Source organism: Vanacampus margaritifer, chromosome 17 (assembly GCF_051991255.1).
Source record: "Vanacampus margaritifer isolate UIUO_Vmar chromosome 17, RoL_Vmar_1.0, whole genome shotgun sequence".
Taxonomy (NCBI): Eukaryota; Metazoa; Chordata; class Actinopteri; order Syngnathiformes; family Syngnathidae; genus Vanacampus; species Vanacampus margaritifer.
In genome coordinates, this window is record NC_135448.1 from 11,542,451 (window position 1) to 12,695,883 (window position 1,153,433).

The 1,153,433-nt window shown below is 40.9% G+C and overlaps 36 protein-coding genes, 4 long non-coding RNA genes and 2 other non-coding genes across 81 annotated transcripts in view; 22 read left to right on the forward strand and 20 right to left on the reverse strand.

The window, feature by feature from the left end:
• The first annotated feature begins 2,082 nt into the window (after positions 1 to 2,082).
• Positions 2,083 to 6,593, forward strand: LOC144036951 (major histocompatibility complex class I-related protein 1-like). Of its 2 annotated transcripts, XM_077547977.1 has the most exons (8): positions 2,090 to 2,250; positions 3,151 to 3,417; positions 3,556 to 3,834; positions 4,823 to 5,122; positions 5,219 to 5,326; positions 5,410 to 5,427; positions 5,520 to 5,638; positions 5,719 to 6,593. In XM_077547977.1, exons 1-7 carry the CDS (start codon positions 2,187 to 2,189, stop codon positions 5,627 to 5,629), a joined length of 1,146 nt encoding a protein of 381 aa, XP_077404103.1. In that variant the 5' UTR covers positions 2,090 to 2,186; the 3' UTR covers positions 5,630 to 5,638; positions 5,719 to 6,593. The 2 variants fall into 2 exon arrangements, with proteins under 2 accessions (XP_077404102.1, XP_077404103.1); XM_077547976.1 differs by having other exon boundaries at positions 2,083 to 2,250; positions 5,410 to 5,638.
• Positions 6,594 to 8,457: 1,864 nt separating this feature from the next.
• On the reverse strand, positions 8,458 to 9,958 carry rplp1 (ribosomal protein lateral stalk subunit P1). The gene is made up of 4 exons (XM_077547978.1): positions 9,742 to 9,958; positions 8,865 to 8,939; positions 8,665 to 8,779; positions 8,458 to 8,586 (listed from the first exon to the last, which is right to left on the reverse strand). Exons 1-4 carry the CDS (start codon positions 9,811 to 9,813, stop codon positions 8,504 to 8,506), a joined length of 345 nt encoding a protein of 114 aa, XP_077404104.1. The 5' UTR covers positions 9,814 to 9,958; the 3' UTR covers positions 8,458 to 8,503.
• Positions 9,959 to 10,731: 773 nt separating this feature from the next.
• On the reverse strand, positions 10,732 to 15,364 carry clptm1l (CLPTM1 like). Its single transcript, XM_077549563.1, has 18 exons — positions 15,095 to 15,364; positions 14,352 to 14,587; positions 14,174 to 14,268; positions 13,917 to 14,106; positions 13,661 to 13,824; positions 13,434 to 13,512; positions 13,179 to 13,296; positions 13,020 to 13,114; positions 12,837 to 12,921; positions 12,494 to 12,597; positions 12,290 to 12,355; positions 12,141 to 12,191; positions 11,968 to 12,050; positions 11,856 to 11,890; positions 11,723 to 11,778; positions 11,604 to 11,648; positions 11,402 to 11,517; positions 10,732 to 11,332 (listed from the first exon to the last, which is right to left on the reverse strand). Exons 2-18 carry the CDS (start codon positions 14,514 to 14,516, stop codon positions 11,248 to 11,250), a joined length of 1,632 nt encoding a protein of 543 aa, XP_077405689.1. The 5' UTR covers positions 14,517 to 14,587; positions 15,095 to 15,364; the 3' UTR covers positions 10,732 to 11,247.
• A 482-nt stretch (positions 15,365 to 15,846) lies between these two features.
• Positions 15,847 to 15,918, reverse strand: trnah-gug (transfer RNA histidin (anticodon GUG)). Its single transcript has one exon. It is a non-coding gene; the product is annotated as a tRNA-His (tRNA).
• Positions 15,919 to 16,199: 281 nt separating this feature from the next.
• On the forward strand, positions 16,200 to 16,271 carry trnah-gug (transfer RNA histidin (anticodon GUG)). The gene has a single exon. It is a non-coding gene; the product is annotated as a tRNA-His (tRNA).
• Positions 16,272 to 22,655: 6,384 nt separating this feature from the next.
• trps1 (trichorhinophalangeal syndrome I) lies at positions 22,656 to 193,868 on the forward strand. 8 transcript variants are annotated; one of them, XM_077548805.1, is made up of 17 exons: positions 22,656 to 22,717; positions 22,834 to 22,914; positions 26,655 to 26,746; positions 48,645 to 48,714; positions 59,140 to 59,297; positions 76,847 to 76,917; positions 105,266 to 105,333; positions 123,750 to 124,173; positions 144,967 to 145,590; positions 146,449 to 146,564; positions 148,306 to 148,819; positions 149,066 to 149,280; positions 150,060 to 150,234; positions 150,659 to 150,899; positions 151,306 to 151,999; positions 185,165 to 185,287; positions 188,042 to 193,868. In XM_077548805.1, exons 8-17 carry the CDS (start codon positions 124,161 to 124,163, stop codon positions 189,458 to 189,460), a joined length of 4,134 nt encoding a protein of 1,377 aa, XP_077404931.1. In that variant the 5' UTR covers positions 22,656 to 22,717; positions 22,834 to 22,914; positions 26,655 to 26,746; positions 48,645 to 48,714; positions 59,140 to 59,297; positions 76,847 to 76,917; positions 105,266 to 105,333; positions 123,750 to 124,160; the 3' UTR covers positions 189,461 to 193,868. The 8 variants fall into 8 exon arrangements, with proteins under 8 accessions (XP_077404931.1, XP_077404929.1, XP_077404936.1 ...); XM_077548803.1 differs by lacking the exons at positions 22,656 to 22,717; positions 22,834 to 22,914 and adding an exon at positions 25,260 to 25,322; XM_077548810.1 differs by lacking the exons at positions 22,656 to 22,717; positions 22,834 to 22,914 and adding an exon at positions 25,260 to 25,322 and having other exon boundaries at positions 144,967 to 145,185.
• A 383-nt stretch (positions 193,869 to 194,251) lies between these two features.
• Positions 194,252 to 540,937, forward strand: csmd3b (CUB and Sushi multiple domains 3b). Its single transcript, XM_077547793.1, has 75 exons — positions 194,252 to 194,319; positions 194,596 to 194,655; positions 224,091 to 224,234; positions 261,321 to 261,523; positions 325,314 to 325,536; positions 352,714 to 352,826; positions 376,703 to 376,900; positions 404,706 to 404,913; positions 419,385 to 419,497; positions 428,884 to 428,961; positions 435,945 to 436,032; positions 436,116 to 436,240; positions 446,684 to 446,805; positions 454,984 to 455,087; positions 455,202 to 455,314; positions 461,452 to 461,634; positions 461,801 to 462,127; positions 464,140 to 464,334; positions 466,009 to 466,147; positions 466,404 to 466,591; positions 466,912 to 467,100; positions 472,104 to 472,220; positions 472,306 to 472,521; positions 474,521 to 474,709; positions 478,257 to 478,357; positions 479,544 to 479,612; positions 479,697 to 479,853; positions 480,658 to 480,849; positions 483,518 to 483,644; positions 483,718 to 483,920; positions 484,011 to 484,202; positions 484,268 to 484,406; positions 484,602 to 484,789; positions 484,875 to 484,993; positions 485,083 to 485,158; positions 485,236 to 485,352; positions 490,973 to 491,086; positions 491,191 to 491,286; positions 491,404 to 491,607; positions 492,748 to 492,872; positions 493,345 to 493,441; positions 495,162 to 495,266; positions 496,613 to 496,731; positions 497,222 to 497,291; positions 498,677 to 498,793; positions 500,155 to 500,364; positions 501,628 to 501,816; positions 502,466 to 502,643; positions 505,762 to 505,907; positions 509,428 to 509,508; positions 510,810 to 510,923; positions 511,009 to 511,197; positions 511,376 to 511,522; positions 514,268 to 514,456; positions 515,129 to 515,314; positions 515,395 to 515,589; positions 516,074 to 516,247; positions 518,963 to 519,136; positions 521,059 to 521,232; positions 521,822 to 522,007; positions 522,360 to 522,533; positions 525,341 to 525,523; positions 525,640 to 525,816; positions 527,696 to 527,875; positions 527,989 to 528,162; positions 528,257 to 528,430; positions 531,958 to 532,031; positions 532,594 to 532,705; positions 532,801 to 532,980; positions 533,425 to 533,484; positions 534,994 to 535,152; positions 535,336 to 535,472; positions 536,541 to 536,628; positions 536,697 to 536,832; positions 538,010 to 540,937. The coding sequence occupies exons 4-75, from the start codon at positions 261,322 to 261,324 to the stop codon at positions 538,167 to 538,169; spliced, it is 10,857 nt and encodes a 3,618-aa protein (XP_077403919.1). The 5' UTR covers positions 194,252 to 194,319; positions 194,596 to 194,655; positions 224,091 to 224,234; position 261,321; the 3' UTR covers positions 538,170 to 540,937.
• An 89-nt stretch (positions 540,938 to 541,026) lies between these two features.
• Positions 541,027 to 669,983, forward strand: LOC144036873 (teashirt homolog 1-like). Of its 3 annotated transcripts, none has more exons than XM_077547794.1 (7): positions 541,027 to 541,824; positions 542,872 to 542,935; positions 544,469 to 544,532; positions 625,719 to 625,781; positions 639,420 to 639,529; positions 639,727 to 639,877; positions 665,354 to 669,983. In XM_077547794.1, exons 6-7 carry the CDS (start codon positions 639,838 to 639,840, stop codon positions 668,578 to 668,580), a joined length of 3,267 nt encoding a protein of 1,088 aa, XP_077403920.1. In that variant the 5' UTR covers positions 541,027 to 541,824; positions 542,872 to 542,935; positions 544,469 to 544,532; positions 625,719 to 625,781; positions 639,420 to 639,529; positions 639,727 to 639,837; the 3' UTR covers positions 668,581 to 669,983. The 3 variants fall into 3 exon arrangements, with proteins under 3 accessions (XP_077403920.1, XP_077403921.1, XP_077403923.1); XM_077547795.1 differs by having other exon boundaries at positions 639,803 to 639,877; XM_077547797.1 differs by lacking the exons at positions 541,027 to 541,824; positions 542,872 to 542,935; positions 544,469 to 544,532; positions 625,719 to 625,781 and having other exon boundaries at positions 639,401 to 639,529; positions 639,803 to 639,877.
• Positions 669,984 to 683,003: 13,020 nt separating this feature from the next.
• Positions 683,004 to 686,992, forward strand: LOC144037195 (uncharacterized). 3 transcript variants are annotated; one of them, XM_077548465.1, is made up of 8 exons: positions 683,004 to 683,366; positions 683,453 to 683,498; positions 684,139 to 684,199; positions 684,271 to 684,364; positions 685,094 to 685,129; positions 685,629 to 685,709; positions 685,781 to 686,429; positions 686,500 to 686,992. In XM_077548465.1, the coding sequence occupies exons 1-7, from the start codon at positions 683,303 to 683,305 to the stop codon at positions 685,816 to 685,818; spliced, it is 420 nt and encodes a 139-aa protein (XP_077404591.1). In that variant the 5' UTR covers positions 683,004 to 683,302; the 3' UTR covers positions 685,819 to 686,429; positions 686,500 to 686,992. The 3 variants fall into 3 exon arrangements, with proteins under 3 accessions (XP_077404591.1, XP_077404590.1, XP_077404589.1); XM_077548464.1 differs by having other exon boundaries at positions 683,014 to 683,366; positions 684,145 to 684,199; positions 684,271 to 684,388; positions 686,500 to 686,988; XM_077548463.1 differs by having other exon boundaries at positions 683,025 to 683,366; positions 684,271 to 684,388; positions 686,500 to 686,985.
• A 2,760-nt stretch (positions 686,993 to 689,752) lies between these two features.
• Positions 689,753 to 697,697, reverse strand: LOC144037364 (uncharacterized). 4 transcript variants are annotated; one of them, XM_077548796.1, is made up of 13 exons: positions 697,590 to 697,697; positions 696,678 to 696,832; positions 696,176 to 696,601; positions 695,992 to 696,032; positions 693,957 to 694,046; positions 693,473 to 693,562; positions 693,080 to 693,171; positions 692,805 to 692,990; positions 691,553 to 691,738; positions 691,267 to 691,362; positions 690,993 to 691,177; positions 690,058 to 690,158; positions 689,753 to 689,947 (listed from the first exon to the last, which is right to left on the reverse strand). In XM_077548796.1, exons 3-7 carry the CDS (start codon positions 696,239 to 696,241, stop codon positions 693,147 to 693,149), a joined length of 312 nt encoding a protein of 103 aa, XP_077404922.1. In that variant the 5' UTR covers positions 696,242 to 696,601; positions 696,678 to 696,832; positions 697,590 to 697,697; the 3' UTR covers positions 689,753 to 689,947; positions 690,058 to 690,158; positions 690,993 to 691,177; positions 691,267 to 691,362; positions 691,553 to 691,738; positions 692,805 to 692,990; positions 693,080 to 693,146. The 4 variants fall into 4 exon arrangements, with proteins under 4 accessions (XP_077404922.1, XP_077404921.1, XP_077404924.1 ...); XM_077548795.1 differs by having other exon boundaries at positions 696,674 to 696,832; XM_077548798.1 differs by having other exon boundaries at positions 690,058 to 690,161; positions 696,674 to 696,832.
• Positions 697,698 to 698,587: 890 nt separating this feature from the next.
• On the reverse strand, positions 698,588 to 768,655 carry jarid2b (jumonji and AT-rich interaction domain containing 2b). The gene is made up of 19 exons (XM_077548462.1): positions 767,916 to 768,655; positions 732,423 to 732,549; positions 726,531 to 726,657; positions 717,733 to 718,004; positions 713,000 to 713,221; positions 711,885 to 712,105; positions 708,841 to 710,185; positions 706,216 to 706,436; positions 705,599 to 705,913; positions 704,807 to 704,899; positions 704,610 to 704,728; positions 704,455 to 704,525; positions 703,406 to 703,520; positions 703,220 to 703,325; positions 701,994 to 702,176; positions 701,560 to 701,690; positions 701,127 to 701,295; positions 700,350 to 700,457; positions 698,588 to 700,264 (listed from the first exon to the last, which is right to left on the reverse strand). Exons 1-19 carry the CDS (start codon positions 767,958 to 767,960, stop codon positions 700,004 to 700,006), a joined length of 4,251 nt encoding a protein of 1,416 aa, XP_077404588.1. The 5' UTR covers positions 767,961 to 768,655; the 3' UTR covers positions 698,588 to 700,003.
• Positions 768,656 to 814,857: 46,202 nt separating this feature from the next.
• LOC144037620 (uncharacterized) lies at positions 814,858 to 820,694 on the reverse strand. Its single transcript, XR_013288979.1, has 4 exons — positions 820,546 to 820,694; positions 819,084 to 819,299; positions 816,748 to 816,911; positions 814,858 to 816,490 (listed from the first exon to the last, which is right to left on the reverse strand). It is a non-coding gene; the product is annotated as an uncharacterized LOC144037620 (long non-coding RNA).
• A 721-nt stretch (positions 820,695 to 821,415) lies between these two features.
• Positions 821,416 to 844,326, forward strand: pard6gb (par-6 family cell polarity regulator gamma b). Its single transcript, XM_077549048.1, has 3 exons — positions 821,416 to 821,735; positions 824,421 to 824,643; positions 842,793 to 844,326. Exons 1-3 carry the CDS (start codon positions 821,664 to 821,666, stop codon positions 843,869 to 843,871), a joined length of 1,374 nt encoding a protein of 457 aa, XP_077405174.1. The 5' UTR covers positions 821,416 to 821,663; the 3' UTR covers positions 843,872 to 844,326.
• A 1,205-nt stretch (positions 844,327 to 845,531) lies between these two features.
• Positions 845,532 to 849,654, forward strand: bloc1s4 (biogenesis of lysosomal organelles complex-1, subunit 4, cappuccino). Its single transcript, XM_077549521.1, has 5 exons — positions 845,532 to 845,977; positions 847,219 to 847,290; positions 847,361 to 847,462; positions 848,212 to 848,346; positions 848,940 to 849,654. The coding sequence occupies exons 1-5, from the start codon at positions 845,660 to 845,662 to the stop codon at positions 849,045 to 849,047; spliced, it is 735 nt and encodes a 244-aa protein (XP_077405647.1). The 5' UTR covers positions 845,532 to 845,659; the 3' UTR covers positions 849,048 to 849,654.
• A 678-nt stretch (positions 849,655 to 850,332) lies between these two features.
• LOC144037765 (nuclear transport factor 2-like) lies at positions 850,333 to 852,360 on the forward strand. The gene is made up of 5 exons (XM_077549522.1): positions 850,333 to 850,501; positions 851,260 to 851,380; positions 851,457 to 851,528; positions 851,631 to 851,729; positions 852,088 to 852,360. The coding sequence occupies exons 2-5, from the start codon at positions 851,276 to 851,278 to the stop codon at positions 852,211 to 852,213; spliced, it is 402 nt and encodes a 133-aa protein (XP_077405648.1). The 5' UTR covers positions 850,333 to 850,501; positions 851,260 to 851,275; the 3' UTR covers positions 852,214 to 852,360.
• Positions 852,361 to 852,907: 547 nt separating this feature from the next.
• rrm2b (ribonucleotide reductase M2 b) lies at positions 852,908 to 858,377 on the forward strand. Its single transcript, XM_077548640.1, has 9 exons — positions 852,908 to 853,100; positions 853,681 to 853,830; positions 853,902 to 854,018; positions 855,160 to 855,293; positions 855,632 to 855,726; positions 856,925 to 857,058; positions 857,150 to 857,254; positions 857,339 to 857,452; positions 857,910 to 858,377. Exons 1-9 carry the CDS (start codon positions 853,032 to 853,034, stop codon positions 858,060 to 858,062), a joined length of 1,071 nt encoding a protein of 356 aa, XP_077404766.1. The 5' UTR covers positions 852,908 to 853,031; the 3' UTR covers positions 858,063 to 858,377.
• A 962-nt stretch (positions 858,378 to 859,339) lies between these two features.
• On the forward strand, positions 859,340 to 864,702 carry mtdha (metadherin a). Its single transcript, XM_077548639.1, has 10 exons — positions 859,340 to 859,831; positions 860,226 to 860,333; positions 860,403 to 860,514; positions 860,620 to 860,775; positions 860,858 to 861,133; positions 861,222 to 861,287; positions 861,355 to 861,473; positions 861,549 to 861,647; positions 862,553 to 862,631; positions 862,706 to 864,702. Exons 1-10 carry the CDS (start codon positions 859,448 to 859,450, stop codon positions 862,789 to 862,791), a joined length of 1,485 nt encoding a protein of 494 aa, XP_077404765.1. The 5' UTR covers positions 859,340 to 859,447; the 3' UTR covers positions 862,792 to 864,702.
• A 7,816-nt stretch (positions 864,703 to 872,518) lies between these two features.
• Positions 872,519 to 874,147, reverse strand: fabp4a (fatty acid binding protein 4a). The gene is made up of 4 exons (XM_077549206.1): positions 873,988 to 874,147; positions 873,644 to 873,819; positions 873,451 to 873,552; positions 872,519 to 872,689 (listed from the first exon to the last, which is right to left on the reverse strand). Exons 1-4 carry the CDS (start codon positions 874,058 to 874,060, stop codon positions 872,636 to 872,638), a joined length of 405 nt encoding a protein of 134 aa, XP_077405332.1. The 5' UTR covers positions 874,061 to 874,147; the 3' UTR covers positions 872,519 to 872,635.
• Positions 874,148 to 875,188: 1,041 nt separating this feature from the next.
• On the reverse strand, positions 875,189 to 876,606 carry mrpl53 (mitochondrial ribosomal protein L53). Its single transcript, XM_077549207.1, has 3 exons — positions 876,440 to 876,606; positions 875,982 to 876,094; positions 875,189 to 875,383 (listed from the first exon to the last, which is right to left on the reverse strand). The coding sequence occupies exons 1-3, from the start codon at positions 876,532 to 876,534 to the stop codon at positions 875,268 to 875,270; spliced, it is 324 nt and encodes a 107-aa protein (XP_077405333.1). The 5' UTR covers positions 876,535 to 876,606; the 3' UTR covers positions 875,189 to 875,267.
• Positions 876,607 to 879,592: 2,986 nt separating this feature from the next.
• pag1 (phosphoprotein membrane anchor with glycosphingolipid microdomains 1) lies at positions 879,593 to 902,701 on the forward strand. The gene is made up of 7 exons (XM_077549013.1): positions 879,593 to 879,828; positions 893,733 to 893,988; positions 894,129 to 894,186; positions 895,363 to 895,459; positions 895,529 to 895,701; positions 896,700 to 897,125; positions 900,098 to 902,701. The coding sequence occupies exons 2-7, from the start codon at positions 893,777 to 893,779 to the stop codon at positions 900,422 to 900,424; spliced, it is 1,293 nt and encodes a 430-aa protein (XP_077405139.1). The 5' UTR covers positions 879,593 to 879,828; positions 893,733 to 893,776; the 3' UTR covers positions 900,425 to 902,701.
• A 2,282-nt stretch (positions 902,702 to 904,983) lies between these two features.
• znf704 (zinc finger protein 704) lies at positions 904,984 to 933,786 on the forward strand. Its single transcript, XM_077549012.1, has 9 exons — positions 904,984 to 905,349; positions 909,018 to 909,196; positions 929,129 to 929,232; positions 929,471 to 929,739; positions 930,295 to 930,395; positions 930,476 to 930,755; positions 930,831 to 930,962; positions 931,166 to 931,257; positions 931,329 to 933,786. Exons 1-9 carry the CDS (start codon positions 905,074 to 905,076, stop codon positions 931,441 to 931,443), a joined length of 1,548 nt encoding a protein of 515 aa, XP_077405138.1. The 5' UTR covers positions 904,984 to 905,073; the 3' UTR covers positions 931,444 to 933,786.
• A 5,325-nt stretch (positions 933,787 to 939,111) lies between these two features.
• LOC144037487 (class I histocompatibility antigen, F10 alpha chain-like) lies at positions 939,112 to 943,140 on the forward strand. Its single transcript, XM_077549014.1, has 8 exons — positions 939,112 to 939,272; positions 940,232 to 940,498; positions 940,639 to 940,917; positions 941,882 to 942,181; positions 942,258 to 942,365; positions 942,449 to 942,466; positions 942,559 to 942,677; positions 942,758 to 943,140. The coding sequence occupies exons 1-7, from the start codon at positions 939,209 to 939,211 to the stop codon at positions 942,666 to 942,668; spliced, it is 1,146 nt and encodes a 381-aa protein (XP_077405140.1). The 5' UTR covers positions 939,112 to 939,208; the 3' UTR covers positions 942,669 to 942,677; positions 942,758 to 943,140.
• Positions 943,141 to 943,456: 316 nt separating this feature from the next.
• LOC144037579 (uncharacterized) lies at positions 943,457 to 954,924 on the forward strand. The gene is made up of 3 exons (XR_013288970.1): positions 943,457 to 943,644; positions 949,517 to 949,753; positions 954,798 to 954,924. It is a non-coding gene; the product is annotated as an uncharacterized LOC144037579 (long non-coding RNA).
• tpd52 (tumor protein D52) lies at positions 944,875 to 953,345 on the reverse strand. Of its 5 annotated transcripts, XM_077549151.1 has the most exons (8): positions 953,135 to 953,345; positions 950,370 to 950,833; positions 949,496 to 949,623; positions 948,818 to 948,966; positions 947,272 to 947,373; positions 946,497 to 946,538; positions 945,528 to 945,576; positions 944,875 to 945,461 (listed from the first exon to the last, which is right to left on the reverse strand). In XM_077549151.1, the coding sequence occupies exons 2-8, from the start codon at positions 950,491 to 950,493 to the stop codon at positions 945,354 to 945,356; spliced, it is 702 nt and encodes a 233-aa protein (XP_077405277.1). In that variant the 5' UTR covers positions 950,494 to 950,833; positions 953,135 to 953,345; the 3' UTR covers positions 944,875 to 945,353. The 5 variants fall into 5 exon arrangements, with proteins under 5 accessions (XP_077405277.1, XP_077405278.1, XP_077405279.1 ...); XM_077549152.1 differs by lacking the exon at positions 946,497 to 946,538 and having other exon boundaries at positions 953,135 to 953,342; XM_077549153.1 differs by lacking the exon at positions 950,370 to 950,833 and having other exon boundaries at positions 953,135 to 953,339.
• Positions 954,925 to 955,769: 845 nt separating the features above from the next.
• On the forward strand, positions 955,770 to 977,585 carry zbtb10 (zinc finger and BTB domain containing 10). Of its 2 annotated transcripts, XM_077548432.1 has the most exons (5): positions 955,771 to 956,763; positions 968,935 to 969,925; positions 972,671 to 972,727; positions 975,015 to 975,190; positions 976,557 to 977,585. In XM_077548432.1, the coding sequence occupies exons 1-5, from the start codon at positions 956,122 to 956,124 to the stop codon at positions 976,869 to 976,871; spliced, it is 2,181 nt and encodes a 726-aa protein (XP_077404558.1). In that variant the 5' UTR covers positions 955,771 to 956,121; the 3' UTR covers positions 976,872 to 977,585. The 2 variants fall into 2 exon arrangements, with proteins under 2 accessions (XP_077404559.1, XP_077404558.1); XM_077548433.1 differs by lacking the exon at positions 972,671 to 972,727 and having other exon boundaries at positions 955,770 to 956,763.
• A 19,418-nt stretch (positions 977,586 to 997,003) lies between these two features.
• Positions 997,004 to 1,001,205, forward strand: hey1 (hes-related family bHLH transcription factor with YRPW motif 1). Its single transcript, XM_077547885.1, has 5 exons — positions 997,004 to 997,605; positions 997,741 to 997,816; positions 997,907 to 997,990; positions 998,068 to 998,149; positions 999,024 to 1,001,205. Exons 1-5 carry the CDS (start codon positions 997,520 to 997,522, stop codon positions 999,605 to 999,607), a joined length of 912 nt encoding a protein of 303 aa, XP_077404011.1. The 5' UTR covers positions 997,004 to 997,519; the 3' UTR covers positions 999,608 to 1,001,205.
• Positions 1,001,206 to 1,001,755: 550 nt separating this feature from the next.
• stmn2b (stathmin 2b) lies at positions 1,001,756 to 1,011,884 on the reverse strand. Its single transcript, XM_077547895.1, has 5 exons — positions 1,011,716 to 1,011,884; positions 1,004,673 to 1,004,768; positions 1,003,523 to 1,003,695; positions 1,003,250 to 1,003,441; positions 1,001,756 to 1,002,582 (listed from the first exon to the last, which is right to left on the reverse strand). The coding sequence occupies exons 1-5, from the start codon at positions 1,011,732 to 1,011,734 to the stop codon at positions 1,002,523 to 1,002,525; spliced, it is 540 nt and encodes a 179-aa protein (XP_077404021.1). The 5' UTR covers positions 1,011,735 to 1,011,884; the 3' UTR covers positions 1,001,756 to 1,002,522.
• Positions 1,003,492 to 1,011,191, forward strand: LOC144036919 (uncharacterized). The gene is made up of 4 exons (XR_013288757.1): positions 1,003,492 to 1,003,724; positions 1,005,786 to 1,005,953; positions 1,006,914 to 1,009,536; positions 1,010,109 to 1,011,191. It is a non-coding gene; the product is annotated as an uncharacterized LOC144036919 (long non-coding RNA).
• A 1,122-nt stretch (positions 1,011,885 to 1,013,006) lies between the features above and the next one.
• Positions 1,013,007 to 1,021,073, forward strand: LOC144036915 (histone acetyltransferase KAT2B-like). 9 transcript variants are annotated; one of them, XM_077547893.1, is made up of 13 exons: positions 1,013,009 to 1,013,465; positions 1,013,564 to 1,013,593; positions 1,013,667 to 1,014,856; positions 1,015,421 to 1,015,507; positions 1,015,622 to 1,015,779; positions 1,015,863 to 1,015,974; positions 1,016,826 to 1,016,902; positions 1,018,197 to 1,018,342; positions 1,018,497 to 1,018,555; positions 1,018,663 to 1,018,720; positions 1,018,792 to 1,018,938; positions 1,019,326 to 1,019,361; positions 1,019,460 to 1,019,850. In XM_077547893.1, exons 3-6 carry the CDS (start codon positions 1,014,455 to 1,014,457, stop codon positions 1,015,867 to 1,015,869), a joined length of 654 nt encoding a protein of 217 aa, XP_077404019.1. In that variant the 5' UTR covers positions 1,013,009 to 1,013,465; positions 1,013,564 to 1,013,593; positions 1,013,667 to 1,014,454; the 3' UTR covers positions 1,015,870 to 1,015,974; positions 1,016,826 to 1,016,902; positions 1,018,197 to 1,018,342; positions 1,018,497 to 1,018,555; positions 1,018,663 to 1,018,720; positions 1,018,792 to 1,018,938; positions 1,019,326 to 1,019,361; positions 1,019,460 to 1,019,850. The 9 variants fall into 9 exon arrangements, with proteins under 9 accessions (XP_077404014.1, XP_077404013.1, XP_077404012.1 ...); XM_077547892.1 differs by having other exon boundaries at positions 1,013,011 to 1,013,465; positions 1,014,522 to 1,014,654; positions 1,014,723 to 1,014,856; positions 1,015,622 to 1,015,974; XM_077547891.1 differs by having other exon boundaries at positions 1,013,018 to 1,013,465; positions 1,015,603 to 1,015,779; positions 1,018,165 to 1,018,342.
• A 115-nt stretch (positions 1,021,074 to 1,021,188) lies between these two features.
• On the reverse strand, positions 1,021,189 to 1,032,462 carry LOC144036911 (class I histocompatibility antigen, F10 alpha chain-like). Of its 4 annotated transcripts, none has more exons than XM_077547879.1 (17): positions 1,032,281 to 1,032,462; positions 1,031,075 to 1,031,341; positions 1,030,660 to 1,030,938; positions 1,029,382 to 1,029,702; positions 1,029,195 to 1,029,302; positions 1,029,094 to 1,029,111; positions 1,028,877 to 1,029,001; positions 1,027,258 to 1,028,796; positions 1,026,740 to 1,027,181; positions 1,026,572 to 1,026,612; positions 1,024,569 to 1,024,666; positions 1,024,084 to 1,024,173; positions 1,023,687 to 1,023,782; positions 1,023,402 to 1,023,597; positions 1,022,240 to 1,022,337; positions 1,021,853 to 1,021,948; positions 1,021,189 to 1,021,763 (listed from the first exon to the last, which is right to left on the reverse strand). In XM_077547879.1, exons 1-7 carry the CDS (start codon positions 1,032,342 to 1,032,344, stop codon positions 1,028,886 to 1,028,888), a joined length of 1,173 nt encoding a protein of 390 aa, XP_077404005.1. In that variant the 5' UTR covers positions 1,032,345 to 1,032,462; the 3' UTR covers positions 1,021,189 to 1,021,763; positions 1,021,853 to 1,021,948; positions 1,022,240 to 1,022,337; positions 1,023,402 to 1,023,597; positions 1,023,687 to 1,023,782; positions 1,024,084 to 1,024,173; positions 1,024,569 to 1,024,666; positions 1,026,572 to 1,026,612; positions 1,026,740 to 1,027,181; positions 1,027,258 to 1,028,796; positions 1,028,877 to 1,028,885. The 4 variants fall into 4 exon arrangements, with proteins under 4 accessions (XP_077404005.1, XP_077404008.1, XP_077404006.1 ...); XM_077547880.1 differs by having other exon boundaries at positions 1,021,605 to 1,021,763; positions 1,022,240 to 1,022,332; XM_077547883.1 differs by having other exon boundaries at positions 1,021,605 to 1,021,763; positions 1,029,403 to 1,029,702; positions 1,032,281 to 1,032,460.
• Positions 1,032,463 to 1,038,906: 6,444 nt separating this feature from the next.
• LOC144036913 (class I histocompatibility antigen, F10 alpha chain-like) lies at positions 1,038,907 to 1,046,413 on the reverse strand. Its single transcript, XM_077547884.1, has 9 exons — positions 1,046,282 to 1,046,413; positions 1,042,926 to 1,043,125; positions 1,041,567 to 1,041,833; positions 1,041,152 to 1,041,430; positions 1,039,872 to 1,040,171; positions 1,039,688 to 1,039,795; positions 1,039,587 to 1,039,604; positions 1,039,382 to 1,039,494; positions 1,038,907 to 1,039,297 (listed from the first exon to the last, which is right to left on the reverse strand). Exons 2-8 carry the CDS (start codon positions 1,042,987 to 1,042,989, stop codon positions 1,039,391 to 1,039,393), a joined length of 1,140 nt encoding a protein of 379 aa, XP_077404010.1. The 5' UTR covers positions 1,042,990 to 1,043,125; positions 1,046,282 to 1,046,413; the 3' UTR covers positions 1,038,907 to 1,039,297; positions 1,039,382 to 1,039,390.
• A 313-nt stretch (positions 1,046,414 to 1,046,726) lies between these two features.
• Positions 1,046,727 to 1,053,477, reverse strand: LOC144036918 (uncharacterized). Its single transcript, XR_013288756.1, has 5 exons — positions 1,053,079 to 1,053,477; positions 1,052,295 to 1,052,364; positions 1,050,987 to 1,051,079; positions 1,047,257 to 1,049,121; positions 1,046,727 to 1,047,176 (listed from the first exon to the last, which is right to left on the reverse strand). It is a non-coding gene; the product is annotated as an uncharacterized LOC144036918 (long non-coding RNA).
• Positions 1,053,478 to 1,054,121: 644 nt separating this feature from the next.
• LOC144037743 (class I histocompatibility antigen, F10 alpha chain-like) lies at positions 1,054,122 to 1,059,457 on the reverse strand. 3 transcript variants are annotated; one of them, XM_077549496.1, is made up of 7 exons: positions 1,059,362 to 1,059,457; positions 1,058,433 to 1,058,817; positions 1,056,565 to 1,056,831; positions 1,056,150 to 1,056,428; positions 1,055,120 to 1,055,419; positions 1,054,862 to 1,055,050; positions 1,054,122 to 1,054,768 (listed from the first exon to the last, which is right to left on the reverse strand). In XM_077549496.1, exons 2-7 carry the CDS (start codon positions 1,058,485 to 1,058,487, stop codon positions 1,054,545 to 1,054,547), a joined length of 1,314 nt encoding a protein of 437 aa, XP_077405622.1. In that variant the 5' UTR covers positions 1,058,488 to 1,058,817; positions 1,059,362 to 1,059,457; the 3' UTR covers positions 1,054,122 to 1,054,544. The 3 variants fall into 3 exon arrangements, with proteins under 3 accessions (XP_077405622.1, XP_077405620.1, XP_077405621.1); XM_077549494.1 differs by having other exon boundaries at positions 1,054,862 to 1,055,419; XM_077549495.1 differs by lacking the exons at positions 1,058,433 to 1,058,817; positions 1,059,362 to 1,059,457 and having other exon boundaries at positions 1,054,862 to 1,055,419; positions 1,056,565 to 1,056,853.
• Positions 1,059,458 to 1,060,677: 1,220 nt separating this feature from the next.
• On the reverse strand, positions 1,060,678 to 1,098,399 carry ripor2 (RHO family interacting cell polarization regulator 2). Of its 3 annotated transcripts, none has more exons than XM_077549492.1 (23): positions 1,098,317 to 1,098,399; positions 1,079,289 to 1,079,412; positions 1,077,522 to 1,077,686; positions 1,076,762 to 1,076,840; positions 1,076,641 to 1,076,664; positions 1,076,371 to 1,076,424; positions 1,073,293 to 1,073,442; positions 1,072,291 to 1,072,354; positions 1,072,119 to 1,072,162; positions 1,071,599 to 1,071,724; positions 1,071,329 to 1,071,477; positions 1,070,538 to 1,070,667; positions 1,068,935 to 1,069,301; positions 1,067,993 to 1,068,228; positions 1,067,600 to 1,067,796; positions 1,066,730 to 1,066,895; positions 1,066,079 to 1,066,214; positions 1,065,842 to 1,066,003; positions 1,065,001 to 1,065,159; positions 1,064,019 to 1,064,215; positions 1,062,754 to 1,062,837; positions 1,062,588 to 1,062,678; positions 1,060,678 to 1,061,848 (listed from the first exon to the last, which is right to left on the reverse strand). In XM_077549492.1, the coding sequence occupies exons 1-23, from the start codon at positions 1,098,375 to 1,098,377 to the stop codon at positions 1,061,748 to 1,061,750; spliced, it is 3,066 nt and encodes a 1,021-aa protein (XP_077405618.1). In that variant the 5' UTR covers positions 1,098,378 to 1,098,399; the 3' UTR covers positions 1,060,678 to 1,061,747. The 3 variants fall into 3 exon arrangements, with proteins under 3 accessions (XP_077405618.1, XP_077405616.1, XP_077405619.1); XM_077549490.1 differs by lacking the exon at positions 1,098,317 to 1,098,399 and adding an exon at positions 1,095,629 to 1,095,848; XM_077549493.1 differs by lacking the exon at positions 1,098,317 to 1,098,399 and adding an exon at positions 1,091,007 to 1,091,364.
• Positions 1,098,400 to 1,102,818: 4,419 nt separating this feature from the next.
• LOC144037463 (Y+L amino acid transporter 2) lies at positions 1,102,819 to 1,113,834 on the reverse strand. Of its 2 annotated transcripts, none has more exons than XM_077548987.1 (12): positions 1,113,588 to 1,113,834; positions 1,111,525 to 1,111,684; positions 1,110,000 to 1,110,175; positions 1,109,759 to 1,109,901; positions 1,107,742 to 1,107,867; positions 1,106,700 to 1,106,844; positions 1,106,488 to 1,106,611; positions 1,106,138 to 1,106,241; positions 1,105,437 to 1,105,533; positions 1,105,064 to 1,105,213; positions 1,104,786 to 1,104,969; positions 1,102,819 to 1,104,459 (listed from the first exon to the last, which is right to left on the reverse strand). In XM_077548987.1, the coding sequence occupies exons 2-12, from the start codon at positions 1,111,657 to 1,111,659 to the stop codon at positions 1,104,365 to 1,104,367; spliced, it is 1,479 nt and encodes a 492-aa protein (XP_077405113.1). In that variant the 5' UTR covers positions 1,111,660 to 1,111,684; positions 1,113,588 to 1,113,834; the 3' UTR covers positions 1,102,819 to 1,104,364. The 2 variants fall into 2 exon arrangements, with proteins under 2 accessions (XP_077405113.1, XP_077405112.1); XM_077548986.1 differs by having other exon boundaries at positions 1,111,525 to 1,111,719; positions 1,113,588 to 1,113,833.
• A 1,426-nt stretch (positions 1,113,835 to 1,115,260) lies between these two features.
• gmnn (geminin DNA replication inhibitor) lies at positions 1,115,261 to 1,118,196 on the reverse strand. The gene is made up of 6 exons (XM_077548993.1): positions 1,118,063 to 1,118,196; positions 1,116,868 to 1,116,975; positions 1,116,630 to 1,116,777; positions 1,116,487 to 1,116,569; positions 1,115,789 to 1,115,899; positions 1,115,261 to 1,115,703 (listed from the first exon to the last, which is right to left on the reverse strand). Exons 2-6 carry the CDS (start codon positions 1,116,940 to 1,116,942, stop codon positions 1,115,518 to 1,115,520), a joined length of 603 nt encoding a protein of 200 aa, XP_077405119.1. The 5' UTR covers positions 1,116,943 to 1,116,975; positions 1,118,063 to 1,118,196; the 3' UTR covers positions 1,115,261 to 1,115,517.
• Positions 1,118,197 to 1,118,235: 39 nt separating this feature from the next.
• On the forward strand, positions 1,118,236 to 1,121,663 carry c17h6orf62 (chromosome 17 C6orf62 homolog). The gene is made up of 5 exons (XM_077548992.1): positions 1,118,236 to 1,119,600; positions 1,119,675 to 1,119,851; positions 1,119,997 to 1,120,122; positions 1,120,330 to 1,120,464; positions 1,120,867 to 1,121,663. The coding sequence occupies exons 1-5, from the start codon at positions 1,119,472 to 1,119,474 to the stop codon at positions 1,120,990 to 1,120,992; spliced, it is 693 nt and encodes a 230-aa protein (XP_077405118.1). The 5' UTR covers positions 1,118,236 to 1,119,471; the 3' UTR covers positions 1,120,993 to 1,121,663.
• On the reverse strand, positions 1,119,913 to 1,123,419 carry acot13 (acyl-CoA thioesterase 13). Of its 2 annotated transcripts, XM_077548996.1 has the most exons (4): positions 1,123,258 to 1,123,419; positions 1,122,966 to 1,123,150; positions 1,121,930 to 1,122,097; positions 1,119,913 to 1,120,148 (listed from the first exon to the last, which is right to left on the reverse strand). In XM_077548996.1, exons 1-3 carry the CDS (start codon positions 1,123,339 to 1,123,341, stop codon positions 1,121,938 to 1,121,940), a joined length of 429 nt encoding a protein of 142 aa, XP_077405122.1. In that variant the 5' UTR covers positions 1,123,342 to 1,123,419; the 3' UTR covers positions 1,119,913 to 1,120,148; positions 1,121,930 to 1,121,937. The 2 variants fall into 2 exon arrangements, with proteins under 2 accessions (XP_077405122.1, XP_077405121.1); XM_077548995.1 differs by lacking the exon at positions 1,119,913 to 1,120,148 and having other exon boundaries at positions 1,121,667 to 1,122,097.
• Positions 1,123,420 to 1,123,511: 92 nt separating this feature from the next.
• Positions 1,123,512 to 1,127,701, forward strand: tdp2b (tyrosyl-DNA phosphodiesterase 2b). 2 transcript variants are annotated; one of them, XM_077548988.1, is made up of 6 exons: positions 1,123,512 to 1,123,863; positions 1,123,938 to 1,124,056; positions 1,125,220 to 1,125,375; positions 1,125,452 to 1,125,543; positions 1,125,757 to 1,125,878; positions 1,126,382 to 1,127,701. In XM_077548988.1, exons 1-6 carry the CDS (start codon positions 1,123,732 to 1,123,734, stop codon positions 1,126,850 to 1,126,852), a joined length of 1,092 nt encoding a protein of 363 aa, XP_077405114.1. In that variant the 5' UTR covers positions 1,123,512 to 1,123,731; the 3' UTR covers positions 1,126,853 to 1,127,701. The 2 variants fall into 2 exon arrangements, with proteins under 2 accessions (XP_077405114.1, XP_077405115.1); XM_077548989.1 differs by having other exon boundaries at positions 1,125,760 to 1,125,878.
• Positions 1,127,671 to 1,136,086, reverse strand: tmem64 (transmembrane protein 64). Of its 2 annotated transcripts, XM_077548990.1 has the most exons (4): positions 1,135,839 to 1,136,085; positions 1,134,855 to 1,135,613; positions 1,130,995 to 1,131,150; positions 1,127,671 to 1,129,988 (listed from the first exon to the last, which is right to left on the reverse strand). In XM_077548990.1, the coding sequence occupies exons 2-4, from the start codon at positions 1,135,518 to 1,135,520 to the stop codon at positions 1,129,782 to 1,129,784; spliced, it is 1,029 nt and encodes a 342-aa protein (XP_077405116.1). In that variant the 5' UTR covers positions 1,135,521 to 1,135,613; positions 1,135,839 to 1,136,085; the 3' UTR covers positions 1,127,671 to 1,129,781. The 2 variants fall into 2 exon arrangements, with proteins under 2 accessions (XP_077405116.1, XP_077405117.1); XM_077548991.1 differs by having other exon boundaries at positions 1,134,855 to 1,136,086.
• Positions 1,136,087 to 1,137,346: 1,260 nt separating this feature from the next.
• necab1 (N-terminal EF-hand calcium binding protein 1) lies at positions 1,137,347 to 1,149,612 on the forward strand. The gene is made up of 13 exons (XM_077549704.1): positions 1,137,347 to 1,137,547; positions 1,138,836 to 1,138,860; positions 1,140,792 to 1,140,900; positions 1,141,667 to 1,141,692; positions 1,141,938 to 1,142,035; positions 1,143,611 to 1,143,747; positions 1,145,348 to 1,145,469; positions 1,146,881 to 1,146,957; positions 1,147,267 to 1,147,314; positions 1,147,443 to 1,147,555; positions 1,148,082 to 1,148,159; positions 1,148,359 to 1,148,450; positions 1,149,230 to 1,149,612. The coding sequence occupies exons 1-13, from the start codon at positions 1,137,461 to 1,137,463 to the stop codon at positions 1,149,256 to 1,149,258; spliced, it is 1,041 nt and encodes a 346-aa protein (XP_077405830.1). The 5' UTR covers positions 1,137,347 to 1,137,460; the 3' UTR covers positions 1,149,259 to 1,149,612.
• A 197-nt stretch (positions 1,149,613 to 1,149,809) lies between these two features.
• pip4p2 (phosphatidylinositol-4,5-bisphosphate 4-phosphatase 2) overlaps positions 1,149,810 to 1,153,433 on the reverse strand; it is a 5,692-nt gene continuing 2,068 nt past the window's right edge. The window contains exons 4-7 of the mRNA XM_077549040.1: positions 1,152,822 to 1,152,945; positions 1,152,547 to 1,152,599; positions 1,152,168 to 1,152,258; positions 1,149,810 to 1,151,288 (exon numbers count right to left, since the gene is read on the reverse strand). Of these exons, the coding sequence (XP_077405166.1) occupies positions 1,151,145 to 1,151,288; positions 1,152,168 to 1,152,258; positions 1,152,547 to 1,152,599; positions 1,152,822 to 1,152,945 (412 nt within the window). The 3' untranslated portion in view covers positions 1,149,810 to 1,151,144. The remainder of the gene's footprint in view (positions 1,151,289 to 1,152,167; positions 1,152,259 to 1,152,546; positions 1,152,600 to 1,152,821; positions 1,152,946 to 1,153,433) is intronic.

Sequence of the window (1,153,433 nt, forward strand, 5' to 3'; positions counted from 1 at the left end):
TGAAATTCATTCAGGCTGGCAAGCCAAGTTCTTCCAAGCAAAACATGTTATCGTTACACATATCGACTAATACTGCGTCATGAGGTCATTTCGTTCTTTGCGGAGTAAATTATTTTACAAAAAAAACATACATGGTGTGAAACATTCAGTATTTCTTAGGTGAAATGTGTAAGATTGCTTTGTGGGTCATAGATGTTCCATGCGAGGGCAGTTCCGATCATCCCCACTTGAAGGCGCTGTGGTCACTGTTAGAATTTATATGAATTTTGTCCTCTTTGCGTGTTCCAAAAATGAGGATAGGTTTGATGCAAGAAAAATACACCTTTTGCAAAAATGATTTAATAAAAAAACAGAGAGTCTCTGGACAAATAACTGCCTCTAATTCATCACTTAAAGAACGTGGGATTTCAGAGCGTCAAATGTGCTCTTCTACGTGTACAATAGCTTCTTATAGTTAAAAAGACCTCCTCCTTTTCATTTGTAGACTAAACATACTCTCTGGTACTTTTCCGTGAGCAGATGGCGTAAACAAGGTCAGGTGGATGTTTTTGAGACAGAATGTGTTATATAGTTGAAGGATTTTCCCATAGCAAAATCTCACAAACAAGTTGAACCAAATTTACGGTTCTCACCGTCCCGGTTTTAGAGCGTCAGCCCGGTCTTGCTTCAGATAAACCCTTATTGAGTAACCAATTCGAAATAAGGATCAAATCTAAACGCGCTCTTTTTACAGCGGCTCCTCTAAGGATCGGTTGCGCTTGTTAAGACCTAAATAAATTTAGCTGGTTTTATTAAACCCGCTCGGGCTTGTTATTCAAACTCAGAGGATATGGAGTGATATTTATCAAAACCAAATAAACTCCAACTGACACTCAGAAAGATATTAAATTGCGCAAGTGATTCTTAATTCAAGCGCTAGGTTCCTGTATAAATGGGTCGAAATACTTTAATCTGGGTAATCCTAACTCTAGATAAAATCTCTAATCGCTACTGTTTATAGTCATCCCTCTAACTATAAACAGCACAATTAATTAAAAGAACCTATGCCTTTAGCGGCAAAATAATACCAAAATTGGTTCGAATTTTCAAACGTTTATTCCAATTTTAATGATAGTACAGATCATCAAACGAGTGAGTTGGATAAATGACAATATAGTACTTAATTTGTGAGGTTCAGAAATAAAATAAAATACAATGAAAAGCTTTAAAAGCAAAATGAATTCAAAATCATACGAATCAGAAATAAAAATAGAGTTAAATAAAAGACTAATTCCCCCCCCAAAATAAAATAAATAAAAATTTAATTGAACAAATTGTCAATCAAAAGATTCAGAAAAAAAGTAAAATAAAACAAAATCAAAAAAATCAAAAATAAAAGTAAAAAAATTCAAACTCAAAAGAATACAACCTAAAGTTAAAATCAAATAAAAGTGATGTATTTGCTGAAAGTCAGCATTTGCACACCTTGAATGCGAATCCGAGCTGTTGTTCTTGCTGGCGTGGCGTCAAGGAATTTTGTGTCACGCCAGGAAACTTGATCTTGACCACTTTCGCTTTCAAGCGTTCCAACGCGTCCTGACGCGTCCGATAAACCAGTGGTCCCCAACCACCAGGCCGCGGCCCGGTACCGGGCCGTGGGTCATTTGGTAACGAAAGAAAAAAAATTGCATTATTTTTTTCGAAAATTATGTTTTATTTTGAAAAGTGGCCGGATTCTGTCTGTTACACCGTCTCATTTGACAACACTGTTGTTGGTGCGACGTTACGGACACCGTTAATAAAGTTGCACATGATTACACAGTAGATTTACGTTCATTATTATTATAGAGAAAATACCAGTTTTTTTCTTGTCATTTTATTTTGTCTTTATCAGCTAAACCTTTAGATTGGGCCGTGAAAATATTGTCAGACATTAAACCGGTCCGTGGTACAGAAAAGGTTTGGGACCACTGCGATAAACAGTTTATTATTCAAATTTCAGCTTGACAAAATGAAATCATTTTATTATTCCTGTCCAAAGTGAAATGATTATGTCCAGTATTTTGTGTGTTTCTTGGCCTGACGTCACCCGGTCTGTGGTCACGTGATTTCCCCGAAATCAAAATCTAGCCGCTTCCTTGTTGCCTTCACCGTATTTGAGCGGCGTCTTCTGGTTTGCTTTGACGCGGGACCGAAAGGAGCAAAAGATGTGGAAGATGAACTTGTTGGGATTGTTTGTGGTGGTTGTGCAAATCCACAGCGTGACGCCTGGTAAGTGCACAAGTTGACTCTCCCAAGTTTTCACGTCTTAGTTGAAAGAAGCAACACTTGAACTGCAAACTGAAATATGCAAAAGATGTCATCCAGTGATGAAGTAAACTGTAAAGGAGATAAATAGCAAACGTGTTCGACAAGTGTATTCAAATTGTAGCATGTTGACAGGCAAAATAGAAGTCATAATTCATGAATTTCATCATGAATTAACTTTAATATATATATATATATAATTTCAAATATGAACAGTCCAAGATTTGTGGACAGCAAACAAACAAAATGTTTTTGTTTTCGCTTTGACCGATTCACTCGCTCACATTCCAAACTTGTAATGGTTGTATTGGAATATTTCATCAACAGAATTAATCTCCTCTTAAAAATACTTAACTTAAATACTCTATAATAATTGACAAAAATATAGTATGAACGAAAAAACATTTAGAATGAACAAAAAATATATACTGTGTTGTATAAGCAAATTAAAAAAATACTTTTCATGGAAAAATGACTGTAAATGAAAAAAGAACATATATGATGAATGAAAAAGCATTCATAAACTAACAATCATACCAAAACCCAAAAACATATATAAATAAACAAGAAAATCTACATAATTAACAGAAAATAAAATAAACGGGAAAGTAACACGGGCGAGAAACGAGGGAACACTGTACATACAAAATAGCAATGTTTGTGTAATAAAGGATTAATAAGCAAACTTATTAAGGAAGTGTTTGTTTGGTTTGTGTGTAAGAATGAGCTGAAATCAATCAATGTATTGAAATGAATGCAAAAGACAAATATGTGTTTTAACAACAATAAAAACAATTATTTCCTCAAAAAGATGTCAATCGTTTGGACGTCAAACAAACAAAATGTTTTTGTTTTCTCTTTCAGTGGTTCACACGCTCAAATATTTCCAAACTGCGTCCTCTCACATTCCAAACTTGCCATCGTACTTTTATGTTGGTTATGTTGACGGCGTTGAGATCTCTCGTTACGACAGCAAGAGCAGGAAAGCAAAAGCCAAACAGGACTGGATGAACAAAATCACCGACGAGGATCCGCACTACTGGGAGAGAGAAACACAGATCGGTATTAATAATGAGCAGGTCGACAAAGTCGACATTGAAACTGCTAAAGAGCGCTTCAACCAAACTGGAGGTTTGTTTACATTCAACTTTCTAACAACAAAAACATTTCATGTGTGAATACTTTTTGCTTTAACTATTCACACTCACACATTCTCAAGTCGGATGTGCAGAAGTAAGGTTGCTTTGTGTGTTTGTGTGTGTGTGTCAGGTGTTCACATGATCCAGAGGATGTCTGGCTGCGAATGGGACGACGAGACTGACAAGGTTGACGGTTGGCGACACGACAGTTACGACGGCGAAGACTTCATCTCGTTTGACTTGTCGACACTGAGATGGATCGCAGTTAAGCCGCAAGCTGTCGTCACCAAACACAAGTGGGACCAAGACGACGGCTATCAACAACACCAGAAGCATTATTACACTGAGATTTGTCCTTCTTACTTGAAGAAGTATGTGAGCTATGGGAGGGACTTCCTGATGAGAACAGGTACCAGCACGCCCCCTGGAGGAGCATGGCTGACATGGCAACATGCACTCTCGCCTTGCCCCTCTCACACATTCTCCATTTTCCTCACCTCGCATGTTCTGTTTTTCCTCTTACTAATTTCATCATCTTGCACTCCAACTTTCCTTATTTTCACACATTCTCTCCATCTTTCTCTTACGCTTTAAATCCATATTTTGTCCTTTCACACATTCTGGCCATTTTTTTCTGCTCTCACAGTTTCTATCCATCTCTCTCTCACTCATGCTCTCCATCTTTGGTCTTCACACACATTCTCTTCATTCATTATCCTCTCACTTTCTCTCCATCTTTGTCTTTTGTCATCCCTCCATCTTTCTGCACCTCATGCTCTCTAAAATGTTCCTTGTTTCACATTATCTTCATTCCTCTCACACAAATCTCTATGTACTTAATATTTTTGCACATTCTATTCATCCTTTCTACTTTCAATGATTTCCCCCTCTCACACATTTACTCTATCTTTTGTCCTCTCACACATTGTGGCTATATTTCTTCCTTTCACATAATCCCTGTCATCTTTCTGAGTTCACACTTGCTCTCCATGGTTTATCCTCTTCAACTTGTTTTCCATCTGTCATCCACTCACTTTCTTCCCATCTTCTGTCTCTTTCCTCTACGTTCCTCTCACACGACTCTCCAAGTTTCTCCTCTCCCAGGTTCTTTCTATCATTCTTTCACTTTCTCTCTTCTCTTCATCTTTTGCTCTTTCCTTCTTTGGTCCTCTCATACATTCACTTTAACTGTCATCCTCTCATGCTTGTTCTCCACACATCCTCTGTATTTTTCTCCTCTCACACAGTCTCTCTGTCTATCATTCTCCCACAAATGTTCTCCATCTGTTATTCTTATACATCTTTTCTCCTCTCACACATCCACTCCATCTGCCACTTTCTCCCCACCCTTCCTTCTTTGTTCCTCTCACACATTTTCTCCATCCCTTGCCCGGCAGAGCTGCCGGTGGTGTCGCTGCTGCAGAAGACGCCTTCGTCGCCGATCACGTGCCACGCCAGCGGTTTCTACCCGGCGGACTCCGTCCTGTTTTGGAGGAAGGACGGCGAGGAGCTCCACGAGGACGTGGAGATGGGAGAGCTCCTCCCCAACCACGACGGAACCTTCCAGACGACGGCCCACCTGAAAGCGGAGCTGCCGGCCGACACGGAGGGCCGCTACGAATGCGTCTTCCAGCTGGCCGGCGTCGAGGACGACATGGTCACCAAGCTGGACAGAAGAAGCATCCTGACTAACCATGGTGACGCACGCACGCACGCACGCACGCACGCACGCACGCACGCGCACGTGATCCTTGCGTGTCATTCACACGTCTTCCTTCTCACGTCTGGTCAAGAGGAAGACGCCACTAAGGTGACGCTGGCCGTTGTTGTCCCCTTGGCGCTCCTCGCTCTGCTGGCGCCGCTGCTCGTGCTCCTCGTCAAGCGTCACAAAAGCCCACCAGGTGAGGGACGCAAATGTTGGCCTGCCTGCCGGCAACATTCGGGTTCACAAGTCGCAACTTTCTTCCTCTTTTCTTCCTTGCAGCCAACTACGCTCCAGCTTGTAAGTCAAACATCTTCGCAGTCCTGTCCAGGTCCGATGTCCACCTTTGCGAAAAAACGCTCCACATCTCTCGCTATCTTTGCGTCCCGCAGCTGCTGACGCTTCCGAGCCCGATCCCGAGCCGGCCTCAAAGTCCGAGCCTGATGCCGAACCTGATTCCGAGTCAGTTCCTGAGGCCCATTCCGGGACCAGTTCCTCGTGACGTCACACGGTGAGTGAGCTGACACGGACTCCACGTGTTCTTGGACTCTGGATTCATGTCCACCATTTGCTGTGCTCGTCTTCGTGCAGGTGTCGGGACACGACAGAGACGTCTCCATCCAAGTGCTTGGATTTGAAAACAGAGAGAATTTTTCAATTCTGAAGTTCCTGTTTAGACACTCAATGGTTTTTACATGCTTTTGGTGTATTGAAGATTTATTTGAGTTTATCAAGTTGCTTTCTTTTTCTGTCTTGAATTTTTTATCCGTTTGATTTGTATGAAATTGTCAGTCACACGGTAAGAAGGATTTCTTCTTTCTTGGTATCACGCAGCCGATCTGAACTGCCAAAACTTTTGAAGTTGCGAGGCTGCCATATTGCTCCTCCCAAGAAACGTTTCTCTGCATACGATCCTATACATTTACAGTATCGGAATTGGAGAATATTTGAGACAGCACTTCGTAGAAACAGCATGATTTATAGTGTTTTAAATTTGTTAAACATAAACAAGAGGACTTCAAACATTTTACAACTTGCCTTAAATACCTGTATAAATTATATGCTTAATGATGTATACAGGAGGAAACTTGTATTATTATTTTTTTTGTTAAAGAATTATAACTTATTCAACAAAAGATTTATCTGCCAAATCTAATATTGGGTTCTAATGAACTGAGCGATACACACCCCGACCTGATACTAGCTGCCTACGAGCTGTATATGTCTCATGTGTACGTATGCCATATAGTTTATACAGTAGTCTGCTCGCGAAGTGGGAGGAGTAAGATGGCCGCCCTGTGACTTCAACGGCTTGCACGGGCGTGTATGGGTTATCGGCTATCCAGTCATATATTCAGGTCAGTGTTACGGGTTACATTTATCACAATGTTGTTGTTTGCACTTATTTGACCCTGTGATATAAATATTGGACCAATAAAAGGATGATGAATGACAAACATGCAAAATGTACGTTTTTTTTTCCTGAGGTCGGTCCAGTTTCTGGAAGCTACTCCTGTCCAGCCTCTCCTCTTCTTCTCACCTACAAGACGTAGGACGTCCTTAATTTAACTACGCTTTCTAATTTTCACCTGCTCTCCTGGGCACAATATAACTAGCTTGCTACCTTTCTCCTAAATGTCACGTCAAGCAACTCCCTCAATTTTCTTGTCATTGTCCCGACATTCAAACCCACTTCAGCAGCAGAGGGGGTGCTTGGCCTAATTTAATAATTACGCCGACACCTGCGTACGCGAGTCTGATGACGTCACAGACAGAAGACAGCTGTCTTCACTCACCTGGCCGGCGTCCGAATTTGTCGGCTACATCGCGTCACTCCCGGCGCGACTCGACAGCGCGCACGGATTTATGACTGATTTACACATAAGTGGATTGTCGGTCAATGTGATGCTAACGAGCAGTATTGACAATCCATTCATATGTAAGTCCGTGCGTGCTGTCGCGTCGGGAGTCAAGTCATGCAGACCACAAATTCGGTCTTCGGAGGACACAGCCTTTTGAATTTGGACACAAACCCGGTCTGTTTACATATTTATTATCTCGAAAAACTCGTGGAATGTCTAAGTGACAAACTTCGCCCCCTTTCTCCTAAGCAAGCCATGCGGGGTCACCAGGTAAGCCTGTAGATTACTACTTTTTGCCTCATGCACACCTTTAGTAAACTATATGGAAGCAGCACGTGTGTGGCTTGTTTCACTTCCAGCTTTCAAAAGACTGGTTGCTTTTGCTAATTTAAAGTCTGTCTGGTAACGGTCGGGGGCTTGTTGTGAAAGAAACTGGCTGTCATACTACAACAGTATTTTAATCAATAAATCAGTCTCTCTCTTTTTTATTTATTTAGTTTATTAAACAAGCGATTGGAGATCATTTTTGAATGCTGTCGTGTTGTGATTGGCCAACTGTGTATGATAGCAATACAGCCCACAGAGCCATAGACGTCTCGTCTAAGTTTAGACCAAAATTAGTCCGTCTATAATTGGTCTATTTTTTTAGCCCGAATCTAGACAATTAAGTAAATATTAAATAAATAACTGTAGGTTATATACATGATGGCAAAATGTTGGGTTACTACGTTTTAAATAGTCATTGTTCAATGTACAGTGTATTTCGTAATTAGACTTGATTTAGATGTCTAAATCAAGTTCCAATTTCAACTCTTTAGACCACATCCGGACGATTAATTTAAATGCATTGAATAATGTGTATTGACAAAGTAAGTAAATAACTGCAGAACATCAGTGTGAAACAAAATGCCAGATCACACGATTGACAAATGAAGCAGCCAATTCAATATCATATATCAACGTTAATGTGTATGTAAAACAAATTTAAGATTTACTGTATAACTCAGTAACTATTAAACATTAGCCATGTCATATTTTCCAGTTTTCTAATTAAACATATATATATATATATATATATGACCTTTTTTTGTGTCTAACTAAACTAGTTACCAGTAAATGTCATTTTACCTATTATAAAATATTTTGGGGAAATAATTGAATGCAACAAACGTTACAGGTCTCTTATGTCAGTGGGTTGCATTACAGAATGAAGCAAGCCATACTTTGCCCAACCTTGCATTAAAAGGTAAGCAAAGTTAACTTTTCGCTTTACGTTATACTAGTCTAAACACCATTTTATTTTGTATCCATCTTATGGGGCGGCCATTTTGTCACTTGCTGTTGACTGAAAATGACATCACAGTTCCTAAGGCCTCAGCTTGCTCGCATCACATGACCAAACCCCAGAAAACAGGTGAGCTGTGACAGCCGTGACTATCGTTATGTATGAAAGGTCACACAAGCAAGATATTTTTTTTTGGTCATTTTATTGCGTTTTTAGAAAAACAGCCAGTTTAATCAAAGAGGCCGAAGCCCATGTCGTCATCAGACTCCTCGGACTCCTCCTTCTTCTCTTCTTTCTTCTCCTCTGCCTTGGCTGTGGTGTTAAAAGGTGGTTAATAACAGTGGTTAAAAAAAAAAAAAACATTTTTTTTTAATGTTTTTTTTCTTTTACCTGGGGCATCTCCAGCAGAGGCAGCGGCTGCTCCAGCAGCGGGGGCTCCGGCTGGTGCGCCGCCTCCGGCGCCGACGTTGCAGATCAGGCTGCCGATGTCAATGTTGGACAGAGCCTATGGGACGTAAAAACAGGTAAGCATATTTTAAACGTTGTCACGTGTGCTTCATTTAAGCCTGAAAATGGCAGTTTTGCATTACCTTGGCGAAGAGACTGGGCCAGAAAGGCTCCACGGTCACGCCGGCGGCCTTGATCAGGGCGTTCAGCTTGTCCTCCTAGATACAAGAACATGGTCAAGAACATGAATTGAGCAATAGTAATACATTCATATTGACTTTATATACACTTTAATTTTTCAGAAACTTTTACTAAACTTCCTTCAACGTTGCATTCACACAAACGCCCTGGTGGATAAATTCAAATAAAAGTGTCAAAGAAAAACTATTAAATATGGTTTCAAATGTGATATTAAGGTTTTGAGCAGGGCTAAATTTCAAGTTTAAGGTAGAGATGGGAAAATGAAGCCTCATGAAGCACTTTTACTATTTTTTTACTCCTCTAGATGGTGCTCTTGGTTCAAATATAAAGGCTAGTGCAATGAAAATGTATTACATTTCCACTGCCTTTTTAAACTAATAGTGCCATCTAGAGGAGTCAAATAATATCACAAGTGCTTCATGAGGCTACATTTTCCCATCACTAGTTTAAGGTTCCAAAACGGGGCTTCACGTGCCAACTTCATGTATGGCGCATCACGTTTAAACAATTATGGGTTCTTCTTATAAAGATGCTAAATATGTATTTTTTTGTAAACAAGCAGTGTGACATTATAAGCGACATAATAGCATACCGTTTTCAGTCGTCACTCGTGTCCTGCCAGGAGTTAGCCTAGCATTAGCAGCAGCTCGTTTTAAACCCACTGGCTTATTATATCAATATCGTTATCCCGCTTTCCAGACAAAATTAAACTTTAATAACAACGCAGCCATTTCTATCGCTGCTCGTTCTGTGGCCATTATAAGCCTCAAAAATGAATCCTATGTGTGGCTAAGCTAACGGGGCGAGCGGGACACTTACGGTGACAGTGACTTCATCGTCGTGGAGGATGAGAGCCGAGTAAATACAGGCGAGCTCGGACACGGATGCCATCGTTTATGTTTGTTTTTATGTTTAAAGAGTCGGATGCCTAAAATTGACGGTGCTAGTCGCCGGATTATGGGCCTTAGCTTCGGGTGAAGAACCGAGCACCTTAGGCAAGTTGACTTCCTGATACTGGAAAGGGACCGAAGTGGGCGGGAGTTTGATTTTTATAGTTTGTTCCGGCGGGGACTGACGTCATGACGCATAGCCAGTAAAGATTGACGTAGCCCGCGCGGAGAAGCTGGACGTGTTTTGTTTTTTCTCTCCATGATCTTTATTTAAATAAATCCAGACAATACACTGTAGCAAAATATTTTAGTACAACTATATCAGTTTAGATTTGAAATGAGACTGTAAAAATACATTTTATAAATATATGTCACTTTTTTAATGTTAATTTAATGTGTAAACGTTTCTATTGTGCTAATGATTGTATTTCAATGATAAAAGTAAAGAGATCAAACTACTTTACTTTTGCCAAGTTTTGCACTTTTTTGGGTCCATTTTTGATTCTAAAAAATGTATTTCCTTGGATGATATGTACATGGTTTTGATTATATGATAATTAGACTCTATCCTTGTTATATATATTTTAATATTTATTTACGGTCATAATAGAGCTAGCTGATCTGTTTGCTAAACATCCGGTTTACTTTTCAGATTTCTAAGTCAATCTTTTTTTGATGGAATGTACATATTTGACCACGTTTATCCTAAAATGTGACTTAATTTGACTGATTATGTATATAATGTATATTTAAGTATGCATATTTAATAAAGACAGTTTCAGGCTAATAACGATTTTAACACATTACATATGTGACTCTTAAGTCAATCTTTTAAATGGACATGCGTTTGATTATATTTGACTAATAGTTTACATAAATAATCACACTGATTTGTTGCTAATCAAAACATCAAAACCAGTTTGCATATTCAGTCAGTTTATTACATCTCAAATAATCACATCAATTAAAACCATTTAAAAAAAAAATGTCTGTAACTACACCGAGAGGAAAACCCTGAACTTTGAGAGAATGTACCTAAAAAGTCACATTAGAACAATGGAATGGAGCCTAAATGTGATAAATCTGTAGCAATACTTTCTCTGTCCATTTCTGTGCCTATTTGAAAAAATCCAACAGAGCGACTCTGCTAAATGTAAACTGAAAAAGAAAAATCCTTTCACATTTGGCACTGATCATGATGTATGTTAAACAAATTCTTGTGCAAAATGGAATTAAAAGGAAACGGCATCCTGATATGAAGACAAAAAAAGGAACATTTTAATTGGACGCAACAGAGTTGACATAAAAAACAAAACAAATTGGTGTCATCTAAAATCCTCACAAAAATGTTCCTCAATATTTGTGTGGGGGGAAAAAATCCAGTTAAAACCTTTACAAATATGTACGGATCTTTATTTTCCTTCACTTGTCCTTCTTAGTCCTTGTGAGATTTCCTTTTGGGTTTGTCATCATACGAAATTCCATATTCGTTGACCCTCGTCTTGTCCACTGGGTAGAGCCTGAGGAGGAGCAAGAGGTTTAGCTGTGATTTTATTTATGTTTGCGCTTGCGAGTTAATGTGAGCGTACCATCGCTGGTAAAGGTAAACGAGAAAGACCACATCGTCCCGGAAACAGGCCAGTCGGTGGGATGTCGGCATGGTGATGATGAAGGCAAACACGTCGTCGATGAAGGTGTTGAATGCCTGACGTCATAAAAATAATAATTATTGTGAGGAAAAAAAAAAACTGGAGTTAGTACACATTTGTGCAATTGTCCCCGTGTTCTCACCTTGTACATAAAAGCCTTCCAGGGCAGATGAGCCACCGACTTCAACTGTTGGATGATGAAGAAAAAAAAGCATTTTAAATACATACTGACAGTTGATTATTAAATACTTATAAACTCACCTTATAGTTGACAAACAGTTGAGGAAGCATGAAGAGGAAGCCAAAGGCGTAGACACCTAAAATATATATATTAAAAAAAAAAAGATGATATAGTGACGTTGAGCGTTAAAAACAAGTGCTGGTCCAAACCTACCGTTCACCATACTGTTGATGAGCCACGAGTACCAACTACAAGACACAAATAAGACACCTAGTTAGTGAATGCTGAGCGAACACTCGAGAACTTACAACTTCCCATTCCCAACCTTTTATAACGCAGGAATATTAGCGCGTACAGGGCTCCCCCCAAGCACAGTGGGTAGAGAAGGTACGAGAGGTATTTCATGGCCTTACAGGGGGGAAGACGAGAAATGATCACGTTAAGCATGTCACTTAAAAAAAAAATAAAAATAAAAATAAGCAAAGTTGCGGGGGTTACCTGTGTGTCGTACTCTCCTGTTCTTCTCTCCGACTCGTCTAACTTGCCAAACTGCAAAGAAAAACACTTTCTGATGCATGTGCATGTATTATGCTCATTGTGGTTTCTGATTAACATTCCCGCCCGTTTGTTTGTGTCCATCAACCTACCAGGAATGTCGGCTTTCCTCCTTTCCAGATCACCTGAATCTTCAGGGCCTTCTTCACTTTCCACACCTACAACAAACATCCGCTTAGTCCAATCTGTCCACATAATAATGGCACAGTTTTTCCTCACCTATTGTGAAATCACTTATTCCAATAAATATAGGACTTAAAAAAAAAGAGATGAAATTCTAAATTGTGCGCTCTCACCTCAATAATGGCGCCAATGCCGGCAGGGATGAGCACCAGCAGGCTAGTTTGCTCGTCGAACAGGTACAGGAAGATGATGATGGTGCTGAAGCATCGCCACAGCACTAACACAGGGAATCAACATTATTTTTATCATTAAAATTCATCGAAATAGCCATGTTCCACCTAAGAAAAATAACTAGCTCCCTTTTCCATGATTAGGGGTTGTAGCGCCCCCTGTTGCTCTGGCATGCGCATGACAGCTTGTGAATACATTTTTGCATAGGTGAAGAATTTTTTTAGAGGGCAGATTGTGTAAAATAAAATAAACTAAATGGAAATTAATGATCTTAAGTTGTCGTACCCGCCTTGCTTGACATCCCCACCATGCTTTTCTTCTCTTTCCAGAAGCTGATATCATTCTTGAAGGCCAAGAAGTCAAAAAGCAACTGAATACAAACACAAAAAAAGAGGACATTTCCACCGTTCTATTAATCTGATTTACCTTAATCAAAACAAGTACAGGCATCTTTGGAGAAAGACTCACATGGAAGGCAGCCACGAAGAAGGTCAAAGCCAGAAAGTACAAATTGGTGTCAGTGAAGATCCCTTTAATCTCGTCAGCGTCCTTCTCCGTGAAGCCTGCGAGGGGCAAACGGCGTTGTGAAATGGCGGCACGAGACTGGCGTGTTTGTGAGGGTCGTACCAAACTGTTGCAGGGAGTAAACGGCATCTTGCATGTGGATCCAGAACCTGAGTCTTCCCAGGGAGATGGCGTCATAGGAAATGGTAAGAGGAAGCTCCAGGGTGGTGTTGTTTATTTCCTAATAACACAACATAGAACGTCTAAATCTAATACCCATTCATTTGCTGCTTCAGGTACTATTACGGGTGTCATTTTTTTCTGCAACTATTATTTCTTTTCAATTAATAGAAATACAAATGTTTGGAATTGCATTACCAGGAGATCCTTGACGCGGTTGCTCAGCTCATCAACAAAGAGCAGAGGTAGGTAAACCGTTTTCTTGCCATTTTGAAACCTGAAAACAATAATCAGCATAATTTAATACAAATAAATAAATGCAAAAAAAAATTAAATAATAAAATAACAAAAATAAAAATAATTTAAAATATATAATATAAATATACACAAACACGTCGGCTAGATATAAGATGGCAGATTCTTACGCTCGGAGGTAGCGGCGCACGTCACTCGGAAGGTGTTCCTTGTCAAACACAAAATGGTCGCCCACAATATTCAGCGTCAGGCGAGAGCGCCAGTGCGAGACGGGCTGGTCTGACACGCCTTCTTCTTTGCGTTGTTTGGTCTGGCGGGCCTCTTCCGCGACACCCTGTGAGATAGGATGGCAAACATGCAAGTTACACCCTGCCAGTTGGTTTGTTAAACTGTAACCTTCATTAACTATGCTCGAGTGCGTCACACCTGCGTTTGGTCCTCTCGGGATATAAGGGAGATTTCAGGGGGCTTGGGCACCATATAGGCAGTGAGCTGGGCCGCCAGGTGCACCTGCCGCGGGTCCTGCCACGGCGTGACGCCGGCCTGGTGGACAAACACCAGCGCATACAAAGTCCCGTTGTTGCGCGTCTTCTTGGGTAATGAGACGTTCACAGTCCTGGAGAAGAGACAAACTCTCGGTTAGTTAGCGATTAACTAATAGGCGGCAATCAGCATCTACGGACCTCTCAAACTTTTCGTTGATATTAAAATTCTCCTCTTTGTGGATGAGGGTGTGTCCCCCATCAGCATTGAGCCGGAGAGCCGTGTAGATGCTCATCTGGAAGATGCACACAAATGATATGCGTTCGTAAAAAACACGCCAAATTCTCCCTACTGCAGATAAGATAACCCAATCCTGACCTGGAGCTCGGGGTTTCCGGCCAGGAAGGGTGTGATGCAGCCGGTGCCGCCGGGCGGCTCGCATGGTTTGGTGTACACGATGCCGTACATCACCCAGCAGGTGTGCACCACGTACACCACGAACAGACCTATCACCAGGGTGGTGAACGACGACTTAAGGAACATGGTGCCGGGGGTGGTTTGGTGTCTCCTCGACTAGCTGTGGGGCTGGCCCATGTCAATCCAGATAGTTGCAGCTACAACAACAAAAAGGAAATTTGGCGAACCTGCTCATCTGGTTTAGTCATTAAGAGTTTGCAAAGCTTTCTGTTAGATGTTTGGCAATACTGTTTGTTAAAATGAAAAAGCTGAAGTCCCTACTAACTATTTATGCGTGCCTTTGTGTCAGTCTTGTAATATGCACTGGTATCTACCTAAATAATTAATAAGTGAAGTACAGATACCTGAAAAAATAATGCAGTAACGTTACGTTCCAGTACGACTAGGAATTATAAAGTAATCATCCAGTGAACGAAAACCGCCTGGTGCGGTCAGGAGTGATTAAATACAACACACGTTTTTTAAAGTGCAAGAGATAGAAGGACAGTAATTACGCAATCGCAACAAAAATCGGTTAAATACAGTGGTCGCAAAAATCAATTTTATGTGACAAAAATCCGTAGTTAAGAACGGCGTATTGTGTATATATGCTCGTTGGTCCCGTATGTACGTGTTGATTAAAAAATGTAACAATTCAAACTAACCGGTGTAGATAGTGTCCGGCTGTCAGTGACGGGACATTGGCGGCTCCCTCCCTGCGACTTGTCTCGTCCCCTTTACGGATCCCGGCCGTCTCATTCACCGCGATGACATCGTCTTTTTAAAAACCCGCCCCAAGTGCCTTGGCTGCCGGTCCAAATATCAGGCATACGTCATCCCTTCCAATCGCATCTCCATCCAGAGAGCAAAAAAACCATTAAATTCAAATTATCTGTCGTGTAGCGTGAGGTGGATTTACACTACTTCCGGTATCCACTTCCTGGTTCGGCGATTTAAACGTGATTTGGCCGTATTGGTTAACGCGAGAAATAGCGAGATTACAACTCCCCAAAAAATGACACTATCAACAATATACCTGCTGTATAACATTGTAAACTGCAGTTTTAACGAATATATATTAGCAATTTGTGTTTGAACAGCAGCCTTGAGATGCTTAATACTGGTCACTGCTGATTTAAAGTGCTACGGAAGGTAGGCTATAGGCAATCTGTACTTTTAAATGTAATTATTTCATTTATGCAATTTACTTCAATATGGCGTCACAAAATGCTATCGTGTTCACATGTACTGCAATTTGAAACACTACACAGTTTGTGGGGTGAAAAGATGTGCAATTAGTGTGGTTTAACGTTACATTTGTTTAAATCAGTGCTTCGAAAGTACACCATTTGAACTTTTTTCAAATACTGTACAGTATTTCAAATTATTTGTTACGAGCAAAGATGAAGTTCAAAAGTGCCGTGACCCGGATTCGAACCGGGGTTGCTGCGGCCACAACGCAGAGTACTAACCACTATACGATCACGGCTGTTGGTTAAATGTAATACAGTTGCATCCTAGACAGAGAGCCAAGTCAGCCAGGCTACTGTCAGAATAGTGCCCCTTTAACCTGCAGTAATTGTGCACCCGAAAAAGCTTAGCTAAAATACTAGTAAGTACTCAATGCAACAGGTTACATGTTATTTTAGTTTAAACTGCTTTTCCAGCGTGCGGTGCAGTATTGTACACATCTCCACCGACAAATCACGTCCCTCCCATGTCGTTTGCGGCAAAACTCTACAGATATTCAACTATTCGAGGTGCGCAACAGCCGTGATCGTATAGTGGTTAGTACTCTGCGTTGTGGCCGCAGCAACCCCGGTTCGAATCCGGGTCACGGCAATTTTGAATTTAAGTTTGTATGAGATAAAAATGAAACAGCTTTTCCTCTACCCAATTTTTGGCTTTTGTTTTGCATAACTAAGCAAACCAATGTACCCCTGTTTAAATCTTAAAATCGTTTTGAAACACGTTGTACATATGCGCATGAAAATTGCAAAAGCATAGCATGTCGAGAAAATAGTGTACAGTAATGAAAATGCCATTTACCGGAAATACCTCTTGATCACAGTAATACCAAAGATATTTAGTGGATTAACTGGTTAAAGGCGGCATAACCAGGAGTTGAACTTCTCCCGAGTGGTCAGGATGTTCCTCTGGTTTTTCAAATAACACTACCAGAAGCTAGAGAGCTATCATAGGGCTTAATAAAACACCAAAAGTATTATTCAAAAATGCGTGATGTTATCAACAGCATAAAGCCCTTGAGAATGAATAGTTTTATGTTGTGTCAGCATTAAAGGGGCAATGAAAATGCTGATAAATACGAAAAGAGGCAGCGTTCACGTGTCAATCCAATCTGGCAAACAAATCAAAACAAAACAGTTGTTATCGCTAGTTAATTTAGCTTTTGGTTGCCAGTTCACACGTGAGCAATGACAAAAATGGTTTTGATAGCTAACTTTTTCCTTTTGTGCATATCAGAGTCTTTATTTTTTTGCTTTTACTTCAGTAAAGTGTATCAATACTTCTATTTTTAATTGTCCTTTTTTTTTTATATAAAAAAAAAAGACAAATATCTACATTTCTACTTTCAGTCCTGAGTGTTTGTACTGTACTTTTGCCACGGGTGTGCCTGTTCGTGTCAGTGTCCAATCAAATGACGAGTTGTGACGTCACCCCAATGCTTCTCACAACCACTAGGGGGCATACTTGCTTCATACCTGGGGTTTGCCAAAATGAATGCATTGACCTTTTCTAGCTATATGTACTTTTTTTTCAATGCTTTAACCATAATATTTCCAAGCAGGCCAGAAAGTGTGAAAGGTAAGGAGAAGGGTTAGAAGAATATAAAAAAAAAAACTCTTGTCAGTGTGGAGTTAGCCTTTGGGCAGAGGAGAGAATGTCAAGAACAGTATGAGGGTGTAAAAAATGCAAAGGAGAATGGCAGCATTTCAAAGATAGAAGAAGGGTGCCCCCCCCCCCCCCCACCCATCCCTGCAACCGACGCATCCCTCGCCCGTCTACTTGTCAGAAGTGATTAAAAGGCCTTGGCCGTTCCCTGTGCCAGTGATGTACTTCCTGCCTCCCCTCGGGATACCCGAGTCAAATAGATGAAGCAAATTGCAGACTTTCCGCTCCCCCGCGAGACGACGAGCAGGAGGAGATCCTCGGGCACATTCTTCCTTTGCCACTTTGAGGCGAAAAGGTGGAAAGGTGACCACGTTCGGGCCGTCGGGCCCTCTCAGCTCGGAAAGTCATGGCGGCGGAATCTCGGCCGCCCACTGCCATTTGCTCATAAAACATGATGAGGTGCGCTTTAAGGAATATTAATCGCACCGGCACAGTCTATACATGGATGAAATGTAATGGGACTACTTGTGTAAGGACGTATGACGTCCACCAATTGGTGGCGCAGCAGCTCCATCTCGCGCCGCCAACCTCCGTCCGTCTCCATCCTCTCGCATCGTCATTACGCGGCGATGATCCATAATCACCCCGTCGCGTGTCTCCATTAACATCCATCACTCTTCATGGAGTTTTGCTACTAATGGAGGAGAGGAATCGACATTGAGTACGACTCGTTTCCAAATGACCTCCCGTGTGGATACAATCCCTACGCCAGGGGTGGCCAAGTTCGGTCCTCGAGAGCCACTATCCAGCCTGTTTTCCATGTTTCTCTCCACTAACACACCTGATTCATGATCAGGATCGTTGTCAGGCTTCTGCAAAGCTTGCTGATGAGCTGATCATTAGAATCAGCTGCGCTGAAGGAGGAAGACATGGAAAACAGGCTGAATAGTGGCTCTCGAGGACCCAACTTGGCCACCCCTGCCCTACGCTGACATTTGCATGTGTGGCCGGCGCTATCAAACGGACATCTTTAGCTGCCAGGCCAGCAGAATGATGAAAAAGTTGGATGTTTTTAGCCTGCCAGGTAATCTGGCCTGCTTCAAAAGCTCCACATTTGATTAAAGCTTCAGCACTTAAGTAGAAGTTAGTCACACCAAGGTTGCTCGGGGTGTATTATATCCGGAAATTCAACACATGCCGTTCAGCCAAGATATGCAAGGCATGAGAAAATCTCTCCGTTTTATCGAAGTCAGCCATTCCGTGTGCTTGCAAACTGGGAAAAGGTTGAACAATTCTCATTAATGATCATTTTTCATGTGAATTATAGTCTGGGAATCTTTTTAAATCGCTTCCCTTTCTGCCGTCATCGCTGTCCTGCATTGAAAAAAAGAGAGAATAAAAATCCCCATACATCCTCCTTTGCTTTAGCCTCATTCTCATTCCACACTTCCCGCCGCTCGTCGTATCTGTCACTCTTTTCTCATTTACCCGTCTCCATTCTCCCCTTTTCCCGCCGTCTTGTTTCCCAATGATTAAACAATGCCGCCGCCCTGGCGAGCCCACACTATTCTTTTTAATGCCTGCCGTCCGTCCCTCCCTCGCGCCGCTCTCCCGCCCGTCTATCGGAATCTTTAACCTCCCACCATCCGTCTCGCCTTGTCGCCTTCATTATTTCTCTCCCTCTCTCCGTCCTTCTCGCCGCAGCCTCCCGTGCCCTGTCGCCTCGTGATTGAACGAGTTGAGAAGTTAGTCGGATACCCTTCTGCTGTCCTCCAAGGTAACACCCACACACACTCACCTGACCTGGCCCATCTATCTATCTATCTATCTATCTATCTATCTATCTATCTATCTATCTATCTATCTATCTATCTATCTATCTATCTATCTATCTATCTATCTATCTATCTATCTATCTATCTATCTATCTATCTATCTATCTATCTATCTATCTATCTATCTATCTATCTATCTATCTATCTATCTATCCATCCATCGCTAGCTAGATTGCTATATAGCTACCTAGCTGGTTAGCTATCTATCTATCTATCTATCTATCTATCTATCTATCTATCTATCTATCTGGTACAACATGGCTTTGATGGACCTTGTCTTTTTTTGGGCTGGATGACAAACGCGCACGCACACACGAATACTGTATGCAAAGTCACCTTAATAGCAGGAAGTGCAAAAACAGCGGAGAAAGTTTGTGACCCTGTCAATCACTGCCGTTTACAATATTTATTATTTTACGTGATTGATTGATACTTGCAGCCTTTTGTCCTTATTGGGGACATGTTGTGAAAAGGTGACACAAATTGTTGGGTCTCTGGAGTGACTGGTCAGCCATCAAGTTTGAAATGATTCCACTGCAGTGAATCTTTTGTTCGCTGTTTCAGAAAATGTGTTTGCATTTTCAGAATAATTTAGATAATAACCACATTCATGAGAAAATTTATCCCGACTTGCCATCCAGGCTGGGTAAAATCTGCCATTTTGTAAACAGTAGTCGGATTACACAAAAAGCTAATTTAGCACAGGTTAGCATAATTCATTAGCATTAGCAAACAGTCTTAGGTTTTGATTAGGAGCACTTACGCGACTGTTCGGCTAAGTTGTTGATACATTTTTGTTACCAATGCATGGATCTGATTGGCGATGAAGTGCTGCCTCCACAAGTGAAAATATTACAGTATTCGTGACCCGACGTTTGCAAATTCATTTAAAGAAATGTCAATTCCAGATTTTTTTCTGTTTGCGGCAGGGCTCAGCCCATGTCTCCTGCGAAAAGCTGTGCGTCAGTAATTCTTTACTTTTTGTGTATATTACCATCATGTTATTAACTCATTCACTGCCATTGACGGCTATTGACGTCAAAGAGTAATTTGAACTATTTCTATTAGTTTAACATTTTTTCCCACTTTTGTTAACAAGAGTATGAAAACCTAGAAAAAAAAATATTGTACATCTAGAACAGATATCAAATTTATGATTAATTGGGAGTTAACTATTGAAGTCATGCGATTAATTACAATTAAAAAATGTAATCGCCTGATGCGATTTAAAAAAAAGAAAATATAAAAAATTAGGAGCGTCATGCGATTACATTTTTTTGTCGTAATTAATTGCATGACTTCACGAGTTAACTCACGATTAATCACAAATGTTATATCTGTTATGGTTTTTATATTAAAAAATGGTATGTTTTCATACTCTTGTTAACAAAAAGTTAAACTAATAGAAATAGTTAAAATAAACATTTGACGTCTATAACCGTCAATGGCAGTGAATGAGTTTATTTGGTGTCAGAATTGGGGTCAAAATCAGCAAAGGAGGCATGAAACTAAAGTTCCTTCCATGTCCATTCTCAACAATATGTAGTTGACACTTATGCACGATGCGTGTGTGTCTGGAGGTCTCCCTCCTCAGGCTGCGTCCTGATGGACATGAAAGGAATTCTGGGAAGTCATCTCATGCTACGGAGTGAGGGTAAGTGGCATGCCATGCGAAGCTCATCCTCGTCGCGGGGCTGAAAGGAGGCTTTCATCCCTTATCCTCCATCAGCCGCCCGTCTTTTTGTGCGCGCGCCCTCGACCGCTCTTGTCCGCTCTTTTCTTGCCCCTTTCATAGTTTTCTGCTTTGATTTTTTCCCCATGTACATTTCCTGCTTTCATTTGCATTCCCTTTCCTCCTCCTTCCTACTCACCTTATTTCCCTCATCCTTCTCTTTTGCCTTGACTGCGAACATGAAATGATCAAAGTGCCCATTCTGGCCATGACAGTTCAATTTTAGCAGGGCACAGCATGTCCGCACAACACACACACACACACACACACACACACACACACACACACACACACACACAAATGTGTAAACGAGCGAGGCAAGTTGCAATCTGCTTTTAATCTCTTTGAAAAGCAGAGCGAAAATCAACCGCGACGCAACATCAAACATTGGCGGTTAAGCTGCTCTCAGGTGATCAGTTCAGCAAAATGCATGTGTAAAGCATGTAAATGTTCATACAGTCCCCTTCCAAAAGCATCGGAACGTTTTTTGTTTTTGTCGTAGACCGAAGATATTTGAGTTTGAGAACAAAAGGCGATTATCAGACATAAGTTCAAAAATCCAGCTTTTAGTTCATGTTATTTACATCAAATTATTTATATCTTTAACTCATTCATTGCCATTGACGGTTATAAACGTCAAAAAATAATTTAAACTATTTCTGTTAGTTTAACTTTTTTTTTCTACTTTTGTTAACAAGTAGTATGGAAACCTATATTTTTATTGCACATTTAGAACAGATATAACATTTGTGATTAATTGTGAGTTAACTATTGAAGTAAAAATTATTATTTTTTTAATGTTTAAACGGAGGCACTAAAACATTAACTCATTCACTGCCATTGACTTTGGGCAGAGGAGATTCATTTATTTGAACTATTTCTATTAGTTTAACATTTTTTCCCACTTTTGTTAACAAGAGTATGAAAACCTAGATTTTTTTTTACTGTACATTTAAAACAGATATAACATTTGTGATTAATTGTGAGTTAACAAGCTAAATTATGGGATTAATTATGATTGAAAAAATTATCGCCACATTTTTCTCAATTTTGTCAGCAAGAGTATAAAAAGAAAAAAAGAAGAAAAAAAGGAAGAAAAAAAAGAAAAGATTATTAAAAATTAGGGGCATCAGGCAATTAAAATTTGTAATTGTAATTAATCGCATGACTTCACTAGTTAACTCACGATAAATCACAAATTTTACTTATTTATTAGTTACTTACTTATTTATTTGTTATACTCTTGTTAACAAAAGTGGGAAAAAAAATAAACTAATAGAAATAGTTCAAATGAATTTTTGATGTTTATAGCCGTCAATGCTAGTGAATGATTTAATGTCTGGCGAGTCTAAGATCATCCACTTTTCCTCCTTTTTTTTTTTTTCTTTTTTCTGGGGAGAGCTCAGTACATCCACTTTTCCTCCTGATGAAGCCTTTTTGTTGTGTTTTTGGTCAATATCTTGTTGCACGATGAAGTCCCTCCCATTTAGTTAAGATTCCAAAACAAATACACGCCCCTCTCATCAGCACTTCAACTAAATTCCTCCCAAAGTCAGACTCCTTCACTTTTGTGTGTCTCCGAGACTTTTCAAAATGTACGCAATGCCCTTCCAGTAGACATCAAGCAGTTGGAATTAGTATGCATGCCCATTCAGTCGTACTGCACCACTTTTAAACTCAGCATGTGTGCTTTCTTCACAAGATGCGCTCTTCCTTTTCTGTCCTTTCCTTCAGGTGTTTGCACTCTCTTTCACCCCCATCCATCCGCCCATCTGTTCATCCATCCGTCCTCTGTTCATCAACCTTCACACGTGTAACAAAAGGCACAGAAAGAATGACCCGCATCGGATTCGGAAGAGAAAGAGAAAGTGAGCGACTCCGAACTCACCATTTTTCATCCTCTATCCTTATTTGCACCCACTCGGACTTATTCTTACCAGTAATTACAGCACCCTCACAGCTTGCTGTTCAACCGTTTCACCAGGGAGGGGCGCTGTGGTGTCACGAGGAGAAAGTATTGACGCTTCCCCGACACAGGCGGACTACAAAGTGGGACGTTTGGAAGGTGACGGCACGATTTAAGTCCAGCGCTATGAAAAAATGTCACTCTGCTTTTTACTGGCTGATTGCCTCAGATAGTTGTGCATGTGTGCGTGTCTCCCTTTTCTGCTTTCAAGTCATGTAGTTGCAAATATTTGCAATTTGAAATGAGCCGGATGGGATGTTAATTTAGGGAAGCCTCAATAGTCTGGGTGTGCTGGTCCAAAAATGTGTGTACCGGTATTTGTGTAATCCGTCCAAAGCAAACAGGCCTTCGCAGCTGACAAGAGTGTGATTGATTCGGCCTCAGCCTCCGCGCGCCGCTCGCTAGGCTGCTTGACGGTGACAGAGTGACTGACAGCCGGCTTGACAAAGTGACAAAAGCGGCGGGGCGCTTTGGGAGACCCGTGTGGGCTTTTGGAGAAGTTTTACAACCCGTCCCGAAATACTCATGATAGTTGTTGTGGTCTCTTTTGCGTTAGCTTTTGACTAACTGTAGGTCTCATGATGTTAGCATGATGGGCAGCTTAGAGGTAATGTGGCGCTTCCTCACTGTGACAAGGTTGTGGATTCAAACCTAGACAGGTCTAGAAGACTCAAAATTGGGTTTGATGTTTACAAAACCGTGAACGATAGGTTGACGGAAGACATTGACGACTAAATTGTTTTTGAAGACGTTGACATTTAGGAGACGCATTTCTTTTTAATGTTGACAAAAACGCAAACATGAGTTGATTGAATACTTTAATTTGACATGTAATTGCTTCAGTGAAGACTCTAAATTGACTTTTAACTCTTTGACTGCCAAAAACGTTAAATAACATTTAGTAAAATCCTAGGGAGGAGTGCCAAAGACGTTAAAAGACGTTTGTTTCAAAACAGAGGTGAAACTAACCATTTTCTATTGTTGATTACTGATTACCAAACACATAATTTTCTGTGGACCTTGAAAGATCAGTCAAAATGCTTAAATCGGCTGGCACCCACGGCATCCCTTTTCTGAAAACGTCTGGCAGTCAAAGAGTTAAATGTGCAAAAATACATACAGAATGTTTTTTTTAATTGTCTTTGATGTTTTCAAGATAATTTTTTTTTTTTTTTGTTGATGTTTACAACAACATACTTGAAAAAAATGTCGTTGGGTTCATTGAAGACACAGTTGTTGATGTTTACAAAGACATTGGGTTAAGAGAAGGCTTGAAATCTTAGATGTTTAGAAATTGTTAGATTCAGTGAAGACAAAATGTCTTTGACGTATGGCATTGGCAAACAGTTCATGAAATTGTCTTTAATGACTTCAAAAGCGAACAAAGACAATTGCTTTTGATGTTTAAGAAAAACCACGATAGGGTTATAGAAGGATCTAATTTTTCTTCCATACTAAAACATGGTTGTTAAATTCATTGATGACTCAAAATTGTCTCTGATATAAAAAAAACAACAACTTTATGCACATGTGCCAAAAGATTGCAATTAGTTTGGTTTATAAAAAACAACAACAATGAACGTTACAATGTATATTAGCTTTGGTTCATTTGACTCTAAACTGTAAATGGTGAGAATAAGAATGTTTGTGTGCACATTATTATTTTATGCCATTCCCATCAGCGGACCACCCAGTCAACAAACTGCAACACGTGCTTGTGTGCCTTATTTACCCTTTAGGTACCATACCACTGCAGTTGATACTCTTAACAGCAGGGGTGGCCAAAAAGGGATATCCTGCAGATTGCGTACTTTGCTACCCTGAACAACTTGAAGCATTCAATATAGAATACATTTATTCCTGGATTTAGATGCCATCATGTGATAAAGTTGAGCTAGCCCTGAAGAGCAAACGCACGCAGCACACCAACACACACAAACGCCGAGTCTGCGAGCATGCAGTGATGTGTGTTGAGCACTCAAGCCAGAAGTGTATTATTGTCACCTCGGGCCCCCCAACAGCATTTATGCGGCCCCCGCCTCCCTACACTCATACACACTGAGAGGTAGTAGCAGGCTCCATTGCCTTCCATCGCAGGTGTGTGTCGCTTGATAAACTTTATCAGCTCAGGGCATGCTGGTGTTTGTAAAGAAAAGGCAAAGTGTGTGTGTGTGTGTGTGAACGTTAGACATCATGCGAGTGTCTTTTTTTTCCTACACCTTTAGTTACATTTGCACAATCTAATAAAATCCACGACAGAAGCTTTATCACGTCCCGCTAATTTGCTGAATGTTTTTGTACAATTCATAGCTCTGTTTTGTTCTGCCTCCTGTTTATGCTGGGTGTAATTCCACAGTCGACCACCAGATGGCGGCACACTATTTAGTTTGACTGTGTAACTTTGATTAAAGTCAGAAGAAGATTGAATACAGGAAGTGAAGTATTTCAAGTCACCCCAATTTTTTTTGCATTCATCCTGCTTTTTACACCTACAGAAAGCAACAGCTGTAAGTTCATTTTATAACGTACATCTTTTGGCTTGATTATTTATGGATAAGGTGTGATGAAAAGTTTGTTTGGTAAAAAAAATAGATTTTTTTTACTGTAAACAGAGGGATTATTTGTTGCTCTTGTTAAATGTGCTTGTATTATTTTAAAAGGGTCTTTAAAATTTTTAATGCTGGATATACTATAAAATAGGGACTGCATGTCTGGATATTTTCCCACAATAACTAGTGAAAATAGTTAAGGGAGATTCATAGAGCAAGCCTCTTTTGTTCAAAATGGAATGCTTCAGTGCAGCAGGAAGCGGTCAGCCATTAAGATATGTTGCATACAGATTTATTTTTTGCTGATTACGCAGCTTAGTCAGCTCATCGGTTTATTTATTGCGTCATCCATTGCTCTAAGACTGTTGAAAAAAATGACATGACCGTAGTTTGTAAAGATATTTTTTTCATCATCATAAAAAAAGAGGCTAAATTAATGTACAAAATAGTTCAGGACTGCATAATATAAATGCTCAGTGGATTGTGCAACAGGCATATCTAATGAACCCATCTACTGTATTCCTTTGTCCACAATAATACAATCATTAAAATGGATGAACTTATTATATAATAAAAATAGACATTGGTTGAAGGCATGTGTAAAATTGCTTAGTTTACAAATATTTGCTATTAACAATAACGCGATTTAATCATCAAATGAATATAGTGTACTGTAAATGCTCACTTAATAACCCTGGAGAACCCACGGGGTCAAATTTGGCCCCTATAAATTCTGCTACTCAAATAACAAAGACCTTTTTTATTTTTTTTACAAATTTAACTTTAAAAGTCCAGAGTGCCACTTCTGACCCCTGCATGGGGCCATCTAGTGGATGAATATTGCACCTACATGAGCCAAAGTGGTGGTGACAAAATGGCTGGCAACATGCTGTTTTGTTGAGCTGGAAATCAATCCAAACAAAACCATCTTCTCAGCAAACCATCCGATGGTAATTAAAAAAAAAAAAAAAATTGTTAATCTATTTCATATCATGTTGCACAATGCCTAGGAGTATGTTTTATATATATATTTTGATAAATTAGCAACTCTGAGCTAGTTAAAAAAAAAAGGGTTAAAATTGAAAAAACATATTTTGGTGTTCAGTGAACTTATAGCAGTCATTTAATGTATAATTCATAATTTTCAAAAGAAGAAAAGGGTTCTTGGATTCTCCAGGGTTAAAGTAACCATCTACTGTATTGTCTTTGTCCACATTGTGAGCACATTTAGTCTCCATGACAACTCACCCATACACACAACTAAAGTCTTTTTATTTATCTTTCACACAGACATCTTTCTATTTTGGTGGAAAAAAAAAAACAGGACTTGACAGCGTGAATCTCCCCCCAAAAAAGGATGTTGGCCCACGGCCCGTTTGGAGGTAAGTTTCCGAGCGTCCCTGAATGCACCGCGGGAACAACGGCTGATGAATGACGTCCTCTCATTATTTGTCTGGTGTAACTGCAAAACGCTTTGATGGATGGAGTCGTATGCAAGATGGTTTCGGTTCTAGTGGGTCATCATTAGGGCAATGTACACACACGCTTGCAAGCAGCTGTCGACTGATGAGGATCACATGTGATGGGAGTTCTCTTCCGAGATGCTAACATCCACTGGATGGCACTGTTGACATTTGCACACCTCTGGGGAAAAAAAGAGGAGCATTTTTCTCCTCTCTTCTTGCTGCCTCCACTCTTGCATTAGCCATCTATTCCCTCGCGTTGTAATGCGCTCTTATTAGAAAAGCAGACGCACCTTGACGCGCACAATCTATACCGGCCGAGCAGCGAGGGGAAAGTCGACGTGACGCACGGCGGGCGTGATGCAACAAATTCAATTCATTGTATAATATGCCCGCCATCCGCTCGCCAGCTGAATATATGTTGCTCGTGTTGGAGCGTGCGTGCGCTTTGCTGAAGAGCTTTTTGTAGGACAGAGGCCACCGTCAGACTGAAGCGAAACGCTTATCGGATGGGACCAAAAGCAAGTGGTTAGCTCGTTACTGCATTACGGGGCCTGAGGTTCAGGGTTCGAATCTAGGCTTCCTCCCACAGCCCAGAAAACATGCAAGTGAGAGTCATTGAATTGTCCATCGCTGTGACTGTGAGTTAAGGGTTGTTTGTGCCCTGTGATTGGCTGGCGACCAGTCCAGGGTGTACCCCACCTCTCACCCAGTGTCAAGTCTAATGACAAGTGCTATAGGGGATGGATGGATGGAAATGTGCTTGAAATCAGCACCGGCCAAAGCGGTATTTATTTTTGACTGTTTTGCCTCATACATCTGATGTATTTATATACAGTATGCATATTCAATTTAGAGACACCTTTTTAAAAATGTTCTCTTACTCTTACGTGTGCATTAAAACAAAAAACAAACAAACAAAGAAAAAACAAAAAAAATAAAATTAAAAATCACTTTTTGAAAGTATTCTTTAGCTCCGCTTCTCACTCAAGTGGTCAAAAAAAAAGGAAGATTATTGTTTAACTCTTTGACTGCCAAAAACGTTAAATAACGTTTCGTAAAATCCTATTGGAGGAGTGCCAAAGACGTTAAAAGACGTTTGTTTCAAAACAGAGGTGAAACTAACCATTTTCTATTGTTGATTACTGAAGAACGGAATAAGGTAGAAACAAACTTTTTTTTCTGATGAAAGATGAGAGTCCAATCTTTCATTTGGTAGTATGTGTGTTTCCATAGTCCAAACACATAATTTTCTATGGACCTTGAAAGATCAGTCAAAATGCTTAAAATCGGCTGGCACCGACGGCATCCCTTTTCTGAAAACGTCTGGCAGTCAAAGTTAAAAGAGGAATTGCATGCTTGCTTTTATTTTTTTGTCACTTCCAATTGAAATTTACTCTAAAACTGACACGTAAATCAAAAGAGAATTCAACATAAATATTCATCCAAACTATGTACAGTAAAGTTTAATGCTAGCATATAATGCGAAACACCATAAACGGGCTAACTGAAATTAGCATAGATGTTATGGTAATTAGGGATGAGCGAGTACCCATATCAGGTGGCCGCACCCTCTCGTGGCCATTTTACAATCAGGAAATAAAACTTAGAAATTAGAGGAATACGAAATGGACATTGAAAAATACTACACTGGGATTTTTAGGTCCTTCTTTAAGATTATCTGTCATTTTTGGGGGGGAATTTTATGTAGCCTCCTAGTGGTATCGGTATCTGGTATCGGTATTGTGACTACCTAACAGTTGAATATCAATATCGGTATGAAAAAAAAAAAGTGGTATCAAACATCCCTAATGGTAATTATAAACCTTCAAACAACTGGTAGCAGCAACACGTACAAACAGAGCAAACCAAAATTTTGCAGGCAAATATTCTCTTTGTTTTGTGGGAACTCGAACTTTCCCGTATACTATAAAACTCCATTTAAAAAAATGCGGATATAGTAGTGTTGGCATGAACTCTGGACCGCAATATAGTGTATACAAATGCCGAAAATTTCAAAAAGCCTCAATATACCCGAACAGAACTGAACATTATTTTCTTTGTAGGTAAGACTTTGGAGCCAGGTATTGGATTTCATTCCATTATGCAGCTGCACCTTAATGTTGTGACACTTATTGGTTCTCAAAAGTCAGATGAAAGGCACCAAAGGGAGTCTCTCCTGCGCAGAGAAGCGTCAACATAATTCATGATGAAGAGCGCCACGTTTTCCGCACATTTCCTCGGCCTGGCGGGCTCCCTCGCGGTCCAACCAATAACCAGCATCCCCCTGTCACGATTGGAGAGCGGACCCTGCGTAATGTTGTTGCGGCGCCACAAAACCCCAAGGAGAGGCGCGCTGCGGGGGCGGCCCCCGGTGGTGTGCACAACGTGGAGAGAAACCTTGGCGGTTTGCACGTCCTCCCGACAGTGAATGTGTGGCGCGAGATCAGAAAACGTTGCGGTTTGCGCTCAGAAGGGCGTGTTGCATGCTGAGTAAGATGCTGAAAAACAACATAGCCATTCACTGACTCACACAGGCCAATATAAACAAGTGTTGACTACCACTTTGATAAATGATTTATATTGTCGGCAAATGTGAGTAAAAAAAAATGCTTGCTACCTGTTGTGGATGTTAAGCTGGTAAACACGCTTTTAACTCCATCAAGGAGTTTGCCCATTACCCTATACATTTCTTTTTTTTCATTTATTTTTATTTTTTTTATTTGGTCTCTATATTACAGAAGCGTATTGCATTCACTTGAAAAAAAAACCCTCCTGTTTTTCTGACAATTTTTTGGGGAGCTGGTTTTTTTTTTTTTAGTTTTTTGTTTTGTTTTCAGTTTTTCTGAATATTTTTTTCTGTTTTACTGAATATTCAGAAAAAACAGGCTGAACAAAAATATTCAGAAAAACTGTGGGAAAATTATTTAAAAATATATATATATTTTTTTAAAAAACAGGAAAAAAAATAGAAATAAATACAAATATTCCCAAAAAAAACAGAAACAAAAATTATTCCGAAAAACAGAGCTGGTGTTTTGTTTTTCGGAGTACTGTATTTATTTATTTTTTTAACCTTTGAACTCCAAGTGACTTGTTACAGACTCGCTAATAGCGGAAGTGGACACTTTCTTGCATACGTCCATATGCAATAAGATGGTCATGTTTCCTTACTGGCTCTCAATAAAGGAATGGATGTGTATACTGTATTGTGGTTAAAAAACAGAGAAAATGTTTATTTTTAAAAACAGGAAAAAAACAACAACTCAAAAACAGGGAAAAAAATATTCAATAAAACAGAAAAAAATACTCAAAAAAAACAAAGCTCCCCCCAAAAAATTAGTCTGAAAAACAGGATTTTTTTTTTTCAAGTGAATGCAATACGCTTCCGTACTGTATTGCAGATTTTCACTTAACATAATATGTCATACGTGACTTCACTAGTCATTCTGATTAATATTACATTTGTGGAATATGAGTTATGCAGCAAAATCCAGCCATTTTTATCCATGTCTGGGGGCGGCCATTTTGCCACTTGCTGTCCACTGAAGATGACATCCCAGTTGCTCAGGCAACGACCAATCACAGCTCATCTGTTTTCTGAAGCTGAGCTGCGATTGGTTGCTTACCTGAGACCTGAGCAGCTGTGATGTCATTTTCACTCAACAGCAATTGGCAAAATGGCCGCCTTCTGATATTGATAAAAACTGCTGGATTTTGCTGCTTAACTCATATTCTCCTAACGCAATATTAACATTCACTACCATTGACGGTTATACACGTCAAATATTCATTTGAACTATTTCTATTAATTTAACATTTTATTACCCTCTTGTTAACAAGAGTATGAAAACATAAAATGTTTTAATTGTAATTTTAGAACAGATATAAAATTAGTGATTAATCTTGAGTTAATTCGGGAAGTCATGCAATTAATTATGATTTAAAATTTTGATCGCCCGACGCTCCTAATTTTTAATAATCTTTTCTTTTCTTTTTTATCGCATTCGGCGATAATTTTTTTTGATTGTAATTAATCGCATGACTTCAATAATTAGCTCCCCATTAATCATAAATTTGATATCTGTTCTAGATGTACAATATTTTTCTTCTTCTAGGTTTTCATACTCTTGCTAACAAAAGTGGAAAAAATGTTAAACTACTAGAAATAGTTCAAATTAATTTTTGACGTCAATAGCCGTCAATGGCAGTGAATGAGTTAAGCAAAAATATTTAGACTAATGTGGCTGCATAGAACATATTGCCAAGACATTTTTTGGGGGTTGGCTTCCCCTTTAAACTCGGGAACTCTTTTGTAATTCCTCATGTTGCATTTAGGTTCGTAGTGTCTTTTCCAGTCTTTGTCCCAAACTTTGTCAATCCTTGAGAAGCTCCCAAGTTTTGTCTTGTCCTTGTTGCTACTTTGCTAATTTTGTCTTGAGACTGAGTTGGATGCATAATAAATCTGAGGAGTTCCCTCCTCAGTTCAGGACAGCCGAGATGGCTATACATCAACAACATTTCAAGAGTGCCCTCTGTTCATCTCTTTCAGCGAGCCAGCACATCAATTTTGCTCTTTATTTATTTTTTTAATCTTTTTTTTTTTTTCTTCTGGGGTGTAGCTGACAGTTAAAACACGACGATGCTCGCTGCCAAGGAACTCAAAATTGCTGCAAATCACCAGAGCAGCACAAGTAAATCATAAATTCATGAAGAAGTCGCAAACACTTTAGAATAAGTTGGGCAGAAAGTTGTCGAGCTCGGCATATATTTGCCGAGGGCGAGGGCGTTGGGATGGCCAGAAGTGGCAAAAGCGCTCGCACTCTATACTTAAGTAGAAGTACAGATCTTGTGTAGAAAAACGCTCTGATACTCACTCAACTCCTGTACATTATGTAAAATATATAAAATCCCAACATTTACCTCTCTGCTTATATATTTTTTTACAGCGTGTTGTCATTCACAAAGGTTGAAATGTAAAACTAAAAAGTAATCAGAAAAATAAATGCTTAAAGTAAAGTACATTTACCTGAAAAATACAGTATACTTATAAATCTACTACCATTTTCTAATGTGTTTACAAGAAATAGTAATGAGTTTTACTTTATCAGTTGAACTACTGGAATAAACCATACACATCTAATTAAAACATTTTCTGCTCTGTATATCTGTTAGCCAATATTAGCTACTAGTTAGCATTTACACCAGAGTTTACTATTCCGATCAGGGTTTGCAGGGCTCCTAATCCCCGAGAATAGTGAGGTTTGATTCTACGATAGAGAATGTCTACCATTCTTGAGCACGAGTGGCCCCATTGCACGCAGCTTTAAGGGCTTCTGAGCGAAGTGACAGGCAAAGGAGGAAATTCCAACAACGGCTATAATTTGACCGAGGAGGTAAAAGGCTGTCAAGGGCTCTCGAATTCCTATTAGACGTCGCGGTATTGGTGGTAAATCCATAAACGTCATCCTCGGCTAATCTGATCCGTTCTTTTCTGATAGCGCGCAATGGAATGAGTTGTAGCGGCGGCGACATCTCACATTTACACGCTACAGTCTTGCCCTTCAGAGCCACAAGCTATTTGTCACGCTTAGACACATGGCGACTGCTGAGAGATATAAATTGATCATGGAAATTAGGACGATGACATTGTTCACACTTGTAACAGAGGTAATCCAGTAATTGGCATGCTAACAAATGCCTACACAGAGTCCAAGTCGAGTGTTTTTGGACTTTTATGTGCCTGTCTCTGAATGAACCTGTTAAAAGCCTTAAAGGAGCCACACAGTATTATGGATTTTTTTTTATTTTTATGTTTAAACTAAGGCACTAAAACATTAACTCATTCACTGCCATTGACGGCAATAGACGTCAAAAATTTATTTGAACTATTTCTATTAGTTTAACATTTTTTCCCAATTTTGTTAACAAGAGGTATGAAAAGAAAAGAAGAAGAAAAAAAGTAAAGATTATTAAAAATGAGGGGCATCAGGCAATTAAAAGTGTAATTGTAATTAATCGCATGACTTTACTAGTTAACTCACGATTAATCACAAATTTTATATCTGTTCTGAATGTACAAAAAAAATCTAGGTTTTCATACTCTTATTAACAAGAATGGAAAAATATGTTAAACTAAGAAAAAATTGTTCAAATGATTTTTTGGACGTCTATAGCTGTCAATGGCAGTGAATGAGTTAAAGTCCTAAGCAGATCTTGAGCTACACAGTTAGCACAGATTAGCATCGGCTAACCGGGTTATCAGCGTTAGCTTGTAATAACCGGCGGGAAGTGCCCTCATTGAGAGATGGAACATTGTTTACAGTTTTTTTATTTAATATATATATTTTTACATTATTTCTAACTGGCGGGGCACATACTGCCAACATGCGCGTCAATCGCTAATGCTAAACGTGTTGTCTGACCAACAACACTGATGACTGCACTTGATAGTAGGAGTACATTTCTCATGATTCTTAGAAGTGAAAGCAGGAAGTGGTTGTAGTTCCGGTCATCGCTTGCTACGTAACGCAAACGTAAAGTAAATAAGAAGGAATATAACAGTTTAACTCACTTTTAATTGGTTTATTGTATGAATCACTATGACAACTGTGTGGTCGACATACACATGGAAAAATACTGGGACAAAATAATGAAGTTGGCGAAATCTGCCAAGATCCGGGACCAAAGGCTCAAAATCAGAAATGCCTCGGCCAAAACGTCCGGACACCTCAGTGTAAAATCTTCTGTAGTTAGAGTTACTAGTGAAGATACGCAAAAACATTGAAATCAGTTATGAGATTTCACATTACCGTCTCTGTTTCCATCTTAGAGACCAGTATAGGTGATTGCGGTCTAAGTAAAAGGAATTGACAGACCACACCCCAATGCATCCAAAACCCACAACTAACCCGATAAACGCAGGCTCTGTCGAAAGCAGCTGAATCCTGTCAAGCTCAATTGTCTGTAAAGACTTACAGTCACATAACATTTATGAGACTCTTTCGCCATCTTTTTTTTGTTCCCCTCTATAGAATAACATTCATGGATCATATAAGAAGGCATATAGGATCGCAAGGTGGTTAATCCGACCTCCGACTCATCAAAGAAACCTGGATAATACAAAGCCTGCTCTTTGATCCCGCTGCCGCCGTCTTCCCGTCGACTCGGCGAGCCTTTCACCCTCGCCTTGATAAATTGCCTGGCGTCCCGCAGAGTGGTTTCAATTCATTTTCATATACGGCGAAAACACATCAAACGGCGTGTTTCCACAAAGCAAAGTCCGGGGCTAACAGCAGCGGGAACGTTCAGGTTGCTTGCGTTTGAACCTTGTGTTACGAAGCACACGATTGGGCTCTAAAATGCATTTCCTGTAAGAGGGTACGCTTCAGTTTCAAGGTATTTCAACGAGAGTTTCCATCAGATGGGGACAGACTTGTCTCGAGTCAGACTTAAGTCGCCAATTTTAGACTTGCTTGGCTTGAACTACACGACTTGACAATCTTGCCTGTGAACATTTGGTCTTCATTTGGTATTCCGCCAGTTGGGGCGCCAAAAATAGAGGCACACGACAGATAATATGCTTTGGTACCAGACAAAACTTTTGGCGACCTGTCACGCCTAATAAGGTCATGATAGGCATCTTCCGCCGTCAAGTTGGTGGCTTCCCAGAGAGCGGGTCACCTTCAAGGTTGTTATTCAAGAGAAAAGTCGCTGAGGTGTCACAGGAAGTCTATTTTCCACTCCAAGTAGTGGAGCTGATTGGAAGTTTTGGACTTACCTGAGACCAATTAGCAATCAGCGCACAGCCTGTTTGACCTGTCAATCACTCGGGGGAGCTCTGCGAGGAAGCTACGCTCGCACATATGGAGGTCGGGGTCAGGTAACCGTACGGGGATCTCGGTCCCTGGAGAAATCGCCGTCTTCCAACCGTGCGCAAACTTCCTCTGATGAGACTCAAGGTCATTCATCACTCTGACTTCCTGCGCTTTTTTTTTTTTTTTAGGAATGGTCGGTAGGGTTGGCATCAAGTCATACGTCTTACCCTGGTGTCATCCTGCGACTCATAGATTTTTCCGCTAATAAGGAAACTGACTCACACAGAACTGGATGACAAACAACGCGTTTTTGTAACGAATGTGAAAGTGTGACTCACCCGTGTTTATTAAAAGGGCCAATCTTACCATCCTCGTGTAGCCTGGAAGCCTAACAGCAGTTTCGTTTTAAGCCTGTGGATTTTCACTTCAACCTGAAGCACAGAGAAAAATAAATGTCATGTCTTATTTGATTTTTTTTTTTTAATTTAAAAGCCTAAAAATGATTCATCATAGTTCTGAAGCACGGCTGAGTGTAACCAGAAGTTATTATCACCACAAATGTGTTTAGTCACTTCTGATAAAACAGACCACAGTCAGACAAACACTTGTACACATGTTTTTGTTTTTTAAATCTTGAAATAACATTTCATTTTCATTGTCATTATTACATTTTTTGCTGGGCGGCTATTGACGAGCCGCTACCGCCCTTTGCGCTCATTTGTCTTATTTACCTCCCGACCTGCTTTTTCCCCCCGACGCCTATCTTTATGCTTCTCACTCTTTATGTTCTTGGCAGCGCTGGCTCACATTGTCCATGGTAGCAGCAGGTCGCTTGAGCATCTGTGAATGTGCGAGTGTGTGAGCAGTCTAGACGCGGTTTCCTCTGCCGTGTTTGTCTTTCTCCCCGGGCCAGCTGATCTATTCGGCCAGGAATGTTAGCGCTCGCCATTCCGTTAGCACACGCTCTCCGTGATGCTGCTCGTCTTTTCGCCCCCTCCATCCGTTTTCGTCTCCTCCGGTTCTTATCTGTGCCTGACTTTTAACCGCCGCCTTCATGCGCCTGGACTTCGGTTTCCCTTCTCGGCGGGGGACCAGACGTACAATTTATCTTTCTGTTAACTCTTTGACTGCCAAAAACGTTAAATAACGTTTAGTAAAATCCTAGGGAGGAGTGCCAAAGACGTTAAAAGACTTTGTTTCAAAACAGAGGTGAAACTAACCATTTTCTATTGTTGATTACTGAAAAACGGAATAAGGTAGAAACAAACTTTTTTTTCTGATGAAAGATGAGAGTCCAATCTTTCATTTGGTAGTACGTGTGTTTCCATAGTCCAAACACATAATTTTCTGTGGACCTTGAATGATCAGTCAAAATGCTTAAATCGGCTGGTACCCACGGCATCCCTTTTCTGAAAACGTCTGGCAGTCAAAGAGTTAAATGCTCGCAAATGCAGATTTCGGATCCGCGCTTTGCACATTTTTTCCTCCTTCCTCATCACACCTTCTCCTTCCTCCTTTTTTCTCCCCTGCGGAGTCATCATTCATTGAGTGTCTTCTGGCAACAGACCAGCACACCTCGGCATGCGTAATTAGGTGTGAAAATTCCTCATTTCAGCACGTACGAGAAACGTGTTTTCGTCACTGGTAGACTTTCCCGATTTTGGCCTTCCCGCGTGGTGTGCGCACGTTGTCTCCGTGCTTGGATGGGTTTTCGCCAGGTACTTAGACTTCCTGCTGGCATTTTTTTCCTGAAAATATGCACCGAGGACTTAGCCTGTAACAATACTCATAGCCTTTCAAGTAGAGTATGCTAAACTGGCTACAATTTATGCTAGCTTTGTTCTACTATGTGAGGATTGCTAAACAGAATCACAAGACCCAGACTATTTACCATAAAATACTTTTAAAAAAAGTTCTCGTTGATCATGTTAAAGCATCTTCAAAGACGCCATCCCTTCTCGCCGACTCATCTTTCTCTCATCCAAAGTCAGCTGGAATAGGCTCACTCTAATAAGGTCACTGTCACGGGCGATTTGTAGCTCATCCAATCTGACTTCAACCCGAGACACGGGACACACCCTGGACTGGTCGCCAGCCAATAGCAGGGCACCAGGACCTATCAGTATCAATATTTTCCAACCAGCACTCATTGCCACCAGGAAGCCATCCAACAAGTTCCAGTCATCAACCTCGCACCATCTGCTTAACTTATCAGCAGCCTGGCTTCGCTGTTGCCGTGGCAACACAAGCAAACAGCGAAAAAGAGGGGCGCAAGGCTGCCAAGCGCTACAATGACTCTGTTTTCTCTCCATCTCTTTTAACCCCATCTTCTTTTTTTTTGCTCACTCACTTTATTACACCCCATCCCCCCCGTTGTCGCACTTCTCTTGTCACTTCTAAAAATGGACTCTTGATCAATGAATTCATCAATAAAGCGTTGGACTGGAGACCCTGGTTCTCCCTTAAATCTTCATTCAACTTCCATCCATCCATTTTCTCCTCATGTCAGCATATTTTATTGCCATTTCCATTGGCTTTGATAAAACTCTCAGACGGAGCTGGTATTGGCCAACTTTTTGTGACCAAAGGGCTTTGACTTTAATCTGGATCTACGGTGACTGGTGTCATACATTTAATTCCACCTGTTTGACCAAAAGGAGCACTGAGTGGAGAGGTTGACAGCTACGCCGCTAGCTAGGTTGCTACTTCCTGCATTTGTCCCGAGTCCTGTATAAAAATGTAAACTACTAATGTTAGCCACTTGCTAGTTTCTACTTCCTGTATTTGTCCTGTTGGTTTGAGAGGATTAACAAGGAGTACTGTATAAAAATGGAAACTGCTAATGTTAGCCACTTGCTAGTTTCTACTTCCTGTATTTACTATCCATGGGCCTGTTGGTTTGATAGGACTTGACAAGAAGAAGTACTGAGTAAAAATGTGCATTGCTATGTTAGCCACTAGCTAGGTTGCTACTTCCTGTATTTGTCCTGTTGGTTTGAGAGGATTAACAAGGAGTACTGTATAAAAATGGAAACTGCTAATGTTAGCCACTTGCTAGTTTCTACTTCCTGTATTTACTATCCATGGGCCTGTTGGTTTGATAGGACTTGACAAGAAGAAGTTCTGAGTAAAAATGCGCATTGCTATGTTAGCCACTAGCTAGGTTGCTACTTCCTGTATTTGTCCTGTTGGTTTGAGAAGATTAACAAGGAGTACCTTATAAAAATGTAAACTGCTAATGTTAGCCACTCGCTCGTTTCTACTTCCCGTATTTACTATCCATGGGCCTGTTGGTTTGATAGGACTTGACAAGAAGAAGTACTGAGTAAAAATGCGCATTGCTATGTTAGCCACTAGCTTGGTTGCTACTTCCTGTATTTGTCCTGTTGGTTTGAGATGATTAACAAGGAGTACTGTATAAAAATGTAAACTGCTAATGTTAGCCACTCGCTCGTTTCTACTGCCTGTATTTACTATCCATGGGCCTGTTGGTTTGATAGGACTTGACAAGAAGAAGTACTGAATAAAAATGCGCATTGCAATGTTAGCCACTAGCTAGGTTGCTACTTCCTGTATTTGTCCTGTTGGTTTGAGAAGATTAACAAGGAGTACCTTATAAAAATGTAAACTGCTAATGTTAGCCACTCGCTCGTTTCTACTTCCCGTATTTACTATCCATGGGCCTGTTGGTTTGATAGGACTTGACAAGAAGAAGTTCTGAGTAAAAATGCGCATTGCTATGTTAGCCACTAGCTAGGTTGCTACTTCCTGTATTTGTCCTGTTGGTTTGAGAAGATTAACAAGGAGTACCTTATAAAAATGTAAACTGCTAATGTTAGCCACTCGCTCGTTTCTACTTCCCGTATTTACTATCCATGGGCCTGTTGGTTTGATAGGACTTGACAAGAAGAAGTACTGAGTAAAAATGCGCATTGCTATGTTAGCCACTAGCTAGGTTGCTACTTCCTGTATTTGTCCTGTTGGTTTGAGAAGATTAACAAGGAGTAGTGTATAAAAATGTAAACTGCTAATGTTAGCCACTCGCTAGTTTCTACTGCCTGTATTTACTATCCATGGGCCTGTTGGTTTGATAGGACTTGACAAGAAGAAGTACTGAGCAAAAATGCGCATTGCTATGTTAGCCAATAGCTAGGTTGCTACTTCCTGTATTTGTCCTGTTGGTTTGAAATGATTAACAAGGAGTACTGTATAAAAATGTAAACTGCTAATGTTAGCCACTCGCTCGTTTCTACTTCCTGTATTTACTATCCATGGGCCTGTTGGTTTGATAGGACTTGACAAGAAGAAGTACTGAATAAAAATGCGCATTGCAATGTTAGCCACTAGCTAGGGTTCTACTTCCTGTATTTTTCTGTTGGCGTGATAAGGGTCATAGGACTCAGTCATAGTCGGTGTTGACCAACTTTTTGTGAACGAAAAACTTTAATATGGATCTTGTGTGGCTTGTGTTGAACATTCAAGTCCATCTGTATGAAGCACTTTACAAGAAAATGCAGACTGCTACATTAGCCCTAAACTAGGTTTCCACTGCCTCTATGGTTTGGTAAGACACTGCCATTTTTTTTTTTTTTTTTTAAGAACAAACTACTTTCATTTATATCCTGTATGACTGTTGACACACATAGGCCTATGTGGTATGGTGCATTTAAGTCCATGTGTTAGTGACATTTGACAATGACAGCTACAGTACATTAGCTTCTCGTGCTAGCTGCAATATGCTTGAGACTCGTAATCTAAGGCTAGAGTTTTTTGTTTTTTTTATAGGTGTGACACATTTCTTACCCAACGTCGTTTGACAAAGTTTCGGAAGGTGCACTGCATATATTATCTATCTGCTTTCATATATTTTGGCGAGTGACACAAATCACACATTTTAATAAACCATATCTTTTCCAGTTGCCAATATTCTGATGACGTGGAAGCAGAGCATGATGTTGTCACTTTGCTGGAAGGCGTCAAGGTCTTCTGATGGATTTAAAATAGATTTTGGAGAGCGCGTGTGTGTGTGTGTGTGTGTGTGTGTGTGTGTGTGTGTGTGTGTGTGTGTGTGTGTGTGTGTGTGTGTGTGTGTGCGCCAGCACCGCATCCCCATGTTTTGCATAATTCGCACGCACGCCCAGGCACCGCTGCCCTTGCCCAGGGCGGCGAACACGTACGTGCTCGCGCCCACGTGTGCCAGTGATGGATGTTTTAGGTGTGCAGGTTAATCTCCCGCTAATGCAGATGAATTGTCCACCATCCAGATTGCGGCAAAAGTACACACACAAACACACGTAATGCGGTATGGTTTAAAACATGACACTGCAGATGCGTTGTTATGAGAGAGAAGAGTAAACACAGTGTGAAGTCAATTGACGAGTTAATTGGTGTGTGAAAATTTCGACTTTATAGTTGTAAATTATGAAACAAATTATTAAAAAAATCATAATTATGGCTGTTTTCACCTAAAATGGCTATGTTTTTAAATATGTATTTTTATTCATGTAAAAAGGACTTGTTTGGTTAGAAAGCAACATTGTAACAAAATTCCTTTTTAATCACGAATTTGTAAGCATAATGTTGTCTGTGTGCCGATTTGGTATTTGGAAACCAACACAACTATCACTGGACAGCACATCACATCAAAATGCAAAAGCCGAGGTGATGAGTTCTTATTTGAAGTTATGCAAATTGTCTTATGAAATATTGAGAGCGAGGCATGAAACTCCAAACCTTCTGAAATACTTTTTTTTTTTTTGTGGCAATTTGGTTGGCAAACATGTCACACACAAGTAGTTTATATTCACCAAGAATCGAGCAGCTTGAGGAGAGAGGACAAGATCAGACACACATTCAACTTTTGATTATTCTCGTAGGTCTTTAATTTCTTTCTCAGAGCGTGCTTTTTGGGTTTCACGTTTGATAAAAGATGGATTATATTTGCTTATAGTCGTGTGACCGAGTAGAAACGAAAGGAGGGTTTGAGATAATCACTTAGAACCTAGGACTTTTTTCCCCCTGAAGTAATAACTATTTGTTTTATTCTCAGAATATTTTGACTTTATTCTTATAATATTTTGACTTTTCTAGTGATATTTAGAATTTATTCTGAGGTTTTTTGGGTGTCAAATTTCAACCTTATTTCTACACAATTGGGACTTTTTTCAAACTATAATAAGAATGTATTCACGTAAAATGTAATTTTATGAATACATTCTTGTAAAATTGACTTCTCTTCACGTCTGTTTAATATCATTTCACATTCATCTTACCACATTACACTTAACTCATTCACTCGCAGCCATTTTCACTGAAGCAACCCCCTTCGCTCCCGGCTGTTTCACTGGATTTTGACTGATTTTGCAAGGTCCACAGAATATTCTGTTCGATTGCTTAATTTAGCAAAACAAAGATTAGAGTCTCTTCTTTCATCAGGAAAAAAAAAAGTTTCTATCTGTTTCCGTTTTGCAGCAATTAGCATTAGAATGTTGCTAAGTTTCATCATTATTCACGAATCTGTTTGAAACAGTGGGGAAAAGAGCTTGTTGTAACATGGCCCTGGTTGATCTCTTATACTCTGCTGCCACCTTCTGGCCGTTTTTGTCCCTGAAACATACCAGGCTAAACATAGCTCCTCCCTTACACACTAGCCTTGCCTCTGGACCAGTTATTGTACTACCTTTGGCTTTTGCACCATCTTGTGGGGCGTATTGGTGCCAAAGAACTCTCTTGAAGTGAATTTTAGGACCTTCATTTAGACATATGTAGTACTTTGGTGCCATATTGTGACATTTTGTTGCCAAGGAACTATATAGTGAAGAGAGTTGAGAAGCTTCATTCGGACAAAAGTAGTGCTTTGTCACCGTCGTGTGACATCTCTAGGCAAATGGACAGATGGAATATATTGTTATTGATCATCATGAATCATTTTTTCCCACAAGATGTGATTCTCAGGATATGACTCATTGCTTTTTGTCTCCTTTTCATCCCAGTCCCCTTCGTGGCTGCGTAGTAGCAAAAGGAGCCGTCTTAATAGGAAAGAGCGCTGTCATTTCATTTCTCCGTCTGGAGAGATTTGAACATTTCTATTTCATCTTTCATCGCGGACGCTCAACCGAAAAGAACAACGCGAGAACCTTGCTGACCTTTTGTACCGTCGCACCGGCTGCATCGAAACGCATTTTGTCTCGTACAAAACTTTTCTATTTTGTCACTGACTTTTTTTTTGATTTTTTTATTTCTTCAATTTGAATGCATGATTGAATACCTTTCTTCTTCTGCCACTTTCAAACTTGAACGCATTATAAAGCTGATGTGAATTATTTAGCAGACTTCACTCCTCAAGTTAGTTTCTTACCCTTGATTACAGTATTATTATTATTCATGGGTGTGATTTTTGGAGTGTAGTTTCAATGAATTTTGGGCATGTTCCTCCACGGTTGTGCATCTCCCTCAGCCTCTGCTCCTGTCAATAATTGATGAGCTGAATTTTATGAGCACATTCAAAGCGAACACACTCGTTGCTTTTTCCTTTATTGCTGCAGCACATCCGCCCGTGCTCTAAATTCTATATAAGCGCCAATGGGCAGCAATATCCAACTTCAGGCGTTGCGTCAACTTCCCAAAATTGTTACTCAGCAGGCCTCCCCCAAGGCAGACGCAACTTGGTAGCTGCGGTGTCAATAATGCAACAAGGTCGGATGTCATCGGTGACGTCTCCTCTCGGATTCACGCACTCACACAGAAGCCTGAGGGGAAAAATAAATAAATCCAACACTTTTTTTTTTTTGGATTATCTGCGCTACTGCAGCAGGCTTGTGCAAGAAATTGTCAGGCGGTAGATGAAGAAGTCAAATTTGCAGAGCAAATAATTGGATTCATACCAATAGATATCATATCCTGAAATTCCTAGAAAACCGTTGGAATGTTATGAAATTAAATGTGAGCAGAATTTTTGTTCATTACTTTTGACATGACATTATTACTGCTCTCATATTTGAAGTGTGACATTCCAACTTTATTTTTTTGTAACAAATTGAAGTCAATTAACGGGTTGCCATTTGCAGGTTCACATTTGTCGAATTCTTTTTTGGAACCTATCCTTTATTTGCTAAAATAGGAACTATGTTAAGGTGAGTTGAGGAGCTTCAAGAAAGCCGTATCCCACCTAAGGGCGAATGTTTGCGGAGATGTGCGAAGGTAGCGAATGTTGATTTCTTGTCAGGGTTCTTTCAAGGTCGCAAACATTCAAACATGTTAGCCAACAGTTTTTTTTCTTGTCGTAAGGAATTTTTGAACACGTTCAAAATTTCCATGAGCAAAGAAAAAACATACTTTCAATTAATTGTACAATTTTCCTTTCGTATTAAAAATTCAAAACTTTATGTACAAAAATGTGAAAATGGTCTCATAATTCTTTTGTCTTATCCAAATTCCAACGTAATTTTTTTCCAACAAACCTGCTACTGCAAAGCATTCTGGGATTTGTAGTACCACTGGCGCATGTGTAATTGAAGGCTTCCCACCCTTCTCTATTTGTGTAAAAATAAACCCAAAGTCCACTGCTTTGACTATATATCGCTCTTAAAGCAACATAATAAACTTTATATTCTAGCGTCATCATCCATACTTTTTAAATAATTGAGCTTACGGGAGAAAATGTCCTTGTATCCCTGACAAATCCCTCCCTGGCTGCTTTTGCTGTGACCACAAGTTCAACTTCCTTTTCAGCACCACTGAAGAAGCGGCTGAAGGATTTGTCTCGCAACTTGAGGATTTGGGTCCCAGTGGTATTAAAAAAAAAAGAGAAAAAAAAAGAGGTAACCTTGTTCCTAACCTTGTTCTGATGTTTTTCAAAGCTCCAGGAGAGATGAGGGGCTTAAGCTCACAGCTCTTACATGAGCAGAGATCATTGGATAATTGATTCTTTTTGTTCAAGCCGTCACTTGTGACAAACTCCGCCCATTCCCAACAATCCTGAAGCACCGCAAGGAAAATGTGGGAGGTCTTTCACATCTTCATCCCGACGAGGCATTTTTGCCATATCCGGGCAGCAGATGGAGACCGCGAAATTGATTTGGATCTTAATCAAAGGAATGTGCAACATTTTTGGGGTGCAGCATAACAGCTAAATGCCACTTCACCATGTTTGATTTGAAGCCTGGACTCCACTAATTGACCCAAGTTTGCAGACCTCAGAGCCCGACCAGGTTTATATTCAATTAGCATTTCCTTAACTGAATCACTGCCATTGACGTCTATAGACGTCAAAAATTCATTTGAACTATTTCTATTAGTTAAACATTTTTTTCCACTTTTGTTAACAAGAGTATAAAAACCTAAAAAAAGTATTGTACATTTAGAACAGATATAAAATTTGTGATTAATCGGGAGTTAACTAGTGAAGTCATGCAATTAATTACGAAAAATTTTAATCGCCTACGCCCCCCATTTTTAATAATCTTTTCTTCTTTAAAAAATTGTTTTTTTAAAATTTTTAATAATCTTTTATTTTTAAAACAGAAAAAAGAAAATATAAAAAACTAGGGGCGTCAGGCGATTACACTTTTTAATCATAATTAATCCCATAATTTAACTAGTTAACTCACGATTAATTAAATTAATTAATTAAATTAACAAATTAAATTAAAATTTTTATATCTGTTCTAAATGTACAATAAAAAAAATCTAGGTTTTCATACTCTTGTTAACAAATGTGGGAAAAAATGTTAAACTAATAGAAATACTTAAAATGAATTTTTGACGTCTATAGCCGTCAATGGCAGTGAATGAGTTTTAATGTGTTCAGGAACCAAATCATTCAGTGAATCTGCGCTCTGGGCCTTAGATGGCCCACGGGCCAGAGCTTCCGCACCCGCGACATACAGGGACGATAATGTTGTGTTTAGGGGCAGTTAATTTGGTTGGGCGAAGAGAGAACGCGCGTATAAATATTCCCGCGCTCGGGACTGCCTGACGCAGTTTGACAAAAATTATAGTTATGGCCGCGCTCGCGTCTCGACAGCACGAGTCAGTTACGCGCAAGATTTACGGTTATTGGGGGAGGTGAGGCGAGGACACCAGCGCACGCCCGTACACAAATAGCGCGCAAAAACACAAATCTTCACACAAACACAGCGAGGGAACTGAATATTTTACGGCGGACACAGAGATGTGTTGTTGCCACGCAGCGCTAATCAATACATTCTTTATTGGGGGCGGTAGTAGCTCAAGCCGTAAGGACTCGGCAGCTTTGAGACCCACCGCCCACCACAACAACAGGCAAGCGGAGAGACGCAAATTCTCTTTATGAGGACCACTGAGGTGCCTTTGAGCAAGACCCTCAACCTCCAAATGCTGACCAGGGACTCAACTTCTCAACTGTAACACACACTTTCAAATCCACTGTCCAATAAAAAACAAAAAAAAACATGCCAGTAGGGATAAACGAGTGCAAGTACGCTACCAGACCGAATTTAAAGGTATCAGTCTTGTGGCTGTTTCATGATCAGGAACTAGAAATGAGTAATTATGAGAACAGAAAATTGACACCAATTACATGCAATTTTAAAGAAACATGATTGATCTTTCTTCCAATTATCTGTGATTTATTTTTTGGGCGGGGCGAATTTTATGCATCAAAACTACTAATGGTACCGGTACTTAAAAGTAGTATTGAACGACCATTATTTATTTATTTCTTCATATATATATATATATATATATATACAAAAATACATCATTTAAATCCAGATTGATTATGTTTATTTGTTGAATTCAAAATACAAATAACAAAAGTTGTTTTTTTAATGATCCTGCTGGACTCAGGACCAGGAAGTGGGGTCACTTCCTTAATACCACAAAAGAAGAAGAAGCCAGAGATGAGCTGCTAGTATCAATTGGAGGAGACGAAATATTTACTTTGAGTCACAGTGAAGAGTAACATATAACATTCTTTTGAGACAAACGACAAATGGTGTCGACCCAGCTTCAGTTAAATCCAATTTATGCTCACTTGTTGAATGAAATTACTTTTCGTCTTAATCCAGTGCTTCTTAATTAATTCTTGTTGGAAGAAGATACATATTTACATATATTCATAAACGCTTTGCACAGACTTCTATTACACTTTTTTTTTTTTAAACGTGTATTTAAATGGTGTTCACAACAGGTGCTTGTCTTCATCGTGAATATTCTTACGTGTTTGTGCCCACAGCTTTATTGAACTCCTCCATAATTGACTGACTGTGTGCGAGTTCTTTGTGAGTCATTCGACCCTGGCATCAATACGAAATGTGCAACATTTGACGCATGCACTACACTCCGTCAAGCTGTTAAATGAGGGAGCCAGCGCAAAAAACTAAACAACCATGTGCCAAAGGTGGAGCTGGGCTTCCTCCTGGAATGTGGATGAGATGAGTAATACTTCTAAATGTATCTTGTCCTGCCATAACAACCTCCTGTGTGCCCGTTCGTGTTTAATTGACAACATCAAAAATTGTTCCTCCGTGAAATTGCAGTTCATCGTTCATGGTGGGTTTTCATGTTTTTTTAAATTTTATTTAAATTTTTTACTTTGGGTCCACTGGAAGAGATGACGCATAATTAAAAGCATGAAGAAGAGGCAGAGAAGGTCCCCTACTAAGCTACAGCTGAGATAATATATGCCTGTAAGTGTTATTGTATGCTGTTTGTACTTGTTGCTGCACAAGGGGTAGATTTCAAACCAAAATACAAATGACTTGAAATGAGTTTGCCCACCCGTGTGTTTATATCCTGAAACGTTACCCCTAAAGTTGGAAAATTGACTTCATTCCCCATCCCATGTCCATAAGTACAGGGTGGCCCAAAAGTCCCTTACACACTTTCTATTCCATTTGAGTTCGGATAGAGATGAGGTTATCAGCATTTGACAGCTTACGTTTTTCAGTTGTTGTTTTTTTTCAAGCGTATCATTTCGTTGCCCGTGGCTCACCAATTGACATTGGAGCAGCGTTGCAAAATTGCCACCTGACAGACGTTTTCTGTCGCCAACTGCAGTTCAGGAACAGTTTGAGAAGCTTTATGGCCGCCGCGCTGCTCCAACACGCAGCGCAATTTACGCTATCCATGCTAAGTTTCTCAAAACATGATCTGTTTATTTGCTACTATCGCCACTAGTGGTCCAACGGATCACGGCTTTGAGCCACGGATGATAAGATAAATAGTAGATAGATAAATAGTAGTTTGTCTTCATTTATTGTTTTAAACGCTTTTTCCCCATTAAATTAAGTAAAAAGTAAATTCAAAATATCCAATATAGCTGTTTAGGATTTAGGAACAAAACTTTATGTGCAATATGAGGCAGAAACATTTTCATTTTATACATGGTCCATGTGTAAAATAACTAAAATAACAAAGTACTAAGAGCTCAAAGTTGTGTTCCTACAATCTAAATGGCTATGATTGACATTTTGAGTTGAATGTTTTTCTTTACTTTAATTTTCAAAAGTGTTTTTAGAAAATAAATGAAGACAAAATTCTATTTATCTTTTTTTTTTTTTTAATTAATAATGAAAAGACCTCAAAGTGTAATTTAAGGCACATTCCCTTCCTTTAAACATGGAGAGTTAATTACAAAGTAGCTTTGGTCAAGAATATTGAAAAAAAAAAAATTTCAAGCCAGCCAGTTACCAGCTGTCAAACTCATTTACAGCGACCAGCCAGGATCTCGTAGTTAATGCTAACAGCTAGCTGCATGCTAGCCAGTAGCCACTAAGGTCGGTGACTTCTGACGTATCATGCAATACTAATAATTAATTTGTGGTTTCTTAGCGTCCTAAATTAGCGATTGAATATGAACTCGGGATGGCATTGTGTTGATGTTGGTCGCAACTTTAATGTCAATCAAAACTACGAACGTCGAAAAGGGAAGTCAAGCTAGCCATCATGCCACGACGTAAGCCACTTTCAAAGTAAATGTCCACTAAAGCTATTTGCATTGCCATCAATGTAAGTAACCTTTATTTTGAAGTTAGCCTGAGCGTAAGCGGCGTGTTACGTGAGTATGTTTCAGCTTCTGAACGGTGTCCACCGTGAATGCGCACTTTGTTGTTGTTTCTCTCCCCTCCAACCAACCAATCCGCGGATCGTAGGCGATCCGAACACCGGTGCCAGATCCAAAACTGCGGCTATTTTTTGCCTTTCTCCCTCCCGTTCGATGCTTACTACGAGTGCGAAAAGGTGACTTTCCCGCAGGTGGGCGACGAGTCGCGACCATTCCGGGAGAAAGCAACAGCCGACAGAGACATTAGCAGGGATGACGAAACATGAGATTGCGACAATTAATCACAGGACAAGAGGCTGAATGTATCCACACATCTCAGGTGGATGAGCTCCAAAATGGGAGTCTGTCCCTGCGGATGGAATCTTCCATTCATCTTTTTTTTTATTTTGACAAGCCCTGAGTCATGACTCTGACACATATAGTGGCTAATATGTGTGTGGGTGGCACAGACTGGAAACAAAATAAGGCTCTGAAATATCAACAAGTTGCCACCAGGCCGCAGATTTTGGCGTCCAAATGACTGATGCCAGTTGAGGACAGCATGCATGAATTATTCATGGTGGGAAAAAACGACCCCCGCCAGACTGTGAGAAAAAAAAAAAAGTTCCGCAAGTTACCCACCACGTTTAATCCATCGCACATGACTGATGTCCCGCTTTAGAACGGCGATCGCTCACTGAGTGTGAATTTATTTTTCATTAAAGCGCCTCGCCACCCCCGCAGGGGTCATCCATTACGACACTATACGAACGTCTGCAATGCAAATGTAGGGGGGGGGGGGGGGTTCGGGGCGCTAAAGAGCGGACGCTCACATTTATTACATTTGTTCCTGTGTGGCCTCAGTTCATTTGTCTGCTCAGATCAGCGGCAATGATTTATCAATGTACAAACTTCGACTTTTTAGCCATTTCTCATGTTTCTCTCTCTCTTTCCTTTTTTTTTTGTTGCTGCATAGCGCACGGATTCCAGATGGCCCACGAGAAAGCACAAACACGTCATCTGCTCCAGCCAATCAGCAGCCAAAGGTAACGATGATCAAAAGTGTAACAAAAAAGAAATGCAGTGAACATGCTAACAATTAATGTGAAACGCCATATATGGGCTAACATAAACTAGCATCAGCGTTACGGTAAATATAAACCTAACAGCTGCTATTTTGATATATTCGACAACAATAGCATATTTTGCATGGGATAAAGTAGCAAATTTTATGTAAAGAATCTTTATTTAAAATAAGTAGAAATTTACGGGAAAAAATAAATCATAATGTCCAGAGATTAAAAAAAAAAAAAAATCAGCACATTGTAAGATAAAGTGGAAATTTTGTTAAAATTCCCTCACACACGTAACTCAAAATTGCGATTTATTTCACCCCTTAAAATTAGAGATTGGTAAGTACCGATACCAGACATTGCCGTTAATTTCATGCAATTGTAAAGATAATGATATAGTGGGATGTATAGGTCTTTCGTTCAAATTGTCTTGTCATTGTTTTTTGGAAAAAATGTATGCATAAAAATTACTATTGGTATCGGTACTTGGTATCGGTATCAGTGACTACTCAAGGGTTGAGTACTTGTATTGTTATCGGTCTAAACAAAAAAAAGTGTATTGAACGTCTTTCATTTACAACTTTGTTGTGATAATAGTTTTAAGTTTTTTTTTTACTTTTGGCAAATTATAACTTATTCCATGTCAGTTACACTTTACTTGGACTTTTCCCTTTGTGAAATTGTATATAATTATTTTGATTTTATTTAACTTTAATTTTATTATTTAACTTTATTTCTGCAGTCGTATTAGTTTGTCTTCCTTTTTTTTTTTTAGTGCACCCTAAATACTCATTTTCATATCATACTGACTCAGCATCGTCATAAATATAATTAGAAAAATGAGATATTGAGAACTAGTTAATTAGACAATAACATTTTTTGGGGGGAATGCATCGCTTGTAAACTTAACTGCGTTAGATATCAGGTCAAATTAGTAAAACAAACAATTTGTGATAATGACAATGGACTTAATATCACGTGGTGTGTGTGAGGCAGATCGTGCGTGTGCGTGTGTGTGTGTGTGTGTGGTGGGGGCCTCTCCGCATTAAAACCTACTAAGTTGGACTACTTACAATTTATTACCATGAATATTTTATTGTATTTGACAGGAGCAGTTGTAACAATACCTTTATTGTGCGCTACTAATGGCTTCCCCTTCTGCACGTGTGTGCGCGAGTGTGTGTGTGTGTGTGTGTGTGTGTGTGTGTGTCTGTCTCTCTTCAGATATATACGGAGACAGAAACAACAACTTCCCAAAGTAAAAGAGACAAATCAAATGGCAAAAAATATATAAATAAATAGAGGAAGAAATAATCACACACGCATTCAGAGTACACAGACACTCTTTATACCTTCGTTAGCGTTACACATACAAAGATATATGACAGCTGTGGAAAAGTCTGGGAAGTGGCTTCGTGCATGTGTGTGCGTGTGTGCGTGCGCTAGCGGAACGTGTCAGCTCAGTAGAGCGTTACCATGGCTCCTCATGGCTTTGGCCGCAAGCTCGAGTCGCTTTCCCTCCGCTGAATGCCCCAACTCAAATAAATACGCCTCCGTCTTGTGCCACCGACAATTCTTGATGAGAAAAAGGAGAAAAATTTTACTTGCCTTTTAAAGTAAAAAACAACAACATGGATTTGGCTTTTTTTGGGCAGTTCGGTGAGCGTCAAAGGATACATGGGCGAGCTACGCTTTGATTTTTGTTTGGCATTTGAAACCGTTCAAAGTCAACTTTTAATTTGCCTATATTTATTTATTTTACTGTTGAACCCATTCTTAGCTATTTGTTGAAAAAAAAAAACCTATTTGCAGTTTTTGTGCTCTTCCTGTAATCTACTAAAATGCCACAGGATGGCGCCAAGGGCGAATAGTATAATAGTAATTGGTGTTAAGGAAGTATGTGAAAACAACATCTTTGTTGGGGAGGAGCTAAGTTTAGCCTGAGTTGCTAATGGAAGAAACTGTTCTTCATTGCATGTGTATGTACACACAGGGTTTCGTTGCATTTTTGTCAAAATCGAATCATCTCATATAAGATTAGGGAATCTGAGCCATTGGCGTCGGTGTACAATTTCGAATTTAGTCGAATTTCCTTGAAAGTCGGTCTATAAACTTGCACAGATCTTGAGAATTTTGCGGGATCGTAGTTAAGTGACTGTGAAAGGAATAATTCATGCGTGGCACATATGTTTAGTGTCTCTTAGATCGTACAATTTTGAATTTGAATTCTAGTTTTTTTGTTTGCACTAGAGCTGTCAAAATTATTACATTGATCAACAAGTAATTATCAAATTAATTGACAACTATTTTAATAATCAATTTTTTAATTGAAAATTGTCAAAAGATCTGATTTCAGCAACTCAACAATAATAAACTCATTCACTCCCAGCCATGTTGACTGAAGCAACCCCCTTCTCTCCCAGGTGTTTCACTGGATTTTGACAGATTTTGCAAGGCCCACAGAATATTGAGTTCTATTGCTATAAAAACATGGAACCTACCAGAAGAAAGATTAGAGTGTCTTGCAGCAATTAGCATTAGAATTTAGCTAAGTTTCATCATTATACACATTCCTGGTGAAAACACTGTCAAAAAGAGCTTGTTTGCAACATGGCCCTGGTTGATCTCTTATAGTCTACTGCCACCTGCTGGCCGTTTTTGTAATTACTACCATTGATTCACCTGCAGTTCAGAGGCTGCATCAAAGCCTTCTGTATGCTCTAGCATAAAACAAATATAAAAAAACGTATAAATACATCTTTGGGACATATAAATAGGACATATTCGTTTTTGGGAGCAAATGAGTTCATCACTGATTTCTGTAGTCTTTCATGGAAGAAGACTGATTACCTTCTGTGTTCAATTAAAATAAGACATAAGCAATGACGGTAACATAATCAGTTTCATAAAAGTTGACGAGTACATCAATCCATCTTTTTTTAATCACCATATGGATACGAAATACAAAATAAACAACAATCACTGGTTAAAAACAGTCATCGGGGGAAAATGCTTTCATAAAACACTTAACTCTTTGACTGCCAAAAACGTTAAATAACGTTTAGTAAAATCCTATGGAGGACTGCCAAAGACGTTAAAAGACGTTTTTTTTCAAAACAGAGGTGAAACTAACCATTTTCTATTGTTGATTACTGAAAAACGGAATAAGGTAGAAACAAACTTTTTTTTCTGATGAAAGATGAGAGTCCAATCTTTCATTTGGTAGTATGTGTGTTTCCATAGTCCAAACACATAATTTTCTGTGGACCTTGAAAGATCAGTCAAAATGCTTAAATCGGCTGGCACCCACTGCATCCCTTTTCTGAAAACGTCTGGCAGTCAAAGAGTTAAATGCAAAATAAAAAATGTATCCGATTATCCGATTAATCGCATGAATAATCGACAGATTAATCTACTCTAAAAATAATTGATCATGACAGCACCACTTTGCACTTCCATTCCAAAATCCAATCTGATATACTGTACTGAAATGTCAACAATTTCTCTTCTCTTCTAATTGTGTGCGCCATGAACTTTTTTGCTTGATTTTGTGAGATGAATGCATGCGGCCCTGTTAGCTTCACTCCAAGTCGATCCCACACCGGGGATTAGCGGGCAGATGCCCTCGAAATGGCACAAACCTAAACAAGCGCACAATCAAGCCCGGCTGAGTCACAACTGGACGAGGGGGGGGGTGTAAGAACACCAACGTCGACGAGGAACACACACATTGACGGTCGTCCCAACGAGCGACGCAACCGTTGCCGTCGCGCTTAGCCGGCTGCACGGCGCAAACACGCCGACGCCGGCGTCCGCCGAAGCAGGGAGAAAGGCACCGGCGTGGCTTTTTCCATATTTATGATAGCCGCCGCCCTCCGGGGGATCGTTCCACTTTAATTGTACGTGCAAGGAGCGACGCACTGTTAGCTGCATGGAAGCGTGTCAAGTCCACGTGTGTGGTCCTCCACGTGTGCATGATGATACTGGAACAGCTGTCTGCTTCATCCCTCCAAGCTCTATTTGATGTCGTTTTTTTTCCCCCCTCGTTCTTTTTTTATATTGTAAATATCTCTAATTTGATGATTTATATGACCAAATAACTCATGTTTTCCAGGGATATACTGTAGTTGTTCAGATTGGGCTCAAAAGGGAAATTTCACTGAAGCAAAAAAGTTTGAAGAAGGAACAGAACGAAATGTGAGAACTTTTCTTTCCGGAGATCGTACAATTTGGAGTTTGAGTACAAATTTCCCCAAAAAGTACATTAAAAAGTACTGGAAAGCTTCAAACCGTCATTGAGGGCTCAGTTGAGTGAGCATGACTGGATAGTGTGCATATTTGATGTTTCAAATGGCCCTGAGGTGTTACGTTTTGGAATTTGTGTACAACTTCCCTCAGCATGAAAATGAAAACACAATAGATGAGAAAAAATACAAAACAAATATTATTTTTCTATAATTGCATGCATCTATTGATTAAAGTCTTTGTAATCCCTTCATGTACATATTTTGAATTATTATTATTATTATTATTATTATTATTATTATTATTAATGATACTTTTCCATTAACTAAAGAGACTTTTTTTTATTTAGCTATTTATAATTTTAACCAGGGAAGCATTTTTTTTAAATTACAATATTATTGTTATTTTTAACTATACTTGTGTTGTATTAATGAATTGATGAAAAAAAATTCCCTGTTTTATGATTACAACCACATGTAAATATTTTTCATGTCATTTTAACAGTCCCTAACTATTCAAAATTCAAAATACAAAAACATTTTTTTCAATATACTGTACTTTGAAATGTTCCCATGTAGACTTTTATTTAAATAATAATGAAAAAATTAACAATAGAAATTCCGCCCATTTACATAACATTACATTTTCCCCAGATACCTTTTTTTCATATTGCACTAGTTCTGATTAAGTTTTGTAAACTATAAACATTCACTATAGAAGTTCAAATAGGACAAAAATAATGTTTCAATTTTTTGTTTATTATTATTACTTTTTTATTGAATTAAATTCCAAGTCAATTCCATATACTATATATATGTATGTATATACTACACAAGCATATTTGGGGGAAGTTTGACTGAATTAAAAATAAATATATTATTATTTCTAAACTTACTTAAAAATAGAAATACATTAACATATTTTTAAATGTTTTCTTTTGAGACTTATTTAAATAAAAAAAGTAATAAAAAAATCAAACATGAGATTTCAACCACCGCCTGCATGTGAAATGACTCTTCCTTTAAGTGCTTCACTACTGTGATTTGCATATTTTTAAATGGCTTTCTACATTAAATCTAATAAGACCAAGGCTAGAATGAGCCGTGTTGAAAAAAAAGGGGGGGGGGGTTAGAAAAAGAAGCCACAAAACGATTTACTGTCTGTTCCGAACATTTAACCGCAGTATTGTTGATATATTAATGTGGTGTTGTGTTTTTATATGACTGTAATAAACAGTGGGAAACACAGAGAGGATTCATTTTCATCTCGCAAGGGAGTAGAAATTGCGCAGTGTAAATGTATGGAATACAGTATCTTGATCATCATCACAATATATCCTGATCCCAATACAATTGTATATGGAGCCACATGCTGCTTCACCAGGTCACTGTTTCATTGCATGTCTGCCTCCTGTTATCGTTTTTTTTTTCCATGTTGCTTGACGATGCAGGTAACTAGATGCAGGCTGTTAGATTTATATTATGGCCACAATATAACCACTCGCCCTCACGTCATGCATGCTCCGTACATATTAGTAGATGCACTTTCTTTTTATTTTATTATTCACATCAATAATTCTTAGCCCCCTGACCTGAAAGTGGGTAATGAAAGTGCACGGAGGCGAAGCATGATCATACAGAGACAAGAGACGAGCCCAGTAGGAGGACATCTGAATGCTAATTAGCGCTATTTTATTTACCCGCAGGCTGTTTGTCGAGGGTCCGGGCCTTTTCATTAGAACTGCACGGGCTCTCATTAGCACAGGACGCTAACTCCCGCGCTGCAAAAACTCATTAGAGGCACTGCCCCTTACTTAAAGAACACACGGGTCATGCAAACGCTACGTCAGTGTTGCAACATCAAACTCTGAAAATCAGAATTGAGGAATTTGAATCGGTTTGATCAAGCTTGAGGTTCACTTCAACAACTGGGGAGCTTGTGGTGAGCATGAGCTATTACCACAAAACATTCTTTGATAAAGCTGAGTCAGCCTTTTTTTTTTTTGTTCTTTATTTTTTTGCCGCAACATTAATTTCTCCCTCGTTCATCTTCCCGCTCAGAGCAGCCGTGGTGGTTTTGACCCGCCGACTCCTGGCATCTCTGGTCAGTGTTCCGAGGCAACGGCGCGAACTCGCTCGCTAACGTCCGCTTAATAGGAGTGGTATGCAAATGATGCCCGAGTCACCCTTCACGCCGCCTGACAGTGGGTGGCGTGTACACCGTCTCTGTAGAACACCGCGGGGCTAATTCATGCCGCGCGCAAAGCTCGTTAGCATACTTTTGCGAGGGGAATCATTTGCTTTTTTCCTGCCTTGATGAGGAAAGTTTGTGATGGGAATGAGGACTTCTGCGTCGTGATGTTGGCTCATCTATCTATCTATTGGCTCATTTTTTGTTCTATCTTGGCCATCAATCATCATATCAATCCCTCCATCATCAAGTCACTTTGTATTATTAATCTCAAAAATAAAGCATATGAAAAAATCACCGAGTGAGCTGAAATTGCACCCAATTGTCCAAAACATGTTGAAGTTTAAAATGGCACGATCCAAAATTTCAAAATTATTATTGTCATTATTATATGTGGGAAACAAATTTATATTGCACATGAGTAAAAATGTCCAATTTTTGTCCCATTGACTCCCATTATAAATCCTAATTTTTTGATGCACTGTAAACCTGATGTGTTACTGTATAGTGCATTTCCCGTGATTACCTAATTTATGTCTTTACTGGGGCCTCATTCAACTAAACGTAGAATTATTATTATTATTTTTTTACTTTAGAGTCATAAAAGCCATAATACACCAGATGGCACTAGTGAGCTAATTATCTTTTTTGGTTGACCTGACTTATATGTTTCCAATGTCCCCATTCTTATACCAATACAAGAAAGCACGGTTGGGATCGTGAGCTCACCGTGATGGTGAATATTCCAATTTGAATGTGTGTGTTTGTTTTTTTAATACATATACAGATGATAGTTAGTTGTGCTCTTAGGACAATATTGCTTTTATTGTCCATAGAGGGCATCAAAAACAAATAATGTTTGGTTCATTGGATCTTTGATGTTATTTTCCTCCACTTTTCCAAGCACTCTTTTTTGTGTGTTGGTCTATGCGTTTATGACCAGGTATTTCTCTGTGCTGGAACTGCTTGTTAAACCATTTGCGGAAAAAAAAAACAGGTGCAGTTTGTCTGAATGACTTCTCTGTTTTCCGCACCAGTCGCCCTGTGTGTGTGTGTGTGTGTGTGTGTGTGTGTGTGTGTGTGTGTGTGTGTGTGTGTGTGTGTGTGTGTGTGTGTGTGTGTGTGTGTGTGTGTGTGCGTGCGCGCAAGCATCTAATGAGCACAACCTCAGCCGTCATGTCTGACAGCCGGCTTCCTGACAACACACCTAAGAAAACACACTGGTGCAGCACACATGTGCAGGCGCACACAGCCCCTTACACACAAACACACGCGTGTACGTTTTTAGAGGTGCGTTTGCTCGTACGAGTAAACACCGTCTTTTAGAAAACGACACAGCTCACGCAGCTGACAGATGAAAACATGACGTCGCCAAAGCGTCAACATTTTAGTGGCCGCCTTCTTTTGATTGATTGTCCTGTTTGGCAAAGTGACGGAATGAGGCGATGTAAGCTCAAAGTGCAAGATAAAGACTCCTTTCACACTTTGGTTTCCTCATGTCAACAGGTTAATGGGAACACAGTACTTTGTCTGCTTGGCTCTGATTGGATCGTGCTAAGCTAAGCTAATTTTGGCTCGGCTAGCGCGTTTAAAGGGGAAGTCAACCTTAAACATTTTTTGACAGTAATATGTTATATGTGGCTTAACTAGTCTAAACATGACATTCTGATTAATATGACATTTGTGGAATATGAGTTATGAAGCAAAATCCAGCCGTTTTTATCCATCTCAGGGGGCGGCCATTTTGTCATTTCCCATTGACTTAGGCAACGACCAATCACAGCTCACGCTGAACTGTGATTGGTTGTTACCTGAGCCCTGAGCAACTGTGATGTCATCTTCAGTCAACAGCAAGTGGCAAAATGGCCGCCTTCTGATATGTAAAAAAAAATTCTGCAATTTGCTGCTTAACTCATATTCCACTAATCAGGGCTGCTCAATTATGTAAAAAATATTAATCATGATTAATTTGGTAATAATTAAAATCACGATTAGTACTGTACAATCATTAGTTTTTTTTAGTACAAAGCAAGAAAATGTTTAACTCATTTGCTCCCAAAAACGTTTAAAAACATTCTATTTTAAATATTGCCATGGTCTTAAAAACTTTTTTTTTTTATGTTTCTTCTGAAACTTTGATGCAGCTTCTGACCTGAAGAGGTCACTTAAATCAATGGTAGTTATTACAAAAACGGCCAGCAGGTGGCAGCAGAGTATAAGAGATCAACCAGGGTCATGTTGCAACAAGGTCTTACTTAGCTATATTCTAATGCTAGGTGCTGTAAAACAGAAACTCTTTTTTTTCTCTGATAAACGAAGAGACTCTAATCTTTCTTTTGGTAGGTTCCATGTTTTGATAGCAAGAGAACACAGTATTCTCAAATACTAGTAGTCTAAAGGCAGTAAAACAGCCGGGAGCGAAGGGGGTTGCTTCTGTGAAAATGGCTGCAAGTGAATGAGTTAGACATGTAAAAAATATTAAGACAAATAAACTTCTTTGAAACACTATAATTAAAATTATTAGGTTCCTTTTGGACCAAACAAGATTTATCAAATTAGTCATTTTAGAGTAAAAAAATAAAGGTGCAAATATAACAATTTAAACAACTCAAAATTAGTATTAATAATATTTTTGTTAACCGTTATGCTGAATTTGTAATTGTGGAGTGTAATAATTGAAATTGTACCATAAAACATGTTATTGTCAAGAATTTCTTTTTTTTGTGGGGGGGGTCGGTGACTTCCCCTTTAACACCGGAATTAATGTAATGTAATTTTTGCAGTTTTGTGAAGCCACTTGTTGCTAGGCAGAATTGTATTCTTTCCCCCAAAAACAAACTTGACAAAAGCTATGTTCACTGTGCTGTTTTCTTGACACTTAAGGCTTCAGAAGAAGACATTGCATGGACAGGACGTCGCTCACTAAGGCAACTTCCAGCCAAACATTTTCTTACTTGTTTGGATTGGATGCAGCACTTGAGAATAATACAACCATGCGTTTCCCCCCCCCAGCCAACCTGTGAAATCCGTTAAGGCTTCAAATTTACTCTCTGTAAAATAAGCTACTGTATGAAATTAAAAATGGCAGATTTATAAAGGTAAAAAAATGCGCAGGGATCTCTGCTACTCCAGATTGTGAATTTAACCCCCCCCCCCCAAAAAAAAAAAATCAAATTAATATATCACACAGATGGGAAACGGCAGGGCCCGTTTGATTACAACTGCCCATCTGCTTGGGCTCGAACAAATAAAGGGCAAAACCAAATCAAACAATCCTCGTGCGCTGATGCGATGCATAATGTGCGCTTGTATGATGGGAACGGAATTTAAACAGACAAGCATCCGTTGCTGTTTGGCTGAGGGGGAAGAACAGGAAGTGATTTAAAAAATAACACACTTGCGTGTATTTATTTGGAAGCCAAAGTGCATTGTCAATATTTTGCCGCGCTTTCTGATTTACACGCCGCGCACCCCTGCTCTAACAATAATTAATAATTGCTGCTTTGCGACAACATCGTATTGGGTACGCCTCCATAAAACTAATGCAGCATAATACAACAGGCCCGGCAGTAAATCCTCCCTAATGGCCTTCATAATGCGCCATCTCTTTTGAAAAGAAGATGCCGATTTTTTATTTTTTTTTGCAGCGGTTGTGATTTACGGAACCAATTTTTCCGTCCTGATTTTTTTTCCCCCCACCGCGATAAATTGGAGCAGAAGTGTGCCTGTCAATCAACCCAAAGGAACACAATGGCACATCCTGGTCCCCGGCCAGTTCCCATAACGTTAAACGATGCTGATCAATAACAAATGCCCTGTTCACATCATTTATTTGATACCCTTCCTGACATAAACCTTAATGGAATTGATTTGTTTACCGACTGAAACAAGTTGAAGAAGATGACGGGCTGCTTTAATCGTCGTATAATTAATTACGTATCATTTGATTGCGTCTGACCCTAGCAGCTTCCCGATGGAGGTAATAAAGTTGATCCTGTACAAAGAACTGCGCTAATGAGCTGAGTCGCACCAGCGGATGCCAACAGAGATCAATTCCGGCTTCGGTCTGTGGAGGTTGACGCCGGAACGACACGCTCAATTGCTTCTACCGGAATCGCAGTGTAAGTAGCAGTCACATTTGTTTATAGATACTTGATGCTAACATCATTTAGCCGCGAGCCACAATATTTCCATACGCACAAGAGCGACCATGAATTAAGTTTATTAGCAAAACGTGTCCTTACATTCCAAAACACACACGACAGTGAATTATGTCGCACTTCTCTAATTGAGTGTGTAAGCATAAATGTGAATTATGGCCCATGCTAGCTGCCGTTTGTGTGCATTGAAACGTGATGTCATTGACTTCTGGTGAGCCACGTTACTACTAGGCGTGTTCATAGGTGGCAAATCCAGGTTCAGAAAATAAAAACCCTGCCGCAGTTTGGTTTTAGCCCCAGGTGCTAGCTAGCTAGCTCTCCGGATGCTTGTTTACCTGCTAGGGACCTAGCTAGCCTGCCACAGTTTGGCTTTAGCCCCAGGTGGTAACTAGCTAGCTCTTCAGGTGCTTGTTTACCTGCTGGGGGGCTAGCTAGCCTGCCACAGTTTGGTTTTAGCCCCAGGTACTAGCTAGCTTGCTCCCCGGGGGCTTGTTTACCTGCTAGGGAGCTAGCTAGCCTGCCACAGTTTGGCTTTAGCCCCAGGTGCTAGCTAGCTAGCTAGCTCTCCGGGTGCTTGTTTACCTGCTAGGGAGCTAGCTAGCCTGCCACAGTTTGGCTTTAGCCCCAGGTGCTAGCTAGCGAGCTAGATCTCCGAGTGCTTGTTTACCTGCTAGGGAGCTAGCTAGCCTGCCACAGTTTGGCTTTAGCCCCAGGTGCTTGCTAGCTAGCGCTCCAGGGGCTTGTTTACCTGCTAGGGAGCTAGCTAGCCTGCCACAGTAGCCCCAGGTGCTAGCTAGCTAGCTCTCCGGGTGCTTGTTTACCTGCTAGGGAGCTAGCTAGCCTGCCTCAGTTTGGCTTTAGCCCCAGGTGATAGCTAGCTAGCTCTCTAGCTAGCTCCCCGGGTGCTTGTTTACCTGCTAGGGAGCTAGCTAGCTAGCATGAGGGGCTAAAGCCAAACGGTGACAGGGTTTTTACTTTCTGGACCTGGATTTGCCATGTCTGGGCGTGTTAGGCGATTAAATTTTTTAATTATAATTAATCGCATGATTTCAATCGCACATTTGATATATTTTCTAAATGTACAATAAAATATTTTTTAAGTTTTCATACACCTGTTAACATAAAAATGTTAAATAGAAATTTGGCTGCATCTTTTAGTCATTGATACAGTAATTTAATAATTCATGAAATTGAGTTAAAATGTACTGCACTCAAAAACTAGTGATATTGGTTTGTGTTGAGGTAATTTTTCTGCCACTAGATGGCATAATTGCAAGACATTCGTAACATCTCAGTGCAGTTTTCTTTTCATATTAAGAGCTATCTAATCGTTAACATGAAGTTCCTTGTGAAAGTCTGCACATTTTTAAAATTGTAAAATACAACTTGACCCCAGTCTTCACAAATATGTGCATTAATATTAATATTAATGCTGCAAATTGACATGACATGTCTGCTGCGTTACGACTGGAATTCCCCCAGTATGGGCTCTCCAAGTAACAGGCGGTCATTAAACGAGTGTTTAAAAAAAAAAAAGAGAGTGGCGTTTAAAGGAACTTTAAATTAACACAAAATGAAGGCTCTCATTTTGACACCCCTAGTTACTACACATTCATAAACATACACATTACTATAAAGCCTTGAAAAAAATCGTAAAACTTGTATGGCTCTTAGTGATTTATTGACATGGACTGGGAATACACCATCAGAAAGGAAACTCAAGCGAAGGGTTCCCGAGACTTAAACCTCATGCGCAAATTGACCTTTTACTACAGCAACATTTTCTTCATGCTTGTGTGTGTAGTGTGTGTTTGTGGGCGTGTGCACAAAGGTCAGTGAGAAGTAAAGCACAGAATTCATGTTGGCCAGCGTGCACTTTTTTGTACTTTTGAAGGTTGGAGTCCCGCTTGCTGTTTTAACAACGCTAATAATTTGTGCGGCGGATGACAAGGGCACACTTAAGAGAGATAACTCACGAACCCCCCCGAGATAATTTTCATATTTTATCCTCGTTTACTCCATGTTGTGTACACAGTATATCATGTGCTGAAATATTTAATAACACTCGCCTGCGGTCCACGTCCAGCTTAGGTAGGCAGTATTTTACACCGTAACATCCTTCCATCCATTTTTTTATACCGCTTATATTCACTTGGGTGACGAGTGAGCTGGAACCTATTCCAACTGATTTTGGGTACACCTTGGGCCGGGTTCGAGTTAACTGCAGGGCACATTAAGACTGTCTGTGTCATGAAAATGCACGAGAGCTGATTCCGGCGATCGAGGAAGGGAGTTACGAAGAGGCTAGCAGCTTACACTTGAGGAAGTGTAGCCCGGAGTGTGAAAGTGTGATAGCATTTTCCCTGGTGAACGCAGCACTTCCTGCTTAGTTGCGCTTGAGCTTCATGTTACAAAAAAATCTTGGCAAGCATTGCATTTTTTTTTTTCCATTTTAATGCATCCTTTTGTCACTCACTTCACAAAAAGGCGACGCTCACCGCGCCATATTGATTTTTCTTTTTCTTTAACCGCATCTTCTATTGTATTTACGGCCCAATTGTTGAAACGCCTCATCGTAATAGGAAATTCCGGAGCACTTTCTGCGCAGCGTGCGACAAGGCGACAGAGCGAACGCTGGATGTTTATCAAGAAGGAGGGGGGGAAAAAACAGCACTCACACACACACATAATACAAAATGCCAAGATATGCTCCCGCCGCCATCTATATTGCCAAATATGCTGAGCCAAGCAGCCTCTGTTCAGATTATAGACGACTGTGCTGATTATTTGTGTGTACTTCATACGTGACCTCAATTTAGATGCTGCTCGCCTTCTGAATGGTGCTTTTATTTGTCCTTCAACTTGTTTACATCGCTGGAAGGAACACAGCAACTACTATGATGACTTTTTACTGACATGTTCCACAAATCATAATAATCTCGCCGATGACCGTGCGCAATTGCTTTTTGCCTTTCTCTCGTTCTGTTTTTAAAAATGTATTTTTTACCTGGAAATTGAACAAATATATAGTGTCAAATCACTTAATGGCAAAATATTATAAAATATAAGTTAACATTAAAAGAAAAGAAAATGTTATGATTTTTATTTTATTTTATTTGTATATACCACTTTAGGCCAAATAAATAACCGAAATTGTGTCTGGAGCCACAAAACATATGAAGATTGTGATGAAGGAAACAGTGTCGTGTTAGTCTGAGGGCACAAGAGTTAATTAGAGCTGCATCCGAACAGAAAAAATATGGCAGCAGCATCCAATAAGTAGAGATTTATTTATTTTTCTCTACCTTTTGTCTTCTGGTTTTGGATTTTTGGGGGATAATTTTTCATACTTATTAACTATTTTTGTGGGTATTTTTTCTTTTTTCATACATTTTTAGACGTTTTTGCCTTTCTGTAAAATTTCTGACATTTTTGGCAATTGTATGGACATCTCCTTTTTTTTATTTTGATTTTATGGCTCCTTTTTTAAAAAAAAATGTTTCTGCCTTTTTTAAAATATGTGTTTTGACTTTTTTGGGGGGGCAATTTTTTACACATTTTATGTTAATTTTCAGTAGTTCTTCTTTTGTTTTTGGACATTTTATAGTTACATTTTAAACACTGTTCTTACTTTTTTTTTTTTTTTTTAATACATAATCTGACTTTTTGGGCATTTTTTTGGTACACATCTTATGTTAATTTGGAGGATTTCTTCTTTTGTTTTTGGACATTTTATAGTTACTTTTTAAACATTTTCTTTTCTGTCTTTTTTTATTCAATTCCCTGACATTTTTTGGGCAATTTCATGGACATTTAATGGTGATTTTCTGATTTTCCTCTTCCTTTTTGGATATTTTATGGTCATTTTTTGGACTTTTTTTTTTTAGGTAATTATAAAAAAATCTTCTACCTTTCATGTCTTTTTTTTCTGACAACTTAAAAATTTGGACTTTAAAAAAAAAAATTAATTATTCATTTTTTAAATCTAAATCATTAATTCATTCAATATGATATTGAATCTAAAAAATAAAGATGTAAGATAAATCTATTTTTTTTTTTTTATTCTCGAGATCCAGGGAGTAGTTACAGGAGATGGACTAAAGAGCCCCATGTGGCTCCAGAGCCACACGTTGCAGACCCCTGGTATATGTCAAAGCCATCTAATGGGCTGTTTTTGGTACGTGTGAAACATACAAATACCTAAAATGATCTTGTTGGTCGTTTTTACCGAACAAGCAAACACACACAAAAAAAAAGCCTTTGTGAATAAGAAGAATGCACGGGAACATTTGAATGATTTAGTGGCGTTCCTCCGTCCAACTTTTAGTCGAGAGTGTAATGAGTCAATGTGTTGAGTGTGTCTGTATATCACCAAGCTCTCGTCGGCTGCCTGTGGCACCCAATTTAATCATTGTCCCACTTCACACGCCCTGCTGCGAGCACGCGGGTGCGTGCACGGAGAGCCGAGTAATTGTGTTTTCATTGTTTAGGTGTCAACAACTCACGGTGGTCTACTTGTTTGCATATTGTTAATTTCCACCTCTTGCTGGGCCCTGCTGTTCATCTCTGCGTGTGTGTGTGTGCGTGTATAATATATAATATATAACGCTGCTTTCTTTTAAAGTTGGTCATGATGGAAAAAATCTTTTTTAAGGTGGTGTAAAAAGTTAGCATTATTATACGCCTTTCCTATTTCTGACGGACTTCCTTTAAAGTCTTAAATAGCGCGCCGGTCTTAGTCTCCCCAAATGTAAATGAAAAGTGCCGCACGGGAAGCGTCTCGCGTCGCTCCCAAGACGCTTTGGCTTGGACCTCCGCGGCCACCGTAGAGGCAATTAGGCGGCGGCTCGGTGTGAGTAAATGTCACTCTGTCTGCCGCCGGCCTCGTTAAATAAAGCCTTAATTCAGAATCCACGCTGTGCTTTTAATGCTGGGGATTTAGACTGCAGTTCCAATTTAGCGTCTATATCAGAATTAACGAGCGAGAGTTCAATGTGTCTATTTCGCTGAAGAAAGAAAAAAACTTCTAAATTATAGTACTTATATAACACTGTTGCGTTTTATTTCAACTAAAATTGGTATGCTGATTCCAAAATTGCAACCATTCCCCCCCCCCTCTTCTCCACAGTGTATCATCTAGTTAAGCAAAATTCCACCGATTAGACTAATCTAGTTACATGTCAACTTTTTCTGCAGTCACAAAAAAAAAAAAATAATAATTCCGTTTTATGCTGTTGTGTTCAAAACAATTCATTCACGACATTAATTTAATATTTTTTCAAGACGATGAATTAAAAATGTGTGTTTAAAAAAAAAAAGAAGCATAAAAGCACAATTACTGCAAAAATATATATAGCACAAGGACACACAGTTGAATTATTTTGTGACACTGAAAGCGTCTCGACCGCTCGTTGTCATTAACTCATTCGCTGCCATTGACGGCTATAGATGCCAAAAAGTATGAAAACCTAGGATTTTTTTTGTGTGTGTAAATTTAGAACAGATATAAAATTTGTGATTAATTGTTAGTTAACTAGTGAAGTCATGTGATTAATTACAATTAAAAATTTTAATCGCCCTAACGGGCCTAATTATTATTTGTTTTAAATTAATTAATTAGGTGTTTAATCGTAATTAATTGCCTGAAAATTTTATATCTGTTATAAATGTACGATAAAAAAATTCTAGATTTTCATAAAAAATAAAATGAAATGAAAAAAATGTTAAACTGATAGAAATAGTTCACATGAATTTTTGACGTCTATAGTCGTCAATGGCAGTCAATAAGTTAAATATGTGTTTTTGTGCGTTTTTTTTTTAGTTGATCAGTCGCAGACAAAACAAGTTGTACTTTCTGTCTCCTTTCATTCTTTTGCTTTACTTTGAATTTTTAATATTCTGTCTTTTTTTTAATGAATGAAATCAATTGATTGAAATTGAAAAATTGAAAGAAACCCTACAACTTCTATAGCTCAAAAAATTGATGTGATAGAGAAAAACTGAAATATTTTTTTTATTCCGTGCCCGGAATTGAGTTTAAAATTGTGATCCCTAGTGTAATAACAATTGTTAGTGCAATCATGCTAACAGTTGCTATGCTAACATAATAGCAAAATAGTAACCTGATAGTGGAACGCAAAGATTGGTTTAAATTAGCTGAGAAAAGTAGAAGGACGAGGTCAATAAAACATCTTCTTAATTTGGGAATTTTCCCCGACATTTTCAATGTCCTTTCTATGAGTGTGTGTGTGTGCGTGCGCTCTGCTTGGCAAAATAGATTTTATAAAGTTTGTTTCGTAAACTACATTATTCACCAGAGACACGCACACACTTACACAGGAGGAGGCGAGGATGAGGAGGAAAAAATCTTATCTTCAAACACTGTGGCTTCCACTCCTATGAGATTCTTGTGGTGTGTGCGTGTGTGCGCTTGCGCGCGCGCGTGTGTGTGTGTTCTTTCAGATGTGGTTGAGTCGGAAGAGAACAACAAGCCTTTTTAAGCTCCATACAGAAAGTCTTCAAATCCCCAAATGGATTGATAATTACAAACAGGACACAAATTATATACTCTATATGTATATGAATGTGTGCGTGTGTGGTGTATATGTGTCATGGGGCTCGAGCTGAACATGTTTTATGAATTTAGAAGGAGAAATAATTACAAAGGGCCGACAGATATAGTCGGATTTGCATGGCGGGGATGCGAAAAACATGAAAGATGCCAAGGAGAGTGGCGAGATGCTCAAATATTCTTGGAAAGGGAACAAATCAACAACATGAATATGTTCGCAGATTGAAAAAGAAATAAGATGGAGGAGGCAATGATGGGGGTGTTTTGAGACCCCCCCCCCCCCCCCTCGTTCCTCAACCCCGGCTTGCATGGGCCTGTAAAACAATGATGAATTGCTTTCCCCGATCGTATCCAGTATGTTGCCACAATAATTTAGTAGGAAATGTTGCGAAAAATGTCACATAACCACATCTGGATGGGACTGTTGACCGGAAAATCAGTGTCACTTCGCCTGAGCGACCCCCCACACTGAAGAAAATGATCAACTCCACTTCAGCTCCAACAAATGTGGCCCCGTGGCTGGGATGTTGTAACAAAAATATAGCAAAAAAAAAAAAAAAAAAAAAAAAAATGGCAAGATTCTCTCATTTAATGACATCATTTATTTGTTTTAAATATACAGTATACAATATTCTGACATAGGCTACGTTTATTGTACATGACAACCAAACTGGAATGACAAAATGATGCACATTCACATAAATATGGCAGTAAAAAGAAGTGAAAAGACTGTAATGTGCATGCCAGACCACTAGTTGGCGATGTCATGTGCAAAAAGGTAACAAAATAAAGACAATAGTTGGCCCATAAAGATGACTATTATTGACTTTTATTGTCTTTTGAATTTAAGTGTACATTTATCCAATAGTAACCAAATGAATTTTTGGATACAACATTGTAAAAATAATAATAAATCCAAATAAATCTTTTCCAATGTAAAAAATTCAAATAACTCTCAAATTACATTACATTGCTTGTCATGCAGACTAAAACTTCCCATTTGAAATATTTCTTTTACCAGTCTGAATTTTTTTTCAAGATATGTGTCTTAGATATAAATTTTGACAAAATATATCTGTGTAACTTTTAAAAAATATATTTTTTTTACACCAGTCTGACAGGACTAGCTTTTATTAAATTTGATGTGATGATTATGATTACCAGATTAAAAATGTTTAACTTTTGTCTCTCGCAGTTGAAGCTTACTGTAAAATTAATACTAGGGCTAGGTTTAAATAATTGAATAATTGATATCGGATCGATTTTCCTTTTTGAGCCTAATATCGATTCATAAAACCACGAATCGATTATCTATTTTTCCCATAAATTTGTAAGAAAATAGAATTTAAATCCCTTTTTTGTTTTGTTTCTTACTCTTTGTATGTTTTCTTGAAATTTACTGTTCACATACATTGAAAAATATTTTCTTACATTTATGAAAGACATGACTTTAGGACAATTGAGAATCTTTTTAATTTCTAATTAATTAATTAATCAGTTACAATTTTCATATCATCCTTGCTGATGTCAATGTTAATTTGCAATGCTTGTGGAGTTTTGATCACGTCCTTGATATTTGAGAAGAAATTGACGTTCCATTTGTAATCAATATCGAATTGAAGTGAAGTGAATTGAATCGAATTGGGAAAAATCGAAATTGAATCAAACTGAACTCTTGTGAATTGAAATGAAATCGATTCAGGAAATTAGAATCGATACCCAGCTAACACATTCAAAAAAAAAAAACATGTTACACATTAGCACAATGCTAACATATAATGTAAAACACCATAGACTGCCTAACAGAAATTAGCATTGCTGCTGTTATGATCATTCTAAAACCGTCAAACAACTGCTCCTTCAACACACATACAAACAGCGCATACAACAATACTCGCGGGCATATGTTCTATTACTCGACTTTAGTTGTTTGCATCTCTCTCACCAAAACAAGTAATAAACTACTTTCAAGTAACTCAACTGACAGTATCTTGTATAAGAATTTGGTCTTGCCCAACTGTGACTACATTTAAATGGATTAGGTAGCCTGTGCAGGTTCCAAATCTCTGCACTGGGGGCAGCGGGCACGCACACGCACACGCACACACACACACACACACACACACACACACACACACACACACACACACGCACACACACTTCTCTCCCCCATGCTCTGCTGTACACAACACAAAGACATCCATCTAGTGTGTGCGGGGTCCTTGAGGCCTTAACTTGTTTGCTGTGATGGAGTGTTGCACACCTCTGTGCCTTTCTCAATTTCTCTCTCTCTCTCTCTCTTCTTTTTTTATGTTCCACCTCACCGCTCTCTTCATCACGCACTTCCTTTGCACCGCTCACACTCTCTCTTTTTGGCACTAACCCTTATATCACGCCCGTATCACCACGCCGGGAGGTTGAAAGTCAGCGCCGCCAAATGTCAAGTAGTTCTAATTACATTCAAAGGAAAATAAAGAGTCAGCGGCTTGATCTATTTGGGATGTTGCTAACCAAAACAGCAGGACCTATCAAGGCACTTAGAGGGAATGAAGGGTGGGGTTTTATAGAATTCTATGCGCGGTATTAACGATGATCTTGTTGGATGACAGCACTTTTTTTTCTCTTTTTCTTTTTTTTTTTTCTTTTTTTCCCCGGAGAGCTCAGTATTGTTCATTCGGTAATTTTACCGATTCCGATTATTTTTTTTTTTTACATTTTTTTTATTCTGTATGTGTATGTGTATGTGCGTGCGTGTGAGTGTGTGTGTTTTTTTTTCCCAATGACTAATTATTGAGGATTTATTTCTTACAGACACAAAATGTCTGTATGGGGATTTTTATTTTTATTTTTTTTATAGGTTTTAGGTGAACTAATGAATGCACGCACGCACGCACACATATTCACCCACATACAAAAAAAAAAATACAAAAAAAAAAAAGGAGAGCAATGATGATGACGTGTCAAATCGGTAAAATTACCGAATGAACAATAGTGAGCTCTCCAAAAAAAAGGGGAAAAAAAAGAAAGGAAAAGAAAAACAAAATGTCAATATCAAGTTTCTGTATCAAAACCTTTACCAAAAGTGGTAAAAACGTTGTCTTTGTTTATTTGCAAACTTGTGCTCCCCCTAATTAAGTGAAAGAAGCATTGTTGCATTGTTGAAAGAAAAACAGCAAAAACAAAAAAAAAAGAAACTTTTTCGTTTATAGTTAAAAGGGGTTTCATTCCAATTGTTTGTGTTTGTTCTTTGCCGGAGGCCCTTTTGCAAAGCTCTGATTTACATCGCCTGTGTTTGTGTGCTGTGAGAGAAAATTGAAACCATTTAAATTGGAGACAGCGTATTGACGATATGTATACGGCGCAGAAGGAAACCGTTTTTTTTTCTTTCTTTCGCAGCAGAGCTTTAAAAGAGTCAAAACTCATCGACCACCCAGCGCTCGCCGTCTTTCAACACTCCTTTTTGCCTCCTCTGCTGTTTTTATTGTGTTCCCCTTCTCTTTAAATCCGCCTGGTTTCATACTCTTGTCATCTCAAGTGCGCTTCTAAATCCCTTTTCTATCTGCGTCTTGGCTTCTTTATGTTGCCACGTTATCCTAAAGCCACATCATCAAACCGGTATGTTAATGAAAATTGATTTTTTTTTTTCAGGCTGGAGGAGAGATTTCTTTCTTCTTTTTTTTTTTTTGCTGTCTCAGCACAAAAATAAAGATCATCACAGGCGGTGTGTGTGTGTGTGTGTGTGTGTGTGTGGCACCGTTAGATGCAAATGGGACATAAATAAAAACATATTTATTTCATATAAATTCATCAGATTGACAATTACATATTTCCCTCAATATGATTTAAAATGCGTATAGTTAAAACACTGAGAATGAAATGAAATATTTGTTACAGTTAGTGAGCTCTGGACTAGTGAGTAAAAATATATAATCAAATATTTGCATTGGCCATTGAAGTATAACAAAATGCACATTTTAAATATCATAATGACCATGCCAGGGGTCTTGTTATGAATTTATTTCAAAATGTGTACAAATTTGCCCCATACATTTTCAATAAAACATTGACATTTAGAAAAAAAAAAAAAGTTAAATTCCAATATATGGTTACACTTCACAACTGTGAAAAAAAACCTGGAACAACAGTAAATAAAAAATACAAGTATATTAAAGGGCAGGAAAAAAAATCCCATAATGACAAATGAACAAAACATTGAAATGTAAACATGCATTTTAATGTTTAAATCTGGCATATATATACAGGGAACAGGAGCAAAAACAATAACACCCAAAAATAATTTTGCAATTGAATTTATATACATTTTCAATTCAAATAAAATGCGTGTTATACTTTCCAACTGTAGGGGGAGCCCTGGAGTAAAAAAAACCCCAATAATTTAATGTATCTAAAAAGTATTTACCATTTGTGACATTTGATTCAAACTTTTTACCCCCTAAATCACAATGATTTCCTTAAATGTGAGTGCCACATCATGCAGAGGGAAGTCAGAATAAATAATACATGAATAATAAATAAAAGGTTGAAGGAAATAAAATATGAAATAAAAGTAGTTTGCATGCCACAATGAGAGAGTTAATTGTCAGTTACACTTCACAATTGTAGAGGGCGCTCTAGAGTGGTTAGAAAACTATACAGCATCCATAATAAAGTGAAATGTATTTAGAAAGGTAGAAATATTAATTAATTAATACACATTTCATAATTAAATGTACTATTTAAAAAGTTTACCTCATTAATAATAACATTCAAATGTGAGTCAAAACCATTTACAACGTATCCACCTACCCATCTAATGACTTTCAAATAGTTGCCCATATGGCACTTGCATATACTTTTGGAAAGAAATTGAGGCCCAGTAATAGATTTAATAACATAATAATAATATAATCATATTTAAATGTTACTGTTTCTGTGTGTGCGCACATAGTGAAAGGCAGCTGGCATGTCTCTTTGCTCTGATCCGCCCGTCAAGGAGAGCCTGGTGGAAAAACCATTTGGAACGCACGGTACGAACGCGCACACACCTAATGATGTCACAGACACAGAATCTGTTAAGAACTTCTTTTTTTTTTTTGTCGTTGTCAGGAATTTGTGCGACTAAATTGGTGCAAAAAAAATAAATAAATAAAAAAATCCTCATCATAATAAGCGCACACACACATAATCCACTGATTGGCAAATAGAGATCTAGAGATTGTAGAGATACAACTAATTCATTATATGTGACTATATACTGTAATAGAGTGTGTGTGTGTGTGTGTGCGCGCGCGCGTGTGTGTGTGGCGTGTGTCTTTGTGAATGACTTGTGAGTGGTGGTAGGGGGGGGGGGGGTAGGAAGGATCTGGCATGGCGTGCTAGTCATTTCCCTTCTAGACTCAACATCACACACACACACACACACACACACACACACACACACACACACACACACACACTGAGTACAAGCGTTGGAATATCATTACGGTAAGAGCTGCAGTGAGCGGGCCCCTGACACAAGTGGCCCTTTGTTCCAGTGTAGACACACGCATACACGCAAACTACACACACACACTACACACACACACACACACACACGCAGTCAGGCCTTCCATATCGGCAATATATAATTGCAGCTATTACATGTGACTCAAATATAACTTTACATGTCTTCTTTTTTTTCCCCCCACCCCTTCCTGTCCAAGTGCTCCATGTCGAACAAGAAGCATTTGAATGTTTGTGTGCCATGGCATAATGCTGTATAAACATTACCTCAACTAACGAGCGAGCGGTAACTGCTGGCCAGTGTGTGCGCGCGCGCGCGCGCGTCTTCAACGTCACCGTTTGTACAGACGGCCTTTTGTTCACATGACTTTCGCTTCAGACTTATAGTATTGCTCTTATATTCCTGATTGAATGTGCCTTTAAGTGTCGTCTTCCTAATGATAAAAAAAACGACCCGTGTTTGCACAAATTGTGGTCGAGTGTGTTTCTTTGGCTGCAAATGTTGGGGGGCGTCTATTATTTATTTAATAATAGTAAATGTCTCTGGCATAATACAATTAATGTCATGTGAAACTAGAATTTGAAACAAAATGAAGAGGACCAATAGGCGGACGGTGCGTAACGTAGACATTGTGGCTCCCCGTAACATAAACATGGACACACACAACATTGTGGAGCGACCAACATATCAGAGTTTACTGGAATCCTCTTTCAAGGTGCCGTCTACACATAACGGAACATCAGCAACTCGCACAATACATCGTGGCACTCCACACTTGATTTGTTATTTAAATAACCAGCTAAATCACAAATTGATTTGGTGCAAACAAACAAATAAGCCAACTAGCTAACAGGTTCACTAGGTAGTAGGAACCAAACATTTTTACTGATCGCAAAGAAAGAGATGAATACAAAAATCAAGTTGTGAATAAAATAGGTAACAAAGAACTAAGTGGAAAAAAAATAAGCTAAATAATTGCAATTCACAAATGAACAAACAAACAGCTTTGCTAACTGCAAACAATCTAAAACAAACTAGTTCAAAAAATAGTGAATTACTAACTAACTGCAAACAAATGTGCAAGATAGATATGGGCAAACAAATGAGCAGATTAACTGTGAACAAATTAACTACTAGTCAACAAATGAACAGCTTCGCTAGCTGCTTACAATCTAAAACAAACTAGTTCCAAAACACAGTGAAATACTAACTAACTAACTAACTAACTAATGTGCAAACTAGATATGGGCTAGCAAATGAACAGATGAACTGTGAACAAATTAACTACCAGTGAACAAATGAACAGCTTTGCTAACTGCATACAATCTAAAACAAACTAGTTCCAAAACACAGTGAAATACTAACCAACTAACTAACTAACTGCAAACAAATGTGGAAGCTAGATATGGGCAAACAAATTAACAGTAACTGTGAACAAATGAACAAATTCACTTTGAACAAATTAATTGTGGCTTAAAAAAAAACTGAAACATGTTAACTAACATTGAACAAACGGCAAACACGTTGACTACCTGAGGACAAGCAAACAAACAAATTAACCCTGAAAAGAACAAAATAATCAATTCCCTACAAACAAACAATTGAACAATTTAGGTATGTGGCTAGGGACAAATGAATAAACACGTAAACTAGCTGTGAATAAGCAAACAGACCAAACTAACTAGTTACACAACTATAAAAATGGACAATGGACAAACAAATGAAAAAAAAAATGCAAACAATCAAACTATTTAACTAAGCGCAACCTAACTAGTTTGGAACAAATAATAATAAAAAACATATTGACGAACAGCAAAAATTAGCAAACACATTAACTGCAAACAAACTAATGAACAAATGAGCTAACTAGCTACAGACAATTGTAGCAGATAGATATGAGGTATTGTAAAGACGTCATTCATCGTCTACGTTGAGGAGTGTCAATGCCAACTGGTAGCTACGATGTGTGACGCGTTCCTCCACGCTTAAACACACGTGTATGTTATTATGTCAAACATGATTGCACTTTTGTCTGCAACATGATCTCGTCAAGTGTGTGCGTGCAAACCTATTTTCTCGCTTACTGCTTTCCTCCTTGGCCGCCGCGGCTGCTTGACAATGCTTCCGGCACAGACAGAAAAGTTACATGGTATACACACCGGATCAACTATGTGCATTGCCACAAAGGTCCTTAGTAGAGCTTAGACCTCCGCCAAGGCCAAACAAGCAAAATGTTTGATTAGAGAATTAAATGAATGATGATGTTACACTCCAGTCCTCTAGGTGGCGGTAAGTGCTAGATGTGGTTAAGTAAGTAGATGATAATGAATTCCTCAAATTGCTCATTTATCCAGAATTAAAAAAATATCTGAAGCAATGAATGAAGACGGAACAGACCGTCACTGCGCTCCTGTATACAGAAGACAAAGTGATTAGTGTTACGTTCACTATTGATTAGTTAAGTGTTTGAAACGTCTCTTTTATTTTAGCCATGACTTTATAGAGCGGATATCATTGCTCGCCACGCTCCATAAATTGTCCCAGGAGTGCGTTTTGCTTCTTACTGCGCAACACACCGCACTCTCATTTAATATTGTGGAAGTGACAACCCTGATGAATTTGTGTTGTGCAAGTCACCGCATGTTTGAGTGTGTGCTTTTTCTGGGTGTGCGTGTATACGCGTGCGCTTCACAAAAAACTATTTCACAAATAACCTTGAACAATTATAAAGGTATTTTACATACGCAGTATACATATGCTGTATATATATTCAGTATAAAAATATGTAAGTAAAATTAATTAAATAATAATAGTAATATATATATGTATATATATATATATATATATATATATATATATATATATATATATATATAAATATTATTATTTGATAAATAAATTAGAATTCATTGTCAGAAAAGGCATTATGTTCTTATCTATTTTCTAGCCATTGAAAATTTGAAAAGTTTGCTTTAGTTACAACTCAACAAAATCTTTGTGTGTACACTTCATGTTATTTATTTATTTATTTATTTATTTATTTATTTATTTAATTTGCTTTTAGATTGGGTGATTTAGAGGCCATAGTTTAATTGTGAATCTGCTTAAAATCATTTATCGCTTTTTATCGTGTCAGTAGCAAACAAGAAGATTCATTACATAAAACATAAAAAAATACAATAAAATAAAAAGAACAAATGCAACCTCGAGGACACAATTATAACTAATAGCCCTCCTCTTTATTTTTCATTCCCTAAACAAGATGTTCTGCTTTACTTACTTTGTCTTTTTTGCGGTGGAACATAACACAGAAACACGACATGTGGCATTACTTTGCTTCACACAGCATCAAACATTCATGCTATTGATGCTATTTGTCCTATTCTGAAGTTTGAAGGCGTAGGGAGAATCTTTCCACTTAAACACCAGCTCCGGATAAAGCTTTGTGATTGTCCGCGTAGAAAAACAAAAACACCTCTCAGTAAGCGTAATAATTGTATATCTATAAAAGTGGACGACTAGCTAAACTAATACGGCTAGCTACATGCTCCTGGTTGCTACGTTTACATGGCAATTGTAATTAGCGAGCTAGCCAGCTTTATGAGAATTGAATGAAAGGATTAGCTTACTAGCTTCAAACAAACAAACAAATTAGCTATATAACAGGTTAGCTAACTGCAAAGAAACAAACTAGCTAAATAATCAGCTGTCAACAAACAGACGGACAAGAGAAACATCTATGTAACATGCTAACTAACTGGTTAGCTAGCTAGCTAGCTATCTAACCAACACGCTGCAAACATGCATAATGTAGCCGCGAGTGTATGCGATGCAAGCGCACAGTCTCACGTGTGCCGGCGTATAAAGTGATCCCGCCGATGTTATGCAAGCTCTCCGAGCCAAAGTGAAAATGAAGGTTGATCGTGTTCATACATAATGGTTCATTTACATAAATAATAATTCTCCACGGTGGACGTCTGCGAGGTTGCCGATCGTAACCAGCACTTGTGATGGAAGGTGCGAACCGTGTTACGGTGACACCCTCCGCCCGGCATGCTAACAAGCACTTACATGTAAGAGCCGCCTAATCAATTTTGTCTTGAGTGCTTTTGGGTTTAAAAGGGGCTGAATAAGGAGAGCGGAATTTGCATTTAAAGTGACTTGCTCACACCGGTGCGACACTTTAACATGCAAGAGAAACGGGGATTCGCAGCAGTGTCTCGTGTAGGCGCGTTGGGAACTTTTTTACTGTCAGTCTGAAATTGTTCAATATTATACAGTTATATGCTAGAAACATTTTTAGGTGAAACATTTTTTGGGGCCTGGTTTGGATCGGGGTTCGTTGAGGCAAATTCCCTCATAGAAGTTTGTCAAAGTCGGAGCCATTGTAAATCGCTCAAAACGTTTACTTTAAACCAAAATGGCTTCCTGTTATGATCGACCGGTCCCCCAGAATTTCTTGTTGATCGATGAAGCTATTGTTGGAAGCTAAGTTTTTTTTTTTTTTACTTTCCGAGAATTCACCAAATGTTCATCAAATTTGTATGCTATGCTAACCTAGCATTAGACGACGTAGAAAGAAAAAAAAAGCTCGGAACTTAGTAATTTATCAAAATACGAGCCTTTGTAAATCACCCAAAATGATTACTTAAACCCAAATGACTAGCTTCCTGTTTAATTTGGAGCACGAGTCCCCTAAAATCCATACGTTTCCGCTCGGATAAACATCAATGCTGAATTCTCAAGCATATTGAGGTCTGTCCGAAAAGGAGTGAAACTCCGTCCATTCATTCAGACAAGCACTGTAATTAGTAATAAGTAATCATCGCGCTCCTGTTATTTAGAATAAACAGCCACTGCTTGTAATTAAGCCATCTATACTAACAACCCCCCCACCTCCCCACCCCCCAGCACCCTCCAACGCACTCCTACTTATTCACTACTCTTCACTCATCATCTTCAACATCATCACCATCAAACATTAGGATTCCGCTCGGCGCCGCACTTACAGAAACTTCCGCGTAGAGTCCATTAGTGGCACATAAAAAGCACTCTGGCTAATTAGGACGACACATCCGCTAATGTTCCGCTGTGGTGCGTTGGGATGGACAGGAAGAAAAAATTGTTTTTTGTGAAGCCAGCATGAAGTTAATGCAACATTTTTGGGTGTGTAAGATTAAAAAAAACAAAAAAAAACAAGGTGAAAGTAAAATATTCCCCAAATGTTCTATTAATCAGTGGTTTGCTCTCCAAAAGTATTGGGACAGTGAGACCATGTCTGTTGTGTACCTTGAAAACATTTGGATTTGACATAAAAAGATAAATATGAGATCAATATGTCTTTTTTTTTTTTATTTCCTGGTATTTACATCTGGATCTGATAGACAACTTGAACCCGCCTGTCTAAAGTATTGGAACATGTGTTTTATTGCACAGGTGTCAAACTGAAGGCCCGGGGGCCAGATTTGGACCACCATGTTGTTTTTTTGTGGCCCACAAAAAACAAGGTGAGTCCATTTTCAGTGTCTTGCTTCATGGAATTGTTCTGTTGGACAGTCAAGTCCACCAAAAAAAAACCAAATAAAATAACATCACTTATTATGACAGTCAAGACTCAAATTTATATATATATATATATATATATATATATATATATATATATATATATACAGTATATATATATATATAATAAAAAAAAATCGGTGTGTTTCAATATTAACTCATTCACTGCCATTGACGGCTATAGACGTCAAAAATTCATTTGAACTATTTATATTAGTTTAACATTTTTTTTCCATTTTTGTTAACAAGAGTATGAAAACCTCGATTTTTTTTGTACATTTAGAACAGATATAAAATTTGTGATTAATCGGGAGTTAACTAGTGAAGTCATGCGATTAATTACGATTACAAATTTTTATCGCCTGACGCCCCTAATTATTAATAATATTTTCTTTAAAAAACAACCCCACATTTTTGTTAAATTTTTAATAATCTTTTATTTATTTATTTTGTTTTTAAAGAAAAGATACTCACGATTAATCACACATTTTATATCTGTTCTAATACAATAAAAAATTCTAGGTTTTCATACTCTTGTTAACCAAAATGTTAAACTAATAGAAATAGTTCAAATAAATTTTTGACGTCTATAGCCGTCAATGGCAGTGAATGAGTTAAGAGTGCTTCACTCCATTACAGCTAAAATCGACAATTTCCATCTGGTAAAATACTTTGAAAATGCCAGTGTTTGACATGTGGAGGGCTGACATTGGAGGCTCCCTTGGAATGGAATATGAATTGAAAAATAATATAGAAGGGAACAGTCTTATCTAATCCAATTAGGTATTATTCAGTAATTCTTACCTCGGAGCCTTTCATCCTTTTGCTTCTTATGGCTCTTACGTCTCATCTCTCCTCTCTCTCTCTCCTCATCTCTCTATTATCCAATCATGCATTTGTGTGAACCTCTTAACCCGCTGGAGGAAGGCACAAAGGCTGCAATATTGGCTTTCGGCAGCTAATTGGACAGACAATTGGCTTTTTTTTTCCTCCCACCTCCCGGTTCCTCGTATGGATGTCTTCAAGTTCCCTTTTCTCGATTCTTCTTGTTTTGTAAATCCCAGTGTACTGGATACTCATTACCTAAAGGTGTTCTTTTCACAATTTACAGCAACCATTCTTCACCCTTCAAAGTGATTTTAATTAAAATGTTCTCGTAAAGCCATTTTTCCAATGAGTTCCAGTCGCCCCCGTAACATTAAATTGGAGATTCTTGAGGTTACGAGGTCGACTCGTGATTTGTTTGACATTTAGCTCAATTACCGAATCTGGGTCTCGGGTCCAGAATTGGCTCCGGTCGGATTGGGCGCCGCCTACACCCACCCAAAAACTCTCACTTGGCAGCAAAAGCCAATGGGCTTTTTTGACATTGTGCGGTTGAAAGAAGTCGAACCTTGTGGCAGCAGACTGGTGCCAGACACGGCTGTAATGGGAAAAAATGTTCCCTCAGAAAGAGACCATTAATCACTGTTTACACAGGACATCTGAAATTATGAGATGAGGAATTTTGACGAAAACGGAGTTAAAGCTATCTTTTTTTTTTTTCTCTCTTAGCGACTATATTATTAAACTAAATAAACTGTCACCCATAGAGTGGGTATCTTGCCAAAGCACCGCGCCTGCTCACTTCATCATCATTTTGGGAGTTTAATTAGCAGTGGGGTTGGTGACGTTTTCAAACCAAAAACAAACATATTTTTTTTCAAGTCATCGCATGAGGACATACAGCCCAAAATAATTACAGTTTAGAAATCCTTTGTTAAAGCTTTTAATTCGATGTACTGTATGTCTTGACGTAGTTTGTTGTAGATGTGATTGGTGACATTTTGGTCATCTGTCCTGAAGTGGTTTGTTGCATCACATTTGGGCTGCTCAATTATGATGAAAATATTAATCACAATTATTTTTTGGTAATAATTGTTGGTACAAAACAAGAAAAAAAAAATTGTAATCAGATTAATCACATCTTCGAATTTTGATTAATCACGATTAATCGCTTAATTAACTCATTCACTGCCATAAATTCATTTTTTAAAAAATGAAGGGGAATAGGCGATTAAATGTTTTAATTTTAATTAATCACGTGACTTCACTAGTTAACTCACGATTAATTAATTTTTTTATATCTGTTCTAAATGTACAATTAAAAAATTCTAGGTTTTCATACTCTTGTTAACAAAAGTGGGAAAAAAATGTTAAACTAATAGAACTAGTTAAAAAGAATTTTTGACGTCAATGGCAGTGAATGAATAAAAAAGAAAGAAAGAAAAGATTAAAAATTTGGAGCGTCAGGCGATTAGAGTTTTTAATCGTAATTAATCGCATGACTTCACTAGTTAACTCGCGATTAATCACAAATTTCATATCTGTTCTAAATGTACAATAAAAAAAATTCTAGGTTTTCATACTTTTGTTAACAAAAGTGGAAAAAATGTTAAACTAATATAATTTTTTTTTGAAATTTTGACGTTTATAGCCGTCAATGGCAGTGAGTTAAAAATACTTTTTCATCAAAAATTTTTGTCCGCCCAATTTAAATTTAATTTTTTTTATCCACTGCACACACTCATCCTCCTCTTTTTCTAATAAGTTAATTACTTGAATAATTTACTAAAATAAAAAATGACCCCAATAGATTGACATGAACAAATATTCTGAATGTCATTCGCAAACATTAATTAAATGCTTTACTTTAATACATGTAGTTATCTTTATTGTTCAAACTCAACCTGTGCTACCTTTAACACAACTTTTTTTTTTGTGATTAATTAATTCGTTTTAATTTTGTGACAGCACTAATAATTATACAAGTTCCTTTTGGATGAAACAAAATTAATAGAATTAGTTATTTTAAAATTTAAAAAAAAAGGGCCAAATGTATATCAATTGAAACAACTCAAAATTTTGTATTATTAATCTTTTTATTTTAAGATTATGCAGATTTTTGTAAACCTCTGAAAACCAAATGGGAAAATTTCTAGTAGTTGTGTGGAATGTAGAGTGAAATAAGAAGCTGTACGTTTCTCACAAATACTGTATTAGAGTGGCGGGAATGCATTAAACATCATGTGACCATCTGTGCCCGATATAAATCACCGTTATGGTCACCCTGCAATTTTATTATAACTCTCATGCGAGGCTGTCGGTGCCTTTGGGGAGGAAGAGAAGTGGTTGGGGAGGGACGCGGGAGACAACAGAAAACGCTAAGTCATGACGGAGCCATAAAGAATGGCAGTGGCAGTCAATGATGCATGGCGCGCCGTGACTCAGCAGTACCGATCACGAGCCAGCGGTTCAGCAAAGTGGGACGTCGCACCCGAACGGACGCACGGGGACTAAAGGTCAGAGCATAAAGTAACTCCGAAAAAAGGCTGCAGACAGCAAGAAGAAGAAAGCGAGGAGTTTGTGACTTACCCAAAGTGGGATTAAAAGATATAGAAGAAAGTTACTGTGGCAAACATATAGTCAAGTGCAGTGGTATTGCATTGATTGATAGTCCCCTGTTCACTGCCATTGACGCCTATAAACGTCAAAAAATTTGAACTGTTTCTATTAGTTTAACATTTTTTTCCACTGTTGTTAACAAGAGTATGAAAACCTAGAATTTTTTTTATTGTTCATTTAGAACAGATATTAAATTTGTGATTAATCGCGAGTTAACTAGTGAAGTCATGCGATTAATTACGATTAATAACTCTAATCGCCTGACGCTCCAAATTTTTTTATCTTTTCTTTTTTATTTATTTTTTATTCATTCACTGCCATTGACGTCAAAAATTCATTTTAACTAGTTCTATTAGTTTAACATTTTTTTCCCCACTTTTGTTAACAAGAGTATGAAAACAAACAACAAAGCATTTTTTTAAAAAAATAATCTTTAAAAAATATATATATTTTCTTAAGATTATCAAAAATTTAGGGCGTCGGGCGATTACATTTTTTTAATTGTAATTTTTTTCTAGATTTTTATACTCTTGTTAACAAAAGTTTTTTTTTTTTTTAACTAATAGAAATAGTTCAAATGATTTTTGGACGTCAATGGCAGTGAATGAGTTAAGTGCAGTGTGAAAAGGCCCATGAGTGTTTAATGTAGAATGTTTTTTTCTGAGTAGTTGGCATTACCTTTAATAACCTTCTCCGTATAAAACCACTCACCCCACTTATAAATATAACATATATATAATATATATATACGTCCCACTCCGCGTGTTTTCGTTTTACCGCAAACCCTTTTCTTTCTCGCTTTCCGCGGGGGAACAGCCCCCCGAATAATATCTTAAATTTTTCATTCCTCATCTCGGCTTTCTTTTTCTTTTTACCTTCAATTTGTTGCCCGGAGCCCAAAAGCATCACGGGATTCGTGAAACGTGCACACGCCACAGAAAATGCGATTACAGCCGCTCCCTTCTCGCAGCTTTGGGAATCGACAGGCCTGATCGCACCTTCGTCTCTATAGAAAAACTCTCTGTCATTTTTTATTTTTTTTTTTACCATCTCACTCATATTTCTTTGTTTCCTGCCGCTTGTCTCGTTTGGCGTTATCGCACTCGCCCTCCTCACGTCACCGTCGCGCTTACCAGGACTCCTTCTTCTTCTTCTCTATTTCCCTCCCCGCATGCTCAGAGGTAATTCTCTCCTCTCCCGAGTCCTATTCATCATCGTCAGTGTCTCTCAACTAGAGAATACTCGGTGACATTTCGGAGTGCAAGAAAGGAAAATTCAAAAAGGAAAATGTGCGTGCGTCTGTGAAGTTTGAGTTTGATAGAATTACCATTTTCGAGGGAAAGATTTGCCTCAAAAGTATAACGAAGGATTGACGCAAATGTGTGCTTTTACTGTTCTTTGGCTTTTTTTGGTTTGATACGCATTCAACCCACAAATAACCTGAATTAGAAATAGTTGTTTTTTAAAAATCAATGTTAGCTGTTGCTCACTTTTTCTATCTCTCGAGTTGCTAACAAAAAGTGCTTGCGTCAAACTGTTTATTGTCATTCCCAGTTGAAGTTACGTTTGTTTACAACTAAACATATAACCAAACTACACAACTTTTCCAAAAGCCTCCTAGCTTAATGCTAGCACATAATGTGGATATAGACGGGCTAACAAACCTAGCATCAAATTTAATTATAAACCCTCCATTGGTAGCAACATATACAGACAGATTCAACAACAATACTCATGGGCATATATACTTGAACCTCTGCAAAAAAAAAAAATATATATATATATATATATATATATATATATATATATATATATATATATATATTTTTTTTTTTGTCATAGGTACTAGGCAATTCACACTCCTAATATATATATATATATATATATATATATATATATATATATATATATATATATATATATATATATATTAGGAGTGTGAATTGCCTAGTACCTTGCGACTCGATCTGTATCACGATTCATAGGTCACGATTCGATTCGATACGATTCATCTTGATGCGAATCGAGTCAATTATTGCGATTTTGTTTTGTTTTTTACTTAAGTTTAGAAAATACTTATCAGTAAACTTGTTCATGTACACTGTAAGATTTGTATGAAAATGTATTTATCTGAAAATTCAGGCTTATAACTGAGCCACCGTATTTAACAAACAGGTTGGAATCGGTTTCATGTTTGAGCAGCATTGAAATAAAATATTAAGACTCAATGTTCCATTAATATAACATTCTTCCATGCTTAAAGTGTGAAACCTAACCCTAATATTTCCATAAAAAATTGCTTCTTCATCAAATCTAATTGTAGTATGTCTATGCATTATACTGCCCCCTGGTGGGTAAGGCGTGCACACCAGAATGAGCAGCACAATGCCTATTGAATTATCATGATGCAAAAACTTCTTTATATTTGTAGGAGTTTTTTTGAACTGATGAATGACATTTCCATTCATTCCAATAGGGCATCAATGTTTTGAGTCACAAGCATGCTCATGGAACAAATTAAACTCCTAAGTAAAGGCACTACTGTATTATTCATCTTCTGTTTGCGCGTTTATGACAGTTTTACTCTAACTCAAAAACTTGCGAGACCAAAAGTGAGCTGAAGGGAATGACAGGAACGGGACGGGAAGAAAATAGAGTATGGCGCTCTCCGTGCGGTCAAGATTGATAAATGGACTTCATACGTCGTCACATGAGCTCAAATGATGGATGGTCACGGTTTACAAGGCAGCAACATGTGTGTGGAACACACCAGTCAACTTTGGTGCGCCTTTGCTATGAAATGCAGCCAACGTGAAGGTTTTTAATTAAATGAGTTTAATGCATGGTTAAAAAAAAAAAAGAAAAAAGAAAAAAAAGTATGATCTACGCTATCATCTTTCTTTAAAGTGTGTCATGATTCATAACCACTAATATGACACTGCAATCTGGATCTTAGTATGCATGACAATATCGCATCATCACAGATGTGTTGCATTCAAGCAGATCGGATTCATTTGTGTAACGAGGCCAATTTATTTATTTTTTATTGCAAAAGCACAGCTGCAAACAACATATTTTAAAGCGATCTCTTGTCTCAACAGTGACGGGGGGGGAAATGCCAGGATGTGACATACAGACACAGACAGCAATTCATGGCGATATGTCCCGTGAATCTCGTCTGGGTCGCAAACCCGTTGACATTGTGGGCGGTGCAACATTGAAGGACGCTACTCGTGTGGATCTTATGGATTTTTAAGTGTAGCATCTCTCAACCTAGGTTTGTTTTCTATTGAAGCAGCCGCAAATGAGACACTTGAGACCTGTGCGATAATCCGGGATTACGATACTCCCTGGATGAACACGTTTCTGTTTGACGCATCCTGCGACATATGGTAATCCGACAGATTAGCATATTTCTTTATGCTCCAATTAGCACTTGGGCGGGTTGCGTTTTTTTCACTTATGCCAAATAAACACCTCCCTCAAATAGGCACCTCCCCTTTTGGTACTACTAACAATAAATATCTCAGTTCACATATGTTTTTAAATGGATACGTGACTCATTGAGCCCTTTTTTTTAGCAGTAAAAAGTTAATATTTTGTCCAGAATTATTTTGATAACGTCAATTGCCAATTAGGCAATTAATACCTTTAAAAATATTTTTTCCCACTTGCTGTCGACTGAAGATCACATCACCTGTGCTGAGGAAATAGGTCACGTAACGACCAATCACAGCTCACCTGTTTTCCGGGTTTGGTCGGCAAACTGAGCCATGATTGGTCGATTCCCGTCTCCTCAGCGCAGGTGATGTCATCTTCAGTCGACAGCAAGTGGCAAAATTCCTTTTTAAAGATATTAAATTGTCCGTGAAAAATAATGAAGTTATCACATTATAGACAAAAGTGAAATTGTACTGTACCAATTTTTTATTTTGAAAATCTGCTCATTCTAAACTTTAAATTTAGTCGGGAACTTAACTCATTCACTGCCATCGACGGCAAAAATTCATTTAACCTATTTCTATTAGTTTGACATTTTTTTCCCACTTTTGCTAACAAGAGTATGAAAACCTAGAATTTTTTTTTTTGTAAATTTAGAACAGATATAAAATGTGTGATTAATCGTTAGTTAACTAGTGAAGTCATGCGATTAATTATGATAAAAAAATTTAATCGCCTGATGCCCCAAATTTTTATAAAAAAGTTCTTATTTAAAAAAAAAAAAATTATAATACTTTTTTTTTTAAAATATAATTAAAATTACTTTAAAACAAAAGAAGAAGAAAAGATTATTAATAATAAGGGGCGTCAGGCAATTAAATTTTTTCGTAATTAATCGCATGACTTCACTAGTTAACTCACGATTAATCACAAATTTTATATCTGTTCTAAATGTACAATAATTTTTTCTAGGTTTTCATACTTTTGTTGACAAAAGTGGAAAAAATGTTAGGAATAGTTCAAATGAATTTTTGACGTCAATAGCCGTCAATGGCAGTGAATGAGTTAAAAAGCACTCATTTAGTTCTAGTACTGTGTCAGTGCACAACATAGATGGCATGCAATTTACTGAACTGGTGTTTATTTGTTTCAATCCACAGCATTTCATGTGATTAATGACAATTCAAAATTTTAGCCACCTGATGGGCCTAATTAAAAAAAAAAGTATTAAAAATAAGGGCCGTTTAATCGTAATTAATCACATGATAATTTTATATCTCTTATAAATGTGCGCTAAAATAATTCTAGGTTTTCATAAAAAAAAAAAAAAAAAGTTAAACTAATAGAAATAATTCACATGAATTTTTGACGTCTATAGTCGTCAACGGCAGTGAATGAGTTAGATCACTAGTTATCACTTTGCAGACGTGACCAAAAGCCAATTTTAGCTTCTTTTTCTTTTTTTTTTACGGGAACTGAATCATATTGTTCTAATTGAGGAAAATGTGACGCCGCCGTCATTGCGCAAGATGTCGCGCACACCGAGACGAGCCGGGTCGCCAAGTTGCACGCTCTCTTATAACCCTCTGCCGATCGGTCCTCTGGATTGGATTCCCAGTGCCGCGGCTTTGATAGCAGCGTGTAAAGAAAGGAGGCGGGGCGGGTGGCGTGTAGACAGTTGGCACCAGCGGGACGACAAGACGACAGAAGAACACGTCCGAGCGGGAGACATTGTGGCTTTTCTCTTCTCATGGATATATAATCACTTTAAAGAGGATGTTTTTTTTCCCGGCTTTGATGCGCAATCAGATTTGGGGCCGCACTGTAATTCTGCGTCTTTGTCTGTCCCGCTAAAGTCTCCCTGTCACCCGCGTTTGATGTGGCGGCACGCTGGCACATTGTTCCCACTATTGTGCCAAGCGGAGGGGCGGAGGCTGGGGACGGAGATAGATGAAGGGCAGGCTTGATGTGGCACGGAGGCCCCAGTCAAGTTGGGGCAATCTGGTTGTAATTGACTGCCACACGGGCAGATCTGGGATTTCCATTAGAACAAAAGAGGGGTTTGGCGGCCATGTTCTGCAATCGCCTCCAAAAGCGTTGACAACCTCCACCTGTTTGCGCTACGCTATTCGCAAATCCAACTTTTTTTTTTTGTGTGCTATTCAGCTATTTTTGTGCTCTTTCTGAAATGCCCTAAGATGCCACAAGATGAGATGCATGTGACAAATGCTCCATAAATTGAAGCATTTTTGAAAAACTAAAAACTAAAAAACACACTCTAAAAACTAATTCAATCGAACTGAATTTTAAAAACTAATTCAAAATGAAATAAAAACTCCCAAATTTTTGAAGCAATACACCTAAACTGATTGACTAAGATCTTTGTAAGTCAGGGAGAAGTTTAGCCTGGGTTGTTAGGGGAAGTTACGGAGAGTCTACCCTGTATGTCTATTTTTTTTTACATTTTATTGAAATTAAAGTTAAACTGGTTTTCCATTTTATTAAGTGTAAATAAACAAAAAGCCAAAAGTCCCAACAACTGTAACGTTTTATGTGTGTGCCTTTTAAGGGGCGTGGCTGAGTATTTGACGACAACAGTTGAAGTTGCATCGGCCGGATAGCGATTGTTGCTCTCCTTGCCCATATGCAAGGGCATTAACAGCACCTTAATCGCTCCATTTTTTTTTTTATTACACTTCATTCGAGTGGCAACATGACTGAACTTCGCTTGTGACAAATTTTGGCCCGAAAAACAAATTTTTTTCGTAATAATAATAAAAAAAAAATTAAACTGGTAAACTCGGGCACCCTAAGTTTCTTAGTGTCGGCCTAAAAAAATCTGGTGTTTTTTGTCTATTAGTGGCAGGCCTTGATCCCTTGCGAATAGTGGGCGTTTCCTGTATCTGGACGTTATCATCATCAGAAATACCAAACGTCCATGTTTCTAATTATGATCCCGTTTTATTTTCGTTCCCATTGCACTCGTCTTATCTCGTCTGTCTGTTTATCTTCAGCAGTGACTGAAGTTACTCTGGGAGCTTTATGGTTAAAACATTTTTGGACGGTGCTCAGTGATGATCTCACTGTTATTATCAGTTGAAGCGGAGCAGGCAGCGAAAACAAACAGCTCAGCCTATTAAGTTTCGAAGAGTATAAGTGGAAATGCATGGTGGCAGGCGACCACATTGCATTCCGCGGGACATCTTTTTGGGTTGTCTCATGCATCCCAAGTGGATAAAACGAGGAGAGTTGGTCTACCTAGCAGGGAAGTTGCTGGATTATAGTTTAAAGGGGATTCTTAGCAGACCAAAAATGTAAAAAAAACAAAAAAAAAACATCAAAATGACAAACAAAATATCACACTTCCCCATTGTATTATTTATTATTTAATTTAATCAATTTTTAAATGTTATTCAATTCCAAGTTTAAAAAAATATTTTTAATCATATTAAAATATTTTCAATATATCATAAATTTAAATTAACTATTTAATTAAATTTAATTGTTGTGTACCTAACAAACTTATTTATTTAGCTTCATTAAATTTTTAGATTTATTTAAATGTAGGGTTGTGAGGCGATTACATTTTTTAATTGTAATTAACCCATGACTTGAATTAACTCACGATTAATTGCAAATTTTATATCTGTTCTAAATGTACAATAAAATATTTTATAAGTTTTCGTACTCTTGTTGACATAAAAGTGGAAAAATGTTAAACTACTAATAGAAATATGACTGCATATTTTGGTCATTGATACAGTAATTTCATAATAATTCATAACATTGAGTTTAAATTAAATAGATAAAAAAAAGTGTGATATAGATTGGTGTTGAGGTCATTTTTTTGCCACTAGATGGCATAACTGCATTTGTAAGACATTGGTGGCAATCTTTAACATGAAGTAACTTGTGAAATTCTAAACATTTTAAGATTTACGTGGACGTGTCTGCTGCGTTGCAACTGGAATTCCCCGGTGCAGGTTTCCCAAGTAAGGGGTGATCATTAATCGCACCTTAAAAATAATAGTGGTGTTAAAGGAACTTTAAATTAACTCAAAATTAATGCACTAATTTTGTCAAATTTAAGTTCACTATTATTTGTTTATTTGATTGGTTAATTATCACATCATTATCTTTGTATAAATGCAATAATTTACTTTTTTGCACTTTAAAAACATTTTAGTTTCATTTTTTTAACCTATTTTATTCTGAAGCATTGATGAGAATGTTTAAAAAAAAATTAACTTGGGTGGGAATTGAACGTGTGCCCTTCAAAATACTGGACACACATTTGAACCGCGAGGAGTTTCATTACAATCCTGATGCTCAAAATGAGTAAACTGATGACTCGTTTTTTGAAACTAAGATGGCACACACGCTTGATGTCTCATAGAAAGGCAAGCATTGGGAAAATGTCGACCTGTACCAATCAGCCGTAAGTGTGCCATTTGTGCGTGTGCGTGAGATCCAGCGGTTCAATGGAACATGGAAAATGGGAAGTAGCGAGCGTGCGGCGCGGAGATAAAAGACGAGGCGGCGGAAAAGAAAGCGCAACAACAATGACGGCCAAACTCAAAGAGCATAAATGAGACAGAATAGAGTGAGAGAAGGAGAGATATAGAGGGCAGGAGGAAGAATGAAAGAGGGGTGAGGCGGAAGATGATTGATGGAGCCAAAAAGCCGATTTCTTGCTTCATCTGATCTGCATTACTATGCAATCAGCACACACACACACACACACACACACACGCACACACACACACACACACACACACACACACACACACACACACACACACACACACTGCAATCAAGGTGCAGGTTACTGATCAGATGCTGTCATCAACTACACGCTCTGCATGCTTAAAGTGCGCACACACACAGTTTGATTGGGTGAAATAAGCTCATCCGCACATTTTTGGGGGAAGATACAAACATTTCGGATGTCAAATTATGTGCCACACAAAGATAGAAAGACAAGAACACCTCACACAATCCAATGGGGGCGAACAAAGTCATCCTGGCATTTTTATTGAAAAATAGAAACACTTTTCCCCATAACTAACTCATTCAAACCCAAAAACATATAAATACGTTTTTTAATACTTTGTCCTTCACTCCCCAAAACGCATTTATACGTTTTTTTTTATGCTAGAGCGTAGACCAGGCTTTGATGCAGCCTCTGAATTGAAGAGAATGGTTGAAGAAATGGTAGCCAGTAGGTGGCAGCAGAGTATAAGAGATCAGCCAGGGCCATGTTGCAACAAGTTCTTCTCCCCCAGTGTTTTCAACGAGTTTGTGAATAATGACGAAACTTGGCTCTTCTTATGCTAATTGCTGCAAAACGGAAACAGACACAAATATATTTCTTCTTCCTGGTTTATATATTTGATAGCAATAGAGCACAATATTCTGTGGGCCTTGCAAAATCAGTCAAAATCCAATAAAACAGCCGGGAGCGAAGGGGGTTGCTTCAGTGAAAATGGCTGCGAGTCATTAATATGGGATGCTCATTTATCAGAATCAGAATCATTTATAAACAGCTCAAATCTACACAGTAAATCCTGTGAATAAATTTGACTCTATTTAGTTAGTGTAAATATTACTCTAAAACGGAATTTATTTTGTCCCACTCTAAAAAGTGGGTGACGAAGCGCGATATAACGTGGTGACACCGAACTATAATCCTACAAAACTCGTGGTGTTGCACTCTTCATCCTCTGACCTCAACCCTATTGAGATCCCGCGGCGTATCCTAAAAAGGAACGTGTACGGGGGCGGACGACATTACTCACATCCTCAAACGAGGATGGAAGTGGAAAATGACACCCTACATTTGTTTTCTTTTAACTTTTGATAATAATTCAAGTTTAATAAATCAAAGTGTGTTTTGAAGACGCCTCCAAGTAACAGTTCGCTCCTCCCTTAATGGCCTCCCCCGATTCTCATCCCGACATCTCCACTGCGTGCATGTTAATGCTCTCAAGCAGTTGATGTTATTGATGCAATGAGTAGCAGTGTCTCCCAGGCAAACGCTGCGTCATTTATAAGCGCCGTCGATCAACCAGTTGACTTCACAAGCCAGCCAGGCATCAAAGAGGCTTTCAAACGCCTCTTGAAAACAGGCAGCCATGCTAAAAAAAGAAAAAGAAAAAATTGGGTGTGAGCGTAATGGCAGTCGCGGCGATCATTAGGCCTGGATTTTGTTTTTTCATAAGACAGAATGATTTTTTTTGTTCCAGTGTGAGAAAGAAGCCATTTAGCTAATGCCAAGCCTCGTGTGAAAATAAGATGTTTAGGTTTTTGGCTTCTGATGGGGAAAAACGTCTCTTTGCTCCCGAATATTTTCCCACCCATAGTCGTGTTTTTTTTTTTTTTTCTTATCCACTTTCACACCTGTTTGCCAAACAGCATGAAAATGACACATTCTTTTTTTCTGGTTAAACATTTTTATCACAATTCAATTTAGTTTTGTGAAGTACCCCAACGATTTGTCTTGCAAAAGTTAGCTTGTTTTGAGAGGGCAGCCTCGTCTCATTCAAATGAGCGACTAGACCCGCCCCCTTAGCCGCTATACCGATCGCAAGTATGGCTTTTGTCACCATGACGACCTCAAACAACTAAGCCCAAAGAATGGGGGTGGAAAAAAGGCAAACACCCTGTTTGACAAAAAAAAGCATTTTCACTCATGGAGGCAGCACTTCATACAATACGCTATATGTATGTGGTTAACTCATTTGCTGCCAAAAACGTATAAATACATTTTAAATCTTACCGTGCTCCCAAAGACGTATTTATAAGTTTTTTATGCTAGAGGGCCAGCAGGTGCCAGTTGAGAGAGAGTTGAGTTAAGAGATCAACCAGGGCCATGTTGCAAAAAGCTCCTTTAACCACAGTTTCAAACTGATTTGTGAATAATGATGTAACTAAGCTATATTCTAATGCCAATTGCTGCAAAACGGAAACAGATAGAAATATACTTTTTTTTCCTGATTTAAGAAGAGACTCTAATCTTTCTTTAGGTAGGTTCCATGTTTTTATAGCAATAGAATACAATATTCTGTGGGCCTTGGAAAATCGGTAAAAACACAGTAAAACAGCTGGGAGTGAAGGGGGTTGCTTCAGTAAAAATGGCTGGGAGTGAATGAGTTAATGGGCACTTCACAAACAAATAATACCTCACCCACCCTAACACACTGTGTCAGGCTAGATTGCTCAAAATATGTCATTGGAAGCTATTAAGTTAACCGTGTTGCCGACAAAACTCATTGCAGCTCTGCTTACCTTTTGGCCAGCAAAATCAACACACCACAGTGGTAACAAAAGATGGCATTCATTTGCCTGCACCTTTTACCCAGAAGCCTCAGTCAGATTACATCGAGTGTGACTAATAAAACGCATGCCAGACAACAACAATTGCTTTGAAAACAACAAAAGTGAGTGTCTGGTTGTTTAAACTTCACATCCTGGCCACAGACAAGAATGAACGAGAAAGAAATCGAATGTTGCATTTAATCCTGCTTTTGGTAAGCAGTGATGGCGACTAACACTTCAGGTGTTGTTGTTTCCCGTTAGCCCAAGATGGAACCGGCTCATTGAAGAGAAGCAAGCACTGGCCTCTCAAATTACAACCACTACAGTTAGTATCATGGTGAGTTAATTATATTTTGGAGTTTTGGTTTGTTTGTCCATATTACACGAAATCGAAAAAATGTTGGGGCCCGCTGGTTAACAGTGTGAAAGGGCTAGTCTCGTCTATGTCAGGTGAGGCGGCGTTGCTTTGCCTCCGACGTGAAAGATGAAAAATCAATGACAATTCGACGCGGCTGATCTTTTAACAAGGAACAGGTGGCAGGACCTGATTGCAGGCGAGGAGCTGATTGGTTTCGGGGCGCAAAAAGCGGGCGAGATGACAAGGACTGATGCAGCACAGGTGCACGGGGAGGGGGTAGAAAAAGAGTGGAGGGTTAAATAGACTACAGCTGTGTCCTGATTCAGCGGGTTCGTCCTTCGAAGGATCCAGAATATACGGTACAGGCGGAAAACTGCGTCTTTGGTAGAGTTCTTGGTTGGTCGTATAGTCCCAACCTTACATAACAATGCTAGGTTGCTACATTTGAGCATTATTAATAAATTGTAATAAAGTAGCAGTATATCCTACAAAAACTCAAAAATAAGGTCACATTTGAAGGTTTTACATCAACATTGGTTTTTAAATCTGGCATCCAAATATGCAGCACCGAGAATATTAGGGTATGGATGGCTGCAAAGGATAGTAGATGCTGCATTTGAAGGAATTTGTAAATTAGGGCTCCACACTGTATTGTTACTTCATCTGCCTTCAATTGCTACCTCCGTTGGGTCGAATGGATCCCATGAAAGATCATCACAGTCAATTTATAGTCTTTTATATTTGTGTATTTGAAGGAGCCTTTGTATTCTCCCGCTCTGTCTGCCTTCAAATGCTGCCTGTGAAGAATATCGTTATCTGGTAAAGAGAGTATTGTTGTGTCATCCAAAGAGATACATTTAAAGGAATGTTGGAATTAGTACATCATTTGCCTTCAAGTGCAAGTTTGTGGGTACCTGTGTAGGATTATCACGTTGTGTCCTTAAAAACAACAACACTCAATTTAAAGAGGCCTTTGACATGGAATTATTACATAATCTACCTTCAAATGTTGCCTCCGTTTGGTTTGTGGTTGCTTAAAAGAACATTCCAGTGTAACCTAATTATTTGGGATGCCATTGAAGGCGCACTTAAATTAAATTGAGAATGCCTTCATTCTGGTTTATCATCTGCCTTCAAATGTGCACTTCACAGGATGCACAGGATTCAACATGAAGAATCTTGTGACATGGGTTTCTATGAATGATCGTTTCAATGTTACCCCTATTCAGACTGTCTTCGAAGAATCCAGAATTATTAAATCTTCTGCCATCAAATGTGGCTTCTGGCCGGCTTATGGGTGGACTCTGAAGTATTTTCAAAGTGTATCCTGCCAAAAATGCATTTGGGCAGAATTTGAAGGAATCTAAAGGTTAGGACTTGCAGCATTATAATTGATTTGCAATAAACTGTATCCTACAAAGGATGTAGCATCAAGAATCTTAGAATGTGGGTGGCTATGAGTAGCCTTCGAATTAGTCCTATCCTTCAAATGTGTCCTAAGTCTGAGTGTTGTTGGTGGCTTAGAAAGATAGTACCACTTTGTCCTTCAGATAAAAGCCACACTGAAGATCCATGTAGATTTCCTTGAATTGTGACATTCTTAATGACATTGTCTGCCTTCAAATGCAGCCTCCAAGGGATACAGCAAGACCAGAATCTTGTGGTACGTTTGGCAGCAAAAGACAGCCGTGTGTCCTGATCCTGCATTGAAATGATCCTTCATATTAGGAAAAATGAAAATGGGGGGAAAAAAATGACCCCGGTACCTTCAAATGTGGCCTCCGGTGGCTCAGTGGGTGCCTGTGAAATAACATAGCAGTGCGTGGCTGTGTACCGCTAAAGAAAAATCAGCATTTGCAGTAGGCGTCCTCTAATTGGGAGAGAGGCTTTCACCATCCTTCGAATGCAACCTCGAAAGGTTGTGGCCTTGAATTAGAACACAGTTTATTGTTTTGTACAGCTGCACAAAATCATTCAGTTCAGTCCTACATGTTCATTTCCAGCTTGAGTGCTTCAAAGTTGCCCCCGCTCGTCAAACCCATGTGAATATACACACACAAAAAAACACCACTGAGCAATCTCTTGTACCTCTGCTTTGCCGGAAAAAAATAATAGAGGTCACCTGATCAAGTTATTCTGTGATTATCGGAGCCGAAATCACTGCAGTGGAAGCAAACAACATTGCCTGACCTCGGAGCGTGCAGTTCAACCGGAGCTAAAGCAAAAGAATAACAACAACTTTTATGCGGGACAAAATATGTTCCAATTCTCAAGAGGCTTGAATAGTATAATCTTTAAAAAAAATTGTTTTAAAAAATAGTCGCTGTGGTCCGTTGTGGCGTTGGGGAGGAAAGAGACAAAAACAAACAAACTAGAAGGGCACACAGTCAAAGGAACCTCATCAAAGGGCAAAAAAAAGAAGAAAAATAAAATAGAGACAAAGTTTAAATTTGTTTTATGAAGACTGAATGTGGCAGAGGGAGGAAGAAAACAACAAAAGAAAGGAGACACTTTTACCACATGGCATGGTCAACTCTTTTAACGACGGGTCAAAAGAGCTCCAAACACACACAGACAAACACAACACTAATGTGACGAAAGACACCCACGGGCTGCAAAGTGCGCCTGTTCTTAACATCATTTGGTACAAAAAGTCGATTTTCGGTTGCTTTCAAAATTCTCGACACTAATTGGAAAGAAATTGTGTGGAAAATAATGGCGCTACAAGAATGTTAAAACAGCAACATTAAACAGAAAATATTTACGTGTGAGTTCCAAGAATCATTTTCTACGTCCATCTATAGCCACGGTAGACTTTTATTTTTGCAAACGTTCCATTTCCTGTCCTGCATGTATGTGCGCTATGTGCAGCAAACAATGGTTATTATAATAGTTTTTGTAAGACGCGCTTGGATTTGGAATCAATAAATATGGAGGCCCTATTTTCCATTTTCCATTTGTGGACGGCTCCCAAATTGAAGGGGGCACTTGTGGTGCGAGGTTACATCGAAGGCATAAATGGATTTCTCGGGGGGGGAGACAAGAGGGGGAATGTGAAGAATGGGCATTAGTTTGGGGAGGTTAAATAAACACTGCATGGGGATATTGAAAATGTGTCTTATTGAACATTGAACTCGTCGTGTTTCCTTTTTCATTATTTTTTTCTTAAAATTCAGTTTGTATTCTGTATATTTTCCACTGAAGGTGCAATTTCTTACATTTTTAGCCACTGAGAGAACTAGATTGAGCTTTTAGATGAATACTCGTCTAATTCGTCTAAATTGCACTCAGCCCCTTCAATTTGTCGGTGGTACGTGCCATGCAGAGGTTTCTCTTTCCACGCCCATCTGGCTCCTTCTACTTACTGCGCTTCTGTGGTCGTAACAGGTCGTCTCTAGGGACCATACATGTATTCTTGGAGGCCGGTTGTTTCTTCTCAGAAGTGCCTACTCCTCAGCTGTCCTCTTTCCGCGTTGTGTACGGATTCAGGATGCTGGATTTCAAATTAGGGTTTCAAGTCAGGATGAAGGTTTCACATTAGGATTTCAAAGTGGTGTTTTGGTTAGGGTTTCAAATTAGGTTTGATTTTCAAAGTAGGACCTTGGAGGTACCACTGCATCTAAATGCAGCATTTCTATGAAAAATATGTATGTATAACTGGCATGGGAAAAGGACAGGAGAATTTCTTGTTCTCATCGGTGTGCGTCGATGGTCTCAGTTAAACGTAGGCACAACTGTTTCCTGTGTTTGCAACCACACCCCGAGTGGGAAAAGGGAAGGGCTGCAGGGTACACACATCATTTAGCAATTAGAGTCTAATTTTTTCCCCCTGCGTTTGTATTTTGATCGGCAATTATATTGTCAGGTGTCATTTAAGCTGCACACTGTACAGCGGGGACAGTGACTTTGTCCTTCACACACACACACACACACGCACACACATGTGATACTGTATTTAATTGCGTGTTGTCATAGAAGGTTAAATATATACCCTAGATACACTCCATTTTTTTTTTATTTTGGTGAGGCCTCGGCATAATTTTCCTGTCGCGTGAGGTTCAAACCCAACCGGGTCTGGTTGGATGTGATGTGATGTGATGAAGTCAAACACGCTAAGCAGATTTCCCATACAATGCTCGAAGGGAGAATGCCTTAAGAGTAGGAAAACCAACAAAATGTCAATCCGTATTTTCTATACTTTTTAAACTATAGGTTACATTAGAAACAATAGTGGACCAGCTCAGCTCAGAAACATCCTATTATCATAAAACCAAAATATGCGGAATGGATTAACTAAATAAAAGTTTTTTTTTTCTTTCTGGAGAGCTCAGTCAGTATTGTTCATTCGGTAATTTTACCGATTTGACATGTCATCATCATTGCTCTCCCTTTTTTTTTTTTGTATGTGGGTGAGTATGTGTATGTGCGTGTGTGCGTGCGGGTGTGTGTGTATTCATTAGTTCACCTAAAACCTATTAAAAAATCCCATACCGTTCACCTAAACCGAACACTTCCAGCCAGAGTCGTGAGGCTGTCAGGAGACCCGAGGAAGGACCAAAGAAAGGAAAGTGAAATGGATTAACTAAATAAAAGATTTAATACTACGGCAAAACTAAATTGTCAGGAGCAAAAGGTCTGTCAACTCTTGAGATTTCAATATGCTACAATAAATTTACCAGAAAAATGTACAGTTTAAGCATAAAAGTCCAATCACGACGATAGGAGTGCTAAAAATGATTTTTTTTGGTGTAAATTTTGTTTCTATGTTTTGTTAACCATGAACTGTTCATCATCAGACACATAAAAGGAGAAAATGTTCCAAATCCTCAGATTGTGTCGGATGCATTGAGGTGTGCCGTATAAGAGAAAACGTAGCCATGTACAAAATTGGCTTGGCCGGCTCGCTGCTCGCGTCCGCCCGCCCGCCCGAGCGCCCTGCCTGGCGTGGCGACTATACTATCATCCGCATCACGTTGTCGGCCATCTCGCCACCTCTCCGGGCCTTCGTGCGGTTCTTCCGGCTGAGCTCTATTTCGCCGGGCACCGATTCAAAGTGCCAATTTATAAACGTAATTTGTTCCGCGTCTACATTTTCCATAGTGCGCCGGCTGTGTTTAGATGTGTGAGGTCTGCGTGTGCATGTGAACCTACTCTTATTATTCATGCTATTGTCCCCCCTCATCATACTTGACTCACGCTGTGTGCCAGAGTGTATTAATCCTCTTACAATTTCAGTTTAGCTTCCCGGAACACTGGCTTGCTATATATGATTCTATACTATGAGGATTCTTGGTACTACTTTCACACAATACACTCACCATATCATCCACAAGTCCTCAAGCAATACTAATATATATATATATATATATATATATATATATATATATATATATATATATATATATATATATATATATATATATATATATATAAATATATAGGGGTGTCAAAATGTCATCAAAACATCAAAATGTAGCAGTAATAATATAGCATATATTTGTGGCGACTGGGGTCAAGTTGTCCATCCATCATATCATGATAAATATTTCAATATTAGATAGCTCTGAATATGAAAAGCAAAATGCACTTAGCTGTCATCGTCTTGCAAATGCAATTCTGCCATCTAGTGGCAGAAAATGACCTTGACACAAATCAATATACACTCGTTTTTTACAGTACAGTACAGTATGTCTTTTTAATTTTATCTCAGTTTTATGAGTTATTATGAAATTACTGATCAATGACTAAAGGATGCAGTCATATTTCTATTAGTTTATCATTTTTTTCCATTTTTATGTTAACAGTATGAAAACTTTGGATTTTTTTTTGTACATTTAGAACAGAAATAAAATTTGTGATTAATCATGAGTTAACTATTGAAGCGATTAATTCCGATAAAAAAAATAAAAAATAATTCTGACACCTTAATATAAGCATCTTCTCATTGCAAATGTTCTCAATGAGTGTTTAAAAATTGCTGGATTAAAAGTAACCCAAATTGGGTGAAATAACTAACCCAGTGCTGGGTTCAAAAGGGACCGAGCCAATGCTGGGTTATTAATGAAGATTGTACCCATCATGTTGGGTCAAGATTTTGATCGAATAAGGGGTCAAGTTAATCGTACAAGAAATATCACTATAGTTGTGGTTAAAAATAATAAGTGGAATCAGTTTAGCATTTTTTTTAGTTTAGCAGGAAGGAAATTGCGGTGGCAAGTGTGCAATTTTTTTTCAAAAACACGCTGGCCATTTATACGTCTATAAGAATTGCATATGCTTTTTTTTTTTTTTTTTTACAATAGGGACATTTTTCCAATTAAGCTTGTTTTGCCTTGACCTTCTTTTATTAGTAAATGTCCAAAAAGCAGGACATCCCAAGAAGAGATTTGGCATGTTTGAAACCCTCGTTGACACAAAATAATTGCAATCACGTTGCCAAAACAAAAGGTGCGGAATCCGGATCACTTTTCTCACAAAACGATCCCTCTTCTCGGTAATCAACCCGTCCTGAAAGCCGGCGGATTTGGTCTGTCAGACTCAGCGTGATAATTAGCAGGCAGCGTGGAGCGGAATCGCAGTCGCAAACGACGCATCGCACGCGCGATTTCAAGCTCTCAAGCAAAATTGGCGTGACGCGCCGTAAGCATGTTGCTCTGATTAAGCGTGTTTGTTTTTCCAAATGAGGCCGCGGGGGCCGACGGGACGATGTCAAACGAGCCGTGACTGATTACTTACACAATAGAACTTCAACTTGAGCGCGTCCAATAGTCATCCGTGAACGCAAACACATCTGGAAAAATGTGCAGGGATAACATCAACAACCAAAAAAAAAAAGGGCCGCTTACAGTAAGTGCATTGAGTTTTAAAGATTTGAGTAGAACAAACTATGACATGGACTCATAATGTTTTCAATGTAATTCCAGTGGTAGCAGATTACTGGACTGTACCATTAAATAAATTCAGGTATTCATTCTGAAGTCTATGTTCTTGGAAGTGAACAACAGGCATAATATTACTTCTTCTTTTTTTCCTTTTTTTAAAAAAAAAAATATTATATACACGTACCTACCAACAGCTAGTGAACAACATAAAACTGAATGAAGTCAAAATATATATAAAAAATATGGTTAAAATTACTACACGGAATAAGCAATCCAATAAACAACCGAAACAACGTGAAGTAAAAACATAAAATCAACTAGATAATAAATAAAAGTATCCAATCAATGCCACTTTGTTTTGTCCAGACCTAATAAACAACCAAACACCGTCAAGTTAAAAAAAAAAAATCAACAATACTACATATTACTTTTTTTTTTTTTTTTTGTACCTTGAGTAAAGTCCGGGTATCGGCCCACGGGAATCGCTCATCCCTAGTATCCAATCTGAATTTTGTACTACAGTTCACCAAATGACATTTTATTGTTAATACAAAAAATAATGTATACACTAAAGTAATATTAAACCCAAGGATGCTGTAAAAAAAAAATCATAAGTGAAATAAAAAAAAATCATATTTTTTTTATAAACATTATAGTGTATCGTACTAAGTTTCCTCAAGTGACATTTACTTTTCAATAAGTCATAAAATAATGCTTTCAATGAAATAATTATGTTTATGACTCAACCAGGGCTGCGTTGATTTTTTTTTTTAAAGGAAAGTAAAAAAAAAAAAAAATCATCATACGACTTTTGCACACCTATTTTTACCTTGCTTACCTTCTTTACCGTTAACTTTTTTTAAAAATGTTACATAAAATATTGTAACATACTCGTGGAATCCATGTAACCCAAGGGCAAACAAAGGCAAAATAAGGTAAGAACTTTGACTTTTGTGTACATCATTTCACCAAATTTTAAAACAAAATCCACAGACGCGGTGAAGCAGCATGTGGCTCGCTGCCCATGGGGTTTGTGTTTATTGTAAGTGTGAACGCACCTGCCGCGTTGCTCAGAAGAACTCGCGTACCGCATTCCGTACATATCCGCTATAAAATGTTAAATGTTTCCTTTTCCTCCTCCTCCTTACTCTGAAGTCAGATCCAGCAAAGTTTCTCCTGCTCTTCCTTTCTTTCTCCCCATCACACATCTACCCCCTCACTTTATGAGATAACTCCTCTAAACCCTTTAAGCTACTTGGCCATATAAATTCTGTTTTATTAGAAGTGTCTCGGGCAGAGAGAGAAGCACACAGATAGCCATAAAATAACAAGAACAAAATAGTTTTTTTTTTTTTTTTAACAGTGATTTTAAATATTCAGATACTCTCCAAGACGTGTTTAATTCGATCTGTCTGTCCGTGATGGATGAGTTGGAAATTGAAACGTCATTGCCGCATTTGTCACAGGAGACAATATGTGTGAATAAATACACGTTCCTCTGGGGCGACAATGTTCTTGGTAAAAAAAAAAAAAAAAAAAGAAGAAAAAAAATCATAATCTTACTGACTTCTTTCCCAATGCAATAAAAAATCACTCTCTTTTATGTGCAAAATTTGATGATATTAACTTTGCGTGGCTATTATAAGACTGTATAATAAAAAAAATATCTCAAAAGTAATATTTGCACGTCCAAGTGTTCCTCACTCTTGATCTTTTGTCAAACATTTATTTTTTTATTTGTACTTGGAACAAGATGTTCAAAAGTGGCCTTGCATAATGAGCCACATGCTGCTTCACCAAGGCAAAACATGCTATTATCTGATCACATAAATAACCTCAAACTGAATCGCGACGACTTTGCAAAACGACAAGCACTGAAATCCACTGATGTGTTTTCTCACAAACGATAATGACGCAAAGAGCCAAAAATTTGCAATCGTGAAAGGATTTGCTTTGCTGTGGTTCGCCGCACACAGGGAAAAAAACATCCTAATTATTCGTTCTGATACCACATGTTCCATGTTGTCTTGTAGCCGGCAGAACAACAACATCAATGCCTTAATTATCATGCGATGAAGGAAAAAACAAAAACAAAAAAAAACATCCTTGATTCACTCGCCCTGTTTTGCAATCAGATCGTCTGACAATATGGCAGCCGTCTCACTAGTGGCATTACTTAATGCCAGGGCTGCTTCTAATGGCCGAGACCGTTAAGCAGAGACTCCCCGCGGCGCTAAAGCCCCCCCCCCCCCCCCCCCCCGCTCCAAACACACACGCACGCACACAGTAGTGTTATGAACAACATGTTAAACACCTTCCATGATCTCAGCAGTCACACCCCTGCAGTGTTAAAAGTTTTTCATTCATTCATACAGGAAGAGAGCACATGATGTACTCATGGGTTCAAATGGCACAAGTCCTTTTCATTATATCATCATAAGTATGATTATTTTTACATGCTAAGACCATGCGATATCCAGGTGCAAGATTGTAGAGGGTGGGCCAAAAGTAGGTATACACGTGAGAATGTTTTCATTCAGCTCAACTTTTTTTTAATTACGTCTACTATTCCTTATTACACTTTACCTTCCAACTGCCTTTTTTCCTTCCTTCGGGCCTTGCCTTCATGCATCTTTGTTTACTTTCTTCCGACCTGTCATTCATTGTTATCATTCTTTCCTTCCTTCCTTTAATATCTCCCTTGTTTCCTTTCTTCATTCCATCTATTCTTAATTCTTACCTTGTAACTCCTACCATATTTCCTTCCGTCGGTCCTTGCCTTCATGCAACTTTGTCTACTTCCTTCCTTTAATATCACCGTTGTTTCCTTTCTTCATTCCATCTATTCCTAATTCTTACCCTCAAACTCCTGCCTTATTTTCTTTCTTCGGTCCTTGCCTTCATGCAGCTTTGTTTACTTTCTTCCGACCTGTCATTCATTGTTATCATTCTTTCCTTCTCTCCTTTAATTTCACCCTTGTTTCCTTTCTTCATTCCATCTATTCTTAATTCTTACCTTGTAACTCCTACCATATTTCCTTCCTTGCCTTCATGCAACTTTGTTTCCTTCCTTCCTTCCTTCCTTCAATATCACCCTTGTTTTCTTTTTTCATTTCATTTATTCTTAATTCTTAACTTCCAACTCCTGTCTTACTTTCCTTCCTCCGGTTTCTGCCTTCATGCATCTTTTTTCCTTCCTTCCTACCTGTCATTCGTTTGTTATCTTTATCTTTACTTTTTTTCTTCATACCACTCTATTTTCATCCCTTCTACCCTTCCTTTCTTCCGACCCTTGTTTCCATATCCCGGCTGCTTATACCTTTAATCCATCCTTCCTTTCATAAATACCGGTACTTCCTCCCTCCCTCCCTCCCTCCCTCCCCTCCTTCCTTGCCGTTTCTCTTTCTGTCCTAGCTTCCTTTCATACGATCCCACCTCACAGCTTTTTCCCTACTTTCTTTCTGAAATAAGTTCATTTCAAAACTTTTGGCCCACCCTGTCTACCGTTACAGTATATTTGTGTTGACTTAGCCATATTGGATTGAACAGCCAGCACAGAGGCTTGTGTACTTACTGAATGACCAAACCTGTGGCTAATTAGCAGAGCAGAGAAAGCCAACTCAAGTGTCTGTAATTGCGGGGACATGCTCTGTTGGATGTTAGATGAAAATATATTATTATTGACTTATCCTTCTTGTACTGACCTGCCTGGACAGAGATGCATGAATCACTTTTGACGCTATGCAACCACTTTGTCCAAAGTTCCGCTTGCAGTGGTAGAGGGTTGGCATTTCGCCATCCCAAATACCCTTCTGGAGTGGTGTCCCAAACAAAAAAGCCAAATCAATGAAATAGCAATGTTCTTGTCTCAAATGTTGACAATTTTAAAAATTATATAGGCCATTTCACCTATCAATATTTGCTCTTTTTGTTTTGTTTATAAATACAAACAGGAATCAAAAGAAAGTGAAAATATTTAGGGCGCGTCTCATTTTTTAATGGGCCACTCCTGCGTCTGAAAATCTCTTACAAGATGTGAGCAATTAAAAATTGTTTGAACAAATAAGTTAGCACACCTTAAAATACCACAAAGAACAACACTAGTCTTTAAAATATTCCATCAACATCCTTGTATTTTCTACTGATTGAGTTGCCTTAAATTCAGAAAATGCTGTATAATGATGAATACTTTATCTTAACCCAGGGATAGCCAAGTTCGGTCCTAGAGAGCCGCGGTCCTGCATGTTTTCGGTGTCTCCTGCCTCCAACCCAGGTGTTTCCAATCGCCAGCTCATAATTACGTTCTGCAGGAGCCTCTCAGCTGTGTTCGAGGAGGGAGACGTCAAAAACATGCAGGACTGCGGCTCTCTAGGACCGAACTTTTAACCTAACATATATTTTATGTTGTTGAGAATATTGTCAAGTAGGAATTGTGGGTGAAGGTAAAAAGGTATGATTTCAAACAAAATGTGAAAACGTTGAGTTTTTGTGTGTGTGTCTCTTTAAGATTCAGCCTTTATTTATTGCTTGGGTCATAATGCATTCGACCCCAGTAACAATTTTGGCTTTTAAGAATCCAGACATTCAAGACCAGGTACGCATTTATATTTTAAGAGTCTGTCGCCATTATATTTGAAATGATTAAATATGAATTTGAACTATGTTTATTATGCGTGTATCACTTTAAGAGTCAGTTTTCAGGCGTAGTAGTTCTGAAGTAGTTTAAACTGAGATTTTTGATTGTAGAGTGCCAAAACTTCAAACTGATGACATTCAGTGTTACAATAACTCACCATTATGAATAAGTCATGCTACCAACATAGCAGCTGTGGCTAACGTCAGCTCGTTTACAATGCTAATGCTAGCTAAGTTTCGCTAGCACTGCTATTCTATTGTTGCAAAAGAAAACACTGGCTCTCTTTATTTTTTTAAGGGAGGAGGAGATGAGCAGCAACAAAAAACAAAAAACTGAATAGATAGTACTCATGGCTCAGCAGGAACTTGGAGAGTTTAATTTAATTCCTGAGCTACAGTTCCATCAAGGCCGCTTCGAGGTATATTTCAGGCTGAGCAGGGAGCAGTTTGAAAACGTACTGCAGAGAGTTGGTCCAAGGCTCACGTCACCTCCATTTTCCTCATGCTTTACTGTAAAAAGTCCAGTAAAATAACCTCTGCTGTCCCGCCCCCTCAGCACATAACATGATGAATGGGTTGACAGCGCGCCGCGTGCTGCTAAGTGCAGTGTGAAAAGACGTTAAGTCTCCTATCTCGGGTTGACTTTACCTCTATTTATTTACATATATATATATTTTTTTTTTACATGTGTCATCATCCGTAGAAGTTAAAAAAGTAACAAGCATATTTTGGCAAAAGTTGGAGTAAAAAGTACAAATGCCCGTTTTCAAATGTAGTAATAGTGATGAATCTACTTGGGTGTTTTAACTAAGTATTTGTACTTTTGTTACTTTCCACCACTGGCAGTCAGAAATAGTTCTAAGTAGTAGAGGGGATTGGGGGATAGCATTCAAAGTTGCCTTTTTAGAGAGATTGTGAAATGTAAATAATTTCAATCAAAATCCAAAAAAATTATGCAAACCATGTGTCAGGTGTCTTTTCCTCTGTAGTCCATCCAAAGCGTTGCACCGCATCGCAGTGCTTGCCTGCAAGTCAAGGCCTTTGTTAATAGCAACAAAAGGCAGCACTCAAAAGATGTCCCGAAAAATCGAAATATGGACCGCCACGTTTCTATTCAAGTCACATTAGAAGACACATGATTGAATAGCTGGTATTGATAGAGTTCTAACAGTGTTATCTTATCTTCTACTCATTTATCTTGGCTTAAATCCATTTACCGGTGAATATTTTCATCACGCCGGCCCATTTGCCCCACGGTTATGTGCTTAGCGAGACCAGATAAGAGTTATTAATATGTATGCCGCCTGCTCTCTGATCAGTGTTTGAGGGGAAACCGTGTTTGGCTCCAATTATATACACTTTTATAAAGTTATATGGCCCGAGGTTGAGATTTAAGGGGTGAGATTATCCCGTCGCACTTTTACATGTGTTTACCTTGCATTTTGATGACACAATTTACATGTGGCTTTATTTAATATTTTTTCTTATCGTTCACTTGTAAAGATTAACATCTTTAGTAAATATTTAGCCTGTCTCAAATGTATTCTAAATAATCCAAAAGCAAACTACAGCACATGACATAAATTTGGGGTTATTAACAAGTTGTTTTGTTGCATTTCATATGCGTGCATGTCTCCTTAAGAGTCTTTCGCAAATGTTATCAGTGTTGTGTCTTCTGAGTCAGTATCTATTATATAAGGCTTGTAGTGACAGTAGGCACATTATCAATAACATTGTTACGTGTGCCTGTCAGTTTTTATTGTATCAGCCCGTAAGTGATTTTACTGAGTGTGTGTCACTTTAAGAGCCATTCTTGATTTTAGTGGTTTTAAAAGTGGTTTCATTTGAGTTGTATCACTGAGTTTATTCATGCGTGTGTTTAAGAGTATTGAATGTATTAGCCTTGATGTGATTTAGTGTGCTCATGAACAAGTTTTTAATGGTTGCCTGACACTTTCAGAGTCATTATTTAATGTCTTAGCCTTGAAGTTATTCCGTATGAACTTTATTTTAACACGGAGTTTATCATGAGTGCATGTCAGCCTTTTTAGTTTTGCAGTTTTCATTTGAGCTGTGGCGAATGCAATGCATTTGCTACCAGTGCGTGTCAATATACCTCAATATGTGGCCGGATGTTCCCTGGTCCGATTTCCTGAATGGATAAATAAATTGATTCCTGTTTCTTTTCACAAAAAGCTTATTTTTCTCTGCTTATAGGTGAGAAGCCAGCCTTTCTGATGAAACCAACCCAAGTTCTAGTGCTGATTACCAAAGGACAGAAACGGGTAGGAATGAAAATAATGCACTTTGTTTTTGTAATGCTTGAACTTTCATTTGAGTGGAATGCTTGACTGTATCATGTAATTTAAAATCTGTTTAATGTATCACACAGAAAAAAATCTGTTAGATTTACATTTTTTTTAAAGTATGGGCTCCACATGAATATTGAACAAAATAAAATCATAGTCCTGTTGGTGAAACATGATTTTAACACGTGCAACCCAACCAATGTCCATACTTTTTTTTTTTTTATGCAAATCCAACACTCTTGTTTTCAGTGACTTGGACCAATACGTTTGTCATGGGTGCGAGCCACTTTTCATTCTCCAAAACAGTCGTGATGATTTCGCGTGGACGTGAACAATAAGTTTGTCCCACACGAGTGTGCGTGTCACTTTAAGATTCCGTCTTCGGATGGCTCCTTGTTGATATTAATAGAGCTGCAGCTGTGTCTTCCTCCTGTGACGTCATGACTCCGGCGAAAACGGCAGAGATGTCCTGTCACAGCAAAAGCGACAACACCGCCACACCGAACTAAAAATAACAAAAACAACAACAACAACAACAAACCGGGAGCTGCTCCGCTTTTGTCGGGCCGGGTAACACAGGATACCGAATGAGAACACCCCAACTAACCCGCTTGGCGTGTTCTACGGCGTTCAAACTCTTCATTAAAACAAAGAAAAGAAAGACACAAAAACAACGAGTCACCCAGCACGCCATCATCAAACAGCATAAAAAAACTACAAAGACAAAAGACGAAGCAGCCTTTTTTTTTTTGTCCCTTTGGCTAGCCCCCCGGAGCTAGCCTCCATCTTTAGCACGGAGCTAAAAAGAAGCTAATGTTCTTGTTGTCCGGATCAACAGGTAAGAAACACACTTAAAACTGTCGCAGTGGCGTAAAAAAAAAAAAAAAGCTAAGAAGGCGAGTGGGACGCTCGGAGTGCAGCCGCCGAATGGCCGGTCCGGACCGGGACAACTCTCGCTGTGTTCGCTGCTTTTACGACAACCGGCGGCCGCTTGGCGACTTATGTAACTAGCGGCAAGCGGCTGGTGGATGAGGGAGGGAAGTAAAAAGAGAGAGAGAGGGGAGGGAGGAAAGGAAGAGCTTTGAATTCACATGGCAGCTCACATTTTAGCTTCGGGACAGCAATACAAAGTGCGCGAGAGAAGGTGGCTTCTGGTTCGAGAGGAGGGGGTACGACTCGGGCTACTACCGCTTGGCCGCCAAAGTGAGCCGGGGAGCCCGCGGCGAGACCAGACGAGACACGGCGGTCGGACAGACGCGGTTGCGGTCGCCACACAAGTAGTAGGTTTTCAATTGTTGTTGTTTATCTTCTGTTTTCTTTCTAAGAGAGTTGCTGGCCTTGATTTTCCTCTCCGCGTAGTTTGTTTGCTTTCATTGATAACTTTTTGGGTGCGTAAAGTCGCTGCAAAGTGTTGGAAATGGTGCGTTCACGGATCAAAGCACTTGTTTTGCACATCTCATTGTTGGGGGGGCTGCCCCCCTCCCTCCCTTATCAGCTTTGAAAAGTGAAACTTCTAATGGCCTGATAATGTTTGTTGCAACTTTGCATGATGGATGCCCAGAAGCCCCTTATTTTTTTGGGTGCAATCATCCTCCCCATCTCCCCCCACCTCGCTACTACCACCTTCACTAACGTACCCCCCCCCCCTTCCTTTTTCTTTCCTCCCCTGTGGTAAGAAAGTGTGATGTTCCTTTGAGATAAGGGAGCCCGGGGTAGGCATGACAACTCTGTGGGGAGAGCCGAGTATGCGAGGCCATCACAATGAGGCACACACTGCGAGGAAGGCCTTTTTAACACAGTCCTTCCACAGTTCTCCAGCCACCGCTTCACCCCCTTTTTTTTTTCCCAAAAAAGAAAAACAGAATTGCTCATGTGCGCCCACTTTTATGCATAGATAACCTTCAGGAGTTTTTCAAAACATTACAGTAACTCACAGTAACTCAGTATAGAGTTGCTTTAAAACGTGTTGTCGCTGCACCAGTAAAAAGCACGCTAAGTGTTTGTATAATGAAATGTGGGTGGGGAAAAAGAAAAAAAATGTGGCCATTTTTTTTTTCTCTTATTGATTAGTGATGATACAAATCTATGGGTATGGTGTATGCCATCAATTTGGAGTTGAAAAAAAGTTTTGACCAAAGTTTCAGTAACTTCAATCCTGATAAATAGCACACAGAACCGTTGTATGTAATTTAAAGCATGACTGTCTATTTTTTGTGAGTGATTATTTTGACCAAAGCATGAGAAAAAAAGTTTTTTTTTTTTTTTAATTGTAGAGCGCTGATACACATTTTTTTTTAGGGTTAACCTTGTGTCGTGGAAAAATTTTGTTCAGTCATGTAGATCCTGGAAAATTAGTAGTACAATAATAAGCCATGTACAGTATACATTTTGTGACTTTCATGTTTGAATTCAAACCCCGAGAGCAATTTTGGTATTTTTTCTTTTAATATACATCTGAAGGTTTACACTGTGAAAAGTTTTCAAGTCAAAAAATAGTTCTACACGCCACGGTGTTAAATGAAAAGCATCTATATCCCGTTCTTATCCAAAAGTCTTTAAAGGCAAACTAATGCTGATTTTAATTGACAGTGACGATATACCCTGTGTTGAGTTGAGAAAAAAGTGTATATACAGAAAAAAATGCATGCTAAAAACGAGATGTTCCAAAGCAAAAGTCGTCGTGTATTCCACGTTTTGTGAGCTTTTAGTTATGATCTGAAGAATCCCTGGGTTGACCCTGTGGAGTAGTAAAAAGTTATAGCGTGTTTCAGTAGTTTAAATTCTGGAAAAAAGTAGTACTAAAAATTGTAGGGTCTGTTGAAGAGCATGTTTCAACCACATTTTATGTGCCTTTTTGTTTTATGCAAAGCAAAATAAGTCGTCATTGTGTTTTTCATTTGACATTGACAAAACGAAACCAGTGTTCAATGAAAAGTCAGTATTCTGTTGTTTTCTGTTTGATCTGAGATATAAAGTAAAGTTAACATTTTTAGTTTTTCTTTTCATTGGACATGGATGGCATGCAACCACAGATAGAAAGAAAAGTTTTCAAAACGCAGCGTCCATCGGAAAGCCCAAATTGTATGCAATTTTTTGAGTGTTTTGTCTGTATCTGAAATGCGCAGAAAAGTCGCTTTTGGTTGTTTTTCATTGAACAATAATGGTACACATCCGTGAGTTATAATCCTACTTCTGTCTATAGAACCATAGTGTCCAATGAAAAACATGTATTTTGTACATACTGAATTTTTTTGTCGCTATCTGAACTAAGCTAATTATGGTTTGTTTTCTTTGGACAGTGAATTTGAACTCGGCTATTTTCTACATTTTCACAATAAGAAATTGTGGATGTATCTCCAACTCTAGTGAGATCTTGTTTAAAAAGCTCTACATTGCTCTTCATTGGACAGTAACAAAATATTGTAACTGTGTTTGCTATCATAATAATAACAAATCTGTGCGTATTGAAATGCCAACAAATTGACAGCTCCTCAGGGTTGGTTGCTCAGCCAACTGTTTTTTTTTTGTTTTGTTTTTTTAAATAGACCTGGTCGACTGTAACGCAACCTTTTCACACGTTTCGCAGCACCTTGGTAAAAATCCACCATCTGAAAGTCTCTCTATAATAATGTCAAATGTTGCTCCTTTTTCCTTCCAGACATTGGATATTAATGTCTCACGGCCTTGTTCGAAGCCACTATTAAACCTCAAACCAGTTGATGACCTCTTAAATAGAACGTCTGCTTATAAAACTCTTTCCCGTATGTGTGTGTGTGTGTGGGAGAGAACACAGCACTTTTGTGTGTGTGTGTGTGTGTGTGTGTGTGTGTGTGTGTGTGTGTGTGTGTGTGTGTGTGTGTGTGTGTGTGTGTGTGTGTGTGTGCGCGCGTTATGGAGACAACCACGGATTACTCATATGGCTGCAAGATGTGAAGCCTCTGCGGTGCAACTGGGCCGAGGAGAAAGTTTTCTGGTCGCGTGGGAGAGAAGAGCGAGGGCCCTCGGACGACTCGGGAGCGAGGAGGGGAAGTCGCGAGCGCTGGAATGCATCTCGCCGTCGTTTTATTGAGGGTTTGACGCGCTGTACGACACGGAGGAACAACTGTAGTGATTTTGCGGGCAGCCGCGCGTTTGTCTTTTGGTCGCTTCCGAGCAGCCCGGCGTTACGGGGGGAGGACGATGGGGAGCGAAAGTAGACATTACTCCTGGCCCGTGCAACTTTTGAGGCGAGATGGCGGTGACCAAGATCCCGTGGAGCTTCATGAAGTACGACACTAGGTAATTCGCATCTGACAGTATGTATTTAAACAAGTTTGTCGTTTATGTAGAAATTGCTTGAAAGTTTCCAACAGGGCTTTTTTAGCTCGAAGACTCAGTTTGAAATTCCTTCCAGGGACCATTTCTTGCAATATTACATAGAAACAAACGGTGAATGGGATTAATTAGCATATACGTGAATCATAAAGCCACAGGCTGAAAAATTCTGTGCTTTTCTTGCCGGTTAATTAAACAGTTTACAGAATGTTAGTGATTAGTTTAAAGATTAAACTAATGTGAAATACAGTCTGAACGTGGTTAATTTGGTAACAAACACAAAACAGTGCTTTAAAAAAAATCACGACATCATTAAGTGAGCTCCTAACTTTTGAACAGTACTGTTGCACAAACAGTGGGATTTCATAAAAAAAACACCCTACCTTCTGTATATTACGGTATATGAGCTTAATTTGCTTAGTCAGCACATCTGCGTATTGCATTACGAGGTGTATTGCCAATAATCCTTGTTTACAATGAAACACCGCAACATTGTAAAAGCAGAACCAATTACTAACTACGGTAGTAACGATTGACTTGAGCCTGAAATGTTATCACAGTTTTCATTCCTATATGACAAAATACTTTTTAGACTGTGACGGCACAGAACCTGGGTGGCGGAAAATGTCGCCTTTCACGAGCGGTTGCAGACATCCGAGTAACACGACTAATTTAACAAATGTTTGCTGCTGCTGGTGATTGGAGTGAAGCCTCGTGAAGGCCCTCGAAAATACTCCGAGCTGCACATATATTATGAGATGGTGTCCTATTATTGTTTCACATTTGAATTAGTGAGGATTTTGCAGTTCTTGTGTGTTTTGTTTCTTGGAAACTAAACCACCTCTGGGGGCATGCTTTTTTTTAATTGTATTTTTTTTTTTTCAAAGTATGATTGAACAGTTATTTACTATGAGCATTTTTATTTTGTGTAAGTTCCCCTGAGGCTTCATTTGTTATTCCAATTTCATGTTGGTTTTGTTAGATGTTCCGGGTAACTTCAAGGTTTAGTTTGTGGGGGTTTGGAAGCTCATATCAGCAAATCCGTCTAGACTAAACATGTAATTAATTTTTTTGTAATCATCATCATCTTTTTCTGATGATGTGTGAAGCCCTCTTCCACGAAACATCAGACACATCATTTGTCCTTTGAAGGCACCTTTCAAATTTATACTTCTGTTTATATACGGTTGTCGACAGACCGTTCAAAATGTTGTTTATGGTAAGAGCTAATCATAAGACGGTGTTTTATTTATCTGATTTAACACAGCACTGGAGCTCATGAAGCAAAACACCCATTTGTCTCGGCTAGTTTGTTGTTAGACAAACGTTTTTGCGCGGCTCCTGGCGCATGGCTCTGTCGATAGCACTTGGCTAACTCGCACCGGGGATGCAATTGTTTCAATGTAGTGTACACATGTTTTGGACTCTGGTAGCTGTATAGCACATTCGCTAATTATAAAATGCGCATGGATTGGATCGTAGGTTGTCTTGTCTCTCAGGGTAGGCTATAGGAGTGAATGCTAAGAATACCGAAGCCATCCTCTGGAGTTTGTCACCGTCCTGTTTCTGTTTATTTTAGGCTTTTAACGTCAGACTGTAACGCGCACATGGTCTTAGTTTAAGGGGATTTTTTTTTTGTTTTTTTTGCACGTTTCATGGGACGTCCCAAATATGGGAGTTTTTTTTTCTCTTCTTCTTCTTGCTGCCACTTTGATCACAGAGAGTAAATAATTCTCCTGTCACGACACCGAGGAAGCTGATAAAAGCGGCGGCTTGAGTGGATTTGGGGGGTTTACAAGTGCCAGGTGACGGCAAATGGGTTACAAACGTCCTCCTTTTCGCTTCTGAATTGCTGTATAAAAGTCACACAAGAAAGCTAACAGTTTATTGTGTGGAATGGTTTGTTACCCCCCCCCCCCCCCCCTTTTTTATTTTATTTGACTGGGGCTGTAAACAATCTATTTTTAGTTGACACAATATTTGTGTAAATCACTTTCTTCCTGATATGTGCGCTAAATGCTAATGGACACGCATGAGCAAATTTTTTTTTTTTGATTTTTAGGCAGATGTAATATTAAATTAAGTTTGAACTAAAGATACCTTGATGTGTTTTAAAGATGGGTTTTCCCTCATAGTCAGGACACAAAATGGATCGCAAGTCAATTTTCAGTAAGTCGCCAATTGTCAGATTTAAGGAGCTGCAAGAGATTTTATTGACTGTTAATCTGGCACACATTTCTTGGCAAATTTCTTTTTTGACTCTTGTCTGTTGTAATACATGAAGTCTAAGTGTGGGTTTCATTTTGGGCTGAAAAAGCCTCTGCATAGCCTCAAACCCTGTGTCGTCGTTCAAAGTCATCAATGCACAATTAAGATATTCATGCTTTGGTGTTATGAGTTGGCATAACAGGACTCAACGCTTTTCCCATGAGTGCAGCCCGCTGACGGTAATTTCCTCTGGTTTTTCCCACATTAAGCCATCAGACAGAGAGACAGTGAAATTAGCTTTGGAAAATGTGACCGAGGCGCAAGTGGCCTGAATGTGATCAAGTTGTATGTTTCTTTTTGTTGGAACCCGAAAAGGCTGATGGGAAAAGTACTGAGCTATTTTTCCCCCTCAAGTGCCGCATTCTGCCCGTGTGCTTCTTTTGAGGACGACGTATCTGTTTGTTTGAATGCAGGTACATCCAGCATGACTTGTAGTAGCTTGTAGGATCAGGCGTTGACTTTCAAGGGCTGATAATTGGTAGTCTTTGTTGTTTACTGTTGATTTAAAGGTGCTGTTTCTTTAGCGACGTTTTCACTTAGTGGTTCAGTTCAGCTGAGCTAACCACGCTATGATTTGGTCACCACTTTCCCCATCGACCGATGAATGGAATGTATTTTCCCGAGCTTGAAAAAGGCAGGACAAAATATATATCGTCAATCGTGATGTATGGTTTTTGATAAAGTTCAAGTGTACAAACGTCAATATTATAGGTAGTCCAAGAATTTTATAGTAAGTTTTTTTTTTGAATGAGCACTGAAAAAACACATTTTTTTCTCTCAGTATTTTAGCTTTTACACGTGTGTGTTAAGTCGTATGGGAGGGTTAAGTAAAACTATACAAAAACGACATTGTCTCTGTTTAGCGCATATTTTCACCTTCAACGAGTGCGTCTGGAACTGCTTTGAACCGGGGGTTCACTGTACACGGTTTGGAATAGTAAAGTTTACAGGTGGTCGTTTATTTCAGCTGCTTTTTATAACTGTTGCTCATACACACACTTGCACACACAAACGCTCAACCCCATTAGCATTGTAGTCTGGCTAAAAACATCTGGCGACTGTTTCAATGTAGTCTTGGTCCTCTCCGAAATGGGGCAGGTCAGCCATTCTGTCCACAAAACAAGCAGCAGACGTTTTATGTTGTCCAGGCTAATTGTAGCTCGGATTTGAAATGACAGTTTTTTTTTCTTTCTCTTTTCTCGAAAATGGAGCTGGCTTGCTAGGCCGCTCGTCCTGGCTTGTCCGCTGAGCTTGCCTCTGGTCCAGCTTGACATTTTGACTAAGAGCCGGAGAGAAAAGCCAAAAAGGCAGAAACTGCTGGAAGTTGGAGCTGGGTGCCCTCGGGCCTTCTCTCCAAGGAACATGAACTTTGGCGGAAGCTGGTGGCCTTCTAACTTTCTGTTAAGTTGTTTTTTGGGGGATTTTTTTTCAATGTAGAAGTTACGATATAATTCCCCACAAAAATACTGGACCAGTGTCCTTTATTTTGAGAATAGACTGAAACCATTTGGGTTCGATAGCAATCATGACAGAAGATCAATTAGTATTTTACTTCCAGTTCTTTACTGGATTGGAAACACAACCCATAAGGATTTTTTTTGGTAGTAATTAGGAAATGCTAAATCTAAGTAAGGATGGGCATAATAGCTGCCTACTGATTTTGTTTGCAACTTTGTACAGTATTTATTTGAAGTCAAGTAATAGCACCTTGAAGCTATTAAGCCAAAATGGAGTACACTACAGACGCTCCCCACCTTACGAACGAGTTACGTTCCGGACGATCGTTCGTAAGGGGAATTTGTTCGTAAGTTGCTTCAGTGCTATATTTTGTATTATAATTTATGTTTAAAGCCTATATAACAGGGATGTGATTTTTCCGCTAATTCGCGGAATTCCGCTTTTTTTATCTCCAAAAATAAAAATCTTAAAATTTCCGTTTTTTTTTTTTTTTTGTAGTTCATTGTGTATGCACATGACTCCGACAGATAACATCTTCTGCTATTACAAAGACATTTGTGGTATGTTCTAATATGAGTTACTTTTTTATTTGGTCATGATACAATTATTTGTTCATGAAATTTGAACTCTTCAACATTATTTATGTGTTAACTTAGTAATCACATTAGTTAGATATGATGATATTCTCAGTGATAGTTTTTAAAAGCAAAGGCAGTCCAATGTTTTTGAATGTGACTGATTTTGAGTTGACTAAAACTGCCATTTTATATGGGATAGTTCAATATACATTGAAAATTTATGCTGTTGTTTTGTCTATTTCTTTGTCATGTGAGTGCATTGAAAGTACTTAAAAACACGGAAAACCCATGAGCTCCGGGGGGCCGGTGGCCCCCAGACCCCCGGCTAAATTTTCAGATAATTTCACTTTGGTCAAATCACATCCCTGATATAAGTATATTGAAGGTTTATATAAGTATGTTTAAGGCTTGTACAAGTAACCTGCATTGGTTTGTACTGAAAAAAACTTTTAATAAAATGGAGAGAATACGTACAGTACTGTACTGTACTACGTATGTTAGAGAGAGAGAGCGAGAGACACACACACAGTATGTACATGTACGTAATAAGATAAATAAAATGAAGTTTAACTTACTTTTGGAAGATGTACTCGATGCTTAAGGAGATGATGGAGGAGGAGGAGGAGGAAGAGGAGGATTTTATATCATGAGAGATTCTTCGTCGTCGCTGGAATCGGCTTCAAAAGTTATTTCCTGCTTCATTGGGACCGGTGTTTCTTCCTCCTCCTCCTCGCCACGTTGCTCAGCCTCCAATGAGCTCTCACAGCGGCAATCGTCGGTATTAGCGGCGGAAAGAAGCACTACGCGCAATGCAAAATCTAACTTACAGCATCTCTTTCCGAACATTTTTCGACATACTGTACGTGCAGAAATGTTCGTATGTACCGTTGTTCGTAACTCGAATATTCGTAAGTAGGGGAGCGTCTGTACTTGGTTGAGACACCAGTCTTTTAGGTGGTTGTCTATAAAATAACAAAACGTCTTCTATGGGAAGGTGAGCTCCATTCGCGCTGTTGCGCAATTAATGCGAACTGCTCAATATGGCTCTAACATTAAAATAAGATTGCAGAGCGTTTAGAGCGATCCCATTAAATAACTAATAGATTAATTTAATTTATGGTGGCACTTATGCTGGCCCCTAATGGCTCAAAGGAATCCAAGTTTCTTGTTGACCTTCTGAAAGTCTGCTAATTTGTTTCAAAACAATGTTTGGCGAAACTTTCTTGACAGGACAGAGGACCGTCTCTTTCTTCTGCTCGCCCAGAAGAACAGCTCCTAATGTGGCAAATTAGTAATCACTCAGTTATGTAACCATTAGCTGCACTCAACACTAACAGCAACAAGCAGCAGCAACACTTATTGCTGTGTTGTGCGCTGCCTACACTTTAGGGGAGAGTTTTCAAAAGTGCAGCAACTCCTGCTTGGTGGAGGCGGTTTGTCTAAAAGAGTGAAGAAGTACAATGGAGACAAGTAATAACCACGTTAACTATTGAACTGGCCGTGTTAGGATGTGATTCAGACAAACATGCATCAATGGATATTTTTATTAGCTGTCAATAAGCTTAGCCCGAACCTGGTCTCGTGAGAATTCTGTCAGAATTTGTACATTTTGACCGGTAAGTCCTATGAAGATAATAAACACAATTTAATGCTAATGACCTGTTATTGTAGGGCGAAGTATATTGTTTATGTAGCAAACAATGCAAAATGTAATCTCTTTTGTTGTAGTTGGTCATATTTGTGCATTGTGTGGCAGCAGGATAGACAATGCGGCTGGAAAGTTGTCAAGTTATAAGCACTTTTTGTACATTTCCTGTTAGATGAAGCTGCCATTCAAGCAATTGTTTCAGGATGTGATTCAGACAACTTTTTATCAATGAACATTTTTTGAGCCTTTTTTCTTGAAGATGCTGTTGGAATTTGTACATTTTAATGACTCATTATGATTTGTTTGTGCTAACTAGTGCAGATTTAGGGCGAATTGTAGTGTTTGTTGCAAAGTCTGGTAAATAAACATTTTTTCCACTGCAGTTTTTGACAAGACAAAATGTTGCAGGACATCTGTCTTATTTATGAGCACTTTTTGTGTGTGTAAAAATCCTATTACATCAGTACATTTGTGTTGTTTTTTTTTGTGTTGATGGGTTTTGCAATGTGTGTTAGTGTGTGAAGTGGGTGCGTCGATTGGATGTCAAGCAGAAGGGAGTTGGTCCCCCAACTTTTTTTTTTTTTTTTTGAAATGGAAATGAAAGGGGGCACACATCTGGGGGTCTTTGTGGTAGGAAGGCGAGGTGGCGGGTGTCCGAGGCCCACGGTCAGGGTGCGAGGGGGAGAGTGTTTGGTGAAAGTGGGCGGGATGAGGAAGCTTTCCTTTTATGAAGGAATGTGTCAAGAAGTTAAAGAAAACAAGTGGAAAGTAGATATCCAAATTGGCCATTTAATTCGACCGTCCCGAAGGACGACGAGTGTGTACGCAAACATTAAGAGCATTAGGAAAAAGGACAAATCTGAGGTAAGGTAAGAAGGACGGACGGGCAGATGAACAAGCAAAGGAGCTCATTAGCATAGACAGGAGTGAGAGGAGGAGGGAAATAGAGGGGAAAGGATCACTTGCTATAGTTGAAAACTTTACGGCTGACAGTTAAATTTACTTGTGTGCGTGTGTGTGTGTGTGTGTGTGTGTGTGAGAGAGGAATAGCTCGGTGTGGGGTGTGGGGGGGGCGCTGCATTTGTTCTGCAACATGGCTTTTAGGCTTTTTACTACTGTTTCACACACACACACACACACACAAAGTTGTCCTCTCGCTTGTCCGCTGAGGCCAATTTCACCTCGCTATGACAATCATGCATTCTTTCAGCTCTTAAAAAAAAAAAAAAAAAAAGACAAAGCAGCATTTCAATCATAAAATTTGATTTATTTCATAAAAAGGAAATGCTTTTACACCGATGAGTCACTTTTTAATCTTTTTTTATTTACTGCATTTAAGGGGGCCGTTTACTGGGCTTAAATTTAAACGCAACCAAAAAAGGTTATTGTGACATAAGCTAATTCGTTGTGGCTTAGTATTTCTTCCCCAAAATATATGTGAAGTCTGAGCAACGTTGTGGTGGTAAAAAGTTTATATTCACGTGCTTTGTCCTTTTCTTTGTTCTTCTTATTTTACGGCTAATTCCTGCACTGCAATTGGAGCGCAGTGTTTGATGTTCCACCATTTTAATTTTTGAATACGGATGGAGAAAATGTGTCAAGGAAGTGTTGCGGGCAAGAGGAAACGGCATTGGAGCGAGTCTAAACCATAGCGCCATTAGAAGTCTCTACAGATGATTATGCAAATGTAATCTGCTTAATAACCACATCCGAAGAAGCATCCCATTACAGTTATTTGCGGCCCACACTGCCTCCCCAAAATTCTTTTGAATTGACTGAGCTTGCTTAAATTCAGCGCCGGGGATGCTCAAATGGAATTAGTCGAGGTGGCGGGCTATAATATCCGATGGCAGCTGCATGGACTTGCACCTGTTTTGTTGTTTTTGGGTGATTTGCGGAAATGGAGGGAAAGAACATGCATATAAATAGGCCTGTCTGGTTTAGGAATGGGCATAATAATTGATTAATTCATCTGCAATTGGAGTTGATGTAATAGGGTATTGAAAGATTCATTCATTTGTCCATCATACCACTTATTTTTGGTAACGCTAGTGAGCTGGAGCCTTTTCCAGCTGACTTTGTATGAGAGGTGTGCTACACTCTATACTGGTCAGCCAACCAATCGTAGGGGGTCTAAAACTATTGAAATAGGTTTTACATTTACGATTGTCAACCCTGATCGTTTTCCAACCAGATCAGGAGGAAAAAAGTATTAACACACCCCACACCACAGAATCGCTCAAAAATAATCATTGGCAACATCTGACACTCGGGACTTGGCAGACTTTTATTACGTACAAGTGTTGAATCGGGCTCCAGTCAGGCCTGATTGTTGTTGATTTGTTAACCCAGCTTTCGTATTCGCAATGGTAAATATGGAACAGGTTTTAACATTTTACAGTTATCGGCCTTGACCATTTTCCAAGCAGTTCAGGAAGGAAAAATCACTCTTAACACATTACATGATAGTTGCTCAGTTTTTTTTTTCTTTTCTTCTGGAGAGCTCAGTATTGTTCATTCGGTAATTTTACCGATTTGACAGGTCATCATCATTGCTCTCCTTTTTTTTTTGTAAGTGTATGTGCGTGCGTGCGAGTGTGTGTGCATTCATTAGTTCACCTAAAACCTATTAAAAAATCCCATACCGTTCACCTAAACCGAACACCTCCAGCCAGAGTCGTGAGGCCGCCAGGAGACCCGAGGAAGGACCAAAGAAAAGATAGTTGCTCAGGTTCATCGTTCTGACAATCAGGCCTTTGCTGATTTCGATCGTAAAGGAGGGCTACTCAAACTTTGTGATTGTTGGTATCTGTGTAATATTAAATCCATTTCAGACTAAATGATCGTAAATATTAAACAGGTTTAACAATTACGATTGTCAGCGCTGACATTCTGAGCAGATCAGGAAGAGAGAGAAAAAAATCAACCTTAACACTAAACTACAGCATAATCGCTGAGTATAGTCTTTCAGACACAGCCGATAATCGGCCCTTTTCTGAATCAGGCCGAATCTGAACATGATTGTCACTCGTCAGTATGCATGTACGCAACTTAAGGATTTGTAATAGTAAATATTGAACATGGCTAGTATTATATAGTATACCATTTTCAAGGCAATTCAAGTGGAAAAAATGAGAAACCCACACTGCAGAACAATCACTCAATATGATCTTTTCGAGACATCTGAGAATGGGGCCTTTGCCGACAAATTTGGCCCGATTGTCAGTTGCATGTGTGCCCATTGGAATTGGATGGGAAAAGTCACTGCCAAGCATTCGAGACAGTGTGACAACTTGTGGCTCTCGAGTGAAGATGCCCAGCTCTGAAATTAACATCACCGGGAAAAAAAAATAAAATCCCACCCCTGCTCCTGCTTCCCGATAGTAGAGAAACGGCGCTCCGCTCGCCTCTGCAAGCGAAAATAAAAGTCAACATTGTGGCCCGGCAAACGTTCCGCTGCGCGTGTGCGCGTTAAGTTTGTCCAGATACATTTCCCGTCAGTCGGAGAGGGTGGTGGTGGCGGCGGTGGTGAGGGGCTGCTCCTGCAGGAAACGTCCGCTTCTGCGGGAGTGGAAAAGTGTGCGTGTTTGCGTGTTTACACAGGCGGCGAAGAGTTGTCGGTGCATGTGCGCTGCGCCGCTACATGGCCCTCCTTTTTCTTTCCCTTCTTTTTCTGTGGACGACTTGTGTGCGAGTGATGTCATGTTTGAGATTAGCCAGACAGACAAGTGCACATGTGTGTGGGTGCACTTCTCAAATCGTCTTAATTACCTGGTCGACTTTGGCACGGTGGACATCTTGCGTATGTTCCTTTGGCATGACTTTGGTTTGTTTTTCATAATTTCTGAAGGGGAAAAAAAAAAGACAGATAGACGAGACGAGAGAGTCAACAATCAACATGTTGATTTATGCCCGCTGCTAGTTCCTTCCATGACGCCTACGATTACGGCTAAAAAAGTTTGTTCTCTGTAATTTGTTTTATTTCTTTTTTTTTTTTTTTTTTAAGCCGTGCTGAGATACCTGTTGATTTATGCAGCTCGCCTGCGTAGCAAAGGATGAATATACGCTCTGTCTGTCTGGGCCGCCGAGAGTTGGAAAGCAGTGTTGGCAGCCACGGGCACAACCAGGGGCATAACCAGACATTATTTGGCTATTCTTGTTTGAGCAAGCTTTTTCTTGAACTCTGCCAGGGATGCATCTGCTTGTCATCTCATAAAATAGTATTCCATTGATTAGACTTTTTTTCCTTCTTCTTCTTTTTTGAGCAGGTTGCACTAACGGGCAAAATGTTCAGTAGCTTTATGCATGTTTAGTTTTCACACTGGGGCTTTCATGAGTATAAAATATTGCTTTCTTTTGACACATTCAAGTTGCGAATGGTTTTAATGGGTCATAGTATGTCAAATGTAACTTTTTAAAAATTTTAATATCCATTCTCCATATTCATTTTTTAATGCTTATTTTGATTCAGACTTCTGCTACTGTAAGTACAAAGAGCAAGCCTAGCTATAGCATCTGATGGAATGTTTGAAATGAATGTGAAATTTGGTGCATTCTGCCCTCTAATTGGTGGAGTGTGTATCTTAATGTGGTACTTAACTCATTGAGCCATTTTCAACAGTATAATATTTTGTCTGTAATTAATGTGATAACCTCATTATTTTTTTATGAACAATTAATACCTGTAAAGTCAATTTTTTCCACTTTCTGTCGACTGAAGATGACATCACGTGTGCTGAGGAAGTAGATGACGGCCAATCGTGGCTCACCCGTTTTCTGGGTTTGGTCAGCAAACTGAACCATCACAGGTCGTTACCTACATCCTCAGCACACGTGATGTCATCTTCAGTCGACCGTAAGTGGAACAAATCGTTTTTAAATGTATTAATTCTACATGAAAAATAATGACGTTATCAAATTCATTCTGGACAAAATATTAACTTTTTATTGCTCAAAATGGCTCAATGAGTTAAGTATCCCTTATTTTAAATGCTTTAAAAGTAAAATCAAACAAAATTTTCGAGTACAATCGTTTTTGGCTGGGAACTGACAAAAAAGTCATGCATATTTATAATTTTGATCGCATTGCGATTTTAAAGGGTTGTTGGCTATTTAGATAGGAATGAGCTGTTTGATGGTTCAAGGTAAGCGTCTTAGGAACGCGGAACTAAAGAGTGGCGGTAGCTCATGTCCTAATAGCCGACGTGTCGCCTTTTTATTCTTAACAACTTCCAAACAAAACAATCATAATTGCTTCTTGTGATTAATTCTCTTCCTGTTGTGCTGCCTGTCCCAGCTGAGCTGACTTAGGGTGAGAAAAGGGATACGCCCTGGACTGGTTGGTTGCTACTAGTCAATCGCGATACGCATATATTGACAAACAACCATTCACCTCTGGACAATTTGGAGCCTTTAACCAACCAAACTTTTTTTATTTTTATGAAATAGAGTAGGAAGGCATAATTAATGGTCAGAAGAATCAACTAGAAGGCCCAACCTGAGATTTGAACACAAAATCTCAGAATTGTGAGGCATATGTGCTAACCAGTTGTTCACTGTGCTGCACATGATTAATCAACTTCGTTTGGAATCTTACCAGTCACTTAATCGATTTCAATTTGTGCGTGCCGTTTTTGACACGTCCGTTCTTCTGGCTTCTGATTGCGTGGAATGGCCACTTGTTGCTTTGCTCTTCTTGGATACAGACTGGTGTGTGTTTATGTGATTACTGCACTTTTGTGATGACGTGTTGTGCACCTACACACGCTTCTACGCCTATTCTGCGCGAGCGTGCGGCCGTCGGGCCATCATGAATGGTGCGTTTGAGTGTGGAGTTCCTCCGGGCCGGACCAAATTGGAAACAGAAAAACAAACATCCCTCCCAGCCCCCCCACCAAGTCAAGTTACCCATTCCCCCTCGTCTGCCGGCTCGTGACGCGGCCTGACCTGTCTGGGACAATGTAACGGCCTATAGTCGGACCGGACCACACACAGGGCTGTGGAGCACAGGAGGCGGTGGCTGCGCCGTGGTGGGAAGACATCTGTATGTATGGTGTGCGCGTGCGTGCGTCCTGGAAAAACAGGCGCGGGAATCACGCAAAGTTTGTCGGGGAGCTCAGTGACGGATTGATGGGAAAGACAGAGCGATGGAAAGAGATTAGAAAAGTGGATGGAGGAACACGAGTGGAAAGGATGGAGATAAGTCACGGTAGAGGAGGCGGTAAAGAGAAAAACAGAGGAACTGTGATTGAGTATAAATGAATGAGGAGCCGCGAGACCCAGTCGGGGCTCCTCGGGGAAAATATTCCGACTTTTGATGGGGAAAGAAACCCCTCCCCTCAATCACTTCTTTTCCTGTTGTGAGTGCTACTACTATTTTTTCCCCCCATAAAAGACACTAATGGCTAAAGCTATTATGTGGTCAAGCTTGCAATAACCGGACGCGTGTGGATTTGTTTGAAACGTCACACAGCAGCTCACATAGTAGACGGGTTTGACAAAACTCAGCGACTCGTCATTTCCAGATCAATTTTCCTTTTCCATCCATAATTGGATTGTCTGATAAAGTTTATACTTGACCTCTAATTGCGTTCTTCCTTTTCTTAGTTTGCCGTAATACCACCTTTTGTCTGTCGTCCAGCTTCTGATTGGCTAGAATCGGGTTTCAAGCTTTTCGGCGATAATAAATTGTATGCTCCTCCTTTCTTTTCATCAGTGTGCCTTGTGTTATTGTGCCTGTATCTTTCCACCAAAAACACATTAATAGTTCATAATGATTTCCAGCTTGTTATAATTCCAATGACTTTCTTCTAGCTTCTGTTTTCCGAAATTGGCCTTTTAAGTTGTAGTTTACACTTGGAGCTATTTGCATGCTTCTCCCGTTGCACAAAAAAAGCTGCTCTGTGGTTAAGCGTACAAAAAACTGAAGCATGTGGATTGTTTGTGTGGAACAGCAACTCTTATGATGGACATGTTTTAAATAAATCATACAAAATAGAGCCCTGTGTATCACAACATAATAACCTTCAAGTGTGATTTTTGTTGCCCAAAAACACACTCAAAGTACCACTTTTTGATGGGAAGGTCTGAAAATGACTCATAATTTCTGTAATGACTCATAATGCGCTTGACTTTTCTCGCCAGCAATCTTCTGTTTCGCCTCCAAAATGCCCCATATCTGTTTTCACATAATAACTCGCTCGCAGTCTCGAAGGGCCGCTGGCGTTGTTTTCTACTATCCAGACAAAAGTTGAAAAAAAAAGCACGTGGATGTATGTGAGTTTTGCCACGGCGAGGGCAGGCATTGTATTTTAAACACAAGCTCAAATTAAAAATGGTACACACGACCAACATCCCATAGTGACGTTAAAAAAACAACAACTTTTTTTCTCTTTCAATCGCTTCATTATAAAATAGTAAAAATAAATAAAACACAAACACGTGCACATCATGTATTTGACATGCAGACAATCTAACAGTTAGCCAGTTAACAGCCTACTGCAATCTTGAGCTGACTCCCACATCACTCACCAGGCCAGGCCTCACACAGTTTGCTGTTTAATAGAATAAAATCTGTTTTTATCCGAGTGATTGATGGGATGGTCGGTAACTGATTCTAAATATAGTTGCTAGCTGGAGCACTATTATGCGAAGCTTGTGGCCTCATTGAAAAATATTTAAAGCTGTGAATACAGATACCTTAAAAAAAAAATCATTAATTGGGTGTTGCACGTAGAATTTTAAGGTGAAAATAATTTTCATTTATTTGTACAAAAGTGTGAAAAAATGTATGTCATCTTCAAATATGACATTGGGTTTTGTTGGCAATGGCTCAGTGTGTACCATCAACCATATTGAGGCCATCTTTCCTAGTAGTTTTGATGTAGTACAAATGTCACGGACCGCCGTACTTAGATAGCGTCTGGCTCTCGTTTGTGGGATAGATTCGATCTATCCGTCTACGCTGCAGTCACACTGGCACAAAACTATTTTTCCTTACGCCGCACAGCGCTCAATTTGGGAGTCAAGGGGAAAATTGTTTCCCGTAAAATCTGGACAAGACGTCCCAATATAAAACGCCATTGCATGTAAAATCTGAACCCATTTCTCTTTCTGCCTTGTTCCAGGTGCTAAATGCGGCTTTTTTTTGACGCCCCACAAAATTGACAAGTGAGGATCTAAACCAGAGCGGAGACCGGACCGCCACCTGTTTTAAAAACTTCTCCTGTGGATCTACAACACACTCCACCAAGCTGTGACGCGTAACAGCACCAGCAGCGGTGGACCAGAGCGAGCGGATGCTATGTGGAGTTTAAGACCCTCCTAACCCCCTCCCCAAAAATTGATAGAAGCTGAAGGCTTGGCGGCCATGGACCTGCGTGGAGCTATGCAGGCCTGCTGAGAAAGGGGCACTTGGATATAGCCTGAGCTTTTTTTTTGCGGGGGTGGTGGCTTCTTATTATCAGAGCGGAACCGCTGGGGTCCAACTGAGCCGCTTGAACAGAACCGATGCCCAGGCATGTTGTTTTTATAACCTGATGACCAGCAGAGGTAAGACATTTACATGTATTTTTAAATACTCCGAATAATAATCTGACGGGGGGGAAAAAAGCCCCAAATGATCTCAATTACTCAAATCATACGACAGATCCCTTCATTTTTAATACTCAAACAAGATTTAATATGCAAATAATCAGCTGTCTGCGTGTGTATGTAAGTAATTAAAGTGGGCTCATCAATAATATAAACTGCGCTATTATTATTTATATTTAGCCTTCATAATTGATAAAAATGCCACAGCAATGAGTTATTTTTCTCAATGAGTACCGGTACATGGAATTACATTGGAGTAATATATTAATTCTTGTGGACAAAAAATACATTTGCTTCATTTGTTCCTTTTTACAGTGCATGTGTCAAAATGGTTGATTGCTGTTTTTACATTTATATATTATTTAAAAAAAAAAGTTATATAGATATAAATTCCTTATTACTTATTTCACTCTTTACACCACTCGAAATTGTAAATTTGTTTTCTATTTGTGCTTGTTATTTTTGATTTATTTGTTTGTGCATGTCCAGTCCGGCCATCATATTGAATACATAAGTTACACGTGATGAAAGTTAACCCCCTGGTCTGTCCAAAAATTGGGGAGAAAAAAAAGCAAGACCGTTGATGACTTTTTCTGTCATTGTGTGTTTAGATAAATGATTAGGACAAGCCTGAACATATGGGACGTGATACACACAAGCCCTTTTAAGCACGTGAGCGTGTGTGTGTGTGTGTGTTTGTATGTTTTTCATTATGTGGTACGGTGGCTTTTGCTCGGTGATGTTATTCAGCAGGGCGGGTTGCTTTTAACCGCTTGATGCTTTTAGCTGTGGTTTGCGTGCGCGCTTTATGTCTGTGACTGTCTATGCGTGCGCGTACGTGCGTGTGCGTACATGCGCGCGGTTGCATGTGCGTGCCTGTGTGTTGTGGGGTAGCGCGACAGCTTTGATGTCGCCAGGACGAGTCGGATTTGGAACATGTTTTTGTGCAGTTTGTGGAAAAAAAGAAACAAAAGGAATGTCAAGTGGAGACAATTCGATAGAGTCTCAAAGTTAAGTCGGACTGTCATTCACGCATGCACACGCACGTTTCTGACATGACGGCCCTGTACGGTGCGGCATGGTCAGTGCTACGTCTCTGTTTGACTCTTGTTGAATATTTTCAATGTTTGTTGTTGTTTTTACCAACATTACATCACAGTAAACGCAGCACCAAATAAACAGTGGGACCACAATTCGTTCAGTCATGCGCCAATTTAGTTGATCGGCAAAACAAGCTATCCCGCTAACATACCGTTAAGCTATAGCTAGCAGGGCTCTAGACTGAGACAAATTTCTCAATGGTACACCTAAAAAATAAGAGGTTGCACTGGTGCGACCACCCTTTCGAAAGGTTTTCCCTAGATGGTAACCGGCAGATGTGTTTTGTTGGGACATTTTTAATATTTAATTTGGTGTATAGTCATCCCCCCCCCCCCCAGAAAAATGTTGTCTAAGTTATAAACGTAAACGTTTGTGTCATTAACAGATTTAGTTTATTTCATTTGAAGTGAGGGAAAGTTCAACTCCTCAAAAGACTCCATTATTAATTGTTTGCCAATTTCTTTGCCCAAAAATAAATAAATCCGTTTTTAATCAATATAGAAAAAAAAAAGAAGTAAATCTGCCTTTACACTTTTGTCTACTCTATTTGCCATCTCGCCACATGATGGCATGCTAACTGTTAGCGTTTTAGCAACGTTCAAAATTTGGCCATTTTCCATTTGAGTTGAGGCCAAAGTTTAAAATAATTTTACAAGGCAAAACCAACTCACAATAAAGACCTCACAAATGGGAGTGAATTCTGGAAAAATATTCAGACATGAATCAGTGAACAGGCCCATTCAAATTTCATGTGTGGATTTTGGTAGTTATAACCCAGTCACAAAAAAATCACAATAGCTAAGCAGTTATTGCGTTGTGTAATTTCACACTTAATGGGTGGGCAGTCTATTTATAAACAAGCTATTAAAAACAATTTCCCATATGTCCCCTTTAAGGCATTGGACTTTGGAGTTCACGCTGTAAGTTACCAGTTGCCATCAATGTAGTGCATAAAACACTCATGTTCCTTCAGTGCTGCATAATGAGTGTTTGGAACAACAAGTGCCGATGCATCATCCACTAGCAAGCCTATTAACCCTCACTGCACTCACCTCCTAGCTCAATCTTGAAGTACTATTTTTTTTTTTAAATTTTTGTCCCACAAACAATTATTTACCTGGCAGAGGCATCTAAATTATGCAGACAAAGATGGATAAAGGCGTTGTCGCCAGACGTCACTGGAATTAATGACTTCATTTGTTAGTTTGCTAATGATCGACTTGTTTAAAGGACGCAGAATCAATCAAGCGTCGAAATGACAAATGCGCGTTTGCCGCTGTGTGCGTGTGATTTCATAATTGATGAAGTTACTCGACTGGCGTAAGCACAGCGCGCTTTCGTTGTGGTCGCTGTTGCCGTGACTTTCCCCAGGTCAGTTGCGCAGTTTGGGGTGGGCGGGACATGTGTCTTGTTGGTAATTAGGAGATGAGAGCTCATATGAATTAAGGGTGGCAAAAATAATTCACCGTAATTAGGAGAAAACTGCAAAATCGACATAACCATGTTGGCTTGATGGGAATTTTGGAACACCTTCTCACCGTTGAATTTTTTATGCAGCCAAACCAATATGTTTGTGAGCTAAAAGAGATGGAAAGTGCCACCATTGCTTTGTCAGTATGACCGTATCCTGAACCGAGCTAAGTGTTTTTCTGTTTCTTTACAAAATGGCCTACTACTTGCATGGCATGCATATTGCAACACTATTATTTATTAATTTCAGGTCTACAGCTACACTGAGCTAGTACAGAGGTTTCCATATTAAACATGCAATTTTGGGTTAAGTGTCACGTTCTATTTTCAGGTGCTATTTTGAAACGACAAAAAAAAAGAAGAAGATTCATTGTTCTTCTATAACAGTGGATCACGTCTGCAACAATAGGAGCATGAGGGTAAACTAAACCATAAAAATACCACAAAATGTTAAAAGCATTTCAAACACGCGCAAACATCCCTTAAAAACACAGTGCTGGTGGGAAATGCCACTGTTTAGTCCTAGTTTGGCAAAATGATCAGCTGCAGCAAATGTGCCACCCACTGTGATTTGTGATTGGTGAACTTCCATTTTGTGGAAGTTTAGTCGAAGGGACAGCTAGTTTTTTTTCTTTTTCACTTTATGGCTAACCATTTTTAATTGCAATTAAAGAGACGCTACAGTATAATACCGTGCAGTCATACTGCTGTCAGTATTTTGCCAGGAAAATGAAAAGTATTTTTCAGACTTTTTCTGTCACTTTACAGAAATTGTAAAAAGGCGAGTTCTATAAAAAACTGAGGTTTATGTATTAAAAAAATAAATAAAAATCAACAAACAGATGCATTTGTGTTGGCCGAGCTAATGCTGGTGAGAGCTTTCCCTGACGCCCCTGCATGAAAGTCATTAATCAGAAAAAATGGTAACCAGACAAAAGCAGGGCCAGTGGGTCTAACCTAGATTTCCAAGGCCCGCTCCATTTGTCTCTGACTGTTCCTATCTGGGCTGGGCTAAAATGCCTTAATCAGATTAGGTTTGAAACCAACCTTTGCCAGTGGGCACACTAACCCGACTCTTGGTTCAGCGTGAACTCGGCTACTCTAGCCTGATCCTGCACGCTGCGTTTGCCTCCCGAGCAATTACATTATGTGTTGCTACTCGCTCCCACGCTAAGCCGAGCTACACCCGCTCACCTGCTTGTATGTGTGCCGCCACAGGGTGTGTTGTCTTTTCTTTTTTCTTCCGTTCTTTGGCTACCACCGCGTGCCGTGGCCAAGCGAACAAGTGTTAACAAGCTCCGCGCACACTGTATTTATTTAATCCATATGCCGGTGAGCCATACAGCTGCTGCAGCGAGTGTGTCTGGGAGAGAATTATTGCAAAGTCAGCTCCACAGCGTTGCTGGTTTTCCTAAAGGAGTTAAACATTTAAGCCATATTAGTTACACATGAGCTTTTTTTTTTGGTTTTATACCGTCTGCCCTTGTGTTCCTGACATTATTAACTCTTTGACTGCCAAAAACGCCGGAAAACGACCGAGCACTTCTGCACAGGCGGACGTTCAATCGGACGACGAAGATTACCCCGAGTCCAATGCATATTCATCGGAGGAGGTTTCAAACTAGGGTTTTACATTAGGGTTAGGGTTTCAAACTAGGGTTTCACGTTAGGGTTAGGGTTTCAAACTAGGGTTTTACATTAGGGTTAGGGTTTCAAACTAGGGTTTTACATTAGGGTTAGGGTTTCAAACTAGGGTTTCAAATTAGGGTTGGGGTTTCAAACTAGGGTTTTACATTAGGGTTGGGGTTTCAAACTAGTTTTTCAAATTAGGGTTGGGGTTTCAAACTAGAGTTTTACATTAGGGTTAGTATTTCAAAATAGGGTTTCAAATTAGGGTTAGGGTTTCAACCTAGGGTTTCAAATTAGGGTTAGGGTTTCAAACTAGGGTTTTATATTAGGGTTAGGGTTTCAAACTAGGGTATTACATTAGGGTAGGGTTTCAAATTAGGGTTAGGGTTTCAAACTAGGGTTAGGGTTTCAAACTAGGGTTTTACATTATGGTTAGGGTTTCAAATTACAGTTTTAAATTAGGGTTGGGGTTTCAAACTAGGCTTTTACATTAGGGTTTCAAAATAGGGTTAGGGTTTCAAAATAGGGTTTCAAACTAGGGTTTTACTTTAGGATTTTACAAATAGGATTAGGGTTTCAAACTAGGGTTTTACTTTAGGGTTAGGGTTTCAAACTAGGGTTTCAAACTAGGGTTTTACATTAGGGTTGGGGTTTCAAACTAAGGTTTTACATTAGGGTTGGGGTTTCAAACTAGGGTTTTACATTAGGGTTGGGGTTTCAAACTAGGGTTTTACATTAGGGTAAGGGTTTCAAACTAGGGTTTTATATTAGGGTTTCAAAAAAGGATCTGGGTTAGGGTTAGAGCGCTGTTGGATTTTACTACATTTTTTTCCCCTCAATCTATCTTTTTTATTGGAGCAAGGGCCAGCTGTGGTAAAAAAAACAAAAAACAGGGCTACATGGGAGTCAGGCAAAGGCTGTGAGCACCACTGACAATAAAAAGGGTGGTGAAGGGACCGGGATGATGTATTAGCCACCAGCTAAAGCATCCAAACTTGCTCAGATGATAAAAGCAGAAGAATAATCCAGCCTTCCATTTTCTGTTCTACTTGGTAGCGTTAGGGTTGTGCAGCAGTCAATCCCATCTGACTTTGAATGAGAGGCGGGGTGCACCATAGACTGCTTGTCCATCTCTCGCAGGGTACATTTTGCCTAAATTCACACTTACCTATCTTCAGTGCATGTTTTTGGAATGCGGGAGGAAGTACACGGAGAAAACGCCACACAAGCTCCAAATAGAGACTTTAAAAATTGAAGATAAAATCAATTATTTTCTTATTTTCTTAAATTGTATTTATTATTTTTCATAGTATTTTAAATGAATTTTTTATATCAAAATATTTTAAATAAAATTATTAAATTAATGTAGCTTGATAAATTATTTTTCTTATGAAATGATTGATGATTATATTGAAACAATCAGTTGATAGAATTTAAACATTATTTTTCTAGATGAATTCAAATATTATGAATAGAGCACTTTGAGCATTTTTTTTTCCTAACCTCCAACATCAGAACCACTATTATATATATGTGTAAATAGGCCAAGGAGAAATAAATTGTGCATTTGGACACTGTCAATGACTGTTGCTGAATGTATAATCTACGTTTTTACCAATATATAAAAAAACAAAAACAAACTGGTTTTAAACATGAAATACTTTGGTATAACTGTCTGATAAAAATCAAAACTCTTTATGTAAAAATGTATAGGAAATAAAAGTATCCAGATCGGCGCTGTACTTCATTTCCCTGATCAACTATAGGGAATCCATACATTGATTAGCTAGTTATTTTTAATGAACACAGTCTAGTGAGAGTTGAACACTGAAGAGTCTACTGACTGGGCAAGCCTGGATAAACTCAATACATTCACACTCTGTCAGCATGTTAAGTTGGTAAATTGTCCTTGAATGTTCTGAACTCTTGTTTCTATGCCATTGTTGTTGTGAAGTCTGTGCAGCTGAAGCAGTTCACTTGCAGTCATGTTGCTGTTGTTGTTTGGGTTACAAAACTAGCAATGCACTCCATTTTTCCTCAAGACGCGATGAATCAATTCCACACGGTTGCTTAATCCGGCCGTCTAGCTGCACAAATGACCGAACGCGTTGCCATGTTGTTGAATGTGGTGACTGCGTGCTCACCGCCAGTCCACCGGCTGCCAGAGCTGGGTGGTGGAAGTTACTGGAAGTTTGGATTGCTAGTTTGGAATATAGCATGGAAACACATATCTTACTTTGAAGAGCCACGCCACAGCCAGTCATTCACTGCACAGTTATTTATTTATTTTCTAAATTTATTACCCTACTCTGCTATATTAAAGATGTAATCATGCCAGGGCGAGCTAAATATCAGCTGTCTTTATGGGCTTGTGTATAGGCCTCTATTGGTGTATTAAATTTGGGACCAATGGATAATTGCCCTAGAATACCTAATGCAGAATGTGAGTGTGCAAGTGTGGTAATCTCTATGGCAGGTTCCTTGCCATTAGCGCACCGCCGAACAAGGCAGCAATTCATTCAGCAGATTTAACTGTGTGTGCGTGTGTGCGTGTGTGTAGTACTGTGTGTCTGGATGACAGGTTTCTAAATGTAGAGTGTGTGTTGTTTTTGGAGAATTGTTTCCGTGCGCCTGTCTGCACCATATGGCCCTATGTGGAAAAAGGCCTCTTTAGGGGTTTGTGCGTGTGTGTGTGTGTGTGTGTGTGTGTGTTGTGTGCGCACACAGCGGTTGGGTCTGCCCAGAGTTGAAGCTGTAAAAACAAAACCGTCTTGAGGAGAAGAAGGGGGGGGAAAAAAAGCTCCACTTGGAGTAGTGATGTCAGAGGCAACCTTGCTCACTTTCACTCGCCACCTAAGGAAATCACAATACCCTCACTGTCACACCTCGCCGTATACAGTGCGCAGTGCTGGAAGGGAAGCGTGTTGATGATGTCATCGCTGTCTCGTAGGAGTGCCACAAAATATCCTTTAGTCATATGATGAGAATAAATATGATGTGAATTTCAGTACTGTCATCGTTGCTTAGCTAAACGGCAGATAAAAACCAATGTTTTCGCCAGTTCCCCAACACCCAGCCGTGGACAGCTCTAAGCTCGGATAATAAAAAAAATGGGTGGGCTGGTTGGTCAGGAAAAGCATTAAAAAAATATGCTGAACAAATGGGAGTGACTTGCTGTGGCAACTCTTGACAGGACTAGCCGAAAGTCATACGCTGATGACCGGAAAGAAAATCTACTGGTAAGGCTAGGCGTTCGACTATGGGTGTATTCGCACCCCAAATATCAAGGTTCGAATTGTAATTTGCCATTGGACAAAAAAACAAAGACAAAATGTTGGGCCATTGCATCATCAGAGAGAGCGAGCCAACTTAAACACTTACTATTAGTTCATTTGTAAAAATACCAATATAGGAGGCTGACCAATGGTATTGATTTTTGAGTATTAAAAAACGGACCAAATTAACCAATTTTGGACATAAGAAGTTTCGCCCACCAGCCGCCATATAAACAACTTGCTAAAAATCAGCTGGGTAGGCTCCAGTTCCTCTGTGACGTCATCTTAATAATAATGACAACCTTAAAAGAAAAAGGATGGATTTCAGGATCATTTTTCATGCTTGTGCAAAGTGTGCATTGCTAGCCATGTCATCCGCTAACCAGAGCCTAAGCTGCACTGTATTTGTTCGCGCAAAGGATTTCCACTTCTGTCCCTTACCTAATGTGTTCCGTGTGGGAACCCGTACGGTCTGTGCCAGACAGACAAATCGGAATATGAACACATGTACCATTACAACCCTAGTGAGAGCATTGATATCTTTGGCAACCATATCTAAATATCATATCTCCAGTTACTATGCAATTCCGACCCCTAATGTCCAACACTTGCTGAAGATGTATTTTCAAGCCCAGTTTATCCCGCCTGATAGTGTTTCTTACTTGTTTTTGGCTTGTTCCGAAATTATCACTTCGGTTTTTCCCCCCATGTACTTTTCTCATGTTTTCTTTGTGTCCGTTTTCCTTGCGACTTTTGGTTTACTTTGGCGTAACAGTTGGCGCAGTGGTCGAGAGTGCCGAGACCTGCGAACAATCAACGTCTCACACATGCAGAAATGCTTGAAGGCGCTCCTCGTCGGTCGTCACGTGTTGACAGATGTAAGCAGATCTATGTACACCCACAAGAAACTGAACGTTTACCACGTTTTCTTAGAACTTTGATTTGTCAGAATAGTAAGAAAAAAATGGTTTGCCTAATTAGTTATTATTGCTCCGTCTGTTACATAGAAGTGAACAAACCAGTTATAGGTCTACTTCTTACTTGAGCGATTATAAACCTCAAGGCTATTAGGTCAAACAAAGGCAAGCAAAAGTGAGTGTTTAGACGCAAAATTCTTACAGAAGTGGCTCACTAACTCAATTTGTATTGCAACAGCTGCAAGAAAGGCCTTTTTGTTTCTAATGGCTGCTCTCTTTGGTGTACTTTCAACATGTTCCATTTAATGTACAACATCTGTTGGGGAGAGCCGGCTCTCGTTTTGGTGGCTCCCATCAAGTTTCCGCAATGGAGTGCGCCCCTCACCCCGTCCCAAAAAAAAAAAAAAAAAAAAAGAGGTTTTAGGCTTCATGTTAACATGCTCACAGAAGAAGAACTTTTTTTATTAGGCCCCCGGAGCGGGAACTATTATTGAACACTGTCGCTGTCAAATGAGAAGCATATATCTATCTCCTTATTTTCAGAGTTTTTTATCTGGAAAAATGACTCATGAAATCACAACTTGCACTCAGGGCTGAGCATTGTTTATGCTCAACAACTAAGGAACGAGCCCCAAGCACCAGTTAGCAAACATTGGTCTAGATCAGAGGTGGGCATCGAGGGCCAGAGTCCTGCAGGTTTTGCATGTTGCCTTTCTCCAACACAGCTGATATATGATCAGCTCATCAGCAAGCTCTGCATAAGTCTGATAATGAGCCTGTTGATTGGAATCAGCTTGCGTTGGAAGTGAGAAACCTCCAAAACCTGCAGGACTACGGCCCTCGAGGACCGAGATTGCCCACCTCTGGTCTAGATGGATTGATGGAATTAATGGAACGGCATTTTTTTGTGGCCTCCTTTTAAAATCCGCAACCAAGCCTAGTCAAATGATCTAGCACCGCCCGTCAAGTCAGGTAAGTCGCACAAGACCTAGACATCCTCTGCAACCCCCCCGTGGACTTGAATTCACGCCTGGTCGTAACATGTCTGATTGGATCTCTCATGGAAATGAAGACCGGGGAGGCAGTAAGTCAATTGTGCTTATCGCCCGTTGATTAAAAAGGAGAAAACCGTAGCAGCGCTCCAGGCAAAACCCGGCCGCCTGGGGGTGTTTGATGCACTCGTAATACATTTTTCAGCCAAGTGTAAAAGTCAAATCAAAATTCCTGCTCATGGTTTAGCCAATATTCTTCTCCGGTGCTGCCTCTTCATGCTAATGGAACACAACCAATGGCTTTCAAACTGGGGTTAGCAACATGTAGGGGTTTGTAAGCCGTAGTTTGTGGGGGCTCTGTAGTAACCAGTGAGAACTGATTAAAAGATTATTGAATTCATTCCTCCTTTACTCCCAAGAAAGTTTTTTTTTTTTATTGGCATTGCTGCATTTCTTTTAAGCATCATGTCATTAGGTTTTCATTTGATTTCCATTGCGCTACGCAAAAGAGCAACATCCATCTCCTTTGGCCTCGCCAAAACTTGCAGCATCCCCACTTCTAAACTATGGATTTCGTGATAACAAGTTCCTCAGGACTTGATTAACGAGAGGCATCCGACTGCGGCCTCCTGCGTCTTCTCCCGGCGTGAACTTTCATCTCGTCGCAGTCTCTCTCTCTTTGCTCGCTGCGGTATCTCGATGCAGCCCCACGTCCAAACATTTACATTTCTGCTTTCAAGCGCTGTTTATATATGGCCTTATCTGTTATCTAGCACGCACCCGTGCACGTTGAGACGAGGACGGTCGGTGAATCAAGCCTCCGTCGTACTGACATCAACACAGTTGCTTTGTCCATAATAGGACCGAGGGAGTGAAAAGAGAGTGCCACATAGACACAGGGAGGGGAGGCAGATCATTTGCCACCACAGTGATTTGTGGTGAGGTGACGCATGGAACTTTGGGGACTTTAGCGCACACCATTTTTTTCCTTTTCTGTCTAACTTGTGCTATAGAACGGCCGTGTCATCGCACTCCACAACAATAGCAAATGCCGCTTATCCTGTTCAAGTTACGATTGAGTCTGAGCCGATCCTAGCTGACTTTGGGCAAAGGGGTGGACAACACCCTGAACCGCTCGCCACTCAATTGCAGGCGGGTTTTCCCAGTGCATTTTCTCACTCATTTATTGGAAATTAAAAATGTCCAACTTATGTTTTGTGTAGATGAAGGCACTTCATAAGTTACAAGTACTGCACCGCTTAATTTCTTCTTCCTATCCTTTTTTTTCTTTTTCTGGAGAGCTCAGTATTGTTCATTCGGTAATTTTACCGATTTGACATTTCATCATCATTGCTCTCTCTTTTTATTTTTTATTTTTTTATTTAATTTTTTTTTGTATGTGCGTGCGTGCGTGCTAGTGTGTGTGTATTCATTCATTTCTTCCTATCCTGATGACAAATAATGATCTTGTGCCAAAACTTTGGTCACGGGAACTTGCAAGCTAACAGACAGAATCAAATCAGATACCTTAATTTGACTGTAAATAAAAATATAACGGGATCAGTATCTGCCTCGATTTCCTTAATTTTGAGGACTCTGTGATCAGCCGATCCTTAGAAATAAAACGTGTTTTTCATGATCCCATGATCTCCCACCGCAAAGGCCTGAACAAGTCTGATGAACAAGCATAGTATGTCCTTTTGAAAATAGGTGCGACTGTGGTTGTACTTCAACGTTGTCAGCATCCATAAGTAGGAGTTTTGTAGCAGGAACCTTGCAAAAATAAAATTGTATGCGGATAGTATTCTTACTGTTTGAAACACATTACAGGGTGTGCACCCTCAGCCTCGTTCCGAGGACTCGATTTGTCATCCTGACCCTCTTCAGAGGCATCCCGACCCTTTGACATCCCCGTCTGTCCAAAACAAGACAAAAAGGAGATCTCCGCTCCAGGGATCTGCCGAGTGTCACACCAGTGCGTGATGGGCTCGGAATTTGACACTCTGTATCTGCTTATCTGTCTGTGAGAGAGAGAGAGAGAGAATGCGAGAGAGAGAGAGAGTCATGGGTCATCGGTGTGGATGTGTAGTCTGATTGTTATCACGCCGTTTGACTCCCATCTGCTTTTAAGGCAATGAATTCACATCTCCCCTTCCTTCTTGTCTTGTGAGCCCTCTCCTCTACTCATCTCTGGTTCGAATCTGTCCTTCCTCCTCCTCCCTTTTAATCTGACTGTTATATCTTCCGCGAGTCTCACATGACCATGTTGTCTTTTGTCTTTTTTGAGAGATTATGTGTAATTAGGAGCGAGAGATCAAATGCTGAATTGCAGGTTTGGTGAGTCTTATTTACAAGAGATTGTTACCTCGGCCAAAAATGACTGTCAAACTTTGAACCGTGACGGGACCCCTCAGGTAAGATGTTTTATTGTCTGTCACCCGGCAGCAAGGATACAAGTTGGGCTCCCTCCTTCCACCTGCGCATCTGTACCGCCGCCAAGATTGTGGTTTGTTTTGCACTCTCTGTACTCAAGCGTGCAATGGCACACGTATTAATCAGGCGGCCGGCGAGTGATTGACAGCGGGATTTGTCGCGTTTTTCTGTCATTCCGCAAGCGACGCACGTGTATATTTGACACGATACAGCCCAAGACGCTCTAGTTTTGACTCGCTCGCCGATGACGCATCCCGACTGTCAGGTTTCCAAAACATCACAAAAGGGAAACCTCAACCAGCACACCCATCTTATCATTTCATTTTTATGCATGCCTGTGATTCATCAGTGGCGTATATCAGAGGATCAGGGCGAGGAATAAGAAAAGGCAGAGGGGAGAGGTTGTCAACAAAAGCCAGTCGATGAAAAGATTAAGGGTGTTGTAACTGCTGATCTCAGCAGTGAAATCTGGTTGTGTCTGTGTGCCAGCACGTGCGTGCGTGTGTGTGTGTGCGTGCGCGCGATTTTGTTTGTTCATATCTAAGGGCGTACCAGCAGTTGAGACGGGCGTGAGAACAACAGATTACATTCCTTTGCCATCAAAGATTGTCTACCTTCATTATGACTCCACACCTGCATCTATTTAAAATGCGCAAGGAGGTAACTCGGGTCAGTCAAGTTTCATCATCAAACTGATTACCGGCTCATGCCTAATCATGTGTGATCACCGTGATCCAACATCGATATTAGAATTTCAGTAGCATCTGATAGAGAATGGTAAAAAGATCGGAGATCTCGGTGCGTGTCATTGTGGATAAACTGGACAGACGTTCCCACTTAGTAACAAATTTGGGTTATGTCGCTACTGTTAGTCGGGAACTGTATTTGGACAATCTGGATGGACACTCGTTTGTAGCGATATAATTGCATTATCACTCTGATGTCTATGGCAAAAGATTCTCCGATCCCAATATACATAAAAAAAAAAAAAATATCTTCAAATGCTCCACCTCCAGTAAAAGAAAACAAGTTGTTCACAAAACAAGTTGCGCAGCTGACAAAGTTGACCCAGGAAAATAAACTGTTCTTGAGAAATGAACAAACAGGATTTTTAATTGTCTTTATGCTCTCTGTCCTCAAGTGTTTATGGTCAAAAGCAATCTATGTTCTGAAATGTATGTTGGTTATACAGTATATTGTAACTTGTTTTTTTATGTAGACTTCCTTACTCAAGAAATCCAAGTTTTTGTGTCCTGCATTGTCACACATTACCATTATAGTCACAGTTTCATCAGCTTGTTTTTAACGACAAGCTATTTGTGTGCCGTGTAGTTCCTGCGGGCGGGTCACAGCTCTTGATAACCATCGGCTCACAGTGTGCATGCATGTCTGCGTGTTTTTCAACATTTTTGTCCTTTTTTTTGGTGTGGGGGGGAGAGGACAGAGGAAATGAAAGCTCAGACTGAGGCCTTCGAGGCTTTTTGAACAGTTTCTGTGTCCTTCTCATGCAATTTTGTATCCGTATGTGTTTGTTGTATTCTTCAAAACGCGTATGCCAGGAAGTTATCGTATCTCATTGCCACCACATCCTCTCTCTTCTGTTTGTGCGTTTTGATTATCTTGCATTTCTTCTGGACTTTTGTAACTCAATGGGATCCTCTTTAAATACTATAAATTATTAGCACAGAATAGTTGGAACTATGCCTTTTAATGTTTCATTACAAAGGATTTAATGATTAATTTTAGTCATATAGAATCCAATGAGATGAAATGAATCGGCCCCGATCAATCCTATTAGATGATTGTGTGCACGTTTTATTGTTGCGCAATTTGCGTCCATGTTCAGGTGCGTCCCAGTTGGTGAAATTCCCTCAAACTATCGCGTTATTGCATGTTAACGTTCATTTGTCTCTGTTTTACATTCATTTATTCCTGGTTATTCAATTAGCGGGGGTCAGAGTATGTTAAACCAACAGTTCATACTTCCATGTATACATCAATGGGAGATTCTGAGCTGCCTCTGTGTGTGTGTGCGAGACATCCATACGGGTTGTACTATTGCTTAGCCTCAGCAGCCTGTTTAGCTATAATTAATTACACCCGCTCATTGTGTTAGTAAGAGCTTTCCACATAGTTACCTCGAAGGTTGAATGCCCTAAAGGCGACATTTTTCCCGCAATTTAAAACGGTTCCCATATGTCTTGATAACATGTTTGCGATGTGCTTTCGACAAATTACTGAAAGGATCAAGAGTTACAGCACATTGCCTTTTTTTTTTTTAAAGTCTTGTTTGTGTTCTGTGGGGGTAGTCCTGACTTTCCAATTGGGCCTGTGCGGAGTATGGCTTTCGTTTCCATGCGGATTGGGTGCAGAGCTGTGAAGATGCCGTAGTGTAAAGAAAAAGAAGTGGATGTGATTTGTATTTTCACTCATGCAGACAGCACTTCATCTCCAAACTGCTGAATGGCACTTACCAATTAGTGCAACACAGTTTTCTGGAGTGTTTATTTATTTCTTCTTTTTTTTTTTTTTTGGAGAGCTCAGTATTGTTCATTCGGTAATTTTACCGATTTGACATGTCATCATCATTGCTCTCTTTCTTTTTTTTTTTTTTTTGTATGTGTGTGTGCGTGGAAGTGTGTGTGTATTCATTAGTTCACCCAAAACCTATTTAAAAATCCCATACCGTTCACCTAAACCGAACACTTCCAGCCAGAGTCGTGAGGCCGTCAGGAGACCAGAGGAAGGACCAAAGAAAAGAAAGGAAAGTGAAATCCAGCACCGACCAGACACCACTATTTGGAGTGTTTATTGAGCCAATCATTATATTTAGAAAAGTCTTATGACATTCAACCAATCAAAAAATGTCACCCAGTATATTTAATGAAATAATGATGATCTCGTCTCAATTTACTTTACACTGCGTCAAATCTGGGCCTGTTTAGTTGAACACAAGGGTAACATTTTATTTTAGGAATGGCAACAGGTGGCCGCATGGTTTAACTGTATACATTCGGCAATCTACTGAAAGAGCGTTTATATTTAAAAAAATAAGTACAAAATCTGACCCATTAAGCGTTTGACAAGAACAAGCACCTAGCAAATCTGTAGACGGCACTTTTGGCTTCTCATGCTAACAGTGATAGAGAAACTAGAGAGATGTTTTTCATGAACAAAATGGTAGTTGACCACACATGCTATATTTGATGACATTCACACACTCAGACAGCGTATGCTCTAAAGACCATAGTGGGGGAAGCTCTGTCTGCGTTTTAGTGCGTGTGTGTCTGCGCGTGTGTGTGTGTTTATAAAGTCAAAATCCAGACAAGAGGGGCAGACTATTCAGTCTTATAAACTCTCGGGTCGCAGATTATTGAAATAACAGAAGAGATGCATTGTCTGCACCCGCGTCTTCTGTTTCGCTTTGCGACTGAAATACTCCCTCGTCGCTGAGGATAGTGATCATTTGTGCGAGTGTTTATTTTGTAACGGCAATACGGCATATCACTTTTGACTAGTACACAGTCATCGACGTGTTTGACGAGTCGTTTTAGATTCATTGTATTCAATTTGCCATGTTGAAATTACAAGCCTCTTTTCAAAATGGCCCCTTCTGACCTGTAACAGTATTGCACGTCACTGTCTATAATTGGATCAATATTCAATTCGCACAGCTCAGTATAACCTCATTGTAATCACACAAACTAGCAAAGCATTCCAGGGATGATTAATAATAGTTACCCCCAAAACAGTAGTCTTACCTGAACAAGGTGTTAATAATACACACCAAGTTTTGTGCCAAGATAAGGCTTGAGGCGGAGCAAAGTAAAATTGGCGGAACTGAGAGCATGATGAACGTGTGCGGGTGTGTATGACAAATTAATTGAGAGTGATGGATGAAAGATGGAGTGATACGGAGCGGGTGCATCCACAAAAGAAGTACGATTGGGAAGAGAGCAATTTAATAGTCGAATTTGATTTGAAAGGTCTTGAAACGGCCTAATTAGTTTTGACATTTATGATCACACTTTTGGCATACTGTTACTTCACTACATGGAAGTTCTTAACTCCACTAAACCGGGATGTCTTTGTATGGGAGTTGCATGCTTCTTGGAGAGAGCTATTTGCTATGCGAGAGGTATATGCATCTCTCACTTGAGCAGAGTATTTATATGTGTGGTAGAAACAATACATTTTCCACGTAGATAGTAAAACGTGTGTGTCACAAGTGTGAGGAAAAAATGGCGCTGTTCATGGAGTGAATGACAACGTGATGAGTCAGCGTTGCTCACACAACATTTTATAGTTGTATATATCTGTAAATGAATTAGTATTTGTAGTATAGTTCTGATCCGTTTTCTCAGTAATTAGGTTGATTGGATTGGTTAGTTGAGTTGGTTTGGTTGGTGATGTTGACTTGGTTTAAATGGTTGTTTTGTTGTCAACTCCAAACGTTTCAAGACTAGTAGACTACAGCCCTGAAAAACGATCTTGAACCAAATTCTGATTAACGGTACTCGTGATAAATCGCCAACAGTGAAAGGTAATGTGGAATCCATATTTTCATGCAATAAACTGTTCATACCACAGAGAAACTACACTCCCAACAACACTGTTTTGTAACTTCCTTGACTTCCTGAGGCTCAGAGCTAAAACTTTAAAGTGAGTTTAAAATGCGTAAGCGTACTCAATATATGATGAAGAAAATGGGACTCTCAGACTCCGACATTTGTCTCCAAAGTTTACAAAACACTACAGACACTTATGTTCATGCTTTCTGGTTATGTACTCCGGTTATGTATTTCTGGACTAAAGTCTTAGAAAAACTTTCCGCTATTTTGGACTGTAGGATACCTTTATCTCCAAACTTGTGTTTGCTAGGTGACCTAACAACAACTGACTTACCACATAAACAATTTCAATCTACACTTGTAGCCCTTACTATCGCAAAAAAAAAACAATTCTTGTTAACTGGAAAAATAAACAAACTCTGAATATCGACCAATGGTCAACCTCCTCATAAATCACATTTTAATGGAAAAAATATCTGCCTCAAATAAACACCAAATATCAAAATTTATAGAAACATGGTCTACGCATATAGAATTTTTTAACCTAATTCTGGTTACTTAATTCTGCCTGTTAGCGAGAGCCACCACATCGTGATAACTTACATTGATGTTTCTGCATTTGGCAATTTATTATTATATTATATTATTAGTATGGGATTTTTTTAATAGGTTTTAGGTGATGAATACACACACGCACGCACGCACACACACACGCACATACACATACTCTAAAAAAAAAAAAATATATATATATATATATATATATAATTTTTTTTTAATAAAAAATAAAAAAGGAGAGCAATGATGACATGTCAAATCGAATGAACAATACTGAGCTCTCCATAGAAAAAAAAATAAAAATGCATAAGCGTTTGGTTGGCAACAAGTTCAAGTTGCACATTTGTTTGAAATCAAATGTTGTGTCCATAGCTTCAAATTACAGCTTTTGGTCCTACAAAGCCTCATTGATTAAAACTCCACAGTTGATCATTGATAATCCATAAATCGCACCCACACTTGGCCAGAGCTCGATTGGTGCTCAAAATGCAACCACCCCTCCCCCCCTCTACTCCTCGTAACCAGCGCTTGTGTCTGATTCCCATTACAGCTTGGCTTGGTTTCAGGAACGCATATGTTTTGTCTGTCTGGGCATGAAAGCATACACGGTCATATACAGCGCTTTTATTAACTTTTTACTTCAAAGAGTGCTAACTTGAAGTGACAAGCCAACGTAGCCATGAAGTCCCATCACCAGGGCATCAAGTAATCACGTGTGACAATGACGTCTAAATAACGGCTTTGTACTTTTGGAGGAAGGCTGTTTTTCCAGGAAAACCTAGTTAACGCAAGGTAGTAAAAAGCGGGGACAGGGATGAAGGGTGTTCTGTGATCTTGAAACAGGGATGTGAAGGCATACATTTCTATATGAATAATATTGCAATTTGCAACCTTGTTTGGGCTAAAACTATTGAGGATTTTGCTCTTTTCTATTTGCTGAATAACTCGGATTCAAAATTTTTTTCTGCTCTTTCTCCCTAAGATGCCACAAATTGGCATTAACACCCTTTTAAATAGGAAAGTAGTACTTTGACGCCAATGCAGTTGAAGTGGTAAGTCTCCACTAGAGTTGTTAGCAGACGATATGTCAGAAATCATTTATTGGAAGTGTACCGTATGATGAGTTTTGAAGATGAAAATATTTTGGGATCATTGTTTGTGATATATTTACTAATAATAGAGGTCATTATGCACATTTTTGGAAAGGTGTCAATTACTCATGCCAGGGTTGGTCGGCCCCCGTTACCAGAAGTTTTGTTCTCGGAATTTCTGCGTGAGGGGAAAAAAAAATCCTTCAGTTTACTTAATAGTGGCATTTTTTTTTGATGACTTCCTTGAAATCTTGAAAGCCAACTAGTCTTATTTTCATATTTTTCTTCAGTTTGGTGCCCCTACTTTGTCATCAACCGGGAAAGTTGTAACACTCATGTCAGCGTATCCCTCAGCGGCCGTCTAAGGGTCATTATCATCAATTTTAGATAATAGTCCCACCGGCTAATTCACGATGATGGAAACGATTAAGCGTCACATTCATCCTACCTGTCATATCGCGAGGACCGCTTAGCGTTGTTTTTTTCGGAGGCGGGGTGGGTAATTGTAGCGAGTAGCAGTTGCTGATACGCAGTGAAGTCAGTATGTTGTGGTGGCTTGCACCTAATTGCACTTGATAGTAATGGTTCCAGCCTGTGCATACAGCCTGAAGCATGCACAGGCAGTGGCTCGGCAGTCCTGAATAAGCGGGATCCAATCCCAGTTTGGACCCAGATGTCATTCTATGGGGTTTGCATTAGTATGAATAGAACTAAGAACTAATTTATGATTTTTTGTAAATTATTTTTATTTTTTTTCCTGGAGAGCTCAGTATTGTTCATTCGGTAGTTTTACCGATTTGACATGTCATCATCATTGCTCTCCTTTTTTTTTTTGTATGTGGGTGAGTATGTGTGCGTGCGTGTGAGTGTGTGTGTATTCATTAGTTCACCTAAAACCTATTAAAAAAATCCCATACCGTTCACCTAAACCGAACACTTCCAGCCAGAGTCGTGAGGCCGTCAGGAGACCCGAGGAAGGACCAAAGAAAAGAAAGGAAAGTGAAATCCAGCACCGACCAGACACCACCCACCAAGCCACCAACCAGAGTCCCTTTGCCAACCCCAGAGACATCTAAATTCCAACAAATCAGGGAGACCTAATTTATGATTTTTTTTTTTAAATGTGATAAGCTGTTGAGAAATGTTGTACTGTCTTGTACTTAGTTGGGATACTCTAGAAGTGTATTTTTAAGGTTTGACAGTCAGTCTGAATGATTTATAATGCAGCATCATGGTGGAGCAGTGGTTAGTCTGTCTCTTAGTTTAGAGGTTCTAGGTTTATATCTTGGCTTGCTTGTGTTGGTTTTCTTCAGGTCCTCTGGCTCTCTCCCACATTCCTAAAACATGCTTGTTATGTACCGAAGACTAAATTGTCCATAGGTGTAAATGTTAGTGTGAATGGTTGTCTGTATGTGTGATTTGACCGACGACCAGTCTCGAGTGACCTGGGATAGCTTCCAGCGCACCATAATGAGGATTAGGGATATGGAAAATAGATGGATGGATTTTCAAAGTTACTGCTATACTTTGGCATAAAATGGGTCTTCCTATAATTGCCATGCATCAGCAACCAATTGGTTCTGATTAAATTCACAGTTTTATGACCCTCATCTTAATGGACGTCCGTTGGCCAACAGATGGAAACACAGTTTGGTCACTCGCGAGCTCCTTAATGTTGGGACTTTTTGCGTCATCACTTCACCACAACGATGTCGTTTTCCACTTTGTGTGTGCGTGTGTGTGTGTGTGAGATGAATTCTGACTTGGGTGTGGTGAACATCAGATGAGATTTTCCTCTGCTCCCCGCACTCTATCTCACACACACACACATGCACACACAAGGAGTTAGTGCCAGGGTTGGTTGAGGCGTGGGCCCTGGCAGACATAAATTACTTTATTTTAATAGTTGCATGGCTAAGAAAGAGGAGGAAAGACTCGTGGATACACAAAGAACGTCTTTTTTGTCCATATCTCGCGTTCTGATTTCATTGACCCATTTTGCACCTCAAGCGTATTGCTACAGTAGTTATGCATAATTCAGCCTACAGTCCATTCTTCTCCACTTAGTATGCGTCTTTCTGTTGTTGTTTTTGTTGTAACATGCAAACATACTCACTAAGATTACAGGTTAACAGGGAATAAGAAATGCTGTTGTTTTTGCTTGATTACATATTTATGCAAGATATTATGTATCATGATATCATTGGTATAATTGGCAAAATATCACTATGATATAGTATCACCTAGTAGGGTTTCATGATATGAACCAGAAGATGTTCTTCCATTTTACTAATCCTCATGCAATTTGTGTATAGCGATACTTATAAGCGATGGCAGCCGATCCCAGTATTGGCTGCCCTCTTGTGGCTGTTTTTCAATCAGAGACTAAAAATTATAAGAATAGAAAATTGTCATTAATTTCATGCAATTATAAGGAATAATGCTATATTTAGATGTATAAGTCTTTCCTTTAAATGATCTGTTATTATTTTTGGGGTGAATTTCTTTGTTTCAAAACTAAGTACTAGTGGTATCGGTTTCTAGTATCGGTGACTACTCGTATTGAGTACTCCTACTAGTATCAGTGTGAAAAAAGCGGCATTGAACATCCTTCAAATATTGACTTTCACACGATTGCTGTATCATGATACCACGGGTATTGTACAGTATCACAATATGATAGAAGTAACACACAACTTTCTGCATCTTCTCAGCGATGGTGAGGAAGAAGAATCCCCCTATCCGCAGTGTGGGAGGTGAGGAGGAGGAGGAGGAAGAGGGGAGGAGGCCAGCAGGCGAGGAGGAGGAGGACGGCGAGGAAGACGAGGGGCGCGTGGGAGCCGAGGCCGACCGAATAAGCCGTCCCTCGGAGCCCGAGGAGCGAGTCCGGGGCGATGAGGAGCCCGACGAGGAGGAGGAGGAGGAAGGAGAAAGTGAGTGCATTTCCTCATCTCTCTCGCCCTCATCCGTTGGCAACGAGGAGCGAGGCGGGCGGAGGGGAGGAGGAGGAGGCGGAGGTAGGCCTTCACAAGGAGGACTCAAAGCGGCCGAGTCGGACCCTGAGGACAAGGTGGGCAAAGGCGAGCCCCCCGGGTCGGACGCAGGCAGGGCAGAGTCGGCCCCGGACACGCCGCCGCTCTCCTCCAGCCCCTCCCCCAAGCTGCAGGACTTCAAGTGCAACGTGTGCGGTTACGGTTACTACGGCAACGACCCCGCCGACCTGGTGAAGCACTTTAGGAAGTATCACCTCGGCCTGCACAACCGCACACGGCAGGACGCTGCCCTCGACACACACATCCTGGCTCTCCACAACATGGCGCCCCCGCACACACCTCTAGGTAACTCCTAGCTTGGCTTGTTTTGCACCCTCTTTGTGTGAAGTGGTCGTAAAGAACACAAAGTAGCAAGTGAAACAGTGTGTCCGTGGGGTTTGTCAAAGGGTAGTTCATTGAAAATGCAAACAAGTTCTGTGAACAGCCTTTCTGCCACATCGCAGTCATCACAGTAGACTCATTTATTGGCTTGTAGCACGTTTCACTATGCCTGCCTGTTCACACATCCTCCATCCCTCTCACAAATTCACTTGATGTCTTTTTTTTTTTGTTGGAAATGATCACCGCTACACCAAATAAGTTTGTTCATGAAAATAAGTTGAGTTTTTGTGCAAAATGCTATTAAATTGCAATGATGCATTTCATAGAGACTGAACTCGCTCGCTGGAACTTTTCATTATTTTTTTTGTGAAGACTGTCTTATGATGATCATTTAGTGGGAAATTACAGCTCACCCACTGCAAACTTCTTCCCTCCGCCATTTATTAGGAAACATTAGTGACTCTCGGGTGTCAAACGTACTGCACACGTACTTTCTCTTTAATTGTACATTTTGGTGTGATTTGTACAAGTTATATATTTTTGTTATAGTCAACAGTAATTTCTGTTCTAATTTGTGTGTAGTTTTAATCTGCAACCTTAAATGTACTTTTAGGGTTTTAAAACTGTTGCAATTCATGTCTGGTTGTAAAAAAAAAAAAAATGATGTATGGTATTTGAAGGTATGACATTTAACTTTAAGCAACATTAATTTAACCATTGCATGGCATTTTCCTCGACTTAACAATTTTGCTTTTGACGGTCCGAGTCCCCCAGCTTTTGCAGTTCTGACTCGTCCGTCCATCCTTGTGTTTGTTCTCGCAGTCATGCAGTCAGGAGAAGGGAACAGGAACCAAACCAAAGAGTCTGCCGTGAGCAGGCCGGAGCTCCACCATCAGCAACACAGGACAGTGATGATGAACGGCACTTATGACATCCAGGTGGGAATCAACATTGATATTATTGGAATACAGGAGTTAACTCCTTTACTTATACATGTACTATTCAGTTGTGTTCAGTCATGTTAGTTTGCTCTATATAATCTCATATTAAGTATTTTAAACGTTAAGCCACACTTTAAATCAGCACACATACGCCACACGCACAAACTCCCTGCAGAATTCCTTGCATTTCGCAAACGCGCACTTACAAATTCACAAATGGGAAACCAAGGTCTGTTTTTGAAGAAAAAAAGTGTACTTAAAAAAAAAAAAGTATCAAAGGAGTCGCTATTCTCTTATTCCCTCATTCTTGCTTTCTCGTTCTCTCTCCCGCATGTGTTTGGAAAGTTCCATGCTGTCATTTGCTAAAACGGGATTCCCGGTGAGCCGGTGAGATTTTGCGGGGTGGAATAAAATGATTAGCGATAAGGGTGGGGGTTGTGTCAAGATGAAGGGTTACTTAAGGAGGCTTCGAAACACTGGCCGACGTAATGAAGCAGCTGTCAGACAAGTTTAACTCAGCTTTTGACTTTTGTTTACCTACTGCCAAACTTTTCAATTTACGTTTCATCTGTCTTACTGCTTTTCCCCCTCACCTTGTCCTACCCTGTGACTTTCAATGTTTTCCCACTTGACAAAGATTTGCAGTTAGAGAGCATTGATTGTTTACGCTGTTTGCTGTCGAAAGAAATCCAAAGCAGGTCTACATCTGGAAAATTAAGCTTCGTGCACGATACTCACATTCTTGGAAATGTTTTTGACGAATGAATCGTCTTCTGGGGGAGGCCCTCAAGATTCATTAAAACACACAAAATCTATATATATTTTTATGGGACCCCCACAGAAAACATGCAATATTGAACCCCATGTCTGAAATGAAATAAGGAAGTCTGTTATTTGAGGTCTTCATTTGGACCCTTCTTGTATTTTAAGGGACTCATACAAAACTCACCTGCTAGCATGGCCCTGTAAAACAAATATAAAAAAATCGGAAATAGATTTCTAAGACAGTTAATTAATGTTTAACTTTCATGTTCATGTTTATTCCGGTGCTAATGCTGCTCTCAGTTTTGCTGTGTATCGAAAGACGTTTGGTTAAAAAAACAAAATAATCAAAGAAACTAATTCCTCCTGGTCGATGGTCAAGCAAGAACATATGATGTCATGTTTCTGGTTTTAAATTCAAAATTCTAACACTACATCTGGATTTTCCAAAAGGCTTTCTTTTGCATTGACAAACTGCCGCCGCCGCCGCCGGACCGCCTAGCGTCCGCACGAGACCGCAGATCTGCTCGGAGATAAATCCACGTCGTACGGTAGTAATGTCATAGTAAGCCCCTGCGCTCCCGATCCAGCCGGCAGCAGCACGTTATAATCACCTACAGTCTACGGGGCCTGCCTAATAAAAGCCAGATGGGCGTCAGGTTTCCTTGCCTCGCAGCCGTGGGCCTCATCTCATGGAAACCTGCCCTGGAATATATGTTAGGGGTTTGGTTAGTTAAAGTTGCAGCAGCATTTAATTGCACATACATACAGAGAGTAGGCGTTCAAGTGCTAAGAGGCATTTTTCAGTTGTTTTTGGCTCATGACACGCAACCCTTCAAAAAGCACATTGGAAAGTGCCATGCTTCTTTTAATGGCTCGGCAGTCTTAACAGCAGTAACTAAATGACACGTTTTGGACAAAGTTGAACCTGGTTCCTTTATTAATTTATAATGTAAGAAATGTTTACATTCAACAGGTGACGTTGGGCAGCACGCTTATCGGAATCGGCCGCAAGACCTCCGATTGCCAGGGCAACACAAAGTACTTCCGCTGCAAATTCTGCAACTTCACCTACATGGGCAGCAATTCAGTAGAACTGGAGCAGCACTTCCTGTCCTCGCATCCCAACAAAGCCAAGACCCCGCCAGCCACGTCCCTCCTGAACAACGACATCCAGAGCAAAGGGAGGAGTCCGACAGTGGACGTGGCGGAACGAGTGGCGGTCCGAGCGGAGGACGACTCCCTGGTAGGGTATTCCATCCCCATCCGGGCAGAATCGTCGGGCTGGCCGACAGAGGGGACGCAGGCGTACTACTGGTGCAAGTTCTGCAGCTGGAGCTGCGAGTGGTTGGGAGGTTCGGCCAAGCTTTTGGAGCACTATGAGCAGCGGCACAGGATGAACACGGCAAGCCCGAATGACTCCAGAAGGGAAGGTGAAAGAGACCACGTGTCCAAAAGTTGCAAGGATCTGTCATCCGGTTCCAACCAAGGTAATTTGGGCCCAAGCTTAAAAATATATATATCTACAGTATATATACATGTTTGTCTTCCCAGTGACCCTAAACTTCTGAACAGTAGTTTATAACATTAAACATTTGACAATATCATACAATCCATAAAAATGATACAGCAGTGGAATATACCAATATTTACAGTATTTCACAAGATGGCGAAATGTTGTCCTGGTGTCCTGTGAGCGTCAGGCTAAAATCTCCGGTGTTCCGCCTTGTTCCCAGGCGATCCGAACAGCGGCGACGCCGAGGCCGTGGTCACCAGCTACAACTGCCAGCTGTGCGACTTCCGCTACTCCATGGCGCACGCCGCCGACGTGATCGTGGTCGCTCCGTTGCTGCTGCATTACCAGCACAACCACTCCATTCACCGATGCTGCATCCAGCATTGCATGTACTGTCCGCAGGGCCTCTGTCAGCCGCACAAGCACCTGGGAGAGGTGAGTTTTTGATTTCAGGAGTTCTCGTGTAGGGGTCTACAAAATAATTTGTAATAAATTTCAATTGGGAAAAAAAAGTGCATATCTTCATATGGAGACTGAAGTAATTGTACTGTAATGTAAATCATTTCTTTTGTAATGTGTACATATATTTTTTTATAATATTCAGTTCAAATGCCTTTAACCAGGTTGCTTTACCCGTATTTGTCAAATAAGGGGAACATGATTCTGCCCATGCTGTCTATATCGTAGAGGGAAATAGAGGGTTTCGAAAAGGCTAAAAGTTGGCAAGACTGACAGTGCTTTTGTAAACGAGTTCCTCTTTGTTCGTAGCCATGCTTGTTAGTTGAAGCAGTGCACATCTGCTCACAAAGATTGGATAAATATTGAATTTAAATCAGTGGATTTTGATAAAGTTCCTTTCTATTTAACAGGTCATGAATATTTAGGTTGAAATGTGAAAAACTCGGTTCAAGGTTGTGATGTCTAATCGCCGTTAGGATTATTGAGGCGGACCTCGGCGATGAAAATTGTGCCTGGACCAAAAAAGTGTGTTATTTCTCGAAGTTAAACAGACACCTCCATCTTTCTTTTTGTCCTAGAAGCAACATTGGGGATGGCATCATTAAGAGTATCATTAATGATGCACATACTGTATCCCCAAGGAACTCTCAAGTTGTTTGATTTTTTCCCTGCCAAGATGAAATACATAGTACTGTAGAGCACTGGAGATCACATCATTCTTGCGTTTTTACCCCCCTCCCCGCCTCTCTGAATAGGTGTCACACCCTTTTGCGTGCCGGAAGCCCACCTGTCCAAAATGCTGCGCCAAATTCCCCCCGTGCAAGACACAGCAAGACACAGGCGGGTCCACGCCTCCCCCTCATCCCAGAAGCGACCCCAGTGTGACGTCGGTTTCGACTGTTCATTCCTCGAACACTGTTGCATCACAAGGTAATTAATTTCACTGACCAGGAAGGACTTTATGTGTTGAAAAAAACAAAACAAAAAAATCTAAGTGGGCAGTAGCAACACGTGAGTATAATATGAAATAATCCAAAATATCTTCTATAATTCATACAGTACTTGAGCAGGCAATGAGAGCATTGTAACTATACATGAATAATAAATTGTATTGTGTATGCAGATGTGAATGGCAAAGTGTACAATACATGACTAACTAGATACCATATATGCTTTTAGATTGATACTTTTACATCTAAGCTGAAAATGACGCCAGTAATGCTATCAGCATGAATAATAATGTATTGATACGCTACTACATTATGTCGATGTAAATGTGAGCAAGTTGCAAAAATAGTCAGCAGCATTCACTGGAGTCGGAAACCAAACCATGAATGTGATCATGCAACCTCAGGCGTCACCCACCTGTGCGACCAGTGCGCCTTCGCCACCGCCGACATCGACGTGCTGCTGCAGCACTACGACGGCTGCCATAGCCTGATCAACCTGAAGGGGGCCCCGGCGCACGTTAAGGCCGAGGAGCAAGAGGGCGGCGGCGGCGGCAGCGGGCCGGACAGGGAGGCGGGCCGGGAGTACTCCTGCTCAAAGTGTCACTTCATCACAGAGGTGGAAGAGGAGATCTTCAGACACTACAGGTCGGCTCATGTTGTGCTTTGAATTTCTAGTGCTAGTTCTTAAGGATGTGGCCAGTTTGTGCACAGTTGTGCCTTAAGATAGGAGTTTAATAATTTATTTTTCGTGGAGGTTGATATATTTATATTATCTGTTAACACAACTTCTTAGAGTCCTCAAACCGTTTTTATTAATGCTATCTGTGAAAAGCATTCTCCATTATCATGTATGTTAGAAATAAGCTAGCTGGTCATTCTTAAGGCAGCATTTTTTGATTGTTTCAACGTTATTATTTGACAGTAAACTTCACATGGGATTGCCATTAAACAGCTTGATGTTCTTTATTGAGGAATTGTTCACTATTTGCCAAACTGCACTTTAGTGTGAACTTTTTAATGAAATACTATTTTCTTTATTGTTTTTGCACAGACGTGTCCATGCGTGCTGTCGCTGTCGCCACTGCGACTTCACGGCGCCCGATTCGTCGGCGCTCCTCGACCATTTCAACTCGGCCCACTGTCACGACGCGTCACTGTCGGCAACCTCGCTGACGCCGTCCCTAACGCCGTCGGCCAACGGCTGCTCGGCGCCCTCCACCTTGGCCATCAAGGAGGAGAGCAAAGGAGATCTTCGGCTCCTCTACTCGTTGGCGCCGCCCGAGGGACGCCTGGCCGAGGGGGGCCGCGAGGAGATCGTCAAGAGCGAGGGCGGCGACGAGAAGGAGAGGGAGCGCGAGAAAGGCTGGGTCCTCGGGGAGACGAGAGGCGGCGAGCAGGCCCACGGACTCCTGTGGGTGCCCAAGGAGCGCATGGGACCCGAACCCTCCCTGTTCCCCTCACCGTTGTCCGTGGCGTTCGTTGCCGCCAACCACGAGGCCTCGCTGCAGAAGCGGGGCGGCGGCGTGTCCTCGCCCAGCATGGTCTACCTTGGAGATACCAAGTCTTTTTTGGGAGAGGCCAAACTGTATGGTGGAGGCAGTCGGTTGGGCGTTGGAGCCGCCTCCAGCGCAGGGGAGAAAATGAGCCAGATGCCGTCTCAGCAATACACAGGGGGAGGAGGGAGTGGAGGAGTTCAGGAAGTGAAAGGAGGAGCTGCTAAAGAGGAGTCCCAGTCGCTGCTACGGGTAAGGTTGAACACATGTACACCCCTCCGCCTCCCCTCCAAACACTTCTCTCGTCCTTTTATACTGCTGTCAATCATGCCACTCTCGCATTTCACTACCCCCCCCCCCCCCCCCTTCTACTTAAAATAGTTAGATTTAGCTGTAGCATGCTCGCACCCTGGTGGCACTGTCCACACAGCAACACATCTGCAATTAACCCTTTGTGCTTTATTTTTCTTTTATTGTCACTATATATCAAAGTAATTATAAAAATGTATTTTGTGCCTTTTATTTTTTTTATATTTATTATGTATCTAACTATCCAAAATACTGTATATTACATTAATAATAATTTGTGAAAAAAGACCAAATATGGCGATTATTTTGGACATGGAAACACCATAATCACCAAGTGGAATATGCCACCTTCTCGCCTTAGTGATGACGGACGGGAAGACAAACGTTGACAGTTCCCATGGCAACCCGCCTGTCACGTTCCACTTTCTCCGTAGGGGGGGGGAGTCTCAATTCACAAGTGATGTCATGGGCTGGCAGTAGTGAGATTGCGGTCGTAGAGCGTATTGGTTATGATTGCATTGAATCAGCATAGGCCCACATGTATTTTGTGGGGGTGGATATAGAGTCATCGCATGGACGTGTCTCCGTCTTAGTGGGGAAAGTGAGTGTGTGAATGGCGCTCATATGGTGCCTGGGAATATATCACTGTGTATGAATACAGTACACTGTACTGGCTTGCTTATTATCAAGTGTGTGTGTGCGTGCACATGATGTGTTGGCAACCACTTGGCAGACAGGCAGGGTGTGTCGGCAAGGAGGTTTACTCATTTTCTCGGGTGGGGCAGAAAGAAAGGGAAGAACATTTAGATGAGAAGCAATGAGGCGAGTCGTTAAGAGAAAAATTAACCCATTCTGAGTCACCCGTCTTCATCTTTCTATATTTATCACAGTGGAACCTTCAAAGTGCGACAATTTGGAGAAATGTGCCTCGAACGTTCAACAAATTCACGGTTCAAACAATCATGTGCAATGATCTGAGCTTTTTTTTTTTATGGAAGCCAAAGAATAGGAAATTGAACTAATTGCATTGGTTTACTTAAAATTTTATGTTATTCAAATTCAGAGGTTTTATAGTGGCGACAGTTTGAGCCTGGAATGCATTAAGTCACTTTAAGTCATTTAAAAAAATCCTTTGGCGGCCCTATTTGTCGTTAAATTAAAAAATAAGAATAATATGATATTCTTAAATTCAAACAAACTTCCTGAAACTTGAATCAGGTCATCTAATATTAGAAACCACACTCAGTATAATGCAAAGCTTTTTAAAAAAATTTTTTTACATCATTGCAAATGAAACCAAACCGACTTCGGTCTCAATCACAACTTTTTTTTAGTAAGAAGCGTTCTAGTTTATTTGTGTGTGCGTGAAGGTGGCGAGCACAAACACTGCAATCATGACATATTACTTCAATCGCGCCCTAAGCGATCACACTTTATTGGTTTATCTTCCAACACAATATTTACCCTGTGTTTCCATGGCATACACATACACACATAGGCAAATGCTTTATGCCGCATATGAATGCATGCAGAGTCGCTGTTGACTCATCATTTTGACTCATCGTCGTAAGGCAGGGCAAAGGACGGGCATGGATATTGCATCATTTGAGTTGTTTTTCTCTCTCTGCTCAAATCTTCCTCAAAATAATATCAATCACCATGGCAACACCCGAGAAACTAATACCAACCCTGACTTAGTGAAGTTTTTTTTATCATGCGCTACTGTCAAATGATGTTATTTCTGTGGGGGGGGGGCTTGGAGCAGGCTAAACTGCGAAGGAGGGAGGCCGAGAATGATGCATGACAAAGACGAAAAGCAGCAAAAGTCATATTTCATCGAAACATGCGACACCGGTCATTTTTTTCCCCTGCCTGTGTGCGTCGCATGCGTTTATTCCCCAGCTACTGCATCGACCTGCTGCTTTCTTCCATTTCCTCAACTCACCTGACAGAGCCAAATCAATAATCAGCAAAGACAAGTCCAGCAAAGGAGAAAGGGTTTCTTCTTAAAGGGCCCCAGATGCTAGAGAAGCATCGGATTGTTGAAACCTCGTGCCTCTTATTGCGTGGTGACTTAGTACACCTTTTGTGTATATCCCCAGTGTGACTTTCTGCCTTCTTTGACTGACTTAATGAGACAAGTTTTCGAGGGTTGCTCTTTGGATTAAAACTTCCAGTACGCTTATACCAGCTCGGCTCTACTAATATACAACATGATGTACACGTCAGTCGGAACAAGGCAACAAACAATCGACATTGTTTCTGAGTATGTGATTGTGGACTAGACATGCTAGCAAATAACTGCGAAGAGGATCTACTTTGATATGCAGCCAAGTGGAGACTTTGGTGTATTATACAAGCCCATTGTCTTGAGGAGTAATTAAGTGGATTTGCCACGTTCAGCACAGTTTATTTCTGCTAGAATCCCAAACTGTCGACCTCCCTCAGGGTTTTTACCAACATCCAGCAGAAGCTCAGAAGTACTAGGTCGGGACGTGTAGTCAGATAAATGGCTGTGTGTGCTTTCGGCATATCAGAGAGAAGTTTCATTAAAGTTCTTTTCGTTTACATTGCTGCCTGACGGAGCTAATTATGTTTTTTTTTTTTAAAGCGCGCGCACACACACACAAATGTATTTTACATAAAGTTCTCATTACTTTGCGTTCCATTTCCCCTTCTCTGTCTTGCATAAATCCATGTTTGTGTATCCATCTGTGCGACTGAGCAAATCCCCCCCCCCCCCCGCTTGTGTACTTAATTATGCGCGTTGTCCCCGCATTTGCATTCCATCTGAGCGTGTGTGTTTTGTAAGGAAATTAAAGCTTGAATTGAAGTTATTTCCCGTACTGATAATTTAACATCCAGTTATATCCGCGACCGGAAATTGTGGAGCTTATGCCGGTCCGTGTATGTGTGCCTGTGTGTGTGTGTGTGTGTTTGTGTTTAGCAGTGAAACTGAAGTGATTTAGCCCCCAAATGATGCAACTTTACTGTATTTCAAAACTGAAATATAATAATGTAAACAAACAAACTAAACACTCATCCGTTCATAGAAAGCGAACAGGTTGTTGCAGAACAATACTGCCACCTAGTGGTGTTTTAAAGGCATTGCTGTTAATCTTTGCGCGTGTAATGGGGACTGGTTCCCGCTGTGAGTAATTGATACCCCTCGTAAAAGTGTTTATAATTGCTCATGTTTATAGTTTAATGTGTTACATCATAGACTTGCGGCAAAGGCTTGCATAATTGATTCTGTTAACAACCCAGGCTAGATGTAGCTCTTCCCGTATATTCAACGAATCTGATGACACCGACGTACTGTTATGGCTTCATGACATCTTGTGGCATCTTAGAGGATTGCAAAAAGCGTACGTCAGTGAGTGTAAGTTCAATTTCCTGTTCTATAGTCATCATAACGGTTTCCCTCTTCACTCCGTGTATCCTTCAAAATAAAAGCTAAAGAAAAAGCTAATTTACTACTCATCCTAGTAAACAAGTTTTATGGGTTTTGACATATTGTTACAATGTCCCAAATGTTGTGGAATCTGTTGGTTAACTTTAACTCAGACTGGTTCTCATCCAAAAAGGCAAATCCATGTGACACCCATACACACACTTATACACGTTTGCCAACCTGTTGCGTTTGTTTGTGCAGCATGGCCACATTTCCCAGGACACACGCTCAAATAAACATGGCCGTGCTCGGATGGGGAAGAAAAGTGTGCGTCTTGTCTGCGTGTGGCGGCTAACTGGCTGTTTGTTAGCCTTCGAAAAAATCCCCTGATTATGCCACTCACCGCTGTCTGCGGCATAAAAAGAAACCAGCGGCGCGGGGAAATCAGTTTTTTTAGATGAAGATAGAAGTTGCATAGCATGGTGACCCAAGGGTACAGATGGAAACTTGTGGCACTTTCAAAGGCCACCGTAGTGTTGTAAGGGGTAATGGTGGATACCTACGACACAGTCAGGAAAACTTTGGATGGCTGCACCACATGTTTCTGAAACCCTTCTCTACATGCTAAGTGGCTTCATCTTCTTAGCCTTAACATCATGCTAGTTGGCTACCCCTGGCTACGTCGCTACATGCTAACGTTAGAAGGATTTACCAGTTGGTGTCTTTGCCCGTACGAGACCATGTTAGCGTTGGAACGATTTACCGGTTGGTAGATGATTTGCCCTTTCGCCACCATGCTAGGTGGCTATATGTTAGCCTTGGCGCCATGCTGCACAGTGAAATGTTATTTTTGAAAAATGCCTTCTGGCACCACGTTAAAACCCATACTGTACGTATATGGCCATGCCAGGTGGTTATATGTTAGCCTTTGAGAGATTTCCTGGTTGGCTTGCATGCTACGTCAGAAAAAGGTGTCATTATTTTAACAAGAGATTTGAAGGTTAAAGCAAAGTTACACAGTTATTAACTTCACTATTGAATCAGTGCTCTGTAATAAGTTTCAAACAAACGGCACCCACCCATTTTATTTTATCAGCATAGAGAAGTACAATGTAAATTGGCTTTAAAACTCCCGGGACTTGGGGTCTTGGCTCTTTTTATTCCCCCTCCTGTTTGCCTTGCTTCTTCCGACAGGTTGCTATGGTGATGCTATCAGATGAGGTTCAGCGTGATGGTTTTGTCCGTTCTTCTGGGGAGTCTTTGAACAAGCCCCCTGTATGCTGCAGGGCTGCTTGGAAATAGTGTTTATTAGTGATGGGAAAATGAAGCTTCATGAAGCACTTGTGATGTTTTATGGCACTCTTGGTTTAAAGATGCAGTGGAAATGTAATATTTTTTTTTTTATGTTGATCTTTTATTTACTTTTTGATGTATCTTTTTTTTTAATGTATCTTTATCTTTAAAAGCCCCATCTAAAGGAGAACAAAATATTGCAAGTGCTTCATGAAGCCTAATTTTCCCATCACTAGTGTTTATGTCTCCATGCTAGGTAGCTACATATTAGCCTTCAAAAGATTTCTCAGTTGTGCTTGAGCTACTCCGTTGCTTGCTGCAGCGCTGCTGGGAATACCTCCTTTCGGGAAACGGATTAAACTTAGCATCTCTTTTGACTCGTCCTATTTACGAGGGAGAAACCGCAGTTGTTGGGAGCCAAACTTTTTCTGAACCGGCATCTAATTACCACGCGGCGGTTCGCGTCTCACAATATCGGTCGTGCAGTAGAATGAGTTTGACGTGCGCCTAACACCCATGTCACATCGCTGCTGGCGCCCGGCCTGGGCCTCCGTCGTGGCTCTCGGGCCGGGCGCCATGACACAGATGTTCCGCCCCGGCCGCCAGAGCGCCGGCCAGGTGTTTTTCATCGTGTCGCCATGGCAACGCTCAAACACAGCGGTCACTTTAGCTCCTTGCTGTAATTTAGGCGTTTACATCAATTACTGTTACAATCAGCTACAGTACACATGTGTTCTTTTAGTACGGCTTTTTTTTTTCCCTCGCCGCCGCGTTGTTCGGCCCTCGCTCTCTTTCTTTGTGTGTAAGGCAGGAGCGCTTCATCACAGGCTCTGTGCGCTTGCTTGTGTGTGTGCGTGTGTGTTCACACATGGAACCAATATTGAGGCCAGATGTTCATTTTGCTACAACAAGACCTCTACACGCAATATTAGCCAGGTCCACACACACACATGCACAGGCAGTACATAGTATCCTGGCAGCACTTGTGTAATTAGGAAGCTGATTGGTTAGATTAAATGTCCACCTGACCCCTGACCAATAGTTAATTTGACACCCCCTCCTCCCTTTCCACCATCTTTTCGCCTGACATGACGTCCTTTTGTAGATTCTGACAGTTAACGGTGTCTGACAATTGATTCTTGTAGCATATTAGTAAGTGGCGATTTTCTGTATCAGCCCCATGCAGCGGTTCATTATTCACAAATTCACCTTTCGCGTTTTTGTCTGTACAAACTATCCCCAGCTTGTCGCTGAAACAAATCATTTTCAAGAGGCAAGAACGCTTCCTCAAGACTAGAGTTAGGTATGCTGTCATTTTGATTCTTAGGGTTTGACAAAAGCATTTCAACTCGTCTGACATTACATTTAACTCATTCACTCGCAGCCATTTTCACTGAAGCAACCCCCTTCACTCCCGGCTGTTTTACTGGATTTTGACTGATTTTGCAAGGCCCACAGAATATTGTCTTCTATGGCTATAAAAACATTAAACCTACCAAAAGAATAATTAGAGTCTCTTCCTGCATCAGGAATTTTTTTTTAAATTTTTTTATCTGTTTCTGTTTTGCAGAAATTAGCATTAGAATATAACTAAGTTTCATCGTTATTCACAAATCTGTTGAAAACACAAGAAAAGAGCTTGTTGCAACATGGCCCTGGTTGATCTCTTATACTCTGCTGCCACCTGCTGGCCATTTTGTTGTTGTTGCAATAACTACCATTGCTTTAAGCGACCTCTTCTGGTCACAGGCTGCATCAAAGCCTTCTGTATGCTCTAACATAAAAAAAAAAAAAAAAAGTATAAATACATTTTTGGGGAGCATGCCAATATTTAAATTAGAACGTTTTATATGTTTTGGGGATCAAATAAGTTAACAATGAATTACTTGGAGATTTGATTTTGAGGAAAATGCACATGCACTCGCGACAAAGACTCTATAACAACCTGAGCTAAATTTAACTCCTCCCAGACATAGACACATACTTCCTTGACACCAATGACTACTTTTCTATTAGCGGGGGCCCTTGTGTAGCATCTTAGAGTGTAATAAAAAGTATATGTTACACACAAAAAAAACAAAAAGATGAATCTGTGATTAGCGAAACCACTGTGCAGTCATGAATCTGTGACTAGCGAAAGCTTTCGAATTTTGCATACTTGCAGTTCAGCACTCATGGGTTTTTATATTTGCTATGTCCCCCCACCACCACCATTTTCTTATATTTAGTTATTTTGTTTGTTTTTTGGGGGAGTAGGAAACATATTAAATGTTTATCAGCATTTTTTTAATACTTTTTTTTTTGGGGGGGGGGGGGGGGTGCATTCCCAATACATTTCAATGGTCGTCAATCATACACAAATTTTCGCTATTCTTGGGCTGGCCTGGTCCCTAAACCGTCACCCACCCACCCCATATTACACTGTACGCCATTGCCATCTATGATTACAGATCTCTTATTTTCCATGTGAAATTGTGAAATGTTTGTCAAATGATATCAACTAGACCTATTGTGCAAGAAATATCTCCACTAGTTTCTGCATTTGCATTGACTGTCACAACACATAAACCGGAAAATAACTGCGGCACGCACACAAAAGCTGCGTCAGCAACAAATTATCGCTCATCTGCCGTCTTGCAGCCTGAAATAGTTTGTCAGTCATACGGGCGAATTCTTACGAGAGAGGAAGGACTTTTGAGCTGCACAATCTTCTCCTTTTCCATATTGTGCAGGCTCAAGCCATCATCGTGACACTGCTAATCCACTTCTCTTCAGACACACCCTGCTCCCCCTCAAGAGCCATGTGTGTGTTTGTGAGCGAGCCATTACCATGGCAACCCTGGCCGTCCAAGGCCCTCTTGGCAAGGTTGCAACACTGCCCTGGTCTCACACACGTGCCTCCGCACTCTGCGCTAAATGTGTGGACGGCAGATTTTCACTCTAGCGCACGCTAAGAGACGCACATGCTTGATACGATGTGAAAGCTTTTTCTCCTCTCGGCATCTTCCCCAACTACTACTCCCCCCCCCGTTCTGCATCCCCTGTGAGGTCTTCGCTCATTAGGAATTCTTGCCTGTGTGCGAAGTGTGTTTATGAATTCTGCTCCACGGGCGCGATGCAGCTTGTATACCCTGATTCCCCCCAAAGACCACTTCGCTTTTTTGTTCTCCCCCTTTCTATTCTCTTCAGGCGCAACAGGATCACACATTCTTTTTAAAATAAAATATATTGTATTGCACTTCTGTGCTATGTACGGAGGGAATATATGAAGGATGGGTTCTTCTAGCCTTTAAACAATTGATGAAAGTAGCTGAGATGCTTAAGTTATTCCAGGTGTACTGAAAGCTGATTGCTGACATTGAAAATTGATGATGGACAAAGTTGATTGCACAAGGGCATCCTAAAAAATTGTTTTCTCTATGAGCGGATCATAGAAACCAAAATAGTTTTAATATTTTCAGAGGATGAATGGAGATGTGTACATGAGTTCTGGTGACGGTCAACCAGTTTTCAGACATAAAGGCGATTTTGTAGTTGATTTTTATTTTATTTTTTTACATTAGTACAAGTTTGTTCAAGTTTGTTTGTTTTAATTTCCAGAAGGAAGAACATGAAACCCGACATGGTTAGGAGTGTCCCTATTTGAATTATGGCAATGCTTGGTGATGCCATGCAGCATTTTCATAGCAAATTACAACAGGAAACAAATCCAAAAACAACAGCTGCCATGTTTAAGCTGGAGCTACTGCATGTCATAGTGATCACATGACTTGTCAAAATGGTGTTGCCCGGGGTCGTCATTATTTTAACACTTAACTCATTCACACCCAGCCATTTTCACTAAAACAATCCCCTTCACTCCCGGCTGTTTTACTGGATTTTGACAGATTTTGCAAGGCCCACAGAATATTGTGTTCTATGGCTATAAAAACATGAAACCTACCAAGAGAAAGATTAAAGTCCTGGTTCATTTTCTATGCTTTGCTGCCACCAGCTGGCTGTTTGTGTAATAACTACCATTTCGTCAACCGTTTTTTTGCAGTTGAGAGGCTGCATCAAAGCCTTCTGTATGCTCTAGCATAAAAAAAATAGAATAATTTAAAAAAAACGTATAAATACGTCTTTGGGGCACTTAAAATAGAATGTGTGTATACGTTTTGGGGAGCTTTTGGGAGTTAATTGGCTTTAACTTTCTTTCAGGTCATCAAATAAAATTGTTTTTTTTTTTGGTTTACTACTTAATTCGTTTTAATCACAGATGTGTGCCTTTAAAGGTGCTCACTGTAACGATTTGACCAAAAATATCATTACAATAGCGTTTTTATTTGACCATTTATGACTGAAACATCTTCTAACTAGTAGATGAACACATTAGCTGTTCACAATGGGTATTCCCGCAAGACTCCGGCCAATAGTTTTCAGACTGGATTAGGGTTCAAATATCCCGCCCTCTGTCCTCTTCGTCAACAGTTGGCAGTAGTCATTCATAATTGAATTTTCTGCGTTCAGTTGCTTTAAAGTAAGACTACCATAATTCCCACAAAATGTTCACACTTTTACTGAAGCTGGCGTAAATCCTGTTAAGTTGTGCAGTTTGGAACAAGACTACCGTTACTCTCACAGAAGTTACACAAGATAAAATAAGACCACCTTAATTCTTCCAAATATTAAACACGTTTAGATAAAACTACTATAAATCACCCAAAAGTTATGCAAGCTAAAATGCGACTATTGTAAATCTCCCCATAATTGTGGCTTTTTAAACCTAAGATGTAAATGCCCCAAAGCGGCTTTTTGCAGAAGCTGTGTAATATGAGTGCTTCATAGCATCAGCCGCAGAAGATAAATACACTTGCCTCCATTTTCTGATCAGTCGCAAATGTCCTTTTTTTTTCTTCTTTTGCTTTCGCATGTGAGTGATGGCTTTCCAGGCCTGGTTGAATGGAAAATGTATTTTCCGGCTCATTTGGATGATGATCATTCATATATATATATTTTGTTATTAATGAAAACATATTAGTGTTTTTAAAGCATTACCATCTGCAGGCTGTGTGTGATTATGGCGTGAATAATGGCGTACCTAGGCGTCATCGTACCTCAATCGCGCCTTAGTTTGCGCCCGTTTTTACGTCGTTTCTCAAAGCTTGCTGCAGATGTTCGGCGGCGGAGACTGCACAGCTCGTACAGCTGCACACAAATGCACGCTGATTCACACGTTCATGCGGTCAGGTCCCGTAGATCCATCTATCCTGTTCCTTAGTGGTCCAGGTGTTGTTGAACAATAGCTATGTGCCCTATGTGCCCTATGTGCCCTATGTGCCCTATGTGCCCTATGTGCCCTATGTGTGTGTTACTGCGAGTGTGTGTGTGTGTGTGTGTGTGTGTTATTCTAAACTACTGTGTTTGCATGCCCTTGAACATTTCTTTCAATTTCTCTTTTAGAATCGTTGACACCCGCCCGCCCAGACATCTTGACTCACACAGTTTGGCTGCGCCTTTTAAAGTCTTTATGTTCCCCATTAGTGGAATCCATAGCAATACTAATGCTTTTATTATTCTATTCGAGGTGCTTTGCCTTCCACTACACGTCGAGATAAAACCGTTTTAAAAAGACACGATCACCACCACCCTAGTAGGGGCTGCATTATTCCTTTTAATCATCATGGCTCACTGATCAAGAACAGCTCTCTGCGTTGTCTTTGTTGCATTAATGATAAAGAATACATACCGTGACTGTCCCATGACCACCCTATATGACATATTGTGTTTTTTTATTCTAAAGAACGACTGAGTCTGAGGAATTTGAGCTACATCCGTGTAGACGTTGTAATGATTAGAATTATTTATATTATATCTTTCAAGGGATTCAAGGACAGCGGCATAACTCCACTGGGCAGCTTTATATTCTATTCAACATTGCTTTTGAATGGGAACATTCTTATTCTGGTGGAAGTATGTAGACTACAATTACTCCACCAAAAATTGTACATGGCAACTGGTAACATAAGACTGCTGTTAATACCCAAAAGTTATGTAAGTAAAAACAACTGTAACATCTAAACGGAGGTAACTGAAAGTTAAAAATCCAATACATTGAGGGTCCTATATTTGGTTCGTGTTGCCCTCCCTACATGGTTTGAGCACATCTAAACTTTTTAAAACACGCTCTTTAAAGTAATCAAGAAATAATGCAACTGAGCGTGTTTTGGTTGGCAGTGAGCTCTTGAGGCTTATGAGCATGCCACGCAAAATCACATGTGGAGGATCACCGTTATGCAAAGCCCTCTTGTTTGGCACCACCGCCAGGATGCCAGCGTTCTATTACCTCGAGACCACCGCCAGTGAGACGGTAATCAAAGAGCGATGGGAGAAGACAATAAAGACAGAAGGAAGATGTGGGAGAGGGGGGTACAGAGAGAGAGAATGAGTTGGCAGCAGCTGCCAAGTTATGAGTGGGGTTAAGCATCACCACAAGAACAACCTAATAAGGTCTGAAACACGCCGAGTTGGCAAGCGTTCACTTAGTAACTCGCTTCTGCCCCCTGCGAGCCGACGGCGAGGAGTTCTTCCCTGTTGTTTGGCCTTTGTCGGCCAACATTTGCAACACGGGACACCCTCCCCTGATACCCCCCCACCCACTCCACCCCAACCCAAAATCAATCATCGCCCAGTCGCTCGGCGCTAAGACGCTCCAGATGTGAGGCAGCATCACCTGGTGTGCTTCCAGCTGGGATGCACAAAAGCAGACGCAAACACGCACACTTGACGGATTGGCACAAAAGACGTGACATTTCCACACGACACATTCTTTGTCTTCATACAAAAGTGTTGAAAAGAAGGACAGGGTGTACTAACGAAAGTGAAAATCCACAGAGATGGCAAACCACGTTACTCACAAATGTTCAAACATGCCGCACACATACTATGCTTGAATAGGGTAAAAACTACATTTTGCCATTAGTTCTGATTGCTTGATTTAGCTTTAAAAAAAACAAAAAACTTTGGCTTCCCCCCACATTCCAAAGCCATGTATGTTAGATTTTACAAGATTCTTAATCACGGGCTCAAGGCCCGCGAAAAGCTTGCCACAAGTTTTCCTTGACTTTTCAATGTTATCATGTGATTGTTAGAAAGACAGATAGATGGCTGCGGTAGAGCTCAGCTCGGTCTAGTGATCTGCTTTTGGCACAATGTCAAACTTGTTAGCTGGTTTGAGCGAACGTGAACATCATTGCAGCGTGGGAATAAAAGGTAGCGTGGCAGAAAACCAACTTTCTGCATTTGCATGACGACAGGCTCCCTAGTCATTGCTAATTCCGTTTTTTTTTTTTTTTTTTTTCCCGTCACAGTTTTGTCATTCAGCGTCATTTGTGAAGAGCTGTAATTCCTAACCGGATTTAATCCAGTGAAATGTTCGAGGTGAGGCATGGTTTCCAATCACGCCCTCCAATCTGTTTAAATGTTATTAAGCTTTACGTCTTGTACCTGTTAGGCCTCGTAATAAGGTACAAATCACATTGCACTTGCTGAGCCAATAAGTCCTGATCTAGTTTTGGCACCCGCAGTGTACGAGTTCATTTATTTCTCCCATTTGTAATCACATTTTGTCACGTTAATGCCTCTTTGTCCGCGTGAGGCCATGTGTGTTTTTTTTTTTTTTTTAAATGTGTGTCAAAATGTTGGTCTGTTTGTGTGTGTCAGTATGTGTCCATCTGCTTGAGTGTCAAAGTGTGTGTGGGATCCTTTTGTGTGTGTAGAGGGACTTTACGGAGGCCATCAATTTTTAGCTTTTTTTCCCCCAAAGGGATGTCTTCTAAAATGCTTTTTTTAATCCAAGAAGGTCCAAAGAAACTCACAGTGAAATAATGGATTTTTATCTGTTTGCAAGGCTTAGCGAGGAATGAAAGTGGACAATCCTGCCTGCTAAGTAACCGGAGAAGCCAAAAATGAAACTCATCATCTTCCCGCGGTATCCAGACAGTAAAATGAAATCACACAAATGGTCTGCTGTCCCTTGACAGGTAGCCTTGTGGAAAACCAAATGAATAATGGGAGATGGAGGATAACTTTTCCCCGAGTGCCACCGCTGGCTTTCTCTCCGGTAGATGAAAAGCTGATAGCAGAATGGCGGAGACATGTTGCACTTTTTTCTTTTTCCAGGTCTTTAGTTTTTTGTCTTTTGCCGACGCTAACATGAGTCTCTCCTGATGTAAGACATATGTTCTGGCCTCCGCAGCGTGTCCGCGGCTGTTTAAACCAACTTTATCGCTCCATCAGCTCGCAGACAAGGAGCGATTCATTCAGTGGGCGGGAGAAGGTGGGGGTGGGGCGGGGGGGGGGGTCGCCTATGTGTGCGTGGGTGTGTGTTAATAAAACCTCTGGAATGTCGGACATCAGATAAAATTGATGTAAAAGGTCCGCATTGATTTGCTATATGGAATTGTATTCCGTTTGAAAGAACCATCGTATTTCCTCAAATAGTGTCTGTAGTTGGCACATTGGCATAAGTAGGTGTGTCATCCGCCTAAGACCGGGTTCAGCAACTAGTTTTCATGAGTGGCTCGGTTAAATAACATGCAATGTGTCCCAAAACTCGCTTTTTTTTCTATTTCATTTCAGGTATCATTTGGGCATACGTGAGGCCATCAGCATTTGACCGCTTTGGCTTTTCCATTTTTTTCATGTTACTTGACATTAGAGAGGCGTTGCAAAATTGCCACCTGACAAGAAGTTTTTCTATCCCCAACTGCAGTCTAGTACCACTTTAGAAGCTTTATTCTATTCATGGCAGGTTTCCCGAATCAGGATTTGTTCTTGACAAAGGCCTGCCACTACCATTAGTGTTGAAATCACCGAACTCCTAGAGCAGGCGTTTTCCAAAAGTCATGGAAAACTCTATCTGGAGGGCTGCACTGGAACAGATCAACAAAAGCTTGACACAGCAGATACTGTGATAAAGGTTTTAGCCATACTGACTTTTGTGTTGAGCAGCAGAATCTTCTGAAGCATTAGTTTTGGGAACCTTAAGCGTAAATTGTACTGCGTGTTGGCGCAGTCTGGGTCCAACATTAACAATGGCCCTGGGCTGTTGTTTTGGACCCCGATACCCAGTTTTGCCGTATCGACCGATGCCGATACCTAGGGTTGTTGTTTTTTTTTAACATGAAAAAGCTGCCCTCCCATTGGTTCAGAGCATTCAAGGGCCAATAGGATATCTTGGCTTGGCATGCAGTGAACACGTCACACATCACTGAATGTCGTGCACAGGTAAGACATAAAATGCTTCATCCTAAGTCCTATATTAGCGTTGGAAATAATGGTATTGGCCTGTTGCTTGTTAGTACTTGCCGATGCCGATACCACTCCCCGATACTAGTATCGATATCGGAACAACACTCGTATGGCACTGTCAGACCACCATCTACCCTTCAAATGCTGTCACGGCCAGACCAGTGCAAATTTTAAATAAAAAAATTCTTGCGTTTTACCCCAATAGCTTGAGTTTTGTCCACATTAGCACACACATTAAAGATGCTAATTATGATCATTGCGGTAACTGTAATCATCTCTGTTCGTAGACGCAATTGTTGTTCACCAACATAAACAACAAAGCCCATTTGATCAGCATAGCTAACCAAAATAACTCCTGCAGTTTCTCAATTAAATTAGTTAGACATTCTTGACCTTGTCATAAAATCCGCGCAGTATTGCGCCCATCCATGTTTATGATCTTGGCAGCTACAAAGCTCGGTCTGCCTCCATTTTGCGTTAAACGCCACGTGAATTGTATTAGACCGGTTACATTGTTTAATATAATTCTAAATAAAGGACTTCCTCCCTGAATAAATGCCTCCTTTCATCTGTGGTTGCGTAAATAAAGTAAATGCCCCTGGCAGATGAAAACAAAAGTATCTGCCTGGTGGTGGGAATTCATGCAAAACCCAAGCATTACGAGGGGATTTTCACCCTGGATCCTGACTTCTTTGATAGCAAAATGAGTTTCTTATGGTACCATAGCAACTACAACCTGTTTATTGTTTCTTGTACAAAATAAGGATTAAACTCCCAACAAATGCAGAATTTATTGGGATTAAACATTTCTTTGGTTTATTATCATTCTAAATGTACTTTTCCTGAGCTTTTATTTTATTATTTAAAGGCGGTAATGAGGAACAGAGCGAGTAAGCTGCAACTTCCAGTCTACTTATTCAGCCATTTCAATGGCCCATTCAATATGGCAGGTTGAACATTTTCTTTGTTAGAAAATGCAACATAAGTAGTTTTTTTTTTTTCTTATTTATGAAATAAACAATCCAGACACGTAACAAAAGTAGCACCAGTGGCATTTTGTATTGCTTTGACTTCATCTGAAGAGCCTGTAAGAGGCTGTTTAAATGCTGCCAGATGTTGTGTTGGCACAGAGGTATTTTATTTTATTTTTTTATGCCCGACTTGATATTCACAAAAATCACAGTTCAGTTCCACCTTGGTTGTAATGTTGCTGTTTATTTCACGTTCAGCACAGTAAGGGAACAATGCATAAAAGAACATCTTTAATGCATGTTCTGGTGTGATAAAATAGTCATTTATGTTTAAGGGTCATGTTTTAAGATGAGTTTGAAATTCTAGCAAAATGTTTTGGAATCGGGTATTAAAGTAGGCAATTCTTAAAAATTTCCTGTCATTCAAATGCAAATTCAAATACACTTCTTCTGTTTTTGTGTTGCAGTGCTTTATAGGCGTGCCTCAGCAAGTTTTCTGGGGGAAACCCTATATTGAATATAATTAGATTGTGAAGGTAGTAAATGACCTTAATGACACCCGTTAAAACCCCCTTGAGGGACAGTGGCCACTACAGTGGACATATATTCAAAAGTTGCTTTTTCCTATAGGAATGAATCTTTTTTATTTATTTATTATTATTCCTTATGGCAACTTGCCTCTCTGTACCTCCAAAATGTTCGATCCCAAAAAATCACAAAATGTATTAAAATTATTAAAAATTATTAGCGAAACTTCATTGTGCATTTTTTTTTTTAATAAATGAGAAACCCATCATCTAATTTTAATGGAAATTGTGCCCTAAACAAAATACTCCACTTTGATAGTAACTTAAGTGTACAATTGTGGAGCACTTGAACTAACACATGGTTTGATTAAGGCTTCATCTTACACACGCGGAACTCATCTCCATTTAGATTCTCTGGCCAATGTGTGTGATTGTGTGTGTGTGTGGTCATCCGAAGAGTTGGATCAAGTGAAGAGTGTGCGTGCGTGCGTGCTGTGAGTTATTGATAGTATATGCGGGCTATCAGATGGACTTTTGGGAAATGAAAGCATTTTATTTATTGATACCATATGATTTAAAGGCATTTGTATCTGTCTTTTGTGTATGCGTGTGTGCGTGTGTCTGTGTTTGGTGTGATGACAAATAGAATGAAGGGATCAGAGCAATCAGGTTTGAATGATTACTATGGGAGCAAGGGAGCGAGAGAAAGAGAGAGAGACTTTGGACTTGGCTAATTCTAACACGGCGATACAATAACACGAGTATTGCATCAGTTGTCTATCAGATCTTTTATTTATCATCCTTGAACTGCAGCGCCTCATTTCAATCCGTCCCCTCTCGCTCCATCATTTGCTGCCTTTCCATCTTGTCAGGGCGGCCGCATCAGTGCCAATAATTACAGCCTTTGTTTGCGATACGGCCTTGGCAGCGTTCATCCCCGCTCGGCCGTATAAACTCTCAGTTTTGTGGTTCGAAAAGAGAGAAGAGACTTTGGAGTTGCAGCCAGCAAAAACGTCATCGTTATTTAGTGCATCCTTTATGTTGTCAACGCTTTTATGGCCCTTCTTCGTCACTTACTGTAACTGGAAGCATTTTTTTTTTCTTCACACAGCTTTGACGGGATGTTGTAGTTTATTATAGTGGAAAGTGCTTTCATTAGTAGTAGCAATTCCAATTCACTTTGAAATTGTGCAGGAAATGCTAAGAGCCACAAAGCTGAAATTCGGAAGCAGAATTGACGACCATAACACGTACATACTGTAGAAGTGCACCGTCCGTACACATTACGACTAGTGTGTTCTCATGTCCCACCGGCGGGAGGCCCCGGGGACGACCCCGGACACGCTGGAGAGACTGTCTCTTGGCTGGCTTGGGAACGCCTTGGGATCCCGTGGGAGGAGCTGGTTGAAGTGGCTGGGGAGAGGAAAGTCTGGGCTTCCCTGCTAGAGCTGCTGCCCCCGCGACCCGACCCCGGACACGCTGGAGAGACTATGTCTCTTGGCTGGTTTGGGAAAGCCTTGGGATCCCTTGGGAGGAGCTGGTTGAAGTGGCTGGGGAGAGGGAAGTCTGGGCTTCCCTGCTAGAGCTGCTGCCCCCGCGACCCGACCCCGGACATGCTGGAGAGACTATGTCTCTTGGCTGGCTTGGGAAAGCCTTGGGATCCCTTGGGAGGAGCTGGTTGAAGTGGCTGGGGAGAGGGAAGTCTGGGCTTCCCTGCTAGAGCTGCTGCCCCCGCGACCCGACCTCGGATAAGCGGTGGATAATGGATGGATGGTGTTCTCATTTTGTATTTGTTTAGCGTTTTGTCCCATTCAATAAATGACCAAAAAGTGTTTTGGCATGGACAAGTTCTTGCAGTCTGTTACTATATTTGAAATTGGATCCTTGCCGGCATGACTTAGTCCTCCACGTTCCGTATCTTGTGCTGTTTATACTGAACAGAAAACTTTGGAAAAGGTGAAAAGAAAAATTCCTGTCAATCGTAATTTTCTTTTAAAGAAATTATATGTTTGTCATTTTGACTTATTAGATCATCTGAGGTCTTTTCGAAGAGTGTCTGTGCATGTGTGTTATACAAAAAAAAAAGACAAGGAGTGTCTACATATGTTCCAGCACAGATTCCAGCCTCATAAATCACTTCAACTGGTGTTCTACAGTCAATCTCTTTCTCTCTCGTGCTCTTTTTTTGTCGTTCCCGCTGCCAACGGAGATTTGTGCTCTGTGTCTCTGTTGTACAGGATTAGCAAACAGACAAAGAGAACAGAAGGAAAGAATGAGGGAGGGAAGGAAAACTTGAAGAGAAAGAGACAAAAACGCAATTCCCCGAAATCATACTCCTTGCCTCCATTTTGTGTGTGTGTGTGTGTGTGTGTGTGTTATCTGTTCTTGTGTGTCCGGATGTCGTCCAGATGTGCCGTGAGCTACACATGGTCTGCAAGTCTGTACGAGTGTGTGTGTGTAGTAGTCCAGCACTTTACTGCCGAGTTGCTTGAGCCAACAAGCTAATGCTAAGCCGCTTGTCAGGCTGCGTCCAGAATGGCGAGCGCCTCATTTTTATACTAACGCATTTGTGGTTGTGACAGCACATTTGAAATAACCATCAATCAAAGTCGGAGTTGTCATTTCACAGGATTCATGCAGAAACAGTAATGTTGAAGTTGTAGCTTCGTCTTCAGCCACTAGAGGGCGCATTATTATTGAGAAAGTATTAGCCACTTTTACACTGCATGCGAAAGCTGTGAATTTTCTACCTTTAGAGTTTGTATCAGACGAGGCGGTTGGATGCCAGGTGTTGTTACGGTTCGAATATGCCAATTTTGCAAGATCGTTGTGTAAAGGGGCCAGCCACAATTCAAGAACAACGGAGGAAATTGAATGTGTGCTCTTTGCATTTGTAGCTCCGTGCGGCTACTTTTAATATCATCCCGCCGTCCGACCTCTGTTGCATTTCTGCGGCTCAGCTTGTGTTGGAAGTGATCAGTATCTGTTCTGTTTGCTCCTCTCCAACCTGCAGTGGCTCCCATTGTTTGTGTTTGGTCCCTCTGTGTGAAAGAGATGAGAGAGACGATACCACAGGAGGATAAAATAATGAAAGTAAAGCATTAGAAATAAGGGGTGAATCATAGCTTTTTTGACCCTCTCCAGGTGCAGCAGGCTCTTTTGTATGCCTTTTAGGAAATTGGCATGCTTTTCTGTTATCAATCATCTGGAAAATAACCAATCAATTTTTAGTAATTAGTTTTGGTGATTTATGTGATGTATCCCACCAAGGGCATACTTTGAATTCATAGTCATCTGTCTGTAGCCTCTTTGACCACATGACATCTAAGCTGCCGTTTTATTTCCTTTCTGTTTGTGTGTTAACATAGCGTTGTAGTTCTTGAGATCGGGCTGGGTTTCGAGTCCACCTCTTAAGGGCCTCGGTCTGGTCTCATAATCGAAGGCATTTTTACACAGTCTTATCTCGCTCTCAGACAGGCCAGACACTCTTCTGTTTTTTAGATGTTCTGATACCATTCAACTGCCTCAAAGGATTTTTCATAGATTTGTGATGGAATGTGGTGTGTTCTTTTATTTTTTTTTGTCCTGGAGAGCTCACTATTGTTCATTCGGTAATTTTACCGATTTGACATGTCATCATCATTTCTCTCCTTTTTTTTTATTGTATGTGGGTGATTATGTGTATGTGCGTGCGTGTGAGTGTGTGTGTATTTATTAGTTCACCTAAAACCTATTAAAAAATCCCATACCGTTCACCTCCTAAACCGAACACTTCCAGCCAGAGTCGTGAGGCTGTCAGGAAACCCGAGGAAGGACCAAAGAAAAGAAAGGAAAGTGAGTGTGGTGTGTTCTGACTGAGATAGAAATTCAGGTTTGGCTGCCACCGGAATTCAGTGATAAACCAAGGACCCCCTGCATAAATCTGGCAAAGGAACCTGAAGCTCTGAACTTAATCTTTACACATTCAAATGCATACGTTTGAGCTTGTCATGGTGAAAGCGAACCTACAGTCAGTTTACATTCTACAAACTTCTAAGGTACCAAAACTGAGTGGATTCTGAGTTATCAACACTAAATTTGTTTTTAGCGCTCAACATAGCTGAGTCATAGCTGAGTTTGCTGCCGACCATCATTTAGCGGAATAGTCGATGTCTCAGGCCCTTTCCCATGTGGCACCGAAACTTCTGTTCTATCTCCTGGCAACAACTCGACTGCAAACAATCTCTTTGAAGAGTCTTGGTCCTCGCATGCGTGTGCTTGCATTTCATTATTATAAGAGTGTGTTTCCAACGGGTGGAAATGAGCCTTGCTCTCGTCTCGGGTTCCTACGCTCTTTGTCGCACGATATCAGGCCCTGGGAACAAAATTGTACCTACCAGCAATCATTTGCTTCTCCGCCTGTTCTGCTCGCTCTCTCGCCATCAAGTTTACTCAGCGTTCTCGACACGTTTTGTTCTGACGCGTAAAAGGGGAGATGCAGGGGAAGTAATAAATGGAGATTTCATGACCTTGATTCACTGTAGTTGATAATTTCACTGTCTTGTTTTTACACCAATGACCAGTCCAGAGAGAAGTCGGACAACGCCTTGACAAAAAACTTACTTGAACAGTTTATAATCAAATGTATGTGTGTTCCCGTTGAATGGATCTAACCTTGCATCTCAGACTATTCTGGATAACACTGATGTTTCCTTGATTTTAAATACTTGACTCATTTTACCAACATTGACTGTTCCAAGCAACCATCTTGAGCTGAGCCGACACAGCAGGGATGATCAAAGCCCATGAGAAGACATTCTGTAAATATCTGTTGATTTATTTATTTTTTTAAAGCTCCCGAGACATGAGGTCAGTGACGGAGCGAGTTAGCAGATTGCCGAGATGAAGGGACATTACAGAAGCTGTCTAAAAGTAGCACAGTTCCGTCCTGCCAGTTTTTTGTCTTTGATTGACGCCTTCGACGCAACGTCTTCGGAGGTGGCGGGGCATCGCTTGATGCGAGGCCAGGTTTGATGGTTGGATATGTTTGGCTCCGCGCCTCGTGTGAAGACGGTCGTTCAAGTCCAATTAAGGCCTCAGACGCAAAAAAAAAAAACAACAAAACTGCTCGTTCTTTCTGCCAGATTTGGACGCCCATTTGAGTGGATGTGAAGTGCAGCGTGACTATCTGTCAACGTTCCCGTAGCGTTGTCTGGGTAACATATCGGGTTATCATAGGTGGCTGTCTGGAGCGAATGGCGCAAAGATGACACGTCGATTACGCCCACCAGAACCACGTGTATGCGCTCCTGCAAGCCTAGCTGATCTGTTTGGTTTGTCGCGATAGCCAGAGCATGACCGTCAACAGCCTGAGTGTGTGTGTGTGTGTGTGTGCATTGGAGAGGGGGGTCGCGAGAGTAACTCTTGATATTGACGTGTGGGGCTCCATCTCCACCCTGAGGCTCTTTATAAGTGGGAAAATGTCAGATAAGCCCCAGGTCAGTCGCCTACTTAGTATCGAGGGTGCCTCGGTGCTGACATCGACTGGGTGCTGCACTAATTTATGCGTTAAATATGCAAAGACTACACATGCATTTCAGCACGGGAATGGCATTCAAGAAATCTACCCCAAAAATATTCAATCCATACAAAGTTTAACACGTTTATTTGACCACCGCCCATTGGAAGATTTAGTCATTGAATGGTATTGCTTGATTAATTTCAGACTTGTCAGAAAAGCCTAGGGAGCTCAAATTTGGGTCTAAAAAAGGTGAATTGAGTTTGAAAGTCATTATTCCTGTTCATAATGGGTAAACATCAAGACCACCCTGAAATTGAAAGATTATTTAAAAGAACTTTGATGCTCTTCTCATTCAGGTGTTCTAATCCATTTGGTAAGAGCACAATAGATTCAAAATGAACTATTGCTCGACAGCTTCAGTGAGCGTGAAACCGCAGCAAATTTAAGTTGGATAATAATTCAACCTGATTGAAATAGGGCAGGGACAAATCTAGTACTGTTCGATATGCTCTCCACGGTACAGTTTTTTTCCTTCTTATTTTGTATGTGAGCTACGCACTCAGGATGAGTTAAAAGACAACAAAAACGTGAACCTTGACATTTGCCCAAAATGCTTCAAAACAAAAAAAGACAGACTTTCCACTGTTGTTCTAGAATTAGGTCCCATGTTTTGCCAATACTTTGACTCTTAAGACTACCAACCCGCATCTTCCTTGCCCGAGGCTAACTTTCATTAAAATTGAAAGTGGTCATCTTATCACGCAGGACCCTCATAAACAGCTCATGCATTCTGAGCGAGTGTCCGTCTGTGTGCAGCACGAGTTTCTCGCGGCAACAAAATCCACACGCCTTCCAGCTCCCTCGCCATAAATAATAATACAAGCTCACCCTGACAGGTCCTGCACACATCACCACCTCGCTATGAGCCTTCACACCATACAACATGAATACCTGGTTGATAATAAAGAGCAGCGGCTGCTCAACCAACCGACTGACCGACAGCCCAGGGACAAGCCTTTGTCAATATTCAGATGATTCCGCAATGCACTTGTGTTGCAGCTGGCGTAAAAAAAACCATAGCGAGCTGTCGCTTCCGCGGTAATGACGGTCAGAGGTCGGCATCTTCTATTAATTTCAGGCGGTCTTTATCACTGAGGGGGATGTCAGCGGAGATTATGCGATTCCAGGCGCTAATCCATTTTAAAGTCACATTGTTGCATAGCCACTAAATCCTAACCGTTTGAATTTTGATAGATGCGCTTTCAAGAAAATCCATGTATATTGTGCTATTTCCATAGACACTCTTTTGAGTTTTCCATTTGTGACACTGAAGAATTGAGATGATTCTTGTTACCCAGCTGTTATCAACTTTGGATAACAAATGTAGAACTTTGAAAAGATGCAATGACTGCATTGTGCTTTTGTTGTCGGAAAGTGATCACAATCATTTTAACATCTACTCCTGTCCATTTTGCACCAAACATATTTTTGAGTTATTTAACAACACGCAATTGTGAAAAATACCATGTAGTCAAAGTCAAATTGTAACCGCTCATTCTTTTTGAGCAAAGACGAAGAAAAAAAAAGGAAAAAAATTCTCTCATTATGCAGCTCAGAGTAGTTTCCATTTGTTTTGTCAGGACTTTGATGAGTTGGCCCTAATGAGCTAGCTAGCCTTATCATTTGTCCTTTTGGCTTCAATTTGATGGAGCGCGTTGATATTGGTGAACTACTTACTGGGCCGCTCAGCCCCGGGGTTTCTCGTCTCCGGCGTTCACCCCACTTTTTAAATTAAAAACATATCAGATGGTTGCCTATTCTGGATTGTTGGGCATTTAAAAACGGACACAAATTAAGAATGGCAATACAAAAATGTTTAAGGCGTAGTGGTTTGCTTTGGAGTCGCCGTGTATGCTCACACTGCACATTCTCTACGTTATCAACTTGGCCTCCTTGCCCACTCACTTTTGCTCATTTCCCGCTGCCATGACCCATGGCACATTCACAACCGCCCTCACACTGTCGAGGACACATACTGAGAAAATACAGACTTTACCGCAGGACCACGGTAGGTAGGGATTAATAATGTTACCCGTACCTGACAAAGGACTGAACTTTTAATGATCAAATAACTGATTATTAAGTTATAATGAACCAGTGCAATAATTTTTAATGACAGTTTGGTCACACAAACTTTTAAGAAGAAAAACGTCCAATCGTGCAATCAAATGTAAACATCACTTTCACTTTCCTCACTTTTCCTTTCTTTTCTTTGGTCCTTCCTCGGGTCTCCTGACGGCCTCACGACTCTGGCTGGAAGTGTTCGGTTTAGGTGAACGGTATGGGATTTTTTAATAGGTTTTAGGTGAACTAATGAATACACACACACACTCGCACACACACGCACATAAAAAAAAAAGGTAGAGCAATGATGATGACATGTCGAATCGGTAAAATTACCGAATGAACAATACTGAGCTCTGCAGAAAAAAAAAAAATGTAAACATCACCAAATATGTTAAGTCTTGGCCCTAATCTTAACTAATTTTCTGAACCAACTCAAATCTTTGAGGCAGACATGCTAACCTTCAGTCCACCATGAACATGTAATCTATGTGTCACCCGTCAACATTTCATGATATCAGAGTTTTTTTTTTTTTGCATAAATCTGCTAATGTCTACTAACATGTAGGCTACTATACATTTTCGTCCGAAATCCTACTAAATTGTTCTTTGCTCAATTTATTGTGTCTGTTTGTATTAGAATTCAAATTTTGGACACAGTTGAGGGTCCATTCGTTCTATGCCATGATAACATGAATGCTAAAATGTGAGATAAAATCTTGCCAGTTATTGGTTCTTGGGAGAATTTTGAACATTTCATTTTCATGCAAGGTGGGGAGGTCCTTTCCCATTTTCCTATTTTCGTTCATGAATGGCTGAACACCCACTTCCCGGGAGATGGATGTGTAGCCAGACAGGAGTCCCAACTTAACACCCGTGACCTTTTTTTTCCTTGGGCTAAAAACTTTGGAAGAACGTGAAGGACGAACATGAAAAGTTGTGTTTTCCATCCCGAAAGAGTTTCTGGTTCATTCAGTTTAGAAGTTTGTAGCAGATTCTGAAGCTCCAGTTAAATTTTAAATAAAACGTCTTGATAAAAATGCTAACTTTCCTCCTATATTGAAAATAAATCTTACATTAAAGAAGCACTCGAGGGAAAAAAAAAAATCTAAGTCCTAGTTACTAATCAAACATTTTCATTAAAAAAAAATATTCTGTGCAAAATTGTAGAAAGTGTCTAATTGAACTCCATGAGGAGCTAATTTGTGGATTTTTAAGCTGGTCATAAATGTCAGCGTTGTGTTGTAAATTCAGTGCGCATTGTCTTTTCTGTCGTCCACGCTGTCCAGCCTCTTCCCCCTCTGTCCTCTTCACACCTCTTTTGTCTTGGTCATAGCACTAATTGGAGAGAGAGTCATTTGGTGAGGTGGCTAGCGCACGAGGTCATTTTGAGGTTTAATACTGTAAAGTGCCATGCATTACACACTTTTGCTGGCATCCCTCCTTGCTTCCCGTTGTTATCATTTTTATTTAACAGCCCGCACCCCCTTCCCATTTTCTCTCCCCGTCCCTCGTTTGCACCGCAATTAGGCAAATCTTTGCTTGTCCAAGGACGTTTGGAAATGAAGACGTACGACTGGCGGTGCGTGTGCGCACCTTGTTTAACGTGCCGCGGTGTCAAACAATTAGCGTCGCAGATGTTGGCGTCAGGCTGGGATGAGCTTAATACATGCCGGTGTTCACAGCAGTGTTAGTTTGCCTGTCAGGTCAGTTTGTGCTGTTCTTTTGACAACTTCATTCCTGACATCACAGGTGATTTTTTTTTTCTTCACAGTGATGTAGCAACAGAACCAGGTAGCGCTTATGAAATCCGTGCATCTCTTGAGCAGTGATTCTCCAACTGGGGTCAAGGACCCCTGATGGTCTTCAAGCTGCGGCTTGGTGGTCCACAAAATATGTATTGTTGAGGGTCTTCTGGTCACATTTAGTCATAACTGTTTAGATTTAGTCATAACTGTTTTAATTTCCTCAGTAGAGCTGGGTGAGTGTTTAAATGATGTTTGGGGGAGCTTCCTCTGTTTCCACATTCCAAGAAAGGGGCTTGGGGGGAAAAGGAGGAGTTCTAATACTTTTTCAAGATATTATAAGAATGATATGAGTCCGCTGAAAAGACACACGAGCGAGAGGAACTGCAGCCATTTGTCTGTAAACTTGCTTGTGTCCAGAATATTCTGTAAAATAAATCCTTCGAAGGACCTGTTCACCGATCTCCAGTCTGTATTCAGAAAATCAGGATTCTCTCTACCCGAACAACAACAAACACGCGGAAGACAAAGAAAGTCTTCTAACAGTATCGTTTAAAAACCATCACACATGGTAAAATGGCTGTTAATAATCACATTTTTTCGAGAGAAAAAGTTGTCACTTTTCAAGAATATATATAGTCCTATTTTTTTTAATGTTACAAGAATGAAGTTGTATGACACCGAAGTCGGAGCCAGTTTTGTTTTAGTCATTGCTTTTAGACCGAGCATGGCAATGAACTTTAATGACTCGCCATTAAACCCAAAATTCTAATCAACCGCACAAGGTCAGCCTTGTGATGAATGCTCTGGCATTCTTCAGTAATTGTTTTGTTTAGACATTACCTAGCTCACTTGTGGAACTAACGAGAGATAAGCACATTTTTGGATGAAAGTACCAGTCCGCCTTGCCTTTTATTTTTGCTCTAACTTCTACATTCACAAACCGGTTACATTGCCAGCTTTTACCGGCATATAGTAAACGGCATTCCCTGCACCTGAACAGTCACGTGGGGGTCCGCAGTGTGGGAATCGACTTGATGTTCTATTCTCAGATAAACAAGAAAAATAAGAGACTCAGACAGTTAATTGGTTGTTTAATGCCAGTGGATCAGGCCGCAGGTATTAAGGGTGTACATGGAATAACTTCCTCCTCTGCTCATCTTCTTCCCCTCTTGATAGTTTTCCTTTGGGCACTTGTAATGTGAGAAGGGGTTAAGGTTGCAATGTCCTGGATAAGTAAAGCGTGTTCGTGCCCATCTAAAGGGGATGGAATATAAAAACGACATTTCTCACCAATCTGGACAGGTTGAAGTGGGTCACTGTTCTCCAGACACTATTTCGTTCCGTGGGCTGGCTGGGATGAGACCATTTTAGACATTGAGTAATATGTTCTTAACCACATGCAGAGATTTAATACAGGAATTCTGTTGACACGGCCCACAACTAGGAACGCATCAACCCTTTAATAATGCATTGGAGCAGCATTTCCCAAGCCAAATTTTACATTAGGAAACCTACAGAAATGACACAAAAAGTATGACTACTTAAATAATGATAAAAGCTGATTGACTAGCAGGAAGCTATGGCTTATTCTCTTGGCAATTGTCAACAGGTGGATAAAAAGATATATTGCATTTAGTGTCATTTGTGGTATGCGGACTTTATAGGAACAGAACTCCATTGTGAACCCTACATTGGATTCTCATAAATAAACATTTTTGTTTATGTAGCATTTTGTCAACCCTTTTGTTCTTTTTAAGCATTGTGGCATCTGTTCAGTAATCCTTAAACTGGCACTAATGTCATTTTAAAGATGTAAAAGAAAATCACTTTAGCAAAACATTACTTAAGTGTCACATGCAGATTCCCCCTGAGGTTATTTGCGTTCAAGCCGCTCCAATTGGCCGCTGTCAAAAAATAAATACATTTAACAAAATCAAGTGGCGTTTGCTGACGTGCTCCTTTGAAACATCATTAAACACTTCCTCCGTTCTAATATGGAGCTGGCCCAGTGGTGGCCTCCTCATCAACCGGCCTGGGCCTCACTTTTGAAAAACCCCTCTTACGTATATCGCCAACACAGCCTTTATTGTCCAGCAATGAGATTTACTCTTAAGCTCCAAAGAGAGACGGGAAGGGGATGTGAGGGGGGGGGGGGTAACTGAATGTGTTGCAGTGATAGCATTGGCGCTGCCAGTCCAAAGCCTGCTGGTGTGGTCTGTTACTATAAGCTTGCTTATGTGTAATGGAGCGCAAGGTGCACAGGGACAAACACCGGCCGTGTTCTATATATAAAAAGCTCTTTCAAGCTCCACTTGCTTGTTTACAAGTTTGCTGCTGTGCTAACCGTCGCTTAATGCTCGCTGACAGCAAACTTTAGACATTTTATTCTAAGGCTTGTGGTAATCCCTGATACATCTCCATTACAAATACACTTTGATTAAAACCCTGGAGAACCCACGGGGTCAAATTTGGCCCCTATAAATTCTGCTACTCAAATAACAAAGACAATTACAAATTTAACTTCAAAAGTCCAGAGTGCCACTTCTGACCCCTGCATGGGGCCATCTAGTGGATGAATATTGCACTTACATGAGCCAGAGTGGTGGTGACAAGATGGCTGGCAACATGCTGTTTTGTTGAGCTGGAAATCAATCCAAACAAAACCATCTTCTCAGCAAACCATCAGATGGTAAAATTGTGTTTTTTTTGTTAATCTATTTCATATCATGTTGCAGAATGCCTAGGAGTGCGTTTTATATATATATTTTAATAAATTAGCAACTCTGAGCTAGTTTAAAAAAAAGGGTTAAAATTGAAAAAACATATTTTGGTGTTTAGTGAATTTATAGCAGTCATTTAATGTATAATTCATAATTTTCCAAAGAAGAAAAGGGTTCTTGGGTTCTCCAGGGTTAAAAGAAGAAAAAAAAACATGGTCATCCAATTGTTGTAGGATTCATTTGCGTAACATCACTTTGCTAGAAAACAACTTATGATGTCATACAATTTTGTGTGAAGCTCACGTTCACCTGTAAGGATAAGAGAGGTCCCTCAACACAGCCACACATGGCTTATTATGACACTTGTATTAATGCTGTAGAATACATTACCCTGACATTAATGCAGAATTCAGGCACAACCCTAATCCCATCGGATATATATCCAGGCAGAAGTGACGGTTTATCACGCAGATTTGCATATAATGCCGAGGCCTTGTTACCAAGTAGGTTATCTGTCAGGATTACGCAATGGACAGTTTTCATGAGCTCCAGCCAACAAGGAAGCCGTTGGATTTTGGGGACGTCTCCATAGGCTTCAAGGTTTTCCAAATTGAGGAAAATCAAGTCATTGTCTCGATCCCTGAACGCTCTGTGTGTGTCCACTCTACATTGTTCTCAGTCTTTGCATATGTTTTTAACAATTATCTTTAACCGTGTATAATGTATCAATGAACAAATCTATGGTTTCACTTTACAGGGACTTGAATGTAAATTCTTTATTTGTCTTGGTTTATGACTGTAGTGATGTCAACCGCGTTACTGATTCTGCAAGGCAACTGCTACACGTTGGTGGAGCGACATTTTCCATTCTTCTTTCTCACTAATAATGTTATGTGAGCTGATAACCGCTGAGGAAAATTTATCGCCCCGCTGCCGTTTGATTCATGTCAATTTTACAGAGCGCGGGACCTGAGCTGTTTTAGTCTATTTTGTGCTATCAGCAGCAGCTCCTGCCATATAGCATATAAATATTACAGTAATATAGCATTTGCTGTGTGCTCCCTTATCTCCTATGACTTTTCCCCCAGTCTTTAAAATGACCTGCTTATGTATTATCGAAGGTGAGTTTGTGCAGTGTCGGTCGGTCCTCTAAAATGCTCGTCTGCTTCTGCCAAAGCCGTCAGTGGAAATAGCCAGGTCACCTTTACATCCACTCGACACCAACCTGATGGTTCCATTAGGTTTGCACAGTAGCTTGAGAAGAAGCATATGCCGGACACACAAGCAAGCAAGTTGATGGTTGGTAGCATGATTTACAAGGCTCGCTCACGTGTTAGATGGCTCCCAGATGCAGTTCGCGGCACTGTGGGTAACTTAACATGTGTCTTGTTGTCTAACAAGTACCATGTACACATTTCTTTTTCCATGTGTGTCCGTGCGTGCGTGCAATGAAGAGACTGATCCAGTGTATGGGATATTTGACTTGTCAGTACGGAATTTAGTTAATTCTTCCAGCAGGAGTAGTCTTCTGGGCTGATTAAATAATCACTGATTTAAAGCATGTCGTTATGTGTACGATATATGCTCCAGTGAATACTTGACTTTCTCTTTAAGTGAATCAAATGTAATTTCATTCTGCACGAAAAGCCTCTTTTTTTGAAATCTGAGACTGCTGGGCGCCCTGATCTCTTTTCTGTTGCAAAAAATACTGGATTATTACCTTATTTTATGTAGAGGAACGTCCATCTTTTCTCTCTTACAGAATTGTACTCTGGAATTGTATTTGTAAGTTAATGACTAAATTGCATTTTGCTGTAAAAATACAATATTTAGGATAGGGCGGCGTCCCTTGATGGTAGAGGACCGCAATAAAATTGTAAGTAAAAAATATGAAAATTGCGCAATTGCTTTCTAATCTAAATGTTTTGTAAATTTAAATCTCAAGCAACTCTTTAAATTAAAAATTAAATTAAATAACTGAATCATCCTAAAAAGGGTTCTGTGATGTTTAAAGGACTGATACAATTTTTTTTTTTAATAAAAGTACACAATACATTTTTAAAAATGATTAAATAAGATCTTTTTTTTTTGCATGGAAATGCCATTTTGAATTAGCCTGTTTTCAGCTCATTAACACGAATTAAAATATCAACACTGTGAGTATGTAAAAAAAAAAAAAAAAAAAAAAAAAGAGTTCCCTTTGCTCAAATTATACAGGCAAAAATCATACTGCTTTTCATACAGCTTTCGTGATGATAAAGAACAGAAAAAATATATGGATATTTTTTTATGCTATGTTGTAACAGTGACATAAAAAAAAGTCATTGTTAAATGAATATTCCTAAAACTTTTTCAATCACATAGTTCCTCCACAAATTCAATTTGAGTGTGTTTCGTGTAATAAGTCAGCTTTTAAACTTCTGACATGTCGACAGGTGTTGTTCATGTTCTACATTGTTGCCATAAAGCTCTCAGCATTGGAAAGAAATGTGAGCCCTTGAAAAAAGAAGACATAAATATCACTTAGTGACCAATGCAATAAATATCTTTTTTTATTTGCTCTTTGACATAAAGTTGATTGCACTCCTGTGCCCATTTGAGCCTCCTTGCCATGTCCTTAATTATGATTGTTTTCATCCGAATGGCTATTTCATAGTCAGATTAGGTATTGTTGCAGGCTAAAATCCTTTTTTTAATAGCAGGATGCAATTTCCTCCTTGAGAGTTTCTGTGCGTTGGGTACAAATTGAAGCGTGTCATAGGTAGCTGAGAAATGGGTGTATGAGCTATGATTAGTGCATACGTGTGTCTGTTCTCTTGTGTTTTGATGTTTTGTGTAGCACAAAACCCGGCTGCTAGCTTTCTGGATACATTTTTGATTCCACTCATGTTGAAGTCTGTGCGTCCATCGTCCCATAAGGAGGAGGGGCAGCTGCGTGACCATATGCGAGTAATTTGGCTCGCTCGGAGAGAAGCTAAATTCTGATGACAGACACATTGTTGAGCTTGCGGCGGACTACACACACACACACACACTCTCGAAGAGGAAGTGTACATCAATCAATCACCTGGCTCCGTCTCGCTACATGTGGCGAGCGTATGGTGTGCGCACACACGCGCCCGCGCACACACGTAGTGCGCGTTGCCAGCGAGAGGATTTGGATCCGTGCGTGGTCCCGTGTCAGAAAGCAACACATGCACCATAAAGAATCCCAATATTAGCCATGTGCTGTTTATTCCATACAACACGTTTGGAACAGGATGTTTAATCATCCCCACATTGACTCGGCGACGGGTGGACGCGAGTCAATAAACATCTTAGCTTGCAAATATTTGAACTGTCTGATATTTTGTCGCCGGAGTCTTAAAGTAGAGTGAAGGAAAAGCACTTTAAATCTCTGCTTGGCAAAAAAAACGTTCATGTCCCATTTTTAAAACATTGTTGCTAAACAGTAGTAACATTAAACAAACGGTTGTGGACGATTCATCGTCTCCAGCAGGAAACTGTCTAAGGGTATTTTACTGCCGTGTCATGGAAATGTACTGGAGCTGTCTGCTACATGTGATCAGATAGCCTTTTGACTCGGTGAAGCAGCATGTGGCTCATGGCTCAATTGTTTTATTGTTCGCTCAATTCCAAGGCACTGTGTAAACAAGGAGTTGTTTTAATCAAGAGGTGGCTCGAGTTTAGTTGAAGGGTCACAGCAGGTGCTCTGTTACTGTGAAGACCTTGCGTTACTGCATTCCACGTCTACTTCATGCATTCTCTCCCCTTTACTACTAGGATAAAGGTTGATTCTTAGTTTTACCACAACATGCTATGATGTGATGTTCGCCACACACAAACTTTTTAGGATTTTTGAAATGTAATGCCTGTATCCCACTAAGGGGCGAACATTTGCGAAGCTAGCAAATGTTGATTTCTCGTCCGTGTGACAGGGTTTGTTTGGGGTCGCAATGTTCACTAACAGTTTTCATATTTTTTTTGCTTGTCGCAAGGAGATTTTCAACATGATTTTACGACTCTTGAACGAACCCTGGCGACAAATTCATATTTGCTACCTTCGCAAACGTTCGCGCCTCAGTGGAGTACGAGCTTTAGCTCTGAATTTTGTCAACTTTGTTACACAACACGGTAGCCTAAAATCCTTAAGTCTCTTCCATGATCAGGGTCCGACGATTAATTGTGGCCCTGGGCCAGTATGGCACTGTCTCGGGCCACTACGTATTTTACAAATCGGGCCAAGTGAAATTTCATTAACATTCTTGCTTTTTTGGTTTACATACAAAACAACTAACTGCACCAAAGTAGTATCGTCAAAAAGTTTTAAATAAAATGGATAGATATGAAATAATCAATGAAACTTAGCATGATTATGAGCGAGGTTATCCGCACCACAGATGGTCATTCCATTAAATTAGCTGTATAGAACATGAGGAAAATTAACACTCAAATCAATTAATCTAGTTTTTACAGAGCCCGACGTGCTAACCACTAGTCCACCTTGCTGCCTAAATTTTCCATAATCGCATGCTGTTTGTTGTGTATGTAAGTCGATTTTTGGATTATAAATCTACAGAATCTGTTAACCAAAATGTATGGAAAACCAACTGTGATTAATTACAACTCGATTTGCAGTTGTCCCCCCCCCCCCCCCCAACTCCATTCACATCCTTGCCTTGTCGCGAATAAGACATTTCCGGTGGGAACAAAATCTGAAAATGTAGCAGTGCTGTGCCCCGTCTGCTTTGTAGCTGCCCCCCCACCGGAAACAGATGCCCGTTGGAAGATGTGCTCGTGGCTCCATCTGCAACAGCTCTGAGAGTCCAGAACGGCCTCGGGTGTAGTGAAGGCGCTTTTGTGAAAATGTTTTTTTTCGCACCGGCTGCTTCGAACCCCCTTGCTGCCCAAAAGAATGCTAAGCTCTTCAGTGCCTTCTACTGTGTCAGGTACATAAAGCGACAAGATGGCGGCGTTGAAAGGAGAAGGTCCCGGCGGACCGTCACCAGAAGGAGAATGCCAAAGATGGCAGGCGCAGAGATGGAATTTTAGGGCGTATATAGGAGCGAGAACATAATGGAGCTGTACTTCTTATTGTAAGAAATAAATGAACATCAATCCTAAATTCCAAGGTGTGGTGTGGCTATAGTGTTTGATGCATTAAAAAAAAAAAAAAGTCAATCTAAAATGAAATTGGGAGTGAAGATTGACGGACTGGCAAAGAAGAAAATAAAAACGAGTGAGTTTGTTGGCGTGGAGGAGGAATGCATCGTAAAGGTTGGCGACCTGGGGGACCACAGACCTAATGGGATGGAGAAACGCTGTGATTGGCTCATTACTGTGATGGAGCACGTTGCCACGCCAATTAGCCTGCTCACCTCACCCGCCTCTTTACCACGCTTGTATACTAATATCGTTAACGACTTACCTGCAAAGCACTTCTTAAACTCCTCATCTTTATTTTTCTTCATCCATTTGTGTTGACTCTCTAACGTCAATCTTGTGTGTGTGTGTGTGTTTTTTTCCCCATCGTCCTCCAGCGGCGGAGAGGCAGCGGGGTCTTTTGCGCCAACTGTCTGACCACCAAGACGTCACTTTGGAGGAAGAACGCCAACGGCGGCTACGTCTGCAACGCCTGCGGCCTCTATCAGAAACTGCACTCGGTAAGACTCGGTGTTACCCCCTTCAATAAACAAGAAGGCTTCTCAAACTTTTGGGGTCTAAGGGACACCCTCATAATCATCATAATTTTGAAAAATAATCAAAATTGGGATTTCCTCCCCCCCCCACACACACACACACACACACACACATCCTCATCATTACTGCCTTTGTGATTTAATATGCAATTGTTTTTAAAGGTCCTCTTACCCTATTTTTAACAAAAACAAAAAAATATTTCTATTATTATTATTATTATACACAATATCTAAATTTTTTATCTCATAGGATAGATTTACGCTAAAATAAAGACATATATATATATATATATATATATATATATATAAAAATATATATATAAAATTTCAAAAATATATATATATTTAAAAATAATAATAAAAATAATAATAATTAAAAAAAAAATATATATATATATACGTATATACATATAAATAAATCTGCGTGAGTGCATACTGTATGTATACACTATATATTATTTAATATAAATACAGCCCAATGAGTGACTGAATGAAAGTAGCCTTTGCAATTCGAAAATTGCATTCTTCTACATTGCAATGTTGATTTGTTTTTAATTGTTCAGCCCAATAGGAAACACGGTTCAGCTGTGTACTATACTGTACTCGGCGGCGGAATCGGGCTTCAGTCGTCCAAGGTGCCAGAAGACTGTGCATCTGTTCACCCTTAGCATAGCAAATAAAGGCAGCAAATTGTGCTCTCTTAAGATCTGTTGCACTGCGACTCCTGCTGTGGAAACATAATATTGTGCAAAGTATATTTGATTTGGCTGCCGGGGAGTCGCAGAGCTCAGTCAGCTTCCTCGGGAGCGCGAACCGCTGTGGCGTGATCCGAGCCGACCAGCCGTCTCCAGCCTGGGGAAAGACGATGGAAATCCCAAACTTAATTAGACGGCATGAATTACAGATGAGATAACGACACTCGGGTTCCGGAATCAGCCGGCTTTCAAGCGTGGATCACCTCAGACGTGCTCTTGTGGAGTTTAGAGTCATTTCACGCATCAGTACATGTTTGCATATTGACTTTTTAAGATGGCCTTGTTCAACCGCAAGGTGCTTCCATCGCATTGTTGATTTAATAAACGAGCCGACTGCTTGACAATTACCGAATGTAGCTCAAGCTGTGGGTCGGGCTATCCAAATTGGGTCACAAAGCGATTTTTATTGGGTGGCTGACTGTCAAAACTGCAAGTGGACAAAGATTCTTTAACATTTCCAATAACTATTCTTGAAAATATTCATTCAAAGGTATTAAAAATGCAATTATCAATGTAACATATTTACTAGGCTGCCTGCCGAAGTGCTCTCATGCATCCTTTTTCGATTTCAGTCTCATCGTTTTACCATTCTGAACAGAAATGAGCACGTTCAAGCTGATTCCACCTTTTTAAACCTACATTTGAAATGAATCAAGAATAATGTTCAACCACTAAACCTAATTTTATGTTCAGTAATGCAAATAAATAACTATACTGCGGCATTGTAATCTAGAAATAATCTTGCCTATTTTTACTTTTTTTTTTGTATAATTGTGGTACTCAATTGTTGTTTTTAGGCCTGTTTATAAAATAAATATGGGGGAAAAGGCCAATAAACATAACATTTATTTCAATTTTGTAGTATATGAAAATGTCTTAGAATATTGTCATCAGTAACTAAAAACAATACGTGATCCATTCTAGTTAGCTTGCGTGTTTGGACGATCTACAAAAGTCTTAAAAAAAAAAACTGCAGACGCACCAGTTTCAGAACTCCGCCACTCTCGTCCCATTCAGTCCCTCCCTCTCGGCTCTTGCCGGTCGCCACGACGGCCATATTTTACATGGCACGATAAAAAAGTTTTATTTGCTCGACACACATTATTAGCGAGGATCGCAGCTAGTAAAAACGCTGGCGTGTTGAGAGTGCACAGGGAGAGTTATGAATATGGAGTCGCGGGTGCGAGAGGGAGCGTGTCACCGTTTGTCTTCACTCCGGCGACCTTTTGTCGCTTCAAGTTTGCTCACGTTTGAAATGGAAAAGCGTTCCGTTGATGCCGTGAATCACTTTCTCCTTTTTCGTTTTTTGTTCACTCAACACTGACGAGCTTCCTTTAACTCTACATGCACTTTCATGCAAATTCCATGTGGTTCATAGAAAATTCTTAATTGTCAATAGGGGAATTTTAGTGAATTTTTGTATGCGCTGCAATTAAAAATAGGTTACCTTTAATAATGTTGTTTTTATGTTGTTAATCATAAATCACAGTAATTATATGTGAAGATCATGATAATGATTTCCCACAATTATTATTTACTTAAGTTATCATATACAAGCACTCCCCCTTGTGGTCAGGGTAGGAACCAGACAGTAATTGAAATGATTATGTGCAGGAGATCCGGGTTCAACTCAACAGTTGGGTCAAAAGTAACCCAATTATGGATCCAAAATGGACCGATCCACTTTATGGGTCAAATTGACCAAACTTTCTGGGTTGTTTTATATAAAATGACCCAATGTTTTGACCTAAGTAAAAGGATCTGACCAATATTTATGAGTTGTTTTACTTTAAAAGACCCACTTCTTGACTCCAAGTTAGGTCAAATTGACCCAAGTTAGAGGATCAGTCCATTTTTGACTCATAGTTGAGTTATTTTTGACCTAACTGTTTTTAGAGTATACATTCTCCGACGAGAAAATGCAAGTCACATTTTGACATTTTGTGTTTATTTTGTGTTGCAGACGCCCAGACCTCTAAACATCATCAAGCAGAACAACGGCGAGCAAATCATCCGCCGGCGCACCCGCAAACGCCTCAACCCGGACACGCTGCCGCCCGAAAACCCTGCCCACAAGCAGCAGCGCACCACCGCCGACGAGCGGGTCAACGGCGACGAGTCGGACAGGAGCTGCGTGTCGGTGAAAAGCCAGCAGCAACCATCGCCGCGCTCGCGGTCGCCGCGCTCCACGCAGGCCTTCCTGGCCAACCAGACATTGGAGATACACCGGCGCATGCCGCCGCTGTTGCTCCCGTCGCACCCCGCCTCCTCCGAGGTGGTGGACGTGCTGGCCAAAGTTGAAGCGGGGAAAGTCGGCTCCGGCGGCAGCTCGGAAAGAGGAAGTCCCATCGAGAAGTACATGCGGCCGTCAAAACCGTCCAGTTACTCTCCGCCAGGCTCGCCCATTGAGAAGTACCAGTACCCTCTTTTCCCCGTGCCGCTCTCCCTCACGCTCTCGCCGGATTTGACGCCCGAGTCCGATTGGCTGCGCTTCTGGACCAAGTACAAGATGGCCGCCGCCTCAGGCATGGGCAACCTGGGTGGCACGGCGGGTCTGGCCAACAACGCGCACTACCTGGGCGCCATGGTGGCTCCGGTGCAGCAGCACCACCCGCAAAGCTACGCGGTGCCTTACTGTGCCTCGCCATATTCGCCACTCCCGCCGCCGCCCGCCCCGGCCCAATACCCGCCTCCACCTCTCCACCCGCAAACCTCGTCATCATCCATGGAAAGCGACGCACCATTGGACCTTGCCATACGACAACGGGACGCCACGGATTGCGCGGAAAAGAAGAAGCGGGAGTCTCCTTCATCGGAAAGCCTGAAAGTTGATGCCGAGGAAAACAGCGCCCGGCGGGAGGCGGAAGACGGGACCCCGTCCACCCGCGCCACTGCGGACGTCGCCACACAAGACGAGCCCAGCAACCGCTGCTTGCACTGCGGTATCTACTTCCTGGACGAGGTCATGTACGCACTGCACATGAGTTGCCATGGCGACCAGGGACCCTTCCAGTGCGGCTTCTGCCTGCACGTTTGCGCCGACCGCTATGACTTTACGACGCACATACAGCGAGGCTTACACCGCTACACGGACAAAAAGACGCCGGCGAAGGATCAGGATGACATCGCCGACGCCGCCGTGATGCCAAAGCATCTTGTTTTGGAGCCTGAACATCGAGATCTGGAACTGGAGCATCCAGATATGACGCTGAAGAATCAGGATTCAACGGCAGAGTTGACTTCGGAAGAAAAAGATGGAGGCGGCGACGACACACAAAAAGACATTACCTGTGAGGACGCCATAGACGGAAGTGAGGAAAGTAACAAGATGGCGTCCGATGGTGGCGAAGAGACGGAAAAAGGGGACACAGAGGGTCATTGATGTCCCTCGAGAATATTACATATGCTCCCGAAGGCGAGCTGTAGCGCACCTCCAAAAATAAATAAATAAAATAAAAAAACACACATCCCAATGCTGGAATAGAAATCACCCTGCGAAGTGCTGCTGGGATGGGAGAAAACTCATGGGGAAATGATGACGTGATGGACAGTTTTGACGGCATCATCTGTTACATCGGTACGACCTGCGCAAAAACCAAATCTGATTTGGTCTTGGCGGTGTCAAAGTGGATCTAGCGCGCATCTTCTGCTGTTGGGCTTGAAAAACTCCCTCCAACAGCCAAGACTATTTGTTTCAGTGTGGACGCATCTCTCTGAAACCAGTCGAAACTGCTCCAAAACGGTGCCAATCCGGAACCGAAGTGTTCTCCATGTCCCGTGTGGACGGAACCAAGTGACTTTATTTTGTACTTCCCTCCGTGCCATGATACTAGCTATGTGCCTGGCTGCCTTTGCCTGCCTGATAATTGAACAAAACAACAATCTATTAACCTGCTTAACATTTGTATTCAATAATAATAATAGTAATATTAATAATAATAATTATATTGTTCTATTACAAAAACATGCAATTTCATACACTTTTCTTATGTTATTTTGTAAAGGCAAATACTTGTTTTCAGGACTTGGTACTACAAAAGTAGTGTTTTGTTTTTTAGGTTTCTTTTACATTGTTATGGAAATGTTTATGAGAGTGTGTGTGTGTGTGCGTGTGTGAGGGTCAAGGGCGCGTCCGTCCCCGATCATGGATGTAAACAAAATGAAGGTTTGCTATTTCAGTCCTCAGGGGTCACGCGTGTTGCACACCAGCCCGCCTGCTTTTTATTTCTATTATTGGATTGTTTTGTAACTTGTACATTATGTAGCTGACGTCATGATGTTCTCACGTACGGGGGGTCCTCGATTTACGAAAAGTTCCGTTCCTATGGCGGCGTTTTTTTTACTCGCAGTATTACGACTTGTTGTGTAAAATCCACGACTCGATTCTCATGCAGTTGGAAAATGTTAGATTTATTCAGGTCACCTGGCATATTTATTTGTGCAAAAGTACAACACATTTAAAAAAGGGGGAAAAAAATACTTTTTGCAATATTACAACTAGGAGCATATAAAATGATGCCTTAAATCCCAAATTTCTTTAAAATTGTTGACTATTTGTGGAAAAATGTGGCTTTTTCCACATCAAATTTTAACATTATGCACGTAAATTGTATTTATTAAAAAAAATAAATCATAAAATTGACTTTGTCCTGAAATATTCTGACTAACTATGACCGTGTAAAATGCCTTTTCTCATTAAATTTAGATGTCTAATAAAATCATACCTTTTCTCATAATATTACTTCATATCAATGTAAAATTAGGCATTTTCTCATAAATTTACAACTATAATTATTCCAGTAACATTGCAACTTTTCCCTCAATCTATTTTAATTATTTTTCCTAAAGATTTTTTTTTTTATTTATTCACTCTAAATTGCATCTTTATGTACAATAAAAAAAAAATTAAATGACAATTTTTTTATGTCATAACTTTACGACTATGCCCATTTAAAATTGGCTTTCTCATCAAATGGCAATCATTTTTTGTAACCTGCTTTAATCTATAACTAGCCTATACTGGTGCAGTAGTAAAGTCGAAATTATAGTCTATATTTCTATGAAAAACACTCAAATATAAAACGGAAAGACAATAAATACGCCGTTCTTATGCCGCCGTGCAAAGTAGCTTATTGCGCACCATCTGCAACCTCGTCTTATACCGGGACCATCGTAAACCAAGGACCCTCTACCTAGTCCATGTTCTCATCCTGATTTTGTTTTTTATTATTATTAGGTCAACTTTAAGTGTTTGGGTTCAAATCAATAGTCAGTGTGCTACAGGTCACCTCAGTAGTGTTACTGATACATTTTACTGTGCAATGACTTAACAGGAAATACCCTTCCATCCCATCTGCTTATTTTTTTTTTTCTTACATTTATTATTTTTGTCGCGGTTATTTATCAGCAGAATATTTTTCTACTTCTCAACTGTTTACATTCAAAGTTGTACATAACCAGGTAGGGGGGAAAAAAAAACGTCACCCGCCTTGCTGCCTTAGTTTAAAAACAAAAAAAGAGAGAGAGGAAAAAACACTATAGGACTAAAATGAAGGAAAAAGAAGCCTTAGAGTGATATTTTTCTATCCGTTGAATGAAATCCCATCTAGTGCCTGCTCACACTTTTTTCTACTCAACATGCTTCTTCCTCTCTGACTGGATTTGCGCCACAGGTCCGAGTGCACAATTCTGATGGAATGACTTTTTCAAGTGACACAATATGTTTATATTCACTCAATGCAAGAATCAACCCGCAATGCACATATAACCAAATTGCACATTGATAACTCCACAAGCATGAAGAACAACATGGAGGTAAACCATCATACATGAATAATATAAATATTCAAATTTGCACTCTTAGCCCCCATTGATTTGAAATGAGGGTCACTTAACACATTACTCCGTAATATTCTAAAAATGTTGTGGAAAAAGTCAGAATTGTGCCACTTGAACATTCGGTGTAAATCCATCCTTTGTCTCAAAAAGGTACGTCAAGAAAAAAATAATAATTTTGTCATAAATCGACTACAGCAAAGCGCCTTATTGTCTTTGGGTGCATCCTTATTTCAGAATCCAAAGGATCTACTGGAGTTGGAAGTCTACCTGGTTGACTTTCTGATCTCTCTAGCCACGATCTCAGACAACGGCCGGAGCCAAAAAACAAAACACACGGTGGAGGTGCGGCCAAGATGGCGCCCACGTTTTCATCAATCACACGTAAGCAGTCGTGAAGCCGACATCTGTTCAGAAAAAAAAAAAAAGTTGTTCGCTCAGCTTAAAGCCATATGTGGTGCTTACACATATTTAGCTGGACGTCAACACAATTTAGTAGGAAATCGTACTTCAGCGTGTGAGGTCACATGGGGTCATTTATCCTAATAAGAGTCCAAATTTTTTAACTTGGGATTTATTTTTATTTTTTTACTTGGGATTTTAAATTAAATTAACAACTTGCTGACGGGAGTCTTTTTTTTTTTTTTTTTTTTACAATTCAAAGCAAATTTAAATTTACAAACCTGCAATGAGGCAATGTGAAGCTCACATAGGACCAAAAAAAGTCATTACAAATGGAAGCATTCCTCTTTTCTGGCCCGATTCACTGATGAAAATTGGGGGGAAAGTCCAAATCTCACCCCTTTGAGCTTTGTAACATTAGCACGAGTGGGGGGGGGGGGGAGAATACTAGTTGGTATCAACAGTACATGGACCTTAAGCTGGCATCAAGGATAAGGATTGTTGTGCGAAATTCTACTAAATTGTAAATAAAGTAGGAAAGGCCAAATCAAGGTCACACTGTGCTTGCTGCTTGGAAGACACAAAGTCTAAAAAATAAAATTTAAAAAATAGCTTGATTCCAAAGTTCACTTTCATTGCAAAAAATAAAAAATTGCGAAAATCCTATCATGCAAAATAATACGAAAAAAGGTCTTTTTTTTTTAAAGAAATATATAAAATAAAGGATCATTTCAACCATGGGAAGTGGATGTGTAGGGGTGTGTATTTGTTTGTTTTTGTTTTGTTTTTGGCGGGTGATCAAAATGGTCATGTTTACATTTTGGAAATGTAGCAAAGAAATGAAGTGACAGGGAAAGACTGGAGGGCTTCTTTTCGGAAACAGATGAGACTGTGCTCTTGGTCTTTGACTCCGCCCCCGCTTTGGTCCATAAAGGTAGCCGTTGGGAGTTTCGTCCAAGTTCAAACGACTTGAATTGCAAAAGTTTTGGGCGGGGGACATTTTCCAATTATGTTTGAATTTTGTTTTCTTCCACGTCGAATAAAGTTCACATGAATGGCATTTCACGTCAAAGTTTACATCAAGCCCTTTGAGTGTTTTAGCTTCCTGCGGTCATAATAAAAAGTCGCGATAAAGCTTTTGGTTCATCGCGAAGGGACAACAGAAATGTAGCTTAGCATGCAGCCGATGGTACGAACATGTTCAAGAAGGGAGCTTAAAAAAAAAGGCCAGTTTGGTCCGAACCATGCATGGGTAAATGTACATTTAATCAACTTTTCTTTCTTTTCTTTTTTTTTTGTAGAATTTTTGTCTTGATTCCTTTTTAATATAAAATGGGACTATTTTGTTGTTGTTTTTTAAAGGTAGTTTTCTGTCATGTCTTATTTTATTCTGTTATCTTTCTGTATGCTATTTGTTAGGTTTGCAAAAATTGTATGTTAATGACATGGGGGGGAGGAGTTGGATGGCCAAGAAAAAGTTTGTTACGCAGCTAAACTTGAAAAAAAAAATATTGATAATGATAATAATTAATAAAAGTAACAAATATACTGAATATGTGTTGTCTATATTTTCTTGTCGTCTCATTTTGTCAGCTTTTAGCGTGTTTGATTCCTAAAAATGTAACAAGCCAAGTTTGAATGCTCCAAAACTGTTGCCATGCTATATGCTAAGCTGGCTTCCCGAATTACTTCCTGGTTCGTATTACAAATGTATAGTTATTGTATTTATACAGAGGAATTAAAAACAAAGAAAAAAATGTGGCATTAATTTGTTTTGTTCATACTAACATGCTAAGCTAAGGAGAGAAAAAAATAAATAACCTTGGATAGACACCTGAGAGGTGTGTTGCAAAATTAGCCATATGTGGATGTAGCTCAAGAGGGCAGCACTGAGCAGGGCGATGCAACTCACCTGAATTTTCAGGTGAGGAAGAAAGGCACGACCAGCTGCCATCACTTGTGGAAGGACTTGTGAACAGACACCAACACCAACAGATACCTTTGGTATGTGTGGAACTGTTTGTTTTTCTTACATGAAGACTGCTTTTGAAACGAGTAATATATGGCATAGCTTTTTACGATTAGGCAAATTATCCGCACATAGAACATGACAATTGGACTAAAATATGCTACATGCGAAGCTTAAAAACACTAAAAAGGCCAACGACAACATATTTCCATCAAGGCAAAACTGTTGAGGGGAAACTTGCTACATGCTAAGCTAACTGAAAAGAAAATCATACTTCATTATCCTTATTTGTTGGATTGTGTGCTTTTAAGGTTCGCGGTGGACCATGTGAGGTTTCACAAATGGATAATTATCGGGATCTTTACTGAAATGTAAGTGGCTCTTCCTTTTTAAATAATTTTTAGTGAATGTTTTTAAGAATGTACCTGACAGGTTTGTCACAAAGCTAGCCGTAGTCTTTGGTATGTTAATCTACCTGAAGTGAAAATGATGATTTTTTTTTATGTGTGATTTTTTTTTTGGGGGGGGGACATCCTAGCTAGCAGCCTACTTCCTGTTTCACTGATAATAAGCTAAATGTCAAATGGATAAAGCCACACTGTTTAGCTCGAGCTAAGCTAACACAAACAAACACTGTTTTTAGCTTTGTGTGTCTGTCTGTTAGCGCAAACAGTTACTGTTGGTATTTGACAATGGAGCAAGCACAATTCTGTTTTGACTTTCTTATTCTTTCTCTGTACTTTTTTTCCCCATAATAACCGCACTTCTGTCTGAAATGAGATGCTACATAACCTCAATCTCCCTCACAGTTGCCGAATCATTTTTGGTTTCACTGCACGTATCCCCCCGCGGATCAGGAACTTTGACAATTAGCGTAGCCGCGGCCATCTTAATCTCATGTTTGGCATTATCAATTTATCTGTGTGTTTATTATGTGAACATTGATTAGAGTTTATTAACTCTGCGCCTGGAGTGAAATTAAGAGGCAGCGGGGTATCATTTGTGTGTGTGCGTGTGTGCGTGTGTGTGTGTGTGTGTGTGATGATGATTTAGCACAGATAGAGGATGTCAAGACTGGAATATTAACTAGCCCCGGTGTCTTTGCACAGAGGTCATCACAGACCGATGGATGTGCATGTAATTATTAAGATCATGAAGCAAATTAATAAGCAACATAAATAAATAAAAAAAATGATGCAGCTAAAAATAATCTTATGATAATAGCAGCTGCAGTTTCAGGTTCTAAGAAATCAGAATCAAACTGGAATTTTGTATTAGTATATGAAATCTCCAAATAAAATATAGGCCTACTGCTTATATAATTATTAAATAAAATATGGAGAATATCACAAAATGGAAGTCAACTAAAAATATACTATAATTATGTGCTTATTTAACAAATACAGTATTTTTTTTACATGATTAACTTTATAAATCCGATTTTCTAGAATTGTTTTTTTTTTTTTTAGATTTGAGTTGACTTAAATCCTTTTTTTAATGACATAAGACCAATAAGTGCTTCATAAATGCTAATACATTATATATTTGCATAGTTAATTGGAACATACTGTCTTCATTATTAATAGTTCCAAATATTAGTAATTGCTCTGAATGTGCCATAGAAAGCCAACCCAAATCAATAGTTGAGAATGAGATGACGACGGGCTTTACTTCTCCTCGCTCGCCACTTTCTCCATCTATTATTGAGGATCCCTTCAGGCCAAACTACACCCCCTCTTCTCCTTATAGTCTTTCACTCTTGTTCTTTTACCCCCAAGTCCGTTTCTCTGTGTTATCCTCCATCTTTGTCTCAAGCCTCTACTAAAATGGCCATTCAAATTTTATATATATATATATATATATATATATATCCCCCAAAAGCTTTAGTTTCATGAAGCAAAAAGTCATGCCTGAAAAGGCATTGGAAGTCGGCCATTTTGGTTAGTAGCGGCAAATTTAGGGTCCTGTTGGCCACCTCTGAGGACTTTTTCTGAATTTTTTTTACAAAATTGCGCCCCAGAAGCCAATTTCACTTGAAATTTAAGCCATTTATCATATGTAGACCCACAAAAAAAGTCACAAGAAGTCATGTCTGAAAAGACACTGGAAGTCAGTCGTTTTATTTTGAAGCAGCCATTTTATGGTCATGTTGGCCATTTTCAACAATCCTCCTAAATGTATCTGATATATTTTTTCTATATTTCTACATAGACAGAAAATAGTTCATAGCTTGTCGTCCTTTTAAAAAAAAAAAAACGGTTGAATATTCTTTGCTAAATGACTGATGGATCCATTAGTGATCCCCCTCTGAGACCTCTGACCAGACAAGGGAGCGTCCATTTTGTTAGCACTGTGAGATAAATCCAGCTTCTCCGCCTAAAGAACAAATATCCTCAGTCTCTGAGCCCATTAAAAAAGGTCCACGATGGGCGGACACATAATCGATCATCCTTTAGGCCATTTTCCACATGGCAAACACACTCCAAAATCTGGATCTTATCATACAACTCCTTTAATACAGTAATATGGCTTTTATTCCCGACTAAGTGCAACTTTATTTTGACATTTGCAAACAGACGCGCATGATGAATTTATCGCCTGGAGTACTTGGTTGCCATGGCAACACGCACCTTCCCTCCAACAAATGGCTAAATTGCTTTGCCTTAATAGTACGATTAGCTTAATGCTAACAAACAATGTAAAAGGCTATACGCAGGCTAACAAATAGCATCGGTGTCGCTATGTTATAATAACCTTTAAAGTACTTTTACTTTTATTTAGATATGTTAATGTAACTTTATTCCTGTACAACATTATACAGTGTATTCTTTATATGTAATTATTTTGATTTTTTTTTTTTTTTTTTTTTTAATTTTACGGCTCTACATATACAGTTCAGACATTTATTTATTTTTACTTTTTTTTTTTTTTTTTTTAAAGCACTCATAACCGTGGAAAAAAATACAACACTACACTCAGGAACATGTAAGCCGCTCTATATGTCTGGCAAACAATCAATAGCTGACACTGCCTCATAACCTTTACATATGAGCAAATAAGTTTGCGACACAAGGACACGCACGCATGGCGCCCCCCCTGTAATCAATGGCCGTAGTGATTGATGATCACGTATGGTGCATCTAACGTACTTTATCGATTTGAAGTGCGATCTGATTGTGTGTGTGTGAGTGTGTGTGTGCCGCGTGTGTTTGTATGTTTGCGTTTGACCTTTTTGCCGGTGATTAGCATCCTGTCGTGTTGAGAATAATCAGCGAGCTGTCCATCACAGGTGCCGCAGCATCAACAGGCAGATGGCAGACATCTTTGTGGGATGTTCACTTGCGGTTCTTTCGAAATAGGAATTGTAACTAAAATACTGTGAAAATCTGCAATATCGAGAGTCTGCTAGCTCACTGTTAGCATGTGAAAACCGCGTAGGCGGGCTAATGGAAGTTAGCATAGCTGCTATGGTAATTATACAATTTCAAGCAACTTCTATAATACTCACAGAGCAGATAATATTATTTTCTCTGCTCTGTTTGAATGTCACCTGCATTACTGGAGCTTAATTGGGGACCTTCTCTGCCTCTTCTTCTGCTCATTAATTACGCTATATCTCTTCCTGTAGACCTCAGTGCTACCTGACATTTTGTGGCGCAACGTGGTACTACATTCTAAATTTGGACTTGCAGTAAGATTTTTGTTAATTTTTTAATAGTGTTCCAAATGTTAGAAATAAACTCCTCCCATTTTCTGTAGTTGGGTAATTGTTGCCATCATTTTGATTATTGGCGCATGTTATCGAACAAGGGTGCTCATCTGGTTCTCATCTGAAATACGTAATGGGTCTATTCTTCTCCTAACGTGCCACAAATGGAAAATCTATTTGCATTCCCGACATCATAAATATCATAGCGTGTGTGTCCTTGTACTGTACATCCACATTAAATTTACATTTGATCATTTATAGCCCAGCATTGTCGTGGTGCTCGTTTCATAATTAATGCATAGCAGAGGATGTCACCATTGCATCTTTATTGAACGTTCGGGCCCCAGTGAAGCGATCGGACGATGCTTTGGGTTTGTTGCATCCCACTTCCCGCCTGGTTTCCCATTTCATGTGGCAATTGACTGCTGGCAATCGCCCAGCTGCTTGTTAGCCTAGCATGCTAGTCGGATTTATGACAAAAGGCGTTTATATTTAGTAGGAGATCTCATAGATTTTCCCTGGCTGATCTTTTTGGGTTGTGTAACGGTCCACCATTATTCGCAGTATTTGTTCTTAGGCCTAAACCAGGTCAAATGTCCAAAATGTTACTTTAGCGCCATCTAGTGGCGCACCAATGAACTACATTGAAGTGTAGGGAGGGGCTTCATCGAGTCAGGTCGAAGTGCTTTGCTGCCATTTTATTTGGTAGGACATTGTACCCCCCAACCCCCCCCCCCCCCCCCCCCAAAAAAGTCAAGTAATTTTCAGAAAATGTTGACATATGTACAAAAAAAATAATCACACTTAATAGGAACATTTATGAAAAAAGTATTACCTCTACATGAAGGCGGAATTAGAAGGAAGTCTTATCAAAAAAGTAATGAATTTGTAACTAATTTAATAGATGTTGCAAAAAAAGTACACTACTTAATACAGTAGTAGGAAATTTGAGAAAAATGTTGACTAGTAGTAAATCTACAAAAAAAAGTAAAAAAAATAAATAAATATATATATATATATATATATATATATATATATATATATATTATACGTAATACTTAACTTAAAAAAGAAAAAAATATAATGGTATCGCAAAAACAAGTCAACTAATTTAGTTGGAGCATCAGAGCCACTAGCCACTTGTTATTCTGGCACGCTAATAAGCGCATGCGGTTATAGCAACTAATATGCAGTTTGCACATGTTGGATGAAAAGCTCGAGTGTTCTTGGACGGGCTTCATGTCGTAAATCAGTCGTGTTCTTGCTGACACGGAAGATTATTTCTGACGCTCCGTCAGCCGCACCTGATTCTGCAAAATGCGCCGCCACACCGCGGCCGTTAGGCGAGCGTTCAAAGCTGCCATCGGGCCTAATGGGCGTGACATGGCGCACTTGACCCGTGTTTACTCGCCGGTGCCCGTCACTCGTCAACGACCACCCAAATGCCCGTGCTGCCATTTTGCGAGGCGCCAAAGCACACTCGATCTCGACACACTACTGGAAGAGTCGGCAAAATTTCCTGCTTTGGAAATTGTTGCTAGGCAGATTTCATTCAGCAGAATGAAATAACTAATTGGCATATGACAAATGGCTTTTTGGGCATTATAAATAAATGTGCTAAAAATAAATGTTAATTTGTCTTTTTTTTTTTATTCTTAGTAAGTCGCTGTGTCCCATCACTGGTGAAATATTTTTCTTTCGTTTTTTTGAATGCATGAATGAATGGAATTTTTTTTGGTTCATTGGCAAGATGAATTAAAATTTCATCATGAACAAAAACAAATTCCATACATAGATATACAACCAAAAGCGTGTAATTAATTATTCGCTATTTTGTGAACAGACCTGTGTGCTACTCATGTTGTCCTTGGGGCTAACCATTACCTGTTGGTATATTTATTTATTTTCTTATGACAGTGCCTCCCTCCCTCCTTCTCTGTGCCTAGCTGCTCACTCTTCCCCTGTTTGCTCACAAGAAAGAGAAAATAATAAATTTTTGATTTCTTTTACATTTGATTTTACATTAATTTATAAAGTCTGTCATGTGCTAAACCATTTCCTTCACACATTATTTATAATCTTTTTGCAATGAGTTTATACCACCACTTCTCAATTAAAAACTTAATTTAACAGTGCCACCTGCTGATCATGATGAAAAAAATATTTTATTATTAAAAAAAAAAATTTAATTTTTTTTTTAAAATTCCGTAATTTCAGGTATATTGTAGTTGGATTTGTGAAAAGAATTGTCTCCAATTTATTTACTCGGTTTTCTGAGGGGTTTACACCACAGTGCCATCTGCTGAATCTCGCCCTTCACGCTAGCTGCAGCATCCCACGTCATGCCTCAAGTGTGTGCCCGTGCGTCATTGGCAATAATAAACACATTAGTTGCCCTAACGATCCCTAAGTGCAGCCCCAACCCATAACGCACCCCACATGCCGCTGCCCCCGAGGACGCAGAATCTGACGCATAATCACAGGTGCACATGCACATCCTGCCGCCACTGCAACACATAAAAATCCCCACTTTAATCATCTCCCCTGCCTCGCTCCCAACTGTGGAAAACAAGCAACGGCAGCCCACGTGGCCTTTTCCCGGCCCCTTTTCCCTGCCCTCATTAAATATGGAGCATCCGAGGGAGCCGTAACGCGCAAGGACATGCCGCCGCTCGCCACTCGCCGCCTTCCTTGTATATGTCAACCGGATTTAAGCGCACTCTGCTCTTGCATTCCGGAAAAGAATTTGCAACACCTTGCCAATGTAGCTTCAAATAAATCCGACATGAAGACGCAACGGTTGTTGAAATCAAATCCGTCGTAAGCCAACGGTGCGAGGCTTCGGCCGCGTATCAGACACCTGAGCAATGGAACTGTCGGAGCAATTAAAAGCGGCTTAAATGGAAATATTAATTATGTCAGGGACCGGCGGTCTGCAGATTGGCCTTTTTTTTAGCAGGCAGCCGAGATAATGAGGTCTTAAATTCACAATTTGTGGCGCGTTAGTGACGTGACACTTCTCGGCAATGAGATTGACCGATTATGCCAGAGTGCCACGGGCGACAACTCTTGCTGCAAAAAAAATCATTGAGGAGGAAGTCTTTAAAAAAAAAAAAAAAAAAAAAATTTTAAATCAAAGGAAATCTGCAACGGAAATCATTCAAAAAAGTGTTTAGCTGGACCCGTCATAGCTTAGAACCCCCCAAAAAACTGAAATGAAATCTTAAATTGACCAATTTTGACGGAAATTTTACAAAATGTTTTTTTTTTGCTAATTTAATAGGGAAAAAAATTGATTAATATTGTCTGAAATGTAACCAAAAAGTGGAGTCGGTTGACTAAATTAGTAGGAAATCATACTAAAAAGTTTATTTTTTTATGAAATCGTACCGGAAAAATGTACCAATTTGGTCTAAAATAAAGTTGATTCATTTTGTCTGAAATTTAACCAAGAAGTTGACTAATTTAAGAGGAAATATTTACCCCAAAAATTTGAAATCTGACCAAATATGTTTACCAATTTAGTCTGAAATCTTACAAAGTCGATTGATTTTGTCTGAAGTTTAACCAAAAAAGTTACTAATTTATAGGATTTTTTTTTTTTAACATAAGTTGACTACATTTGTCTGAAATCAAACCAAAAAGCTGACTGATGTAGCAGGAAATTTTACAAAAAGTTCACAAATTTTGTCTGAAATCTTACCAAATAAATTTGGTTGGAAATCTAACAAAAAGTTGACTAATTTAATAGGAAATCTTTACAAAAAAAATTGACTTATTTTACCTGAAATCTTACACACGGTTGACTAATAGTAGTAGATAGTAGGGAATCTTAAAAAAAAAGGTGCATTTTTGGATGAAATCGTACGAAAAAAATTGACCAATTTGGTCTAAAATAAAGTCGATTGATTTTGTCTGAAATGTAACCAAAAAGTTGACTAATTTATAGGATTTAAGAAGTAGAATTTTTTTTTTACTGAAAGTTGGCTAAATTTGTTTGAAATCAAACCAAAATGCTATGCTGACTGATGTTTCAGGAAATTTGACAAAAAGTTCACAAATTTTTCTGGAATCTTACCTCAAAAAACTTGACTAATTTGGTTGGAAATCTAACAAAAAGTTGACTAATTTTGTAAGAAATCATATAAAAAAATATGAAAATTTTGTCTGAAATCTAACCCCAATTTTTTTACTTATTGAATAGGAAATTTTACAAAAGATTGACTAATTTAGTAGAAAATCATACAAAAAAAGTTGACTAATTTAGTATTAAATATTACCAAACACAAACAATTTAGAAATCTTAATATATTACCAACATATTCAAATTCAACAAAAAACTGATGCTTGTATAGGAAAAAAAATGCAAATTAAGTAATGCGTTACTGGCATCACTGATTCTGACTAACCTGTAGTGTTTAGAAGACCTCTTTTTTTCTTTTCTAAAGTGCCGCAGTTTATCAGGGGTGCTAATATATTTTACAAGCTACCGGTACATCAAATATTGTCCTTCCGGCCAAAGACAGATACTGAACCTGAACCCGCTTTGAGATTTCATTAATGTATGAACTGTCCCCTCTTAATTGACCCGCGCTCATTAGCTCGTCTGAACCCGAGCCCTCCGTAATGGCATTTAACGAAGAGGGAGCAAAGGCGCGGGGTTGTAGGAACAGCGAGGCGGTGTCGGGCGGGTCACGACCTGTGCCGCCGGTGTTCCTCCTTTGCATGATGTCACGCACGCACGCGCGCGCCGGCAATTATTTAAGGGTCAAGTTATGTGTCAAAAAAGTTCTGATGGTCATGTGTGAACAATAGTGCCTTGAAACTGTGCTAATTTCACTTAATATCCTTTTTTTTCTGATGTGAAAACTTGACTATTAAGTTGATGTGCAGGAAAAATATGAAGCAGTCTTGATGCTCTCTTTTTAGTCAGTTTGAAAAGCGATTATAGCGTCCTCACCTCATATAGACTTAGCGGCCTTCGCTATCACTGAAGGAGTAAATGGCGCTGAATGTGCATTCTTGAAATAAAAATACTTTCGAATGCTTTTGGTCTTTGCCAAGGTAACTACACGCTCGGTCGCACACTTCACCATAAGCAGAAAAGAGACGAGCGTGGGATGACGCAATCGCTAAAAGGACAAAGAAACCATTTCCAGACACTTCTGATGAGACGGCACCAACTTTGATTGATATCTGCTTGTTGAGGAATCACGCAATTGTTTTCTGAAGAGGACGGCACCACGTGACCCCTGCTTTGGGTCGTCCCGCTGCCAAGGAGGCGTCCGTATCGCTTGAAATCGTCCGTCTGAACATTTGCTAGACGGCCATCGAGCGCTTTTTTTCTCTCCGGGCGCCGTTTGTTGAATAATTCAGCGCGTCTATCACTCGAGCATTTTGGTAAATATTACGCGGCGAAGGCTCCGTCATCTAACGGAATGATGCGCACAATATCCATTTGTTGCCGGCGCGGCATTATAATCACCTCATTTTCTTGCCCCCACCCCCCCCCCCCCCCAAACCCCCCACACACCTCCGCCGGGAGCCGAAGCATCTCAGCGCCTCGCCGGCCGCTGTTTGTTGTTTAATAGCGGCGACCTCCGCACAGCGTGCGTACGCATGAGGCCGACCGCCGCTGTGCTGATGGCCGCGGCTATTACACACTCTGCTGCGTTTGTGTGTGGAGGGACATCAGCCACAAAACAAAAAAAAAAGTAGAGCACTAGTTTTATCGAGTTCATTTGTGGATACGATTTGGATTCGCACTTACTTTACAGTGAAATATAGCGCTTGGCTGTTTTTATTGGCTTAAAACACATATTGTCAATGATACCCCCTTCAAAATGTAAAACTTCTTTAAAATGCAATTGTTTATTTTATTTAGTAAGTTAAAACATTTTTTAAAAAAAAATCAACGCATTCACTGCCAATGACGGTTATAGTTGTCAAAGTTCCATTTTAATTGGATTGGCGGTGTAGGAGTTAAAAAAAAAAACGACTTAACTTCCCGTAGTTACTTGCTCCATCCTTTGCTTATATTTATTTTCTTGAAATGTTGAAGTGTTATTAAAATTAAAAAAAAATTAGCCAAACCCTCAAATCTTTTAATTTTTTTTCTTGTTTAATTAATTTTAATGTTTTCTGCATTTTCAGTGCATCACAGTAGTCGTTTGAATAGACAAGTTAGCTCACACTCAAAACTGCTGGGTCATAAATTGGATTCACCCAAATTTCTGTAGGTTTTTTTTGTTGTGTTTTTGTTCTGTTTTCTGGTACAAAAAAAAACTTTTTGGTGCCCCCCCCAAAAAGAGAAAAAAATAGTGTTGTTTTGACCCCTTAACTTGGTAAATTTATGGGTTGGTTTGTAGAAAACTCTTTTTTTTTGGGGGGGGTACCAAATATAACCCCTCCCGAAAATTGGGCTGTTTGAACCTAACTTGTGTCAATTTGACCCAACTTTCTTGTTTTTTGTTTTTTTCCCCAAATCAATCTTTTTTCTTTTTCTTTTTTTTTTTTTTTGGTACAAAACAACCCTTTTTGCCCCTAAAAAAAATTGTGTTGTTGACCCCTTAACTTGGTAAATTTATGGGTTGGTTTGTAGAAAACTTTTTTTTGGGGGGGGTACCAAATATAACCCCTCCGAAAATTGGGCTGTTTGAACCTAACTTGTGTCAATTTGACCCAACTTTCTTGTTTTTTGTTTTTTTCCCCCAAATCAATTTTTTTTCTTTTTCTTTTCTTTTTTTTGGTACAAAACAACCCTTTTTGCCCCTAAAAAAAAATTGTGTTGTTGACACCTTAACTTGGTAAATTTATGGGTTGGTTTGTAGAAAACTCTTTTTTTTGGGCGGGTTACCAAATATAACCCCTCCCGTAAATTGGGCTGTTTGAACCTAACTTGTGTCAATTTGACCCAACTTTCTTGTTTTTTGTTTTTTTTCACCAAATCAATCTTTTTTCTTTTTCTTTTTGGGGTAAGAACAACCCTTTTTGCCCCTAAAAAAATTTATGGGTCTGTTTGTAGAAAACTTTTTTTTTTGGTACTTAATATAACCCATCCCGAAAACTGGGCCGTTTGAACCTAACTTGTGTCAATTTGACCCAACTTTCTTGTTAATTTTTTTTTTTCAAATCTCTTTTTTCTTTTTCTTTTTTTGGTACAAAACAACCCACAAATATTGGGTTGTTTTGACCCCCTAGACTGGATCGATTTGACCCAACTTTCTGGTTTGTTTCGTACAAAGCAACCCAAAGTTTGGTCAAATTAACCCAAGTTATTAGGTCGGTCCAATTTTTGACCCAGCAGTTTTAAGGGTGTTCGATTTGAGTTGTTTTGCCACGTCCAGCCTCATTGAGATTCTTTAGAACCAATACCAATTTAAAATGACATCAAGTTTTTTTTTTTTGCTGTCCAACTGCTGTTATCTCCACTTTTGCCATCTTTCTCCCAACAACACAAGTCCCAAGTTGTCCCAGCCAAAAAGGATCATATCATGTCCCCACATGTCCATGTGAATTTTACATTTTGCTCTTAAAAGGAAATCGCAGTTCTCAAAGACAACACACGCTCTAAGACACTCAAATGCGTCGGCGCGTTGAATAATAAACGCCATCTATTCCCCCCGCGCCGCCCGTCACGAGTAACAATGTTGGTTGTTATCGTCTGCGCAACGCCAGACAACAAGATGTCCTCACATGGCTTGTTTTGGCAAGTGCTTAGAGGAGATTAACTATAAAGGAGAGGGTTCTTATAAAAACACAAACAATTCTTATAAGGCGCAAAGTGCATAACTTAACCTTGATGGGCATTGGGCAAAATGTATTTAGTAAATTAACTATGGATTGAATTTTTTTCTATTTATTTTTTTTTCCAATTTTTTTTGGGGGGATGACGTACATTCTGATCGAAGTAGGGGGGGGGGGGTATTTTTTTATTTTAAGTAAAAATAAATAAATGAACCAGAGCCTTTTTTTCCACCATTTCCCATGTACAACTTGGGTGTTTAAAAAAAAAAAAAAAGTTGTAAAAAAAAAAATAAATCTGATAATAATAATTCCAATGGTGGAAACAGGCCTCTGATGGTTTAAAAAAAATCAGGATGACAAAGGATGGAAAATTTTGTTTGTGTATAAAATGATGACTTGAACTCCTCTCGCCTTTCCTCCTATGTCTTTGTTATGAGTGTGTTTTAAAAAGTCTCAGTGGAATACTTGCACATGGATCCTATGGAAATTTCCACGTTTGCGTCATACCAAGGACCAAGAGGTTACTTTTGTATCTACACACATGGGAGTTGTGCTCCTGAAAGCATCATGTGCATCATTAAAAGCAACCCGACTAGGAAAGAGGTCTGAGGTGTCCAAAGCTAACCAAAACAGAAGCCCCTACAGGTGCACTTAAATGGATGTCTTAAGGTGTCATGGTATTGAAAATGGCAAGTTTCTTGTCATTCTTCCCATAACAGTCCCTTTTATTTTGTTTTGAAAGCCACTTTCCTCTAAGCAATAATCCCCCCACACATTTGCTGCCACCTACAGGGCTGGAGTGGAACAGCATCAATATGCCAGTTGTTTATATCACAAATTCAGAGTTACCTATGGGGCTAGCGTGTTCATTCTTAGTCAAATCTCAACCAAGTAACCATTTTAGATTGTAAAACTGCAGAATTTGTCGACTTTACTGCTTGAAAGGAGCATCCAAAGCCAAGTTTATCATTAGAAATGTTTGTGAGTTGTTTTGTTGGCGTTCAGAAACAAACTTGCCGCGAAGAGCTTCTGTCTCTCGGGGGCGGGGGGGGGGGCATGAAATGCAAACGATCGTCGGGGGAATCAAACAGCGAGATGAAAGCGCGGCGGCACAAAAGGAAACATGTTTGAACTTCCCATGATTATTCCGCACATGCAGAATGATTGGAACGGCTCATCATCCGTGCATACGGATGTTGCCAGCGTCTGGTGCCTCACGCATTGGATGGGAACCAAATGGAAAGACACGGAGAGGCTGCTCTAGTTGCATTGATGAAGTTCATTACAAGTTTATTGAGGATGCACAAAAAAAATATCGTTGACATACTTTAAGATGTTAAAGGTGCAAATCAGATGGCGGTCTCTCCTCCATCTTGCTCTGATGGGATTTTCCCATCATTTGACACGATGTCCTGATTCAGCAGGAATAATTCCAATATTAAGAATTTATCCCTCATCTTTTGTACCAACAAATCAGTCCGGATGAGGACGTTCGAACCGGTACGGTGTTCTGTGCTGTACGCTTCCGAAATCTTAACAAGCACATTTTGTGTTGCCGACTCATTAAAACATATTAGTGTCATCCGGAGACCCTAAGCGGGCCAATTTAGTCAGTCAGGTCGCCTCTGTCTTAACCCAAAATGTGAATATTTGGAGTGCCTGGGGCTCATTAAAGCATATTAGCACCTCTGTCATGTTGGGGGGGGGGGGGGCAGTCAAAAGCAGTTAGCGTCCTCACCTGTGCTTTCAGGGCGATTATCACACCTGTGCGGTCAATTCCTGGGCACCGACTTGCGTTTTATTTGCATGCAACACGTCCACAGCTGTTTGTCAAAAAATCACATTATCACATTTTTGGGTTGATAATCCTCTAAAATGCCACAAGATTGGCGGATAGGAAAGTAGTAATTGTTGTCAAGGTTGTATGTTTTTAGTGGGCTGTTTTGGTTGTCTTGTCGGTTCATGAAAAGGCTTGGTAGGAGGTCAAAAATCCAGTTGCGATCAATGTATAGCCCTGGGTGCGAATACATGTACAGTATCTTATTTGCAGTTCGATGTTCCCTCTCGTGAAGCTTCGTGACCACACAAAGGTTAATTAAGGTGAGCCAAGCAAGGTGTGTTTGGATATACTTGGATATCTGCTCTTCCCGTCGGCGTCCAATGAGATCCTCATTGGGCTATTTTCCCGCCACCGGTCATTCTGTGTCTAATTGCCAAGAGGGGTTCTCACCTGCTCGGTCCCTGAAAAGCGTGATGATGATCTTTTTCCTTCCATCTTCTCTCATCAGCTCTCTGCGACTCCCTTTTTCTGATGATCTGTGTCGCCACTTTCCTTTTTCATCCCTTATGCTCCAACCCTGTCGTTTTTTTTTTCTTCTTCTTCTTGCCCCCTCCATCAATCACAATGTCATTCTTCTATAGAAAATGTAGTTAACAGACAGATGACTGCAATCAGCTGTGGTTCACACTCGGGTCACCCAGTACGTATATACAGTGTGTTGAGTGTGTGTGTGTGTGTGTGTGTGTGTGGGCGCCCACAGGGTTGTCTTTTAGTAAGGCTTTGATTGACATGTGATCTGCAATGCAGACTGATTATGAAATAACGAGCTAGATTGTTTGATGTACCATCTGCATATACAAGAAATATTGTAAGTGCAAGTGTCCTGATAAATCTTCCTCTTCTCCATATCATAATTGAAAGATGACTCGTTGCACATACTGTAGTTATCCTAGACCTGGCGTACACATTTTCAAAGAATTCTGCATAAGGGGGAGGATGGAGGAAAAAAGAATAGCCTTCAAACTTGAGGAGGAATAGAAGTAAATAGGTCAAAATAAAAAATGTTTTCTTTTCTGTGAGGTGTTTGTATATAGAAGTGGTCTGCAACCTGCGGCTCTGGAGCCACATGTGGCTCTTTAGTCCCTCTCCTTTGGCCCCCTGGTTGATCTCTTAAAAAAATTGTGGAAAATAAATATATATTTTTTATGTTTTTATTTTTTAGATCAAATATTCTACAAATGAACTCATAATTTAGATAAAAGAAAATAATTAAATATTAGTTTTACAAATTACCTAAACATTTCCAAAAAGTGACCATAAAATGTCGAAAATATGCCATCAAATATCTTTGGAATTGCCAATAATGGCATAGAACAGAGGTGGGCACACTCGGTCCTCGAGGGCCACAGTCCTGCAGGTTTTGGAGGTTTCTCACTTCCAACACAACCCAATTCCAATCAACAGGATCATTATCAGGCTTATGCAGAGCTTGCTGATGAGCTGTGTTGGAGAAGGGCAACATGCAAAACCTGCAGGACTCCGGCCGTCGATGCCCACCTCTGACATTGAATGATTTTAAAGGTTTTTTTTTAGGTTTAAAAAGTAGCCTAAACGAAATATACAAATATTCCTCAACAAAAAAAGACAGAAAATCCCCATAAAATGTCTTTGGAATTGGCATAATAATAATAAATAATAATAAAAAGTGTCCCAAAACAAAAGAAGAAATCCCGCAAATGACCATAAAATATCCACAAAATTGCCAGAAACGTCAGAAAATTTATAGCAAAAAAAGGCAGAAAAAATGTCAAAAAATTGTCATAAAATGTCTAAAAAAAGGGAGAGGCAGAAAATGACCCTATGTCCGTAAAATTGCCAAAAATTTATGAAAAATGTTTTGGTTATTATTTGACCTAAAATGACTTTTTCTAGCAAAAGTTGCTGATATACAGCAGGCGTTCCACAGGTATCTGGTCTAGGTCCACCACTAATTTAATGCAGAGTGCAGTTATTTTTTTGGACTGTAAGGGGGAGAATCCATTGTATCTCACCCACTACAAATTTAATAGTTTTTTTAATAGAATGTATACCCAGATAGGAATTGGAGTGAGCATTTCAGGAGCATGGGGCTCTCATGGTTCTCCTGACTAGTGGCATGATGAAAAACAAGTTAAAGATTCCAAATGTCATTTTTTGAGTTGCTAAAATGGGATTCACACCGCACAATTCTGATTTCATGCTGACTAAAGTGTCGGATGATGACGGCAACAAAGAATAAAGAGGCAAGTAATGATCCGCACTTTGCTCGATCTGATGTATGATGAATGAGGAAGAGAGTGCAAGCACGAAAACAAGCAGACACACGGAATTCTGATACAGGGCTGGGGTTAGTACAAGCATCCAAACAAGCAGAGGTTTGCAGCTGAAATGGCTGATGGGGAAACTATCAGGGCAAATGTGGCCTATTTGAGCGTAGATGAAGTCATTTGCGCCGCGCCACACAATTCTCTTCATAGCGACGAGCGCTGCAACACAAAAGGGCCGGTGGAGATAATAGGAAAGCAGGGATTTCATCTGCACCACCGACAAGTGTAAGACAAATGGCGAGATATATGTGCTTTGGTGTAATGGAGTCCCCATCCCAGCTGCACTGCCCAAGAAGTGGCAAAATTGGACTTCAGTTTGAAATTCTTGTCTTGAAATTTACAGTCCTGAAAATGTCATATTGTTGCAATCCGTAAGTAAATGTTTCATTTGACTAATTATACATTCATAGAAATGCAATCATTTGACATCAATGTCGCGCCAGACACTTAAAGTACACTTTTCTAAGAGAAAAATGTAAAAAAATAAAATAAAAAAAAAACACTGTTGCTAGCCAAAACAGCAGTACCAAAGCGTCGTAATCACAACAGCAGCCGTTTCAAAAAAATATTGTGAATGTAAATTTGGCCCACTGCTTAATAGGCTACAGATTATTTTATGTTATATGACAATGGTGTCATTAATAACAATCAGCGTTCCAATTGTGATATTTGGTCGTTCCACAATGTTGTGTGCATCATTTTTTTTTTTAATGAACAACAAACTTCCTCAGTTATAGCAGTTTCACAGCGTTTTACCATAAAGTCCTTTTTATTAAGCTATAAAGTGCAATATTTGGGCAAATACTAATAAAAATCCATTTAAATAGCATTCAGTATGTATAACAGTGACATTTAATTTGCAAATCAAAAGAAAGTGAAACTTTCTGCGCTGCCGGTCGTGATCCGGCGTCTTCATCGTGCTCCGGATCATTCAGCCATCTTTACTAATGTATGTTGTTTAACATTTAATGAAGAGGGGCGAGAGGCGCCGAGGGTCAGCGGGTTGCAACGGAGAAAAAGACGAAAACGGAGGTTGAGCGGGATTCTTCTTCATCCCCCCAATAACGTGTCCTCCCCGTGAACCAAAGCTACATTATCACCTCCTTAATTGGTGCATGCAACAACTTGCAAGTGATTTGACACAAATTGAGTTGATGAGAGCACAGTTATAGTTCCGTCCGTGCCAGTCGTTATTTTTGGTGTATCTAAGACTTAATCGTAGATGCAGACACAAAGAAGCAGGAGGAGATGATGAAACTATTACTTTTTATATAAAGCATGTTTTCAGCCCCTAGCAGTAGACACACAAAACGTACACCTGCAAAACAAATATTGAGTCATATCACGTTTTATTTGGCATGTAAATATTGTTGTCAAGACAAATTTGGCATTTAGTGGTTTGGTAGACACTTAAGAGCCAAATTTGGGAACTTAAATTGAGCTCAACGACAGGACAACAGTTGTTTTTCAAATCACCGTAATTCCTGAACCGCTAGCGCGAGCAATGTATTTCCAATGGCTTCTGAAAGCAGAGAAGCGGAGCTTTACGTGGATACCACATTAATTACGGTAGCTAGATTGTCGCGTGTGGAGGAGGGGAAAGTCTCGCGTCATAGAGAGGAGTAACTTCAAAGTACCGTAACTCCGGAATTATTTGTGCTAGCGACGCAATTCCAACGGTTTCTGAGAGCGGAGAAGCAGAGCTTTGCGTCGGTCCTACACACGTTACGGTAGCTAGCAGATTTTCATGTGTGGAGGAGGGGGAAGTCTCGCGTCATAGAGAGGAGTAACTTCGAAGTACCGTAACTCCGGAACTATTTGTGCTAGCAACGCAATTCCAACGGTTTCTGAGAGCGGAGAAGCAGAGCTTTGCGTCGGTTCTACACACGTTACGGTAGCTAGCAGATTTTCATGTGTGGAGGAGGGGGAAGCGCTGTGTCATAGAGGAGAGCGACGCAGAGACAGGAGCTGACGCATGTCTTACAAAAACAACAATAACATTAAAAACAGGCGGACTGCTATGATAATAGTACTGAAAGGGTTAATTGTTTTTTTCCCTCCCTTTCACTTCTTTAAAAAAAAAAATAAAATCCCTCAATGTTTTCAATAATTGCATATTTTTAACATTCAAATTCCATTCTCGTTTCCCACCCTTTGCGGATATTTTCATTAAGGTTCATCACATTGTTAAATTTGCATGTGACATTTCCTCTCTTCGTATCCCCCTCCCCTCCCCTCCCCGACACCTCCACGTTGACACATGACACCAGCCAGCCCGGCACGTACGACCTTGCGCCTCCTCTTCCATCCGCCCGTTCCTTCTGTTGCGCATTTTGGGCTCTGCAGCTTTCAATTACGCCGCTGACATCCCAGTATGTGTCATGTCATCTTCTCTCTCCTCGCGTGCGAATTCCGCTGCATTTTCTCACCCCCACTACTCGCATCTTCTGCGTCTCCTTCAGGACTCTCTCTTATTTTGAGTCATGCTGAAATAAGATGAATATCATTGTTTTTGTGTCAAATGGTTTCATGTTTTTTTTTTTTTCATTCAACAAAAAAATCTTAACATTACCTTTTACTTTTGCATGTGCGTAACTAACAAAATTACATTGTTGGCATGTATGTGTGTGTGTGTGTGTGTGTGTGTGTGTGTGTGTGTAAGCATCTGAGGGTTTGAGTGTGAGTCAGTTCCATGTGTGTGCGATGCTTCATTCCACCCCGATACCGCAAAGTCAACATTGATAAATATTTGAAAGAAAGGCAAACTTGTTTCAATATTTGTTTGTGGCCAGATCTTTGCAGCATCACCTCACACATACAGTACACACACACACGCACACACACACAGCTGTTGTCCAGTGCGCAACAAAGCTAGCATAAAATGCAATTCCCCAAGTTTGTGTTCTAAATATATGGCGAATAAACATGTTTGTGGAAGTTTTCCGTATTGATAGATATTATAACATTTTTAATACTTCATTTTATTTTATTAACCATTGTTACACATTATTAACATTTTAATTCTTTATATTAACCTTGTCGAAATGTTTTGTGTCCTGTGCAGAGCAGATGGTGTTGACTTCGTATAGGCTGACCTTAAGATGGGACATACTATTTAGTCTAAAAAAAGTTCCTTCTCAGCGCTTTGTGCGAAAACACATTTGGTCCTTGAGAACAGAATCTTTTTTGAACACCCACACCTGACTCTGTTTTCAGCATCACCTCTCACACATACAGTACACACACACACAGCTGTTGTCCAGTGCGCAACAAAGCTAGCATAAAATGCAATTCCCCAAGTTTGTGTTCTAAATATATGGCGAGTAAACATGTTTGTGGAAGTTTTCCGTATTTACGAACATTTATTATTGTGTAAAAATGCCAAGATTTGATTTTAACGACACTGTATTGATTTTGCTAGAAAGTGCCATCGTATTTGTTTGCCCGTGTGTGTGGTCACGAGTTTGTGCTAGCGTGTCGTTTAGGCTAGCATGCTAGCTATTATTGATAAGCCTCATATAAAGGTGGTTTGTGTTGGATAATTTAAAGGAGGTGTATGCAATAAATAAATAACTCTATAGGATATATTTTGTGGCTTGCAATGACATGGGATTTTGCTGAGTGCCACTATTTTACTTAATGTACACAGTTGGGTCAAAAGTAACCCAATTATGCATAAAAAAATGGACCGATCCACTTTATGGGTCAATTTGACCCAACTTTCTGGGTTAATTTATACAAAAATACAAAATTTTATAACCCAAGTATCTCACCAATATTTATGAGTTGTTTTACACTAAAAGAGCAATTTCTTGACTCAAAGTTGGGTCAAATAGACCCAAGTAGAGAATTGGTCGATTTTTGACCAAGAGTTGGGTTATTTTTGACCCAACAGTTTTTAGAGTGTAAAATCAGTTTGAAGTTATATTTTTTTCCCAGGTGGCGGAGTTGTGCCTGCGATTTGTGTACTCAAAATGAATGAAACATCACAAGTCCCGTCTTGTCCGTGATTGGTTGTTTTTCCTTGGGCGTGGTGTTTGTTTATCAAATGGAGCATATGTCACAGAAGGGGCGGGACTTCCAACCAAAAACTTTATGCGGCCGCCGTACTTCCTGGTCATCGTAGCGCCATAGCTTTAAAAAAAAAAAAATATATATATATATATTGTATTTTTTTCCCCACTATATGAAGATATTCAATGTCAGTGGATCAATTTTGATATTACACGTCACACAGGTGTGTAGCTGTCATTTTTTAAAAGCAGGCATTCGGGAAAAAAAAAATCTAAACCTGCTTTTCATTGGCTAAAATGAGTTTTACTTAACACGGAAGCTACATGAATGAACAAAAAGACAACCCACTAAATCAAAGACACTGACCACACTATTGCTGAAGTCGGCATTTACGGGTTGCACTTTATTTTCCAAAGCGGCTGGCTTAATATGGACATCAATCACCGAACAAGCGCTTAAGCTGCTTAAATCCCCGCGAGGACGTCGCATCTCAGCAGAGCCAGTTAGACGACTTTGTCAAAGCTCGTGTGCATCCAATAAGCAACAAAGTGCGCGCTTGCGTGATTGTTTGTCCTGCGGAAGTCCTCCTTTGTTCCAAAGTTGAACTGACAAGGCATGCGAGGGGAGCTTAGCGGGGCTACATGGTGCTAATTATCAGGTTAAAGCTTTTAATTTGAGGGTTTTAGTAGTGGGGCTTTGAGTGATCAAAAGCATTATTATCTGGCTTGTGCCGGCGAGTTGCTGCAGCGATTGTTAATTCTGTTCCGGAGCGCAGACAGTCACGACCTGCAAGCTAATTGCTGCCGGAGTTATTTGAAGAGATGACATGATTTTACCTTTACTGTCAGGAAGCAACCTGTAGCGGGTGCGCACTTGCAATACCAACAGTCATTAGTCAGTATTACACGCTAAATAATAATAATAATATTATTTAGGAGTGTCAGGCGATTACCATTTGTAATCATAATTAATCGCATGACTTCTATAGTTAACTCATGATTAGCAACTCATTCACTTCCAGCCATTTTCACTGAAGCAACCCCCTTCGCTCCCAGCTGGTTTACTGGATTTTGACTGATTTTGCAAGGTCCACAGAATGTTGTGTTCTCTTGCTATAAAAACATGGAACCTACCAAAAGAAAGATTAGAGTCTCTTCTTTCATCAGAAAAAAAGTATATTTATATCTGTTTCCGTTTTGCAGCAATTAGAATGTAGCTAAGTTTCATCATTATTCACAAGCAATGAAAACCATGGCAAAAAGAGCTTGTCGCAACATGGCACTGGCTGATCTCTTATACTCTGCTGCCATCAGCTGACCGTTTTTTGTAATAACTACTATTTATTTCAGAAGCTGTAGCAAAGCTGTATGCTCTAGCATAAAAAAAAAACATTTCCAAGTTTTTGGGAGTGAATACAAGGTATTAAAAAAACGTTGGGTTTGAATGAGTTCGCACATTTTACATCTGCTCTCAATATACGATACTCTTGTTAACATAAAAGTGGAAAAAATGTTACATTGAAATATGACTACATCTTTTAGTCATTGAGTAGTTTCAAGATAAATCCTAAAAATGAGTTAAAATTAAAATTAAATTTAAAATTAAAAAAGAAAGTCATTGATTTGTGTTGAGGTCATTTTTCTGCCACTAGATGGCATAATTGCATTTGTAAAATGTTGGTGACAGCTCAGTGCATTTTTCTTTTAATATTAAGAGCGATCTAATCTTTAATATGAAGTATATTTTTTAAATTGTAAAATACAACTTGGCCCCAGTCTCCACAAATATACGCATTATTATTAAATGTATTACTGTTAAATTCCAACATGGACGTGTCTCCTGCGTTGTGACTGGAACTGCCCCAGGAAAGGCATTACAAGTAAGAGGCGGTCATTAATTGCGCGTTAAAAAAAATGGTGGTGTTTAAATAAACTCAAAATGAACGCACTAATTTTGACACTCCTAATATTATAAGTTGTTAGTATCAAACAGAAAACATACAAAAAAGAACCCTTTTTACATCTTTAAGCCTTGGTGGAGGTCTCTTGTCCTTTTAGTGTTTAACCACCTGTAGGGATGCCGCGATGGAACAAGATGTGAGAAATGAAAAACAAACACCAGTGTAATTACAGGGAAGTTATTGTGCACACGGCTGTGAGTCCCAAAAAGTCATTTTTTAAATTTTTTATTTAACGCATCGTTATCTCATTTCAGAGCGCTGCGGTGTGTGCGAGGCGGCGGCTGCTGCTGTTCTTTTTTTTTTTTTTTGCTTGGTGAGATCCCAAAAATGATGTTGTGAGCATACTCGATTGCACACCCACACCCACGCTGATTTGCTGAACGGTAGTCATTAAACTCATAATCTGGTGATATGTCGTGTCGGGTTTTAGGCTGCTGCTTTTGGGTTGTGCTCTGTTACCAGGACGACCGGCCGGCTTGGCGCGAAGCGTTAAAGACCACTCAGTGCTCACGGGAAAATAGATTGCCTTCCCATCGCTTCACCTGTGTCTGCCTCGGTACACCGGGGCCTGCTGTAGACCTTTATTTGTCCCCCAGGGCCAATTCATTCTTCTCTCTTAGCAATAAAAGTGGTCAGCTACACACACGCACACACACACAGAGAAGACGGGCAGCAACAAGCACGCTTGGAGATGGTGGCAGGCGCAAAAGAATTTATTAGTTTTGACAGATGGTTGTCTGAGACGAGAAGCACAGTGCAGGAACTTCAATTCAAAGTGCAAGGGATCATGGGTACTGTCAGAAGGAATAATGCTCAAGACAAATAAACGCCTCCCCGCAAAAAGCCGCCTCGCATTCCCCATCAGGAAAACAACAGGTACTTAGTGTATTTCTCTGTTCGTAGACACGGTTGTTAACCACTGAGCTCATCTAAATGCTGTCGCTAACCAAAACAGCAGCACCTATTGGAGCATGCAAACAGTCTCTCGGATGATTCAAATTCAGAAAAGGAAAAAGAAAGAAAGAACATAAGGGAGGGGGGAAACGAGGCTCAAACTTTAAAGGGAGGCACAGTATGAGCCTGGAAAAAAAAATATTGGTAAGTAAAGCCACATAAGACATTAGAACAGAAAACCCAGTTCAACAGCCACATCCTTGTCAAGGATTAAAAGTGCATTTTGTACCCTATGCAGTATTAAAGATGATTTCACAGCTGATGACAAGCATCTCAGTAGAATCTGTCCAGCTTCAGATACTTCCCAGGCCCTTATTTGATTTTGGGCACTTTTTAGACTTGATGTATTCTAATATATCAGAAACAATCTAAAGCTGATAAAATAAACACCGTGCAGTGCTCCTATAACAATGAACAAAACTAATTAAGATGACTGCGGTTTGGCTTTTGTGAGCATTAGTGCGCGGAGTCCACTCATTAAAACCCAATTTGGATAAAGCTGTGCGGAGTGTTTGAGATATTATAAAACTCCCTGAAATGATTAGGAGTCGTGAAAAATGGATTTTTAATTGCGGTAGAAATCCTCTGATGGCTAATACTGATAGGACGGTTCTCTTTGAAATCTAATCGGAACATAGAGGTATACCTTTTAATGTATGAGAGTGAAGTCCTGTGCCGGTATCGCCTAAGTTAATATCAAAAGAAGGTGCCTTTTAGACTTAACCGTTTCACCAAAAAGTACAGATTTTTTCATGAACTTCGTACGAAAGCTGACAGGCAAACGGCAAAGCAATTCAACTTGCTGACAGGGTGGACATTTTTGTCAAAAATTTGCTTTTGATGAGCACATGGCAGATCTTCACTTTACAACTTGATTCAGTTAGCAAGCTGACTGTGTACTGCTTAACAGATATTTCTCATTTATATTCATTGATATTTGACTGTGACAGAGTGGACATGTAAACCTTGACAACATCAAACAACACAAATGGTGAAAATTGAGAAGCATAAGTGTAAATATCAACTATGCAACACGCCACTGTTTCAGCCTCCAATTTCATATATTGGTATTTATTAAAGTGGCAGTTACTCCATGATGACAGGGTGGACATTTTTGCCAAAAGTTAACAGTTTATGAGCACAACACTCAGCTGGCAAGCTGACTGACTGTGTAGTGTGACCGAATTTGTTCAATTTATATTAATTGATATTTCACTGTGACGGAGTGGACAAGTTAAGCTTGACATCGAAGTACGCACATGAAAAACATAAGTGTACATATGAACTACGCAACCAGCCACTGTTTCAGCTTCCAGTGAATATCTACATTGGTGCTTCTTAAAATGGCGGTTGGTAATCGTAACGACAGGGTGGACATTTTTTTTTGTCAAAAACTAGTATTTTATGAGCACATGGTGGACTTTTACTTAGCAACATGATTCAGTGAGCAAGCTGAGTGTGGACTGTTGAACAGCTATTTTCAATTTTTATCAATTGATATTTCATTGTGACAGAGTGGACATGTTCAGCATGACGGCATCAAACGACACACATGATGAACATTCAGAAACATAAGTGTAAATATTAACAATGTAACAAAACACTTTTTTGGCTTCCCTTGATTAAAAATATCACTTAAAGTGGCAGCTATCCCAAAATGACAGGGTGGACAAAAATTTCACACACATACAAAATGTTCAGTATCCATCATCCATTCATCCCTTTTCTTCAGTGATTATAAAAAATATATACTTGTATAAATATATACATGCAAAAGTGTGTAATTAAAATGATTCATGTTATCAAACAACTTGTTGTGGGTGTTAAAATCTTGTAAAATGTGTTTGATTTTGTATAATTGAAACAGTTATTAGTACAACTATTCAGCAGAGCAGAAAAAAATTATAAAATGAAGTAAGGCGAGTTTTTCATGTATAGATCTATCATGATCCTGTTGTGTGACAGCAATGTCACAGTGACCTTGCAAAATACGATTTTTTTTTATATGCCTCTAACTAATTGTGGAGAAAATCCAGCCAAATGTAAGCGTGGAGGAAATAATAAAAGGTTATCAGCCTTTGTGAAATGTCAAGGATCAACTCCACTTCATAATACTAAACTTCATAAAGCACTTTTTTTTTTTTTTTTTATGGCTCCCGTTTATGAGACCATAATTCTAATCGTCTAGACCGTCACAGTAATCAGGAACAAAGCATCCACCTTGTGGAATTTTTGAAAGGGCTTCTGCATGTTTTTACTGCCGTCGTTCATATATCAATATCATGAGGGCTCTTGTGAAATCACTGTTTATTGTTAATCAGTCGACTTTTATGGGCCCAAAAACACATTTTAGAACAGGTTTATTTTTCTTTGTAGTTGATTTTTATTTTGTCAAATGCTTAACCCTGGAGAACCCAAGAACCCTTTTCTTTTTTGGAAAATTATGAATTATACATTAACTGACTGCTATAAGTTCACTGAACACCAAAATATGTTTTTTCAATTTTAACCCTTGTTTTTTGAACTAGCTCAGAGTTGCTAATTTATCAAAATATATATATAAAACATACTCCTAGGCATTCTGCAACATGATATGAAATAGATTAACAAAAAAACCACAATTTTACCATCTGATGGTTTGCTGAAAAGATGGTTTTGTTTGGATTGATTTCCAGCTCAACAAAACAGCATGTTGCCAGCCATCTTGTCACCACCACTCTGGCTCATGTAAGTGCAATATTCATCCACTAGATGGCCCCATGCAGGGGTCAGAAGTGGCACTCTGGACTTTTGAAGTTAAATTTGTAAAAAAAAAAAAAAAAAAGGTCTTTGTTATTTGAGTAGCAGAATTTATAGGGGCCAAATTTGACCCCGTGGGTTCTCCAGGGTTAATATTAGTTTAGCTTTTCAAAAAAATATATATATTAATTTATTTATTCATAGTTTTAGCATTAGTTTTATTTATTTATATTTTAATATATGGAGTATTTGTTGAGAGCAATATTTTAAAAAAGTCTTGTGTAACAACATAAACATTTACATTTTGCTTTTTGACAATTTACGGTGAAAAAAATGCGTGGTGCAACGTCCCCTCGGTCGCTCGTTGCAGCTTTTGATACATATGTGTAACTCTGCCCTCCTCCCACCTCCTCCGCCGCTGCCTACTTCTGGCCTTGGTCCGCCTTTCACAGCTCCAACCGTGCGCGGATTAGGGCTGGCTGAGCGGTCATACCATGAGAAGTCTAATCCATCATTAAGAGACAAGAGGAGTTTGGCGGGATTTGAGAGGAGACGACCTGAAATGTAGCGTGACGTGCCAAGAGCCACATGCAAATGTGCCGCAAAGACGCTACGGGTGCTCCAAATGAATGTACAACCTAAATTGAAAGTCTTTTTCAGTTTCAATGTGACCAGTTATGACATAACATCCTCGGTGTCTCAATGCATTTTGTCATGTTTTATTGATGCAAACAATGATTTTATTTATTTACCATGTGCCGTTTTCGTTTGCCGTTTCCATCTGTGCGGGTTTCACTTCTGCGATCACGTCTTATGATTCAGAGTGAAATGCCGGCACCGTCAAATGATATTTTGTGACAGTCCGGCTGTTGTAAAGAACACAAGTTGCATCCAAGCAAGAGCTGTTCTATTAGCCCCGTTTATAGGGATAATAAAGCATCAGTTTGCCATTGTGGACTTGTTTATGGGCCGCAAAACTCCACAAAGGTTAGAGGGATTTTTGGAAGCCCGTTCGACACCCTTGCGGTGTTTGAGGCCCCGGCCACATTGTGTGTGTGTGTGTGTGTGTCTTTGGGGCGTCCGTGAGAGTATTGTGCATGTGGGCCGTGTCACAGTGTGGCCTTTAGAGAAAGGTCGGCCCGTTTGGAAGAGGAATAGAAAGATCACGCCGCGGCAGACACACATGAAGAAGCCGCAGCGACATGGATCCAGCGTACACGACAAAAAAAACAGGAAATTGTCGACCTTTATCTATGTGTGTATGTCTATGTTTTTTCAATATGTTGCGTTGTTGCGTTATTATCACTGTACTATTAGAGGGGCGGCGAAGGAGGGGTGAAACATCATCTGATATTGTTGACGTTTTGTCTAGGGCTACTGTGTGTGGCTCTTGCTGATCCGGGGTCAGTTAGTAACCATTTCAAAAATGCTACCTGGACTGGATAGACATCAAGTATCATAGAAATGATTAAAGTGTTTTACTTTTTCTTTGGATTTTTTTTTTTTGGGCAACACCAACCACAGAATGGTATCAGAATTCGCAAAAGAGGAAAATGTTTGATATTTCATAGAACTGAATAATCAAATTATGACAGACAGTGGAGGAGGGCATGGTCCAGGGTTTTGGATTTCATTATGGTTAATTTTTATTTTTATATTTTTTAATAAAGTCAGTTTTACTTCATTTTTGGAGCAGGTTTGTCAATTTTAAATTTATTTTTTATTTTTTTAAATAAAAGTACTTTGTTTTAATTTAGTTTTAGTATTAGTTTTTTTAAATACATGAAATATTGAGTGCAAGTGAACAAAATGTCACTTAGAATTATGTAATAAAATTCGAATTTAATTGTTTGAAAAAGCAATTTTTTTTTCTATAATTATGGCCAGTTAGTTATAGTTTTCTAACTTATTTCAATAATGACATTTTATTTTCTATTTTAGTTGTAGTTAGTTTTTTTTGTTAGCTTTTAACTATAATAGCCTTGGTTGGGATTTGGGGAATGAAGTCACAACAAACCAGATAAATTCCATCAACTCTAAAAATCGGAGTTGCTTAAAAATTTGAACCTTGGGGTATTTTGATGATGCCTCGAATATCCTTTAAATGGTAAAGCAAAACATTAAAAGCCATTTATATGAAACCAACTTTTTGCATGCACTTTTTCAGATTTACAGTCAAAAAGTGGACTTTTTGAGTCTGCCTAGTCAACCGAAATAATATTTCTGTCCAACTTCTTTTGTTGTCCGGAGATTAGTCTTGAGTGTTGTCACTTGGGTACATGTCAAAAAATCCATTGCTCCCGCTCGATCCTCCATTCCTGCTTCTTTCTCATTAAAAGTCTCCTCTCTCCTTTGCCACATCACTCCATCCCAGCTCATTTCTTAGTCAGATGGGGCTTTGCGAGGCAGAAGGTCACAGAATATCTCTCTTGCATACACACAATCACTCTCTCGCTCTCACTTACTCATGGATTTCCCCCCTTTTTTTACCCCCACCCCACCCACCCACATGCATACATTATTAAATGTCCATTTCCCTCCACCACTTTGTCTCAACTCTGTCCTGTATGCACCGCATATATTACTTTTTTTCTCTCTAATTTCATAGAATCCAAAGGATTCCTTTGAGCAAAACTAATCTCTCAGCATGCTCGTTCTAAAATAATCCATTAGCATTTATTTCATGGAGAAATCAATAGAGGGAGTGTAAGCTAACTGGCAGTGATTGGCTGCACCTAAAAAGGGTCGCACAAAGGTTCCTTGCATGTTGTTGACACCAGATATAAAGTTACATAGTTGCTAATACTATAAGGAGGTTTTTGCACAAGATAGTTGGATGGGAGCTTCAAATATGACTATTACTATATTTTCTTTTCATATATGTGCTAAAGGCAAACAGAGAAAAATAGCATTCACATTCACACCTATGACCAATTTTATGAACTTTACATTCATGTATTATTGATCATTTATATTAATATAATATATATAATATTAATAGTTCCACAGATCCACTACTATAAAGTGAGAGGAAGTGATGTGTAGCTTAGTGTGCAAGTCAATGAAAGAAAAAAAAAATCAATGCAGAAAAGTAATTAAGTCTAACCTCACTTTTCAAACGGCACTATGTACCATGTTTGAACCTTTTCCTGCAGACTCTTTTTTTTTTTTTTTTTTTTTAAAAGTCATACCAAAAGCTTCACACAGGTCTAAAAACAAGACATCCATCATCTTTATTTAGCTGTTGTCTTATTGCCTATTTTTTTAAATATCACCTCTTATAGAAAATGTTTAAAATAAATTTCTAGGTTTCCTGTTTTACTTTGACATCTTTTTCGCTGCAACGCATTTCTTAACTTTACTTCCGGTTGTAGATTGCGGTTATCAGGCACCTGCTTCTAAATGGTAAACAAAACAGACGACGCTTTGAGTTTTTCTGCCCACCTTTTTATTTGTCTGTATTGACAGTTTGTGTTTAAAATGTTTGAATGTGGTATAGTTTCTTTCTCCACAATACTTTTAGTGGCAAAATTGATCACGTACAATCCACAAAACACCCGCTCTGTTTGCTACGTTGTTGTTCGACTTACTGTGAGGTAAGTCATATTTGACGTGTGATGCACATATGCATGTGATTTTTTATTTTATTTTAAATATTAAGACACATTAAAAATCGTATTTTTCTGTCAAAGGCTTGGCTTTTGAGTCCTGAGCGTGATTTTAACTGAGGTAACATTTTATCACAGTGTTGCAGTAAAGTATACTATTTATTTAGTCTACTTAAAAAAAAATAAAAATAATAATTACGTTTTAATTTCTTTACTATTAGACCAAATGAAATTCTATAGTGTTTCTGTTCACTATTGGGAATATATGAGCAGACATGTCATTAAATACAAACTGAACTCTTTAATTGTAAAGTCCTGGGGAAAAAAATGTCTCAATCAACCAAATGGCTGCATCACATTATTTCAGAAATTTTGTATGGACTAAGTTTCACAGATGTGACTTCTTTCAGGTGCTAAAATATCATCATAATGCTTCTAAATGCAGACGAAGAGTAAATACATTTCCCACTGATGCAATAACGCGTGGACATATGTGCAGCGGCCCACCGTCTCCTCTGTAATTGAAAGCTGATTATTATAAGAAGTGAGGCCTCACATTGACTTCCCAGTGCGCCTTCATGCGAAATAATGTTGTTTACCCGCCGCCATTCATTAGCAAACATTGTTGACACCGCCGCTTGTGGGCTTTCACAGGGGTATCCACCTGCCCATAAATAGAACATCATCGGCATGAAAGACCTTGATATTTGGGTCCTGATCCGCTGCTGTTTTAAAGCCGACATTTTATTTTCAGTAAAACAAAAGTCAGTGTATGCTCCGATGTTTTAAAAAAAAAATAATAATGTGAATAGGCCTATGAAATTGTGTAGATAAAGTGCACTCCATTTACCATAATGGCCGAATTGGATAATTCGTTTTTGGGACTATGAAGTGTTTTTTGTTTTTGATTCCACTTTTCATATCCAACAGACAAATGAGGTTCCTCGTGGAGAGGACGGCAGAGAAAAGGACGTTGGAAAACTGGATGCAGAGACGGCTCCAAGTTGCTATCGGCAGTGGTGGAAGCCAACATCTGATCAGCTGGTAGCGGCTAGCAGCTCAACGCGTGTAACAGTAAGTGTTCAATTCATAATTAGGATTTAAAATGTCTTATAGAAAAGTAGCACTAATTAGTAGTTTAACGGTATGCAAGCCAACATAAATTCCAACATCCGCAAACTTTCTGTCCATTTTTCAAATGACAAAAATACCCCAAAAAATAAACATTTTGCTAGCATGTAGCACAAGCAAGCGGACCCATCGCCAAAGCACAATTATTAATTGTTCAATTCATAATCAGGACTTAAAATGTCTTATAGAAAAGTAGCACTAATTAGTAGTTTAACGGTATGCAAGCCAACATAAATTCCAACATCCGCAAACTTTCTGTCCATTTTTCAAATGACAAAAATACCCCAAAAAATAAACATTTTGCTAGCATGTGGATTAGCATGTAGCACAAGCAAGCGGACCCATCGCCAAAGCACAATTATTAATTGTTCAATTCATAATTAGGACTTAAAATGTCTTATAGAAAAGTAGCACTAATTAGTAGTTTAACGGTATGTAAGCCAACATAAATTCCAACATCCGCAAACTTTCTGTCCATTTTTCAAATGACAAAAATACCCCAAAAAATAAACATTTTGCTAGCATGTAGCACAAGCAAGCGGACCCATCGCCAAAGCACAATTATTAATTGTTCAATTCATAATTAGGACTTAAAATGTCTTATAGAAAAGTAGCACTAATTAGTAGTTTAACGGTATGCAAGCCAACATAAATTCCAACATCCGCAAACTTTCTGTCCATTTTTCAAATGACAAAAATACCCCAAAAAATAAACATTTTGCTAGCATGTGGATTAGCATGAAGCACAAGCAGCGGACCCATTGACAAAGCACAATTATTAATTGTTCAATTCATAATTAGGACTTAAAATGTCTTATAGAGAAGTAGCACTAATTAGTAGTTTAACGGTATGTAAGCCCACATAAATTCCAACATTCGCAAACTTTCTGTCCATTTTTCAAATGACAAAAATACCCCAAAAAATAAACATTTTGCTAGCATGTGGATTAGCATGTAGCACAAGCAAGCGGACCCATCGCCAAAGCACAATTATTAATTGTTCAATTCATAATTAGGACTTAAAATGTCTTATAGAAAAGTAGCACTAATTAGTAGTTTAACGGTATGTAAGCCAACATAAATTCCAACATCCGCAAACTTTCTGTCCATTTTTCAAATGACAAAAATACCCCAAAAAATAAACATTTTGCTATCATGTAGCACAAGCAAGCGGACCCATCGACAAAGCACAATTATTAATTGTTCAATTCATAATTAGGACTTAAAATGTCTTATAGAAAAGTAGCACTAATTAGTAGTTTAACGGTATGCAAGCCAACATAAATTCCAACATCCGCAAACTTTCTGTCCATTTTTCAAATGACAAAAATACCCCAAAAAATAAACATTTTGCTAGCATGTAGCACAAGCAAGCGGACCCATCGCCAAAGCACGAATCCCTCCGAAGAGTGCACTACTTTGACTTTTATTTACTTTTTTGCTTAATTTGCCTTTTTATTGCCATTAACAGAACCTCTTCGTTATGTGCTCACTCAGCAACGCTATCTGATTTGCATCCGCCGCTCGCTTAGCCGTCACGTCCGGCCTCACGCGTGAAAGTGACCTGCCCAGATCAGACGATCGGTTGCATTCTTCTATTTGCTGACACAGCCTTTGTCCTATGTCGCTTTTGTGTACTCGTTGACATGCGACGCGGCGTAATGTAAATAAATCATCTGATAGCGCGGATGATCCCGTCCGTTTGGTATGCAGTAGCTAAATAATAGATAAATGAATAAGATAGGGACGCTGCGTAGTTGTCGTCTCAGCAAAGCGGTAAGTCCTTCACGTCCCTGATCCGACTCTCAAGGATTAGAACTCCATTTCCAGAAACAGATTGAGGGTTCGAGGTTTAATATTTACAGCACTATTATTTTTAAAAAGCAAAACATTTTCACTCATGAAGGCAGTCAGTTACTGTGCAGATCTGTAGGATTGCAATGTTGCAATTCTACGAAATTCATCACGGCACAGATCGCTCAGAAACTTTTTCAGAAATAGGCAACTCGTGAAAGGTTTACTTGGTCGTTAAATTTCGCACTTCAAGGGAGGGCAGAGTCCCATTTATTTCTAGACAAACAATGAAAAAGTCAATTTTCCATGATATACCCCTCATAAAAAAGTCATTTTTTTCCCCCTAATATGTCATTGATTGGTGTTACATTTTAGTGTTGGACGTGATTGATTTTCACAGTATCTAGCACAAGATGGCTGACAAAGCAGGGTTCGAAAATAAGTCCATTCACTTTTGGGCAAACGTATCAAAAACAATTATTATTATTCTTTTTTTTTTTTCAATGATTATTTCAATGATTGTTTTTTTTATCATGTGTTTTTAACAAACAAGCAATTAATTAACGCTATAATAAACACTATCAGATTTATTATACTTAGGATTTTGTCTAATAGGTTATGCGTAAACAAAGGCAAATGAACCGTGGAAGCATTTCTTTATCTACTTAGTGTTGTAACTTGCTAAACACTTTGCCTCGCAGTATTTTTAAGCATGAACTACAACGTGACATATTTCAACAAAGCAATCGTGGTGCAAATATAATTATAATTAATTACGTAAATCAGATTATAACAATACAATATTACCAAAACAACTGTGGCTTTTTCTTCACTTCAATTTTTCATGTTTCATGAAACAATATGTCAACATGGACTGCACTTCTCAACTCATTTTCTCCCAAAAACGTTTAAAAACGAATCTATTTTAAATATCGCCACTGTCCCAAAAACATATTAATACGTTTTTTTTTGTTTTTGTTTTTTTTTTAATGCTAGAGCATACAGAAGGCTTTGATGCATCCTCTGACCTGAAGAGGTCGTTAAAGCAATGGCAGTTATTACAAAATAAGGCCAGCAGGTGGCAGCAGAGTATAAGAGATCAACCAGAGCCATGTTGCAAAAAAAAGCTCTTTACCCCACTGTTTTAAACAGATTTGTGAATAATGATGAAACTAGAATGAAGCTATATTCTAATGCTAATTGCTGCAAAACGGAAACGGATAGAAACATGATTTTTTTTTTTTCTCCTGATGAAACAAAAGACTCTAATCTTTATTTTGGCAAAGGGGGTTGCTTCAGTGAAAATGGCTAGGAGTGAATGGGTTAATTAAAATGATTAATTAAATAACAATTGGTTGTCCCCCCCCCCCAAAAAAAAAAATTGCCTTTGCGATTTGAAAATAGCAATTTGCTTCATTGTGGTTCAGCTTTTCTATTTGAAAGAAGGTTCATTCGTACTGGTTTCACTTGGACTCCATACTCGCCACTAGTTTTGTACTTTTGTCATCTTTATCCAGTGTACCCCCCCCCCCCCCTTTCGAAGGCGATATGGAACTAATTGCCACAGCCGTGCCGAGGCACAAGTGTTGCGTGCCGTAGCATAGCAACAGGCCACTCTGCCATTTCCTCGCCACGCTCTCAAACTCTCTTTTTCCTCGAGATGGCTTCTTAAATGTTGTCTCCTCACCAAAAACGGCTGAATGCAAATCGCAATAGCGTATCATTGTGTGAGTCTGTGTTTTGCCGAAGCAGCCGAGCAGCGAAGCTAATTGGCTTCAGCTGAGAGAAGCAAGACAATAGCTGGGGACACACAAGGTGTCAAAGTCACACAGGGACAAACAAGCACACAGTACCCCGTGACATCCGGGTGTCGGGCCCAAACAATCGCAATCGATGATGATATAATGTACACACTATCGTCACCTCGTGATTTGATTACGATACCGGGTGCTATGATTCGATTAGTCCAGTGATTATCGAAGCAACCAGGGTCTTTTAGTTAGTTTTAATTCGTTTTTTAGGGTGGTTCTGTTAGTTTTTATTAGTTTTAGTTAGTTTCAGTATTATTTTTTTATGTGTATGACTTGTGCGCAATATTTGGTAAAATGGAAAAAAAAGTAACTCATTACTTACCGAGCGTTGTATTTCGGCTGAGTTAAATGAAAAAGCAGGCGAGGCGAGCCATTGGAGCCAAAAGTCAAGCATGCAAAATTGTTGCTGAGGAGCGACGTCATCTGAAGGTGCTTTCCTATTGGCTGCTGCTAGATGACGTCACTTCCGCGTGTCATACTTTCAAACGTCCTTATTCCGGTTAAATAAATAGACTTAAGATCATCCCCTGAAGGCAACATCCATTAAGTTAATTATCAAAGACTAAAACAAAGGACGTTTTCGCCACAATTAATAGTTTGTTAGTTTTGTAAGCATAAGATGTAGTTTTCGTTTTTTAAAAAGCATTTTTGTTTTTAATTTTTTTTTTTTTATTTAGTTTTTTTCGTTAGTTTTCGTGAACTAAAATAACCTTGCCGACAACAATGTAGTTGTAATTGTTACAGTAATATTTGTATAAAAAAACAAATCCGATCTAGAAATATGAATCAAAACAAAAACGTAGCTATGGCGGTAATGCACGGCGTACTTAGCGAGCTAAGTGTGGGAACCTTGTCAAACTTGGCCAAGCTAACATGCTAACCTCAAATTTGTCTATATCATTTTAAATCGCTACGTGTGTACATATTGTGTGTGTCGTTATAATTAGGAAATACAGAAAGATTCTCCAGAAAGAAAAAAAGAAAAAATAATAATAATAATTAGGAAATACAAGTTTGAAACTAAATTCAAATTTTTGCACTTAAAAAAAAAACATTAATTTTGCAGCCCTTCAGCCCTTACTCGTCACGACTCCCAAATATATAAATAATATTGTTGACAGTTATGTATAACCAATATGTACAGTATATGAAACTGTAGATTTGCGTACACTTTCAAAATAAAAGCATGATATTTTACATTTGACTTTGACTTCATGGTCACTGTGAAGGCCGGTTGGAGACTGCGGATGGGCCGCATATGGCCCCCCGGGCCATACTTTGGATTTTGCAAGTGATGCGTTTGACTGAATTAAATATGTATTCATTGTGCTCGCGAAATAAGTCATTCATCATTTTTTTTCATGCAAAGATAATATAAGTGAGTTATTCACTTCGATGGCTTATATCGGCACCGAGATGTGATTCCCGTACGTCGTACTTATTTAGTAGTAATTCGCCCCCTTTATTTCACAAGCCCCCAGGATTGTGGAGTCAATTAATAAGCAAGTCCAAGTAAATATAATAAAACGACAAACACATCAAGCTCAGGAGAGACGGGCTCGCTTCCCTGCGAATTTGATTTGCGCTCACAATTTTCCCCTGCACTCATCTTCCCCCCCCCCCCCCCCCGCGAGTGCATCGTGTTTGGTTTGTGTGCAAGCCGAGGAGATGGTCGGCTTCATCTCTGTGAAACCAGGAGGGCGTGCTCAAGCACCTGTAGTCACAAACTAATTCCACACACACACGCACACACACACGGTCTTGATCCGGCGACGCAGCCTCTCAGGCACTCTTTGGCGCGGGGCGGCGGAGGGGGAAAGAAAGGAAGAGCGAAAGAGCGAGCGAGCGAGCGAGCTAGCAAGAAGTGAATTTGTAGTTGAAGTGTTTTTTTCAGTTTCCTCCAGCGGGCTTCACTCTCCATCACACACGGAGACATTACCACACGCACACACCGACCACACGTAGTTGTAAACAGTCTTTGCTTTTTCCTCGCACAAACACACAGAAGTCGTGGAGTGGAAATGACTTTGAGATTGTCTTTCCACAACCACCTTTTTTCTGCCGCAGAAAGCAAATATTTCTCACAGGGTCAAAACACTCTTCGGGTTCATTTGTTTTTCTTTTGTTGAAAATCGAACATTATAAACGTTGGTATTAGTGGCATGTGCTGTGACCGCGTATATGAGACGTGAAAGGTAAATATAATAAAAAAATATATAATTCCAAATGCTGTATTTATTGTAATTATCACTTCACCACTTCATTGTGGGAATGCTTATGTTATTGTGATTTTTATCCTCCCCACTTTTTGCCGTTTAACAACTCCCACATTATCCTTCCGATTTACACCGTTCAAATTTCAAAAATTGCTTCAAAAATTTGTCGTCTGATTCCACATTACTTGCAGTATTTGCATAATTTAACGTTAAATATCAACTTTTCCCCATTAATTTTCAATGGGACTGACGTTGAACTTTTTCTAAGTCCCACTTCCCACGCTCACTTCCAGACGTACAATTGATCATCATTGCCCAAACCAGGAGGTTGCGGGTTCGAATCCCTCCTCCAATTGTACATTGCAAATATATCCATCGGCGTTATGCGAAGTGACATATATGTATACCAACTGACTATCATATCAGGAAATGGATTATAATTTCTCTGAAATGATTCACTTTCACTTTAGACAGATTGCAGTTCAAGTTTTTTTTTATTCATTTGTCATTTAACTACAATTAAAAATGTGTAATTTTCACATCATTTATCTTTCAATTTACTTCATAAGCACATGCATTCAAGCTTTTCAGTATTCCCACACCATTTCTGCAGAAATTGTACTATGGTGCAGTTATTTCGGTAAAAAACAACAACAACTCTGAAATCAGTTAATCGGGCAGTTGTATATATTTACATTTTCTAGTTTTCTATAAACACTGCTACATGCATGATAGGGCAAATACATGTAGTCTAGGAATTTCAATATTTTTGGGTGACCTCGGCCTTGTATACATGAATACTGAACAGCGAGCATCTCCACATTTAGAACCAAAACAAGAGCAAACTGTAGTAAGCCTGACCTTTTTTCAAAGTTGGAGGATCAATAATGACAAATTTTCATTTTTAATATAAGCCTCCTTGAAAAATGGAACGCGGGCCGCAAATGGCTCCCCGGCCATAGTTTTGACACCCCTGGCCTAATATTCCCGGATTAGAACACCAGGTCTTACTTAGGGCTGGATGCCGATTCCATTTGGATTCACATGAGTTTGATTCGGTTGAGATTTTTTCAGATTCGATTCGCTTCAATTCAATTCAATCTGTTATTGATTAATAACAAAACATTATTTTTTCTTAAATATGAAGGACATGATAAAAAACTCCGCAAACACTAAATCCAAATGTAACTTTGTGGAGGCAGTAACTGGTTAAATGATTTAGTTTATTAATGAAAGTAGCACGCGTTATAATCAGTTAAGTGTTACACAAACATTGACGAGGATGAGATAAAAAAATTCTAATTCAAATTAAAAAAATATATATGTTAATAAAAGATTCTGAATTGTCTTAAAGTGCAATAAATCAGGTTTTTCGTAAATGTAAAAAAAAAACTTTCATGTGAACAGTAAATAAAAAAAACAACTTAAAATTCTCTTTTCTTATGAATTCATGGGAAAAGAGATATCAATTAAAATCAATTAATAGTTTCATGAATCAATATCAGGCTCGAAAAGGAAAATCGATTCAATGCCGATTCTTCAATTTTTTTTAATCCCAGCCCTATTGTTACTGCATTTTCCTCTGTCGCATACATTTCTAAATGACATGCATGCTATTAGCATCTCAGCGAGGTGAATTTCAATTGCCGTTTTGGTGCGTCACGCTCATAAATAAAGGCGGCAAGAAAATGAGCGTTGAAGTCCAAGCCGCGCTCGAGCCGGGGGGACCCCCAATAAACATTGACATTCATTGCACTGAGCCCGATCAACTTTTGGGCATCGATCAGGGAAAACAGCCAGAGGGCAGGTCCGCTTCTCCAACCTGCGGCTTGAGTGCTAATCCCTCCAAATAAATCTCCCAGACTCAAGACTGGGAAATCAACGTTTGACCAGCCCGCTGCGGGGTCTCCATGGGCTAATATAGATGAGTGCATTCTGAACAGTCAGTCGGCTGCCGGACTGTAAAACTTCGAGCTGTTGACTTTATGACGTAGCGCCATTAACGTGCGGCCGCGTCTAATGTCAGGCTCATTGTTGGTATTGAGCGAGGAAGCTCCATTTTGAATGCCAGGCAGAAGCAGTTGAATCTGCTCTGGTCTGACATTCAGATCTGCTTACAGAATGACAAGTACACATTCATTTTCATAGGCAGCGTTAAACCGATATACTGCCGGCAAGGTTGCGTGCGTGCAGACAGAAGCTCTCGTCCGCTCCAGTCTGTTTCCCAAATCCTGCAGAGATGGAGGAAACAGGGGGGGGCAGATGAGCGGATAGAAGCGACACGGTGAAAGTGAAGACAAGAGAGAGGTGTTTTTAGCGGAATGAAATTGTTCCTGGGGAGTGACTCGGGCTGTGCGCTTCGACCTAATGGTGATGGATGGTGCGCGGCTGCGATACAATGCAACGCGCGGCGGTGCACGGCGCTCGCAATGCACTCTCGCGGTCCTATGGATGGCTTTTAATGCACACTTTGTGATGATGGGAGTGGAGAGGAGGAGCCAAAGTCAAAGGAAGGAGCCTGTGTTGTAATCACACCTGAGTTGTGGCCAAATCTTTCTTAGTACATACATTGGCCAGTTATTATAATTGAAGGCCGTAGCAAGTTTGCAAGCACAACACCTAAAAGTATTTACAAGCAGAACAAGCTGAAGACATTCCCAAAGTTAAGCTAGGAAATAGTTTTTTAACCTGTATTTAAAATATTTGACATTACACATGGCTTGGCAACTTATTCCGTTTGCATGCAGCATAACAGCTAAAAGCCGCTTCACCATGTGTGTTTTGAAACCTGGGCTCCTCTAATTGAGTCCTACTGGCAGTGTTGTTTACTTTTAATTAACTTTCTATTTACTTTTTTAAAATTCCTCTCTCCTATAAGTTTTATATGCAAATTGACATTTATGCAAATTAGCCAATGACATCATCTAGCGATTTCTAACGACTTTTATGACAGCCAACAGCACCCCAACTCCCCAGTAAGGAACCTACCTACTGGTACAGCTCAGTATTGTTCATTCGGTAATTTTACCGATTTTGACATGTCATCATTATGGCTCTCTCTCTCTCTCTCTCTTTTTTTTGTTGTTGTTGTAATTAGTATTTCCTTAATTCATGTATTCAGGACCCAGACCAGTCAGAGGTTTATAGACCAGTAGCAGAATTTTGAAATCTATTCTACAACTTACTGGGATCCCGTGTAAAGACTCTTGCAATAATCAAATCTACTAATCTGTAATCACTTAACTTCAACTGAACAAAGCATTTTTTGTAGGCTGAATTTATTGACATTATTTTCCTTATTGTGTTTATCAATTAAACCTGGTAAAACTTGTATGTGTCAAGTATGGTGATGAAGATTAGAATTGGAAGCGAAACATATTGTGACATATGTCGGAAAATGGAGGCGCACTGGCTGCTTGTCCGCCCACTTACCTGTAAAGCCATTCTCTCCCTGTCTGGCTCTTTATCTCCCTTTTCTAATTCTCCCTCCCCAGTGCACCGTTTCCCCCCCTCAATCTTGCCCTCGTTTGCTCTCATCAGTACCTCAGACTCTCCTTGACATTTTTCCCATAATCCTTCACGACCAGGAAGTTAAGCCCTGCGGGGGCTGGGCTGACATTTAGGAACTGCTCTCCGCGCTGGATAGCTGAATTCTGGATTTCCATGCCCACACACACACACACACACACACACACACACACACACACACATGCGGTGCGCACCACGTCTACGTATAGACTTAATCCGTTGCTTTAAGATGGACCCATGCCAGACTTGTGCGCGGAATGCAGTTTTTGGAATAATTTGAGGAATATTAGCTATGAAAGTCCTTTCTGTGCAGAGATATTATTCTGCTGTACGTAAGGCATACGTTGTTCAATTTTGGTTTTGTGAGTCCAACCCACACTGTAGTAATGAATGAACAGGTGGAATACACCAGACGTCGCATTTGTCACAGTTCCTTGTGTGTCGGCAGCGCGGCCTAAACAGTTGTCTAACATCAAAACAAATCGAAAACAGACTTTAAAGCCATCTGTTGACTCCCAACGCTAATGCTAAAAGGAACTTTGACAACAAAGCTGCCTGTTTCAGTTAGGCCTGTACTACGCTCTACAATTTTGCCATTTCCACTGACGCAACCCACTTCGCTCCCGGCTGGTTTACGGCATTTTGACTGATTTTGCAATATTGTGTTCTATTGCTATAAAAAAACATGGAACCTACCAAAAGAAAGATTAGAGTCTCTTCTTTCATCAGAAAAAAAGTATATTTCCATCTGTTTCCATTTTGCAGCAATTAGCATTAGAATATAGCTAAGTTTCATTATTATTCACAAATATGCTTAGAATTGTTGGGTAAATCAGCTTGTTTTCAACATGACCCTGGTTGATCTTTTATACTCTGCAGCTACTTTTGTAATAACTATCATTGCTTCATGCATTCTCTTCAGTTCAGAGGCTGAACAACAACTTTAGCATAAACAAACATTAAAAACGTATAAATACGTCTTTGGTAATATTTAAAATAGAACATATTTATATGTTTTTTGGGAGCAAATGACTTAATGTCAATCTATTCTTACTTTCTCATGAAACAGTAAATGCTGTTCAACGTTGGCGTTACGTAAGAATGATGTCTTGTGCCGTTTCAGTCAATCCAATAAGTGTCTAAGTGAGGCGGTGTTTTGTCCCAGTTATCGTGTGGCTATTATTTACGACAAAAAAATGGTGGCGTTCTAAGTTATGCTAGTGCTGTAGAAGCTCCCGATCATGATATTGCTTATAAAGCAAAAAAAAAAAGAAGGAATCTGTTCCTCACCGTCAGCAGCGAGTCAAGAGAGATAACAGTATATAAAACATTAAATCCATGGGCGAATTACAGCAGAAAGTTTTTGGTCAGTTTCAGGCAGCGTTTGCTTGACGGTGTACACACGTTTTTTGAAAGGTTCCTGGGAAATTTTAAAAATGGATAAGCAGCAAAAGATTGGCTCCCGTTTTAGTTTAACTCTCTCTATAGAGCACTCTCTCAAAGGTTGCATGTTTTGATATCTCTGGTTTTCGCCACTTGAAGAAAGAAATGGGAAGCGTATCGTGCATGAATAAAGTTTTTCTAGCTGTGTTTGTATATTCTCATATACATCTCATTAGACTTACCTCCTGCTCTATTTCTAACCTGACATGTTTACCAAACTTTCCTCTTCCCCTTTACTCATTTATTAAGAAAACGCCACCATGACAGGTGCAAAATTTTGACTCACCGCCACCATGACAACAATCTGAGTTGGCCCACACACTGGTGACAATAATGTTGCATTTACATCCCGTAGAGCCCATTCCAAGATTTAATGTATGCAAAGTGTGAATAATTGAAAATCAATGATGGAGACCATCTAACGCTGTGCGGTGTGCTTTGCTTTCACCTCATAAGACGGCAAAAGCTGTCTAGTGTAGCCTGGCTCCGTTTTGAAAAGTCGCGACAGCATCCTTGATAACATGAGAGATGGCCGAAGTCTCTGTCGTAACTCTGCATGAAGACTGTTGATTTCGCGCAAAATTGTCCGATCGTTAGAGGAGCGGTCGGGAACTTCCAATCATTCCTTGTGCGACTGACAGCAACCCGGCGGGTCTAAAAAAAAAAGCGAGTTCAAATTGTGCTTGATTCTGGCTTAATTTGCACAGTGTCTTAATTAAAAGGCAGTTTTTTAAGCCTTTTTGGGCTTGATGAATTCCCTTGCGTCTCGCCTCTTTCTCTCTGCCTTCCTATCGATTCTTCTATCCTTCCACATTCCCAACAGCTTTGTGCTTTTACTCGTAAAGGTTTATTAGAAGCCTTCCTGAGCGCGTGTGTTGGTGAGTTTCATCCCTGATTATCTCCCTGCCTATCTCCCCCCTCCCCCCCCCCTCCTGATAACAGCCTGCGGTCATGAAAACTTTTACAGATGTGAGTTGGCAGACCTTGTTGGTGGGTTTTCCGCATAAGTGTGTATGTGTATTGCGTGTGCGCTGGCAGACCTTGAGACCCGTCAGCAAGTCAGTGTGTCAAAAGAGGACACTGGCATCCTGCCTAACCCCCTCTTCTCCATATCCACACGTCTCTTAACACGTACCCAATTAGCAATGGCGAGCATGCATGCTAACTAGCGGTCGGCCCACTTTTTGTTGCACCTGCGCTGCCTTTTTGCCGGCGGTCATGCCCTGCGTTGTTAGCCTGCAGAGTCGGTCACTTGGAGGCCCTTCTCTGTTTACACACGGCTTAGATTTCTGGAAACCACAAACACGGGTTGGGTTGCTTGAGCCGCGGGGCTTTTTAGTTGGTCAAACTGTCCCCTCCCATGCCGTTTTGACACAGAATGGCTGGAAGGGCAGTTGGTGTTTATGTCCTGAAAGCGTTGAAAAGATATGATTTGTTTTGGCATTTAAAAAAAAAAATATTTCAACCATATTTGGTATGTGCATACAAACGAAAGAAACACTATCAAGACTTTTATGGCTGTTTTTTCACTGGAAATAAAAAAATCTCATTTAATTCATTCACTCCCAGCCTTTTTCACTGAAGCAATCCCTTTTGCTCCCGGCTGTTTTACTAGATTTTGACTGATTTTGCAAGGTCCACAGAATATTCAGTTCTATTGCTATAAAAACATGAAACCTACCAAAAGAAAGAATAGTCTCTTCTTTCATCAGGAAAATCTGTTTTGCAGCAATTAGCATTAGAATAAATCTAAGTTTCATCATTATTCACAAACCTGTTGAAAAGCAGTGGGGGAAAACAGCTTGTTGCAACATGCCCCCTGGCTGATCTCTTATACTCTGCTGCCAACTGCTGGCCGGTTTTTGTAATAACTAGCATTGCTTTAAGCAACCTCTTCATGTCAGAAGCTGTATCAAAGCATTCTGTATGCTCTAGCATAAAAATAACGTATAAATACGTTTTTGGGAGTGCAGGACAACATATTAAAACCGTATTTATATGTTTTGAGGTTTGAATGAGTTAATATAATATTTTTATAATATAATATAATATAATATAATATAATATTTTCCCCAAGTCATACATTTTACATAGGAAAGTTTTCTCGCCATATTGATGATTTTATCCTCGATTTACTCATACATTTATATACTCTTGTGTGAAATCTGGCTCTATTTAGTCAAAAAAAAACTGACATTCCGTTATTTAATTTTTCACTGCGAATGATGTATTGTTTGTAGTGAATCATTTTTTTTCGGACCGATCAAGTCAAATTAGATAATTTCCTGCTGTCCACGTGATAAATTTTGAAGCAAAAGGGTTGAGATTGCTGCTCTACCATATTTAATGGTCTAAGCTTTCACGTTCAGTATCTTTGATTTACAGTACTGAGCAATAAATTGTAGCAGCACTTGAACTATGTAGTCCCCCATTACAGCCGAAGAGACATCGTCCAATCAATATTAAGTTCATCAACCTCTCAACTGAATGCTTTGGAAAAAACCTACTTTGATTAATTCGAGCAGTATGAAAACAAAACCAAAGCTGATGAGGTCTTCATATTTGGACCCAAGGTGTGAAATCTTCCCAGCTTGCTAGGTTAGAATGACATGAAAATGTCAGCTCGCCCTGCTTCTCTGGACCAGAAATGCTCAGCACACGCCGAGCCGTCCCGTCATAACAGCTGCTTCAAGCCCCCCCACCCTTGTCATTCTCATCATCCACTCTTCCCCAAGTTGAAATTTGCTCCAGTGAAGAAACGGGACAAATGAAATGAATTGGGCCGCTTTGAAGAAAAGCCTGAGCTGCATTCTAAACGGATTCATAATGGTCGATACAAGTTCACTTTAGGTTGATTTAAATCAAATCTGTTCAATGGTACTCATGAAATTGATTTTCGGGGAACGATTAGAATGGACCGAGTGTGGCTACGCTAACATGCCAGCCTAGCAAGTGCTTAAAATGCAGCAGGAGAAGCAACAAAAACTTCTTTTGCAGCTGCTTCAAGTGGACTTTTAAGCAACATTTTCCATTCACTCTAGTTTTATTGAATCCTGGATATCAACCACTTCTTCATGTTAGGCATAACCCTGCATAAAAAAAATATTTTTTTTGACTTGCAGTGCATGACTGAACCAATAGGACATCAATATTTTAGCACTTAGCATGATTCTGGTTGGCTTCCAAGTTTTTTCTACCATAGGAAAACATATAAAGTGAATTTATTATTATTATTTTTTTAACTCAGATGCACCCTTACTTTAACATCATGTGACATCTGCACAGTGACGTGACCTTCTAATATGAATGAGACAGTTGCCTTGCGGGGGGGTGGGGGTGGGGTGCCTTGTCATCACCGTCCTTTTTATAATAAATCCGTTTTGTTTACATCGCTCGCTTTAATCCCTTTTCTCAACCTGTTCCGTCACGTTGTCTCCACCGGTCGTCAACTTTTCCCCTCAATGTGGCCGGCGGTAGAGCAGATGGCAGTGATCCATATAAACCCGGTTAAAGCAGCAGATTCTTAACGAGGAAGGACGTATGTACGCGCAGAAAGGGAGAGAGACGTCGGGGGAAAAGAGTGAGGAACGGGCTCCACGCAAGAGAGGGGAATTATCAACATGCTCACAGCTCTGTCTGAAAAGTTAATACCTCAGGGAGATGTCTCGCTTTCAACATTCCCCTCTACAGTGTGCCCTTTTAGACGATGCGGCATATTGAAGACCTGGCCGGGGGCCGCAGTGTCGACATATATGCACAGCAGTGCCGTCTCCCGAGTCGTCCTCTCGGTGCTTATCGACATGCCGGAGTGACTGTAAAGGTCTGACAGCAACAATGTGTAATAAGATCCGGAACAGTCATTACTTTTATCTTGCATTAACTGAGTGATAAGGCAAAAAGAGACCAGATTTTTTGTAATTTATTGCCGTGGCGGCAGTAAACCAAAATAAACTCACTCGGGATGTCGAGCAATAATTCAATCATCATAAAAAAACGTTACATTATCAACTGCACTGAATACAACCAAATGTAACATTGTTTACGGGAAGTAAAATAAACCAGAGTTTTGGCATTGGTCAGATTAGCTAAAGCTAATAACAACGTGAATTGCAATGGTACGGGAGCTGCTGGGTAAACTGTAGGTAGAAAACAAACTTAAGAATGGTTAACAATTGTTAATTTTTTTTCCCACTCACACAAACATGGTCTCCCAGGCGGGGGAAGCGAACCCACGCCAGCCTGCATCGAAGGCAAGTGACGGTTCCACTCCGCCACCTGGAGCCCAATGTTTAGCAAAATTAAATGGGATCGGTGGTGATGAGAATAACTAGAATAGCTCTAGCTAACTGTTCTGTCAATTGCAATAGATACAAGCAACTGTAATGTGGATTGGAAGGTACAGTAATGAATAAAATCAACTCTAATGTCTGTGATGTTTGGAAAACCAATTTCTTTTTTTTTTTTCTTTTGGAGAGCTCAATATTCTTCATTTGGTAATTTTACCGATTTGACATGTCATCATCATTGCTCTCTCTCTCTCTCTTTCTCTTTTTTATGTGGGTGAGAATGTGTATGTGAGTGTGTGTGTATTCATTCACCTAAAACCTATTAAAAAATCCCAAACCGTTCACCTAAACCGAACACTTCCAGCCAGAGTCGTGAGGCCGTCAGGAGACCTGAGGAAGGACCAAAGAAAAGGGAAACCAAATTTCTGATGTGGGTGGTGACGAGTTGAACACACTGTAGTCTGGGCCACGGTGGCTAACGCTAACTGTAGCATGGGTCAAAAATAAATAAAGCCAACTGAAGAGTGTTTGTTGTTGGGTTTTACGCCCTCTAATGTGGGCCGCACCCACTAAAGCTTGCACTGAGTAAAACCGCATCCGGCGTGGGTGGTTATCGCGGCACGCAAGCCTATTTTGCACGATAGGGCTAAAACCCACTTTTGTACTGGTAAGACTAACTGCAGAACTGCTGGCGATGGCTAAAAAAACAACTTGTGATGGCCCGGATCATCCATTACATTCTTAAAGTACGTTTTTATCTTTATTTTAAAAAAAAAACAAGATTTTTAAGGCCTTGCAGTTGGCCGTAGAGGAAAGATGAAAATCAAGGCCGATTCGTTTACAACCCTCCAACTCCGTGTCCTTGAAATAAAAATTGAGTTGATTGGTTGGCCCCAAGTATGAAGAGAATGAGCGCAACACGTCTTTTTTTTTCCCCGTTCTCATTTAATTAAGGTGCTCTCGCTACGTTTTATAGTCTGAATGGAAAGCCCACGGCATCCTTGGAATTGAATTGATGCAACCGTAGCGACTCAGATCTTTAATGCCCGGACTCTGCGGCTGGGATTTACAGCGCAGTCCCAAGGGGAGTGAATAAATCCCTGCGTGTCCTTTGGATGTGGTATGTTATAATGTACACTATTGACCCAAGTTGTTTCCCCAGGATTTGGTTAAACTGCAAGTCCCCATTATCTAATCAAAGCATGGGTCAATACTTTCATCATGAGATTAGACACCGACTTTTAGAGGCTTATTTTTTACAAAAATATACAGTCGAGTTTTGTATACAAATGGGTGATGGAGAGAGCAGAGTCAGGCGTCCAGAAAGTCATATTGTAAAGAGGTCAATTGGAAATTTTCTTGAAAGTCAATTTGTCTTTTTCATTGGCTTTTTACAAAAAAATATACCGATTCCAACTCCTAACGTACTCCGCTCACTGCCTGCAGTCTGGCTTTGAAGGGAAGAATGTGGCGGGGAATGATGTCTACAAAATAGACCTGGAAAGTCTCCAATCTGGCACCGGCGACCGCTGCTGCTGCTGCTGCTGCTGATGTAGCTGCAGGAGGAGGCCATTGTAGGCAGGGCCAGGAGTTACAGCCTGGCGGCCGCTTGACAGCACCATCGTCGGAAGAACGGTGAAGGACATCGGCCGGCACGGCGGAGAGTTTTACTAACGTTCTTTTGCGAAAGCGCTGCCAGCAAAGCCCAGGCCGGCTCCAAATTTCAGAGCTACCGGGCCCCGTTCAGGCTCCAATTTGTGTGCCGGTTTGATGCTGCCAGCCCTGCAGCAGACTGAGCGGCTGCACAAAGAGGGGGACGGGGCTGCAAGGACGCGATAGAACATTATTGCACACGTAAACGCCTTGAGACGACAAGCCTTTCCTTAAGACACAACACTGACTGCTTTAATCCATTTTTCTGTCCCTTCACCTGCTCTTTCCTTTAGAAGTTTACCCTTCAGTCCTCCCCCCCCCCAACAAATGTTAATCTGGTTTGCACACCCACCCATAAAAAAACTTGGGAGATAAGTGTGGCCCTTCTCTGAGAGCCGAAATTGCTCTCAGCTGGGAGCAGCTTACTCTGAGGATGTCGCATGTCGACAGTGTGAAACCGATAACAATCCATTCCATTGAATTCACCCCCCCCCCCCAGCTCCTTTTTTTTTTTTCCCAACCGGACTCACAATGCGTGTTCTTCATTTCAAGCGCTAATATTAGTCTGCTCACCCTCGCGCGCCAAACAGCAAGGCGAGAGAAGATAAGGTGTCGATGAAAGCCCACGAACGTCCTTGATGAATCCAGCTGGGAGGTAGTCAAAAAAACTCGACGGGAGCTTTTGCGCTTCAGTCAAAATTGTGCATTTGTAAAGGACACTTTTTTTATTTTTATTGATAAACGACTAATACGGTTTTCCAACCAGTTTTGGACCCTTTCCTCGTTATTCACTGAGATTCTTGTATATTTGCTGTATTTGACTAGTGCTCGGGTGCTGTCTGGTGGGACCCTGGTGTTGTTGTTTCATTAATTGTGAACTTGTTTGAGGCATTTTGTTTTGTTAGCGGTGAATTTGAATCGATTCCCAAAGTAGCTACAAATTTCTGGCGTGTTTACCCTAACAATTTATTTATTGTATGGAAATGACAAATAGTGAGTTTAATGACCGAGACTGTGTAAAATAGTATTGCCCATCATTGATATCATGTTAGTTTGTGCTAGTGCAGTGGTGTCCAAATTTGGTCCTCGAGGGCCGTAGTCGACTAGGTTTTGGATGTTTTCCTTCTCCAACACACCTGAAGCTCATTAGCAAGCTCTGCATAAGCCTGATAACGATCTTGGTCTTTGGAAACGGGTGCTTTGGAGCAGGGAAACATCCAAAACCTGCAGGACTACGGCCCTCGTTGGCCGATGATAGACACCACTGTACCAGTGTGTTATTTAGGCTAGTATGCTAACTGATAGCATTATAGTATACTGTCAAACGATGATGAATGGTTTTGGTGATTTTGGATCTTCTCCATTTTGAGTTATTTGCCACCATCTTGTTATTCGTATGCAATTACAAGCTACTTTTAGGGGAGTTTGGTAGGGTTGGATTCCCGAGCGCGGCTGCTGCTGCTGCTCACCGCTCCAACGGGATGGGTTAAATGCGGAGAATGAATTACATGGGTGTGAGAATCAGTGAATCTTAATAATATCATAATATTATAAATATGGACGCATGTAGCACTGTGAAGCAACATGTCAGAAGCTAGTATAAACATAGTTTTACTTGTCATTTGAGGATCATCTTTACTATTGCACAGGAAACTCATTTACAACAATCCGTAAATCACCACCCGAAAATGAATGTTGGCTGCTGCTGATTTACTTAGCAACAGAGTTCAGTTGTACTAGCAAATTCATTTTTAGATTTTTGTGCAAACAATATTGTCTATGAACTTATAACTGCCAAGCCCAAGTAAGCTTTAGAAAAGCAATTGTAAACCTCACAACTGTGAGGCTGGCTTTCTTTCCACCTAGTGGTAGTGAGAAACAGTTTTTATTGTTATTTTTTATACTTCTACTGTACTCTATTTGTGATGCCAAAATGAACATTCTTACTGATTGATACAGAGAGGACTGAAGACCTCTAGTTTCAAGTCATCGGAAACCCTTGGCTTTCTCTGAGTCTTAATTCTTCCTCTTATCAAGAGACTTTTGGGAAGACTGATTTTTGCTTAAATTTAATTTAAAAAAAAATACATTGTACTCGTAAGATTAATTTACAGGTGTTTAATTAAAGGCTCCTAGTGCACATGATTGTGTCCTAATCTAAAAACTCAGAGTCTTTGTGCTTTACACTGTCCATCACCACAACAAAGAGGGCTCAATCTCCTAGGAACTGTCTTGAATTATTATTTTTTATTTGTCTTGAGTGCTTTGTTTGAAGCCGAGCCGCCAGACGACGGGTTAATTGAGCAGGCCAACGGCATCGCTACATTAGAAAGTGACTGGAATACATCTAAGGGGTTTTTAATGGCTCAAATTATCACTGTCAATCATGGGAATAATGAGGCGTGAACAGTTGGAATCCGGTGAATTTGTGTGAATCAATTGTATTGCCGTGGCGCCAATGAATATCGGAGTATTTAGTTAAATGGCACCGTTCCGTCTCACTTGCACCCAAACGGAAAAACGGGCAGTGTGAATAAGTCCAAAGTGGCCGGCTGCATGGGAGGAAGGATCAATCAAATGGAGTTTAAGATAAGGAGGACAAATGGAAACAGAAGGTGGATATTAAGACAGTTGGACATTAGCATGAGACCAAGTTGTCCAGAGACCAGAAGTTTTAAACGTGATCATGTAGTAGCAAGACGATACACTGTATATATTTGATCTATCTATAGTATATTTTATTTTGGTGATCAGTGTTGTATTTGCAGTTTGCCCTCAAGGATGTGAGCACCCGCCATGGCGGCACCTATTTGTTCGTGAAAACAGCACTTTGAGGGAAAGTAATGACTGTCCTCTGTTAGTTCACGAACTAGCAATTTTTGTGCCTTATGTACATATTTTTTTACCTCTTTTATGGCTTGTTGCACTCCAAGATTAAAAGCCAGGACCATTGTGCCCAAGAAGACCATTAGATATGTGTACAATCAGCACCTCCAATTGCCTCTCAGACTTCCTCTTGCACACTTCATGGCCGCACAAGGCGGCAATTTGCCACCGCCGCTTGCTGCACGTCATCACTTTCAACTTATACACGGTCCATTACAAAAAAAAAAAAAAAAAAAGCAAATGGGCCTCAGGGTATTCTGCACCTTTTGCATCTGGACCGCGCGGTACTATTTTGCCGTATGCAATCTAATCCGCTTCCTGCATAGCAATGGCAGCATTTAAATGCAATGCACATTGATTCAGAGCAGCAGAATTGTTTGAAATAAAATGTTGCAAAGGGTGAAATGTTAGGGGCGGGAAATGAAAATCTTTCCTCTCATCTCGTATGAGCTTTGAGGCGTTAACGCGGGGAGAAAATGTTCTGTTTTGAGGGATAATGGAAGGCTTGTAATGTATGCTTAATCTCATACAATATTGTCACTTCACAATGACGGGCAGAGCAACAAGAATGTAGCGAAATGGCACATATATTAGGCAGAAGAAGCGTAGACCTGTGTTTATTTAATGGCTGTATATCGAAACCGACAATTCATTTTAAAGAGTCATTTATGTTTGTCGCGGTTTGTAGCAAACACAATTCCACAAAAGTCACAATGCAGTCAAAACATGGCGCTGAGATTTTACATTAAAATCAGCATAATTCCGAGTTAAACGGCTCGTTTGACTTCACGCGCATTGCCTCCGGTCTTACTCGCACTGGTGTATGGAAGGTGCGAAAGTTTAGTGGTGGTCGGAGGGGCAGTAGGCGCACGCTGGCAGCCACGTTTTCCGTCAGCCCTGGCTACTTAAGTAGTTTACCGCCACCAGACTGGGAACGTGCGAGTGCACGAATAATGCATCCATTCCATTGTAAAGCGCTATAGAAATCTGATGCATTATTATTATTATTATTATTACTTAAGTTTAAAAGAGGAAGTAGGCGTTTTAAATGACAGAACAGAGCGACTCACAATGCCCTTGTATCCGGCAGTTCTTGACTGAGACGAACATTGCATTGCTGAAGCGGCCTTCCTGCTTACCTGACGTGGTTCTTGCGTGAATAGTTGAGTAGCCCTGAAACTATTCTGACACACCGCGTTCAGTATCTTGTCATCACCTTGCGTATATGCGTGTGTTGACAACCAGCCGGAAAGAAATGACTTTCAACGATTTTTTGCATCGTACTCTCCCTAACAGCCAATCACACTCCATTTCAAACCACAGCACGGACACGCACAACTTCGTGGAAACACATGGAAACTAAGCGATGTTTTATTCAGAAAAATCCAGGAGCCAACAGAAAAATGCAAATGTAGAACTTTCCCACCCCGCCGCCAAACTCGTCCCGCATACTGCGAGATGGATCATTTTGTAACGCAACTTTGTAAGTGTGAGTGTTTCTTGTTTTGCCTTTGCATGCCATTATTCAAATCGGGAATACTCTGCGGGTATTCAGGGCAACTTTGTTTTGAAGGACTTCACTGTAGGTGCATGCTCTTTAATTAGTCTCAAAACGTGTGCGTGTTGGAAACGAGGCATGGCGGAGTTTTTCCTCCACGTGAATAAGCGTGGACTGCTTAACATTGTATCGACGGGCATTGACTAACTTTTGATTGCTTCTGTTGATGTAGTCTAAATTCCCTCTGAGAACGGACCGTGTTTGTTTGGCATATTCTGAGGCTACTTTGTAAAATTGAGAACGTGTCACAATGTTGCGATACGCAGACCTGCCTTAAAACATTACGATGATCATGTTTGGCCACAAATGATAGATTCCGGGTCGTGAAGGTTCCGGAGCAGTTTTACAGCCGTTTCTGAATGTTTGCGTTTTAAGGCGACGGAAATGTGGTCATGTAAAGAGCAACCACAAGAACGCCAGGTCAGAGCTTCTAAATCAAAATGCGCAAAAAAAAAAAAAAAAATTCGAAGTCTTTGTCAGGCTTCCTGAGCTAAATTGGAGTACAAATCGGCAGTTACTATGCTTAGTTTTCAGACAGTTGGCCATGTATAAATCATTAACCGTCCAATAGTGTAACAGGGCGAGGCACATCATTACAGTATTAGAATTCCCGTTTGTAGCACACACATTCATTTGCATGAATACATTTAAAAGCAACCAAGCTCCTCTTAAAATGTTTCCCTCATTCATTTTCGTGATCGTGTCTGGTTCATGTTCTAATAGAACTGGCCCGCAAGGCTGCTCACTGCAGAGCCTCCAGCTGTGTGTCTTTTGATTTGAATGGACCATGCAGAGAATCACGGTATGTTTTGTACTGTAGACATTGTATTCTATTCTATTGCTAGGCCCAGTTTCGTAAATTACCTGCCAGCCAAGGAGTTGACGATTTAGGCGACATTGGTTTGTCTGTGAACACGACTACGCTAAAGGTTTTCGATTTATCATGCTGTCATTGGTTGGAGTGGTCATTAATCATCCTCAGATCAGGTTTTTATCTTTTGAGTTAAAATGCGGTCAAGGTCAAGGTTGCAATATCCCTTATTTTCAAGCCACGGGAATCAATGGGGGAGGACATTACGGAAACTGACCACCATGGCCTTATGCAGGAAATGAGCAACTTTCCTTTCTTTTCTTTGGTCCTTCCTCGGGTCTCCTGACGGCCTCACGACTCTGGCTGGAAGTGTTCTGTTTAGGTGAACGGTATGGGATTTTTTAATAGGTTTTAGGTGAAAAAAAAAAAAAAGAAAAGAAAAGGAAATGAGCAACCTCGTCAAAGGTTTGCACTCTCCGTATATATGGTTAGTTTCAGAAAACTAGACCCTATGCCTTAACCGCTTTGGCAAGAGGTTGGGTTTGACAGAAGCCGATCACTAGAGCTTCCAATTAATTTAGCTCAGATGGAAGATGTACATTCTCGCTAGAGGGACCAAAAACCATTGAAGTGGCCAACCCAAAATAACATCAAGAGTGTATTCTAGTTTAGGCGAGCCAGGAAAGCCTACTCACTTTCTCAGGCGTCAATCACAGCATCACTTCCTGTCAGCTGTCACATGACATATTCATCAGCAACCACAGCTGGGCATGAATTTCAAGGGGATTATTTCAATTTTATACTGTATTTTACTCGCCGTCCTCTGAGCTTGCTGAACTTTGAATTGGAGCACCAGCTCATATACAAGCTGCTCGGTTTTGCCATGTTTCAAGTCTGGCTGAGATGTAATTCTATGAATAACAAAGTCTCTTTTGTCCCCAAAACGCAATATCAAATTACAAAAATATAATTGATTTCTCGGCTATGAACTGGAATTATTTTGGAAGACGGACAGGGCAAATCAACTTCCTCCCTCTTGAGGATTTGCCTCTGCTGGAAAGTGAATCGCTATTTTGAAGCCATTTGTCTTTCTGAAGAGGTAAAAAAAAAAAAATTGTTTACAAAAGTTTGTAGCTCCTTCACATCCTCAACACATTTCTGACGCGGATACTCCGAACCATACAGGCTAGTACCAAGTGGGCCTGGAAACTAAACCTTGGGGTCTAATCCGGTTAAATATCCACTTAAGCCAGGCCGAAGTCATGCGAAGTCACGCATCCACGAGCGACGCCGGCTGCCCGGCTTTAAAATGCCTTCGTTGTTTCATGTAGCTCGTCATCATCTTCCAGGCCAACAACTAAGCAGAAGAGCTGCTTGAAGCGTTGGATTCAATGTCAGCCTCTCTGGTGTACCAACCCTTGCCCTGCCTTCAAGTGCTGGCAACTGCTTTGTTCAGTCAGTCGAGGCTGGTTCAGAGGTTCTCTGCGAGGGCTTATTGGCAGAATAGTGGTTCAAAAACAGCTACCCCAAGGAAAGGAACATTGGAGATAAAATCTCTTCTTTGTCGTACAGATTTCTCCCAGACTGAGCGCGGTTTTAACATCAGTATGGTTCCCCCTGTGCGTCTTAAGTACAGCTCCCTTGACGTACTCCGGCTTCGATTGCTTCTCCCTACACATGCTCTCTTTCTGATGTCGGAATAATCCATATCGTCCTTTATTCAATCTCTTTTACGTTCACCATAAAGCATAGTAAAAATCAATTTTTACATTGTTATCAGGAAATGTTGTGAGTATAAAAAAAGGGTTACGATACTGCATATGTACAGTTTATTGCTAATAACTTCATTTGAATTTCGTTTGACACTCAATAACTTAACCCTGGAGAACCCAAGAACCCTTTTCTTCTTTGGAAAATTATGAATTATACATTAAATGACTGCTATAAGTTCACTGAACACCAAAATATATGTTTTTTCAATTTTAACCCTTTATTCCGTAATTTAGGATTTGGGCGAAATTTGACCCTTTTGGGATTTAGGGGTATCATTTCGAAAAATCAGAATGACAAAAACTGTCAGTAAACTATTTAGAATTTAAGAAAATAATCAATCAAATACGTACACAGCTACATTGAACAATATAATTTTTTTGTTTTATTTGTTGCATTTTAGAACTGGATTTTGAATGTACAAACACACTAATGGAAACAAGAACACAGGGACAAAATCACTGCTGGGGAAAAAATAAAAAGGTCTTTGTTATTTGAGTAGCAGAATTTATAGGGGCCAAATTTGACCCCGTGGGTTCTCCAGGGTTAAAATTGTCTGAATGTCTCGCGCCCAAGTCTTCAAATCACTTGTGACCCGAACGAGTAGAACTGCTACAGAGAATAGACGGATGCCTTTTAAAACTAATTCAGCTTCCACTTTGGCCCAACCAGTAGATAAATGTTGCACATCATCTGATCTTCAGTGTCTAGAATCAAGCAGAACAAGCAGAATTGAAACCATGTACTGTTCTTTGTGTCAGTAGTGTAGTTACATTGCGTTGAATATAGAACTGAAATATCTGCTTCTGTGATGAAAAAGGCCAGCATCAAAACGGCAAGCTGCACTAGAGCCAGTTCTTACATGCCAACCATATCATTCATTTCCCGGCTTCCCATCTGTATTGTCTGCATTATTACGCGCGGTTAAGTCAATTAGAATGAATTATGGCTTTCAAGATTTACTTTTGAATTCGGTGATAGATGTTGTGTTACGCCAACCTGGCAGCATCAGCGGGAAAGGCGAGACCCAACTGTCAGTGTTTGCTCAGTCGGAACGGGATACAAAGGATTTGCGGGTAACGCGGTATGAATTATTTTCTGTTCCAAGATGGAAATTTTCACCCCCCCCCCAAAGAGAGGCCACAAAATGACGCACCCTCTGGCTAAGACTGAAAAGGACAGACGCAACCCGACCACAAAGAGAAGCCAGCAGTTGGCGACTGGACACGAGCAAAGCTGTACTAATCGGCCTGCACGATGTCTTTTTAGGGTCACTTTTTGGTTCTCTGGTCTTCTTGACTGGCCTACAACTGCAGGCCATTGGCGCCAGTGTTTCTGTCGGTTACTGCTGGTCAGATCTTGGCTCTCTGCGACACTTTTGCTTTTCTCTCTTAGCGGAATTGCAACCGAGCTAAGCTGTCATTTTCAGTTTGGTTTTCCCCCAAACTGTTCTTTTAAACTGACTGCCTCTTTCATCCCGGAGTGAATGAAGTGAGGGCTTACTTGAAAAAAGCTAAAGATGGAGTGATAGCTGCCTTTAAGTAGGAACATGTTTACCGTGCCCTGCAAGTATGGTTGCATCTTGTTTATCCTGCGCCTGGTTGACCTTGACCTGTTGCTGATTCAAGATATGGCAAAAAACGTTTTTTTTTTTTTCTCGAAGGGGGTTGCGATCTGCTCACTGACTGACTCATGATTTGACACCGAAGCTAAGAATTGTACAATCAATTAGCCTTCATTTGCGCATGAGTCATCACCTCACTATCCCCAGGCAGTTATTTTTTGCTTTCTTTTTTTTTTTTCTGCAGAGCTCAGTATTGTTCATTCGGTAATTTTATCGATTTGACATGTCATCATCATTGCTCTCTTTTTTTTTTTTAAATTTATTTAACGTGTATGTGCGTGCGTGCGAGTGTGCGTGTATTCATTAGTTATTATTTTCTGCTTTTTAACGACGGCACTGCAGTACTTCTTATGCTGTCATCACAGCAAAAATTTATGCGGGAAAAATTGTCAATGCTGATTCTTCTACTTCTTTCGAAGTATTATGTAGTAGTATGAAGTATGTATTACTCTAACAATATATTTGTTACTGTGATTGTTGTTAGTTCTGATGTAGAACCACCGGAGTCTTCTCTCAAACTCATTTGATGATTTTGAATAAGTGTAGCTTCATTGTTCTCTTCATTAAATCGAGAGCAATAAATTTGATGATCCCTAACACACACACACACACACGTTTTAACCTCTCTACTCCCACATCCACAAACACTTCTTATTTATGAGGCCGCGGCTGACATCTTGTAAATCGGAGCTGGATTAACAGCCTACTGCTACCAAAAGGGGCGAGATGTAGATGACCTGCTACAAATTATTTCCTGGATTAAGTGGTTGAATTTTTAGATTGGAACCCCCCCCCCCAAATCCGTTGGAATAGGGTCCGCTCCTTCAAGTCTTTTCCGCCGTTATCGCTCCTCTTGTGATAGAGGATAAGAGAGGGGGGAAAAAAAAACACTTTGCTCCTGCAGGCAATATGTGAGACTTAAAAGTAAAGTGCGATAAACAGGATTGGAAGGGACAGACCAAAATGGAGAGAAACTCAGGGAACACTGTAATAATTCAGCCTAGATTGGCCGCACTAACATTTTATCACTGCTTTATTGGAAATTACGAGAAACACACCTACACATGATGCTAAGAATAACCCAAGGATCGCTTGCGCTGATTTAATCCAAACCCACATTTTGAAAACATAGGATGTCTATGTGTTGCATAAACAAAACAAAAAATAAATCAATACAACAATATGCAAATCAGTTTAAACTAGTGTTCATCATTAGCATATATAAAAAAAAAACAAGACGGCATCCCAAAAAAAAAAACTGTGTAGTCGATTGAGGCTTTTGAAACAACCTTAAATGTAGCAAATCTTTCAAGAGAAGTTTCTTATTTGAACCTTCAAGGTTTCTCCATTACATCAGAGAGAGGTCTGACAGTGACAAAATATATTTGTCAGGAAAAGAAGTCTCTGCTCCAAGAACATTTTTTAGGATTTCATCTGATATGTCATATTTTGTAGTTGCCGCAGATTGACACGAAAGTTACAGTTTAGAAGTAACTGTAAGGTCCCGATGGACTCGACGATGGCTCATTCAAGTTCTGATATTGACCAAAGTCTCAAAATTGGGACTACTAACTCAAGGTTCCGGTTCACTTCCTGGTCTGCTACTGGATACGATACGATACGATATACTTTTATTTTCCCCGTGGGGAACTTTTTCCTGGACTCCGTCCAGCTGCAGTTTACAGTAAGGAAAAAACAACAGAATAGAAAGAGATAAAAATCAAAATTTAATAAGAAGTGCAGCAGTAGTTTACAGTGAGAAAAACAACAGAATAGAGAGAGATAATTAAAATAAATAATACACACACACTCCTATATATATATATTGCACCACTTAGTTAATGTCGGTTATTAAGTAATTTGATGGATGTCGACAGGAATGAGTTCTTGTAGCGGTTCAGCCTGGTTCTGGGGGCCCTGAATCTCCTGCTGGAAGGCAGTAGCTGGAACTCATGATGCAGAATGTGAGTCGGGTCAGTAACAATTTTCTGTGCCAGTCCGGTGAAGGACCGCTTATAAAGCATCTGTAGGGAAGGAAGATTCCTGACCCCCGTGATCTTCATGGCAGTCCGCACCAGACTGGCAATCTGTGACCTTGACTGCACAGTCAGGTTGCCGTACCAGGCCGCAATGCCGTATCTGACGATACTTTCCTTTTTTTTTTTTTAAGAGCTCAGTATTGTTCATTCGATTTGACATCATCATTGCTCTCCTTTTTTTTCTTTTTTTTTTTTTTTTAAAAATCCAACAAATCAATTAAAAAAAATTTTAATAAATGTTTTTTTTTTTTTTTTTTTTTAAAATACATATACATATATATATACACATATACACACATATATATATATATATATATATATATATATATATATATATATATATATATACCTTTTTTTGTATGTGGGTGAGTATGTGTATGTGCGTGTGTGTGTGCGCGTGCGTGCGTGCGAGCGTGTGTGTATTCATCAGTTCACCTAAAGCCCATTAAAAAAAAATCCCATACTAATAATATAATATAATAATAAATTGCCAGATGCAGAAACATCAATGTAAGTTATCACGATGTAGTGGCTCTCGCTAACAGACATGATGATACTTTCCAATGCAGCCCCGGTAGAACAACAGCATGATCCTCTGCTCCGCTCCATAGAGCCGAAGTCTGCGTAGGAAATCGAGACGCTGTTGGAGTTTGGAGCAGAGACTTCCAACGTGTACCCTCCAGCTGAGTGTGTTGTCAATGTGGACCCCCAGATACCTGTATGAACCCACCTGGCTGATGTGATTGCCTTTAATGACGACTGGCCCGTGGCCACCCACAGTTTTTGGATCAAATAATACACATCCATAGAATTCAACTGCAATATGAATGGGAATAAAAAATCAAATAAATAATTGATTAAAGGTAGAGTTTCAGTGATTACATTTTTTTTTCTCATCTATTAAAACTGTATCTATGACTTGACTGTAGAATATGACATAAATAATTAAATAATCTTTTGAAAAGTCATCCCTCTCTGGCCCCCTTCTTAATGCCTGTAATTGAATTTTTTAATTATTATTTCTTAACTTATCATTGCGTGACTAAACTAGTCAATTAGAGACTGTAGAGAGACAGAAAGGCGTGACTGAGGGATGCACGCCGCCACTCACAGAGGCTCTTGGAGACGTACGGAGACTCTCGTAAAGGAGGATATTCAAGTTTATTGGTTGGCTAGCAACAAAAAGTAAAAAGAAGGAATAGAAAAGTTCCATGTCAAGGGACATGAAGGTGTTTTAGGCACGCATGGCCGCAATGTTCCCATCGGGTCAACCCAAAAAATTTTCAGGCAATAATCCATCATGAAAGTTGGGGCCAGATTTGTGATGCTACATTCACATCTTGCTAGCATCTTTAGCATCTAACAGTAAAGCCTCAAGAGTATTGTTGTCAAATCGACTTAAAACAGTCATAAAGTCCTGCTCCCAACCACACTTCATATCATCCAAGTATGAGTTTCACATTCAGGATATTGAGCCTAATGACATCCCTCCCCTCCACCTTCAACAAATGGCGTCTGCATATCTTTTATCGTGCTAGACCCGGTGATATTGTTTCGATGTGTGAAAGCGATCAGTCAAACCTGAGTGTGTGTGTGTGTGTTGTGTGTGTGTGTGTGTTGGCGGTAGCCGCCGGCATCTTGTTGAAAAGTCAATGACGTTGCCTCTGTTTGTGCAATGAGCCTCTCCACACTGACAGACACACACACACAATCACACACAATCACACACACACCCAAACAATCTGTCTCTCGACGTACCCTCCCCGCGAGCGACAACGGTTGTAAACAGGCAGCTGGGGACGAACAAACACTGTCTGCCTCGTTGTGTGTGTTTGTTGGAGAGAGTGAGCATGATTGTGCATGTTTACAAAATGGGAGCCATAATTCCCCCCACGAAACCCCCCCGCAGCCCCCACAAGCGTTGCAGTCGCTTCTCTATTAGTAAAATTGGGAGATGTTTTTTTTTTTTTTGCTTAGCATCGGTTGGTTAGCATCAAAAACTAAATCCCGTTACGAGGAGTTCATGTTTCTTCCACTGAATGTGCTGACATTTTATTAGCATCTCCAATATCCTCTTCTTTTTCTGGCCATAGTTCCTTACACCACTTTTTTTTTTTTTTTTTTAACTTAATTTGCTTAATGCAGAGCTGGCCTCTGAACCAGTGGACTGCCTTTGTTGAAAATTCTGGCAAAAGCCCAATACGACTCTTTTATGCACTCCGACTCGCTTTTCTGGCAAAGTCTTGCCTTGCGTCCAAGTGTACAAAACTCGGAGTGTCAACAGAGAGGTCGGCGTAAACCACAAATTGCTCGCAAACAAAAGCCTTTGCAATGACTGTTTTTTTTGTCTTTAGTGCCGTGAGCTGAATTGGTTTGGTTTAAAAGGTGGTTCTCGATCCGAGCCTTAACCTTTCTGATCTGTGTCAGGAGTCCGATGTGTGGCTTGTGATCTTTGCGCTTTGATATCAATCCTGAGTTTAAAATCATCAATACAAATTCAACTTCATGACCCTTAGTCGTTAACCACTGCTCAGCGGCCGTGCCCTTCAAGTGATGAGATTCAAGCCAGGGCTGGTCTTGACAAGGTCTTGCCAGCCACCCAGCTGTGAACAAAGTCAATATTTCGCACTTCCTCACTCTGAGCCAACCTTGTCTGTTACAAATTTGCTTTTATATTTCAATAGAGTCTTGGATAAGGGAGATCAATTGAAGGTTAGCATGTCTGTCTTACATTTCTAGCATTCAAATCTCTGCTATACTACCTTCCTATGTGGCGTTTGTATGTTCTCCTTGCGCTTGCGTGGGTTTTCTCCGTGTATTCTGCCTTCCTCCCACATTCCAAATACATGCAAGCTAGTATATAATATTATTTTCTCTGCTCTGTTGGAATGTCACCTGCATTACTGGAGCTTAATTGGGGACCTTCTCTGCCTCTTCTTCTGCTTCTTAATTACGCTACATCTCTTCTTGTAGACCTCAGTGCTATCCGACATTTTGTGGCGCAACGTAGTTTTAATTCTAAATTTGGACTTGCGGTAAGATTTTTGTTAATTTTTTAATAGTGTTCCAAATATTAGAAATAAACTCCTCCCCTTACCTGTAGTTGAGTAATTGTTGCCATCATTTTGATTACTGGTGCATGTTTTCGAACAAGGGTGCTCATCTGGCTCTCATCTGAAATATGTAAAGGGTCTATTCTTCTGCTAACCCTGGAGAACCCACGGGGTCAAATTTGGCCCCTATAAATTCTGCTACTCAAATAACAAGGACCTTTTTTTTTGTACATTCAAAATCCAGTTCTAAAATGCAACAAATAAAACAAAAAAATTATATTGTTCAATGTAGCTGTGTATTTGATTGATTATTTTCTTAAATTCTAAATAGTTTACTGACCGTTTTTGTTATTCAGATTTTTCGAAATTATACCCCTAAATCCCAAAAGGGTCAAATTTCGCCCAAATCCTAAATTACGGAATAAAGGGTTAAAATTGAAAAAACATATATTTTGGTGTTCAGTGAACTTATAGCAGTCATTTAATGTATAATTCAGAATTTTCCAAAGAAGAAAAGGGTTCTTGGGTTCTCCAGGGTTAAATGAAGACTCTAACTTGCCCATAGGTGTGAATTTGTGTGTCTTTGTGCCCTGCGATTGACTGGCCAGGCTAAAGTCCGCTGGGCTGGACTCCACCTCTAATGAGGCTCGTAAAATGGATGGATGGCGAGTCCCGGATCCTGTCACGCATCCACCAGCGGAATCTTTGTCTCCCGTGTATTTAAAGCAAGGCTTGCTTGGGTGGGCGGCTAAGCGGGGACAACGCTCTCACCTGGAGCGCATCGTCTCTAACAGCTGCGCTAACACATAGGCGGCCTCTTTCTCCTCCCGTGTCACGACAATTTTTTGGAACGCCTGTTTAGAGAACAACAAAGCAACCGTCACTCCCACTTTGCCTCCGCGAGCCACCGGTTGTCAAGAGAAGCGGCAGGTTTTAAACACCTTTCACCGTCGCCATTTCACATTTGCTTTTGTCACCGCTCCAATGCCTCCTAGCAGCGAGCGTTGCCGCATGCGTTCCCGTACTCTTATTGAGGATCGTGTTGCACTCGTCTTCACAGTGGAAGTCTCTGCACCAAGGCTTTTTGACAACCGTTTTCCGCAAATCAGGAGAACCAATCATATCATCTTCAATTCATTCATCCATTCATTTTCTCCCCGTGTGCCGCAATATATTTGTGCATTTACATGACCTAGACAAACAAGGAAAAATAGGTTGAAAAGTAAATCATTCATTCATCAAAATTCTAGCGCAAAAGGGGCAACACAATTTTTTTTTTTTCCACACACTGTACTTTACAAATTGTGGACTTGCTGGACTCCATCCCAGCCATCCAGAAACGCCAACTAGGCAATCACTGAATGGACTTTCGGTTATTATTATTATTTGTAAATTAATAGTATACTCTTGTTGCATTATGATACTAATGAGTTGGCTTGTTAGCTTACCTAGCTACCAAGGTTAGCTACCTGCTCCTGGTCGCAACGGTTGAAAAGTCTATTAAAATGATTGTGATGGTAAAAAGAGAGCTTGCCAGCTTTCGAGAAAGTGTTGCTTTTGAAGACATAATGCAAGCCATTCTGGTTGTTTTGGTCTAAAATGTTCGTTTTCCAAAAATGTTATTGTATTTCTCTGGATACACTGTTAAAGAAGCACCTTGGTTTCAAAAGCTCAATTTCACTTAAAGGGATTATTCATTGATCCGTAGCACCATCTAGTGGTTAAAGAATAGCATTAGAAGCACGCAACGGTGGCTCCGAGAGACCACATTTCACAAGCCTACCAACAATTCTTATTATTTTGCATGAGCAAACGAGCATCTTGGCGAGCGTCGGCGACTTGGCAGCCGTTGTGAAGCCCCGGCGAGTCATGCCGAAAGACCGAGCGAACCGGAATTAGCCGGAGCAGCTAACAAGAGCGGCTAGCGGTAGTTTAGTCGCAGCCATAGGCTGAAGTGGCTAACAAGAGCAGCTAGCAGGGTGGGCTAGTAAAAAAAGTTAGTGACGACCACCTGCAGACGCCAGCTGTGGTAGGTAAGCTGCAGTCGACCCATTGGGTCCGAAACTCAATGCAATACCACCCGGGCTAACTACATTTGCAAAGATGTCCTTTTCGGCATCCGTAGCAGTAAGATGGCGGCAAAACATGGCAGCGCTCGTAAGGTCAGACTACAGCCATGTAATATAATTAGTGATTACTAGACCTACAAATATATATAAATTTATGCGATACATGTTTTTTTTGCATATCATTGGCATAAACAGAATTGTTAGTTCACCACCAGATGGCGCCAGGGATCCCTGAATGCCCCTTTAACATAGGGTGACCAGATGCCCGGTTTACTTGGGACAGTCTTTGTTTTGAGCCTTGTGTCTCAAGTCCTGGTGGATTTCGCCAGCCCTGTTGTTTTTGTCCCACTATTCCGCACGTCCTGGTTTTTCAAAGTCAGCAAGCCAATTGTTTGTGTATTCCAATCTCACAGTTTATATTGTGTGTGTGTGTATATTTGATTTTTCAGCGAGATTATAGTGTCCCGGTTTTGATTGTGAAAATCTGCTCATCCTAACTAATAACAATAACGGTGGTGTGTTGGCAGCTTTCGTGACATGGTGAACTGTAAGATGACCCTTGAACGGGACCCGAGCCTGTCGCAATGGCATACACGTCAGCCGAATCTACCCGTATGTTTGTATGGTAGACAAAGATATGCTCTTCCTTTTCGCCTTGAGGCTTGACTTGCTGCAGACTTCATTTTTGCTCGGATTCCCTTCACAGACGCGGCAAATGGCCTCAACTTAAGGCAATAACAAATAAATGTTCCACCTTGACCGCTCGTTGTTTGACCGCAACGGGAAAGCATCAAACCAAAGCTGATCGGAGCAATCGCAGCCCTAATGGCGGGAAATAAATGGGCTGTTGGAAGAGTAGAGTTCATAAATTTCAACTCATTTGATGCAGTGGTGAAGCACTCTGCGGGAGAACCGGCTTCTGTCAGCAGCATGAGTTGAAACCAGTTTGCAGCACCCCAAGCACAAGCATGTAATGCAGCTTCCAAGAAGATCTTGATCACAATCGTTATGAATTCCTCTTTTTTTTTTTTTTTGCCCCCCGTCTTCCTTCAAGTCCAAAACCATCATGTCCGTTCACTCGCTCTCATTCTTTCTTCTCCTCATTTTGTTTTTTAATTGCCTCCTTTCTCCCTGCCCACCTCCTCCCCACTCCTCGTCTCATCCGATATTCTTCACCCCGAGCTCGGCGTCTGCACCCCCCTCCACCCCCCTTCTCGCCGATCCCCCCTCCAGCGTCTCCGTGCTCTCCTCCCTGTCGTCTTTTCTCCTTTCTTTCTCTCTCACTTTCCCCAGGATGTGAACCTCACACATGGCTTATTGATTTCTCCGAGCAGGGAACAAGCAGACAGAGGGGAGAAGAGGGGGGTCGGCAACATATTCACACTAGAAGTCTTCGAGAAGGAAAAATAGAAAGACACGAGACCATTAAAGAAAAGAAAAAAGTGCTACGCAGATGATGAAGCAAAGAGATACAGCAAAGATCCGATTGTTGCAGGAGAGGGTGGAGGGAGTGCGCCTGCAGATGGCAGAAGAGAGCTTCATGAAGCTCACACACAAAATCCCACAAGTACATCAACTCTCACGGCCATTAACCCGCCTCACTTTTGCATCGATACACCTGTTTGGAGATTCCTTGATGAAATTCTCTCATCTGAACCAGCCAGTGTAGCGTGCATGCATAGATTACCCTAAAGATGCGCGTATTACTGCATAAATGAATGAATCAAAAGCAGCGGCATCAATAATTGATCTCTAAAAATGATTACACAAGGGTAAGAAATCGACTGTTAACTTAATTGATTTAACCAACGACGCCTGCCGAATATTCTGTCGATCCGTCCGTCCGGATTCGCGTCGCGGGTTGATCCAGTCGTCCAACCGACCTACTCGGACACAATCTAACGCTAACCTAAGAGGATGCAGTTGTAAAGTCATTATTACAGTCAATATTTGTATAAAAAAATTGCTTCTTCGCCTTATTTACATAAAATATGACAAGCAGGAAGTATGGCGGTAACTGATCATGCAACCTTGTGCCTCGTGACCAAGGATTCTTACGCCGCTGCGCAAGCTAGTTCTCGGAGCACCAAAACATTGTCGACGAGGACCTCCTGTATTATCTTGGCCATGTTTGCGTCTATTCAGTGACTTGTCTAACATCAAACTAGTGGGAGTGCAAACCATTATCCAACAAATGCAACGGTTATCCTTTCAGTAGCGGGCCAACGTTTTAGAAAATGGGAAAACAAATGTGACATTTTGCCGACTGCTTTGTATGGGGAGATTAGTGCCATCTGGTGGACAAACTTGGAAGTCATTACGGTGCATCTTTTGTAAGATGGATTTGTGTGAAGGCTAGAATATGCCCAAACTAGTCAATGGTGTACCACTTTAACCTCGAAACTTCGTAAACCAAAGTCCGCTTTGTATTCATGTCAACGATTGGGGAGGAAAAACCTAACAAAATCAAGCAAATCTCTCGATTTAATTCTTGTTCTCCTGTCATGAAAAGAGCACAGTTACCCGGATAATGCAGTCTTTAATCCCTGTCGTTAAAACTCACCTTATTACACTTATTACTACTCAACTTTTGAAAATCCTTAATCACTCGTCTGTGAGACAAAAAAAAAAAAAAAAGGCAGCATCATCCAAGATATCTGTGCGCCGTCCGTACGAGATGACCTTGCAGGACAAACACATGCCATGCAGCCAGTAACGGATGGTTGGTGATGGCTTTTGATGTGACAGCCTCCTCGCGGGCTGCAATACTAAAGTGAACATTATTGTATTGTTAGAAATAAATTAGTCGCACGGCTCATCCCCAGCAACAAACGCAAAGGTCTGGAAAGTGAGACTTGAAGGTCTAAGAAATAACCTGTTAACTGGTTTGTGCAGAACCAATGTTTTTTCAACCACTTTTTTTTTTTGTCTTGTGGTAGCCTATTTGTATGACATTTTTCAGTACGGCTGCAACTAGCGATTATTACCGTAATCCATTAACCTGTTGGTTATGTTTTCTATAAATCAATACATTTGATAAAAATAAGTTTAACTTTACAGCCAAAAACAGGACATTTGAAATTGACAGTGCATAAACATAAATTGCAATTCGGTTACTGGTTTGCTCTGTAACGTGGGGAAAATCGGCCAAAATGCTAATCATTGTTGTTCAAAGTGTTCAAAACACAGCCAGCTTTCAAGGAGGACTACAGAAATGGGAAAATATTTACTGTTGAGGAGCTGAAATTCAGAGCATTTTGACAATTATCCAAAAATTTGGTAATCGATTAATTGCCGATTAATCATTACACCTCTAGGTATACCATAGCTGAGGATGGTTGTTTTTGTCGCTTGTAATTGGCAGGATTATGCAAATGTGCAGAAATCTGCAAACTAGTCTAATTCCACAATTTCTTTGATGAAGTGCTGCATCCATGAGGGAAAAGGCAATACTCTATTTGTGGGCTTTGTTTTTTTTCTTCAGACTTTTTTCTAAAACATTGCACTGCATGCACACAGCGCTGCATCACTTCCACGACCCATCCCCTGACCAATAGTCACACCCACGCACGCGGCCGGGGAGCTTAATTCGCCACCAACTCCCAAACTCCTTCCTCTACCGACTTCATTCCACGAGACTAGCGGCAGAGGAGGACGAGAAGGAGGAGGGTAGCGGAGTGATTCGTGCAAGCGCCGGCGTTTCTTCCCCCCCCCCCCCCCCCCCACCTTCCGCCGGAGCGGTTTTAATCACGGAGCCACTCGGGCTGTGACTCGCGTGCGACGGACGCGCGTGACTTACGATGCGGGAGCTTCCGAGGCGCACTTGAAGGCAACATCTCGCACCAGTCAGGCAGCCCGCTTCACTCGCAGCAGGAAGACGAGGCAGAAGGATGGAGCAGGATACGTCTCCTCTGCTTTGAGACCAGAGGGATTTCTTTTCATTCTTTCTTTCAATCCTGGGGGATAACTTGAACATAACACGGCAAGACTATTTGATGGTTTTATTTTTAAGGGGAGGGGTTGGGGGGGGATCGAGAATGAGTGAGGCTGATTGTTTTGCGCCACAGCAGGGAGCGGGATGCAACAATTCCCGCATTCCGCACTTGAAGAGAAAAGAGTAGAAAGGACTGCGAGGGGGGTTAAAAAGACAGAAGAAAGGATCTATATATTGTTTTGTTTTGTTTTTTGAAGGAGGGGGGAATACCAACCATCCTGGGAGCTTGGATGCATCCCGAAGGAGGAAAAATGTGGATTTGAAACGCCAAGTCTGCCTCAACATTGATGGCTGATTTACAAGTCACTTCTCCTCTCGCCGTCGAGCGCCATATGATGGATTTATTTAGTCTATGTTAGACGGAGGAGGAGGAGGAAGGAGAAAACTCACGCACCCCCCCACCCTAACCCCCCCTATCCTCTCCTTCCCTATCTCTCCCTCCGTCCCCCCCCCCCCTCCTCCCCTCCCTTCCCCGTGTTCTGGATGTGAAGCAGCATGCGGCCCGGTGAGAGCTCAGAGGGCTGGCGCTCACCCCGCCGCGGAGGATGCGTCGGAGCCCGCACTAGCGGCACGGAACGCCGTCTGATGGAAGGCGGAGGTGACGGAGGACGACGGGCGAGCACGACCGACGGAGGGATGACGGCGCGCTGCCTCCTGTGGATCGCCGTCCTCGGATCGCTCTGCACGCACGCGCAAGGTACGGCCGGGGACGGACGCGCGCACGCACGCACATGCAGGGTCGTGGCACTGGTTGAGCCCCCCCCCTCGCTCCCCCCTCCCCATCCTCTTTCTTTGCCGCTTCTTTGATGTGCATGCACAGAGTGTTCGGAATTGAAGAGCTATTGAGCTGTAGCTTCTTCTTCTTCTTTGCTCGTTTTTCTGCCTCCCTCCCTCCAAGCCCTCGCCTCAATACAGCCATTGAGCCGGTAGCCAATAAATATTCTCGCGGTAGCTCTTGGGCTGTGGCGGTGCGAACGTGAGCTGATTATTCCAAATTGTGTGTGTGTGCGTGTGCAAGTGCGCGCGGGGTGTTTATAGCAATCATCTCCCAGCCTTCCTTACGCAGCACTTTTCCCGTCCATAGATAAAGCTCAACCGATTTCACTCTAAATTTGTTATATAATGAACAGGGTGCTCTGCCCCCCCCCACCCACACACACACACTTTTCCCCCCAAGTGGAATCAAATGTTAAAATATTGACCGCGTCGCATCTTCCTGTTCTAATCACACAAACTCATCCCGGCATCCTGAGCGGTGGGGAGGGATAAAAGAATGGACCGGCACCTTGGCCCGACTTTGAGAACTTGCCAGTAACAGATGAAAGAGGAGGAGGAGGAGGAGGTGGTGGAGGAGGAGGCGGAGCTTGTACAGGAAGTGGGTAGCTAAAGGCTGGATGCCGTTGAGGAGCGTTTGTCACTGTCACGGCCAAGTGGAGGGCGATTGTTTGGAGGCTGACTGGGCCAAAAAAAGCGAGATGGATTTTCCTCGGCAAAAGAGCAAAATCTCGGAATTCATGAGTAGGCTTGTCGGACAGTTTGTTAAATGGCAAATTAAGACATGGACTCCTTGAAATCTGTCTTACAGCATGATATCATATATTGATAGGATAGTTGATCATTGAGGGTTCTTAAAAAAAAAGTTTTTGAATTTCCCTTGGCACAATGGAACCTGTGGGGAGCATGTGGGTCATGGGTCATTTGCGGACCCCTCAAAGAGGATTTGATCTGCTATATAAATAAAGATGACTTGACTCAAGTCCTCAGTCCTGAACCTCAGTCACCCGAAAAACAGACAAGACATTAGAGTTCAGAAAGAGAGAATTCTGATGTACAAAAATACAAAGTAGCAACAAAGAGCAGGTGCAGATTCAAAATGCCTTGACTGGGAAAAAAACATGGAAGAAAAGCTAGCATGGAAGAGGAGGAATAGGAAACGCACTGACCATTCAAGTGTCATTCAGTAACTCTCGTTAAGGCAATGCACATTTTATATGACAGAATAAAGGCTTATATGACAAGAGTCTCAAATCCAGATGCTAAAATACAGGACCTAAGAATGACAATTACAAGAACACAGCAACTCCATAGCGACTAGCACATATCATCACAAAGGGACATAGCATAGCACATAGCATAGCAACTAGCAACATTAACACAATGGCCTGCAGTCAACCAACACAAAACACTCATAACAGACTGAAGCTTCACAAACATCAAATAGTGCTCTAGTTACTGCATGAAAAAAAAAAACGAAAATCAAATCTGTACTGTATGTCTCTCGCGACAATTTCAGATTATTTTAGAGAGAATTTGCTGTGATTAGACTACAAAATGTTTGATTAAGATTTTTTTCATAAATTTTTTTTCCAATTTTTTTTTTCATACATTTTGTAAATCCACGAGAGAACTTCTATACAAAAGTAACAAAAACTAAAAAGGTTCTTCAGTCTGGTGTAGACTCATACGTCAATTATCTCGAACACGCAAGTTCTAATTCGGAACCGTGGGTCAGCTTTCGGGTCTTGCCACCATTCTCCTCACAACGCTCCACAGAGGAAAGCAAAAAAGAAAAAGAAAAATCAACCTTGGGGCAGATTTAAATTAGGATGGATAAAATGGCAAAGGTAAATAGAGAAATTGGCGAAGCAGCCAAGCAAATAAAACTCATTAAAACGCCAAACAAAGAAGAGGTAAATAATAAGACGCGCTTGATACTTGATGACATTTGCTGACATTTTGAGGAGTACAAAAGCGGGGACATTTTTTCTTTGCAGGTGTAAATGAATGGTAGTTTTATGGAGGTGCAACTCTTTTCTGAACCACAATGGGGCCACTCATGCGGACCCTCCCCCAAGGCTCCTAGTTTGAATCAGAACCAACATGTACACCTTTTTTGGTAACAACCCCACTGCCGGTATGCTTGGCTTTTGGTTCTCAGTTGGAGGGTACGCAGTTCGTTGAAAACTGTTGACCTCCGCCCACAAGTCCAAATATGGAGAGGACTGTCTTTTGACACAGTTGCTTTTGGTTCTCTACCAAACATTTCATGCTTGCTTCTTGGCTAAGGTTGTTAAGGTCAGCCTGTTGACAAAGGAACGAGATGTAATGAAAACACAATTTCTGATTTATTTTCAAAAACGAATCAAGAACAAACTGATCTGAAACTCTACCAGATTTTCAAGGCTTTCCTTGCGTGCTAAATCACCAGGAAGTTTCAAATAGATGCGGGTCAAGTTTTTGCCTAATCATGGTCACGAACTTAGCTAGTAGCGATTAAAAACACTTCATCGGTGATGATACTGAAGGATAATGGCGAATAATACACAATAACCCGGATCGACGCGTAAAAACCTGCTTGGGTCGGTGTGCGCAACCCCTCGCAAGCACTCGCCGAAAATGTGAACATCTGTTGACTACGGGGAGATGGAAATGTCCACCTTGAGGTCTCCCTGATTTGTTGGAATTTAGATGTTTCTGGGGTTGGTGAAGGACTCTGGTTGGTGGGTGGTGTCTGGTCGGTGCTTTCCTTTCTTTGGTCCTTCCTCGGGTCTCCTGACGGCCTCACGACTCTGGCTGGAAGTGTTTGGTTTAGGTGAACGGTATGGAATTTTTTAAAAGGTTTTAGGTGAACTAATGAATACACACACACACTCACACGCACATACACATAAAAATAAAAAATAAATAAAAAAGAGAGCAATGATGATGACATGTCAAATCGGTAAAATTACCGAATGGAGAAAAAAAAAAAAAAAGTCCACCTTGAGGTCTCCCTGATTTGTTGGAATTTAGATGTTTCTGGGGTTGGTGAAGGACTCTGATTGGTGGGTGGTGTCTGGTCGGTGCTTTCCTTTCTTTGGTCCTTCCTCGGGTCTCCTGACGGCCTCACGACTCTGGCTGGATGTGTTCGGTTTAGGTGAACGGTATGGGATTTTTTAAAATGTTTTAGGTGAACTAATGAATACACACACACTCACACGCACATACACATAAAAATAAAAAATAAATAAAAAAGAGAGCAATGATGATGACATGTCAAATCGGTAAAATTACCGTATGAAAAAAAAAAAGAAAGAAAAAAAAAAAGGAAATGTCCACCTCCTGTAAACCAAACGTTTCCTAGGCCTTTCCACCAACCCTCTACAAAATTAATTATTGTCTTATCCGTTTTACAAACAGCCAAGCCTTGCCCCCCCCCCAAAAAAAAGAATGATTCTTTTATCGTTTTCCTCATTTATTCCATTTATGTTTTAAATGTTTGGATGCACAAAGTATTTCAATTCAGATTATTCGTCCGCGAGGAAAATGATAAAGTATTACACCAAAAGAAGCTTCCTTTGAACAGAAACAGTATTTTGTCGTTTAAAAATTTAGTTTTTTTCTCTCAGCTCTCCTTTTATACACCCCCTCTCGAGGGTTAATTTACACAACGCTACATCGCACTTGCACACCGCGATGTCAACCCCCACATCTTTTTCCCATCTTCGCTCCTTTAACGCATTCTGCTCTCGTCCCAGTCGCGGTTACCTACCGACTGATTCGTCTCCGGCATGTGGTCCAAAATGAGCATTTCGATCTTTATTGACGTGGCGTGAAAATATAACGCTTTGTTCTTTGCCCGATTGAAAGTTATCCGCCATTAGGGCTCCAGATGGTCACTTGCCTACGATGCAAGTTGGCGTGGGTTCGATTCCCGGCCTGGGAGACCATGTTTGTATGTGGGAGTGAGTGAAAAAAAAAAGGAAAATACAGTCCTGTGGTAAAAAAATAAATAAAAATAAAAAAACGTATCCGCCAGCGGCGGGCGGGTAATTGAATGCAAGGCCTCGCTGTTAAATTGGACGTGCTGTCAGGCGTGTTGAAGCTCTCCTGCCGGACGTTTTTTTTTTTGTAAGCCATCGGCGGATATCGAAGATTGATCGGCGCCCGACGCCTGCTTAAAAATCATTGATTGATGTCACCCGTTAGCATGCCATTGCTAATCATTTCCTTTTTTTTTTTCTATTTTATTGGTTTGGGTTGTGAGGGGGAAGCGGGGGTCACATTTGGGTAATAACTTCAGTCGGTAATGGATTGATATTTTGCAGGCAAAAATGATGATTGCACTTTTTGCGTTCTTACATACACACTTTGACACACACATCAGCATACACTTAATTCCGCGGCTTATGGCTTGCTGGCTCTGAGAGGGGAGATCATATACTGTAAATAGTGACGGCGTGCCGAGGAGGAAGAGACACATGGCGCAGAGGGGGGGAATTGGGGGATTGTGAGGCAGCGTGCCCGAGGAGGGCTGCGTAATATACTGGAGTGCGAATGCAGCGGCCGGCGAGGAGGCATTCATGATATGAACGACAGCCTCGATTGCTTGTGACGGATACGCTTCCAACATCAAGAGAGGGTTCTTGCTTTCACACAGATGGATTACCCCCTTTTAAAGTCACAGGTTGACACATGAAAGAGGGTTCGAAAGGGGTTGATGGAAAATGGTGGCTGAGCAAACGGGCGTAGTTAAAAAATCTATCGGCGTCTTACTTTCACCCTGAACAATTGGATTCGATTGCTATAGAGTTTAGAGATCAGTTGAAGAATCGTCGAATCCCCAATATTAATCAATAGCTGAGGTCTTCTGATGGACTGAAATGTCATCCATAGGCTTTGGATGTGATTCTTGCATCCACCCAATCCAAAGAATTGGATTCATTAAATAACCTTTCAAATGATGATGCTTCTTTATTTGACAATCAGAATAGATTTGAAAGGAGGGGGACAGAACTGAGCTTGACTGTGAAATTGAGGTTTGTAAACCACCTTAATGACTAAAATATCTCCGTGGATGCCGATGTTGCAGCTCTGGAGATCAACTGATTCACTCCCAGCCATTTTCACTGAAGCAACCCCCTTCGCTCCCGGCTGTTTTACTGGATTTTGACAGATTTTGTCAAGGCCCACAGAATATTGTGTTCTATTGCTTTAAAAACATGGAACCTACCAAAAGAAAGATTACAGTCTCTTCTTTCATCAGGAAAAAAATATATTTGTATCCGTTTCCGTTTTGCAGCAATTAGCATTAGGATATAGCTAGGTTTCATCATTATTCACATTTTTGGTGAAAACACTGACAAAAAGCGCTTGTTGCAACATTGCCCTGGCTAATCTCTTATACTCTGCTGCCACCTGCTGGCTGTTTTTTTTTTTTTTTTTAAATAAATACCATTGTTTTAAGCCGGCTCAGAAACGGCATCAAAGCCTGTCTGTATGCTCTTGCATTTAAAAACAAAAAACAAAAACGTTTTTGGGAGTGAAGGACAAAGTATTTTTGGGGTTTGCACTGAATCTTGGCTCATCATCTCAATGATGAGGATGAGAAATGCCAACATGTTGGAAGTCGTACAAGTTTAGGCTTGTATGTACGATATGAAGGCTGTTAACAGTATGTGTTGTGGCAGGTGTCATAATTTTAAGAAAAGGCAGTTCATGGAGTGCACTAACAAATGGAATGTAAAAAAAAATAAAATGGAGTTGTTAGTTGCACAACTCAAATTACTTTGCCATCAAATGTCTTATTTTTCTTCTTTTATAGTTTGAGGCGTCACAAAGAAAAAAAAAAATATATCAAGGTTGCTGTTGTGCACGTCATGTTTCTTTTCACAAAAAGCTCGTTCTTCCGCTTTTTATTCAGAAACTGGCGTTTTTTGCTGAACACCCCAATTTCTATTGCTGATTATTACTATTATTATTCCGAAAGGTGAACTGGTGGAAAATATAACTCTTTCTTTTGGTAGATTTGGTGCTTTTATCGTCACAGATCACTCGGAAATGGCTGACAGTACGCGTAATTGCTTTGAAAAGGGCTGGCAGTAAATTGCTGTACCAACGCGAGTGCTAACCCAACGGGGATAATCCCAAAATTGGTCTCTTATGGCTCACTTCTGCTTTAAAAAAAAAAAAAAAAAATCATACAGCATTTCTGAAATTAACTGAACTTGCTCATTCTCAGCCTTACTTTCACGGATAAGACATTGCTGATGGAGAACATTTTTATAAATTGATATCTTGTAATTTTCTGATTGGATTAGGATCTTGCCAGATAGAGATCTAAATTAAATTAGCCCCTGTAGCCTTAAAAAAAAAAAAAAATCATATCTGCTAGGATTCTTTGGATGATGGCTTCCTTTGATATTAGTGATGAGAGAGCGCGGCACCTGGAGTCGGTCCATTTGAATTCTATTAAAGTCGCAGTGTCCGTTTTTTCGCTCTCCTCGTGTTGTCAGTTAGGAAGATGGATTCTTACCATCTGGCCTCTTCTTGTTGGGTTGTTTTGTCCAAAAAAAAGCAGCAGTTTATCAATCCAAGTCCCTTGTTTATTCCGAACCCGAAGACCTTTTTTTGTGGTTTAACACATGCTGCCAAATTTCATGTTTGTAAGTGAAACGAGCTGAATTTTTGGATTTGAAGGCCACACTTAAGTCTGTTTTCCCTCCGAGGACTTGTGCCTTTTGCCACACAAGTGTTGTCATGAGTACAATTAGCGTAATGCTAATTCCTCATAAGTGACTATGGAAGACACCGAGGCTTCCCGGAGGAGCCATCATGAAATATGGCAACGATTCAGAGTGAACAGGAACAGGGTCAGCCACAGTCCACCGCATAATTTTTTTTTTTTTTTTTTTTAACCGTCGTCACATTTTCAACTTTTAAGGTGGTCATGTTTCATTGTTTGTTTCAGGTTGATTGTGCAAAAACTGAATGAACGGACAAGCAATGTTGAGAGTATCATAATTTGGTTTTATTAGGCAAAAGTCAAATTTCTAGTGGAGGAGTAGTTAGCAAACAAATGCAAAAAAATATTACTTAATTAAAACATTGCCAGTAATGGAATTGTTTGAATGTAGATTGGATTATTTCCATAATTTCCCCTGTCTTCACCTATCATAGCGCGACTATATTTGGAGTGGGACGTCGATTTCACACTCAGTGACTGGCAACAAGGCCTTTGGAGCAGTGTTTTGCAACCTTAATGAGCCAAGGCACCTATTTTACATTGGAAAAATCTCAGGGCACGCTACCAAATGTCACAAAAAAAAAGTATGAATACTAAAATAATCATGATCTCTCAATTTTCCCACAAATTGACTTCAGTGTGAAATCCGGGCTTGTTGGATTGAACTCGGGGAAGCTGAATGGCAACAGTTGGATACTCAGATTTATTGTACCTTCTACCAGCGCATTTAATTGGTCCGCCTTTCATTATATGTCGTTGGTATAGATAGAACAACATTTGTCATTATATACTCAATTTTTTATTTTTTTTTAAATACTCAATTTCTGATAGTCTGAGGCAAAATTGTTTATTCCTGGGCCCCCCCCCTGGTGACCTCAAGGCGCTACTGTGTTGGAGTCGCTGCTTTGGAGGAACCCAAATAATCAAGCCTGTGTAATTTCAACTCGTAGCCAAATCACTTGTCTGCTTCCTTTCGAACATGAGTGACGTATTACGCAAATACGCACACCCCACGCGCCAGATTTGCCAGTCCTCCATAGCCTTGTCATTATAGGTAGACATGAAGTAGACATGACATGAACATGTTGTCTTCTGTGCGCGCACACACAATAATAAATATTCCCAAAATATTCAGGTCACGTCAAGATAGCACTTCCCCGAAGGCGTGACCGCAAACTTGCACGCACGTGCGTAGGGGGACAGGAGACAAAAATGACTCCGTGATGGCAAATTAACATGGACGGACAGTTTCAAATCCAGCTGGTGCCTCCTCGAGTTTTGCGTGTGCGTGCGCGCGCATTATCGAGGTATTTTGGCTTCCTCGCTCGGTAAGAATCGTGGCCGATATTTGCTTGAAGATGGCGAGGCGTGTAGAGAAAGGAAGAGGGAGGGATGGATGCGTGTGAAGGGCAGCGTCGGTCAAAGGTCGGATCCCCGCTGACAGCTGGAGTGTCGCTGTCAGGGTGTCCTTGAGTGAGACACCCCCGGCCTTAATGATGGCGTGGCGTGCTTCCACTTTCTCCGGCCCGCTTGGGGGGAAATACATGACAAGAATGTGTACAAGACAAAGTCCACACTTGACACTATACCTCATTCAGTCATGAAAACTGTTCAATGACATATGAACATACCATAAAAAAATAGGCTCATTTGATGTTATTATGCAAAAAAAACTATTCAACAGATCCAAGTAACTTTGCAAAGATTCCTCCAATGCAGCCATGGTTCTAAAAACTCGCCAACTCATGTTGCTTGCTTGAAAAAAATCATGAGACCCATAGATAGCTCTGTTTAGCGGATCTGGTGGGTGACTTGACCCACTTTGACCCGATGCAAGTGGCGCGTAATGAGAGAAAAAGTTATGTAATTTCTATTCAGATCTGCAGAAAAAAAAAAGGTTTTGTCTTTGGCTTGTACAGTATGTTAAAAAAAAAAAGTACAAAATAACTGCAATAATATGGTTGCATAAGTGTGCACACCCCCAGGACTGGGATATGGATGTTTTCAGAATGAGCTAATCACATTCAACATATTTAATGGGAGTCAACTTGACACCTTTTAAAGTGCCTCTGGCTAACGCCAAATGTATTTAAGATGTTCGAGTAGGCTTTTCCTGACTTTTAAGGGTTTGTGCCAACACTGAATATACTGACATATAGTACTTAGCACACCTGCCCAGAAATTATATTTCAGGTTGATAAAGTGGTAAACACGGTTAGTATCGGAGTTTGATTTTGAACAGATGCTCATAATGATTCTGGGCATTTATACTAGAGATGTTAGATACCACCATTTTTTTTTCAAACCAATACAAATGCGAGTATTCACTCTTTGAGTACTCGAGTACCTCTCATAATTTTGATATATAAAATTTCATTTAGCTGACCATGTGTCAAATTACTGCAGTATATAACAACTGCCAAGGAGGTCATATTCAGTGTCAGCTTTTATTTTTTGCCTTAAGTATTGGTGGATGGTATCGGCAGCCTCCATGAGAACCCGATACCTTAAAACAAGGCCGGGATCAACGGGATTCCAATCCCTGGTATCAGTACTCGCCCATTACTAATCTAGACACCACAGCTAGTTCTAACTAAGTTGCTCAAATCAGTCATAACATAACCACAGCAAATTCTAGTTTTTGTGTTGATCCAACAAGATATTCTACAAATCATCCGGATTCTGCACTTAAAATAATCCACAAGGAATACGGAACTGCGTGTGCATCCTCTGCGAGTCCTGCTGCCATCGCGTTGGCTACGATTGTCTCGGGAACACTTCCTTCTGCGAGTGATGGTGTATTTTCTTTCTGGCTTTTCCTTTTTCTTTCCTTTGGAGACATTTTGTGTTCTTCTGCCATGTGTCTCTTTGTGTGTGTGTGTGTGCATGCGCTTCATTTCCAGCGCACACTCATTCCCCTCGCAGGCCTTGTCAGGCTGTTTGGAGGTGCACTCAGCTCACAGCTTGAGGCTGCCGCTGTCACCTTCTTACCTAACATCCCCTCTGTCTTCTTTTGGAAGGGATTTAACCCATCTGAGTCGGGACACGGGGATAAATTGTCCTTTTTATAATAAGATTAGGACTTAACTGTGAACAATTGTATTGACAGTAGTAGAATGAAAATGACACTCATGAGGTTTGCATTTATTAGCTAAATTTTTATGTTTTTCGATAAAAAAATGTTTTTTTTATATTTTAGAAAATTTTATGAATCAAAACTACCAGTTATATCAGTATCGGTGAATTTTTGGAATAATTAATTAGGTTACGTGTACTATTATTAAAATGATCAATTGCATAAACAGGGCAAAACCATTAATAAACAACCTGTTTATTTTACCTTAAATCATGCATGTTCGTTTTTTTTCTTCAAAGGACGAAGTAATCACTCAAAAGCCCCAAAAAACACACGAGAGGAATAGATTAATTTAAAATCCTTATTATTCGATTTCTTTGGAATTCAGTGCTTACTGCGAGGTGTTTGTGACCTGTGTGTGTGCGTGTGAGTTCTTGTCTTGTGTTGACACTACAAAACAGTTGCTCGAGTAAATCACACATATATGAATAAGTAATACAATCCCAACAGTGATACATTTCAAAACATGACTTATTGATTAACATATGTGCACTTAGTTATTAATTCGCACACATATCATTAGTCACTACCTAAACTAATGGATCCTGATTCTACAATCCCTAAAAATGATCTCATCTTTCGGCAGTAGCTTAAAGGGACAGTGTGTAGAATTTAGTGCCGTGTAGTGGTGAACTAACAGAATGCAACATTGTTGCATATTATTAAAATGAATAGTTAATGAATAGTGTTCTTTTTTTTTTTAAAGCACATGAACGCTTAAAACCCCCCCACTACATTTTGGTTTTGGTTTTATAAAGCCTATGCTGATATAAACTTTAGTAAAATAAATGTGTCATTATCATAGCAGATGGCCATTCAACTTTGAATGCCAAGCAGCATAGTTTGTAAACATAATCGTTTCATCATTGGAGTACGAAAAATAAATATACAATATTTAGCAGCAAAATAGGCTGAACTAACAACCAGAAGGTCAGACAATTATGTTATTAACATAAATGAACAGCTGCATAATTATGACCTAAATGGATTTCTTGGCATTTGTTTGTGCGCGCGGATGTCACAAAAGCTGCTTTCCAGCACCGTCCTCTCCTCCCGCAACGTTGTCACCCTTCGCCGCTCGCCACCCCCCCCCCCTCTCACCTGCTCGCCTGCGGGTCAGCGGGTCAGACGGCAAGCAGATGCTTTCACGGCATGACTCCAACCAATACCGCGACTCGGTTACTCCCGTTTTTGCTAATTTCACACACACAAAGCAGTGTGTCCTCGCGCTTTTACACAGGAGTCAAAGCTAATTATTTAACGGCACATTGTGGGCTTTTAACATTACAATTTGTGCCTCTGGGTTTGTTTCCCTCAAACAATTGTCATCATTGAAATGTGTTTATGTCGTTGGCAAAGCTTACCCCGCCATGCACTTTTTCCTCCGTGTTCTATTCAGTGCCAGTTCCTCCACGTTTGATGGGTTTGTGTGTGTGTGGGGGGAAAAAAACAAGAAAAGCAAAAAAAAAGTCTCTTTAGATTCAAATGCAAGCCAAAAGATTTAGTCTTCCTTTTGTTGTTTATTATAAAAGCTCCAACCCAACGGCTGTATTCTTGAGCCAGTTCGTTTTTTTTACATTTGGTAATTGGTACCACAATTACAGTGGTACTTCGGAGGCTTTCAGCACACAAGTCCAAATGAGTCCACACTGTTGCCATCATAAAAGTTTTAAGTGTGCAGGCTATATTTTCATTTAAAAAAAAAGTCATTCAGTAGCACCTCCGGCTGAAAGTCATACAGGAAGTCGCCACCGAGCAATCTAACGTAGCAGTCTATAGCTTCACTGATTGTTTCTCCAGATGGACTCCAATGCATGAAATCACTCACATACGTTTAATAATCAATAAAAGTCCTTTGTTTACAACTAGTAGGTCACTACCACCTCCGGCTGAGAGTCAGTGGTCATGATGAAAAAAAAAACAGGAAGTAGCAAACTAGCTAGTGGCTAACGTAGCAGTCTATAGATGGATTCAAATGCATGAAATCTCTCACATAAGCTTAATAATCAATAAAAGTCATTTGTTTACAATTTGTAGGTCACTACCACCACCGGGTGAGAGTCAGTGGCCATGATGAGAAAACAGGAAGTAGCAAACTAGCTAGTGGCTAACGTAGCAGTCTATAGATGGATTCAAATGCATGAAATCACTCACATAAGTTTAACAATCAATAAAAGTCCTTTGTTTACAACTTGTAGGTCACTACCACTGAAGACATTTAACGTTTTCAATTTATATTTTTACTGTTTTTGAATTTACTTATAGGTATATAGATGTGATATAACCATGTATTGTAATGAATAACAATGTGATAATGATTTTGTGAACTTCATTGGAACCTCTTACTTTCACCAGCCCTTGAGATAAGAATGTGCAAGTTGCAGAATGTGGTCAGAGTCTCTTGTCATTAGTTATTTGGTCGTAAAAACTGAAGGTCTAAGGTCAAATCCTGTTTACATCTGTTTCCCGAGCAAGGAGGGGAACTGGAGTAAACATGTCTGTATAAACATGTCTGTGTATTATCATCACTAATCCTTTGTTCAACCTAAGAGGCGGGAAGAGAAACCTTTTATTTTTTATGTATAAAAGAGTGAGTGTTTTGTATGCGAATACACACTTGGGGGCTGGCTAGACATTGCTTAAATGATGTGGGCTTCCGAACTGTGTCTTTAAGAGCTCTTAAATAAATCCTTGCAAGGGGAAACTTCTTCATATGAGATCTCAATGCAATTATTTTGAACACGCAAAGATTACACTAAATAAAGTAATCAAATAATACCCTTCACCACCTCCAGCTGAGAATCAGCGGTCATGATGAAAAAAACAGGAAGTAGCAAACTAGCTAGTGGCTAACGTAGCAGTCTATAGATGGATTCAAATGCATGAAATCACTCACATAAGTTTAATAATCAATAAAAGTCCTTTGTTCATAACTAATTGGTCACTGCCAGCTGCGGCTGTGTGTCTCGTCACACTAATAGAAATGGGAAGAGCAAAAACTTAAAAGGTTAAAAAAAACACTGCATATATTCTTCGCTTCTTGCCGTCCTTATGAGGAAGAAAAAAAAAAAACGCCACCGAATCTTTAATAGCTTGTGCACGGATCCCTTAAAATCTCTTGGAGTTCTTTTTCCCCTCTAATATTTTGTCTGGGTAAAATTGGTTGGCTTTGCTGCAAAAGTGCATTATTCCACTTGGCGCATTAGACAGCCCAAATTCATCCCCGGATAAATCACAAAAATACTAAATGTCAAAGGCACTTTGGCGTCGCCGCCGCAATCTGGTGGAGGTAATTTACTGTATATTGTCAAACACAACACAGAGGAAATAAAAAGGGCTGCCGCGTCTGCTCGTCACAATCCCAAATACCTGCTAACGGCTCAGCTCAAATGACTTTGCCGGATCAGAAGACGGCGGGCGATAAGGAAGGGGGAAATAAAAGGATTTGAGTCGGACTTGGAATCCATTCAAGCGGGCGGTGCACCGGACTCGGCTCGTGTCACCCGGGTCACATCTTATTCTACTTCTGCGCACTTTATCTGAACTTATCTCCAGTCTCCCTTTTTTTTTTTTTTTTTGCCTTCTCCATGAACTTTTCCTTTTTGTGTCTTTTAAATAACCAAAAAGAGCAAAAAAAATGTTGAACAATTCACTTAATCTCTTGCAGCAGCCTTTTTCTTTTTTATTTGTGCTGGTTAACCATGCAAGTGTTTGAATGTAATTCGATCACTCCAAGGACACAAACTGACACCATAAAAAAACGCTTTTAAAGGCATTCCATAATTTAAAAGTGCCCAGATGTTTTAAAAACAAACCTGTGTCCAATGATCAAAATTGAAACCTTGTCGTTTTACTATAAATCCAAAAGGCTTCTTCACTTTTATATCTTGTGTGAACTTCCCCGACTGTATTTGTGTCTCCTGTTGGGTTTTTTTAAGAACTGAAGACACTTTCCTTTCTTTTCTTTGGTCCTTCCTCGGGTCTCCTGACGGCCTCACGACTCTGGCTGGAAGTGTTCGGTTTAGGTGAACGGTATGGGATTTTTTAATAGGTTTTAGGTGAACTAATGAATACACACACACTCACACGCACATACACATGAAAATAAAAAATAATTAAAAAAGAGAGCAATGATGATGACATGTCAAATCTGTAAGATTACCGAATGAACAATACTGAGCTCTCCAAAAAAAAATTAGAACTGAAGACACCTTTGGGTGAAAAGGTGAAACATTTTCAACAACCAAAGTGTCTGGTTGCTTTGAGAAATGCCATAATTTTATATACAGTAGACATTAATTTTAACACAACACAACATTCACAACACAAATATGCCCCATCGCATTGGCAAATTCACCGAGAATTCAAGTGCAGTATATGCTGTCTATCAGAAGCTAATGCTAATCTCGACCAGCCGAGCTTTCAAACTGAATGACTGGACATTATTGAATCTAGCAAAACTCAGATGGACTTTTCGTAGAAAAGCAAATATTTCACATACTTCACAACTATTAGTTTACTAGCAAATCCGTTTTCCTTATGCATCTCCCTGCTTGATTGACCCCAAAGTGACTGACATGCACAGTAATGACACCTCCTGAAAAGCCATAGCTCCTATTGTAAGGTACTTATTGCTTTGATTGTCTCCCAGTGATTTTGCTTAGAAGCAATTTCATTAAAGGTACTTCTCAATAGACCGCATGCTGGATCTCATCGTGTTCATCTCAACAGAACACAATTTCGGGGACATTTCCCGTGAATGAAATGCTTCCTGTGCGCTTCCCAATTGCTATAGTTGACTTCAATTTGGGGCCTGGATGCGGGTAGATACATACCGCAATGCCGCTGCCTGAGAAACGTAGCATACGGTGAAGATTCTGTGTGGGGGGGGGTGAAAAAAACCTGTCATTGCAAAATGTGTCACTAGCGACTCATTGAATATGATAGCTCTGAATGTGTTAATTGTTGCTCGGGGAATTCATTTAATTCACACTCATAGGTAGCTGTTGGCAAAATTGCGAATAAACCCGCAACTCTGATGACGGCAGTGCCAAACCTTCTTGTGATGTCGATAAATGTTTTGTTTTGTTTCAACAAACGGCAATTTGCCAAGTGAAATCAACGTTTTACACATTGCGGATTTGATGATCTTGCTATATTAATGATGAAGTGATGCTACGACAATATGTAAACAGTGTGGTTGCCTAGCAACCATTCGTTTGTAGTTTTGAACATCCATTGGTTTTCCATAGCTGACTTGGGGGGCGACACGTGGGGTATCACCTTAGACTCGTTACCAGCAAATTTGCGGTGGCACGTATCGATAAACAACCATTCAAACTTACATTTATTCCAATGGATAATTTAGAGAATGTCACACGGCGATAATCCAACGGAGAATCAGATTCAGACTAACCATTAAACCCCGCAATGCAATCCAGAAAAAAAAAAAAAAAAAACTGCAATGCTGCCTAGTTTTTAACATCCCCTCCATTTCCTTTTCTGCTTGGCCTCATTAATGTTGTGGCCAACCACCTGGCACATATTGTCACAAACTGTACCAGGGGTAGGACCCAAAAGGCAAAAAGCGTTCCAAAAGCACACAGTTTAATAAACAGGCGGGGCTCGGCACACGGGCAGACAGTCAGCAAAAGCAACGCTATCCAAAAATCGGAGGCAAATAGGAAAGTTCGACAATCAAACAGTGGCAGTTTACTCACAATAGTGTGTTTTTTTTCGGAAGCGGGTTCCACTGTTTATCGTCTATGAAAAAATTGAATGTGTTCAAGTGGCCTCGTATTAACGTGCGTCGCTGTACTGGTTTATTTCGGCTTAACAAGAAAAGTCCCATATCTCCCGGTAATTATAACCTGAGCAGCCCTGACATTTCTTTTTTTTTCCCGTTTTAACACCAGACTCCCCCAGGTAAGTGCATGTATCACTGTGCGTGTGTGTGTGACGGCCCTTTTGTCTTTCGGGGATGAAACAGCTGGGTGCGCCTTGCTAATTAACTCGAAAAGCTCATGATTACCGTTAGCTGGTGCGCTCGAGTTGACAGAAGGAGGGAAGAGTCAGGAAGCCCAAAGACAGGAGTGCCCAAATGGGACACTTCACATGGACAAATGTTTATTTACTGCTCGTCCTATACTAGCACACACACCAAAAAAGCCTTGGTTTATCACATTATTTCTAACAATTGATTTTTCGCTAAGGTACTTTTTTTTTTTTCAGTTTTCAAAACATGAATCATCCTCTGCACTGTCTGTGCCAAAGTAAGCAATGTACTTGTATTATACCAAACAATTTTACGATATCATTAGCTTGTTAGCCACAATGCTAATCTTATGCTAACAATGAGAGTTCATCTCAACTCAACTCATCTTTATTCATATATAGTTACAATCCACTTAACTCTTTAGAGAGCATCAAAGGGTTAATTGGAACTTTTTGTTTGGCTATTTGTCACTTTTTTTGCTAAATTTATTCTGAAATGAGGATGAACTTGCCTACGCAAAACTGCACACAAACTGATAATACGACCCAATTAGCTTATCTGAATGAAGTCCCTTTTTATCATATGGTGTGGGCTGTTCAATATTTATGATGACGGATTCTTTGTGTGTAGTTAACACCGTCAAGCCCCACAGACTGTAATTGTGACGTGAAACCGAGCGGTAGCTAATCAGGAAGCGGCCTGAAACACAATTAGCGAGGCAGCCGGATGTGTTGCGTGATTCACTTAAAACGGAACGTAGAAAAGTTTACTACTGCAAAGTTGTTACCAGATAAGCTAACAGTTAGCCTAGCTTTGTAATACACCACTTCTGTTTTTCTATACTATATTGTTATATGAACTGATTTCTGGACTGACTGTGGAGAAGTTAATTAAATGTTTATGACAGTGGCGTTGTCGATTTTAAACTCATCAAAACTTTTGCTTTTCATGTCTGTAAACCGGTAAACCTACGTGAAAAAAAAAATAAAAAAAATACGTGGAAGCCTTCCATGCGAATCCATTTGTTTCCATTTAAAGCACCCTAAAGGATAGACAATAGTTGAGCTTAACATGACTGACATAAAAACGCAAGCTGCGAACCACGTACGGCTCCCCAAGCTCGACTTTCGACACCCCCACAACACGCAGTGCGGAAAAGAAGATGGATGAACTAGACGCGATGAAACAAGACGACAAAACAACACACGGAGCATAATTAAGACCGGTTGAGATGTTTGTTTTTCCATAACTGACAATCCAATTATGTGCAGCGATTTTCTTGCCTCTCTCAAGCCGGTTCATAATAGGAAAAAAAAATGTTTCCTCACAAAGCAAAGGCAATCATTTCTGGTAACAAAAGCGACAAACGTGAGGCGGGCGACCAAAAAGAAGAACACCGGGACGGTGTTGTTAGTTTCTCCGCAGGCGAAAGGCCACCCCTGCCACGCCGCTACATCCCGTGCGCATGTGCACGTGTACTTGTGTGTGCGCGCCTCTCTGACAAACATGTAACGTCGGATTTATCCGAACGGCTCGCCTTGGTTGACCTTACAAGCTTCTAGAAGTCTTCCCTGAAAGGTCACGGAAATCAGTGGGGGTGGGAACACGCTACATGACTTCTACAGGCACAGACACTTTTTCGCCCATACGGCACCGTTTTTTTTTTAAATACTTTCGAATGACATACATATTTTCAAGAACACTGTATTTTTTTTTTTTTTAGATATTTGTACTGTGTACAGAGTGAATTTGCCATATTTCTTACATGAAGCAAATTTAGCCACTATTCTACTTTGCTGTTTACATGAACCAAGTTGGGTTATGTTGCTATGCTGGTTAGGAATTTTGTGATGTCACCAGCTGGCAAATTGGGAACTACCAGCTAGGCTAAGTGCTTGATCTAAGGGCCACTATTTTCAGGCAAATACATAGAAACACAAGACAGGGAGTCACTTTTCCTTTCTTTTGTTTTCTTTGGTCCTTCCTCGGGTCTCCTGACGGCCTCACGACGCTGGCTGCTCGGTTTAGGTGAACGGTATGGGATTTTTTAATAGGTTTTAGGTGAACTAATGAATACACGCACACACACTCACACGCACATACACGTACTCACCCACATACAAAAAAAAAAAAAAGCAATGATGATGACATGTCAAATCGGTAAAATTACCGAATGAAAAAAGTCTTTGACCTACGTCTTTTCGACTTCACGGCGCCCGTGCCTCGTCCGTAGCACCTTCTTTTTCGTTAATTTCCCCACAGTAATTACGCCATTTTAAAGTTAAAGTTGTAAAGCAGGTCGGCTCACCATCAGGCGCGTCACATTTCCGTGCTTAAGTTCGAATTTGCTTCACTTTGCCGTCTGTCAGCAATGGATGTCCATGCGGAAACATGAAATATTGGTTCCGGCCGTTCCGGGTCGCGCAAATGTTTTTAAAAATGACTGTACACAGTATTGTGATGCAAATTTCGACTTAAACGGTGAAATTGGACTTATGTTGAAATTCGGGTTACATCGCCAGCGTAACTCGAGGTCTCCCTGTAATGTCAAAGTTGAGAGCTGTAGTTAGCATTAGCTTACTGGCACATACTGGAATGTTTAGCGAAATTGTTGTTGTGGATGTCGAGGTATTTGTGCACATGCACAGATCTGCTACACCAGTAGTTCTCAACTCTTTTTTTTTTTTATTTTATTTTATTTTTTTTACACCAAGCATCAATAACAGATATATTATAAAAAAGTCACTTTAATATTTTGCACAGTTTTAACTAGGGCTGGGCAATAAACCGAATTATTTCGATCAATCGTCATTTTGAAAATCGAATTGTTGGAAATGTGCTAAATCGTGAAATAGAATTTTGTCTTCTAGATTATTAAACGGTGTTGTGTGACGTGCAGATGTTATCGTGAGTTGTTATTCTGCTCAAGTGGCAAAATGCTGGATGGGTGATTTACAAGACATACTTATTTACTTATTACCTTTACTTATATTTGTCGCAATTAAGCAAAAGCTATGAATGATAAGTTTACGTAAAAACCAAATCAGTATACATTATTGTTGTCTGAACATTTTGCACAGGAATTTATTTTGAATAAATAAACCCTTTAAAAAAATATTTGGTGAGTTTATTAGATTAAAATCGTAATCATCCTGAGTGACTGAAAAAAAAATCTAGATTTAATTTTTTGACCATATCGCCCACATTTTTAACATTAACGCTGTGATTAATTAAAGAAAAAAAAACTTTTAAAACATTGTACTTGATTCAATCAAAATGTGGTGGCGCGTAAAAAACAACAAAAATACTAACTGTACTGAAACAAACATTTAAAAACGAGTTCCTAAAGATGGAATGCTGAACTGCACTTGGGAAATTGTATGACTGGAGGCAGTAGTACACTTTGAGTATGACTTCGAGTAACACTAATTGTCAGGAGTGTTTGCTGATGAAGTGCTGCATTCCCCAAGTGAAAACCCAACCCATGCTTTTACCGTCACAAGCGTCACAGCAACCCCAATCGCTCAATACAATACATGCAGGCATGCGTCTCTTCTTTAAGACGTTAAGCGTTATTTGTTTTTGTTGACGAGTTAATTACTTTAGTGTTAGAGTAAAAACAAAACGTTGTGACGTGCTCCCTGTCTGTCAGGCTCTTACAGCGTGTAGCTTGTCTCTCACTGCAAATAAGACGCCGCCATATAATATCTCATGAATGTCAGGCTCATTGCGCAATAATATTGAGTCATGAAGCCAATAAACCGCCTCCAAATTCTTCTGTTGTTATGATTGAAAGAGAATAATCACCCATGGCGTGCTTGTGTGCGTTTCTTTTTTTTTTTTATTTGTCCGGGGTCGACCGTGGTCTAAGCAGCTGGCTATTTATATGTGTGCGCGTATAATGGCGTCGTCACGGCGCGTTGATTTTCATGTCAGACAGCAGCGTTCTTCGCTCCACTCAATTACGCCACGTGCCCACGAGGCGTCACGGCCGCGGCGGCTGAGTGGCTGTCGGGCGGCCTGCAGATTGCCGGTTCGATTCCCGCAACCGTTGGAGTATCTCGGAGGAAATATTGAACTCCCCCGTCGCCCCCAGTGCCACGTCATCATTTTAAATGTCTCCATTGTGCCTACACTCACTTATTTTATTCCTTCCATTCTGTCCCCGTCTTCCCTTGTGGTTTCTCGGCCGAGAACTGTTTTATTCCTTCTTCCCTTTCCGCACTAAAGCTATTTAATTGCCACTTTGGCCCGAGTTTGACACAACACAATTGCTCACGATAACAATAACGTCAAGTCAATGAAAACCCACAAAAAAAAAACCACACACAAAATAACAAATAAAATACCGCTCCGCATCATTTTTCAACCTTGAGCACTGTCACTGGAGATTTAAGAAAACTGCTGAATTAGAACCGCTCCGAAACACAAACAAGCAATTGTGTACAAAATGCATAAGTCATTTTTAAATTGCGTTTCCCACAGAGTAGAATAATCATTCAAAAAGCTTAATTAGAGTGTGGAAAACCGGACTTTTGTGTCTCGAATAAATCAAGTCAAATTGCAGTAAGCAAGGGAAGTCAAGTATGATGGATGATATTAGATGATTTTAAATCATTTAAGTATTGCGCTCGTCCTCCCCCTGCAGTTGTTAAGTTTAATTGAATGTACAAGTCAATGTAGGTCAACATCATTTAACGGTGGTAAATGTACGTGAGTGAAACGACGATTTTCAGTACCGGTTATTTTCTCATCGATACCAGTATGAGTATTCAGTCTGAGTACCGATACATGTTGATATATAAAATTAAAGTGACAAAAAAATATATTTTTGATGCAGAAGATGATTTGCCAATGTGTCACACTGCCACACTATAATGCCTCTGACTTATTCAATGTCTGGTTTTTTTTTTTTAGTATTCATTCACTGCCATTGACGGCTATAGATTTCTAAAATTCATTAAAACTATTTCTGATAGTTTTAATGAATTTTTTCCACTTTTAAGTTATTGTTAAGTATGAAAACCTAGAAAAAAATGTGTACATTAAGAACAGATATAAAATTTATGAATAATGGTGAGTTAACGAGTGAAGTCATGCCATTAATTACGAAAAATTTTAATAGCGACGCCTCTAATTTTTATTCTTTTCTTCTTTTTTTAAAAAGTCATTTTAATTATTTAATTTTATTTTTTAATAATCTTTTCTTTTTTAAAGAAAAGATTATAAAAAAATTAGGGGAGTCAGGCGATTATTTTTTTAAAATCATAATTAATCGCATGACTTCACTAGTTAACTGACAACAATTTTTTTTTATATCTGTAAAATTTTTGTACATAGGTTTTCATACTCTTGTTAACAAAAGTGGGAAACAATGTTAAACTAATAAAAATAGTTCAAATGAATTTTTGACGTCTATAGCCGTCAATGGCAGTGAATGAGTTGAGTATGGGTGGCTGGTATCGGCAGCCCCCATAAGTACCCAATACCTTCAAATAAGGCCAGTATTGGTACTCACTCATCCCTAATGCTCTGTATAGAAAAATATATTTGTCACCGGGAAGCAGCAATCACTGAATGTTATTTCTGCTTGTACCAAGTCATGACAAACAATTGTATGTTTGTATTCAGCATCTTGCGTATGTGTGAGCTTCTCTCTTACTTTTAGTATAAGTTGAAATAGTAGTTAGTCAAGAAGCAGCACAACTGGGATTTGCCTCACGGGTTGCCTCCACTTTTAGTTTTTTTCTGCTCATTGTGCACTCCGATGCCTTTTGAAAGTTGTCTTGAGATGAAATATTGTACTTTACTTTTTGATGGCACTCTTACTTTGCCTTTATTGGCCTCGTCTACTCCCACTGCACTTAGCGATCGCCTACACCGAATGCCTTTCAACAGTCCCCAGACACCGAGGGACCCTGAACTTGTATTCCGTGGAGGCTCGCAAACATGCATTGTAGGAGGGAGAGCTCAGGAAAGCTTTCTTTCACCGGTCAAACTTGAAAGAGCTTCCGAAAAAGCAACAAGTCTCACATTCGGGAGCTTTAAATCGACCCATGGTTACATTGCTTACATGCGCATGTTTGAGTGGTCTTTGTCATCTTGGGTCTGAATATTGCAGGTGCGTCAATATTAAGCAGCATTAATGCATAAGTAAACATGAATAAGTAAATAATGTATTACTGTATATGTTTTTTTTTCATTTATTTTTTATTGGCCCTGACTCTCCACCGTACTGGTTTAAACGTTTGTAACCTTGAAATTACTCTAGTGATTGCCGTCGGCAAAAAGATTTTCCTTATTGAATAATCCATACATCTAATGAAGCGCGTTTACTCATTTCTACATATGGGAACCACCGCGCCAAACATATATTAAGAACATGGCAGGCAATAACATATCGAATAAAAAAAATGTAATGAGAAGGAGCAGTGTGCAATTATTATTATTTTTTCTGGAGAGCTCAGTATTGTTCATTCGCTAATTTTGCCGATTTGACATGTCATCATTGCTCTCTCTTTTTTATTTTTTATTTTATTTTATTTTTTATTTTTATTTTATTTTTTATTTTTTATTTTAATTTTTTATTTTTATTTTTATTTTTTATTTTTTTTGTATTTGGGTGAGAATGTGTATGTGCGTGTGAGCCGCGTGCAATTAATTCATTGAAGTCGGTTACATTGCAATTTATGCATCTCTTCTATTTTGTTTTAATAAAGGATAATGAACGTTTTTTGACTCATTGACTCAATTGTCCTTTGTCAAATCTAATCCAATCCAAATTGTAATCCAATCCAATTGTCAGGTGTCTATTCCCCCCCCCCCCTTCCCTCCCCCCAGCCCACAATTATAAGAGGCGCTATTGCCATTTGAGAACATTCAATTTCAAACATTTTCTTTACACTGCCTTGGCACAGATGCTCATTTTTCAAAATGAGCACTTGAACCATGTGAAACCACCAACTCTTATCACAAGTGGCTAAGTACGCTAAAAGCATACAATAGTCGTGTCATTTACCCTTGTTAAATGTAGTGAGTCACCCATTTCAGAGAGCTTCTGCACTGAACTATGAGCAGTCAGTTGAGGTACTAGTAGCAGGATTTGGAAACCTCCCCGGCGGCGGCTCGATTTCTGACAGCTGCAAAGGAAGCCGCGGAACCCGGAGCCCGCTATCTGTGCGCGGAGCACCGCTGATGTATAGTGATCCCTTGGCTAAGCCCTTTATCACAGCAATTAGTGGAATGTCTCTTAACGGCCGGAGGAGAAAAGGGCTTTAAGAAGGGCCGGTGTTAAGGAGAAGCTGGGATGGGCTACGAGTTGGGGAAATTGGACGGCTGGTCGAATGACTGACATAAAAAAAAAAAAAAGGCCTTACACCAGACATCAGGGATTTTGTCATTTTGATACTAGAGGCGCATCAACATGGCTTTAGCCAGACAGGCCCGATCCGTCGGGTCCTGATGTCTTGTTGGAGGAAGATGTCATAATACGACTTTTCAAGGTTATGAATGATGCAAAAGTCTGCACAGTGTCGTTAAATTACGGCAAACAACAACACTTTGCTGTCAATGTTTTTTTTTTTTTTTTTTGGGCTTTACAAGCTAATGTTATCACTATATGACTAGTTCAAGGTTCAGAAGTTCAAATGGTCAATGATGGTGGAATTTCCTTGATTGCATCAGAATTTACTAGGTTTTAATGTAAAAAAAAAAAAAAAGTCACATAATTAATCCAAAAAAAAAAAACTTGGGCCAAAAAGTATAATGCCACAATAGAACATAAAATGCAAAACATACTGTATGTTATGTCTATTATTGCTGTACTTAATGCATTTCATTAAATTGTTTTTATAGTTAAATATAAAGCTACTGTATATATTGTTTGATAGTTTGTTAGTGACAGACTGGCATGTACCGACTTTTCCGGGAAAAATATCACGGTATTAATTAATTAATAAACATTTGGGTCAAGAAAAAACGTTTACCCCCATTTAACACAATCGATATAATTTTTAAACAAAATATATAATATTTTGTACAGGAAAAAACATGTACCATGTTAAGAGTTTAAATAAATAATCAACATTCTTCTTTGTAAGCCACAGTGTCCCATCACTGAGCGGTGGACTACTTATGTTGTGCTTAAGGCTAACTAGTACTCACTGGTACAATTTATTTATTTATTTATTTATTTATTTAGTAGTGTCGCTTTAGTCTTGCTCCCTCCCTCCTCCATGTGTCTCTCTGCTCTCCCGCCACCCCCAAAAAGTTAATTGGAGGCAATTCACTTCAAAGTATGGGCTTGTTTACTCAACTTTGCGAGCAGCCAATCATATAGTGCCCCGCTTAGACATCCCCTCCAAAAAAAAAAAAAAAAAAGAAGAGCTCATTACGGGTGACAGCTAGTATTAGCGGTTATTGAATCCTTGACTTTTTAAAAACACGGTAAACCACTAAACCGGTGATCGGACCATGACTGAATGAAACTCAAAAATAATTTATCCTCTATACCATATTGAATGTTACCGTCATATTTGCTGTTTTTCATCGTCTTTCAATTCTCTTTACTACTGCATTAGTGTGGTTTAGTGATTGACCGTGGCAGGTTACATTCTAAGTAAAAAAAATTGTTTGCTGTCATAGAAACCGAACCCCTTCATAAACCAAGGACCCCCTATACAAGCCGCCCTTTTGTTCCCTTCAAGTAGACCCTTAAGTGGACCACATGTTGGAGCTTCTGCAATTTTGCTTTTCAGCATTCCCTCCCTCCTGACTGCGCTCGTCAACCGTAAGGCAACGTGACTTTTTTTTCTTGCTAGCTCCTTTGGATTCACTAAGCCTCGCGGAGCTCTTTAGAAAAGACGGCTCTCGTCGTCAGAGAGCGAAGAGGAGTTATTATTAAGTCCAACCTCAATCAGAATCGCTCATGGCGGCGGTGGCAAAAAAAAAAAGCCTGCCGGGCTTTTGGGGCGTTTTGGCTCAAGGTCATTTCAGCGCGAGCGAACTGGTTATAATGTCCTTTTGCGAGGAGACGGCTCGGCTGCCTCGTGAGCCGTGACGGGATGACAGTTTAACGGGTCGGCGCAGGATCGCTCGCCGCGCATGACGCCACGGCGTGATGAAACGGCTTTGAAGATGATGTCGCGTACAAACACTCGCGCTGTGCTGTTAGATTCAGCCTGGGGGGGGTTGCTCATTGATAAAACTCTTGCCGGCCTGACATGTGCCAAGGCAAGACACACATTTGTGTAAATATTTTATTACTATCAACGCTGAAGAAATGACCATTTGCTATAATATAAAGTCGGCACTGTGTAGATGGAATACAATGTCAATTTACTGTCCCCTCAAAATGACTTAACTGGCATTAATATCTAAGCCACCCAAGTAAAAATGTCCAAATTGAGCCCAATTAGCCATTTTTCCCTCCCCTGTGTCTTGTGATTCGTTAGTGTTACAAGGTCATCAGGTGTGAACGGGGAATAGGTGTGTAAAATTTGTTGTTCCATGAAAAGATATAATAAAATAACTTAAATTTTTTTTTTTGATATACAGTACTTCACGTAGCCTCAATTGGGTCAGGGAGGATACAAAAAATAAAAATATAATAATAAAAAAATATATATATATAAAAAAAAAAGAGAGAGCAGTGATGATGACATGTCAAATCGGTAAAATTACCGAATGAACAATACTGAGGTCTCCAGAAAAAAAAAAAAAAAAGAGGATACAAAAAAAAAGGAAATGATCTAACTTGACATGAAGCTTTTAGCTGTAGGCCTTTTTAGCATACCAGGAAAAAACACAGACCAAGAAATGTTATGCTCAAACTGCTGTTTCGCGCACATGCTAGCCTTTTGTTTTCGTGTGCGACTGTTGCAAGAGTTCACAAATGTGTTTACTCCTGATGTCGCGGAGCTCTAATGCGCCGTCTCCAATCTGACAGCAGTCTATGCAAATTGTCGCAAGGGACACACCGTCTCGCTCTCTCGCGCACGTAAACACACATTTGCTTTTGTCGCCATGAATGAAACGCATGGCAGCGTTTGACTCTGCGCAGCGGTACCAAAGCAACCCGTTTTGGCTGAAGGATAAATGAGAAAAGAAGCAATTTATTGCAAAAACTCACCGAAGGTGGCTACTTTCCAGCAGGTATGTCCTTGTAAGAACTCGGTGAGAAATTGTGTGAAATGTCACTTATTTTGAATGCTTTCAAGCAGACAATATATCCTCCCAAGATTTCTGTCAACAAATTGCACAAAATGAAAGTCTAGTAATTGCAGTGAACGGAAACTCCTTTCCAGCTGTGAACGTGTCCTCACAAGAATTGAGAACATTTTGTCAAATGTCACTAAATATGACTACTTCCCAGCAAGCAAAATGTCAACAGCAAAATTAAATCAAATTAGTCGTTTTCCAGCAGGCAACGAATTTAATAGGAAATGAAGTGGAATGTAAATAAATTTGACTACTTTCATGCTGGGAATATGTCCTCACGTGAAGAATTACACAAAATGTCATCCTTCTAATTACCTTATACCCAACCTTCTTTCCAGCAGTAATGCAAAATGTCACCAATTTTGACGACTTTCCTGGATGGAATATGTCCTAATGTGAATTTTGTACAAAATCACACCACGTCAGCATGATAAATACACTGAACGGGAATACTTTACAGCAAGAAACATTGGCTTAACGAAAATGTAGTAACGCATCTACAAAATGGTTCCATTGTAAGAATTTAATAGGTTTCATACAAAATTATTTATTATTATCTTCACTTATGTTGAATAACTTTTAAGGATGTTCGATACCATTTTCCCCCCAGACCGATACCAGAATGAGTATTCAACTCTTGAGCAGTCACCAACTAATACCAAGTACCGATACCACTAGTACTTTTGATACATACCCCCCCCCCCCCTCCCAATTATTATTTTTTTTAACAGTAATAATTTTAAGTCCCAGTATAGCATTTTTCCTTAAAATCGCATGGAATTAATGGCACAATTTAAAAAATACATATTTTTTTAAATCCGTTTTGTTCATAAAATACGTATTGTGTGTAGGAAATACAATAAAATTAACGTTATTAAATAAATGAATGAAATGAAACTAATAAGATAATCAGAAAAAGTACCAATTAAAATGTGGTTGCACATCTTAATGGCCTTTTGTTTACTTTTACTGATACCTTAAAATAAGCCCCATCTCTAACCCTAATAACTTCAGTTTTTAACTTTTAAATTTTTCAGTTTCCTATTTTGTTTGCGACAATTCTTGTAAACTTTCTCACGTTAAATGGATGTTAATTTTACAGATTTTATTCCACACCAAGTGGTTCCTGGAAAACTGTTTATCTTAAATAAAAATGTTCATCATTTAGTATGATTTTTCAACAAAAATTGCATCCATCATAAATATAAGCTATAATTTTGCCCGGAGACAAAAATAGGTTCAACTTCAAAATGACTTTTGAATGACCAAAAATGGCGTAAGTATATCCAAATTAAAGTTAACTGCGCCATTTTAAGCCCGTGTCTCAGGTACTGTGACAAATGCAGAAAATGTGAAGAAAAATCAAAAACAGATGACTATGAATCAGGGGAAAAAGTGCGACACATAGCAAATTTGTGACATAAGTCGAGTGTAGAAATGGTGGACAAGGGGTCGTACATGGAAAGTAAGGGGAAATAAGAGAACAAGCAACAAAAAAAGACAATAACGGAGAGGCAGGGGGAGACAGAACGCTCTTATCAGTGTGTTGCAGGAGGCCGAAAGACGCAACTGGGGAGTGTGCGTGTGCGCGCGCGAGTGTGTTATTGAAGTGACTTTGGACAAGTTTAAAAAAAAAAAGTGGAAAGTCCAGCTGAGAAACGGACGCAGCGAGAGCCATCGCAAACACCATCATCATCATCATCATCATCCTCCTCATCAGTACGTGTGTTTATATGGTGCAAATGGCAGGTGTATTTTCCGTGGCCGTGCATTTGTCAACATCCGTTTGGCATGTTTGCGATGAAGATTGGGAGGCCTGGAGGAGATTAAAAGTCAGACAGCCTCAGAAAATCGATGCCGACTTCTCTCTGAAGACTTCGCTTGCGCTTTGCATCAAATGAGCTAATAAAGCCAGTAACAACGCACGGAAAAACTCGCCCGACTTTTAAGACGTCTCTTATTTTATTAGACATACAGTATCCTCAGTTTTGGGTGGTGAAATCTACTCTATGTGTCAAACTCATGGCCCGGGGGCCAGATCCGGCCCGCCACTTCATTTTATGTGACCTGCAGAAGTAAATTTGGCGAATCAACTTCCGGCATTATTGCTAAAGTCTCTGCCAACGTTTTTTTGTTTTTTTGTTTTTGAGAGCTCAGTATTCATTCGGCTGCCGAATCAGCATGTCATCATCATCACTCTTTTATGTGAGTTTATGCTCATTAAAAATCTCAAACCCTTCACCTTAAGCGGATACTCCAGAGTCCCGCCATAGTCGTGAAGTTGTCAGGAGACCAGAGAAAGAATCAAAGAAAGGAAAGATGAAACAAAGTGAAATCCAGCACCAACCAGACAGACTTGTGACAGAGTTACAAAACCAGAATCTTTCACCAAATCCACAAACATCTAAATTCCAACAAATTAGGGAGACCTCGAGAGCAGTGGAAAGACTAAAGAAAGGTAGGAAGGATAAATTAAGCAGAGTGAGATTCACTCGCGCCCACCCCACCTCCATCTGTGTAGAAGGGCGGAAAACTAGGGAGGGAAGGAGAAGAGGGCGCACCGGGGGACGGGCGGCACCCCGAAACCCCAGGCCCGGCAGGGAAAGGTCTTGGTCGTCACACTAGCGTGCCTAGTGAGAACTAACCCTGCTACCCGACTGGCAAAATGTACCCCTGCACCGTGAATTTTTTGCTTTAATGCAGTAAGGAAGAAATTAGCCGCGCTTAAGCGCCTGCTGGAGGTATTTAAACTTGGACAGCGCATGGTGACAAATCAAATCAATCTACATACGAACCCGAGTTTGGGTCTTCCTCAGGACTTCACATCTAATTAAGACTTATGGAAAGAAGAGAAACTGTCATCTAAAATCACATGAATATCTGCTAGCGGGACAATCGCCACCAGACACACCTATTTCATATATGCGCTATGCCAAAAACTTTCACGTCAATCATGAAAAACGTATCCTCAAGCTGTAAACAAGTGTGGGTGTGAGCTTGTTTCATGTTAATGAAGTGATCAGGATTGACAGGGGACTTTTTAAAAATAGGTCTGCGGACGCCAATTGCATGCGATGCAAACGAGATGAGAGAATACCGCTTTGGGAATCTTCCGTTTATAGATGCACAGATGCAAAGATGGCATATTTATGAAGGTTTGATGCTATTTGCATTATTTGTGTTTTGGAAATTTCACTTGATCAAAATATATTGGTGGAATATATATATTATTTTTTTTCGGTAATTTTACCGATTTGACATGTCATCATCATTGCGCTCTCTCTTTTTTTAATTTTTTTTTTTTAATAAAAAAAAATAAAAAATATTATTTTGTATGTGCGTGTGTGTGTGTTATTGGTGGAATATTAATGTTGCGTTCAGTATAAATATAGCAAAATTATTATTTCATCCTACCAACTAAATCCTTGTGTTATTTTGCCTGCTGGAAGGTCATGACCCATTTCAATATCAAGCCTGGAACGTTTTATATGTTGGTTAGCTTCTCTGCGTTTGAATATTGTTGCCGTGGAGACGATGATGCAATTTTCTTGTCAGCGCCTTTAAGTGCCGATTTAAAACATTGCGCCGAATGCGCCTTCTTCCTTTGACGGCGTTTAATATTAGAAACGGTCCCGGTGACTCACACTTTACTTTACGTACGCGAACACCGGAGAACCGTAAAAGCACTTCCACATTATTATGCAGCTGATTTTCCTAAAAAAACACATAACTTAATTTTCAAGTCAACAATCATTTAAGAGTATAATTTGAATGTTTTTGTGTAAAAGCACTTTAATGTCCACACATATTGTAGCGTACACGCCCCTAACTGTGCCAGTCACGGCTGGTGCCGTATGGAGATCAATCGTGTCCGTGCGGGACTAGGATGTGATGTCAACGGGGTTCATTCACACTCTCTTAGCCACCGACAACTTGAGTCATACCACCCGCCTTTTGATGAGCTTACACACACCCACTCACACGTTCACACACACTCACACACGCGCGCGTGGCTAATTAAGAGCATCATTATTGTCGGCTTATGTAGCTCCGCTTCAAAACTACGGGCTTTTTCTTTATTGGAGAAAATGCTGCTTTCACTTGTACCTTCTAGATTTATGAATGGGATTAGTGGTCACACCTGGGGTGCATGATTTGGGGGTTGGTGCACAATTTTAGAAGAAGGAAAGAGAGCAAATGTGAATGGTGGTTTCTGTTGGCGCGCAAGGGACACCCCCTCTTTCTCAGCTGAACATAGAGGGGAGGGGTGAGCAGTTACACATAAAAACAGGTGTTAGGAAGAAAGGGAGGTGAGCTATTGACATTGGTCGTCAATTAATGTGCATTTTCCTAAAGTAGAAAATATAAACATGGTACCAGTGGTTACTAGTTAGCCCTAAGGACAACATGGGTCTGGTCGGAAAATAGCTCATAGAGACACTGTGACTTACTAAGAATTAAATATTTCTTTCTTTCTTTCTTTCTTTCTTTCTTTCTTTCTTTCTAACATGGTAATTGTTTCTTGATGTACCAAATATTCGATGTTTTGTTTCAAAATAAACCCAAATATTTACCCAAATATTTCCAAAAGACATTTTAGAGCTGTCATTTTAATGCTGTGATATAGTGATATTTTTGCTGGCTTATGCCCAGTCGCTTTACTTGTCCCTCATGACGGTGGACAAAAAAATGAAGTCTTCGATGTCCTGATGGGATAAAAATGTAATACATTTTTGAACCTATCAGGACATCTGAATTTGAGGATTTCATATAAGTCTTCGTATTTTCCGCAGCCTCGGTCCCCCGTCCTCTACCTGTTTTATAGTCTCTGCCCGTCATGGCGGTCGGTCACTGTCGCCGGCAAATGAAGTCTTTTATGACCTCAATCTGATAGGTCCAAAACGTTTGAAACCGTGAATTTCAGAGTTGCTAAGAGCGCCTTGGCAGTGCTGTCTGCTTGGTTCCACCCTCCTGTGCTTGTTTTAGAATTGTGCCCGTGGCTGTCACCAGTAAATAAACTCTTTGATATCCTGATCCAAAAATTGTGAAAATCTGAATACAGTATCAGACTTAAGAAGAGTATCTTGCTAGTTTCACTTGCAGTGCATTAAGTATGGTATGTATACCTCATTTCCCCCATAGGCAAGCAAGCTGTATTAATAATAAAGACGAAGACCTAACTTTAGTTTTCATACCGATCTTTTTGCTTCCGCACACCGCTACCCGCCCGCGTGTGTACTTGCGCAACGCACACACACGACCGACTTTATTTCGACCCCTTTCCACCTCACTCGACTCAGCTTGTTGCTGCCAATTTACATCATCAGTCCACAAGATCTTCACATCACTCCTGCTGCTTTTGATCAAAAAAAGGGCAATTACAATGAATATCATCTGTGTGTGTAACAAGGAGGGATTTTTTTTCTCACGCAGAGACACTAGGCTGCCTTTAGGGTTGCCCGAAGTGAAAGAAGTTGCCTCACTAGGTGGCTGTTTGAAAGGGAAGCACTTCAGGTGTAGAGGATAGAATGAGCTAAATGTTGAAATACTGTGCAGGTCAAAGTTTAGCATCGTTAAGCAAAACAATACAAATAACTAGCCTAACCTTTACTTAGTAGATGTTACCTTTGTGGAGCCAGAGAAGACAACAACTAAAGGGAGATCAGCTAATGCTGGATGCATGGCTTTTTTTTAGTAGAGATGTCCCAATCCCATTTTTTTTTTTTTTGCACCCAAGTCTGAGTCAATTGATTTTACGTATTTGCCAATATCGAAGACAAAAATGTGCAAATTGTGTTGTTTTTCCCTCTTTCCAATAAAGCTATCTCAACATTTATAAACTCTAAATATATTCAAACTTTTTATATGGCTGTAAATCAGCAGTAGTTAAACTCAAATAAAAAATAAATAAATACATCTTGACTTAAAGGCGTTTTCCAGGATCTTCTCAAATTAGAAGCCAAACGTCCGTTTGTGACTTTCTAAAAACTGCTCTCCTGCTCGTTCCGGGGGAAACGCCTATCAAATGCCCGGGAACGACCATCTTCATCAGTAGCTGCAGCCTGCCTCACTTCATAGACGGATGTGCTCTTGCGGCTCTCGTGCTACAAACACTCGAAGTGCGCATGCACGGCTAGGAACGAGCACGCACGACATCGTTACGGCAGATTGATTAATGGGATCGAGAAACAATCGTTAAAATGATCCACCCGGAAGACGCAGCGACAAAAGATCCTGGAATAAAACTTAAAGAAATTACAAAAAATCAAAAATGCAATTTTTGTTATACCGATACCAATCGACTGAAGATGATGACCCCCAATTTCCGATCGTGATCGGATTGGGACAGCTCTACTTTTTGGCCATTGCAAACTAGTACTTTTTCATATTTGACAGTGTCCGCCGGATAGGTCTAATTGGATGTTTCTGATGAAATTTTGACGACTTTTGATGTTACTCAGCAAAATTGTTTGGAATCGGAAAAGATCTTTGATATACATTAGATTTTTTTTTTTTCAACATTTACAAAAGATTTTTTCGTCCCACCCAAAATTTTACTGAAATATCAATACACGTTATAACTCTCATCCTAAGAGAAATCCATGTGGTTATATCAAAAAAGTACAAAACTGGAAGTCACCAAAGGCTTTGTTTTGATCCGATTACAAGCGCATCGATTAAACAGCTGTTGGATTTATTGGGAAAAGCCTTTCTCTTGCCGCATGGTTCCCTGGATTTTAATCGAGTCAAACACAAAAGCAAAACATTTTGATTACCAGCTTGAGCAAACTTGATCGCATTTGCTCTAGTTAAAGTTGCACCAAACATGGAGTCAGCAGCCATACAGAAGCATGTAAGGATCATACTGGATAAGGGACCTCGGCAGCCCTGCTGGACCAATGATGCATTTCCTTGCAGCCCTGAGTGTGTGAGAGTGCGTGTGCATGTGTTTGTGTTGAACCCTCAGGTATCAGCTAGCCTAGTTTTAGGTGATATACACACAGCACACACTTGAGATAGCATCCTCCTCCTGAGGGCCAATGTTTCGCTGACCACGAGTTGTTTTCCTTTCATGTAATGTGTGTGTGTGTGTGTGTGTGTGTGTGTCTTGGCCATGTGCTATTTTTGGTATGTTTGTATATGCACGCGTGGCTTCTATAAGGCCATAAAAACTGACTAAGAAAATTGTAGTCGGGGCAATAAAGTTGGGCTTTTTTTTTATTTTCATAATTCAAACAGAAGGCTTTTTCATCTTGGCATCATGTTTATTCTGTTGGTCTTTTGCTGCACTGTTTGTGTTTCCGCCATTGTGCGCTTTCAAAGTGAAACGCTGCCCCCTCTCTCATTATTTGTGAGCCTGTATTTGTCTGTGTGCGTGCGCTTTAAACAAAGAAATATGGCCGGCGAGTCAATCCTGCTGACCTCCTCTCTGTTATGCCTCTTCTCAATTCCCGTTTTTTTTTTTGGTTCGACCGAGCACAAAACGCCGACACGTTGACACCTTCACTCACACGCATCTTTGATTTAGTGAGAACACAATAAACTCCTTGGTAAATATTCATTCACTTTACTCTCAGATTTACATGGGGGACTGGGTGGTTAGGAGGAGGCGCCACATGACGTGAGAGCAGCGAGAGTGAAAATATTGCATCTCAATTGCAGCCAGTGGTGTTTATTTACTGAAAATGCAAATAGTTGGAAGGTGCCAACCCACCATTAACGTATCCATTCCTCCATCAACCCATCCATCAAATCCATCTTTTCCACCACCAGATTCAAACCATCCCCCAAAGCAACCCATCCTTTCCCTTGGCTTTTACCCAAACCAACCCATCTATCAACCAACCCATCCATCCCCAAGACCAACTCATTAATCCATTCAATCAATCCATCTCTCATTTCCCAGAATATCCATCCTTCCCCAACCCAAATCCTTTCACAAACTTAGCCCATCCTTCCAGGAAGTGGAACAGGAAAACTCCGACTTTTATCGTCATTGTAGCAGAACCCCAATCAACCACAAGGGAGGCAAACCTGCTGAGGTAGAACTTCTCCAACAACCTATCCTAGGGCGAGGGTAGCCTAACTATATCCCAGATTTTTCCCCAAACCTGGTGCTCAAGGCCCGAGTTTTTTCGGTTTTCAAAGTTTCCTTACTCCAACTCACCTGATTCCTTTAATCAGCTTATCAACAAACTCTGCAGAAGCCTGAAAACGATCCTGATCTTTTGAATCAGGTGCAGTGGAGGACGGAACAAATCTAAAACATGCAGGTCTCCTACCCTCGAGGACCGGGATTGAGGAAGCCTGCCCTAGCCCTCCAACAACCAATTCCCTGAGCCAACTCTTCTGTCCCCCAACCAATCCATTTGTCCCTTCCACCGGCTATTTATTCGCTCAACTCATTAATCCAACGACCCCTCCATCAACCAACGGTCTCTTACCCACAATTAAGCGACCTCTCCAAGTCATCTATCTCCCATTTTTTTGTCTTTAAGACTCAAAATAATGTAGTAGTTAAGATTCTCTTTAGGTTTGCCAAGTGGTCAAAGGTGTTGAAGCTGTTGGAAAATGATCCTTATGTTTTCCGCGTGTTCGTAATGTTGTTTTCAGAATCAGACGTGAATCAGGTTCCTTCTAAGGATTTTATTCCAGAAATTTCTGAAATAAAATCCTTCGAAGGAACCTGATTCACCGATCTCAAGTCTGATTCTGAAAACAACATTACGAACACGCGGAAAACATAAGGATCGTTTTCCAACAAAACCAACGAGGGTCTGTGGGTTAGTTTCATCATCAACTTGTTTTTCTAACTACCACATAGACAATCACCACCTCACGCTCTGCTGCTCACCCCCTCGCTCATTATGTTTTACTTTGTCCAATTAACGCGGTTGTGTTCCTGAAGCCTCGTCCTCGCTATTTTTCCAACATTGCTGCTTGCTCACCCGGCCGGGCTCGCGCTCGGCAGCCTTGCTCTACATGACCTCGATTCCCATTTTGCCTCTCTTTGCCCTGGCTGTTGCTTGCCAGGTGGGGCCGTTAGCACCTTGCCGCTAATGCGCGTCGACTTACGGTACATGTTTCCTGTGTGTGCTTACTTGTGCACATATCTCCATGGATATGTTTGTAGTGTGTGTATGGGAGACCTTATGCCCGCCCCTCCTCCATTCCTCCTCTTTATCTTTCTCCCTGTCCTCAATTTCTGGCCAACCCATTTGCTAGTTCTGCCCCCCCACCCTCTTTCCCTTTTGTCTCTTCTTACCCCATATGTGCGTCACTCTCACCAGGTGTATTTTGTGTCGCGCTCGAGGCTAGTGTGTGTGTTAGGAGAAGAGCGAGCGGAAGAGAGAGAGAAAGAGAGAGTGAGGATGCCCTACTTGCAGCCGTAAAAACTACAGGAGGGGAATAAAATAAACTGCAATCAAGGCAATAACAGTAAAATCCTGATGCGGGAAACTGTAAAGAAAATAAAAGAAAAGGTTGTGCGCCTTTGAGTGTGCGTCAATGAGTGGGGTTGTAATCATAATTATGAAGGACGAGCGCACCCACTTCCTCACAACCCTCCCTCCCCCCCTCCCTCCTTCCTTCCCTTTACTCCTAAGGCGTCATCAACGCTGCCGCAGAATCACTCGAAAGACAGCTAGCGCGACTTCACTGACGTTCGTATGATACGGAGGTTCTTTTGAGGTTACGATGTTCAATTCTCGCCGACCCAGCTCGTTCGCATCCCCCCTTCCACAGATTTTTTTTTTTTTTAAAAACCCGGAAAATTTCCCTCCAGCTGCTCACATCAAACGTAGCAGTTCATGAAGGAAATGTAATGAAATCTGTTGATGGGAATGCAAAATTAGCCACCGCGTCTTCAAGCGAGCCGATCGCCTTTTATCGTAATTCATTTGTTACACGTATCGCAAAGGGGACCCGTTTCCCTGCCTCCCCCGCCCGAGGGAACGCCAAGCGGCCAATCGGCGAGAGCCTTAATTAAATAGTCGGCTTGTTGTCCAATCACCGGGGGTGTCGTTTGGCCTCGGCGGCGGCTCACGAATGGGCCGTCTTGCGGTTGGCTTGTAATGAGTCAGCAAAGAAAGAGATTAGCTCCAGCATATTGCGGACACCACAAAAGGCGAGGCGGTAAGTAAGGAACATGCGAGGAGGAAGAGAAGGATTGTTGTGTGCGAGATTTCAAAATGGTTGTTCGTACACTCAGGATTCAAGGTATCAAAGAGTTTAGGGTTTTATTTTGATTCCGTTTTGGCGCTCAAATGCAGATCCATGGTGGCCATATTTCAATTGTTGAATGGTTGATTGTTGGTAAATCAAGATTATTTTGATTTTGGAGAAGGCCTGTGATCAACTCAATTCCATTCTAGTTTCGGTTTCCAATACGCTCTATCGGAATTTTGTTGTTGTTGACATTGTGACATCAGGAATCTGCAAAAAAAAAAAAAAAAGATTTCTATCATATTTCATGGATTTAAATTAATTTCTTTGTAATAGAACATGATGGCAATGCTGTATATATTTTTTTGAGAGTTTTGCAACAGAATTCTACTTAAGTTTTAGATTTTGTTGATTCGCATGAAAACTCTCAGACTTTTTAACAAAACTTTATGTGGGGGGTGGGGCTTATGAAAATGAAGCAACCATACCATTTTGCTATGAATAAAAAACAAAACAAATTTTCAATAAACTTCCCGAGGTGGTGTGGGTGCGAAATTGAATGTAGACACTTTTGTTGTTATTTTGGCGGCATTTTCATTAGTTTCTTGATAAATTATGGTTCAAAATGTAGGCGTATAAAGAAGTTTGAAAAATGTATTTGATCCATATTTGGTATTGTTCCACCTTGGCGAGGTCCTCGCTCCACTTCGTATCATTGGAGTTTCAAATGATATTTACAATAGGTGTTGTTTCCTTCATTGACCTCTGACATTCCTTCCGTCAGTCACCTCATAAAGCTTTTTCAATTTCTCTCAGCTCCGTTACTTCCTCTTCCTAGCCCTCTCGCCGCCACTCGTGGAGATGCAGGGGAGAGATTGAGAGGGAGATGAGATTGAAAAGAGGATGAAATCCAGCCAAAGGATAGATCTAAGGCTTTTGGGGGGTGGGGAGGGTGCATTAAAAGAGGCGGGGAGAGGGGGACGGCAACGTGAGAAGGCGATCAAAAGAAAGAGGACTCGAGAGAGTAGCTGAATTAAATAGGAGGATTCAATCGAATTAGCATTGAATGGAAACAGGGAGAAAGAAGAGGGGGGGGGGGCTCCTCGGAAGAGCATATGTGAATTGACTGGTTCATAAAAGAGAGCGTCTGCAGCCAACAAGGTCTGCCATGGACTATTTACACTCGCTGGCCACAACAATGTTGCGTCACTTCAAGTTCCTCAGTCTCAATAGTTGAAAACTTGGAGGAAGAATATGGACCATATTACTTTTGAATGTTTCATTGTCCTTATAGTCGGAAAAGATTACCAGCAGTCTGGTGGTTAACAAGTGTTGCTTCTGGTAAGCCATGTTTAGCGCTCTCACCGCTTTTATTTGGCAGGTTTTCTTCAGTTAACCCTTGGCTTTTTAAGACTCTCGATCGGAGCAGTCATCAAACACCTTTTGGTGAACAAAATACGTAGAATTGGATCTTCTATGAAAGGCGCGTTAGATCCGAGTCCAACTGTTTGGACTGTTTGACAGGAACAGGCGCTCGGTGAAGATGCAGACTGTTTATTAGCTTTTATTTTATTATTATTTTTTTTTTTTTCTTTTCTTCTGGTTGACTGTGATGTCATCTTCAGTCGACGGCAAGTGGCAAGATGGCCGCCTCCTGAGATCGATTTTGCTGCTTAACACATATTACGCAAACATCATATTTTTAGAGTAACTCTATCGTTTAGTATAGAACATATTATTGTAAAGAAAAGAGTTGACATCTCGTGCTTAGCCTACAGTTGTATTATAATCACTTGCACAAAATTGTACTCAAATTTCTTTCTAGCTAATAAATGTTCGGAACGATTTATTTCCACCTCCATGATCTAAATGGAAACGTTTTAATGACATTTACACAATTGTGGTCTGTAGCGCATACCAATATTTTAGCGAGTCAAGGCAGCATTCGTTACTGGATCTCGTTCAATTGTGCAGGTGTCGTCGGCGATAAGTTTATTTACCAAACCGGCGTGAAAATCCTTGCCTTGCCTCCTCCGCGTCCCCGCTTTTATAAACACAGCAGGTATCGCTTTTTAAAATCTGCAGACGATAACGCTGGCAAGAGCGGCCGTGTCGCACAGACGCCGCATTTCGCTTGAACCTTGTCGAGCTGTCGCGCATCTCGAATTCACTGGCAGCTGCCACGCCTTCGCCGGCCAAGTTTGCAATGCCGAGGTAGCTGGCAGAGCAACATAAAAAAAATAAAAATTAAATACAGTCGATGTTTGCCAAGCCTTTATTTGGTGACGTCTGCGAAAACTCCCACTGCGCTTCCCTAAGACGCAACACTTTCACTATCGACAAGTGGGTATTAATTAAGCACATGGAGAGGGACTCGACTTGACGATTTAGGGATCGACTGCACCTGCTCACTTGTACGAGGAATCAGGAGGACAAAACCATGTCGGCGCAGTGTAGGCTCTATTTTTTATGTTGATTCAGTCTTAACTTGTTTGCTGTCTAAGTGGCACTAAGTGGTGGAAATGTTACTTAATTGGACCAAAAATTACGTTCTGTCTGTGCTTAATTCCTGCATGTATATCAGCTTGTGTGGTTAAAGCGCTATATAAAAAGCGGTCTGTGTACAACTGAACAGGCACAGATTTCACACGGCATGAGTCAATTTGTGAGTAAATTGAGACCAGATCCTCTCTTTTTTTTTTTGTGTGTCTTCTTTTTTGTGATACGTGTTTGGTAGTGCGCAATGAGATTTGCCATTTAAATATGCAGCTTTGGCTCAAATAAAGGTTGGAAAACACAAAAAGAAAGACAACTTTGACGTTGAAATCCATACGGGCAGCACACTCATGTGGAGTTGGGAACATTTGGACATATTGTCCCATTACATGAAGTCATTTTTGACAAATGCCCAGCATTACTTATAATAAAAATTGTCAGTCAGCTAATGACATAATAGTTGATAATGTAGTGCTGCTAGTGCGGGATTATGGAGTTTATAGATGAAGTTTTGGTGTAGGTTTTATTTTTACGGATGCCCTTATTGAGCTGACGTAGCTCAAATCAACTACAGACGCTCCCCTACTTACGAACATTCGAGTTACGAACAACGGTACATACGAACATGTCTGCGCGTACAGTATGTCGGAAAATGTTCGGAAAGAGATGCTGTAAGTTAGATTTTGCATTGCGCGTAGTGCTTCTTTCCGCCGCTAATACCGACGCTTGGCGCTGTGAGAGCTCATTGGAGGCTGAGCAACGTGGCGAGGAGGAGGAGGAGGAGGAGGAAGAAACGCCGGTCCCCATGAAGGAGGAAATAACTTTTGAAGCCGATTCCAGCCACGACGAAGAATCTCTCATGATATAAAATCCTCCTCTTCCTCCTCCTCCATCATCTCCTTAAGCATCGAGTACGTCTTCCAAAAGTAAGTTAAACTTCATTTTATTTATCTTATTACGTACATGTACATACTGTGTGTGTCTCTCGCTCTCTCTCTCTAACATACGTAGTACAGTACAGTACTGTACGTATTCTCTCCATTTTATTAAAAGTTTTTTTCAGTACAAACCAATGCAGGTTACTTGTACAAGCCTTAAGCATACTTATATAAACCTTCAATATACTTATATAGGCTTTAAACATAAATTATAATACAAAATATAGCACTGAAGCAACTTACGAACAAATTCACCTTACGAACGATCGTCCGGAACGTAACCCGTTTGTAAGGTGGGGAGCGTCTGTACTCTTGTGTGTGGAACCTCCCAGAGCAGAGTAGTAGGGCCACTTAGATTTACAGAAAGAATGAGCCACATGTTTCTTCACCAAGCCTACAGACAAAGACACTTTTATCAGATCTCAGCCCGCTCTCTGAAGTTTCTGTTGCAAATGGAATATTTACCAGAGTGACTGCGGCGTAAACGGACACGGGTTGGATCTATCCAGTTGAAGCAAGACTAACAAAATTGTTGTTTCCGGTTCCGTGCGCATAAACAATGTTGGACACATCCCTTGAAAAATCGGACAAAGGCACTTAAAGCGGAATTGTAAATCCGTCTCTTTCTGTTTACGAGACTTCACGCAACAAAATAATTGCTCACGGTAATCTTTGAAGCAACTGACAATCCGTCCTTTGCTGAATTTGACGAGGGGGTTTCAGTCGCAAATTGCGTCCGATTACGGGTACGCGTGTACCTCCCTTCAGACCGACCTGGAAGCTGAATCGGTTGGCCCCCGTGACCGGGAAGCCGTCAGCTCCGCCGCCAGAATTTGCAGAACAAAGCCAAGGCATTCATCCCTCACGGTAAAAGGGACCGTCCCCCTCGGCGAGCTCATCGACAGCCAAGGAAGAGCGACCTTTTGTGCTTGCTGTTTCCCCCCGGGGGGGGGGGCTCCACAAACTCGTGCGGCTGCAAACAGTCTCCCCTCCGAACTTGGTTACCATTTCAGAGATTCTGATCTCCCTTACTAAATGATTTTAATCGCTCTGGTGTCTGTAATTGACAACATGGACACCAGAGGTCTCCAGGTCCAGTCCTTGAGCCCCTCCCTATCCAGCTTGTTTCCACGTGTCCCTCCTCCAACACACCTGAATCAAATGGTCAGCTCATCAGCACACTCTGAAGATGCCCGGTGATGATCCTGACGATTTGATTCAGGTGTGTCGGAGGAGGGAGACATGGGAAAACAGGCTGTATAGGGGCCACCAAAGACCAGACTCGGAGACCCCTGATGTACATTATGTGTGGAACATTCAGTCTACCAGTTTTTGACTCCTTTGCGACTTTTCCAACCCCCGATCCTAATTAAGCTTTTACAACAACTTGAAATGTACAAGAGTCCATTGCTATTCATGAGAGGCAAGACAGGAAATGGGCCTAAGAGATAGATAAAGGAGCAGGGAAGGGGGGACAGGAAATAAGAGTAGTCGTGACAAGACAGGACCAGCCACGGAGAAGAAGTAGACAGTTGGCCTTCGCGCAACATCCGCCGCACTTCTAACGCGTCTTAAATGAGATGAGAAAATGTCACTGGCTGTCCAGGGATCGCGTTGACAGTAGGTGGAACTTTTGGATACATTTGGCCTGCGGGACTGACTCAACTGGGAAATGTCAGCAGAATCTTCTGGTATAATTGGCAAGTGAATCATAAAACTCTGCTTTAATTTACTCAGGCACTTTTTGGTAGAATTTAGTAAGATTCTGTACACTGTAAAAAAAAAAAAAAAAAAAAAAGCTGTAATATAACAGTTTCTTTCTGTATCATTTAATTTACAAAAATAAACTCTGATTTTACATGTCAAATGTAAAATAACATGAAATCACTAACTGTAAAAACACACTATTTTTGTTCTTTTACAAAAAAAAAACTCCGTTAGAAATAGCTACATATATTAATTGTTAAAATACATGCACAAATGTATCGTGATTTCACAAATATTTGTCTGCAATTTAATAGAATAAAATGTAAAACTCAACTTTAAAACCCTAAAAAAAAAAAAGGAAAAATATATATATATACTGAGACATTTGTAATTTTACAATAATTTCTTTGTGAATTATTGAAGTATAAATAACTACAATTTCTGTAATGTCCTCTAGACGGTAGCATTCATTGTATTAACATTTATTTTGAAAGGACATTTAATGAGATTTACACTGTAACAAAATATAAAAATAAAAAAATAATTCCAGTAGCTGGGGTGCCAGAAAAACACTGGTAAATAACACAAAATGACTTTCTCGTAAAAAAAAAGAAACGGTGATTTTCCGGCAGCTGGAACGTCAGAAAAATACTGTGAAATAACAGAAAATTACTTTCTCGTAACCCCCAACCCCCCACACCCCCCCCCCCCCCCCCCCCAGGCGCCCCAGCTGCCAGAAATGTACCATTTTTTCCCCATTAGTAACACAAAAAGCTAATCACAGCAGATAAAATAAATTGCAATGCTGGGAGATCATTTCGAGGAATCTCATTGGATGTTTTAGCACGTAGAAAATTTGAGGACATCATTTTGAACGGTCTGATTAAAAATAAACTCTGTGACGATGGACATCAATGAAAGTAATACACTTAGGAAGTGCCAGGACATCGTTTTGAGCCGTATGATTGGACAAAGTACGCGTTAGGTGGACATGCTGGACATTATTTAGAGCAATCTGTTTGGATGTTTAGTAAGTTCAATGAGGCAATGCTGATTGGAGCGCTGGATGGGAACGTGGTCATCATTTAGAGCCTACTGATTGGACACTTGCTAAGTTGTAGGAGACAATGCTGGAACTTCAGTTAGCAAGTGCCAGGATATTATTGCAATAAAAAGTGAATTTCTTTTGACAGGTGCAGGAAAATATTTTAATTGTAATATAACAAGGTGTCATTTTTCGTGACCAAAATATGTCGACTTCAGCGCGCCGCCGACTTTAAATAATGTAACAAAAGCAAGCGGAGGACCACTCGCTTTATTTGCTTAAAAGCCTTCACAGCGCCTTCCAATTAATGCCAAACTGCTGATTATTAATTACATCGCTGACTGAATCGCTAATGAAATGAAGCTTGTTATAAATTAGCCCACTCGCAGTCCCTGAACATTTACAAAGACTTTTTTTTTTCTTGTTGTTTTAACAGGATTGATCATTTTATTGTTCACCTCAGCCTTTTGTACTACGGGCGAGGCTATTTTTGGTCTCCATTAGAGGCGTTTGCGCTTGAAGCCATTTGGGGAAACAAACACAGATGAATCGTCGAAATGATCCATTTGCTTCAATTATTTCCGGTCTTAGATGTCCTTTTTTTTCTCCGCTTTTTAATTTATTATCACTATGGAATTTAATTGGCCGTTTACTCGATCAACATACACAATAACGCTCACACGCACACACGCACATGCACATACTCACCCACATACAAAAAAAAAAGAGAGCGATGATGATGACATGTCAAATCGGTAAAATTACCGAATGAACAAGACTGAGCACTCCAGAAAAAAAAAAAACATACACAATAACGCATCCAGGGAAAATCGTACATTAGCATTAGCATTAGCAATTCACAGCTCCCTTTGAGACATAATCACCGAGCCCACTGTTTGCTAACCAAAACAGCAGCACCACCACATAATAAACAAGCAGCCCTCACTGCCTTTTCTATGATCTTATCTTCGATGGACCATTTCTTGATGATTAGTGTTACAATCACTTTTCATTTTAAGATGATTATTAGTATGCAGTATTATATTGCGATGAATGATTATATAGTAAAATAGTTTTGTGTCCTGACTCGGGCAATACCGGAGCATCCTTTGGAGCAATCTAATATTCAGAAGATGGTTGTTTGTTTTATATATGTGCCCTAAAATGGACTGGCAACCAGTCCAGTATTTCCCCTAATGTGGATAACCAATTTGAAAAATGTTGACTGGTTGAGTTAATAAGAAAAGAAAAAAGAAAAAAGCCTGATCTAAAATCCTTACTAAAAATAGCTTTGGGCACCTCTCAAGACGTTGACTTGATGCTAACCCTTGACATTTATCCGTAAGAGTGACTCACACTGGTGAAAAAGACACACGCACACACATACACACGGTTGTCGGACACACACACACACACGCACGCACACACACCACACCACACAAACATGGTCTTTGCAAGGCCTTGTGGTTTTAACGCGAGCTGTCAGCTCTGCCACATTGTTGTGACTCGTTACTCGGGATAGCGCCGCCAGCGTGTCTCCTTGTGTGTCGTCGCCGTGGCAAAAATAACGCTTTTGTATACATACTGTAGCATTGTGTGTGTGTGTGTGTGTGTGTGTGTGTCGTACGCATATCTGACAGGGATGAAACAAAACAAATATGTTATGGCAACGTGTCAAATGTATCCAATCAGAACGTTATCGCATGCGGATAAGTGTGTTTGCTCTTTTCATCGCCCCCCCCCCCCAAACCTCTCCAAAAAAGCATTTTTGACATTACCCTGTTGTACAGTACGCACAAACACACAAGGCTGCTGCCCGCAAGGCCGATTAAATCAGATTTGTTTCAAAGAGAATTTAAGTCAGCGTGCGCAATCTCGAGAGGCAATCGCAAAAAAAAAAAAAAAAAAAAAAAAAACAACGTTCCAATAATCGCTCCCATCTTTGTCCTCCGCCGCCTTCCCTTTTTCCCGCTCGCCGTCGTTTCTCCATCAGCGCGCCGCGCAATCTGATCCAGGTCCTTCCCCGTGACCACCTCGTCTCTGCGGCACGGCGGTTAGGAACGCAACAGATACATCAAATCTCATCCGCCCCCTCATCTGATGTGTGGGGATGCTTTTGCGGCGGGGGGGTTAACTTGAGATTCTTGAAGATGCTTCCGTTGCGATGTTGTCATTTTCAAGATTTGAATCGCGCTTTTCGCATTAGACTCGAACGTTCACAAAATTACAACCGAATCGTTTGCATATTCAGGAAATGAGACATATTACGGAAAAGGGAGTTTCTAATTGCTTGTATACAAATAGTTGGATCTCTTGAGTGTGAAATGACACATCTGAGTGTTTCTTCTGTGAGAATGTGTCTTAAGTACCCCTTCAGATTTTTCTTTTTTTTTTTTTCATTTATTTTGTACATTTTTGGAATACCACCTCCACAGTGAGTTTTCGTACCTGTGATTTGACAGCTCGGCAAAAATCGGCCATTTTATACAGATCTACACTGAGATGAAGTCAAAAAGCCAAACACCAAGCAGAGTTGCCGTGTTGCTCGGCACATAAAGACAACATGAGGCGTCCTTGCTTTATGACGTTCTATTTCTACGGCGGCAACGTAACCCAAATTTGTACGGATTTTGTAACATGCCGTAGCTCGCCAGCGAGTTTTTTTTTTTTTTAACCCTGGAGAACCCACGGGGTCAAATTTGGCCCCTATAAATTCTGCTGCTCAAATAACAAAGACCTTTTTATTTTTTCCCAGCAGTGATTTTGTCCCTGTGTTCTTGTTTCTATTGGCCAAAGTGTGTTTGTACATTCAAAATCCAGTCCAACAAATAAAACCAAAAAATTCTATTGTTCAATGGAGCTGTGTATTTGATTGATTATTTTTTTAAATTCTAAATAGTTTACTGAGTTTACTGTTTTTGTTATTCAGATTTTTCGAAATGATACCCCTAAATCCCAAAAGGGTCAAATTTGGCCCTAATCCTAAATTAGGGAATAAAGGGTTAAAATTGAAAAAAACATATATTTTAGTGTTCAGTGAATTTATAGCAGTCATTTAATGTATAATTCATAATTTTCCAAAGAAGAAAAGGGTTCTTGGGCTCTCCAGGGTTAAATGTTGTTATTCTTTTTTTTAAATCACATTCACACATGCTATTTTCAGGAAGATGCATGACCAAATCTGACTACAAAAATAAAGATCCAAGTCAGAAGTAATTGCAAGTAAAGGTAATCATGAATGCCTGGACAGCTGTGTGGCATTCAATACCCAACACTACATCCGCAATATGACACCTTGACGTGGTTTTCGAAAGGCAACTAAATTGAAACTTGACTCTGATTTGGTTCTATGGTCATCACAGTTGTTGGTCTTTCACAATGCCTGTAAAAGCCAGCTTGTTTCTGCCTGTCATGATAATCGGCACATCCACATCGTCGTCCCATTAATATTCCGCCCGTAGAGGTAGTAACAGCACCAAGCGAGTTTGCTCACTTCTTTAAAAAAAACAAAAATTGCTGTGTGATGTGGAAATTCAGTGTGCGAAAGACTTTTTTGGCCGACACCACTGGGCGGGCGGGGGTGTGATTGCCTGCGAGCGAAATTGCTTGATCACCAATATTGCCTGTTGCGTGCGTCCATGTTGAGCCATTTACAAGTATAGAAGACTTGACCCGGGTCAGCCGTCGGTCTTTTGAGGACATCAGAGGCTCTTTGAGGTGGCGGTAATGGATGTAGGCGTCCATATCGCCTCCCGTTTAGCGCGCCTCACGCTATCTGTGTGCTACTTTTACTCTCGCTGATGGGCTCAAAAAGTTCAGCCTTGAAACTGTCTGTAGTCTTGCCGCTCTCCGTTTTACCGCCAGTCTTTTCCCTGTCAATTGCAGCCATTTACACGTCTGGCACCTCACGCCGCCGCGGGAACGTAGCATGTGCTCTCCAGCTATGCGGGCCACATGTGAAATATGTGCGTATGTCTCGGCGAGGAGTCGGAAATTAAAGCCGCTCGTGTGAATCGTAACTCGCCCTCACACACTATCGGATAATTGCATTAAGTCTCTATTTGAATATATGCTCATCACGCGGCGTCATTCTGCCCGCTCCGCCGTGTCCTCGCATGTAATTGAAATGAGTGCGTAATGAATGCATATCTGAATTAGAAGACCCTCACTTCATTGACTTTACTGGCATCGCTGTAACAAACAGCCAACCTCGAATGCTCTCCTTTTTTTTTTCTTCTTCTGGAGAGCTCAGTATTGTTCATTCGGTAATTTTACCGATTTGACATGTCATCATCATTGCTCTTTTCTTCTTTTTTTTTTTTTGTATGTGTGCGTGCGAGTGTGTGAGTATTCATTAGTTCACCTAAAACCTATTAAAAAATCCCATACCCTTCACCTAAACCGAACACCTCCAGCCAGAGCCGTGAGGCCGTCAGGAGACCCGAGGAAGGACCAAAGAAAGGAAAGTGAAATCCAGCACCGAATGCTCTCTTGAAAGCGACGGGAGTTTGCTTGCGGTCTTTGGCGCTGCTATCCGATGTCACGATGTGATGACGGTCACATTGCAGCACAAGCAGAATGATGGAAGAACGTTTTCTTGTTGTGCAATTGGTTAAAAAAAAAAAAATCGTACATTTTTGCAGTTGAAATCTGGAAAGATTAAACATCTACAAAATATATGTCAAAAGAGGGATGGAGCTCAGATGTCACTAAATTGAAGAAGATATTACAACCCAAAAAGCGGACGGACAATTATCAATTAGAAAGATTTGTAAACCATCCGTGGAAAAAAATAAGCTAAATATATTGTCATTAGTAGAAAAACCAACATTTGTGGGGACACTTGAATTTTAATTACATTCAAGTACTAGTCAGTCAATTAGTTTGATTGCTCAGAATTCTGATGGGGAGTTGATTAGTCGGTCTTTGAGTAATCGAGGCATAACGGACAAGTGGACTCAAGTATTAAGTTTTGGTATTTCATTTCATTTTGCCAAATCATTTTTGACAATAGAATGACTCAAAGGCAAAATGGAGTGCAACCAGCTGTCGGTTTTAAGAAGTATTTAATCTTGTTGGAATTTAGATGTCTCTGGGGTTGGTGAAGGACTCTGGTTGGTGGCCCGGTGGGTGGTGTCTGGTCAGTGATGGGCTTCGCTTTTCTTTCTTTTCTTTGGTCCCTCTTCGGGTCTCCTGGCGGCCCCACGACTCTGGCTGGATTTTGAAGTGTTCGGTTTAGGTGAACGGTATGGGAATTCTTTTTTTTTTTTTTTTACACGCACGCACGCGCACACACACACACACACACACACACACACACACACACACACACACACACACGCACGCACGAACACACATACAAAAAAAAAGGGAGAACAATGATGATGACATGTCAAATGATCAATACTGAGCTCTCCCCCCCAAAAAAAGAAGTATTTAATCTGTATTAGTAAATATTCACATAGATTTTACATAGGTTAATGATGATATACTATATGTTCTATTTGGAGCAACTATATATATATATATATATATATATATATATAATATTTATTGTTTGGTCCTTGTTTCCCTAAAACTCTTGTTCCACATTGTGTCGTTGGCATCACTGAAACAAATAATCCCATTATCTCATTTTCCAAAAGCTTTGGCTAATTGGCATCAGTGGAAAAGTTGAACGTTTTAATGAGAGACTTTCATTAGCATTAGCTCCTCAAAAGCACTTAGTGACACGCACCCGGTGCCGGAATGTTATCTCATTTGTATTTGTGTGTTTTTTTTTAATTCTTTCTTCTTCTTTTTTTGCACTGGCTAAATGGTACTTCAGTCTGTAGACACTTAAGAGGGGGTATTTAGACTTCAAATAAACACCTACAAATGGCTCCTGGCCAAAGTGTGGGTTTTTTGTTAGCTGCTTCCTTGCACTTTCACGGTTTTGAATGTTCCATGAACATTACGCGTACATCTTTAATCCCACCAAAATATTATAAAATAATAAGGAAAACATATTAAATCCTTTTAAGAAACAGGAGTCCATATTTAAATATATATATACTTATGACACTTTGACCTAATTAAATGTAGTCAGTGTACATCTTATATAACAGTGTAATGCTAATGAGCAATACTTTTCCATTGTACTTTTTTTTTTTACATGGAAAATCCAGTTAAATAACTCGGTAAAGTACCTTCCAGTGCTCTTGGAGGTTTTGTTTCCAGCTGAGCAAGCAGCATCTTGTGGGCCAGGCCTCGGCAGGATGCTCGGCGCGCTCGGAACAGGTGTTCTCCGCAGGTGGGCTTTCTGACGTGATTAAGTTAAGTATGCAAATTGACTAATTAAACAAATAATCAACCCATCATCCCGTCCTGTAAGCCATCACGGTCAGCGTGCGGCGCCGTCCAAGTTTTCCCATTTGAGGCATTTAAATGCAAGAGGAAGGAAAGGATGAGGGGACAAAGTGGAGGCGAATATGATGGATGGCGGCGAGGGAGGAAGTGCTGATGAAGGCTTGGAATGAACACATGCGCGGATAACTTTTTACAAATCCTCCTTTCTGCCCCCCGAAAACCTGGCGACAATTTTCACAAACTAACCTTTTCTCTCACCCCGACGTGACATCTCACTCTATTTGCCGTTTTTGGGTTAATTAAAATGTCACAGGAAGTGTTTGGCAGCTTCTCCACAGATTCTACATTGAAAGAAACATTCGCATACAGTAGCACTTTTTTCCCTTATTTTATTTTTACCTACTTGTGGAAAAAAAATATCTCTTGCTACTAGGATGTCACACAAATAATAGAACTGACGGATTAAGTCGAATCTGGTGTTATTAATCCGTAATTTACATCCCAATACGATATGTGGGTCACTATACGATAATTATTCTGATATGGGGATATAAAAAAGGTCATATTATCGTAAAAAAATAGCTCATACAAAAAATAAAAAATATTGTGCTTTTGTACATTACAGCAATGCATATAAACAACCTACAATCTCTAATAGTACTTAATACTGAGGCACTTGCTAATGCACGCACACATTAAGCTCTTCCACATATTGATCTGGTTGACAAGCATATTATGTTCCCCTTCATCTGACCATTAGTGTGGATTTTAAACATATAAGGGCCAAAACATGGCTTGTGAAAATTAAACCGCACTAAAAAAAATTAGCCACCGGAGGGCGCTATAACTGCACAAATGGAAATCGACCTGACTTTTTTTTTAAGATGTGCTGCTTTAAATATCGTGACATAATGACAACGATATTGTGGCGGTTTTAATATCGTGATATCACAATATTGCCATTACTGTCGCATCCCTATTTGTTATTGCTAAATGTACGGTAAAATTTATTGCAGGTTGCTTAATGTACTGAGCAATGTTTTGGTTTGTGTTGAAGTGTCTCTTAAAAGATAAAAGATTTCTTGTATTTCAGAGACAAATGGCCAAGGTGTGGCTAGCTAGTTAGCATAGTGTACAAATTAGCTCGATTTCTAATCTCACTAAAAAAATAGCCTTAAAGAGTTTATCATGACAAGTAAATGGGTTCATCTTGATTGTTAGCTTTCCGTTGTCGGATAGCTAGTCTAGCGCGGTTAGCCTGATGTTGCTACGGCTACAAATGCATGCATCTAAAATTGCTAGCCTGTACTGAGACCAACTTATAAATATTAGCTCCTGATTGAAGTCTTGTATAAAGCGGATAATGTAAATGAGCTAATTCTGCATTGAAATGAATTTCGAATGATTTGCGCTGTGTGTAAGCGACTCTTAAATGGTGAATTTTAATTGCTTGGCTTTGTATTCAACTAGGAAACGTAACATTCCGACACTGTATGGATGTGATAATTTGGACGGTGGATATCAAGCCCCCAATTACATCGCCGCTGTCTCATTAACCTCTCTCATTCTTGTTTCCTATCTCACACGCTCACCACATTGTGCGTTTCCTCCGCTTCTGACGTCAGCCTTGTTTCACGTAATCAGTCGGCAACAAGTGTTACATGGTAATTAGCAAGGCCGTCTGTTTAGTTTGCGTGTTAACATGCATGTTGCATGTTTTGTCCCTTTGCAAGAAAGGAAAAAAAAAATCTTTCCACACACTTGTCACTTTCCATAAATTCCCCTCCTCGCATCCCCTGCTTGTTTCTCCGCCTCTCTCGCTCCCTCTTTAATACCATTATTGGAGCCATCAGACAGAGTGGTGGCATTTTCTGGCCCTGACGTTGGCCCACTCAGACATTCTAGCACGCACGCACGCTCATATAGAGGCAGGCTGCCCACTGCGTGCTAAGTTAATGAGATTGGCACGTTGCCAATATCAGCAGCAGCACATTTCGGCCCTTTTTCCCTCCTCAAATGCACAAAAAAAGGGGAGATTTACGCCTTGAGACGCGAAATCGGAAATACAAAGAAGACACGGGTGTCTTAGAACAAGTACAAAAACAGTCTGTGAGATTCGAAACGGTCAGATAGGAGGGGGAAAATGGAAGCCGGCGAAGGAGCCTGGCAACAGTTACAATAGTCTGGAATGCACGCGAGCAGATGATTGACAATGCGAGGTTTACTATCGTTATTCTGCGTAAATATAAATGTTGAGTAATTGGGATTCAAGGTCAGAATAAGCAATCCTGCATTCAATTGGGAAGTGACTGATCTAAATTTTGTGTTACCAACGTTATGGAGCAGTAATTGATTTTTACTACTTGGCAGCGACCAGCAAAGACGGAATTGTGGACCAATTAGTCTGCCGCCTAAATGGGATGCAGTCAAAATGGGAGGTGCACATAAACGTTTGGAGCAGGACTAAGAAGACTAAACTAGGAATGAGTATTTGACTACCTTGTATGTAAATATAAAATGAATTTGCCGCCTAAGCGGGTTGTGGTCGAAATGGGAAGTAAATATTGACCCATTGAAGATTTAAAAACATATCTGGAGGTGAATGTTTGACTAAATGAACCAATGTTTACTTTGCTAGCTAAAAAGGTTGCAGTAGAAATGGAATATAAATTTGAAGTTTGACGAAATGAACGGAAAATTAATTTACGGCTTAAATAGTAAATTTGGACTTTTACCCACCCAACCGCAACATGTTCATGCAGCAAACTAATTGGTCCACAATTCAGTCTTTAGTAGTAGAACAAACTTATAAATACAAAATTGAGACCTCATGATCGACAAATACCCAATTTAAACATACTGTACCTTATTATTCCAGCCTTGAACCCTAATTAAGCCATCTTTTTGGGTGAAAGAAAAAAAGGAAAAGTCCTATATTGTGGGCAACTAAAATATTATGCTGCTGCTACTCTTCAACCAAAAGCCTCCATCTTGTTTTCTCACTTGCATCATCTGTTTACGCCCACATTAAAAATTCACATTCTCATATTTGTTGAATGAAGTTTTTTACTTTTTTTTTTTATTATTACCATTTTTTTTTCATTCTGCAAATCTGATCCCAAAGAACTGTTGTTTCCTTCACTGCACTTGAAAATATGAGTGTCTTAAATGGTGTGAAACCACCGTGTTTTATCATTTTGCTTACAGGCTGGGTTTCTTCCACCAGCATTTTTACCATCCGTTGGAGTCATTCATTATTTCATGAATGATGAACGACATCAATGTTTTACTGAGTGGGGGAGGTGAAATGCCGCAAAGCGACAGAATTTTGTTCAACACACACACACATACCCAAAAAAAAAAAAAAAAGGGAGAACAATGATGATGACGTGTCAAATGATCAATACTGAGCTCTCCCCAAAAAAAAAAAAAAAAAAAAAAAAGAATTTTGTTCAACTTGGGACGCCGGCCGAGCGAACGTGTGCCCGCGTTTTAAAATTTGCATAAGTTCATCTTCAAGGAAGTGACGGCTCGGGATTTTCAAGGCTTTCTTGTTTTGTCGGTTATTTGCAATCATTTTTGAGTATTGAACGAATCACACTTTTGATTTGCTTCTGGTTGCATCCGAATAGCAGTGAACTCAAGATAATAAATGGAGTTGCTGTCCAGGGTACTGAAATCACACTCTGGCTTCAGTTCCATTCAAAAAGTTGTTTTTTTTTTTGTGATGTGTGGAGCAAATAAACCATTCATCTGGTCTATAATAATAATAATAATAATAATAATAAAATACATTGTACATCAAATATCTTGTTAGAATGTTAAAATATTAGGGCAGTTTATTGTGCTCCACCGCCCGTTTACTTAGAGTGTAATTTCACTGTACACCGCTAGATGGCGGCGTGCTATTTAGTTTGACACCAGGTAAAGAAGCACGATAACAGGAATTATTTTCAGCTCCGACTCGTTTTTTCTGAAGAATGATTGTTTAACATCCCTTTGGTCTGGCAGGGCGAACGACCCGTTCGCACATCTGCCTTACGGTGCAGAGGTTGTGTGTTGGGAATCGAGGTTTCTGGTAAGCGTTTTGGAGAATAAGAAAGATTTTGTTTACTGTAATCACATAGGGATACGTACACTATTAGACTGTTTGATAATATATAAATGATAAATCTATACATTCAAATGAATATTCAGCTATATATTTATATATTTGTGCTTAGTTTGGATCTCAGATCCGTGTGTTCAAAAAGCTCCTGAGTTGGCAAATACCGTTGCATAGTAAATATAAAATAATGCAACAAATAAAGTCAAATTAACATTACCTCAACAACCACATCGCATTTGGGTTCTCTCCACATTTTTATTGTATCGAGAGTTGAAAAAGAGAAACGGATTTAATCAATCCTCTGAAATATGGACCAGCATTGCATGTTTTTTTAAACCTATAATTAGAACAAGCGGTTACGTCTGCATGTTAATTATTTGAAATGATGCATTTAAATTGAAACAACTGCAGTGTTAATGAGCAAAAAGCAGTTCTCGTAGATACTTTGAAACACAACACGTCGTCTACATATGCACTCAGTAATCACCTTTTTTTGTTTGTTAAATAAGACACGCACACACTTGACGACTCGTAACAAAAGGTTAAAGCGTGAGAAAAATCCCTCACGTCCCCCAGCATGCCCTGATTTACGACTGTGTGTTTTTGTCCCCGTGCAGGATGTTTGCATGCCGAGGTGACATTTGTCCCGACAATAAGTCAAGCTACTTGACATTTATCATGGTAAACGCGCCTCAACACTTGTAAAAGCAAAACGGGGTGACCTTATATTTACATTTAAGACTCGCCGAGCGCAGAACCGAACACGATTATCTTCGTGAAAGCTCATTTGGACGTCATATATTTCCGCGGTTTAAAAGACACATTCATTGACATGCAAATGAAAGCGACTGCTAACAAACTCGGAATGATCTCTCATCCAGCAACACATTTTGCTGCAATTTCTTTCAATTTATACACTTCCATCATCGCCGTGTTGTGTTGGCAAGTGAAAAGCATAATTAGGTCGAAAATGCGCTCTGCATAATCTATCTCTTTCTTTTTTTCTTTTCTTTTTTTTACCTCACTGTGATTTAATATCTAGTTCTGCTGCCTGAAAAACTGGCAACGAGCTGGAAAGTAGATGGAAAAAAAAGGAGTGGAAATGGTTTCCAAAAAAGTCTTAGCGCTTGCCAGATTGGATGCTCACACAGTTATGATAGTTAAAATGAACTCCAAAGCACTCCAAAAAAAAAAAAAGAGTAACAATTCATGTGTATTATTGTGATTTGGTTTGTGCTGATGGCTCTGTTTATTTACTCAAATGCAGATATCAAGCTTTGCTAAATTAATCTTACTCTGGTATGATTCTCGTCAATACCGTGCCGGGATCTACAAAATATAGTCTCTAAGGCCAAGCCCCCCTTTTTCCGTCATTGTGTCAAATAGTAGATGTGAAATCTGAAGTGAGTGATAAATTATGGACACTCAGCAAAGAAAGATATAAACCACGTTTAAAAGCTGTAAGCTATGACTAATCAGCTATCAAAGTGTTTCTTGGGTCCAAAGCGACCGTGTCATTAATCGGCGTGCCACTTTTGACTCCATCGGCAGCCGTTGATTTATCAATACATACATGTTGCGCAACAGCGCACGGCTACAGTGACGGATGACCGAGCAGCGGAGACGGGCAATGGGTTCTTTCAAGGTGATGATTAATCCATAAGAAGCCGAATCCCCCCCCCCCCCCCCCCCCCCCCCCGAAGACAAGCGCGCCCGCCAATTAGTTATGACACAGACACGCTTGATGAGTCGGAGCAGCGGTAATGAAAATGAACAATTCGCCGGACGGGATGAGATTGAGTTACCTCTGGCCCGCCGGAAGCTCATTACAAAGACGGGAGAAGTCTTTGACGTTATCGATCCGGGGACGGAAAAGGAATTATGATTTTTTTACCTTTGACACTTTGAATGAGTACAGCAGCATTATGTTCCAAATTTGCCGACTTTGGAATGAAAAAACAACTTTTTCACTCTTCTGCGTGTTTTATTAAAGCCATACTTCTCCTTTTGGAGGGATTATTGTCTTAAATTCATTTGAGATGTAAAGTGCTAAGACATATTTCGAGGGAAATGTGCAAATGAAATCGGGCAATTGCGCCGCGGCAGACTTCTACACTCTAACAAATTGTCATCTGAGCATTAGATCGGCGCTTCTTTGGAGGGAAGCAAAATCTAATATTGGCCCGTAAAGTGGTTCGCTTTATGAGGTTTGCTTCCTTCCCGCTGAGCATAACCACGCATGCTGAGTGCGGGCGGGCGCTTTTGACAGCCAGCTTCTCCCCCCTTTTTTTTATTCAAACAACAACAAAAAAAAAGCTTAAACAGGAAGGCAATCCAATCTTTTGTTTTGGCAGCCTTGCTCTCGAGAAATGTGCCTTTTTATTTATCGCAAACAGTGACATTTAATATATTAGGGATTCGTAACATCTTTTGGAGACAAAATTAGTTACTTACAAATAAATGGAGAATGTTCCACGAGATGCATTTTGTTCAAAGTTCTGCTAAATTCCATTGAGATGTGGCTAGGTGAGTCTGCTGATGTCACACAAATACATTTTGGAATCTGGGCTGCCAAGGTAGTCATGGTGATTAGGTCCATCAGTGTGCTAGCCGTAAAGGGGCCGTATTATGGAAAATTGACTTTTGAATTCCATGTTTACAAATAGTTGGGTCTCTGGAGTTCCAGCCGACTAATCAAGTGTGAAATTACACAACCCTAGTAAATCTTTTGTGAGTTGTCTATTTCCGGTGGTTGCAATTAAGTTGTTTTGAAATGGTGATGTCTTTTTGACCCAAGAATGTCAAGTCCTTTTATTGAGACACATGATAACGATTTTAAATTATTAAAAAATATATATATATATATAATATGCTTCTTTGCAATCCTTAAACGACATCTCTTAAAGCTGATGACTGTCTTGAAAAATGAACAGAGAAAAAATATGATTTTGAGTCATGGAATCATTAAATCCTTCCAAAATAGGAAGAGGAAAAAAAAAAAAGCTGACTTGGATCCAGCATATTTAGGGCAGCGGGATTGTTGTATTTCTAATGACTGTTCAGCTCCTAATGGAGCCTCCTTTTGTTTTTTAAGCAAGGCTCTGTCTCCCAACAGCATAATGAGAGCAAGTGTGTGTGTGTGTGTGTGAGTGATTAAAGCAGCTACGCCTGCCATTTAAAAAAAAAAAAAAAGAGATGAATGGGAAGAGACGATTGTGGGTTTTAATACCTTTGCTTGTTTGAATGCACACTTTTTGGGGTAAATAACCTCTTGGATGAACCGCACGCCAGCCTCCACTTGAAGCTCCCACAGACGCCGAGGAAGGAACGCCCGCTAACTTGTGCTCCCCCAGCTGAGAAAGATGTTAGGAGATTCCATATTAAGAAGCGCAGTAAAAAGAAAGATTTCCACGCTTTGATTGAGTCACGCGGCGTCCCAACATGGCACCCGCTCGCTTGGCTAGCCCACTTTACGTTGCGATTTAATTTTCAAGACTTTTTGCCTCTTTTGAGTGAAAATGGGTCAAATTAGCGAGAGAATATTCTTTTTTTTTGTCTTCCAAAAAAAGTTGTTGAATTGTCGTCTTTCTTATTAATGCGACCATCAACCCCAAAAAATATTAACAATATGTTATATATATTATATATATCTCTAAAGATGGCATTCTGATTAATATTGTGTTTGTGGAATCGTGATGAAGCAGCAAAATTCAGCCATCTCAGGGCGGCCATTTTGCCACTTGGTGTCGACTGAAAATTACATCACAGTTGTTCATCAGTTGACCATCACAACTTCTTCATTTTTTTTTTTATGCAAGATCATACAGAAGGCTTTGATGACACTTCTGACATGGAGAGGTGGCTTATAGCAATCGCAGTTATTTAAAAAAAAAATTTTTAAAAAGCCAGCAGGTGGCATCAGAGTATAAGAGATCAACCAGGGCCATGTTGCAACAAGCTTTTTTTGACAGTGTTTTCACTAGGAATGTGAATAACGACGACATTTTGGTATATTCATATTGCAAAACGAAAACAGATACAAATGCACTTTTTTTTTTTCCTGATGAAAGAGGAGACCCTAATCTTTCTTTTGGTAGGTTCCATGTTTTTATAGCAATAGAACACAATATTCTGTGGGCCTTGCAAAATCCAGTAAAACAGTCGATAGCGAAGGGGGTTGCTTCAGTGAAAATGGCTGGGTTTGAATGAGTTAACAAGATGGTGGTAGAGCACTACTTTTGTCTAAATGAAGCTCCTCAATTTAATACAGCATATTTCCTTAGCACCAAAGTGCCACAAGATGGCATCAAAGCGCTACAGTTGTCTCAATATAGTTCCTCAATTGACGTCAACACATTTTCTGACCAAACAAGATGATATGAAATATCTGCTTTTGTTCTAATTCAACTCCTCGAGCCACATCAAAATGCCACAAGATGGTGTTAAAGCACTACTTTTATCTTAATAAAGTTCCTTAGGTCACGTCAACATAGTTCCTTGGCACCAAAAACCCGCAAGATGTCACCAAATACCAGAATGCTTTTATTCCTTTAACTTGACCACCAAAAACAGCAAAAAAAAATGGAGGATAGTTGAGTAAATAGGTGAATTTGTGATTTTTTTGCGGTTTGGGGTTTTAAAGGGTAAAATGATCCAAAATGACGATTTGTGTATGCATTTTAGCAGTTTTAGAAGATCGTCTCTTTTATATGCCAAACATTAATTACGTAACCAAAACTCGTTCCATAACACAGGATCCACCGTTTTCCCGCATACCAGGTCAAATGTTACCATGGCGACATACCTTCGCCCGAGTTTCCCCAGTAACAAGCTCACAACGTCTTACCTACGGAACAAAACAAAAGAGACTCGTCACCGTGTTGTTTTTTGCACTTCGGGTCTCATTAGCGGGGTTAGCGTGGATGACACTCGAGTAATCAATAGCGCCCCCTTCAGATGACGCTTATCAGCATCTCATTACCCACCCCCCACCCCCCCGCTGCCAATCACTAAGGCTTTAGTGCTCTTGTCACTTCCTTGTTTGGCCGCGCATGACAGAGTGCCGCTTTATAGATGTTTGACCGATGAAGTCAATCAAATACTCGAATTCTGTACAATTTCCCTCCTCTATACCATCGCTGGGCTCTCCTTGAACACCAAGAGCACAATCCCTCAAAAATATGCTTGACCAAAAGTACCTCTCAGCTGACCCACTTTCAATGAAAGCACATAAAAAAAAAAAAGTTGTTTACCGAACTTAAGCATTTAGCTGCTATTACCGGCAAGGCCAGCATGCTGATAAAAGTGCACATTATGGCTTATTATTATTCAAATAGTGAGTGCATTAGCGATTTTCGTGCCTGGTGCTCATTAGCCCTAAACGGCAATTTGACTCTATTAAGATATCTTTTCAATACGACAATGTGGAATTAGACAGAATGGCTGGATAATACGCAAATGAGGCCTGCTGTGAGAAGAATTGGGCAGAATTTAGATGAACACCAGATGGGGCTATTCATCCTAATTCAAAGCATGAAGCAAACATTTATATTGTACTTGTATAAATAGTATGTTTAACATTTTAAATATTATTAGTAAGTCGGAATGCCGAGCACAGAATGCATCAAATATACCATCTCAACACAGTTGAGACATTTCGCTCCCAAAATTTAAGTCCGATTTAGAATTTAATATTTTTTCCACTGTATCGATTTTGCTTATAACATGTCTGCCGTGTATTTGCCGGTGACATTTCCTTCTCTCTCTCCGACACGATTGCAGTCCTGATTCTCAATTTCAACTTTCCTGCATCAATCTACTTTTTACCACAATCCCATCTCTTGTTTTACCCCCCACCCCCCTCCCCCCATGCCCCTCATTTTTATTTACATCCCCTTTCCCCCTGCTAGTGACTGACAGCCCTAGAAATTGATTTTCAGCCCCGTGTGTTCCCTCAGTCTCGCTCTCTCTAGGCATTTCCCTTATTTAGCCTGCACCACTCCAGGGTATAGTCTAGACCAGGAGTTTGACGGGATCAGTCTAATTCTTGGTTTGACGGGCGCTCAGTGACAAGCCCCAGGGGGGACGTTTCAAACACGTTCGGTCCCACGTTGTTTGGCGATACCTCCGTTTTTGGCCTTTGACTGTCTCTGTTGCTTTTGGCCTGTCTTAAAAACAGCCCACAGACATAGAGAGCTTTAAATTGAGACTGCAACCATGAATTTAACCGCTGGAGTTTGCTCCAATTAGAAACACGACAGGACAGTGTTACCTCTGTGGCGTGACTTGATTGGTCAATTGCCCCACTGGGTAAAAAGCTATTTCTTTATCATAAATCAGAAAGTGTTAGATTGGACAGAACAGACCCTTAAAGTGAAGCTGCACGGTAGATGAAAGAGACGGACAAACAGAGAAGCAGGACAACGAGAATGTATTGGATGTGACCGGCGGTTGAACAAAAGGCTTGCTTTCATCACCAAATGAGCGTATTGATCACAGGACTCCTCTTCCCCTTGTGGAAAATGACAGGCCGCGTAATTGATTTCCCTGCCGGCTGTGTACGCATTGTGACGGGCTTAACGCGTTCTCGTCATCTCGCCGTAATATTTTTTTGGTTACCGGGACAACATGGATAACTGGAAAGCAAATAGCACTGACAATGACTTTTTATATTTGTTCTGTTTTAAATACAGATTTTTTTTTTTTTTTTGCATAGGTGTGTGCTTAACGTCTTTTAACGCTTTTGGCAGCCCTCATTTGGATTTTACTAAACGTTATTAAACGTTTTTGGCAGTCAAAGAGTTAACAATGGACAAATTAAAAGTATGTACAGTATACGCATCTAAACTGTTGTACCTTTTAGATTTGAAAGAAAATGAAATGATATTTGAGTTTCTCATTTACGAGGTTTAAAGATGGGGTTTGTAAAATGGACGGATAAAGAATACATTTGCAAGATAGATACGTTCTTCACTCCACAATAAATGTCACAGTTGGAGTCATTCGTACTATTCAATATTACTCATGTATGAGAGCCCCAATGGTTGTTTTGGAGGAAAAGGTCCAATCCAATTTATTTGTGATAAAGTGGCATATAAGACTGTAGTCTACCGTAATGGAAATGCTGGAAATAAATCTCCTTACTTACCGCCTCTGCCAGCTCACCCGCTGATTCACTTTCCACTGCAATCTCAAGGCGACCCACACTGAAAGTCACTTGTTTTAGAGTCAGGTATGTTTTGAATCATACATTCACCATTTTAATATTTTTGTCAAGGCTTGTTAACTGTACAGGGGTCCATTTCATAAAGCAGGTTTAACAAACTAACCCTGAACTAATCAATGTATATGACCGATGCGTTTAGTAAGAATCAATGGGGACGGGTTACTAATAATATAACCATGGCTTCTACCCGTCTGCCCTTCTTTTGGATGTAATGTGTCCGAAAGGGAAAAAAAAATAATAAAACAAAACACCAGCGAGTTGACATACACTGAGATAGGAAACGCTGCGTTTTCGGTTCCAGGACATCTGATTTGAACACAGAGTAGCTTCACCTGGGATTACTGGGATTACCACCACACTAAAACGATTCGATGAGTCACCATGGCAACGGGTAACTCTTTACCCCTCTCAACCGGAAGTCTTAATGCGAGCATATGAGCGCAACACACAATATATGCTGTGATGTGAGCGCGTGACTACGGCTGCTAATGTTGCAAATGTAAGGACGGATTAAGTTGTGTATGTAGGTGATGGACTGTGATGTGAAACGATACCGCTCAGAAAGATAACGGTCCGGAAATGCCATCATATGTATGCACGGTCTGATAACAATCTCACGACAAATATTTAATACCCTGCGCAATCAATAGGGTCATTGTCAAAAGGACATGCCAAATCCCTGATTTGTTGGAATTTAGATGTTTCTGGGGTTGGTGAAGGACTCTGGTTTTGGTGGCCTGGTGGGTGGTGTCTGGTCGGTGCTGGATTTCACTTTCCTTTCTTTTCTTTGGTCCTTCCTCGGGTCTCCTGACGGCCTCACGACTCTGGCTGGAAGTGTTCGGTTTAGGTGAACGGTATGGGATTTTTTTAATAGGTTTTAGGTGAACTAATGAATACACACGCACGCACATACACATACTCACCCACATACAAAAAAAAAAAAAATTCTTATTTTTATTTTTAAAAGAGAGCAATGATGATGACATGTCAAATCGGTAAAATTACCGAATGAACAATACTGAGCTCTCCAGAAAAAAAGAAAGGAAAAAAAGGACATGCCACGTTTGTGACAAAAGTGGACTTTACGCTATGGACTATAGACGTATTTACGCAAAAACTCGCCACAGCGGACTGAATGAATGAGGAAATGAAATGTCGTGTGTGGCAGAAAGGAGGCGGGCACAGGGAAAAACTCGATGTTCATTGTGATAAACCTGCTACCGACCAGGTTAGGTTCATTTGCTCTGTTACTACGGTAACTGACCGAGAGCTTAAATAACCTCTTTTTACGAAACGGGCTAAAGTTACCTCTTTTTCTCTGTTTTCAGTTGCCTCCACATTTCAGGGTTTATTGACTCAGGGTTCTCACTAAACCTGCTTTGTGAAATGGGCCCCAGTATGGTATTCCAGATGAATTTCTTACCATGGACAAGTAATGAAATCCCATTCATTAACCAGCGAGTCTTTAAAGCTGCTTTTCATCCATTTTTTTTTCCCTTTGCTGAGTGGGCAAGCTCTTTTCCAGCATCCTCATTAGCACTGTTGAATATATTTGCACCTGGCCGATTCCTTCCGTGACTTTTTGACAGTTTGCCAATTAGTGTCTTTCTGTAAATCCTCCAGACAAAACTAGTTTGGACACACTTTGCAGTTATCTTTTGGACAATCAAGAAGGTTTTGTTTGTTTTTTAACTCGACAAGAAAACATTTAGCATTTTGTAGCTTCTTTATGCAGTATGCGGATACCAGTTTAAAAAAATAAACAATATTTTGAAATTAATTATTACATTTTTTGCACCGCTTTCCCGTGTCACATGGGTCACGACAGCTGTTAACATTGATTTTCTATTTTTTTTTATTTTTTTTTGGGGGGGGGGGGGTTGTCATATGGTGTGGCCGATGGAGGTTAGCGATGGCGGAATGAAGAAATTACGTGATGATTGATGGGTTTAAACAGTCGAGGACGACCGGGAATGATTATAAACTGTGCGGTTATTTGTAGCTGTGCTTGTGTGCGTCTTTTATTTTGGTTTGCACTGTTTGTGTGTGTGTTGAGGATGGCTGTCAGTTTCGGTCTGGCAGTCAGCATAATTAGAAATCTCTTTTACCCCTGTGTACTCTTCATTCTCTCTCTTTCTCTCTCTCTGTGGCTTCTGTTCTATATTTTTCCATCTTGTTTCACGCAGCATCCTCCCACCCGCCCTCCCCCGCTCTTTTGCCGCCACCCACCTCTCCTCGCTCTGAGTGATGACTTTTAAATCATCTCCCCCCCCCCCCCCACCACCCCTCCCTCACTTTCTGGCACGGTGACTAACGTCGAGATAGGGTGAAAAAACTTTCCTTTTCTCTGTTTGCTCTGCAGTCCCGTCTGTCCCCTTTTCACCCGCCGATCCGATTTAATGACTCCACTTCATCTCGGACCAAGACATCCTCTAATCTATTAAGTTCAGATGAAGCCCTGATGGACTTGTCAGCGAATCCGCCAGAGCGTTACGTTAAACACAACGAGGGGGGAAAGACGAGGGAAAGGCTGCCGCTGTCCACTTTTCGATGTTATTAGGATCAGACGGCGCAAGGGGGCCTTGTTTATTTTTCTTCGGATGACTGAATGGTGTTTTTGATGTAGGGGGGGCTCAACACGCTCCAAAAGTCACCAATGTTTGCAAGCGCGTGCGTCATGATGAAAATGTACATATTTTAGAGGTCAAGAATATTATGAATTCTACAGCTCGAATTTTGATGAAATTTTGAATTGAAAGCAGGTATTCAATATGTCTATTTTTGTCTATGTTGTCTAATGTGGGTAGACCATTTTGTTAAAGTTTAATGGATTCGCCATGAAAAAGTTGAACTTTCATCACTGTTCACGTTTTTAAAAAAAAAAAATTTTTTACTTTGGCTTGACATATTGCTCATCCCAGCGTGATTAAATACAGTTAACAGGTACAGTCTTCAAAATGACCATCTGAGTGAATTGATACAAGCCTCACATGAAACAATTGTTTTAAGACGGTTGCAAAGTTCACTCCGCGGAAACAATGAAAACTCTTTTTAGGCAATATGTTTGTGTTGTTTTAAAGTGAATGTTCAGAAATCTTTCACATTGAAAAGCACGTGTCTCCAACGTTTCATCAAAACGCCATGGCAAGTCGTGTTTTGTAGTTTTTTCTGACAAACACAAAAAAGAACAACTTCGGAGATAACTCTTTTTTATTGCTCCAATGAAAAGCATTTACAGTATCAGCATTTTTTTTTTTTTACCAATCTTTTGTAGTTTCTCAGGTCAGTCTACAATCATTTTAATCTCCAAATTTGGTGAGACGATTTATCTTTTCACCCAAACCCAAATCCGTCTTAATACTTTTTGTTTTTCCAATGGAAAAACATGTGTCCTAAAGCTCAAAGGAAATTACTTGGATCAAAAACACAAGATTTTGTTGACAGACTTAACCACTACATTTATGTAAAATGCACTACAGTACAATAGATTTATTTATCTATCTTGCCCATTTGTCCAAACGCAAAATCTCTTTTATGTTTCCAGTTTTAACATCTTCAATTAACCGGCGGTAAACAAAAGTTTTCTTCTGATCTCTCTCGCAGGTTTTATCTACACCTGCGGCGGCACCCTGAAGGGCCGAAACGGCAGCGTGGAGTCGCCGGGGTTCCCCTACGGCTACCCCAACGGGGCCAACTGCACCTGGGTCATCGTCGGGGAGGAAGGCAGTCGCATCCAGCTCATCTTCTTGTCGTTCGCTATCGAAGAGGAATACGACTTTTTGTCCTTATACGACGGCCACCCGCACCCGGCCAACTTCAGGACCAGGTGAGCTAACCATTATTCATGTTTCAAATTATTATTATTTTTTTTTTACAATTACATATACAGTGAAGAAAATTTTATTTTTTTGTTGTTGAATAATTTAACTTATAATATAGTTGTTGATGTAACATGGGTTCATGACTGTGTCCATGCTTGGTGCATGGTGTTGATGCTTTATGATCATCTCTGTTTTAAATGCTTTGCCACCATTTTATGGCTTCTATATCAGGATTGTCCCAAAGCGTTGCTTAATTTAACCCTGGAGAACCCACGGGGTCAAATTTGGCCCCTATAAATTCTGCTACTCAAATAACAAAGACCCTTTTTTTTCCAGCAGTGATTTTGTCTCTGTGTTCTTGTTTCCATTGGCCAAAGTGTTTGTACATTCAAAATCCAGTTCTAAAATGCAACAAATAAAACAAAACAATGATATTGTTCAATGTAGCTGTGAATTTGATTGATTATTCTATAATCTAATATAATATATATAATATAATCTAAATAGTTAATATATATATATAATATAATATAAATAGTTTACTGACAGTTTTTGTTATTCAGATTTTTCGAAATGATACCCCTAAATCCCAAAAGGGTCAAATTTGGCCCTAATCCTAAATTAGGGAATAAAGGGTTAAAATAAAAAATAAAACATATTTTTGTGTTCAGTGAATTTATAGCAGTCATTTAATGTATAATTCATAATTTTCCAAAGAAGAAAAGGGTTCTTGGGTTCTCCAGGGTTAAAGCAAAACCTGACACACTAGAGCGCCAACATAGCCAGGAAGGCGGAGGCTCCGTAAATAGAACAGCTCCACCCAGCAAAAGAGTGCAGATTGCAGCATTGTGACCCGGAAGATGCAAAGAATTGTGCTTCACAAATGAAAAAGTTCATTGGCAGGTTACGCCAACGTTAAAAGCTACGAATGTATATCAGAACTTAATCTAGGACTTTTTTTTTTTTTTTTTTAATTTGGTAAAAAAAGTTGTTTCTCCAAGTTACGCAAACACCTGCGCGTCACCGCCTCGGGAATTAGGTCTGGGGGTTGCATTGTCAACATGAGTCAGCAGAATCTGCAGTCTACAGGGTTCACGCAGAGGTCCGACTTATTTAATGAGATTAGGCGAGGCGCGATTCCTAGATGAGGGGAAGCGATTTGGGTCATCAAAAGATGCAAATGAGTCCTCCTGATAGTTGCTGGAAAGCAGTCCTCCCACCATGGGACGCTTTGGCTGGCATCCGTTAGAAGCCTGACACAATCAGCATTCTCAAACAAAGATGCGTTTATTGTTCAAATACCGTGTGAAGACGCCAAAAAAGAAACGGTGAACGCGGGATTAGGTTTTGTGGTGCCCAGGGAGGCGATAAAGCAGTTAAAAGGAAAGCAAAAGTAAAAGACGTCCTGGGTTGACTCGCATTTGCCTGCTTCACGTAGCAAACGACTGCAAGTAAATTGACTGGTATTTTTCCACATTGCCTTCACAGCTTGAATGTGAAAGTCAGTCCGCATTTCGCTGTACGTATGATTTCTTCTGGGCTTAATTGGTCACTTAATGAAGTGTCTAATGTGAGCTTTGAGAGGGAAAAAAAAGCGGAAAACAAAACTTGCTGCATAAAGACAATCCATTGAAAGCAATTTAATTCCCGCTCTGAAATGTCATTTTTTTTAAATGAACAAACACATTGAGAAAACATTTGCCCAAAAGGAGCTCACGGGGCTCGCTATGAGCTAAACAGGTAAGTGGTAATGTCCTAATCTTCCCTCCGTGTAGCTTACACATACACAGTTTAGTAGAAAAGTTGGACTGAATCGAATCAAATAGGTAAGCTTAAATTGAAGTTGACTACTATAAGTAAAGGAATCAAACAACAAGTTTTGACTTAGGGTGTAATGGTACATTGCGTTTGTGTATGAAGTGTAACCTGCCTTGCACTGTAATCCGTAAACAAATACAGTGCAGCTCTGCCTCTGGCTCGTGGACATGGTGGCTGGTAATAAGCTCTTGGCAATAAGAATAATAAGAAATGCCATCTGCATTTTTATTGCACAATGCTTGTGACTGTTGGAAATTGTTACTTTTGCACTTGTCTGTTCTGTTACATCCTTTGCATTTTGTTTCCACATTGCATCCAATTTGAATTGTGATCTTAAAACCAAGGCAACGACAACAAATAACAATCTTAAACCCTTGCTAATTATTTAGGTACGTATCTTAAATAAATAGGGTTAAGGTTAGGGTCAAAGGTACAAGCGTAAATCTTTTGCAATTGAAAGCCAGTATTGTGATTTGTTGGCAACCAGTCCAAGGTGAACCCAAGCTCTGCTGGGTTCGGCTCTGGCTAACCTGTGACCCGATTGAGGAGAATCACAACAATAGAAAATGATGGACGGATTCATTGTGCGACGGCTCTTATTCCTACTTTTCGTACCTTCCATTTTTTTGACCCACTTCTTCTTCCACATAATTAATCCGATTCATTTTGTTCCAATTTCAACATATTCAAACAATTCATGCCATGAGAGCTATATTAAAAAAACAAAAAAAAACACACAGTTTCCCCATAATTCAAAATTATTAAATTAAATTCCCTATTCTTTCCAATTGAGGCCAAATTACCACAAATAATTATTTACCATTCATGTCCTTTGGTGCATTCAAAACATCAGATTCACAAAGTTCCCATTTGAAATAGAAGTCGTTCTGCTTAGAATCAATTCACCTTATGAATGATTTTCAACATTTTTTTTTTAACCCCAAATATTACCATATTAGGACATATTCTACATTATTCACTCCTCCCTCAACATTAAATGACAGATTCCAACTATTCCAACTTCAACATGTGCAGCCAAATATTTACATACTCACCTCCAGTTTCCACATATATCGACCAATTAAAACCATTGCAACATATCCAGCTCATTCCATGCCATTCATTATCATTCCAAATGATCCCACATGCTTCTATGTTTTTTTAGACAGCCTTTTCAGCCTTCACATGCAATTTCTCCAGAAGTTGCAAATGTCTAGTTATTACTTAGTATGTTAATATGTTCTGACATTAATCCATTGCAAATATTCATTAAACAAACCAAATATGTGTTTAAGTTTGTTCATACTTCTTAGACACACTCCCAACTTCCTAATCAGCGCAACATCTATTTATGAGTTAACTACTTCAATGGCAACAATTTGTTCTAATTACAAGTTTTCATAATTAATTAAAGGGCACCTCGCTTGTGCCGCATGTTCCATCGAGCCAGTTCCAAGTTGGCCCGCTGACAGCCGCTGGTTTTTGTGCGAAAAGTCTGCTTGGCCCGACAGCACGACAACATTCAGCCACTTTGGATGAGAAAACACTGATTCAAGGACGTTGGCAATTCGGCCTCGTTATGTTTGTTTACGTGCGGATTTTTGCGCGCATGTTGGGAAAGTTAGCCATGCATGTATTCATGCGACTCCGGGAAAAGTTGCTCATACAGTACGAGCCTCTCACGGGATTGACAGGCGGGACGCTGCTTCCTCTCATGTTTCATGTTAATTCAACCTGACACATTTGCATACAGTTTCACACTTTTTTTTTTCTTTTTTTTTTACCCCCTCCCGTCTTACCCTGACTTCTGTTTTTTATATATAACTCCCTGGTTGTAATTCAAATTGACTTGTGACCTATAATTTTTTAATTTTAATTTTTATTTTTCTGGGGAGCTCAGTATTGTTCATTCGCTAATTTTACCGATTTGACATGTCATCATCATTGCTCTTTTTTTTTTAAATTTAATTTAATTTATTTATTTATTTATTTTGGTATGTGCGTGCGTGTGAGTGTGTGTGTATTCATTAGTTCACCTAAAAACTATAATTTAAATGCACACTTAATAACTTTGTTACGGTTGGTAACAAAGTGATCGTTGGGGAGATTTTGGGGCTGAAAAACGCTAACACAGAGTGGCTTGCTTGGAGTAACTTAAAGTTGTTGTTTAAGGGAAAACTAGTAAGTAATAAGTTTTATACTGTACTTTTATACATCCAATAACATTTTTTAAAAATGTGAGGCGCAGTAACTTGAGAAACAAAAAAAGAAAAGAGAATTAAATCCGTTCACAGTTCATTTCAGGTTAGGGAAAGAAAATGCAAAAGTGCTTATCTTTTGCAAGCAGGAACGTGCATTTAATGACGTTTAAACACAATAACGCACACAAAAAAAAGCTTTCAACAGTCAGCTATAAATTCTTCCATCCTATTAAAACAACAGCAACAGAAAATGTCTTGTTCATTTCCCCACATGTATTTTTTTATGCACTTTATGTAAAAAGTTTGACATATAAACACCCTTTCAAATTTCAGCTGTGTGAATGTTTCATCAATGCGTGTGTGTGCGCGCCGGCCATATTTATTTTTGTGCTAAACAAACTCAATACGTTCGAGCCTACTCTCAGGGGCCTCAATGCAAACCGAGGGGGTTGTGTTTGGGCGTCTGATTGGCTTCGATCCGCCGCGTCTCAGGCTGGAATCTTTGGAAATTTGTTTACAGCGTCTGGTATATGAGCGTTGTACACATGCGGCAAGCGTATCGCTAAGTCAATAAAGTAGGGGTTGCAGCTAGACGCGGCTGGTGAAAAATGGAGGAGGCAAATAATATTGCGAAATGTCATTTCTAAAGTAAATAAAAGTCATTGAAGTGGCGAATGAAGTATTAACATTTTTACAAAGAACAGTCCTAATGAGCCACAAATAATTGTGAGTCGTCAATTTATTTTTTTATTTTTTTGGTCAAGCCAAGTCCACCCAACCCTAAACGCATACGAGAGGAATACATTTTTCAATTTGGGAATTCAGGAGCTCAACTCGCCGCCAGACTCGCGTACACTGAATGGGCTCGTCAACAAAGACCAGTTTGGAATAATGCCTTTGGATTGTAAATGTTTATATTTAGCGTGTGCCTCACAACCAGGAGATGAGAAGTTTAACTCTTTGACTGCCAAAAACGTTATATAACTTTTAGTAAAATCCTATGGAGGAGTGCCAAAGACGTTAAAAGACGTTTTTTTCAAAACAGAGGTGAAACTAACCATTTTCTATTGTTGATTACTGAAAAACGGAATAAGGTAGAAACAAACTTTTTTTTCTGATGAAAGATGAGAGTCCAATCTTTCATTTGGTAGTATGTGTGTTTCCATAGTCCAAACACATAATTTTCTGTGGACCTTGAAAGATCAGTCAAAAATGCTTAAATCGGCTGGCACCCACGGCATCCCTGTTCTGAAAACGTCTGGCAGTCAAAGAGTTAAATGTATGACTGCATGAAATTGTCAGCTATTTTCATTAAAGTTAGGAAAATGAGTTGTATGTTTATTATTAACAGCAGGGGCGTATTTATTGACATCCAGGGCCACTGGCCACCCCGAAATGTATCTTATCAGCTATATATAACAATGCCTCCCCCAGTCCTTCTTTGCCTGTATAATTGCTTAGTACAGTATAGTTTTGATCTACAGCTATTGGGTTGTTTTATGACAAAGTGGTGAAAAATATCAAAGTGGCTGCCACATATTTAAAAGTGTGCACACCCCTAGTTTACAGTCTTATAGTCGTCTTGAAGTTGTTTGCTGATTATGTGTGATAAGTCAGCTTCTTTGCAAAATGATTCATCATTTACTTTAGTCAGCACCACATGAAAAAAAAGAAAAAGAAAAGATAAATAATTCACCATGAGAATTTACTGCGGGAAAGCATTTTGTAGATTTAACTGTGTCGTTTGGTTTTGGAAGCAAATTTCTGTTTGTCGTCAGTTTATTATTGCCGCTGTGAGTCTCTCTGCGCACTCAATATGATGACATGCTATCCACCAGGCAATGAGGAGTACAATTGAGGTCAGATGAGAAAAAAAGAAAAAAAACAGAGGAACTTATAAGCCCTTAGAAAACCAATCAATGCGAGGGTATATATGCTGGAGTGTAGGGCATCCATCTTGAGTTGGGTCGGCGGGGTGAACGACAAGGTTACTTGGGGCTAAACATGAGATTGTTGTCGAGGGGAGAGGGCGAGGAGGTTGCTGCACTTGCCTACTAAGTTAAGATGTCGTAATGTGTGTCTTCAATTGCGCTGCGGTGGCTGTACCTCCATTTTGGGGGTAAAAAAAAAAACAGCTCAATAGAGGGTTTTTGGGGGGGCGAAGAAGGTGAGCAAAGTTTCGGCTGCTTGTCTGGTGAGATTTACTACGGGCATTTTCACTCAATGGACTGCTAATGGGAATATAATGTTTGCGGCCTATTTTGATTTCAAGCGTCTGCATTGTTTGGGGATTCGACTGCCGCAATCTAATGAGATCTGGTACGAACACAGACAATTGCACCTTTACTACCATCATAGTGCTCAATTTGTCTTTATTAGTGCATGAAACCAGGAAGGTTTTGTCATATTTTGCATTTCATTGTAGCTAAACGCAGTAGAAGCATCGTCTCCAGCTCAGGTCATTTACTATGTGGTTATTTCAGTGCTAAGCCCTTTTCACACTGCACTTACTCCGTGTGACAGCGCACCGCACTGTAAACAACACGCACAAAAAAATATTTTCTTCAAAATGTTTGCTCCAAAACAATTTGCTGAGTTGTTTTCATGTTGTGGGACGATACAAGGGACAATCGGTTCTATAAATTCTTAAAATATTTTGTTGAACTGTCCAACTCATTTTCCTCATGCTTTTACCTGTAAATAACTCTGCCAAAATCACACAAAATTGCTCCGCTAGCTGTGCCCAGATAAGTGCAGTGTGAAAGGGGCCTTAATGTCTTCTCCATGCTCCGTGTGAGTGTTTGCAGGAAGGAAAGTTGACTAGGAAGTTGACCATTTTGGGTGGCCATTTTGGCTCATATCTACAATTTCCAGGGCTCGTACTTTGAAAAACTCACTACTCGTGAATTTGCCAAAACAAGCCCAAATTAGAAGCAGGTACCCTTGACAGATGGGTGACACTAAATTGCTGAAGATTTTATGGATATATATAATTCCATTTTGCGGCTTTTTTTTTAAGTATATTTTATTATATTGGCCTTAAATAATACAACACATTTGTATCATGTTGCCATCCAAGCTGGTCTTTGTGTGTTCCGGTCCTGACCTGTTTTTGTTGCGTGTAATCTTCTGCAATGCCCACTTTACACTCGATAAGTCACTCTCTTATTTTCTCCTGCAGGAGGACATTCAGGGGTCACTCACATAGACGCAACACAGTACAATGTACAAAAAAAAAAAAGAAAAAAAAAAAGAAGCATGTTCAAAGGGATAAACACAGAGAACTGTAGCGTACAAATACAAAAGGTCATGAAAACACTTTTGATGTTGCTAAAATATATTTTAGGGGAGAATGAATGGTGTGTTTATGTAGCTGTGCACTAAATGTGTATGTGTGGAGTTCCAATGGAGGTGTGTTTACCCCTGAGGTTGTCATATTTCATCTCCTGCCGCATCAGTTCTGCCCTGTGGGAGGGTAAGAGGTGTGCGCGGGTTTGTGTGTGTGTGTGTGTGTGTGTGTTTGTTTGGTTGTGCAAGTCTTTTGTGTTTGTGTATGCAAGCTCTAACATCCACATAATGTTGCCTATACGAAGATGGAAGAGGTGATATGAGGCGGCTTTATTTTTCCATTATAACATTTTGTGGCAATTTGTTGACCAACATCGCTCATTTGTCGAGAAGTGAAGAATACACAATTGATTTTAAGGAACCATATTTGGTGACCGCAACAGCATAATGCTTTTTTTTTTTTTTTTATAATTGAGGCGAACCATCTGGTCTTCCCCAGCCAATCAGAGAAGCTAGCTATCTTTTGATAAAATAAAATGTTTTTAATAAAATTGGTGAATACTAAATGTAAATAAATGACCCCCAACAAAAGAAAAAAAAGCAAGGCAGCTTTATTTATACTGTATAGTGTATACATAGTGTATATTTCATACATAAGATGGCTTCATATTCAAAGGCAATTGCAAACAAAATGATTTAAGACATTTAAAAGCGAATGGGAAAATAAACATTTAAAAAATGAAGACATTTAAAAGCAAAGTAAAGAAATAAACACTAGTTTATTAAAATTACTATAAACAAATGAATAGCGCAGGAATAGGATTTTTGGGGGGGAAATGATTATAAAAATGCTTTAAAAATAAGTATGGGGGAAAAAATAGATTTTTAACCTAGCTTTAAAATCATTTACACTTTTACACTTTGATCTATGGGGATCATAATAATTTAGATTATATATATCCAAAATAAAACATTTCCCGCATCTTGTCCAAAGTCAGTTGGTATTGGCTCCATCTTCCTTGTGAAAAAGATAAACAGTACAAATTAGATTTAAAAAATTGGATTAAAACGAATTCCTGAAGAAAAGCTATCTAATATATTAGAAAAGTTGTAAGGGCCTGTAATTCACTGATTAATTTATTTGATTTAATATAGAGAATAATTCAAATGTAAAAATCCATTTAATTGTAGGTAATTTAACTCCCCAGGTGCTGCTACCTGTGCTAATATTATGTATATGCCACAATATCGTTTGTGCTTGCTTATTTTGCACAATGTAATTACATGTCAAATGAGTGTAATGCTACAGTGGCCAGAATACATTTAATAACAGTGAGTGGATGTTGAAACTATTACAAGTTGAACTCAGGACATTTGGCTGTCTCAGTTGATATGTTGTAATTGGCGCTCAGCTGACTTTATTTAAAGGGGGGGGGCGGGAAAAAAGCTTTCACGGGAAGTTTCAAAGCTGCTAACAACCATTTAGGAAATTGCTTTTTACATGAAGCGTATTCTTCGAGCGTGCAGTTTCCTGTCAGGGATTTCCCGGCTTTTGCTGTAAAAATGAGATACAGTATTTGAGCTGTGCTTTATATATTGCGTATGTCGAGCTTATCACTTGCTGTCCATTATCTCCTATCTTCCCGTGCACAGTCTGTCTCTGTCTGCACCTGTAATGGACTCCTTCATCTCTCCTCTCGAATATTACTTCAGCGACCGTGTCTGTTTCCACTCATTTTGTCAACGTCATTTATTCGCCGGCGATAACCGGCCTCCCGTTCCTTTCAGCCGCAGATTACAATTGTAATCTCAAAAGAACACCGTGTGGCATTCAATGAATGAGTCAAAAATACATCTACCGTTGTGTCATTGTCGTCCTTTTTTGACGCTTATTAAAAATGGACTCCTGGCTGCCATTGTCTGGGCGTCTTCTGCTTCCGCAACTTCGCCGGAATCAATCTTGGCTTTTACAATGGGGAGAATCACCTTTCAGTGATTGATGAAAGCCTCGTTTATACTGTGATGACCGCACCATAAAATGTTCTAACAAAAAAAGTCTTTACAAAAAGGTTGCTATTAGACTTTCCACTTATCTGATCGGCTATTTTTTGTCGGAATTTTAAAATGCTGCAAAATGAGACATTAAAGCTGTAGTCACATGTACACTTACTGTATCTGTGGCAGGCTACTACAAATTTTGGCTACCCCCCCTCCCCCCACGAACATTTGAAAGAATGTAACTCGGGCAACTACATTATATAGTACAATATAAAAATTGTGTGCAGGCAAGAGGTTTTTTGGATGTTGAAAAAACATGTAAAATCTAAATTCAGTAAAATACTTTTTAAGAGATTCACACCGGTGGTATTTGTGCTCCTTGTATTTTTTCTTGCAAGCATGTGAGCTACAGTGAATTGTTTTGACTCTAAGAAAAGAAAACAAAAGGGCTGAAATTAGGAATTATGTTTCTTTAATAACACAGTGCATAATGTTCCTCGGCACTGAATTATAAATGGCAGATCTTAAGAGTTTTTTTGCGGTCTTCACAGTATCTTCGGAAGGACAAAGATAAGTACCCACTGTTCCACTTTTCATAAATATGTATCGGGGACTTAACATAATGGAGCGAGAAACGAACAAACACTTGTTGGGCGCCTCGTCGTGCAAGTTCGACGTCTCCGACAAGAATGTCGTAATGACGTCGGACTACCTTGGTGTGACAAGCGCCTGACTCAGATCCTGGCGCTTTTGTCGACTTAAGCGGGATTGTTTTGAATTGCAGGCCACTGAGAGCCAGTGAGCCAATGTCTTGGATGACTTTCCCAGTCTGGTAAATACACTCGCCAGTGTGTCTTTTTGTGTGAGTGTGTAGCGTTCCAGTAATCCCAGCGGCTAAACTGGTAATCCCCTCAAGCTGCCCATTAGCCTCTCGCCGCTCACAACCTCCTTGCGGGTCGTCACCCAGGTGTCAGGCGTGCCCTTCCCCTGGGGAGGGATCACTTTGATGAGCCGCAGAGCTAACCTCGACCCCCCCCCCCTCCTCCTCCTTACCGGAGGGATGAGAACGGCTGTTTGGCGAGCCTTTTGACAATTGCAGGTGGAGATCGGACAGGGATGAGCAAGCGACAAGGACCAAAAATGAGAAAACTGAAAATGTCATTCAGTTAAAGATGCCGCGGTCTGACGTGACAATTGCTTTCAATGTAACAGGGATCGGGTGGGTTTGGGGCCACGATTGGAATGCCCTCACACACGGGACCTTCACGCTTCTGTTCCAGCTCTGGTAGCCTCTAAAGCCAAATAAGTGTCAGTTGCCCTCAATCGCTCCCATTTCTACTGAATACCAGAATAATGCAAAAAAAAAGCCAAAAAAAAAACACTATGTTGTAGGCTGTGTGAAAAGGGCTCGAGATTAGAAAACGTGATCATGACCATGTCAAGGCGCCGTTACTTTGTAATATTGCTGAAAAAAAAGGGTGGAAAAAACAAATTTCCACATTTTCTTCGAGGGAAGATGCTTTTTGTTATTTCTCCATTCAGCGTTTCGCTCGGCGTTCTTTTCTTGAACCTCACGCCCACCCGACCTCCCACTGTATGTTTAGCTGTGAGCCGCGTAGGCAGGGATCGACGCGCCTGTCTCGTTATTGAAAGACAATCGCGTTGAGCTCTAAGGTTTTCTCGCATTGATGTCGACGTGGAATTCTTTCCTCGGAGCGTGACTCACAAACACGGGGTGACTCAATCTTACGGGAGATTTGCGGCATCCTCTACTGTCCACCATCTTGACTATTCAATGGGTCTGTTCTGTTCAGTTCTTTTGGATTTGGACGCCGAGGACACGTACTTTGTGCTTTTGCTAAAGCAAAAATCAACCACAGCACCTCCACCTCAAACATTCTGTGTTTGATATTCTTTCCACCCTGCTGTTGTTTTCCTTGCTTCTTTTTAATCATGGCAGATGTGATCATTCAAACGGAACAGAAAATGCAATTGTTCTGTCAATGTGGCATTTTAAAAGAGAATCGGGTTGTCTCCGCCCACACCTGGGCTATTATGTTTTCGCCTTGAAGTTTACGCTAACTTGATCTCAGCGGAACTTAATGACGTCATGTCATCCTCCGAGTTTGATTGATGCTTATTTTTGTGACTAATTTGTGTTTGTTTCCAAAAATAGCCACTTTGCCACTATTAGTCCAGTTCGGATAAATAAACACCTTCTCAGCAAGTGAAATGGAGTTAAATAAATTCACTGATTCTTAATGTTATATATCGTCTCTGCTATGTGAAGAACACTTATGTCCATAGCTTTTTTAATTTGCTTATTTTTACGTTTTTGGGATGTCTGCATTCAGTTTCATCCCCAAAACATACACACACACATATATATATATATATATATATATATATATATATATATATAGATAGATTATTTATTTTCCACAAGATATGATTTTTTTTTTTTTTTGCATAATCGCGTGATATTTTCGGAAACCATGACAAAATATCGCCAGTGTATCACAAGTTTCTCTGTGATTCACGTCTTTGTTTACATAAATTGTAAATGGTAAATGGACTGTTTTTTAATATAGCACTTTATGTACATCATATCACCGCTATGTGAAAACACTTAATTACATTTTTTCAATTTTTTTAAATTTTATTTATTTTATTTTTTTGGGGATGTCTGGATTTAGTTTCACACCAAAAACATAAAAATAAAAAAAAGGACATGAGTTTTTCACATAGCAGTGACGCTATGGTGCCCAAAGCTCTTTACAAAGCCTCACTTTCACGGGATTTTAGGATACGTTATTTCCCCCAGAATATGTCCATAAAACCTCTGCATCGTGGTCCTGTTAGCAAAATATTTCAATAATTCCGTTTTGCAACTTAGTTTCTTTTCTAATCGCAGTGAGTTCCTTTTCAACCAAATGCTTCTAAATCCTGGAAAACCTAAGACTCCCTAATGCCGCCCTCATTAGCAGGGAGAAGTTTTTAGTAAAACATCCCTCTTAAAGCATCGTTAATCGCTCAGGTGTACGCACATATTTACGAGGACGGCCTTGTTTAAAGATTTTGTGTCGGCGGCCTAATGACGTTGAAACGCTGCCACGGCACGGGCGACCAATGGAGCAGACGTTCCAACGGGAAAAAAAAGCGGAACGGGAACAATACGTGTTCCTCTCTGCTCCGGTGCGTCGCTCCATTATCCTCGCAGACACAAATACAAGAATTCAATTAAAAAGAGCGTGTAGTGACCTTAACACACGGACACAGTGCCTTTTGTTGATGTATCAATTAATCACCGTCTGTCACTTGACCATTATAGACTGTGTTTCCTCACTGGACCATAGCCTTCTTTTGCGGTTTGTGGGTGTGTGTGCTTGGTAATGACCATTGTTATCCCCAAACTCTTAAAATGTTGTTAGCCTCACACTAATAAGTCTGTTTGGATGCCAGTGCTTGATTGTGTGTGTGTGTGTTTATTATGATTAGTATGCAGCAGCGGATAGCAGCCTGGTGTTTTTAAACATTAAAACGAGAGGACAGAATGTGGCCTGACTGCCTTGGCTCAACAGAGCACACTCTGTGCCTCAATAATAGAAATTAATCCCATAACAAATATTTTTGCAACCACTCAGTGCAAATATGCAACAGCAGAAACTAGCGTTAATGTTGTTTTTATACAGTGACGGACGGGGCTGGGGAACCTAATGGCAAATATACAGAGTTAAAAGGAAATCAGAGAAGAGTTATTATATCTGCAGTATAGAGCCCTGGGCACTGTAAAGAAGACTATCTTTGTCTTCCGCGTGTTCGTTGTTGTTCGGGTAGAGAGAATCCTGATTTTCTGAATACAGACCGGAGATCGGTGAACAGGTCCTTCGAAGGATTTATTTTACAGAAAATTCCGGACACAAGCGGGTTTACAAAAGCACAGCTGCTCCTCGCAAGTGTGTCTTTACAGCGGACTCATGTCATTCTTATACTATCTTGAAAAAGTATTACAACTCCTCCTTTTCCCCCCAAGGCCCCCCCCCCCCAACATGATGGTCAACATTTTTAGACTTTTTGTGGGTCTACCAATGATAGACAATGCCTACCATGTACATTTTCCCAAAATTCCAGTGGCATTACGTTTCCATCCAAAGGTCATTTCCTACATGCCAGAAAAATATATAGGATTTTTGAGAATGGAAAACCCTCAGAAAAGTGACTTATTTAAATAAACAAAGCTATTTAAAAAATTATTGAGCTCTAAATAAATCTTAGAGTAACTGTTCTAAAAAGCCCCAAAACCTTTTTTTCCTTGAAAACTTGAAAAGGACCTGCTGGCTTTGTGTCTAATATCCCTCCCGTTCATTACTCGATACTGTTTTACAGCACTGCCAATGTCTCGAATGCGCGAGTGTGTGCAAACACTCACGCTGGCAACTCACGCTCATGACGGGTGTTACGGTTCACACTGGGAGATTGCGGTTACTTAGAAACGAGAAATCTGGAATTACTGTAAATCCAATTAATATGTATCAGACACCCAAAAATATGAACACAAATACATTTGACAGAGAATAACTATAGCTTTACATATAAAACCAGTGTGAATATTTATAGTTCTACAACTACTTAACAGCAGCAAATTTATATGATGTAAGTGAGAAGAGTTCCATGTTTTTTCTTGAATTATAATTTTTCTCATTCTTTATCCACTGGTTGCCATTCAGATTTGTGTCATATTGTGTAAAAATGGTTCAACAGACGCCTCGGCAGACTCCATGATGCAAGGCTTTATTAACAACTCAAGGCAATAACGAGCCTCTCAGTGTGAAACGTCTTTATAGGCGACTTATGAATTGCTTCAGATGAATGTGCATCGATTCCGGGAAATCCATGGCAGAGTCTTTTTTTTTTTTTATTGCAAAAAATTGAGTGGATTTATGAAAACTGTTTGCACCTGATTTTCAAAATACAACTTCTGTGCGGCCTGATAACGAATGGTTCAAAGTCATGCCGGATGTGCCTTGGCTTAGATTGGAAAGAACACTTTCCCCAACAATATTGCCTCATTCGGTGCTGTGATGATAGCGGTATCCATCACATCTGTTCCCAATCCCCCAGTAGGCGTGCGATCGGGCTGATATCACGCGAGGGTTAAAGCCAAAACCCATCACCGGCGCCACTCTCGTAATCATCCGATCGTTCAGTGACCCCTGGGGAGCAATGCGGTTGCGGGACGGGAACACGGCCATGCCTTTTATTCCTTTTAATTCGCCACCTGTACATCCGAGCACGCCGCGAATGTCAGTGGTTTTTGTTTAATCGTAATGGTGTGTTTCGCAAACAGCAGGCCTCAGGGAGCAGCAGGTTTGGCTGGCAAAGATGGCGAAAGTACTCAGACTGTTACTTCAATAGGAATACAGAGTACTTGAGAATTTAGTTGTGTGGTGCATTAAAGTTGGAGGGGAGTTGTAGGGCGAAGACTGTCCCCCCCCCCCCCCCCCCAAAGTGTGTTATGTGCCCTATATGTCTATAAAAGTGTATTGTGCAAAACTAGACCCCCATCCACCTCACTTGAGAGCTGACAACATCAACAAAGTTCATAGTATCATAGTATTTTTTTCAGCACGGAGGGAGACCAATTTAGGGTTGCGAAAAATCGGTAGATTTTTTTTTTCCAGTTAGTTCCAAGGGGTGGCGGGGGCCAAGGGGGACTTTTTCATTTGGTCGCACCACACAGGATTTGGTCACACCTTTTTTTGGCGAGGTGCCCAATTGTATGCAAAAGGTCTGTGTGATTGATTGTGTATGCAGTAGTTAGGTTTTTGTGTTTAGCAAAAATAATAATATTTTTTTTTTTCAATTGGGCAGCCAGCAGTAATGTGTTCTCTCTGTATGTTCACCTGAATACTGGGACACCGGCACAATTTCACTAATTGAAAGTGATCATAGAGTACAAAGAAAAAGTCACGTGATTGCTAAGGGCTCCTGTGAACTGTAATAATAGCCTGTTTTGGGGGGTAAAACAGACAGTTTCCGGGATTGGCTCAAACTCCCATGTGAACACTGTCCCCACTGTCCCATTAAAAATATATGAATAATACATTAGTTACATGACTTAGACTCTTGACCTTTGAAACATCAATAGGTGCATCACTGTTACTACTGTCCCTCAAAGATCTGGATTTATGCCACGTACACAGCATTTATACACCATTTATAGACATTTTCCTTGGTTTCACACATACTGGTGAATCCATTTTAGTGGACATTTGTCAAATGTCACTTTTGACTTGATTTTTGTGGGGTTTTTTTGGGTCACTTTAGGGAACATTTCAGGGTGAAAGAATGACATATGGGATATTTTTTTTCCCCCCATTGCTGTCATATGTCAAATTTGACCTGAACATTATGGGTTAAATAAGGCCGATGGGAAATGTCTTGCTTGTCCAAATCTGTTGCCGTCATCATTAATGCTCCCTGGTTCCTGTTCTTCCATTTCGCTGCTGTCCATGTTGTTTCCACCTTATATGACCCCAATAACTCTATTAATCGAGGTCAACTACCGTTGTTAATACTTGTCACTATTTACTTTTGTTGTTGTTGGTTTTACATTGTGTCCACCTCTGCACAGGTTAGAAAAACTATCAAAGGAGTAGAAAGTACAGTTTCCAAATGTATGGAGAAAAAGTATAAAGTTGTCGTATTTGAGTTGCCCAGGTTCAATACCTGAAACTTTTATTTCAGTACATTTACAAAATAAGAACTTACTGTATTTTTCGGACTATAATTCATTCCGGTGTCTAAAGTGTTAAGCCGCACCAGTCCAAAAAGTCACTCAGGAGTATAAGTCACATTTTTCTGGAGAAATGTGTTTTACAGAAACCGAGACTAAGAACAGTAGACCTTGGACTCACAACCAAAGTCCCTGTCCCTGCTTTCGGAAATGTGCTGTGAACGCACCATGCTTCACTCCAACCGCTCGGAAAAACTCATAGCCTTGTTCAAATGTACCGTTGAGTTATTCAGAATGCCCCAAAAAGCAATACAAAGAAAAGTAAACCGTTCACGCGCAAGCTGCTGATTGCTTTATAATATTGGCTGCATCATTAGGAAATTAATGCAAGGAGTGTGCCAGAATGAATTTCCTTATGCACCCAGTGTTGACAGCAACGAGTTCCGGTTGGATGAAACTTGCACTTCTAACTATATATCATCATATAATGAGCCGAGATGAATCTGTTCCATGACTACAGTAGTATTGGAAATATTATTTAAACAAAATAATTAAAAAAATAATAATAAAAAGTGTTTTTTTAATAAGTCAAATAGCACTCTAGAAAATTGTGCATTATAATAGTAATAAAATAATAATAATAATAATTAATAATAATAATTTAAAAATTTTAAAAAATTGAAATAGAATGTAAAGAATTAACACGATGCTATTCAGCATTTCTTGCTGTAACAGTCCACAAACATGTTGGCCATCCCTCAACACTATATGACCTTAACTAGAACTAAGATAGAACCCTAATTGGTTATTGCGGCTTTTGCTGCTGTAAATAGTAGCACACACTTTGGGTGCATTACCGCCGGAGGAAAGAAGGTGGAGGTTATGCACAAAAAGTCAATACAATCGGTGAATGTGAAAAATACAGTAGTTACTTCCCACCGCTGTCAACTGGATTTACCTCCCTTCGAATAAAATCTGTTTCTGCATTGAAAAAGCACAACATCATGTCCACAAGTGTGCCGGTATATAGCGGGATTTGCGCGAGCAGCGGGGGCGGCCATTCATCACACTGAACGTTGTAAAAGCGTCCACTCGGATTTGCTCCACTTTGCGCCACGCCGCCGCCGCCTGAAACTGGACTTGGAAGGACACCCTAAGTAAAAGTGATTCATGACGGCCAAGCCGGGGGGGATGTATACGGCCACCTTCCTGATTAAGCTATCTGCCATCTCCAAGGTCGATGTTTACATTTTCCATGCAGCATTTTAGATTGGAATGCTGTCTGCAACTTGGATTTAGTGTTTGGTTTTAAGACATCCCAGAATCCTCTGACATGTAACTCTATTCTTAGGGATGCGCATCTGTGTCATGTGCAGAGACGTGTAAAAGAGGCCTTTGAGTCTGTGTGTGTATGCATGGGCGGGCCCGCTGTTTACTTCCACTGTGTTGTCGCCAACAAGTCAAAGAGGTAGTTATTACCACGGGCGATGCACACTTGACTGCAGACAGACGCCAACACAAAGGATTACAAGAGACACGAATGCATTGCATTTTTTTTCTCTCCCATTGAAGTTCATGTGGGAAGGCTCCAACATGAACTTTACCTGAAAGGCTTGCCGGGATTGACACAAAACTGAAAGAGCGTGAACATCAAATAATACAGATGGAGAGATGCTTTGAGGATGAAGTATAAACATACAACAAGACTTTAATGTGAAAGATAATGGATGGATCGAAGTAATGCAATGTAATTAGTGGTACACTTGATTTAGGATTATGTCTTGGTGGAGTTTTTGCTTTATGTTGTATTAAAAAAAAAAAATAAATCAAGTAAGCCAATTGCTGGTTTGGTGGTTCACTATGGTATTAAAAAGCCAAGGTGGCTGTCGCAGTAAGTGTAAGGGGACTTCTAAGCAGGGCAAAATATGCCACCTTTTTTTGAGGATAATTGCCTCCAATTATAATTTTTTTCTTGTTCATGCTAAGCAGTGGGTAATGCACAGAGGAGGGAGAAAACAAGATGAAAGACATGGATGCCTTTTTGCTCTGTTGATTCATTTTAATTTCCATTATCCTAAGAAAAATAGGTGCCAGCGGCTACTAGTTAGCCCTAAGGACAACATGAGTAGCCCGAAATAGCTCACCAGTGATTGGACACTGTGACTTACAAAGAAGAATTAAAAGAGTTAACATTTATTTTAACTTAACATGATACATGTTTTTATGTACCAATTATTCAGTATTTTGATTAAAAATAAGATAAATACTTTTTGCAATTGGACTATAAATCATATATATAAATATTTCACAAAAAGGCAATTTTAGAGATGTAATTTTCATACTGTGTTATGGCAATATTTTTGCTCGTGGTCATCATAGCGTCAGAATCTAATTCCAGCCCATGTAAAGACAAAAATACAAAATGAAAGCACTCACAAGAAGCTGCTGTCGGCCACAACTCGCGCCAAATCACTCACATATTTTTGTGTAATAGCCTACAGTGCTGTTGTTCTAATCCTGTACTTGCTTTAGTGAACATACAAGGACTTGTAACATTGGAGATTAAATGATGAATCCGTTATGAAATGAATTGATAATTGTATCTTTATCTTTGCGTCAGCCATGTTTGTGGAATATGTCCCAATTTCCAGCAGAATTCTCATGAAGTCATGTTGTACATGACAGTCCTTTACCACCGTCAAGTTTGTGACCTCCCACGTGTGTCTGCCGCGCGTTTAATCCCTTGCCATCATAGTTCTTCTTTTACACGCTCCCTCTTTCTCTCAGCACCGCATCTAATCCCACTCCCACAACCCCCCCACCCCACCCCTCCCCTCCCGGCCCATATATCTCTCTAACGACTGTACCTTTAAATCGCTGTCAGCCCTGACACCTCCCCTTTGAATGCAAGTGGAGGGATGCAATCTGTCTCTGCCTATCTGCCCAACACAAGTGTGTGTGTGTGTGTGTGTGTGTGTGTGTGCGTGTGTGTGTGTGTGTGTGAGCGTGCGTACCAGCATGCACGTCCATTTGTGTTAGCCCCTGTTCCTTATGTGTGTCCCTTTCACCGCATGTGCTGATGTGTGTACCCTTCCCCATGCCCGTCAAGTGTAATAGTAAGTGATGGGATAGCCAGAAGCCTAAACAAGCTTTAGCTCGGGGAGCAGGAAGGGGGTGGGGGGTCGGGGGTCTATCTATCTGACTGTCTAAAAAAAAAGAGAGGGGGAGGGCGGGTGCGGGAAGACGGAGGTACACAACATTCATTATTAAATAGCGCAGGGCCGTTGTTTACGGATGTTGTTGAAAATACCGGCAGGAAAAACTTTGTTCGCGGATGCATGTCACAACGATCCGGGGGTGGGGGGGAGGTGTCACACCTGTTGATGTTGAAGCTGTGCGGCTGTTTTATTTCAGAACGGCAAAAGGGCAAATGTATAAAAGTCAATGGAAGTGTAATGTCACAATAGGTCGGCGATAGTGCAGCGTGGATGGACAGTGCCATTTTCTATGGGGAGCAAATGTGGACTCTCTAATGCATCCATGCACGTTCTCCCTGTGCTTGTTTTTTCGTCCCACATTGGAAATAAAGTGCAGCAGATAAGACAAATGATGGTACGAGTGTGACAAGCTGACCTCGGTTGACTTTGGATGAACTAAATGGTTTTAAGAAACCATTTATTTTGCCAATCACAAGACTGAAGAAAGTCACTGCAAATTATGGACTTACATTGCACATGTGGACTGAACATAGAAAGATGTAATTAAAATGATTGGATTTTACACCGATCTAATCGGCTGAATTGCAATCGGATGATATTTAGCATTTTATGCAAAATTGGTGATTGGCTGTAATGTCACAATTTTCCCAGTTGGTCAATGACGTCCATGATTGGCTTCACGAAATAAGACACAACGTTTGTTATATACAATGTTTATCAGCATTTAAATATATATTTTTTTTTTTACATGCCCCCCCCACCCCCATGCATTTCAATTGACGTCAATTATACGCGGGCGTCAAGCCAGTCCTCATCCCCTATGAAGTTTTTACATATATTATATATATGGTTCCACCTTCTGATTGAATTGGTGATCTTTTTTTTTTTTTCAAACTCAATCTCTGATCAGTGATCAGCTAAAAAAAAATCCTGATTGTGTAAAACCTAGAAATTACTTTTTTTTAAATAATTAGAGATAGGCGAGTACAAATACGAGGTATCGGGACGATACCAGCCTTATTTCAAGGTACGGGGTACTCGTGAAATATGTCAATATCAGCGGCCGATACTTAAGGCAAAAAAACAAAAAAAAAATCTGACATTGAATGAGTCGTCCATGCCTGTCATTGTGTGAAAAGAAATTGTATATATCATAAGTACTAATGGTATTGGTACTTGCTATCGGTGAGTACTAGTAGTGGTCTAAAAAAAAAGTCAACATCCTTTAAAATAATTAATAAGATAGATGAGTGAATTCAAATGTAAAAATGAAATTGTTTTACAGACAAGATTTTTCTTTCTTTCTTTTTTTTTTTAAATTAATTAATTCATTTATTTATTTATTTTTTTGTGACTTAAAATGCATTGAAAGTGCATTGCCGGACAAGAAAAGGCAGCCTTGGTGTTTACGACTTGTCAGTCTGAGTCACAGCGTGTTCCCCTCTGAACCTCTGGGGCTGACAGCGAGGTTAATCTGCTGTTCGACCCCCCCCCGTCGGAGTGCCTCGCTTCCTGGGTGAGGGGGCGAGTGACTCCACCGAATCTCGAATCAGATGGTGTGAACGGTGCGAAGGATTTGGCTGCTGGTGCCAATAGCTGGCGTGGGTGCCAATCATGTGGAGTGTTGAGGGGGATGGCCAACATGTTTGTGGACTGTTACAGCAAGAAATGCTGAATAGCATCGTGCTAATTCTTTACATTCTGTTTCATTTATTTTTATTTTTATTTTTATTTTTATTTTTATTTTTATTTTTATTTTTATTTTTATTTTTATTTTTATTATTTTTTTTTATTATTATTTTTTTTATAATGCACAATTTTCTAGAGTGCTATTTGACTTATTAAAAAAAACACTTTTTTTATTATTATTTTTTAAATTATTTTTTTGAAATAATGTTTCCAATACTACTGTAGTCATGGAACAGATTCATCTCCGCTCATTATATGATGAGCAACAAAATGTGCCCCAATCCAGGACGTGCGCTGACATCAACACTCACGTGTGTTTGTGTGGGTGTACTGCATGTATGTGTCTCTGTCTGACTAATTTAATGGATTACCCACCAGCACAGTCAAGGACCCAGCTCACACATATTTGCACACACACACACACATTTTCACAACTGAGTGTCGCTTGGCCAATGAGGGATTTACCAGACACACCAGTAACCATTGACGACACATACTGAACGTGTGCGCATATACATGTCAGTCAGGCCGGTGCTGTTAATCAATCACATGACGGCAGACCCTGAACTTTGCACATGATTGAGGTCAACAAATCAAGATGCGGAGATGAGGAAGAGCATCCAAGAGATGACATTTCTATATATAAATAAAGAAAGAAAGAAATTATGCTCACGCTAATAATTAGGAGAAATTCATCACTTTTTCCCCCGTCCCTTGCACACAGAATAAAAATTAAAAAACCGTGTTGAACTTGGGAGAAAAGCCGGAAAATGAATGTTCTTGCCCTTGACTCTCCAGCCAACCTGAACAATTATGACCTCTGGACCTCATCTCCTCCTCAGAGTGTGAATGCGCGGGCGCGGGCGAGCGCTTGTGTCAAACAGAGTTTATCTGATGATTTAATGAATGCTAACGAGATGCCGCATGATGAAACGTGGCGAAATAACAGAAGCAGACGTTTGTGAACTCGGATAAAAACAAAAAAAACACCATTAATGGCCTTAACGAGGCAAGCGTGTGTGTCTGTGTGTGTCTGCGGAGCTGGTGAATTAATGTGTGGTGATGGGAAACGATAGCAAAGAATGGAGTGGACTTTAGCGATAATAATGTTGATTAAAAAAAAAAAGATGTCTTCTATAATTGGCGGAAGATTAAAATGAGGCTTAACAATCTTTTAAAAAAACAATTAACAGCATCACATGCCAAACAGTAGAAGTCGTTTCCAAATCAATAATCTAATCCTGTAAATTCTCCAACAAAATATCACCCAAAAAATACTTGACCTGCCATGTATAACAAACAGAAAAGTTGACTACAGTAATTTAGCAGGGCGAAGCGTTCATCTAAAATAAGACTTAAAACTGTTAAATATATGGTGGAACATCTACTTAAATGATTCAATTAAAATGCATTGCACAAGGGTTTATAAAAATTGTACATAAGTCACCGCCAAGTAGCCTTCATAAACAGCCAAGTCATCGCCACAGCCAAGTCATCATCGCCACAGCTAGCTAAGTCGTTGTCATTACAGCCAAGTCAAGACAATCCACAGCAAGTCAAGTCACGTCACGCTCGTTCCAGTCGTGGCGACCAGTCTTCTCACGTCCCGGCCAGTCACGACGACCAGTCTACTCACGTCCTGTCCAGTCACGGCGACCAGTCCAGTTACGATTGTTTGCTCACCTTTCTCTCCCTATGTTTCGTTCACGTTCCTCATATTGCACTTCATTCCTGTCATGACAAATGTTTCATTTGAAGCACTTTTTTTGTGAAAGTACATTCATTATAACATCGCTTGCATTAATGAGAACACAAATATCAAATGCAAATTTTGGGTGCAAGTCAGACCTTTAGTAATTACTTTACTTTGGAACGAGCTAAAAAAAAAAAAACACTCAATAACTTAGCTGATAATTCTGTATTTGAGTGTTCTGGCCCTATTGTAGTTCATTTTCTAGTCTTGACTGGACTCTTAGCAAACTTAGCAAATATTCTTGGAAAAGTGGAGGCTGCACAGGAACTCCACATTTTCTCCCCTTTTCACGTCCTGTCGGTGTCATGGCCCGACACATCTCAATACTGCACCCACATTTTGGGTTGTTAGCTCAAGGATGCCAATTAGCAGCTCCGTTGTCATGGTTACAGTCTGAGGATGCTAACAAAACAGCCACAAGTGTGGGTGTGGAAGGAGAAGCATCTCACTTCCATCCGGACTGATTGATGTCCCCCCCCCCCCCAGCGACCCTGCACCCTTGCCGTAAACTTCCTCCTGATTAAACGCCATATTCAAGAATGCTCGACGATCAGACCGTGACTTACGTGCTGCTGTAGCGCAATCTCATTTGGATGCAATTTCAAACACAGACATCGCAAAACAGGGCATTATGTTTATTATGAAAAAAGATATTGGTGTTTACCGTGTGGAATACATCCCAGGCCCACAAACCATTGGCACAAATCTGCTGTAAAAAGAGCCCATATTAAAAAAAAAAAAAAAAAAAAAAAAAAAAAAAATTGGGTTTTATTTTTCCCACATGCTTTAAAATCATTTAAACTTATTAAAACCCATCTTTAAAGTATTAATCAGCCCCTCGTGCTCTGCGCTACCTAATAAGAGTGTTTATTTAAAAAGAATTAAACATTGTGAATTTAAAGGCTAAAATTGTTCAACACAACAAAAGCCAGCTAGCTTATTGCTAATTCATAAAACTCCGTAGAGGATTGACGTGAAATTGCAAAAATTCATCGAGAATCGGCGCGGTTAGTCTGTTCTTACACACAAGGGATCCCCCGCGCAAACTGATGTGTTTGCTCTGAGTAAGGAGGGGGATCGTCAGGTGGACCGCAGGGGCGGTTTATTAGTTGGCATTCGTGGAAAGAAAGCGTAACCCCCACGAGGAGGGTGCGAAGAAAGTAAGTGGCTTTTAAATTGACAGTTACTCGATCTGAAAGTGAGAAGTTCACAGGGGTTTTACATCTGCGGGCTTCCTATTTCATGTATCTGCGGCCAGGTTTCACATATATCATCTTCATTTTTCGCATTATTAAAAAAAAAAAAAACATCAACTCCTAACATCCCCCAACGGCTATAAAGTGACAGAGGCAAGTGAAAGAAGGAGAAAAAGGAGGCTGTCAATCACATTAGCGGGACTGCATGCTTGCTTTATGTGCGTTCGCGTGTGTGTCGTGCATCGAGATGAAATGACATTCACAAGGGAATGACAAGCTAGCTAATACCAGCCGAGTGTTTCTCCTACAACACACACAGTATGTATAGAATTTAAAGGTCGCGCGCGCCTCTCCCTTTACGCGAGCGATGCTATCCATTCATCATTAGTTAATTATCATAGTTGCTGCAAAAAAATGTTCTTTGGCCATTTTAATGGTGCAAATAAGACATGTTTAGTGCAACAGAGCGCACATTTACGTTGTTATTCTGTGAGAAACTAGACCGCCTTCCACACAGGTTCTTAACATAACACAATTTAATGCAGTATGGCGTAGCATAAAATGGAATTACATAGTACTGTGCAGCACGACATAATAGAGCATAGTACTGTATAAAACCATAACATTGCATACCATGGCTTGATGTAACTTAAATTTAGCGTGACACCAGAATATATCTTTGTACAGCATAGTATAGCATAGCATAGCATAACATAACATAATATAGCATAACATAGCATAACATAATATAGCATAACATAATATAGCATAACATAGCATAGCATAGCATAACATAACTAAGCATAACATAGTATAGCATAACATAACATAATATAGCATAACATAGCATAGCATAACATAACATAATATAGCATAACATAACATAACATAATATAGCATATCATAACATAACATAATATAGCATAACATAACATAACATAATATAGCATAACATAACATAATATAGCATAACATAACATAATATAGTATAGCATAACATAACATAATATAGCATAACATAACATAATATAGCCACATGCCAAAGCTTACATTGCTTGCATGACTTGTTTATGATGGCGTATTGGCAAAAACGAAATGTTACCAGTTTGATCCTGTATTTATTTATTTTTTTAATGTACAATCAATTCAAACATAAGAGAGGCAAGCAACTTAACTGACAACACGATGGGATGCATCCACAAATATGTAATCGGACACGACTAGCTAGCTAGCTAAAATATAAATGATACATCAACCATAGAGATCGAAAAGTGCCTTTACACAAGGAGAGGAACAAATGCCCTACAAAGTGTAAAAGACGGGGAAAAGTCTTACTCTTGTTTGTTGATGAGTCCAATAAATAGACTCGGGGTATAAAAGATGAAATGGCGTAGTGAAGAGAGTGATGGGTGCAAGGATAGGTCAGCCGCTACAAAGAAACAGTCACGACATGTTGTAAAGTAAATGTTTTAAAACGGCTCTTTGGAGACACTAAAACATGAGAGCTTTCTTGGAATGGGATTCATTTCCCCCCACTTTTGGCAGGCGGTTACAACAATTTTTGACCTAAGAGAGGAACGCATTACTTTTGATTTTTTTATTGTGCTAATTACTATCTATAATTGCCTTGTGTATTAAACAAGTTATAATTGACTAGAATTTTTGTTGAGTGTTTCCTTTTGTTTTTGTTATACTATTGTTTCTGTTTTTTTTTATTATTTAACTATGGTGTTAATATTAATTTTAATATTTTTATGTACAGTAATTATTTTGATTTTAATATGCTGTACTAGGATTAATCCAGTATAATTTTCTTTAATTTTCAATAATTTTACCTGCTTTATATTATCCAGTTCTTTGACTTAAAATAATGACACCTTTTATCCCTTTTTTTGCTCATGCTTTTCTTTATTTATTTTTATATTTTGGATGACTTTAGTGTCCATATTATGTTCTTAAATAACAAAAATATTAATGATTTAACTAAATTTTATTGACAAATCATTTTAAAATTTGAAACTTTTTTTTATAATTTTTGGGTCATAACACCTTTTTATTAAAATCATTTTCATAATTTTTTTATTTTTTATTTAGCTTTTAGATTATTATCTACAATGTATGTATGTCTTATTTCCTTGTTAAAACTGCTGTGAAATTCCACGTAGGTAGTGGTAGGTGTGAAACCATTTCCCACACTTTTCATGTAGTTTTTTCTTTCTTTCTATTTTTTTATTTTTATTTTATTTTTTAGCTCCAAAGACATTGAATAATCTCTCTATATATGTCTGCCTCCTTCGAGGACGGACACTCTCAGAAAAATCCAACACTGCAGTGTCGCCTTTGGGCTCCCTCCTGGTTGTTTCCCTGTTTATATATCAAGCAACACAACTTTAATCTTGTGACATGATTTATTTAAAAGCCCCCCCCCCCATTCCCCCCCATCCACTGGTGGCTTTTATTGCTACCCCCTCCTCCTCCTTTTTTTAAATTAAAATGTATTTTCAAATAATGGAGAATTGTTTGCGTGGTACCTCAGAGGCCGGCGTAGGAGCAGCAAACACAAATAGTGGTGTCATCAAACCAGCCGCGTATAAACAGGAAGACGATTTCCTGGAAGCCAATTTATGTGTGCAGCTATTGTTGTTCAACACCATTTATATTCTTGGTGTACTTACCAATTTTCTACAGGATAGGAAAAATCTGTTTCATAAAATGCTAGACGTTAACCGCATCAGTGCATATTTATGTACTTCCCACCCTACGTATTATTTTACAGCTACAGCTGTTGAAAAAGTTGAGATAATGTGTTTGTATTGTCATTTGGGTTTCAGCTGTTTCCAATTTTGAAAATAGATCAATATAAAGAGTGATTTGCGAAATGGGAATTCCCCTTATTTTAGTGCTTTAAATATTTATTTTATTGAACTTATTTGACATATTTCGATTTGTATTTGTTTCATTTCTTATTTGTTATGGTTAAAATGCCTTCTGTAATTTTGTATTTTTAATTGTTTAATTTAATTGTTATCCTACTTTTTGGTCTAAGATGAAAACAGTTAGGAACTTAAACCATGCAGATGTCATTTTTATTTTTAACATTTTTTTTTACATTGGTAGAACAGTAGATTTGATCAATAAAACCTGATAAAAAAAAATACATATATATATATTTTTTTGGTGTGTGTGTTTTGAGTTAAGTTTGTGTTTTCATGAGCAAGTTTGAGGCAACTCAGGAAGTGATGTGTGAGAGTTGTTGAGTATTTTTTTTGTCTTTTTCCTCTGCAGGCTAACAGGTTTCCAGGTGCCGCCTCCGGTCACCAGCACCGGGAACGTCTTCTCTTTGAGGCTGACGAGCGACTTTGCCGTCTCCGCGCACGGCTTCAAGCTCATCTACGAAGGTCAGAGAGCGTCGACGCGTCGGCACTTGCATGTCTGTGTGTCTTTGTGTTGAGTGTCAACGGCAACACTGCCGGAAACAAAATACTTTGCTCCAACATAAGCTGTGAACCAATTGGCATTTAGTCACGATTTTAACTTCCACGGAGTTCCTCAAGGCATCGTGTTGATCTCCCGCCATAGCAATATGAGGGCCTTCCATGTTTCTCTTTTATCCCCAGTCCAGCGTCTTTGCAGGAACTTCAGAAAAAGTTCTCCCAAGAATTTGACATGTTCGCTTTTTCAGCTTGTCACGAGTGACACTTTAATTCTTTTCCAAAGCCAAACGGCTGTCAAGGCCGGCCAGCATTGTGAGCGATCAGGTCTGCCGGTAAAAGTTGCACGGTGTTACCCAAAAGTGGGGCATTTTCAAGATGAACCCACTTACTGAGGACACTCTGTTAGAGACGTACGTTTTTTTTTTTTTTTTTTGTCCAAACTGCCAGTCCTTCATTTTGTAACTCGTGAAAATGCTTGGTTTCAAAAATGTGAGCATACAGTGCGCAAATGAAGCCTGCTCCAAGTAGCAATTCCAAAACGGCCGACTGACAGCTGAATCGATTTAAAGTCTGGTTGGGCTCCAAAACGGCTCATTTCATGGCTCCCCATTTTTTTTCGTTGGCCTGGAAAGTAATCCAGGTCATGGCCTGTTTTTTTTTTTTTTTGGTGCTTACTTTATAAAATGGCACGGATCAATTCTCCCGCTTTACCATGTTGTCCGACTGAACTCTTAGGACAACCTTCCAGTGATTCTTTTCAGGAAACGATGAAGTATGAAACCTCCCGTAAAATGAAACGTTGAGGAAATCCTGCCTCAGCACTCTGCTGGGTCAAAAGTAACCCAAGTTAAAAAATAAAATAAAAAAAAGAGAGCAATGATGATGACATGTTAAATCGGTAAAATTGCCGAATGAACAATACTGAGCACTCCAGAAAAAAAAAAAAAAAGTAACCCAAATTGGGTGAAATGGCTAACCCATTGCTGGCTCCAAACTGAACATATGCTGGGTTATTTATTATTATTATTTGCCTTGATTTAGCAAGAGATAGAAACCGCCCATACTCATGAGTTAAAGCTACCCAAAAATGGGTTACCAGGTTATCAGTGTCGAATGTTACATTGAATTTACTTCAACTTCAGTACGTATCAAAATGATCAATATGAAGTCAGAAATGTGGTCTTAATTTGTTTTGACAGTTTGCATCATTCACCACCGACATCAACAATCCAATCTGAACATCCAAGTGTCTGTAAATTAGGCTTCATGATGCATTGGAATGAAACACAGACATTTTATTGACAACCTCTTAGTTTTGCCTTGCTTGGATGTCAGTTCACGCTGATTGATTGTTTTTCATCGCTAGCGTTTTAAATAAGACGTTTACAAAAACGTTGCCTCGTTGCGCTTTCACCGTAGGCCAGCAATGAACAACTTGACGTCATTCTCGCAGATGAAGAGCCCAGATATCAAAAAATTTAATAAAAAAATGACTGAAGCGGTGGCTAAAATTAGAACTCATTATGCATGATCGTCACTGTGTCCAGATCAGATTTAGATTCGGGGAAAAAAAGAACTTTGATGTGCTCATTGAGGAAGTTAGCATAAAGAGTGTCGGCCCCGCGGGGGCAAACGCGATACGACGATTTAAACAATTTACAACCACGTTGGGCCTTTTATGCATGCAATTTTTTTTCTTATCTTGCTCCGCTGTCATATAAATGTCACCGGTGATGAAATACCAAAACACTTCCATTTTTTTCCAATGGAGTAAATAAAAGCAGATTTTCTCAAAGACTGGCCGTCCATTTGTATAACATCGTTTTCCCATTACTCGCTGCAATCATCTCATTTCATACACGTCGTGTTTGAATAGAGACTGATTGCAATCATTAACCCACGTTTCTCGATTGTTGGAAATTAAGATCAAATAATGTTTGCAAATGTTTTAAACATTAAGTTCAAATCCTTACCCTCATAAATGTAGCATGTAAGGTAGCAACCATTCTTGTTCCTACTGGTAATGTGTCAAAACGACTTTCAATATAAAATGTTTGCTCTCTCAGAACGCTTCCCAGGGAGTCGTCTTAAGAGTCCCACGTTATTTATATGTGCATCAGCCACCATCCACCATATGCGGCATCCCATAATGTTCTTCGGGGAGAGCTACACACGGCCGGAACGATCCAACATGGATTATTTTTGGCAGGTCCATTTCCGCAGCATGTAATTCTCTTGTTATCCTCACACTGGACGCGGTTCCATTTTTTCCCCCCCGATTGTGACATGTAATGTCTGCAACAGCAAAGAAATGAGGACAAATAGCTGTTTACCATCTCCAGTTGACTATTTGAGCACGTTTTAGTTGGATTTTTAGCTACTGTATCTAATTAGTACATCCTTGTATTGTACAACATATTTGTAGAGTTTGTTGTGGACAAAACAAAACAACAACATAGTTTGTGACTGTGTTGTGAAGCCCATAGATTTAAAAAAAAAACTGTTTCTATAACAGGGGTGTCCAAATCTGGTCCTCGAGGTCCGGTGTCCTTCAGGTTCCGGATGTTTCCCTCCTCCGGAACGTAGTTGGTGATTCATGTATTATATGTTAACCTTCTCCAAATCACCTGATTTAAATCAACAGCTCATCAGCAAGCTCTGCAGAAGCCTGATAAGTATACTGATCATTTGAATCAGGTGTGTTGGAGGAGGGCAACATCTATACCTCCGGTCCTTGAAGGTCACTATGCTGCAGGTTTTAGATGTCTCCCTCTTCAAACACACCTGATTCCAATGATCAGGATCGTTATGATCCTGATCATTGGAATCAGGTGTGTTGGAGGAGGGCAACATATATATATATATATATATATATATACCTCCGGTCCTCGAAGGTCACTATGCTGCAGGTTTTAGATGTTTCCCTCCTCAGGAACATAGTTGGTGATTCATGTCTTATATGTTAACCTTCTCCAAATCACCTGATTTAAATCAGCAGCTCATCAGCAAGCTCTGCAGAAGCCTGATAAGTATACTGATCATTTGAATCAGGTGTGTTGGAGGAGGGCAACATCTATACCTCCGGTCCTTGAAGGTCACTATGCTGCAGGTTTTAGATGTTTCCCTCTTCAAACACACCTGATTCCAATGATCAGGATCATTATGATCCTGATCATTGGAATCAGGTGTGTTGGAGGAGGGCAACATATATATATATATATATATATATATATATATATATATATATATATATACCCCCCTCCGGTCCTCGAAGGTCACTATGCTGCAGGTTTTAGATGTTTCCCTCCTCCGGAACATAGTTGGTGATTCATGTCTTATATGTTTACCTTCTCCAAATCACCTGATTTAAATCAGCAGCTCATCAGCAAGCTCTGCAGAAGCCTGATAAGTATACTCATCATTTGAATTAGGTGTGTTGGAGGAGGGCAACATCTATATCTCCGGCCCTCGAAGGTCACTATGCTGCAGGTTTTAGATGTTTCCCTCTTCAAACACACCTGATTCCAATGATCAGGATCATAATTATTCTGATCATTGGAATCAGGTGTGTTTGAAGAGGGAAATTTAAATCGTCATGATCATAATGAACCTGATCATTGGAATCAGGTGTGTCTGAAGAGGGAAACATCTAAAACCTGCAGCATAGTGACCTTTGAGGACTGGAGGTATAGATGTTTCCCTCCTCCAACACACCTGGTTCAAATGATCAGGATACTAAGGCTTCTGCCGAGTTTGCTGATGAGCTGCTGATTTGAATCAGGTGAGTTGGAGGAAGGCAACATCTATGTCTCCGGTCCGCGAAAGCCACTATGCTGCAGGTTTTAGATCCCCTCGACCAACACACCTGATTCAAATGATCCGCTCATCAGGAAGCTCTGCTGAAGCCTGATAATGATCCTTCATTTGAATATGGTGTGTTGGAGGAGGGAAGGACAGGATTTGGACACCCCTGTTCTAGAGAGAACCAACTGAAATTGGTACAGTTTTACTAGTGGACAGATAAGTATAGTAGGAAATTTAACAGGGATATTTCGATCCATTTTTTCTTCCTTCTGTGAAACAATTGTAATAATCTATTTTTATTTGTTTAAACACAACTCACAAGACGTTAGGGATGTTAAAGCTACTTTAGTGCAATTAAGTTTGGCAAACACTGATGTAGTGATTCACATAGCTGACTGTAGTGCCATTGGGGTGGGATTTAGACCCACTCAAGTTCAGACTGGTGATCCATCACGTGCAGTGTGAGCAGGAAATGAATGGATGGGAGCCCACCCGCCTGAAAATGCCGCGGCACGATTTGTAAATCCAAACATGCCGTTCAACTGGACACATCAAATCAAATCACAATACTTTCAAGCAGGCCTGCATAACCACGGAGCAGATGAGTTGAGAATGTGGACAAACCGCACGTAGGGGTTCCGTATACCGGCATACCCTCCGGTGTTGATGCTGTCAGCGGAGGTTACCCGGACATGTGATCAGTGGGTGGCTCCAACCCGAGCACCTGCCTTAGGCGCGCCTCACACAGGGGAGGCTCGGACCACGTTTGCGAAGGGGGAGATTCCTCGATTCTCTTTTCCAATGCAATTTTTGATAAAGAATGAGATCCGTCATTTTCTTGCTTTGATGTCATTGTGGGATATCTACACCCCACCCCAACACCCCCCCTCTTCCTGTGAAGAGCGCCAGACCATCATTAATTCATGGGCAGCACACATGCACACTGTATTTGTACATGTGTGTGTGTGTGAGCGAGGGAGTGAGAGGGAGTGATGTATTATTTAGCATCATGTCAGAGGCGGTTTGATATTGTGCTGATGAGAAGGAATCACAGATGATGGCACACACACAGACACACACCATGTTGAATAATTATTCTTTTTGTTTCCGCCGTCCTCCTTCACCTTGTTCACTTGTCTTAAGTTCATTTCGAATGACAGCGGCCAACGGAAGCCATATCTGCACGTTCGGAACACATTTGATAAAACATCAGATATTCTCCGAGCAACAATCTACGCCAGAGTTCTTGATTCTGCGATTATTGAACCCATATCCATATTCAGCTTTTTTTTTTTTACAGGACATTTTCAGATTTAGTTTTCTTTCGAGAAGAAAAAAAACATTAAAACTGTTGTCGATTGTCTGTAGAACATTTAGTAAACGTTGCGACCTTGAACGAACCCTGACGGGAAATCAACATTCACTGCCTTCAGAAACACTCGCAAATGTTCGCCAGCTCACCAGGAGACGGGCAGGGTGATCAGATGTCTGGATTTTTACGAGATAACCCATTTCGATCCTTGTGTCCTGAGTCTCGGCGGATTTCGCCTGCCCCGTTGTTTTGTTTTGTCAGCAAGCCAATTGTTTGGCCATTGTGCATGTCAACCACAGAGTTGCCATAGTGATTCATATGATAAACCAAATAAAAAGGAATTTAAGTGTTAAATCACTAGCAGATAACGTTTTCGTCAAACCAAGAGATTTAGCATTAGCTAAAGTATTACCACAACCATTGGTAACCACATGGTCCTGTTTTAATTTAGAAAATCTGGTCAACTGTATCTCTCTTGCGAAAGTAGCAAATGATCATATCATTAGCAACATTTAGCAACATTTAGCAACATTTAGCGACTTTTAGCGATTCATAGAGACAATGCGCAAATGACAGTTTGCGACTATTAGCGGATATTTGGGACAGTATCACGAAGATTAGAAAGTATTTGCCACTCCTTTGCCACAGTTTGGGAACTTTTGGGACCGTTTGCCAAATCTTTGAGTAGCAAGTGGACCTAATGTAATGAAAAGGAGCATGATCCTGTTTTTCTGATCTTCACCGTCAAAGAAAGATACTGGATGTGTAACTACTATTAACTCTTTGACTGCCAGACATTTTCAAAAACGGGATGTCGCCAGTGCCAGCCGATTTAAGCATTTTGAGTGATCTTTCAAGGTCCACAGAAAATGTTGTGTTTGGACTATGGAAACACAACATTTTCTACCAAATGAAAGATTGGACTCTCAGCTTTCATCAGAAAAAAAAAGTTTGTTTCTACCTTATTCCGTTCTTCAGTAATCAACAATAGAAAATGGTTACTTTCACCGAAATTCTCTCTTTTGAAACAAAAAACGGAGAAAAAGAGCTTTTTGTGAAACGATGTTATTTCATGCACTCTAGTGAATTGTACACTTCTTTTTGTCCATGAATGATGCCACAAACACCTAAATAGTGCTTTACTTCTGTAAAACGCTTTCACCAACAATGAAAAAGTGTTTTTTGATTGCAAAATACGTTTATTTCCATTCAACAGTGTAACAATTTGACAAAACAATTTCGCAAACTATTTACAAATGTGTGCAACTGTGGTACTACTTACAATTATGTGGATGTTTCAAATACAGTTTTTCCTTTTGTAACGCTCTCCTGCGTGCAAGGAGACGCCAGGACGCGCACAACAGTTTACTTTCACTTTCACATTGGTCCGTTTTGCGTGCAAACATTACACTTTCTTGACGGCCTTTTTTTCCGGGGAATAAAAAGCAAGTAGCAGACTGTACACACTTCCTCCGATGAATATGCATTGGACTCGGGGCACTCTCCGTCGTCCGATCGAACGTCCGCCTGCGCGTGCTCGGTTGCGCTCCGCGTTACGACACCGTCATAGCCGCCGCGTCAGCGGTTCCAATTTCGCCGTCAAGCTCGGATTCACCTTCATCATCATCGTCATCAATGTACTATTTTAGCGTTGGTCGATGCCTTTTGTCTTGTAAGTGTAGAGCTGCTTGCAAATGCTCGCCATTGCCCGTTCCCTCCTCCATTTAGCTCCATCTAACGTCTTCTACTGCCGCGTCAATGCTTTCCAACCACGGAGTCACCATCATCTTCATCATCGATGATGATTATCGTCATCAACAATGTGCTTTTTTAGCGATGCTTTTGGTCTTTGAAAAAAACGGCTCTGGCGTTAGCTCCTCGCGACCGGCCGCCATTTTTCCTTTGTTTTCCATTCTGATCTCCTGCTCAATGCTCTAGCTCCGCCTCTACTGACGCCCACCCGATCTTGTCAAAAGAGAGTCATCGCTGCCCTCTAGGGGCCAAAAATAGTCATTACGCTCAAAAAACCTGCTTAAAACTTTCAGGAGAGCTCCGCAAGCCTTCCCAGCACCCGTTTCAAAAAAAAAATAAAAAAAAAATGGGAGGACGTCTTTTAACGTCTTTGGCGCTCCTCCGTAGGTTTTTGCAGAACGTCATTTAACGTCTTTGGCAGTAAAAGAGTTAAAATGTAACATAAATTTATTTTTTTATTTTAGGGTAAGTTTGTAGGGTAGATGAGGGGGAGCCAACTCCAGAATGTCAAATAGGTAAACATAGCTAACAACCTTTGGTAGCCTTAACTCTAAATATCTCCAAGGTTTAAAAGCATACCTGGTGTGTATTTTTAAGTGTTGTGTCACGCTCCTCTTTGTGAGCGTGATCAAGTTGCGTTATCAGTTGCGGTGACACCGCTTGAGTGCGTGCTGACAAAGACACTCAGTCATGTAATAGATGTGGCCTTTTCACTGACAGGGAGGCACAAAAACAGCAACGGCACCGCTTGTTTTTGTTTGCAGACCAAAGAAAAAGAAGCCTTTTGTGGACTTTTGTGCCTGGCAAACATCGTTATGACTGTTTAATATTCACCTTGGGCTCAAACTACGCATCTCAATACAAATAAGCTTGTTTTGTTAAGAAGATGAAACCGAGCAGTCAGCCAAAAACTTTGCTTAAAAAAAAAAGTATTTATATTGGATCTTTTTTGTTAAGGAAATTTGTATGCGGCCTTGGTTCGAGAAACACTGCCATTGAATAAAACATAACCTGCACCGGCGACCTTTCTGTAATTAAGCATGTAGCCCCGCTTTGCTGGCATACCTGACCTTCTGTGTTAATTGTAAAACTTAATCGCCGAGTAAATGTGATCATATGCAGCTGATGAACAAAGGTGATTCATACAGTAGCACGGAGACCTCCGAGGAGGCCTCGCCTTCCGTTATCAGATGCATTGATTTGGCCTGGAACGTCACCTGTGGCCTTTAAAGTGTGATCGGTGTTGGTGTGGGCTCTCACACCATCATAAAAGCTTAATTAACTCTGTAGACAATGTTTTAATTAGAATTTTAACATTATTAACCGTCATCCAAGTACAGCCGTAACCTTGTAATAGTGGGTGGTGGGGACCCAACCCCCTGAGACCCCTCAAAGAAAGGCTTTGAACTCATTTGCTCCCAAAAACATATCAAATGTTCTATTTTTAATATTACCATGCTCCCAAAGACGTATTTATGTGTTTTTTTGGTTTTTTTTATATGGCAAAGCACTACCTTTTTTTTTTATATAAAGCTCCTCAGTGTACTTCAAGACGACACAAGGTAGTGACAAAGAAAGTTTATTTTGTTTGTGCTTGGCAATTGTTAACCTAACATGATTATGTGTTCTGCCGCAACTCGAGGCTGACTCTTTGTCACTGTAACCGCCTGCGTTCCCCACTGACAAAGCGACTGCTCTCTTTCTTCACTACGGCGACATGCATATCTCACACTAGCAGTTTTAGCACACGCGTCTTGTTTTATTTTTTTCCCCCCGCCCTCCTTGTTTCACATCTATTTCTTTCATCTCTTATTTTCACCTACCGTTACCTGCGGCGCGCCGGCAAATACGCATGAGGCTGTGCACATATACGCGAGTGCGGCCCGGGTCATGCATTTCAAATGAGGGAGAAAATGTCAGCACTGTCCCTGGAGACAAAACGGGGGGCGGGGGGGTGTAAAGCCCTGGATGCGAATGCGGAGGTGTGTGTCCGTAATGGAAATGCATAGTACCCATGTTAATCCATCCACAGAAATACAATTTCCCATTGGATTGATATAGTTTTTTTTCGGTAACAAATTGGATTATTAATTATCATACAAGTCTTGGCAAAGGTTGATCAATTGTGTATTATTGAGTATTAACACAGTGTCTTGCAAGTATTTGTATAAGATAAAACGTTAAATGAGCTCAACTTAAATGTAAAGCTGCAACACATACGATGCTAGTTAGCTAGTAGAAGCTAACCTAGCTACCCCTACAAAGACAGTATATTCAGTGGTTTTCTCGTCAAACTTCACAAATAGATGGATTCAAATGTATGTACTGTTAATATAAAAAAATCAATTATTTGTTTACAAAAAAAATTGTCAATGTCAGGAGTCCTGTCTAGTAAATGACAATGACCAACTAAAACAGGAAGTACAAACCTAGCTATTGGCTAGCACAAGAATATAACGTAGAAGTCTATCTTTCCTTGTTAAACATCACCAACAAGGTTCAAGTATACCACTCACAAAAAAAAAAAAAAAAAAAAATCCAGATTAATACCCTTTGCTTACAAAAAAGTAACTCTAGCAAAACATTGGGAAATATAAATTAAAATCGAAAGTAGAAACTTTTTTGCTAATGGTTAGCATTGGAAGCTACCGTAGCATTTTACATCTCCAGTAATTTTTCCTTATTGTCAACCATCACCAGTAGGTGGATAGTTGATGCGTACAAATACACCAGTCACATAATATGCAAGTTAATGCCCTTTATACTCCGGCTCCTGCCACCTAGCTAGTAGCTCATTTACATGACACATGACTAACCCTCCTCAAAAGATGCTCATTTTAGCAAGGTAAGAAAATGGTAAAAAGGTTGCCGTAATTGTTTATCTTTTGGGCATTTGACATTGAAACACATGGCAACTGTTTTAAAATGATGAAAAATGCACGCCTCCTTTAATATCTATGAAAGAGATTCACAAGTTTTATATAGCGGCGCATTGATGTCAGCATGTCCATGTCTCAATGTGACAACGTAGTAATGTCATTACAGTAAATGGATCTCACCTTGACAGGACACTGATGATGTCTCATGTCCAAAGAAATCACAAAAAAATCCAATTTGTGTAAGCCTGAGAAAAATGTCCCTAAAACGAACCAAAACGTGGTTATCGGTGTGACACCTTGGTATTTTAATTAAAAAGTAGCAGGCAGCACAAAAGCAGTTTGATGGGCGGCATATGATATATTGACCCCATCTGAATGATGTTCACTACTTTTTTGTGAACGAAGCAAGGCCAACCTGAAAGTGATTCGTTGATATAAAATCCAGGCCTGTCAGATGCCTTTTGATATTACAGAATCACTTGGAACTTATGTGTACGTCTGTCTTGTCCTGAGTCTTGTCTTGTCTTTTTCTCTCCTGTCTCAAAATAATTCTTTACAATTTGGACAAAATTTGATATACTGTACTGATGATGGATTTTTTTTTTTTTTGCTGTTTTTGGTAATGCCATTTTCAGTCAACAGCAAGCGACAAAAATGGCCTCTGGGTGGATTTTCATGCTTAATATATGTTCCACAAACGCAATATTATTCAAAATAATGTAACATTTTGGAGTTGACTTCCCCTTTAGGTGAGTTAGCATCTGTTTATATTAGTGGTTTCTCATCACATATCCTCAAATCGTAAATCTCGTTGACCTCACTCGTATGGTTAGAAAGAGTACTGGGTAGTCCCTGGTTTTGAGATTGTTTGATACAAATGATTGATTGCCTGAAGGAATTGATGGAAGTGTCAAGCGACTGATGGATGGCCGATGTCATAACTTGAATGTTTGCAAACATCACTCGACTTTGACCGAGTCTATTTTTGTAATCGTACTTAAATGTCACCGTGTTGACATTTCTGAGTCACTCTTTCCACCCATCAACTTATTTAAAACAAACAAACAAACCAAAAACTATCCATTCATAATATGTTCATGAAATCACCCAAATATAACAGTATGTTTGTAATTTTGACCTATGAACGTCATTACATTTACAGGTTTTGGGAGATCGTGTGCTGGTATGCACGCTTGTGTCATTCGGCTCTCCAGGGAGGTTGCCGCGACGTTAGATTTAATAAGTCACACTGCAATAAGCGCGCCTATTAGATACCCCACACAGATTGACACGCACATACTGAAGCTAGCCAAGCAGCACGCGCACTGATGGTTTTAGCACACATACACATATAGCATTTTTTTCTCAAATAGTGGGCCTACTTTAAAAGACAGTGCCAGGGTACGTCGTATAATGGTGTGTTAACCACGGGAAAACAACAATGGTTGCAATGCAGTATGCAAGGTCTTAACTGCCGACACGCATAACACGGGCGTCCTCGAGACCGCAAACGTACAATGGTTGCTTGCAACAGGCAGTTCAACAATAACCTCGGGCCACATGCTCACATTTTTAACTGCAACTTTGCTTGACATAACTTTTAATATACTCGTGATAATGACAAAAACTGCACGGAGCTTCCAGGGTCATCAGCATGTATAAAGTGTTGAGGGTCTTCTGCCCAGATTTAGTTATAACTGCATAGATTTAGTCATAACTGTTTTAATTTACTTATTTCCTCAGTATAGCTTGGTGAATGTATTGAATGAGGTCTGGGGGGGGGCTCCTCTATTTCCACATCAATAGACCATTTGTCTATGGTTGAAGTCGATGTGTATTGGATGATATGCTGTAAAAGTCTTATCTATTTCCAGCTGTCGTCATGTGTATTGAATGCTGTAAAGGTCTGGGGGCTGGGGGCGGTTTCCTGAGGATTTGGGGGTTTTATGATACCGCCTTTCAAGATAGTATAAGAATGCTGTGAGTCCGCTGTAACTACACACTTGCGAGAAGCAGCTGTGTTCTGTAAACTCGCTTGTGTCCGGAATATTCTGTAAAATAAATCCTTCGAAGGACCTGTTTCACCGATCTCCAGTCTGTATTCAGAAAATCAATATTCTCTCTACCCGAAAAACAACGAACACGCGGAGGAAAATATTATTTTCTACAACAAAAGCAAAAGTGAAAAAACTAAGCAGTAAACTGTAAATAAAGTTTTCTAACATTTCACATAATTTCTTAATGTTATTGTTATTTTTTTAAGTTTTTCTAGTGTCAGCATCATTTTTATAAAGGGGAAATTTAAATAAATCCATGTATACATGGAAACTTCCCTGTATCTTATTGAGTGATAAATGCATGCGGATGTAGCTAATTTGGGGTTTCCATCAGGGTTTGTAAAAGGTTTCAGAAGATCTTCGCAGCCAGCGAAAAATTGTCTGAATATGTTCGAAATGTCTTTGGGACAAGTCAAAACTGTCTGTGTACGTCTTACAAATCCTGATAAAAACCCTAAATTCGTTACGTTTGCTAGCATTTACTGCTCATCTTTATCAGCCTTCAGATTGGTAAAACAATGTCACAGTGACGAATATTTGCACCCATAATTCCCCGGCTGATAATCAGTCCATCCCTACTAGTGCGGTGCTGGGCTCCAGTGGACATACTGTATGTTAATATAGGCCACTTTTTGCATAAAAGCAATGCTTGAACTTTCAATCAAGTCTTCAACCAGAGGCGAAGAAACTTATGCCGAGACACCCACACATGCTGGGTATGTCTCTACAGGCACTAATGTGTACATGGCGTACTGGTTAATGATTCATACATCACTTAGCAGCATTAACCTTGCATAGGCCCCCACCCTGCTGTCAGCACGCTCACTGTCACTTTCTTTGAGGACAAGTCAAAGATCCGTCTGAAGTGGCAGCTGGAGGGGAGGGTAAAAAAAAAAAAAACTCCCTCCGGTGACCCCTAGGGGTGTCACTGTTCATTACTGCAATTGCATCAAACAGGGAGACTCTTTCAAAGTCGGCAGTTCTTGGAAGGAGAACTTCAGGAAAGGTTATATAGTTGGTAAACAGAGAAACAGTTAAATGCTACGGGTGATGATTGTGATGTTTCCCAATGGTTTCTCCATACAGCAACCGTGATCATCATGATCTCTTTGTCCCGGGGTACTGGACTGACTGTAAAGCTCACTTTGGTCAAGGTTGAGCTGCGGCACATCATCTTCTTGGGACTGAACATCATAGTGACAATGGCTGATCGAACCCTGACACTTAAGCGAGGAAGACATTGAAAAAGAAAAGAAAAGAAGAGTGCATGTATGCGAGCGAAGAAGTGTCGTGCGCTATTGATCAGCTCTCGAGCTCTGTTCAATGTCACATGTGGCATCTGATCTTCTTTTGGAAATCTCTTTCTCTCAGCCTCTCTGCTTCTTTGTGGTGTTCAGTCTCTTAATGGATATCGATTCAGTCTTAGGGACATACTGTAGCTTTCGATCTGCCTGCGCTAACCCCGTCTGCCTCTACAATCTCTCGCTGAGGTGAGGCCATCTTTCCAGATGGCACTCCTTTCAAAGTGCCTGCGTGTGCATGTGTCGCACACATAACAATTTCCTATTGGTCGCCGGCTCCCTCCCCCTGGGCCTAACGACCCGTTATTGATCGGTCCAATTAGCATTCACGCCTTTTAATTAATACTGGAGCCTGGTATTCACGGGTGCATGCAGCTCGTTTGAGGCAGGAAAGGTGATCATTTTTTGGTCACTTATGGAAATCCCTCTGAGCATTATTCAAAATTGTTGATATCCAGTTTCAGATCCATGTACTAGTCTTGACTAGTAAGACACTTCAGCACATTAGAAAGACTTGTTTAATCGCCATTTTGCATTCCACTGCTGAAAATGCCCTTTTCACACTGCACTTGGTGTTCACCGTGTGACAGGGCGCAGGGACGAGAGCGCCCAAGCGTAAGCTTGCCCATATTTGGAAGACATTGCTTAGCGACCTACCAGGAACTAGCATGGTGACACTATTACTGTTAGCACTCTGAAACTACTCTGCCTATTGGATGTGCCTTGTAACGTCACGTCTACAGCGCTCCCGAATTTAAATTTAGGTACCACTAGGCACGACTAGAGGGGCTAGATGTTAGCCAGTCAAATTTCATTATGTCATTGCTAGTACTAATAACACACATTTGTCAACTTAATAACTATTTCTGTGCTAGTTGCTGTGCTAGTGTAAGCAAAGAGCATACTGGTACATGGAGTTTAAACTGGATATCCTAGATCAGTGGCGTCAAAGTCAGAACCTCGAGGGCCTCAGTCCTGCATGTTTTAGAAGTTTCCTACGTTCAACACAGCTGATTCATATTTAAATCATTTGCACCCAAAAATGTATCAATACGTACTTTGAATGTTTTAAGTGTCCCAAAGACATATTTATATGTTGTTGTTTTTTTTAAGCTAGAGCATACAGAAGCCTTTGATGCAGCCTCTAAACTGCAGAGAACGGGTGAAGAAATGGTATTAATTACTAAAACGGCCAGCAGGTGGCAGCAGAGTGCAAGAGATCAACCAGGGACATGTTGAAAAAACCTTATTTACTCACAGTTCTAAACAGATTCATGATTAATGATGAAACTTAGCTGTATTCTAATGCTGCAAAACGGATAGAAATTTACTTTTTCCTGATGAAAGAAGAGACTGTAATATTTATTTTGGTAGGTTCCATGTTTTTATAGCAATACAACACAATATTCTGCGGCCCTTGCAAAATCAGTCAAAATCCAGTGAAACAGCCGGGAGCTAAGGGGGTTGCTTCAGTGAAAATGTCTGAGAGTGAATGAGTTAAGCTCATCAGCAAGCTCTGCGGGAGCCTGATAATGATCCCGATCATTGAATCAGGTGTGTTGGAGTACAGAAACCTCAAAAACATGCAGGACTCAGGCCCACGTGGACCGGACTCTGACACTTGTGTTTGGAAGAAATTTCACCAGTCAACACGAAATTGGGCAGACATGCCTGTCATAACAGAACGCACATAAAAGTCTTCAAGACCCACACATTGAATTGAACAGTCAGTCATTTGGGCTTGAAGCAGCCATTTTGGGCCAGGTTCCAAGACTATTATTTTGGCAAACTCCTGCGAGGGAATTCACCCAAATGAACCCCAGCCGGAGGCAGGTATCTTTGACAGATGGTGTCCACTAAATTGCCTCGATTTTTTTGCCTACGCTGTCAAGTGTTGGCATAACATGTTGACAAAGTTTGATTATTTTGCGGATTCACTATTGTAAAGGAGGCGCCTCTCACAACAATGGTATGTTTGTGAAATGCATGGACAGCTTTATTGAAGCGGGCATTGATCACCCCAGCATGGAGCGGGAAGCATTCACATGATCTTGTCTACACATACACGGGCTTATTGCACACATGCAGAGCAGCAAAGTGGAGGTGAAGGGCCTCTAATTGGGCCTCCTCGCACACGGCCGTGCGAGCGCTCGGACGGCCGTCATTATGTGCTCATTCACTTACAGACACAATGGGTGGCAAATCAAATGGAAGTCGGCATGTTGGGCTGGCGTCTCGGCAACAGAGAATCTGGCTGGCCGCAAATGAGTTAATTGCGGCGGACGGCGCCGCCGTCTCCAAAACGATCGACCCGTTCCTGGCAGTCACTCACGTGTCACCCGGATAGTTATGCGGCAATGTGATTGGATGATTGGCTGTCACTCAGGTGCCATTGCTTATTCATGTCAAGCTTTTTGGAACAGGTGGAGATTCGCAAATTGATTTTTCTTTGGACTGCAACTTTTTTTTACTATAGTATGCGATAAAAGAGCATTTTGTGTGAAAAAAAAGACTTTGAGACTTTAATAATGAAGGACTTGTAATGGAAAAATGCAATCGTCATACAACTCAGATGGTTGGTCTTGGTAGACGTCTTTGAAAGATGAGAAAATACTCAGTGTTGACCTTGCTGAAAAGAAAAAAAAAAACCTCCCTGCTTTTTGTAGCAGGTCTTTTTTGCAGTAGGCTTAGCCAGAATGCCGTGAACACTAACCTGGACTTTATCTGGTTGTCCAGAATGGCGCTAAAATCGCCTGGGGTTGCTTACCTACTTCTCAGCTAACCCTGTGACTAATCGTTCACACGGCACACATACAACATCAAGGCATCAACACTGTAAAGCCAAACTCCCGGGCGCTGCAGGGATGAAGGTGTGTTTGCCGTGTAATAAAGACCCAGCGAGACGTTGGCGGTCGGTTGCCCCCCGGCCCTGTAATGTTTGATCTCCACGAGCATTAGCGGCACGCTAGCATGGGTACAAACGTATCTACGCGGCTGCCAGATGTCGTCGGATACAACCTCTTTCCCCCCCCCCTTCCGCTGTTGGTGCCGCCATAAATAATGATAATTGCGTTTAATTACACCGGCGCTGAGGTGGCCGCGATCGTAGCTTTATTAGAGATGTTCATCACTGTCTTTGTAAGGTTGCGCCTGTGACAGTTAGTTGCTGACAACTTAGCTTTACATTCTAACATGGGTTTGTAAAATTTTTCAGAAGTGGCAAAACGAGGTCCAGAAAGAAAAACTCTGCCACAGTTTGTTTTTAGCCCCTTGCGCTAGCTAGCTAGCTTCCTAGCAGGTATCCAAGCACCCGGGGATCTCGCTAGCCAGCACCTGGAGCTATAGCCAAACTGTGGCAGGGTTTTTACTTTATGGAGCTGGATTTGACACCTCTGAATATTGGGATGCTAAATGTGAAAAGAGTTCTCATTTCAAACCATGTTGGATCTGGATCAGATCCAGGTTATCCTTCAGCAGCATTATGTATTTACCTTGGGAAAAAAAAACATTTCAAATGTTGAAAAGTAGATTTTCCAATACCTTTCGAAGGGCTTGCCTTAAGCACACTCAAAAAGGCATCTTATTTTGCAAGGACATGCACCCTTGTTAGAAGTTCACCCATTTGAGGTGGGCCAGACACAACACCCCCAACCCACAGGAAATGACTCTGTAATGTACCATGTAAAGTTGGGGGGGGGGGCTCTGAAAGCGGTATTACCCACTGACAACTAAGCTGTTAGACGTTAATCATGAAATTTTATGCAAAAAGTCTCAAGAAATAGCCTGAAAATATATATGTAATTTTTTGTTGCATTGGTTTGTAAAAAAAATAGACATCCATCCAGCCAGTTGTGAAATGTTGCTGCATGCTTTGAATGGGTACAAGTAGCTCCATCTGGTGGACACATAAAATAAAAATGTAAATCATAAAGACCAATGTGCAATCAAAAAATGACTGTTTCATTTTTTTGTCAATTCACAGAACATCATTGTTTCTGTAGCTTTGCCATTTTAGGCTCATAAAAAAAAAATGCGTCTATGCAGTATACTCACTGGGAAATTTAGTCTATATCATCATCTCATAAGGGATTTAAGGAAGTTACTCTGTACAATTGTTTACTTCACCCATTCGTCATCCTTTTGTTAAACGTTTTCCCAGCGTGATTGTCTTTAAACTGCTTAATTTTTACCATGCGAAAGCTTTTATGTGTAGAATTTGTCACATTTTCAAACAGCGGGCTGGCTCATCGCCACGTTCATCTTCTCATTTAAAAGCCACACATTCAATAACGCCATTATCGCATTGCGTGTGTGCGCCTGTCGGCGTATGTGCAAATTCAGCCGTCATTGTTGGGCATTAGAAGAATTTGCTTTTGAGCGCACATGTGAATGACAGCTCAGCGGATGCTTTATTAAAAGTGAAGGGAGACGGACGTCCTCCCGCTGTCAATACTGCTAATATATCACAAATATTAGAGCTGAAAGCACTAAATGTCATCTCTTCTGAAAGGATTAAAAAAAAAAAATCATTACCAAGTTTTGCCGACTGCTGAAGAAGTTTTCATGAGCTTCAATCTTTTTTAGATGGATGCATAATGATGCAAAAGAGGAGTGATTAAACTCTTTAAATCGTTTTATGGTGTCACAATATGTCCCAAAAAAGTGGCTGAAAAGTCATTTTTCCTTAACAAATCCGCTTTTGTTCACAAATAACACTCTAAGCAATATTACAGTAATACAAGGATTTATATTAAATATTAATTAGAAATAGATTATCATTCTTAATATAAACCGAGGACCTCCTATAATGGCTTTTAAGTTTGCCCACCAGATGGCGCCTCTCTTTACCTCATTCAAAGCATGCAGCAAAACATAACTAACACCTTTTCACAGTTTTCTACAAACTATGGTACTTTTGCTGTTGATGTTGGATGGCGTCCACGCCCACATTTTAGTAAACATGGAATCTAATAAGTCACTGTAAAAGCTGCATGGATAATCACAATGTCCGCTAGCCAGAGACCTGTCACTTACCTCACATTACCATTACGGAAACTCGTAACTTCCACACGCCTATGAACCATAAATACATTGTATAGATCTGTATATTACTGTAATGTATTCGTGAATGTCAAGTGACGGCGCAGGTCGGAGCAGTAGGACGGACGGGGCCAGGTGGTTGTGGAAGACTTTGAAAGTGAAGAGGAGTACTTTGAACTTGATGCATGGTGGGATGAGAAGACAGTGAAGGTTCTTGGGGGGGCTGCCGGGTGGGGGGGGGGGGGGGGGGGTGGCTTCAGGCCTCTGGAGTGGAAATGTTTGAGTGAATTGTGAATATTTTGAAGTGCTCGGAGGGCTTTGGAGGATGAGCCTTAAACCTTTGACAACGCTGCAAAAAAACAGGAAGAAGTTACATATAACTTTTTTTAAAGAAATACCGAGCTCAAACTCAAAGATTTTTGCAGCATTGCATTCACTCTATTTTAACAGTTTGACAACAAATATTTGTTGTTGTTTTTTTTTGTTTTTGTTTTTTAATTAACTCAAAATACAGCCATTAATATCAAACCCCTGGCAACAAAAGTGAGTAGACCCCCAAGTCTAAATGTCCAAATTGAACACAGCTTGTCATTTTTGCTCCTACTAGCTATTAATAGCTGTATTTTGAGTTTATTTATATATTCAATAAGTATACACTGTGCACTTGCTGTTTTTCAATAGACCATTAACTCATTCACTGCCATTGACGGCTACAGACGTCAAAATTTCATTTCAACTTTTTCTATTTGTTTAACATTTTTTCCCCCACTTTTGTTAACAAGAGTAAACTATTTTTATTGTACACTTAGAACAGATATAACATTTGCGATTAATCGTGAGTTAACTAGTGAATTCATGTGATTAACTCTTTGACTGCCAGACGTTTTCAGAAAAGGGATGCCGTGGGTGCCAGCTGATTTAAGCATTTTGACTGATCTTTTGACTGATCTTTCAAGGTCCACAGAAAATTATGTGTTTGGACTATGGAAACACACATACAACCAAATGAAAGATTGGACTCTCATCTTTCATCAGAAAAAAAAGTTTGTTTCTACCTTATTCCGTTTTTGAGTAATCAACAATAGAAAATGGTTAGTTTCACCTCTGTTTTGAAACAAGCGTCTTTTAACGTCTTTGGCACTCCTCCACAGGATTTTACTAAACGTTATTTAACGTTTTTGGCAGTCAAAGAGTTAAATAGGAAGGTGGGTTGCTTGCATGTAAGCTTACTGGGAGTCCATCTCGTCAAACGAATAATGACCAAATATGGGCACTACTTCCGAAGAGCTCCAATATAAATCCAGTGAGATTGCACTTGTTTAATCAAATAAAAGTTGGATTTGTACCCGCTTGGGGCAATACATTTTGACAAATGATATTGAAAAAGGAGTGAACTTAAGCAATTCATGAACGTAAGGGACCCAAAACATTTTTCTTGTAAGAAGATGGAGTCAAAGAACTGGTAGAAGATGAACGCGCCACATTTGAATATCCCTCCAAATCTGATAGATTTTATGGAAAATGCTTCCAAATGGATTTTCTGCTGGATTCATCCGTCACACATGTTAAATGGATCTTTTATGCCTTCTTTGAGGTTTTTTTTCTACACGTATCCGTTCTGCAGAGGAAAAAAAAAATGCAAAGTTGACTCCTCTTTAATCCGAGGTGGTGCTGACGGAGGTGCAAAAATTTACCAAGTCATTGAATCTCTATAGCTTTTTTTCCGTCGTGTCATCTTTCTCACTAAAACCTGCGTTAAAGCGCCGGCGCCATTCTTACTTTTCTTCCGTCGTTCCTTTATTTTTTCTTACCCGTAACTGTAATTGCTTATCTTGGGAGAAATAAAAGTCCAGGTAAATGCTTGCCTGAGTATGTACGGCGGGGGTTCGATGACTGTAGCCCCGGCCACTCCGTATCTACGTGCGTGTGACGAATGCAGATCAGCCTACAGATGGGCCATAAAAGCAGCAGCTTGTAATGAAGCGACTGAGACCGAAATTATGGTTATGGCAGACCAGAGGGGGGTGCGGGGAGGGGGCGTAAGGGTTGAGGAAGAGCGAGGCAGAGATGGAAAGACGGAGCGAGTAATTAGGGAGGAAGAAAAGGTGAGGATAAATAATTGAGGGCACGCCGCAGTAAACCAGCGAGAGAGTCTGGCGTGGCTGCTGGCGGCCGAATAAAGCGCCGTGATGGAACTGTGAGAAGTCGGCAAACTCACGCGGGCAGATCAAAGACAGCTTTACTTTTACAATGTGAAGTAGCGAGCCGCCGCTACATGGCAGATTTGTAAGCGGTTATTTTACGGGGCTTTACAATATACAAGCGAGTCTGGATTTAGAACTGCGGAAGTGTAGTACCACTTTGTGCCACCACTTGCTGAGTATTTGTTTTATGCTCTGTTTGTAACAATTTTGTGCTAATTTATTTTAATGGTATTTCACATTGCAGTATAAAATCTGCAATATACAGAAGAGCTACAAAGTTAGCCAGTGCTAATAAGCATGTAACACTTTTAGTTGTGTTTATTTTATTTTTCAAAGTATTCTTTTGCACCTGTTCTCATTCTCTCAGCGTCAAGAAATGGGAGATTATCACATATACTTTGAAGAAACAAAATTACTAGCTTGTTTTCCAAATCCTTGCTCCTCTCCAAAAATAGGCAAAAGCATGCGCGCTTCAAGATGTTGATTTGTCACTCCTAGTTGAAGTTTACTGTAGAACTGGCATAAAGCAGAAGAGAAATGAACACTTCATAGTTCAACACCAACATGTTTAAACCATATAGTAACAACGATATGTTAGCTTTAATGCTAACATATAATGTGAAACACCACAGACAGGCTAATGGAAATTATACTCAACAAAAATATAAACGCAACACTTTTGGTTTTTGCTCCCATTTTTTTTACAAGATTAACTCAAAGGTCTAAAACTTTTTCCGCACACATAATATCACCATTTCTCTCAAATATTGCTCACAAACCAGTCTAAATCGGTGATAGTGAGCACTTCTCCTTTGCCGAGATAATCCATCCCACCTCACAGGTGTGCCATATCGAGATGCTGATTAGCCACCATGATTAGTGCACAGGTGTCAGTACTGACTGTTTTTGGGTCCCCAGAGCCCCCCACACCACCCCCAATAAAACAAAACGGTGGTTTTGTGGGCAGTCTAAGGCACATCTGTGCAGCTAAGGTGGGATTGATTATTTTGGCAAAGGAGAAGTACTCACTATCACAGATTTAGACTAGTTTGTGAACAATATTTGAGAGAAATGCTGATCTTGTGTATGTGGAAGAAGTTTTAGATCTTTGAGGAAATCTCCTAAAAATGGGAGCAAAACAAAAGTGTTGCATTTATATTTTTGTTGAGCATAGCAGACATTTTACAGTAATTATGAACCATCAAACAAGTGCTATAACCAACATACATAAAACAATACTCACAGGCATATTTTATCTCTGCTCTGTAGGAATAACAACTGTTAATGGAGGTTAGTTGGAGACCTTCTCTGCCTCTTCTTCTAAATCTTCTTTTTATGCCTATCTACCTATGCGTTTAAATGTGAAACCCCTCCCAAAAAAATCCACAATATATCATGTCGGTGCAAGATGAACCACAATGCAGTGGGGGTTCACTTGGAATGAGAGAGATCAAACGATTGGAACGAGGGAATGGAATTTAATGGAAACTTGAATGAAAAAGTGATGAAAGCAATGTGGCAATGCGGCTCCTGTGTGTGTAGTATTAAACGTGTCTCTGATAGGACGACAAACCACCACAAGCATCCCGGCACCCAACACCTCAGGGTACAAAATCAATAGGCCAGCAGGTTGCAACCCAACATCCAATCACAGGGGTGGGGGTGGGGGGGGGGGCGCCACAATGATGGATGACCCTGCGTGTGTATGTGTGTGTTGAGATAAGAGGGTCGGCGAGGGGTCTTTAGCGAAGGCATTCTCACGAAAAGACTCCACAGAGAAGCTCGAACCAAAGTAATTACTGTACATAAAAGTATGTTCATTTCCTTTCTTTTTTTTTTTACTGGTTTGTCTGCAGGCCGAGACTCGTTTGGAGGCAAATTTATCCCGCCATTAAGTCAATTACGTCCTCGTTTTCTCCTTTCCCAAAAAGTTTTAAGCACGGCGGCCCTCATTAGCCGAGTAATGGATGCTATTCATATTGACGAAGCTTTTTCGTGAAAGGAGGAGGGACGTCTTGGGCGAGTGATGAGCGTCGCCACGGCAACAATAGCGAGGCGTCTGAATTTAATGAACGATCTAGAAGTCGTTAATTCGCATGATGGCGATCAATCGTCACCGAACCACCGGCTCTTCTGGGGGGGTCCTGTACTTACATCTATTACCATGTAATTAAACATCTGTTACATAGTAATTAACCATTAACATATACATTAATAATAAAGTACAAAACATGCATTAATTTAAAGCAACAAGTTTGTATTAGAATAGCTGAAACTCTTTTTTTCAATTTAATTAGGGCATTAACTTTGGAGGTAAATTTGTTCCAGAGTAATTTACTCACTTGATTTAAAATCACAATTCCTCAAATGTGGACTAGGAAGGCTAATGCTAAAATTACTAGCAAAAGCTTCAGAGATCGTCAAGCTTCCTCTTTTCTTTCCCCAACACAACCCATCTGTCTCCTTCCCAGTCGCCCCTTCAATCATCACGCACATTCTAGAGAGATTGATGAGGCTAAATTGTGTTAACAATTAAGTTTTAATCATTGTATGTAGGCATAGCGAGGTGGCAAAGTGCAATGACTTACCATAAAACATTAGAAAATTCAGCCTCACAACCTCTTGTTGTTTATCTGGCAACCGTTTTAGACCTCCTTTCCCCACCCTTCCCCATTTTCCCATCTTGATGACATCTGACATCTTTGACTCGCGCCGAGGGATTCTGCTTTTCATAATGGCGCCTGCTCTCAGGAGACCATTTGCTTTCAACATATCCTGCACCTTGACAGAGCTGGAAAAACTTGTCAAGTCGGTGGAAGACGAGTCAGTTCCGTCCCAGCGACTGCGCTTTCCTCTGCGTCTGAATCTAAAAAAACTTCAATAACATTTCTTGGCATCCGGCCGTTGCGACCGCAGAGCACACAAATGCTCTCGCAGGACGCGGCGGTCTGCGCTGGCACATGACGGCGGCACATGGAGGCAAACATCTGCTTGTCTTCACGGGCCTTGTCTCCTGTTGGCAGAGTGTGAAAGTCTCACTTCCTACATGGCCTCATGCGTGATGCTCATCGGAACAATCAAGATAATTTGCTACTTAGCATTGTAATCTTTTTCTATGGCACCAGGATACACTTGATCTGCTTGCAGTGTAAGTCTTGGTCTCAGACTGCAGATGGTTGAATGTGAATGTGTAGTTGTGTAAAAGTTGTTTCCGAAACTGGACCAGGACCAATATTTCCAGGAAAAAAAAGCCAGAATTTGCTTTAGCTTTTCCCTTTTGGAGTCAAATTGGAACCACCTGCTAAATTTGCAACATCTTTTACACAGTCCGCACTCCTCTGAGTTCCATTCCCGTCATCAACCACCTCTGAATTGAAATCTATAAGCGCTCCAATGGGATACATTGTGCTCTTCTATGACCATAAATGTACTGCTTTAGTGATGCTCCGCCCAGTTCAACCGACTCCCTCTCTCGTCATCTCTACCTGCAGAACTCCACAGTACTTCCTGCGGGAACCCCGGCATCCCGCCCAAAGCCATGCTAAGCGGCGGCGGGCGCTTCGCCGTGGGGGACAGCGTGCGCTACAGCTGCGTGTCCGGCTACGTTCTGGACGGCCACGCCACGCTCACCTGCGTGCTCAATGCAGGGAACACGGCCGTGTGGGACTTCCCCGCTCCCATCTGCCGAGGTACACACCGCAGCATGCTGGTCAATGTGCTCTTGTAACTTTATTGAATGAATTGTGTGTGCGGGGGGGAAGCCTGTCACATGCATGTGAGTGTGTGTCCTTTTATGTGTGTGTGGGCGAGGGGGTCGAGGATTGTTTTTGTGGTCTTTGTTCATCATGCCACAACATTCCGCCCATGTTTTTGTCCGTATTGACATATCTCCCAACCAAGTAGGCCTAAACACACAAGCCACATTTCCACCAAATTCCACTTGTTTGGCAAGCGTACACTTTAAGTTGCCAAAAAGTGGTACAATGTGTTCTTTTAATACAAGGAAAATGATTTTTTGTAAGAATGTGCACCTCTACTGGTCATAATCAACCTTATCACTTTCAAACCATAATTTCCAAACACTAAACCTCATAATCCCCTAACCCATAACCCTTAGTTTTAACCAACTGTTTTAAGATTTAACCATAACCCAATAACACCGACCTCTAATCTCAATCCAATCCCTCTAGTTCCAAACTCCCCAACACTAGTGCCTTAACTCCTAATCTTAATCGCATTTCACAAACCCTAAACCTCACTGTTATCCCTAACCCTAATTTCTACACCTAACCCAATCCTAAAACCTGAACTCACAATGCCAGCATCAAGCCTAACCCTTAACTCCTTACTTCAACCCCTAACTATAGTACCAACCCAAACCCTAAATCCTAACCTCTCATCCTATATCCCATTCCCTATTATTGTATCCATAATGTAACCTCATAATCTCCAGCCCTGACCTAAACCCCTTATCCTTTAATATAGCCTAATGATCCCCAAACTCTTAGGCCCTTGAACCCATCTTTCAACGCGTACCCTGTAACCCTATACTCCTCTAACCCCAATTCCTAACTCTCTCCCGAACGAATCACCTTAATCCAGGGGTACGGGACCCGGTCACTCGAGAGCCACTCGCCTGTTGTCGATGTCTCCCTCCACCAACACAGCTGACTCTAATCACCATTTTATCAGCCAACTCTGTAGAAGCCTGTTAATGATCCTTTTCATCGTGTTGGTGGGGGGACACTCTCAAGGAGCAGGGTTCCCTACCCATGCCTAAACCTATAACCACCAACTCCATGATTCCCCAACCTTAATACAATCCCGGGCCCATCCATGCCTCATTTTTTTTTCTGTTGATTCGGGGTCAAGTCACAGGGGCAGAATCTTAAGCAAGGAAGCCCAGACTTGACTCTCCCCAGCCACTTTGTCGAGCTTGTCGGCGCGGATCCTGAGGCATTCCCTGTCCAACCGTAGTCTCTCCAACGTCTGCTGGGTCGTCCCTGGGACCTCGTCCCAGTGGGACGTGCCCAAACACTTCACAGGAAGGCATGTAGAAAGCATCTTAACTAGATTCCTTAGCCATATCATCTGGGTCCTCTGGATGTACTCTGCATCCCTCTCAGATGACCGAGCTTCTTGCCTTATGTCTAAGGAAGAGCCCAGAAACTCATTTCGGCTGCTTGTATCCAGTCTTTCGGTCACGACCCACCGTGTAAGTGAGGGTAGGGATGCAAATTAACCGGTAAATTGATAGTGTTGAAGAAAATAATATTTTTCCTTCCGCGTGTTCGTTTTCTTCCGGGTAGCTTTTATTTCTACAGAATATTCCGGACACAAGCGAGTTTACAGAACACAGCTGCAGCTTCTCGCAAGTGTGTAGTTACAGCGGACTCACAGCATTCTTATACTATCTTGAAAGGCAGTATGACCAAAAACCCCCAAACCCCCAGGAAACAGCCCCCAGCCATGAGTTAAGACGTTTACAGCATTCAATACACATGACGACAGCCGGAAGTAGATAAGACTTTTACAGCATATCATCCAATACACATTGACTTCAACCACAGACACTGGCCCATTGATGTGGAAACAGATGAGGTCCTTCAGACATGACGACACGAGCAGAAATTGCGACAGCACTTACAAAGACACATCCACAGATAAAAGTTCTACTAAGGAAATAAGTAAACTAAAACAGTTATGACTAAATCCATGCAGAAGACCCTCTTCAATAGCTTTGTCTTTCGGCCCAGCTCCTACTTTGCCACAACAGACCGATACAGAGGCTGCATCACCACAGATGCAGCCCTGATCCGCCTGTTGATCTCCCACAACATTCTTCCCTGCCTTTTTGAAGAAGACAGAGATGCTTGAATTCCTCCTCCTGGAACAGGATCCTAATGCCCTACCTGGAGAGGGCACACCACCCTTTCCCAACCACGGAGTCAGACTAACCCTAACCTCCCATCCTCAAACCAAACTCCTAACCCTACAACATACCACTTTATTTGATCCCACTAAAAACCTTTGTGAAAACTTCATGATGTGTGTTTACTACAAACTCTACCTTTATATAAAAGCAACTTGTACAAAATGGAGGTCAGTGTTGTTACATTATGTGAAATCATCCTTGTACACCAAGTGTCTGTAAACAACTCAAAACAAAAAATATAACAGACTCACGCTGCGCCACCTCACTACCAAGTTTTGCCAACACAAAACGACTGTCACACACAAACACAAGCTCATTAGAATGCGATTGAAAGTGACTGATGATAACTGAGAGGCGTCAAACCCAAATGCTCGCGGTGAGTCACCAGACAGCCCCTCGACACAAACGCGACTCAAACATGTTTTTTTGCGAAAAAATCGCAGCGTGAAACCGATTCATTCTCTAGAATATAACATCCCCCAAGCCCCACCTATCCTCGAAATGAGTCCATTAATTGCTCGCATTCATCCGAAGAACACAGTGGGTGTCAATCACGCAGCGCAAGTCTCGGCGGTTTCACAGAGATAGCGGGGGGTCCAGTGGAGTTGCAGCTAATGGGGGAGGGGGTACCAACATGATCAAAGAAACCAAAATGGAAGCCGCGCCAAAGACATCGCTGGTGGCAGAACCGCTTGAACTCAACAAACAAGTACAAAGAGCAGCATTGCGTGTTTAATACACAGGCAGTCTTTCCTTTTGTAATTGAAGAAACCGAGTTGTGGCTGACGAGTGGAAAAAAGGGTTCATTTGGGGTTTTGTCTAATGGGGAGCATTCACTTTCGTTTATCCATCTGTTTTCTATAACGCTTGTCCTCATTAGGGTCACGGCTGATTTAGGGCGAGAGGCGGGCTGCACTCAGGACTGATTACGATTCACAAACAGACAAACAACAAATCACACTCAAATTCACTTGGACAGTTTAGAGCAGGGGTGTGAAACGAGCAATTTAATTTGCTACTTCAAACCAAAATGGATGACTTCCTGTTTGAATTTGCGCTTGGGTCTTGCGATGTTTTTTTTTTTGTGCGTTACAAAAGTTACAATCCCATGGGACAATAATTCTCTTTTGCATGACTAACTTCAAGTTAATATAATTTAATGTTGTATAGAAGACGTTATCTCAGTTCTGAAATTCACACAAGTGATGATTGGCATTATTTTTCCCACATATTTTCCACTGATGTCAAGCCATTCTGCATGGCGCTGGAATAGGAAGGGGGGGGGGGGTGGGGGGCGAGATGCTGGGAGGCAGGAAAAGCCACTTGTCATTGGCGGATTAGTAATGTCTCTGTCATTCTTGTCAGCGAGGCTAAGAGGGGTTAAGCTACCACCGTGAACGCGGGGCAGCAGGCTGCAGCCTCTTTTCCAAAGTTTGTCATACACTAAATTCAAGTTATGACCGGTGCAACTCGGATAATCCTTTTTAGAATAAATAACTCAAGCATGGTTTTTTTTGGTTTTGTTTTTTTGTGAGTGTGGATAGAGCACATATTTCATTTGGATTTTGTTGAAAGTTGGTATATTTTTGACAGTATTTTAGATCTTCACATGGATCAAGAAGGACATCTCTTATTTCAGTTCTGATGAACTGATATGACATTTTTTCTTTTATTCATTCAAATAGACTTATAGACGTTGTTTTGATCAACTTTTATACTTTTATGGAATTATGTTGAAGTGAGACCATACCCTTGTCTAATCGGAAAAAAAGTGCTTTGACGCCATTTTGTGGCATCAATAGGCAACTAACTGTGTGGCCGTCCTATACTACTGGGGAAAGTACCCCCCCCCCCCATAAAAACCTTTAAGCTAAATAATGAACATAAGTATATGCCTTTCATTTTAGTTTTTTCTTTTAACATCAGATATACATGCCGCATTTGCACTTCTAACACTTTTCCTATTTGTACTAAAAATCCCATGCCGTAAAAGTTGCTTCATAACTACAGCCTTCAAATGGCTGTCCCCAAATGCACCATATATGTAATAAATGTTTGGCTGAGCTCATTAGAATCAGTCACTATTATATTCTTAATGTCTACTATAGGACTCCAATGCTTCTCATTAGTCACTTTCTACAGTACACAAAGGCCGGCCGGCTGCTCTGTAAAGTCCCTGGCTCTGGTTCTGGCAGCTGATGTGGGTTGCCATGGCGGCGAGTGCTAATGAGATGATGTGCGGCAGCTGGATTCCTTTCACACAACCTGTTCATCAAACGGACACTCGCAACCTGCTGCTTCTTCGATATGTTTTCCACCCTTACTTTAAAAGGCTTCTATCGTGAATATAAAAAAAAGGGGAGTGTAGAGGTTATCTCTTTTCTATTCTTTTCTATTTTCTATTCTTTTCTCGTTTTGATGTTACGTTAGTACGTTTTTTTTTGTTTGTCTTTTTTTATGTCTGTGGCTATAAAAAGGGCATGCAATCATCCGCACTTGTTGCTTGATGACACAAAATAAATACCATATTTTTCGCACTATAAGGCACATCGGATTATAAGGCGCACCTTCAATCAACAGCCTATTTAAAAACTTTTTCCATATATAAGGCATTTTAAGGCGAACAGAATATAAGCTACTGTAGTGGCTGGGGTTGCGTTAAGCATCCACTAGATGGAGCTTACTGATCCACATATAAGGCGCATCGGACTATAAAGCGCACTGTCGGTTTTGGATATAAATTAAAGGCTTTTAGGTGTGGCTTTTAGGTGCGCCTTATAGTGCGGAAAATACGGTAAATAAATAAAATAGGTGCTGGATCGGCAGTTGGATTAGAAGGAAAATCAATGCCATTTTGTGGAAATTAATATTTAACAATCATAATTAAAGCGGACATATTATAGAAAATCTATTTAAATTGATTGTATACAAATAGCACAAATTGACAAGTGCCAAGAAGTGATTAAGTGCCACCGCCTTGAGTAAAAATACTTTTCTTTTTCTTTTTTTTACTCAGCTCTCGCCGCCTCTGGTTGTCACGGTAACAAAATCCATACTCACCATTGGCCCAGCAGTTGATGGGGTGGGGCGGACATGTCACCCCCATCAAAACAAAAGCTAATTTCAGCTGTAAACTGTGCTGTAATTCTCAAACCATATTATATACATTATATTGACAAAAGCATTGTCACTAAAATTTTTGTCTCGAATATTTCCCAACATTCCCGCACAAATATCCAATACATGCTTTTATAGATTCCTGGAGGACATGTTTTTTCCATCCTACCACTCAGGGCTGACCCTGTTTGGTTTGCACAAGCTCCTCAGTGGTCTTTCAGGTCGAATTATTGCCTTGCTAATGACTCCTCGTGGATGTGAAGCTCTGCTGAGCCAAGCAGCTGGAGGAGACGAACCCACTCGAACCGCCAACCAGACATGTGGGGTTCTCACACACACACACACTCAAATACTGTACATACCCAGGTAGATGAAACGATTTAACAACTCCATTTCATGAAAAACGAATGTTCACAAATGAAGAGTCAACAGTAAAAAGCCCATATGCTTACCAAAACAGCAGCACATGAAAAGCCATTCAGATGAATGAAATGAGTATGTTGTCAGAAAAGTATATCGCAAATAAATAAATAAACACAGTTAAATACAGAAATCATGTAATGTTACGTACGTAAGTACGAAAGGAGCTTCTGACTTGTGTCTGTTATATTTTGACGACCTACGCGATATATTATCTCCCCTCAGCCTTGGTTCTTTCCGTTTTACAGCCTTTCTCCGTAATAGTCCTTTTTATCTGATTTTCAATTCCTGTTTAACGCGACATAAATTGTAATATCCTGTTCGCATTGTTGAATATTAATAAAGGCCTCCCACTTAATAGGCACTTACACACCCTCTATTTGTAGAAATATAACATGAACAAATGATCTATTTTAAGTTCTTACCTGTCATGCTGTATACCCTTAGCGTAAACAATATGGCATTCAGACTCCTTTGCACTCTTGCGAGGTTTTTGCAAATGGTTTTATTTATGTGGCAGGTAGATAGCGAGCCGAGTTCATTTATAAGAACAATTTAAGTGCATGCGGAATTGTGTTTAGGAGTCTATTATTCACACTAATCACACCCGCTTCCCACCCTCCTGCCCCTCCTCCCCGTCTTCTTGCCTCGTCTCCCGCAGATCAATGTAGTGTCTTGTAGTGACACTTGAAGTGGTCTTATCTCTCTCCTGCAGACCTGCTCACTGCTTCCTACTCCACAACCACTACACACACACACACTTCTCATCCCACACACACCGGCAATCCACTTCTCCACATATTTTATTTCTTAGCTCATCCCCTCTAATGTTCCCGTCTCTCATTACCGGCACGGCGGTTGCTGTCTTAACAATCGGAGGAGGGATAAGGATGAGATTAAGCCCTCCGTGTTTCGTTATTGTGTTGGGCCTTGGAAGTTGAACATAACTGTCCGACCTGCAGTTTGTTCGGACCTTTAAATGAATTCCCTCATTAATTAATAATGACTATAGAAAGGTCATTTTAAAACCTTTAAATACTAAATAGGTGATGTATGAAGTAGCTTTTTCGTTAATTGTAATGCACAATGACTGTGCCTATTTGCTGTTGACAATTTTTTTTTTCCCTGAGAGTGCCATCTTAACAACAAAATGGTGTCAAAGATGTGGCTTAGTAAATAGGGAGCAAGGACTCATTCAATCCCTCTCCAGTCACGACAGGTGTGCTCCAGGGCGCCATCCCGGGGCACCTGCTCTTCATCATCTACCTTCTCCCACTCTGCCTCATTTTTTTTTCTACATTCATCATTCACTTCCATTGTTTTGCAAGTTGACAGCCGGCTTTCATCTCATGCTTGTCTGAGTTTACCTTCCTGGTTCCCCTCAAATCTTTTCAAACAAAATGTTGAAAAAAATATATCATCCAAAGAAAACAGTTTCTCCATTCCAATAGATTGTAGCCTACTCCGATGTCTGCCCCAAATTTTGGCTGTATGTAGCAGGCTGATTAGTAGAAACAAACACCCTTTTTTTTTTGCATAGTTTTCTCACACTTCTGTTTTATTTTCAAAACTTTACTCCCAAAGAAAAAGTTGCCATGTAAAGGCGGTCTTTCTTTCGCTCTTCTTGTTTGCATTTGGTAAACACGTACAAGGCTGTAATGAGGTGTAAAAAAAAAAAAGAAGCAAAAGCAAAAACACAGCTCATATTTAAATGTCACTTAAAGCTTCCCTCCAAAAAGCATTTATATTCAATCAGAGCAGACATGCTGGATGGACATCAATAATCTGAGACAAACACATTTTTGGCAATAAACACATGTAATCGTATTTACACAGTTGCAAGCAATTAAGCGTCTTTTTAGCGTAATCACACCGGAACGCGCGCCGTACGCGAGCACGTTTCCCGCTACAACGCCGTTCATTTATTGATACGAGCCACTCGTTTGTTTATTTATGGAGATGCACGTGGCGACAAGCTTGTAAAATAGCACTTTTGCGGCATGTGCGCTCACTACAATGACGGGGGGTCGGCTTGTGTGCTTTAGCTGGAGCGTGACGCCACCTGATGCCGCTCAGTCAAAATCGCCGTTAGTTCACTGTTAGCATTTTTACTTAATTAAACACTAATGTCTTGTTGTATACAATCGTGGGCAATACTATAGCACAAGTGTTCACACTGTAAGGGTCCAAATACAGTTTTGTCATTAACTTCATCTTTAACTCTACACAGCAATCTCTTAACTAATATACTCTATTATATTCTAAATATTATCTTAAATCTCATTTATTGGCAACAAATATAGTATGTCATTGCTGGCTTACAAAAAATAATTTATTTCTTATGAAATTAAATAAGTAAACTTGACTCTATTTAGAGTAAATTTGACTCTATTTAGAATGGGACCAAATAGACTCAGTTTTAGAGAAGGCTAATATTTAAACTTGGAAAAGAGTAAAATAAAGAATTGAAAAAAATCAATACAAATAAAAGTCACTCACGGGTTGAGGAACGAACTGACGACTTTCTGCTTGGGAGACGGCCACACTTTCCACTTGAGCTATCCCACTCCTACTGTTTGTTTACCTCCAAGAGAAGACCAAAAACATTTTTTTTTCTTGGATTTAGAAAGATTCCAGCTGAGACAAACAATATACTAACACACAGCTGGAGCTGCGTGGACCAGGGAGTAGATTGGCTCGCTCCCAAGCTGAAGGTCGTGAGTTTGTTCCTCAACCCTTGAGTGACATTTATTTATTTATTTTCTGATTCTTTACTTTACTCTATTCCAAGTGTAAATATTACTCTTTAAACTGAGCCCACTCTAAATAGTCAAATTTACTCTACACAATTTACTGTGTACAAATTATGTAATTTGTATCATAATATTTATAGGTCAAACCATAAAATAAAGAGAAGATTGCCGAGTAATCAAACCCCCCTAAAAAGGTTTAAAAAATATTTTTTTAATTGAACAAGGCTGTAGCCTGACTTTAACCCTGTTCACACTGCACTTACTCAATGGAGAAGTTGCCAGCGTGCCCATATTTGGAAGTGTTAAACATAGCAGCCTACCAGGAAGTAAAAACGGATATTTTGTTACTGGTTAGACTTTCATTGTTGCAAAAGAAAGGCCTGACTGCTCATTTTAAGGACGAGGATACGCGCAGCTTAGTAAAACTTACGGCTCGGCAACAACTTGTAAATAAGTGCGCCAAAATAACACCGTCGCTTACGAAAATTTCCATTGAGGCAGAAGTCCTCTTGCCGACCCGCACCACCCAACAAGACTCCATTCTGTGGTCCCCACCCCTCACCACATACACAATGTATGGACTTGACAATGCTAAACGCAGTGTGAAAAGGGCTTACCTGAACCTCTACCTTTCAAATTAACATCGATTTGGCCAAAGCAATAGCTTTATCCCAGCTAAGGTTTTGACCCGAGTTTAATGAGGGTAAGTGGGAAAAACATTCAGAAGAGTGAATCTCAAATGTGAGGAGTTTTTTTGTGTGTGTTTGTGTGTGGAAGGTCTTACGGCTGACATTTTTTTATGAAGGGTGTTTTTTTTTATGATTCAAGAAGCATATGTTGCAACTAATGACAATTTCCAATATCTAAATTTGAATACCAGGTGCTGTTGGATTAGTGGGTGGATTTAATTCAAAATAAGCAAGGAATAATAAGAAGTAGAAATGTCTTACAGTAAATGCTGTTTATTGTTCAAGTTTTAGCAATAATTTATCTGGGTCCTCCATTTGTCAGGACACCAGTGCGTCAGTGGGGAAAAAAAAAAAAAAGTTTTCCGCCCTACTGTTAGCAAACCTCAGTCGACTCCATTGTGCGGCGGCGGCGGCGGCGGTGTGTGCAGAAGGCTTATGTCAGGTGTGCTTTACTTAACTCTAATGTGATTGGATTAAAAATGTGTTTACCGCGATGGCTCCTTCCCCGCGACGGGATGCTGACGCTGCAACGGGGACGCACAATGCGGACACAACACGTGCACACCAGCAGGCACAAAGTTTCGGTTCACGCTCCAACACACAAATTTACTCACACGCAAGCTCAAGCGGAGTATAGTAGCACCGCTGGAGTCAGCAGGGACTCATTTAGCCACTAAATGATTCAGGATGTTCACTCTCCATGTGTGTGTCCTGTGTGAATACAAAATGTGTGTAAGCAGTTACAATGCAGGGACAACTTGATGATGTAATGAGATTTATAACTTTTTAAGGTGAAGCACTTTAAGGGTAAAAATTGGGTTGAGTAGGTTTAAAGAATTTTTTGCTCAGGAATCAGACAGACGTTTTCCTACATGAGCCGATTTTGAGGATGGGAACGAGTGTGGGACTCTTGTATCCGGCTTTAGAATTATTTATTATAAGAAAAAAATTTCTTCTTCTTCTTTTTTTTCTGGACTTAGAATTCTAATGACAAGGACATAAGGTGCGATGTCACGTCCTCCATCTGTATAATTTTTCTATGTCTCGAACATCAGAGCGTAGAAAACTCGATATATGGAGACAGGTGTCCAATCAGACTTTTGTCTTTGACAAAATCACAATGGCAGCCAACTCTATACATAATATAAAACTAAAGAAATAGGGGTGCTTTGATAAGATTCATGCCAGATAAGGTAGAATACTTTGTAGCAGTGAGATGAAAAGCTTGTTAAAATGGAAAAGTTGCTATTCTCTATTCACCTGCACATTTTAATGATATATGAGTTGTGGACATCACATCCCACCTTTGGATAAAATATATTAATGACTTTCAGTAAGGAACCCAAAGTCAACTCAAAGCACAGGAATACGCCAAACCTTAAACTAGGGTTTGGACTGCCCCTGAAATTTTGCTCACATTTTGCTGCTAAAATTTGAGACAATTCAGTTCATTGCAAACCGGTCAATGTTACATTTCCAATGCTCGATCATCCAAGCAGTGTTATTTTAACACTGTCAGAGTAAATTGGGTGGATGTTGGGTGTAACCTGAATAGCTGAAACGCTAGAGCCGCCAGTAAATGATGGGAACAGGCGCCATATAATAATACAATGTCATCTTAAGTCGTTTTTTCCCCCTTCTAGAATCCTTAATTAGAGGTTGAACTTGAGTTCAAGACGGTGTTGTGTTTTTTTGTTTTTTTTTGTATGTGGGTGATTATGTGTATGTGCGTGTGTGTGTATGTGTCAAAAAAAAAAAAAGAGAGCAATGATGATGACATAAAATTACCGAATGAACAATACTGAGCTCTCCAGAAGAAAAAAAAAAGGAAAAAAAAAGGGACAGTGTTGTGTTGTTGATGTCGTTGGCAACGCTGCGAAACGCGCAAATAGTGACTTGAAATAACGAGTCAAGTCAGCCGTTGCGCCGCAACATGCTGCCGGGAACGGCTTCAGAATAAAAGCCTACAAAAGTCCCTGATGTCAGCGTATGAATGTATTTGGAAATATTTCATTTTGAATCATGGATAGCTTGAACAATTGTTGCGGCTGCTAGCTTGACTAGTCTTGCCCATGGTTCACCTGCAAGCAATTTTTTTAAGGAACTTTATATTACATATTGATCTGTAATATTAAACATTAAATTCAATTTTCAATCAAAGTATGCCTTTTTTTTTTTTACAACATCTAGGTACTGGTAAACATCTAAAATGTGTTTTTTTTCTTATTTATTATTATTATTATTTTTATTATTATTATTATTATTATTATTATTATTATTTTATTTTTTTTAAACCTATTAAAAAATCCCATGCCGTTCACCTAAGCCGAACAATTCCAGCCAGAGTCGTGAGGCCGTCAGGAAACCCGAGGAAGGACCAAAGAAAGGAAAGTGAAATCCAGCACCGACCAGACACCACCCAATTTATTTATGAATCCATGTATAATATGGTCGGACTATTTTGGATCAAATGTGTTGCGATCTGACAGAACTTGTGCATGTGCGGCCAGCAAATTTACTGAATTGTTGTGACTCGCCATTACACAAAACTGAATAATTCAACTCAGGTGCAAGGTCAGAGCTGGACCGAACATTTTGTGTGTGACGTGTCGGATGATAATCTTGTAAATGTGGGCAATTACTTTTAAATGACAGTAAATAGCAATATGTCACGCATTTCATATTTGGAAGTGACACTGCTTTTTTTTTTTTTGACTCGCGACATGGCTGCCTCCCCCGCAGCACACCTCCGTGCCTTTTAAAATGTGTGACAGTTTAATGCTCACTAAGCGTGTCTGGCCTGCCAACAAACACACACACGCGCACACACAGCCCGAGGTGGTGTGTAACGGGGGATTTCAAGGGGGACAGCAGGATAGACAGTTTAATCTGACAATGAGAGGGAAGCGAGGTGAGGAAGGGAAGGAATTTGTACGTCGAAAGATGGAGGGAAAGGGAAGGGGGAGGCGGCTCGGGAGCGGAGGGGCTAAAGGTTATGATCAGGACGTGTCGGCGGGGTGTAGTGACAGTGGAAAACTTCATCTCTCTTCCACTCTAGAGAGTTTTTGAATTCTGTGGAATACAGGCCGTAATGTTGGACGGCTTTGAATTAGGTCATAAAACGGTTATGTTTTAAGTAATATTTGCAAGGTGAGATACATTTGATTTTGTTTGTCAGGACTACAGGAAGTAGATCTACTATTTGGCAAAAGATAAATCTTTGCTCATATTTGGTTGCTGGTTGCTAAGCGACCGAACAGGAAGTAGTCTTGCGAGTTTTGCTGCTGGTTTGAAGCTGAGGTAGGCAAGGGAGCTCTGGCATTACTTATAATAAGGAAGAGGAGACGAGTGGCAGCTAAAAGAAGGGAATGGGTCCATCCAATTCTAAATTGGATCTGGGGTAGTGTAGGCTCGTCCATAAACTACTTTGATGTGTAGGGAGAATTTTATTTTTTTTACATTTATTTTACCACATCACTGTACGACATTTGTCATGTGTCCCAAAGCTCGGAACACTGGGACGCCACATTAATAACATACTGCCACCCAAATTGTTTCTAAGGGTGCCAAAATTAGTGTGTTAATTCTCAGTTAATTTAATTGTCCTTTAACGCCACTATTTTTTTTTAAACACGCGATTAATGACTGCTCCTTAATTGCAAAGCCTGTGCTGGGAGGATTCCAGTTGCAACGCAGCAGACACGTCCACGTCAGAATTTAATAGTAATAAATTGAATATTCAAGTTGTATTTTATCATTTTAAAAATGTGCAGAATTTCACAAGTCACTACATGTTAAAGATTAGATAGCTCTTAATATGAAAAAAAAAATGCACTGAGCTTTCACCAATGTCTTACAAATGCAATTATGCCATCTAGTGGCAGAAAAATGACCAACACAAATCAATATCACACTGTTTTTTTTTACAGAACATCTTTTTAATTTTAACTCAATTTTATGAATTATTATGAAATTACTGTATCCGACTAAAAGATGCAGCCATATTTCTAGTAGTTAAAAAAAAAATCACTTTTATGTTAACAAGAGTATGAAAACTTAGAAAGAAATATTTTATTGTACATTTAGAAGACATCAAGTTTGTGATTAATCGTGAGTTAACTATTGAAGTCATTCGGTTAATTACGATTAAAAATATGAATTGCCTAACACCCCTGGTTTAAATCCAATGCCGCGACCACCGCGACACAATCCCACCCTTTGCACAGGCGTCCGCCCTGAAGTATCCTAGTGCATATTATTTACTAAGATCATGACTGGTCTGTTGGTATGCCTTCTGCATCACTTAATGATGAACCTCAATGCACCTGTGTGTGTGATTGTTGTCTTCCTCATGTTTGTTTAGCATACAGACGTTTCCCCTCCCCCTGGGGAGATTGACAGCTCTATCACCAGTTGTCATGGGAATGATGATGGATGTGTTTTTTTTTCCAGGGAGGGAGGTGTGATGCATTACCGCCGAGACCACTGTTGTGGCATGACATCTGCATGCATAATGTGATTTTTTTTTTTTTGCATAAAAAGATGAGGCAACACGGTGAGACGACATGTTGCTCGTGTGCTATACAGATGCCGATTAGATGGAAATTTCCATTAAGTAGGACGCATTGCATGGAGATAGAGAGGGTGTGTTATTAAGTGAAAGGGGAAACACTGTGAATTTTCAAGTATTTTTTGGAGTGGGATTGGGGCTAGGTTTGGTGTTGGTGATTGTTTTGTGGTGAGGTTTGGGTTGCTGTTTGGGTTTAGGTTAAGATTAGCTAAATCCAATACAGCACAAAAACAGCACAGTTAATGTTTGTGTCTGTGTTTTTTTTTTCTTTCTTGGAAAAGTAAAGCATTGTATTTCCTTTGTGTTACTTGAGAAAATCCCCCAAAAACATTGAATATTCTACATGCATGATGTTGAAGTTGGTGCTTTGGTGATTGGCTGGCCTTGGTGGAGGTCTGCACTTGGGGCGGTAGAATGTAATTTCCAAGGGAGCCTGTCCTCTATTTGGACAAGACACCTATTTTTGTATGATTTTCTGCTAAATTCCCACGCGGCCTTGTCTGATATCACACACTCAGGCATTGGAGTGCACATTTTCTCTCCTGTTATGATTATTTTCTCATTTCTCCTTCCGTCCTCGAACGGGAATGGATGAAGTGTAAGTGCCCTTTTTGCATATATCCAAACCACTTATGTTCAATTCCCACGGACCAGCAACACATGCGGTTCAAAAGTAGTCGCACAAACGTACATTCCCTGAGGAAACGTCAGCGCGTATACGCACAGTATTTTTGTTTAGATTGGACATTTAGCTCAACTAGCATGAACACATAACAATATGCTGTGTGATATAATGCGACTTGAGAACAAAACACACACAAGTGTCTTGTTTGTGTATCGTGAGTCGACATGCATGAGCGGTTCATCCACAGTGAGGCAGGCAATCAAGCTGCTCACCAATGCATGGCATTGAGATATTGAGATACAACATATTGTGTTCCGGGAAATAGTCAGTGTCGAGCATTATCTCTGCCCTGAAGGGAAGCTAGATCCATGTCGTGAACGTTCACAGTAAGTTGATTAAAAACTGCAAAAAAACAGACGCTTTTATTACATATGTTAATTTTAATTACATACATTTTAGCTTTTATTTCCAGTTGCTGATGGTTTTCAATTTTCAACTCTAAAATGAGTACCCTGCTCAATAATTAGCACTCAAGTGACCATAATAATAGTAATAATAATAATACTAACAATAATAATAATAATAATTAACGTTATTACAGACTCAAAAGGTCCAGGAAAAAGCAAAAAAAAAAAAATGCATAAAAAGGATATAAAAGACAACACAAAAGAACCATTCACTACATATTAACAGTGCAATTAGTAAAAAAAAAAAAACACTTTAAAAAACATAAATAACACACAAATAAAAAGTCAAAAGACCTCAGAGGAGACTAACATACCACCAATGCTTCCAGTAGTGCTAAATGTGATGCTAGTAAAGCCATGATTATGGAATTCTCTGATTTGTTCAGCGGACATATAACTTTATACATAAAATTTCTCATATTTTTTTATTTTAATTTTTTTTTCCAAAAATGCACTTTACAAATAAAATGTAGCCATTATTATATAGCCATTATTTGTGAAAATACTGTAGTTTTCCATTTTTTAACTCATTTGCTCCCAAAAACATAAACGTTTTATTTTAAATATTGCCATGGTCTCAAAAACGTAATTAATAGTTTTTTAATGGTTTTTTTTTATGCTAAAGCATACAGAAGGCTTTGATGCAGCCTCTGACCAAAAGAGGTCGCTTAAAGCAATGGTAGTTATTACAAAAAACGGCCAGCAGGTGGCAGTCAGGTATAAGAAATCAACCATGGCCATGTTGCAACAAGCTCTTTTCCCCAGTGTTTTCAACAGGTTTATGAATAATGATGAAACTTAGCTGTATTATAATGCTAATTGCTGCAAAACGGAAACAGGTACAAATATAATTTTCTTACTGATTTAAGAAGAGACTCTAACCTTTCTTTTGGTAGGTTCCATGTTTTTATGGCAATAGAACACAATATTCTGTGGGCCTTGTAAAATCAGTCAAAATTCATTAAAACAGCCCCGAAGCGAAGGGGGTTGCTTTAGTGAAAATGGCTGGGAGTGAATGAGTTTCCTGGACTTTGGTGATTAAACATACGTATATATTACATCATCAAACGGGTTTGCCTCATGTCCATTCGCAGGCTGTCGAAAGATGTCGATCTCTTGCAGGCCATGAATATTTTAAGCGTACACGTATTGAATATTACAAGTGTGAGTAGTGTTGCATTCCGCCCCCCCTTCCCCAGTGGACCGCTTTGGTGTCATCAATAATTCAAAACGCGCACGAACTCGCAGACGCACAGTCCGGCTTAGCCGCTCACACGCTAGCAGATCACGCAGGGTCAAAGTCTGCGCACACATCAAATCAAGTTGACGATTTCCATCACCATGGAGACAAATTCAAAAGACGAAAACAAAGATGAATGCAATTGGCCTTTCAATAATGACTCAGCAACATGAATAGGTGATAGTGGGTGGGTTACATATTGGAGAAAATTGCTAGAAAAAGACAAAATAAAGCACTTAATGATGGTCATCTGAGAGTATGTTTCTATTTTTTGGAGCCAGTTCTTCTCAGGTTATTTTGTAAGGTTTTGGTCAATGACCCATAGTAAATATTGGTTATATTTGTGTTACAGAAGACAAAATCTACTTTTCTTCAAAACATTGTAGTTCTTCTTTTTTACATTCATTTTTGGGAATGGATTCATGATTTTTAAATGTATGTACACAAGAGGAATGGCATCCTGTGACATGGATCAAAAAGCACGGCGACGGATGAAAATCTGTACCATGATCATTTAAATATATATTGACTAGTTGTGCTCTATGTCATGTCCAAGCCAGTGGGAAAAGCCACCAGGCCACTTCTTGGTAGGTTGCTAAGCAACAATTTCCAAATATGGGCAGCCCTTCCTGTGCCCTGCATCAAGAAAACCAAGTACAGTTAACGGCAACTTAAGTTATAAAAGCTACATCATATTTTATATATATATATATATAAATATGTATGTATGTATATATATATATATATCTATTTGTTTATTTATTTATTTTTAATCAAAATGTCAATGTGTTTGCGTAAACTAAGCTGTGCAGCTCTCTCATTTGTCGTCGCTTGCTTTGGCAGACATCTTATTAGCCTTCTCATCCGGTATGTCAATTGCGGATTGTGAACAAGCATCCTGCAAGTAAACAACAAGCCAGCTCAGCACACACCATCTGGGATTCCTATCTCAAATTTACCCCATCAAACAATCTTCCATCCTCTTTTCTCATTGTGTCTATCTGCATCTCTGTTATTTATCCGCCGTCCCGTTTCCCCCTTTGTCTTCCCAATAATCCTCCCGCCCCTCCATCACCGTCTTGATCTTCTTCGTCTCTATCCAATATCCATCCGTCTTGCTTCCCGTTCACCCTCCGGTGGACCGCCCGCCCACCCGCTTCCACTGTGACTTCTAATTGGTTTTGCCTTGCCTCAAGCCCCCCACTTTTGAAATCATCAGTCATCATATACGCCCCCCCCCCCCCCACACACACACACACACTTTTCTTTTCCTGTCATATAGTTTCTACCTCGCTCGTCCAAAGTTAGCTTTGAGTAGAGCCAGGTTGTGCGTTCAGATATGCCGCAAGAGCTCCCATGATGCCTTCGTGACGAGCTTGGGGGGTGAATTTGTTACCGAGTGGTCCTGGAGTTGAGAGATACCGGAGCAAAAGGAACAAACGAGCAGAGCAGAATAACAACTTTAACTCGGGTCTTGTTTGATTTTAGGCGTTCATTCAATCGGTTGTGCGATGCTCAGTACACATTGGATGGTGTATCCAAAAATAAACTAAAATTAAGAAAGAAAAATCTCTGCAATTTAGCATCAATTATGTGTCATGAGTACCTGGTTCTGTTTGTGGCTCATGATAAACATGTCTACCGAATTTTGTATCAATGTATTATTATTATTATTATTATTAATATTATTATTATTTAAACTTTACTGTGGGTGAGTGAATTTTGGGTGATGATGTTAAAAACCCCAAGAACCGTTTTTTTTTTTTTTTTTTCAGGCATGTTAAGGTCCGGATTACTGTCAAACAAACAAACAAAGATAATTACTTGTTTGTGTATGTAAAACAACCACAACCCTTCTGCTTGCTCAATGCTAAGCTAACACACAATTCAAAGGGCCATAGACGTGTAGTATCCACAGCCATGGTGTTAAACCTTTAACCAACTGATATTTGAATACAAACTACAGAGCAACACATGTAGACAGACAATGTAACCATATTCAGGCATGTATGCTTTATTTTATGCGAAAAACGTACTGCAGTTTACCGAGTCACTTACAGTATTTGCGAAACTCTTTTTATTGGTTTGTTTTCCCTCCATGCCTGTTTTAAACTGCCTCCGGTGGACGCATTGTGCACAACAGATGGTGCAGCAATATATAAACATGATGCGCAAAACCTTTAATTCTTTACATCCTCTGTAGTTATGTTACTATGTTTTGCAAAGTAAAATAATAAATGTTGCTATAATGCTATATTAAATTCATATAATATTCATTTCAATTCATTTGAATGGGGACAGGTGAGCTGTAAGTTTTTTTTTTATTATTATGAGAGTTGCCATAGAACAAATTAAACTTGTATCTCAAGGCACTAGTGTCCCTACACCATGTGAGGAATGGGTTCATTGTGTTGAAAACAGGACAGGAGTATTGTTCTGGAATATTTAAAAAAAATAAATATACACTGTATTATACCTTTTCTTGATGGCTGACAGGCTGTTAAAAAATAATGATAAAATCGGGAAGCTAAAAGAGATGTGTTTTCTTCCTGCCATATAGGTCAGGTTCAATAAACTTGTCACAAAAAAAGCGACAGAAAAAAAAAATAGCTGCCGTATCGCTTTGGTTTGCTGTCACTTCCCCTGCTTTTTACTCGCGCCCGAGAACGAACAATTGGACGAGACGTATTAAAGTTGACCTTCTGTTTTGTTTCAAGTCTCTGATGACTCTTTCTTCTGTCCGTCATCTGATGGCGTTTCATCACAGTCTTGTCAGGATTACAAGATGGCCTTCTCGTGTGCCTTGTAGGAGATGCCACCAAAATCAATGTCCACTTTTTTTTTTTTTTTCCTGGAGAGCTCAGTATTGTTCATTCGGTAATTTTACCGATTTGACATGTCATCATCATTGCTCTCCTTTTTTATTTTTATTTTTATTATTATTATTTTTTTTGTATGTGGGTGATTATGTGTGTGTGCGTGCGTGCGTGCGAGTGAGTGTGTATTCATTAGTTCACCTAAAACCTATTGAGAAAAAAAAATCCCATACCGTTCACCTAAACCGAACACTTCCAGCCAGAGTCGTGAGGAAGTAGTAGCCCTGGTGCTTAAGTGGAGAGTGGAGAGAAAGATTTGTTTGTTTGGATCGACAATGGGGGAAGTCCAAGGAAAATTGTCACGATACAAGTTGGGAAGTATTTTTATTGGCATCCCTTAACAACCACAGCGTCTTTATGGATACACTGATGGAATAAAATGGAACATTATACGCGTGCTTGTTGTGTTTTAATGACACCTTACAGCCTGCATAAACCGTAGCTAGCCTCAAAGGAATTGCGAGGATTTAGACAATTAAAAGTTGTATCTCCTTTTCTTTATTTTGCGAGACGTGTGGCATTTATCTATCAAATCCTTTGTGGCAGCGTCTTATTAAAGGCGGCTGTATTAGCTGACAGCAATCTGGTAAGAATTCACACGTCGGAAAACACGAGTGACACTTCTCGGTGCGCCGTCTTGATTTTTTTTTTCTTCCTTTTTTGTTGTGCGTGACCTTTTCCTGATGCGACGAATGCTTTCTTCTAAAGCGCTAAAAGTTAATGGGACCCCGGGGACGTTACTTGTAACAGCCCATAATAAGTCATGCGGTGATTAGCGTTGCGTTCATTGTGATTTCTCTTTCATTATATGCTTCACTCATCGGACACTTCACACCTGCTTTTTGTAGAGATTCAATTTTGAAAAGCTGGATCAAACATGTTTCAACTGCCTCTACACAGTAAATTCTGTAAAGTAAATTTGACTCCAAATAGACTCAGTTTTAGATTAGGCTAATATTTACACTTGGAAGAGAGTAAAATAAAGAATTGGGAAAAAAAATAAAAATCGCTCAAGGGTTGAAGAACAAACTCACGACAGTACCACCTAAGCACAGCAGGAGTAGATCGGCTGAAGGTCGTGAGTTCGTTCCTCAACACTTGACTGACTTTTATTTATTATTTTTTTCAATTCTTTGTTTTTTTTTCTCTTCCAAGTGTAAATAATACTCTAAAACTGAGTCTATTTGGTCACACACTAAATATAGTCAAATTTACTACAGAATTTACTAACAGGAGAATTTTTATTTATTAATTATTATTATTATTATTTTGCGTTATCGACCTGGCTAACAAACAAATCTGCAGCAATTTGACACCTTTGTGGTTTATAGTGTTATGGCAAATTTCCGTGGGTTTGTTTTTCCGCGAGAAAGAATGAATCGGTGCCATGGAGATGAGTGGATCCTATCCCATTGGGGCTGCGATGCGTACGCTCCCGGCACGCATTATTTGTTCAAGATGTCACGGATGACATTTAACACTCACAGATAACGGAGGTCTCTCTCTGATGCTGTAACCCCCCCCCCCCCCCCCCCCCACACACACACACACATCCTCATACACAGCTTAAACGTGTGTGAGTAATAGCAAGGGAGATGTGCAGTGCAGGACAAATGAGCGGTAGAGACAATCACTCACAACTTCAGGAGTTTATCGTCGGGCTTGATCATTTCGAAACTCTTCTCAACACCCAAATGAGAAAACGGGGGGACGCTTGATTCATTCATCTTGATCCCCCTCCGGATTTAGACAGACGCCGTCTTGTCTCTTTTGCTTTGTTTACCCTTAACTTGTGCCCCGCCTCTTATCGTTCTTCTCGGCTGAGATAATTTCCAAAAGCGGCGGGGGTGGCGTTCGCTCAACGACGCAGAGAGAAATGAAGCGTCGGGACGCGCGCCAAATGATTGATTCTTCAACCGCAATCGCTCTCGTCGGATCGTTTTACTCGAGGGGAACATGGCAGCTCGTAACAAAAAAGGTTGCGGTGAACGGTGGCGTCTCGCTGTGAGGTGTTAATCACGGGCCTGTTTCACGCAGGGAACCCCTTAAAAGTGGCGCATCGCAGCCGTAGCACAAAATCCGTGGATCCTTAAAAAGTCTTAAAAGGCTTTGAAGCCATACATCTAAAAATAACACCTTCACCTCCAGATTTTTTTTTTTAAATAAATCAAATAAAAATAACACCTTCATTTGCATTAAAATGTCTTTATGAGTAGTAGAAAGAAAAAGAAAAAGTCAAAAATAGTTGTTGTTTGATGGTTTACAATTACCGTCACATCTATGCTCGCTAACTCCCGTTAGCCCATTTGCGGCGTTTCCCATTGGTAGCATGAAGCTAGCGAGCCTTTATAAGATAACATTTTATTTGGTGTACCAGTTTAGTGTTTAAGTATACAATGTTTAATTCTCTTTTGTTGAGTGGTAAATTAAAAACAAGTCAATTGGCGATCTGCCGCTGAGGCACTTAAAAAATGAACTCTCTGCTTTCTATTCAGTGAGCTCCATAAATCACGGGGGTTAAACAGTATCACTAGTTAGGGAAATAACCATAGCGGCATAATGACACGCAGATTTTATCTGACTTGGAAATTGAATGTAATCAAGGGTCAAACGCTCGCGCTGTCGGTATTAAAAACGCCATCCATCATTGACGTCGTCACGCATCTCCGCCATACGATGGAGCGTTCCATCGCTTTCCTGCCCTAATTGGGCTAAATGTCGGGCGAGTTAGTTGAGTGGCAGACAGCAGCTGCTCCATGATTTGTGGACAGATGGTGGGCGGCACTGAAGGTCACTGCGCCCACTCTGTTTATGTGCCAGCGTGGCAGAGATGTTGTCACTTTTTCTGATGATATATAGAGCTGCCGAGCGAGGGGCGTCGACTGGTGAGCTTTTTGACACGATTGAGCGTGTGAAAGATAATATACTGACTTATAGTAAGAGACTAAATTTTGTCTGGCGTAAACGCATAATGCCTGGCTACAGATGGATAGCGATGTGTTTATTGCAGGGATAGGTTCCATATCCATGATGCAATTGGTGAAAACCTGTGAGATAGACCATATTAATTCATTTGCTCCCAAAAACGTATAAAAACGTTTTTGTTTTTTTTTGCTCAAGCATACAGAAGGCTTTAATGCAGCCTCTGACCTGAAGAAGTCGCTTAAATCAATGGTAGTTATTACAAAAAAAAAACGCCAGCAGGTGGCAGTAAGGTATAAGAGATCAACCAGGGCCATGTTGCAACAAGCTCTTTTCCCCAGTGTTTTCAACAGGAATGTGAATAATGATGACACTTAGCTATATTATAATGCTAATTGCTGCAAAAAGGAAACAGATACAAATATACTTTTTTTCCTGAGGAAAGAGACTCTAATCTTTCTTTTGGTAGGTTCCATGTTGTTATAGAAATAGAAGACAATATTCTGTGGGCCTTGCAAAATCTGTCAAAATCCATGAAAACAGCCGGGAGCGAAAAGGGTTGCTTGAAAATGGCTGCGAGTGAATTAAATTAAATTAAAATTTAATTATTTTTTTGATTTTTTTTTTTTTTCTGGAGAGCTCAGTATTGTTCATTCGGTAATTTATGTCATCATCATTATCAAAAAAAAAAAAAAAAAAAAAAACATTTTACAATTTTTACCACAATGAATATCCGTTTTAAGGTGAATATTCTAACTATGGCGCCCACACAAGATGACAAATACTCAAAATATATTGTAACTTAGTCTCACCCATCCATCTTGTATATGAGGTTCAAGTTTGGTAGAAATTGGGCAAAACGGTCTTCTGAAACCAAAATGGCAGACTTCCTGGGTCTTTTTCGACAGGTTCTTGAGTTCTTGTTTTTTGTCGCTCTACCCATCATGGTGATTTTGGCGCTGAATGTTGAAAAGATTTGTTATCTGCCTGTAACTCAGTATCATGATGTATGTAGACTGTGTAGCTATTTGGCGAAATCAAATATGAGTATTTTTGGTCGGGCAGGGGTTGGTTGGGAGGAGGGCGTAGAAGGCCAGATGGTGTCAGATGGCATCAGATTTCTCGCGCGGTACCAATCCAAGTGGAAACGGACTGCCGACCCCCCCCCCCCACCCCCACCCCCACCCCCCAAAGTGAGGCAGACGTCTTTCCTGGAAGTCGTGATGGGGAACGTCGGCGAGCTTCAAGGAGCTGCTGTTCAAGAATGACCCATTCGACTTTATTATTGAAAATGGAGCAAAAATGACATGAAAAAAATATATACTTCTACAAATTGTGTCTGGAGGCGTTTGTGGTGTTTATTCAACTGCAAATAGGGCGGGGGTGACCAGTTACATTACATTTTATGTTAGGTGAAGAGGACAAATGAAAAGGGCTGTTAGGGAGAAATTCACTGCCGTCTTGCACATATAGAGTCCATTTAATTATTCCCAGAAGGTAAACTCAGGAGCAAGCAGCATTGGTCTGGCCTGACTGATGGCTATACATGGAGCAGTACCACACACTACGGATGGAGAGGTTGATGGATGGCTGGGTGGATGTAGATAAGAGAGCAGCAGGATGGATGAAGCCTGAAGTCCGGGAGAGGAGAAAAAAAAAAGCAGATGATATAGACGGGCAGTAATCCCTTCACGCTGACAGCGGCTGATTGAACCCGCTGTGTTTTTGGAAATTGTGCGCCGGGGGATCGGCGATTTCACCGTGCCAGCGATGCAAACAAGTGAAGGAATTATAGCGGTTGTGGTGAGGAGTGGAGAGCTAAAAAGAAAAAAAAGTATTAAAAGCAATCAGCAGCAAGAGGAGCAAAGAAGGGGAGATCTTCAGGAAGCACGCAGCGAGACGGGGGGGGGGGATAAAGAAGGAATACTCCGATGACGGATATTGATGACAGCGCAGTGGGGGGTTTATGGTAAATGCAGACGGGGATAAGAAGGCTAAGAAGCAGGAATCAAAACCCTAATGCCTCGTGAGAGGGAAGGGATGGGAAGAAAACACCTGTGTGGAGATTTACGCTGGGATTCATTATTGTCCGTTGGTCAGCAAGATCCACATTTGTTGTACAAGATCATCTATGAAATCATATTAAACAATATGAGCGGTGATAGCGGGGTTCAAAAACCAAATAAAAAGGTGCCGCCAAATACAGTGTAGAAAAACAGAAGAGAGAGAAAAATAGCAGTCAATATCCGACATAACAAGGCTCAGGAAATATGCTTACATACTCCACAATTTGTATTTTTATTTTTTCTGACAAACTGACTGTTTATGTTCGGTGCTGCTGTTTTGGTTAGCAATGGTCCTAATCCGTATTCTCTTGAAGAACTTGCTCTGTTGTATTTTTTTTCTGGAGTTTTTGGAAACACTTTGTTAATGCCAGTTTTTCACACCTGGATACGAGAGACTGATGAGTTTGCTAACCAGAAAAGCAGTCCCTACTAAGGCATGTATAAAGAAAAAAAAACTTTCAGAGGAATTAGAGTATGGAGCGTTGTCCCATAATGTAAGTGAGTCCCTGTGCCTTATTCTCTAAAAACAGTTGAGTAAAAATTAACCCAAATATGGACCGATCTACTACTTGGGTCAGTTTGACCCAACTTCCTGTTTTTTTGTTTTTGTACGAGATAACCCTTTTTTGGGCGGGAGTTGTTTTTGGGGTTGTTTTCTGCAAAAGAACACAGAAAGTTGTTGGGTCCATTTTTATTTTATTTTATGCAAATTGATCTATTGCGGACCCAACTGTTTTTTGTTGTTGTTGTTAAAAAAATAACCCAATATGGGTCAAAAAGGGACTCACCAATTTTTTTGATTTATTCATTTAACAATTATTGTTATTGATTATTTGTTGCAGTTTTTTTTTGTGTGCAAACAGAACACATTTTTCAGTTTAGTACCAATAACCCATTTTTTTTTAGGGTACTTTGGTCCCAAAACCCCCAAAACAAAACATTTTTGGGGTTGTTCATTTTGACAGAATTTTTTGGGGTTGTATGTAAAACCCCAAAAAGTTGGGTCAGCTCTTTGTTGTTTTTGACACAACAGTTTTTCGAGTGTAAAAACAATCTTAGCCTGTGCAGAGATGATTCCATTCATCTCTTGACACACAGTCACTCCACAATGTTGTGTATGAACCGTGATTACCACCCAGTGTTTTATGGCCAGAAGACACGTTAAGACAGTGGCGGTTGGGGAGGGTGAAGAGCTGGTACAACTGCGGGAAAAGGTAAAGCAAAGGGCAAAAGTGTGGCCCGCTGATGTGATGTGAAACGACACAGCCGCACACTGAGAACTCCATCTTGCGGGTCAGTGCTTAGGTGCTGAAACACAAGTTCAGCCTCCCCTGGTTGCGGTGTGCGGTACGAGTACACCACTAAAGTGAAGCTGGACAGAAGAAAAAAAAAACTTGCTGATAGATTAACTCCCGTTGGCCCCCGCCCTGAAACCACAGTGGTAAAGTCGGTCCCTCCACCTCTCCTGTATTTGATAGCACAAACACAGCAATACCTAAGGGGATGTTTCCTAATACAACAAACCGCAGTGGTGTCCATACAGAATGCAGCAGGCGTCGGTGCCGGTGTCAGACACTTTCTCACCTTCTGCAAATTGCCAGGTTGCCATCCCACTGACGCGCAGCTATTCCGGGTGACTTCAAGCCCCGAGGTGTGAAAGCAGCTTACAAAAAAGTCCATAAGGCTATCATAGTGATGTCGCCACAGGTAGATGAAATTGACGGTTTTGTCTCAATCTTTTCTTCAAATAATATCGTAATTACAAACCTGACCTTTTTCCCATTGACAGACTCGTCTTTTTGTTTATTTTTACTGGACACTGACATCTTAAAGCAGTACCTGTCAGGTACCCAAACACTGAGCCTCAGTCCATTACTTTGCCACAGGCCATTTGCTTACAAGAGTGGCTGAACATAAGATTTTTTGTTATTGTTATGAGAGTCTGAAAGAAAAAAAAAATGACAATCAGGTTGTCCACAGGCTAGCAAAAATGGGACACAAACCCAAACATGTTTGAAGAGCTTGAGTGAAACTTAAATGAGACCAAGAAAGGAAAAAAAGAGATCTATTGAAGAGACAATATCAGCAGTTACATATATTGCTCAAATAGATGACTCCATCTTACCTTCAGGAAAATATACGGAAACTACTCATGCCCACATTTGCACTTATGTGCAATACAGTCTTCAATGAATCGTGCATATTTTTGGGGAATGAGAGCATACTGGAGAAAACCCATACAAGAATGGGAAGAACATGTAACCTCCACATGAGAAGGAACTGAACTTCAAAACACCGGTGCCCGGTTGTTCAATTCTCGGTTATTTTAACCACGTGTTAAAATATCAACCCGCCCGTTACCAAGTCGACCATTAAATATGTGTTGTTCAAAACATGGTTACTCACGTTGTTAAAGTAAACTGAGTTTTGAACGGTACTGTTAAAGTTAATGGTCGATTCAATCTACTTAACCAGTAATTAAAAAATAACCGAACTAGACTAACTTGCTTCCCACTACAAGACTCTGCTACCAACATTAACCCATATTTTTCGAAATACTATTCAGAGAAAATAGCAATGAATAGTTAATTTCGAAAAACGTAAACAAATGACGATCACAAAAGCTGTTATTCCGATTTGTTATTTCTAACGTGTGTTTTTTTTATGGTATTCAACAACAAGGCAACATTACGTCTCATGAACAAATAAACACATTTCCCAGCATTTAGCTTTGTTTTACTTTATATTGATGCACATCTTCAATACATTTGACACAAGCTAAGACTGGACCCTAATGCTTAAATCCTGCCTTTTATTTTCCCTTCCTTTCATCCCACGTCTTGTTTTCTTTTTCCCGACCCGTGCCTGTGATCTATTCCTGACTCGTCCCGTGCTGTACTTCCTGTCTGCCGTGCGAGTGTGTGCGTCTGATCTGTTTACTGTGTTTACGCTTGATATTTTTGGGTGGGGGTGGGGCTTAGCCACCCTGAAGGCGGCACCCCCTGTGGCCCGCCTGCAGGGTGTCGCGCCTTTGCCGTCGACGTACCCATCAGCCAGTGCAGTTTGACGCTTGAGTTGTTTCTGCCGGGAAACGTGAAAACTGCACTTGCTGGTGTCTTCGTCCTCTAAGAATGTGTTGTCTTTCTGATTTGCCTCCTTAGTGTCTACACAGTATCTATAAATTATACCGGTATAATTTATAGTCACAGTGGAAAAATGGTTTCAACATTGTATCTTTTTCCACTGGGGCACCAATTTAAGCAACAGTTGCTAACTTTTAACTGATGCCCCAGTGCAGCGAAAAGGTCCAATGTCATCCAGTGCCCCCCCCCCAGCCCCCAACCCCGTCCTCTGTATAAATTGTATGTTTATAATTTATACCGTGTGCACAGCGCCGATCCATGTGTCTTTATCTGTTACGCAGCAAATCAGCCAATAATCGCAATCTTTTTTTTGTAATTGAGGAGAGAGAGTGTCAAATGTCATTTGGGTGTCGACCACAGGAACTGCAGCCTACCCCCCCCCGCCCCCCCACCCACACAACAAAAATTTATATTAGCAAAATCAAATTGATCATTAAGAACAATTGGCAACCCCATTTCTAACATTGAAGCAGTATTGGGAGAGAGAAGGCGGGGCGTTGGGCTGTCATGCCTGCTTGGTGTAGTGAAAATGGGTTTCACATTCCATTTTTTTTCCCTGAATTGACCCACCCGTCTAAAAAAAAAAAAAAAAAAAAAAAAGTCCGCCCTTCAGTCCCTCCTCCTCTCCCTAACCCAGGTTTTTCTATTTGTCACTCTGATTTGATTGACAGCTGAGGACACATGTGGGGGCACTGTGCGGGGCGGCAGTGGGGTGGTGACCAGTCCCGGTTACCCCGGCAACTATGGTAACCAGGCCGACTGTACTTGGATCCTATTGGCCGAACCCGGAGACACCATCTCTGTCGTCTTTACAGACTTCCACACCGAGGAGAAGTATGACTACCTGGAGGTGGAGGGATCCGAGCCACCAACCATCTGGTGAGTGACGCGTACCGTTACGGTGCTTAATGTTTGGAGAACTGATTTGTTGAAGGTGAAATGTTTTTATTTATAGTCAAGTAGAATTACTTTTTTTTAAAAAAGCAAATTTCCCATTGGACATACAAGAGATCGGGACTTAGTCGACTTGTTTTGATGACTTGAAATAAACTAGTAGACTTGAGACTCGGGCCATGACTTGATTTGAAACATAACGAGGTGCTTTATATGCCTACAAGTTAAGTCATTTGACCACTAATATCATTATCGGACCCAAGTGGTCTCACTTTACAAAGACCAGATACTGCAGGTAAGGACTTCACAAAAAGGCAAGATCATGTTGCTGCCATAGGAATGGAACACTAAAAAACACATTTAACAACAATCTGAATAATCCCTTCCAAGGTCAAATTAAGGTCATTTGAAATTTTGAACATTCTTAACTGTCAATACATGTCAAAATAGGTCATTATTTGTGACATATCCTGTCCAAATCTTCGAGACGGTGGTGTGATTCCACAATGAGCCTCACATATTTGACTTTATTTTGTCAAATCCAAAACTACCTTTTAAAGGTGCAGTGAGCCACATTTATACGTTTAATGCCGTATCGACCTGTGCACCTTTTCTAATGATCTGCAAATTGTCACACAGCCGTGTTGGTTTCAGTAATAAAAGGGTCAGATTCGTTTTACAATTAGAACATTTTGAGGGTTGCTATGCATGTGTATTGTAGACCCACAAAAAAAAGTCTCCAAAAGCCATTCCTCGAAAATCGGTCTTTGTTAATTAAAAAAAAAAAAATCAGCATCCGAAGTTCTTTACATCCAGCAACATAAAATTTGCAGATTTTTGTTGGAAGGCGCGATTTTAAGGTCAATTTGACCATTTCCAGGGTTTCTTCAAAGACAAGCTAAAAAAAATTCAAACCACATGTATTAGATAGATAGGTGACACTAAACTGCAAAAGTTTTGTTGACATTACATTAGCATCTTCATACCCGGTGGTGAAGTTTGATGACTCATCATAAACCCCAAAACTCTAATAACTCGTTTTGAGAGTTTCTGATCTCATTAGATGACGCGGGCACACTGCACCTAATGTGTATTGGATTAAGTGAGCCTACTTGAATCAATCTCCCGACACCCACTTTTTTTAGCCTTATAACCGTCTCAATTCCCGCGTTACGGCTCACTCATTTCCCCCCAGAAACGATAAGTCACGCCAACTATGTGTCAAAGTCCACACCGATCCGGCTGAATGGACTACGGCGCACAACTGCAATCCCCGCTCGCATTTATTTTGCAAACATGAACTTTTCAACCCAATTCCAGACGCAGGCTCGGTAGAGATGTGAGAGTTTTTGCGTAGGAAGTAAACTAACAACGGCTCCCCGGAGACATCAGCACATCCCGTCCGCTGTTTAGCCTGAAAAGTACTCACTTCTGTCTTTATAAAGAATTGTGTCAACACAACATTTATGTGTGCAAACTGCAAACCAATTTTAGGTGGCAAAAATACAGCAACAGTGAAAGGTTTACGTTTGATAAATATTTCGACAGCATTCACAGAAGGTGGAAACCGGGCATACTGCTATATTCCTCTAAATAGTGGCCAGGGGTCACAAATCGACAATATATTATTAGAACAATTTAGGAAATGCAAAAATCGAGAAACACTCGGCAGAACAAATCGGTCTGATCAAAATCAAATCAAAACAAGTTATACGCAGCCTCAAAGTGTGGTTAAGACTCCCTGCTTCTGAGAGACTTTACATGATTCTGTAAGTGCTGCTGTTTTGGTTAGCAAAAGATCAAATGATTTCAGCAGTTATAGTTTAAAGGCGCATTGTGCCGTTAAAAAAGATGATATTCAAGTTTTTTCTACATCATGCATGCTCCCATGCTGTGCAGATGAGTACGAAGAGCCCTTACTGTTTTACTCTGACTGCACCTATCAGCTTTTTTCTCCCCTTTATAGTAGAGTGTGCGCTACTACATCTCCTCTTGCCTCACAATCCCCAAAGTGACAGCAAAATAAATCTTGAAAACTCCTTGGGTGGTCGCCAGTTTACTTGGGTGGCCCAGCCAAATATTAAAGTAGCACTTAGGAACTTTTCAACCTTAATAAAATATGTTCACATCTCTTCTGATGAAACATCGACTTAAAAGTACTTGAATGGTACCTTTGCCATGGCCTGAGGGGGTCTGTTTCATTTTTACTGGCGCTAAGCAACTTTGAGGAGGATGGTAGGAACACTGCCACGCAAAAAAAACTACAATTGTGCTGACTGCTTTATGGCATATGTCAAAAGCTACCCCGTAGGAAAGGACAGTCAAGGATCAACATTGGCCCGGATTTCACTGGCTCCAGTGAGCTAAAAAACGACGCAATGCAGTGTCACCATAATCAACGTAAATTGAAAGTTCCTTAGTGTTGCTTTAACATGGTGTGGGAAACACTTGTTGGTATTGTATTTGTATTGGGACACATTGTCAAGTTTGAGTCTGCCTTTTCTCAGCATCCTCTTATGCATTTTCCGGCTTTAATTATTTCAGGGACTCTGATTGGCTAAAGCAGCATGATGGGTAGGGCTTACAGTTCCACCTGCCCAAAAACAATCCGCTCGGATACCACGGTTGTGTTCGGAGACGCAAATAAATGTAATTTTCACAAGGGGGGTTGCATATGAGTAACGACGTGTACCTGCACACGGATGCTAATATGCCCCTAAAAGCTGTTCTCAGCCCATTCTGCCCCCCCCCCCCCCCGCCCCCAGATCAATGACACACTAATAGCCTGCGCCGTGATTAAATCAACAGCAATGGCCGGTCAATACCCTAATTTGCCAAAAATCGGTGAGCAGTTGGGGGCTACGAAATATTGTTACGAGTGAACCACCTGACAACTCACAAAGGAATTTCCCATTTTATGTCAAGGAAATCTAGCAGAGCAGAGGTGAGACAATAACGGATTTGCCTTCATACTCGGTGAAGCAGCATGTGGCTCATTGCCCAAGATTAAATGTGTAATCAGTGCTCATGTAATCATTAAATGATTGTATGTTTTAGTTGAGTATAAGTGGGAAAGACTTTGTGTAAAATCCTTATACGCACCTCATGCATGCATGTAAACAGATGCCCACCATCATGTAATGAATATTTTGTGTGACTGCCCTCCACACACACCACAATTAGTTGATGTTTGTCCTTTGTGTCCCCTGTAAAAAAAAACTGCTGAGGCCTCATGTTGACAAAGCGGCTCTGTTGACTCTGCTCTTCCCATCAGCCAGCCCGGAATTCTTCAAAAATTCTGCCCCCGGAGCCAATTTAACTTAGCAACATGAAATTCGGTAGCCACGGTTATCATGAGTAGGCACATAAAAAAAAAAAAAGACTCAAGAGCCCATGGCTGAAAAGACAAAGGGACTCAAAGCAGCCATTTTGCGGTAACTATTGCCTTTTCCAGAGGACTTAAACAGAATTGTCTTCAAAACAAAATTCACCTGCTACCAAATTTGTGCCACATATACTAGACACAAAAAAAAACGTACAGTAGCTGCTAACATGAATCTAATAACTCTACAAAGCCAGTGAAGTCAACCATTTTGGTTTGATGTGGCCATTTCCAGCCGTTCTTCAAGATTAAACTTAGATTAAACATTTTTTCTAATTGCTACCAAATGTGAACCTTGTGTATTTAAGTTTACAAAGTTTGTTGTCTCTAACAACTCAAAACCTTAAGAATGCAGCTCTACTGGTCAGCTCTTGATCAAATTTACTACTTTAAGAGGTACAGCCCTGTACCACAAGATGGCGGCCAAGCACTGCTTTCCTATTAGATAGGACTGTAGTCTGACGAAATGAAGTTCCCGCCTCTCACTTCAACATAGATCCTTTGCACCAAGATGACACAAGATGGCGCCAAACTTTGATATTAGATTGGTTTTTGCACATAATGAAGGATAAGATCCCAAATAATCCCCAAATAGACTAATTTGTGTTGGATTAGCCTTTTTAATAATTAGATAGGTGATTTGAGTAAGTCCATTTTGTCACTGTGACCTGTCCTGGCTCGGCATCCTTATGTCTAGCTGCCAATATCTCGTTGAAACCAGTTAAGACTATTGGGTCACACATTATCACATGGACTAGGCTGAGCCGCCCTCATGTGTGTGGGACGGCCATCTTGGACAAATTATTAGACTTTCTGGCATCCGGTAAATAGCTTAACTCAGAATATGCAGTTTTTAGAATAGGTAAAAGGTATATAGAATTTTTTAACCTAATTCCGGTTACTTAATTCTGTCTGTTAGCGAGAGCCACTACATCGTGATAACTTACATTGATGTTTCTGCATTTGGCAATTTATTATTATATTATATTATTAGTATGGGATTTTTTTTAATGGGCTTTAGGTGAACTGATGAATGCACACGCTCGCACGCACGCACGCACACACACACACACACACGCACATACACATACTCACCCACATACAAAAAAAAAAGTATATATATATATATATATATATATATGTGTGTATATGTATATATATATATATATATATATATATATATATATATGTGTGTATATGTATATATATATATATATATATATATATATATATGTGTGTATATGTATATATATATATATATATATATATATGTGTGTATATGTATATATATATATGTATATGTATTTAAAAAGAAAAAAAAACATTTATTAATTTTTTTTTTTAATTGATTTGTTGTTTTTTAAAAAAAAAAAAGGAGAGCAATGATGATGTCAAATCGAATGAACAATACTGAGCTCTCCTGTGTGAAAAAAAAAAAAAAAAGAATAGGTAAAAGAACCGGTGAAAGTTCCCTTCAGAACTTTAAAATTGGTGCCGTGACCCAGATCCAATTGTAAAATACTGATGTACTAATTGAATCTAGAAATTTTCTTTCCAGGCTTTCATTTGTCTTTGACAAGCAAAACCAAGCAAAATTGTAAAATGAGGTTTTCTAACTTTGAAAGCAATTACAAATCAAAAGGCGCATATGCTTCCGAGAAAGCTTTGTGCTCCAAAATGTGTTTAGCTAACGCATAAGACAGTTTTCATTTTTTTTTTGTTAGATCATGCCGCAAGATTCCAACGCGCGACCTTTTTACTGTCGTCGTCACTGGCTTTTCTCGAAAACTGGGTCGGTTTGCCGCTAAGCTCCTTGTTTACCGATTTCCACTGGCAAATTGCAGGGGAAGAAGAAGAAGGCAGAAGCTAAAATGCTCATTTTCCGCCGACAATTAACAGGCAGCGCTAATGGCCGCCGCCGCCGCTAATACCGTGGCCGGCTGCGGGAGTTAGGTGTTTATCAGACAGCAGCAGTCTTTTTGCTCACACAAACGGCCTATTTACATCCACGGACTTGATCTGGCAGCCTCCCTCTCATGCTTGTCTAATCAGTATGCAGAGAGGGGGCACGCGTGCCTGCGAGAGGAGTATATCAATATGAGCTAAGTGCCTGTAATCCTAGCCTAACATTACGCACACACATTGGCAGACACGCACAAATGCAAGTGTTGCATTTTGTTGTTTCACAATCAGTTGCCCTTGAAAGTGTGTCCCGTCTATCCGTTATCTGCCAGGAAGCCGCCCGCTGCTTAGTGATCTTTATGCGCCTCCGCTTGACAGCCCTTCACCTTGCATGTGATGCTGCTGTCTCGCCACATGTCGCGCTTCCATCATTTTTAAAGATTTATTTATTTATTTATTTTCCTGGAGAGCTCAGTATTGTTCATTCGGTAATTTTACCGATTTGACATGTCATCATCATTGCTCTCTCTTTTTTTTTTTTTTTTTTTTTCCTGGAGAGCTCAGTATTGTTCATTCGGTAATTTTACCGATTTGACATGTCATCATCATTGCTCTCTCTTTTTTTTTTTTTTTTTTTCCTGGAGAGCTCAGTATTGTTCATTCGGTAATTTTACCGATTTGACATGTCATCATCATTGCTCTCTCTTTTTTTTTTTTTTTTTTGCAGTAGTTCATTTTTGGGGACGAGAGGAGAATACAAAATACAAAAAAAAAAATAAATAATAATAATAATATAAAGATTTGTTATTAGCATCCCTAGAAATGAGCAGTGACAGGTTGTAGCTGAAGCCAGAGTCGTTCTGGTGACGCTATCAGGCATCGGGGATTAGGATTGATGGCGGGTGACGGGAAGATGCGACAGTGGTGGATGGTTGACTTCCAAATGATTCCATTCGCCTTCAATAAAACCTTTATTTAGTTAATTTCCCGTATTATATAACATCCTTAACTGTCATACTAGTGTAAAGAGAAGTCAACCACTGCGTAATAATACAAAAATGAGGCAAATTAAGGCTGCGAGCGGTGATAAATGGGCCCTCACATTTTCATGGCGAATCCTCGAAAGGATCATCAAACTTTGATTCCGTGCTCAGCCCACATTAGCCGGCAATGCAGCGTCTGTCGAGGCTGGCTGCTTCACTCGGGCACATTTCCTTGGAGGGAATCTAATACTTTTTGTGGGGAGCGTATATTTCCCTAAAAAAAAAAAAAAGTTTCCGTTTGAATATGAAGCAGAAGTTCATTTTAGGATGGGTAAAAGAATACAAAGTAACTTTAGCTGCGTTTCCATTACAGTTTTTCGCAAAAATAAAAGCGATATTGTACAATTTCAACATGTTGGTGTTTCCATTGAAGAACGTTTCAATTCTGAGGCTCGCGGTTCTGTAGGTGGTGCTGATGATGTTTACGGAAGACGGACGCCCGGACTTGTTAAGATTACTTTAAAAACATCTCTCTACCCTCATCGGGCGGGTTCGGGCATTTGATGTCGGTGTTGTGTATGTGCACGCTTATAACTCGTGTTTTTGGATTTCAAAGACGTGCGCCGTATGTTGCTCAATTGCTCGTTGCCCGGGTTAACGGCCATTTCTCATGCTACGATATGGAACGGCGGCCTTGGCTCTATAGCTAAATCGCTTTGTGCTTATCCCCTCAAGAAGCAGTACCGACCGGGGGTCACATGACCTCAGGGAATGCACAAAAAGTGTTTTCATAACACTTTTGCGAAATCAATCAATCAATATTTCGACTTTTGTTTCCAGATACAGTGCAGTGGTGCCTTTTGTTACAAGTTTGGAGTCTTTCAATTGTTCTCAATTGAACTCAGCTCAAATCACTTGACAAAAAGCAAATAGTCAACAATTCTTCAAGCTTCGGGCAGTTTATTGCCACAAACTAAACATAAAAAAGAACATTGTATGCTTTTAATTTGGAAAAAATGACATAGCCTTGCTTTAGTAAAGTTGGCTTATCTTAAGCCTAACAAAAATGTAGCACACTATAAACGGGCTAACAAATATAATCATGTCAGGTGTTTAACCCTTCAAGCATATTTGATTGCGATAGGTGGCGGGCAGATAATACTATCCTTGCATTATCTCACAATTAGCATATACTGCACTTTATCTTCTCTAAAGAACCACATATTGTATATTACTGCAGTTTACTGAGCTTAGATTTGACTGTCACCCTGCGTGTCTGTATTATACTGCCCCTAGTGGCCAAGGAACTGCACAATCTCCATTGAATTGAAGCAAAACCTGAAACAAATCTTTATTTTGTCAATATTTCATGTTTTTTTTTTTAAAATGAAATACAATATTATAAAACACTTATTTTTTTATTTTTTTAAAGACTGTTACTGTTGTTGTTTTTTTAGGAGGTTTTCACCAAGGCATCACTATTTGTGGTATATTAATTTTTAGGGGACAAAACACCACAATTTTTTCAAGTGGATAAAGCTAGCTGTCTATGGGTAAAGCAATTTTTATCATTAAAAAACACACAAACAAACAAAGGAATTGTGAATTTGAGACACATTACTCACATTCAGGGACAAGAAATGTCCAAGTCAATCCCCAGACATGAAGGCTATTGAGCATGCTTCTTTTTTTTTTTTACTGCTAAAGAGAAGACAATGGAACAAAGCTGTGGTGAAAGCTTGGAAAGGCAGGCAATGATTTAACAATTTTGGGGCGATCGTGTAATAAACTACAGTTGCAGCTGTACCTAATGTTCGGTCCAATGTGTGCTATATGACTTGCGAACTGGCGTAGAAGTATTTTGTATTCTCCTCTCGTCCCCCAAAAATGAACTACTGCAAAACACATCAGTCAATCGGGGAGTCTCTTGGGAATCCATTAGCGGACTATTGGCCAAATGATTGTAAACAGGCTCAGACTGAGACTGTTTCCCCCCGGCGGGTTCGCGGCTCCCAACGACCTTCACATTTACCGAACCCACCTTCTGCCTCACTGGTAGAGCAATCGAGGAGACCATTATGTAGTAATGTGGGAGGTGATGTATAGCTGAGGAAGAGGTGCTAGCAGACAGGCGGAAGGGGCGGGGTGCGGAATTGGGGTCCCACGGGAACTAACTCGAGGCGAGGGGGGGGGGGGGGGGGACACACGAGCCGGCGAGAATAACTCGTCAAACACGTAACGCGAGAATACGGCAATTAGATTACAAGCGTGTAAGCAATTAAGCGCTAATCCGCCGCCATGCGATTTGAATGTAGCTTCTGTACGGGATTAGCACGTGTGAAATTAGGCACAGAATGGCTTGCAAGCGCGACTCATATTCTACTGGCGGTACTGTCTTTCGGGATCAGCTAATAATCTGGCAAGCGGTGTAAACGTGAAGCAACCATTGGGAGGCTTGACATGTTGCCTATAGGCTAACATGCACATAAACACCTGCTATGCACACATTGCATTGAAATGGTGCGTTAAGATGATATGCTTCAAAACAGCTTACCGGTAATCAAATTGCTCACATAAAAAAATAAATAAAAAAAAAACGGAAAGAATCAAAGTCAGGTGTATAATTAGATTAGTGTATGCTAATGTGTTTGTTGTGCGGATGCAAAAAAAGGCACAATCAAAAAACATTCAAAATCGAAATGAAACAAAATAGGTCACTCAGAATTGTTGTTTCTGACTCGCATCTCATTAGAATAATAATGCACCAAAAACAGTACCTGTACTAAAATGGATTTATTTATTTATTTGTTTGTTTTCTCAGCGTGTCACGTGGTACCAAAAGGTCCTCTCAGTTCCCATCGGATTTACTGGTTTTCATTTGACCCCCTGTACTGGCTTTCAAGTTGGATCACCGGGTGCGCGACTTTTCAAGCTCTTAAAGAATTTCTGTCAATGGCCCACCATCAAATAACCTTAACTGTAAGCCCAGTTACAGATTGGCATTGAATATATGTGCTGTCCTTGGGCAATAATTAAGGAAAACTCTATCAAAGAAAAAAAATGCTTATTAATTAAAATGAACCCCAAAAACCAGCTTTGCAATAATCAGTCAAAACAAAGTTGAAATTGCCAGATTGGTCTCTGCAAGTACTGCAATGTGAGATAGAGTGGAAATAAAACGCGCTTGGATGCTTCTTTTTAGTGTCCTGCCAAAATGTTTTAATGGGTCTCTTGCATTCATTTGGGATTGTCTCAGTGGAGTAATTATTTGATTATGATAGTTATTTAAAAAAATAAATAATAAAACTACATTCTTGACCACTTGGGATCACCAGACATCAGTTCCGCCATCAAATATTTTAGCAGAAAACTCATGCAACAAGTCCATCAATGGATGGATATATTTACGGCATTAAATATGATATATTGTTGTATGCTCGCACCAGGTGTTAGCATGTAAACGTTTTATTGATTATCATTAGAAATGACAGGGTAATATGTATCATCCTTATTTATCTGTAAACAATGCCTATTCAGATTGATGACTTCGTCCATGCTGAAGGACAGAACAGATGCAAAACTCTTTTCAATCTGCACTTTTGCTGTGGTTCTATGTGATAGCATAGCAGATTGCTAGCTAGCATTCGTTAATATATTAGCATGGGCTCTCGTCTTGTGTTTTATGTCCTCATTGTCCGGTTTGCTACACGCTCGCGCGCAGTAGTGTTTTATGTCGTCTTTCTCTTTCCATGAGACGGAGACGCATTTAGATGAGATAACGGGGGTCGGGGGTGTGTGACCAGGGGTCCCGTTGTGTGCGCTGATTACCCTCTGCCCACTTTAGATTGATGGCGAGTGACACGCGCACGCACACACACGCATCCGTCTGCTTGTCTGTGCAAACTGATTGATGACAGTTCCACCCAGACTACATTCAGCCCAGCGGCATACTTCCACGGAGTGTGTATACTTGTAGGTGTGTGCTTGTGTGTGTGTGTGTGGATATCAGTTCCCACCTGTCTTAATTAGCGGAGGCTATTAAGACAGATTGCCTGATTAAATAGCATTCCCCCTACTGTCTAATGAGCGCTCGCACAGTGCAAACACACGTGCTACACATGTTCCATGTAGTTTGGCCAGGCGGTGGACCATGCAGCCAATCAGAAGGGAATATTTAATGAGTGGCAGGTAAGACCGTCCAATGATTGCAAAACAGATTAGTCATAGGACACCGGTGCAGTTAGCATGCTAGCTTCTGTTAGCTTCACTTTAATTTGCTTTATAAATGTATTTTTGTTTGTTGACTTCACACAGCTTAGTTTTTTTTAATGTCCTTACCTTCATTTTAGCTTCATTCTTAATTAGCGTAGCTTCAGCTCTCTCGACTTAAATCAGCTAAGCTTCAGATTTCTTATCATATACTTGACTTGACTAGTCTAGTAGGGAGACAAACTTTATTTAGCTTGGCTTTCTAAACTTTGGTGTCATTATTTCTTAGCTTTTTTTGTTTCAATTTTCATTGGTACATCTTAATTCATCTCAGGTTCAGTTAGTTTGGTTAGCCTGGTATTAGCTAACTTAGCTTTGTAGTTTAGGTGATTCGGCTAGCTTATTTTAGTTTTTGTTTAGCCTAGCAATTTATATATCATTATTCATAAATTTAGCTTTAGGTCAGTTAACTTCCTTTCCAGTATTTTATTTTTTTTTAGTTAAACTTTATCATCGTGTCCTTAATTGTATTTTTCATAACTTTAGTTATCTTGGCTTTGGACAGCTCAGTTTTAATTGGCTTAGCTTCAACTCTCTTGAATGTAATCAGTTTAGCTTCAGGTGCCTCATCCTCAAGTTCGCCTGCCATCATTTAGATCTCTCTTTTTTTTTCTTCTTCAGTGTTAGCTCTAGCTTCTTCAGACTATGCACTGTGTGTTTCAATTTCTTCTTCGACTTAAAAAAAACCCCAAAATGTTATGGTTGGCAAAAAAAAACTTTTACTTTCTGGAATGTAGTGTGGGTCTGGATAATCGTATTTCATGCATTCAAAAAATAAACATTTAAAACTACATTTACAGTAGCTTCACCTGTAAGATGTCTCTAGTATTCCATGCTACTTTCTGACCTATCAGATGAATAACTAGTTGTTGTCCTGCCTGATTATCTGTTTTTTATTTGCATAGCTTCATTCATCCTAGTTTCACAGCTTTAGGTAGCTTGGCATGAGTTAGCTTAGTTTTGGTTATCCCGCCAATCTATCTTATAACCTACATGCTTAATATAAGTTAGCTTAGCTACATCCATTTTGCTTTCAAACAGATTCCCTGTGTTTAGTTTCAACATTCATCTTTGCTTCATGTAGCTCGATTGTTATTCGCTACTCTAAGCTTCTTCTCACTTAATTTAAATAGTCTTTGCTTCATCTTTGGCTTTAATTGGCATGGCGTGGTTTCCGACATGTTATGTTCTGTTATTATAGTTGCCTGTTTGCCAAGCTTTGAAGTACTCAATTAGTTCTGTTGCTTTGTTTGAGTTCTCTTGTCGCAACAAGAGTTGCTTAACAGTGTGTCGTAGGTTGTTCATGTCTTTTATTAATAGGTTTGAAAGTCCTAGTTTGGAAGTCGTGTCCAAATGTATCCGCCCCCACCTTCGGAGACGTCGCCAAGCTTGTCTTCTGTGACACCCCCGGAGTGCTTTATAAGCCGTAGCTGTACCTAAGGGAGAGTGCATCGTCGCAAATGCAAGCCATGAGTGTAGATTAATGTTTTAATAATGCTTTTGTCCTCATGGCGGAAATGAAGACGACTCCACTTAGGGTCTGTTCTTGTTTGGGTTTCTTTAGAGCTCTGCTGTGTGTGACTTTTTTAGACTGTTCTCACGAGGAGTAGGTTGTCAGACTAAAAAATAAGTGGTCAATATAAAAGCAAAAATTCTGATGCTTAGCTTCTGTGCAAGTTAGCCTAATTAATTAATGAACTTGACTTGACTTAGCCTGGCTTAATGTATCTCAGCCTCAACTTCACCAAGCTTCATTCATATTCATTTAGCTTCAGCTACATCTTATGCTTGAGTTACTTTTGAAACCTTATGTATCATAGTGCTGCTTTGTTTTGTTATTTAACAGTAGCATCATTTTAGTGTTTTTAGTTTGTTTTGAGGTTCTGTGGCTTCAGTCAGATGTTCAATTACTTAGGCTTTAATTAGATTTGTTTAGTTAACTTGGGTTCAACTAATCCAGTTCAGTCACCTTAAGTTAGCTGTTAGTTTTAGTTTACCCACCTTAATTTATCTCATCTTAAATTTAGGTTTCTGATATACTTAAGTTGTAAATTAGTTGTTTTTATTTACTTCTCGGCCTTTACCCTCATTCCATGAACCTTTTTGCTAATTTCTCTCCGTCTCGCCATCTTGTTTTGTCTCCCCTTTCCGGTCTGTCAACTTTATACACTCGACACAGACGATGCTTCACCCTCGCCTTGGATTTATGCTTTAATTCCTCCTTTAATATTAGAGAGGCTTAAATATGCACACACCCCAACATTTAACGATCCACTGCAAGTAATGATGCCGCTGCCAAAGTGAAGCAACGGAGTCTTATTTTGAATACAGAGTACATTTGTTGGCGACCCGTCACAATTATAACTCAGGATGCGCAACAAGCGGCGGTGTTAATCCATCACAAACGTCCGCAAGTCTCCCGGGAGTCTGCTTGCTTTGTCTGCTGTTTATTATAAATTCACAGCAGTAATGTTTCACAGCCGGTGCCTTTAAAAAAAGAAGACGAAAAAAAAGTCCAACATAAAGCTAATACGCTAAAAGAGTGTGCATACTACTGCACTATGATGAATGCAGTGTGCGTTTGCAGTCATTTAGTGGCATAAGCATGCGTTTAACTTATAATACAGTGCTTGATTTTTTATTTTTTTTTTATGGTTTCTTTGAGTCAGAAATTACACAGAAAATGGTATGCATAACAGTATATGGCGTTCACTACCAACTATTTAAAACAGTGTCTCTATGCCTTTCAGCTCCTTGCTAATATTTCCATATCCAGCTTCATCGAAAATTAACTGATGACAATACCACAATGTAATACAATAATAAAAATATGATGGTTATTTTATGCTGAAAATCGTCTTTTTTTTTATCCCCACCAAAAGCTCGATTTTCCAAGGAGTGTTAAACATACTATTTATATATTTATTTATTTATTTAGGGTTTTTTATACACATTTTAAAACACTAACCTTAATGTAAATGATGATATATTTCTTGTACAAAACGTTGTCCTAAATTCTGTTTTTGTATTTTTGTTTTTGTAGAAGAGACTACTCATTAAATACCTTTAAGTCTTTGCCTTTGCCTTATGTGTCAAGCTAATAGCAACCTCCATTGGATGCATTGCAAATAGGTATTGTGTTGTTATAAGGCCACTGTGCAGGGTGCCTACTTATTTATATGATTGTGCGTTATGATATTAATGCATATTGAAGGTTAAGCGCAGCTCACGAGCAGGCAGTCCACTTGGCATTCGACACGCTAACAATGTAGAAGCACTCTATATTTACATTTAGTGTACGTAGCTGCAGGGGTGGTGTTAGCTAGACCGCTAACTGTACTAGATAGTGTTATAGTTGCTGGTTCAAATCCTGCCGAGCGTGCAGCCGGGGAATCTGTGCAAGAACTATGAGTACGAATGATCATCTGCTCCTTCATTAAGTACCATTGAGACACTCTGAGCATACTGCATATAATAATAATAATAATAATGATGCTAATAATGATGATAACCATCATAATAATTGCTTCCCCTCACAGCAGGAGAGCCGCACAATCAGGCAGTCAAGCCTCTCGTCTGTACGAGAATGTAATTTAATCCTGTGATTTACCAGATTGTGATCCAATAATCATATCCTGAGTTGTGGTGACGGAGCATGTGGCTCGTAACCTCATAAGGACATTTTTAAACAGTGATTCCGAGCAGGACATACTGTGAAAATCCACAATAAAAAAGACCCAATAAAAAGTTAGATTTTACCCCTCCTACACACGTTAAACATATTTCAACATATTTAAACTTTTTTTTTTTTTTTTTTTTTTTTAATATTCCTCAGTACATGTTCTCACTTTCTTGTTCTCGAAAGAAGTTTGGTGTTTATGGCAGACATATAGAAGTTTTTTTGTTGTTGTGTGTCGCAGGTTGTCGGGCAGCAACGTGCCATCGCCTATCATCAGCAACAAGAACTGGCTGCGGCTGCATTTTGTCACCGATAACAACCACCGGTACCGTGGTTTCAGCGCACACTATCAAGGTGAGTGAGCACATTATTATAATAAACACACCGCACAAAAATGTGGATATAACTATCATCAGTTTGGCAGTTGGTGTTCATTTGTCCATTCATATGGTAGACAAGATACTTTCAGGTTCATCAAAGATGATGTAAGACAACTGGAACATGCTATTTAAAAAAATATATATTATTATTAGTGAAGGGTTGAGGGTGGGGGGTTGGGGGGGGCAGAAGGTTCCATCGTGACATAAACGACAAAGAGACTTCTGAAAAAAAGATCAAATAAAACTGTTCAAATGTAATCCTATGCTAGCATGTTACTTCCTGGTTCACAATAATGTAAAATGATAGGATCATACCATTTCTATTTAAGGATTGGGGAAAGCTTTTTTTTATGTGACCGTAACAATGGAGAAAATTGAATATACTTAAACTTGCATCATGATCATCAAATATCTGACAAATAAAGTAATTCTTCTAAATTGTTCTAAAAAATAGAAGAGAAAATTGCCGTGTATTTGTCAGTCTGTTTTTTTTTAGAGCTAGTTCTGAAGTAAGCAAAGGTGGACTGGAGGCTTGTTATTCCAAAAAAGTGGAGTTTTCTTGGCTTGTCGGTTCATATGCTAGCAGCGGTGTTCTCGCAATTGTAGTAAAAATGAAGAAGTTGTAATGATCTTAGAAGACTACTCTCAAAGTAAAGCATTAGGAACCGGTGGACACAAGAAACTTCCATATTTTATTACACTTTCACAACATTTTAATGGCTTTCTCCTAAAATGTATTTATTTATTTTTTTATGTAACTTGGCTAGCTAACAAACTGACCAAGAAACGATGATAAAAAATACCTGTCGCTTTTGTTTCTGTGATTGACAGCACCCGAGTGTGCCATTTCCCTGGCCTGCAAGCTAGCTTCTTTTCAAATGGAGAATTAACACTTTATACTTACTTCCCCCCCCCCCTTGTACATATTTTCTTGTTGTATGACTTAGTGATACCATTCAGTATCATGAAGGTCTTTTTTTTTTCATATATATATATATATATATATATATATATATATATATATATATATATACATGGCGGGAGATGAGTAGGCATACAAGATTTTTATCCCAAAGTAATGCCATTTTATCTTCCAAGGTAAAATTATTGTTTTTTTTTTATGATTATAATAAAAGGGATACAAACAGTGCGGCAGTGGATACGTCATCAATCCCTCTTTCGTATTTACAGCCTGCCAACCATCATCGCCTTTGATACATGCAATATTAATCATGTCCATGAGCGGCATTAGCAGTTAGCGGCTAACACGTGACTGATTCCCCTGTGGGAACGTTCCAACCTTTTTTTCCCCCCTCGTTAAAAATAAATAAATTCACTCATGTACCCAGATGGTCTAAATGTAAAGTAATTTATATATATATATTTTTTTTAATTATAATAATTCCCCAATGAAATGGTCTTAAATGGTTGTTTATAAATGCATATGACACCTCACTCTGTCAGTTTTTAATTATTTTTGATTCAACCCAGCTGTGGTTCTGCTAATAATTTAGACCCAAACAAAAATGGTGGATAATCATTGATTGATTGATTTTATTTTAATACACTACAGCACAAAATTGGCAAATGATATTTTAGTAATGTAGTGTGTATCTTTTGTTATATTTAAATGTATTCATATTTTATTATTTCTGCGCCTCCCTTCCGATTGGCTGACTGACAAGCTGACCGCCTTCCCCTTGGGGTCGGCTTAATTGATCCTGATTGATCGCCTAATTCGGTATTAAAAGGTTAATCAGGGTTGTTAATGAAGGCTTGCGGTTGGAAAAAGTTCCTTGATTAATCAGCCGCCGGTTCCCTAACGAGCTAACAAGAGCTGTCAGTCATCCCCACTGCCAAAATATTATGATTATTGATTATAAGGCTTTACTCACTCACAGCCGCTTTATTACTGTACAAAATGCCTTGGAGACGAGATTGCACGGAAGGTTTTTCTGCTCTTCACCCTGTTCTAAGTAACTATGCCCAATTGTATGTCTGCTATTACACTTATGCTAAACAATCTCTTTTTCCTAAACAAAAATCACACACAGTTAATTGGAAATGATCTAAATTTCCATTGCCTCGTCCTTTGTGCTAATGGTGGAGGTTATTTCAGTTTAGTAAAAAAAAAAAAAAATCCCCTGCCCGGAGAGACAACGTGAACAAATGTACTTTGGCAGGCAGGCGTCGCGTTCCTAAGACGCTCGCTCCGAGACCTCCCAGCGAGGCTTTGGCACAGCCGGGCTAGATGGTCAGACTTTCTTTATGTGACTGTGTGTGCGTGTGAGCCACAGGAGGTCAGCCAATTGGCTCACATATCCATCTAATTGTGCCTCCGCTCCCCAAATTGTGAAGCGGCGAATTAGGCAAGAGTGGGGGGGGGGGGGAACGGTGACATTCAGCCAGGCTAGCTTGGCTTTGTCTTAATATTTGCCCTGCTGTTGTCAACTAGTGTCTAATGAGCATATGTGTGCATGTGGGGGTGTGATGGATGGTTTGTACAGTGTGTCGAACAGCTCACAGCCAAAAGGGCCGCGATTCTAAATAGAATTAGTCGACTTGTCACATTCGGCGCTTAATCGATGAGAGGACGTTACACAAGCACGTTTGCTCGCTGCTCTCAATGATAATCGGATGCTATTTTTGAAGGTGATCATAATGTTGATAATGTTTGTTTTTGGAAGTTTCTTATGACATGCAACTGCAGTAGAAGGACTAAAATGTATTTATTTGAAAAGAAGCATACAAAAATAGTGATACAAGCATCAAATGTGAATATAAAAATTCTGATAAATATGATATTTTTCCCGTCATGAATAGGATAAAAGCCCTCAGGATCGTGCAGTGGGCTCGCACAGCCACCATTCCATCACCAGACACAAATAAGCAAAGTGAATAATGTGCTTGCAGGCCTTGGCCTTGTCAATTATGATTCCATCTATAAGGCTTAAATCCCTTTGAATAATAGCCTCCATTCAGACAGCCTTAATAATGCACTGCACGGGGGGTCCTTGACACGCATGTCACATGCTACTGAAGGCGTGGAGCGTGGAGCAGGTTACACGCGGTGCTTAGATGTCCTTCAGCCTGGGGTGGTCATGTGTCACGCCGGAGAAAGCAGGAAAACATGCACTGCTGGTCATGCGTTGTCAAGAAATGAACTGCATATATTTGCTTTGATCTCATACATTATTATTATTATATTTTTTATTTTTTTTGGTATGTGGGTGAGTATGTAATGTGCGTGTGAGTGTGTGTGTATTCATTAGTTCACCTAAAACCTATTAAAAAATTATTATTATCATTATTATTAATTCTTATACATGTGAAGCCATTTTACATTTTAATGTGATATTTTGGAAAATATGATACTTCACCACCATAAACATATTAATGAATGGAATATTTTCAAATAATATAAATGTAATTAATATATACACTACAATTTATAAATTATTATTTTGAATGGTGAATTATTTCTAAAATAATTTCATTACGGTACTGTATTTGGTAGGGGGTGGACTTTATCCGAAAAATCCTGATTCCCTTATGACGTTATCAGCGAACAAATTCCGGTTGGATTCGTATATTAATATGACATATTTCCGAAATAAATAATATTTGACCTAAATAGTAAATGGAGAAAACATCTGTAGTGCTTTATCTACACCACGCGATGGTCAAAGTGTACAAGGTCCAGCATTTAGTTACTTGAAAACGCATTGTTCAAACTACAGAATAGTTTTTTTAACTTTCAAATAGCTTACCTTAAGTAGAATCACACGTTGCATTGTGGTCAACGGTAGAATCTGATTTGTTTATTGCACACTTTGATGTTTGAAAATAAGCGGTGCTCATGACAAACATCCTGAATGCTGGATGGATTAGCCTGCATGCTACTTGTCACAGTCGCTAGCTGCGGAGACCATCAATTCATTAACTATAGAGCAGCCGGTGTCTTTTGCTCCAGTACGCTCATTAGAACTAATTGAATTATTTAGCAATTTAGATGCAGTTTTGTTTGTTACAAACCGCAGACATGCAGCTATGATACAGCTTCGTATAATTTTATAATCGGTGACATCACACCATCTGATCTACAAATTATGACTTGATTTTTAATTTGGCACAGCCATTCGAATGAATGTCCAAATGACCACCCATTCATGCACTGCACTATTATTTAGCCAGTTGCTAATGCTAACATGGATAGAGTGATTTGAGGCAGGTCCAATGGTAGCGTAGATTAGAACATGAAAGGAGACTATTCTAGTTTTTCCAACTCATCATGTCACCGATATAATTTCAAAACACTTTTATATGAGGCGGTTTTTAATTTTTTTCTAATACTTATTGTCGCTTTAAAGCAATTATTGTTGCCCTGCTTGGATGTTCGCGTATTAGCATTTGAGGCCTCAGGGCAATTACACAGAGAGAGGGGAAAAAAAAACTATTAAGCGTGGATTAATTACGGCACAGGTTTGATCTTTTATTCATGTACGGATCACATCCAAGCGAATGTGCCATCGACTGTGTATGAAGATGCATTATTCGCAGGCTACGGTGGCGGCCGCGGCTCTTACGCATTCCCACCGGTAAAGGGAATAAAGGGACATGAATTCCATTAAAGCCGGAATAGCAGCGCACTGCTGCAAGTTGTCAACAGGCTCACAATAATAAATGCTGACACGAATTTTACAGTTCAGGTTCCCTCGAAATAGGTCAACTTCTGTCATTACCGCTGGCCGGAGTTATCCAGACTAGAGGAGAGAGTGAGCGAGTCACACATAGCAGGAGGTTGTCGAGACTCGAGGAAATGCTCTTCGTATGTGCTAAAATACAATTGAGGCTGGTTGTTTTTGAGAACCTCTCGGGAGTCGGACAGTTTTGATTTTAAAGATACTTTAAAAGTTCTCACATATATTGACTGGCTGGAACATGATCCCGGCAACCCTGCAATTGATTGTTTGGCGTTTTTAAGTCCAAGGACAAAGTCTTAAGAGTCTTAATGCTTCAAAACTTGCTTTACAACTGCAAGACCTGGACTTGAACTTCATTTATTTAATTTTTTTCATGGAGAGCTCAGTATTGTTCATTCGGTAATTTTACCGATTTGACATGTTATCATCATTGCTCTCTTTTTTTTGGTCTTTTTTTTTTTTAATGTGGGTGAGAATGTGTATGTGCGTGCGTGCGAGTGTGTTTGTGTATTCATTAGTTCACCTAAAACCTATTAAAAAATCCCCTACCGTTCACCTAAACCGAACACTTCCAGCCAGAGTCGTGAGGCCGTCAGGAGACCCGAGGAAGGACCAAAGAAAGGAAAGTGAAATCCAGCACCGACTTGAACTTCAGATGTAGAATGGAGTAGCAAGTCTCTGGTCTACCTTGGCAGAGACCATTTTGATGAGATAAGATAAAATACACCTTTAATTATCCCACAGCAAGTTTGGGACACACACGGGGTGTACTGGACTCTCAGTAGCAATGTTGTTTTTACAGTTTTTCAAGGAAGGCAGGCTATATGCTATCTCAGTAATCCCATTCTTGAGAGTTTGAGACCTGGACCCTGGACCAGTAACCTTGGGCATACACTAGACTCTTTTTGGTGCCAAGTGTTTGGCTTTCTGGGCATTTCCATCCCAAAACAAAATCTTTCGAGTCCTAGTGCACCCAATTTTGTTTTATGCTAAGGTGTCCCTTAGCCACCGTTAGCCCTAGGGGAGTCATTTTGGTACCAGGTGTTTGCCAATTTAGATATTTATATTTTCGGATGACATATTTAGTTTGTTTTGCTGTCTGGATGCCAGACCTGGACTTTTAACCTAATATGTAGATTGGATTGCTTTGATATCTATTCCTTGAGGGAAATCAATGGCCAAATAATTATTGTCCTGGTGTGCGCCCAATGTAGATTTATGACCTTGATTTGCTATCCCCTGAAAAGCTTTGTTATAAAAGCTGTTATGCACCTGTGAAAATCCAAAAGTAGCAATCTATTATTTGGTCCCTGTTCTAACAACATTAACATCGGTGAACGTGAAGCTTTAAACGGCGCCAGCGGAACTAAAAACTCGGGCGATATTCCAGCGATGTTGTCATTCTACCTGTAAACTCGCTGTTTTTTTTTAAAAAGCAGCAACTTTAACCTCCCTGAAATCTGCCGTGTCTAAACCGGTTAGGCGGACTTAAAAGACGAGGCGATTATGCGCATTCAGAAGCAAACACGGTGCGCAGTTGGATGCAAACACATGGAGAAATAATAATAATAATAATAACCAGGGTCTTTTGAGGATGTATAGATGCACTTTCAACCTTTATTTTACAGTAAAAAGCAACCACTATGCCGCACTTGGCCAATCAGGTTTTTCTCTGTATGTCTTTTGTCTTAATTCCAATTTATGGAAGCATTTTACTTTTTTACCTTGTTGTTTATGTTTTGTACATTACAATACAATGTCATTTGCTTTTTCTTTACCCCTCCCAAAAAATCAAGCTTCACTGTACTTGTACATTAGTGCGTCACGTGATTTTGTCTCATTCCGTAAGTGTGAGGTGCGAACCGTCGCCTTTGCTACCCGAAGGCAAGAGCTACCAATCACGCGCCTTCCTCGCCGTCGTCTCTCCACATGACCTATTCATGAGTTTCTGTGTCTGCGGGGTGTTGCTATCGGCTCTTAATGAACAGGCCATGGCGCAATCCTTCAGCCACAGTCCACTACGGCCATCAGTCATCGGACAAAAAAGGATCAAAATTTGACAAGAGAAAGGCGAGATCCAGTACCGAAACATTTTTTAACTGTGCAACACTATTGAGGAGGGATATGGTCAAATTGCATAATACTGAAGTTGAATGCTTGATGTGTGCATAGAAATAGGCGGACTCCATCCCGGATCCGGATCCAGGGACTAACCACTACAATTCATATATTTGACGAATGTTTGGACTTGGAGGTCTCCTACTGGATTAAAACTAAAAATGGAGTTAGCCCACTGTAGTTCCCATTTGCTCACATTAAATGAAATTGAATTAGCCTTAGCTATGGCGACTAGCCATTCTCACATGGCCGCATTAGAACATAGACTAAGCCCAAATGTTGAGCGGTAGAGTAAATAGTGCATGTTTGTGTGTCTGCCTAAATAAGCTCCTCAGAGAATGCCGTGATTTAATCATAAAAGCCCCGTGTTGTTAAAATGTGACTTTCCTCCAAATAAAAAGGTTTCAGCCCTCCGGGTGTCTGCTTGCTATTACGCTCTTCTAATGTGTTCTATTAATAAGTAAAAATGCACCTAAATTGTCCTTAAAAGGCACCAAGGTAATATTAGACCGCGGAACAGCTTCTTGGTAAATGCGTCTCGACGAGTCTTGTATTAAAGGTGACGTTTGCCGCTAATTCAATCCCGTTTTTATTCATTTCTTCGTTTTAAATCAAACACTTAAGACAATAAGTGTGGCTTAGTTCAATACATCTGGCGCTCCATCTGCCGTGAGAACATCACCATTGGGATTGTTTAACTTTGATGCATATTCACACAGGTTTTAAAACGCACACTAAGCACAGCTAATGAATTAGCTCAGGCGGATACAAATTTGACTAGTTTGCAGATGAATGCGAAGCGAGCGCGCTAATCTAAGGGCGCCATATTTCTTGTTGCAGTTGACGGCGCCTTTTGGTAAGACGAGATAATATCGCATGGTGTCAGACGCATCATTGGCTTTATGCATCACATATGTCGGCAAAGCGATGGGGTGGAATAAATACTTCATTCTAATTGGCTGGGTTTTGGTGAGATAACATAACAGAGACATTAACTCTTTTTAAATCTCAATTTATCAAATGCCACCTCACAACGCCAAACTCTGTTGACCCCCCGCATATTTTTTGTCAAATTTTTGAATTATTTTTGAATTTGTAGGCATATATCTTTCCCCATTTCCCAACGTGTTTCATGGAAGACATACTGTATGTTGAATGTATATCATTTTTTTTATTTTTTAAATGAATTTGCGGAGTTGTGATTGTGATCGCTTGAGGCAGTCCTCAGTAAATCCTAATTTGCACCTGTTAACCATTGATATAAACAAAGACGCTCAAGTTCTTCTATAGGGCAGGGAAGATCAAGCGAAAGTGTGTCATGAGGCACTGTTTAACTCATTCACTTCCAGCCATTTTCATTGAAGCAACCCCCTTCGCTCCCGGCTGTTTTACTGGTTTCACTGGCCCACAGAATATTGTGTTCTATTGCTAATAAAACATGGAACCTAACAAAAGAATGATTAGAGTCTCGTCTTTTATCAGGAAAAAAAAAGTATATTTGTATCTGTTTCTGTTTTGCAGCAATTAGCATTAGAATATAGCTAAGTTTCATCAATATTCACATTTCTGGTAAAAACACTGGCAAAAAGAGCTTGTTGCAACGTGGCCCTGGCTGGTTTCTTATACTCTACTGCCACCCGCTGGTCGTTTTTTGTAATAACTATCATTGCTTCAAGCAGCCTCCTCGTGTCAGAAACTGCATCAAAGCCTTCTGTATTCTCTTGCATAAAAAAAACACATTAAAAAACATGTAAATAAGTTTGGGGGAGTAAAGGACAATGTATTAAAAAAAAACGTGTTTGGGTTTGAATGAGTTGAGATGCACCCAAAAAAATCCGGAATACTGAAGTACTAAATAAGTAAATAAATGAAAAAAGGTCATGATTTAATTTAATTTAATATTTAAATTTTGTTCATTTAATGAATGTGCCATAATAACTAAAAATACACTGTAGTCCATGTTAGAATCCAGTACCTATAATGCTAGCTTGTTTTGTATTTGACATGATTTTTTCTTCATTTATGCTATTTGTTTGACTGTCCTCATCATAAAATTGATTGTTGATTGCAATTTCAATTAATTGAAATTATTCGCCATTAAAGTCCAATATCTTTGTACTTCATTTTATTGTGGTTTTACCATCAGGTTTACACAAACTAGGTTGGTCTCCCAAGATTGAGGAAGGGCTCAAGGGAGACTTTTATTATGACTCACATCATCAAATCTTTGCAAGTGGAGCTAACCCAACACAAGTGCCAATTTTCTTGACCCGCTTTTGTTGGTGTGAGAATGTTGGCGGCAGGACACCCTGACATGAAATTGATGTGATTTTTTTGGGCCTCATTGTCTGCTTAGCTTGCCGCTCTTCCCTCTCTCAGAATTTTGCGAGTGGAGAAGAACCGGCCACTTTTTTTTTCCTCCCTCCCCTATTCCTCGCTTGTCTCTTGCTTTATTATTATTATGATTCTTACTCGCACCTCTTTATCCAGTCTGTTCTGATTTTTTTCTTCTCTCTCTGTGTTTTGTTCTCTTCCGCAGTGAAGCGCTCAGTAGATTTTAAGTCGCGGGGCGTTAAATTGTTCCCTGGCAAAGACTCCGGCGGCAAGTTTTCAATCTGTGAGTTCCCATCTTAATGTCACTGTGGCTAATGAACTAACGTGTGCTGATGGTCTTGCTTTTTCATGTCTCTTTCTTCCCCTTTGCCTGCTATTTTGCCTCTTTAAAAAAACGGCTTTTCAACACTTTAGTGCCTCAGATCAATCCAATTTACTGTGGCTTATCTGAGCCCTGTTTTGCTGAATCACAAATATGTTGAAAAGCCTTTTGAAGAGTGGCTTCTTTTGCCTGAAATAATGCTTTGCTCCTTGTTCTGTATATGGATTTTGGATGACAGCTTCTCAGTTTATGCATGTCTTCTTCTAATCATGAGCATGATAAATTTTTTCGCTGGCTCGTTTTGGGCTTCTTCTTTTTTTAACTGCACCCATGCTGACCAAAGTACTATAGACAGGGGTCCCTCCATTTAGAAGGTGAAGAGGAATCAGAATTTTGTCCTCTTTGCGTGTTCCAAAAATGAAGATAGATTTAATGTAAGAAAAATACACCTTTGCAAAAATGATTTTTTAATCAATCAGAGATCTCTGGACAGATAACAGCCTCTATCATCACTTAAACATCGTGGGATTCAGAGCGTCAAATGTGTCTCTTCCGGGTGTCGAACGGCTTTTATAGTTTAAGGACCTCCTCTCTTTTATTTGTAGACAAAACATATCTACTTTTCCATGAGCAGATGGCGAGACGAGGTCAGATGTGGGTGTATGTTCAGGACTGAATGTGTAATATAGTTGAAGGACCTATTTTTCCCCATAACAAAATTTAACAAACAGAGTCAGGGGGTGATTTTCCCGAAGCAGACTCTGCTCTCAAGGACTTGAATGTGCGTGTGCAAATAAAGCAAGGAATTTTGGACCAATCAATGTGCACCAGCCCAAGGTCAGACCATACCGAGATCAACACCTTCTGCTCTACTAAGGACACAAAACATTTCGACAAGGTTAATATAAATAATTAAAATGTTAATAATGTGTAACAATGGTTAATAAAATAAAATGAAGTATTAAAAATGTTATAATATCTATCAAAGGTCATAAACCAAATCTGCTGTTTGGAATTCTTAATTACCGACTTGTAAAATCTGTAAATATGAATCCATGGATGTCTCAAATTAGCATGGATTGCTACTTGATACAACATACACAACACACACGAACAATACATTTAGCTTTGATCAGTTATAATTCATCACTTTTAATTACCAAATGGCTTTAAGTAAAGATAAAGACGACAATCCTTTTGGGAAAAATCCCTCTTCAAAGGCGTCCACAGTTTAGTGCCTTGCCATGAATAGCGGAAATTGGCAAGAAATTAAATTTGAAAGCACTTATTTTCTATTATACAAGGCTTAGTAAAGCCATTTATGGAGCTCCTCAACTCACTCCACCCAACCCTGTTAATTTACTGGTAGAAGTTACCTAGCTTAACTTGATTTTTAAGGGGCCTTGCACATTTATTGCACAGGAAGCTGAACAATTATAAGTAACCCGTTGTAAGGAAATGATAATAGTTGTGTTATAGTCTACTTTGGGTTTCATTAATAGCTACAATTGTCCTGATTGTGTGATCAGATATCGGGGCCACTCGCATGAATATGATTATATTTTTTACTTCTCATAATTTCTAAAGTCAAGAATAAAATAATTCATTTTAGTTGTTACTTGATTTAATCCATTGCCGATTTACAGCCATATAAAAAGTTATCATATCGAGATACATTTATTCAAATTTAAACGAAAACCAATTGAGATCATTAAGAATTCAGAGGTGGTCTTTTTGTCTTTGTGATGAATTGCAGAGGTATCAGAACGAGACTCTGCACTGTCAGATACTTAAAACCAAATGACTAGAACTCCGACTTGGGTGCAAAAAAATTTGATTGGAATGGCACCATTAAGCTGATTTGCTAACTGCCAGTAGAGCCTGTAGAATAAATATTTACAATGAAATATTTAATATTTAATTGAATATAAATCAAAACAAAATCCAATAATATAACATTTACCAAAAGAAAAGGAGAAAACTGCGTACACAAAAAAATACTTCAAAATACTTATTATTATTACTTATTGTACATACAGTATTTCCGGCTTTTCCTTTTTTCTGACTCCTCGCTTTAAATGAATCCTGCACAATGATTGGGCTAATGACATACCAGGGTGAAATGATCACTTTGTTGGCCGCTGATGATTCACAAGCCATGTGACCGTAAATGTAAAATGTGAAACGTGAAAATGTACGCGTTGACATGGTTCCATGCGGAGAAAATTATTTTCTTCTTCTTTTCATTCAGTCATTGAAGCTGTCAGCGACCATTTTGAGAGTGCTCTCACACACTATTTCTTTTTCCACTCCCTCCCTGCTCTCTTCCACAGACGTGCTCTTTTGAGACATAATTTTGCATGTAACCATGACGACGTGCGCTATTATTTTTTTTCTCTTTCACTTCATCGACACTCATTTCTGGTTCCGTGGTCATGCGTGGACAGTGACAGCCAATGACACACTTCCAAGGACGTGCACATCATTCCAGATGCATGAATACAAGAGTACGCTCGCCAGCGCTTTTTCGCCTAATTGGATTCGGAGTCCCGTCGTGATCTATTTAGGAACCCGATGTTTCCACTAAAAGCATAGTACTGACATAAAATAGGAATATATTGAGCAATGTGCTTCTAGAAATAAACACTGACCCACAGTATTCCGTATTCCTGCAAATAGCGGCCTGGGGAGGTTATTTACTCAACTGCAGATGGGTGGAGGCATCCCTTAGTGGGGGGTATATTTATTTTCACAATATTGCTGGTATATTGAAATGTATTTAAAGTGGTAGTAGAGCTTAAAACCAAATAAAAATGACTATTATGGATAAACTATACAAAAGTGGGTGAAACACAACATTGTGGAACAACCACATGTTAGTTGGCTGGAATTGTTATTATAGGGGAAGCCCAGTCAAAAAATGTCTTTACAATAGTGTAAACATCTCATTCTGATTACTATTCAACTTGTGGAAATAAATACTGACCCACTGTATTCCTGCAAATAGCGGCCTGGGGAGGTTATTTACTCAACTGCAGATGGGTGGAGGCATCCCTTAGTGGGGGTATATTTATTTTCAAAATATTGCTGGTATATTCAAGTTTATTTAAAGTGGTAGTAGAGCTTAAAACCAAATAAAAATTACTATTATGGATAAACTATACAAAAGTGGGTGAAACACAACATTGTGGAACAACCGCATGTTAGTTGGCTTGGAATTGTCATTAAAGGGGAAGCCCAGTCAAAACAATTTTTTTTTTTAAATAGTGTAAACATGTCATTCTGATACTATTCAACTTGTTAAATATTCAAAATCCAGCCATTTTTATCCATCTCAGGGGGCGGCCATTTTGCCACTTGCAGGGCTTAATAATGACCAATCATGGTTCACCTGTTTTCTGAGTTTATGTGACATTGGCAAGCTGAGTTGTGATTGGTTGTTACTTGAGCCCTGAACATCTAGTTTTTAAGTAGCCCGAATCGAAGGTTTTTTATTGTGGTAAGTTTGCTGCATTGGCACAAAAGTCCCTAAATGTAGGATAAAAAGATAAGTTATTTTCAAATTATTTTTTCAGACCACCAAGTTACAGTTCGCATACTCCCAGTCATGTTCCTAACAGGTCACCCAATCACTTCCACAGATGGCGCCGCCATAACCGGTTCAGATGTTAATTTTCTCCTTTCTGACTGGTTTTGCATCCAAAGCGAGCGTGCGCGCACGTCGGACGTACCTCGCGCATTTACGCCTCTGTGATGCCGCTTACGCGCCTACAAGTCGGTCCCTCTGGGGTGCGCCGCTCAAATAGTCCAGATGGTCAAATTAGCCGCTCCAGCAAAGCAACAAACTAGCCTGTCGGCGAAACAACACACGCGCGTCCACCGCCACCTGCTGAGTGTACACTGACGCGTTTGTTCGCTGGCCACACCTCAGACATGAACTCAACAAAGAATGGCCTGCTTGTAATGTTAATGTCAGTACGGCAATGCTAAGTATTTGGAACATGGACCATGTCGCAGGCAAATTAGCAGGATCGTTGTTAGGCCAACACAAAGTGAGGCTGATTGGAATAGCATTGGTATGGCAGATAATTAGCCAGATAGCGAACTAGCAGACACACTGGAATATTTCATTGTTAATTATTTTAGTGGGTATGTTCACACGCCATGAGGTAGGAACGTCGGAAGTAATTGTTATGCCAGGGGTTATTTTTAATTGAAAACTGACTAGAGCTGTTGGTTTGCCCATTTGGTTACCGTAATGGTCGTCGACTTGTTACTGTTCTCAGTAGGTCACAAACTCTTTATTCACAAGTCACAGGTTTTCAAAGCTGGTTTCAATTTGAAAATTGTTGGTGCTCTTCTGTTCATGAACGAAAAGCAGCTAAAAAAAAATCACAAACTGAGATCCTCAAAACTTTCATATCATTTCTAACTCTCCTTAAAACATTTCCTTTAAAATAAATGGTTTACAGATTATCTGATTTATGGGGGGGGGGGGTTCTGGGGGGTACAATTTCTACATATTTTTTTTGACTACTTTCCTATTAAGACATCTTGAGGTTTCAGAAAGAAAACACACACACAAAAAAGTGAAAGCACAGGGAAAAAAAATGTCAAAAGTGAACCACAAACAGAATCCTGTTTGTCACATTCAAGCACTTACATAACAATTGCATATTATTTATAACCTTGTAACGTTCAGTAGCATGTCGGTAACATTGCAAACTAGACTTTAAAATGCTGGGTCAAAAATAACCAATTTGGGTTAAAAATTGGACGGACCCGCTACTTGGATCCATTTGACTCTCAACTTTTTGGATTGCTTTCTTCAAAGCAACCCAATATTTTGGATACAACAATCAAGTATATTGGGTTATTTTTGTATATAACCCAAATCTGGGTCAAATTGTCCCAAGTCACATGTCGGTCCATTGTTTGACAAAAAATGGGTTATTTTGGACCCAACAGTTTTAAGGGTGCAATTTGACCAAATACATCTACCGGTAATCGCATTTCGGCACTGCCGTGAAAGGAAAAATTATGGACGAGACTATACGCTTTACACCCAAAAATAATTTCAGATCCGAAGTTACTTCTCGTCTTTTGAGAGTCAAACTCAAACGTTGAAGAACACAACAAACCGACACGAACTCGTCGGAATCACCGTCGCCACCTGCCAGCTACGTCTCATCGTCTTGGCGCAAAAACGCACGTCGTGCTGCGCTTCCTCGGCTTTCGGAATTGGGAAAAAAATTCTTACAAACACCGGGTTGGCTTCGACGGACCCCATGCGTCGTCGGGAAATTTTGCCGACTGAAGTCGATCCCGGGGTTTCCTCCCAAAGCCGCGGGGTACCAGAAGACAAACAAGATTGATTCCAAGAATAATAATATTTAATATAATGCATAATACCATGATTAATTTATCTCCAGTTGAATGTTAGCCTATTTTCGCAGATTCAGGGCCTCGTTAGGTATTGTTATTTTCAACAAGTAAAGTTATCCGTATGATCTTCAAATGTATAATCAGGTCAACTTCTTTCCTTCCCAACGTTTTTAGAACATTCCTGAAGGGAGAACGTGTGTTGGCGTACGCCAGCGCAAACACAACACACCATGGGGTTGTTACTTATTCACACAATGATATTCCAAAAGTTTAAAAGGGGATAAAACAAGTTTTGCACTTTAATATCTCATTGACGCGGAGATAGTATTCTCTAGGCGGACGATTGTTTTTGTTGAATCTTTCAGGATTGTGTGTTTAATTTTTCTGAGCTAAGATACTTGTTGGTTACTTTTTGTTTTGTTGCTTTTAGGCTGTGTTAGTTTTGATTTATGCCAAAAGTATTTTAAAGTAGAATTAGAGCCACACCCAATAGAGTACAGACCTCAGCCAAGGCTGAAAAACTAGGTAGGGTAGGGGGGGCGGGTGGGGGGACAATCCCAGACTACGTTCTTTTAAGGAGGGGAGAACAGTATGGATTTGGAAGGGGGACCAAAAAACTCAGCAAACAGGTCCACAATGTGTATGTCTTAATGTGGCACAAAAAGACTTAGGGAATTCTTCCACTCGTTGCAAGGTATGCTTGTCAGGTTTTGTGTTTCCATGACGACGGGAGATGCCAAATGACTACCTGCGCTCATGCGACTTATATATAGTTTCCACATTGGGAGCTATTATGTAAATTAGCCCCACTGTGACATCACAGTGAATTTCTGACAAATGTCACGTAGCTCACGAAACATTCTGTTCATAGAATATTAACCCTGGAGAACCCAAGAACCATTTTCTTCTTTGGAAAATTATGAGTTATACATTAAATGACTGCTATAAATTCACTGAACACCAAAATATATGTTTTTTCAATTTTAACCCTTTATTCCCTAATTTAGGATTAGGGCGAAATTTGACCCTTTTGGGATTTAGGGGCATCATTTCGAAAAATCTGAATAACAAAAACTGTCAGTAAACTATTTAGAATTTAAGAAAATAATCAATCAAATACACAGCTACATTGAACAATATAATTTTTTTGTTTTATTTGTTGCATTTTAGAACTGGGTTTTGAATGTACAAACACACTTTGGCCAATGGAAACAAGAACACAGGGACAAAATCACTGCTGGGAAAAAATTAATTAAAAAAAAAATATTTATAGGGGCCAAATTTGACCCCGTGGGTTCTCCAGGGTTAAATTACCATATTTATATATATATATATATATATATATATATATATATATATATATATAAATTAATTAATTCCACTTTTCTGATAATGTCTCCTTTAATCCATGTCATGTATCGGGAGAATGATTTTCTGTTTGTTTTTTTTACCCGCCTGCTTGTCCATGCATGAACCATTACCCCTCAAAAATGGTATTTTCAAGCTTGTTGCTTTCTGACTTTTAACATACGTCCCTCCTTATCTGTGTGTCCTTGCAGTAAATGAGGGCGGCGTGCGACACGCGTCAAACTCCTGCCCCGACCCCGGAGAGCCGGAGAACGGTAAACGCCACGGCAACGACTTCAGGTATTGTCTGCGCAAAGTCGTCGCACGTTGGTCTTGTGGGCTTTTTCCACAAAACTTGTCTATTTTCCTCATTATTCACTCAGCATTGACGGCGTGGTGCAGTTCAGCTGTGACGAAGACTACGTCCTCCAAGGCAGCAAAAGCATCAGCTGCCAGCGAGTGGCCGAAGTCTTCGCGGCCTGGAGTGACCACAGGCCCGTCTGCAAAGGTAAAAAATGAAAGAAGATTTTGCGGAATTTTATTTATTTATTTTTTTTCTGGAGAGCTCAGTATTGTTCATTCGGTAATTTTACCGATTTGACATGTCATCGTCATTGCTCTCCTTTTTTTTTATATATATATATATATATATATATATATATTTTTTTTTTTTTGTATGTGGGTGATTATGTGTATGTGCGTTCGTGCGTGCGAGTGTGTGTGTATTCATTAGTTCACCTAAAACCTATTAAAAAAAAATCCCATACCGTTCCCCTAAACCGAACTCTTCAGCCAGAGTCGTGAGGCCGTCAGGAGACCCGAGGAAGGACCAAAGAAAGGAAAGTGAAATCCAGCACCGACCAGACACCACCCACCAGGCCACCAACCAAAGTCCTTCACCAACCCCAGAGAAATCAAAATTTCAACAAATCAGATTTTTAACATCAAAACTATAAATAGACACGCAAACACTTGGCTCCAGTTTGAGACCTGGCCTGGTTTTCACGGGCTCCCACTCGGGTATGGAAGCGACGCGAGACGAAGACGGAGGGCGTCCCGTCACTGTAAATGCCAAAGTCGTTTGTCAACGTTGGCCTTGGGATGGGCTTCAGACTCGGGGTGAGAGACACACATACTTGAGGATGGAAGACAAAATTTATGGGGTGCACGTCCCTTTGTGGGAAAATGAAAGAAATTATTGCATCACTTGACTAATAATAAATCAGGCACATGCTCAAATAATGAGATAAGCATGAATTGGGATAAGGAGACAGTTGGACAATTCAGTTTTTTCTTTAGGGACCGTCTTTTCTAATTTTGGAAAAAAAAAAAAGGTGGTGCACGTCCCTTTTACACCTACTTGGACACACTAAAAACATTTTTTTTTATGTAGTTAACATTTTGAGGGTGAAGGTGAATATAGTGAAAATGCAGATAATAAGTATAATTTAGTTTTCAAGATTGGTGCAGCCTTTGTTCTCGCACACAATGTGGATAAGGAGATGGTTGATAGAATAACATACAATGTATACAACGCACTCACCCACATAAAAAAAAAAAAAAAAGAGAGAGCAATGATGATGACATGTCAAATCGGTAAAATTACCGAATGAACAATACTGAGCTCTCCAGGGGGAAAAAAAAAAAGAAAAAAGAATAACATACAATGTTCACATTGCCCTCAAATTGCCATGACAATAGTCACAATTCGGGAAAACATGTAACAGGTGTTTTTACGACTGAAATTGGATTTTTATGTTTGACACATGGACTGACTTCCTGAACACAATCTCCTCACGAGCCCAGTCAATATAAGTCGATCCAAACATTACGATAGGACCGCCTCCCTCTGTTTCGGATGGGTCCACAACAATCAACCTTATTATGCAAGTCATTATTGGAGATATTAGACTTCTGGTTTCCTTACGATTGGCAATTTAAGATGGTTAACGCCTGTTAGGGAATCATCATCATCACCAAAGACAAAATAATGAGCGTTTAAACGCCTGCCATTAAGTCTCGGGCGTGACGATCGGTTTAGCGTCCTCCCTCCAGGGAAGCCACCAAGTTTGAGAATGTTGCGTAACAGTGATTTGTTTGCAATAAAGCAGCAGCATTATGAGCAACTGCATAGCGGGCAACTTTGTTTGACATGACAAAGTCCTCCGCGCCGCTCCAGCAGTTGTTGCTTAGTAACAAGGCCATTGTGTGCTTGGCCTCGCCGTGCGACGTACACAATGGGAATAATATACTCCAGGTAACGTTTAATCGCATATAATGTTTAGCGGCCGTACTCCTTTACTTTATAATGTCATCTGTGTGTTTATCATATCTAGGTGTTTTGTTTATTCGGCGGTGAGACTAAAGTCACGGTTTGCTACTTATCCTGGTTTTCAGGTCAGGTGGTTTTAATGCACATTTGTGGAGATAGTTTTCCCACCTCATAATCCTTAAAAAGCAAAGTGGTGATGGTACAATAACAAATTAACAAATTTTCTCCCAAAAACCTGTAAATAAGTTCTATTTTAAATGTTTTATATGTCCCAAAGATTTATATATATTTTTTTTATGTTTTTTTTTTATGTTTTTTTTTTTTAATGGTTTTTTTTTTATCTTTTTTTTTAATGTTTTTTTTTAATGTTTTTTTTTTATGTTTTTTTTTATGTTAGAGCATACAGAAGGCTTTGATGTAGCCTCTGAACTGCAGAGAACGGGTAAAGCAATGGTAGTAATTACAAAAAGGGCCAGCAGGTGGCAGCAGAGTATAAGAGATCAACCAACAACCAGGACCATGTTGCAAATGAGAAATTATTTAGTGCATTTCAAAAATACAACATTATTCTTGCATCATATTTTCTATTTTGGAAAAGGCAACTTTATTCTCTATAAAAAGTCAAATTAATTAAAAAAAAACAAAAAACTTACCAATAGGTGCAAGTAGGGCTGTGCAATTAAACGGAATTAAATTACAATTTTAATTATAGCACTCCACAATTACAAAATCGACATAATCATTTGCACCTTTTCTTTAATTTTAAAAGATCAATTTGAATCAGTTTTGTTTCATCCAAAAGGAACTTGCATAATTATAGTGTTTCAAATCATTTTATTTGTCTTAATATTTTTTTTACGTTTAAACATTTTCTTGTTTTGCACCAAGTAATAAATGATGATTTCAATTATTAGCAAAATAATTGTGATTAATATTTTCTTCATAATCGATCAGCATTGGGTGAAAGCTTCTTACTGTCACATCCCCAAAAATTTTAAATATTGATACAAAAGACGATTGTGAGAAATATTTGGACCATTCTGCTCTAATTTTAGGGCTACTTTATAACATATTTTTAAGCTTTATGCATACAGTATGTGCGTAAATGCTATGTATCTACGTATGCCGCCATGGCTTGAAGGACAGCTTATTTGTAACACTTAGGGGGAAAAATTAGACTTAACAGACATTTGAACTACAGGCAAGATCAGTCCATCCCAAGTAAGTGTAAACATTGCAAACAAAGCCCTCCAGCTTGAAATGGGATGTTTTGGTGGCTTAGTCGAGGAGCATTGCGTGGAATGTTGAGTGTACTCTGCTTGTCACCGAAAAAAATAAACCCCCCTCAGGGTGGAAACTTTAATATCCAACATTGTAAATCTTTTTTTATATATATATATATATATATATATATGCAGGTGTGATGCTAATAGACGCTTTGTGATTGGCTAATACATCCCGCAGCCGAGTTTGTCGAGATTAAGCCGCCATCCGAAAAATCGAGCAGCCTTGCCAACGAGTCCATTATACCGCAAACGCACGTAATTCCTTTTGGCAATTTTAGCCGAGGCGAGGCGTGGCGAGCTTAAGTTGGTGCAAACACGACTGCATCTGCAAGGGGAGAGAAAAAAAAAAGAAAGAAAGGGAATTGTGGGCGGATTACGCTGTCAGCGCAGGTAGCGTCACGGCAGGCTTCAGTGAATGTAAATGTCGCATCAGCTCTTCTTCTTTGTCACAGAAGAAGCTGAATGGAGCCAACAGGGATTTTATCGGCCGTCACTTGTACTACAAAAGCTGTTTTTCCACCTCCCTTATTTGTTTACCATATTTCAAAATGCACTCTGTATTATATGTATTATGTTGCACATAGACCATTTTTGGGGGGAACTCTAAAAGAAAATCTTTCAAATCTATTATGCTTTTGATAACAACTGTAAATTGCCGTAAAATGCTCGTGGGACGAATAACAAGAATCACAGATAATGAATTGCCTATAACAAGAACATAAACATTGTGGCAAAGTAATAGGAGTAACCTGCCAAAGATGGCAGAAAAGCACTACATGAAGCTCCTCAACTCAATTTCGACATAGTTCCTTGGCGCCAAGACAACACAAGGCGGTGGAAAAGCGCACTTTTATTGCTTTGGCCGAAGATTAAAATCAGTGAATTTGTGAATTTGCAAATCGGGGATTAGGGAATGTCGTAATACCAAAAACAAAGCAATTAGCGCAAAGCTGTAAAGTGCGATGACAGCTGAGGATTGATCTTTCTCTCCGCGGCACCTCTTGTGTAATACCGCTCAAAAGGAGCAATCTGCCGGGAAAGGCTTCTGACCACTTTATTTATTAGCACACATCACACACAAACATGCTCATAAAGTCAGTTTGCACAGAACACGTGCGCTTTTTGTCTCAAAGGTAAACCAAAACAAATGGGCAGGAATTGTAATGAAAGAACAGATCATTATTTAGTAGCTATGAAACTCAACCGAGAATAATCAAGGCAGATCGTCCTTCTGTCTGCTCTGACTACACTTTTTAGAGGCAGACGGACAAACGTAGCAAGTGTCCATGTGGCATGTTGATGAACGGGCAGATGGCGAGGCCGGCCAGCCAAAACCGCGTGTGTGCATGTGTGTGCGTGTGCATACACTTTTTTTTGGGGGGGGGGGGGGGGGGTTCAGTCGATCTCCTTCCATCTCAAGCCTGAATGAAGGATCCCTCAATGTACATGTGCACAAAAGAAATGAATCACTCCCTCTTTAGACAAGTTTTTGGTGGGCGCGGAGCCATTTACAGTCGGCCGTCGGGACACCTTGCCAACTTTAATGATGTCATCAATCAGCCGCCGAGCCTATTGGTCCATCCCTACTTATGTTGACGGGCTGCTTCAAAGTGCTCGTTTGGGAGTACCTAACACAGAAGGGGAAGAAAAAAAGCGTTGGATATTGGATTTGAAACTTTTCATCATTCACAGACGAGCTCAAAAAGCGTATGTGGTGTAACTTTCAGTGTGTGTTATTGCGCTTGTCTTAAGCCAAGTGAAACAAGTGCAAATTAAACAATCGTAGGCATGTTTGAGTTGAGCTAATGTTAGCTTATTTATTAGCCAATCATCCTCAGCCCTATTGGTTGATTCAAAACTTTTAAAACCCCCTAAAAAAATCACAAAGACAAAAAACAGCAGCATCATCCTCATAGAAATCGGGGAATATTGTCCGACATGCTGTGCTGAAAATTAAAAAAAAGTGCAGTTGAGACCATCTTGTGCTATTGTGCTAACACTAAAGGTGTTTTGTTCAGAAATTGGTAGCTGGAATTAAAATTAATATTTTAAGTATGTTACGGTCTTACACCGGACATGTTGATTAATCTTCAGCAATAACATCCTCCAAAAATCAACAACATTTCCACAAGGATGGCCGACACACCAAAATGGATATAGAAATGACAAAATATACGCAAACCATTTTTTTGCGGGCCTTTTTCCAATAGGAGAAATGTGGAAATGTAGGCTGTTATCGTAGCTTAGCTGCTGGCTAGCTAGTTGGCTGATTCAAGGTAGCACAGTGAAGTATTGTAGACTAAAAGTTTTTTTATGATTTAAAACATTGCTCGTTTTGTGGGCAAAAAAAGTCCAAAATAAGTGCAAGGACATTTTTGTGATTAAAACCCCTGAAGTGTTTTTTTTTTTTTTTGATGTGTCCTAAAAATAAAAGATGCCCTCTAACGCTTTTTCTGAAAAGGAAGAAGAGCAAGCTGCCGGGCTTACTTATCATATCCTTTAAATGAGACACTTCCCCCTTTAAATAATAAATTCACTTTAATTACACTTCGTTCCTCTAATGGCAAAATTGTCATCCTAAAAGAACACTTTGCAGGTGTTGATGTATGGCCTGCAACATTTCAAATTATACTTACTTTAAAAGTTGAAATGGGAAGTCACTAAAGCATCGATAGATTTTAGACTTTATCAACGAGGGATTTTTGATCATACTTTGTGTCAGTACTTTCCATAGTTCTGTCTGTGAATCAATAGGAGGCAGTGTTCAGAATTTGCAAATGTTTCAAAATGGAAATCCTAAACTGAAGGTCCGAAATAAGCTGCAATGGTGATCACTTAGCAAAATGTTGACAGTGCAGTTGATGGAATGTGATTATTAGCATTTCAATTAAAAAGCGTGATAAAGAATTTCCTCAAGTAAGGAATGGCGCCCTCGTACAGTCGATTCAGCATTAAGGGACCACGGGCCTAACCGACCTTGATTCCCAATCAGCTCTGTGACCAGGAAGTCTGTTTGGCGTCCTTGCTGTTGCTGTGCAGCAGTTGGATTACTTCCCTGGCGAGAGGTAAGAGGTGCGGGGGTTCAAGGACCACCCACTAACCTCGAAGGCTGGATCCCCCGGTGTGTGATCACACAGACCTTGAGAAACACACCACACACACGAAATGTGTATTTTAGCTAGCATGGAGAAAACATTAAGAATAATTTTCACCCCCTCAAAAAATTATCAAAACAGAAAACAACTTTTCTGTACGACGGCATATTAGGGCCACGTATAAATATATATTTTTTAGAGGACAGGGGCAATATTCAGAGAAAAAAAATCTTGCGAGAAATACACATAGCATACGTCTGTGCCAATGCTTTTCGGTAGCATGCTAGCAGAGATTAATCATATTATGTTAAGCATTCGCACTTTGAAGCGTTGGGTACTGCCAGCGACAAAGATCAAGCATTTAAGCTAATGTGTTCAAATAAATATTTACTTGCGCATTTATGTTTCCAGAATTGTTATTTACACATTCCTACATTTTGGTATTTTTGGAGTTTAGTCATCTGGTAGAGGATCAGGAAGTCTTGTCGCTCTAGCTGCCGTGTATTGAGGAGTAAAGTTTAAATTAAGAATAAATCCGTCTCCATGCTGTCGCATTAACCACCAACGAATCCTCACATTAGGCTATCGCTACGCTACGTGTATTGTAATTTTTTGTTTTTTTCTCTTGCAAATTTGCCACTTTATAAACTCGCAAATTTCCCCCCCAAAAATTCTATGAATATTGCTCCACCCTCTAAAAAATATATTTATACGTGGCCCTAATACGCCGTTATGTTTCTGTTCATAGCATTGTTTAATGTGCAATACCAGAAATTTCCCATTTAACACTGAACAGTCTGAACTGTTTTCCAGCAAACATATCATTTAAAAAAAAAAAAAAAAAAAACAGAACGTAAAGATACAGAAATGAAAAGACAAAGAAGAAAACTGACAGTCACCATTGCAGAAATATCCCGTAAACAATCAATTTAAAGTGATGGCTAAAACATGCTCATTTATTTAAACGTGTATAATATTGGACCCAAACAAGGCGAGTAAACATTCATAGGTTGAATAAAATAAAATAAAAGTTTCAGTTCTAGAATGCTTATAACCCTCCGAAAAACTGCACAACATTCCACAAAGATGGCCAACACTGCGCTAAAAATGATATCTGTTATACATAAACTTTAGACTGCCAGTTTTTAATATTTAGTAGGGTTTTTTCAGACATTGCAAAGCAATTAAATACTTTTCCGTATACAATGCTCGTAAATGTAGTACATTTTATACAAATTGTGGATGCACACCAATAGAAGTTGAAAACAACAGTGGAAATTCTTTTCATGCCGTTGCTATGGCAGCCCAGTGCCCAATCACCTTATCGCACGCAAATGCTGTGGCCATCCATTCAGGCCGTCCTGATTGAGCTGTCATAGTGCACACATGCATACTTTGTCTCACACGCACTTCTCTGCATACAGTACACATAGGCCTAAATTTCACGCGCACATACTGACACATGTCGTTCTGGATGTATGGATTGTGGTGAGCCAAACGTAAGAGAAGGTCAAGAGAAGATGCATTGCGTATGAGAGGGACAATCAGTCAGGGGCCAGTTAAGAAGAAGCTGAGCGACTGAGGGTCAGCATGACACACCGGGGGGCTATAGATTGTCTTAAAGGGTCTTTTACTTGTTCCATGAAGTGTGTCGTGGATACACATTCCAGGAAAAAAAACACCCTGTGGGACGATTCTCTGTGCACGGGTGTTTTTTGTTTTTGTTTTTTCCAATCTTCAAGTTGGTTGGGTTTAAACCTTTGGGTTGGGTTCAAAGAGCATACAGCATATACAGTAGTATTGATACTCATATATCTAGCTAATTAATTTTTTATGTATATCTTTGTGTTTTACGTATTTTTTTTAACACGTGCATTACAAATGCATACAATTGATGTGTGTAGACTACCACATCTTTGGCAAGGGATTTATGACGAAGCTTTGAAAAAATACACGGACTGCACAATGACTGAAGCAGATTTTCGTCCGTCAATCCGGGTCATTACACACGGACTGTCCTTCCCGGTCCGTGTATTTTTACGAGGCTTCTCGCCATAAAGCACTCGCCAAAAATGCAGACGCGCTCGCCAAAAGGTGGGCATTCATCAATGACGGGCCGATGTGACGACGGTTTTGCATACCTCTGGTTTTAGGTAACATGCTCATTTAAGCGAACACATTTTAATTTTATTTTAACTACAGCAACTTTTTTGCGGTATTTTTCCCCAAAAATATTTATTGTTAAAATGTATTTTAATGATACATTTTACATTGGACACCTGCATGTTTGTTGTTTAGTGTGAATTCACTGTTTGGTCTGATGTTTAATAATAATAATAATAATAAAAATAATAAAATAAATTATTATTATTATTATAAATCTGGTTAAATGCACTTGCCACTTGTTGCTATGCAAAAATTACTCCAAAACATTTAATGTTTTAAATGAAATAATAATAATAATAAATTACTCTTTCTGAAACAGAAGGATTTAACCACAATATATTTGTACATGCACCTCCATTGAGAAAATATGGGATTTGCATTGGCAAAGATGTCGTTTTTTGTTTTTTTTTGCATGGTGCCTGTTCCACTTGCGGTGTGCCACGCGAACAAACTAATTAAGGAACAAACGCCGCTTCAAACCAAGCAGAAAATTACCTCCCGACTCGGCGCGGGACAAACCAAGGACGGAGCGAGCTGCGCTTCTTGATTGTCACAGTATACGGCGCCTAAATGAGGGTTTATTTGGTGTGTTAACGACTAGCGTGTGTCATTTTCAGACCGGCTTATTATGTCATACGACTGCGAATTAAAACGTGGAAATGATTGTGTATTAACTGTGAATTATAAAATGATAATACCATCCATTCATCCGTTTTCTTTTACACTTGTCCTTATTAGGGTTGTGTGTGATATGGAGCGTATTCTAGTTGACTTTGGGCAAGAGACATTTCACCTTTAAATGGCCGCTGGTTAATTGCTAGCACATTTAGACAAACAACCCATTCAGACTCGCATTCACAGCTCTGGGCAATGTATTGTCTTCAATGAACCTAATATGCTAACTGCAAAACCAGCGTGCCGTCACACTCATGAAATGTAAAATGGTAAAACATGACACAGACAAAACATTCTTCATCACAAGTGACAAGCACATGGCAGCTAGCTAGCAATTTAGCTAATGTTGCTTCCACTCTAGTGTTGACATTTTACTGTTTAAATTTTATTATAACTGTTTTGATTTTAGTTATAGCTGTTTAGATTTAGACATAGCTGTATTAACTCACTCAGTAAAGCTGGATGAGTGTACTAATGTGACGAAACGTTTGAAGATTCTTCCTTCCTCTTATCTGGGAAAGAATGTGTTAAAAAGGTTTCCTGTGTTTGATCTGTGGATGTGTCTGTCAGAATTTCTGCTCATCAGGTCTAAAGGACTTTGTCTGGTTCCACATCAATGGGCCAGTATCTGGGTTTGAATTAAATGTGCATTTGATGATATGCTGTAAAAGTGTAAAAGTATTATCTGCTTCCTTCTGTCGTCATGTGTATTGAACTCAGGACTGGGGCAAGGGGGGCTTAAGGAAGTGGGGGCTGCTTCCTGTGGGGGGAGCGAAGGAGGCTTTGCAATACTTTTTCAAAATAGTATAAGAATGCTGTGAGTCCGCTGAAAGGACACACTGAGGGAAATCACACTGATTGAGTGTAACTTGGCTGTGTCTCAGAAATTTCTGAAATAAATCCTTCGAAGGAAACCTGATTCACCGATCTCAATTCGATTCTGAAGACAACATTACGAACACGCGGAAAACAGGGAATGTTTTCCAACACTAGTCAAAACAAAACAAAAAGTCATGCTCTCAAAACGAGCCAATGACAAAAAGAATAGTGAGGTCTAGTGACAAGCATATGACAGCTAAGCTAACGTAGAAGACAACATCATCACCCAACCATTTGTTGCTGGTCAGAAATGACCCAAAAAAGCCCACTTTATAGGCATGACTTCCACTGTAAGGTGGTACGCTTTTCTATGCTCCAGACACTAGTTCCTAATTGTCACTCAGCTCGTTGGACTGTTTGACTCTGTGCAGCACTACGAGCATCCCCATGAGTCAATATTGTGACTCCGGCTAATCATGTGGTATTCCGCGAGCCGATAGTCTCCAATTAAGTGGGACTATCGGGAGAGATGTTGGCGACCGTGTCGATATCTTCTACCTTGACCCCTCTGATTGTGTGCTCTGCAATATTCGGTCAGAGGCAAATCTGAGAATATACCAATTTTTCTGTTTTCACAGTCAAGACGTGCGGCAGTAACCTTCAGGGACCGTCGGGGACCTTTACGTCGCCCAACTTCCCGATTCAGTATGAGAGCAATGCACAATGTGTTTGGATCATCACGGCTTCGAACCCCAATAAGGTACGTCTAACTTTGTTTCATTACAATGTCTTGTTGCTTCTAATGCTCCATCTTATTTTAGGTTGCCCATATTTGGTCTAGTGGTGGGGGTGGGGTGATATCATCTTATTTTAAACCTGTGTAACGTTGTGTAGGATTTACGGTAATCTTATTTTAATGTCCAATTTAGAGGGGGATTTATGTAAGTCTTATTTTAACCTGCATAACTGGGGAGATTTGTGGTAGTCTTGTGGAGGATTTTTGAACAATGTTGGGTGATTTTTCTTTTACTAAACACATTTGTGGGGATTTACTGTAGTCTAATTTTAAAGTAGTTTCATGTCAATATCTGCACTTTTTTGCGGGATATACAGTAATCTTAACCCTTGCAAGATGATTTACAGCTGTCTTATCCAATATGTGGCAATGTTGCGGGATGTCTTATTTTTGCCTGCTACTTTTCTGAGACTTATTGCGGTCTGACTTTAACTTGCCTAAGATTAATGCTATTTTAACCTATGACATTTACGATGGCTTCATTTTAACACGTGCAATCTTTGGAGGGTTGATGGTAGTCTTTTTCTTTTCCATTCTTTTCTTTTCACCTGCAGCTTTTCTGAGAATCTTTGCAGTCTCATTTTAACACAAGTTCTTTGAGATTTATTGTAGTCTTGTTTTAATTGTGCATCTTTTGGAGACTTCACGGTAGGTATTATTTTCACCGGCAGCTTTTCAGAGACTTATGGTTGTCTTTTGTTTTTTAGGTTTCCCCGACTGTTGTGAGATTTGTAATCATTTGTGCGATTTTGCAGGATTTGTGGTACTCTTTGCAACTTTTGGGGATTTCCGTAGTCTTATTTTAACACATGCTACTTACAAGGGATTTACAGTATACTTCATCTAACTTGCATATCTTTTGTGGGATTTATAGTTAAAACTATGGAACTCTTGGAAGATTTATTGTGATCCTTTTTTAACCTCTTCATTATACATTGAGTTCCATTGATGCAGAAATGAAATGCTGGTAGCTTGTCCGTCCAAGTTAACATCCACTGTAACTTTAATGCACGTATAAGCATGTTAGCTCACTGGCATGTTGTAAATAATTGAAAATGTCACTCGATAATAATTGACGAGGATTATGCGCTGTTTATAGACATCGAGTCCGGCCCCGGGATCGGTCGGCCTGAGAGGAATGTCAAGTGCGCGTGGCCGTGTCATCATTGCATCAGAAACGCAATAGCTTTGAAATACACGCACACAGCTTCTCTGGAGAGCTTCTCTAACAACAACTCCTGTGCATCTCCTGTTTGACCTGGCTGCTTTATAGTCCATAATTACATAGAGTTTCACTTCTAGTTTAATGTTCCACATGATGTCATTAAACATGTCAGACAGCTCACACAAGTACACGTTGCGGTATTCTGTTCTGTCACATTGCGTTAGAAGTGTGGCCAACATTTTCATGTCGTGGTGGTCTTATTTCAAGTTGCTGAGTTTGAACAGGGATTTATCAATGTTTCATTTGAACCTATGCAACTTTGGTTGGATTCAACTTAACTTTGCTTTAGCCTGGGAGATTTACAGTTATTTTAATGTGTAGCACTTTTGGAAGATCTATTTTCGTCTAGTTTCAATTCATGCTACTTTTAGGCTACTTAAAGTACTGTCATCTGATTTGAACATGTGCAACTTTTGCAGGATTTACGGTAGTTTTATGTTGCTTTTGTTATATTATTCCGCACATCTTTTCTCAGGAATTGATGGTGGTTTTTAGAGTTTTTTTTTTTTTTTGGGGTCATCTTATTCAACCTTGTGCAACTTTTTAGGGATTTACGCTATTTTTAATTTAGCTTTGTATTTTTGGTGTAATTCGTGGTTGTCATATTTTAAACTAGTAGTAACCTTTGGACATATACAGTCATCTTATTTTTAGCTGTGAAAGTTTTAAGAGGTTTATGGTTGTCTTATTTTAACCTGTGCAATGTTGGAAGGATTTACCGCAGTCTTCTATAGTTTTTGGGTGTGTTTACATCCATCCGTTGTCTTATTTTACCCAGTGCAACCTTTATGGCATTTACAGTAGTCTTATTTTATATTACATTTCCCTCCCTAAGCTTTATGGTCTTATTTGACTGTTTGTATCTGAATTATTTTTTGCTAATGTAGTTTATCAAGAAAAATGTTGGCAATTTTCTCAGTAGAAAAAAAAAGCAGCCCTAACTTGACTAATAGTTTCATCACAAGCTGTCATTGCATTTCTGTGCGTGAATGACAATGAAAATGGAGACATTTTAATACAATCCCCGAAACAGCCGACGATAAGGGATGAAGCATGAGTGACAAATCCTCTAATTTCACTCCTAATATCCTTCTTTCTTCATTTATTTTTTACATCCTGGCAGTTTTATTCTCCGTTTCTGGTATTCATATTGGACTCGTGTGAATTGGCACGTGAATTAAAGATTCATCGTTTAAAAACGCAATATGTAAATGCAGCATATTGCTCATGGATTTTGTATCACTGCCGTCAGTCAAGTGTCATCGCTTTCCCGCCGGGGTTCAATTCGCAGAAGATTCTAGAAAGCTTTTAACGCCATAGAGCATCAGTCAATCAAATGGAAGGGATACTTAGCCAACGTGTAGTACATTATGAAAGTTTGGAAATAATACAGTAACTTTTAATGCGAGTTAAAGCACATCCAGTATGCATTTATAAAAATGAGACAATTAACATATTAGTATGCATTTAAAAAGTGTTTACTGTAACTCCAAATCATTTTGTGATTATTATGAATAATATTGTTGTATCTTTGAAAATATTTTTTTATTTGATATTAGGGGAGACCGGGTCTAGTTGTATCACTTTTTTATACTTTTATCTATTTCTTGAAATCAATACATCATATATAAACAAAATGTATGCCAGATGAAATATATATTTTTGTATTCATGTACATAATTTTCATACTTTGTGGCAGTGCACATGTGACATTTGCGCCACTAGTGGGTAAGTTGTCACACTATATGGGGTAAGATGTCACACTGAATTTTGCAACGAATAAACCAAGGACAAAATTATTTATCCCTTTTCTCCAGTTTTTTTATTTATTTTATTTTATTATTTTTACAGCTAGAGAAATATTTTGTCATTGATCTTGAAAATGTACTATAGTCATTGAGCAAACTAACATAAAATATTATGAAATAGATGAGTCCTCAGGAACTGCTGGCATGTATGTCATGTGCTCTCAGCCTGTTTTGCTTCCCTTAAACTGGAACTCTGAGATTAAATTGATTTTTTTTTTAAATAAAGCATTTCGGTTAATAGATTGATGAATGGTTCATCATGAAACTTAAACTAGTCCTGACGTCGGCATACTGTAGTTCCAACGACAACAACTGGAAAATTCATTTTTAAATAATGAAACAAAACGTAGCAAATTAATTTTCTCATCTGTAGGGCAATTCTGGCATATGTAAACCAAGTTGCCAGAGGTGCATTTTTCATTGGCCCATTCTTTGCATATGTGACGACAAACCCCGAAATGACTGGGACTAGTTGCTTCAAACTACCATGTTGGCTAATACTTGCTCTAGTTTAAAGTTAGCGTAAAACCAAGCAATGAAAAGATGCTTAAATCTCTCTTCTAACAAGTCCACATGATTTGCTGCTAGAATTTGTCTAAGTACGACACCTGTTTCAAAATATATGAAGTTGAAAATTTTTACTTTAGGTTGTGCAAAACAGATCACTGGCACTCATCTCAGCTCACATTGCACAACCCCTGATCATTTACACGAAGAAAACTAGAATTCCACTTTTTCGTTGCGCCCTCTGGTGGAGAAGAAAATTGCAACGTGACAACTTACCCGCGATACAACTAGCCCGGGTCTGCCCTATGCGATTATGAATTTCTTTTTATTTGATGTAATTATATTATAGGTTTGTATTCACTTTTGTACTTTATTTCATGTTCTAAAATATGCAAAACACAACACCCTAATTATCTCCAAGATGCATTTGCAGTGGCAAAAGTAGAGATTTCAGCAAAAAAATAAAAATGTTTTAATCCAACTTGAGGAAGCTTAATAGCTGGGAGCATATTTGCAATGGCTTGCTCTTAATGAGCACACTGATGGGTGAAGGAGGAGCAGCTTGTCGAGGATATTGGATCTCCTGAGAAGGAAATAAAAAATGAACATGAGCATAATCCGAAGACGGAGAAGAAGAAGAAGAGAAAGAAGGTGACTCGTGACACACAGTGGGCAAATTGTCCCGTCTGAATTCTCCTCAGTTTCTTCATTAAGGAGCCCGAAACGATCAAATTACTCAGAAAGGAAGTGCAGGGTGTTCCACTCTTGCGTCCATCTCGAAGAATGAAGTGCGGCAGGTTTTCTTCACGCCAACCTGTCCTCTTTGGTTTCTTTCCCGGCCCCCTCTTTTCTCTCTCCCCTCAGCTCGGGTTAAGTGTTAATGGCCTTCTATGGCTCTCTGACGTTATTGCTTCATTTAGTTTGAGCGGAATGAGCCTTTAGAGCCAATTCATTCCCCCTCTTCTCATTTAACCTTGGGGATGGCGGGCCAGTATGGCCGTTAGCAATGCCGCCTCCTTCCTCTTAATTCTTCTTCATCCTCCTCCTCTCTCTCGCTCTCTCGCGCTCGCCTTCTCATTTGCTTTTTTTTTTTTTATTCGCTCCCATCACGGCCCCTCGTCTGCCCCCGCCGGCCGTCGCTGTCGGAACGCGGCCGCCGTGTTGAATGTTCACTTACTGACATGGGTGGCAAGAGTGCTCACAGTTTGGACTTGAGTAAAAAGCACAGATGTTAAAGAAAAAAGGCATGTACTGATTCAAACCATCTACCTAACTAAAAGTAATAAAAGGAAATGTAGAGTGAAAAGCAAAAGTGTATTTTTACTGTCAATTGCTGTTTTTCACTCACTTGCACTGTGACACTTTAAACAATAAAACAACAAAAATAAGACGGGCAGAATCATTATTTATTTATTTATGTTTGAGTTGACTCAAGTTTGGACATCAGTGGCTGTTTTACATGCAATACAATCCCAACTGTGAATTTAGATTTGCTTGTATACTGTACAAATCCATTAAAGTGGAAGTCAACCTGAAATGTTTCTTGACAATAGTATGTTAAATGTGACCTCACTTTTTCTAAACATGACATTCTGATTAATATTACATTTGTGGAATATGACTTATGCAGCAAATCCGGTCGTTTTTATCCATCTTAGGGGGCGGCCATTTTGCCACTTGCCGTCGACTGAAGATGACATCGCAGTTGCTCGGGGCTCAGGCAACGACCAATCACAGCTCATCTGATTTCTGAAGCTAAGCTGTGATTGGTCGTTACCTGAGACCTGAGCAACATTGATGTCATCTTCAGTCGACAGCAAGTAGCAAAATGGCCGCCCCCTGGATAGATTAACTCTTTGACTGCCAAAAACGTTAAATAACGTTTAGTAAAATCCTACAGAGGAGTGCCAAAGACGTTAAAAGACGTTTGTAGAAACAAACTTGTTTTTTCTGATGAAAGATGAGAGTCCAATCTTTCATTTGGTAGTATGTGTGTTTCCATAGTCCAAACACATAATTTTCTGTGGCCCTTGAAAGATCAGTCAAAATGCTTAAATTGGCTGGCACCCACGGCATCCCTTTTCTGAAAACGTCGGGCAGTCAAAGAGTTAAAATGGCAGAATTTTGATACTTAAACTCACACAATATTAACCAGGATACCGTATTTAGACTAGTAGGGCTACATAGAACATATTATTGTCCAAACATTTTTTTTGGGGGGGGGGGGGGGTGATCATTAAAAAAATCAGCAATATAGTGTGACGTGAAAGATGAACCGTGATAAATTGTACGTTCACTGTATTCCCCAACCCGCCTTCCATCACTGACTACCACCCGAGCTACTCTCACCTTCCCCTTTTTTTTGGCGGCGCTTCATCATGCAGAAATCCAATTCTGCCGGCTCATTGGCCAACGGGCCGCAGACGGATTGGCGAGAAGTCGGAGCGCGGCGACCAATTAGAACGGGCGAGGCGGAGGCGTGTGACGGACCGGCGCCGGCGAAGACGGCGGAGCGAGAGACGGATGCTTGCTTGATCGCCGACCAATTAGAGGGGAGGAGAAATATGTACATGCGCACTACACCGAAAGGAATAACGTTACGCGTGCCTTAAAAGTCTGAGCTACATATTTCACGGCGGCCATTACATAACGCCTTTCTGGTGCGCTATGGTTATGTTCTCACCATGTTTAATGCCGTGTGAACTGTGCTGATGCGGCCTCATGGGGTTTTGCATAAAAGAGCTTAATGGCCGCACGTCCATCACGCAACATCTCGCAGTAAGGTTTTGCTTCCCCCTTTCCAGCTTGATTTCAAGAATAATTGATGGCGTGTGTTCTGTACCACAACCAAAATGGAGCATTTTTTCCAACTGTAGCATTCAGTCACAGATATTACAGTATGTTTTACAACTTAAGGATGGCAACCTCAAATTGTCAAAAATAATACCTTTCTCTCAAATGCATATTTTGTATTGGGATTATGCATACATCTTAAAAATATATATAACAAAAGGCTTGAAATGCCGGCACCTGTCTGCTTTGATTCATGCAGTTTCAGTGCCAGCTTAATTGCTATGTTGAAAAATAAACAACAAAAAATAGTCAAGTGATTGGTGAAAGGGCAATCATTACCATTAACAAGGCAAATTAGCGCTCAAGTTGGACTGCGCGTCGGCATTGAGGTCACGTCAATATCTCCACTCTTTAACGGCAGATTTAAGCCAGGGAGATGCTTGTGAAGTCCACAAGCGGGATATTGAATCTGGAAATCTGGAGAGAGAAAAAAATTCCCCTCCAGCAACACAGAGGGAGAGAGAGAGCGATAGAACGAAGGGAGCAAGCGAGCTTTCAATCGCTCCCCGAGGGTGAACTCAAGTTTGAAATATTCTTACACAGTTCTCGGCGAGCATCAAAGATGTGCTCATTATTAGGCCGACCCTCCTCCCCCGAGTGACCATCATCTTTCTCCTTCTCGCGCTTCCTGTTCTTGCCTCGCTATGGTCTCACATGAAACAAAAAAAAAAAAAGTGCTGTTTGAATAATTCCTGATCAGAGCCTTGCTAGCTTTGTGCTTCTCGTCACCTTGATACATTCATGAACTAGCAGTCAAATTCCCAGTAGAGTTTGAGCTGTTTTTTTATTCAGTGATATGATTGTTTGTGTGTGTTATTGTTTTGTAGGTATCCTGCCAAATCTCTTTTTTTCTAACCATGGGTCATGAGAAAGTGAGTGATGAGCAGTGTCGGGAACATTACTTTAATAAAAATAATTATTTATAGTTACTCATTACTTGCTCAAAAAAGTAACTGAGTTAGTAATTAAATTACCTCATAATAAAAATAACGTATTACCAGGCAAAGTAAATATTTTCACTGCTGTAAAAAACTTGAATAATTTTGATTTTATTTTTATTCTATTTACATTTTCATTATATATATATTTTTTACATATATGCAAATGATTCAAATTGTCAAGGCTAGGTTTTCATTGATTTTTGTGATTATTTGTCACACAAATGTCTCACTCCATAATGATAGATATCATGTGTACCACTGCCAATTACTACACTAATCAGATTATTTTTTTTTTTAAATAATAATAATAATTAAAAAAAAAACTTGATAGATGGTGATTTGTGGCACATATGTCACCTATACGTAATTTGTGGACAGTCCTAGCACAGACAGTTAAGAGAAATGCTATTAACTATTAATTACCTTAGGCAGGTAATTTTATGAGTGTGGCGCTATGACTTGTATTTTTTTCATAACCGTCACGGTGCTTGTGAAGTCGCAAAGTCCCATAATGACTCTTGGTGGAACAGAATTGTCAGCAAATCTCTCCTCATGGCGGCCATTTTTCGGCAGCTCTCCGACAACGTTATTTTGACCAACATCTGTCTTGTCAAACACCGAATCTAAATCTTGCTAAAATGCTACACAACATCATTCAGTACTCATTTCAATGGGGAAAGTTAATTTGAGATATGAGTGACTTGAGTTGCGAGCACGCCCACGGAATCAAACCGTAAAACTGGAGATGTTTGAACAATTTTGACAAATAATAAAATTGGTTCTAATATATATTTCCTGTGTGCTGCAGGTCATCCAGATTAACTTTGAGGAGTTTGACTTGGAGATCGCCTACGACACGCTGACCATCGGAGATGGAGGGGAGGTGGGGGATCCGACCACCATCCTGCAGGTGTAAGTACTTCTATCGCTTTATTACGAGCAGCGATGATCACCTCATCACAGTGGTGGAAATTAAGCCTTTTATTTCCAATTCCAATGAAATGTAATGTCTTCGCTTTGCCGCAGCCTGTCGGGCAGCTTCGTCCCCGACCTGATTGTCAGCATGACCCACCAGATGTGGCTCCACTTGCAGTCGGACGAGAGCGTCGGATCCATCGGCTTTAAGATCAACTACAAAGGTTTGCAATACACAGGCTTGCAATGTAAAAACACGGAATTGAAAAACCTGACCAGTGCACGTTCGAAAACAAATGCATCCTCTCAAGTCAACAGCCTCTCAAATTTACATCTGCAAAAGTGACGAACCTGCGAAGTGCAAATCCCCGCGAGAAAATGCCCTCACCAATATGCGTCCTCACGTTTTTGTTTCGTCTCATGTTCTGTTGTTTTCCAGCAAATGACCCGTCCCTATTTTCTTTGAGGTTTCATTCTTTTGTTTTATTCCTGCTTTTCTCTCGCCTTCACTCCCTCTGTCTGATTTCATTTATCTATTATTAACGGCAAGTTCACCCACCTGGCAACACTTGGTCTCTGCCGCCAGCTGCGAGGCACACACAACACACACATACGCACGTCCCCCCCCCCCGCTATAGATTTGAGGCAGCGCTGCAACATTATTGACATCAAATTTGCATTAAAGATTCAGCGAGTTTGTGCCTGGACTATGAATACAATACACCCATTCGTCATTGAGGCTGCACAGTCCATATGCAGAATTTTAAATATGGATCCATTCCGCAGTTTATATTTAGCTCCTTAGCAACATTGCAATTGCAACCTTTGTGAATATACTAATGAGACATATACCAGCACATGTATTCATTTGCATTTTAGGATTTCAGTAGCCTTGATAGCATAAAAAAAAAAAAAGCGGTATTCATCAAATAAAGCCTTCAAATAGTATATTGGGCTTGAAGCGATATTACTCTTTGAATTGGTTAATATGTAATATCTTGGACAGATAAAAATCTAACATTACTGCACCATAATTCTTGGGGATGTTCCCCTATTTCGCGAGTCTTGATTCCATCTCGTCTGAGATTTTATATTACGTTCTTCATCTGCTGTTTTACGGCTTTTAATATGTAATTTGTTTTACTAGCACCAGAGATGTCAAGGTGTCTTTTAACAGGTTATGGCGACTGTCCTCGTGCAGGGTGGGCTCACATGTTGATGTACTGTTTCAGGGTTAATCGGTGCCCTCTGCAAAGTTAGGGAGGGCGAGTTTTTTTTTTTTTTTTTTTTAACTATTTTCACTGGTGAATAATACGAAATTTGGTGGAGGTGTCTATCAAAACAGAGCTCATGAAAAAGTCTCAATGACCCATGCTCAAAATGGAACAGGAAGTTTCTATGTACTACTTGAAAGCAGCTCTGGATCTTGGGCCAGCCTGGCTGACAAATCATAGTGTCACAGCAAGACTTTCAGGAATAGCAGCTCACTAAAATGTACGTTTGATGGGCAGGCACTCTATAGACCCAACCATGTAACTCCATAAGCTCACCTTAAAGGGAAATTTTCAGACCTCAACGTTATCGCTGACTTGTCCAAACCAATAAAAACAATGTCCTGCAGTATCATTTTAATAACAAGGAGGATCCGTCTGGGAGAGACCAACCAGACCTAATTTAATTTGGCACTCTGCGTATAATTTGGAGGACAACAAATCTTTTATGAGCATTGTTGAGCTCATTAAGAGCCACTTGTCACTCGTAAAACACACACGCAAAAAAAAAAAAATCACTCGTGTGAATGCTTTTGGGTCCTTCAGGGCCCCCCCAAAAGTGCCGTAGTGAAAGTCCCTAATTATGAGTATCTTAAAAATCACGCTTGGTGGGCCGCGAGAGATACTGAAATATGACTTTATAAAATATTCAGTCATAGCATCACTATAAATTTCACTTGGTTTACAGTCGATGTGCTGTCGAGGTAACCGGCGAAGGGCGCTTACTTCATCACAATAGCGTCATCGGGATATGATTTTTCACTCATGAATTATTGACCTGCGGTAATAAACTAACAGGAAGCAACAATGTTCCTGCTACTTAATACGACATTGGCTTATGTTAAGAGCATGAGTTCATGTTTCCCTCTGTTTTACATCATGTTGCCGCTGTGGTGTTTTTCTGTCATGCTAACAACTTTGGTTTGCGTTGCCGCTATGCTAACGGTAATGTTAGCTTGTGTGCCGCCATACTGACAAAGTCATGTTGCTATTATTCATCTGAAGAAAAACTTTAGCTAATCTTTCCATTATACTGACATAATACTATATTAGCTTGTGTTGTTGTTGCCACCTGCCAACTTGCTAATAACATTAGCTTCAGTTGTGTCATACTAATTAAGCTTGTGTTACCACCATGCTAATGTCAATAACCATATACTCGTTGCTGTGATGCTAATATTAGTTCAAGCAAAGAGCAAAATTAGCTTGTGCTGCTTTTGTACTACTTCTAACAACACTACTAACAACAATATCAGCTCAAAGTCCTGTCACGCTATCAACTAGCAGTTGTGTCTTTGCCATGCTAACACTGGCTCATTTTGCTCCCACACTAACGACAACATTAGCTTTTGCTTGTGTTGTCGCCGTGGCCCTACTAATAACATTAGTATATTAATGCTAGCATTGGCATAACACTTTTTTTACTGATAGCGTTGCATAGATTTTACCAGACATAATCTTACCATAACTCTTTCAAAGATTAAAATATCAACATTTGTCAAACACATTATTCGATTCAATATGGGAACGTGCTGGACCTCTCCGCCAATAAAGACACATGTGGAAGATGCCTGGGGAAAAAAAATCTTAAAAACGTAGTTTGGAGGTCACTGGGCAGAAAGCAAGAGCACAGTGTAGGAGTGTAAAAGCATATTTCCCGCCCGGTGACATGTCTGGATCAAAGAAAAGACCCCAATTATTACACGCGGCACCGACATCCCATTTAAGCAGGGCTTTCCAGGAACTTAACTTAACAGCAAATAGAGGCAAAAGGTGACCAAGATTTTTGCGACATTGTCAAAATGATCTCTGTTCTCTACAAAAATGACTGTAATCTACAAACTGGACTACCAAATTGTAGGAAAATTGTTTAAAGTGCATCAGGGAAGTGAGTGTCAGGTCTTTAACTTCACAACTTGTCAGGCCATCATCCCGCCTCCTTTTCGGCTGTGTTACTATTGAAGGTCATTATATTATATCCCATAATCTACGCATCGGTACCCTTTTAACACATAATTAAATTATATCTCAATAATACCAGACGCAGGTGAAATGAATGTTCACACCTGTGTGATACTCTTCCCCATTTACATAGTTATTATCCCGCCTCTCTTGAGCCTCTAATACAATCTCAAAAGTTGGAAATGTCTTAAGTGAGCTGTAGCATCTTTCACACGGACTTCACTTGAAAATACCGGGCACGGAAGAAATTAGTGTTTTGGTCCACCTTGCTTATATATCACTAATGGTGCTTAAGTCAGAAAATTCTTGTGTTTGGTGCCGTGGAGGACTGAAACATAAAAGTGTAGGTAAATCACTGCTTTTCACAAGCCATGTAAAAGTGGCTATTCCCTGCCATCCCTGTAAATTGTTTTACGATTGTTTGACTTAATCTCTTAATGCATCCTGACTTTTGTTTGTAGCGCGTAAAAGCACAAAAAAGGGGCAAAAAACGGGCAGTTTATTACACGGAGTAAAAGCTCAGAGCGCACAGGTACGAGATGCTTTTAGCATCCTAGCGGCTAAATCAATTTCACAGTGGTCACAAATGCAGCCTATGCATTTTGTTCTTGTTTTTTTTCTCTCCTGTCCCCTTTTGCCCAAATCTCATTATCCTTCCAAAATCTATTTCCTTCCCTCTTGGATCTTTAAGTGCCGTTTTATACCAGCACACATTACATGTTGTATTCCCTTGAACAATTCGGCCCGGCGTGATGGAATATTATATGAGTGGGGAAAACAGAGCGGCAAAACAGAGCGGCTGGTTCAATCCCCAGACACGTTGGGGGATGGGGGGAAATGCACATACGTATGTACATGCACGTTGTAAAAAATGCCTCGTTCCGCACACTACACACACAATGGTATTGCATGTGTCGTACTGTAGAAATATTCCAACAAAAGTCATTTGTTCTCCATTCTTGTGTGTTGGGTGCTGTGATTGGTGGAGTCGGCGCCTCTCATAAAGACGGTGTCATGACGGAAATGAATGCAATACATCACAAAACACACACACAGTGTGTACAAACAGCTAAAACGCATCACCCCCCTCCCTTCCTGTAAATAATAGTAAAAGTGGGAACGTCGCGGCAGAGGAACGCCAGACCAAATACATTCCCACAAATGCCATCCAGCGACTTTTTAAAAAAAGACTTACGGCGACACGGTGGCATTTCACCTGGACCCAAATGGGGATCCGTCTAACCTTATTGCCAGACGGCCGACGTTAATTCCTTAGAAACGCTGCGCGGGGAGTGATGGATTCGAACCCCGAGTCGTTCGTCTGACGCAGCAAAGAGAGAGCGACACGATTTAGTGTGACGTGTAAATACACCGCGGGGGGTGCCGTGCTTTGGGTGTCCAGGTTTGAGTCTTGACTCGGCCCGCATGAGGGACGAGCACTAAAAAATAGTTGGATGAAAATAAACTGCGTAGTGGTTAGAAAATCTCCCACATAGTCTCTTCTGGGTTTGAATCTTTGTGTTGAGGATATCGCCGGGTACTCAGGCTTCCTCTGATCCCAAATCGAACCCTTTCCACCAGCAAATCTGTTTCAACAATTCAATTCTTTTTTTATACTTCACCTTTTTCCCCATGACGACTCTCTCGGATTCTTACACTAAGCCATTCCCCGAGCAAATTCATCTCATGTAGTGGTTGCTTCCCGTAGACCTTCACGGTCTACAAACAATTTGACTGCTGCTCCTAGCTAGTATTATAAATTTATCCCCATACATTAGTTGGGGTGTTAACAAGAAAATGACTAAAATCTGGTCAGGTTTTATGGACCCTAGATTGTCCTCTTTATTGCGGTTAGCAATGACTTTGGTCAGATGGGCTCGTGCCTGAGGCAACAACATTGCTTTTATTTTCTTAGCCATTTCGCTCTCGATCATCGATAATTTTATACATTTCTGTGGCACCTTTTTTAAAAACCTCAAAAGAAGTGTTATTCCTGCCAAAGGTTACATTTCTCACACAAGTGCGCGCCGTTTTTAACAAGCAGCCCGGTCGCTTGCCTGCGCAAAAGGCGACTAACGGTGAGTCACACTCTAAGTGTTTTCCCAACACGGCATCTCAACGAATGCGAGGTGTGCCACCTCGTTAAAAAGAGAAAACGACGAGGCGGCGGATCCTTTATGTTATCTTTTTTTTTTTTTTTTTGTAGCAGCTCCCCTGCGAGGAGCTAAATCCACAAACGCCTCAGCCCATCTCTCCTCCCCACTGGTTTGTTTGTGTATGTGTGTGACTCCCAAAGTGATGTCCCTAAAGATTCTTAAAGGAGACATACAGTTTGTGCTTTCATTTCACAGTTAAAATGTTCCAGGTATTTATGTGTAAAAACCCTGAGGATCAAGAATTCTAGGATTCCTTTACAAACCCTAGTGACTTGCTAAAATTATCCATTTTAAAGGTTCAACCCCAAACATTTTTTTTTTTTTTACAATAATATGATCTAGGGAGCCCCACTGGTCTAAACATGACATCCTGATTAATATTACTTTACTATTACTACTATTACTATTATTATTATTATTTGTGGAATATGAGTTAAGCAGCAAAATCCAGCTGTTTTATCCATCTCAGGGGGCGGCCATTTTGCCACTTGCCGCCGACTGAAGATGACATCACAGTTGCTCATGGCTCAGGCAACAACCAATCACAGCTCACCTGTTTTGTGAAGCTGAGCTGTGATTGGTTGTTACCCAAGACCTGAGCAGCATGGATGTCATTTTCAGTCGACAGCAAAATGGCCGCCTCCTGAGATCGATAAAAATGGCTGGATTTTGCTTTATAACTCATATTCCACAAATGTAATATTAATCAGATTGTCATGTTTAGACTAGTGAGGTCACATATAACATATTATTGTCAAGAAATGTTTAAGGTTGACTTCTCCTTTAACAAAAGTGGGCCTGTCTCATGTAAGTGAGTTCCATATACTGTTGGACTAATAGCGAATGTCTGACTTTCATTACCAGGACAACTGAGAACCCTAACTATGACAGTTTCTACTTCAGTGTGGCGGAAAAAATTTAATAAATAAAGTACCCCTAAAGACAATGCAAAAACGTCACCAATCGTTACAGAAATAGACAAGGAGAGTTGTGGTGATCCCGGGACGCCTCTCTATGGAATAAGGGAGGGCGACAGCTTCCTGAATGGCGGCATCCTGCGGTTCGAGTGCCAGTTCGGGTTCGAGCTGATCGGGGAGAAAATCATCTCCTGCCAGGACAACAACCAGTGGTCGGCAAACATCCCTATATGCATATGTGAGTATTCCCCAATTCTGTTGCGATGCTGATAACGTTCAATCTGGGCAGTCGCCATGGCGACCGAGTTCACCACGGCCCAGAGCAGATGATGACCGGCAATGATGTGGAGATGAATATTTAACAGGAAGCTGCTTTGTGTCTTCCCCACCTCATCCCCGCAAAGTCCCCTGCATGTCCAACTTCACAGCTCCTTCTGGAACCGTCCTCTCGCCCGACTACCCGGAAGGCTACAGCAACAACATGAACTGCGTCTGGCTCATCCAATCGGAGCCGGGCTCGCGCATCCACTTGGCGTTCAACGACTTCGACCTGGAAGCGCCCTACGACGCGCTCACGGTCAAGGACGGCGAGACGGGCGACGCCGCCGTGGTGGGCAGGTTCTCGGGCGCCGAGAGTCCCTCGCACCTAACGTCCAACACCAACACCCTGAGGCTGGAGTTCCAAGCGGACCACTCCATGTCGGGGAGAGGCTTCAACATCACCTATAGTAGTATGTGACGGTTCTTCTCCTTTTTTAAAAATGGACATTGATGACCAGGGGGTCGTAATTAAGTTGGAACGCGCCGTCGAAATCTATGCTAACCAAAGGTGGCAAATCCATGTACAGAAAGTAAAAACCCTGCCACAGTTTGGCTTTAGCCCCTGATGCTAGCTAGCTAGCTTCCTAGCAGGTAAACGAGCACCATGGGAGCTAGCTAGCTCTCTGATTGCTAACAAAGTGGTAATTAAAGTAAATACTTCTTCAAAAGACAAAACATACACCTTTAACATTGGGGTAAAAGATAAATTATGAATTGTTCTACCTGTATATTACAGTGAACCCCGCCACATATTTGTTTGGATTTTGTTAAATTTGCATATATCCTGTCCTCCATTAGTGTCTTTGCTGGTTTGGTGCTCAGAGCAAAGCAATAAACGTATTACTTAGGCGCCATCTGTTGAAATGTTGGTGTTGTTGTTAGGTTCGATTTATTGATAGTGCTTTTATGATAGCCAGTTTTGTTGGCAGTTCTTCAATGCACCTTGTGCACGGTTAATAGTGGCACTGAAAACATGTTTCTGTTCCAAAGCCCTTATGTCTACATTGCCATTACAATTTGCCCGTACATCTAGATTGTGTGTAAATGCCAGAAGGTGAGTTTAATGAGCACTCGTGTAAAACGCTACTGCACTTATTGGTTTGCCTATTTGGGATCTCTCGTTATTTCGGCTAGAATGCTAATTCTATTGATGGAGGCGGTTTGTATAGTGAGTAGTTGTTTATGTAAGATCAGTTGTTGGGGTTTTATGATCGTCTCCTTTTTAAGTGTTTTGTTATTATCTTGTGGCAACTCTAGGCAATTTGCTTTTTGCGGTAGGGGTTTGTCCCCCCCCACACCCCACCCCCCTATTCCCTGCAAATTGCAGAGATTCAGTAAATACAACTATGAGGAAGTATCGCTCACTAAATAACAAAAATAATAAATAAAATTAAATAAATTTAAAAAAAAAAATCATTCTTTAAAAGAAAATGAAATGAAAGGGGGACCGAAAGGAGAAAAAACTATAATATCTGTCCCTAATCAACACACACAAAAACTAAAATCAAAAAAAGTCAACACTGCAATATTGGATTAGTGTGGTCTCTGTATCCAACGACACAAATAGCACGTTTCTGTAAAAGAAAAATGGGTTCAGTGTAACATAAAACCTTTATTACTTGTATAGGAAATATAGGAACAAACAAATTATCAAAAATAATTTAACCATGAAGTCCAACTAAATACATTTGGATATGTCATAAGTTTGAAATATCCACTTGTAATGTATTTTTTCCAGAATGAGTTTCACCTTGTGTACTCCTTTTGTCATGTCTTTTGAAACGCATGTGCCAAACTTCACAACATAATTTAGTTTTTTGTGCAGTAACTCTCATGCGATGTGCCAAAAATTGCTGATTTTATACTATTCGTTTTGAGCACAACAGAATGAGAAACTCATAAGTGTCACATTCTCTCTCTATCACGGCTCTGATGTTATTTCCCAAACATACTACGGTTCTCGATGTTATATCTTCTACATCCAGCTCATAAACAGTGGTGTAGCATTTGATTATTTTCCAAGCCGCTGCACTCGTCTTTTTTTTTTACTTCTCCTTTTCGGGACCGTTTGGAAGTCGGGACTGGACCGACATGTAATACGATGAAGCGGACTATATGCCCAAGGCGGGCACGCTCGCATGACTTTTATCAGCGGCCCGATTTGCTTTGCCGGAGTCCGCCCGAGCAAGCGAGGAGGCATTTGAGCAAAATCCTAAAAAGGACTAGCTGAAATATGGGACAGACAGATTACAAGGGGACATATTTTCCAAGGCCACCGCTTCCAAGTCATAATTTCCGAATTTAATCAAAGTGAAGATGCCTGTAAAATATGAGTTTTTTACCGTCTAATGACGTTTCAAAGCACAGTCCAATAACTATCTCAATTCTTTCTGTGTCCCCTTGTAACTTTTCACCCCTAAAGCGTTCGGCCACAACGAGTGCCCGGACCCTGGCATTCCAATCAACGCCCGCCGCTTCGGAGACAGCTTTCAGCTGGGCAGCTCCATTTCTGTGGTGTGCGAAGATGGCTTTATCAAAACCCAAGGAACCGAGACCATCACCTGCCAGCTGGAGAGAGGAAAGGTCATGTGGAGCGGGCCCATCCCCAAATGTGAAGGTAAAATGTTGACTCACTATTGGATGCACTTGAATGATTTTCTCTGTCAATATGTACAGCTATTATTTTTAAAAATATATTTTTTTTTAGAAAGGGACGGGAGCTTATGAATGTTCTGGGCTCCTGTTTTGTTGCCATCGTGGAGGCCTGAAAATTAAAGCCTTTATTTTTATAATATTTTCCAAACAATAATAACAATAATAATAATAATAAATTATAATAATTTATCGTTTTTAAATGTATTTAATAAAGGAAATAAAATAAAAACATTTTATTTATAAACAATTTTATTTTTGGACTTCGTCTTCATTATGGATCGAATAACATGTCTTGTCGATACCGATGTTGCAAGGAACTTTTAACAAAAGAACTGTTCTTCAGTATTGAATTTTTTTTTTTAGGATTTCATACAAAATTAACTATCAACTAGTAGAAACATTTACATCATTGCATTTAATTTTTTTTATATATGTAATACACTCATTTGTCATAACCCTAAATAAGAATTAATGTTAATTCTTTGTTTGCATTTCTAGCCAAAATTGCAAGGGTTTGTAGCATTAGTACTTAATTAAAAAAAACAAAAACAAAAAAAACTGACATTTTAAACCTTGCCTTGGATTTATGGCAAAATGTAGCATTTTTAGTGAGCCTCAAGAAGAGTTTAATGCCAGCCATTTTGTGCAATCTAATATTTGTGACAAGCTATCAATAAAATAATGAAGTTAATTGCCTCCAATTAACTTGTTTTTGTTCTTTTTAGCAAAAAAAGGAGCAGGCTGGCTGAACGGGTTGGACGAAAGTGACACGCATTGTTCTTAAAAAACAACAACAAAAAGCATGGTACCAGCATATACTATTTAAACCCAAGGACAACATAAATTGCCCACGGGTCGGTTCTAAAAACAACTTAAGTGACTTAAGAATAATTTAAACCGAATGTTGCAGTTTATTTATCAAAGTTAACATGATAGACATTTCTTAATATACCAAGTATTCTATATTTGTTTAAAAATAAATTGTGTACAATGAGGGGCAGGGAAGCGGCGGTGGGGGGTGTTAACCGAAATATTTTCAAAAAAGGTCATTTTAAAGCTGTCATTTTAATACTACTACTAATATTTTTGCTCACAGTTATCATACCGTCATAATGTAATTACAGCCCATTTTGGCTATTGTTCTTGAATGTGAGTGTTCTGTATTACTGGCTAACGTCCGTTTTTTTTGTTGTTGTTTCTTCCTTTTAACTCGGTGCATTTGTGTGCTTTTTCTCACTTGCGTAACTGAAAATGTGATGCTGCAAAAGTGAGCAGTTTGGGCGAAGTCGCAAGCTGCGGGCGACGCCGAGATGGATATTTTGGATTTGGGCTTTAGTCAGATTGGGTCCATCCGCCACGCGCTCCCCCCAGCAGGAGTTAGTGTTACGAAACAAAAGCAACTCCGCCACTATCCATCTGCTGCCTCGCTGACACTCGGGTGGGTGGGTAGTCGTGTTCGAATCCAGAGGAGGCTGCGTGGAAATCTGTCCAGCACCGGAGGGATCCGAATGAGCTTCTGTCCATTGTGGCGTCGAACAGTTGGCGGAGTTCATACGGAGCATGTAGTGCTCCCAACTGGGCCGGCAGCTGGGATGACCTCACAATTCACAGCCATTTGTCCCGTTTCCTCCTCCAGCTCCATGCGGCGGACACTACTCGGCCCCCAACGGGGTGATTCTGTCCCCGGGGTGGCCCGGTTATTACAAGGATTCCCTCAGTTGCGAGTGGGTGATCGAGTCGGAACCCGGGCGGTCCATCAAAGTCACCTTTGACAGGTGGGTGGGCCTCAATCAATCAATACAAATTATATGTACCTGTTAAACTTTCAGAATAAGTATGGCTACCTGTATAGACATTTTTTTCAGTATCCACTTAGTTATAATGCAAAAGCAGGCATACCGGCAAGATGCGCTAACCGCTAGCACACCGCGTTGCCCTAATCCTGCTTATTGCTATGCAAATAATTACATCCATATACCCAAATACTCTCACGGAGAGTCGATGACAGCACTCCAAATCTTTCCCCCGCAGGTTCCAGACAGAACTGGGTTACGACTTCCTGGAGATCCACGACGGCCCCAACCTCCTGTCGCCGCTGGTGGGCTCCTTCAACGGCACCCAGGTTCCGCAGTTCCTGTTCAGCAGCACCAATTTCCTCTACCTGCTCTTCACCACCGACAACAGCCGCTCCAATGCTGGCTTCAAGTTGTTATATGAGAGTAAGTGTGGAAATATAGTTCGAATAATAATGTCCTTTTAGAGTTTTTGTGCCGTTCAATAAATACAGTAGCTCAAAATTAGACACCAAAAATGTTTATCCATACAATAGAATTTTATCTAACGAAAGCCCACTAGCTTAATGCTAACATGTACTGTAAATGTCAATGGTGGGCTCTCTGAATTAGCATACTGTATGTTGTACATTGATCTAACATTGAAATTAATCAATTACAAGTTTTTGATGATCACACCCACCAGATATCCTTTCGAACCTTGATACCTTCTGTCAGCGGTCACCGGGATTTATTCTATATTCCAGGCGTCACGGTGGACAGCTACTCGTGCCTGGATCCCGGCATCCCCGTCAACGGGATCCGCTACGGGCAGGACTTCTCCATCGGGTCCACGGTGTCGTTCGGTTGCGATTCGGGCTACAGGCTGAGCCACGAGGAGCCGCTCGTGTGCGAGAAGAACCACTGGTGGAGCCACGCTTTGCCCACTTGTGACGGTAAGTGACACGGGTGGAGAATTCGATTCATCGTCTTTGATGTGCCGCACCCCTCGTAAACTTTCAATATGTCGCCATGTCAAACCCTCTTGTAAACGTTCAATGTTTCTATGCAGTGCGCACCTTAGTTACGTTTCTTTTGTCACACACCTCGGTAAACTTTTAATATTTCTGCACGCCGCACACCCAATAAATTTTCACGGTTTCTAAGCATCACTTCGATGTAGTAAACTTTCAATATGTCATTTAATGCAGCGCACCCAGTAAAACTTTCAGTGTTTCTGTGTGTCAGACCCCAAAATAATTGTTCAATATGTTTTTGTGTTGCACCCCATTTCACTTTATTTTGTTCTTTTGTAAACCTGACTAAACTTGCACCACTAATAATCTTTAAATCTAAGTTTCAATACATTTCTTCATTTAGCACCTGTAGTAAAAAGTCTTATGTGTTTCAGTGTTCTACACCTCTAATTAATTTTCAGTGTTTAAGTGCTATGTGCTTCAACCTAGTAAACATTTACAGTAATGTTTTCCAGTATGCCAAACCTCTAATGATTTTTTGAAAGCTTTTATGTGCCCGCACCCCTTGTAAAATTTCATCACATTCTACAGCTGTTTTAAATTTTCAGTTTCTTTGTCTATAGTAAACTTTTAATTTTTCAGTGTCGCACTATTTCTATGCACCGTACCCTGAGGAAATTTTCTGTGTATTTCTTCATTGATCACCCGTATTAACCTTCATTGTGTTTGCCACACCTCCAACGATTTTGAATTTTCAATATTTCAATTTTGTTACACCCTAGTAAGCGTTCAATATTTACTGTATCTATGCACTACAACTGTAGTAGAATTTTAATATAGTGCCAGGATTTGCACATGTACGTTTTCAATATTTCTTTGCGCCGGGCCACAACTCCAACTTTTGGTTTTACATATTTCAATTTGTATACCATTATACCTTTTTTTTTTTTTTTTTTTCCTGGAGAGCTCAGTATTGTTCATTCGGTAATTTTACCGATTTGACATGTCATCATCATTGCTCTCCTTTATTTATTTTTATTTATTTTTATTTATTTTTTATTTATTTTTTATTTTTTTCAATTTTTTTATTTATTTATTTTTTATTTTTTTTGTATGTGGGTGATTATGTGTATGTGCGTGTGTGCATGCGTGCGAGTGTGTGTGTATTCATTAGCTCTTTGACTGCCAAAAACGTTAAATAACGTTTAGTAAAATCCTATGGAGGAGTGCCAAAGACGTTAAAAGACGTTTGTTTCAAAACAGAGGTGAAACTAACCATTTTCTATTGTTGATTACTCAAAAACGGAATAAGGTAGAAACAAACTTTTTTTTCCGATGAAAGATGAGAGTCCAATCTTTCATTTGGTAGTATGTGTGTTTCCATAGTCCAAACACATCATTTTCTGTGGACCTTGAAAGATCAGTCAAAAGATCAGTCAAAATGCTTAAATCGGCTGGCACCCACGGCATCCCTTTTCTGAAAACGTCTGGCAGTCAAAGAGTTAGTTCGCCTAAAACCTATTAAAAATATATGTATGTATACCATTATACCATTCCCTAAGCAAATGTTCAATATTGCCGCTGCTGTTCACATGAACACTTATGTCCATTTTGATTTATTTTATTTTTTTTACATTTTTTGTGTTTTGGAAAATTGTTAAGGGTGCAGCACTGAAAACTAATTGAAGGTTACAACCAGGTGCTAATATATCGTTGCTGCTATGTGAAAAACACTTATGTCCATTTTCCCCCCATTTTTTTGTTGTTGACATTTTTACGTTTTTGGGATGTCTTGCATTCAGTTTCATCAGAAAAAGGTAAAAAAGAAAAAGAAAACGGGGGAAATAAAGGACATAAGTGTTTTTCACAGGGCAGCGACGATATATTAGCACCTGGTTGTAACCTTCAATTAGATTTCAGTGCCGCACCCCTAACAAATTCAATGTGTTTCTGTGTTGCATCCTAATTGCCGTTCGTCATATTTATATGCGTCACGCCACTCGTAAACGTTCAATGTTTTTCTATGTTCCGCACCCGTCGTAAACTTTTAATATCCCACACGCCAAATCCCTTTTCCATGTTTTGTCTTGCACTCTTAGCAACAGTTGAAATATTTTTTTTATGCACCGTGCCCCTCATGAACTTTCAATATATTTCCACAAGCCCTCAGTAGTATGTAATCGGAAGATGTAAATTTGTGTTGAATCAAAAAAATTAATATTTCTTAAATACTACAAAAGTATTCATTAGAGTTGTTAGAAACCTATTCCTGGTGTTGTAATGACTGAAAATCAGGCAAAAATACTGATGCCTTGTTTAAAAAACATCTTTCCAGCTCTCTTGCACGTTCCGTGTGAGCTGATTGATGCAATAAGACTCTTTGTCTCGACGTGACGCTAATGCGACGTTGAGGGGTTTTTTTTTCGCCCGAGAAAAGAAAGCGAGGACCGACATCGCAACTGACAGCAGATATTGAAGCCGAACCAGCGGGGAAAAAAAACAAAAACAGAAGACAATCAGAATCCAAATTTCTCACCCAGCTCAGCATTCAATATTCACAGCTTCCTGGCAGCAAAGTATAAATAAGTAATGTTGCAGTGCGATGCGGGCGTGCGCTAGTGTCAGAGCACAAGTGTCGGGTCTGCGCCTTTTTGTGCAACGTGGACTCATTCACACAACTTGCTCAAACTTATTTTTTGTAGCAGTGCATGGATTGCTGATTGTGTTAAAAACAATAAATGCAGGATTGAGTTGGAACATGCTACGTTGTTTTCAATGTCCTGGTCCGATTCTTTGCACAACTCTCTTTAGTCCGTGACCCTCCGCAAGGTCCTTTTCCCAACTACTGCTTCCCGACCTTATGGCACAGCGGTGACGGCGGCCAAACTTCTGTGCCGGCATTGCAGTTTTTGAGGCTAATGGTTTCCACTGGGGCTTTATTGCGACTGCAATGATGAGGCGACTTGTCCGACTGTAAGACGAAGCAAGTGGAGCGAGCCGCAATGGAGCCGCGGCCCATATGCTGCATTAGTATGCATAATGTCAGCAGCGCATCTTTTTCGGAAGGGTCCCCCCCCCCCCCCCCGTTTCAACTCGGGAGCGCCACTCAATGCATAACAATGTGCGTGGCTGAATGCCCGTGGGGTCATCTTGGGGTCATTCTGCCTCGTAAAAAAGATAAATAAAATCACTTTGCCTTGAAATCTACATAAAATCTACATAAAATGGGTTGTAACCAGTAATGACATGTAACAATTACATTGTTACTTTACTGATTTGCCACGTATCTGTTTTGGGTTGGGCCATAGGGTTAATGGTTGTTTTTATGATGTTGACAGTTGCTATGTCCCTTGTGATGCAAGTTGTTTGGCCCATAAGATGGTAATGTATTAGCCACTCTTAGATTGTCTAGTCACTCTTATTTTGTAGTTACAGTTACTATGTCTCTTATGATGATAACATTGTCAGTTGCTATGCAGTTGATATGGTCCTTTATTAGCCACTCTTAGATTGTCTAGCCATTCTTATTTTGTAGTTACAGTTACTATGTATCTTATGGTGATGTTGTCAGTTGCTATGGTCCTATATTAGTCACTCTTAGTTTGTCTAGGCACTTTTATTTTGTAGTTACAGTTACAATGTCTCTTATGATGATCATGTTGTCAGTTGCTATGCAGTTGCTATGGTCCTATATTAGCCACTCTTAGATTGTCTAGTCACTCTTATGTTGTAGTTGCAGTTACTATGTCTCTTATGGTGATGTTGTCAGTTGCTATGCAGTTGCTATGTTCCTATATTAGTCGCTCTTAGTTTGTCTAGGCACTTTTATTGTGCAGTGCTCCAGCACGAGTTACCGAATGACACTTTTGTCAGTGCGTCGACGTTCCTTAACCGAGTTTTCTCTCTGCACGTCGAGGTTTCCTCTCACTACTCTGCCATGCAAGCTCTCATCCATGCAAGCTGTTCTTCCATGTGTTGGAGGTTGCTTCTATGCATCCGGCACTGATGTCTTAATCGAGTTTTTTTTGTGTGTTTTCTTTGACACCATCTGAATCTAGCCCCGTTCTGTGTTGTTTCTTTGTATTTTTATTTTTGAATACTCTTTCCCAACTCTCATGTGTCGTTAGCGTTCGGGTCCACACCTCACATGACAGTATCTGTACTTGAGCATGTATTTTATATATATATATATATATATATATATATATATACTGGAAATACATTGCTACACCTGTAGTAAGTGTGAATTGTGTTGATAATAAATTGGGATATTTAATACCACTTTATTTTTTTCAGATCGATACCAGTACTAGTACTCAATTCTGGAGTCGTCACAGATGCCAATTAATGATGCCATTAATACTTCAGTTACAAAAAAATGTACCCCAAAAGCAATGACAGATCAAAAGAGCCTATATATCCCAATATAGCATTTTCCTTAAATAATGGCAATTTTCAAATTTTCGAATTTCTAATGTCTAGTTTCTGATCACAAGATGTCCGCCAATACCGTTGCGAGTATTGATACCTTAATAAGACCAGGTATCGGCCCAATACCGATACCTGAGATTGGTACTTGCCATCTCTATTTCTTTTTTTTGTTTTTTTTGTTTTCTGGTACTTTCTGGCCATCTCTTTCTATTCACACCCCTATTCAACATTCTATATATATATATATATATATTTTTTTTTCAATGGGTCGTTGCTACTCCTAGCCAACTTCTATCCATCTCATTCTATTTGTTTCACTACTAATATTTTTTTAAAGTTTCCCTGTGTCACACGCATATTTTTATACAAACGTTCTATTTACCGTGTGTCAATGTGTGACAGCCCAAATAAAATAAAAAAAAATTGATATGTTATTTCGTGTTAGTAATTAAAGTCAAATAAAGCTTGCTCCAATAGATGTCTCTCCCATTTGCGGTTGAGTAAACAAACATTATCCACCAAGTCTCACTCCAACTCTCACATCCGTGCAGCTCTATGTGGCGGCGACGTGCGGGGCCCCTGGGGCACCATCCTGAGTCCCGGCTATCCGGACAGCTACCCGTCATCCCTCAACTGCACCTGGACTGTGGAAGTCAGCCACGGCAAAGGCAAGAGTCACTCGAGCGTTTTGTATAATGTCACAAACGACACGCACACAAAAAAGAACAACTTTTACGCTTCTGCCTCTGACAGGCGTCCAGTTTCAGTTCAACTCGTTCCACCTGGAAGACCAGCACGACTACCTGCTGGTCACGGAGAACGGGAGTTTCCTGCAACCGCTGGCTCGCTTGACCGGCAACGAGTTGCCTAGCAACATCAACGCCGGTCTCTATGGCAACTTCAAAGCCCAATTACGATTCATCTCCGACTTCTCCATTTCCTACGAGGGCTTCAACATAACGTTTACTGGTAAAGTCTCTCAAATGTCTTAATAGATACCGTATTAGCACTTTTGCCTTGGGTAATACCCATCTCTTGTGTAAGTATGTCAAATTATTCGTAGCACAGTGCAGTTGAGGATTTTGGGCTTTCCAGTGAAAATTCAGGATGAACCTAAAATGAACTCAAACCTTCACTGGGAAACTTAATTTGACCTTATTTAAACTTTCCACATCTTCATGAAAGCTTTTGTTTTGCCTGTCTTTATACTGCATGTTGTTTTTACGGATACATGAACAAAGATACATCATTTATTGCAAATAATATTTGGACCAATTAAGGGAAATTGCCGCCTCTCCCGGTAATGATCTCTCACGGCACAATGGTTCCGTGCAAAATGATACCGTTGCCTCTGGTTGCCAAAAAGTAGCTGACTTTATTTCTATGGAGCTTTTTTGCTACACAGGAAGAAGCACACACAAAAAAAAAAAAGAAGTAACGGCGCACAAAAGAATCCCAACAAGGAGCCAATGAAAGGTAGCACTTAATAGCGCCAAATGTGGAGTCTGAATGGTCGTGATCACCCGCTAAAGGCTGATAGGAGTCAGAAATGCTCATGCTGAGAGTGACTCATATGTTTCTTTCGCAGAAAATATTTGTGATGGGTTTAAAGTTCAAACTTTATACAAATTATGTAATTTCCAGGGAAAATGCACAACTTCATATCCTGCTGTTTGCAAGCCCGTGTTGGAGGTAAAGCGTCATTAAAAAAGAAAACAGAGGTTTGACTCGGTGGTGCCTCCAGCAAACGGTGTCTCGTGAGAGACTCGGATGCGATATGGCAACCCAAATGTGTTAAAACTTTGGCTGGCGGTTGAGACAAAAGGCGGTGCGAGTCCGCCGACGGGATTAAAAACAGACGAGAAAACAAAAGGGGCGGCTGATTGGAGCGTTGGCAATACACGTGGCCAGATGTCGTATTAGGAAATTTGCAAAAAAGAGTGCTTCCGAAATGGGATCCAGTGCAGTGTAATCAGGCCCAGATTGACTTTTGTGGGCAATACATGGCCGACCGATTTCAAATGTAACATCATAAAATAATTTTAATAGGTGTAAGTTTTCTTTTTTTTTTACCTTCAAAATCAAATTTTTTAAGTATAAAATAAAAGCCCAAAACCAAGATTGGTGACAGAAGTGGGATCCATCCATCAATGTTCTCCTCTGTATGTACTAATTAGGGTCGTAGGGAAACTGGAGCCTATCCTAGCTAACTTTGGAAGAGAGGCGGGGTACACCTTTGACTGGTCGCCAGCGGTCTAATTAGGCCCAGAGTGACTTCTCACAGCACATTGCTGTAACACACATATGAATTATGTGACTTGATGTTGTCATATTGAAAACTTTTGAAAATCAGAGTATGAGAAGACAACCAAAAAAAAAAAAAAACCTGTAATCTTCTTGTGTTTTAATTGGTCGCCAGAACGTCATTATTAAAGCAATCATGGACTGCTGGTGCGCTTGGATTGCTTCAATCTCTGTCTGCACTCGGGGAAAATGTTCCTGCCATCCAGATGGCGTCGACTGAATGCCGGAATGTCCCCACAGTAGTGTCACAAGACATCTGACTTGCCTTTTGCTAGCACATTCTCATATAGTGACTATAGTGGTTCTACTGTACAGAGTTCCCCTGGTGCACGGTTTGGGTATTGCAAACACATGGCATGATTTTTTTTTGTTTGTTTAATGGATGAACAGGTAATGAAAAACCACTAGCTTAATGCTAACATACAGTATACATTCACCATAGAGGTGCCCTGTAAATAAGCAGTGGTAGATCCTTTAAAAAAAAAAAAACGGACACTTTAAAACCGACCACAGGGTAAGCAGTAAAATAAAAACACAATGAAGACTTTTAATCAAAGGCACATTTAGATTTTCACCCATAACAGGTGGTGGTGCTTGATTGTCTCACCATGTGTGAAAACCAAGGTTCCATATGCTGTTAACATGTCCATCATTTTTGCAACAGAGTACACGCTGGAGCCATGCGAGGATCCCGGGACGCCGCGCTTCGGCCGGAGAAACGGTTACAGCTTCGGCATCGGCGACACGCTGACCTTCTCCTGCAATATGGGCTACCGCCTGGAGGGGGCGCCGGAGCTGGTCTGCCTGGGCGGCGGCCGAAGGATGTGGAGCGCGCCGCTGCCGAGATGCGTCGGTATGTGCGCGCCGTGCGTTCGACGGTTTGATTCACAGTGAGGGCAAACATCACCACAACGTGTTTTTAATACGAGCCATTTAAAATAAATTTTCCATGTTATTAAATATTTTGATGGTAATTGCTCACACACTCGATAATTTGACTCCACTTAACCGTGGTGCTGCTATTAAGCGTGCTAACTTAAGGGCATTGGCGTTGTGTGCGTTCACACAAGAACTTGCCATATTTGATTGAAATGATTCAGCTGCGCGATTTTCCGCAACCGTGCTCTTACCAGTGCAAGTGCAGCGTTTAGTGGAAAATCGAAAAAAAAAAACAACGATGCGAGTTACAGCTTGGTGTGATTTGTGCGAGGCGGCCGACCGTTTGCAGGCACATTGCTTGGCCTTGGGCAGCTCATGGAGCGAAGCAAAACATGCAGCTTTAATGGGCCCCAGCAAAAATGAACAACGCTGTTCATGGCGCGTTAGGGGTGGGACTTTTGACTTTTCGAGCGCAGCAGACGTCTTTACATCAGCCGACATTTCGTTTTGAGTAAAAGAGCCTCTTCTCAACGGGTCTCCTGGACGGAATCCAAGATGTGTGATTCCTTTTGCGCGCCTCCGCACAAACAAGCCTGTTTGCTTTTTTGGCCGGATTCCGCAATCACGTTCAACCTCGGGACCCAATCAGCGAGATGTCTATTGGTAGGGATTACAGAGCGTGTTCTCGGAGCAAACACTGAGCATGTTGGCCGTAGATCAGTGACGATACGCTGGCAACGCGCACACTCGGCAAGCTGTCTTGGAGATGAAGGTAAAAAAAAAAATATACAAATCACGGTCCTGCCTCGGCGAGGGATCAGCATAATGGGAGTGCGTGTTTATACATAGCAAGCACCGGCAACTTCTAAGCGTGAAAGAGATATCATTTTAACACATACATAATACTGTTGCAGCACCACCAGAAAATATGGCAGGACGTAAATAGGATAAAGTCCCCAAATAGTAGATAGAAAAATCACTAAATGATTGATCTTAATGGAATAAAATTCACTAAAGTGCTGGTGATGGGGGGGATAAATCACAAAATGGTGAATATCAATGGAAAAAAATTGACTAAATAGCCTGTAATGGGGGGGGGGACAAAATCTCAAATAGATACAAAATATATATATATATATATATATATATATATGTGTGTATATGTATATATATATGTATATGTATTTAAAAAAAAAAAAAACATTTATTAAAATTTTTTTAATTGATTTGTTGTTTTTTAAAAAAAAAAAAAAAAAAAAAAGAGGAGAGCAATGATGATGTCAAATCGAATGAACAATACTGAGCTCTTCTGTGAATAAGAAGAAAAAAAAAAAAAAAAAAAGAGATACAAATTGAAAATAAAATCACAAAATGGTGCATAGGCTACCAATTAAATATTTCTTTGATTTGCTGATACCGATGAAGTTTGCAAACGGTGCATAGCAATGGAAAAATATCATGAAATGTCACATACCAATGGGGATGGGTGGGGGGGGGATCACAAAACGGCAGATGCCAATAAAAGTAAAAATCACAGCTTTGAATGAAAAAGTATCACACAATGGCATAGAAATAAGGAAAAACAAATCATGACAAGACGGTGGATACCAAAATAATTCACTAAATGGCATATAAAGTACTAAAGAAAAAATACAAAATGGAGGATAGCGCAAAATGGAGGATAGCGCTAAATTAAGTATGCAATGTTAAACATTGACAAAATGTCAGATACCAATGAAAGACATCAAAAAATAAAAATTTGAAAATTCACAAAATGGCTGTACTAATGCAATTTTGGCCAAATTCAAGAACTTAAAAAACAGGGTCCCTTCATCACTACTTACATTTTTATTAACATCAACGAAGCATTATTGCATAAAGTTTCACAAAGTGAAAAGAAAACAGCGTCATTTAGTAGCGGTTCGTGCTTTGCCTTGCCAGTTTGTCGCGACGGATAATGCAAAGTGACGGCGTTGCGTGCCAGTTTTCGTCCGCCGTAGAGCATTTGTCTCGCTATATTTAGTTCCTGTCGCGTCGCTGCGCTGCGGCGCAGTCAAATAATCACACCTCAGATGTGGCGTTGCTAATTTTCAGCTCTTTGTGTTGTTGTTTTTCCAGAACGTTTAGTTAAGTGGAATCGAAGCAATTGAATCTATCTTTTTTGGGGGGAGGGGTTAGAATAAGAGACTGCTGCGGATTTGCTTTGGTGGTCCGTGTTTGTTGCTCCCAAGTAGGTCAAGCAGAGGGAAGTTAAAAGTTCCACTGGCACCTTCTCTCCCCTCTATTGTTCCCTGCGATTTTCCACACATTATTGTCCTTGTAGCAGGGAAGAGCGTGTGGATAAATGGGAAAGAAAAGGGGGGAAAAGTGAGAGTGATTGAAATAGGTGAGTGTAAAATAGCATTATTCACAAAGAGGCCAAGCTGGAGGGAATGAGCGCGAGGGGGCGGGGCTTGAGAGGTAATTTTCTAAATGGGAAGCTGTGGCATGTGATGTGATTTATTGACGATATGACAGCTGTAATGCGTCTATTACACCAGTAGCGACACAGAAGGCGGGCTTTTCGGAGGTGTATGTGAGTTGGTGTATTAACATGGGATTTGCTGATACGGGTGCGGGGGCGGGTGGTGGGGTGGTGTTATCCCAGTCGAGTGGCAATCTGGAGGTGATTTACTCATGGGAATTGCACGGGTGTCGCATTTTCTCACAATGGAGCAAAATTGCTGACAGCACAGCACTTAAGTCCGGTTATTAAATTAGGAGCACACAAATTCACATTAGGGCCGTTCGACCGTTTATGGGGGGGCGAAAGGTGATTAGCATCTCGGGAGGGGAAAATGGATTGAAAAATGATATCATTCACTGCATCCCCTGCATATTTGTAGTTCGGCATTTGCTGATTATTTCACCTGTTTTTCTCTTTATATGCTCAGGCCAAAGCGATAACAGTATTGCTCTGGTGCCATCTAGTGGCATCTTGGTGCCAAAGAACTGCTAATGTGAGTGGCTTCATTTAGACAAAAGTAGTTCTTTGCCGCTATGGTGTGGCATGTTTTGGCAATTCCAGTGCAGCAGAAAGCTTTTTGGGTGGACCGTCTCCTCGTTAAGGGTTAAATGTTCACCGTATTGAAAAGATAGGGCGATCCACATACTGTATATAAAAAGGAATTAACTGATGTACAACAACGCGAAAATGTAATATACCGTCCCCACAAATCACGTATCAACTAGAAAGGCAATGTTTCAGTAACATTTTAATTCCTTTAGTTGTCCTACAAGTACATTGAAGTAACAACTGTTCATCAAAACTTCCAAATTTGGATGATTTGAAAACAAAAAAACTGCAAAGTATATAAAATGGTGCTTGAAAATCATGAAAAATCAAACCATTGTTCTTGCTGTCAAACATCACGGGCGTGTCCGCTTAATGTTAAAGTGTTAATCTTTTGAACTCTAATATTGTCTTTTGAAACATTATTGTAAAACATTTCTGTTTTTTTTTTTGTTTTTTGTTTCGTTAGCCGAGTGCGGCTCCTCCGTTATGAACAACGAAGGCATCCTGCTCTCACCCAACTACCCGATGAACTACGACAACAACCACGAGTGCATCTACAGCATCCAGGTAAAGTAGCGACTCATTTATCAATTGGCCTCACTTGTTGTTGTGCTAATTAGCATAAGTAGCTGTAAATGACAACACAACTATTATACAGGCAAAGTAGAATTGTGTCCAAAGTTAAACACTGTAGAATGAAATAAAGTAGATTGCTGGTTTAACGCTATTGCGGCTATAAGCATTAGCTTAGGAGCTAGCTTCTTAATTACGATGAATCCTAGAACAATTGATGTCAAAACTATTGTTCATTTTGATAATTAAACTCTTCTTGTTATACTGTATTGGTCATCTATATCTACGCAAGCTTGTTATACATATTTTTGGTTCACACATTACCAGCGAGAATGTTTGTGTTCTTGTTGCTAGCAGGTCGATAGTATTAGAGACTGATATTCACTTCTATTGTATTAAAGCTATAGTTGTCCGTAATTTGTTGGGCTTCAGTTATGAGCTGCTAAGAGGCACTAACGACTATGACACAAAAGATTCTAGACAATCCCTGTACTCCTTTGAGCTCAAATGATAACGTCGCTTAGATTTTGAAAATTAAGATATTCTTTGCTCAGGCCCTCATGACAATGCTGCTGGTAAAGCTAGAATAGCTTTGTTCCCGTTGCGAGCAATTAAGCTTTAGAAATGTGGACGTGTCCTGGTGTTTAAGTGAGAAATAATTTCCCCCATGTTCATTGATGTAAAATATGTACCTTTTGAAAATTATGTATACTGCTAGTTTTAAATGGATGGAATTCAAGTCATATGTGTTAGCTTCTGGCTGCTAAGAGATGCTAGCTACTTTGATAGGATGGATTTTAGTACAGTTTCAGTTTCAGTTTGAGCATTAGGCAAATGTAGACCAGGGCTACTATATTATGAAAACATACATATTTTTTGGTTCCGTCATTCAACGCAACTTGAATAGTTTTAATCCCTTTTTTTTTCTCCAGGTTGCTAGCATGTTGTTAGCTTTAGAAACAGTGCTATTTCCTGGTATTCTAGTAAAAAAAAAACATTTAAGGAGAAATTGAGTGTTTTTGTTAATTGTTAAAAGTTGCTTATTTATTAGGTCATAGGATGGCTTAAAAACACTGCTGGCTTTTTTGGTGGTGTGTCTCCAGCTACAAAGGAAACATATAAGGGAGGGGGGAAAAAAACATAAATAACCTCTGACATTTAATTCTGTGTCACTAAACAGGTTCAGGCTGGGAAAGGCATCAACATTTCTGCCCGGACGTTTCACCTGGCCCAGGGGGACATACTCAAGGTTTGGACCCCATCTGAGACTCATATATCTCGAAAAACAATCACCTGCGCTTACCTTTTCATCCGCGCTTTTGTCCCAAATCAGATTCACGACGGCAAGGACAACACGGCCCACGTCCTGGGGGCGTTCACCGGCACGTCCATGCTGGGCCTGACCCTCATCTCCACCTCCAACCACCTGTGGCTGGAGTTTTACAGTGACCCAGAAGCCACGGGGGAAGGATTCAAACTGGTCTACTCCAGTGAGTTGACGCCACTTTCTTTTCATTTCCGTCGCTACCCAAGCTATCCGGCGCATGTCTCGGGGGAATCACGTACGGCGGTTTAGCCCGGCCGTGCGGCCTCATAAATTGCGAGACAGGCGCGGGCCATGTTGGGAAGATGGATGGTGGCAAGGCTACTCAGGGTGAAGAATGCCAGAAAGTGGAGTAAGGACTGAAGGACGAATATTTTACTGTGTAAGAAAAAATCATTTTCTGGAAATGCTTTTGATTGGTCGATATGGCTTATAGGTTTTATATTGGCACCTGTTGTGTGAATGTCTTTTACTGTGCATACTATTTGAAGTCACTATTTATATTTGTCCTTATATATCTCAGTCTTAAAATCTTGCTTCACACTCTTTAGCATGTGAAATACATGTTCTTTTAGTTTTAAGTCTGGAGATGAACTCGGATGCAAACGTACAGCGGCGTTTATCGGTTTGCTCGCCTAAACACTATTTCAAATAACACCGTCTTCCCTTTGCAACTTATCTTCAAGGTAACGCCATCGATACCAGCTTGAGTCTCGCAAGGATAAACACTATTTATATACCGCTTCATATCCTGCTCTCAGAATGGTCGCGCGCCAATAAACAGGAATCTTCTTAATATTACCATGGAAACAGCTCAGACAGACTGCGGAACATTAAATGAGAAACGGTGTACACACGTTCACGTATCAGCGCCTTGTTTATTAAATCCGGATGAGAGGAGCTAAAAAAAATATGATACCTAAGAACGTCAGCTACAGTTAGGCTGGTTTTTTTTTTTCTCTGTCCGCAGGTTTTGAGTTGTCTCACTGCGAGGACCCGGGCGTGCCGCAGTTTGGCTTCAAGGTCAACGACCAAGGACATTTCTCCGGCAGCAGCATCACATATCGATGCGAGCCCGGCTACACCCTGCACGGGGCCACCACGCTCAAGTGCATGACGGGCGAGAGGAGAGCCTGGGATAACCCCCTTCCTTCCTGTATTGGTATGTTGCCGTGGCGACCTGTTGACGTAACTCTTTATCTGCGGTACTGATGGATGGATTTTGTGCTTTGCGGCACTTTTTTACTTTCAGCTACTGAGTCATTTATTCATGTTGAATAGCATCAGTGCCACCGGGACCCAATGCGGGGAATTGGTACTAAGCAGATTTTTATTTACAGGTGGTTTTCCCAGGATGTTATCATCCACTTTAAAAAAGCAGATTCATTCCAGAGATCTTATCAGCCTTTTTACCCAAGCCGATCCATTTGTTTCTGTGCAGTTTCCCCCCTCCCATAAATCAAATATAGTCAGATATTATTATAAAATTTTTATTTTTTTTTTATCTCTCTTCAAGCTGAATTGTTTCTTAGAGAAACCCCGTTTCTCTGACTTGGGTCACGGGCGCATTTTAATCATTTTCAGTAGAACCTAAAGGCATTTTCAGAAAAAGAAAAGAATGCAACCTATCTGAATGTAAATTACATTCAAGTGGTGTGAGGGCTTCAAGGGGGGGGCCGGCCAGGTGTTTTGCTGCATTCAAGGGTTCACTTTTGAAATATTCTATTAAAATAGAATTGCATTTTTTAAAATCAATTTTCAAGGTTTTAACACAGTAAGGGCAGGGAATAAAACAAAACAATGGGCTGAATAGTGATTCCAACAAGGAAACAACATTATACATCATGGCAGTATAAAAACCTGCATGAAATTGCATATCCTCGGATCTACTGTACCTCTTTATATGGTTTAATATCAATATTAACAAAAGTTATGATACAGTATTGTTTGAAAAATGTTATATAAATTGAAACATATTTAGCATACTGATGGCTATGTACCAGATAAAAACACACAACCCCCTCTTGTATTTTGGGTTGCAGGTTCACCACTTAGGGGTTAAATTGCAGCAAGCGGCAACAAAAATCGGGGCGACAGCTAAGATAGCAACAAAAGGCTGGAAAACAGATGGGGGCAATAAGCAGAGCAGCGAACGTAAAAGTTTAAAGAACCTTTTCTATTCCTTCATCCGCCGGCCCTCAACGCTCTTGATTTGAAATTCAGCTTAATAAGCCTCCATCCCTCCTCACTATCAATAATGGAACGCTCATAAAACCCAGAGACGATTTTTTTTAGCAGTCGCATACTATAAGCGTAGCTCAGCCCCCTCCCGTCTTATTGTTATATTGCCTGTTTTTTTTATTACCCCTTTCTGTCTTAAACATCCCCAAAACCTTCAATTCTCCACTTTCTATCTTTTTTTTTTTTTTTCTCGCAAGGAGTGGACTCTGAAAATTGCTCCTCATTTTCAAGCTAATATATTCCAGTGAGGTTGGGATGCCGCCAGGAAATAGGAACACAGGCACAGAGGGAAAGCGGAGATGGGATAGAAATTGTGGAAATATAGAACAGCGAGAGAGACAAATATTGAGGGGTGCGATTTATATTTTGTCATATAATAAGTGCTGCTTTTTAAAAGGAGGAACATGAGCTCATTAGTATTTTTAAATTATAACAGCCGGTAAATAGTTAGCATCCGGCTCATTTGTTGCCTTAGTTGTTTAATTTGTAGTGGAAAATTTGTAGTATTTTGAGTTAAAAGAAAAGAAAAAGAAAAATGGTAATGGTGCAAGAAAATTATTCAATTTGAACATAATATGTACATTCTTCTACTAAATCCTCACAATTGTGCAGCTACATTCTCAGGTTGTATTTTCCTTTTATGTTAGCATCTGATATAACAATGGGTTGACGTCTCTTTACTACAGCGAACATATGGCAAACCCTTTTCACATTAAAAAGCTAGAGTGGGTCTGTGTTGCCGATACGGAATCTGTAATTCAGTTGTGCCTCGTCAAAATGAACATTTCAGATAGCCACAAACATCCATGCCCCCCAACATCCCCACACACACATACCCCACCACCACCACCACCAAAACAATAAAAAATAAGCATGGCGAGGCACAGAGAAACCATGTGAGGAAAGGCACTCAGGAAACACCAGAACTAAAACCTAAAAGACAAAATAAAAACAGTTAAAAGCTAAAAGAAAACAGAATAAGTAAGTTTAGATAACTGCAACGTCATTTAGCGACGTCATTTAGCTTAGGAAAAAATGACATCACTTTTGAGGTTCACGTGTATGGGTGGGATTTGATTACAGATTGAATTCAGTCGCAGATATCGGTTTTGTCAATTACGGATCAATCAATCAATCAAACTTTATTTATATAGCACTTTTCATACAATGCAACTCAAAATGCTAAACAATTAAAACATTCATAATACAAGAAAAAGAAAAAACACCCATGACACCCCCCCCCCCCCCACCACCACCACCACCAAAAAATAAATAAAATAAACATGGCGAGGCACAGAGAAACCATGTGAGGAAAGGCACTCAGGAAAAAACAGAACTAAAAACTAAAAGACAAAATAAAAACAGTTAAAAGCTAAAAGAAAACAGAATAAAAGGCAAAAACAACCTTAAAGACAATATGATCAAAGGAACTGGGGGCTAAGAAAAGAAATAAAAGGGGTCATCTGAAATCTGATATCTGAAAAATCTGTAAAGCTGAAGTTTAGGTTGGAATTTAACAGAAAAGAAGTTTCATCAGATGTCTACAATATTATTGCCAAATTGTGTGACACAATCTTTATTTGCGTTAGCCGAGTGCGGCGGACGTTTCAAGGGCGAGTCTACGGGAAGGATTCTTTCACCGGGATACCCGTTTCCTTATGACAACAACCTGCGGTGCACCTGGACCATCGAGGTGGACTCTGGAAATATTGTTAGGTAACAAAGCAACACGGCGAACAACATTCTCTTGCAGAATCCCGTTTTGAATACCTTGTACTTGTTTTTATAGCCTTCAGTTCCTGGCGTTTGACACTGAGGCCAGCCACGACATGCTCCGGGTTTGGGACGGACCTCCCACCAATGAGATGTCTCTGGCGGAACTCAGCGGGTCACTCCTGCCCGAGGGCATCCACTCCACTCTCAACACCGTCACCGTTCAGTTCGAGACCGACTTCTACATCAGCAAGTCGGGATTCGCCATCCAGTTTTCCAGTGCGTAATCCCCGATAGGGAGCTAATATTTCTTTCCGATTGAAACGAGGTTCACACGCTTTAACGGATGTACCTGTCATGACCGCCCAGGCTCGGTCGCAACCGCCTGCAGGGACCCGGGGGTGCCGATGAATGGCACCCGCAGCGGCGACGGCCGGGAGCCGGGGGATTCGGTGTCCTTTCAGTGCGATCCGGGGTACGAGCTCCAGGGGGACGACAAAATCGCCTGCATACAAGTGGACAACAGATACTACTGGCAGCCCAGCCCGCCCGTCTGCATCGGTGAGAAGTGCGAGCTTCGAACCCGAGTTGTCGAGGGAAACGGTGACTGATTATCTGCGTTTCAGCTCCCTGCGGAGGCAACCTGACCGGCTCCAGCGGCTTCATCCTGTCTCCAAACTTCCCGCATCCGTACCCGCACTCCAAGGACTGCGACTGGCTCATCGCCGTCAATCCCGATTTTGTGCTGTCGCTCGCTTTCATCAGGTAGCGATTTTTCTTGAAAAGTTCACCCATTTGAGTTTTATCGCTCTGCTTTATGGCTATCCTTTGGAGAGTGCAAATACAGCAAGAGTGCAAGTTTTTGCAAAAGTTTAAAGAGCACCAAAGTCGGTGAGATTTAACACCCGAGCAACAATAACCTAACCTCGGCTCACCTCTCCTAAATCCCCACCTGGCCAGTTTCAACATTGAGCCCAACTACGATTTCCTGTACATCTACGACGGGCCCGACAGCAACAGCCCTCTGATCGGCAGTTTCCAAGACAGCAAACTGCCCGAGAGGATTGAGAGCAGTTCGAATACGATGCACTTGGCCTTCCGAAGCGACGGCTCCGTGTCCTACGCTGGCTTTCACCTGGAATACAAAGGTAAGAACATCGGACCGATTTGGCATACTTGGCACGATGTCAAGTATGAAGTATGAACTTGTCATCTCATGTCTTCGCCACCCAGCCAAGTTGAGGGAGTCCTGCTTTGACCCGGGCGTGGTGCTGAATGGGACCAGATTGGGATCAGACTATAAACTGGGCTCGACTGTCACCTTCTACTGCGAGGCTGGATATGTTTTGCAGGTACGTGATTGGACGAGTGACGAATACTAATAATTCGATGATGTATTTGTTTGGAAAAGCTCCTATATAATCAAATGTTTCATCCACAGGGTTACTCAACTCTAACCTGTAGCATGGGAGATGATGGCAGGCCCGGATGGAACAGGGCGTTGCCGAGCTGTCAGGGTACGAATGGCCGTTCTTATGAAGGAGATTCCTTTGCTCTAGTTAACGTCTTCTTCCGTGATGTCTTCTGTTTCCAGCGCCCTGCGGAAGTCGCTCCACGGGATCGGAGGGGACCGTTTTGTCTCCGAACTTCCCTCGAAACTACACCACCGGACAAACCTGCGTCTACTCCATAGCTGTGCCGCGAGAATTTGGTGAGCATCTGACAAGATTTCGTAGAGTTACAATTCAAATTTAAATATATATATATATATTCGATATGAATGAGTTGAATTTTCCTTGTGTGTTTTTTTGTGAGCTGTATACAATTTAACAAGGAGGATTAGCCAAAATACAAGAATGGTAATGACAACATTAAACCAAAAACTTAATGTTTAATTGGCCCAATTCTGATAGCTACGATTAGTTATTTGGTTGCTGGTTGTTGCAGGTCAACACAGTGAAGGGTGGCATGAAAACACCAAATAAGCAAAAAATAAATAAAAAAAGATATAAGCACAAAATTGCACACTGCATTTATCCTCATTTGTTGGAGTGAATAGCGCTAATTATTTGTGTGGTCACCGTTTTTCTTCCCTCTTTTTCAACCCGATTTTAATGAGTTCATTTCAGACTCCCACAGATCAAACCTTCGAACGTTTTAACCTTCACGAATAAAAGCCGTGGTGATATAATAGCTGATCAAAAGATGCTGGCTGTCCAGTCATTTCATTCCAGGTCGGGGTTAATCAGTGAAGCAGGGTTGAAAGATGAAGCGGGTTTCTCTCTGATCTGGTCGGCTTTTGTTTTATGACACCATTGTTAATGGTAGCAACACTTTCTTCCATTTTGGCTCCTTTATTACAGCCACTATAAACCGTCACTAGCTAGTTGGGCCAACATGCGTCTTTGTTATATGCGCTCCTGACAACTTGTTGGATACATCAACGTACAGTATGGAATCCCTTTAGGTTGGTGAATTGGAATGAAATCTGCAAGCAGCAATTAATTTGAATTCTTTTATGGTGGATTCTGTCAAAATTTGACTTCATTCTGTACCCGCGTTAGATGGCAAAGGCAAAAAGTCTTGACAATCTGTCAAGGATACCTGTTTCTGAACGGGGCTCATTTGGTGACTTCCCCAGTAGGAGTTTGTCAGAATATGAGCCCTGAAATTCACACAAAATGGCTGCTTCAAAAACAAAATGGCAATATTTGTTTGTTTTTTTAAATATTGTTTTGGTGCCATCTTGTGGCATAGGAACTGTTGACATGAGGGGAATGGCTTAATTAACTACACAAAGTTCAATTTCTGGAGAAATTGCATGGGAATGCTAAAAAGCTAAATGCTATTAGCCGAATGCTAAGATTTGAATGCATGTGCTTATAAAGTAAATTGAAAGCTAAATTACTAAGGTGGTTCAAGCAGGGTTTGCAACCAGGCACTCTGTGGTGGAAGGCAATTGCTCTAACAACCACTGAGCCGACTTGACTTGTTTGAAATCTTATCTAATAGCGTATTCATTTTTGAAAAGTGTCATCTGATACTGAAAGCTAGCATGCATTTAATCATTTCAGTGAAATGGTAACACATTTCTTGACATGGTAGTCAGTTGGTATACGTGTATATCACTTAAATCAAAGGTGGGATTCAAACCCGCGACCTCCTGGTTACTGGGCAATGCACTTTACCAAAAGTGGGACTTAGAAAAATTACAATGTCTGTCCCATTGAAAATGAATGGGAAAAAGTTGATGTTTAACGTTAAATTGCGCGAATACTGTAAGAAATGTGAAATTATGCGATAATACCCCGGGAGGTATGAATTTTTGAAGCAAGTTGAAATTCGAACGGTGTAAATCGGAGGTATTATGCGGGAGATGTTACACGGCAAAAAAGTGTTGAGAATAAAAATCACAATAACTGAAGCGTTCCCACAATTAGGGCCATAGCCTTGTCTAATAGGAAAAGTTGCTTTGCTGCCATCTTGTGGCATGCATTGGTAGCTAAAATCCTATTTGGGTTCACTGTAGTCAGCTGCAAATATGCAGCGGAATACGGTACAACTTAAGGGCGTGAAAACTTCAAGGCTCTGATGCATACATCACGATCGCTAGCAATATGTTGTTTGACAGCATATTAGCTAACCGGCTCTGACTTTGCAGTCAGTAATTATTTGAGACGGGGTCCAATTGTGCCCGCCGGCGCGATGTATAAATAGCGGCTCTCCCCGAGACCATCAATGGTCGCCCGTCTCATTCCATTTAGCGAACGGCGTTCGTCGCGTCGCCTCCCCGACGACGCTTTTGACGAAGAAAAGCTAGCATTTCCTCGGGCCTCCTTATTTAAGCCGTGATCCGCCCTCCTTGTCCGTTTCTTTTCATTTTCTTGAAAAACACACGCACACACATGCATTTTGTGCTCTTGAAGGTTACTCCTTGGGATGATGACAGCCTACACTGGAAATAAATGGAAATGTTCATTGACTTCTCATCTCTCATACATACAGCCTTGCTCAGTCTGGCCTTCGTTTTTTTATTTTTTTTATTTTTTTTTTATATGCTGCAAACTTCTAATAATTTGCCATCTTGTGGTACAACAGCCATTTCAAATAAACAGTAAATGTTAAAAAACAACAATAATAATCCATGCAAAGTGAAAACCTGCTGTAAAGAAGTAGTTAGGTCACTTTAATCTGTACATCCAACAAAACGCAATGCAGCTTTGCTTACCATACACAAATAAACAGTAAATGTTAAAAAAAATAATAATAATCCATGCAAAGTGAAAACCTGCTGTAAAGAAGTGGTTAGGTCACTTTAATCTGTACATCCAACAAAACTCAATGCAGCTTTGCTTACCTGTATGGCTTTGACATGATAGCAGGGGTGTCACAACCAAGGGTTGTTTTACAGAAACAAGCAACTAACTAATTTTCATGGGCAATTATATTTTTGTTTAATTTAGCACGATGGGTTGCCAGGCACTTCAGGGACTCCATAATTTGTAAATAAGCACTTAAAAAGTCCATTTCCCATTAGAAGTCCACATTTTTAATTTTAATTTTTTAATTAATTTATTTGTTTTGAGATTTACAAAAAAAAGAAAAATGATGGTCCAATGCCTTTTCTTTGTGAACGTTATTCAGACATGAAATAAGCTTCTCCATGAAAGCGTCTTCACCAAATTTCACTTTTCTTCCTTCTTTCTGTTTTGACCTTGTCGACGTTCACATGACGTACGTGTGGCTGCCGAGGCCTAACTTGAGCGTTAGTCATCCTTAAGGACATGTGCGTGTACTATTTTGCGGGCGGAAATCCTCAATATAGAAACCATATTAAAATACCATGTCGATAATTTTGCCCCTCCCACTTTAACCCTGGAGAACCCAAGAACCCTTTTCTTCTTTGGAAAATTATGAATTATACATTAAATGACTGCTATAAGTTCACTGAACACCAAAATATATGTTTTTTCAATTTTAACCCTTTTTTTTTTAACTAGCTCAGAGTTGCTAATTTATCAAAATATATATATAAAACATACTCCTAGGCATTCTGCATCATGATATGAAATAGATTAACAAAAAAAACACAATTTTACCATCTGATGGTTTGCTGAGAAGATGGTTTTGTTTGGATTGATTTCCAGCTCAACAAAACAGCATGTTGCCAGCCATCTTGTCACCACCACTCTGGCTCATGTAAGTGCAATATTCATCCACTAGATGGCCCCATGCAGGGGTCAGAAGTGGCACTCTGGACTTTTGAAGTTCAATTTGTAAAAAAAAAAAAAAAAAGGTATTTGTTATTTGAGTAGCAGAATTTATAGGGGCCAAATTTGACCCCGTGGGTTCTCCAGGGTTAAACAATTGAAACACATTTTGAGCTATTCCTTAGCACCTTTTCTCAGTCTCTCGCTTGGTCGGGTCTCCTTTTTCTTCCTCATATAACATCATTTGAAGGCACTCTCGCTCCTGCTAACTTCATACAGTGTGAAAATGTAATATAAATTAGCATAAACGCTATTGTAATTAAGAACGGCCTTGTTACAGGAAGCTAAACTTTTTCTTGCATTCAATGAAAAGCCATCAAAAATGGTTTAGTGTAAACAAACTGCCGTCGTCTTGCTACGTCTTGGCATTCCTCCTCGAGTCTCATTAAGGATGTGGCTGCAACACATAGAGCGGTAGATTTTCCAGGTATTATATGGGAGTCCCGGGTGTAATTCCCATTCCACTGCGGCACCTTTCATCATATAGCGAGGCGGAGGCGAAGCGCTGTCCTTTTAGACGTTAGCTGGTAATTAACGACCAAGTGCCAGCGGCTCCTGCTGCCCAGATTGATTTTAAAACCGACGCTAAGCCTCCTGATGGCTCTATTGGGCCAACGCGGCTTATGATGCATGATTCACGGGGCAACACGTACATTATGGAGTCTTTTCTTGTAATAGTACAACTTTTGCGGAAAATGACGACTTTTCATTTCAAATATGATGACTTTTTTTCACGAGTAGGGTTTTAATAACGCAATATTTCAACTTTATTCTTGTAAAATGAGAATTTTCTTCTCTTATAACGATGACTTTCTTGCGTTAATCCAATTTTATAGTTTTGTTAAAATGATGACGCACAGTGTTCATTTTCGTGATTTGCTACTTGCAAATTTATTGTGCTTTTCTGCCCTGACAACTCATCTATTTGGATTTTGTCATCAGTTCATATAATTTTGTCCTGTCTAGTATTTCCTTGGTGGCATCTCAGCGCCAATGTAATATGCTGTAGAATTAGCATTATTCTTGTGGAATTACTGACTTAATAATTGCATATTAATTAGGGCTGGGTATCGATTCTAAATTCCTCAATCGATTCGATTTCGATTCACTACAATTCAACCTGATATCGATTAATTATGGCACATCGATTCTTCTTCTTTTTTTTTTTTTTTTCTGGAGAGCTCAGTTCATTCGGTAATTTTACCGATTGACATGTCATCATCATTGCTCTCTCTTTTTTTTTTTATTATTATTTTTTTTAATTAATTTTTATTTTGTATGTGGGTGTGTATGTGCATGTGCGTGCGTGAGTGTGTATTCACATCGATTATTCTTAAATGTCAAGTACATGATACAAACTCCACAAATATTAATATAATTCCAAAGTAAATTTTGCGGAGGCAGTAACTTGTCAAATGATTTAGTTTATTAATAAAAGTAACATACACGTGCTATAATCACGTAAGTGTTACACAAAGATTGAGATCAGCAATGCTGAGATGAAAATATTTTCATCATTCTAATTCAATAATTTTAAATATAATTAAAGTGCAATAAGTCAGGTCTTTCGTAAATGTGAGAAAATACTTTTAAATTCATGTGACCAGTAAATTTCAAGAAAACAGTAAACAGTAAAAAAAAAAAATTAAAAAAAATGGGCCTTTAAAATTCTATTTAAGAATTTATGGGAAATTGAGATATATAAAATAATCGATTCATGGTTTTATGAATTAAAATCGGGCTTGAAAAGGAAAATTATTTGATAACGCTAATCATTTTTAACCCCAAAATTATTATTTCTCATAATTGCATTTCTTCATGTTAGAAAATCGAATTCTCACGCTAGTTCTTGTTAAAATGACTCAAAAAGTCGGACTGTATCCCAATTTGTGTGTTGCCTATGCTAGCGCAGGCGAAGACAAGTTAACGTTTGTTTGGTGATGTTCAAGGTTGGCTTGGCACCAATGGGATTTTACCATACAAGTTTATTGTATCCCTGTGGGACACCAAATAACGTGATTGCCTTCTCTCTTCACTCACCCTTTCCCATCCCTCTTTCAGTCCTCTTTGGTCAGTTTGTACTTTTCCAGACGTCTCTGAACGATGTGGTGGAGATCTACGACGGTCCCACTCAGCAGAGCACGCTCCTGTCATCTCTCTCCGGGTCCCACTCGGGTAAGGGCTGATGGATGAGTATGCTGATGGATGAAAACGTGGCGAGTGGTGAGTGCAGGGGGCGTCGGCGTCGGAAAAACGAATGAAATGTTATCTCGTTTCAGGAGAGTCGCTGCCGCTGAGTACGGGCAATCAGATCACCGTTAAGTTTACGACCGTGGGGCCGGAAACGGCGAAAGGCTTCCACTTTGTCTACCAAGGTCAGCCTGTCAAAAAAAAGACCCCAGTCAATGTCATGATAATGTGTTCTTATCGTTTTAGTTACCGTCGATTATTGAATCAATCAAAAGTAACGTGTCTTTGATTTCATTCACCAGCCGTGCCAAGGACCAGCGCCACGCAGTGCAGCTCGGTCCCAGAGCCGCGCTTCGGCCGCCGCCTGGGCAACGACTTTGCGGTGGGATCCCTGGTCCAGTTCGAGTGCAACCCGGGTTACGTCCTGCATGGCTCTACCGCCATACGTTGTGAGAGCGTGCCCGACAACCTGGCACAGTGGAACGACAGCCTGCCCACTTGTATCGGTAACCAAGCAGACCACATCATTTGTATTAGTACTTTACTGTACTGCAAAGTATTGTGTGATTATTTATTTACAACTTCAATAGATATTATGGCTTTCGTTAATATTTGATTTTGTTTTCCTCGTAAATGACAACTTTATTATTATAAAGTTTTTTAAAGTCTTTGTTCTCTCAAAGTAAACAAAAAAGAAATGATTTCTCTCCCCCTATTAGCTATAAAATAATGGCATAAGTATCTGACTAGCTTCAAACAAACTAGCTCACTAACACGTTAAAAATAAATAATAATAATAATAATAATAATGATAATAATAATAATAATAATAATAATAATAATAATAATAATAATAATAATAATAATAATAATGATGATGATGATGATGATGATGATGATGATGATGATGATGATGATAATGGTGTGCTGCCGTAATTATCTACCGAGCTAACTGACTAGCTTCAAAACAAACTAGCTCACTAGCATGCTAAAAATAAAGCTATGCGGACGCCCACATAGACAGACTGTTGACAGTACTAACTGTCAAATCATGGTGTACTAGCTGTATAGCTAAATGACTAACTTGCTAACATTAAACATGATGTTAAGATAGTACGAACGTTAGCCAGCTAAAGTACAAGGCTAGCTATTTGCTTACTAGACATATAGCTTTTTAATAATTGTAATAATAAATGGGCAGAGGGACTAGCTATTGAAAACAAACTTAAGAAACCAATGAGCCAAGTAGGCTATCGAACTATCTTCAAACAAACAAGCTACCGCAACATTATCATACAAACATAAGCCAACAAAGCTTGCATCTTGCTCCTGTTCAACTGATTACTTTAAAAGGGAATGAAGAAATGAATAGTGAGAAAACAGAGGAGCTAGCAAGCTAACGCTAGTTAAAGCTACAGATAAAGCACAGTCTGAAAAATGCCTCAAAAATCAACAGGCGCACTTTCTATTGAACAAACGAGCTAATTAACTAGTTGCTAACTGTTACTCCATTAACCAATGTGTTATGCAAGTTAAGCTAAAAGCTAAAAGGTCTTTCCAAGGCCATCAAGGCTATGTGTCACTAATTTGTGTTATTTTTTGTTTTTGAATGATTGTAAAATATATACCCCTGCCCCCCATGTCAGTTCCCTGCGGAGGTGCGTTGAGCTTCCGTCACGGCACCATCCTGTCGCCCGGCTACCCGGAACCGTACGACAACAACCAGAACTGCGTGTGGAAGGTGTCGGTCCCCGAAGGCGCCGGAATCCAGGTAACTGACCTTGCGCATCATTGACTTAAAAGCTGAGCAAGCGGGAAGACCGGGGACAAGATAAGAGATTATTAGGCGGGATGACAGACAGATGGACGGACGGGCGGATGGTAAAGCAAGCAAGAGAGAGCATACCCACTCGGGCCGATAGCATCTCATGCTAAAGAGATAACGGCTGTTTGCGTGGGAAGCCGAGGCACTCTCGAGACAATGCGGAGATAACGAATGCCTTTCACGCGTGACAAACCAGCTCTGGGCGGCGCTTGCGTATAAATTGCGCTTCATTATTCCACTCTTTCTTACTGTTATACATTCATTGTGTTGTTTTTTTTGTCTCATTTTAGTTAAGTGTTCAGTACGAGTATCCTTGCAATATTAAGTTTGTTGTGTAAATTATTACTATTCTTGGACAATTGTGACTTGGTGGTGAAACGAGCTAACAACTCAAGACGATATTGTTGTCTCTGTTCAGGTTCAGGTTGTGAGTTTCGCCACAGAGCACAACTGGGACTCTTTGGATTTCTATGACGGTGCGGACAACCATGCGCCGAGGCTGGGAAGCTACTCGGGTAAGATTTATTATTCCATCATGCTCATTTTTTGCTGAAAGCTTCCTTGATGAGTACACGAGTAGAAACCCGAGTTTCAGCATACAGCATCTACACACAGTTCGTTCACATTATGCAACAGAATCAGCTGTTCCCGTAGTTTTTTTTGTTTTTTTTTTACAGTGTGTCATGAATATGTAACTGGGCAATGTTGCTGGGCGCCTCAGAAATATGGAGGTGCAGGAAAAGCTAGGAAATAATTAATGGGCGTCAGACATGATTAATCAGCCGTTCGCATCAAAGGTGTTAAATTAGTTTTCATTACGTGCCATGTATAAAAAAAAGCATATCAAGGTACACATCTTTTATGTATAAAATGTGTTGGTCTTTTAAAACACATTTACAAAATGAGATATGCTAATATGAGGAAATTTAAATTTGTTGTTGTAAATTTATGACTTTCGGTTTCGTACTAGTCTAACACTTTTTATTTGGGGTAAAATGAAGGTCATCTATTTGCATAAAGCTATGACTTTTTCCCACTATACAACATCATCTGGTGGTGTTTGATCCTTTTGAGGGGAATATTACAACATTCTACAGCTATTATCATATTTACACTCAGACATATATTATCAGTTTAGTTCAAAATAATTCTTGCACAATTATGACTTTATTTATTATTGTAAAATTGAATATTTTTTTCCATGTAAAAAAGACTGTGTAAAACTTTTTTTACTCTTGCATTATTTCTCTATCCTTGTTAAAATTACACTTATTGATTTATTGTAATGTTCATTTATTTTCATAAAATGTTCCTTTTTTTTTCTTGTCATAGTTTGTTACGGCAAAATTATGGCACTAAATACTTTTTTAGCTTTTGCTTTTTTTTAATGACGTGTACATTTTCACTTTACTTTAAAAATTGTCCTTTTTTCTTGTAAAATGCTAATTCTTTCTGTAAAAATTGACATTACTTTTTTTTGGGTAAATTTACTTGCTATTTGTTTTTATTTCCGTATTATTATAATTTAAAAAACTTGAGCATCTTTGCCACCTGTGCCCAAACCTCTACTATAGATTTGGACCATTTTTTATTGAGTTAACCAAGCGTGACGCGAATGTACAGCTCTTTATTAAATCCTTCTTAAATACTCATTATTTATTGTAAAACTCACCCTGCTAATTATGCTGTGTTATCCATTATTCATTGAGGAAGGAAAAAAAATATCTTTATATATTTATAATGTTCTGTCACGATAATAAATGAGCCTTCCTGTAAAATGGGAAAAGGAGCAGCAGGGAGGCTAATTAATTCCCCTCAATCACGCCAATCACATCCATCAGCCCACTACAACAATAGCAACAACAACAAAAAACAGGGACACCCTAAAATTAACCGTCAAACCGGTTGAAAAATATCACAGAGCAATATTAACACGGGTGTGCGGCGGTGACATTTTAGCAGCGAGTAGCTTAGCGGAGGTTAGCGTTCCGTAACATGAAAGGACGTCACGAGGCGGAAACACGGTGAACTGTGACAGCTTGGCTTCAGACGTTTTCTTTCTGCAACTGGGTCAGGCCAACATTTCTACTTTCAAATGAAACATTGGCCTGGAATAAAAAAAAAGGAAAAAGAAACGTGATCCCCTTGCATCTCCTTCCAAAAGAGGGAAAGAAGGGAAAGTCTTTGTTGTGTTTGCTTTCTTTCTTTCTTTTACTTTCTATTTTTTTTCCTCAGGCACCACCATCCCACCTCTGCTCAACAGCACGTCCAACAACCTCTACCTCAGCTTCAGCTCTGACATCAGCGTCTCTGCCGCCGGCTTTCATCTGGAATATACAGGTATCAAACCATCAGGGCACAGTGGAGACTAGATGAAAGGGGCACGGGCGGCCGTGCCCCACCAGAAAATGTTTCTGCAGTCGGATTCCTCTAAAGTCAAACACAAATTTGTTGCATGATGCTGACTGAGATTGCTGATGCCTGATAAGTGAGGGTCATGGAGAGGAAAAGGAAGGTGTGTCACATTCATTGGCTGATGTTTCTTGTAAAATTTTGACTTTATTCACAAAAATATCATTTCTATTTATTATTATTCTATGCAACTTTTTTTTTTTTTTTTTAAATTAGTCAAATTGTACTGTAAAATTATGCATTTGTTCTCACACCGACATTAACTCAGTGCAATAATATATATATATATATATATATATATATATATATATATATATATATATATATATATATATATATATATATATATATATATATGGTGCAATGTTGTGTACATACCCATGTGTGTGTATATATATATATATATATATATAGAAGTGTGTATATGAGTGTGTGCAATGTACTTCTCTACACATGTACAGTATACTCCTGTGAAGACTTCTGGGAAGTCTTCTACTTATTATTGCACTTCTTATTTATTTAATTTTAATTTCATCTCTTTCTATTCTGTTGTTTTCTCTCACTGTAAACTGCAGCTGGACGGAGTCCAGGAAAAAGTTCCCCACGGGGAAAATAAAAGTATATCGTATCGTATCGTATCGTACAAGGACATATCAAGTTTTTTTTCTAGGAAATTTGCAAAAACTTTCTTGTAAAATTCAGACTACATATGAAAAATTACGCTTTTAAAAAATTATTGCAGTTTTATAACTGTACATAGTAAGTGGTCATCTAAAATAACATCTTTAATTTAGGATTGTTATGTGTAAAACTTTGTCCTTGTAATATCATAACTTTATTCATGTAAAAAGTGCAACTTTTTTCTTTACTGTAAACTGCAGCTGGACGGAGTCCAGGAAAAAGTTCCCCACGGGGAGAATAAAAGTATATCGTATCATATCGTATCGTAACTTGAAAAATTGCACATGAAATTATGTATTCTGGTGAAAGTGTGACTTGACCTGAAATTCTGACTTCAATGTGATAAAATTCTACTTATTCCTCCATAATCTTTCAAATTTTAAAGTGACGATTTTCAACACATGAAATAACGCTTTTTTTTTCATTGAAATTGTGATTTATATGCGCTAAATTATTTTATGCAATGAAAAATCAACCTTTTTTCGTTTTTTCAACTTGAAAAAATGTAAACAATTTTCTCTTTACATGAAAGATGGTGGAATTTTAGATGTGTAAAGTTAAGCCACTTAATTTGCATGAAATGTCTTTTTCAGCTATCGGCCTAGAGTCGTGTCCGGAGCCCCAAACTCCAAACTACGGAATAAGACAAGGAGATCGTTTTATGGTGGGCGACGTCGTGCAGTTCTCCTGCGAACAAGGATACTCTCTTCAAGTAAGCCCACATTGGCTTTTTCTTTCATTTCTCTCACTTTATCCCCACAATAGTTCAAATTCATTCTTGTAAAATAACAGCTTTATTCACGTAAAACAAAAGACATCATCCTCATAACTCCACTGCTTTTATAAGACAAGGAAATTTACTGTAGGTAATGCATTTTTCTCCATTTTTCTCCAAGGCTATTCTCTTCAGGTGAGACAACACGCTTATTACTGATGAAAAAGAGAGCGCATTAAAACTCGGTATTAAAAAAAAAAAAATGTTTAAAGCGTCTCAGCTCATTCTCTCTTTTATTAATCCCCTCGGCTGCACAAAGCAAAAGTGCTTAAAACGGTGAATCAGAGGGAAACGTCACTACACACACGCTGCAATGAATAATAAATGTCCCTACCTCATCTCTGTGGGTGTGAGAAAACATTCAAATGTCTTTAGGAAGGTTGTCGACGCTTTCAAACTTCATTTTGTTTTTGTTGAATCATTTTAGGGAAACGCACACATAACCTGCATGCCAGGACCAGTTCGCAGATGGAACTACCCAGTGCCTCTTTGTCTTGGTAGGTAACACCTTATCACACAATACGCCATGTGGTCTCATATGCGTATATATATGAATGCCGTACCTCAAATATACTAGAGTGAAAAAATAAGACAGTGGAAAACCACCAACAAACTTTTCAGTCTTAAAACATACAAAATATGTATTTTGCATGGTCTCACAGTCATGTAAAATTGTGTTGTTGTTTTTAAAACATTTTTTTATTTAAAATTAGAAATGTATCCCAGCAATATTTCAACATTTGTTTTTTAAAATAGCAATGTAATGTATTGAAAAATATTTTTTTTGTTTTTGTTTTTGCCTCATGAAATTAACCAGTCTATATCTTTTTTATATAAAAAAAAATATTACAACTTTATATGCAGAAAATAAGCAAAATCACAACTTGATGAGTGTTCAATTCTGATTTATTTTTCCTGCAAAATTATTATTATTATTATTATTATTATTATTATTATTTTTATTAAGGCTTTATCCAGTGGTGTTTAAAAATATATATATTTAATTTTTTTTATACTTTTTTAACTTTTGAGAGAATTAGGATATTTTTTCTTCCCTCACTAATTATGACTTTATCTATGTGACAATTCAACTTTATATTTTTCTCTACCTAAAATTGGGTATTTATTTATTTATTTATTTTTGCTTTCATAAAACTACAACTTTAGACTTGTAACATGCATTGTTTTAGGGGGAAAGTATCACTATTAGTGTAAAATTGGGGTGGTGGGGACCCTCTTGATATTGCAACACTAATTTTCATATATTATGACTACTTTTGTCACATAGTATAGTTTTTCATGCAAAATAACCATAATATTCCGCTTTTTAGCTACAGTTAGCTTGTTAGCATTTTTTACCAACTTACTTACACATTTGCTTGTCAATTTCTGCACTCAGGTTACCGTGCTGTTACTTAGCTTACCAACCGTTAGCTTTACTCTCAGCATTCACTCCCGCACATCACATAGGCACAAAAAGATGTCGCCCAATTAGTTCCGGGAAGGTGGTTAGCATGGTCGCTGTTAGCGCTGTTTGAATGTCCATTTTCAGCTTTTGAATAATGCAAGCAGCAGTAGCGGAGCAATGCCCGACGTGATTAGCTCTCAGTGTGAGTGAATTTTAAAGGCTGCGGGGGAAATAAGTGCTCTTGGTCAGCGTGATTGCCCATGAGCTGCCACTGATGCATCTAAATTGGATGTTTATCTTTGACCTTGCGCTGCAAATTAATTGGATATCGCGCCGCGCCGTTTTTTTGCGCGAGTGTGACGAGGAATCTATTAAAGACTCCATTTGCAGTTCAAAAAAACGATGCAAAAACAACTCAAAAGGTCCTCCGCGTTATTATTATTTTTATTTTGTGTTGTCCGTGTGCATCTGCAGCTCAGTGCGGTGGGACCCTGACGGACGTAAGCGGCGTGATCCTCAGCCCCGGTTACCCCGGCAACTACCCCAGCGGATTAGACTGCACGTGGACCGTTAACTTACCTGTCGGCTTTGGTAAGAAACGCTTAGCCTCTTGATTTTGTTTTGTTTTTTTCCCATTTTTGCTGTGTAAATTTCCGAACCCCCGCACTAAACTGGGTTTAAAACCAAGAAAAACAAAAATAGTGAAATTAGGATATGTTGATTAATTTAAGCAAAATTACTTGCCAGTAGAGCTGGAAAATTGGAAGTGGCAATATTTCTGAAAACGTGACGTTTGCTAGCCCCCAAAAAAATGCTTCAAATTTCTTAAAAGAATAGGAAATTACACAAATTATTTGTGGGAATGATATAAAACCCAAATTTGTATTTCTTGTGCACTAGTAGACAAAGGTGCACTAGTAAAATGACCGTGTCATACTTGCAATCTATTTTACTTACTGTATGATACTTCTGTAGGACAACTGTGGCAAACTAGAAAAACTACTACTGGTCATGTTACTAGTAAGGCAAACCTGTACTAGTTGACATTTGCACTTGATGTTAACTTGTAGAATTTTATAATGTCACTAGTCATACTAGTGCCAAGCAGATGTCAATTAGTGCCCATTTTTTGCCTCACTAACATGTAGTTGTCTTACTTATGTTAAAATGGTTCTACTAGTGAGGATTTACTAGTACATGGACTTTAAACTGGATATCAAATAAATGCTCAAATGACTTTACATGTGGATAAGGTTGTACTTGTGTTCATGTACTATTACGCTCTTTTCCGTCAATAGTCGGAAAACAATATGCGACTAGTGAGGCAAAATTACAAGCCAGCATTTTGGTGCTACTAGTAGGGGCAAAGAAGCTACTAGTGTGTGACACTTGCCAACCAGTTGGGGCCAATAATTTACTCGTACAGCACAGTAATGTACTAGTAGGCCAAAAGTGGCTCTAGTAATCCAAAAAAAAATAGGGAAATATCATTCTACTAGTGCATCCTGGTCATTCTATTAGTGCGGACATGGACCTCAAGCTGGATCTCACCGATGTCAAATGTATGCGGTTAGCTTATTGACAAGGTTGTAATTTGGTCCATGTGATAGTATAACATAGGTCCTTATTAGTAGCACAACCTTGGCGCTACTAACTACATGTGACGAGTGAGGCAAAACTACTAGTGGACATTTTGGTGCTTCTAGAAGAGTCCAGGGGGCTACTAGTATGGAAGTCAGGACTACTAGTTGGGCCTCATAGTGTTACTAGTACAGCAAAGTAGTGGAATAATTGTGTACTAGTGGCGCTAGTAGCAGGGAAAAAACTAGTTGACTTTAATAGTCATGCCTCCACTGCGCTGATTTGACCCAATAAAGAGTGTTCTTGTACATGGATTGATGCCTTGCCCGGGGGCTTCCTAGTAAATCTCATTAAGTTTTGTATTTGTGTAGGAATCCATCTGCAGTTTGTGAACTTTTCCACGGAAGCCATCCACGACTACCTGGAGATCCGCACCGGTAGCCTGGAGACGGGCTCGGTCATCGACCGCTTCAGCGGCCCGCTCATTCCCAGAGCTCTGTTCAGCACCACCCACCAGACCAGCTTCTTCTTCCACAGCGACTACTCGCAGAACAAGCCCGGCTTCCACATCACCTTTCAGGGTAAAATGTGACGCCATCTTGCTCACGATGTAATTAGAATTTGACGCCAAAAAAGTTACCTATAAAAAGTTACATACCGATATGAACAACATTTGTGTTAAAATTCTATCATTTTGTTGTCATTGTCCTTACTTTTGTAACAATACTTTATACTTAACAATTTAAGTACTTAGTACCTAAGTATTGCTATTAATATATTACTTTTTTAATATTGCTGATTACAGGCTTTGTTCTGGCACTTTTTTTGCTTACATTTATGACTTTTTTTCTTGGAGTACTTCAACTTCATCATCTCAAGATCATCATCTTATTAATTCAAATAGAGGACATTTTTATCACAATATTTCAACTTATTCTCATAATTAATTTTGAAGTAATCAAAGACAACACATACTCAAAAGCACAGCCAACTCACCAGGGTGGTTACTGAATTCAAACAATTCATTTGACTGTAACTTCATTCTGGGTGGCTGACGACAAAATAATGAATATTTTCATACTGGCAATTGAAAATAAAACAGGTCGTGACTTTTGAAGATCTTGCCGGAAATTACGCGCTTAACTATCCTCGTCAGGGGGGGAAATTCATCGACTGACTTTTGTGTTTTTTCCCTCTGGCACTGAAGCGATCTTTTTTATTTATTTTTTTACATCTTTAAAATGTGCACAAACAGATTTAATTTGTTCGAGCTTCTCTTCATTAATGTACAAATAATTTTGTCGAAAAAATGTGTGATTGTCAAGCCCATAATTGTGTGCTTAGAAGCACCAAATAATAGCTGGTGACTTAAATTTGATGTTCATGTGAAAACAGCGCACAGTGACGCAGTCACACTAATGTAACATTTAACATGATTTCTCCACTGATTGAATTTGTGCGGCTACTTCATGATCCTTTTAATTATCTTAATTTAATGAATAGATTTCATTTATGGATGTTTAATACCACTTTTTTTCAAACCAATACCAGTCAGCTCTTGTGTAGTCCGATACCAAGCACCGATACCGCTAATACTTTTTGATACGTGAAATGTTCCCCTAAAAACAATGACAGATAATTTTAAAGAAAGACCTGTATATCCCAATATAGCATGTTTCCCTTAATTTCTTGATTGTGAAACGGCCACAACAGGACACCCGATACTGGTATCTGCCAACATCGCAAGTTCTGATACCTTAAAATAAGGCCTGGTACCGATTCCGATACCTGGTATTGGTACTCTCTCATCCCTAATTTCAATACATACTGTTTTTTTTGTACAGCCTACCAGCTCCAGAGTTGCCCGGACCCCCGGCCGTTCCGGAACGGCATCGTGATCGGCACAGACTTCAGCGTTGGGATGACGGTGTCTTTCGAGTGTCTCCCGGGCTACTCCCTCATCGGGGACGCTTCCCTGACATGTTTGCATGGCATCAGCCGAAACTGGAACCACCCACTACCCCGGTGTGAAGGTAAAAACAAAAAACGAAAAAAAAAACACGACTTATTAAATAGATAATATGTACTTGAAACACTGTGACAATAATGGCGTAATTAATATCCGTTCAATTACCTTTATCTCACTTTGCAGCGCTACCTGTTTGATATGCACAGCGGTTCCCATTCAAAACCTGACAAATGCCATTTTTATTAGGACTGTTTGATATGGAGAAGCGCTGCGATAAAAGTGGAAATAACGGCAAATGCAATTAGTTGGAGCGCGTGTGACCTGTAGCTTTGAAAAAAAAAAGAAGATTTATTAGGCAAGGCACTAAAAGGAGGGTTGTGTTACAACTGCAGTTAATTGCGGAGGAAGAATCATATCACTGAGCTATAATAGTCTTATTTTATTAGGACTTTTATCCAAGTACCATTCGAGTGGCAATTTTGAGGACTTCTGCTTTTACTGTATGTCCCTTAATGTGGATTATTCCCTGTTGTGTTGGTAAAACAACAGCAGTAATACAGCTAAACACCAACGGGGAGCTGCAAAAATTGAAATAAATATAAACGTTGATGAGGTTGAAGGCGGCGCGTGGCTTAAAAAGTTTAGGAAAGCGTATTACCCAGTGGTCATAACATTAAAATGTGCGTAATGTTTGCTATTATCGCCCCTAACAGCTCTTTGCGGTGGAAACATCACCTCACTAAATGGAACTATTTACTCGCCCGGTCACCCTGAGGAATACCCCAACTTCCAGGACTGCGTGTGGAGTGTGAGAGTCCCGCCCGGACACGGGATCTACATCAACTTCACGGTTCTGAGCACGGAGCCCATATATGACTACATCACCGTCTGGTAGGTCGCCGTTCTCATTTGACTAGGGTTACTTCAATTAAACTTCAAGTGGTCCACTTATGTACCTTAATAAATGAACCGTAATTCCGCCAGAAGTGGTTCATCTCAAAGTAAGACTCTTGTGAAATATGACTGCTATACATCCCACAAAGGATGCCACTACCATAAATCTCTCAAAAGTTGCGCAACATAAATCAAGACTAGCATAAATCACACAAATGTGGCTCAGCTTTATTATGAATACTGTACACCGTCCAAAAGTCATCCATCTTATTTTAATACTGTAATTCTCACAAAAGCTGCACAACATAAAACAGACTATACCGTACATCCCGGGAAAAACATACATCTCTCAAATGTGTCAAAAATCTCAACAACAAAAAAAACATAAACATATTTCAAAACAATACGTTAAAGCTCAGACAAATATCAAAAGGTAAAATTTAACTCCGACGACCATAAATCTTACAAAGGTTGTGCAACAGAAAACAAGATAACCATAAATCCCATAAAAGTGGCACACTTGTGACAACTGTCCTCAAAGTTGTGCATCTTGAAGTAAGACGACTTTAAATCTCACAAAAGCTGCACAGAGTGAATGAAATAAGACTAACGAACATCCCACCAAAGATGCGGCCACTATTAATCTCACAAAAGTTGTGCAACGTAAAACAAGTCTACCATAAATAACACAACAGTGGCACAGCTTTAATTAAATTACTGTAAATCCTCTAAAAGTTGTCCATCTTAAACTAAGACAAAATCCTACCAAAGCTTCACAGGTAAAAAATAACACTACCATAAATCCTGCAAAAGATGCCCAGCCTAAAGTAAAACTACTTAAACAACTTTGCACATCTGACTGTGGCTACCATAAATCTAACAAAAGTTGCAAAATAAGATATTTGGCACAAAAGCAGCACAGCTTTAAATAACACTACTGTAAAACTCGATGAATCAGGCATGATGAGACTACCATAAATCCCAGAAAAGCTGCACACCTTAAAACAAGACTACCCATGAACAGCAAAATTCACAACCGGTGTTTGTTTGGTTTTGTTTATTTCTAAGGATGTCCACTTTTACACCTTTTTCTCACTCCTCATGGCACGCAAGTTTAGAAAAAAAGTCAAATTAATTACCCTAGTTAAAAATGTTTGTGCATCTTAGATTCACCTAGAAATTTCACTCTAAAGCCCAAATGTATAAAATCATTCAGTCTTTGACTTTGCGTCCAGTGCTGCCCTGTAATTAGCCGGTCCATGTTTCCTGTTTGCCTTAACGAAATTACATTTGTGTGAACAAATTGCTGAAATCACACAAAGAGAAAGACGCTGACACTCTCATCATCACTCCCCGCTGCCGCAATACTGTCTCTCGGCGGGGAGTGCCGTTTCTGTGGCGGGAGTGCCATTTTCACAGCGGCCCACCTCGGGTCCAAAGCCAGATGCCGGCAGTGGAGTTTGACTGCTAATTGGTCTCATACAGGGAACGCTAATTTATGCGGAGGCCTCGCTTCTCAGTATGCATCCCGAGTTTAAAAGCCACGGCGGAGGCCGGCTGAGACGACTCCCAAGTGGATCACAGTGAAAAGGGGTGGTGCCTCTCCCCTCAAACCTTGTTACTTGTAATTAGCCTCATCCAGAGTTGCTCAAACAGCTGGGTAAAGGGGGATGTCACGATGATGCGCTTTAATGGCGGACAGAGGGTGCTATTTTGGTCAATTCCAACCGTGTAGCTTGACTGGAAGTGATCGTAGTGTTACGCAGTTGGCCTGGCGTTTGACAGATGACTTCCTGTTTGCTAGCTGTGCTAATCGAGGCTACACTAGAAGAAAAAAAAATGTTCCTAGATACTAATGGCATTTTGGCCCAGCAGTTCGCCCAAGATGGTGCTTCAAACCAGAATGGACGATTTATTCAAATTTGGGCCATGTCACATCAATTTTGTATCGATGAGGGACGTTTCGAGGGAGTGTGCTAGCTGGCTAACTTTACAGTGGGCTTGCTGATTTTCATTACAATCAATTAATCAATCAATCAATTACAACAACAAAAAACATCTGGAAGCATAGTTTACACAACCTGATGCACAAAGTTAGGCTTGCTAGCTTTACGAGCTTGCCTTGCTATTGTCATTGGTCAGTAGCCAGTGCCCCTATAAGCATTATTATTATTATAGCATTTAGAGCTATTTTAAGTTATTTTTTGACAGATCAAATGTCTACGCTTCTAAATTAGACAGTTGACAATAAAGTTAGCAATGGCCTAATGAGTCAGCTAGCGAGCTAGCATTAAGATAGCTCACTACTTTACTCATGCTAGCCAGGAGCACATAATTAGCCTTATTAGCTTAGCCAAGGTTGATCAAGCTCTTATAGCTATCACTGGTATTTTACAGATAATCATAGTTTTATCTAGAGACTGAAACTGATTCTATATATATATATATATATATATATATATATATATATATATATATATATATATATATATATATATATATATATTTCCAGTGACCAACAAACGAGTTAGCGTGTATTACTAGATCAAAAGTATAGAAAAATGTTCTATTTTGAAACATAATCGTCTTTATGTGAAGTCGCTGAATGACAAAAAAAGCCCTAAGCCAAAAATCCACAGCGGTCTTTGGCATGTGTTATTCTTTTAAACTAACGACGCATTAATGAGCTCCAATGTCCCCAAGACAGCAGCGACGAAGCCAATTCTGTTTGAACCGCCGTGTGATCGGGAGAGACAAAAAAAATAAAAATATGCCCGCTTCCAGGCGAGTTTGTATTTGGAGTTTAGCCTTCAGTTACTGCCAATGCTACATTTTAACCAATTTTATGCAGCCGGATAGCAACAGTAAAAGGTCAATGTCAACCTTGTATGTTTTTTGGCTGCTTTCTCACAAGGGCACTTGGTCTTTATCTTCAGAGTTGGATTTTTGTTTTGTAAATATCATCAATCCTCTTCTGCTCTTGTGTCTTGCGGATATCCTGACAACAAATGACCACTTAATGAGTGCAATAACTCGCAGGTGTCCTCTCGCCAACATCCTATGAACACTTTCCAAAGCAAGTTCTAGCTGACTTTTCTGTATTGTTCACTTGCAGGGATGGTCCGGACCAATCATCTCCTCAGATTGGCCAATTCAGCGGCAACACGGCTCTGGAGTCGGTCTACTCCACATCCAACATCATCCTCATCAAATTCCACTCGGACTTCTCCGGAGCCGGGTTCTTTGTGTTGAGCTACCACGGTAAGCTATGATATCGTTAGTCGATGGCTTCGATCTGTTTTGGTGTTGTTCATGTTGCAGGATTATTCAGCTTCATCCTCGTTAGGTCACTCGCCGGGTGTGCCTGATAGGGTTGAAGCATGGCTCTACAAAGAACAATTTAAAGTTAGGGTAGATCGAAACTTAGTCGGGTCTGAATTACTTGTGCCGTTTGCTAGCTGTTGCCAAGAAGGGAAAGTAATTGTTTTTGTAACTTCACAGCCAATTTATGGCAGCAAACTTTGCCTCACTCCACGTAAAAAGTATCCTTGACTACTCATTAAGGTAAAAACCGTCATCTGCCTGACCAGCCCCAACCTGCCTGTGGGAGTCCAGCTCATGGACAGAATTGATTGACTCTGAATAGATGGAGAACAAAAAGCAAGGTGCTCACATCCTCCGTCATGGAGCTCCAATACGCTGATGACAACACATTAGTCGCTCCATTTGAAGTCAACCTTCAAAACGTCATGAATGTTTTTGTCAGAGCCTGCCAACTCCTGGGAATTGACATCAACATCAAGAAAAGTCCGATTCTCTACCATCCAGCTCCTGACAGAATCCCCCCACACCCACCCCCACCCCCCCAGGCTTCCACGATCTATTTGGACAACAAGCTACGAGAAAATGTGGGTCATTTGACCGACCTTGGCAGGCTTCTCTTCATAGTAAATGTCTTCACAACATTCACTCATTCTCTGTATAGCGACTGGATCTTTGACTGCCCGTTTTTAGCAGCAAAGTAGTTAATACCGATTTATTTGTCCAATTGGCCAACAAGTTACAGTATATCCATTTTATTATTACATTTGAAATGCATTGCATCTCTTATTTATATATCTACTTTGTAATATCCTCGACTACCCGTTTAAGGCAAAAATGCTGGGCCGTGAGAGGGCACAATTATTATTAAGATAGCATTATCGAGTGGTGGTTTTGTCGCTCGAGGACCACATTCAACATCGTTTTAAAATTCGCAAAGTTTCTCTCTCGAATTGCGTTACATTTATCTCTGAGATAAATATGATGCCGTTTTTTTTTTTCCTTCCTCCACAAAAGTTGCCTTTCGGGGTGGAATTTTTAATTAGACGCAATCATTTCTTGTGACTTTCTTGACTCTGTTTACCCTTCACGGCGCAGTTTTTCACACTGGAGCGCACACATACACATTCATACATATATATGACGATCTTTTCTCCTCTCCTTGCAGCATATTTGTATATTTCCAGAGGTTTGTGTTGAACACTCCATGCAAGTGTATTTTTTTGTTTTTTGTACTTTTTCATACAGATGTCTGGCTCTTAATGAATAATGTTGGTAGGTTGTGATTGTCAAAAAAAAAAAGGACAGTCCCATCTGTTAGAGGGTTTTGAGTTTTTTTCTACGAGCTGGTTGCTGATTATATACTGTAGCTTGCAGATGGTGGCAAATTAGGACACTGCTTGTTAGCGTTGTGTGCACAAAAAAAGCGAAGGTCCACTTAATTTATATGTAAAACAGATTGTGTGGGTGTGCCTAATATTTTGACCAGTTTCATTGGGCCTCTGAAATTTGAAGTTTTTGAGAATTTACCCCCCAAAAGCAGTTTGACTAAACAACTTGAAATGTCAATCATGAGTAGACCAACAAAAAAAAAATGTCTCAGTAGACCAGGGGTGGACAAACTCGCTCCTCGAGGGCCGGCGTCATGCAGGTTTTGGATGTTTCCCTTCTCCAAGACGGCTGATTAATGATCAGCTCATCAGCAAGCTCTGCATAAGCCTGATAAATATCCTGTTAATTGGAATCAGCTTGTATTGGAAGAGGGAAACCTTCAAAACCTGCAGGACTCCGGCCCTCGAGGACCGAGTTTGCCCACCACTGCTGTTTGTAGACCATGGTCCAAACTCCGAACACTGGGAACTAGCCATTTTGGTTTGAAGCCGTTATTTTTGGGTGATTTTTATTTATTTTTTTTCCCCCATTTTTAAGGATCCTTCATTGGTGGACTTGTCCTAGAAATTTTGTCCACCAGCGACTAATCCCGTTTCACTCAGCAACATGAACTATAGCCATGCCTATCATGGGTAGTAGACCCACAAAAAAAAGTCTTCAATTCCTATATCCAAAATAACACAGGAAGTCTGCAATTTCATGGATCCTTTTCAAACTGAACTTGACCTCGAGATTATGTCCAATCACTACCAAAATTGTAGTCATCGAAGACAGTTTAACTTGGCATCATCAAATTTGAACATTTGTCCATCATGAGGAGCCCACAAAAAAACTCTCAAGGAGCCATACCTAAAAGGTATACTGTAGGAAGTCTGTCATTTTGGTTTTAAGAAGACATTTTAGTGTCATTTTGTCCATTCCCTGGAGCCCTTGAAAGACCAACCCAGAGATTTTGTCTGACTGCTACCAAATGTGAGCCCTTGAAGTCTGTTTCACTTAACATGACACTAAGGTAGACCTACAAAAATGTATCAAGAAGCCATGCCTGAAAAGAGACAGAAAGTCCGCCATTATGATGTGACTCCATTTCAGAGACCGGCTGGCTATTTTCTGGGGTCTTTCAAAAGCTCGCCTGACCGAGAGATATTGTCGAATCGCTGCAAAATTCGAACCACGTACACAAGACAGATGGGCAACGCTAAATTGCTAATCGTTCTAGTTTTCGCCATCGCGTGTGGCCAGAGCAGGGTTGCGTAGTTTGTTGACAACTCTTAAATCTATAAAGTCAGCTCGAGACAAGAAAGTGGCTATAAAAAGTTTTTTTTTTTCCTCTGGAGAGCCTCAGTATTGTTCATTCGTTAATTTTAACGATTTGACATGTCATCATCATTGCTCTCTTCTTTTTCTTTTTTTTTTTTGTATGTGGGTTAGTATGTGTATGTGCGTGCGTGCGTGCGAGTGTGTGTGTATTCATTAGTTCACCTAAAACCTATTAAAAAAATCCCATACCGTTCACCTAAACCGAACACTTCCAGCCAGAGTCGTGAGGCCGTCAGGAGACCCGAGGAAGGACCAAAGAAAAGAAAGGAAAGTGTAAAGGTTTTTGAGATCAGTGAGATCAATTGCTGCTCTTAGAGGATCTCACGCACACACATAAGTGTGCATGCTTTTGATACGCACGGGAGCAGCAGATACGTATTGGCAGGTCTCGTTTTCATTGTTCATTTCAACCTGACTTACAGCCCTCAGCTCTCCCCCTCTCTGTATTTTCTCCCCGTCCCGCTCGCTCGCCAGGTTACTAAGTGATCTATGGTCATGCAGTCGTATCGATTACAACCTCTCGGCCCCGTGGCTGTTGCCTTTTATGATTCAAGACAAGCAATGTATTTGTGTGGCCACTCTAGCTGCTTTGCTGACCTAACCAAACGCACATAAGGAGTTCAATCGGAAGGTTAAGTAAAGCATAAAGCAAAATAAATGGTGCCGTCTAACCTGCAGTGCCTTCTACATTCATAAATGTTTTCCTCTCTGCTCTTCTTTCCGGTGCGGTGTGTCATCCGTCTTCCAGCTTACCAATTAAGGGTCTGCCAGCCCCCTCCGGAGGTGCCCAACGCTGACATGCTGATGGAGGACGGCGAGTTGGAGATAGGTGAGCAGTCTGTCCGTCCACTTTCAACGCCTCCAGACATGTCACTTTGATGACAGGCTGCAAACGAGACGCTCTGAAGTCCACAAAAGACTATTTATTTTTCAAAGGATGCGCAAATAATTCGCCGGGCCAGAGTAGTGCGCAAGCAAGCTGTATCAAAAAAAGTCACACCAAAAAAAACAATGCTCAGTTTCTGAGAGGCATTCTTTCCCCACTAAAAAATCATAAATAGTTGGGTTTTTGACACCAACTCAAGCTGGCCTTTCATAAACAAGCCTTTTTGCATGAACTGATTAAGAATAAAAGAAAAAGTGTAGCTATAGAGTCAGCAGCTAATGCTAATGACTCGAGGTTAACAGGAGTTAACGAATTTTTAACCCCAAAAAAGGGTAACATCCAAGGATTTTTTTTATAGCCATGTGTTGCTAAAAAAATAAATAATAATAAAATAATTATAGCCAGTCTGCAACTTGGGAGTTAGCGGTTGATGCTAGGGGCTAACATCAGTTCATGAGAGATTTTCAATTCACATTTGCTGAAGAAATGAATTCAATTAAATAACAAGTCTACGGCTAGCAAGTTATCGGCTAATGTTAGTGATAAGCAAATAACATACCAGCTGATAAGGGATATTTTAATTGACTTTTGCCAAAAAGCAAGCCAGTCAGCCGCTAGTGAGATAGTGACTAATGATAGTGACAGGGGGATAACAATAGTAATCGACAATGGCTTTTTAAATATCTTTTGTGAAATTTTTCAAATAAAATTGTCATCCGTGGCTAGTTAGCTAGTCTAGTACTAGCAACTAACAGGTTGAAGAGAGTTTTGTTTGCTGTAGAAAACCATTAAAAATTACCATTAGCCAGTCAGTGGCAAGCGCTATTAATCCACAAGAGGCTAAATCATTTGATGGTTATCAGTTAAATAGCTAATGCTAGCAGCTAAAATAAGATAAGGCTTTTTTTAATTCACATTTGTTGTTGAATATAATACAACTTAAATAACTTGTCATTGACTACTATGTTTGCCGTTTATGTTAACGGCTAGCATCAACCGCAGACCTGAGTTGAGTGCTAATGAGACAGCTTTGGATTCTCCCACATTTTTGTCCACAATGTTAAAATGTGTATGCAATTTAGGGTATAATGCAAAGTAGTTGTATAACACTACAAACTACAAAAAAAGTCTATCTTCTGTTGTGTAGTTGTAGCTACTTAATGAATTGGCCGGTAAATGTACCGTATACATGATGTCATCGCCTCTTTCACATTGTCTTATCCTTGTGTCCTAATGGCATTTAGGTGACATCATTCGGTACAAGTGCCATCCTGGATTCTCATTGGTCGGCAGCGATATTATCACCTGCCGCTTGGGAGAGCGGCTGCAGATGGATGCACCACCGCCAACATGCCAAGGTCTTTGCTTGGATTTCCATATACAGTACCACACCTATGAGAACATTTCAATAAAAATACAAACTTGTTTTCCTTTTGTCTACAGTTCAGTGTCCCGCCCACGACATCCGATACGATTCGTCGGGTGTCATCCTGAGTCCCGGTTGGCCTGAGAGCTATCCCAATCTGCAGATGTGTTCATGGAGCATCAGCGTGGAGAAGGGCTACAACGTCACCATCACCTTTGAAAGCTTTCACACAGAGAGAGAGTTTGACATGTTGGAAATTTTTGATGGTAAAAAAAAAAAAAAGCTCAATCGACTTTATTTTTATTTTTATGAATTGCTGCACCGAACCCAACACCCCATTTAAATTGATTCTAGTGTGTGTCACATTAACCATTTTCTACCCCTATGGGACTACTCTGCACCCAATCAAATTTCTGAAGCCCCTCCCCCTTTTTCACACCTCAGGTCCGTCCGCCAACGACCCAACATTGGCCACGTTGAGTGGTGACCTGCCGACACCCTTTAACATCACCACATCCGGGCACCAGTTCTTGGTGCGCTGGTCATCAGACCACGGCACCAACAAGAGGGGCTTCAAAATTCGCTATGTTGGTGAGTACCAAAGTATGTATCCCAACTTTATTTTTACTACTAATTAGCATTATCATATTGCATGGGAAATAATCAAAGAGGCAGACAGAAGGATGAATGGTTCCCAGGGCCCTACAATGGTTCCCAAGAGAAATTTGAACATCACATTTGTCAAACGTGAGAGGGAACTCAACACAATAACCCAAAATATGACAATTAAAAATAACTTGAGCGCATAAACCTGACTTCTGACTGCCTCTCATGCGGTAGAATATATTGTGTAACGATCGCTCTCCGTCCAAGTGGAGCCTGCTGAGCACAGATGGTGCTGTTTTTTGGACAGTTGGACGAGAACTTTTTTTGTCCTCTGAGGACCTTCTCCCATGTAATGTTTTTTTTTTTTCCAAGGAGTTTTTTTGACAGTAGAGGGGGAAATTATAATTGTATGACCTGGTTAGTTCCTTCGACCTTTTAAATTCCTGCTCTTGTTCGTGATGAATGACAGTCAGAGTCAGAGCAGATGTCAGTGGCGTTCCCACTTGGTAACTCATGTGGTACAGCGGAGCTGGACTTTTGAACTGAAATATTTGAATTATACACATAAAATGTCCGATTTTCATGTGGAATGATGTCATGTATATAAAGCAGGCAGCCTTTTCTCCCACTGTTAATTTTAAACTCATCTTGGATTAGGGTTGGGATTAGGGAACAGTTCGGGTTAGGTTTGCAGTTGGTCCTGGTGAACCCACGTGGTCCAATTTGGCCCCTATAAATTCTGCTACTCAAATAACAAAGACCTCCTTTTTTTTTATTAATTTTTTTACAAATTGAACTTCAAAAGTCCAGAGTGCCACTTCTGACCCCTGCATGGGGCCATCTAGTGGATGAATATTGCACTTACATGAGCCAGAGTGGTGGTGACAAGATGGCTGGCAACATGCTGTTTTGTTGAGCTGGAAATCAATCCAAACAAAACCATCTTTTCAGCAAACCATCAGATGGTAAAATTGTGTTTTTTTTGTTAATCTATTTCATATCATGTTGCAGAATGCCTAGGAGTATGTTTTATATATATATTTTGATAAATTAGCAACTCTGAGCTAGTTAAAAAAAAAAGGGTTAAAATCGAAAAAACATATATTTTGGTGTTCAGTGAATTTATAGCAGTCATTTAATGTATAATTAATAATTTTCCAACGAAGAAAAGGGTTCTTGGGTTCTCCAGGGTTAATCCAGCCCTTCTCTCCGCACTCAAATGTGTGTCCATTGAATGCGCTGATTTCAGCTCAGCTGTCAAATGTCAAACAAATACTACAACTACGACATGAATTTTTTTTTCCTCCTCGCTCTTTCTGCCTTCTCTCCGTGACGTGCACTCTCATGGACAACAACGAGGCACTCAAAAATGGCTACGCCAGCCCAAAGCCCGGTCCACACATTGACTGTCTAGTTGGATAAAAAAAAAAAAAGAAGAAATATGCCTAATTAGTCTTCCGTGTTGCTCTATTTAATAAAGGGTTCACACTCACAGTTGACAATGAGTCACGCTCAAAACTATCACGAAACCTGAAAAGGTGAAAAAAAAAATCTCTCTACAATTGAGTACAACATCCAACTTTGCATATTTTCAGCAGTTATCTCAAACATAAGTATGTAATGTATTTAGAAACAAATCTGAATTCACTTTACAAGGTCTTTAAAGTTGATTTGTTATGTATTGGTCTGGGTTCGCGGTGGGGAGTGATATTCCGGGCATTCTATTTTGACTTGGTGATGCCGTTAAGGTTTGGTGTTAGTGAGTAAACTCCCCTGTAAATACAAGTAGGATGCCTTCCAGCAGACTTCAGGCTATGCAACCTGCAGAGAGACTTGAACTCCAGCGTTTTAATTATTCCACCAGCATCATCTTGATCTTTTTATGACGTTAGCTGCTCCTAAGCAAGCTTCTGAGCCGATATAATGCACTTATTTTGTTTAGGTTAGAAATTACACACTGAGGTGAAGTTTTAACCCTGGAGAACCCAAGAACCCTTTTCTTCTTTGCAAAATTATGAATTATGCATTAAATGACTGCTATAAGTTCACTGAACACCAAAATATATGTTTTTTCAATTTTAACCCTTTTTTTTTTTAACTAGCTCAGAGTTGCTAATTTATCAAAATATATATATAAAACATACTCCTAGGCATTCTGCAACATGATATGAAATAGATTAACAAAAAAAAAACACAATTTTACCATCTGATGGTTTGCTGAAAAGATGGTTTTGTTTGGATTGATTTCCAGCTCAACAAAACAGCATGTTGCCAGCCATCTTGTCACCACCACTCTGGCTCATGTAAGTGCAATATTTATCCACTAGATGGCCCCATGCAGGGGTCAGAAGTGGCACTCTGGACTTTTGAAGTTAAATTTGTAAAAAAAAAAAAAAAAAGGTCTTTGTTATTTGAGTAGCAGAATTCATAGGGGCCAAATTTGACCCCGTGGGTTCTGCAGGGTAATTGGTAGCAACTGGCATGTGACAAAACCACTGTGAAAAGGGACTTATTTGAAGTATAAGATCAAAAAGGGGCAACAAAAAGCTGATGGTCCAAGCGAAAGAAAGTCTTATTCACAATTTAGCAGTTAGCCTATTGGCGTCATTGCAGAGTGTTACGATGTTAACGACAATAAGTTTCAAGGTTGTTAGCAGCTGCTTGCAATGTTTTTATTAACTTGCTTTCCTGCGAGTCGAACCCGTCACTTTTCGGAATGGTTCTGCGCAGCCCTGTACTGCTCCACGCCGGATTCGCCGCTGCACGGCTCCATCTCATCGCAGACCGGCGGCCACGTCAACAGCCTGGTACGCTGGGCGTGCGACCGCGGCTACCGCCTGGTCGGCAACGCCACGGCCACCTGCCGCCGCACGCCGCTCGGCCACCATGCCTGGGACTCGCCGGTGCCCGCGTGCCAAGGTGTGTATCTGAGATTAACACTGTAGGGGGGAAAAACATCATGGTAAATAATGATTCAATTACAATGTATTGCAGATAAAATACAACATAAATAAATGTTTTAGATAATAATTCAAGGCGCCCTTGTTCCGCTAGTGGTACTAGTCGGCCATTTTGGCCACTTGCTTTCGACTGAAAATGACATCACAGTTGCTCCGGCCTCGGGTAGCGACCATCTGTTTTCCGAAGCTGAGCCGTGATTGCTCGTTACCGGAACCCTGAGCCGACAGCTTGTGGCAAAATGGACACTCCCCGAAATGGAAAATAACGGGTGAATTTTGCTGCTTAACTCATATTCCACAAACAAAACTGTTATTCAGACACTTAAAGCATATTGTAAAGAAAATTTTGGGGTGGACTTGCCCATTAAGGATTAGCGTGGTAAAACTTTGAAAATGACATTTAAAAAAAAAATGTTTTTTGTTTTTTTTAAACTAAGTAACTAACTTCAATTCTGATTTGAGTAAATATACATAAAAAGTGAACTGAGAGCAGGATGTACATTCTCATCCTGTACCATCTGTTTTCATCCCAACCAAAGAACACATCAAACCAACATGCTTGAAAGACATAAACGATGCATTAAATCCACATCTGAACCGCCGCGTGTGCGCCTCTCTGTCCTTCCCCAAGCCGTCTCGTGCGGAGCCCCCAAGGCGCCGGCGAACGGCGGCGTCCTGACAGCCGACTACTCGGTGGGAACGCGAGTCTCCTACTTCTGCAACGACGGCTACCGGCTCTCCAGCAAAGAGCTGACGTCCGCCATCTGCCAGCCCGACGGGACGTGGAGCAACCACAACAAGATCCCGCGGTGCTCAGGTTGGCGCAACCGAAAACCCGCTTGGCGTAAAAACCGCAGCTTGTCACCATACTTTTGTCCGTTGGTCTGTCCGTTGTAGTGGTGGTGTGCCCCAGTATCGGCTCCTTCTCCCTGGAGCACGGCCGCTGGAGGATCGTCAACGGCTCGCACTACGAGTACAGGACCCGCATCGTGTTCACCTGCGACCCGGGCTACTACCGCTTGGGACCCGCTCACATCCAGTGCCTCCCCAATGGGGTGTGGAGTTGGAAGAATGAGAGGCCGCACTGTCAGAGTGAGTCATGGTTTTGGATTATGGACAGCAGAGTTACTTGCAGGCGGCACGGTGGCTGACTGGTCAGCACGTCCGCCTCCCAGTGCAAAGGACGTGAGATCGAGTCCGGGCTTCGGCCTTCCTGGGTGGAGTTTGCATGTTCTCCCCGTGCTTGCGTGGGTTTTCTCCGGGTACTCCGGTTTCCTCCCACATTCCAAAGACATGCATGGCAGGTTGATTGGACACTCCAAATTGTCCTTAGGTGTGATTGTGAGTGTGGTTGTTCGTTTCTGTGTGCCCTGCGATTGGCTGGCAACCAGTTCAGGGTGTACCCCGCCTACTGCCCGAAGCCAGCTGGGATAGGCTCCAGTGCCCCCCCGCGACCGTTGTGAGGAAAAGCGGTTAAGAAAATGGATGGATGGAGTTACTTGCTTACACCTTGTCTTGTCTTTCCGATTTTTTCTCTCGCAGCAATTGCTTATATTTGCCGCTTTGTCTTTGTCAGTCATCTCCTGCGGCGAGCTGCCGTCACCGCCCAGCGGCAAGAAGATCGGCACGCAGACGACCTTCGGGGCGACGGCCATCTTCGCCTGCGACGCCGGCTTCATGCTAGTGGGCTCGGCCGTCAGGGAGTGCCTGTCGTCCGGGCTGTGGAGCGGAACCGAGTCGCGCTGTTTAGGTACGTGGATGTAAACGCTAATTAGTACGGAAAGCGCTCCCTTGCCAAGAAAGTTGTATGTTTCTTGGCTGTCTAATGAGGACGAGTGTTAAAGGTAGCTGAGATGACCCCCTCCGCCCCACTGCCACCTTCATCTGCTTCCACAGCTGCTTCCTTCTGGCCTTGACCTCGCAAGAAAACCATCATTTTTTCTGTACAGCAAAAAAAAAAAAAAAAAAAACGCCAGGCACTGACAGATGTTATGGCACCCAAGAGCTGTTAGCTGCCACATAAACAACATTTAGATTCAATACCAGTGCATTTTTTTCCCCCACTCTGAAAAAGGCTTAGCTAAAGATGAATACAAAGGGAGAAAAAGAAATTGAATTTACCTGGAAGAAAAGCCTCTCTTGTCCTTGGTGGTTTACGCTCGCACGGCCAACTCCGAGAGGCGAGGAGGGAGAAGAAAAAAAAAAGCACTTGAAAGTTTTACGTGATTTGACTCTGGATGTAATGTTTATTTGCAGATTAGAGACCGTGTTCAAGCCAAGTTGACATTTGCCTGACTTATAATGACTTTCGAAGAATATTCCAGAAACTTTGTGACACTCCCAACGTTGCAAGGTGCAATTTTTCTAATTCTTTTTTTTTTTTTTTTTTAAGCTACACACTCGTTTCGACGTCCCGGCAGAGTTATTGCTGCCTTCCCGGCCCCTCTGGTGTTTAATCATGATCAAAACACATTACAAATGATTTGTTATTATATCAAACTGCTATTACATTTTTAATTTCACACAACCCCGAAGACGTGCACGCATCACAGTTTGGAAATGCTAATTAGTCATAACTGTATGCGTAAATAAACAGCTAGGGCTTTAATACTCAATACAGTTTGTGCGTCTTTGTTTTCTAGATGCAATTTTTCCCAGATTTTTTTCAAACCGCTTAGATGTCCCGAAAGAACTGGTGCTAATCATTTTTCATGTGTTTTGATCATGAGAGGGCTAGGATGGTTTAGCCCTCTCATGTTTAATCATGTTCAAAACACACAGCATTATGATTATTATTATTATTGTAGCAAACTGCAATCATGCTTTCAATCACCCCCTGGATGGGGTTTACACTTAATAAAAGGAAAAGTTAACTAGCACTAACTACATGAATATTTTGTAGTATAAGCTAGCTAATGCTAATGCTAATGCTAAATTCCAGTTCCTCTTTTTTCTTGCCAAGTGCCATGTTCCCCTTTTTTTTTTCGAAGGTGTGCATCATAAATCATGATCAAAACACATCGTTAGCCATTACACTTTTAATTTCACACCTTCCCTGGAGGGGGTGCGTGTACCAGTTTGGCAGTTCCCAAGCAAAATAATGGGACATGGTGACTAGTCATCTTGATCAGCCTTTCCTAAACTCTTGAAATTGCGCAAACCCCAGCAGGCCTCTCATGTTTAATCAAGATCAAAACACACGGGGACCTTATTAGTTATCATGCCGAACGATTGTCAAATAAAGCCGATGCCAATCATCCAAATTGACACGTCACAATCATCCAATCTGACTGAGAAGAAATCCTTTGTAAACAATGCGTTTCATCGTCTTTCATTAGCTGCCTCGCGCGCAACTGAGGGAATCGAATGTGATCGCGGGAGTTGAAAAGGACAAGAATCCCAATCCAATTAGGCAACCCATCTTCAAAAGAACATGTGCGCCTTCATTTTTTGTTTTTTTTTTCTTCTCCTGGAAACAACACAAAGGACTGCGCTGCATCTGTGGAAATGCTTGCGGGCCAATTGACCATCTGAGCCTTTTTAAACTGATAAAGAATTGTTCCTCACAGAAGCTCTAATAGTTTATAAAGGCTTGTTTTGCGTTCTTTGTCTTTAGATTTGTGCGGCGTGATGATTGCTTGCAGCGAGGCCTCAAAATAGAGGTGATGAGTGAACCCATCAGGAGCTGTTTTAGTCATCTATCCATCCATTTTTTTTATATCGCATGTCCACATTGTTGGTCACAGTTGAGTTGACACCAAACCTAATTTACTTTGGGCAATATGTGGGGGGGAGATAATCGGGTTTTAGGCTCGGAATTCTTGGGCAGATGTTCTATTAGAGAATGACAATGGAAAGTGGAGAAGCAGAGGGGAAGCGGCAGTAAAACAGGCCAAAGCATTCAATGTGAGAGTGTAAAAACAAAGTCTTAAATTGAGATTAAAACATATCTTTAGATTACTGGAGCCAGAATACAGAATGCTCTTGAATCTGGTGACTTTATTTTGAGGTCACCGAAAGACCAGCCTTTTTCCGAGGGTCGTTCTCGAAATTGATCTGAAATCTTCACAAGTCAGCAAGGTAGGAAGGTGCAAAGGAAAGTAATACATTTTCAGTAAAATCAGGTGGACCAAGTTGGCTGTCCAAAATGGCTGTGCGAAACACACTATGAACAATGTCCCGCTTCGGTGAGTCCTGTCTGAAAGGCAAAGGCGAATAAATCTATTGTTGTACCTCAAGGCGAGAGCTAATGGCATATGGTGGCACTAAAGGGACAAAAACTTTTTTTTAAAGATTAAGATCAAATGTTTGAGTCGATCAACGCGCAGTCCATAGGTTCGCCACCCCTCTTCTAAAACCACATCAGCCTTGAATCCCTGTTCCCTACTGTCACGGCAAATAAGCCTTGAATTTATTTGAGTTCTCCCAGCATGTGTGTGTGTGCGGTGTTGTTTTTGTGTTGCAGCTGGTCACTGCGGCATCCCGGAGGGCATCGTCAACGGCCAAGTGATCGGGGAGAACTTCGGTTACCGCGACACAGTGGTGTACCAGTGCCTGCCCGGCTTCCGGCTGATAGGCTCATCGGTTCGAATCTGTCTCCAGGACAACCAGTGGTCTGGCCAGCTTCCCATCTGCATACGTAAGGGCGCGGGAAACAAATGATGAAGATCATCAGGCGCCTCGGAGCCGCTGTCTCCATGACAACCTTTTGAGCCAAACGGCCACCGAGCTTTTAAGACAACAACGCCGCTATGTATGCATCGCGCCCACAGTGGAGGCTTCATTATCACATTATGTCCCATCTGTTCAATAAGGAGCATCCTCATGCGACGCTTGGTGCACTCACTGCACTACACACTTGGTGGTCCGCTAAATAGTTTCCATGAATTGTGTTGTCAATTTTAAAAGTATTTTTTTGGGGGGGACTGAATCAATTGATACGTCAATTGAAATTAACTCAATTTTCACTGAAGCAACCCCCTTTGCTCCTGGCTGTTTTACTGGATTTTGAGCGATTTTGCCAGGCCCACAGAATATTGTGTTCTATTGCTTTAAAAACATGGAACCTATCAAAAGAAAGATTACAGTCTTTTCGTTTATCAGGGGGGAAAAAAAAGTCTATTTGTACCTGTTTCCGTTTTGTAGCAATTAGCATTAGAATATAGCTAAGTTTCATCAATATTCATATTCCTGGTGAAAACAGTGTCAAAAACAGCTTGTTGCAACATGGCCCTGGTTGATCTCTTATACTCTGCTGACACCTGCTGGCTGATTTATTTATTTATTTTAAGCTCCCATTGCTTTAAGCCATGTCAAAAGCTGCATTAAAGCCTCCTGTACGCTCTTGCATAAAAAAAAACATAAATACGATTTTGTGACTGAAATATTAAAAAACATGTTTTTGGGTTTGAATGAGTTAAGGTCATATTAGGATCATAAATAATAAGGTTAAATTATTCATTTTTATTCACAAAAAAGTCTCATGGTGGTTATGTTTCCTTCTTAGCGGGGGCTGAGGGCCCTGATGATTTTCCATAATTTCGGAGACCTGCTGCGACCTGAAAACCGGCCCAAAGGCAAATCTGATTTTGAAAAGTTTAATGAATTTGTCCTTCGTGCAACATTTTTATTGAACTTGTTTATGCAAGAAATCTCCAGGCAAAAAATTATTTTGTAGGCAAATGATCCAGTAATTATGGAGATTAGTGGCACACACACACAGACTTGCCTGTGTGTGTCCGATGTTGTCAGATGAAATTTGTACGCACAAACATCTGATTCTCCCTGATTAATTAAAAAAAAAATCTCATTCTTTCCCGTCCTCTCTCGTCAGCATTCCTCGCTCGTTTCCTTCCCCATCCCATCGTCCCTCCCCCCTCCGCTTCCTCTCTCCAACTGTCTCCTCGTGCGAACGTCAAAAATAGCCTCGTCAGCGCGCAAACTTTTTAAGCAGCGCCATTGAATCAAGCTAAGGGATGAATAATTACCACGCCAAACAGCAGGACACTCAAAACCAACACCAAGGAGGTGACGAGGGACGATATTTCCTGAAATGACATCCGTAAATTGCCCGCGAGGCCTTCAGCCGCTGTGTACTGATGAAGGAGATGAATGTCTATGACTCAGCGCCATGTGAGCCTTTTTTCTTTCTTTTTTTTTTATGTTCTTCCAGACATCAGTTCCTCAAGCCGTATAATTTGTTTTTCTCGCCGAGGAATCAATCACGTAATCGAAGGAGAAAATGGAGTAATGTTTAATGAAAAGCTCCCAACATTTATAGCGTGCTTCTGAATCAACAGCGTGTCTCCACAACAACAACACTTGCTGCTAGTCGCTTGCTTTATTTGGACATTCTGAAGTAAGATAAACGTACTTACTTCGGGATCGACGCAGGAAGTATTGGAAAAAAACAAAAGAAGACATTCAATGATAATAAACTTCAATTAAAATTTCACATCAAATTAAATTCACAAAATATACAGTACAGAAGCTAATTATTTGTGGAACTATATTATTAAAGGGAAATTTCGACACACATGTTTTGTCCTTCTTCCCCTTCAGCCATCAGCTGCGGCCACCCGGGCAGCCCAATCTACGGCCGCACGGTGGGGAACGGCTTCAACCTCAACGACGTGGTCAGCTTCGTGTGCAACCGGGGCTACGAGATGGAGGGGCCGGCCCGCGCCCACTGCCAAGCCAACCGCCAGTGGAGCCACCCGCCGCCAACGTGTAAAGGTGGGGAGAAAAGTTGAGTGTATTCACCCCTAACTGTACTTAGCAACTTCATCGTACGCATTGAATTTTAACCTAATCCTTACAATTGTAGTTGTGGGTGCCAAATGACTACTCCCAGTTACGGTCAATTTTAACATAAAACAAAGTGGGTTACACGGTTTGTATTTGTCCAAACTACATTTAGTTCGGCTGATGAAAGTATGTTAGCTTAATGCTAATTGACACTGCAAAACGCCATAGATGAGCTAACAATTCTAGCATTGATGTTGCAGTTTAAGCAAAGGAGATTTGACTTAAGCAGTTGTGACCCTCTTCTTCGTGTATATGTTTGCATGTGTCATGCTGCCCCCGGTGGCCAAGGCTGAGATACCCCCCCTCCCACCCCCACCAAAAAAATGACAAAAATAAATAAATAAATCCATCTCTTTATCAAAGAAGATAATTAAATCAAATTAATATTCAAGAAGTCTAAGTCTTGAGTTAAACATACAATGTTTTTTTAAGAGTTAATGAAAGGGGAGGAGAAATGAGCCTGTCAGGTTAATGCCAAATAACACATGCCTTGGTCTGTGTGTGTTTGTGTCTGTAGTGGTCAACTGTTCGGACCCGGGCATTCCGGCCAACTCCATCCGCCAAAGCAAAATCGAGCACGGCAACTTCACCTTCGGCACGGTGGTGTTCTATGACTGCAACCCGGGCTACTATCTGTTCGGCTCGCCCGTCCTGAGCTGTCAGCCCACCGGACAGTGGGACAAGCCACTCCCAGAATGCATCGGTGAGGGAGGCACGACTACAGCGCTAGCCGCTCAACGTTATGGAAATGGAGAAATGGCTAGTCTTAAAAAAAAAAATCTCATAAAAAAAAAACAACTTTGTGATATGGGGAGGCAAGACACTTACCACTATTTCTCATAATAGTACACAATTTAAAACATTTAAAAAATGTATTACTTCAAGCCTCCATGTGAACAGACTATGCAAATTTTCTGACCCCTGCTCCTTTTGTTTTCACTCACCGTCAAAATGAACACAACTCATGTAAATTTATTGCCTTCAGCTTCTTTACAGCTCTCTCTCTCTCTCTCTCTCTCTCTCTCTCTCTCTCTCTCTCTCTCTCTCTCTTTAAGTTGTTGACTGCGGCCACCCCGGCTCTCCCCCGAACGGCGTGCTGAGCGGAGATAAGTTTACGTTTGGTTCGACGGTTCGATACTCCTGCCTGGGCGGCAGGCAGCTAAAGGGGGAGTCGTCCAGGATGTGTCAGCTCAACGGGATGTGGAGCGCCCCCATGCCCTTCTGCTCTGGTAAATTATGAAATACGCACACGGCACATACATCAGATCAACAGATGTAAATGATTATTATGGGTTAACTCATTAAAAATACAGTATATCACATGCATACTATGCTCAAAAGACTAAATCTAAATTTCTGACTTTAAAGGTTTATTATCATAACCTTGCAACTTTTATTCAATGCTCTTTTCAGTGTGTCCTTTGTTTTTAAATGTTTAGCCTCAATTGCAGCTAAATAATGGCACAGTGGAGGTTGCTCATAACTAAAAAATATGTAAGCTTTTAATTAACCACAAAAGCAACGTTTCAGTGCTATTATTTAGACTGTATCACATTTTATATAAAAATAAAAAAAATCCCCCAGCGAGCCTAAATTTCTATTCACATGCAATAGTACTTAATGCACCTGCATAATGAATGGATGTGAATGAACTTGGCAGTTGTGTTCATATCGCTCGTAAAGCAAACAAAAATGCACTCGAGCAAGAAAAAAAAAACTCAATGTTGGAATGCAAATCATATCTTTTTTGGCCCTGAAAATGAAAAATGCAATTCGGCCCCAGAAGTTGCCTGACTGAGTGTTTCGGCTTTCATTTTTAATGGAATTAATGGATAATTTTTCATTGGCTCGTCTGCATGCTGACTGATGATGTCAGTGACAAATGATAAACAATAACGTGAATGGATAGTTTGAGCTTTTCATGGGACTGTTTTTACTAAACCAATGTATAGTAATGGGAGAACTCGATGATTTGTACATAAAATATACCATAGCCATCCTTGTATACAATGTGAACGTACCCCCAGTGGCGACAATTTGCAAATAAATAACACAAGAACAATCGGATTGGAAGCTTAGCAATGTCTTGACATCATCATCCCTCAATAACACCTTCAATCAGATCAGTTAGCCTTAGCTTAGCATTATTAGCATTTTAGTAGAGATGGGAAAATGAAGCCTCATGAAGCACTTTTACTATTTTTTTTACTCCTCTAGATGGTGCTCTTGGTTCAAATATAAAGGCTAGTGCAATGAAAATGTATTACATTTCCACTGCCTTTTTAACCCAATAGTGCCATCTAGAGGAGTCAAAAAATATCACAAGTGCTTCATGAGCCTTCATTTTCCCATCACTACTAACCACTATACGATCACGGCTGTTGCGCAATTCGATTAGTTGAATATCTCTAGAGTTGTGCCGCAAACGACATGGGAGCGACGTGATTTGTCGGTGGAGATGTGTACACTAGTGATGGCAAAATGAAGCTTCATGAAGCATTTGCGATACTTTTTGACTCCTCTAGATGGTGCTCTTGGTTTAAAGATAAAGGCAAGTGCAATAAAAATTGATTACATTTGCATTGCATCTTTGAATCATGAGTGCCATCTTGAGGAGTCAAAAAGTATCGCAAGTGCTTCATGAAGCTTCATTTTCCCATCACTACATTTTAGCTTGTTAGCCTTTCATGTATGTCGCATCCTCATTTGTGTGTACTGGTGAGAATATATAGAATACCAATAATTGCTTATTTTTGTGTCTGAGGTAGATGAGACAAAAAGTCTGATTATTGTGAGAGAAGAAAGTCATATTACTAGGATGGCAATTAAGTGAAAAAATATGTAATTTTACTTGGGCAAAAGTTTTAATAAAGTTGCGCCGGTAGTTTTAAAAAGTCAGTCAAAAGTTTAAATAGAAATGAAAATAAATTCAACATTCTACGATGTTTTTAAAAAAAAAAAAGTTTTGAAAAAAGTCAGATTTTTATGAGAACCTAAAAAATAATTTTTAAGAAAAAAGTTGTAATTTTATAAATCAATAAATTTTATAAATCAATTCACAATGCTACGTCAATGCTATGCCAAATTCTTACAAAGTCATAATTAGCAAGAAAACAGTTAATATTTTGCTGAAAACAAGCAAGACTGTCAACATCTGTCAAGAAAATTCAAGTCAAGATTTGACATTTGAATGAACATAACTAGAGCAAAATTGAATTTTTCAGCAAAAAAGTCTTATTGCGAGAATAACATTCAAATTATACGAGGGGAAAAAAAATCTATGTTACTCTAATAGTCATGTTGTTACAAGAAAAACTAACATTTTAAAAGAAAGAACATTTTACTAAAATTGTCGTAGTGTCATAAGAATGATGTTTATATTTTTCACGGAAAACAACTCAACTGGAAAAATAAAGTTTGAATTATAAGCATGTATATGATGAAAATATTAGGACTTTTTGAAAAACAAACAAACTTGAATTGAATAATTTATTCCCGCCAGCCCCCAAAGAATAAATAAATAAATATATATGTGACAATGATAAATGTTCAACTTATGTCGAGATGACCAGCTGACTTTGTTAGCGCCAAACTGTATTGTTTTGGCGGGTGTGTGAATGCCAAGTCGTGTAGTAGAGCAACAGCAGCAATAAAGTAACATTCATCAATGAAATTGTCTGTGTGTGTCCGCGTGATGCATTTATGTGCATGTCGAAAAGCATGCACACACATTTGTCAGGCACAATTTGCTGACCGTGCAGTTCTCCAAGGACAAGATCACACACTCACTCTCGCACACACACAAACACGCACTCCAGCCTCAATTTAAGTCTTCGAACGCGCACGCACTTGTAAGGTGTACTTGAGTTTTATATTTTCATATGAGGGGCCATCAAGGACATAATTCAGGATTATCGCTTGCATTCTTACTTCGCTCACACAAACGAGTGAAATGCTCTCATAGGCTGAAACGCGTATTTCAGTAGCGGGCACATTTCAGTACGATGTGTTAAAAGGATTTTGTGTTTCGTGTTAGGTGACACGGCCGGCTCGTGCGGCGATCCGGGCATCCCGTCCCACGGTTCGAGGGAGCAGACGGATTTCCGCATCCGCTCCAAGGTGTTCTTCAGCTGCACGGAGGGTTACGAGCTGATCGGCTCGGCCGAGAGGATGTGCTTCCCAAACGGGACTTGGTCGGGAACGCAGCCCTTCTGCAAACGTAAGAGGACGACAATAGTAAAAAAAAAATAATAATAAAATCATCAGAAAAATAAATACTCAACTTTCCCATTACTGGGAGTATTACTTAAATGTATAATTTGTTTACTTTTCCAGCCATCCAGTGCGGTAATCCCGGTACTCCAAGCAACGGCAGAGTGTTTCGTCTGGACGGGACCACCTTCTCCCACTCGGTCATCTACTCCTGCATGGATGGCTACCTGCTCTCCGGCGCCACCACCAGGCTTTGTCTGGCCAATGGGACCTGGTCGGGAATGCAGCCCAACTGTACCAGTAAGGCATTTGATTTGATACTCCCGGTTATTTGCTGAAAAACTCACGTACACAGTAAATTCTGAAGAATACATTTGACTCTAAACAGAGTCTATTTGGTCCCACTCTAAACAGAGTAAAATTTACACTTGGAAGAGCGTAAAATATTCTGTAAATTGTACTCAAAGTATTTTTAGTGTGTATAAGAGAATTTGCCTACCCCCCAAAAAACAAAAACAAAGATTTTTCCACACAAAATTTTAAGTATATTTTGCAAGGAGAGATTTTGACAATTTTACTAGTTTATTTAAAAACAAACAAAAGTTACACAAGGGTTGAGGAACGAACTCATGCCCTTCAGCTTGTGAGATCACTCTACCACCTGAGCTATGCCACTTATACTGTTTGCCTATATCTGTGTAGTCACTGTTTTTATGCTCAAAACAAAGACTTGTTTATTAGTAAAGTATTTTTTTTCCCCATGTAAATATGTTGAAGTGAGGGCATGAGCTCTATTTACACAGGCTTGTGTGCGGTCTAATAAAAAAAATAGTGTTTTGTCACCATTTTGTGGCATTTATAGGCAATTACAAAGTAGAAGTATAAAATATTGCAATGTATTTATCACATATTTCAATAAACATCCAAAGCATCAGCAAAAAAATTTAAATAAGTTAAAATATATATCTCAAACAATTTATTCACATTGAAAAATAAAGAACACACCAATGTGAATGTTATCAATAAAAACAAAAATTAAATACACTTATCAACAAATGAAAATGAAAAATAAAAACAGGAAATAAATTGCTGCTTCGTCATTTAAACTCAAAGGTCCTTTGAGGTTAAACAGCAATCTTTATGTGCTACTTACGGGAAATATTTACTATTAAATCTTTTGCTTTGCAGTTCTGCCAAGCTGCTGATGTGTGATCATTAGGCCGCCTCCCACTTCCCAACCGTGCTTTAAATTATTCCTGTCTCTGAGTAATGCAACGCTCCTTGGCTTTTCTGTGCCGCTGCCATCGACGTTAAAGAATGACGCGTGTAACCATGATCGGTGTTTACTTTAGCTAATTGGCTCGATGAAGTCCTGAAGAGGGAACGTTGGATAAGCGGAACTTGCCACATCCTTAAACAGTAAGATGACACGTTAATAAAGACACTTTAATTTGTCATGTCACAACAGCTGTGATGACATCAAGCATCATTATTGGCATGCTACTAAAAAAAAAAGCACACAAGTGGATGTAAGTGCAAAAAATGTTCAACATGGCCACAAAGTGTAAAAAAAAAAAAAAAATCAGTTCAGATATTTTCACATAGGGGTGTACTCACTTTTGTTGCTGTGTTCAATCATTTTGAGGACAAATTTAAGTTACACTTTTATACACGCCGTACACTGACTCCTTTGCATTGTAGTAAAGTGTCACTTCCTTGAGTGCTGTCCAATGAAAATGCATAATCAAATATTTACATAAATGTGAAAGGTTTACTCACTTTTTTTGAGATACTGCACTGTAAGTTTTTTTTTGCATACATTTAGCAGGACTTTGAGGACTCTTGATAGAACAAAAGGTTCCCCACGCCCGACTTACAGGAGGAAGATGACAGGACATCTATTAATAGTCATGTACGCATCCGATGGCGGCTTTAGAGGAATTTCAAATACCTATTAGGCTATGAAGGACAGGACTTTATAGGTACAGTCAAGGGAATGTTAATGTGATTCCAAAGAGAGATCCAAGACAACCTCGGCCGCTCCCAGGCATCACTTGACTCCAAGCCACTAAAAGAAATTAGATCCATGCTAATACAGGCCGGAGTGAATGGACAAGACCCTAACCCTGCTCCTAAAACTAACTCTAACCCTGATCTTTTATTTTCTGCCATTTCCAAGTGATCAACTGCGGTGATCCCGGCGTTCCGGCAAACGGCCTCCGCTACGGCGAAGACTTCACCGTCAACCAGAACGTGACCTTCCAGTGCCAACCTGGATACAGGATGGAGGAGGACGGCTCGCCCGTCAGGATGTGCACTCAGAACGGGACGTGGAGCGGGAATATGCCCGTATGCACAGGTGATGACCACTGCGATGTCACAGTGTTTAGGCTTTATGATAGTGTCGAGGGAATAATCCATATAGTGGAAGAAAACCAATTATTAATATTAAAGGTCCCTCTTCCTCTCTAGCGGTGACATGTCCCACTCCCGCCGCTGTCAGCAACGGGGTCCTGCAGGGCAGCGACTTTGAGTGGGGCAGCAGCGTAAGCTACAGCTGCTCGCCGGGCTACGAGCTGTCCTTCCCGGCCGTTCTCACCTGCGTGGCCAACGGGAGTTGGAGCGGGATGCTGCCGCAGTGTTTACGTAAGCCCACAATGCATTAACACCAGCCATACAAAATCAACATTATTTTTATTTTATTTTTTATATATATATATATATATATATATATATGCAGCCAAGTTTTGTGGTGACCCTGGTACTCCAGCGGGCGGCTCCCGAGAGGGGCGCAGCTTCATCTACCAATCAGAAGTGACCTTCTCCTGCTCCCCGCCTCTCCTTCTGGTCGGCACGGCAACCAGGATGTGCCAAAATGACGGTAGCTGGAGCGGTACACAGCCTCGCTGTATAGGTAATCATTTTGGTTGATAGTATTGATTTTTTTTATTCATTTATTTTTTTACCCAAAACATTCTTGAATAAATGAGAATACCTCACTAATAAGTATTTTCCACAAATATTGGGGGTTGGGTTCCTCAATGAAAAAATGGCCTTAGTTTCATAAAATCAGTCAATATAAAATCCACTGGGTTTCCACTTGTGTTGATGTTTTTGCCAGTTCCCATACATTTACTGTGATTATTGCATTCAACATTCAGACACCACCGATCCCTAATTTGGGGTTGTTCAGCTTTGGTGGAGATCAGTACTCAAAAGCAGACAAGAGACAGGACAAGCGCTTTGCCAATTATGAGAGACACAGTTAATTAAGAACTTGCATGCATGGAAACAGTTCAAATACAACCTGATGGCTAGTCGGAAAAATGTCTGTCAATTTCTCCTTAGGCGAGGTCGTATTTGCAGCCATGAACAGGCACTTATCATCTGTCTCATGCAACTGATGCCCGCCTTATTACAGACAGCTTGCTTTGTTTCAGCAAATTGATAATACCAATATCAGAGAGGAAAAACAAGGTCGGCTTTCTTTATCCTTGCACTCGAGGAAAATATTATTGTTGTTCGCAGAATCCAATTTTTAAGATCAAGGGCATATATTTTTCTGACAGTTTGCTTTGCAGACTGCTGTTTCGTTCTAGTCTTAAGTCACTGTGTAATTGTGATATACAAAGACGCACATTGTTGTTTTGAATGTATTTAGGTGGCTTCCAAATGGCCGCGTGCGTGGGTTTTGTCACACATTATTTATGTCTGGCTGCGGATACTTTATTCCAACTTGTTTGTTGCTCAGTGGGGAGCCGCTAGCTATGGCAGCTAACCGGCACCGTCTCATATCCCTTTGCCTTAACGATCAGGGGCAATTAAGGGCCCACCCACATGTGGCATTTTGCAGGCTTTCGCTCCCGGTTAAGCCGGCCGCTGCTCATCAAAGCAGAAGTTGCACAGACGGATCAGGAATGATAACGATGGAGGACGAGACAGACATGTTGTAAATGATGGCGTCAGGGTCTGGTTTTGTAAAAGGGCGCTAATAATGCCTACATTTTTGCACACTGAGTAATAATAATGTTTTTGAAACAGTCTGAATTAGAACAGGCTGAACTAGTCTTTGTTAGCTTAGCCTTGGGTAGCTAAGGCTAAGCTAACCAAGACATAGGCTTGGTCATCGATACCCATTTGTTGTTGGAGAAAGAAAGATCTTAGATAAATGTTCAAGGAACTGTCAATGAATTTGAGTAATAACTATAAACATGAAGAGAAAAAACAAAAAAACAAATCACATCACATATCAGAAGCTAGCAGCTAAGCTAATGTAATGCAACTGAAGCCAGGACTTAAAGCTGACAGAAAGTTGGTTAATTACTAACTTCAGTTCTGGGAATAGGTACAAAAACAGGCAGTTGTGTAAGTCCCCCCCCCCCCCCCCCCTTTATTTCAAAGCTACGTAGCTAGCGGCTAAGCCAGGGGTAGGAAACTCCGGTCCTTGAGAGCCGCTGTCCTGCCTGTTTTAGAAGTCTCCCTCCTCCAACACACCTGATTCAAATGATCAGCTAATCAACGTGCTCTGTAGGAGCCTGATGACGTTTCTGATCAACATCAGGTGTGTTGGAGGAAAGAAACATCTAAAACAGACAGCGTTCCCTATCCCTGGGCTAAGCTAAACTAGCCGCAATATACATCTCTACTCAGTACAAACAGATGGCCTCCAATGCTTCACGCCAGTCACACAAGATTATCACGACAATGAAACGGCTGAGTTCATCTGTCGATGCTGGCTGAAATGAGGTCTAGTGAGGTAAGCGGGGGTGGGGGAGGAGCGAGCGGCCCCTGCTATTTAGTTAAAGGCTCAGCACACGCGGGCCTTGGCGTGCCACTTCACACACGGGCATGATTTGCGAGTAGGTGCTTCAGCGTCAAGTGTGTGCTGACTCATCGTGATGTCTGAGTGTTGCGTTAAACACACACACGTGCAGAAACTCTGCATTCCTTGGCACTCTCATAAGGTGACTCCAAGTAGAACGTTGGGACAACTTGATAGCATCTCAACACGCACACAAAACGCACCTCGAAGGAAGCAAATTTTTTTTTGAATAATGAGTAAAAAGAGAGAGAAGCTGGAGGGGAAATAGAGATGTAGAGGAAGGGATGATGGAGAGAAAGGGAGTAGCAAGAGAGGGTTGGGAAAAGGAAAAATAATGGTCAAGAATGAGGAATCAGTAGGAAAGGAGAGGGAGAAGATGAGGATGCATAGAAAAGGAGGTCAATGAGTCGGCTGAATGAAGGAGGTGAAGGTGAGAGATGAGTGATGAAAGGAGGTGAATGAGCAAGAAGGTGTGATGGAGGGAGGAAGGTGGAGGAGGAGAAAGAAAGAGGACATGTGGAAGGTGGAAGAGAGGGTGATGAAGGGAGGTAAAGTAACATGATTGATTTTTGTGTGAGATCTTTTTGTGTGTGTGTGTGTTTTGTTTTTGTGAGATTTTTTTGGGCTGAATGTGAGAGTTGGGTGTGAGAGGTTGTTGTCAGTGATGTTTTTAGGTGAGTGGGAGAGGGCTTGGCTTGTGTGAGATTTGTTTGGTGAATAGGAGAGGTTTTGTAATCGTTTTGTGTGTGGGTGTGCACCATTTTCTGGTGAGTGCTGAGATTTTTTTTTTGTGGGAGAGGTATTTTGTTGTTGATTGTGAGAGTTTTTGGTGAGAAAATGTTTTGGGTGAGTGCGAGGGATTTCCAGTGTGTGGGATTCTTTTGGTGAAAGTGAGAGGTTTTTAGTTAATTTGAGTTTATTATTGTGAGAAAGTTTTTGGGTGAGAGTAAGGTTTTTTTTGAGGGTGAATATTTTTGATGAATGAGAGGGTGTTTTTATGTTGCATATTGAAATTATTTTTGATAAATGTGAGAGGTTTTTGGTCACTGTGATTTTTTTTATATCGAGAGAGGTGTTTGAAGAATGTGAGAGGTGTTTTGGTAAATGTGAGAGTTTTACTGTGAGGGTTTTTGTGTGAAAGTTTGTGATGTATGTTGTGCGCAGTTTTTTGGGTGAGTCTGAACTTTTTTAGGATGAATGTGTGAGTTTTTTGGTCAGTGTAAGATGTATATTTTTAGTGATAGGTGTTCATTAAATGAATGTCAGCATTTTTGGATGGGAGTGGGTGAGATTCCAAGGTGAGTCATAGTTGTTTGGTGAGTGTGTGAGTGGTTTTACGCTGTATTTGAGAGATTGATTTTATTAAATTTACCAGGTTTTTGATGAGTGATGTTTTGTGTGAGAGGTTTTCTGATAAGTGTGAGAGGTAAATTTTAATATGGGCATTTACAGCACATCATAGCTCTCTCTCCGCTACTGCATCCTTTTGCCTCTTGACTTTGTGACGAAGCTCTGCTGCCCCCTGGTGCCGCACCAGCGTACGGCAGTCTCTGTTGCCATGACAACAACGGACCAGTGGAGAGGAGCGAGGGCATAACGCTTGTGTTTCTTCTTTGCAGAGCCGACCAAGACAAGCTGTGACAACCCGGGAACGCCCAGATACGGATCCCTCAACCGCACCTTTGGATTTAAGGTCATGCAGTGAACACAGAGATTATTGTATAACATCACTTAGAATAAATGAAAAGACTCTCTCATGAAAACACAGTTCTCCAAATAAGAGGCAAAAAAAGAGGCTTAAGCATGCTTGCTTCAAGTTTTTTATTTGAGTATATTGTAAAATATAGTTAGTTAAACTGTGTATATTAAAATGTCATTTTGATTGAGGCATTTTTTCATATTAATGAGGTTTGTTTTGTTTTCTTTTTAATCTGAGATATTTTTGGGATGAGTGAGAGATGGGGTTTTTGGTGACAGAGATTTTTTGGTCGTGTGTGAGAGTTTTGTGTGAGTTTTCAAATGCAAAATTACTTTGTGGTAGAAAGTTTTGGCGTGTTTGTGACGGTTTTGTAGTTTATTTTAATTTGTTGTTTAGAAATAATATATTGTTTTTTAGGTGTGTATGAGAGTATTTTTGCTTTGCATGAGAGGTAAATGTAAATATTGTCCTGTGGAGCACTTCATGTTATGGCTCTGATACAGCAATTTAGCAGTTTCCATGTGTGAAAGGTTCCTGTCGTCTTGTCGTGTCGCAGGTGGGCAGCTTGGTGTCCTTCCAGTGCCAGCCGGGTCACCTGATCCAGGGCTCCTCCTCCAGAACTTGCCAACCAGATCTGAGATGGAGCGGGACTCAACCGGAGTGTACACGTAAGAGTCCCGTTCAATGCCGTCACATCCTCTCCAATTGCAATCTTTTTTTTTTTATGATTTTTTTTTGGTGTCTGGTTGTCGTCCTCCCACAGCGCACGCATGCAAGCAGCCCGAGAGCGCACTCCACGTGGACGTGGTGGGCATGGACCTGGCTGGCTTCGGCTACACGCTGGTGTACAGCTGCCAGCCCGGCTACTTCCTCGCCGGGGGTTCCGAGCACAGGGTCTGCAAGAGTGACGGCACCTGGACCGGAAAGATGCCGATATGTCGCGGTAGAAACAAAAAATTTATATTAAAGTGTGTGTTTTGTTTTGTTTTTTATAAATAAAAGCCTGACTATTAAACTTTTAAATACCTATAATAAAATACAAACATGACTGAAATTTTAATTAAAATACCAAAATTGAGGGGTGGGAAATTAAGTTAATATATTAAGAAGAAAAAAAATCATTTAATCTTAAAAATCATTAGTCGTGGATTCACTTCCCATTTTTTTTATATCTTTTTATTATTTTTTTCTTCCCCAAACACTTGATAGTCATTTTGTGCTAATTATGTGAGCAGCCCTGAATTCAAATTTTCTGTCACCAGCATCAATGGGACATTAAGACCACATCTGGCACACTACCATATTTCGTACCAATTTCCATGTCATCAGTAAGCGCCACATGTTTAATGGAGCCAAATGTGTATTCATGTACTTTGTATGCTTGCAGCTGGCGAGAAGAAGAAAGCTGCGAAACCAGCAATGGGAACCCCGAGCCCCAAACTGAACGGTTAGTGCTGATTCCCTTTTAAGTCTCGATGCAGTCCAAAAGACAGCACAGCCGCGTTTGTGCACAGCCCCGCAGCCAAGTGTGACCGCTGCTTCCTTGTCTGCCGGCCATGTTTGTTATATTAATTTCTCAAAAGGTCACTATTTTGGCCGAGGAGCTAAACACTTTTAAATGTGAAGTCACAGCTGTAACAAATGTTTCCGTTTAGCGCCAACTGCCAACAACGTCTGCTGCATGATAACCAGCTATTTACATCTGCACTACATCAAACTGCATTTAATGGTGTTTGCACTGGCCTACTTTTTACTATGGCACGGCCATAATGCTGTATAACCTCTATAAACTATACCTGTTATGCTACATTTTATCGATCAACCTATACTCAGCTCAACTTTCTTTATACAGCACTTTGAAGCAACCACAGTTGAAACAATGTGATGTGCAGTATAAATACATATTGAATATTAGACATACAACGATTAAAGACAAAACACTAAAACAAGGACAGTCTCATGCGGAATTGAAGACTAATGAATAATATTTTCATTTTTCAGTTTTAATTGAGTTGATTTAATTTATGATTAAAAATATTTCTTATTGTAGATGTAATTTTTTCCAATTATTAGATTTGATTATTTTTTATATATATAGTAGCTTTAATCATGTATTTTTTAAGATTATTTTTCATAATTTTTAAATTCCTGTTTTTTTCCATATATACCCCATCAGTTTTATTAACAATAATGATGAAATTTGATATCTGATATTTATTTTTATTTAAAAGCAAATATAGTTTGCTATAAAATTAGTTGTAAATACACAAACTTTTTTTAAATATATTTGCAATTTGTATCTCGGTAGTAGAAATGCCATGCAAAAAAATATATATATATTTTTTTTTAAGTAATTAAAATAATGTTAATAAAAATATTTTAAACTTTTTTTGTGTATATTTAAAAGTTGAGGTAAATTTTTTCTTTTATTTTATTTCTTGCAAGAATTATATTTTAATTTATTGTTTAAACAAAACAAGATACAATTACTCTGTTCATTTTACTTAAATTAAAATGCAAACTTTTTTTTGTTGTTGTGATTTGTATTTTTCCCCAAAAACAATTCCACCCATCAATCCGTAATGGTCAATGTGATGAAACTGAGCAGTTAATCAGTTAAGTCATTTGTGGCAATCGGAGGGGGGGGGGGGGAGTGTTGTTGCCCATGTAGATGACAAGCCCACACAATTGATGTAACTCTTAAGAATCAACCAATGGTTGTTGTTTGTTGCCAACTCTGTCTTGTTACTTGACATTGTGACTGGAAACCACTGAAAGTGAGAGTGGGCTAACTCCACAAGTGAAATATAGGATTGCCCTTTATTAACTTTTCTATATTCATTTCTACACTTTACATAAAAATGACAAAAATGCTGTTAGCCACTCAGTGGCCCATATCATCGCACATTAAAAAAAAATATATTTTAACCACCCCCTTCCCCCTTTGGTCCCGCAGTCCCCGACGACGTGTTCGCCCCCAACTACATTTGGAAGGGCTCGTACAATTACAGGGGAAGGAAGCAGCCCATGACGCTGAGCATCACCAGCTTCAACGCCAGCACGGGCAGAGTCAACGTCACCCTGAGCAACGGCAACATGGAACTGCTGCTCTCAGGCATGTCACACATGTTGCTTTTGCTGTCAGACATATTATGTCATGTTATGCTATAGATGAACATATTATTTTCATTAATATGATATCGATATATAGTATACAGGACAATACATATACATACATTATGAGTACTAACAAAAAAAAAAATGGCAGAAACTAAAGATGTGGTGTCTCCTCCTGTAGGTCTTTACAAGACGTCGGAAGCACGTTTGCTGTTGCTGATGTACCACGTGAACTACGCGCAGCAGGGAAATCAGCTCAAAGACTCCACCATTTCTCCCGCCAAGATCATCGAAGACTCGTGGACCATGGATGGATTTGTAAGCGTCGGTGTAATCACGGAAAAATATCAACGCTACACAGCCATCCTCCGCTATTAAAGGCGGATGGGGACAATCGTTGAAACTGGAAACTGGAAAAAACAAAAACAACAAAAAAAAAAACTTTTTTTTTTTAAATTTATTTTTTTTTTAAAAAAGGAGAGCAATGATGATGTCAAATCGAATGAACAATACTGAGCTCTGGAGAAAAAAAAAAGAAAATGGAAAATGGAAAAAACAAAAACAACAAAAAAAAAAACATTTTTTTTTTTTTTAATTAATTAATTTTTTTAAAAAAGGAGAGCAATGATGATGTCAAATCGAATGAACAATACTGAGCTCTGGAGAAAAAAAAAAAGAAACTGGAAAATGGAAAAAACAAAAACAACAAAAAAAAACAACATTTTTTTTGTTTAATTAATTAATTTTTTTAAAAAAGGAGAGCAATGATGATGTCAAATCGAATGAACAATACTGAGCTCTGGAGAAAAAAAAAAAGAAACTGGAAAATGTAGCACAAAATGTCATTTTAAAAGTGTTTAGTATAAATTCATAACATTTAACCCTGGAGAACCCAAGAACCCTTTTCTTCTTTGGAAAATTATGAATTATACATTAAATGACTGCTATAAATTCACTGAACACCAAAATATATGTTTTTTCAATTTTAACCCTTTATTCCCTAATTTAGGATTAGGGCGAAATTTGACCCTTTTGGGATTTAGGGGCATCATTTCGAAAAATCAGAATAACAAAAACTGTCAGTAAACTATTTAGAATTTAAGAAAATAATCAATCAAATACACAGCTACATTGAATAATATATATTTTTTGTTTTATTTGTTGCATTTTAGAACTGGATTTTGAATGTACAAACACACTTTGGCCAATGGAAACAAGAACACAGAGACAAAATCACTGCTGGAAAAAAAAGGGTCTTTGTTATTTGAGTAGCAGAATTTATAGGGGCCAAATTTGACCCCGTGGGTTCTCCATGTACATTTGTCGTCATGCGCATACCATCCAGTCCATCACTTTTTCTTGAATGGTGTTTATTTACCTTTGCAGGTGTCGGCCGAACCCGACGGTTCCAGTTACGTGTTCCAGGGCTTCATTCAGGGAAAAGACTACGGGCAGTTTGGACTCCAGCGACTCGGTAATGGCTCTCGAAAAATGACATGATGATGATGATGATGGAGGCTAACTTCCTGTTTTCTTTTGCAGGTCTGAACATGTCGGAGAGTCAGAATTCGCATCCGCCTCAGCTGGGGACCAACAGCAGCTCGGTGGCCATCGCGATCCTGGTGCCTTTCTTCGCGCTCATTTTTACCGGCTTCGGCTTCTATCTATACAAACAAAGGTTTGTACCAACGAGTGCCTTCATCGTACGTGACAGGCTTTTTCGCAAAATAGCTTAAGCATCAAGTCTTATATCAAATTTTCCGCCCAATGTTTGTTTAAGGGAGCAGTCCTGTCTCATGCAAATGAGCCATAGCTAGCCCTGCCTCCTTTACTAAGTACGGCTTTGCTTAGCATTGCCTCGTTGCTAGGTTATGCTAGCTTACTACTAGCCCAGAGGGGGGAAAAGCCTGCAGCACCAATTCACAACAGGGCACTTTACATATTGACGGCGATTCTTGTGTATGTGGCACATGCAGCGGACACAAATACGCCAACGTCCACTTCGACAACGCCAACAAACATTTGGCTTTGGCCGTCACTTGAAAATGGCGGTCTCAAGCAGGTGGAGAAACTGCATATGGGGGTGGTATTATGTAAATTAGCCACATCACATCCTGGCAAAAACTAAGACCAGCCCATAGACACATTTTTAGAAATTGGTATGCTGTGGGCTCCCTCTAGTGGTATGAAGAAAGATCACTGCCCAGGTACAGTTTAGTTGTATTTAACTTTTAAGATCATTAAATTTGCATTTAATTATTTATAAGACTTTTTGGTTTTTAAACATTTATTTAAGTACAATTTTTATTTTTTAAAGTGTGAGTGCATTTTAGTGAAATCATACCACATAATCACAGATTTACCTATTTTTAAGAAATATTTTTTGTAATATTGAAAAAAACACATTTTGATTTTTTTTTTGTTGCTAGGAGAGCCTGTCCATGTTTTTCTGGAAACCATTTGGAGGTTTCTGTCCAGAATTTTGGGATGTAAAAAAACAACAACAAAACAAAAAAAACACGTTTATGTCTGTCAATTATTTGTAAAATTTCACTATTTACTATTATTTTATTTATTATTTATTATTTATTATTTATTATTTATTATTTATTCTTACAATATTATAATATATACTTTTTAGTACCCCATTTTCTCATTTTCGGACCCCAGTCAGAAGGATGTATCATAGATATGTGGGCTAGCGAGCTTATCTGCCTATGCTGACGTTTGAAGATCATTTCAGGAACCCCAGAAACCCCCGACTCAATTACAACATGGAGGCATTTGTCTATGTTCATAGACATTTTGTCTTACCCCTCTGTTGTTGTGTTATTTTCATATTTATTTACACACAGGACCACACCGAAAACCCAGTACACGGGCTGCTCGGTCCACGAGAACAACAACGGGCAGGCCGCCTTCGAGAACCCCATGTACAACACCAACGCCAAGGCGGTGGAGGGGAAGGCGGTCCGCTTCGACCCCAATCTCAACACAGTCTGCACCATGGTCTGAGGATCCATGACGGGCAGGAACCGGAACGGAAAACAGTTCCCGGCGATTCAGACTGGTCTCGGCCGCCCGGTCTGCAATCTCACATTTGCGGAGAGTAGCAAAAGTTTGGGGAAAGGGGAAAAAATTTCAAACTCGTGAGCAAAAGAAGGGATGAGGGCAGCCCTGGAGACGGCGTCCTTAATCCTGAGTGAACGGCGGATTAGAGTCAAAAGGGAGCCCGGGCCCCAGTGGAGCAGATGAGAGGAGGAGGAAGGCTGAGTCACGGAATGTTTAAATCTCTCCTTTCCCGTTTCGGTGGACGGAAAGGCTGAGGAGACGCAGACAACCCCGAACTGAACTGGAAGTCGATTAAGCGAATCGTCTCCAGAGAAACGGGGTGGGTTAAGATCTTCAAATCCCCTCGTAGCCAATCAGAGCAAACCTGAAACTCGCAGCTGTTTTCAGAATGTTCCCTGATTCAGTGAATTCCAAATGGACTCCGATGCGAGGCGGACTAACGACGAGCCTGAAACTGACATTCTGGCTCTGGCACTAAAGCACATCGGGCAGGAAACGCGCTTCCTGTCTGCCCCCCCGGAGAACGGGACACTTTAACGGGAGGGGCCGAGACGGAGACGGACCGCTTGCAGGACCGCCGCCGTTGGAACTTAACCAGAAGCGGGCTTTGCCGCCCTGCCGACGTGGACCGCCGCCGCGGTTCCACTTTGATCCTGCACTCCGCGAGTGCTTCCTCCTTTATTTGTTACTACTGCAGAATCTTCTGATCTGTAAATCTATTGCGAATATATATCAAAATATATATTCGGGAGTGGTCACCACTTATATTTTTGTGCTATATATTTGCCGCGGGGGCGTGGCCAGGACGGATCATAGCAGCAGATTATCACGTGGGATTTTCTGAGGGGAAAAAAAATCTGCCCAACCACTTTTTATTTTTCTTCGCAGAATGTGAAGTCGCACACTTTCATTGCTTTTTGTGGTCTGCTTGTCGGGAGGTTCTACGTTTTTTTGTTGTTTTTTTTAGATGTCACTCTGTATCTAATTATCTAAATGAGAAAAGCCACAACAGCTGCCACTTTAAAAATGTGTTATCAGTCTTTGTGATCTTTTTTTTTTTTCTACGGTGCTACGATATTTGCAAATCTGTTAAAGGGGAAGTTAACCTTAAACATTTCTTGACAATATGTTATACTGTATGTGACCTCACCTAAACATGACATTCTGATGAATATCATACTTGTGGAATATGAGTTATTCAGCAAAATCCAGCCGTTTTTGTCCGTCTCAGTGGGCGGCCATTTTGCCACTTGCTGTCGACTGAAGATGACATCACAGTTGCTGCTCAGGCAACGACCAACCACAGCTCACCTATTTACTGAAGCTGATCTGCGATTGGTTGTTACCTGAGCAACTGTGATGTCATTTTCACTCGACAGCAAGTGGCAAGATGGCCGCCTTGTGATATCGATCAAAACTGCTGAACACATATTCCACTAATGCAATATTAACCAGAATACCGTATTTAGAGTAGTGGAGTAGTGGATTCAAGTGATGTGAGCCCCTTTCACACTGCTCAAATAGCTAGCTTGTTACCCTCTTTTTCATTGGAAGCCATTCGTACCATCGCTCAGACGTCAACATACATTTCCTGTAATTACCTGACGTGTGAAGCTGCAACGGCTGATCCAACACGTAATTGGGAAATGATGATTTTGTGGCAACTCGACAGCTATATCTTTCCACGCCGTATGAAAGGGGCTAGTGATGGGATCAAGTGAAGTATCTAAATAGTTATGAACGCAAATTTGTCGGTCCAGCGTTTTTATTTGGATTGTGTTAAAATGTTGCGTTTGTAGTAAGATGTGAGATCTCAACTTGGACCAGAAATCTTGCTTTAATTGTAATTAAGTGTTTTTTTTCCCCCCTTCGTTATTGGATCCTTTGTTCAGGAATTTTATCACAAACAACTGGATGCCCGGTGGAATACTTTGTGGGGGGGTTTCCAAGCGTGCGTATGAAGAAACATAAGCCTTATTATTTCTGTCTGGTTTTCTTTGTTCAATGGCGGTTGTTTCCCATTAGAAATAAAGTTGGCAGATTTAGGAAACCACGCGTATAATTGTCGGCCTTAAAATGAGCCACTATTTTTTTTCTCTTTTTTTTTCTTTTTTGGCAAATTGGCCAGTCAACTTGATCGTTTTCCTGCTCCCTCTAACGAGTGCCGCATTCATCATCTTTTTCGTCTTTGAGTTGTTGCCAAAAATGACATTTTGCTGGCGGTTCAGTTCATCCACGCTCATTTTGGACAGTTTGGAGTGATTGTCGTCGTATGTACGTTGTTGTTGTGTTGTGGTGGCTTTAGTTGTGCTTTTCACGATGAATCTGACACAGTGCCTACCAAAAAAACAAACATTTTTGGGGACCCCACACACACGTATCCCACTTTCAATGGCATTTCCCCCCCCCCCCCCCCCCCCCCGCGCCCCCAAAACACAAGCTTCTTCCAGTGACTGCAATAAGATTGATTGGAAGACTGAAACCCTTCTTCGCCCCCCTTTGACGGACACTGGAAGTATTCCCTGTTTGAAAAGAAAAACAAACAAAAAAAGAAATTATGGTTAAAAAAAATATATACCTAACTAAACAAAGTGTTTTGTACAGAAATATATTTTTATGATGAAATTATTTGTAAAATGTAATGAATCTATTATGTAAATTTTCAATGCAATGTAAGATTAAAAAAAAAGGCTACTTGCTTTTGTAATTAACATGTCTTTTTCTTTGCATATTGGGATGGGGTTCTGACTTATAAAAGTTGCTTTGGGGTTCAAGTGTGACTTGAAAAATAAAGCAAACTTACACCTGAGAGGCCAAAGACAGTGTTGCTATCTCATCTTGAGATAAAGTCCCCAAACTTTTGCCTGTTCATTTTCTCTCCGCAGGTTTTATCACCAAAAACACATTTTTTTCTTTTTCTTTTTTTGCAGTGCCTTTTCAGACCTTTGACTTTCTAGCCAACTCCCAAGAAGTTTAGTTGACAAAGTTCGGTCACAATTTAAGTTTTCCTCACCCTATGAGTACTTATTATTAAATCATAATCCACTTATTTGATTATATTACAGGATGAAATAATTACATGCAGTCGTGTGAATGAAGTCTGAGATACCTTGAACTTTCATTCTGCCAAATCAAAAACTGAATTAAAAAACGTATTTATGTATTTATTTTTACTGACAAAATTATATTGACTATTCGGTAACAAATCTTGTCAGTATAACAACAAATGATAACCTACAATATATTTTACACAAACACTCAATACATTCCAGTTCAATTTTACATCATTATCAGACAAAATTACATATTTTAATGTGACCTTAAGAAAAGAAAAAAAATTCACGTACTTCAACTAAACTAATTACAATATATTTCCAAAATGTTTTGACCTTTCTTATTGTTTACTAATTTAAGATAAATTATAAATGTCAGCAAAAAGTTGTCATTTTTCAGATGTATGACGACGAGTTACGTCGGCATCAATCGCCGTTGCGTGATGACGTCAGTCAGCGTCCTTTCCAATGTTTGATGCAGCTTTGCAATCTCTGCTCGGCCCGTTGACGTTTTCTAACAAGTGATAAAGGAAAGTGGCTTAAAGGTTAGAATGTTTAAATTTCTCTTTTGAAGAGACCCCAGTTCCTGTGTCGGACAAATGCTAAGTCAAAGCTGTGTGCTTATTGTGTTCGTCGTGGTCCAAAATGTTGCTAAATTAGTTGAGCTAATTGGGTATACCTGTGTTCGACAGGTGTTGATGTTGTCGTCGTACTACATTGGCGTTTTCCCCTTTTTCCCCCCCGAAGCTCCAAAAGTCAGAAATGTGTGTTTTAAGCAGAACAACGTTGTAAAAGTTTATGCTGTGGTATGTTTTTTTATATACGTTGTGGAATGAATTCTTGCGGCGCTGTCAAGTTAAAATGTACCTTTTTAATCAACACAAACTGATAATTTACTTGTTTGAGTTGTGTACTTTAATATATTTTTTTATACACGTGTGAATTGATATTTTTATCTAACTAAATAAAATTAAAAAACCCTGTAATTTAAAATGGCCTCTTGCAAGGCTTTTTTGGTTTGTTCATTTACCACACGTGGCCACTAGATAGCGCCACAGAACTTGTAATTGTGTTGGTTGTGGCACGTATATATTGACGCCGTTCTTGCCAAAATTAAATACCAAAACCTTAACAAGAAAAGAAAAAAACAGTCTAACGTATTTTTAGATGATTTTCTTATTTTCCCAACATTATTAAACAGAAAAATTTAACTGAATAAAAATGATTCTTGTTCCGAATGACTTGTTGACTTGAAATGTTTTCTAAACGACACTGATTGTAATGTAGCAGGAAACCACTAGGTGATGCCAGCGCACTTCTAAAGAAAATCTGTCTCAGTGAGGCATTTTTTAAAAACACACAATTATTTATTTATTTATGTCCTTTAAAGGAAAAAGAGCGAATTGGACAGAATTTGAAAATACAACATATTTAAAGGTATTAAAATAAATTTAAAAAATGATATACTGTATAAGACTTGACTGTTGTCCAGTCCAATCATTAAAGCATTATTATTATTATTATTATTATTATTATTTGTTGTTTATGTTGTTTTAAAATCTTTTTTCTTGGTTATATTATTTTACATTTAGAGACCGAGATGAAGAAATCTTGTGACCATGGCTGTCTCTACACCGCACAGTGCAAGAAGTTTAAGTAAGTCTCCAGTTTAAAAATCGATAAATGTTATATTTTTAGATTATTTTCTTATTTTTACATTATTTAACAAAATATTTCAAATGAATAAATAACGTAATGACTCTTGAACGACTTTTGCAAAAATATTTTGATTGCAATGTAGCAGGAAACCACAAGATGGTGCAGCACACCTCTAAAGAACATCAAGAATGTCAGAGTGCGTAATTATCTGTTTAGTGTAACAGAAGCAGGAAACACACAATTACTAAGAGTGAAATAAATAAATAAAATTCACTAAAAGGGAAAGAAAAGTTAATTGGAAATAATTTAAAATGCCACAAAATAAAAGAGATTAAAATCAAGAAATCACGTTGGGCCGCGTTGGGGTGGGGGGCGCTCCTGCTCCTGGGTTTGCTTTCCGGCCGGTGGCCCCTGCGGGGCCCGGGGGTCGTCCTTTGGCGCTGCCGCGGCCTGGGGGGCCCTGAGGTGTTGCGCTTGCTCTGTCCTGGCGGGGGTCGACGGCTCCCCTCTTTGGTGCAGATTTTCATGCACGCCAGATCCACCACACCAGCATCTATCGAAACTCAGACACAATCTTCCTCAGGTCATTGAATCGGTGGAGGCTGGTGTCTGTGGATCTCACTCCGCTTCGTCTGTCCTTCCTTCCTTTCCTCAGTCTCTCCTTTGGTCTCTTGAGGTCTCCCTGATTTGTTGAAATTTAGATGTCTCTGGGGTTGGTGAAGGACTCTGGTTGGTGGCCTGGTGGGTGGTGTCTGGTAGGTGCTGGATTTCACTTCCCTTTCTTTTCTTTGGTCCTTTCTCGGGTTTCCTGACGGCCTCACGACTCTGGCTGGAAGTGTTTGGTTTAGGGAAACTTAAGGTGAACTAATGAATACACGCACGCACGCACACATATTCACCCACATACAAAAAAAAAATAAAAAAATATATATATATATATATATATATATATATATATATATATATATATATATATATATATAAAAGGAGAGCAATGATGATGACATGTCAAATCGGTAAAATTACCGAATGAGCAATACTGAGCTCTCCAGAAAAAAAAAAAATCAAAAAATCAAACAAAATGTAGTCATGTTTATTATTATTATTATTATTATTATTATTATTATTATTATTGTATTTTTAGATTATTTTCTAACAATTCAACGGAGTAAACAATGTTAATGACTCTTCCACCGACTTTTGTAAAATGTTTTGATTGTAATGTAGCAGGAAATCACTAGATGGTGCAGCACACCTCTAAAGAACATCAGTGTTTAGTGGAACAGAAGCAGGGGGGAAACACACACACAATAATTGAGTTAAAAAAAAAAATAATAATAATCCTTTCAAGAAAATAAAAGTGAATAGGAGAGAATTTGATAATACAATACATTTATAGAGATAAAAATATAGTAATGTTCAGTGCATGACAAAAAATATTGTCCATTCAAATGATTCAAGCATTATTCATTTTTTTAATGTATTATTAATCTTTTTCTTAGTTTTATGACGGTATTTTTACATTTACAGACCGAGATGAAGAAGACTCGTCACCAAAGTAGGCTCTACACGCTGCAAAGTGCAAGAAGTTTAAGTAAGTTTCCAAATCTTTATTATTATTATTCTTTTATTTCACGGGAGTATCATGAAATGTTTTATTCTTAAAATATGAGTTCTGGAAATAAGATTTAGAATCGGCATGGCTCAGGTACATAATTAATGTACAATTTAGTATAATTATTTTTTTCTTTTTTTCTTTTTTTACAATGAATAAGTTTGAAAATATTAAGATAAAAGGAAAACTTTTAACTAGCTATTCTTTCCCCTGATTTGTATACAAGCAAGACCTTTGCACTAGAAAAAAATAAATAAAAATACAGTATATAGTTAATTTGATGTTTGAATCAAAGCGTTTGTTGTTTGGTTAGGATAACGGATCAATTATACATGCCATGAAAAATGTATCAAAAATTAAGAGCATGTCCTGATACCCTTTAACAATATATATATATACTGTCATATACTATACCATGGATTTTAAAAACTTACATTAAATACTGAAGGGGACCACATAAGACCAGATGTATTACAAAAATGTTATTAAAAAAAAATTAAATATATATATATATATATATAATATATACAACAGTTGAAAAGGTTTATTCAACAACAACAACAAAAAGATCTTTTGCAGTCCGTTTTTTTCCTCTTGAGCCTCAAGTTGGACACGTGTGCTTTAAATACTCAGCGTGTCTTCCGATCAGTCAGCCGTCTTCCTGCCAGTGACTCGCTCGCTTTTCCCACATCGCTCCATCTTTTTTCCGTCCTCTCTCGATCAATTGGGGAGGGGGGGGCGGTGGTATTCGGCCCTCCGGGACGTTTTATTTCAATAAAGGAGCCTAGCGAGCCAACAGAACGATGTTTTGTAGCAGCCACATTAATTATGCATCCACTGCGGAAATCAGCCGGCCTTGATCATCTCGCTTTTACTTTTTTATTTATTTATGCATTTATTGTAATCCGAGTCGGAGTGATTGTTAATTGGCAGTCTTGTCACATCATATCTGGCGTGTGTTTGATGCTCTATATGTTCCATGGTTTCTATTTATTAATGCTGTTTGTGATGACCTCTGCTGCATATTAATTGTTAGTTTTCTCACTGCCGGCTTCGGATACGTGAGCAATTAGATAGGAAATGAGGGATTTTGTGTTTTAATGTTAGTTTTGTGCACTTTACATGGTAACATTCACTTCACATGTATTGCTGTGTGAATATGAAATTGCGTTCATGTGGTGTCAGACTATGAACACACACTGACGGTTGAGGTGTGCCTTGCTAAATGATACTAAGTTAATAGTTAATACAAAATGTGAACTAGTTAATACAAAATTGTACTTTTGCCACTAAATTGTGTTGGAGTTTCACAACTTTCAGTACACAGTGATGAAAATTTTTAATTGTTTGCTTTTTGTATTTGAATTGTGTTAAGTTGGCAAAATAACACTATGAGAATCAGTCATACAGAGAGTGAATGAAATTATTTTTTACAAAAGAAAATATTTCACCCTAATAAAATACAGGATTTGTTTTTTCCTATTTTACAAGAAACAATTCAAAAAGTAAAATAATCTTAACTTTTGAGAATAAAGTAAAAATGAGAGAAACTTTAAATTTGTGTGGGAATTACGACATTCTCTGACTAAAATTATGACTTTGTCACATGACCTTTAATGAAAATGTAAAAAAAAAAATGTTTGAGAATAAAGTTAAATTTGAGAATCTTGATATTTGTGTGGCAATTTTGGCATTCTCTGACTAAAATTCTGACTTTGTCACCTTAACTTTAATGAAAAATTCAAAATGGTTATCTTAATTTACACCCCCCATAAAAAAAAGAAAATATATTTTTGTAAATGACTTTTTTTTTAAGACTTAACTCTCAAATATTTTATTAATTTATCTCCGCATCTTAATTCTAAAATATTGACGTTTTTCCTCCAAGTCACTTTTTTGTTCTCTTAACTTTTTGAGTTTGTCCTTCATAAATTGCAATAGATAAATTAAATAAATAATTATTAAATAAAAAAATATATTAATAATTATATTATTTATTTATTAAAATGTATTATTAAATATATTATTAATAATTAAGTAAATAAATTGTAATTCTTAGGAAATTAGATTTTTCCTTGAAAGAAAGTATTCAATTATTCTGTTAATCCAAGCCTTTCTAAATATAAAGTTACTCTTCAAAATTACTATTGTGTGCTGTTGCCATGGCAATGCGCTGTTCACAGAGAAAAATTATGCTGTTTTTGATTGTCTAAATGTGGGCGAATAGTCATGAGATTCTGAACACACATAAGGCCTGCCAAAAACATTAATATTTTTTAGGATCCTCGTCCAATGTGTCAGTACCCCAACGTGCAAGTACCCCAACCATGGTTGTGAAGACCCTTTGCAGCTGCTCGCAGCTCTTCTTATCTTTTAAGTGTGGCCCAAATACTCCTTTCTATTGTTGAATTTTTTTTTTATTAATCTTGGCCCTTAAATAACAATGATTTACATTTTACAGCGTGCAAATGTGAATATTATTATTCTGACTGTATTGCAATCCTGTACTGTATCAAATTTGAGGTACGGTTCTCAATCATGGCCTAAAGAGGGAGCTCAAATCTTCCATGTTGCAGTGATGGGCAGCAGTTAGAAAGTTTCCTGATATGCGGTCAGACCTATCCTGTTTATTTTTGTAATAATAATGAGCAAAATGAAGGCTATTAAGCAGATTGCACTATTGGGCCCTCACTACTTGTCAGCATGTGTGCACATAGCGCCCCCTCGGCCTTGAAGCCGTTTGGCGTGACCAATCGATGTGTGAGACAAGCTCGTCCGTGTCCGACATCGCGCGGCCACCATGTTTGATTAAATGGCCGCCACATCCTCACCGGGACTCAAATCAATGGCGTTGGAGGGGCGGAAGGGGGGGCTCACCTTACATGATGCGGCCCACCGTGGCGCCTGGCCGTATTGACTCGCATGGCAATAAGAAGGATGCCATTTGTCACCAGTTTGTCATTTTTCAATAGTTGCTTCACTCATGTTTTAAATCAGTCGTTCTCAAACCTAACACCTAAATAAAATTCCACGCTTGATTTTGTGACGCTATTTGGTTATTACATAGTGTTAAAACAAATTAGTAGTTGTATAAAATCCCCCCAAAATTTTTAATACCTTTAATACTACGTCCACATATTTCAGCATTTTAAAAATAATTTTGGGAAAATAGTCAACTTTGCAGTCTTTTTATTCCAGCCGGACCACAAGGACAAACTTGTAATGATCTCGCTGTTTTCTGTTGTGTTTCCGTGGAAACACAACACCTCTAGGTGATTCTGCCCATGCCACATCATTTTTATTGCATTTATTTTACAAATGCAAAACAAAAACAAAATGCTACAAAAAATCAGGAAAATTTAATTACATTTAATAAATGTTTTTATCTAATTTAATTAAATTCTGGTGCAAACAAATTTGGGGTCCACAACTTTATTTTTCATCAAAAGCAATGTTTCTCCATAACTTTATTTTATTGGCTCTATTTCGACTATCAACTACACAGACAGTATTTGTTTCCACAAAATACATTTCTTTTTCCAGCCAACTCGCCCCTTCTGCTCCATTGTTTCAAGGCTATCATCGTCTTTTGCTCAATTCTCCGCCACCCTGTTAGGATGTCGAGAGCGAGACGCGGCAAACGATCGGCGGGCGGCGGATCGCTCGCGTGCGGGATTTGTTTGACTCGGGTAATTGAAAGTGTTTTAAACTATTACGGCGGGCACAGGGGCTTGTTTAAGTGTCGAGCTGCCAGTCAGTGAGGCGGGCGGGCCCCGAGAGCGCCGGCCCGTCAAGGCCCGTCAGTCAGTCGCTGGAAAGCCTTAATGGATTTCTCCACGACGGAGCTCAGAGACAGACGTGAAAATCAATGCCTTGTCATGTGTGAGTGGGATCCATCATACAAACGGCAGGTTAAGTCAGATGGAATGTTTTGTGTTTGTGTGTGTATGTGTTACTCTCTGTGATAGTTCTTGAAAAGGGGGCCATGACCCTCCAAAATGGCCTTCTAGCATCTAGATAGCTACTATAGATAACTAGCCATTTATCTATACTATCAAGCTAGCTAGCTGTCAATAGGGTGTTACAAACTAGCTGTTTATAGGCTCTCATTAGCTAGCTGTCTATAGGATCTAGCTAACTAGCCTAGCGGCCTATAGAATTTAGCGACCTAGCGGTCCATAACATCTAGCTAGCTGTCACTATAGGATCTAGCTAGCTGTCTCTTTAGGATTTAGCTAGCTAGCAGTCTCTATAGTAGTTAGCCAGGTAGCTGTCTATAGGATCTAGCTCACTTGCGGCCTACAGGATCTTGCTAGCTAGTGGTCTAAATGATTTAGCTTGCTGTCTCTTTAGGATCTAGCTAGCTGTCTCTAGGATCTAGCCATCTTGCAGTCTCTATAGGAGCTAGTTTGTTAGCTGTCTGTTGGCTCTCTATGGACAATACTTTACAAATCAAAATGGCATTCTTACTGAATAAAGGCTCTCTGCTCATTAAAAAGCATTGGCTTTTGGATCGTATTTTGACTTGTAAGGATTATTTTGATTTCAAAATGAGATGAAATATTGTTTGACTACAATAACAATCTGCCTGGTTTGTATGCTAGTCACAGGCAAAAGCAATACATGAGGTTGTTTGTTTTCACCATGTATAGGAAGCATTTGCATTGCGGAAATATCAGAAATATACCTCTGACTTGTCCATAGATCTACATTTGTAGCTAACTCTCTATGGGATCTAGCTAGCTAGCTAGCTATCTGTCTAGACTAGCTAGCTAAAAAATGGTTCATGCTGCCGCCAGGACAGTCAAAAATTTGCTTACATGTCTGTAGCTTGTAGACACATTCGACCCAGATTCCACACAAGGTTGCTTGTCTCTAGTGTGTGTAACACTGCACTGAATGATTGCAGACTTTAGTAGTAGCACTTGTTTCCACTCATTGCAAATGAGATGTATGTAGGTTTGAGTCTTTAACACAATCATCTACTCAGTGAAAGTCTGCCACCCTCCACTGTTTTCTATTTGATTACTTTCCGAGTGAATACCTGCTTCTCATCTCCAAAACGGCGTCTGTGACTTTTTGCCCGCACATCCCGCTCAACCACCATGTCATTTAAAAAAAAAATAAAAAAAATTTGAGGGGGTGCCTTTTATCTGGTACCAAATGATGGCATTCGCCGCCGTCACCGCAGTCTAACACGAGGCAGACTCGCATGTCTGTGTTGAGCTAAACCAGACGACCCTGTGAAAGGCATCAAATCATTCCACCATGTTGAGAGCCAAAGTGGTAATTACTTATAATTGGGGGGGGCTTCAATTTTTTTTCTCACTTTTTTTTCCTAAATTGGATGATTTCCTTTTTTCCCTTCTTCTTCTTTTGAAACGATGGCAGATACCTCAGAAGTTTTTGAAAGAAAATTGAAAACAGAGGTTGTTACACTTGACTTGTTACTCTTCCAACAAGTATACCATTTGCTGACATCTTACATTGTTGTTGTTGTTGTTTTTTTGTTTTGTTTTTTACATATGACTGGCCTTTTTATCAGTTTGATTTGTACTGAAATTCTCACTATAGGTAAAACTATCATTAGTATAAAAAAAAACCTGACACATTGTTGACGTCATGGTTTTCTCTTTCAATGCGATCTCGTCGGCATTGGCATATTGACCGATTTTTGAGAGAATCTTTCCTTTGCTCCTTACTTTTTGTGTGCCATTTGGTGGCATCATGTTGCCAAGGAAAGTGAGTTAAAGAGCTTCTTCATTTAGACACAAATAGTGCTTTGCTTCTGTTTTGAGACATCTATAGGAAATTACAAATCCTTTGAAGGCGACTTCACTTATATACGTTTATTTTCGCTATTCGTGGAAGATGACAAAAATAATTTAAAATCGCATTGCAAAAATGTTGTTATAGGATGTTGTGATGTGGCTAAATTTGTGTACGCAAAATTCTCGCTTGAACACAAAATTGTCCTCCCTTACCTGAACCTAAATCAGGTAATTTTGCGATAAATATTTGACAACGGTTTAAGTCAACAACTGTTGTCGCGAAAATGTTCCAAACCAAGTAATCCAACACGGCCTTGCCTACGAGCTGACGTCCTGCTTGAAACAACATTTTCCTTTTATTTCGCGAGAAGATCTCATGACCCACTTTTACGTTCACCAGCTGAAAAAATTCCGCCGGCTAACGTCAGTTCGATCGGCTTTGACAAACGCGACCAAGGGCTCGCAGAAATGCCATCGCCTTTGTGCATCCTAGGCAACTTTAAAGAAACAGGCTTCATGTATTTAATAGCTAGTGTGTTTATGTAGGCTCCATATGCTAGGGCTCACTTGTCCCACCTCCCACCCTGTAGGCTTGTATTGGGGGGGGTGGGTGGCAGTGGAGCCCGCAGTGTGGCCTGCCAGCCTCGCAGACATCAAACTGGGCTTTCTTGGCAGCATCGCATCGCAGCAGCAATAACACGGGGCCGAGCTGTTATTTTTACCAGCGCTATTACGCAGAAACTCAGTATGTGTGTGCAAAAACACACAGCGAAAACACAATGTTTACACACGGATCTCTACTCCGAACATATGCCGCCCCACAGCCCCCGCCATCTCCTCACCTAGCCTTCCACACACAGCCTGAGGGAGGGGGTTGCGAGTCGGTCCGACACGCAGTAAATCACATGTGACACAGCAGAGGTGCGTCTCTTGACACGCTGTGATGGGGCACGCCCCGCTGCATTACCGTCCACCAGGGCTCGTGGACACCCGAGCACGGGATAGCTCCTCCATTCGGGATATGCGGGAAGCCCTTTACTACGATGTCGCAAGCAGCCAATCATTTCTTCCACTCTAATTGGCACGCATGTAAATTCATCCTGGAAGGAGCCGCAGCGACATGGCAACCGTGTGCGTTCGCCTGGCCGAGTTAACCCCACGTGCGCTCAAGTGTGACCCCAGATGCCCAGCGCCACCACCGCTGATGGCCGCTAGTCGGCTCGTGTTTGGATACCGAGTGATGACTGAGCGTCACCTACTACATTTATTATTATGTTGTTGTTGTTGTTGTTGTACGGTGACCTTGAATGTCTTGAAAGGCGCTTATAAATTAAATGATATTATTATTATCCATCCATTTTCTTAACCGCATAGTTATTATTATTATTATATTTTGTACCTTCTGGAATAGAGTAGGAATGGCCTTTGACAGTGTTTTGGCATAAAAATTAAACATGTACTTTTCCTCCTCCGTTCACAAAATAAGAAGGCTAAATCTGATCATTTGCGCCAATAAAATACATAATAAATTAAGCAATTTAGAAAATGTAGCCCAAAAAAAACTGTGCTGTAATTAGAACATAAAAAAAATGTGTGTAACTAATGAAAAGGATTTCACAAAGCCATTTTTAACTACAGAATGGCACATTTGTGAAAATTCGAACATTACAAATTGTAGTGTTAAAAAAAGTTGCATACAAATGGGTTTAAAAAAAAAAATTGCATGCAAGGCTACAGATATACAGTAATGTTGTTCTACCATATTCATATGTATTCCAATGAGTAACTTGGATTAAGTGTGTGTCAACATCACAACCTAGTTAGTTAAAAAAAAAAAAAAGGATTTAGCTAGTTAGCCACAGTATGCTAGCTTACTATTTTCTTAGCTACTTATCTATAGTACCGTAGCTAACTATCTACTGTATACTATCTATCCAGCTAGCTGTCTATAATATCTTGAAAAAGCTCATGGATAAAAACACACACACACACACACCAAAAATAGCACAAAAATGAGTGTTTAAAATCTAACATCAGTAATTGTGAAGACTGGAGAACACTTTCCTGGTTGTATGCACAAATGCCACTACTAGCCTAATGCTAGCGTTAAACTCCACCATTGTTGCCCACACTCGATATGTATGAGCATGGTCTGTGTTTCCATAGATAACCATTTGACATACTGCCATAAGACTGGAAGTATGATAATGATAATCAATACTGAACATTTAAAACAAATATGTTAACCCCGACACATTTTCAAACAAAGCTTGAATCAAGACTTACTGGAGTCTATAAACCCAAATTTCTATTTACTCTGGTAGAACACAGATGACACCCAAGTTGAATGTCTTTAGTGTTTGGGTCCATTTCAGGTTCGGGCCGACCGGCGGATGCATCTCCCTACGGATCGCTTTCTCCGCCGCACCAGAAGCGATAACGTCCGCGTCTTCTATATAAACACAAGCCTTGGCACTGGCTGCCTCAGAAGCGAGCCTTTGAAGTGAAGTAACGACGCGGGGGGAAGTTAATTACGTCCCATTATGCAGGCTGGGCGCGACTGCGCGCTTAGCAAAGGCCATGTTTTTCCCTTTAATTAACTAGAAAGCCGAGCAGTCGCCTGTCAGGCCGCCGCTAAAAAAGCGAGGAAGGAGCCCTCGGGGCGCTGATGAGAGGCCGCTAGCGCCGGCCACATGCTAATTGCGCCACGTTAGCGTCTTAAACTGCGCTATCGCATGGCACTTTTTTCGTCGTCTTGCCGAAATGTGCGAAGGGATATCTTTTGGCGGCGGGCTGGGGGTGGGGGGTGGTCTCCGGGGAGCCCGGGAGCGAGGGGAAGCCTAGGAAATTTTCAACTTTCAAAACACCGCCAGTGCGCTCGCCGTGTGAGTTCTTAATTGGAAAGTCCGACAGAGGAGAACCCCATGATCACCCTGAGCCAAAAGAAGAAGAAGAAGAAAAAAAAGCTTGTTAGTAGCAAGAAGTAAACACATTTTCTAGTTTGTAGTTGATGGGATTTATACACAGCAAACCATCTTCAGGTTTGCACAGCAGCTGTTACCGTTTACAAGTTTGGAGTCACTGAGTATTGTCCAAGTTTTTTAAAGTAAACCTTTCAATGAACATGACGTTAAATTAATCAGAAATACAGTATTGATATTCTTAGTGTGGTTTAAAAACAAAAAAACTGAGGACATTTCCAGGCGATCCCACCCCAAAAAAACAATCTCTGTATATGTTATTGTATACGTTGAAAAACGGACCTATTCACTATTTTTGTTTTGTGCTGTTTTGTAAACGCCCTAAAGATGGCGCCATTTTGTGTCATCTTGGTGCCAAGCAACTATGTTAAAGTGAGGAGAGGAGTTTCTGTTAGACCTGTAGTCAATTTTACGGGACATCAATCACTCGCAGATTTTTTGACACACAACCTTTGATAGCATTTTTGTTGTTGTTGACTCTTTGTCATGTTGTATTGACATAGACATAAAAGATGTCCGTACAGTCTGGATACTTTTGAACACATTTATTACAAAAGCAAAATACAGTGCATAGACAAAACTTGAACTTTTCCAGTTTTTGTTTCATTGAACCAATATACAGATTAAGCTTTTTTCTTAAGAAGTGGCTGTTTTTACTTATTTATTTATTTTTAGTTGTTAATTTAACAGAAACCTTCATCAACAGGGTGCCTGAACACTAATACAATATGATTAGTTAATTACAGTGCATGAAGCAACTCCATTGTCAACTGCAGCGCTGTGCATTGCCAAAGGGTGGCGCTAAGCACAAACTAAAATTACCTATCTTGTAGTTACAGTATGCATACGGGCACCTGAGACTTACTGTTTATACATTAGTGCAATGCATATTTTATTTCATGTCAGCACCATATTTTAAATAACTGGTCCCCACACCCTCACACGAATATACGCACAGCTCTGAATGTGTGTGTGTGTGTGCGCGCGCGCGTGTGTGTGAGGCGGGTTATCAGTGACAGCGTAGTGGTTATTAATGTCCACTGTGTTGTAATATGTGCTGGGAAAGAGGGTGCATCGGTGAACCCGCTCCCCCCCCCCCCCACCCCCTGAATCTCACCGGCCCCCCGCCCCACCGGCTGTCTGGCTCCAGCCTGTAAAAAGATCCAGGCCTCATCGCTCCTCTTCCACGTTCACATCCTCTTAAAAGACGACCCCCAAAAAAATCAATAAAAAGGCAGCCAACAAGTTGATAAATGTGTGAGATCAGTTTCGCCATGCAACACGTTTATGTGCAAAAGGCTCAGGTGTGTCGAATATTAACCTTTGTGGTTCATGGCAGCTTTAAACAATGGCTGAAACCATTTGAATATTTCTACTCTTTTTAAAAAAAAAATAAAAAATTATTATTCCGAACTTCATGTTGTGCTAGTTTTTGCTGCAGCCTGCTTTTTTGTTGAATTTCCCGCCTTCATCACGTATTTTTCTCACTTTAATTTTCAATGCGCCAACTTTGAAGGAAAGCACTCACTCCTATTTTTAATTAATTATGGGTGTGATATATCTAACCTTTGAAAAGTAATAAAAGGTGAATATAGGAAAAAAATTAACAAGCTCAACAATAGCTAGGGGAATTGCTACTTATTTGTTAAATATATGTGCTTGGTGTTGGAAATTTAGTAGGGATTTGTGCATGTTTTAATAAAAATAGAATCTCAGCAAAATATATGTACATTTATGTGGCATGTAGCAGACCGTAAAACAAGATTGTTGTTGCAAAATATGATTTCCTGGCTTTTTAAATGATTAATTAATTAATAATTTCTTGACTAAATATTAAGAAAAGCCAACATTTGCATTTGCATTGCATTAGCATTTTTGCAACAGAACTTACTTTCCTGGCAAAATCAAACGTTTTTTGGTATGTTTGTAGCAGAATAGCATGATCATAGGATTTTCTTGGTAAAGTTTGTATTTTTTAATGGGATATTTCAAGCATTTTTATGTTAAAATGTAGCATTTTCATAGCAATATTTAATATATAATATTTAGAAGATAAAAGTTTGCATTTTTGTAGGAAAAATACTAGTGTTTTCATTGAAAATTTGTTGGACTTTCTCGTTAGTTGGATATTTTTATGGAAAGTTTGTAGCATTTTCTTGGAAAATTGCTAGCAATTTCATGGCAAAATATAACATTTTGAAGATAAAATGTATCATTTTTTTGTAGCAGAGCAATGCCTTTTTAATAGCAGTATCTAGAATTTCATATTTTTATGGAACGTATGTAGGAGAACAATGCCTTTTCATAGCAAAAAATAGCATTTTCATGGAAAATGTATTGGACTTTCTCGTTAGTTGGATATTTTTATGTAAAATTTCTAGCATTTTCTTGGGAAAGTTGAGAATTTTTATGGATTGTTTCTAGCATTTTCATGGAAAATTGCTAGCATTTCCTTGGCAAAATCTAACATTTTGAAGATAAAATTTAGCGTTTTTTTTGTAGCAGAATGATGCCTTTTAATAGCAGAATCTAGCATTTAAATATTTTTATGGAACGTCTGTAGGAGAAAAAAGCTTTTTCATAGCAAAAACTAGCGTTTTCATGGAAAATAGCTAAATCTTAACATTTTCTTGGCAATATATTGCACAACATCATCATGGTAAAATGTAGCATTTTTTGCAAGAACATGTAAACCTAAACCTTCACAGGTAAACCTAGCATTTTTTGTGGCAAAAGGTAATTATTTGCATCCTGTCTTTTTCTGTCCACCCAAAAAGGCAACAGGATGTTTTTGTGTACGCTATTAAAGGTCACATTTTATCAGCAGGATCTATTGGACATCCACAATGTTAGGAGTAGTGCCGTTTTCTCATGAGGAAGGTTGACATCTCTTGCAGTTTGTAGCCAAACCTCTTCCATAATGTAGTGGTCTCTACGCGGCGCGGCATTGTGTCATCCAAAGTCCAAACGTAAGTCAGGTAAGAGAATCAAAGTGGAATCATTTTGACTTTCCATCTGTCGCTCTTTCTCCTCGCCCGCCATCGCCCCCCCTTCCCTCGCCGCTCCCCGGATGGGTTCCGGCTGTCGAGCGGGTGGCGCTGGTGGCCGGCGTGACGGCTAGGCTGTCTGGTGTCGCGTGCGATCAGGGCGCACGTCGCGCGGCGAGGCCGATCGGAGCTGAGCGCCTCCGCCTCACCGCGGGTCACCTTTCACGGGCAATTAGTGTCGGAGCACGGGGCGCGCTCGCGGCTTGTCGGCCCCGCTTATTGTGACGCCGCGCTCGGCCCGCCGCTCCCCTCTTCCTCCTGCCGTTCCTCGTTGCCTCTCCATCTCCTTGAGTTTTCCCCTGATGTGCTTTTGCCGCTCTCTGGCTAATGGCTGCTGTCTGGCAATATGTTGTCCAACTGTTCAGCTCTGTCTTCATTATACACGCTTGGGCTCTACGTATGCACATTATTCCAATTACGTCTCCTGAAGTTCCTTCCGAGGACTTTGCTTTCATATTTTTTTCCCTACAACAACTTTTGTCGCTTCATTTTTATAATCGCTACTTTAGAGTGCATGTTTGACGGTTCGACACCAACTTCAGCTTTGAAATGTACACCATATAGTCCGGGACTTAAAGTTTAACGACGACGACCCAAAGAAATGGTGTGATCAGTCAAATCATTAGGTTCGACTTTACATCACGGGTGATTTACAGGGCGAGTTGGAATGTATGCCCAGCTTAAACAAAGTCCATTTTAGTCTCTTATTGAATCAAGTTACTTTTTCAGAGTGTATTCTTCTTAAACCGGTCTTTGGTTTCCGAGACAAAAACCTACGATACGGCATAGACGCAAACATCTCACCGTGTACGAGTAATCAGCGCCAGCAGCAATAGCGGGTGCAATTCTTAATATACATTGTGACCTCCATACATACATTATCTGGGCCGTGCTCCAATATTTCCGCCGCCCGTTTTAACGGCGTGCGCCTTTAAACACGGAAGAGGAGAAATCAAGGAAAAGGGCACGCTCATTTGCATGTGGGGGGCTTCATTAGATGAAGCTAAGGACGGCAAAGAGAGCGACCTCAGCCATCGTGATGAATCGCTGCTGCATCATCAAGTCGCCTTGTAGTCACCCTTATTTGCATATGCTCTATTTCTCTATATGTGTTATTTACGCACTTAATAGTGGCCACTTACCTGTTTGCTTTGAGAATTTACACGCTGGTTATAAAAATATGATACAATATGATGTTGTAGAAAATACCCTCTAACGTTATATTAATGCATTACTTGTGATTTAGACGTTAATCAATGGTGTTGTGTGGACTTGATACCTTAAACATTTCTTGACAATAATATGTTGTATGTGACATTATCACAATATTACATATGTGGAATAGGAGTTATGAAGCAAAATCCAGCTGTTTTTGTCCATCTCAGGGGGCGGCTTTTTCTTTTTCTTTTTCTTTTTTTTTCTATTTTCTGAAACTAAGCTGTGAGTGGTCGTTACCTGAGCCCTGAGCAACATTGATATCTTCTTCAGTCGATAGCAAGTGGCAAAATGGCCGCCACCTTAAAAGGATAAAAACAGCTGGATTTTTCTGCTTAGCTCATATTCTACAAATGTAATATTAATCAGAATGTCATGTTTAATTTAGTGAGGTCACATATAACATTATTGTCAAGATTTTTGGGGGGGGAGGGGTTGACTTCCCCTTTAATGAATTGTGTCGAGAAGCTGATGAAGTAAAATGAAGTACACTACTTGGCTTGGTAACCGTTTTTTTTTTTTTTGTTACTGTTAAGTACATTGGACCCTGCTTAGTTACATCCGTGAAGAAATCTCCTCTGTCCAATCTGTTTTCTCAACACTCATAATAGCTGCTGTTCAAGCCCCAACTTTTTTTTACTTTTGTGATGGCAAAAATATTTGCTAAAAGCTGGAAAATTTAATTTGAATCAAGACTTTCAGCATTCAAACAGGTGATCAGCGCTGACATGAAATCTCACAGCGAAACGATGCTCCCACCTTCGGGATTACAATCCTATTTTCGTAAAATAGCGAATAAATCCTCCGCTCTTTAACTCAAACATAAACCGTAAACATGCTGAATAAATCATTTTCCCACTCTTTTATAAATGCCCCCATGGGCAGTTGCATCTTGGCAGGCCTCACGCCATGTTGCCTTTTTGAAGGCGAACCTACGCCGTCGGGCCTCGGACGGCCGTTTCATCTGGTCGTCCCGCGCCTGACGAGATCCGACTGGCCCGGTCCCAATTGGGTCCTGCATCTCTGCAGCCAGCCATCAGCCTCGATCAAACAAGAGCAGCCCGGATGGCGTCAGATGTTTGCTCGCATCGCAGCGATTGGAGTAAGATATTATGATCTGAAACATCCGAAGACTGTTAGGGTTTTTTTAGGTATTCTTATTAGTGTTGAAGTTGCTGACACATACAATACGTACAGTGTCTCTATTGGAGATAATGTGTCAGTGAGCTGTTTGTTCCTATTTTTGTAAACCTGGAAAACTCTTCGTTAGTTAGCAGGCAGACTTTGGATAAGAGACTGCCAAACATTTTGTGTCCACCATCCAAAGAACAGGCAGTGGGATTCCAAGTCTTTTAATAGGCTGTTGGTCCATGTGGTCAATTTCTTACCAATGTTTGCCAAGATTTCTTTACTCAAATATTTTTGCTCATTTTCTTTAATATAAGGTAGTTTTTGGTCTTCCATAATGAGATATTAGATCTGGAGGTTTGTCATGAATCATTACAAAAGAAATGGTCTGGCAATTCCAATATCCTTTGTAGAATTGTGGTTGCGCTTTGGTTTATTGAAGCATGAAAATAGAAACTTTAAGTGCTTCACCCTTTACTTATTAGACTTTCAGTCTCTATCAAATTTCCAATTGCCAGCGTTTAGTTTTTGAAATTCAATCGTAGAATGTTTTTGTTTGTTTGTTGTAACAATAGTTACAATGTTCACAAATTTTGCTTCCCACTTTGTATCTGTTTTTGATGATCCAATTTTCGACCAGGTTGCTGGCATCTACGTACTAGCCTTCCCAATTGTTAAACATTTTTATTTAAACGAAACAGGAGAAACAACAACAAAAAAAACACCCCAACAGCTTTAAATTGCCATGATTTTTCTTTTGAAATCACATTAAGTTTGACTTCTTGAGAGGCAACCTGCTCCTGAATGATTTAGTAGGAAGATGGAGCACATGCATTGATAAAGACTTCGGGCAAATATTGTGATGTCTTTTATAATTGGTGGGAGGAAAATTGTCTAAAACTTTCAACAAGTCTCATTTCTAATGGTAATCTCAGGATGACTTTCATAATGTAAGAAATAGGAATAGCTGATCCACCCAAAAGGTTGGAAATTTGGCATCTTCATCATCTCTGGTTGGTGGCCCGGTGGGTTGTGTCTGGTCGGTGCTGGATTTCACTTTCCTTTCTTTTCTTTGGTCCTTCCTCGGGTCTCCTGACGGCCTCACGACTCTGGCTGGAAGTGTTCGGTTTAGGTGAACGGTATGGGATTTTTTAATAGGTTTTAGGTGAACTAATGAATACACACTCACACACATACACATACTCACCCACATACAAAATTTAAAAAAAATAAAAAAATAAAAAAGAGAGCAATGATGATGACATGTCAAATCGGTAAAATTACCAAATGAACAATACTGAGCTCTCCAGGAAAAAAAAAAAAAGGAAATTTGCATCTTATGTTCTACTAAAAGACACCGTCCGCAACGTAGTGCCAAGCGATTCTCTACCCTTTGATTGTAAGTGGATGTGCTTGTAAATATGACCTGTGACCCCTTACAAGTGTGGCGGAAGGAGGACGAAGGAGGCTCATGTTTATTCAGTAGTCGTGGCAGCCCCCGGGACAAATCAACGCTCAGGAGTGGCTGTCGCCCCCCCGGGAGACTGCAGCGAGCACCTCAGGGCGGGGAGCTATATTGGGAAATTTGTGCATAATGTGCATTAGCTCAAAATGCAAACAATAAAAATACACACATGGGGGAAAAAATAAACACCTTTATCACAGACTGCCTGTGACTGCCTGCCACAGCGCTGAAGTTGTCGCCGTTAATGCGGGTTTGTGTTCAATCATCGTGTCATCTTCTGAGAGGCGACTGATTGACACATTGAAGAAGCAGCCCGACTGGGGCTAAACTCAGCGAAGAGCGTCAGATCTCAGGCAGGCGCGCGCTCGCTGCGGAGACTTAGACAAAACCGTCTGGTCCAGTCAACGCGCTGACAGTGATCGCCAAAGAAGTCTCGTCTCACTTTTTTTTTCTTTCCGGTGTTTGTTTGAGTTGTCTTCTCGTGGTCCGCCAGATCAACTACTATTCGTCAAGTGTTTTTCTTGCCGGCGATTTCCCAAAAGGGGCGGAATTTGCGAGAAGGCGCTTCAAGTGATATTGACATGTTGTCAAGCTCGCGCCTCGATCCCCACTGAGGACGTAAACGGAGCCGTTGACGGGTCGGGGCTGCGATTGTGATTCTTCTACTACTACTACCCCTTTCCTTCTGCCAGCCGAACGATTCCAGCTCGTCTCCTGGAAATGATTGCTTTCCCCTATTTTTAAACCCCAATCTGCCTCGGTCAAGTCGCCTGTTAGGAAAAACACCTGCTGTGTGACTGTGATCACCCCTCGGAGATCGCCATGTATAAACCGTCCAGTCGAGACTTCTTGATTAGGTTCGATCTGTTATGAATGACCCTCGCAATGGTCAATAAAATGTTGCCAAATATTAGGCAAGTGGCTTGATTACAAAAGGCTCATCATATTTAAAAGAAGATCATTTCATTTCCTGTAAACATATATTTGAATGATGTCTTGCAATAAGAGCATACCTTACTAATATGAATCCAAAATGGCTGCTTTCAGTCTGCTGGTTGTCTCATTCACCAAGCCTATTTGGGATTCATGTGATACTGTTTTGCTGTATGAGGAGGGGGGGGGGGGGGGGGGGGACTCAAAATTGTATGGCCTCAGGATGGGGATGCCCAGTCAGACTCCTGCAAGCTTCAGCGGCTGAGGTCATCAAGCAGCAGTTTGTCAAGATGTTTTTCGGGCTTATTGCAGGCCTTAAATGCCCCCTCCCTCGCCACACACATCGACTTATTCCCTCTTGAAAAGACATGTGCACAGATGACTTGCCACGGACCATAAAAAGACCATAAGGGCAATGAGCCACTAAGAAATGATGGCTGGGTGATGGAGGGGTGGCCGGCAGGGAGATGGGTGGAGTTCTGTTTTTTGTTTTCTTTAGGAGGATGTCTCGAGCAAGTGTGAAAATGAAAGTGTGATGCCAAGTGTATGGAAACGTAAAGAAAATCAATCACATGGACCACATGGGAACCTCGCTTTGAGTTTGCTCCAGCTGTGGCCTCTAAGCGGCAGGTGGTCCAAAGAGATTACGAAAAAAGTATCGCAACCTTGCTGCTGGGTAATGTCAGTCCTCTGAAAGTGCAATTGATGGCAAAGACAGAGATTAACAACTATATTCAAAAGTATTCCCTCTAATAGTGGCTATTATTCATGCTGCTAACCAAAACAGCAGCACCCGCGGAGGCATGTAAACAGTCAGAGATGCCTTGCGCATTTCACAAAGGAGTTCGCTGCACAGGAAAATGAGCTTTTAAGTGAAGACACCGTTTGGTAGGCTAGCAGATTGTGACTGCTCTGTGGTCATTCCGCAATGTGCTAACCAATGCAGAAGCACCTACTGAGACACGTTAAAGACCAAATGTGAGGTCATTTCATAAAATGCCAAAAAGGGTCACAAGTGAAATAATTCAACATTGTCCAAAAAATAAAGCATGAAAAAATAATTTATAGTTTGTGTATTTGTCAAAATACTTGTTTTTCCGAAGTTAGAGCCTGACGACCGACAAACCCGGAAGTGATACGTCACACCAGGCACAACAATGGCAGAGCTCAATACAGAAAGTATACAGAGCCAGCCAAAAATTGGTTCAGAAAGTGATATGTCGAGCTTAAATGAGGAGCTCCAAGTCTTTGAAGAGTTGGAGGAAGAGGAGGAGGTTGGCATGTTATATGTTGGACCATATATGTACATGCCTGCAAGTCGTCAACCAGGGCCGGACTTGGTCAACACTGCTCCGCTGTCTGTCAGCAGAAATGCTCTCACACAGACGAAAGCGGTCCATTTACGTTGCCCTATTATCTTTTGGCCACTCGTCCAACTTTTGTTTTGACTGAGAACTGTACACCGCCACACAGCCCCGTGTCACCTTACCGAATAACAATGGGGACAATCAACAAAATAGTACAATGGCTGACTGCCCTCGCAACTCCCGTGTGACGTCATTTTCCAAGCTTTCCGAAGATTGTCAAAGAAAAGCATTTCGTTGTCAAGGGTGTCAAACCAAGAACCTGGGAGGGTTACGTTAAAAAATAATAATAATAAAAAAAATTGGCTTCAAATGGTTTTAGCCGTTTTACTCAAAAACATGGTTGGCCAACCTTACTTCACATTTGGTCTTTAAATAGTCAAAGAGCCTTCACACTGTCTAATGATTCTTAGATTATCTTAAAGCCGTCTTTTATGACAATGAGCATTCTAGTGGACTCGGGACGACTTTGTAGTCACTCTTGAGCGTTGTGTTGCTTACTGAAGCAGCAGCACCTATCAAGGCATGTAGATCATCTAAACTGCAATCGAAAAAGTTCCTGCATATCATTAAAGTTGATTGTAGGTCATGTACAGAGGCTTTTTTAACAATTAGCAGTCTAGTACACTCCGACGACTTTGTGGTTGCTCCGTAATGTGAACTTCCTCTAGTGGTACACAAAAGAATCTCTGCCTAAGTACAGTTCCTACATTTGCATTTGTTCAGGTAAAATTGGTATTTAACACATGTAATACATTTTAATAATTCACATTTTATATGTTTTTTTTTAGTTTCCTATGCAGACATGTAGTGTTGATGTTTGAACTGTATCGAATGTTCCAGTGGCTTACAGTAATAATATTAGATCTACTTTCAGGAATTTCAACTCTTGATCTGCAACTGGGATATTTTCTAGCAGTCTTGAAGACATTATTACACATCATTTCCGCATGTAAGCTTGATGACAGCAAAAACTCTTCCTTGATCTTACATGCTAACACTTCAGTTGTTCGGCTGCATCATCAGAGTATTTCTTATTGTTGTGTTGTATGTAAAACCTCCCACCACCCCTCCCTACCCCCCCCCCCCCCCCCCCCCCTCTCACTATGTAGCTGCGAGTGCACCTCCGAGCTGTCATGTGTGATGATCAGCGGATGGCAGATGAGAGCTGCCACGGCGGCACGCTCCGAGAGCCCTCGGGGCGAAACGGATGACTGCAACGTGGCGCCTCTTCACTCGGATTTGTCTCCGCTAACTGCGTTGCCCCTGCCATTAGCACGCTTAGCTCTTCGGGAGGCCGTTTAAATGGTCTTGTCCCCGAACTTTTCCTGTTGCCCACGTTGCGTTTTAATTAGCAATCGCTATGATGAACCTTTTCATGGGAATTTGACTTGGTCATACTTGGAACTATTTTGTCTTTTGGACTTTGAAGAGTTCAAGTAAAGTAAAATGAAGAAGGATCTAAGAATAGACAAGAACGTGCCTGATCTTTGTTCAAGTTGGGAAAAAGTTGGATCTTATAGTTCGAACTTAACGATAATGTGTTTTTCAAGGGACTATTAGATAGTCCATTAGTCACAGTGCATCACTTTTTGTGCAAAAATACTGCTCAATTCCTGAGATGTTTTCCGAGGCAGAAACACTGCTCATTTCCAGCTGAATGTTGTTTTATTTCCCTCCCCCGCTTTCCTGAGTAACTTGAGCTCATTCAATTAAGCGCCGTCGACAGGCAAAAGTCGTTTACGGGAAACGCACTCAATCAACGCGAGCAGCCACTCACCGGGAATGGCAGTGATGCGCATGATCTTCCCGATTCCCTTTGTTTCGGCTCGGACAGCTCGTGATGCATCATTTGGACTTTTTGATTGGTCTTTGGCTGGGGTTCGCTCGTTTGTTTTTTGTTTTTTTTCCCCCCCACCCCCGTGGCCTCAGCAGGGTGCGGAGTGATGCGCGGAAGCATGACATACCCCGGTAAAAGCCCGACCCTGATGCTTTTTAATGCATCATCAAGGCAATGGGGCTGTCCAAGTCGCGTACAAGTTCACCAAATAAACACTGACAATGAAATTAATAATGCATATTGTTTGCGAAGGCCTCAGCTGGGTGATTTGACTGATGTATGCAAAGATGGTAATTTATTGAAAGTAAATTCATGTAATTGTGCAGCGGAACTTGATGAAGCAAAAGAAGGTGTCAGCACAGCTTCCATCATCATCAGAAGAGAGAAATCATTAAAGAGCAAAAACAAATCCGGCTTCAAACGACAGCGCACAACAAACACTTTATTTTATGGATATGTTTCATTTGGACCAAAGTTCACCACAGCCCTTATGGTAAATATGTCAGATTTGCTCTTAGTTGTTTGCCGATGTGATCGTTTGGGTTTATTTATTTTCCGCTCGGTCCGCGGGGATGTAAACACTCACTCCGCGCGTATCAAAGTCGTCAGTGTGGATTTAATTTGAGGAGAAGGAGCAAAAATGTAGTTGTCATCGTCAAGTCATGCGGACGCCTCGCTCGGTAAAAATAGTTTCCTGCGACTCGGCTGTTTTTTATGATAATTGTGATGTCAGCGAAAGTGACGCCGTGTGTAAGTGATGGCTGCCTGGTGTCAGGCATAGTGACAAAGTGATATACACAGCGGGACTGGGGAAGAGTCTTTCAAGGTGGATTATCTGCCCTTTTTTTTCTATATTATGAGTTTGAACCGTTGTCTAAATTGTAGTTGTTTAGGTCCCAAAGACTTTCCAGTTTCTCATACAAAAGAGGCCTTAAGGTGTCGCCCTCTTTGAACTTTTTGCAAAATGACGTGCATTGTCTTCAAGTCAAATGTTTATGCTGTCAGTGATTGAGGCTATCATTGCCAGCAACCTCTCAATTTTACTAATGATTCTGGAAAGCTGCTGAAAAATGCCTTCTTTATTGTCTCGGCATTTTTTTGTTGGGCTAGCTTAACAAGTTGTTAACTAGCACCCTCGTAGAACAACGTAGCCGATGTGACTATTTAGTACAGATACCGTACTTTAGTGTTGTCGTCAATACCACACCAAGCGAGAACCAAGACATTATCAAGACTAGAGACCGTTGAGATGGAGAAAGACCAAGACTTTTGAAGGTTGAGACGGAGACAAGACCAAGTAAAAATGCCGTCGTTTCTGAGACGAGGCCGAGACCCTTAAAAAGCGGTCTCGAGACCAAGACCAATCTCAAACATATTGTCTTGAGAATCCTTAACCAGATAATTCCTCAACAATGACAATAAGCAGACCAAAGATATCATACTAGCTAGCTTATAAGCAAGGACTGTGACGACCTACCGAAAACGAATGTCGTTTACTAGCTAGTTCATCAACAAGCCAGGGGCAACATAGGCTTCACGTGACTAAAGATGCTAGTTTGGCATTTGGACCACTGACAGATGGTAATCTCCGACTGTGCTCGCCTTTTTTTTTTTTGAAAAGAAGAATCGAGTTCGCTTAAAGACGCAATTAATTGCGTGTAAGCTGCCACTATGTCTCCCATGAAGTATGTCTTGTTTTACAATACACAATATGTCACTGTTAAGCCACTGTTTCCAAAGTGTGAATCCAGATTTATGTCCTCCCCTGCCTGATGACAAATTGGAACAGCCAAAAACACCCGTTATTATTATTTTTATTTTTTTGTCCTGTGTCTTTTGGCGCGTTAATGTGATTTCAAACTGCCAAACATGGTGTCACGCTTTTCTGACAGGGCCTTGGGAGAGACTTTATCTCATCATTAATTAAGTATCATATTTCCCTACATGCTGTCTTTGCTTAATTAGGAAAGGGGGAGGGGAGGGGGGGGGGTCATTTGGGAGAGCTTATTAGCTGGAACAAATTTGTTAAAGGAAGGAGACGGATAAAAGCGAAAGGCGACGACGGCCGCCCTGACAAGGTTTTGCCTTCCGTGATTGATAACTGCACCAGTCGCAACTCCGGTCCGACGCATGCAGGGAGTTGTGACGGAGTACGTGGGAGGGGATGGGGAGGAAATCTGCGAGGAAGGACGAGGGTGGCAGGTGGGGGCCTGGGAGGAAATGATTGCAGACACATGCTAGCGCTCAAGCCAGATAGAGTTAGACACGGGCTGCGAGGGGAGGGATGAAGATACAAAAACAAAGAAGGGAATGGAGGAAGGAGGTGTTGAAGATCCATTTATGCAACATCACAATGTTTATGTATGAAGTGGTATTTCCACCAGGCGCGATGGGATCCAACAAAATCGGGTCTTTTAGTGAGGTGTGTTTTGTACTGGTCTTTATTTTGATGATCATTCTTGGGAAAAGTGAATAACCAACTTGAGGTCACCAAATGCTTTTGAGTATTGGGTGTTTGTTACAATCCATACATTAGAACATTATGTTAGGGTGTCTCAAAATAGTTATCAAGTGAAAAATGAACATCTGAGTAACTAAATGTGCCAGGCAAACCCAATCAAATGGACTTAATGTTGAAAAATGAAAAAAAAATTCAACATATTTTTCATACAGATAAAGATTTTTCAAACATAGGCTATTTCACCAAATTTCGCATTCTTGATCCTCTGGGTTTTTGAGTTAAGAGACCTTACAACTCTTTGATCGTGATGTAGTCAAGACCAAGACATTATCAAGACTAGAATATCGAAACTTGGACAAAATCAAGACTGTATATATTCCGAATCCAAAACAAGACCATGTAAAAATGTGTTTGATTCCAAGACAAGGCCGAGAACCTTAAAAGGCGGTCTTGAGACCAAGACCAATCTCGAGACTTACAACACTGTTTATATGACAAAAAATGTGTATGTCTAATTACTTGGTTATGTTATTAGACTATGGAATGATTTTTAAGATTAAGTTTGTACATGTATTTTTTGAAAGGGAAGTCATCCCCCTAAAAATATTGACAATAATATGTTCTATGCAGCCCCACTCGTCTAAATACGGTATTTTGGTTAATATTGAGTTAGTGGAATATAAGGCGGCCATTTTTCGACTTGCTGTCGAGTGAAAATGAAATCACAGTTGCTTAGGTCATCAGGTAACAACCAATCACAGCTCAGCTTCAGAAAACAGATGAGCTATGATTGGAGGTTGCCTGAGCCCTGAGTAACTGTGATGTCATTTTCAGTCAAAAGCAAGTGGCAAAATGGCCGCCCCCTGAGAAGGATAAAAACAGCATGATTTTGCTGCATAACTCATATTCCACAAATATGTTAATATTAATCAAGATGTCATGTTTACACTTGTGAGGTCACATATACAGTAACATATTATTGTCACGAAATTAAGGTTGACTTCCCCTTTAAAGCCTTCAGCCTGTCAAAGCAAATTAGCCATCCATAAATTGTGCGTGGGCAGGTTTGAAATTCGTTAAACCAAAGACGAACTGTCAAACTGGAGCGATGACCTTACACATGCGTTATCGCCACAAGAACGCATGTCAATTATCGCTGCACTTCCTGTTTATTATTTGATTTTGTATTTCTAGCCTTAAAGTGTTTTTCATGCAAATATTTTTTGTAATTTATGACAGGCTGTTGCGTTAAGTTAGTTAGTGATCATTGAGGGACTTGCGAACAAGTCCCTCGTTTTCTGCCACCCTAAAGTATCCTGGTGCCATTATCTAGCAAACATTCAGAAATGTGCTATAGTCTACTTGCATCGGGGCCAAGTGTGGCAATGAGTCACCCGATTCATCAGATGAAGCCAAGGTGAAAAAAAAGCTTTCAGTGTGTGTTTATAAATAGGCATTACTGACACCTACAGGACCTGCATGCAACGTCATCATTTGATATAATCCAGTTAGTCACACGGCCTTGGTGGAGGTCTGATCTCATTTCTTCGGCGTACATCATGTTTCCCGCCCTTTTCAAGTGACGGTAAACCAGTCGGCGTGTTGCTCATGTCATCGATATTTCAAAGTCTGGAGAAAAACAAACTTTATTAGGCACGTCGTCGCCTCACTGGGATGAAAACTTCTGAGAGCCATTACACGTTTGAAGGCGGGGGCCCCGACGCGGCCGCGCTTGATTGACAGGGTTGGCCTTGCCTTAATAGACGATAATTGGGCAATTTTGAAGGGTCTCTGAAAAATGACCAAATAATAACACGCGACTTGACTCGAGACTTGTTTTCTCAGGTAATTGTGCAAAAAGCATCTGGCGCACCATTAGTTCCATTTTCACATTAGAATAATAATCCTTTGCGGCTAATAGAGTCGCTCAAAATGTCCGCCGAGCGCCTGGGTGGTGCTGTGAAGTGGTAAGAACTGCATGGAGGGAATAAACCGGCGTAGCCTCCACCTTTTTGTATCGCGCTGACATTTTCTTGTCTTAGGTTTCAGCATGCACCCGTTGCCATTTGCACATCTAATGAATCATTATTACGATCAATGAAACACTTGAGCGGCTCGCTCTTAATAAATTCCACAACAAAACGGGCCGTCAGCGCCTCTCGCCTATCTTCTGATTCGAAATGTCACAACATTAACACAATTAACACCTTATCAGAAATTAAAATATGATGCAAGACAAAAAAGGAGTGTGTGTGTGATGAATGTTTTTATAATAACAATTACAGATGCTAATTGGGCTGCGGGCATTTTTTTTTTCATCAACAACAATGCTACTACTTTTTTTTTTTTTTAATATGCAAGACAATAACAATCCCCAAGGGGTAGTCGCCTTATTGTTCGCCTCTTCCCAATGAGAGATTACACTAATATCACGTCTCAAATTAAAGGCTAATTAAGACATGTTGTTTCCGAGTTTATTGCTGTCCATAAAACTTTGATTAGGCAAACATTAGCCACATTAAGGCTTTAATGGCCGTTGCCCCTGTGATTACCATCCGCAATTTTTTATGTACTGTGCCGACGCGTGTGTGTCTGTGTGGTGGTGTGCAAATGAATAATTTAGAATATAGAAATAGGGAACCGTGGCTTTAGTAATGCATGTGGGTTTGTTTTTTAAAAGGTGAAATTGAAATGTCGTTAAAAACTTTGCTGATGTTAAAGTCGCCAAAATATTGATTCAGAACGATTTGGACAGATGGGCATTACATCGACTGAAGGGAAATGTTATGACTACTTTTTAAACAGGGATCTGAGAATCTCTGTATGTTCTGAACTCCTGTTTCCATGCCAATGTCATGTTGGGCCAAACAGTTGTCATGGTGTCCATTTAGCTTCCGTCTAGTTGTTGACTTCTTTGGTTACTGCTCAGTAAAGACAGATATTCAACACTTCCCGTGCAATGCTTTGTTGAATTTGATGCTACTGTTTAAAATTTTATGAAATTTCTCATAGAAAGTTTATAGAGAGACTGTATCATTTTGTTTTGTAGTTTTATCCCTCCCACAAACTTTGAGCAACTTATTCAAACATACTTTAAAGTGTTCATTAGCACCGGTTGTCATTCTCTGGCTGTCAGGATATTGTATAACATCACTGAAAAAATGAAAAGAAGACTCACACTCACATGGTTCTCCAAATGTCAAAGCAGGCTTGCTTTAAGCTAGGTGTCATTCCAAATAGAAGTTTACTGTAAATGGAATTAACATCGATTTGACACTTATTATAAACCTTCAATCGACTTTAACAAACACAAAGCAGCAAACAGACCTTACAATAGTAATCACAAGGACATGCTAATGTATGTATGTGGGAGCGACTACTTTAACTGGAGGTTAGATGAGGACCTTCTCTGCCTCTTCTTCTTGCGTCTCAATTACTTGGCATCTCTTCCAAAAGACTTAAAAAAATACCCATTTAAAAAAATGATCACGTAAAAATCCACAATATAGCACAATTGGAAACAGACATTTGAAGGAGTGATGACATGCTAACATATCTGTTTGCTAAAATTTGATTTTTCATCTCAACACAAAATCTATTTTGTCCCATTACTGTGGAATAAAATAATAATTTAAAAAAAAAACAAGTTTGTATAGGACAAGCACTATTTTTCAAACTGTCCCGAGCATTAAAAAAAAAAAATGTTGTTGGCCTGCTGTGTGTTTTCACTTTTAAAACTTGCTGAACAAAGCAGGACATCTGGGCACAAAAGCGACTGCGCAACGGCGGGAAAAATCATCATTTTTGTCCCGTCTTGGCGCTCTCGTTATTAATGGCGCTCGCTCTTCCGGATCACCTGAAAAATGAGTCCAAGGACGAAGATTTGTGTCGGGAGAGGCGTGGCTGTCCACTTTTTTTTTTTTTTTTTGTGGAGAAACAACGAGATTCCCAACAAGGAAGATTAATGGAACTCAGATGGCTTTTAATTAGCGCAGCTGTGCTCATTAATTATCTGTCCGCAACACAAATATTTTTATATTCGCCCGCTGTTGATTTATTTGATTTTGTTTGCCGCCGGATTTAGATGAATGAGGCTTTCTTTAAAATGTTGCCAACACTGTACGCAGGAGCCAGACATTGTCCTCGCTTGCTCCTCGCCATGTTTGTTTCGAGGAGGACGTTATTGATGGTCCACGCTGATCCCTCGTTCGAGTTTTTTTTTTGTGTGTGTTTGTTTTGTAAAAAATCATACCACAACTTTGCGTCCTTGGGTTCCTTGAAAGGCGAAGTATAAATCGACGTTATCATTATTGTTATTAACAGCGACTCGGCAGTTTTGAGTTCTATACATTAATGATTGTGTTTTGATGTCAGTAACACGAGGCTAACTTCATTCAAAACAAAAAGTTGAGAGTCAAGAAAGAGTGACACTTGTTCTTTCCTAAACATCAAATACTTTCTAAACAATTGATTGGCAAATTTTATTTTACACAGATTATAAAATACGCATAAATATTGTGATTTGAAGTATACAGCATATACTTCATTTGGCTTTCTTTTTACACGCAATTAGCATGATTTTGTAGCATTACTCATAGAAGCTAGATAAATATTCCACTTATCTCCATCTGTCATTACTTCTGCCGCACCCCCACCATCACAACACTTTCTCCCATCTCCGCCTCGGCACATTTCTTTGAAACTAGCGTACAAGTCGAAACGCGATGGCGAGGACAGGAATTAAAATTTCATTATTTACTCCAGTCGGGGCTTTTTTTTTTTTTCTCCGGGAAGGCAAGCAAGGCAATTAGCAATGCGAGCCTCACGGCCCAGGGATATTTATTGCTCCGGCCTCTTCTTGCTTTTTTATCCTGTCGCTTTCATCCTGTTTAGCTGCATAGCGATGCTCATTAGAGTCACGTTGGACAATTTAGTCCAGCATGTGAACTTGAGATTGGACACGGAGGCAATCAATCACAGACTGATTGGGTTTCAGTACATTTAAAGGAGTAGGAGTAGTTTTTAGAGATGGCAATTTGACATTTGCATGATCATCAATTTTTAAATGTTTTTTTTTTTAATGACCATCTGATTTAATGGGCCAATATTGGCTTTTTTTATTTTATAAATCGTCCAAAAAATGTGCCTTTTTTTTCTGATGTTCTCTCCCACAACGGCACAAATGCTACTTTATAGCTGCTGCCGTCAACAAAAATACCAAAAGAAAGAAATTCCACCCATGCGCAGTTATACTGCACTTATTTTTATTTTATTTTAGAGAACAAACTTGCTCAAACACGAATAACCATGTTAAAGTTCCTGGACATTATAATGCAAATGAACCCAATCAAAGGGGACCCCGCGGCAGATCTGAAGGAACAACGTGAAGCGGTAAAACAACATTAAAGCTCATCTTAGCGTTCCAAGGCGCTAACATATTGATCAAGAGGAGGCGATGTTTTGTGCTGAAAGAGAAAACAAAAAAACTGCGGGCTGACAAGCGGCGACGGCGCCAGGAAGCGCTCGTCCTGGCGTTCATTAAAATTGCATGGCTTTCCTAAAAAAAACAAAAACATACGGTTAACTGGAGGGAACAAGAGGCAAAAACAAGTGCTCATAATAGCTCTTTTGCATTCCTCCCACTAGTCCGAAAAAGTTTTTTTCCCCTTTTGTTGGCGCAGAACCCTCATGGGCAGGTGAAGTATTTGCAAAAAAACAACATTCCTGTCAAGCTTGTAGGTTTGCTTCGTAGGTAATACAGAGTGATTTCATTATACCGTCGCCGTTTCCCCCACTTTGACTAATAAGTACTTTTCAAACCTTCCCTTCCCGTTCGGCGGCGGCGCTTCGATTCCTCTGCGAGTTAACCTTAACACGCTATCATTACTGTCACTCTCCGTGAGGAACTTAGCACGGGAGCTCACTTTCTCGCGACGTTAAGCCCGCGCCGCCGCGTCAAGGCGGCCCACAGTTCCTCTCAATTACACGTTGTGCTGTTAAATCCGGCTGCAAACTTTTGGCAAACAAAAGACAACAGATTGTTTTCTGTCTCGATGAATGTTCTTTTACAAAGAGATGTCGCAGGATAGCCTTAATACAAGATACATGAGGTGGGAGCACTTTAACCTTCACGTTTCAAAAAGTCCAAGTTACCGTCGAGAAGAAAATCTAGCATTGCTATTGTCTTCATTTCCCCCATTTTTTATCGAAAGCATCCTTGAATCCAAATGCAATCATCTTTGGAGTTTAAATGATCATAGTTTGTATTGATCTCGCTACCATCCTAGCCTGGACCAAAAACCTTCCGTAATGATAGCTGGCACGTTATCTGTACATTCTGGATTTGCTCCATCATCCCCCTTCTCCCCCACCCCAGCATGTGTCATTACCCGTCGAGTTTGACCTCCCCCGTCCCCTCCCGTGGTGACACCGCCTGCCCTTGTTAAGTGGCCGCGGCTCCCCTTGCCCGATTTACAGGTGAAATCTATTCTCGCGCACAGGCCTCCAGGGCCCGGACGGACTGTAACAGAATTTTTCCCCGACTGCGACGCTGAGGATAAATGGCCGAGGTGGCGGGACTAGACAGAAAAATCAATGGCTGTTTATACAGACGTGACAGTGGCGGCGCCCGAGCAATTCTCCCACTCGCCCCTCCAGACGAGCCTTTCAACCCCCCCCAACACCCACTCCTATAAAAATTGCTGCCCCTCCCCGCGAGGTTGCCACCAAGGACCGACGCTATGTGGCCATTTTGCTCTCAATTTGTTCACAAAGCATGTTGAGGTCAAGCTGGTGCTTTTTGATGGGCCAACTGTCAGCGCTACTGTATGTATGCCAAACATGGATTGCAGACACCTTGGGTTGGGGGTTGGGGCGGCGGGGGTCGTGTGTTCCAGACGGACATTCTCAGTCGGCGGGTTGCAAACCTAAAGTGTAAAGCCGCTGCGTGCTGACAGGGTCTCACAGAAGATGCATTCCTATTAAAACATTAAAACACTCGTTGGTTGGGCTCTTGATGATTCGCCACTTTTGTGTCTTTGACACGCCACAAATATAGACTTTTGCATGCTCAAGGCAACAGAATATTCCTTATTCTATTGACATTGCCACCTTTTGTCCACCTTTTGTTCATACGAAAAGCATGACATTTTTCCCATTGACATTTACAGGAAAGAAACAAAAAATAAATAAATAAAAATTGGAGCTTTATTATTTTAAATGTTTTGATTTTTTTTCAAATAGCACATTAATTTCAATTTGGGTTCAAGCTGAGTGTTAACTGTAAACCATAAAAACACCATACAACCATATTTTTTGTATATAAAATACGATTTTGTCCCAATACTGAGAAATATATGTGACTGATAGAATACGTATTTGTACTTTTTTTTCCTCCAAACACTTGCACCTGACTATAAGCCGTGCTAGCTAAATTTGGGGAATATTCGAGTTTGTTACACATATAAGCCGCACCCGACTGTAAGCCGCAGGTGTTGTAATGTTACCGCACCGGGTTCCCACTTTCTTTTCCATGATGAGGCCGCAAATTGTCTCGCTCTCGTTCTGTCTCTCCTACTGTATTTGGGCTCACTTGGTTTGTTGTGCTCTGCCTGATGCTCATGCACTTCCTTTATAGTGTGCCCCATTGTGATCTGATGGATGAGCCGCACCTTTGTACTAGCCGCAGGGTCGAATGCAAGTGAAAAAAGTAGCTGTTTGTAGTCCAGAAATTACTGTACCTTAAATTTTTTTTGATAGCGCAACAACAAAGTCAAGCTAGCAGAACTACTAACTAGCCATTGCGGCTTTTAAACTAGCTTTTAGCTAGCATGCAAAAAAAAAAAAAAAAATAGCGAGCTTCGAGGAAGCACTGATGTACAGAAATGGCTAAAGTTAACATGCTAATATTTGCAAGTTTGCTAAAAGCACAAAGATATGATTACAGTTAGCCTGTAGTTAGCATGTTGTCCTTAGCCAGTTAGCATTCAACCCAAAGATATTAAGCTAAAGGGAAACAAACACCTCTTTTGGCTTAAATACAGTTGTACCTTGATTTATGAGGTGTCACTGATTACAATATTAGCTTGTACAAAACTAATTTTTTATCAAATTCTTCTTTTTTTCATTGTTCTTCTTGATTTTCAGCACGCTTTATTCCGCTTTCACCCACTGCTACCAACATACCGAGGTTATGGAGGGGCGGCCGCGGCACACTTGCAACTCACGTTGATTTATGTCCGCTGTCCAAATATAATCATAAATCAACGCACCTGCCTCACAAGTCACTCTCGCGCCTCGTCCCCGCGGTTGTCTCGTCCGCCCCCTCTACATTGACGGACACGCAATTGATTCCCCTCATTGCGTCAATTTGTCGCCTAATCTGGTGATATGCTGATAAATTTTTACCACTTTGTCAATTAATTTCCCTCCGAGGCTCGGGCCTGGCAGCGGCGGACACATCAATACGCAGCCGGGTGGAAGTACGGCTGACAAAATTAAGTGATAAAATTTATTGCCCCCCTATGCGGCGGTGTGAAAACATAACTAATGAGGGAGGCAATTAGAGTTGCATGTGGTCTCCTTCGGGGGGTGGAAAAAAGACCTCTGTGGTAATTAGACAAGTGGGAGAGAAGGGATCTAGGGGGAAAACGGTCATCTGAAACAGAGGGGGGTGTTTTATAAAAATAGTTTGTTCCAGCTTTCCGTCACAGTTGTAAAGGGCAAACAAATGGAAGAGGCCTTTCAAACACCACAATAAGTCACTTCGCACATTTCCAGTTTTTGACAAATGCCTTTAAGACGCGCTAGCCGCTCATCAGTTCTTGCTTTTGCATGTTGAAGTACCGACGTAAAATCGTTGTCAGTGCGTCCTCGCCTAATTAGTCCACTGCTGACTTTGACGCATGTGGGTTTTTTTTTTTGTCACACGCTGGAATAAATTAAACATAGATGCTTGTGTCATCATTTTATTTTTTTTTCCAGAAGGGAAGAAGGTTGTTAGCGGTGTTATTCCCCAAAGCTGGCTCGACGCATCCTGACGTTCACATCAAAAACGGACAACATTGTCTTGCTTTATTTTCGCATTCCGCCACCGTATGGCCCGATAGAAGTTGCCGAGCTCGTTTTGTTTGACACGTCGCACTCGCGCTGTCATTCGACAGACAGACCGCCACTTTGGTTCGAACTTAAGCGGTTTGTGTTCGGTCTAATGGAAGGCGCCGTCCCGGTGGGAACGCCGATCACTGTCTGGCGGGCTCTGCGGTCAGTGATCAAAGGTGCCGGGATGCCGTGGGAAATAAATAAGCATGTCACCGCAAACATTGCAAGACAAATAATTTGTAGCCTAATAAAGCTCATCGTCACGTTTGACAACTTGCGTGGCGTCTAAGAAGCGTGAACATCACATATAGTTTACCTTTTTCCATGTTAAACCACCTGAAAATGATCTACAATGCTAATGAACAGTGTGTGTAGCTTCTGGCGCCCCCTAGGATGGAATTCTGCATTGCAATAACAGAGGCAAGATTTTTTTTGTAGTTTTAAACACCAAGATGTTCGACCAATCCATGAAATTGTGAAGAAATATTTTTTTGCATTAATGTGCTTTTTAGATATACCGGTAATTGAATTAATGGGCCATTAATTGCAGTATGCAAAGTGCTCTCAGCTCTGATTGACTGTTAGCTACTGCAAATAAAATGGCATCATCCACGCACACACGCACGCACGCACGCACACACGCACATACACATACTCACCCACATACAAAAAAATAAAATAAAAAAGATAGAGCAATGATGATGACATGTCAAATCGGTAAAATTACCGAATAAACAATACTGAGCTCTCCAGGAAAAAAAAAAGAAAAAAATGGCATCATCCAGTAAATTAATCTAAACAAATCTTTTATTTTTATTCAGGCTTGCTCCTGCTTGTATTATGAGTGTGTTGAGCAAGTTTCTGGATACGTGTGCATTTTATTTAATGAAATCCTGACTACGTATGGTATGACAAACAATGACTTCTCAGTTACAGAGGAGATTGAATAGTTGTATAAATAGGCCTCCCCTTTTCGATTAGATCAGCTCAACTCCCCTGGACACTATTTACAAAAACCTGAATTACAAAAGTTCTTACATGAACTCCTGTGAGGACAAACACAAGTCAAGTTCATTTTCCTTTTGTACCTTTTAATCCCTTATCAAATTTGTAATAGCGACATCTATTAATAATGAAATTACAAATGAGTCATCATCTTTCATTTGAACAATTCAAACGCGGCCGCACCGTGTTAACACACGAGGGCTTTGCTGCTCGTGGAAACTTGAGTTTTTATGCGTCGTAGCACCCTGGGGAGCCGTTGAAAACAAATGGTGTGTTTTGAAGAAAACTCCTTTTTACGACTCCAACAACCCGGGGAGGCGACTTTTCTCAAGAGTGGAATCGCCATTAGCGCCTTCATTAGGAATGCGGCTAGCCGTCGACGCCACTTTTTTTTCTTCTTAACGCCGGCATTAACGTCTTATCTCTTAATTCTCGGCCGCATTCTTCGTGTCCGGCGTAATGAGATCCCTTCATTAAACAAGCGTGTCGATTCTCCGAGGGGTGCTCCTGCAGCGTGAGGAATACTCGCCAACGTTGGTGCTGTTTGAGGAAATGAAGCTAAAGTTGTTTTGTGCTTGTTTAATAAAACAAGGAGTGCCTTAATATGATCATTTGTTTAAAGTAGTGGACAAAGTGTACCTGGGGTCTCGATGCTAACTTGTCGCGTTGCACTCAATGGCGTGTGAGCGGAAGTTAGCACATTGTAGCACAGGCGACGGCGTGTTTGTAGTTTCTTTGAGATATGACTTGCGCCGATGGTGAATCTATAAGTGATGCATTTATTTATTATTTGGCAAGAGGCGCAGTAGCAGCACTATATGCATACCTATATTTAAAAAAATCACTTTGAATCACATTCATGTCGCTAAAATTTATATATTGGAAAGAAAACTACAACTACTAAAAATAAATGTAGTTGCAAAGCATAAGCAAGTGAAATATTAGAAAATGATGTGATAACTAAAGTGGAACTCAATAATAATAAAATTGAAATAAAAATAACTCTAATAAAATAATACATCTAAAATAAATGTCAATAGTGATAATGAAATAATAGAATAATATCAATAAATTAAAAATGTAATACCTAAATATTAATAAATTGCAAAAATAATGAAATACAAATATAGAAACAAATTTAAAAAATGATATCAATATTTAATAATGGCAATAAAATGCTAAACAGTCAAATAAAAAAATAAAATAAGTGCATTAAAAATTTATGTGCAATAGCAACTACAATATATTAAAAAAATCATTACAATAAAATAATACAATTTAAACAAAACTTAACTCACTCAAATAACTACACAAAATAAATAAATAAAAAGAAATAACTAAACTTAAACTAATGTATTGAAATACAAAAACAAAAAATACTGAACTCACTTAAAATGAAAAACTGCAATGATATACATAAAATAACGAAAATAAATTTATTCTATAATATAATAAATAAATGAATGAATGAATGGGAATGAATGAGAAAAATAAAAAAAATCTGCTTCAAACATAGCTCCAAGAATATCAAAATAGACACAAACAACAACGTTGAGCGACCATATTTACTTTGTATGTTGATTGGTGTTGCTGTTTTGGTTAGCAACCAAGCAAATGGGCTTAACTCTTCCATGTGTGAACTACCTGTATAGCTTCTATGAGCTGCTATATGACACTTGCTACCTTTTTTGTTTCATAATGGGAAAAAGGGATACCTTTGTATGTCTTATGTGAATGACAATTGAACAATTTCATTTATCAGCAAACAAAAAAAAGCTGGATTTTTGTCGATCCGATGTTGTTGCAGCCTTACTTCCGGAATCGTGAGACGAGCAGCGAGTCAACGTTCCGCGAGGGTTAAGCAGAATCTGCCATTAAGAGTAGGTGTCTGTTTTAAATATGAATCACCCCCTCTTCTAGTTCAAGTTGTTCGCTAAATAATTCAGCGTTGGGGGATGCATTATCGACTTGATGTAAATGTGATATGAGTGGAAATCGGAACGTGTGACCGAGACGATAATTGAGACGATAATGGAAAAAAAGAAGATGGCACAATAGCAACAAATAGTAATGAAAAGCTAAATAAATGATGGGACTAAAACTGCAAGCGACACGCCGGAAGAAGCTCCGACGGCGTGCGAGAGGCGGACGAGAAGTGAAAAGCAGCAGCTGGCCGGGCGGCGGCCCGCCCAGACATCTTATTACGAGCGCTTGTGCCGCCCTTAATGAGACAACAATCGGCCCCCACCTGGTCCGGACACTGCATCGTAGACAGATGTCGTATTCCAGTTTAGAAGACACTCACTCTTTTACAGCAAACTGCCAATGGAAAGCCATGAGCAATTATCTGGAGTGATCAACTGTGACCAAGCAAGAACATGACACAGCTGTGAGACGACTTGTCCAAGTCCTCTTCCGAGATTATCTGGGAAAGCGACGACGCCCTCTTCGACCTCCTCTCATCAAGACAAATTTCAAACTTTTCAGAGTGGCCGTTCACAGTATCATTAATGAGATCAAACGCGCGTGGTGTCAGTCGCAACTGACAAGATGGCGTCGCACTAGGGCGCAAACTGTTCAAGTGCGGCGAGCGGCCTCCATCTGCAAGACATCGAGACCCAAATGAAGTCGTACAAAAAGCACCGCGTGCGATAATACGGCTAATTTTTACGACTCTGACAAGTACGTAATTATGCGCCGCGCTGCCTTTCAGATTGTATCACAGTCAATAAGAGAGCGTGCTAATTTCATTCCCCTTTTGACATATTTACACGGAAAGATTCCGTTTTGGTGGAGGAATTAAGAGGCCTTGACGGATGGCTCTTAACCATCTGTGACCCGCCGCCCGTCACTCTCCACCGAGACGGACTTTGATCTCGGAAGACGGGGACGTCTTGGGGAAACATGAGGCCCTTTGTGTATGCCACATGGACAAAAGTAATGGGACACCTGACTGCTGCATTTCCTCAAATAGTGGCCATCCATCTAATGTAAAATATAGGGGTGTCAAAATTTGTGTGTTAATTTTGAGTTCATTTAAAGTTCCTTTAACGGCACTCATTTTTTAACGCGCGATTAAAGACTACTCCTTACTTGGAAAGCCTGTACTGGGGGAATTCCAGTCGCAACACAGCAGACATGTCCATGTCTAATTTTAGCAGTTAATAAATTTAATAATGATGCATATAATTGTGGAGACTGGGTCAAGTTGTATTTTACAATTTTATTATAAATATTATATTATATATATATTATATTATAAATATTAAATATTATTATTATATTAAATATTTTACGAGTTACTTCATGTTAAAGATTAGTTAGCTCTTAATATGAAAATAAAAATTCACTGAGCTGTCACCAATGTCTTACAAATGCAATTATGCAATCTAGTGGCAGAAATATGACCAACACAAATCAATATCGCACTCGTTTTTTACAGTCCAGTACAGCTTTTTCATTTTAACTCTATTTTATGAATTATTATGAAATTACTGTATCAATAATGCAGCCATATTTCTATTACCAGTAGTTTAACTGTTTCCACTTTTATGTTAACGAGAGTATAAAAACGTGGAAAAACATTTTATTGTACATTTTATTGTACATTGAGAACAGATAGAAAATTAGCAATCAATTGCAAGTTAACTATTGAAGTCATGTGATTAATTATGATTAAAAAAAAAAAGACCACCTGACACCCCTTGTAAAATAAGAACAAAGCTTTCATCACATTATAGTTGATCACAAAATCTTTGGACCTTCAACCCACCCTTACTATGCCGTATAAAAACAAGTGCATTGTGTGGAAAATATGACATGGTCACTCCACAACGTTGTGTACGTGCACCCGCCCGTTGTCAATCCATCCGGTCGCCCTAGTTGTCCGTCAACTCAACGCCGCAGGGGTCAGCGGCAGTGACAAGCTCCACTTATGAGACGTGGGAATTGGCGGCCGAAAGCGGGGGAAACGCGTTCCCATCTTGCCGTGTGGCGTGTCCCTCGGCGGTGTCATAAAAGCAGCAGTAATTACCCAGGAAATTGACAGTGAAATTGAAAAAGTTTGAGGCCGTCCATCCTCCCGTCTCCTCCTCTTGTGTGACAGCAGAAGGTTCAACATTTAAGTGGACCGCACAGAAGTGCGGCTTGAAATGCGTTGGTATTGGAACCAGATAAATTCGGAAAAAGAATAGCGAGTACTGATAAGTATCAGTGATGTTAAGAGAGATGTTGTAAAAACAATGTTCAATTATTATTTTACCCCTACCACATGTTTTAAAACCTTCAAATGTATTTGAACACACTTTTAAAAGTATTTCTTAAAGGAGAAGTCAACCCCCCCCCCCCCCAAAAAAATAAAAATAAAAATTCTAGACAATATGTTCTATGCAGCCCACTAGTCTAAATATGATATTCTGGTTAATATTGCGTTAAGCATCAAAATCCAGCCATTTTTATCCATCTCAGGGGGCGGCCATTTTGCAACTTGTTGTCGAGTGAAAATGACATGACAGTTACTCAGGTCTTAGGTAACAACTAATCACATCTCAGCTTCACAATCAAGTGAGCCGTTATTGGTTGTTGCCTGAGCAGCTGTGATGTCATCTTCAATTGACAGCAAAATGGCCGCCCCCTTAGATGGATAAAAATGGCTGGATTCTCCTTCATAACTCATATTCCACAGATGTATTATTAATCAGAATGTCACATTTAGACTAGTGAGGACACATATAACATATTATTGTCAAGAAATGTTTAAGGTAGACTTCTCCTTTAAGAGCCTGTTATCACAGATCTCAAAATAAGTCTGCTTATGTCACTCAGTTCAAGTTTACTATAAAACTGACACATAAGCCAAAATCTATATTTTACCAGATAAATGTTCAACCACACCGCATAGTTTCATCTAAAGAAAGGCCGCTATCATAACGTGCAATGCTATTTAGACTACAGGCTAACGTGTATTAGCATAGATGTTACGGTAATTGTAAACCTTTAATCAATACTTAGTCAATTTCACTTAAATCAAATCTAAAATTTGCCCCTCCTCCCCAGCCCAGTCATTCCGAGCTAGCCTGCTGTTAACGCACAGTGACATTTGCAAATATACATCACAACGTACACAGGCAAGAGCGTGCGGCGCTCGCAGCGTTTGACTGGAAGACGAGGCATTAGTACATTATCATGCGGCTTGTCAATAGTCATGAAAGCGCGCGACGCTCAAAAACAGCCATGCGCGAGGACGCGGCAGCGCCGCGCCGCGCCGCTCCCGATCGCTAACGCCAATCTCCATAATCAGGATGAAACCGCACCGCGGCGCTCGCCGATGAGTGATTGATTGAATATGAAATAATGAGGGTTTTCCGCCGCTCTGCCGGTCATCTAAAATTCCGCATACAAATCAAATGGAAATTTTATGCAATGAGATGGATTAATGCGACTCTGGCAGCGTTTTAAGGTCCTAATGCACGGCAATGAGCAACATAGGTTGTCTGCGCCAGCGCGGACGCTTGTTTGCTGTTGATAGGCCATTTTAGTGCATTACTGTCAAAATAATGCATGTCTGTCTGCGACCATTCCACCATCTTAACGTGGAACAATTACGATACAGCACTTTTCAAACTATTTTAGTGCTAAAGTGCCACTAAAGTCAATGCCAAAAGTTGTTAAATTAAATATTAATTTATGGGGGGTGGGCGGGGCGGGTACATCAGCCTGTATCTGAAATCGCTCTGAAAATTAAATCTTATTGTTTAATCTAATGTTTTATTTACCTGTAAAAGTAAGCCTTTTGCATTCTAGTCATGCATTCATACATTAGATAAAACTATTAAATAAATATATATCAATAATGTTCAATATATTATCAGATATTTTTTCTACTTTTTCTGAAACAATGTTACTTTTAAATTCTCATCATGTACACGTATTAAAAATAATAATCGTAATAATTGGCCCAACTTAAAGGTGCATTGTGCCATTTAAAAAGCTTTTTTGTACATCATGCATGCTCCACCAATGCCCAGATGAGTATGAAGAGTCCTGACTGTGTTACTCTTACTGCACCTATCAGCTTTTATCTTCCCTTCCCTTTACAGTTTCTTTGGGACGGCGAGGGGCGGAGTTTTTCTTTCCTCATTTGAAGTCATGTCTTCCTTTGTCAACTGTGGCTGTCGCTTTAAGATCGTGCATGTACTCACACAGAGATGCTGCAGTTACACTTTGGGCCAGAGGTGGCAGTCGCAAGAAAAAAAAGTGACAAACTGCACAAAGATCCTTTAAATTGCTCCTCTTTACAGTAATCAGTTTTTTTTATATATTGAAATTCTACTTTGTATGAATATATTAATATATTTGCAACTACATATTGCAACTACAAAATGTATTTTTTAAATAATTCTTCAATATGATTCTATTACTATTTTCTAGTTTGGTGCTAATCCATATCCATACTTTTATGAGGATATATATATATATGATTTTGTTTCATGACATTGAAGTGTATTCTGGCCACTCTGATTACACATTGAGTGCTTGCACATGTCCGCCTGCTTGGTTAATCACGTTGATGTTAAGTGGTATTTACAGATTGTGGCCAGCAAAATAGCATATTAAAAGCCCAATTAACATTTTTGTTGCCCGGGGCAACCGGGAAGTAGATCGCATCTGTTTTTTTCAGGCAAGCCAGCGCACTGAGCGGGACACCAGCGCAGCAAATTTAACTTTAGGACAAAGGGGACAGGTCCCGTGATTAGCATGCTCATTAATTTGTCGGCTTTCATTTAAATCTCATTTTAAACGCCTCAAACCGCGAGCGCTTAAGCGGAATAATATTGTTGTGATTTCAAAACGGAGCGTCACGTCGCTTCACCAGAGGGCGTGGCCGAACGTTGCTAATTGACATTGTGACCACTTTGTGAAGCAAAAGCAGATAAATAATGTGTGATGTATTTTACGATCGAACAGAATACATACTTGCGCCTTGCTAATTTGACGTTTGTCAAAAAAATCGTTGTTGTTACGCTTCCTGTCCTTTACAAAATGTATTTTGTGTGGGAACCCATTATGTTTTGGTGCCATATGGCATTTACTGTACATTTCTCATTAAGTGTCTCCTTTAGTAAAATATATGTAAAATATCTTTTTTTTTTTCTTCTTCTTTTTTTTTCAGGAGAGCTCAGTATTGTTCATTCGATTTGACATCATCATTGCTCTCCTTTTTTTTTTTTTTTTAAAACAAATAAATTAAAAAAATTTAAATGTTTTTATATATATGTAAAATATCTATTTAATACGCAATCTGTCAATACAGTCCAACTCGTCACCTCTGAGCTCAAAGTTAATATCCTTTTAAAAGTTTTAAAAATGAGTTAAAGAATCAATTGTCGCTCATAAATGAGTTGTAATGGCTTAGATTAGCAGGGCAGATAGCGACACAATTTACATCAGCTTAAAAGCAAACGACATGACGGCCATCAAAGCGTCCCACCCCGGATCAAATCGGCTCCCCCGCGTCAGCGTCCGAGCGGGAGAACTTCCCGTCCCGGCCCACGGTTGATTGACAGCTAGACGTTGACCGTCTTTTTTTTTTTATTATTACTCTCCCTCCTCTTCGGATCAGACTTCCACCTGCCATGAAAGCGCAGCTCGTCCCGTGTCGGCAGCCCCCAAACGATAGCGAATGTGATTAGCTTTTCACTCCGCCGGATTTCCGAATACTGCTGATGGTTGACGTTTTCTCTCTTGGCGGCCTGATAAAATAGTGATGACAATTGTCTTCTAAGGGATTTTGGCAGCATTAGTCCGAATGATAAAACACATATAGTGTGACACCAGGGATACTGTTTGTATCTCAGGGAAATAACTTGGATTTAATTGTCGCAGAGATTTTTTTTCTTCTTCTTTGTTAGCACACAGGTCGCAGTTTTGTTCACGTTTTGTTTGAATCTGGAAAGTGACAAGACAAGCTAACACTAGAGATTTATTTTTAACTTTTTTGTGTGAACCAAAATTTTCGAATGAAATGAAAATAAGAAATACAGTCCCTATGCACTTTATTAAAATCAACAATCAAATCCACAAAATACTTTATAGACTTTTTAAAACAGGTTTATTGCTTTGCTGTGTTATGAAGTTAAGGTAACACTAGAGATCGTAACATGAGCTAAAAATGGTACCTCCATTTTGACAAATATATACAATTTTGTGTCAGAGTTTTAAATGAAAGTTAACTCTTGCTATTTTTAATACTTTTGTGGCAGTGATGTTGCTGCCACGCTCCGCCCACTTTGAATGACAAAAACTCCTGTTTTTCAATTTAGTGTTTTAGCATTTATAGACATGTTTCAAATTTGGTAGGAATCGGAAAAAATGATATCTTTGTTGGTCTCTGAAAGCCGAATGAAAATGTGCAAAATTATCCTAAAATGGCGGCTTCAAACAAAGATGGCTGCCTTTCTGAATATGGGAAAGCGCTCAGTTAAGGACTTACTTAGCCTGCCGAAGAAACATAGCAATTTCAAAAGGATCCTTAAATCAAATCCAATTGGATACACTGTAACCACAAGTACAATTTTTATGTAGATTATAGTGTTTACCACGAAGAAGAAAATATTTCTCACCCCCCTCAACTCTCCGCCATGACTTTAAATAGCATCATTTGTCTCTAAAATTGCTTTAAGTACATCTCTGTAGACAAGCTAACACTCTTTGCACGCTCTCTAACAATGAGACCAGCACTGCCACCTACTGTAGTGGATGTGCAATTACAAAAAATATATATTCCCTGAGGTCAGTTCATTATATATATAAAGCATACAGATCTTGCTGATCCCCATCTATTTACATTTTGTGCACGCAGCCATACATCACAGAAACCTTTGTTTGGCAAACTCCGTTCGCCGTGCTACATTCTCGTCAACTTTTTTTTTTTATTGTTATCTTTTACGGGACGACATGCATTAAACCCACTGTGGCCGCTGTAAATAGTTTGTTGTAAAGTCGTGTTTGTGAAGGAGCTTGTAAACACGGGCACGCCCGCGGCCAGGTCAAACTCATTTCCATTGAGTACTACGGTAATAAATATAAATCGCATCGAGAGCATTTTTGGGGTTCAAATACAAGGTGGGGCAATGTGCGAGTGAGGCTGAGGACACTGAAATAGAAACTGACGTGCATTCATTTTTCAAGTACAAATGTTCCCTTCTGAGCTCAAATTTGTGATTTAAACCTTAAGATCAAAATGACAGTTTTGTACCAATGACATTGTATGTGTGTGCAAAACTGATGTCTATGATTTGTAAGAGTGAAAAACACTACTTTCAAATGCTCAACTTTAGACCCAATTTACCAAGCCAATTCCCCGCATGCCAGTCTTGGCCCCAAAGAGCGTGCGGTGATGCTAATTGACACTTATTGATTAATGTTTTAAATCCGGGCATCCACTTAGCCTCGCCGTCAAGGAATCCCGACGTTTGATTTGCTCTTTCATGCCGTTAAGCGGCGCGCAAATGACAGCCGCGCGTCTCCCATTCCTTTTACTCATCGCCTTTCATTATGTTGGGCTAAAGCGCCCGCGCCATTAGCGCCGCTGGTATCATAAGTTATGAATGAGGCGCTTGGCACAACACATCAACACTCGGGGCATCAGCAGTGACATGACGAGACGCGCGCCCTAGTCTCCCTTTTGCGCCAGTCGGTACGTGAACACCCGACCTTCTTTACATACGCACGCGGCTAATCGGAGTGGAAGTCAATTGGGCCCATCTCGCCATCGGGATGGTTTGTTGCTTTCAAGTCCGGATGCGAGGATTAAACACATAAAAGTGAGCCGAGTTCATGCTCTGTCAGCATGGCTCTAATGGGATTTGCGGATCATTATGGGAGGCTTTAGGGAAGAAAATCCAACAGTCAAGTTTTGTCACTTGACGTTTTTTTTACATTTATCTTGCTATTAGCGACATGTCTTGGGCTTCATTTGAGTGCTTCAACTTTCTTCTAACATGACTTCATCAGTCGAGATGGGTTGAGGGATGGATATAGTTGTTAATGGAACATTTGTGATTAATTCTATCCACTGATGTTTATTATGGACGACCAAAACTGCCAAAATTAAAAAAATAAATAAATGAATGAAGAAAAATGAAATGGATATATAAATATAATTCAAAAATTAAATACAAAAAAATAAATATAAATGGAAACAAAAACAACAAAATATATACATATATTATATATCCATAAATAAATAAATAATAGTAAAAATAAATAATAATTTTAACAAAACGAGAATTTAAAAAAAAAAGACAGCTATCTTGTCCACTGGAGTCCAACCCAAGACACGCTTAGGACCGCCCCCTCATTTGAATAACATTTCGACCTGACAGAGCGTCTGCAGCACAAAATAAATAAATGAGCATTTGTATTTATTGCTTGATATTTAATTGAATTTATATATTTATTTTTGTATTTATTTCCACATTTATTTATTTATTTATGGATATATATATGTTGTTTTTATTTCCATTAATAGTAATTTGGTTGTATTTCATTTCTTAATTATATTTTTTATATCTCTTTACCTTTTCACTTTTATTTATTTAATTATTAATTCATTCATTTATTAATTTGTTTATTTATTTTTTATTTTGGCAGTTTTGATCCTCCATAGGTTAGCACACCAAAAACATGCCGTTTATCGCCTTTTGTTACATCTAAGGCAATAATTAAGTAAATGTACAATACTTCAATTTAGCACACCGCCTGTCACAAAGAGAATTGCATTGAGCTTCTGTTTTCACATTTCACCTAAAAACAACTAGATTGACACACGGTGGCCCAGAAAGCATCAAAATCACCACCGTTTTTGTCACCGCTCAGTCGTTTGCGATCGACGTAAGCCAATAAGAAATCTACCGGCGAAATCAACGGCGAACGCTAATTGCATTTTCTGCATGAAGTATGATCTAAAGCAGACATTTCCCACTGCACGCCTGGCTAGGAGTCACCTGCGAAAGCCCCGTCAATCACCGTGACTGGCACTTCTCAAGTCAGCCAGCCTAATTTCTGTCTCTTTTTGATTGGTTTGTCAGCTTTTATCTGGGGACCCCATTTGCTTTGGGTTTTTCTTTACCCTGAAAAGGACTTGTCAGTCAAGTTGACTGACAGGACTCAGGCCCTGTGTGGGTAAAGGCAATGAAATGATTCCCAGCAGCAGTTTGCCTCTCTGCAATGCAGCCTTGTCGTAACGGCGATATGATGCAATCTTGATTGTCTGGATGCTTTCGTGACTTGATAAACGGCTCATATTCTTAACATTTCATCCATTCGTTCCCAGTAATGTCCTAAAGTGACCCAAAATGCGCACACACAAAAAAATTGGGGATACCACTTTTTTTTTAGATTGATACCAGTACAAGTACTCATGTCTTTAGTAGTCACGATACGGATACCAAGTAATTACTGATACAATTAGTATTTTTGATACATCAAATTAAAAGAACAAAAAACAATCACATATATTTTTTAAGAAAAAACTCTCTCTATTAGTCATCACTGTCTTAAGGGAGTAATGGCTATATAGCTATATATCCCAATTAGCAATTTTCCTTAATATTGCATAAAATGAATGGCAATTTTCTATTCTTCTAGTTTCTAGTTCCTGGTCATAAATTACTACGATACTGGTATTGGTCGAAAGTACAGATTGTCAGATACCTTGAAATAAGGCCTGGTATAGGCCTGATACCGATACCAGGTATCAGTACTCGCCCCATCCGCAATGATAATATTTAAAAATGTCGTTCTTCTCTCCAGTGTGACATAGTTTGTATCCGCTTAAGGCTATTCCGGGTCAAATGTCACGTGAATGCTAAAATAGATTTTAGATTTGTTTTCAATGTGTGTCAAATCGAGGAAAATGGCGGTAATAGTAGGAATGTGTGCACTACTGTTTGACACTTTGAAGAATTGTTATTGAAAATGCTGTGTAGGAAATCACATCCAATTAACAGAATCATTTATGACCATGGCTATTCTCAATATACTCTTTTCTTTTACCATAAATTATATTCCATACTGATTCTCTAATATCCTTGTTCCTTTTTCACCGTTTTCAATTAATTTGTGACTTCATTTGAATGTCGTTCTTGAGACAGATGTCAGCGTGTTTGGGAACGCCGTGTAGCTGGAGCTCACTCCCGCTTGAAATCATTCGGCTCCCTAAATTCCAAGTGACTCATAATGGAACATGTCTGCTTATGGTCGTGACTCAGCTACGCATCGCACTCACGCTAGACGTTTTTTTTTTTTTTTTTTTTTTTTTCCTAGTCGCTGCTGGAAGATCACCAAGTCGGCCAGCTGTTCTGACAAAACAGGAAACTTTCATCACATTGGTTTGAACTGACACGGCTGTGATGACCTTTAAATTCCAAGAGTAGTTCAAAGACTAGAAGAAAACGTTTTAACCGCAACTGGCTGAGTCTTACATGTGACTAAAATCTCACATATCCTTCGAATGTCTGAGCGATGATTATAATTTAGCAAAAAGATAAAAGAATTCTGCCCCCAAAAACATGTAGGGGAAATCTTTATGATGTGATGAGCTTTTTGGCCATAATTCCAAAATGTACGTTTCGCACAAACGAACAACACTGAACCAAGAAGAGTGAAGTCATCCAACTGTTCTAATAGACAAGTTTGAATAATAATTGTTGTTCCTGAGTGGGTCCAAATCTGCAATGAGAACAGTCACATGTGTTTTTAAAATGGCTGCACTAATAGCTAAAGTGGCAAGAGAAAGCCTCTTAACAAGAAATGCGTCCAAGCTAGGCAAAACTTATAAATAAAAAAATAATGAATGAATCATGTGGCAAAGTATTTTATGGTGGGGTGAACTTTTGGTTCTTTTAAAACCGGCTAAAAATTACCTCTATTTATTTGTTTTTGCGTATTTATTTATTTATTTACAGTATTTTATACATGAACACATTCCACATAGGACAAACATTACCCCTCAAAGAATTGTTAAAAAATAAAAAATAATAAAAAAGTTTGCTGACAAAGTACTAGGGGGGGGGGAGATAAAAAAGGAATATGTTCTGGCTTCTTTTAAATTAATCGGCTAATTAATGTTATCGGAATTGTATTCTGCCAAATATCGGAATCAGCCTCAGCTGCAAAAAATCAGTCGAAGCCTAACAAAAACAACACTGACCACCATAACCACAGTCAAGTTCAAAAGTCCAAATTCGCAACAAGGGAAGAAAAGACAAAAGCAGCCCTTCAGCAACTTTAAAAGTACATTTGTGACAAATGTTGTCTTTGTCCTACACGTGACAACAACCGCCTGCATTCTTCATATGTTTGGCCTATGGGGTCGGGTGCCAAGACATGAGTAAAACATCCAAGCTGGACTAAGTTTGAAGAATCCTGGCCGTGGTCTGACATCCGCCTGTGGGCGAGCAACCAGTCTTTTAAGCGGGAGTAATAACACACATGTACTGTATGTGCACTATAAAGGTCACGCTGCAGTCGTCCATATGGGATCTGACAAGCGCTTTGGACCAAGTGTCTCCTCCCCTCCGCCTGTAAGCAAGACTGGAGTTTTAGCAGATGTTCTCGAGGAACAACCAGTTGGGTGTCAAGAGTCACCCAAGGCCTCGTTCTACGGGGAAAGCGGCCCCGTGGTCTCATTAATGTAAATAGAGAGGTCAGCGGGAGGCTAATCTTTCCCCGAGAGCAACAACAGCAAGCCCACCGTAATAGTGATGTCTTTGTTTTGACTTGTGTATCATAAATGGTTCAGAGATTTTAATACAATATGGAATGTATCATGTATGTGTAATTTTACTATATTTCTGAGACTTGCTACATTTAATACATTTATTTTTTAAGATGCAATTGTAGCCAAAGTTATATAATTAAAGGGCATTGTCAGTTTCTGTTGTGCTAACTGAAAGTTAGTTGCCATGACTACCGTTGTTTCTTCTTCTTCTTCTGCTTTTTCTTTTTCTTCTTCTTTTTAAAGACGTCTTCTTAAAAAGAATTAGACGAGGAAAAGCTGCTCCTTGTCTGTTTGAACGTTTATGAGTACCGTAACATCCATGCTAATGTCAGTTAGCTTGTCTGACGTTTCGCATATGTTAGCATTAAGCTAGCCATCGTTTGCAATTTGAATCAACATACAGTAAGCACACTTTGCCTCTTATTTGGAGAACTGTGCTAGCGAGAGTCAAAATAGGAGCTGAGGAAAAATATAAAAGTATAAATACAAAGAATTATTAATAAACAGGGTTTCTTTAAATAACAATTTGATCCATGGACTCCAGTAAGAAATGTCTATACGGCAATATCGGTTTGTGTGCGGTACCAGTGTCGTGCGCTCTTATCGGCGCACTTGCGCTAGGACGTTCTTCCACTCGAACCGCCCGCCCACCCGGCACTCCGCAGAGAGAGGCTTTTTATCTCTGCCGGTGTTCCACATTATTGATGGCGGCGTCCGTATTGACAGGCGGCGCCGCGTCAGGGAAGGCAAAATAGGAGTTTGATATGACATACTGTGGCTCTCAGCAGGTCCCATAAATAACGTTGACACGTTTTTGTATGCATGGGAAGGCCTCTGATTCAGCCTCCCATAAAAAATAAACTTCTATTATGGAATGTATTTGTCAAGTGGCGGCGTGATGGATGGACTCGTGTTTAGCGCTTGGCAGGTGGATGCGACCCGCCGCTAGCGACGCCTCGCAGGGGTGGATTCGCTAAGCAAGCCGGGGGGCGGCTGGAAAAGAGGAGGTTGTCGATGCAATTATTCAACATGAAGGGGGGGAATCATCTCCGCACCTGCTTTCTCTTTCCCCATCATGCATTATGGTGACAGCATCCTTTCTTGCTGATCAGAAACAGGAGATGAGACGCAGAGGACAAAAGCGACACAAGATTGTCTTTGGTTCAAACTCGCCGGGCTGCAAAAATTGACTTTTTGAGCACAAATGCGCACTCTGATTATGAGTATGAAAAAGAAAACAAAGTTGGAATATATCAACATATTGTGCAAAAGTCTCAGGCAACAGTACCATTCGATCTGATGTTTTAGCACTGAATCATTTGTCCTACAAATAGTGCCTGGGGGAGTTTATTTACACAACTGCTTATTGGGGGGGGGGGGGGGGCAGCAATTGAGAGACTCTTCCAGTATTTGTACAAACACATTTTTGGAGTAATGTTTAACAGTTTGTCATGTAGTCAAACCAACAAAAAAGTAAGAAAAGAAGTTGCTTGGTCACAACAAATATATAGATCAAATATGTAATCTGGTAGTGACCCCCCCCCCCCCCCCAATTTTTTTTTTTTTTTTTTTTTTAATGAGCTGTTAACGTAATGCTTGTGTGAGCCTTCGATGTAGTACCACATTGTGCCACAACCTGCCAGGCAGTGCTGAGGTCTACTGGGGGATATGCAGTATAATTAACAACAAGGAGAAGAGGCAGAGAAGGTCCCCAACTAAGCTGCAGTAATGTGAGCTGTTAACGTAATGCTTGTGTGAGCCTTCGATGTAGTACCACATTGTGCCACAACCTGCCAGGCAGTGCTGAGGTCTACTGGGAGATATGCAGTATAATTAACAACAAGGAGAAGAGGCAGAGAAGGTGCCCAACTAAGCTGCAGTAATGTGAGAGCAGAGGGAATATACACAGGTGAATATTGTTGTAGGCTCTGTTTGTATGTGTTTTGTTTAAAATCGTTGTTTAAAGGTTTTGAATCGCTGCAATCACACATTTACACTCATTTCGGTTTCCACTTTTTTGATGTTTCATATTTTACTGTAGCATTGAGAAAGCAGACTTTCATTTGATGAAATATGGTTTGGCTGAATATTTGGGTGTATTTACAGTGTATAATTCACTTTTGTTTTGCGTATCAGTTTAACCAGTAAACTTCTTTATTCTTTTTCTTCACCCTGGGCCTCTAATTTGGGGAGTCGCAGGAGCTAAGAAATTCTTTAAAAATGTGTTGTAAGTTTTAGTGTGTTTTATTTATTTTTTTTAAATGTATTTAAAGTGCGAGCTGGGAAAAACTAAAGAAAAATGTATTCTATACATTGGATTTCCTTAAAATGTCCGCTCAGTTCATCACATACAACCCAACTCAATACTAATCCTAGTTTTCCGATTTTCTTCTGTTGGTTTTTGGCTGATACGGCAGCTCTTCTATTGCGGTGCCAAAAAGAAAAAGCGAGCACCGTGTTCCCATCGCGGTCATCGTGTCTGCGATGTCGCCACTCCATTCCATCACAAGAACGTTTGCCCTTAAGGAAATACGGGGATGAAAGTGGCGCCTATCTGGTGCACCTGCGCTTCCTTCGTCTCGCCATACTCGGGAACGCTCACATACTAGAAATCGAGTCTCCTCATATCTGCTCTTAAAATAAATGGGAATTTGTATGGGCAAATAAATGAGCTTTCCATCATCCTAAACGAACAAACGATGGGCTGAATTGAGCCCAAAGATGGAAAACTCCTCCTTATTCACTCATTAAGGCGGCAAATACATCAAAAGATCTTTACAATGATCCTCATTCTCATGCGCTGCTGCTCGGCCGGCCCAATTAGGGGGACAAAGGAGGCGGTAATTACAGATTTTAAAGAAGTAGAATGCTGTATGTAATCGCATGGATCAAAACACAATTAAAACTTCAGCTCAACCTGTTATCGCCGGCTGATGAGCCCGACACCCCCATCCCCCATTTCTCTGATCTTAATACTTGAAATCATACGGCGGGGCGGGTTGTTTGCCGACGGACGGATGAAAACACCTCTCGCGCCCAACAGAAAATTAATCGCACCGCTTATTTCGCCGCCCCGCGGACGTTTAATGCCAGCCTTTGGAGACGCCGCTCAAATCCTCTTGCTTTGTAATTGGCTGTCGACTTCAATAATTGATTGGAACAAATGTGAAATGGATGAGAGGGTCTAAGTGTTCTCCATCACACGCTTTCTTGGTTCAGCAAGTTCACGGGCGGCTGCTCGGCGAACGGGGACGCAGTCGCGTGGATGCGTTGCTTCCTCGGGATCTGATTGCAGCAACGCCGACGATGACAACGCTTTCAAATTTGATGCAAATAAATGTGCATGTGTCGGATTTTTTTTCGGGGTGATGTTTATTGTTAAGTTAGTCACTTTGGCATGTTCATGTCTATGAAGCAGGATGTCAGATAACATCGAAACAAAGCAATCGATGAAAACACGCTTGAGTATTTATTCTATATCATTGATATCCAGTTTAAGGTCCATGTACTAGTACATTTTTTGTCATCTATAGTTAAGACAATTTGTTTTTAATCCTAATTATAAGGGTTTTTTTTCTCCCACTACAGTCTGACAACCCCACACATTAAAAGGACAACTACTAGTTAAATAACAACAACATGTAACAAGTTGGACATTTTAGTACTGTTACTGCTACTAGTTGGAGGCTACTAGTATTTGACACATAGTGTTACTAGCACAGTAGCTTAATAGTAAGATTTAATAGCATTCTATCAAGTCAAAAGTGAAACTACTAGTTGAAAACACGTTACTAGTAACAAGTCATTCAATAGGACCACCCTAGTCATTATGCTAGCACATTGAATTGTCACACTAGTGAGGACAAAGAATGCACTAGTAGCCTAAATGGACCTGATGGATATCAAGAATAGTGAATTAAATGCTCAAAATACTTTCCCATAGCACTACTACCGGTAAAAAAAAATATTCTGTTACCTTAACAGTTTGGCTTTTTTCTGGGGGGGGGTTAGCTGGCACATTATTCACAAAAGACAATCAAACGCCTCCCTCAAATGAACACTTTACTTTTCTCTATCAGGTGAAAAAAAATGGGATTTAACTATCATTAGCGTTAACTAATTAATTAATCACAAAAAAATTATCGCATTAATCATGTATTAACGCAGATTAATCTCACTATTAATTTTGACCGCAGATGATCCTTTATCTTGACAGTGTACGGCTACGTTAAAGGTAGCACAGGTTGTGTTTGAGCAATAAGCATAACTACATGCGTTAAAGTAAAGCATTTAATAAATGTTTGTGTATGACATTCCGAATATTTGTTCATGTCAAACTATTGGGGTCTTTTTTTTCCATTTTAAATTATGCAAGCAATTAACTGATTAGAAAAAGACAAGGATGAGCAGTGGATCAAGAAATGTTGAGGACGTCCTCATAACATTAAATGTCTGAGAAATTAACAGGTGCTCTTTAAATTTGGCGGGCGAAAAATGTTGATGAAAAGCCTTTTTATCCCTCGGCACACATTAATCGTGATAAATCAAAATTCTAAGATGTAAAATGTAATCGTTTGGCAGTTCTAGTTTGTAGACACTACTCGTAAAACGGGCATTTTAAAAGTTAACTGCTGAGCACATTTTAAATGTGTCGCTAACCAAAACAGCAGCACCCAATGGCCTCACAGATGACAGTGTTGAGTGCTACTAAGGATAATCTTATGTTATGTTTCCAAGGAGTCACATTCCTGTAGACTCTGACATGTGGTCGCTCCACAATGTTGCCTTGCACAGATGTATATATTGCAAGTACTGAGGAGCATTTCCTTGAATGACAGTGTGGGAAAATTAGCTCTTTTTGTGACGGTATGAAATAATCTGTCTGAATGTTCAGTGTTTCTGCTTCAGTAAGGCACAAACTCGAGAGAATTACCTGAGAGGATGTGAGAATCTATCTGAATGTTCTGAACTCCTTTTTTTTTTTTTCGATTGTTCTGAACTCCTCTTTCCATTCCAGTCTCCTACCAAGCAAAATAATGCCTAGCGCTCATAGTGCCGGCATTTTGCAGTTCTCAATTAATGACCAATTAACAATCAATTAAGCGATTGTTGTGCACATCCCTCAAGAGCGCTCAAACATACTAACGCGGTGGCTTTTTTTATGCTCCTGCCCGCGTTGCTGTGCCTCCTCCTCCCTTGTATCTCATCCCTGCTCGCTCTCCTTATTCCGGCGTATCGCAGCCTCCTTGTCATCACAATGAATTGGATTTGTCCCCTTCAGTGCAAACAACAATAGACGAGCGCCGGGGACCTTCACGGGAAACAAATCGCCGCCTCCCGTCGCCGCCGGGGGAATGGTTGTATACGTGTCTGCGCACATGTGCGCTCGTGTCGCTGATGTGGCTGAGGGCAGCGATGAGGAAGAGGCCCGTGCCACCGAGGCACCCTGGGTCGTTTATTAACATGTCACCCTCGCCTATCTGCGCGGCGAGCCAGACATCCAGACGAATGATGTTCATAATAATAAGGAGCCCCATGGTGACACTATGAGGTCTGCGCCGCTGTCCGTACCGGGCGCCTCTGTTTTATTAGCAACTCTGGATGGGCTTTGGGATGCGTATTTGTACTATTGTGAGTTTGGACTGGGATAACATTACTTATTGGAGTTTTAATGGCGAGTCGTCAAACTTCACTGAGATGCGATGATGAAAATGTGAAACCCTTCATATTTGGCAACATCTCTACGACAAATTTTGAAAATGGCCAAAATGAAGCTAAAATGGCTACTTCAAAAAACATGGCAGACTTCCTGGGCCATATTATCATGCCCGGTGCAAGTGTAACGGTGCGCATAAGTGGCTTTTTCGTTCTTTTGGTGTTTTGCTTAAATAGTGCAATTAGAATAGAGCGTTTTGTGCCGTTGTGAGATGGAATGTAGCCGGCTCGCTCCCCTCATTCTCATTAAAATTGGGCCGGGTGAAGCGCATACAGTCCATGACAACGCAGAAGCAGAAACGGACACGGCCCCAGTCAGGGGCGTGCTATTAAAGTATTTTTAAGATAATAATGATTATTATGTGTTGAGTGAATTGACGTCTCCAAGGATTTAGAGGGATTGTCCTACAATGTAGTCATATTTATGCATGAAAAACGATAACATCGATCACGCGCATCTGCCCAATATTTCCGCCTGTGCTTTGGATCACATCCATTACAATACGCCACCCGTGCCACAATTTAGACCTGGAGTCTAAAATCTAGCCTGCCTTTTGTTCCAGATGTGCCCCCGGGGGGTGTGATCCGCTGGAACACCCCAGCGAGCCCGTAGTGCGGTCAACCAAATTCACAGACGCGCCAAATTAGACTTGCCAGGTCATGAAAATGAAGACGCGCCCATTTTAATGCTGAGGTCTACGAAAGAAAGAAATGATTTTAAAATAAGTGAAACTGGCTTTTGGAGTCGGTCAAATTTGGTGGCTGTTGGGCAAAAACTTTGGAACAAGTTTTAGGACCCTTGGAAATGACTGACATTATCTTAAAATGGCTGCTTGAAACTAAAATAGCAGACTTCCTGTATCTTATCGGAAATGGCTTTCTGAGGATTTTTTGTCGGTCTACTGGTGATTGACATGGCTTTTAAATGTCATGCTGCTAAGTGAAACTGGATTTTTTGGCAAACTCACACAACTCAGATGATTATTTTTCATAATGTCAGTCAAAGTAATAATTCATAGTGTGTGTTGTGCGTCGGTCACTGAGATTCAAGCTAATTCATTCATATAGGTTGTAACATTTTAAAGGAGATGCGCTCACGTGCGAGAGAGGTCCACGATGGTTCCTTTCAATTGCAATGATGAATTAATGATCTCGCTGTGGGTGTCATTAACTTAGGTGGGGGGCGGGGAGGGTCGCATTGGCAGATGACGATCACGCAATCCGGCACGGGTTTGCTTTGCACGCTTTTTCTGGAGACAAGTGAAGGCAACGGCAAAACAATCTAAGGTCTTGTCTAACCAGAAAAATAGACCAACTAAAACGGTAATTAATGGTGGAGTGTGTGACAAGCGTTGAATAGTATTTACATCCTGCTCCATTTCCGTGCGGCACTCACTCTGCTATAATAGCGTTTTGTGAAAGTTCACTGCTAATTCGCACATAATAGCCAGCGTGACGTGGTAGTAATTCAGCCCGAGTAGCCTGCAGTGGACAACTGCGACCAAAGACTTTTATCACAGTGGATTGATCGCGTCGGAAGGGGAAAGGCACAAACCGTCCACACTTGGTAGGAAATAGGCTTTATATATATATATGTGTGTGTGTGTGAGTGTGTGTGTGACCATAATAGGTAGAAAGAAACCCAATTGCCCTCCACTGTTATTCTAGTTCGAATCTCATTCAGTCTTATATATGACCTTTTATTTGGTAATTTTTTTCTGCCAAAACCATTGAAAATGCATCCATTATAATAGTTTCTGTAGGAGCAAACTGTCACTGTCATCAAAACTTTTAGTAACTCTCCACACAATGTTTTTAGGAATATTTTCATTTTACCATTCACGTCACAGAAATATGCAAAAAAAAAAAAAAAAGTTAAAATGTTGCAATGTTTTAGTATCACTTTAACATTAACTCAAAACTTTTTGTAATATTTTAACATTCTAAACTTTGGAAAAAGTTTGAGTTGCGTGAGAGTTTTGTATGACGTTTGTTTGTGGCTAAATGGTCCCCCCAAAATATCAGTCAAACTCTGAAAAATTCAATAGTAGGTGTAGGGATGGCCAATACCAGACTTATTTCAAGGTAACGAGTACTCATGGAGGTTGCCGATACCAGCCACGCTATTTAAAGCAAATGAAATCAGTCCACCAAACTCAACATGCCCTAAAACTCAGCAATTTTGTCAAAGGCGTGTATCCTGTTAAGAATGCATTTTAGGGGTCCTGAGCATAAGCTACTAAAATTTGCTCAGTGATTCTCAAGTCGGCCATTTTTGTTTAAAGTAGCCATTTTGGGTGAATTCTAAGGCTTTTACCAGGAATTGACCCAAATGAGCCCCACTCTGAAGCAGGTACCCTTGAAAAAAAAAAAGTTTGATCATTTGAGTATTTGCCATAAAAAGAGGTTGTTCGGCCTGTTCATTACTGCTTGCAACGTATATTTTATTCATTGTTTTTTTATGGCATTTTAAATAATTAGACACGCTTGCATAAAAAACAACAGATCAAAGTCTTTTTGCAACTCTTTTTGGTCACGCCGCTTCGTCTTCTTCTAATGCGATGTTTTGTCCCGGCGCTTATGTTTCGCTTTCAGACGACCGGCGTTAAATCTATTAGGTAAATAAAGGAGTCCCGCGATGCCGCGTTTCCTCGAGGCACCCCGAGTGAATTTAGCGTTCCATTAGCCGCCGCCATTTGCGCCCAACCTGCGCTTATTAGAAAAGATGCCCGTTGTAAGCCTTCACCCAAAGCAATAAACAGTAAGCGCGTGCAAATGGTGATTATGATAAGTACGCTAATCTCCTCGGCTGATCGGCGCTCGCTTTAGCTGCGGAAATGTGTTCCCTCCCGCATGCTGATAGCGTAGAGATACACCGCCAAGTCCGAATATTAATGTTTTTCAGAGGTGGCAAAAGTGCTCACACTTAAGCAGATGTGCATAGACAATGGTTGTTCTCAAGTAAGAGTACTGTTACTTTAAAACATTAGGACTCACGTAAAAGTAAATAAATTCAATGTTGTTACATACTAAGGTCAAAATGTAGTTTCCTTTTGATTGTATAATATTTGTAAATAATGATTGACGTACGTAATGCTTGTACAGAGAAAATAAAAATCATGTAACGTCGCATGTTGTTAAGAGCTAGCTTAGCGTTAGCTCCACTTTTATGCTATCAATGCAAAGTGTTCCCATGGCTTTGCTAACGTTGTGAACTGAGTAACAAAAAAAAAGTTTTGTTCGTTTCATACATTTGCTACTTTGGCCGTGTTGACAAGAACGGCAAGTCTGCCCGGCAACAGCCGCACACCACGACAGCCATCAATGTTTTATGGCATCTTTCACTCACTAACTTGTTTTTTAATAAGCTGTCCGTCAATGCTAATGAGGCGGTGAAGTAACCGGCGATGCATTTAGTTATTTTTTCCTGACCTTTTACGCAATAATTCACTTCCCCGCCGTCAATCTGTCGTGTCAAGCGTGCAAGGACGCCGGCGCTGCAGTAAATATTGTTTAAGGACTCGATGCTGTCACCTGTAAACAGCCATTACATTACTTCATAGTGCCGCAGTAAACAAGTCCCCCTCTGGTTTTTAAGGCTGGATTCACATTGCATGGTCCAAGTGATGCAATTCTGATTTATGGCCCCGTCGAGATATCCATCATGAATTGGATATCAAATCAGAATGAGGCCTGCTCCAAATGAGGATGAAAAATAAATGGAGCTCACCGCATGTGGTCCGCGGGCCCATCCGAGATGAATGAACGTAAAAATTCCAACATGTTCAAATATATATTGATTTTACAACCAATTTCATGTTGGCCTTAATTTAGGTGTTAGCCAGCGTGCTGTGATTGATTATTCCAGTGAATCCCTCGTTTTTGGGCCTCTGACGTCTTTCTGCCAAGGTCAAATGGTGGCCGCCGTTCTGTCACAAACAATGGAGGGACTTTATGAAAGGAAAGACAACAACACGCCCAAAATAGATGCGCTTAATTATACTGTGTAATTCAATTTAGATTAATAATTAATGCCTCCTTTCTCCGACTAAATATCTATAATTAATCAACAAGTCCTAGCAAGAGAGCGGGCTAATTGGTTTGAAAACAGCAACCTGCATGCTTAATTCGTGACATCGCTAATTGCGGGCGTAATCAAAGCGCCGCCCTGTGGGATTTGACGAAGAGATTGTTAAATGGAGGTTAGCGTGATCCTTTCAAAGCGTCGTCGTGACGGCTCCATTTAGGGAGCCGACGAGTACGGCCCGCGACACGGAAGCGTAAATGGCAACAGCCGCGCCGCATTAGCGCCTTTTGATGCTAAGCGCCGGCGATTGAATCAGTTGGAGGAGTTTTGCCCACTTAAGGCCAACTTGGAACGCGGTTACGACGCTCTCCTGAGCCCTCGCTGTCACTCCATTGTTTTCAACACGCACGCTCGCGGAAATGTTAGCTTCTAAGTGGATCAACCGGTGATGTCGCCGTTAAGCTCCACCCATTTGCTTGACGTGATCTTGGACATCAATGGTGCGTTCCAGAAACCCCGTCGTCCTTCCGATCTCCACTTTGAGGTCTTCCACTACTTTACCTTCCTGTCGTCCATCATTCATTCATTCCATCATTCTGCGAGCAGTCCTGGCGCGCCACACGAGGGTGAAGGAGTTAATTTCTATAATTGATTCTAAGTGTCGTATGACAGCTCCGCGGTCGCCGGCGTACACGCGGCAGCCGGCGGTGATTGGTCGGCGTGATCGATGGCTCAGGCGGGGTGCACACGGAGGCCGTCGAGGAAGTAAAGAGGGTTCAAGCCGGGTGCTAATGACGAAAGGGACGCCATTAGCGGTCGTCCTTAATGCTGACTCAGCTAAAGCCGAGTCATTATTTTTAGCCTTGGACTCAAACTTTTAGAGGTGGAATCGGCAAACGGGCAAAGAGACGTGGAAGTGTGACAATTCGGAATGTGTCCAAAAATGTGGTTTGACTTTAAAAAGTGAAGACGATTTGTCCTTGGGTTGTGAAGACACTCACTTTTTAGGCTCAGGCACTTCGGGCATATGTTTATTATGTAAAATGAGTTTGATATTACATGACAATGTACTGGGATCATAGTTGGTCGTATGTTTATATGTGGGGTGTGCATATTTCCACAAAAGGCAGTTTGATACGGTTTTCGATACATGGGGTGCGAAACGATTCAAGGACGGTTCGATTTGTAAGTGCAACGATTTGATTTGAAGTCGGTTTGGCCCAACTTAGCCAGTTAGTGCGTACATAAAATATATCAATTAAAACATAATTAAAGTGAATCTGAAGAAATGAACTGTTTTTATAAAGACTTATTAATTAGTCTATCTATTAATCTACCGGCCGTATGTAATCGTTTTTCCCCCCTCTATTGTGATTTTTTTTTTTAAGGTCCTCTACATGTAAACTAAATTAATCAACATGCAGTACGTTTTTGGTTTTATAGTTTACTCTTACACTAAAATAAAGACAACTGAACCATGAATTAAAGTCTGTTTTTTCTGACTTCAATTAGCGTTAACTTACGAAACAATTTGACTTATTTTAACTTGTTGACTGTATTTTGTATTGCATGCATTTACAGCGGGATGCAACATCACCATTACTTCCCCGCTTCCCCATCACTGCCACCTCGGGCTGGGATCAGATTAGCCGCTCGCCAACTTGGCAGGCCCTGGCGACGGGGCATCGGCGACGCGTGTCCGCTCTGATATTTCCCCTCTATCTCCCGCCGTCCGATAATGCGAAGCCTCCCTAATGAAGCTATTGTGCGGCTGTCCGAAGCCATTGTCTTCCCGCCGCGACTTCTCCATTTTCTTTCCCACCCGACACATGCTCCCCTCGGTGATGAGCGCACCTGTAATGGCCACGTCGCTCCTCGTCTGTCCTCCCCGTTTTAACCGCCCGCTCCGCCGCCGCCTTATCGTTCTTCTCAATTCCGGACAGTTTTCCGCTATCTACATAGGCAATTTATTTTTGTTGTTTTCTTCCTTCCTCCCCCCGTGTTGCTTGGCTTTATCTTCATAGCGGAGATTGTTACAGTTTAGAGAAGTGACGGGAGATGAGCTAAATCAAAGCAGTGCACTTGGAAGGGAGCACTTAATAGGGCAATTTCTTGGGGGACAAACTTCAAAATAGTTGTCATTGAGACAAACATCCTTGACTTTCTCCAAAGCTCTGCATACATTGGACAAATTTCCACAAACTTTTGAATCAGGGCTAATTTCAAGTCTTGCCAGACATGCTAGGGGCAATGTGCAGCTCCCAATCACTCATTAAGAACGGCTCAATTTGCAACTTGGTGCATTTTCTGGTGGGCTGCAAAAGATTTTCAGTCCTACACTGCACTGAAATAGCATCATTGGTGTACAGTTAGAGATTAGAATAACAATAGATGATCATGTTGAATAAGTTTGTTGTTTTCTGCACAGTGATCATCGTTTATCATTAGCACTTTTACTCACCTTCTCTCACACAGTTCTCCAAATAAGAGGTCAAAATGTCTTTGCTTCAAGCAGTTTGTCACTCCAAGGTGATGTTTACCAAACTGAATCATCAAATAGAAGGAAATTATGCTAAAATGTCCAATCAAAGCATGTAATGTCGTTTTAGAAACTATGTTAGCTTAATGCTAACATGTGAGACACCATAGACATCCCCCCTCTAAAAGCAAATTTTTTTTATGTTGGAAAGAAAAATCTCAAACTTTCAATCTGATGTTTTTCTTAAATTATTGTTATTTATATTAGGAAGAAAATGAAAACAAAAATCATACAGAAATGTGGATTTCAATGTTTTATTGCCCTTCTCCGAAATTTTCCCAAAAATGTTGTGATATTTGTTTTAACCAAACTTATTGTGGGTTAGATACACCATCCTTATACCAAATCTCAATTTCTAATGCCCAAAAAATGTTTGATAATTAAATAATAATAATAATAATAATTATTATAAAATTACTGGAAAAATTCCCTCCAAAATACATCTAAAAATAATAATAATGAAAAAACTAATAGACCTGTTTTATACCAATAAAAAAATAAATACATGAATACTGTTTGTTATAAAAATGAGAACAATTATGAGCAGTCACATCGGTGGAGGTTCTCGCGCGGCAGCCTGGCATGAAATGACTCCTACTGTATCTCCATTTTCCCCTTATTTACAAATTGCTGCTTCTACTTCATGTAATAATGTAGGGAGGATTGAAACCCTACCCCTCGTCAAAAGCCACCCATCAAGTTTTAATGCCGTTAACAAGCACGATTGTTCCTTCCACTGGGCTTTCCTTGCATCTGCCATGTGTAGGTGAGCACAAAAGAACCACAACAGTTTTGTGCTGCTTATATTGAAAATGGCAAAGAAAACGCAAACGTGCACACCCGTGCCTGACGCGCTCGTCATGGCTCGAACCCTCGCTGACGTCTAAATGTCACATTCCGCCGGAGATGTTACACTTTATTTGCACTTGGAAATTCTCGAAATGGAAGGGTGTGTGTGTGTGTGTGTGAATGTGTGTGTGACTGCCTTCTTTCATTTCCAATTTCACTGTGCAAACATTACGCTTCTCGAGGAATATCACTTTCCTTGGATTTGAGCGTAAATTTCCCCTTTCATGCCAAGATGTTCCCAGCGAGCGAGAGTTGCTCGCAAGACAGCACATGAGGGACAAGCGCACCTTTTTTTTTTTCTTTTTTTTTTCTGATGCTCTGGAGCCTTTGATGTGCTGGGAGAGGCTGACTTGCATCTTGGCCTCTCCCGCCAAATTAGCAATGGCACTCACGATATTTACCACCCGTGTTCTAAAATGATCGGCGCTTGTTTGTTTGCAGCAGCAAAAAAAAAAAACTAGCAACATATCCTACCATTTCAATCAATTATTATTATAATTATAATTATTTTTTTGAGTATTTTTTTTTTTTTAGTATATTTTTAAGTTAGTTTTGGAGATGCAAGAATTCCACCAAACATACATTATATATATATATATATTTTTTTTTTTTTTTTTTTTTTATTTTTTTATGTCTAAATTAGCTTTGTATTTTGGCTTATAAAAACGTACCAAATTTGGCCTTTTTGGCTAAACAGAGGTTGCATTTTTCATTGGCCAGTGACAATTCACATATTTGAAAGCAACACGACACCACGAGTGCAAAACAAGCATTTGCGGTGCGTTCTATTTGTCAGGCGTGCCTCCCGGTGATGAAGCCACGAGAGAAGCCTCGCACTATCGGGGAACAGCTGTCCGGCTCTAATCTTTTTATGAGCGATATGCTGTTTTTAATGAAAGCCCCTCGCAGCACTCTGCAATTAGCTCGCCATATCACCGCTTATATTTCATCCCGCTATTGTGATGTCATCAACGGGCGCGGGCATCATACATAATTCTCCCCCGCGTTATGACAAACTGCGGCCCCCCGGGGGTCGGCGCTATATATGAAACGCCTTTTGGGCTCGTTGTCATGTCCGGCGCCATTTGCGGCGAAAATAATCACCCGGCGGCTCCTTGTAGGATTGGCCGGCATCAAACAACAAATAGTACACGGATATCTGAATAAACAGTGAGGAGGTTTTGATAGCATTTCAAATGGATGCATTCAGTTTGAGTGAGAAGAATAACAAAGCGAATGCAGGGTAAGGGGGGGGGGGGGGGGGTATGTTAGTTTTATTATAATATTTTTGCCCTTCCATTCCTTCCACAGCCACCTTCAAACTGTTCAGCTCACTCATAACATCTTGATAACTGTCCTTCACATTCACTAAATTCTCAAAATTGTGATTATTCCGCATTTCCCATGTCAACATTCCAAATGGATGGGAAACTTTTGCACCTTCTATGTTTCTTGACCAATTCAAACCATTCAAATGTTCATTCAGGACATCCTGCCAAATATTTATCACTTTTAGCATTTTATTTTTCGGGAACATAAATTATTTGTATGAAAAACAGTTCTAGGTCATGAATTTAAAACTATCAAATATTAAAAAAGAAAAAGAAACAGCAGGTAAGGAATTAATTGGAGCTTCTTGTGTCATATTCTTGTGGGCAAACTCGTCCCTCGTGGTTCATAATTTTGTAACGGTTCATGCCAGGACTGTTGTAAAGCAAGGGGATCAGCGGTCATCAGTTCTGTGACTTGCTAACAAAAGTCACCAAACAGAGATAAAAGTTTCACAGGAACAAACGGCAAAAAAAACAATAGCTACCTGCTAATTTACAGTCACCTGCATTATTAGATTTTAAGATTATTTTTCCTTTAATTTTTTTCTACCTGTTCAAAAACTGCATTTCATGAAGTCCTAGCAAGCCTGCTAACTCGCTAGTGTCAACTTCTGCCTTCTCTCATGTCTTTTTTTCTGCTTTCTGTGATGGCTGACTGTATTGGAATGTATTTTGTACATTTTCCAAAGATGCCTCGTTTGTGTTCATTTCCAGAATGAATTGAACAGGAATATTTCCAACCTTACTTTTGAACATTTTGGCTATCTGCTGCGACGCCTCCACCGTATCTTGCTTCCAAAGGCTTCCGCCAGAATTTTTTTCAGTTTCCTTTGGATACTTTTGATTTCCCGTTTAAGCCGTTAAGGTTATTTGCATAGGAAGCTAACGGCGGTGATTAATTGCGTCGGATGGCTCCATGATGATAGCGTCTACGTGTGGATGGGCTGTCGATCTTGGAGATGCTTGTGTGCTCATCTTGCAAAAAAAAAAAAAGGGAGTCTTTTGTTCCCCTCAGGAGACTCTCAAATTGTCAGTGCCAAGCAACAACTTTATGCTCCCAAGAGAGGAGCTGAAGTACCCTGGGAATCAGGCGTCATTTAGCCCGCCAGAGCCTTTCTCACAGCTTGGCAATCACTTTTTACCTTTTATGTTGCCTGTATGCGCTCCTTCCTCCCTCAACTGTACAATCCTTCAATCTTGTTCACTCCTCTTTGATTTGACGGTGAATATCAGTTTAGCTCTATCTGACCCCATCTAATAGCATCTTTTTTTGCCTTTCATGTTCCTGTATGCGCTCCTTCCTTAATTCTACCATGTTGTTAACTACCCTTTTAATGGCAGGTTTAGTCTTGTTCAGTGTTACTCACTGTGTGACCCACTTGGACCTTGGCAGTCCAGCTTCTGTTGTAAGAGATTTTGTGCTTTTATTGTTCCTGTATGCACTCCTCCTTGCACTGGTAGAGTAATTTAATATTTTGAGGATAATCTTTGATTTAACGGTTAACCATTGTTTTTCTCCCATTATTCATACACTCTCCAACCTCTCCATTCCAGCACCTTTTTAGAGGGGTGCAGCCTTGTATGTTCATGTATGCGCTTCTTCCTCTATCAACCTTAAAAAATTGTTCCCTCCTCTTCGGTTTCAGGTTGGATCTCAGTCAGTCATGTTCCAGCCACTCTGATCTCACCAGTTTAGTATCAATTTGTTAGAGGGTTTCTCTTTGTTATGTTCGTGTATGCGCTCCATTCTCTCAACTGAACAGTCTTGCACACTCCTTTTTTTTGTTTTGAAGTTGAATCTCATTCAGTCTGTTTCCAACCACTCTAACCTCACCACAACACCGTGTCTGTTTTTGCTTTTTCCTCTTGTGTTCCTGTATGTGCTTCTTCCTCTCAACTGGACAATTTAGCTTGTTCCTCTTTAATTTTAGGTGAAATCCTATCGTATTCAGTCCATCTCTGATCTCCTCCAACATCAGGAATCTGAGGTTCCATTTTTGTGTATGGACTCCATCCTCTCTCTGTTAAGTCTTTTTTTGTTCCTCTTTGATTTCCTAATCTCATTCAATCGTTCTAAAGCCACTTTAACATCAGTAGACCAGCGTCACTTCTTAGAATGCTTTTTATTTTCCTGTATGCACTCTATCCTCCATTGTACAATACTGTTATATCTGCTTTTGATTTAAATCAATTTTTTTTTATCTTTCTGCAACCCTCTCAAACCACACCAGTCAAGTGTCAGTTTTCACAGTTCCCGTATGCGCTTCTTCCACCTCTCAACTGTACAATCTTGTTTGCTCCTCATTAATTTAAGTTTGACTCTCATTCTGTCTTTCTTAGAAAAGCATAACTTGATCAGTTGAGCCAGTTATTACAGCGTTTCTGCCTATAATCTTCATATATGCGCTCCTTTCTCCCACAACGGTGCAGTCGTTCAATGTTTTCGTTTGCTCTTTACCGCAAAATCTTGCTAACCTCACCAGTCCAATATCTAATTTCAAAGGGGTTCTGCCTTTTATGTTCCTGTATGCACTCCCTTCTTCTTAAAAAGGTGCAACCATTCAGTCGTTTGATTGTCATCCAAAACATACACTGCGTGTCAAACTTCATCTCATGTCAGTTTGGACAAAAGTGCTGGTGTAATACTTCTCCCCCACATGTGTCGCATTACAAGAGTAAGCGAGCGCCACCGTGGCTATCAGGATGCGATGACTCAATCTTTTGACAAGGCTGGCAGCGGGCTGAAGGAAGGACGCGGGCTGACGAGAAGCTGCCACCTCTGGTTAATTCATCGGCGGGCAGCGCCGCGTTTTCGCCGTGATGAACGACGTGCGTTTCAAAGGTTAAGGGCTGGATTGGCGTCGCATTAGCTGACGTTTCCCGGAAAAAAAAAAACAGATGACATGTTGATGAAGGCAATCTTTTGTCATGATGCTAAACTTTCATTTAGCTGCCGTGCTAAAAAAAAAAAAGGACTTACTTGCTGGTGATGCATTGGTCCATAAATGTCAGCATTCATCCTGTGGGACACCGTAGCAAAAGGGTTATATTAGGTGGGTGGCAGCGTTGCAGTTTCTATGGTAACCATGGCAACACAAGTAGCATGTTCCTCTAATTAAAGCCTTTCACATTCTGAAGTTATCATTTTCTTTGCAATCAAGAAAAAGCAGACATTTTCTTGACTGACCTGAGAACCGAGAACGATGGCTATTTTTGCATTTCTGACGGACAGATTCTGTTTTAATTTTCGGTTGTGTGGTCGTCAACATTGGCATTGTTACAAAAAAGAAAAACTGACTGATATGAGTTAGGCAAGCTGGGCGTGATGGGTTTTCAGATTTCTGCTGACCTATTTCTGTTCATATTTTTGGTCTATGGTCCTAATCACCGCAACGGTCATGAAGAAACGGTCATTCATCTTGATTGACTAACGGGGCCCGGGTAGCGGTCAAACCCATTCTAGGCCTAATTTCAGATTCTGTGCTCATCCTCACAACCATCGCAATGAGGATCATCTTGACTGGCCTGGTCTTTTTTATTTTCCGACTATTGTTATTACCGTCACAAATTTTTTTTAAATGTTGACTCATCTGTAGGCGGCACTCGAACCGAGGGCGATGGCTAGGTTTGCATTTTATCTTCTCGTTTCGACTCATTGGATTCCATTGTACCGTATTTTCATGACCATAAAACATACGCTAGCATCCATGTTAGCATACAACAGGGATGTGATTTGACCAAAGTGAAATTATCTGAAAATTTAGCCGGGGGTCTGGGGGCCGCTGGCACCCAGCTAGGTCCAGGGCAGAGCCCTGGTGGGGGGACAAGGGGGGCAAAGCCCCCGGAGCTCATGGGTTTTCCGTGTTTTTAAGTACTTTCAATGCACTCACATGACAAAGAAATAGACAAAACAACAGCATAAATTTTCAATGTATATTGAACTATCCCATATAAAATGGCAGTTTTAGTCAACTCAAAATCAGTCATATTCAAAAACATTGGACTGCCTTTGCTTTTAAAAACTATCACTGAGAATATCATCATATCTAACTAATGTGATTACTAAGTTAACACATAAATAATGTTGAAGAGTTCAAATTTCATGAACAAATAATTGTATCATGACCAAATGAAAAGTAACTCAAATTAGAGCATACCACAAATGTCTTTGTTATAGCAAGAGATGTTATCTGTCGAAGTCATGTGCATACACAATGAACTACTACTACTACTAAAAAAAAAATCGGATTTTTTTTTTGGGGGGGGAGATAAAAAAAAAGCGGAATTCCGCGAATTAGCGGAAAAATCACATCCCTGATACAATTTTAAAAAGGAAAACTGAGTTTGGTACTACTTTACTGAAGTATTTAACAATGTAAACAGTGAGTTTGGTTGTACTTGAAGTATTTAACAATCACGTTCCTTTTGACCAATCCTCATCCACAAATCCCTCAAAGTCCTCATCTTCTGTCTCTGAGATGAACAGTTGGGCTAATTCTCCATCAAACACGCCAGGTTCCCTCTTGTCATTGTAGTATTGTGAGAGTCGTTCTCGTTCCGTGCAGCTCCTCAGAAATAATGCGAAAGCTCGATTAGTGCAAGCGGAATCCATTCACAAATTGTGGCATAACTTGCTCTAGCAGTTCCATAAAGCGAATGCAGAGAGCACCAAGAAGTCCAACTGAATCTTATATACAGGAAATCCGGCCCTGGTTGAAGACTGGCAGGCATGAGAACCCGAAAGACTCAACGTCATCAGTGAGTCTTTCGGGTTCTCATGCCTGCCAGTCCTCAACCAGGGATGGATTTCTTGCATATGAGCAATATGTCAGAAATGCTCCCACACAGACACTCAATCGCTTACCGAAGTCGCACAACAACATTTACAGATTTTGGAACTCGGTACACACAAAATTTTGGAGAAAATTTAAGACTTTTAAGTGTACCTTATAGTCGTGAAAATACGGTATATGCATTGTCTAACTTGAATGTTCAATATCGGTTTTCAAGTGACCCATTCAACAAAGAAGCACAGAAATGGCAAAGGAAAAGGATAAACAATAGTATAGTGTGTTCACTGTATGCTGGATTCAAGGTCGCAGCTTGGACACGAGCGCGTCCTCCGTTGCTTATCTCAGCCGAATCCTTGCATCTGAGGCGACAGAGAGAAAATGGCTGCGCGCTATGTATGTACAGTGAGTCACACGCAGATACACACTCATCTCCCGGTGAGGAGATAGAGATAACCCCAGAAAACACACACACGCACACACATCATAAGTAGTTCACTTTATCAGCAGCAAAAGAGAGCTGGCAAGCCATCTCTTCGCCATTGTTAATCGCTCTCTCTCATCGTCATCCGTCTTTTTTTCTCCTCCCTTTCCTCGCTCACTCTTTTCTTTGAAGCCCACAATTTAATAACCTCAAGTGCTGTCAGAGGAGGCGTTGAAAAATGGCTTCTATAAAACATAACGGCCTTAATCAGAGTGTGCCGAGGATTCTCCCCGCCGCCGCTGATTTACCCCCTCCAACACTCACACACACACACACACACACACACACACACACCCTCTCCCCTGCGATGATCCCCGCCTCTAATGAATTAATGTTGAAATATGCAGGGCCTCAGTAGTCATTAGATGCGCGCCGCTAGATGTGATTTAAGATGGCGGCCTTTTATAAACGGCGAGATGGAGCAGGTTGGGCCCGGTGGGCCAGCGCCCCCCGCCATGACCGACCCGAGTCTAGGCGGTGCTCGGGCCGAGCGAGGGTCATGGGCTGTTGTCGTCGTCTTTCGGTTTGTTTTCCGGAATGCTCCAGACGTGATTTAAGATAGAAGTGACAAACCCTTGGCTGAACCCAGGCGAGGGCGCCTGCCGATTGTTGTCTAGACGGAGTTCGAGTCACGTATGTTGGCTTGTCTGCCGGGTCGTTGTCATGTTTCAGATGGTTTTGAATGGGTCGGGCCCAGCCAGGTGGTGACGTCTGGACTGATCTGATGGCCGGAGACGAGATTTAAGATGACGGTTAGAAGTGGTCTGTCATCCTTGATGACAACATGGTGCGCCTGAGTTTTGGCGTTTTTCTCAATGGCTTGTATCGTATGTTCGCTGACCCCTTTTTGGATTTTTTATTTACACTTGAGACTTGATTTTTCTAAGTGTTCATTTGGATCAGTCTGTGCCCTGTCAAATAGCAATCGTATTGACTGATCTGAGCCTTGGCAGTTGCCAGTCCATTGTGGTTGTTTATGCTTTTGGGGTATCCTATAAGATGGCGGCATGATGGAGTGAACTTGCCTAGACGGCGTGGTCTTGACCTACCTGAGTCTAGATGATGCTACCGCCATGAGTGATTGCTTGGTAAGCATTTCTGTGTTATTGTCTTTCTGATTGTTTTTGTCTATGCTCATGCATCAGGCCCAAACACGGGCTGATAAGTTGAGGAGATTTGTCCTTTATCCGCCGCCTCGGCGCAGCCTGCGGTGGATGGGCGTTCATCATCATGCACTCCTGCCACGCCCTTTGACCTGTGGCTAGCGTGGCCCCAGCGAGCGAATCCCTGACTGTGACGGCAGCGTTACGTAAAAGCGATGACTTCAATAGGAGGCATCTCTCTTCCAGGTCGCAGCAGATTTGAAGATATTTAGAAGGCAGTCTGTGGTTTCTAGTGGCTTCTATTCGTTTTGAGACTCTTTGTGAATGCCATGTCCGATAATGGGTGGACATTTTGGTTGGTTTGAGGAATGGACACCTATAATGAAGAAAGCCAAATCTTCATTCTGTGTTGACTCACCGTGCAGCCCATTTAGGCAGCCGAATTTGTTGGGCCTGAATGAATACATGTAGAAGTTTTAAGCGTTAGCGTTTCTTGCAGCCACTACCCAATACTGTACTTCCTGTTTTGACTTATTGTGCAGCCTGATTAGGCAGCAAGCTCGTCGGGCCTGAAATAGTTGGTGTTGACCATTAATAGTTTTAAGTGCATTGTCTGTTATGGATAGTAGCACTAGAAAAGATGTGCTTTCTTATTGACTTCTCATTGGGCCACTGGTCTAGTTGGACCTGAATTAATTACATACGTGGTTTAAGCACATGCATTGCTTGTCGTATTTAGAATCACTTCAAAGATATACTTTTAGCATGCAACCTGTTTAGGCAACAAAACAGTAGTGCCTGAATGAATGCGTTGGTTGCCCCAGCCATGTTTTTAAGTATTAGCATTAGCTGTCGTGATGTGAACTAGGGCAAAACGTACTTCCTTTTGACCATTTGTCTTTTTTTTTTTGCAAGCCGTTTATGCAGTGAAGCAGTATTGTGTGTCTTCAACGCATTAATTATGCTTCAAGTCGCGCTGATTTTTTGTGCTTAGGAAATTTGAACAATCAAACATGGTCAAATACATTAATAATACCAAAAGCAATACCAGTGGAATTTATTGGCAGCAACAGAATGAAACAGGCAGTTTAACTTGCCAAACAAAATGGAAAAAAAATGCATTTGGTTTGAGCGCAGGCGTCCCCATCAAACATTTTCTGACATTTTGTTCAAAAGGCGCATCAAAGTGTTCCTATAACTTCCGCCCAACATTTTTTTGACAATGTTTCATTACTGTCGGGCGGCTCTGTAATCTATTTCCTTTGAGACGCCCCTGTGAAGTTGTGATCACACAATTTAACGGCGTTCTCGTCGCGGCGGCGGCGGCGGCGGCTACGACGGTGGCCAAAATTAATTAATAAATAAACACCGCATTTCTGCTGTTCATCAGCGGATGATAAAAATAGCTCTCATTATCACAGGTAAATTACCACTTTCATTTTTGTGTCAAAAAATTAATTGTATCCCTTAACAGCTAATCCCAGGAGAATGTTAAAGAAAAGAATGGGGAATGTAAAAAGCAAAAAAAAATAATCAGCGGTGCCGACCACCAGGAGTGCTAATTGATGCTTTCAAAGCCTTGCGTCAGTGTTGGCGTCATTCTGCGCCGGCGTACGAGTGTCCCGCAGCGACGGGCTGCAGGTAGAACTCACCCCATTACAAATGTGCGGATGTCAAGTGTTGATTTAGACGCCCCGGCAGGGAACTTCTCTTCATCTTCGCTTAACCAGGCGGGCTGACCGCAGAAGGAGCGGCGGCGGGCGCAGTCGTTTTTAGCGAGACGGCTGTGTGATGTGTGGCATTTCTCCCCGCTTAGTCGCCTGTCGGGTATGAATGTTGACATCAAACAAACACGACAAGTGCAAGTCAACAAGCGAGGTGGGAGACACAACATGGGAACAAAGATGAACTATATCGCAGTGGAAGATTTCATTATACTCTTTTTTTTTTTCTGTCCATTTTTTTCAAAATCAGAACATTTTTGGTAGTGAAGCACTTTTTATTTTATTACTAAAATTAGGGGTCAGTTTTTTGAGAAATTAAGAATGGATTTTTACTTTTTAACTCACCTGCTCCCAAAAACTTATAAATACGTTTTATTTTAAATATTACCGTGCTCCCAAAGACTTATTTATACGTTTATGTGGGGTTTTTTTTATGCTAGAGCATACAGAAGGCTCTAACTGAAGAGAATGCTTGAAGCAATGGTAGTTATTACAAAAACGTCCAGCAGGTGGCAGCAGAGTAGAAGAGATCAATCAGGGCCATGTTGCAAAAATCTCTTTCCCCCACTGTTTTAAACAGATTTGTGAATAATGATTCTCAAAAACTCAGCTATATTCTAATGCTAATTGCTGCAAAACGGAAAATAGATAGAAATATATTCTTTCTTTTTCTTTTGGTAGGTTCCATGTTTTTTATAGCAATAAAACACAATATTCTGTGAGCCTTGCTAAATCAGTCAAAATCCAGTAAAACAGCCGGGAGCGAAGAGGGTTGCTTCAGTGACAATGGCTGTGAGTGAATGCGTTAATAGTCTAAATGTATCGGTGGCTGGTTTTGGTAGGCTCCATGAGTACTCGATACCTTGAGATCAATTGTATGAAAGGAAATCAACTATCAATTTGTTTTGTTTGTTTTCCATAAATGACATCTTTTCTTTTTCATTCCAAATCCTCCTAAATTCTCGTGACAACATGCCCTCACGTCGAAAAGAATATTTGCCAACTTTGTCGTGACACGGATGACACGGCGAGTTAATGTATCACTCTGTGCCCATGGACAACCCACCGATGAATACCAACTGCATTAGCTGGGCCATTAGCACGTTTAAGCCGCCTGTAATGCCCGAGTGCTAGTGACACCTCTGGGTCCCCGCTCCACTTAAGCGCCGCGTCCAACTGACGGGTCTGACATGCCAGGTGACGGCAATGCCACTGCGGCCGTGAGCGGGGGGACCGCATGGTGAGAGTGGTTTTGTCGGGCTGCCATCACCTGAAAGAAGATCAGGCAGGTTGCTGTCAAGTATGGAGTGCACGTCCGTGCATGCTAGCAAGCATCTGGCAAGCTTTACTATTTCTATTGGAATGTTTTTTCCTCAAAACCAAATCAACAGTAACCATAGAATTTTTGCAAATTAAGTTTACAATTGAATTCATTTAGTTAGTTATTTTTCCAGTGGTGGTCACTGAACTGAATTGGACGACTTGAGGAAAGTCACTTTCCGCATGAAGTGCTTCTTCGCCTCAGCTCGATGTACTCGGTCCTCCCAATTGACGGCGAATGTGGCCATTTGATGAGCTAAGTTTGGCTACACGAGCCCTAATGGCCGCATTAAAAGAGGAGAGCGGGCAGAATGATGGCCGCACATCCGTCACTTTAATCGCCCGCTTCATTATTCAGTGGACGGCCGCCACCTGCTCATACATGAAGGCTGTCAATGGCGATGAGACGTCGCCAGGTCCGGTTTGAGGCAGCGTCTTTATTTTTCAGCTCAGGCACAAGCCTCTGTTTTTTTTTTTTCTCCATTTCTTTTTCCTAAGAGGAAATTAATTGCATCCCCGTTTGTCCGATTTATCTTTGGAGATGAGATCATTACTTGGTCTTTTTGGAGGTGCGTCATTATGATGAAAATCCCAAGGAAGAGTTTTCATGAGAGGTTGAAAGGTGCGGCCATTTTATGATCTGTTATGTTTCATCGCTGTTGTAGTGAAGTTTGAATTGGGACTCCTTAGTGCTACATGCAGTATTATTATTATTATTTTCTCGTGAACCTAGACTACTTGACTATTGTAGTTTTTATTGTCTTTTAGAAAATCTTTGGAAATCTGCCAAAGATACTATTATTGCATGTGGTTCTGGAGCTTACTCCCCATTATAAACAGGGATGCACTGTATATAGATAGAAATGCTTAATTTGATGATTTTTTTTTTTATGAAAAAATTGTTAGCTAGTGCAAAAATAGCCAGAACTTCACTCATTCACGTTGCACCTTTTTGCAGTCTTGTTGTATTTGTAACAAGCTTATAAGGTCATTCACTTCCTGTTTGGAATCCTAAAGCAACCCATTTAGGCAGCAAGCCATATAGCAGTGACAGCTACTGGTCACAACTTAATATTATTGATTTAAACTTTAAAATTTGGAGCAGTCAAATGTCTTTTTAGCCCTACCCCACTGTTGTTGTTCAATATCCGGTTGAAGCATAGCAAAGGTACTGGACCAGTAGCAAGTGCTGATATGATACACACACACACACGATAAGCGAGAATAAGCTGTCAGCAACCCCTGTTTGCGCGTCCTCTACATTCTTCACATTAGCACAGGGGGAACAATGCGTCTCGTGTGGCAGGTGGCCATAGTTCATAATGTGCTGATGCTGACCAAGTGTCACTTTGATCCATGGCGTCGGCGGAACGAGGGGGGGGACGCCGACGCCGCCACCGCCAGCCCTGCATGCTAAAGCGAGCGTTCCTGCGGGGGAAGCCGGCAGACGTGATACACATGAGGGTCGCCGCGTCGGGCCTCTTGACTGGGAAGGAAGGTGCGGCAAAGGATGGGAGGTTTTAGAAGAAATGAGCAGATGTGAGCAGATCGAGAGAGTCTGTCCCAGTTACGTTTTCAGGCAGAGAGAGCTGTGTAAAGAAACTTTAGGTTCTGTAGTAGGGATGTTCAATACCACTTTTTTCAGACTGCACTCTTTGTTTATGGCCTATTTCCTTTTCTTGTTCCGGCAATGTGCTCAAAGACACGGCACCGGGAAAAAACATTTCCAAGCTAACGACATTCAGAAGCAAAGCAGAGAAAACAAAAGTATCTTAGCAAAAGTACTGAATGAATGTACACTGGCAACTTTTAAACACATTCTAAAAGATTTTTAACCTGGATTTTGAAAGCATTTACACTCAGGGCTGACTTCACTTCGATTGGTGGCTTATTCCATTTGTGTGCAGCATAACAGCTAAATGCAGCTTCACCGTGTCTACTTTGAACTCTCGGCTCCACTGATTCAACCAAGTCTGCAGGTTGCTGAGTTTTCATGTATGACACGGCCCTAAAAAAGACTTTTTGGGGGGTCAGAATAATAATGATAAAGAGCAATTTATAGATGGCCTGTAATCAGGTCTTAATAATAATAATAATAATAATAATAAGGGAGATAGGGGAGAATGTGGAAAAAAATTATATCCACCCACATCCTAGAATGTGACTTATAGAAATGCAGAGAACTGTAAATATGCTAACATCGATGAATACTTCCCTGTTCAAACGAACAAATCATTTCAATAATAATTTCAGAGTAAAAAAAAAACTAAAGCAGGGAAGAAATGCAAAGTGAAATGCAAAAAGTCAGAGCTATTAACAAGTTCCGTCTGCAAAAGACAAGTCGGTGTTGACTTCATCTGTCTGTTTTTTATTCCCACTTTTTTTCAGACTGGTACCAGTACGAGTACTTAACTTGATGGGTCAATCATACCGATACCAATTACCGATACCACTAGTACTTTTGATATATTAATAAAGACAGATAATTGATTCATCCCAATATAGCGTTTTCCCTTCAAATTGCATGACATTAATGGCAGTTTTTGAAGCACTTTCTTCCATTTGTTCATGAAATACATATTTTATATACACTCTAAAAACAGTTGGACCGATCCACTTTATAGGTCAATTTGACAATGACCCAATTTTTCAACTCAACTTTATTTATAAAGTACTTTAAAACAAGTATTGGTGTATACAAAGTGCTGTACATGGAACAGAAATTGGCCATGCAGTAAAGATAAGTAAAACAAAAACAACCAAACAAATATTTTAAGTAAGTATATACAAGTAAATAAACTTTACATCAATAAATTAATAACAATATGTAGGTAAATGAGTGAGTGAATAAGTAAATAAATAAAATAAGCATCAATTTCGTAACACAAAATACAGCACGCACACAAAGCACCGAAACGATGCCAAGTCTCACGGTGAGCCAAAAGCAGAAGAATACAGACGGGTTTTAAAAGTAGCTAGAGAGGGAGATTGCCTATATTGAGCGGAAGGTCATTCCAAAGAAAGGGACCGGCAACTGCAAAGGCTCGATCCGCCCAATTTTTCGACCCAAGTATGACCAAAATTGTTTTACACTAAAAAGACCCATTTCTTAACTCAAATTTGGGTCAACCTGACCCAAGTGGAGGATCAGTCCATTTGTGACCCAACTGTTTTTTAGAGTGTAGAAACCACAATAATAGGGATTTTAAATAAAATATAACTAATATTCCATTGGCCAGAAAAATTCCCAATCAAAATTTGTGGTCTCAAGTTTTTTTTATTAGTTTTTTTTTTTGACGTGCCTTGCCCTAGCAGGAGTTAATGAATGACACTTTTGTCAGTACGTCAGGTTTTCTCTCAGCACGTCGAGGTCTCCAATCCATGCATTCAACTCGAGCTTTCTCTGTCAAGGTTTCGCCGTCAAGCGTTTTCTTCGAGGCCATCTGAATCCAGCCCTCCTCTCGTTTGTTGTTTGTGTTTTTGTCGACTCTCTTTTTCCCAATTTCACATTACAGTTTATTTTGAATGACGCCTGACCAGTGACCATGTGACCATAGGATTGTTGGGGCAAGTTCTTCAAACCCTTGATTTAGATTTTTTTTTTTTTTTAATGACCTGATGTGATTATCTATGATGGAGAATTTCAATGTCTAGTAAGAGCAGCCACACTCTTAGGTGTGTGTTGCCAGCGCATATGAATTGAAGTTGGCATGGATGTGTAACGTAGTTGTTTACACACACACACACACACACACCTCGAGGCAGGTTTGTGCAGTCGACGGTGAACATGATCAAAGCACAGCTGAACACACACACACACACTTGCACACACACCCCCGTCCAATTTCCATATTCAACAAACTGTCACGTACACAAACACGCTCCTTTGCGTTTGCTTGTTTTGAAAGGCACACGCATTGTGACACGGTGACAACATATTCATGTCACCTAAACAATGCATGTGATAGAACAGCATGTCGACGGCTGCGCGAGGATGTTCGCTCAGTGAAGTTAACAGCGTTTAAACGCCGTCGTTTGTCAGCCAGACGTCGCTAGGCATCATTGTTTGTATTGGAGGAAGACGCGCGAAACGTGACGGCCGGCCGGCCGGCGCCGAAACATCGGCGGAATGCTCCGGCGGTGTCGGCGCTCCGCAATTCCACACTTTAGCTCTTCCTCCTTCTGGATTTATTGCACGGGGAAGAAGAGAAAGCACCCCCAGCGCCAGGCGATCTGTCATCTCAACATTATCGGCCAAACACAGCGCCTTCCATACGGCGCTACAAGGGCCAGGCCAAATTGCTATTTTTATGGGACATGATAAAGGAAATGCTTCCTTATGTTCACTTTTTTTTTTCTTTTCTTTTTTTTTTACCTCCTCTGATGTTGGCGCCGTTATTCACGATGCTGGAAGCCATTTGGCACCGTGTGACGCTCGCTGGGGGAGGGGTAGCAAGTGGACAAATATGTATTTTGTGTTAAGCGATGAACCACAAATAAAGACCTCCCTCAAATAGACATGTCAGGAAATGTATTTATTTATTTACACCGCTTATGAACTGAGATAAATACATTTCCTGGTGCTGTTTCATATAAGTTTGCCGTTCTGCCTAAAGCGAGCTAGCCATGATGTCTGTTATCAGAAGCTGAGCTGCACTCTTTGTTTATGGCCTATTTCCTTTTCTTGTTCCGGCAATGTGCTCAAAGACACGGCACCGGAAAAAAACATTTCCAAGCTAACGACATTCAGAAGCAAAGCAGAGAAAACAAAAGTATCTTAGCAAAAGTACTGAATGAATGTACACTGGCAACTTTTAAACACATTCTAAAAGATTTTTAGCCTGGATTTTGAAAGCATTTACACTCAGGGCTGACTTCACTTCAATTGGTGGCTTATTCCATTTGTGTGCAGCATAACAGCTAAATGCAGCTTCACCGTGTCTACTTTGAACTCTCGGCTCCACTGATTCAACCAAGTCTGCAGATTTTCATGTATGACACGGCCCTAAAAAGCCTTTTTGGGGGGTCAGAATAATAATGATAAAGAGCAATTTATAGATGGCCTGTAATCAGGTCTTAATAATAATAATAATAATAAGGGAGATAGGGGAGAATGTAGGAAAAAATTATATCCACCCACATCCTAGAATGTGACTAATAGAAATGCAGAGAACTGTAAATATGCTAACATCGATGAATACTTCCCTGTTCAAACGAACAAATCATTTCAATAATAATTTCAGGGTAAAAAAAAAAACTAAAGCAGGGAAGAAATGCAAAGTGAAATGCAAAAAGTCAGAGCTATTAACAAGTTCCGTCTGCAAAAGACAAGTCGGTGTTGACTTCATCTGTCTGTTTTTTATTCCCCCTCCTCCTTCCCTTCCTCTTCCTCTTGTCGTTTACTCTCCTTCAATCCTTCCCTCGGCGTGCCTGACAGGCAAACTGACAGGCCCTCAAACTGCCGGCGAGAAGGCGAGCATTAATTAAGTCATTGCCGGACTGTAATTTCCTTGAGAAGTTAAAAAAAAAAAAAAAAACTCACACGCGAAAAGGTTACCGAGACCTTTTCTGTGTCAGAATTACCATGTGTCATGAATATTAATGCGCTTAATGAAGACAACCTTTGCTTCATCAAGAATGTTCCAGTAGCAGGTGCCAAGCTGATAAACTCACTGGCTGATGGCTGTTTTATTTCCTTCTATTTTAACTTTCATTTCATGTCAGATCTTCCGAGTCCGTTATTCAAATCAAGCAATCGCATATCTTGAAGGTGCCTGATTTTTCTGCAGTTTTGCACGTCTTTTTTTGTGTGATGGTGCCGACCCGCTGACTGCTGCGGTCATCAGAATCCGGAAGACTTATTAGACGTTCTTGTATGGGTGGAAACTTTTCAGGTGGTCAAAATCATGATAGGAAAAAGTTGGTAAAAGAGCACAATATGTTTCACTATTTACCAATCTTAAGCATCAATCTCAGCCTTGAACGCAATCCAAGGTGATGTATTGCCGTGTCAGTTTTGCACAGATGGATGGCTTTGGTTTTTGACCAGAGTTAGCAAAATGCTGCCTACTGCTAATACTAATGCCACTCGTTGCGTAGTTGACATGACCCACACTTAAGCGTGACCCTTTTTGAGCCTTGTGTCCCGAGTCCCGTGGATTTCGCCAGCCCTATTGTTTTCTCCCACTTTTACGCTCATTCTGTGTCAGTTCCCTTTATACGTTACAGCTGAACATAAAAATGTGTCTAAATCCCATTTTCACCAGACTGTGTGAAACTAAGAAAGAAAACCAAAAGTCGCAATGTCGCCCGCGAAGCTTTTGATTTCTCGACCCGGTGCCTCAGCTGTCCCTGCGCTCCTCCTCGTTCCTCTCCTTCCGCCTCTGGCTGCCCATTATTCCCGTTGCATAATAGAGATGCCGAAACATTGACAGAAATCATTTACCGCGGGATTATTACATCCACACGCACGCTCGCGTTGGAGACGCGCTCAAAGAATGCAATCTGAGGAGGCTCTCCAATTGTCTTTTTCTATGTATCCGCTCGTCCCCGATGCTTGATCCGAGCGAGGGTGAGCATCTGCTTGCCGAAATGGGACGACTCCTCTTATTAGGCTGCCACGTCACACTAAATCAGGGATTCCCAAATTGTGGAGCGTGCACCCCAGGGGGTGCGCCACTTGAAATGTGTAATAGCTGTCTGGTATAATAATTACCCATTTTGTTTTTTTTTTTCATCAGTTTTTTTAGGGTGTGTGAAGTAGAGAGGAGGGTGCACCAACTCTGTCATGTTTCGGTTCTGTGGGGGTTTTGTTTGTTATAGGTGTTCTTGTTGTTTTTGTCTGTGGTTGGTGTTTTTTGTCTTGTGTTGCTGGGTTTTTCCCTTGTCTCGTTATGTCCACGTCCACCTGTGTGTGTCTACCCTCCCCCAGGTGTGTCTCATTAGTGTTAGTGTTCACAGCCAAGTCGTCTTCGTAACAGCTTAGTAGATCATTGTCACCGCCAAGTCATCGCCATAGCTAAGTGGTCATCGTCACAGCTAGCTAAGTCGTCTTCGTCACAACTAGCTAAGTGGTCATCATCACAGCTAGCCAAGTCGTCCTCGTCACAGCTAGCCAAGTCGTTTTCGTCACAGCTAGCTAAGTCGTCTTCGTCACAACTAGCTAAGTGGTCATCGTCACAGCTAGCCAAGTCGTCCTCGTCACAGCTAGCCAAGTCGTTTTCGTCACAGCTAGCCAAGTCATCTTCGTCACAGCTAGCCAAGTCGTCCTCGTCACAGCTAGCCAAGTCGTCTTTGTCACAACTAGCTAAGTGGTCATCATCACAGCTAGCCAAGTCGTCCTCGTCACAGCTAGCCAAGTCGTTTTCGTCACAGCTAGCTAAGTCGTCTTCGTCACAACTAGCTAAGTGGTCATCGTCACAGCTAGCCAAGTCGTCCTCGTCACAGCTAGCCAAGTCGTTTTCGTCACAGCTAGCCAAGTCATCTTCGTCACAGCTAGCCAAGTCGTCCTCGTCACAGCTAGCCAAGTCGTCTTCGTCACAACTAGCTAAGTGGTCATCATCACAGCTAGCCAAGTCGTCCTCGTCACAGCTAGCCAAGTCGTTTTCGTCACAGCTAGCTAAGTCGTCTTCGTCACAACTAGCTAAGTGGTCATCGTCACAGCTAGCCAAGCCGTTCTCGTCACAGCCAAGAGGTCATAGCCCCAGCAAAGTCAAGTCACTCCACAGCAAGTCAAGTCAAGGCAAGTCAGGTCCTGTCAAGTCGCGCTCGTTCCAGTCATGGCGACCGGTCTACTCACGTCCCGTCCGGTCATGGCGACCGGTCCACTCACGTCCCGTCCGGTCATGACGATGAGTCCAGTCACGATTGTCTGCTCACAAGTTCTTCATATTGCACTTCATTCTTGTCTCACTGCCTTGCATTTGGGTCCACCATCCCTCAACCTATCACGCCCACCCTGACAGTCAGAATGTTTAAACATGCCTACATTTGGTACCAGAGTCTGAAAGAAGTGTTGTTATGAAAATCACGGTCTCTGTTACATGATATATCAGTAAAGTAAACACAAATTTGTAAAATCAAACTTCTTTGGAGTGCTTCTATAAAGAGGAGAGAAAAACAAATCATGAGACTGAAGAGTCGACAACTTCCAAGAAAAATAAAGCTACATTTAAGAGACAATATCAGCAGTCTTACAAGTGATAAGTAGCACCTTGATGGTGTCATTGACTCCCATTACTCCAAGAAAGGGACTAGCCATCTGGCATACAGGGCAGATACCAAATGGGCCCGTGTCTTTTGTCAATGCTGTCCTATTGATTATTTTCCTCCATTTTTATCCCAAGAGACCCCCCCCCCCCCCCCGCCCCCAAATTTAGAGGGAGCAGCCAGAATCTGTTTTCGATGTCCAACAGCCCATCAAAATATTGCTTAATGTGTAACCAGTCATGGCACAGAAAAGGATGGGGGCCGCTGACCTAGATGACACTCGCAGCCACCCCAGGGGTGCTCAAGTGTCCGCCACAGGGTGCGTTTGATGAAGCGTAATGCAAGTCTATATATGGGTTGGGGGAAGGGGGGTGCGTCATGTCTGTCAATATGTTGAAAGGGTGCGCGGGGTGGGTACCCAAAGTTATTTAACCACCTGTGCCAGGTGCCCTCGAGGTAATTACAGTTTCAAGAGGAGAGTGCGCCAACTCTGTCGGGATGTTTAAATGGGGTGCGGTCCTTCAAAGTTTTGGTAAACCTGCACCGAGTCCAACCAAACAACCGCCGCCGTGTCTGGTCTTATCTATCATTCCGGCTGCATTGTGAGGAAGTGGGTCCATCCTCTTGAGACAAAAGGCCACACGCGCATCCACACCGGCGCACACGCCGACGAGAGCTGTGAGGTGCGCTGTCATGCACCTCTCATTAATTCCAAGCTGTCAGCGCTCTCCCCCCTACCGTATCGGCCCCCGGAAAGGTGACAGCTTTCCGATGACTGACAAAGGCTCTTTAGGTGATACGGAGGATCCCCCCGCAGCAAACGCCGGCTTGTGTAAAGTGCCCCTCAAATGTCACTTTTGCCGCCCGGAGATGCGCACGCCCACGAAAAAAAAAGGAACAAAAAAAAAAAAAAAACAGAGGACCGCTCTCAAGTCGTCAAGCATGTGTGACATCCCGAGGCTGCCAGTGTCACCGAGGCATCAACTCTTAAAGCTTTTAACATCCGAGAGAGGTGGCGTTGTTTGACAGTGCTATTGGTAGATGCTATTGTTGCGTGTCATTTTTTTTTTTTTCCTCCACACTCATGCTTTGGATTGACTTGTTTTTTTTTGTAAGAGATGTGTAGAACTGAGGCAAACTTTCCCTGCGTGTCCGTTCAGCTGTCACGGCGACAGCGAGCCGTTTTTCGGTGTCAGGTGGTGCCAGGCGAGACTTGGGTCAGGTAGAAAGAAAATGTTGTATTGTTTGGCTCGTATTGACAACCGCTCGCTTGTCCGTGACAGTTTTGTTACCTGAGCTGCTCGGAACATATACTTGCAAAGGGTTTCTACTTGAAGAGGAACTTCCTGCTTTTACTAAAAGGCCACAAGCTATAAGCATGTAAAAATGCATTCTAAGTGCTCGTTTGAACTACAAATGTGTTCAATTTTAGTTCCAATTTCAAATTAATGTTGCCTATAAAAGCAACAGCAGAATTGATCAATTCCAGAAAGTTAATTCAACTTTAGTCATAAAACCAAGTAGTGTTTATCACGATCGACCCCAATTCAAGCAGACAGTAACGTAAGTAAGTAATGGAAAGAGGAAAGAGGTTACTTTTTCATGCAAAATAATAATAAATCATGGGTTCTTGTTTGGCACGTGCCAAAAATTTGAAATCTTATTGTTTTGCTGTCACCCTGCTAGCTAGCGAACAAGCTAGCTAGCTAACTAACTGATTGACTGACAGATTGCAAAAACTTCACCAAAAATGGCAGAATTTGTTTTACAGTTGTGCTATAATCCTGCTAACTAGCTAACTTATTATTTTAATGTTGTCATAATTCTGTTCCATGCTCAATAGCTAATGAGTAAACTTGATCATTTACACTGAAAATGGAAGTTGAACAAAAATGTTTGCTTTTTCTTGGTCAGCCCAACACAGTTTTGCATTGCTACTCATGCCTACTCGCTAATGTCAAAAATGGACCTCCTTTCCCAAAATGTCATGGCTTGTTGTTTGGCCACCCTGGTACAAAAAAATGTTTTATAGTTTTGCCGTAATCCTCATAGCTAGCTCGTTAACTAACAATCTACCATTAACGGCTTGACCTTCTCGCATGAGCCGCCACACTACAAAGATGTTGATTTGTAATTCCGCAAGATAGCTTCACTAAGTTTAGTTAACTTATGTGATTGTTATGCCTCACATTGTTATGCCATACATAGATTTGGGTGGGATTGTTTTGGCACAACACATAACCTAATCTAAATCCAGTCGCAACTTTATACAGCACACACACAATCAAAGCACACTTAAAAAAAAAAATTGCTCCTCAAATAAAGACAAACTATTGTATAACTTTTGTCCAAACAGGTGTTGTGTGACCCTCAACTCTATTAAGCATATTTAACTTCTTCTCAGTTTCTGGCTGATAATAGAAATTCTCTTTTACTTTAAAACACTCGCAGATTGAAAACGGAGCACAATGGCGGAATTAATTCGGCAACTTACTCCAAAAGTTCACGGCGCGTGAACACCTTAATATGCGTGGCCTTCACCTTTACGGGCTCATAAAAACGCACCCAGTTGTGCCTAATTCTTTTATAATATGTAATTTATTAAGAGCAGCGTATGTTAATCGGAGTCTACGTGGGTGAGGTTTAAAAAAAAAAGTGTGGCCACGGAAAGGTCAATAATATTGTTTAATGCGGCTTTAATGATTTGCATTCTTTAGCACGTATTTTACATGGTTATTTGCAGCCGATAAAACCAGCCTGCCTCTTGTTAATCTCTTGTGAAATATTGTTATATTCAAGGCAGGCATGCACTGAATTAATGAAGATTCAAATATGATGTTCTGCTATCGTTTTTTTTTCACAATAAAATATCTGCATGGTGCAAAAGTAGTTGAAGTGCATTTCTACTTACACGTCTGCACAACTGAATGAGATCAATATAAAAAATAATAATAATAATTTATTATTATTATTTCCTGTTTAGATGAGGATGTCATCAGCCAGGGGCAGCGCTCATCATGCCCCATCTGTGATAAGCAGCAGCCTGGTAAGTGAGACGATGCTGGTCTGTCCTCGTGTTGTTGTTTTTTTGGCGTCCATTTAAGTTACAAACAACAGTTGCAAGTAAATGACACGTCACGACAACACACATTGTTGCACGTTGACAACACACATTGTCGAAGTTTCAGTTATGGGCATCCAGTCCTTTGGCTAGTCAGTAACAACTTGGCTTATTAGCATGCCAAACAGTGTGCTTCCTTCATCGCAATTTAAAGGGAAAGTGGTATTGTCTGATTACTGAAAGAGGCTAATTATTTGTCCTCTTTTGCGTGTTCCAAAAATTTGAAGACAGATTTCTTGTAAGAAAAACTCCTTGCAAGGATGATTTATTTCAGAGAATCTCCGGTCACGGCAACACTCAACATCACGTAAAAGGTGGAATTAAAGGGTGCGCGTGTGCCCCCTCTTTTGCGGAATCCAACTTTTAAAGAATCCAGATCAGTAGGAGAACACCTATTTCTCCTCCCATCATGAATAAGTAAATATGTTATATAACAGAAGATTACAAAAACAGAATTCTCAGTTGCAGCTGTGTTCATCTCTAGACAAAATATACTCTCAGGGTACTTTTCGTACTTTGTCCCATAACAAAATCTCACAAACAAATTGAACTGGATTTAGAGTGGCCGTGAGTGATGACGCGAACAGAGTCAGTGGTGTGTGTGTGTGGGTGTGTGTGCTCTCTCGAAGCAGAATATGTTCTCACGAAGAGAATGTGTGCGCAAAACACTGAGAAGGAATTTTTAGACCAAACAATGTACCAGCTTAGGTTAAAGTCAAATTATACTGAGTTCAACACTATTCCACCTGCTCTACACATCCATAAAACATTTCAACATGGTTAATATATGAAATAAAGAATTAAAAATGTTAATAATGTCTAACACTACCCGTAACGTTTTGTTGCTAGAAAAAAAACGTGGCTAACTTACCTAAAAATAGAAATAAAGCAGCAAAATCCACCTGTGTTCCATCCATCCATCCATTTTCTTAACCGTTTTTTAATCCATCTCGGAGGCAGCCATTTTGTCCCTTGCTGTCGACTGAAAATGACATCACAGTTGCTCAGGTAATGACCAATCACGGCTCACCTGATTTCTGAGTTTTGTCATGTGACATTCACAAGCTGAGCCACGGTTGGTCATTTGCTGATTCCTGAGCAACTGTGATGTCTATTTTCAGTTGACAGCAAGTGGCAAAATGGCCGCCCCCTGAGATGGATGTAAAACAGGTCGATGTTGCTGCTTCGTTCATATTCTACAAACAATATTAATCACAATGCCATATTTAGACTAGTGGTGTTGCATAGAATGTATTGTAAAGAATTTTTTGGGGTTGGCGCCCTCTTTAAGATCTTTCAAATTTTAGAGGCGCTTGGATGTACTGTTCGGTTGCTTCTGTACTCTCAAAACTGGGCTCGACACGACCATGCGGCCACTTTTCCAGTCTTTCTGTTGTTAAGACATGAAAAGTCACGTTCACAAATGTGCTTTCCCAGAATGTTTGTGTGAATGTGTGTCTATGCACTTTTTAGTGCGTAAATCTGTATAGCTGCCATTTTGTGTGGGTGTGTTCAAAGAAAAGACAACAATCAAAATAAATTGCTTGTTAAAGACAAGTTCTTGTTTGTTTCTCAGTGGGAGCCAAGTTGCGTTCAAGAGCACTACAGGCTCATCATCTAAAAAACGTTTGCCACAGAACAAACTCGCATTTAATAACAACGTTGTGTTTAGACAACATTTTCCCCAAAAGCTTGTTTTGCTCTTCAAATATCAACAGTCACTCTGCGTGAAACGTTATGCTAATCGTCGTCAGCAATCAAAAGGAGTAATTGATTAAGACTGAACTGAGAGTGAGCAGTAAAAAGAAGATGTTATCGCTTGGAGTCTTGTTCAGATTGAAAGCGTCATCAGCGAGCGTCTCCTTGAGTGCACATGACACCTCGCTCATTTCGCTGGTGGCTACATGACTGATGTGTGATGTGATGACTCCGTTTCTCGCTCTCTCTTTTTTTTTTGTTGGACATGTTTGAAGGCTCGGCCGTTTGTGAAGTTTAGTGACGGGCGCGCCAGCGAGCGTTTTAGCGAGATAAGTCGTTTGACACGCGCACATCACAGCCCGCCCGCCTGCCACATTTTGTGTGTCCACGTCGGGCGCTTTTTTTTTCCACTTTTCAGCTGTCACAAGTGACGCTGACGCACTCTGAAAAGCTGTCAAAACTAAAAATACTGTTAAATTGATCTGGGGCCGCTTTAGAAGAAAAAAATTAATTTGCTATTTAAGAAGCAAAAAAAAAAAAAAAAAAGAGTTCCCCCCTTTTTAACACTGCGGCGTTGATTAGAGCAATTAGATGTATCCTCCAGAGTGAAGGCCGCATTGAAGCCAACAGTCATTGAACGCAACACGACAGCTGTTACGGCTGACAGGAGACTTTGTCGCTTTGAGACGTGCTCGCACACGCACACGCATGCTAACACAGGCATACAGCATTCCATGTATTATGTTCAACCATATACATAGACGCATAGCACGCGGCTGCAAACGTTGCCGCTGGCGCACACGTAGATGTGCGCACACACAGAGTAGAGCAAAGTGAGGAAACGAGCTGAGTGTGCTCCTGGTCCAGTATTTAAGCGTTATGTAGGATTGCGCTAATTGGCCCACGTCTGTTCTAAACATAAAAAGCCTGTTAAACGTCGGCCAATTAAAGTGGCGCCAGTGTGTTTAACTGACACAAATACTGACAAAACACTCCGATTGGGAAGAAAATCACATTCCATACTGTACATACTCTACTGTGTATAGATTTTATTTTATTTTTTTGGTAAAGATTGAGAACTTTTCTTTAATTGGTGTCCATGAAAGTGAAAGCATGATTGGTCACGGTTATTTTTTATGCCGTGAAGATGACATGAGAGCGTTTACATATAGCAAATAAGAATTTTCATGAAAAAGCCTGTCTAGTGTGTGTTTGTCTTTCTTCGTGTTTCTCCTGCGTGAGACACACACACACACACACACACCATGCGATCCCTATGGCCAAACATCCCCCTCCCCCTCCTCCTCCCCCTCCCCCTCGTCCCCGTATGTGTGACCACTTGTCATGGGATGTTTATGGTCCATTGTTTGCGGTGCTGATGATCACTGTCACTGGCTTCTTCCATTACCAACAAATCCTCTGATGGATGAGCCCCGCCCCCCCACGCACCCCATCTCACCCACCCCCTCCCCCTCACACCAGCGTCCTTGACCGCCAGGGCAGCCTATGAGTTGATATCCTTTAAAGCAGCAATTCCTATCCAATTTCACTTAATTGCTCCCAACATTATTTATGACTAAATAGTCTTTGTTCATCTATCTATGCGTGTTTCGGTTAGTGACAGGCAGAACAATTAGATTTACCAGCTCACATTGTCCTTTCAGTATAGTGCATATACTTTATTATAGGAAATTACAATTGCACTTTCAATCTTTCGCACCTCTTAGGAGGGCACTCGATGTTTGGGAAGGCCTTATGTTTAATGCTCCAAGTCATCCATAACATCATTTTTAATGCCAAGCACCCTCTTCAACATCTTGACATGGTTGGCGCACCCCTAATCACAGGTGTGAAAGTTTTGTTTTTCGAAAGGAAATACTCATATTTAACCATTCTTTGTAGGAACAAAACAATTGAACTGAACAATTGATTAGAATGGTTATTTGTAATTAATCGCATGACTTGATGAGTGTGATATTGATTTGTGTTGAGGTAATTTTTCTGCCACTAGATGGCATAATTGCATTTGTAAGACATTGGTGACAGCTCAGTGAATTTTTCTTATCATATTAAGAGCTATCTAATCTTATGATAATAATATAATAATAATTTTATTTATATAGCACCTTTCAATCAACACAGCACAAGATGCTTTGCAAACAAATAAAATGCAAACACATAAAACCCAACAGGCAGTTAAAACAATTAGCCATAAGAAGTTTAAAATAAAAGAACAAACGTAGAAATATACTAATATAATAAAAGTCAAACAATGTAATCAGAAAACGCATGAAGTAACTTGTGAAATTCTGCACATTTTAAAAATTGTAAAATACAACCTCACTCCAGTCTCCACAAATATATGCATTATTATTAAATGTATTACTGCTGAATTTTGACGTGTACGTGTCTGCTGCGTTGGGACCGGACTTACCCCAGTACAAGCTTTCTAAGTAAGGGGCGGTTATTAATCGTGCGTTCAAAAAAATGGTGGTGTTAAAGGAACTTTAACTCAAAATTAACGCACTAATTTTGACACCCCTAATTATAACATTAAATCTCTTAAGTTGGTGCACCCCCTTAACCCACACGCACTCCTTTGGATGTATAGATGTTTTTAATTATTATACTGTACAAGAATGCCTTGACATTTATAATCTTGCTCACCCCCCAGTAAGTCACTCCCAGTTTATAATTTACGTCTGTGCACTAATTTACCAAATATAGACCATATTTAATGTTATATGCCACACTTTTGAAACCCCTTTAACGTTTTGACAGAGTTGGCGCACCCCTCTCCTTTTTTTCATACACACCATAAAGATAGCTACTGACGGTGCCATTATTTTATTTATTTTTTACAATTATTTGCAGCCCAAAATATTTTTAAAGAAGAAGTATACCAAAATATATATAATAATAATAAATCATTGTTTGTTATACCTGAATACACTCTTAATCATGTGCACCCCCGGGAGGGTGGTTCCAATTTGCAATTCCCTCGTCTGTCTCCGCTTAAATAGCACATTGAAACAATATTTCTGCTCCGGTGCATCCATTCCAAAACTTTTAATAGCGACACACCCCCTCCCTTAACATCATAACAGTGTTGGTGCACCCCATCTCACCTAGGTGATATAAATAAATAAATTATTGTCCTATGCACCACTAGTGTTCCATATGTATTTAACTCTATCTATGCCATCCATTCCCAAACTCAGGTCATGCATCCCCTTCAAGTTCCTGGCGCACCCTCGTACCACCCACGCATACATCAAATGGAAATAGTCACTTGAAGCATGTAGTGTAAATGCAGTTTTACATGGAGAACTGAAGTGCTAGTTAAAGGAGATGTCTTATCAGCGGGGACTCGCAGTAGAGCCCCGAACGCCGCCCCCCTTAGACAGGCGGGGGTGCGCCCGGTGAATCCTCAAGCAGCCGCGGCCAATCATAATTGTATTTCATAACTGTCACCGGACGAGAGGCGACGAGAAAGCTATTTGTGTCACTCGGCCGTCTCCGTCTCGCTTCTCAATAAAACTCCAATCAGAAGGCAGATTGTTAGCACTGAGCCTCCGAGATTATTAAAAAATCCAAATGGGGTAATTTACGGGTGACAATTAACGGGCGGAGGCTCGATTAATAAAGTTGGCTCGGCGTCGCGTCGGAAGGCGGGAGGAGGATCCGACACGCCACCGCTTGTCACTGGAGACAGCCATGTCATTCTTTTTGATTAATGGCGCATCATGACCCGGCTTCGATCCCGCCTTCTTGGTTTTCTTCTTCTACTCCTACTTCCCCTTCTCTCACCTCCACTCAAAATGTAAAAATAGACTCATTGGACACAGGGTTTTTTTTTGCCATCAGATTTGGGAAGGACTGAGGAGAAAGATTGAGAAACTGAATTCTCTCTGTTGTGGCACGTCACCTAGCTAACCTTGTCAACATGTTGAGTCAGCTGTGATTAATTAGTGCAGTGAGACTGAGCAATTAGGTCAGGGATGTTTTTTTGTGTGTGCACGTGTGTGTGTGTCAAACTTTTGGGCAAAATGTTAATTACGCCTGCGACTGCCAATTATTTGGGTGATCAGTTAGTTTGCCATTTAATCAGTGCAACGGCAGGCGTCTGAGAAATGTCACAAAAGTCCTGACAGATGTTGGATGTAATCAGCCATCTTGGGATGACTTTTTGGCAATCAGTGTTTTTTTTTTTTATTATTATTACTATATAAACCAGACACCATTTCGCAAGCACCATTGATCCTCTACAGTCTAACACATTTCAAAACGGTGCATCCTGAAGAGAAATAGTGGCATGAAGCTAAAAATAACTCTTAGCTTTGTGCAATTTACATAATCAAAAATTGTTACGTGTCATATAATTAGTTAGCATTGTGTATTAAATATGTGAAAAATACTCATAAAAAATGACAATAAAACAGTTTATTTTTCCTATTATTAGTAAAACAGAATGCCCTTGATAAAAGGTGACAATGATAGCAGTATTTCACAAATTGAATTGAATTTAGAGGTTTCTTGTGTATTTTTTAAGGTGTTTTTTATTCTTAATTTTCTAATGTTAGTTATACTTAAAAATGGAAACACCTTCTCCAACAATGACGTAAAGCACATTGTAATTCTCTTAAAATAATTGTCTAAGTCATTTTTTTGCACAAAAAAAAAAAAATCTTAAATCATCTCATGATGCAATTGGTTAAATTTTTTGTTTCCAGAAAAATCTAAAAAATGACTTATTTGAAGTAGGTGACAAAATGTGGGTTGCCCAATGTTAACATTTATTTTCAACTTTCAGCTTAACCACTGTTGTTCATAAAAAAAAATAAAACAATATTAACCACCTTACCTAAACATTGAACTTCCTACTTTAGCATCATTTTTACGTCGTTGCACATGGAGTCATTTGTGTGCCATTTTCAAAGCTGGTATTTCATGGAAATATCGTTGCCATTTCTTGTTCTCTCATTATAGACCTTCACGGCTTAGCTTAGTAAGAAATATTTTTCAAGAGAGCCTAACCAAGTACACACATCTTGAGTGTGCACTCATAAAAACTTGTCTGCGTCGTCGTGTGGCGTCGCCTTCTCGAGTTTAAGGATGAGAGACCCTCACACAAATCCTTGATCCCCTAACGAGCATATTTAACAATGATGGCTATATATTTCCCCCCTTTTTTTCTTTCCACGCAATTAAAGAGTCACCGTGTGTAATTTAATTCTTCTTTTCAAGTGCAGGCTCCCCCGAGACGTGGCCTGTAGCTGCGCCATCATCGCTCTTGGTGATTATCATTAATGAATGTCGCCCAGGACCATCCCTCAATGTGACTCGCCGAGGAAACACGGGCCCTAATTAAAGGTTCCTATTCATAAATATACGCCTGCAACCACGCGCATGCTCCTTTTAATGTCAGGAAAGAGCGGCTTTAAGAGCACTTTTTTTTTTTTATTATTAGTATTATTATTATTATGGTGACAGCCGGCAGCGAGGGATCTGTGCAATTTGAGATTTGCAGATTTTGGAATCGCAAAGGATTAGGATGCGCTAATTTGACAGTTAATAGCGACTGTAAATCAGAATGTCAAGCACACAAAGTTTGCGTTTTATTCTAGTGTCTGAACTTCCAAAGTAATAATAAAAGCATAATTTATTATAATACAGTATAGCCTCTACTGTTTTAGCAAATGCCTACTGTCCTTTAAAGGCCACCGTACAAGTGGCTGTCATGAGCTAGGCTAATAACTTTAGTGAATTAGCCTGTAATTCTTTTCATTACTGACACTCACAAACTCAGAACAAGTTTGACTTGTGCCATGAGCACATTATTGAATGCCTTTTGTCCCTTAAAGGCCACCATACATGTACATGTGAATGTCACTGGCTAGGCTAGTAACACAAGAACTAGCTTGCCGTTTTGACAGACATTTTTAATGTTAAGAGCTCTACATGTATTAAAACTATACTTCAAAATTTAACGCACCGCACCGTTTAAAAGGGAGTAATTTACAAACTACAGTCCCTAAAAGGAAACTATGCAAACTCTTTAAGTTTGACTTGTACAGCGAATTCTTCGTCAAAACACTGACAAGGCGACTAAGCTACAGTAATAACGCTAGCGGATTAGCATGTGTTTTTCAACAGACACAGTGTAATACTGAGATCTCAAGAACTTATAAAAAGTTGAGCGTATTACTGAAAGTCATTTGTGTTAAAAACTGTATATTGCACGAAAAGTTTCCCACTGTTGTCTAATTTGGAGCGTTACACATTTGTCTACCTTGACGTATACCTGAAAATAATTGTCATTACGTAAACATAATTTTGGTCACATTGTCACACACCAAACCAGATCATCCGGGCATGCATAGTGGGTGGATCTTTTTTTCTTTATTTTATTTTTCAAGAATGTGTCCCTTTCTGCTCCCACTTAGCGGCTGAGAAATGCTAATTGGGGCGCACGTGTCAAAGCAAACAAAAAGGCAAAGGAGGCGGCGACGCGAGCGTGCATGTCAAGCGAGGCGCCGATTATTTTCAAACGGGAAATGTGTGGCTTGATGCAGTCGAGGGAACTCAAAAACTGTTGAGAATTTTTTGAATTATTTGTTTACCAGATGAGTCAAAATACTGGCCACAACTTTAGGTACACATGCCGAGTGGAATTCAATACAAATTTGGCCCTTACGAACATAATGCTAATTTATGTATGTATTAACGTCATCTATTTGATAGTGTAATTGTAGTTCTAGTACCGTAGCTAATATTGTGGTTAGCCTGTTTGGTTACATATTTGAGAGAAACTACAAGACTAGTCTGCTAGATTCATTTACCATTTTAGGTCATTTTTAGAGTTATTGAAAGACATAAAAAAATATATATATATATATAATAATAATAAAAAAGAAGAAGAAGCCATGAATGTTTTTATTACGTTTTTTTTAACTTAAGTTAAGCTTTTTTTTGCTCATTTTTTAAATTTTAGATCTTATAAATTACAATATTTATTCATTGATTACGATGATTACTGTAAGTACTAGTAAGTAGTTTTCTTTCATTGTGTATAAGTTGTTGTTGAGTGTCTGTAAGAGAAATCTGATGCTCCTCCTCTCTTACGAGTGAGGCTTGTGGCATCCATTTTGACTCCAGTTTGTTACCAAATGTGCAAGTTGTTTCTTCAGCTAATAGAAATTGCATAATTTGCTTCCCAGATTTCAAAACAAATAGGAGCTGGCACGTAAATGTGTCTTCCTCCTTGTATTTGGCCCCACAAATAAATAGTGTCAGAGAAAACAGCACAAAAAAGGTTTAAAACATCCGGAAGAAGAGTAAAAACATCTTTGAGTCTCATAACCTCTACAAATTATTGAAACCCAGTTGACGGTGTTTCTGTAAAATAACTGCACATAAGGTGTTTTACGCTCTCTTATCGTAACCATCACTGCCATCTTTTCAACTTGGAAAAAAAAATGCCCAAAAGTGACACAAAAAAAAGGTGGGGATTACGAGGGTTTAATTGCATTGTCAAAAGTAGCGAAACCTGTCATTTTTTTTTTTCCAAGGCAGCACACATGAAAGCAGTCACATTATTTTAATTACGTCCATTTATCTGATAGATGTGTGCAGATAGAACAGAGCTGGTGTCAAAGTTAGTCTTTATTAATATTTTTTGAAGACATATACTGTACGTATCCTTAGTCAGCCTGTCACTCTGATAGCAGCCGTCATTGATTAGAGATTAGCGATGTGGTTTTTTTTTTTTAAGGCGCTTCAGAAAAGTTTGGAGTGGAGAAAAAAAATTACACGCCTCTTGGATGTGTGCATGAAAACTGATTTATTCATGACCGTTAAGAGGTAGGCATTACATTTTTGTCATCATCATTTGGCCCATTAACTTTGCCGTGACGATTAGTGATAAATACTTAATAATATAAAAAATATCCTCTGAGAAGCCACCTACTTGTGGTATACCACTTAACAATTTAACACATAACAATAGTTTAAATACTGTACAAAAATCTATCATAAGTTACATTACAAACACACATATATTGGTGAAATAATGTTACAAAATGTAAATATATACAAAGCAGAAGATATATATAAAATAAAATGGAAATAATGATATATAAATGTAATACATGATAAAATAATTAAAATATATAGCATTAAACAATTTGAAAAAATGCAGTAAAGACAAAATAAGATAAAAAATAATACTTTGTAAAATAAAACTAAAATGTAAAAAATACCATAGCACATCAAAATAAATCCTGAACATACAAATAAAATATTCGATACTGTATATACATATTCTTGAGTATATTTTTTCACACGCTGTTTCTCACTTTGTTTTCTCTCAATATATCCAAGACAGAAAAAGAGGAGAAGGGGGAGTATTAATACAACATATGATTATTGATTCTGTAAGTATACACTCTCGGGTCACAACTTTAGGTACACCTAATGATGCTCTTCTACCCCTTTTCTGCTCTATTAAAACTGCTTATGAGGAAATAGTGGACTAAACACATGCTAGGTGATTATAATTCACGTTTATAACAACAAACACAACACACACACACACACACACACGATAGAATACAGGCACATTATGAGCTTTCTCTCGGGACCCCATGACCCCCCCTGCTGGCCCTACCGAGACTCCTCCATAGCAGCGTTCAAATCCTTCATATTTCACATTAGCATGCGTTTAATATTTCATATTTTGTAACTTGACCTCAACGTGTGATGAAATAGGCTACATCATCAGAGCCAATACAAGACCTGTATTAAATGCAATTATCTGCGTTTCTAATATTTTCATGACCTGATTTGGGTACGAGTGCATGCAATATACTGGTGGGGTTTTGTTGTTGTTTTTTGTTTTTTATGCAATAAAAGTCCAAATTTACTTTATAATACTGTATAAAAAAAGCGTATATATTGTAGACAGTGTCATAAGTTGTAAACACAAAAAAAGATCTATTAAATCTCTAAATGTTGTCAAAATCAGGATGTGGTGCCTCATTAAAATTCTAAAACAGTACATATATTTTTTTAAAGAGCGTAATGAGTTGTTAGATAAACAAAATGCATCTTTTAAAATTCAGTCAGATATATATATATATATTTTTTTTTCCGTCTTATTGAAACAAACTAATATGGAATATGTTTAAAACAGTTTATGTAAAGTATTAAAGCTCGAAAGAACCAAACTCAGGATTTAAATTGTATTTGCTGCCTCATTAAAGACAGTGACAAGTGCATATTTTAAAATGCATTCAAAACACAATTTATCACTTAAAAAATCTAACTCCTTCTTTCAATTGTATTAGTGAGTTGGGGGGGGTTTGAAAATGAAAATAAATTGCAATCGGCACCTCAATGAAAATGTTCTCCAAGTGTTGCTTATATGTACTATTTAATTATACATTCAAAGCAAATAAATTGTGTTAAAATCTTAAAAAGTGAAATTTTGTCATAGAATAGGTTCAAATGTTTTATTTAAACTCATTGTGTAAATTGCATAAGGCACCTTGTTTAAAAAAAAAAAAAAAAAAGGATACATGTTGTACAGGAGCCATTCTATGTGAGATAAAGTCCCCAATCCCCCCCACCAACCCATCCTCTACCCCCCACCCCCATCCCGCTCCCTCACCCCCCTCCTTGTAGTGACGTCACCACTCTCCGTCAATCAGCGTTGCAGGCTGCGGTGACAGACGCGGATGGACACGTGTTGTGTTCCGAGGGCGGTCCTTTCCCTTCGCCCCGCGCTCATTAGTCAGCCCTCTGTCGCGTGTAGCCATGGCGAGCACTCACCGCCAACTTTCTCCGTCCGGCGTGTAACAATATTCCCGCTCACGGAAGCCGTCCTCCTAAATGTTCATCCCCCCGTCGAGGCATTAGCGATGTAACCCCGCCGCTGTTTGCCCGCTTTTATAAACACTTTGCTAACGCTTGGGAACGGCTGGCTAACGTAGCCCCCTTGCCCCACCTCCTTGTGGTGGTGGATAGGGGAGCCCCTCCCCTCCGCGCGAAGCCGGCGAAGAAAGGTGGAACCAATTCATCCGCCACTTCTTTTGTGCCCCCCCCCCCTCCGCCCCCAAAAAAACAACTCAAAATGCCACGGCAACTTTAAAAGTATCTCTTACTTTCACTGAATGTAGGTGTGGGAAGAGTTACAAATTCCTTTGGGAAATACAGTCAAACAAATGTTTCTTACTATATAAAATGAGAATTTGTGGATTCAAGTTTTGACATTTTTACAAATGCCCCAACTTGCAGAGAACCACTCAAAATGGGGAGCTGGCGGCCATTCCCTAAAAAATGTACAGTAGCAGTCCGAGGAGCTATTTTTTGACGGATCCGCTTGAAACCACGTTACAGTAGGAAGTAACTGGTGAATTTCCAAGAATTGAAAAAGTAGCTTGTTTTTAATAAGCATGGCTAGTGCAACACACCCATTTATGTTGTGACTTTTGGCTTTCCTAACCTAAATAATTGGATCATTGCATAATTGGAAGACAATTTAGCCATTAGGCATCAAATATTTTTGAAAAACTAACCATTTATTTGGCTTTTGTTTTTTATTTAGTTTTCAAGAAAAACACAATACAGCATCATATAGTTTGATTCTTCCAGGTACACTTTATTTTAAATGAGATATCGTCAAATAATCATACATTTGTGATATTTTCTTGTATGGTGCATCCACAGTTACAGATACGCAAGCACCTACAAAAACATAAAAATACCAATTTAATTTTGGTGTTACAGGCTAGCTGTGTTAGCTGCTATGCTAACTGGTAGATAATAGTTGTGAAGGTTTTAAATCACTCTATTATGACTGCAAATATTTTTTTTAAAACAACAACAAAAGAAGAGAGGACTTATCTTTAGTGTACCCGTGGTCAGAGTAATTAGCTTGATGATGTCATTTCTGCTTAGTCATATAGCTCACTTTTTTTTTCTCTTCCTCTATGTGGCTAAAAATAACAGAGTTGCATGTATGTTCAGAGCATATAATTACTGATTTAAAATGTGTATGAAAAAAGGTTAGCAATTAGTCGGAAGACGTAAACAAAATCACATTTCTAAAAAGGTGATTTCAAACTTACTTCACCGGTTATTTGATATGCAAGTTGGTCATAACGAAGGAAGGGTTAAGGGAAGTCATATAAGAGATGTTTGAGCTATTTAGAAGTTAGAATCTTGTCTTGGTGCATTCATTAGTTAGAATTTTCATGGTTGGGCGGGACAGAAAACCTCCTAATTCTGTAATGACCCATAAAATATATCGCATATGTTTTTGTTTTCTTGTAAGGGGCCAAAGTGCTTCGATTTACATCGAAGCACTTTGGCCCCTTACAAGAAAACAAAAAAAGATTTCCACAACGATGCCACCACCACACTCGGGTGTGTGTTTGTGTGTGTGTGTGAATGGGTGGGAGGGTGTTTATGTCAAAGTGACGCCGCCTGGTAAACACTCGGCAGCGGATTGACGGACAGGTGGGCTCCGGCTTGTCAGGGTGACGCGCCTTGAAGGGGTGGAGTAAAAAAGCAGCGGAGAGGCCGGCCCCGGCTTCGCTGCGTTGCGTGTGTCCGTCCATCAGTGCGAGCGAGCCGCGCCGTCATCCTCCTCATCCACGCCTCGGAGGAGCTCGCTTTTCTTCTCCCCCAAATCTCGTCTTCGTCTTGTTGTGTGACGCTTTGTTTGTTTGGAATTCGCTAACAATCACGTTGACGGAGCGCGCGCGCGCTCCTGTGAGTCTCGCGGGCTCGCGCACGCCCAATGACTGACACGCCGCTCTAAACGTGTCACTCTCTCTTTTTTTTTCCTGCTCGCTCCCACAGAGTGTCACGGAAGCTCCCACGGCCCGCAGCACGGAAGCCCCCCCGCCTCCGCCGCTGCCCCCCACAAGAGAGTTCCGAACTGCTCCGCCGTACTTTTGGGGCCGCTAAAGGTAGGAAATAGTCCCGTAAAAAGAGGGTCTTGGAACGGAGGGGGTCACCCCTCGCTTCCTTTCCCGAGCCGCCTGCGGTACATCCACACGGAGCCTTCCGGCAACTTCGCGGACCTTCTCCCCCGTTTTTTTTTTCCTGCGGAAATACTCACCACGAGTAATGAGTTAAAAGCTCGAATTTTCTTTTAAAATCCAAGCAACGCAGAAGAAGGATCTACACGAAGACTCCCGGGACTCGCAGCCGCTTTTTTTTTTTTTTTTTTTTTTGAGCAGTTCGGGGTCTGCATGAAAAGTCAAGCAGCGGCAGCATGCCGAGGAGGAAGCAGCAAGCACCGCGACGCTCTTCAGGTACGTCCCAGTGTAGTAAACAAACACACCCTCGCGCACCACACGCATTTTAATTGATGGCATCAAACGCGTTAGAGATGTGTTCGATTTATGCAAAGCGAAGCACAGAACTTAGAATTGTATTTTTAATGGGTAATTTTGTGCGTTGGGGATTTATCAGGGAACAAAATTACTTTTGGTGGTAGACTTAAATGTGTAACAACTTAATGTTTTACTATTTTATTTATCCTGGGAACATACGTGTTATGAACACGAAACTAGTAATTTACTAATATTTACCCATACATTTGTGTTTATGGTATAAAAGGACTCCTGTTGCAACCTTACTACTTCTTAGATTGTTTTATCTTGGTTTTAATGTTGCTGTTATGAAGCAACTTCTTCCAACTCAAATGTATTTAAAAAAAAAAATGTTTTAATGTGTCAAAGCGTTTGAAGTGTACGGATAAAACAGCACCAAAAAAGAGCAAAAGTGTCTTATTTTCAGCTCGCTCCGGCATTGCCATCCTCGATTTGATGCTTGATTGATCGCCTGTCACGCCGCCGCCTTTCATCTATTCATTGGCGATAAACATCAACCAAATCATTGGCTACGCATGCGCCCAGCAGCTGGACTCAATGGGTCGCTCCTTTTTATTTTTTTCCTTTGGAACCCCACCTGACAAATTGAAAGAAAAGTTTCAAAACGGGGGATGAATGCAAGGCGATTAATTCCCAAAAAAGGAGGGGTTGGGGTGGGGTGGGGTGGGGTGGGGGTGTAGGGGGAAGAGGAGAAGGAGGAGGGTGCTGGGGCGTAGCGAGATCACAGGGGAAGAAAAAGCCGGAAAAGGAGCCTCTTAACGCCGTGACCTGACCTCTGTGTTCGGGAGGTGTCAGACGAGCAGGAGTCGCGACCCGATTTGTACATTTATGAACAAGTAGCCTACCATGCAAGAATTGACCACCGAATACCTCCACCAAGGTGTTTTTTTTCCACAAAATATTACGCACGTATTACCTGTTCAGGTTTCTTGGTAAAAGTATTTAGATTCATCCAGGATGACAAGCATGGCCATTTTTTAGGAATCTTAATGGGAAAATTGTGAAATACTATATAGTCTGAAGTTGTACTTATGTGTAATTGTACATATGTTAGAAAGCCTCTTTCACTCTGAGATGCCACAAAATTGCTCCATCAGATCCCTAACAGAGGACCTGATGTCTTTTCGCCTTTTGACTTTTGCACAAAACCAAGCAAAGGCGACACCATAACTGTGTGCTTTCACACAGACACACGGCGTCCCGTCATCAGATAATTAGCTGACGTCAGCGGCAGCGGGACGCCCATTGATACGTATCAAATCTTCGTCGGACAGCGACAACAGGATAGGAGAAGTCATGCCACAGTATTTCTACAGAATAGCCGAATTCCCTTAGACACAAGCGATGCCTGTTACGACTACCTCTGAAGGTTGAATATTTACCAGGTTGAGTTTGTCCCCTCATTGCGTGTTTGTGCAAATTGCATAGAGCAATGAGAGAGTGGGGAGGGCCTGTGTGTGTCGGGGGCCAAGCAGGGCAGAAAAATGCAAGTTGTCGAATTTATGTGGCCATTTTTTCATCGTATCTGTTGCCGTAGTTCATAATAATCAGTTCAAGTTTTTACTCTGTTGAAATGTGAATGCAGATGAAAGGGATTGAAAATAAGTAATGTAGCTTGGCTAACAACTTTTGATTGTGAACCGTACTCCCCAACATTAAAAACACTAGTCACGGTAATACAACAATTGTCCTAATCGTCTTGGATTTTTTATCATGATCTCAAATTGTGAATCTGTGCATTAGTCCCATTACATACAAATAGAATTGCTAGACATCAGTTCCACAGATATGATGATGTATCGCGCATGGTCCTCAAAGATATTTTTAGAAAAATATTACAATATGGCATCATGATTTCAAAGTCACTCAGACGTGCCTTGCCGGGACTTTTCAGGCCTGTGTAAGTTTCCTGCGAGGGTCTCGCGCCTTATGTGATTGACACCCAAATGGCAGCGGAAGCCGTTTGAAGTCCACGCCGCGATGACCAAAGCCGAGCGAGCGGAATGCTAAGCAGGCGTCGGCGAGGAAATGTGAGGTTAAGCAGACTTAATCAAGGTTGCGGACGCGGACACTTTGAACTGGTCGTGGCTGTAATGTCTAATTGACAGCGGGCTTGGCTGATGGATGCGCTGCCGTTTGAAGAGCACGCCGCAAAAGAAGGGCGTCTCGGTGTCGAGTGGGAAGCCTTTGACCGTTGCGGTTACCTCCACCAAGGAGCGTATGTTTTCACTCGATTTGTTTGTGCGCAACATCGTGTCCCGCTTTTGATGTATCGTACCCATTCCTTTGATTATATCCACACATTGATGATGTCACAATTGTGAACACGCGATCAGGAGGACTGTCAGCCAACCTGGTTTGATCCTGATCTGATCCAGATTGTGATTCATGATGCAAGGAACCATATTTAAGTCCAAATGGATGTCACACGCCTTAATGTAAGGGGGAAGAGTCATGTGATTGGTCTCAGTGAGGAAAAAGTCAAACATTGTTCTTTGACCCGTGAATCCCATTCGAATCTCATCAAATCAGATTGTTATTTGTTGTTTACATCCCGGGCTGGGATAAATCTTGCCGATAAGCTCCAACGCGGCGCACTCGTTGATTTCACAGGAAGTTTCTCGGCCTACTGAGTGACCGACACGCATCCTGCACATCTTAAGCTTACAACGCCGCCGTCCCTCCCGGGAGCGTGTTTACATCTCTGGCCAAAATATCACCAGATTTGTCCCCTGAGGTGTAAAACAAAAGCAGCCTCAGCTCCTCCAAGGGAAAGAGGGAACATTGTGCGTGAGTGCGTGAGTGCGTGCGTGCGTGCGTGTGTTCGTTCTTCCACTAGGCTCCGTTTCATCAGTCACAGGGATGCTTTTACACCCTGTAATGGCATTCGGGCCTATCTCCTTTATGGCCACTGACAATACATCAGTGTTCCCTCATCTGGAACCACATTAGTGCATCTGTTAGTTTTGGCGGCGTAGTTCAGCGCGGCGCCATTTCAGCACGGTACCAGTTAGTCTTGGTTTTTTTTGCTTTCTCTTTTTTGCTGCAGTCATTTGTCGTCATTTTCGGGAAGGCGTGTTTATATGCGGAAGATGGGTGATTAAAATCAACACAGCAATGTCAAGTGTTTTTTTTTTTTTGAGAAGCTTTAGTCAAGAACAAGACTTTTTGCATGTGTGGCATCTCGAGCAAGGAAATGGACACATTTAGAGATTGCCAGCCACTGAAGGACATTATCAAATGTTGAGGTTACTATATTTATCCGTATTACCCACCGCCCCATTTTTGTTCAAAGTCAAAAAAGTCATCTGAGCTCTCGCTTTTGCCAGCCACAAAATCTTAAATCAAAGTGCGCCACTCTTTGTAATGAACGTGTCAACTAATCACTCAACACGGCAGAGTAATTACACAATGACACAGATTGCATTACAGTCACAGGGAAGGGAAAAAAAGGACGACGAGGGGGACGGTCCCAGTGCATTTTGAGTGCCTCGTTGTTCTCGAGCGAGGCGCCGGTGATGTGATTCTTATGAGCGAAAGATTTACGAACAGGCATGATCAACTGTTGATCCTTTTGCACGGTTCGTTCAGGCCCAACTAGTTTGCCGCCTAAACAGGCAGCAAAAGTCCAGAGCAAATGCTTGCCTTTGTTTGCTCGATCTTGTGTCATTTGGCTATTTATGGTATCATCACTCTTTGGAATTGATGGAGTTATTACTTGGCCGCAAAATAGCAGCAGGTGCAATTCATTCAGGCCCTATTAGCGTGCTGCCTAAACACGTTGCTGGTATTAGTACAAATGGCCATGATAAATCAACATTGATTTTTGATCTTTGAGAATTTGGTCAGTTGTGTGTAATTTAATCCTTCCGGTGTTTTATTCATTCGGGCCCAATTAATTTGCTCCCTAAGCGGGCCGGGGAATGTGCCTATGCAATTTGATTCATCTAATGTTTTTATCAAGTATGTACTCGCTAGGTCTTTTTGGATGTCGTTTGCGGTCTAAACAGCATTTAGAAGTAATTGGGTTTTGTTTTGAAGTTGCCCAAACGTTGGAATGATGGAGGCATCGGGGAGCAGGGGAGCAAAGAATAAATTTGCGACCAAAACGGGCTGCAGAAGTGAATGCTTAAAACGGATTGCAAACTACATTTTGTTTTTCATCAAAAGAAAGGCAACAATACTGTATTATTGCTGTTGATGTTGTTGTTAGCTCGCATGGCGATGTAGCACGTCAGCCAAGGAAGGCGGCGAGCATCACGCCATTAGCACCTCGCCGACACTCCTGTCTGGATGCCATCCGATAAAGCGTTTAATGACATTTGTCAGGGCTTGGTGGCGTGCGGCGGCAGGAAATATTTGAAGTACACACAAGAACGCAGTGTGTGTACGTGTGCGAGTTTGTGCTAGTGTGATCCAGTGATAAGGAAGCGTATGCAAAGTATCATTAAGGGGTGACATTGACTGAAGGAGTCAGCGGATATATACTGGCTTTCTGCAAAGAGTGGCCAAGGAGGTTTGTTTACTCAACTGCAGATGGAGGAGGCCAAGAATTACAATTCATGTCAGATGAACTTGACGTTTACACTAAAAAGCTGAACAGAATGTATATTTGTCTTACATCTGGCACGGTGTCTCCTTGGCGGAGGTTACAGTGACGCACGAAGATGGACGAGTAAGAATCAAAACGAGTCAGATATTCCTGAAATTTGGCCGGCCAGCCAGGCGACGACGTAAAGGCATTCAGCCCCGCCGCCGCGAGGTAAACTTATCCGCGACTTTAATGAGGTTGAGGGGGGAAACAGGAAAGCCTGGCTTTCCACTCGAATATAACAAAAGAATCCTTGACAAGGAAGCAAAGTCATTATTTTCCCCTATTTTTTTTTTTTTTTACAAAACAAAACTTTGTGGCATAAACACGCCCTGCAGGTAAGACGTCGTCACTAATCAGGCCTGCGTTTGATGCTAATTTGCTGTTTAAAGACGTGAAAAAGAGAACAGAACCCAGATGAGAGACGCAGCCGCATGAGATCATAGCTCATTTTTAGTTGTACAGGTTTCAGTGCGTGGGACAGAAAGGAAGGAAAAGAGGGAGAAAAGTGATGAGTCATGATTTAGGGAAGGCTTTATGGGCTTGTCATGACGGTTGCTTTGCTTGCAGCAGTTTTACACCTTGGCGTTTTTACGATTGTTGTCCACTTGCGGCACTGTGTTACATCACAACGTGTGTGTGTCCTTGGGCGATTTGTGTCCACATTAGTTTTATTGCCACCTGATTTGTTTTCACTTAGTTTCATTGCTGGATTGCATTTTTCAGCATCATTTGGTTGATGTCCTTCATTTTCAAGAATTATAATGACAGAATTCAGGCATATACAAGTGTTTGGTTATCTTTGACTTGAAAAACAATCCCATTTGTTGTCATAAAATTCTCAGAAAATACATGACCTGGAAGCCATTTCGTGTCCTTTCGCAAAATGCCCTTTTTTTCCGTTGCACAGTATCTACTATATGCTACATGTTCTGACGCTAGGCAACATTAGCTTAGCTTGCTGTTGAGTTTTATCTCTGGTATCCACACTGTTATCCTTCAGTTTCCTCTTAGCTGCACTTAAGCTGGAATCTGTACCCATCTTTTGTTTGTTAGCTTGTCTCGTTGGGCCTGGTGTGTTAAAGTGCAACTATTGAAGTACAACATAGCACTTGTTCTCACTCTTTTGCAATAATGCAGTGATTCTACAGTAGCACCAAGGCAGCATAGTTTTGCGAATAAGAGACAAATCATGCATGCTTTAAACGTTTCATTTAATTTATCACTCACAGTTGATGTTTACTGTAAAACTAATACATGAAATGAAGTAGAATTAAACATTTTATACTTAAACAGAAATGTTCAACCAAACCATCGAGTTTCGATTATAGTCCGCTAGCTTAATGCTAACAATGCAAAACACCATAAACTGGCTAAAGGAAATTAGCATAGATGTTGCGGTACTGTATTTATAAACCTTTAAACATAGATAAACAGTACAATAATTCAGCACAGTATTGAAAAAACAATTTACACAAAAGTACTGTAGCAAAGGCAGGAAGGATGAGCTAGCGGGGGGATCAATATTGGAGTTAAAATTGGTAGTCAACTTAATGCAGAGCTGCTAAAGTATCTTGGGTTTACCTGAAGTGGCCTCCAGCAGCCTTGAACATCTGGGAGGGCGAAGCAGCAGACACCAGACGGCGAGATGAGCGTGCCGGGCGGGGCGGTGACAGTTGTCCCCGTGTGAATGAAAGCTATCGAAAGTGACAGACGAACAGCACTCGCAGCTGCGACTGCCTCCGTGGCTGTGACAGGTGTCAATTACGAAGTACAACCGCAGAGGCACCCCATGTCGTTTTCTTTTTTCTCTCTCTCTCCCTGAGAGCTGCATTTTTCGAAAGAAATACTTTACCCTTGTCAGTGTCGTTTGCACCTGGCGGCTGTGGCCTTAGGGAACCGCTATGCTAATTGATAGCCAGTTAGCATTTTGAGGGGGTTATTTTTTGTGCATTATTTGAGCCTCTGCGTCTCAAAACCATTTTCTTTTTTTAATACCTCGCAACTTAAAAATGGTTTTATTTTACTCTTATTTTTATTGGACAAGTGGATAAGAATATAATTTCTTAATATTATTTTTACATGATTATTTTATCGTTTCTAAACATTCACTGTATATTTTTACATCATTTGTTTTGAAGTTCACATCAAGTGACTTGTGATGGAAACTCTCTGTTTTTTTGACGTTTCCAAGGTTTTGTTAGTCCGCGATCACCTAATCAGATCAAGACATGTCAGCGACACGCGTCCGCCTGCCTGTAAGGAAAAGCAGAACACGCTAATTTGCCTGTGGAGTGAAACCCTCAATTTCCCAGCTGAGTTTCGTCCTGACACTCTGGTCACAAGCTTTAGTGTGAGTGACTGAAAGAATGAGATCGTCAGGATGAAGCGAGCCACCTCTTCCTCCTGTAAAGCGACCGGCCCATCAGGCACTGCTGCGGTCTCTCAGCTGCTTGTACAAGTCATCACTTTGACAGGACGCTCACTTGTCTGGCTGCGGTGTTTTGTTTAAAAAAAAATAATAATAATTTTTGAATGTGCAGCCGTCCATAATGGCAACACACACTGGCAGAATACAGTACGCCCTTTTGTATTGGTATCACTGTCTTTTGTTATCTGCTTGTGATTCTATGAATCTTGAATCTTTTCAAATAATTGATTAGTCACTTCATTTATCCATAGAAGAATTAATTCACAACTTAACCGATAGGAACAGCTCGACTCAAATTGCAAAACTGACAAAACAAAACAATAGTCAATTGAGAGAACTTGTATACACTCCCTACGTATTTTCTAAGGTGTTATTTTATTTATTTATTTTATTTATATTATTTTGCTGATTGTTTATGTAAAAATACAGACAAATGAGTGTATATTTTCAAGACAATTGCCATTGTGGCTGTCAAATGCCTGTATGCACTCCCTACGTCTTCTGAGAGCTCTCCTTCCAAAAATCCAAAACCAGTCAGCTCCTCATTAGTCAGTTATTAAGCGTTTTTAATAAAAATAAATCCTATAAATTTTGAACAGAGACCAATGAGTGACTACCAAAAAACTGGCTTAGTCAGTCGTGTGTGTGCGGCCTCCACATGCATGTATGCACTCGCTACTAGAGCCCCACCGACTGATTGGCCGGCTAATTTAATTGGCTGATATTAGCTCTTTTAAAAGTGGCAAAATGCGCGACATGTTTCAGGACCATTTCTAGATGTTTTTTTTTGGGGGGGGGGGGGGGGGGTCCCCGGTTCCCCCCACATTAACACATTACAACATAAGACAAAGACAACCATAATGAACTATGAAAACATTCAAAAGTCCCCCACAAATGAAAAATCTGCAAAACATCGGCCAATTTTCCTCTCTATTGTAATAATATAAGACAACATAATAAGTAACATAAACCAGTCAAATGTTATTCTTATAATTTACAAAAAAATACCCAAAATATATATATTCTATTCATGATATGTATTTTTTTAAATTAACCAGCCGATTACTCAAGCATCGCAATTTTATTCAGTCAAATATTGGAATCGGGATTGGTCTAAAAAAATTCCATATCAACCAGGCTTTAGATATTTTTGGAATTTATATCCAGATACCACGTTACCTTGACCTAAGAGTTTAATTTGTTCTATGACCAAGCTCGTAATTCAATGTCATTCATTTTTCAGAATAATGAACTGATATGCAATGAATCAGTTCCAGCCCCCCAGAACACTAACTATAATGGCAGTATATTGCATAAAAATGAAAGAAAATGTAATAAAAGAATGTAAAGCAATCAGCTGGTTTAACAAAGTGTAATTTCCGCATGCATGTTTTGCCTTCACGTGCCCGTATTTACTTCTTACATCTACTGTTTGCAGCTGCTTGGAGCCCTAAATGGTAGATTCAACAAACAAATCAATTAAAATGAGTTTCTTTTATTGGCCAAATTTACGTAAAAAAACAAGTTTGACAAGTTTGATTCTCATTGCATTTGCTTAGTGTTTTCCTCCAGTCTGCATTGGAGTTTAATTCCTCAATATTAACAAGTGGGAACATCACAGACAGACGACGCTCTTTTGAAGTCAAAATCTCATGACTGTCACATATTTTCCGAGAGGCCATTTCCCTTCGTGCCAGGCAATAAAACATGTCGCTCGCCGAGGGAATCAAAGCATATTTCTGTTGGCGGCGTTCACGTAAAAGGGAAGCCATTGATCGCCATTTGCTCGAGGTTCCACCAAAGGCAACGCTTTGTAGTCTCCTGCTTCAACCGCGTCGGTGGGGTGCGGGGCTGCTCGAACCTTGAGATCCCTTGTCTGTTTGACGAAAAGGTGCCACAACACCCCCCCCCCCCCCCTCTCTCAAAAGTTCAAATCTTGTCTCAGACTTCCTACGGGGTTAGGCAGGGGGTCCTAAGCCCGGCTCTGTATCGCTAAGTCGTCTGACTGAACAAACAGCGGGACATCTCTTTACCTCTGTATTCGTTATTTCAGGGATCGAAAAGAGGAAAAAAAAAACAGCTTAAGAAAAACATGTCTGATGGTAAAATTACAGCGATATAATTAGCATATTAGCGCGTCTGCTAATTTGATGTAACGACATCTTAGAACATCGTATCCAAGGAGTCACTTTGAAATGACTCGCTAATTAACAAGAATTGGATCGGGTTGATTTAACGGCATCGTTTTCGCTACTTCGATGCAAGTAATTATCCAGAGTTCTTTAAGGGACATAATCGTGCAAGCGTTAGTTGCAAATGTCACAACCTGAAGTCGCGGACTTGAGTTCTTTGAGAATGTAACGACACTCTAAAAGCATTATTTTTGCTAATGTTTGCAATAAGAATTGATTCTTGAGTGTTAAGAATTGATTGGTTTTGATTACAATTGTTATTTAAGTTTGAATGTGAGATTTAGTACAAATTCATACTACTGTACAATTAGTCAGAAGGGAAAGGGAAAGGAATTGTGACCAAATGATTCACGTAAAATTTGCTAACACAAATTGCTTCAATAGAGCGCTCGTCGGGTTTGGTGCAACTTGAAAATTTTCCAACTTTTATTTTTTTCTCAAACTAAACAGTGGCGCCATTACTATTACTTTAAGTGAATGAAGAGCTTTTTACTACTTAATTTAAATACAACTGTCCGAAAGTAATCCAAAGCAAGATTTTATGTTGTCTTTCTAATTCCAACACAGACTTTGCGCTTTAACTTTTTCCTGTAAAAAAAAAAAAAAAACTCGGAGCATCTTGACCTCTTGCTGAAAATTGAATAGGTAACAATATATCTGTATCAGAAACAGCAATGTGGGCTGTTGACAAATCTGAGGGGGTGAAAATGTGCAACCCTCCTTCGGGCCTTTGCATTTTGGAGATCTTTTATGTACGGAGTGTCTACATGGGCCTAGACGGGTCCGACTGAGTCTGAGAAGCAACGGCGGGATGAGGGAAGAAAGAAAAGGGGAAGAGTGACAGCAGACAAGAATGAGGAGGAGGAGGAGGGGGGCGGCAGTGGAAAAAGAGGAGGCTAAGCGACAGAAAGAAGTGAAAAAAAAATGACTTGAGCGATCGGTGAAATAAAGCAAGCGGGAGAAAAGTATCAAGGAAAATGAGGGTGGCCGGGGCAGCGTCGGGGGGGGGGCCAAAGCATTTGGACGTCGGAGCAGAGAAAGAAAAAGAGAGGGGAGGATGTCACCCATGGCTGCCACTCATCACTCACAGCCTAATGACGCTGTTTTTTTCTCCTCCCCCCTCCTCGCCAGTCTCCCCTCCTCCCTCTTCCCGCCGTGGGAGAGAGGACGCTCTTGAGAGGAGTTTAGTAGGAGGGCGCTCAGCCCGACCAAACGGGGGTCACTCAGAGTTCACAACCTCCAGGTGGGGCTCTCCTCCACCACTGCTGTTGTTGTGAAAACTGCCCAGACATGGACGGGGGGATGGTTTACATGATACGTCCTAGCAGAAAAATTTGTTATTGTTTGAAGTTTCACATACAGACGCTGTCAAAACAATCCATGCTGTAGAAACCACTGGAAATGTGTAATGTGCACGACAATCCAGCAGTTGGCCACTTTTGGATCTGAGCAAACAGCGTCCTCGTCGGTTTTGAATTTGACAGTGAAGTTTTACTTTAAAGCTGCAGTGTGCAACTTCTCTACTCACTATGAAGTCATTAGCTCCCAAAAACGTATAAATATGTTCTATTTTAAATATTACCATGGTCCCAAAAACGTATTTGTATGGTTTATTTTTGTTTTTTTATGCTAGAGCATACAGATGGCTTTGATGCAGCCTCTGAACTGAAGAGAATGTTTAAAGCAACGGTAGTCATTACAAAAACGGCCAGCAGGTGGCAGCAGAGTATAAGAGATCAACCAGGGTCATGTTGCAACAAGCTCTTTTCCCCAGTGTTTTCAACAAGTTTGTAAATAATGATGAAACTTAGCTACCGGTATATTCTAATGCTAATTCCTGCAAAACTGAAACAGAAAGAAATATACTTTTTTTCCTGATAAAAGAAGACTACATGTTTTCTCATAATCCTAACACTAATTAAATTTAACAGCCGCACCCCTAAATATCATAGAAATGGAAGAAGTTGCATATTTTGGAGGGGAAAATCTGTACAAGAACAAAAAAAGTATTTTGTTGGATTAAAAAGTTGTTCCTATTATGAGAAACAAGTCGCGGTATTATGATACTGAGGTCAAGAACAAGAGAAGAAAGTCATATTTCAATGATTGTATTTAAAAAAATGCAACTAAATTCTTCAAATATGTCTTTTATTCTGGAAAATGTGTCTTTACGGCCTACAAAATAGGACTACGTTCTCGGAAAAATGTATGTTTTCTAAAGAAAAATGTGACTTTATTCCTGTAATAATATGCCTTTTGTTTAAAGATTTTAGTCATGCATCAGATTTATGTGACGATACATCATCAACATGTCAGAACTTTTAATTAGCCCAAAGCTAAAGTTAAGAAGAGTCATTGGTTTTCACATTGTTTGTTTTACTTGCATACCGGTCCTCATTTAGCACATTTTCAAAACATCTGACATATTTATTACAAAATAGTTTGAGCTGTGGCTCGCGTACACCTTTGGGGTCCAGGTCCCCCAATTTAAGAACCACTGGTTGAAACAAGACCCAAAACATCAACTTGCTTTCGACTTGACGTGGTACTAGCACGCTGTTGTTTGTTTGATGCGTGTTTTCGTGCGGCGAAAACACTTCCTTCTGGGATTGGCCCGCTTCCCATCCCGAGCTTGTGTGCGTATGCGTGTGCGCGAGCTCCACTTGTCCTCGCTGTTTCTGGGAAGCGTCAGCCGTTTAGAACTCCAACGGCCTGATTTTTTTTTCTCTCTCACTCTCTCCTCCACCACCACCACCACCACCACCTCCTCCTCGCTCTCCTCCTCGCACCAAATTTGGGGAACAGCTGGGGCGGCCATGACGATGATTTGTCTCCCTCTGCCCGTCCGCTTGACAGCTTTCAGAGCACGCACATGCTCGTACGCCGTCGCTAATAAGCACACACACGGCGATACACACTGTAAGACACGTAGCCTTATACAGAGGCCATGTTTTTTCTGGCCGCTGCCAAAACACAGCCATTTCCTTTAAGCCGGGGCCGCCATACATCAGCGTGGGGCCTCCCAGCCCGGATGGCAGGGGCCTGACAGAATGACACGTGTCATTTATCAAACGAGGGGGCGTCGGGCGGGGGTCCCAGACGGGCTGTGTGACAAAGCCCCGCATCCACAGCGGTTTTTCATAGGATACATGTCCACAGTCGGTGAGCTGAAGTCTCTTTATGGCTCAAGAAGTCATTTAAAAAAATATATATATATATGCTGAATTGCTGGGATTTGTTCCAGATCCAGACCCAACCGCAAAAGTTGAAAAACAATAATAGGGAGAGACCACATACAAAAATATCCTACATTTAAACTTATTTAAAGAGTCTTCGAGTCTCTTTTTTCATCAGGAAAAAAAAGTTATATTTCTATCTGTTTACGTTTTGGAGCAATTAGCATTAGAATATAGCTAAGTGTCATCATTATTCACAAATACGCTTAGAACTGTGGGTAAATCAGCTTGTTTTCAACATGGCCCTGGTTGATCTTTTCTACTCTGCTGCCACCTGCTGGCCGTTTTTGTAATAATTACCATTGTGCAGTTGAAAGGCTGTATCAAAGCCTTCTGTATGTTCTTGCGCAGGGGTGTCAAACATACGGCCCGAGGGGCGGATCAGGCCCGCAAAGTGGTTTAATCTGGCCCGCTAAAAGATTTTGGAAAGTAAAAAAAAAATTGTAATGTCGGACCAATTAATCAGAAGGCCACAATCAAAACATATAAATTCATAATTTCACAAGCAGTCCACAGATGAGCAATGCAACTTGTACACAGAATTGTCCTGGAAGTCATTATTTCACAAAGTCACGGTTTGTTTAAAAAAATAAAATAAAATGTAAATCATAGACCAACATAAACGTGTTAAATATGACACAAATTCAATTACTGGTAGCACAAATACATATGACAAGGATTAACGTCCTTATAACTTCATTAACTGCGTCCCATAATTCATACCGGAAACAATATATATGCAAAAGAAGTCGATTTAACACATCCGGAACTCAAACAGGCAAAGTGTTGTAAACCGTAATCACGGGGGAAAAATGCTTTTGTAATACACGTTAATCCAAAAATAAAATGAATCTGCTAGCTGTCCACTTTAGGCCGCAATCCTCACATTCCACACGATAACATCTCTGACTTTGAATATGTGTGGCTTTAAAAGGTGGGGCCTGCCCTGGTGAGTGACGTGGGAGTCAGCAAACGAGTTGGCTGTTGTGAGGCTAGGTTAGCGACGAACTGGCCGCATTGAAAAATCCATGTCCGTCAACCAGAAAGAAGCCAAAAACACAAATGAAGTGCTCATTTAATGTTCTATTTTTGCCTTTTGAGTCCAGACGTATCTGTCACTGTGCCCAGAATGCAACTGGTCCACTCCCGTCTTTCAATCCCGAGTACAAAGTAGCCTTCTAACTATCGCAAATCCCCAATACTACGCTGTGTTGTCTCTGCATGCACGCCGCCGCCACAGTGCCGCCATACGCCTCTCTTCCTCCTTCATCACGTCCTCTTCTGTGATCTCACTCCCGCCCTCCCCCGACCATCCCCCACCCCTCCCCATCGTCTCCTCTTTCAAGCGCCCGTTCATTTGTCTTCATAAGCCTAATTTATTCGCTGGGCCCGCAGATGCGCGCTGACACACATCAGTCCCCCCCACCCCACCCCCACCCCCTCCCACGCCGCCTGACGCACGCTCCCTGGGTGCACACCTGACCTCCCAACACACACATAACACATGTGTTATGTACTGTACTACCTCATAGCACGCATTTGCTTCACCCACTCAGACCCACGGAGCTTCTTCTCTTTTAGCATTCCTGCAGATATACACTATTGCCGTGTGTGCGCGTTTGTGTGTGTGTGTATACGTGGGAGATAGAGGGCACAAGGGGGGGGACGGGTATTTTTTTCCTGGCGTTTTCCACACCCGCACAGCCGTTGGTTGTCTGTCCGCAGTCGGATATTGTGCTCCGTTGAAGGATGGCTTCCTCTCTTCCTGCCTCGTTCTGGCTGGGAGGCTGCCTTGAGCCAGCACACACACACACACACACACACACACACGCATGCATAGTCGCATACAGACCAATTAGCTGGACACGACTACTGATACAAGCTCACCAGAATATTCTACCCTTAATTCTTCCAAACTTAAATATTAGCAGTGAGACAAAATATGGATATTCGTATCAGGTCATTTTTGCAACCAATCGTCACTATTATTGACAAAATATTGTCATATTGTTTATTCATTGTATTGCAAATTTGAGATAAAAGCTAAATTTGTATCAGATTACTCGATTAATCAATGGAATTACGGTTCGAATAATCAATTCTAAAAATGTGCAATAGCTGCAGCTCTAGTTCAAACTCTTTAGACAAGAGATAAGAATAAAACAATATTTACAGGTATATATATATATATATATATATATACATATATAGACATATATATATATATATATATATATATATTTATTTATTTCCCTCTACTGACTAAGGCGCAGCACAACTGGAACGGATTAATGCCACTTCTACACTCCAAATTGGGTCAAAAGTAACCCAATTATGGATCAAAAATGGACCGAACCACTTTCTGGGTTGTTTTATATACAAAATGACCCAATTTTTTTGACCGAAGTAAAGTATCTGACCAATATTTAGGAGTTGTTTTACACTAAAAGACCAATTTCTGGACTTATTGAAGTTGGGTCAAATTGACCCAAGTAGAGGATGGGTCCATTTTTGACCCATAGTTGGGTTATTCTTTTACCCAATTGTTTTTAGAGTGTATTAATTTAAGTGGTGAAAGGTCATTTGAGATATGAGTGTCGTAAGTTACGAACGTGGTCATGAATCAATTTTAACGAGTGAGTCAAGGCCCCGTTGTTTTTCAATTATTGCGCAATCAGTGTTGTGACTTGCGATATGATGGCTATCATCGGCAAAGTCAACATAATGCACATTTCCATTACGCACATCAATAACATGACATATTGTATATTTTTTGCTTCCAGTTCATTAATTATCGTGCAATCATATTGTGATTTTATTGGTGGTCTGGCAAGTAATTGTGCTGACTGTGACGTGCTATGATTGGTTTTGTTGAGAAAATATTGGAATTTGGTACATAGATTTGTGATGTATGGTGACAAGTTGTAATGTATTGCGCAAATGCTCTTCTGATATCAGTATTATTTTGAATGATCACATTGGGAATAACTGCGACTCCCTCCCCTATTAAATATGCTGTTGTATTTTATTTTATGTTATACACTTGTGTGTGATCCCTCCCACTTTAATCTTCTACACTAATGTTGAAACGACAACAGTGAAAACTTTTTCTAACGGAACGTCGGCCTTCAGCGGCACTTTGTCACTGGGTTAAAAAAAAAAAAAAAAACGAGAATACTTGGCCAAGCATAAAGGATAATGGCTTTCACGGTGCACAATTGGCGGAATTTCCCCGGTGACACATGCGGTTGAAAGCGCTCAAATATTTGGGGACGTCTCGGTCGTCTCGAGCAGACTTCCACCCGGAGGCTTTTTGTGGTTCTAATTAATTTCCCTGAAGTCACTTTTATGGCTTTTCATGTTCCTTCTTTTCCTTTTATTTTCTCTCTTTTACTGTCCATGAAAAGAAAAACTCATGTGTCATACTTGCATTTTTAGTAGTTACTCAATGTCCTTATTTCAAGGTAGATAAAAATAAATAGGGGGGTGTCCTAGTTTATGAAATAAATTAGCTTCCTGACATTTGAAATTTGTCACATTCACACCAATTCAACTCGACAACACAAACTTTTGAGAGTTTTTTTTTATTTGAGTTTATGTGTTTGAAAATCATGGTCATGAGGCAGAGTGATATAAGTTTATGAGCCATTTCTGTGAACTAGCAACCTCGCTAACTGACGCTCACTTGCTAGCTCTATGGCCAATTTTGTTTAGTGTCTATAGAAAGGAGAAAGGATCCCGGTGGAAGAGAGTGAATCACAATGAACATTGCCAAAGACGTGACGCCCCAAAATCAGTGATTAATCAACATGTTGGAAACGTTTGATGAGGTGGCCTTGCCTCACCTGTGCACTTTTTCATGAGAAAAGAGTGTGAAAGAGCAGGAGGGCCGGCTGAGCCACTCAGAACGGGGAAGTCAACCTTAAACATTTCTTGACAAAAATATGTTATATGTATCCTCACTAGTCTAAACATGACATTCTGATAAATATGACATTTGTGGAATACGAGTTATGAAGCAAAATCCAGCCGTTTTTATCCATCTCGGGTGGCGGCCATTTTGTCACTTGCTGTCCACTGAGGATATCACAGTTGAAGCTGAGCTGTGATTGGTTGTTACCTTAGACCTGAGCAGCTGTTACGTGTTTTTCACTCGACCCAACTGCTACGTTCAGACCGACAGTCGGGGAGGCGTTTTCCGGCAGCACGATTGCACTTTTGAACTTTTGGCACCATAGCATCAGCGACAGCCAATCGGTGTCACCAAATACGTCACAGACAAAACACAGGAAGCGGTTGTGTGCAGAACTTGTAGCATAGCAATGGAGGATAGCTTGATCGTCGCGGTTTGCTGTACGTGTACCGGAACCGGGCCAAAAAGGAGATTGCTTGGAGGAAGAAGCGTAGAGGTCAGCTTATCTGGTGAGTTTGTTTGTTAAATTGTCGAAGTGTGACGCAAGCTAGCAATGCTACAATAAAGTTAGCATCACCTACCGAAGCGGAAATCCCTCGTCTTCCTCCGTTGCGGTGCGGAGCGAAACAAATTCCATTGAGAACCCCGTGAACAAACACACGCGAGACCAGCGTAGCGCCGCGATATTTTCGGTTCGGTCTGAACGTAACGTAAGGGGCAAAATGGCTGTCTTCTGAAAAACTGCTGGATTTTGCTGCTTAACTTGTATTCCACTAACACAATATTAACCATAATACCATATTTAGACTGCTGGGGCTCCATAGAACATATTATTGTCAAGAAATGTATTTTGGGTAGACTTTCCCTTTAAGTTTTAGAACATTTGAATTGTAGCTTTATTAACAATAATGTTGGCGTCCATGTTTTTTCAAAAGCAAAGTTTCTGTTTTTCCCGAGAGGAATTATAAAGATTTATTTTTTTGTTTTTTTTAAGTTGATGCAGGTTAATGCTGAGGGGAAAAAACTTTATTGGGAAAAAAAAAACTTTGAATCTATCAAGAGAAAAAAAGTCCAAGAAAGAAAAAACTAACTTGTGTTTTTTTATTTTATTTTAAGATCTAGTTTTTGAAATGAATGACGCTAGCATACTCACAAACAGCTTTTTTGTCACGGTTGTTTAGCTAAACAGCATTGTAGCTAAAAACAGTTTTTTGAATTCCACTAATTGAATGTTACGTGATTTTTAAGTACAAAGTCCAATTTTTCCTGACATTTAGGTGATTCTTATCCCGTATCATTGCCCAAAAACCTCAACCACCACATCTTAGTCTATTCAGCACAGACATTTATTTAAGTAGGAATTTTTTGGACGCGCTTGTGTGCATGTGCATGTTTGTTGCTGCTTTGCTCATCAGTGTTGTATAAAGCGAGCGTCCTTGGCCAAGGCTGATTGATGGCTTATTGTGGAAGCAGACGAGACAACTGGTTAGCTTTTGGCCCTAGGCCATCTCATCTTCATTTCCGTTGCACTCGATACTTTCTTTGTCTTAATACTCAAACTTATTACTATTATTAGTTCTTGTTGTTTTTTTGTCTTTATATATTCCGTGTACGACCACCGTTTCATTCTTCCTTCCTCGGACCTTCACTTTGTTTCCCGCTTGGGTCCCTTGAGTGGAAAAGTTCCATTTTAACACCTCTATTCATTAGTCCAGGGACACGCTCACATTTTTTCACAGTTTCTATTGTCTTCAAGAGTCGCACGGCCGTTTTCCCCACCGCGGTTCAAAAAAAAAAAAAAGAAGTTAAAACTCGGCTGTCAATGCTTTTCCGCTCTCTATTGTCCACGCCGGCGTCGGTGATTTATGGTAATTATCCATCTTTTGGGGGTCATCCGTCAAGCGGCTTGTTGCTAGGCGATGGGAGCAGATGTTGTTTAGTCGCCGGCAAGACGGGAAGATGGTCCGGGGCAACGCAGGTGAACTCAAACTGTGTATGTGTGTGTCTGGGTGGGTGGGGGGTTTGGGATATGAAACGTCAACGTCAAGACGCCGCGCATTCTTAACCTTCAACCTGAATACTCCATCGTAAGCTGTGATAAACAGCATCCATTTCCAGTGAATTGCAGCAAATATTGACTTCACAAATGTATTAATTTCTGTTAGTTTGCATTATTGTAAAACTAATAGGCTAGTAGGTGAAACATAGAAATGTGTAGCTGAAGTAAGGAGGCATATTACATTAAGAATGGCAGCTCAAATGTATCCATTTTAATGGTAGATGTTTTTAAAAGGTGACTTTTTAAGTTTGAAACGTGGGTTAATTTTGTTAGTTAGTTTTGTCGCATTCAATTCTAACCTGCATGAGTATTATGATCTTTCTTTGCTGATTGGCTGGGAGTCAATCAGATGCTTTTACTGCCCTACACTTTGTGAGGCGTCCATCTTAAAGCGGTCCCTTGTCCAATCGAGTGCTACTTTTCTGCTTCAGAACACGAATGAGCGAGCTACTTTACTGTATGCGTTTGTATAGAACACATCGAATACACGAGTGTTGTCTGACCTACATGGAGTCAGCTGAGCGAACGTCTCACAGTGGCATCGTTTTTAATTAGCATTAGTAACGCTTTATGTACACTTTGCCTCAAAAAAAAAATAAACAGATGGTTTGGCATGCCTGTGCAGCACAAGAGCGCGGTTGTTGTTCTAACCCTCCAGTGTGTGTGTGGGTGTGGGTGTGTGTGTGTGTGTGTGTGGGTGTGTGTACACATGGAGGTGGAGGGGTTGTGCATGTGACGAGCTAATGGCTGTTGTTTAATCTCATAACAAAACGCTTGTTTGACAGTATAGGTAAGCCAGCATTTTGTTAATAAAACATTAGTCGATAAAAAGAATAAAATTAAACTACAGTTTTTCATTGACTTTGTGATCAATCTCATATCTGAACTTGTGTATCAAAATGAAATTTCCTCATGTAAATGAATTGAAATGCCATTATTCTGATCCAGTCCCTTGAAGAAGAAAAACAAAACACCACAAATGTTTGGTACAGGTTTCAAAGAAAAAAAAAAATTCTGGTAAATTGGCGCACCAGAGGCTAGATGCCATTCAGATAATTGGAAGCATGGTGACGACGTCTTGCACCCGCGACCTTAACGGCAGTCAACAGCCAGCCTAAATGGCCGCTTTGTAAGGGGCTTCTGGTAAGAAAGAATCTTGTGAGCCCATAAAATGAATAAACCTGCAGTATGTAATGATGTCAAACTAGTATTTTTTATGCCAATGCTTGTTTATGTGATTTGATTGGATCACACAATCAACAATCCATTAATTGATTCACTCTCGAACTGAACATTCTGCGCGGAATCAGTTGTTGTAGAGTCACATCTTGAAGCAATTGAAACAAAGGAGGCGCACTACATGCACTACTTGACTATAAAAAGCAGAGTTGTTCATTCTCTCTAGGGATGGGCAAGTGCAATACCTGGCCTCGTTTCAAGGTACGAGTAAAAGTGACGGCAGCCAATACCAGTATTGTTGGCAATGCAGACAATGTTACCATCAGGATCTTGAAATTAGGTGAATGGAAAATTGTCCTTAATTTCCATGCAGTTTTAGAGGAAATTATATATCAGCCTTTCTTTAAAGTATCTCTCATTTATTTATTTATTTATTAAAATTGTATGCATCAGAAGTGCTAGCGGTATCGGTGACAGTTTATCAATCAACGTAAAAAAAAAAATGTTACATGAATTCCTCAAGGCGGGTAGTGGTTTTAATTAGGGGTGTCAAAATGAGTGTGTTAATTTTAAGTTCCTTTAACACCACAAATTTTCTTAATACACAATTAATGACCGCCCCTTACTTGGAAAGCCTCTACAGGGGGAATTACAGTCGCAACGCAGCTGACACGTCCACGTCAAAATTTAGCAGTAATAAATGTAATAATAATGCATATATTTGTGGAAACGTGGGTCAAGTTGTATTTTGCAATTTTAAAAATGTGCAGAATTTCACATGTTACTGCATCTTCAAGATTAGATAACTCTTAATATGAAAAGAAAAAAGCACAGAGTTGTCATCAATGTCTTACAAATGCAATTCTGCCATCTATTGGCAGAAAAATAACCAACATAAATCAATATCACACTTGGGTTTTTTTTACAGTACAGTACGTCTTTTTAATTTGAACTCAATTTTATGAATTATTATGAAATGACTAAAAGATGCATATCCACTTTTAATTTAACACGAGCATGAAACTTAGATGAATTTTTTTTTTTTTTACATTTTATTGTATATTCAGAACAGATATACAATTTGCGATTAATCATGAGTTAACAGTTGAAGTCATGCAATTATTTACGATTAAAAAATTGTCATCGCCTGACACCCCTAGTTTTAATATTATCAACAAGAAACACGGTGTAGAGAAACGTCGTGAATCCGGGATTAGTTTTTTCGACGTTTTCATTTGTATTTATCATTGATGTTAATCTCAACCCTAATGACCAAATTCAACGATCTAATCAGAGGCGCAGTTTAGGCCTTGGCAGAAGTCTGCGCCCTTGCCTTGGATGTCATGACATTGTGGTTGCAGGTGTACCTAAAAGAGCGTCCCACGGAGAAGCGAGTCGCGGTGACATCCTCGGCGTGGGCATAATTGCCTATCCTGCGCGTATAGGACGCGGGAAGTAATAATGTCATTTTATTTACAGCCTCTACCTCCCCGCAGGTCAGTGACACACACTGATCAGGCCTGTCCAAAGCCATCAGAGGTGAGTGGCAGCGAATGGAGGGCCCGGTGACAAAGCGAAACGGGATCGAGGGGGAAATAAGGGCCGCCCGTTGCGGAGGGGCCTCGCTAAACGGCGCGAAGGGGTGGGGGCGTTGAGCTGGAACGCGGCGGGTAAATCAGCGGGGGTGAAAGCTGGCGGAATTGGACATTAGCGCTGCAAATGAGAGGCGGGATTGCCCTCTTGGTCCAGACGACATGAATAAATGAAGATGCGTTACAGGGGAAGGTGCGTTTGTATGTGCGCGCAAGGGAAGTTGATTGTTTGGGTCGGCGTGACGACGAGATGTCTGACGTATGACAAGTGCTACTTTATTGGGGAGTAAAGCACTTTGGACGGGCAGAAGTAACTCAGTAATTTTCGCAATATTGGGCAGATGCGTTTGTGTCCAAGGATATTTCTGGATGTCGCATCAAATCCTCTGACAGGCGCTGGAATTTGCTTGAAAATGTCCAACTTGTCCAATTTCTGGAGCAGGATCTTGAGACTTTTCCATTTCTGCTGTTTTGATTGAAATGCCTGCCAAATTTGAGGGATGGGTGAAACTGGTGTTTGGGGTATCAGAGTACAAGCCCTGGAATTTTCCCAAAATGGCTGCTTCAACACCAAAATGCGATGCCATGCTCTGCAAAGATTCAAGATTAGACCGAGATGGCAACAACAACAAAAACTTGGTAATTAAGTCTTGCCTGTCTGTCTAGTATGCCTACGATTTCATAGCAGGAGTTTAGGAGGACTTTGCCCAAAATGGCTGCTTCAAACCAAAATGGAAAACTTCCTGTTCAACTTCTTGCATTTGTCTTTGAGACTTTTATCGTCTGTCCTGCTATGGTCCCCTCATGCCATTTATGATTATTGAATGACGTCCATTTTATGCCAAGTACTTGAGACAAAATGGAGTCCGCTAACACCGTCAATGCCCAAATGCCTCTGGACCAAAACCTGTATGTGTGTGTGTGTGTGTGTACTCTTTGTTAATCTAGCATGTCAGTGTATGTGTGTAGGACATAATATTTTGGAGGACCTCACACATCTCCCTGCCTTGGGGGAGGTATGTTGTTCTTTGTGCTGAGGGGGTGTTGTGGCGTCCCACTGCGGTGTCACCTGTCTGCAGCAGGAAATCCTGGACTGTACGCAGCAATAGCGACGGGCTGCACTCCAAACACACACAGAACACACAGATGGCATCGCTTTTCACACACGCGCGCGCACACACATTTAATGCAGAGCAGTCATTAAATAGCCGGACTGCTCTGTTTGCATACTTTTATCGTATTATTGTTTTGGTGTGGTTAGCCCAATGTTTCTTTTCGCCTATCCCAATACATGACCGTCAAGGGGATCCGTATCTCGATATTTTGCACTTCTTAAGTTACAGTTTGATGAAAAAAGTCCTATGCATACCCAAATGATATTTTTATGATGCAGGATGGCAAAAACGTTTTGTTCTTCTAATGTTAGCAGCGCTTTCACTTTGCCGGCAGTGTCACGGCTGGTGGAAATGTGCGCGCACTCGGTAGTAAGGAGCGGCTTTCCGAGATTCGATTCTGATGCCTGTGTATAAAGAGGTCTGCACTGATGTATTCCCATTTAAATTTTTTGTTGTTGTTTTTCACACACCCTGAGTGTAAAGATTGTCGCACAAAAATGAAATACAAAATTGAGTCACGCCAGCAGTTATTATCCTATGTTGCTATGTATCCGGCAAAATGTCAACACTTGTTGACGACTTTGGAGGCCGGATAAAAAAAATCCCTTTCGATATTCTCCATAGAGAAAACAATTATAATAATAATAATCCTAATATTTTAGCCGAAAATGCGGTCACTGTATAAAGATTCACTCGCTAATATCATACTGTGTTGTGATATGGAATCAAAATTAAGAAAGCAGTGATAGTTTATACCTCTAGTGGGCGTGGCTAGCTTTTATTTAGCTGGCCAATGGGGCAGTGACAACGGAGCCCGACAATTTATGCCTAGCAACAAAGGCGAATCGGGCGGACAATCAGTGGGCTGAATTTGACCGCCTCCTCTTCCGCATCATCCGACGGCCGGCTGATCGCTTTCGACCTGCAGAACCGTCAAAACGGGCAAAACGATGAAAGCATTTATTTTTGCGGCGTACGGATGCCTCGCTAAACACAAACTCTGCCGTTGCCCTCATGCCCGCCAACAACTTAACTTAGTAATGAAATAAAAGCCACGTTTCAGCTAACAGTCAATGTTCCTCTTAAACATCAGATCCGAAATCACTAATGTACTTGTGAGCGTGTTGTTTAACTTCATTCCCGCATTTTGCTTGAGTGGGCTTTGTACATTTTTGACTGACAACCACAACAGACACCTCCATTTTAATCCCCCCCTCGGCCCTCCTCCCTCGCCGTCTTTTGTTCCGGCCGAAAGCAGCCGCGTCAGCATCTTTCCCCATCTCTGATTGCCTTATTAGCCGGAGGTGGCACTCGCAGCTTTATTTTTATTTTTTTGGTGGTACACAGATGGTAGGGATGAGGTTGTTTGGGGTTTTTGTCGTCCCGTGCCCCTCCCACCCACTTTCACGCACGCACACACACTCCTTAAGTGTGGTTGCCTTTTCTTTCTTTTTTTCACTTTGTTTGTTGCGCTGTCAGCTTAGCTTTGTCTTAAACTTGAACCGGCCACCTCGGCCGCGAACGGCTTCCACGGCGTTTCCATTTCTACGCTTTAGATGAGAGCATTTTCAATGGGCCCGATTTTGTGAATGGCCCAAGTAGAATGTAATTATAATGGTTTATTTTTAAGACAAAAACGGATGTTTCGCAGAAAGCGAAGAGGCGGGGGTGGTTGCAACTGTTGAACCTCCAGCTTTTCCCAGGCAGCTGTGACTGGCACCTCACACACATCAGGTATTATGTCCACTCCTATTATGGGATGGAGTGCAACACGCTGTTTGAAGCTGACAGCACATCTGCCTCCTCGCAGGAGACTCATTCTGGCACCTCAGACAAGCATCTTACCCGAGATGGATTTGGGGGAGGGAATGCGAAGGGATAGGGGGTTGCCTCTTTTTTCTTTTTTTTTATACTCGACCGTCTTTTTTTTCCCCCCCTCTCCTCCTGGAAATATTTAGTTTCTTTACAATGTGGCCTCACTTTCAGTCAGGCGTCTTTCAAAGCGCGACCGGGCTGTCATGTCCGCTGGCGCTTTTCCCTCGCCCCACGCTGGGAAGACTTCCACCGCCGCTGCCAAGTCCACTCCTCCCTGCCAGCCACGGCTCGGCCAGGCGCACGGAACTGGCACGCTCGCCCGTCCTCGCGCTATCTCCATTACTTCGGAGGCCAAATTGTGTACGCACGTCCAGTCAAATTGAGGGATGGTGTCAGTTTTCCCGTGCGAGGCCGTACTTTTGATCCGGTGGTAAAATGGCGGCCGTCGTGCTTAGTTGTAAATCCATCTTTCAATCCATCAGTAGTGTAATCAAGAGGTGCAATATCAATTAATCAATCAAACGTAACTTTGTTTTGTTGTCTTTTTTACGAATGACACGGTGCATGCCATTTGATGTTCGCGGACAGTTTAGGGAAGACCCATTTCTGTTCCCAGTGCTTGGATGAGTTTGTTGTGGAAGAACATCATAAATTTCAAAAATGTCAAAATCTTCTTGCCTAATGATGGTTCAAGGTTACAAACGTAAGCGGCGTAAGAATACTGTATTTATATTACATGTAATTTAATTTTATAATGACCTTTAAGCATTTGATACACATATTTACTGGAATTCTTTAACCCTCTAATTTTCTTCCCATTTCACTGTCTAATTTGACTGGCCTCGCGTCCAAATACTTTTGTCCATATTGTATCTCTCAGGTCTGTAATCAGCAATCTCCAAAAGGGCCCCAAATTCCCTCATATAAATTCCCAAAAGTTTTTGACAACGTCTCATGAAAGTAAAAAAAACTCCTTAGTTCCTTCCTGCAATGTGTCCCAATACTTTTGTCTCTTTGTCAGTCACATGTGTGAAATTCAAAGCCCGGGAGCCATTCAGGCCGCTGTCCGGAATAATGCGACCCTCTAAAGTCAATGAACACGCCTACTTTGTTTCCTACTGAATGGATTTGTTGTTTTCATTTTGGCAGAAATAATGTTCACTTGAGCCCAGATTTTTAACCAAATCGCTTAACATATATTACGTTTAAAAAACGTTAAATAATTTAATGAAATGATCTTGCGCTAACAAAACTCCGTTTGCTGTTTTCCAGCTTACGGTCCCGAGGATGAGTTTGGCTCGGACAAGGCCGACGAAGAGGAACCCCTTCAGGACGACGGCCTGTCTTTGGACGGCCAGGACGCCGACTACTTGTTCAACGACGACGAGGATGCCGGGGATCGCTTCAGCTGCCAGAACTCCCCGCTCAGCAACGGCACCAACCCGGACGCCGGCTACGCCTCTCCGCTCAGCGCGGCCAGCGACCACCTGGCGGACGTGAAGACGCCGCCCTCGGTGGACGACGCTCGGCAAAAGCCGGAGGAGAAACCGGAAGAGAGCGCCGAGCCACTCAACGGCCTCTCTCTGCAGGACAGTTTGGCCAAAATGAAAGCCGTCTATGCAAACTTGATCTCCGACGCCTCGTGGTCGAGCATCGCTTTGGACATGCTGAAAGGTAAACGAGACGACGGCGCGTCCAGCAAGTCCAACAAAAGCGAACACAACGAGAGCAACGGGATCCAAAACCACCACAGCCAAGCGAGCGTCCCGTCAAAGAGCAGATTGAGCAGCACCTGCGCTAGCGCTAACACAACCACCAGCAGCACCGCCGCGTCGCGAACCGCCTCAAACGGCGCCGGTGTCAATTCGGGGTTAGCCTACGACTGGCACCGGGCGGCTTTGGCCAAAACCTTTCAGCACACGCCCTACCAGCTTCTCCCCGAACCGAGCCTCTTCAGCACCGTGCAGCTGTACCGGCAAAACAACAAGCTGTACGGACCCGTGTTCACAGGCGCCAGCAAGTTCAGGTGCAAGGACTGCAGCGCGGCCTACGACACCTTGGTCGGCCTGACCATCCACATGAACGAGACGGGCCACTACCGCGACGACAACAAAGACACGGAGGACGATCGGGGCAAGAAGTGGTCCAAGCCCCGCAAACGTTCCCTGCTGGAAATGGAGGGCAAGGAGGACGCCCAGAAGGTTCTTAAATGCATGTACTGCGGCCACTCGTTTGAGTCCTTGCAGGACCTCAGCGTCCACATGATCAAAACCAAACACTATCAGAAAGTGCCTCTGAAAGAACCCATGCCGGCTCTCGCCTCCAAGCTGGTCCCGCCGACCAAAAGAAGAGCCTTCCAAGACCTGATGTCGCCGAGCTCCCCCGACTCGGCGTCCTCCGGCGTCCCGCTCGGAGAGGCGCCCAAAGACCAGAGGCTGACCAATCCCTACGTCACGCCCAACAACCGCTACGGTTACCAGAACGGCGCCAGTTACACCTGGCAGTTTGAGGCGCGCAAGGCGCAAATCCTCAAGTGCATGGAGTGCGGCAGTTCCCACGACACTTTGCAGCAACTGACGGCGCACATGATGGTCACGGGGCACTTTCTCAAAGTCACCAACTCGGCCTCTAAAAAGGGGAAGCAGCTCGTTTTTGATCCCGCCGGCGAGGAAAAATTCCAGTCTATTCCCTTGCCCCCGACGACCACCAAGCTCCCGTCCCCCAACGGGAAGTCGCAGCCCGACTCCCCTTTGCGGTCGGCAAGCCCCGAGGAAGAGTCTAGGGAGGGAGAGGATGAAGAGGCGGAGGAAGAGACTGAAACGCCGGCGGAACTCGACAAAAAAATTAAAGAAGAGAAAGAAGATCCGTCCGAGAAGTCCGATAAGCCAAACAAGGCAAAGTCCTACCAATATCTCCGAGAGGAAGACTTGGAGGAGGCGCCTAAAGGGGGACTGGACATCTTGAAATCTTTGGCAAACACCGTTTCGAGCGCAATCAGCAAGGCCCAGACGGGCACCCCGACGTGGGGCGGGTACCCCAGCATCCACGCTGCCTACCAGCTCCACAGCTCCCTCAAGTCCACTCTGCCTTCTTGCGCGCAGGTTCAGCCTTTATTCAGCAGCAACTGTCTAAAGGCGGCGCCCTCTGACCCGGTGCCCGGCAGCCCGTCGTCACCGCCGAGCCACAAGAACAACGTGCAGGCCATGGAGAAACTTGTGGAGAAGGTGACTGGGAGGAGCTTGGTGAAGAGTGAAAAAGAGGAGAAGGTCAGGTCTGCCAAGTCACCGTCGCCAAATTGTAAAGACAAACGGGTTTCACCCAACCCGGAAAAGGCCGCCGTCGACAAAACCGAGCCCCGGAGCAAAGAGAGCAGAAAGGCTACGCAGATCAAGGAGGAGGCCGCGTCGCCAAAAAAGGTCGCCAACGACGGCCGCAACAACCTGAGCATCATCACCGACCACTCCCCGGAGCAGCCCCTCGTCAACCCCCTCAGTGCCCTGCAGTCCATCATGAACGCCCACTTGGGCAAAGCCGCCAAGGTGACGGCGCCCTTCGACGACCCCTTCGCCGCGCTCTACAAGCTCAACGGCAAGTCGGCCCCGCTGAAGCCGGCCGAGCCGGCGGTCGAGTACCGAAACGACGACCAGCCCATGGATTTGACCAAATCCAGGAGCGCCAACGGACCCTCGGCGAACTGTACCGTACCAAACCGACCGCCGGGCTCCAAAAGCGCGTCTCAGTCGTCATCCCCGCCCCTCCGGGAGAACGCTTTAATGGACATATCGGACATGGTAAAGAATCTGACGGGCCGCTTGACGCCCAAGTCCACCACGCCGTCCTCCGTCTCGGACAAGTCCGACGTCGACGGGGGGACCTTCGAGGACAGTCTGGAGGAGCTGTCCCCCGTCCAGAGAAGGAAAGGCCGGCAGTCCAACTGGAATCCGCAGCACCTCCTGATCCTCCAGGCGCAGTTCGCCTCCAGCTTGCGGGAGACGGCCGAGGGCAAGTTGGTGGTAAGCGACCTGGGCCCCCAGGAGCGGGTGCACATCTGCAAATTCACCGGTCTGTCCATGACCACCATCTCGCATTGGCTGGCCAATGTGAAGTACCAGCTAAAGCGGACAGGCAGCACCAAGTTCCTCAAGAACATGGACTCGGGCCAGCCGCTCTTTCTTTGCGGCGACTGCGCCTCACAGTTCAGAACTCCTTCCTCCTACATTCGCCACTTGGAGTCCCACCTGGGCTTCGCCCTGCAGGACCTCTCCAAGCTCTCCATAGACTTATTCGAGCAGCAGGTCGTCGGCAGTACGGACGAAAAGATCCTGGGCCCGCCGGAGTTCACGGAACACGACGACGACGGCGGCGGCTCGCCGAGTCAGTGCAAACTGTGCAGTCGGACCTTCGTGACCAAGCACGCCATCAAACTGCACCTGTGCAAGACGCACGGCAAGTCCCCCGAGGACCACCTGATCTTTGTCAAAGAGTTTGACAAGCAGTGACTGGGCCGTGCCGGCGCATCCCGGGACTACCGTTGCACTAAAACCACCCAGCTTCAATCTGTCCAAAACAGAGTGCCACAACTGTACAAAGCGTCGTCACAGCACACACGGTAGCTTTACCGATCCGTGTATCGTTCCTTCTTTCCGTTTTCAATTGGCAATAAAAAAAATTAAAAAATATATAATATAAGGTGACGTTATTCGTTGTTAGGGTGACAATGACTTGAAATATTGAGATTTGAAATTCTTGCGAGGATGAACAACTATGCAGCAAGTGTACACAGCGGTTGTTCAAAGAATACTTCATCTTATAACTTTATCTACTGATTTAGTCAAATAGGAAATCACAAACGTACTTTTAACCTAACACAAAAAGAATTGTTCTCATTTTGATGTTAAGTTGAGCTCAAAAACACAACACTCTTATGCTGCAATTTGTCTTCATTGTTGTTCAGTCCCGTGGCCCGTTTTTTAACTTGGCATTTTTGAGCTCCGCCTAAAATTCAAATGTGGGCAAAATGACTCCATTTGTGTGTTTTAGCAATTAATAATGGAAATCCAGAACGATACACAGATTTTTTACGCCACATAATGTAATTACTCATCCATGCATTATGGCCATACAAGGGAGTGTGACGGAAGGGGGGGGTCGGGGTCTTGCACTGTTCCAAAGCTAAAACGTTGCAGGTTGACCTGCAACCGCGCGGCGTCCGAACGAGCGATGGCCGCTGCGGTTGGCGCGCTGCATCTTTGATGAGCCTTTGGGAATCGTCCATCTGTTGTTTCAAAACTGGACCGGCGCTCCCGTTTCTGTCACCGTCAACTCGCGTATTATTTATGAGATTGTTTGTGCATGTTTTAATGTAAAGTGGTGGGCAAATGAGGAGACCTCCATTTAAAAAAAATATAATAAAAAATTGACAGCCATTTAAATGAAGGCGAAGCAGTTGAAGGATGCTCTAAAATTGGTATTACGGTTATTGAAACATGTGGAAAGGAATGAAGAAATAACACAGCTGTTTTAAAAACAGCAAAAGAAAAAAAGGTATCAGATGAATTGTGTGAACATGTACAGTATTTGCATTAGTTAAGAAAAAGAATGAAGTTACTGTATGAATAATTAGCAAGCAGGTGCGTGTCGGCGTATCTGGCTTGTTACAATTCCACATTATTTGTACTGTGTGAATTTTTATAATGTTATTTTCTAGACAAAGATGGCCGAAAATGTATAAAGTTAGGTTTTGTTTAGTTTCTTTTTCTTCCATTAAATGTGGTTTACACGGACGCACTCGCAACAATAAGAAAGATCAAAGAAGAGAATTGTCAACGTTTTCCTGAAGTTTGATTTGCTACGATGCTATTTTTGTCTTTGGTTGTAAAATAAATGCCATGGTTTCAACTTCTATGTTGTCACTGTGTACTTTTACATTTGGAAGGTTCAATATGTCACTTGGGGGAAAAAAAATGGCGTATGATGAGAAGGGAGGGAGAGAAAAATAATGTGATGATGAAATTCAAAAAAACTAACCTACTCTTTTTTTCTTTTCTTTTTTTTTTGTCTGCTGCTTAACCATCATGTTTTTAATTTTGCATGTTATTAACGCAACCTGATTGACTTTTGTTTTGCATTTCAGAGCTCGGAAATCTGTTCATGTGTGTGTTTATATAGCAAAAATAATCCCTTTATAGTGGGCTGTTGTAGATAAAATGGAGAGAGGACAGAATGAGCTTGTGACGCGCGTGTTTGACGTGGAGCTTGGCTTTGCCGTTCCGCAGCCGAGTCAGGCACCTGATGATAAAAACCCCGAAGCCGCGACATATTTCCACCCAGGGCATTTAAGTCGACACGGTCCCGCCCCAGCGCTGCTCTCAAACGCTCGCCTCGGGCGTCTTCACTCCCCGGGAACAATGAAGCTTGCCGTGTCTCTCTGGTAAATAGACCCCGAACGCCACCCTGGTTGGGAAACTGAGTCCCTCTTTGGAAGGTTTGAGGGCCTTTCGGGCACATGCGAACCTAAAAGCATAGTCAAAGGAGTAAGTCAATCTTACTGGGGGGAAAAAAGTTAGAACCTTGTTCTTAAAATGTCATCTTTTTCTCCGATTTTTCAATCAGACCACAGCAAGAATGACGTAACAACTTTTTCTGTGTGATTCCCTACTAGTCTCAAGTCGTCTGAAGAAGTGTCAGACTCATTTCTCGTTTGGCAACAGAACAATGAAGCACCTTTTCACGCAGAGTGTGAAGTTAAAGGTTTCCAAATCACCCAGGACAGTTTGCCGTCTGCTAACTGTCAGCTGCAACTTGTTTTTGTTCAGATACCAGGCGACATCATGCGTCAGGGCCGCGAGGGAGGAGGAGGAGGAGGCGGCCCTTCGACAAGCGACAACGTGGATCCGTTCCAGAGTAATGACACCTTCCTAAGCGCACGATGGATGGGCCGTCTTTTCCTATGCATCACAGTCTGGAGACAAAAAGAGTTGGGGACAAAAATGAGTGACATATCGACAGTGATATCAAACAGGTTCTCATTTACAGTAGATATTTGTTTATATTAGCGGTGTGAGAAAAAAACGATGCCTTGAATCGAAGCAAATCCATTCCTTCCACTTATCGATATAATCACGATGGGTATCAAATTGTCATTTATTGGCGAGATATAACTTTGGAGGAAATGCCCTATTGACAGTACTGTCCACTCTAGTGGACACAATTATCAACATCCATTTCTTATTTAGATCCATTTCACTCACTAAGTTGCACACAAAATGGGTGTTTTAATGTATTTTTTCCACCCTGTTGTTCTGTTCTATTTACAGGTTTCAAGCATGGAATATTGCTTTGGCGCCATCTGGTGGCATCCTGGTGTCAAGGGAACATTTCGAAGTGAGTTGAAGAGCTTCTTTTAGAAAAACAAGCCATATGCTGCCATCTTGTGGCATCTGTAGGGTGTTACAAGCCCTTTTGGGGGTGCCATTGATTACTTGCACATTTTCACTATTCGTGTCTACGTCCTTTGCGATTAACGGGAATTCTCTGTAGGCCTATTTGTGTTCAATCGGATCGCCTGAAACACCAGAGGCTTAGCTGCATTGTTGTTGTTTACGAATGAGCCGTGTACCGAATACAGTATGTCCCCGAAGGAAACGTCTTAATGTTCTGGTCCCTAAAAAAAAATGGGAATGCATGACAGACTAGCAACAGTAACTAAAGGAGACGGGTCTCAAAACAAATCCAAAAGGGCAACATCCACCTGGAACGTGTTGACTTCTGAAGGTTCAACTTTTTTTTTTTCGCGGGTGTCAATTGTGTGTGTTATTGCTGGCCGCAACGTTGGAAAAATGTGAATTGTCGTGACGCGTCGCATGAAAAGTAGGTTGCGGACGTCTCCGGTTGACCACAACGCAGACGGTGACATCACCCTCCCGGAGACACTCGCTGCGCGCGATACCAAATAAATAGGTTACAACTGTCGCTGCTGCCATTTGCTCATTATTCCCGACTATTCCTGGTTCCGGGGAGGGAGGGGTGGGGGCGGGGGGGGGTGGGGGACGTCGGGCGCGTTTCATCCGGCAGCCTCGGCGGACAGTGTGACGAGCCTCATTCACGTGTGGTCCAAATGCTTTGCATGAGAAAGGGGCCCCCAAACTCTGGCAAAGTGACACTCGGCCGACAAGCCGTCAGCAGGCGGCTGTCATATTAGGCGGCTAAATTCAGGTGACACCCATCCGCCGGCCTCACCCGGGCCGACCTGACACCGCTTCATGTTCCCCGCTGTCTTTTTCTGAGGGGCTTTGTTAGCCAGGGTGGGAGTGAAGAGGGGACCCGGGGCGGGGGGTGGGGGGCTTTCTTTTAATCAGCATGACGAACCCTTCCCTGCGCGCGCACACACACACACACTTTACGTGGGAGTGGGCATATGCTGAGGGCAGCGGGCCGGCCGGCGTGCCATCATTAGTCCAAGGCGACGCGGCGAGCTCCTGACACATGTCGACGGGAGTTTTCATTCGACCTCCACAAGGAGCATCCGCATTATGCATAACGGCGACGGCGCAGCGCGACTGTCACCAGGCGGGAAGACGACACGCTGAAGAAAAGAGAGACGGGGGGGGTGGGGGGGGGGGGGATTTATTGGAGGCGGAACGGGACCGGAGGTCCTCGGTTTGGGACGGTCCCGGCCTACGAGGTTGCGATGTTGCAAACGCCACCCAAAGTTTGGCCCTTTCTGTTTGCCTGTCCCCGCGGCTGCTTTCATGATGTGCCATTAGTGGAAGGTTTACAGGCCCCAGAACTCTTCCCAGGTCTACAGAGACTCTTATAGTTATAGACGTTATAGAAATGTGGATTTTGTTGACATGTAAAAGTCCGCATATTACTGTTTTGAGCAACGTTGTCAGTGACTTAAACTGAATTTGTATTTAAATCGGAATGCACCATAGCATTGTTTGCGCCTGTGTAATTACATAGTAATTACAGACATAGACTTTGAAGTTATGCGAATAACTACATAGTACAGCAAAAGTCCGGAAGTATGTTTGTTTATCCCTCACCATCCCGCCAACGCTCCTTTTGTTTAAAAAACTGTTTCCATCGCTCATGTCTTTGGTTTGTTTTCATAAACCCTAAATTAAGTCCCTATCATTATCTGGCGTTTGACATCTTTTAATTTGCGGCTCTCCACCAGCGACGGCGGCGCTGGCAAATGTGACGGGAGGATGACAAGAGGGCGTCGAGAAGGACACGCGGACGGATCCTTTCTCATCATCGCTGATGGTGAGCTACAGCTTCAGCGTCCCCCATCCTTGTATCGTTCCCATCCAAAGTTGTCCACCGCGATTGAGCCCGTTTCCTCGTCTTTACACCTTAAGCAGACCTCGAGAGAAAGACATGACAGGAACAGGGAAAAACGGGAAATGGAGGATCCTTTCGACAATCGTAGGCTGTCATCACGTCCCCATCAGGCCTGTCAACACGCTCGCACCGCCAGCCGACTGTCATATTCCCAGTTGTGTTATTTACGCACGCGTAACAGCCGCACATACTAACGCGTCAGACGTTCCGGGAACCCTAACAGTGTACAGTCTCCACGGAAACCTCCACCAAGGAGGGAAAATTGTGCTTTCAAACCCTCCGGTTGTCAAAAGTCAAACTCTACAGAGATCCACCTCTTTTTTGAAGAAGTGTCAGAAGTTGAAATACTGTCAAAGTAAAATACGATAGTAAACTTACTGCCACAAAATGTAGCTAAACCGCAAACATAGCTAAGCTAGCTAAAAGCTAAGACCACAAAATGCTTTATCATCATCAACTCGTAAATGCCACAAAATGGCAGCAAAGCACTACCTTTTTATTGGCTTTCCAAATGAAACAGTTTCCTTTATTTCAACGTAACTCCTCGGCACTAACCAGATGACGCCAAAAGCAATACTTTTAGATTAGACATGGCTTTGGCCAGAGAATAAAACCAGCGAAACTCCGTTTGCCAGCCAAGAAAGAAGAATAGGTAACAAAAATAAAACAAAGCTGCACATGTGCGAAAACGATTATGCAGCTGTACTTCCGCGACCGCAATTACTACTTTACTGTTAGCCAGGGTTTTGGCGCCATCTTGTGGCACTACAATATACAAACAGGTGAGTTTTTCAGCAAATAATGTGGAGATTTTTTTTCACATAACAAAAGAACACAGACAGACACGTCATCATCATGTTTATTGGCTACATTTAGCTTAGCATCTGTTCGGTAGAATTGATAAAGGTTTAACAAAAAACAACATATTGAAGGCACAAAATGAGGAAATGAGAACCGAGCTAGAACACCAAGTTAGCGCAGGTGTAAAATCAGGAAGCTGTTATTGTTTTTTTGATGATCATTCATTCCACAGAATGCTTTGCTAGCTAACTCTTGGGAGGCGCAGCAGCTTGAGTGAAAAAGAACAAAGATTTATTCTTAATTATTATTATATTATATTAATTATTATTATTATTATTTATTTACACGGTTAGAAAACTAGCACGTTAAAGAAAAAAGAAAAAAAACATTTCACAGTTTGTGGACTAGCAAGGACATAAAAAACGAAGTTAGCATCAATGCTAATTTAGGACATTATTAGAAAATTGGAGCGCACACTCCTTTTTATTTTCACCTCGCATTCGATTGTGAGCTAAATATTCTGAAAATGTGGAATCAAAAAGGAAAAGATCCTCCCTGCCACCTGGAGGTCATTAAACATCTATTTTTTCTCTAAAGATAGAAAATGACCTCCCACTTTGTCAGAAACCCACGCCATTGTTGTGACCTGAGAAGTCCACAAGATGTTCCAGAAGGTACCAAAACCTAATTTTACGTTTCATTGTTGACACATCCAGTTAAGGTCTCAACCCACAACCTTCCACCCGACTGGCAGCCGTTTTGCCCCCCAATTCCCTCCCACTCAGACGTCACCATTTGTTTTCCCGTAAAACTATTAAGCGACCAATAAAAAATGACGAACTGAAAGGCTTGAAACGAATATGCAAATGTTCCGTCGTTTGGCCGATAACGGCGCGCCTCTAAGCTCTCTTAGTCTTAACTGCAATTTCCCCTGATCCGCCGTGACAAACAAACACAAGCGATAATCCTATTATATGTATTTTTATTTGCGTTTGTTTTCAATGCTATGCTTTTTGTTTTCCCTTTCCGCTTGTTCAAAGGTGTTAATTTTTTGTGTGTGATTTTCAAAATCAATTTTCACATATTTCAGTTTCAATGCTTATTTCAACAAAGTAGCGATTCCTTGTAGCATTTAGCTCGGTTGCTTAGCATAGTAGTCGCTGGGCGGAGTCGATTGGCTTTATGATGAGAGCTGACATGATTGATGTTAAAATATCAGGATCTGAGAAAAAAGGGATATATTATTTCAACATAAATATATTTTATGGGAATAATCTTATCCGGAGTCACTTTTTCTTTATTTTGGGGAAAGAAAATCCGATTGTTTTGAAGCTTTTTTTTGACAATGTAGTCTTACAAGGGGGGAAAAAGTAATAAAATTATAGATTAGATTATTTTCATGAGAATAACAAATTGGAGAAGTTTGCAAAACATACGTCATAATTGTAATCCTATGAGAATAAATTAAAGATTGTATGACAGTAAAGGAGTATTTTGTCAGTAAAAGTGCTCATTATTTTAGCAACAATAATGAATTAATTATACAACACATGTAATCCTATGAAAAGAAGTCAGATAGTAATCTAACAAGAAATGTCGCAACGTCACAAGATAATAGTAAAGTAGTAAATTTGCAAATTTCAAATCTCATGAGATTAAATAGCAAGACTGAAGTTGCCTATATTTTTTTAAAGAAGTCAACTTTATGAGAATAACAGATAAAAAATTCAAGTCATAATTGCAAGCGAAAAAAATGGTAGTCCTAGAAAAGAAATCATAATCTACATTTATTCTAAATTGTGAAGGAAAACAATGTTATGACAATGAAGTCGTCATTTTAAGAGAAGTCGTAAGCCTACAAAAGAAATCATCTAGGGAGGTAAAAATGTGAATGCAATAAAAATAACGGATTCCTGATAAATGTCTCCCGCCAAACTTTTGGAAGCGTTCCGTCCCTTTGTCGTCGTAATCCCACTGAAGTGTTTCGTGTAGTCTGGTCAGTTGAGCGCTTTTGCTCTAAAGCCAACTCGTGAAGTGGAGACGGGCACTTTTAAAGGAAGCTTCTGGAAACGTTAAGCCCTAAAGTGCTCACCCCCCCCCCCCAAAAAAGTGAGTGTCAGAGGAACTTTGGCATGACGACGACACCTTCATTTCCCGACTAATACCTGAACTAAATACCCTCGCTCGCTCCCAATGCGCGCCCTTTAATCGCAGTATAACGGCCTGGAGGGGTTTGGTGTTGGGGGGGTAATAAAAAGTGTCAATTAAAGGATCCTCACCTTCGCCTGCGGCGTTGAAGAAAAGTCTACTTGTAATTATTGTGGAAGTGTTTGTTGGAATCTTAGCCGACAAATCCGTGAACCCCCGACGACAGAAGACGCCGAGACCCCTTTCATCTCGAGGGGGGGGGCACTGACAAGCTCCGGCGACGCACCTTTCATTGGCAACGTTTTAATGTCTCGTCACGCTCCGCGCTCCGCGTAGGCGACGTCGCTCGTATTACAGCGAGTTCAGGCAACTTCTGAAGAGCAGCAGTCCAACTTTAATCATGGCTTCCTTCACTAAAGAGCTTTTCTTCTCCAGAGAGTCCACACGCTCACACCCGCGGGAAAAAGTTGCATCGGTAGACCATAGAATAATAAGATAGAAATAAAATCAGAATTTCAGAGCCAAAATAATTTTTCCTAATCAGAATGTTTACTCAAGAGTTAAGTGAAAATCTTTTTCAGAAGAGTGCCGTTGACAATCCTGCGAATGGAAAATATATATTTTTTAAAGTTTGATAAAGACAACGAGGCACTCTAACGCAGCCACGCCAGCACAAAGCCCCCGTACGCACGCCGGCTGCCAAGTCTGACGCGATTAATTCCCCCCCACCTCACATTGTCATCTTTCTCAGCGTAATTAGCTTGCACCTACAGCAGACAACAAGGCACTCTAAAGCAACTGCCTAAAACAGCAGATGTATTTTAGACCGTAAAATGCAAAAGCTGAAAATGGTGAAAAACAAATATTTGATCACTATACAAAGCCTTATAAAAAAATATGTGTAGTTTATGATACAGTTAGCTGCCACTTTGTGATCGACAAGGCTGCAAGTTGTCACTTTAAAGGCCCGACTGTAAACCCATAACAACTTTTCAGGCCCCTATTTAAGAATAACCAAGTGAAAATAGCCCAGAATAAAGACGTACATTAAATTACCATTAATATCAACTGCAAACCAAGCAAGAGGTGTCCTTGCGTGACCATCGATTTCCAAACCATCATAGCTAATCCGATGTAGCTAGATGCTACATCAACACAAGCTAGCTACAAAAGCTAAATGTCTGTGCAAAAGAGCTTTAAGGCCCAATAATTTGATATTGTTTGCTTTATATAATATTCAGTGTTTGGCAGAGAAAGAGGAACTAATAAGCAAAACAGTATGCGGAATAAAGTAATGAATCAACAAAGAATGGCTAAAGTTAGCATTGACGCTAGCTTGAGATTGCCTAAGTGCTAAAATAGTGAGTGTCTCCGCCAAAGGAATATGAAAAAAAATCACCATAAATTATCTAAGCAGATTTCAAAATGAGTTTATTGTCTTGAGTTTTGTCAAAGCGCCGCATCACTTGATCAATCCCCTCACCGACATCTTTCCATGACAGCGGCCACTCAACATCTCATCACGTGGTCCATATGGCGGCGTCAGAAAGCGTCCTGCCGTGCGGCGAGCCCAGCGGGAGGGTCCGGGGATCTGCCATCACCGCCCTCAAACCCGTAACCCCCTCAGTCAGACCTCAAAATCTTCCCGCTGCCTAATTTGTTGCTAAACGCGCTTTACATGTCAAGCTTTTCAATCCTCTTACAAACGTCTGAACATTTAGCCGACAAGTCAAATGCAGGCATTAGCTAATTGATTGGAATTGGACAAATGTAAACCTATCCAAACTTCTAATTAGAAAATGACACATTTTGTTGTCTGCGGTTATGACTTTAATCTCACAAGAGTCCGATAAATGTCATAAAGTTATGATGTACCCCCTAAAGCAATGGAATGTTTCTGTAAATAACTCAGCGGCTCACTTAAAGGTTCTTATTAGGCACGTTCGACACCACTTTTATTTTAGATTGATACCAATATGGCTTCTCAAACGATACAGATAGCAAGCACTGATACTGCTAGTACTTTTGACAAATGAAATTTACCCCAAAAAACAAAAACAGATAATACCAAAGAAAGTAAAAGATAACCTATAGCAATGGTTATTTTAGAGATTTTTATTTTCAGATAGTTAGCGATCCATGAGATATTTTTTGTCACGGTTCAATAAAGGCTGAGAAAGTGCTAGACTAGAAAGATTTGGCGATTTCCCCCCTTCAGGGTCAAACGACACCTCGGCAGCCTCTGTATCAATTAAGAAATATTTTATGTGTATCTGTCAGAGACGGATGCGCATAACATAGTGCTGCTACTGCTAGTTAACCACCAGGGGGCAGTAAAATACTGCATGTAATACAGCACACTGCTACACACATCAATTACAGGTTCATTAACCCCACCATAATGATTAATGGTAAGTTCAGGTGGCAGATTTCGTTGAAGTGGTACAATGTGTCATTCCCCTATATTTATGTAAGTGTATTTTGACAATAAAAATTATTGTAGTAATATAAAACATTTATGGGGGGGGGGAGTAGTTGCACTGTAGGGATTATAGTCATAATTAAGATATTGATGATGAGGGCCATGTGATTTTCTGTGCAGCAAATAGTAATGTTGGTGGAGATGAGCAGACATCTTTTTAATTCTAATGTGGAATTGGAAGAGAAATAATTCCCATAAATGGTTATCTTAGCAGTAGCAATTTAACCAGCAAAAAAGTATTTAATCAAATAATTAGTCGTAATCAATATAATAAATAGGGATAGGCAATAAGGCATCGTTATTGGGTCGATTCCCAGCCTTATTTTCGGGCAGCGATATTTGTGGCTTGTGTACTGGTGGCCGCAACCCAAAAATAGAAATTTGAAGTGTAGGAAATTGGCAATAATCTCATGCAATTTAAGGGGAAAATACTCTATTGGGATATTTTTTTTATTTCCCCTCAAAATTACCCGCCATTCTTTTTGGGGGATAAAATGTATATATTAAAAGAGCCAGTGGTATCGGCACATGGCACCGGCATGGGTGACAACTGGTGTTGAGCAATTGTACAGATTTGCATGAAAAAAAAGGTGCATAAGAACATCACCGGGGGGGGGGGGGGGGAGGCGTAATGCGACAAGAAAAGTCCAGTCATTTTTTAAAAAAATGGGGAAAAAATTTAGTATTGCAACTACTGTTGTAATGTAGCGTTACACAAGGCATAAAGAAATGAGAGTAGTCGTAAATGTGTTCAAAAAGTGGTCATATTTATGAATCGAAGTTCAAATTGAGCACAATGTAGATGTTATATACTCTTAAGGCGCAAAAATGCTAACATCTCAAATGAAGTCTAAACTGGACTGATTTTCAGATTTGTGCCAATAAGGATATTTGCACAAATTGACCCCATGTGTGAGGCCCAACGGCGCAATACAACGATAAAAAAACAAAAATATATGAAAAGTGCATTATTCATAAAAGCCAAACACAGCAAATGGATTCCCCCCCCCCCAAACAAAATGGGAAGATTAATGAGCCAGTCTTTGTTTTATAATTCAGAGTTCATCCTCACATACATCATATTTTCAAGCACATAGATTATGAGAGCGAGCACATTCATCATGTGACACGCAAACACACGCGCATCCGGCGCCCCCTTCGCATCCAGTCACCGTAATGTTATTCACCGGCGTCTCCCGCCGAGCGTTAAAGTGCCGCTTGTGCAAACGGGGCGGAGATAATAGCGGGACAAAAGTGCGCATTCCACACGCGCGATCGTCATTCATCACAATCAGCAAAGCGTGACACCCGCGCGAATGTTTCGGGGGGCGTTGTCGTGGTGTTCAAGTGGCACGCCGCGGTCAGAGACGGCAACCAAAGTGCACCAAAAATTCAAGATTGTAGGGATTGGCACTAAAGGCCCTTGCCAGAAACAAGTTGATATGCGCAAAATAGTCCGAGCGCTTCCTTGCCCAAGCAGACGAATGTCCATCAACTTCCCCAGCAATAAGTGCTGACGGTCAATTAATGCCGCCTGCCAAAATGATCGACCGCATTATTCCCTAATCTGCCCCACGACGGTTGATAAGAAAGGCTGGAAATGGAGCGCCGATGCTGATACGACGTCGGCCCTCGCGTAAATTGCTCTTTTCATAATGTCCGATGGCGGCAGATAGAATTCCCTCCAAATTGGCATGGCCATGGCACGCACGCACGCACGCACGCACGCCACCCCAAATGAGTTCCGGAGAGAGCCGCCGCCGGACCAAAAAAGAAAACTTGCAAAATGAGGTGGCACCGAACATGATATTTACCGGACATTAATATTCCCAACCCCCAGTGAAATACCTAGACCAAAATGCATGGCGTAAAATTTGGGGATTTCCATTTATAGCCAACAAATCCACGCCCCAAAATATATAATGCGGTCACCCCCAAAATGTAAGATGAATTTGTTGTACAGCAGAGCCTTGCTGCATATCACCCAAAATATATCAAATCAATAATTCCCCACAGACGCCACAAGATGGCGCCAAAGCAATAAAAAACAAAAAAAACAGGAATTTAAGTGAATAATGAAAACGTGGAGGGCCTCTATGGTGCTCCACACATCTAATGCAAAATGTCTTTCTCCCGAGGCCGTGAAGTGATGCGGACCCATCCGAAGGAAGATTCTTAGGCCGGAGATGACTTCCCCGTTGCCACCCGAATCGTCCTCAACCCAAAAAAGAGAAACAGGCGGCAGCGGCGGATGTTTAACGAGCATCATGGCCAAGCCCGGAGGCCGCCGGAGAAAAAAACCTCACCCCCCCTCCACACAGTGTTGTCAACATCAACCTACAGGGGGTGCCACAGCGCAACCGGGAACCAGGAAAAGGTCAGCAAACGCACCACCTAACCCTTCGCGGGACGTCGAGCGGTAAATAACACAAACGCATTCCTCAGAGAAATAGTGGAGTATTTAATGTAGTTAAAGCATAAAATTACCATACCGACTGATTTGCATCGCCCCAAAAATATCCGTAATTCCACACAAGAGAGCAGCTTATTTAAAAAAAAAAAATTTTAAATCCTTACCATCCATCTAGCGGAAGAAACTTCACCGATGATTAGCATATTAGTTCATTAAACCCACCTGTGTTGGAACATGGAAACAGGCCGGACAGTGCCCCCCTGAGGACCAGGACCCTGCGGGAAACATGGTCCCAGCGCAGAATGCTTGAAGAAAGCTAGAACCCGAGACCAAAGCGTAGCGTGTGGCGCCACCTTCAGGCCAAAGCTGAAAGAGAACACAGACCACGCCACAGCACCGCATCTGTGCTCACCACGGTGCCACCTGGAGCACCAGGCATTTTTTGAGGCGCCACTCAGTGCGAAAGGCTTCAGAAAGACAGCCATTGAGGACAAAACGAGACACCATGAAGACACATTACCATGCCGCCCAACGAAGCAAAACAATGTGCCACGCGACCTCCGTCATCATATTGCCAGGCCAAGGCGAACACTTGGATGCAGCGTTTATTCAGACCAACGCCTGGATGTTGTCTGGGCCCTCCCACAGTGACCCCTCCCACCAGGCGCCAGAGGACGGCAGCTGCCACAGAGACCTGCCACTTCTCATCAGCGAGGCCTTTTGCAGCCGCTTTTCTCCCGGCCACAGGAAGTCCATGTGTGTGTGTGTGCGCGCGCGCATGCTGATGACAGGGGAGGGAATAAAAAGCAGCCTGGGAACGAGGACGGCCAGGCAGGAAGTACAACAGACAGCCCAAAAGACAGCAAGCAAATGTGCTCAGGAACCTCCCGCGCCCTCTGTTGGCCACCTGAGGAACAGCAGCGCCAACCAGGCAGGCAGGCAGCACGAAAATTGTCACGCCTGCACTTTGCAACAAAGATAAAAGAGTCCAGCAAAACAACGACGATTAAAAACAATTAATACCTCGAGCTGGCCCAACACTAACTTCAGCCTTAGCACCCCCCCAACCGCCAGCACCCAACCAACAACCAGGGCCAAAATGTGGACACACCATCTCACCCAACGCATTTGTTTTCTAGCCATGACCACTCCCGCTGCAGGCCCCAAGTGCACCCACTGAAACCCTGAATGTGGAGTCATGCACCAGAAAAGTTGAAGCAATGCAAAAGATGCTTAGTAATCACGCAGCCTCTTCAAAATGGCCACCCCATCACCACCGCCCAGTGCACATTTGCCCCCCCCCCCCAAAAAAAAGAAGCGCATACAGACGAATATAAAAGAATATGAGAACAAGACACTAGAAAATATCAGATATCGAAAACAATCCACACCAATCTTCCAGCACTTGAATCCACCCCCATATCACCGAATGTGTTTAGTGCCCATTTGTTTTTACTGCCATTTATTCACGAATACTGATATTCCTGCAATTATTTCCATTCATACACATGCCCAGAAACCCATATTTAAACCAGTAATTATCCCCACACCACTTTAAAGCATTGTTTACTTCGGCATTAGAGCTCCTGCGGCCTACGCTGAAAGGCAACAGTTAAAACCTGCCAATATGAAGGCGGGCCACCGGGTGGCGCCAGCGAGCTCAGCAGACCGGCGCCTGATTAGGCCTGCCAGCAACTCGATCAGAGACAGGTGCGGCAACAGTTAAAACCTGCCAATATCAAGGCGGGCCACCGGGTGGCGCCAGCGAGCTCAGCGGACCGGCGCCTGATTAGGCCTGCCAGCAGCTCAATCAGAGACAGGTGCGGCAACAGTTAAAACCTGCCAATATCAAGGCGGGCCACGGGGTGGCGCCAGCGAGCACAGCAGACCGGCGCCTGATTAGGCCTGCCAGCAGCTCAATCAGAGACAGGTGCGGCAAGATGGCGACCGGCAGGCGAGCACGCAAGCAAATGTTTGCCGTTTATGCGCAGCCCCCCCACCAAGGACATTTATTTTGCGTGTTTGCCGGATGAGCACACTGCGGAATAACCAGGACCAACGCGCAAACTACAAAATGGCACCAAAATATGAAGGCAAGTAGCAAATGATGGGAAATAAGTAATTGTTGCAGATTCAGGCTTCGATACATGAGACAATCACACCTTTGTGTATGTTTCAGGGCAACGGCGGAGTGGAGAAGAGGCACCGAGAGGAACAAGACGACGGTAATAAATGCACACCCGCGACGACAAATGACTGTCTCCAATTCAGGCGCTAATTAATGTAATAACACCAAATGAAATGACCATGCAAATGCAGCAAGGTGTTGTTTTTCCATTAAACGGCAATCATAAACCAGCGTTAAAAACACCAACAGTAAAGCTTCAATGCCATAGAATCATAGCAAGGCGTTTGCTAACACCAGCCGCAAGCATGTAATGGCTCCCAAAAAGTTTTGGGACGGCAATGTGAAACCGACTTTAGGAGATATGCAACTTAAATAAAATGTTGGATATGTAAGCCAACACGGCGAAAAGGGACGTCAAGCTGGCGGCCATGTTTGCTGCGCAGGCCGGCCTCAAAGCTTCAGCGCCAATGCACAGTTCGGCCAAGCTCCATTTAGTGGTGTGTAAATCCACCGCATGAGCAAATATTGATACTGCCAAATGTATGTTATGTTGTGCTTCATCCACCCCTCAGCCGTGGCAGAAAGTAGCGTGGGGGGGGGGGGGAACTCAAAACGCCATGTGTATTTCCTGCAAGCACCAAAGCACATAATCATGTGGCCCTAATACGCTGCCATAAAATCATTCCCGAATTGATGTACATGCTGCACACTGCCCCTAAATGTTTGCAATCTGCCAGAAACAGAAGACAGGCGTGTGCACAAGGCGATCATCCAGCGCAGCAAGATGGCGAGTGTCAGGTAAGCGAGTATTACAGCAAATGTTGGATGTTTTGCTGCCGCCCGTCATGATGACATTTTGTCTGTTGCAGGAGCGCCACAATTCACCCCTCATGCGACGCACGGTGGAAGATCCCGATGACCATTGCCGCGGAAAAGTCACAAGCTGTAATGAAGCGGCTCCAAGTGTGTCTCGGGCCGGACTCTGCGGTGATGCAAACAGAATTTTCCCTCCACCCAAAACTCTATCTGTTAATCATGATTGTAGCCACAACCCGGAAGTGTCCACACCTAGCACGGATGCCCATCCTGTACACGGCCACAACATCTTGAGAAGAAATGAATAATAGAACATTTGTGTGATGAATTTCTCCTGATGTGGAATGTGCACGTTGAGCCACAGTTAAACACGAGATGCACTTTGAACTGTTTTGGATGAGTTGGCATTAATAGCTGTGATGTCTGCACAGTTTAGAGCCTTTGTTGTAATCATGCACACCGAGCAGTAGTGCCAGAGTGGGAGAGAAAGATGTAATCACATGCACCGGAATAGTAACAGATACTGATGATTTGGGAACAAATGTAGGAATTCAAATTCAATGTGTAAATTGATGTTTCTTGTGAGTTTTTAAATATGTGGCAATGTTTAATGTAGTAAGGGTGGCCTTGAGTAACTTCCTTTTAATGTGCATTTGAATAGTGGTGCAGTTTGTTGGAGTGACAAAAGCTGGCCAGCAAGGTTTGAACAGTAATAATCCAATAGCTGTAATATGTAACCTCTTTGTGCTGTCAAACTTTAAGCTAAAACCATTTAGGCAAAATATGAAGGCAACCAGCAAATGATGGGGGAAAAAGTAAATGTTGCAGATGCAGGCTTGGATACATGAGACCATCACACCTTTGTGTATGTTTCAGGGCAAAGGCGGATCGGACAAGAGGAACAAGACGACGGTAATAAATGCACACACTTCACACCCGCGACACTAGCAGTGCAACGACAAAGGACTGTTCCCCATTGAGGTGCCAATTAAAAAGCAGCAAGGTGTTTTTCCATTAAATGGCAATCATTAACTAGTATGGAAAACGCTAAAGCTTCAATGCCGTAGAATCACAGCAAGGCGTTTGCTAACACCAGCTGCAAGCATCTAAGGCCCCCCCCCCCCCCCAAAAAAAAAAGTCTTGGCTAGAAGATATACAACTTGAATAAAATGCTGGATATGTAAGCTAACATGGCAGCCATGTTGCTACGCAGGCCGACCTCAAAGCAAAAGTGCCAATGCATAGTTTTTGTTACCCCCACCCCCCCCCCCCAAATCTGTGGCAGAACTACAAATGCCATGTGTACTTCCTGTAAGCATCAAAATGTATAATCATGTGGCCCTAATATGATGCCATAAAATTATCCTGCAATCGATGTAAATGCCACACCTGAATGTTTGCAATCTGCCAGAAATGGAAGACGCCAATGGAGGTGATTTGAAGACAGGCGTGCACAAGGCCTCATCCAGCGCAGCAAGATGGCGAGTGTCAGGTAAGCGAGCATTACAGCAAATGTTGGATGGTTTGTTGTTGCCTGCCATGATGACATTTTGTGTGTCGCAGGAGTTCTACAATTCACCCCTCATGGTGGAAGAACCTGACGGCAGCGGCACCAAGTGTGTTCTCGGCCGGACTGTGCTGTGACGCAAATGGAATCGTCCCTCTACCCAAAAGTACCGTTAATGATGATTGCAGTCACAACCAGGAAGTCTCCACACCCAGCACACGGCCACAACATGTTGAGAAAAATTATGTGTTTAATTTCTCCCAATGTGGAATGTGCATGTTGATTTCCCCTTTGGTCTCCAGTTCAACATGTTAGCATTAATAGCTGTGTAGTGTGCATAGTTTATAGCTTCGGTTGTAATCTTTCACACCCAGTGGTGTTTTCAGACTGGGGGAGAAAGATGCACCAGAATAGTAATAAATTGGGGAGATGAGCAGGGAACAAATGCAGAATTTGTACCCCAATAATGTGAAAATAGATTACTGTGAGTTGTTAAAATATGTGGCAGTGTTTCCTTTGAGTAACTTGCCTTCACTTCTAGGCATTCAATGTTAAAAGCATGTATGTGACGAGTGGTGAAATTAGAAATGAACTTTGGGGGGGGGGGTCAATGCTTTTAGCTGGGACAATGTATTTGCAGGAGATGCCAATAAAAGACAGGTGTGCACAAGGCCTCATCCAGTGCAGCAAGATGGCGCGTGTCAGGTAAGCGAGCATTACAGCAAATGTTGGTGTTTTGTTGCTGCCTGTCATGATGACATTTTGTCTGTTGCAGGAGTGCCCCCCCCCCAGGTGGAGGTTTTTGCGATGCATGGTGGATGAGTCTGATGACAGTGTGCCACAACTGGAAAAGCCACAAGCTGGATTCTGCTGTGACGCAAAATGAAGTTTTTTGCCACCCAAAAGTCAAATTTTTTGTGGTTAATTTCTCCTGATGTGCATGCTGATGTAATCATTGGTCTCCAGTTCAACATGAGTTAGCATTAATAGCTGTGAAGTCTGCATAGTTTAGAGCCTTTGTTGTAATCTTGTACACCTGGACAGAAGGATGTAATGACAAGCACCAGAATACTAAATGCTATTTGTATGAAAATGTTTTGACTGACAGGTGTCATGTAAGTGAGCATTACAGAATATGTTGAATGGTGTGCTGCACGAGTATCACAGTATACCCAATCACCCACCCAGGTGTCTTTTGTGCGTACTATACTAGTATCACAGTATACCCACCCACCCACCCTCCCTCCCTGGTGTCTTTTGCGCGTACCACAGTATACCCACCCACCCTCCCTCCCTCCCTCCCTGGTGTCTTTTGCGCGTACTATACGAGTATCACAGTATACCCACCCACCCACCCTCCCTCCCTGGTGTCTTTTGCGCGTACCACAGTATACCCACCCACCCACCCTCCCTCCCTGGTGTCTTTTGCGCGTACTATACGAGTATCACAGTATACCCACCCACCCACCCTCCCTCCCTGGTGTCTTTTGCGCGTACCACAGTATACCCACCCACCCACCCTCCCTCCCTGGTGTCTTTTGCGCGTACTATACGAGTATCACAGTATACCCACCCACCCACCCACCCTCCCTGGTGTCTTTTGCGCGTACTATACGAGTATCACAGTATACCCACCCACCCTCCCTGGTGTCTTTTGCGCTTACTATACGAGTATCACAGTATACCCACCCACCCTGGTGTCTTTTGCGCGTACTATACGAGTATCACAGTATACCCACCCACCCACCCACCCACCCTCCCTGGTGTCTTTTGCGCGTACTATACGAGTATCACAGTATACCCACCCACCCACCCTCCCTGGTGTCTTTTGCGCTTACTATACGAGTATCACAGTATACCCACCCACCCACCCACCCACCCACCCTCCCTGGTGTCTTTTGCGCGTACTATACGAGTATCACAGTATACCCACCCACCCTGGTGTCTTTTGCGCGTACTATACGAGTATCACAGTATACCCACCCACCCTGGTGTCTTTTGCGCGTACTATACGAGTATCACAGTATACCCACCCACCCTCCCTGGTGTCTTTTGCGCGTACTATACGAGTATCACAGTATACCCACCCACCCTGGTGTCTTTTGCGCGTACTATACGAGTATCACAGTATACCCACCCACCCACCCACCCACCCTGGTGTCTTTTGCGCGTACTATACGAGTATCACAGTATACCCACCCACCCTCCCTGGTGTCTTTTGCGCTTACTATACGAGTATCACAGTATACCCACCCACCCTGGTGTCTTTTGCGCGTACTATACGAGTATCACAGTATACCCACCCACCCTCCCTGGTGTCTTTTGCGCGTACTATACGAGTATCACAGTATACCCACCCACCCTCCCTGGTGTCTTTTGCGCGTACTATACGAGTATCACAGTATACCCACCCACCCTCCCTGGTGTCTTTTGCGCGTACTATACGAGTATCACAGTATACCCACCCACCCTCACTGGTGTCTTTTGCGCGTACTATACGAGTATCACAGTATACCCACCCACCCACCCTGGTGTCTTTTGCGCGTACTATACGAGTATCACAGTATACCCACCCACCCTCCCTGGTGTCTTTTGCGCTTACTATACGAGTATCACAGTATACCCACCCACCCACCCTCCCTGGTGTCTTTTGCGCGTACTATACGAGTATCACAGTATACCCACCCACCCTCCCTGGTGTCTTTTGCGCGTACTATACGAGTATCACAGTATACCCACCCACCCTCCCTGGTGTCTTTTGCGCTTACTATACGAGTATCACAGTATACCCACCCACCCACCCTCCCTGGTGTCTTTTGCGCGTACTATACGAGTATCACAGTATACCCACCCACCCTCCCTGGTGTCTTTTGCGCGTACTATACGAGTATCACAGTATACCCACCCTGGTGTCTTTTGCGCTTACTATACGAGTATCACAGTATACCCACCCACCCACCCTCCCTGGTGTCTTTTGCGCGTACTATACGAGTATCACAGTATACCCACCCACCCTCCCTGGTGTCTTTTGCGCTTACTATACGAGTATCACAGTATACCCACCCACCCACCCACCCTGGTGTCTTTTGCGCTTACTATACGAGTATCACAGTATACCCACCCACCCTGGTGTCTTTTGCGCGTACTATACGAGTATCACAGTATACCCACCCACCCACCCTCCCTGGTGTCTTTTGCGCGTACTATACGAGTATCACAGTATACCCACCCACCCTCCCTGGTGTCTTTTGCGCGTACTATACGAGTATCACAGTATACCCACCCACCCTCCCTGGTGTCTTTTGCGCGTACTATACGAGTATCACAGTATACCCACCCTGGTGTCTTTTGCGCTTACTATACGAGTATCACAGTATACCCACCCTCCCTGGTGTCTTTTGCGCGTACTATACGAGTATCACAGTATACCCACCCACCCTGGTGTCTTTTGCGCGTACTATACGAGTATCACAGTATACCCACCCACCCTCCCTGGTGTCTTTTGCGCGTACTATACGAGTATCACAGTATACCCACCCACCCACCCTGGTGTCTTTTGCGCGTACTATACGAGTATCACAGTATACCCACCCACCCTCCCTGGTGTCTTTTGCGCGTACTATACGAGTATCACCTCCACCCTCGTGTCCAGGGCATATTAAACCTGGAAAAACAATAAGTAGTATTCCTTGTATTTTTAAGATGAGTAGTATGTCCTTTCTGCATGAAGTATAAGGGAGGAGTTGGTACTTGATGAATTTCAACCTTTGGATAGTGTTTTGAACAGCCTTGGATTAAAAACCTCAGCCAAGTACAAATGAACATTGGTGTGAATAATTTGCATCTCACAAGTTGACAGTAGAAGTGCTTCTCAGCACATGTTTATTCAAGGGCTTTGTTACATGTTGAAGGATTTCACAGCTTGGAACAAAGTGCTACTTCCCAGCTAAGTGAAAGAAGAAAAATGTCCCTTACATGGCTTTTTATTAGTAAAGTTCTTCACTAGATGTGAACAAAATAGACCATGATGTTAGCATCTAGTGAAGAACTTTACTAATAAACATCCATGTAACATTTTTCTTCTTTCACTTAGCTGGCAAGTAGCACTTTGTTCCAAGCTCACAACAAATGTCTGAACATTGCTTTCTCCACTCCTTTGCGTGGCTCTTCCATCAATCTTGTGTGCCCCCAAATGCAGATGCTGTAATCACCAGGCCACTTTTCTATGGGAGGAAAACAAAAAATAGTAAATGGCACATTCACATACAGCTACTCAGCAGGATTGAATGTTTAAATGCAAGCAATCATTTTTGTAAGGTGATGACAAATTTACCTGCACTTTCCACTTTGGCAGGTGAGAGGAGCCCAGCGTAGGCTTTTCATTTCCTGTTGGCCGCTGTGAGCAGGTCACTGCTGATGGGAGTCAACCGGCACCTACTTGCAGATCAGACAGAAGATAAAAACACAATACATCAACATTTTTACTCCATTGACATGATTAAAGCGGGTGCCAAATACCAGCCCATCACTTTGGATATGCCATTGACTTTAGCAAAACGTTTCCTAAACAAAGCACGTTTACTGTTTCTATTCAGGTGATGTAAAGCTGGTCTTTTACAGTTTACGGGAACATTTAACATCTTAGAGATATTACACTCATTTAAGCATTGTCAACTGTACTATTACATTCTGTCTATGAATATCTTTAAACGAAATTTGACGACTGGTGATTGGCATCGCACTTGCTCTGGAAATAAAATGAATATTTGCCCTTGCCTGTGTGTTTACATGTAGCATTGGAGGGTTCACCGCAGTGACTCAAACACTAACCAACATACTGGGCTCTAAATGCCCTTCAATTACTGCATAGTCAAACTTCACAACACAGTATTAATTATATACATTAGTTACTTTTATTGGATTTCACTTGAGGAATCATTCACAGATATATCACATGAGCCACAAACTGGCAGAATTACTGACTGGGCCAAAGCAGCGCCATTGATGGAGAGTTTGGCCAACTGTTTCTGCAGGGTAGCCTCCATATGTCATGTGACCAACAGTTGACCAATCGCAGCGTAGTACTCAATGCTTATAAGCGACTAGTACTCAACTGCTGGTCACATAACATGGACGCCATCTTGTTACCCTGCTGAAACAGTTGGCCAAACTTTCAGCTTTGGGCTAACCCATTAAAAAAATATATTGGAGGAAAGCTAATAAAATAAAAAAAGTCAGCAACTGCCCATTGCATGACTGGCGTCTCACCTTACAAGAGGCCAACATTTTACCGCCATGCGGGTGCCCAAAGGACTACTTGATTCTGCCTGCCGTCACCTATTGCTTGGCTCGCAACACTTTACTAGTTGTTTTTTGGAGCTGTAGACTGCTTGACCGGCTTAGCTGGAAGATTCGTTTGACGCTGGTAGCTTCTTCATCTCCACCCATTTGCCCTGCAACACAGATCACAGGAACAAAATTAAACACTACACATTAGTAGGTTATTACCCATTCCCAATTTACTCCGCAACTGTAGTGTTACCTGGTCTCATGTGGCAGCCGGCTCACCGTCCACAACGTAAAACAAAACCCAAATTAGTTTGATGCTGGTCGCTACTTCTTGATCGGCACATCCGCCCTGCAACACACATCACAAGAACAAAATAAAACACTACACATTTGTAGGTTAAAACCTCCCATCCCCCATTTAGTCCGTGACTAGACGGCAGGCTAGCTAGCCTAGCTCCATTCCCCGTGTGGAATAGGCACCGCTGACTGACAAAAGCCAGACGCAAGGAGAGTGCGAGAGCGGCGACTGGCCCGTTTACCAGCCAGCCAGCGATGCCTCGCCACCCGCCAACACAGGGAATGGAGCCAGGACGAATGTAAGGAAGGAAGGATTGTTTTTTGTCGTGTGAACTGGTCTCATGTCTCATCTGGGGTTCTTCATCCACAACGCAAGACAAAGCCCAGATTAGTTGGATGCCGGTCACTAGTTCATCGACACATCTGCCCTGAAACAGATCACAACAAAATCTCCCTTTATTACACATAGAATACTTAAGAAGAGTGCCAAATTTTACACAATTGTATTTAAAAAAAATAAAAGGGCTATGGACAATATCTTACACTACACTCACAAGTAACTAAAATCTGATAAAAACAAATGAGTTTCTGTTAAAGTGGTACTTTGTTTTTTAAACAATTATGAAATTGACTTTATTAAAATGCTGCTGTGCTTCCTGTGTTCAAAAATATATTTTTACTGTTCCAAAAATACACAAATCAGGTCAATACATGATTATACAGCTGTGGTTTAAATTATGCTACACCTTCTGCTAAGTATTTTAGTATGTTTGACTTTTTGTTTATAATCACATCAAATAACTAGTCAAATACACCAACGCTACTTTTATTACTCAAAGGACATTATCTGATCCATCACATCTTTTCTTTTTTGTTATTTCCTCACCAACCCTTAGTCTATAAATTAATTTTATTCATGGGATGAAAGCACCTGTATAGCAAGGTTTGCTGGGGGTATAAATATATTTGCCCTTGCCTGTGTTTACATGTAGTATTGTTATATTGAAGAGTTCACTGCAGTGACTCAAATACCACAAACTTATTAACCAACAGACTGGGCTCTAAAAGCCCTTCTATTCAATCTTCTCAACACAGTCATAATTATATACATTACTTTTATTGTATTTCACTCAAGGAATAATTCACAGATATATCACATGAGACACAAACTGGCAGAATTACTGACTGGGCCAAAGCAGCGCCGTTGATGGAGAGTTTGGCCAACTGTTTCCGCAGGGTAACAAGATGGCCTCCATACATCATGTGACCAACAGTTGACCAATCACAGCGTAGTACTCTATGATCATAAGTGACAAATACTACTCAACTGCTGGTCACATGACATGGACGCCATCTTGTTACCCTGCTGAAACAGAGTTGGCCAAACTCTCAGCTCTGGGCTAACCCATTTAAAAAAAAAAAATAGAGGAAAGCTAATAAATAAAATAAAAAATAAAAAGTCAGCAACTGCCCATTACATGACTGGAGTCTCACCTTACAAGAGGCCAACTTTTCACTTTTCTTCATGTGAGTGCCCAAAGGACTACTTGATTCTGCCTGCCGTCACTTATTGCTCGGCTCTCAACACTTTACTAATTTTTTGGAGCTGTAGACTGCTTGACCGGCTTGGCTGCAAGATTCGTTTAACGCTGGTAGCTTCTTCATCTCCACCCATTTGCCCTGCAACACCGATCACAGGAACAAAATTAAACACTACACATTACTAGGTTATTACCCATTCCCAATTTATTCCGCAACTGTAGTGTTACCTGGTCTCATGTGTCAGCCAGCTCATCGTCCATAACGTTAAAACCCAGATTAGTTTGATGCTGGTCGCTACTTCTTGATCGGCACATCCGCCCTGCAACACACATCACAAGAACAAAATAAAACACTACACTATGTTAAAACCTCCCATCCCCCATTTAGTCCGTGACTAGGCGGCAGGCTAGCTAGCCTAGCTCCATTCCCCGTGTGGACACGGGTGGAATAGGCACCGCTGACTGACTGGCAAACAAGCCAGACGCAAAGAAAGTGCAAGAGCAACGACTGGCCCGTTTACCAGCCAGCCAGTGATGCCTCTCCACCCCAACACAGGGAATGGAGCTAGTACGAATGTAAGGAAGGAAGGATTGTTTTTTTGTCGTGTGAACTAGTGTTACCTGGTCTCGTGTCTCATCTGGGGCTCATCATCCACAACGTAAAATATCATTTGTCTGGTGCTGGTAGCTTCTTGATCTCCACCATTTTCCCTGCAACAGAGATGACGGAAACAAATTACAGTAGTTGTAGTAACACAGGATCACAGGAACAAAAAACACTACATTCTCTCCGCAACTAGGCTAGCTTAGCTGGGCTAACTAGCTTAGCAAGGCCACGCTAACTAGCTTAGCAAGGCTAGGCTAGTTAGCATAGCAAAGCTAGGCTAGTTAGCTTAGCTAACTAGCTTAGCTAGCTCCATTCCCCATGTGGCGACGGGTGGAATAGGCACCGCCGACTGACTGGCAAACAGGCCAGCCGCAAAAAAAAAAAAGCGACTGGCCCGCTTGCCAGCCAGCCGGCGATGCCCTTCCACCCGTCAACACAGGGAACGGAGCGAGGACAAATATAGGAAAGGAAGGTTTTTTTCATGTGATCTAGTGTTACCTGGTCTCATGTCTCATCTGGGGTTCTTCATCCGCAGCGTAAAACAAAGCCCAGATTAGTCGGATGCCGGTCGCTAGTTCATCGACACATCTGCCCTGCCACACAGATCACGGAGACAAATTCTCACTTTTTTACACAGATAGCATACTTAAGAAGAGTGCCACATTTTACAAATTTCTATTTCAAAAAATTACTACAAATAAGGCAATGGATATCAAACACTACACTCACAAGTAACTAAAATCTGATGAATAACAAATTAGTTTCGGTTAAAGTGGTACATTTTTGGAACAATTATGAAATTGACTATTAAAATTCTGTTGTGCTTCCTGTGTTCAAAAATGTGTTTGGACCGTTCCAAAAATATACTAATCGGGTAAACACATGAATATATAGCTGTGGTTTCAATTATTCTAGCCCCTCTGTTGATAAGTATTTTAGCATGTTTGACTTTGTTTACAATCACATCAAATAACTACTCAAATACACAGATGCTACTTAAATTACACAAAAGAAAATTATGTGATAGATAAGGTCATGTCCCTTTTGTCATTTCCTCAGCAACCCTTAGCCTATAAATTAATTTTATTCATGGGCTGAAAGCACATGTGTATGTGTCAACAGAACCTTGGCGGTCAACAATTAAGCAGATGTAAAAAAAAAAAAAAAAAAAAAGTGGTATTCCTTCTCCTTCCAGACAGTCGATGGTGCAATGGTGACGTCCAAATCAAGGTCACAAAAGTCAAGGTCATTTGCCTTCATAGGCAAAGATATGAACATAAAAAATATAGCAAAGAATCATTTCTAGAGAGACAACTGGAGGCATAATCGGCAAGTTGAAAAAGGCGCACTGGAAAGAGAGGATGCCGTCGGTGATTGCTTTGATATCTCAAGCAAAAGATGCCAGAAAATCCACGGATGACAGCTGAGCAACTGCGATGCAATTTCACAGAGGGATTTACTCAACTTTCAACCCAGACGATAAAAAGATGCCCAGTGTGAGCTCAAGCCTTCCGCGCTAGCATCATAGGCGCCCCCTACCCACTTCAAAGTACAAGACCGGTCCACTCGCAACCCACGCGGATAAACCACAAAAGGTCGTGGAATGTCCTTCTCACGGGCCTGTAAAGAAAAGTGCACCTTACAGACAATAAACCCAAGCGAGGTGAGTCGTCCACTGTGGCTGTTACAAGCAATCTCCAGCATGTGCAAGGTACCATCAATACAATTAGGAGATGGTGAGTGTCAATTGGATACAGTCAAGTGATGATAACGCGGAAGTTTGGGAGACAATTCCAAGCATGCTCCCAAATCTCTCGTCGTTTGGTTGCAGACAAAGTGCGGGAAGATTCTCAAGTGGTGGCCATCTTCACACTTAAATTGAAAAGACAATCTGATGGAATGTGAAGAAGACAGTTGCCAAACAAGGCAAATCATGTGGAACAAAATAAAATATATATTTTTTTCAAAAACACAGAGAGAGCAATGATGATGACGACATGTCAAATCACCAAATGAACCATAATGAGCTCTCCAGAAAAAAAGATTAAAAAAAGAAAATAAACTTAATATAAGATTCTCAAGTGGCCATTTTCAGACTTAAATAGAAAAGAGAATCTGATGGGACGTGAAGAAGACAGCTGCCAAACAAGGCAAATAATGTGAAGAATAATAAAAATAAAAATTAAAGAGAGAGCGAGAGCAATGATGACATGTCAAATCGGTAAAATTACCAAATGAACAATACTGAGCTCTCCAGAAAAAAAAAAAATTAAAAAAAGAAAAGAAAAAAATACTGAAATAATATTTGCCTTCTGGGCAAAGATACCTGTACGATGGCAGCAAGAACCTTGTGTCAAGCTACATTTCACATCTGATATATTTTATTCCCAAACAGTGTTGTACTATACTCACCTAGTACAGATTTGGCTGAGTGATTGAATAATTTTCTCAAACTATATACAGTATTTTATAATAATAATATTAAGACATGGCCAAGGGCAAACATGGAGGTTCAAGTCAAGTGCAGGCTCACCGATGGGGTCCATCCAGCTCCTGCGGCTCCATGCTGGTCATCTACGGCCATTTGAAGACGGCAACACAGCAGAAACAAAAAGGGAAAAAAAGACATCATCAATTATAATGTGCACTAAATTCACACGCCTCATCAGTCAAAAAGCTTGTTCATTGGTGTGTCTAGAATCTACTTTGGAACTTACTTTTGTCCGGTCTTTCATCCCGTGCGGTCGCCATCTTGCCGCGCATGCTGATGAATCCACACACATCTACACCTGTCTGCTAATGAGCTGCAAGCTAACAATCAAAAGAAATGTCCCCACATCCAATCCATCTTCACTTCTGTCCCACGGACAGCCATCTTTATTACACAAACTATTGGTTCAACAACAACAAAAACCGTCAGTTCAATTCCAAAGTAGAAAACCAGCAGGTGTGTCATTTACAGCAACATAAATTAAAGTACAAAAACAAAGACAATAAAGTATGGCCAGCATGAAAATCGAACAAAAACAAAATGGCCCGAAACAAAGAGAAAGGACTGCGTGGTAAACGAAGCAAAGTTAAGCGAATTGTGATGTGAGGTGCTCAAACCGCAACCGCTGTTGAGTCCCTCGAGTGTGAAAATCCTGCAAGAAGTCAAATGTCATCATGAGAAAAGACAACAAACGCCAAAAACATTTACTCGTGCGCTCGCTCACCAACCGAACAGAAGGCCACGAGTGCGGCCGCCATCTTGCCGTAAATGGTGAACAATCCAATCAAGGCACACCTGTCGCTTTATAGGCTGCGGGACCTGACGTCATCCGCTATCTTCCGCTTTTTGCACACTAGCGCCGCCCGCTGGCCTGTCATCGGGACTGCAACAAAAGTGTTGCTTTTTTCATTTTCCGCCACAAAAGTCAAAGTCAATCACAACCAAAGTTGTTGTTTGGTTTTGTTTTTGTTAGTTTTTTTGATTAATTAAAATTTCAGGATCGTTACCAACTATTTCCTTTACGGGTGTAGTTAGCGGTTTTAGGCATTTAGGCTGGAACGACATTCCACATCGTCTTCAGGCGCCATATTATCGCCATCTCCTGGTCAGTATGCGAAATGCTTTCAGTGAGAAATTGTGGGAATCCAAAACTAATACAACACACTCCGGGTGGCGAAATGGTCAGGCGTGCCTCGTGATACGTTCTCTTTTCATTTAAAAGAAAATAAAGCATTGACAATCAAACTGTTATTCGTCTTTCCGTGATATTAAAAATTCTAGCTGCATTTCAATTTTGGTGTTCCGTACGTTTGGCCTTTTCATCACTTTGGTCGAGCTTCGTCTTGTCCTCATCAGACAAGCTTTGTTCCTAAACTATTGTGTCTCATTTCAGTACTTGTGTGCAAAAAAATAAATAAATGCAAACATAATCTGGCCTTCCACTTTTTTTCTTTCTTTTTGAGTGGTTTGCATTTTGTGATATGACATGTACATTTCTCAACTCTGCTGGTCGCAGCTAAAAAGTGCACGTTATTTTGCATGTTTGTCATTCATCGTCCATTAATTGGTCCAATATTTACAAGGTCAAATAACAAGTGCAAGCAACGACATTGTCGCATTGTGATAAATGTACCAATTACCTGTGAAAGCAGTCCTGGAACAATCAAGAATCACATTCAATTTGGATAGTGTATTGATCAGTAGTTGTAATAATTAGCTACTAGCTAGTAGCACCGGTGCTATGCGGCTCTCTAGTGCTAGCAAAAAGAAAAAGAAAAAAAAAATCACAAATAAATGCTAATTATATTAAAACATTAAATAAGCATACTACAATGAAAATTGTTGCTATGCATAGTCTGTTTAAGTGGATTCGTTTTTTTCTTTTCTTGTGTGAATGTTCCAATTGCGTAATGTGAGTTTACTATAACAAATACAGGAATCAAAACCTCCGCATCGTTTTGATGGCCACTTGGGCCAACGACACGACTGTATTTTAATGTTGGTCGAATTTCTTTAGATGTTACTTGGTGTCAGAAGTTTGAGAAACACTGTTAAGGATGATCAGGAAGGAAAACCAGCTATCGGTAAATGTGACGGAAATCCATTGGAGCTCTTTGACTGTTTGATACCAAGAAAGAAGAAATCCTTCTCACCATGTGACTGATTATTTCATACAACTCAAACGGATAAAAAGTTCTAGAATGCAAACAAATCTCCTCTAAAGCATATAAAAACCGTTGAGTGTCTTCACAGAAACGTCAGATCCAAGTGCTTGGATGGAGACGTCTCTCGTGTCCCGGCACTTGCGCAAAGACGAGCGCAGCTAATCGTGCGCATGAATTCACCTGGAAAGAGTCCTACAACACGTGGAACCCGTTTCAGCTCACTCACCGCGTGACGGTGGGTCGGAATCGGGCTCGTAATCAGGCTCGTAATCAGGCGTAATCTTCCTGGCTTCTTCCTCTTGAACAGATGTGAGAAGGAAGACGTGAAGGACACGCTGCATTCCAGATAATCAAGAAAACAATCAATAATTCTCCAGAAGTATTCATTGCAAAAAAAAATAGGGAAAAGATATTTAGTTTTATACCACGCACCGAAAACAACACACTTAAGAAGAAAAGGAAGACGTGACACATTTGCAAAGGCTTGACAGTGAATTGTCGGCAAGTTTTTATTCAACCTCAAGTACAAACAAACTGCAAAAATGTAAAAAAAACAAAAAAAATATGTAACCAACACTAGAGTCTGGACCAATAAATTAAGAGCCTCGCTTTGTGTCAGCGAGCACTTTCAGACTTTTGTATCAAAAAAACAACATCGTTAAGGCCATAAAAACTTGACAACCACCTTTCGTTGTTTTTTTTTATTTCAACGCTCACGTCAGCGTTTTGCCTTAAATAGTCTCAAAGAGTTTTTCAGTCTTCTGCGCGGGCGGGATGACAACCAAATCATGAAAAAAAAGGATCCAGGATGTAAAAGCAGTTTTTTTTTCAGTGCAACATGTGGAGAGCTACGACCTTTATTTTTTCTGTGTGACATTTTCCCACACAAAATTTTTAAAAAATAATGAAAACTTCTCACCTTCTGCTGTTTTTTTCCCCCCTTTTCTTACAAAAGTAAAGCTAAAGGAAGAAAACTAGACTGAGGGGGCTCGGGAACGGGCAAAGGGGAAGTCGTCTTATGTTTGGCGATATAAGCAGCACTTAAACGTTGATTTTTTTTGTTTTTTGTTTTTCCTTTACACACGGGAGCGACCCTGTCGTCGGCGCACATGCCGATGAAGAAAGGGAATTGTAAGGCTTTTTCTTCATCATCATCATCATCATCATCATCATCATCACTCTTTCCTGGCATCTTTCCCCACCGGGGTCAAGTATGTAAAATACATTTACAGGATTATGTACAAAAATTTTGCCGGAGGGAAAATTACAAATTGATGAAAGGGGGAAAAAAAATCACTCTATTTCATTATAATAAAACAATTCACATTTGACACAAGTGGCTCTACTCAATAAAATATCGTAAATTAAAGGGGGAAAAAATGAAAACACGCAAATGAAAAATGGAAGAATTAAAATCAGATGAAGGACTGGAAGAAAAATGGAATGTTAACCACGATTGCACATCTCCAACCAAGCGAGGGGCGGGGCAGGAAAAAAAGCTTTTTCGCGATGGTAGCGCTTTAACGCTATCGCTAACTTCGCGCTTTTTCCTCATCATGATACAGTCAATGGGAACGCGACAGCACCGAAAAATAAGGCCGATCTCCTCGCTGTGAGGCACACGTTTTCGCGCTCAAAACCCACAAAACAGATGCAGAAGGTGGAAAAACAACAAGAAAAATTCCAAAAGGGTGCGTGAAAAAACAGCAACAGTATTGTCTTTCAAGTTTTCGCTACGAGAGCGCCCCCCGGCGTTTCCAAAGTGATACTGCAGGAGCTGCGCCGGGAATCGGAGGGAAAAAACTTTGGGTTTCTACTCGGGGAAATTTGGCGGTGGGGGGAGGGGGGTGGCAGTTGGGAAACGTTTTGGGTCGCTAGTGCAAAGGCGCTCAGGACACGGCGGCCGCTTTGGGCAGGAGGCCGGACGACAGGCGGCCCAGCGACACCTCAATGGCGCCGCGCTTGCGTGGGGCGCCGGCGCGCTTGGCCGGCGAGGCTTTGGTGGGGCTGACGGGGCGGCGGCAGGCGTCGCCCCCGCCCGCCGCCACCGCCGCCGCCGCAATGAGGCCGCCGCCGCCACCCGTCGCGCCCCCGCTGCTCTTTAACATGGCGCGCCCGCACACCTGGTTCACCAAGTTGTTGATTTGCTCCTGAGCCGGAAGGAAATGACAAAATGGAGCTGCCGTGACTTTTCAAAGACAACTCGGACATTTTGCGTGCGGCTTTTTAGCTGACCTCGTCATATCTGTACATCATCTTGAGGCCTCGGCACGACTTGTGCTTCTCCACGTAGCGCAGCGCGCACTCGAGGCAGAACACCACATTGTCCGTCTCCTGCACCACCTGCAAAAAAATATAGCAATCCTATTCATGAAATTGCCGTGTAATGTTCTGTTTTGGAATATTTCATAACATGAATGTTATGTCAAAATGTGAAACTTGTTTGTTTTTTTACTTTCAGTTTTTAGATAAAATTTGAACTTTTTGATACTAATTTGTCATGACACTTTTGGTGTTTTATCATAAAGTTTGAGTCATTCTATTTCTTAATTTACATTTCTATTTAAAAATAAATCTGATCCTCTTTCATTTTTTTTTACAATGTTTACTTTGAAATCAGGAAGTGGCTATTTTAATAACAAATGTTACGTTACAATTTTTTATTTGCCTTGATATAATTAAGATTTCTTTTTTCTTTTTTTACATTTCTCTGTTTTACAAAGGGGTTTATAATTAGGGTTTTCTAACTTGGGGTGGCCTTCTAACTAAGATTTAAAAGTAGGATTAGGGTTTAAAACTAGGGAATTTTTTTTCATCTTTTGAATTTAGTTACAAATTTCAACTTTAATCATATCTGATTTGTAATGTTTCACTTACTACTTTGTTCACTTTAACAATTATTATTATTGTTTAAATGTTCAAAATCCAAATATTTGGTAGTGGTTGAAGTTCTGTTCAGGTGAAAATGAAAGCGAGGGATTGCGGGCGTGCAAAAGGAAAGTAGTAGTTGACCATGGAGAGGTAGCAGAGGTGGTGGCAGATCTGGCAGCGTCTCTCGGAGGACTCGAGCGTCGTCCACTTGCCGCGCGGCTTCTTGCGGCCCTCGTCGTGGGCGCCGTAGCGGGCCGCCGAGTGCAGGCCCGCCGTGAACAGCTCCTCGCGCTGGCGCATCTCCAAGTTCCTGCGGTGCCAACCCACATCTCGTTACTCGAGCTAACGTGCTAACAGGCTAACATCAGTCGGGAATTTTTTTTTCTCAAAATATCAATTTCACCTAAACTACTTTTCTCCTTAAATGTTGTCCATAAATACACAACTTAAGTCTTGCCAAAGTATGACTATCGTTAACTTACAACATTTTTTTTTATCTCTTACATTTTAAACTCAAACAACTTATGCTAACAATTCTCTTATTTTATTTTAAGTCGGGTTGTGGCATACGCACCTGAGGTCTTTAAGGAGGGCGGCGATGGTGGTGAGCAGGAGCCCGTTGTCCCGTTTGGACTCGGCCGTGGCGATCTGGTAGAGCAGCTTCTCCATGGAGAAGGGCTTGGCGATGCGCCGGCACTTCAGGTCCTGGCGGGGCCAAAAGCGAAAATCACAACTCAGCACATCCAAACGGCTAGCGAGTCGTTCGGCGCTCGCTAACGAGTCAACGGCCGCCTTCGGAAGGTTCGTATGTTGAGTGGGCTAACTCGATGAAAAAGCTCATATTTTAGCAAAGTATTGGTGGAAATTGAGGTGTACTTCCAATGGTGACATATAGGGGGCAGTAATAATCACTGCCATATACCAAGAAAACATTCTCTTGGAGTTCCCCCACTATCGATGTCAGTGGCTCAAATTTACGCGATGGAATTGCCATTTCTCTTTCCCAACCTTAGCGGCCTGGTAGCCCATCTTGATCCAATGCGGCGTGGCAAAGTGCACCGTCTCGGACACGCTGTAGCCGCAACACACCTTGGACACAAAGGCGCCCGGGAAGCAGATCACAAACTGGCCGCTGCGCTGCACCGTGCGGTGCACGCGGATGCCCTCGCGGCAAAGAACCTCCGGAGAGATCTAAGCAAGCAAAACAGAACAAACTGTCACCAAACAGTTTGTGACTTTTTTGGGATGATTAAAAATCACACTGACCCATGAACATTGTTAACAAACAAAAACAACAGGAGGGCTACTTCACTGACTGCCTATTAATTCAGTGACTAATACATTCTATTTAAAGTAATTAAGATTATAATACCATATTTTATTAGGACTTTTTTTGGTACTTATTAGATAAAATTATTAGATATAAATATTTCACATAATAAATGAAAAGGACATGTATTCATAATAAAAAGTGTAAATTATTACTTCTTGGATTCTTATTTATTTAAACAAACATACATAATTATGATTGTTTGAATTTAGGAATCATTGATTTTTTTTTTTGAAAAATCTGGTAAGAATGTATTTATCCTACACTATTAGTTAAATAATAGAAATTATCTGATTATATCTAAAAGACAACAACAACTAAAACAACGTAATGGACATTTACTAAATAATATTGGTGACCATAAAGTTTTGAATGCTATCAAATGTTCATGCATTTATTATGATACATAATAATAATCATATTTTTTTATTTCTTCTGATGATCGAACAAACAAAGCATAAAAAATGATGTTTCAATGACAGCTTGATTTGACCCAAATTTAATGTGTAGTGTGATCTCGAGGTCCGGAATCCTGCATTTTTTTGATGTTTCCGCCCACTAGCACACCTGATTTATATAATCAGCTCATCAGCATGCCCGATAACCATCCTGACCAGGTTATCAGGTGTGTTGATAGGCGGAAACATCTAAAACATGCAGGACTCCAGGCCTCGATGACCAGATGATTCGATAAATGAATGATTAAAATTGACTACAAAAATGTTAATTAAATATACATATGTGGATGTACAGGCTGACTAGCACATTTTGTTTTCGTTAAGATTATTCTTTTTTTTCCAGGAAAAAACAAACAAAAAAAGAATTATTCTTTTTTTTTTTTTTTTACTATGACCAATTACAATTAAGGGCAGGTGTGTGTGTGTGTGTGTGTGTACGTCCGCACCATGACGTTCTTCTCAAGCATTTCCAGTCCGGGCGTCCCGTTGGCCTGCAGCAGCGTGTGGACCACCTTGTCCAACTTAGACTTCTCCTCAGCAGGGACACAATACCTGGCCACGCATTCGCACACGTTAATGACACGCGTGTACAGATTTGTAAATATGCGTATTTGCGTGTGCGTGGCACCCACCAAATGCAATCAGCACCAGTGTGAAGGTAATCGATGTATGGAAGGCGATTTTGGTCTCGAGACCAGCATGAGGTAGAAAAGACCATGCCGATGTTGAGCCAGGGAATGGTGACCCCTGCAGGCCAAAGCGCACAACAACACTTCAGATTTCACTCAAGTTCTTCATGGAGAAGTGAATTTCATTTATTATGTTTACAAACATTATTTTTCCATCTCAGTCCTCATACAATTTTTAAACAGGTTTTGTGGGCGTAAAAACAAATCTAAATCTGTCCCCACTCATTACAATTCAATTCATTTTTTTTCCCTTTTTGCTAATTCATGATTTCCATTACTCATTATTCTATCACTTTCCAACACAGAAAGAAAAAAAATACATTTTAAACAATTTTAACCTTCCAGAAGCCTGAAAAAAACATCTGGAATACAGTACAGTAAAGTAACATTGTGTAATAAATACATAAACAAATACATAAATAAAATGCGTGTAAAATGTGTAAAATTTCTGTAGTGGAAAATATGCATGTATTTACTTTTCTTCTTTTTGAAATGCACAAAAAAGCTTGAACAAAATGACTTGAAGGAAAGGAAAAATATGCATCAACTTCACATTAGAGCTGAAATAGCTGAAGTTTTGACGCAATTGCTTTTCTTTTTTTTTGACTTTCGTAAGGCAAAGGAAGAAAAATACATTTATTTTAACGTACATATAAACATGTCAATTATACATGAAATGATTCTACATTAATTACGCAATTTAATAATTTTTATTTCTTTTCATTTTCATTAAATATGGCGCAAAAAATCTATATTTTAGCCAATCCGAAGCCTCAAGTCCTTTTAATAAATGGCATGATGAAAAAAGGCAACATTTACTATTAACCTTATGATGAATTCATTGATACAATTTAATTTTATTTGAATATATAGAGAGCACAAGACCTAAAACATACATCACGCCAGCTTTGATTTCAAAGTTATTTAAAAAAAAAATTCTTAAAAAAAGGCAATTTTAATGAATAAGTGGTGGATTCGAGCGTTTGTCTTACCGGGCACAGCACCCAAATGCCTCAGGATGGACCCCGAGTTATTGGGGAGGACGGTCAGGTTCCATCCGTGTCTGCACACAAGAGGGCGCCACAGACGCGTCACATATTCTCCTTGGTGGACTTTGCTTTTATTTTGGGGGGTGAGGGTGACTCACTTAGCGAAGGGCTCCGACTTGCCGGTGGGAAAGCCGCTCCCGTGCGTGCTGGTGTCCACCTTGCCGCAGTGCACGGCCACGTGACCGTCGCGCTGCTCCACGATGCGCCAGTACTCTTGCTGCGGACACAATCGCGCTCGTCAGTTTGGACGACATCCCCGGCAAAAAACAAAAACAAATGTGATGATGATGCTCACCTCAACTTCGCTGGCGGCGGGCTCCTTGTTGAAGCACATGCTCATGGTGTTGCGAGCTATCCGGAAGAAGTTGGTCAACGACACCGACTTCCCCTGCGACAGATTCAACTTACAACTTGAGTACAATTGGACGGCATGAGAAAATCCAACTATATATTTTGGTGATGCTTTTAGCATTTGAATTCATTTAAAGCCATAACAGAACTGTATTTTAAAAGTTTCACATGACACTTGAAAAGGAAACAAAACTACAACAACGCTGTCCTACAACAACACATTAGCATTTTGTACAAAATGTAATTGTACACAAATGTGTATTAAAGATTTTTTTTTATTGCTATTGCGGCATTTATTTATTTATTTAAAATTACTTTAAAACATCTGTTCATGTCTAACAATATTTAAAAAATGGTGCATTTTTAAAAGTTAAAGTTTCTTTTCCCTAAGTAGAACCCTTAATCATTCAATGAATAGAAATGTGATTATTGACGTTTGGCTTGTTGCAATTTGCTAACTTTTAATTATTGTGGTAGTATTTGACGGATTTCACCACTCACCACTAGAGGAAGCCAGCATACCACACTTTGACAATGACTGCCCTAAACATGTTTAACACAAGATCTGACATCAAGCAGTGATGAAAAACGAATATTAGCCTTCCATGATGTAGTGTTGCTAACCAAAACAGCAGTGAACACTGAGTAAACATTACAGTTCACAGTTTCTCTGATTATATGACATTGTGACATCTTCCATTTGTGGCTCCGCAACAACGTCAGCGTGGCCACTAACCTTGTAAATACATTTGTGCTGGTCGCCGAGGACGCCGTCATCATCCTGGTGCTCCACCGCGCGCCGCCCGTCCTCTCGTCCGCCATGTTTTTCCTGAGCGAAGAGGCGGCGCCGGCCCGCTTTGACCTGAGCCTCCAGATCCTTCAGATGCTGGTACACGCCGTTGCCGTTGGCGCCGTTGCCGCCGCCGCCGCCCACCACGCCGCCCGCCAGCCCGTTCTTGGGCTCGTAGCGGGGCAGCGCCGGCGCGGCCGAGTCCGCTAGGCCTTCCAGAGGGCCGCGCCGCGCCTCCAGCCGACGCTTCTCCTGCAGTACCTGAGGGCAAATTTGAGAAGTCAGCAGGTGATGGAGGATTCGCTATTCGGGTTCCAGTACTCTGGATACCCCGCCTGCGAAAAATTAAGCGGATACCTCACTCTTGACTTAGTTCTACACTTTCACTTTCACATTTTTTATACAACAAGATTCTTACACTGCCTCACCTCTTGGCATCTGGATTTTGGCCTGTTTTACTGCCACTTCTCCTAATTTGACACCACCCATCCAAAACTGTCTTATTTTTTATATTGCCTATACGGCGGTACCCTGACTGGGGACTGTCAGCGCAGCGGAAGCACCTCGTCTTGCAGCCGGAGTCGCTCGTCGGCGCCCAGCGCGTCGTAGGCCAGCAGGTACTGCAGGTAGGCCTCCTGGAGCTTGGCCAGACGGTCCTGCGCCGACTTGGGGATGCGCAGCAGGTCGGCCAGCTTGGTCCACTTCTTCAGGTCCATCACCTGCTGCATGCCGCCCATGTCGTTCAGCACCTGGAACAGGCGCGCCAGGTCCACTTCGCAGCCGCCTGCGCGCCACAACGCCCACGTTAGCATTTTCACACGCTTGCCAAGTTACTGCAGAGGCAACATTTAGTGCCTTTCACACGATAAACAAAAAAATAGAGCAGCAAGAGTGCGCGCTTTCATAGCCAGAGACATCCAGCAAAGTTGCCTTTCACACGTAACCCAGCAATATTGCCATACATGCTTTCGGAAAGGGAGTCTGCAAGTTCCTTAAGGCCTTTTTCACACAATAAAATAAAGTAGTAAATGTGTGCGCTTTCACATACCTGACAAAATTACTGAAGATTTCGTTTAGCCGCCAAAGGCAATTTTCACAAAGGGGTCCTGCAAGTTTCTAAAGATTTAGTGCCTTTCACACACAAAACAAACAAAAAATATAATAGCAACTGTGCTTAATTCCACACAGATATCCTGCCAAGTTGCTGAAAATGTCTGCCTTTGACTTTCACGTGGCACCCATCTATATTACCATAACTGCGTGCTTTCACAAAGGGGCCCACACATTTCTAAAGATTTAGTACCATTCACGCAAAAAATAAAAATATAGTGGCAACTGTGATTAATTCCAAACAGAGATCCTGCTAAGTTGCTGAAAAATAAGGTTGCCTGCTCATGCCTTTCACACAGAGCCCAGTGATGTTGCAATTGTGCTCTTTCACACAGAGATCCTTAGAAAGTTACTAAATATTCAGATAATCTGTCTGTGCCTTTCACACAGAGCCCAGTGATGTTGCAATTGTGCTCTTTCACATAGAGATCCTTAGAAAGTTACTAAATATTCAGATAATCTGCCTGTGCCTTTCACACAAAACACAGTGGTGTGTGCTTTTGCATAGTCATCCCGTTGATAGCTGCATGTGCCTTTCACGCACAACCTAGCGTTTGCTTTCACACAAATAAAGTTTTGCCATACTGCAATCAATTCCTATTTCAAAGAGGGTAATAAACTTTGAACCGCAAGGAAACGCAAACAACAACTAATACAAACACGTCATTAGTTGCAAGATTTCTGCGTTATTATCTTTCACACGGTCGCGGGGTGAAATCTACATTGTATCCTCAATTTTGTGTCGGTGCTTTTCCACACAGAATAGTGACAGAAGGAAAATTATATACGTTTTGCCCTCTCCGCTGTTACGACGCCCTGTAGGAAAGTAGCACTTAGTCCTGCCTTCCACCTTGTTACCTATTAAGTCCCCTTACTCGCAAGCCTGGGTGTCATTTGTTGCGGTCCGCCTCTGAGGACCCCCTCAAGCGGCCCATGCGAGTGCATGAAACAAAAGTGCCGAGTGTTTACAAGCTTTTGCCAGTGTTTGCTCTTCGGACTGCCACGGTGGCGTCGTGTTTTTACGAGGCGTCTTTTTTATAGCCCACAATAACAATGGAGATTGCCACGCGGCCCCCCGCGGACATCCCCGGCAATATTTCCCGCATATTGTCCTGTCACTTCCCATTCCTCGCCGCCGCGTCGCCGCTTTACGAGCCTCTAACAAGCCTCGGCGTGCTCCCAACGCCACTTTTTTTTTTCCCTCTCATGTTTTCATTTTGCGCGGTTAGCGCGTGGCTGCCAGCCAGTGGGTCCTGTTCGCTGGCGACCTCGACTTTACCCGTGCGCCCGCCCTGTATTAAATGCAAATGTTTTGGCAGGAGGAAGCGCTCAGGTGACGTCCAAAAGGTTACTTGACTGCGGAGAGGAAAATCAGCTGACTGGAAGGGAAACATTTAGTGGCTGCATGAAAGGGGCCGTTCTTCCTTGGGGGAGGTAAAGATAAACTACAACTGATTTTTCAACCACCACCGGGGTAACCTGGGAAACGGGTAGTGTGAAAGATGTTATGATGATTGTTTGGCCTTGGCGGAGGTCTGTTCTTTGTGATAATTAGTCTGATTAAGCTTAAACTAATTTACATTCAAATTTTAAAAACCCTTATTTTGCCTTAAACCACAGATATAAAGTCTAGAAACTTTTCATAATTAGTTGTTTGCCTTGGTGGAGGTCTACTCTTTGTGATATTTAGCCTGATTAAGCTTAAACCAATTTCCATTCAAATTTTAAAAAACCTTAAACCAGATAAATAAAGTCTATTAACTATTGATAATTATCTGTTTGCCTTGGTGGGGGTCTGCACACTTTTTGCTAAATAGCAGAATGATGCTAATTGTAGCATGGGCCAAGAAAGAACTTTCAAGTTACAGACAAATGTGCCGATCCAAAAATTTCTGATATTGATCAAATTTTGAAAGAAATCAGCGCAGACCTCTACCAAGGCCAATCAATCTTAATTTGAGCGTTAATCTGCACTTTTGTCTGGAGCTTGATGGTTCTCGCATTCAAGCACAAACACATCCAGGAAACTGGCTAGCTAACATAGAAGGTGCCTTGGCAGAGGTCTGCGCGCGTCTTACCAATGACGGGCGGCTCGTCCATGGTAATGCCCTGAGATTTGAGGTGTTTTCGGATGCAGGCCAGCCGCTGCACGTTGGGACCCCAGCGCCGGCCCAACATGTGGATCCTCTGCACGGTGGTGACGAAGCGCATCTCCTCGCTGAGCTTGCACTCGGGCCTCCAGTCGGGCGGCGGCACCACGCGGCAAATGCCGGCCGCCTCCGCCTGCTGCCGCACGCTGTCCAGGTAGGCCATGGGGTCCTGGAACTCACGCGACTCGGGCAGGAAGACGGGCACCTCGCCCAGGGCTGCCCACCCTTCGGGCCGGCTGCGCCGGGGCCCCCACTCCTTCTCCTGCTCGCGCTCTTTCTGCCGCGCCAGCTCCTTCTCGCGCTCCCACTCCTTGTCGCGGTCGGCCGGCCGCCCCGTCAGCGGGGGCCTGAGCGGTCCCGACCGGTTGGCGAGCGGGGAGGCGGCGCCGGCGGCCTGTTGGGGGTCTGAGGTAGTGCTGCGCCCGGGGCTGTGGGAGTGATTGTGGCCGGACGACGGGGAGTAAGCGACGGCGGTGGCGACGCGGCCGTGAGACCTGCTCAGTTGCTGCTGTGCTTGTCGGATCAACATCAGCTTGCCGGCCGAGGCCCGCTTGGGCCGCTGGTTCACCGACTCTGCTGGTGTGGAAGAGGATTGTTGCGCCAGGGGCGTGGAGGACGGGAGCGCGGGCGGGGCCGTCTCGGGGGGCGGCGGCGGCTCCGAAAGGCGTCCGTTGGAGAGCGGGGTGCTGGGGGTGGCCGAGCGCATGGGGCCCGCCTTCTTACCGCTGCGCGTTTCCGGCGGCGTTGGCGGCTGAAGCTTGGCCTTCTTGGGGTCCTGGCTGGCCTTCAGCACGCCGGCCTCCATCGAGTGCAGCACCACCTCCAGGCGCCGCTTGGAGTTGCGCAGACCCTCCCGCCCGGCCAAATCGCTCTCGTGTCTGTGGCCGTCCTCCCTGTCGTCGTGCCGCAGCCCGTTCAGCCTCCCGTTGAGGCGGGCGGCCCCGTGCAGCCCGTTGGCTAGTAGCACCTGTTTGCGGGTTTTTGCATTGCTGTGATAGGCCGCTGCTGCTTTTCCTGAGTGGGTCATCAGCCCGTTGCTGGCTGCTGGCTGGCTGTGCTGATTGTGATTGTTCGCCGTGTTGCTGCTGCTGCTGCTGCTGAGTTTGGTTTTCTTGCCCAGTTCCCTCTGCTTGGCTTTGGTGTAGGTGACGTGGCCCTTGGACACGGTGGCCGTGTACTTCTTCACAGTTTTGGACGGCAGGCGCAAGTCGCGGCTCCTCTTGGCGGCCGCCTGCAAGGCGCCCAGACGCGTCAGCCCGTTCACTCTGGAGACCTGAACCGCATCAAGACCGACCAACAAACAACGGGGTTAGCAATACGGTGGCGCGCGTTCAAGGGCCCTGATGACCAATCAGGTTTTTGATACATGACGACAAAAGCAGGAAGTCAGAAAGTAACTAATATATGACAATATGGATTCGGTGATATTTAAATACACCACACATACACTGGATACTAGACACACACATCAATCACTACGGAAACTGTTGACATTCTCCCATTGACAGCTTTCACTCTTGTCAAAAGCTTTTGTGTGTGCATGGACATACGTGTGCGTCTCAGGTGGCTGAGCTGACAAAGAGCAGGTCATTAAAAGATAAGGCGTACTGAAATATGACCCTGCTGCCATCAATCTCATACACACACACACACAATGGACACACATGGTGAGAGGAGGAGAAAGGGGGGGGGGGGGGGCAGAGTAGGAGGAGAGACAAAACTATTGGGACACACACTTGTGTTCTCTAACTGGGGTCCAAGTACCCTTGGGGGTCCAAGCTGTCACTGTGGGTCCGCAAAAACAATTGTCCCCAAAAATATTTGTTGTTGTTATTTTTTTTTTAATGGGGGCAACAAAGCTAAAAGACCAATGACTCCTCCCCTCCTTTAGCTTTGGGCCAATTAAAAGCTCCAATGGGATTGTGAGTTCACAAAAATGTGACGTCAATGTCAAACATGAAGTTTCATTATTATAAAGACAATAAAGACTTTAATTTTTGAAAATCACAAACTAAAATATGACCTTCTTCCCTTGTTAAAATGAGATTTTCTTGGCTACATTTAATGATTTTCTCCTAAATAGCCAACATTCTAATTTCTGTAGCATTGAGAGATTATTTTGAGTGTCATTGTCGCTATTGTGAGGGGTCCCGGCACCCCAAAAAAAATATTCTGGTCTGGAGTACAAACGTCAGCACACTTTTTTGCTGAGTAAGCCTAAAATTCCTCCCGCCACAAGGGGGCTCTGCTGTCTTGGACAAAATGATGCTGGGCGGAGCAAAGGAAAGAGAGAGAGAGAGCGAGAGAGAGCGAGAGAGAGAGAGAGCGAGAGCGAGAGCGAGAGCGAGAGAGAGAGAGAGAGAGAGAGGGTGGGAGTATGGAGGCGGGTCTTGATGACATCATGTGTTGCTATCGCCCAGCTGACACCTGGCAGGCAGACTGGGAACATGTGCAGCAGCACCGCAAGAAGAAAAAGAAAGACAACCAAGAAGAATAAGAAGAAGAAGGCAGACACTTTATAAACCAGCACAGCGGGATGCTTTCAACGCACACATGCACAAATACACAAGCACACACACTGGACAGCCACAAAAACAGACAAACATGCGCATACTAAAAACTAACACAAAGACACACATAGAAACACACTCAGAAAATCTCAAACAGGAACCGACAAATGGACGGATAATGACAGAATAGAGACACACAAACACACACACTGCTCGGACACAGCTACACACTGATGGCAGGATCTCAACTTACGAGTTATGGCTTGCTCATTTCTTAATTTTTGACTTTGTGTTGTGCTCAATTTTTCTGCTAGCGGAATGCAGGTAAAAAAAAATAATTGCGAACACAGGCCATTTATAGATGCAGCCAAACAGACAAATAGAAAATGAATACACTAGCAAGGAGCATGTTTTTTTTCTCTTTACGATTCGCGACATGAGACGGCTGACGGCATATCTGACCTGCTTGCGAAGCTCCTCAGTGGCCCTCCTGGTGGGCAGGCCTTTGGCGGCGCTAGCGTTAGCGCTGGCCATGGCCTGCAACATCCTGACATGTTCCCGCGCCTCGGCCCGCTCGCTGCGCTCCCTCAGGAGCGGCGGCGGCGGCGGCGGCAGAGGAGGAGGAGGCGCAGCCTTGGGCCGAGGGCTCTCCCGCATCCCCGCCTTGCCGGCGTTGTTAAACACTGCCCACGTAAGGATGAGAAGACGCACGATCGTGAGGCAAAACTCCAGTCAGACAAAAAGTCATCATCAGAATGGGTGCAGAATTCATTTTGATCATTTTTTCCCCCTCAACTGTCAGAAAAGCAACATTGGAAAACACGTAGCACCTATTTCTTTTATTAAGCAACAAAACATGACAAAAAGTAACATTCAGAAAACATTTACAGTCAACATTTTTGTTAATTTTTCAAAACGTGCAGTCATCGTTTTATCAATTATAAATTTTAATTTTATTTTTATAAGTACTCTTCTTTTTCCTCCTTTTTGTCTTTATAACTGAAACTTGAAGAAAAGTTATATTTGAAATACAATCATGTAATCATTTTTACAGCAAAACAGGATAAACATTTTAAAATGATTTATGGCTAATTTTGTTTTATTTTATAAACATGAAGAATAGTAATTAAAAAAACTAAAATTATTTCTTGTCATTAAAGGGATACTTGACTCATTTCAGTAAAATTTACATTGTGTCAATAATTAATGTAAAATCTCATTATTTTTCATGTACAATTAATACCTTTCTACTTGCTGTTGACTGAAGATGACATCACCTGTGCTGAAGAAGTAGGTAACGACCAATCATGGCTCACCTGTTTTCTGGTGATGTCATCTTCAGTCGACAGCAAGTAGAAAAATTATTTCTCTTGATAATGAAGTTATCAAACTATTTCTGGACAAAATATGAACTTTTTACTGTTAAAAACGGCTCAATGATTCAAGTATCCCTTCAACACAAAATAATCATATTTAAAAATATGTGTCTCCAACTTTTTGTGCACTTTCATTTGATCCTAAACAAACTGAAAGTACAACATGAAAATCAGAAATGTCCAATTTTTTTCCGTCCTTACCGTGGCCGTTGAGCGCTTGGCGAGTAAGCGGCTTGCCCTTGCGTGGCGTGGAGTGGCAGGAGGAGGAGGCGGAAGCGTGGCCGCCACTCGCCACGCCGTGCAAATGTCCGACGCCGCTGCCGTTCCTCAGCTCCTCATCATCGTCGTCCTCCAACTCCCCCAGGTCGTCCTCTTCCTGGGAGCTGCCGAAGTAGGCCATGTTGTTGGGCAACGCCGGCGAACCTGCCAAACACACACAAAAACTCATGAAGCTATCTGTCAAGATGACTATAATAATATATCTGTATGTGATTGGTTGGACATGTGATCACTTGTTGCCGGGCAGAATCCACAACTGTTTTCGTTCCCATTAAAAATATTCACAGCACAAATTTGAAGTGTGTTTAGCACTCATTTGTCTTTTGTGAGAAATTACAGAACCACTAAACAAAGGCGGCATTCGCACGCACACGCACTCTGACCCAATCAGCCTCTAATGATTGGCCTCATTAGCTAAATGCTTGTAATTTAGTGCGCTGACCCGGGGGTCAGCAGGTCAATGGCAAACAGACCATGGAAGCAGCCGGGGGGGGGGGGGGGGGAGGTGGACTTTGGTGTGGAGTCCATTTGACCAGAAATTAAACAATTTCATTCAATTTGACTGCCTTACCCTAACCCCAACCAAAACCCAATTTTGACCCTAAAATAAGAGGTTTGGACTCATGGGAACCACCAAAATGTCCCCACAAGGACACGTGGTCCCCACAATGATAGTAAAAAAATGGTCCCCAAGATGTGATATAAACCCGCGTGTGCGCGCTCTCACACACACACACACACACACATGCACACGCGCGCGCGCACACACACACACACACACATGCAATCACACAAACTAACAAACAGCACGAAGACCTTCAGCGCAATCTCCGGCAGGCTTTAGGCGCAATCCCCCCAATTATGGCGGCTTTTCATCCCCTCTCATTGCAGCCGCGGACAAATCATAATTAGGCCTGAAAGAGTCTATTAAGGGTTGTCATTTTTAACGAGACTCGGGGGTGCGTCGGGGAGAAAGCGTGCGGAGAGAAGGGGGGTTAATTACAAACCTTCCTTTTTCTCCGGCTACCTTCTTTTGTCCCCTTAACTGGAAGTGAAACAATGTTACAAAGCGGCCGTCAGACGGAGGTTTCGCCAACGCGGGGACACCAGGGAGGACTTGAAGCCAAAGTGCGGCACGTGTGCCAACGGGAAGTGCCCATTGCCATGACATTGACATTTCTTGCAGGGGCGGGTGGGTAGCAACACATTGCTGATGTTTAGGTCAAACAGGAAGTAATGTGGATTCAGCAGACTTATACAAGTACCACCGCATTATTACCGCAAGCAAAAATGTCTACATCAACCATCAGAAGTGGAAATTTTACCAAAAAACAGGAAGTCAGACAAAAATCCTAAACCTGAACAAAATGGGAAGAGATAAGCTTGCAAGTCAAAGGTAGGAAAATAAAACCTGAATGAATGTATGAATTTTGTAACACTAGCTTCAATCAGAATAGAAGGAGCTATCGCTAGCGCTAACTACTATTGTAATCCGCCACCAGTTAATTTTCACACTCTCGAATCCACGCAGATCTATGAAGACCGAGTCGCCAGAGGTTTTGCTCCTTATAGTCCAAATTTGCCTGTAAATTATCCGATTGGAAAACGAGATGCCAAAAAACGTGTGATTAATAGTTAGTCGACTTCATGCGATGCAAAGTCGTCAAGCCGTTTCATCAACTAGTCAATTCAGCCCTGACCAAAAAATATTCAAATACAGTCCAAAAGCAGAAAACAAAATTCACCACCATCTGAAGTCATTGTAACCAATCAAGAACAGCGGAACATTAGAAGTCGCAATTAAACCGAAAAATGAGAGAATATGATCCAAAAATCGAGATTCTAAGAAGCTTAAAAGCTTTTGTTTCAAAGTCAAGTGTACTAAAAAACACGGTCATTTGTTTGTCTTCTAGCCAACACAAAAATAGTCAATGGCGTAGAATAGCAGAGTGCACTTCAGACTCACTGTTAAATCCTGTCTAAAACCTGAAAATGTTAAGCATAGCAAAGATTTTTTTACTACTCCAACTTTGGAATCCACATCGGAAAGTGCCGTTGGCAACGCGCCACCAAAACCAGTTCTGCGACTTTAATAAAATACCAATTGCGCACTCGAGGAAAACTCGTTCGCCAAGGTGAAGCCTTGGAGGTCTGCGGTTCATTGGAGGTGAGATTATGAAAGCGAGGCGGACAACCAGACGCGCTCGCTAACGCTAACACAAGCAAAATGGCTGCCGGTTTTATGCAAGGCGTATGGTTTTCAGGAGCGTGTGTACACGCTGTTACTCATTGACGCACTTGTCTTGTCCTATCTTATCATGTCAATAAAACGTTGAACAAATAACGCATTTACAAGCTAGTGGGAATAGACTGCATTTTAGCCGCATAAAATTAGCACCTCGGGGGGGGGGGGATTTTTAATGTATTGTACATACATGTAACAGACTAAATACATATTTGCCTATTGTATTTTCAAAACTTTGAAGGGGGGGGGGGGGGACTAGCCATTGTTATTTACGAAAGCACCCATTAATTAGTTTTTTCCCCCCCACCTGATATTATTCACTTGTTTTTTAACTGCTTATTCTTTTGCAAGTTAGCTAGCTAGCTAGGGGTTAAATTAGCATTGCTTTGCAACGGTAACCCTCAGCACGGCAAATTAGCATTCAAGTTGTAACAGAAATCGTAAACGTGTAAATAAACTGCAAAACATGGCGACCAATCAGTGCCACTGCTATAAAATGGTAACTAGACTTATATAAGCTGTATCCTTTCCAGGAGTGGTTGGTGGTTGGTCATTGACTCGCGTCGCTACTCTTATCACGTCGATAAAACGTTAAACAAGTCACGCGTTTACACTCCGTAGCAGCAGCAGACGCGCTGGCTAGAGCCAAATCGGCTTTCACACATAAGCACCCGCATTGGGAAGGAACGCTGCAGTTACTCCCGCGTTGCGTCAGGACAAAACACCCCCAATTACTTGCAATCCCCGGAGGAATACAACAACAACAACAGCAGCTGGTTCTTTATCAGCGAAGGGGGGTATAATCCCAAAAGATGTCGCTTACATGCAGCGTGATGCAAAACTTGTTTTTACACCGTCCGTCGCTTTTCCGTGTGAAAGGTACTGACGTAAAATTGGTGGGGAATTGAGGAAAGATGGAGTTGATCACCCAACAAAGCACAAACAAGCTGACATCCTATTTTCAGGACGGCCGTGGTGTAAAAATGAACACAGTTGCATCAAAAAGAGTCACACAGCGCTGCTGCGGCATTTTTGCAGTATCTTTGCGTGAAACACCCCAGTTTCACGACACGAGACGACCAACGAGAGTTTGAAATCGGCTTTGTTTTGGATTTCTTTTTGGCGCTGTCAGGAAGAGTGATGCGGATTTTTGGCTCATTTCGACGCGCAATGTTTACCAGATAGCATCGGCAAACGGTGCCATGTGTGTGCGTGTGATAACGTGTGTATGTTTACATAATGTGAACGTTTGACCTGGACACCCACCCTCCCTAAAAAAAAAAGACAAGGATGACATGCTGTGTAGAACAGATTTTTCAACTCACTTGTCAAAAATAAAGTTAACTGTCACACTAAACTTAAAACAAAGAGAATTACAATCTGAGTGTTTAAAACAACCACAGACGTTTACCTTGGTCATGGACGATTAGCTTAATGCTAAAACACATTGCAAAATGACTGGCTAACAAAGCTAACAACAGTCGAAAAGGTTAAGAAATTTCAAGTTTATGTTCCCATAACAATTTCTCGTAAATCCTTAAAAACAACTCACCAATGTTAAGAAGTTTGGAAGGTGAACTGCGATAGATCGGGGGGTCACGCCGCATCGCAATCTTAGGCGGGTGGTGGTCAACATGACAATGTCCCCGGGCTACGTAGCGTCGCTACATTTGAAGCTCGGGGGCTGTGCTGACATTCTCGCGCGTAGCCGGCGTAATGCTAATAAGCCTCCATACGGGAAATGTCATGCAAACAGCCTAATATGCTGCACGCTAGCAGCATATTACAAGAATTTCAGTGAGAAAGCAGCATTTGCTAATTATTAGCAGGCGATTGTCATTTGTGAAAACGCACAGGACGCTCCAAATCCGCATCCAAGTGGTTTTGTCGTAAAACGTCACATCGTGTTGCACACCGAGGACACATGGCGACCAATTTGTAGCGTTAGCTTAGCAGGTAGCATTTTGTGGAAACAGGCATTCTCAATTCGTGTCGGTGAAAACATGGTTGTGACAGTAATGCTAAATGTACTCACACCAGGAAATACATAGCGACCAATCGGTTGTGTTAGCTTGGCAGCCAAAATTAGCATTTGCCAAATAGACACATCCTAAGACCATGTCGGTGACTATAGCTAATGCTAAATATGTAAACACGTGAAATCAATCAGTGTTGCGAACAACAGAAATGGGAGTAGCAGTGGAATATAATATGCTAGTTAGCTTAGCAGTGCAAAATTTGTATTAATGTGCAATTGGAACGATGCTGATGAGCAATATGGGAGTCCCAATGGAAATATATTTATTAGCTTAGCATAACCATATAATAATTGCAAATAATATCATCAGTGATATAATCCGCTAGACGACAACATAAAAAAACAGTTTTCTTAGCATGTCAGTCGTCATACCTCTGAGGCAGAGGAAGGTGAGGAAGTCCTCGGTCTTGGGTTTTCGGCGGGACAGGTCCTGGATGGATGACGACAGGGATGAGGCGGCGAGCGACGGCGACAGCGACGACGATGAGGAGGCGGCGGTGTTGGTGGCGGCGGCGGAGGGGGCGGCGGGCGCGGGGACGGCCTGGCCCACGGCGAGGGCGGCGGGCTCGGCCACCTTGATGGGAGTGGTGCTGGGCGAGTTGGGCTGCGACTGCGCAAATTTTCTCTGCGCCTGCAGCCGAGGCCTGGAAAAAAAAAGTGGTTAGTTAGTTCACTATCTCACATAGCCATGCTTTCTTTCAATACGACATGCTGGCAGCATGCACGCCGGGTGTTAAATTTCACACACAGACTCACTCCCGCCTCTTCCTGATGGATTTCATTGGTAATACTTGGAATCCAATCGCTGCTTTTGGTGTAATAAAAAAATAGGTCTAGTTGGATCAACCGTGCATCTTCCGTTCCAGTGCAAATTTCGGGGTCTCCATTTGATTTTCTTGCGTTCCTTAGTGGCAGCCCGCGATATTGACGTTTTAACCGTAACCACAACGACAATGAGATCCATTTCTGTCAATTTTCCGGCAGGCTGACGAGTGAGCGGGAACGTCGCGATCGTGTGTGGAGGATGGCCGGGGCGCATTTGCCGCGCCCGCCACCTGCCAAAGCCGCCATTAGGCTTCAATCAGGGAGTGGCGCCGTGTCAATTCCGACAATTTTCCGGTCCGCTGAAAAGGACGGCAGCAGCAGGTGGGAGGTGTGCGTGTGCGTGCTCGTCAATATACACTCAGAAGTCACCACATTCGCTACACTGGATTGGTCGCAAAAAAAAATTGGAGATGCAAAGAATAAAAACATGAAATATGATATGAGAGAATGTTTATCAAACTACAAAAAAAAACTATAATAAAAAAAACTAAGTAAAGTAATATTTTAAAACATCCTAATGACAATAAATAAAATTGATATCAGAAACAAAATTCGTGAGTCGAACCACAATTCAAAGAAACCTAATATGCTAACAAAACAAAACAAAAAAAAATCTGGGAATAAATTAAATACGCAGTTTAATTTTTAATCTTTGTTTTCAGACCGCAGTACACTTTGTGAATCCAATAAAAGAATGTTTTTCAGATCAGAACAAAGTTTGGGGCTAGACATATAAAAAACATGTCTGCAAACAAGCTGTAAACACATTAAAAATAATCATAATAACAATAATAATGAAATCTTTACTTTAGCTAAAAACAAAAATTATAAAGAGAAAAAAAAATTGATAATTATAAACGGATAAAAGAAATTCATATACAATTGTAGGTGCACGTTTTATATCAAACAAAAATGCTCACGTTAAGACAATGAAACACCTTAACGTGTGTGCGTACATCTGCCCGTAGCAGAGTGTGCTGTCAAGCTCCCGGCCGCAGGGTGTGCCTTACATACGGCGGCCAAATTGGGCTGATTGCCATTACCGCGACCGGACAAGGCCGAGAGGCGCTACGACCAACGCGGGGAAAGCCGAGACTCAGAAGAAAAAAAAAGGAGATTACAGCCGGACGTCCCGTCCCCCCTTTAAATTCATTCATTCGACCCCCCCTCCCTCACGATAATCCACCTTTCATCCATCGCTTCCTGCTCCACCTCAAAGCGGACGCTCTAATGTCTGACATTACACTCGCCGCCATTTCCTGCAAGGAATTCTGGAAAAAGACGATGAAAAGTGGTTCAGGGCGTCCCGCAACATCAAAGCAAAATAATCCTGAATTGGGATAACGTCGCCGCCACAACAAAAAAAAGACCCAAATTCACCAATTTCCCCACCTTTGATCCAAAATAAAAGATTGCTGGCACGTAGTGGATCTTACCAGCTATGTAATGGCCAGTAAGTGTAGAGAAGGTGGATGTACATTGTATCAAAAGCACAACCCTCTTCGTAAATCTTACAAACTGTGTTATTACAAATTTTGAAAGATGTCAATAAAAGTGGAAGATTGCTGGCTAGTATTGGTTATGATATGGTCAGCATGGGATGCCTTTTTACACCAACTAACGTCCATCAAACCAACCCTTGGCAGTAACTTTTGGTCTACCAAAATGGAAGATTGCTGTCTTGTTTATCTCAAGTATGTTGTTTTAATCTGAATAATCGTTACTAAGAAACAACAATCAAAAACTTTCTTGGCAGAGGTAACTTTTAGAATGTGTCAATCAAAACTGGTGGTTGCTGGCTCGTAGTGGATTTTAGCCGTTTGGTAGCCTGTGTAGATGAATACTGCGGTTGTAAGTACGTAGTCTTAATTGGTGCAATGTTTACTAATGTCAAAAACCCATTTTAACAGTTCTTGGCAGATGGCAATCAAAATAGAAGATTGATGGCTCTTAGTGGATCTTGTGTTGTGCGAGAAAGCAGAAGTGCGCAAAGTGGATCTGTGTGAACTGTCGAGCCTCGCAAATCAACGTTCCCAAATTTATAATCCGGCGCGTCCTAAAATTTTGCTAGCTTTGTGGAAAAATATGGCGCGTAATAAAAACATGGCACATCACAAAAAGCTGGCAATCATATATGAAATATTTGGAAACGCTTGCAAAATTCCGTAAACGCGCATCGTGATAAACGCGGCCAACAATCTGAACAGTCTACCGTTTGTCGCAAAAGACCGATACAATCGGCGCCACGCTGATCCCCGATCAGATTCCGGTGCCCCGCCTCCCATGGCGGTAAACCACCGAGCGCTGATCCAGAATCAGCACCTTCCGCTAGTCGCCGCTAATTGGCTCCAGATGGCCCACATGGTGCCGATCACAAATAAAAAAAAAGAATACCTCCGCGCAGCTGGCTTGTCTTTGTGTGTGTTTGGTGCACTTTGGAACACAGCTGAATATAAATTTACATGTTTATGGGAAAAGCAGCCCACCACAAGCCGTGTTTACATCAAAGGATTACGCGCATGTGCGTTTCATCGGCACCGCGCCGGCTCATCTGTCAGCGACGAGTTCTGTCTGGCGGCTCGTGTCAAGAGAAGACGCCTCTTTGCACTCCGGCACCGACACGGAATACAAAAATCAAACTCATAGCGGCATACGTTGAAGATGTTGTTTTTTTTGCCAGGTAGGACAAAAAAAATGATTGGTCCAAACTATATTGAAGCAAAAAGATTATTTTTGTTTTTGACAAAATGCCGGCTTGCAATACTTTTTTTTTTTTAAATTCCACACATTGGGTGAAATAAAAAGCAGGTTGTGCCACAGCAAATTATGCTAACGCAAGCTAGCATGTAAAAAACATATACAGTAACAGCAAGCACCAATTAGAAACCATTTTTGTAAATGTGAATTGTCAAAATGTTTTTAAAACAACTAAAGTTAAATGTACAAATATTTCCACCATCTGCAGAGTGCTTACTTGGCTTTTTATAACGTAATAAAGATATATTAAGACTGTATTAAACTTGGAATGTGTAATAAACATGCTGGTGGAGATTATACAGTGGTGTGCATTTACACACATAACCTTGGGGTGGCAAAAGACATCTTGACACCATCAAACTGCACTTGATCTCTCTGACGCTCTACATTAAACATGAAGTCGCAGCCTTTATATACTCGAATGCTAATGTAGCTCGCCGCGCTAGCGTCACCTCCGCCAGATGTTTAGAATTTGTCCTTCATGACCAGCAAAGACAAAGCAGCACACAAGATCATTCATCAAGGTCTGCGCCACTTAAGGCTATTTGCTGACATTGGGCAACCTTTGTGAACTTTGAACCGGCGGCATCAACCCCCAGAGCGGCTGACCCGAGTCCAGTCCGAGTCAGTAATTAAGTTAATTTATTCTGCGGGGTTAAATGAGTCCCGTGATCGTTTGGTTGGTAAACAATAGGCGCTAGAATGTCACGACTTCTACTGAAAACCGGGACGTTTACCGAATCAAACTTTGCATCATGAATTCAATTGCTGTTATCGAGCGGAAACCTCAAATGTCCAAAAATGTACTTTCTTTTTTATTTGTCTGTCTCCCATTGTTATTTTTTTATGGGTGACTAACCATTTTCAATTGCTGAAAATAGAGACTACTGAAAATAATACTGTTCTGATTTTCTGAGGGGCGGGGTGGGGGTGGATTCACCATTGCTGCCATATTAAAATGTTTTTTTTTTAAATAAATAAAGAACATCCACTTTTTACTCCAAATCTATTTTTGCGTAGTTAAGAGAGACAAAACAGGAAGAATGCTTTGAGTCACTTTTTTTTACTGATTTTCACAAATGCGTGAATTCAGTTTTGTCACTTTTTCCCCACAGAAGTTTGGCAAATTTGAAAAAAAAAAATGGTCGGCTTAGGAATTTTATTTATACGGCAGCAAGGCTAATGCAAGCGAAATGTTTTTTTTTGACAAATGCGTGAATTCAGTTTTGTCACTTTTTCCCACAGAAGTTTGGCAAATTTGAAAAAAAAAATGGTCGGCTTAAGAATTTTATTTATACGGCAGCAAGGCTAATGCAAGCGAAATGTTTTTTAAAGAAAAAAAAAATACTTTTTTAAATTTATTTATAAAACAATGGTTTGCTGAAACATATTCCAAAATTGTTCTGATGTGTTTTGGTCCAAGACAGTTTTGTTAGTTTTGTGTGTCCACATTTTCTCACCAGAACTGCTCTGTTTGTCATCCAATCAGTTCCCTCGTTCATCGTTGTCTTATCAATTTGCTTGGATTTATTTACCTCGTTTCCTTCTCTTTGGGTTGATTGTGCCACATCTTGTTTCTTTTTTTTGTTGTTGTAAATTTAATCCCCATAATTGGTTTGAATCTCAGTTATTAGACTTTATTCATTTAGTTTTTTGATTCCCTCCTGTATCTTGTTTTCCTATTTGTTCTTTTCTGAATTGATCATTTTGAATTCCCGTCGACCTTCCCTGCACTTCGGTCCTCAACTATGCAAACCCGTGACACAAACTTGCTTGACAACAAATGGTCCGGTTTGTTTGAGGAGAGGCGTTTATTTGTTCATGTGAACAGCCCCCCCGCCCCCACCCCCTCCCTCCTCCCTGGCGACTATTTGGGGCCTGGCGTCCATTAGAGGGACAACCACTAATTGAGGAAAGATGAAATGTAGTCACTGGAGCGCCCCATTTGAGTGTAGTAGAGTACCTAAAGTAAATCAAGAGACACATTAAGGCTCTCGTAACGTACGCGAGTGCGCGTGCGTGCGTTTAATCCCTCTTAAATGGAAATTATGCATTACTGACAAGAGATATTGCTTGCACTAGACAAGCGAGTGTGTGTGCACTTGGCATTCATTAAGTGGAAACAAAACAAGCGGCAGCAGCTGAGTGAGCGTGTGTGTGCGCGCGCGAGTGTGTGTCTTGGCTGAGCAGCGAGCCAAACGCGGTTTTCAGTGGCAGGAGAAACAAAGAAGGACGAGGGAAAAAAGTGCTTCTAAGAGGGGGGCAACTCTACTTGACACGCATCGCGCTTCGTACAAGTGAACAGACGCGCGAGCGCTGCAGATTTTTCACCTTGAAGCCAAAGACAAAGTCTTTCACGTCCTTATTTCGGAAGGCGGAAACCGATTAGCAGCAGTTACCGTTTTGAGGAAAAGCTCGCTGATATTCAATGATTAGTTTGTGCGAGACCAGGAAAAATGTAGGGGGTTGATGGGCGCCATGAGGCAGATGACAACTTCCTGTTTATGTGCTCATCCGACCTCGCCGACGGACAAATTGGCAGCCATCAGGTTGTACTTCAACTAACTCCTTAGTTTTGTTATATCGAGGGCGGCAACTCACATTTTTGGGGAAATCCATTTACCTGTCTGAAATGTCAGCCTTTTTTCCCCCCATTTCAATCCCCTTTTTCCCCCAAAATAGGACATTTTGTAACTGACAGCGCTGAAAATACACAAACATAAATGGATTGTGATTCAATTATTGATTTGGTCTATAACAGTTCAGAAAATTGTTGATCATTTTCCAAAGTAATAATAGCAGGTGAGCAAATGTCTTATTTTGATTCAACAACAACAACAAAAATAAATTGTTTGCGAGAGAGTCCCACAGAAATTGGTGAATATTTGCTAACAAACTAGTCGATTACTTTGATCAAAGTGTTCATCCTGTCTCTCATACTGCTCGTTTGAGTATGCCGTCCTGATGTCACCACACATTTCATTATTTCAATGTGTCAAGTTGCAATGGCCGCTACAGCAATTAACTAGTTTGCTCCCAAAAACGTATAAATATGTTCTATTTGAAATGTTTTAAGTGTCCCAAAGATTTGTTTTCTTTCCCTATGCTAGAGCATACAGAAGGCTTTGATGCAGCCTCTCAACTGCAAAGAACGTTTAAAGAAGTGGTAGTTATTACACAAACGGCCAGCAGGTGGCAGCAGAGCAAAAATATATCAACCAGGGCTATGATGAAAAAAAACTCAATTACAATCACAATTCTAAATACATTTGTGAATAATGAGGAAACTTAGCTATATTCTAATCCTAATTGCTGCCAAAACGGAAACAGATAGAAATCTACTTTTCTTTCCTGATGAAAGAAGAGACTTTCATCTTTCTTTTGCTAGTTTTTATAGCAACAGAACACAATATTCTGTCAAATCAGCCAAATTCCGGTAAAACAGCTGGGAGTGAAGGGGATTGCTTCAGTTAAATGGCTGGGAGTGACTACGAGAAGAAATAACAGGATTCCAAGTTATCTAGGTATAAAACGATGTATGTTGACCTGAGAATTTTTGTGACTCCAAGGTGTGTTACATGTCCGGACGTTGCGGTAAGGTCTGTTCTGGAAGAGGAAAAACAAGAGTCCGGAATCCTGTGATTCGAACTTGGAATTAACCAGTTGCCAATGCTGGACCACTTTCTGGTACCAAACACAAAAAAACTTCTGGAAAATGTTGGGATGGGAGAGTAAAACAAAAGTGGGTCGGAAAATCACATCGGTAGGGATGAGACGGATTTGCGGGAGCGCTCTTGGCAGACGGAGCCTGCAGTGACGGCGGCGGTCTGCGTCGGGCCCCGCTGCGTTTAAAGGATCCGTTTGCGGCGCTGGTCTTTGAGCGCGTCTCAGGAGCATGGGAAGGCAAACACATGACGGCTCTCAAAGACTTCTAAAGCTCGCCGTCTTCTGCCAAAAACTCTTTCGCACCTGTCCTTCTGCTTTGGCCGTCCCTCTGTGGGACGGTCTTCCCCCTGGCCCCCAAAGACGACGGCGGCGATCCGTCCCTTTTAGGCCCAAGCCAGGTGCAAAAGCTGCTGGCGTCGTCTCAGTCGCCGCCCGTCAGCCTTCGCGTTTTCTAAGAGGGCCGCTCGTTGCCAAGCGTTGGCTCAGCCGCCGTTTCATTAGCATCAGATAGAAAGCTTTTCTTCATTCCGAGCCGCCGGCCGCGCGTTTGTGTGTGTGAGCGAGACGATCATGAAAGGCGGCGAGCGGGGTGGCCTCCGTCTGAACCCGACTCGCAACGCTCGCGCCAAGAAATGAAGGAAACCCTGAGTGGCCAGATTGCACCTTACTGCCTGGATACTCCCACACCCCTCCACGCACACACACACACACACACGCCGCCCTCGCCACAGATTGTTTATGCTTTGCTGCCATTATGAGCCCACCAGGTCACTTCCTCTTCCTGTTCCAGTCAGTCAGACGACGCCAAGATCAAATTATTCTATCAAAATCACACACAAGATGTATGGCTCGGATCTCGCGGAGCGCACTTATTAGAGCTCCGCCTACCAAATTTCATGTTGCTAGGTGAAACTGGCTTGGTGGGGGCTGCATCTTCAACAGCTGGAATCTCAAAGTCTAAGGCTCCAAACTGCTAAATGGTGGTGGCATCTTGCCACAAAAATTAAAAATGTTTTTCATCTACTCGCACACCAGTAAATTTGCAGATTTTTTTTTAAATTGAAATTAATTTTTAAATCTTCTGCTCCACATTTGAGCCCATTTATCAATAATATCATGAAACTGAGTGAAAATGTGAATATAATACAATATTGACTTTATAAGTCAATTTACAGTGTTTAACCATAAATATTTTAATTGTGCCCCTGAGATTTCAGGTTAGGTACCCCCAGGGGCGGGGTGGCTATTGGGAACAGATGCACCCCACGCTCCTTGTCAATGATTATTCTCGGGATTAATTTTTGTCCCAATACGTCTCTGGGTGCCACTGTGTTCCGAGTAGAAAAAAAGTTCATCTGGAGCCCTGAAATCTGACTTTGAATGAAGCCTGGAAATGGACAAAATGACCCTAAATTGGCCACTTCGAATCAAAATGGAAGACTTTTTTTGTGGGTCAACTCCTGATAGACTTGTCTACCAAATTTCATGTTGCTAGGTAAAACTGATGCCAGGGACTGAATTCAAAAAAATGCAAAAGACAAATTGAGTTTCCCATTTTATGGTGAGTTATCAAACTTTTTCTATCCGACTCAAACAAAATTCAAATTGCTTGCAGTTTAGCGTCTTCCACATCCACACTGAACAGGACGTAAGGCTTAAGTGCCTTCTTCTCACAAACAGGATCTTTGCAAGGACTCCACTACATTTACAGTATCATGTGACGGATGGAGGCAGGTGCTGCTGAATGGGCTCCTCATTACTGAAGGACATCTGCTACCACCCCCACCTCCCCTCTCCCCCTCTCGGAGACCCCACCCCTCACTTTACACCACCGCTTTGATGGCCTGTCAACGTGTGGAACAAAAACAACAACACGAGCACACACTTGCCGCAGAAAGCGCGCACGCGGGCTAGCATCTCACCTCTTCTTAGTCGGGCCGTCCTCACAGTAGTCGCCGCCCTCATCCAGGCCCGACGCGTGCAGCGAGCCGCCATCTTTGTGCCCGCCCATTGACCCGGAGCCGTTCAACTGCCCGTTGGCTAAGGAGCCTGAAAGAAGGCCGGGGAGAGTTGGTTAGCAAAATCCTTTTCATCTTCGCCTTTTCTCTTTTCAGAAAAGAAAAATGCGGTGAAATCAAATAAATGCATTTGATTCTATTACAATTTTTACTCTTTTTTTCTCATATTTTAACTAGAAAATAATATTTTAGTGACCTGGCAGCCATTTATATTTGGAGGGTTATTGTGCAATTTCTTAAAATCGGCTCAGTAGGGCCCCCTATAATTTATTTTTATTTTTTTACAAAACACCCAAGTTGAAGTTTAACCTCTATGAAGATTTATTTGTGAGTTCAAAAACTCCAGAGTATCCATCTTGTACCACTCCCATTGATTTCCACCGATACGAACCACTGGTCGTTCGGACCAATCGCAGAGTGACATTGTATTTTGGGGGCGGGATATGCAGCTGTGACGAAAACAAGAAGCGCCAAAGCCATGGGTAGAAACAAAGCTAACATGGCGACACCGATGGACAAATGCGTGGACGCTGCAATTAATTCTGTTCTCGCTAAATTGTGTCCGCATATCAATATTACAAAACCGACAACATAAACTCAACGCCATGATGTCAGCTAGTCACAACAGTCGCATGTCGGTGACGACATTTTCATCCTTTGCCGTGATTGGTCGAAACAAGAGTTAGGTAGACGTGCACGCGATTCTGCTTCGTCCAATCAGCTCGAAGTGTTGTACAGCATGCCCCACCTTTCCAGATAATAAATAAAGCGGAGCAGTCCCAGAACTCCCGCGAGTGAAGCACAAATCCAGGCTAATGTAACTGCCCAAGACCAACAGAAAAGTAAATAGCAAACAAAAAAGCTGATTTATTTTCCTTTATTCTGTTCTCATGTTTCCTTTCCTTATTAAAAAAGAAAGCACTTTTAATGATAAAGGTAGGATAAAAGATACATTTCTCAGATTTCCCTGTTCATTTTCTTTTTGTTGTCACTTCCTGGTTCTCCACCAATCACCAGCCTGCTCTGTCTTACGGTGCCTTCAGGGAGCATTTAGAATTTAGGAACAACTCATCATACTGTCAAAAGCACATAGATAGCGAAAGTTGTTGCTCTTCATTTCTCTGCTTTTATTTTGACGATTACTCCCCGATGCAGCGAGCGAAGCAACATGTGACACTGCATAACAAACATGCAAAAAAGTCAGAGAGCAAGAAGCCTCGTTAAATATTTAGCGAGCCGCTCGGGCGGAATGACACAAGCAGGCGAGTCATCCGGAGGAAGAAGTCACAGGAAATTTACAAGAAACAAGCGTGTTAAAAATGAAATCACAAACTTAATAACTTGCTAAGCGGTTCTCACGCCGTCTCACAGCGAGCTGGCGTGATTTAACAAGAGCATAAAAGGTGAGCAACTAAGCCGAGACCAAGGAGTCGCCGCAGGTCGAAAAAGCTTTTTCTCAAGCGAGCGGAGAGGTAATCAAGGAGTTTGCAAGTTGCCAATCACTCCAAGTTGCCTGACAGGCGCTCACACCCGAGTGGTTTTGGGCTTTGGCAGGCTGCTCCTTAATTTGATCTCGAAAAAACAAACGATGACTCACTGAGCCAAGCGTGCCGGATGCTACGGGTTTGCCCTTTCCAACGCTTGCACACGCCCCAGGTGGAATTCCATTTGCCTGAGGTGTCACCAGTTTACTTCCGTTCAGTTGGACGGCGGTGTCAGTGGAACCCGCAACTAGGGTGGAGAACCTCATCCCAGTCTGTTGATTGGTGGCCAGTAAAAGGGAGAAATAACACCAAATATTGGATGTTTAGACCAAAAAAAAAAAGGGCTCATGGACTGAAGTAGAAACATCCAAGTAGACGTCCAATCGCTTTGAAAGAACATCAAGTGTTATTTTTCAAGAACTGTTTTTTTCTACACAATTTACAGCTACACCGGACGTTTAGATCTGGCAAGTGTCTTTGACTGAAGGTGGACCACCCAAGAAGAAGTCCAGTTACCCCTAATTCACTAATTCAATTCTAATTCTTTCTTAACTCATTCACTCCCAGCCATTTTCACTGAAGCAACCCTGGCTGTTTTACTGGATTTGACAGATTTTGCAAGGCCCACAGAATATTGTGTTCTATTGCCATAAAAACATGGAAATATTTCTTATTTCTTTCCATTTTGCAGCAATTAGCATTAGAATATGGCTAAGTGTCATCATTATTCACAAATTAGTTTAAAACAGTGGGGGAAAGAGCTTTTTGCAACATGGCCCTGGTTGAGCTCTTATACGCTACTGCCACCTACTGGCCGTTTTTGTAATAACTACCATTGCTTCCACCGTTCTCTTCAGTTCAGAGTCACCGTGGCAAAAGAGTTTTTTAGTGTGTCCAGCTCCACCACAAAAGTTGAATCCACTGTTTCATGGTGTCAGAAATTTTGAATTCAAAACCAGTCTCTTGAAGTTGGAGTTTTGTCAAGTTTTGTGGATAAAGAAAACTAATGAACACCCAGGTGGTGACAAACAGGCCATTTTTTCCCCCACCAGCACTCGAGTGTGTCCAGTTCCACCCTTTACTTATGTCACTCTTGTTTCTAATCATGTGTCAGGAAGAGGTATGGGCCAGTTTTGTTGCCAAAAAAATTCAAACCACACCACCGCTGAGATGAAAGCAAATCGTCAATTGTCCTGTTTCAATTTCTTTGATCCAAGAACACGCACATCTGTTGATATGATCTCAAACGAGTCCGCGCTCGCAGGCGGCCGCCGAGTCATCGGGCGAGCGTCATTGCGGTCAGGAAGCGAACAATCAGCGCAGAGATGAGTAAGACCGTCCGCATTGTCGAGCCTCCCGAGTCTGCAATCCTGCCTGGGGCGTGAATCAACACCTGAAAATGTTTGCAACACCTTTTGAGTAAGTAATTGTTGCGGGATGCATTCAAAAGGTGCCGGATAAAGAATTGAGATCCTGAAGGTCTAAAAAAAAAAAAAAAAAGATGCATGGTGCTAACATTTGTGCCGAGAGGACCCAGCTTATTAATTGTAGTCGGTGAGTGGAGATGAGTGACGCCTGACGTCCCAGTAGAAGGCAAACAAACAAGCGGAGGCCCGTTCATTAGCTCCTCTCTTGCTTCACTCAAGGCGCGCTTGACATGTTGCACATGAGTGCCCGTGTGAGGGGCAACGCTGGAAATGTTACAGCGAGGGAGGGAGGGAGGCGGGAAACATACGTGCCAGTTCGTCGTGCTGCAAGGGCGATGGAGGCTAAATGGTGGGGGGGGTGGGCTGTACAGGAATTGATGCGCAAAGTAGCATCCTGATAGCTCTTGATTTTAATCAGATTTATGCGTGCTTAACTGAGCTTGTCGCCTTCTGACGTTTACCTCAAATTCTCCAGAGGGGCGCGGCGGCGTAGCCACATTTGGCCCCTATTAGATATTAAAACCAACATCGCACGTGAGCCAAAAGTGCCGTCATTTGCTTATGATTTCGATAAAGACGAGCTAAATGTGAGCGAGCGCATCGGAGCGGACGTAATTGGGAGCGAGGGGAGGGCCGTTAATGGCAATCAAATGCCGTCGTGCAATTAGCTGGGCCGACATGTGGTAGTCATCCGGCTAATAAGTTCTATACAATTCATCCCAAATGTTAGACTTTTACACGCAAGTCCCCTCGTAAACAAGAGCGTTAAAATAGAAGGTGTTCAATAAAGCCGTCCCCCCGCCGCCTGCATACAATTAACACGGGGGGGGCACAATATGAAACGGAAACAATGGGATGTTTTATTTGGGCTTTATATGAGGAGAATGAAAAGATGGATGCCTGGTGAATGGCAAATGAGGTTTTCAGTCAACTGTACTGCTCAGGTTCGAGGCTGTAAATCTACCACAAGGATGGGGAACCGGTGGCTTGGGGCTGCTAAGGGTACGCTTTTAAAACAATTGGGTCAAAAGTAACCCAATTTATGGGTCAATTTGACCCAACTTTGAGTCACGAAATGGGCCTTTTAGTGGAAAACAACTCTAAATATTGGTCAGATCTTTTACTTGGGTAAAAAAAAATTGGGTCATTTTGTATAAAACCCAGAAAGTTGGGTCAAGTAGAGGATCGGTCCATTTTTGACCCAACTGTTTTTTAGAGTGTAGTTTCTGAAGTAAGTCACCTTTTTACATGAGTAAAGCCTAATTCCCTGAGCATTAAATAAGGTGCTAAGCTGCGTCAGCAGCCCAGAATTTTTGCTCACTGGCAGCGCTCTACGCTCCCAAACCAGACACGTAGTCGCCACGTGGTTTCGATCGCCGAGTTGGGCACCCCTGATTTAGAACATGATGTCTTTTTTTTTTATTCATTTGTCAAGTAAGACTTCAAAAGATTATTAGATTTTTTTTTTATTTCTACCCAATACAGAGGAGCCATTCGGTAAACTGGTTCTAATGTATAGGCAGTAAAGTTGATCAGTCTTTTGTGTTGGAAATTAAAATATGGTCACTCTACTCTAGAGGGAGACCGAGGGAGATACAGAAAGAGATAGAGATAACAATATGGATAGTAATAGAGAGACAGAGAGAGAGACAGAAATGCAGTTAGAGTGACCAAGGGATAAAGACAAAGAGAGACAGAGCTATAAATAGAGGTAGTGAGACGGAAAGAGACAGAAGGATATGTGATAAAGGTAAGTGATAGAATGAGAGATAAAGCGAGAAAGATGACAGATAAATAGAATGTTCCAGTAGTCTGTTTACAATGAAAACAACCTAGGGCAAAGCAGGCATGTAGAATTGTGTGTGTGTGTGTGTGTTGGGGGGTGATCATTGTGACAGCACAGAGACACCAGAGATCACGTGATCCGACGTGGCCTTTCCGATTGGCCGTGACACGCGAGACGACATTGCCACACCGCTCACCTGCGACTCAAATGTGAAATTGCAGCAAAACTAGTTGCGCAAGCACCGCAGTTGCTTCACCGAGCGTCGGCGCGAGGTAGCATCCCGATACGGACGTCAGACAGGAAGTGACAGTCGGGAGGACGAGGAAGAGGAGGAGGGAGCGCGCTAATGGGAAGCTGCTCGCTCTTCTTCGCTTGCTGGCCCGCGTCCAGCTCCTCCATCAGCGGCACTCTGGGAAATGGGAGGGAGGCGACGGCGGGGGGGCGCGGGTTAGCGTAGCGTAGCGTAGCGAGGAAGAAGAGGCTGACAGATACGACGGACGGCGGGAGTGGTAACCGGATCCGTATTGATGTGCAATAGGAAACCGGCACGGAGGAAGTTGCCGTCACGGGAAGAAGGCACAAACGGGCACTGACGCCAATCACGTGCCACGCCCTCTATAAAAAAGAAAACGCCATACACAAAATGTGGGCGCATCAGATTCTGTGAGATCAGCTCAAAATATAAACACAAAGTGCAGTAGCTTAATAACTCAATTAATAACTTGGGACAGTCTTGATGTTGGGCAGGGATTCCTATGTCCAAATATGGTCAACTTCTTATTTTCAACAGCATAATTGGTCTGTTCTCATGTCATCCGTTATTTTTACACAGTGATGAAAATAACCTAAGAACAAATCTTCAACTTGAGAAGCGTAAACATCTTCTGACGGGAGTCGCGCAGCATTACGTCACTTCAAGACTGAAAATCGGGATGTTTTGAGACCATTCAATTTAATTGTGCTAGTTTTGTCATTGTGCCTTTTCTGAATAGCTTCTAAAACGGGATTGGGAAGTTGTAGCACCACCTGCATGCAATCAAGAGATATTTTTTGTACATCGAGTTTCGAAAAATGCTTCGAAACATGTACAAGTTATTACCATTTTGGTTGTCGCTGGCATGTCCATCCAGTTGGCGTTTCTGCGCACTGCGAAACTCCTTGAGGGACAAGTACAGCACCTTGCGCATCAGCCGCTCCTCCGACCAGGGGATCCCATCGCTGTCGTCCTGCCAAAGCAAAAAGGAAGAGATGTTGAGACGGCGACATTTGGTACTTCATAAACAAACACAGTGCAGATCTGCCTCTGGCAAGCAAGACGCCGGACGGAAATTGTTCAATCCCAGCTTTTACATGATAAAGAGTTGTCTACAGTTTCATGCATTTTGCTGTATTTGTCCCATATCGCAGAGAAAAAAACATTTCTTGTTAATTGGTTAATTTGTTTATTATAAAAAAAAAATGAAAGTATTATTAAATAATGTACATGTATTTTTAACTAGGGATGCAACGATAACGTCAATATCGTGATATCGCGATACTAAAAGTGCCACAATATCGTTGGTCATCATGTCACGATATTAAAGGCAGCATTTCTGTAAAAAAAAAAAAAAAGGCAGGTTGATTTCCATTTCTGCAGTTCTATCGCCCTATCTATCGCTAGTTTTTTTGTGCAATTAAATTTTCACACAACATGTTTTGGCTCCCTGTTTTTAAAATCCACGCTAATGGTCAGATGAAGCGGAACGTAATATGCTTATGAACCGAGTCAATATGTGGAGGAACTCAATGTGTGCGTGCATTATTAGCAAGTAAGTGCCTCAATATTAGAGATTATTACATTGTTGTTATTAGAGATTGTAGGTTGTTTATATGCTGTATAACATCCTGTTATGTAGAAAAGCACAATATTGTGCTTTTTTTTTGTATGAGCTCATTTTTTAAATAATATTGTGACCTTTTTCTTTATTAAAAGCAACCTTCCACAATATTGTGATAATTATCGTATCGTGATATTTGCATCTCGTTACATCCCTATTTTTCACATGTCGATTGTACAAAATAATTGGTTAATTACTGTAATAAAATTTAAGTAAAAAAAAATAGTTTTTTTGTTAAAAACTTGTTAATTTGGAAATGTCACATACTATCTATTTCATGAATTAATTGATTTAAGTATTTCATTTTTTATGATTAAGATTATGTTTTACTTTTTAACTAATTTGTTAAATATTTAAATATATTTTAAAAATAATTTTACGTGTTTTTTATTCATATTTAAATTAATCAAAACTTTCACAGTCAATTATTCTATTATAATTTTTAACCTATTAATTTTATTAATCAATTAATTATAAATCTTTCATCAATTAAAATTAATTATTTTATCAAAATATAATATTTCTTCTTTTTTTAAAGCATGTTTGTATTGTAATTTATTAGGATTAAGTAGAAATTAAATTAAAATGATAATGTTTTTTTTTTATTACTGTAAATAAACTTCATGATATTAAAAACAAAACAAAAATCACATATCAATATTCACAAATGAAAAGAAAAGAAATGAAATCTTGATTTCATAGCCAGTAGACTTGAGTTTCTTTTCATGTCATGTGAGGAAGTCTGATGAGGACAGAGAAGCATTTTGTTTCTCATGCTGTACATGATTTGGCAGACAGCTTTGCGCTTGCTTGCAATCACAGCTTGAAAGAATCTCCAAATAGACATCCGGGGACGGGGGTGGTGGGGGGAAGGGGGGGGGGGTGTTCGATATCTCCTTACGTCGACATCTTGCAACGATTACTCGGCACTCGACGCGGTGATGTCATCGCCGCCGCGTGCCTGAGTCACGACGCCTAGTCGCGAAGCCGCCTGCAATTTCGGCTTTACATTATTCATTAATTGCGCTTTGTTGTCGCCAGCTCGTTTCCTCAAGTCATTAGTTTGACATCAAACGAGCGCAGACGACATATTTCCCCCATCAGGCTGTTTGTTTACACTTACATACTGCTGCTCTACACGCGCGCGCGCACGCACGCACACACACACACGTCAACCATATCCTCACAATCATCGTCTACATCACATTAGGAAGTCATCGTTACGATAATATATTAAAAGCATGTCTTCCTTAATAAGGCCAACACATCCATGACAGTCAATGAGTTTTGTTAGTTAAAATATTTGTCATAATTCCAATTCAGGATTATGATTGATGCCTTTTCCTCTCAGATTTTCCTGAAGTTATCTGCACATATTTAAATCATAATTATCCAGACAAATTGAAAAAGCATACATCAGTGTGGACTTTTAGTCGTAGCTGTAGAAAACGTTGCTACCCAATGAAAAGCACATTATTCAATTCAATTATCCAAAAACTTAAAGAGAATTTGTTACATTTTGCAATAATAAAAAAAAAAATGCAGATCGGCGCTGACGATATAAGCCTTATTGGATCATATTTTGCTTTTGTTGACAATCAGGTTTGTCGTCAACTACGTGATTAGCATTTGCACAAAAAAAAATCCCCCTCCAATCCTGTTTTGACCTCATTCACTCACTTTCATTCTTTTCAACTGTTTGAAAAGGTTGTGCCAATATTGACAAGTTGTGCGTTTGCGTCGCACAAAAACTAGTTAGCGTTTTCATCTTTACACTCTTGGGGGGGATGGGGGGGGGGGGTCGTAATTCAAAGGCGGGTGTGTCGACGATTGATGGAGTTGAAGGCGGATACGCTTCACCAGATCCCGTCTGTACAAACGCTGCTTTTGTTTCTGCATTCCTCCCCTCAAATGTCTCGCTCCGGATATACGGCACGTGGGACGACGGCATTTTAAAACAAAGGTTGAATCGGAGTCATAACGGAGACGGGGGGGGGGGGGGTGCCCACGAAGCTCACGTGATTGTCGCAATCAGCCCAAATTTGCTGGGTTGTGCGTGAAAGGCAACAATTTAGCAGGAGCTCTGTGTGAAAGGGGCTTGTTGCATACAACTGCAAATTTTGAAAGGAAAAAAATAAATAAAACACCCAAATAATATATATAAAAAAAAAAGGGGTCAAATATTTGATTGAAAAAATTGTGAATTAATACTCATTTGTAAATGCACATTTAAACAAAATGTTTTCACCCAGATCATATTAAAAAATAATTCCTTGGAATATATAAATTGTAAAAAAAAATTTAAATACCTTAAATTATTTTTTCCCATCTCTTTCTTACAATGTGTGATCCTAAGATAAGAAATAATAGTAATACTAATAGATACAAATATACACTAATAAGAATATAGATTATATTACGCAAATTAGAATGTATTATTTTATTTTATTTCTATAAAAAAAATAATTTATTGGAAAATATAAATTGTTAATTAAAAAAAATACCTTCATTTTTTTCATATCTTTTATACAATGTGGGATTCTAATCTAATAATTAATATTAATACTAATAGATATAATAGATACAAATATACACTAGATTATATTCAAATATACATTAGATTATGCAAATTATGATTTATTATTTTATTTTATTTGCATAAAAATAGATTTTTTTAAATATTAGAAAAGTCATTATTTTAAATACAACATCTTTTTTTGTTTTAGGGTGATTGTTTTTCAGAGGGCGGGTGATTCACTGTGAGTTTTTGGGGGTAAAAAAAAAAGATTATTTATTGGTATAACTGCTTGTACCTTTTGTCAATAAAAATGGTTTATTGTAGATATATAATTTGCCATTCTAAAATAGCAAAAGGAGCATGCAAATGGAATCCTTCGACATCAAATAATACATTTTTGTGTTTTTTCTAACAATCTTAGTATGTAAATAAGAGGAAAGGAGCAGCCCCTCACAGCTCAGCGACACACTCAAGCGCGTGTGTGTGTGTGCGTGTGTCGCCTGTTTGTAGCAGCATTTGCGTCGCTAGCCTAACTGGCAGCCGCGACACACCCCGAGCGGCTCCCATCGGAGCTAGTGGAGTCTCGCTAATGAGCACCGGGACCCTCGTCGCGCCTATGGTGTGTGTGTGTGTTTAATGTGCTCTGTCAACCCCCAACACACACAGAAATGCAGACACACACGCACACACACACATAAGTGTTATAGCACTCCAAAAAACATAAACAAACACCAGCAGCACTGCAAATTCCGAGCTGCAGGTGATCAGTTTTTGTGATTGGCAATCAAGAGCATTGATAGGCGTATGCCGATCTCGTTCCGTCCATGGAAATCACGATAGGTGGCTGATCGATCGGAGCACCACTACATGAGACACTGTATCACTTTCTGATATTTTATTTATTTTATTTATTTACACGTGAACAAGAATGGCTTGCACGTTTTGTTTTCTTTGAGTTTTCCACATTTGATCACTTTCTGATATTTATGTTCTCCTCAAATACACCCTAAAAACTGCCGGGTCCAAAATAACCCAATTTCACTGATAACTTTCTGATGTTTATGTTCATCTGTGAAGCTATGAAGAAATCTAAAGACAGTCGAATTTTTGGGGTTTGAAAGCGGACAACCTTTCCAATAATTCGTCCTTAAGTGTGAAAATGGCAACTTGCTGATGTTTATGTTCTCCTCATTTGATAAGTTCTCCTTATGTACGAAAAGTGAAGACTTTTCAAACTTGATGGTCTCCATGTCTGATATGTATTTTTCTCAAATGATGTTCCTTTGTATGCGTGATGATTTTCTGATATTTATTTTTGTCCTCTTTATATATGCAAAGTGTTGACTTTCACCGACTTTCCAATTTAGCTTTTTGATGACTGTCTAATATTTGCGTTCTCCCTTTAATGACTGGCACAAGCGACAGTAATGTAACATTTCCTCAAGTGTGTGTGTGCGAATACGCAACCCGTCTGGGCTAAAAATAGCCTAGCGCTGCACCGCTTCCTCTGACTGTTGCGGATGTCATGGCGCGGGAATGTGGGCCGCGCGCCAACCACGATGCGCTCTTCCAAAAAAAAAAAAACATTTCAAACGTGTTCCGCTAGCAGACTTTTCCACTTGTAGGTGAGACGACAAAAAAAAAGGAGAGAGAGAGAAGACGAGTAAAAGGAAGAGGAGGAAATGTAACAAACGTCCGGCTCCTTGTGAGCTATTAAGCGCTTCCTTCCTGCTTTTTGCCGTCCCCGCCGACACGTGCGGACCACATGACCACGCCCATCGTGGGATCAAAAAGGTGGCGGATAAGAAAATGTTTCAAATGTAGAAACAAAACGCAAGCAAATGGTCGGAAGGAAAAAAAAATACGAGACGAGGTTGGCAGCCTCTTCGCAGAGGTTTCGCGAGTGGCCGATGCTAATTTGTAGCATCAGTGGGAAAACGTGTTAGACAAAGAAACGGCGCCTGCGAGTGAAAAATCTCAAGTTCCTCAGAAAGTGCGAGTGAATGTGGAGACAAAATGGCAACAACAAGGAGAGCAATGATGACATGTCAAATCGGTAAAATTACCGAATGAACAATACTGAGCTCTCCAGAAAAAAAGAAAAAAGAAAAAAAAATGGCAACAACACGACTGGTTGTTTGACTGTACTGACAATATCGCAACAATTCCTAGAAATAGGTTTCATAAATTCACATTAATAGCTAGACACTTCAAGTAGCTCAAAAAAAGTGACGAGAATGACCAAAAAAAGAAGTATATCGAGAATTACATTAAACTTGAATGTCACAGCAATCTTTATAAATACGATCCCAAAGTTTGGTGAGAAATTTCGAGTCCCTTTGCAAACAAAATGAGAAAGCTAACAAAAAAAACATCGCAACATATAGCAATCGTGCATTCACATATTTGAGAGAAATTTCAAATTCAAGTCAAAATAATGAAATGGAGTATAAGAAGTCTGTTTCAAACATTGCGACTTACAATGTCAACCACTTAGAAACACACGCCCGAAATCGGGTCTGTGAGCAAGAAACATCAAGTCCCACAGAAAGAGGATCCAAAAGCTAGCAAAACAAAAAAACGACTACACTAAATGAATCAAAATGAAAAATATCTTTTTGAGTAAAGTATATCACAAACCCTCATTCGCAAAACAAATTCCAAGTCTCTGAAAAACGGCCTGAGAATTGCAAACTACAGCTCCGATTAAAACATCACAAACTTGAGAAGCGCGACTCCAGAATTCAGCCCCAGACTGCGAAATGTCAAGGCCCACACAGAATATCATTTTGGGGAGGCTGACAGGAAGGCCGAAGCAGGAAACGAGCGCAACCTCGTTAGCCTCGCGTCTTGACAGGAAGTGCCTGTGGGCTAGCAGACGCGAAAGAAGCGACGCTGTTAGCATGGAAGGCAGCTCGCCGCCGCGCCTGGGGGCCTCTTTGCTTCGGATGGCCCCACTGACTAGAGGTTTACATCTGGACTCGGGTTTGGCTCAGGGTGGGAACAATCGGACAAAAACGTTTCCAGGTGTCTTGATGTGTTTCCTTGGCATCGAGAATTACGCCAGACCGGTTTTGAAGCTTCCCTGTTTTGAGGGAGAGGGTCTGTCATCCACTTAACCAATAAAAACAAATAACACGGACATTACAGCATCTCTCACAGTAGTTTTGAAACTTGTCTTCATTTGTGTCAGCATGACTGTATTGTACTGCCACCTGGTGGCCAAGTCGTGCACACCAAAAGGAGCCGCAATTAATTTGTTCATCATTACTAGAGCCTGACTGATTAATCGGTCGATATTAGCTGTTTTAATATTGGCAAATATTGGTTGATGCTTTGCTCAGTTTTTAACACATAATGATGATGACATTCAAAGTGCTGTTTTTGTAAAAAAAAAAAAATTATAAGGTCAAAGTATTGTAAAACAGTCAGACTGTAATTCATATTTTTATTGTTGTAAGTAAGGGACCAAAACAACATTATTTTATTCATTAGATATTTTTTCAGTTATCAGTTATCAGATTTAATCTGCCAAGTGTCGGAATCGGCCTGAAAAAATAAAAACCCGGCTTGGTCCGAGTTATGGCTAAATGTTTTGTATTTTGTAGAGCTGTCAAAATGAATCAATTAATCGACAAGTAATTGATTATCAGATGAACTTATTCACTCCCAGCCATTTTCACTAGCAACAAGCAACCTCCTCCCGGCTGTTTTACTGGATTTTGTTCTATTGCTATAAAAACATGTAACCTACCAAAAGAAAGATTAGAGTCTCTTTTTTCATCTGTTTCCGTTTTTGCCTGGTTAAAACACTGTCAAAAAGAGCTTGTTGCAACATGGCCCTGGCTGATCTTTTATACTCTGCTGCCACCTGCTGGCTGTTTTCTGTAATAACTAACATTGCTTTAAGCGTCCTCTTCAGGTCAGAGGCTGCTTTAAAGCCTTCTGTATGCTCTGGCATAGAAAATTAAAAAAAACATTAAAAAACGTATAAATATGTTTTTGGGAGTGAAGGACAAAGTATTAATAAACATATTTATACGTTTTTGGGATTGAGTTAATCAACAACTATTTTACTATCGTTTGGAGCCATTTTTTTTTTTTTTAAATGGTCAAAATCCTCTGATTTCAGCATATCAACCGTAATTAGTCACTGATTTTTGTAGCCCTTAGTAGAAGATGACTGATGATCTTTTGTGTTTAATCAAAATGAGATATTTGCTAACATCCGTTTTTATGTGTCCGAACCAGTAACATAGTACGAAAAGTATGAAATAACCACCAATGACTGGTTCACAAACAGTAATCATAATGGGAAAATGTTTTTTAAACGCTTAAATGCAAAATTTAAATTAATCAGATTAATCGATTCTAAAAAATATTCTAAAGTGACAGCGCTAGTATTTTGATTGGCATTAGTAGGTCAAAAATGAATTGTGCAATTGTGCTCAGTGGCTATGTTTGGAGAAACTACAACAAAAATTGACCCAGTGAAGCCATATAAGTCAAAAAAAACTTTTAATTTGGGCACTTGTAAGTCAAGCTCATTTGTATTTCAATACTGCAAGATAGCAAAGTGGGGGGGGAAAATCTAAGATCCCATTGCAGCTTCTGGTACGAAGTGCGCCAATCCTCATAATGATTCTCACTATCGCTTGTATGTTGTCAGCTGCCTTTAGTGAGAGTGTGTGCGTGTTGTGAATTGCTTCTTTGTGTCCGCCGGAGAGCGTTGACCTTACATGGTCTCGGCAAGCTATTCAGTGATTACGCCGGTCGGTGTGGAGGCCCCCGCAGCTCCGCCGCCGCCGCCACACGAACTGGCACAAAGCTCTCGCCGCTCGCTGGAGAAACGAAGCCTTGTGGGAGTTCACGGCAACATTGCAAAGTTATCGCCAGTGAGAACTTTGCTGCCTGCGGGAAAAAAAAAACGCTTTGCCGCGTTAAAAACTGATTTAGCAAAGCTGAGCAACTCCAGGCTTTTTGCGGGTATCAGCAAATATAATTGAATGTTTTTTTTTATTGCCGCTTATAATGCAGCTTAACTGTCAAACTGGCGTATTAGCGGGTAGTAGCAACTTTTGGCATCTGGGCGATGATGCAATTTTTTTTTCCGGTTTCGGTTTTACAAACGGAAATTGATCTGGTAAGAAAACAAGCTGCGGTGAGACCAGGCAATATGTGGAATCATTTTGAGTCATCAGCGACGATTTCAGCAAATTCCATCTGCTTCACTCGGTTTGATTTATATAAAAAGCTAAATTTGCAAAGGGTGGTCTAGATGACCCGAGCCCGGCTTCCTGGGTCAGGGGCAAGCAGGTGGCCAGCCGGGGTCAAAGTTGACCTTACAAGCCACTCTTGCTCTAAAAGGGACCTGCCAATCAAACGTTGCGATTTGTTATCCCCTGCAGCCTCCTGGGCATCCAGCAGACCTCTAAACGCCGCCCACTCCAAATCCAGCCACATAAGAGGTTGGGGCCCTCTTTCAATGACAAAGTGCGGAGGAGGGGTGGCTGGGGGTCCTCTTTCAGTGGCGTTTGGTGACAGAGGAACTTTCGGATGGAAGATCGTCCCGAAGCAAACAACCGCGCGCACGTCGGCGATACGCGGCAATCTTCATCCATCACCGCCCGACGCGGCAAAATAAACAATCGCACGGCGGATCAATCACTGTCTGTTTAATGCCGCGCACATCCCAGGCGAGATGAGTTTAAGGCGACGGCGGCGGCGGGCTGGGAGCGGCGAGGGGCACGATATGCAAATTGGACGCATATTTAGGATGTCTTGAATAAAAACACACACGTACAGTCAAGCTTCTCCATGGAGGGGAGATGAATGAGCAACACGCAAATGTGTGATGATAACCATAGAAGAAAGAGGAGTGATAACCACAAAACAGGAAAAGGAACCACAAAGGAACTACAAAGAATGACTAGAACTGTGCAAGGGCCATAAGAAGAGCAACCTTAAACTAATAAAACAGTGAAGATAACCATAAAACTGAATATGGCTCACACAGTGACACATCAGTGGTATCACGATAAAGCAATTGTGTCATATTCAATACGTTGGTAGAAAACATAAATTATTCTTTACGGCATCTTTCTAACTGGAAATTTTTTTTTAATCCAATACTTCATCAATAATATCAGTGGTATCACGATACAGTGAACGCACAATAATCCATATGTTGGTAGAAAACCCATCAAAGATTCATTGCAATATCTTATCTTATCTAACCAGAAGAATAACTACTTTACCACTGATATCGGTGGAATCGCGATACTGCATTGGTAGAAAGTCATTAACAATTATCAATTGCAAGTAACCCCCCCCCCAAAAAAAGAATCACAATCAATCCAATATCCGAATATCTTACCAACGATATGGTACCACACATCAATATATCTACACCATTGATGTATTGATATCATTATTTTTTTTTTTACTTTCAAAAACTCTAAACACCAATGTGATACTTTGCCAACAATACCTGTCGTATCACGACACAGCAAATACATCTTTATTTACTGATGAATGGATTACTATGCAAATCATGTATGGTTGATCTAGAATCCTGAAGAAAACCCAAGTAACAGAAACCGTATCATGATACGGCGTGAACAGCTGCCTTGCGCATTAAGCAAACAAACAACACATTGTAGATGAAAAGCTATTTATAGCTTGATACCCAAATGGATGTGACACTTGTTTATCACACATGTAAAGCGCTACTTACTCCTCTGTTGCTAAGCTAATACGTTAGCGACCCTCACCTCCTGTGCTAGTGGAAGCAAAATATTTTTGAAACATTTCCACAGAGGCGATGACAGGTCGGGAAGTCGGCTGGCGTCCGTTTGTTTCATTCATCTGCGACCTGACGGCCAAATGCTACTGCGTGTGTTAATCTGGATTTGTGGCATTTATAGCACCCCCCCCCCCCCACCCCCCACCCGCCACTTTCCCGAGAGAGGCAGGCAGTCATTTGACGCAGAGTCCAGATGCAAAAACTCCTGATGTCTCATACCATAGAGGATACAAGCGGGGGAAATAAATACATAAAAGACGGCGACTTTATAATTTTATTTTATTTTTTTAAAGGCACACTGAACAGTTCAGACATATTTTGGTATACATTTTAGGTAAACCCTTTCAAAGTTGCAAAGCAATTGTATCATAATTGAAAACATCTAGGAAAGTGAAAAAAAGTCATTGATCTTTTTTCAACGATACCAGTAGTGGTATCACGATACAGTCACTAATCAATAAATTGATATATTGGAACTAAAGTCATGTGCAATATTGCATGACATCTATGTAACTAAAGGAAAAACACTACATTATTGTTGAACTATTATGACGATATCAAGCATATCATGATACAGTTGAAAAAAAACCCATCTACAAATTAATACATCACGATATGTATTGAACTGATGAAAACTCAAAACAAAATGGCAACATTCTGCCAGTGGTATCAGTAGTCTCTGCGATAAGAATGACATTTTTGTTCACTGTATCACGATAGCCGTGTTACTGACGTGAAATCACAATATGATAACACCCCAATACTCGGGCTGCACAACATTGATGTATTCCTTCACCAGATAATAAAATGTCATTTCTTTAGGTACATATTAAATACCACAATAATATTGACATGGCAATATCCAAAACCAATATCTGCTTTATTTTTCCCAATATCATGTAGCCCGAATACCAACCGTATCATGATACCACAATTGCATGACTTATTTACATGATGATATTGTGCCAATAGCACGAAACGATGAATACACACGTCGCATTTATGCGTTTTCATAAATGCAACAAAAATGACAACGCGTCTCAATAATAAAAATAATAATAAAATCGAAATTGACTCCCCCTGGGCCAAAGCGGCACAAAAAAAAACAAAACACAGCAGCCATTCACTTCCATGCGCACCTTTCCCGGAAAGAACACGTGAGGTGTTTCATTACAGCTGTTTCTTTATTTTCTCAACGCCATTTATAGACCCCCTCATAAAAAGGTGCCGTTTAATTGATTTAAGACGACCGATCTGTTCTCGCACAAGCGCGCTCTTGTGTTCGTGTGGCGTGAAAACACACTTTTTCTTTTTATTCCTCCTCCTCCAAGTAAAATGCAAAAAAAAAAGCGGGTGCGCTAAAGAATGGCGGAATTGCAACTCGTAATCATGTAAACAATGTGCTGCCGCTTAAAGAGGAGAAAAAAATGTGACAATTATGGGATGCAATCATGCTCTCCTTTCCTCGATATGCCATCTTCGGATTGCTCAACCCGACTGCCGCAGTTACATTCCTGATACGATTTGATGGGGCGTGTGAAAAGGGACTCGAGTTGAAAAGTCGACATGAAAGTTGGTGAAGCTCAGTCTCGGCGCTATAGGCTACCGGGAGATTACCCAAAATGCAACAATTTCACATTTGCATATCCTCTCCTGGAGCTACGCTGCACTGCTTTGACTGTGATCATCATCATCATCATCATCATCATCGTCGTCATTATTATTATTGCCAGTCCCAGCAGTAGTCGGCCCTGATAGACTTTTATTGCTTTTATTATTATTATTGCCATAAATCGATACAGAACCCTCCCCTGGCGTCGGGTGATTTCCTGTCGTGCGAGGAAATGGTCCTAATGCACGTCCAGTCCGACCGGCTGCGTCTGGCGCCAAGTCGCCGTCAAGTGGGGGGGGAGCTGCCAAGTGAGGTCACCGTAAACGCTCCTAGATAAGAACGTGGAAACATATGGGAGAAGATATCCTGGCCAAAAAAAAAAAAAAGCTGGAAATCCGCCTTCATCCTATTAAAGCGATGCTGCTGCCATGCTTTTGGGGGTGGGTGGGAGATTTACGAGTTCTCAAGGACGTGAAATCAAACAAACATAAATGCGACTTTCCAGATGCTTTAAGTGTTTAACAAGGAGAAGAACATTCATTTATATTTTTTTTAAAGGTTGATTTTGGACATTAAAAATGCTACTCTATCTGCCATTGGGGCTTTATTTTTTTTTTTGGGGGGGGGGGGGTATCGGTGTCTGGTATCAGTGTGAAAAAAGTGGTACTGAACATCCCAAATTTGGTGACAATGCTCAAAAGTGGCTTTTCTACTTCAAATGCGGCGAGAGAAGCAGCTCACCAGAACAGGACAAAACTCAAAATTCATGCCATGCTATGATATCGAAGTTTCAGATTGCAAGAATGGTTCCTCAAGCGGAAGGAAGAAAGGAAAAAAATCCGGCATGAGTGAGATCAGATTAAGAATAAGAGCAGGCGACGGTTCACCGCGGTGAGCAGAATTGATGAAGTGGGTTACAGAATCCGGGGTGGGGGGTGGTGGGGGAGAAGAAGCCCACGGCGTTGAATTATCTCAGACGATGTTGAATACAAGAACATGGGGGGGAGGAAATGGGGGGGGGGGGAATCAGCAGGCGCAGGAAGCTAATCACATTAGCACGGAGTCGAGGACGGATGGAGAGCGGATAGAAGGGTGAGGTTCAGCGCCACGCAAACTCCCGATTGGAAATCAAGTCTCGTTGTGAGAAGATGGAAAGGTCAGCGTGGATGCGGCGTGTGTGTGTGTGTGTGTGTGCGCGCATGTGTGTGTGTGTGTGTGTACTTAGCAGGGTGAGGCCACAGGAGAGCCCAAGGTCTGCAGAGCACACAAGGTCGATAGTGCATTACCGAGAGTGAGATACTGCTACTGAGTGTGCATGTGTGTGCGTACAAGGTTGTGTCTATTTATGTCCGCCGGGAGCGGACGGCAGATTGTTGGTCAGGTCAGAAGCGTACTCGTCGGACGCGGGTAGCGCCAGCGGCGTCATTTTCCATCGGAATGAAAAAAAGAAGGAAAGAAAAAATGAGAACAAACTTTGACTTTCTCGCAGCGTCCAGTGACTTGTGTTGCTCTGATAGACAACATGTCAACAAAACACCCTTTTCACACTGCTGGAATTTTGTCAACCTATATTGGGTTCTCTATAAATTGCCATGGATACATTTTGATCATCCAGCGTTCTTAGTCATCAGTATGAAAAGCGGAACCAAAACTGTAATCGTCAATCTGTCAACGTTATTTTAACCACACTTTTGTCTTCCTTAATTACATTTTCTCACCACTATTTCATTTTCCTCGCACAGCCAACAGACTCAATACTTCCCCTTTATAGAACCCCTTAGCTATTCAGGAACCTGCCTGACGTAAAATGGCGCACCGACGCACCCCTTAGCTGTCAAACAACGTGCCTGTTATAAAATAAATATAATAATGAGTAATGGTGGGACCAGGTTAGTCGTGGGAGATCGGTCGCCTATGTAAAAGAACATGAGGACGGGACGGGGCGTGTGAAGTTTAACACAACGCACAAAAAAGTTCTTGTTACCTCATTCAATCCCAGCCATTTTCACAGAAGCAACCCCCTTCGCTCCTGGGTGCTTTACTGGATTTTGACTGATTTTGCAATGCACACAAAATATTGTGCTCTATTGCTATAAAAACATGGAACCTACCAAAAGAAAGATTAAAGTCTCTCCTTTCATCAGAAAAAAAGTATATTTGCATCCATTTCCGTTTTGCAGCAATTAGCATTATAATATAGCTAAGTTTCATCATTAGTCACAAATCTGTGAATATCCAGAAGGGGAAAGAGCTTTTTGCATCATGGCCCTGGTTGATCTCTTATACTCTGCTGCTACCTGCTGGCTGTTTTTTTTAAAAATATAATTACCATTGCTTTAAGCGACTTCTTTATGCTCTAGCATAAAAAAAAACATTAAAAAAAAATTTTTTAAAGGATAAATACGTTTTTGGGGACCATGGCAATATTTATAGAACGTTTTATACGTTTTTGGGAGCAAATGAGTGAAGAACAAAAATCTATATCTGACCAATCCAAGTATCGCTGTGTCTACTATTAGGGCTCTGGTGCCTTGACCAATTGACATTTTGAACCGAAAGTGAGACAGTAAGTCAAACGATAGCAAACTGAAAGTCCAGAAAACCAGAATAGGCAGTGATTATACTCCAGGTTTTCTTGGATTGCGCTCATGTAAAAGTGGTAGGTTAGAATTATCGCAACAGTTTTCTTTACAGTCTTATGACTAACCGACTAGCAGTAGTTTCTACATTCTAGATGACAGGTTTGGGAAAAGAACAGATCCACAAACATGCTACAAAAAAATGTCGAGCAGACGACGGGATCCGCGTTGACAGGGACGAAAACGTAGGGCCGAGCATTCTGGCTCCGGTGGCCTCGCAAGTCTTGATTTGTGGCCAATCAATGCGGTGCCAACAAGACGGAGCATGCACCAGGCGTAAAAACTCGCAAAAAGACACAAAACTGTAGCACAGGTGTATTAAATCCTTCTTGGAAAAAGGAGAAAGTTGTAAATTCCTCAGGGGCGAACATCCTCAGGTGTCGGATCTGCCGACAACGAGCGTAAACAAACCCTGCGACCTTTCGTTTGACCGACAGCCACTGAGGCTGAAGAACGAGTCGACGCCTTCACCTGTGGAGCGCCGGCGACTCACCGCGTAAACTCGAAGCCGTCTGGGCGGCGTCGTAAAAGCCTTTTGTACGGCGTTAAAGCCCCCTGCTGGATTTATGGACCCGATTTTATTGGGCCTTCGTAACGACTGCGGCCAAATTGGTTCTTCATGAAATCTGGAAGGCTGCAAGCCAAGAAGAAGTCGCGCTCTGATACGTTCCACAAAGGCAGATTTCAAAGGATTCACTTCTGCCAATTCTTACTAAAGTCTCACCTACACCGTTTAGTATGTTTGTGTTTGGGTGTTTCTTGTTTGATGAAACCAGAGGATGACGAGGGTATAAAAGAGAAGCTCGGTGAAGTGTACTTGGAACAACCACTGTGTAAGCTGCTTTAGCCGTTTGCTGTTCTTTCTTGCACAAATATTAAATCATTGTTAATCTTATCCGGTCTTGGAGGTATGAAGTCATTTCCACTAACAAGCGGAGACTGCGAGGACGCCTGCCTGACTCCGAAGCGCTTGCCGGGGTGTAAGGTTGCAACGACTTCTCACGTGATGGGAAATTAAGCTCCTGCGGCGCGCCTCGTAAAAAGAGTGACAGTTGTTTAGATCCGCTACGAGAATCTTAAGCCGTCTGAACCACAAGTACCGTTTTCATATCCAGCTAATGTGCAAAAATCTGCGGAAATCCTTTCTTTGTCATTCGGCTGCAGCTCGGATCCGCTGAGTCATGACAACACTGGCGGGCTAATAATAACAGCCGACGACGCACTTGAACCGAAGCCCGCTTTGTTCCCCTGACATCACAGCGGCCCGACAGAATCCGCCAGTCTGGGAAATACCTCCAGGGGTTTCCTCGCCTCACGTCTGGAGCGACCGCAACAATGTTTTAAGAAGGGCCGGCCGGCTGACAGCAAAGAAGAAAACATTTAGCTGACTCAGAACAGTGTTGGCGGCGGCGCGGCAGTCATAAAAAATTCCCACGGAGGCACAGTCGACGCAGGGGGGGAGGGCGGAGAAAAATATCTGACTCAAGTCAGCGGAGTCACTTTGATGGCAGAAATTCTTAAAGAGTTCAACTGTGGCACTTGCTGATAAATTGCGGTGCCGGAAAACCGATGGCGTATCGAGGTTCCCCTGTCTTTGTTTTCTTAGTGGCTGATAAATGATAAAGTCGAGCCAGAAAGAACAAAAGTTGACTTGCTCTCAGGGAAGCACAATAAGCTAGTGGTTAGAACGACTGCCTCACACATCTGAGGTTCAGGGTTCGAATCTGGGCTATGGTCTCCTAGGGTGGGTTTTGTCTAGGTACATTCTTCTCGGGTTCATTCAAGACTCTAAAGCAGGGGTCACCAATGTGGCGCCTGCGGGCGCCAGTTAGCCCCAAGGACCACATGAGTAGCCTGCAGCCCTGTTCCAAAAATAGCTCATCAGTGATGGGACATTGAGATTTTCAAGGAATAGTGTAGAAGCAATCACGTGAAAATGTAAAGACTTATTGGTTGAAATCACTAATCATTGACTCCATATAAATAATTATAATTATTAATACAAACATAACATTATTAAAGGTAATTTGAACACATTAGTTATTTCAGCAGTAGGTATCAAATTAATCACTACCCAAAATGTAGCCCTCAGTTTGAAAAAGTTTGGTGATCCGTTGCCTAGCTGGATATTGAGTTACACCGTAATTGTTTAGAGAGTCCATAAAGCTAACATTTTCGTGTGTGTCTAACGCCAAAAAGCCTTTGGTCGTGAAATTGTGATTCTTTCAAGTCAGGGCATTTGACTTCACCTCAACTTGAATGATGCAAAAAAAAAAAAAAAAAATACAATCAAATCTGACGTACGCTTGAGCAGGAAGAACCAATTCACTGTCAAAAGTTGCGCCTGTGTACGCTCGTCAACAAAAAGGTCGGCAGGAGCGATCAATCACGATGCTGCGGCGGGGGCGGCCCCTCCCCTGCAGAAAAATGTTTCCCGAGAAAAAAAAAAGAAATCAATCTTAATCTCTGGCCTCCCTTTCATTCGACGTTGACGGCGCGAGTGGGAGGACGGCCGGCCGAATCAATAGAGGTGTGAAACGTGTTGACAATGGTGTTGGCTTACGTGTTGTTTATGCACAGACCGCGGGTCCAAACTCACATTCCTCCGAGTGGAAAGCTAACCAGGAAGGAAATTACCAGACAAAGAAGGAGCTCCACCAGGAATAAAATATCCAAAATTTAGCTGGCTACGATTTTTTTTATCAGTTTTTTTTTCTTTTTTCGAGGTAGCGTTGCTTTGTTGTCAGACATTTGAGCATTAGCATTCGCAGCACATTAGCATTCAAAGCCGTCGTACTCGTTACCGATGACTACTGGACTGGAGTGGTTTGAGTTCCATTCTTTGGTAGGAAGTTAGGAACACCTAGGATTGGTTTCACTAAAACACTGGTTTCTTACAAAAATACTGATAAAACTCCTTTTTTTGTGGGGGAAAAAAGTGCCTAATTTTGTCCCACTTCCAACGCGTTAGCATTTCTCTCCATCATAACAGACTGACAAGCCGACTATTCATGTTCTTCTCCAACCTAGAGCGATACAACAAAAAAATGTTTGTTGGGGGGTGGGGGGGTATTGTGGCCAAAAAAAAAAACCTCTCCCACTGGATTTCAAAGGGCCCCACTTGCTTTAAAGGGCCCATTTTCACTATTCGGGGCCTGCCTCGTCCCCATCCCTGCGAACTGTACGTCGGTGGCAGCAATCAATTGGATTCCAGTGGACACGTTTAAACGCCAACGTCACTGAATGAGTTAAGTGAAATTGGATGACTTCCTGTAGCACACCTAATGATCTCTCACATCACACCGATTATGAATCCCTGCTTGAGACTTAACACCATGACCGCGACCCTCCAAAAGTACAACTGCCATGATGAAGCTTTTGGGGGGGAATTTTCTGACCAAGGAGGATCCGGCACAAACATGAACTCCAACCGGGCCCAGCGGGAATAATTTAATGAGTCCGCTGTGCAGACTGGAGACAGGTTAAGCGTCGGTGTCTGCGCACCAGCGGAAGAGCAGCCCGAGCGTTACCACCCGCCACGTCTGTTATTTGGGACCCTTCTCGCCAACTCCACTCCCTTCCACGCAAACATCTGTTCAGCCCGCCCTCCATCTCCCATCACACCTGCTTCTTTCTTACCTCCTCCCACTGCTAGCTCACTAGCTTCAATGCCCCGTCTTCTTCTTCTTATCAAGTGACAGTCAGTGAGCAGCTGTACCACCACCAAGCTGGGATATTTTTCCCTCTTTGTGCAGCCCCCCCCCCCCCTCCCACCCCCGCCCTTGGCCTTCTCCTAAGTGGTGGGTTTGTGCGGTGAAGGCAGCGGGGATACATTGGACTTGCAAAGAGCCACACAAACCACAAGAGGAGAAAGCGAGGATGTTGCTTTTTTGTCCCGCCTTCCCACATACAACATTGTTTTCCCACACTGTCAAGCCCGTCGTGATCCCACTCATGATGCTAATCGCATGAGAGACGAAAAAAAAAAACATTTGAGTGGGATTGCTGAGGGCTGTTAAAGAGTCTTTCGCACCCAAAATGCTTGCCTGAATGCGTCGGATGGAACGAGGCCGACAACAATCCGGCACGTTAGACAAGGGAAGGATTTTAAGAAGTAGCGGAGCAAAACAACAAAGCGAAGATTGAGGTATATGCAGCAATGAGCTACGCTAATGTTAGCATGCGCATGAGTGTTGTAGTTCGAGATCCACTTTTTAAGAGCCTCGTCTCTAAAACGAAGGCACTTTTACTCCAATGTGTCTTGGTCACAGTCAGGGCGGACTCGAGGTTTTTGATCAAGGCCAGTAGAGACCAGGCCAAACCGACAGCGATCAGTGAGAAACGCAGAATGCAGATGCTGTGCTGCCTTCCCGGTGTTGCCTGGAGTGCCACGTACCCTAGATTTTTAGATTAGTTTCATTGTACTACTTCAAAAACAATATACCAGATTTACTTCTTTTTTTTTTTTTTTTTTGCAAACGTCGTTTAAAAAAAATTACTAGTCGATTTGTTCCGTTTTTTTTGTGATTTTTCTTTGATACATACAGTCTTGGTAATAATATCTTGGTCTCAATACCATCTAGTCTTGATATAGTCTTGGGTTCGAATGGTGTGGTCTTGACAACAACACTAGCTCTTACACATAAAACTGTCTGGTAAAAAGAAACATCTTGGCAGGCAAAGAGCAAGCATATTTCTCCTTTGTTAGATTTTAGTTTTTGTGGAATCCACAATAAACAGCTACCAGGAATCGCATCTGGTCATGCCAATGGCTAAGCATCAACAAAAGCCAAATAAACTTCCAAGACCAGGACCAAGACCCCATGTATTTCCCCGTCACATCATAACCTTCAAACCGCCTTCGCACCATCTGGTTAATCCTGAATATGGTGGACTGAAGTGTAAATTCAATGTTGTACGCAACACATAACAAAAAGTACATAGGATGCATTTCCTGGCAGCAGAGACTGCGAAGTACTTTTAGTAAAATGCTGAATGACGCGCTACAGAGCTTCTCTTGACACATACTGTCCGTCATAGTGAAAGTGTAAAAAAGTCATCATTTCCTGTCTGTCAAGTCAAATCAGCGCGGGGGGGGGGGGGGGGGGGGGTGAAAGTGTCACAACGATGACTCAGCTCTGTCATCCCACCCAAGACGTGTGGGCACCTTCGCTTTTCTTCAACATCCAAGCGGAGGTTCCCTGCGCCATCTTTGAGGAAACTCTGCATAGGCTTGCGTGCCAGGCATCTCCGCCCCGCTGGCTTGAATAATTAACTCACTGCCTGTTTATCCTCCGGGCTCATTCGTAGTCGCTGGACCGTAGGGCTTCACTCCTTTTAAAGCCCGGCAGGTTTAGGGGCGGAAGACAGCGGGAAGAAATGAGAGTGCGCTTAAAAGCGGCTTTGCTTTCTCCTTGTCGGCGTAAAAAAAGTTTGCGGTTGACTGCGCGTACAGTCATCGAACTAAATCTCTTGTTACAGGAAATGTGGGGATCACTGCCGCGCATGTTTTGAAATGCGAGCGGTGTTTGAGGAAATGGTGGGAATGACAAAACAAAAATTTGGCTATTCAAATAGACAGCATCAATTTGTTTTTACACAAAAATATTTGGGTTTTTTTTATGTAACATTTAACATTTTGAAAGTAGTTTCTTTGAAGTTTATGCATCCTCACTCACAACGGTTGCCCCTTCCTACATTCGCAATCATCTATTATTGTATGGTTTTGCTGCTTGAAACAGGAGTCTCTTTGACTTCAAATTTTCAAAACTTTTGGAAGAAATGCGGCAAAAAAAAGAAAAAGAAATGAACTAAAGACCACATTAATTTGATTATGAATTAGCGTTACCATACTTACATCAGTTTGTAATTCCATATTTTGCGCCACTTTAGCTCAGCGGTCTGATTTGTACGAACTCATGGGCAGAGTGGACCATATTTAGGGTTCTCACCCCCCACGCCAAAAAACAAAAGTCCTTTGGAAAACAGCATAGTAATGAGACTTGAACATTTCCCGACAAATGTCGTATTGACGCGACTGGTAGCTAGCGCCATTGAGTTACAGTAGAAGCTAGGTCGCTAATTTTTATTAATTTGGATGGTTTCAAGGGGAAAGGGAGTGTGCTCGCAGGTGCACATGGGGGTAAAAAACAGAGGGAGGTGGAGTGGGGGGGGGGGGGGTTCCTCCATATGCAGGGCATGTTAACATTTCACAGCCTGTTATTAACACATACACACCTCACTGTTTGATCTCCTTTGAATCTGAACATGTGTTAGTTCCACTTCCATGAACTCTCTAAGTGTACGAGTCGGCTCGGCGGCCATTACGGCTCCGGTTTCATTTGCCATTAGCCATTCAGAGGCATGACAATACCCAGGAGGGGGGGGGGGGGGGGGGGACCTACCCTTCAAGCCTCTGCCAAGGCCTCGCATTAGTCACTCACAGACACTCATCACGCAAATGCACGACACAAAGACTTTGTAGCCACGCGAAGGCGTCAATCTGGGATGTTTTTAAAATTGAGGCTTTTGATTGATTAAATGCAAATTTTTTTAAATCTGAGATCAGCGCGCAAATATTTGTCAGGCCATGAAAATATAATCCTGGAATGGGATTCGCCACAGCGCATCTGGGGAAACTGACAGCTTCCAAGTGCTGTGCCACCCCACCTTTATTTTTTTTAAAGGAGGGGGAGGTTGCACCCTCACCCAACCCCGGATTAGCCGTCAATCCAATTGTATTCGCAGCCGAGCCGCCAATCGGGCGGCAGCACGAGGAGGGGGAAGCATCTCGGATTGGCAGAGGGTGTCGGCTGGGCCCTAACAACAGCAGCGAAATGAGCCAAATTCTCTCTCCGGCTCGTGCGCGGCTCCCGGGCCGCCCAAAGTGTGCCGTTCCACCCCGCCGCCGTCACCCGCCCTCCTGGAGTCCCCCCCGGTTCCCCTTCTTCTTCCCCTTCTTCCCCCTGCTGTCAGTCGAGTGCTGACGTTGTCACTCGCTGTGACACCAAGCGGGATTCCGCCGAGATTTGGCAGAGTTTAGGCAATGGTTCTCATTGAAAGCGGAATTTACACACGGGTGCCCGCAAACACGCACACGCGAGCGCACACATCACACACACACGCGATCCGCTCAGCTCGGGTTGAACGAGGTCTCTCCGTTGACCTACTTCTTTGCCAAACGCTGAGCTCACGCGACAAATGCCGCCGCTGCAGCAAATGCTCGGGGTTTGTCGACTGAGGATCCAAACCTCTCGTGGGCCCCTGATGCAACCTTACACACACACCCAGCAACCCCCCCACACACACACATACAAGTAGAAAATGGACGTCTTTACAGCCTTCTACAAAGCAGCCATTTTGACAGAATGAAAAGAAATTGGTGGGCATGTGTCTAAACACTGGATTACTAGCCCCAAATTGTAATTAATGCTAGTGGTAGCCCCTCAAACAGGAAATAGGTGTGACTTTGTGTGATACGGCTTCCCGCAATCAGATAATCTGACAGTCCATCCATCCATCATCTAACGCTTATCCGGGGTTGGGGTCACGGGGGGGCAACAGCTTTAGCAGAGAAGCCCAGACTTCCCTCTCCCCAGCCACTTCAACAAGCTCCTTCGGCGGGATACCGAGGCGTCCCCAGGCCAGCCAAGAGACATCATCTATCCAGCGTGTCCTGGGTTCGTCTCTGGGGCCTCCCGCCGGTGGTACATGCCCGGAACATCTCTCCAGGGAGTCTTCCAGGAGGCATCTGAATCAGATGCCAGAGTCACCCCAAACCGGGTTCCTTTCGATGCGGAGGAGCAGCGGGTCGACTCTGAGTCCCTCTCGGATGGCCGAGTTTCTCACGCTGTCTCTAAGGAAGAGCCCGGACACCCCGTGGAGGAAATTTATTTCGGCCGCCTGTATCCGGGATCGTGTTTTTGTAATCCGACAGTCAGTATATAAAATATTTGTCGTGCCGCTGCAGTGACTTTCCACAGGTTAGGGTAGGTTAGATTGTCAGTGTTAAAACTCCTATTGCAGGTGGATCTCACTCTGCTTCGTCTGTCCTTCCTTCCTTCCTTTCCTACGTCTCTCCTTTGGTCTCTTGAGGTCTCCCTGATTTGTTGGAATTTAGATGTTTCTGGGGTTGGTGAAGGACTCTCGTTGGTGGCGTCTGGTCGGTGCTGGATTTCACTTTCCTTTCCTTTCTTTGGTCCTTCCTCGGGTCTCCTGACGGCCTCACGACTCTGGCTGGAAGTGTACGGTTTAGGTGGACGGTATGGGATTTTTTAATAGGTTTTAGGTGAACTAATGAATACACACACACTCACTCACACGCACATACAAAATGAAAAAAAAAAATGAAAAAAAAGAGCAATGATGATGACATGTCAAATCGGTAAAATTACCGAATGAACAATACTCAGCTCTCCAGGGAAAAAAAAAACTCCTATTGCAGGTTTTCCAATTTGCTGGGTTGTGTGTGAAAAGGCGAAACGGGAAAAAAAAGACAAATCTATAATTAATTTTGCGAGAAAACTGTGTGAAAGGGGCTACAGCTAATGTAGACTTTTGTCTTCATGCTGAAGCGACAAATGTTTTGATAGTGAAAGAAGTGTCGGGTGATTTCCAGGAGTTTCAGGTGATTTCCGGGTACGGCACACTTTTCCGTTGGATCAATAAAGTGTGAGATTACAGTGCGGGCCGAGGTCACGGAACGTTTGAGCTTTGGCGTGTGGGCGGTAAACAGGTGAGCGTGTGAAAAGGAAAGAAAGAAGTACTGTACTTTCCTGACAAAATGTTAGATGGAACAAAAACAAGAGCACAAAAACAGAGGCAGAAGAACATGAAGATGAATCTTCCGCAATTAATCAAGCAAGGCGGTGAGTGACGGGCCGCGCCATGATTCAATCTTCCTGAAACTCACATTCCCATTCCGGTGACATCTCACAACAAAAAGGCGGGATAAATCTCAAGTTAGCTCACTTCAACCAGCCAAAGCATTTTATTTATTTTTTTACAGCGGGGTCTGGACGGAGTGAGATTGATTTAAAGTCTTTTACGAGCTGCCAGGCGCAGGTGCTGCGAGGAATTCCTGGGCTTGCTGCCTTTTTACTGCTCACTCCAGAGCCCAAAACATAATAAATGTCACGGGGGGGGGGGGGGGGGCAATCACAATCCAGGGCCATGTTGCGCACTGACAAACACAAGGAGGAAGTGCGAGTATTCTTGACAGGGTGAATGTTTCATTTGCAGACAGGTACGGTTTTAGGGTACTTTGGTCCGGTAAATTGACATGTATTGGTAGAGCCGGGATTTGAAAGTTCAGCCGGCTGTTGCAGCTTCCCGCATTCAGATTGCCGTGCGTGCGTCAACATGACAGCGAATCTCTGGTCTTAAAAGTTCCACTGGTCAACTTTTAAACTCCAGTAAAAATGTGTACGGGAACAGTTCTGTCTAACTGGGACGAGTGAAGAAATCCCAGCCAATCAAGCGACAATAAACCCGGAAGTCCGCATGGACACGCCTCCAAAGTTTTGCGTTAAGCAAAGACAAAGGGGAAAAAAAGCGTTGGTCGGCCATTTTCCTTTCAAGCAACGCCTTCCTGAAGCCCAATTTGACTTTTAATTAAATACCTGCCGCGTCGCTCTGCTTTTCAATCATTTTATTGCAATCGGGCTAATTAAAATCGCTCGCTTGACCCCCCACGAGATAGCAAACGCGCCGGTAAACACCGCGTCACAACGAGAGAGCCGGCGGATACATTTCTGCCTGCCAGATGGGCGGCAGGGGAGCTAAATACTTGGGCTAAATCTGTGAAAACAACAATCAGAGAGGGATAACGCCAGCGTATAAACTAAATGACGATGTTTTTAGACATTCTCTGCGTTGTCCAACAACAGGCTGATCCGGTGTCAAATGTGAGGTGCCCAAAAAAAAAAAAAATCACCAATAAAGAGTTAAGCTTCAGGGTTGGCGCCAAATGCACGCTGGCAGCCAGATAAGATTACCAGTTAGGCGACTGGACGCCAACGCAGACGACGAACAGGAAAGACAGGAATTGGCCGCGAGGGTCTCGCTCCGATGGAAGAGCCTGAATCTACACCCTGACGAGGATTGCAGCACGCCCTTATCTCTGGGGTTGTAAAAACTAAATGAGATTCTTATCTATCACGTGCAAAACTGAAAGTGCCAATCCGCCCCAGTGGTTGTGATAAGCGCCTACAATGCGTCATTGACTGATTAACTGAAAGTCAAAATGACACTCGTAGGTAAGATTAAGGTAAAAATGCTAACCCAAATACATTTGTGAAACTGGTTTTCCTAACTTTCCGAGAACCCGTCCGTCCGTCCGTCCGTCTTCTTCCGCTTATCCGGGGTCGGGTCGCGGGGGCAGCAGCTTTAACAGGGAAGCCCAGACTTCCCTCTCCCCAGCCACTTCAGCCAGCTCATCCGACGGGACCCCAAGGCGTTCCCAGGACAGCCGAGAGACATAGTCTCTCCAGCGTGTCCTGGGTCGTCCCCGGGGCCTCCTGCCGGTAGGACATGCCCGGAACACCTCCCCAGGGAGGCGTCCAGGAGGCATCCGAACCAGATGCCCGAGCCACCTCAACTGGTTCCTCTCAACGTCCACTTTCCGAGAACCCTGCACATAAATCTCAAAGTTTGTGGCCATACATGGACCAAATAAAATGTTGCGTCACCCGTCTAAAATAACAAGTTTCCAGTGAGTTTGGGAAAGTGCAAGTCCTTAAATTCACTTAAAATGGCAGCTTCCCCAAAAAAAATTAATTAAAAAAAAATTAAAATAAATAAAAAGAGAGAGCAATGATGATGACATGTCAAATCGGTAAAATTACCGAATGAACAATAACTGACCTCTAAGGGGAAAAAATATATATATATATAAAAATAAATGGCAGCTTCAGAACAAAATGGCCGACTTTCTGTTCAATTTCATGCCTGGGTCCTTGACAGTTTCTCATACACTCTGTTGAAATCTAATTTTGTGTTAAATCTAATTTTTTTTTTCTTCCTGGAGAGCTCAGTATTGTTCATTCGGTAATTTTACCGATTTGACATCATCATTGCTCTCTCTTTTTTTTTTTTTGTGTATGTGGGTGCGTACGTGCATGTGCGTGCGTGCGAGTGTGTTTGTGTGTGTATTCATTAGTTCACCTAAAACCTATTAAAAAAATCCCATACCGTTCACCTAAACCGAACACTTCCAGCCAGAGTCGTGAGGCCGTCAGGAGACCCGAGGAAGGACCAAAGAAAGGAAAGGAAAGTGAAATCCAGCGCCGACCAGACACCACCCACCAGGCCACCAACCAGAGTCCTTCACCAACCCCAGAAACATCCAAATTCCAACAAATCAGGGAGACTTCAAGAGACCAAAGGAGAGACTGAGGAAAGGAAGGAAGGCCACATTTCTAAAACTTTGGCCTACATGATGCACAAATGCTCATCTTGGACTAATAAGGGCAGGATATGATTTGACCATGTTATGCATACAAACTGCATCGTTTTAAAGTCTTAGCATGGAGGTGATATTTCTTCATCCATTCAGCGATATGTGACCCGAGATTATTCGCCGGACACGGCTACGTTTCCGTGGCGTCGGTCACGGCAATAGCATCTGTTGCCGTTTCCTGACAGCGGCAATTCGTCAATAGAAACTCAATCCGCCGCCTGCTCGCCAGGTGCGGCGCGATCATTTAGCTCGCCCCCGTACCTCTACCCCCCCCCCATCCCCACCCCGTAGAAGCACATTTCCCCGCGTTCGCCGTGTCCGACAATCTTAAGCCTTTTTAAAGCCCCGGTGTGTGTGCCGGTGTGACTGCAGATTACAGCGTAGCCGGAGAACGGTGTGAAACAAAGCCAGGGGGCTTAGGCGAGAGGGGGGGTGGGTTCCAATGCTTAGGGACTTGTAGCGTAAGGCCCGGGAGTCCGTTCCCTGGCACAATGCGCAGAAGAGGCAATTAAAGGAATGATTGTCACCTCTCAGCGCCGAGATAAAACCCTCGTACCTCACCCACTCCTCCCCTTCGCACTATTGTGCCGGGTCTCTAAAAGGGGGGCCCGGGGAAGAAAGACTTGCGGCATTACATTTATACGACAACATCCTCAAATGTGTTCTTTGTGTACTGCTTGTCCTTTAAATACTCTTCATCGGAGCACGTATGGTATTAAAATGAAATGTTGTCGGGCGAGAACATTTGTTGCGCAAGCTATCGTTTTTGTTGTGACGTATTCACAGCTGTCTTCTGTTCTCGGTGTTTGTTTTGCCCGAATTTTTCATTTTTATGTGTTTCGTTCAGTGTCCAAAAATGGGCATTGTTGCGTAAATGAGGATTTGTTGCCCACACGAGCGCATGATCTCATTTCAGTGGTTGACAGAAACGTTATTGGTTTTCATTTTCCAAAAACTTTTGACACGTTTTCACACATCGCAGTTTGCAGAAAGCAACAAAAAATATGCTGTTACTGTTTTGGTTGTGACGTACTTGCATTTTTTTCCTGTTTTCAATGGGAATGTGGCTAAAAAAATGTATTTAAAAAAATGAACAAAAAGAGAGCAATGATGATGACATGTCAAATCGGTAAAATTACCGAATGAACAATACTGGGCTCCAGAAGAAAAAAAAAAAAAAAAGGAAATGTGGCTCGTTCACAGTTTTCACCTAAACAACAGCTAAAACTTGTAAAAAAAAACAAAAAAAAAACAAGCTGCTCGAATGCAGAACTCTAAGACTCATTTTAACTAGGTTGATAATGAAGTGAAATGATGTTGATTCAAACACTCTTTCCCATTAACGACAATTCACAAGCATGCGAAAACATTGCTTACGGCACTTATTAAAAACAAAAACGCCGGCTGTAAACACTGAAATCCACACCTTGCTGGCATCCGTCGCTCTGAGCCAACGAGCCGCTTTCGCTTAATTAAATTGCTCATCGCCACTCGGGCTTCCGTTGATTTAGTGCGAGCGCTAATTAATGTATCGCGACTTACGTGGTAACCGTATTGTAAAAAAGGAGTGTCGGGAACGGCTGCATCGTGGCAGAATCAGAAAATAATAAAAGAATGAATGTCACGATTGAACGATACCCATGATATGAAACGATTCGTGTTTCATTTCTTGATACAAAGAAAGAAAAATGCCCGTCCGGGGGTGGCAGAGGGCAAAAGAATCTGCTGTTTATGTGTTAGCAGCTTTAGCTTCAGAGAAAACAATGATAGGAAACAGAGGGCAAATTTACTACAGGAAACCCCCCTTTCACACGGGGCTACATTTTCCCACTTGGTGTGGCTGGCGTGACTCACGCGACGACGCTTGCGACTTCCGCAACCAGACCAGACGCTGTCGAATCCATCAAAACCGGAAACTCTCTCTAGTTGTATACTTTCAACAACACTTTAGTCACACCTGCACTTCTTTGTGTCAAACGCGCAAATGAAGTACGATTATCCAATTTCCTCCTCTCGTGGTACTACCAAAGCAAGACTAATTTGATTAGAGATTCCTTCCCCTCGACAATCGCCGATTGTCGTTTTTGGGGGAAGATTCCCTGTTCTTGCGGTTAGCGCTTGTACGCGGGGACGAGGGACAAATGGTGGCTAGCGGGGCCGCAGGAACGAGAACAAGCCCAGATGGCCAGATTAAATGAGTGTCGTGTAATGTGCGGTTCAAATTGGAGCGGCTTGCCATGGCATTTTGGCAGAACAAAAGGGAACACAATTAGAATGGAGCTCCATCGAGAAACCCAAACACCTCAAACTCACAGTTACTATGCTGCTACTACCACAACATGGACAGACAAAGTAAGATGATGTATTGATGAAAACATCTTGCGCAAGCCACATAAATTACAGCCTGTTACCTTGTTTGTTGGCGGTTTAAAAATCGGATCAATTTGTCCGACGTGCCAAAAAGTTACCTGGTGAAAGCAAAGTTAAAGAGAAACTCAACGATGTCATTAAGGAACGGCGCCATTTACACTAAACATACAGTAGTGACAGTCGGCATTTTCGCATAACTCTCGGCACTTTTATGAGAGGCGGCGGCGGCCGCGGCGGCAAATCGATACGCCGTCGTGTTGCCTCGTCCCCCGAGGCTTAATTCGCAGAACGGCAGTGTCACAAGAACGGAGGATCAGACGGCGGGGTGAAAAGGTAGCGGGTGTTTATTAAACAGATGCGGCGCGGGCGGTTGGCGCTGTGTCGGGGAAGATGGACGTAAAGGTCAATAGAAGCTAAAGTGGGATTAAAAACTCTTAGTTGGATTTAATATGAAGCAATTACTTCGACACAGTCGACAGAATTCAACTCAATCGAGCGTCACTTTGGGAGCAACTTGGTGACAAAACGGCTAAGCTCGCCAAATGTATGTTGGTTTAGCATGTACACAATTAACACTTCAGTCTGACAGCATGTTTTCTTGAGGAAATTTTGCATATATATATATATATATATATATATATATATATATATATATATATATATATATATATATATATATTAGGGGTGTTAGAAAAAATAGATTCGGCAATATATCGCGATATTACAGCGCGCAATTCTTGAATCGATCCGATATGTGGCCGAATTGAATTAACATTATTTTTTTTATGGGAATATACAACAAAACGTCTTACTTAGGTTTAAGATTCACACATTAAGCATGGAAGAATGTTATATTAATGGAACATTAAGCCTTAATACTTTTATTTCAGTGCTGTTCAAACATGAAACAGACTGCAACCTGTTTGTTAAATGCAGTGGCTCGGTTATAAGTCTGAATTTTCAGATAAATAATTACATTTTCATACAAATCTTAGTGTAAAAGTTTACTGATTAGTATTTTCTAAATTTGAGTAAAAAAAATAAATAAATCGCATTAATCAGTGTTTTAGATTTGCATCTGGATTAATCGGTATCAAATCGAATCGTGATACGAATCGAATTGCCAGGTACTAGGCAATTCACACCCCTAATATATATATATATATATATATATATATATAAATAAAATCGTATTGTAGTTCTCTTGTTTTTTTGCGGGGTTTTTTTTTACATATTGAGAGGAAACCAAACCAGATGGAAACTACGTCATGAAAACAACATAACAGCTTTTATTTCTGATTTCTAATTGTACCGAGGCTTTTGTGATAAGACTAAATTGGAATTAATGAGACATCAATTTTATCCAGAGGTTTTTTTTTGTTTTGTTTTTTTAATATATAAACGTCCAACCCTGGAAACTGACCAAACCCACCCGAAAAACGACGAGAATGTAAAGGTATCAAATATCTTTAGTACTGATTGTTCTAATAGGAGGGATAGAAATTGATTTTGCATCATTAAAAAAAAACAAAAAAGCAAGTGAGGTGCGAGCATCGATTATTTTTGTCCACGTCGAAAAGGTTGGCCTAACCCGATGCCTGACGATTGAGAATGTAGTCAGTTAGCTGTTGTTAGCTGAGGTCGGCCAGTGTGCACGTCGAGTCCCTTTACAGAGCCTTTGAATGTGCTTATTACGCATTTCTTTTGTCACTTTTGCTTAATAAAGCGATTAAGAGCGCCACGGTGACCATCGCTAAACACTTGTGGGGGCATTACAATATGTTGTAACTAGCGAAAAGTAGCCTGTATTAAATTGGCTGCAAATGTTTAAATAACCGTGTCATGCACGTGCTGTTGTGTAAGCAGGTTCTGCTTGCTTTGCAGCAGACATATTATAGTTATTACACTTGAGCTTAGTTTTTTGTGTGTGTGTGTGTGAAATGATCCCAGATTTTGGATGGTCTCCGTCTATAATTTATTTGCTGAAAAGGAGACGTGAAATAATTGTTTTGACCGAACGAAAATGTTGATTCAGCTTCACAGTATTGTGAACGTTAAGCCATTCTACACGCACACACAAACGGAGCCTCTCAGGGCCCGACCAGCTGTCCTGCTCCCCCCCCCACCCTCGATCTCCATCCACACCCACGGGAGCAGCAGCGTATAAATCACACGCTGGAATGAAGTCGGACGTGACGCACACACACAAACTGTCCTTCCACACCTCCGCCACTATTCCACTGTGCCGGAAAACAAGCGCCTCCTTTTCACAAAGACACCCCGCCCACACCTACGTTCGGGCGGCCTGGAAACATTCCAGGAGCTTCTTTATCTCCCACCTGAAGAAGACCTTTGCCTGCACGAGCGCTAACGAGTCGGGAAAGGACTTAACGGGTTGCAAAACGGCCGATAAGGAGAGAAGGTCGCGTTGCGTAACGAGGGTCGGTTGGGTGGCACGTGTGACGTAATGCGACCCCCTAAGATGGCCCTTGATGAAGATGGCTATAAAAAAGCATCCTGGCGGATGAATACAGTTAAGAGAAATTTTGCATTAATGTGGCTAATTGCAACAACGTAAGCCCTCAAAATCAACATTGACTTGATTCTGGCTAAATAAATAAATAAAGAGGCTAACGGCTAACACTCATCTGAACGTGGCCTTCGCTGGGTTCTGTGTAAAAAGGCAGCTCTGGCTAGCTTCCGTTATGGCTAATTTTCAAACATGTTCAAAGTGGAAAAGTTCAGAAACTTGTTTAATGTTAATGTTAATGTTTATGGAGGAACTCCGTAGCACTTACAACATGAACTTATGCTAAAAAAAAATAATAATAATATTAAACACATAGCTCTAGTCAAATGCAAACCTTAGTGAGCATATGTTAGTGTATAGTGTGTATCATAACGGTGAAAAAAGATGACATCACATAGATAGAAACAGATGTTTTTTTTGTTTTATATCCGAAAACAAATTATGTCTTAAAAAGTACACAAAATAAATCGCATTAGTCACTGTTGCGCTTCACAAAAAACTAATTTCCTCTGCTTTTTGGTTAAAAGCGGGTGACTGTGGTGAACCATGCTGGAGAAACGTTTGCGATATTCCGCGGATCTAGAGACATCGGTCAAAAAGCTCGAAAAACAGCAGGCAACATCCACACTTTCACCACTTTTGCATGAAAACAAGTCGTCTTTCTCCAACTCATTTGAGGTCACATTTGTCAGCACAAAACTACACCGGGCGGAAAATTCACGCCTGCTTGCAAAGGCCGGAGGCCGCTACTGTACATATATGGAAGGAAAACGTAGCGGCAGAAACGCTCCCGTCCGTGCCAGTCAAGCAAAACATACGGAAAAGACGCTCACTCTTCGCCTTTCGCCGGCTCCACGTGGAACGTAAACATCAGTGCGGGCCGGTCAAATAAACAGGTAATAAAGCAGCGCCTCGCTTTTTGCTTTGCGACCGTCGCCATGGTTACTGGGGGGTTGCCGCTGCTGAAAAGAGACCCCCCCCCACACCCCACCCCTCTTCGCCATGTTGCGCACACGTGAGCATTTGCATTGAAACATAAGATTCAATGAAGCGCGGCGAGGCTCGGGCACGGCGGAAAAGAAAACAACCCGCTGACCCTCCGGCCCGCGTCGAGAGGCCCCACATTTCATTTTGGACGGCCCGACAAGTGGGGAGATAAAGACAGGAAAGGAAGGGGGGGGGGACGCTAAAGGGGGGCTTTTGTAACTCGTCACTCTGTCCGGCCCTGCTTTCTCTATTTTTGTTTCCTGGGCGCATTTTGCCCATCATCATCATCATCATCCTCATCCTCGGCTCGCCTGATGATGAAACAAACCCTGACAGCCTCTTTACATTTGCAAAGGCCCCTGCAGCAGCTGTGCTCGTCCCACACTCGCGCACGCACACACAAAGTTGGAGTGTGAGGCTCCAGCTGGGGCCTACAGGAAGGAGCGGCCTCGGTGCGGCAACAACAGCGAAGAAAGGAAGAAAAAAAAAAAGGCACCAAACGCTCGGCGCAAAGGCCTTCGCTCGCCCGTCTTTTTCACTGTCGCCGCACGCAACACTGCTACTCATTTTTGGGCTTAAGAGAAAGCTGGTGCACGTCTTTACTCAACACTGACTTGACTCTGCTGTGGAAACAGGAGTTCAGAACATTGCGAGTATTCTCACATACCATTTTTGTCATTATTTTCCTTTTAGGCCATCAAGGAAATTGAGTTTAATGTCCTCATGTGACTTCAGCCGCATTTGTGGATACAGGAGCTCAGAACAAGGAATTTCCATCCGTCAAAAACGCTTTACTGCGTAAACATCTCCACAGATAATAGAATAGGCCACAACTTTGAACAAAAAGTAGGTCACCGGTGATGTGATGAAGACATCAGCTCAGTGAGCACCCCAAACATTTTTTTTTTTACTTTTGCCAGTCGTGTAACGAGTTAAAATCCACGTTAGGCTGCTCCACCTGACAATAGTGTGGAAACAGGAGTTCAGAACATTCACAAAAGGACATCTCATTAGAAATACCTTTCAATTAATAATTTCCACGTGGTGAGAACCAACCAAAAATGAAAGCTGGGCTGCGACCTACTCATTCAATTTGGATGATTGCCTAAGGGGGACAAAATGGAGGGGGGGGGGGTGCCGTGGATCAGCTTTGCCTGGTTTGCTTTTATTAAGCTTAATCAATGATTTCATTACCAATAAAGATGGGGCAGTGTTTATTGGGGTCCGGAGGGGGCACGGGGTAGGGGGTTGGGGGCTCGTGTTTGAAGGGGAAGGGTGAAGTCGAGCGTGCATAATTGTCTTACGCTAATTAAGGGAGGGCACCGGGGGACTTGGGGAAGGGGATCAACCTCGATGAAGGAGGTTAGCGGGGGGGAGGGGGGTTGTTACAGGAGGGTTTGGAGTTGTCCTTCTAAGTTTGTTGCAAATTTCAAAGCGCCGACTGCAAGCAGCTGCTGCTCAATTCAAGACAGATGTGGAATATGTGCATGCTAGCGGCGGAAAAACGCCACATCGACCCAATCGTGGCCCTTGAGAGCATCTCGACGTGAGGTCACATGTAACGTCGCGCACTGTCTGTCAAAAAAAGATGAGCTACTTCTCTGCTTTGTCAAGTAAAAAATAGAACTGAAACAAGCTAATGTTAGCCATGCTACTTAGCTTCTTAACTGCCACTGTAGCACATATTTTACAGTAATTATTTCACGTTAACTTTCATAACTGGTCGCCATGGGTCATTTCGAGACAGGCTTACGGAGGATGCTGTGTGCCCCTGTGAAAGTGCACAAGGCTGTTGTCAAATGGAAACTTTTGCGGGGTCTCTGTGTGAAAGACAATAATGATGTAATTTATCTGGTCGCAGGACACAGCTTTAATTGGGTTAAGTGTATAAAGGCATATTTGGAGGCTAGGATGCAGGAATGTTCCTTATGTAAAATATGCTGAAACAGCTTCCAACAAGTATTTGTTGTGACACTGGATGGCTTGATTAATTAAAGGGCAAATGCGCAAAACTCCTAGGTCTTCTTGTATTGCAATTTGCAGAATCTCTGCGTTAAAAGCTCCGATTTGTCGTTAATTTACAACACTGGTGCAACCAGTCCGGGTTGAAGATTTACATAGTTCGTATTTTCGCAAATTCACAGGATCTCTACGTGAATACAACTAATGACCTGTCTTGCCTTATAGTTACTGAGTTCTGTGGGGGCACATCAAGATAGCTACTTGCTACAAATGTTGACAGCTCTCTGTGTGAAAGTTTCAGTTATCAATCATTTTCATCTATTTGATAGGCTGCTGCTTTTGCTGGGTTCTGTTTAAAACATAAAGGCCAATTGATGCTAAGTGATCTGTTTCACAGGATCTCTGCGTGAAAGAGGCTAACGACCGATGGGGAGGAAAACAAAAGCACTTCGAGCCACCTTGGTGATGACATTTTGATTGAATGCTGTCAAAAAGTGGTTAAATACTCAAAGTACATTAATTTGAATTATTATTGTTCATATATTTAAAAGGTAGACGACAAAATAAAACCTGAAATCGGCTGTTTTGTTCCCGGCAGGCCGAAATTTGACTTATTTTTCTGTTGAAAACGAGCGTGCGCTTGAACGCACCATCAACAACCCGTGTGTGTGTGTGTGTGTGTGTGTGTGTGTGTGTGTGTGTGTGTGTGTGTGTGCGTGCAGCAAACTTTAAATGGCCACGCGAGACGTGCAAGAAAAGGCGACTGACTACAGCAAGTTGAACACTCAACGACACGTACATTATCCCCAAATTCACACAACTCTTGCGAGCTGAGAGTGAAATCGGTCACGGCACGTCACACGCGAGGAGAAAATGGTCGCTTCTCGTCACGTACGTGAGCCCCCCCACCTCCGACCCCCTGCAATGCGACTCGTCTACACGAGCGGGTCGCCCTCCTCAAAAAGCCCATTTGACGCTAAACAAGGCACAATTTTTTTGTCGTTTCAAGAGAGGAAAACAAGGCGAGTGGGCTAACCGCGCGAGGTTTTGCTTCGATGTTAGCTAGCTAGCAGAAGGTCACGCCAATACCTGCCGGATTCTACTCTCCCCCCTCCCCGCCAAAGTAGTCGCGGGTGCAACCCCCCCTCCCTCCTGTCCTCCCACGGAACACACTTTGAAGTATGGGGGTAAAAGCAAAGAGAAAATGCTGATTTTGCGTGACCCCCTTTCCTCTGCTCGCTCGCTCACTTTGGCGAGGGAGGGGGTTATCGAAGGGACCACAGACGACAACACGCTCGCGTGGAATTAAAACACACTCCCGTGATATTTAAATCCCCCTCTGCCGGTTGTTATTATTCATCAACATTTTCACCCTCCACAAAAGTGAGATAACGCGAAGAAACCAAGCTGAGCCAATGGCCGCCGATGCCGACGACGGGGCTGAGTGGGCTCCCCCCCCCCCCCCTCACTGAAACGCGAGCCCACAAAAAGCCATTTTGCCTCAAAATTAAAGACACGTCGTGTCAATTTAACACAAATTAGTACAATTAGCACAAAGAGTGGACACAATGTAACCAGGCACGGTCGCGAAACGAGCAACCACGGCACAGAGATGTCAACAAAAGCTCCCAAAGACTGACGACTTAACCTTGACAAAACGCAGCATTTTTTTTCACCAAATGGAGTAAAATGAGAGATTTTAAACATGTTTTTTTTTAATGCACGATCCGCCTGCTGGGAGCTTCACCCCCCTCCTCCTCCTCCTCCTTCTCGCCTCCTTTCCTCCAAATGAAAGTTGAAGCATTTAAGGCAACAAACTTGAAAGTGTACTTACGTATTTCTTCTGAATAATATTCCTTTTGGGTCGTTCTTTGCTCATTATGCACTTTCTCCCCCCCACCCCCAAAAAGGAAAACTAGAAACGAGAGAATGGCCACATGAATGTCTCTCCCCCCCTGAGGAGCACCAGCGAATTTAAATCCCCGAAGAAGAGAGAGAAAAAACCCTTTAAAAAAAAAAGCACAATCCTTCCTTCCCTCGGCGTTTATCCTTCAAAGTGGGTTAAAAACCGGCAGAATGTTCCCGTTGGAGGGCCGACGACGGACCGAAGCCGAACTCACTCGGGGGTAACATAGCCCAAACAATCGCAACATAACAATAAGTTCCGTTCGGCTGCTCGGGCTCGGCTCCCGGTTCTTCTTTCACCATCGTCCGTCAGCGTCACGATGCCTGTTCAAATCCCTCCTCCGGGAGACAATAAATAAGGTGAATTAAAAAGACGAACGACATATGTATATAAAAAATAAAAACCGAACGCGTCTTATGTCCTCTCGGTGTCTCTCGCCGGAGCTTCGCTGCTGCGGTAGTCGCGAGAGCTTCTCCAGCGGCACTGGCGAGTCGAGTCCGAGCAGCTCCTTTCTTCCCCGGCGTCAGCCTATCACGACGCGCGGGAAGCAGCGGCAACTTTAAAACCCCCTCCGAAGCGGCCCCACGCAAACAAAACCCACCAAAAGAGAGCCCATGCAACTCTTGATCTGTCCGTGCGTGGCTTTACGTCACGTGTTCAACACACGTCGCACTCGAAAGGGACTTTTTATACGCCATTGAACACAAATTGAGATTTGGATGCAAGAAAACTGGGAAATCAGAGCATTGACGTGACAATTGAACGTCCCTTAAAGTTATACTTATTATGGTGCGTTGCATTAATCTCGGAAATCATAAAACTTCAAAGATGGGAACTCAAAGAATTTGGAGTGCAAAACATGATCAATATTTACTAAGTGTCTCGCTCTAAATAGAGTTTTACCGGCATTAAACTGAAATGGAGATTTTCATTCTAGAAACCTGGAAAATCTGAGCATCCGTGACACATTTGAACCCCCCCTTAAAGTGATATCTATTGTGGTGCTTTCAATAAACCTGTGAAATCTGAAAACACGTAAAAGCTGTGAAATCATAAAAACAGTTACAAGAAACAGTTATAAATTATAATTACTAGGGTGGTTCCATAAACCGTTGTAATGTAGAAATTATGATACACATTTACCGCCTCACTCAAAACTGAGTTCTAACCTCATTAAATCGAAAATGGAGATTTTCATTCCAGACAGCTGGATGGCAATTCAGAGAATTTGGTGGACAACAGAATGACCCCCAAAATTCTAATCATGATGCGTTTCATAAACCACGGAACTCTGAAAAACATGAACCATTTTTACAATCCAGTTTATTGTATTCTTGATGTAGATTTAATTAATTTAGAGTACATATTGCCTGAAAACTTAACGCTGCATTTCACAAGGAAATTTGAAGATAGTGACCTCCGATTTCGGATCAATGCTTATCGGAACATTTCAGACCTCTGAATTAAGAAAAATGGAATGGAAAGTTGAAATTTGTGTGATGTCTTCCAAGTGTAAATGAATGTTTTGACAAAATGGCCAAATAATGCCATAATGCCAATTTCTTCAGTCATGTTTTGTTTACATTTAATCTTGGAAGGATTTTCAATTGTGTCATTGTCAATCAATTTAAGGTCTTAAGATAGGCCATTATATCTATCATATAAAGCACAGACTGCTTGCCTTTGTTACAATACTTTTTATAACAAACTTTAATCCACGAATAGAAACAATAACACTGTAACTATATTCAACCTTGTCTGTACAAAAATAACACATAAAAGATGCAAAACACAATCACAAATGTTACTAGAAACAGCAACAAAGCATGATGGGAAAGCTTCCCACGATTGCCGTTGCTCTCTTCAAGTTAGCGTCAGTCAGCTCAGTAGTAAACCAGAAGTGGTGAGAATACGTTTCAAAATAAGAGCACAAACAGGAAGTACAGTGTTAGTTGCTTTAATATTGCTAGTATAACTTTATTTAGTGTAAAATGTCTTATCCTAATTAATGTACATTTGCTTATTGGTTCCTTTTTGTTCTTTTTTTGTGTGTGCCCATTTTATGTTCACATACTTATGGAAATAAACACTGACCGTGCTCCTGTAAGAGTATTCAATTGTAAATGACATTTTCGATCAAATGCAATATGAATATCGTTAGAGGGAATGCTCATTTATTTTACATTGATACACTAACTGTAAAATTTTGTATGTTCATTAAAACATGAACTAAAGTGGGGTGAAAATGAGTCCTCGTCCGGCCATGATCTGAGCAATATGCTTGTTTGATAATGCCATGACATCACTGCAATTAAAACGCAAACTATGCTGCTTACATATGCTAAATAGCACTGGTGTGAATGCTTGTCTCTCAGCATTAAACACAATCAGGTCGGAGGTTTTAAGAAGTTGGGGAAGAAACAAAGGGACAAAAGAATAAAAGTCAGAGGCTTCTCACTGTTTATGTAAATTGACCCCCCCCCCCTCCTTCCTCCCCGACCCCCTCCCTCTACTCACAACCAACCCCCCAGCATTGTGACCTAGCATGAAACTGCAAGGTCTCGCTCTTTACAAAAAGTCAGACCTCGAATACTCCACTATCTGCGGCATCATGCTAACTTTGGTAATGCTAATTCCAGTACAGCACAACTGATGAAAGAAAACATCAAAGAAAGACTCTTTTTTTTTTTTTTTTACGCACGCTCGTCATTTACACGCTTAGCAGACTGAAACTGGAGCCACGAGTTATTTACAGTATCCTAATCTGTCCAATCATTATTCATTTTGCCCCTCGATCAATGTCCGTCTGTCCCGACAGCCTCAGGAGTCCTGCGGGCTATTCTGAGTCTGCTTTTTCGCTGCCCCCCCCCCCCCACCACCCCCCCGACCCCACCTCCCCCCGTTCCTCCCCTCGGTGTTGGTTCGCTCGGGGGGTCTCGAGCCCCGCTGGCTGGTGCTGACATTTGGGCCGGCGTCGATCGATGAGACGAGCTGCCGAGGGATCTTGATGGGGAAGCGTCATTAGCACAAACGCTAGGCTAACACAGAGCTTAGGGCCGGCCATTGTTGTTTTGGTCGTGACAGGTTTAGCGTTGCTATAAAACAATGTTGATTTCGAAACACGACAGTTTCGTTGTGACATCCTCGTAAATACTACAGTATGAATACGCTAAAACATTATCACTAAAAATGGCAAAAACAATGCAAATGTGAGTAGGTTTTACAGCGTTTACACAAAATGGCTTCCAACAAAATCTTCCAACAAGAAGACGATGCCCTAACATTGTTTTGAAAAACTTTTACGGACCTGCCTACGCTGAACACTGAAAATGTTTACAATGTTTATAAAAAAAAAAAACCCTGTTCAAAAACAGTTGGAGAAATGTTTTGAAACAAAACAACAACATTGTTATCTAGTGCCAGTACGATTTTTTTTCCCCCTTCACCGTTTACACGTACACACAAAAAACGGTGAAAATATGTTTTTCGGAATGTGTTACGAAATGACAAATGGCAACAATGTCTCTCATTATTAGCAATTACATGTTAATTTGAAAACTTACAGACGTCTTTTCAAAAGTTTGCCTTTTCATACTCTGATTTATTGTTATCACAAAAACATACGACCAAAACAACATAACTGCTGTCCACTGTCAGCAAATTTGCTGGCATTTAGATGAAAACGTTAACTGTGTCGTTTCCCAAAATTTCCACCAACCCTTCGAAGCGTGTCCGATCATGTTTCGCGTTCACATGAAAACGGTTGAAAACCGTTTCCAAATATTTGTGTTTTTTGCATCGTTGTCATATCAACAAACAACCAAAATGACAAAATTGCGATCCAATGTCAGTAAAGTTCTGGCGTTGGCGCATAATCAGTAACAAAGTCGTCATGCTTCGCGTTGACATGAAAACAGTTCCAAACATCGTTCCAAATATTTGTGTGTTCGCATCGTTGTCACATAAACAAATGTCCCAAACATACAATTGCCACGATTGCTATCCATCTTCGGTTACGATCGCATAAAGTTTACAACGAATTTGTGTCGCGCTGGTGGAAAGCCAGAAAAACGATTTACATTTGTGCACGACAACAGCCAGACAGGCTCGTGTATTTTTTTGTTGCTCTTTCAAGGGACTTGTAGATTTAAAAGTGCTATTTCGACACTCGTATAAACGGCAAAGCCAACAAATTTAAGAGAGGGTGTGTGTGTTTAAGAAGTGTGTGTGTGTGTGGTGGAGACGGCCAGGAATTGATTAGAGCTTTCACTCTCAATGTGGTTAATTGCCCAGTGAGGCTTAGCAGACGGTGCTGGCTAGATTGATGTCCGATATCCAAGAGGAGGGGGGGCGGGGTGGGGGGGTCGGTGTGTGTGGGTGCGCGTGTGTGTGTAATGGAGGCTGGGCTGATTTCGGCAGCATTGATAAGGGGCCAAGAATTCTCCAATTAATGTTGAAAGATGGAATGCTGATATGTCTCGCACGACTGATAAAGCCCAATGGTGGGAAAATAAAATTGAATAGAGGAAAAAATAAAACAAAATCTCACAAAAATAGAATTAGGTCGGGTTTGTTTTGCTTTGACGCTCAAATTTGTCAGTTTTGCGGAGAATTTAGACTAAAATAAAACAAATGTACACAATATAAGGATTCTGAATCCTACATTTTCCTTTTTTTTGTAAAAAAGACAATGTGAATAAAATAGTTGAACAAATATGTATAAACAAATAATATTCAAATTAGTCACTTGCTTAATATAAATGTAAAAACAAGTTTTAAAAAAAAGGAAAAATTACTGATTCAAGGAAGCAGTGGATAAAACATGCTAAATACATTTGTAAAATAATTAACATGAATACAATCTAAAAAAAATATGTAATTTTTTGTAAAAAAGACAATGTAAATAAAATAGTTGAAAAAATAGGTATAAATAAATAATATTCAAATTAGTCACTTGCTTAATATAAATGTTAAAAAAAGGGAAAAAAAGGCCCTGAAAAAAGTTCTGTAAGTTTTCATTTCATTTCCAAACCCACCCGCATTTAATTCCTTCAATTGTGGCCTCATTTGTTTGCTTATGAAATTTTAAGCATACGCTCATGCCCCGAGGCCGCCGATGATCGACACGCCGTTTGGAAATTGACTCCCCCCCCCAAACCCCCCCCGCCCCACACACTACTTTGCCTCGTCAAGGGGGAAGATGCACGCCTGCGGGGCCCCAAACTCAAACATGTCTTGGGGGTGCGTGGAAGGCGGATGAGATGCCCTAAGTTGACCCATCTGGAAGGTAAACGCGCAAGCGTGTGAAGATCACAGCCTCGGCCTGATTTGCGGGCGGCGCTCGAGGCTGCGGCTTGCGTTTGGCTAATGAGGCGCTCATCCCGACGCTCACCTGGCAATCCCGCACAGGTTTGCCTCGCCCCCCGGCTTTTCAACTTTTTCCTTTTGTGGTCTCGTTTCCTTTACTATTTCCTTGTAAGAAGAAAAACAAAGACTATGTCACAAATATGACATTCTGGATACATGCATTGCTTTCCAAATATGGTCAATTTCCTGCTCCTTCACAAATCAATACTATTGGTCTGTCGGCGTGTTGTCTATTACTTTTACGCATTATTAACCCATTTAAAGTGTTGAAAATAGCTTGAGAACAAATCTCTTGAAATGTCTGAGAAAGGTCATAAAACTCCGCCTCTTGCAATCACCCCGTGGGAGCCGTGCAGCAAAATGCCGCCTCAAGTTTGAAAGTCTGGGTGGGTTTTTTAGTTAATAATGGATCAAAATAGTTGAGATAGGTGAGATACATTAGAGCCATTTTGTTAAAAAATTGATCGTTTGCATGCGGATTTATTTCCGCCTATTAAGCAATTAGCATTGCTCATGGCTCTAAGATCTTTGAACAAGAGTTTTGGAAGATGACGCAACAGTGTATTTTTTCATTCTATTTTGCTTTTACTTTGGCTTTTTTTTTCATGACAGAACCTCAATTTCACTTTTTCCATAGGTGGCTTTCTTCCTATGATGATGATTTAACCAGTTCTAATTCTAGCCCCCGCCCACCACCACCCTTTTAAAATCCCACCACCGTGCGAGTACTTTCATGCCAATGGCGTCCCGCGGTGAGGATAGCACTCAGCGATGCATTCTCCCCCAACCCCTTACACAAAAAAATCTATGCTTATTCACTTAGTTGAAGTACAATTAGGCGCCTTTCAACTGCAAATCAAACCGGAGCTGACAATCAAGCAAAAATAAATAAATAATAACAATAACAATCTGTGCACGCGCACCTCACGTTGCAGCCAGCCTATTAGCCAGCAGACGAATGTAGCTAAATTACAGCGTGCACCCGGGGGATATGCAAATGAGCAGGACCTCCCGCGTGACTTACCTTGGTTTTTATCATGCAAAACATGTTGGCGTGATAAGTGAGGAGGGGGGCGTGGGGGCGCTTTTGTGAGCAGGTTATCACGGTTTTTTTTTCACTAACTTTGGTCAAAAGATGTGAGAAAAAAAATCCCGTAATTAAAGTGCAATATTGTCTCGTTTTGAGAAATGTTGCAGGCACGAGATTTGATTGGAAATAATGTCGGGGAAAGATTTTGAGCCCTCACGTCGCTTGTCCTCCGTTTCCGAGCGTCTCGGTGCGTCTTTGTGTGTGGGACCACCCAGACGGTGCCCCCGCCCCGGCGGGCTCCAGCTGTTCCCCTGCTGTGGTTTCAGTTTGTGTTACTTTGTTTCCGCATGGCTAAGGTTGAGGCACCCCCCCCCCCCCCACCCCCAACCTCCAATCACCAACCCCCGCCGACACCCACCCATCCGACCCACTTTCTTTCTCCGTTTTCCTCGCTACGAAGAAGAAGAATTGGGGGAGCTTTTGTATCCCGTGCAGGTGCCCTGACTATGGGGGGGGTATTCAGTCTGGGACCCCAACCCCGACCCACCCCTCCGCCGTTCTTCCCCCACCTGTGGCAGGTTTTGACTCACACGAGTCAGCCAGCTACTCCTGAGCATTACACGCTTTTTGCTGGAGAGAACTTGTGGCACACTCCAGTCCAAACTGGTTTCGGCAGCCAGACGGTGGAACCGGGAAAAGGTGCTAGCTTAGCCCCTGCCGCGCGCAGCATGATGTGGCTTAAACCAACTTGGACAAGATCAACGTAAAAAAAAAAATGGTGACTCAGCTCTATGACTGCCCTGCAACATTAAATGGCAAGCATGAGAATGAAAAGTGAGAGCGAGGCTATTTAGAAACTCACACAACCCTTTCACTTAAAGGAACTTGGCACAATCGCTTGTACATAAAAATCTGTTACATAAATCGAGATGGGGCAGAATTTGACAATAATGGAAAGTCGAGTAAAGTGATTTTTTTTGCAAATTGGTCACAGCATTAATTGTCACTATGTGCTGAAATGCAAGAAAATGGAGATTTGATGCAGTTTTGATATGGCATGACTCCTTCTTGTGATTGACTGGTTTACTTCCGTTCCATTTGCATTGATAACTACCACAACAGTTATCAAAACTATGCAAAACAATCCTGGATGAATATTTTGGAAACCTTTACATCAGAAAACAACGCATCACGCGAACCTCTGATGAACTTTTGTAACTTTTAACTGCGTTTCCACGAAGCAGTCCGGTTCAGTTTGGTCTGCCACATATTGATAACCACCAAAAATCCTGCATAACATTATGGGCCAAATATTTTGGAATCCTTTACATCGCAAAATGCGCACCAAATGGTTTTCCTATACGAAGGTTTTGAGCCTTCAACACGCAGTCCAGCTTGGTGCTCTTTCCCTCGTCAACCACTAGGGATGTAACGATAACGGCAATATCGTGATATTAAAAGTGCCACAATATTGTCGTCGCTATGTCACGATATTAAAAGCAGCACATCCGTTAAAAAAAGCGAGGTTGTATTCCATTTGAGCAGTTCTCGCATCCTCTGGTGGTTAATTCATTAGTGCAGTTTAATTTAAAACAGGAATGTTTTGGCCACTGCGGCGGTTATCACTCCTATAAATCAGTCATACCAGCAAATATTTTTAGGATTTTCCTCTTACTGGTTGGTGGCTTTAAACTAGTGCTGTCAATTTTAAAGCGTTCATTGATTAATTAATACAAAAAATTATCACAATAATTATGAATTAACGCAGATTAATCGCACTATTAATTTTGACCATAGATTAGCCTTTAGCGTGACGTATACGTTTAAGGTAGCACAGGTTGTGTTTGAGCAATAAACATAATTTCAAGCATTAAAGATAGGCATTTAATGAATGTTTGCGTATCACATTTAGAATATTTGTTCACGTCCAAATATCAGGGTCATTTTTTTCCATTTTAAATTATGCAAGTAATTAACTGATTAGAAAAGGAGGAGGATGAGCGTGTGCAGTGGATCCAAAAATGTTGAAGACGTCCTCGCAACATTAAAAGGATTAAAACATAACCGGTGCTCTTCAAATTTGGCGTGGGAAAAAAATGTAGATTAAAAAAGCCGTTTTTATTAAGCGATTAATCAAAATTCTAAGATGCGATTAATCTGATTAAAAAATTTAATCGTTTGAAAGCCCTACTTTAAACACACTTTCTTACTGATTCTGATCGGCTGTAGCGCCACCTGGTGCTTGTGACATAAATAAAAAAAAAAATTAAAAACTGTCTGTGGTTGAGTTTAGCAAAGCAGAGGCAAAATGTTTGCGGTCATAGCCGGATGCTTATATCCCGTATTAAACTCCCAAATTGCCTCTTACTCAAGCGTTATGTATTTAAAAAAAAAAAAAAATCAATTTTCCACTCACGCAAAGCGCATCACGTGTGTTAATCCCGCCTTGTTATCTGGCACATCAAAGCCAATTTATCCCGCTTTAACATCAGTTCTCAGCCCGGCCAAGAGGAAAAGCACCGGGGTATGAATTAATGATCCACCCCCCCCCCCCCCCCTCCACCTCCCCCCCACCCCATCTTTATTAATACTAACCTTACCACTCCTGCAAAAATGAGTTTCATCCCTCCCTGAAATAATGCGAGAAAGCTTCATCAGATTGCTTCCAGATTAAAAAATAATTCCGAGGTAAACATCCTCCCCGCCGATGATATTAATTATCATTACTTTCAATTACGACACCCTGCCAGGGTCTGTCACTGTCGAGGGCAACTTCCCGCGGAGCAGACGCCACACGCCGCCACCGAAGCCGTCACCTCCACTCAACGCCACCGAGACCTGCTGGAACCAACCGCCGTCGTCACTGAATTGTCAAGGTAATCTCGCTGTGGAGCCCCCCCCCAATCTGGGGATAAAGCCAAACTGTGGCAGAGTTTTTAGATTCTGGACCTGGATTTCCCATCTACCGGCATCATTCATTGCAGCCACGCAGAGGGCACGACCCCAATGCTAATGTCAACAAAAGCGTCACCATGGCAACCATCCTCCCGTATCAGCCCCGCTAGCCGGCACAGCCCTCTCCCGCCATCCTCCTTCACCACCATTGTACATTTTTTTACCCCTTGCCATCATTCCCTCATGCTCCATGTCGCCGTCTCCCTTTCCACGCTCTCCCAATCACGACATGAAACATCCATTTCAGCCACATGAAATATGGAAAAGCTCCTCATGAATTGTTCACGGGCCGCCGGCGGCTGCTGGGGTTCATATCTGTCCTGGATTGTCGAACACACGCCTGTCATCAGGTCATAAGGTCTACACATACAATTTTTTAAAAAAATTTACAAAAAAAAATTACAATTTTACAAAACAATTTACAAAACAATTTACAAAGCAATTTACAAAACAATTTACAAAAAAAATACAAAACAATTTACAAAAAAATGTACAAAGAAATTTACAAAAAAAATACAAAGAAATGTACAAAAAATGTACCAAAAAATTTCTCCAAAAAATTACAAAAAAAATACAAAAAAAATTACAAAAAAAATTACAAAAAAAATTACAAAAAAATTTACAAAGAAATTTATAAAGAAATTTACAAAAAAAATTAAAAATGAAAAAATAATAAAAAAGAGAGAGCAATGATGATGACATGTCAAATCGGTAAAATTAAGGTCTTGGAAGCCTCTCCCGCACCCGGACCCGGCAAAAACAGCCGCATTTGACACCTGACGCTTTCACACAGCGACAGCGCATCCTCAGTGGCACGTATGAAAAAAAACTGTCCAAATAGCAACAAGTGAGCAGGATTATAGATGTCATAGATCATAGTTCACCCGCGTCTCACCGTTCTGGTAATCCCGTTACACACGAGTTGTCCTAGACTCAATAAAGGTTGGGAAGCACTGCCTATAACCTTACTAGTACTAGTAGTGTGCCAAATAAAACGGCATTAACACACGTGAAAAAAAAATAAACATACCATACCAATCATACAAACAGGAAGCAGCACAGGGTAGCACTTAGCATCAACATAAATGCGCTAATGTGCTAATACACGGCGCGGCGAGCCCTGGTGGAGTTCCGGAGTGCCGAGGATACGGCCGGAAAGCCGCCAGTCGGACTTTGGGCTTTTTATCTTTCCCCTTTTTGTGATTGATGGCGAGGAAGACGAGCGCGCCGGAGAGGCCCGCTGACCCAAAGTGCTTCACTGCGGCTCGTGCGCTCATAATGGAGCACTTGGGAGCGCAGCACTTGAAAAATGATGCCGATATATTATTCATCTCTTCCCGTCGCGCCCACCGCGCCATTAGCGGATATTGCCCAACGGCGGCTGAGAGAGAATACCAATGTTGCACCTTCATCCCCGTATGTCGAGTGAAATCCAAGCTTTTATCCGTGTCGCTTTCCTTTTCCTTTTTTGTCTCCCCAGGCAAAACATTTCAGTTGTTTTGCAGCTCCTGCCAGGAAAGCAGTAATCGCGCGTAGACATTCAAATTGATTTCCGTCTTTGTATTGAATGCGGAAAGGAGAGAAGTGACGTATGCCATAAAGTAGTCAGGAACTTTGTATTTTTTTGTGTGGCAGTGTTCCGACCATCCTCCTCAAAGTTGCTTAATGCCAGTAAAAATCATAAAGACCCCCTCAGGCCATGGCAACTAGTTTTGACTTAAGTCGATGTTTCATCAGAAGAGTTATGAAAATATTTTATTAAGGTAGAAAAGATCCTTAGTGCTACATTGATGCTCCTCCAAGTTGTATATTTTCGAGGGAAAAATGATCTCCTTTGAAGAAAAGTACAGTTAAAAAATTAAAAATACATCACTTGTTTTGAATGATTTTTTCCCTGTATATATTTTTTCTCATAAAAATGACATTTTTAATAGAAAATATAACCTTTTCTCAAAAATATAGTATTTTTTCTAAAATAATATTAATAATAATTATTATTATTATAGTAATTATAATAACAATAATAAAATAAAATTTACAAAAATCTTCAGTGATCTATGATTAAAACGAATAAAGGGTAGGACTAGATAAGTTTTTAACTTTTTTAACTTAACTTTTTCTTTAAAAAAAAATTCTTCCTATTCTTGTTTTCTTTTTTTCTTTCTTTTTGTTGAATATGTTCAATAAAACCATAAACAAATATATATCAGAGGAAAAAATGACCATTTTGTTCCTGGAAAATATACTTTGCTTTGATCTTCTCATGGCAAAAGTGTAACATTCAGAAACAGATTTAGTGTCAATTCGAGATCACGATCGATTATTTAGTCATTAAGAGTTGTGTCGATGTAAAAAAAAAAATGTTTTTTTTAATGGAGTTGTGTCAATGGTGTGTGTGGAACGATTAAGCAAGTCTTGACGCAGTGCACTACTGGGGCACGGCCAACAGAGGCGCTGTTGATTCAACAAGTTTGCTCTCTAAGAGGGGGAAAAAGCCACAACACCAAAATAAGTTAACAGTATGCCACAACAGTGTGTCAGTGTGTGCGTGCGTGTGTGTATAAAAGAGTCAAGTGCGATGGGGGCATCAGGACATATTCCGTTTTCTTGTCTGTCAGCTGGCGATAGCGATGTTTCCACCACAAGCGTCAACTACTACTCCCTTTCACACACACACTCAGACCTGCCTATTAGAGATTAGCCTTCCTTCCGAGGGGCGTGGCCAACTGGCTGACCATTGTTCAATCAGGTGTGACCTTTCCGGGACAAGCAGCCAGCCAGGCGTTCACGTTCCAGATCCCACCGAGCTGCCAGGCTGCGGGGGTGGAGAGGCTGGACGAGGGAGTGCGCCACGTGACGGGACCAACTGGCTTCACACATGCTCGCTCAGATCTGCCCATTTAAATTCCCGCTTCCCTCTCTAAAATGACCACTTCAAACCAGAATAGCAGATTCTTACTGTGTCTTTTCACGCAAGCCTTATTGAGAAATTTTGGTGGGTCTACGTATGATAGACATGCCTACCAAATTCCATGTTGCTACATCAAAATGGCTTTGAAGGATGTATTTTTAGAGATAATTTGATAACCAAAATAGTCAGTTTGTACAAAAATTTTAGACTTCCTGTGTCTTTTTGGGCCATGGCTTCTTGAGAATTTTTTGTGGGTCAACTCATGATAGATGTGCTTACCAAATTCCATGTTGCTACATCAAAATGGTTTTAGGGCTTTTTTTTAAGATAATCCAAGAACCAAAATGGCCAGTGTGAACCACAATGGCAGAATTCGTGTCATTTTGGGCAAAACTTCTTGAAAATATTTTTGTGGGTCTACTTATGATAGACATGCTTACTAAATTCCATGTTGCTACATCAAAATGGTTTTAGGGCTTTTTTTTTTTTCAAAGATAATCCGAGAACCAAAGTGGCCAGTTTGAACCACAATGCCAGATTTGCTCTGTCTTTTTTGGCCATGGCTTCTTGAGGATTTTTTGTGGGTCGATTTATGATAGATGTGCTTACCAAATTCCATGTTACTACATGAAAATGGTTTTAGGCTTTTTTTTTTTCCAAAGATAATCCGAGAACCAAAATGGCCAGTTTGAACCAAAATTTTAGTCTTCCTGTGTCTTTTTTGGCCATGGCTTCTTGAGGATTTTTTGTGGGTCAACTCATGATAGACATGCTTACCAAATTCCATGTTGCTACGTCAAAATGGTTTAAGTTTTTTTTTTTTAAGATAATCCGAGAACCAAAATGGCCAGTTTGAACCACAATGCCAGATTTCCTGTGTCTTTTTTGGCCATGGCTTCTTGAGGATTTTTTGTGGGTCTACTTATGATAGATGTGCTTACCAAATTCCATGTTACTACATCAAAATGGTTTTAGGCCTTTTTTTTTTTTTTCAAGATAATCCGAGAACCAAAATGGCCAGTTTGAACCACAATGGCAGATTTCGTGTGTCATTTTGGGCAAAGCTTCTTGAAAATATTTTTGTGGGTCTACTTATGATAGACATACTTACTAAATTCCATGTTGCTACATCAAAATGGTTTTAGGGCTTTTTTTTTTAAAAAAAAAAGATAATCCGAGAACCAAAATGGCCAGTTTGAACCACAATGCCAGACTTCCTGTGTCTTTTTTGGCCATGGCTTCTTGAGGATTTTTTGTGGGTCTAATTATGATAGATGTGCTTACCAAATTCCATGTTACTACATGAAAATGGTTTTAGGCCTTTTTTTTTCCAAAGATAATCCGAGAACCAAAATGGCCAGTTTGAACCAAAATTTTAGTCTTCCTGTGTCTTTTTTGGCCATGGCTTCTTGAGGATTTTTTGTGGGTCTACTTATGATAGACATGCTTACCAAATTCCATGTTGCTACATCAAAATGGTTTAAGTTTTTTTTTTTTTAAGATAATCCGAGAACCAAAATGGCCAGTTTGAACCACAATGCCAGATTTCCTGTGTCTTTTTTGGCCATGGCTTCTTGAGGATTTTTTGTGGGTCTACTTATGATAGATGTGCTTACCAAATTCCATGTTACTACATCAAAATGGCTTTAGGCCTTTTTTTTTTCCAAAGATAATCCGAGAACCAAAATGGCCAGTTTGAACCACAATGCCAGACTTCCTGTGTCTTTTTTGGCTATGGCTTCTTGAGGATTTTTTGTGGGTCTACTTATGATAGACATGCTTACCAAATTCCATGTTGCTACATCAAAATGGTTTTAGGCCTTTTTTTTTTTTTCAAAGATAATCCGAGAACCAAAATGGCCAGTTTGAACCACAATGCCAGACTTCCTGTGTCTTTTTTGGCCATGGCTTCTTGAGAATTTTTTGTGGGTCAACTCATGATAGATGTGCTTACCAAATTCCATGTTGCTACATCAAAATGGTTTTAGGGCTTTTTTTTTTTTTAAATAATCCAAGAACCAAAATGGCCAGTTTGAACCACAATGGCAGATTTTGTGTGTCATTTTGGGCAAAACTTCTTGAAAATATTTTTGTGGGTCTACTTATGATAGACATGCTTACCAAATTCCATGTTGCTACATCAAAATGGTTTTAGGCCTTTTTTTTTTTCAAAGATAATCCGAGAACCAAAATGGCCAGTTTGAACCACAATGCCAGACTTCCTGTGTCTTTTTTGGCTATGGCTTCTTGAGGATTTTTTGTGGGTCTACTTATGATAGATGTGCTTACCAAATTCCATGTTACTACATCAAAATGGCTTAATGGCATAATAGTAGTATTTAAAAAGATAAATCAAGAGCCAAAATGGCCAGTTTGAACCAAAATGGCAGACTTCCTGTGTGTTTCAAGGCGAAGGTCCATGATACTTTTTTTGTGGGTCTACTCATGACAGACATCAATAGCAAATTTCATGCCGCTAAGTGAAACTGAATTTTTTAAACCATTTACTGGGCGCTACTAATCCAACCCTAAAATGGCTGCTTCCATCCAAAATCTATCTTTTTCAACATGGCTTCTTGATACTTTTTTTTTCACGTGTCTACTCATAATTGACATAATTGACCGACAATTACAGTACACCAAATTTCACATTTCTATATGAGTAGGCTCGACGGATACAAAAGCTCCAGAGGAAGTGGCTCGTGAGTCAGCGTCGGTTTGCTCGAAGCTCCTCGGCAACGGAGGCTCTGGGAGTGATTAAGGCCGTAGGGGCCGGCTGGAAGAATTACCGACGTACGCTGACCCGTCCGGTCCCGTCGCGCATCTCCTTTGAAGAGTCAGGCCGCTTGCCAAAAAAGCAACAGCAACCGTGCGCTAGCGGATGCTAATTTACGTCCAAAATGTTTACAAGGGCGAAGGGGATAAGATGGCGTTTTTTTCTTTTTTTCTTTTTTAACATTCAGCACATGCAGAAGGCATGTTATTATTGTCGTGCCATGATGTGATTTAGCGCTTTTGTTCTTTTCGACAAAAGGGCCATGTGTGGAGGATTGGTCGCCAAAGACCCTGATATGCTGACGTTGCAGTTTTTCTGGTGCACTTTTTAACACGCAGGCTAACTCTGCGGTGATGTTAAAACCCACAACATGATGCACAAGCATGCTTTTTGTTAGCAAAAACCACGAGGCTTTGTGGTTGGGTGGTCGGGAGGACGTGCGGATCGAGGATTTCTCCTTAACATACGGTAATAAAAACAGAGGAGGGGGCTTAGATCATCTGTGTTGGGCGACAAACTCGCATGTCTGAAACCACTACTTTTCAGGAAATGGGGGAAAAAGTTGATTCTGGTGTTCAACAGGAGCCAACTAGTGAGTTAGCATCGCTAACAGCGTATTTCTTAGTTGTAAATAAATTATTGATTTTGCCATCATCTTTCCCGGTCTTGTTTTTTTTAGCATGATCTGCTTGACAGGCTTTTCTTCACCAAAAGTTTTTTTATTCCGTTTTTTGTTTTGTTTTGGGTGAAACCGACCCATGTTCACATGCTGAAACAAAACGTTTTTCTTTTGGTACTTTCAATGCTTATTTTGTAAAATAGCTATTGAAGGAACTCTGCTTTGAAAACGGCTGCGCTTAGTGCCGCTTTGATGCTGTTGTCTGTGTGAAACCTACCAAAAATGCAAAAGCAAACCACTTCAGGTATTTGATGGCTCAGATGTCATTGAGATGATTATTTTTTTGGCGGCATGCTGTGTTGCTGTGTGAAATCGCACACAGTTGTAGCAGTATGCCATCTTTGCTGGGTTCTGTGTGAAAGGGTCCTTAGATGGCTATGATTCCCCAGTTTTCCCGGAAATTGTCCATTTGACGCTGTCGTCCGCTCGCGACAAAGGCAAAGTGCTTTTTAAGGAAGTGCTCCCTAATGGAGGACGCACTCCATAATCATGCCACTGAAGGTTTTTTTTTTTTTTTTTGCGTAGGGACGGCTGCACCGAGGCCCCTTTGGTGCCGTTTATTACCGCAGACAGGCTTGGAACCCCCCCTTTAAAAATTCCAGACAAAAGCCAGCGAGAGGCTTCTTGACACTTCTCCCGACGCTTCCTTGAGCACGGCGCTAATTACATGCGGCGCGCTACACAACACTCTAATTGTGGTGCGGCTATAAATAGAGCGGCTTGTTGTGAAAGCATCATGTCGGCGGAGTTGTCGTGACAATCCGTCTATTAGTTCCGCTTTGTTTCTCCTGAAAAGAATACATTTACTATAAATATTACAGAGTTTGACACAGATTGTTGACATTTGGGCTCTCACAATATTCTCACTGTCTCATGTGGCTGACTACAAAGATCCTCAGTGTCCATTTTTTATTTTTTTCAAAAATCTTTTCTCATCTTTTTTTTCTAGATCCCCAGTGTCCAAATTCCGTCAAAATGCGTGTTACGCAAACTTGTTATTACGTCAAATATTTAAAGACATGCTAGTGCGGTTGCAACTTTGAAAGGGATTTTTTTTGTTCTCAAGAGGTTTATTCTATTTCAGAAGGGCCTAAAGCTAATCCCGCCGCCTGGAAATTGTGACAAAATATGCTAAAAAATAAACCTGCAAGCATCATACGAGGATACCTGCTTGGGATTTGGGTGAATTCTCTACCCGGGAGTTTGTCAAAATTTGGAACTCGCCCAAAACCAAAATGGCCGACATGTTCTTCAAAACCAAAATGGCCGACATTTTCTTCAGTTAGCAGACCTGTTGAAGCAACCCAAAAGACAATAATAGCACCCCCAAAAGTTGAGAGGTCTTAATATATTTGCTTGAAAAAAATATTCAACCACCACGACCCCCCCCCCCCCCCCCCTGCTTCGGAGCTCGGAGCAGTGCACCGTAGTGACCAGACTCTCTCTCTGTTTCAACCGTATGGCGGACTCTAGACACATATCAAGATGCTAATTATGTCGCTTGCTGATGCTAATATTAAATCCGCAAGCTAGCAAAATGAGTAAAAAAATTTTAAAAAAAAAACACACACACACAGACGTATAGAAATTGTAAAGTTCCTTGGCAATGGGGAAAAGTGAGAGACAACACAAGAGCCGATGGCAGAGAAGAAAAAGAAAAGTGCATTTGCATTCATGATAAGCGTTACCAGAGTGACCATATTAAAAGTGTTGTTGTTATCCTTGTCGGTGTTTTGGCTGCTGATATTTTCCCATTAGAATCCTTCTCTGTTGTGCTGTGGCTCATCATTTAAAGAACCTTGATCAGCTTTGGTTTACTTGCAGAATTCCTTTACACGTTTTCTGGGGGGGTGGGGGTGGGGGTAGTGGGGTGCTCCTCCACCCCCGAGCCACCGGTGGCTGCACGGCAGGCAACACCCACCAACAAGATAGTCTCCTGCCCCCGAGTCACCCCTAAGCCACTGATCCGAAAATCGCCCCTGGTGTGTGTGTGCACGTACCTCAAACATCAAAACAATCTGCACGTGGATAATAAAAACAAAAAATGCTCTTGTTGTTTCAATCTCAACTCTGATTGGTTGGCTGTTTGAATTTTTTTCTCTCCACCTATGGGGGAAGGGTTGTTGTTTCAATCTCAACTCTGATTGGTTGGCTGTTTGAACTTTTTTCTCTCCACCTATGGGGGAAGGGTTGTTGTTTCAATCTCAACTCTGATTGGTTGTCTGTTTGAATTTTTTTTCTCCTGCTACCGGTTGAGGGAATGGTCAGGTTAGGTAGGGAAAATTCCAACTGCGCAGTTCACATTTTACTCCCTATCGGTGACAGGGAGTAGCTTGAGATGGAGAAAATAATTTCCAGTGAAGATGCAACTAAAGATATGCTTTCAGACTCGCGCATAAAAGAGGAAGAGCAGGACGTTGTTATGAGCAACTGTGCACCAGACGAGGATGAGGACTGCAACCCCCCTAAAGCAGAGGAGGTGAAAGACAAAAATGAGAAGGAAAATGGCGAGGAGGAGGAGGAGGAGGCGGAGGAGGAGGCGGAGCAAAACGGGTCTGACGAGGATGTTGTTATGAGCAATCGTACATTAGACGAGGACTGCAACCCCAGTGAAGGAGAGGAGGAGAAAAGTGAGGAAGAGGAGAATGAGGAGGAGAACAGGTCTCAGGGGGATGTTATGAGCGATTGCACAACAGACGAGGACGACCACTGCAAGCCCAGTGAAGGAGAGGAGGACGAAGATGAGGAATGTGAAAATGAGGAGGAGAACAGTTCTGATGAGGACGCGTTTACGAACAATTGCACATCAGATGAGGACAACAAGTCCAGTGAAGGAGAGGAGGAGCAAGATGAGGAAGAGGAGATGGACGACAGCATTGAGGACACCAACTGGCGCTCAAAAGATAAGAAAATACTCTGGTCTACCACAAACGCGGTGGCCAGAAACTACGTGCCACCTCCAATACCACAGACCGGCCCAACAACATTCGCCATCGCCAGGATCAGCAGCCCTGCGACGGCCTTCAATCTGTTTTTCACGGACGACATCATCGAGCGCATCGTGAAAATGACCAACCGGCACGGGCGCAAGACCATCAAAAGCTGGCGAGATCTCACAGCAGAGGAGCTGCGTGTCTACCTGGGCCTGCTGATCCTGGCAGGTATCTACAGGTCCAGACATGAGTCCACCCTCAGCCTGTGGGACAAGAAATCGGGACGTCCCGTGTTTGTGGAGGCCATGTCTCACTCCAGGTTCTGCACAATCAACCGGGCCCTGCGATTCGACAATAAACCGCCCAAGTCCGAGAAAGGGGAAAGCAACAAGCTGTCGCCCATCAGAGATGTTTGGATGAAGTGGAACAGCCTCCATCCCAAAATGTTCAACCTGGGCAGGGACGTCTGCGTGGATGAGCAATTGGTGTCATTTTCCGGCCGCTGCTCGTTCAAGCAGTACATGCCCTCCAAGCCAGCAAAGTATGGCATCAAAATCTGGACCCTCTGCGATGTCGCCACCTCCTACGCCTGGAACATGGAGGTCTACACCGGAAAGCCCGCAGGAGAGCAAAGGGAGGTCAATGAAGGAATGAAAGTTGTGCTGCGGCTGTGCGAAGGGTTGGAGGGCCACACGGTCACCACCGACAATTTTTTCACCTCCTTTCCCCTGGCGGCGCAGCTGAGGAAGAAAAAAATAACTTTGTTGGGAACCCTCAGGAAAAACAAAGTCGAGATTCCTCCGCAGATCCTGAAAGTCGGCCACAGAAAGCCCGCTTCCAGCGTTTTTGCTTTCTTAAGTGACACCGCTCTTGTATCCTACCTTCCCATCAACAAAAAGAAAAATAACATTTTACTTCTGAGCACCAAGCACCGGGAGCCGGAGGTGGAGAGCGGCCCGCAAAAAAAGCCGAGAATGATTCTTGACTACAACAAATGCAAAGGGGCAGTTGATCACTTGGACCAGGTAAGCACGGGTTTTGTTTTGGTCCAAACTTTCCATCAAAGCTGCCTGATGTCATCTGATGATTTTTGTTGTCTGTGTGTGTCGTTTCAGGCTTGTGGCAGTTATTCTTGCCGGCGGCGGGCGCTAAGGTGGACCATGTGCCTCTTCCACCACATGGTTGATGTTTCCTGTTACAATGCGTTTGTGCTCTTCACACAAGTGGATCCCAACTGGAATCAGAAGAGGATGCACAAGAGACGGCTCTTTCTGGAGGACGTGGCCATGGAGCTCATTTTGCCGGCGACTAAGAACTCGGTTCCGCCGCCGGATGCGGAGGATTTACAGAAGGTCTTACAATCAACCAGCAAGCGGAAGCAATGTGGTCTTTGCCCCAAACCACTACGGGCTTGCAACAATTGTTGCAAATGTGGTGTTTTCATCTGCTCTAAACACAGCAAGAGAACATGTTTGAATTGCTAAAACAAAAACAAAAAAGTTCACTGTTCGTTGGATTTACATAAATTCTCAGTTCTAAATTCTTCATGGTTGTTGTCTTTTTTTTTTTTTACCTTTTCATGGTTCAATTGCCTTATATACAGGGATGTGATTTTTCCGCTAATTCGCGGAATTCCGCTTTTTTTATCCCCCCCCCCAAAAAAAAAATTCCGATATTTATTATTTTTTTTTATTAGTAGTTCATTGTGTATGCACATGACTCCGACAGATAACATCTTCTGCTATAACAAAGACATTTGTGGTATGCTCTAATATGAGTTACTTTTCATTTGGTCATGATACAATTATTTGTTCATGAAATTTGAACTCTTCAACATTATTTATGTGTTAACTTAGTAATCACATTAGTTAGATATGATGATATTCTCAGTGATAATTTTTAAAAGCAAAGGCAGTCCAATGTTTTTGAATGTGACTGATTTTGAGTTGACTAAAACTGCCATTTTATATGGGATAGTTCAATATACATTGAAAATTTATGCTGTTGTTTTGTCTATTTATTTGTCATGTGAGTGCATTGAAAGTACTTAAAAACACGGAAAACCCATGAGCTCCGGCCCTTGTCCCCCCACCAGGGCACTGCCCTGGACCTAGCTGGGTGCCAGCGGCCCCCAGACCCCCGGCTAAATTTTCAGATAATTTCACTTTGGTCAAATCACATCCCTGTACAGTATATAACAGTTCTACTTTGATAGAAAAAATAAATTGAAAGAAAGAAAGGAATAAAAACATACATTTTGAGTAGTTAAATGTAAAAAATATATATATTCATAAATGACATAATTTTTACACTTCCAAGAGCGTAATAAGAAAAATTACTAATAATAAGGATAAATATACTAAATAAAAAAATATGCTATTGTCAAAATAAATGCAAAAAAAAAAAGATTTATTAATTTATTACTAGGCTCTAATTACATCATATCAAATATTCCAATTTGAGTTTATCTTTCTTTAATATGTACACATCATAGTTAGCTGTGGTCATAGCACAATACAGTTTGCTTTTATTGGCCAAAAAGGGCATAAAAAAACAATATATATGTGTGGGATAAGTCTGATGCCACTGAACATTTTAATACGTCGAAAGTAAAATAAATAAATAAATAACTTAGTTATCACACTTCAAAGAATGGTTCAAACTTTGAATCAAATATTGCAATAATGGTGAATAATGGAAAATTGCGCATTAAGCGTGAAAAACAGCATCAATGCTGAATTTTTCTGTTGTCGTCCACAACTTCACCAGAGACACAAAACTCCTCGGTTTACTTAAAAAAGAAAAAATACAATCACAGTACAAACATCATTTCAAGATAAGAAAAATTAAGAATTAGGTGGCCAAGGCACGGCCACCAGAAGGAGCAGCACAATGTCCAGTCAATTGCAGCAAAACTGCTTTTATTGGACTGCTTTATGTTCAATTTTATTCTATCATTACGCTATGTTTTTATAAAGTACACTATTCGAATGCTATTTTAAATCAGAGTGGATGAAATGGGAAAAAAGAGTTTTTTCACCACGTCAAAACTGTTCACAAAAGTGTTAGCATTTAGCATACGTACAGAGAGGTTGCGTGTCTGGTCTCGTCTGGTGCCGTCACGCTTCCACGCGATCCCCGCGCAGTGGCGGCGGTGAGGCTGGTGAGCTCCTAATGATAGCTTTGCCCTGGGCCACAGACTAAATCAGGGCTTGCTGGGTAAACCCACTCGGTCCTACCACTTAACCCGCGCTCTCCCTGTCAAACTACCCCCACCGCCACCTCCTGCTGCCGACACTAAACATCACCGCACATTCATATGCAAATTAAGACAGGATCGCCCGACCACCACCCTTTGATTCGTAGCTCTCAGGAAAAAAAAAAAAACACCGTTACAGAAAATCTAATTACTGGGTTAGCCCGACTCAAATGTGACTTCAAACGTGCACCTCGTTGTCCAACGGAAGTGGTAGCAAATTGAACGTGTGGCCTGCAACAGTGTGTCATTTACTTTAAACCCAGACATGTCTTCTTCTTTTCATGTCTGGGGAAAAAAACAGGTCGTAAGATCCTTTTGTTTTCCTTTAATGTCAGTTCATAGACGCTCTCAGTCACACGGGGACACACCAGGGTTCACTGCTGAGACCATTCAAACTCTGTTGCTCATCAAAACAGAAGCACCTAATGTAGCGAGTAAACAGTCTTTGGTGATGGCAGTATCAAAAGTGAAGACTCTTAACTTGGCGCTGGGGGCAAGAAAAACCTGCTGGGCCACCAGTCTTGTAAAGCACTAGGGGAAACCCTGCTTATGTTTTTTAAAAAAAAAATTGTATCCGCTCCACAATACAATTTAGGACGAGATCACATGACTCCTGTGTTTAGAAAGAAGAAACATGCAGCAGCCGCGCCACCACTAAATCAACGCTTGGGAGCGTATGCAGCAGATCCGTGATCCATGAAATGGGGAGTAAGAACTGGAGGCGCAGCGTGAAAGCTATGATGGATGTCAGGAATCAGGTAGCCGCGGGATGCCAGCCGCGCTCAAACAAGACTGCGCTACTATCGACCTTTTGGCCAGGAAATCACACGCACTTCCGGGTGCAATCTCCGGATTATGTCGCTTGTGAGCCGAGCCTTCCCGTGCAGCTTGACCAAGACAGAGTCATTAAATGTGCATGAGCATGAGGCTGCATATACTGTGAAGCTACACGCACACACTCATACTCACGCACACTCACATTCGCATCGCGGAGCAGCACGTGGAGCGTCGCTAAGTGAAACAATGTGCTGAGCAAAGAGTCCCATATTGCGCGGCGCTCTCCTTTGGATTCTGGCACGAGGAAACGTGACTGCGGCGCGCTTACGTGGCGCTGTAATGGCCTGGGAAAACAGGAAGTTGCGGCCTGTCTGGTCACATGTAATGTTTACGTTCCAGTCACATTTACAGTGGAAGCTCACTCGGCGCCCACTCACTTTTCCGTAGTCAGTGAATTTTTTTCTCCCCAGGGTTTGCGTCCTCGGCCTGTTTGATGAAGTTGTGGCAACAAGCGTAAGAGGAGAGTCATCATGCTGCTGAGTCACAAATTTATCTTTCTGGGTTAAAATAAAAAAGCAGCTCCTACAATAATGGACAGTGCATCAGTGAGTGTTTTCACTGGGAAAAAAAAGTAACTAACTTGCTGACCAACTGTCCATCCATCCAACTGAACTAATTAACTGGTGAACCGAACAACTCATCAAACAAAATTTCAACCAACTGACCAACCAACATACCAACCCACTTAACTAGTTAATTAGACAGTGGACCGGTATCCAACTAGTTAACCAAATAACCAACCAAATCAACTAACAACATTCAACAAATAACACACAAACCACAACTATAACCAAACAATCAATGCCAGACTAGTACTAGCAAACCTCTCAACAAACTGATAACTCGCTAGCAAACCAACTAAATTAAACTGGCTGTGTGATCAACTAGGTAATAACCAACTGATTGCTGTCTAAAATAGTACCTAAGCTAACCAACTGGCCAACCAGTCTTGCAATCAACTAACTGACCAACAGCCAATGAACTAACCAATCGATCAACAAGAAACAACCAAACGACCAGCTACTATCTAGCTGACCAACCAACCATCCTAGCAGATGAATAACCCATCAGCCATCTGATAACAAACTACTAACTAATCAGCAAACTGGCCTGCCAAATGTCAACCTAAAAAGCCAACCAACCAATAACCAACTAAGCAGCAACCAAATTGACTAACAGAATGATGCCTACCTGGCATACTTACTCATTAAACAAAAAAATCAACGGAACAACTGCAATCTAACGAGCTAACCAAGTAAATGACCAATTGGATGGCTGAACAACTAGCTAACCAACCAACCCATTGCCCAACCATCCATCCAACAAGCTAACTAACTAACTGGGTGGCAGAACAAACAACTGACAAACAAATTGAATAGCCAACCAACTGACTGACTCACTAACTTAAATAGGTGACAACCTACTTGGCCAACCGACAACCTAACCAGCTAACCAAATAACCAACTAATTCGACTTCACGTTAACTAACAACTACACAAGTGATGACCGACTAATTAGCCATCTCATTGAATAACCAATCAGCTGACTGGCCTAGGTAACCACCCAGCCAGTCAACCAACTAACTGACCGAATAAACTGAACCACCTAACCCAACCAACCATCCAAATAACCAAAACCGTCTCAAAATCAATCTAGTCAAGAATCAACAAACCAAGTAACTTGTGACTCCCAAGCTGGCAAAATGGCCAATCATAATATTGTCCAAATTAAGTTGTTAGAAGGAATCATGAGAAAAATGGACGCTGCCTCTCAACTCCAGTTGAGCCAACAAAGGACAAACAGAGAAAAAGGTAAGGAAATGACGACAAGTGCTTTGCGTCCCGTCTTTGTCAGCCGGAGTGTGTTTATGTGTACATGCATGTGATGGAAACCCCCCAAAGTTGGCCCCGTGACAAGTGACCCCCCCCCCCCCCCAAATGCCACCTTGTGCACCCCCCTTCCCTTCAAAGAGGAGAAAAGGCGACCCGGGGAAAGAAAGGGAAGAATGGAGCGAGCAGGGAAGGAGGGAGAGTCCAGCTGTAGGCAGCACAATGCGAGCGGGAGCTTGGCACCGGCTCAAAGGCGCCCCGAGCGAGTGCCTCCCAATGACCCCCCCAACCACCCACCACCCCCCGTCATCCGTCCCTCACAAATGAAAAGCGTTTGGTGCTGAGGAAGGAAGGGCTGGCGTTTGGGGGGCGAGAGGAGATTAGGAATCGGCAGCTTAATCCTAATGATTACACCCAAAATAAATATAAGTGATTTCCACACACACGCCAGCGGCCAAAAGGTGAAGCATTATCAAGCAAAAAAAAAAGGTTATTCCTAACTGTGACCAATGAAAAACTGCTGAGCTAGGCAGCACTGTTTTGGCCTGTTAATATTATTTTTAATATAATTTTGGTAACTAATAGCATGTTGCAAGAATGGGCTAAGCAGCACACTAGCTGGCTAACCAAATAAATAAATAACTAACTAGCCAGCCAAATAAATGACCTGGCCAAACACAAAATTAATGAGAAAGCCAAATATAATAACTAACTAACTAACTAACTAACTAACTAACTAACTAACTAACTAACTAACTAACTAACTAACTAACTAACTAACTAACTAACTAACTAACCACCAATCTACCAACTAGCTAACCAACTGACCAAACAATCAACCAACCAACCACCAATGTACTATCTAGCTAAATAAACAACCAAACAGCTTACTAACAAACCAAACTGAACAAGTAGCTAACCAATTAACCAACCACTCTACAATTCAATAACAAAACAACTTAAATGACTGAATGACTACTATAGAACTAATTAACTAAATTACTTCCAACTAACTAACTAGCAACAAATGTATAGTGCACTAAAGAGCTGACGTTAGCTTGCAGCTAGCCATTATGTTTTGGTAAATGATCAAAGACAGGCATTGGACATTTTCTAAGTTAAGTGGCTAGAATCAAAAATCTGCACACCCTTCTGAGCAAGATGACTCATTTCCAAACTTTTTTTTTCTTCCTGAAAACAACTCTTTCTGAGTGGGGAAGTAAAAACGATATGGTTGCAAAAGTGTGCACCCCCTCGTATGGCTGTGGCTGTGGCTGTACTCCGACTTAACCAATTACATCTGCATGCTTCTGATTAACCTCAAATAAACTTCAGCTGTTCAAGTTGACTTTAAAAAAAAAAAGATGACCTTTTAACAGGGGTGTGTAGACTTTTTTATAGCCACTGTACCTGTGAAAAAATTTCCAGTTTGTCCACTGCTGGCTTTAAAGCAGCACATGGGCTGAGTCACCAGACTTTCTAGACAGTAAAAATAGGCCAGTGGAACATGCCGTACATCTGCATGCTCCTCTTTTTCTTTTTTCTTTTTACCCGCGTGTGAAAGGGAATACCCTGCTCCATGGGTGAGAGTTAGACAACCCCCACATTCCAGCACACTCCGTCCAAAGCCCCAAACTGTCCTCAAGCCTGAAGAAAAATCCGTCAGCATGTTTACGCTCGACGAGGGTGACCGCCTGCGCCGCATTTGCCTCCATTGATTTAATAACGCCCCCATTTACATGTGCGGCACGTTTGCGGTAAATAAACGCGCGCGGCCATCGGTGCGTTCACTTACGACCCAGCCAATTTACGGCCTGCATTTTGGAGGGGGTTTGAGGGATTGAAGTCTTGCCAAAAAATCGAATAAAATCAGCTCTGTTGAGGTGAAAAGTAAAAATGTTCTCTTTTTAATTGTGCTTCACTTCCTAATGTTACAGAATTCTCATAGAATTACTGCAAGGATGGGGTTGGATGGGGTTCGAGGCGGGGGGGGTTCGAGGTGGGTGCTATGGGGCCTAACCTAGTTAATCCGGAAATATTATAAAAATAGAGGAAAATACTAACACGAAAAGCCAATGATAACAGACAAAATATAAAATGGAAAAAAATATTACAACTTAAAAAACTTAAAAATATCAGACATTAAAAATGAGAAATGAAACATAGAAACAATTCAAAATGGCAAGTTTGACAATGAGAAGCTCCACTTGTGGCGCTCTGAAATAAGGTGAAGCGCCGTCACAACAACACTCGCTTTATGGTCTCACATTGTACTTCCTGTCATCGCCTCCCCTCACAAAAAAAAAAAGAAAAGAAAAGATAAAAGAGAGCCGACCTGTGTAACAAACGTTTGCCCTGGCCCGTGCAATCAAAACACAAAAAGAAGAAGACCAAAGACGCCATTAGGGCCGGCAAAAAAACAGCATTTCTCATTGTCTTCTCATGTCCGACTGCCGGGCTAAATAAATTACCCAGCGGCGTAAAACAAGTGTGTGTGTCTGGGAAAAAAATAACCCTTGACTTTAGGATGAGGGGTAATAAAAATGAGTGGTGCTTTTGTAAATTCAGCTATTTAGAGGGATTTTGAGGTTATTTTTGGTGCGTGGCGGGGGGCTTAAGACAGTGGAGTGGAACGGTCGTATGTCCAAATAGTTTTGTCCTTACCTCAATGCGCTCGCAAGTCTCTCAGGCGATGATGTCAGAAATGCGTGCATGTTCCGAGACATGATCGCAAATCCCGCAGGAAGCATTCCCACGTCTGTCCAGGATTTTAAATAAAGAAAAGAAAAAGAATACATAGAGTATTAGACAAAAAATACATTAATTTCAGAAATGGGGTGGTGTTTATATTCAAAAGAGGAAGAAAATAAATATTATGATGATTTTTTTATGTGGGCAATTAAAAAAAATTCCCATTCAGAAAATTCAAAAATAGTCAGAAAACACTAAAATACTAGATGAAAATGAAATGCCAATATTACATAAAAAAATAGGAATATATATATATATATATATATATATATATATATATATATATAATAAACCATTTTTATTGACAAAAGGTATAAGCAGTTATACCAATAAATCATCTTTTTTTTTAATTTTACCCCCAAAAACTCACATTGAATCACCCGCCCTCTGAAAAACAATCACCCTAGAACAAAAAAAAAAATTGTATTTTAAATAATGACTTTTCTAACATTTAAAAAATCTATATTCTATATTTTTCCTTTAAAGATGGAGAGCAAATTGGTCCAGAATATTGAAAAAAAAAAATTAAGCAAACTGTCAAACGTACTCATCAGCCGGCAGCCAGACAGTCATTGGCTATGCTAACAGGTAGCCGCTAGCCACTTACGTCGGACGCTTCTGCCGTGTCATACAATGTCAGCGTAATTAATTAGCGCTTTCTTAGCGTCCTAAATTAGCGATTGAATACGATTGAATACGTCTAAAAGGAAAGTCAAGCTAGCCATCACGCCACAACGTGGATGAATTTCAAAGTAAAAGCGTACTAAGGCTATTTGCTTTGCTGTCAATGTATTACTGTATTTGGTCAACTTTATTGTGATGTTAGGCTTAGCGTGTGTACTCCGTTGAGTATGTTTTGGCTTCATTGACATGTCACAATGGACTGGGATTGCGCACTTTGTTTTTGTTTTGTCCCCCCCCACCACCACGCACCCACCAACCAATCTGCGGAGCTTCCATTTTTCAACTAACTTGACAAACCCTTCAACAATTCCCACAAATGTCCTCAAATCAAGTAGAAAGAATCCCCAGAAAGTGAGCAAACTCATTTTGGTGTTGTTTGGCTTCTTGTGATTGTCCCGATACGGATGACCCACTTTCCACGGAATCCACGCGGGGGATAAAGAATCGAGTAGAGACTGGTGACACTGGGTCGTTGCCGCGCTAATTAGCAAAGGCAATTAGTGTCGCTTAAACAGCGTATGAACGGCGTGTTTTCTCGCAGGACTTTACCAGACGTGTAAATGTAGGAAATCTCTCGACATTTACGCGCTTGTCAGCAAATTGCATGGATTTGCTCAAGGTGACACACAAAGTTGACGGTGACAGACGACGTGCCGCCTGAACGCCTCGAGGCTTTTTAGGGGACCACATAATCAGGAAGACACAACAAAAAAATACAGATTTTTAAAAATACTAAATTATTATAGCAAAATTGCTAAAAATAATATCAAGTATTAGACAAAACATACACACTAGTAGGATGAGGAAAAGTGCACCACACAAAAATTTGAACTAAAATGGATGGTTTTAGCACAAAATAGAAGTTCATACAAATTATTAAGACAAAAAAAAGGGGGGAAGGGGACCTACAAAAAAAAAGTATGATATAACATACAGTTATTACAAATAAAGTGGCAACTATAAAATAATAAAAATGTTAATATTTAAAACTACACAATAATACATTTTAAAATACAAAACTACTGGGGCCAAAGCAGGAGGGAAAAAATACAAATGATTAGACAAAAATTAAATATTAGCAAAAAATTCAAAATTGAAAAATATGTCACATAAATAAAGGGGGAAAAAAATCGAACAATTAGAAAATGTACAAAATAGTAAGAAATAATACAAACTATTAGACCAAATCTAAATTAATATTGGATCTTTTTTTAAATGGACAACAATGGCACAAGTATTACAAATACATTTAAAAAATATTACAAATATTTTGAAAATGCAAAAATAGAATATTGCAAAAAAATAAAAAATAAAATACATGGATTATTTAGTGATAAAAAAATCCCAAAATAAATACAAAACAAAAATACTAAAAAATTACATTTGAAATTCACAATTATCGACCAGAATACTCCTCTAGTAGAATTTTTTGTTTTAATTGTGAATTTAAAAAAAAATCACTATTACGGAAACTGATTTAAAACAATTAAAAAATATCAGTAAATAAGTAAATATTTTATTTGAAAAAAAAATCTAATTTGTTATGATCTCAGTATTCCAGAATATTCAGAACTTTCTACTTGTGTCTCATGGTCGTGCCACATGGTCCCAATTGTTCTGAACTCCTACATGATTGCTCATCGTGAGGCTGTTTTACGTCATCGCTACGTTCCGACACAGACCACCCTTTTTTTCTTCTACTTTTATGACTTTTTTTTTTTTAATGGTAGGCGGAACGTATTGATCGAATGTCAAATCAAAGCATTTGTGCTCATGTGTCATGGATTTATTTATTTATTTTTAAACATGTTGACAATATATTCCACATATTTGTGTTGTTTGTTGTATTTTTCGTCAAGCTGCTGTCAGCTGCATTAAATATTCATCATTCTCTTTTCTCTTGGCTGCATGTTGATGTGATGCCACTGTCACGCTGCTTGCAGGTAACGCGCACACATACACACGCACGCGCACACGCACGCACACACACACACACACACACACACTAAGCGCATGCATGCAGACAATAAACGCGTGTTAAGTCCCTGTGCTGTTTTGTGAGGTTGAGGGGAGTCATTTCTTTCATTTTTTAATTGGAAGTGAGCAACCCTGCAAAGGAACAAAAAGTGGGAAAAAAAGTAAATAGAATGGAAAATATGAGACATGATTACTTTATTCCATGTATGCAATTCTTTAGTATTTTTTAGTTTTGACAGTTTTGTCATGTTATGATCTAATATTTCTGTATTTTTTGGATATTTGTTCATTTTCATCATGATTTCTTTAACTGCTTATGTGTTTCTTGTCTTATTGTCACCACATTTTTTTTGTGTGTGCAAAAAATCGTCCTTATAGTTTTGTATTTTTAATCATTGTTTTCCCCTAAAATAAAAAAATAAAAAAATGCAATTATAGTCTTGTATTTTTTAGCATTGTTTTCCCCTAAAATTTCAACAACAACAAAATCAATATTTCAATTTTTTTACATAATATTTCTGGGGGGTTTTCTATAATTTTCCCCAAAAATGTTTTAATAGCTTTAAGTGACTTGTTCAATATTTTTGGGACATAGTTTAGATTTTTGCCATATTTTCGTATTTTCTTCTTTGAATTATAATTTTTTTAATAATATATTTTATTTTATTTTTTTTACATTTTAGCCATAATATTCTCATATTTTCTCTTAATATTTTGAAGGGGAGGTTTCTTCACAATATTTCCCTTTTTTTTTTACCTCTAATATCCTTGCCATAACACATTTGACGTTTATCATTTTGTTATTTCTCCTAACGTAATGTCTCTTGTGTGGTGCGCCTTTGTTGCGTGTGCGTGTGTGCCCCCAGTCCCTCCGCGACACGGAGGTGCGTCATCCGCCTTCTCCGTCAATTAAGAAAGACCACCCGGCGTATCATTGGCTGACTTTTGCACTCATTAATTGCGCCTAATTATTTCATTTCGAACTGATCCGGCGGCGCACCCCTTCGCCCCCCCACCTCACCGTCGTCTCCCGGTTGTGCCGAGCTGATCAAAGGGAGCAATTTTAATTGGAGCCTTTTGCAGGCTAATTGTTCCCTCTGTTGTAAATCTGCCGCTATTGGTGTGGCTGCATCCTCGCTAGCAAATAGTCTTGGCACTTTCTGCTGGGACACACCCTAGTTGGTGCACCCACATTCACAAAAAAAAAAAAAAAAGACTAAAAAAATGAATTGCATACCTAAAATTTTTGAAGCCGCTCACCCCCTTCTATAACGCAACAAAGTGGGTGTTCCTCCCCATAAAGCCTTTATCTAATCTCTTTTAAAACACTGCACCCCCTTCAACAAGGCAAAAATGTAGGTGCACCCCCTAAATGCAACACACATCCTAAAAAAGCCTTTTCTAAACTTTGTAAGCCATGCATCCTTCAACATCCTGGAATAAGTTAGCACATAACCCTAATTTAAAAAAAAAAACAACATATTTTGCCAAAGTTTTTAATCCACGCACCCCTTTTATATCCAAAATGGAAAGAGGTGCAGCATAACCCTTGAGCCTCCAAGTTATGCACCCCTTTCAACAATCTGACATCTGGCAACTCCTCAAACTGAATTTCCCAACTTTTTTAAGCCATACACCCCATTTTAAAGCCTCAAAAAGTTGTCACACTCCGCAGAAATAATTTGCGCAAAAAAATTTAAGCAACACACCCCCCTTTTACATTCCCACAAAATTGGCACACACAAATCCAGATCCAAACTTTACATGCACCACTTTTATCATCACCAACAAAATTGGCGCACCCCTAAAAAAAATAACTTTAAACCTAGTACTGCGTAAAAATCCAAACACATATGTTAAAAAGGGTTTTTTTTTAATTCCCACAAGTTAAGACACCCTTCAAAATCCCGACAAAGTCGACACGCACCCCCTCTCCTTTTCCTAGATCCCGGTCGTAAAAAGTAACCAAAGACTCTGTCGGCGAGGCTTTGCGCTGAAACGTTAGCCGCGTCCGCTAAGCTTAACATCAGTCAACAGCTCAGCGCACCCCCTATCGCATTTCACAGATTAGAGCGCCGACATGAACAAAGTTGAGCGGCGAGAAGTTCCCAGACACGTTTTAATGCGCGGCGGCACATGCGGTGACGGCGACTTCGGGATCCAAACGAGCGACCCATGCGGATCGTCTTACGCTTCCTGGCGGTCACTCGCACCCTTCCTATTACCACCCCTCCCAAAAAAAAAAAAGTTAATCCCCAAAATGCACTCATGCGCACCTTTTAAGAGCACTTTGGCTGCCTTTTATTTCAAAGTCATTTCAGACTTGGTGATATTATATGAAGTAGAATCCAGCATAAGCTTCTAAAGAGCGTGACTTTAGTTGAGTGCTGCGTCGTTCCAAGTAACGACACTGAGTTACTAAATAACGCCTCTGTGTTGATTTTTTCGTCAGGGTTCGTTCAAGGATGCAAACGTTTGCCAACTGTTTTTCTTGTCAAGAATGTTGTCAGTCTTGAACCCTGACAAAAAAAATCCTGATGTAATCACATCCGGTGAATTATAGACAGCCAGCTCAGGGTGTGTTTTTTATAATTCAGGTTCATCCTGAAATTTCACCCAAAAGCCCAACATGGCTAAGGTTTTGGGGGTAGCGCATTTTGGGATAGTTGGGGGGGGGGGGGGTTGCCTTGCTCCCACCTAGCCTCCATTTTGCATCCCACCACTCGCCCCCCTCCCTTGGGGTCCCGTGACAAAAGCGGTGAAATTGAATGCGGGCGGTGTCAGTGGGACAATGCGGGCGGCGTGGCATTTATCTCCATACGTCAAGCGAGCTCTCGCTTGAGTTGACCACGCACTGATGGACGCTCAAGGCCAGCTGCTGTTTACGGCGAACCAAAAAAAAAAAATCTGGTTCCAAAGAGAATCCTCGAAAGAAGGCATTTGCCATTTGTGGATATTTTGATTGTGTTTTTTAATGACCTTATAAAGTTACACAACTTAAAATAATCGCTTAAGTAATTTTTTTCAGATTTTTTAGGAAACACCAAAAATGTAACTATTTGCATCATGAGGAGATGATTTCGGGGGGTAAAAATGACATGGGTAATTATTTTAAGAGGGTGATGACATGTATCGTCAAGATATAAACTTGTGGTGTTATTGGCTTATGAGAGTTTTGGGTTTGGACAAATTGCCAAACTTGAACACAAAATATAAGACTCAAATATGAGTCGTTCAAATTTGCTAGCAATCAGACAAAATCTCTAAGGAGCCTACCTTTAAAGCAATATAGTATAAACTTCCTTTGTCTTTTCAGGCATGGCTTTATGAGACGTTTTTGTGGGTCTAGTCATGATAGACAAGCTCACCAAATTTCATGTTGCTAAGGGAAACTGGTTAGGGGGTCGAATTTTCACACCCGTAAAAATTCTGTGGACTTTGTATGGCGTGGCCTAAATTGGCCCCTTCAAACCAAAAACCAAATTAAAAGACTTCCTGTATTTTTTCACATGGGGCTTCTTTAAGTTTTTTTGTGGGTCTCTTCATGTTAGAAAAGCAGACCAATGTTGCTAAAGGAAACATTCCTGAATTTTTCAACAGAATAAAACACGAAAGGGGTTTTGTGTTGTGGCCTAAAATGGCCCCTTTAGACTCTTTTCTGATAGATTTGGCTTCTCGAGACTTTTTTTTTTGTGGGTCTGCTAATGATAGACAAACTGACCAAATTTTATGCTGCTAAGAGAAACATTCCTCGGGGAGGCTGAATTTCCAACAAAATAAAAACACTAGGGGGTTTTATGTTGTGGCCTAAAATGGCCCCTTAAAACCAAAATGGCCTCAAGTGGCTTCAAGTTAATGTTTCAAAGAAGAGATTCAAATTAAGATTTTAAGTCTGGATTAGGTTTCAAAGTCAGGCTTTAAAATGAGGCTTGAAGGTCGAGGTCGGGGTTTCAAACAATGGTGACGGCTTCAAAATAGGGTTTCAAGGTTGGTTTAGGGTTGTGAATAAGGTTTTCGGGCCTGGGTTAGACTTCTAAATTAGGGTTTTAAAGCAAAGTTGGGGTTTCAAATTACTGTTTCAAACAGGAAATTCATATCAAGATTTCAAGCCTGTGTTAGGGTGTTAAATTGGGGTTTGAAACCAGGATTTGCATCCTAAATAATTGTCTTAAGTCTTTTTTTTAGAGTTTCCCAGTAGAACTAATTTTGAGTCATTCATTCATTTTTCCAGAGTCATTGGAGGTCAAAGGTCAAGTCATACAAGTCATGCTAATGCACTCTATTAGCCCAGGGCCGTGCTTGCGCGTATGGGTGCTGGGCTGGGGGGGGGGGCACTGCTATTTCATATGCAAATCCCCCTTCTCCCCCTCCCTTTTTGATTTCCCCACTTTCCTCAATGTAAAAAAAAAGAAAAAGAAAAAGAAAGAATGTGGGAGCCCCTGTGGCTGCGTTGAAAATCCACTCAAGCAGGAAGCAGCGTGAAGAAACTCCCCTCCCAGTACACTTCGTCATCACACGTCACCTCAGATAAGGCATCTCAAAGTCTGGATTAGAATCTCCATCTTGAGTTTGGGGTTCCAAGGGTCAAGTCTTCAAGTCAGAGTTTCAAATTGGGATTTCAAGTCTGAGATGGGGTTTCAAGACAAGGCTAGAAGTTCCAAGTAGGCTTTAAAGACTGGGTTGGAGGTTCAAACCAGAGTTAGGGTTTCAAATTAAAGTTTGAAAGAAGGGGTAGGTTTCAAGTCTGCTTTAGGCTTTCGAGGTAGCATTTCAACGTTCAACATTTGGATACTGAGGTTTCCAGTTCGGGTTGCAAACCAGGATTACGGTCTCAAATTTGAGTTTCAAACAGGGATTTGTCTCTGGGAGGCCAGGTTTTATTTTAACTCAGTGTTTCAAACCAGTCTTAAAATTAGGCTTTCAACCAAGTGAAAAGATCTCAAGTTTCTAACAAGGGTTAGGGTTTGCATTTAGCATGGTTTAGGTTTTGAAAAAGGGGTTTGGGTCTTGGGTTAGTGTTTTTTAGTTAGGCTTTTAAACCAGGGTTAGGGTTTGAAATTGGGCTTTCAAACCAGGGATAGAAATTCAGATTAGGGTTTCAAGACAGGGACAGGGTGGTTTTTTGTTGTTGTATTTTCTGTTGTTTCATTTGTTTGAACACAGAACGTTACCGGGCCTGCACCAACAAGGACTTAAGAGCAAGCTATAAATGTCGCATGCACACGCGCGCGCACACGCACAGACCCGCCGCACACGCACTCACACACCGAGGGTCCTTTTTTTTACGAGCGTCATGAGACGCGAAGGCCTGAGAATCACTGCCTGTTCTCAAAGGAAGTCGAGTGTAATGCAAGAAACAGACGTGTGCGTGCGCGCTGACCGCACATTGTCTTCTTTAGCCAGCAAAGCGTATAAATGGACGACCTTCATTTTGTTTGTTTGGACTGGTTCGCTCGGTTGACTCGTCGTCGCGTCAACATTCATGAGGAAAAGCCGACATGTCTTTTATTTTGAAGGAGTCGTTTGTCTTTGGAGATCCTTGCTGATACATCTCATGAATTCATTGAAACCTTTGAATCGCAATTTGAGATCCTTTTTGCTGCATCCTGGTCAAAAACGGGCCAACGTGGACGATCGTTTTCATCAGCATGATTACGGTCAAGATTTGAACAAGGGTTTTAAGAGAGGGTTAGGGTTTAAAAAAATAAAGATTTCATATTGAGGTTTGGGTTTTAAGGCAGAGTTAGGGTCTCAAGTTGAGGTTTTAAGAAAGGAGTAGGGTCTCAAATTAGGGTTGAAATTAAGAGTTAGGATTCTTTTCTTTGGTCCTTCCTCGGGTCTCCTGACGGCCTCACGACTCTGGGTGGAAGTGTTCGGTTTAGGTGAACGGTATGGGATTTTTTAATAGGTTTTAGGTGAACTAATGAATACACACACACTCGCACGCACGCATGCACGCACGCACACACGCACATACACATACTCACCGACATACAAAAAAAAAGAGAGCAATGATGATGACATGTCAAATCGGTAAAATTACCAAATGAACAATACTGAGCTCTCCAGAAAAAAAATAAAAATAAAAATTACATAAAAAATACAAAAATAAAAAAGGAGTTAAGATTGAAAATAAGGGTTTCATACAGAGGGTTAGGGTTTCAAGCCAGTCAGTCTTTCAAATTAAGCTCAAGTCCATCATTGATCATGTGACCTCATTTTTACTTTCCCCACTTGTTTATTGCAACAGTTGACCTGTTGGAATTTAAATCGCGCCACCGTTGTGTTCGTGTGGCATCATGTTGAGGTCGTCTACAAATGTATGGTCGCCATAGTGACATGCATCGTTTATCATAAGCATGTGGCTAATATGTCGACAAGTGATCCCTCCCCCCCTTTTTTCGCTAGTCGCCTTCACACGCACGCGCGCACGCACACACAGAGACGCGCATGTAATTGCCTCATTGACAATGCATTAAAAATGTAGTGTTTAAGTAATCATGGCAGATCAGATCGGGATAACATTTCAATTAGCTCGTCGTCGTCTTATCTTTTGCCGCCTGCGTGCATAACTATTTAATCAACACGGCGGCAGCAAAGCTGTTCATGTACGTACCTCATGTATAGAAATATTTAAATCATATAAAGAAATTTATACAATATTGGAATTTATAAAAAGTAATTGTAAACCAAGACTTCAATCCAACATCATTGCTAGCCTTGTTTTTAGCATTAGCCTTCACTGCCCCACACTTTGAAAAGTGTTAACGAAACATAATGCCTTCATGTTGATTTGTTTTGACTGTTTGAAAGAATGCTACTGACACATTGTATATGTTAACGTGCCAGCTAGCATAAACACCATAAATCAAAGACGTCAACGCAACGATGCGGAGCTCCCACATGGCAGACATTTCGCAGCATTATGCTACTACAAACACGGCTTCTCGCAACGGATTACAATTTGGGACGCGCCCTTGGAGATGACAACATAACAAGTCTGGAGTGTCCAGAGTTCATCGGGGGGGAATTTGCTGAGCTTTTACAAGGCGGCCGTGTTGATACCTTACCCTGTAATCCGGCCCAAGATGGCAGCATTTAAGTGCAGAAGCTGGCCGGGTTTCAACACAACAGCTGGCGCTTCATGCCACCCCCGCGGCCCCCCCCCTGCTATTTTCTCTCCAACACACCCCTCATTTCTTTTTTGGCTCTGCCGTCTCCCCACCGCCGCATCGCCGTGCTTTTTACGCTTGACTTGCGGCAGCTTTTGTCCACTGACTGAGCAGGGCTCGTGTTTTGTTTTGGTTTGGCTTTTTGGGGCTCGGCCTCGCTGTTAGTCTTAAGCCAAAGAAATCTTTTTTGAAAATTCAGCCCCCTCCCCAAGCCAGTTTGATGTAGCAATATGGAATTTGGTATGCATGCTTGTCATGACTTGACCTACAAAAAATAGTTGAAAAAAGACACGGGAAGTCAGCCATTTTGGTTTGGAGGGGCCATTTTAAACCAATAATAGACTGACCCTGGATTTCTTTTTGAGAATTCAGCCCCTTGTGCCAGTTTGGTCAAAATGGGCCATATTAGGCCACACCTACATTTTTTGTTTTTTTGAAAATGCTGCCCCCTGAGCTAGTTTCCCTTGACAGCATGAAATTTGGTGGATATGTAGATCATGAGTAGACTCACCCCAAAAAATTCTCCAGAAGCCATGCCGAAAAAAGATACAGTAAGTCTGCCATTTTGGTTTGAAGCATTTTGTGGATCGAGTTTGCTTTTGAAGGACCTCTGGAAAGCAAACTCGTCCAGGAAATTTTGACCAACTGCTATCAGACATGTAAGAAATATCGTAACCATATAGCGAGTCTTCACATGATGCAATTTAGCATCATTAATCAACTGTATCTATTTTACATGGTTCAAATTTAGTAACAAATGCACATAATTTCTAGGACAAATTTGTCTTTGAAGGACATCTGGAAACGTCCCCAAATTGACTTTTTGGGTCTTTAGTGGGTCTGTCTGCTCATGACAAACATGCCTGATAAATTTTCTAATTCATGTGCGTTTTCAGGCGTGGCTTTTTTTCCCCTTTTTTTGGGGGGGGGGGGGGTCTACTTATGACTGACATGCCTATCAATTTGTATGTTGTTAAATGAAACTTGCCGCAGGGGTTGAATAAAAAAAAAAAACTTGCCAGGGCACTTCTGTGCACCACTGAGTTATTCAGGTTTTGTGGTTTATGGCGAGTCGCCTATCACTGCCAGGACGAAAACGTTTTAGCGTCATTTATCTGTCCAGCATATGGTTTAAAATGAATAGCAACCAGACAAAATTACGAGCCAGGAGTTGCTCTTTGAAGGACACCTGGTCATAGTGCACAAAAAGAGTCGTCTTGCAAATGTCGAAAAACAGGAAGCGACGAGAGGCCGCTGTCAGTGACAAAGTAATTGGCGAGACGCAGACGTTAACTGCAAAGGGAAGTGGGAGGAGGAGGCGGGAGGAAACGCGTTTGATGGGCCTCCATCCACGTTCGAGTGCAAGCAGACTGTAAAAGCGTCAGTCACAACAGGCGACGGCGGGACACCAATAAAAAAGGAGAAGCAGACCAGCAAAGCGGTGCGCGGAACAACCGCGCACGCCGCATGACATGCTAATGTTAATTTCCAAGCATGTGATCAGCCCCAAAGCATTGTGGGCAATTCTGACAGGGAAAAGTTGCTACTTAATGGTAATAGACAAATTGTGAAAATGTCACAATATTTTTTGTTTCTGCCATTTCAAAAATATTTATAGAAGGGAAATTGTTTCTGGTCATGGCCTTCCAAATGTTTGTGTGAGCAATGCAGTTTTGTGCCCATTTTTACACACACAAACCTTTGGAAATAAGGCCCCATTCTGCCTTTTTACAAAGGAGCAAAGTTTGTCATATTTTTAGGAGAATGAAACATTAATCATTTGTCTACTTTTTACAAAAAGTGTCACAAAAAATGACGTGACATCAACAGTTTGTTCAACATGTCTATCTAGTGCTCAGTGTGGCCACCTAGTGGCCCGGCATGATCTTTACACTCCGGTAATATCAGCGCTGGAAAGTTTGTGTGCTTTGTGGCTGCCCTCCGTTTGATTACGGCGGGCGAGGGAGCGTAAAGAGCAACAAGCCAAATCAACCCCCCAAAGTGCCGCGTATTGGCTGTGGTTGGGGGTTTGAGGCTTTTGTTTTCCAGCACCCCCTTTTGTGGCGTAATCAAAGGGAGTGACGCTCCGACTGTGACTCCCACCACCACCACGGGCTAATGGCTAATCAAACAGGAAGGCCGCCAGCCTTACCGACCCCCCCCCGAGTGGCTCTCGCTTTCCTGCACTCCATCATTTTCTCCATGTGATGCCTTCAAGTGCTCTTCCATTAAACCGTCCCCCCCCCCCCCCCCAATTTTTGCGAGTTTTGCCATGATTCTTCTGCAGCTCGGGAGGTGAGATTTCTGATCCAGCCTCCCCAACACCCACCAAAACCCCCTTTGCTTTGTGGAGAGCCAGAGGCCAGAGGTGAAGGTTGAAAGGCTCTCTGGCCCGCCCCCCAGAGATCTTTTGAAATGCCGCATCCAATCAAGTTCTGCCGAGCATTTAGGGGAACAATCCAAAGTCCTCAAACTTTCAAAAACTTGGAATGGTCCACCCTCAGAACTTAGTACAAACTGCAGAAGTATTCAAATATGCTAAAAAATATATATTTTTAATTAAATTAATTATAATTAATAATTAATAAAATTTTTAATAAAAAACATAAAAAGAGTCCATTGATGCAATATAAGCATGTTTTTCTTTTTTTTCTTTTTTTCCCCCCCTTTTTCTCCAGAAAAAAAATTAAAATAAAAATAAGCATGTTTTTCTGATTGTACTGTATGTGATGAAACACGTTATTATAGCCCTTTTATTGCCTTGCTTTCACAGTATTACCACTTTTAACATGCTTAAGTAATTCTAAGAAAATATGATAAATTATCAATTACATAAAACATAAGAGTTTAAATATTTTCTTTTGAGGAAATTTAAACATTTTGTCTTCTTTATAAAAGTGCTACATCACAATTTTTTATCAAATTATGCAAAAAAAAAAAAGTGCAACACGAACATAAGATCCCAATCTGAAGCTAGACGCTCCAACATCCAAAGGCTGAGTTACACTGTATTTGTTTACAGTGTAGACATGTGACTGGATTGTTTGGTGTTCACACTTCCCATCCCTTAAAAACACCCCCCTCCTCACCTAAAAAAATATATATATCACGGTACCCTATTGATCAATCCAACTCTCCCGCCCCATTTCACGGCGAGTAACCAAACTGAACGGCAGAGTTTAAGAAGGACAGTCCGCCAACCTCTGGCCGCCATCTGCCTCCCATTAAGGCCCGCGAGAGAACCTCAAGTCATCGTGCATTATTTAATAACAACACACTCCATAAAGGCCACGTTATTAACACAGCAGGAGCACATAAAAGTCTATTGCACACTAGAGTTCAATCGGCCATGAGAACCAACACCGGTAGCGCCTGATTCAGCGCAGGTATTTGCTCTTTGGCGCCTTTACTGACTCCTAAAGATTGCATTCTCCCACGTCTCTTCTGTATCAATGGCACCGATAAGAAATGGGACAGCGAAGTCGGTAAATTCTTCCAACATATGAAAGCTTCATAAATCAACTAAATATTGTGAACCGTACAATGTAATGTAAACAAGAAAAGTAAACACATGATAGCTTCAATATTTTTTTAACCAAGTGCAACATTAATAGATTGTCTTTTTTTTGGGGGAAAGTGCAACATCAGGAATTAGCCTTGCTCACTTTCTTTTCTTTTCTTTGATCCTTCCTCGGGTCTCCTGACGGCCTCACGACTGGAAGTGTTCGGTTTAGGTGAACGGTATGGGATTTTTTAATAGGTTTTAGGTGAACTAATGAATACGCACACACTCACACGCACGCACGCACACACCCACACACACATACTCACCCACATACAAAATAAAAAAAATTTAAAAAATAAAAAATTAATAAAAAGAGAGCAATGATGATGACATGTCAAATCGGTAAAATTACCGAATGAACAATACTGAGCTCTCCAGGAAAAAAAAAAAGGAATTAGCCCTGCTCACCCTGCAGTTAGCAATCTTGAACAATTCCTGTTTGTGGGTATCATTTGTCTGATTTGGAGTCGGAGCCGCGCAACCCTTTGCAACCCCCCACTCCCTCCAAGTTGAGGAAATGAGACCATCATTCTAAATCTCATGCACCCCCTGGAGGGCGCTCACGTTAAGTACTGCATCAAATGGATGCGCCATTTTGGGAATCCCTGGTGTTTGCCTTTTTGATGTGAGTTACCTCAACAAAAGGCATCCAAAACAAACACTCAACTTTCCTTCAACAAAAGGAAGATTTTAAACCCTCCCAGGTTTTCCCTTTTGAATTATTTGTCTCTGCTTAAAGGCTGCCTCACCTGAGCACGGAAAACTCTGACAGCTTGAGCAGGAATTAAGGTTCGCAGCTTTTGGGCAGCGTGACCTCAATCAATGTGAAAGGGAGGGACGTTCCCAAAAAGCTAAAACTATCCAGATGAGCACCTCTGACCTCGGCTGTGCACCCCCACCGACCGGCGGGTAAAGTAGAAGTTGCCTCCGGCTTATGGAGACCAAACACCTCCATTATGAGTGGAGACAGGATTAGACCCCTGGACCATTGATGGTCACAAACACAAGCTCTCTCAGGCACACACAAACACACACACACACACACTCCCTCCCCTCCCCGCTTCCCCTTCCTAACAAGCAATAAAGCTTGTTGTGCCTCAATAACTCGTGCAGACGGCCCAATCGAGGAGCCAACACTCAGACACTGTTTGGCTTCGTAGCAAATATAAAACTCAACCTGCCGTCCGCCAGCCTGCCTGCCGGCTCGTGCTCGGGGCCAAACACAACAATTAAAATGTCATGATGCCGTGTCTGGCTGAGGGACGCCAAATAAATGGCTAAATATACATTGTACCTGTCAGAAAAATGGAAATTGGCCAGTAGACGTGAAGGCCGCAGACTCAGAAGGGTTTTTCTATTTATTTTTATTTTTTTTAATTTTCTGGAGCGCTCAATATTGTTCATTCGGTAATTTTACCGATTTGACATGTCATCATCATTGCTCTCTCTCTCTCTTTTTTTTTTTTTAAATATATATATATATATATTTTTTTTTTAATTTTGTATGTGGGTGAGTATTTGTATGTGCATGTGCGTGTGTGCGTGCGTGTGAGTGTGTATTCATTAGTTCACCTAAAACCTATTAAAAAATCCCATACCGTTCACCTAAACCAAACACTTCAGAACCCAGTCAGAGCTGTGAGGCCGTCAGGAGACCTGAGGAAGGATCAAAGAAAAGAAAGGAAAGTGAAATCCAGCACCGACCAGACACCACCCACCGGGCCACCAACCAGAGTCCTTCACCAACCCCAGAAACATCCAAATTTCAACAAATCAGGGAGACCTCAAGAGACCAAAGGAGAGACTGAGGAAAGGAAGGAAGGACAGACGAAGCAGAGTGAGATCCACAGACACCAGCCTTCACCGATTCAACAACCAGAGGAAGAAGCAGATTGTGTCTGAGTTTCGATAGAAGGGCTTTTCTTAACAAGTTTGACTCAAGAGTCACAGAAAATGGCGTTAATGGTCTCGGTTCATCAAAGGCGACGCCATGCAGCCACCAGGTGGGAGGCTGGGACCAGGAAAAGCGCCCAGAGGGGTGACCCCCCCGTATCAACAACCACTGACAAATGCCATTGCGCTGTCCTGTGTCGTGGTTTACGGGCCGCTACAATAAGGCAGACCCGCAGTTAAGAAGTAACGCTTGACAGGAAATCCGAAGGGAATCCCGTGAAATGGCCCCCTTCACAGTTTGACTCAGGAGACATGAAATATGGAGTTAATCATTGTGGGTTCCAGAGAGGTAGCAGTCCGCCCAGAGGGGGATAACCCCATGTCAACAACCAATGAAAACTATATCCCCATCCTCCAGAAGCAAAGAACCTTCAACAAAAGCAAATTTGACATGAAGCCATTCAAATGTTGTCTAAGAAGACACGGATTAAGGCGTTAATCACCAAAGTTCCAAAAAGGCAGCACACCCAGATGGATCCGCTGGATGAGTGAGGCTGGCAAATCGGCCCATATCAACGAGCACTGAGAAACCAGAGTGCAGAGTCGGTGCAAGCAAGTGAGAACCTTCACAGGACCGGAATGCATCGCTGGACCTGGCATCAAAATGTCCTCTTGGCGGTCCTGGAGACTCAAAATTTGGAGTTAATCATCATGGGTCCAGAGAGGGAGACTGGGACTGGTAAACCGCCAATGAGGTTCACCTTGATCAACAAGTAGTACAGGCAAGTATGAAGCTTCAAAGAACTACAAGGCCTGGCAGCAAATCCCAAAAGAAAATCAAAATGTCCTCTTGGCGGTCCTTGGAGACTCAAAATATGGAGTTAATCATCATGGGTCCAGAGAGGGAGACTGGGACTGGTAAACCGCCAGAGGGGAGCCCGTGTCAACAACCACTAAGAAATGAGGTTCACCTTGATCAACAAGTAGTACAGGCAAATATGAAGCTTGTAGTCGGGCCTGGCAGCAAATCCCAAAGGAAAATCAAAATGTCCTCTTGATGGTCTAACTATCGAGACACCAAGAATTGAGTTAATCATCATAGTTCCAGAGAGGCAGCCATCGCATGGATCACCTGGGAGACTCACCAGAGGGGTTGTGAACCTTGTCAACAACCACTGAGAAACTGAGAATCCAGAGGCGGGTGCAAGCAAGTCGAAACCTCCCACAACTGGGAAGCTAAAGCTGTTCTTGATAACAAGCCACAAGGGACACCATCAGACCCTCCTATTGACGGTTTAATTCAGAAGACACGGAATATGGCGTTAATGGTCCTGATTCTTAAGGGGTGACCTTCACCACTGCAAACTGCCCGGAGGGGATAACCTCATGACAAACAACCAGTCAACTGTCCCAGAAGCAACCAGAGCTAATCCAGCCTTGAGAACCAGTGCAACACTTTGTCCTAGATCTGATTCAGGCCAGTTAGAATCTTTCAGGAAACCCCATTCTCAGTCAAGCAAGGGAGTGGAGCTCGGCTTCTAAGCATGTTTGGCGCACGTGTGTTTCCCAAACAGACACGGTCTATGTCCACGGGAGCTTGCCAAAAACCCCTGCCAGTAGTCAACCTCTCATATTTTTATTACATACCGCAGGCTGGAGAGTGAGGACGGGTGGTTTCAAGGGGGAGCAGGGGGGGGCTGGGAGGGAGGGGGAGTATTTTCCAAAGCGTGGTGCGAAACCGCAGGAATGCTCAGGGAGCAGAAACGGGCCTCGGAATCCCCGACGCGCGGCGCACCAGCAGGTGTGAAAGAAGCCACTTGATTTCCTCGGGTGATGGCGAGGAATCAAGCAGCCATTGCGAGGCTTGATTAGAGACACTTAGGGCGCGCTGATTGACGCGTTGGCCTGATTAGGAAGCCTGGCGTGAAAGGGGCGAATGTGTTCGCAGCGGATATTTGGAGGAAACCACCAGTTACGCATTCCACAAACAAGGCCAACGTCGCCTGCTGACAACGCTACATTGTGCAACAAAAAAAAAATGAAAGCAGTTAACGCCATGTATGCTGCTAAAAGTAACATGAGTAGAGCAAATAAAGACATTCATGTCAACAAATTGGCAGCCACGGCGCCAGGATTTCTCCTCTCTTGGGGCTTAAAGGTGGGCTTGACCTGCACAGTACATAGGTGAGCTGAGAAAATAATTTAGAAATATATTTTAGAATATCAAATCAAATGGGAGGAGCCTAACTCGGGCTAAATACATTTCTGATAGCACCCCCTAACCCCAGTGTAGCCCTGCAAATTTGTCACTTTTGTACGGCAATGACACAAGTTTTTCTCAAATATATTTAAAGCACACATGAAAGCTAAACATCCTAAATTTGTATCAAAAAAAAAAATTTAAAGGAAACCTTAAAATGGTCTATTTTTCTACCAGTAACTACACAATGCAGTAAAAGTTTACAAAATGTTTTTCAGATATGTCACACTTCTGAATAAATTTAGTAAGATTTAGCGCAGAAAAAAACATTTATTTAAAAAAAAAGTGTCCAAAATCAAGAACATTTAAAAATAGTCACTTTTCTTATAATCTCTATATGTGAGGTTTTGATGAAAAGATTTTTTGCAAATTTTCTACTGCAAAAATATATAATTGAAGGAAACAATGCATAACTTTTTTTTTTTTTTTTACAAAATGAAGGAAACACAAAAATAGTCTCTTCTCTACCAATCGCAGTGATTTTTTTAATTCACAAAAGATGATGATGATGATCGTTTGAATAATTTTGTCAGGTTTAGTGCAAAAAGATATCCAAAGTGGATACTTTTTTTTTTTACAAAATCAAACTCAAAAATATTTTTTTCAACTAATTCTAGTGCAATATTTTTGTAACGAAAAGTTGTGAATTTTATAACTTGTAAATTTTGCCACCTGCTAAATCCCGTTGGAACATCATTAATCGCAGCAACATGCTAATCCCTGCACAAACGCGTATTTAAAAAGCGTCTGCCACCTGCGCAAATAGCCGCGTAGCAGCTACGCGGGTTCGAGCCTGGGCTAAATCGCGGCTAGCCCATTTCGGCGAGCGAGCCCGCGGACGCAAGATTACACGTGTCGTTAATGTACGTCGACATACATTTTACATGAGTTCACATGACCGCCTGCCGCCTTTCAAGGTTGCTTGCCGCATTTAAGCGGAATTAATTAGGCCAATGTCTTACGGGGTTAATCATTTTCAGCCCCCACCTCGCGCGCGCGCGCGTTTGCCGTGTTTGCCTTAAACACACACACGCCATTCCCTGCCGTTTATCTTAAATGAGTCCTTGCAGCAACTTTGTGTGATTTAGGGTGCAGAATGGAGGGTGGTCTACAGCCGGCTCAGGTTAAGTTGATTAATTAACGTGTATGCGGCTTCATTAGCTGGAAAGCCACTTTCATTTATTAAATCAAGTCCAGATGCATTTAGTTGCGAAGACTTTTACGCTGCCAAAATGTTTGGGCTGCTCGGACGTGACTCATGTGAGCATCAAGTGGACTGTTGGGTCACTTCAGGTCAGTTTCGAAACCCCATTGAAATGAATGGAAATGTCTTTAATCCGTTATACTATAGTGTTTCTCAACAAACAGCATTTTTTTTCTGTCTATCAGGTGGCATGTTTTTGTAAAACAAAATTAGTTTTTCCTTTAATTTAATTATTTTTTATGCAGAATCCTGCTTAATTCATTCAGTTGTGTAAAATTTGCACAAAAAAAAATTTAATTAAAAAAATGCTTTAAAAATTGCAATCACATTTACAATTATATAATTTGGTATTTTATATTTACTCTATATCTTATATCATCGTATAAAATAACATTTACAGAATTAGTAATTGTAAACTTAGCTGCTTTAAAATGATGGCAAATGGAGCAAAATTCAGCACTTTTTTTTAGCTGCACTACTTTGGCGAATCGTTTTGTACAGTTTCTTACTAATGTCCATCACAAGATTTACTGAAATAGCAATTAGCACTTTTGTTCAAATATTGACAAACATGGAAAAATGTTGACACTTTTTTGGCCCACAACTGAATTCTATGCAATTTCTTACAATTTTTTTACGCATTTAATGTAATGATCAATACTTTATTTACTATATTTCAGAGCTGAAAACATATTGTCACTCATCTAAAATGTTGGCAAACATGGCAAAATTCATATTTTCTTAGGCAAACAAACTGCGACGTTTATTTATAAATTGATTGCTTTATATTCATTCTATTTCATATTACAGAAAAATAACATTTCGAAAAATAGAAATTGTCAGTGCTTCTAATGACAACAAATATGCACACTTTTTTTTTATTAAATGTTTATAAAAAATCATATTATTATTATTTTGTTCTATTTTAGATATACAGTATATATAATATTTTTCACCTTTGCTACTTCAAAAGGAGTGCAAAACAACAGGAGAATAGTTGTGTTGATCAATACCAAAAACAATCAAATGAAAAGGCACGTAATTTATTTTAAAAAAAATTTGACCCACTAAGACAATTCCCGCTGACTTTCCTTGTTTCCTTCTCCACCGGCTGTGAGGGTCCATCATTAAAAATCAATATGCCTGCTTAGTTCTTCCATTTGTGTGTGCGTGAATAGACAAGCGGCGCTAAGCCCAGCGAGTCACATGCGGTTTGTCAAGCTTTGTCAGTGGACAAAAAGAGAGCCCAGAGGTAGGGGGGTGCAAGGTGTGCGTGCGAGTGTGTGTGTATTAAGGATGGGGGGTTGGGGGGAGGGGGGCATAGTTGTCGGGGTCTCCATGGAGATGATGCTAGTTAGCTAGCTAGCACTCCCAGGCCCCAGAGGAGAGTGACAATACAAGAGAGCTGGGAGCTCAACAGCCGCACTGCATTAATGACATTTTCACACTTATTATACAGACACACACACACACATGAATTTAGTGTGTGTGTTGTGGGTGCATGTGTGTTTTTACTATGTGAAGGCTCCATCTTCCAAAAAATAAGCAAGCCGTAATTCTAAGTGTAAGCACAAATACTCAAATGAAAAAAAAGCTCATCATTATTAATGAAGTTTTTTTTAGACTAAAATGTCAACAAAAGTCAACAATGTCGATTTTAAAATAATTCATAGTTAATTTTCCTGTTCCTGTAGTTGTTTGCTTTAATTACTTCAGTATATCAAGTAAGAATAAGCAAGTATTTTTTAAGTACATATACAGATTTTTTTTCAAATATTAGGAATAAAAAATATATCTAAAAACCATCAATTTCATAATAAATCCCACATATCTCAGGAATTTTTTTAAAATATCATTTGTATATTCAAAATATTTTTTTCTAAATTATTCCAAATTAGCTGAATTTATATTTCAATTTTTTTACAGTACTTTCAACTGAATTAATTACAATGCACACCGCCATAAATAAATGTTTTTTTTATTAAACGTAATTAGTCAAAAATTAACCAAGTCACTTGCCTTATTTTATATTTTTATTACTACCGTATATTTTTCAAACATTTTGATGTCCAACTATTAAATCCCAAATTATTCTAGCTGTTCAGTGGGTGCCAGATTTCAAATACTATACTGTATTTTTTTTTTTGATAAAGATTTTTTTCCTAAGGACTACACGATGTCACCAATTGGCGTTCGAGTCGACTCTGGCATGCGCACCCTCCACAATGTTCTTGCAACTTCCCCTTTCGTTGCCTTTTATATGTCAGAGGTCCTATTTTTTTGTTTTTGGTGGGTAGCACTAATACTGCGTGCCCCCTCAGCCTGGAGAGGAGCTAAGGCCAGAGTTCAGAGTGCAAAGGGCGAGCCCTTATCACCGTGGCAACGTCACAGCGGAGGAGCGAGGGGGTCCATCCAGCTACCCTATGAAGCAATATTGGGGTGAGTGTGTGGGACTCAGGGGGCTTAAAGGTGGATATAAAAAGTCTACACACCCCTGTTGAAATGTCATGTTTTTTTGTGGAAAATTACACCATGTTTCCATACCAATTGAAATGATGGCACAAGAACTTGGCATTCGAACAGGGGTGTGTAGACTTTTTATCATCACATTTTATTTACAAATGCTACAAAGCGTTCATCCCTGCCTTCCGGCTTGACACTCAACTTTAGTAGCTTACCCGCTAACACAGCTGTTGCTGCCCAGACGCAGAAGAACAACAACAGAACACGCTCCTCCACCTTCACAGAACACACTCCTCCACCTTTACCCTTGTGGTCTTGGCCATCCATCAAAGGGAACACCCCCCACCCAGGCCAAGAGGTCTGGGGGGCAGAAAGAGATCTGCAAAGAAAGACAAAGAAAGGAGTGACCATGTCGGCCTTGATAGCTTCAACAGTGGCTCTCTTCATCAACACGCTCACACTGGAAAAAAAAGAGCAACCACTTCCTGCATGCGTGCACACATGTAAATAAATATACGTTGTGGATGTATGTGTGGGTGTATGCATCAGACACACGCACACAAACACACACACACAGAAACACATACCGGTACTTCAATGAAGTTCAATGAAACAGCAGCTGATTGAATTTCTTAATAGTAGCAACCACTTTGGTCCAATATTTAAGCAAAAACCTAACACAATGGAGCCAAATGGAGTACTTACTCAATGGATCCATGTGATGGAGTTAGTTAGTTAGTTAGTTAGTTAGTTAGTTAGTTAGTTGGTTAGTTAGTCAGTTAGTTAGTTAGTTGAATATGGGAATAAATACTTTTGTTCAGCTACTTAACTCCATTTAATTAGTTACTTCAACTCATCCAAGTTAGTTAGTTACTTAGTTAGTTAGTTGAATATGGGAAGAAATACCTTTGTTCAGCTACTTAACTCCATTTAATTAGTTACTTCAACTCATCCAAGTTAGTTAGTTAGTTAGTTAGTTAGTTAGCTAGCTAGCTAGTTAGCTAGCTAGTTAGTTAGTAAGTAAAATATGGAAATATATAAGTTTGTTCAGCGACTTAACTCAATTTAATTTGTTACTTCAACCTTGTTCAACTTTCTTAGTAGTTAGTCAGTTAGTGATTGACTTGATACAAAAGCAAAGAACTCAGTAAGCTTTTGGTGCCATAAGATAACTACAGTTAGTTAGTCCCGCAAACTCCGTAGGTTTTTCCCCAAAAACAAAGATCTCCACAGTGCGCGAGAGCCATCCGAGGTCACATGATCCCTCTCTCTGTAGTTTATTAAAAGGCCTTGGAGGGGTAGACAAGATGGATACTGTTTTTGTTGATTCAAGGAGGCGTAATACCGCCAGAGACGTCCTGTCTGCAGCCCACGCTGCTATTGTGCTAGCACTACATGATGATGTCACCACTAGCAACATAAGACTACAGTACAATATACAAAAAATGATCATCAAATCGATTCCTAATATAAGAAATGTGTTTCTTCGAGGTTGCTCCTCCATCTTTGCTGAGTATGTGCCAATGCCATCTTCTATGCTGTCGTGTGCCTCTGTGTCACCACGGCAACCACACACACAATAGCATGTGATTCAGGACGCAGCCAATGACAGACACTCCATTGACTTTGGAGGACTTTGCCATTGTGCTTTGTGAGAATCCAACAGTGGAGCCTCCATTATCCTTAACAACCTTTGAAAAAAGCTCATTAAAGTTGGAGTTTGTTGCGCCAGTCATTAGCGAGTCAGCAAAATCTACACAATGTTAACCTTTGGATGAAAAAATATATACAATGGTGCAGGTAGCTTGTTTGCTAGACTGTATTGAACAACTTTTTGTGAGCAAAAATACTTTAATTTGGAACTTTTGTGACAGGAAGGCACATTGAGTGAAGATGTAGACTGCTACATTAGCTTCTGATGCTGATTTTTGGATCTCTTACATAAAAATGAGCACAAGTGAAGCGCTAGAACAACATTAACTTTTTGCGCTAATTAGCTAAAAAAAAATAAGCGATACTGACCAACTTTTTACAAACAAAAAGACCTTTAATTGAAATACTCTGTGGCCGGTGTGGGGCCACCTATTTTAATCATTTGACAAGAAGGTGGATTATTCCTTAAAGTGTTTTCCTGTTGCTTATGTAAAGCCATATTTTAGCACGGTAACTGATTTTCGCATGTTTCTAGCTGAATATTTTACAATTGGCCAATTAGAATCCTATATACTACCTGTTTGGAGCTAGGACAGTTTCGAGAGGGAGTGAATGAAAAACTGTGTCTGAACGTTTGATAGAATTAAAAATAGAACTGGATGATTATTGCATTAAAAATAACTTATTTTATGTACAGTTTAGAATACTTAATAATGTGTTTCCTTGGCTCTTTCCGCTCGTCTAGCATGACCTCCTCACACCGTCCGTCCGCCAGACTCGTTAATGTTTAATGCCCATTGCTCACTCAGGAAGCAGACAAACCCCGCCGCCATTGGCCTCACAAACACACACACACACCACCCCTCCTTCATCCCCCTGGCAACGCCATCCTCATTACCAGCCTGAGAGTTGACCTCTGACCCCCCGTGAGACCAGATGGCTGGTGTTTTCCTTGAGAGGGACAAGCAGAACCCCAGCGAGTCGGCCGGAGTGGCCGCTCAAGTGCTGCTGAACTGAATCACGACCAGGCTTCACGCATCAAAAGGGGCCTGGCCAGGATGAGGAGGGACGTGTGCGATTGAAGCAACGCAGACAAGATGTCGTCAATGTGCCACTGTGGGAAGCAGAAAATAGTGTGAAGGGGAGAGAGGGGAGAAAAGCAGAGGCCTCCCTGCAGCCCCCCTCCTTAGTGGCTCACTTTTATGTGGCAATGGCACCCTGTGGTGGCCAGCTATCAAACTGTCACTAACATAAAAGCTGTACAGTAAAGTATAGTGAAGTTAAATATTACATTATAAAGTAGTAAGTTTCACATTTAATGTGATCACCTTTCACATTTTAACATAAATTAACACATGAAAATGTACTTCCACATTCAGCAAAACAAAAACTTTTTTGTGTTTTCTAAATCAAACATACTAGCTAGAAGCTACGTAAATATTCTATTCTATCTCTTTTATGATACTGTCAAAAAAATTGTTTAATTAGATTTGAGATTTAAAAAGAAGACACCTAGATAGGTCAAACTCATTAAGTTTTAACGCATCACGTTGAAATGTGAAATGTCATACTGTGATCCTGTTTTGTTTTTTTAAGCTGGTGTGGCATCAATACGCTTCTGTACTTTACTAGTATGGCCTTCAAATGAAATCAGATTGTCACAAGAATTTAATTTCTGAATATTTCTGGAGAGAGAGAGAGAGAGAGAGATTATAAATTCCCTTCAATAAAAATATTTAAAAAATATTGATTGGCTTTATTGCAGCTTTTTGTAGACAGTATTTAAATAATAATAATAATATATATATATATATATATATATATATATATATATATTTTTTTTTATATTGTAGCTTGGATCGAGATATATTTCTTGGCCATATTACTCAGCCACAAGTTGATGTCATGCTGCTTCGATAGAAATAGCGGGCCATTCCAGACGATTATTTGTTTTGTTTGTTTCGTCAAAGGCAACCCAACCAAACATTTTTATACATAATTTTGAAAAGATGCCTTTCACAAGCCCAATAATGCAGGTTTGGTTGCCAGTCCATCCCCGAAAGAAACGGCATGGAAAATCAACCTTTGTGAACCTTAAACGGAACCAGTTTGTCGATCACATTGGCAGCAGGAATTAGAGAAAATGTGTAAAGTCGAAATGACAATCCAGGCAGCCAGCAAGCAGGTTGCAAGCACATGAAGCCGCGAGGAAATAATTTTTTTTAACTACTTAGATGGAAAGTTTTGCGGTTTCATATAGTTCTGTGTATGATTTAAATGTATAATGTTATTGTAATCGTGTGTCCCTAACTTCAAATTAAACCATGTTCACTCATAAACAGTTCGTGAGATATGCTTACTTGTTTCTTCTCTCTGTCAGTTGTCTGTTCGTCAACTACTGATTACTAAATTGTTTTTTGTTTGTCTGAACGCGCATTGCCATCTGTTGGTCATCTTGTGAACTGCATGCATTTGATTTCGGCTGGCAAACAAAAAAGTTGGGTTAGTGTACTGCATGCAGTTGACCGTGTGGGGGCGCCACATGTTAATCATGAGATTACCATTTTCCGTAAACTATAGCAAATTGTCGCAAAATCAAATTTAATTTTAAAAGGGAAATTTACAGCCATTTACATGATAAAGTTGACAATTTAGTGGGGACATAACATTGTAGATCTTGATATCATTATAATAAAGTGACATTAAAGTGAAATGACCCCTGCTTGCGTTTTAATTTGAGTCATTCAGCGGTGAGAGACAATCTGCAGCTGTTGTGCTGGAAATTGGAATGTCGTAATAACGACAGTCACGTCAGTAACCTATTAAGTCAACTCGCAAAAGGACAAAAATACTAGCTACTTTAAAGCTATTTATAGATTTTTTTTTTTTTTTGCTTTCGTCTGATTTGCTGGAGAGATACGCGAATTAGAGGCGAAACAATGTCAGTGAGCTAACATAAACCAACACTAAGAAATGCTGCATTCAGGAACAAGTGGAATTTGAAAATTTATTTTGCGCTGAACATTTTATTGTTTGGTTGATTATTGTTCTTTATAATTTCAATAATATGAAATCTTACAGTAATTAGTATATATCAAATGTAGGAACATTTGTGGATACGATACTTGGATTAGCTCTATGACAACGTAATAAACGAGGTACCATGAAAGCATCACAGGAGCCCTAGTCTCTCGCTTTTTTTTTCTTTTCTTTTTTTAAGGAGCGCTGATGTCATTTCAAAACTTAACCAAGCCTCCTAAAGTCCACACAGCGAGTTGCTCTCCGCCTTTTCTACGGGAAAGTCTTCTTCTTCTCAAAGGTGGAGCACTGTTTTGCTCAGATTTTAAACGAAGCCTGTTGGGAGGGGAAATAATTGAAAGAAACGCATTCGGAGGACTTTATAGCAATTGAGAGTCCCCTTTTCAGCGGGCACACTTTTTTCTTTTCTCCTTCTGTGTGTGTTTTTAAACGCAGCAAAATGAACCGGAGTTTTAATCGGTCTCAACCCCTGCGGAACGTGGATCTTAACGCCGTGGAGGTGAAAAGCAAGGTGGGTAAAACGATGCGTTTTAATATTTTTCACATGGACGCAAGGATGCGAGAAAAAAAACGAGCACACGTATGTGCATTTGGACGCCTAATTTTTTGATTTTTATTCCTTATTTGGCACATTGCATTCACTCTAAATGCTGCTGCTCAGTTTTTAATGAATTTTAAAGTGGTTGATCAGGTGGGAAATGTGAACATATCACCAAAAACTTGAAGTGTATTTCAATTTGCTCATGTGTCAAATTTGTTGCACGTGTTGAGTTCACGTATCCTTGTTGTTTTACATGCTGGCTGAGAGATTGAGAGGACAGATCAGTCGCGCAAAGCAAGCGATTGACTTTGTTTGGTGGGATAATCAATTTATGCGCAGTTAATCCAATTTTGACCGTTTTTGACATTGTAGCGTGGCTAAAGCGCAGCCGCTGTATCGCGATACCACCAATATGGCTGGCAAAACCACATTGTCAGTTTCCTTGAGTATATCGTGATATATCGTATTTTTCTTCCATTAAAACTGTTGTGTTTTGAGTTTTCTTCAATGCACAGATTGTGCCATGTATCGTAGGTAGTTTTTTTTCCAATAAATTGATCACGGTACCGTGATACCATTGCTATCGTTGGCAAAGTATTGTGTTTATATCGTATAGTAAGTTAGTTCTGTGGATATTTGAATGTATCGCCATTCAGTTTGAACAGTGTCAATGTGTTTGGCAGGTTTTAGTCCTTGTCACCTGCAGCTGACGCACCACACATGATGTCACATTAGCATTTTTGTTGTTCCTGAGATAAGCATATCAGAGAGGCAGGAGGCAGGAGGCTTGGAGCTGGTTTCACTCACTTGTGAAGCTCTTATCACAGGCCAGGTGGGATTGTTGTGGTCGGGGAGTGGTGTTTAGGTGGGATGTTAATACCACATCTTGGATTTAAACAGATTTCCAAACACTCTTCATGTTGCGAGTCTTCACTGGAACCATGCAGGAGATGTGGCCATCGCAAAGTTACTTATCATATGATACGATCATGGATGTGTTTTGTTAGTTTTTTTGTTCCAGAATTAAAAAAAACATTTTTTTTTACGATACACGGAAACTCACAATACCATTTATTGCAGGTGGGGCTGTTTCTCAGCTCAATCAAAAGGCGAGAGATTGGTATTAGACAAATGTAAAAACGATCAATTCCGAGATTAAGAAATTACCTCATTCCGCCTGCCGAGGCCGCTGATGTAAGATTCGATAACTTAGCTTATCTTTGTTGCGTCTTTCTCTAGCTAAAATTCAAAGAGTCAAACATGAGTAATGGAGCAGTGAACACAAACAGAATTCCAAGAGTGTTTACTTTTGAGATTCAGAAAGTTTTATTTCCTAGCTGTCTTTAAAGCTCCTGGCTGAGAAAGGACCATCTAGGAAAGCTGAGCTTGATTTTATGTAACGTCATCTAGACGGTCTGTTACATTAGCTCAACCTTAATTCTTATGTGACATCTGAAATAAGTTTGCTACAGAAGCTTTAGAAAGAAAACATTTTGGTAATGATACCATTAGAAGAAAACACTTCCTAAAAAGCTTTAGCAAGGAGCAGGTGCGCCTGACCTCCTTCCACCCAACGTGCGTTCCTGCCTACGAACGCCAAAGTAATGAGGAAGCTACTTGACAAACTGGTTTGTTGGAGATAAAGCAAAAAAAAAAAAAAAAGTGAATCTCTCCATCGTAGTTTACCATGAAAAACGGAAGAGAAGCCCGTAGGGGAAAAACGTGCCCGAGCATGACGTGATTATGCTAAACTGAAAGATGCGTCACTCCCAGGTGTTACATCACCAGCCGTCCCACATTCTGACTTGTTTACGGTGATGTAGGCTGTGGTGAGATGGACTAAAATCGTTGGTGGGTAATTAAAATGTTTGTAAATTGCTTATGTGGTTCTTTTGCGAAATGGTGCAAACAGAACAGCTCTTATCTTGTACTACTCCAGTGTCTATTTTGGTCCTTTAATGTTGCCTAGCTCCTGTGCTGGTGCATTGTTTGAATTCGTTGACGCATGCCTTTGTACCTCAACGTGGCATCTCTCGCCTTTGCTCCGGAACGTCTGGTGTGAGTCACACCATGACCTGGCCAAAACCTTCACTAAGTTGTGGCTTGTGTGTGTGCGTGATAGCTCAGAATGAAACTCAACTTTAGTATCACATGACCTAACTCTCCACAAAGCCACTTTAGCAGCAAGTCACTTCACAAAAAAAAGTCAATTTGTGTCTGATTTAGCATTAGACTATAGCTAAACCGTAAGATAAATATTGCTCATCCCAAAGCTGCTGTAGCATTAGGCTACTGTATGTTAGCTTAGCTTGTACAGCTGCTTTAGTATGACGAAGAAATGGCCGTTTCAAATAGATACCCTTACCTAACAACTGCAGCATTGTTAGCTACAAGGCATTCAAATGTTTTACAGAAGGTCAAATTAAGTTCACCCGTAAAAGTTAGTGCATTTTCTCTTCATCTTAAAGCCCAATATCACAACGTTTCTGTCAGTAGTGTATCTTAGCATAATGCTAACTGTTTAGAAAGTTACTTGATTGTATAGTTAACGCAACATTAAGCTAGATTCTCTTGAAGTGTAAAGTAGCTATTTTCTTGTTGAATTTCAACACCCACCCCTCCATTTTTCAAAACGCTGTGTTTGGATCTTTTCAGTACGGCGCCGAGTTCCGCCGCTTCTCGGTGGACCGCCACAAACCGGGCAAGTTTGAGGAGTTCTACAAGCTCATCCTGCACATCCACCGCATCGCCAACATGGAGGTGATGATCGGCTACGCCGACGTGCACGGAGACCTGCTGCCTATCAACAACGACGACAACTTCTGCAAGGCCGTGTCCACTGCGCACCCCTTGCTAAGGATCTTCATACAGAGACAAGGTAAAGCGACTATATCGCGATGGAGCTGGAGTTTTTTTTTATAAACACACATATTCAATGCATTTTGGCTGATAACTGCACTGGAGTCAAATTTCCCTTCGGGATATTTCCTAATCCAATTACATCCATAGGCCTTTTTGTTTACCTCATGCAAGGCTTCTTGTGTGTGTGTGTGTGTGTGTGTTTAATGCCCTCCGATTGGCTGGATGTGTCTGTCTGCCCAGTTAAGCCCTGTGTCTTATCCAAAGGAAGGAGACACATACACACACACACACAACCCCATAGAAATCAGGTCATTGAGCAAAGCTTGTATCCCGGCATACCAGACATTACTGGAGGACAAAAGATCAGAATGAAAGGAGAGACTCCCATTTGTGTGTGTGTGTGTGTGTGTGTGTGTGTGTGCGTGCGTGCGTGCGTGCTTGCGCGTGTATATAAAGACGACACCCCGTCAGCCCGAGTGGGAACTACTCGTCGTCTTATTCCCGTCCGTTGTTTCCGACTTGAAAAACTTTGGAGTGGCGGCCTGCTAACTAGCCTGCCAAAGCGTATGCAAATGAGCCCGAGTGTACAAATGTGCCTCTTCAATATTCATGTCCGCTATTCGTCAAAAGTTTGGACGTACTTTCTCATGCTATTGAATGAGAAGTCGTGTCCAAACTTTTGACTGGTAGACAGAAAAAAGATGGCTGTTACAGGTCATAATCTACAGAGATGTAAAAAACAAAAAAAAACAAAAAAAGGGGTCTTTCTACTTGTCTGAGATATTCCAAGCAGGTGGTCTGCCGAGCCCTCAATCATGATGACATGTGCTATGGCACTGGCTGACACGGCCATCTCACACACACACACACACATGCGTCACTGACGCATGAGGTAGTCATGCACTTTACACACACACGCACACACACATCTTTGTTAAACCTCCAACAATGCAACAATGCGCTTGCAGTGACGACTGAAGACGCTGCAGCGTGACATCACATCAAACATCGCATTGAGGGGCAAAGGAGCCAATCGCAGACATGCGTACTGAGCGGTCACATGTCCATACGTTACGTTATGTCAACACTCCAAACTTCACCCCCCCCGAGCAGTTCAAGATCACACGGTTACCTTCTCGTCTTTCATCAAGCGGTGCTGCCATTGTCCGGGAGATCAGTGGCGCACGTGCCGGTTAAAAGGATACCTGTTGCTACCCCGCGGTGGGGAGACGCCGGGAAATAATGGAGGACGACAATGAAAGCGTGTTCAGAGATGATCAGACAATGAGTCCAGGATAAAAGACCGTAGCCGGATTTTTATAGGTTTGACTAACTCAGAAACCGGAAGATTGTCAGGTCTTTTTCCCCCTCATTGCCTCTCTAGAGCAGTTATATAAAGTGAGTAATATATGATATCCATTTTGATAATTTGAAATGCATGAAATAAAAATAGTCTGTTTTTAATTAAATGTAGGGATTAAAAGTTTAAAGTTGTCAGAAAAATAAATACCCAAGCAAAGTACAGATAATTAAAAAAAAATCTCCAGGAGTACAGTAGCAAAGCATTTTTACTATCCACCACTGCATTGCGATGGCGTTGTTGTATATTATTCCAAAAATGCGCCTCACTGACATCTCGTAAACTCCTCCCTCTTGAGTAAATAAACGTCCCTAGCTGCTATTTCTGGAAATCCATTGCTTACATTCACTGTTCTGCCTTTTGCGATGCAAAAGGTGTTGCTTTGTATACACCACATAAAAACATTTTACAAATCTGCATTCACGTTTGCATGTATTCACGTGCGCGTACGCATCGCCAATCAAGTCAAGCCGGTCTGCGTTGCGACAAAAAGGGACAAACTGTCATTTGCAGAGCGTTAAAATAAATGCTAGTAATTGGTGAGTAGAATGGAGGTCACGTAATAAACACTGTCAAAATGAATGTTGTGGGTGTTCTTAGGAGCGGAAGTTTGATGAGCAAGCGCTTTTCCCGACACATCTCTTGCACTGATCTGACTGAATTGTGACACAAATTTGTTGACTTTGTTGCTCATTTCTATGACAATTCCTGCAAATTGGGATGTGGCCGTGTGAGGGAGGGTTGCCTACGTTTGTTTATTCCGGGCCAAAGATAACGTGGACAGGAAACTGATCTAACCCAGATCGACTTTTCACAGGCCTCTCTAAGCCCATTGCATTACAGTAAAGACATAAACGTGCAGTTTTCACAGTAATTAAATGGGTCTGTACTGTAGTATCACAATACAATGATTGAATGAAAACATCGTGATATCTATGAAACTGAAGACAATAGGATATCGTAAGGATTTACGTAATTGCAGTATTTTGACAATGATACCACAATACATAGATGATCAAAAACACTGCAAAAAAAAAAAGTCCCACTAGACGGCATTGCAGTCTTAAAGCGCAAGTCAACCTTAAGTATTTCTTAACAATAATATATCATATGTAACCTCACTAGTCTAAACATGACATTCTGATTAATATTACGTTAGTGGAATATAAGTTATGAAGCAAAGTCCAGCCATTTTTATCCATCTCAGGGGGCGGCCATTTTGCCACTTGCTGTTGACTGAAAAATGACATCACAGTTACTCGGGGCTCAGGCAACAGCCAATCACAGCTCACCTGTTTTTTTGAAGCTGAGATGTGATTGGTTGTTACCTGAGATCTGTGTAACCGTGATGTCATTTTCACTCGACAGCAAAATGGCTGCCTTCTAATATTGATTAAAAACTGCTGTATTTTGCTGCTTAAATCATATTTCACTAACGCAATATTAACCAGAACACCGTAGTTAGAGTAGTGGTGCTGTATAGAACATATTATTGTCAAGAATATTTGAGGGGGTTGACTTCCCCTTAAAGGTTCTACAGACCTTACTGTTGGTGCCTTTTAGATTATTGTAAAAAAAAAAATTCACTTTAATTTTCTTCCTTGTGTTGTCCATGTATCCTGATACTTTTATCCATATGTTCTGTGATAACAATTGATACAAAAGTGAGTTGCCAATTTCAATAACAAGGGGGAAAAAAGCAGTTATTCATTCAACAGACCTTTTTAGTTGGGTTAAAAACATCTCCACGACACAAGGTAATTACACCCACGTTTCGCAGATACGGTTTTGTCCAAACAAAACACCAGGGCTTGTTTTGCTAGCTCCGGTTAGCGCCGGGGAACCTGCAACGCTTGGGCTCAGACTAAACTTTCAACAAAGGGAAGAGACAGGGAGGCTGAAAGTTTACGTAAACGGAGCGGCAAGGCCGACGACTATCGAGAAGACTGATAAAAAAAAAAATTGCTGTTGCTAAACAACTTGGCAACTGAATGCAGCTTCTCCGAAAAATGAAACAAAATTCACAGGGTGTGAAAGTGCAGCGAGGCCAGTTTGAGTTCTCGCTGGTACCCGGGAAGCAGCAGATGAGTCATTGAAGACACCCTGGTGCAGCCTGTTCATAGTATTACAGAAGTCCAATTAGTTTTTGTTTGTTTGTGTGTGTGTGTGTGGGGGGGCATTGAGATGCTAGCATTGCATAAGAGCCTGACCTTCATGTGACTGTTCAACCGACACAGGAGCCAAGAGGAAGCGATAAATGTTTTCGCAGCCCCCCCCCCCCCCCCTCCATCTTTTATTTCAGGATACCGTCCAAATGATGATAAGCACACGTTTGATTTATTATTCTTTCCTTTCTGGAGAAATAAGAGTGCAGGTAGACATCCAATTTCCTCTGGGCAGGAATGTCAGCTTACTTGTCTTGGAGCAAGCTTGTTTTGTTAAATTCATTCTCATCGTATTATTTTCTGTTTTGTTTGAGGTCATTGTCAGTGTACACTGGGGCGCACCAGAGATATTAGTGTGTGTGTTTTTTTTTTTGTTTTTTTTTGCATGAGTGTGTGACCATAGACACATCTGGCCTTTCCAGTATGCCAAATGGCTTGTGTGTTTTTACGCTTGTGTCCAAACATGCTGGATGTCAACATGCAAGTGCCGGGTTACAGTAGGTGAGGATTTGAAAAGCCTTTGCTGGAAACCAGCCAGTACCACCGTTGCTGATTTTTGGTCCCGTGATTTTAAAAATAAATCTCTAGAAAACTTGTGTCCCGCTTCGTTGCTCTTTTGCATATTGGAAGCCTCCCAGTGGATGATTAACTCGCATGCCGGCCATACCATGACGAGAGTGAAGGCCTTCTTCATACCAGCCAGCCCGTCAGCCATGGGAACGCTCGGACTCTTTGTTCTGTCTGATTAGAGTTTGCGGCGTCCCTTAAGCAGCGTTCCCATTTGGTTGTTGTTTTTTTTTGGGGGGGGGGGGGGGGTTAGTCATGTTCAAGTTATGAAGCTGCCAATCTCTACCAGGTCTGGACACCAAGTGCCAAATGGGTCAGGCTAGACACAAGAATCTGTACAGCTTTTGTCAAGAATGTGACAAGTTGCTCTATCACGTTTATTGGTGCTTTATTTTAGAACTGAGGCAGTGCTTGAATCAGGGATGTGATTTGACCAAAGTGAAAATTTAGCCGGGGGTCTGGGGGCCGCTGGCACCCAGCTAGGTCCAGGGAGCTCATGGGTTTTCCGTGTTTTTAAGTACTTTCAATGCACTCACATGACAAAGAAATAGACAAAACAACAGCATAAATTTTCAATGTATATTGAACTATCCCATATAAAATGGCAGTTTTAGTCAACTCAAAATCAGTCACATTCAAAAACATTGGACTGCCTTTGCTTTTAAAAACTATCACTGAGAATATCATCATATCTAACTAATGTGATTACTAAGTTAACACATAAATAATGTTGAGGGGTTCAAATTTCATGAACAAATAATTGTATCATGACCAAATGAAAAGTAACTCATATTAGAGCATACCACAAATGTCTTTGTTATAGCAGAAGATGTAATCTGTCGGAGTCATGTGCATACACAATGAACTACTAAAAAAAAAAAAAAAAGGAATTTTTTTTTGGGGGGGGGAGATAAAAAAAAGCGGAATTCCGCGAATTAGCGGAAAAATCACATCCCTGTTGAATACTTGAAAAATTGACCTTATTCTCAAGAAAAATATGGTCCCAAAAAAACCCCAAAGAGAAGTTTAAGTATATTTTGACCTTGTGTGATTGACTTCACAAAATCTTATTGCTGATGAACCGAATGTGACAATTTTACGAGAGCCCTATAAAAGGAATTCATTGTTCAAGAGAATCTTTTAGTATTTTATTGTTTTCTATTTATAGTTGGATTTAGTTGAATCTGTTCTTTTTCCACTGAAATGACGGTTAACTGTGCTAAAATGACAATGCTTGTACAGTATTTTTACGACATGAAGCCAGTCTGAATTCTAGTCGGTACTTTGACAGCAGCAGGAGAATCTTTAGGGACTTTCTGGTCCGTACAGTATTTGAAGGTTTTATTGTGGCGAAAGATCGACCCCTTTTTTTTTTTTTTTTCATTGGGAAATCTAAACAAATAGAAGGTCGATGGAATGGATTGCGGTCACCATCCAAAGGTCCTCTGTACAACTTATGGAGTACTTTCATAGACTTATTTACTTTTGAGTTTTTGATACAAGGATATCCAATATGAAGTCCTATTTAAGTGTGGTTTCTGGACAGATAAGAGAGTTAAGCCAGATGTATTGTGGCAAACAAAACTCCCAGGCCTCCAGCCTGCCTGATGGAGCCGCACACTTAAAAGCCCACCTCATCTGTCTGACCCCCCCCCTCAAGGGTTTAGCTACTTTAAGAGACAGACACTAGAGCTTAAGCATGAAACGGTCGTCGAAGCCCACGTCTGCAGACAGACCAGGAAGAAAGTGGGCAGGTTGAATCCGCTGTGAGCCATCCTGAGGTTCGAAGGCTATCCTTTGCTGCCATGTAAGCAGAAATGGGAGAAAGTGTCTGAAGAAGAGTTAAAGTTCTTGTAAGCACGGGGTAAAAAAAAAAAAAAAAACTTTCGACCTGGGTTGGTCAACAGTGTTGATGTTCTTACAGGAATGAGGCAGCAGATAGCTGTGAAACGTATGCAGGACGACAGGAGTGTCATTCCTGGCTCTTTGCAACGGGGCGGGGTGTTATTTTTGGCTCTTAACGCTCATCGGGTTGGCAGCCGGGATACTTTGAAGCACAAGGCAGCAGCTTGGGAACCTCGGTTACCTTTTGGAACGGCTTCACCGTGGCGGCCAACGTCTGTTGGGAACACTTCCCACCAGCTGCGTGTGCACGTGGCAAGAGAATAAATCCAGGTCTCCGCCTGGAAACTGATCTTTGCTGATTTAAAAAAGTGTGTGGGCCATGCAGTAAAAAAAAAAACAGCGAGTCTTACGGGGCTGCAATGTACAGTGGGGGTGCCCGCGTTGCTCCTGGTGTTAAAATCCCAGCGTGATCCGTCTTGTAAATCAGCAGGAGAAGCGATAATGTGAATCTGTGGCCATTTTCAACTGATGGGATGGTTTTTGATCATTCGCTACCACTACCCCGCCACGACCACCATTGGAAGAGGGGAGAACCCTGGGTCTTTTTAATTAAACTTGTAAGGTTTGTTGTGTTTGGCAAACCCGCGTTGGTGTTTGTGTATCCTCCAGGCTTTTCATTTTGCTTTACGACCACGCTTTGAACCGTGACCCCATCCACCAACCCCCCCTCTTCGTTCCACCTCCTACTACCCCGCAGGGAAATTTCCAGACATTGTTGGTTGGGGTGGAGGTTTTAGTTTTTGGGTTTGTTTTCACTACATCTTTAATTTGTCGCACTCGTTTCGAATATTTAAGTAATTGGAATTTTAAATACTAGCAAGTTCTCGCAAAATGGTGGCTAAGAGGTTTTCTCACTAATTGTCACCATAAATCAAATAAATGCCTCCCTGAGATTACACGTAATTAATGTAATTAGTAGGGGTGCACGATAATATCCATGGCTGATAATTATCGGCAATTATCGACCAATTTGACGTCAAACAGATGATAAAGAAAGCTGACGATGATTATCGGCAATTATCGACCAATTTGACGTCATACAGATAAACCAGATAATAAAGAAATCCGCCGATAATAATAGACATACCACTCCTCAACCCCTCCCCTCTCCTATGGTGGTGTTGCATATTTGTGACGTCATAATGCGCACGACCTTGTGTTCGCAGAAGATGCATCACGGCGACATGGCAATCGCCAGTGTGGGCTTTCTTTTCTGTGTTGCATTTTTAGAACATGACTGTTTTGTTTTGGCAAACTCAAAATGAGTTACTGGTTGTCTTTGAAGCAGAGATATCAATAAAATGCTGCTTCAAGGTTCTTTACACATTGTTTCAACGTAATTGTACACATTAGGACTTGAAAGTATATTTGTATTCAAGTTCATTTTGCAAACAATTATCGGCTTGGTTATCGACATCGGCACTTTCTAAATTATTGGAGTATCGGTTGAAAATAGCATTATCGTGCACCCCTAGTAATTAGCTTAGTTTACAAATACCGTTATTGAGAAAGAGAAATTAAGGAATTGATCGATGAACCCATTTGAACTCCATTGCTAACAAAAACATCAGTGCCTTTTTGAAGCATCAAGCAAAAGTATTTCAGATTGATTGAAGTATGGAGACGTATCGGATGTTGTGAGGGAGTTAAATAAGATGTTAACACATGTGGAAGCCGTGTTCCTGTAGACTCTGACCTGTGAGGACTCTGTTCTTTTGCATTACATTAACGACGGTTAAAACTTGCTCACATCTACGTTCGTGGTCCAGGGGAGGTACACAACCTCTTTGATTCGTTTTTGCTGTTTTTCTGCATTAATCCGTATTCATTTTTTTTGTGTGTGTGTGGTTTTAGAGTGGAGTTTCACTTAAGTACTAATTTATCATTAACTCTTTGATTGCCAGACGTTTTCAGAAAAGGGATGCCGTGGGTGCCAGCTGATTTAAGCATTTTTGACTGACATTTCAAGGTCCACAGAAAATTATGTGTTTGGACTATGGAAACACGCATACTACCAAATGAAAGATTGGACTCTCATCTTTCATCAGCAAAAAAAAGTTTGTTTCTACCTTATTCCGTTTTTCAGTAATCAACAATAGAAAATGGTAGGTTTCACCTCTGTTTTGAAACAAACGTCTTTTAACGTCTTTGGCACTCCTCCATAGGATTTTACTAAACGGTATTTAACGTTTTTGGCAGTCAAAGAGTTAACTCTTTGACTGCCAAAAACGACCCATAGTAAAGACCTACCCTCTACAGTTGTGTAGATTTGTGGACATTTGAATATATTGGTCAATGTTTGTTTCACACTTAAAGTGTACTCTGAGAATTGACCTAGTTCTATCCCAGTTCTGTTTTTCCCTAGGTGATGATTAGTTGTTCCTTAAGGAACAAACAAATAACTTCCTGAGTTAGTGCTGCCCTTCAAAGCGCACAACAACAAAAAAAGCTGTTGTTTTTCGCTTTTTTTTTTTCCCAATGGGTTGAAAGCAAAGCATGTGATGTGCAAGTAAAATTGATTTTTGACACACCCGTCTAATGTTTTAATTTTAGAAAAGCCACCAAGCCGTCTAGCCGTGCAAAAAAAAAAAAAAAGGATTTCGCAAGCTTGTCAACACTTTGAACCGTTTCAATTACATTATGCATTCAGAAGCATACCTTTTTAATCTATAATTTGTTGAATAGATAAAACTTAATAAGACTAAACCCAAGGAGATTTGTACGTTTTTCTTTGCGCAAGAGAGGCTAGAAGTCGGCCATCAAATTTATGCCTTCAGAGGTAGTATCGGAGCCATGACCGAGGCGGCGTAAGTGTATTCCGCAACGCTAGGACAGGGATGTTGTGATGTTTAACACCCGGACTGAGCAACAACAATGCCACTTCTGGCACCCAAACTCCTGACAATAGTCCCCTTTCGCACTGCCTGTTCAAAGCGACTTTGGGATTGGATGAAGTCAACCCTGCTAGTTTGCGCCTTCTGCGGTAGTATCAGAGTTGTAACTGAGGCAGTGTATGGCGAGAAACTGATTGTGATTCTTTTTTTTTTTTTTTTTTGTCGCTCTGGATCAGAGGTGGGCAATCTCGGTCCTCGAGGGCCGCAGTCCTGCAGGTTTTGGAAGTTTCTCACTTTCAACACAAGCTGATTCCAATCAACAGTATCGTTATCAGGCTTATGCAGAGCTTGCTGATGAGCTGATCACATATCAGCTGTGTTGGAGAAGGGTAACATGCAAAACCTGCAGGACTCCGGCCCTCGATGCCCACCTCTGCTCTGGATGAATGGCACAGAAACCGAATGGAAAAATGAAGTGGACCTGTAACAGTTAACTTGTTGGTGGCCATCAAGTATTTTTTGTTTGTCATATCACATTGACTGTGGACAATCTTACTTTGTTGTCCAGAAGTTAGAACAAAAAATATCCTATTTTCCTACTGTGAAATTTGGAGTCCTGACCTTTATTCTAAAGAGATCCATCGGAAAGTCCCGAGATCAACTTTAGACCAGGACCATGGTTGAATCGGGGTGAAGTGAGTGCGGGAAGGAACGCAGCTGGGCTCGGAGTGGGCTTTAGTGGGTTCTGCGAGGGAGGAGTTTCTGGTTTGTGTAAAGGCCTCTCACTGCAGCTCCTCCTTAATTACAGCTCCGCTCCAAGCACGCCAGGCCTGGCATCCTGTTACGATGCATCTGAAATCTCACTCAACCACAGAAGCACGAGTTAAAGATTTGGGTCTTTCTTCGAAGAATGGCCATTCATGTATTTTAATGAACTATTTGAATGTAAGTCTTAATAATCCTCTAAGAGCTGTAGGCCCGCATCCCAAAAAACGGTTATGTGAACTCGCTAGCATTTCTTGTGTTAAGGGATATTTTGGGAGGCCGTAATTACAAAGTGGCTTTGCTCGGCCGCGCTGGCAACCCAGCCCACATTTCTGGTTATATAAAAGAGGTTCATGCAAGTTACGAGGGCTATACATTCTATCACAGGCCCATCCCACACTCTTCTTTTTAAGCATGTCAGGTCACTTATTGTCCAGTTCAATTTCAGAGGCACAAACCTTAGAGAGCCCCGAGGTGGTCGGATGAGAGGAGCTTTTATGTCCTTAGATCGCGTCCATGTGAACTCCCATCTTTTCATCTTTAACGCATGTACCCTTGCTGGCATGATAATGGGCAATTTTCATGCTTGGCTGCAGATCACAAGCATGTTTTTGACTCTGGTCCCCCTTGTTATCATGTTTCCAAGTACAATGTTGACTGTGTTTACGCAAGCAGTCACATACTCTTTGGTGGGTCCGACGTTAAGCCTTTTTACATGGTGTGCCTGTGGTGTGGGGTTGTATTGATTTATGAAATTTGTAAAAAATAAATGTGATGCCTTTGGCTTTTACACAGAAAACTAGGATATTTCAGGCAACGAGATTGACACATCCCTGAAATGGCGTCACATCCCCGTCCTGACAATTGTGAAATCTCCTTTCACACAGACATCATACTACAAAGCATAGAATAAAAAGTAAAAAATCGTAACTATAGTAGGCAGTGTGCTGCGGTTGTGGCAAAAATACTTTTGGCTTATCATAGGCTATAGGAAGTTGAGTTATTAGTGCTGTTTGAATCGCTACGCCTTTGCACAAACCTTCTTCCTGTTTACATTTTTTGACCAATAAGAGAAGAGAACCAGGTTGTTTGGTTTGTTATGATGCATTCAGGTTCCCTTGGAGTTTTTTGTTTTTGTTTTTTTTGATGACCATATGGAAAACAAACGGACATTCCCAAACCTTCTGCGGCCATTTCCACGTTTCATTTGACATCAAAAGCATCACCTTGTAGGGTTCCCCCCCCCCCCCCCAATGAGCCTGCAGCTCAACAAGCATATATAGGTCATGAGGCTAAAACAATGGGACAAGCTGTCGTCGTGCGAACCCTCCTCCGCCTTTTACTAGCCTGACTTATGTACTGCGGTAACACGGGAGGGTCGGGATTGGTTAGAATGGAGCCTGTTTTATTGTGACTGGCCAGTGAACAATCACCAGAGACAGAGGCCAACATCATGGTTAGTTAGCTACATTAGCGGGTCCAACTATTAGCAACACATCTCTTTAAATTTTCTGTAGGTGGCCCTCAGAAGAAAACACCCCTGATTGAGAGTCTTGCCGGTTTTTGGAATGTGTGAGGAAACCAGAGTACCCCGGAGAAAACCTGCTTGAGCACGGGGAGCCCACGAAAACACAGCATAACATTTTATGGTGGTTTGTTACCTAAAATAGATTTACTGCCATGCGTACGTACAATATGTAATGTAGAGCATAACAGACCACTGTGGGAAGACTGTGCCCTTTATTTCTCCCCCCCCCCCCCCCTTCCAAACATGTGGGCCACACTTTGGCAGCGTGCTTCAGGCTGCTTCAGCACTTCAGGATGGTAGAGGAAGGAAAAGGACCGGAGCATGGGGAGGATCCTCGCAGGCCCTGACTTTTTGGGCCGGGGGAAAAAACAATAGACATATGACAACTGGTTTGCAGGCAAGCTGAGTGGATGAAGTCAGCAAACGGAGTCAGTGGAGCAAAGGAGGGGGTTGGCAGGAAGAGGCCAAGGATATGTGTCAGCACGCGCAGGAAGTCTTCTTTGCTGTGATCGTTAAGTTCAGGTGTTGTGTGGGGGAGGCGGCTTATGAAGGAGCTACCCCATGTCAAGTGAATTTCATTATACATTTGAAGGTAATTGCTGGGAACAAGTGCAAAGACTGAGGACTGTGTAGTACTTTAATTGTGAAGATGAAGTGTTAAACCGGGGCTAGAATGGAGACTTGTGAGGCACATTTTGAGTCCGGTGTAAGTTGCCCCTCCCCCACTGCCTAAGAACTTGAGCGCCACGGCTCGCATCAGCAGTTATGTAGCACAATTGCGACGTGCAGTTAGCTTGCTAGCTATGCCTGCAATCAAAACAGAAAAGTGTGGCTACTTTAGGTTCGGTTGTGAGTGTAGCTTCCATTTTTTTCAAGACTAGTCTTGTATTTGATTGGCAGTTGGATTCGTTTCAGTACATTTTGTGTTTGAGAATGGAGAGACTAAGTTCATTTATTTGTTTTATTCTTTACGATTTTTGAAGCCTCATTTTATATACTTTTTTTTCTCTAATCATTCAAATTTTCTAGGGTTGGGAACACTCTGTGTGGTGTGTCAGATTTAGAGGACATTTTCATTTGTGTTGTCCCGCCTCTGATGCTTCAATGGTACGAAGTCCCCCAACTTACTAGTTTTTCAAGTTACGACGAGTCATCACTGCTACTTTTATTCATAAAAAAGATGTAACAAAATATTGTGGGGATTTTTTTGGTGACGTATTAAACGATACCTTAAAGTTTCCCCTATTCCGTGTGGGTGCCGTTTAAACAGAACATCAATAAGTAGGGATAAAAGGCCAGATTTTACAGGCGGTTTGACTTGTGCAGAAGGCTCACGCTGCGTCAACTTCAAACAAGAAGCAATAGCGTGGTAACAATGAAAAGCTTTTATTGGATCAATAAGAACATGGCAGACCTCTTTGAACTTTCAATAACAATATTTTCCCTGGCGGGACACAAATCAAGTTGAGATATGTATAGTTGTTGTATTCCTTTTTTTTTTTTTTAATAGTTGAACATGCTGAATGACTCCAGATGCGGCTGCACTACATGCACAAGTTGTCATAGTAGTCGTCGTATTGATCTTGAACCGGCTTCGAAAAAAAGTCTTCGTACGTTTGTACATATCCTCCCTCACTCATTCGTCACCTGTCTAAATGAGTCATTTGTTCATTTCTATCTGCTTTGCTTATCTCTGCCTGAACCTCACAACCTTCTGCATTCCTGCTGCATGTGCGCTGCTAATCCCGTTTGTCTGCTTGTTGTCTGTCGTCTGCCAGCCGGCCCGTAAGAAAGATTAGAAAGTGACTCCGGGGGGGGGGGGGGGGGGAGCTCGCGGAGAGGACGAGCCGTGGAGGTTACAAACTCTTTGCATCACTGTTACGTTAGCGGCTATATTTAGCAGATATTGAGACATGGAGGCTACAGAAGCGGAGACGTTCAATCGGGCGTCATGTTTTTTCCGTTAGGCCTCTCCCGCCGCAAAAACCGCCACTTTCATCTTGGCGTGTGTTTATTCCTTCTATCTCTCGTCATGGCAACTGGCTCGACCGGGCTGCGTTTTCGTTCATCCTCTTCGGATGTTTTCAAACTTCTAGCAGTTTTTTTTTCCCCCATGGGAAAGAAATTAAGTGAAAAAACTGAACCATACAGGCCATTTTTTAACTAAAAAAAAGCGTTTGAGAATCCAAGACACTCCCACATGTTTTGCGGTGGCTTTTGTTTATAAGTCCATAACTTGGGTGTGAGTGGTACCTGGACCAGATGGCAGCGGAGCCATTGTGCCACTTAAATGGAACAGTTTTAAAAGCAGAAGTCCCACCCCCACCCCCCAAAAACCCAGCACTTTTTCGCCCAGTAGGGGAACGTTTGATCACATGATCGAGGTAGTTCCCTTTGAAAGGTGTAAGGAATGCTCCTGCTTTGATGTTTACCACGTCGTCTACTCCTTTTTTTCTTTAAATGCCCTACTCTTAATCCTAACCTCTGTTGCCCCTTGTTCTTAACCCATCATGTCGGTGTTTATTAATTGCTATTGGTGGCCGTTTTCAGGAATGGTGGGGGTACGACACCTATGGAGAACGCTAAAACTGAAACTCCCTTCCCCGCCCCTGCGTGTCCGAGGTAGCCTCGTTTTAAGTCGTCCCAGATGTGCCGGGTTATTTGCTCGGGAAGCAAATGCGGGGGGGGGGGGGGGGGGGGGGGGGCGCTCGCCAAGGGGGGGAGGAAAGGCAGTCGGTTGATGTGCCTTCAAATGGGCACGCATGCAAAAATGATCCGCTTTTATCGGGCGAGAAAACCTGTTTTACCTCATTCTCGACTAACATGATTGTGTGCGCTGACAGAAAACAACCGATTCCCTTGATTGCTAAATCTTAACTTTGAATGTAAAGACAGAGCAGCCCCGTTTTGACAACAAAAGTTGGAACTCTGCTTGATCATGCTGCAAAACGGCATGTTCTGGAACATGTCCTTTTACTTCCTGTATTGATATCCACTGCCTGTTTAGGCGACAAAGGTCGAAAAAATCTCTTGACCATACGACTACACAAATAAATTTGTTGACGTGAGTGTTAGGAAGGGGAAACATCCTAAGATTCATAAGGTTTTATCAGATCCATTGATCCCACTAAAAACAAAGTCAGTTGACTATGCTGAAAGAAATCATTCTAGATTAACAAACTAGCAAGCTTGCTCGAAACAACCGCGGTCCAATTTCATCTGTGGTCTGACCTCAATCCGACCCGCCTGCCAGGTACAGTACATTCCGTATTTAGGAGTACCCAGGTGTGCATTTCAAAATAAGATCATTCCGGAACATGAGGACATTCCTTTTGGTGTTTACTTACGTTCTCCGTGGGACACACCTGCGCCACAACCGGAGTGAAACGAACGTTCTTGTGTTTGGCAGTGACGTATTTTGGTTAGTTTATCGAGGCCCTCCAATATTTTCCATCCAGGCAAGAATGTCAAATATGTTTGCCTGTTTAAAGTTCCTTTCGCTCTATCTAGGCTGCTTTTTCTTTTCTTTTTTTTTTCCTCACTAGATGTGCCTTGGCAGCGATCTCACCTCTAAACACACACTCAAGTCTTCCGGGACGTCTCTGATGTGAACTCTATGCGGCCCTCCCGTTTTTTTTTTTTTTAGTCATCAGATAGGTGGACAGTTTGTGTGCCTGTGTGTTTGGTGGGCGAAACCAAAGAAAATGTGTCAGGTTTGGCTTGATTTTCCTCGCTAAGCAGTCACGCCAAGCACACGCTCGAAAATTGTACTTTAATGATACACTCCAAATGCTCAACAATGCAGAAAAGTACATTTAGCAGACGTCAGCGCTACTGTTCTACGTGTCACTTTCGATTTGGCTGCTTGGGAAGCAACCTCTCCCAGGTGTGTTTGAGATTTATATTTGGAGTTTGGGGGGGGGGGGGCAAGAAATGAAGCCCACCATTACTGCATCTACCACAGCATTTAGTGACCTCATGCTCACACTATTCACTCTTCGCCCTATGGGTGCCCCATCCCCCCCTTTTCCAGTGATTATGGGCTCTTCTGTCACTAAGCACTTTGTCACGCCATCATGAGGGAGGGAGGGATGGATGGATGGAGGGCGGGAGTGAGGGATTTTTGGGGGGTCCGAGGCGTTGTTGGGGTGCAGGAATGTGAATGAATGGGCTGGAGGTCGTAACGGGCTGTACAGTTTGATACTGCTTGCTAGTTAAAATGTGATGTATAAGATCCAAATGTAAGCAAAAATGACATCATCTCTGTGTGATTTTTGTATAGTGGATAACAGGATAGTATCATATGGGTGTCTGTCAGACATTTTTTAAATATCTATATATTAATGAATATACAGGAAGTCTGCCATTTGGGTTTGAAGTGGCCGTTTTACTGTCGTTTTAGACATTTCCACTCGTACACATATGTGGTGTACTGTTGCATAACGTAAAGACTCTGTACGTGTCGTGTCTTTCTCTGATTGTGATTCTGATTCCAGGGTCTTTAAAAAAAAAAAACAGACTTTCCCTATAGATCTTGTCTGATTACAGTAATCTTCTTATCTGCATTTTTTTTTTCTGTTCAACTTATCCCCAGCTAGTCGCTAAAAGCTCGACTCTTCACGTTGTTGTGCCCCTTTCTGAAACGCCCTAAAAGACCACAAGATGGTCCCAAGGCAAATTTCGGTCTCGGGAAGCGTTTGGACTAGGCAAAGCTCTGTCGAATAGGAAAGTAGTACATTGCTGCCAAGGAACTATGTTGACGTGACGGACACATCTTGAATAAAAGATGAGCTTTATGTCGTAGGTTTTGCATTGGAGGTGGAAGAAAGTATGAGAGTCATCACTGTAGCAGGAGATCATTTGTTGACACATCTGCTTCACACTCTCACTATTTTTTTATTTTTTTTAGTCTTGGTTCATTTCCATAATGTCAGCGGTGAGTCTGTGAAGGCCAGCCAGCAGCAAGTGAGAAGGAGGGGGTGACTCTTTGTATTGAGTGGGTGGAAAACGTGTTTAGGGTTGACCAGTCTGAAGTGTCTTGTCTTAAAAATATTTGCCAATATGTAGCTGGGGCCATGTACATAGGCATGGTTGATCATGTGACCTACAGGAGAGTGTTCCTGACCATAAGTCAGACGGTTGTTTCAGGGTTTTTTTCTACCTGTTCATAGACAGCATCTCGAGACTACATTCCTGGGGGAGGTCACAAGAAAGCTGTCTCTTCCCCTCTGACCTCGCATCCCATGTGGTTAGGCCCAATCTTGTGGCCTCAAAAGCGTGCGGAGAAGAATCATCTTTCAGATTGTTGCAACATCTAAAAAAACAATATTCCATCTGAAACTTTGGGAATAGTCAGACAATGGAAACCTTGACAGTGGAGCAGATAACAATGAGAGACAAGGCAGCAAGTTTGAACATGTTGACAGGGGAACAAAAACGAGTTCAGTGATGCGCCTTGAGGTGGAACATGACATGAACGGACTTGTTTGAGGAGAGCCAAAAAAGCTCAGCCTCGCTATCTAATCTTGCCTGCTCAGACGGGCAGGAAATGCGGACACAGGAAGTGAACGTCTCTGATTTTAGACCGTTAGGAAAAACACGATGACTTGCACCGCTGCGGGGGACACCTGCTTCATTTGTAGAATGACTCGTCTTTTTTTGTTGTTTTTGGCTTTGTCTTCAATAAAGTGCACAGAAGGGAGGAAGAGTCGAGCCAGCTGGCTTCTTCAAACTCCTTCCAGCCTCGGAGGATCTCTCCTAACAAATTTCCTGTTAAATATTCTGACTCATCATTTAGATAACACCTTTTCCTTTGTGGGGTGGTACGATGGTGTATGTTTCCATCCAGCGTTCCAGTTCAATCCGGCAAGGTTAGGAAAATGAAATGCTGATCCGTCTTGTATTTGCAGTGCAGCGTATGTAGACAGGATGGCATAGGTTTCCACCAAGCGTACCAGTTCAGTCTGGTGTGTTTTGGAATGGTAAAGCCTGTGCTTGTTTGCATTTCCAGCACAGCATGTCTCAGCAGGATGGCATATGTTTCCACCAATTTTAGTCCAGTTTGGTTTGGAATACTACATCCTTGATCTTGATTGCATTCTAGTTAAGTTTGTATAGTCTAGTAAGTTTGGCATGGTTTGGTAGACTAATGTATATCCTCAGCTGACTTGTGTTTACAAAGTGTTTCATTTCAGCCTGATCTGGTTTGCGTTACCAGTGTGGGATAGCGTACATTTCCACAAAGTGTTCCAGTTCAGTCAGTCGTCGTTCGAAATGCTTAATCCTGATTTGGTTTGCGTTTTCAGGGCGGCATACGTTTCCACCAAGCTTTCCAATTCAGTATGGCACGTTAAATCCTGATCTGGCTTGTGTTTCCGGTGCGGGATGGTATGTTTCCACCAAGTGTTCCAGTTTGGTCCTGCATGGTTTGGAACGCTGAATCCTAATCTTTTCAGTCCAGTCTGGCATAGTTTGGAACAACTTAAATTTCCACTAAATATTTCAGTTCAATCTGGTGTGGTTTGGAACCCTAAATCCTGATCTACCTTGAATCGTTCCTGTTCAGTCTGACAGTTCAAAAATCTAAATTGTGATAAACAACAATGGAGGACATCCAAAAAGAATTTGTTATTTTGGTACTCTCCTTAACAACCAGTGACTGTAGAAGCTTATCTGTTTGGTGGAAAAGGCTTTAGTCATCCCAGAACTGCCTTCCTGGTATCGGAAAGGAGGGTCACTCGATGTACAGTGTGTACGGGAATGTTATGCATACTCAGCGATTTCCCGACATACAGACAGCCTCATTGATAAAAAAAAAAAGTGTGAATACAATCACAATGTCATTTGTAAATTGCATTTAAACCCCTCTTGTAAGAAGTTGAGTTTTAGGGCTGTAATAAGAGCTGGTGCAATCTGTGAAAATGATTAGCTGGACTCCAAGGAAAATTCCTGGGGAGTACATCTGTGTGTGATTTGAGGCGGGAGGCTGGATTTAAAGGTGTATTTCCTTCTTATTGTAACATTTGTTTTTGTCTTTTGCAGAAGAGATGGACTACGCTAACTTCGGCAACAACACCATCACTCGCAGGAAGAAGGCTGTGGTCGCACTACGCAACAATGACATCAACCGAAAAAGAGCGCATATCCGCATCGGCATGCCACAGGACTTCCGCCCGGTCTCATCTATTATCGACGTGGACATCCTGCCGGAATCGCACCGCCGTGTTCGACTTTATCGCCATGGCTCAGACAAACCCTTGGGATTTTATATCCGAGATGGAACCAGTGTCCGTGTGACACCCCACGGGCTGGAAAAGGTGCCAGGGATCTTCATTTCCCGGCTGGTTCCCGGCGGGCTGGCGGAGAGCACGGGTCTGTTAGCGGTCAATGACGAAGTCCTGGAGGTGAACGGTATCGAGGTGAGCTGGAAATCGCTGGACCAGGTCACAGACATGATGATCGCAAACAGCCACAACCTGATCGTCACCGTCAAGCCCGTCAACCAACGCAACAATGTGGTGCGCAGCAGCCGCATCTCTGGGAGCTCGGGCCAATCATCAGACAGCAGCGGGTCCACCGGGTACCCAACTCTGTCTGTACCCTCGGGAGGTATGCTGCCCTCTGGCGCCCAAGGCTATCAGGATGACCTGGAAAGCGACGACGAGACTGACATTGTCATCGAGAGTAGCCTGAAGCGGCCGTCCCAGAGGTCCAATGCTTCCTTGGCATCCAGCGTGTCTCGCTTGCAGCACCAGCAAACGCCGACTGCCGCAGCTCTGGGTCCTGCGGTGCCACCCAGCCCTCCGTCGCGCCCCCCTTCGGTCGTATCCACCGCTTCCTTTCACTCGCAGACGAGCCTCAATGGAGGGTCGCACCATCACCATCATCATCACCACCACCACCAGCAACACAGCAGCCTGAGCTACCAGCTCTTCAGAGACCTGAACATCCAGCACAGTCAGCCCAGCGCCCAGCCTCCCTACCACAGTAGCAACCCGGCGCTCCGTCACAGCAACGGGAGCCTGCACAAAATCCTCAGCTCTCTGAAAACGGACCCACGGCACAGCCTGGCCCTGCCAAGGGGAGGGGTGGAGGAGGATGGCACTGTCATCACGCTATAATAGCAGCAGATATCCCGCTCAGACAGGATAATGCCACGGACCACCAGCTCAAATTGAGACTTTTGCTATCCTCCCTCCTTCACCCCTCACCAAGATAATTACTGTAGTAACAGGAAGTTGCACGCCAAGGCTCACAGAAATCTGTCGTACTGCATATACATACACCTTGGATTTTTTTTTTTTAAATGTTTCTCGTCTTGCGTCAAAAAAAATTATCTAATATGCGTCAGAACAAATGATGTATTTTTTAAAAACTAAGTGACCACTTTTATCTACATTCTTTGCATTCTTAATACTGGGACCAAACTGGGGTTTGCATATTGTCATATTTTTTTGAAAGAGTAAATCTATATTTCTTGTATTCATGGATGCCTGGAGTATGCTTTTTAATTGGTCTTTTTGACAATTGTGATGAAATTCTTGTATTTGTTTCAATAAATTATTCTTCATTTTCACATGGTTTGTTGACTGTTCACTTCACGTTTTATATTGACACTTTTTGCAACGTACAAACCCTTCTTCCTCCTCTCACCGCTTTACTAATGAACATTTTTCTGCAGTGTTTACAAAGCATGTCACTTTGTCCAAACAGATACTAAATCACCCACAAGGCCAAAGTGGTCCACTTTAGTCTGCACAGTCAATCAGTGAACTGCCAATATAGACCCACTACTCTCTACTGTTTTATTAAGTGGTAAGAAGGAAGGCTGGGGAACATTTGTTCCTATCAGTGTGTGGAAGTAAAAGTTCCTCACATGTTAAATAGATGCTTTCAGTGTGGCATTTTCTGTTGCAACAATAAGACAAAGTGACGAAATTAGAGAAAATACGCCTCTGTCACTTTTGCCCTTTCATGTGAAATGTTACTTTGCTCTGTCATATGTAAAGACATCATAGCCACACTCATAACAAAGTGACATCAAACTTGGTTTAGGCTACTAGAGTGCTGCAAAGCATGCTGACAAGTGTGCGGCTTCACCAAGGCTGCAGCAGTGTGTTGACACATCACTCATACATGCACTTTAATCTCCCATAGAATTTATGATCCCAAAAACTTTTTTTTTGTCTCCTGGGACAAAAGAGGGCTTGACCGATACATAATGGGACTGAGAAAATACATTTTCAATATTTTAGAATATCAAATAAAATGCTGGAGGGGCTTAACCAAGGCAAAACAGATTTCTGGTGGGGCTGTAGCACACCCTAGCCCCAGTGCACCGCCATCCCAGCGTCTCAATAAAATACCGTGTTATTGTTGTCTCTAGAGTTTCACTTTGCCATGCAACGATCAAGGTTGCCATCTGCCAGGCAATATTGTAACTGCAATGCCTTTAATCGAAAAGGCCAAACTATTAACATTAAACGTTAGGCTTTTTTTGCTGTCGCAGTAAACGAATGCAAAATGCAACACAAATCACCTTTACATTATACATTCATTGAGTGTTTTGTGTAAACATGTTAATCATTACTGTGTTTCACATATTGCAAAGTGTGTTTCAGTTTGACAGTACTTAATTGTTTTTACTCCTGTACGATAACTGAGGATTTAAAACAAAATGCGACGAAAGTTAATATTTTATCATCAAGTGGTAGGATTAGCTAACAAGTAAATGAAATGCGAAATTTGTATGACAGTTGTTACCCTCGCGCTCGCCGTCGTCCTCCCAATCATGTGACCCTGTCAGCTGACTAGCTAAACACCGCTGTAGTTTTGCGGTACCTCTGGCGGCACTGAGTCCACTCACCACACCAGCTGGCAGGCAGCTCACCTCCCGTGAGTCAGGCGACATGGACCACCGTCGCGTGGACAGGGTGGGCCTCCTATCCCCTCTGGAGGAGTCGAGCGCCGAAATCAGCCGGGACAGTGGCATCGTGTCGCAGAGCGCCAGCAGCCTGTCGATGGTGAGCGACATCTTCAGTAGCGGCACCGTGTCGCAGAGCCCCAGCTTCGGCGCGGCGGCTAACGTCGTCGCGTCGCCCAGTCCGAGCCTTCATGATGCGGCGGCGGCGGCGGCAGCCCAGCACGGCCCGGAATGGCACGACGAGGACCTGGTCCACACAGCCCTCGCGTACTCCTCCTACGTGAGGGCATCAGCAGGGGAAGAGGTGAACATTCGACAAAAACAACCAATTAGCTAGCTTAAAAAGTGCCAACTAATTTATAGTGCTTCTCTTGTACCTTCCTTTAAACTCCGGTTTCTCAAATATTAACCTAAACAATGCGTAGGTCCTTATAAAATGTTAACGCGTAAAAGAAAGTTCGACAAATGCATCACCTGAATTTGTTTCTGGTCACGTGACACTTTTTAGGGGCCACTTGTTGCTAGGCAGGATGGGACGACTTCTGCCTAGCAACAAGTAGCCCGCCAAAAGATCCTGTGACCGGAAGACAATTTTGGTGATTGACATTTGCTTAATTTACTTGATTAAAAGGGCTGAATATCATAAGTCTACAGAAGAAAAAAAAGTTCCAAATATTTCTGCATTAAGATATTTAGCTGAAGGACTACGACTTCTGCCTAGCTTGCAAGATTTAATAAAAACAAAAGAAAAAGGGCCTCCAAATTCTGCCTAACAACATGGGAAATTGATATAGGTGATGAACATCACCTTTTTGCTGGATAAAAATGGATATTAGGCTAGTTAAAAGAGTTAGTAAATTTGTGATAGTAACCTCTTTTTATCCAACAATTTAAATAAATAATTTACAGTACAAACGTATAACTCCATAAATTCTGCCTAGCAACGCTTTAATGAATTCAAGTGATAAACATTGATGCTTTTTCTAGTTAAAAAGGCCCAATACTGCGAAATTACAGTGTATTACATTTTACTGTATATCAATTGGAGTTTAAAATGGGAATTCTGTAGCTGCTGCTGTTCTAGTTATCAACAGAGAACTGTTAAAAGTTTCCTTATTTTATTTATTTATTTATTTTGGGGGGGGGGGCACATTTATTTGAGGGGAGGTCTTCATTTTTTCCTAATTAGAGGATGATGCGCCAAGTGACGTCCATTAAATAGACAGCTGCTTCTAAAAGGAGTTATAGCTTAAGTAACCACGTTTTACATAAAATTTGTTTATTTTTTGACATGTTAATTTTGGCAATCTGTATTAAATATAAAACATACACTGAATAGAATGAATCAATCTTCGATGCTAAGTCCATGTGTGTGATGGCCAAGCATGTATAAAGATACCCTGGTTGTATGTAGGAAGTGAAGACAAAGGCCCTCCTGTGTGTGTGTTTTTGCCCATCTTTCTGGAGAAAACCCAAGCCTAATTTATTGAATTTCAGCCAAAGCACATGTTGTCACTTATCTGACAGAAACGATTCCTCCTCCAGATTCTGTGCTTGGAAAAAAGCTTGGAAGAAATGCTGACCAGAGTGGACGAGTTTGTCGGCATGCTGGATATGGTACGGTAAAGGCAGTCAAGGTCGGACGTGACAGATGTGTGATGTCCATCTTTTCTACTTTTGTCCACAGATACGTTGCGATACGTCACAGATCGTGAGCGAAAACCTACCTCAAATTCAGCAGAAGTCTGAGGAAATGAGACAACTTTATAGACGCATCGACAAGTTAGAGGTAAGTGATGGCCATTGTTGGTATTCATCAATAATTGTTGATATCAATATTTTTCTCTCCACACAATCAATATTAGCTGTGTTATAAATGTTCCATTCGCCGTAATTGTTCAAAAATGAGGAATAAAATTTGGATTTGGAGGCAAAAGACATGATACGATGACAAAGTGGCCATCACAAACAACCTCCGATTCCTACACAATTCAAACATCGTGTAACGACAAGCAGGAAAAAAATAGTTGACAAATTAGCTTACTTTAGCTAAAACAGTATTTAGCCTTAGCATTAGCATTAAGGCTAGATAGCAGTTTGCTTGGTGGGAGTCGGTCGAATCCTACGAGTCCAACATCACAGTACGTGTCAAGTTAGGGCTTTTTTTTTTAGTATTGTAACTTTTTTTTTTTTCACAGAACATTTACCCCCCCAAAAATGCCACAACTCGCTTAAGTGTTGTTTTTTTTTACATCTCAACATTAGCAGTCTTTCACTTGTTTACACTTGTAGATGGTGTCTTGTCGTTTTTAAATCATGCAATTGTTAACATTTTTATTGAAAACAAGAGGCGCAACAGTTAAGTGGTAATTCATTAATTAATAACTTAAGTCATTTTCACACTTGCATGACTAAAATGTACAATAAGGTCCAAAAAAGTCCAAGGCGAACCAGCGCGTTTGTCCTGTTTTTGTTGTTGTTTGTGTTACTGCATATCAATCCTAAATCGAATGTTCCAATATTGACATTTTCCCACAGGGCTTTGTCAAAATGGTGGGCGCCAACGTTGGCGCCATGGAGGAACAGTTGACCCAGGCGGAGGGAGAACTAGCCACGCTACCGGGCGCCTTCAAGAAGATCTTCCGCACAATGAGCGTGCCCGGCTTCTTAAATGTGAGGCTTACTCGTCTGTAAATATCAATACCGTACACTTCATTTGCTTGTGGTGTTTCCGCTAGTGTATATTATTCCGGAACGGTGACAGTTTTCATTTTTTGACGTAGTTGTTTGTATTCTGCCTTCCTTCGGCATCTAGGGTTTAATTTGGCAGATAGCTAACATTCAGGTCATTCAAATAAGAGGCAGCATCGTCGTGCTACAAGGATAAAGGGATGGAAATGAATGTTTTTTTTTTATATCTGATTCATTGATTAATTAAAAAATAATTGATAAAAAGATTTTAAATAATTGTTCGTTGCCCCAATGTATGGAAGAAGAAAAAAATTCTAATCCAATTCAACAATTTAGATGAAAAAATAGTAGACAATTATTGAAATAATTTAATGCAGCTCAAAATTGAACAGATTAATGTCATTTCAGTGGGGAAAATCTATTTTATATTATGTGTAACAAACTTGGTCACAGAACAAAAGAGAATTCGGAAGTCAAGGTACCACTGTGTAACTACAGCTATAGACCACCTTTAACGTCATTATTTTTTTGTACACGTTCTTCAGTTTAGATCTTTTCTTTTGGGTCTGTCCTAGAAACCAAACAGCCCACGAAGAACAGCGCCACATCAGCAGCATCAAGAAATCCCTCGCGTGTTCTGCACGGATGACTACATCGTCACATCGCAGCAGGCCGAGCAGTGACGAGACGCAGTTGGCATAAAGACCAACACTAACGTCCACAGCCAAGCAATAGCCAAAAAGTTACTGAAGGCCTGTAAAGTGACACTGAACTGTAGCAAAACAAAATAATAATAATGTGATTTTATTTTTTAAAAAGTGCCTAAATGGTCTTGTTTTCCGCTGGTTGTTAGCTTTGTAACAAGCCTGACGCACCTTCCAACACAAGAAGCTTTTTTTTTATGTACAGTTTGTCGTGTTTGTAAAAGAAACAAAACAAGTGCATGCTGTTGTAAGTCGATTTCCAATCAGTCTACTCAATCACTGCGAGCAATATGGACCTCAAGTATTACATGTCTTCCATTTAAAAATACTAATTGTATTTCTAGCTTATTGTTTCTTACTGGCTGCATATTTGTCATTTAAAAAAGCACAGTGACAATTATGTTAAGTTTGGCTTTATAGTGAAACAGTGCCTGAGCTTTTTGGCAGAGAAGTGGACCTGGTGGGTGTGACGTCACCCTCATTGTTTCTCACGATGATCACAACGTCTTATTACTAAAAATAAAACGTTGCAGGTTTATTTTGATCACATTTTTGACAGTAATTATTAAAGTTTTGTATGATGTGATGATGTTTGTATGGCTTTCTCGTGACGCTTTAAGAAAACGTTGAAAGCGTAAATAAAAAATACCGGAAGTCAGGCTCGATAAAAATCAGATTTTAGCAAGAGGTTCGTGCATGTGCAGAAGACCATTCGTTTTCCACGCTGTTGCTAAGGTAGCGTCTGCAAAGGCTCCCGTTAGTCTAAAAATAAAAGTCTTACTCTTTTATTGACAATTTAAGAATGAATTTACATCGAACACGATGCTCGTGTCCAAATTCATAAGGCTGGGTCCTCCGAAGACCGAATTTATCGGCTGCATGACGTCACTCCCGGCGCGACTCTACAGCACGCACGGACTTGCATATGAATGGATTGTCAATGTTGCTTGTCGGTAGAGCATTGACCGACAATCCATTCATGTGTAAATCAGTCATAAATCCGTGCGTGCTGTCGAGGTGCGCCAGGCACGGGAGAGACGTCATGCAGCCGACAAATTCGGCCTTCGGAGGACCCAGCCTTGTGAATTCGGACACAGGCGATATCTCGAACCGAGCACGAAACTCTGGTCCTTTAGTACGCAATGCATCATGGGCTATGTAGTTTTATCGTTTCCAACAGGTTCCTCTCGTGCTGGCGGGGAAGAACACATTCGCCCAATCACATCCATTGTGAACATCACGTGACCTCATGAGTGTGACGAATCGGCGAGCCGAACAAAGCGCTCGTGGAGGCCTCTACGCATTTCCATTGGCCAGTACGCTTGTGACGACACTGGTTGAGAGGTGAACGGGGGTCCCTCATTTGCCTCGGCCCTCCCCGCGTCACTTCCATGCAGGCCTGGCCGGCTGTCGAATAAAGTGGCTTAAAACTTGTGAGTACAGCTTGTTTAAGAAGATACTCTTGAATAATACTTGTGGTATTTAACCGATTTTGTTGTATTGTTGGCGTTAGTTTGTGGCAAAATGGAGAAACGTCAAGTTGAAGCTCTTGTCAGCCATCAAGGCATGAGTTAGCATCTGGTGCTAAGAGTTTGGGCATGTTTTTAGCGTCACTTAATAATAGTAGCTTGAATTCATCAGACGTCTTTTACTGAGGATTAACGACAGCAACAATATACATCCATTCAATTTGAATAATGCTTCTTCAAGTTATCCATTCGTTATGAGGGTCGCGGGTGTGCTGGAGTCCCAGCTGACTTCGCGAGGCGGGGTAGACCCTGGACTGGTCGCCAGCCAATCAAAAAGACTTGGTAGAACCATGATGGTCAAGCAAACCTTGAATAATACTAAAAAGTAGCCTTGTGCGACACCAGTTGGAGATCCCCTGAAGGGGAACTGAACAAACAAAGGAAGTCCAGGTTAGATCTAGGTGAAAAGACATTCAAAAGCATGAGGTTTGAGAACTCCCGCCAGTTAACTGTCACCGTTAGTTAACTTCTAATTAAGAATGTAAAAGAAAAGTTGCAGAACCTGAGCCAGCAACATATTGCTGGTTTTAGTTGAGCAACCCAGACTGGGTAAAGCAAAGACTATAGGATCCCTTTCACTTGTTGGAGATAAAAAGCATTTGCGCCTCACTGATTAAACTTCATCAGTAAACCGTGACAATAACTGTGCCTCCATTTTGCAGTTCCAGGGTGTCAGTCATGCAGGCGGGTGACATTGACTGTCAAAGAGTTGGCGAAGGTTTTGTGCAGTGGTACTACAACCAGTTTGATCACACCAACAGGATGGAACTGGTGAACCTTTATGTGAGTTTGCTCCGTTGGTGTTGCCTGCAGTTTGTCAGTAACTCATTGTGTAACTTTATTTTTGGTCGTTTCTTAGGATGAAAGTGCTACTCTGACATGGGAAGGAACCCTCTTCCATGGGAGAGAAGCCATCGCCGGCAAACTGACTGTAAGTATTGCTTGTATCATGAAAGTTAAATTCAAACAAAAAAATGGGAGATGTCTTTTTGATTTTGAGTTTCTATTCATGATTGTGTTTGGAACCGCACAGGGTATGCCGTTCCAGCAAATTAAACACATTGTCACAGACCAAGATATCCAGCCCACAATAGACAACAGCATCCTCATCATGGTTTTTGGACAGTTAAAGGTAAGCAACATACTGTATATCCTTGGGGGGGCTGGATATTAGAGCAAAATTTATCGATGTGTGGAGTGATATAGCTTCAACTAACGAATAATTTAATGTTTTGGTGATTAAAATTCATGAATTTGATGTTTTATTTTTTATTTACTGTCCATCTCTTTATTCAAAAACATGACATCAATTCAACTTGACTGTGCATAATGTTCCCTGAAGCATTTATTTGGGGTGAGGTGTTTATTTGCAATATGGGGATGACGCACAATAACGTGAACAATAGTGTCTATGAAAAGAATAATTGAAGGTGTGTCTATTCGGAGGAGGATTTAATTTTTCCTCTCACATTTCTTTGGTTTGCCAACAGACTGACAACGATCCGCCTTTGGCCTTCCACCAAGTGTTCATGCTGAAGCCACAGAACTGCAACTGGGTGTGCACGAATGACGTGTTCCGCTTGGGTATACATAACATACCTGTGGAGTCTCAGTAGCCAAGACTTCAAACGAGTACTTCAGTTTCCCACCCGCACGCCCAATTTTTCATCTTTGTCCTCCTTGTATGTCATGTTTTAGTTTTCACCAAGAGTAAATAAATAAATAAATTAAAAAAAAAACAGAAAAAAATCTCACTACTGAAATCACATGTGTCTTTGTTCATTTGTTCGAATATTACATTAAAATTGTGACATTTGCAGCATGGTTTCTCAACCAAAAAGAGCCCCAAAAAACTTTTGACTATTTTAGTTTTGGAAGAACTTGTACAACTGGCTTTATCTCAACTATATTTACAAATGTATAATTGATTGTACCTATGTCATTCCTTCAAGACTATGTGACCAGTGTTTGACAGGATTCACTGGGCAAGCCAAACACCATGATATTCTAAAAATATATTGCAATTTAATATGGAGTAGAAAATACAGTGCATAATTTTTTTTTAAATACAATAAACTCTCCTGTTATGTTTCTTTGGCATAGATGTTAATGAATCAGGGTGACTCTCAGGATAAGCTGTAGGGTACGTATTCTGGATGGATATTTTTGTTTTAAAGGTTATCTTTGGCTGATGGCTTTAAAACGGGTCAACTCGGTTTGACCTGCGGAATCTTGTCTGAAGTGAAATCCAGGTTGGAAACGGAGTTTTGTGGTGTACCTAATGTTGTGTCCAGCCGCGACACGCAATGCGAAGACTTTCCACCAAGGGGCGCCAGTGTCCTCGCCACTTACCTCAGTCAGAACAGAAGGCGTCCCTTTAAATGGCATAATAATAACCTTCAAGAAACTACAGCGTCGTCTCTAGACGGACGGAATGACACCGACGCCGGGTAGAAGCTCTCAAGACATGGATCGCTTGAGTGACGACCTTGGCGGAAAACCGGTAAGACAATGAAAGTCATTTACGTCTTGATTAGCCTAGCATGCTAACGCTAGCTAGTGAGTGGCGCACTGGGGAAAAGACGAACGCCGGTGTCTAAATTCCGGTTCAAACAATAAAAAATAATGCACTGGTTTAGCAACTTCAAATGTCTACGTTTGTTACTCAAGTTAGCTGCAATGTGTCCGTTTATTCTTGTCCTTTTGCACTGTTGTCTAGTAGTAATACTAAAGCACCAGTTCGTATTAAATATTGATAATAATTAATATTTGTTCTAATATTAGTTGATTTAACATGATAAAAACATTTGCATGAAAATGTGAACCATAAATTTGTTAGTGTCACCATAAGGCTTTTGCGTCTTATTTTATCCCTCATAAAGTTGAGATTTTACATTGAAATTATGCTGTTGGAAATGCTTTATTGGGCAAGATCAATACAGCGCCCTTGTCGTCCTCCTCTTACGTCATCACTCTGCAATACATTCCTTTTAACACTTACAATAACAACAAAATTAACATATTTTGCTACCACCATCATAAACGTTGTGAAAGTGTATTTTTTAAATTCTATTTATGCATAGAACGGTGTAAAAGACAAAGCCTTAGACTGTCAGGAGGACGAGCCTCTTCTCCGAGAGAACCCCAGACGCTTTGTCATCTTCCCCATCCAGTACCCCGAAGTATGGAAGATGTACAAGCAGGCCCAGGCGTCCTTCTGGACAGTGGAAGAGGTGCTCGTCTTTTCTACGTTGGCGCCCACAACTACTATAACACAACGTATAAAACACTTGGCATCTTTCAGGTGGATCTTTCCAAAGACCTGGCGCATTGGGACCGGCTCAAACCCGAGGAGAAGCATTTCATCTCGCACGTCCTGGCCTTCTTCGCGGCCAGTGATGGCATTGTGAATGAGAACCTGGTGAGATTAAGGTGGAGGAATGAACGCTCACTCAAATAGATGCCGTCAGGGGAGGGAATCCCCTATACTGTAATAGAGATAAATTGTAGAAGTAAGTAGGGAATGAGTTAAATGATTAGGAATGGCGCATACAAGAACATTCCTGGGGCTCAAATGACTGAAAGAAACAGTTTTACATTAGCATGCTTATTAATAATGTTATTTTAAGATAAGTGTATTTTTTAAAAATGAATATAAATGAAGTACTGCAAAATCGCCCAGTCACGATAACACAGTCTCATATAAGGTGCCCGAAAGCGATCAGAAAGTTATAGGCTGGCTTCAACGCAACTCTGCTGGCATCAAGCCGAAAAAAAGGGGAGGAAGAGAAAGCGGGATTAGAAGTTGGCCCATCGAATGACTTGCTCCTTTTCGCTTCCTCCAACTGTCTCGATTTCATGAGAGAGTTGAACTCATTTACCGCCATTGACGGTTATAAACGTCAAAAAAATCATTTGAACCATTTCTATTAGTTTAACTTTTTTTTTCTACTTTTGTTAACAAGAGTATGAAAACCTAGACTTTTTTCATTGTACATTTAGAACAGATATAAAATGTGTGATTAATCGTTGAGTTAACTATTGGAAGTCTTGCGATTAATTAACGATAAAAAAATGTAATCGCCTGACGCCCCTAATTTTTAACAATCATCTAGTCAGGCGACTACAATTTTTAATTGTAATTAATCGCATGACTTCACTAGTTAACTCACAATTAATAACAAATTTTATATCTGTTCTAAATGAACAACAATTTTTTTCTAGGTTTTCTGGGGGTGGGGGGGGTGGGATGTTAAACTAATATAAATAGTTCAAATTAATTTTTGACGTTTGTACCGGTCCATATCTTAAGTTTTATTGAGCAAGTCAAAACAATAAATACATAAAAATCAGACATGGGACAAAAGTCACTCGCATTCAGAGATGTTAGGTCCAGAAAGTCAAAACCCTGCCAAAGTTTGGCTTTGGCCAAAGGTGCCCAACCGGCAGGCAAACGAGCTCTAGCTGGGCACACGTGTCAAAAGCCAAACTTCGTCAGGGTTTTTGCTTTTTGGACCTGCATTGGACACCTCCGCTATACTAATGTTGTGTGTCGAAACCAGGTGCAGAGGTTCTGTCAGGAGGTCCAGGTCCCCGAGGTGCGCTCCTTCTACAGCTTCCAGATCCTGATGGAGTCGGTGCACTCGGAGATGTACAGCATGCTCATCAACACCTACATACGGGACCTCAAGGAAAGGTCCCATACTTGCCTTTTATTGTTTTTCTTCATCCAACACAAAACAACATCAACGGTAGCTCAGGGGAAGGAACCATTTTTAGCCGTGCACCTGTTTGAAAACACGATAAATGCTCCCATACCGCTTTACTGACTGTTTTGTGGTTGCAGCACCTGAGCGACTTTTTTAAACTGTCAGACAAATGTTAAACAATAAGTTAACCACCATACTGTGGTGGAGTCACACAATAAAGTATAAAAAAAAACGAAAAGTGCCATAATAACCACAGAGCAGAAACTGGAACCTGGTGGAGTAATTTGGTAAAGCTCCATTTGTTTACTGTCTGTTCTATTTCCAGGGACTATCTCTTCAACGCCATTCAAACGTTGCCGTGCGTCAGGCGCAAGGCCGACTGGGCGCTCCAGTGGATAAATGACAGCCAGTCCACCTTTGGTGAGCAACGGCATCAAGTACTATTTTTTAAAGACTGTGAAATGTACTTAAGCACAAAAGTAAACAAACAAAAAATACTGCCCATTATATCGTCATCCTCTTAAAATATATATTTTTTGTCTTTGTTTTGTTTTTTTTGCCTAAATCACCCCCGAATGATGCAAATGGTTAGATTTTCTTGTATTTCCTGAAAAAATTGACAGACAAAAAGACTTAAGCTAGGCGTCGATATACGTGTGTGAATAATTTAGCTCAAGAAATAACTGTAAACAAAATAGCTACAGCTTCTTTTATTAACTTTTATTGTGTTTGTACTGAGAAGAGAAAAAAATTCTGTTCTGTAGCACTGACTCTATTTGTCCCCCCCATTGAAATGAATGGAAATGTCATTAATCCACAACACCACAAATGCTGCAATAATTTCATAGAATATAAATAATTAAACAGTTTTTGTATCACAATTTCATGCTTTTATTGACATTGTGCCTGGTACTGGTGTGCGTACCTTGGCCACCAGGTGGCAGCATAATACAGGCATGCATAATATACAGGTAGTTCTCAACTTATGAGCACATGGGGTTCCGAGAGGTTGTTTGTAAGTCAAATTTGTCTTTAAATCGAATCTAAAGTAAATTAAATTTTATGAAATTATTAAAAAAATAAAAATAATAAAAAACATTTTTTTTAACAAATTATATACATTATAAACTGTCTATATAGTACATAAATTAAATCAAAAAATACATTTTATTATTATTATATATATTTTTTTTAAAAATTACATTTATTTTCAATAATTGCTGAGTGCGTGCGCCTTGCATCACCGGAGAGTGAGGTTGATTATTTGCGCAAATGTCGTGGTGCTGCTCAGCGGGGTTGTAGTAGAAAGGGGAACTACAGTACAGTACTGTACCATAATGTATGATGTAGCGCGCAATTAAAAATTTATGGATTTATGGACATCATTCAGCCTTTGTTTATATCTGCAAAACGTTCGCAAGTTGAATGTTCATAACTAGAGGACTGACTACCTGTACTAAGTTTAAACTGCAACAATATTTGTTGTTTTAAAATAATCAAGAAAAGTACATGTGCTTGAAAATTATATTCAATACAGTTACAAAGTGTTTGTTTGTTTTTCTTGACCCCGCGCCACAGTTAATTAAAGATACCGAACGTGTGTCTTTTGTGCCGGCAGCCGAGCGAATTGTGGCCTTTGTGGCAGTTGAGGGCATCTTCTTCTCCGGCTCCTTCGCCGCCATCTACTGGTTGAAGAAAAGAGGCCTCATGCCCGGCCTCACCTACTCCAACGAGCTCATCAGCCGGGACGAGGTCCAAGTCCTTTGCTGGCAAACAAAAGTTACAAGTGACAAGCGTTTGGCAGCTAACGTAGAAGTTGTACATCTTGTCACATCTTCTTTAGGGACTGCACTGCAATTTTGCCTGTCTGCTGTACAGCTACCTGGTGAAGAAGCCCTCTGAGGACCGGGTGAAGGACATCATCATCAAGGCTGTTAGCATCGAGCAGGTCGGCCAATTTCAACGTTTTTTTCCCCCCTCCATGCTAATAAAGAATCATCAATAATAATATTGCTTGGTTTTGCCGAGTCAGGAGTTTCTGACCGAGGCCTTACCGGTGGATCTGATTGGAATCAACTCTTCCCTAATGAAGCAGTACATCCAGTTTGTGGCCGACCGTCTCCTCACCGACCTGGGACTAAACAAGGTAAATGGTCATTATTTAGGCCAGGTGTGTCAAATTTATTTTAGTTTCAGGAGCCACGTTCGCCCCAATTTGTCTCAAATTGACCAGACCAGTATATTCATGTCTTAATAAGCTATCAATGATTACTGGAAAATTGTCTCCATTTTTCTAGAGCAAATAATTACAAGTACGTTCTGAAAAAATGTATTATTATTATTGATTATCGGTTGGATGTAAATGGTATGAAATGTCTTTAAAATAAAAACTAATCTTATGGCTAGAGTTGAACGTCTGTGACTTTTTGACTTTTTTGTGTGTGACCCAACACATACTCTTTTACATGACTCAGTAGATGCTGCTGTTTTGGTTCGCAACAGAATTCAAATGGGCTCAGTGTGATCAACAAATAACGATATTCGATGAACGTTTATGAGCATAAATGAGCTTCTAGATGTGAATCTTTTTTTTTTTTTTGAAGGTTTACTTGTCCGAGAACCCGTTTGACTTCATGGAGTCCATTTCGCTGGAGGGGAAGACCAATTTCTTCGAGAAGCGAGTGGCCGAGTACCAGAGGTTCGGAGTCATGTCTAGTATGATGGACTGCGAGTTCACTCTGGACGCCGACTTCTGAAGTTACAACTATTTTATTTATTTATTTTATTCACTCTTTCAGGCTTGCAAATACCAAAAAAAAACAAAAAACATTTGCATCTTGTAGTCAGTAATGTCATGCAGTAAAATTCATCCACAATATTCTGGTTTCAAACCCCGACCGTAAAACTCGGAAGCAGATATGCTAAACACTCTTTCTTGACGCCAAGACCTTACTTTAAAATATAATAATAGTTTGGGGGTTTTGTACCCATAGAAAATATTTTATGGCTTCTATTGTTTTAGCATGTCTTCATATTGGAGAGAAAATTAAATAATATTTTGTAAAACAAAACCCATGCCTTGTGCTTCAATTGACTCTGTAGCAATTTTATTATATAAATTATTACAGTATAACAGTTAATATAGAACAGCCTTGTCTTAAATATGTGAATATATTTTCCTTAATCATATGCTACATTAGTTATGTTATATATACTTTTTAATATCCATTTCACAAGCTGCTAGACATTTTAATTAAATAAATCACATTCCATGATGATACTTTTTGTAGTTACTTTTCTAGTGCGATGCATTGTGGTCATCTATTTAATTGATTTATTTATTTCATTTACTCAAATATTTTGAATTTATTGGAGTTTTGTTGAGAAATTGTCATATACATGGATGAATGTCATATACATGGATAACCAGAAACGCATAATCATATAATTATTAGGATACAGGATTTATATATACTTGCATTTAAAAAAAAAAATATATATATATATATATATATATATATAAATATTGACACTGACCACAACCTTTCATATTCATATATATGAAAAATGGTAGTGTTTTTTTTTTAATAATTATGTAATACATGTTTCACAAGTTGTGACCTTTTTTTTTTTATTAAACAAATCAACTTTTGGTCTTATTTTCTTTCATGAATCCTATTTTTTTCAATGCCCTCTAATAATGTGAACATATAAATTCTGCTATAGAGAAGGAATCTGATGCTGACTACCCAATTTAAAATATATTTAGTTATTTTCATTAGTAATTAATAATAAAACAAATACATGTATATATTTTTTACTTATTGTACACATACAGCATGTTTAGGCGCTTTGAATAAGGGTTTGACGAAATGTCGTGATTTCTTAATTTCACAGTGCGGTATAATTTATACGTCATGGGTTGTTGTTTTTCCCCGACTTATTTATTTGTGCACCTTCCCTCAGTCAACATTCCAGTGCAGACGGTGGCGGTAAAGTAACATTAAGATAGTAAAAATACCACAAAAGAAGAAACAGAAGCAACCGGAGACCTGACGTCATCTCTCCGTTAGCATGCAGCTGCTAACAGCTAGCCGCTAACTAGCTAACCGCTAGCCGCTCCGGTCCTCCGCTTCATTCGATGCCCACCATGGCTGGAGGAGACTGGCGAGGCTTTGCGCTGGAGGAAGCTGAGCTCCTTTCTGGCCGTCTGAAGGACCTGTTGTCCTCCGGCCAAGCGTATGTCCGCAGCCACTTGGGCTTGGACTTGGGTCTGCAGCCCGAGCTGTACCCGACCTGGCTCATGCTGACGACGACGGCCGCCGTCGGCGCGCTGCTCCTGCTCGCCGTCTCCTGGGCCGCCTTCTACGGTGGCGGTAGTGGCAGCAGGAAAAAGCGAAGCATCTCGGTGGTCACCTCCAGCAGCAGCAGCGGCGGCGGGCCGCCCGTCGCCAAGACCCCGGCGAACAAGACGATTAAGCCGGAAGAGACGAAGAAAAAAAACGCCAAGAAAGTGGGGGAGAAGGTTTGACGTTTGAATTTGTTAGAGGCGAGCGTCGGTTAGCTTGTTTTAGCTAAATCGAATTAAGTTGGTTGATTCGAAACAATACAAGGACGCCATTTTGTCATAATTCAATAGGCAAGGCTAATCATTTAATGACGTGTCACGTTCAAACTTGTTCATTTTCGATTTCCAAACTCACTAAAAACACACTTGTACTGCCTTTTTACATTAATAGCTTACTCATAAATAATTTGACTAGAAAATGTGTAAGTGATTTATTGATACTGTAATACATTATCAGCTCTACGATGCTGTGCAGTTGAACACCCCTGCCAACTATAACCACTAAATGACTTAAATTTGAACTCTAAACATTGCAAAGACATTTTGTAACATGTTTGTCATCTTTCAACAGAAACCTCAGCCCAATGGACAGCCTGCTGCTGCTGTAGTTGTGCAACGGGAAGTCAAAGTCCCCGAGGTGCTTTCCAAGCTGCGCCCGCCATCCATTAAAACCCGGAAGGTATGTTGGCCGTCACTTTCTTTTGGCACATAAATCTGATTATGCTTTTGTTTGTGTGCTTGTTGACAGGCGCCTGAAGCGCAGCCCCCTGTGCTAGTGAAAAATGACAAGAAGAAAAGCAAGACGAGTGTCAAACCGGTACAGTATGTGATCACGCATGATGGGAAAGAACCTGACGAAGGTAAGCGCCACCAACGATGTGTCGTTAACTAAAACGGAAGCATCTTACCACATGTCGTAAAGATGATATCAAGGTACGAGATGGTGTGTGTTTCTTGGTTTCTAGGCGCGTGGGAGACCAAAGTCAGTAACCGCGAGAAGAAGCAGCAGCGACGGAAGGACAAGGACCCCGAGTCCTACAGTGGTCCGGAAGGGACGCATCCTGCCAAGAGCCACGTGGAGTCTACCGGCAACGTGAAGAAGAAAAACAGAGGAGCTAACGGTATGGTCGAGTTAAGGAATGTCAAAGCACGTGTACCGAATGAAGTCATATCTAACTCCACTTTGTACTTTTTTTATTTTAGAGTCTCACAACTCAAGGTCAACCACCAAAACGTCTCCCAGCCAAGGAGTTGACGGCGTCACCAGCGGAGGTTGGACTGACTTCACCGCCTCGATTCCGCCGACCCAGATGGGTTCCACCGACACGACCAAGTGGGGTTCCCACTACCGCGCCCGAGCCGAGCCCCGCTCCTGGACCCAGGACTCACAAGGGGGCGCTCAGACTTGGGTGGCCAACACAAAACCGGACCTCAACCCGGTCTCCTTGTCCATGCTGCGACCGAACGCGGCGGCGGCGGGTAGGATAAACGTTCGACGCCTCGTCGCATGTCCTGTCTCAGGGCCCGACCGCGTTCCTTCACGTTCGGTTCGACTTGTCTCCACCAGAGCCTCCGTCCAAGTCCGCGGCGCTGCAGTGGACGAGTCACGCTGATGGCGAATGGTGCAGTACGAGTGAGTGCGTTCGACCCCGTCCTCGTCACTTGACCGTTGCACGGTCTTTTACGTGTGTCTGCCGCAGACGGCGTGGACCCAAGCTCCGACTGGAACGCCCCCGCGGAACACTGGGGCAACTACGAGGAGCCCCCGGTGGTGACGAGGCCGATGACTCAGCTGAAGGAGCGGACCCTGCCCAACAAGGTTTGACTCTTCAAAATCTTTATGTTGCCGTGCCAGATTAGATTAGAAGAAAATAAAACGCCGGTGGTGTTGTAGGTGTCGGAGGGCGAGAAAGACGGCGTTGATCCAGCAGGGGGTGCCGCAAAGTCTAAGAAGAAGAGGAAAAAGAAGAAGACAAGCGAAGAGGAGGCTCAGGCAAGACATGTTTTGGCTATTACGTCATCATATGAGATCATTTTGACAAATTATTTGCATATCTGGTAGGGGTGTGCCAAAAAATCGATTCCCATAAGAGTCGCGATTCTCATTTAGTACGATTCAGAATCGATTTTAAAGGTCCCAAAATTGATTTTATTCACATTATTTTATACTGTCTTGCCTTTATCTGTGTGTGCCTTTATTTGGAGCGCTGATCATGTTGTACCCGGTTTGGCCACTGAGAGGCAGTGTGGTTTCACGCGCTCTAATAACAACTGTTAAGTTGTAGCCACATTAGAGAGTAGAAGGAAAAAGTCACGATCAAGTTATTCCAATAAAAGTTTGGGGTTCAGCGTGGAGCCGTTCTTTTGAGTGATAAAAGTGCCGCGAGTAGCGCGCTAATTAGCATTAGCGAGTCAGACTGGAGTAGATCATTACAATTCCTTGCACATCTATAGGTTGAAGCAAGAATCATTGTCAATCAAATCATTTTGAATCAAAAATCGTTCTTAATCGAAAATCGATTCTGAATTGAATCGCAGACCCAAAAATCTGAATCGCATCATGAGACATTCAAAGATTCCCACCCCTAATATCCGGAAAGTTCACTTCAGGGTCTTTCATTTTACGTGTTACTCAATGAGGTTTGTTCTAACTGAATTTTTTTTTTTTTACCTTTTGTCAATCCGGAGATGCTAGGTTTGATGCTCACGTTTCCATACACATCTGGGAGTGCTTTGGCAAGACTACAATGTTAATAACTGTTGGATTTAAAAAAATGTGTTAATATCTCTTTGTAGGGAGCGAAATGTGTTACTGTCTCTTTAAATAACCGCAAAACGGTAGAAAACGAGCATCTGTCTCTTTAATTGAAAGTGTTATTTCTGGTTGACTGATATTAGGCGGTAAACTTGGTACCCAAACCTGAAGATGTTCCCGCGGCTGCCTCCAAAAAGCCAAGCATATCCTCATCATCCCGGAGTAAGTCTGAATTTTTCTCCTCAAACTAAACATGAGCAAATAGTGTGTTGAAGCGTCCATTTTGTGTTTGGCAGAGCGACCTGAGCAGAACGCGGCGGCGACGACGACAGCGGCAGAGACGGCAAAAAAAGACAAGAAAAAGGTCAGGAGGGAAACCTGAAGGTCACGACAGCACCTTTTTTCAACCTTTTTATGCAAATGATTGTGGGATTTGTCGTTATGCAATAATGAGCAGCTTCTTTCTGGAATACGGTTTTTATCCAATTATTGATCATGATAAGAAGACCACTTGCGTGATGTCGTAACGTGAGGTGATGGAATGTGGCGAGCGGGAGGTTCTGCGGACTTGCGTCTAATTTGCACTATTTTTGCTGCACACTGGACTTCTCATGTATTTTTTGTCATTTATTGAGAATATTTCGGTTTTGCACTTGTTTGTTTACACTTTGATTGACTTCCCTGCTGTCCTTGTAGAAAAAAAAAAAGCTGTAATGTTGACTTTTTGGTGACTTGACTAGTATTGAAGGACGCCATGTTCAGTGAAGTCAATTGAATTTTCTTCGAGGGATTATTAAATGTCAAATAAATGCAGTTAAAACTCATTTAAAATCCACCAAGGGACAGTAATGGGAATTTTTTTAGGTTTAAAAATTGAAATGTAATTTTAAAGTTATCATTCAAAATGTTAATAATTTTTATATTTTACAGTTTAATTTAAAAACTATTTTAAAATCACTTAAGAGCCACTATGAGGTAATTTCATGTGGTAATTAATTAAATGCAATTTTAAATTAATTTAAACTCAATAAATAAATACATTTAACTGTTTGACTGCCAGACGTTTTCAGAAAAGGGATGCCGTGGGTGCCAGCCGATTTAAGCATTTTGACTGATCTTTCAAGGTCCACAGAATATTATGTGTTTGGACTATGGAAACACACATCCTACCAAATGAAAGATTGGACTCTCATCTTTCATCAGAAAAAAAAAGTTTGTTTCTACCTTATTCTGTTTTTCAGTAATCAACAATAGAAAATGGTTAGTTTCGCCTCTATTTTGAAACAAACGTCTTTTAACGTCTTTGGCACTCCTCCCTAGGATTTTACTAAACGTTATTTAACGTTTTGGGCAGTCAAAGAGTTAAATAAAGAACCACTAGGGGCAATGAACAAAAATTCAGATTTAATCAATCACTACCATGTCATTGTAGTGTGAGGGGAAAACATTTGAATTCAAAAAGATGAAAGTAAAACGAAGAACCACGAGGGGACGGCGTAATGTAAAAATGTAGTCACAAGGGGGCACTGTAAAAAGACATTTTGAAATTAATATTTAAAATGGACTGTAATATAACTGAGTGAGTGCAAAGTGGGATTACCTCATGAAGCGCCATCAAGTATTGTATCTTTTATTTATTATCTCACGTTTGTATGTATGTGTTTCTGCTCCTAAATTTGAATGCTGATCATCCGTAACAACAAAGCCATTGTGATTAACCTGAACTGGCTGCCGCTATGGTCAAAAGGACGCTCACTCAAGCCTTTTGCGAGGATATCATTTTTTTTTTTCCAAGTGATTATTTTTTTGTGAATGTAGAGCGCGAGCAGCTTTAATTGGAACATGTAAAACCAACCGCGGGAATTTGTTTCCGTTGCCTTAATCTGTCGTTAGTTGTATATAACAGTGCACCGGCGACCTGTTTTTTTTTTTTTTTTTTTCAGTGGTTTCCTTCCAATTGTAAGTTTTGATGTCAACTGAGTCTTGCATGACTTTGAAAAATAAGAATATGAATAGGAAGACTTGTGAATCGAAAACATCAGCAGCTGTTTGGCCATCCAGTGTGTAGAATAGATTTTTTTTAAATTAATGAACACAAAAAATAAATCACAAACTAGATTGAAAATAAATGTCAATAGGCAGTGGCGGGGGCTGCGTTTTTACTGATGTTTGAATCCTTGTATTTGTATAATTTAATAACTTGTCTGGAAGAAATGACTTTGTTAATTCAGGTGATGCAAATGATGTTTGTATGTATAAAAAAAAAAAAGTACAAATAAATTGTTTGATTTTACACTTGGATGTTCATGAATTTTTTTGTATTTGAAAATTCTGTTAACTTTACTTTATTTACTTTTACCAGTGTATAAAAAAAGAGCCAAGGATGAATATTTTTTTCACACGTGTTTCTGTGACATTACTCTGAGGTAACTTCAGACCGACTTTGATCAATCACCAGCTGATCGTGAGTCTTTGCAATTTTGGCTCTTCTTCATTCGGTCCATTCCAAATGGTACTTTCCTTCCACGTGGCGCTGGTCTTTCTCTGATTTCTTCTCTTGTGATGTTTGCGGTCAAACTTCTGCCCATTGTTTCTTTGTCATGCGATGACTTCCTGCTTATACCGACATTTATCATTTGATAAAAGACTACAGCTTTTATGCCCTTGTGTCATATTGTAGTCCTCCTTTGGCACACAACCCGAATTAGCCTAGCATTGCTAGCTAGCTAAACGCCTTCCTATCTACAGTGGTGCTAATACTATTTTACCCTCTCTTAATGCACTTTGCACGCTATTTTGTGATCCCATTTCATATTGCGGTTAATGCTATACTAATAAAAATGACAGTGATTTTATTTTCATTTGGTCACTAACAATAAACAGATTTAATAAAAAATTAATATTGTACTTTTTAAACTGGTGGTAGTGTTTGCGTGAGCTTCCTGTTGTCACCGCTAGAGAGCAGCAGAGGCCCAATAAAGCCAACCATTGAGCGTGTCAACCAAAACATATTTCCATGAAGCGAAATACGACGTACATACATTCTTTGATTTATTCATCTTGTTTTATGCGCCATAAATCACAAATGTGCTCAATATGTGTCAACTCGGCCCCTTTCTGTACGCATATAGCCCCTCGCTCGCTCTCTTTTTGTGTATATGCTGACTGGGCTTGTGTTGCATTCAAGTGCTCGGTATGCCGGTTGTAGAAAGGATTGTGCCTGGTGCTCCGGTGAATGGATGCAGCGAGGCGGACGCCGATGGGCGTAATTCTAGCATCCGGCAAACGCTGACCTCCGTGGAACATGGCAGACCTGCAGGGATTACAGTACAGATGGCTTTAGGGGAGGAGGGGGGGGGGGGGGGGGGGTCAGTGCGGTGCAAGGTGGCCAAAGTTCACTCGGAGGAGAAGAGCAATTGATATTTGCTTCCCAGGTTTCATAAGAACCTGTAAGACGAAGTTTACAAAAAAAAAATTGTTTTTTTATTTTATTTTATTTTTTTATCACGCTAAGCTAACTAAGTATATGTTGACTGCTGAGGGACAAAAGTTATTTGTCAACACAATGTCATTCAACTCCGAAGTTCATCAGTATTCCCTTTTGGACTTTTGTGTTTGTTGAGTCCATTTCGGAGGGTTCACCGCGCCCTAACAGATTGCTATGTCTATGGAGCCTGTTCGGTCTCTTCCTCTCCTAGACGTACACTAAAAGTAACAAGGACACTAAATCATCTTGAAACTTGTCTATTTTGTCTTCACTGGGGTCTTTTTTTTTATCACAAATTTCAGTCCTTGAAAGTTTTTTTTGTTTTTTTTTAATATACATTCAGAGTTATGTAACAAACACATGTTGGATTTGAACAAAGGGTGGGGAAGTGTATTCCCTGTTGAGGGTCATGTCCGTTTTCATGACTCCTCCGAGTAATATTTGAGTATTTTTAATGGCATGCAAGTGCAAGCAGGGGAAAGCTAATCTAGCAGTCTACGTTTTCACTCGGTATTTTTAAATAGCACAAACAGATGGACTCTAATGCAGGACAGTCACAGAATATCCTTAATCAAAGTTATTTTGTTCACAAAAGTTAACACAATAGATGAGCATATGGCAGCTATCCAGCCGGCGGCTAGCACGAGAGGCTAACAGGCTACATCTTCATTCAGTGCGCTGTCAAATGAAAGACAATCAGTGTGAGCATATTAATTATGACCCATTTTGGGCATTTCAAAATAAAATACTACCCAGGTGTTAATCATTTTGTTTACAAAAAGATTATCAAAAAGTGACACGTGTGTGGTAGCTAATGCAAGGTGCTAACGCTACCGTTTTAATTCCATCCATGGTCTTTTTTACGTGCAAAAAGTTTGTCAGTTCAGGCACTTCCTGAATGTCTTTTCAAACCACATAACAGGAAGTGGCAACCTACCAAAATAAAAGCGATAACGGCGCAAAATGTGGCTAAGCAGACCAAGCAACACTCCCCAAATTGTCCCTAACGAACCGGTTTCATGTTTGCCATTTGAAGTTTTCGATGTGTTGTTGGGGATGGTTTGGAATTGACCTCCTGTGGGAACGAGGGAATTCTTTGGCCTTATTCCAGGCTGCTTTTCTTGCCTCCAGGCTCCACAATATGGAACTAGAGCAGGCTCGGGTTCAAGGAATGTTGAGAGGGGGTGGACAAAAGGAGGGTCACTGACATCCCGTCCTAAGTGGGAGGGAGTCATGTGATTGTTAATTACTCAAGCGCTTGAATCCAGTCTGGACGTGCGCGACTTACCTCGTGTCCAAATTCTTTACCGTCTCAAATTAATCCCGAGATGTCACGCTGAGATCAGTCAGTCATTTATTTTTTTACTCCAGAATCATTAAGAAGGGATTTTTCTTTCTTTCTTTTTGTCTTTGACTGGACCGTCAGTCGGTTTCTCAGTCATCTGTTGGTTCCTAACTTGTCAGTCTGTCAATCAGATGGTTAGTCTGCCGGTCTGTCTTTGTTTCCTTCTAAAAACAACCGTAAGAAGTGTTTGCTGTTTTAACCCGCAGCCGTGCGTGTCGGCCATACAGCTGCACGGCGTCCCGCCGACTTTCACACGGGCGTCGTCTCCGTCTTCCCCCGCTAGACTCTCTGAACCCTCGAAGACGATGATAAGTCTCAAGAGCTTTTACGAGGGCCGTTCAAAGGCGTGTTTACGAGACCAAACAATCGCTCATCCTGTGTCTTAATGGCTTCTCGGGCTGCCCGCCGTTATCTCCGCAATGCGCGGACGTCATCTTGAAAAAAAGTGTGCGTTGAGGTCAACCATCCTGACGGCCTATTGTTTCTTTGGTCATCGCTTGGCGGGTCAAGGCCGCAGAGCTGTCTGTAGCGGGAAAGCGGGTTTTGTTTATCCGGACGGGAGGACGGCAAACAGGCGGAAAATGTGACCGTGTCGGAGAAGTTTCACGTTGCAAACAGAAACGGCGGGAACTCGCGCCATCCCTGGAGAGGAAACTGCTCCGATTTTTTTGTTGGAGGAGAATTTGACATAATAACAAAGAGCAGAACTTGAACCGGTGGATAAACATGCTAATGTAACTACCCTTAAGTAGTAGGGAACTTTTTTTGTGTGTTAGAAGTGGGGTACCAAATCAGATATCCGTTGCACTCTTCATTGTGAGTCTGTAGAAAGTAATTGTATTCTAGCTTTGCATCCAAATTACATGAATTTCTTGGTTTGAGAAGTAGGATCCCATATATTTTATTTTTTACTATTCTACTTCCAAAAATTGTGCTCAGATGATCCATACCAAACTTTACTTTTGTGACCAAAAAAAGTTTTTGGTGAAAGAAGTGGGGAACCAAAAAACAACTTTATGAAGCAGCAAGGCGAATATAACATGTTAATTAGGAATGTCATTGATCAGCATTGGTAGCTCAGCAGATCAGAACTTCACAGATTTCTTGGTTTCAGAAATTGGAGACACTTCTAAGTTTTTCCCGTCGAAAGTTCCGCCCTCTAGTGCTTGCCTTGTCGGGCCAAGGTTGACGGCTCCCCGCTTTGGTAGAAGTTGTCCTGCATGCCAGATCCACCACACTAGCATCTACTGAAACTCAAAGGCTGGTGTTTGTGGATCTCACTCTGCTTCATCCATCCTTCCTTTAGTCTTTCCTCTGGTCTCTTGAGGTCTCCCTAATCTGTTGGAATTGAGATGTTTTCTGGGGTTGGTGAAATATTCTGGTTTTGTAATTCTGTGGGTGGTTGGTGCTGGATTTACCCTTTCTTTCTTCGATCCTTCCTCTGGTCTCCTGGCCACTTCACAACTCTGGCGGGACTCTGAAGTATCCGGTTAAGGGGAAGGGTCTGGGTTTTATAAGGTGATTTAAGGCTGCCGAATGGAGAAAAAAAAAAAAAAAGGGAAGTTCCGTCCTCTTCATGCTGTGTCCATACAATAACGACAAATAAACATAACACTCCAAAGAGTTGCGCACAATAGAGTCTGGCTAGCCTAACATACACACAAGTGTACACATTTGTGACGTCATCCACATTCTGAAAATTGTGAAGACACTGCAAAACAAAAACAAAAAACACACACATACTCACTTCCTACTGACTAACGTCTGCTTTTTTAAAAATGATCAAACACAACAGTAGTGAATGAAGGCCGAAGGCCATTGTGTTGCATTTGTTTGTGTAGCCTCACTTGAAAGATTTCCATCGTCCGAGACCTGGGGGGGGTTGATTCTATACTGAGTTGGGACAGGAACTTGTGCTGGGAAGATGGGGAAAACAGGGGGCCTTTGTGGATGTTTGCTCATATTGCAGCCGGGTGTTGGTGTTTTGTTGCTTTTTAATTAAAAGAGAGCACAGAAAAAGAAAACGCTTACACAAGGCAAAACTTTGCATAATTTCTAGTAGTAGAATTTTTTGATATTTTTTTTATTTTTATTTAGTATTTTTGTATCAACGTGTTTGTTATTATACTTGTAAGGACCTCTATTTTCCTTTATATATATATATGTATATATATTTTTTTACATCTATTTCCTGATTTTTTTTCATTATACACTTAACGTGTATTATTTTACAATTATTATCATGGTTAACATTTTATTGTTTTTACTATTGTTATTATTAAATATATTTCTTTTTTTTAAATTGTATTTAACAGTATTTTGTCATATTTTATCATCATCTTTTATTCATTTGTTTTTTTTTAAAGAATTTTATTATTCTAGTAATTTAAAAAAATATTTTTAGTATACTTATTTTATTACATGCTTCTTTGAGTATTAAGAAAAAAATGCCACAGAAATTGTATTCATTTAATGATTACAATAATTAGCAAATACTGTATGTAATTTTCTATGTTTTATTTTATCATTATTTTTAACTTAATGAATATTTTAGTCAACCTTCTTCGTTCACGTGTTCAACTTTTGTTGGGAATCATACATACAAACACATTTCTAAAGTGTGTTTTGGCTGGTTTTAGTCGGGGAAAAGGTCAAAAGTGTCTGATTGTTCTTGAACGTCTCGTCAAACTTCAGACTTGAACTTGAGGACAAGCGGAGGAAGGGCGTCCACGTCAAGTGGAGCTTTCCAGATGTTGTGCCGAGGACGTGACAGAGAGCCTTTAAAACAAAACAATCTCATGTTGCCTCTCCGGCGGGAGCGCATACACACACATCCAAAATACATGATTAGACATCATGCTGGATGTTACAGAACGTGAATGCTACTTAATCAAAGGCTGGATCTATATTGTATAGTTGAAGTGAGCCATCTCCCATGCTGGCTGCCAGGAGGGAGTGCATACACATGCAAAGTACATGTTAGTGAATAGATATAGAGAATATTTTAGTATTGTGTTTTACTTTATATAAAGCTGAAATTAGATCACTAGACAGTTCAAGTGAGGCAGTTCCAATTTTTATCTCAGGATGGAGTGCATACAGATACACACAAAATTCAGGTTAATGATGAGTCATCACAGTTGTGTGTGATGCATGCTAGTAAATCAAGGGCTGGATTTATGCTCCTGGATTCAAGTGAGCCAACTGCAATTTTTATCTTGGGATGAAGCGCATACACGTACAAGACGCCAGCCTAGGTTGACACAAATAACATGAAACAGCTGCAACCGGCTGAGCCCTGGAACGGCCTTCTCGCTATCACGCTGTTTCCTGACTGACTTCCCTGCTTGCATGGCGAAACTTCCCAGAAAGTTCCCTCCCTGCTCGGACTAGCGATAAAGGTTCAAATGTGGGAAGAAAAACACCAGCCAAAACATTAGGTACGCCCGTGCCGCTGTATCAGCACTATTCATTGGACATTTTCTCGTGTGGCTCCCTCCGGGTTGTCGGCTTTCAATCATTCCCAAACAATGGGACTCCCGGGTGGAGGTCTCGTCTCGGTCTCCCGCTGCACCTGCAAGTCAACACCGAGCAGATGTGAACTTTTCAAATATTGGCTTGGAAGGTCGTGTGAAGCAAGTAGTAATGCTTAAAGGTGTACATAAAGTCAGTGAGGAATCATACGGCATAGTTTATTACTGTGTGGGCAGTACTAAATCGAACCTATTCTGTACGACATAGTTAAAATGATGGAATTCTGCTGTTTATTTTTAGGATGGAGAGCACACAAACATGTCAGGAGGGAGTGCATACAGATGCACAAAAAATTCAAAATGCATATTTTTGAGGGGTTGCTTGATGTTGTACAATCAAATGTTGGATGTAAACTACATACTGTAATTCAAGTGACCCAATTATGGGTAATCTCTGGAGGGAGTGCATACACACAAGATGTATATTGGTGAGGAATCATACAGCTTAGTTTAATGTGTGCATGCTGCCATAGCTAAAGTTGGATCTATAGTGCAATGATCCCATTTTTTTATTTCTATCTCCCATTTTGCCTATCAGGAGGGAGTGCATACATTCACACAAAAATGCATGCTAGTGAAGAATTGTACTGAATATTGCAATATGTGCATGTCACAACATTCATGCTTGGATATACAGTATTAAGTTCAAAGTGACCCAAATTATTATTATTTTTATTTCAGGATGAAGTGCATACGCATACAAAAATGCATGTCAGTGAGAAATTGTCACATTTTATTTTGTGTTAATGCTACTGTATGTTAGTTTGGATTGATACTACATAATTCAAATGACTCAATTTAGACTTTTAGCCCAAGATGGAGCGCATACACAACACAATGTTAGTAAAACTCCATACTGGATTTAAATTGTAATGTGTTCATACTGCTATATCTGATGCTGGATCTATACTACATTTTTCCAATGACCCAATTTTGATTTTACCTTGAGATGGAGTGCATACATGCCCACACACAAAATGCATTTTAGTGAGGCGTCTTATGACGTATATTAGACTGTGTGAATGCTACTATAGCTAAAGCTGGGTGTTGCAATCAAAAGCTTTTCACTCAGGGTGGAGTGCATACACGCATTAAATACTGGTTAATAAGACATGCTGTGCTAGAAAAGGCTAAATTGTGCACTATATTGGTTACTAATTTTAATCTGAGGATGAAGCACATACGTCCACACAAAATATGTAAACAGCCTTTTTTGATGAGCTGGTAAATTACGTTTTTGACGAATTATTTTTATCTCAAAGCTGCATGTCAAGAGGGAGCGCATACACACTCACACAAACAAGGATCAGAACTAGCAGAAAGTTCACGGCCCTCCGTGTCCTCAACTGTACTTACAACCTCGCCCCATCTCTTTTGCTCATCAGGGCCAATCAGAGCGACCAGTCTTGAGAAAGCTGCCTGTGAAACAACCTGACACTTGACCGGTCGCCAGTGGGGACGGCGGGGGGAATTCCTTGAGCTTGTTCTACATGTGCAATGGGAAATGTATGACCTCCTGGAAGGAGCCCAAAAAAAAAGAAGACATTTCCTCGCTGCGCTCCCTGCGTGATGCTCTCAAGTGGACATTCCTGCTGCCAGAGGGAATCATACATCAAGCGGCGTGACCTTTGAAGTCTTTTGTGTTTAAGCCCCTTGAAAATTCCCCAGATTAATGCAACAAATCAAAGGCAGGAAGCCATTTTGGCTCCATTAGGGTTGATTGTTATCAGGAATAAGAACGGCATTTTGACAAATGAGCTTTATTGAAATTTGCACAATTTTCAAGATTTTGAGGCAACACACCCAAAAGAAAAAAAGACGCTCATTAAACTGAGCCTGTCGGGGGTTTGGCGAGGCGTCATTACGCCTCCCTCACGTATGTCCTCACTGCCACCACATCTCCCATGATGCACCTCTGCAAGAACACACAATGAGACACAACATGAGGTACACTTGCATCAACATTAAAAACTTCAAATATATAGAATTTTTTTTTTTTTTTAAAAAGCAGTTGTAGTTTGAAACACTTTATCATTCATTAAAAAAAATACATGTATTTTTGTATTAATAAATGACTTTTTCAGCGTTTTTATATTATAAGCTAATGGGAGCTAACGTTTATCAGTATCATTATATATTACAAATATATCTGAAAAATTCTATATACCATAATTTTTGCAAAAATTGTATCCTAGTATAAAAATTCCATTATATATATATATATATAATAAAGTATTTGTATATTAAGTATTTAATAAGTATAGCTACTATTTAATGGTTTTATAAACAAATTAAAAAACATTCGAATTATGTATTAATTAATTTTGTACAACTTTTTTATTTGAAAAAGTAAAAATGTCTTCCTTTTGTACTTATTTTTTATGCTGATAATATTAACTTTTAAGAACCTTGAAAATAAAATTATACGTCTTTTTTTTTTTTATCATACATACAAACAAGAAATACAAATATTTTATATACAATTTGTTTTTCATCATTGTGTGTGTGCTCATTTAGGATATCTGTTTTAATCAGCTCACAAAAATACGTATTTTAAAATATTATAAAATATACGCAGTATATTGAAATTTAAAGCCATGACATAAAATACTTTTTTTTTTACCATTATCTTTCTTCGCGAACCACACCCTAAACAAAAGACATTCAAACGCTCACCGCTATTAATTTGCCGTCGGTGACTTCCCTCTCGATGCTCGTCTCCTTGCCGTCCCAGCTCTGTTTTTGCACAAGTTTGCCATTTTCCAAGCTGATGACGGTCTGCGCACACAGACAAGCCATTTGGGTCAGTGGACGTGTGAGAATAAAGAGAGAGAGAGAGAGAGAGAGGAAGCAAGTGCGGGATTCGAACCCGCGTCTTCCTGTCGTCGGCGGTGTTTTCCTCGAAAGGCTCGTTGAGCTTGAATTTGATCTCGGACGTCTTGAACGTGCTCTGCGTCTTCATGCTGACGGTGCCCTGGTCGTCCACCGTCACGATCAAGTTGGGCTTGGTGCGATTGCCCACCTGCCGGATGGCGAAACCGACGCCTGCGCACCAGCACAAGCACAAGGTAAGACAACTAGGTCGTATTAAAAAGAAGAAAATGGCAGGTTTGAGTAGAAAAAATAGATATTCCAAAGGGGAGTCCGTGCACAATAGGGCTGCATGTTAATAAGTGTACAGTTATGTGAAAATATATATTTTTTTTATCCTACCAATTGCTTTCATGTAGTCGTCAAAGTTCTCGCTGGAAACCATCTTCCACGTGCCGACAAACTTCTCAACCATGGTTGCAAATTTGTTGTCTGTTTGTTTTTGCTGATATTCCAAACAAGTATGTCAGTGCAGTGAGCGCGTTCTTATTTATGAAGGGTGATGGCCCAATCAGAGCACGGCACGTCATAGACGCGAAAGCCCGCCCCTGGCTCCACTCGGTTTGCTACTAGCATCTTTGGCTAGCATTGTTAAATGGCAAAGAAACGGCAATATATTCACTTTTATTGAAAATTAGCGGTAATTGTCATTTTTTGTTACATTTTTACAAAGTGTGTTTTTACTGCTTAGTTCAATTCGTTTGGAAATCCAAAATGTGTCAGACTTAAAAATGAGTGTCTTGTCATCCTTTAACCACAACGAACATTAAAACACGAAACACGTCATAGAATAGGAAGCACGGAATTCCGTCCCCTAGTTTATTTTAGCTAGCAAACTTTTGATGAGTGTCATGTTAAGATATTTAACATATTCTTACTTTGTTATATACAAGTAGTTTTTACTGGTTTGTTCAAAACATGTAGTTGGATGTGGGGCTGGGCAATATAACCTCAAAATGTAGACACGGGAAAAAAAAAAAGATTATCAGATTTTAATTGATTGCTTTCACGTTATTGATGACTAAACTTTTTTTGCTTAAATTTTTTCCCCAGTAACTTGAATAATTTTGTTGTTTATGGATCATGTGAAAATAAGGGGGAAATGCCAAAAACATAAACATGTTTAAATATATTAAAATTTTAACAATTTAACATAAAATAAGCCGTCAAACAGCAAACGGATCAATAACATTCTGCCTTGAGAAATAAACTCAAATCGATAAAATTGCTGATTCTATAGTAACACAAAAAATAAATGTTAATGCTGCTTCAACCTTACAATACAGTTAATAGTTTGTTATTTTAAGTGCACAAATAGACACGAGGGTGAGACTGGGTGAGAGGTAGTCATTTTTGTTAAGTCAACTTTTTTTCTCAGTGTTTAAAAAAAAAAAAACAGTTGTGTTTCAAAGGTCATTGCTTGCAAAATGTCCTCCCAAAATTATTTGAAGACCTCCCCCACACACCCAAGTCAAGCATATTAAGCAACGTGACACTTTATAGATGGACTTTCCAGAGAGGATGAAAAAACAGGAGGAACCAATATGGTGGGGGAAAAAAAAAATCAAATCATACACATTTTATTATAAATATCCAGTTATGTACACAGAGTATTTTGACTGTTATTTGGCTGCAGCATTGGCCTGGAGATCCTTGGCCGTGCATCGGGCCTGGAAGGCGCTGAGCATCTCACCAGTGGTCAGGTTGGCGCCCTTCATCAGCAGCCTCTCGCCGTCCACTGAGGAGGAAGACAAAAGCAGGAGGATCTCGTCAGGACAATGACACAATGGCCGGACAAAGTTAAGTGTGAGTAAAAGTCAAGCAGCGCGCACACAATAGGCCGGCGAGCCGCTGTTGACCTATGGCAGAGATGCATGTGTTTTCGCTCCTAAAATGACTCATTACAAAAAGTCATACAGCATTTGCACGAGCAGGGGTAACTTGCTTCTTGTTGGGCTTCCAAAATAAATGGAGATCTAAATAATTGGTTTATAGTAAATAAAAATAAAAACTTGGCTATTATTTTTACTTACATGCATCATTGAAGAACTTTTTGTTTCACTTGTGAACACAATTAAATAGCCTAGTAGCATAATAGCTCCATTATTCATAAGTATCACTCTGTCGCCATCTTATGGCGTCTTGGTACCAACAAACAGTCAAAGTCAGTTGAGGAGCTTCATTTAAACAAAAGTTGAGCTTTGCTGCCATCTTGTGACATTGATGGGCAATTCGATTTTAACGTTCTGTGTTATGATTGTTCATGTACCAGCATTTTTTTTCTTAAATTACAGCTTCCACCTATTATTTAATGCAAATAAATTAGCCAAACTTACTATAAGTGACATCCACAATAGGTTCCGACTCGTCATGTTTAACAATGGCTTTCACCTCGCAGTTTAAATTGGTCGATCTGGCCTTCTCCGAGCCCACCAGGACCAGGAATTCCCTACAAGAGGCGACCAAGACACATTTCAGATAACATACATACAATCCGTTGCGATAGTGGCACATTTAAGCCAACCGGGCTTTTATTATGATGTCAGTAGAATTTAGCAAACGTTAACTATACACAATGTTGGCACTTATTTAGCCAAATAAAACGGCTAGGTGTTTAGACCGGATGTGACTACCGTTTTATATGCATACTGCACAAACAAAGTGGGAAAGTGCCATTAGAAATGGCTAATTAGCAAGATGCTAATGGGGTGATCCGTGGAGAAACCGTAAAAGTTGTCATTTGCGTTATTAAACACGGCGCAAAACGCACCAAATTCACCCACGCGCGTCTTACCGCGTCGACCGGACGTTGGCCTCGAACGGACAAAATTGGACAGCGATTTTCTTCACCGCCTTCAGCACCACCGTCGCTTTACTGCGGGCCGCCATGTTTGTTTTCACCTTTCACCCCACCCGAGGGAAGGGATGCCATGAGCAGCGCGATATTCGGAAGAGCCGCCAGAGGACGCCAAAGGACAAGCAATAAGTTCACGTCAACGATACTGTATATAAACAATGGGGACTGTTATGTCAAATATGGATTTAAGTTTGTGGCCAAAGTACGATATTTTCACCTTTATATTGTATTTTATATGTCTGTTTATGTTAATTTAGGCTAATACTTTATTGACCCCCACATATAGTTAAACATAAAAAGTAAACATATAAAAACGAACTATTTTACATGTAAAGTTGCGTGATTTTTTTCCACTAATCATTAAATTGTTAAAAGAATGAATTATTTTATTTAAAATGATTTTAAATATGCATGTACCAAGTTATTGTGTAACATGATTAATTAGATATTAAATTGTACATTAAGTAATCTAAAAATGCAAATAAAATGTGTGATTATTAAAATAAAGTATTTTACATGTGTACATAATTTGTATTCATTTGATTAAATCATAATTTTACGTGTTTTACATTTTAACATATTTGGTTACCTCTAAGAATGACCTTGCCCATGTGTCCCTTTTCACACACAAATGTTGTCATTGAATACCAAAGGTGTATAATCATTCCATCCTCCATGTTTAATTGAACGACACATAATGACTTTAATTTGCTTGCAATGCCCCACTAACCTTTCATTTGGTTGTTTATCGGGCGGATAGTTTGAGTTTAAATTCCCGAAACGGCTGTTCAAAGAGGGTAGTGCCAGCACTTTGTGCCTGTGCCAATACTTGAACTCGGTCCCTGAACGCTTGCTACAAATAACTCGCTTTGAAGGGCATTACGCCCAGGTGATTTTCTTGCTTCAAAAGGAACACTATTTGTGTGGTATGTGTCGTGGTTACAGCAGCTCTGGCACCTGATTGTGATAAACATCCCTAAACCAAAATAATATTAGAGAAGCAAGCATGGACGAGGTTTAAGTCAATAAAGGAGGTGCCCCTAATCAAATAGGCAAGCCTCCTGTAATAAGAACTTCAAAAAATAAAAAGGATTAAAAACATGTCAGTGTCTTTCAAAACAGCAGTGCATGACAAGTCACCATTTGTCAAGCATAAACAAAATGGCCGACTACCTTTGCATTGATTGATTTTTGTGCGTCCCATTATGATGATAAACGATGACGTGATAAACACATGAGCTGCATTTCATGTCAATCTGAAACACTGGTATGCAAACATTTTCTCACAAATTATAACATGGCACCTTCAAACCAAAATGTCCATTTGACAGTTTTTTTTTGCTTATTGTTATGATGATCACACATGCCAGATTTCATGTCAATGTGAGGCATCAGTGCCGGATAAATATTCATCATAATCATTAAACAGACACAAAATTAATTAAAACAAAATGGCCGACACACCTGTGCATTTTGCAGCGTAGGTTTTACATCATTTTTTGATGTACAAGCATGTCGGATTTCACATCAATCGAACGCAGTGGAGCCGATTACAAATATGTTCTTCCTCTCAAGGGACGCCGTCTGAGTTGTTTTTTGGTGGGGTGGTCTCATTTCTGGAGACAATCAATGTTACAAAATTACAAATATAGCATTTGTGCTGTGGCGGAGTCCCTGATGGATGAATTGCTGCATGTAAACAATAGACAGTCCGTTCTTTCAGGTCATCCTGTCCCCCTTGAGCATTTATTGTTCCACACTGTCACCACACTCTTACAGTACAAGCCTAAAGAATGACTCAAATAATGTGTGTGTTTGATTGTCCAGGAAATGCTGGAGTCTCCGTCTAAATTTAGCCAGCATTGGGCTCCACTGTCCAACTGTCACAGGCGGCGGTCACATTTGTGTTTCAGGAAGGAGGCCGTAGGCACGATAACAACACGTCGGTTCACCACACGCCCTCGAAAAACACTCGCAGCGGGGAGGAAGTCAAAACTCGTTCTGACTTCTCCATCTGTTTCTAGACCACAAACTGGACTTAACTGCAGAAAGCATGTGTTGTTCTATGCTGTTTCCTCAACTACCATAGCCAAACACACCGTGCACTTCCTTGACACAATATAGGTGTGACACAAGAGCTAATGACTTTTAATATAAAAATGATGTCTATTTGCAAAAATACACACTTGATTGTAATGATATTAAGGGTGTCCCAATCGAATATCAGTCCCATATCGGACAAAAAAAACAACTGAATAACATCAGTCTACATCCAAAATCTCTGATATTAGCACTCGTACAGTTTGGAATAAACAGGTCATATTTTCTCATACCTACTTTTGCTGATTACTGTTATTTGTTTGAATAGTATCACTTGGTCAAGTCTCTTCTAACATTTCATATTCATAAAATAAATAAAAGCATGTAACATTCCTGGTTATATCGTATCAGATCAATATCAGTATCAGACAGCATTCTACGCTGCAATAATGGTATCATATTTGAAGTAAATAAAAAGTTTGACACCCCTAAATGAAATAATTCATAAAAAAATAATGAAAATAATAGTTTGTTTATTAAAATAGTTTTACAATTATTACATATTTAGCATGCTTTATTTATTTATTTATTTTACCTGTAATGGTTGATTACATTAATTGTGAGTTTTACATTCAAAAGGAGAAAAAATACTGTGTTTTATTATCAAAATAAACATTTTTTTTTTCATCTTTTTGAGTATTTTTTAAATTTTATTAAATAATTGGTTGATTATAGTTACTGGTAAAATAATATACACAATCACTGAAACTGACAATGAATTATTTATTATTTTATTAATAATTAAAAATGACTTATTTTGTTATTTAAAAATTACAGGTACAGTTAATGTTTAATGCATTTCGTTAAATAATTGTTTGATTAATTCTAAAATAAAAGAAAGAAAGAAAGAAAGAAAACGGCAAGCAAGTTGTCAAACACAAACGTTTCTTTTTGTTTCAAGACTCCACTACCCACAAGACTTTGCGGTAGCAAGGCCCTCCCTGATTGGCTGCTTCGCTCCCCGGCTCAAGGCAGCGCGCTGCTGGCGGAGCAGCAGTGGGTCTCACTCGGCAGAAGCATCGGCAGCAGTACCGACGGCGGGCGGTAACGATTTTTGCTTGCACTGGAGAAATGTACGCAGTTTGAAGACGGCCACAGCCTCATCACCGATACGACGACACCTCAATTTTACTCCGGGACCCGACACCACAACAACGGGTGGACACTTAACGGAGCTACGACGCATTTGAACGGCGGGAAGCTTCTTTGTGGAAGACCCTCGTGAGGTAACAAATGCTACGTGTTATTTTCTTAAGTTGTATAGCTGCGTATATTTTGTTCTATGTAGGCGTCGAAATGAATTATTAAACTGTCAAGCCTTCGCGGTGACTTGTTGCCAGTTTCCTCATTATGAATGCAAAAAGACTGCTAATTGTAGTGACATTGAACGCATCTTCCCTAGCCCCCACCTCACTTGTGTTTACATTTTGACCATGTATGTGGGCGGGGGACCTGTCACTCACACTAGACACTTAATTAGGTACACCTGCAATTCTGATAGTAACAGTACAGCAGGACATAACCAGAGTGTCACTACAAGAATAAGGGTTTTAATCTTTGCCTGCCCTGAACATGTATATGGGATGTTGTCACAAAGTGCAGGTGTGCCTAATATTGTGGCTGGTAAGGATGCAGTGTGTTCAGCTATTATTTTTAATGCATTTTTCAAAATAATAGTGTATTTCTCTCCCTCTAAATGAGATGTCCTCAAGTCATCCCGGTTATTCCAATGCATGGAGACACCTCCCCCCTCCTTGCATGCCTCTTGGCAGCTCATCTCCCTTGCAGCAGTAAAAAAAAAAGTCGACTCAAGCGCACACAATTTGCACTTTGTCGCTTTTGCAACTGAGTGTCCTTGTGCTGGTCAAGCAAAGCACACGACTGGTGCAAAATAATGTTTTGGGAATGACAGCACGGCAGGGAATGTTGCAGTTCGAGGGAATGCGGATCATGCCGGCATGGAAATATGATTGGTAACTTATGATTGCAGCTGTTGTATGTTAAGAGGAAGCAAATGTTTCCAAGAATGTTCCATTGAGCCAAAATTTTGGTTTGGCAAATGAGCACGCGTTTCCTCAATTTGTGGCCTTCCAAGGTTGTGGACTTCATTAAAGCAGGCGTCTGCTCTTTTAATATTAGTTAGTTGTTGGAGGCTACAGTATGTTTTTACAGTTATTTACACTAATCTAAAAAGGCTTTTTTTTAAAAAATAAAATAAATGTACACATTTTTTAACATTTATTTTTTTTTTCAGATTAAGGGCATTTCCATTCATTTAAATGAGAAAAATTCATTAGCTAATTTCCTGGCAAGATTGGTCTGATGGGCAAAAGCAGAGAAATCCTAGATCTTTTGTTACATCTCCGATACAGTCAATTTTTGCAAATACTCTTTCACTCTGTCATCTAAGTTGCCTTTTTGGTACTTCCTGATACCATTCTGGAGATGAAAGTACTTTAGGTGAGGATAATCCGCCTCTGCCTTGTTTAAATGTCTTTGAGCTGAGCACACACTCGTTTTCAAGCTTTAACCAAGCAAAGCGCTTCGTCCTCTGTTGTAGCTCGGCTAACAGCGCAGTGTTTGTGTAAGAATGACTTTGATCGCACGCACATCTCAAGGGAAGCGCCAGGAATCTTTTATTGCTCCATTCAAACATAAAACATATATAAACAATACCTCTCTCAAGGAAACCCAACGTGGCACCTGTTGCAGGTATGGGCTTCCCTCGCTGGAACCAGTTTTCCACAAAAGCTGTTGTCATCGTGTATTGCTGCTTTGCTAACACGAGTTGGCGTCAACGTATTGTTATTGTTGTTGTTTATGACTTGTTGTGTCGTGTGACGTGAATGCTCGTTGGTGCTAATCTGAATTTCTCATTTAGAACATTTAGAACGAGAGAGACGAGCCTTAAAAACAACAACAATTATTTCAATTGTATTTTATTTGTTTAATTATTTAATTGATGAGTAATTTTCCACTTAGTCCTAAGAACTGATCCCTAATAGCCCTTTTTTTTTTAAATTTACTGTACAAATGGTGGAGCTGGTCATACTGCAATCCGTTGACTGGTCGACAGAAAATCCAGGAAACCGATTCAATAAGAGGATAAAAAAGATTTAATGTTTTAGGCATTTTTTGCTGATAATTCCTTGTTGAAATGTCCATTTCACACGGCTATGATGCTATGCTATATGAAATAAAAGTAGCCGGATTAAAGTTTAACCCTAGCATTCACTTGGTCGGAAAATCATCGTCTTGACTGTTGTGTCTTTGATATGGCAATTTTGTGAAACTCTTGTATCAGAAGCAGGATGGTGGCTACTGGCTATGGCCTCCCACATCACTCACCAGGACGGGCTCCACCGTCTAAAACCACAAAGCCACCGATACTACACTGTAAAAACAGTTGGGTCAAAAATAACCCAACTATGGGTCAAAAATGGACTGATCCTCTACTTGGGTCTATTTGACCCAACTTTGAGTTAAAAAACTGGTCTTTTCGTGTAAAACAACTTATAAATATTGGTTAGATCCACAACACAGAAAGTTGGGTCAAATTGACCCATAAAGTGGACCGGTCCATTTTTGATCCATTGGATCAATTTGACCCAACTTTCTGGGTTTTGGATATGACCAATATTTAAGAGTTGTTTTACACTAAAATATCAATTTCTTAACTCAAAGTTGGGTCGAATAGACCCAAGTAGAGGATTGGTCCATTTTTGACCCACAGATGGGTTATTTTTGACCCAAATGTTTTTAGAGTGTACAGTGTAGAATATGAGGATGGCGACCCCAAGTGGATGAAAATAATACCTGCACCTCACATGCATATTTTGTAGTGGTATTATAGTTGAATAATACAAAATCAGTTTTTATCCGATTACTCCACTAATCGGTGGGATAATCATGAGAATAATTGCAGTCCTACTTTCCGTCGCTAATTCTGAAAGTTGCAAATTTACTTTTCCATGGTCACGCAGAGCAGCGACACTGGAAAAATATCACAAATTGATATCAACGAAAAGCGCCAAATTCAATCAGTCGAGCTCGCCGGGAGAACGCTACCAGACGTAAAGCGTGACTGATGAGACAGATGAAAAGGAGGGAGGGCGGTTGTAATAATAAAAAGAGAATATTGATCTTCATCGCCGGAGCTGCTGACCTTCCGAGAATTGATTGGTCGTTTGCGGCGGGCGGCGGAAAAGGCCACTTGGCAAGCGTTCCCGCATCCCATTCAGAGCACCCGCGACAAAACTCGGTCCCATCAGGAAGCTTACCTCGTGCGCTAAACATTAGCCGCGGTGATTGCAGGTTGACGAGCATCAAAAAACGCCACATCAAACGGGTTGGGCGTCGACAACGGCGCTCTGTTCAAACAAGACCCGTTTGTCCTGATGTACACCGGCCGCATTCCTGCCTGCGCCATGCGCGCTTACATTCATTCACTCACTGCGCGCTCACGGCGAGCAAAATCGCCGGATGCGATTAACGGAGATTGCTTCGGGGACACCCTTGTGGGGAATCAAGAGTCCCTTTTCGGAGGCAGGAGGCACCGCGATGAGGAAAGCAGAGAGGGGCTTCCTGTCTCGTGTTTTGTCAGAGGATGAATTACGGCAAGGTCAACAAAGAAAGATGACAATTTTTACCTCAAAGTTGCATGATCCCGTACAGACATGAGATTGTCTTGAATGAAACATGACGTTCATTAAAGATAAAGATGTCTGAAACATTCAGACAAACACGTCAGATATACTGAAAGATGAATTGGTCATGAATTTTTACAAAGACACGTCCGTCAGGTTCATTAGACTCTGAATTGTCTTCAAAATGTATGAAAACATCAAAGGTTTGTGCGTTGAAGACTCAACAAGCATTACAAAAATACAAACATGTCAAAACGCGTACGTCTGCTCAATCATTTTTTCTTTTTTTTTTCTTTTTCTTTTTCTTCTGTAGAGCTCAGTATTGTTCATTCAGTAATTTTACCGATTTGACATGTCATCATCATTGCTCTCTTTTTTAGATTTTTTTTTTTATATAATTATTTTAAATTTTATTTTGTATGTGGGTGAGTATGTGTATGTGCGTGCGAGTGTGTGTGTATTCATTAGTTCACCTAGAACCTATTAAAAAATTCACCTAAACCGAACACTTCCAGCCAGAGTCGTAAGGCCATCAAGAGACCCGAGGAAGGACCAAAGACGTCTGCTCATTAATGATGGCAAAACGTTATTTAAAGACAACAGTGTTTAAATGGGGGGGGTGGCATGACTCAGTGGTCGTCTTGCAACCCTGAGGTTGTGGGTTCCACCCCAGGCTGTTGTGGCCGTGTCGAAGTATCCTTGGGCTAAATAACAAACCGCCAGTAGCTCCTGATGCTGCGTCATCAGTAGGTGAATGAGAAAAAGTTTACAAAACTGACCTACGATGGTTCGTTGACTACTCAAAAACATCAGTTAAGTTAGTTGGAGACTCAAAGTCTCCCCGACTTTTATAGCCTTGCTAGAGTTAGCCTGTTTTGAAGGGGCGGTCCTGTCCAGCTGCCAAATGACACCCTTGACAAACATTTCAGTATGTGCCGCTCATCAGGAGCTAATGCTAATCGGCTTTGACGTGTGCTTCCGTGTAAATCCAGAGGTTGTACTCCAGCACCTCACTTGAAAATAGCGGATCTTCCCCCAGCCTAGTTTCCAAGTCATGTGCGCAGATACTTGATGTGATGTCACAAATCAGCAAAATATACTGGCCCATTTTGGGACATTATTTGTGGCGGCAGCTGAGCTTGCCCCCCCCCCCCCCCCCGGCATCTCTGCAGTACGAATGTCGGTGCCGCATCAGCACCGCCAGCAGAACGAGGGGAAGGAACATTCCGCCTCGCCTCCTCCCCGCGCACACTCAGCAGCGCCGTCAATCGGGATGACAGGCGGAAAAAAATAACTGCTGAGGAGAGTGAAGATTCTTTTACTGGCTTGGTCTTGTAGCGCATATGACGAAATGTTTTTGAAGCTCCGGCATCTCGAAAATGCCGAGTGTGGACGGTATGCGGAGTATTTTGACACACACGGTCAAACCAGTGTTTCGATAACGCGTGTCATAAGATTGGGAGCTTATGACAGGCAAGTTGTATTCGTAGCACAATTACTGTTTTACTAGCGATATATTGCAAGAGTTAATGCAATTAATTAATCAATTGATCGTTCCCAAATCTGTCAAACAATGTACGCATGACAACAAATATCTTTTGTGCACTCGAGTTGGTCTAAAAGTTACCCGGCAACAAGGCGAACTCCGCTCCCACAGAAAAAAAATCAATACCCAGAGACTGGAAATAATCCAAAGTGTAACAAATACGCAGTTTAAGCGCTTGTCAAAATCCTCTTACAAGCCGTCATAATAAGAAAAGAAAAGCACTAAATCAATCTTCGAGTAAAGCTCTCACTGTGAGACGGGACTTTTTCCCCCCAAAGTCGGAATTGGGAACGTTGCTCTTCTTGAAGGCTTCATTCGAGAATAGTGAAACATTTTCCACATACCCCCCCCCCCCCCCCCCCTCCAAAAAAAAAAAGTCAAATCAAGGACAAGGACACCACAAAACTTCCCAGCCCGTTAAGCTTTCGCCCTCCCGAAAATCTAAGAATAACATCAGGGATCAAGCATCCAGGAAGTGAAAGGCCTCTCGCCTTCCTCAACAAGCCACTTTTTTTGTTGCACTCTTGCATTCTCATCCACTCTCTCGATTCTCTGTTTCTCTTCCTTCCTTTGCACGTCGCCGCCGTCTGAGCATTTTGCAATCAGGCCCACGTCTAATCCGGATTGCAAAATGGACCACATTTGATCATCATCAACCCCCCCCCCCCCCCCCCCCCGTCAGTCTCAGCTGGATAAGAGCTTCTATCAACATAAGGCACTTACTGAGTAAAAAAAAAAAACTCTCATCACCAAAGTAAGCTCTGTGATCAAAAAGATGACGGCTGGAAAATAGCAGGAAGTGTAAAGTACTTCAACGGCTCCGTTTTGTTTTTGATGGCGATGAGAAAATAAATGTAAAATGGACAATTGAATGGGATCCAATTAAAATATTGGATTGTGAGTTTCTGCTTTATGTAAAATAAACGTTGCAAATATCCATCTTTTGAGTAAGAAGCTACAATTATGACAAAAAAAACAAACAAACAACGTTGGCAGAACAACAAAGCAGTTCCATCCGGACTCAAATCAAAAGTGACAAAATGGTTCAACATCTCATTTGCATTTGTCGAGATAACGTCACGCCTTGTGGTTTCTAAATAACAATGTCATATGTTAGCAGTGGACGGATAAGACGTTAAGATCTGAGGTGGTTCAAATCGGCAAAAATGAAAAACAAGTTATGGGACTTACTTGAAAATGGACTTTGTAGTGGTTGCGTAATGCAACACAGTCATTTAAAACATTACCTATTCGCCCTTGGAAGAGGTTCAAAAATGTAGCTAAAAAAAAATGGAGGCCAGTAAGTACCTCGGCTGTCAGGAGAGCTGAAACAGTTTTATGGGCATAACCTCATGCTGTTCTTCAAAAGAAAAGCAAAAAAAAACTGAGGAATCTCAGCAGACGGGAAATAAGGCGATTGGTCCGTTTTGGAAGACATCCTGCTGAGTCGGCATTTCCCCCTTGAGAGAGAGAGAGAGAGAGAGAGAAAGTCACCACGACCATCTACACAACAAAATCCCCACTGGTGTCTTAATCCGATTGGGCGCATGTCACCAGCCACACAAACATTGCTTTGTGTTCAGTCTAAAATAGGCATTTGTTTCCTCATATATCGTTTTTTTTTTTTTTTTATGTTTCATGGCGAGACATTGACTTTGTCGCCACGCTCCGCAGTAGTTGGATAATTCGTGAAGGCCAACATGACCCTGAAAATGGTCTTTTGCAATCCAAATATTTGATTCCCTGCGTCATCAAAGTTCCACGGCTCGATCTACCCAATGACAAAATATCAAATTTTTTCTCTGCCATTTAGTTTTGTCTATCTGTTGAGTAGCCAAATTTGGCAGCAAACGGGACAAGTCAGTCTTGTCTATTTTAAGACACCAGGACATTTATTTACATTAGGTTGTCGCTTTGAGGCAAAATGGCCGACTTCCTGTGTCTTTTCAGGCATGGCCTCTTAAGACTTTTTTGTGGAGCCACTCATGATAGACATGCCGAGCAAATTTCATGTTGCTATGCGAAACTAGCTCTGGAGGATGAATTTTCAAACAATCCTTTCCCGCCACATGCTTGGCCTTTTAATTAAAAGGGTTCATAATGGACTAAAAGCGTGCGCGAAACAATGCTTTGCTCGTGTTAATTGCCGGCTTAGATGCTTTATTGAACGACTCCGATGCTTCGCTGTGGCCCGCGACGCTTTCTTCCCCCGCTCATTGCTTTTCAGTCGTCAGCGGCGGTTCTGCTTCATTGTTCCTTTTGATTTGAATAAATGAGAAAGCGTCCGCCTGCCTCGTCGGGCGGCCTCACAATATATGCTCGCTACTATATTCGCTTCCTTTGCTGCTTTTGTATGCAAAATTGCAGGAAGAGACGGTGGGGGAATTCCAACACGGCTTCCCTCCCATTTACATGCTCTAGTTTACACAATATCTCTCACACACACACACGCACACACACACGGCCTTGTGGCAATAAACACACCCAAAAAATAGCAACATGACTCGGTAACATGACATTTGGTAGGCATGTCTGTCATGAGCAGGCCAACAAAAAAGTCTCAAGAAGCCATGTTCCAAAAGACACAGAAAGTCAGCCATTTTGGTTCAAAGGGGCCATTTTTAGGGTCAATCTGGCAAACGTGGCAGTAAATAACCTTGTCATTTTCGCCTTGTAAAATTAAATTTGGTAGTCTTTCATGAGTCGAGCCACAAAAAAGTCTGGAGAAGGCAAGCCTGAAAAGACGCAGGAAGTTGGACATTTTGGTTTAAAGGGGCCATTTTACTGTCATTTTTGCTATTTCCAGGTAGCGACAAATTGGATTTGAACCAAGTTTGTAAGAAGTTGTATTTACCATCAAACTTAAAACTAATAGTAACTCTACAATGTCAGCTAGCCACAATCTACAGTTAGTTCTGAATCAATTCATTGAACAACTTGATTAGAAAAAGAGCTGACTGCACTCTCATTTCCTGACACCCACGTCACTCACCAGGCTCGGCCCCGCCTCTTAAAGCTACAGACATTCAACTTTCTAGACACTACAGTGTAAAACATGAAGATAAGGACCTCAAGTAGAAATAAAACCTGCACCTCACGTTAACATTTTATATTGCTGTTCAATAATGCCAAATCCATTTGTATCCAATGAATCGACGGGTTAATTGGTAGAATACTTGATTCTAAAAACATTTGGTAGCTCCAGCCCCAGGCCCGATATTCTCACTCACGTCTATAAATGAAACGGTCACTGCTCCACATTCCACACACACACACGCACACACGCACAGTGTACATATTGTATGCAAAGATCAATAGTGTCCCACAGCCGCCACACTAATCATTTAGTGTGGCCTTGCCGGGTCGTTAAACCCACTGTACACTGAAAGGAACACCGCTAATGACTTTGTGTAGCCTGTCACACACACACACACACACACCGAGCGCGCGCCAACAGACGTTCTCCCAGTTGTTTCCAGCTGTTCATTCCCTTCATTTGTCCAGCAAACAGAAGCAATGGCGTGATTGTAACCCCGCAGACAATCCCGAAACACCCACCCCATCCCCACTGCAGCGCCGGCCGCGTTTCCCCAAACAATCGCCAGCGCTGTTCCACAAAGCTCACATCGTCATTTGTCCCCGATGTTGCGCAACGCCGTCTCGCATCCAGTCCTACACCACGCCCTCCATTTTAAGGAGGCATGTTTAGGCTGCAAAATGGGTTAAGAAACAGCTCAAAATGGCATGTTTTGAGTGTTTACATTTTCCTGAAAGAGGTCTCATAAATGTTTGGATTCTTTTTCTTAAATGTTTGACATTCTATTTGGTAATTTGCGCTAAACTGAAGGTTTTTGGCATTGTTTTACAAAAGCCACCAAAGGCCCCATAAATCACCATTCTGTAATCTATACGGTAATTTGCACTAAATATTTACAGAAAAGCAGAAGGTTGTTGGCCGCCATTGTTGTTTCCAAATGTTGACAAAATGTTTTGAACTGCCAAAACTACTCGACTTCAAAAGCTTTTGTGACCCCCATACCAAAAGTTTGTATACACAGACTCCAAAATGTTGGAAACGAACACTTTTTAAACAATTTTGACTTATTACACTTGTTCATCTTCCCGGGGCGGCTTTTAATCACGCACAACGCGATGCTAAACCCCTGCTGCCGCCATTGTTGTGCAGCTCAACCTCCAGCCCACATTGCCACCTGCTCTACAAGCAACTTTCTGGGTCGCCGGGGGATTACCACAGTCCAAGCGGAGGGGTGCGGGGGCGGATTTGGGGTCCGCAAATGGGTCAGACCGCTACATTTCAAAGCGAAGCCACGCTGCAACGTTGACGGCCAGTCGCTAGGCAGGAACACATCGAAAAAAACAAGACTCGCCTTCTGTGTTTGGGCTTTATTTGACTCAGGTTAGCCACGTGTTAGCATTTGGCTAGCTTCCCATTGACAGACAACTAATAAAAGCTATTTCACAATTAATCGATTAGAATGTGTATTCGGAGCCAAAACTAAATATTATTACAAAATATATGTAACATTAGTGGCGATAATACAAACAAACATTTGGCTTGTAATTATTTGTCTAGCGTTGCGATTATCGGCCATGCTAGCTGGCAAAATATACGCTAGTCGCTAAACGCTAAGCCTATAAAAACGATGGAGCACAGTAATCGCTGAGTAATCCTAACATTATTACAGGCTACAAACCTGTGATTAACACTCACGTCCTTAATTCCATTACATGGCTGCAACCAGAGAACAGTATCGGCCGGGATTATGTTAAGTCAATAACTGGTTCATTGAACAACTGAGCAACTTTTAGTATTGATCAAGTTAATACAAGACCTTGATAACAATATTGGAAGATAATAACAGTCAACAATAATTCAGCCAGTTTGACTAAGCAATAAAGAATTTGGTAGAACTGTCTATTATTATGTCTTTTTTTTTCTATTTTGACCATTCCTAGTGGTCCACCATGTGCCATAATAACAGCCCCAATGGGTATCACTTTTCATTTTCTCTTTTAATGTTTCCCGCGACTAATTGCGCCAGTGGGAGTTGGCGGGGCCAAAAGCGGCGGCATTCCTCCACCGCCAGGGCGGGACAAACGGCCATTCACGGGGACATGACACAAAAGGGGCTAAAAGAAGAGATTAGGATGCGAGGCGGCACATGAGGATGAGGATGCCAGCCTCCTCTTCCATCCCCCTAGCAACCCCGTAACCCGCGGCAACAGCTGCTTGACGATGCACAGACACAGCAGCGCGGTGTCTGCTGCCGCTGATGATGTTGCCATGGAGATTTTTGTGCTTTGTTTTCTTCGCAAGATTTTTCTTATGTTTTATTAGCTGTGCCGCCTATATCTGTTTGATGGTTGGATTAAATAGCGCCACCTGTTGGTAGAGATTGATTTACTTCTGTCGTGGGGAGGTTTTTTGTTTATTAATTTTCAAGTGTCATATTTAACTAGCTACACACGATTGTGCTTTTCTTCCAACTTTTGTCTTGTCTTTTCTCTTCGACCTTCTTTGACATTTTGACATAAATGTGTCCCCTCCGGCATGCTGGGAACATATTTTCTGGATGAATGAGTGCCTTTACTGTAATATTCCAAGAAAATGAGGCAACATTCCTGGCATTCCTCACAGGGCCTTTTTGAGGGCGTCCATCCTCAAACCGGCACATTCCCCGGGGTGTCGTGATCCTGATGAGGCCCAACAGTTGCTCGGGCGTCCTCCCGCCGCAGCAATCCCTCACAAATTGCTGGATTTATACTCCCCCGCTTTCAAGGAAATCAGTCATGGGAGGATTATGCATGACTTTTTCAAGCAGCTTTAAAAAAAGAAAAAAAAAGAAAGAAGCAAAAGTTAATCTTGGTGTGGCGCCCCCTGTTGGATTTGCTTTTCACCGCAGCCTGATCCGTGTCGCTTCAGTCGTGTTCAGTGTCAAGGATTGACATGCCAAATTTAATTCTACGAGGAAGTTTTATGACGACCGCTGATTGTTTGGCATCTTGACCAAGTCGGGCGTTTCCACGCTGCAAAAGGCAGTGCTGCGACCCCGCCTTTGAAAAGGAGGAGGAGGAAGGCGGGAGTGCTTTATCTGCAGAATGAAAATTATTTTTTTTGTAATCTAGTTAAGATGCATTAATTTGTTGTTGTTTTTCACAAAGGATGATCCTTTGTTATGTTACATGTGTACAAAATAGCGCCCCCTTCCAATGTAATGTCACAACAATTACTCTTCTTTTCTTCTCCGTTGTTTGATTGTGTATAATTAGTTTGACACTTCCTCATTTTGTTTTATGTTGCACGGAACTGAAAGTGGAGCGTGTGAAAGCGAGCGATGTGCAAATAAAGATAGTCAAGTTCAGAAAAGAAAAAAAGAGGAAATATGCATGTCGGTCTGTATTTTGCATTTTTATTTACTTGTGGCACACACCCAGCCAAAGTCAGGCCACTTCCTGTATGCGCCCAAAGTGCTAGATTTGTACTCCTTGGGGCTTTGCAGCCCCCGGGGGTCACTTGGGGAACAGCAAGTGAAACCCAGACAAGTATTACAAAAATGTGCGAGGCTACAAGGAAGTGAAAATGGAGGAAAATATTCTATTTGTCCTCTATTTTTGGCATCCATTTCCGAGTGTGAAAATGTGGCACTTGTCGTCCATTTTGTGGAAGGAGAATACAGTGTTTGCGCTCCATTTTGGAGTGTGCAACTAAAGCGTTCATCCTCCATTTTGAAGCAGAAAAGTTGCCGTTTGGCCTTAATTTTGGAGAGAAAAAATTTGACATTTGTCCTCCATTTAATATTGAATTTGTCCTATCATCCTTTCATCACCTTTGTCCGCCATATTGGAGCATGAAAATATAATAAAAGTCCAAAGTCATCCAAGTGTCTCTTCACGGACCCTGGGACACAAATTGTATCACATAGATGAATAATTAATCACCCAAAGGGGTCTCATCCAGCCTCCCAATTGACAAATTGATTTATTAATGGATGCGTCTGTTACTTTCATCCATAAGTGTAACACGAGCGTGGCTGAATGATGCAGTTATCCTGTTTCCTGCTTTTGGGAGGACAGCTCCATTTGTCACACTGAAATCATCAGAGGCGCCGGCAGGGTGGTGGTGGGGGGGGGGGGTTGCCATGGCAACACACGTTCCCGACCACCAGTTCGACATGTGCCATGTTTACGTTTGCCGCCGTTGTCTTATTCCGACCCGCCCCCTACCCCGCCAAATGGCCTTCATTGGGGCCAGGGCACAAGATGGCTACCAGCGTGCGCGGATCATCTGTTTTCTGCCGCGACAGATTGGCCTGGCGGGTAACTGCCAGAAGCACGCTGCTTTCAGGGTGTCAAATGGAATGCGTTTTTATCCAAGAGGACACTGAAAGCAGTCTTATGTGTCAACACTTCAAAATAGTACAACAAGAAAGCGCGAAAACCACGCCGCACGGAACTTACCACAAAAACAACAAAAGGAGACTATGGGCCAAGTGGACACTGTGGTATATACGGAGGACAGCAACATGACATGCTAACAAAAAAACTGTGGTTCCGAACAAGTGTTAATGGCTTAATCCCAGAGTGTTGCCGTGGCAACGCAGGGCCGCAACAGACTGTCATTCTCAATCGCAAATCAATCCTCAGTGGCTTATTGTTCATTCCAGACGTTTTCCCCTTTATTAAAGATGCAAGAATGTTAGCATTAATTATTTCGTAACAGAAATTTCCCCACAATTTTGCACTTTTTTGGACCTTGAAATTGAGCTTCCCACCTCTGATGCAATTCGGACATGCAGTTGACGTTAGTCCGCTAACCTGTCGACATTACTAACACAGCCCGCCGGGCACCAAGGACAGGAAGTGTCATAACTCGTGCCCGCCAAGCGCATCAACTCCAAGGACAAAAGTGCTAAGCTCCGAATATTTATTCCCCGTGACTAATCGTACCCGAGTTCCAAGGTTTCTCTGACACTCGCATACGTACGGAAGCGTTTTTACAGTCAAAAGGACTGCAGATGCACTCACTTGCACTCACTGCAGCAAAAGTGCACTCTGGGCCACCGCAACGCTGATCTCTGCTGCCACCTGCTGCATAACCATCACTTTGATCCCCATCAGGATGAAGTACACGATAGTGCGTGGACTGTCACTGTGTGGCATTTATTTGAAAACAGTTAACAAATGCAATTAAATTATGTCCTAACAAAGGATGACAGATGGATGTTTTTAAAATAAAAGTCTATATATCCATGCAGGAGGAAGAAAAAAGATGTTCTAAATGTATTTTTACAATATATATTTTTTTACTTTGTTGACATCTGTGAATGAAAAAACAAATAATTCATAATCATTTGTTAAATTACATTTGTTGTGAGAAATATTCCGGGAAAAATATTCATAAAATATTTACAACAATCATTATTTTTGAATCATTTTTAATCGCTTAATAAATAATAAAAAAAAATATTTTTAATAACAAATTTTAACTAATACGTACTATGTTAAATTTCTAATACATTTTGCATTTGTGCTTACTTATTACAGTAATAACTTATTATAATCTTGATTTCAAATAATTTACTTTTTTATGTTATAAAAATGTAGAAAATTTAAACCTTTTAAAAAATGATTTATTTTCAAAGTGTGACTGTATAGCTTAATGAGCAAATGTAAAAATGTTGATTTTTTTGGTTAATTATGTTTCAAAAATAATGATAAAAAATAAACACATATTTTATAGTAGTTGTTATTATTACAAATTTAATCATAGTATTTTAATTCACATGAATATCATAACTGTCCAATGAAAACTTTTTTCATTCGCTTTTTTTTCCCCTGGTACAACAAAAATGTACAATTATGTATTTAATATCTTAACTGCTTGGGAAAAAAATGCAAAGTGTGTTTTGTTCTGTAGGTGGCGCCTGTCCAATGTGCTCTCCTGCTCTGGTGTGATGCGTCATGGCCCCGGTGCTGAGTGGCGTGTGGTGGGGGCCGGAGGCGGCCGTGGTCGGGGCGGGGCCGGGGGGCCGGGCGGCGGCCTGGCTGGTCGGCGGTGCCGCCACCGGCGTGGGTGGAGATGGCGCCCAGCTGGCCCTGGTGGTCACCCTCAGCACCCTGGCCGCCCTGCTGCTACTGTCCGTCTTACTGCTGCTGTGCACCAGTTGCCGCGGGTGAGTGCAATGCATGATGGGAGATGGAGTCTTCGTCTGGCACGTTAGCTACACACACACACACACACACACACGTATATAATCTATTTACAAGTTGAAAATTCGGATTAAAAAATGCTCCGTTTTGTCTTCTTTTGCAGGCAGAAGAAAGCAACTATTAGCCATCCAGCGGGAGACAGAGTTGATCTCATGGATGGAGTGAGGACACACACACACAAAAATGTGAACTAATTTAATAGGTTACATCCAATCGAGTTATTGTTTTACATAAATCAACTAACTTGACTAATCGTTCAATTAAATGATTTACTTTTTTTGAGAATTAAATTAATTTGATTATCTTACAAGCAAAGTAAAAATATGAATGAATGTGTTAAATTAAACAATTTTTAAAGAAAATATTTTTAATTATAGAAAAATGCTCAAATTAAACTGTTTTAATATAAATGTATATTAAATAAAGATAAATTAAAAAAAAACATGATCAGACCCAAAAATATTTTTAAATAACATTTTAATTAATTCTAAGGCATTTCAGATTAGCACAGTCATTAAAAAAATTAAGCAATAAAAACAAATAATGAGATGGTTCAGCCAAAAGTTACCTGCCCCCCCCCCCCCTCCTTTCCCTTCCCCCAAATTGCCAAGATTTTACAAATTCTGACAGGTTATACTTTATAGTGACATTATATTTAAATCCACATAATTACACATGACGTCACATTGACATTTTGCCTCTTCATAAATCAGCGTTACAAAAAAGAGACGTCAACAATGTGTGGCTTGATTGAGCTAAAAGATGACATCATTGAGAGTGGCGCTGCAATGACCGCTCCCGTCCACTGGGTGTCGCTTTTGTCCCAGTCTGTCGTCTTGTGCGTCTGCCCCTCTGCAGAATGTAATAAACAAGGACCAAAAAAAGATCTCCCTCGTCCTCATGCGAACTCCTGACGTGTGCGTTTCTCGCTGATGAGGAGGCGGAGGAAGAGGAGGACGTGTTGTTAGATTTCTTTTTAACTCTGCAGAGGCTGGCACTTCTCACCTGTTTGTTTAAAAACGAGACCACAGGAAAAACAAAGAAGAAAAAAAGCAGGATGACTGCCCTTGAGTTTCAGGGTTGTTTTAACGCAGACTTTTGTGTTAGCATTAGCCACTTTCACGCTGAGACTGTCAAAGTGACATCACAGCTGTAATAGAAGGCCTTACATTTAGCTTTATTTGCCTTTACCTTTTACACAGAACAACCCAGCAGCCAATGTAACCCTGCCTTTGCGTATAATGAGAACGATATTTTATTTTAAGCTAACAATCTCATCTTAAAAATGCTAAAATCACATGCATGCTTTTGGGATAACGACGTTTTGTCCTTTCCAGACGTCGGATAAAGAGACCATCAGCCAGTCGGCCGACAGTCCGGTGACGGACGTTTGCGCCAGCAGCTCTCACAACGGACCTTTCACCAGCGGTACAAGTACGTCGCGGCGCCTCACTTCGAATAGTCGGGAAGCCGGAAGCTTAACTGTGTTGCTTGTTTGTGAAGTCCTCACAGACACGCAAGCCAGCAGCCCGCAGCCGTCGGAGGAGATGCCCGCCAGCCAATCGGAGCACAGGTCCTCCAAGTGTCCGCAGGGACGCGAGCTGCCCAGCATCCCGCCCAGCAGCTCCCTGGTCAGGGGCAGCGCCCCGCCCACATCGGGGGATAGCACGTACGAGGTCGGTAATACAGCAATGTTACAACATACAATATATATGCATTGGAGTCTATAAAGTAAAAAAAAACTTTAAAAATTCAAATGTAAATACAATATTTTCAATTATAATTACAAATAATAAAAATATATATAGTTTTTTGTCACTACTTTGAATTGTTTACATACAGTATGATATATTTTTAGATATAATAGATACAAATATTTAAAATACACAATTTTTTATTTGAGGTTATTCATTTACATTTTAAAAGGCTGTATTGATTTTTTTTCCCCTATAATTATTGGAATTATACAATATATATATATTTTTTATTTTAAAATGTGTTTTGTAATATTTTGGGGACATCACTAACAGGTCAGTGATCGCTACCAAATCATTTTTATTGTGTTTTTGTTTATTATTCTTGGCTATGTTTATGTGAAAATAAATGTTTTTAATATGTTTAAATATTTTACAAGATGTAGTAAAATATGTCTAAGTAGAAAAATATGTTTGTTCTATTTGATCATTTTAAGATTTTTTTTTTTTAATTCAGTATTTTTAGTGCCACATGAAGGAACGCACTACAGACTACTAGGTCGTTTTACATGCAAGATTTAAAAATTGCTTTTAAATTTGATATTTTTCAAAAAGCTAAAAATTAAATACGTGTCCTATTATTTCTGTATCGATTTTTTTTTTAATGTGTCGGTACAGCACATTCATTAAACAAAAAACATTAAATGTGAATGTTTATTTGAGGGGGATTTTTTTTTTAATGAAATGTGTATATATATATATATATATATTTTTTTTTTAAAGCATTTCTACTCTCTATGTTTATTAATTATTTCATTTTAAAACTTTTTTTTCTTTCATTTTTTATATGTCTTAATTATTGACAGTAGTGTTTTTGGAACCTGCAAAAAAAAAGTGAAAATTTTATTGACAGTCATGACAAAATGGTGGTCAATACCTGATTGTTATTTAAATATTTTTTATGTTATTTTTTTATGCAGGTGGTAAAAGACATGTCGACAGCATCCCGTGATGTCAGCGTGGAGGATTCACTTTATGAGACAGTCAAGGAGCTCAAAGACCCACCAAAGAAGCTGGGCCTCCCCAACGGTACCGCCGGCCCGTCTCCCACCGATGCCCCCCCTCCTCCGCCCCTCGTTAACGGCCACGCAGGCGTACCTGCGAGCCCAGGCACGCCCGAGTACGCCTCGGTGGACCGCAACAAGAAGAGCCGCTACAGCGCCGACCTGGAGGTCAAGCGGCGGTCCAAAGACGCCGCTGGCGGCGGCGGTGGGCTTCCATCTCCATGGCTCAAGGAGGAACCCGAGGATTTGCCCCCGCCGCTACCGGAGAAAGTTCTGGATGAAAACGACAACCAGCCCACGCTGATGAATGGACACGCCGGGCCCGAGCTGCACAACGGGAAGGTGAGCCGTTAGCACTTTACAAGGTGACAACGTGTTGCTACCGTGTTTTACGGCCACGCTGCGCCCATGCGGCCGTAAAGCTCCAAAAGTCACCGTTTGAAATACAAATAAAGTTTTTGCCAGATGCTTCCTGTTCACCGCCATTCACTTTTCCCTCCTCCACGTGCAAGTACGGTAAGTGGAGGAGGTTCTTTACCTCATAAAAAGGCTAAGTTATCAATATGCTTCCTATTCTAAAAGTGATGTTACCATAGTTCGTTTCCTGCCCGTAAAGAGTTAAATACCAAATGGACCTTTATTGCTTAATATGTTATGTTACCAAATGTGATTCCCTGCCGATAAAGGAATCAGTAACCAAAATGTTTCCTTGCCTGAATAGCAATGTTACCAAATATGGTTCCTTACCTTGTTTTAAATGCTACCCAATATGGTTCTTTGCCCAATTTACTATGTTACAAAATATACTATCTTGGCCAATTAGTTATGTTACCAATCATGATTTCTTGTCCAGTCAAGGGCGAAGTAACCAAAAATGGTTCCTCACTTCATAAGGCCTAATTTACCAAATGTGCTTAATTGCCCAAGACGTTATGTTACTAAGTATGATTCCTTGCCCAGTAAAGTATGCAAATATGCTTTCTTGCTTACTCCAAGTAACCAAATATGGTTCCTTGTCCAAAAAAGGGCTACGTTGCCAATGATGCTTGTTAGTAATCACATAATTGACCAAATATGGTTCTAAAGTGGGTAATTGTTTCCACGCTGCACGGCTGCAAACAACAACAAGAATAACAAGAGGCATATCGTCATTTAAACAGCAAGTTTGCTTTTGCATCTCTTGGTTCAGGTGTACCTAATATTGCGTCCTCTCGTCCAGTCAGCAGGAATTTTGGCTCTTGCTCTCCACCCCCCATACACAAACACACACGTATACAGTGTACGTATGTGCATGTTTGCATATTATTGTGTTGCATGTAGACCCCCCCGCGGGGCTGATTTAAGATGAACCCTGAGTGATTCCGGCTTCCTGCGGTTTACACTCGCGTACAACCAGGAGGTGATTTGTCTTGTCAGATCATTTGTGTGTGTGCGTGTGTGTGTGTACGTGTGGGGCGAGAGAGCCAGCTGCTATTCGTCCCGGTGACAGTTGTTCCGCCGCCATGATGGATGATGGTGCGTCCTCGGTTTATGCACCGGCATGGCCGCACTGTATGTAAATGCCCTCGGGCGGCGCTACAGTAAACGCACGTGCGTTGTCCCGATCGCCATCGAATGTCAACAAACGGAGAGAGGGCTCGCCCGCCGTCTCGGTTCGAGATGTGCCCGCGGGCTTTTTAGAAAATGAGTTTGACCCACCCGACGGCCGTCGTCATGGTCCCTGCTTCCACTATTCAACAAAGTGTGTTTTGCTGATGCTGGCATTGTTATTGTCATGCTACGCTAGGCTACATGAGCTAAACAGGAAGTGCGGATAACGAGTGTCAGCATGGACGGCATCGGGGCCGACACCTGATGACTTGTCCAGCTAGCTAAATTTAATCCGATTAGTGTCTTTGTGTCCACTTAATACATATAAGCAACATCTCATAATCCTACGATGTAATTTGTGTACTGTACATACTGTACAAGCACGTTACCAAATATGATTCCCTTCTGCAAAAGAGCTAAATTCACAAACATGGTTCCGTTGCTGATGAAATGGAATTTGTCAAATATCAAGAGCCAAGTTACCAAGTTTTAAAAAATATTATGTTTCCTTGCCTGATAAATGGCAAAGGTACCAAATATGGTTCCTTGTCTGATTAGCAATGTTAGCAAAAAATGGTTCCCTGCTCGTAAAGTGGAAACGTTCAAAGTCCAGTAAAAGAAAGTATGTTAGTAAATATGGTTCCCCATACGGACCCATGTTACCAAATGTTTGCCATCTGGCTAAATTAGCTAAAAGGTTTCATCTCTAGCATTGCCGATGGTGGTTCCTTGTGCACCTGCTAAACGGTACCGTTGATTGTTTGAATTAGAAGAGAGAAACACTTTGTAACGACACTTGCGCCTCAGGGGTACATAACACAGGTGGAGGGGTCACTCTGCCTAATTGTCAGGCCAATTAAATCCAAATGGAAAAGCCTTTAGCAGCTACAGATTGTTTGGCAGATCCATAAAAGTAATCATGTGTCCATAAGCGTATTGATTCATACTCCGCCTGAAGACGCGGTGATGGATGACCGCCGGGTCTCACGTCGACTTTCCTAAAACGCCGATTAAGCGCGCCGCCATCCATCATCATCATCACATCCTCCTCCGCCAGCCGTTCCGGGCGCTCGTCCGACGGAGCAAAGTGTCGGAACGAGTTGGTAAATTAGCGTTGCTTCCTGAGAGACTTTGTAGCCTGAGGATTGTTATAAACGTGCACTTTGTGCTGCTTTCACGTAGCTTCACTCGCCGTCGTCTCCGGAGAGCCACAACAAGGTGCTGTCAGAAAATGCTCCCCGATTCCCCAAACGTGAACTGTTTCACACTTATTCCCCAGACGGAAGCACTTTGCCCAAGGCGAGCACCAAACAATGAAAAGATGACAGAAGATCAGACAAGGCGCTCCGAGGTATGGGAACCCACCAGGGGTCCACCGTACGCACACGTCTTGACTTTAAGCGTTTACACATTTTAACCGGGTTAAACTTTATGGAACAAAGTAGTGAGATACACTTCTTGGCGGAGAATAAGCAGCTAAGTTGCCAAATAAGGTTCCACTACTACTAACCACCTACGTTTTTAAATATGCTTGGTTCCTGTCCCATTTAAATATGGTTCCTAATCTGCTAACATGCTAAGTCACAAATACCCGCTAACTGGCTAGGTTGCTATAGAGGTTTGATTAGCAGCTAAGGCACCAAATGTGGTTCTTTACATGCTAACCAGCAAAGTTACCAAATATGGTTCCTTACCTGGCTAATCTATCAAATGCTGTCTTTCAGTCTTGCAAGTATTCCAACGTGGACAGAACAACGGTGGAGGACGGTAGCTTGACCCGTGAGGACAAGGAGCACGACTACAGCAGCATCGCCGAGCTCAAAGGCCTGATTCCGGCCGGGTCCTCCGGGGATCTTTACGCCAGCGTGAAGGACGTCTACGCCCAGCCGGCGGGGGACGGCGCGCAGGACGGCGCCGACCCGGGCTACGAGAGCATCCGCATCCCAAAGACTGGCGGCAGCTCGGACGAGGGGCCCGCCGCGGACAGCTCTGAACCAGACTACGAGAGCGTGGGGGAGTTGGGTCTGGGTCGGGAAATGTCTCGTCTTTGAGCGACCAATCATCATCATCATCCTCTTGTAGGCTAGTCGGCACGTTTTGGTACACTTAGGGAGGGTGATTGTCATTGGTACTAATACCCGCCGAGTCGTAGCAAATACCTCCGGATGACATATCGCTCCACACATGCTGCATTTCAGAGAATCTTGAAGAATTATGAATGTTCCCTTGGCAAGTGCGGATTTGGAGAGGATTTGCGAAAAGATGTCGGCATGCCATTCAGATAAGAACACAAACCTGTGACCATATCAAGAGCATTTGCATTCAGCACCCTTTGTACCCACCCTATGTGCCAACCTTCAAAGACAAAAATGGAGTCCCGTCCCGATTCAGGGACCATTCAAGGACCCTTACCTGTCAATGAGAATGCACCCTCAAGTTTGAGTTGGAATTAAGGGCAGCACACTTCGAGGGCCTACCTCTGAAGACCCACATTTTGGAGATCCATCCTTAACTCTTTGACTGCCAAAAACGTTAAATAACGTTTAGTAAAATCCTATGGAGGAGTGCCAAAGACGTTAAAAGACGTTTGTTTCAAAACAGGTGAAACTAACCATTTTCTACTGTTGATTACTGAAGAACGGAATAAGGTAGAAACAAACTTTTTTTTTCTGATGAAAGATGAGAGTCCAATCTTTCATTTGGTAATATGTGTGTTTCCATAGTCCAAACACATAATTTTCTATGGACCTTGAAAGATCAGTCAAAATGCTTAAATCGGCTGGCACCCACGGCATCCCTTTTCTGAAAACGTCTGGCAGTCAAAGAGTTAAAATTTGAGTTATGGCGCACCCTTGAGGACCCACCTATCGTCCAGGGGCCACCTTTTATATTTGATTTCTATCCCAATTCAGGGATGTGTAAATGTCCAAGGACCCACCCTACCCGTCCACCTGCACTAATCCAGCCTTAAATTTGAGTTCCGTCCCACCTTTGGGCTGGCACCCTTCAAGGAACCCAACCTCCCCATCAACATGGGCCCAAATAAAAATTTGAGTTGCAATTCCCTTTGAGAACTGACCCTGTACACCAAACCTTCGAGGGCCCACCTTAAAATTTGCATTGTGATGAGGAGTGGCACCCTTCAAGGACTCGCCCTTAAATTTGAGTTATGTCCCAATTCAGGCTTTCCAGTCTTCAAGGACCCACACCAACCTTCGAGGATTCATCTCAAATTTGAAAATCTATCGCACTTCAGGGCTGGCACCCTTCCAGAATGCACCCGACACACTAACCACTGAGGACCCATCCTTACTTGGACCCACCCAAAAATGTGAGTTTCAATTCAGGGGTGGTACCCGTTTGAGAACCCACCCTACAGGCCAACACTTTTGAGAACTCACCCTTTTGCACCAAACCTCCATAAACGTGACTTTCTCACCTTTCTAGAGATTTCTTAGAGACGCCCCACTTGGCTCAAGATGCTAGGTGGCTACATGCTAGCAATGTATTTAAGGTCCCACAGACAATGGGGGCAGCGCTTCAGTAGCGTCATAGATGCCTTTACCTAATTTTTCCCGGCGGTCCCATATGGGCATTTTCCTGTGAATTTTGCTATTTATTTACGACGACGTGCCAATGTGAACGTGTGCCTGCCTGTCAGAAGAAAAATTTCGGAGGTTTCTAGCCCTTTTATAGACGGAAAACCTTGGGTACGTGTTACCGTGACTTTCGAACGACTTCATCTTGTGCAGACGTGATTCTTGTCAATTATCAACGCAGACGATTTGTACGTGATCTTGCGAAGTTGCGGTACGTTGTTTTGTCTTCGCTTCCTTGATGGCATCGAAGCACAAGGTCTACAATCGTGGTACAGTATTTTTTATTTTTTTTTCCTCTGCACAATTTCAATATGTTAACGCTTAAGTGTATAGTAGCACAATATTTACTACAAAGCACTATTTTAACCCAGCTTTACCTGCGGGAATATCATGCGTTTGCATCTATTTGTCCTTTTTATTATTATTATTATAAGAGCACTGATGTATGTGTGCAAACGGCATCGTCCAATGGCTTGTCACTATGCTTTGAGCTAGTAGCCAATCAGATGTCTGGAGAAAAAAAAAAGAGAAATTGGTACAGTGTGTTGGTACATTTTGTTTTTGTGGTACTTTTATTTAAAAAAAAAAATGAATTATCCTTTATTGTGTGTGTTTTGTTGTGACGATGTTTTGTGTAAATATCAAGCAATCCCCTGTATGTGTGTGTATGTGTTTTAAATATTATTATACTTGTAGCTATTCAGGTAAATAAAAACACATGCAGCCTGACTGGAATGCTGTCATATTGATTAAAAAGCAGCCGAGAACTCACAAGTTTTGTTCATTTTTAGTAACACATTCGTCCGTAGAATTTTTGGACAAATTCCAAAGTGTGACGAGTTCCCAAATGCGAATTCAGGTTTACTCAACTCTAGATTTCGCATGATGCTGGCAAATTAAACAACGTTTTGTACAACTTTAGCAACTTGCTTCCCAAAATATTTGGTCCAAGTGCAAATTTTCATCTTGTGTGACATCATCAGATTGAACTTGTATTCTGGGCCAAATTTTCAAGTGTGAAAAATTTCAAAATGTGAATTCTCTAATTCATGTGGAATTAACTCTAACCCTTCCAAGTGTGAAGACTTCAAAGGTTCCAGTTTAAATATCCTGTGACGTTTGCGATTTAAACTCCCAACATTTGACACGTGAAGAATTCGGAAGTACAAATTTACATCTTGTGTCAGGTCTGGGGTTTAAACGCTTACAGTTGTGTACAATTTCAGCATCATGAATTAAATTCATAATAAATTCTTGGTCGAATTCCAAGTCTCAACTCAAAAGTTTTGTTTTGTTTTTTTACAGCTTAATAGCATATTTTTCCTCTTGACACGTCTAAATTGTGAAGTGCAACATTAGCTAATGTAAACTCTAAACTTTTGTTAATTAATTAACTACAATTTCACAGATTTCACTTTTTGTGATAACGGGTGACATGCTGGATTCAGATGTTGCTGTTCCCCACTTACACACACACACGCACACACCCACACACACACACACAGTCTTAAAGACGCCTGGAGAAAATGATGTGCCACATTGAGATGTTTGATTGCCATGTGGATGGATGCACACCCCAAAAATGACTTCCTCAATTTGTCCACTGGTAAATATTTGATGACACTAGGCCGCCTGCTGTGGAAATTTATCAACATTACATTTTTTTTTTAAAGTAGGGTGTTTTTTTTTTAAATGTTGCACTTGACATTAATTGGTCTATTTGTTATAGTCGGAAGGCTGAAGCTCGTTAGGAGGAAATTAGCACATCGTTAACTTCTGATTGTAAGTGGGAGAATGTATGAGTTGAAATTAGGGAAGAAGCAGTTGAGAAAGTTTAAGGTTTAAAATAACGGAGTATGCACTTCCTCTTTTTCTGTATGTACAGTAAACCCAGCATCAATTCCACCAACTTCCTGACAATTACTACTTTCCTATTTAGCTAGGGCTTGAATGCCACATTGTGGCATCTTAGCGCAATACAGAAAGAGCACAAAACGACTAACTGACAATAGGGAAAAACCTGACTATGTGAATATGGGTTTCACTTAACATGTTGGAAAGAAATGTATTTTTATAGAATGAAACCAACATGATCGTCTACTTTGACTACATTCACAAAAACAAGAGCCTTCCAGTTTTTTTTTTTTGTCCTACCATCTCGAGCCTATTAAGTGATAATTTGGTAAATCCCGTGACACATAAAAAGTAGGCTACACGTCTACAAACTGGGTTAAACCATAAAGTGTGTCTGTCTTCTCCATTTCCCCCTTTCTCCCTCCTTCCCTTCCTCCCTCGCTTCCTTGCGTCATTGTTTTGAATGGAGCGGGCCGGAGCCGACAGAAGGCGAGAGCGCAAGCCGGGAGGAGGATCGCGTGGGGCGTGGAGGGTTGGGAGCTTTGGAGAGTTGTGCGGGTGGGGGCTCGTTCTTGTGGAGGCGTGTGCTCCGGCGGCCAATGGCGGAGCGTCTCGACCGCGGGACCGCACATGTTTACGGGCAGCATTCCGCCGGTTGAGGCTGGAGCCGAGCCCGGACTGGAGCTCACCGCAGTGGACGCGGAGCCCTAGAAATTGTGTGTTTTCAACCAATTTCATGTCCTGTGGATAAACGACAGCGAAAAGCGTCAAGGGGAAGGGTTTAACTCGACATTTTGAAGCGAATTCATCGACGAGAAGACGGTGGTTTGATCGATTAGCCGCCATTTTGCTCAATCGTGTACATGTAAGATGGTGGGTGGGCCAGCTCCGCGTTTTGTCGCCGACTTCTCGCCCAGCTAGCGAGGCAGGATCGAAAACAAACAGGTCGAGGGAAGGGAAAAACAGGAGGAAGATTGGCAGCCGGTTTTGGACGTGGGGCGAATTGTTTGTCTTGTCCACACCGTGGAAGTCGGCGAAGACGACGACTGCGTCCGTTCGAGTGTCAAGACCGTCGAATATGTTCCTGCTTCCGGACGTTTTGTCAGGGCTCACGCTCCTGCCGCCCCTTGACGTTGTTTACCAGCCGGGCCGCTTCATGCTGTAAAAAAAAAAAGAGAGAAGAAATTAAGAAAAGGAAAAAAATAACTCCCCTTTCCGGTAAATTCGAGTCGGACACCCGCGTAGAAATGCACACCCGGCGCCTGGTGAAGCGCTCCGTCCTCGGCAGCCGAGTGTACGCGCCGAGCCCGACCGGCGACGGCGCCCCGGTGACCGGAGTGGTCCAGGCTGTCAAGCAGGAGAGCGGCGGGGACGCAGCGGCCGCGGGGGCCCGGCGCGGCGGAAACACCAGCAGCGTCTACACGGTGCTGCTGCGGGACGGCAGCCTGAAGGAGTTCGCCGAGGACGAGATAGCTTCCGCCGGCTTGAACCACGCGAAGGGGCCGCTCAAGTCCAGCTTGAAGGTGCGTGGAAGGGGGGCGGCCGGAGGTGTCGTTGTATCCGTATTAAGCGCTTCCTCCACGGGACGCGTTGATTGTCAGTGACCGGGGCGTGATTAACGACGTGGTGCTAAACCGGGACGAAGAAAAAGGCGGGCTGTCATGACATTTTGGAGACATTGTGAAATGTGGACAAAGGGGTCGACTGCGCGGCCTGCGTCGTGTTTATGTGCATTAATGCGCGACTGAGCAGAGGCAAACAAATTTGGACCCCTGGTGGCCTTCACCTTCACACATTTTCCCAAGAATTGCCAACAATTATTCCGTTTTAAGCATCCGATTTTGTATAAGATGGCGACACATTCACTTGTATGCACATACGGCACTTGTTTTGTCACATGGCATGATGTAAACAATACATAACACATGACATTGTTACTTGAAGCATGTCGTATATTTGTTTAATTTGTCATGGCTATTGCAATCATATTCTTGGATTTTAGTTATCTTATTTAACATAAAATGACACTCATTTTGTATTACAACCCAACATTGCTTGTTTTGTTTTTGTCACCTGGTATGATAAAATAATGCGTAATGCAACACAAGACATTTGTCAGCATCATCATGTCTTATTCTTATTATGACATCCCTTACATCACGTTTTAGCACTTAATTGTAAAACCAAAAAAAAAGGCAGAGCAGCTAAAAGAAAGGGAAACCTTTTTGACAAATTATTTCGTTTTTAGCATTCCATTCCACATTTACGTATTTGTCTTTTTAAACAGTGCTTGGTTGTGTTTTTGTTGTTGTAATTTGTCACATGGCATGATGTCAACACTATCAATACAGTGTCTTGCTGTTTTAAGCATGTCTTCTTTACACTTTGACTTGTTTGATCACATTTGACCATTCGTAATTATACAAGTAGAAAAAAAAGTGAACTACTTTTGAAAACGGCTTAAAGTAAAAATACTCCCCCTAATTGGACATACAACCGCGATTTGTTACAAATGGACAAACAGGCCATCCATTCAAAAGTTTAAATTACTGTTTTCAGTAGCTCGATATGTCACTTGTTGTGTTGCTAGGCTGAGTTTGATGGGTTCCGATCCTTGTGAGGATGAATGCCAGGAAGAGGAAATGTTTTTTTATATTGCATTTAAAGGTTCTTAACTGTGCTACAAGTGTTAAAAAGAAGTTCTATAAAACAAAAATAAAGTGAACTATTCACCTTTGAAGGTATACAGCAATACTGACCCCTAGTGGCGATAAAGGATCATTTGTTGTTGAGTGTAATTGGTCTGTTTCTGAGAGCATGCCTTCAATGTATTTTGTATCATTTAATTCATAAAACAATAATACATAGCAAAGGTAAATATATACAGCAAAATGTAATTTGTGTACTAATGGTAAAAGTTCATTTGTGTCTCTTTTTGACGTTGTTGTAAGTTAATTTCTTCCGTTTCCTGTTCTATGGTTGTCCTCACACTCTGCTGCTCTCAGAGTTGAAGTCTCACCAATTTTCAGTAGTGTGGCGCAATTATGAGGCATGCTTTTGCGTAAAACCCCAAGTTGTTCAACTTTAGCCTCATTGTGTTTACGTTTGAAACCTCAGGAAATTAAATAGCCTGCATGCATGTGCGTGTGTGTGAGTGTGTGTGTGTGTGTAGTGTCCACAAAAGTGGTTAGCAGTGCACAATGGTCACAAGTGTCCCTCCGAGGTCGAAAACAAGCCGTAAAATGAGGAAGAGGCGTGTGTGTGTGTGTGTGTGTGTGTGTGTGTGTGTGTGTGTGTGTGTGTGTGTGTGTGTGTGTGTGTGTTGCTATTTTAAACATGGGGGGGTTGTTGTTTGTGAGGGTACGCTGGGTGCCCCTTTGGCGCAGCTGCACGGGCCAACAAAGCGGGCACCCCCAGGTCGGCAGCGGGTGGCATCCTCCGAGGAATCTGAGCGCTTTGGCTCCGTGCCCGCGCTGCCAAACAAACCAGGGAGGGTGCGTGCGTGTGCGCGTCCATAGCCACTTGTTGACAGTGCGTTTGTGATTTGGCAGCGGGACAAAAGAGGCGTGGCGGATGGGATGGGTGGCGGGAGACTGCCTTTGTTCAGGAGCAGGCGCTGATTGGTCGGGTCTGGAATGGATGCTGCTGCTTTCATGGACTACAGCTTGCTGTGCTTCCCAAACATCATGGGATTTTTTTTATTGTACAAAAATAAAAGGCTCACAAGTATTCAAACTAAGTCATGCAAAAGTACAAAAACAAGAAAATGGCAGAACCGTTGTTGATCATCACCAAAGAGAAATGAGAAAATATCGTAATTGTCTATCACCACATAAATAAAATAGGAGTAGAGGTCATTTCATAATTGCTCATCACCACAGGAATTAAACACACAGGCGAAAAAAATGGCCATCATCACAGAAACAAAACTAAAACTGCGTGTAACCTTAAAATCAAAGAAGACTATTCACCCGCTTTTGTACTTCCCACTTTCCAGGTTTTGCTGTTGGTTCAGAAGTTTTGCTTGTATGAGGGGAAAAAAAGTGCAGCTTCCCAGGCACAATTGGCATGAAATGTAATTTCCTGCGTGTGGAATGTCACAAGCTACACGGAACAAAACGACGGCAGCGTTCGTCATCCATCTTGCTGCTGCTGCTTTTGTTTGTTGCTTTCGTTTTTTGCCGAGTGCGCGTGAGGAGTCGACGTTTGTGTTCAACTTGTGTGAAAGTAATGTTGTTTTGAACATTCCCTTTTTTTAAATTGTGATTTTTCTTATAATTTGTAAATTATAAAATTTTTAGTTGTAATATTTTAGACATTTTTAAGCAATTGTTTTTATTTGTTGTTTTGTAGCTTTCAAATGCTTACAATTTTCATTGTATAAAAATTATACAAAATCATTTTTGAATAAAAAAAGTTCTAAATAAGTTTACATATTTTGTAACCTATTTTATCTTACAATTGAAATTTTCAAAATGAATACAAAAAACAATTTATACAACAAAACAATTTGAGTGTTTTTCCACTTGATTTTTATGGTTTTCAAATTTTTGTTATAAGCAAAGAGATTTTTCCCCCAAAAATTCATGCATGCTCAAAATAAATATTAGATATATTTTTTTTAAGAATCAGAAGTTTTAAATCAATTAACAAGCACTACCACTAGTGGTACGTTGACTTTGATCAGCATTAAAACCAAAGTTCAGTTTTATCCAGTACAGTACATTTGTTAACACAGCTCAGTTGGATTTCACTTTTAAGCATTTGCACTTAATCGTTTAGAAAAAGTTCTTTTCAAACACTTATTTTGGTTAAAAAAAAACTGTTATGTGCAAGAACATTTGAATTAAATAATTATTTAAATGAGCATTTTTTATTTTTCTATATTAAAGCGCAATGCTAATGTTCAAACTGTTTGATCTCAGCAAACAAAATTGACGATGAATGAATTGCCTCATCAATTATGTGTTTTTCCCAGTCCCTTTAATTTTCCGTTTCCACCCCAACCGTTTATTTTTCATGTTAGCAATATGATACTGGTTCCCCCTCCCGTATAATAACATGCGAGTGACATTTAAATGTGAGTCAGAATAATTTATGACTATTTACCTTTTGAATGTTTACAAGTCTCACAGGCACTTGAGAAGCCTTTGGTTCGTCCAGACTTGACCCCGTGTCTTCCCCCACTCAGAGCTCCATTAACGGTGGCCCAGATGGGCACAAGTTGGACGGCCCCGATGCGACGACGGCGGCGGCGGAGGGCGACCACCGCGAGACAAACGGAAAACGAGTAGACACATGTCGGTCCGTGTCCCTGCTGGAGCAGAAGCGAAAGGTCGTGTCCTCCAGCATCGACGTCCCCCACGCCAGGTAGGCCCTCATTTGACAAAATTGATTAAAACGTTTCTCGTCAACCTCTCGGGATAATTGGGGGGGGGGGGGGTCTTTGCTACATTGTGGGGCCCATACACATGTTTTTTTCCAGGTTTAACTACCTTTGTGGTGACAAGATCTGACCTCTTTTTGAGGGTCAAGACTTGGTTTTAGAGTTTAGGTTTGAATTGGGTTATGGTTGAGACTAGGGTAAGGAATGGGGGTAGGCAATCATTTTTGATGGTTGGGGTTAGGGGAATGGGATAGGAAATGCATCATGTCTATGAGATGTCCCCACGGTGATACAAAGACAAGTGTATGTGTGTGTGTTTGCTTACACAAGTTGACAGCGAGTGTGATTTGCCACCGGGATGGGGGGGGTTCATACGAGCAAAGTTCAGTGAAGGTTTATGACATAGTTGTGTCAGAGCAGACTGAAGGTGATAGCGTGTGACATCCACTTTTATCATCGTCTGCTGCTGGCGGCCACAGCCGTTTTGTGTATCAAAATGGTGATGTCATCGAACCGTCGTTCTTGAAATAAAGGCCGTGCCTCGAATAAACGCCCTGTCCCCATTAGGTGGTCGGTGTTTCATACACATCCTTCACAAACAAGGCTTCCATTTAAGTGCTATATTACGTCATTCATACCTACATACGTACATACATAGTTGGCTGCAGAGGCCATTTGCTAACCAAAACAGCAGCATTGTGGTTAGTGCTCTCCAAAAAGTCTACAAATGACTGTTCCAAGGGTCAAGACAGAGTTGGGAAAGACAGCTTTCAAATATGCTGCTCCCTTTTCATGGAATACCTTACAAAAGGATTTGAACCTGTCGGAACTTATCACGCTTGGAGAGTTCAAGGCTATTGTAAAGGAACGCGAAACAAATGCTATTGGGTAATGTGACCGTTTTTAAAGTTTGAGCAAATTCGTTGAATTTATTGATAGTTTGTTGAGGATTTTGTGTATAAATATATATATAGTTTTTTGTCTTAAATCGTTGAAACTATTGTGTGTTTTGTTGCCCCTGTTGCGAGGTCACTCTTGGAAAAGAGATTTTTAATCTCAATGAGTTTCTTACCTGGTTAAATAAAGGAATGAGAAATTTACCCAAGTACGTAAAAAGAGAAAGTCTGGCGCCTTACCACATCTTGTAAACGGGTTCCCTGCAAAGTATTAAACATCATCTTACGCCGTGTGGTGACGGTAACTTTAGGGGCGATTAGCATAGCATGTAGCCGCTCTGCGATGTTATGCATGTCATGCATCCCCCGTTAATCGGCTTCTTAAAGTCATGCTGACGTTTTAATATCCTAAATAGAGCTCCGCAATTGACCCCCCCCAAACCCCTCACCCGCCCACACACACACACTTGACATGTCATTATTTTCGAGACTGCCACATCAAAGCCTCGGCGCCGTAAATCCTAAAATATCCAAATTGTAAAAAAAAAAGGGCTGCCCGAGCGGCCAATAGAACCCCGAGCGCGGCTATTATTGCGGTAAGATTAAAGAGCCTGGGATCTCCGTCCCTTGCGCACCTGGGACCACACACTCACATTTATCTATAATGGAGGCGAGCGGGAAAGGGGACATGGGGGTTGTTAACTTGAAAAAAAAAAAAGGTGAATGACAGAGTGGGGGGAAAATGCCAGGGGATTTTTTTTCCCTTCATTTTTCCACACTGGCTCCCAAGAGAATCCTGACCTTGAGGTTGTTAATTGCGCCCTCCAAAAAGTTTCTCGTTGGTGATTTAGCGAGAAAATGTCCGGCCCGCCAGCTTCCTTGTTAGCCACACGCGAGACATCCTGAATGCCTCGCCTGCGCTGAAAAACGACACGTAGGTTTGAGAAATTTCAGGCTGATGGAGGGCATGCAGTGCGCTTTTCAAGGTGACATCCATCATTTTCATGTGACACAAGGAAATGATGCTAAGGAAAGAGTTTGCGTCAGCTTCTCGAGATAACTCGGGCACTAGCACCAGTGGCCCAAGCACAATTTTTAGTAGAGATGTCCTGATCACTTTTTTTTTTTTTTTGCATTCAAGTCAGTCATTTGTTACAGGTTAAAAAAAACAAAAACGATTCAAGCTAACCCAATATGTCACTGCTCCAAATGAAGTAAACAAAAATATTTTATTAAAAATCGATCTTTTTCAGCCTATGTTGATTAGCTGAAAATCTCATGATCGACCCCGATTTCTGATCACGTGATTGAATCAGGACAACTCAAATTTTTAGCCCTAATCACATACCATAAATTAAAAAATGTACCCAGAACCTGAAAAAAAATTGTAAAAGGTACCTTGAATTAAAAAAATGCGAGCAGGATCATGTAGCTAGCTAGCCTTGTTAGCTTCGTTAGATAGTAACTAGGCTTCATTTTGGAGTGTGAAGTCACCATTTTGACTAGGGATGCACGATAATGCTATTTTACTAATATATACTAATATATACTATAATATACTATATAGACACAAGCCAGTGTCTTCTTGTGCCGGTCCCAAGCCCGGATAAATACAGAAGGTTGTGTCAGGAAGGGCTTCCGACGTAAGACTTTGGCCGAATCAAATACAGTATATGACTTCCATACCGGATCGGTCGAGGCCTGGGTTAACAGCGACCGCCATTGGTGCTGTTGATCTACAAGGCGCCGGTGGAAACTGGACTTCAATGGGCGTGGGCCAATTCATTTTTTTTTTATATCTGGTTTATCTGTATGACGTCAAATTGGTCAATAATTGCCGCTAATTATCGGCCACCGATATTATCGTACAATTTTTAACCCCCTGTGCTTATAATTTCTGATAACTACAACTGTGCCGAAAGACTGCATCGCATTATAACGCCAACAGCCAAACTACCTTTCCATAAAGCAAGAATATGTCTTAAAAATCCCGCCTACCTCAGCCTACTTCCATCAATAGGTCCCGTACCTTTTGATTGATTGGCTTTCCCTCCTCGACCTAACTCCACATCGCTCCCTTCAAAAATATTTGTATGAAAGGTGCCTCGTCTGGCCATGCGGAAATTGCTCATTGTGGCAGATTTCTGATTTGTTTACAACACATTTATCAGTGTCCATTTTTCCACCGTACCTTCCACCTCCTTGCGCCAAGGCAAAGGAGCTCTTTCCCAACACGCAGGAAGCGGCCAATTGTAACTTGAGCTAAGCGGGGGTAGCAAGCGCTTTAGCTTTTTGACAAATAGCATTGCGGCGACTAATTGCTGAAAAGGGGAAGTGAAGTGCAACCTTCAGTTGTTCTGCTCAAAAGCAAGATGTTTAAGAGTTGTCGAGAACTAACCGGACTAGCAGGATGTGCGCCATAGTGACCCGGTTCCACCTCTGATACTTCACGGAAATTCACAAGTTGACCTCCGGTACCTTTCACACAGAACTGCAACAAGGCAAAAAGACCGTTTTGGCCTTCCACGCGGAGTCTTCTGAAAAATTGCAGCATCACAGACATACTGGTAGTTCTGTACCGCCTCTGGTACTACCTCAACGCCTCCATTCCATGTTGGTACCTTTCACGCAGAAGCACACGCCAGCTGGAGTCAGCATTTGCCAAAGAAAACCCTTTTTCTGGTAGCGATTGCTATCTCCAAGCCTCCACGTTTGATTATCTGATTAAGTGACAAGCTCCCCCCCCCCCCCCCAGCCCCCCCTGAACTATTTACTCCACCGTTTCCCAACATCCGATACCATCTGAGTGGGACTAAAAATAACCCAAATGTGCTTTTCATTTAAACACCGCAAATTGGTGTAATGTGCGTAATACCAGGCGAAAGTTTTGCAACAACAGTATTACTGTAACTTGCTGTAGCTAGCCTGATTAGCTTAGCATACTTACATTGGTATCATATTTAGTGGCCAAGTTAAACCGTTTTAAGGATAAAGTGCCTGTTTCAAGCGCATAGCTTCATCCACCATCCGCAACTTGAGTTTCCCGTCCGCAATCACCTTGGGACAGCAGGATCAGAAGAATCCCCAAATTAATTCCCGCGCAACCGGTGGAAAAGCTCTAAAATTAGAGCGCCTCGCCGTAACACCAGCGAGTATAACAGGATCAAAATCAGACCTTTCTGCGTCAGGAAATGATGAAGGCGTCACACAAAAGCGCCACTTGTGCTGCACGATGCGCGTGAAAGTTTTGCTCGAGGCAGATGACTCAAATATTGTATCCTTTGGCATCCTCCATCTTTAGGGACCTCCGCCAGGGACAAGTGCCTCGCAAAAGGAAATTTCACTGATGGCTCCGCGGAAGCGTTTTTGGTCCAAGGCTGGAAAACCACAACGTCGTTAAGCCAGGCCGCCGGATTGCCGTCCTCAGATCCCTTCGTTGGCGATGAAGATTTATCGCCCCACCGTGTCCGAAATAGTCCAGCGTGCAGCGCAAAGTCCGGAGCCAAAACGCTCAGGGTTATATTCGTTGAAACCCAAGCTTTTATAAATATTCACTCTTGGGGATTTCTGGAGAGACGGTCGTAAATCTGACTTTCCCGTAAACACGTTTTCATGCTCCTTCAGATGAATGTTGCTATAATATTTTATTAATCTACAGCTAGCGTCAGAACGTGTGTGAAAAATTGGACTAAATGTCGTCACTTGTGTATTTCTGACTCTTTTTTTTTTTTTTTTAAACAGCCTCTATTGGGGATGGGTGCACGTGCGGGAATCTGTTGCGGCCGTCTTTCGACAAAGCCTACCTGTGATGATGCCGGAATGGATTCGGGAGTTGAAATCTATATGCAAATGGCCGCTTTTAATTAAGCGCCCTGAATGTCAGCGAGCACGGAATTGCCGACGCTTGGCTTGAAATCCGTCGGCCGTGCGGGACGCTGCACATCTCTGCGTTAAATTTACTTCACCGTTTTAACACCCCCCCCCACGCGCGTACGGGGCGACAATTTGGGACAAGTTTCCGCTTACGATGATGCCTAACATACATGTTCAGTCCCCCCCCAAATTTGTTGTCGCTTTATTGTGGCAATGTAGCTGTGATTAAACACGACGCTGGTTCTTAGGAGATGAGTTGACCTGCTCTTTTCTTGCGTGTATTATTTGCATCCTGTCAGCAGCGGCGGCATGAATCAATCCAAGGGAAAAACATCACCGATATGCTAATTTGTCCTACTTGTGTCTGTGAGGGAGGCTCCGTGCGTACTCATTGCTTGCTCGCTATCTATAATGCATAGCACGTCGGGCCTGCGTTGACGCGATACCGGCCCCCTCGCGCTAATCCATAGTCCCGGGCTTTAATGGACCGACGACTCAAAGTGCTGCGTTCGGAGAAAAGGCTCTAATTGATTCTATCGACAGGCGTGCATTTACAGCCCCGTCGGCGGCGTATAGATTTACATGAGGCGGGCCTAATTGACGGCTGCCGCTGCCGTGCTTTGTGGCCAAAACAAATGCGCTAATGAGCCGCCGGACTTTAGCTTCCGTCGTCAATTCACAGACCTGACTTGAACGTGTCGATCAGAAAATTCAGCATATTTAGTGATTATTTATTTGGGCTTGTTTGAGCAAGCAAATTTATGCAACAAAAGGTAAATCATTTTTCAGTTCTTCGAAAGTGTCATATGATGTTTTGAGGTTAGGGGCGGGGCTAGTTTCTGAAGAAGGTGTGGTCACATGACAAGGCATGCTCAGTGATCATCCTGTTTTTCATTTGTTTGTTTTATAGCCTGGAAGTGTTTTTTTGTACCGGTACATTTGTTTACTATGACTTTACTACTTCGTGAGTCCAACTGGAATTTATTTATTTCCCAACAAAATTGGGCTTTCAGAAACTTGTCCACACGTTTTGTGACAAACTCTCAATAATGCAGACTAGTGCAGAATTCTGAACATTATCTTTATCATTTTTTTAATTTAAAAACAGCAAAAACCTTAAAAAAAAAAAAATCTTCAGGAGGAACAATGAGTGGAAACAAATGTCGGAGAATTAAAAAATATATATTTTAAAATAAAAAAAATAACTAAATGGTCTTATACAAAAAATGGCGGGATTTTTTTTAGGTTAAAAAGATAAATAATAAAGACAAGGTACATTTCGGATCACAATGTTGTAAATATTTATTTAGTTATTTTTTTTAAGACTTGTCTTTGTTCAGCCTTAAAGACGCCCCCATCCCACTCCCTTCCTCGCCACTTCTGATTCCAGGCATTCATTTTGAAGCTTTTTCCATTCTGACCTGTCCGTTTTGTGAATGTGTGTTTTGCGGCATGTATCAATTAGAACCGGAGATGTACCATTTAAGCGCACGGCAACGGGTGTCATCATTGAGGGCCAGATTTTTAATTGGAGTGCTGCTCCTTGTCATTAATTTTATCGTAGCTTAGCAGGAAGGGGTGCTGGGTAACACCCCCTCCCCAAGTGGACGCGTTGGCGCCGGTCTCATGCTAATGTCCATCATTAGCCAGCTCGCTTCTTGCAGTCGGGTGTGATGGCAACTTCCTGTTTTTCCTTTCCATCTTACTTGACTGGTGTGCATTTTTTGAGTCCAATCTCTTCATTTTTGTACTGTATCTCAAATAGATTGAGCGCTCAAGTCCCTGGAACGCTTACGTTTTTCCACGATCGGTCCGGTCCTCTTAATCGAGGGGCATCAGATTCTCGTTTTTATTCGCCGTCTGCTTCTACAGATGCGTCCGGTGTCTTTTGGCGTCCAAAGAGAAGATAATGTGTTTAACTTAGCGGCAGACGCGGCGTTTAATTTCACCTAAGTGAACAATCGGGCAAGCGTCGATGCTTTTCGTGTTTTCTAAAGCGTCATTTCATCAAGTGTTTATAAGCGGGTTCCGATCCACGCCCTGTAGTTAATAACGCAGACGTTGGTTTAAAAGCATGCAACAGATGTCCTGGCGAGCTATTAATTGAAAGTTTGCCATTTGTTCGACTGCATCAAATGAGCATCTGTTCTGCCTCTGATCTACATAAATCTTTCCGAAGAAGACAAGAGCGAGAATCTCCTATTACGTGGCAATCCAATAAGAGGGCCGCCTTGGGTGTCTTTGGCGTCTTTTCCTTGTGAGCGGGCAGCTGACCAGAACTGTAAATAAAAGAAGTGCTTGAGCAGGAAATTTTAAAGGCGAGTCGGTGATCTGCCAGGCTCGCGGGCTAGCTCGAGTACTTGGCCAGATGTAGCGAATACCAACGTAACAAAATAACAAAGACAACGGCTTCTCGTGATGATGATGATGATGATGATGATGATGATGATGATGATGGGGGATCTTTTATAGCTTATTGGCTTCCCTCAAGTTGAATTTGGATCGTTTGGAATTTGACCCAAAACTTTGTCAACAGAAAATGGCGCACATAATTCTGAACTTCTCAAGTGTTGAAAGGATGGACTTAAATGTTTCATTGTTTTTACATTTTACTATGAACTAGTGTTGCAGCTATTGAATATTTTTAGAATTGGGTATTTTGCTGATGATCGCATTGATTAAGATTGCTTTATTTTTTTATTAATAATAAACTTAAACCCATGCATGTGAGGTGCAGGTATTATTTTATCCCCTTGGGGTCCCCATCCTCACGTCCTACTGTCGTATCTGTGACTTAAGAGTGTGTATGGCTTCAAAAGGCGGGGTCTGCTCTGGTGAGTGACATGGGTGTCAGCAAATGAGTTGGCTGGCTGTTTAGTGGTGAACCTTTGCTGTCTTTTACGAATGCTTTCCTCCCATGAGAAAATGATTCTTTCGAAATTGAGATTTTGCTTTGGCTATTTTTTTGTGGTCAAATTATTTGATTTTGTCAATTAATTGTTGCATAACTGCCTTACACTATTTTTTACATTTACACTTTCAAATTGAGAGAGAACTCAGCATGGGGACTTTTTTTTTTTTTACACTGTAATACAAGCTGTTCGACTACTTGTAGCAAAGTGTCTATTTCTTCAGGAAAGATCAAGTTAAGAAATTAGCTTTAATGTTTAACAAATGTTTTACGCTAGCAACAGTTGACCTTCAATGAACGTTATTACGTCTGTGGCTAATGGCGCTCCCATCCCATTGTTGCTCGTCCCATTGTTCATCGCAGACACCCGTCATTAGCCTCGCCGCCTTTACCTGCGACCAAAGACAACCGCGAGGGGGAGGTTAATTCTTCTTATCTCCGCGCTGAGCAAGTTGCGGGGGCGCCAAACCCTCCCCGACGCTGCGCTTCCTATGCATAGTGTTACAGTGAACCCTCTTTATTGGCGGGAAGACATTCCAGACCCGAAAACGCACGACACGATTCACCTTAGACACATTTAAACGTATGAAAACACACCTTTTAAACACATTGTAAACATGTTTCAAGGGTGCAAGGGTGAAATGTATAGAAAACATGCTTGCGTCTTTAAGAGGCGGAGTCTGCTGGAGTTTGATATTGGCTTTGAGCAGTGGCCGACAGCAGTGAAGTGAGCTGTGAAGTGTGTTTGTGGTTTGCCGCTCTCACGACGGTTAATAAGTGGCAACCGCGGCTCTTCTTTTCCACACTCGAGGGCATCACAGGATGTAACTACCATAGTACCTTGACTTACGAGTTTGATTTGTTTCATGGTTGTGCTTGTAACTCAAATCACTTGTATCTCAAATCAGGTGTCCCCATTGAAGGGAATAGGAATGTCATTTATTCGTTCTAGACCTGCAAAAAAATAAAATAAAATACACCAAAAGATTTGTAAAGTATTTTTGGGGAACCCGAGGTAACCATATGAACTGATGGTGGGCGGATGTTGTGAAGTTCACTGTCACCACCTGGTGGCGGAGTGTCTGAAGCTCACTTCAGTCATGTTTTGTATCTCAAGCAACTCTTAAGGTGTGGCACTTGTACGCCAAAATGTCACTCTTTACTATAAAAACCCACCCAAAAATACAATACAGCGAACTTTGGAGCGCCACAATTCGGGTCCCGTCTTAGTTCATTTAGGCCCCGGGGTAGCCGACACGGACCCTCGGTCAGCTAATCAGCCGCCGCCGGGCTTGTTATTGTTTTTGATTCAGGCTGCGCTCGTTGAACTTGACTCCAGTTGGATCAGGAGGCGGCCTGTGCAGAGTCGTCTCTGGGGTTTGGATCAGGCGGGGGCACGATGTCCTGCCAAAACCCAGGCAGGGCTTGTGTTCCTTTGTGTGTGCGTGAGCGTGTTGGCTCCGGCAGGCCGCGGGCCCAAAATGGATGTGTTTACCATCACTCGCTCCCTCTCAGCCCGTCAAAGAGGCCTCTATTTTCTTTTGAGAAATGGAACACCACCGTTAGCGGTTAGCATCGGAGATTAATTTTCTCTCTCTCTCTCTCTCTCTCTCTCTCTCTCTCTCTCTCTCTCTCTCTCTCTTTCTCTACTTTATGAGCAGAGCTGCACGTGATGTAATCTATAGCTAATCTATGTTAATGCAGTAGTTAGTCATAATTGCGACAAGTATTTGTACAAAAACATCTGTTGTCTGCCAAAATGAAAGAATTAAATGGAAAAACAGTGGCCAATTACGATATTTGGCAGAATAAAATTCTGCTCACCAGTGGCTGATTAATTGAAAAATAATAATAATAATATAACAGTGTCTTTTTTGTTTTCTTAATGCTTACAACAATAAAGATTAATTACAGGCACTGTTAAACTGTTTTACAATACTTTGTCTTGTAGTATTTCTTTAACTTTACTACAGAAAAAGTGGGAGAATTTTTTTTTTACCTTTTTTTGTCGGGGTAATTTGTCATTATCTTTCTCATGCAGTCACGTGTTGATGTATATAAAATAAACGTTTAAAGAGATCGAATTTTTGCCGATTTAATCGGGCCGATATTAGCTGTTAAATACAGCAGGATTCAGAAATGATTATCTTTAATGTTGTAAGTGGGACCAAAAAAGAACTTATATTATTCAATTATATATTTTTTTAAATGATTGGCCGATTAATCGGTTATCGGAATTTTATACTGCTAAATAGTGGAATCTGCATCGGCCTAAAAAAATCTATACCAGTTGAGCTCTCTCTAGTTCCTAGTCCACATTTTTCTAATCTGTATTTGGTGACAACTCCTTAGTATCTCTTTGCGGTTTGTTACCCAGACAAAGAACAACAACCTTCTCGCGCTTGTCCCATCTTCCCTCATTTGTCGTTTTTCCAATCACTGTCCATCCTTGCGGTCCCCCATTGTTCCTCGCTTCCTTACAACGATGTCTTCCACCTCTCCATCTCTCGTTCATCCTCTCTTTTCTTTAATCTTCTCATCTCTGCTCATTTCCTCCCCCTCGCACTCTCACGTTCTTTGTCCTGTCTGGTATGCCAGCGCCGCACATGTGACGGCGTACAATCACACGTGTGCCACTCTCGCCACGCATGTGTTGCATACAATAGCGGTTAATGGTATACGCGCTCATTTACATGCGCCGCTGTGCTTTACCTGCGGCACGCGAGCTCGTTTGCAATTATCGATGCAAATGTGTCGATCGGGGTGACGCCATTCGTCGCTTTTTTCATGGAGATATTCCGCTCAATTCTGGCAGAAGAATTTAGCCGCTGTTTCCTTTTACGCACAACACAGCATCCCTTGCTCATAAGAATGGCCAATATGGCCTTAAAGTAAAAATATTTTCTTCTTTTCACAAAAATCTGATTTTTTTTTTTTTTTAATTTTTTGCCCTTCATTAAAAATAAGATATTAAAAATTTAAATTAAATTTTGCTGCTGGATTTTTTTTTTCTTGCAGAATTTTTTCCACTGCTGTGTCCATCCAAGAAGAAACATCTTAACTCATTCAAACCCAAAAACGTATAAAATCGTTTTTTTAAAATCCGTTTCTGGCCACTGCTGGCTGCGTTCTAACACTCGCACCCCCACCCCTGCGCCATCCAACCGCGCCCTCCCGCTCATCGGCGGGAGGGCGTCTCGGCTATTTGAAATGCTTCGGTCACTGAGACAGACACTACACACTCACAGCCTCGCACCCGTCAACGGGAACGCACAACCGAGGGGCACAAAAGCGGAAGCGCAAGTACTGGGTGCGGCCCACACGTCGCAAACCAGAAACAGAAACAAAGTTGATGAGTGAAAACCCAGAAGTCGGAAATCCCGCCTCCTCCGTGGCATACAGTCCATTCAACTTCTGACATAAAGAGGTCGCTTAAACCAATGGGTAGTAATTATAAAAAAACGACCAGCAAGTGGCAGCAGAGTATAAGAGATCAGTCAGGGCCATGTTGCAACAAGCTCTTTTTGCCAGTGTTTTTAACAGGTTTGTTAATAATGATGAAACTTGGCTATTTTCAAATGCTAATTGCTGCAAAATGGAAACAGATAAAGAAAAATCCTGGTGAAAGAAGAGACTCTCATCTTCCTTTTGGTAGGTTCCATGTTTTTACCGCAATAGAACAGAAAATTCGGTGGACCTCGCAAAATCAGTCAGAATTGAGTAAAACAGCCGGGAGCGAAGGGGGTTGCTTCAGTGAAAATGGCTGGGAGTGGGATAAGTTAAATACCACATACCTTTAGCAAAGTGGCAAGGAAATGAAGCCTGACCCCAAAAGTCGATGAATCGATTTTATCACGTTGGTGACATCCCGCCTTAGTTATGGCTTTGATCCAACCTCTGAAGCGGAAAATTGCATGTTTGAATTATTTATTTATTTATTTTTAAGAGGCTACATTACATCTTTGTGATGCTTCTCATACATCCGCAAGTGGAAAATTGCCAGTTTGATTTTTGATGCTAATATTTTTTGCTTTTGAGAAATCTCAAACCATAGAGCAAGACTGAGAGAGCTTTTGATGGCAATGAAGCAATTAATTCACAGATTATGCACATATGAAACATGGCAAAAGCAATGGTGACTCACATTGCATGGCTTCAAAGCTGTGCTGATCTCAAAATCAAAGTGACGTAACGCTGCCATCTACAGGGATCGGTTAGTCATTACAGTTGTATACGAAGCTGAATTTCACAGACAGGCTGGGCCAGACCCTCGCCCACGTTAAGATAAACATCCACTGCAGTGATTAAACTCATATAAAATATGACTCCATCTTGTGGTATCTTGGGGCCAAGGAACTATGTTGAATTGAGGGGGAGGAGCTTCAATTAGTCACATAGCCTTGTCTAATAGAAAAAAAGTGCTTTGCCGCCATTATGTGGCATCTACATGTAATTATAAACCTTTTTGGGTGTACGGCAATTTCTCGCAGATCTAAAAAATTGCCAGGTTGACTTTGTCTGCTCAATCCATGACACTAGACGGGAAAATACCGGCTTTCGCTGTCCTCGCTGTACCCCAATAAGTGTTTTGCATAGCAACGCTCGCTTGGAAATGGTTGTTTACCGGTTTGCTGTGATAAAGGCCAACACAAAGGCTGGGCAAAATAACGAGTCCAAGCAGAGTATTTGCAAGCAAATAAAGGTTAACAACGGTACATAAAATAGAGCTCAAGCGAGAGGTGGGGGGGAAATGAGGCTGGCGGGGGTCAGATGTTTTTAGGTAAATGTTAAAGTGGCGGCTGGTGGATCCTTTGTCCTCTCTGGAGGCGATGGGAGCCACTGATATCCCTTTTGTAACGCCTCCGTCGGTTCCATCACCATGGACTTTCGTGAGCACTTTCAGCAAACACACACACACACCGTTGCGCGCGCACACATCAGGAAGTGTAATTGGGAAAGGGGGCCCCCCTCCTCCAGGTGCTGCGACGGCCCTCCTGGGAGATGAGCGGCTGGACTTACGTGCGCGTCGCCACGCTTAACGTACAGCCGAGGTGATAAAATTGAGAGCGACAGCATTAAAAGGCTGAGTGAGTGTGTGTGCGTGCGTGTGTAGCGCTCTAATCGGCAGGTAGTGGCGGCTAGGGCGTCCCCCATCGCACAATGAATGGCAAAATGAACAGTCGCATGTTGGCCATTCTCGGTTGCATGCATGGCCAAGGCTTGCTGATGCTTGGCAATTTCTCCTCCAAATATGACAAAGACGAGTAAAGTTTGCTGCTGCAATATTTTATATGCAACTTACATAGAAGTGTAAATCAGTTTTAAAAAGGGAAGTCAAGTCAAAAATGTTCTTTACAATATCTTCTATGTGGCTTTATTAGTTTATAAAAGACAGTATTCTGGTTAATATTGTGTTTTTGGAGCATAAATCAAGCAGAAAAATCCAAGTTTTTATCCAGGAGGCGGCCATTTTGTCTTGTACTGACACATGCTGGCGACTGAAAATGACATCACAGTGCCTAAGAACTCAGCTCACGAACATCACATGACCAAACCCAGTAAACAGGTGAGCTGTGATTGGTCGTTACCGAAGCCAGCGTAGCACTGCGATGTCAATTTGAGTGGACAGCAAGTGGCAAAATGGCCGCTCCCTTAGATGGATCAAAATGGCCTCATTTTGCGTGTTAAGACTAGTGGGGCCGCGTAGAAAATATTAATGTAAAGACAATTTTGGACTGTCTTGACTTCCACTTTAAGCTAAAAATGGATAAAAAGATGCCAAAGTGCAATGTTTGCTCTTCCTCCTGATTTTTTGCCAAAACATCATTTGAATTTGAGTTTTGTTTCAAATTTGATGTACATAATATGACTGGATATGATGTAAATTATATACTTCATGTAAAAAATGTTAGCACAAATGCTAGTTGGAAAAAAATGTCCATCAAGCAAACAAAGAGACAGTTAGCTAGTTTGTGAAAGAAATACAGCTAATCAGTCTTTCCGAAGCTTTCAAGCTTTTTCACATCTATGCTCCAAAAACTTTTTCAAAAATGAAAATAACACCACAAATCAAAATGTATGTTTATGTCGTAGCTTCTTCTTTACTGCTCATTCCTTAACATCAAGCCATCGAGGACAAAGGATGGGAGAAAGCGAGGGTGGGGAGGGGACACTTCCTCTCATATTTACCTCTGGAGCCGCGCACGTTTAGCCTCTTCATTTACTCGCTTCACTGAGCCTCGTCTCTTTGTTTAGCTCGCCGCCGCATCGTAGAGATCGAGCGTGCCTCACCCTAAATGAAAGCCGGTTTATGGCGTTAGGCAGGAGTATATGGCGGAAGGGGAGGGGGGATTATTTACTGATGATTTGCGCTAAAGGTCGGCGTGATTGCCATCGCGTGCCTTTGTTCGAGGCGGTATAGCGACGTGTATGGCGTCCGAAATGGCGTCCGCGTAAAATTTCACCAAGGCTTGCTTGGTTTTCTCATCACCTGCTGCTCCAGTGGACAAAGAGGGAGACCCTCTCATCCTATGTTTGTGTTTACTGTGTTTGTGTGTGTGTGTGTGGTTGTGCCAGAAACAAGCCGCGAAGGAAGACCTCCAACATGCCACATATAGGACATCCACGTGTCTTTATTTGCCCCCATAGGAGGTAGCATGAAGGCACCCCAATGTATAGCGGAAATGTAGGGCGCACACGGCTTCTGAAGTGCGTGAGTGTGTGTCAATCATCTCAAGGTAAAGCGCAGTGAAGAGAGCAGATGATCATTTCCCCCCCTTATCTGGCTTGCTCAAGGGGGTTTCTCATTGTGTGTGTGCGTAATAATAAAAACCGAGGACCTATATACCGCACTGTACATCAAACTGTCACACACACACACACACTGTATATTCGCTAGCCTTGTCACATCCTTTCAATACGAGAGCATATACACTTGAGCATATTTTTGCATACACACTTTATTGTGACATTTATGCCGCACTATTTGTCATCCATTCATGAAAATTGGCTGCAGTGTCACGCATGACAAAAAAATGTGGTGTGTTGATCAAAAACAACAACAACAAAAATTGTCCATTTCTCACATAATTATTTTACAAATTCAGCCCCCAAAGCCTGTTTCATTTAGCAGCATAAAGTTTGGTAGGCATGTCCCTCATGATTGGACCCACAAAAAAATGCTTCAACAGACAGAGGAAGGCTTCCGTTTTGGTTCGAAGCAACCATTAGGGTCATTATAGCCATTTTCTAGGGGTCAAGATTTATTTTGAACATTCCCCCCCCCCCCCAGAGCCTGTTTCACTTCGCAGCATAAAATTTGGTAGGCATGTCCCTCGTGGCCCATGCTTGAAAAGGCTGCCATTTTGGTCTGTATCAAACATTAAAGATAATTTTGGCCATTTTCCAGAATGTTCTTCCAAAACACGCACATCAGAGAGATTTTTTTTCTGATGGCTACCAAATTTGAACCACAAACTGATTTTTTTTTTTGCCTCTTGTGAAGCTGTAAATGACACAATGAGACGGTTGACATCCTTATTTTATTTGTTTGTCCCAATGTGTCCAGTGTGGGAGGCAGAAACGGGACAAAAGCGAGGCTAATGTGCATGTGACACACTTTCTGTTGATTTGCTTCGGCATAGCTGTTGGCCAGCAGTAGTGCTCGTTTGGCAAGCGGTCTCACACACACACAAATGGTCACAGGGTCTTTGGCGCGGTGCCCAGCTAACGTACACTACACCCTGTTGCCGCGTGTGTATGTAACCACAAAGTGTTGTCAACGGCGTTTTCTTAGGAATCGACTTAAATTTCCCCTAATATTCAATATCGTGTAATAACCAAATCAGCATCACATTTGCTTACCTCGAGTGAAGTCCATGAATGGGAAACGCTGAATGTCAGAGCGCTAGAGTCACGAGGAGGTTGTGGAAGGCGAGCCCTGACCCCCGAGCCAGTGCATATGTTGTTATGACTACGACCATGACACGGGTCTTTGATTGTTGTGTGTCTTCCAGAACAGATGTGCCCTCCGGAAAATGTGGCGATACTGGTCCAAATGATTCACATACAAATACAAAGACCCTTTCTTTATCCGCCTAGTCGTTTTTCACGCACAACCCAAATGTTTGGATAAAAAGAAGTGATATAAACCTGCAAACATGGCGTCCCATGATCACATTATTAGTGTGAAATACTTCCTCAGTACAGTCGACCCCTGCTGCCAGTACAGAAGAACGACACAGAGAAGAGTATGAAAGCTTTGACCGTCCAGCTTTTAAAAAATATTGTGAAAGGGGCTGACATGAAAGTTCTGTGAAAATTGCTCGGGAGTTCAACTCGACACCCCCTGGTCCCAGTCTTGCGGGATCCCCTTCCATACCGTCCATGATCTGACTCAGTTTGGGCCCTGATACAACCTCCAAGGACGGAAAAAGGGACGCTCTCATCGTGTGATGCAAACTTCAGCCCGCAGCTACCGGCGGCACCTGAAAGCTGCCGCGCACCCTCATGTTTGGCCACCCAGCCAGCATGTAACGCACTTCCTCACAGGAAGTCCAACAGACGCAACTTTTCGGTTGCATTGCCATTAATCCATTCTAGCCTTCCCCCAAAAAACTGAAATTGTTTAAATGTGTTTTAATGAAAAAATACATACTATTGTACTGTTCTTAATATTGTAGGAGATGATCACAATTGCTCCATGTTTATATTGGTCGTTCTTCGCGGAGGACAAAGAAGATTGCTAGTGTCAGGCCAAAAATTATCATCATAAATCATTAATATTGCATCATCAAAGAGAGCAAGGCATTTTCAACATTTCTGATTGGTCAGTAATTTGTAATTTGTTCACCAAAAGTATAGATTTTTGAAAAAATGTTAAATTTTCCAAAACGGTGATTTATGAGGTTTCGGCTATCGTCCACTATTTGACAAACTACTTATTTGAAGTGAGTTCTCTGCCACCATACAGCAACCAGCCTGTACGGCACAGGAAGTAAGGCGTCATAGTTCAGTGGCTATAAAACGCCTCTCGCCCTTTGGTTTACCTTCCCCCTACAATGGAAATACACGACAAGCTAATGAAGAGGTCGTCCGCGTGGGCGGGAATGTTGGCAAGATACGGGGAAGACAGTCGGGCCCTACAGAACGTGGGAGTGAGCGGGCGGTCCGCGTTTGAGGGGCGGCGGGGAATTCCTGTAATCCAGCACAGCGTTCAGTGGTCTTCGTTAGAAATGATTGATCACCGTCAGGCCCACTTGGAAACCAAAGACACCTGGCTTTCTTGTTCTCCACGTTTGCGCGCACCAAGATTGACCTCGCTAAGTTTAGTTGGGGCCGGTTTCGGGGAAAACATCAGGAGTGTTCCCTGCTGATTTTATACGGGGTAACTAAATACCAAGGCTGAGCCGGTTTCCACGCAGCGGTACACTTTGCTGTGGTTGAGTGATACAAGTTATGAAGGCTTCCTTACATGCGACTGTCAGCGTAGATGTGACAATTCTCTGTCCAACAATCAATCGGCAGCTGTGTGTTTGGATCCTCCCTACACTGGCGTGCCACGCAGAAATGTTCCTAAAAATACATGTGTACCAAGTGCGTAGTGGAAACAACTAAGAAAAAAAAAATGTAGCTATCAAACAAGCAATAGCATAGTTGCTGAGATGTCTTTGTGTGGTCACTTGTTGTTAGGCAGAATTCCTCAATCACAGGAAGATTTGTCAGGAACATTGGCACACTAACGAATTTTTCTGATTTAGAAATGTTTTTTTTGTACAATAATTTCAGAAATTCTTCCCTTCTCTGTATTAAATATATGTATTTTAAAATATTAGCAATTTTGATGCTTCTCACGTTTGTTTCCCCAATTTTGAAGTCACCCACTTGTTTGGTCACTTGTTGCTAACCAAAATTCTTCCGGCTTAATCTTGGGGAGTTTGATAGAAAGTATACCTTTTATGTTTACACAAGGAGGCAGTCTCCCACTAACATAAAAAGCATCTTCACAACAGGACACCTGCTCCATATTGAATAAAAACGTTCAAATATGAGCCATATTTCACCACTTTGCAGAAAAAGTACAGCAAGAAACAGCAATAAAGCCACAGTTTGAATCTCTATTGTATTAAAAAACAATTTTCAAACACTTAGATGCATGTCTATGGCATCTTCCCACATCGGGTTCCTGATTTCCAAGCGTATTAAACACAGATGTGTGTGTCATAAAGTGACTCACTCGGTGGCAGCCATCTGGGGGTGCGACTGGTGTAAATTACCCACGAATCAGGCCCCCCACCTCCTCACCGACAACCAATCTTCTCATGTCTTTCTAACCATGAATGCGTCCTTGACACTTGAGCTTGTGTTGTGTCGCCGGGGGTGCAAAAAAATGTGACTGTGACGCGCTCAGTGAACATACAACAAACACGCAAAAAGGGTTAAACATCCGCCAGGAAAACAAAGACACAGTTTTCCTTCTCCTTTATCTTGACACACACACACATCTGCCTCCTATCCAGAACCTTCTTCCAACCTCCTTTTGTCGCACCTTTAAGGGTTGGAGCAAAAATCGGATTAGATAGTGGAAGAGGTGTGAAGAGTTGAGAGGGCAGGAGACAAAGGGAGTAGAGGGGAGGTAAGAGATGGATGGAGAGGAGGTGCAAGATGAGTAAATAAAGGTAGAAAGTGAGACAAAGGGAGGCGAATAAAAGATCTGAAGGAGGCACAGAGGAAGAACAGCAAAAGAGGAAACTCAAGATAGTAGACAAGGGGGGAGTATGTGGAGATAAGAAAGGAGCAGATACCAGAAAAGGAAGAGGGGAGGAAAGAAGACAGAAGGAGGATGAGCGAGAGGAGGTGAGGAAGAAGACACGGAAAAATACAAGTGGTAAGAAATGAGGAAGAAGAGTAGAGGTGAGAAAAGAAAAAAAGAGGGAGAGTGAAGAGGGGGAAAGGGGAGGCGAGTGCGAAGCAGGTGAGAAAGGAGACAAAATGAGGAGCTGGAAGAAGAGGGTAGAAGAGGAGACACGAGGAAGAGTAGAGGAGGTAAGAAAGCAGTAGGCAGAAGGAGGAATGGAGGAGGGACAAAAGGGAGGCTAGAGAGCAGGTAAGAGAGAAGAAGATTCAAAGAACAGGAAGGAGGGGAGGATACAAAAGGAGGAGTGGAGAGGAGGAGAGGAAGAAGCGAAAAGCTAGAGGAAGAAGCAAAACAAGGAATAAAGGTGAGAGGACACAAAAAGGGATGAGAATAAACGAGAAGGAAAGAGGAGACAAAAGCAGGAGAAGAGGTAAAACAGTGAGAGGAGGAAAAGAGAGAAAAAGTAAAATTAGACCCCCACTATTTGCAAGTAATTAACTCTCCTGCTAGTAACTAGCATCCAAAACACTTTAACATACTTCCTTGACACCGATTACTACTTGCAATCCCAGGGCTAGGTGACTTCTGATGGCCATGTTTTGGACGTTACAAAAAAAAAGATTTAACACAAAAAAGCAGGGTGCAAAAGAAGATGGCAAGAGGAGGTAAAATAGTAGGAGACAAAGAAGAAAAAAAAGAGTATGGAGGAGGGAAAAGGAGTCAAGCAAAAAGTGTCCGTCTGTTAGCTGCCATGAAATTGATGAACATGTCTGCGCTGTTGACAATGATGTCATTACACACCACGCATCAATCAAACTACTGAGCGCTTTTACACACCTCCTCCTCCACTTCCTGGTCACCTTGGGGGATGCCGTCACGTGATCAGCCATCGCCACGGTAACGGCGAACGATCATAACGGCGTGACGAGCGCATTAGAGGACTGGCAATTAAGACGTGATGCACGAGCGGCGGGAGTTGGTGTCCAAGTGCGTAATTAACGGCAAACTGCCCAACGGATCGCTAAGTCAACTCTGATCAATGTCTTTCATATGTGTGTGTGTGTGTGTGTGTGTGTGCGTGTGCGTGTGCGTGTGCGTGTGCGTGTGTGTGTGTGTGTGTGTGTGTGTGTGTGCGCAACCAATCATCTGGGCTAACTCACAATAAAACATCCTTCCCGCGAAGCCCCCTGGAGGTCCCAAAGTAGCTTGTTTACGAGCGGAAGACGCACGTAATTCCAGCTAGCTCGCTGGCGGCTGTTCATAAATGCTAAATGAGCTTTTCTTCAGAGGCTAACCGTGTCACTCAACTTTTTCAGTGATATTTTAGCCAGGTAGCTGCTAGTTGAATAATTGTTTTGTTTGTTTTGTTTTGTTTGCACAGGCGGTCAGAGGAGGAAGTGGACATGGACAAGGTGACGGCCGCCATGGTTCTCACCAGCCTCTCCACCAGCCCACTGGTCAGAAGTCCGCCCGTCAAAGTCAGCGGTAAGCTAACAGCCCCCCGCTTGCTAACTAAATTAGCAGCACCTATTGAGCAGTCTCAATAGGCGCCGGAGTAAACTGTGTGTGTGACGTCCTATGGCGTATTGTAAACAATGTCTCTGTGCAGTATTATCTTGTGTTATGTTAGTCTTAATTGCCATTCTGGTAAACTCCACAGTGCTGTGTTGCTAATAATCAATTCAGCAGCGCATAAAAATTTTGTTTCCCCCCCCCCTCTCAGAGGCTCTGAGCGGCTCTTGGAAAGAGAACGGCTCTGTGGGTCCTTTCACCCCGTCCAGCAACAGCTCGTCGGGCGGTTACTGGAGCTGGTCGGCGCCCAGCGACCAGTCTAACCCGTCCACACCGTCGCCGCCCCTCTCGGCCGACAGCTTCAAGCCCTTCCGAGTGCCCGGCGGGGGACCCCCCAATACGGGGCCCGAGGACCCCAGCCTGGAGGAGACGGACGGCAGCAGCCTGCTCTTTGACGAGCCCATACCACGCAAGCGCAAGGTGGGCGCACAATGGGGGATTAGTTAGCCATGTTAGCAGCACAGCATGCTAATGACAATACTATGCTAGCTAGCTAATAATTTAAGTTAAGCAGATGAAACAGTCAACTTATTTGACAAGGTTCACTGTTTCACAGCTAATGAAAATGCTAAGATAATCAGCTAAAAAAAAAAAGAGTAAACAACTCTGATTTACTTGTTTATTTTATAATGTTTGGCTACGTGACCTAGTTAGCCATATTAGCTAGTACGAATCCAAGCAGCAATGCTAAGCTAACCAGCCAAAAGAGTAAACAGTTTCCTGAAGAAAACATTTTGAGTTTTAAGTTGTAAAAATCTTGGCCTTGAAGACTCTTTGCGAATGTTCTGTAAACAAGTTATCCTGCTTGTCTGTTAGCCTTACATAAGGCTAAGGACAATGCAAAGCTAACCAGCTAAAAGAGCACTAGACTAAACAAGTTACCAAAGTCTCATTGACAAGTTTCATCTTTTAAAAATGTGCTTTGCTAGTGTTAGCTTCGCCACCTAGCTAACTGTACTACATTGTTCCATGCAGAACTCCATGAAGGTGATGTTCAAGTGCCTGTGGAAGAACTGCGGCAAAGTCTTGAGCACCGCCGCCGGCATCCAGAGGCACATCCGCACCATCCACCTTGGGTACGTACAGTAGCCACTTCCTGTTTGCTGAGCTCATTTCCTGTATTCTTACTCCCTGTGTTGTTACTTCCGGCTTGCAGGCGCAACTGCGACTCGGACTGCAGCGACGGTGAGGAAGACTTCTACTACACGGAGATCAAGCTCAACACGGACGCGGTGGCCGAAGGCCTAAGCAGTCTGTCGCCCGTGTCGCCCTCCGTCCTGACCCCGCCTCCGCTGCCGGACGCCCACGGGGCCGCGCCCCTTCCCCTACCCCCGCTGCCGCCCTGCACCAAGGAGCCACACTCTGGCAGTGCCACGCCGCTCAGCCGCTCTGCGCCCAGCGCGCTCTACCTCATCCATGCCGACCACGCCTACCAGGTGAGAACACCCCAAAACAGAACCCCGCCCTTTTATTTGCCCCCGGGCTTCAACTTTGTGACCCCCCACATTCAGGCCACGGCCCCAGTGTCCATCCCGTCGAACGGCGCCGCCAACCCGGCGGCCTCCTACAGCTTCACGCCCACCAACGGTTCAGGATTCAGCATCTCATGGCAGTCGCCGCCTGTCACCTTCACTGGCGGCACGGTCAGGAAACACACACAAACAGCGACATGCACGCACAAACAACAGACACACACAAATTCCTACAGACACACTTGTACACTAACACTTACAGATACACATATACACACTCGGACTCATTTCAGCAACCACGCACACAACAGTATTCAAATTTGCTGACTTGTGTTTTCATTTTTTGTTTGTTTGCGCGTGTGCGCCCCCTGCAGGTGTCTCCCAGTAAGAGTCAGGGCTTCACAGAGCAGCGTTCCCAAACCATCGCCGTCCTCTCGTCGCCACCCAGAGCCACGGCCGCCCTCAGGTACCCACTGCGGCACTTTCTCTGCTCAAAAAAAAATAAAAAATCTCACGAGTAATCTTTTTTGGTTGCAGTCGCAAAGTGCGCGGCGAAGGCAAGAAGTGCCGCAAAGTGTATGGGATGGAGAACCGCGACATGTGGTGCACCGCCTGCCGCTGGAAGAAGGCCTGCCAGAGATTCACCGACTAGATGGACGTCGGAGCCGCCGAGATGTCCTGCATGCCTTCTGTCTTCGGATCAAAACCGCAACAGTCCATCAAGCTTCGGCTCCGGCCCCAACACCGACATCCCTCCATTCCAGCAGGTGGCGCCGACGTTCCCATTATTCCCACGTTTTGGGAAAGTGCAGCTAAAAAACTGTGTGAGGAAAACACAACACATTTCTGACGGGTTTGTTTGTTTTTGTTTATTTGTTGTTTTCTATGTTTTGTAAAGTTTTTAAACGAAACGTCCCAGCAAAGGAGAAAAAACTACTAAACTGCAGTTTTTGTTGGAATATGATCCAAAAGAAGAAAAAAACTCTTTGCTAGCAGTTTTGAGCATGGAGGAACATCGTGATTTATGTTTTTTCTCATAAGGATTTTTTTCCGAGAAGATCTGACAACGCGTCCTGCTCGTTTGTATTGTGAGGTTGTTGTTTTTTTTCCAACAGAACGTCACGGTGAAGAGAAGAAATGGCCAAAAATTTGAGAACTTAATTGCTAAAATTTTGCAGGAAAGTTAACACGGAGTCTTTATCTTTACATATTTGTAAAGTTTGACTTTTTTAAAAGGAACATTCGAAAACGACCAACTATTGTTTTGATTCAAACTTTTTAGCGAGCGTTTTGAGGGAAAGTAGGGAACAAAATGGAGGAACATCATGACATCTTCCTCGTCTTCATCTCTTATTTTACATCTTGGACATTTTGTAATGTTCAGCTTTTTGAAACTGAACTTTTGCTTTGTCAGAAATTTTCCAAAAGGACAAACAAACTTCTCCGCTAGCATGTTAAGGAAAAGCCGCGAACAACATGTCATTGTCATCTTTTTCTTATTTCTTGTTTTTTTTTTCCCCCCCGACCAACTTTGCAAGAACTTTTCTCGCCAGCATCACGTCCTCCTTTTTAAACTCGACCAAAAAACATCCTGAAAGAGCTGACAGGAAATATACAACAATGAAACATTCTGAAGAAAATTCGGGGCACAGCGTGAATTATCAACACGTACTGTTTTACGTTTCTAACCAATTTTTGAGAACGTACGTTCATCGCCAGCCTGGCATCCTTCTTGTACGTTGTGTAATGATCCAAAAGAGAAAAAAAAGTTCTCCGCAAGCATTTTAATGAAAACGTCGAGAACCACCCGGAGGAGCATCGTGAGGTTTTCATTGTCGTTATCGTTTGTTTGACATTTTTAACCATTTTCCCGTCACCAGCATCGTATCCTGTTTCTTTTGAAAAGTTCCGCTTTTTTCAGACGGAATGTTCAAGCGAAGAAACTTTTGAAATAAGACCAGCTTTTCATCAAACTCCACAAGAGTTCGAAGGAAACGTCGAGGAAGAACATCATGAAATGGTCTTTTTTTTTTAAAAATTCCTTTTTATTTTTTACAGTTTTCAGACAACATTCATTTATTGCTCCCAAGGGAACATTTGCACAACAAACTTGGACAGTCGGACCTGGATGTTTCACCTTTTGTTTGTTTTATCAGGTATAGAGTTAAGTGGAAAAAAAGCATCAGCTCATTTCAGACTTTTTTTTGTTGTTAATTTCATGTGAAGATTGCAACCAAAAGCTTGTTGCTGTTTTTTTGTTAGCATTTTGTTACGGTGCCATGTTTACTCGTGTTGATTTTTTTTTTTTTTGTTCCTACGATGAAGCCAAGAACAGCCGACAAAAACATGTAAAGATAAAAACTTCTTCAAAAGAAAGAAAAACAAAATACCCCTGCCCTCCTCCGTAAAATGGTTCTTTTGTTGTTTTTGTTGTTGACGCATTTTGATGCTAACAACGGAGGAGGACCTCAAACCAAAAGCGAGGCACTTAAACGCGTCGACACTTGGTAAATCTTTGTTAGCGCCTTAACGTTTTTCCCGTTTTATGAATATATGAAGATGGAACAAACGGGAAAAAGTTTGAAAGTTTTGTAGCTAGGTGGAAAAAGCACTTAACTGACAAGGTCACTGTTTTAGTTTTTTTGTAATCGTGAAATGCGCGCCCGTTATATGGATTATATTGTGCTTTTTCTTTTTCATTGTCACTAGTTGATGGGAAAACAACGTAAAGCCCAGAAAAAGTTTACAGATTTTTTTTTCTTTCTTTTTTTTTTTTTGCGCCGTTACTAATACTGATGGATTTATTTCCCACACCTTTTAATCCTGTTTTTGCTATTTTTTGTTTATGAACGCTACACCACAAAACTGTTGCTAACATGTAAGTATTTGCCGCATGGTTTGCTTGTTTACGACCTCCTTAAACACGAGCTGTCCGATGTTTCCATTGGACGCTGGCCTTGAACGTCGCTTCCGCTAAATAAAAATAGTAAAAATCGTTGTGCTTCTTCCGTGCAATTCAGTCAAACATTAGCCGCTGTTTTGCGAAACATCTATATATCAACAAATACAAATGAAATGTTATTTGTTGATTTTGATGCTTTCCATATGTATACCGTATCCTTATTTTACTTTTTTCATGCTCTTGCTAGCTTTTTTTTTTTTATGTCTCGAAGGATGCCCCGGTAATTCGTGGGCTGAAACCGGACCACGGTGCTACGTTAGCCGCTAACACGCTAGCGGCTCAAATCCAATTCAGATTATATTCCCAAACTTGGACTGCATAAAAACAACAACTGGACACCATTTTGTTAAGATGGAGGTGCTATTCCCGCCATTGGCTACCATCTTGTATGAATTGTTGTTGCTGTAGAAGATGAAAAATAAGTTCATAGCATTCAGACGGAGGTTATAAATAAATTTAAAAATGTAATCGCTAGTTTGTTTGTTAACTAGCTCACAGGGTTACGCAAAAACTACCTGATTTTTACAAAATCTTGCGGTCGGGTGGTGTATATTTCTGGGGTGAAGCACTTTCATTATGGTGTGCGTCCAAACCTACACATATACTATATAATTTTTTATTTTTACATTTGTTTATGTTTTTTCTTTTACGATTTTCCTGGGACTCCGCGAACACTTCTTGCATGCTATTCTTTTTCTTTTTCTTTTCAAGCAATTTAAATGTCGCTCATGCTAGCTAAACACAATCGAAATCTCAAGAACTAGCACGTAAAGAGGATGTGTTTTAAAGAAAATTAGGCCATGCCTGATTCAGCTCACAATTACGCTAAAACTACCTAACAGAATTTGCTACGCGATCTGGGAAAAAAAAAAAAGGTGTGCATGCAAGAATTTTTCGTTGGCTATCATTTTCGTTATGAATTTTAGTGGACTTGGGATAAGTTTGTTCGAATGTTATTGTTAAGCATTATTTTTTTCAGCTAGCTTCGACTTTCATGGTTGTTTCCAGAAAATGAGGGTGTTGAGGATTAAAAAGGTTATTTTGACCATCAATGAGGAATTATCAAACTAGCATAGTAGTCAATGAACATTTTACCCGCTTAGCCAAACCTGCTAAGTTGAATGCTAATACCGTAATACAAAACTGCGTCTAGTATGTTGACAGTTTGATAAGCTTGGTGACAAGTGGTCACGCTTGTTAGCCAATATGCTAAACAGTGCAGCTAAGATAAGCTAATGTGTGTCATTGTATTGTTGTATGGAGGAGTTTTGATTTTCTGAATTCAGATTAACTTAAAGCATGGAACCAGATCATGATCTAAATTCAGAATTTGATCCGGGATAATATTGTTTACATATTTGAATCAAATTAGGTGTGAACCTTCATACCTGATCATGGTCCAAATCCATTTTCTAACACATGCATGAGTTCAGAAATTCACAATTTCAATTCAGTTTGGTTCAGTTTCACCCAAATTTCAAATTGATTAGCTTTTGGATCTGCATCAATAGTTTAAATTAGGATCACTCATGGAACAAGAACATGTAAACACAAAATCCTGTTTTTAACCTGTCAGAATCCATTTTCTCAACAAGTTGAGACCAATTGTGGAAATAAAAATTTGGATCATAATCTGGAAACATTTGAATCTGGATCCACTTTTACCACAACATGAGTTGTGAAAGAAATTGATTTATTTTCTAATATTGAAATAGCTTTGAAGAAATAGTGAAATCCAATGTGTCACTTTTGAAGTGGATCCAGATTCAAAATCATTTTCTAACAACATAAGTAAAAATGACCAAATTTAACGCCCTGCTGTGACATTTAACAATTAAGCCAGCTACTAATTGTAATCTAGTTCCTGAACTTTAATCAATTTTGTGATCAAATTTTGTGTCGAATTTGATAAGCACTTCTAATTTCAGATTTTTGCTTCTATAATTTGGTAAATTTGTAATCCCGCATTCATTCATCGTAGTATACAACAGTAAATTGGAGGTTTACGATATTGTCTCCATGGCAACCACATTGACAGACAGCACGGGGGCGGGGCTTGTGGCCATTCCCCTTTTAATTGTAAAGTAATGTTAGCGATTTTAGCAAAGATAAATTTCGGATTTCCGAATGTGCCTTGATTGAACTTCCGGAGCGAACGTCTCCGGAAAACGGTGGGAATGTTTCCAGGTTGTTTTTTTCTAATTCACATCTGATTTTGGTTTCCCCTTCTTGACAAGGGCTTGTACATAATTCTGACGTCTGACGTGCAATTTTTTTTCCCTTGGAATTGTTGGAAAAATCACAGAAAGCCTCACAGCAAGTCAAACAGCCAATCAGATCGTCCGTTTTAATGCACAGCCGTGGAGGACGATAACGCCGTAATGTCGGATGTTTTTCGTGATTAAAAAATAATAATTTGCAGCTTGTGAATATGCAACCCGGACGATCTTATTGGCCAACTCTACAATCACGACCTCAAGAATTCAACACACACGTGGTGTAAATACGCTAACAATATAGATTCTTTTATAACAACTGCCTATCTCGCATGTGCATGCTAACGCGCTGAAATGAGTTAAAAGACGTTGTGATATGTCGTGCGTGTTTCGGATTTGGGAGCAAAAAGTGTCACTCCACCTTCTTTGTAAAATGTTTGCCACAAAAGAATCTTATCATTTATGCCCAAATCACTTTCGCACAGTTGCTAATATAACAAGAAATAGCTTATTTCCCCCCCAGCCAAACAATAGCTTAGCTTAGCATAGCATAACAATGTTTTTTGTTCATCTATTGGTAGGTAAGACGTAAACTTCAATATGACACCAAATCTTCTATTTCCTTTTTTTAAAGCAATCATTAGAAAATGTTATGCTAGTTTGTTTTAGCTTAGCATATATATAATTATTTTGTTGTTATTTTGGTAAACTATAAACTTGAACATATATCCAAATTTTCAGCTTCCATCTTTTAAAACCATTTGGTAACATGATGCTACCATAGGTTAGCTTAGCATAACCTAGATATTGACATTATTTTATTCATTTTTGGAAAGACATTAAGTTTAGCATTTACCAAATCTTCTCCCCTTTACATTGCTATCTTTTTCCGTCCTTCAAAATAATCATTAGCGAACATAATGCTAGCAAGGGTTAGCTTAGCATAGCATAGACAGAGTCATTATTTTTATTTATCAAACCTCTTTGTAACATTTTGATGATGAGTTTGTGTCAAAAACTAAAACTTGGTGGTGGTAAACCTTAGGCTTCCGGCAAAAGACTCCAGTCGCCTTTTTAACTATACAAAAAAAATCAACGTAATCATAACAAATTCTTCTTTGTAGCTCTTTCTTTAGGTGGCGTCAAATCAGACTAAAGTTTAGCGATTGTTTTTAACGCGCCAGTGTCATATCTCGGCAAAAAAATCAATTAAATTAGGCTGGCTATGTTAGCGTTAAATTTACATTAAAAAAAATTTGAGTCGTTTTTAAATTTGATATTGTTTTTTTTTAAGTTAGGTTATGAGCTAAGCTATACTACCGTTTTAAAAAAATAATAATAATAAATCAAATCATACATAAATTCACAAATAAAATTGTTAACACTAGCATAGATCATCCAAAGGCTCTTTTTCCTCATTTTTTATTTATCTATTTTTATTAAATTTTTTTCGCATTTGGACCACAAGAGCATGACCACTAGAATGAATTAAAAATTTTATTACTATGTCAAAAATGTTCACAAAACTTTACAGGCGTTCAGAGTCAAAACAATGCTAACGAAGCTAACACATTGCTTTTCTTGATTTGTTGTTATGAACCGCTCCACTTAAAGCACTTGCAATATGAACAAAAAAATGTATATATATCAAAGTATATATGATGTAGCTCAAATAGTACTCTATTGCACCCAGGTTTCTTTTTTTTTGTTTTATCATAATCAAATTAAATATAAAGATGAATTCCTAAACACTGACTGTTAATTCCTGTCATGCTTTAATTGTGTTTTCTTTTCTTTTTTTAAATATAGATAAATGCTATTCTCGCTGTATAACTGTGTTTACTGACACTCGCGTTGATTCTGGTGCTGTTGTTGCTGTTTGTACCTTTTTTTTTTTATTCATGTGACGTCACAACTGTGGGGATTTTAACGAAATTAAAAAGTTTTGTTTCTTTGCTGGCAGCTGTTAAGTGGTGTCACCGACGTGTGCGTGCGCGCGCGCGCGTGCGTGTGTCTTGACAACTCTGCACACTTAAAACATGTTTAGTCACCGCTTCCTGGAAATAGACCACACCTGCTTGCAAATTGTTGTCATTATTACCAATATTGCCCCATGTAGTAAATAGACCAGGTCACAGTTGTTAATTTGTCGTTATTTTAATGTCACTGCCTCCAGGAACTAGACGGGACCACAGTTAATCTGCTGTCATTGTTTTCAAAGTGTCTCCAAGAAATGACTTTAACTGAATGTTCATCCTACTGACTATCAATCACATCAGAATCGTATATAGTGAGAGTTTGGCCAACTCTGTTTCTGCAGGGTAACAAGATGGCGTCCGTATGTCATGTGACAAGCATTTGACCAATCACAATGTGATGAGGAGTTTTTGTCTGGGATCCTCTTAGTAAGGAAGTTAGCTTGAGGGTTTCACCCCTAGATGGCGCCCTTTCTCCATCTTACTGCAAGCATTCCCACGTTTCAAGTCAAGCTACCTGATGACCTCATTCCTTTCTCATCCTGTTAACCATTTCAACATCCGGGGGTCCTTCTCAACATTTCTCACATACACCAATTCTACAGCTAGTGTTTACACCCTTCAAGTGCCCTAATTAGGTCACATAATCATGCATGTTACCCAACAATGACTACATCTTGTCTGCTTCCGGTATACAGTATATCATAGAAGTGTGTGTTTCTAGTGTGTGCCCCGCCCCCCAGTGTGTGTTGCTAGTGTGTGCCCCGCCCCCCAGTAGCACTGATGAAAAAAATGCTGTCCCCCTCTCGCATTGACGTTGACCCCCCTCCCTGATGTAGTTGCTGAAAGTCAGCATTTGCACAGCTTGAATGCGAATCCGAGCTGTTGTTCTTGCTGGCGTGGCGTCAAGGAATTTTGCGTCTCACGCCAGGAAACTTGAACTTGACCACTTTCGCTTTCAAGCGTTCCGACGCGTCCGATAAACAGTTTATTATTCAAAGCTCAGCTTGACAAAATGAAATTAAATTTGCGAAGTTTTATTACTTTTGCTTCAACACATCTTAAACGTTTATTCATTGTATTGTTCCTGTCCAAAGTGAAATGCTTACGTACAGAATGTTGTGTGTTTCTTGGCCTGACGCCACCCGATCTGTGGTCACGTGATTTCCCCGAAATCGAAATATAGCCTCTTCCTTGTTGCCTTCACCGTATTTGAGCGGCGTCTTCTAGTTTGCTTTGACGCGGGACCGAAAGGAGCAAAAGATGTGGAAGATGAACTTGTTGGGATTGTTTGTGGTGGTTGTGCAAATCCACAGCGTGACGCCTGGTAAGTGCACAAGTTGACTCTCCCAATTTTTCACGTCTTAGTTGAAGGAAGCAACACTTGAACTGCAAACTGAAATATGCAAAAGATGTCATCTAGTGATGAAGTAAACTGTAAAGGAGATAAATAGCAAACGTGTTCGACAAGTGTATTCATATTGTAACTTGTTGACTGGCAAAATAGAAGTCATAATTCATGAATTTCGTCATGAATTAATTTTAACAATCATTCGCTTAATTTAAATGAACGCAAAAAACTAAATATGTTTAGTGTCGTAAATGTTTCGTAGAAAAAATGTTAATTTAACAATGATATATATATATATATATATATAATTTCAAATATGGACGGTCCCAAGATTTGTGGACAGCAAACAAACAAAATGTTTTTGTTTTCGCTTTGACAGATTCGTTTTGGAATATTTCATCAACAGAATTAATCTCCTCTTGAATATACTTAACTTAAATACTGTATAATAAATGAAAAAAAATGTAGTATGAACGAAAAAACATTTCGAATAAACAAAATGTATATATATATTGTGTTGTATAAGCAAATTAAAAAAAATACTTTTCATGGAAAAATGACTGTAAATAATAATAAAAAAAACATGATGAATAAAAAAGCTTTCATAGAAAACTAAAAATCATACCAAAACAAAAAAATATATATAATTAATGGAAAATAGAATAAAATTAACGGTAAAGTAACACAGGCGAGAAACGAGGGAACACTGTACATACAAAATAGCAATGTCTGTGTAATAAAGGATTAATAAGCAAACTTATTAAGGAAGTGTTTGTTTGGTTTGTGTGTAAGAATGAGCTGAAATCAATCAATGTATTGAAATGAATGCAAAAGACAAATATGTGTTTTAACAACAATAAAAACAATTATTTCCTCAAAAAGATGTCAATCGTTTGGACGTCAAACAAACAAAATGTTTTTGTTTTCTCTTTCAGTGGTTCACACGCTCAAATATTTCGAAACTGCGTCCTCTCACATTCCAAACTTGCCATCGTACTTTTATGTTGGTTATGTTGACGGCGTTGAGATCTCTCGTTACGACAGCAAGAGCAGGAAAGCAAAAGCCAAACAGGACTGGATGAACAAAATCACCGACGAGGATCCGCACTACTGGGAGAGACAGACACAGATCGGTATTAATAGTGAGCAGGTCAACAAAGTCAACATTGAAATTGTGAGAGAGCGCTTCAACCAAACTGGAGGTTTGTTTACATTCAACTTTCTAACAACAAAAACATTTCATGTGTGAATACTTTTTGCTTTAACTATTCACACTCACACATTCTCAAGTCGGATGTGCAGAAGTAAGGTTGCTTTGTGTGTGTGTTTGTGTGTGTGTCAGGTGTTCACATGGTCCAGTGGATGTCTGGCTGCGAATGGGACGACGAGACTGACGAGGTTTACGGTTGGCGACACCTCAGTTACGACGGCGAAGACTTCATCTCGTTTGACTTGTCGACACTGAGATGGATCGCAGTTAAGCCGCAAGCTGTCGTCACCAAACACAAGTGGGACCAAGACGACGTCTGGAATCAACTCAGGAAGCATTATTTCTCTGAGATTTGTCCTTCTTACTTGAAGAAGTATGTGAGCTATGGGAGGGACTTCCTGATGAGAACAGGTACCAGCACGCCCCCTGGAGGAGCACGGCTGACATGGCAACATGCACTCTCGCCTTGCCCCTCTCACACATTCTCCATTTTCCTCACCTCGTATGCTCTCTTTTTCCTCTTACTAATTTCATCATCTTGCACTCCAACTTTCCTTATTTTCACACATTCTCTCCATCTTTCCATCACACGTTTTCTCTCACGCTTCAAATCCACATTTTGTCCTGTCGCACATTCTGGCCATTTTTTTTTCTGCTCTCACAGTTTATATCCATCTTTCTCTCTCACTCATGCTCTCCATCTTTGGTCTTCACACACATTCTTTTCATTCATTATCCTCTCACTTTCCCTCCATCTTGTGCCCTTTTTGTCTTTTGCCATCTCTCCATTTTTCTGCACCTCATGCTCTCTAAAATGTCCCTTGTTACACATTATCTTCATTCCTCTCACACACATCTCTATGTACTTAATATATTTGCACATTCTAATCATCCTTTCTACTTTTAATGATTTCCCCTCTCACACTTTTCTCTATCTTTTGTCCTCTCACAAATTGTGGCTATATTTCTTCCTCTCACATATTCCCTGTCATCTTTCTGAGTTCACACTTGCTCTCTGTGGTTTCTCCTCTTCAACTTGTTCTCCATCTGTCATCCACTCACTTTCTTCCCATCTTCTGCCTCTTTCCTCTACGGTCCTCTCACACGACTCTCCAAGTTTCTCCTCTCTCAAATTCTTTCTGTCATTCTCTCACTTTCTGTCTTCTCTTCATCTTTTGCTCTTTCCTTCTTTGGTCCTCTCATACATTCACTTTAACTGTCATCCTCTCATGCTTGTTCTCCATCTTTGGTCCTCACACACATCATCTATATTTTTCTCCTCTCACACATCCACTCCATCTTCCACTTTCCCCCCACCTTTCATTCTTTCCTTCTTTGATCCTCTCACACATTTTCTCCATCCCTTGCCCGGAAGAGCTGCCGGTGGTGTCGCTGCTGCAGAAGACGCCTTCGTCGCCGATCACGTGCCACGCCAGCGGTTTCTACCCGGCGGACTCCGTCCTGTTTTGGAGGAAGGACGGCGAGGAGCTCCACGAGGACGTGGAGATGGGAGAGCTCCTCCCCAACCACGACGGAACCTTCCAGACGACGGCCCACCTGAAAGCGGAGCTGCCGGCCGACGCGGAGGGCCGCTACGAATGCGTCTTCCAGCTGGCCGGCGTCGAGGACGACATGGTCACCAAGCTGGACAGAAGAAGCATCCTGACTAACCATGGTGACGCACGCACGCACGCACGCACACGTGATCCTTGCGTGTCATTCACACGTCTTCCTTCTCACGTCTGGTCAAGAGGAAGACGCCACTAAGGTGACGCTGGCCGTTGTTGTCCCCTTGGCGCTCCTCGCTCTGCTGGCGCCGCTGCTCGTGCTCCTCGTCAAGCGTCACAAAAGCCCACCAGGTGAGGGACGCAAATGTTGGCCTGCCTGCCGGCAACATTCGGGTTCACAAGTCGCAACTTTCTTCCTCTTTTCTTCCTTGCAGCCAACTACGCTCCAGCTTGTAAGTCAAACATCTTCGCAGTCCTGTCCAGGTCCGATGTCCACCTTTGCGAAAAAACGCTCCACATCTCTCGCTATCTTTGCGTCCCGCAGCTGCTGACGCTTCCGAGCCCGAGCCGGCCTCAAAGTCCGTTTCCGAGCCTGATGCCGAACCTGCTTCCGAGTCGGCTCCTGAGGCCCATTCCGGGACCAGTTCCTCGTGACGTCACACGGTGAGTGAGCTGACACGGACTCCGCGTGTTCTTGGACTCTGGATTCATGTCCACCATTTTTTGTGCTCGTCTTCGTGCAGGTGTCGGGACACGACAGAGACGTCTCCATCCAAGTGCTTAGATTTGAAAACAGAGAATTTTGATTCGTTTTGGAGATTTATTTGAGTTCCACAGGTTGCTTTCTTCTTTCTGTCCGTTTGATTTATATGAAATCGTCAGTCACATGGTGAGAAGGATTTCTTCTTTTTTGGTATCAAGCAGTTGAATAGCAATAATAGATTTATATCACATTTTTCGATTGTGGGTTTGCCTCCTCTATCATCCTTACTTAGATTCTTCCAGAATTTCTTTCACTTCAACAGTCAGCAGTTAATTGGTACATTTATCACAATGTTGTTGTTTGCGCTTATTTGACCTCGTGATGTCAATATTGGACCAATAAAAGGATGATGAATCAAAAAAAAAGCAAAATGTAAGTATGTTTTATTCTGAGTTTGCTCAAGTTTCTGGAAGCTCCTCCTGCCCACCGAGCGCCAGCCTCTTCTTCTCACCTACAGGACGTAGGACATTCTTAACTAACGCTTCCTTTTCACCTGGTCTCCTGCTAGCTACCTTTCTCATAAGTATCATGTCAAGAAACTCCCTCAATGTTCTTATTATCCTGACATTCAAACCCCCTTCAGCACTAGTAGAGAGAGAGAGAAAAAATCCTAGAACCGTGCCTGACCTCATTTAATAATTAGGTCGACGCCTGCGTGAGTCTGATGACGTCACAGACAGAAGACGCTTCCTCTTTGGAGAGTGTCGACCCTCACCTGGTCCGTTTGCATATTTATTTTTAACGGAATATTAAATAATTTCAAGTGGCGATCATAGCGTGAGAGAAAATCTCGAAAAATGTGTGTGATGTCTGAGAAGTGACAAACTCCGCCCATTTTCTCGCAAGCAAGACATGCGGCGTCATCAGGTAAGCCTGCAGATGACTTTTTGCCTCACGCACAACTTTTTAGTAAGCGATTTGGAAGCAGCACGTGTGTGGCTTGTTTCACTTGCAGCTTTCAAAAGACTTTGGGAAAATGATGACGTTTGCTTTTGACAACTTAAAGTCTATCTGGTAACGGTCGGGGGCTTGTTGCGAAAAGAACTGGCTGCCGTGGCTGTACGTATGTAAAGTAAAAAATAAATAAATAAAAGACCATGCTTGACTCTGAAGGCCGAGAAAGACGCGAGCTCCGGTGTCGGTCCAGGTCGTATCGGGGTCGCCTAATTAGCACGTCACGCTACAGGATTGGCTAGAAATTATCCAATTGACGACAAACATTGGAAAGAAAATTTGAAAGCTGTAATTTAAATGACAAAATGTACGGGATGAAATCGAAAAAACGTAAGTAAACCTAAGAATACAAAAAGCAAGATATATTGAATAAATAATAAAATAGATTGAATAAATGATAAATACACAAATGAATTGCCTGAGATGTGACAAATATTGTCAGTTTAGATTGCTAATGTGGTTCTATTATCATTAAGACTATTTTTGTGATGTATTGTGATTTCTGAACTGCAAAAAAAAAAAGAAACCAAACACGTCTGAATCACGCATTTCGTTAGCGCTGCGGTACTGACGTCATCGGCAAGCTCGACGGCGCTTCAATCTTTTATTTCTTTCTTTCTTTCTTAAATCTTCAAGTCGCCTGCTTTTATATTCTTAGGTTTATTTACGTTTTGACAATTGCAGTCCATACATTTTGTTGTTGACATCTTTAACATTTTCTTTCCAATGTTTTGACGTCAACCGGATTTTTTTCCGCAAATAACTTTATTGATCAATTGTAAATGATAATGCCCTGCCAATCCTGTACCGTGACGCCATCGGCAGGCGACCCCGATACAATCTGGCAGCTCGATCCTATCTGGTACCATTTCCGGTTCAGTTTGTGTGCAATTTTTGTTCTCTGCCCCCTTCTGGTGTTCAAATCGTGAACTGCAACTATGATGCATTTTCTTAAAATCCCCAAATCAACTACATTTTGATTATCGTACGTTTTGTTTACATTATAGATAGAAACTTTATTATTTTTTTTCCTTTTTTTAAAAAAAATTCTGAACAATTCAAGTAACTAATTTATGTGAATATTTTTTATACATTATAATTTAAGTTTTAGATTTCTACTTTGAAGTTCATTAAAAACAACTGTTGAGCACTTTAATAATTCTTTATTTCTTTTCAACAAAATTCATAACAAAGCGAGACATATTAAAAAATATTTTTAAGCGCACTGAGGAAAGAGTGTATTTTATTTTGAAAGTCAGGCAGTGTCATTGTCAAACAAGAAGTCTTTATATTTTTACAGTGTATAGTTAGTAACATAGCAACCTGAACCAACAGTTTTCCAATGTTCATCTTTGCTTCACGACCTTGACTTGACGTGTGTGCGCGTGTGTGTTAAACTATGATAAATAAAGCTGATTTGGCCCCGAAAATGACATAACTATTATGTTATGATGATGAAACTAAAGCGTGTTATTAAGGTGAGTGGTGGTGTGCTGCAAAAAAAAAAAAAGCGATGAAGAGGCTGCGCAGTTCTCATGAAGTCAGTTTGCTGACACCTTTAAATACTTGTTGAGGGCTGACAATGTGGGAGGTTCAAAGGTCAAGGGTTGGGGGTCAGAAGGTCAGTGCAAGGGTGTGTCTAGGGTGGTGGGCGTGTCCTGGTGCTGAGCCTCGGCGTCGGGAACGATCATCTGCTCGCCGGCGTCCATCTCCGACGGACTCATCTTGTTCTGAAACAGAAATTAGAACTTTAGACTCACACATCACTGCCTACTGAAAGTTGGAGTTTTTTTTACCTTCCATGTACCCACTTTCTCCTCAAATGACTTGAATGTGGGAGCATTCCTGAAAATAAATTAATAAAGATATTCAGTGATTGTAGCCTGAATTAAGTAGAATTTTGCTATACAAAATAATAATAATAAAGTGACTTTTTTGTGTAAAAGAGAACTACATACGAATAAAATAAACATTACATTAAAATAATAATTTAAAAAGATCACTTAATTCTAGAATTTTTATGACAAAAAATTGTGCAGCTATTTTTGGACAATTTAAAACAATTCTTTTTTTTTTCTGACAATTCTGACATATTTTGGTGTAAAAGTTAGAAATTAAAGTGAAATGCCACCAAATTTACAATTAAAACAATTTTTTTTTAAAAATAAGATAAATGACCATTTTAGCACTTTATGAAAAAAACATTTGCGCAGCCATTCTTTGTAGATATTATTTTCCAAATACAAATCTCTCAACTCAACTATTTATAGAGCACTTTAAAACAACCACCGCTGCATACAGTCTTTAAAATCTTAAACAAACACAAAAAAAGTTGCTTAAAATATTAGCATATACCGTATGTTAGCATGTCATTTTAGGCAGCGCAGTTTTTTGTAAAACTTCTACAAAAGCACACGTGAATTAATGTGTGTGTGTGTGTAAACCCAACGAGAAACTCACTTTTTAAAAAACAAATACATTTGTGAAATGTGGTATACAATTTTAACATTATCCTTTGAAAATAAATATATGGTTGACGCTGAACACGTTACAATGTCACAACCAATTTCACCTTGAAAAAAAAGAAAAGTTCAAATCCTGACCAAAAAGTAATTTTTTTTTTGTACAATTTTCTACTAAATAGCATAAATTGTGATCTTTTTCTGATATAGTCAAACTTTTTCTAAAGTAACATACATGCATGACAATCTCAAATGAAAACTAATGCAAACTGTGCAGCAGACATAAGATGGCGTCCTTCTTACCTCATGACAGGCATGCTAGCTGAGTGCTGCAAAGAGCGCTTGCTAGTCCGCAGCGTTAACAGGGAGGGTGGGGGGTTGATTAGCGGTCATTTCAGAATGGTAGTCGGCACACTTTTACTACACGCACACACACATCCTGCTACATCCTATTAAGACTGAGTGAATGTGTTGATCCTTTTGCGTTTTCCTCAGGGGAGGGGTCATCGCAAATAACCCCCCCTAATATGTATCCACCACAAAGTACACACAAGAACAAAAAAATACATCAAAAAGCACACACATGCACTACCCCCCCCCCCCCGCCGCATGAGGTTGCATTTCAGAGTAATCATCAGCTTTGAGGAGGCCGCTAATCTTGTTTGCGGCTCGCTAATCCACGTAGGAAGGATGACAGTGGAGAAGTTGGATTAGCGTTCTCGCATGGGGGGGGGGGTTGTCAAGGGGAGGAGGGGGGTGGGTCTCCAGTCTCGGGGTTAGCGGGTTCCGATTGTTGGATTAAGCCGGAAACAATTAGCGAGAGTCGTAGCGGTTTGCTTTAATGGGTAACGACTAATCGAGGTCATCCCGCTAATTAATAGATGTCGCGCCTCGATTAGTCGCTGGCCGCTCAAGACAAATAAGCCCCTCCCTCCATTCGGTGCCTCCCTTTTAACATCAAGAAATAAGAAAAAAGAGTTAGGATCTCAATTTATAGATGTAGTCGTTAAAGGATCACGCCAACTCTCACGTGGTCAAAACTCGGTTAAAGCTTGTGTCCGTCCGTCCGTCCGCTCACCTGACATCTTCCATCTTGCGGTTGATGGCCAAGCTCATGTTGGAGAAGGCCGCCGTGGCCTTCAGGCTCGCGTGGGACAGAGTCTCTGATGTCCTCTTGTACCTGGCAAGGGCGAGAGAAAAAACAAACAAAAAAAAAAGGTCATGTTTTCATTTTCAAATGGCTCCAAGCGCCAGACGCACAGACGGACGCTCATTTCCTGTGGCGGGCAACACGCAGGAAGTTGGATCAAAAGTCAAGTATTGGATATGCTGCTTGCGACGCTACGAGAATTTTTTCAAACTTTGGACACATGCACTCGCAATGGTCGGGCTGTGTAGTCAGTTGGTTTAGTCTAGCCTAGTTAGTCGGTTATCATTTGATGTGTTGGTCAGTCAGTCTAGTTAATTACTAGTTACTGGTCCATCAGTCAGTCGGGTAGGTGGTAGGATTACATATAAGCAACCAACTAAAGCTTGGTTAGTGAGGCAGCTAGTAGGATTATGCAAAAGAAATAGTTTCGGTGGTCTGTCGGTTAGTTAGTAAAACGACGTGAAAGGTACCACATAATTTTGTGAACTGTTAGTTAGTTTTGTCAGTCTGTCGGTTGTTCCGTAAATCGAGTTTGTTGGCATATAACTTAGTTGGTTGGTCATTTAGTCAGTAAATAGAGCTAGATGGTTAGTCAAGTTAGCAGTGTAGTTACGTATTGGTTAAAATTTGGTTGTTTGCACAGTCTAGTTGGTGGGTATTCAGTTTAGTTGTTTAGTTAGTCTCAGATAGTTGGTCATCTGTCGGCAGATTAGTCATTGAGTCAGTAGGTAGGCAACTTATTTAGGTGGCAGTGTAATTGGTTGGTCAGATGTTCAATCAGTCTAGGTTATTGGTCAGATTAATTGGTTGGTTGGTCAGATGGTTAGTAAAACGATGTGAAAGGTACCACATAATTTTGTGAACTGTTTGGTCAGTCTGTTGGTTGTTCGGCAAGTCTAGTTTGTTGGCATATGACTTTGTTGGTCGGTCATTTAGTCAGTACATATAGCTAGCTGGTTAGTCAAGTTAGTTGGCAGTGTAGTTTAGTATTGGTTAAAAATTTGTTGTTTGCACCGTCTAGTTAGTGAGTATTAAGTTTAGTTAAGTCAGTCTAGCTCGTCTGAGTTAGTTGGTCCTCTGTCAGCAGTTTAGTTGGTGAGTCAGTCGAGTGAGTCGGTAGGTAAGCAATTTATTCAGGTGGCAGTGTAATTAGTTGGTCAGACGTTCAGTCAGTCTAGGTTATTGGTCAGATTAATTGGTTGGTTGGTCAGATGGTCTAGTTAGTCTCAGTGATCAGTTAGTTGGTGACCATCTGCAACATCCGACGGATGGAGCTGTGGTGAATACAAGTTCCCTGCATTATAAAATGTGAATTCATGCTGACTGGTGGCATTAGTCGGCCTTGGTGGAGGTCTGAGTGTCATTGCTTGTTGGTTATTTTATTTTTTAGAACAACCTGTTTTTACGCCAGGGTCTGATTTAGGTGAACCGAAAAAGAAGTGTTCGTCAAGAGGAAGTGCAGGACGGGACGTACGCCGATGAGGTGGTGACCTCCTGCCAGGTTTTGGTGAAGTTCTGCTTGAGCTCGTTAAGGGGCGTCACCCCCAACTTCCTCTTGATGTCGGCCAGCTGTCTCTCCTTCACCGCCAGAACCTGAGACAGCGTCTGGATCTCATCCTCCACCTGCGTGCACACGGTTAGCTTTGACTAGCTCGTCTTCTGGGTGCCCTTGCATAATTATTATTTTTTTAAATAACAGAATCAGAGTGAGTCGTGTTGCATCACACAGTAATTGCAGTAAATCTGAAATTGTAATTTCAGTGAGGTTTTTGAATTGAGGTTGTTTTCCATTTGTGCAGTTCCAGCACCCTCTGGTGGTTAGTTGATTAGCACAGTTTAATTTTAATTAGGCATGTTTTGGCGACATATGCTTAAGACCCACCCACCATGTAACACATTAAATGTTATTAGTGATTGTAGGTCATTTATGTGTATTAAGGTTAATGTTGTTTAATTATAATATCAGCTAATTAGCACTGTCTAAACAAGACATTTAAAGTAAAATGACTGGTCAAGACTTTTGTCACCTCTGTTATGTAAAAATCACAATATTTTGCTTTTTCAAATATGGTGAGTTTTAATACTATATACTATAATTTAGTTTGGATATCATGACATCCCCACTTAGCAGTAGCATTAAATGACGGCTAACCCTCAACAACTCCACTTGCAGCTCCTGGCGTTCCTCCTCCGTCATGGCGGGCATGGGCGCCGCGGGTCCGACGCTCATCGCCGCGTCCTGCCCCACCTCGGCCACCGGATCCTGATGCTGCTGCGAGCCTGTAAGGTCAACAAATATACATTGTGGTGGGAAATGTGGCCCACAGGTGGCGCTTGAGTGCTGTCCTGCTGGGCATCGACCAGGCTAATGGAAGCGTAGCATTAATGGTGCTAACAATGCCGTCTGATGGTGAGTTCAAGCACACACACGAGCACGAGCACACACTTTGATGGCTATGGGAGCAGCAATGCATCAATAATACAAAGAGCCTTCGACATGAACAAATCTCCACTCCATCAAAATGAGGAGTGGCGAGAAGACAACTAGACGTGCGCAAAAGTATTGGGACACTCAGACAGGAAGTCTTTTCACAGAGCAGTCAATGACGAGTTCCATAAGCAAAAAGACAAAAAATAATAATCGAATTGTACTGTAATTGGAGTTAATGACTTTGCATTGTAATTGGTGGTGATTCACATTGTAGTCATATTGGATCGTAATCAATCGTATTTTATCATATCACAATTGGAGTGACTGGTTTCGCAATAGGAGTCGATAGTTTTGTGGCACAATCAAGCCACAGTTAAATATTATTGCATCATTTTCTTTGTGAACTGCATTATTGTTTCAATCAAATTATCTCACATTAATCGAATTGTATCGTAATCAGAGTGAATGGTATTAGATCAGAATTATAGTGAATCATCTTGTCATTAGGTCTTTAGATTTCTTTTCTTTTAATTAGTATTGTGACCGTTTCGTATCGTAGGTAGAACAAACTGATACGTCGCATTCCGCCGTTTACCTCTACTGGGAAGCGTCGGCGAGCCAGACGGCGTGTCGCTGAAGGCGGGCGCCAGGTAGAGGTAGCTGGCGTTGACGCCTTGCTCGAAGTCGAAAGGTGAGCAGTACTCCTCCGGGGCCTCCATGTTGTCCCGCGACTCCTATTCGAGCCGGGGACGATCGCGTGCATGTGACCGGCGCGTTCCTATTCCGCATCAAGAACGTCGTCCTTTTGCGCTCGTCAGACCGTGCGGGGTTCGGCGCTATCGCGTGACCCTTCTTCTCACCCTCCATCTACTCTGTGTGTCATCCATCCATCCATCCATCCCTCCATCCTGGAGATCTCGTTCATGCGTCACGTGAGCAAAGTGAAAAGCGTAATCTGCCGTGTCCCAGATTACAGCCCGACTGGCGTTAATCCGGGCCGGGGCCTGTCCGTCCATCGTGGGGGCGGGCTCGGGGGGGCTAGTCAGCCGGAATGGACGCCTGAGGAGTTGCAGTGGGAATTGCGTGTGCTTAAAGTGAACATGAATGTGTGTGTGAGGCGTCTCGAGTAATATGACAAAATGCTCTCCAAGAGGAAGAGTGTAGGAATATTGATTATTTTTTAGAATTGATTTGTTTACATTTGTGTGACAGTTAAAAATGTTAAAATGAAAAAAAAAAAAAAACGGTCGGTTTTGCTTTTTTATATATTTTTAACACTTTAATAGCAATTAATGTTTTTACCATGGTGTGACAATTTACAATTTAAAATTTCTTACATGTTAATTTTGTTTATGTAATTACGTTTTGTCATGCATTCATCTTCCAAATGGGTGGGCACTGGGGCAGATTGATTTTTTATTTTTTTTATTTATTTTTAGCAGTCAACAGCATCAAATGCTTATAAATTACTTTTATTTCAGAACAATTCAGTTTTTTAGAATTGTATATACACCGTTCAAAATGATCAAAATACTTCAAAATCATCACCTCTACAGTTATTAGTGGCGCTTTTATGACAACGACTGGAGTACTTTTATTTTACTTGTATTTCTTTCGCATTGAAACCGGACACTGTTGGTTACGTGCACTTCTACCAAATGGGAACAAGCGTCTGTTTGAGCGGCCTGATGGGTCGCAGCATCAAATCAATTAGCGTAATATTTGCCGCATAGCATGTCACATGATGGGCCCGAAAACCAAAATCATGGGACAAGGAGGTGGGGGTGTGGGCGCCCAACTGTAACTCACTCATGTCCTATGAGAAGTGGCTGTGGGGTCCCATGGACAAGCAGGGGGATATTTTTGGTCCCATGTTTAAAAACAAAAACAAAAGAACCGGTCAAAGTGAAAGTGCGCTAGTCTCTCTGGTGGAAATCAAATCACGACCGCTGCTTATGATCAATCGCATCCGGAGGATGCTAAGAGGGGGGAAAAACAACGCTGGCCGGCTTCATTTCCATTCCGAGACTGGAGGGGAAGTCTGTTGCCATGACGACAAAGCGCCTATAAAAGGAAGAATGTACACTAAAGGCCCGATAATGTTGGGAGAGAGTAACCATTACCTTCAAATGGAAGATAATTCATCGAAATATCTGCTTGCATTGCAGCAGAATTTACATTTGCATACATTTTGCTTCAAAAAGACGTTCATAACTTATTTTTGAAGTTTTGTTTCCCCTCTAAAGGTCCATTATTTACTATTATGAGCATTTGTACAGTTTCAGCTTTTTATAGCACATAGCCTGAGCCGTGATTTTTTTTTTTTTTAAGTGTTCCCATGGAGCCAACACACAAAACTATGTTTCACAATACAGAATACACAAAACGTGCATTAAGTAACAGTGCTCTAAACACAAAAAACACCACATGCACTGCAGTATTATGTTAAATACTCCACAGATAATGTGCTAAAACACAAGCAACACTATGTACGGGCTACTAGAAAACTAAATTGACACAAAATGTGCTGAAACATTAAATACTCAAAATACCGCATAGTAAAATAAAAAAGAAAATCCTCAAAATACAGTGTACCGTGAGACAAAATACGTAACATACAATGTACATAAACATGTACTCTATTTATAGTACTAAAATACAAATCACTGCACATTCCGCGTACAAAAACACTTAAACTTCTCTGTACAGTCTACTCTAATACTAGATGCTCCCTACACAATGTATTAAAACACCATAAGTTTAATAAGACATAATATATTCAAACATAGTGTACAACTTTCTGTAAACAAACACAAAATAGTCATCATGCAGTGAACTAACAGACAAAATAAAAACAAAATGTACTAAAATACTCAACATACGTAGACTAAAAAACAAAATCCTCGTCATAGTTTGTCGTATTATACGACAAAATGCATTTCTCACACTTGTGCTCACTTCACTTCCTGTTTTTTTTTTTCTACAGACATGCGCACTTTAAGCCCGATTGGCCGCTCAAAGAATATACACATAGTCAAGAAACACATCTAAAAATTAAATAAAAAAAAAACATAACCGCGGTGTACACGTGCTGTTTTAAAACTGTTAGACTTTTTTCAATGATACGTTGTGCTAATTATGAGTTCCTCGTTCACAAACTGACACGTCTACTTCCGCGTTAAGTTTTTCTGGGGCATTTAGAATGAATGTCGTTTTGTCAAGTTTGACGCGTTAAATTGGGGAGCAAACCGAGATAGTTCGCTTGCGTTAAGCTTAAGTTTCGGGTCTTCTTCTTCGTTGTTTGTTTTAAAGCGACAACAACCCAAAACGTGAGCGAGACATTCCAAAGAAGTGAATTACCTTTGTCGTTGTCGTCCATTAATGCGTCTGAGCGTGGATTCTGTGGTGGTGGAGAAAAGATGCAGTTAGGTTCAGCCACGACACACGCTTTTAGGGCGTTGAAACTGAAGCTGAAGCCTTCTCCTTTCTTCCTCGTCGTTTACTTGTTCTTCTTCTCCTCTTCCTGGTCTCTGCCTTCTTGTCGCTGACTGGCTGCCATTCTCGGCGTGGGGGGCGGGACCTGCTACTATGACATCAGCACGTACAAGTGTAAACAGAGGCGAGCACGTGGGTGTCAAATCGACGCTGTCAACACTGCGCATGCTCTATAAGCAAGCCATTTCGGCTGACGTGTTTCTGTCAAAAACAACGCCGGAATTCTTAATTAAGCGTTTAATGGGTTGATAAGTTCGTGAATGTAACAATGAAGGTACATAAAAAACAAACCTGGGTGTTCCACACGTTTAAATATATTCAAATTAAAAGAAAATACACGTTTTTTTGTTAATGCTTCCACGGTGTCCTTGAGTAAGACACCTATAAAAAAAAAAATTGTTAGGGAATATAAAATACAAGTTATGAAACCAAGTTTATTCATATGTAAAGCATATTATAAAAAGTGACACTGATTAGTTTTTTTTAATGAGTAAATAAAATAATGCTGTCTGGTTGAAATGTATTATGATCAATGCTGAGCCATTAATGTTATACATGGACTGTGTATTTTAAATAAGACATAGAAAAACGACAGAAGTGCTCTAAATAAATGCAGTATGTCCACAAAGTCTCTGTATGGTTTTTCGTTTAGCTATACTTAACCATTTTAAAAATAATAATTATTTGCTTTTGTGATCAATTGTGAGGAGGCTTTTTCTATGTAATATACAGTGGAACCTCCATAGCATAACAATTAACATTTGTAACTGTCCTAAAGAGAAGCTAAACACTGCATAATATATCTCAAAATTACTTACAGATATGGGGCATTGAAAATGTTTTTGTTGTTGTTGTTTTTTTTTAAAGACTAAGATGTTATTTGGCAAGCTTCTCTGCACAGTTTTTATGCTAGTCTTTTACCATTAAGTATTCAGTGACAAGCTAATTACGCACTACTTTCCTGCTAGGCTGTATGTTCCACTTCCTGCTGTATGGTTACCATCACACATTGTGCTTATATAATTTATACATTTAATTAAACAAGCACAAAATATTTTTAATTTGAGTGGTAAGCCAACAATGTGGCAGCAATGCATGTGCAAGGCGTGCCTGGCTGCAGGCCTGCCAGTTAGCCATTAGCCTATGGTAGTGTGACACATCCCCAACCAGCCACCTTAATGTTATCTAAGGCCGGGTTATGCCCCCGCTGCTGTTCACACGCTGCCTGCAAAGCCCTTAATTGGACGCCAGTGAAACTTTACACCCGGCTATGCAAACTATCACGAATGCACAAAGCAGGGCGCGCGCACACACACACATAAACAGAGAGGGAGGTTCTCATGAATGACTGCTTCTTGCCAGGCCTGCATATAACTGCAAGGAAGCTGAAGTGGACATTCTGTACTGTTCACTGTACGAGACAACAACACTGTGGGATGGATGCTTACTGTGCCTGTACCGGTACTCTATTGTCTTGTTCATAAACTTCAATAAAACTAAAACCACAACAAACTACTTTATATCACAGGTCTTGCAAGGAGTGGGCAGTGGACCTGCCATATTGTTCAGGACAACAACATTGGGGGACGGATGCCTGCTGTAACTGCACTATATTATTGACGTGTTCACAGTTTTCAATAAAGATTAAAAACAGGATAATATTGTATGTCAAGTTACAGGTTGCACACAATTGCTGATGTTGAGTCAGTTAAAGAAAAGTTGCTGCACCTTGTCACAGTTATGTTTACAAAAAAACAAATGAAAGCTTTTTAAAATCATCGTTTCGTATTCATGCACTTATGTGCAAATAATATAATGTTTAAAAATAATCATTACACATAGGGAGCATTGCCTAAATTCAACATTTATTTATATTATAAAATATTTTATAATAAACATTTTCTTATTAAATATTTGTTCATAATGAATGAAATACTTTTCACAACACATTTTTATTTTTGTTTACCACATATTGTCATAATTGTTTATATTTTATAAATGTACAAAAATGGATTCATAATAAATAACAGTAAAGCCCAAAATAAAAATACATTTTCATACAGATTTTTTTCAAAAAATATTTTGTATTATTTGAAATATTTTTGCATCTTTTATAAATTTATCAAATTATGTATTCACAACAAACACTAATAAAAATACACTAAAATAAAACACACGTTTCTGTTATAAGATATATTTTCATGCATATTTTTTGTGATATTTAATGTAATTGATAATTTTTTATTAGATTTGATATAACAATCAAGTTTGCACACTTGAATAGCATCACGTCACGTGATCATATTCTCACAAACAAAAGGGATTTAAAGGGATCTTCAAACAGTGCATGTATGTGCTTTGAGCAGAGCCCGAAAGCGTTAAAGAGATAACAAAATAAAAAAAATAAAAAAAAAGCGAGCGCGAGAGACGGAGAGATATGAGAAGCATGCGGAAAATGGGTGCAGCCTTGCACACACAAAAGCCCCCATTGGCGATCCACAGCAGCACCCCCATCTCCCTCTCTTCGAAACGGCCCCCCTCCCAATCCCCCACCCCCGCCTCCACCACCAGTCGAGGTGCATTGTGGGGAGGAAAGTCGTTGCCATTCGACCTCTGCGGGGCCTGCGCGGACGCAGCGAGAACCCTGAAAATGTCATTATGCGATTAAAAGAGCGACTTATTTCCGTATAACCGACACACTCTCACCGGCCGGGGGCCCCGCGAGAGAAAAACGAGCGGCGGAGGACGAGCAACGACGGCGGGTGGGAGACAGCGAGGGGACGGAAGGAAAAGGGAACATTTTGCCGTGGCGTTGGGGATCCTGGTGAGACATTTGTCATAAGCGCAAGAAAATGTCCGGCGAGAGGAACCGCAGGTCGCTGGCGTTCCGAGGCGGTGGACTAGCCGGGCTAACGGGCTCCGCAGGCTCCGGATGCGGCGGGGGGAACGGCAACAGCTGGGAGGCCCCGGCCTGCCAGGACCGACATTTTAACGGCAAACGGCCGGACCAAGACGAAGACGGGGACCTAGGGGCGACGGGACCAACGCGGAAGCGACCGGAGGGCGCCGGCTCGGTGAGCGACAGCACAGAGCCCGACGCGGAGGAGGAAGAGGATACGGAGGGGGCGGCCAGGAGCGGCGGCGGCGGCGACGGCGGTGGTGATGCCGACTCGGCGGCGAACGGCTACAAGGAAGCGGGCGGCCACGACTTCGCCGAGTCGGGGAGCGGTGAGGCGGGACCCAGGAAATGCGGCGTTGAAATGAGACCGCAGACGCTACTCCAGAAGCACTCGCTCTTCCACGCGTCGTGGCTCCACGAGTTTCCGTGGCTGCGCTTCTGCCAGCAGACGGGGCTCATGTCGTGCTCGTGGTGCCGCGACGTCGCCACCCGGAGCGCCGACGAGCTCACCAAGGGCAGCCGGAGCTACAAGCGGGCCCTGCTCCTTCGACATCACCTGTCGTCCGAGCACGGGAGGAATGACCCAAGCAAACAGGTAACCGCTTCGGTGGCAGCTCGCACTCCTCCACCGCTGTCAAACCTTGACGTAGGACGCTTAAAAACCACCCAAACACACTTTATCAGCTATTCTCAAATCTCACGGTTGTCATTTTAGTCACTTTATCGAACATTTAAATCGAAAATGAGCTTGTCGGAGCCCCCCCGTAGTTCGCTGTGCGGCTAATTAGCTTAGGAGCTAACTCGGTGCTAAAATAGCTCGTAGCTCGTTCGCCGTGTAGCCGGGATTGGACGCTCAAATCCGGGCTGAAACTCTCGATGGAGACGGTGAAAATCGTGCTAGCTGGCTGTTGAGTTTAAGTGTATGTTTTTGCGACTCATTTGTGATTTTTTTTCTCGCGTTGGTCGGAGTAAACAACACCAAAGTAATTGTTCAAGGCCAGTGGTGGGCAAACTGTAGGATGCGGGCCCATCAAGGCCCCCGGTTCAGCTCTTTAATCTGGCCCACCAAGACCAACAATTTTGGAATGTTTGTTGCATTGATGTTTTCCTCTAAAATTGGCGCACACAATGTATTTATTCATGAATCGTCTTGAAATGTTGTCTAATTTATAGCTTATGTAGTTAATGTAATGATGTTCATTGTATAATAAATCACTGAAATATTTTTTACACAAAAATCATATTTTTTTGAAATACTTGGCAAAAAATAAATTTAAGTAGATTCTTTAAAAGACTATTTGAAATTCCTCACAATAAAATGTAAAATGTTTATTATAATTAAAATAAACAATTTATGTATCTATTTATCATTTTATTTATTTGATTAAATAGGTGTTTGAGTTAAAGTTTAATTAAGTAAATGATACAGTTATAAAACAAGTGAATTATTTTTTATCAACAAATCATTTTACATCTTGCTGTCGTTGGGCCGAAACCTTTATAAGTCACAATTTGGTAGAATTAATCTTTTTTTCAAACATTGATACTATTGGTCCGTCTACACCAGTGGTGCCCAAGTCCGGTCCTCGAGAGCCCCTATCCAGCCTTTTTTAAATGTTTCCCTCCTTCACCACATCTGAATCTAATGACCAGCTCATCGGCAAGCTTTGCAGAAGCCTGATAATGACCCTGATCATGAATCAGGTGTGTTAGTGGAGAGAAACAATCAAAACAGGCTGGCTAGGGGCTTTCGAGGACCGAACTTAGCCACTCCTGGTCTATACTCTGTGGGTGTTATTTTATATTGACCAATTTAAAGTGTTGATAATGGCTTACTCTCTTTGATGATGCAATGTTAATAATTGAGCAAACGTGCGATTTTTGGGGTATCCTGAAAAGTAGTCATTTTGGAGGTACAAGGTTTTGGCCCGACACCAACGATTTGGACATATATATTGAAAAAAATGTATTTTATTAAAATGTACTATTTAACACTTTGCAAACGCGTTTCCCAAATTTGCTAACTTCCTGGCGCATATGTCCCTTCAGGAAAAAAAAGGAAAATCTAATTCATACATACAATACATTGTTTGCACACCACTTCCTAAAATGTGAGCGTGTTTTATTCAGTTTTTACTGTATATAAGCCTCTTCCTTTTTTTCGTGTTTTTCTTTGCATCAGCATCTGTCTTGATTACTATCTAGCCAGAGGTCACAATGACAAGGGGAGCTGCAGCAACCACACCACCACCTTGGGCCCTCCTATGCGGCCTCTTAAGGCTCGTGCTCCCTGGTGACCTCTGGTGCTTTTACACAACCCCCGCCCCCCCTCTCCCCTTGGGAACTAAATTAGAGGCGTTGTGCCAGAATGCCCCCCCCCCCCACACACACACACAAAATCCATACTGGGCAAGAGCAAAATGTATATATATATATATACAGGAGGGGGTTGGCAGGGTGAAATGGATGTCCCTAATACAGGGGAGTCAAACAGAGAGCCACATCATAGTCATGGTTGCTGGTTTAGCATGTATTTTGTAATAAGTTCACTTTGGGTACAGTAAGGCAGCGAAATGCAAAGTTTTCACAAAACTCGTTCAGTAATTAGTAGAGAACGTACCAAATTTTCAGAATATTTCAAAAGTGAAATGCTTACTAGCCTAGAATAGGGACCAAAAAAATGTTTCTAAAATAACGGGGTGGGTCGGATCTGGCATGCGGGCCTCGAGTTTGACACTTAATACGAATGACACGGCATCACCTGACCCCCGTCATCCACATTTTTGTGGATTAATGGGACCTACTGTTCACCCTTTGGGGCATATCTTATAATTAAGGCTCGTATACTGCATGCCCATACATTGACTCAAAATTGCACTCCGAATTTTTAAGTGCAATGCGACTTTGAGTTCTTTTTATGTGAAATATTCAATTTTCCCCACAAAATACAGTCCAATTCCAAATGTAGAATATATTTCTGGGTTGTGTTTCCCAACTTTTTCTGAGGCAATGCACTTTATTTTAGAGATCTCAAAGCACACCACTGAACTAAAATGTCGTTAATTCATTCACTCCCAGCCATTTTCACTGAAGCAATCCCCTTCACTCCTGGATGTTTTACTGGATTTTGACCGATTTTGCAAGGCCCACAGAATATTGTGTCCTATTGCTTTAAAAACATGGAACCCACCAAAAAAAGATTAGTCTCTTCTTTCATCAGGAAAAAAAAAAGTCTATCTCTTTCCGTTTTGCATCAATTAGCATTAGAATATAGCTAAGTTTCATCATTTTTCACAAATCTATTTACAATTGTGAGTAAATGAACTTTTTTTCAAAATGGCCCTGGTGGATCTGTTTTGCTTTGCTTCCACCCGCGGGCCGTTTGTGTAATAACCATTTCTTCAACCGTTCTTTGCAGTTGAAAGGCTGCATCAAAGCCTTCTCTATGCACTAACATAAAAAAACATAAAAAACATATGTCTTTGGGACCATTTAAAATAGGACGTATTTGAACGTTTCGGGGAGCAAATAAGTTAAAAGTGGATGCACACGTTAATTATTTGCGTTTGTGCCACCTAGTGGCATTCATTGATCTGTCACTATACGTTGAGATGAAGAAAGACACATTGTTTGTATTAAATAAGTAATACATTTCGTACCAATAAAGTAGAATTGGATGATTCCCGACGGTGTTGGCGTTTATGTTGCTTCTGAGTTTATTAATAGTCAAATTTTCTGCGTATTGTCACTTATGTCCTTGTTAATTTGAGTTGTTGTAATGTTCGGCCATCACGCCGCAAAGTTCGGAATGTGTATGTGTGTGTGTGGGGGGGGGGGGTCTTGACTATTAATATTCACTTAGGTCAGGTGCATACTTTTAGATAACGTGTTTGTTTCTATTTGGCCCCGATGGCAAACATGCTGACATCTTGCGTCTTTTAAGGTTGTCCTGTAAGATTCGGGCTAAAAGCTGACTGACCAACAAAGGATGTGGCGGTAAATAAAACTAAAGACGCCAAGAAGTATTTTCCAAAGAAAGTATTTTTAAAAAATATAATAATAATAATTTATGACATCATTTTACAACACTCCTCTGCGTTTTGGTGAGCTCATGTGAGATCAATGGTGGAAGAGAATCTTCAGGGTATTTGTGAAATGTAACTAGAATTTTATAACCGTTTTTGTTGTTGACTGTATTGTCCCTTTGGGGCATATCATGTGATTCAGGCTTGTTGAAATCTTTGTAGTATTTGTGGACTACGTGACTGTAACGACTGTATGTGATGTGTGCGTTTTTATCTCTTTCTTTATGGCGTCGACACTTGCACGGCGTTCTCAGATGCCATAAAAGCAGGGAGTGTTTCGTCGACGTTGCGGACGATCCCAGTCGGGTGTCAAAGAGCGTTTCTGCCGACGACGGCGCCGAGCGAGCTGTCACGGCCGACTCGCGAGGCCCGTTTGACTCGCAAGAGGATTGGACGACCGCATTTAGTTCCTTCCCTGCCCACACGCAATCGCTAATCAGAATGACTTAAAGTGATCCACTAACTTGTACACACGTCTAATTGGGAAGGAGAGCGCTGCCAGTGGATTAGGGGGCTTGGCGCCGCGGATTCTCCCCGGCAACGAGAACCCCCGCACGTACGCCGCGCACGCCAAGGGCCGTGTCCCACTATCCTGTGCGCCAGTGATGCTAATACTCGGCTATGGGTTTTTTCTAAGTCGGCAAAGCGTTGGGAGAGAAGCTAACTCGATTAGCCGCCAGCACGCGGGGCAGCTGGGCTAAATGTGGGTTTCTACCGAGAGAGGGGATTGTCGGGAATTGTTTAGGCGTGGTCTTGTGTCTGGATTTTATCCAGAGTAGACCAAAATAAGGCAAAAAAAAAAGGTAAAATGTGACGAGAGAGACATTTTTAGCAGTAGTCTGCACAAAAATTGCACCGCAGTCGTGAAAAACACTTTTACGGTGCTGCTTTATTGAAAGTTTTACTTGGTGCTTTTAGGGGTTAAAAAACATTTAAAAGTCTAAAAATATTAGAGTGATTTTAGTGCTATTTTTGACACCAAAAAAAAAAACTGCACTGTGATGAGTTGTCCAGGAAAGGCCAAAGCAAATCCTTCAGACGAATACTTTAGGCATACTTTTATTGAACAAATATTCAGATTTGCAAAATGTCCTTTTTTTAAATGTTATTTTTTTATAAGTCTTACACAATAGACTTATTTGTTTTAAAATTGTAACAAAAAGTTCAGGGAGCTCTTACGGTCATAAGCATGACCATCATAAACATGTCAATAGCTCTCTGTTGTTTTCTACAGCAAATTAAGTTTTCTACAACTAATACTAAAACGATCTGAAATGAAAAGTATATCTCTATAGAGTTAGCTGTAAAATTAAATAAATAGTTTATTATTATTTAAAACAGTTTTAAAATGATCTATTATATCATTTTAATTATATCTATTATTGGCCCGGCTGATAATCGATCAATCCCTATAGAAAATTTGAATGACTTCTATATCGTGTGGCTAAAATAGGCAAACATGCCAGAGAATCTTTTTACTACTATTTTGCCCCAAATTTAGAGACCTTAAGTGGAAAAACTGTCAATTTGGGCCACGTTGCCAGTGTAGAAAGTGCTAATGATGTAGGTTAGTTTTTATTTGTTTACATTTGTCACCACAGAAACTAAACGACAGTTTCAGTGCACAGGAGAAAGAAAAAAAAAAAATCCCCTCGGAATTTAGTTTCAGTTTTGGTTTTCTGCATGTGCGCCACCCTTTGTCTGCCACTTAAAACCAGACAGTACACTACAGGTTGGAAAACTCACTTGGGGGAGGGGTATGGATTTGACCACCTAGTAAGGAAACCGCATGTTGCCCCCAAAACCAAAGTTTAGTCTGGCCCTCAGAGGGGAAAAATGTACCCCACCCTTGTCGTACATGTTTGTTTGTTTTAGGCCCCGCCCCTTTGGTTGGGTCAACGATTGGCTAACTGAAGTGATCCCCAAGGGCTGAAAATTGGGGGGTCATTTCAACCCTTTATTGTACCTTTGACAAAGACAAAGCCGTGCCCCGTTTTGGGGCAGGGGGACTGTTTGCGGTCTGGCAAGATAGCGCAGTAGATGGGATGTTTATTGGGGGCCACAGGTCAGTGAAACGGGGTGGGCTGCCGCCAGAGGGAGAATTCTTGTTGAATTAGCGACTCTGTGGAGTCCCCCCCACCCCACCGCTTCCCCTCATCTACTTCTTCTTCTTCTTCTCTGGCACGACATTGTTGAGAGGCCGGGAGACGCGCGGCGGCCCTCCCACACCTTGGGCCAAATGCACACAGCTGTATTGTTCTGCTATCAGGGGACCGGCTGGTTGGCTTGAGTTTGGAGGGGTGTGGGGGGACTATAGTTGACTTTTTCTTTTGGGTGGGGGCACCACTGCTGGCCTCAGGGGTCCAATCATGAGACTGTATGGGCTTTTGGGTGGGGTTCTTTGAGGGAGGGCTTTAATTTCTATATGGCGACGCTGCTGGACCACTGTTCGGGGCGTGTCATGTTTGTCACGGATCAGCCGCCACTTGAGGGGGCGGGGCTCCACGGTTTGTTTAGGTTAGGGTTAGGGTTGATGCCTCGCTCAAGCCCTCCATTGTGGTTTATAGCTTTTAGTCACTGTAGTACCTTGACTTGAGAGTTGAATTTTGTCTGGATCAAGCTTGTTGTAACTTAATTTACTGGTATAGCAAATCATTTTGCGAGGTCATTATATTAATCACTTCTCTTTTTTTTAATATCTGGCGGTGTATCTGAAGCTTGCTCAAACTCAAATTCGACCAAGCAGCACTTAAAGTAGCACTAATGAACTTTTCAACCTTGATCAAATATTTTCCTATCTCTTCTGATGGAACATCGACTTAAAACTAGTTGAATGGTACCTTTTTCATGGCCTGAGGGGGTCTGTATGATTTTTACTGGCACTAAGCAACTTTGAGGAGGATGGTCGGAACACTGCCACACAAAAAAACTACAAAGGTCCTGACTACTTTATGGCATACGTCACTTCTCTCCTTTCCGCATTCATTACAATGACGGAAATCAATTTGAATGTCTACGCAAGATTACTGCTTTCCAGGCAGAAGCTGTAAAATAACTGAAAAGTTTTGTCTGAGGAGACAAAAGAAAAAGGTAAGCTATCTGGATAAAAGGACAGTCAAGGATCAACATTGGCCCGGCTTTCACTCGCTGGTGTGAGCTAAAAAAAACCCCGATACAATGCGCTTGTCCTCATGGGAAATGTGGTCTTCCTTCAGGCATAACATTACCGCTTTTGCCCATATGGCACCGCTATAATCAACATGAACTGAAAGTTCCTTAGTGTTGCTTTAAAACTAAATAAAACAATTAGTGCACTAATAAGTGAAATTACTGATGTATTTAACTCCCTGGAGATTCCTTTCATCCACCTTGTTTCCGGGTCCCGACTCTCACGTGGCCCATCTGGAGAAAGGACCCTGTAGGATTCAGCAACCTTGCCGGATTTTGCGCTCACTTAATGTCTTAAACTAGTACGTGTTACCTTCCTGGGCTGTTGTCTTATGTGCCAATGGCTGGAAAAGCTGCAGGCAGTTGGAGCGGGGTGGCTAATCATTAACAGGATCTTCAAATGCTCAGGTACGCTGGAACCATTTTTTTGGTCCTGCACGGTCAGTTCTCGGACACATGGTCTATTCTGCAAGTATCTCCATTCTGATCAACAATAATTTTAAAAAAAAGACAGTAAAATGTTTTATTTCATATTATTGTAAGGCTTTAACATTGATGAAACTTGAATTATAACAAGTAAAATACATTCAGTGTTTCCCATAGATTTGAAATCTACTTGGGTGGGTGGAGTCCGTGGGGGGATTGCGGGGTATTCTCAGTCCTGCTACTTGCGCCTCCTCTAACCTCATGATCCACAAGACATGACGGCAAACTAATGTTATCTGCGGTATGTCTGGTCGCTATATATATATATATATATATATATATATATATATATATATATTTATTTATTTATTTATTTTTAATTATTATTACATTTTCTTGAAATTTACTTGGGTGGTGGCCAATTTACTTGGGTGGTCTGCCCAAGATTTTAACATGGTGTGGGAAACACTGACATTGCTACTTAAAAGTATGTATGTATATAAATGTTTAAAAACAAACATTTTTAAACTCGTTCCCTGCTGATTCATTAGCTGGAATCCAACTGCCGCCAATGTACATATTCTTTAAAAGGGGAAGTTAACCACTCTCCCTCCACTATATTTGTTTTCTATGCAGCTGCACTAGTCTCAATACGGTATTCTGGTTAATATTGTGTTAGTGGAATATGAGTTAAGCAGCAAAATCAAGCAGTTTTTATCAATATCAGAAGGCGGCCATTTTGCCACTTGCTGTCGCGTGAAAATGACATCACAGCTGTATCCATCCATCTATGTATCTATCTGAATGTCATGTCATGTTAAGACTAATGAGGTCACATGTAACATATTATTGTCCAGAAATCTTTATGGTTGACTTCCCCTTTAAGTCTGTTTTCAAAAGGTAGACGTGGCACAGCTTGTTGGTGAAATTCAAGTTAGATTTGTCGAGGTCTCGTCACGTTTGCTTCCGTGACTTTATCGACTTCAGCATCACAAGGTTGTTGGTTTGAAAAGAAAAAAGAAAAAAATATTTTCTTAGGATTGTGTTGGACTTTTAGATGTTTAATCGCCTCTGATGCATCCGCATCGTCTTGCCCGACTCGCCTCAGCGCTGGCGCACCCCCTGGCTCCGTCCTACGCAGTCTGAAGAAGAAGTGATTTCACAAAAGGCCCACAGTGAGTGGACAATGAGCCTCGGGGAGAACGCGGGCCATTGTGAAGGCCACTAAAAAATGGGGTGACCCGTCGACTTCGCCGCTCGCTCGCGTTCCTTCGCCTACTCCCCCCTCCCCTGCTCCACATTTTCGCTCAAGGTCTGGCAACTATCAGCCATCTCTTATCTTGCCTTTGTAACTTTTCCTCCATTATAAGGCTCCTTTTCAGCCATTATAGCGAGCACGGCGTCCAGCCTGCAAAAGCATGTTCCCATTCGCTCTCTCTCAATCCCTCACATCCCATCGCTCGCTCACTCTCTCCCTCCAGCTGTGTGGCCGAGGATGGATGATAACCCCCGCCCCCCCCCCCCCCCCCCCCTTATATGCCATCCTGTGTGCCCGGGCTGCTGTGCAGAGAGTGGGGGCTGGGTGGGGACCTCAGAGAAATGGATTTAATCGGCTGAAACCCCAGCTGTGTGTGTGTGTGTGTGTGGGCAGCTTGCTTTCTGTGTGTTTATGAGGGTGGTGGGCGGTGGGGCAAAAATGCCGGAGCAATGTGAATTATTCTGGATTAGAACATCTGCTGTGCAGTTTTGTTGTAAAAAAATAAATCTTGTAATGCAGGCGTCTTCTGCGTTGTGAATGTGCTTTGTACGTATGAACCTCACCGTTAGTGTGCGCGTGTGTGTTTGCTGGATGTATACTCCCCCATCTTACTTGCTCGGTACCAGGCAGGCTCTTTGCCTTGTGAGGGGGACAGGTGGGGGTGTGGGGAGGGCGGACGTTGGTAGATCAGTTCTAGGGTAGGTTGACGATTCTGCCAGCTCCCCTCCCCGTCATCCATCCTTGGCCAGACCTCCTCCAGGTCTCCTCTTTGTTTCAGTGTACAAAAAGTCCTCCATTAGACGATATCACAGTGCTTCCAGTACCCCCCCCCCCCCCCCCCACACACACACATTTTTTTCCAACATGAATCAAATGATAGTTATCCAATAATGACATGAAAATCTTTTTCTTTTTTTTCAGATAAGTGAAATTAAGCTTATTTTTATACACTTTATTTTGTTAGTCTTATTCTAAAATATTTTTTTTTTTACTTGAATTCTCCATACTTTATTGTTAATTATATTAAAAATAAAATAAACATTTTCTTTTTTTTTTAAAGCGTCTATTTGTTTTGTTTGTTGCAGAAAGTAATAAATCCATAAAGGGACAGTGTGTAGAATTTAGCACCATCTAGTGGTGAACTGATAGTTGTTTTTTTAAAATCCACTATTCATTTCAATAATACGCAAAAAATATGTTCTGTCACATCAGCGTACATTTTAAAATTTGATCATAGGTCTAGTGATCACTAATTATATTACCTATGTCACCCTGTGCCTTACCTGATGTTTCGCCACCATCTTTCTGCTACGAATACCCAAAGGAGAAGAACTTGGCTAACATAGTAATTGGTGGTAGGCTTGCCAAGTGTGCTCTCACTGAGGAACCGTAGTGCACATGCTTCAAAATGTGTTTTTTTTTTTGCTAACAAACGGCTACTGATGTATTTTTATTTAATTAAAACATAACATTATCGGCAAACAAGTGAAAAAGTCGCGACTGCAGTCATCCAAGGATCGGAAGGTTTGCTGATTTAAAAAAAAAAAAGGTGGGGGAGCAAACTGCGGAATTGATGATAACCTAATCGCAATAGTCTGGCGAGTTTCAACACAAATTTCCTTAACTGCTACCAACGTCACTGTACAAAAGTCGTTCGTACAAAATTCATACATCAAGCAAGGAAGTGTGTCACTGCTGCTTTTCCCCTTAAAGTTGTACAGAGACGTGGCAAGAAATGATTGACTAAAAACAGCATCAATGTCTAAGCCGCCTGGTGGTTTACTAAAGTGTAAACCAAAACAGCAGAAAGAAGCCAGCATTCCAAGACTGTGTTCACCATGTTTTGGGCCCAGCAATACTTGACTTGTGCGGTTAAGAAGGAAAGAATCTATTTGATTGTTTTGTTCCGGAGCTGCCTTGTCTCACAGACTCAACTTTGGGGGAAAATGGCCAATGGCGAGCTGATATTTCTTGCGGTCATTTTGATATCGGGAGGCCAAATCTGTCATGTTTGTTGCCCTTGCACAACAAATTGGTTTGGCCCAAGATTATTATTAGAAATCATTGTTGGGGGGGGGGGGGGGCAGAAAAGTCTGCCATTTATCGCAAGTGTGTGTAACCTGGTGAAAATGTATTTGGGGGTCAACATGAAATGTAATGGATGTGTCCATCATGATGGGACGCACAAATGCCAACAGGAAGTTGGCTATTTTGATCCGTGACAGACAGAAAGGCTATATTGTCGAGCTTTTTTTTTGCCATGGTCATCCGATTTGGGTGTAACGTGGTGTCAATGTTTGGGTCAGCAACTCCTCAAGCAAAGCAGAAAGTCGTGCGAAGAATTCCCATTGAACTCCGTCCTGGCTTGGAAGGCTGACGTGATAATGGCTTCCAGTCCAGGCAGCCCATCCCTCCATTGTACCTCATTTGTATCCCCGCTCCCCTTTTGGGAGCCTGTCGGACCAGTTTCTCCCCTTCTGACGGGCGTGTCAGGAACCCTGGGGTTGTTTGCCGACGCCAGCGCGTTTAGTAAAGATGAGGCTACCGCCAGGGAAATGTCCTATTTGTATAGAAACACAATTGTACTTTTGTTTTGTACACGTTCTCAAAATGTCCTTTGGCAAACTTTCCGAACCGTTGGTCCGCTTTGACAACAAAGTTGGCGCACCCCCTCAACCTATAACAGTCAGAACTAAGACTAACAGGCGTTACATGATTAACTTTACACACCCCTGTGGGGGGGCTACAAATTGGGAGTCACATTTTTAGGGAATCTGGCTTTTCTGATGAGCTTCAAGACATCCATGTAGAACTCACTTACTTGTTCTGTCTCTCATTTAGCATATCCGTCATTTGCTTGTTGTAACACGCGTTTCAGGTATATTAGTTTTTTGCTGTAAATTATACGATTAATACGGGGATATTTTTGAGCCGTGTAATTATCATAAAATCCTGTGAATAAGTGATCCTAAATCATCCCAACATACTGTACTGTATACAGATTCATTAAAAAAAAAGACATTTTTTAGATGTTTACTGGTAGCTAGATGTTATACAAACAGGCGTACTTATATTCCAACATTATATTTAATGTTCTGATGTTACACATTTATGTAATTAATTCACCTTGTTTCAAAAAATGGTTAGTGTATTGACAATTCCAAACGGCCGAGCATTTCTGCTATTTCCACAATGCAACACTTCATTTCCACGGCGTTTTGTATTGTTATTGCCTGTGACTAGCATACAAACCAGGTATGTTGTTATAGTAGTCAAACAACATTCTAGCACAAATCAAAATAATCCTCACATGTCAAATTACAACGATCCAAAGGCCATTAGCAGAAAGCATTACTGTTACTTTGAAAAAATACTTATCACGATGCACGTTTCTTAATTTACCAAATATTCTATAAATGATTAGAAGGGTAATAGTTTGTGTTGAATGAAAGAAAGAGCTGTTTATATTTGCTCAAATATTACAAAAAAGGACAAAAATAGCAGCATAAATCAATAATTGTATGGGGTAGTCAGTATTGAAAATGGGGGGGATAAAAATCCGCGATAGATTAAATCCGCAATAAGTGAAGTGCGAAGTAGCGAGGGATCACTGTTTTTGTGCTTTTTATTTTAATTTTTTAGCTCAAATGAGATAACGATTTTAAATATTGCGACTAAGAACAGCCAGAGAAAAAAGTAGCTGTCCAGCAGCAAGCCCTGGTTTTCAAAAAGGACCGCTTTTGGATTCCCATCACTCGCCATTACGCTGTTCATTTTGGGGATGCCTTGTCGTCCATTAACAGTGTTGTTTTTGTGTGTCCGGACTAAGGAGTCGGGGAGGCCCTCGGACAACGCCAGCCCGTCCACCAACTCGTCGGAGGACGACTACCGCAACAAGCCCAACGAGAACTCGTATTGCTACCAGCTGCTGCAGGAGCTGGACAAGCAGCGCAAGAGCGGCATCCTGTGCGACGTCAACATCGTGGTGTCGGGACAGGTGTTCCGCGCCCATAAGAACATCCTGGTGGCGGGCAGCCGCTACTTCAAGACCCTCTACTGCCTGACGCAGAGCGAGGCGCAGGACCGGGCCACCGTCACGCATCTGGACGTGGCCGCCGTCCAGGGCTTCTCCGTCATCCTGGACTTCCTCTACTCGGGCAACCTGCTCCTCACCAGCCAGAACGCCATCGAGGTCATGTCGGTGGCCAGCTACCTTCAGATGACCGAGGTGGTGCAGTCGTGCCGCGCGTTCATCAAGGACGCGCTCAACATCAGCATCAAGCAGGAGGCGCCCGACTCGGTGGTGGTGGACTACAACAAGCGGCAGACGCTGGCCAAAGAGGGGCAGCGAGTGCGCCCCGCCCGCAAGCCCAGCAACTTCTGGGCTACCAGCATCCTCTCCAAGCTGTCCATCAAAGCCAGCGGCAACAGTCAAGAGGAGGCGGCGGCCGAGGAAGACGGCGGCGGCAGGGTGAAGGAGGAGCCCAGCGACGTGGAGGTGACGCCGGTCAGGGCCGGTCCCCCCGGCGTCACCCCGGGGAGCTGGAGCCACCACCACGACAACTCGTCCGACTCGGCCGACAACAACGAGGCCCGCACGCAGGTTTTCGTCTGGAACGAGCCGGGCGCGGCGGCGGCCATCAAGCGCGAGCCCCCCGACGCCGCTGCCGGCAGCGGCCGCCGGAAAAAGCAGGCCACCACGCGCAGGTTCGTCTACAACTTCCCGCCTGAGCCCGAAGAGGGCTTCGACGAGGGCATGTTCGTCCAGCCGTCCGCCTCCTACCCCCGTGAAGACTTCTCGGCGCTCTCGGAAAACGCCGGTAGGACGCACATCTGCAGTCTTTACATTACCCCTAGCGCCAGTTTTACTCACACGCACATTATTTTCCCCTTTTATGCGGAAACGTTGATGATGTATTTTCACCACGTTCAAAATATCTTGGTTCAGATAAAGCTCATTCACTTCCAGCGATTTTCACTAAAGCCACCCCCTTCGCTCCCTGCTGGTTTACTGGATTTGACTGACTGATTTTGCAAGGCCCACAGAATATTGTGTTCTATCGCTATAAAAACATGAAACCTCCCAAAAAAGTATATTTTTAATCTGTTTCCATTTTGCAGCAATTAGCATTAGAAATAGCTAAAGTTTCATCATTATTCATAACATGGCCCTGGTTGATCTCTTATACTCTACTGCCACCTGTGGGTTGTTTTTTGTAATAACTATTACTGCTTTAAGCAACCTCTTCACGTCAGAAACTGAATTAATAAAGCCTTCTGTATGCTCTAGCACCAAAAAAAACATAACAAAACAAAAAAATTATAAATATGTTTTTGGGACCATAGCAATATTAAAAATAGAACATTTTTATATGTTTTTGGGAGCAAATTAGTTAATGATGGTTGTGACCAATGGTACAACGGATCACAAAAGTCATGGATCGGATCGTTTTTTTGGATCAGCAAAAAGAAAAAGAAAAAAAATATATAAAAATTTGTCTTAATTTATTTTGTAAAACACTTTTTCCCATTCAATACAAAAAAATATATATTTCTAATTAAGCCCTTTAGGATTTAGGAACACAACTTTAAGTGCAATATGAGGCAGAAACAATCTTATTTTTTACATGGTCCATCTGTAAAATAAGTAAAGTATTAATGGCTTAAAGTTGTGTTCCTAAAATCTAAACGGCTATGTTTGACATTTTGAGTTGAATGTTGTTGTTTTATTAATGGGCAAAAGTGTTTTATAAAATAAATGAGGACTTTCTATTTCTTTTCTATTATTTTAATAATTATGAAAAGACCTCAAAGTGCAATTTAAGGCATATTCCCTTCCTTTAAAAATGGAGAGCCAAGAGTGAATTACAAAGTAGCCGTGGTCCAGCTGTCAAACTCACAGACGCTCCTTGGTAATGCTAACAGTTAGCCATTAGCCACTTACCTCAAAGATTTCTGCCGTATCGTACAATGACAGCGTAATTAATTAGCGGTTTCTTAGCGTCCTAAATTAGCGATTGGAATATAAGTTCGGGATAGCGTTGTGTTGATGTTGGTGGCACGATAAAGAAAGCCTGAAGGTCTAAAGGTGAAGTCGGCGCTTTGTAATCTTTAACCGTAACTGCAGTCATCTTCCCACACTTTCACATAAGTGAAACTGACCCAGGTCAAATGTGTGAACGGTTTGAGTGCGTCCGTAGCGCGCCCTAGCCGGGCAGCGTGCGCGCGCTTATCCAGCAGGCTCAACCTGGCCCGCCGTTCCCTCCTGATGATCCCCCGCTAATCGCTCCAGAGCCGGGCGGGGGGCGGTGGGGGCTTGCGCCGAGAGGCTTATACCCACGTTAACGCCCGCTTTTGTGGACGCCGGGGCGCCGCCACACATGCTTGCCCTTCCACAATGAAAAAAAGACATAAAAAAATTGTGCATGACTCCATTTGAAAATCCTCTTTGTGTCCTTCCATACATGTGGATTCCACCCGCTGCTGTCCTTGAATAACCTTTTAATCTATCTACACGTCGCCATTTCTCCTCGGCTGTAATCTCTCCTTCGGCCATTAAAGTGGCGCTCCTCCACTGTGACGGACGCGCCGGATGTGTTTTTTCCCGACATTTGGTTCCCTCCCTAATGCAGGATAATGAAGAAAGCGTGTGAACCCCCACCCACCCCACCCCCTAAATGCGCTGCAATGCTCTTAGTGCCTGGAGCTCCTCTAATGCGCTCCACAAGTGATGCCTTGGGGGAGCGGGTGAGTGGGGGGGGGGGGGTGCACGCTCTAATGTTCCGCACCCAAGGGTGCGCGTAGACTAGATGCTCTCTGCTGTTTTGTTGCGTCTTTCGCAGCCCTGTGGGAAAAAAAAATGTGCACGCTTTTGATGGTCCTTATCAGCCAAATGGATCGGCTTCTCCTCGCAGTCCGGCGGCCATGCCCGATTAGGCGCCGCACAGTGGCGGGTTTTGTTGCGCACGTCACATGGCTTGCCGCGAAAAGCAGAGAGCGTCGCGCAATTGATTTTGCAGAAAGTTGACAATGGTAATAAACCTCGCCTGCACTGGGAAGGTTAGCAACATGCAGTGAGTGAGAAGCGCCGACATACAGTGGATATAAAAAGTCTACACACCCCTGTTCAAATTTTGTTGGAATGAAATTGATAATTGAAAACCTTTTTTCCTGAATCTTTATAAGTCAGTTACTGCGGTATTAAAATGTGGCGTTATTTTGTTGGGGGGGGGGGGGGGCACAGTCCCGTTTCCAAATATTGACCCAGGGAGAGTGGCAGCCATCTTCTTAATGGGGTGTGCGCACTCAACATGGACACGGATACACATGCACTCGCAGGTGTGCCCCGCCACGCTACTTTACATACAATAGAGCCCTGTGTGTGTGCGCGCGTCCGTTTGTGTATGTAAGTGAAGCTCACATTGTTCCGTGTGTGTGGACTAAGTTGTGTACACAAAAAAGACGCACCCGCCTCCCCTCTGACAAACCTCTCACCTCTCCCTTTTTTTTTTATGTCTCCCTCTTGCTTCTTTCCTGAAATCACAAACCCCTCCCCCTTTTCCCAGAGCTGGCCAATCAGATCCAGTATAGCATCATCCAACCAGGGGAGTCCTGGGAGAATGGTAAGCGGCAGCAATTAACGCACGTCCTCACAATACTGTATGATGCGCTTTTCACACGGGGGAGCCGAAATCCGGGACGGTCAGCCTGGACATTTTAATCAAGGCCTCCTTACAGTTCCAAATACAAATCAAACCACAATATTTTAAATGTACAAATGTTGACAACATAGCAGCTTTTATGATATTTTTTTTTTGGGGGGGTCGGCAAAAAGGTCAGCTAATATTTGTTGAATTTTTTTCAGACTATTTTTTCGGGACAGCACCTAACGATTATTTTTTATGATCGATTGATCTGTTGATAATTCTGCCATTTAATCAGTGAATCTGAAATTTTGAAGGACATGTTTTAATCTCCATAACTTTAATGAAAAACATGACATGACAGTAAAATGTCAAAAGATTGGCAAAAATCTTAATTCCAAAATAAAAGCTGATGTTTGCAAAAAAAAAAAAAAAAAATCTCTTCCCACTCCTTTTTGGGTATGTGAAATTGAAATACCCCCCACAGCCTCCACCACCCCATGTTTTATTTTTCATGTGTTTCTTTTGCTGGTATTTTGTTTGTGTACTATAGTTCTTATTTTCTGAATTATTGTAGTACAAAATCTTCAAAATAAGAATGTATTTAAAAAAAAAAAAAAAGGGAGAACAATGATGATGACATGTCAAATGATCAATACTGAGCTCTCCCCGAAAAAAAATAATAAATAAAAAATAATAATAAGAATGTATATATAACTAAACACAAAGATAATCATTCTTTCATGGACGACTACAGAAATCTGAGGATATTTATTGAGAGGCTGAAATTCTGAACATTTGAACAATTTTTAAATTACATACACAAATTAAAATTGATTATCAAATATTTAGCGATGAATTGGATATTAATGAGTTTTCGAATAATCATTGCCCCTCTACTATTTTCTACAAAATTCAGAAATGCATATGGCTACTGTAATGTTTGGACTTGAATAATTGAAAACAGTGGAATTGTGAAGATTTTGGTAGCATTTTATATGAAAAAAAGTAGTAAACAAAATAACAAAGGTGTATTTAGTATTTCCTTTTTTTTTTATATATATTTTGGCTTCAAACTGATGGTGTTGTGTTAATTATTTTTTTTGCAAAATTGAGCTTTTGGCATGTTTTTTTTTGTAGTGCATTTTCTTCCTATTTTCTACTAAATCCACAAATGTTTCACACTCAAATTAGGATTTCCCAATTATATTGCACTTGAATTTATGCATTTGATTTCAATTAATTTTTTTCATTTTTTGCGGCAATACTAAATTTTTTTTTGTACAAATTTCTACTAAATCCACAAATGCGTTGCGCTCAAATTAGGATGTAAGCGTGTCGTCACTCGTCACTGTGACAAGAGTGTGGTTGTATTACACACAAATTTGTAGTAAATAAAAAAAATAAAAAAACACACGCACAAATTAGAACAAAACAAAAATGTTTCTTGTGGCAAAATGTCATATTTTTGTGCTGCAGTTTTTCTCCACGTTTGCGTCGCAGGCTAACGTTTGCGTCGCAGGCTAACGTTTGCGTTTTTGTTTTTAATTTTAATTCAACGGAGTGGAGGATGGGCTGGAAGTGTGTTGTCGCCATGGCGACACTGCGGTTGTATGCAAAAGGCTCGTTAAATTAGGAGAAAAGGCGCACCACCCCTTTGTCACTTTAAATGATAGGAAAGGGACGCGCACGTATACAAGTGCCCGCACACACTCACAGGTAACCTGGGATTCATCAACGCATCCCCCCCCCAGCCCCGCCCCCTCCTCCACTTAGCAACCTGCCTTGACGACAGCGCCGTTGTGAGTTCAAACAAAAGGCGGTGACTCTTCACTTCCCCCCGGCGTGCTCCATTTTGAAGCGCTTTCAAAATCAATAGGCTACTAATTTACGCTCAAAACCATCTGTCCGCGCGAGCTCGTTAGCATCTGAGGGTGGCGGGCGCTGGGTGCGGGGAAAGCGCCGTTCAAGCACACAGCAGCTGCCGTCCTTCGCATACGTCTCTTCTACTTAGTTTCGTAACATTTCTAAAAATGTGTCGGATGTGCTAACTCTTGCAATTGTCGGACTTATGTGCGTTGTGGGGACCTTCAACCACCTGGTGATGAGCAGTTAGCATCTAAATGATCATATGATTGCAGACATTTACTCGCTGCTGGCCGCCATGTTGGATGTGCTGAAAAAAAATATTGTGAAGGGGAAGCTGAACCTTGGTAAACATTCACTTAAAAAAATAATAATAATAATAATTGTTCCTCATCACTAGGCGAGTCGTCGCTGCTGGCCATCAACAAGCTGAAGTGCCCGCACTGCAACTACATCGCCAAGCACCGGCGCACCCTCAAGAGGCACCTGGTCATCCACTCGGGCGTGCGCTCCTTCAGCTGCGACATCTGCGGCAAGCTCTTCACCCGCCGCGAGCACGTCAAGAGACATTCCCTGGTCAGTACGGTTAATTCGGCGGGACTAGCCCCCACCAATATTAACACCGTTTTGCCTAGCAGCTAGCTGGCTAGCATAGCATTTGGCAGCTACCGTAAAGAATCTGGCTGCCTTGTTTAGAGAGCGTAACGACCATCGTAGCTCGCCTGTTTTCTGGGTTTGGTCACATGACGTTCGCGAGATGAACGCCTGGGCGCTGTGATGTCATTTTTAGCCGGAGCAAAATGGCCGCCGGGTGGATTTTTCTGCTTAATTCATATTCCACAAACACAATATTCATCAAGTGTAGGGGCGCATTGAACATATTGTGAAGAAAATCTTTGAATTTTACGTTAGTGTCTCTAAACGATTGTTTATCAAAATAGTTCTATAATAGTCCATTTATTTATTGCAGCTCTATTATAATGGTTTCATAGTTTTTTTTGGTATTGTAATAGGGCTGCAACTAAATTGAATAATCTATGAATATCTTTCAATTAATTGATTAATCAGATTAAAAAACAATATTTGACCCTTTATAAAAAAAACTGACATTAACAAAGATAATCAGTCTGCTTTACAACAAGGTCACCTAACAATCGATTATCAAGTGGTTGTCCATTTATTTGCTAATCAATTAGTTGTCGATTAATCAATTTAGTTTTGACAGCTCTAGTTGAAAGGCTGAAATTCCGAAGAGTTTAATAATTTGAATTTAAACGAGGTCTCTAAACAATGAATCGATTATCAAAATAGTTGTTAACTCATTCACTCCAACCATATTCACTGAAGCAACCCCCTTCGCACCCGTCTGTTTTACTGGATTTTTCAAGGTCCACAGGATCTTCTGTTCTACTGCTATAACAACATGGAACCTACCAAAAGAAAGATTAGAGTCTCTTCTTTCATCAGAAAAAAAGTATATTTGTATCTATTTCCGTTTTCCAGCAATTTGCATTAGGATATAGCTAAGCTAATCATTATTCACATTCCTGTTGAAAACACTGCCAAAAACAGCTTGTTGCAACATGGCCCTGGCTGATCTCTTATACTTTGCTGCCACCTGCTGGACATTTATTTTGTAATAACTACCATTGCTTTAAGCGGCTTCTTTGTGTCAGAAGCTGTATTAAAGCCTTCTGTATACTCAAGCATTTTTTTTAAAAATCATAAAAAATGTATAAATATGTTTTTGGGAGTGCAGGACATATAAAAAAAACAACATTTTTATACGTTTTGGGGTTTGAATGACTAAAACGAGTCCATTCCAAGCTTAGCTAAGGCCGCGTGGGAAGTTAGCCTCATGTTGCCAGACGAAAACTGGACTCACGGTGTCCATCCCGCTTCTCCCGTCCCGCCCCGTGCGTTTTCGTCCCCGTCCCGGCAGGTGCACAAGAAGGACAAGAAGTACAAGTGCATGGTGTGCAAGAAGATCTTCATGCTGGCGGCCAGCGTCGGCATCCGGCACGGCTCGCGGCGCTACGGCGTCTGCGTGGACTGCGCCGACTCGCACCAGGCCGGCCAGGAGGGCCTGGAGGCCATGGAGTTCCCCCGCGACGACGACTTTGAGGGCGACGACGCCGACGACCTGCTGGAGGCCGACAACGACTCCGCCTCCGCCGACCACGACCGAGCCGCTTGGGCCCACCGGGGCGGCACCGCCTCTGCCGCCGCCCCTCCGGAGGATGACAAGGAGTTCTAGCCTCATTTTATTTGTTGTTGTTTTTAAAATATGTAAGCTGGTAAACAATCAACTCCAAAAGTGCTATCGAAACCTTGAGGTTGCTTAATTACGCGAGTTTGACAAAAAGAAAAAAAAAGCTTTGGTAGCGTGGGAACCCCGCCATGTACAGATTTAATTATTATTATTATTATTATTGTTATTAATGGCCACCAGAGAAAGATTATGTGAAATAATCAGGTTGTTTTGTTTTTGTATGTATGTTTGCTTTTCAATAGGCGGGGAGGGCTAGCTAGACCAATCATTGGAGGTGAGAAAAAATGTTAATTATTTAATTTAAGAAGATTTTATGGTCTTATCACAGATGATCTAAGTTTTATCGTTAACTTTTATTCGTTTTTTATTTACTTGCTGTGTAGATGGCGTTTAGTCGCGCTCAAATATTCTATATTATTCCGTTTTTCTTTCCTTTTTTTGTTTCCCTGCACAAATCTTGGAACCAAAAAATCTGTTTGCTGACTTTATCACAGCCATATTTATATGACATGTTAATTTAAAAAAATTATAAAAAATAAACGAAAACGAGGGCTGTGACGACGTCGTGCCAAACAGACCGCACACCAAGAAGAGCAGGAAAAACTACTGAATACGCTTCAAAGAAAAGACACCTTTCTTAGTTGATTTTTTTTCTTTTAGAGTTTTAATAAAAACTATTTAAATGTATAAGATGTAAAGCGCGAGGGAGGGAGGGTGGGGGAGGGGACTGTTCTAGCTAGCTTTATACCAATCGCCGTGTCACGATAACACTTTACAAAAAAAAAGCATTTGACTTTCACTTAAAGCTTGAATCGTTCGATGTTTTCTTTTGTTTTTATTTGTTTTGCCAAATGATGACGTTTGGTGCTGTAATGCTTTGTCGCAGAATACTGGACCTACATAACAAGCGAGGCTTTAATTCTTATGATGTCTGTTATCATGAAAGAAAAACAAATAAGCTTCAATTGTTCAACTGACTCTTCACCTCCTCTCTACAACACTATAGCCTCTTTCACGCAGAGATCCCACCCAAAAAAAAACGAAACCCCGCCATTTGTCCGCTTTTGCCTTTCACGCCAAACCCAGCGAAAAGCCAGGCTTTAATTCTTGTCGTCGTAAGAAGTGTCGGGTGACACAGACTGCAAAATCTGAGCCGTAACAGAAGATCTGAAATGTATCCACCTTTGCCTTTTACACAAGTGTTAAACTTGATCGCAGAATACCCTTTTTAACAGGCGGCTTTGTCGCAAACTACTGGACCTACAGTATGGCTTTAATTTGTATAATTTCTGTAATCATCACATCATCAAAACCTTCGATTCCAACGACACTAGCCTATATCACACAGAGAGAAAAAACTGGGGCAGTGGCATCACAGAATACACTTTTCGCATTTCACAATACTGGACCTACAGCATGGCTTTAATTGTTATCATTTCTGTCGTAACCAAAACCTTTACCTCCAACAACACTAGCCTCTTTTACGCAGAGACTTTGCAAAAACGGGAATGGTAGGGGTTGGGGGAGTGAATGTCGGATGTTGACGCTTGACCTTGTGTACCCTTACACACGGGCGGCTTTGTCGCAGAATACAGGACCTACAGCATGGCTTTAATTTTTCTGATTTCACTCTTCAAAACCTTGCGCTCTCGCTTATGCATTGATCTTGCAAGAAATAAAAATAGTCCGATTTGAGTATTAAACTTAGCAGCCCTGTGCCGTCATTGTGGACTACTGGACGTACAATATGCTTTAATTCTTATTATCCAAAACTTTACCTCTATCAACACTAGCCTCTTTCACACAGCAACCTCAAAAACACGGGGCATACTTTTAGCCCTTTCGACAAAAGCGGCTTTGTCGCAGAATACTGGACCTACAATGTGGCTTTAAATCTTCTAATTTCTGTAGCGTCAAAACCTTATCATACTGTCTCGCAAAAATAGGGCAGGCAAAGTTCGGTGTTAAACTTAACATCCCTATCCCGGCATCGTGTAAAATTGGACCTACAGTGGGGCTTTAATTCTTACGGTTTCCCACCAGCAATACCTTTACTACCAACAACATCAGCCTTTTTTATGGAGTCTTGCGAAAATAGAGTCGGAGATGTTGGGTGTTGAACTTCACACCCTACCATGTCAGCATTGTGGATTACTGGACCTGGTCTGGCTTTAATTGTTATGATGTCAGTCAACATAAAAAGCTTCACCTCCGACATTAGCCTCTTTTCACGCAGAGTTCCCACATCTGCCTTTGCCTTGCCCGCTGTTGTCGGCTATGAAACGTCACACCGACTTAGCGGAATATTGGACCTAGAGTGCGGCTTTAATTCTTCTGATGTTGACATCATAAAAAGCTTTACTTCTGACGACATTAAATCCTGCACTGCAAAGTCGGCATCGCTGCCGCAACAGGAGACACCGATCGACCTTTTACGCTGAAGCGAGCGAAATTTGACGCAGCGTCGCGCCGTCCTGTAATCGGATATTTTGATGCCGTGTCAAATATTTCTGCTTCTGTTACGACTCTGATCCAAAAATTGCCGGGTCATGGTAGAAAGAGGCGGAGAAATGCCGGTGCGGTGTAAAAGGGGCTTCTGTGGACTATCAGGTAATCTTTGCCGTTTGGGTTTTAACACCTGTGCGTATTTTTTGCTTGTTTTTTTCCGTCTAACTACCAACAGTACTTTTCCGTATGAAATATGCGTTAAGACGACTTAAAGCGGACGACTTTCTGCTAATATTTGGTACCGAGTTATAAACGTAGTTTATATTTGGAATCACTTGATAGTGACGGGACGTCCAAAGTGTTTTTTTTTGTTTGTTGCTTGGGGGTTGTTGTTTATTTTCCATTTAATTTGGTCTGCCAGGTAGTCTGAAAAAAATAAAATAAACGGGAAAAAAAACACTTCTTTGTTTCCACAAGACAAAAACGAGTGAAGCTCTATGGCGCCATCATAGACATGCACTTACTTTTTGTGATATATTTTTTTGACCCGTTTGTTTCCCCCAAAAATGCGGGTCTGAATGGAACTTTTTCTTCTTTTCTTTTTGAACTGCTTTCTTTTTTTGTTATTTAATATATATATATATTGACTCCAAAAATGCAATCAAGACTGTTAATTTCTATTTTGTCCAACCAAATTTATTATTATTGTTATTGTTGTTAATTCTTGTTAATGTACGGGAGGAGCCGGGCGACATGTTAGTGCGACCATTCACTTGACACCTCCCCTTTTCTGATTGTTCCCTCCCATTTCTTCAGCACGTTTTTTTGTTTTTGTTTTTTTCCTGTGTGGGGCGGTCGTATAGAAACACAAATATAAATATATACAGATACAGTATGTGTGTTCATATGCAGTTTGTACGGGACACCTCATCTTCCTCCTTGTGTCACTTTCAGAAAATCACTGTGGCTAGGGCCTATCATAACAAATATATAATTGTATACATATATATATAATATATATATATATATATATGTATACGTGGAGAGTCTATGAGATATGAATATATATATATATATATATATATATGAAAAAAAAATCTATTATTTAACTCCTTTCTTTGCTGTGTGCTGCTTGTCCATCACTTCCTGTCTTTTTTTTTTTTTATGATTCGCGCCATCCTACTGATTTTTGTTGTCGTTTTTTAATGCTGTATTTCTTGTATGGACAACAATAAGCAAAAAGAAGAAAAAAAAAATCACACCACACTACAGATTTTTGCTTCCCCACATAAATGCGTCCACCATCCATCCTCACTTCCCGGCTGTATTTTTTTACGCTTTTAAGATTAAAAAAAAAAAAAAAAAGTTTTATTTTTCAACTTATTTGCTCTCTGACAGCGATGCAAAACTCGGTGCCCTCCGAACACAAAAAAGCAAAATTCAGGTTACTCTTTTTACGTTTTTACCAGAACTTTTCAAAGATGGAACTTAACATTCTTCTGCTTTGTTTGTCTTCTCTGTTTAAAAAAAAAAAAAAAAAAGAAGAAAAAAATACATAAATTGTACTACTGTTCCTCTCTATACTACATTTTAAGAATAAACTTTGATATTGCTCAAATTTTTGGGGTTTTGTTTTTTGTATCTGCTTTATCGTTAGAACCTCTGCTGAAATGCTTCACAAGTTAGCATTCATCCAATTTTGCAGTACACAACAAAATCCGCTAGTATTTAAATCTTACATTTAATTCCTTTTTTTTTGTAAAGATAAAGAACATGCTTGTGAGTAGCGTTATATTGTCCTTTTTTTTTTTTTGTCTGCACTTCCAAGTGGTTATCATTAGCGAAACATGAATGCTAGTTTCAATAGCCAGTCCATGGTGTTTTTTATTGTTGGTATTAAGCTAGCGGAATGAAAATTTTGTATAATTTATATATATATATATATATATATGTGTAATTTATATATATATATATATATATATATATATATATACACACATATAAAACTTAATATTGACCTAATATCTGTGATTCTAGCACGTTTTTAGCATGCACATTTGTCACGATACCAGAGTGCTGCCACCTGCTGGCTACTTTGCTACAACGTATTCATCTTATTTACCAGCAGGTGGCAGCACATGCACATACATTTTCACTCAGACGATGTTGGGATACAACTTTTTTTTTTTCCCCCTGTGTTTTGTAATTGTAAATGTAGTTGAAAGTTCTCAAAACATGAACAACCGCTGCTTTTCTAATTTGACCTCGAAAGTCACATGTGGGCGTAAAATGTCACATTTGTAGATGATAGGCGTGGATGGTCATGGCCTGGTTTTGAGTGGGTGTGTGATATGAATGTGTGTTTTTGTGTCTGTTTGCTTATTTGTCCGTGTGTTTGCTGCGCATGTTCTTTTACACATGCACATGTGATTGTTGCATGTGTTATTGTTGTGTTTGTGTATGCGTGCGGTTGTTTTTTGTGAACATGTGTGTGGTATTTTTTTTGTGCCTGTGTGTTTTTGTTGGTGTGTTTGCTGTGGAAGCTGTTGTTATGCGGTGTTTTCAGTGTGTTATTGTCCATATTTGTGCACACGAGTTTGTTTGTTTTTGTTTAAGGATATGTTTGAATATTTATTTTTTTTGCGTGTGTGTGAGAATGATGGTGTACACATGTTGTGTGCGCGTCCCCACGGAGGTGTCGTGTCCACAAGTGACAACACGTGTGTGCGTGCGTGCGTGTGTGTGTGTCGGGAGAAGGTGGCGGTTCCCACAGCTCAGCTGTAACACAATCTCCGTGTGAGTGACGCTCCCTCTCCAGTGTGTGTGTGCATGAGTGAGTGTGTGTGACATTTCCCGTCGCAGACCCCTTAGGATCAGTTTACCGTGTCAACGCCAGGAGCTGGACGGCAGCAGCAACCACACACAAACACACACACACACACACCGTATATAGACCATACAAACATGGCGTCATGCTACGCTATGTGTGTGTGTGTGTGTGTGTGTGTGTGTGTGTTTGGCAGAATCAATTCCGGACAAGTTCCGACTTTGCCAACATCTCTTGCTTGGTGGGAAAACGGGAGCACTTAGACACACGTGTGTGCGTACCTGCGTTTGAGCACGCAGGGGTGCGTGGGCGCACCTCGGCTATCAAGTGTCTGCGTATGCAAATGTGTGGGCGTGTTTATCAGCGGCTGCGAGGCCAGCTGGCGTGAGGCAAACACTGGGAAATCTTTTTCGTGGCCTTCAGAGGACAAACAAAACTTTTCCAATGTGGGTCGTAGTTCAGCTACAAGTCGGGAGTTGAGTGGGGGTGCGCCGGTTAAAAACGTTGGTGCGCACTCCTGCAGGTGATGGTGGTCTGTTATCCCAGTGGTTTTCTGTGTGTCTTTTTTTAGGGTGCTACCGGGGTGAAGAGGGTGCACCAACTTAGAAAGTGGTAAAAAAAAAAGTGGTGCGCTGTTCAACAGCTGAGCATATGGAAAGGGTGTATAGCTTTAAACTGATTGCATAATGTTTAAAAAAAAAAATAGTGGTTGGGATATGGGTGCGCCGCCTCTGTACTCTGTCAAACCTTGTTTTTACAGTCGTCGATTGTTGTTGGTGCGTCAAGACAATTTCAATTAACTGGCAATCACTTTGGCATGCCACCCTCTGCCACCTCCACTTCCCCTCAAAAATAAAAATTATAAAAAATAAACAATAACCAAAATTGCATTTTTCATGTGACACGCACCCCCTGGAGGTCAAACCACACTTTTCCCAGCCAAGTACTCACTTCTAACATCCTAACAGATTTGGTGCATGCCCTTTGACCTCAAACGCTCCCTAAAAAAAAGATGACTAAATCAAAAGAAATTTGAGGAAATTCAGACATCCTCTTTTGCCTTTCAAACAAGTCTTACATCAGACATTTTTTCTTTTCTTTTTTTTTTTTGCATTCTACACACTCAGCATTTTTGAAATGTTAGATAAAATGTATTTATTTAGTTTATCTTGTGTACCCTTGTAAGGCGCACCACCCTTTTTTTAGATGAAATTTTAGGCTATCCCCTGCCCCACACACATCCTAAAAAAGGTCTAAAATAAATAATAGTAACTTTTTTCTTTTTTTTTTACACTAGATTTTTGTTACATTTTTTTCCACGTGCACCCCCTTGCAAAGCTCAACCCTATTCACCCACTGCATGCAACCAAAGAAAAAAAATCCAAGCGAAGGGCTGAACCGGCAAACCTTTAAGTTTTAAAAAATCTTGCGCACCTCCTGCAGGGAGCACTACACAGTTGATACGCCCCCACCTATCCCGCACTCACCCTAAAAAAAAGTATAAACAAAGCTTTTTTTCCCAGCAGACTTATGTTAAAAAAAAATCTCGCGCACCCCTTGCAAAGTGCAACCCATTCATAACCTGCATCATCAAGAAAGTCCAAACAAAGCTGTGTTATACCAGACCTTTGTTTATTTTTAAAAAAATGCGCACCACATGCAGGGCGCACCATACAGTTGACATCCAACTTGTGCACACACCCTAAAAAAATCATTGACAATGCTCTATTATATCGTCTGACGTAACTTTTTAATATCCTATAGCATGTTGCGTACCCCCCAGGGGGTGCGCGTACCACAGTTTGAAAATCCTTCTCCTCGGTGCAGTTATCTTATCACGCCCACCCCTCCCTGTTTTTATCACACAGCCCGAGGCCCGCCGGCTAATTAGCGACTTGCTATCCATTAGCGGCGATTACACTAAACATCAAATAGATTGGACGCTCTGATTTCCGGTCGACGTCCTTTTGTGCCGCTTCAAAGGCAAACGCGCGGTCCACTCCGGTGCCGCTTTAGCGCGAGGCGGGCGCCGCGTGACCACAGCCCGGTGGGAATGCGGGGCCGCCGCCCGGCGCGTGACGTGGGAGCGCGGCCCAGGAGGCCAATGGGATGCTTCGCATTCCTGCGCTGGCGGGGGACTGTGAGAAATATGTCTTCAAAAGTCCCCCGCACCACCACGGGTGTGTGTGTGTGTGTGTGTCCCTGTAGACCTTACTGTCTGTACATGTGCCGAAGACGGGGGTGCGCAGACCCATTAATATGGTACATTACAGGTGGAGAGGCTATTAAACATGCCATATATGCACAACATTAAGTATGTTAATGTGGAGGTGCGCAGACCATTAGGTAGGGTCTAAATATGGAGGTGCGCAAAACAAGTAAATACGGAGCATTAGAAGTGAACAGATTTTTTTTTTTTCATGTGGTCTAAACAAGGTGGCAGATCACAAAATATGGTAAATTAGCGGTGCACTAGCCATATGGAGGTGCGCACACAAGGAAATATTTTTACAGTTGCAGATGCCATTAAACATGCCATAATACAGCATATATGCACAATATTAAGCATAATTTGGAGGTGTGCAGACCAAAGTTAAATAAGTGGTGTGTGTGTAGTGGTGCGCAGATCATTAAGTAGCATTTATATATAGAGGTGTGTAAAAGCAGTAAATGTAGTACATTACAGGTGCATAGATTTAAAAAATGTGGTCTACACATGTAAGTGGCATACCGCTAAATATGACAAATAAGTGGTGCGCCAACCAAATATGGAGGTGTGCAGATCAGTAAGTAATGTTTATTAGAGATTTCCAGCACCTTAAACATGTCAAATGCAGTGTAAGGGTGCACCCCCTCACCCCCCAAAAAAGTAGGGTGTAAATATGGAGGTGCGTAAAACCACGTCCATTAGAGGAGAACAGATTTTGTTTAAATGTGGTCTTAACATGGTGGCAGATGACTAAATACGATCAATTAGAGGTGCGCCAACCAACCAATATGGAGGTGCGCACACCAGTAAATATGATACTTGAGTGGTGCACAGATTAAAATCAAAAAATATTGTCAAAATATGGCAGTAGAAGACCATAAAATGTTCTATTCTGTAGAGGTGCGCAGAGCAAGTATTATGGGGGTGCGCAAGCCATCACATGCTTGACAACATCATGACATCATTCTAACTGTAGCGTGTGTGTTAATTGCTGCCAAATTATTCTCTTTGTGCGTGTATGTGTGTGCGCTCCTGACAGCTGAACACACCTACTTTCCCATGCTGTCACAGGTCAAAGGTTACAGGCACATTTGCCGTGCGCACACACACACACACACACACTGCCTGTCCAGTGTGTTGTGTTGTGCTGTGTTGTCCACAATGGCACTGGCACGCCACCAGGGGGGATTCTGGTGTGTGCGTGCGCGAGCGTGACACAATAACCTTGTGTGTGTTTGAAGCGTTGGCATTGAAAATTCAAACGCTTCCTGCTTTTCTTGCAGATAAAAACAAAACAAAAACAACTCAAGTTCGTACCAGCCTCGTTTGTTTCTTCAAGGGGTCTTGCGGCATGCTTTAAAGTGAATTTCAATGAAGCAGAGGTTGACTTTTTATTATTATTATTAATTTATTTTTGGGTGATTTATACCACTATGAATACAAACCATTATGAACCCGGCTCGCACCCGTCTAAACACTTAATAAATGCAACTTTTAGCATGCCAAACTTCGACTAAATACCAAGTTGCTTGTGAACTTCTTCTTTTTAAAGTCATACTTGACTTGCTACTTTGAATTTCGTGTTCGTAATGACACAAAAACGTAAGCAGGGAGAAATCAAAGCAAAATCCGGTCCCCGCCGCCCGTCTCATTTCCCCCATGGTGGACCTCTCCCAGGGCACCCGCGTCCCTCTCGGGGCCGCCACTTTTCTCAACATCCCAGAAATAGCTGTGAGACTGCAGCACGTCCTTCTCAGCGGCGGCGGCGGGCAGTGGCGGGGATTTCCACCGCGCCGCTTGGCGGGAACAGACGCACAAAAAATACACAAATGGACGCACGATGTCACGCTAGTCGTCAAAAACAAAAAGACCCAAAGGGGCTCCACCCCCCTCCCGACCGTTCCCAAAGCCTCCAAAATAGACGCCGTGCTTTACTATTCTCATCACCGTATCTTGACGCTGTATAAGAAGGCGGGGCTTAGCAACATAAAAAAAAAAATTGACAACCATTTTTATATTTTAGTTAACGAAAACTAACAAAATAACTAAGACTAAAATTCAAAAAATCTTTTTTTTTTTTTTTTACAAAATAAAATAAAAACGAAAATGCTTTTACAAAACGGAAACTACGTTTTTTGTTTACAAAAACTATAATTAGAGCGAAAACGTCCTTTGTGTTCATCTTTGGTAATTACTGTAATACATGAACCTTTGGGGTTGATTTTAAATGTATATTTATTTCTATATTAACCATAATAAGGACGTTTGAAAGTGTGTCACACAGAAGTGACGTCATCTATTAGCAGCAACCAATAGAAAAGCACCTTTAGATGATGTCATATCCAAATTTGCATTCTTGACTTTTGGCTTCAATGGCTCAGCTCGCCTGCTTTTTTATTTCACTCAGCCGGAATGCAACGCTAGGTAAGAAATGTTACATTTTTAAATATTGCACACAACTAATACATATTGTTTTTAAATGTAAACTAATATTGAAACTACATTATTAAAATGTGAGGTCAAAGTTAACTCATTCACTGCCATTGACGGATATTGACGTCAAAAATTCAGTTTAACAGGGCTGGTTAACGTAAATAATTTAGCTTAATAATTAGATTATGTACATATGTTGGAATTTGTCATCCTTTCTACACCAAAAAATTGATTTGTTTAATACCATGAAGTCATCAAAATTGGATTCAGATGTCAAACTATTGTTAGCATCACAAACCGAACCGTGCGTAGTGTGAAATCAATAATGTAATACAAATGAAAAACATTTGCTTCAAACCGTACCGTGATAAACAAAACTAAACTTGACCACTTATTGTAAACCGATCATATTTTGTTGCTTCAATAACATTTAAGATGAACTTCTGAGTGTGTGGGGGAAAAAAAAGCTTCAGGCGGACTCCGTTAGCGGTTAGCACGCTAGCTGCACTACGGCGTCTGGAAGTTCCCATCGTTGTCGTCGGCGGTCTTTCCCAGCACAGGCAATGCTTTGTGCCCCACAAAGGAAGCTCTCATCCGGGCTTCGGGGGCCCCGCCGCGCACCCCCCCATTCCCACCCCCGCTCCCAATCCAACCTCTCTCCAGATCCCAAGAACAAGCCCCGAGTCACCCTGACTGTAACCCGTCGAGGTGCCAACAAGAAGGCACATCTGTGCCACTCCTCGACCTTCGGCGAGGTTCCAAAAAGTTGGTTGAGGGGCCGAGAGGGGGGGGGGGGGGGCACAATGACAAGTGCTGTGACAGGAAGTGTCGGGTGAGCTAATGCTAATGTTGCCAATAGTGGCGTCCTTGACTTAAGAGTGCCCCAGGTTTTTCAAATCAATTAAAAATTGTCCCTGCTAATGCTAACATTAGCAATATTTTATTGACAATTTACAAAAGAACAACATTGACTTGCCAATTTTTTTTTTTACTTAAGTGCCCCAAGTTTTGCAAATCAATTAAATTTTCCCTGCTAATGCTAACATTAGCAATATTTTATTAACATTTTACATTTAACATTTTTGTGATAAACATAAATAAATAAAATAATTGCTGCATTAATATTGACTTGCCTTTTTTTTTTTACTTAAGAGTCCCTCAAGTTTTCCAAGTCAATTAAATATTTTTTCTTTGCTAATGCTAAAATTAGCAATGTTTTATTGACATTTTACAAAAGAACATTGACCTGCTAATTTATAAATTTTTTACTCAAGTGCCCCAAGTTTTGCAAATCAATTACATTTCCCCTGCTAATGCTAACATTAGCAATATTTTATTAACATTTAACATTTTTGTGATACACATAAATAAATAAAATAATTGCTGCATTAATATTGCCCAAAAGGAGACTCGCCTCCCAATATGATATTTTCCTACTAAAATGTACGCAGAATGATGTCATTGTCAATGCATGTATGTCTGAATTCTTGTTTTTCACAAAATGATAATTTCCCATTTCCTTACACATAGCGATGTCAATATTAAAGTATGTACATCCAAATTATTTATCATTTATGATAAAAAGAAGCAGCATAAGCAATTGCTGCAAAAGATAATTTCCTGTTGCCGTGGCAAAATAATTTATATACTGTATATATTTAAAAAAAAAAAAAAACCTGGCTGCACGTTACACCAAAATTCACAAAACATTGGAGGCATATATAAGATAAGAGCCCACAAACCTGAAACCCCGCCCACTAGAATTGCTCAACACGTAATGAAAGCACGATCCAATTGACATTTTTGTTGCCGTTTGAAATTGTCAAAGCGTGAAGATGCTTGCCGTCTTTCCTTGTGGGCGGACGTTGCCTTTCATTTGGAGCTGACTGATTATCTCCTTGTGTCTGGGCCGCCTCTCGCTCCCACACTCGTTCTCACACACCCGCGCGCGCGCACGCACAGAGCACAGTGGCGTGCGTGCGTGTTGCGCAAGCGGCGCTCCTGATCACAAGCACGCATCGATAACCGCAAGCGCGCGCGGCGAGCCTCGCGCATCTCCGCGCCAACAAAGCAAGTATGTGCGGTCGGCGGCCGAATCACGTCAAAGCGTTTCTCGTACGGCCGTCACGTGATTTTTTGTCATTCGCATGTGGGATCACAAACATCGCAAACATGAAAGGCGGGAAGGCTCACACATGTCGGCTAATAACGTCATAGCCGACGAAAAATAAGCAAACGTTTCCAGTAAGACCGGGACAGATTGCGCCTTGTGTTTTTTTTGCCTTGTTAAAAACTTGGAAGTTCGCAGTTGGAGTACTCAAAATCGGAATCGAAAAAAAATATCCTAATTCAAGTGAGTGGTTTCTTACTGCAAATGATTCAAACTGTTGTGAGATGTGTGTTGGATCCTAGTAAATCGTATTTCATCCTAATTCAAGTGCGTCATATTGCATCAGGAGTCAATTGAATCATATTGCATCGTGATCGGAGTAAACCGATTCGTATCAGGAGCCACTTTGGACTCGACTGAATCATATTGCATCGTGATCAGAGTAAATCGATTCGTATCGGGAGTCACTTTAGACTCAAATGAATCATATTGCATCGAGTCGTGATCAGAGTAAATCGATTCAAATCGGGAGTCGTTTTGGACTCAATTGAATCATATTGCATTGTTATCAGAGTAAATCGATTCGTATCGGGAGTCGCTTTGGACTCAACTGAATCATATTGCATCGTGATCAGAGTATATCGATTTGTATCGGGAGTCACTTTAGACTCAATTGAATCATATTGCATCGAGTCGTGATCAGAGTAAATTGATTTAAATCGGGAGTCGCTTTGGACTCAATTGAATCATATTGCATCGTTATCAGAGTAAATCGATTCGTATCAGGAGTCACTTTAGACTCAAACAAATCATATTGCATCGAGTCGTGATCAGATTAAATCGATTCAAATCGGGAGTCACTTTGGGAGTCACTTTGGACTCGAATTGCATCGTAATCAGAGTAAATTGATTCATATCGGGAGTCACTTTCCTGGGGATTTTATCTTTAGCAGCATTTTGAGGCACAAACACGTTAGCCTGGCTTCGTGTGTGTGCAGTGTTGCGTGGTCAGCTGATGTGCGTGCGTGCGTATGTGTGTGTGTGTTAGTCTTTGTTTTCCTTCCATGGGAAACAGTCGTGGGGGGGGATCTCTCACAAACGCACACTGTACTCCTACTAGTGTGTGTGTGTTTGTGTGTGTGTGTAACAGACAGCTGTGTCGATGGCCGCCAGCCGCCACTACAAACGCGCACACACACGCACATGCAGCATCCCACCTCCCCCAATATTCTCATGAGTGTGTGTATTCTTGTCTTTCTGTACTTGTAGGCACACATTTTATTGTGTCTGTGAGCGTTGTTGTCTTTCCGTTAGCGGAGACAAATCCGGGCGTCTCGCTGTCGTGCGTGTGCGTGACATCTTTCACTTTATGTTGAGTGTGCGCGCGAGCGTGTGTGTTCTTGTCTTTCGAAGTGAGGGGACACAACCTCTTGACACCCCACCTTTATTGTGGGCAAATGTGCGAGTGTGTGCGTGATTGTTTGTCCATCTGTGGAGCACATGTCGTTTCAAGACGAGCCAAACGCGGGTCGACGCGTCGCTCGTCGTCGCACACAAATCAGAATCAGACGGGATTTTTGTCTCTTTTTTTTTCTTTCTTACCCGCCTTTTCCACATCAGGCCCCCATGGGCCGGGGGGAGGGGGGGGGGGCATGGCGAGGCGGGATCAGACATCACAAGCCTCCGCTAATAGTCGGGATTGTTGGGAAATGTCCGTGCAAAGCCTCTGGAGAGGAACGGGAACGAGGGCGAAGGCGGGGTCGTAGAAGAAGAAAAGAAAAAAAAGGCACGATGGGTCCTCACGAGGTCGGCGCCCTCCTCCTTGAAATCTACTTGGAAGAATCTTGAATGTCGCCGGACAGCATGCGAAGAAACATCACACGTCAAATATTCCTTATTTTATTGCTTATGGCAGAGCCATAAAATACTTTAGGGGACTGTATGTGCTATACCACACAATGTGGCCTCACCACAGTTCAGTAGGAAAAAAAAAAAGTACAAAATGTTCATCCTGGTGTAATTACAGGGTTATTACAATGTAATTATACAGAAAGAGTAATGTGTTGTTTTTCCTGATAGATCAGTGTCACATTATGAGCTTTTGCAACATGTATGTAAAAAAATTGTGTAAAAAATACATGTTTTAATGCGAATCGAGTTATATCGAGTGGATGGTATCGTAACAGGTGCCCAAAAATGTTATCATATCTTGCTTTAAATCAAATCGCATTCCATCGTAACTGCAATCGTGTCATCAGATGGTATCCTAACTCAAGTGAATCCAAGTGAATGGCGTTGTAATTGGAGTCAATCGTATTAATGATCCAATTGGAACGAATCGTATCGCAATACAATCGAATCCTGCTATTACGCTGTTGCTAACCAATCCAGCAGCACCCGCTGTCTATCTGAGACTTGATCACATACGAATATGACAAGTCCTACAAAGAAACAATGTTTTTTTTTTATTATTGTGGGATTAGCTAGAAGCTAAAGTCGAACCTTATGATGTTCTAGATAGGCCATGAGACGGGACACAACACACACACACACACACACACACAGTAGGTCTGAATTTGCCGGGCTCACGGTGCGATGATTTGGTTCCCAGGCGCCGGTCACGCGCTTCGCAGACGTTCCCGTCAGCAGCTGACTCCTGACCCGCCGTCATTAGCGAGGTCAGAAGGATCGCCGTCCCCCCCCACAACCCCCCCTCTTCGCGCCCCGCCATCGTTGCCGCAGGGTGGGATTTTTTTTTCTTTTTCTCCTTCTTCTTTTCCTGCCGCCCTCCCTCGTAGCTGTATCCACCGCGTGTCAAGTGTCAAACGCTAAAAGCTGTTGGTCGCAGTTGATGCTGGTTATGGAATTAGCGGCTCAAGGTGGCGGATTAGACGCCAACGCGCATGTGTCCGCAAGTTGCAACTTCAGGATGAAAAACCGAAGAGTTTTTTATTTTTTAATTTTTTAATTTAATTCCTAATTGAAAAATCGAGTGGGGTGGTTTGAAAGTGAAACTGTGACCTTTGTTCTAACTGGCCACTTTCGGTGTAGCTACGTGTAGACACCCTCGTTATTAACACCCCCCCCCCCTCAACCCCCTATCGAATGCACCAGACGGGAGGCCGACTTATTTGACGAGACATCAGAGGACGCGATGAGCTTCCTGTCACTTCAAGTCAAATCGCAGATGTGACGTTTGAAACTTGACGCACTTCCACAGCTGCCAAAAAGAACACGCACAAGACTTTTTTTTTTTGTTTTGTCTTGTCTTGTTTTCATTTTTGAAGTAGTGCTAAAAGGCCACCAATGGGCTAGTTAGTCAAAATCACTTTATTTATTTATTTTATCATCTATAATGTTTTTTGTAAGTCTATAAATGAATGAATATTGTGATTTGGTTGTAAAGAAGAACTTTTTATTATTTATTGATAAAAAAATTTAGCAGCGCAATATTTATAAACCGTAAAACTGATGCATTTTTTATTAATTTTATCAAATCAATATACATAGAATTTTTTTTTTTAAGATGCAAAAGTAAAAAAATATATACTTTTGTACAATCATTCTGTTTTTTTATTATTATTATTTTTTGTTAAGTAGCAAAAGTAGGAAAAATTACTACTCTTTTTTGCATTCAATATTTTTTTAATGAATATATTAAGAAATATCAGATTTTTTTTAATTAATCAATTTATCATTTTATAAAAATTAATCATGTTAATATTTTTATATTGTTTAATATTTTTTTTAAAAAGTGCTTAATACCAATGTTTAATATATTTCGTGATAATTTTTTTGTATTCATTCATCCATACTTTAAAGTTTAAATTATTACATTAACTAAGTGATACATTTTCCCACTACTTTTACTATATTACTTTATGTTTAAATCAAACATTATAAGCATCCTTTAAAAATAAAATCCCCATGAATATAATCAATAAAATAATACTAATCAAATAAATATTTAAAACAATAACGTGCCCTAATCTACATACATACAAAGATTGTAGCGGTTTACCCAAAAGCTCATTTTTGTATCAACTAATGAGAGATGTCAACAGGTCAACTTGAACACTTCCTCAATACTAACACGAGTGTGTGCGCGCGCATTTATGTGCGTTTTAATGTTAGGCCACCCGCTAACAACGCTAACAGGGGAACCGGCAAGGGTGAACAATGACATCGTGTCCGACCCCCCCCAAGCACCCAACTATACAAAGGACAATCCTAGTAACACACGCACACAATGGTGTGTGTGTGTGTATCGCACACGCCTCGAGCAGAATTAGCCGCCACTTCCTCTGGCCGTCAGGGGTGAGCAAGGTTCGGCGACTTTACCAAACAATAAGCCGCCTCCACGCATTGTTTGCGGCCAATGAACATCTGCCCGCTGCCGCCACCTTAGCATTAGCGACTTAGCATTAGCTAGCCACTTGTTGCTTCACTGCGTTATTGTAGGGTGATGAGACACATCTGGTTTTGCTAGCTAGCTAACTAGCCGGTTGCTAACCACTCAAAAGAGAAAAAAATGGCAGATAAAGGAAGCTGTGAGTCAGTTGTTCACTTACCAAAAAAGTTTCCAGAAAATTTGCACAAAAAGTCGTATCAGCGTTCATGGTCTACAGAGAAGCTACATGCTAATAAGAGCGGTGAGTTGCGTGAAAGGGTCTGTCGCCACATAAAGCGCTTACACAAAGCAAGCGTCAGACGTGAAACTTCCTGTGTCGCCACTCAGACGGTACAATTAGCATTTGCCGTTTTAAGGTTAGGGCGACTTCCTGAACGTCTGTCATCGGCGTCGGTCGGCGTCGGGTCTCGGAGTCAAAACCTTTTGTCACTTCTTGGTAGGAAGTCCCAAGCAAAACAAACAAACTGCGAGACGACATGGAAGAGTAAAGGCAGTGACCGTGCATTAATTGCAAAACTAATTAGTCAAACAAAAGAAAATTCAATACAGTATTGCATATTTAAACACTAAAATGTCCATCAAAATCATATCATTTGAATAGCAATAGATAAGCTAATGGAAATTAGCATTGATATTACGTTAATTCTTAACCGTCCAACTGCTACTTTTATCAAATTGTTTGACAGTTCTGCTCCCAGTTTCACAGAGCAACGTGAAATTTGGTAAACATGTCTATCATGAGTAGACCCACAAAAAAAAAAGTCTCAAGAAACAGAAAGTCCACCATTTTGATTTGAAGCAGCCATTTTAAGGTCATTTGGCCATTGTCAGTCTTCCTCCATTTTCTTTGAAAATTCAGCCCCCCAAGTTGATTTTATGAGGCAATGTGAAATTTGGTAGACACATCTATCATGAGTAGCCCCACAAAAAAGTCTCAAGAAGCCATGCCCAAAACCACACGGAAAGTCCGCCATCTTGGTTGTCTTTGACCATTTTAGGATTATGTTGGCCATTTTAGTGGTCCTTTGAACTGTTTTGAAAATTCAGCCCCCTAAGTCAGTTTGACTTGGCAATGTGAAATTTGGTGCACGTGTCTATCTTGAGTAGACCCACAAAAAAAGTCTCAAGAAGCCATGCCCAAAACCACACGGAAAGTCCGCCATCTTGGTTGTTTTTGACCATTTTAGGATTATATTGGCAATTTTAGTGGTCCTTTGAATTGTTTTGAAAATTCAGCCCCCTAAGTCAGTTTGACTTGGCAATGTGAAATTTGGTGAACATGTCTATCTTGAGTAGACCCACAAAAAAGTCTCAAGAAGCCATGCCCAAAACCACACGGAAAGTCCGCCATTTTGGTTGGTTTTGACCATTTTAGGATTATATTGGCAATTTTAGTGGTCCTTTGAATTGTTTTGAAAATTCAGCCCCCTAAGTCAGTTTGACTTGGCAATGTGAAATTTGGTGAACATGTCTATCTTGAGTAGACCCACAAAAAAGTCTCAAGAAGCCATGCCCAAAACTACACGGAAAGTCCGCCATTTTGGTTGGTTTTGACCATTTTAGGATTATGTTGGTCCTTTGAACTGTTTTGAAAATTCAGCCCCCTAAGTCAGTTTGACTTGGAAATGTGAAATTTGGTGCACGTGTCTATCTTGAGCAGACCCACAAAAAAGTCTCAAGAAGCCAAGCCCAAAACCACACGGAAAGTCCGCCATTTTGGTTGGTTTTGACCATTTTAGGGACATTTAACTGTTAACATACATGCAATGTGAAATGCCATGCTAACAAAAATTAGCATTGATGTTACTCTAAATTTTCAGAGTAGCGATGCATTCAAAAACAACATATATAATCGCCGTTGCCTGTTGGAACCCTCGTACGTCCAAATTTGGTCAATTTCCCATTTTTTCACCAATGTTATGCTGTTGGTCTGTTCCCATCTGTTATTTTTATGCACAATCAACCAAATTGGTGTTGAAAAGAAATCGACAACAAATCTATTAACTATCTTGAATTCTGACACGCGTTAAACTCTGCCGGAGCCATGCAACATTATGTCACCTCAAGATTGAAAGCCAGTATGTTTTTCAGTCATAATAGTTTGTTGCAATTGCGCAAGCTTGTTTTGTTGAAAATGGACAGCTGCAACGCTTTTCCGTTAAACGTGCAACATAACGAGAGAACGCTGAGACACGAATTATCTCTTTCCAAATGACCACACAAACAGCCTTTCAAAATAAAAGTCCTTCATGTGTCACGCGTAGCCTTGAAGCGCACAAAATAAAAGACAGCCAAGATTAGATCCAGACACCCAAGCGTCAGCGAAACCACCATTGTTTGGAGTGTAATTCGGATTGGTGGCCTGATTTGCAGACAGAGGCTGGGGAGGTGGTTGGGGGTGTGGGGTGTCCCTCACCTTCAAAGGGCGGCCCCCGAAAGGGCGGCCCGACTAATCACAACATGTGATGAGACGCCAGAACAAAGAGTGGAGGGGCAGAAAATAACAGCGTGGGAACTCTGGTTCAACTTGAAATACAACAAATGAGCTCAACGCAACTTCACAGCCCCCCACCTCCACCATTACACCCCCCATCCCTCTCGCATACACACACATGTGGATGCACACCTGTGTTTATTGTGACAAAGGATTCAGGTTGCATCACGTCGCACAAGCAATGAGCTTTTGACAAGTTCATGTTTTTCACACGTTGAACAACCCCCCATTGATTGTTTTAAAAAATTTAGCCCCCGAAGCCGGTTTTACATAGCGATGTGAAATTTGGTAGACATGGGTAGACCCACAAAAAAAGTCTCAAGAAACAATGTTGGAAAAGACACAGGAAGGTGGCCATCGTGGTTTGAAGAAAACCATTTTAGGGTCATCTGGGCCATTTCCGGGAGTCCTTTGAATTGTTGAAAAATTCTGCCCCCTATGTCAGTTTGACTTGGCAATGTAAAATTTGGTGAACATGTCTATCTTGAGTAGATCCACAAAAAAGTCTTAAGAAGGCATACTTGAGAAGACATAGTAGGTCTTCCATTTCGATTTGAAACAACCATTTTAGGGTCATTTTAGCCATTTTCGTGATCCTTGGAGTTGTTTGAAAATTCAGCCCCCAAAGCCAGTTTTCTTTTTTAGTAATTTGAAATTTGGTAGGCACGTCTACCATGAGTAGAGCCACAAAAAAAGCCTCAAGAAGGGTAGTTGAAAAAGAAACAGGAAGGAGGCCATATTAGTATAAAAAGACGGTTTTAGGGTCATTTTGGCCATTTTCTGGAGTCATTTGAATTGTTTGAAAATTTTGCCCCCGGCGGCAGTGTTGCGTACCAATGTGAAATTTGGTAGACATGACTACCATTAATAGACCCACAAAAAAGGCTCAAGAAGTCATGCCTAAAAAGATATAGGAAGTCATCCGTTTTGATTTGAAAACAACCATTTTAGGGTCTTTTTCAGGGGTCCTCTGAATAGTTTGAAAATTCTCCAAAGCTGACAAAATAGTTAAAAAAGGCTTAGATTTTACAGATTACAGAATTAGTTGTTTCCATAGAATAGAACTGCCACCACCTCGAGGTTGCACCTAATGAAGTGACCTGTGTGGATTTTAAGATTATTGCGTAAACTGAAGGGGACCCCCCTCCCATGTGGTAAAACGAGACCCCTCTTGTGTACAAACACTGCAATGGGGCTGTCAAACAACAAGACGTCATTGCATTGCATTAAGGAGGAGGTAGCGGGAGGGGAGGCTTCCTCCCCCCTCGTCTCCGCTTGCTGGCTGCATGGCGTGTGCGTGTGCGCGCGCGTGTGTGTATTGCATTACACGTTCACACGCTGGCTCGCAGACCGCCCGTCGCCCCGTCGACCATTCACCGTAGCGCCGGAGGAGACGGCCGCCGGCCTCTGATTGGTTATCGGCGCCGGCCGGGGGGGAACTTTCCCACGGCCGAGCGCGTGCTGACAGCCGGCCAACCACCGTCTCGGCCGCCGGGACCCGCACGCACGCACACGGGGAAGGGGGCCCGTCAATCAAAGCGTGAGGTCGCTCCCTGATTGGCCGCCTCCGGAGAGGGCCCCGCCCTCTCGCTCCGAGCCTTCAAATGACACCGTGGGAACGCCGAGGCAGCCACACGCAACAGACTGACACGGTCACGCTGGCGGAGGATTACGACTGCGACGACGAACACCGAGGACACGATGAAGAGGAGTCACGAGTTCAGCTCGTCGGACAGCGAGCTGGACGAAGCCATCGAGGTGGAGAAGGACAGCGGCGACGAAAGCGGGTGCGTTGTGGACGGAACTTTATTGCCTACATAACGTCTTTTTTTTTTGACTTGAAAACTTAACGTCTTGAGTTTTGTGGTTGTTATTGTCAACTCAAAAATAATAAAGTCTTAATTGTTGTGATTTTTATTCAGGAATATTCGCTCTCCTCTTAGCTCGGCGTCTCCAAGCACTTCCGTTCAAGTGCAAGCGAGGAAAAGGCGGCGGGGAGTGAGTCCACTTTTGTTGTTTTTAAATAAATAAACCCAAAACTAGTTGGGACGTTAACTCAAATGGCGTATTTCGCTGTCGTGATTTTAGATCATCGAGAAACGTCGTCGTGACAGAATCAACAACAGCCTGAGTGAACTTCGCAGGCTCGTGCCGAGCGCCTTCGAGAAGCAGGTGCGTTTGTGTTTGTGTGTGTACACCTTTAAATCATTAGCATCAAAGTGATTTATTTATGCGCATGCGCACTTCAGGGCTCGGCCAAATTGGAGAAAGCGGAGATTTTACAGATGACCGTGGACCACCTGAAGATGCTTCACGCCGCAGGTGGCAAGGGTAAACATTACCTTTGATCGTGTATTAAATATTAAAAACAAAACAAAATGGTGGTGCATAAATGGGCGTGATAATCTTGTCAAGTTGTAGATGCTTGTCAAAATGTTTTTGATTTCTTGGATGGTTTACTTTGTGTGTAATTAAAGTGTCCAGACAGCTCCCAACCCGTTTAGGCAGCACATCCACCTAATGGGAGTTTACAGAGATTAATTAAGAGTTTAATTGAAGCAATCTCTCAGCCCATTTAGGCAGTATATGTAGTAGTGCTATCCAACCCGACTAAATGGGTTTGACAGCCTTTTTGAATTGTCGCCCATCTAAAGACCGCAGCTTTCTAGTCAAAGTATTGTAAATGTAGATTTACTAGTTTCTGGGCACGCTTGTTTGAATGTGAGGTTTAATTGATGCGTCCCGTTTACATGTCACACGACGTTATGTGGCTACTATTCCCGCCTAAACGGGTTGTTGTTGATTAGTAGACACCCACCAGAAGGGTGTCGGTTTCTGGGTAAAAGTTTGAATGTAGAGTTCCCTTTACCATTTTATACGGGATAGGTAGAGGCTCTGTCTACCTGCCCTGCCCAAATGGGTCTGACAATCTTGTCACATTGTTGTCACCCACCAAAAGTTTTCTGGGTAAGCTTGTTTTGAATGTGGGATTTAGTTGAAGTGCCCCCAACTATACGTTGCCAGACCCGTTAAGGCAGGACCGGTTAATTGGCTACCATTCCCGTTTAGGGCGGGTACTTGTAGTGTTTGTAGTCAAATACCAAAATGGCGTGCGAGCATGTTTTGAATGTGGAGTTGTTGTTTTTTTTTACGCTCCCCCCTATTCGTTGCATGTGTAGATTAATTGAAGCCCCTCCCCATTCAGGCTTTTTCGACGCCCACGCCTTGGCAATGGATTACCGCGGTCTGGGTTTCCGGGAGTGCCTGGCGGAGACAGCGCGCTACCTGAGCGTCATGGAGGGTTTGGACAACGCCGACCCCCTGAGGATCCGGCTGGTGTCGCACCTGAACAACTACGCCAGCCAGCGCGAGGCCCACTCGGGTCTGGGCCACCTGGCGGCGTGGGGGTCCGCCTTCGCCTCGCCGGCCGCCCACCTGCCCCACCCGCTGCTCACGGCCCGCTTGCCCCGCAGCGGTAGCAGCAGCCCCCGCTCGTCGTCCTCTTCTGCTTCGTCATCCCCGTCCGCCGAGACTCACCCCACCGGGAGGCGAAGCGGGACCGCCACCCCTCACTCGGAACAGTTGCCTCCCAGTCTGCGCGGGCCCCCCGTCGCCGGCACCGTCCTGCACCCGGCGACGAAGCATCTCCTCTCGGCGTTCCCCTTCCCCTTCGGAGCCTTCCCGCTCATCTCCCCCGCCGCGGCCGCCGCCCTCAGTCCTCCAGCCTCGACGGTTCCCACTGTGGGCAAACCTTACAGACCTTGGGGGATGGAAATTGGAGCTTTTTGACCGGCACAAAAAGACTCGCAATGAGCTGGACTTTTCCGCGCACCTGTTCCCTCTAGTCGCCACCTGTCAGCCTCTCACATCCTCTTTAGTCATCTCTACAGATCACCCATCCACTCTACCGGTCCCCAACCTTATCTAGCCACCACCTGTACCTTCAATTCATCGTCCGTCCCCACTACCGTTTAACCATCCTCTCTACCGCCACCCTTCTAGCCTACCCGTCACCCATCGACTCGACCCATCACCAGTTCCGTCTATGTGTACCCAACCCCATCAAGCCACAATCTTCCCCCTCATCTGTACCTTATACCCTTCCCCTATACCTGCCAGCCTTCTACCCTACCCGTCCCCAAACCCTTCTAGCCATTTGTCCCCTCGACTAATCATCTTCACATCCTCTTTACTCATTCCCTCTCCTCGTTGTATCTATTCTTGAATGGCACAAAAAAAGACTCGCAATGAGCTGGACTCTTCAAGACTTTCTCACTATATAGTTTTTCTAGTTATTTTTTTCTTTTTCGAAGGGGGACCGACCCTAGGTGCGCCACAAGAGGGATTTACTGCCTTGATTGATCTCTGTGCCTGCCCGCCCCCGCTTTTCTTCGTTTCTCCCTCAGCCGCGGGCCAATCAGGAATGACTTTTCCAGATGGTCAAGTGGTCATCCGTCAAGTTCCCATGCAAGAAACATGCCGTAAACAACCCCGCCCCCCACCACGCACCCCCTTGCCCTCGAGCCCTTTGTTTTGCCCTGAAACGTTAGCCAACCAACACTGGGCGAGCGTGGCCCCCGCTTTCTTTAGAGAGCAGTTTATGGGGTGGACTAAGCCAAACCAGGTGTTTGGTTTGAGCAACAGAAGTGAAGTGACCGGTGGGGCGCACCCCCTTGTCTTTAAATTCAGATCTGTTTGTAAGTCCAGGGCCTGTAAAGCTAATAACTCCCCTCAACATGTGTTCTATTACTTGCTTACTGTACTTTAGAGCAACTTTTTAAACTGCGCACCCCCCCTTCACAAACTTTTCACCACGTGCACCTCCTTCAACATTCCAACAGAGGTGGCGCACCACTCCCCCTCTCACAAAAATGCCAAAACAAAATCATTATACGAGACCACTATCACATTTCTAAAATTTGCATTAGCCTTTGGGGTGCACCGCCGTTTGTAAGTTGTTACCGTTGCTCATGACACCCACCCTAAATAAACGAGCTCTGAAGAATCACCTGCGGCCTCACCTGCATCTCTCAAAGCCTTTAAAGGCGTGCACCCCCTTCAATATTTTGACAGAGGTTAGCGTACCCCCAGTCTTCCCACGCAAAACCCAAACCGCTATAGCAGACCACCATAACATTTTCAATAATGATTTCCACTACTTCTTGTGTTTGTAATCTTTCAATCAAACTTTTACATGTTTCTGTTATATTTGCATTTTTTGCATGTAGGCGCACCCCCTCTCTCCCAGTCCCACCCACACCCTAAAAATACATCTAAGCAGCACCTATTATAGCCTATAAACCGAAACCGAAGTCCTGCTTACTCGTGCACCCCCTGGAGGGCGCACCATACAACTTCCTTTTAATAAACATGCTCCGATGAATCAATCTCTGCGTGTTGAGTGTACTTGTTGTGTATTTGGCACACAGGAAGCCATTAACAAGGAGGGAAATCCTGGCGGACCACCAAGCCCACCCCGTTGTGCACCCCCAGAGCGCCGCGTGGGAACGAGTTGAAGAGATGGGACTGGCCAACTCATTAGGTAAACCTGCACCACGAACCAGTGGATTTTTCAGTGCCAACCAAATTACATTACGAAAAACACACTTTTAAACAAAAATCTCAGTTAAAGTGAGCAGAATCATTACGTTTGTATTTATTTTATTACATATTGTTGGCCTGTTGTTGTCTGGCTGTAGCTCGGTGGTGCTTTAATTGCGAATTGATGTCAATTTTGATTTTGTTTTTGTCACATAATTACCACTAGTTTTAAGGCCTCATGTTGGAAACTTGACTTTTGTCACCATCGTGTGGCTAAAGATGGTACTGCAGGAAGTCAGTGTATTATAAACTTTAGGAAAAAGAAAAATGCACATGTGATAATTTTTTGTCATAATTGTATGATATAATGTGCAATAAATATACATGAACAACTCATTGAACCCCAAATCTTTATTAACCACAGCTTGCTTGACAAAGATGTACAGTAATGCAGAAAGAGAGTCACACACGCACACGCAAATGGAAAGAAACTCACATGACACGGCACCAACCAATGGGGTTCAACCTCAAGCGTGGCTCCTCCCTGCTAAAAGTAGGATACGAAGACGGGGCAGCGGGATTCCGGGGTTTTGTCTGCAGCGTTGCTAAATGCTAATTAGCTGTGTGCTATGCTAAACGCGTGTGACTGACTGACCAAGAAAGAGAGTAGGGATGCTATGCGTTAGCATAACATTAAATGCTAATGAGTGGGATGGAAGGGGGTGGGGGGCGCTTGCAAACACACCACCAAAACATCGAAGCCACAAAGCAACAACAAAAATAAAAATAATGAAAAATGTCACGCTGCAATCAAAGCTTTTTGTACTGGATATAAGAAAAAAAAAAGTATTTACACCACCGCTATCGCTTTCTGGCAATCAGATTCCATGTTTGTTGTTTTTTGTTGAGAAGAGTGGCTGATTTATGTTTTTTGTTATGAATGATGACACCCCCTCCCCCGCAAAACCCTCCCATGTGTGCGTGCCACTGTCTTGGATGCTGTGTGGTTGTACGGAAAGTAGGAAGGAACAGGAGGGGTTCAGGTGCAGGTTTATCCAGGTTGGGTGGACACTAGGACCCAGGAGAGGAGGGCAGACGTTTGATTAGTGGACACTCGGACCCTGGGGAGGAAAAAGGGAGGGGGGTAGTGCAGGGGGAGCTCCTCATGCTACCACTTCTTCTCTCAACTCCTTATTCCGGCGCACCTCCTCAGCGTGCCTCTCCTGGGAAAAACACACACACAAAAACATGCAAGTCAGCACATATCAGTCCAACCCGAAGTGATTTGGTTTCCCGTCCTCGCTTTCCCTGCGTCAAAGTGGATTCATCCATTAAAGGGTCAAACTGCGGTCGCAAAATATTATCGGAGCTCTCATACTGTCAAATTGAGTTAGCTGTTCATGAATAAACTTGACTAGCAAAACTTAGGTAAATTAATTGGAAAAGACAAAAAACAACATTTTAAAAATAATAGAATTTTTGTTAATTTTTAATTTAATTTTTAAAAGCATTTCTGTCTTTGTTCACAAAAAATATTTAAATTTTTTTTAAATTTTAGTTTTAGTTACATATTTTTTCCTATTCTGTAAAAAAAAAAATACGTTTGAATAATTCAGTTAAATAGAGGTGTTCTTTTTCGCCGCTTTTAATCTTAATGTATCTCCACCACACTGCCCCTAATGGCCAAAGCGTACATAGCACATTGTACTTAGCCAAAGTTGACAGCAGAGGGCAGTGTTTCACATCTCAGTCTGCTGGCCAAATACTACACTAAACTGGCGGTGATATTTACTATACCGTTGCGTCCCTTTTTTTTCTTTCTTTTTTCTGGATAGAAAATGTTCAAACTAGCAGCCGCTATGATTGGCGGGGAGGTGTGTGCGCGCTCACCCTCTGTTGCAGGCGTTCCATGAGCGCGTCGAGGTAGGCCTGGCGGTTCTCCTGGATCTGCTCCATCTTCAGCTGCAGCTTCTCCTCGGCCATGCGGCTGAAGTTGCTGTTTTCCTCCATGGCCTTCAGAAGCACGTCGCGCTCGTGCTCGCGCTTCTCCGCCAGCGCCCGCAACACCTGCGCCTCCTGGGACTGACGGCCGGCACAAATAGCAGCGCTAAGGTACGAGCCATGCCCAAAAAGTCATGAAAGCTAATATGGGGCGGTGCTTACTCTCCTGCGGTCCTCGGCGGCCTCCAGCTTCTTCTGAATGTCGTCCAGGGAGATGTCCCTTTTGGGGGGCGTGGTGACGCTGTGGGCGGCGTCCGACACGGGCGACGTCGGCTTCAGGAGGACCTCGAATGCCTGGCCCGACGCACGTTTGTTGATCGGCTTGATGTCCAGGTCTGGAAAACGACACTGGAGTGACTCACATGTACATGAGTATACATGTGTGTATTTGCTAAGGTTATTATAGTTAATGAAATATCAAAATACTTTTAAAGGGCGTTTTGCTGTCCACTGAAAATGACATCACAGTTGCTCAGGACTCAGGTAATGACCAATCACGGCTCAGCTTCACAAAACAGGTGGGCCGTGATTGGTCCAACAGTTGTTTGAGATTTGGAGTTTATTATACAATACTTAGTGACCTGTTTTTTTTTTTTTTTTATCTTACACTCAACTATATATTTAAATAAATAAAAACTAATACTAAAACTAATGAAAATATTTAAAAAATGAAAAGGTTAATGAGAAAAATAAATAAATGAATCTAATACTAAAGCTAATAAAAATATATTTTTTAAAAAAATGAAAAGGTTAACGGTAAAAAAAAAAAAAAAATCTAATACTAAAACTAATAAAAATATTTAAAAAATGAAAAGGTTAACAGGAAAAATAAATAAGAATAATAAAAGTATTAAAAAAAATAAAAAAAAATTAAAAGGTTAATGGGAAAAATAAATAAATCTAATGCTAAAACTAATAAAAATATTTAAATTAAATTAAATTAAAATTAAACGGTTAACGGGAAAAATAAATAAATCTAATACTAAAACTAATACAAATATTACAAAAAAATGAAAAAGTTAACTGTAAAAATAAATAAAAATAATAAAAGTTTTTTTTTTATAAAACAAAAAGGAAAAGGCTAATGGGAAAAATGTAACACTAAAACTAATAAAAACATTTTTTTTAAATAAAAGGAAAAGGTTAACGGGGAAAAAAGATAAATCTACTACTAAAACTAATAAAAATATTTAAATTAAATAAAATAAAAATGAAAAGGTTAACGAGAAATATTTTTGGAATTTTAGTTAGCGTTATTTTGTTAACTCACCTAACCTTGGCAGTGAGTGATGCGCAAGCCTACAAAAGTTACCTTCAAAGTCCTCCAGGGTGTTCTTGCGGATGTCGGGGTACAGACAGGAGCAGATGAGCGAGAAGACGGAAATCTCCTTCATCTTCTCCTTGTAAGCTGCCGAAACAAAAACATGAGACGGAATTTCATTAACCCACTTTTCCCGTCAGAGGAACACTTTGATGGTTTTCGTCGTCACACATCAAAAAAAAAATAATTTAAAAAACGGCTTTGGTGGCCATTTGTCTTTATTGTTGTCATTTTAATGTTGCCGGCGTCTTCCACCGGGAGGACTCTTTGAATTCATGACATTATTTATTCATGCAACAAAAAATATTATTTTGCCCCTCAGCTGTTCTGCAAATAGCAACACTGTGAATTAGCTTATGCATAATCATGAAGCTTTTTTTTTTGTCTTTTTATCTTTGTAGTAGTCTGAGGCTTTATTTGATCAGCCGACTTCACTTCATTAGGCACAAACGAGAGCTTTGCTGCGGAGTGTTTAGAAATGTTTGCATTAGAGTTGCAAAGTTAATGTAATTGTAGGCCTGATCATGATTTGGGCTGCCACAATTAAAATAACCTGATCATCAGAGATATTTATTTATTTCAAACAGGGGCTCTAATCAAGCACTAGTCAGCCAACCACCAGGGGGCGAATGCATACTTACGACTTCATTAAGCTGCATAAATAAAAAGTCAGCTACTCTCATATTTGTCCAGTTAGCCCTTGGTACATTTTCAAATCTTGGGTGAATATTTGTTTTAATTAAAATGTATTCTAAAAATGAGAATCCATTCAAGATAAGTGTCATTTTGCATTGAAAACTTAAAAGTAGTGCAGTAAAAATAAAATGCCCCCCCCCCCCCCCCCCGAACAGAACCAAGACATGCAAGATTGTTAACCATTTTGATTTAAAGATGCCTTTTTTGGAGTTGATCCGACCAAAATGTAATGATGACGGGGTGTAGGTGTACCTAATGAAGTGGTCAATGAGTGTATAAAGCGGAGATAGTGGGTTTTCCTTTGAGGGTCATGCGAGCTCGTGTGGAAAAACGACAATAAAAGACATGTTATCGTTGTGGCTTGAAGGTTTTTGCTGCGCTCTAATAACAGTTCTTTTGTTTTTACAGTTGCATGGCGGGCCGGATTAAATGCAATAATCGTGGCTGTGGTTGTCCACCCCTGCTGTATGGAAAAAGTGAACCCGATTCCTCCTCGGGAATTCACCCCATGGCGACGCCCCCCCCCCCCCCAAATATCATCACGACAGGAGGCACAAAATCATATAAAATGCACAGGTTAGTGATTTTGGTTGAAGGTGCCATAGTGTTTCGTACCGTTTCCAGTTGTACATGAAGGGGCTCTGTATAATGTAATCATTTCCCGAAAGTCAATTAAAAATGGCACTTAACTTGATCAAACATGTAATAAAATCCAATAATGTCATGGAGTAATCCCTTATTACATTATATCATATCCCAGAAGTCTTTGCGGCAGAGCAGTTCAAGTCAGGTGGGCGGAGCTTACTGCAGAGTTGTTTTAACACTAAATCAATCAACTCCAACACTGACCTGCATTTAAAGCAACTCTGGAACATTTAACACCAAAATTTTAACACTCCAATTTTTGCTATAAATGTATATTCTCAAAACGTGAAGTGTAGAACTTTGGACTGAAAATGATCAGTTTTGAGGAAAAAAAGACATACATGAAAATGTAATAAAGTACAATTACATGATTGGGTTTTATCAAATTTTTGATCGAATTAACTCATTCACTGCCATTGACGATTGTAGACGTAAAAAATTCATGTGAGCTATTTCTATTAGTTTAACATTATTTTCATTTCATTTCATTTTTTATGAAAACCTAGAATTTTTTTATCGTAAATTTATAACATATAAAATTATCATGCGATTAATTATGATTAAACGCCCCTTATTAAATTAGGCCCGTCAGGCGATTACATTTTGTTGTTGTAATTAATCACATGACTTTGCTAGTTAACTAACGATTAATCACAAATTTTATATCCGTTCTAAATTTACAATAATTATTTTCCTAGGTTTTCATACTCTTGTTAGCAAAAGTGGATTTTTTTTTTTAACTAATAAAAATTGTTAAAAAGAATTTTGGACGTCTATAGCCGTCAATGGCAGTAAATGAGTTAAGCACGGAAATCATTTTCAGGAATTTTTTGCCGGTGCTACAAACTCGTCTGTATTTCTTACGACACCTTCTCTCCAATTGCAACAAAGGAATGACATTTACATGGCCTGGAAGCAATCGCAGTTGTCAACCTTGGGAAAAAAACGAGGATGATGATGATGCCCCACCCACATTCGGCGCCGTACACTGGAAGCTGTCAGTCATCTCTAGAAGCACTTATCTCAAACAACCCGCTCCAGTGAGCGGTTGGTATCTACAGCTCGTATTTAATGGCGGCGTGACAAGCCTGCAAAAGTCTGCTAATTGCTTCCACCTGAGGTAGCTCCATTAGGAGACCTTGAGGGTTTGGGTGGGTTTTGGGTGGGGAATGTCCCCCGGGAGTTTGGGCTTCTTTTTTTAATCCCTCAGAGGGAAGCAGGTGCTCACCAGCAGAGAACAAAAGCGACAAAATCTTATTTTGAGGTTTGAATGAAGGCCTCCTCCGGGGTACGGCTAAAGTGCTAAAATGAGCATATGGTGCCCAAAAAATACAGTCAAGGTCAGTTCACTCCAAAAATATGAAACGCTGACTAACTCTTGAATCTTTTCTTTTGAAACAGTATTCTTACTTAGCAGTCACGTTTACCCAATATGAACTCATTCACTGCCATAAATTCATAAAAGAAAACAAAGATTATTCAAAATTAGGGGCGATAGGCAATTAATTTTTTTTATTGTAATTAATCGCATGACTTTACTAGTTAACTCACGATTAATCACAAATCTTACATCTGTTTTAAATGTACAAAAAATAAAAAATCTAGGTTTTTATACTCTTGTTAACAAAAGCGGAAAAAAATGTTAAACTAATAGAAATAGTTCAAATGAATTTTTGACGTTTATAGCCGTCAATGGCAGTTAATGAATTTAAAAAAAAAAGAAAAGATTATGAAAAATGTGGGGAGACAGGCAATTAAATTTTGTTATTGTAATTAATCGCATGACTTCACTAGTTAACTCACGATTAATCACAAATTGTATATCTGTTTTAAATGTACAAAAAATAAAAAATCTAGGTTTTTATACTCTTGTTAACAAAAGCGGATAAAAAATGTTAAACTAATAGAAATAGTTCAAATGAATTTTTGACGTTTATAGCCGTCAATGGCAGTTAATGAATTTAAAAAAAAGAAGAAAAGATTATGAAAAATTTGGGGAGACAGGCAATTAAATTTTGTTATTGTAATTAATCGCATGACTTCACTAGTTAACTCACGATTAATCACAAATTGTATATCTGTTTTAAATGTACAAAAAATAAAAAATCTAGGTTTTTATACTCTTGTTAACAAAAGCGGATAAAAAATGTTAAACTAATAGAAATAGTTCAAATGAATTTTTGACGTTTATAGCCGTCAATGGCAGTTAATGAATTAAAAAAAAGAAAAGATTATGAAAAATGTGGGGAGACAGGCAATTAAATTTTGTTATTGTAATTAATCGCATGACTTCCCTAGTTAACTCACAATTAATCACAAATTGTATATCTGTTTTAAATGTACAAAAAATAAAAAATCTAGGTTTTTATACTCTTGTTAACAAAAGTGGAAAAAAATGTTAAACTAATAGAAATAGTTCAAATTAATTTTTGACGTTTATAGCCGTCAATGGCAGTGAATGAGTTAATGTTGTGTAACTAACATGAACTTGATGTTTAACTAACAAACTAGTTATGTGATATTTGCTTGGCACACATTCAGTCATAAAAGTCAAGTTTTTGGCATGTTAAAAATGAGGACTGAGATGTTATTGGCTGCTTTGCACTTCCTGTTTGAATCCATCACCTGAAGTAGACAGCACGTCAATATCTTCAGGCAGAAAGTCCCGATGGGTTGATGGATGCATTTCCGTCCTTTTCAAATCTTGCATCAGCGCAAAGCCACGTTTGCTCTGGTCCCGCGATGCAATTAACTAATTAAACTATCTGAACACAAACTAGGTGGCGCTGTGGCAAATGTTAGAACGTGTATGGATGAGATTTACACATTCCACGGTGAGTCATTAAAGACACTCACTGAAAAGTCACCATTTTGGCATTTGGGCTCGGTTCCAATTTTTGGTGGCCATCTGGTAACTTCACGAGGGAGTATTGGCTCAGGTACCCTTGGAAGTAGCCCAAATAGCAAAATGGCCAATTCCCAGTCCTACATTAATTTTCGTGCGTCCTCTCACGATGAAACTGTCTGCCAGATTTTGTGTCGTTCAAATACAAATATTATTATTTTTTATTTTTTTTACACATGGTTAAAAAATCCCAATCCTTCAACTTCATCGTTGTCCATCCGTCATCAGGCGTCGCCAAAATATCTGACTAAGTAGCGATGCATAAGTGTACTCTAAGTGCCTTGTTAGCATGAGCGTTTTATGTCATATTTATTAGCGAAAAGTTACACATATTGCTTGCAAAGTAACAGGAAGCGGCTCTGTCTGTCTTTCAGAATAAAAGCACAATACAGGAAGTACATTTGTTTTCTGTCAATTTGTTGTTTTGAATAAAAAAGACAATTTGTTTTAATAAATACTATCAAATGTAACCTCAATAAAGACACCTTTGACTCGTTTAAATATTTACTTTCAGATTTGCATTTGGCAAAAGTCCTATATTGATTTTGTCTTGTGATGACAACGAACACACGTGCCGGATTTCCTGTCAATGGGCTAACCGGCAGTAACGTAAGTCAGCCTCCTTCCTCCTCATCAGATGATGATGATGATGATGATGATGATGATGCTTTTGAAGAGCAATAGTCATGCGAGCCGTTCAAGGGCGTGCTCGCCATTGATTAGTGCACCTCGCTGTCAAATGCACGGCTGCGACAAAAGGGACCAGAAGGGAAAGGGGGGGGGGGGGCTGCATGGCCACACCTAATTGGATACCGGACAGGAAAACGGCGCACCACTTTGTAGTCCAGTCGGTCGTAATGGAGATGATTCGAATATAACTTGATGGCTGCTCTAGGAAGTGTTTGGGGTCATGCAATAACGTAAAAGACATTTTATACATTGTCGAACCGTTGCTGCTTATTGGGGTGATCGACGCACCACATTCTTGTCAACATTGTGTAGCAATGTTGGAGGGGGTGCGCAGTTTATTAGGGATATAAACACATCTTTCTTGGTAATGGTGTGTTGCAATGGTGGAAGGGGTGCGAGGCGTTTTTTTGTCTACAATATGTTGGAAGGGGTGCGCCGATTTGTAGTCTACATTCTGTCATGATGTTGAAAGCGTGCGTGGTTTATTACAGGGATGTACGCACCACTTCGCACCATGGGATCTGTCAGGATTTCAGAGGGCGGGAGGTGAACGCACCACTTTGCAATCTGGAATCTACAATCTGTCATGACGTTGAAGGAGGGGATGGACGCACCATTTGGTAATCTGGATTCTGTCTGGATTTATCGGGGAGATGGTCGCACCACTTCCTATTCCACAGTCTGCTAGGATGTCAAAGGTCGTGTGTTTAACTCATTCACTGCCATTGACGGCTATAGACGTCAAAAATTCATTTGAACTATTTCTATTAGTTTAACTTTTTTTTTCACTCTTGTTAACATAAGTATGAAAACCTAGAAGAAAATGATTGTACATTTAGAACAGATATAAAATTTGTGATTAATCGTGAGTTAACTATTGAAGTCATTTTAATCGCCTGACGCCCCTAATTTTCAATAATCTTTTCTTTAAAAATAAAATAAAAGATTATATAAAAAAATAAAGTCTAGGTTTTCATACTCTTGTTAACAAAAGTGTGGGGGGGGGGAAGTTAAACTAATAGAAATAGTTTAAATAAATTTTTGACATTTATAGCCGTCAATGGCAGTGAATGAGTTAATAGGAAAATAGACAAATCACTTTCTAGTCTCGAGTCGGAATTTTGAAAGGGGTGCGCGTGGCTTTTTAATGCAAGTATCGGCTTTATAGTCAGTGTTAAAAACTTGGAGTGAAATAATGACCAGGAGCTGGAAACATTCTATTCTCGGCCTTCCTCGCTCAGCCAAGATGAGAGGGAGAATGGAGGGCGGTGGCAAATAAATATATAAACAGTCAGGGACGCCGGCGCCCCCTTTTTTGCTGTCTGTCTGCTCGCACCCACCATCCATCAAGCGCCTCTTCAAGCAGAACGCTAACAAGACCAGTCCAGACATCGGCGCCTTTTAAAATGAATCACAGCGCTGCTATTGCTAACTACAACCCTTAAACGCATGCTATTGCGTTTGATTTTGTACCTTATTCCACTTTACCGGCAGATTTGAGAGCATTTTCGCCACTCTTCGCAAAATAGAAAGCACACAGCAACATAAAAGGGGTAAATTGTCAATTAGGGCGAAGATGCTGGGCTCGGAGGAGGATTAAGGAGGGTGGGGAGTGGAGGGTGCGGGGGAAAGGGAGGGTGGGGGGGGGGGGGACCGGCGATGTTGGGTGGGGTCGCTGGCTCTGCATTATGCTGCGCGGCCGTGACTCAGGCAATACTGGGCAGGTGGCGTTGCTGCAACGCCCCATGTAAGGGCAAAAAAAAAAAAAAAAAGATGAGAAAATCAATAACCTTGATTTGGTTGATGAATGAATAAAATGTAGGTCACTAACTGACCCGTGCCTCGCATGGCTAACGACTCAGGAGGAGACAAAAGGTGCCGCGCTTAAATTAAAATATGAATTCATGAAAAAACACTCCAATTTGGGTTATGGATGCGTAAAACATGCAGAGCCGTTCCCACCCACCCAACCTCCCCTCAGCATCCTTTTGTGCATTGGGTGTCGCCGCATCCCTTTGCCAGCATCCTCACGCATACATGCGACGCTCATAGCCATAATAATCATAATGATGATGATAATAAATATCCAAAGGCTCACCAATTGCGGTCTTGGCCATTTCTGCGGTGCTGGGCGGAGGTGGAGGATGCTGCTGCACGTTCTCAGGGATGGGCAGGACTGCTGCTAAGGCACTGAGTCAGCAGAGAGGAAAAAGGGGGGGTGCCGGTACGCCTGCTGCTCCGTTATGAGCGGCAGGAAGCAGGTGGCGGGGGGGTGGGCGTGTGCCAGGCTGGGCCTTCAAAATAAAAGAAAGCACTTCCTTGAATTCATGTGAAGTCGTTCGAAGTGAGCCAAGTGTTTGCTTGTGCGTTGTTTTCAAATTTCCAGGCAGCCTTCTTCCTTGAAAAATGTCCAAATCACTGAAAAATGTGCCCTATCACCCCCCCGACACAAATTTTGAGCAACTCTGAATTAAACAGTGTAACTGATACTTTTGTCCCAATTAAGGCCACGATCTTCATAAATGTCATATTTAAGTGTCTTAAGGAAATTTCTGGGCAGCTTTGTTTCAGGAAAAGCCTCCAAAGTGGCAGAAAATTGACCTGATCGGGCACCAATTTGGGTCTCCAACCTTATTTTGAAAAGCCCCGGATTTTAAAAGAAAGTGTACACAACAGTCTGAATTTATTAATTTCCAATCTTATTTTTGAGAAACCTTGATGCTGCTGGCTGATACTCAAATTTGAGTTGTTATCACTTGGTTGTATTCAGTGGCGTAGCAACATTCCCTGGGGCCCCAAGCAGGAAGGAATTGGGGCCCCCAGCGGCCATTCATAGCATACATAGTGCATCATTTTAAAATTGCTCATCTGTATTTTCAGTAAATGATCACCATCAAGTGAGCGAGATAACAGGAAAATAAAAGTACTAATCGCATGGCTGTTTAAAAATAAAAAAGCCTTACTATATATGGTAGTTTTTTTCTTAAGTAAAAAAAAAAATACTATAAATGGTCCTTTAAATTTTTTTTTAAATAAAAGCTTTACTATAAATGGTTGTTTTAACTGACTATACATCGTTAAAAAAAAACACCTTACTATACACGGCCATTTTCTATACATTGTCATTTATTTAAAATAATGAAAGCCTTAATATACATAGTATTTTTTAAATAAATGCCTGACTATACATGGTCATTAATTTATTTATTTTTTAAACACCTTACATGGCCGGTTAAAAAAAAAACGACTTATTATACAATATACATGGTCATCTTTATTAAGAAAAAAGAAAGAAAAGAAAAAGAAGAAGAAGAAGAAGCATATGACCTTTTTCACCGACGTCACGTGGTCACGTCACTGCCCTATGATGGACGGACGGAAGGAAATGACTGTTAAAAGGAAGTGGATACTAATTAGAAGTAATTATTAATTTATTTATTTATTAAAGACCTTACATGGCTGGGTAAAAAAAAGGACTTATTATACAATATACATGGTCATCTTTATTGAGAAAAACGAAAGAAAAGAAGAAGAAGAAGCATATGACCTCTTTCACCGACGTCACGTGGTCACGTCACTGCCCTATGATGGACGGCCGGAAGAAAATGACTGTTCAAAGGAAGTGGACGTGACCCGGAACGACTTTGTGATTTAGCAGCTGTTATTCTACTAATTAGAAGTAATTACAGTATTGCCCTTCAAGCCATGGATGCTCACCTTTTCAGCATGCAAACACCTTGCTAGCATGCTAGCTAAAATGTTTGCTCGATCGTGGTCAATCAACGTCAATCGCGTGCTAAAATGACGCCAACGCATTTATTTGACATCTTTGGAAATAAATGCTCGCGGTAAGCAAAGTACTAATTTGTTAACTTTGTTATTAAACGCCAACGGTACTTGAAAACGGAAGATCTTAAGTAACACGAAGTATTTCTTCCCTTTCCAGAATCTGGAGAAAAACACCGTTTGGCAGAAGGTAAGTTGCCACCTTTGTACATTAACAACTTCAGTGAAAATCAACTCTTAACTTTCTTTCAACTTGTCCACAGGCTTGCATCTTGAAGCGAATGGATTCCCCTTGAAATCAAGTTGCTTACGTCCCCTATCTTTTTGCCCATGGCTTTGAAATACTTTTTTATTTCTCTATACTGTCTAAAATTTCAATGACGAAAAAGTTGCATTTAATTAAAGAAAAAAATTAAAGGAGGAAAAGTTGGAACATGACAATAAAATGAAATTGTATTTAATATTTAGGGCAAAATTTTTGGGGACTAAATAAAATAATGTGACAAGAGCAATGTTTATTTCCTACAGACAACTTTTTAATTATTTTATTATTAAAGAAAAATAAATGTAAGGATTATAAGTAGTTTTTATTTGAGAGAAAACTAAATAAAAAAGAAATATTTGTTGTATTCTAGAAAAAGTTTTAAAAAATCCATGGGCATTTATCTGCATTTTTTGAAGAGTTTGTATTTATCCCAAAACGTTGCAATTGAAATAGAATTTTCATTTTATGTTTATTTTTCCAGAAGAACTGACAAATCTGAGTTTATCCAATGAAGTGAATTGTTTATCCAAGAAAAAGAATGCCTGAAAATGCAGTGTAATTTATTCAAGAACAAAAAAAAGTAATCCTGTCGTTGATGCCCATTGAAATGCATGTTTTTGTTTTTACCCCAAAATTCTATCAAAAAACGCTAATAAACCCTCAAGAGGTTTTCCACAAAAAATGGGAGCATTTAGAGAATAAAAATCCAAGAATGAAGCGTCCCCAAAAAATATAGGACAACTAAAACCTGTGAATAAGAGTATCCTTCGCTGCCCAAGCGTGAGTATGCGGGGGTCGACTGTAACTGCTTGTATATTTCATCAGTGTGTCGTGTTTTGTGTTTTTTTGCCAGCAGGTGGAGGGCGCGTGCAAGTGCAACGGCTGGAAGAGTCAGAACCCGCCGGCCACGCCTCCGCGCAGCGAGCAGCAGCAGCCCGCCGCCGGCAACCTGCGCCAGCCCTGCCGCAGCTGCTCGCACGCTTTGGGTGCGAGAGCCTCACCTCGCGCATCAATGTGTCACGTGACCACGTTTGGTTGTTGCTTTGCTTGGCAGGGGATCACGTGAGCCATCAGGAGCGCGTCCCCGAGGACGAGGTCAACCGGCTGCTTGACGTGGAGTACCTGTACACGTGCGTGGACAAGGAGGAGGACGCCGACACCAAGCAGGTCTACTTCTCGCTCTTCAAAGTAAGAGTCCGTTTATCATGGAAAAACGCTTGATGTTCATCAGTGGTATTTGAAAAAAGAAATTTGTCATTTGTTTAATTTCATTTATATCGGCCTCAATTCGATGCAGAGTTTCAGCCCACTCCTTATCCCCTACAAATAGACAGCATCAGTGTGTGTGTGTGTGTGTGTGTGTGTGTCTGTGTGTATATGTGTATATATATATATATATATATGTTTTTTCTTTTTTTGCTTAGAAATCTGAGTTATGTTATTAAAAAAAGTCGGATTTATTCAAGAAAAACAATAGGCAAATGTTTACCCAACACTTTACCCATAGAAAATTAGTCCCCCCGGAGTAATCTTTGTTATATTTGAGGGGAAAAATGCAGATTTTCCAAGATTTATTATATGTTATATGAGCAAGTCATAAACGGACAATGTTGTAGTTATTTCCCCTGCTTAGAATTTGTAGGTATTTTATGAGGAGTCACATTTCCCAAGAAAAAAAGTTGCAAATATTTTGAAGGAGTAAATTATGTATTTATTTGAACGAAAATATTTTTGTGCGTGTTTGTCTGTCAGCTCCTGCGGAAATGCATCCTCCAGATGGGCAAGCCCACCCTGGAAGCACAGGAGAGTCCGCCCTTCAAGAGGCCCGGCATCGAGCAGGTAGTCACGTGACACCAGCCCACCCCACTTAATTTTGGTGCACACGTTGTGGTCGGCCGTGAGGGTGTCAACAACTTTGCGCACTACAAATTCAGCCGCCTGCCGTCCAAAAAGCATCAGACCATCGCGGAGCTGGCCAAGATGTCCCTCAACCAGATCAACTTCTGGCAGCCGGAGACGCCGTCGCAGGGACTCCAGAGGCTCCCCAACCACGACCAGCAGGCCAAGCTGCCGCCCGAGAAGCGGACGCTCATCCTCACGCACTTTCCCAAGTCAGAGACACAAACCAGCAAAATGGCGCCGGCCCGCTCCCACGTCCGTTTGGTCAACGTGGGTCGGCATGTTGCCTTGTCAGGTTCTAGTCCATGCTGGAGGAGGAAGTCTACAGCCACAGCCCCCCCCCCCCCCAATCTGGAAACAAGACTTCTTGGCAGGGGCACCCGGGGGGGAAAATCCCGTCCATACCGGTGAGTCACAAAACGCTACAAATATATATCGGGCAGATTTTAATCAATGTAAGAAACCCAACCATAAAAGTAGTCATTTATCCAAAAATCATTGTAGTTGAAAAAGTTCAGACGACAATAATGTAAACCAATTTTAAATCCAATTTAACGTGAACATAACATTCACAACACGTGCCTAATAAAAAAAATATATATATTAATGCATATGTTATTTAAATATGTATTAATATTACTACAGGTAATATAAATTTGTATTTATAACCACTGAAATTCATGATAAATAAATAGTATTTCTATGCACCTTGATGTCACGACTAAGCTAAATAGCAAAACGAGCTCATCAAGTTAATGTGATTGATTGGCCAGCCCTAATTTTAATAGCCTATAATTGTCAAGTTTACATGCGATTTTGTCAACTTTTGTAGTAGCCTAAATCACCTTAGCAACATTCGAGACAAACAAGATTCAAATGAAAAAAAAAAAAAAAGATCCACATTCAACCAAACACAAAAGATGTATGACGGTGCCACTTGCTGCCTTTGTCTGTGACAAGTTGCTGAAATGTCAACAATTAGCATCAATCAAAAACAATGGCTGTCATCAAACAAACAAAAGTTTCCCCATCAAACTTATTCTTCTCGCCAATAGCCAGCCAGCCTGCAATATGGCCAATAGGTGGCATAAGTTAGCATCAATGCTAATTTAGGACATTATTAGAAATTTGGAACGCACACCCCATTTTATTTTCACCTCACATTCGATTGCAAGCTAAATATTCTTAAAATGTGTATTCAAAAGGAAAGTTCCTCCCTGCCACCTCAGTCATTAAACATCAAATTTTTTCTCCATAGGTAGAAAATGACCTCCGACTTTGTCAGAAATCCACGCCAGTGTAGTGACCTGAGAAGTCCACAAGATGTTGCAGAAGGTACCAAAACCTGATTTTATGTTTCATTGTTGACACATACAGTTAAGGTCTCAACCCACAATCCTTCCACCTGACTGCCAGCTGTTTTGCCCCGCCCCCCCCCCCCACCCAGATGTCACAATTTTTTGTTTTCCCGCATGATTATTAAGCAACCAATAAAAAATGAAGAACTGAAAGGCTTGAAACGAATATGCAAATGTTCCGTCGTTTGGCCGATAACGGCGCGCCTCTAAGCTCTCTTAGTCTTAACTGCAATTTCCCCTGATCCGCAGTGACAAACAAACACAAGCGATAATCCTATTATATGTATTTTAATGTGTTTTTTTAGTTAATGCTATGCTTTTTGTTTTCCCTTTCCGCTTGTTCGAAGGTGTTAATTTTTTGTGTGTGATTCTTTTTTTAAAGTCAAATTTCACATATTTCAGTTTCAATGCCTATTCCAACAAAGTTGCGATTTGTTGTAGCATTTAGCTAGGTTGCTTAGCATAGTAGTCGCTGGGCGGAGTCGATTGGCTTTATGATGAGAGCTGACATTATTGATGTTGAAATATCAATATCTGAGAAAAAAGGGATATATTTTTCAACATGGCAAGACAACTTTTATGTACACGTTAATAGTGAAACAGATGGCTATTATAAATATGTTTTATGGGAATAGTCTTATCTGCAGTCACTTGGTCCTTATTTTGGGGAAAGAAAATCCGATTGCTTAGAAGGTTTTTTTGACAATGTAGTCTTACAAGGGGGGGGGAGACAAATAAAAGTGTATTTGCATGGCAGTAAATTATAGGTTAGATTATTTTCATGAGAATAACAAATTGGAGAAGTTTGCAAAACATATGTCATAATTGGAATCCTATGAGAATAAATTAAAGATTGCATGACAGTAAAAGTGGTCATTATTTTAGCAACAATATTGAAATAATTATACAACATAGTAATCCTATGAAAATAAATCAGAGCGTAATCTAACATGAAATGTCACGAGGTAATAGTAAAATAGTATATTTGCAAGTTTCAAATCGCATGAGATTAAAAATCAAGACTAAAGTTGCATATATTTATTGAAGAAGTAAATTTTATGAGAATAACAAATAAAAAAAATTAAGTCATACTTGCAAGAGGAAAAAAATGGTAGTCCTAGAGAAGAAATCCGAATGTACATTTATTCTTACTGTTGAAGGAAAACAATGTTATGGCAATGAAGTCGTCATTTTAAGAAAAGCATTGTTTACTTCGGCTCCTGCGACCTACGCGGGAAGGCAACAGTCAAAACCTGCCAATATCAATGCAGGCCACCGGGTGGCGCCAGCGAGCACAGCAGACTGATTAGGCCTGCCAGCAGCTCAATCAGACACAGGTGCGGCAACATGGCGACCGGCAGGCGAGCACGCAAGCAAATGTTTGCCGTTTGTGAATCACCAGGAGCAACGTGACCAGGTAATGAGCACACACCCAAGTGCATTCTGCAATTCGTAAATAGCTGCAGGCCGAGCGGCCACACTCAGCACTTCCTGGTGTCGGGACACGCTGAGCTTCGCCATTTATCGTCGGTCCAGCGTAATGTAGGCCCTCCTCTTTTGACAACTTGCAGGCTGCTGCCGGGCATTAGTGGAGCGGCAAGGGAGGAGGCACCAAGAACCACGGACAAGGGTATGAATTCTCAAATGCCTTGTGTATTTCCTGCAAGCATATATATGGCCCTAATATGCTGCCATAAAATTATTCCCGAATTGATGTAAATGCTTGCAATCTGCCAGAAACAGAAGACAGGCGTGCACAAGGCCTCATCCAGCGCAGCAAGATGGCGAGTGTCAGGTAAGCGAGTATTACAGCAAATGTTGGATGGTTTGTTGCCGCCTGTCATGATGACATTTTGTGTGTTGCAGGAGTGCCACAAATCAACCCTCATGCGACGCATGGTGGAAGAACCTGATGACGGCCGGCCATGGCTGCGAAAAAGTCACAAGCTGGACTGCAGCGGCTCCAAGTGTGTCTCGTGCACACCGCGGAATGACCATGAGGAACGTGACCAGGTAATGAGCACACACGTCCTGCAATTTGTAATCAGCTGCAGGCCGAGTGGCGACACTTGCCGGTCATGTAGAGTTTGGCCATAAATCAGCACATGACTTGTCTTACACTTAAGGCCAAAAGAAGAAAGCACACCCAGTTGTGTGTAGTTGGTGGCTTTATCATCTTTCCTGTGTAATGTAGACTCCCCCTTTTTGACAACCTGTAGGCAGTAGCCGGGCACCAAGAACAAGGGTAAGAATTGTCAAAACGCTAAGCTAAAACCATGTGGCCCCCAAGGCAAACAACAAAAGGGGTGGCAAAACATGAAGACAAATAAGTAATTGTTGCAGATGTAGGCTTGGACACATGAGACAAGCAGGACAAAAATACCTTTGTGTATGTTTCAGGGCAACAGTGGAGTGGACAAGATGAACAAGACAAAGGTAAGAAATCCACACCAGCAGTGCAATGACCATGCAAATGTGCATTTCCTGCAAGCACCAAAGTACATAATCATTCTCAAATGTTTGCAACCTGCTAGGAGTTGAAGACAGGTGCGACCAAGGCCTCATCCAGTGTAGCAAGATGGTTTGTTGTTGCAGGAGTGCCACAATTCACCCCTCATGTGATGCATGGTGGAAGAACTAGATGATGGCCATTGCTGTGAAAAAGTTACAAGTGTGCCTTGGGCTGGACTAAGCTGTGATGCAAACTGAATACTATGTCTGTTAATCATGATTGTAGTCACCACATCTAGCATGGATGCCCATGACCTGTTGAGAAAAATTTACCCCCTGGTCTCCAGTTCAACATGAGTTAGCATTAATAGCTGTGAAGTCTGCATAGTTTAGAGCCTTTGTTGTAATCATGTACACCTGGAGAGAAGGATGTAATGACAAGCACCAGAATACTAAATGCTATTTGTATGAAAATGTTTGGCCAGTGTTTTGACTGACAGGTGTCATGTAAGTGAGCTGCACGAGTGCCACAGTATACCCACCCGCCCAGTGTCCAGGGCATATTAAACCTGGAAAAACAATAAGTAGTATTCCTTGTATTTTTAACATGAGTAGTATGTCCTTTCTGCATGAAGTATGAGGGAGGAGTTGGTACTTGATGAATTTCAACCTTTGGATAGTGTTTTGAACAGCCTTGGGTTAAAAACCTCAGCCAAGTACAAATGAACATTGGTGTGAATAATTTGCATCTCACAAGTTGACAGTAGAAATGCTTCTCAGCACATGTTTATTCAAGAGCTTTGTTACATGTTGAAGGATTTCACAGCTTACAAAATAGCTTGGACCAAAGTGCTGCTTGCCAGCTAAGTGGAAGAAGAAAAATGTCCGTTACATGGATGTTAATTAGTAAAGTTCTTCACTAGATGTTAACAAAATAGACCATGATGTTAGCATCTAGTGAAGAACTTCACTAATAAACAGCCATGTAAGGGACATTTTTCTTCTTTCACTTAGCTGCCAAGTAGCACTTTGTTCCAAGCTCACAACAGATGTCTCAACACTGCTTTCTCCACTCCTTTGTGTGGCTCTTCCATCAATCTTGTGTGCCCCCAAATGCAGATGCTGTAATCACCAGGCCACTTTTCTATGGGAGGAAAACAAAAAAATAGTAAATGGCACATTCACATACAGCTACTCAGCAGGATTGAATGTTTAAATGCAAGCAATCATTTTTGTAAGGTGATGACAAATTTACCTGCACTTTCCACTTTGGCAGGTGAGAGGAGCCCAGCTTTGGCTTTTCATTTCCTGTTGGCCGCTGTGAGCAGGTCACTGCTGATGGGAGTCAACCGGCACCTACTTGCAGATCAGACAGAAGATAAAAACACAATACATCAACATTTTTACTCCATTGACATGATTAAAGCGGGTGCCAAATACCAGCCCATCACTTTGGATATGCCGTTGACTTTAGCAAAACGTTTCCTAAACAAAGCACGTTTACTGTTTCTATTCAGGTGATGTAAAGCTGGTCTTTTACAGTTTACGGGAACATTTAACATCTTAGAGATATTACACTCATTTAAGCATTGTCAACTGTACTATTACATTTTGTCTATGAATATCTTTAAACGAAATTTGACGACTGGTGATTGGCATCGCACTTGCTCTGGAAATAAAATGAATATTTGCCCTTGCCTGTGTGTTTACATGTAGCATTGGAGGGTTCACCGCAGTGACTCAAACACTAACCAACATACTGGGCTCTAAATGCCCTTCAATTACTGCATAGTCAAACTTCACAACACAGTATTAATTATATACATTAGTTACTTTTATTGGATTTCACTTGAGGAATCATTCACAGATATATCACATGAGCCACAAACTGGCAGAATTACTGACTGGGCCAAAGCAGCGCCATTGATGGAGAGTTTGGCCAACTGTTTCCGCAGGGTAGCCTCCATATGTCATGTGACCAACAGTTGACCAATCACAGCGTAGCACTCTATGCTCATAAGTGACAAGTACTACTCAACTGTTGGTCACATGAAACGGACGCCATCTTGTTACCCTGCTGAAACAGAGTTGGCCAAACTCAGCTCTGGGCTAACCCATTTAAAAAATATATATATAGAGGAAAGCTAATAAATAAATAAAATAAAAACTCAGCAACTGCCCACTGCATGACTGGAGTCTCACCTTACAAGAGGCCAACATTTTACCGCCATGCAGGTGCCCAAAGGACTACTTGATTCTGCCTGCCGTCACCTATTGCTTGGCTCGCAACACTTTACTAGTTGTTTTTTGGAGCTGTAGACTGCTTGACCGGCTTAGCTGGAAGATTCGTTTGACGCTGGTAGCTTCTTCATCTCCACCCATTTGCCCTGCAACACAGATCACAGGAACAAAATTAAACACTACACATTAGTAGGTTATTACCCATTCCCAATTTACTCCGCAACTGTAGTGTTACCTGGTCTCATGTGGCAGCCGGCTCACCGTCCACAACGTAAAACAAAACCCAAATTAGTTTGATGCTGGTCGCTACTTCTTGATCGGCACATCCGCCCTGCAACACACATCACAAGAACAAAATAAAACACTACACATTTGTAGGTTAAAACCTCCCATCCCCCATTTAGTCCGTGACTAGACGGCAGGCTAGCTAGCCTAGCTCCATTCCCCGTGTGGAATAGGCACCGCTGACTGACAAAAGCCAGACGCAAGGAGAGTGCGAGAGCGGCGACTGGCCCGTTTACCAGCCAGCCAGCGATGCCTCGCCACCCGCCAACACAGGGAATGGAGCCAGGACGAATGTAAGGAAGGAAGGATTGTTTTTTGTCGTGTGAACTAGTCTTACCTGGTCTCATGTCTCATCTGGGGTTCTTCATCCACAACGCAAGACAAAGCCCAGATTAGTTGGATGCCGGTCGCTGGTTCTTCATCGACACATCTGCCCTGAAACAGATCACAACAAAATCTCCCTTTATTACACAGATAGCATACTTAAGAGTGCCAAATTTTACACAATTCTATTTAAAAAATAAAAGGGCTATGTACAATATCTTACACTACACTCACAAGTAACTAAAATCTGATAAAAACAAATGAGTTTCTGTTAAAGTGGTACTTTGTTTTTTAAACAATTATGAAATTGACTTTATTAAAATGCTGCTGTGCTTCCTGTGTTCAAAAATATATTTTTACTGTTCCAAAAATACACAAATCAGGTCAATACATGATTATACAGCTGTGGTTTAAATTATGCTACACCTTCTGCTAAGTATTTTAGTATGTTTGACTTTTTGTTTATAATCACATCAAATAACTAGTCAAATACACCAACGCTACTTTTATTACTCAAAGGACATTATCTGATCCATCACATCTTTTCTTTTTTGTTATTTCCTCACCAACCCTTAGTCTACAAATTAATTTTATTCATGGGATGAAAGCACCTGTATAGCAAGGTTTGCTGGGGGTATAAATATATTTGCCCTTGCCTGTGTTTACATGTAGTATTGTTATATTGAAGAGTTCACTGCAGTGACTCAAATACCACAAACTTATTAACCAACAGACTGGGCTCTAAAAGCCCTTCAATTCAATCTTCTCAACACAGTCATAATTATATACATTACTTTTATTGTATTTCACTCAAGGAATCATTCACAGATATATCACATGAGACACAAACTGGCAGAATTACTGACTGGGCCAAAGCAGCGCCGTTGATGGAGAGTTTGGCCAACTGTTTCCGCAGGGTAACAAGATGGCCTCCATACATCATGTGACCAACAGTTGACCAATCACAGCGTAGTACTCTATGATCATAAGTGACAAATACTACTCAACTGCTGGTCACATGACATGGACGCCATCTTGTTACCCTGCTGAAACAGTTGGCCAAACTCTCAGCTCTGGGCTAACCCATTTAAAAAAAAAAAAAAATAGAGGAAAGCTACTAAATAAAATAAAAAATAAAAAGTCAGCAACTGCCCATTACATGACTGGAGTCTCACCTTACAAGAGGCCAACTTTTCACTTTTCTTCATGCGAGTGCCCAAAGGACTACTTTATTCTGCCTGCCGTCACTTGTCACCTATTGCTCGGCTCTCAACACTTTACTAGTTGTTTTTTGGAGCTGTAGACTGCTTGACCGGCTGGATTGGAAGATTCGTTTGACGCTGGTAGTTTCTTCATCTCCACCCATTTGCCCTGCAACACAGATCACAGGAACAAAATTAAACACTACACATTAGTAGCTAATTACCCATTCCCAATTTACTCCGCAACTGTAGTGTTACCTGGTCTCATGTGGCAGCCGGCTCATCGTCCATAACGTTAAACAAAACCCAAATTAGTTTGATGCTGGTCGCTAGTTCTTGATCGGCACATCTGCACTGCAACACACATCACAAGAACAAAATAAAACACTACACTATGTTAAAACCTCCCATCCCCCATTTAGTCCGTGACTAGGCGGCAGGCTAGCTAGCCTAGCTCCATTCCCCGTGTGGACACGGGTGGAATAGGCACCGCTGACTGACTGGCAAACAAGCCAGACGCAAGGAAAGTGCAAGAGCAACGACTGGCCCGTTTACCAGTCAGCCAGTGATGCCTCTCCACCCCAACACAGGGAATGGAGCTAGTACGAATGTAAGGAAGGAAGGATTGTTTTTTTGTCGTGTGAACTAGTGTTACCTGGTCTCGTGTCTCATCTGGGGCTCATCATCCGCAACGTAAAATATCATTTGTCTGGTGCTGGTAGCTTCTTGATCTCCACCATTTTCCCTGCAACAGAGATGACGGAAACAAATTACAGTAGTTGTAGTAACACAGGATCACAGGAACAAAAAACACTACATTCTCTCCGCAACTAGGCTAGCTTAGCTGGGCTAACTAGCTTAGCAAGGCCACGCTAACTAGCTTAGCAAGGCTAGGCTAGTTAGCATAGCAAAGCTAGGCTAGTTAGCTTAGCTAACTAGCTTAGCTAGCTCCATTCCCCATGTGGCGACGGGTGGAATAGGCACCGCCGACTGACTGGCAAACAGGCCAGCCGCAAAAAAAAAAAAGCGACTGGCCCGCTTGCCAGCCAGCCGGCGATGCCCTTCCACCCGTCAACACAGGGAACGGAGCGAGGACAAATATAGGAAAGGAAGGTTTCTTTTCATGTGATCGAGTGTTACCTGGTCTCATGTCTCATCTGGGGTTCTTCATCCGCAGCGTAAAACAAAGCCCAGATTAGTCGGATGCCGGTCGCTAGTTCTTCATCGACACATCTGCCCTGCAACACAGATCACGGAGACAAATTCTCACTTTTTTACACAGATAACATACTTAAGAGTGCCACATTTTACACAATTCTATTTCAAAAAATGAATACAAATAAGGCAATGGATATCAAACACTACACTCCCTAGTAACTAAAATCTGATGAATTAGTTTCGGTTAAAGTGGTACATTTTTGAAACAATTATGAAATTGACTATTAAAATGCTGCTGTGCTTCCTGTGTTCAAAAATGTTTTGACTGTTCCAAAAATATACAAATCAGGTAAATACATGAATATACAGCTGTGGTTTCAATTATTCTAGCCCCTCTGCTGATAAGTACTTTAGCATTTTTGACTTTGTTTACAATCACATCAAATAACTACTCAAATGCACCAACGCTACTTAAATTACACAAAAGAAAATTATGTGATAGATAAGGTCATGTCCCTTTTGTTATTTCCTCACCAACCCTTAGCCTATAAATTAATTTTATACATGGGATGAAAGCACCTGTATGTGTCAACACAACCTTGGTGGTCAAAAATTAAGCAAATGTTAAAGAAATGTGTTGTTTTTCCTCCTTCCAAACCATCAATGGTGCCTTTGCAAAATGGTGGCGTCCAAGTCATGGTCACACAAGTCAAGGTCATTTGCCTTCATAGGCAAAGACAGGAACATAAAAAAAGATAGCAAAGAATCATTTCTAGAGAGACAACTGGAGGGATAATCGACACGATGAAAAAGGCACACTGGAAAGAGAGGATGCCGTCACTGATTGCTTTGATATCCCAAGCAAAAGATGCGAGAAAATCCCCAGATGACAGCTGAGCAACTGCGATGCAATTTCACAGAGGGATTTACTCAACTTTCAACCCAGACGATAAAAAGATGCCCAATGTGAGCTCAAGCCTTCCGCGCTAGCATCATAGGCGCCCCCTACCGACTTCAAAGTACAAGACCGGTCCACTCGCAACCCACGCGGATAAACCACAAAAGGTCGTGGAATGTCTTTCTCACGGGCCTGTAAAGAAAAGTGCACCTTACAGACAAACCCGAGCGAGGTGAGACAATCGTCCACTGTGGCTGTTACAGCCAATGTCCAGCGCGTGCAAGGTACCATCAACACAATTAGGAGATGGTGAGTGTCAATTGGATACAGTCAAGTGATGATAAAGATGAAGCTTGGGAGAATTCCAAGCATGTCCCCAAATCTCTCATCGTTTGGTTGCAGACAAAGTGCGGGAAGATTCTCAAGTGGTGGCCATCTTCACACTTAAATTGAAAAGACAATCTGATGGGATGTGAAGAAGACAGTTGCCAAGCAAGGCAAATCATGTGAAATAAAAAGAGAGAGAGCAATGATGACATGTCAAATCGGTAAAATTACCAAATGAACAATAATGACCTCTCCAGAAAAAATAATTATAAAAAGAAAAAGACTCTCAAGTGGCCATTTTCAGACTTATATTGAAAAGAGAATCTGATGGGACGTGAAGAAGACAGTTGCCAAACAAGGCAAATCATGTGAATAATAATAATAAAAAAATGAAAATGAGAGAAAGAGCTATAATAATGATGCTATGTCAAATCGGTAAAATTACCGAATGAACTATACTGAGCTCTCCAGAAAAATACTTTAAAAAAATAAAAGAAAACAAAATTCATGTGAAATAATATTTGCCTTCTGGGCAAAGATACCTGTAGATGGCTGCAAGAACCCTATATTTCACATCTGATATTTTATTCCAAAAGAGTGTTGTACTATACTCACCTAGTACAGATGTGGCTGAGTGATTGAATCATTTTGTCACAAAATATACATTTTATAATAACAATAATAATAATAATAATAATAATAATAATATTAATACATGGCCAAGGGCAAACATTGAGGTTCAAGTCAAGTGCAGGCTCACCGATGGGGTCCATCCAGCTCCTGCGGCTCCATGCTGGTGATCTCCGCCCATTTCAAGACGGCGACACAGCAGGAAAAAAAAACATCCATTTTAATGTGCACTAAATTCACACGCCTCATCAGCCAAAAAGCTTGTTCATTGGTGTGTAGTATCTACGTTGGGACTTACTTTTGTCCAGTTTTTCATCCCGTGCGGTCGCCATCTTGCCGCGCGTGCTGATGAATCCATTCGTGACCCGCGCACACCTGTCTCTTAATGAGCTGCAAGCTAACAATCAAAAGAAATGTCCCCGCATCCAATCCATCTTCACTTCTGTCCACGGACAGTCGCGCTGAATTCCCCCCCAAGACAGCCATCTTTATTACACAAACTATTGGTTCAACAACAAAAACCCTTACAGTTCAATTCCCAAGTGGAAAACAAGCAGGTGTGTAATTTACAGCAACATAAATAAAATAACAAAAACAGAACATAAATGATGGCCAGCATGAAAATCGAACCAAAACAAAATGGCCCGAAACAAAAAAGCAAGGACTGCGTGATAAATGAAGCAAAGTGAAGCGAACTGTAATGTGAGGTGCTCAAACCGAGTCCCTCGAGTGTGAAAATCCTGCAAGAAGTCAAATGTCATCATGAGAAAAGACAACAAACGCCAAAAACATTTACCCGTGCGTTCGCTCACCAACCTAACAGAAGGCCACGAGTGCGGCCGCCATCTTGCCGTAAATGGTGAACAATCCAATCAAGGCACACCTGTCGCTTTATAAACTGCAGGCCTGACGTCATCGACTATCTTCCGCTTTTTGCACACTAGCGCCGCCCGCTGGCCTGTCATCAGGACTGCAAAAGTGTTGCTTTTCTCCTTTTCCGCCACAAAAGTCAAAGTCAATCACAACCAAAGTTGTTGTTTTTTTTTGTTGTTGTTTTTTTATTAATTAAATTTTCAGGATCGTTACCAACAATGTCCTTTACGTGTATAGTTAGCGGTTGGGGCATTTAGGCTGGAACAACATTCCAGATCGTCTTCAGGCGCCACACTGTCGCCATCTCCTGGTCAGTATGAGAAATGCTTTCAGTGACAAATTGGGGGAATCCAAAACGAATACAACATCCGTGAACACTCCGGGTGGCGAAATAGTCAGGCGTGCCTCGTGATACGTTCTCTTTTCATTTAAAATAAAAGAAAGCATTGACAATCAAATTGTTATTAGTCTTTCCGTGATATTAAAAATTCTAGCTGTATTTCAATTTTGGTGTTCCATACGATTGGCCTTTTCATCACTTTGGTCGAGTTCGTCTTGTCCCCATCAGACAAGCTTTGTTCCTGTCTCATTTCTGTACTTGTTTACAATAAATACATAAATACAAACATAATCTGGCCTTCCACTTTTTTTTTTGCTTATGAGTGGTTTGCATCTTGTGATGTGTCATGAACATTTGGCACCTCTGCTGGTCGCAGGCAAAAAGTGCACGTTATTTTGCATGTTTGTCATTCATCGTCCTTTAATTGGTCCGATATTTACAAGGTCAAATAATAATTGCAAGCGACGACATTGTCGCATTGTGATAAATGTACCAATTAACTGTGAAAGCGGTCCTGGAACAATCTACAATTGCATTCTATTTGTATACTGTATCGATCAGTAGTTATAATAATTAGCTAGTAGCTAGTAGCGCCAGTGCTACGCGGCTCTCCAGTGCTACGCAAAAAGAAAAATACACTAATCATTGACAAATAAATGCTACTTATATTAAAACATTAAATAAGCATACTACAAGGAAGCTATGCATAAAGTCTGTTTGAGTGGATGAGTTTTTTTTTTTTTTTGTGTGAATGCTCCAATTGCATAATGTAAGTTTACAATAAGAAATCCAGGAATCAAACCTCTGTATCGTTTTGATAGACACTTGGGCCAACGACACGACTGTATTTTAAAGTTGCTCAAATTTCTTTCGATGCTACTTGGTGTCAAAAGTTTGAGAACCGCCGTGAAGGATGATCAGGAAGGAAAACCAGCTTTCAGTAAATTGCTGCTATTTGACTGCTTGATACCAAGAAAGAAGAAATCCTTCTCACCATGTGACGGACGATTTCATACAAATCAAATGGACAGAAAGAAGAAAGCAACCTGTGGAACTCAAATAAACCTCCAAAACAAATCAAAATCCTCTCTGTTTTCAAATCCAAGCACTTGGATGGAGACGTCTCTGTCGTGTCCCGACACCTGCACGAAGACGAGCACAGCAAATGGTGGACATGAATCCAGAGTCCAAGAACACGCGGAGTCCGTGTCAGCTCACTCACCGTGTGACGTCACGAGGAACTGGTCCCGGAATGGGCCTCAGGAACCGACTCGGAAGCAGGTTCGGCATCAGGGTCGGAAACGGACTTTGAGGCCGGCTGGGGATCGGGCTCGGAAGCGTCAGCAGCTGCGGGACGCAAAGATAGCGAGAGATGTGGAGCATTTTTTCGCAAAGGTGGACATCGGACCTGGACAGGACTGCGAAGACGTTTGACTTACAAGCTGGAGCGTAGTTGGCTGCAAGGAAGAAAAGAGGAAGAAAGTTGCGACTTGTGATCCCGAATGTTGCCGGCAGGCAGGCCAACATTTGCGTCCCTCACCTGGTGGGCTTTTGTGACGCTTGACGAGGAGCACGAGCAGCGGCGCCAGCAGAGCGAGAAGCGCCAAGGGGACAACAACGGCCAGCGTCACCTTAGTGGCGTCTTCCTCTTGACCAGACGTGAGAAGGAAGACGTGTGAATGACACGCAAGGATCACGTGTGTGTGCGTGCGTGCGTGCGTGCGTACGTGCGTGCGTGCGTGTGTCACCATGGTTACTCAGGATGCTTCTTCTGTCCAGCTTGGTGACCATGTCGTCCTCGACGCCGGCCAGCTGGAAGACGCATTCGTAGCGGCCCTCCGCGTCGGCCGGCAGCTCCGCTTTCAGGTGGGCCGTCGTCTGGAAGGTTCCGTCGTGGTTGGGGAGGAGCTCTCCCATCTCCACGTCCTCGTGGAGCTCCTTGCCGTCCTTCCTCCAAAACAGGACGGAGTCCGCCGGGTAGAAACCGCTGGCGTGGCACGTGATCGGCGACGAAGGCGTCTTCTGCAGCAGCGACACCACCGGCAGCTCTTCCGGGCAAGGGATGGAGAAAATGTGTAAGAGGATCAAAGAAGGAAAGAATGAAAGGTGGGGGGAAAGTGGAAGATGGAGTGGATGTGTGAGAGGAGAAAAATATAGATGATGTGTGTGACGACCAAAGATGGAGAACAAGCATGAGAGGATGACATTTAAAGTGAATGTATGAGAGGACCAAAGAAGGAAAGAGCAAAAGATGAAGAGAAGAGAGAAAGTGAGAGAATGACCGAAAGAACTTGAGTAACTTGGAGAGTTGCGTGAGAGGACCGTAGAGGAAAGAGGCAGAAGATGGGAAGAAAGTGAGTGGATGACAGATGGAGAACAAGTTGAAGAGGAGAAACCACGGAGAGCAAGTGTGAACTCAGAAAGATGACAGGGAATATGTGAGAGGAAGAAATATAGCCACAAAGTGTGAGAGGACAAAAGATAGAGAAAAGTGTGAGAGGGGAAATCATTGAAAGTAGAAAGGATGATTAGAATGTGCAAATATATTAAGTACATAGAGATGTGTGTGAGAGGAATGAAGATAATGTGTAACAAGGGACATTTTAGAGAGCATGAGGTGCAGAAAAATGGAGAGATGGCAAAAGACAAAAAGGGCACAAGATGGAGGGAAAGTGAGAGGATAATGAATGAAAAGAATGTGTGTGAAGACCAAAGATGGAGAGCATGAGTGAGAGAGAGAGATGGATATAAACTGTGAGAGCAGAAAAAAAAATGGCCAGAATGTGCGACAGGACAAAATGTGGATTTAAAGCGCGAGAGAAAACGTGTGACGGAAAGATGGAGAGAATGTGTGGAAATAAGGAAAGTTGGAGTGCAAGATGATGAAATTAGTAAGAAGAAAAACAGAACATGCGAGGTGAGGAAAATGGAGAATGTGTGAGAGGGGCAAGGCGAGAGTGCATGTTGCCATGTCAGCCGTGCTCCTCCAGGGGGCGTGCTGGTACCTGTTCTCATCAGGAAGTCCCTCCCATAGCTCACATACTTCTTCAAGTAAGAAGGACAAATCTCAGTGTAAAAATGCTTCCTGAGTTGATTACTGACGTCCTCTTGTTCCAACTTGTGTTTGCTGACGACAGCTTGCGGCTTAACTGCGATCCATCTCAGTGTCGACAAGTCAAACGAGATGAAGTCTTCGCCGTCGTAACTGTAGTGTTGCCAACCGTCAACCTCGTCAGTCTCGTCGTCCCATTCGCAGCCAGACATCACCTGGATCATGTGAACACCTGACACACACACAAACACACAAAGCAACCTTACTTCTGCACATCCGACTTGAGAATGTGTGAGTGTGAATAGTTAAAGCAAAAAGTATTCACACATGAAATGTTTTTGTTGTTAGAAAGTTGAATGTAAACAAACCTCCAGTTTGGTTGAAGCGCTCTCTCACAATTTCAATGTTGACTTTGTCGACCTGCTCATTACCAATACTGTTCTGTGTCACTTCCTCCCAGTAGTGCGGCTCCTCGTCGGTGATTTTGTTCATCCAGTCCTGTTTGGCTTTTGCTTTCCTGCTCTTGCTGTCGTAACGAACAATCGGAACGCCGTCAACATAACCAACATAAAAGTACGATGGCAAGTTTGGAATGTGAGAGGACGCAGTTTCGAAATATTTGAGCGTGTGAACCACTGAAAGAGAAAACAAAAACATTTTGTTTGTTTGACGTCCAAACGATTGACATCTTTTTGAGGAAATAATTGTTTTTATTGTTGTTAAAACACATATTTGTCTTTTGCATTCATTTCAATACATTGATTGATTTCAGCTCATTCTTACACACAAACCAAACAAACACTTCCTTAATAAGTTTGCTTATTAATCCTTTATTACACAGACATTGCTATTTTGTATGTACGGTGTTCCCTCGTTTCTCGCCTGTGTTACTTTACCGTTAATTTTATTCTATTTTCCATTAATTATATATATTTTTTTGTTTTGGTATGATTTTTAGTTTTCTATGAAAGCTTTTTTATTCATCATATGTTTTTTTTATTATTATTTACAGTCATTTTTCCATGAAAAATATATTTTTTTAATTTGCTTATACAACACAATATATATATATATATATTTTGTTTATTCGGAAAAAAAAATTCATTTATTATACAGTATTTAAGTTAAGTATATTCAAGAGGAGATTAATTCTGTTGATGAAATATTCCAAAACGAATCTGTCAAAGCGAAAACAAAAACATTTTGTTTGTTTGCTGTCCACAAATCTTGGACTGTCCATATTTGAAATTATATATATATATAAATCATTGTTAAACTAATTTTTCTACGAAACATTTACAACACTAAATATATTTAGTTTTTTGCGTTTATTTAAATTAAGCGAATGGTTGTTAAAGTTAATTCATGACGAAATTCATGAATTATGACCACTTCTATTTTGCCAGTCAACATGTTACAATTTGAATACACTTGTCGAACACGTTTGCTATTTATCTCCTTTACAGTTTACTTCATCACTAGATGACATCTTTTGCATATTTCAGTTTGCAGTTCAAGTTTTGCTTCCTTCAACTAAGACGTGAAAAATTGGGAGAGTCAACTTGTGCACTTACCAGGCGTCACGCTGTGGATTTGCACAACCACCACAAACAATCCCAACAAGTTCATCTTCCACATCTTTTGCTCCTTTCGGTCCCGCGTCAAAGCAAACCAGAAGACGCCGCTCAAATGCGGTGAAGGCAACAAGGAAACGGCTCGATTTCGAGTTCGGGGAAATCACGTGACCACAGACCGGGTGACGTCAGGTCAAGAAACACACAACATGCTGTACGTAAGCATTTCACTTTGGACAGAAATATGAAAATGAATGAACGTTCAAGATGTGTTGAAGCAAAAGTAATAAAACTTCGCAACTTTTCATTTCATTTTGTCAAGCTGAGCTTTGAATAATAAAGTGTTTATCGGACGCGTCGGAACGCTTGAAAGCGAAAGTGGTCAAGTTCAAGTTTCCTGGCGTGTGACGCAAAATTCCTTGACGCCACACCAGCAAGAACAACAGCTCGGATTCGCATTCAAGGTGTGCAAATGCTGACTTTCAGCAAAAGATAGCTGAACTATGCCTTATATTGCAAATTCGAAATTAGACTTGAGGAGATAGGAGGAAGTCTAGGATAGTTAAGGAAAAGTCTTTTTTTCGAACCCATTTCTTCTATTGGGCCAAAACTACTTAAGTCCGTTTGACTGTTTTTGTTTTAAACTAAAAAAAGGGGTCTTTCTCCAACGTTTCTGTCATTTATCTAACAAATACAATTACAACCCTTAGTGCCCATTGGAGGTGAATCTTGAGGAGTTGGTGATTAAGGTGTCGTTGGATGTCGTCTGCTCGATCCTGTTGCCAGCAACTGGGTTCCTGACTATAAAAGCACAACCATTAGTTACAAATTGCCAAATACAGAAACATCAATGGAAGTTATCGCGATGTGGTGGCTCTCGCTAACAGGCAGAATTAAGTAACCAGGATTAGGTTAAAATATTCTATATAAGTAGAACATGTTTCTATAAATTTTGATATTTGGTTCTTATTTGAGGCAGATATTTTTTCCATTAAAATGTGATTTATGAGGAGGTTAGACCATTGGTCGATATTCAGAGTTTGTTTATTTTTCCACTTAACAAGGATTGTTTTTTTAGGGCTACAAGTGTAGATTGAAATTGTTAATGTGCTAAGTCAGTTGTTGTTAGGTCACCTAGCAAACACAAGTTTGGAGATAAAGGTATCCTACAGTCCAAAATAGCGGAAAGTTTTTCTAAGACTTTAGTCCAGAAATACATAACCGGAGTACATAACCATAAAACATGAACATAAGTGTCAAGTGACAAATGTCGGAGTCTGAAAGTCCCATTTTCTTCATCATTTATTGAGTAATGTTTGTTCTATGAATAATTTTATATTGGATAAGTTGTAAATTTGTGTGTTTTGTCATTTTAAATGCGTTTTCACAAACTTGAATCCACAAGTCAGGTTCCGGTGCTATAGACAAGTCTGTCTCCCATTTCGAGATGGGTAAAGACATTTTATCAGTATATGAAAGTAACTTATATATTTTTGAAAGTTTTTTTGTTGTTGTCGGAGAAAGCTTGGTAATATCTTTAGCTAAAACAGGCGGTTGGAGCGTACCCCGAAATGTTGGAATTGGTTTCTTTATCATACTTTTAACTTGCAGATAATGTAAAAAAATTCCATTTTTAATTTTGTGTTTTTGGAGCAAGGATGTATATGATATAAACATATTATCTGAGAAGAGATGGTGGAGATGTGTGATACCTTTCTGCTCCCACACATCTAAATAAAACGATTGCTTGTTAAGTTGAAAGTCGGGGATATGCCAGAGGGGAGAAAGCCCACAGGGCTCCACTTGGGCTTTTGTCATTTCTAGTGCCTTCCACCAGGCAGTCAGGGTGGCGGAAATCATTGGGTTTTTAAAACAATTGTGTCGCTTAATCGATGTTGTAATAAAGAGTAAATCTAGAAGTCTGAGGTTATTACAATCCTTCTGTTCTAGTTCCAGCCAACAGTTAATATCTCTGTTGGGTTGCGCCCATAGAACGATATATTGTAGCTGGTTAGCTATATAGTAGTACATAAAGTTTGCTGCCTCTAGACCACCTTTGGATTTACTTTTCTGAAGAGTAGATAGACTAATCTTTGCTTTTTTTTTTAATTCCAGTAAAATTTTGTAACGGCCGAGTCCAACAACTGGAACCAGTTAGCCGTAGGTTTAAATGGAATCATTGAGAAAAAATAGTTTATTTTAATGGTGGCTATTCGTCCTATTAGAGAAATAGGAAGATTATTCCAGCGCTCCAAGTCACTATAAATGTTATCCAGAAGTGGAGTAAAGTTTAAATGAATTAAATCAGTTCATTTAGGTGAGATTTTTATGCCTAAGTATTTTAAATTACCTACAGGAAATGAGTAGTGTGGGTCCTGGCTTGCAGGGTTCCATGAATTTTCTGTAATAGGTAGAAGTGTTGATTTTGTCCAGTTAATAGAATAATCTGATAACGGTGAAAATTTAGTTATTAAGTTAAATACTTCCCCTAAAGAAATAGCAGGCTTTTTTAAATAAAGTAAAATATCATCGGCATATAGATTAATTTTATGTTCTGTTACCCCAGAGTTGTCACACCGCGGTGAGGGTGTCTTGTCATTTCCTGTTTTATTGTGAAAAGTCTGACTCCTCTCGTTTCAGGTCACTTGCCCTTCCTCGTGTGGTGTCTGTGTCAACCCTGATCCCTGATTGTTTCCACCTGTTCCCCATTACCCTCATGTGTTAAATAGTCTGCGTTTTCCCTGTCTTGTGCCAAAGTGTTTTCGTTTGAGCCACTGAAGCCTGCCATAGACCACAGCCTTGATACCCAATTGCCTTGTTGCCCTTATTGCCTTGTCTTGTGAGAGAACCTTTGTTTGTAATTTTGTATAGCTTAGTTTTGTTTAGTCATAGAGTGATTTTTGTTTTTGAATGTAGTTTGGAACTTCCTCCCTTTTGAAGCGCTTTCAGTTAATGTTTGTATAGTCTTTATTTTCTCCCTCTCATTGAAGAGCTTTTGTTTTGTTAATTAAAAGCAGCTTTACCCTCCACCTCTTCCTCTGCGTCTGAGTCCAAAAACAGCCTCGTTGTGTCAAGAGTGAATTCCTTGAATCCTTCTTTCCTGGCGTATGGCTAATGCAAGTGGCTCAATAAATATTGCAAAAAATAAAGGGGACAGTGGGCATCCTGTCTTGTGCCTCTCTGTAGAGTAAAACTCTAAGATATAATCCCATTAGTAGTAACTGTAGCTTTAGGAGAATCATATAATACTGACACCCAGTGGATAAATGATTTCCCAAAGCCAAATTTATTTAAAACAGCAAAGAGGAAGGACCAGTTAACTTTTCTGAAAGTTTTTTCTGCATCCAATGATATAACTGCCCTTTTATTATGCCGCTGTGACATGCTAATAAGGTTAAAGAGACTCCTAATATTATTAGTAGAGTGACGATCTTTAATAAAGCCTGTTTGGTCGCTATGAACGATTGTCGAGATTACTGTTTCTAGTCTAGATGTGAAAGCCTTAGTGATCATTTTAATATCAGTGTTAATTAGTGAAATCGGACGGTAACTTGATGGAAGGGTGGGGTCTTTTTCTGGCTTTAATAAAAGTTTAATTGCTGCTGTGTTCATGTGTGGGCGTATGTAACCAATAGGTTTGATTTCTGTTACTTCTCTTAAGAATAGTGGAGCAAGCATTAACCAGAAGTGCTTAAAAAATATAGCCGGATAACCATCCGGGCCAGGTGCTTTGCCATTAGGCATACTATCTAGAGCACTGTACAACTCGTTTGTAGTAAGTGGCGCATTTAACATATCTTTATATTCAGTAGTTATATTTAAGCTACTGAGGAATGCCTCAATATGCTCAGGGTTAGGCTTGTTAGTTTCTGAGTATAGGTTGCGATAATAGTTGTAAAAAATGTGATTAATTTCCTCTGGTGATTGTGTGCATTCACCAGTTGTCCCTTTAATAGCCGTTATAAGAGATTTTTCCCGATTGCGTTGAAGTTGGTTTGCAAGAAATGTACCTGATTTGTTATTATATTCAAAGTTGTTGTATCTCAATTGTTGTATTATAAACTCTGTCTTTTTAGTTAGCATATCGTCTAACTGTATTTTGGTATTTTGTAAGTCAGTCCATATTTGGTTCTTTGGGTTTATTGCGTACTCATCCGTCAGTTGTTTAATTTTATCTTCCAAGTCGTTTTCAAATTTTTGATCCTGTTTCTTTTTATAAGATGAATACGATATCATTTTACCTCTAATTACTGCTTTCCTAGCTTCCCAGAGAAGAGATGGCGATAGGTCTGGAGAGTCATTTATTTCCAAAAAGTCTGCCCACTCTTTTCTTATAATTTTGTCAAACTCTGCGTCGTTCAGCAGTGAGATGTTAAAACGCCATGTCGGTGGTGGTTTAAAGGTATAATCAACTTGTAGGGAAAGGGAGACTGGTGCATGGTCGCTAATAATAATAGAATATATTTTTGTAACAGTTTTGTCAGCAATAGAGTTATTTGTATAAGAAAATAATCATCTCTTGAAAAAGACCGGTGCACAGCGGAAAAGAAGGTAAATTCCTTCTTATTTGGGTTTTTAAGTCTCCAGCTGTCGACGAAGCCAAAATCATCCATATCTTCCCCTATTACTTTAGTAGATTGTAATCACCTTATACATGTTGTATTATTAGAACGGTCTATTAATGGATTTAAGACTGTGTTAAAGTCTCCTCCAATAGTAATAGTAGAGTTTGCTGCTAAATCAAACAGCTGAGAGAAAAATTCATGGAAAAAGGCCGAATCGTCATTATTAGGGGCATATAAATTGCCAAATGTACATATTTTATTAAATATAGTCACCTGAATAATAATGTATCGGCCCTCTGGGTCTGTTGTTGTACTATTTAGAGTAAAGAGTAAATTCTTATGTATGAGTATACAGACTCGTCTTTGTCTACTGTTATAAGGGGCAGAGTACGCTTGGCTAAAATTCTTATCAATAAATAGTTTTTCTTCAGATTTTTGTAGGTGGCAAATATCTGCTTTTAATTTTAAGAGATGGTCTAAAGTTTTTATTCTTTTTGCCTGTGAGCGAGCGCCACAAACATTCCAGGAAACCAGAACTAATTTATGCATACAAACAATATAGACTCATTCCTGTGCATATATCTCTGTATAGGCCGTTTGTCAATATTGGCATGTTATAGGATAGAATCAAAGTGGTTAGGTGATTTATGTAATTTGTGTAAAATATGAGGTAACGTGTAAGTAAATATAACAGTGAAAAAACGGGTAGGGAGGTGAAAGTGAAGGAAGTTAGCGGGGGATTAAACATAAAAATACACCAGTAACTGGCAACCTAAGCGAGATTTATTGTTTAAATATACTTTACATATAGTTATGTATTAATATTATATTTATAATATAGCCTAAACATAATGAGTATTCATATTTTAGGTTTTATAACCACATATACAGTATATGTATACATCTAATAATCACGCAAAGTTTAGTTCCACCAATGCCAATTAGAAGAGCCAGGGAGTGGAGTTCGGGTTCCGGAATAGTTGGCCATCGATGTAGAGCTGAACAAGACCATCGTAGTCCGTTTACCCTCCTGCCTATTTTGTTTCATTATAGGAAACAGTACCTTTCGCCGCTCATTAATCTCTCTCGGGAATTGCTCATTCATTCCAAATCCCGTCCTTTACTTCTAACAAATTCTTTCTGTTTAAAATGCTCAAACTTGGCGGTAATAGGACGGGGTTTGTTGCGCCTAAAATGTTCTTTCCAATGTTTGTCGTCAATTGGATCATTTCTAGCCAATCCTGTAGCGTGACGTGTACGTTAGGCGACCCCGATACGATCTGGACCGACACCGGAGCTCGCGCCTTTCTCGGCCTTCAAAGTCAAGCATGGTCTTTTATTTATTTTTTTATTTTTATTTTACATACGTACAGCCACGGCAGCCAGTTCCTTTCGCAACAAGCCCCCGACCGTTACCAGATAGACTTTAAAAGTTGTCAAAAGCAAACGTCATCATTTTCCCAAAGTCTTTTGAAAGCTGCAAGTGAAACAAGCCACACACGTGCTGCTTCCAAATCGCTTACTAAAAAGTTGTGCGTGAGGCAAAAAGTCATCTGCAGGCTTACCTGATGACGCCGCATGTCTTGCTTGCGAGAAAATGGGCGGAGTTTGTCACTTCTCAGACATCACACACATTTTTCGAGATTTTCTCTCACGCTATGATCGCCACTTGAAATTATTTAATATTCCGTTAAAAATAAATATGCAAACGGACCAGGTGAGGGTCGACACTCTCCAAAGAGGAAGCGTCTTCTGTCTGTGACGTCATCAGACTCACGCAGGCGTCGACCTAATTATTAAATGAGGTCAGGCACGGTTCTAGGATTTTTTCTCTCTCTCTCTACTAGTGCTGAAGGGGGTTTGAATGTCAGGATAATAAGAACATTGAGGGAGTTTCTTGACATGATACTTATGAGAAAGGTAGCTAGCAGGAGAGCAGGTGAAAAGGAAGCCTTAGTTAAGAATGTCCTACGTCCTGTAGGTGAGAAGAAGAGGCTGGCGCTCGGTGGGCAGGAGGAGCTTCCAGAAACTTGAGCAAACTCAGAATAAAACATACTTACATTTTGCTTTTTTTTTGATTCATCATCCTTTTATTGGTCCAATATTTACATCACGAGGTCAAATAAGCGCAAACAACAACATTGTGATAAATGTACCAATTAACTGCTGACTGTTGAAGTGAAAGAAATTCTGGAAGAATCTAAGTAAGGATGATAGAGGAGGCAAACCCACAATCGAAAAATGTGATATAAATCTATTATTGCTATTCAACTGCTTGATACCAAAAAAGAAGAAATCCTTCTCACCATGTGACTGACGATTTCATATAAATCAAACGGACAGAAAGAAGAAAGCAACCTGTGGAACTCAAATAAATCTCCAAAACGAATCAAAATTCTCTGTTTTCAAATCTAAGCACTTGGATGGAGACGTCTCTGTCGTGTCCCGACACCTGCACGAAGACGAGCACAAAAAATGGTGGACATGAATCCAGAGTCCAAGAACACGTGGAGTCCGTACGGGTCAGCTCACTCACCGTGTGACGTCACGAGGAACTGGTCCCGGAATGGGCCTCAGGAACCGACTCGGAAGCAGGTTCGGCATCAGGCTCGGACTTTGAGGCCGGCTCGGCATCGGAAGCGTCAGCAGCTGCGGGACGCAAAGATAGCGAGAGATGTGGAGCGTTTTTTCGCAAAGCTGGACATCGGACCTGGACAGGACTGCGAAGACGTTTGACTTACAAGCTGGAGCGTAGTTGGCTGCAAGGAAGAAAAGAGGAAGAAAGTTGCGACTTGTGATCCCGAATGTTGCCGGCAGGCAGGCCAACATTTGCGTCCCTCACCTGGTGGGCTTCTGTGACGCTTGACGAGGAGCACGAGCAGCGGCGCCAGCAGAGCGAGGAGCGCCAAGGGGACAACAACGGCCAGCGTCACCTTAGTGGCGTCTTCCTCTTGACCAGACGTGAGAAGGAAGACGTGTGAATGACACGCAAGGATCACGTGTGCGTGCGAGCGTGCGTGCGTCACCTCGGTTAGTCAGGATGCTTCTTCTGTCCAGCTTTGTGACCATGTCGTCCTCGACGCCGGCCAGCTGGAAGACGCATTCGTAGCGGCCCTCCGCGTCGGCCGGCAGCTCCGCTTTCAGGTGGGCCGTCGTCTGGAAGGTTCCGTCGTGGTTGGGGAGGAGCTCTCCCATCTCCACGTCCTCGTGGAGCTCCTCGCCGTCCTTCCTCCAAAACAGGACGGAGTCCGCCGGGTAGAAACCGCTGGCGTGGCACGTGATCGGCGACGAAGGCGTCTTCTGCAGCAGCGACACCACCGGCAGCTCTGCCGGGCAAGGGATGGAGAAAATGTGTGAGGGGAACAAAGAAGGAAAGGTGGGGAAAAAGTGGCAGATGGAGTGGATGTGTGAGAGGAGAAAAGATGTATAAGAATAACAAATGGAGAAAATTTGTGGGAGAATGACAGACAGAGAGAAGGTGTGAGAGGAGAAAGATATAGAGGATGTGCGTGAGGACCAAAGACGGAAAACAAGCGTGAGAGGATGACAGGTAAAGTGAATGAATGAGAGGACCAAAGAAGGAAAGAACAAAAGATGAAGAGAACAGAAGACAAGAGAGAAAGTGGGAGAATGACAGAGAGACCCTGAGAGAGGACAAACTTGAAGAGTAATATGAGAGGACCAAAAAAGGAAAGCATGTGTGAGAAGAGAAAAGATGGAGAGAAAGTGAGTGGATGACAGATGGAGAACAAGTTTAAGAGGAGAAACCACGGAGAGCAAGTCAACTCAGAAAGATAACAGAGAATATGTGAAAGGAAGAAATATAGCCATTATGTGTGAGAGGACAAAAGATAGAGACAATGTTTGAGAGGGGAAGTCAAGTGTACAGAGATGTGTGTGAGGGGAATGAAGATATAATGTGTAACAAGGAAAAATGTAGAGATGTGCAGAAAGATGGAGAGATGACAAAAGACGGAAGAGAACAAGGTGGAGAGAAAGTGAGAGGATAATCAATGAAGAGAACATGAGTGAAAACCAAAGATGGAGAGCATGTGTGAGAGACAGATGGATAGAAAGTGTGAGAGCAGAAAAATGGCCAGAAGAGGATTGAATATGAGAAAAAAACGTGTGATGGAAAGATGGAGAGAATTTGTGGAAATGAGGAAAGTTGGAGTGCAAGATGATGAAATTAGTACACGGAAATAGAGAACATGCGAGGTGAGGAAAATGGAGAATGTGTGAGAGGGGCAAGGCGAGAGTGCATGTTGCCATGTCAGCCGTGCTCCTCCAGGGGGCGTGCTGGTACCTGTTCTCATCAGGAAGTCCCTCCCATAGCTCACATGCTTCTTCAAGAAGGAAGGACAAATCTCAGTGTAAAAATGCTTCTGGTATTGATTCCAGACGTCGTCTTGGTCCCACTTGTGTTTGCTGACGACAGCTTGCGGCTTAACTGCGATCCATCTCAGCGCCGACAAGTCAAACGAGATGAAGTCTTCGCCGTCGTAACTGTAGTGTTCCCAACCGTCAACCTCGTCAGTCTCGTCGTCCCATTCGCAGCCATGCATCCACTGGAACATGTGAACACCTGACACACACACAAACACACAAAGCAACCTTACTTCTGCACATCCGACTTGAGAATGTGTGAGTGTGAATAGTTAAAGCAAAAAGTATTCACACATGAAATGTTTTTGTTGTTAGAAAGTTGAATGTAAACAAACCTCCAGTTTGGTTGAAGCGCTCTTTAGCAATTTCAATGTTGACTTTGTCGACCTGCTCATTAGCAATACTGATCTGTGTGTTTCTCTCCCAGTAGTGCGGATCCTCGTCGGTGATTTTGTTCATCCAGTCCTGTTTGGCTTTTGCTTTCCTGCTCTTGCTGTCGTAACGAGCAATCTCAACGCCGTCAACATAACCAACCTCCAAGTACGATGGCAAGTTTGGAATGTGAGAGGACGCAGTGTGGAAATATTTGAGCGTGTGAACCACTGAAAGAGAAAACAAAAACATTTTCTTTGTTTGACGTCCAAACGATTGACATCTTTTTGAGGAAATAATTGTTTTTATTGTTGTTAAAACACATATTTGTCTTTTGCATTCATTTCAATACATTGATTGATTTCAGCTCATTCTTACACACAAACCAAACAAACACTTCCTTAATAAGTTTGCTTATTAATCCTTTATTACACAGACATTGCTATTTTGTATGTAAAGTGTTCCCTCGTTTCTCGCCTGTGTTACTTTCCCGTTAATTTTATTTTCTGTTAATTATATATATATTTTTGTTTATTTATATATGTTTTTTCTTTTTGGTATGATTTTTAGTTTTCTATGAAAGCTTTTCCATTCATCATATATGTTGTTTTTTCATTTACAGTTATTTTTCCATGAAAAGTATTTTTTTAATTTGCTTATACAACACAGTATATATACTTTTTGTTTATTCTAAATGTTTTTTCGTTCATACTATATTTTTTCATTTATTATACAGTATTTAAGTTAAGTATATTCAAGAGGAGATTAATTCTGTTGATGAAATATTCCAATACAACCATTACAAGTTTGGAATGTGAGAGGACGCAGTCAGGAAAGACGTGAGAGTGAATCAGTCAAAGCGAAAACAAAAACATTTTGTTTGTTTGCTGTCCGCAAATTCTGGACTGTCAATATTTGAAATTTATATTATTAATATTTATATTTATTATATTATTATATAATATTTGAAATATTTTTTATAGGAAACATTTAAGACACTAAACTTTTGTCTTTTTTTGTGTTCTTTTAAATGAAGTGAATGATAATTAAAGTTGATTTTTTACAAACTTTTCAATGGATATGTCAAGAACAGACAATCAGAATTCATGAATTATGAGCACTTCTACATGTTACAATTTTTATACACTTGTCGATCACGTTTGCTATCTATGTCCTCTACGGTATATTTAATCAATATATGACATATTTTGCATATTTCAGTTGATTATTTGCGAGTGTTGTGTTGAAGAAAGTTTGCAGTTCAAGTGTTGCTTCCTTCAACTAAGACGTGAAAAATTGGGAGAGTCAACTTGTGCACTTACCAGGCGTCACGCTGTGGATTTGCACAACCACCACAAACAATCCCAACAAGTTTATCTTCCACATCTTTTGCTCCTTTCGGTCCCGCGTCAAAGCAAACCAGAAGACGCCGCTCAAATACGGTGAAGGCAACAAGGAAGCGGCTCTATTTCGGTGAAATCACGTGACCACAGATCGGGTGACGTCAGCCACGCCTCAGCGCCTACAAACAAATACAGATATAACTTGAAACAAGGATTTACAAACAAAACCAAAAAGCTGTATTAAAGGTAAAGTAACAAAACTGGCCAGTGATGTTTATTTTTTGTCATTTCCAAGCTAAGCTTTGAATAATAAACTGTTTATCAGACGCGATCCGAACGCTTTAAACAGAAAGTGGCAAAGGTCAAGTTTCTTGGCGTGAGACGCACAATTGATGACACAACAAGAACAACAGCTCGGATTCGCATTCAGGTGCGCAAAGAAAACAAGATTTGCAGATCTTTTCCAAATGGATTTGAACCGCTTTCGATTGTAAAGAAATATACTTAATGAAATGAAAAAACAAAAGCAACAATTAAAAATAAAAACAATCAAATACAATCAAGTAAAAATAATACAATAAAATTGAATAGAATTTAAATGAATACATTTTAAACAATAAAAATAAAAATAAATTAGATCAAATAAATATAAAATGTAAAATAAAAAACAATAACATTCAAATAATTATAATGCAAATAATGGCAAATATATCAAAATGGAAAAAAACGAATTAAAAAGAATTTAAACGGCCAACGGCGACGTCCAATCAGATCGCTGCTTCCATAGACAGCTTATGGCAAGGATGCATGGTTAGGTGCTATGGGATAAGTGTCTGCAATGTCAGAAGTGGCATAGCCAAGGGGCCTCGAGTTCAGAATGCCCTCCACCTCTATTAGTAATGTGAGCAGTACTTCTTCTGGAAGAACTCTTTCTTTAAGAACGACTTGCAGGGCAGCTTTAACTGACTTTATCTCCCTCTCCCAAATCCCACCAAAATGAGGGGCAAGAGGCGGATTGAACTTGAATGTGATGCTCTGCTCAGCTAACTGATCTTCCAACGCTGGCTCCAGTGCCTCGAAGGTTCTCTGCAGTTCTCAGTCCGCACCCCGAAAGTTTGTCGCCCTGTCACAGAGGATCTCGTATGGCTTTCCTCTTCTCGCTACAAAGCGTCGCAATGCGAGGAGAAAGGAGTCTGTGTCTAGATGCACACACCTCGTAGTAAGGCATTGAAAGAGGATTCCCCATCTCTTCTTCCCGTCTGCGGCCAATCTTGATAACATATGCTCCAAAGCCGTCTACACCAGTTGACCAGTCGGGAGGCTTCTGAAGACGGAGACGCGCTGCGGGGAGGTCTGCCATACGTGCTACTGTGGGTTTGCTGCGCCATCTCTGGCACTCTGTGCAGCTGTGTTGATGTTTCTTAACGGCTCGCCGTCCGCCAACAATCCAATATGTTCGTCTCAATTCAGCGGACACACGATCAGGACCCGGGTGCAGGAGCTTGTGGTGAAAATCTTGAATTATGAGTTGGGTGACAGGGTGGTCTGGTGCCAAGACAATAGGGTGACTGGTATCTTGCAGACCCTCTGCCTTCCTTAGCCGACCGCCAACACGGATCAGGCCCACGGGGCTGTCGTACTCTGGACATAGAGCGAGCAGCCGACAAGCAGCTAACTCTGCAGGGAAGCTCTCCTCCTGCTTCGTGTTTGAGTTTGGTGACTTCTGTCTCAATGCGATCGGTGGCAGTCTTCGGAGGAGCAGCCGCCCCGTGAAGGGACATGAACGTGGCTTTGATCAGCTCGGACCAGGACTTGCACTGAGCTGGGTCAGGGTGTGCAGGGGCGGCAGTCCCTACAGTGCCACAGAAGGTCACGCGGGTTTCTTCTGGTTGAGTTGAGGTTGTAGCAGGCATGGCCGGCCATTCGCTTCGTGGCAGACTGAGGAAGTTCGGTCCGCAGGTCCAGCGGCGAGGTGCGGCTCAGTCTCTGAGGTGCTTGCCACGGGTGATATCGTCAGCTGGGTTGACCTCAGATGGTACATGCCTCCAGACGTCTGCTCCTACCAGTTCCTGAATCTCTGCAATGCGTGTTCCCACGAATACCTTGTACTGCTGGGACTCTGACTGGATCCAATGGAGGACAGTGGTCGAATCAGTCCACAGTGTTGTTCCGCTCATGGGTAGAGTGAGCTCGGCTTGTAAGACCTCGGCCATCTGTGCACCAGACAGAGCGGCGCAGAGCTCCAGGCGAGGAATAGACAGCTGCTTCTTTGGCGCTACTCGTGACCAAGCTAACACATATGATACCTGCACTGCACTTGTGACCTATTTGGCTATTTTGGAAGTAGAAGTGTGAATTTGAGGATTAATGGTGAGGGAACGCGCCAGGAATTCCTTGGTACGCCTACTGAACAATGCGGCGGGAGCAAAACTGGCAAATCCGTGGATGTCGTGTTGTTGTTCTTGTTGATTCTACCTGAGGATCAGCAGTTTTATGCTCTCGTGTTTGCATTAATGCACAGGATTTAGAGCTAACGCTAGTTTCTCTGATTCTTTTAAGCTAATATGAGATGTTATGATATTTTATGATCATGCTTTTTAGTGCTGTAAAACGGCAATGATTCAAATTTATCATTCTGCCAATAATCAGCATGTAGGTTATATACAAACATTTGACCATATTTTTTAGATTTAAAAAAAACTATCAGTTTGATTTCCTTCATGTTAATCACGACCAAGACCCTTTACAATGTATTGTAAAGGGAAAACAGGTAACTCCAAAAAAAAAAAAATCTCATGCGTGGTTTTCATTGAACAGGAATATTATATTTTTAAATTCTAGACCCATCCCTAATAGACATAGAATGTATTTATTTATGTATTTATTTATTTATTGAGGAGGGGAGGGGGGTATAATTATATTATGAAAAACTTAATTATTAAATTAAATTAAATAAATAAATAAAGTTAACGTATCGGGGGAAAAAGTCAAATGTATTGTATCATCGAGGGCAGAATACTCATTTTATTTAAATGATACAAACATAATCCTCTCAATCAAATATGGATACATGCTTTTATTTTGGTCCCAACAACCACCAAATGCTGAGTACTTTTATTTTAGTTTTCTTTCACAGCGCTTAACGCATTCTTTTCCCACACTTGAACGACAGTTAAGAATCATCACCTGCGCAGTCAATAATAAAGCTTTTACAACGTTTTGCGATGAGACTTTTTCATCTCCTTAGTGCGCAAGCGAGAATGTCGGATGTGATCCCGCGGCATTTTTGCAATCGCCATCAATTCTTGTAATTATTCGGGGGTTCGGGTACTCACAAATCCATAGCCCCGAGACTTGCCGGTCTGCCTGTCGGTGATGACCACGGCCAAACACCTCAAAGTACTTCCTGAGACTGGAGTCGGTGGTGTGGTAGGGGAGCCTCTCTCACATGCACAGCGAGCCCATTCCTAAAAAAGAAAAGAGGAGAGAAAAAAGCCCACAACTCCTCCTTTGGGTCAGCCCACAAACAAGCTGAGCAAGCGGGTACTGTCGCTTTAGCTGGGGATTAAAATCAGACATGTCACGTGACATTTAGCAAAGAATATGCTCTTGGTAAATAAACAATAACATTCAATTTTTTCATGAATGAACATAAAAGGGTCCCCTCAAACTGTACTGTAGTATCCAAGAGGAAACAGCGCCATCTTGTGTCCGACTTGACTAATGACATGCCGTCTTCATGTGAGATAGCAACAAAAATAAATGTGCAGTCCATTTTTTTAAAATCCTTTTATTGGTCCAATATTTACATCGCAAGGTTTAATAAGTGCAATCAACAACAGTCTCACATTCTGATAAACGTACCAATTGACTGCTGATTGGTAACGTGAAAGCAGTTCTGGAAAAATGTGGAATCAGGTAAGGATGATAAGAGGAGGAAAACCAGCAATCAAAAAATGTGATATAAATCTAGTATTGCTATTCAACTGCTTGATACCAAGAAAGAAGAAATCCTTCTCAACATGTGACTGACGATTTCATACAAATCAAACGGAAAACAAGTTCAAGACAGAAAGAAGAAAGCAACCCGTGGAACTCAAATAAATCACCAATACACCAAAAGCATGTAAAAACTGTTGAGTGTCTCAACAGGAACGTCAGAATTGAAAAATTCTCTCTGTTTTCAAATCCAAGCACTTGGATGGAGACGTCTCTGTCGTGTCCCGACACCTGCGCGAAGACGAGCACAGCAAATGGTGGACATGAATCCAGAGTCCAAGAACACGTGGAGTCCGTGTCAGCTCGCTCACGGTGTGACGTCACGAGGAACTGGTCCCGGAATGGGCCTCAGGAACCGACTCGGAAGCAGGTTCGGCATCAGGCTCGGAAGCGTCATGATTATGACTATTTCGATATTATGCATAATTAAAGTCATGAGACTTAACTTACAATACTTGGTTTTATATCTTTGCACTTTGGACAGGAATCATAAAATAAATGTTTTAGATGTGTTAGGTTAGCTAGGTGGAGGCAGAGAACAGAAATTGAAACTGAACCCGGAGCTGGGGCGTTTCTCGGCTTTCAAAACCCAAACATTCAGTCGTCGTCGTCGTCGTCTTGTTACTTTACACACGCATAGCCACAACAGTTGTTTGCCTCATAATGGACAGTTAATCGTTCAATAATTAGCTATCTAATTTATATTTAAGTACAGCGCGTCATATATATATATATATATGTATATGTACTCACTGTGAAGAAGACACCAGTTTTAACATTTCGTTTCAGTGATGGTACAAAAAGAAACAATTTTTTCATTGAAAAAAACATCTATTTATGTCTTGAGTAGTTTTATCGTAGACTTTCGTGGATTTATTCATGATAACCAGACACGATGCACAATAGAAATAAAAACGATCATTAGAAATGAGCCACAAAAAGTGTACCACTTTTTGTGGCTCATAACTGCCTCCTTGCACAATAGAAATGAACATGTCACAAAAGTATACCACGTTCATGACCGCCAACTTGTAGAATAGAAATTAACCTGACAACTAGGAATAAGCCATAAAATTCCACTTGTACAATAGACATTAGCATGACTAGAAATAAAGCCAAAATGCCCATCACATTCATGAAACACAACCACTCAAAATAAGTCTACCGCTTTAGAAATCGACACAAGAAAAGTCCACCAAATTCATTATAAACAATAAGTCACAAGAGCAATAAACAGCACTTTTTTATAAAAGCCACAAAATGTCCACCGCAGTCACGATACGCCACCTTGCACGATAGAAATAAACGCAACAAATAACAAACAATCCGCAAATCAAGATAGCCTTTGATAGCTCTCGTTAGACAACGCAGGTGTGCCTAATGTATTGTCTCGTGAAACCCTTTACTTTTTAGATTCCACCTGGCGAAGACAACACGCGTTGCTGGGCTTGATTGACGTCTATGCAAATGAGGGGGGGGGGGCAGCGACATCCTCGAAGGGGGCGCCATACGGACCGGAAAAACAAAAGCGCTTGTAAATTGCCGACATGCCGAGCATATGTTAATGAGCCTTTCTGTGCCTCTGATAAAATTAACGCGAATTAACTTGCACTGACCATTCCTAACGTCCTGCTTTTTTGTATGTGTGCAGGTAAAAACAGCATCTTGACTTGAACCAGAGGTGCCTGAGGAACAAGAAACGTGTACGAAGCTGGCTCATGGATTGGAGCATGCTGCAAAACAAAATGGCTGACGTGAACATTTGATAAACCTATTTGAACAAGTCTCTTTTTGTAGTTTCCCCAAAGCTGCATTGAACCGCGCTTCTCTCAGGACCCTCAAAAAGGTACATTTGCCTTTTGTGCCGACACGTCAACGTTGTTTTTCTTCTGCTTTTGTTACCTAAATGGTGCCAAAGCATCTCTGGGCCCTGCAGAAGCTCAACCACTTTTTAAAAAAAAAAAAAATTGGTTGACACATGTTAATAAACTAAAGTAGAAGCTGGACTGGATCATTCCTTATCTCCTGTTTGTGTGTCAGTTTGTCAACTGAAAAGAAGTTGAAGGTCACTTCAAGGTCATCTTCCTGTGAATGCAGCTGTGTCATCACTGACAGTCCTAAAAACGAGTCGCAGGTCTTCTTCTGCACTGGTGGGTTTCGTTTTCTGTCAAATTTGCTGCATTTGAAAAAAAAAAAACAACTCATAACTTTCTTGTTGTTGTTGTAGTAGAGTCCCCTGCACCATGTTGTGTGTGTGTGTGTGTGTGTGTGTGTGTGTGTGTGTGTGTGTGTGATGTCACATGAGCACAAGCGAGCCATCATCTCCGAAAGCCAACAAACACACTAACAGACAAGAACATCATTCAATGCTTCTGGACATTTGTTTGAATAGCATTATTTAAAAAAGTGGGCAAATAATAACATCCATTGATTGATTTCAAAAGACCTTCATGTTATTTTGCCAAACATTTTCAATCATTTAGCCACAACAATGTTATCCTTAACTCTTTTACTGCCAAAGACGTTAAATGACGTTCTGCAAAAACCTACGGAGGAGCGCCAAAGACGTTAAAAGACGTCCTCCCATTTTTTTTTTTTTTTGAAACGGGTGCTGGGAAGGCTTGCGGGGCTCTCCTGAAAGTTTTAAGCAGGTCTCGTGAGCCTAATGACTATTCTTGGCCCCTAGAGGGCAGCGATGACTCTCTTTTGACAAGATCGGGTGGGCGTCAGTAGAGGCGGAGCTAGAGCGTTGAGCAGGAGATCAGAATGGAAAACAAAGGAAAAATGGCGGCCGGTCGCGAGGAGCTAACGCTAGAGCCGTTTTTTTCAAAGACCAAAAGCATCGCTAAAAGAGCACATTGTTGATGACGATGATCATCATCGATGATGAAGATGATGGTGACTCCGTGGTTGGAAAGCATTGACGCGGGAGTAGAAGACGTTAGATGGAGCTAGATGGAGGAGGGAACGGGCAATGGCGAGCGTTTGCAAGCAGCTCTACACTTACAAGACAAAAGGCATCGACCAACGCTAAAAGAGTACATTGATGACGACGATGATCATCCTCGATGATGATGAAGGTGAATCCGAGCTTGACGGCGAAATTGGAACCGCTGACGCGGCGGCTATGACGGTGTCGTAACGCGGAGCGCAACCGAGCACGCACGGGCGGACGTTCGATCGGACGACGGAGAGTGCCCCGAGTCCAATGCGTATTCATCGGAGGAAGTGTGTACAGTCTGCTACTTGCTTTTTATTCCCCGGAAAAAAAGGCCGTCAAGAAAGTGTAACGTTTGCACGCAAAACGGACCAATGTGAAAGTGAAAGCAAACTGTTGTGCGAGTCCTGGCGTCTCCTTGCACGCAGGAGAGCGTCACAAAAGGAAAAACTGTATTTGAAACATCCACATAATTGTAAGTAGTACCACAGTTGCACACATTTGTAAATAGTTTGCGAAATTGTTTTGTCAAATTGTTACACTGTTGAATGGAAATAAACGCATTTTGCAATCAAAAAACACTTTTTCATTGTTGGTGAAAGCGTTTTACAGAAGTAAAGCACTATTTAGGTGTTTGTGGCATCATTCATGGACAAAAAGAAGTGTACAATTCACTAGAGTAAATGAAATAACATCGTTTCACAAAAAGCTCTTTTTCTCCGTTTTTTGTTTCAAAACAGAGAATTTCGGTGAAAGTAACCATTTTCTATTGTTGATTACTGAAGAACGGAATAAGGTAGAAACAAACTTTTTTTTCTGATGAAAGATGAGAGTCCAATCTTTCATTTGGTCGGATGTGTGTTTCCATAGTCCAAACACAACATTTTCTGTGGACCTGGAAAGATCACTCAAAATGCTTAAATCGGCTGGCACTGGCGAAAACCCGTTTTTGAAAACGTCTGGCAGTCAAAGAGTTAAGCATTGAATGATGTTCTGTTGTGCGTGTGTCGGAAATCAAGCAGAGATTCAAGTGCATTGAGAAGTGGCTTTGTGACATCACATACCTCAAGCACACAACATTTGCCTTCAAATAGCGCACACACCAGTCCGTAAGCAGCTTGCTGTCAATGGAGTGCAGAACCATCCGACATGTCCGAAAAGTCTTGAGTCTTGTTGGTCCAAGACCTCCTCCCATCCTGTCGGGAAACAAAAACAAAAGGAGTCAGTCATGCTCATTCACATCAAATTACTCACAACACAGCTAAGTCCGATGCTACTGTTAGATATTATTAACATTTAAATTCTTTATTTTCATATATTAACCATTGTTATACATTATTAACATTTTTAATTCTTTATATTAACCATGTCGAAATGTTTTGTAGATGTGAGGTAGTGTTGAACTCAGTATAATTTGACCTTAACCTAAGCTGGTAAATTGTTTGGTGTGAAAAAATTCCTTCTCAGCGTTCTGTGCGAAAACACATTTAGTCCTTGAGAACAAAATCTGCTTCCAACACACACACCCCTGACTCTGTTTTCGCCATCGCTCACGGAAAAGTACCCAGAGAGTATGTTTTGTCTACAAATGAAAGAGAGGCGGTCTGTTTAACTATAAGAAGCCATTTTACACGCGGAAGAGACACATTCGGCACTCTGAAATTCCACCTGTTATGTGATGTTTGGAGTCTGTCACATTGTCCAGATATCTCTGTTTTTTTTTATTAAATCATTTTTGCAAAGGTGTTTTTTCTTACATTAAATCTGTCTTCAAATTTTGGAACACGCAAAGAGGACAAATAAATTTATTCCTCTTCACTACCTAGCTCAACCAAAAATAGGAGAAAAACACTCAGTGAGTAATGATGCCAAATTGTCATCAAAATGCCTCAGTTAAAAATCGTTAACTAAGGTTAGCATGTGGAATCATCAGTAAAAGCAGAAGCATGATCTATCTGTCAATAGACGCATAGTCCAGAAATAAGACTGAACCTAATACTTGGACACTTGATTATGTACACTTGAGGGGCACCTCACGACTTGTCTATCTACTATCAGAACCTGCATACATTAGTCAAGACAACAACTAGGGTGTACCTAAAAATGTGGCCAGTTTGGAAAGTCATTAGGTAGATGAACGCAACCAAAAAATAAGATTTTTTTTAAATACATTTGAACAAGTTTTTGTTGTTTGTAAGTTGTTTATATTTTCTAAATATTTTCTTTTTCAATCATTTGGGCCACACCAATGTGATTTTAAGAAAAACACATGTTCAGAACCATTGAATGTAGTTCTGGTGTGTGTCTAAGTACATCAAGCGCAAGTCAGTGCACTGACAAATGGCAAAGTGGCATCAGACACACCTCAAGCACAAGGCATGGCATCCTCGGTGTAAAAAAAGTATACGCACCTGTTGAAAAGCAGCTTTCCAATTGCATGCTTGTAACACAGACCCATCCATGTCCCAAACGGCCTCGATCCTGTCAAGAAAACAGAAACGGAAGCGGTGAGTAATGCTCATTTGCATATTGTATGTGACAATTTGCATAAAATACTAGGCTTTCATACAATTGAAATTCTCTGAAATATTCGCGTCACTACTTGATAAATGTCATATTATTGAAGTTTTGACCACAGGCTGCCTGTTGATGATTGTTCATAGAATGCAAGTGATACATGCAACGAGCAAGCAGGTCAGCGCAGTCCAACCTAAGCCACTCCCCCACCCGCTCACTCCGCTCTGCTGACTCCACCCATCACCCGCACAAGACCGCGCCTTCGCCAATCGCTGCTGCCCCGCCCTCTGGAATTTATGTTGCATTCCAGGATGCTCGGAAGTCGGAAACGCACCGACGGACTACAATGTGACGTCACTCTACAATGGCGATCCCTTTGGAAAACACAATTTACTCGAGGTTAAAACTAGACAGCTTTCTTCATTCGACACATTAGAATATTTTCAAATGCTAAAACAGGATTTTCTTGAATCCTGCTGTTATTTTTTTGTATTTATTATTGTTTTTATCTCACTATCTCGTTTTTGACACGCAGACTAATAAACACATTTTACATTGGACAATAGTATCGTGTCTCGCCGAGGACACGCTAAATAAGAGACGATAATTATTTTTAAACAAAAATATACTTTTAGAGGACCATGCAGTAAAAACGTGGAAAAGTTAAGAACACGTTACCTTTTCACAACACGTCGCCACTTTTCTTCAGCTGACGTGCAGGTAGACGGGCAGCAGCCGACGTAGAGACAACATTCCTTTAGTTTGGACGCCCCTGTGCATGTAAAAAATCCAAAATGACCTACTAACGTAACTTGAAGGCGACCATGTACTCAAAACAAAACAAAACCCGCCAAGCCAAGCAATTTCTCATTTCCTATTCCGGTCGGTGTTTAACTTCCGGGTAGCAGCTGAGTCCATAGCCAACTAGCTAAAATAAAAATAAAAAATAATAATAATAATGATAATAATGGACAAATAAATTTTCGATTAACAAACACTACTGCACAGGGGAAGAAGAACTGATGGAAACGTGTACCGACGCACACGTTTTATCGGGAATAAACGACAATGTGCCGCAGTGTATTGTATTTTATAACAATGTACGAATCAACATCTTGATAATTATGCGTCTTAAATGTATTCTGGGGACTGGGGTTAATAAACTTCGGCTTCATCCCGTCAGCCCTTTTTCTTTTCGGATGTAACGAATATATGTTGCGTTGAAACTGTCACAATATGTCCGAAAGGAAAAATGAATGAATAAAAACAAAACAAAAGAGAATGAAAGGGAGGCTGTCAACCATGATTACGAATCTCTGCTCAAGATTGATGTTGATGGTTGTCAGATGACTATTTCTCTTTTACTTAGAGCTGAGAGAAGGTTGGGAGAGTGAGTCTACAGCAGTCTACTCTATTCTCTGATGGGCGCATCAGTCCCCGTGGCTTTAATTAACCAATAAGTCAGCGAATGCACCATCCAGTTCGAGGCAGCAAGGGTGGGTCATGGCTGAATGGTGCGCAAAAACTGCACATCCAGGAGGATTCAGAAGTGGGTAGACGCAAAAGTAACTGAAAAAGAAGTGGGTATAAACCGGAGTTTACACGCACACTTGTCGCTTTATAAACTGAAAGCCTGACGTCACTCCAATCCAATTCTTCCACTTGTTGCACACAAGCGCCACCCTCTGGTCTGTCATCAGGACTGAAAAAGTCAAAGTCAGTCATGAACCAGTTATTTTATTTTTTATTATGTATTTTTCTTTCATTAACAGGAAATACAAATAATATTGAAAACATGAAATATACATACTATAAGGAAACGTGTTGCTTTGCATACAGTCTGAGAGGATGAGTTTATGTGCAATTACTTTTAATGAATATTTTTTACTCGACTGCTTGATACCAAGAAAGAGGAAATCCTTCTCACCATGTAACTGATTATTTGATACACCTCAAACGGACAAAAAGAAGGAAGCAACCTAAGGAACGCAAACAAATCTCCTCTAATACACCAAACCATGTAAAAAACGTTGAGTGTCTTAACAGAAACATCAGAATTGAAAAATTCTGTTTTCAAATCCAAGCACTTGGATAGAGACGTGTCTGTCGTGTCCCGACACCTGCACGAAGACGAGCACAGCAAATCACATGAATCCAGAGTCCGAATCCAAATAAGTACCAGAGCAGTCCGAGCCATTTTCACCCCACAAGGAACTGGTCTCGGAGTGGGCCTCAGCAACCGACTTGGAAGCAGATTCGGCATCACGCTCGGGACCGGACTTTGAGGCCGGCTCGGGATCGGGCTCGGCATCACGCTCGGGACCGGACTTTGAGGCCGGCTCGGGATCGGGCTCGGAAGCGTCAGCAGCTGCGGGACGCAAAGATAGCGAGATATGTGGAGCGTTTTTTTCGCAAAGGTGGACATCGGACCTGGACAGGACTGCGAAGACGTTTGACTTACAAGCTGGAGCGTAGCAGTGGAAAGTTGCGACTTGTGATCCCGAACGTTGCTGGCAGGCAGGCCAACATTTGCGTCCCTCACCTGGTGGGCTTTTGTGACGCTTGACGAGGAGCACGAGCAGCGGCGCCAGCAGAGCGAGGAGCGCCAAGGGGACAACAACGGCCAGCGTCACCTTAGTGGTGTCTTCCTCTTGACCAGACGTGAGAAGGAAGACGTGTAAATGGCACGTGATGACGTGCGTGTGCGTGCGTGCGTCACCTTGGTTACTCAGGATGCTTCTTCTGTCCAGCTTGGTGACCATTTCGTCCTCGACGCCGGCCAGCTGGAAGACGCATTCGTAGCGGCCCTCCGCGTCGGCCGGCAGCTCCGCTTTCAGGTGGGCCGTCGTCTGGAAGGTTCCGTCGTGGTTGGGGAGGAGCTCTCCCATCTCCACGTCCTCGTGGAGCTCCTCGCCGTCTTTCCTCCAAAACAGGACGGAGTCCGCCGGGTAGAAACCGCTGGCGTGGCACGTGATCGGCGACGAAGGCGTCTTCTGCAGCAGCGACACCACCGGCAGCTCTGCCGAGCAAGGGATGGAGAAAATGTGTGAGGGGAACAAAGAAGGAAAGGTGGGGAAAAAGTGGCAGATGGAGTGGATGTGTGAGAGGAGAAAAGATGTATAAGAATAACAAATGGAGAAAATTTGTGGGAGAATGACAGACAGAGAGAAGGTCTGAGAGGAGAAAAGATGGAGTGTGCAATCAGAAAGAGGGAGAGAATCTCACAGAGTTAAGTGAGAAATGTGAGAGGAAGGAATGCAGCCATTAATTTAAGAGGACAAACATTTTGAAAGTAGAAAAGATGGATAGAATGTGTAAAAATACTACATTTATGGATAATGTGTGTGAGAGAAATATGAAGTTGGAGAACATTTGTTAGAGGAGAAAAGATGGATAGAAGTGAGAGATAAGAAACGTGAAGAGAATGCGCAAGAGGGCTTAATATGGAGAAAAGTGTAAGAGGAGAAAGATGGAGAATTTGTGTGAGGGTATAAAAATGGCCAAAACAATTCATAGTTCATAAAATGTGAGAGGACCTAAAATTTTTAGAAAATGTGTGGTGAATAGATGGAAAGGACGTGTGAAAATAAGGAAAGTTATAGAGAATGTGTGAGATGATTAAAGATGAAAAAAGTAAGAGGAAAAATAGAGAACATACGAGGTGAGGAAAATGGAGAATGTGTGAGAGGGGCAAGGCGAGAGTGCATGTTGCCATGTCAGCCATGCTCCTCCAGGGGGCGTGCTGGTACCTGTTCTCATCAGGAAGTCCCTCCCATAGCTCACATACTTCTTCAAGTAAGAAGGACAAATCTCAGAGTAATAATGCTTCAGGTATTGATTCAAGACGTCGTCTTGGTCCAACTTGTGTTTGCTGACGACAGCTTGCGGCTTAACTGCGATCCATCTCAGTGTCGACAAGTCAAACGAGATGAAGTCTTCGCCGTCGTAACTGTCGTGTCGCCAACCGTCAACCTCGTCAGTCTCGTCGTCCCATTCGCAGCCATACATCGTCTGGACCATGTGAACACCTGACACACACACAAACACACAAAGCAACCTTACTTCTGCACATCCGACTTGAGTATGTGTGAGTGTGAATAGTTAAAGCAAAAAGTATTCACACATGAAATGTTTTTGTTGTTAGAAAGTTGAATGTAAACAAACCTCCAGTTTGGTTGAAGCGCTCTTTAGCAATTTCAATGTTGACTTTGGAGACCTGCTCATTACCAATACCGATCTGTGTTTCTCTCTCCCAGTAGTGCGGATCCTCGTCGGTGATTTTGTTCATCCAGTCCTGTTTGGCTTTTGCTTTCCTGCTCTTGCTGTCGTAACGAGCAATCTCAACGCCGTCAACATAACCAACCTCCAAGTACGATGGCAAGTTTGGAATGTGAGAGGACGCAGTTGTGAAATATTTGAGCGAGTGAAGCACTGAAAGAGAAACCAAAAACATTTTGTTTGTTTTACATCCAAAAATCTTATACTATTTGAAATGATTCTGTCTAAAACTGAAACAATTATGACAGCTTTTTGAGGAAACAATTGTTTTTATTGTTATTAAAACATAGATTTGTCTTTTGTCTATTAATCCTTTATTACACAGACTTTGCTATATTGCATATCTAAATTGACTTCTGGAGATTAATTCACTTGATTAAACATTCCAACACAACCATTACAAGTTCTGAAGGAATTTAAGCAGACACATGAAATTCTTCAGTGAGAGAATCGGTGAAAGCGAAAACAAAAACATTTTGTTGGTTTGATGTCCACAAATCTTGGACTATCCAATTTTACAATTATAGTCTTTTCAGATTTCAACAAAAAACTTTTCTTCTTCTAGGAAACCCTTATTTAAAACAGTAAACATTTTGTTTTTTGTGTGTTCACGGTTCACTTACATTCAGAATGTCTATTAAAGTTCATTATTAGTTATTTTTACAACTTCGGCATGTTACAATTTTAATACGCTTGCTTTACTTTACAGTATCCTTCATCACATATTTTGCATATGTCAGGTTTGCTACATTTTCCAATTGAACTATTCCATCTTTGTTAATTGTCATGTTTGCATATTTCCAAGTGTTGCACTGAAAAAAGTGATTCATTGGACTAAACTAAAAAAAAAAAGAAAAAAAATACTGTACCGGTAATTTATTACAGCTATTTTTTTTGTCTTTCTCATTATATTCATGATTTGCTTGAAGGCATTATTTTCAATTTAATGTAAATCAAATATATTTATTTTCCCCAAACCAAATGAAAAAGTGACATCCAAGTACATTTTTTATTTTGGAATAAACTAATTAAAGTCATGAGACTTAACTTACAATACTTGATTTTATATATTTTAATGTTTGTCTAACTAGTATTGGCACATACAACACATTTTGCAAATAAAAGTTTTTTTGTTTTTTTTAGCTCCCCTTTGTGAGTAAAATTTGACATTTTTAACTTGAAAAAAATAAAAACGTTTTATAGGGACAGTTTTTCTGTTAATGGAAGTTTGTTATTTGACTCCAAATATGTTTTTGTTTTATTTCTATTAGCTTAGCAGGCTTTGTGGCACACTGCTAAGCACAGCCGCCTCACACTTCAACAGTCCAGGGTTCAAATACAGCCTCCAGCAGGAACTTACATACGTACATACGTTAATTGAACACTAAATTGTCCCTTGATGTAGTTGAGTGTTTGTTCATCTATGTGTTCTCCACAATTGTCGACAACTAGCTCACGTTGTACCCTGCAGATTTTGTTTATACTGAATCTGAAATTTGATTTGTAAAAAAATATATACTTTAATTAGTTTATTACAAAGAAAAAAGTTACTTGGATACAACTTTTTTCTAATTTGGCTTGGGAAAAATAAATGCATCTGATTTCTATTAAATTGAATACGATGTTTTCAGTTTCAACCAAATCATGAATGTAAAGAAAAGAGAGTTTTTTTTCCTGTAACACATTACAGCTTCTTTTTTTTTTTTTTATCAGTAAGATGTGGAAAAATTGGGAGAGTCAACTTGTGCACTTACCAGGCGTCACGCTGTGGATTTGCACAACCACCACAAACAATCCCAACAAGTTCATCTTTTGCTCCTTTCGGTCCCGCGTCAAAGCAAACCAGATGACGCCGCTCAAATACCAGTCGATGACGTCACTTGAAAGAATGGAGTCCTTTTGCGCCTTAAATCAAGTCGAGTGTGCGTAAGAAAAGATGAAGAGCATCGTGAAAAGCAAAGTGTTTTTGGAAGTTTTGCGACGCTTTCTTTTCTCCCAGGGCGCGGTGAAGGCAACAAGGGAGCGGCTCCTTTCGGGGAAATCACGTGACCACAGAACCTCGCCATTTTTCTTCAGGTGACGTGCAGGTAGACGGGCAGCAGCCGACGTAGAGACAACATTCCTTTATCGTGGACGCCTCTGTGCATGTAAACAATCCAAAATTACCTACTAACGTAACTTGGAGGCGATAATGTGTGACCCCGACATAGAGTACTTTTTGTTGTTGTTTTCTTTATTAATTCACACGTCAACATCCAATTCAAACTAAGCACATAAACGGTGCTGTCAAACAAGAAAAACACACACACAAAAATCCTTAAAGGGTAAAATCCTTTACTATGATATTATAATGATGAGCATTATATATAGACAGACATCTATCGACCCACTCGTCTTGTGCCAAATTATAATCCCCACCAATTAAAAAAAAAATTCTACATCAAAAACACTGTTAAATTCAGCAATATTTTCAGAAATAGATTCCAGTAACATTCTATTTTGACCAGCATTTTTATAACCATAGACATTTACCAAAATTGAAAATATTCCTTCTAGGTTAATAACCACAACTATCCAATGACCGTCTTTATCTATTTTAGATGCAACAATTTTGCCAAGAAATATATTAAATATAGTCATAGGCCTAGTAATTGCTAATTATATTACATGGGTCGAGCCTCACCTTACAGAAGGCTGACATGTTTCGCCGCCATCTTTCTGCTACGGATACCCGAACGAACATAATTGGTGGTGTGACAATATTACACGGGTGTGACAATCAGTGGTAATTTAAGAGTGGGCTTTCTGAGCCACCGTAATGCACGTGTTCCAAAATTCACACGCTTCGAACTTGTTGTTGCATTCTATTAGTTAACCACTAGATGGCAACAATTCTACACACTGTCCCGTTAAGGAAGTGTTTTGAGTTTGTAAGAATAATAAATGAAGTTATTTAAATGAACGTAACACAAAAAAAATGTTTTATAGTAATCATAATGAATTTACTCAAACATGTCAGTTTGAGCTTTAGACAGAATAAATGTTTTTTTTTCCCCCTTTAGTGGTTCACTCGCTCAAGTTATTTCCGAACTGTGTCCTCTCAGATTCCAAACTTGCCAGCATACTTGGAGGTTGGTTATGTTGACGGCGTTCAGATTATGTACTACGACAGCAAGAGCTCAGGTACTATCACACATTTCATTCTCTCCATTTTTGGTCCTCTCTCACAATATCTGCATCCGTCTTTCATTTATGCTCTTCATCTTTACTCCTCTCATACATTCTCATACTCTTCCACTTTTTCCATCTTTGTCCTCTCTCCATCTTTCTACACCTCACATGTTCTAAAATGTTCCTTGTTACACATATCTTCACCCCCCCCACACGTCTTTATAATTTGCAGTGTATTTGCACATTCTGTCCATCTTTTCTAAGAACATTTGGCCCTCTCGCACATTCCATACATCTTTTCTATTTTCAGTATTTTGTACCCTCACACTTTTATCTTTTATCCTCTCACACATTGTCTGCATTCCTTCCTCACATTTTCATCAATCAGTCGAATCGCAGCAATATTGTATATCTGTATATGCAAACCAAGTAATATCTTTATAATATGGCTAGTCGTTTGAAAAAATATATAAAAAATATATTTTTTTAACATTAGATTAATTATTTTATATTTAATGTTGTTTTTATTGTGTTCATATTTGTAAAAATATATTTTTCTACATTATTCCAGAACCTGATACTAAAAGGACAATCATAAAAAAGATGAATTACGGGAAAAACGGCTCGGCTATTTGTTTTGGGTTCCAATAACTGAAATGTGAGTTTGAAGAGGATACACGCACGTGACAAGTACATGTATTCTTAGGTACATAAGAAAAATCATAAGCTAGCCTTGCATATTAACGCTTTAGTCGAAACACACAAACTGTTTTGAGCGTGTTCACGGTGACGTAAACTCGTAGGAACAAAAGTCGCCGTCGCTTTCCATTGTACAATTAATGCAAAAATAAACTTTATTGCAACTTGTCAAGAACAGAGCAAACAGCGCCACCTACAGTCCAGTCAGATAAACGACAGCGAGAAGACGCTCCTCCTCGCCTCGCCTGCGTCTTCGAACCAACATGTCGAGTTCAACATTTTTATAATACTTGTTGAAAAACAAACAGCCAAGACTTAAAAAATACTGTAATGCTTATTTTAACATGTAAGAAAGAATTCCTACTTTGCAAAACAAAGCATCAAGAAACAAATGAAGCTCACATATTTGCAAATGATGTCATACAAAAGACATTTGTTAAAAATAGAAGCACTTGTTTCCAGGTAGCAAATGGCTTTTGAAGCAGAACTTTTGTTTTAGTTGTGCTTTTCAAAAACGGGACAATTGGGGCCAAAACTGAGTTGAAAATACATTCTCATTTCAAAACAACAAAAATTGCTTTGGTTACAATAAATTTCTGCAATAATCAAATAAAATCTATTTTTAGGTCATATAAATCTTCATCTCCAAAATAATCTCATATTTAAAACAGGAAACTCCAATTAGATTAACGCGAAGGCCATATCCTTTAATATATTGAAAAAGTAAAACACCTGATTCAGCGTAGAACAAAGTCCTCTGCACTTTATATACAGCAGGAGAGAATATTATTGTGAATAATAAATAAAATCACATTTCCATACAGAATTGCACTTGGAAAACTGCACGTTTCAGGAGACAAAACTCAACTCAACTGTCATGTGACGCGCCCTTTTCGCCTCCCTGCCACACGACGCTTACGCAAAAAAAAACAAAAACCCTCAAGTCCGCACAGAACATTTGACAAACTTAAATATACAAACTGGCCGCGTATTTACAAGTGCAAAAGTGTGGTATCGAAAAAAACCTAAACCAAGTTGAACTTTCACAGTAATCAGTGACGACGTGAACATGTCAACGTTTGTGCTCTCCAGTTGAACCCCTAACCTACCCGTGGCTTCGTGCGTGTCTTGTGCAGAGGTTCGCTTCACCAGCTTTTTATTTTTTTTTATTTTTGGGTCCGGCGTGGCACGTTGGCGTCTTAAAAGGCGGTGGTGACGACAGTCCCCCGCCGCGCACCCAAGCGAATCATTTCCCCCGGCACCGTGTCCAGTTGCTCGTACGCCAGACGACCCTCCTCGCCTGCGAAAAAAAAAAAAAAAAAAAAAAGGTTGAGCACTTTGAAACATTTCACAGCATTTTCAAAACTCAGTTGAACTCTGCCTTTTCCCGTTTTTTTTATTTATTTATTTATTTTTTTAAATAATCAGCAGTAGATCTCAACGGGGAATGGGTGCCACCTACTGGTGGATGTGCATCAGCAAAGTTGATTTCAAGTTTGAAACATTACATGTTGAAAAATTCATAGCAAAAAAGTAATGTAGACTCATCAAAGGCAGCGAATGAGGAAATACGGCAAAAGTCGTCATTTTAACAAAAGAAGTCTAGAAAATCATTTCGTCAACATTTTATGATGACAAAACATTGTACAGCAAAATTTGTTTGCATAAGAAAAATAAATACAATGCACCCTAACAGTAAAATGAAATAGAAATAAAGTTTTTATGTAGAAATATATTTTCACCAGTGGGAAAAAGTAATCATTTTACTAGAAAAGATAAACTAAGTTGTCATTTAAAAAAAAAAAATGCTACACCTTCCCAACAATTGTCATTTCACAAGAAAAAACAACAACTTTTTTTGCAAAAGTTTCTTCTTACAAGAAATTGTCTTTGAAAAAAAATGTAAAAGAAAAAGTCATTGTTTCACAATATTACGTTGACGCTTCACGAGAAGAAAAAAAATGTCTTTTTAGCTCATAAAATTATTCCGCCATTATGTTTCAGATGAAATGAGGACTTCTGATTGGCGGCCTACTGACCGAAGGTGAGCAGCGTTTCTATGGCGACGTGGCGCAACTCCTCGTCGGCCGAGTCGCACAGCGCCGCCACGGCTCGGGTGCTCTCCGTCGCCTGCGGGTCACAAAAAGGCGCAACCTGCACGTTTATTATCGTCGAGAGGTCAGGAAAATATTCGCAGGAACCGACCTGCAGGCAACTCAGCGCGGCGCACGCCGCCCTCTGGCTGTGGATGCCGGCCTCTGACAGCGCCTCCGTGTAACACTCCACTGCCTGGCAAACACACACACACACGTTATTTTTATTATTATTGTATATTATAAATAAACTAGAAAAATTCCCGCGGAAATTTTGAATGGGACTGCTGACTCTTGTAAATGAGCTGAACAGTTTAAAATTTAAACGACTGGAATCGGTCAAGAAATGTGGAAGTTAACCATAATCAACATCAACTAAAAATATCTTACTGTCCCTTTAAGAAACATGCACATTCACGCACGCACATTTGACTTGGAGACGTCACGCACCCACATTCCATTGATATTGTATGAGAGACGCACCCCTCGAACAAAAGCCTCTCACGACTTAACGGTTCAAGATGCAGATTCAAGAAATGGCTCGTTAGAACGGCAAGGGTTTGGGGAACGCGAGCATGTTCTCACTTTTTTAATCGGATGAAAAATGACCAAATGAGAGCAGGTTGAAAACTTATGATTTATCAGAAATGGAGAAAGAAAGGCGCCTGAATTTAACATTGAAAAGATAGGCGAGTTCATCCGACTTGTCCTCGCTTAAAGTGAAAATAAAGGTACTAAATGACACCTTAGCCAAATAAAGTTAGTTTGTCTGAAAGAAGAGACTTGTCACTACAAAATGTGAGAATTTGAGGTCTAGTGAGCAAAGATTGTGGCCATGGTGACGAGTTGAAGTGAAACTTTTGGAAATAGAAGTAGGCTTTTTTTGGTTCCCGCCACTCAAAGCCTAATTGCTCAACAGTGTGTGTTAGAAGCCTATTTCACTCACTGTCTTTGAACCCGCACTGGGGGGAGAGCTTTCATTCCTTAAAAAAGATTTCGACACTGAGCTAAAGATGGGAAAAATTCCTACAAAATGAGCTAAAATTCGTATCGGTCGGATAACGTATGCGCGCGCAGCGTGTCTTGGAAAAAGGTGCTTGATGTGCGATTTTGTCTTTCTATTTCCCATTCATTCCTATGGGACTTTTTGGGGGATTGCGTCGCCATGGTAAGTCGGAATTCCTAGAAAAGTAATGCCGCACCGAGTCAGATCGAGCCGCATCGTTTGACACCTCATTTGTTCCGGTGCGATCTACGGTACGGGCCGCATATTTGCGGAAAAAATCGATAATAATAAACCCATTTCCTAGGTAGGATAGTAATATGTGTCTGCTTGCTCCGCTCAGCAGTCCCATAATTAATAAATAGAGACATGACCTTGTTCCTAAAATGAGCGTGCGGCGCGTCGGCGGCCTTGTTGAGGTAGTCGGCTGCCGCCTTGTTGACGGCGGGGTCGTCGGCAGTGAGCAGCGAGGCCAGCGTCCTCAAGGTGGCGTCGTGCGGCCACAGGCCCGAGGCGGGCACCTCCTCCAGCGCAGACACGTCTCCGCTGCGCAACCTCTCCGCAAACGACTCTGAACGCCACACAAACACACGTGCCATCAAGTCACACGAGGTTTGTTGTCATTATATTAAAAAAAACAAAAAAAAAACTTTAAAGAATAACAGTTTTCTTGACATTTTCTATAGTTGTGTTATTTTTATTTTTTGGGGTGTCCCAGTTATATAAATAAATGTTTTTAATTTGTGTATTTTCTATAAGATAGGGACTAGATGGATATTTATCTCCTATTTGTATTTATTCAAACACTTATTTAGTGTTAGTTACAAGTTACCTTTTATTTGTTCTTTTTTTTTTTTAAACAATTCTTTTTTTTTTGAAGAAGAAGAAGAAGAATTGATTTATTTGAAGTATTTTGTGGAATTTATTAATTCTGCCAGTTTCAGACCGTACCAAATGAAAATAAATAAATACCATACATGCCTGGGACTTAAATACTACTTGTATAGTTTATTTAGTTTTGAAATTTATTTTAGTAGTTTATAATGTATTTTTTTTTGTTGTTGCTTATTTATATTTATTTTTAGTTATACTTTATCTATTTATTACATTTTATTTAAATATTTATTTCAAATCTATGAACATATTTGTTACATAAGTTTATACTTTAGTTGTAAAATGTATGTTTTTGCCGGCACAATTTGTCTATTTTCTATTTTTAGAATGTATTTGAAAAAAAAAAAAAAAGTTACCTGTAAAATGCTTTTTTAGTTATAAAAGTATAACTTACAGTAAGAAAAGGCAAGACTAAACTTGAATTTGTTGTTACGTATACAATGCGTGCGGGCCGAGGCTCACCCTCGGCTGCCAAGTGGAGCAAGTGCGTCTCCATGTCGCACACGTGACGTTGCAGCACGTAAGCGTGGAACTGAAAAACGGTGACGACGTCGTGCCTCAGGCCGTTGGACTCGGGAAGGTCGTTCCCATCCACCATCTCGCGCGCCACCAAAGGGATCACTGCAACGCAAGAACATAAACGCCCCCCCCCCCCAAAAAAAAACATGTGAGCATCAAGGCTGTTTATTTTACAACAGACATTAGAATGTTACAATTTTAAGATTTTTAAAAGGTTAAAAAAATAGTAAAAAGTTGTCATATTCAAATAAAAAAAAAAAGTTAAATTTTTATGTGGGGAGGATTATTTTTTTATTATTTTTTTTAAAAATTTTTTTTTAAGTCTGAACATTGTTAATTCACATTAAAGAAAAAAGAGGTTTTAGAAAAGTCATCGTGTAAACTAATTGTGTGAGAACATATAAAGTGCTTTTATTTTAAAATATTTTTTTAAAGTTACTTCAAAAAGTTGTCATTTTATGTGAAAATTATTTTGAGAAAATTGCAATATTAAGATAATTTTCTTCATTGTCATTTTGCAAAACAGGGAAAAATGTTCTTTACCAACGTCAGCAAAGCAATATAGCAAGCAACCACAAGAGGGCGATCAACAGTCACATATAAACCTGCATTACTCCAATTTAACTTTTACCGAGGAGAACATGACCAAAGTAAGAACAGCCTATTTGTTTGTTTTACATAAAATAATTGTTCGTGTTATGACCAAAAAGTTTTTGTAGATAAATAATTTTTTCATGAACAAAAAGCTCACGTTCCAACATTTGACTTCAGAACAAATTGGGACCTGCTTGGCAGCTTTGCGGGTATTTCTCCAGCAGCGTTTCGAGGAAGCGCCGCGTCATGTGACTGGCCAGTCGGTCCAGCGTGGTGTGGAAGAGTCCCGAAGAGCCGCTGCACTCCACCCACAGCGCCAGCAGCTCGCCTTGCTCCGCCAGGCCCGGCGCCGCTGCAAGCACACGGAAGCGTCACGCTCGGCAACAAATGGAAAACCACGTATGTACGTACGCAGGCACGCACGTACCCTGGGCGGGAAACGTCAGCGGCCCCGGGTGGTCCACGATGACCTCGGCCAGCCTCTCCAGCAGCGCCGTTTGAGACGCCAGCTTGAGGAGGACGCCGCGACGTCGACACGCGTTCACGCCGCCGCTGCTCAACTCCTGCGTAAAAAATAAAAAAATAATAATACTGTGTCACTTACGACACGACCCTATACGAGGACAAAATGTCAGTTTAAAAGAAAAAATGATCTCATTTAAGGGCTTTTACAATAAGTTAAAAAAGGTCACTTCAAAGTTTAAAGAGAGAGAGAAAAGAAAATGGTAAAAAAAAAAAAAAAACACTTTTATAAGAAGTCCTCCTTTAAATAAAAAAAAAAGTGTTTCAAACTAATGTTGTGGTTTCAAAGTAGGCTTAGCTTAAAATGTATGGGATTTTTTTGATACATTTGTAATTTCACAAGAAAAATATTGCAAGTGGTCATTTTACCAGAAATGTACTTTAAAAAAAAATTGAAGAAAAAAAATTAGTTTACAAAAAAAGTCGTCTATTGAGCAAAAAGGTCGTTTTACAAAAATAAAATGATCAAAAGTTTTTTTTTGTAAAAAAGGATACTTTTGTTTGTTTGTTGTGAATTGCATGGCGGCGCCCGGCGGGCAGGTGTGATGATCTGTACCTGAACGAGTCGTCGGCAGTAGCGCAGGTGCAGGACGAGGGCGGCGTCCAGGCTGTCGTTGGCGGTGGTGAGCGGCAGGGGGCTGCCGGCCACGCTGTTGCCCACACCCGTGTCCTCCGTCAGGGCCTCGCTCATGTGGCCGCGCGCCTCTGACCCCGTTTCAACACTAACACACACACACACACACACACACACACACACACACACACACGCACACACACACACACACACACACACACACACACACACAAATAAATAAGACAGAAATTGACATTTTAGTGATTTTATGCCAAATTTATTTCTTATAGAAATATGATTGACTTTTAATCTGTATAAGTTATTACATAATTTTGCATAACATTTAAATGACAAAAGTATTATTTTAGGTGTCTCATTTATTTGTTATATTTTATTACATTAGTTATTTATTTTCTGTTGTATAATATATTTAAGATTTTGTTTCTTGTATAACCTAATAAAAAAATATTTGTATAATTCTTCAATATTTACGGAAATAATTGTTAAATAATTTAAATTACATTTATTCCTTTAATTTACTGAGTAATTTCTGGGGTTGTGTAATTAATTTAACAATTTTTGTGTTTAATTTATTAAACTATTTTATATCTATATAAAAATGTATTTTTTATTTTTGTGTCATTTACCCAAGCAATGTGGTGACTATTTTTTTAATTGGAATTTTTATTTAATTTTGATGACGGATGATTGCTTTCTTTTAAGAGTAGATTTTAAGTTTTGCTAAAGTAATCAGTTACTAATGTACTCATTAAAAATAAATAAATAAATAAGTTCCAATTTTGAGTACTTTTCAAATGCTAACCCTAACGAAATCGACCATTTTAAGCTCACCCGATTCTGTCACCGTCTAATGGCGGCGACCTGTGCGGCCGGGGCGGCATGGCGAGTACGACGGCGGCCGTGGCGACGTCATCGCCGGTGTCATCATCGTCAAAATCAGACGTGTTGAGGAAGTCGAAGCTCTCCAGTGCGCTTTCCACCGTCAGACTGAGGCTGGATGAGCGACTCCTGTGGCCTGGCAGCCGGCACTGATGATGATTGTTGTTAAAAAATATATATATAAAAAAAAAATATATGGACTTCCATTTATACTTAGATTTGACTCTGATAAAAGATTGAAGTCATGCAAATAAAAAAAGAAGCCAAGTAGTGGGTGGAGACATTTGGTGTGAGGGTGGGATTATTCTAATTAGGGGGCGGGGTTATTGATAAACATCCACTCACTTTCAAGAGGTCCTCCAGGCACATGACTTCCTGCTCCAGGTCCTGCAGCTCTCGGCATCGGTGCGTCAGCGCCTCCAGCGTCAGCAACAGCCCGTGGATGGCGTCTTCCAGGCCGGCCTCCGCCAAGTGTCCTTGGCCCTCCTCCACACGGGCGCCGCCCTCGTCGTCAGCCTCCGACGACGACGTCAGCCGCTTCACCAGCTGGCGCGTCAGGTTGCCGCCTTCGTCCTCGTCGTCTGTAGACATTCATAGTTGGATGAAGAGATTCAGTGAGTGCAAAATGATGTCGTGGACTGTTGTATTTGTGAAAGATTGTTTATCTGAAATTGCTTTTTTTTCTATACAAAAATACATTATTTTAGTTGAAATGCCACTTTTCAAGAAAATGTACAAGCAAAAAAAATATTTGCAATTTTTTTAACAAATAAAATATTTTGGGACTATTTTTGGGTAGAGGAAATTAAATTAAAAATACAGAAAACATTTCACAAGGAAAAATTATTTTATGACAAAAAAAACTTATTTTACAAGAAAAAAGTTATTGCAAGAGAAATATTGTCACTTAACGATCATAAAGTTATACAATAAAAAAACTATTGTAAGACAAAGTTCATGTTTTACAAGAAAAAAAACTGAATTATTTTTACGAGGGAATGAAATTGATATTTTAACGAGAAAACAAAATTTTAAAATTACTGTATGAGGAAATTTTCATTTTATGAACAAAAAGTTGTATAAAAAAATCTATGAGAAAAAAGTTATATAAAATTATTTCACAACCAAAAATATTGCTATTTATTCGTGAAAAAATATTTTATTGGAGAATATTTTGCATTTATGAAAAAAAGTTTTTTGGGGAAGTAAAAAGTAATTGAAAACTAATTGCATTAGAATAACAAAAAGTTGAAATAAAAATAAAGTGAAATGCGTGAAAATGTTGACCTTGTTCCAACTGGACGGGCTTGAGGTGCTCGGCATGGTCCAGGAAAACATCCTCGGGCGCCACGGTGGTCGCACGCCCGTCGCGTTGAGAGTCCGTGCGTTCCCACTCCGAGTCCTCTAGGCTGCCGGTCGTCCCGCTATCCGTCTCCTCGTCCTCGTCCTCCTCGGCGATGGAGCCTTCCCGCAGTTTGGACGGCGAGGCGGACGCGTCCGTGTCGGGCGGCGTGACGGTGATCTCCGGGTTGGACGGCGCCGGAGAGTGCGAGCTGGGCGCCGGGCTCGGACTAGAAGCGTCCGAGAATGTGAAGGACAGACGCTTGCAGTCCGACGCGCTGCCGTTTTCAAAAACGTCGTCCGGGAGAGTCGACTGAGGGGACGGGGGGGGGAAAAAAAAAAAGGCGGGTCAGAAGTTGTCTACTCGGGGAAAATTTATGAAAAAATAAATAAATCACAGTAAGATGAAAACGTTTTTCCACCTGTTTTAGGTCCTGAATAAGGCTTTGAGGTCTGCAGACTCGGGTCAATTAGTGGAGCGCAGAGTTCAAAGCAAACATGGTGAAGCGGCATTTAGCTGTTATGCTGCACGCAAATAGAACAAGCTGCCAATGGAAGTTAAATGAGATATAGAAATAAAACTGGACTGCACTAGGAAGAAAAATATATATATATATACTTTGGAAATTTTGATAAATTATTTTCACTTAAAAAATATTTCATCTCAATTATTTTATAAAATTTTTTTTGGTAGTTATGATGAAAGGAAAGACCAAAAAAATTATCCAAATTATTTTATTACTTTTACTACAATTTATTTAATTTGAATTGTGTCAATAAATATTTTATTTCAGTTTATTAAGAAATATTTTAAGCTTATGATTCAGTCTAATAAATACAAAATATTTTAATCAACTACAAATAAATTTGGGAAAATGTTATTTAGATTTTTTTTAATTATAAGAAAAAAATGTACATTAAAAAAATCTGTTTAATTAGGTATTTTATCTTAATACATATAATACATATAAATGATTGAAATGCATCTCAAAAATATTTTTAATAGTGGAAAATAGGCATGAAAAATAAAAACACTTTTAAATGCAATTATTTTTAATAAAATTATTTAAATTGAATTGCACTAATAAAAAATAAAGACATTGAATTAATTCTATATAGACATTTTTTAATTAGGAAAACAGTAGTTTTGAGAGCAAAACAGCGGGATGAATTGAGGAAATGGTAGCCATTTGGAATGCACATGCAGACACACACACACACACCAACAAGCCAGCCAAAGTGGGAGGGGCCACACCACGCCACGCACTCACGTAGACCTCCAGGCTGGACTTGGGCCTGGGCGCCGACAGGTCGCCGAAGGAGCGTGCGCGCCGGAAGGTCTCCAACAGGGCGTCTCGGAGCGCGTGCAGAAAAGACGAGTGTTGCCGCTGGGTGGGGGGCCGACGCCACGTCTTTAGGGCGTGCGTGCGTGCGAGCGGGCGGGTGAGGGTTAGTCGGGGGCGGGTGGGTGTCAGCACGAGGACGTGACATACTACATGCAACTACGTCATGTCGTGTTCCCATTCGCGCCTTCGCAAGCACTACTCACAAAGAAGGAGGCGTCTTGAAAGGTGGGCGTGTCGGGCGTGCCTTGGCTGTAGATGGACACCCGCCGCTGCAACGCCGCCGCCTTGCTTATGTTGCCTGACGACAGAGTGAGGTCCTCCACGTCGAAGGGGCTGCGAGACACCAACCGCAAATGGATCAGGTACAATAAAAATGCATTGAAAAGCTTAAGAAATTATTTATAAAATAATTTAAAAATAAAATAATTTATGCTGGTATAAAGTACATATATACAATATAATTTAATTGTATTATTTTTTACATTTAAAATTTAAAAAAAGGAAATACTTTAAATGCGAATAAAAAACAATAAAAGCTTTCAAGTTAAAAATAAAACAAATCAAGTATATAGTTAAAGAAATAACATATTAAAATATTAAATTAATTAGTTAAAAATAAAAGCAAAAACTCCAATTAAAAAATGTAGTGCAAACGAATACAATCAGAGGGCAGAATATTTGAATAAGAATAAAAAATGTGACCCCCAAAAACAAAAATTTTTATTTTTTTTTTTAAGTGCGCTATAAATTGAATAAAACAAATAATTAATCAATAATACAATTAATACTGAAAATATTATATGCCTAAACACAAACAAAAAATAAAACTGTCCTCCTTAGCAGTAGGTGGCGCTATACTCCTTCCCCACAGTTGCTACTAGCTTGTAGTTCACAATTTTCTTATACTTGTTCTTGAATTTTAAAAAAAAAATTTGAGGGGGGGGGGGGCTTAGCAGCAGGACTCGGGCCGACGCGTTGAGGCGCGACTACTTACTACCAGGTGACCTCCAGGTTGAGCTTGATGGTGGCCAGGTCGTTGACGTCCACGGCCACCACCTGCGGCATGGCGGTGAACAGCTCCTTGGTCTCGCAGATGACGCTGCCCACCAGCAGGTGCGTGGCCAGACCCTTCAGCTCCGTCACCTGCCGACACGCGCAAAACGATCATAAAGCATCAACACCACGCATGTAACTCAATTATAAACTCGTGTGGCATAAACAAGCATAATCAAGAATATTAGACGGATTTGTTTGTTTCAAGTACCTTGATGTTAATGAGGTCGCTGATGAGAGGCATGAAGACCATCTCGTCGCCGTCCCAACTCTGCCGGGAGTTCACCTCGATCCTCCCCTTCAGCTTCCATCTCTGACGGCCGTACCGCATGAAGATCTGCGATAAATTGTCACGTGGATCAATACTTCGGTGGTAGTAGAAATAAAATAAAAAAAAAAGCAAATGAAAAGTCATTTGCAAATACCCCATTTCCTTCATTCAAAATATGAAAAGTAATAAGATAAAAAATGTAGAATACTTCATGCTATTTTTAATTCACAGGAATATTTAACATTTATTCAAATTTATTTTATTTCATATAATAGATTTTGTACATTATTCACAAGCCATTTTAAATGTTCCGCCCACCTTGATTTCTTTTCATTCATGTATTTTTTTTTTTTATATAATAGTCATTTCAGTACTTTACTATATTTCATTTATTATTCTATTAAAACAATTTGTATGTAGTTAAAAACTAATTTGACTCCTCCCCCCAAAAATGACTTGCCTCGTACTGGTCTCCTGGACAGAGGCGGGCAAATCCTGCCAAACCTGATGGACAAAAACCCTTTTTTTTACTTTCATGTGATTTAACAGCGGTGACATAATTGGGGAGCGGGTTCACGTTCATGCAAAGGCAACCATTTCAGATGACTCCAATAGAATCATTTTGCGCTCACCTTTCATCTTGATGTGAAATTCCCCGAGCAAATTCTCCAGATCGCTCTCAAAGGCGCTCATGTTCTGAAGACAGGATGCAAAAAAAGTCAAGACATCAATTTGTGCCCCCTGACAGAATAACAAAACCTCAAAATCTTCAAATTGTTTTCAGGCATGGCTACATGGGATTTTTTTGGTGGGTCCACTATTGATAGACGTGCCAACCAAATTTAATTTTGAAGTGACTTTGAGGTCTGATTTTTCAAACAATTCAAACAAGGACAGTGAAAATGGCCCCCAAAATGGTTGCTTAGAATCAAAATGGCAGATTTCCTGTGGATTTTTGGCCCTGGCATCTTGTGACTTTTTAGTGGGTGTACTCATGGTAGAAATGTCTACCAAATTTCATGTTGCCAGGACAAAGTGACTTTGGGGACTGAATTTTCAAACCATATCAAGGACCCAGAAAAGGGCTCCAAAAATGGTTGCTTTGAATCAAAACGGCAGATTTACTGTGGATTTTAGGCCATGGCATCTTGAGACTTTTTTGTGGGTGCACTCATGGTAGACATGTCTGCCAAATTTCATGTTGAGTTTGGGGGCTGAATTTTCAAACCATGTCAAGGACCCAAAAAATGGCCAAAATGACTCCAAAAATGGTGGCTTAGAATCAAAATGGCACACTTCCTGTCAATTTTTGGCCATGGCATCATGAGACTTTTTTGTGGGTCTCTTTATCATACACTCAACTACCAAATTTCATGTTGCTAAGTTCAACTTTGGGGGCTGATTTTTTAAAAAAAAAAACACGCAGTTTCACAGTTTTTTTCATTGATGGCAATTTATTACATTTTGCCACACAGCCAATGATGATAATTCATCATCTATCTAGCGTACATGGTTCAAATTTGGTAGCCATTGGAAAAAAAATCTGGCGGAAGAGACCAGAGACCCCCCCCCCCCGTACAGCCTGAAATTCAAACTCAAATGAAATGTGAGGGTTTTGGTTGTAAGGGGAGCACCTCGGTGTATTCTTTGTAGCGCCGGTTGACCTCGGCGATGCTTTCCTTGGTGGCCTTGGTGGAGGGCGAGCAGGTGAAGGCCTGCTTCATGCGACTGGCTCCTTCCCGCAGGCGGCTCTGAATGCAGAAGGCCTCATACAACTCGTCCACCTGCACAAATGGCTAAGCGTTTATTTGAATGTTTTTTTTTTGGGGGGGGGGGGGGGGTATAATCCGGTTCCCAAGATTTTTGTGAATCCTTTGAAGGTTGAATGAGAAATGTGCAACCAGTACAGTGGCGATGATGCAACCCTTTTACGGAGGTGGTAAAGTGATGAGTCAGCGCTTATGTAAAAAAAGAAAGAAAAAAAACTTTAAAAAAAAAACTGGGCCAGCTGGGCCCAGGCCACGTCTGCTTGTCTGTGGCATGCCGCATGTGCGTGTGTGTGTTTGCAGCAGCTGTTACAGTGGCATGTCAATGGAATGAAGCCAACAGACAAAATTGGGAGGAGAAGGGGGGTGGGGGGGGGATAGCACAAAATACATTCCAATGTCACTAAAAACAAGTCTGTAAGTTTTTATATATTCATATTAACAAACTTACGGTTCAAGAGGTTATAATATACATATAAATAATAATGAATAATCTTTAGTACCTAAATGAGCTTACACTGTATGCTAAGTGGGCGCTATGGTTAAAAACGACATCATGGAGCGTTATGTGCTTGAAGCCAAATTTTCGGGGCTGCTTGATGACATCATCTTTTGCTTAAAAAAAGGTCATCATCATTAGCCAATTGGTGGTCAATTAAACCAAACTCTAGGGAAACAAAATGGCCGTCTCCACAAGCACATCATTACTCCTCAGGCTTCATATTTGATGATCCAGATAATGGTATTAGCTGAAATGAAAAGTGTTTATTTTTAATTTTTTATTATTATTATTTTTTTTTTAATGAATCTATTAGAACAAGTTGCACAACAGGCTTTTTGGGCTCGTTATCAACTCTTCATCTCACTTTAAATCAGCAGCAGGATTTGGATGACGCCACACCAAATCCTCTTAAACATATCACACACGCGCCCAGAAACACACACATTTTAACACACGCGTAGACAGAGGCAAGCGCACGCGCTCACACACACAGGCAGTAGTGATTGATAAGAAGATTATAAACTAGGCGGGGCACCTCAAACATCAACAAACACGCGAGCTGTTCGACCGGGGGGGGGGGTCGTGCGTGGGTGCGCATTTAGAGACGTTCGCATTCAAGACGGGAGACTACATCAAAACAAACGCACCTTTGAGGAAGCGTTGATGCTCATGAGGTCAAGTGGCACGTCCATCAAGCCGATTTTGAGACACACGCGATAAATTGCATTTTAGGATTTAAAAAAAACACACACACACGGTTTGGCTACACTTGAATCGTTCAGTAGTCAGATTAACACACACACACACACACACACACACACACACACACACACACACACACACACACACACACACACACGCACACACACACGCACACACGCACACACACACACACACACACACACACACACACACACACACACACACACACACACACACACACTGAGTTGATGATTGGCTGTTGTCATGGGTCACGGCAGCCGACAAACCAAAATGATTGCTTAACTGTAGCTAATTATAAGAATAAATTTATTGAACACCAAAACCTTTTATTTGACATTTTATGTAAATAATGGGACCTTCATTACATATTCTATAGAGATCTTTTTATTGTTATTATTTTTATTAGTCTTAAAATATACTCCAGATTCTATTTAACATTTTTATTTAAACAAATGAGATCTTGATCTTATTTTTATTTAATTTATTTAAAAATATATATATTTTTCCAATTTAAAAATGTTTTTACATTTTATATTTATATATTTGGAATTTCACGTGCATTTAAAAATATATATATTTAAAAATGTTTATGTACAAATAAAAATAAGATTTTACTTTACATTTAATAAAACATGGATTTTTATTACATTTTATGATTCAAATTGTTTCAGTTTTTACATCTACGTAAACAAGTTCCAACGTAAAATTTATTTGCCATTTATATGATTTAAAGTGAAAATCCGTTTTACATTTGTGTCAAAAGTGACGTAAAGCGTGATTTCTTTTCCACTTGATATTTTTTAACGAGTACAAAAATGTGTTTTTCATTCGTACTTTTTGTATGTATGCCACATTTTTGTGATCTAAATGATGCTCATGTCATTTTTCATTTAATAAAAAAAAGAAGTTTTTTTTAATTAAATGAATTTATCCACAACATATCCTGTCAAGTCACTCTTTAAGCATTTTTATTTTCATTTATTTTTGTCCAACTTTCGAAAGTTCGTGACCTTCCTACTGAAACTTCACACGTGAGTTGCTATCGTTCTATTTTTGTGCACCGCCAAGAACAGAGAACGATTCATTTGCAGGCTTCACAAAGCCTTTCAGTGTTTGTTTTAACGCCGGCTGGCACCTCGTGACCACACACACAAAAAGTGGACCACACACGCATTCCTCAAAGCGCCTGGCTTCCTTCCCTCCACATCTCCGAGGACTCAATTTTGTCCTGACCTACATCCACAGGAAGCACACGTGTTTTTATTGTCCGCCGGATGCTTACGAGCGTATTAAGCGTCGCCCCCACTAGACGTTTGCGTTGACGAGGCGGCCTTCTGGTAACCATGGCAACCCGGGGTGCAAGCACAAGTGCGCTGCCGTCACGTGCGATTGGACGCGCGATGACGACGAGCGGTTGCGTGACCTTGAAGATGGCGAACGACCGCGCATGCTGCGATCACATGACAAAAAAAGAAGAAAAATATAAAACAGCCTCAAGCAGGAATTTTTTTTCATTTTGACCGACAGCGTTGGGCGGCCCAATTTAGTTTTCAGCCAAGTGGAGTGCGTTTTTAATTTACTTACATTGGGGGATTTGAATGCAACTGTTTAAAGGGATTCTTTTAAATTGCCTATTCGGATCAAAAAAAAAAAAAAACACATTTGGCTTAATACACTAAAAAGAGGAAAATAGTGTTTAGTAGCTGATTTCTTATTGTTACCTTGCTGATATGAAACTCCAGCCGTCTCATGTACCTCTCGATGGCTTTGATTTGCTGCAACGACAAATACAATAATAACACGTGACAAAAAAAAAAAGTCAGCTAGCTGGGAACACATCAAATGAGTATTTAGGCGAAAAGTTAATCGCATGTCATTTTCCAAAATGGCCGCTTAAAATCCTTGCGGATCTTCTCTCTCTTTCATGACCCGCCCTGTATTTGTTATTCCTACTTTGATGCCAGCATTTCTTTTCCTTTTTGCTCACTCACCTTGTCCAGATCGTAGAGAACGCCCTGCACACAGAACAAACACAAAGAAAACGCTCGGTTATTACAAGATCGGCTTTTTGGTTGCCTGGCAACCGTCTTGTTGGGATTTTCTTGGACTCACCAGACGCGAGTTCCTCTTCATGTCCTTCATGTGCAACATCAGTTTGTCCAACTCCGTCTGGTGCACCTCCAGATATTCACTGACAAGGACACAATAGGAGGTACACCATCAGTTCAGTGTCATCACATAAAAAAAACAACAACAGTGAACTACAATGCTAAAAATGAACGATAGAGTGACCAGCTAGCTAAATGCTAACACATGTGAAACGCCATAGATGGGCTAGCATACATTAGTATTGTTGTTACCGTAATTATACACTTTAAAACAATTACTTACTTTAAACACACAGAGCAGCAACATACGCAAACAGAAAATTACAGTTGTACATTTAAACACAAAAATGTTTAACCAAAGCATACAATTTTGGCGAGCAAAAATCCACTAGCTTAAAGCTAACACATGATGCAAAACGCTATAAATACGATAACTGGTATTAGCAACAATGCTATGGCAATTATAGTCCATTGACAAAGTCAACTAGCTTAATGCTAACACATAATCTAGAATGCCAAAGATAGGCTAATGCAAATTAGCACAATTGAAGTTTACTTTAAATCTGACAAAACACATTTAGTCAGTGTTTATTTAAACACCAAATTGTTTAACCAAACTACATTTTATCTCATGAAAGTTAGTTCACTGCTAACATATAATGCCAAACGCCACACACCCCTAAAAAAACAAAGATGCTTGCTTAAAAATTGGTAATGTCGCAACGGGCGCAAAACAACGAAGCATGGAAAAACTTTCCACTCACTCCAGGCCCCGTTTGAGTGCGGCGTAGACGTCCGCCAGTCTTCTGGGCTGAGGCTCTCTGAAGCCGCCACCGCCGCCGCCGCCCTTGTGGCCGGAGAGGTGAGACTTCTTGGGTTTGGATGCCGGCTTCTTCGGCACCACAGAGTTGCCCATGAACGAGTTACACCTACGCAAAAACACACACACACACACACACATTCAAATTGGGCAGGTGTACCTAATCAAATGTCCAGTGGAGTTGTGCCGACGTCCCTGCGGCTCAACTCATCATGAATTCATCACGTTGGAAAACTTCTCCAACTAAAACTTGTAGTTGTTAAGATCATACATTATTCATAAATTTAAAAAAAATAAAGAAACACCCACACACACTCATCTTTTGGTATGACCCCGATGCAGCGATTTCACAGGATATCTATGGGAATAATTGAGGCTAGTGAACAGTGGGCTGCCTAAATGGGCTGTGGGAGTAACGTAAATAGAAGGAGCGCATGGCAACGTCGAGTTTTTGGGATTATTTCCAAACAACAACAAACAAAATAAATAAAGGTATGTTAGATTCTTACACACCAGCCAATTGCAAGATCTCTGTGTGAAAGGAGGCTAATTGAAGCTCGTGACTAGTCTGCCGCCTAAACAGGCTGTGGGAGCAGAGTAAATGTAAAGATTTAAAATAAATAAATAAATAAATAAATATTAGTCCTTTACACATTGAGTCTGTTGCCTGAATGGGCTGCGGATATTAACAAAACAATCACATGGAAAAGTTGGGTTGTGGAATGTTTTTTTTTTTACAAAAATGAAGGTGCGGAAGCTTCTTACACACAATTTGAAGGATTTTTCTGCGAAAGAGGCTAATTGAGCTAGTGATTAGTTTTTGACCTAAACGAGCTGCGGCATGGCAAAGTCAGGTTGTGGCATTGGTATATCCCCCCCCCCCACCCCTCTATTAAAAAAAAAGAAAAGGAAAACATTAGCCCCTTATACACAGGCCATTTGCACTGCAGGATATGTGACGAGCCTGCCACCTAAACGGGCTGCGGTAGAAACACAAACATACAAATCCGCATGCCTAGTCGGGTTGTGGGGCTGTTTATAAGCCAGAAACGATGCAATTGTGTGTATGCTACGGATGCAACAGCCACATCTTTTTTGTTTCCCAGCATGCAACATTCGCTACACTACCAAAGAGTACATGTAGCCACGCCGTAAACAACAACAGTACAGCTCAACCTGTGGCCAACACTTTTCAGCTCTTCTAATCAAATTATTCATGTTGCCCTTTCCTAAAAAGAAAAGCTGCATATCATTAAGCGCACAAGCATGTCAGCGGATGGTCCGTGCGTGCACGCAGCCGTGTGACATGTGCAAGTATTATGCATGCGTGTGCGTGCGCGCGGCAAGATCCACGCACGACCCCCCTCAAGGCTGCCCTACATTCGAGGCGGCTCGGACCGACTGCCGCGTTGCAACTAGTTTGGGGCGTCGGAACGGCGCTCGTCAACGCTGAAGGAAATGTCAGCTAAATGGGAAACGAGTGCGAGGGCGGCGGGAGACGAGCGTGACCTAAAATGGGACGATGGGAGGAAGGCAAGCTTACATTTCATACATACAGATTCACATCTCTGCCTGAAAAAAAAAAAAAGCTTTAATATCTGTTTTTGAATAGAGTTAAATCCGCTGTGGCTCTTTGGAAAATAACTTGGGGATAGGTGATTATAGGTGCCATATTCAGAATGTTGGCAAATATCGGCAGTTCGGGCCTTACCGTGAGCGCCGTTCCTGCAGCGTGCTGAAGCCGGCGAAGGACTGACTCCGGATGATCCCGTTGGGCCCTCCTGGCGAGTGTGTCCCGGCGGCCGCCATGATCTCCGGGATCCGCGACGACACACCTGACAAGAGACGCATCGTCACATGGAAGGGTCGGACAAGTTTTGGCAGGTTTTCACTCGACCGTCTCGACCTTTCGCCACCGCAAACATGCCAGCGGTGTTGCTCTCTCATGTCGGGAAACTCGACTCCCATCACTCATCCGACGTGTACTTTGCACATTTTTCTTGGCTGAGGTAATACAAAATGAGCATCAAACATTCCAGGAATACACCAAAAGATGTTTCATCGTTACCTAATCGGCTCTTTTTATAAATAAGACACTTTTTTATTTTTTATAATCAGCCGGTCTGGATTTAGCAGCAGCTTGTCAAAAGTGCAACTATTTAAAGTAAGTGCAACACGAAGCCGTCGATGCTTGAGGGAATTTGCTGAAAATAGATCGGAGAGTTTAACTCGTGTTGCAGCGAAGCGTCCTGGAAGGTCTGGATCTTGAGGAATATCAAAAAATGATCAATCATTGTCAAATTCCTTGATTTATTTTTTTTGTTCAAAGAAACTTAGCTGAACAGTCCCATAACTGTAATCGTTAGCATTTCAATGGATGTTATTAGCATTAGCCTGATTCAGAAGTTTTAATCTTTGTTTATGATTGGGCTTGGGTAAAAAAAAATAAAATAGTGCTGTCAAAGTTAAAGCTTTAAAGCTTTAATTCAACAGCACTATGAATAAATGAACATTTTTATGTGACACCATCCAGCAACTTTGTTGTGACAATTGGATCATGGGCTTTTCCAAGGTGCAATGAGAGGAGCTAGCATCAGCTAGCTTGTGAGCTAACAGGCTTCATAGGCCCTTCTTAGCGCTTTGTAACCGAAAAAAAAATGGGCATATGGTTATCACTGTATGCTGTAAAATTCAGAGAATGAAAAAAGTAAACAAATATTAGCAAAAGTCCATTACTTGTACAATATAGTGAAATCCAGGAACACAAGTTTGTACTGGCTAAGATAGAAACAAGACATCTCCGGCCGCCTTGTTTCTGAAAGGAGCATTTTCCCGGTGAGTCAGCCCTGAGTCACCGCCATCCGCCGGGTCTCGCGCTGCTATTATTATTATTGTCCCCCGTCCTGGCGGAAAAACAAGGCCAGCGGTGCGTCGTCTCTTTGTGCTGGACCGAAAGGAGATGCTACCAGGTTGCGCTAACGCGGACGCGTTGGCTGACGGCATGTTTAGGCGTTTGCACAAAACATGGCGCCCCGCTGACAGGAACGAGAACAAAGACCAGGCTTTTTTTTTTTTGGGAGGTTTTGGAAAAGGTCGGCCACACAGCAAGGGCAGACTGTCATAATTAAAGCTGATTAATGCGCTTGTTGAATAGGCTAATTTCTTTTGACTGTTTTGTGGGTCCTCAAGGCATGTCAGCGCTAAACTGTCAAGCTACATGCAAAGCGTAAATTCAGTTTGAAGAAGCCCCTTTTCGCAATTGAGGGTTGACAAAATGAAAAATAACAAAAGCTTAAGTGTGAAAAGGGCAACAAGCACATGCTGACCTGTGACACGTGTCATCACTTACTTTGTCGCCAGCATGCGCCGCTCACTAAACCAACATTTATCGTCCTTCAGGAATTTTCCCTTTCTTTTGTGGCTCGACACAAAAGAGACAATTGTTGACACCTGTAAGAGGTGAACGTCTCCATTGATTGCATTTGTGTCCACGCACGCTTCCATTTTGAGGCTCCGGTTAGCGGCGCAGCCGAGCACGCGTCGGGAACTTCTTGTATTATTCAACGGCAGGCGAGCGTCATCCTCAAAACAAACGCCTCTCGGGATGTTTATGTAAGCAACATTCGGCCTCATCACGACCAGCCTTAACTCAGTCAGGAGTTTTTCTAATTGAATATAAAGCCAGTTTTTCAGTTTCCTGGTGCTGCTCAGCGGTCAATTATTTCGGATTTCAATTCATCCATTTTGAGATCCTTCAAGAAAATTCTTCACATTTTGGCGGAATGTATTCGTTGTTAAAAAATTGTTGGGAACAATTCTGCACATGGACACAATTTTGACAATATTTAAAAAAAAAAAATCTACAAATAGAATTATATTAAAATTCTTTACCTTTTGGTGGAATTTACATGAAAAATTGTAACATTTTGTGGAATTTACACAAAAATTCAAAATTGGATGTAAATTTCATAAAGATTCTCCAAATTTCTTTATTCGCACAATTATTTTTTTTAATAGTCATTTCTACTGCAATGCCGTTTAAAACTTTTTATTAAATTTCTGTAAAGAATTTCGGGAATTTCTTTTGTCATATGTTAACACAGAAATTAACTGCTCCAATATAAAAAAAAAGTAGGGGGGGGGGGGTTACAAAGGATTAAAAAAAAAATGGTTTGATAGTCAGCCCGCTGCCAAGTGTAGCTAATTTAGCAGTCTCCATCTTCACACTGCGTTTATTCTTGTCTAACAGGCACCAAAAAAAAGTTGGTATGCAATGCAAATGGGAGGAAACAAGAAATAGAAACCCGAAAAAATCAAAGTTCTGATGTACAGATTTTTCCGACATTTGATAATATATGCAGTATAATCAAACTTGAGTTTGGTGCACACACACACACAAAAGCATTGTAGCAGAAGTGTGCGTGTGTGCCTGTGGTTGTGTGTGGCAGTGTTTTTACATAACCCGTCTCATCTTATTTTGTCTCCAGTTGCCATGGCGAGGCTAATTCAGACAAGCATAAAGAATTAGCTCCCTTTTTGTAGTGCAATATGAATTCACATGTATAACAGAATGTATGGTGTTCCACACGGTTCAATTCTGGGGCCTCTGCTGTTTTCATTTTATCTACTGGCCCTGGGTTCCATGTTAAGGAAACAGCTTAAAGTCCTCCATAGAGTTGAGTGTTGCGTCTTTCCTACATCCGACCTCTTTTTCCACCATCTAAAGTTTGCGTCTTACCCGTGTTTCCTCAAGACCAGTTCAAATCCTGTTTTCTTGCTCCGCCCTACAGAAAACAAGTGGGTAGGGTGGACGCGGTGTAAGCGGTTGCTGAAGAAAACAATCTCACGCTCATTTTCTCCCTCACATAGCAACAAACCTCTCTCGCGCTTCTTCGTTCAAGGGCGTCTAAGGATGCCTTTGTGGATCGGCGGCCAAAAGCTTGAATGGACTGACTGGCAGCCGCATTCAGCCGCATGAAAGGCCGCCGGCCGATGGGAACGCCGAACGGGAGTGCCCTGCGAGTCGCCTTTGTCGCTCCGAGGCGAGGGGGTGATGTCGTTCGCATGGCCGGAACGCCATCTTTCTTTGGTGAGCATGGGAAAAGGGCCTTGGACTAAGGCGGTATCTAACGATTATTTTAATAATTGTTTAACCTGTCGATTATTTTGTCATGTAATCAATTAATTGGATAAAAATGCATGTTTTAATTTACATTAAATTGAAAGCACATAAAAAATTATGAATTAAGATTCAGTCACTGGTTTCGTCTGTAACATGACAGAAAATTGGCAAAAATGTTGATAATTGTCTCCCAAAGTAAAAGCAAATGTTTTATTTTGGTTTAACACAAATATAATCAGTCTGCCATCATGGAGAACAAATCAGAGAAAATTTACTGTTGACCAGAGCATTTGTATCATTCCAATAAAAAAAAAAATGGTATCAATGCTTAATTGATTATCAAAAATAATTCTGTATTAATTTGATAGTCAATTACTCTACGTATATTGACCAAAACTAATCTTTAAGGGTAAGATCAATATTATATTGACACAATATTAAGTACATGCTGAGCCAGGAACGAGACACCAATACAGATATTGTGTATATTCATGAATTGGCATTTTTGGTAAACACATACTGATAAGAGTTTTGTTCAGACAATATAACAGTAATATATATATATTTACATTTAAATGTTCAATTATCACTAAATTATCAAAATGGACCATTTTTGCCGGGTTCAATTTGGAAACTGCTCAGATTGTCCCAATCTGGTTCACGTTGAAATTGTGGCTGTTCACAATCACATTTTAGGCTGATCGGTATTGGTTGAAAAAGATCAGATTTGTGTTTATTTTCTCAATATTTAAAGGTCATTAAGTGACAAAAATAACCCTGAGATATTTCCAAATGGAACAGTTTTAATCACCTTTTATTTTCCCCAAAGGCACAGTGGAAATAATTCCCCTCCCCCTACACGTGTCTGCAATTGTGGCCCTGTTTTAATTATAGGTCACGGGCGTCCTGATGGGTCGGCGCGGCATTAAGTGCAGGCTAGGCGCTGCTGGCATTTCAAAGACGCAGATGAGCAGATTAAGCCAGGCGTGTCCGGACTGCGATTTACATCCTGACTGCCACTGCCGCTTGCTGATGACATTTTCCCCAGCATGTAATCGCACCATCGATGATTTTTTTTTTATGACGTTTAATACAGCGGAATGGAGCTTGTGACAAAAGTACAGTACACGGAATGTACAAAACAAAACAAAATAAATAAATAAAATCCACATGTGCGTGGCTCCCCACTGGTGGAAAGATCAGCACCTATGCTGGAATGCGTCCGCTACGCAAACAAGGATCAGCTCGGTTGTTCCAGTGCCGTTTTTAGCAGGAGAACACAAACATTCCTTTCACTGATAGCGGCTACCACCACTGTGATGATAGCGCTGTGCTCAGCAGCCATGGGAAACCAGACCGTTAGCATTCCCGCTAGTGGGAATGAAAGAGAAATTGCTACATTGTTAGCTTATAGCATAAGTGTCTAAGCCATCATCGGCGTAGACTCAATCATCCAGGTCAAACCGCAAAGGTTAAAACCAAGGCAACTGGACTCATCTTGTTTGTAGAATTTTTACGATTTTTTTTCTTGTTTTTGGAAAACTTTTAAATTTTGTTCTTAGGCCAGCGGCTCTTAACCTGAGTTCGATTGAACGCCGGGGGTTCGGTAAGTCAGTCTGAGGGGTTCGGCGGAGGTCAAAACAGACCTGACACAAGTGATTCGTGTCATAGCAAATTGATGTATGCAAATTTGACCTGAAGTTGTTTGGTAAAACATAACGGTTAACTGATTTGCTCCCAAAAAAACATATAAAATATGTTCTATTTTAAATATTAATATGGTCCCATTGGTTTTTTTTTCATGCTAGAGCATACAGAAGGCTTTGATGCAGCCTCTGAACTGAAGACAACGCTTGAAGCAACGATAGTTATTACAAAAACGGCTAGCAGGTGGCAGCAGAGTATAAGAGATCGACCAGGGCCATGTTGCAAAAAGCTGATTTGTGAATAATGATGAAACTTAGCTATATTCTAATGCTAATTGCAAAACGGAAACAGATAGAAATATACTTATTTTTCCTGATGAAAGAAGAGACTCCAATCTTTCTTTGGGTAGGTTCCATGTTTTTATAGCAATAGAATACAATATTCTGTGGGCCTTGCAAAATCAGTCAAAATCCAGTAAAACAGCCAGGAGCGAAGGGGGATGCTTCAGTGAAAATGGCCTGAAGAGGCATATGATTGTTCCAATTTACAAGTGGTACCAAATTTATATATTTACTACTCTTGGGAGATTAGGGAAATACACTTTTTTTTCAATTAGCTAGTTATGATTTTTTCCACTTTTTTTTCAATTAATTAGTTAGGATTTGCTTCCTTTTCCCCCAATTAATTAGTTGTTTTTTCCCGTTTTGTTTCAATAAATTAGCTATGATTTTTGTACATTTCCCCCCCCAATTCATTAGTTATGATTCTTTTCTTTTTTTCTTCAAATAATTAGTTTAGTTAGATTTTTTCCCCCAATTAATTATGTTTTTTACAGCACAAAAACTTACAATCACAAATAAAGAATATTCTGACTAGCCGAAGATGCCAAAAATCTATTCACAGTATTGTCTAATTTAAGGTGATATTCCGTTATCTATGATTCCTCCCATTTGCCGTTAATTGACATTTCGCATGTTGTGGACGTTACTTTCTTCCGCTTTCTGATTGGATGAAAGTGACTCCGAACTATTTGCATACAAAAATACTTTAGACGCAATATTGTGTCATCCAGCTGCCGCAAAGGAGAAGAAAAAAACCAAACAGACAGATTATCAGCTTAGGTCCTTAAAACGCTTACGGCAATCGCAGTCGGCCAGCTGCTGCGCGCCAGAGGTGCGCCTCCGCGTATCATGTGACGCTGGCGTGGAGCATGTGCCATGTGCTGCATGCCAGTGCACCCCCCCCCCCCCCGCCTCCATCTCAGCCCAACCGGCGCACCCTATACTGTCATACAGTAACAGCGAGTTGGGGTTGGAGGATTAATAGCCTCCATCATTTTACTTGACAACAGGCGGAAGGGTGAGGAAGGGTTTAAAGGCACCCCCTTCTATAAATGTGGCCAAACAGAAGGGGAGGGGCTTCAGATAGACGAGCATGGAAGGAATGGGGAAATAGAAAGTGGAGCAAAAAACATAACTAGACTAGAATGGCACTCAGTCGAGCGCAGAACTCCCAATTGAAGAATACGCCAGGTTTGCATTTCGTCAAGTGTTTTATTTGTTTTAGGGATTTGGGGGACAATTTTGAAATAAACTATTAAAAAACCTAAACTAAAATGTTTAAACAGATATTTTGTGAAAATACAACACAAGCATTAAGTTAGGGGTAAAGTTAAAACGACATAGGCAATTATGTAAATAGCTAACGATTTGCCAACTACTCCTGACTTACCGCCACCTATTGGACCGGAGTGGAACCTTATTGTCCTCAACATCAAATTTCATTCTTCATTTAACTGTTTTTTTTTATTTCTACAAAATCACTTCAGGGTTAGAGTTAGGGTTATATAAGGGAAATGTTGGTTTTGAAAAAAGAAAACATTTCATCAAGGTGCAACCAAAATATATATAAAACATCTGCTGCTGTGTCGAAAATCTCAGTGGTTTTACAAGACCCTCCAGTTAAACCCGCCGTGTCAGCCCAAACTGGACTTTGCCCGCCATTTGAAAAGACACAGCTGAATAATTCCCACCTCCCTTACCGACTGCCCTCCAGCCTGTCCTTCCACATAGCACTCAACACAACAAGTCACATCCACAGCCCAAATTAAAAGCCCCCCACCTCACTGAGGAAGCACTCATTGCAGGGTGCGACAAGCCGGAACAGGCCTGACCGTCATAACTATCAGCCTCGGATGAGATAACCTCTGACTCGACGGGTCTGTTGCCACTCAAATGTCTAAATACAAGTCGGAGGACTAGCATCGCCCACTAGGACTGGACGATTAACTGAAATGTTATCGTGATTTCCATTTTGGCTTCTCTCTTTAAAATGTAATAAAGAAAAACGAGTAATGTGCAGTACGGCGCGGTGCGTTACAAGTTCCCTATGTTGTGAAAGTACCCTGAATGCAACATGTAGCTTCCTTGCGTTCTTTAAGCTATTTAATGACACCCCAGTTGGAGTTACCTATAAAACATAAAAACATCGCAAAGTACCTAGTTGGTACTGTGCACTAAGCAGTTTGAAACAACTTCATAATGAGCATTACCGCCACCTAGAGGGCTGGAGAGGTTCATGAACGCGCACATTTAAAACGTCATCGACATTTTGCTGCTCCAGTTTTCTCTCACTGTCTATTCCATTAGCCTCAAAGTTACCAGGGAGCTTGCCCAAGTTTTCCTGCAGCAGGCCTGTGTATGAAATAACTTTTAAAAGGGCACTCCTCGTGTAAGAATGCGGTGGTCTACATTTACTACTACACCCCCACATCCCTCCTGAAAAAAAGCCAAGCAGATGGAAAGACGCATGGACTAGAAAGCAGGAAACGTTCTGTTCATTCGGGCACGTTTAAGTTTCAGTCCAGTAAATCAGAGAAATAAGCCACATAAGCTAAGAACAACAATGCAACGTAATGTGCATGAAAATTGTACAAATTGGGAGAATTTACTGGAAAAACATTTTTAAAAAGTCTAATTAAATCATCAGTTTTAAACTCCACATGCATATTTGTTGGCTTTTTAATTTTGTTTGGGGTAAGACTACTAACCGACTAACACAATTAATCAACTAAGACAAACTAGTTCATAGTATCATGGCTAATATGGAGGGCCAATAAATAAATGACCAAATTAATACATTATTCATTTATAATTACTATATTATAAGAATTATAAATTATTATTTTAATTTATATTTATTTTTGGGATCAAATTTTCGAATTATATTTTTTATATCCGTTTTTATTTTAGTCATTTATTTATTTATTTATTTTGAATTTGGCCAGTTTTGGTCCTCCATAGGCTAATGCTTAGCGTGCCAATTATGCAAGAGACTCAAGTTGTTCTGAGAACTCCCTTCCTGTTCTCTCTTAAGTAAGACTTTTACTTTGTTTTAGTTTTATCGTGTGGTGACAACATTCCTTGTATTACTTGAAAACTGTTTGTAAAGATTTTAGGATGATTTTATGATATGATGTTCAGCTGATTCAAAGAAACTCATTCATTCGACACTCACAATTCACAGTAGTGTTAAAGCCACTTTTATAAGGGTGGGCTCGAGGGTGAAAACCCACCCCAAAAAAGAAACAACCAAAAAAAAAGGCTGCTGAATTTCCTCCAAACCACGCCATGGGCATAATTCCCTTAATGAGACTTTGGTGAAAGGCCTGTGTGGAAATGAGCATGTGCGCTACATCGGGGAATGAAAAGACCGTTCCGGAAAAGGCAGAGCGAGCGAGCGAAATAAAGAGAGAGAGAGAGAGTCTGGGAACAGACAACTGCTTTGCATCCCGACTCGGCCTCTCTTTCAAAAGCGCTTCACCGCAGCCCAAACATGCTGGCAGGGGAGGCAAAGCGGGACCACTTAACCATATCAAAGCCGACCTGCTATGACACACAAAAAAACATTTAGCCTCCAACATTTTTTTCCCCCCCTATTGCAACTCAACTACCACGACGAGTGTGTGATTTACACGAAGCCCGGCAGGCGTGACGACAGATGGGCAACGTCAAGTTGCGAGGATAGTTGAGTTTTCACTCTAGTTAGTGTGTGGGCAGCAAAAGTTTGAGAATTCACTTTGAAACTGTAACGGTCGGAAAGATTTGCATCTGGCCCCAGTGTATACGATTTTACATGCGATCGCGCATGCATGATTACGGAAGCGTGAAACTGCCAATGAAGAGTAAAAATTTACTAAAAAAACAAAAATTGTTTATTACTAATTTTTGAACATATTGGTATATTGTGGGTCAAATGCTTTTTAAAAAAGTATTTGTTTTTTTCCCACTCTGGTATACGCAAGAAATACCCGGTGGCATTATGGGGAAAATATGCTGTTTGTAGCATTTAGTCTACGAGTACGTTCTAACCACTGATATGAATATATGACTGGCTAACCGATAGGTCAAGACTTTTGAAGTCGCGCCGCCGACATATTGCTCCTCCCAAGAAATGTTTCTCCGCATACAATCCTATACATTTACAGTATCGAAATTGGAGAACATTTGAAACAGTACTTAGTAAAACAGCAGGATTTATGATGTTTTAAATTTGTTATAGATAAACAAGAGGACTTCGGACATTTTATAACTTAATGTATAAATTATATGATTAATAATGTTTACAAGAGGAAACATATTTTTTATTAAATAATTATAACTATAATAATTCAACAAAAGATGTCCGTGCCAAATCTAAGGAACTGAGCGTTAAAAGAAAAAGGGGGTTTTCAAAGCAGCACATACCGTCGTCAGTAGTCTGCTCATGAGATGGGAGTAGCAAGATGGCCGCCCTGTGACTTCAACGGCTCGCACGAAGGAGCGCGTATGGGCTATCGGCTATCCAGTCATATATTCAGATCAGTGGTTTAAACGTACTCGCCAGCCAATGTTTACTCCGCATTGGAAGTTGCATGCTTCAGATGGGTGACGATAATGCTCTCGAATCTGAACAGAGGTAGGTGGCAACAAATGGCTTCACTGGTGGAGATGGCTACATTTCCAAAACAAGGCCAGATTTGCAGGAAGAAGTGATTTTCAGGGAGTGCTAGCTTATCTCAGCAGCAGACACATCCACTATGGGTGGTATCACGACACACCGGTGACCTTTCACCCTTTTCAGCAAAGTGGTGGGGGCACTTTAAAGACACAATGGAATTAAATTAGCTTTTTTTTTTCTCCATGCCCCCTTATTGTCCAGTCCACACAAAAAAAAGTGCCATGGGATTCAAAATAATATGATGTGACTCAAGAGAAACACAAAACCACCTCAAAGGATGACACGCATTCAGCACATAAACATGTCACAAATCCTGTCTCCGGCTGGAATAAACACGCAAAACAAACTGTAAGACAACACCGTGACAGAAAGCCGACCTCCCCCAAGGCTTTAACATCATGTCAAAATGAAGAAAATCACACATAACAGCTGAATCTGATAGACTGAATGAGTTAAATTAAATACTGTTATGTTGAGTCTAAAAATGATCTAACGTGACAAAAAAATCTGAGGTTAAGATTAGCTAATATAAATTAATGACATACATCATAAAAACTATATTAAAAAATGTAAGTGGTTTGCCCCAGCAGCAATGGTGAAAATGGCTTTGAGTAATGATTGAATTGAAAAGTTCATATTGATGTGAAGTTATTTTATGTATTGAACTTTTAGGGAAGGGGGAAAAATGGCTTTGTCCAACATTTTTATTATTATTTTTTTTTTAGAAATCAAGCTTTCGGGAGATAAAACATGACTCGTCCAACAAATTCTACCTAGCAACAAGCAACCAATTGGAACGATAGTGTGGACGATGGTTGCTAGTGCACCTGATAGCTTTCTGGCTCGCTTTAATTCAATTTCACGAGTATAGTTTTACAAAGAAATCAAATTAGTTGTTGATTTATTTCTTTTTTTTAACAATTCTATGACTTGGTAGAAATCAATCGAGATGTTCAATTGCTAGTGGTAATTTTAGGAGGGCCACTGAGAACTAACTAAAGTACTGTTTATATTATTTATGTTGAACTCCGCTTTAATGGTGCACAAATGACTTAGTCCAACAAATTCTTCCTAGTAAAAAGTGACCAGAAAAAAAATAATTAAGCAATTCTATGTATACCTGATAAAGCACCTGCTGCCCAGCTGTAATACAATATCGGTTGCATCGTTTTGGCAAAGAAAGAAAAAAACGCCACCTATTTGTTGTTTTTGATTTAACATTTCGATTATTTTTGCAACGTTTTTTGTGTTTGCTTACCGGAATGTCATGGGAATATCCTCGGGAAAACGACTATTCCACATAGGAAAATATATGACAACACCCGACGGGAACAGCTAACAAAAGCCATAATTGCTGTGCGGTATGGATCCACACACCTTCCCCCACAACAAAACGTACACACACACGCCGTGACCTCATGTCACTTGTACGTAGTTTGATATTTAATGACACCAAAGAGGGGCAAACTCCGGATAAAAATAGAAAGCAGGATTCGTGTGTAATTCGTGCGTCCACAAACGCACCATCGTAGGATTACAAGTGAAAATCAGGCTTTCTCCCTCATGTCCCAGAATGTCGCCGTGGTCCACTGACCCATTGGGAGGGAAAACTCATTCCTCGCATTTGTTTTAAAGAACAAATAAAAAATGTTTTTTACTCACCTCTGCCAATGTTTATATTTGCTTTTCCGTCGTCTAAAGTCGCTCCTCAGTGATGTTTTCGGGGTTCGTCTACCTGCTCCCCTCCATCCATCCGCTCATTCATTCATGCGTCACGAAGAGCTACTTTCCCCCAGCTCGTATGCCACAAGCAGAAAAAGAAAATAAACCGTCAAAAATATGACAAAATCGGTGATTAAAATGAGTAAATCTCAAGGGTAAACCAGCAACGAGTGTCGCTTCGACGTCGATCAGCCACTACAGTGCGCCCACTCCCACACATCGCAGTTTGTGTTCGCCTCGCTCCTCCTGGGAAACCGCCAACCAATAAGAGACTGAGAGGGCGGGGCCAGCCAGGATATACTTCCGGGGTTTGGACGGAAAATGCGGAGGTACAGAAGAATACGTGAAGACGGGTAAACAGTCAATATTCATGAACGTTTTCTCAATTTATGTTAATATATACTCGATTCAAACTAAATTATGTGACTTCCAAAAACGAAGAGTCTATTTTAGATGCGCATTTGTAATTCACACATTGCCCTAAATGAACACTAACGCACCGCAGAAAATGTACATAAAAATGTACTACACGTAATAAAAAATACGCAACTTTTCCTCACACATTATATAGAAAGTAGTTTTAAATTCAAAAGCATAAATCTAATTTGACATTTCCAACCTGATTTATACAATACACTAATAATTGACAAATAAGTGCAGTTCATGTCAACGTGATGAAACGCCAGTGCTTCAAAGAAATTGTCACAAAAAAATAGACAACTTCATGACATTTAACCTGTTTTTAATACTCAAAGACATATAAACAATATAATTGACAAGAAAATCCACTCGCACGTTAAAGTTTTGTACTCGAGTACCCTTTCACCATATTTAACCCAAAACCAGTTTGACAAGTTAATTTCATTTATTAAAATATGTTACATGCAAATCCACTCACAGGCCAAAAACTGATTTACATCTGCACCATGTATTGACGTAATAACTAATATGATGCACACACCTTTTTTTGTGGGTACAATACACATTTTCATTCATATGATAGACTGCTGTTTTGGTTAGCAAATATGCTCAGAAGTGCTATTATCCATAAATGTTCTTCCAGTGAGGAAAAGGCAGGCGTCTTTTTGAGGGAGGGGTTTCTTATCCAAGTATTTTTCAGTACATCCGTCTTTGTGCGAGTCTTCTGTGAGAGCCGCCACGGTCACTGTAATTGGCCGGCATAAGTGGACGCGCTGTTCCGCCCGGTGCGTCCAAATCCAATTGAGTGCGCGCCCTTCCAAGAAGCAACGGGAGCAGAAAATGCTTTTGTCCCTTTTCATCCATCACTGGGCATTAGAACGCCAGGAAGGAAGAAAAGGGATTCCGTAACCACTTGGCAACATAATTCATATTTACGCAAAGGGGAAAGAATACTTTTTTTTTTTGCATGCAGTCACCTTTGAGCTTTCATTTGAAGAAAAGAGACGCTTGTAAAAATAAATAAATAAACAAAATTGGATTAGGGTCACCCATGGTAGCGGACCACAATGTCCCACAGATGGCGCTATTGTAAAAAAAAAAAAAAGTTCGAAATGGTTAAACTTAACATGCATAAATCTTACAAATCATTAATTTATTCATCCATTGTATTGCTAAAAATGGGAGGTGCATAAAAAGGTTTGTGGCCATTTAAAGTAGGGCAAGTGTGGGAGTGCCCCACCATGTCCAGTAGATGGTGCTACACATAAAAAAACAAAAACATTGGATTTGTGTATAAATCGTGTCATCCTTGATACATCTTTTTTAAGGTATCGTGAAAAATGAAAGCTGCATCAAAAGGTTAGTGGCTATTTTGCATTCTGGGAAAGTGTGGTACTGCCCGAACAAGCCCAGTAGATGGTGATGTTGTGAGAAAACAAACAAACATTTGAATGGTTTTAGTAAAGATGTATAAATCTAGTAATTCTTAATATACTTTTTGGTGAAGGATCATTTAAATTGGATGCTACGTAAAAAAAGTGTAGTGGAAATTTTGCAATGGGGCAATAGCGGTTATGCCCCACCATGACCAGTAGATGGTGCTACGATGAGAAGAAAAAAAATTTCTCTGAATTGTGTATAAATGTTCTAACTTTTTAAAACAATTTTCACCTAAGCATTCAACAGTTTACAAAAGGTCAAATTACATTGATCTTAGAGGTTATGGTGCATTTTCTGTTCACTCTACAATGTCACCCCAAAGTTTAAAATCCTGAACTTTTTTGTGTGTGGTGAGTCAGACAAGACTCAAAGAGGCTCAGGCTTCTTCCGCTGCTGCCAACTTGGGCCTGTAATTAAGTCTGTCATCGACGTCAGGCCCCGACTGCCGGCTGCATTTACCGCCGTGTACGTACACGTTTACGTACACATATATGTACAAATATGAATCTGCCGTGCCTCCGCCGACTCGTCCTGTTTTGTTGGACTCGCACGGCTTTGAGAGGGGGCCTTCCTGGTGTAAAAGTCCGACCCGAGTCCAAGGAAAAGCATAGTCAGCTTCCTGGAAGTGGCCTTCAAACGTGGCCCGCTGAGGTCTGTAATGACAGCTTGTCGCTTTTGTTGTTACGTTCCTCCCAAGAGACCCGCGGGAACGTCTCTGGAACCCAGAGCCAACATGTCTGTGTCTGATTTGGCAAATTCCGCTCATGTTCGGCGTTTTTAGAATAGCCCACTTCATTGCCTTTGCTGGAATGCAACACAACAGAGGGGGTGCGCCAAGTGCCTGCAGGGGGTGCGTCAGAATCACAGAGGGGCAAAGAGTCACTGGCCGAATTGCAGATTGGAAGAAAACAAGGAAATGTGATGATGAATTATGGAGACGGGGTGGGTTAGAATGAAAATGAAAGGGGGTACGCCCCCCCAAGAGGGTGCGTCAGATTTTAAAATGAGGAATGCGGAGCACAGGAAGGCACCATTTGGAAAGGAATGGGCAAGACACTGGATAAAATACAAGACTAAGTGATATAGAGCTAGAGAGAGGGGGTGCGCAAGTACCTACTGCATGGGCTGCGATTCAAAACTGGGTGCGCCAGATTTAAAAATGAGGTGTGCGTGAAGGCAACAGATACAAATGGGAACAATCTCCCGGCTGGAAGCAAATAAATATGATGATGAAACATGCAAAGGGGGTGCACAACCGCGCAATCTCCATTTAGAAAGATTCCCAAACTATGGCGGTGTGTCAGAATAGAAGGAGGAGTACAAGGAGGTGAAAGAAGCAGCTGTAGTCAACTACAGACTGGAAGAAAAATAAGAAAATTGATGATACATGGAGAGGGGGTGCGCATATGACCTCCAGGGGATACATAAGAGTGATCCTTATCGAGACACACCACCTCAATAAAGTAAAAATAATCCTCACAAAGCCTTTTTTTTTGGTCAAAAATATTATTGTTTGAGGAAATGTTCATATTCAAGTGAATCCACGCACCCTCTTGAAAAACAGATTTGGCGCACCTTTAGCCCCAGCAAACTCAACCAGGTAAAAATCTAAATAAAACCCATTTTTTGTTCAAAAATTTTGATTGTTATTTTTTTAATATATCATATCCCCTGCATCCTACACCCAACCCACCCAGAGAAATCAGGGGGGGGGGGAAGCTTATTTAACATAAAAATCTAATTTTCCAGAAGAAATGGGCGTATATAGAAATTATTCTACCCAGGCACACCCTCCGAAAACAGAGTTTGTGCACTACCCCGAGCCCCCAAATAAATCAAAACAAAGCCTGTTTAAAGCATAGAAAATGAACTGGAGAAGGAATGTTCCTATTAAGAAATTTCCAAATCTTCTGCACTACTTCAAAACCCTCACAGTCTTCGTACACCTCTATCCTATTGCATCCTATTTAAGAAAATCTGCTAGCTTGAACCTGTGTGTGAGAAGCCATTTGGCTGTCTAAAAAGAGTTTTTAAAAAAATGTAATGGCCCGCATGAGCACATCTCTGCTCATATTTGTTTTAAAACGAGTAAAGCATTACGCAACGGCGTTCCGTTTTTGGTGGTTCCGCCTATAAATAATCAGTCTGATGTTAGCCTGCCTTCTCCAAAAGCGCTGCAGCACCACAACTGACGCCCACTCACTGCACACCAGCGTGATGCTCCACTCCAAACCAATGGCCCGGATCACAGGAACACCCGTATCGTAAAAGGTGCACCACTTTTTGAAAAATAGTTTGACAAATTATTCATTTTGTTTCTCAGACAAAGACAAATCAATGACCAAAACCTGTTTCAAATTGGGTGCACTTAATTTCAACTCTAGCCTGTATCACAAAAAGATAAAAATTTTGACGTTGCACCACTTTTGAAAAACTGGTTGAAAACAATCCAATTCCACGATTCATATACAAACAAAGCGTCACAAAATGGGTGTGCACACCTTATTTCAATTCTCTCCCACATTACACCAACAAAATGCAAGGGCGCACCACTTTTTCCCCCCAATAAAAATCCTTATTGATGGTTATTTCCATTAAAAAAAAAACTAATCAGCATCTCATCCACACACACACATGCACCCCTTCGCACCTCTGCCAAAATTCCAAGTCACCCGGCGCACCCCCGACTCGCAGTTTCTCACCCTCGTAGAAGACGTCCTGCGCCTCATCGCGCATCATCATCATCTCATCCAGGTCATCCTCTGTGGCGGCCATCACTCTTCTTCTTCTTCTTGTGGTGCGGTGGTGCGTCAAGCCCAGCGGACGAAGGGAAGCGAGCGCGTGCCGACTGCCATGCAGTGCACACAAAGTGAGCGACCCTTCGCTAAGTTCCACCAACTGGGCGGGCCGTTTCGTAACATCCTGTGCAAAGCTGAAGTGAGGGTGTGTGTGTGTGTGTGTGTGTGTGTGTGTGTGTGTGTGTGTGCCGTCTGGAGATCACTTGGATATGTGTGTGTGTGCGTGTGTGTGTGTTTGCGCGCGCGTAAGCGGTGCGGCGACTGATGATTAGCGGGAATAATTAGCAGACGTGTTTTAAAACAAGCACATATGCTGTCAGAATGTGCGCGCGCGTGTCATTCCTTCACGGTTCAAGATATTTTTTCTTCGGCACTTCACTCGGCCTAAATGGAGAGGCCTCAGTGCTTCGGCTATTAATAGCTCACGTGGTCGCTATGGCGCCCAACTGGAAATACACCAAGCGGACACTTGATTAGGTACACCTGCGCAAGTTCACACTAAAATGAAAGATGACGCTACTTTATATTTTTGTTTTCATAATGTTTGAAAATATTTTGGTTGTCAAAGTTATTTTTTTATTTTGGTTTGAACAAATTTTGTTTTGGTTGTGGATGAAATTATGTTTTGTGGAGATTTGTGCAGTTTTTCCAAATCTATCCATTTTTGCTACACAAATAGTATTTTATTGTGTGTGGGTTTTTTTTCATTTAGAAAAAAAGATACATTTTTGTTTGTGGTTGCCAAAAGATTTTTTCCAATACATGATTTTTGGGTTAGAAAAATGTATTTCTATTTTGTGTTTTGTTTTTCTGGCAGGGGGAGCCATTTATTTTATTTTGTATATAAAATGTATATAATATATGATGTTTTTGTTTGCTAAATATTTGGTACTTTTGTTGAATTTTTTTAAGTATTTTTTTCTTTTTGAAATAAATTGCATTTTTTGCATAAATATATTTTTCTTCTTAATTAATTAATAGGAGAACTTTATTTGGGGTAGCCAAAATATTCTTTTCTGTAGACAATTTTTATACTGTAGTGTTTCCCCCTAAAATATGACCCCCCCCCCATATGAAACACTAACAATGTCCAGTAAACATATGAAAAAAATGACTTTGTGGGATCAAATGTAAAAATGGCTTCTAATTGGGTGAATAAAACCACAAAGCATCCAACAAGGTCCAGTTATGCATGCTGAATCCAATCTTGTGTCCTGTTTTTTTTTTTTTTTTTAAATCTTGAACTTGTTCTATCTTGCATCTTAGTGTGGTTTCCTGAGTCATTTCCTCTTTGGCAAAGTGGAAATAGAAAGTAGGGCTGGCGTATATTCATTAGCACGTTTCCTTAAGACATCCTCTCGGGGGGAAAACTGAGGACAAACTCATTTTCGCCTCCTCTCACACCAGTGGACAAAAGTACTGAGATGTCCAAGTTTCTTCAACAAAGTCTCACTTTTAAATACCCATTGACCTAACAATATTATAAAGCTACTGCGGGGGCGGGGTGGGGGGGGGGGTGCACCAGCTTGAGCAATGTGAGCAACTTTCCCAGCCCGAAAGGGAAATTGCAACAAAGATGCGAAGACGACGTTCAATGAATTGTTGTTGCACAAAGCAAAGAGGCGGGCTGTATGTAAATATTGGGGTGGGTGCAATTTTTGCACCAACAGGGGAAATAAACGTCACAGAAAAATTCTTCTTATTTAGTTTAGTAAACATTTATTATTATTATTATCATCGTCATCATCGTCAAACTAGTTTAAAAATGACTTTTTGTGAGGCAATCTAATTAAGTATTTTCTTTTTTGGGCCTTTTTATTTATTTATTTTTTGCTTGTCACATTTTTGCTCAACTATTTTTGAAGGTTACAAACTATTATTATTATTATTAATGATTTTGCGAATATATTTTAGGATTTTTTTTTTTATGGTTGTTGAACAGTTTTTTTTTTTTTAATTATCCTGACACTTTGTTGGGATTTTTGTTATCAAATCAACAAATCATCATCAATTATTCTTTCTTGTTTGTTTGTTTACGTAACATATTTTCCGTCCAGTCGGGCCAACTTAACGTTCATTCTGGCGTTCTTTGTTTGCTAGCGCAATGAGCCGATGGCATCCCATTGCTAAGGTTACCTGGTTACCGTAGCAACAATAATGAGGACATTGCATGCTTAATCGCATTGCCACGCCAATGCGTTACGCATTCGGGGTCGACGTGTGCGCATTTGTGTGAATGGAGGACAATCATCACGGACAACGGATATCAAAAGTCTACACACCCCTAATCAAATGCCAGCTTTTTGTGATTTAAAAAACAAAGCAAGATCAAGATACGTAAATCTTCTTAAAAGTTTTGATTTGATTAATAACCTAAAAGAAAATGAAAGAGGGAAATACGCTGAGATAATGTGGTTGCACAAATGTGCACACCCTCTTATAAAGAAGAAGTGGTTGGGTTCAGAATGAACCAATCACAAACATTCAGCAAACATTGTCACTTAAAGTTCCCAAAATAAATTTCAGATGCTCTAGAAGCAATACTGTAAATCACAAACATTTGATTATTGATAATAGAAACAAAATACGTACTGTAGTAGTAGCCATATCGTTTTATCCATATATGGTTTAACGTCTTAACGCGACGCTCCATTGTGAAGACAAAACGCCGACAACCGTTCCTCTACTGACACCGACTTTTCATTGAGCGCTCTTTTTTCCCCAGTCGCTATTGTCTTTTTTTCCCCCATCTTCACAACTGCCTTATTGTCTCTGTAGAGGACAGAGAGGGCATGAGACGATGGCGACTGGCACCATACACAAGGATGACCATTTGATTGATTGCTGAATGGTTTGTCACTCGGCAAGAAATTTGGACGCACAACAGCGGTTTGCCTCGTCATTCACGAGGACAATGTTGAAAGCGGCGTCCCACCTGGCTCTTATCCAAGTCCCTTGTCTTTTGATTTAGTTATGTGTAAACTTGAAGGATATATTGTTGCATAGAATGCACATTTGGGGTGCCAAAATGCTTTGGGGATTTCTTGGGGTTGATTAAATAAATTTGGGGATTTTTTTTTTTTCTGATTTAATTTTGCCCCAAAAAAGTTTGTTTTGTTGTAAAACAAAAAATGGCTCAATGTATTGGGTGGCAGGTATTTTTAAATTTGCACACACACACCCCCAAATTTTTTTTTGTGGGGGGGGGGGGGGGGGGTAGTGCCTATTTAAAAAAATAACAACATTTTATTTAATCAAGTTATTTACTGTGTAAGTATGATACCAAACAAATTTTTATATATAATTTTTATCTTTTTTTTTTTTTTACTTTTTGGGGAGGTACCCAACACTGTAATTTTATTCTTTTAGAGAAGCATGGAAACACGACATGTTACAAACTTCCTAAGTTAATTGTATTGCGTGCGTATTAAACAACTCAAATGACAGTGTCAGTTCAAAGTCAGCTATATTTTGCCCACAAAATAAATGGCAAGTGGCAAAAATGTAGGTCATTTATGGATGGAGTAACATCCTGCTACGCCAGGAAAGACAGATGTGAGGTCAGGGGCAGATTGAGAGAATACACACGCACATACAGTACATCCAGCATGTAGAAGCGGACAATTTTTTGGGATGTCATGATGCGTGATGAAGAAGTGCCGTGCTCATTGGTGCAGAAAGTCACACAAGTCGCCATTTGTACGCTCGGACACACTCGCTCGATTCCAGCCCTTCACTTCCTGTTTTGCTCTAGTCATGAGTACTACTTGTGCACTCTCGGCATTGGCTAACCTTCCTTCCATGTGTGCCGAGAGCTTTCGAAAAAGTCCACTTCCCCTTTCTGCAGGTGTTGGGATACGTTTGGGTGGCGTGGGACAGGAAGTTGTTTGTTTCCTGACCCCACCCTGCTGCCAGCAATGATTACATCATCACTAGCTGCTCATTTCATGACTCTCATTCACGAAATGCTTTTAGGCATTCTCTTTGGTTTGAGATCTGAACCTTACACTATAAACCATACAGAGACAGTAGTAGTAAGAAGACACTTTATATGAAATCAAGTGTGATTCATGTCAGCTAAGACTCTTAGCAAGCTTTTCTTTCACACATTCTTTTCTGGGTCATCTGCGCTTGTTTTCGGCGGAAAGCAACATGAGCTTTAGCCAGCATCTTTCTTTTCATTCATGCCGGATGACCCACACAAAGACCCCGTAAAGAGACTTCCAGACCACACAAAGGCAAAAACTGGCAATGGCGACGTGGGAATGAGCGTCGGTCGCTAAAAGAGCAAAGTCAGCCGTTGCCAGGTTGAAAAGCCTCAATGTTAGCAGGCTAGCATTATCCTTTTTTTTTTTCAGCCTCAGGGCGCTCTTAAAAACACCAGGATGATTTTTACAGTTGTGCTGAAGAGTGATAAGCAAAAAAAAAAAAAAAAAAAAAAACCCTTGCGGGAAAAGGAGCTAATCTGCTTAGCCGCTGCGCTGATTCAATTTCATTCATCTTAGCATGATAAGCTGGCAGACATTGCGGCCTTGACGAAACGCAGATGCTTTTTTTTTTTAACCAATTAGCAACTGATATTAAAGATATTTTATTGTGCTTTTTTGCAGTGATGACAACTGCCTGCTCTGATAGACTCTTAAGGGAAGGCATTATGGAAAATTGACTTTTAAATGTCCACCAATCAAATGTGACCGTTTCTGAAAATGTGTAATTTACAAAATGACACATACTTGACTGCTTGGTGAGGTTGTCACAACAGTGACATTCGGTAATGTGTCATACATAACATACATTGCAGAAGTTTTGCGGATGCAAAAATTAGTATTAACTTCTGATAAGCATTTTGAGAATGAGCTCCTGTCGGCCACAAAAACGAAAGCCCTCCGAACTGTGCCCCCCACACTAACAGCAGCATGCACGCACCCACGCAAGCAGCCTTTTATTCCGGAGAGCTTCCAGCAGAGCCAGAAAATTAAAAGGCGAGGCAACATGCAATTTTCCCGTTGCTATGGAGTGAGAAGGTGTCACGTGCTAATCAGGGTTCTTATGCCACAGTAGGTGAGCAGAGTTGATTGACAGGACAAAGAGTGACAATCTGGTGTAGTAATAAAAACACTACTACTACTACTAATATTATTAATAATGATGATGATAATAATAATGTTATTTAAAATATAACACTGTTAAAGGCAACGTACATGTGAGGGAGGAGACACGGCCTGTCATATTTTTCAAGTTTAGGAGGACCCCTCCTGGTCAGTAGTAGGATAAGTAGGATCAAATTTGAAGAAGTATAAATAATATCAAAATGTAAAATATTATATAAATATCTTTTTTAATATATTATTGTTGTACCAAAGCGTGATACTTGGAAATAAATAATATTCTTTTTAAGTGGTAAAGCAAGATTAATTAAGCCCTACAAATAAATATATATCACAAAAATAATTATTTACTGTATATTATAGTTGTAGTCATAATTTTTTTTCAGAAGTACAAAATGCAAAAAATAATAATAAATGAAATGCTATGAGTTACCTCGCACGTACTTCAAGGCAAAAAGTTTGCAGTGGAAACTACTACTACTAGTATTAAAAAAAAAAGTGAAGAAAAAAAATTAGAGTGCCTCTTTGGCTGCGAGTGTGCACACATCACGCAGAGCAAGATGTTTGGAATTGGTTTCTGTTTTGTTTTGTAACTCAGACTTGACAGCCAGTGTGTGGCGAGGTGCTTCACACTGGTGCGGCTGCTTTCGAGGGCCTCATTGTCAGTCGCGAGTGCGCACACAGAAAGACTGAAGAGCAAGTAGACGGGGATTTTTTTTTTCTCAACTAAATTCATTTTCACAAGGCATATTATTAGTTCATTTGTGCCAAGCAACATTAAGAGCAAACAGCGACACACTTACGGTTAAACTCTCGCTGGCGTACACGAGGCCTCCGGGGATGCTTCCGGAACCAGTTCAGACGTCTGGGCAGCTCCATCGTTGCCCGACCGCTCCCCCCAAAAACTTCAGCCATCCAAAATGCCCCAGTCGCTACTTCCTGTATCCATCCCTTTGCGGGGGGTTCGGCGCATCGCTGGGCAAGGGTAAAGTGGGGTCTCCTTCACCTTGGGACTCACAATGTAGAAAAACATCACACAGTGCCGTCTTCATATTTTATTCAAGCATGAGTCAGTGCAACCAAACTCCTGTGTGTGCTACTTGCATGCTCGGGGAGGAGAACCAATCGGAAGGCAGCTTGTGGCAGGCTGTAATATGAGGCCACCACCTTAAGGGGGTTACAGTACACTATACGTCCAAAACAATGTAAGGGATTCCACAAATGTAAACAAGAAAAGTCTCGGTAAAGAAACTAACAAACAAAAAAACTTTTTTTTTTTAATATATTTTAACTCTTTGACTGCCAGACGTTTTCAGAAAAGGGATGCCGTGGGTGCCAGCCGATTTAAGCATTTTTGACTGATCTTTCAAGGTCCACAGAAAATTAAAAAAAGGTTTGGACTATGGAAACACACATACTACCAAATGAAAGATTGGACTCTCATCTTTCATCAGAAAAAAAAAAGTTTGTTTCTACCTTATTCCGTTTTTCAGTAATCAACAATAGAAAATGGTTAGTTTCACCTCTGTTTTGAAAAAAAACCTGTCTTTTAACGTCTTTGGCACTCCTCCATAGGATTTTACTAAACGTTATTTAACGTTTTTGGCAGTCAAAGAGCTAAAATGCAAAAAAGGGAAAAAAACATTTGAAATTTGAATTATACAAATAAAAACAAGTGCCTTCCTGAGTAAATAAAAGCAAAATATAATTTAGAAAACAAACAGGTAAAATGTAGTAACAAATATCCTATTTTAAGAAATTGATGAAAATGTCAAAATCTATACTGGGTGGCCGGAAATACGATTTTGAAAAATGGGCAAAGTCCAGAAACTATTTGATGAAAAATTTGAACGATTCAACACCAATCAAGAAGCAGCATCTGCAACAGAATTCTAAACCTGTTGGTAATTTGTCACGCAACAAATGCAAAACGAAACCTAAAATGTACTAAAAAACAAAAATATATAAATAAACAGACTTCTCCGCTGGAGGGGGAAAATAACAAACAAACTTTATTCACATTTATATATATAAAAAACAAACTCAGCACATAGAATTGGTTTGTTCTTAATATAATAAATAAAAACTTTTGGCACAAATAACCCCAACTGTACAAACACACGTGGCATTAACACAAAAATACAACATTAAAAATTTCATTCGGCTCTTGGAAAAGAATCAATATATGTATATACTTCTATATAAAATATACTGGTACTCTCCTATGATAGCTATTCAAGCTAACAGCTACGCTTTATATTTTGTGTGCTTCTGCTGGCTAGTGGCACTTGGAACGACATTTTACAACAAATACTTAGATACCCAATCGGAACTAGGCTTGCAAAAAGGGGTGGAAAACGTCCTTTAAATTCGTGGAAATCCTCTATTAAATTTCCACGGGCCATTCATATTGAATTCTGAAAATACTGTGTTCCAATTCAGAAAACTAAGTATTATTATTTATTTTTTTTTAAATTGAAGTTCCTTATGGGGTGACCTCGTAATAGGGAACTCGTTCATTCCTATACATTTCCGTTGATTCCCATAGAAAGTTGCAACCATGAAAATTGATATAATTCTGCACCCCTAACTGTAACATTTAGGATCTGAAAAAGTGCGCTGACAAACATTACGTTGAGCACAAACATTGGCAGGAAACTAGCGGAGAAGGCACGCCAAATGAGTCATGAAAGGAGGCTACGGCCGCGCTAAAAGCCAATGCGTTCTAGCGCCCCCTAACGGTATGCTGAGCATGTAACAATGTAAACCAGAAAAAAAAAAAAAACCTACTCCAAAGGCACCACGAAATGAAATAAAAACGCCAGCCTGATCCTGAACTTTGGTACCGAGGACGATGAGGGCAATGCTGAAAACTGTCGTGAGGAAAAAAAATATTGTGGGGGTGGGCTCATGAGAACAAAAGTTAATGTTTTCAAGCAAAAAGAAAAAGAAAAAAAGGAAAACGGAAGTTATTTGAAACTTTGGGTATGAAAGCTGAAATTAAAAAAATTAAAAAAGATATCTTGACTACTTTTTCAGCACGATGCCTCCGTAGTTTCATACCTTTTTGGTAACCAGCAGCGAAAGTTCTAAGACACAGTACACATGACACTTTAAGTTAAGACTCATTCCAACCATGTGATCAAGTGAAATCAGTACAATCATAAGAAGAAACCTGATGTCATATTTTCAGCTTACACTGGGGGGCACCACAAAACAAACTTATGATTCTGTTGCTGTGCCAGCCCTTAACGGCAGCAACCAAATCAAGTGTAAAACAGTTCAATAAATCCCAACTCCAGTGGAAATAAAAGTCCATAACGTGTTCTCAAAATAGAACAATGTAAAATGTGCAAATAGCTTGCAGTATTTTTCTTACAATGGTGGTGAGCTGTGTGTGTGTAAAGGTAACATGAGGTCATGTGTCGTGTGTGTCGGTACCGCTTTCTTCTCCATCCTCCTCTTCAAAATAATAACAAAAAAAAAAAAGGATTGTCTTGAGCAGAGGGTTGTCGTCCTTTCCGTCTTTCTTTCACTCCATCTTGCCAGGGTCAATGTTGTCCAGGTCAATGTCGGGCGAGGCCACGCAGCAGTAGCACAATTTTTGGGTCCAAGACGAAAACGTGTCTGTGAGGAAAAAACGAACCACAAAAGGTCTGTTACATCGAGCCAGTGGTGGGGAGTAAGTAAGTGCAACTACTTTGGTACTGTCCTTAAGGAGCACCTTTAAGGATGCCAGCTAATGCTATAACTGAGGTTTGAATGAAGGAGGTTTGTTTGCTGAACAAAATCCCTACTGAATGCAGTCATTCATGTAACATGGGTTCATGATTGCGTATATGCTAGAATATGCCTTGTGGCCTTTATATGCAAACTCAAAGGAAATCCGTCTTTTGATGGGTTGTGTTGAAAAGGTAGAGACGGACACAGACAAAACACATGTGGTTTCTCACGGAGGATTTTGCTGAGGAAGGCGGGCCTGGAGCTGTGCGGCAGGTGGAGGCAGAGGAAATAGACGGGAACGCCGGACAGCGCCACGGCGATGCCCACCAGCGAGTTGATGGTGTCACTGTAAAGCGGCACCACCACCAGGAAGAGGCTGCACAGGCTGTACACGATGGGGAAGAACAAGGACAGCTACGGGGGAAAAACACAAACGGGGTGGGGGTTGGTTGGTTATAATATATATATTTTTTATATATATATTTACGCAGGCAAATAGTGTACCGACCTTGATGGGTCTGTCCATGTCGGGGGCCTTGAAGCGAAGGTAGATGAGGCTGACGATGGACAGGCCGATGAAGAGCCAGTAGTTGAAGCTGAAGTAGTTGATCAGGCGAAAGACGTCAGGCACTGACAGATACACCAGAGATATGGCACCCTGATGCAAAAAAAATAAAAATAAATAAAGACACCGCCGCTGACTATAAGGCATGAAAAACACGATCAAATAGACTACAAATGATCAATTTGCTTGATTCAAAATTGTGATGCGTATCGGTCATGCTGTTGCACTCCAATCCAGTAGGTGGCAGGAAAGTTGGATTTGTTTTCAAAGAGCAACTGAAACATAACTTGATTGAGGCAGTAAAGGTGAGACTAACATTAAAAAGTAGGGCGGGGATGGGGGTGAACCGCTTGATGTGGATCATGGACAGGACGTTAGGAAGGTGGCCTTCTCGGGAACCCACGAAAAACAACCTGAGGAAAAAAAAAAGTTAAATTTAGTGCACAAAGTGGGATGCACTTTAAAAAAATGTAAATTATAAGACCAAACGCCAAAAATGTCTGGAATTTTGAAATAGTTAAAGGCAAGAATGTTATTTTTACATAATGACAATGATATAGCTGTCTTGCTAAGTGCCTTGACTTGTGAGTTGAATTAATTAAAAACACACATACCATATTTCACTATTTAAATGAATGGAATTGCCATTAATTTGTTCCCCAAAAATGATTTTTTTTTAAAAAGCAAGCTATAGTATTGCATCGTGATCATTCAAGAGGTATTTTGGTGCTGCTCCTGGTGTGCACACCTTGGCCAACTGGGGGCAGCATAAGACGCGGAGACAGTCACAACTGCTCAGTAAGTAGTAATAGTCGTTTTTGGCAGAGGATAAAGAACATATGCCTGTGATTATTGTTATATTGTCCGTCCACGTGAAGCTGCATCTCAAACTTTTTGATTGCAGGTTAAAGCAAAAAAAAAAAAAAATTTAATAAATAAAAAATATATATTATTGTGGTTTTGTTTGACTTTCCTGTCAATCATTTGGCAGGGATGTAAAAACAATCAGAGTGTGACCTTGAGGCGGCGATGATGGAGGAGTTGAGGCCGCCGTAGCAGGAAATGGCCACAGACAGCGGGATCAGCCAGCGGCCCCAGCCCAGGACCTCGTCTGCAAACGTCTGAGGAGAACGTCGGCGTCATTTGTATTAACGGTCAAACATCGGGGATCAAAATAAAAGGCAACAGTCGGCCATGTGCAAACAATTACAGCGACCTAATCGCATGGCCGGCGGCGCTAAACTTATTAAGTCAACAGACAGACTTTCCGCTTGCAATCAGCACAGATGCGCTTGGTAGACTGACTGACTGGACGCCAAGCGCACCGGCCGCAACATTAGGTACACCTAGATGTAGGAAGTGCTCACCACGGCAACAGCTTCACTGCTGAGCACCTGATCGGCATCCATGACCACATAATAGGCCACGTTGGTCAGGATGTAGATGACGGTGACGATGGGCATGGAAATGGCGATGCTCAGGGGGAGATTCCTGTAACAACAAAATCAAGCTTTTTATCTTTTGGTGAAATGGTAAACTTGATCAAGATGCAAGCAGGAGATTATTTTCCTCCTTCTACCTCTCTGGGTTCTTAATCTCCTCTGTGATGAAGTTGAGCGTGTCCCAACCAGAGTAGGAGTAGAGTGCGGAGTAGAGGGCCAGCGCCATGTCGCCGGCGTTCATCTTGGAACCTCGGAACGAGTCCTCGAAGTTCTGATTGAAACCTGTTGTCGAACCAGGGCTTTTCGTGAAACTGCACTGTGCCCTTTCAAATAAATCTCAATCTCTCAACCAAGCGGAGTGAGATTATTTTGCGCCACATTTTCCACTCATTCGACCCGGCACACTTTGGACCTCTGATGCAATCATGGTGCCAAGGAACTATGTTGATGTTGAGCTCAGGAGTGTTATGTCATGTTACGCCAACATAGTTTGGCATCTACTGTATAAGCAACTAGAGCTGGCTAATTCATGCAAATTTAATTGTGCTTTCAATTTTGGCTTCTCAAAAAATATATTAAATAGAAAGAAAAAAAAAAGATTAATGTGACTGACAGAGGGCTGTTTTGTTGCTGTGAAAGCACCCGTAATGCATCGTGCTGCTTGGGACGAATGTTCTTCTGCCCCCCCCGCAGCCGACTTTAAGCTGATTATTGTAAAACTAAACGCACAACAAAAACAAGGACACTCATTGTATATTTAAAAACAAGACCCCGCCAGTGCTAATGCTAATGTCAATAGAAACCCTATTAACCGGCTAACTAGATGACATTCCTTCAAATAATGAATATTCACACACAAATGCTGGGGAAACAGGTACATCCCGTTTTTGTGTGTTTTTAATCATTTAGGTGACATAAGAGGTTGAGCTCATTTGAAGTGTCATTAACGCGTGTTCAAAGAGTGTTTTATTGATTGTATCGACTTGCATGGTAGTTAACTAATTGACTGTCGTGAATGTTTACATTCAGGGATCCGACTGTTTACTGCCACCAACCAAAAAAGTGCTTAGTGTATCTGTCACGGAACAACATTCATTGTGTGACGACAGATCAGTCAAAATGCTCTAAATCGTCTGGAAGTAAACGAGTTAAGAACTTAACCTGTTTAGCAACTCGTACCTTGACCCAGTTTTACGAGACCGGTGATGATGATGACGATTAGCGCCAGCACTTTGGCCACGGTCGAGATGACCTGAAGAATGGCTCCCCACTTCACCTTCATGCAGTTCACGTACGTCAGCAGGCCTGAGGAAAAGTCGCGGGTCAATTGGGGAACGTTAAGCCACTGGACGGAAAGCTAAGCAGAGCTGCAGTGTTGTTGGATGCACAGATAAACATATCACTTGAGTTATGTGTTGTTGATGTGGCATCAGTTTGACTTTGTGGAACTTGCGATATTGTGTGCGAAATTGTGTGCAGATGTAAAGTCATTTGATAGAAAATGTTAGCATTTTGTAGGGAACTGAAATTTTCAGAGAAATGTAAAAACAAATCCAAAATTGTTTGCAAGTGTAGAAAATATTTCTAGAAAAATTGTATAATAGTTTTGTATAAAAATAGTGTGAAATTGTCATAGATTTTTCAGCATTTTGGGGGGGTAATTTTACATAATAATAATAAAAGTAATTTTACAAGTGGCAAAACTCACAGCAAAAATACAATTAGGAAATTATTTTGTAAACATGTTTGCATAAATTTGAATAATTTGTATTAAAAATGGCTACATAAGTTTGCATGAATTTATATGATTAAAAAAAAAGAAAATTCCACAGTAAACACTGTAAGAATCTATGAAAATGTAGAATTTTAGAGATCTAAAAATATATATTTTGTATGAAAATGTCCAATAGAAATGTGTGTAAATTTTAATCAGCTTATATAATTAGTATACATTATTATTTTTACATCATCAGAATCAAAATGTTTCTATGGAAAAACCCTTTGTGAATTGGTTTTCTAAATATTCTATTTTTTTGGAACATTTTGAAAAATTTGAATGACTATGAAAATTGTGGATAGAAAATTTGGAATTAATTTGAATGAATTATATATTTTTTTAATGTCCTAATAATTATTATTTTTTTTTTAATTTTGAACAATATCTGTATATTTTTGGAAGGGATATTGACATTTTTTTTGTAACATCAACTCTCCAATAGTGAGTTAACTTGATCATTATTTCCTGCTATAGGTTTTTATTTGAAAATCAGAACACTGAAATCAAATGAAATGGTAAAAATGTGTTGAAAAACAAACAAACAAACAAACCTTTTGCATGAATGAAACCTGAAATACAACCCCTGTTGGCAGTAACGTCTTCCCCATGCAAATGAGCCAACACATTTGACTGATAAGGCTACAAAGTGCAAAAGCCTCACGGGTTTAACACAAACGCGGCAAATACAAGGCATGGAAAATCTCAACATGTTAGCTTTACGAACTGCAGCGATGGGGGCCCGCTCGCTTGACTTTGCAACGTCAACGCGTGTTTTACCAACGCCTGGCCCGCCCGGTTGGGGGTGTTATCAGCTCTAAGCAAACACTGCTCCAGTCTTAACACACAAGAACACAGTCGAGAGGAATGAAGATGAAGGAAAATGTTACTTGTCACCGAGTTGACAGGACAGTTCTGTAGAATTGTTTTTTTTTTTAATTTGTTGGTAAAAACTTTTTTTTAGAATGTCTGTCTAAAAATGTCATAAACATTTATTTGCAAATATTTTTTGCGGATAAAAAATAGTATTTTTTAAAAAAAAATTTAGGAATCTTCACTTAATAGAAAGGTGATTTTTTTTCTGAACTTGTGGAAACTTCGTTGTGGAAATTCAATAGAATTTTTTTTTTTTTTTAAACTTCATCAAAATTAAATAAAATTCATATAGGAATTCTATTTTTTTTCTTTATTTTACAAAATAGAAAATATTATGAGAAAATTGTCATTATGATTTTGTAGCACTAAAGATTTTGGTGGGTTAAAATTTCATTGGAACAAGAGAATTTCAGTAAAAATATTATAATAATGTAAGCGTTTTATAAGAAATGCTCATGAAATATCTAAGTTATAAAAGACTGATGCATGAGAGCCCAGGGCAGAGGGGAAGATCGCAAACGTTAGTTTGAAATCGGGAAAGCTCACAAATGATGGCGGCGGCGATGAGGCGGACCGCGTAATAGGGGGCGGGGCATGTGGTGAAGAAGGGCTGGACCAGGTAGCTGGAGAAAGTCAAGGCGATCACCGCCTGGCACGCCGGCTCCACGATCAACAACGACGTCCACAGCCTGCCCGTGAAGAAAAAAAGAAGAAAAATAAGATGCGACAAGTGAGTTATGACAGGTATGCGTTGCCGAGGCAGTCGTACGAGTTGTCGCTTACATACCGAATGAATGCCAAGAAGCTCCCGAATGCCTCCAGGATGTACGCGTAGGAGGCTCCTGATTTACGGATGGTGGTGCCGAGCTCGGCGTAACACAGGGCGCCCAAAACGGAGAAGACCCCTCCGACTGCCCAGATGACTAGCGACAAGCCGAAGGAGCCGGTGTACAATAGCACCCCCTGCGTCGGGGGAACACATTCCATGCAGGAAGATGAGCGTGTGCTTACAAGTACGACGACGCCAGTTCAAACATATCAGTGCAACGAGCGCTCAAGTTCAGTTCAGTTAACCTTGCCAGGGGACAATTCAAACCATGAGCTGGTTTGAGCTCCCTTATAAAATTGCGGTTGGTACCTCGATCGAATGGTGCCAAAAAAGTGGCACAGAATGTATCCATTTCTGCAAAGTCCGTAACTTTCGATGCTGTAAGTGCATAAAATGTTTTGACTGTTAATAGAAATGTGTACACATTTTTTTAAAAAATGTGCAAAGATGGAGTACCAACTTTTATATTTTGTGAAAATGTTGTGAAAAGTGAAAGAATTTTATGAAAATGTATTTGGATTTTTTGGGTAAAAAGTTTGGAGACTAATTTACTAATACACATACCGGTACTCAAAACAATATCTTTTTTATTTATTTTTTTTAAGTTTGTGAAATTTAAATTTTTGTGAACCTTTTGAAAATTTGGTAGATTTTTGGGGAAATACAGAAACAGTTTTATAAACATTCATGGTAATTATGATATATTTATGAAAGTAATTTTTTTTGCGATACTTAATAGAAACTCCAAGAATTTATGTTAATATTTTGTAGATGTGAATAAGTTACAGGCCAGAAAGATGGTTTCAAAGTGAAGTGTAACGGTAGGATTTTTTTCAGTATTTTACAGAATTGTTAAGTTAAAAATGTTGTTGAAAATTGGCTACATTTTTTAATCAATATAGAAATGTAAACAACAATTGGTTAGCATTTTTGAAGAAATGTAAAACTGAAAAAAATGTTATTACCTTCACGTATGTTTTGCTTTTTACTTTTCCATAAATGGCACCAAAAAAAGTGACAATTTTGTAAATATTGTTTCCAGGAACATTTTAGAAAATTTGGTAGAGCATTGTAAAAAAAAAAAAAAAAAAAAAAAAGTGAAGAATTTTAAAACACATTTCATAGCAATGTAAAGAATTTTGATTAAAAATAACATCCAATTTCATGGGATTTTTGTTTGTTTTTGTAAAACAAAATGAAGTTATCCATTCAAATGTGAAATAGGTCCTAGTGGTCCCTTTCTTGCCCTTATTACATGTTTTTTCCTTTTATTTGAACAGTGAAGTTAAAGTTTAATTGTCAAAATGCAACTCCTTGTTGGAAGAAAACCTTGAAATGAACAAATTGTATCAGTATCAGCTCAACAATCACGCTCATTTGTTACACCGCAAAAGCCACGCTTGCCTTTGACTTCGGTGTGAAAAATGGTGGCGCAACGGCAGTCTGATGCAATCATCAAGTTGAGCGGCTCCGCTTACATTACCTTGGGCGACACGAAGATGCCGGAACCGATCATGTTTCCCACGATGAGGCAGACGCCGTGCAGCAGGGAGATCTCCTGCTTCAGGCGCATGCCGCCGCTGCCTTTGGACACCGTGTCGGCCTCCTCCGTGACCATGCTGACGGGCTCCCGACTACCGCCTCTAACAAACACAGAGCAAAACCACAGCCAGGAGAGCTGAGGAGGGAGTAAATAGTAGGTGGGGATTAGAGATAGGGTGTGTGTGTGTGTGTGTGTGTGTGTGTGTGTAACAGAGAGAGAGAGAGAGACGGAGCGAGAGAGAGAGAGAGAGACGGAGAGAGAGACGGAGCGAGAGAGAGAGAGAGAGAGAGAGAGACGGAGCGAGAGACGGAGCGAGAGAGAGAGAGAGAGACTCAAATAATGGCAGTTGACAGAAAGTTCCCCCCAACAGTGAGTGATAAAAGATGCAAATTGTGGAGTAGCAAGTCCTCTAACAAGAAATGACCAGAACTGAAATTTCTCACAGTTTAGTTTCAGTCTCATCTGTTTGGCAGACATTGTTAAAATTTTAAGAAAGAGTTTGCTTTTGAAAGATGCATGGAAATGGAAAATATGACTCTAAAATGGTCACTTTACACCAAAATGGCAGACTTTGCATGTTTTCACTGTGGCTTCTTGAGACAGAGTAGGTGTTCTACTTTTGTCAAGGAGAAAAAAAAAAAGCTTATTTCTAACTTTTTCTGTTCTTTGGTAACCAGCAGAAGAACATGCACTGGTTGCACCACAAAAAAAAAAAGGTTTCTAGCCAAAAAGCGAAGAAAACGAGCTTTCTGAGAAAATAAACGCGTGACTGACGGCGAAGCTTTCGGTGTGAGTTCTTTGTTGACATGTTAGGGTTTGCAACGAGGTGAGAGGTCTACAAGATGTGAAGTATACACAAATGTACATTTGCACGCGAACAGCACGTCGGAGTGAGCACGGGAAGGCGACTGACCGTGCTGGTGGTCTCGGGAGTAAAAAAAAAACTAAAATGAGGGATCAGACGTGTAATTTCCATACAGTCACATTCCTGAGAGGGTTAAAGACAAATGGATTAAAACACAATGGTCACCTGATTGAGTCTGCTCAAACGGCTTAGCTTTAAAAAAAAAAAAGAAAAAAAAGAAGTGTATTTTGCTTTTTCTTTAAATACCAAGACAGAGGAAAGGGCGACGCTGCGCATACACAATATGAGCAATGCAATTAATATCGACCACAAATAATTTTACCAAGATAGATATTTACTGAATGGGACAAACGCTCAAACCTGCAAATACAAATGAAATATAATACACTCCTGACGTCACTGCTAGCCCACGCCCCGTCAATGCATCCATTCATTATACAAAATACTGCAGTACATATACAGTCATGACACTTTATAAAGAGTGTTTATTTTCAGTAACTTTATTTTGAAAAACTTTTTTCATTGAAAACATGCAACGAGGCGGAGGCTTTATGGATTAATGGCAAGTTTAGTCACAGAAGGAACTGAACTTGTAAGTCAGGGTAGCTACTACTTAAGTGTTTCAAAATGAATACTTTTCTCTGAACGCTGTTATCAGATGTACGCTTTTGTATTGAATTTATTTGAATAATAGCAAAAATAAATCCGGAAACGACAACACGCTCGTGGTTAGTTAATGACGTCACGGGGCAGCGTTCTCTCCCACTGCTTAAAAATGTTTCGTCGTCGTCGCACCCTTAAAAAAAAAAAAAAAAAAAAACGACGATCGCTTAGTTGCTTATGGTGAGAAAACGACAAGGGATGACCACGTTTGCAACATGACGTCATTAATATTACCAACTAGAAGCACGAGCCTATTGATGGTGCTAACATTTAGCATGAGGTGACGCCATATGCTAATGTGTGATGATGCTGTGGATGCTAGCCCGCGAAACGCTCGCCTCGCTGTCTCAGTTGGGTTCTTTTTCTCTGGCTCGCCCGCGGTATTGAAGCAAGACAAAGGCGGGTGTGGGTATGTGAGAGGGCGAGAGAGAAATAGTGAAGGAGTTTTGAAGAGAAAAATAAAAAGTGAACATACCGGCGTGTGGCCACGAGGAAGAAAAACGTGAGAAGAGCGCGGCTTCTTCAAGACGGCGTGAGCTAGCCTGCCAACATCTGTAGTGAGCTAGCCGGCTAGCTCCTCCTCCCCAATTATAAAGCCGTTTAGGATGCTTCCGTGGTCACATTAGAACTTGTTTAACCTGACAAACTCACATAAACCGACACTCTTCGTTTATTTATTTATACTAGAAGCGTGTAGTAGTGGTTACAAGCAGGGATTGCGTCCAGGCGGATGGATATTAGTCGCCAATCAACATGTTATCAGGTGGGCATCACATCAGGTATTTCTCCCCTCCTCCGCCAAAGGTGAGGTTAGTAACTTAACACAGGTACAGTATATTTAAAAAAAAAAAAAAAAGTGCGAAGTGCGTTGCTAATACACCCAGAAGCGTAGCTTGCCATCAGGCAAGGCAAGCAATTGCTTGGGGCCCCTTAGCCAGCAGGGGCCCCCAGAGGGCCAACAGATTTGACACATTATCTTTCACATTAGCAGTGCAGCAATGACAATTGACAGTCTCAAATTCCCATATTTTCAAAGCTGCAAAATTAGAGAGCGTTAAGAGGAGACGCATAAAATCTTCTGTGTAGTCATTAAAAAAAGGCTCTACTATATATTAGTGTTCCAATACCGGTGTCACCTTAACTTTTTTTTCCCCTCGAAGTGTTCTGTGTTCATCTCTTGCGCTTTTTCTGATCTCGGTTTTGTGCAAATAAAAAATATTTAATCTATCCAGATGTAATGTGGTTTGTGTTGACCAACGCATGTCATTCCAATGATCGCTCATCAGCAAGCTCAGGAGAAGCCTGATAACGATCCTCACCTGCTTTGTAATATGGAGACGTGGGCAACAGGCTGGATAGTGTGCCCCGAGGACCAGGATTGAGAAACACTGCTCTAGGCCATTGGGTTCAAAAGTTGTAGGAAAAGAAGTCCTCCAAATAAAAAATTGTGGGTGGTTAGCAGTACCACATGTACCCAGCAGATGGCGCACTCACCGGAAGTTTCAGGTTAGGATATCTGGGTTTCGGCTTGTTTGTAATTGTTCAATAAAGTGATAAAACAATAAGCGTGCCGTTATAAGACGCGCATCATTAAAGGTGCCAAGGAAATAATTCGACAAAAAAGAAGAATCGTTGAGAATCCCTGTGGGTAGTCAAAGTGGTGAAAGTTCAGAGGAAAACGCAGAAGCAACTGAGACACGATGCAATACTGCCCTCTTGTGGATGAATGGGAATAGGATTGACTTGAGCCGTTCATTAAAATTATTTTTCTACTTGGTATCGACTGAAGATGACACCACCTGTGCTGCGGAAATAGCTAACGACCAATCACGGCTCACCAGTTTCTGGGTTTGGTCAGCAAATTGTCATGAATGATCGTTATCAGTTTTCTCATAAGTGACGTCATCTTCAGTCGACAGCAAGTGGGAATATATATATATATTATTTTTTTAAGTTGTTAGTTCATGCAAAATAAGTTATCAGAATTAGACAATATCTTCTTACTGTTGAAAATGGCCCAATTATCCTTTTACATTCAGTAAACATAATACAATTTAGCTGGGTTAAAGCAAAAGTAATAACACTTTCCATGGGTCAAAACTTTGACATATGCAGCTGTGTTGAGCAAGCAACAGTCTACAAACGATATTGGCCATCTTGTGTAAAACATTTATTTTAAAACAGCATGTACACCAAAACATTTAAACACACGTCAGCAAATGAACAAAAGCAAGTTGTCACTTTCACAAAGTCGAGCAGCATCCAAAAGGAATCCTCATCCTTAGAACAGACAAGGGCGCCGCTATTACTGGTTGCTAACAGCTTTGAATTGTTTCAAATGAAGTTAAAATAATATAAAAAAAAAAAGATAATTTTCTTTGAAGAGCAGCTTCTACAGAGTCTAGTTAATGCTGCTGCTGTTCTTCCTTGTCATCTGAAGTTTGGTCCTCTGCTTCACTCTGACTGCAATCATCATCCTCAGCTTCCTCCGCTGCCACGTCGTCGTCGTCGTCATCATCATCATCATCATCATCATCAAGTGCAAGGCCCTTGATTTCCTCCAGGTTGTCGGGTCCTTTCCCAGTCAGCCGCTGGAAACGAACCCGTGTGGCTTTAGTTTTTCACGCCAATGCGGACTCATTCATGAATAGATACTGCAGAGTGTGAGGCGCATACCTCGATCATGTCGGCCATGTACTGCACGTGGTCGGCCAGCTCGCGCAGCTCCTCGTTGTCGCTCTTCAGCCGTGCAATGTGCTCATCTTTGGCGGCGATGTCTTTGTGCAGCTGGTTGGTTTTCAAATTGTTCGATAAAATATGCAATAAGGGGCAAGTAGCTCTTGATGAGAGTGTAATGACAGATTTAGAAAAAAGTCATTTATTCCAATGTGTCGGTTTAGATCTCCAATTAAAAAAAAAAAAAATATTTTGCTTGATTTTCTCAAAGGGAAAATGTAATAAAAAGCACATAAAAATTGAAAAACATGGTTGTAAAATTAGTCCGCACGATGATTGTCTAACTTGAACTCATTAGTTGCACTACTTTTTCAAACCATGCATGTATTGAAGTTTAACACCAATTTTGTTTAACTTGACGCTTGTTTTTCCCCCCATAAATTGGGTTGAACAACAGCAGTTTAACACAATTACTTCTAAACAAAAATATAAGACACATTTTACACCACAAACGGGTGCTTTACAAAACTTATCAATCAAAAAAAAAAAATAATCTGTAGCCTCAACTTTTGCATTTCAACAACAAAAATTTAACCAGGTGCAATTTTTTCACCATTTTAAGAAAATGATTTTTCATTACACAAAAATAATAAATGTCCAAAAATTAAAGTCATATTAAAAATAAGTTATGAACTCACCTTCTCATTCTCCTGTAAAACATCAAACAAAGCCTTGCGACGCTCTTCTGCCATCTCCTTCCAGTAGGCAGGTGGAGGAGTTTCTATACAAAAAAAAAAAGTTAGTCGGAGAAGATTACAAAAATTACAAAATGTAGTCTCACCTTTGATCATAAGCTCGTAGGCCTCGTCTTGTGCGTCGCCGCTCAAAGTGGAAACATCTTCAGTTTGGGTTGACTTTACTTCCACCTTCACCCTTTTCAAGCCTCTGCTTTGCTGAGCAAGCCACTGTTTACGCTTGGGGATGGCACCCTTTTTCCCCACCAGAAATGACAAGAAACACCCAAATCGACCTTTTGTCTTTTAAAAACATACAGACTCATTTGCTGAAAAAACACTCACCTGAGCGGACTTTCCCAAATTGCTGTTTATTGCCAAGGGCTGGAGGACCCTCAGCTTCGGCACGGAAGAACTCATTGTGGTCTTTGGTGTGTCAGAGAAAAAAAAACTCTGAATAAAAAACATCAATATTGCAAGATCATTAGTTTTTAATACAATCTGTCTTTTTAAAGATGATTCTGAGCGGAACAAAAGTCATTTAACAGAGCATTTTTTTCTTAGGAAAGTAATGTCATTTATTTACAGTCCAATGATTCAATAAACAGTATAAATAAGTTTGACGGACTGAATTTTAATATATTGACAATTAAAATTAAACATAACAGACTAATTTGTCATCAGAAAAATGACAAACTACAATAGTAACTAAAATAACCAATTTTGACAATGGGGGGGGGGGGGGGTCAGACAAGAAAAGAAACACAAGAATAACCAAAAATGCCCCTTTAAGAGACAAAAAAAAAAAGAGCACATGAGAAAAACAGATCCTTCACCTTAAGAATATTTTAAAAAGTATGACTTGTCAAACCTAAAATTGGATTGGGAAAATGAGTCCATGACACTCCATTCATTCCACGTTAAAGCCAATAAATGTTGGCCTTACAGCACCAACACTTTTTTTGTAATATTAAAAAGTCAATTATTCTTTGTAACTCGATTGACTTACGCCAGTCATTACAAACAGTAATATCTTAAAGAAGCACAGGTGTTTATAGGATTTTGACTTATAACATCTGATTTTAATCCCTGGAGGGGAATTTCAACAGATTTCCACACAACAATGAATTACAAGCCATCTTGTTTAACGCCATTTTGTTACACTTTCATGTACTGTAAACGCTTCTGTTTACAGAACTTAGGCCCCAAAAACCACGACGAAATAATGTGCATCTCTATGTTCACTTTGACGCTCACGTCGGCGTTCAAATTGTGCTTAGCTTGGCCATGTTTCACTTTGGCACCGAAACTAATCTTGTATTGCACAAGTCTGGTGTGAAAACGACATTGCATGTTTAAAACGGGGGATAAAACGCACAAAGTGTCGGCACTTCCCCCTTTGAATGATATCCTAGCAACCGCAGCGTGAAGTTAAACCAACTTTTACGCCGCCTGTAAATTTTACAGTCAGTTAACGATCGGTGACTCATGTTGCAAACGTGATTCAAATTGAGGCACGTAAATGTTTTTGTTGACTTACCGTTAACCGCAGCCGCTCAACATGGAAGCAGTGTTCGTCTTCATTAGGAAAAACTCGCGCCACCCGGTTAAATGCACCCTGTCGTATCACGTGACTACCATCGGCCAATGGTAACCTTCACTACGCCCTCTCTCTGAACGTCACCTTACGTGTCGTGTCAGATAATACGTCACGACGTGCTTGTCTGGCTGCCATTTTGGAGAAGCTTTCCGATACAGGAGGGCTTCGTGAAGCTTGTTGTTTTTCGTGGCCTTCATCGTTAGAACCGAAAAAAATCGACGTACCGAGTGTGTAGGAAAAAAACGAAACCACTGGACGCGAAATAATGGGCCCGCCGCCGGGAGACAGACCGCGCCGCACGTCGACTGAAAGAACGGGGGACTCCAGCTGGACCGTCGATTTATCTTGACATGGCATGCGGCAGCACTTAGGGCGAGGACGGACGGAGGAAAAGAACCACAAGCGCCAACTTACCAGCTATTAAAAGAGGCGAAACAAGACGGGGGGTTATTTTAGTTTACCGAGTAAAATAAACAAACCCTACGGAGTTGCTGACGACGCGAGTTTAACTTGACTTTACAAACAAAATGTCGAGCTCACGCGCTAACTGCCTGTTAGCTTTTTAGCATCGCGCAACACTGGCGAGGACATGTGAGGAAAGATGACCGAGTCGTAACTGAGAAGGTTTCCCCTTCCAAAAGAAGTCATTCGGGCCCCTAAGGTGATAAAATGTAGCTTTGATCTCTGCTTAGTCAACGGTTAGCCTGCTAGCTCGACTTAGCTAGAGTGCTAAAAATACACCATGACCACCACCAGCAGCACTCCGACCACCAGGAGCAAGTAGGCCGCGAGCCAAAAAGCGGCAAGGAAAATGTCAAACAGCCTTCGTCGTCTTCTTGTTCTTCTTCCATGTGTGCCAACGTCTCCCCGCCATGCTCGTCCGTATTCCCGGTCCAGCACACTCAGCCATGGATGAGGGACTCTGAACCCACCCCCGATTATTAGCCCGCTAGTCCTCCATTTCACCTAGCGCCGCTATGGGTCTCTACTGTAGGAAGTGGTACTACTAATAAAAATCAGCCACATTTTTTTGCTCTCGTTTTTATTTACAAATCGATTGAAAAACCTGTTGAGGGTGAGTTAAGCATTGCAAAACGATTGATTTATTAACAACCATCAAGGAGATGTAGTCTGATCATATATCTCCCACCCGCCACCTTGCAAAAAAAAAAAAACATAAAAATGACTTGATATGGTGTTGTTTGGTTAGAAAACCAGTTTCAGTTTTTAGTTATAGAGTGGCTAGTTAACGGACTTGGTTAGCGCTCCATCAACTGTAAGCGCAACCTTAAAAAAAATTAGTATAGCGAGCGGGTCAAAAAGTAAAGTTGACACCATCGCATCTGACCATGGGGGATCCGATCACGCGACGAAACCAAACCAGAAATCGTCTCCGTGCTCAGCTGCGGAAGAAACGAGAATCGTTGGCCGATCAGTTCGATTTCAAGATTTACATCGCCTTTGTTTTCAAGGATAAGGTCAGTGAGCACACAACAAAAACTTTCCAAATGCTTCGGCGTCACATAATACGTTTATTTGGCTGCCTTGACAGAAAAAGAAATCGGCGCTCTTCGAGGTTGCCGAAGTGGTGCCGGTGATGACCAACAACTACGAGGAGGACATCCTGCGAGGCGTGCGGGATTCCCGCTACTCCCTGGAGAGTTCCATAGAGCTCCTGCACAAGGATGTGGTGCAGCTCCACGCCCCCCGATACCAGTCCATGCGAAGGGTATGCTCATACTACACGGAACACTTGTTATTGGCAGGGCTTCAGAAGAAAACATTACTACTTTGACATTTGCCATTTTATTTATTTCTAAAAAATAAAAGGAAAATTGCAGTGATGCAAAGGTGGCGTTTTGTCTTTATGGCAGGACGTGATTGGCTGCACGCAGGAGATGGACTTCATCCTTTGGCCGCGCAACGACATCGAAAAAATCGTCTGTCTGCTCTTCTCCAGATGGAAGGGAGCCGACGACGAGCCCTTCAGGCCCATTCAGGTCAGAACTTGTCGCGTGGTGACGCGCTGACAAATTAAAAGGAAAGTCGTGGCATTCATGACATGTTTTGTTTTTTTAATGAGTGTGTGTGTGTGTGTGTGTGTGTGTGTGTGGGGGGGGGGGGGGGGGGGTTGTCAGCATATATGCAACGTCTGAATTTTGGATGCAACACATGCGGGCGCTTCTAAAGTTGTCTCGTTATTTCAGGCCAAGTTTGAGTTCCAGCACGGCGACTACGAGAAACAGTGCTTGCACGCGCTCACTCGCAAGGACAAAGCTGGAATGATCATGAACAACCCCGCGCAGTCCGTCTTTCTCTTCATGGATCGACACCACCTACAGGTCAGCCCTGCTGCAAATAGATAACATCCGCGAACAGTTTAATTGTTCATGGATGCCACCCAAGATGGTGGCAAATTACTACTTTTGTCCAAATGAAGCTCCTTACATGGCATTGACACGTTCACATTATTATCAATAGTCTGTGTAGCTTAATGCTAGCAAACAATACAAAACGCCGTTGACATGCTAACATTAGCATGGATACTTGCTGTTTCACTTGCTTTGCTGTTTTTCCAGGGGCAGGAACAAATTTCTATTTGATTCGATAGGGATAGATGATTCGACATTTTTTGAATTTTGAGCGTGGTTACGGGATGAATTTAACTCGTATCTCCAGCCACCGCTGTGTATGCGTTTTATGGTGTATGACGTATAAACGTTTGATTTTGTGTGTGCGTGCAGACTGTTAAAAGCAAGGCGACGGTGTTGAAGCTGTGCAGCCTGTGCTTGCACCTCCCCCAGGACCAGCTGACCTGCTGGGGCGTGGGCGACGTCGAGGACCACCTCAGACCTTACATGCCCGACTAGGCTTCTTCCCAAGGGGGGGAGGGGAAATGTCCTCAACCCCCCCCCAAATCCTCAATCCCTCTCTATCCTGCCTTCAGAAGCCATTTTGATGTTCTCATTCTCCCCCTCTTCTTCTTCCTCCTCTCTCCCTCCCTCATTCCTGCTCAGTCATCCATTTTGTTTTCCGTCAACCTGCACGAACATTGATTTGGAGCGATTGGCCGTCACGGCGGCAGGCAGGAACTCTAATTTTATGTTGGAAGAGAGCGAGAGAAACACGGACATGTCGTTTAATCCTTGCCACAGAAGTTATTTTTTGTTTATTTGTCGTTTCCGGGAAAACAACTTCTGGGTGTAACACAATTGTTATAACACCGCGGACAATATGACGTCCAATCATGTGTCTTTATCGCTTCTTCTTTGCTGGACTCAAAAGATTTCACTTTTGGGGGGTTTGTGTTGCGCTTGAATCACTACTGATGTTTGATTTGGGAAGCGGGCTGTTTCTATGATGAGAATAACAATAATGCACCTAACAAAAGCTAACTAACATTTTCTGTTTTGATTGGATCCAATTGCTTTTTTTCATGCTCATGATTCAAAAGTGTCCAGTTGAAGGTTTGAAGCTTTTTTTTTCTTTGTTCTGTTGATCCATACTGCTGAGCATATATCAATACAAATTGTCAACGCAACACTTGACTCCACTTCTTTATTATTGCACAATAATTTGCAACTAGGCCTGCCATGTGAAAATCCAAGATGAGACCAAATGGAAGTGTAACCAAAAATCTGAACTTTTAAAATAGTGGACAACGTCATTTATGGAGTGGAGGGAAAAAAAAGTATATTTTTTAAATTAGTGAAACAAATGTTTAAATATGAGAATGAAGGCAAAAATATGGTGAAGTTGTCATACATGTTCTGCTGACAATGAACAGAAAAGCGAACGTGGGCTTGCCTGCACCCTTAACTGCTGCCGAGGTGTTTGGTATGTCGTCCCTGCGCGATCAACTTTCCTGTAGCCTTGCTGGTCAAGTCCACTGTGGAGAAGGCCAATGTGCGGCCTTCCTTCAGCACCTGAGCCGTAATCAGCACGTCCTCACCCATTTTGGCTGCGTTCACGTAGCTGCACAGAAAAAGTCATCACTTTTGTCAGGAAGAAACTGGCTAGTTTTACAGGAAGGTTTTTACAACTCCGGAGAAGAATTTTACCACATTTTAAAAAGTATATATTGAGAAAAATATTAATGTAATGACCCCAACTCATTTTACATGAAAAATTATTACTGTTAAGTTTAATATTTATATCACAAACTTAGTAAAAATTGTGTGAAAAACAGTAATTTTACACAAACTATTTTACATGGAAAGAAATATAAGTTTGAGGGAAAAGGGAAACTTCATGAGAAAAACAGGTCATTTTTGAAGGAACATTCGATTTAGATGTTATACATTTAAAAAAAAAGAAAATAAAAATGCATTTTACAAATTATCAAAAAAATTACAATTAAAAAAATTAATTGAATGTTTAGCGAAAATTTTTCGGTCGTGGGTGTGGGGGGGTTCTGATAAAAAATGTAATTTCACAAGAATAACACGAATTAAAAGAAATAGTTTTACAACAACAAAACTTTTGTGTAAGAAATTAAGTTTTCAAGCAAAAAAATCGATAAAAAGGAAGTGTAATGAGGGGGAAAAATTGAGGCGATTAAAAATACATTTTACGAAAGAAAATAATTTGAGTAAAGCAATCAATTTTATAAAATGTGAATACTATTCATGAGGGAAACAAGACAAAAAAAATAAAATATAGGGGGGAAATAAATGTTGAATTTCATGATAAAAATATAATTGACTTTTTAAAAATTTTATGATACTAAAATGTTACATCGATTTATTTTATTTGTTTGCTTGTTTTGGACAATGCATTAAAAGAATACCTTCAACAGCGCAAATTTAGAAACGAGCTGATGAAGGGTCCATGAGCATCTTACGTGATATTCATGTCGACGCTGACCCCCGGCGACCCCCTGTCGCTATACATGATAGCCAAGGTGGAGATGACGTCCACCAGGGTGGCGGTGAGGCCGCCGTGCAGCGTCCCGAAGCCGTTGGTGTGCTCCTCCGCCACCTTCATCTCGCACACCACCTTGCCCGGCGCCGCAGCCACCACCTCCACCTTACCAAAATACAAACCGGAAGACATGAACCCCGACCCGTCGCGGCTAAACTTCTGGACACCCGAGTGAAATAATCCCATTGCTCTTTAAATGACAAAATATTCACCTTGCCTAGGACTCTATCGAAGCCTGGCCTGCCTTTCATAACTCGAATCATTTGTTTGATTGTATTTAAAGACTGCGACGCCATTTTAAAGAAATGAGAAAAACTACGGGCAATGTCAAATTAAATCCGGATGTTGTTCCGGCTCGAACATTTCCGGGTCGAAACATGACCAGAAAGTTGGCCAAATTGACAAAAACAATATATCATATATGATAAATGAGTAAACATAGGATTACTAAAACAAAAAAAATTAACAATGCATTTTTTCAAAATTAATCAAGATTTCAATCTTGAATGCTAGTGATATTCGCGCTAGGAAACAAAGCTAAAAACACCCGGACGGATTTCACCGAGACACGCATACACTATTATAAACAACAAGGCGAATGTTGGAGGCACGGACTTGAAAGTGGAGATATATTTTATCTTTAAAAAGATATTTCTTTTATGAGAGAAAAGTGAAGTTTTAGCAGTATGGCTTCGACGTCAGACGCAGGGGATGTGGAAGAGAGCCGAACTCGTTTGTGCGAGGAGTTTGCCGGCGCAGCGGGCACCGATAGCGGCGTGGCTCAATGCTACCTGGCGGAGAACGACTGGAACATGGAGGTTCACGTTGTAATGAGCATTTACTGATTTAGTTTACTCAAACGACTTATTTTGCGTTCCTCTTCCTCACCCAGAGAGCGTTGAACTCTTTCTTCGAGGCCGACATGGAGAAAGTGTTCGAAGAAGAGTGGATTTCAGAACACGAGGCTCCAACCAAGAACCAAAAAGTGGAGGAAAAAGCTCCCGCAACAAGGTCAATACGGTTAGAATCGTATAAATTCCAAATAACATTCCTGTACAATATACATTACATTAGACGTAGTACTTCTGTTTCAATTTAATTATAACAGTTTTGATTTAGTTATAACTATTTAGAATTGGACAAAATTGGTTTGATTTACTCAGTATAGTTTTGTGTGAGAATTCAAATGATGTGAGGGGGTTAGTTTTCTCTTTGTTCTCTCCTTAGAACATATGTTGGGGGCAAGCGAAAGTGTAAATTAGACCCTTTGTTATACTAACTGCTCCCCAGCCTCTCTCTTTCTCTCTCTGTCTCTTCTGTAAACAACGTCAACCCTTATCTGATTACCTGTGTTCCATCTTGGGACTAAGAGGGGGCAGTTGGTCAACTGTATTGAGAATCATGTGATTTTGGGAGGAACTTTTCTAGGACAAAGGATATTACCCACGAGCGGAGTGAGAAACGACACAGATGAGAAACGAGATGGAGCTCCAATCTCGTCTGTCCACAAATTTGTGTAATAAATCCATTGTATGTTTTGTTAATCAACGGCATGAACAAGCAAATAGTAAGAATACTTCATCCAACACATTTTACATTTTTTAATAACGTTTACCTACAAATTATTTCTTAAATTTAATGAGTTGGTTTACAGAAAGAGCAGAACTCATAATCGCAAAAAATAAAATAAAAAATTCAAATAATAATAATAAAAAACTTTAAAAAATCAAATGTAATGGGGAAATACTTGATTTTAAAGTTGTTGTTTTTTAAATGTGGGAATACGTATTACAATTTAAAAAAAAAAATCTGATATTTTTTACAATTATTTTATTTTTTTTATAGATGTTATTTTATTTTTTAAGTTACATTTTGAAATCTTACTATGGAAGAAATTAAATTCCCTGGGAGAACTCACTTGAAAGTGGACATTTTCATTTAAAAAAATGTAATTGAAATAATATTTTAGATTTTTTTTTTCCTCAGGAAAAATGTTTTATAAAGTTGAATTCTTTTGACAAACAGAAAAAAAAAACATAACAGAAAATATGTTGTACATCAAGAGACTGTTATATAATACATCTATACCATTTTTTTGCTTGGCAAAAATGCAAATTTTTATGTGAAAAGCACCTTGATATCTTACCACGCGATTGCCATTGCGTGAATTGCAGAATCGACTTAACCGTAGACAGCCCCGGCTCTTCGCATCAACCCTCCAAGGAGGACGACGGCGGCTCGGGACTAACAATGATCACGTGGAACGTGGACGGTCTGGACACGGAGAACCTGGCCGAGCGCGCCAGAGGCTTGTGCTCCTACTTGGCACTGTAAGACATTTTTGACGGATACTTCATTTGTTGTTGTGTTTGACACATTTTTTTGTTTTTTCCCTCCTTCATGTAGATACACTCCTGACGTGGTGTTTCTGCAGGAGCTCATCCCACCATATGTGCAGTATTTGATAAAACGCGCTGTCAGCTACACGATCATACAAGGTGAAATACATTATGGAAATTCCTATGTATTAATAAGTAAGACGGTAATATTTTTAAATTAAATTTGCATTTTCCTCAGATTAATTTCAAACTCAATTTCAAACGCAAGCACTACTTACTTTTGGAGACTTCTATCAATCTTTGAAGGTCAAATTTTGAGGTTGTTTTTACCTGCGTTTATGGGCGCGGCCATCTTGTAAATTTGTTTTTTAGCAGGCAGCGAAGACGGCTACTTCACCGGCATGATGCTGAAAAAGACGCGTGTCAAGCTGCTGGAAAGCCAAATCGTGGCTTATCCCACCACTCAGATGATGAGGAACCTGCTCGTGGCGCAGGTACACTGAATTAGATGGCAATCCTTAAGACAGTATTTTTTTGAAATCATCTTTTTTTCATTAAAAAAATTAATTGTATAACAATACTTTTGATTTTGCAAAAAAATTATCATTTTTACAGGAAAAAAAATGTTTTATTGCACAAGCAAGAAAATTGTAATTTTACCAAATATTTGAGAAATGCCATTACAAATGCTAATTTTACAGAAAAATTAGCTAATTTGACCTTTCAAAAGAAATGTAAATTTTACAAAAATAATTATTTTGTCATTTTACAAACGAATTGAACATGTTTGTAAGTCACAAGAATGAAAATGTTCATTTAGAAAAAAAAGTGAGATTTTTTTCATTTTAATAAAATATATTTTTTCTAATTATGGTTAAAGTTAATTTTACAAAAAAAATGGAGAAAATGGTAATTTTACAAAAACAAATAAAAAATGTTGTTTTTTTAAAGCATTCCACAAGGGAGCAAATGTTCATTCACTTTTCCTTGCCTTTAGGTGACGCTGCGGGACGTGAAGGTATGTCTGATGACGTCCCACCTGGAGAGCTGCAAGGGCCAATCGGGCGAGCGCATGAAGCAGCTGCGCGAGGTGATGCGGCGGATGCGCGAGGCGCCCGACGACGTCAACGTGCTGTTCGCCGGCGACACCAACCTGCGCGACAGCGAGGTGGCGGCGGTGGGCCTGCCGCCCGCCGTCTGCGACGTGTGGGAGCATCTGGGTCGCCAGGAGCACTGCCGCTACACGTGGGATACCCGCGCCAACTCCAACAAGAGCGTCCCCTACGTCAGCCGCTGCCGCTTCGACCGCGTGTTCCTGCGGCCGGCCGGCCGGCCCCGCGCACCCCGCCTGGCGCCCGACCACATGGCGCTGGTGGGCTTGGAGAAGCTGGACTGCGGCCGCTTCACCAGCGACCACTGGGGGATCTACTGCAGCTTCGCCGCCGCCGCCGATGACTCACACACATAAACCAAAAAAAGTTGACTTTGTTTAGCTGCTTTTTACATAATTAATGGATTCTAAGATGTGATTAATCTGATTTTTTAAAATTGTTTGACAGCTCTAGTTTTTCCTGAAGTTCAATGTTTTTCCTCATGAAAGAAAAATATTTCAAAATTAACAATTCTCGTATCCTTTTGTTAATTTTTTTCCTTGTAAAATACTTTTTTTTTTTTTTTTTTTAGCAGTTGCTATTTATTCTTTTAAAATTACAAGCTTCTATCCATTTTCTTAACCGCTTACTCCTCACTTGGGTCGCGGGATGCTGGAGCCTCTCCCATTCATTTGTGTAAAACTGCAACTTCTCACAAATTTACAATTCTTTTGTAATAGTTTTTTACAAAATCACTTTTTCACATAAATTAAAAATGTGAAAATCACGACATATCTTGTAAATTAACCATTTTTGCAGTTTTTTTTCTTGCAAATTACAAGTTGTGCCCACAACACCAAAAAACAAAATTACATGTTTTTATCACACACTAACTATTCAAATTTAAATTTTTCATTTTTTTTTTGTAATATGGTCAAAATTTAAACTTTAAAAAAAATTACAATTTATTTTTTCCACATCAACAATTTCTTTATTTCTTACAATTATAACTTTTTCTCCAAAAACAATTTCTCATTTTTTTTATTATAAAATCTTATGTTGTAAATTATTATTTTTTTGCATAAATTAACTTTAAAAATTACTCTTATAAATTATTTTTTTCGTAATTTTTCACGATGTCTCTGTAGGTTCCAAATATATTATTGAGTGCATGTAAGTAACAAAACGAGTCAAGCAGGGTGTAATAAAAGCCATTTTATTCTTTCGGTCTGTCTCTCATAAATAACACTGAACAAAGTGTCACGCTGTGCATAAATATCTGCCACATATGCATGTAAGTATTGTGTATATATTTATGCACAGTCAAATTGTATGTGTATAAGAAAATACAGCATGTGTGTGTATGTGTGTGTACAGTAATGCACTTAATACCGACCAGGGAAGCGTTGTCTTCCCTTTGAGTCACTTGTTGCATAACTACCACTAATGTCATACAGTCCCCACACCACTTCCAAAAGTTTTTTTTTTTTTGCATCAATTAATACTACCAAAAATCAAATACTCTCTCAGAAATGTCTGCACTTGTAGGTAAAAAAAAAAAAAAAAAAATCATTAATACGTTTTTTTTGTGCATGCCAATCGAGTTGTGGTGACATCATCACACGGCTCATCAATATTCATGAAGCAGCGGGACGCTGCAACGCAAACTCGGGAATGTGCACATCCTGTCTAATTTGTTTCATAAAATAAATGTCACACATTTGTTTGTTTGTTTTGCATGAGGCTATGCAAATATTATTGCTAAAGTCAAGACAGGTGGGGCCCCTTCAACCAGCGAGCGCTCAAATAAATAAAAGCATCAAAATGAAAGACGATATCATGGAGGAGCCCTTGTGTGTTTTACACAACACTTTGCGATAACATCGAAATACGATAACTGAACGGGGGTGGGGGGGGGGGGGCTTATTTGCACATTCATTGTTTATGTTTTAGTGCCCCTGTTGATTGTCAGCTTGTTGTCAGGGAAGTACCACCAAAAAAAGAAAGAAGAGATGTGAAGGTTTTGAGGTAAACGCAAAGTTATTTCCAGTTTTTTGGGGTGAAACTGAAATAAAAAGTCAGAGAACTCCTTGCAATCTGGATATCAAAGTGGGACTTTTTTCCAATTAGAAGAAAACGTAATTTTTTTTTTTACTCTTTTTTCTACATACTGTACGAAGTCCTAATCATTTTTAGTTTTTTTATTATTATTTGTGAATGCACGAATTGTAATAGTACTATCCTAGTCCTCGTCAATTAACAAGTTTGATTGACGGTTAACTCACACGAGCCAACTGAAATCACAGCTGTGTTCTTGCACTATTACTTATGCCACAACTTAAATTACCGCTTTGTCAAATTCATCTCATAATAATCACTTTTTTTCAATCTTGGTAACATTTCAGTTCAGCCCTTAAAATTGTCCTGTAAAAAATGACTTTTTTATTACTTTTTTTCCCCCAACTTAACTTTATTCTCAAAAATTGCAAGTTTTCCTTGTAACTTTTCGACTTCATTTTTTGTCATATTCCGACTTTTGTCCTCGTAAATTTATGACTATTCTCATATTAAGACTTTAGGCTTTCGCAACATTAGTGTAGCTAGGCCTGTAAACTTCCTCGTAAAGCTACGACTTTTTCCCCGTAAGACTTTATCCTCGTATGATTTTGTGATAGCCATAAAATCTAACTCCTTTGTAGTTTTCAGTCGCTTGCTGATATTTTTAAAATAATAAACAAGGCATGTATTAAAAAAAAAAAAAATCCTCTTCATTGTGTGTTTTTAGCTTAGCTTCCGACTTTCCCGCCAACATTCCGGAATGAACTGCACTCTACAAAAAAGTTAAGGAATCTCATCGTAGACGTTTATTTTTTTTTTTTACGTTAATAACTGACGGGAAAGGTTTTTCTCCACGCGCTTCCAACATTCCTGAGTTTTCCGTCTCAACCACTCGGAGAGAGTCACCGTCCCAAAAAGTAAGACACTTGAACTCAAAAGCACTCAACTACAAAATCACAAAATATGAACAATGCCCTTATTATTTATGATCTAGTAATATTATTGTTGTTACGTTTTGTTTCCAGTTGACAACGCGAACCCGACGTCGTAGGAAAGAAGGTGCATAGGTGGCCATTCGTTTGACACTAAAAACAAATCAAGTTGACATTCAAAGTGTTATTTCATTGACATCTCTTGAGGTCCCTTAATCGTTAAGTCCTTTAAAAAAAAAAAAAAAAAGTCGAACGTGCACGTCTTGCCGCGGGTGCGCAGTCCAATGCAATTGTCCCGTGTTGGCGGCGTCCGAGGTCACACCACGTTGACGATGGACGCCGCCGTCCGTTTGCCGCAGTACGTGAATCCGGCGTGGTTGGCGGACGAGGACGACGAGGACGACGAAGACAAACCGTTCATGTGCGAAGATCGCAGCTCCATCTGGCAGGCGGCGATGGCGGCGTTGAGCTCCACTTGAGCGCGGTGCACCACGTAGAACATCAGGCCGATGCTGATCACGATCTGCCAATAGGGCGTCAAAGCACTTATTCAAAAACTTGCACTTAGAATTAATAAAAGTAAACCAAAGTACAAACGTAAAAAAAAAGGGTTGTTTTTGTTTTACTGGCAATGGAAAGCCTACTAGAACACCTGAACTTCATCTGGGGTTAATTGGGGGCACTTAATGGCCACAGGTGTGTGCCGACGCCCATTTATGCATTTCTGAATGTGATTGGTTCATTCTGGAAACAACCCAGTTATAAGGGGGTGTGAACACATTTGCAGTTTTTACTTCCACACATGAAAATATTATTATTATTATTTTTCAAATGAATTGTGGAGTTTAAAAGTAAAATTAATGGTTTGGGGAAAAAAGTCTTAGTATTTAAAAAGGGGTGTGCAGACTTATTATAATCACTGTACAATACCCGATTTGATAACTTAGCTTGTTTAAAATTGGCCTATAATTGCCTGTAGATGCCAAAAGATGGTGCCAAAGTACTAATTTTGCCTAAATGAAGCTTCTCAACTTTGTTTCTTAACACGAGAAAATTTTTTAAAATAAATTCTGTAAACACATTTCCGATAAGACCTGCGGCTTATTTGGACTTTGTGAGAGGCGTGACGACCAACACAAAGGAAACATTTGTGACACGTTTGTGCGTTTTGTCCGTTGGGCGTGGCTCTATGTTACTGGATTAACCGGCAGCGCCGTGACATCATCGGGAATTCACGGTAGCGACAGATTCAAGGAAGCAATATTGTACAGTAACAACAATGCTAATTTCCATTAGCCCATCTATGGCATTTCACATTGTGTGTTAGCATTAAGCTAACCCACGTTGATTATTGCCATTTTCAATTTGATGGACAAACGTGACAAACAATTCCTCGACAGCGGCAGAGTGAAAACAGGCACTAAAATGAATCCTTTGTAAAAGTATTTTAACTTAGCATGTCGTTTCAAGACTCAATCTGACAAAATATTATAAGGTGAGTTCCATTTTTTAGTGCGACTCGGACCGACCTGCAGACCGAAGACGAAGTATCCGCTGACGCTCTGCTCGGCGATGACGTCCTCCATGGTGCGCAGCGTGCTGCCCAGGTAGGAGTTGAGCAGCTGGGTGGGCAGCAAGCCCACCGACGACGCCACCAAGTAGTTTGGCAAGGACACGTCTGTGATCTGCAAAAAAAAACACACAAAACGTGCGCCGCCATCCAATAGTTGAACATTATCGAGAGGTAATTGAACATGAACAAAAATGTAATTTCTTGAGGTGCGTGTTAAATATCGCTGTCGCTATATTCTGCAACTATATCGCATGATTTTCCAATATCGTGCAGTCCTATCACCAAGTATGTTTTTTAAAAGAGGGTCTTACCCAGCTGGTATGTAAAATTCACCTTTTAAACAAATGTGACGACTAAAACAGGGATTGGCAACTGACCTTTAATTAAAAAACACAAATAAAAATTTAATTACTTTTTTAATTTTTTTTTTTTATGCTTCCTCTACTATATTGGACTAATTGTGTCTCTACAACATCCTTAGATATTTTTTGGGTCATTTTTTTGGTTCTTTATGTTTTTGAGTTTTTTTTTTTCTTGGAAAGTGTAAATTGTAGATTTTTGGGGGGGTTACAAAAAAAAATCCTAATGAATTTCTCTGTGTGTCAATCATATGCAAATTGTTGCTATTTGCAGGCTGTCTCTGTCCCTATCACACGTTCCACTGTATTGTATTAAGTTGTAATGTCATCATTCACCACTAGATGGCAGATATGGCTTAGTTGCACTCACACCTGGCCTTAACCTGCCCGATGCTACAACGGGAGTAGGCCTAATCGTTTTTTTTTTTTTGTTTTTTTTTTTTTATGGAGTTGGAATGACATGCAGGACAAAGAAGCAGAAGTTGAGACACAGTTCACAATGTTGTAGTTTCTTTTTCCCAAAAATGGCCAATAATTAATTGATTTTTTTTAAGCGTGACAGCATCCAAGATGTCGGCGAACAAAATGGTGGAATGTGAAAGAGCCATGTGGTCTGCGATGACATGTCGGGTAAAGTCCAGCTCGTATCGGTTGAACTCGAGCCAAGAGCGAGGGACTTGATTAAGTGATGACGTGTGTGTGTGTGTGTGTGTGTGTCAGCGCGCGCGTGACCTTGGACTGCACTGCGACTGATAGCGTCGAGCAGGCGCCACGCGATTGCTCCGAGACGCCCCGATGTGCCAAAGCGCATTTATTCTCACATGGTCATGCGTGCCAGCCAGTCCCCTTCTTCTTTTGTTTTCGAAATCGGCTCATTCTCGGGACTTTTGGCAACCAAAGATGATGTGCGAGGCCCGGAATGTGAAACGACCCGTTTGGCAAGAATGCTCGAAGGATCAACGCGGAATTTTTTTTTTTTTTTTAAAGATACCTTATGGGAATAAGGAGTTGATCACACCAAGTCGGAGAAATTCACCTAAAATGGCTCCCTCAAAACAAAATGGCTGACTTCAATGAAGACATTGAAGATAAAGCCAGTAAGGCTCTGAGATCAGTGGTTGCCAAAGTTCAAAGCAAACATGGTGAAGAAGCATTCATCTGTGATGCTGCATGCAAGTCAAATTAGCTTTTTTGCTTATTTTTTTTCCCCCACCATGCCTTTGATTAACGTTTTTTTTAAGCAATTCTTTTGTTGATTGACAACATTTTAACCCGGAGCTACAACAAAAAGCCTGGGCGACAAAAAGAAGCTAAAGAACCCATTGAGGCGGAATGGAAAAAAAAAAAAAATTCCATCTGGCTGTTGGTTCCAAGTAGGACGTGAAATATTCGAGCCGCGTCATGCATGCCGACCAGCTAGCGAGCAAGCCGAGCGGACAAACAAGTCGTGCTTGTTTTTCTACGTGAACGAGCCCAGTCCGATTGTTGACAGCGCGTGATTACTGGGCGAGTGAGTCGTTAGCGCGCTCGCTTCCCCGAGGCCCGAGCGTCGACTCCTCGGAGCCGCCAGCTTCCCGAATGCCTTTCATTTTTTTCCACTTTTGTTAACAAGCGTATGAAAACCTAGAAAAAGAATGTATTGTACATTTAGAACAGATATAAAATGTGATTAGTCATGAGTTAACTATTGAAGTCATGCGATTAATAACAATAAAAAATTTAATCTGACGCCTCTAACTTTTTAATAATATTTTTGTTGTTGAATTATGTATTTAAACTCAAGATTAATCACAATTTTTAAATCTGTTACTCTTATTAACAAAAGTGACAAAAAAAAGTGAAACTAATAGAAATAGTTCAAATGAATTTTTGACGTCCATAGCCGTCAATGACAGTGAATGAGTTAATCTGGGTTCGATCGAACCCAAGGAGTTCAGTGGGTCTCAGGGGTTCGGCAGAGGTCAAGACATTTAATTCTAATCCCGTCTACCTATGTCGAACAAAAAATAAGGCGGTCGGATGAATATGTGCAGTATAAATTCACACGTATGGCGTTCCACAGGGTTCAATTCTTGGGCCTCTGCTATTTTCCTTGTATCTGCTGCCGCTGTGTTCCAGCTTAAGAAAACAGTAAAGGAACAAACAGCATGAAAAAAAAAATAATAATAATAAAATAAAAAAATACTAAATTGACTATTTCTTTCAGCATTTTCATTTCTTATCACCATTTCGGATTATTCTCATAATTTCGACTCATTCACTGTCGCAGATGTTTATATTTGCCAAGTGAAATCCAACTCTTTCCCGCCACCGATGAATATCTTAACTAAAGAACTCAAGGCCACGTCTTCTGGCTATCTTGTGGCTTGTGAGTGGCTACTATCTGAACTTGAGTCATTGTTTATTTACAGGAGGCATCTTTGTGTGTAAAAAAAAAAAAAAAAAAAAGGACAAATGAAAGACAAGCGCATGCTGTAAGTGTGCTGCTGTACATTGCGCTGAAATCGGAGACCGCGATGACGGCAGCAGTGTTGCGCCCTAGAAGCTTCTGGCGACATTCGGATTCTCCAGTACTGCAAATATTTTCGGCATTTTGTCCTTTACATAAAGTTATAAACCTCCAAAAGATAACACTATAATTTTTACAAGATTAAGTCATAATGATATGAGAATCAATTGATTTGGTAACTTAACTTTGGTAACAATATACAATCACCATGTTTTTGGAAAAATCTGATTTTCTATTTTTTTCTCTCCATTAAAGGAAAGACATTAAAAGTTAAGACATTTGCAATCTGTACATTTTCTGCACCGCCGATTTGAAATAACGTCCTATTTTTAAACACTCTAATGGAAATTAAAAATGTATTTTATCCGATTTATTGATTTAGATCCAGAAGTGCAACATTATTCAGCACCTAATCAATTATCAAATTAATTGATCATTATTTTGATAATCGCTAAATCATTCAGATACTTTTTAAAAAATTTTAATAAAAATTCTCCAAATCTAAAATAAATATTCTGCGATTTTGGTTGTCCCCCATGATAACAGACTAATTATCTTTGCGAATCAAAAGAAAACATTTGCTTTTCCTTTGGAAACAAAGATCAACATTTTTGCCGATTTTCAAACCAGAAACTCAATGATTAATTTCTTTTCTACACTGTTAATTCGAAATAATGTCCTGTTTTTAATGAAGGGATGGAAATTACAACATTTGATCATCTATTTCAGCAATTAATCGATTGTTCAAATACACGCTAGTTGCAGCCCTGCCATGCAAAACAAACAACGCAAAATGACTTTAATTTTGATCGATGAATCATTTAGAGACGCTGCTAAACTCAGAATATCAGACATTCCAGACCCACCTTGGTTCTGGAATGTGCTATACAAATATAACTGCCTTGCCACAAAGTGTAAATGGTGTGGGTGCGTTTTTGCGTTACTCACAGAGAAAACTGCATTTTGGAGTCCAAAGGGAATGGGGGTGAGTCTCGCTAAGGCCACAACTTTGAGTCCGCTGCCGCCCTCCACCACGCGGATGACGGCGCTCAACCGCTCGCTGCTGCCCACCTTGTGCAGCACCCAACCCGTCAGGAGCCGCTTGCACGCCAGGTGCGCCACGAAGGTGCCGATCAGCACGCCCACCATCACCAGCCCCATGCCCAGCACGAAGCCGTACAGGTAGCCGGCCGCCACGTTGAGCACGATGTAGCCCCAGCCGCACGGGAAGGACACGCCGATGAAGCCCACCACAAAAAGCAACGCCCCCGCCAGGCTGTCCAGGCCCTCCACCCACAGCAGGAGGTCCTTCAGGTGCTGGCGGACCAGAGCCACCGAGGAGAAGCACAGCCCGGTAAGGACGCACGCCAGGAGGGCGCTCTTCAGGCAGAAGGGGGTGACGAAACACGGGTGCCGCGACTCCCCGCCGGGCTCGCCCGCCGCCTCGGGTTCGCCGTCGGCGTCGCACCCCAGCAGGTCCATCTTGTCGCACTCGTCACCTCCTCCGCCGCTCCTGTGCAGCCACCGGTTGAGCTGGACGTGCGCCCTGCCAGCTGCGTGTTTGGCAAATTTGGCAAGCAGCTGCGCGCCAGGAGGGGCCCCCGAAAGCGACATTGTTGGCCCTCCTACCGGAAGGGGGCGGCTGCCAGCCGGGGCTCCTGTCACCTTTCACCAGCTGGCTTCTTTTTCGTTCATACTGGACGCAAACTGGAATTCACAGACATCATTTGTGATCGATGTGAAACATGAACTGTTCTGCTTTTCTTTTCTTAATATCTTTGAACTCAGGTGCAGGGGGTGGTGAACGTGACGTTATCACGTCTCCTGGCACCATGGGCCGTACACTTTCGCCGGATCATGGCACGGTCATTGGACAGCAGAAGATAATCAAGAATGATGGGGAAAAGTGGAGAAACATATGTTAAGACTCACCCTGTCCAGCTTAATTGCGTAAAATCACTGTACGGCTAGCTAGCTTGCTCGCCGCGGGGCTAAAGTCCCCCCGCCACCGTGTGACAGCCATTTCGTCAAAAATCCCCCCCAACACTACAAAACACGCCCTTTATCATTCGTTTTCATTCTTGTTGCTGTTTCTTGTTCCTCTTGTTCTTCTTGCTCCAAGTGCTGCTGTTTGTGTACCAGATGCCAAGCAAGTAGCAACTGCCCCCCACGTGACGTAAAGCCGCCTCTTCTCAGGCCTGCTGGACCAATCACAACGCTCCCGTCTGACATCGCGAGGCTTGGCCACTAATGACGTTTTGTTTTCTTCCTGAGTTCGTTACAAGCGTACTGCCACATAAGCAAAATCAACGCGCTAATATTGTTTTGGATACTTTATATCAATATCAGTATTTGTTGATTTAAACAAACTGAAAACAAGCTAAGAGTCATGCGTTTTTAGCACATCAGTAAAATGCTCATGGCCTTAATCACACTAAATAAACATAATTGTATTACAAAACTCTTTATAAATACTTTTCGTTATCTACGATCTAAACTACAGCCGTGTGTTATCTCCGATTAATTATTCACGCTGATATGTACTCTGACCCAGCCTGTACATGTAAAAATATATATTTTAATGATCCCACGCGGAAATATACATTTATTTTCGGCTTGTTTTACAGTAGGTTTCATTGGTTTTTGTTACGAACCGAATGATTACTGTTATAGAAAAATTATAAATTGAATGTTTGTCTATCATCGCAGATGTCCACCAGATGGAGCGAGATCACTGTTTATCACTGGTCCCCATTGCGCAATCATAAGTATTAATTTGTAGACGCATTTATGAGTTCTCACGTGTGTGTTTTATTAGTTTAAATAAAGTTTTTTCAAAAGAAAATTACGATGGTAGTAATTTGGAGTGCTCTCGGCCACCATAGCTAAAATATTTATTAATATGAATGTAAATATGAATCTAAGGCATTTAGAGAGAGAAAAGAAACAAAATAAATGAAAATCACAATAACATCAATCATGGACAAGTTAATTACTCATCTCTGAAGGCCACGAAGCAAGAAAGCAAGAAAAAGCATAAAAAGACGCATAATGTGTTTATGGTCAGCAAAGGACGTCAAATTGTTCAAATGAAAAATTCGTAAAAAAAAATGCGTCAAAATAGTTAAATTACTCAACATTTAATTAGACTTTAGAGATTTCCCTCACGCTTTTGAGTTAAGTTGGCACAAGATAACCGGATATTGCTTGTACTGCTATCATAATAAATGCTTATTTCACCCCTAGTGCTCACTCGAAACCATGCAGTGAATAAATTATAATATGTTTTATTCCCAATAAAAAAAATAATTGGCTACAATAGCAATGAAAGAGTTCTATTTTCCTGACAAAGAAAAACAACGTTTGTTTGTTGTTTGGTTTTCTTTTCTTCCGAAACGGAAGTGGTTTGCAGTTTTTCCGTTAGCTTGACGACTTGCAAAGCGGCTGCTTGTTACCAGTAACAGCAAACGAGCAGAGCGCAGCTTCATTCATTCATTCATTCAAATTCCTGCGCACTTTACAAGACGGGAAAAAACATTATTTGATTTTGGACGATGGATTGCTCAGAGGAAGTGCCACCTGTGTGCGAGGAGCCTGGCGCGCAGACTGAGCTGAAAAAGGGAATGTCCATTTTCATTGATGTAAGTAGAATTTCCCTTTTTTTTAACAAGGTAATTTGCCTTGTATACAACCATAATACAAACCACTTAAAAAAAAAAAAATAAATGTAATATATATATATATTTGGTTTCCTGCAGTTAAAACAAATATTGCATAAAAAAAAATATAGACGTAAAGAATTGGTATGCGCACCTTATAATGTGTGTGTGTGTGTGTACCATTACACTATCAAAACCCACCGAATGACAAGGATATAGCTGGAAACTGATCATTCGTGAATCACAGCATAGATAATTGGCTAGAAATTGAATATGAATTGATCCCAAGAAGCTGCATGCAAGTCAGCTATGTGAACTACTACACGACCAATAGCCCACCAAACTTACTGTATCGGTTTTATAAACTCTGAAGACAAATTTAAGATTAATATAATACCCTCAAAGAATGATTGCATGATGACTGGAAATGGAGAAATGAACGCATGCCAGCTTGAGGAAACACAACTATGTGAACCACTACACTACTAACAGCCCATCTTTTTTCTTTTTCTTTTTGTAAAACTCGTCGGCATGTTAGAAACTGATCACAATCAGTCAAAGGACAAGTGAAAATGGCAAAATTGAAATGTAAAGATTTGTCAATCATAGGACAACTGTTGAGGGGAAAATAAGTTGTAATTGATCCCACGTCAGCTGCATGAGAAGTCGGCTATATGTGAACCACTACACTACCAATAGCTTACTAATCTTTTTGTTGGCATCAAAGACATGTTAGAAACTGATCACAGTCGGTCACATGATGGAAATGCGAAAACTAAGTTTAAATTGATCCCATGGCAACTGCAGGAAAAGTCGGCTATGTGAACCACTACACTACCAATAAGCTTACCTGGCACGCGTGTTTTTGTAAACAGTGGAAACAAATGTAAAGACTCATAGGACAACTGTGAAGTGGACATTAAGTTGGAATTGATCCTACATCAACTGTGTGAAAGTCAGCTATGTGAACCACTACACTACCAATATCCAAACATTGTTGCTAGTAGGAATAGTAGCAAGTTTGCGGGGGTCCTGGATGAGTAAGTGAAGCGAGAGTGGGCGATGTCATTTTCCCATGGACGGAACAAGCCAGCGAGTGACTGATGCGTTCAAAGGCGACGTGGTCATCACGCTTTCATGTCCAATGTGGCACATCCACATCAATAATTGAACGAGCCCCTTTGATGGCGTCATCGATCACACACACACACACACACACACACACACATACAACTTTGATGATTTGCCACCTGTTTTGTCTGTCTTACAGATCTTGCGGCGAGCAGACAAAAACGGTAAGTATGTCATCAGACTCGTCTTCCCTGGCCTTGTTCTTGTACTTGTGGCGAGAGTAGATACTCTCGTCGACAGTCAGATCGTGATTCCCTGCCTGAAGGCCGGTTTCCATGGAGACAGCAAAATGACCAGACCCTTCGCCATGGGAGCTTTTCATTACGAAAGATTGCCATATAGTTTGAATCCGCACAAGTGCAGAACAGGCCTTTGGAATGATGTCGCTCGAGGAAAAGAAAAAAATATTTGGTTTTAATTTAATACCCTGTATTTATAGATACATAAATGTACTTCTACTAAATAATTGAAAAATAAATAAACATAAATTGTTAAAATATGTCACATTTTTTAAATTGTAATTTTGGCAAGTAGGAACTGTATAGTAATGCTGAAAAAAGTTCTGGCTTTTTAATATTTTACTCCTAATGAATGATATATAATGAAGGGGAAAAAATCAAATATTCATATTTTAATAAAATAATAATTCAAAATTAAATGATTAAAAACTACAAATTGTAATAAATACAATTATGAATTCAAATATTTTTGAATACCAAACATTGAATTAATTAATTCATATTTGGAAAAAAGTACACAAGAAAAAAAAAGAATGAAAACAAATACAGTATTCTATTTAATTAAATAATTTAACATAAACTAATGAAAAAAAATGGACTTGTAAAACTATTTTAACAAGAAAACACTGATCATAAAAATGACATTTAAAATCAAAATTTTTACTGCATTAGGTTGCAATTTGTCAAAGAAATTTACTAATCTAAATGCAGTCCAATAGTTTTTGTTAGAATGCTGCCCTTCTGATATGAATAAAAAATAATAATTTAAAAAACAAAACAAATAAAGCACACTTTCTAATATCTAAATATTAGTGGTTTTGTAAACCAGCAACTAAAACTTATGATTATTTGTGTAATGGATCGCGCTTGTCGTCAGCCATCAATGCGTAACGACCAAAATCCGCGCGATTGGGTCGTGGCCCGGGGTCATGACCTCTGGGGAAGGTCAGAGGCGTCGCACGGAGCGTCTTCCTTCAGTCGCACGCCATCATGCATCGAAGCGAAATCTGCCGCTGGAGCTCCTTGGGGATGTTTTATTCATCACACTTAATCAGCATTCGTGCTCGTCCCTTTGGACCCTGCGTGTTAATTGTTGCCTTGAAGGGCGTCTAAAGGGTTTATTTTTTCCTTTGCAAATGGTATTGTGTGATAAACAAGGTGGAGTTTTTTTTTTAGATACAAGCCATTGTTTGGCAGATTTTTTAATTTTTTTTGCTTTAACTTGCGAGCAAAAATTTGACATAACACTGTCACGCAACTCAACTCAGCTCACTTCACAACCAAAGTAGCTCTAATGTCCCTTTAGCTTAATGCTAACGAACAATGCAAAATTACATTGACATGCTAATGAGTAGCATTTATGTGGCCGGTTTTAGAACTCTTGACGCAATGGATATTTGTCAAGTCATCTTTATTTATAAAGCGTTTTCAAACAGCCGTAGCTGTCACAAAGCGCTTACAGAACACATAACATAAAACATTAACAACAAAGAACGATTATTTTTTCACAATGGGCGTTGAAAACAATCAAGTAACTCTGCCTTAAGAATGTCCCATTAGCTTAATGCTAACGAACAATGCAAAATGCCATTGACATGCTAATGAGTAGCATTTATGTGGACGGTTTTAGAACTCTTGACGCAATAGATATTTGTCAAGTCATCTTTATTTATAAAGCGTTTTCAAACAGCCGTAGCTGTCACAAAGCGCTTACAGAACATAACATAAAACATTAGCAACAAAAAAACGATTACTGCAGCTGAGCTTACTAAGGAGTTTTGACTGTATTAGTGTGTATGATTACACTGTTGAATACAGAGCAGCTGCTCGTTGCTATTTTTGCTCTCGGTCCCCAGACGACGGCAAGCTGTCCTTCGATGAGTTCAAGGCCTACTTTTCGGACGGCGTCCTGACGCCAGAGGACCTGAAGGAGCTCTTCCATGCCATCGACAGCCACCACACAGAGTGAGTGAGTCGTCGTAATCTTCCGCCAATCACGACGCACCTTGGAGCGGCGCCGAGGAATCGAGCGGCCGCCGGGTTCTCATCAAAAAGCTTGAACTGAATCTTTCAATCACAAGTTAGCCAGGGCACATGAAATATTCAGAGGTGTCAGTCAGTGCGCAAATGGACCTCTCTGGAAGTTATTATTACCTCCACCAAGAAGAGAGATTTTGTGGGTACGCGCTTGTTTGCATACGACTTCCTGTCTGCAATTTTTTTCAACAATGGGAGCAAGCTATTCTTTCAAATATTGTCATTTGGGCTTATTAAGGGTTAGTTTAATTTCCCCCCTGAAAGTTTTATGAAATCACGCTAGCTTAATGCTAAAACATAATTGACAGGCTAATTAAACTAGCATCCATATTGCGGTAGTTCAAAATGTTTAAACAACTTAAATTTTAACATAAGTAGTAGCAACACATGAAGACAGCACATAAAGCAATACTCACAGGCACAGATTCTTTATCCTCTGCCAAAAACGACTATTATTACTTCAGCTTACTGAGCACTTCTCCTTCATGTATTTTAAATAAATGTATTATGCTGCCCCCCAAGTTCTTTATATTATGTTATTTAATTTATTAGTAATGATTATTACTTTTTGTTGTATTTACATTTTTGATACATTCATCCTTAATGGCGCAGTGGTGCTTTGCTAGAAATTGAACGCATGCTGCTGTGATTCATTTCAATGACGTCACTGTGTGTGTGTTTGTTTACACTGCAGCAACGTGGACACAGACGAACTCTGTGGTAAGCCAAATTGATTTTATTCGTGTTGTATTTTAGTTTAGTTTTTTTTATCACGTCCAAACGCGACTTGACAACGTCGCGCATGGCTGAAAGCACACGCTAGTCGCTCCGTGCGTGGCCGAGGTCCCCGCGGGCTGCGCTACTGATGCTATTTCCAACCAGCACCTGCAGCCACCGTGTCACTTTTGTGGATGTCAACAGCCTCACTTTTTTTTTTTGGGGGGGGGGGTCTGTTTTCTTTGAAGAGTACTTCTCACAGCACCTCGGTGAATACAAGAATGTTTTGGCCGCCCTGGAGGACCTCAACATGTCCATACTTAAGGCCATGGACAAGACCAAGAAGGTGAGAGAGCTTCAATTACACCAAATAGGGCAGCCACAAATGCTATTTTTTACTAGGAACTATATAAGTTAATGAAGTAGGGAATCATTTTTGGTAACCAAACTGGGAACCATATTTGGTACCTGAGGTGGTAACGATATTTGATAACTTAAGTGACAAGCACATTTGGAAGCCTAAGTGGGAGCCATTTGGTAACCAAAATAGGAACCAAATTTGGTAACTTAAGTGGAAGCCATATTGGGAACTTAGGTGTGAACCATATTCGGTAACAGAAGTGAAAACCACATTTAGAAGTCTAAGTGGGAACCAATTTTGGTAACTATAGTGGGAACCATATTTGGTAGCTTAAATGGAAGCCATATTGGTAACTTAAGTGGGATCCCTCTTTGGTAACTGAAGGTGTAACCATATTTGGAAACTCAAGTGGGAAACATTTTTGGTTACTAAAATTGTTCCCCACTTGAGCTTCTAAATATGTGTGGACCCATTTTTGGTGAACACAGTGGGAACCATATTTGGTAACTGAAGTGGGAAACCTTTTGGTATCTGAAGTAGGACACTATCTGATTTTATCAAGTATTTGGTAACCGAAATTGGAACCGTATGTTTGTTGACTGAAGTGAGAATCATATTTTACAATTGATGCAGGGAAGCATTTAATTTCACACAAGTGGTAACCAATTTTGGTAACTGAAATGAGAAACAAAATTTAGAATTAGATTCCAATATGTGTTTGTTACGCAGTGATGTGAATTCATGTTTATGTTCCGCTTGTGCATATGTATTGAAATGCATCCTTCTGTATTTGTGTCGAGTGTATTTGTGGTTTGTGCATTGATGAGCGAGTGCGTGGGTGCTGGAACAAGATCTAAAAAGCCAATATGTTTCACTTGCACGTGTAATCACGCCAACGCTATTTACACACATGCACAGCAATACTTGGCTACTATGTGTCAAGCTGCACTATTGAAAAAAGTAGCACTCTACAGGACTAATCGATATTAAACAGCTTGGGTTCCCAAATATGGTTCCCACCGACTTCATAGTTCCCATATACATAGGTCGCCAAATAATCATGTAACCAATAGCTCACACACAATTTACCTAATGTGGTTCCCATTTAGCTTACCAAATGTAGTTCCACTTAAGTTAAGAAATGTGCTTCCCACTGAAGTCACCAAAAGGGGTTCCCGCTGAGTTCACCAAATCTATTTCTCTCTTTGGTTAACAGATGTTTCCATTTAGGTAACCAAATATGGTTCCCAGTTAACTTAGCAATCATTTTAATGATTATTTTAATGCACCAAATATTGTTTCTAACTTGCATGATCACAAATGGTTCCCAAATTGTTTGCAGATTGACGCAGTGGAGTTCATTCAAACAACAAATGTGCTCTGCTGGTTTCATTCTGCCATCTGCACTCTGATGAATCTTAATCAATTCCAATCCTGCGGGCCCGACTTTAATTAGACTTTGAGTGACTGGGAGTCGGCGTGCCGAGCGCCCCGTCCGCCTTCGCGCTTATTATTGTTTTGATAATTAGTGGGGGGGGTTTCTCTTCTCCTGATTGACAGGATTATCAAGAGTGCACCCACCTGGAGCAGTTTGTGACCCGCTTCCTGCTGAAGGAGACCACCAATCAGCTGCACTCGCTCCAGAGCTCACTGGAATGCGCCATGGAGACCACCGCCGAGCAGACGCGCCGAGAAAAGTGAGAGGACAAAGTGGCGCGTGACTGTCTGGTTTTTCGACATGTGACCTCCCGCGGGGAGAATGTTTGAGCTCCTTTGAACTGGAGAGAAGTAAAAGATGAAGGTCAACGCGCTACAGTGCGACACGCCAATAAAACTGTTGCCATGGCGGCAGCATCCCTGCCCGGGCTTATTGATAAACCAACCTTTGATTCTAGATTTAGATGCAGTTAAACCACAACAAACATTTTAAACATTTGTAGTTACCAAATATGGTTCCCACTAAGCTCCCTAAAAATACAATTGAGTAGAAATGATTAGAGTTAAGGTACTAAATTTGTTTATGACTGAAGTTCAAATAATGGTTCCAGTTATGTTACTTAATAGTTTCCACCATGACTACCAAATATGGTTCCCGCCCAAGCTGCCAAATATGACTCCCATTTTACTTAACACAAATGGTTCTCACTTATCAATATGGTTAGCACTTGGGTCTCAAATATGGTTCCCACTTTAGTTATCACGTATGGTTCTGTTTGAAGTTACCAAATATGATTATTCAAAATACAGTAATATGGTTCCCACCTGAATTACTAAAAATGGTTCCCACTTTGGTTACCCTGAATGGTGCTTCAGTTACCATGGTTTCCACTTTAGTTACCTAATATAGGTCCTACTTGAATCAACTAAATTCATTCCTCACTTCAGTTACCAAATATGGTTCCCAATTGTTTAGGTTGCCAAATATGGCTATTCCTTCAAAGTAATATGGTTCCGTTATTGAGCTTCCAAATATGGTTCCCTCTTGAGTTACTAAAGATTGTTTACACTACAGTTACCTAAAATGGTTCCCACTTCAGGTACCAAATAAGTATCCCAATTTGGCTACTAAAAATGGTTCTCACTTCACTTAACAATATGGTTCCTACGTAAATTAACTAAATTGATTCATCACATCAATTACCTATTATGGTTCCCACATAAGTTACACATGACAGTTCACACTTATTATTATGAATTAGTTTTGGCTACATGCCTTTCCAGCGTCTTTTAACTTTTAAATATGCTAGGCTGACATCCCTTCACAACGCCCTCTTCCTTTTCCGTCCTTTTCTCGCCGTCACTCATCACATCTCCTCGAAGTTTGGCGCTCCTGGCAGCGTGAGGGTCCCTGGCTCCCAGAGCTGCGTCCCTTCTTTCTCCAGCGTTTTATCTCCCTCTTTTCGGAACCGGTGAAGAATCCCCCTTGGTGAATGCGAATGCGATGGCTGTGTACTTGTGAGAGGACTCAGGAGGCTCGAAAGTGCCTTCCGTGGTCAGTTTGAGACGTGTGAAAATACAACGTTCAAAGTCTCTTGTTGCTCTTGGCTTTTTTATTTAAGTCTGAAGGGGTTTTGAGTGTCACTTGGAGCAATTAAAGCTTGTCGCTCGGAATAAGACGGCGTTGGCGGACAAACAGGGCCATTAGCACCTCCGCCCACACTCAACCGCCGCGGAGAGCGGCTTGTCGCCGGCTAATGAATTCATCACGACACCATTTTGACTGTGTTTATATTATGAAATAAGGAATACACATGAAGGAGAATGTTAATCACTACAATGCAATGTTTTATCATACAGACACGGTCCAGCTAAGCCGGAGGTTTTGTCCATCCAGTGGTCGGGTCGGCGCTCCAACCGGAGACTCCAGAGGAACAACAGCCTGTCCCCCAACAATCCCATCATGAGTCTTGTTAACTCAGGTAAGGCCACTTCTTCACATACAATATTAGATACTTTATAAGAGAGGTTCTAGCAGATGTGAACTGGACCCAAGCCAGAAGAGATGCTAGCAGTTAGGTACCGAAGCTTGGCCCTGTACGCCTGGCTACATGATTCAAAAGTGCTACCAGACCTGAAGAGATACTACAGATGGTTAATCAACATTTAGTATCCATAACATATGCTAGCAGGCGGCTAACTCATCCAGAAGAGATCCTCGCTACATGATCCAGAAGAGTTGCAAGGAAGCTGCTACTTGACCTGAACCTCCCAGACTCGGAGCCAATTGGAAAGAGATGCTAGCAGACAGCTACCTGATCCAGAAGAGTTTCAAAGAAACTGCTACTTAACCTGAACCTCCCAGACTTGGACCCAAATGGAAAGAGATGCTAGCAGGCAGCTACCTGATCCAGAAGAGTTTCAAGGAAGCTGCTACTTGACCTGAACCTCCCAGACTTGGACCCAATTGGAAAGAGATGCTAACTAATCCAGAAGAGATCCTCGCTACCTGATCCAGAAGAGTTTCAAGGAAGCTGCTACTTGACCTGAACCTCCCAGACTTGGACCCAATTGGAAAGAGATGCTAGCAGGCAGCTACATGATCCAGAAGAGTTGCAAGGAAGCTGCTACTTGACCTGAACCTCCCAGACTTGGACCCAATCGGAAAGAAATGCTAGCAGACAGCTACCTGATCCAGAAGAGTTTCAAGGAAGCTGCTACTTGACCTGAACCTCCTAGACTTGGACCCAATTGGAAAGAGATGCTAGCAGGCAGCTACCTGATCCAGAAGAGTTTCAAGGAAGCTGCTACTTGACCTGAACCTCCCAGACTTGGACCCAATTGGAAAGAGATGCTAGCAGGCGGTTACCCAATCTGGAGGCGATGCTAGCAGGCAGCTACCTGATCTAGAAGAGGTGCAAGGACGACCAGACCTGAAGCCCATCAAGAAGAAGTACTTGCGGTGGCCCCCAGGCCTCGACCCGATTGGGGAAAGGTACTCGTAGGCGGCTAGCCAATCTAGAAAAGATGTAAATTGGTGGCTACACAGGCTAGACAAGATGCTAGCAGGTGACAAACTGATGTGGAAAAGGTGCAAGAAACCAGCAACCAAATCTGGACCCCACCTACTGTAGAAGAGGTGCTCGTAGGACGCTACTGGATCCAGAAGCCAGCAGTTTCAGGAACTGGACCAGATTGAGAAGAGGATCTGACAGGAGATTACCAGATTGCTAGCAGGGGGTGCTAGATCTGGACCCCTTCTAGAAGAGGCCCAAGCAGCCAGCTACCAGAACTTAGCACCATCTGGAAAAGCAGTAGCGGAGCAAAATAATCAATGATCCAAAAGGTTTCTGAAACAGAATCCTTTCATCCCGTCTCATTTTCATGTGCCAGGTGCGTACGAGGAGGAGAGCCACTGGACAATTCAAGTGAACAGACTTCAGAAGCTCATCGACCGCCTGGAACAGAAGGTCTTTCCTCCTTCTTTCCATCATTTTCATTTTTTTGTAATCCTCATCGGTGTCTGCAACCTCTAATTATAACACGTTTGCATGCAGAACAATGTGAACAAATGACACACGCCCACATTGTCGACACATATGTACATGCTTCGCAGGAAACGTAGAATATTAGAAATAGGCTTGAGAAACAACACAAATGAATTGAAACAATTTTCCCTCAGTGACTTATTGTTTGTCACAGTGCTTATGGTATGCAACAGTTGCGTTAAGCGCATTAGCATTCGCACATGCCATCACACGTCTATGTCATGTCCGCAGGAGATCCGCCTGGAGCCCGTTGAAGACGATGTCCCAGAGAGCAAGCTGGTGCGTTCTGGCACCATTTTCATCCTGGTGTCATCTCCTCGAGTGGTGATGATGATGTGTGGTTGTCATGGCGACGCTACTTTCTTTAACACGTTGTCTCGGTGGCGTGTGCGCGTGTCTGTGGACAGCACATCCTGATCGTGCAGAGGCAGCTGTCCGTGCTGGAGGACGAGCTGGAGGAGTTTCGTGTGGCGCTCAGACACTACATGGACTCTGCCAGCACCCAGACCGGATGTCTACAGTCAGTGCACACACATGATCACATGCATGGATGCATGGATGATGATGATTGGTTTATGACTGAAGGGGTTAATGTATAGGTTGTGAGGTAAGTCGACTGGTCCGGATGGATTGATGGACGAATGTCCTGATCCGGCCTTTGAATTGCCGGTCTGAAGACGACTCATATATCAACATAGGAATGCCACCTAATGCGCGGCGATGCTCATGATGACTGAGGCGCAACAACCATTAGCATGTTTACACTCTTTCACCCGATGTCGCCCCTATCCCTCGCTCAGCGTGCTGTCGTTTCGAGTTTGGACAAGAGGCAGCAGCCTCGAGCGTCCTCTGACATTTCACGCTCGAGACGCTGCAGCGTGTTCAGCCTTGAGAAAGTCCTGACGTCAGGCTGTTTACAGATTCCCATTCTGGGCATGTGACGCAACATGCGTGAGGATGACGATGATTCAGGACGATAACGTTGAATAATTATAATTTGATGAAGTAATGATAATGACAACGCACACGCTTTGCTGTTTGTACAGCGTGGCGCTCCAGCGGCTGGCTAACGAGTCGCGCTTCATCCTCTACGAATTCTGGGAGCAAAACAACGTGTGGAAGAAGTAAGTGATATGTTTGACTTACAAGTTGAGTTATTTTCATGACCACGCTCATAACTCAAATCACTCATATTACAAATCAACTTTCTCCACTGAAATGAATGGAAATGCTATGAACTTTGTTTGTGGTGGCCACTTGTTGTGAAGTTCGCTGCTGCCACCTAGCGGCAGAGCCACTGAAGTGTACGCTTATATTTTGTAGTCACCTGCAGAGCAACACCAGCAAGACCTTCCAGAGGGCCAATGTGGACTTCCTGGAGACTCCCGAGACAGTCACCACCATGCAACTCCCGGGTAGCGCCTCAAAGCATCCCCTCACTTCAAATCATACTCATGAGTGTAGCTGTGCATAGCGTGACGTGTACTTGTCCTTTCACATTTAAAAAAAAATCTTAGATCGTAGTACTTTTGTAGTGTGCAACTTTTGTTGGTAGTTTTAAAATAATTTTTATTCTATAGTACTGTTTGTGTGGCATTAAAATGATTATCCGATTTAAATAAGTCAATTATATAAAAATTGCAAATATTCAACATTAACATTTTTAAATATATCAAATGTATTTTTTTATTTGTCATGTTATAATTTTTTAATTCAGCTGTATTTGTATTATATTTTTAATTAATACTTTCTATTAGTTTAATGTATTATTGGTTAATATTATTAGTTATTTGTTTTAGTAATATTTATTTATTGATTCGTCAAAAATAAATGTAAACAAATTTATCACAGCTTTTTAATATATATATATATATATATATATATATATATATATAAAATTATTATTATTTTATTTTAGGACCGATCTATGTTTCATAACCTTTTTAAAATATTGAATGATATTTTCATTTTTTTTTAAACAGCATTTCCATTCATTTAAACATTTTAATCTTAAAATTAAATTTTAATTTAGTTTTTAATTACATACAGTCATTTTTATTCAATTACATTTTTATTTACTTAATGGCGTTTTTATTTATTGTTCATTTAACTACACTGTCTACTTTTGATTCACAAAGTTATGTATTTTAATGATTACATTTCTATTTTCTAATGACATTTCTGTCTGTTTCAGCTTCATGGTGGGTCCTCAACAACAACTGAGAGCAGCCTGTCACTCACAATTGGTGCACATTTGACGTTATAATATTACTTTTATCATGTTTCTTCTTTGTATAAAACAAATTGTAAAAAATTAACACACACACACATACTGACCACTTGCCAATGTGCGTGTGTGTTGATGATGCTCTTAAAAAAAACTATGACCTTTTGACGTTCTGGTGAGCAACGTCATCACAGTGTTCAGCGTAACGTCATTGTTGCGCTTGCGTTTCAGAGATTGTAGCAGCAAGATTATACTTGTAGAAAATACATTATTCCAACACATGACAGTGTCTTTTGTGCTTATTTAATGTTGCCAAAGCTTAAAATGTGAAATAAAAGATATGTTGTGTAGATGGTGTTTGTTGTTTACCTTTCAAATTGAGATTTTTTTCCAATGGGTGTCTCCATCTGTTGACGGGTACTGGTATTGCAGGTTATTTTTTAGGAAAAAAATACAAGAATAAGGACAAAATAATAGGCAGACTATTAGATAAAAATGACACTAATAATAAAAAAAACACTCGTAGGCTATAAGAAGACAACAAAAGTCAGTTTTTGTCTTTTTATTGATAAATAATCACTTTGAAAAAGAACCAACCTTTGCCTTCCACAATATGTACAAAGAGTCATCCTTTCACATTGTTTTGCTCGCCATGTAACATTCAAAATAAAACGCCACTTCCTGGATAAGGGATGCTGAGCGCTACTTAAGATTACTCTAGGATTACTTTAGGGTTACATTCTTTTAAAACAGTGAAGGATGCAACGTAAACCGGTTGACATGCAGACAGTGGGAGGTTAAAAAAAAGAAAGTAACTTAATTATTGCTGTATTGCCTTAAAAGCAGACTAATGAAAATAAAACAATAATCAAAGTTGGCGAGACACTCTAGTAATACTGCAGGGCAAATGTTGGCACACGTGGGAGTTTCAAAGCTGATACAGACACGCTATACTGTCCGTGTACAGCTTAGTGGTTACATTAGCATTAACAGGGGTGTCCCAAATTATTTTTCTTCAAAACAAAATGGCTGACAAAAAATACAGTCTTGTCAAACAGTCAAATGTCTTCAGTGACCAAAAGTTATTTTAGTCATGATACATTTTTTTAAATTAATCGTCCAAGTAATTGGTTGTCATCATTTTTTATACCAAATATCGGAATCGGCTTCACAAAATTCATATCGGGTGAGCGCTAGTTGTTTACACTGGAGGACCTGATGCCTAATTTTTTCTTAAATCCAATCTTTTAATGTAGGCTAGTCGTTCACATAAAAAAAAAAAGAAAACCGGAATTACAGGTTGACAACATAATGAACCCGATCTTAGTAAAAATTTTGTTTAAACCATCATGCCATCAACTCGTAGAAATCCGCAAACCTGTTTTCCAGGGTTTGGTCACAACATTGGCAGTGAGACATTAATACCACTAGAGGGCGATGTTGCACAATGTGGGGACCCTGTGGATAGGGATGAAAATTTATGAATTAAACTGTTAAATTGTATTCTTCAAACACAATATTACATTAGAACAACAACATATTCTTGAAATAATATAAAAAAATTGGGTTCAGTAGTTGACGTTTATATCAAAATGGCCGACTGGCAGTGCATTTTGAATCGATGGGACACCCCCGCGTTACAGTAAATGGCCACGCAGCTGCCTTCAGCTGGTCACTAACTAGCAGCAACACGACTTAAAATTCGCATTTAAAAAATAAAATAAAAATAAAAACCTGTAGTGCAACGAGCAAAATATGATTCTCTGCAGCTCGTCTACATTTGGTCATTCACAGGGATAGGAAAAAAAAAAGGTTGGTGTGTTGTTTCAGGGAGTGGAGAAAGAAAGGCGCCAAGGTCAGACGGGTCGGGGGTCAGGGCCTCCTAAGCGAAGCTGTTTTCCGGGTAGCTGACCTTGATGGCGCCCCAGTAGCACGCCCGCACCAGACAAATGACGCCCACCAGGTAGGCCAGCGCCCACGACACGTACGTGGCGTTGTAGCGGCGGGCAAAGTCCCGAGTGCCCACCTGGTCCCAACAACAACACAGAAATATCAGGGACAAATAACACACATCAAAAAAATGCATAAATGTTAGAAGAAAATATATATATACAAAAAAAAAAAGAAAATTAGGGTTTCTCCCAGTAATTTACAGGCCTGGTGGGCCAAATTTTGTTCCCAATCCATCCCAAGTTTTCTGGGGGAAACCCTGAAAATGATATAAAAACTTGACAAAAATAAATAAATAAATACAAGGACATTTTTTTTAAATTAAATTAAAAAATACAAATAGAAGGAAAAAAACATTAAGTACAAATACATGATTATGAGACAAAAAAACTACGCAAACACTGGAAAAATTACAAAAAAAAAAGAAAAGAAAAATACTACACTTGTTTTAGAACAGGCAATATTAAAGAAATATAAAAATAAGACTAAAATGCTTTAGATTTTTTTTTTAACTGGAAAAAAAAAATTAAAACATTAGGAGGAAAATACAGCAAATTTAAAAAAAGGGAAAAATGACAAAATCTCCAAATGTATGATAAAATGTATATATTATCAAATATTTAATTTATTAAATCGATGATATGAGTAAAAAATATAATTTTTTTCAAAATAAAAAAGTAGACTAATATTCAACAAAAACATTTTTTTTTCTAAATTATTACTACAACACATATTATATTTTATTACAGAAAATAATTTACATGAATAATACGCAAAAATGTGAATATTTTTTGGCTCAAAACTACACCGAAAAAAAAGCCAAATATAAATTATTAGGACAAAAATATTGGAAATCAATTCAATATCACATAATCAAAGCAAACATATTACATGACAATTTTACAAATAGAATTTTAGGCCCAAAAAACCCAAACATGTTAATATTGGCACTTACAGTTAATCCCACGCCAATGAAGATGCAGATCATCCCGACAGTGATGTACGCGCAACAGCGCCGCCTAGGGAGCGCACTGCCAACAGATGAGCTGCCAAGAAAAAGAGAAAAACCGTCACTGAAATGCAAAGCGAGTCCAACGTGGCTACGCTAGCTCGTTCGCTGGGTCACATGATCGGCCTTCAGGGTACGCTTGACTTTCTTCTCAGCTCTCACATGCTTCTCATGTGACGGCGCTCAAGCCGCAGGGTGAAGGGGAACGGGGTGGGGTGAGGGGCCGCGGGGGCTCCGGCATCACCTGATTGCTCGCCCGCTCAGATTTTTCGTAAGTATTAGCTGTGAGCTCATCGTCAAAAAATGTGTTTGTTTGTGGACTTACATCTTTTTGCAGTGGGGACACTTGGCTAACGTGTTGAAGCGCACCTCCAGCCACTGAAACAACACACACACACACACAGAATTTATTTTTATTTTTTAAATTAATTTATATATTTATTATGATGGGATGGGTTGAAGAGAGGATGATGACACTTGGACTGCAAACTGTTCAGGTGTACCACATAAAGTGTCCATCGTGCATAATGTTAACTGTTTGTTTTGCAATATTTATTCGTTGTGTGAAAAGTGTGCAAAGTAGCGCCGCGGCGGAGTTACCAGGAAGGTGTTGCCGCAGTGTCCGCAGACCACCCGCATGCCCTCGGGCTGCACGGGCAGGGCCGGCTGGGCTGGCTGCTCCTCGGGGATCACCATCACCGGGCTAAGGTTGATGATGCGTCTGCTGTTGGCCGACAGCAAATACAATATTTCATATTGACAAAGTCACCGCTATGATGTTTAGTGGAAAAATACAATTAAAAAGTAATTATTAAAATTATTTTAATTATTATAATTAATAAAAAAATAAAGTTTACTAGGGATACACTTACTATCAAATTTATACTTAAATAAAGTCGTTTAATTGATGTTTTAAATGTAATGTAAGTCTAAGTGTAACTGGACTAAATTAGCTTGGATTTTAAATGGAGAAAAAATTAAAATTAAATCAAATAGATTTGAAGTATGGCTTGAATTTTGCTTAAATTATTAATGAATTCAAATATATTTTTGCATTTAAAAAAAAATTTCTAAATTAAAAACGAAATGATTGCAAAAAATTGTATTTCCAACTTTAAATTATTATTTTATGAATGTATATATATATATATATATATATATATATATATATATATATAAACACACACACACACACTATATATATATATATAT

Excerpts from the sequence above, each read along its gene's own strand:
- LOC144036951 (XM_077547976.1), top strand. The coding sequence starts at position 2,187 with ATGTGGAAGATGAACTTGTTGGGATTGTTTGTGGTGGTTGTGCAAATC. Across the intron at positions 3,418-3,555 it reads GCGCTTCAACCAAACTGGAG|GTGTTCACATGATCCAGAGG; the intron begins GTTTGTTTACAT and ends TGTGTGTGTCAG. Across the intron at positions 5,639-5,718 it reads GTTCCTCGTGACGTCACACG|GTGTCGGGACACGACAGAGA; the intron begins GTGAGTGAGCTG and ends GTCTTCGTGCAG.
- rplp1 (XM_077547978.1), bottom strand. The coding sequence starts at position 9,813 with ATGGCATCCGTGTCCGAGCTCGCCTGTATTTACTCGGCTCTCATCCTC. Across the intron at positions 8,940-9,741 it reads ACGATGAAGTCACTGTCACC|GAGGACAAGCTGAACGCCCT; the intron begins GTAAGTGTCCCG and ends TCTTGTATCTAG. Across the intron at positions 8,587-8,664 it reads CTCTGCTGGAGATGCCCCAG|CCAAGGCAGAGGAGAAGAAA; the intron begins GTAAAAGAAAAA and ends TTAACACCACAG.
- clptm1l (XM_077549563.1), bottom strand. The coding sequence starts at position 14,516 with ATGTTCCTTAAGTCGTCGTTCACCACCCTGGTGATAGGTCTGTTCGTG. Across the intron at positions 14,269-14,351 it reads CCGGAAACCCCGAGCTCCAG|ATGAGCATCTACACGGCTCT; the intron begins GTCAGGATTGGG and ends TGCATCTTCCAG. Across the intron at positions 11,333-11,401 it reads GTTTACCTTTACCAGCGATG|GCTCTACCCAGTGGACAAGA; the intron begins GTACGCTCACAT and ends GCTCCTCCTCAG.
- trps1 (XM_077548805.1), top strand. Across the intron at positions 150,235-150,658 it reads GAACACTGTTGCATCACAAG|GCGTCACCCACCTGTGCGAC; the intron begins GTAATTAATTTC and ends ATGCAACCTCAG. Across the intron at positions 152,000-185,164 it reads AGTCCCAGTCGCTGCTACGG|CGGCGGAGAGGCAGCGGGGT; the intron begins GTAAGGTTGAAC and ends ATCGTCCTCCAG.
- csmd3b (XM_077547793.1), top strand. The coding sequence starts at position 261,322 with ATGCGGCCCGGTGAGAGCTCAGAGGGCTGGCGCTCACCCCGCCGCGGA. Across the intron at positions 497,292-498,676 it reads CCCAGTGCCTCTTTGTCTTG|CTCAGTGCGGTGGGACCCTG; the intron begins GTAGGTAACACC and ends GTGCATCTGCAG. Across the intron at positions 527,876-527,988 it reads GAATATGCCCGTATGCACAG|CGGTGACATGTCCCACTCCC; the intron begins GTGATGACCACT and ends CTTCCTCTCTAG.
- LOC144036873 (XM_077547794.1), top strand. The coding sequence starts at position 639,838 with ATGCCGAGGAGGAAGCAGCAAGCACCGCGACGCTCTTCAG. Across the intron at positions 639,878-665,353 it reads AGCACCGCGACGCTCTTCAG|CTTACGGTCCCGAGGATGAG; the intron begins GTACGTCCCAGT and ends GCTGTTTTCCAG.
- LOC144037195 (XM_077548463.1), top strand. The coding sequence starts at position 683,303 with ATGAGCACACTGCGGAATAACCAGGACCAACGCGCAAACTACAAAATG. Across the intron at positions 683,367-683,452 it reads AATGGCACCAAAATATGAAG|GGCAACGGCGGAGTGGAGAA; the intron begins GCAAGTAGCAAA and ends TGTATGTTTCAG. Across the intron at positions 684,200-684,270 it reads AGCAAGATGGCGAGTGTCAG|GAGCGCCACAATTCACCCCT; the intron begins GTAAGCGAGTAT and ends TGTCTGTTGCAG.
- LOC144037364 (XM_077548796.1), bottom strand. The coding sequence starts at position 696,241 with ATGTGTGTGGATTCATCAGCATGCGCGGCAAGATGGCGACCGCACGGG. Across the intron at positions 696,033-696,175 it reads GGATGAAAGACCGGACAAAA|ATGACCAGCATGGAGCCGCA; the intron begins GTAAGTTCCAAA and ends AAATGGCCGTAG. Across the intron at positions 693,172-693,472 it reads CAGATGAGACACGAGACCAG|GGCGGATGTGCCGATCAAGA; the intron begins GTAACACTAGTT and ends TGTGTGTTGCAG.
- jarid2b (XM_077548462.1), bottom strand. The coding sequence starts at position 767,960 with ATGAGCAAAGAACGACCCAAAAGGAATATTATTCAGAAGAAATAC. Across the intron at positions 704,900-705,598 it reads AGCACAAATGTATTTACAAG|GGGAAGTCGGTGTCGTTGAC; the intron begins GTTAGTGGCCAC and ends AATCTGTCGCAG. Across the intron at positions 703,326-703,405 it reads ACTGGTGCTGATTGCATTTG|GTATTGTGTCCCTGCTGAGG; the intron begins GTGGGTGCCACG and ends ATGCGTGGCCAG.
- pard6gb (XM_077549048.1), top strand. The coding sequence starts at position 821,664 with ATGAACCGGAGTTTTAATCGGTCTCAACCCCTGCGGAACGTGGATCTT. Across the intron at positions 821,736-824,420 it reads CCGTGGAGGTGAAAAGCAAG|TACGGCGCCGAGTTCCGCCG; the intron begins GTGGGTAAAACG and ends GGATCTTTTCAG. Across the intron at positions 824,644-842,792 it reads GATCTTCATACAGAGACAAG|AAGAGATGGACTACGCTAAC; the intron begins GTAAAGCGACTA and ends TGTCTTTTGCAG.
- bloc1s4 (XM_077549521.1), top strand. The coding sequence starts at position 845,660 with ATGGACCACCGTCGCGTGGACAGGGTGGGCCTCCTATCCCCTCTGGAG. Across the intron at positions 845,978-847,218 it reads GGGCATCAGCAGGGGAAGAG|ATTCTGTGCTTGGAAAAAAG; the intron begins GTGAACATTCGA and ends TTCCTCCTCCAG. Across the intron at positions 847,463-848,211 it reads GACGCATCGACAAGTTAGAG|GGCTTTGTCAAAATGGTGGG; the intron begins GTAAGTGATGGC and ends ATTTTCCCACAG.
- LOC144037765 (XM_077549522.1), top strand. The coding sequence starts at position 851,276 with ATGCAGGCGGGTGACATTGACTGTCAAAGAGTTGGCGAAGGTTTTGTG. Across the intron at positions 851,381-851,456 it reads TGGAACTGGTGAACCTTTAT|GATGAAAGTGCTACTCTGAC; the intron begins GTGAGTTTGCTC and ends GTCGTTTCTTAG. Across the intron at positions 851,529-851,630 it reads CCATCGCCGGCAAACTGACT|GGTATGCCGTTCCAGCAAAT; the intron begins GTAAGTATTGCT and ends GGAACCGCACAG.
- rrm2b (XM_077548640.1), top strand. The coding sequence starts at position 853,032 with ATGACACCGACGCCGGGTAGAAGCTCTCAAGACATGGATCGCTTGAGT. Across the intron at positions 854,019-855,159 it reads GCATTGTGAATGAGAACCTG|GTGCAGAGGTTCTGTCAGGA; the intron begins GTGAGATTAAGG and ends TGTCGAAACCAG. Across the intron at positions 855,727-856,924 it reads TGACAGCCAGTCCACCTTTG|CCGAGCGAATTGTGGCCTTT; the intron begins GTGAGCAACGGC and ends TTGTGCCGGCAG.
- mtdha (XM_077548639.1), top strand. The coding sequence starts at position 859,448 with ATGCCCACCATGGCTGGAGGAGACTGGCGAGGCTTTGCGCTGGAGGAA. Across the intron at positions 861,288-861,354 it reads TGGCGAATGGTGCAGTACGA|ACGGCGTGGACCCAAGCTCC; the intron begins GTGAGTGCGTTC and ends TGTCTGCCGCAG. Across the intron at positions 861,474-861,548 it reads AGCGGACCCTGCCCAACAAG|GTGTCGGAGGGCGAGAAAGA; the intron begins GTTTGACTCTTC and ends GTGGTGTTGTAG.
- fabp4a (XM_077549206.1), bottom strand. The coding sequence starts at position 874,060 with ATGGTTGAGAAGTTTGTCGGCACGTGGAAGATGGTTTCCAGCGAGAAC. Across the intron at positions 873,553-873,643 it reads CCGACGACAGGAAGACGCGG|ACCGTCATCAGCTTGGAAAA; the intron begins GTTCGAATCCCG and ends CTGTGTGCGCAG. Across the intron at positions 872,690-873,450 it reads CCGACGGCAAATTAATAGCG|AGGTGCATCATGGGAGATGT; the intron begins GTGAGCGTTTGA and ends GTGTTCTTGCAG.
- mrpl53 (XM_077549207.1), bottom strand. The coding sequence starts at position 876,534 with ATGGCGGCCCGCAGTAAAGCGACGGTGGTGCTGAAGGCGGTGAAGAAA. Across the intron at positions 876,095-876,439 it reads GCCAACGTCCGGTCGACGCG|GGAATTCCTGGTCCTGGTGG; the intron begins GTAAGACGCGCG and ends CGCCTCTTGTAG. Across the intron at positions 875,384-875,981 it reads TATTGTGGATGTCACTTATA|TGGACGGCGAGAGGCTGCTG; the intron begins GTAAGTTTGGCT and ends CTTCCTCCTCAG.
- pag1 (XM_077549013.1), top strand. The coding sequence starts at position 893,777 with ATGGCCCCGGTGCTGAGTGGCGTGTGGTGGGGGCCGGAGGCGGCCGTG. Across the intron at positions 893,989-894,128 it reads CTGTGCACCAGTTGCCGCGG|GCAGAAGAAAGCAACTATTA; the intron begins GTGAGTGCAATG and ends CTTCTTTTGCAG. Across the intron at positions 894,187-895,362 it reads GAGTTGATCTCATGGATGGA|ACGTCGGATAAAGAGACCAT; the intron begins GTGAGGACACAC and ends TGTCCTTTCCAG.
- znf704 (XM_077549012.1), top strand. The coding sequence starts at position 905,074 with ATGCACACCCGGCGCCTGGTGAAGCGCTCCGTCCTCGGCAGCCGAGTG. Across the intron at positions 905,350-909,017 it reads CGCTCAAGTCCAGCTTGAAG|AGCTCCATTAACGGTGGCCC; the intron begins GTGCGTGGAAGG and ends TCCCCCACTCAG. Across the intron at positions 929,740-930,294 it reads CCATACCACGCAAGCGCAAG|AACTCCATGAAGGTGATGTT; the intron begins GTGGGCGCACAA and ends TGTTCCATGCAG.
- LOC144037487 (XM_077549014.1), top strand. The coding sequence starts at position 939,209 with ATGTGGAAGATGAACTTGTTGGGATTGTTTGTGGTGGTTGTGCAAATC. Across the intron at positions 939,273-940,231 it reads AATCCACAGCGTGACGCCTG|TGGTTCACACGCTCAAATAT; the intron begins GTAAGTGCACAA and ends TTTCTCTTTCAG. Across the intron at positions 940,918-941,881 it reads GGACTTCCTGATGAGAACAG|AGCTGCCGGTGGTGTCGCTG; the intron begins GTACCAGCACGC and ends CTTGCCCGGAAG.
- tpd52 (XM_077549151.1), bottom strand. The coding sequence starts at position 950,493 with ATGGAGGCCCCGGAGGAGTACTGCTCACCTTTCGACTTCGAGCAAGGC. Across the intron at positions 947,374-948,817 it reads GAGGTCACCACCTCATCGGC|GTACAAGAGGACATCAGAGA; the intron begins GTACGTCCCGTC and ends CGCCCTTGCCAG. Across the intron at positions 945,577-946,496 it reads GCTAGCATGCCTGTCATGAG|GAATGCTCCCACATTCAAGT; the intron begins GTAAGAAGGACG and ends ATTTATTTTCAG.
- zbtb10 (XM_077548432.1), top strand. The coding sequence starts at position 956,122 with ATGTCCGGCGAGAGGAACCGCAGGTCGCTGGCGTTCCGAGGCGGTGGA. Across the intron at positions 956,764-968,934 it reads GGAATGACCCAAGCAAACAG|GAGTCGGGGAGGCCCTCGGA; the intron begins GTAACCGCTTCG and ends GTCCGGACTAAG. Across the intron at positions 972,728-975,014 it reads AGGGGAGTCCTGGGAGAATG|GCGAGTCGTCGCTGCTGGCC; the intron begins GTAAGCGGCAGC and ends CCTCATCACTAG.
- hey1 (XM_077547885.1), top strand. The coding sequence starts at position 997,520 with ATGAAGAGGAGTCACGAGTTCAGCTCGTCGGACAGCGAGCTGGACGAA. Across the intron at positions 997,817-997,906 it reads CGAGGAAAAGGCGGCGGGGA|ATCATCGAGAAACGTCGTCG; the intron begins GTGAGTCCACTT and ends TCGTGATTTTAG. Across the intron at positions 997,991-998,067 it reads CGAGCGCCTTCGAGAAGCAG|GGCTCGGCCAAATTGGAGAA; the intron begins GTGCGTTTGTGT and ends TGCGCACTTCAG.
- stmn2b (XM_077547895.1), bottom strand. Across the intron at positions 1,003,696-1,004,672 it reads CACCCTGGAGGACTTTGAAG|ACCTGGACATCAAGCCGATC; the intron begins GTAACTTTTGTA and ends GTCGTTTTCCAG. Across the intron at positions 1,003,442-1,003,522 it reads CCGCCGAGGACCGCAGGAGA|TCCCAGGAGGCGCAGGTGTT; the intron begins GTAAGCACCGCC and ends GCCGGCCGTCAG.
- LOC144036915 (XM_077547888.1), top strand. The coding sequence starts at position 1,014,455 with ATGCGGGGGTCGACTGTAACTGCTTGTATATTTCATCAGTGTGTCGTG. Across the intron at positions 1,014,857-1,015,420 it reads TCTACTTCTCGCTCTTCAAA|CTCCTGCGGAAATGCATCCT; the intron begins GTAAGAGTCCGT and ends TTTGTCTGTCAG. Across the intron at positions 1,015,508-1,015,621 it reads AGAGGCCCGGCATCGAGCAG|CATCAGACCATCGCGGAGCT; the intron begins GTAGTCACGTGA and ends CCGTCCAAAAAG.
- LOC144036911 (XM_077547882.1), bottom strand. The coding sequence starts at position 1,032,344 with ATGTGGAAGATGAACTTGTTGGGATTGTTTGTGGTGGTTGTGCAAATC. Across the intron at positions 1,030,939-1,031,074 it reads GCGCTTCAACCAAACTGGAG|GTGTTCACATGATCCAGGTG; the intron begins GTTTGTTTACAT and ends TGTGTGTGTCAG. Across the intron at positions 1,029,303-1,029,381 it reads TGACACACGCACGCACGCAC|AGGAAGACGCCACTAAGGTG; the intron begins GTACGCACGCAC and ends CGTCTGGTCAAG.
- LOC144036913 (XM_077547884.1), bottom strand. The coding sequence starts at position 1,042,989 with ATGTGGAAGATAAACTTGTTGGGATTGTTTGTGGTGGTTGTGCAAATC. Across the intron at positions 1,041,834-1,042,925 it reads AATCCACAGCGTGACGCCTG|TGGTTCACACGCTCAAATAT; the intron begins GTAAGTGCACAA and ends TTTCTCTTTCAG. Across the intron at positions 1,040,172-1,041,151 it reads GGACTTCCTGATGAGAACAG|AGCTGCCGGTGGTGTCGCTG; the intron begins GTACCAGCACGC and ends CTTGCCCGGCAG.
- LOC144037743 (XM_077549494.1), bottom strand. The coding sequence starts at position 1,058,487 with ATGAACTTGTTGGGATTGTTTGTGGTGGTTGTGCAAATCCACAGCGTG. Across the intron at positions 1,056,832-1,058,432 it reads AATCCACAGCGTGACGCCTG|TGCTTCACTCGCTCAAATAT; the intron begins GTAAGTGCACAA and ends TTTCTCTTTCAG. Across the intron at positions 1,055,420-1,056,149 it reads GGACTTCCTGATGAGAACAG|AGCTGCCGGTGGTGTCGCTG; the intron begins GTACCAGCACGC and ends CTTGCTCGGCAG.
- ripor2 (XM_077549490.1), bottom strand. The coding sequence starts at position 1,095,701 with ATGGCCGCCACAGAGGATGACCTGGATGAGATGATGATGATGCGCGAT. Across the intron at positions 1,068,229-1,068,934 it reads GCCCGTCCAGTTGGAACAAG|ACGACGAGGACGAAGGCGGC; the intron begins GTCAACATTTTC and ends GAATGTCTACAG. Across the intron at positions 1,062,838-1,064,018 it reads ACGCTCATTTTAGGAACAAG|GCAGTGGAGTGTTACACGGA; the intron begins GTCATGTCTCTA and ends TGTGTTTGCCAG.
- LOC144037463 (XM_077548987.1), bottom strand. The coding sequence starts at position 1,111,659 with ATGGTCACGGAGGAGGCCGACACGGTGTCCAAAGGCAGCGGCGGCATG. Across the intron at positions 1,106,612-1,106,699 it reads GAGATTAAGAACCCAGAGAG|GAATCTCCCCCTGAGCATCG; the intron begins GTAGAAGGAGGA and ends TTGTTGTTACAG. Across the intron at positions 1,106,242-1,106,487 it reads GCAGTGAAGCTGTTGCCGTG|ACGTTTGCAGACGAGGTCCT; the intron begins GTGAGCACTTCC and ends CGTTCTCCTCAG.
- gmnn (XM_077548993.1), bottom strand. The coding sequence starts at position 1,116,942 with ATGAGTTCTTCCGTGCCGAAGCTGAGGGTCCTCCAGCCCTTGGCAATA. Across the intron at positions 1,116,778-1,116,867 it reads ATTTGGGAAAGTCCGCTCAG|GGTGCCATCCCCAAGCGTAA; the intron begins GTGAGTGTTTTT and ends GTGGGGAAAAAG. Across the intron at positions 1,116,570-1,116,629 it reads CTACGAGCTTATGATCAAAG|AAACTCCTCCACCTGCCTAC; the intron begins GTGAGACTACAT and ends TTTTTTGTATAG.
- c17h6orf62 (XM_077548992.1), top strand. The coding sequence starts at position 1,119,472 with ATGGGGGATCCGATCACGCGACGAAACCAAACCAGAAATCGTCTCCGT. Across the intron at positions 1,120,123-1,120,329 it reads AGCCCTTCAGGCCCATTCAG|GCCAAGTTTGAGTTCCAGCA; the intron begins GTCAGAACTTGT and ends TCGTTATTTCAG. Across the intron at positions 1,120,465-1,120,866 it reads TGGATCGACACCACCTACAG|ACTGTTAAAAGCAAGGCGAC; the intron begins GTCAGCCCTGCT and ends GTGTGCGTGCAG.
- acot13 (XM_077548996.1), bottom strand. The coding sequence starts at position 1,123,341 with ATGGCGTCGCAGTCTTTAAATACAATCAAACAAATGATTCGAGTTATG. Across the intron at positions 1,123,151-1,123,257 it reads TCGATAGAGTCCTAGGCAAG|GTGGAGGTGGTGGCTGCGGC; the intron begins GTGAATATTTTG and ends TATTTTGGTAAG. Across the intron at positions 1,122,098-1,122,965 it reads AGCGTCGACATGAATATCAC|CTACGTGAACGCAGCCAAAA; the intron begins GTAAGATGCTCA and ends TTTTCTGTGCAG.
- tdp2b (XM_077548988.1), top strand. The coding sequence starts at position 1,123,732 with ATGGCTTCGACGTCAGACGCAGGGGATGTGGAAGAGAGCCGAACTCGT. Across the intron at positions 1,125,376-1,125,451 it reads TTGTGCTCCTACTTGGCACT|ATACACTCCTGACGTGGTGT; the intron begins GTAAGACATTTT and ends TCCTTCATGTAG. Across the intron at positions 1,125,879-1,126,381 it reads GGAACCTGCTCGTGGCGCAG|GTGACGCTGCGGGACGTGAA; the intron begins GTACACTGAATT and ends CCTTGCCTTTAG.
- tmem64 (XM_077548991.1), bottom strand. The coding sequence starts at position 1,135,520 with ATGTCGCTTTCGGGGGCCCCTCCTGGCGCGCAGCTGCTTGCCAAATTT. Across the intron at positions 1,131,151-1,134,854 it reads TCCAAAATGCAGTTTTCTCT|ATCACAGACGTGTCCTTGCC; the intron begins GTGAGTAACGCA and ends TTTTTTTTGCAG. Across the intron at positions 1,129,989-1,130,994 it reads ACTTCGTCTTCGGTCTGCAG|ATCGTGATCAGCATCGGCCT; the intron begins GTCGGTCCGAGT and ends CCCTATTGGCAG.
- necab1 (XM_077549704.1), top strand. The coding sequence starts at position 1,137,461 with ATGGATTGCTCAGAGGAAGTGCCACCTGTGTGCGAGGAGCCTGGCGCG. Across the intron at positions 1,138,861-1,140,791 it reads GCGGCGAGCAGACAAAAACG|ACGACGGCAAGCTGTCCTTC; the intron begins GTAAGTATGTCA and ends CTCGGTCCCCAG. Across the intron at positions 1,148,451-1,149,229 it reads CACCACCATGCAACTCCCGG|CTTCATGGTGGGTCCTCAAC; the intron begins GTAGCGCCTCAA and ends TGTCTGTTTCAG.